Source organism: Spermophilus citellus (genome assembly GCF_964194105.1).
Source record: "Spermophilus citellus genome assembly, chromosome: 5".
Classification (NCBI taxonomy): domain Eukaryota; kingdom Metazoa; phylum Chordata; class Mammalia; order Rodentia; family Sciuridae; genus Spermophilus; species Spermophilus citellus.
Window position 1 is genome coordinate 106,996,695 of NC_138186.1, and position 1,153,433 is coordinate 108,150,127.

The 1,153,433-nt window shown below is 37.5% G+C and overlaps 10 protein-coding genes, 1 long non-coding RNA gene and 2 pseudogenes across 29 annotated transcripts; 6 read left to right on the forward strand and 7 right to left on the reverse strand.

Annotated features, from left to right (window-relative positions):
- The first annotated feature begins 103,101 nt into the window (after window positions 1-103,101).
- On the forward strand, window positions 103,102-730,973 carry LOC308648711. The gene is made up of 2 exons (XR_014021905.1): window positions 103,102-103,264; window positions 730,623-730,973. It is a non-coding gene; the product is annotated as an uncharacterized lncRNA (long non-coding RNA).
- POU3F2 (POU class 3 homeobox 2) lies at window positions 165,090-169,170 on the forward strand. Its single transcript, XM_081295865.1, has one exon. The coding sequence runs from the start codon at window positions 165,271-165,273 to the stop codon at window positions 166,600-166,602; it is 1,332 nt and encodes a 443-aa protein (XP_081151991.1). The 5' UTR covers window positions 165,090-165,270; the 3' UTR covers window positions 166,603-169,170.
- Window positions 201,982-281,869, reverse strand: FBXL4 (F-box and leucine rich repeat protein 4). Of its 2 annotated transcripts, none has more exons than XM_081294742.1 (9): window positions 281,702-281,869; window positions 269,476-269,593; window positions 268,271-268,711; window positions 261,015-261,360; window positions 252,128-252,372; window positions 244,585-244,798; window positions 210,869-210,940; window positions 206,534-206,846; window positions 201,982-202,567 (listed from the first exon to the last, which is right to left on the reverse strand). In XM_081294742.1, exons 3-9 carry the CDS (start codon window positions 268,690-268,692, stop codon window positions 202,404-202,406), a joined length of 1,776 nt encoding a protein of 591 aa, XP_081150868.1. In that variant the 5' UTR covers window positions 268,693-268,711; window positions 269,476-269,593; window positions 281,702-281,869; the 3' UTR covers window positions 201,982-202,403. The 2 variants fall into 2 exon arrangements, with proteins under 2 accessions (XP_081150868.1, XP_081150867.1); XM_081294741.1 differs by having other exon boundaries at window positions 268,271-268,854; window positions 281,702-281,868.
- On the forward strand, window positions 504,542-589,264 carry LOC308650412 (mRNA decay activator protein ZFP36-like; annotated as a pseudogene). Its single transcript has 3 exons — window positions 504,542-504,705; window positions 586,457-586,615; window positions 588,404-589,264. The product of its transcript is annotated as an mRNA decay activator protein ZFP36-like (transcript).
- On the reverse strand, window positions 596,395-661,669 carry FAXC (failed axon connections homolog, metaxin like GST domain containing). 2 transcript variants are annotated; one of them, XM_081294477.1, is made up of 7 exons: window positions 661,415-661,668; window positions 660,812-660,933; window positions 655,058-655,193; window positions 644,745-644,941; window positions 636,869-637,092; window positions 607,899-608,015; window positions 596,395-599,152 (listed from the first exon to the last, which is right to left on the reverse strand). In XM_081294477.1, the coding sequence occupies exons 2-7, from the start codon at window positions 660,916-660,918 to the stop codon at window positions 598,863-598,865; spliced, it is 1,071 nt and encodes a 356-aa protein (XP_081150603.1). In that variant the 5' UTR covers window positions 660,919-660,933; window positions 661,415-661,668; the 3' UTR covers window positions 596,395-598,862. The 2 variants fall into 2 exon arrangements, with proteins under 2 accessions (XP_081150603.1, XP_081150602.1); XM_081294476.1 differs by having other exon boundaries at window positions 660,812-661,669.
- Window positions 689,620-707,820, reverse strand: COQ3 (coenzyme Q3, methyltransferase). 2 transcript variants are annotated; one of them, XM_081293680.1, is made up of 7 exons: window positions 706,001-707,820; window positions 701,281-701,398; window positions 698,965-699,117; window positions 696,139-696,238; window positions 694,472-694,714; window positions 691,316-691,475; window positions 689,620-689,918 (listed from the first exon to the last, which is right to left on the reverse strand). In XM_081293680.1, exons 1-7 carry the CDS (start codon window positions 706,248-706,250, stop codon window positions 689,734-689,736), a joined length of 1,209 nt encoding a protein of 402 aa, XP_081149806.1. In that variant the 5' UTR covers window positions 706,251-707,820; the 3' UTR covers window positions 689,620-689,733. The 2 variants fall into 2 exon arrangements, with proteins under 2 accessions (XP_081149806.1, XP_081149807.1); XM_081293681.1 differs by lacking the exon at window positions 706,001-707,820 and adding an exon at window positions 701,934-702,353.
- PNISR (PNN interacting serine and arginine rich protein) lies at window positions 709,479-735,813 on the reverse strand. Of its 6 annotated transcripts, XM_081293676.1 has the most exons (13): window positions 735,678-735,789; window positions 735,165-735,201; window positions 725,862-725,973; window positions 723,842-724,030; window positions 722,259-722,482; window positions 720,675-720,846; window positions 719,435-719,625; window positions 717,507-717,644; window positions 715,428-715,527; window positions 714,663-714,716; window positions 713,339-713,509; window positions 711,369-712,455; window positions 709,479-711,119 (listed from the first exon to the last, which is right to left on the reverse strand). In XM_081293676.1, the coding sequence occupies exons 3-13, from the start codon at window positions 725,947-725,949 to the stop codon at window positions 711,089-711,091; spliced, it is 2,445 nt and encodes an 814-aa protein (XP_081149802.1). In that variant the 5' UTR covers window positions 725,950-725,973; window positions 735,165-735,201; window positions 735,678-735,789; the 3' UTR covers window positions 709,479-711,088. The 6 variants fall into 6 exon arrangements, with proteins under 6 accessions (XP_081149802.1, XP_081149801.1, XP_081149804.1 ...); XM_081293675.1 differs by lacking the exon at window positions 735,165-735,201 and having other exon boundaries at window positions 735,678-735,813; XM_081293678.1 differs by lacking the exon at window positions 735,165-735,201 and having other exon boundaries at window positions 711,811-712,455; window positions 725,862-725,954; window positions 735,678-735,787.
- A 2,845-nt stretch (window positions 735,814-738,658) lies between these two features.
- Window positions 738,659-838,199, reverse strand: USP45 (ubiquitin specific peptidase 45). 4 transcript variants are annotated; one of them, XM_081294252.1, is made up of 18 exons: window positions 838,147-838,199; window positions 831,237-831,345; window positions 826,152-826,324; window positions 824,698-824,801; window positions 819,017-819,117; window positions 804,440-804,582; window positions 803,804-803,899; window positions 801,898-802,028; window positions 789,581-789,668; window positions 765,573-765,654; window positions 763,434-763,525; window positions 762,402-762,458; window positions 761,926-762,066; window positions 757,905-758,580; window positions 756,357-756,454; window positions 752,178-752,264; window positions 748,941-749,094; window positions 747,057-748,258 (listed from the first exon to the last, which is right to left on the reverse strand). In XM_081294252.1, the coding sequence occupies exons 2-18, from the start codon at window positions 831,334-831,336 to the stop codon at window positions 748,128-748,130; spliced, it is 2,454 nt and encodes an 817-aa protein (XP_081150378.1). In that variant the 5' UTR covers window positions 831,337-831,345; window positions 838,147-838,199; the 3' UTR covers window positions 747,057-748,127. The 4 variants fall into 4 exon arrangements, with proteins under 4 accessions (XP_081150377.1, XP_081150378.1, XP_081150375.1 ...); XM_081294249.1 differs by lacking the exons at window positions 756,357-756,454; window positions 757,905-758,580 and having other exon boundaries at window positions 838,147-838,166; XM_081294250.1 differs by lacking the exons at window positions 752,178-752,264; window positions 756,357-756,454; window positions 757,905-758,580 and having other exon boundaries at window positions 838,147-838,166.
- On the reverse strand, window positions 771,287-774,419 carry LOC308649143 (importin subunit alpha-7-like). Its single transcript, XM_081294547.1, has one exon. The coding sequence runs from the start codon at window positions 773,694-773,696 to the stop codon at window positions 772,761-772,763; it is 936 nt and encodes a 311-aa protein (XP_081150673.1). The 5' UTR covers window positions 773,697-774,419; the 3' UTR covers window positions 771,287-772,760.
- LOC308648761 (histone H2A.Z-like) lies at window positions 793,715-794,132 on the forward strand (annotated as a pseudogene). Its single transcript has one exon. The product of its transcript is annotated as a histone H2A.Z-like (transcript).
- Window positions 838,200-843,105: 4,906 nt separating the features above from the next.
- LOC308648997 (thiosulfate sulfurtransferase/rhodanese-like domain-containing protein 3) lies at window positions 843,106-853,846 on the forward strand. 3 transcript variants are annotated; one of them, XM_081294257.1, is made up of 4 exons: window positions 843,106-843,236; window positions 851,662-851,835; window positions 851,922-852,081; window positions 852,669-853,846. In XM_081294257.1, exons 1-4 carry the CDS (start codon window positions 843,167-843,169, stop codon window positions 852,739-852,741), a joined length of 477 nt encoding a protein of 158 aa, XP_081150383.1. In that variant the 5' UTR covers window positions 843,106-843,166; the 3' UTR covers window positions 852,742-853,846. The 3 variants fall into 3 exon arrangements, with proteins under 3 accessions (XP_081150383.1, XP_081150385.1, XP_081150384.1); XM_081294259.1 differs by having other exon boundaries at window positions 843,169-843,306; XM_081294258.1 differs by having other exon boundaries at window positions 843,218-843,355.
- Window positions 844,021-883,923, reverse strand: CCNC (cyclin C). 4 transcript variants are annotated; one of them, XM_081294253.1, is made up of 13 exons: window positions 883,640-883,923; window positions 879,696-879,802; window positions 878,823-878,907; window positions 878,578-878,647; window positions 875,367-875,418; window positions 867,847-867,902; window positions 866,979-867,014; window positions 866,217-866,308; window positions 865,573-865,640; window positions 862,648-862,727; window positions 861,644-861,762; window positions 845,738-845,874; window positions 844,793-844,944 (listed from the first exon to the last, which is right to left on the reverse strand). In XM_081294253.1, exons 1-13 carry the CDS (start codon window positions 883,669-883,671, stop codon window positions 844,931-844,933), a joined length of 948 nt encoding a protein of 315 aa, XP_081150379.1. In that variant the 5' UTR covers window positions 883,672-883,923; the 3' UTR covers window positions 844,793-844,930. The 4 variants fall into 4 exon arrangements, with proteins under 4 accessions (XP_081150382.1, XP_081150379.1, XP_081150380.1 ...); XM_081294256.1 differs by lacking the exon at window positions 845,738-845,874 and having other exon boundaries at window positions 844,021-844,944; window positions 883,640-883,922; XM_081294254.1 differs by lacking the exons at window positions 844,793-844,944; window positions 845,738-845,874 and adding an exon at window positions 859,368-860,230 and having other exon boundaries at window positions 883,640-883,921.
- Window positions 883,924-921,678: 37,755 nt separating this feature from the next.
- Window positions 921,679-929,264, forward strand: PRDM13 (PR/SET domain 13; the record flags this gene model as incomplete). Its single annotated transcript, XM_081295932.1, has 4 exons — window positions 921,679-921,846; window positions 923,341-923,472; window positions 923,775-923,895; window positions 927,517-929,264. Exons 1-4 carry the CDS (start codon window positions 921,703-921,705, stop codon window positions 929,262-929,264), a joined length of 2,145 nt encoding a protein of 714 aa, XP_081152058.1. The 5' UTR covers window positions 921,679-921,702.
- Between the last annotated feature and the right edge of the window lie 224,169 nt (window positions 929,265-1,153,433).

A 1,153,433-nucleotide genomic window follows, 5' to 3' on the forward strand; every position in this document is an offset into this window, starting at 1 on the left:
CTTAAGTCATATGATTTACCCAGACTGAGTCAGGAGGATACTCACAACTTAAACAGACCAATATCAATAGATGAAATAGAAGAAGCAATCAAAAGACTTCCAACCAAGAAAAGCCCAGGACCGGATGGGTATACAGCGGAGTTTTAAAAAACCTTTAAAGAAGAATTAATACCAATACTTTTCAAGTTATTTCAGGAAATAGAAAAAGAGGGAGCTCTGCCAAATTCATTCTATGAGGCCAACATCACCCTGATTCCGAAACCAGACAAAGACACCTCAAAGAAAGAAAACTACAGACCAATATCTCTGATGAACCTAGATGCAAAAATCCTCAATAAAATTCTGGCGAATCAGATACAAAGGCACATCAAAAAAATTGTGCACCATGATCAAGTAGGATTCATCCCTGGGATGCAAGGATGGTTCAATATACAGAAATCAATAAATGTTATTCACCACATCAATAGACTTAAAGATAAGAACCATATGATCATCTCGATAGACGCAGAAAAAGCATTTGACAAAGTACAGCATCCCTTTATGTTCAAAACATTAGAAAAACTAGAGATAACAGGAACTTACCTCGACATTGTAAAAGCTATCTATGCTAAGCCTCAGGCTAGCATCATCCTGAATGGAGAAAAATTGAAGGCATTCCCTCTAAAATCTGGAACAAGACAGGGATGCCCCCTATCACCACTTCTATTCAATATAGTTCTCGAAACACTGGCCAGAGCAATTAGACAGACGAAAGAAATTAAAGGCATAAAAATAGGAAAAGAAGAACTTAAATTATCATTATTTGAGGATGACATGATTCTATACCTAGAAGTCCCAAAAGGGTCTACAAAAAAACTACTAGAACTAATAAATGAATTCAGCAAAGTGGCAGGATATAAAATCAACACACATAAATCAAAGGCATTTCTGTATATCAGTGACAAAACTTCTGAAACGGAAATGAGGAAAAACACTCCATTCACAATATCCTCAAAAAAAAAAAAAATACTTGGGAATCAACCTAACAAAAGAGGTGAAAGAGGTATACAATGAAAACTACAGAACCCTAAAGAGAGAAATAGAAGAGGATCTTAGAAGATGGAAAAATATACCTTGTTCATGGATAGGCAGAACTAACATCATCAAAATGGCGATATTACCAAAAGTTCTCTATAGGTTTAATGCAATGCCAATCAAAATCCCAATGGCATTTCTTGTAGAAATAGATAAAGCAATCGTGAAATTCATATGGAAAAATAAAAGACCCAGAATAGCAAAAACAATTCTAAGCAGGAAGTGTAAATCAGGTGGTATAGCGATACCAGATTTCAAACTATATTACAGAGCAATAGTAATAAAAACAGCATGGTACTGGTACCAGAACAGGTGGGTGGACCAATGGTATAGAATAGAGGACACAGAGACTAATCCACAAAGCTACAACTATCTTATATTTGATAAAGGAGCTAAAAACATGCAATGGAGAAAGGATAGCATCTTCAACAAATGGTGTTGGGAAAACTGGAAATCCATATGCAACAAAATGAAACTGAATCCCCTCCTCTCGCCATACACAAAAGTCAACTCAAAGTGGATCAAGGAACTAGATATCAAATCAGAGACTCTGCATCTGATAGAAGAAAAAGTTGGCTCCGATCTACATTTTGTGGGGTCGGACTCCAAATTCCTCAATAGGACACCCATAGCACAAGAGTTAATAACAAGAATCAACAAATGGGACTTTCTTAAACTGAAAAGTTTTTTCTCAGCAAGAGAAACAATAAGAGAGGTAAATAGGGAGCCTACATCATGGGAACAAATTTTTACTCCTCGCACTTCAGATAGAGCCCTAATATCCAGAGTATACAAAGAACTCAAAAAATTAGACAATAAGAAAACAAATAACCCAATCAACAAATGGGCCAAGGACATGAACAAACACTTCACAGAGGAGGACATACAATCAATCAACAAGTACATGAAAAAATGCTCACCATCTCTAGCAGTCAAGGAAATGCAAATCAAAACCACCCTAAGATACCACCTCACCCCAGTAAGATTGGCAGCCATGATGAAGTCAAACAACAATGAGTGCTGGTGAGGATGTGGGGAAAAGGGTACTCTTGTACACTGCTGGTGGGACTGCAAACGGGTGCGGCCAATTTGGAAAGCAGTATGGAGATTCCTGGGAAAGCTGGGAATGGAACCACCATTTGACCCAGCTATTGCCCTTCTCGGACTATTTCCTGAAGACCTTAAAAGAGCACACTACAGGGATACTGCCACATCGATGTTCATAGCAGCACAATTCACAATTGCTAGACTTTGGAATCAACCCAGATGCCCTTCAATAGATGAATGGATAAAAACAAATGTGGCATTTATACACCATGGAGTATTATGCAGCACTAAAAAATGACAAAATCACGGAATTTGCAGGGAAATGGATGGCACTAGAGCAGATTATGCTTAGTGAAGCTAGCCAATCCCTAAAAAACAAATACCAAATGTCTTCTTTGATATAATGAGAGCAACTAAGAACAGAACAGGGAGGAAGAGCAGGAAGAAAATATTAACATTAAACAGAGACATGAGGTGGGAGGAAAAGGGAGAAAAAAAGGGAAATCACATGGAAATGGAGGGACACCCTCATTGTTATACAAAATTACATATAAGAGGTTATGAGGGGAATGGGATAACAAACATGGAGGGAAATGAATTACAGTAGATGGGGTAGAGAGAGAAGATGGGAGGGGAGGGGAGGGGGGATAGTATAGGATAGGAAAGGTAGCAGAATACAACAGTTACTAGTATGGCATTATGTAAAAATGTGGATGTGTAACCGATGTGATTCTGCAATCTGTATTTGGGGTAAAAATGGGAGTTCATAACCCACTTGATTCTAATGTATGAAATATGATATGTCAAGAGCTTTGTAATGTTGTGAACAACCAATAAAAAAAAAAAAAGATTTCACCCTAGTGAAGATGTTCAGTGCTGTCAAAAAATAATTCAACATGAATTTGCTCATTTATTGGTTAAAACATATCTTTATTAAAAAGTTACTATGTAGAAAATATTTTTTTCCTGAGGGAGGTAAAGGTGAAAAAGGAAGATGAGGCCAACTGTTTTCAAAAAATTCACAAGGAGACACATTTCAGAATATAAGCAGAGAAATAAATCATATTACATCCGGCAGTAAAAAGAAATAGACAAGGGTGAAAGTGGTCTGGAAACTCCATCCAGGGTTGCCTCTAAGTAGTTTTTTTCTCTCTCCTCTCTCGCCACATGAGACTGTGGGCTGAGACCAAGGCCAGGTTGAATCCATAATAACCATGGGTCCAAGGTAGCCCCCTGGAGCCAGCTGAGGGCTGCAGGGCAAAGAGCTTGAGTTTTCTCCACTCCACCCAGAACAGCCAAGCTCAGGAGGGAAGCCAGCAGAGGCAGTGGAGTCCTCACAGCTCAACCCAGCCAATTATCAAGGGTAGGAGCAAAGAGCAATGGTTCCTTATCATGTGTTAGTGTCTGACCTCTCTGAGAAAGTGATGAAAGTGATGGGCCATCTCCCCACGGGGCAAAAATTCCATATGCTTGTGAGGAAGTAATGATTAGGACTCCTGCTGTCATAGGGTCTGGAGTTGTGATGTGTGTTTATTATCTGACAGGCCTGTCCTCAGGGAGTCCTCTGGAGCCTACCGCCAACAGTGGAAAGCACTGACCACTTACCGAGAAAGCCTAATCCGGCTACCTCAGTCACAGTGAGCACTATTGGAAAATTAAAATTAAAACCTCACCAAACACAAAAGCACAAAGAGAGAACGGTATTTTATAATCAATGCCACACAACACTCATTATCAAGAGACACTTTCTGAAGGTCCACCAGCATTGACTCTGCTGGATGGCAGGAAAACAAGGACACATTTCCTGAAAGTTAGGGAGACAGACATACAGGTAAAAAATTATTAAAGTGGTAGTTTGAAAGTAAAGTAATGCAACTAAAAAAAAGTACAAAAAAGAAAATAATAGATGAATATTTTTCAATCTCAGGATCATGAAAGTCTTTCTGAGGATGCCACCAAAGACAGAAACCATTACTAATAATATTTATAATGTACAATACATGTTATAATATGTTTATAGCATTATTATTATACTAATATTATATAATAATATTTATAATCAAATAATATATTAAAAATGGCAATGATAGCAATTGTAGACTATCAGTTCTACTTCCATCCTGAGAAGGCATAGCCCTTCAAGTAATGGCAAAATTAAGTAGTACAATCTAAGCACAGGGGAGTCTAAGTCACCTTAATCCTGAGCCAACTTTCTTGTGTTTATGGGTAATTCCTCTGAATTGTCTGGCCCACAAGTTTCTGATGTGTTCATGTCAACTGGGCAGACTAACAAGAATAATGAGTATACAGGACTCGAGAAATTCTCAACCTGCCTGTTTGGTTTACATATATATTCAAAACCACTCCCACCTCCTGTGTTCTTACTTTTGACTCCACTCCACTTTGACCTTGAGGCAACCTCTACCATCCCCAGGAGCCCGAAGCACTGTGCCTTGCCTTGAGTTGGTTGCTCCAACTCTCTACGTATTACCTTTTCATCATAATGTGGGGCATGTTCTGATGTCCCAGATTTTCTTTTATGAAGACTAGACAGGTCTTCCTGGGAGACAATGCTAGCTGGTTTTCTTTCAAGTGTGTATACTCCAAATTTTGCTTCTGTGATTAAAATGTTCAAAGTATCAGAAGCTTATTTTCTATTAGAGCCTACAGATGGTATTAAACTGACCTGTCTGTTTCCAACTCTCCTTGTACTTTTTTAGTCCTGGTATTTTGCACAGCATTTGTTTCCCCTGATAGTTAACTCTAATTTTTTTCTAAAATTCTGTTTGAACTTGAATTATAAATATATTTTATTTGCAATTTTCTTTGTCATATGTAATCTCCAACAATTAATGACAACCACTCTTGCTTTTCATTGACATATATTTACTGCACCTGGAATTATTTTCAAGTTTTTAAACACTGTGTTATACATAAAGAAAAATACTGATAACTGAAAGTATATAAAATCCACAATTTCCTGAAGGTCAAAAATAATAACAGTAACTTTTCAAGAAATGTGTTAATATATAAAGAGATCTTATCAATGAAAAAGAAAATGCTAAAATCCCTATACGTGAACAAAAATGGTGACTGACAATCCCCAAAGCAATTAAGAGAAAATTTACAAACATACACATCAGAAGTTCCTCCTAACTCTACATTCTCCCTGGATGATATTGTTGCCATCCATACACCAAAAACAAGTTATGTATAGATGACTTTCAGAGTTTTTATCTCCAATCTCTTGCTCTCTCTAGGCCCAGACCCAGATGCCTATTCAACATCTCCACTCATACAACCCAAGGCACCTCAAAGAAGATGTCCAACACCTGAATCTCTTTCAAGTGTTGCTCATTTCCTGTGAGGGTTCTACCATCCATCTTACTATGCACACTGAAAGCCTTAGGCTTACTCTTGAAATCATTCCCCACACACACTATAATTAACAAATCCTGACTCTTCTCTCCTTCCTCAAACCTCTACTCTTGCCTCTTCTCCACTCTACTGTCTTTGACTCGCCAAGACAATTGAAGAACTTCTACCTGGCTGTCACATCCAGTCAGCCTTGCAGTGCATATCCCACATGTCCTTCTAGAAGCACAAATCCAACCTGTCATCTCTCTCCCACCAAAGACAAATCACCTCAGTGAGTTCCCATTGCTCGCAGGTTCCAGCTGCTTCTGGCCCACATACCTTTCCAGTCTTACCTCACACCTGACCTTGCTCTCCGCATGCTGGTCACACTGATCCTCAGTCCCCAGCTGACCCCTCCCTGCCCTCTAGACACACTCTCTGTGCTACGATCCCTGTTGCTGGCTCTTCTTCCATGCCTTCCCCTCTCCTTCAACCCTTTCCTCTCCTAGCCCCCATGTCTCTCCCATGACAACAACCCTAGGTGTAATTTTTTTTTTTTTGGTACCAGAGATTGAACTCAGGGCACTCAACCACTGACCCACATCCCCAGCCCCATTTTGTATTTTCTTTAGAGATAGGGTCTAACTGAGTTGCTTAGTGCCTCGCTAAGTTGCTGAGGTTGGCTTTGAACTTGTGATCCTCCCGTCTCAGCCTCTCCAGCAGCTGGGATTACAGGCATGTACCACTGCACCCGGCTCCAGATGTAATTTTAAAATTTATTTGACTTATTACTTAATTAATGTCTTAGTCTCTGGTATGGGTTAAATTATGTCCACAAGAAGGGGAGGGTTGCATATTGAAGTCCCAACCCTAGCACTTCAGAATTTGACCTTACTTGGAAATAGGGCCACTGCAGAGGTAATTAGTTCAGATGGGGTAGGTAGGCCCCTGATACAACAAGATTGATGTCCTTATAAGAAAACCTGCATGTGAAAACAGGGAGAATTCCTGTGAAAACAGTATTAGAGAGATGCATCAACAGAACCTAACATAAGCAAGGAGAGATTGCCTTACAGGTTTCAGAAGAAGCATAGCCTTACCAAAACCTTGACTTCAGACTTCTAGCCTCCAGAACTTAGAAAATAAATTCTGTGATTTTGAGCCACACAGTTATGGGCACTTTTTATGGTAGTCGTGGGATACTAATCATCACCCTTCAAACTCTGAATTCTGAGAAAGTGAAATTCTTATTTTTTTTTCCTCATAATTGCTTCTTCAGGTCATAGCACATATTATGTGTTTACTTGGTAAATGAAAACAAATGGAATGGGCAAATAAATGACAATATCTTCAAGGTTACTTGTAATTAAAAAAAAGTGAAATAAAAACAACAAATCCATTGGCAGAGATCACAATATTGTCAATACCTAATTTTTCATCAGAATAGGGTAAAGGTCTCTGTAATCTGTGGTGAAGGTTGGGTAAGTGGGCATTCATATACTGCTGCTGGCAGAATAAACTGGTACAACCACTCTGAAGGCTACACTACACATTACAAGCCTTTAAAATGCTAGTGCACTTTGACCCAAAATTATATTCCTATGAATTTATCAAAAGGAAAAATAATATCAGTGCATTGGATGTAATATTGACAAGACAAGAATGTCCACCAGGACTATGTTTATGCATTACCAAAAATTTTTTAAACTAGAAACAATGTAATACTCACCAGTGATGATAGCTTGAGTCAGATATGGTTCATCTACATTATGTAAAATGTAAGGCCATCGAAAAGAAAATAATATCTATATTTGTTGATACAGAATACATCAAGGAGTTTGTCAAACAGCTGGCATAGTATAGTTGGGTTGAGTTTTTGACAAATGAATATGTGTGTATCAACATAAAATTAATTCTAAAATAATAAATCCTAAAATATTAACATTGGCTTCTCCTAGGTAATGAAATTATAAATGTTTTCTAGTGGATTCTTTATTTCTTTTATATGTACTGCATATTATTTTTTTCAATGTAGTCTAATATTTCTCAGTAAATCTGTATTCTTTTTTAATAAGGAAAAAAATAAAAGGCACTTCCAGACAGGTAAGTAGTATAGTACAAAGTATTTCATATAAAGTGTCAAATGAATGATATTGTTCATGAAGTATAGGCATTGTCCTCTGTGCTCTCTGGATTGTCATGTTAAATTTGCTAAAATGTGTATGCACTCTCCCAATTCAGGATTATTATCCCCATTTAGTTGAAAAGAGCTTAGAAGCAAAGATATAGGCCCAGTGCCATTCCAGGATTTACTACAACTCCCACAGCAAGAACAAATTTTTACTCCTCACACTTCAGATAGAGCCCTAATATCCAGAGTATACAAAGAACTCAAAAAATTAGACAACAAGATAACAAATAACCCAATCAACAAATGGGCCAAGGACCTGAACAGACACTTCTCAGAGGAGGACATACAATCAATCAACAAGTACATGAAAAAATGCTCACCATCTCTAGCAGTCAGAGAAATGCAAATCAAAACCACCCTAAGATACCATCTCACTCCAGTAAGATTGGCAGCCACTATGAAGTCAAACAACAACAAATGCTGGAGAGGATGTGGGGAAAAGGGTACTCTTGTACATTGCTGGTGGGACTGCAAATTGGTTCGGCCAATTTGGAAAGCAGTATGGAGATTCCTGGGAAAGCTGGGAATGGAACCACCATTTGACCCAGCTATTGCCCTTCTCGGACTATTCCCTGAAGACCTTAAAAGAGCGTACTACAGGGATACTGCCACATCAATGTTCATAGCAGCACAATTCACAATAGCTAAACTGTGGAAACAACCCAGATGCCCTTCAATGGATGAATGGATTTAAAAAATGTGGCATCTATACACCATGGAGTATTACACAGCACTAAAAAATGACAAAATCATGGAATTCGCAGGGAAATGGATGGCACTAGAGCAGATTATGCTTAGTGAAGCTAGCCAATCCCTAAAAAACAAATACCAAATGTCTTCTTTGATATAATAAGAGAAACTAAGAATAGAGCAGGGAGGAAGAGCAGGAAGAAAAGACTAACATTAAACAGAGACATGAAGTGGGAGGGAAAGGGAGAGAAAAGGGGAATTGCATGGAAATGGAGGGAGATCCTCATTGTTATACAAAATTACATATAAGAGGCTGTGAGGGGAATGGGAAAATAAACAAGGAGAGAAATAAATTACAGTAGATGGGGTAGATAGAGAAGATGGGAGGGGAGGGGAGGGGGGATAGTATAGGATAGGAAAGGTAGCAGAATACAACAGTTACTAGTATGGCATTATGTAAAAATGTGGATGTGTAACTGATATGATTTTGCAATCTGTGTTTGGGGTAAAAATGGGAGTTCATAACTCACTCGAAGCTTATGTATGAAATAGGATATGTCAAGAGCTTTGTAATGTTTTGAACAACCAATAAAAAAAAAAGAAAAAAAAAACTCCCCCAGCAAGATGCATGGAGAACCGTAAGAGAGATGGGCCAACCTGCTCAGACACAGCACTTCATATACCATGTGGCTCCCCAAAGGAAGAAAACAGGGATGCATGTTTTTCCAATCCAGGGAGCCTAAGGTAGGAATGGGAAGTAGGCCAGGGAGAAACCCCAAAAAGGCCCATTCTCAAAAGTTTTATTGTTAATATTATTGCCATTTTGTCATTATGTACTTTTCAGGCCCCAAGTTGGTCTTCTTGTTCATACCAAAAGGTCAGAGACTGTTCTTATTGCTTTGCTAATGCAGAATTCAACAAATGGACACCAGTGAGCTGTCAAAAGCCTACAAACCCCAGAGGTTTCTTATTTACATGCGTTTCTTTGTTATCCTGGGCACGTTCTCCCAGTCCTCAAAGGGACTATAGTGTCACAGCAGCTGACAACAGGGATAGCTCCTGGATGTGGAGTCCAGACCTTGCCAGGATGTAGCCTGGGGCGGCTGGAGAATCTGGCACTCCTAAAAACGTGCCTGCTGCTTTTCTAGTTCCCCTACTTCCTCTCAATACTGTTCTCTGCAATAAAGGTAAATCATTTTCAACTAATATTCCCTGAGATTAAAAATGACACAACGGTGCACTAAAAGCTGTCAGAGGGGCATTTCAGCTCTGCCTAAATCAACACGAAGCCAGAGAAACAGCTTCATTTATAGACATTCTCAAATGACGAGTATAACAAAAGGTATCACAAATACAGAATAATTTGGAATCAGTTATTTGAAACTTGGATTTTCCCCTTCCAAAGAAAAAGGGATGGTTTGCTCTTGATCTTCACTTTTCATCTCTTATCCACCAGCATGCCAGGATGCAGAAGCAGTGTCTGTTACCCAGGTACTCTATAAATACTTGCAGCTTTGGATTGAAACTCATCTCTGGATTTTTTTTGTTTTTTGTTTTTTGGATGTGAAGTATATCTTGTACTTCATACAAAATTAAAAAAACAAAAACCTGAGTTGGTGATCACAAGAAACATTTACCCTTTGATAGATGAGGTCCAAGAACCAGTATAATTTTCTGTCTTGCTCCCAATTCTTAGTGAGCAAAGCTGCCAGGACACACGCTTGCTCTTCCCTTCCCAACATTCACTCCCTGCTCCATCCTCAAGGGCAGCCAGCTTGCTCCTGGCCACTAAAAAAAAAAAAAAGAAGGGCTTTGATCTCTTGGTCCTTTGTATGAATCAAGTTATCCTCAACTCTGTCTCCAATTTTCAATTTCATCAAAACCCATTGAGCCATAGTAGGCTGTTCTGTGTGTGTGAACATCAGGGTTGGCAAAGCTGACGTGGACTGGTATGTGTCTGTCAAATGCTCCTGAAATGCTCTGATGACTTTTCTTATTTTAAATATCAGATTTTCAGGGTAAGCTATTTAAGATTCATCTCCCTATTTACGCCATAAGTAGTTTCATTCCTGACACCTTTCCAGAGGATGCTTCTATGAGGTGCCCTTTTAACAGAAGGCCCTGCAGCCTAAGCAGTTTTGGTCACAATACTCAACTGCACTGATTAAATTAAAAGAACACCTGTGAGATTTTTTTTTCTCCTTTGTTTCTTACGAAATGCTCCAATAAATAGGCTAAATTATCTGTGTCTGAGAGAGGAGGTAATACTCTCATTGGTTTCTTCCTCTATTAAACAGCTTTAATAGAAACCAACCTTCATTCCAGTGTCCTTCATCTAATTAACAACCTCACAGCATCAAAATTTATCTTGTAATTAGCCAATAGCTATTACTTCTCCCCAAAAGTCACCCCAATTCACTTACTCACCGTGTGAACTTCCCACTCTTCTTAGATCTCATCTAAATCAGTATGGAGAGCATAAAAGGTTGTTTTCCAAAGCACTGGGTTATTTATTGGTGGTTCTTTCTGGCCACTTCCCACAGCTTGTCGAGTGCAGGCCTCAACTCGGCCAATTACCACAGGTGAAACAGACCAATGCTCCTAAGGAAAATTTGATAAGCTTGGTTTCTCCTTTCTATTACTTTTTGGTTAGAATTTCACAGGGCTTAAATCAAGCAGCCTCTCTTAGGGGTTTCAGAGCTGTTCCTTTCTTTATGTGCACAGGGGAAAGGGCAGGGAAATGGCAGTCTAATCAAATTCAGACTTCACGCAATTGACGATGGGTAGGTTTTCACATTTGGGGCTGGACTGTTTGCTCAGTTTCAGTGTCAGGCTGTGGATAACTGTGGCCAATAAAGCGTAAAAGCATATGTCCTGTAACATTGCTTCTACTTGTTATCCAGAGGACCCTGGAGAATCACTGAGAATAATGTAATTAGTAGAAATGTGCCATTGTACAGGAAGGATAAGAGGGAAGAAGACAAGTTTATTTCTGCATATAAGTAACTTAAGCACAGCTTAATCCAGCTGCCCAGTGGACCATCGAAAACACTTTCACTCCAAAATCAGGAGCAGTGGAGTCAAGAATTAGAGTTAATTGAGAGGCAGAAAAATGGAAAAGTTGTGTGGGGCTTAACCAGTATGTCTGTGTAAACACTGCATCTCTACCCAAACATTTTCATCTGTGGCCTCTCTGATGTTTGTCGTCAACATCAGTGTGCTGTGCAAATACATTTGATTTTATGGTCAGAGAGTACAACTTTGCAGGGAGGCTTAAAATATGATAAAAATGATAAAATTGAACTGGGTTATTTTTATTAATGACAAAGGAGTCATATCAATACCAGCTACTGTGTGCTGAGGTCATGCATAATGTGCTTAGACTTTGCACACGTGTTCCATGTAAACAAGGCATGTCTGTTGCTATTCTCATTTTATAGATGAAGAAACTGAAGCTGAATGAGGATAAATAACTTGGTCAGGTCACAGCACTGCTAAGTGGCAGAGCCAGGAATTGACTCTAATGCCATACAATGAATCACTACTGCTTAATTCCCTAGTTATATCTTAACTCAATGAGAATTTTCAAATATCAAGCTCTTATACTGAATATTTTCTCTTCTTCAGGTTGGAGCATTTATTACAACCCTATCAGTAAAATTATTGGCATAGAAAAAAAAATGAGGGTAAGCCCGACTCATAAGTACTGGGCATTCAAGCTACCATAGAACAAGTGGCCCTTTACCTTCTGCCTATATCACAGTGACTATTATACTTATCTCTTGATGTACCCTTCTGACATGCTCATCTTCTATTTCCATCTCTCAGAAAAAAAATGAGTATTGTAAAACTTGCATTTAATTCTATGTTCACCAATAAATGTAAAAGAACATGTTTGGTAGCAATTCTATTTCCTCCCTAAGAGCAGCCTCCACCCAGATTCTCTCACCTTCTCCCTGATGTGCCCTCCCCCTCTTCTCCCTTTATTATCTTCTCTGCCACACTCCGTTCCTTGCTCTTCCCTTTATTTTTCACTCCTGAAATCAGGGCCCCAAGAGACTGCATATGCAGTGCATTCATTAAGCTGATCTTTATTCTACCCACTCTCCTGTGACTATCCCAGGTTGTTTGTTTCTTTGATTTTAAAATTACATTCTTGGCATGAATTTCATCACGATTAAGGTACCCAGAACTGTAAATGTATGGGATTTTTTTTTCTTTTCTGTAAGTACATTTCCTCATCACCTGGAATTTTTCCTCAGTGTCTCTGTTCCCTCTTTGTCTACTGTTGTTATAGTTATTGTTTGTATTCTTATGATTATTATTTTTCAGACTTGAAATGGAGAGGGAAAGCTAAGAGAAGGTCTATGAAGAAAAGAGACAGAATGGATGCTGGGAGTTTGTAAAAGCTGTCTCTTGGGCAGCCCAAAATTTCTGACATGCCTTGTCACCCTGGCTCCACATATAATCCATCTGCCTGGCACCCCAGTCGCTCAGAGCACTAAGGGTGATAGAAGGCATCAGCAAGCTGATTTTGTAAATAAACTCTTCCACATTGAGATATGAATGACGTTACAAATGGACCTCAGTTCTCTGTATCCTATTAGGCCTTATTACCATTAATAGCATTAATACTACCAATAATGACTCACTACAGGGGTTTACCCAGGTATAAGACTGTGGAAGCACTCTTCACTTATTTATGAGTGCCAACTTCTCCTTAATCATCTGTCAGGTCACTCACCTTAGATGGTTGCCAGGCCTAGTTCTAAAATAATAAATTCCAACAAAGGATCAAACCTTCCCTCACGGTGGAAGCATGGAAGCAGCCTCCTATACCTTTTTGTTGTTGTTGTTGTTGTTGTTGTTGTTGTTCTGGAGTTTTTTATTTTTTATTTTTTGTTTTTTTGTGGACACTTCATGGGAAGTTTGTTGTTTATGACTATAGAATGCGTTCACAACACCTATGTTCTATTAGAGATTCCTTCATACCTTTGTGAGTATTTCCAAAAACCAAAACCCAGTTTGGTCTGAAATTCTCAAAAAGTCTTTATTCTTGGGCTGGAGTTGTGGCTCAGTGGTAGAGCACTTGCCTGGCATGCATGAGGCCCTGGGTTCGATCCTCAGCACCACATATAAATAAATAAACAAATAAATTAAATAAAAAGATCCATTAACAATTAAAAATATTTTTTTAGAGAGAGTGGGGGGGGGAGAGAGAGAATTTTGAATATTTATTTTTTAGTTTTCGGTGGACACAACATCTTTGTATGTGGTGCTGAGGATCGAACCCGGGCCGCACGCATGCCAGGCGAGCGCGCTACTGCTTGAGCCACATCCCAAGCCCCTAAAAATATTTTTTAAAAAAAGTCTTTATTCTTCTATGGTTGCTAATCTCCAAAGTTGGCTCCTCCATGAGCATGGTGCCTAGATTCCTTTCCTTGTGCATATTCCCTCCCCTTGAATCTGGGCTGCTCCCTGTGACTTGGTCAGTAAAATGTGGCAGAAGAGGTGCTTCATGACTCTGGAGACAAGGTCATAAAAGGACATGCAGCTCCCATTTGGGTACCTCAGAATTCTCACTCTGAAGAAAGCCAGCTGTCAGTAAGAGCTAACTACTTTGAGTTCAACTGCATTGAATAAGTCCAGCTAGCCAGATAGAGGGACTGCATGGCAAGAGATATGCCAGACCTGCCTGGCCTGTCCCTTCTGTTCCAGCATTCTCAGAGGAAGTGCCAGATTCAGAAGAGAACTTGCCATTTTGGACATCTAATGCCTTCACATAACTCAGTCGCAGCCTACATATGAATACAAATGCAGAAGACACTGAGCCCAGTCATGTCAAAGAATCATGAGAAATAATAATAAAGCCTTGTTTTATATTAAGTTTTGCACTGATTTGTTACATACTGGTAGTTAACTAAAACATCTGTCTTTCATCAGTCAAGCCCCAGACCCAATTTGTGCTCAGAAATGACATTTTATCTGAGTCTTCTTTCAGTCCCATAAAGATTAGGAACATCTCAAATTCCTATAGAGGTGCAGGGAAAAGATCATGAAACTCCTCTGCACAAGGAGCATGAAAGTCCAAAACAGGATAGTCACAACACACAGAAGGAGTCTCATTGGTCTGTCACTTTTTCTTAAGCCAATATCTAAACCAGTAGCCTAAGAAAGATATATATTAAAATATTGAAAAGTAAATCAAAGATTTGGAGAATAAAAACAAAGCAATCGAGTTCATTATACTCAAGATCTTCTCAATCCAGGATTGAGGACTCTTGCTTACATCTATAGTTCAGAATATATAATTGCTTATTTTTCAATCATCAACTGCAGAAATGAAATGACAGCCATTTCTGCCCAAAGTTCATCTGAGACATCTGATGATTTAAAGCTCTTTATGTTGTACCTTCTGCCCTTATAGAGGGTCAGGGTATGACTCTCCCAGCTGAACCAGTTTAGCTATCTTTTATAAAACAAGTTATATATATCCTCTAATCCCACATTGGGTAGGGGGTAAAAGAAGATCTGCAGGAAATAAAATAACCCAGAAGGATCTGATCAAAGATAATGTTTCTCAACAGTCTCAGTATTGTGCTGTATTGTGTGCTTACACACAGGACTCACAACAAATTCCTATTCAAGTTTTGTTGCTGAAAAGAAATTAGTCTTCATATACTAATTATCTCCATAAATGTGTATATTATGATTTGTCAGAAAGCAAGACCTATAACCTACAACCTTTTGCTTCTAGAAAGCAAAGCCAATATGATTCTTGAGACCCTTGAGTTCTCCTTATAATAGAGTTGATTTTCTATTGAAACTTTTTATTTTATATCAGATTTAGTCTATAGAGTAGTCTCCCCTTATCCATGGTTTTACTTTCTGTGGTTTGGGGTACTAGCAGTCAACCACAGTCAAAGGTATCAAATGAAAATAAGCAATTCATAATTTTTAAGTTATGTTCTATTTTAATATCATAATTAAATCTCTCCCCAATCCACATTATTTTTCCCAGAAAGTGAATAATTCCTTTATCTGGCATGTTGTATACACTATGTACCGGTTAGTCACATAGTAGCCATCTCAGTCATCAGATTGCTGTCATATCACAGTGCTTGTGCTTTGTTAACCCTTACTTTACTTAAGAATAGCCTGAAGTGCAAGAGTAGTGTGCTGGAAATCTGAATCTATAAACACAAGCTATGAAATGCTTTCCTTAAGAACCACAAAAGAAGGGTGAATATAGTACTAAAAGATACTTGAGAGAGAGAAAGAAAGATCACATTCACATAACTTTTCTTGAAATGTACTGTTCTATTTTATTATAATTATTGTTAATCTCTTACTGTGCCTAATTTATAAACTATGCTTTATCATAGACATGTATGCATGGGAGAATACATAGCTATATACTGGTTTTGGTACTGTCCTAGAAAATCTTAGAAAATATTCAACATGGATAAGGGGTGACTACTGTAATCTTAAGTACTTTTGAAAGTAATCTAGGTCTCAAGTTTAACAAATTCATTTACCAACCCATCAGCAAAACAAATAATCTAACACATACTGATGTTGTATGCATCAGTACCAGTGCGGGTACTACTGGCTTTCCTACTGTATGTAAGGTCTTACAGAGTCCTATCACTGTGCAGCATTCATGACCAATATACTCACCTCCAACTCACTGCAGCCTGATGGACTTTTTGACAAAACATTATTTTTTAAAGGACTAGAGTAACCCCCAGCAAATTTTCTCTTTTAAAATGTAGATACCCTTACAGGGAATTAGGTCTATGAGGCTTTCATAATATGGAAATAATATAATCACAAATGATGTAATTACAACTTCCTGGACCACTTTATTCTCTGCAGATCTCCTCTTACCCTCTATTATTGGTACAGGAAGGCTCAAGGGCATGGAAGGAGGAGAGAACATTAATTGTGCAGCTAGAAGAGCTTATAAAGAGAGGGGACATGATTATTGCCCAATGTGTGTTCAGGAAAAACACTTAGGCGTGAGTGTCAAACAGACCCAGATTTAAATTTTCACTCTGCTTCCATGTGCAAGCACCTGTTTCTCTGAGTCTGCTCCTCCAGAAAAACAAAGGAAATGAGACCAACTCAAGTACAAAGTGCATGTTCAATAAGGGTTTTCAGAAGGAAGGGTTATAGAGGATAAAATTAACTGTAAATTATAAAAATCTGGAAAAAAAAGTAGAGTTAATATCAAAAAATAATACAAATGTTAAGGTTTCGGAACTTTCTTCACCATTTACAAACAGAAATCAAATGTAAGTAAAAGAGCATAGCACATATGAAGCATTCAGTAAAATGTCCATTCTTTACCTTTCTTATCAGAATGGGCCTATACAAATGTGTAACATTCTACAGAAGCAAAAAGCACCCTGAGGCCTGAAAGAAAGGAGAAAAAAGGGATGTTTGGATTTGGGATTCTTCTTAAATTATTAGGAAATGGTGATTACAACTGGAATTCCCCAAAGATATCCATTTATTTAACCTAGATTCATCTCAATTAGTTGAAGGTTAAAATTATTAATGATAAACTGATTCAATTATGTCTTTCTCAAGCTAAATGACATTTTGAAGATAGAACAAAAAATGTTACATGGCTATGAATTGCAATTTTTGGTTTGGCTTGTTTTCTGCTAGTTAATGATCTAGTTGTTTATAAATATTCTATCTATTCTCTCTGGTTTAGCACCATTCTCTAAGCCACTCTAGCCCTTCAGCAGAACTCCTTTTAAGTAACAACTGGGACCCCAGTTTCCATTATGCTCATTTTCTCCAAAGAGAAAAACTTGGTTCCTCAGTTAGAGATTGCACTTAACTCCAGTCATGTTCTAAATGTGCTTTCAAAACCCCCATATATGTCTGGACTTGCCAGACATATATCCTGATTTATTTTTGGTCTGAAAATTTGGTCCTGATTACAAGAAGGACTGAGAAAGAGTGTGTATCTAAACTTGCCACCACTACTATAAAATTAAATTATGAACCAAAAACCAGAGTGAGAGGAATTAAATTTTTGAAACATTTACTTTGTTTTTTCTTTAATTTTCTAAATCCCTAAATATTTTTACAATGTAAAAATGCCTTAAACACAGTGGATGCTATGTTTACATCTTGCTACATAGCTTTAAAATCTTCCAAAAAAATCTCAAAATAATGTAGTAAAAGAATTTTTATGTATCTTTTTCTAACCTCCATTGTAAACCAAGCATTAAATTTAGACAATGATCTTGGGCCAGATATTTATTACCAAATAGTCTTGATAAAAACTGTTAGTCAGCTTTGCTTTGTTGTGACCAAAAGACCTGACATGAACAATTAGAGGAGGAAAGGGTTATTTTGGCTCATAGGTTCAGGCCTTGGTCGGCCAAATCCATTAGTTCTGGGCCTATGGTGAGGCAGAGCATCATGGTAGAAGAGTGTGGCAGAGGAAGGCAGCTCAGGACATGGCAATCAGGAAACAGAGGAAGAGCTCTGATGATCAGGACAAAATATAGACCCCAAAGTCACATCCCCAGTGACCTACCTCCTTCAGCCACACTCTTCAGTCATCACCCAGTTAATCCATATCAGTGACGCACTGGTTAGGTTAAAACTCTCATAATCTAATCATTTCACCTCTGAAAATTCTTGCCTTGTCTCATATATGAAATTTTCAGGGACACTTTACAAATAAACAATTACAAAAGCCAATAGTTGTTTTTCTTTTAATCTTCTGGTATTTTCCACTTAATATGCAACAAAGTATTTTTATAGGATTATTTTTTGAGTATCAAATGAGATCAAGTAGGTAAAGACTATTTTAAAATGAAAAATAACCTATAAATGCATTTTTTCTAACATCAGTATTATCAACTAATTCACATTACTGTAAATCTCAGGGTATGAAGCTAAAAGAAAGAAATTACAGAGAAAAAAATAACTCTTCTACATATTCTATATAAAGGTAGATTACAGAGCCAGAAGCCCTTAGAACTAGAAGTAGGCAAGAACAAAACCTTCAAGTGTTTGAGCTGGAAGAATTTGGGTTTCTGCCAGGTATCTCCACTTATGACATGAGGGCACATTCTTCACACCCGTTGGCTGCCCACCCCACCTGTACTTTACCAGCTTCAATTTTGCCATCTGCTTTCTTCACATAGAAAAAAATGGGCTTTACAATAACTCGGAAAATTAGCTAATGTGGTCAAGAGCCCAGAAGAATTTTTTCAATTTAGGAAGATATCTGTCATGAGACATGATAAAATATAGCATCAAAAGAAACAGGAGCGCCAGGCACTGAACTGCATGCCTATAATCCCAGAAGCTCAGAAGGCTGAAACAAGAGGATTGCAAGTTCAAAGCCAGCAAAAGTGAGGAAATAAGCAACTCAGTGAAATGCTGTCTCTAAGTAAAATACAAAATAAGGCTGGGGATGTGGCTCAGTGGTCGAGTGCCCCTGAGTTTAATTCCCAATATCAGAAAAAAAAAGAAAGAAAAAAGAAAGAAACAGAAGTTATGAACCACCACAGTTCAGAAAATAAGGCTGATGCTTCAAGATTTAATAAAAACTGTATTCAATTACTTGAGGGAGTTTATTCTTTTTTAATGATTTTCCTTAAAATATATTTTGCATATATGCCTAATATTACAGAAGATACTTTCAAGAAATACAATTATGCTCATGTCTACCATAGTATTGATAGTTGGTTCTGTTTCCAGTTTTGCCTATTTCTCATAAGATACAAGAATTAAGATGTAAAATGGTATAATTTCAATAACTAGGAATGCTAAAGGCTTGGCCTTATGTAATTGGTTTCATCTAAACTTACCAACATCTTCTCAGTCCCATCTGGGTATCTGACTTGTTCTCTCACCATTCTACTAAAACAGCTTTGTCTGGGGTCCCCTAGAACCTCCTAAAATCCTAAAGGTATCATCTTCTTCATCTTTTTCCTCTTTGACAGCACTACTGACAAGATTCTGAACATTCTGACATTATACCATCCTTATTTTCTATTAATTTTCCCTGCTAATTCCTGTTCTCTCTCTGCCCTCTTAAATAATGATAATCATAATATGTTTCACTCCTCCACCTTCACATCTTTCTTCACACCTTCTTCCTCCCAAAACTCAAGTTACAGGAAGTCCAGAATTGGAGAGATCTGAGGTGTCAACCTAGAGAGACTCTGTTTTTGATCATCACACTCTTTAGAACAGCTTTTCCCTTCAAGTGACAAACACTACTTGCATACTGGTAAATTCCAAATTCAAATTTCTTATGTCTATCTGCTTTGAAATTCAGACTATTACAATTCGATGATCTTTCCAACTATCCTTTTTTTTCCATGCCATTGACCCTATCTTCATGCTTCATTGATATTTCTCCTTCATAACTAAAGTAATAGTGTAACTAGTTCCTTTGACTTCAGTGTTAGCCCTTCCAAACAGTTCCTTACATCACTGCCCAGTCTAAGTTGCTGATCTGATCATATTGATTCCAATCTCAAATTTTATAGTAAGAGAGCCTCATTACCCACAGGAAGGAGTCCACTGTCTTTGGGCATCTGGTTTTAGATGTCCTTTGAAGTCACCAACCACCCTACAAGGTCCTCCATAGTCTGACTTCTGCCTCCACCAGCTGTACCTTCCCCCCCACACACATGTATTTACTTGAACCAGATCCTCAACAGGCCATCCTCACTCTTGTCTCTGTACCTGTTCACATGCTCCTCATTCTGCCTCTGATACCTGTTTCTTGACCTGATTAACCCTACTTTAGGTGACACTTCCTCCAGGGAGCTTTCCCAAAATCCCCTACTCTGAGTTGAACATTATTATGCTATCTTTCTCCCACAGGCATAACTATGTAGCCCTGACCAGGCTGCATTATCTCATGTGTTCACCTGCTCCTTGAGGAGACCATACCTCTGTGTCATTGTACCCCAATGCCAAGGTCAGCATCTGACAAGCTGCTGATACCAATCACTTGGTAAGTAAATAAATTACTGAATGAATTAAACTGTAATTTTATTAAGTGACCCCCACTATCTGTATCCTTAGCCCTGAACTCTCCCTACAATCCTAAATTTTCAACCAACAGATGTACGTATCTACTTTGGTATACCATTGTCACTTCAAAACTCAAACACCTAAAAATAAATTTGTCATCTTCACTCTGAAACAAGATCCTCTTCTGTCATTTCTATTTCTATTCCTGGTACCAGAATTCTATCAATCAAGCCTCCTCAAAGCCTTCAAAGTTTTCTTTTACTGCTTCCTGTCTTCACCTTGCATATGAAGCCTTTTTCCAAATCCAGACCATTTTTTATTCTTAGTACTTGCCCCTTTCTTGCCCACCCACACTGCTTCCATTCAAGTCTTTCATGTACAATCTTACAGTGTTCTTGCTGAGTTCTCTAGGCTCTTCCTTGTCCCATGCATGTAATGTACAACTTCTAAATTCTTTCCAAACCATGCCTTTCATCTCATCAGGTATCTTTGCAAGAGTGGTCATTGGATACCTAGTCTATAAGGTAAAGCTTAGTAAAAACTTCTGAATCTGTACTTTGTACCACCTACAGCACATACACTAACAATATACTCCTTGAGACAAAAACTGTATTTGTGCCCACCCACTGCCTAGTACTCTTTCAAACAGACAGATCTTTGAGACATATCAGTTAAATAGATGAACTTGGCTCCCACCTCCGTTGTTTTGAGTCAAATGCCCTTTTGAGAGGCATTAGTCTTTCCAAAATAAACACATTCTTTCACCATAAGAAATTTCAGATTAAACTGAATGGGTCTTCTAACTATCTCTTGAAGGGTTTTCATTATTTACACAGTTGTTTGTGTCTCTTCCTCATGTTTTCTGGGAATGCTTTTGCCTAAATATCCTTGAGTCACCTTTGTACCTACAAAAAGCAAAGCCATACTTCAAGCGCCACTTTCTACATATTCACCATCTCTGAATTAAAACAGAGAGCTTTCAAGATTGACAGGGTGTTCCCTTGAGTATTCAGTGAATATCTATATATGAATGTGTGTAAGAGAGAACTACATGCTGTCTAGGAAGGAATCATGTGAAAGGATCCCAGTCAATACTGCCCAAAGCTCATCCAGAACAGTAATAGTGCCTGTTTCTACCACCAACCTGAAAAAACTTGCAGCTCACAGTGAGCTTTGTAGAATGCACAAAAGGTCTTGCTTGGGTAGTGGAAACAAAGTAGCACTAGACTGAGCACTGCTCCAGACCCACCTAGCAAATAAGATGAGAAAAAGGGAAGACTCAGAAGTATTCAACTGTTTCACATAATGTAACTACATCCCAGAACATATTTAAAACTGTAATCTACAATAGAAAAATATCTAGTATCTGTTAAGTTAAATTCATAAGGACTGACATCTGCTCAAAAATCATCAGGCATACAAAGAAGCAGAAAATATGACCTATGATGAGAAGGAAAATCAGTAAATCTAACATAGAAATAGCATTCAAAAACACTAGAAATAAAGAGAGCTAAAATAATGTTGTAGAGATAAATATTACAATGTATTAATGAAAAATAAACTGGAAATAGTATTCTTTAGATAGATAATAGTAGATTATACATTATAGAAGAAAAGATTGCTAGATTGTTTTCTAAGTATTTTTTGAGACTATTGTGAATGGAATGAATTTCCTAATTTCTTTTTCAGCTGATTTATCATTGGAGTATAGGAATGCAATTAATTTATGGGCATTACTTTGCATCCTGCTACTTTGTTGAATTCATTTATGAGTTCTAGAAGTTTACTGGTGGAGTTTTGGGGGTTTTCTAAATATAGAACTATGTTATCAGCAAACAGAGATAGTTTGAGCTCTTCTTTTCCTATTCTTATTCCTTTAATTTCTTTATTTTGCCTAAGTCTAACAAAAGAAGGGAAGGATCTCTACAATGAAAACTACAGAACACTAAATCAAGAAATTGAGGGAGATCTTAGAAGACAGAAAGATGTTTCATGTTCTTGGATATGCAGAATTAATATTGTCAAAACAGCCCTACTACTAAAAGCACTATACAGATTCAATGTGATTCCCATCAAAATTCAAATAGCATTCTTCATAAAAATAGAAAAAGCTGTCATGAAATTGATTTGGAAAAATAAAAGGCCCAGAATAGCCAAAACAAACCTTAGTGAGAAAAATAAAGCAAGAAGCATCACAATACCAGACCTTAAATCATACTACAGAGTTATAGTAACAAAAACAGCATGGTGTTGGCACCAAAACAGGGAAGAAGACCAATGGAACAGAAGAGAAGACACAGAGACAAACTCACATAAATACAGTTATCTCATACTAGACAAAGGCACCAAAAACATACACTGGAGAAAAGATAGCCTCTTCAACAAATGGTGCTAGGGAAAAATGGAAATCCAAATGTAACAGCATATCTCTCACCCTGCACAAAAATATACTCAAAGTGGATCAAAGACATAGGAATTAGACCAGAAACTCTGCATATCCTAGAAGAAAATGTAGGCCCAACACTTCAATATATTGGCTCAGTAGTTGACTTTCCTCATAAGATTCCTGAATCACAAGAAATGAAATTTTTAAAAATGGGATAACATCAAACTAAAAAGCTTCTTCATAGCAAAGGAAACAATAAAGAACATGAAGAGAGATGCTACAGAATGGGAGAAAATCTCTGCCACTTGCACCTCAGATAGGGCATTAATTTCCAGGATATACAAAGAACTCAAAAAAACTTAACACCAAGTAAATAAATAACCCAATCAATAAATGGACAAAGGAACTGAACAGGCACTTCACAAAAGAAGAAATATAAATGGTCAATAAATATATGAAAAAATGTTCAATTTATCTAGCAATTAGAGAAATGCAAATTAAAACTACACGGAGGCAGGGCACAGTGATGCACACCTGTAATTCCAGTGGCTCAAGAGGCTGAGGCAGGAGGATCATGAGGTAAAGGTCAGCCTCAGCAACTTAGTCAGGCCCTAAACAACTCAGTGAGACCCTGTCTCTAAATTTGAAAAAAAAAAATACAATGTGACTGCATGACCAATATGATTCTGCAACATGTACACTCAGAAAAATGAGAAATTATTTCCCATCTATGCATGATATATTAAGGTGCATAACTGCATTCTACTGTCATATATAACTAATTAAAACAAAGATAAAAATTTAAAAATAAAAATAAAAAGACCTGAGGATGTGGCTCAGTGTTGAGTGCCCTGGGTTCAATTCCCAGTAACCCACCCCATCCCACCCCACCCCCCAAAAAAGAAACAGAGATTTCATCTCACTCCATTCAGAATGGCAACTATGAAGAATACAAGTAACAAAAATGTTGGTGAAGTTGTGGGGATGGGGGTGAAAAATAAGATGATACATTGTTGGTGGGACTGCAAATTGGTGCAACCACTCTGTAAAGCAGCGGGGAGAGTCCTCAAAAAACTGGGACTGGAACCACCATTTGACCCAGTTATCTCACTCCTCAGCATCTATCAAAAGGGCATAAAATTAGCACTATAGAGTGCTGCCGCCACATGAATGTTCATAGCAGTCCAATTCACAATAGCTAAGCTGTGGAACAAATATAGATCCCTTCAAAAGATGAATGGGTAAATAAATTATGATATATATACACAATGGAATATTACTAAGCCATTAAGAAGAATGGCTTTATAACGTTTGCCATAATGAATAGATAGAGACTATCATACTAACTGAAATAATTCAATTCTCAAAAGCCAAAGGTCAAATATTTTGCTGATATGTGGAAGCTAAGCAACAATAAAGGTAGGGAGGAGAAGAAAAGAAGTTCAGTAGATTAGACTAAGGGAAATGAGGAGAAGGGAGGGGGATAGGAATAGAAAAGATAGAATAACTCTAACATAATTTTTCTATGTACCTACATAAAAATACCTAAGTAAATCCCATGTACATGCAAAAGAATGGGGTCCTAACTAGAACAAGGTATACTCCAAGCTTGTATAAGTTTATCAAAATGGCTTTCACAGTTATGTGTAACTAAAAAGAACATATAGGAGGAGGAAGAGAAGAAGGAGGAGGAGGAGGGGGGAGTGGGAAAAGGAAGAAAAGATTGCTGAATTTCAAGAAATAGAATAAAAACTATCCCAAATAAATGCAGAGAGAAACGAGGATCAAAAATGAACAGAGCACTATAATTGGAAGGGAGACAGAAAATAAAGAAAAAATGCTCAAAACATTTCTAAATTTGATTGAAAACAATAAACCCACAGAATCCAAAAAACTCACAGTTCCCAAGAACAAGAAACACAAAGAAGTCAATAACAAGTCCCATCCTAATCAAATTGCTCAAATAGAAAAGACATGTTACATACAAGAATAAAAACAAATATGAGAACCAATCTTTCATTGAAAAGAAAATTTAAAGGAAATCCTTCAAAGAGAAGAGAAAATACAACAGATGCAAATATGGATCTGCATAGGGAATGAAGAGCACAGGGAATCATAATGACAAGGGTAAATGTGCTTTTTTCCTTATTAAATCTCTTTCCAAACACAACCAATTATTTGTGCCAAAATAATAACAAGGGGGGGGGGGTGTAGAGTTTATAATGTATATCAAGGTAAATTATATGACAATAGTAGAAAGATACCTGGAGAAAAGTGAAACTACCTTATCATGAGATTTTTATACTACACATGAAGTGATACAACATGGCTTGATGACAGTTTGCAATGTACAAATCAAAGGTAATCTATGAACTCTAAATCAATTACTATAATAATAATAAGACAGAGTTATTCTAGTAAACCAACTGTAAAAGAAAAATAGAATCATTAAAATTTCAGTTAATCCAAAAGAAAACAAGTATAGAAAAAATGGGGGAAAGAATAAGCAGAACAAATAGAAAACAAATAGCAAGATGACTAGGTTAAATATAAATATTCACATTAAATGTAAATGGCCTGAGCACCTCAGTTTAAAAGGCAGAAATTCTCAGATCAAATGGCAAGCCCAACTATATACCACCTGTAATGAATATACTTTTCATGTAAGGTCATAGACAAGTAAAAATTAAAGGAATGGGGAAGCTGCACCATGTTAACTTAATCGAAATAAATATTGAGTTGCTATATAAATACTAGTCGAAGCAAAATCTCAGCAGAAATTATTACAAAACTTGACAAGTTTGTTATTAATTAAAAAATTCTATAGATCTAAAAATACTCAAAACAATTTGGAGAAGAAAAATTAGAAGACTAACACTACTTCATTTCAATAATTATTTTTTAGTTATAGAAGTCAAAATAATATAATTATTAATACAAACTAGATAGGATAATGGAATAAAATAAAGTCCAGAAATGAACTCTACACATACATATAATTTTTGACAAATGTTTAAAGAAAATTCTCCAAAGAAATGACAGACTCTTAATGAAATATTGTTGGAAAATTGGATATCCATCTGCCAAAAAAAACTTTGTAAATATATACAGAAATTCACTTCAAATGGATCATGAACATAAAAGTAAAAACCAAAACTGTAAACCTTCTAGAAGAAAACCTTGGGTTAGTTAAAGAATTCTTAGATCTAATTATAACACAATCCATAAAAGAATAAATTTGACTACCAAATTTAAAATTTCTAGTGTACAAAAGAAAATATTTTCAAATCATATATCTAAAAAATGATGTATTCAGATTATAAAAAGATCTCCCAAATTTCAATGAACAATTTGATTTAAAATACACCAAATATTTAAGGGACAATATCCACAAAGAAGATATATAGATGTCAAATAAACACTTAAAAATATGCTGAGCATATTTACTCATTGGGGAAATAAAAATTAAATTACAATAAGAGAGCATCATTTATTTAAAAAAATTCAAGAAAATATAAACTAATGTACAGTGACAGAAAGCAGATGAGTGGTTGCTTTAGGAGGAGGCAGGAAGGAATTACAAAGAGGCAAAAAGAAACTTTGAAGAGTAACAGATACATTCATTGCCTTGATTGTGATGATTTTTTCACAGGATTGTACATATGACAAGACTCACTGAAAGACACACCTTAACTATGCGCAGTTTATTATATGTGAATTATGAGTCAATGTAGTTTTTTATGAGAATTAGGATATTTGCTGGTAAATATGGCTCCCAATGACTTCTTATAAAATTTTGATACATTTTATATGAAGTTTCATGTAGAGTTCAGCAAATAGCATGAACTTGATAACTGACAGCTGTCATTAGGAAACTGAAACCCAAAGGGATGAAATGACTTATGTAAGGTCATACAGTCAGGTCACAGCGTGAATGATACTAGAGGACCATCTCGTCGGCCTCCTAGGTTTGTGGTTTTTCTTCCATTGGCTGTGATGCTTCAACTGTATTTTGTGAAATCCATTATTGCTTAACAGCGGAAGAGAAATAAAGAGGAACACAAATAGAATATACTTCCAAACAAATCCTGCTCTAGTACTGAGGAGTAATAGGTTTGGTATCCAAACTCTACACAGCCACTAAGCAAAGGAACTCACAGGCCTTGGTGAGGACCATTTATGTGGGATACTAAACACAGCACAGGCTTCAGCTGGGAGTCATGTGGATAGAAGCCAGAAGGGACAGTAAAATCCAGGGACTTCTTTACCATGCTCTTCAATTCTTGACTTAAATTCTAAGAACTTTAAAGGGCCCACATACAACCTTCTAGGTCCCTAAGAATGTTCTGAAATCATATGAAGAAAAAAGGAAAAAAAAATATGTGTGTGTGTGTGTGTGTGTGTGTGTGTTTCTAGTTTTTATCAAATTCTTAAGCAGGTAAGTAACCTCCCTCAAATATTAAGAAGAACTGTTGTAGGTGGTAAGCTGATGTTAGAGACAGAAATAAGCTAGGGGAAAAAATACAACCATGAGGAAGTCCTAATGGGAGGCAGACCTGCGACCCACCAGCAGAGTAGGCCCAGCAACCCGCAGAGGGGCAGAGCCGCCCCAGCGCCTGCAAGGTAGCCGGACCTGCGACCCACCAGCAGATCAGCCCCAGCGGCCTGCTGAGCGGCAGAGCTCCCCCTCTCCCTGCGCCTGCAAGGTAGGCGGACCTGCGACCCACCAGCAGAGTAGGCCCAGCAACCCGCGGAGGGGCAGAGCTGCCCCACGTGCCTGCAAGGTAGGCGGACCTGCGACCCACCGGCAGGTCAGGCCCAGAAACCTGGGAGTAGCAGAGCCGCCCCGCACGCCTGCAAGGTAGGCGGACCTACGACCCACCAGCAGAACAGGCCCAGCGGCCTGCTGAGGGGCAGAGCTGCCCCCTCCCCCCGCGCCAGCAAGGTAGGCGGAACTGTGACCATCAACAAAACAGGCCCAGTGGCCCACGGAGGGGCACAGCTGCCAACCACGCCTGCAAGTTAGGCAGACCTGCGACCCACCTGCAGAATAGGCCCAGCGGCCTGCTGAGGGGCAGAGCCGCCCCCTCCCCCTGTGCCTGCAAGGTAGCCAGAACTGTGACCACCGACAGAACAGGCCCTGTGGCCTGCGGAGGGACAGAGCTGCCAACCACGCCTGCAAGGTAGGCGGACCTGCGACCTACCGGCAGAATAGGCCCAGGAACCCGCAGAGGGGCAGAGCTGCCCCACTTGCCTACAAGGTAGGCGGACCTGCGACCCACCAACAGAACAGTCGCAGTGGCCTGCAGAAGGGCAGAGCCGCCTCCTGCACCTGCAAGGTAGGTGGACTTGTGACCCACCGACAGAACAGGCCCAGCGACCCGCAGAGGGGCAGAGCCGCCGCCCGCGCCTGCAAGGTAGGCGCACCTGCTACCAACAAGCAGAACAGGCCCAGCGGCCTGCTGGTGTGGTAGACACATTGCCCCAATTGGAGGAGGAGCAGAGCCCCTGCCCGCGCCTGCGCGGGAGACTTTGCAACTATACAAGAGTAATACAAATATATGGGGGAAAATTCAATAACACAACAGTTTCAGCAAGCAGAAACAAACGCAAACAGTATGAAGAGACAAGGAAAGAAAGGACCACAGGCAATGCAGGTCAGCTCAACGTTAGAAGAGGTAATATCTGCAGCAGATGTAATGTCAGATAAAGAATTCAGGATATACATGCTTCAGATGATCTGGAGTCTCAAGGAAGACATTAGACAGCAAAATCAGACAATGAAAGATCACTTCAACAGTGAATTACATAAACAAATCCAAGAAGCAAAAGATCAACTATACAGGGAGATAGATGTTATAAAAAACAAACAAACAGAAATCCTAGAAAGGCAGGAAGCAATAAACCAACTTAAAAACTCAATTGAGAATACTACCAGCCGAGTAGAACACTTAGAAGATAGAACATCAGACAATGAAGACAAAGTATTTCAACTTGAAAAGAACATAGACAGCTCAGCAAGACTGTTAAGAAACCATGAGCAGAACATCCAAGAAAATGGGATAACATAAAGAGACCAAACTTAAGAGTCATTGGGATACAGGAATGTATAGAGGTCCAAACCAAAGGAATGAGCAACCTATTCAATGAAATAATTCAAGAAAACTTCCCAGAATTGAAGAACGAGACAGAATCCCAAATCCTAGAAGCCTACAGTACGCCGAATGTGCAAAATCATAAGAGATCCACACCTAGACAGATTATAATGAAGATGCCCAACATACAGAATAAGGAGAGAATTTTAAAAGCTACAAGAGAAAGAAAGCAGATTACATTTAGGGGTAAACCAATCAGGATAACAGCTGATCTCTCAACACAGACTTTGAAAGCTAGAAGATCGTATTTCAAACAGTGAAAGAAAATGGGTTCCAACCAAGAATTGTGTATCCAGCAAAATTAAGCTTCAGGATGGAAGATGAAATTAAAACCTATCATGATAAACAAAAGTTAAAAGAATTTGCAGCTAGAAAACCATCTCTCCAAAAAATCCTCAGCAAAACATTACAGGAAGAGGAAATACAAAATAACAATGAAAACCAACAGTGGGAGGTAGGACAGTAAAGGGGGGAAAATAATCAAAGAGGAAAACAAACCATATTCAGTTACATAAATAAACAAATATGGCTGGAAGGATAACCCATATCTCAATAATAACCCTAAATGTTAATGGCTTAAACTCACCAATTAAGAGACACAGGCTAGTAGAATGGATCACAAAACATGACCCAACAATATGCTGCCTACAGGAGACGCATTTGATAGGAAAAGACATACATAGACTGAAGGTGAAAGGTGGGGAAAAATCATATCACTCATATGGACTTCGGAAACAAGCAGGAGTGTCCATACTCATATCAAATAAAATAGATTTCAAGCCAAAGTTAATCAAAAGGGATAAAGAGGAACACTACATACTGCTCAAGGGAACCATACACCAACAAGACATAACAATCATAAATATATATGCCCCAACCAATGGTGCAGCTATGTTCATAAAACAAACTCTTCTCAAGTTCAAGAGTCTAATAGACCACCATACAATAATCATGGGAGACTTCAACACACCTCTCACCACTGGACAGATCTTCCAAACAAAAGTTGAATAAGGAAACTATAGAACTCAATAATACAATTAATAACCTAGACTTAATTGACATATATAGAATATACCACCCAACATCAAGCAGTTACACTTTTTTCTCAGCAGCACATGGATCCTTCTCAAAAATAGATCATATATTATGTCACAGGGCAACTCTTAGACAATATAAAGGAGTAGAGATAATACCATGCATCTTATCTGATCATAATGGAATGAAACTGAAAATCAATGATAAAAGAAAGAAGAAAAAATCATGCATCACTTGGAGAATGAACAATAGGTTACTGAATGATCAATGGGTTATAGAAGACATCAAGGAGGAAATTAAAAAATTCTTAGAGATAAATGAAAACACAGACACAACATATCGGAATCTATGGGACACATTGAAAGCAGTTCTAAGAGGAAAATTCATTGCTTGGAGCGCATTCCTTCAAAAAAGAAAAAACCAACAAATAAATGATCTCATACTTCATCTCAAAATCCTAGAAAAAGAAGAGCAAAACAACAGCAAAAGAAGTAGAAGGCAAGAAATAATTAAAATCAGAGCTGAAATTAATGAAATCAAAACAAAAGAAACAATTGAAAAATTGATAAAACTAAAAGTTGGTTCTTTGAAAAAATAAATAAGATCGACAGATCCTTAGCCATGCTAACGAAGAGAAGAAGAGAGAGAACTCAAATTACTAGCATACAGGATGAAAAAGGCAATATCACAACAGACACTTCAGAAATACAGAAGATAATCAGAAACTACTTTGAATCCTTATACTCCAATAAAATAGAAGATAGTGAAGGCATTGATAAATTTCTTAAGTCATATGATCTGCCCAGATTAAGTCAGAAGGATATAGACAACCTAAACAGACCAATATCAATTGAGGAAATAGAAGAAACCATCAAAAGATTACCAACTAAGAAAAGCCCAGGACCGGATGGGTATACAGCAGAGTTTTACAAAACCTTTAAAGAGGAACTAATACCAATACTTTTCAAGCTATTTCAGGAAATAGAAAAAGAGGGAGAACTTCCAAATACATTCTACGAGGCCAACATCACCCTGATTCCGAAACCAGACAAAGATACTTCAAAGAAAGAAAACTACACACCTATATCTCTAATGAACCTAGATGCAAAAATCTTCAATAAAATTCTGGTGAATCAGATACAAAAACATATCAAAAAAATTGTGCACCATGATCAAGTAGGATTCATCCCTGGGATGCAAGGATGGTTCAATATACGGAAATCAATAAATGTTATTCACCACATCAATAGACTTAAAAATAAGAACCATATGATCATCTCGATAGATGCGGAAAAAGCATTCGACAAAGTACAGCATCCCTTTATGTTCAAAACTCTCGAAAAACTAGGGATAACAGGAACATACCTCAACATTGTAAAAGCAATCTATGCCAAACCTCAGGCTAGCATCATTCTGAATGGAGAAAAATTGAAGGCATTCCCTCTGAAATCTGGAACAAGACAGGGATGCCCTCTCTCACCACTTCTGTTCAACATAGTTCTCAAAACACTGGCCAGAGCAATTAGACAGACGAAAGAAATTAAAGGCATAAAAATAGGAAAAGAAGAACTTAAATTATCACTATTTGCAGATGACATGATCCTATACCTAGCAGACCCAAAAGGGTCTACAAAGAAGCTATTAGAGCTAATAAATGAATTCAGCAAAGTGGCAGGATATAAAATCAACATGCATAAATCAAAGGCATTCCTGTATATCAGCGACAAATCCTCTGAAATGGAAATGAGGTCAACCATTCCATTCACAATATCCTCAGAAATAATAAAATACTTGGGAATCAACCTAACAAAAGAGGTGAAAGACTTATACAATGAAAACTACAGAACCCTAAAGAGAGAAATTGAAGAAGATCTTAGAAGAAGGAAAAATATACCCTGTTCATGGATAGGCAGAACTAACATCATCAAAATGGCGATATTACCAAAAGTTCTCTATAGGTTTAATGCAATGCCAATCAAAATCCCAACGGCATTTCTTGTAGAAATAGAGAAAGCAATCATGAAATTCATATGGAAAAATAAAAGACCCAGAATAGCAAAAACAATGCTAAGCAGGAAGTGTGAATCAGGTGGTATAGCGATACCAGACTTCACACTATACTACAGAGCAATAGTAACAAAAACAGCATGGTACTGGTACCAAAACAGGCGGGTGGACCAATGGTACAGAATAGAGGACACAGAAACCAACCCACAAAACTACAACTTTCTTATATTCGATAAAGGGGCTAAAAGCATGCAATGGAGGAAGGATAGACTCTTCAACAAATGGTGCTGGGAAAACTGGAAATCCATATGCATCAAAATGAAACTGAATCCCTTTCTCTCACCATGCACAAAAGTTAACTCAAAATGGATCAAGGAGCTTGATATCAAATCAGAGACACGGCATCTGATGGAAGAAAAAGTTGGCTACGACCTACATACTGTGGGGTCAGGCTCCAAATTCCTCAATAGGACACCCATAGCACAAGAGTTAATATCTAGAATCAACAAATGGGACTTACTCAAACTAAAAAGTTTTTTCTCAGCAAAAGAAACAATAAGAGAGGTAAATAGGGAGCCTACATCCTGGGAACAAATCTTTACTCCTCACACTTCAGATAGAGCCCTAATATCCAGAGTATACAAAGAACTCAAAAAATTAGACAATAAGATAACAAATAACCCAATCAACAAATGGGCCAAGGACCTGAACAGACACTTCTCAGAGGAGGACATACAATCAATCAACAAGTACATGAAAAAATGCTCACCATCTCTAGCAGTCAGAGAAATGCAAATCAAAACCACCCTAAGATACCATCTTACTCCAATAAGATTGGCAGCCATTATGAAGTCAAACAACAACAAGTTCTGGCGAGGATGTGGGGAAAAGGGTACACTTGTACATTGTTGGTGGGACTGCAAATTGGTGCAGCCAATTTGGAAAGCAGTATGGAGATTTCTTGGAAAGCTGGGAATGGAACCACCATTTGACCCAGCTATTCCCCTTCTCAGTCTATTCCCTAAAGACCTAAAAAGAGCATGCTACAGGGACACTGCTACATCGATGTTCATAGCAGCACAATTCACAATAGCAAGACTGTGGAACCAACCTAGATGCCCTTCAATAGATGAATGGATAGGGCTGGGGATGTGGCTCAAGCGGTAGCGCGCTCGCCTGGCATGCGTGCGGCCCGGGTTCGATCCTCAGCACCACATACCAACAAAGATGTTGTGTCCGCCGAGAACTAAAAATAAATGTTAAGAATTCTCTCTCTCTCTCTCTCTCTCTCTCTCTCTCTCTCTCTCTCTCTCTCTCTCCTCTCTCACTCTCTCTTTAAAAAAAAAAAAAAGTTTAAAAAAAAAAAAAAATAGATGAATGGATAAAAAAAATGTGGCATTTATACACAATGGAGTATTACTCTGCATTAAAAAATGACAAAATCATAGAATTTGGAGGGAAATGGATGGCATTAGAGCAGATTATGCTACGTGAAGCTAGCCAATCCCTAAAAAAACAAATGCCAAATGTCTTCTTTGATATAAGGAGAGTAACTAAGAACAGAGTAGGGAAGAAGAGCATGAGAAGAAGACTAACATTAAACAGGGATGAGAGTTGGGAGGGAAAGGGAGAGAGAAGGGAAATTGCATGGAAATGGAAGGAGACCCTCAGGGTTATACAAAATTACATATAAGAGGAAGTGAGGGGAAAGGGAAAAAATAATACAAGGGGGAGAAATGAATTACAGTAGAGTGGGCAGAGAGAGCAGAGGGAAGGGGAGGGGAGGTGAGGGGGGATAGTAGAGGATAGGAAAGGCAGCAGAATACAACAGACATGAGTATGTCAATATGTAAATCAATAGAAGTGTAACTGATGTGATTCTGCAATCTGTATAGGGGGTAAAAATGGGAGTTCATAATCCACTTGAATCAAAGTGTGAAATATGATATATCAAGAACTATGTAATGTTTTGAACAACCAATAAAAAAAAGAAAAATAAATAAAAATAAAAAATAGAAGTCCTAATGGAATATAACTTAAAATTGTAAGTTTGATCTGCTTCTCTTGATCACGTGTGAAATGAAGTCAGTAAGCAACACTAAAGTAACGTGAACAGTTAAGTCCGTGGAAGACACTTCAAAGGCAGGAGACACATGAACAATGGGACTGACAGTTCAGGCTGGTTTGAACACTAGTCAGGTCATCAGTTGAGTCTAAATAAAATTGGTTAATTTTCTACTACCCTATCCTTAGCCCCTTATTAAATCTTCATAAAATCTTTATTTGTAACAGAATCCAGACTTGTCCTAAAGAGCTTTAAGTGGCTCCAAATAACAACAGCCATTCTCAGTATCAAGCATGATTCAGTCCATGAAAGTTTTCTAAATACTTTTCTAACACATGTGGAGGGTGAATTCTTCATTGAATGAGAAAAAGAATATATCCACCAGAAAGAGGTTATGATTAAAGCTTATTTTCCTCAGGATGAATCGTGAAATCAAAGTTTAAGATGCTTCTACAGAAGGGACTGGTGGAAAATTAATAATTAATGTATGGCAGCAATGCAAAAATTTTGAAATGTAAATTTGATGAACAAAACGTGGCAGATCATGATAAGCAGAAGCAACAAGGGAAGATGGGTGGAGGTAGGTCTTGTGCTCAGAGACAGAATAGAAAGAAACATTGATTGGGCTTGCTGGCTTTTTCCTTTTTGAAAAACACAAACATTTATTTGGATATGGGCAACTGCTAAAAAAAGTTAGGGGAAAGTGTAAGGAAAGAAGAATCTTTAACCAAAACAAATCAGGTTCACTTGTAGCATTCCCAAAAGTCTTCCTCTTTTAAAAAGTAAGAAAGAAAAAAAGAAAGAGAGAGAGAGAGGGAGGAAGAGTTTAAAGGAAAAGTTTAGCACATCACTTTGATTTCTGCTTTATCCAGTGCCCCCCCCCCGCTTTCAATTTTCTTCCCATCCCCTTTTCTCCCATTCATACTGTTAGACTCTTTTTAAAAATCCATTCCAATTTTACTCTAATATTTGTGTATAATTTTTCCTCCTTTTAACTAAGCCCCTTTTGAAATGCCTCCTTTTGTGTGTCTCCAGGCAGGGGGCAGGGTCTTTGCTCTCCTCTTTGGCCCAGTTTACAGGGGCTTGGGGCTTCACTGGGAGCTCTCAGGAGAATTGTGCAAATTGCACCAGGGCTTCCGTTGGAAGAGCCACTCATCCCGGCGACCCCGTGCTGTGCCTGAGTGCATCAAGGCCATGTCAACCCCTTGATGCTGCCTCACGCTGTGATCTTCCTTTGCACTGTGTCATATGTCAGGATGGGTTTTCCCACAATGCATTCTTTAGTTCAGTGTCAGGGAAGAAGAAGAACAAATAATGTGCTCCTGTGGCAGCCAAACATGCTACCTGCAAGGTTGGGGAGCAGGACACATTTTCCTCCTCCAGAGAGAATTCCCTCAGCTGAACTGTCATTTCCTTCCCATTATTCTCTCTCCCTACTCCTCCCCTCCCCTGACTAGCTCTTCTGCAAAACCCTTTCTGCAGGTTAGAGCATTCATCTGGCGTGAACATTGGGAACTGTAGACAATCTTAGTGAATTCGTTGATCAATGTGTTTGTTCTAAATACATTTACAGAAGAAATAATGACAAGAGGTGTCCTATGTTGTCTGTAAAAAGCTTAGTCATGAAATCTTATGAAAATTTGCAGAGAACAAAAGAATCCTTAGGAATGAATCACTGAGAAATCATTTTTACACACATGAAAACATCTATTTTAATTACCAGTTAACTTAGCCATTTACTTTTTTTAAAAATGAGCATAAAGAACACCTCATTTGCTATTTTAAAATCACCAAATGCCACTTTTGTTGCCTTTAATCTGTCTTTCTGAGGAAGGAAAATCTTCTCCCTCATGGTTTTATTTACTACCTGGCCACACAAATCTCTTGCACATGCCACATGCTGTAGCACATACAGTCTTTAGAAGTGTTCATACAAACTTTTTATACTCTCCTGCCTTATAGACAGAAAATATAGAAAAAAAAGAAAGTAGAAAGAAAACAAACTACTTATAAACCCTTAAAGCATCTGAAAGGATCAATGAAAAAAAATCATACTTCTTCCTCACTACTGAAGATTCCACAGGTTACTACAAAGTCTAAAAAATAAAAAGATCAAATCAGATCACAGTCATATGGTAGGTAAGAGGCAGCTCCTCAGCACACCTGCTACGCATCATCCCAGTAGAATTTATCAGAAATGCATGATCTCAGGCCCCTCCTCAGACTGCCAATTCAGAATCTGCATTTCAACAAGATCCCAGATGGTTTGTAAGCATTTCACTGTACTATGTGCTGAGCAGATTTCTGAAAAGAATTGGCCTGAGCCAATTATATCCAGAACTTTTGCCCTGAGAGTACCTACAAACCACTTCACTTCATTCAGATGTGGACACAAAATACCATCTTGAACTGAAAATGATTTTCTCCATGTCAATAGAGAAAGGGAAAAGATAGCTGTATACACTCACTAAGTGCACACACCTCTTTTCTACTTGTAGAGAAATGTGTGTGTGTGTGTGTAATTATATTAATGTACATAAAAATGAAACAAAACAGAAGCATATCCTGGATTGCTATCATATCAAATGGAGGATGGAGAAAATGGGGTAAAGTTTAAAACAAAACAATTCAAATTTGCAGGTTGTGCTGACTGCATGTCCTGAAGGAGTTTGCAATACAATATTCTATATTGAGTCATTTAGATACTTATGCTGTACCTAAATTGAAATTTGTTATTTTTCCCATCTAAAACAAGCTGCTGAATATGTGTGAGCCCAGTTCCACAAAGCTTGCTTTCTCTCTCCTTCCTTCTCTTCCTCCCTTATCACTCTTGTCAAATCATGACTGGCTGGTGCTATAGTAAGTCTCATTTCAGCACAGGTATTCTTTAAACTCCTTGGTAGAATTTATCCTCCCTACAGCTGTGTTCCACCTTTGCCCTTATAAATTCACACATGAATATTTACCAATTCTCTAATTTATAACAAGGTGAATTCTTGGGTAATGTTTATTGTAAGGTTCATGCTTGTTTATTGATTGTTGCATTTTATCGCGTTTCTAAATGGGAAAAATTTTATTTCACTAATGATAAAGCTGAGTTCAAAGAATGCTTTAGAAGTGTTATGAATAAACAGTCATAAAAGAGTGTTGTCCCCAATCATAGCAAGCCAGACTCACTCTCCTATTCTCAGGATGCTACTCATGACCAGCATTAAATGAATTCTATTGATTATGTTTGTTTCTCAACATTTCACTTTGTTTTCTTTTTTCTTTTATTTTTATGTTTTTTAATTAATCAGCTATTTGAAGGCAGTTTCTAATTTACAGAAAATTTTAATAGAAAATACAGACTTCTCATATACCCCCTCAAATAACCTCTTCCTTGTTTCCCCTGTTATCAACATCTTGTATTATTGTGGTACTGTTGTTATAATATCAATTCATAATTATTAACTAAATGCAATAGTTTACATTACAGCTCACTCTTTATATCTGTGGGCCCCAATACCCATTTTTTGTTATATCACTGCTATAATTATTTTGAGATTTTTTCACACCTAATTATGAGAGACACCACTAAGGAAAAGAAACATGTTTCTATTGATCACCACATTATCCGAATTAAGCTACAGCAGTTGCTTGTTCTAATTTTGTGTTCTTCTCAACTTTAGATATTAACTCTTTCTCATAGAGTCATCCATTCAACCAATACTCACTGAGTATCTTAGTGCCGGAAAAGAGATGCTTCTGAAGGGAGATAAAAAGACACCCCAGTATCTCAATAGGCAATTGAGTGACCCCGGAGATCCGGGCTGACTGATCCCCGCGGCCTGCCCCGCGGCTACAGAAGGCGGGACGCCGCAGAGAAGCGATTAATTAGCAAGCAGGGAGGAAAGTGGCTGCCATTCGGTGGAACCCCGCCAGCCAAGCCCGCACTGACCCCCGGGCTGAGTACGGGATTTCAGACGGGGAAGGAAGCGATACAGTCCCGTCCCCCACAACGGAAACTCCACCAAGGCAATCAGTGGCCACCATCTTGGAGAGCTGAAGTATCCACCGCCACTCTCCGACAGACTGCAACAATAAAACAGGTATGTGTCACTCAGCCCATCCCCCATACATCGGGGAATCCGCATAAAACCTCTCCTAGGCTTTCCGGGGGAGGGAGTATCAGAGTGAGCCTGCATAAAGACTAGGGGAAAACTAGAGACACCTGACCTTCAACTCCCCCTCCCATCAACAGCCAAAACGAAACCTGTCTAGCCAGCGCTGGGGGAGGGGCAAGCAGAAAAAGTCAAAACGATAGAGTGCCAGGGATCCCAATAGCCAATTGTGCGACCCCGGGGATCCAGGCTGACTCATTCGCCCGGCCTTCCCCGCAGCTACAGAAGGCAGGGCGCTGCAGAGAAGTGATTAATTAGCAAGCAGGGAGAAAAGTGGCTGCAATTCTGTGGAATCCTGCCGGATGAGCCCGCACTGACCCCCGGGCTGAGTGCGGGATTTCAGAGGGGGAAGGAAGCGGTACAGTTCTATCCCCCACAATGGAAACAAAACAATAGAGTGCCAGGGTCCCCAATAGACACCCTCCACACCCAACAAACGGCAAGTCCAGAGTACAGTTTGAACTGCCGAGAGCCATCACTCAGGGGAAATCTGGTCTAGCAGGAGAAACCAAGACTAGCAGGAGAAACTAGGGGACTAGAGGCCAGGCCCTCGCGATTGGGCGGCTGGAAACCGCAGGCCCGCCGGCGACAGTTCACCCACTGCCCGCGTAACTGGGTGGTAGGAGAACGCCCACCCGCCGGCTACCGACCGCAGGACGGGGTGCCTAGAGATCGCCCGCCCACCAGCGACAGCCGGCCCGCTGCCCACGCGACTGGGCGGCTGAAGTCCACTCCCCCGCCGGCGACCGATCACCCGCCCGCTACCTGAGATACTGGGCGGCTGGAGACTGCCCGCCTGCCTCGATGGGGAGCTGAAACCAAACAGAGACAGTCCAGTCACACAGCCCCATTAGGACACCCCAGCAAGGAGCCTGGGGCCCGTCATAGCAGAGCAGTGACGTCACTGGAGCTCGGCCGTCGGAATTCCTTCCCAGCAGAATCCACGTTAGCAGGCACAGTTTAACAACACAAAGAAGAAACAACAGAGTAATACAGAACCAAAACAAACCTATAGAAGAGAGAAGAAACACGGCAATCAAATAGAGCTGGAAAGTAATGTGGACAACATGAGAAAACAAGGGAAAAAAGGAGTACAAACAATGCAGGACAACTTAATTCTACAGGAGGACATAGAAACATCAGAAGCAGGGATAGGGAAAGAACTCAAGGCATACCTAACTCGAATGGAAAGGAATATTAGGGAAGGCATGAGACAGCAAGTCCAAGCAATAAAGGTATATTTTGAAAATGAATTAAACAAACAAATTCAAATGGCAAAGAACGAGCTCTACCAGGAGATAGAGATCTTAAAAAAAACAAACAATAATCCTAGAATTGCAGGAAAATATAAACCAAATTAAAAACTCAAACGAAAATATTACAAACAGACTTGATCAAGTAGAAGTCAGAACATCAGATAATGAAGACAAGGTTTATCAACTTGAAAAGAATATAGTCAACACAGAAAAGATGCTTAAATCCCACGAGCGATCTATTCAAGAGATATGAGATGTCATAAAAAAAACAAATTTGAGGGTCATCGGGATAGAAGAAGGCACAGAGACTCAAACCACAGGAATGGACAGCATATTAAATGAAATAATTCTAGAAAACTTCCCAGAGATGAAAGATGAAATGGATTGCCAAATCCTGGAAGCCTACAGGACCCCAAACATTCAAAACCATAATAGACCAACTCCAAGACATATAATTATGAAGATAGCCAACATACAAAACAAGGAGAGAATATTAAAAGCTACGAGAGAAAGGAGGCAGATTACATTCAGGGGTAAACCAATTAGGTTAACGACTGATTTCTCATCACAGACTTTGAAAGTGAGAAGATCCTGGAACAATGTATTTCAAATGCTGAAAAATAATGGATTCCAACCAAGAATACTATATCCAGCAAAATTAAGCTTCAGATTTGACAATGAAATTAAAATCTTTCACGATAAACAAAAGCTAAAAGAATTCGCAGCCAGAAAACCAGCACTGCAAAGCATTTTGAGCAAAATACTACAAGAAGAGGAATTGAAAAATAGTGCCCAAAACTAACAGCAGGAGGTATCTCAGTAAAGGGGGAGGAAAATGACCAAAAAGTAAAACCAGCCAAACTAAAATAAATAAATAAAGAAGCATGACTGGAAGTACAAATCATATCTCAATTGTAACCTTAAATGTTAATGGCCTAAACTCACCAATCAAGAGACATAGGCTAGTAACCTGGATCAAAAAAATAAATCCAACAATATGCTGCCTTCAAGAGACTCATATGATAGGAAAAGACGTACACAGGCTGAAGGTAAAAGGTTGGGAAAAATCATACCACTCACATGGCCCTCGGAAGCAAGCAGAAGTGGCCATACTCATATCGAATAAAATCAACTTCAAACCTAAGTTAATCAAAAGAGATAAAGAAGGACACTATATCCTGTTAAAAGGAACTATCCACCAACAAGACATAACAATTATCAATTTATATGCACCAAATAATGGTGCAGCAACGTTCGTAAAACAAACTCTCCTCAAGTTCAAGAGTCAAATTGACCACAACACAATAATTATGGGTGACTTCAACACACCACTGTCACCATTAGACAGATCCTCCAGACAAAAGCTGAATAAAGAAACTATAGAACTCAATGACACAATCAAGAACCTAGACTTAACCGACATATATAGAATATATCAACCATCATCAAGTGGATACACGTTCTTCTCAGCAGCACATGGATCTTACTCAAAGATAGATCATATATTATGCCATAGGGCAACTCTTAGTAAATATAAAGGTGTGGAGATAATACCATGCACCATATCTGATCATAATGGAATGAAACTGGAAATCAATGATAAAAGAAGGAAGGAAAAATCCTACATCACATGGAAAATAAACAATATGTTACTGAATGATCAATGGGTTACAGAAGACATAAAGGAGGAAATCAAAAAATTCTTAGAGATAAACAACAATTCAGACACAACATACCGGAATCTATGGGACACAATGATAGCAGTTCTAAGAGGGAAATTCATTTCCTGGAGTTCATTCCTCAAAAAAGAAAAAACCAACAAATAAATGAACTCACAATACATCTCAAAACCCTAGAAAAGGAAGAGCAAAACAACAGAAAATATAGCAGAAGACAAGAAATAATTAAAACCAGAGCAGAAATCAATGAAATCGAAACCAAAAAAACCATTGAAAAAATTGATAAAACTAAAAGTTGCTTCTTTGAAAGAATAAATAAGATATATAGGCCCTTAGCCATGCTAACGAAGAGAAGAAGAGAGAGAACTCAAATTACCAACATACGGGATGAAAAAGGCAATATCACAACAGATACTACAGAAATACAGAAGATAATTAGAAAGTATTTCGAAACCCTATATTCCAATAAAATAGAAGATAGTGAAGATATCGATAAATTTCTTAAGGCATATGATCTGCCCAGATTGAGAAAGGAAGACACACACAGTTTAAACAGACCAATAACAAAGGAAGAAATAGAAGAAGCTATCACATCAATGATTATAGCAGCACAATTCACAATAGCTAGACTGTGGAACCAACCTAGATGCCCTTCAATAGATGAATGGATAAAAAAAATGTGGCATCTATACACAATGGAGTATTATGCAGCACTAAGAAATGACAAAATCATAGAATTTGCAGGGAAATGGATGGCATTAGAGCAGATTATGCTAAGTGAAGCTAGCCAAGCCCTAAAAAACAAATGCCAAATGTCTTCTTTGGTATAAAGAGAGCAACTAAGAACAGAACAGGAAGGAAGAGCATGAGGAAAAGACTAACAGTAAACAAAGACGAATGGGGGGAGAGAAAGGGAGAGAGAAGGGAAAGCATATGGAAATGGTAGGAGAACTTCAATGATACACAAAATTATAAGAGGTTATGAGGGGCAAGGGGGAGGGGGGAAAAGGGGAGAGAATTGAACAACAGCAGAGGAGGTAGAGAGGGAAGATGGGAGGGGAGGGGAGGGGAGGGGGGATAGTAGGGGATAGGAAAGGTAGCAGAATACAACAGTCACTAATATGCCATTATGTAATAATGTGAGTATGTAACAGTTGTGATTCTGCAATCTGTATTTGGGGTAAAAATGGGAGTTCAAAACCCAATTGAAGAGGGAGAGAAGATGGCGGCGAAGGGAGTGCATCACCCCAGTGCGCTGCGCCACTGTGCGGGAGAAAGACGAGGTGAAACGGCTGAAGGCTACCTTGGTGGGAATCCCCAGTGAAATTGAGGTGCTCCAGAATCTAGAGGACAGATTTCCAGAGCACGGGATTCGGCTGCATTCGGCTGATTCTGCTGCAGGGGCTTGGTCGGGGGCGATTTCTCCGCACGGAGGGAAGCAGTACCTGGTCGGCGGACCGCCCCGTGGATGGAGTCTGGGACGTGCCCGGGATTACAGCGAAGCGGATTCTGGAGGCTCCTGCCAGTGGCGCACTGGCCGCGCTGAGTGCTGAGTTCCAGCTTTGAAACAGAGGAGAGAACCGGTCCAGTTCGATTCCCGACACCGGTCGGAACACAGAGGAGGACAGCAGCCGCCATCATGGAGAGCTGATGCAATCATCCCTGTTTTCTACTGATCTCAGCTCATTCAACTATGGAACAGGTGATTCCAGGCTGGTATTTGCCTGCGTCGCGCAGACAGATCGCTCAGGCTCGGGACTGGAAAACCTGAGGAGAATACTCTTCGGGCCTCACCCCTGGCAAGGCGGCCAGATTCTAGTTCCCCGGGTTGCTTTGGCCCAGGGCGGGAGATCCTTCGGGGACCCTGGGCAGAGGCCAGTTACAAGTGGATTGTGCGCTGAGGGGCGGCGTGGCTCTAACTCCCGGAACAGTTTTGGCTTGGGGCCAGGGAACCCGCGAGGACTGCATCTTTGACCCTGCCCCTGGCTGAGCGTACACTGAGCTGGGAGAGGTTGGAGCTGCCAGGCTCGGGCTCCCGGGGCTGCTTGGGCCTGAGGCTGGGGTACCTCTGTGGAGCCTGCTCCTAGCAGAGTGTGGCAGGGATTGGAGAGGCTGGGTTCTGGCTCCCGTGGCTGCTTGAGCCCAGGGCCGCGGAGCCTGCGGGGACCGCGAGCTGAGGCCAGCCACAAGTGAAACTTGCGACGAGGGGCAGCGGGACTCTGTCTCCCGGAACAGTTTTGGCCCGGAGCTGGGGAGCCCGCGGGAAGTGTGTCTTAGACTCTGCTCCCAGCGGAGCGTGCACCGAGCAGGGAGAGTCTGATGCGGCCAGGCTTGGGCACCGAGCAGGGAGAGTCTGGTGCGGCCAGGCTTGGGCTCCCAGGGCTGCTTTGGCCTGGGATTGGGGAACCCGCGGCGGTTGCTCTGAGGAGCCTGCTCCTAGAAGAACGTGGTGGGGATCGGAGAGACCGGCTCCTGGCTCCCGAAGTGGCTCTGGCTCAGGGTTGGGGATCCTACAGGGACTGCTTCTTGGTCCGGGTCCTGCTGGGTGCTGCGGGGGCCTGGGGGGCAGAGTGGAGCTGCCTCCTGCGCCCAGAGCAGGCTAAGGGTCCCGCCAGTGTGGTATCGCGACACCCCAACTGTAGCTGGGGCCGAGGAGAGTAGCCGCCCATGCCTGGAACAGGACCAGCGACCCGACGGCAGGGTAGCCAAGTCAACCCACTTGGAGTGGAGGTCATGAAGAGCCGCCGTCTGATCCTGCAAGGTAGGCAGTCCTGCGTCCCACTGGCAGGACAGGCTCGGCAGCCTGCCAGTGTGGTGGACGAGTAGCATCGAGGCAGTCACGTCACACTGGTTGGAGTGGGGGTTGAACAGAGCCGCCGCCAGCGTCCGGAAGGAGCCCAGAGACCCGTTGGAGAGGCAGTTAGGTACCCCCACTCGGGGGTTGAGCAGAACTGCCGCCCAGGCCCGCAGGGTGGGCAGATCTGAGACCCACCGGTGGAACAGGCTTGGAGGCCGACCAGCATGGTAGACACGTCACATCAATTGGAGTAGGGGTGGAGAAGAGCTGCCGCCCACATCTGGATCAGGACCAACAATCCGAGGACGTGGTAGGAACATCACCGCAATTGGAGTGGGGGCAGAGTAGAGCAGCCACCGGTGCCCGCAGGGTGGGCAGACCTACGACCAACCAGCGTAGTGGATAGATCACCCTGATTAGAGGAGGAGCACAGCCACTACCCGCCCTACAAGAGAGATATCCCAACTATACAAGAGCAATATAAATAAACAGGGGGAAAATCACTTCTCAGAGGAGGACATACAATCAATCAACAAGTACATGAAAAAATGCTTACCATCTCTAGCAGTCAGAGAAATGCAAATCAAAACCACCCTAAGATACCATCTCACTCCAGTAAGATTGGCAGCCATTATGAAGTCCAACAACAACAAGTGCTGGAGAGGATGTGGGGAAAAGGGTACACTTGTTCATTGTTGGTGGGACTGCAAATTGGTGCAGCCAATTTGGAAAGCAGTATGGAGATTTCTTGGAAAGCTGGGAATGGAACCACCATTTGACCCAGCTATTCCCCTTCTCGGTCTATTCCCTAAAGACCTAACAAGAGCATGCTACAGGGACACTGCTACATCGATGTTCATAGCAGCACAATTCAGGATAGCAAGATTGTGGAACCAACCTAGAAGCCCTTCAATAGATGAATGGATTAAAAAAATGTGGCATTTATACACAATGGAGTATTACTCTGCATTAAGAAATGACAAGATCATAGAATTTGGAGGGAAATGGATGGCATTAGAGCAGATTATGCTAAGTGAAGCTAGCCAATCCTTAAAAAACAAATGCCAAATGTCTTCTTTGATATAAGGGGAGTAACCAAGGACAGGGTAGAGACGAAGAGCTGGAGAAGAAGATTAACATTAAACAGGGATGATAGGCGGGAGGGAAAGGGAGAGTTAAGGGAAATTGCATGGAATTGGAAGGTGAGCCTCAGGGTTATACACAATTACATATAAGAGGAAGGGAGGAGTAGGAGAGAAATTATATAAGTGTAAGAAACGATTTACAGTAGAGGGGGTGGAGAGAGAGAAGGGGAGGGGAGGGGAGGGGAGGGGGATAGACAGCAGAATACATCAGTCACTAGAAAGGCAATTTGTAAATCAATGGAAATGTAACTGATGTGACACAGTAATCTGTATACGGGGTAAAAATGGGAGTTCATAACCCACTTGAATCAATCTGTGAAATATGGTATATTAAGAACTATGTAATGTTTTGAACAACCAACAATAAAATAATAATTTAAAAAAAAAACAAAAAACCCAATTGAGTCTAATGTATGAAAGATGATACATCATGAGCTCTGTAATGTTTTGAACAATCAATAAAAAAAGGAGGAAAATATAACCTATAATGAAAAGAATAAAAAGACAATAAACACAGACCCACAGATGACCCAGAAAAAAAAAGACCCCCCAGTGCTACTTCCTAGAGCCAAATTTCTCATATGCTATAGTTACCTAAACAGAATACATATCCGGGTGCATTTATTTCCAGGCTCCATTTTACACTCACATAATCAAGATCCAATGCAGAGAGAGATGATAGAGACAAATATTTTTAACAAATATTCTATATGATCCTATATATGCCAAAATATAAAAATTGCTGAGTCTTTGCTAAGACAGCTAAGAAATAATCAAGAATGAAATATCATTTTATTTTTTTTGTTGGTCGTTCAAAACATTACATAGTTCTTGATATATCATATTTCAGTTATTGGTTTAAGAGGATGAAAGTTACCTCTGTAATCCAGATTTTTCTTAATATAGATTGAATTCTAGCATTCTATCAAAAAAAAGGAAAAAGCAGCTTTACATGTATGAAGACATGAATTGGTGTGAGCATATTTTATATACAAACAGAGATGAAAAATTGTGTTCTATATGTGTAATAAGAATTGTGATGCATTCTGCTGTCATGTATTTAAAAAATGAAAGCAATTTTTAAAAAAAGAAATATCATTTTATTTCTTTTTTTTTTTTAAAGAGAGAGAGAGAGGAGAGAGAGAGAGAGAGAGAGAGAGAGAGAGAGAGCGAGAATTTTTTTTTTTAATATTTATTTTTTAGTTCTTGGCGGACACAACATCTTTGTTGGTATGTGGTGCTGAGGATCGAACCCGGGCCGCACGCATGCCAGGCGAGCACGCTACCGCTTGAGCCACATCCCCAGCCCTATCATTTTATTTCTAATAATTTTAAATTAGATACAAAATCCATACAAGTTATTAAAAATAAGTACAGGACTTAAAAATGTATCTATGAGATAAATACAATTCACTCTCTTCTCTCATTAGGGCTATCTGAGTGAACTGTGTGAAAAGCACTATACCAAAACAGATAGAATACTCAAATATGCTAATATGTTGAAACATACACACATTCTTTGGCATAGCAGAGTGCTATCTATATCTATATAAACCTCATCTTTATCTGCAAAGACCAACTTTGGCCTCCTCCATACTGCCCCGGTTTGATGGCAGACCATAATAATGTCACTTGGCTATTCTTGAAAAACAGCTACTAAATGTTGATGATACTTATGGCATCAGTATTTATGTGAGAATCCTATAATACTTGGGAAAATGTTTTGAAGGTGCAAAGGCAGGCTGGCGCAACCATAAATTCTGAGTAACGCTGCAACTGGGCAGAGATATAAAGTTCAGTGGCCTCTGCTTTTCTTTACTGTCTTGTACATTGTTTTGTACTCTCAGGTGACACTTGCTTAGTCTAAGTGGACATAGAGCTCTTCCTAGCTGGTTAACTATTGAATTGAAGAATGTCGTTATTTCCAGAGTTTCATTTGCTTCTTTGGTAATGCTGATCTAGGATGAAGAAATCAATTCAACAAATAGACTGCCATCAGAATAACCAAATCAGGATTCTGGGCCATTTATCTCAGATTTTGGAGGATAAAACTTTAGACTTCTGTTCAAACAAATAAAAACAGAGGGAAATCATAGTCTTCAAAACAATGTCTATTAAAGAATGTGCCTGGACATAATAGCACTCATAACAAAAGCACAAAATTCTCCCTTTGGAAAAAAAAAATGTTAATTAAAAATCACTGAAGTTACTAAACAATGCAGACACAAGGACATATATGAATTATTATCAGCAAGACAGAGGAGTTGTGTGCAACAGCAGCCAACCCCTGACTTAAAACACCAAATTACCAATTATCCACAATGTCAAAGGACTACTATTTCCCAAACCAATTCGCACCTCCCACCAACACACCAAACATGCGGGTGTCAGGCATGTAACAGGAGCATTCAGGTTATTTTTTTTCTATCTGAATATTGTATTGTGCCTAGCAGAGAATTGTATTGGATGTGGTCAAACAGTAGGCATTGAGTCAAAGTTGGATCTTCAAGTTATTTCAATATTCTCTATGCCACTCATCTCAGACTAAGGGATTGGCTTTTTCTGACCTCAATTTCATCACAATACAGGTTTATTATACCATTCCCACTTCCGAAATTATTCTCTAGGGTAGAGATAAAGAGAAGGCAAATGGATCAGCTTTCTCCCAGTTAACATCATAATTATCTGCTCAAAGCAAGAGAATTTTGCTTTTGTTCATTTTTTTTTGAATATTTTCGAAAAGGTAAACAGTTGTTTTTCAAGTGTGTGATGTAGTTTTTGTGTTCTCTGCAAGTGACATGACTGCTCCAGTCAATAACACCATGTCACTGTTCTATTATGCCCTCTTTCCATGTTTACTACATGTCTGGAACTCATTGGGAGCATGTGGGCAGCTACATCCACCTGATGAAACAAAATGCCTCCACCTTTTATTCATATGAAATAATTTTTTTAAAGTCATGTGAGACTTTTCTTAGCAGAACCTCTCATCTTACATAAGTGCCTACCCTTATTACAGTATTTGGTCAGAGAATCATATCCATATTTTCTCTGAGCTCTAAAAAATGTACCTCATAAAGTTCAAATTTTACCTAATAATGTCTAATTTTCTAGCTTTTTGTCATATTAAAACACCAGAGTACACAGTATTTCCCCCTATGGTTTAATTTTTATGTTCCTATTTTTCCTTATTCATCAAATAACAGACCAAAATAGCTCCTTCTAAGAGCGGTCTGTGAAATTTCATTCCTTCCTGATACACTGCACACACATGCCTAAGCACATACACATGCACACATGTATACACATATGCACGCATGTACACACTTTCTCTGTGTTCTATGATATCCCTAGACTTCCCAAAACAAATCTTCTTGAGTGGGGCTAAATATTTGTGGTCACCATTAAGAAAGGAAAGAGCTACGCCCGCATCTCAACATAACATCATAGTGGAGTCTGATTTTTGCCATGTCAGATTAGATGCTAGGTTTTGCTAGATCCAGCAAAGGATCAAATACTTTATGTGAAGTTCCCCATGTCTAAGTTACCTGGACTCTATCATTGTTATCTGAATAGTAATAGTCTAATCCATACCCTTCATCTGTTCCGGCAAACTTGAGGTTGATAAGAATATTAGGTATAGATGGATATATAGATATATAGATAGATAACATAAGCACACACCTAAATATACACATACATATATACATGCCCATAAATATATACATGTTTATGCACACATATGTGTGTGTGATTTTTTGAAAGCGGAGCTGTACACTTTCACAACTATTTCTCTGTTTAGTGTAAGCAAGACTATCCAGGAGCTCCTTTTAGCCTCTTTGCCTGGTCAATTCAAATTCGACACTTATATTTAATAGTAATTCAGTATGAGAGAAAGAAAACACCTCTCTACCCACCCTTGAGTTTTGAGTGGCAAAAGATAAAAAGTTATGATAGCATTCTGGTTTTGAGAGACTCAGAATGCCTATTTATTTCTCTTTTGTGGAAGTGCACTTGAAAAGTCAGACGTGAAACTCTACCCCAGTGTGAGATTAAAAGCAGAGGGAGATTTTCCTCATAACTACAAATGATCTACACTGAGAGAACAAGTAATGATGAGTTTTTGAAAATGATAAGATTGTAGCAATCTGACACACTGCAAGAAATTGGCAAATTGTAAAAGAACCGCACACCAAAAGGAGTAGCAGCAAAGCTCTAATTTCGCAGGCTGTCCAGCCTCAGCAAACAGAGGCGATACAGACAGCAGGAAGGCTTTTTTTTTCTTCTTCTTCTTCTTCAGGGGCCGCCAGACCTTCTAAATCATGAGATACAGGAGGTTAGCTGCGTGCTCTTCATCTGAGAAAGTTAAAGGATAATGGCCACAGGGCACAGGGCAGTTGAGATATCTTTAAACTCATTTCTGTCATTGCTTTAGGGATACAAATCCTGTTGGCTTTATTGAATGCGGTGACTGCTGGCTTGTTATGAACACTAACAGGGTCTGTGGAAGTGACTTCCGTCATTGACTAGATGGCTCCCTTTGGAACAAGGTTACAACTTCTGGGGATCAGGCAGTGATACCAGTTTAAAGAAAGGGAACTTCATAAGCAGGTAAAATTAGGGGGCCCCCTGGAAGCTAATGGTTATCTATTAGAAACTAACTCCTTGACATCTATAGATCACAATCCTATCCCAGGTTAAAATTCTTTACTGCTTTTAAATAAAACTAAGTGCAAATAAAACCATACAAACTAAGGACTAGGGGTATAGCTCAGTGATAGGTTGCTTGCCTGGCATGCACGAGGTCCTAGGTTCCATCTCCAGCAATATACACATACACTAATAACTGAACAAGGAAGTACCCAAATGGCATATGTACTTTGAGACCCACTCTCAAAATTTTGTTAGGTATTTTGGGATTCTTGTTTATCATCATTAAAAAAAAAATGGACCTTGGAGTTTCTAAAATCCATGATGTTTTTGTTCAGATCACATTATCCTTTCACCAGTCAGCTGTTTAGGCAGTCCATTCTTCCCTGCTCTGCTGCAAGTGCTATGTAAAGCCCCACAAACCCATCCCCCACTACTTCATATTGTATCTTCCTGGTTTCTGATATAGTTTCTTGACTGCATTTCCATGGTTGCCACCTTTCTCTCTCCTGCACACCCAACCCCTATCCTCAACCTTGCCATGGTTCTCCAAGGCTGCTCTCTTCCTCTGCAAGAAAGTCTTCCATGCCTGATGATGACACAGCAATATATTATCTCTAGAAAAGCAAATGATTACTGTTTCCCCTTCTCTACCATTATGTTCAATATAAAGTCTTCATTACTAATAATTTTCCAAATTGCTTCCCATTCCATTCTGTTTATTTATTCATGTATATTTTTGTTCTTAAAGAGAAGACATAAGCAATCAATGTAAGACCTTAAAGATAGTAAATTGAAAAGTGAGCCTCATTCTAAACCTCATGTCTTAATTTGGTTGTTTTCTTGTGGTAGTATATTGACCTCTTTAATTCAGTTTTCTTCCATCGATTCATTCATTCAACAAACATTTACTCCTTCCATTTTTTTTTTCACTTTCTGCATTCCAAAATATCCTGTCAAAGAGAGTTCTACTGTGTTGGTGAGTCATAACTCATGTTTTCTATTCATCCAATTATTTCACTGGAAACCTTTCCAAAATGTTTATTATTTTCATTGATTTTTACACATTTTGATCATCTCTCTTTTTACTCATTCTAAGTAATGAATATTTCTTCCTCTGTATGCCTATGTTTAAATATTTCCTTTATTTGTTATATGCACCTTCCTTTTGCAAAATAATTATAGCTACAGTGTGTAATTATGGTTTAATCATTGCTTCCATTCTGTTCAATGATCCTTTTACTAAGTGGAATTACATCTCACTCTAACACCCTTATCAAGTGCTAGTTTTCAAAGAACAAGCTATGCAGTCTTGCTGAGTTTTTCCCAGCACTTGTCTTTTCCGGAACAAAGCATTTTTACAGAGTAAACGGTTTACAAAAATCTGATAGCAATTCAGTCTGATAGAAAAATGAAACTGTATTTTAGTCATGTTGCAGACAAGAAAGAACTGTGAAACCGAATTTATCTTCAAAATATACAAATTGGTGACTTTTTAAAGATGTATTATATGGTTTGTCTTTTAAGATTCAACTTCTTAACATGTATTGGAATTTAGTTTTTGAAATTTTGACAGCTATTCTAATGATTTCTATTTTCTTTTCAGATATTTTGCTGTGAAGAAACTTTATCCAAAAAAATAAAATTAATACATAATCCTTACTTTACCTTTTATTTTTATCACTCAAATCATCTTTTATAAAATAAAGCATAAATCAATAAATATTAAATAAAGTAATGTCTTTATTAGCAATATTTATTTTTAAGCTCTTAAGTGCTGGACACTCTGCTATAAGCTTTACATGGATCATCTCCTTTAATCTGCAGACAAAATGATGTTGGTCTTATTATTATCCTCATTTTACAGATGAGCTAACAGGTTTTTTAAAAGGTTAAATGACTTCCCAAAGTCACACAACCATTGTGATTATAGCATCAATAATAAGTGACCTCATTTGAACCCACAGGCTGATGAGGTCTGTGAACTTTTGGGTTATGTAAGTTAAATATCATTTCAAAGGGTCATCATGGGAAAATCATAATCTATTACCTTAAAATCACTCAGACATGAGAAGCTCACATTGTGGGCATACTTCAGGATCCAACTCAGAGGTATAATGTGCCCAGAAGGGTTTTTGTAGGATCACACCATGGACATGATAGATGAGAACTTTAAATCACTTTTTTGTCTCTATATACAGTCCATTGACACCACCTGGCTGCTGTATTGTCATTTTTTATTTAACCAAAGGGTTTTCTATTAATTAGATTGCAAGTGAGAAAGACTGACCATAATTTTACAAGCTTCAAATAAGCAAAATTTTGATTTGCTATGTCATAAAAGAGCCATAAATTGTCTCACATACATTATGTATCTGTATATATGTACATATTTATACATCATATAATACATTATAGATATCATGTAAGACTAAAATAGTTTAATAGTTTGTATATCTTTAGAGACCATGAGTTAGTTATTTGCTGTTACCATAAGACGTGTTTGCATCCCTTTTAGTGCAAATTCTTATTAAACATGATCTAAATGTAAAATATACTACATATGTCACAGGAATTATTTTTGCTTAAAGAATTCAAAAGCAATAAACATCAAAACCCAATAAGACTCTATTTATTGTCTTTCTTAAGATCCTAAAGGAGCTACAGGATTTTACAGTGTTTCAAGCTTATGATATAGATTAATAGCATCATTTCCTCAATTAGTGGAAATTTCTAGATAATGAGATACTGGCATTTTATTGTTTACACACACATACACACAGGCAACACACACACACACACACACACACACACACACACACACACACATAGCATCCACAAATAAAATAAAAAGGATAGTTTAAGCTCCATTTCTCCAGCAAACATTCAGTAAAATAATTCACATTATTTGTAGCCTGGTTGCCATAAAACTTTCAACAGCTGAATAAATATCTGAGTTGTACCCTGTCTTTGTTTCAATTTACTTGCATACCTGTGAGCCTCTTTCCGTGGCCCCAGCAAGAACGCCGGGAGCGTAGTTCTAGTGGTGTTAATAGGAATTGAATGCTTAATTTCCTGAATGCTGCATATAAAAGCACCCTTATGTGTCAGGCTCCAAAAGCATGATGCAAAAAGGAATAAACACTGATTTTTATATGTAATCCTTCATATACAAATTATCCCAAAGAGCTTTGCAAACAATGAGTGCAGCCCTGGTAGTGTAGGGATGGTATAAACAAATGCGGCAGCCATCGAGTGCTCGGCAATAACTCACACAGAAAGGCCTCCTTGAAATGTCAAAAAGTGTATTTCTTCCCCAGTGTTCCTTCCCCAAACAGAGTGCCTGACTATGAAGCTTGCTGTCAGTCACAGAGCTCCACTCATAGTTAATGTAAGGGAAGTGAAAATTCCTTATTTCAAGCATTGATACCATAACTTGCAGAGGAACCTTTCCCAAGGGGAAACATGGCGTGCCAAAGTTAAATCGACTTACTTGGTGCCAGGTCACCAGGCCCATTAATTACTGGTTGCTGCTAGGTAGGGTTTAAATATGACTCATCACACCCATCCACTCCCAAGGTCACCATTCCCCTCTGCCCCTAAGTATCAGTTTTGAACAACCAAAGAACAAGTACTTTAATACTTAGCTCATAGCATTTTCTTGTGATTCATTTCATTTTGTGAATACTGTCCATGTTTTTTTCCTCACCAAATTGACACTGTCATACGAAATCAAATCACATCTTGATAGTCACTGCTTCATACTGCTGCCCTTGACCAACAGCATCCACCCAAATTCCACTAAGTTATTAGCATCCACAAATAAAATAAAAAGGATAGTTTAAGCTCCATTTCTCTGACTAAACAAATACAATTAAGTTATTCCAGAGAATATACATTAAAGGGAAGAAGGTTAAATTTTATATCTTTAGTGTTTCAGAACCTTTATCTAAAGCACTAAAATGAGGGATGGCTTTATTGGGGAGGGGCAGTGTTTTTTCAAATGTTAGTATTAAAAAAAACAAGACTCCAACAACCCAAGCAGGCAATAATATTCAGATACTCCTCATTAAAATTTCCAAGTTCCTTTGGGTCCACAGCAAGCTGCTTCTGATGGAACAATGTGAAAAGTAGAACTCCAAACCCTAGTTTATTGCCCTAGGGAGCTCCACCAAAGCATTAGTTAGTATCAACAGCTGCTCAGGTCTTCTTAGAACAAGGGACCAGCGCTGCCAGGATTCTTGATGTTCCCTGTCTGCTTGACAGTTTCCAGGAAGGGAAGGAGAAGAACAAATTTTTCTTCTCCCCTTGGTTTTGTCAGCATCTTTAGGATGCTGTGGTCTTGGATCACCTTGCACCAGTGCAAGCATTTTTAAGATCAGGAGTTAACAGGAACTCAGGGCCACAGGATAAAATGCCCCAGTCCCCAGGACATTGCTAAAATGTCCCCTCCCCTCACTGCATCTTGTTCTCCTTTGAGTGGGAGGCTCACTGAGGGATCAATCAGACAGCAATAGAACTTCCTTTCCCTTCATTTTCAGGGATTTCATTTAGGGTACTGGGCAGTGCTCACTCAGCCTGTCTGTCCCTCCTACCCCCAAGCCTCCGGGAGCTCAGACCTTAATTCATTTTTATTTTAATCACCCCAGGACCCTCCTCCCCCCAGGACCCTCCTCTCCACTTTCCTGAAACAGTTCCTTTCTTCTCTTATCTGTGTTCATGCCTCAGTGACACCTGTGACATCAGAAAACTAACCAGGGGTGCCAGGTTTGGTGGCACACGCATGTAATCCCAGTGACTTGGGAGGCTAAGGCAGAAGGATCATAAGCTTAATGCCAGCCTCAGCAACTTAGTAAGAACTTGTCTCAAAAAAGAGTTGGGGGTTCAGTTCAGTGATAAAGCACCCTGGTTTCAATCCCCAGTGCCTGGGGGAAAAAAATAGAAGAAAACAAAAGTTTTTGAACAATTTCAAATTGTTCAATGAACAAACAAATAGTGTCTAATTGCTCTTAAAGGCCGGCTTTAAGAGCAATTAGAGGGTGAAAATGGGAGTTCAAAACACAATTTGAGTCTAATGTATGAAAGATGATATATCATGAGCTATGTAATGCTTTAAATAATCAATAAAAAATTAAAAAAAAAAAAAAACAAATTGCAACCCACTAAAAAAAAAAAAAAAAAAAAAAAAAAAAAAAAAAAGAGCAATTAGACCCTATTGACTCATTTTGAGTTATCAACTGTAGACATCATCTCTTATCAACCACAACCTATCTTCCCCTGTCAGCATGAGGCAATGAGGTCTTCCAGGTGGATGGTTGTAGGGTTTAGGGAGCCAGGAGAGAGTCTTACATTTCCAGATTCATTGTTTCTTTGTTATAAGGAACTATAGAAGAAGAAATCACTAAATCAGATCTCTAACCTGGCTCTCTAAGTGGTAGTCGCAAGAGCCACAGAGAAGTATGCCCAAAACTCAGAATAACTACCCCAACCTCACAAATCCCACAGAAGCTTCCTACCACACACTCTCTTCCACCCTGTGCTGGAGAGTCCACTGGAATTTAGATGGTCTCTATTCTGCCAGGCCAGGAATGGAACCATCTCTCTGTGGTCAAGGATTCCCTTCTCTTATATCCCTCTGGGTTTAGAGCTTGTGATACCTGAGGACTCTCTTTCTATCTTGAGATAAAATCCACAGTATAAACAAGTTCTCAGGACTGGGGAGATAGCTTATCATTGGTAGAGCACTTGCCTCACATGCACAAGGCCCCGGTTTACTCCCTAACAGCACAAGAAAAAGAAGATGTTCCCATTCCAAATTTCCACTTCTTCTTGAAGGTTAATGCTTTTGTATGAAAAGAAAAAAAATCAAAAGATACAGTTTGCATAACCATAAGCTCAAATTCAATAATGACTTCATTCTTCAAGAATTTATCTTTTCCAGAGCCCAACTCTGCCTTGGTCTGATGGTAGCTTTTGATGATATTTTTCTGTTGCCAAAATTTTCTCAAATCATTAGGGACTCAAAAGGTTTGACTCTGATGTTACATAGGTTATGGATTTAGCTCACCCTTCTCCTTGCAGTTGTTCCCTTCAGGCAACATAACTTTATAGCTAAGAGTACCACTCTGGAGACAGACTGTCCAGTTTCAAATTTTGTTTTGGTCAATTACTATGACAATGTTGTGTAACCTTCATCCAGTTGCTTATTCTTCATGTGCCTCAGTTTTCTTTCATATATAATTGGAATAATGACAATAATATCTATTTCTTGAGGTGTTTGTAAGCATTAAGTGAATTTGTATATAGAGAATGTGTAGGATGGGGTATGGAATGTAAATATTTGCCATCATAATTGTCAGCTGGGGTTCCCCATTGTTCACTATGTCACAGACAGAGTTATACATAACATAGCAAAAATTGCCACCTGTGAGCTATGAATGGAGATGTCAGGGGTATAGATCCTCTCAATCATCAAAGAGGCTGGACAAGATTTTTAGTTATCTCCTGCCATGAGCAACCTCAGTACTTCACTTCAAAGTGCTATATATAAATATTATTCTTTTCCTATGTGCCATGGTGTAACAAAGAAAGAAAACACTGCCATGAAAGTTTCTATAGAGACTGTGAGCCAAAACATGAGATCTTATTCCATTGAAGTTAAAACAGCAAGAAGCAAGGATATACTCACCCGATTTTCCACCACATTAAGACTGTTAACTTCTGACCCAGGTTTCTGAGAAATCTTTCTCAGGACAGAGCATCACATCAGAGGAGAGAAGACTGAGGGATGCCAGAATTTTTTTAAGCACTAACCTGAAATTTTCTATAAGTGGCTTCTAAATCAGAAGTTAAAGTATCTGACAAAAGGATACTTTTCGCTTCCCAAGGTACCAGAATTCACCCTAAGCTTACTTGGATTCCCATGGGAATCCCTAGTGCTCACTCTACTATTCTTGGAGAACTCTGACTCTCCCACCCTTGGAATCTGTAGGCTGAATAGCACCTCTGTGCTCATACTGAGAACCATGTCCTCTAAATCCCCAGCCCTGTCTCCTCCCAGTCATTCATGGAAGAGATCAATAAAGGTAGTAGCTCTCTGCCATCCATATGTCAAAAATCAAAAAAAGAAAGTATGTAGTCAAACTGTGTCCACACCTATGGATTTGAAAACAGTAATGGTAAGACTGGGTTTTGTAGAACAAATTCAGGAATTTTATCAGACACTCAAGTATCATTCCAATATTATTTGAAAGCAAATTTTTTACTTCTTTCAGGTCTCCTCAAATTAGCCCTCCATCAGGTAATCCTTCAACAAAATGGGCAATTAACATGGTACTTGTGTATCACCCTTTTTTTTTTTTTTGGAAACAACAATCCTGTTTTAGAATCAATGATCATAATGCTTTATTTTGTATAACGCTCAACTATTTCAATGTTTCTTACATGTATTTTGACCACTGAAGAAATAAAAATCCATTCCATTTATTTTTTGCCATTTTAAGAACCCTCCCAATGATAGTTCCTCCTGGTCATAATAGGATTTAATTGGGAGGCGATTCTTTTCTGGAGTCCAAACACCAAAAGGAATTTTTTTCATTTGAAAACCAATATAATAAGAGTAGGTACTTCCTGCACTTCTACTGTAAGCCAAGAAAATGCCTCTATGGGCCTTCTCACTTCCTCACTAGGGGGGAAAACAAATATTCTTTAAATGATAAGGAGATTTTCATTTTCATAATCAAGCTCTCCACAATTTCCTTGAGATGATGTCTTAGATAGTTTTCTGCTGCTGTTATAGACTCACTGAGGCTGGATAATTTACAAAGGAAATTGCTTTATTTAATTCATGATTCTGGAGGTTGGAGGTCCAAAACCAGGTAGGAGAGGAACTGGTGCTGTGTTATAATATGGCAGACAAGCAGAAGAACAAACAGGTGGATATGGAAGAAAGAAAGCATGAGGAACGAACTGCTTTTATAACAACTGGTTCTCCCAGTAACTGGTCCAGTCACCTAAGAGGGAAAGTTATTCCCAAGAGAATTCACCCAGTCCCATTGGAGTGGCATTATTTCCCTTATGAAGCCTGCAATCTCACTACCTAAGCACTTCCTAAAAGTCCCACAACCTCTAAACAGCATTAGAGTGAGAATTAAATTTCAGCATAAATTTTGGAGGATACAAACAACAGTCAAACCATAGCAGATGCCTTACTAACCTCTGAATCCCTGATGATATATACTAGGTACTGATCAAGCTTTTGATTAATTAATTATTTGAATAATTCTTTAAATGATTAGTATATATACCTGCTCTGAGCTCTTCTAAAATTGATGTCCCAGTAAACTGCACAGATATTTCCCATTTGAAGTTGATGAAATTGATAAGAAAAACATGTACCTTCAAATCAGTGGAGGTGTTACTTGATACCCAAACCAAGCCATTTTTCTTCACTATGTTAATGCTAATTCACACCAGTAATTCATGCAGTTCATTAGTTCAAAAATTTTAAGATATATTAAAATATGCACTTTAAATTTGTGTTGTCCATCAATTCTTATATGAATACATGAATTTTGCATTCTTGTTTTGATGAGTGATTTACTTAGAGCTGCTGTAGTCAATGCACATGATTTAAAAAGTAAATGTACTTCACCAGTTTATGATCTAGTGGTTTTATATTAAGTTTATATTAGAATTTTCAATCAGTTCCACCTTAAATTTTTGTCTAATACTTTTTTTCAACCTTTGTAGTTCTAGGGAAATGTGTTTTAAATAATCATTTTAATAACTTAATGGGTTTGGTATTTTATGTCTGAGTGAAATTTAGTTGCCAATTTCACACAAGCACACTGAGTGCTTAATAATGCTCTGTTACCATGGGCAAATCAGAGATATTTAATTAATCTGCTTTAATTTATCCCTTTTGGAGTTTTAAATTCTTGTTTTTCTTTTGAAAGTTGCTTTTGGAGTCACTTTTTACACACTAATTTTCACAAAACCATTCTAATATTTTTAGAATTTGTACTCTACTTTTGTTCACATGAATATAATATTGTAATCAGACAATACTCAAAGACAACATTAAATTCATCATTATTGCAATGGAGTACTTACCATCATCTGCAGATGTTTATGATTTCAGTGAAAATATTTATATTGCCATTTTTGTAGGTCAAAATCAACCTAATGTCAGAATTTTCATATAGCTTTACCGAATATAAGCATACACTAGCTGCTTAAATTATAGCAGATAAGTTTTAAAGTGTAATAAATGTGTTTCCTGGAAGGCTGCATGGTATAACAGAAAATATAAGTTGGAGAGTTAATCGAACATAGGGTTTTTTGGTTTTGATATTGTTTTAAGTTAACTGTCAATCATGGTTTTGAATCTCAGCTCCTCCTACATATCTGCTCTTAGTTATCTTGTAAAAGTGGTTACCCTCTCTGAGCCCTTAATTTCCTCACATGCCAAATAGCATTTACTACTTGGAAGGTTATAATGAGGATTAAATAAGAAAACACACATAAAGCACCAATCACAGTACCAGTCTGGCACAGAGAACACATTCAAAAAATATGTCTTTTTTCTTTCTCTTCCTAAATAGAAATCTAATTGGCTCTAAAAACAGTAGTCTGAAGGGTAATTGACAAATTGATCAAATAAGCATCACTAATTTGCTGAATGAATCAGGGGTGTGTGTGTGTGTGTGTGTGTGTGTGTGTGTGTGTGTTTGAGATGAACTACTTATCACACTTTAACTTGATTTGCCTTTCTGGCAGAAGCTGCCCTTATTAAATGCCTCCCATTTATTTTTATCTCAAGCATATATTCATGGAAATTTTCTTTTTTGTTACAAAAAGACTATTTTATGAATTATTAATCATTTAGCAAATTCATTAGATCCTGTCAGGGTTACTAACCTAGTGCTTTTAAAATATATTAGCCACCTGAATTTTACTACTATGACAGTGACTATCAAAGAAAATTGGAGATTTTTTTCCCTTCTAAATGATTTTCTTATTGTGCACTTTGGGAAACTAATGGATAGTGAGTTTCAGTCTTTCCTCAACTGGAATTTTCCTTTAAGACATCCACTAAAAATTCATATCACGTCTGCAGTGATTTGATTGTAGAAAAAAATGGTATTTTAAATTATTTCTACTTTTCCAAAATTGCTTTCAAAGAAGGCACAATGAAAAGAGTAGCAATTTTTAACATACCCATGTTCACGGGGCCAAATGCTTTGTTTGTAGCTTTGTATTCTTTTCTTTTCTTTTTTTTTTATTATGTCCAGTTTCATTTCTGAGTTTTACTGAAACCTTACCAAGTTTTAGGTGTGGGCTTCTGTGCTTTATATAGTCGTGTTTTGTTCTTTGATCTCCTGCTTTAGTCCTCCAGAGTCAAAGTGGAGGTCGTAACTAAAACCTCCTCAATTCCTGCCTTTGAAAGGATGGGAAGCTAGAGGCAGTTAAGTTTAAGAGGAAAAAATATATATATTCAAAGCACTCATTCCTTAGTTGATCAAGTTTTAAATTCTAGTTAGTATATAAAAAAGTCATTGCACTATTAGAGATACCATATTTCTACTGTCTAGGGTTGATATTTTTCTACTTTGTGACAAAAATCAGAATATTACTTTATTTATACCAAGATATATTCAATAAGAGCTGCTCATATGATCTTTATTTAAAACATAGAACTATCCACTTCCACATCAGAACCGTCATTGACCTCCCATTGCTATCTAAATAAAACCTACCTTCCTCTCTATGACTTGGTGGTCAGTTGGATGCCCAGTGCTAACTTCCTGTCCTATATGGAGAGAGGAAGATTCCAATTGCATAAGTCTTCCTGAATCCAAGGATCCAAACATTCTTTCTCCAACCCTTGGCAGCAGCATACATACCCTTAACCCATGTTTGGCCAGTTAGAATTCTCCAGGTAGGATTCTAAGTCCTGAGAGAAGACCATAGAACTATACATAGGAACTGGTAGCAAATTCTTCCCTGCAGACATCAATTGGCAGCATTAGGCAGTTTGTTTTGGTTTTCTATTGGGGATTGAACTTGGGGCACTTTACCACTGAGCTACAACCCCAGTCTTTTTTTTTTATTTATTTTTCATTTTGAGACAGGGTCTCACTAAGTTGTCCAGACTGGTCTCTGAGCTTGCAATTCTCCTGCCTCAGCCTCCCAAGTAGCTGGGTTCATAGGCATGCACCACCTGGCCCCGCCCAATTGGCAGCATCAACTATCTGTGAACAGGCACGAACACCAGCAATATCCTGAACACATTGTTTCTCCTTACCAATCCTTGTTTCCTGCTCACTTTTCAAGGAAACATTTTCCATGTTTCCCATTGTTTGTGGACACTATATACTACCTTATAATAAATTCCCTTCTGCTTATAATAGCCATCGCTGATGTCTTAGTCCATCTTGTGCTGCAATAACAAAATACCACAGACTGGGTAATTTATAAAGAAGAGAAATTTATTCTCATAGTTGTGAAGGTTGAGAAGTTCAAAATAGATGTGGGCATCTGCTACAGGCTTTTCTCACATGATAGGAAGCAGAAGGGCAAGAAAGAACAAACCCACTCCAGAGCCCTTTTTATAGTATCACTAATATACTCCTGAGAGCTGAGCAGTTATGACAAAAACACTTCCCAAAAGACCCCTTTTCCACTAACTGTTGCATTGGGGATTAAGTTTCAACCCATGAATGTTGAAGGGCAGATTCAGATCATAGGGACCCTTTTTATAGTTTGCAACCAAGAATGTGACTGATGAGTCAACCCCCATTTTTCCAAACTACCCATCATATTGATAGTATTCAGGTTCACTGGGCTTCTTTCAGTGCCTCAAACTTGATTTTTTTTCCTTGTATGCACACTTAGTTCCCTCTGCTGAGAGGTCTTTCCTTGCATCTGTGGCTAACACTTTTTCTTCTTTTGGATCTTAGTTCAAATATCACCAATTCAGACAGACCTGTTGTTAGAGATGATCCTGTGCCCCTATTTCTCCCCTCTTTCCTCTCCTCCCTACATCCTTAGCATGCAAATTTTAATTGCTGGGAGCATACAAACAATAAGCCACGTATTCCCTTGATCATAAATGAAGAAAAGGCTAAAATGTTGTATCTACTACCTTTGTCATTTAAACTTAATATATATTGTATGCAGAGAGTGCACATCATGTTGAATAGAAAATTTAACTGTAACAAAGGTATGAATATCACATTTCACATAGCTTTTCTTACCACGGGTTGGCAGGTATAATCTTCAGACCACAAGATAAATTATCTGAAAAGTCAGACTTGAACACTTGAACAAAAGGGACCTGGAAACTTAGAGATATTTGAAATTCTCAAATTCAGAATATATGCTTTAATCTAAATTTTATCAACTTTGTGCCAAAGAATATTTTCTTGATATTTATTTTAATGCCAATAAAACAAAAGATGGATATCTCAAAAATCTTTAGCTTCTCTATAAAAGTGAGCTTTAAAGGTTGTCTGCTGTTTTTGTTAAAGCAACACTGTTACAAGATTCTTATATTTTCCCCTATGCTTGGGGACATTAAAATGAATATTTTTCAGACTATAAATTGGAAATCCTGAGACTTGGGGGACACTGAATTAATCTGTGCTGAAGAAGCAAGTAAAGATGACAGCAGAGATTGAAAGATCCCCTTGGCTTCCTTGAGACCCCTGCATGGTAGATATATCATAAATATGATATGTATATTATATATGTACTGTGGGACTTTAGCATAGAGCTTTCTGAGAAAGGCACAATAGTAATAGGCAATAGGTATGCTAAAGAGCATGATGCTTTGGGCACAATGCCCATTTTTTTGGAATAGAATATTCTTTTTTTTGTCCTCTCTCTCTTTCTGGAGCAGCAAGAGTGCCTCTGTACTTTGTCGACTCCACTCCACGTCATTATGCTCTTCACCCCTTCATTAAAGCACTGGTATGCAAGTGATCATTCCTAATAATAGGCTCTCCACTATTAGAAGTGGGCCTTTTTCATTTTTCACCAAATTATGAAATAGCTTCCCATTATAACTTATGTTCTGTATACTCCAGCCAAGACTTTTCTCTCATCTTAAAATGCTCTGCTTTAAATGGGCCTCTAATGTATAATTTTATTGTTTGAGCATTTCATTTTCTTTTTTGATTTATGTTTCTTTATAGCTGGTTAGACAGCTCTTTGTGATCTTTTGATGAAAGATTCTACATAAATAAAATTGACTGAGAAGAAGGACCCTGATAGCAGCATTGGAAGATGCTCTCTGCACTCTGAAAACTCAAGATCAAGATTCAAATCTCATGTGAAAGACTTGAAGAATGCTCCCACTTTCCCTTCTAATTTTTACTTTAAAATTTCAGATTAAAGTTGGTTATTTTACCCTATGCTGAATTTAAGCTGCTGTGTGAGATGCAGTTTTAGATTTTTGTTTCACCGAAATGTATTGAGCTGCCAAGGCTACAATAAGTAAATAATTACGGTTATGCTGACTGAATTCAACACCACTCAGCCACTGAACTTCCAATTTAAAGAACAACAATACTTTGTATTTAGAACAGACAACCAAATAGGTACCAGTCTTCTGCAAACCAATAATTTTCTGAAAATTTGAAGTCTTTGTTTTATTCTCAAAAATCTTTACAACAGACTTTTTTCAGTACTCCCCTATTTATACCTTGCATTTATTTAACTCCATGAAATCAACTGTCTTAATTGTTCATGAATCACAGATATCATCTAATAAAACACAGTTTCCTCACTACACTGTCAGACATTCAAAAATACCTTGCTGCCTAATTTTTGTACCTTTCATCTAGGGGACTCAGTCAACAGATTCTGCCATAATGAATGCAGAGATCTGATATTTTTTAGTGAACTTATATATTATGCTTCTGATTAAACATTGTTTTATTTTTTTTGAAATAGCAGCTTTAAATTTTGAATAACTACTAATTATTAACAATTGTTTTTGAAGAGCCATCGTAAAGATAAATTATAAAGAAAAATGTTTTACTTCACAAATATGAGTGGTTAGGACCCCCTTGTTATAATTTGCATCTAAAATGTCCCCAAGAAAGCTTGTGTTGAAACTCTGGTCCACAACATAGCAAGTTTCAGAGTAGGGCCTTTAGGCAATGATTGGTTCACGAGGTCTCTGTGCTTATCATTGGATTAATCAATCAAATGGATTAATCCATTGATAGCTGCATGAATTAATGGGAGGTTGGACCTAGTTTGAGGAAGTAGTTTACTGGGGGCAGAGTGTTTACTACATTGTTTTTTTCTTTCTGGAATTTCTTCCCTGTCCCTTATGTTTCCCTTAGCAAAACACACACACATGCATGCATACACGCATGCAGACACAGATACAGACATAGACACACACACAAACACACACACACACACAATCTTATTGCTTTCATGATATCAGGAAAAAATGTTATTGTGAAACACAATGAAAAAGACTCTGTATAACTAAAAAGAACAAATAATTTTTAAAAATTAAAAAGGTATTTATGAAAATTTGGATGGACTTAGACAAATAAACAAAATGAAAAGGGGGAAAAAGGCTTTGCATTTTCAAAAACTTAGATTCTGATGGGACTCAGGTGAGATATAAAAAAAAATAGAAGAAAAGAAAGAATGTGGCTATCCTACACATAGGCTGGTTAATGAAACTAAAAGAGGAAGGCAATAGAGAAAAAAATGGGTGGGAATAAGAGAATCCATAGATAAATTGGAGAAATCTGAGAGGAGGGATGCCTCTCATGGTAAAACCTGAGAAAATAGAAGATCATGGGGATTAACTGACTGTGGGTTGTGTTCAAGCAGAGAGAGGCTAAGACAGACACATAGAGCATCCTACAGGGCCAGGGGAAACAGGAACCACCCCTTATATACTTCTTATATTCCTGAATTTCCTGGCTTCAATTCAGCTCAGCATTCTGAAGTTATCCTTGGCAGAAGAGGAACACTGTCTTCAGATCTGGAGATCCAGGTTAGAAATGCCACTAAGTAGCTGAGGCCAAGTGGTTAAAAGAAAGGGGGGGGGGCACATCATGGACAGAGAGAAACCAGGAGTCTGAGGAGTCCCAACAGTGATAAACAAGAGTGGTAACAGAAGCTAGGGAAAAAACTAAAGATAGAGATAAGGACAATAGCAGAAAATACCTGAGGCAGGGAAGGGGAGAAGGTGTAGAAATCCATAATTGGAGTAAGCTCCACAGGGTGACAGAGTAGCAAAGAGTGGTCCACAGCAGTCACAGGGTGAGAGGTTGTAGATTTCAAACATTTTTTTTTCCTGATATCATAAATGCAATAAAAGAAATGCAGAAATAATGTCAAATAAAATGGCCCTAATAGTCACTAATCCCAACCATGGCAGCCAGAATAAATGAGTGCTTACGCAATCTGAAACAAGCAAAGAAAATAGGCAGGAAGCAAGAGAAGGACTAGAAACAGAGGTGAGAATAAACGTGGGAAGTGTAAGTGCTTGTGACTGGCCACAGGGATGGGAAATTAGACCTGGGACAGGGAGAAGCAAAATGGGATAGTATGCTAGCAAGTAAGCCCAAGGAAAAGATAAAAGGATTTTGTCTATAAATAAAGCACACAAAAGAGAATGTGTTGAGTTAATAAAGAGAAATAAATGATGATTTAAAAGCTAAGGAAATATACATTTAGAGTGGTATTTTGACACCTGTTGTCCCCAGAGTTATGCTCAGAGCTGAGACAAGAAGTGGAAAAAAAGATGTGACGTTGGCTTTTCAGAAAGATACAGGGCGACATGAGGAGTGAGGGATGGAAACACACACTCCCTCACAAACATTCTGTTTTAGTCAGTTTTCTCGCTGCTGTAACTAAAAGACCTCACCAGAACAACTGTGGGAGAGGAAGAGTTTACTTGAGGGCTCACATTTTCAGAGGCCTCTGTCTATAGAAGGCCAACTCCATTAGTTGGGGCTGGAGGTAAGGCAGGACATCCTGTGTGGCAGAAGGAAGCAGCTTACATGATGATCAGAAAGCAGAGAAAGAGAGAGAGAGGTCTCCATTCACCAGATACAAAATATACCCCAAAACCACAGTCCCAATTCCCCCCTCCTGTAGCCACACCCTTACAGCCTTCAATTACCATTCAATTACCATTTAATCCCCACCAAGGGATTAATTCACTGATTGGATTAAAGCTCTTTTAACTCAACCATTTCTCCTCTAAACTTTCTTGTATTGTCTCATACATGAGATTTGGGGGACACCTCACTTCCAAATCATAACATATTCCATGCCAGGTCTCATTTTCCTGACATATAGAAACATTAATACCAGTACTTAGAGAGGTGTTGGCCAAAAGGCACAAAGTTTCAGTTATACAGGATCAATATGTTCTAGATATCGAATATACAGACTAGGGATGATAGTTAATAGTTCTGTACCATATATTTGAAATTTGTCAAATTTATAGTGTTATCAAGTTTTATCACCACACACACACAAAAAATGATAACTATGTGATGAGATGGATGTATTAATGAGCTTGACTATAATATCTGTTCACTTTGTGTAATATACCAAAACATCACATTGGAAACCTTAAATATAAATGATTTTTATTTTAACAAATTTAAAATTTGTATTAAGGCATTCAAACTTAATATAAACATCATGGAAGAAAATACAAAATTATAAAACTTCTAACTTCTAAAAACACATACAAAAGGGCTGGGGATGTGGCTCAAGCAGTAACGCACTCGCTTGGCCTGCGTGTGGCCCAGGTTCGATCCTCAGCACCACATACAAACAAAGATGTTGTGTCAGCCGAAAATTTAAAAATAAATATTAAAATTCTCTCTCTCTCTCTCTCAAAAAAAAAAAAACACATACAAAAGATATGGTACACACAAATTAAGGTTATAAAACTAAAAAATATTACCCTGATTACTGGTTTTCTATATATTTTAAAAGTACTAAGTAATAAATACATTGCTTCTCATCTTTTATTAATATTGTTTTTAAATCATTTTTTATTTCTTAGTTGTCAATGTAATGATAAATTGAAAATAATAAACATTATTGAATAAAAAAGTGATAATGGTGATACACAAATTAAAGAATAGTCATAAACTTTCTCTTTTTCATACATGGTCTAAAACCACTAGGATGTAGAATTATTTCAATAGGGATTCAGTTTTATGGATAATAAAAAATTAATTCCAGTGAAAGTAGTATCAATGTCAGCATTAAGATAGGAAGGTCAGGGCTGGGGTAGTGGCTCAGCAGTAGAGTGTTCTCCTAGCATGTTCGAGGCCCTGGGTTCGATCCTCAGCACCACATAAAACAATAGATAAAATAAAGGTATTGTATCCAACTACAACTAAAAAATAAATGAATAAATTAAAAGATAGGAAAGTCTATGCCAACAAGAAACCGCCAAGTATCAATTACTTCACATTGCAGGGTTTATTTCTGTTCATAGTACCTGTCCGTTGCATCTCAACAGCAGGATCTGAAATATGATCACTTAAATTGACAATAGCCTAATCATATCAGGTGGAAAATAACTCATCCTTGGTCACTGGTTGGGAAGTGGAGGAAAGAGAGGGAGTAACTCACTAGCAATGAAATGCTTCATCCCAGTGGAAAAGCTACTCACTTCTTAGAGTGACTAGTTTTATAAGAATAAAGTAAGAGCTAGGACGTGTCATTTTCCTTGTTTTCATAAAAGAATGAGATATTGGTGAGTTCTAGTAAAGTCTCCCCCTATGGCTTTTGCCATTTCTTATTGCCAAATATCTACCTCTTTATCCAAGGTTCTATCTAACTCTGCAGAAAAATAGAAAAAGAAGAAAAGAAAAAGGTGCACTCATACAATGTTGGTGGGACTGAAAGTTGGTGCATCACTCAGGAAAGCAATATGAAGATTCCTCAGTAAACTTGGAATGGAACCACCATTTGACCCAGTTATCCCACTCCTCAGTTTATATCCAAAGGGCTTAAAATCAGTATATTATAGTGATGCAGGCACATCAATGTTTATAGCAGCTCAATTCACAATAGCTAAGTTATGGAACCAACCTAGGTGGCCTTCAACAGATGAATGGATAAAGAAAATGTGGTATATATACCACAATGTAATATTACTCCACTATGAAAAAGAATGACTTTATGACTTTTGCTCGTAAATGATTGGATCTGGAGACTCTCGTGCTAAGTGTAATAAGCCAAACCCAAAACACCAAAGGTTTAATGTTCTAATATGCAGATTCTAACACACAATAAGGCAGGTAGAGGGGAAGAATAGAAGTTCATTAAATTAGACAGTAAGGAATGAAGGAAAGGGAGGGGAATAGGAACAGTAAAGACAGTAGAATTAATTAGACATAAATATCTTATATTTATATATGACTATATCAGCAGTGTAACTCCACATCATGTACAACCACAAGAATGTGATCCTAATTAGAATGAGTTATACTCCATGTATATATGTCAAAATATTCTCTATTGTCATGTATATCTAAAAAAAATAAACAAAGAGAACTGAACTCCAATCTTACCTTTCCTGTTAACAAGTCAGTTGTGCAAACTTGGACAGGTTACTTCTACTCTTGGATTTGGATGCTATAGCTATAAAATGAGCAGGTTGAACTAGATAATGTTTAAGATCTTTATGTGACTAAAATTTTGTGAATCTACTTCATATTTTGGGGGGGAGGTGGGGGATACCAGGGATTGAACTCAGAAGCACTTGACCATTGAGCCACATCCCTAGCCCTATTTTTTATTTTATTTAGAAACAGATTCTCACTAAATTGCTTAGCACCTTGCTTTTGCTGAGGCTGAATATGAACCCATGATCCTCCTGTCTCAGCCTCCTGAGCCTCGGGTATTGCAGGCATGTGCTACAGCGCCCAGCTGCTTCATACTTTTTTTTATCAAATAAAATAATCACCCTACTCATTAAAAAAAACTGTTTTCTTACTGTCATGTATAATTAATTAGAACAAATCAAAAATTTTTTTAAAAACTGTTTTCAAAAGTTACATACTTCATGAAAATTCTATTAAAAATGTATTGCTTTGTCCTCAATTATGCATATAAATACATTTATAATCCTTATGTTTTAGTTCCCGCATCTATAGAGAGATTTTGATTACTGACTATAAAAGGCAGTATTAACATTCTCACCCTTCCCCTTAGTTTTCCTTCATGCTACAACTTCTACCAGGCGTTTTGCATTGTCTGTACATTGATTTTTAAAAGTGAAAAATTTGATTATGTAAACTATGTAAACAATATTCATTGGAAAATACCAGTAGTAAATTATAATTACATTTGCATTAATGTGCACCTATTTCTTTCCAGGAAATTCTCATTGTTTTCTTTCTAGCAACTATTAGTCTCTCTTTTCTTCAGTCTGCTAATTCTCCATCTAAAAAAATTCATTTCCACTCTGTCCTCCCAGAATTGTTGCTCTTTCATAACTTCTCTCACAAGTTTTGAATGGCACTGGGGATTGAACCAAGGGGCACTTAACAATTGAGCCACATACCCCCAGCCCATTTTTTACATTCATTTAGAGATAAGGACTCACTGATTTGCTTAGGTCCTCGCTAAGGCTGGTTTTGAACTTGCGATCCACCTGCCTCAGTCTCCCAAGCCACTGGGATTACAGGTGTGTGCCATTGCACCCAATGCTCTTCCATTTCTAACTTAGACTAGTTGCTCCCTGTTATGTTTTCGATATGAGGTGTCTGCCAAAAGCTCATGTGTGAAGCAATGCAAGAAGGTTTAGAGGTGAAATGATTGCATTATAAGAGCTTTAACCCAGTCAGTGAATTAATCCTCTGATAGGAATTAACTAGGTGGTAACTATAGGCAGGTGGGAATGTGACTGGAGGAAGCGGTCCCTGAGGGTGTGCCTTTGATATATGTATATTGTCCTTGTTGAGAGGATAGATCTCTCTCTCTCTCTCTCTCTCTCTCTCTCTCTCTCTCTCTCTCTGCTTCTTGGTGTAATGCCCTGAGCCACTTTCCTCCACCACACTATTCCACCATGATAGTCTGTCCCAACCAGTGGAGCTGGCCTTCTGTGATGTGCGACCTCTGAAACCATGAGCCCCCAAATAAAAATTTTCCTCCTCTAATTAGTCTTGTCAGGTATATTTTGGTCACAGTTGTGAAAAAGCTGACTAAAACACTCCCCACACATGCCATTTTTCTCTAATCCTGACTCCCCTTGATGGCTTCCTTGGGTTTGTTCTACTGTTTACAGCCTTGCTAGTTTATCTTCTTTCTACATTTTATTCTGTCAGAGTATATATCTTCAAGGACCTCTCTAATAAAGTGGGCTTAGGAGGTATCACATTTACTCTGCTCTTCAGGATAAACACAGCCACTTTTACCTGCAGATGGTATCAGTAACCCCACAACCTGCCCATATCACTCAGAACTCTAGTGTCTTCCAGACACATTTTAAATGTCAGGTCTGCACTCCAAGCCTGAAGACTTTCCTGGACTACAAAAAAAAAAAAACAAAAACATGCTGTACATGACCAGTAATCCAGAAGTATATAAAAAATACAGAGAGATTAATACCTGATAGGAGCACACTTAAGCAACTCTCCAAGATACACAGGTACCCAGGTCCCTCTGCCAGAGTATCCAATGGGCTCTTATACTACAGTTATCCACAGTGATAGCTGGTGTCTTAGTCCTTGTTATACAGCTATAACACAGTTGCACAGGGTGGGTAATTTATAATGAACAGAAATGTATTTGGTCATGGTTCTGGAGGCTGGGAAGTCCAAAAGGGGCTACATCTGGTGAGAATCTTCTTCCCACATCATAACACAATGGAAGTATCACATGGCAAGAGAGTGTATGAGAGAAAGCGAGAGAGGAAAAAAATTTGCTTTTATAACAAACCCACTCTTACAATAACTAACCCATTCCTGTGATAATGGCATTCAGTCATTCATAAAGGAAGAGTCCTTATGACATAATCCCTTCTTAAATACTACCTCTCAACATTAATGCATGGGAAATAAATTTTTGACACATCAATGTTGGGAGGAGGGACATATTCAAACCACAGTGAATGCCTTTATAGCTAGCTCTTTTTATTACCACCCCTCTTCCCTGTTTTTCTTCTCCTCACTTCCCTAGAAGTTGCCTGTGTTTCTCACATAAACTTCTTACACTCAAATGGATGGCTCAGGATCCACTTCAGGAAAAACCCAAACTAAATCAAGAACTAGCTGCTTTGAATTCCTATTTTGTGATACGGCACATTATTTAATCTCCACAACCACCTTCTGAGGGAAAAAAATTGTAGAGATTACAATAATATAGTAAAAAATATTAAAAAGTGGGTTTAGGAGGTGTCACCTTTTTTTTCTCCTGCAGATGGTATTATACTATCTTACACATCACTAAGATGTGAAAGTGAAGTTCAGCAAGTTGACCACATTCCTCCTGAGGCCCAATTCCAGGTGCTTTCTGCTATCCCACATGGTCCTGTACCTAGTCTGAGGAACATGCACACCTCCTGGAAGCCTCTGTCCTATTTTTGAAGACGGCCCCAAACCCCTAACCCACACCAAGACTGAAAATCTTTTTCTTTTGCCATTTTACATCCCTTATGGAACTACACAGTATTCATAAATATATTTCTTCTATACCTGCTACCTAATTTTTAATAAGCCATCCCTAATTTCCTTCAGGCCTTTGGCCTATGTAGGCCAGTGCTTATTTTCATGGCTGATTAATGGTTCTGATTAGTCCTTGAAGCAGGAAATCCAATATCCCTTAGGGGAACCCTAAAGATGCAGATGACCATGAATTCAAGGAAGCCTATTCACAGCAGAAATCAATGGAGAAAGGAGGCAATGTTAATGCAGACAACGTTCCACCAGTTTCTAAATGCAAGTGCTCAGACCCAGAGTGGAGGGAGGGAGGGGATAACAGAGAATGTATTCAGAATACCACATTGCAGTTTCATCACTCTAAAAGCCAGCTTTAACAACTCCCTTCCCAATGTGGAAATTTAAAGCTTCCTTTTTGTGAATTTTGACTGGTTTATTGCTCTGAAAGAAAACTTCACCTCTCCCAGAGATTACCTCTTGGATTGGATATGTCCAGGAGGCGAGAGAGCTTATTTCACAGAAGCCCCATCACAACCATAGCATGGGCATCATTCAAATAATATCAAGACTATGAACTTCAAAAAAATGTAGAAATGTGAAAAAACACCGGTTTTTGTGACCTGTAGTTTATCTGAGTGTAGATATTGTTTTAAGATGATGATAACACTTTCTAATAGGTTTTAGATAGAATTGATTTTTCAAATCTAACTAATATAACTCCCCTACTTGTTATTTGATTTTACTGCAGGTGAATCCTTTACAGACATAGAGACAATATTGCATCCCTCCCACCTCCTTCTGACTGTCCTTTGGAGACCAGCATGAAGAAGTGGGAAGAAGGGTAGATTTTTTTCAAGGTCTGAATGACAAGAGAGGGGCTTTGCTCAGTAGCTGGTTGTCCCTCTTGTCTCCTATGCCTGACTCAGCCGCAAAGCACTGTATCTTCCCGGAAAATCTTTCTTTTATCCTCCACAAGCTCCATTCAAACTGTCAAATAACAGCCTGAAGTTGTAATAACTACATGACTTATGAATCAGAAAATTTTACTTTTATATTTTGAAATGTTTGTCAACAATTATCATTCTATTTGGCACCTGGCTAGACAGTAGGTGGAATACAAAATGACTACTTTCGCTTATATTTGAATAGCATAGTACATGTACATAGCTTCAGAGTGTTATCCATTCTCTGCAGGGCTAAGACCTTAGTGAGAAGGGACAGAATAAAAAGTATGAAGCTATCTATTTCTGCAATGTCAAATGTTCTTTTTAAAAATATTTTTTTAGTTGTAGATGGACACAATGTCTTTATTTATTTTTATGTGGTGCTGAGGATCAAACCCAGTGCCCCACATGTTTGAAGCAAGCTCTCTACCCCTGAGCTACCACCCCATTTCCTGTCAAATGGTCTTGCATGGCTTTTGTTGTTATTGTTGTTTCTATAATCCAGTGGGTCATTTATTCACATATTCATGTTACAAGGCAAATTTTTTTTCCATTGAAAAACAAAATTAAAAAGTCAACTTAAGGAAAACTGTGACTTCATATCCAGGTCACCTTAAGGAGAAGCCTCTTTCTTTCTTTCTCTCCCCTCCCTCCCTCCCTCCCCCCCCTCTCTCTCTCTCATACACACACACACACACACACACACACACACACACACACACACAGCAGGACTAGCTTATGAGACAGAAAATATCACCAAAAGAAAAACATTTTTAGTGCTACATTGAGTAATATATGTAAAGCACTAACATACTGACATACTGACGAGGATAAAGTAAAAATGTAATAGATATTTGTGCTTGTGAGTGGCATCTGTTGTTTCTGCTGGCTAGCACTTGACCTCCATATTGGCCTTTGGAAACAGCCCTGACTTTATTCTCAGCACATGTACTTGGACAGGATTAAGCTCACTGCCAGTTTCAAGAATGGGTCCTGGTTGGCTTAAACCAACTGGCACATCTCATTCCTCTCTAAGTGATCATGGACAGGCACATGACCCTATCTGAGCCAAAGACACTTTCACTGAGACTTATGGGACAGACCAAGGAGTCTTCCCAGAGAACTTGAACCTTGTAGAATAGAACTTGTACTGCCATCTTTCTTTCACATGAAGTCTGAAAAGGAAACAAGGCCAGATAACAGCAGAGCGAATGGATGAAAAGAAACTAGATCTTGATCACTTATTTAAGTCACAATTTAAAAAGCAGTGTTCCTGGACCATTTTCAGCCAATCAGACAGAATTTTGGCTTAATCCAGGTTAAACTTAATTCTTTGTCATTTGCAATCTAGAATGAGTTCTAAGTGATTTGGTGTATAGATCCTCTCTTCCTTTCAAAGAACATGGAAACTCTTGCATTGCTATGTTTGGAGTACAACATCCAAATTACCAATATTATCAGCGTTTTTGGCACTTCATATCTGTATGTGCATAGTAGCAGACTGTACTCTTCATATTAGTTATGCCCTTTGATTCTACAATCTCCCTTCCAAGACATAAAAAAGAACTCACTTCTGTCTTTAAGAACATGGAATTATTTTTAAAATGCAGACAATGGCTAACAAGAGGAAACTAAAGTTGAAGGCAGGATGACTCCTCCAATCTAAACCTAGAATTTCAGAGAGTTATGACATAGTCTACTAAAATAAGAACACTTGGCACAAAATTAACTCAGATAAAATTCTAAGAACACATGAGTTCAGAGTTACATTCAAGATTTTAGCAAGTTCATGAAAAGTTTTATATCAAAACATGCACTTCCCCCTTCAAAGGCTATACTAGCACTACAACGCTGATTTCAGAGACTAGTAGTACATTCATTTGAGCACTTTCAATGGTAGAAAAATCTTTATTGTTAAACAGAGACCTTGATTTTTAGAAATAAAATTTATTCATTGTTGAATTATGTAAATAAGAAGGTTGAATGAACTGATCAATACCATTTTGCTCAAAAATAATATAGAATGAGATTCGGTTTTCATGTGACATAAAAATGGCTATTATAAAAAACCTCCAAACATATTATGAACAAATATTATTAAATAAACTTCTAAAAGATAGCTTCATTGAAGATAAATAACACTTGGATAAACATTTAAGATTTTACATGCATATAAAAATACCAGTCTCATTACTTTTGGGCTGGTCCATTAAACTTAACATTTTTCTTCTTCAAAATATCAAGTTTCAAAATAACAAACTTGTGCAAAATTTGTCCCATAATCAAAGTTATTTATATATTTAGTCCTCCAGTCACGCATATTCTGAGAGTAATTGAGGCTAAATTTTATGCGGTTTCACTAATAATCACAATTTGTGGTTATCCATTAAAGGAAATAATACCTCCCATGGTATTTCCTTCCTGAATATTTGAATGATATGAAAACTAAGCCCAAAATGTGAATTTTGAGGAAATATTTCTAAAAACAGACTCTTTGAAGCTAAAACACAAATTCACACAAATACAAACTGCATCCTAGATATAAGAAAAAAAAAATGTTTTCAAGTTTATATCTGTTTGAAGGAATTTAATAAACTTCTGTTCATATAAATAATGGAAGGTTTTACATCTTAGCAAAAGGGAGCAGGAGAAAGGCCACATTTCTTTCAAATTGTTTTGTGCTACTTATTGATTTACCCATCAAGTTCATTCCTGGGTAGGAACTGGCAGCTCCATGACAATATGCAAGATTTTTAGCCACGATTCAATGGCTGGATCAGAGAAAGAGCAAATAAGAGCATTTCTCAGCAATGCTCTCTGAAACCCCTAAGCCTCATACTGCACAACTCAAGCTATACTGGGTGGGTTTCAAAGGTAGTGGCAGTGGCAGCAGCAACATTCTGGGGACCAAATTCAACTTGAACAACTCAGTTCAGTACCTAAGTAGACACACATTGTCTAGCCCCAAACCTGATCCTACTAAGGTCAAGAGAGAATATCACATAGCACAACTACCAGCGGAGAATTAACAAGCTAATTGTTTGCCTTATTGATACAGTGACCATTTTTTCTAAAACCAGTACCTATTAAAATGATGTTGATAGTTTACACACTGAGACAACCACCATACAAATTGCCATCTAATTCCATTAGAAAACAAGACAATTATTTTTGCCTTTGGATTGTGCCTGAATTGATAGCCAAGTAAATATGTCAATAAGTCTCACAATATTAAATCATGTGAATATCAGAAGAGCTTCTAAAAATGTAAAATATGAAGAAGGATAATGATCCTATTGAGTTATAAAGGAATTTAATATTTTACAAAGAGTATTTGAACTTTTTACCTTCTCTGATAAGTTGAATGGTGCCAATTTGTTTAAGATAAGAGGAAAATTTGAAGGAAACCCAAACTCGGAAATGAAATAGGTATATATGAAAATATTTAAATGTCAATTGACCGTCTATGAAGATGGAAGAGTAAGCATTTGGTGTGTCGTGATTCAGTGAATGAGGATCAGATTGAAAACTTTCTGCATCTGTAATTATTATTACAGATGCAATATGTATTATTCCCTAATAATTACAGTCTCAAATGATTAAACTATATACAAACAATTTTATCTTTTTACTGAAAATTTTTAAACAAATTCAAAAATGTATAAAATAGTATAATAAGCTCTCATGTACTTGTTACCCAGCTTCAAAAGTCACCAACATACGGATAGTTGTTCATCTATTTGTCTTTCCACATACACATTGATATTTTTGTTTGTTTCTTTGGTGCAGCGAATGGACCCAGAGTCTTACAAGCAATAAGCAAGCACTCTACCACTCAGCTACATCCCCAGCACTCTGAATTTTCGTATTGTTTCATTCATAAATATTTGAATATACATTTCTGAAAGAGCAAACCTTTACCCCATATCATCTGAAAGATACCCCATATCACCACAATGCCTAAAAACATAAAAATATCTTTTCAATATCAACTAATAATTAAGTGGAGTTCTGATATCCTTGATTATCTCACGAATGTGTGCTTAGTTTGAATAAGAACTAAATGAGATTGATACATTGCATTTAGTTGAACTATCCTTAGACCTCCTGATAGAACAAATCTCCCTCATTCTCTAGCCTCTTTTGCTACTGATTAGATAAAAATGGGGTTACTTACCCTGGAAAGTTTTCCATAGGCAGAGGTGGCCTGAGTGCATCCCCACAGTGTTGTATATTCCTTTATCCTGTATATTTCCTGAAAACTGATGAAGACTGTGACTGACTCAGGTTAAATGCCCAACTTTTTTAGCAAGAATCCTTCACAGGAGGTACCATGCACTCCCTCCACCACACGTGAGGACACTCAATAACTAATCTTCTCTTCTGTGATTGAAGCTCCATCAGTGAGCTCTCTGCTATCACTGGTTAGAGTTACACATTTGTCTTCCACCAAAAGTTTCAGCAGCCATTGATGATCCTTGCCCAGATCCATTACCTCCAAAATCATTCTTAAGTTAATCTATGTGTAGCATTTGATATTTTTTTAAGAGAGAGTGAGAGAGGAGAGAGAGAGAGAGAGAGAGAGAGAGAGAGAGAGAGAGAGAGAGAATTTTTAATATTTATTTTTTAGTTCTCGGCGGACACAACATCTTTGTTGGTATGTGGTGCTGAGGATCGAACCCAGGCCGCACGCATGCCAGGCGAGCGCGCTACCGCTTGAGCCACATCCCCAGCCCAGCATTTGATATTTGAGAACATATTTTCACATCCATTATTCTCATTAGATGTCTCATTCAGTTCTATTAGGCCTCTTTCCAAAAGCTACAACATGCAAATTCTAATACGGACTTGCCACATTTCAGTGAAGTTTCATGGCATGTGAGGTATGTTTTCTCAAAAATAAGGTTATTTTTGCAACTGCATCACAAACTTTATTTAAATACCTTTGAATTCATTTTTAGCACTGCTATTTGCATGTTTACATTATAATATTTTTTGTTTCTTTTCTGTTGTTTTTTTAGTTTTATTGATTTTATTATTTTAAATACATTGACAGCGGAATACATTACAATTCTTATTACACATATAGAGTACAATTTTTCATATCTTTGTATATAGAGTATGTTCACACCAATTCATGCCTTTATATATGTACTTTTTGCATTACAATTCTTATTACACAAATATACCACAATTTTTCATATCTCTGTTTATATATAAAGTAGGTTGACACCCAACTTGAGTCGTCATACATATACTTTGGATAATGATGTCTATCACATTCCACCATCCTTGCTAATCCCATGGCCCCTCCCTTTCTATCCCACCCCTCTTTCCTATCTAGAATTCATCTATTCCTCCCATGCTTCCCCTTCCTGCCCTACTATGAGTCAGTCACCTTATATCAGACAAAACATTCGCCATTTGTTTTTTGGGGGATTAGCTAACTTCACTTAGTATTATCTTCTCCAATGCCATCCATTTACCTGCAAATGCCATGACTTTATTCTCTTTTAATGTTGAGGAAAATTCCACTGTGTATATATGCCACATTTTTTTAATCTATTTATCTTCTGAAGGGCATTTAGATTGGTTTCACAGTTTAGCTATTGTGAAGTGCTGCTATAAACATTGATGTGACTGTGTCCCTGTAGTATGCTATTTTAAGTCCCTTGGGTATAGTCCAAGGAAAGGGATAGCTGGGTCAAATGGTGGTTCCATTCCCAGATTTCCAAGGAATCTCCATACTGCTTTCCATATTGGCTGTACCAGTTTGCAGTCCCACCAGCAATGTATGAGTGTGCCTTTTTCCCCACATCCTCTCCAAAACTTATTGTTGTGTGTCTTCATGATAGCTGCCATTCTGACTGGAGTGAGATGAAATCTTAGAGTAGTTTTGATTTGCATTTCTCTGATTGATAGAGATGATGATAATTTTTCATATATTTAAAATTTTTAACTTTGCATTGAAGTAAAACTTTGAAACAGAAAAGAGCATAAATTCCAAGTAAAACCTCAAATATTTTCCCCATATGCATAGAGCATCCCATAGAACTTTCAGCAACCCAGAAAGCTGCCTAGTAACATTTCCTAGGCAATAACCCCTGCCCCAAGGTAAGCACTTATCTCATCTACCTTCACAGACTAATTTTTTCTGGGTTTTGAGCTTTATATAAATAAAAGTCAAACAGCAGATACTCTTTTGTGCCTTGCTTCTTTTTTTTATTTTTTTTATTGGTTGTTCAAAACCTTACAAACCTCTTGACACATCATATTTCATGCATTAGCTACAAGTGAGTTATGAACTCCCATTTTTACCCCAAATACAGATTGCAAAATCACATCGGTTACACATCCACATTTTTACATAATGCGATATTAGTAACTGTTGTATTATGCTACCTTTCCTATCCCCTACTATCCTCCCTCCCCTCCCCTCCCATCTTCTCTCTCTACTCCATCTACTGTAATTCATTTCTCTCCTTGTTTATTTTCCAATTCCCCTCACAACCTCTTATATGTAATTTTGTATAACAGTAAGGGTCTCTCTCCATTTCCATGCAATTACCCTTTTCTCTCCCTTTCCCTCCCACCTCATGTCTCTGCTTAAAGTTAATCTTTTCTTCCTGCTCTTCCTCCCTTCTTTATTCTTAGTTGCTCTCATTATATCAAAGAAGACATTTGGTATTTGTTTTTTAGGGATTGGCTAGCTTCACTAAGCATAATCTGCTCTAGTGCCATCCATTTCCCTGCGAATTCCATGATTTTGTCATTTTTTAGTGCTGTGTAATACTCCATGGTGTATAGATGCCACATTTTTTTATCCATTCATCCATTGAAGGGCATCTGGGTTGGTTCCACAGTCTAGCTATTGTGAATTGTGCTGCTGTGAACATTGATATGGCAGTATCCCTGTAGTACGCTCTTTTAAGGTCTTCAGGGAATAGTCCGAGAAGGGCAATAGCTGGGTCAAATGGTGGTTCCATTCCCAGCTTTCCCAGGAATCTCCATACTGCTTTCCAAATTGGCCGAACCAATTTGCAGTCCCACCAGCAATGTACAAGAGTACCCTTTTCCCCACATCCTCTCCAGCACTTGTTGTTGTTTGATTTCATAATGGCTGCCAATCTTACTGGAGTGAGATGGTATCTTAGGGTGGTTTTGATTTGCATTTCTCTGACTGCTAGAGATGGTGAGCATTTTTTCATGTACTTGTTGATTGATTGTATGTCCTCCTCTGAGAAGTGTCTGTTCAGGTCCTTGGCCCATTTGTTGATTGGGTTATTTGTTGTCTTATTGTCTAATTTTTTGAGTTCTTTGTATACTCTGGATATTAGGGCTCTATCTGAAGTGTGAGGAGTAAAAATTTGTTCCCAGGATGTAGGCTCCCTATTTACCTCTCTCATTGTTTCTCTTGCTGTGAAAAAACTTTTTAGTTTAAGTAAGTCCCATTTGTTGATTCTTGCTATTAACTCTTGTGCTAAAGACACCTCGAAGAAAGAAAACTACAGACCAATATCTCTGATGAACCTAGATGCAAAAATCCTCAATAAAATTCTGGCGAATTGGATACAAAGGCACATCAAAAAAATTGTGCACCATGATCAAGTAGGATTCATCCCTGGGATGCAAGGATGCTTCAATATACGGAAATCAATAAATGTTATTCACCACATCAATAGACTTAAAGATAAGAATCATATGATCATCTCGATAGACGCAAAAAAGCATTCGACAAAGTACAGCAACCCTTTATGTTCAAAACATTAGAAAAACTAGGGATAACAGGAACTTACCTTGACATTGTGAAAGCTATCTATGCTAAACCTCAGGCTAGCATCATTCTGAATGGAGAAAAATTGAAGGCATTCCCTCTAAAATCTGGAACAAGACAGGGATGCCCTCTATCACCACTTCTATTCAATATAGTTCTCAAAACACTGGCCAGAGCAATTAGACAGACGAAAGAAATTAAAGGCATAAAAATTGGAAAAGAGGAACTTAAATTATCACTATTTGCGGATGACATGATTCTATACCTAGAAGACCCAAAAGGGTCTACAAAAAAACTACTAGAACTAATAAATGAATTCAGCAAAGTGGCAGGATATAAAATCAACACGCATAAATCAAAGGCATTTCTGTATATCAGCGACAAAACTTCTGAATCGGAAATGAGGAAAAACACCCCATTCACAATATCCTCAAAAAAAAAATAAAATACTTGGGAATCAACCTAACAAAAGAGGTGAAAGATTTATACAATGAAAACTACAGAACCCTAAAGAGAGAAGTAGAAGATCTTAGAAGATGGAAAAATATTCCCTGTTCATGGATAGGCAGAACTAACATCATCAAAATGGCGATATTACCAAAAGTTCTCTATAGGTTTAATGCAATGCCAATCAAAATCCCAATGGCATTTCTTGTAGAAATAGATAAAGCAATCATGAAATTCATATGGAAAAATAAAAGACCCAGAATAGCAAAAGCAATTCTAAGCAGGAAGTGTGAATCAGGCGGTATAGTGATACCAGATTTCAAACTATCTTACAGAGCAATAGTAACAAAAACAGCATGGTACTGGTACCAAAACAGGCAGGTGGACCAATGGTATAGAATAGAGGACACAGAGACTAATCCACAAAGTTACAACTATCTTATATTTGATAAAGGGGCTAAAAGCATGCAATGGAGGAAGGATAGCATCTTCAACAAATGGTGTTGGGAAAACTGGAAATCCATATGCAACAAAATGAAACTGAATCCCCTCCTCTCACCATGCACAAAGGTTAGCTCAAAATGGATCAAGGACCTTGATATCAAATCAGAGACTCTGCGTCTGATAGAAGAAAAAGTTGGCTCTGATCTACATATTGTGGGTTCTGGCTCCAAAGGCCTTGCTTCTTTTGATCAATGTTATTATTGAAGAATTATCTCTGTTCTGGTGTGCACAAATAATTCATTCTTTTTCATTGCTATATAGTATTCTAAGTGTATAACACAGCTTATATACGCATAGGGTAATTAAGTCTTATTTTAGAAAAGTAAGTGAATTGTATTAGTGCATGTTTTATGTCCTCTTAGATTATCTCTATCAGTTTTGAATATTTTTTAATCTACATTAGTTATCACTCTATGTGGTGTGGTAAAATATATCATTTGAAAATAAATTGATGTAATAGGATTTGTTATAGCTAAATTATATCAGGGTAAAAGATAATTACCTTGTCTCCTAACTGGCTATCCCATTAGTTGGGGAAAACTTACGTAGGCATAAGACTGGAGGGGTTTAAAATCATGACCATGAACTTACTGTGTAATTGTTGTTCTCTTTGCCTAAGAATATTCTCATCTATAAAATTAGTGTAATGAAATTTGTACTTTCCAAAAACCATAATAATGGGTGTTAAATTTAGAGATTCAATTAAATGAAGACAAGAAGAAGTTTAATTAATGTGACATTAAGACTAGCAAAGTATTTTAAGTATCAAATATTACCTCATTTATTCATCAAATTAATAGTCATTTAGAACCTACTCAGCCAGGTGCTAAAACAGAGTGTGTCGGCAATGTATAAATAGTAATGTCAAGAACTCAAAATATACTATACTAATTTTATATGCATCATCTCACTTAATCTTCAGCTACAAAATTGATGGTACTATTAAACCCATTTTACATGTGGGGCACAGAAAGATTAAGAAGCTTGTTCAAGCTAGGCACAGTGGTGCACAACTGTAAACCCATCATCTCAGGAGGCAAAGGACAGAAGGATCACAAGTTCAAAGACAGCCTGGGCAACTTAGAGAAGAAACCCTGTCCCCAAATAAAAAGTAAAAGAAAAAAGGTAGCTCAGTGGTAAAGGGAATCTGGGTTCAATCCCTAGTACAAAAAGAAGGAAAGAAAGAAATTGCTCAAGATCTCATTACTAATATGCTGTAAAGGAGTGATTGGAAGACTAATGTCAGTGTTAATAATACAAAACTAAAATTATGATCTAAAGTATTGCTATGATCATCGTTGACATACAAAACATATCTAAAGTTGTGCATTTCAGGGTAATACCAAATTTTCTGGAATTAGCCCAAATATCTAATAATAGGTTTATTAATAAATTATAGAAGAGCACGTTAGAAGAATTGAAGTTTTCTATGGCCATATTTAAAATAATGTTTAGCAGAATCGATTCTTGTAAAGGGGTTGAGTGGGTGTGTGTTTATGGGTGTGTGGTGAGCATTTGCTGTTTAGACTACACAAGATCATTCCTCTTCTTAGGGAACCCATGATCTCCCTATGAGCCAGGTGCTCAGAGAGAAGTTGCCCCCTCCCAGGTGAGGTTTGTCTGATCTGAGCAAATCCCCATATCCACAATTGATCAGGGATGGGCACATAATCTAATTCAGGCCCATGAGACATGAGATTGTTCTGGGAGCTTCTAGGAGGCAAAGAAAATAAACTGAAAGGCCATTCTGCCTTCCTCTGGTTAGTACAGTATAAGAACATGTCATTTGGTACTGCCACAGCCATTTTGCCTTAGAGCAAATCTAAAGCCAATATCAGTGCAAAGAAGAGGAAAAACAGAGCCAGAGTCCTGTGGTAGTCATGAACCCCTGGATTAAACTCTGCCTGCAGCCAGAGACATACCTTGGCTTGCTGGGTTCCACAAGCTAATAAATTTCTTTCTCTTCTTAACCCATTGTGGGTGAGAATTGTTATGACCTAAAAAATCTCAGTTGTACAGATTCTGCATACAAAAAATTGAGAATTCCTGGGATTTTTCTTTTTGTTTTCCCCTATTCTGCATATTTTTCACAATACACATTATTTTATCATCAGTAAGAACAATAAATACTATTTTAAGTAGACCATTCAAATGCCCCACATTGAATATATTTCTTGATTATTTATATCTGAGCTCACCAAGCAATTGAAAAATCAGTCTGCTTTGCAGAACCTTAACATTTGAAATAATGATAATAATAGCACACATCTGTGTGAGACTTGATTATTTTCAAAGCACTTTCCCATTTGGTAATCTGAACAAATCTATGAATTAGGTAAGAGTGTGGCAGAGACTACTCAGCTTATAAGGCCTATTTCTTTTCCCTCCTGTATACATAGATACAAGGTGTTTCCCTGCCTCCCCTGGGAGTGGGTGACACACTGACTGAGTTCAGCCTAATGGACCATCAGCAAAGCAAGGTGTAAGAAGTTAAAGTGTAAGAAAGCAAAGTGTAATGGACCATCAGCAAAGCAAAGAGTGCTGGAACCTGCCCATAGAAGCCTCCATGACACCTCTTTCTCTTTCCCTCCCCCCCCCTTTCTCTCTCTCTGGGCCAGTCTGAAGCAGGGGATCTAGAAGGAACCTCAAGGACCTAGAAATCAATAAAGTTGCAAGATGAAAGGTGCTTGGATCCCTAACTAAATAGAAGGCCATGTTCTGTCCAGGAACGTCTGTATTAAGTTTGCAAAAAATGAGATTGTACTTTACTAAAATGTGTTATCAGAGTCAGAGTTCTCCAGAGAAACAAAACCAATATGGGGTGTGTGTGTGTATATGATGGAGAAAGAGAGAGATTTATTTTAAGGAATGGAAACTTAGCAAATCCAAAACCAAGATTTTGAATGTGGGCCTGCAGGCTGGAGGAGAGTTGTAGTTTGCTACGGGCAGAATTCCCTGGTGAGATCAGTTTTGTTTCTATTAAGGATTTCAACTGATGGGGTGTGTTCACCTATGTTATGGAAGGTTATGTGCTTTACCCCAAGCCTACTTATTTAAATGTTAATCTCATTAACATCCCAGAAACACCTAGAATAATATTTGACTAAATGTCTGGGTACCGTAGCCTAACCAACTTGACACATAAAATTAACTATCACATAAACCTGTGGGGCCGGGTGCGGTGGTACACGCCTGTAATTCCAGCAACTCGGAGGCTGAGACAGGAGGATCATGAGTTCAAAGCCAGCCTCAGCAACAGCAAGGCACTAAGCAACTCAGTGAGACCCTGTCTCTAAATAAAATAAAAAATAAGGCTGGGGATATGGCTCAGTGGTCGAGTGCCCCTGAGTTCAATCCCCAGTACTCCCCCCCAAAATAAATAAATAAATAAATAAATAAATAAAAATGAACAAACCAGTGGGGACTACTTGCTAGGTCTGAATGCAACTGTTGCTGAGGAGCCTGAATTTCAGGCTCTCTTGATGAATCCCATTAAATGTCCATGAACACAATCATTCCACTTGGTCAAGAGTGTATTCAGCCCTCGCCATCCCCTGGAGAATGGCAAGGGTATCTTCTCACCCTTCTTACCTCTACTGATTGCCTGCAGACCTAAGCATGTTTCCTGCTTTACAGGGTTTTTTCTTAACTTTATCCAGGAAAACTACCACTTCTCAGTTCACTTTTCTTCAAAATAGGATATTAGGGAGAATTTTCCTCTCTCTTCCTCCTCTCCCCACCTTTCCTCTTTCCTCCCTTCTTTCCTCCCTCCCTCTCCCCCCCTTTCTCCCTCCCTCTCCCCCTCTCCTCTCCTTCTCCTTCTCCTTCTCCTTCTCCTTTTCACTCCTTGTCATCATTCCTTGCACAATCTCTACATCTTAAAGGCCAGGTAAGGAATAATCTTTCTCTCGACTCCAGAATCGTCTATTTTTTTTCCTTTCACCACCACTGTGTAAAGCTTATTAATATGAAGCAGGGGGAGGGAACATGGCTTCCGACGAGGAAGCAGTGACTCTAATGTCTCCACATTAACGAGATCAAAAAGACCCTTTGGAACAGCGGCAGTCTTCACACTGAGGAACTCCTAGCAAAATTCCATGAAGAGGGGTCCTGCCGGGATCTGGTAGGTCTATTAGAAGTGTCGGTTTGTGGCCGCTGGGACTCGGGGCCCGGGGACTGTGGTACTTGCCGGCCGTCGCCTCCCTGGCCCCGGGCGCCGCTGGAGTGCGAGCCAGAAAAACACGGACCGGGACGCGGCGCGGCTGGCTAGAAGCTGGGACGCCGGGGGCGGAGCGACCAGGGCAGCGCTGGCTGTGGAGGCCGTGGAGGAGAGAGGCGTGGGAGCTCGAGGCAGAGACACACCGGAGAGAGCGAGCCAGCACCCCGCCATCATCCCGAAATAGAGAGAAGAAGATGGCGGCGGGAAGTGAGTAAGCCTCTCCGTGTTCCGCCCCGCACCGCTGCGTGTGAAAAGCTGAGACTGACAGCTGCGACTCAGCATTAAGCCATCCAGCCGAGGCGGCTGGTCAGCCCTTCTCATCCGGCTGAGGTGGATGCCTGCCGGGCCTTCGTGGGTAGTGGCTGCAGGGTCCAGGCGGGGCTTGGGAGACAGTGGGGACCCGCCCGTGGCGTTGGTCGCCCGGCAGGGGGAGGCGAACTGTCGCCGTTTGCGGAGGACACCACTGTGGCAGAGGGCTGGAGTCGCAGGGCTGCAGCGCAGGAGATAACTTCATTGAAGCCTGCTGCTACAGGTGTGTGGACACCTGGCTTTCCCTCTCCACGCATCGGGGAAAACTTAAGAGCCCCTCCCAGCTCTCCCGTGAGTGCTACAGCCAGCCCGAGGGAGTCAGAGGTGGTGCGGGACTGCCGCTCCCACCAGGGCTGACTGCTGAGGTCTCTTGCACCAGCTACGGGGGTGTGGCTACCGGAGGGCAAGTAAAATTCGCTGAGGATTCTCAGCACCAAGCTCTACAAAATTAGGGTCTGAGGAAATGGCAATCTGGAGGAGTGAGCCCAGTCGTTCATGAAAACAGGGCTCCCGGGAGCAGCAGACCTGGCCTGTAGCCAGTACTGTGGTGAGAGGGGCCTGGCTAGAGGAAAAGTGGAAGGGATTGGACACAAGAGGAGGCCCTAGGCACTCAGGATTGGAGACTCGCCCAGTCTGGGAGGAGCTGCTGCACAGTGATTGGTTCCCGTGTACTGACAGGAAAGACTTGACCTGGTGGGCACAGCGCCACCTAGTGGAAGAGAAGTTAATCAAACTCTAAGACGGCATTTATTAGTTTTTTTTTTTTTTTTTTCTTGATTGGGGTTTTTCTTTCATCTTCATTTTTCTATCTTGTTTTTTTTCTTTCTTTTCTCTTTTTTTTTCTTCTTTCTCTTCTAATCTTAATTTTAATTTTTTTTAATTATTATTAATATTTTTTTTTAATTTTTGTTCTTTTTTAGTTCCTATTTCTTTCTTCTTTTGTCTGTTCATTTTTCTTATCCCCCTTCCTTGAATTCTACCTGCCTACTCTCATTCTCCTTAGTGATTTCTTCCCTTCCCTTCTAATACCTTTCCTCCCTATCATCAAATAAATTTATAGGAATAAACAGTAACTCAGCAGTCAATCAGAACAGGAAGCAACATGAGCAGCTTCAAGAAACAAGGAAGAAAAGGAGTACAAACAATGCAGGATAGCCTAAATATTCAGGAGGACCTAGAGTCATCAGAAAAATGGTCATATAAAGACCTCAAGGAACATCTTAGACAGATGGAATGGAACATCAAAGAGGATACAAGACAGCAAATTCAAGCAGCGAAAGAACACATTGAGAATGAGTTACATAAACACCTAAAAGAAGAAGTTAAGCATCTTTATCAGGAGATAGAGATTATAAAGAATAATCAAACAATAATTCTAGAAATGAAGGAAACGATAAACCAGATTAAAAACTCAATTGAGAGTATCACTAACAGAGTGGAACAAGTAGAAACCAGAACGTCAGATAATGAAGACAAAATATACCATCTTGAAAAGAGTCTAGCCAACTCAGAAAGGCTGGTAAAAAATCACGAGAAAAACATCCAAGAGATTTGGGATAACATGAAGAAACCAAACTTACGAGTCATCGGGATAGAAGAAGGTACAGAGATTCACACCAAGGGAATGAGAAACCTGCTGAATGAAATAATTGCAGAAAACTTTCCAGAAATAAAAAAGGAAACAGATATACAAATTGAAGATGCATACAGGACACCGAGCACACAAAATCACAGTAGACCAACACCAAGACACATTGTTATGAAGATATCCAATATACAGAACAAAGAGAAAATATTAAAAGCTACAAGAGAAAGGAGACAGATTACATTTAGGGGTAAACCAATACGGTTAACAACGGACTTTTCATCATAGACACTGAAAGCAAGAAGGTCATGGAACAATGTATTTCAAACACTGAAAGACAATGGATGCCAACCAAGAATTCTGTATCCAGCAAAATTAAGCTTCAGGTATGACAATGAAATAAAGATCTTTCATGATAAACAAAAGTTAAAAGAATTTGCAGCCAGAAAACCTGCATTGCAAAGCATTTTGAGCAAAACACTACACGAGGAAGAAATGAAAAACAATAACCAAAACCATCAGTGGGAAGCGCCTCAGTAAAGACAGAGGGCGAGGGGAAAGATAATCACGAAGAAACAAACTAAATTAAAAAAAAAAAGGATAAACAATCAAACATGGATGGAAGTTCAAACCATATATCAATAGTAACTCTGAATGTTAATGGCCTAAACTCTCCAATAAAGCGGCATAGGCTGGTATCATGGATTAAAAAAACAAACCCAACAATATGCTGCCTCCAGGAGACACATCTGATTGGAAAAGACATACACAGGCTGAAGGTGAAAGGATGGGAAAAAATATACCACTCACACAGTTCTCGTAAACAAGCAGGAGTGGCCATCCTCATATCGAATAAAATCGACTTCAAGACTAAGTTAATCAAAAGGGATAAAGAAGGTCATTATATACTGTTAAAAGGAACCATTCACCAACAAGACATAACAATTATCAATATTTATGCACCAAACAATGGTGCTGCGACATTCATAAAACAAATTCTCCTCAAGTTCAAGAATCAAATAGACCACAACACAATAATTATGGGTGACTTCAACACACCTCTTTCACCATTGGACAGATCCTCCAAACAAAAATTGAATAAAGAAACTATAGAACTCAATATCACAATCAATAACCTAGACTTAACTGACATATATAGAATTTATCAACCATCATCAAATGGATATACTTTTTTCTCAGCAGCACATGGATCCTTCTCAAAAATAGACCATATATTATGCCATAGGGCAACCCTCAGTAAATATAAAGGGGTGGAGATAATACCATGCATTTTATCTGATCATAATGGAATGAAACTGGAAATCAATGATAAAAGAAGGAAGGAAAAATCCTACATCACATGGAAAATGAACAATATGTTACTGAATGATCAATGGGTTACAGAAGACATAAAGGAGGAAATCAAAAAATTCTTAGAGATAAATGAAAATACAGACACAACATATCGGAATCTATGGGACACAATGAAAGCAGTTTTAAGAGGAAAATTCATTGCCTGGTGGTCATTCCTCAAAAAAAGAAAAAACCAACAAATACATGAGCTCACACTTCATCTCAAAGCCCTAGAAAAGGAAGAGCGAAACAATAGCAAATGTAGCAGAAGGCTAGAAATAATTAAAATCAGAGCGGAAATCAATGAAATTGAAACAAAAGAAACTATTGAAAAAATTAACAAAACTAAAAGTTGATTCTTCGAAAAAATAAATAAGATCGACAGACCTTTAGCCATGCTAACGAAGAGAAGAAGAGAGAGAACTCAAATTACTAACATACGGGATGAAAAAGGCAATATCACAACAGATGCTACAGAAATACAGAAGACAATTAGAAATTATTTTGAAAACCTATATTCCAACAAAATAGAAGATAGTGAAGACATCGATAAATTTCTTAAGTCATATGATTTACCCAGACTGAGTCAGGAGGATACACACAATTTGAACAGACCAATATCAATGGATGAAATTGAAGAAGCCATCAAAAGACTACCAACCAAGAAAAGCCCAGGACCGGATGGGTATACAGCGGAGTTTTACAAAACCTTTAAAGAAGAATTAAAACCAATACTTTTCAAGTTATTTCAGGAAATAGAAAAAGAGGGAGCTCTTCCAAATTCATTCTACGAGGCCAACATCTCCCTGATTCCGAAACCAGACAAAGACACCTCAAAGAAAGAAAACTACAGACCAATATCTCTAATGAACCTAGATGCAAAAATCCTCAATAAAATTCTGGCGAATCGAATACAAAAACACATCAAAAAAATTGTGCACCATGATCAAGTAGGATTCATCCCTGGGATGCAAGGATGGTTCAATATACGGAAATCAATAAATGTTATTCACCACATCAATAGACTTAAAGATAAGAACCATATGATCATCTCGATAGATGCAGAGAAAGCATTCGACAAAGTACAGCATCCCTTTATGTTCAAAACATTAGAAAAACTAGGGATAACAGGAACTTACCTTGACATTGTAAAAGCTATCTATGCTAAGCCTCAGGCTAGCATCATTCTGAATGGACAAAAGTTGAAGGCATTCCCTCTAAAATCCGGAACAAGACAGGGATGCCCTCTGTCTCCACTTCTATTCAATATAGTTCTCGAAACACTGGCCAGAGCAATTAGACAGACGAAAGAAATTAAAGGCATAAAAATTGGAAAAGAAGAACTTAAATTATCACTATTTGCAGATGACATGATCCTATACCTAGAAGACCCAAAAGGGTCTACAAAGAAACTACTAGAGCTAATAAATGAATTCAGCAAAGTGGCAGGATATAAAATCAACACGCATAAATCAAAGGCATTTCTGTATATCAGCGACAAATCCTCTGAAATGGAAATGAGGTCAACCATTCCATTCACAATATCCTCAGAAATAATAAAATACTTGGGAATCAACCTAACAAAAGAGGTGAAAGACTTATACAATGAAAACTACAGAACCCTAAAGAGAGAAATTGATGAAGATCTTAGAAGATGGAAAAACATACCCTGTTCATGGATAGGCAGAACTAACATCATCAAAATGGCGATATTACCAAAAGTTCTCTATAGGTTTAATGCAATGCCAATCAAAATCCCAATGGCATTGCTTGTAGAAATTGACAAAGCAATCATGAAATTCATATGGAAAAATAAAAGACCCAGAATAGCAAAAGCAATTCTAAACAGGAAGTGTGAATCAGGTGGTATAGTGATACCAGATTTCAAAATATATTACAAAGCAATAGTGACAAAAACAGCATGGTACTGGTACCAAAACAGGCGGGTGGACCAATGGTACAGAATAGAGGACACAGAAACCAACCCACAAAACTACAACTATCTTATATTTGATAAAGGGGCTAAAAGCATGCAATGGAGGAAGGATAGCATCTTCAACAAATGGTGTTGGGAAAACTGGAAATCCATATGCAACAAAATGAAACTGAATCCCTTTCTCTCGCCATGCACAAAAGTTAACTCAAAATGGATCAAGGAACTTGATATCAAACCAGAGACTCTGCGTCTGATAGAAGAAAAAGTTGGCTCCGATCTACAGATTGTGGGGTCGGGCTCCAAATTCCTTAATAGGACACCCATAGCACAAGAGTTAACAACAAGAATCAACAAATGGGACTTAATTAAACTTAAAAGTTTTTTCTCAGCAAGAGAAACAATAAGAGAGGTAAATAGGGAGCCTACATCCTGGGAACAAATCTTTACTCCTCACACTTCAGATAGAGCCCTAATATCCAGAGTATACAAAGAACTCAAAAAATTAGACAATAAGATAACAAATAACCCAATCAACAAATGGGCCAAGGACCTGAACAGACACTTCTCAGAGGAGGATATACAATCAATCAACAAGTACATGAAAAAATGCTCACCATCTCTAGCAGTCAGAGAAATGCAAATCAAAACCACCCTAAGATACCATCTCACTCCAGTAAGATTGGCAGCCACTATGAAGTCAAACAACAACAAGTGCTGGAGAGGTTGTGGAGAAAAGGGTACACTTGTACATTGCTGGTGGGACTGCAAATTGGTTCGGCCAATTTGGAAAGCAGTTTGGAGATTCCTGGGAAAGATGGGAATGGAACCACCATTTGACCCTGCTATTGTCCTTCTTGGACTATTCCCTGAAGACCTTAAAAGAGCATGCTACAGGGATACTGCCACATCGATGTTCATAGCAGCACAATTCACAATTGCTAGACTGTGGAACCAACCCAGATGCCCCTCAGTAGATGAATAGATAAAAAAAATGTGGCATCTATACACAATGGAGTACTATGCAGCAATAAAAAATGACAAAATCATAGAATTTGCAGGGAAATGGACGGCACTAGAGCAGATTATGTTTAGTGAAGCTAGCCAATCCCTAAAAAACAAATGTCAAATGTCTTCTCTGATATAATGAGAGCAAATATGAACAGAGCAGGGAGGAAGAGTAGGAAGAAAAGAGTAACATTAATCAGTGACATGAGATGGGAGGGAAAGGGAGAGATGAGGAAAATTGCATGGAAATGAAGGGAGACCCTCATTGCTATACAAAATTACATATAAGAGGTTGGGAGGGGAATGGGAAAATAAACAAGGTGAGAAATGAATTACAGTAGATGGGGTAGAGAGAGAAGAAGGGAGGGGAGGGGAGGGGGGATAGTAGGGGGTAGGAAAGGTAGCAGAATACAACAATTACTAATAGGGCATTATGTAAAATTGTGGATGTGTAACCGACATGATTCTGCAATCTGGATTTGGGGTAAAATTGGGGGTTCATAACCCACTTCAATCTAATGTATGAAGTATGATATGTCAAGAGCTATGTAAAGTTGTGAACAACCAATAAAAAAAAAAGAAAAAAAAATATGAAGCATACCCTTATGCCCTTTTCCCTTCTTGACTGCTGTTGAAATTTTAAGTCAAGATCCTTTAAATTATTTTAAAGTTTTGAGAGGAGGGGACTCTGTGATCCTGCCTTCTCTACTCTGCCATCTAAATCCATAGAATCCAACTGTTTACATTCAAAAGGAAACTATAAAAATATGTTCAAAACTTTTTGCTGTATTGCAAAACAGACTCATAATTTTAAATAACTTGCTCAGAAGATAATCAAATTTAAAGCTTAGAGTTACATGCAAAGTCTTCTGAAGCCTTAACACAAATTCTGAAAATTTCATTATTAAAAAATACTTTTATTTCAATATACACCTTTGATGGCTATTTTAATTCACTCCTCTATAACCTTAGGATGAAGCTGCTATTTATGACGCTAAATGCAATTTCTCTAAATTATTTAACATATAGGATTTAGATAAGTTCTGAAAGAGTTATGTATTTGCTAAAGGCCCTAAACTCAAGTGAAAATAATCTTATTTTTAGATAAGGCAGTCATATTGCCCTTAACTCACCTGCCTGTGCCTATCATTGCACCATGCCTTGTGTTAACTGCTCCCCTGTAATAGCAGAAGGATGGGCCTGACGACCTCTCAAGGTCAACTCAAGCCTTTTGATTATATGAATTTTGTGCTGAAAATTACATGCTAAAATATCTACACAAAAGCTATGTCATTTTCTTTCTACAGCTGTCATCTTTAATGCTACCTTGAGTTTTATATTTAAGGTGTATACCCATGTTTACTTGTTTCTAAAATGGTTTAAAAACTGTTACAGGCCATTCTCAACTTTCAATAGCAATAGAGGCAGATTTCATACAAGGTTAAACAAAACTGACTGTGAATGTTGCATTTGGTAAGTGTGATTATAGCTCTTTGTTTTATTCTCTGTATCTCAGAAACTAATATATCCATATACCACATCCATTTTTTTAATTGTTTGTTATATTTGTATCTTCATATTTAAGACACTAACACCATAATAAATTTCCTATAAAATAAAAATCATTACAGTTGAATTTATTAAACCAAAATTTATCATATAAATTAGGTTGCTAGAATTCAGTTTTTAATATTTATCTGCATTAGATAGCCACCAAAACTTTGGAAGTAAATATTTTAGCAACTCCCATTGAGGGATAACTGCCAGTTGGGAGAGGACTCAGAATTGGTAAGACAAAATCAACTTAGTTGACATGTCAATTTTAGTTATCATTACTTTTGAGTGCCTGGAATTTTCTACCCAAAATTCTGATTAATGACAAAAAGTTCAACTAAGATTTTAGAACTTCCCTTGAATACTGAGACTTCTTTTCATATAAAACTTGTTTTCTCTGATAGACCTTAGTTTACCCTTAATAAAAAACGAACTGTACATTTTCTTTATCATCTAAAAACCCTCTCTTTTTTGCTGCCTTTCTTTCTCCCTCCTCTTTCATCAGTTTTCTTGGATCTGATCTCAGCATCTTTGCTCAGCAACTTTGGTACTTTACTCTTTCTCCTTTGGGAAAACATATCCCAGTTTCCAAAATTTGACCTTCACCATCTTATCTGTCACCAACGCCTTCTCAAGTCTGGGGGAAATCCAGGAGCCTTTTTAGCAAGCTTTGTTTTATTCTGTTTGTATTTTCTCCCTTAGCAGCCTTCAACTGCTGATATTTTCTTAGATCTCTTTTAATAATGCATTATTTTATGCCCTTTATCTTGATACATCTGTAGTCTTTAAATTAGTACTTGGCTAATTCACTTAAGCACTGCTATGACTTTCAGAGAAATTTTATTGCTGTGTTTTATTTTTCTTGCATCAGGTTTTAACCTATTCCAAAGAATTTCTACATTCCATTAAAACTAACCATTTCAAAGTTTCCTTGTTTCTGCTCTATCTTGTTTCACTTTCGTTTTCATCCTGATCCCAAACACAATGAGATCGCTATTTCCAAGGTTCCTCTCAACCATTCTGCCTGCAGTCGGACCCCATGCATCATACACAATACCTATGCTGCCATTGTTTCTGCTCCTTGGCTGAGGCTTGTGGGTTCACAATGAATGAGAAAGCAATGCTGCCGCATCAGAGCTATAAACACTGGCCTGCCTTATCTGGTCTGCTTCCTAAAACAGTCTATTCATAAGAAATTCAGTTTTGCTGACCACTACTGTCCCCTAAGATGTTTACACGTTTTTTTCTTAATAATTCAGTAATTTTTGAGTGATATTTTAAATTATGTGACTTAAAAAAAAACTACAATAAGTATTTTACTCTCCAGCAAAAGAACAGTCTTGGGGTTAAAGAAAAGTATTTCCTCTGCAAACAGCAATACCATATATTCATCATTTTGCATTATTCATCGTCTATAAATTGGTAGTAGTGAAGAGCTTTTCAGTCAATATCAAAAATGTAAAATATGAAATAACTTCCTCTAATTTTTCACCAGAAACAAAAAGCTAAGTTCTCTAGATTGCTAAATAGAAAAAAAAATCTTTTTTTAATTTAGAAAAAAAGGAGAGTTACAAAATGAATACCCATCAGTAAAGGATCAGTAAGGGTATGGTTGTAAAGATATAAGGTACCTGCAGTTCCTAGAATATAATGTCATCATTAACAAAATGGATTAAGCACTGTATATATCAATTGATTTGAGAATTATTTATAAGATTCTGTTCAGCCAGGCATAGTGGCCCACACCTGTAATCCCAATGAGTAAGAAGGCTGAAGTGGAAGGATTGTAGGTCTAAAGTTAGCCTGGGCAACATAGAAGGACCCTGTCTCAAAATAAAACACAAAAAGACTGAGAATACAGCTTGGCAGTCAAGCATACCTGGGTTTAGTTCCCAATACTTCAAGAAGAAGAAAGAGAAAGAGCAAAAATGATTCTGTTAAGAAGAAACAGATACAACAAACATGTATTTTTTTTCACTTTTTGTAAAGCAATTGCAAAATTATGCATATATACACATATATATTCCCTGCATATGAACATACATCACTGTATATGTCTATGTACATACACAAGTATACATACATATATATAATTTTCTGTATTTTATAAACATATAATTCTATATATGTACATGTATATATTTCATAAAACAAGCAATGATAATGATATAGGTATTACAATATTACAAATGTTTTAGTTGATAAATTTGAAGAAATCACAGAAAAATATAACAGATCACAAATCTGGGTTCCTTGGATAAGGGAGGATGGTTTGTAATGGGAAAGAAATCAATGAGAAGGAAGAAGCAAGAAAACATTTAAAATTATTTAATGTCCTATATCAAAAGATAGCCTTGTGACATAATCTCATTGTGTAAAATGATGTGTTGGATCTTGGCATATAGAGAGAGGTGCATGACACTGTGCGTGTTGCCAGGTCATGCAGGCAGGATTTAAGTCAAGTTTTATTTTCCTGCTCACAGTTTTTTTGGCATTATTTGGATTTTTTTTTTTTCAGTGAGCATGTTATCAGGGGAATTACTGAGGGCAAAAGTACAATAAAGCTATTTCCATTGTGAATGAAAAAGAACTTACAAGTTGTTGTCTGTTGTGATGGTGATTCTCCTTTGCTCTGATGCTGCCCTGTTCTTCTGGGTTGACAGACTCAGTTAACATGTACCCAACCTGTAGGGAACAAAATGAAGTGGATTGACATCATGAGCTTTGCTTGAAGTTCTGACATGCTTGGTGGCCAAAGAGTTGCAAGCCCTGACAACTTATGGCACAACTGATCAGTATGAACACATCCTCCTAAGGGAACACAGTAATGGAAAGAAACAATCAGTCCTTCTCCTGTGCAGCAGGGGATCCATTTCCAACATGCTTACCTGCCAACAACTGCTCACTCAGGTGCTGGTGCTGGGCTCTGGAGGTGGTTGCCTGGGTTCAGGTCCTGCTCCCACCACTTCAGTTTTTTCACATACAAAACAGGTGCAATCACATAACCTCATTCATAAGTTAATTGTGATAACTGAACACCAGGTACATACTTAAAACTATTCCTACCTCATTGTGGGCGGTCAGTGTGGATGATGCAAACATGCCCATCATTTCAAACAGAAAATCTTAATTTGATACATTTCTTTTAACCATTATTACTTAGTTAATTAGTCATTCTTATTTAATGATTTGCAGCTAACAATCCACATTTAGGAGAATTCATTTTAAATTTGGATTTAATGTTGGATATATTATTTATGCAACAAATATCAAATCCTAGAATGTCTAGGTGTGGCTACATCCAGAATTAGGCTAGTTGGATATAATAAGCCTTGCCTTTTTTCATATCTGCAGCAATTGAGTCCCAATTCCCAGTCCATACTTAATCAAAGCCTATACATCAGTGTATGATATTGAAAGCATTTTCTTTCCCTATAATGAAATAAAAATAGAAAATAATTTTAGAAAAATAATTCTCCAAGTTGCTAGGGATAGATATTGATCACTAGCCCCTGGAGTCTCTATGAAAGGGCTTTTCTTCATAGGTAACAGAAAAATATGGAGGTAAGCACAATGCTGAGCTACTCCTAGTAAGGAGATAAGTTTCAAACGGTGTGAGCTATTTTCTCCATCTGCCATCTTGTGTGTATGGTCCTTCTTAAGCTTGCCTTTAGCTTGCAGGAATTTTCCACATACCATAATGCAATTTCTTGTCTTGAAATCCAGTTTAAGGTTCTTAGCTGGTACCTATTCTCCCTCCACAGAAAGAGCAAAGAACTTGATGTCAAACATTTTAAGTTGAGAGAGTTTTTACCTACTTCCTACTGGCATTAGTGTTCACAAACATCAGAGCAAGGATCTTAAGCTACTGCTACCTGGGTGGTCACTAGGGTTATTAGTGGGGTAGGGATATGGGGTATCACTTTTCCTGTGATGGGAAATGCATTCAACACCTTCTGACTTCTCTTTCCCCCTTATTCCTCCCAGGGAAGGAGACCGTACATTTGATTGTTAATTTAAAACAATGATCCTCAAATGTTTTGATCTCAAAAGTCCTATGCACTCCTAAAATGTATAACTACCTACTAAGAGCTTTTAGTTATGAGGGTTATATTTAGTGATATTTGCTGCACCAGAAAGTAAAACTGAGAACTCTACTTTTTTATTAGAGCATTATAGTTATGCATAGTTGAGTTTATCCTGACACAATCATATAAGCATGGAATTCAATTTCAGTTCACATTCTGCCTTTTTTTCTTCTTCCCCATTCCTGTTCTTATTCTTCTACTCTAATGGTCTTTCTATTACTCATCTATTTAGTGCCTCACATATGCAAGGCAAGCACTCTACCACTGAGCCACAATCTCAGCCTGGGATACCTTTCTTTTTAAATAAACAATAAATTCACTATATGTTAACATAAATAAGATTTTATGAAAAATAACTTTATTAGGATTAGGCTAGTTGGATATAATAAGCAAAACTTACGATAAAAAGAATAACATTGTTTTAAAATTTTAGAAATCTCTTCAATGTCAATTTCTCCATTCAATTATTCCCAATATCATATGATGTAGCCTCTGGAAAATTCCATCATATGTTTGAGAGAGAGGGGTAATATGTAAATAATACCTTACTACTGTAAAAATAATTTTGACCTCCGGGAACCCAGGACCATACTTTGAGAACCAGCAATTAGGAGAAAGAAATGGGCACATATATGTTCTTCCTTAAGGACTGAACTGTCCCTAGAGAATAATCCTTTTCATTTCTTCTCTCTGTCCTGCCTGCAGTTCTCCTGTGTTGACTGAGAGGCATAAGAAACACTATCCCACTCTGGGCTTGGTTTCAGGAAGTCCTTCATTGCTACTTGACTCCATTGTATTCTCCAATGTCTCTGTCAAGAATAAAGCTGGGGTTCTAATCTTCATGTGTCTTTCACTCCTTAGTCTTTCTCTGGGTTCTTGTTCTAAACAGCATTGACTTTTTTTTAAAGAGAGAGAGAGAGAGAGAGAGAGAGAGAGAATTTTTTAATATTTCTTTTTTAGTTTTTGGCGGACACAACATCTTTGTTTGTATGTGGTGCTGAGGATCGAACCTGGGCCGCAAGCATGCCAGGCGAGCGGGCTACCGCTTAAGCCACATCCCCAGCCCAACAGCATTGACTTTGATTTTAGAGATAGGGCATAGCTTGATTCTGTATCTGACCTGAACCAATGTTCGTTCTCAGCTAGTGCAAGTCACTTGGTTATCTGATATTTACACTTGTCAAGTGTAAATCAGAAGGTGTTTCACACACTTGGGGTTCCAAAAGGTATCCTCTTCAGGAAGTTTGCTGCAGCTCCATATTACCTGTATCTCTACAACCCCCACCTGGGGGAGCTCCAAGGACAAGGAGCTGATTATAATAAACGTGCTCTGTAGAAAGATATGTACATACATTGCTGGGCAGTGTAATAGAGTAACAATTTTCACCTATCCTTTCCCCTTCCATCCTGAGCATTAGTCTTGACCCACCTGTCAAGTATATAATGCTACCCCAAAGATGCATGTATTTGCTTAATGATCATTTGGGTAGTATTTACTGTGTTTAGACACCATTAAAAGCATTTTACTAGCAATAGTTCATTAATTTTCAGAACTTAATGAAGTAGGTACAGTTATGCTTCCCATTTCATAGACAAGGAAACTAAAGCACAGAGATGTTGAGTAACTGCCCAGTGGCTGTACTGGGACTCAAACTCAAGCATCCCCCTCCAGAGTCTGTATGATTTGACGTCTATCCCTATCCTGAGTGTGGAGGATGCTGCTCTGGAGTTTTTAATATAATTCTCCTGAGTAAATGATTGTTTCATCCTGGCCCTTCCTTTTGTAAACTAGACACTGTTCCCCCTTCAACACATATGTGGGTCCAAATATCTGTCCTAGAATGTCTGTTCCTTCCCCCTTCCAAACATTCTCTTCATCCAATATAAACACCAATGGTCATGCAGCACATGAGGCCTCCCAAATCATTGAAGAATTGGTCACTGTGACATTTAAATCTTCTACATATTTTCCCATAGTGGAATCATTTAAACCTGTGCAATATTCTGAAGGTCACAGGTATACTGTGCAACTTCACAATTTCAATTTCAATGTCCTGTAGAAGCACGTGATAGCATTCTGTGTAATGGAATCCCCAACAAACATAATGGTTCTTATAATCCTTACTATATTTCATTTTAGGAATATATAAAATATCCTTCCCCTATTGGTAAGAAGTTTCTGTCTCAATCTACTGGGTGAACATTGAGTTAGATCCTGGAAAATCCTTTCATTTGTCTGATCTGTTAGACCCTCAATCTAAGTAAACTCCAAAAGTATAATAACATTTAAAATAAGTTCATACGCTTTATTTTAAAATAGCACCAGCATCGAACATATAGAAACTCAATTCTGTTATTTTAAGAAAGATTAAGCCAGTTTGTGTTGAGAATACGTAAAATGGTCCACTGGGTCATTCTGTTCCAGGGCCAGCTCACATTTTCACCCCTCCTGAAGCCTCCAAATACTACCTCCACCCCACCACATGGGAAAGCTGATTTCACGAAGAACTTCAGGATCTGGAACTTTTTAGAAAACTATCTTTACTTAGGCACACCAAGTCAAGCTGTGGGAGGAAAAGTGAATTTGTTATACGAGACATCTAAATCCAAATATGCCTAGGTTAATTGGCCATTTATGATTCATCAATAGCCTGATGTTTCTGTCATATCTGAGAGTTACATACTTTCAGGTGAGAGTATTAGCAAGTTCCTGGATGAGACTTTGATAAAATGTATGCTTCTTTAACAGATCCAAACCCTCTATTTTAAAAAAATAACCAATTTAACTGTCAACATAAAATATTCATTTTGTAATTCATATAAGTAATGATTCCCTAGCACACAAGCTAGTTTAATTTTCTATGTGAATTTATTATTTACTTTTTCTTCCTCCCTATTTCCAGACAGGACTGTGACAGCTGTCCAGGAACCCCAATTAAAACACTTGAACTGTCCCTATTACACCCTCCAGAGCATTTAAAAATCTCCACCTGAAAACAGCCTTTGCTAACAGCTCATCCAAGTCTGCAGCTACCTAACACACTCTTGACACTCCCCACAAGGACCATAAAAATCCACTCACCTGGTCCATCATGTTCAGAACCTTCTACACTAGCCAGGGGAAAAGAAAAAGCAAGGAGATCAGTTACCTGGGGTGCCCACTTCTTTATTAAAGATAAAATCTACATCTTTCAGATAAGCAAGCTCTCTCCAGAGGCACTTCTCCTGAGACCCCAGTATATTTATTCACTGGATATACAGATGGCACTAAAGGTGCAGAGAGCTCCCAACATGGATTCAGCCAACCTGGAAGCAGTGGCAGCTGGGCATGTCTCTGTGTACGTGAGACATACATACATGTTCACTCTTGAGGACAGTGAAGAGTGGTATAGCAGGACCAGAATCTACCTTCTGATAAGTGTTTACCAGAGTCATGGATTTCTTCTTCCTAGTTTGTAAGTATTTAAAAATCAAATAAATGTTCTGTGAAAAACCTTAAGAAAATACTATAAAACTATTCACCCCCAAATATAATAATCCTATAAGAAGCCGAAAGTTTTCCTGTGCTTTTCTTGTTTTCCCACGGTCATACTGATGATCCTATAAGATCTGAAGGCAATTTGTCACAGAGAAAAATTTTTTGAAAGCCAATGATCAGGAAAAATCAGACAGGTGGTCAGCTTTTATAACCACTGTGAGAAGCATTCTTCAGAATCTCATCACCCGTTTTTTTTTTTTTTTTTTTTTTTTTTCAAAACAAGAGGGAACTTAGTGCAGTCTATCCAGATAAAACTGCTTCTGTTGTCTTCAATGGTACTTTTTACCTGAGATTCCAGGCAGATTTTATATGGTAGGTTGGCTGGGATTTTTATTTGTAAAAGCTTTTGAAGACTCTAAGACCTTCCATTTTGTGAGTTGATGCTGGTTGGCAGGAATACTTTGCAGAAACGAGTCAGGGTTGCTCAATATTCTGGGGGAGTAGAAACAAGATTTGTAATAAGATAGTAACTGGTGAGGTGGGCAGGGTTGGTGAATAAGTATGTCCTTATGGATATTGATTAGATTCTGGTGGGTTATTGATCTGGATTATACTTGTTGGATGGTTGTGATGAATGGATTATGCAAATTATGTCTTTGACAGTCCTCTAATCTTAGATACCATTCCCAAATTTTAGCAGAAAACTTTATTATCTACAGTCCCCGCCTCTTGCCCTTTAACTAAATGATATCCAGGAAGTACATGGATATTTATGAGCCCTTTCTTAAGACAATTTTGCATTTATTTCAAAAATTTTACATACAAGGAAAAATGTTGATTTATTTAAATTAGTAAAAGAAAATTCTGCAGAGTACCCACTTCAACTAAAATTCCAATTACTTTTTTCCTTCTGTCATCACAATCATTTGAAAATTATAGAAGTCTCAGCACCAAAGTTTGCAAACTCAAGAAATGGAGTATTTTTGAGAATACACGTTTAAAAATAGAAACAAATATTCCATTAAGCCACTTTATCTTAAAGGTAATATAGATGGTTCAAACATATTATTAAATTATTACTTTATTATAATAAACATATTCTGTACCATAGTATTAGCCCTCATAAGTTACCCTCTGATAACACACACACACACACAAAAAAAAACATTTTTTCCAACATAGATGTTTAGAACAGGTCCTATGAACACAGATTCTGTTCTTCTCCTTGGACCTGAGCCGTTCAATACAATAGCTACAAACCTTAAGTAGGTATTTAAATTTAGTTTAACATAAATTAAATTAAAACTTTACTTTCTCAGCTTCCCTAGACACATTTCAAGGGCTCTAAAACCATGTGTGGTTGGTGGCTACGTTATTAGCGCAGATTATAAAACATTTCATGGATTGCAGGAAATTCTACTCAATAACTCTGCTTTAGTTTAGGCCATGAGTTCTTTCATATCAAAAGCCATGGCTAGTCATCAGTAGATACAGAGCAATTCTATAAGAATATAACATTTATTTCCAGTACTGCAAAAGTAGAAACAAAAAGAATATACCATTCAGTCCTAAAACATTCAAAGTCCAATTTGCTCATTGCATGTTATGGTTACAAATCCCTTCACGTTTTTATTCAACAGTTACCACATCATGTCTGCTCCCCAACTAAGCTGGAAGCATCTTAAGGACAGGGACTACATTTCAAAATTTTTTATTTTTTCACTGCCTCTCTGATTAATACCAAGCACAAGACTTTTTTTTAATTTATTTTTTTTTTGGAAGGGAAACGAAATTCTTTTTTTTAATATTTATTTTTTAGTTGTAGTTGGGCACAATATATTTATTTATTTATTTATTTATTTTTATTGGTTGTTCAAAACATTACATAGTTCTTGATATATCATATTTCACACTTTGATTCAAGTGGGTTATGAACTCCCATTTTTACCCCATAGACAGATTGTAGAATCACATCAGTTACACTTCCACTGATTTACATATTGACATACTCATGTCTGTTGTATTCTGCTTCCTTTCCTATCCTCTACTATCCCCCCTCCCCTCCCCTCCCCTCCCCTCTTATCTCTCTACCCCCTCTACTGTAATTCATTTCTCCCCCTTGTATTATTTTTCCCTTTCCCCTCACTTCCTCTTGTATGTAATTTTGTATAACCCTAAGGGTCTCCTTCCATTTCCAAGCAATTTCCCTTCTCTCTCCCTGTCCCTCCCACCTCTCATCCCTGTTTAATGTTAGTCATCTTCTCATGCTCTTCTTCCCTACTCTGTTCTTAGTTACTTTCCTTATATCAAAGAAGACATTTGGCATTTGTTTTTTAGGGATTGGCTAGCTTCACTTAGCATAATCTGCTCTAATGCCATCCATTTCCCTCCAAATTCTATAATTTTGTCATTTTTAATGCAGAGTAATACTCCATTGTGTATAAATGCCACATTTTTTTTTTATCCATTCGTCTATTGAAGGGCATCTAGGTTGCTTCCACAGTCTTGCTATTGTGAATTGTACTGCTATGAACATCAATGTAGCAGTGTCCCTGTAGCATGCTCTTTTTAGGTCTTTAGGGAATAGACCCAGAAGGGGAATAGCTGGGTCAAATGGTGGTTCCATTCCCAGCTTTCCAAGAAATCTCCATACTGCTTTCCAAATTGGTTGCACCAATTTGCAGTCCCACCAACAATGTACAAATGTACCCTTTTCCCCACATCCTCGCCAGCACTTGTTGCTGTTTGACTTCATAATGGCTGCCAATCTAACTAGAGTGAGATGATATCTTAGGGTGGTTTTGATTTGCATTTCTCTGACTGCTAGCGATGGTGAGCATTTTTTCATGTACTTGTTGATTGATTGTATGTCCTCCTCTGAGAAGTGTCTGTTTAGGTCCTTGGCCCATTTGTTGATTGGGTTATTTGTTATCTTATTGTCTAATTTTTTGAGTTCTTTATATACTCTGGATATTAGGGCTCTGTCTGAAGTGTGAGGAGTAAAGATTTGTTTCCATGATGTAGGCTCCCTATTTACCTCTCTTATTGTTTCTTTTGCTGAGAAAAAACTTTTTAGTTTGAGCAAGTCCCATTTGTTGATTCTAGATATTAATTATTGTGCTATGGGTGTCCTATTGAGGAATTTGGAGCCCGACCCCACAGTGTAGGTCGTAACCAACTTTTTCTTCTATCAGATGCCTTGTCTCTGGTTTGATATCAAGCTCCTTGATCCATTTTGAGTTAACTTTTCTGCATGGCGAGAGAAAGGGATTCAGTTTCATTTTGTTGCATATGGATTTCCAGTTTTCCCAGCACCATTTGTTGAAGATGCTATCCTTCCTCCATTGCATGCTTTTAACCCCTTTATCAAATATAAGAAAGTTGTAGTTTTGTGGGTTAGTTTCTGTGTCCTCTATTCTGTACCATTGGTCCACCCGCCTGTTTTGGTACCAATACCATGCTGTTTTTGTTACTATTGCTTTGTAGAATAGTTTGAAGTCTGGTATCACTATACCACCTGATTCACACTTCCTGCTTAGCATTGTTTTTGCTATTCTGGGTCTTTTATTTTTCCATATGAATTTCATGATTGCTTTCTCTATTTCTACAAGAAATGCCATTTTGATTGGCATTGCGTTAAACCTATAGAGAACTTTTGGTAATATCGCCATTTTGATGATGTTAGTTCTGCCTATCCATGAACAGGGTATATTTTTCCATCTTCAATTTCTATCTTTAGGGTTCTGTAGTTTTCATTGTATAAGTCTTTTACCTCTTTTGTTAGGTTGATTCCCAAGTATTTTATTATTTTTGAGGTTATTGTGAATGGAGTGGTGGTCCTCATTTCCATTTCAGAGGGTTTGTCGCTGATATACAGGAATGCCTTTGATTTATGCGTGTTGATTTTATATCCTGCCACTTTGCTGAATTCATTTATTAGCTCTAATAGTTTCTTTGTAGACCCTTTTGTGTCTGCTAGGTATAGAATCATGTCATCTGCAAATAGTGATAGTTTAAGTTCTTCTTTTCCTATTTTTATGCCTTTAATTTCTTTCGTCTGTCTAATTGCTCTGGCCAGTGTTTTGAGAACTATGTTGAACAGAAGTGGTGAGAGAGGGCATCCCTGTCTTGTTCCAGATTTTAGAGGGAATGCCTTCAATTTTTCTCCATTCAGAATGATGCTAGCCTGGGGCTTAGCATAGATTGCTTTTACAATGTTGAGGTATGTTCCTGTTATCCCTATTTTTTTGAGAGTTTTGAACAAAAAGGGATGCTGTACTTTGTCGAATGCTTTTTCCACATCTATCGAGATGATCATATGGTTCTTATTTTTAAGTCTATTGATGTGGTGAATAGCATTTATTGATTTCCGTATATTGAACCAGCCTTGCATCCCAGGGATGAATCCTACTTGATCATGGTGTACAATTTTTTTGATATGATTTTGTATCCGATTCGCCAGAATTTTATTGAGGATTTTTGCATCTAGGTTCATTAGAGATATAGGTCTGTAGTTTTCTTTCTTTGAAGTATCTTTGTCTGGTTTAGGAATCAGTGTGATGTTGGCCTCGTAGAATGAATTTGGCAGTTCTCCCTCTTTTTCTATTTCCTGAAATAGCTTGAAAAGTATTGCTATTAGTTCCTCTTTAAAGGTTTTGTAAAACTCTGCTGTATACCCATCCGGTCCTGGGCTTTTTTAGTTGGTAATCTTTTGATGGTTTCTTCTATTTCCTCAATTGATATTGGTCTGTTTAGGTTGTCTATATCCTCCTGTCTCAACCTGGGCAGATCATATGATTTAAGAAATGTATTGATGCCTTCACTATCTTCTATTTTATTGGAGTATAAGGATTCAAAATAATTTCTGATTATCTTCTGTATTTCTGAAGTGTCTGTTGTGATATTGCCTTTTTCATCCTGTATGCTAGTAATTTGAGTTCTCTCTCTTCTTCTCTTCATTAGCATGGCTAAGGGTCTGTCAATCTTATTTATTTTTTCAAAGAACCAACTTTTAGTTTTATCAATTTTTTCAATTGTTTCTTTTGTTTCTATTTCATTAATTTCAGCTCTGATTTTAATTATTTCTTGCCTTCTACTACTTTTGCTGTTATTTTGCTCTTCTTTTTCTAGGATTTTGAGATGAAGTATGAGATCATTTATTTGTTGGTTTTTTCTTTTTTTAAGGAATGAACTCCATGCAATGAATTTTCCTCTTAGAACTGCTTTCAATGTGTCCCATAGATTCCGATATGTTGTGTCTGTGTTTTCATTTATCTCTAAGAATTTTTTAATTTCCTCCTTAATGTCTTCTATAACCCATTGATCATTCAGTAACCTATTGTTCATTCTCCAAGTGATGCATGATTTTTCCTTCTTTCTTTTATCATTGATTTTCAGTTTCATTCCTTTATGGTCAGATAAGATGCATGGTATTATCTCTACTCCTTTATATTGTCTAAGAGTTGCCCTGTGACATAATATATGATCTATTTTTGAGAAGGATCCATGTGCTGCTGAGAAAAAAAGTGTAACTGCTTGATGTTGGGTGGTATATTCTATATATGTCAATTAAGTCTAGGTTGTTAATTGTGTTATTGAGTTCTATAGTTTCCTTATTCAACTTTTGTTTGGAAGATCTGTCCAGTGGTGAGAGGTGTGTTGAAGTCTCCCATGATTATTGTATGGTGGTCTATTAGACTCTTGAACTTGAGAAGAGTTTGTTTGATGAACATAGCTGCACCATTGTTTGGGGCATATATATTTATGATTGTTATGTCTTGTTGGTGTATGGTTCCCTTGAGCAGTATGTAGTGTCCCTCTTTATCCCTTTTGATTAACTTTGGCTTGAAATCTATTTTATTTGATATGAGTATGGACACTCCTGCTTGTTTCCGAAGTCCATATGAGTGATATGATTTTTCCCAACCTTTCACCTTCAGTCTATGTATGTCTTTTCCTATCAAATGCGTCTCCTGTAGGCAGCATATTGTTGGGTCATGTTTTGTGATCCATTCTACTAGCCTGTGTCTCTTAATTGGTGAGTTTAAGCCATTAACATTTAGGGTTATTATTGAGATATGGGTTATCCTTCCAGCCATATTTGTTTATTTATGTTACTCAATATGGTTTGTTTTCCTCTTTGATTATTTTCCCCCCTTTACTGTCCTACCTCCCACTGTTGGTTTTCATTGTTATTTTGTATTTCCTCTTCCTGTAATGTTTTGCTGAGGATTTTTTGGAGAGATGGTTTTCTAGCTGCAAATTCTTTTAACTTTTGTTTATCGTGGAAGGTTTTAATTTCATCTTCCATCTTGAAGCTTAATTTTGCTGGATACACAACTCTTGGTTGGAACCCATTTTCTTTCAGTGTTTGAAATATGTTATTCCAGGATCTTCTAGCTTTCAAAGTCTGTGTTGAGAGATCAGCTGTTATCCTGATTGGTTTACCCCTAAATGTGATCTGCTTCCTTTCTCTTGTAGCTTTTAAGATTCTCTCCTTATTCTGTATGTTGGGTATCTTCATTATAATGTGTCTAGGTGTGGATCTCTTATGATTATGCACATTCGGCATCCTGTAGGCTTCTAGGATTTGGGATTCTGTCTCGTTCTTCAAGTCTGGGAAGTTTTCTCGGATTATTTCATTGAATAGATTGTTTATTCCTCTGGTTTGGAGCTCTGTGCCTTCCTGTATCCCAATGACTCTTAAGTTTGGTCTTTTAATGTTATCCCATATTTCTTGGATGTTCTGCTCATGGTTTCTTAACAGTCTTGCTGATCTGTCTATGTTCTTTTCAAGTTGAAATACTTTGTCTTCATTGTCTGATGTTCTATCTTCTAAGTGTTCTACTCTGCTGGTAGTATTCTCAATTGAGTTTTTAAGTTGGTTTATTGCTTCCTGCCTTTCTAGGATTTCTGTTTGTTTGTTTTTTATAACCTCTATCTCCCTGTATAGTTGATCTTTTGCTTCCTGGATTTGTTTATGTATTTCATTGTTGAAGAGATCTTTCATTGTCTGATTTTGCTGTCTAATGTCTTCTGTGAGACTCCAGATCATCTGAAGCATGTATCTCCTGAATTCTTTAACTGACATTCCATCTGCTGCAGATATTACCTCTTCTAACGTTGAGTTGACCTGCATTGCTTGTGGTCCTTTCTTTCCTTGTCTCTTCATACTGTTCGCGTTTCTTTCTGCTTCCTGAGACTGTTGTGTTGTTGAATTTTCCCCCTATATATTTGTATTACTCTTGTATAGTTGCAAAGTCTCCCGCGCAGGTACGGGCAGGGGCTCTGCTCCTCCTCCAATTGGGGCACTGTGCCTACCACATCGGCAGGCCGCTGGGCCTGTTCTGCTGGTTGGTAGCAGGTGCGCCTACCTTGCAGGCGCGTTGGGCGGCTCTGCCACTCCCAGGTTGCTGGGCCTGACCTGCTGGTGGGTTGCAGGTCCGGCTACCTTGCAGGCGCGGGGGGAGGGCGCACACCTATTTGTATTTAGACAGTTACTCGAAATGGAGGATGTAATGCTTGGGATGAAAGTTGGGGGGAAGGGGAAGGTAGGTGCTCTTGAAAAGAAAGGAGAGGGAGATAGATAGCATAGAGGAGAATGGAAAGAGCAGTAAACCTTGGAAAGGGAGAGAGAGAGGGAAAAGGGAGAGAAAAAATTAAAATGAAATAGGAAATAAAATTAGGTCTTAGAGGTCCATTTTCTTCTCTTCCCGTAGGCAAAGCTGTGCCCTCCGGGCTGAGTTTTGCCCTCAATGTGTCAATAGCAATCCCTGTAAGGCGGTTCCTGGGAGTCTCTCAATCCTGTTGGTCCAGAGCCGTTTCACTTCTACGGCCCCTCCTCCCCTTCCTCCTGCCAGCCAGCCAGGTCCTGCTCACCGGAGGCAGTTCCCCAAGGATTTGGTTACACTTTCAGCCCCACCGAGTGCTCTATTTCCCTAACTACTGAGCACTCTCGCTGTCATTCATTTAAGCCCCAGTGCTGTGGAGCTGTGGTCTGGGAGTCAATTGTTTAATTTTTCCGGACCCCTTTGGTGGGCACACCTTCGGAATCTGGCAGCTAAGACCATTGGTGTCGCTGCTGGTGGTAATAGGAGTTGGGGGTCGAGGATCCCCTCTACTTCCCTCAGCCCCTACAGTCACAACCACACTGCTGGCGGTAGGAGGAGTTGGGGTCTGGAGTGTCCTCTGTTTCCCTCCGCCCCTACCGTCACATCCTCTCAGTTCGGGGTTGGGGGATTTGGGGGTGGGGAGTCTTCTCTGCTTCCCTCTGCCCCTACAGTCACGCCCTCCTCACTGGCAGTAGGGGGAGTTGGGGGTGGAGAGTCCTTTGGCCCTTACGGTCACGCCCACAGAGAGATTTTGAAGTTTCCCGGTTGTTTGTATCTGGTGTGGGTGGGAGTCACACACCTGCTAAAGTAGATTCCGCTGGGAAGGAATCTCTTTGGCCAAACTTTGGTGACTTCCCCTCTCTGCTATGGCGGGCCCCTGGCTCCTTGCCGGAGTGTCCGAATGGAGGGGTGGAACTGGCTTGTCTCTGGTCTGACAGAATCTCTGGTTTTAGTTCCCAGTTCGCTATTTCGTAAAGGGTTGGTTAGATTCCCTTCACGCTGTCTCGGGGGGGAGCCGTTCCCCAGGTGGGCGGGGCTGTTAGTAGAGCCGGGAGGGCACGGGCTGTCTGCTGGGCCAGGGGGGACACTTCTCGCTGCGCCGGGCCACCGGGGGCTGCCTATAGAGCCGGGCAGCTGCGGCCGCGTGGCTAAGATCCGGGCGGGTGGGGTGGCCGTTCGCTGAGCGAGAGCAGGGCCTCCCCGGGACGGCGAGATGGCGGGTGTCGTCTGCGGGTTCGAGCGGGCCGCGCCGCTCGGGGCCGCTGGCCGCTTTCTGAAGCGGCTGGTGGCCGCGGGATTGTACCTCTGCACCCGCCGGGGGGGCCGCCTGTAGAGCCAGGCAGCTGCGGCCGCGTGGCTACGAGCCTGGCAGGCGTGGTGGCCGTTCGCAGAGCGAGAGCAGGGCCTCCCCGGGATGGCAGTATGGCGGGTGCCGTCTGCGGGTTCGGGCGGGCCGCACCGCTCGGGGCCTCCGGCCGCTTTCTGAAGTGGCTGGTGGCTGCGGGACTTGACCTCCGTGCCCGCGTGGCTGGCCAAGATCCACTTGTCTGGGACAAACTGACACTTCTAATAAACCTACCAATTCCCGGCAGGTCCCCTCTTAATGGAATTTTGCTAGAAGTTCCTCAGTAGGTAGACTGCCGCTGTTCCAATGGGTCTTTCTGATCCCGTTAATGTGGAGACATTGGAATCGCTGCTTCCTCGCCGGCGGCCATGTTGGAACCTCTTTTTTTTTAATTTAAAAAAAAAAAGAAGTAGCTAGGGCTGGGGCTGGGGCTCAATGATAGCACACTTGCCTGGCATATGTGAGGCACTGGGTTCGATTCTCGGCACCACATATAAATAAATAAAATAAAGGTCTATCAACAACTAAAATATATATATATATATATATATATATATATATATATATTTAAAATGTGCCTATTGGGCTTAATTAGATGTAACATGGCCTATACTATGATTTGGATATGATTAGTCCCCCAAAGAGTCATGTGTTGGAAGCTTGGATCCCAGCAGAGTGGTGTTGAGAGGTGGTAGCTCTTTAAGAGGTAGGGCCTGGTGGAAGATGATTAGATCATGGGCAGCACCTTTGGAAATGATTAATGTAGTTCTTTCAGGACTGGGTTAGTTTCTACAAAAATAGACTGCTATAAAAGAATGAGCCAGGACCCTCTGTTTTTTGTTTCCTTGTTCACACACATGCCCCTTCTGCCTGCTACCAATTTGCTTTCAGCTTCTCTACCATGTTGTGATGTAGGCAGGGAACCCTCATCAGATGCTAGCACCATGCTGTTTGGACTTGCCAGCTACCAGAATCATGAGACAAATAAACCCCTTTTCTTTATACATTACCTAGTGTCAGGTATTCTATTAAAGCAACACAAAACAGGCTAAGACACCAAGCTATCTATGCTACTGCTAAGAATTCTGGGTATTCAATAAATCCTTTCTGGTTGGCTATCTTAGAGAAGAGTCTCACTCTAGGAAGAATCCTCCTGGTATATCCAGAATATTTTTCCATTTATAATAGCAACCCTTACTGGAGGGTAGTTGTTACCCAATGAAGCAAAGAGTAATAACAGGTACCATGGCCATATTCCCAGTAGACAAATTTCTCTTTGCTCTTGCTGAGAGCCAAGTCACAGGGTAGATGCTCTTAAACCCCAAACTCACTATTCAGAAAGCTGAGCACTTGATTGGCATTCAGCTTCCCCTTAATTGTGCTCCAAAAAAAGTTCTCAGCTTCACCTCAAGCCTGATACTGACAATCATTTTTCTAATAATCCTGACAACATTCTAAAAATACTTATTCATTCTGCAATTGGGTATTGAAAATCAATCCTTTGTTTCTTTCTCTCCCCCACCCCCACTCCAGATCCCTGGCTGGGGCAGAAAGTCAGTGGTAGAGTACTTACCTAGCAAAACAGAATAAGGGAGGCAGATAACAAGTAACAAACCAACATATTATTAAGACCTGTGAGATGCTACAAAGGAACAGAGGCAGGTGGGTCTAATAAAGAGTCATAAGAGTGAGGTGGGACAAACCTTATGTTCAACCAGCAGGAAAGACATTTTAAAGAGATGGCATTACATTGAGACCAGAAGGATGAGAAAAGCTAAAACCACACAGAGTCAGGCAGAAGAAACAGCAAATACAAATGTGTTGATAAAAATAACAAGGGTGGTTTATTTGAGGAAGGAAAGGCAACCAGTGTGATTCAAGAGAGTTTAAAGCAAAGTGGTAAGAGGTAAGGGAAGAAAAGACCATATTACTGTGGCCTTTTCAGTCATAAAAAATAATTGAGATATTATTTAATGTGCTTTGAAAAGCCCTGAAATGTTTATATCAGGGGATTAATGCAAAAACTAGATTAGTGGGCAGGTAAGTAAATGAATGAATGAATGAACGAATGAATGAACAAATGAATGAACGAACGAATGAATCTAGTTAATGCCCAAGAGCAAGTGTATTTAAAGTGGAAGGAATCTTATATTAATGTAGGGTGCTTATTTTCCTTAAATAAATACAGCATTTCTTTCTATTCAACTGTCCACTTTCTTTCAGATGAGGAGGGTGATGTATTTGGCTGGGACTTTGGAACAAATTCCATGATGTCCTTACATTCACTTTTTAAAGAGAGCAATAACATTAACTGGAAGACTTCCCTGACCCCTTCAGGCAGAATCAGGTCCTCTCTCTGCTGTGTTCTCACACTGCTTAGCACTTTTCTCTGTGAAACAGTTCTCACCACTTTGAATTATAAGTAAGTGTGTTTTAATAGGCTGCGAGCACAGTGAATGCATCTCTGTAACTGTACTTCCCAGCTCAGCATCCAACACACAGTGGGCCATCACTCAATGCTTTCTGAACAAGCAAAAGAATGAGACAGACAAGACATTATTTAAGAAGTCTTCTTAAATAAATGCAAACTAAGAACCAAGTTTCCATCATGATTAGTACTAAAAGAATATTAATTTACAGTCTCCATAATCAGTTCCTCTGACCTGATTATGTGTTGAAGTCCCGAGGTCCTCTACAAATATTACATAAATAGCAGCATATAAATTAAGACAACGCTTGGAAGACTGAGAGATTTGAATTCCCATTCTATAATAAAGCTGTTCTCAATTAATTCAAAGTGCCTTTTTATAAATAATAGCTTCAGAAGCAGGGTTGGTCCCATCCAGCAGTTCCTATTCTGTGTACCCAGACTGTGGCCTTTGACCCTCCGATCCAGAGAAGGTAGGCATCTCTATCTTATAAATGAAAACCTAGCCCTGCCAAAAGAAAACTCATTTAAAGTTACCCAGTTCGTGTGCCAGGGAGCTGATGATCCTAAAATCTTTTTCCTAAGATTCTCTTCTTTTTTTAATACCCACAATGTCTGGATCAATCGTTCTCAAAGCGTGAACCTCAACCAGCAACAACAGCCTCACCTGGGAACTTTCTAGAAATGCAAATTCTCAGCCCCACACAGACTTAATGAATCAAAACTTTCAGGATGAGGAGTTGCCGGGTGAGAGAGGAGGGGAGGAAGAGAAGCCAGCCATATTTTAACAAGCCCTCTGATGATTCAAATTCACAATGAGAAACACTGCTCCTAATAATATATTTTTTAAATATTAATAATTTAAAAATGGATCCAAAGTATGTTCAGTTTATTTCATGTATTATGAAAGTACTTGATTTGAAAAAAAAAATTGTACCTGAACACTTAGATTTACTCATTATCGATTCATTATCCATTATTTTGTTAGATTGACACATTAAATATCGTTTGTACAAGGGCATACAATTTTTGTTTTATTTAATAGTACCAAGCATTTCATCACAATCTTCTAATTGTAATTGAAACTGAATGAAGTAAATGTAACAAATTAAAAATTGCACTTATACTTATTCTGATATCCATCAACATTAATATCAACCGTAAGGCATATGACTTGACCATCATACTTATAAGAGCAAAATGATGTAGCAAAAAGTATACTACAGAATCCATTTCAGGAAGGATGTTTATTGGTTAAAAAGTAAAACAAATGGGGCAGAGTAATGCATTTTCCTTGCATCTGCCAAAAGAAAGTCTTTGCTGAAGAAATTGCATCCAAAAATGGAACTTGGCATTTTTCCCCTGGAGGACTCCAGCTCCATCTTTTAGGGGGACAGAGTTCCTGAATGATCCCTGACTTACAGACTTCAAGCAACTGAGAGTTAATCAAAGGTCTATGAAAGAGTCTCCAAAAGTTCTACTTGCACAGACATAAGCAATGTGTGCTATTAACATGTACAGCAGAATAAGACATCTAAACCCATGAAGAAAGTGGAGCAAATATTCTTACAATGGGTTTCAGTTAATAAATATCCTTAGGGACGAATACTTTAAGGTAGTATGTTAACGATCCTAATTGTATATTTTCAAATGAGTAAGCACTCTGGTGTTCCTGAACAGCAGCTGTTTGAGACCTAAGTTGAGAAGTTTTGGTTTTCATTTTGGACCTTTACTAAGGAAATCAGTGTTAAAACTAAAGTCAACTTGGAATATTTTGGAGTTGATAATCCAGGCTAAACATTATGGGCTTTTCACATTTCTACTTTTGAACACTTAGCTACCAAATGGCCTCCTTCACCTTCCTATTCTCTCTCTCTCTCTCTCTCTCTCTCTCTCTCTCTCTCTCTCTCTCACACACACACACACACACACACACACACACACACAAATATAAAGGATTCAAAAAGCTGTTAATACTCCTTGATTAACTTTGGCAGATTCTATAGTCTCTAAATCATTTTCATGATGGCACATTGCATTCCAGGACAGGTTATCAATTTTGTGTCTCAATGACAGTCCTGTCCTTTTCCACTTACATCCTTTACTCCCTTCCCAGGGGAAATTGTTCCTAACCAGAAGGTAGAAAAGTATTTGAGGAAAGTGTCTGGAAGGTTTGACTGCTGAGAAGACCAAAAGTTTGGACTTAACATAAATATATCGGATTACTTAAAGACTCAGTTACAATAAATAGGATGAAATTAACCCTTGATTAAAATATGAATAAGTTAAAAAAAATAATAATAGTTGTCTGTTATTGTGACATACTTCTGTGTGCCAGGCTTATTTCTAAGCTACTGGTCAACCTTATCTCTTTCACCTACTCCCTAGGTAGATGGAAACAGTCTCCAGCTGGAAACAAACTCAGAAAGACTTGTGCAACTACAACCATATCAGGACTTTGTGGGAGAAACTTTAAACCCAGGTCTTCCTAACTTCAGAGTTTATGCTCCTTTTAATATACCACAATGAATGAAGGAATAATTGCTTTTTCATTGTGCGTTTCCAATGAGAGTAGAGAGCACTGGACACTTGATGGCTCCTTCACTGTTAGCAGAGCTATTCAAAGGGGGCTCTTTGTTAAGAAAATGTCTCTTGCACAGTCTTATTTTTTTTGGGGGGGAGTCTTTTTAAGTATATGTGACAGTAGAACTGCACAATCTTTTTGAATACTTTTTAAAATTTTTAATTGACACATAGTAATTGTATATAGGTATGGGGTACCATGTGATGTTTCAACACATGTATGAAGTGTGTAATGATCAGATCAGGGTGATTGGCATATCTAGCACCACAGACATATGTCATTTATTTGTGGTAGGGACAATTCAAAATCCTCTCTGCTAGCTATTTTGAATATTCAGTTAATTTTTGATAACCTTAGTTATTCCTATGACACTGACATCAACTTCTCCTATTGTCCAAAGCTTTAGTGCCTGTATACTATGGTGTAGATCACTTAGTTGAAATGGGACCAGAGGAATCTAGTTACAGCTCAGATTGAGTGTAAAAGTCACTAAACTTCCCTCGAAAACAGGGGAGAGGAAAACATGGAGCAGGAGTTTTGGGAAGGATGGCAGTAGCTTAAGCTGGGGCAAGCAGAGGTTATCATAAAAAGCAGAGAATTCCAGAAGGAGAGGCATGGTGTAGTAGGGGCTCTAAACCCAAATTTCACCTGCTTTGACAATTTCCTCCAGTTCAGCAGTACTGATACTTGCATGATCAGACTCAAAAAAAAAAAAAAAACTCACAATGCCTATCTGGTACAGAATTACTCCCCAGCTCATCAATAAGTTTTAGTATAAAGGGGTAATAATGCATGTATCAACAGCATAGTATGAGAGAAAAGAAAGAATTATTTTTAATTTTTTTGTCTGGATATTTCACATTTTCTAAATAAATCAAATAGAACCTAGCCTAGGCTAATTTTTATCAGGGTAACATTGTATTCATTTTGCTCACATCAGCAGGATGGAAGTTCCCAGAGAAGAAAAGAGATATGCATCCCAAACAAACTGGCTATTTTTCAGTTTGCAAAATTATGAAATCGCCCTTTGGAATATTATTGTCTTTCAGAGAAAAAAGAATCTTTTATGGTACTGAGACAACAAGAGGCCAAGAAAAAAAGAGTGCCACAATTAATTCCTTCCTTTATCAAATGTTTATTGAGCACTTCTTACATGATAGGTACTGAGGGAAATAAAAAAGATGAATAAGACCTTCCACTGTGACAGTCTATTTGAAGATGTATATACATAAACAATTGTGAACATTAAAACAGAGGCTGTAGCAAGGTTTGTACAGAGTCCACTGGATCACAGAGAAGGGAGTCATACATTTAATCTGTCTCTGAGAAAATTTCACCAGAGAAAGGATGTTGAGTTGCTGCCGGTGTGCAAAGGGATTCTGCACATGTGCTCATGTGCTCCCCATGACCAGGAGGCAAGACAACATGTGGACTCATTGGAGAAATTCTCTCTGTGCACAGAGGAAGAGGGGTTTTTTTTAATTAATGTTATATAGCTAACATCTACTCTTTTAACACTTTACATGCAACATTAGCTCACTTAATCCTCAAAGCAATTTTCAGAATAATTCAAATTTTGCAGGTGAGAAAAATGAGGTTGAGAAAAGCTAAACATGATCAATGTGGGAAAAACTAACTCAGGAACACAGACACTAGAACATAAGTTCTAACCACTGCACAGCACTGCCCGTGTGGCAATGCCCACAGCACATGAGGACAGAAATGTCCAATGCAAACGACTATATGTCTTGCAACAGAGTTTAAATTTGGTAGTGCATAACCATCAAAGATTTCAAGGTAGAGAAATAACAATCAGATTTTTATTATAGAAATATTGCTCTGGTAGACCACGAAAATTGGAGGTTGGAGCACCTGGTAAGAATTTGTTGCAAAAAGACAGGCAATAGATAATGAAGGTTTCCTTGTGATTGTAGTTTGCAAAGAAGAAATACAAAAGACAGTCATTTAGTGGTAGTATTAACAGGGTTTGGTGACACTGGGAAGATTAGGTGGAGAGTACATAGAGATAGGGTCCAGGATGCCTGAGGTGATTCCCTCCATCAAGCATTAACTGAGGTAAAAGTGTGAGGAAAGTTAAGAGTTTGGTTAAGGTTGTTAGTAAGTTCACTTTGGATGTGTTGAGTTTGTAGTACTCCTAGAATAGAGTTCAGGTTTCGAGGAGATATAAATTCTTTGCCAAGTCATGGACATAGCTGAAGGCTTGGAGATGGATAAACTGAATAGTGATGATCAATCTCATGCAGAGTGAAATTTTTTTTAAAAAGTACCTAGGGTGCAATCCTTGGGCATAAGAGCTGAGAAGAGGAAGAAGGACTCAAAAACAAGGAAGGAAGGGAAGGAGGGAGGGAGGGAGGGAGAAAAAGGGAGGGGGAAAGGAAGGGAAATTGAGGATGAAGGAGAAGAACTTAAACAAAAAGAGTGACTTCATGACTTTTGCTTCAAATGGATGGATCTAGAGGACTGTTATCTAAGCAAAATGATCCAATCCCAGAAAAACAAAAGGTGGAATATTCTCTCTCATTTGTGGATGCTGAAACACATGGGGCAGGGAATAGAAATTCAGTGGATTAAACAAAGGGGGATGAAGGGAAGGGAGACGGGACAGGAATAGGAAAGACATGGAATGAATCTGACTTAACTTTTCTATGTACATATATGAATACACCACAGTGAATCTTCACCTCATGTAGAACCACAAGACTGGGATCCTAATTAGAATAAGATGTACTCCATATTTGTATAAATATGTTAAATATACTCTACTTCCATGTATAACTAAAAAGAATAAAAATAAATAAATAAAAGAATAGGATAATCTTAAATTTCTGAAATATAATATTGCTTCTAATAGAGATTTAGGTATATGATTCCCCCAATATTTCTATTTATTTTCCATAAATTTAAATGGTACCTTAAAAATACAATTATTTTAGTAGAAGAATTCACTATATTATTTTCAGGTAACCAGCAAAGAGATCTTCTAAGGCACAGATTCTCTGCCAAAATCAGTAATTTCAAGATGGATTTTTTTAAGTGTTCTTAAACATACAAAAGTTTTGTCACAGACTTCTGTTAAGGTCTGTAAACTAGTCAGGATGGTGCCTGGCAAATGTTAGAGTCTGTAAACAAGTTTGGATGGCCCCTGGCATTTTGCCAGAGGGAGTGGTTTATAAAGTAACTCCAGCTAGCCATTAAGTGTGGAGATTCCTTATTGGTTGACTGATGTATCTAGTTTATACTAATTGAGATAAGCTGTGTGAAATGTATAAATACCTCTGTTGTCCTACAATAAACGGCTTCCACTCCTGCTGTATCAATCTACACAAGTTGATTCCTTCCCCCTTGATGTTCTGTCTCACGTTGGTCCAAGAGCAATGGAATTGGCCATCTATGGAGTGAGATCTCAAAACTTTAAGCTGCAGATAATCATTTCCTCCTCTAAGATGTTCTCGTCAGGTATTTTGGTCACAGAGACAAAAAAAAAGTGACTAACACACAGTTAAAGGTAATTCAAAGCTAAGAAATGTCAGATCACAGGTGATTTTCATTACTTGTATGCAGAGTGAAGAAACCAGACACTGGATTGCCATGGAGTTAAGAAGCCTTGTCATTTGGGGTAAAGAAGGAACAGAACAGAAGATTGACAGGTCAAAGAGTGACAGAAGCGGGTGTAGTTCATATGGCAGGACCTTCTGTGTAAGACTCAGGCTAATGAGGACACAGATGAATATTACTCATGCTAGCATTCTATTAGAGAAACACTAAAAATTGAACAAAATTCTGGACCCAAAGCAACTAGATGTATCAACAATTATATAATGTCTTTCCCAATGCTTCATTTTATTCATCAGGCTATATAATTTATATGTGTGTGTATAGACAAATGTGGTAACCTTAGAATCTCTTTTTATCAATTCCTTTTACTTCATGAGAAAGTTATACTAATGAAACCTAAATTCATGATTGTAGTTTCAAAAAAACCACCATATTTTATGTTTCTATACTTGAGTTTTTCTTTTCTAATAATATACTACAGTATTGTTTTATTATGAATCCCTGACTTCAGTATTAACTGTTGCACATCTCTGAACAAATAACTGAGCCTTTGCAAGCTTCTATATTCTTATATATTAAAGATGGTTGGAAATATCTGCATCATAAAAAGGTGTGAGTGCCTCAGGCCACCCTGTATAGTTAAAGAAGCCACCCAAGGCTCTAAAACTTAAAGAAAATCCTAATTTGAAAATCAGCAAGTCTAATACTAACAGGTTTTAAAGACTGGCATGAAGGCAGACACAGTCAGCTTGGAAGTCAAATCTACTGCTGGGGCTACTGGGTGAGGTCACTGTTAAGAATACACAGGAAAAAAATTATATAGGTCAGTGTGCGGGATGGCACTAGCCATGTTCTCCAAAGGGAAAATTCAGATTGGCAATTATTTTATTAATTAACTTATTTCATATAACTTTTGAGTCACATATTCAAATTAATATGTACAACTGTTTTATAAAGCTATGTAAATACACGCTCGTTTTCAGCTAGTGATGGATAGATATATAGTAGACACCTATTATTTTTAATTGCCGCAGTCTTGGCTGGGCACAGAATCACGAGCCACTCAAGCAGGAACAAAACTTTATTTTGAAAAAGCCGCCAATACTCTGTAGGCGCTGGCAAGCCAAACCCGGTCCTCCCACGCGGGCCTCCACCGGAACTGCGCGTTCCCCGGAACCGGGGGTCCCCCGGACCTCCCCCAGAATTCCCTCCTACTATCCTTCCCCAACCAATGGGAACTCTCCATGAGTCCCGTAACATGAGTCCGGTAGCAGGCCAAGGTGAACAGCGGGAGTCCAATTTCCATATGAATGTAAATCTTAACATAATCATCTCAGTGGCTAGCTGGCGTCACTTTACAACCAAAGGTGCCATACATCGTATATTTGCTTGTGGCTCCTAGCATTTAATTATCATATTAAATGCTTTAACAGATAATACTAATCAAATGAGTACTTACTCTTTGTCATGCAGTGTTCTAAACACTTGACATTTATTAATTCAGTGCTGAAAACAAAGTCAGTAGTATGATCATTTTCATGATAAGAAAGATAAGAAAGCTAGATATAGATAAGAAAGCTAGACAAAGTGTGGGTAAGTAATTTATCCAAGGTTGTACAGCAAGTAATTTGCAGCCCCAGAATTCGAATGCATCACTCTATACTCTGTGCTATAAATATTCATTTACCAACTACTATCTTATAAGCATTATACTGTGTATAGGGAAACGAGAGAGATTTGTCCCTACTTTCATGGACTTTATAAAATAGTGGTAATGCAAACAAATTACCAATTAAAATACAATGTGCTAAGTATTATAATGTAGGAGGTACATAATGCCTTGAGAACACATAGTAGGAGCACAACTTGGATATTGAGGTGGGGGGTGTTAGGTAAGGATTCCTTGAAACAGTAAAAGTGGTTCATCAGGAAAAAGAAAGTTGGAGGTCAGAGGGTGAAGAGGAATGAGAGAAGGACAATGCCCAAGGGCAAGAGAAAGCATTTGCAGAACAGAGAAATCTATAAGTATTTCTGAAGTTGAAGAAAGGATGCAAGAGACAGGAGGTGAAATGGGAGATATGGAAAAGAGCCAGATTTGGATTCTATCCTAAAACAAAAAGAAGCCATTAAATGGTATTAGAAGAGAGGATGTTTGAAATGCATAAAAGTTACTATGGTATAATCCCAGTAACCCAGGAGGCTGAGGCAGGAGGATAGCAAGTTAGAGACCAGCTTGGGCAAGACCCCATCTCAAGACAAAAAAATTAAAAAATAAAACATCTCAAGACAAAAAAATAAAAATAGTTGGGGGTATAGCTCAGTAGAACAGCATTCCCTGGTTCAATCCCCAGCTATGGGGGAAAAAATAAAAATATTATAGCTTCTGTGTAGAGCTTGGATAGTAAGAGGACAAGAATGAAGGCAGCAAGGCCATTAGCAAGAAAGCAAGTTGTGTTGAAAAAAAAAGGCAACAATACTGTCCTGGACTAGCATAACAGGGAAAAATGAGGACAGAACAAATTTAGAAAATCTTTAGTTTAAAAAAAAAAAAAAAACAGACGTAGTAAGGAAGAGAAGTGAAAAGAGCTGTCAGGGTTGACTATCAATTCCCTGGTTTGACATTTTTTTTTTTTTTCCAGCAGGGCACAGCAGCCTGACATAGTATTAGAGGATACAAAGAGCTACATTGAACCATGGTCAGGGTTCTGCTGGTGTGTAGGACCCTGGGACAAGTGGTTGGAGTTGCAGCAAGAGAATAATTAAAAGAATGGAATACAAAACCTAAGTTCATTAGGAAAGAAGAGAGAGAGACGTTAGAAGGTACAGCATTTGAGTTGAAAAGACCATAAACACAGGAAGTGATTAACTTTTGTTCTCTATAGTGGTTGGATGCTAGAAAGGGAGCACCAACCTGATGGATTTTTAACTAAGTATTGAAGTTATGAGCAGTTTGTTATGAAAAGGAATATGAACAACTATTAAGTTTGACACATCAATATTGGCAATGTAACAAGTCAATATCCCAAAATTAACATATAGTCTATTTTTTAATTACAACATCATTGAGAAATCCTGATTTTTCACTTGATTTTTGTTATAATATTGCTGAAATGTATATTAAAATTTTTGATATGATCATGGTTATAGTCTACATCTTTAAAATAGCAAATATGTAGCATGTCCTACTTTAATAATTAAAAAATTCTAGAGTAAAAAAAAAAAAAAAAAAAGGACATTGTTACTTTATGACAAGAGGAAAAGCAACATCCAGGCACTTAGGTAGGCAAAGGGAAGTGGAAAAGTGGTGATACTTGTTTTTCCAAACTGTTACTGGAAACTTTTCCCTACTTTTAAAGAGAAAAAAAAAAGTTTCTTTGTGTTGACTTTCCAAGTTTCTGTGAGCATTCTGAATTTAATCTGAGTGCCGATCTCTCATATTGACAGAACAGGGCTGGCGTTGAACTTTCCACACAGAATTTTGCAGATACCTTCACTTTTGTGAGGATGAACTGGTGTCAGCCATGAGCAAAATGGGTTGAAACTGTTTGGCTCAGGTGTTCCCTTGGACAGCAAGGACTTCACTAAATTAGTAAATGGGCTTGCTAGGGTATGGGAAACCATATCAGGAGTCTTGTTGATTTTACTGCCATCCCTCAGGTGGAAGTCCAACAACTGCGTTCAGTTCAGCTTCAATTTACTGGCCAGAGGGATGCTATGTCTGAATTTTTGCCTTGGGACTGGCAAATTAGACAAAATAAAACAAAAAAGTAATATGATAACTTAAAAAAAGCCACCTAGGGTTTTTGTTGTTGTTGTTTGCTTGTTTGTTTTTTTAGCATAGACTTTATGGTTACAGGGATTGGCTTTAACTGAAAAAGTCCATGAAACCTAAAGGTCATAACTGAGATCAACAATTCAATATTGTCTCATCAGGTGTCTCAAAGCCCTTATTTATTTTTCTGTAAATGTGTCTTGGCCAGGTGGCAAGGGTAGACATTAAAGTGAATTATTGGAAACCCAAAAAAAAAAAAAAAAAAAAGGTACAGCATTCAAGGAACTAGAGGTCTTTATCTGGATGAGGAAGAGATGTAGCAAGTGAGAAAAGAAAAAGATTATAGTTTGTGATCAGCAAATAGGGTATTTAAAATATCAAAGTGGCAGTGGTTCCATGGAACATGAGGTGTAAAGGATGACATGACCTTTGATAATGCCAAGAGACTAAACAGTAAATACAGTAGCAATTGACATAGAACAGAAGAAATATCAGTCCTGAAAAGACACCACACTGGCACTGTAACTCAGGACATAACAAATAAAGCTTAATGTAAAAGGTATTTTTAAAAAAAGAAATAAGCAAATTATCCTACCTCTCATTATTCTTTTCTTACATTAACACCTCGAAGGAAAAAATGAAATTTGAACAACATAAATATGCAAAATTATCAGCATATAGGAGATAATTTTTCTATTTTCAAAAGACTCAAGACTCATATTTAAGTCACAAAAAACAAATATATTAAGCACAGGAGAAGAACTATAAGAACTATATTTGTAACCCAAATAAATCACAATTTTAAGAAAATAAGTAATCATTTATAAGATATTAAAATACTAATAATTTGGATGTGAGATCATGTTTAATTCTTTCTCCACAATGAGTAGAAGATGTTCAACCTGCAACATTCACAAAAGAAACTATTTACTTCTTTTTTGTTTGTTTGTTTAAAAAGAAAGAAGACTCTGAAAATTGTTCACTGGTGGAATGACCCAAACATCTCTTCTCCATTGATAGTGAATTTTATTTTAATAAATTTATAAACATGCAGCTCATTAAAATCTTCAGTCTCAGCAAAGCCTACGGAATATCAAGATAATTTTAATGCCAAATAGATGACAAAAGAAGGTAAAATGTTTTTCAATTGTATGAGCACAGCTACGGCACTCGGCTTGAAGTTACAGGAAAAGATGTAATATTTTCTCTGCCTGCTTGCTTATCATCCTATTTATCAAAACCCAATTTGAACATATTATTTTAGATCAGGCCAACATAATTTTAGCAGACTTAGGCTTGCTACTGAATAAGGTATATGGTATCTGTATTCTCCATAGAAATAATGAGAAAGAACCTCATCTATATGTATGTATACATATATCATATCCCTCAAATAGAACACAGATTTTTTTTTAAAGATGGCAACAACCCAATGATCTTCCCACTAGTATGGCTAAAATACTAAACCTCTAGATAGTTTCATGTGGACTTGAGCTTGATTGTTTCTTATTTCTGCTTCAGAACCCCATGTTCATGTGCATGTAATTTCCACAGAGGCGGAAATGTGGATGCTGTGGGTCAGTGAGCATTCCTTTCCAGGGTGCTTCTGAGATGAAGCCCCACGATTAACACAGGGCCCTTAATGATGGGCGGGGGACTAAGCATTCCAAGATTGGCCTGGATTCCTGCCAGAAGGGAGAGAAAGGGGTCTTTGTATGTGGACATCTGAAAGGCAGGCATAAACATGTTAGTTGATACTTAACACCCAAACCCAGTGCCAAAACCGTTAGCTCCCCTCAATAGCCTACTCTGGTTTCAACTGTCCACAACAATGGAGCAGCCACCTCAATATACAAAACTTGCTCTTTAAACATCCTCAGAGGAATTCCCAAAATAGCAGCTGTTAGAAGCAAACAGACTCTAATTCATTGACATATGCAGACCTTTTAATGTTTTTCTGGATACAAGATTTTTTTTCTTTTGGTACCTACACGATCTATGCATTTTTAATAATTACCTTGTGGATTATGTGATGCAATTCCTCCAGGCACTTGCAGAAGGAGCCCTGGATTCATAGTCAGATGAAATTGTTAGTTTTTACAGCAAGACGCCCAACTAATTTATGTGGTGATTTTTTTTATACATTTTCACCCTGGTTTCCCTTCCCTGCTGTCCTCACCCCCTTTCTTCTTCAGTACATTAAGAGATTCTGATGTGCCCGCAGCAACATGCACCCGGTGGTGGCTGAGTATAGAGATCCCAGCCAGACTACCCTGCAGAGGCGCCTGGCCATGTGTGCCGCCTCAGCAGAGCTGGCTCCCTTGGAATCCCCTCTGGGACTCCTCTGCCACCAGGGCTAATCTCACACCTTCAATAACATTTGTGGGCTCAGCTTAGTTCCTGGAAGACAGTTATCTATGTTACATAAATTCCATATGGGAGGTAAGCAACCTCCTATCTCTAGAGAACCAATTGGCCAGGCAGGCTGCTGGGGAGGCAGCTCCAGAAACTTCAGCTTATAAGTAGCCATGTGTAGCCAGATAAGAGAATAAAATGGTATGCTTGCAGTTCAAAGGGCTTTGATTCTCTTCTCCTTATATTTATTCATGCAAAATAGTAACTCTACATTAAGAAGTCATTGGGAGTTTATATATATATAAAAGGCAAACCTGTACGTGGAAGATGGTTGACATATTTCCAAATGAACCAGGGTACACCTCTGAAATATTGGTTCTCATCAGGCAGCTCATTTCTAGCTACTACAGGACATTGGCCATGATATGGATGCCTATGTAGGAAGGTAACATCAGCAGTTCTAAGTAGATAATTATTCCTAATGAGAAACTCATTTAATAAGTGCAATTACAAAACCCTACTAAAATTAAAACTATTCAATACATTCATAAAACTAAGTATTTCTAAGAATACATATAGTGATTTTTAAATATCAATCTGATAATATCTTAGATATTAGTAAGCTGTAAACTTTATCACTCTTCCTTTCTAATTTTTAATCAAATGCAATATTTCTGGAGATGTTGCTAAAAAACACTGGCTTTTATGGAGTGATAGTGTGTAGGAGAAGTTTTATTTAAAACAAAATATTCAGAGAAGAATAACAGTGTTATAGTGGAAAATGACACACTTCTGATATAACTAGGAATTCTGGTAAAGGTGAAAGCAGACATTACAAACTTAACAAGCCTTTTGTGTGACCTAATTGTATTAGAATATATTAGTAAGGTTGCATATTGTAGGTTTTATGTTTCATTAGAAAGGTCATCACCGATTTGGGTTGAATCGTTAAAGAAAGGAAACCACATTAGCAGAGTGCTCTTTGAGGGGCTGAAGGGTGAAGATGCTTTGCTTCATTAGAATTATCTCACTGTAACTCAATATTCTAATTTTACAGTAGGAAGAGACAATAAGAGAGTTCCAAAGCCCCAGATTCCATGTTCCTCTTATTGTAAACCGGTGGGTAATTGCATCATGACATTGTTTCTCTAAAATATAAACCTAGTACAATAAGAGCAGTCAACCTATTTATCCTTCTGATTATGATCAAAGATATCAGGCCCATGACAAACTAAATCATAAAAGACTTTACCCTACAAATCATGCTATTTTTAACATTTGAACTCTTTTTAAGAAGTCTTAGGCTATTTTAAAACAGCACAATTTTTAATCTTATAGTTATTATTGAAACAAAGATATTATAAGGTCTCTATGTATAATCCTTAGATATCTTTATGGATGTAACTGATCTTAATTGGTGTTAATTATAATTACCCCAGGAGGAAATTTTAGTTGCTGTTTTTATCACTGGTGGCAATGAGAGCAAATATACATGGTGATTCATCCTGGTAAGAATTTTGTTAGAATCTTGAATTTCTATAAAAGAATAATAAACTAGTCAATCATTTAATCTCCAGATTCCCTGAACAGACCGTTGTGTTTGACTCCTCTGGGTTACAGAGAACAAAACTATGCAGATTACCTTGTACAGTGAGCTTTATTAGAAGGATTCCCGAGACAGTCAGGACGCAAAAAACGCTGGTGAAGAAACTCAACATGGCTTACCATGCCACGGTGACACCTAAGGCTCCATAGCAATGTCAGGAGTCTGCTTTCACTTGCCACCACTTCCCTTGACTTCTTCCTTTCTACTCCCTGGCTTCAGCTTATCATCTAACAGAATGCTCCGTGTCTGAGCACTCTGTGGTCTCTACCTCTTTTTATATGTTTTCATGTCAACAATTCTAAGAACAAAGATGCCACTTCAGCAATCAGTCCTTGATAGCTTGGGCCTAACATAAAGAAAGAACTTTTTAGCACATTATCTCACATGATGACCTAGAAGATGGTCTTGGACTCAGTTACAGATCCCAGGCCCAGCTCTGGCTGTGGCATTAGAAACAAGCTCACAGGAAATGTTTATACAAGAAAGTACCTGCTCATAAAGGGACTGTGGGTATGAGGTGGGCACTCAAAGTATGATGAGCACTTACTACCTCAATACACAACACAGAACACCCCAACAGGGAATACAGCCTTGAACTGCCTGTCATCCATGAGAAAACATTTTGAAGGATGTGCTAGCTATCCTTTCCTGCAGAGCTACCAAGGTGAATTTCAAAGGCTCTCATTAGTATCATATTGTCTTGACCCCTTATGGAATTGCTTATACTAGACTGTTTTATAGTCTGCCCTCAGCTTTTATATTAATGAAGAATGAACCCTTATCATTGGAAATCCTTTGTTTCATTGACTATAGGAATATTGTTGAGGGCATCATTCAAGGCTTTCTCATATACACTTCTATGACAGAAATTTCCTTTAGGACTTTGTGCTAAGAAAAGTGTTATGTGCAGAACATAACACTGTTTCCTTGTCTTAAACAATTATCAAATTCTCCATCTTCACTTGGGCACAGTTATTTCAACTATGCCATACTTTGTTTCTGATCTTATCTTTTGTTTCTAATTTCTATTTTCCTTAATCCTATTTTTAAATATTGTCTGTTTTATCATTCTTCTTGTAAATTAATTTAAATCCCTTGAGGAAATGCATACAAAATAATATTTTTAAAAGACATATATGACAAAAATTAAAGATGTTAAGTTTTAATCATTATGTCCTATGAGCTTTTCTAAAACACAAGAATATAATATTTTATCTTATCTTACTAAATTTCTGAGGCAGTTTACAAAGGTTCCCAATATCTTTCTGTGTCATTGAACCAAGAATTAAGTTCAGAACTACTACAGAGAAAAACTGGATCAAAAAAGGAGAATCATAAATATCAGAAGCAAATTTATATAGGTAAATAACATAACATTTTCAATCCTTATAACAGTTCAAAGACCAATTTAAATGATCATAATTAGTTCTTAATACAATAAAATTTATAGTCAACACCATTTCTAATGAAGTTTTGCCATGGAAAATATTATATAAAAATAAGAAGCCAAATTAAAACTGACCACATATTGTTGAGGTAAATAGGAAAATAAAAACTAACCAATAAAAAGGAAGAGGATATATCACCTTTATTAAGTGTTAAACAACAACAAAAAAAAACTTAAAACTACTTCAAAACCCTATTTTTATCATTATTTCTATAGCTCAGTAAAATAGAGTGAATAAATAATTCCCATTTTTAGTAGAAGTGTATATAGTGATAAAAATGTTTATACAGATTCTGATTCTCCAATGCCCTTGAATGTTCGTTTGTTCATTAATGCATAATGTTCTACTAACCCTAAACTACCATCCATCTCACAAAAGCACCTCAGGTAACCAGGCAGTCAGTGTCCAAAACAGTCCAGTCTCAAGAAGTATGTCCCAGACAAATGTGAAAATCCAATAAAAAACTTTCTCAGATTGAGTTAAACAGTTATTTTGAGATACCATTCCAAATATGATCTCTTTATAGCTTAACACATTTACAAACACACACACACACACACACACACACACACACACACACACACAAACTCTCCCATTCTTCCTCTAAACAAGGCTAATTTGCTATATCCACTAATCCAGGTGACATGTTGCCTCACAAAATCAAACAAGAACAATAAATTACAAAGAGATTTTCATTCAAGACAGAAGAATTTTCAAAGTGATAAAGGAGACTCATAAGTTTCATATCTCTAATGAAGATGAAAATCATGTTAAACACCAAATACACTTGTCTAATTACATCAGGAAATACTGTTCTGTATTTGCTAATGAAATGTGATGCTACTGTATTCACTGAGAGCCAAAACAAAGTGAAGATATAACATTCTAATTACAAAAAGGCAATTGGTAAAATGGTGTATGCTTTGAACTGTAATAAAAATTAATAAAATTATGTAAATACAAACACAGTTACTGAAAGCTTGGCACTCTAATTTTAGAAAAGCCACAGAACCTAATGACTTAAGAAACTTCAAACCATTTTTAACCTCATTCTCTTCACGGAGAAAAGACTAATGAAAAAATGTTTGTCTGAAAGGCTAATATTTGTTTTAATATATTTACTTCATTGCTCTAAGTATGAAAACCACCCCATATCCTTTTGGCAGTTAGGGTAGAATCCTAAATAAATGAATATGTAAGCACAAATTTTCCATCCACAAGCATTTTGCAATCTCCCAGCTAAGTCACCAGTGATGCATTCATAAATGTCTTAATGGCCTCACTGTATAGAATCCTGTTATTATGCAGGAGCCAGAGGACACACAGAACCCCCCCCCCCATTCTATGCTTTCCAAGTTATAAGAAAAGAGATGCAACACACATCAGTATGTACACAGAGAACATGATTTGACCTCCACGATCAAATCCATGCTGTAACCAGGTGCCTTGTAATAGGTTATTATCATAGCTGGTACTTAATGATTCTCCACAGTGGGCTTTGTTCTGTACTAATTTTTCATCCTGAAATCTCTTCATAGCGTTCATGTTGACTCAAGAAATGCAGTGTCTTTAAAATTAACCTTAGGAATATATAGTCTATTAAATTTTCTTATAATTTAAACATGAAACTGATTATTAAAATTCATATAGCCTACCCTACATTTTAATTCTTTAAAATTAATATTTTCATTGGCTATGACAGGGATCAGTGAAACGATAAGCTTTCTAACTTTCAGCACGTAACAATATCCTGGTCAAGAAGTGAGTATGGCTCTAAACCAAATAAGCAATCTTAAAACTCTTCAAATGTTGTGTCTCTGAACCGTCTGAATAAATACCATATTCTTTACTAAGAGTCTTCAATGATAAATGTGCTTATTTGCAATACACTTACTCAAGGAGTTATAAAGGGACCAGAGATAATTTAAAAGGTCCCTACTTGCTTTAGTATGCAGGGAAAAAAAATACTACTTCAAGTCTGAAAATATATAATGGGGAGTATATCTTCCATTTGATTCTGATTACTTTTTGTAATCTACTGGGAGTTAATATAAGAGCACATATCTTCTGTGCTGCTCCAGGGGAAGTCTCCCCTAAGGTAGGTATAAGAATTATATCAACTGCAGAGGATGTGAATTTACTCTGGTGAAATGGCTACAAACACACAATCAAAATTATGTATGTAATTTGGGGAATGAAAATTGGGAAGATTTTTATTTTCAGTCACTTTCAGGATGTGATTATGTCAACAATGAAGGACTTAATCCATAAAAAATATATCATTTATTGTGTTTTTTTACATGGATCTTAAAAAAACACTTCAAATATCTAATACACTGTAACAAAATGGGAGCAGTATTTAAAACACCAGGATTAAACATCTAAATGATAAATATTGCATGGTACTGCACATCTGTTCTTTGTAGTGTTTTCTGGTATTGCAGCATAGAACAGCATTTCAGCAAACCAATTCAAACATGAGAATCGCTACAGAGCAAAAGCCCTTGTCACTGTTTGTGATTGTCTAATGGTATATGGTCCAATCATAAAGGGCAGCTGACAGGCTGGTGTAAGAAATGAATTTTCTTCTTCCTCCTGACACATCAGGGTAAGGCCCCCTGCTGTAATGCAGAAAATCTTTTATGCAAAAAGAATACACCATCTTTCAGCACATGATTACTATTCAGAAGATTCTGATTAGGTTTTTTAGTGCATTTTTAAAAATATTGATACAAAATTGCACAAAGACCAAACTAGATCTGGGCTTATGCCTTATCTTCCCACTTAGTCATTCTGTGACTTTGAACAAATTGCCTTTTTTCATAATGCCTTCATTTCCCTATCTTTGAAATGGGGATGTTAATTATAGAATGTGGTTTATGTTCTATATAAAATGAGAACTTATGAATACTATTTATTAAGAACTTTCTATCTATGTATAAAAATGATACTATCCAGATAATGTTGGGCAAACAATGTTATCTTTTCAAACACTTAAAGCAGTGCTTGAAAACAATCATACTAAACATAACAAATAATCATGCTAAAAGCCCTAATCAAATGTAAATCAAACATGTTGTATAAAATGTAACATTTCAAATGTTAAATATCTTAGAATTGTTGCCAAAAAATATAAACACATTCACTCTTCTTAAGTCAAATAGCAAGTCTATTGAGTAAGTCCATGGGAAAACACTGTGCCTAAATGAAAACATTCACATCGGTAGAGTGTACATTTATTTTCTCATTTAATCTGTACAGGCTTTTTCCCCCCAGTGCCTGGTATGGAACCCATGGCCTCACACATGTTAGGCAAGTGCTCTACCAGTAAGCTACACCCCAGCCCTTTCACAGCTTCTCTCTGAAGAACTATTATTCACTCCATTTTATAAATGAGGAAACTGAAGCCTAGGGAAAATTTTTAAAGTGTATCCTGGTTAAAATATTCAGGGACAGGAGGATGGAGTATGTTCATTTTAAGAAATCTGGTAGCCAAGCCAGAGTCAACCACTGCTTGCACTCTTAACCACAAGTTCTGTGCTATTCCAGATTTAGTCATTTGGAAAGATAGCCAATATTTATGGGAAAGATGGGAGGGTGGGAAAAAAAGAGGGATTTTTGAGCTGGAGAAGAGGTAAGAGATTGGTGCTTAGCCAGGACAGAGGACTTAAGAACTCACCATAAAGCACAATAGGAAAGTGACTGCAATGGGGGAGGAATGTTTTGGCTAGTTGAGGGGCAGGTGGGGAGGGATTGTCAGAGCCAGCAGCAGGGGGTTGTGAGCCTCAGCTAAATTGGTGTGAAAATCAGGGAAGAGTGAGGAAAAGGATTGGGCAGGTGGGCTTCTCCTGGGAGAGCCAAGCACAATTATTCCAATAATAGAGGTGAGGCAGAGGTTGGGAGGCAAGCTGGAGGCACACTAGTCACCTGGGAAAGGGACCTCTGAAGGGAAGAGATACTAATGAATGTGATTTATGTGAGTTCATGTTCATAAGGCTGTATAAATGTAAGTTGTTATTGCTTGAGGAGTCTTACATTCACCAGAAAGAAAGTGTTACATAAGCCAGATTTAGGAATAATATATTCTGTGCAAATTAACTGAGGCTGCTATTCTGTAGCTAAGAACATCCTACCTCTGGCTTAGTATTCCATTGCCTAGTCTGAGATGGTCAGGGCATGGATTAGTGGTACTTGTGGTGTTTACAGAAGTGGGAAGAGAAGTTTTCAAAGCACACTCAGAGACAAAGGTGCTGCTGAAGTTAAAAACCAAAAAGGAGCCCCTTCCTCTGGGGAAGAAATGAGCATCAAGCAGAAATATTTAAAGAAGTCTCTGATTGGAGAAGAATCCCAACAGGAGTGAGACAGACCTGGATGGAAGAAACATATTCAGGAGGTGTTCATTGCAGAGGCTTACATGTGAGTTTGAGGATGCCTAAGTTGAATAAAAAGTCAAGTTTTATCTTTTTATGCCAGTGTTTCTTGAACTGAGGCCCATGGACATATTTTGAGAAATTTAAGAATTTTTATTGAAGAGGAAACTGTCATACACTAAAATACCTTCTGAGTTGATCTAATTCTTTAGAAAGAAATGTGTGCATTCAGGGCCTTTTTATGAAAGGGAATTTTAAAACTGTGAACAAAAGTGTATATAAAAGTTAATATATTTATGAAACTAGATGGGTCTGAGGTCTGTAGAGACTTTGTAAATAAAGCATAGCACTTGGTTAGGTTGGGATGGAGAGGGAAGAGCTGGCTATGAATTTCTGCTTGACCCACTTCACCCTGTGGAGAGCCAATGTGAGAAAGAATTACATGGTTGAAAGGCTCTGGCACCTTCCATGACTAGCAATCAAGAAGACTTTGGTTATTGGTGTGGGGAGGGTACCATAATGTAGAAGCCCTGAAGATAACCTGATATTAGTCCAAAAAAAAAAGATTTTTTTTTTTTTTTACTTAGCACTAGAACTTGGGGTAAAAAAATAAAGAAGCCTGCCACAAGGATTATGTTCATAAAAAATAATTTGCCCAGGAAGGCAATGATGATCTTGCAGTTCTCCAATTCTACTTCACTGTGTGTGTGTGTGTGTGTGTGTGTGTGTGTGTGTGTGTGTATTGGGGATTGAACTCAGGGGCACTTGACCCTGAGCCCCAGCCCTAGCCCTATTTTACATTTTATTTACAGACAGGGTCTCACTGAGTTGTGTGGAGTATCACCATCACTGAGGCTGGCTTTGAACTCGAAATCCTCCTGTCTCAGCCTCCCAAGCCACTGGGATTACAGGTGTGTGCCACCGCACCTAGCTCACTGCTTTCTTAATGAATGCTTTTTAGTATTCAGATCTCTCAATGTCAGTGATCAGAAGTCAATAAATATACCTCACAACATACTGATAATCACCAGGAGATGGTTAGCTGTTTATGGGCACAGTACTATCTCACAAATAAACATTTCATTAACTTATTACACCTAATATTATATATTATTTAACTTTAGAGAAATCAGGCAGAGATTATAAGAAAACCCTAGAACAAGTCTATGAAATATGAATATATTATTTCCTTAAATCTGATTGGCCCTTAACACTAAATCATAAACAAAGTAAAATGAAGGATTCCAGAAGCAAAGAATTAAATACATTAGATTAGTCCACTATGTTGAAAATTCTGACTCATTTTCAAGTAACTTCACTAAAACTGGGATAATATCCCTTAGAAAGATCCCATTATTGCATTAATTTAGTGACTAGTCTGTTGTTTGAGTTGATTTTTAAATATTCAGGAAACAAACATTTTAAAACTTTTAAGAAGTCTCCTAAAAGCAATTGCAGAGGACTTGGAAGACCAAACCTATAAAATGTAAATTAAACCCCAAATTAAATTACAACCAAAAAAAAAAACTAGGGATAAATCTAAGTTCTGTGGAACCTTATGCTTATAAATATTGGGGTCTGTTTTAGTCAGCTTTTTCAAAAGACCCAACCAGAACAATTGTAGAGGAAGAAAATTTTATTTGAGGGCTCACAGTTTCAGAGGTCTTCGTACATAGAAGGCAGGCTCCATTCTTCTTGGCTTCAGGTGAGGCAACCTCAAGGCAGAAAAGTGTGGCAGAGGGAAGCAGCTCCTCACATGGTGATCAGAAAGCAGAAAGAGAGACTCCGACGCTCCAAATACAAAATATATACCCCATAGCCATGCCCCCAATGAACCACTTCCTCCAGCCACACCTCACCTGTCTCCAGTTACCAGTTAATCCTATCAGGGATTAATTCACTGATTATGTTAAGACTATGATCCAATCATTTCCCCTCCAAACTGTCTTGCATTGTCTCTCATGTGAACTTTTGCGGGACACCACATCTAAACCATAACAGTGTCCTGTATAAGAAAAAAAAATCTAATTATGAATAAACAGCATATGCGGAATTGAATATTTTCAAATAAAGCTAGTAGAGATTTAGGAAAATAAGAAATCTTGAAGATTAAGCATCATTAGCTTCACAGTAAATCCACCTCCTGGAAGGAGCTAGAAATTATGATGTTTCTTCATCTTCTGAGTCATACAACACAGGGGCCTGAGATCTTTTCACTAGAATAAATTAAAGGTTATCTTTTCTCATAATTAGGGCAGCAATAAAGAGAGGTTACTTGTCATTAAAATTAATGTATCAAAATGACTCCTATAAGCAGACAAGAACCAGGAGTACAATAATCAGCCAGGAGTTAGGGATAAATCATGGGTAATTCTGTAGTTTAAAAAAAAATTAATGAGCATCATACATTAGAAAATTCCATGGCACTACTTTGTAAATTTAAACATTCAATTGTTCTGCTCCTGTGTGTGTGTGTGTGTGTGTGTGTGTGTGAGAGAGAGAGAGAGAGAGAGACAGAGAGAGAGAGAGAGAGAATGAGAAAATGTGTGTGTGTAGTATAAAATTCTGCACCTAGGTATGACTGAACATTATATATATAATGGCAGATAAAATGTACAAGTGTCTCTTCCAGATAAAGTGTAACAAAATCTAAGAAAATCATATCAAATGAAAGCAAACATAATAAATTTACAAATCTGTAAAATATATACTACATTCTCTGTCACAGAGCATGTAATTAATAAGTGGTAGTTGATGGTGGTCATTCCTGCTGTGGTAATGGCTACTGACACTGCCTAGGTCACCTGCTTGTAGTATTACTGTAATGAAAGACTACAGAAAAACTAAAACACATGGCCCCTGCCCTCAATGAGCTCCAAAGATGACATAACCACCATACCACACAGGGAGATGAAATTGTAGCAAACAGCAAGGCATTGCAAATAAAACTCTTGACCACTTCAAACATGGCACCGTGTACAGATTACAAGCCAAATAAATGCATAGCAAATGCAAACTACAAATGTCAACCAGAGGTAGGGAACATATTGAACAAAACATCTCTCTAATTTAAACAAAACTCAAACATTGAAAAGATTTATCTTGAAAGAGGGTGAGTGCTTCTACCCCTGGTTGAGTTTCTTAGTTTTACTGATCTGTCATCCAGTCTACTCTCCTGAGTGAGGAGCAGAGGAGCAGGGGTGAGGAATCTGTGTGCACGTGAGTGTGTGTCTGTGTGTACCATGTGTCTGAGTGTGCTGTATGTCCAGTAATACCACAGTCAGGTACATCAAAATTTCAGCTGCTTGTTCTCTTGCTCCTGGTCTCTCTCCATGTGAAGAGTGCCATCTTTAAACTCACTACATAGGAACCACCACTTCCTTGCCTTGAGAGCTTTTCCTAAAGCTTAAGAGTTATTCTCAAGAACCTACAGTCCAAAGAAACTTCCTGATCTAAGGGATATAGCTTCTTCTCTTTTAATTGGCAATTGACAATAATTAAGCAGGTGAAACTCTACCTAACAACATAGCAATGCATTACTCATATGACTGAGTTGTATAAAAATTACACACATATAGGCAGAGCAGAGTCTACACAGAAACTCTTCCCCAAAAATAAAACAATTTATCTTTGATCATGCTATTAACTGTCAAGTGTCATCTTTAGATATTTGCCAACTGGTAATATAAATTGAGACGTATGTGGCACTATGGTAGACACTTTGGTGGAAAAGATGAAATATGCTGATTTTTTTCTGGCAAGGCCTTTTTCTCTTTCCTAAACATGGCTATTCAATCATTAATAACTATTGAGCTCTTACTTTGCAATAGATGCTATTCTAGGACTTTAGAAATAAAGTAGACAAAAATCCAGTCCATGCAGAGCTTCTTTGCTGGTATGGAAAGACTAAGATAGATAGATAGATAGATAGATAGATAGATAGATAGATAGATAGATAATATAGTAGGCTAGGAGGAATAAATGCTATGGGATAAAATAGAGTAGCAGTTAGGGAGTGGGGAGGATATTTGAGACTAGGATGGTTATGATTTCAAATAGGGCAGTTAGGATAGACCTCATTAAGAGATTAGCATTTGATAAAGATCTGAATAAGGTGAAGAGATATTCATGAAGAAATCTCAATGGAAATGTCCCAAGGAAAGTAAATAGTGTAAAGCCCTGAAGCGGAAGCATGCATGGTATACTGAAGGATCAAAAAGTGGGCCCTAGTGAGAACAGAGTAAGAAAGAGAGCAGCAGAAAAGAATGGCAGAGAAGTAGTGGCTGGCCAAATTTTCCTGGGCTTCATGCACCATTATAAAGATTTCAGATTTTTACAGAGAAGATGGAATCTAGGGGTTGTGGGGAACACTTGGAGGTAGGGAGCAGTCTGAGGGACAAGAGTGGAAGCAAGGAATCCATATAAAAGACTACTGCAGTAGTTGGAGAAAGAACAGGAACTCAAACCATATAGCAACAATCAATGTGATGAGGAGTCAGATTCTGGGTATATTTTGAAAGGTAGATTGAGAAGGATCCAATGAGATATAGGGTGTAAAATAGAGACGATCAAGGATGACATGAAGGCTCTTACCCCAGGCAACTGAAAAGGTGAGCTTACCATAAAGTGAGATGAGGACAGACACCTGCACATATTTGGGGTGGCGGGGGGGCGAAGCTCAGCGCATCTGTAGGACAACTACAAAGAGGGAGAGGTCTTCATGAGAAAGGAAAGAAAACTGTTCCTTCTAACATCAGCCATACAGCCAGAACTTCATTCTGTGGATTTTCGTGTTTGTCTAACAGTTTTGATGCAAATTCCCTACCTGTCATTTAGCCTTGAAAAGAGAACATTTTTAAAGAAATATAGGTAGGGAGGAACATGCTGTATCTGCAGTTTTTAAAACTTATTAAAGATTCACATGGCTGAAAGAGATCAGAACAGTTTAACCTTTGTAATATTTTCATCCTTATAAAAATGTATAAAAGAAAACTTAGTACCCTGTCTAGAAGGTAATTTGTCTCTTTTGATATTATATGGCCACTACAGCTTTAGTTTGATTAGCATGGATTAAGTCCCCATCCTTTTGCTTGTAACTTATTCCTGTCTTTAAACTTAAAGCATGTTTCTTGTAAACAATATGTAGTTGGGTTTTGTGGTGGTGGGTATTATTTTCTTATCTAATTTGACAACCACTGCCTTTTGAGATATCAAGACCATTAATACTTAGTGTGTTTAGTACTAGTTGCTTTAAGTCTATACCTTGTTATGTGTTTTCTATTTGTCCCATCAGTTGCTCTTTGTTTTCTTCTTCCTTTATTTCCAACTTCCCTAAGGTTGGGTATTTTTCATGATTTTGTCTTATCTCTTTCATTGGCTTATTTGATAAGGCTTTTTGCTCTGTTCTTTCAGTCATGGCTTTAGGGGTTGGACTGTAACTTATTACAGTCTACCCTTGAATGACATTAAATGACTTCACATATAGCATAAAACCTGCCAGGCACACCTGTGATCTGAGCGGCTTGGCAGGCTGAGAAAGGAGGATCCTGAGTTCAAAGCCAACCTAGCAATTTAGCAAGGCCTTAAGCAACTCAGTGAGACCCTGTCTCTAAATAAAATATAAAAAGGGGCTGGGGATGTTGTTCAATGGTTAAGCACCCCTGAGTTTAATCCCTGGTGCCTCCCCCACACACACACACACACAAAAAAAAAAAAAAAAAAAAAAAAAACTTATGATAGTGTGCTTTTATTTTTCTTTCCCCTGAAACTTTTTCTACTTTCCTTATAGCTCTTACTTCTGTTTATATCATGAATCCCAAAACATATTATTTCTGCCTTAAATGGTTAATTTTTTCTTACAGAGATTTAAATATCTAATTTATTGACATAGTTACTTACTCAGTGTCCTTCATTCCTTTCTACAGATCTAGATTTCCACCTGTTATCATTTTTCTTCTGCTTGAAAGACGTCCATAAATATTTCTTTTATATATATATATATATATATATATATATTATTTTAGTTGTAGATGGACACATTTATTTATTTTTTTATGTGGTGCTGAGGATCAAACCCAGCACTTCATGCATGTTGAGGCAAGTGCTGTACCACTGAGCTACGATCCCAGCCCCCCATAAACATTTCTTAAGGTACCATTCTGGTAGTGATGAATTCTTCCAGGTTTTATATGTCCAAAAGTGTCCTATTTCCCCATGGCTTTTAAAAAGCATTTTCACTGGGTGTAGAATTCAGATAAACTGCCAAAATCCACTTATATTTCTTCCTGCCCTGTGCTGTGGCCTCAAAACTCCAAGAACTAAGTTGAGACTCCAAGAACTAAGTTAAGACTTACTTCGTTAGATTCTAATCTCTCAGAAATCATGGTTATTCCACTGCCTGCTGTCAAAGACCTGAAAATTGTAATCCCACGTTTTTTACAGCTTAGTAGTGTTTAGGGTGGAAAAATAAACCTGGTCCTTCTCAGTCAGGTTTTTTAAGATATAGAAAAAAATAAGGTAAATTCTATTCAAAATGACCACTCAGAGCTATTTCAATTGATGGTTTGTTAAGGAACGGCCGAGGGAAAAGGAGAGAAATAAAAATTGGAAATCGTGTTGATTTTTCAACTAAGGAAAGCCACTACTCACCTCCTGTTTGGCTAATTAACTGTATTTGTCCCCAGTGGATTCATTATATTTCTATTGAAAATTGAGTTGAATGTAAACTGAAAAAGGATGGGGAGAGGGAGAGTTTGATTGGATATTAACACTAATTTTCCCATGAAGTAAACATTTTTCTTTAACTGGGAAGTTACAATGTTTCACAAATCTTTTTAATTTATCCCCAGCAAACAAAGAGTGATCTACACTCACATTAAACACTAGTAATGAAAGATAGTATGCATCTGTTGACTTGATGACAATGTATAATAATTATATTTTTAATGAATAATAAAACAATACTTTTATGCACTTGTCAAGAAGAAAAAAACACCCAGCTACTAAATGCCTTTTAAATATGACTATATTTTCCCAGAAACATGAGCTTTAATAACAGAGCTTTAAGGGGTGGTACAAAAAATATAATACTAAATTAGAAATAGAAGACTAAATTTATGAAATAACCTTGACAGTAAATAATACTTTTTCAGCAGAGATTCAACCTACATCTCTGTTGTAGAAAAAGGACATGGACTTCATCTCACATAGTCCATCAATCAGCTTTGAAATGCAAATTTTTGAGAGATAACAGAGAGATCACATCACCTGTAGAAAATATCTGATCAGTGCTGTGAAAATTTCAATAAAGGTAGGAGTTTTAATCTACAAAGTTCTTCAAGAATGTCTCTTCAATTAATATATATACATGCACACATGTATTAAATTCAAGAATAACAAAATTTCAAGGGATAATGGAGAGTACAACCCAACAGTATTAATAATTATTGTATTTTAAAATTCTTGTTGATAAATTTCAGCCTCTTTTCTTTTGATGCTCTCTACACAGCAAATGTGGAAAGAGGCATGAAGGACACTCATTGATATAAAATTAAGCTAAAAGATACTTTAGCCTCAATTATCTAGATATTTTGAGCAAATGCCAGATGGTTTCCTCATTCTTCACTTCCTTTGCAAGAAACAAACAGCTTATGTCTTATTTTCAGGGGAAAAATCTTTGCTTCCATTATATCACTGACAATTTCAGAAGTATAAAATGACTTGGAGATGAATCATCATGTCTAAGAGACAAGAGATTTGAATAGTTTCCCCTTCAAGATGGACTTCTTGGTGGTTTCAAAACAAAGTTCTGGTACTTTGAATCCCAGGATAGCACGCACCAAATGGAACTTTAGTGTCTGTAACTGTTTAACCCAATGACACTTCTTGGGGTTTCTGTACTATTTTTCTCTCCTCTTGTCATCTAGCATGGCACTAAGATGCTGATCTTCATTCCACCTTCTTTGTTATGTCCAGGCTCCCATGGACAGGCTGGCACCAAGCCACTTTGTCTGCCCTTCCTCAACCCATTCTTATAGCAGGATTTCTGTGTTAGTGGCAGAAAAAAGGTAGGAAGGAAAAAAGAAAGGGAAAAGTAAGTCCATCAAATAAGAAAAATGTCACAATTAAAATATAGTCAAACTAAATGTTTCGTGTTATATAAATTCAATTAGGATGTACCAACTAAGTTTTTTTTAAATTCAGCATGTGATGTTAGAGACAAGTAAATCCAGCCAATGCACATGTGGTGGATGCCTATTTGATGGAAGCTCTTATATGCCAAATGATTCTAGTGGCAATTACTCTTAAGAGGAAAAAAAACTAAGTTTTTGAAATTAAAATTATAATTCCACTCTGATATTCTCCAAACTTTAAGAGATCAACAACAAATAATTCCATATATGAGTCCAATTCACTATATCATCTGAGAAGTGTGTTCTGGACCCCTGGGAGGCCCACTAGGATGTCATGCTAACATTGTTATACAGCTATGGATGTCTGGTTAATAACTCTGAAAAATATTAAATCCAAAATCATCTCTCTCTAAAACCAAACTGTCTTAACTTCCTCTTTAGGAAAATCCTGGTTTTGCCTAACGTTCTGTGACCCACTAGGCTAGAACATAAAGTAGTCTCCTTAACTTTATTAATAAATGTGTTGATGCCACCACTTGGATTCCAAAGAAATGTCCTCTGTCCTTAACCTACCGAGGACTCCAGGATTGATGGAGTCACCTTTATGTTTTGGACACTGTGCTCCACTCAAAAGTAAAATTGACAAATTAAATTTAAGAATGCTCATCAGCCTGCTTTTTGCAGGTCCAAGTTCTAGACATGCATTATATTGAACATCAAAAGATTAAATCCTTAGGCAACTTCTATTCATGACATGACCCTTTACAAAAGACATTACAAAACTGATCTGTATTGATCACACTTTTGTATTATGAAATAGTTATTAGAATGCTTGTCCATTCTGAAACTTGTGTTACAAATGTAACAGTTACAAGTGTTAGTTTGGGAAAGACTGCCTCCACTAAGGGTCTATTGTATCTCCTTTTCCACATCACCAGTTAGGTAATGTACACCATCTCCCTTTTGCCTTAGATGCTAGAATGCTCACAGACCAATTGGGCCCATAATCCTAACCACTGTACACTACACTTATTGTTTCTTTCCTTCTTAAACTTCTTTTCCTCTTTTAAGAATTAATATTTTATCATAGTCATCCTTTTGTAAGCTGACATAATATGCTTCTAGCAAAACAAAAATACATCCCTGTCCTCACTCAAAGCTTATTATCAATGAATTTGCATACACAGATACTCAGGTTTGTTCCCATTTAGGCACATGTCCTCTTTTCCCACCCCATGCACATAATTTTCTATCATCTTCTTTGCATACAAGTATGCTGTAGAATTATCAGTATGAAATAAAATTCATGCTTGACCCCACATGCCCTACAGCTGTGTCCATTTCTCTACTTCTCTTTAATAGTAAAACTCCTTAAAATAATTCACTGTTTCCAATTCTTTTCCATCCATTCCCTCTTGAATCCACTCTTGCTAAATTTCATCCTTGAAATGCCTCTAAGCCAGCACTCTTTAGAGTCACTCCTGATTCTGTGTTGCTGAAGCAATCAATCCTCAGTCTTTAACCCCAAGAGTAGGGTAAGGGAGTCATTCATCTCTGATGTGTATTTTAAGGGAGTGCCAAAAAGGGGGTGACAGAAATTAAGTGTTTTAATGTAGTATTTTAAGTAAAAATAATTGCAAAAATATCATGATAACATTCAAATTTTTAGATAAAGATAAAACCTAGCCAGGCCAAGACTAGGGTAAGGGAAGCAAGATGAGTCATGTGAGTATACTGCCATTTCCTGTCTTAATCATGATACTTTGCCAGGTGTATCAATCAGCTTTTCATTCCATTGACCAAATACCAAAGACAACCAACTTAAAGGAGGGAAGATTTGTTTTGGCTCTCATTTTCAGGGGTTTCAGTATATTATCAGCTGACTCTATTGTTTCTGGGCCTGTGATGAGGCAGAACATCATGGTAGAAGGGAACTTGTGGAACAAAGTTGCTCATCACATGGCAGCAAGGAAACAGAGAGAGAGAGAGGAAGGGGCCAAAAACAACCTACGGTTCCCCATGGGCACATCCACAAGGACCCGCCACCTCCAACTAGCTTATACCTCCTATAGTTTCCACCACCTCCCAATAATCCATGAAACTATGAATAGCAATAGATTAATCCATTTAGGAAATCAGAGCCCTCATTATCCTATAACTTCCCCAAATCTAAACATTGCTGCACTGGGGACCACACCTCCAATACTGAGTCTTTGAGGAACAATTCATATTTAAACTATGACATTAGGAATTCTTTATTAATTTTTAATTTTGCCTGAAGACATTAATCATCTTGATGACTGTCTGTCTTGGTGCCCCCTTTAAGTTTTGTACCCAAGGCAAGGAACTTACTCTGCTCTGTTCATGAAAGTGTCAGTCCTAGAAGCATTCCATCTTTCTTGACTCACTCCGAATTTGGCATCCAGGGCACCATGTCTCCGTTCTCTTGCAATCTCATTGTTACTCCTTCTCAGTCACTTTTGTTGGTTCCTCCTCTCCTCCAGCTTCTAACTGCTTAGAGCTCAACTCTATGATGTCCTCATCTATACTCATTCATCCTCTTCATGACCTCACCAGGCTCACAGCTTTAAATATCACATATGTGCTAACAACTCCCAAGTTTTTATCTTCAGCCCAAACTGGTCCCCTGAAATCTTGGCTAGGTATATCCATTTTACATGTAATGTGAAAAAACTCCACTTTCTGTTTTATACCTTAAACTTTCTCCCCCTATAATTTTCTGCTTCTCAATAGAGAGCTATTCCATCTTGCCCAAAACTCAAGCCAACAACTTTGAATTACTAAAAATAAGTTCTTCCCTTTAATACTCTCATTTTATGTATGATCCATCAGCAATTCCTGTTGGCTCTATCTTCAAAATATGTACAGATCCACTTCCCACTCCCATTCTAATCCAAATGACTGTCAGTCCTTGCTTAGACTAATTACAGTTTTCTGTAAATGGTCTATGTGCCTCTTTCATTTCCCTATAGTTTCTTTTTTAACAAAGCAGCCAAAGTAATCACTTTTAAATTAAAATTCTGTTATGTCTTATGTTTTAGGAGCTCCTCATTTCACTCAGGATAAAATCCGGAGCTTATAATGAAGCTTTGCACATAGGTTTTCATATCTGTGAGCCAAGTAGTCATGCTCGCCTATAATCCTAGCTATTCAAGAAGCTGAGGCAGGTGGGTTGTATGTTCAAGGCCAGTCTCAGCAACTCAGTAAGACCCTGTCTCAAAATAAAAACTAAAAAGCACTGGGGATGTAGCTTAGTAGGTTCAATTCCCTTTTGTTTTAGTTAGCTTTTTCACTGCTGTGACTGAAAGATCTGACCAGAACAATTGGAGAGGAAGAAGAGTTTATTTGGAGACTCACAGTTTCCAAAATCTCAGTCTGGGGATGGCAGGCTCCATTTCTCAGGGCTGGAGGTAAAGGAGAATATCACGGCAAAAGAATGTAGTTGAGGGAAGCAGCTCACATGATAATCATGTAGCACACAGAGAGACTCCATTCACCAGATACAAAATATATACCCCAAAGTGATGCCCCAATGCCCACCTCCTCCAGCCACATCCTACTCACCTTCAGTTACCACTCGGTTAATCCTTATCAGGGTTAAGACTCTCAAAACCCAATACTTTTTCCTCTGAACCTTCTTATGTTGTTTCACATGTGAATTTTTGGAGGACATCTCACATCCAAACCATAACATCTTTACTGAAGGAAAAAAAAAGTACCTGAAGATGGATGGATGGATGATGGAGGCATTCACTCTAAACCATTCACATTTCTGTTTCTCAGGCTGCATGAGTAGAAAAGTTGATAGAATTTATTGTGCAAACCTGAACAAACCACTTAAATACTGCACCCTCTTCTTGTAAGCTTTTATTGTAAAGTCATCTTAATTTGTTTTCAAAAAATAAATTGAAATTAATACAATGATCAATTCAGGAAGCTTCCAAACCCCTTTTTGTTTTGACTACATTCCTGACCTCTTGTGCATACAGGCCACTTAGGGTGGCTAAAAATAAAGTCCTTTTACTCTGTTGTCACCTGCTTCCTATAGCTGTAAGTCCCATCTGTTCCTATAGAGAATCATCTCTGAGCTTGATTTCCATGAACTATTTTTTTCTCTGACTCTCCTCTATCATTTTCTTTATTCTTCATAGAGAATTGCTTACTTTTGTCTAGCTAGCAACCATTTTACCCTTCCTCCTTACCAGGTGTAGCTCCAATTAAATTTGGGTGTCCATTCTGCCCGTATGACTCAAGGCAAATCCTGATTAAGAATCCAATTAGGATAATGCTGCTTCCTTTCCTAGAAACTGCATATCACTCCACTCCAATCTATGGGAATGGTCTGCTGGGGACTTTCAGAAAAGTTAACCTTTCAATAAAGAGACAGATGTAATGAAAGATTCTTCTGCTATTGGACATTGTGCTATCTGCATGTTACACCTGGGAACCTAGCAGCCATTTTTATAACCCTGAGGGAAGCTATCCAGGGACAAATCTAGAAATAGCTAAGAAAAAATTGATGGCAAAAAACCTGGGTTCTTAATTAATCAATGAGCTAATAAATTAATATTGCAGTTACCCTTTCTCAGGATTTCTTGATATATGGGACAACAGGACTTTTTTACTGTTTATACAGTGGGTTTGGAATAGAGAGTCATTATTTGAATCTTACCTGATACAGATGGCCATACACAGTAACATCACTATATAAGATTTTAAGGAGATGGAAATGTTAACTGCCTTGATTTTATCATTACATGCTGTATTCAAGTATCAAATTATCACACTGTACACAGTAAATGCAAATGATTAAAATTACAAGAGCCCAGTTGCATACACAATTTGCATATAAGATAAGCTCCATATTACATATATAAACTTATATCTAGAAAACCCCTTTCCAACCTCCGTGAACTGTTTCCTCTAAATTAAATGCCCAGAGCAGGGCATCTCATGTTGTTATCCATGTTAATTTCATGCAGGGCCCAGTCTCTTTGAGATCCCAGAAAAAGAAAGACACCTGCTTCCTCAGTGTGGCCCAGAAAGAAACTGGTTTTACATTTATAAACCCATGGATTGAAGTAACTAAAGTTTTATTATGCATAATGACCAAAAACAGAATCATTCTTATTATTATAAAATGAGATCTAAGGGAGAAAATTTGTCTTGAACTTTGTAAGACCTTTACAAACACTCAGTTCAATAGAACCGCAACAGAATCTCACAAAAATCAAACAGCTACAAGACATTTAAAAGAGCCCCCACAGAAATGCATAATTTGAATCATTGTGATATATTTTTTTAAGTTTCAGACATTCTGAAATCTCTGAATCAAAAGCTGTTGGGTGGGATGTTCTACAGATAATGGTTAAATTTTATGAGTTTTTAGTGTTGTTCAAGTTTTCTAAATTTTTTGTTGATGTTTTTCCTGGTTTTTCCATCCATTATTGAAGCCAATGTATTGAATTCCAATTATTATTATTGAATTATCTTTTTCTGCCTTCAATTTGTCAGCTTTTGTTTCATTTATTTTAGTTGCTGATGTTAGTTTCATATACCTATAATTTTTAATAATTTCTCAATGGATTAACACATATGCCATTAAAGAACATCTTTATCTCTAAAAAAATCATGATATATTAAGAACTTTGTAATGTTTTGAACGACCAACAATAAATTAAAAAAAATCATTATAACAAAACTACTGAATGCTTCAATGGCACTCTGTAAATGTTCATTCTCTCATGAAGTATTTGCTTCACTAAGGATTATTTTTTCTTTATAAAATTCACTTTCAAAGTTGAATCTCTGCATAGAATCCCTTGTTCTCTCTGAGTTGCTGATGAAGTCTAGTTAAAATTGTAAAATTCTGCTTTATTTCCTCCCTTTTTGGTCACCTCTAGCTTCAGCTCCAGTATGGTTTTGGCAGAAATGGGGGTTTTTTTCTAGAGTTTGGCTAAAAATCCTCACTCCGGAAACCTCCAGATTGACATTGCAGAGGTTCTGTTTGTTTATCTTTTCAATTTGACATGCCATACACAACCTCACTGATATATGAAACATCAGTACAAAATGTAGAAAACTTATTTTGCTTTTTGCCTCCATATGCTTTTTTTATGATGAACTGAGTTGTTTTTCCACAGGCAATGGTTTTCCTAAAGTAAAACTATAAAAAATAAAAGCTAAAATAAAATAATTTAAACAGAAATTTTGCACTGAGATTCTGACAGTTTCCTGTATAAAAAAAAATAGAGGATATTATGAAGTCTCTAGAAAAGTAAAAAAAAAAAAAAAAAAAAAAAAAAAAGTCTGACTAGAAAGACACTTTTGAGAAAGCCTGAGGTATATCCAATTTACATGGCAGTATATATTTCAAGATTTAATCATTATGGGTCACATTATCAAAGAGGCCTCCACCCTGAATTCCAGAATTATACTTACTATTATTGTATTTCATGTTAATGATAAATAAACATACATTGCCCAATTGTGTTAAATGGATATTTTGAGAGACATAAGAAACAATGAAAAAATAGCCTCTGCAGAATTTCCTTTTATTACAGATATGTAATTTAGTAAATATTTTGAGAATATGGACACAGCAAGGGTTTTTTTCTTATCTAACTTTTTTGTTGTTATAATTTTTCACTTGCAAATATTCATCTGAATGGTTTGCAATATTAGAAAATTAAAAAAAAAACATTGTGAATTCCCTTCTAAAATAATGAAAATAAATAGTCCCAGTTCTGACTTTTGCCCTCAGTTGGGAGGCATAGTATATTGGTTTAGATTAGACAAATCTGACAGATCTAAATTTGTATGGTGGCTCTATCACCTACCTATCCATGACGTTGGGCAAATCCATTAACATTCGAGACAGATTCTTCATCTATAAAATGTATAGAAGAATCATCACTCCCCACACTCACTTCCATAATAGGACTTTTCACACTGAATTATAATCATCTGGTTACTTGTCCATTTCTTCCATGACATTACGAGTTTCTTGGGGAAAAAAAAAAAGAGCAGTGGTTCTCAATCTTGGCTGAACACTATAATCACCTGCGGAGCTCTTCAAGCTCCCAATGCCCAAGTTGCACTCAAACCACATAACTGATTATCTCTGGGGGTCATCTTAGATGTCTTTTTTAAGCTTCCCAGGCAATTCCAACATGAGTCAAGGTGGTGAACTCCTCTAGAGGCTTAGTGCAGTACCTGGCACACAGGAAGCATGTTAAATAGAAAGCAAGAGTAAACTCAGTCAGCAAATGAGTGAAAGCTATCACAGACCACATTGTAATACATCTTCACCCACGAGGCTGAGAGCTCATACGCTGTGAGAGCCACAGTCATATTTACTTTCATCTCCATCTCCTCACACAATGTCACCGTCCTTCACATTCCTTCATATATATTATGATCTCAGAATTCTGTTGAGATAGAATAACATGAAAAAAATAAAAAAGAGGGTGTTTTTTTTTTGGTTAATTAAAGATTTTCTTTAAGTAGATGAACACTATAAGACTAGAATTTGTTCATAAGAGTTAAGCACACCACCCAAAGAGTACAAGTATCACAGCTCAGACACCAATGTTAACAACGCCTTGTTTACTGAATGATCATATCTTATAAAACTGTTTGGAATGGCCTGTAATGCTGCCTCCTGTTGCAGTGAACACTTGTTCTTATGTTCCTGCTGCAGTGTAAAGTAGAAAAGGTTTTTTTGCTCCCCTTCCCTAAATAATGCTGGAACATTTCTGAACTCTACAAGACAAAATCAGAGTCTCATTTCTTAGGGTGAAATATTTATTGGGTTTATTCTTTAACTTTTTAAAATGTATTCCTTAACTCTTTCTCAAACATAACAGTTTAAAAGCATGTGTTTATTTATTTCCCTATTATTTATTTACATGTCAGTAAATTCATACCCATTAAATGTCTTGATGGAATTACTTTGACACATAAAAGGAAATTCTCACTAGAAATTCTCTATGTGATCTGGTAATAACTGGTAAGAAGGCAAAAGAAAAATAAATATGTATATATTAAAAAGCCAAATGTAAAATCAGCCAAGTATTTGAATGACAATGACTTCACAGGGAACTATGTCTATATAATAAATTGATATATTTTCTGTATAGAGCCACTGTTTCCATCTACTGAAATTTTTACATCCTATTATTCAATAATACCATTGTACAGATGCTTAAGATGACAAGACCAATCTTAATTTACCTAGGTTACTTATGGGCAGACTTTACTGATAAGCTATAGATAGAGCCAAAGTTCTTTCTGATAAGTATGAACTGAGAACTGAATATGTGCCTTGCATAGAACCTGCTTTTGTACATAACAAAAAATACAAAACACACACACACACATACACACACACACACACACACACACACATACACACAGAGAAAGGCAATAATGACTTTGCATAGTAGAGACAGAATGTAAAAAAAATGGCAACTCAAGCTGAAACCATGCAAAGTGACCTTAATAGCCAATAAGAAATTTTCACTAGTGGATTTTATCAAACATTTAAAGAACAATTAACACCAACACTTCTCAAACTCTTCCAAAAAATAAAAGAGGAGGAAATTCTGCCTACATGGTACCAATGTTATCCTGATACCAAAGCCAGAAAAAAAAAACATCATAAGAAAAAGAAAACTGCAAACCAATATCTCTTGTAAATACAGGTGTAAAAATCCTCAATGAAATATTGGTAAACCAAATCCAGCAACATTTTTTAAAAAAGCATATTCCATAACCAAGTGGGATTTATCTAAGAAACACAAAATTCATTCAATATTGAAAACCAATGTATCATATTAATAAAATAAAGGAAGTAACACTATATAATTAGCATATATAGACATAGAAACATCACATTTGACAAAATCAATTTCATGATAAGAAAAAACACTGAACAAAACCAAAAAAAAAGGGAACTTTCTCAATTCTCAATCAGATAAAGGACATCTATGAAGACACCCACAAATGACTTTATTTGTACTGGCAAAACACTGAAATCTTTCCTCCAAGATCAGGAAGTATCAAGGATATTCATCCTCATTGTTCTATTAAACATTGTACTGGAATACAAAGGAATTAGATAAGAAAAGGAATTAAAGGCATCCACGTTGAAAAGGAAGAAGTAAAATTATTTCTGTTTGCAGATAATATGATCTTATATGTAAAAGCTTCTAAGAAATATCCAAAAATAAAAGAAAAACAGCTATAAAGCCAACAAATGAGTTCAGCAAAATTACAGGACATAAGAATTATACAACACAAATATGTATCAGTTGCATTTCTATATACCAGCAATGAATAATCTGAAAATGAAATTACAAAGACAATTTCATTTACAATAGCATCAAAAGAAACAAAATATTCAGGAATAATCTTAATTAAAATTCAAGACTACTTCACTGATAATTATAAAACATTGCTAAAATAAATTAAAGAAGACATAAATCAATGAAAAGATAGCTTGTGTTCATGGATTAGAATACTCTTCAAATTGATCTATAGAGTCAATGCAATTCCTATAAGCCAAAAATATAGTAAGGGCTCATATTTTCCAATCTTAAAACATATAGTACAAAGCTACAGTAATCAAGTCAATGTGGCACTGGCACATATACACCAACAGAGAGAACTAAGAATCCAGCCAAGTCCATTAGTAGCTGAGAATTAAAGTCTGTCTGCCAATGGCACCCGAAATGGCTGAGGCAATAAGTCACTCTTTAAAGAGGAATTTGGACAGCACATCATTATGCCTACCATACTGATGGATGTGATTACATTAAGAATAAAGACTTCTGTTCAATGAAGGATACCTTGGACAATGTTAATAGGCAGGAAGATAAAGGGTGAAGATACCATCAGTGTTTATAACTGATGATTACTAATATCTAGAACACAGAAAATTCTTGTAACAATCTCAACCCCAAAAAATGAACAACAAATATAAATAGGTAATGTGCAAAAAATAAAATTCCAAAAATTGTAATAGCATATGAAAGGATGCTCAAATATCATCAGAAAAAAGAATAAAGTAAAATAACAGCTATACACCTCCACACCTATTAGATTAGTAGAAATCAAAATCAGAAAGGTAGAAAATAAGTTGGCAAGGGTGTGGGGATATACAAGTATCCATAAAGAAACATACTGTAAGTTGGTCATTGCAGCATTATTTGTACTAGCAAAGGTTAGAAGCTGAAAGTCCATAACTGGGAAAGTGGAAAAGTAAAATATGGTGGATGCACATCCTAGAGAACCATGGAGCAATCAGACGCCACATAATAGATGTAAACAAAAAATAGGTGGGTAGTAAAGACATAATGTTGAATGAAAAGATCTTTAAAAATAGGATAATATTAAGTGTGGCATATATACACAATGGAATATTACTCAGCAATAAGAGAGAATAAAATCATGGCATTTGCAGGTAAATGGATGAAGTTAGAGAAGATAATGCTAAGTAAAGTTAGCCAATCCCAAGAAAACAAATGCCAAATGTTTTCTCTGATGTAAGGAGGCTGATTCATAGTGGGATAGGGAGCAGAAGCATTAGAGGAATAGATGAACTCTAGATAAGGTAGAGGAGATGCAGGGGAAGGGAGGGGGCATGGAGTTATTAATGATGGTGGAATGTGATGATCATTATTATCCAAAGTACAGTTATGAAGACATGAATTGGTGTGAATATACTTTGCATACAACCAGAAATATGAAAAATTGTGCTCTATATGTGTAATAACAATTGTAATACATTCCATTGTCATATATATAAAATAGGATGATATTAAGGTAGGATGTCCTCCCTGATTCACACTATTGTATAATAGTGGATGAAAACTGAGAATATGACAGAATATTACTACCCTGACTATAAAGCAAAGGTAAAGAGATTTGTTTTTACTTTAATTAAGGTCCCTTATCGGTTGTCTTTAATCATAGAGAAACTATCCTGAGAGGTTTTGACCAAAGAATCAGGAACAGACACCTCAAACATTATAACTACAATCAAGAGTGTCCCTGAAAGGCAATAGCCAAGGGAAATCTTTCTTGAGGGAAGAAATTAAAGGAGTACATTTGATTTCCCTCTTTGTCAAGATTAAATATGGCCAGAGATATAGGTCTACATTGATTTATGGGCAGTAGCTAATAGTTTGGGTTGATGGTTAAAGATAAGATTAGAATATCGATGGCAAGAAAGATAATGGGAGATGTTTGTGGAAGGACTCCACATGGAACATGAAAACATCTGCTCACCAAAAGGCATCTACTGCATATGAGGCTCTCAATACTCAGGTGAAAAAAGATGACCATTTGTATGATGCCAGGCAGCATCTTCCCTAGCCAATCAGGTGCTTGCTGAATGAATTCACAAAGTAGATATGACAGCAGGGATGAAAGTTGTGCATTTGTTCAACAAACATGGACCTCTCATCTAGGCTGATCTGGAACTGCATTGCAATATGCATAAACTGCCACCAAAAGAGAGCAGGGCTAAGCCCTCAAGAGGCATTATTCCCTGAGGGGTGCCAATTAACTACTTTTCTGTATGTTTATTACATCAGACTTTTCCTTTCATTGAATACAGTAACAATTTGTCCTGACCACAGTATAATGTTATGCATTCTACAAATGATTTTTCCTTCTCTCTCTCTCTCTCTCTCTCTCTCTCTCTCTCTCTCTCTCTCTGTGTGTGTGTTTCTACCAGCACCATCATCATGGATTATAGAAAACCTAATTAATTATATTCCATGTGACATTGTTTAATTTCACACAATAATGCATTTGACCAAAAAACTTAACACAACAGAACTTAACACAACAGAAGAAGTGCAATAATGAAATAATATCCTTGGAATTCACCCCCCCCCCATCACTTGGCTATACCTGGTCTGACAAGATGTGTAATGATCTATAGAGAGTCACTGCTATTCCAATTAAGAATATCCTAAAAGTCAGGTTCTGTGGCCCAGGTTTATAATCCCAGCAATTTAGGAGACTAAGGCAGAAGGATTACAAGTTGAAGGCTAGCTTCAGCAAATTAGTGAGGCTCTAAGCAACTTAGTGAGATTCTGTCTCAAAATTTAAAAATGAAATAAAATAAAAAGGTCTGGGGATGTATCTCAATAATAAAGCGCCCTGGTTTTATCCCTGTACCCCTCATCCCAAGAAAAACATCCTAAAGGCTGAAGGTCTATCTCAGTGATACAGTACTTGCCTAGAATGTGCAAACCCTGGATTCAACCCCCAGCACTACAAAATAAAAACATATCCTAGGAGTCTTTCTCTGCTTACTGATCAATACAGAGCCACTTCCCTCTGCCACATTCTTTCACCGTGTTGTTGTGCTTTACCTCCAGCCCGGAGGAATGAAGCAAGCTATCTGTGTACTTGGACCTCTGAAACCATGAGCCCTCAAATAAACTTTTTTTTCTCTACAATTGTTCTGGTCAAGTCTTTTAGTCATGGCAGCGAAAAAGCTGACAGAAACAAACACATTGGTCAATGATGAGTGGTTCTCCCTGACTAGGGTCAGTTCTACTGAGATTATTACTAGAAGAGCTAGAGTGATTCTTCAATACAATATCAAATTCATTAAAACTTTTCTAATTCTGCACAATCACTAATAACACACACAATAGCACTGTTTTTACATCGGATATGTCGTGTCTGAGTAGCTCACAGAGGTAGAGCTGGTCTTAAAAGCGAGGACAAAGAAGGTGACTCATGGCCATGTGGCTATATTTTAAGAATGCTTCAAATTTCTCCTTCCTAAAATATCTTTTCCATCTGCTAACTACAGTCCTAAAATTCCAATTACACTACTGAGATTTATTGTTTGGGACCTTAACGTGGACCCTCCAAGCTTATTTGGAAAAATAGGCAAATGTCTTTTATCACTTATCAACTTTTAACACCTTACTATTAATTACCTTATCTGATTTGTGATGAGAATGTGGAAGGCAACAGTGAGGAGTTCCTCAGAAGGAAGTGTCCAAATGGCTAGAAATGTCACAAAAGGCAGACCTGGAACTTATGTGTTAGAGAAAAATTACAAAAGGGGTGACCAGTGATATTCCAAACATACCTACCTGATTCACAATTTCTCTTGGTAACAACACTACCAACAATACCACTTTACTACATCTTCCAAGGGCATCCTGTGAGAAGATGTTTGAGAATCTAGTCCTTTCTGCCAACAAGACAAGTTCCATATTGGAGAGTTGGTTGGAGAATGACATTTTTCCCAATATACAAGGAGAGGGGACATTGACTAAAGATGGTCACTGAGAAGACTGTCAGTTTCTAAGAATTAACTTGAAGTATTTTCATCTTCTAATGTCTAGTAGTTAAGCAAAGAAGTTCATAGGACCCTTAATCTTTCTTAATAACATGAAAGTGCCAATGCCTAAAAGTCACTTTTCCCCCAGTTAATGCAGTAAGTACAGAGAACAATACCTCAAAGCTAGCTTCCCAGTATCTGAAGCAAGATATTGGTTTTCCTTACAGGCACTAGTTTTGAACTCATTATAATTAAGTTTTTTATTTCAACAGTCCTATTTCCCAAAAAGGAATTACAACAATATACAACAATAAAAATCCTCCCAAAAGGTTAGTGAGTAGATGGAAAGGGAAGGAAGGAAGGAAGGAAGGAAGGAAGGAAGGAAGGAAGGAAGGAAGGAAGGAAGGAAGGGAGGGAGGGAGGGAGGGAGGGAGGGAGGCCAATTAAGGAGAATGGGATGAGGGTGAAAGTGGTTTAAGAAGAAGAAATGAAAAAGTAAAGAGAACTTTTTATTATGTGTAATTTATTATTGCTTGACCTTTGCTTACAGTGATTATGTATTCACAAATTCTTTTAATGATTTAAACATCAGTAAAATTTGTACTTGATTCTATTAAAACACATTTGCTCTCACATTGGGATTACATTCAAGGAAGGGAGACAGGATCATCTCTATGGCCTAGTTAAGTGGTAACCAACACAGAGAAAAAGTGTATCCTATAAATGTCTGCACTGCCTGAATTAAGCTTAGGAATAATGCTCAAATGATATAAAACCAAGCTGAATAAAAATGCAAAATATGCCAATTCTTTGGTACATACACTTTTTTCTTCCCGAAAAGAATGAACTACTGCTGTTCTTGAAAGTGTCATAAAGATACAGGTCGGTTATGCTGCTCCCCTGGATGGGTTTCCGTTGGTAATAAATGATTTTCTGAGAGGTTTGAGTTAAAGCTCTTATGTAAATAGAGAGAGGCTTACATAATGCTCTTTAAACTAGAACTTTGAAGACAATCTGCAGTAGGCATACGAAATCTGTCTGTGCTGCAAATGGCATCTGAAAACTGACAGGAAACCATCCAAGATGCGGTTTAAGAAAACAGAAAGAATAAACACGGTTCAAGCTTCTGATCAATCATTTAAGCAAACTTCAACCACTACCAGAGAATACGTAGGAGGTGTGTCTCGGGGCTTATAATAATGCTACTAGCCACAGTATATATTTTCAGGGGCGCTCACGAGTATTATTCATTGTAAATTTCTATGTAAATTCTACAGGGACTGGGGCAACGCCTTCCCCGCCCAAGAGTCAGATGGTGCGGGTTCCCTTGCTGTGAGTTTCGACAGTGCATCATCTCACGGAAGATGCTAAACAAGCATTGATTTTCCAATTTCTAACAGGAGTAACCAGTTTGAGGAAAGGCATGCTCTCGGGGAGGGGAGGAGGCGTCTTGTGAAGGAGAAACACTTCAAACTGCCGGCTCTGCGGAGAAGGAGATATGGAGCTGTGGGGAGCCAAGCAGCGGCTTCTCTGCTCTAGGAAAGAGGCTGTAAAGTTCTTGCCACAACATCTGCGACGTTTTGAGCCTTCTTAGGAGAGATTTCTTATTGTTGGAGAAGGCAGGACAGATTATCTTGTATTTGTATTCTTTCCAACCTCACCTCCATTACTCCGATCCTTACTCCCCCAGCTCGGAAGTCCGTGCGTAAAAAGAGTGGAGTGAGAGCAGGGAGGGAGAGCGCCGGCAGCGCTACGGCCGTGGTCAGTTCAGCCCCCCACCCCCACCCCAGCCCTGGCCCACGCGGGACTCGGGGCAGGCACCCTACCAGTCTCCCAAGCCCCGCCCCACCTCCCAGCCCCACAATGCCGAGGCTCCAGTCTCACCAGGAACTGAGGGGAAAACTTTCCAGTTCCAGATATGGGATGGGCCAACCTTTAGGTGCATTCTAACCCTAGGTTTGGATTCCAAAGGGGGCTGGGAGTTCGCTAAGTAACCGCCCAGTCAACGTGCGTTTGGCAGTGAGCTGGGGCCTCGTGGCACTAGGGCTTGCGGTGGACCGGCGGCAGCCAGAACCTACCGGGCCCTAAACCTGCCAGAGAGCCAGCCCTGCCTCAGCCCTCCTCCACTCTCTCCACCGAAGCCCTCCCTTGCGCTCTGGACTGCCCGGCCGAATTCCGAGCCGCAGGCAGAGCCCCCTCCTCTTCTGCATCTGCTAACTTTCCTACCTCTCCCCTTCCCCCGCCACGTAAGTCACTATTTACCACCGCGTAGACCAGCTCTCACGCACGCCTGCCCTTTTCTCCAGAAGCCTGAAAGTGGCTGAATGGAAACACTGACACGTGAAAACTCTATTCTCAACGACTTAGAATAGGCCTCCTTGAGGTTTTAATCTTGGTTCCCTCGTCCCGCCCAGTGATCGTGGCAGCGGTCCGAAAGGTCCGGGTATTCTTTACTGTTCCTAGGAAAGGTGATGCGAGGAGAAAAGAGGGAGGGGCACTGCGAACGTGAGAGGTCCGAGGCCACACAGTGTATCAAGAAGGAAACTCCAAATCCTAAAAGAATTTAAGTCCTCGTGCATTGTTTCCAAATCAAATCCACATGGCAGTTTTCTTCTGAATCCTGGAACTACCAAGCCACGACTTAGAAACAGAAAGAAAGGACGCGCCACTATGGACCATCTGCCTTGGCGGGGAGGGTAGTTCTCCCCGCCTAATTCTGCCCTTTTCTCTGCTGCCTCCTCATCAGCAACAGGTTTTCAAATGCGGAAAACGTCTCCTCGCTCCAACCTGACCGACTGTCTACACAGTGGCCCAGGTTAGCCACGTGTTCAAGCCATACAGGGTTAAACAGAGGCCGAGTTAGCCACGCCAGAGTGGGTGCCTATGGTCAGTATAGTGTGAGGTGTAGAAATGTTAGGGCACCGCTAGGGAGATGGCCGACAAACTTATAAAACTCTTCAAAAAGAAAGAGTGCTGTTTGGGGTTTTGGTTGTCCTCAGCCTCTTAAGAAAACTGGGTTTTGGGTTTTGTTTTTTTCTTCTTCACCATCTGCTCTAAACACAGCATTTTGGATCAAGTTGCGACCTTGCACTTGAAACTTAGACATTTCTACTATATGGCTGGACTTTCAGGACTACTATATGGCTGGACTTTCAGGACTTTTGCTGCTTAAATTTCCCCGGGCCTGAGGCACTATCCAGTGGCCCAGGCTTGTTTGGGGGCAGCTGCTAAGGGTTCCCTTAATGCTCCTGGTCTGCCTGAGGACCCCGGGGTCAAGTTCCTAGCTCTCCAACTATAGTATCAGTGCAAGGTAGAGAAAGAGCTTAATTCTCTATAATATGACCTCCAGTCTTGATGGCAGCCAAAGAAGTGGGAATGGTGACTAGACATCTCCAAACCCTGACCTCAGATAAGGAAAATCCTCAAGTCCTGCCTGTCAGCACTTGGCATTATATTCCTGAAACCTAGAAATGAAAATAGAAATTGTTTGATGTATGAGGAGACGTTATCTAATTAGGGCGTAAGAAATTTAATCTTTCCAGCATGCAGGTCATATAATTAATGTTAATTTAACGCTCAAATTCTCAGTCATTAATTTTTATTCTCTTAAATGCAGTTTGGCAGGGCCCCTGATCCATGGCAATGGATTTTACTGGATGTGAGAGCACTCTCAGCCTTAGGAGTGACTCACTGCAAACCTTCCTATCCCAATAACAAGATCACATCATGTATGCATTATTAAGCCACATAATTGAACGGTCGATAGTTTGCATATCAGACTATTAAAATAATGTGTTTTGCTTTTCTCTGAACACGTATTGTTCAAGTCTCTGCGAATATGTGGTGATTCTGATAATTATCATCAAATTACTGCAAATGTTCTCTTCATTAACATGATTTCTTTCAAGCATTTTTGAAAGTGTGAATATCATTGTAAATTAAGGAACTTCGTACAAAGTTTTGTGAACTTTTTTTTTAAAGAAACTTGTCATTGGAAAGGAAAGGATATATCATAAATAGAGGAAGTGGAGAAATGCTTTTGACTGTGCCTTTCAAATGGCTTCCTCCGGTCAAATGAGAGTTTTTCTGTCCCATTTTTCATGAAGTTTGTAGGCAAGAAAAGGAAAGAAACTGGGAGAGAAGGAGGGCATGAGAGAGAGAGAGAGAGAGAGAGAGAGAGAGAGAGAGAGAGAGAGGGAGGGAGGGAGGGGGGAGAGAGAGAGGAGAGAGAGATGCTAGCTTTAAAAGTAACAGGGAAGTAAGAATTTTTAAGGTTCCTACTATCTGCCTCCTTTTTGGTGTAAATAGCTCCACAAATAAAATCTTATTTTCCTGACCTAGAGTAAATTATATTTTTGCTTTTTAAAAGCACCAGCACAAAATTTTCTGACGCTAACGGTTCACAATTAACTAAATACTGTTGTTTCCCCCTTTGCTATTATGAGCTATACTGTTAGAGAAATTATAAGCTCTAAAAAGCCGTCTTGTAAACTTTCCTTAACACACTGTTTCCGAAGTTGAAGAGCAAGGCATTTTTTTTAAACTTGCAAAATAAGAGTCTCTCTTAAATGTAAGAAATTTGCATCTACACTACTTTTGAGCAAAGTTTTCCTTTGAGTGATTTTAAAACTCTCATAACGGGGCATTCCAAGGCCAGGGATTGTTGTTCCTTCCTGTTCACTGTCAATGCTGCGTTCGTCCCTCTCCTCAGAGGACGCCTTCAACGCGGAATCGCTGCCATCAGCCCTGGAAGAGAGGGGTTTCAACAGTGGGAAAAAGTCCTAGGAGTTTGGAACGTCGTCTGACGTTTCAAAAAAAAAAAAATAGGACAGCAAAAGAGTGTCCAAGAGGAGACAGAGATACACACACACACACACACACACAGAGAGAGAGAGAGAGAGAGAGAGAGAGAGAGAGAGAGAGAGAGAGAGAAGACAGCTGTATCTGGTGGATTTCTCCGGCACCAGCAGTAACCTGCTTGGCTGTTCCCTGCTGGGCGGGACACCCCCTTACTCCGTGCCGGGGGTCCTCCGGGCGCCTCTCCTAGAGCCCGCAGTCAGCTCTCAGAGAAGGAGTGCCAGGCCCCCGGCGGCACTTTTATTTTGGCTGAGAGGAGGGAGCGTTGCTCCCAGGCCCAGGGGAAGCGAACTGAGCCCTTCTGTTTGGATTTCCCTCCTCGCTATAGCAACCAGCAGCATCCGGACAAAAATGCGCCCTCCCTGGACAATGGCCCGGCCTCCCGCTTCTGGCCCTCCCCCGGATAGCAGCCAGGACCTGCCTGGGCGCTCTGCTGCACGGACCCCCCTTCTGATTACTCTCCTAGCAGTCCCTCTGGAGGTCAGGCCAGGGCTCCTGCACTCTGAAGCCCCTTTCTCCCTCTCCTCGCCCAAGCAGGCCAAGGCCGTGACACAGAATCTGCCCGCCGAGCCCTGGGGCTCAGGTGGAGTTTTTCCGCGGGATTGTGAGGGTGGTTGGATGGCTCTGAGCAGCACAAATTCAAGCATTTTCCAAATACGTGTGTGTGTGTGTGTGTGTGTGTGTGTGTGTGTGTGTGTGTGTATTAGAATAATGCATAAAGCAGACTTCACCTTCCCTCCCTCACACGCCCCCGCCCTCGCGCGCGCGCGCACACACACACGTAAATATAAACACCCCAGACCGCAGTCCTAGACGTGATCTCTGACTTTCTTTCAGTCTCCCAAGGTTAATTAAGTTCCCTTCTAGGAACTGAGCTCAGCGCCTATTCATTATTCTCTCTCTTTGACCTAGGGCGTTAATATGATCAGGCCTGTGACTCTGCCTGTCCTGTTTTCCTATTTTGCATTTAATGCTGGAACCCGGCTGCCCTAGATTACCATCAAAAACTCTCAGAAAAACACGAGAGGAGCGACGGAGTCTTCTCCGACCTGTCTAAGGCTTCCTTTTTCTGGGTCTTTTTTCAGGCAATGTCAGCCTCGACATTCCCAGGTCCCACATTCTGGAAACCAGTCTTTTAAAATGTTCTCATCCTTAACTTTATTCACGAGGGGTGCCAGAATGACAGAGCTGGAACTCACAGACTTAGTCTGAGGTCCTGGCCCACATACTACCGCTGTGGTTAACTGCTCTCAAGAAAAATGACTCTCTAGTGCATCACCCCTCCCCCGCAGGCTGCGGTCCTCTGGACTCTACAGACGCAATTAAGTGTACTTGTACACTTTAAAAGGGACTTGTACTCATGCTCCGTGCAGCCAGAACCGAAGTGAAACTTCAACCAAAATCAGTGTTTGCCCCAGCGATAGAGACCAAGTCCCAGCCCTTGAAAATAGCTTCAGTGAAATAGCTGAACACATCCTCTTCTGACCCCCCGCCCCAGCCCCCGCAGCCGCCGCTGCACCTTGTGCCTGTGAGCAGGTGTGTGCTGGTGCCCCCCCTTTCCACTTCTCCGATTGTACCAAAGGATGAAAGAGGCAAGAGGCTGAAGGAGGAGCTTCAACTCAGTACATCACCAAATATATTAGAACTAAGGTTTTTATTGAAATCACTTTAATTTATCAAACAGTAGTCATCCCCTCCTGGTGGCCACCCATCCACCTGCTTTAAGGTGAGAAGGGAAAACACAGCTATTTGGATTCCATTGTTAAGGAAATCATTTAACTGTTAGTCCTTTGAAAATGAAATTCCAGGAAGGTGAGCTAGGAGCCACAAATCACCTCCTGTTCTTTTTCTGAGAATTCAACATAAACACGTTGTATTAACTCCTCTAAGTAGTATCTATCTTATGCACTGCTGGAGTGTGTCCTTTATGCTTTCTCCTTCCAAAGGCCTCACTTCCCCACTCAAATTTTAGCAGGCTTCCTTTGATAAATTACTCGAAGTAATCACTGAAACAGCTAGACTGCCTCAGTGACAATGTGGTGTTTAAAGTCTTCAAACCATGCCTTTCTATAAAATATTCACTTTCAGACTACAAAGGGCAGATCATTTGTAATGATGAGATCCATAGCTTGAAGAAAAAGGGGAAGAGATTAATTTCCATGAATCCAAATAATTTCATTTCAAATACTACCGAACTTAGAATATTATATTTCACTGATTTACACAGTCATAAAGATAAAATAGAATTGTTTGTATGTGAGGCATGGACAGAGTTGCCAAGTGTGTAAAGTAAGGGAGTTTCAACTTTCAGAAAACTTACCCTTCTTCAAGACCTTTTATGAACTGAGGCCAGATGTGTATTTAGAAACTTGCAAACTGTAGGTATAGACAGAAATATATAAATCTAAATGGGAGGATTTTTTTATTCAGGAGAAAATATACTGCTGTGTCATTAAAGGTTAATTTCTGTGTTTTTATGTATTTTAGGTAAACCTTTATTGTGTGTCTTTCCCAAGAACTGGCAACTTGGAAGTGCATGTTTCTCTGCTTCTTATAAATGCATTCCCCAAGGCTGCAGTTCTTCAAGCTTTAAGGCGGTTTTCATTAAAGCAGCCAGCTGCCTCTTTGTGTGGATTGGCTGCTTAAAGCTATAGCCTTGAAGTCGGAGCCTCAGTTTTGACATTCTGTGGACCCTTGGTAAAGAAGTTCCATTCATATGATGTCTAGGGGTGCAAGGGGTGGTTATCCATGAAATCAAACAGCTGCTCGGGCTAGCAGGAGAGCAGAAAACATAGGAATGAATGAATGCAGGCAAGGGTGAGAGAGAAGGAAGAGGAACACTCAAACAAACCTCCCCCAAGGTAGATATATTAAAAGAGAAACATCAAGGAGTAATTTTACCTACGTTTTAACTAGTTGTTAACTCTACTCCTCCAATGGCCACCTCCAAAATATTTTTTCTTTGTTTTGTGTTGTTTTCTGGTTTCCCTTATCCTGGGATTACATAAATGAGAATGAAGATCTATCAAGTGAATTGCCATCTCCCCTCTCTTTTAGTAACTGTTTCCAGTTCAATGTATGGGAGTGATTAGGTGAGTTTTCTGCTAACTCCTGGTATACAGAAATACCTTAAATGATATTTTATATATGACATGGGTATGTTTACCAAAGGGATAAGTTAGTAAATTAGAGTTCGACTTACAGTGCATGGGCTGATCCTATAACTGATATCTTGAAGATTTTAGGGAACTTGGCCAAGGTGCTGATTGCTAGAAAGATCCAAACCTGGGGACACTATATCAAGGAGTATAAAAGTGTGAGAGATGAATATTGGCATCTTTTCCGTGTTGGCTGTTTCTCTTACATGCAGCGCACCCCAATAGGAGAGAGCCGGCACCACTTCTTCACACTAGTTCAGCCCAAGATAATGATCTTGCTCCAGACCTTGAAGAAGACCCTGGGCTGGTGCCAAAGCCAGAATCTCTGCGCCGGGTGCCTCCAAGACTGTCTTGTGGAAAGGGCTTTGGGGACCCCACAGTAGATGCCTAAGGCAGAGAGGCCCCTAGGAATTGCCTGTTCAGCCATTGTCCTAGCGAGTGATCTCGAGGAGCTGTGCTGGAGTGAGGGAGACATCAAGACACCTTGTCAGTTCAAAGCCTTTTATGGTTGTTTGAAATCCTCTCCACGTCAACGTAAGCAGCCTCTGTATTTGAACAGCTGCTTTGAACAGTGAAAAGGAATGAGCTGAATCAAAACCTGGAGGTGTCTGCCTGAGACACCTTCACCTTGCTTTTATGGGGGCGGAGATAGGCAGGCATTCGCGCCGGCTCTGCCCTGAACCGGGTCAAACCAAGGGACTGCGCCCATGACTGGGGGGGGGGGGGAGGGAAGTGTGGAGAATCCCCCGTCTGGAACTAAAGCCTAGGTTCCGTGATCTCCAGTGAGGAGACCTTGCGGGGAATGGGACAGGGAAGCCCAAGCTGCTCAGGAGCCGGCATTCGCGCCAACCGGGCCCCCAGCTACAGGCAGGGAGCAGGCGGTGGCTCTGGGAGGGGTGGGAGGAGGTAGAACTCAGAGTGGTGTTGCGCGCCTAGCTTGCCTGCCCGACGATTAGCCCTACTGCGGGGGAGGGGGACGCACAGTCTGAGGCCCCGGGTAGGGCACGGCTTTGTATACTCTCGGGATTTATAGAGCATATTAAGTCCGATGGAACTATCTCGGCTCGCCCTGTTGGGAACGTTTCAGCTCTTTCGCACGCCAGCGAAATGAGGCGGGGCTGGGGGGTGGAGTGGAGACCTGGGACGTCAAAGTGGGAAGGATCTCCGAGCATTAATCGCCAGTGATGTCCCATCGTAGACAGGAAGTTTTGATGTACACGTGCTGCCTGTTCTTACCTCCCCCACCGCACACACAGTAGCGCCTTAAGCCCGAGGTGGGAGATGAGGGTACAGAGGGAGACAGAGGAGGGACTCTGGCTCAAAGCCAGGCACCCTCAGTTCCCTCGGAAATGCATCTGGAAACTTATTCTCTCTAATGCATCAGGCGGCTAAGGAGCAGGTCCTTCCAGAAATGTGAAATTAAATCCAGAGAAAAACGGACGCCTGTCTTTAAAGGGGGAGCGGGGAATCGGGGTGCGAGGTGCTTAGTAACCGGAGGCAGCCTTCCCCGGCAGCTGGATTCTTCCCTAGGTAGAAGCTCGGAGCTCCCCGGGAGGAAAGGAAAGAAAGGCGCCTGGGCGAGAAGGGAACACTGCTGGCGAGAGGCCTGCGAGTTTCCCTAAGGGCGGGGTAAAGCCATGTACCCAGCGTAGGGGACACAGGGCTGAAGCGTTAAGGAGGTTGCCTCGCCCTCCCCAGCAATCCGGGCTGCTTTCCGTACGAGAGCCGCCTGCACCGCCCGCTGAGTCTGCACGCTGCGAGGTTTCGACTTTTTCTTTTTCTTTTCTTTTCTTTTTTCTTTTTTCCTGGCCAGGCCAAGTTACTGGATCCCTAGCAGCTCCCAGGCGAGCGGTTAGAGTGGCTGGGCGATTGCGCTGGGAGTCACCGCTCCACATTGTATACCGCAGCCGCGGGTGCGCGCGCGTGGCGGGAGTGTAGGTCAGTCCCTCCGCTGCCTTCGGGCTCGCCCCTCCCCTAACCATTTCTCTCTCTCCTCACACACACCCTCATAAACACAGGACACGTGGAAATTCTCAGCCAAAGCGCCTTGCCCGGGCGGGTGCTCAACGTGGTGATTTATAAACAGCTCAGCCACTCCCCAAAGAGCACCGCTCCTCGTTAGTCATGATGAATTTTCTGGTCTGCTCTATTCTGCTGTCTAGATTAAGATGCTCGGAGGCCCCAAAATGCTCCCTTTGAGCGTTAATTTGGCTTCCCTCACAAGCCTACCGTCGCTGACAGAGCCTGCCGAGCTAGCACCACAACGCGGGGACCAGGGATGAGAGGTGCGGAAGCTATTCATGTTCCCTGGAGTCTTTCCCTTCCTGGCAATAACTTTTACTTCGCTTTGGTACTAGTACCGGTGCTGTACTACCGAGACTTCCTGGCGGTCCGCTGCTTCAGCCTGAATCCGCCCCTAGATCCCTGATATCAGATTCTCAGGCTCGAAAACTGGCAGCAGACACCTGCTCCTGCGGGCTAAGAAACAGAAGGCGTGACACGCTCGCTCGCGCTCTGCAGAGCGGCGCCCCGGGTGCACTGTCCCGCGGTCTGGTTCTGGAGTTCACGGCTGCCTACTGAGCTGGAAGCTTGACTGACCAGCGTCCTAGAGCTTAGATTAACCCCACCCCCTGGCGCCCGCAAAAGTTATTGATGAGAAAGGTTTCCCTGGCATCAACTCATTTACTTTCACCTTTTTCTTCCCTTTTGAAGTGACTTAACGGAAAAGTTGCGCCAATAAACGCAAAGAACACGGGGTGGGGGGGGGGGAGCTCATACATCTCCATCAGCACCGCTTCCCAGAGCTTCTCTTGAATATTCACCAAACCAAGTGCACCCCTCGCCAGCACTTCTGCAGCCTCGCACAAGTCGAAGGTCTACCCACACAAGCTCCTAGTCTCCTAAACCAAAAACTGTGCGCGCGCCCGAGTGTGAATCTGACAGACTTTTAGAGTTTTGTTTTCAGTTCAGACCGCTGTACTGTTAGAGCAGCCAACTCTGCGCCTTGAGAGGAGTGGCTCACAAGCCGCGGCATAGGCTGAGCTTGCTTCTCGCTGAGTCTTTTCGGTGAAGGACTGAGAGGCAGCCGGGCCTGGAACCAAGAGCCTGTGCTAGCTAGCGGGGTGGAGATGAAGGAGGGAACCTTCCTTCCAGTCAAAAGTGTCCGTACAGTCAGGAGCAAAAGGCACCTGTGCACTGAAATTCTAACTACGAGAGGAAGGGGTCTTCAACTAGGGGACAATTCTGGCTCCAGGCTCTAGGTTTAAGCGACACTGGTGTGTGTGTATCCCTAGGTGAATGAAAATCGAACTCCCGCTGGCTCGATGCGACCCAGCCTTTCTTTTTCTCCATCGCTCCCCTCACTCCCTCAAAAGCCCTATTGGAAAGAAAAAGTGGACCCCCCCCCCCCACACACACACCCTATCCAAGTCTTCCAAGTGGCTGTGGTCGATAAGAGAACCTGAACCACCCCCCTGCCCGGCTTCTCAGCCTGGGAGACAGATGGGGGGCGGGTCCCATCCGAGAGGGGGCGGAGGAGGCCGGGGATGGGGAAGAAGAGGGGGGCGAGAACTGAGAGAATCTGAATCGCCGGGCTAGGGGGGACTAGGAGGAGGGCTAGGAAGACTCGGAGCCTGGGGGAGGAGAGGGGGCAGCTTTGCGCCAATCAGTGGCGCCGGCCTGGGAGGTTGCTAGCGGTATCCACGTAAATCAAAGGGCGCGGAGCCAATGGGAGGGGGCGGAGGGGGCGGGGCCCAGGCGCGTGCCGCTGCGAGCCAGCGCTGCCAAGAGAGCGGGAGAGAGCTGGAGAGAGCAGGGAGAGGGGGGAGCGCGGAGCGAGTCAGAGTGAGCCAGAGCGAGAAGGAGGGAGAGGAGAAAGAGAGCGAGGGCGGGCGGGCGGGAGGCGGCGGCAGCAGAAGCAGTAATAGCAGGAGCAGCAACAGAAGGCGTCGGAGCGGGCGTCGGAGCTGCCCGGTAGGGGAGAGAGAGAGAGGAAAGAGAAAGAGGGCGAGGAGGAGAGGGAGCCAGAGGCGAAAAAGTAACTGTCAAATGCGCGGCTCCTTTAACCGGAGCGCTCAGTCCGGCTCCGAGAGTCATGGCGACCGCAGCGTCTAACCACTACAGCCTGCTCACCTCCAGCGCCTCCATCGTGCACGCCGAGCCGCCCGGCGGCATGCAGCAAGGCGCGGGGGGCTACCGCGAGGCGCAGAGCCTGGTGCAGGGCGACTACGGCGCGCTGCAGAGCAACGGGCACCCACTCAGCCACGCTCACCAGTGGATCACCGCGCTGTCCCACGGCGGTGGCGGCGGCGGCGGGGGCGGCGGCGGCGGGGGCGGGGGCGGCGGCGGGGGCGGCAGCGACGGCTCCCCTTGGTCCACCAGCCCCCTGGGCCAGCCGGACATCAAGCCCTCAGTGGTGGTGCAGCAGGGCGGCCGCGGCGACGAGCTGCACGGGCCAGGCGCCCTGCAGCAGCAGCACCAGCAGCAGCAACAGCAGCAGCAACAGCAACAGCAGCAACAGCAGCAGCAGCAGCAGCAGCAACGGCCGCCGCATCTGGTGCACCACGCTGCCAACCACCACCCCGGGCCCGGGGCATGGAGGAGCGCGGCGGCTGCAGCGCACCTCCCACCCTCCATGGGAGCGTCCAACGGTGGCTTGCTCTACTCACAGCCCAGCTTCACCGTGAACGGCATGCTGGGCGCCGGCGGGCAGCCGACAGGGCTGCATCACCACGGCCTGCGGGACGCGCACGACGAGCCACATCATACCGACCACCACCCGCACCCTCACTCTCACCCACACCAGCAGCCACCGCCGCCGCCGCCCCCACAGGGCCCGCCAGGCCACCCAGGCGCGCACCACGACCCGCACTCGGACGAGGACACGCCGACCTCGGACGACCTGGAGCAGTTCGCCAAGCAGTTCAAACAGAGGCGGATCAAACTGGGATTTACCCAAGCAGACGTGGGGCTGGCGCTGGGCACCCTGTACGGCAACGTGTTCTCGCAGACCACCATCTGCAGGTTTGAGGCCCTGCAGCTGAGCTTCAAGAACATGTGCAAGCTGAAGCCTTTGTTGAACAAGTGGTTGGAAGAGGCAGACTCATCCTCGGGCAGCCCCACAAGCATAGACAAGATCGCAGCGCAGGGGCGCAAGCGGAAAAAGCGGACCTCCATCGAGGTGAGCGTCAAGGGGGCTCTGGAGAGCCATTTCCTCAAATGCCCCAAGCCCTCGGCCCAGGAGATCACCTCCCTCGCGGACAGCTTACAGCTGGAGAAGGAGGTGGTGAGAGTTTGGTTTTGTAACAGGAGACAGAAAGAGAAAAGGATGACCCCTCCCGGAGGGACTCTGCCGGGCGCCGAGGATGTGTACGGGGGGAGTAGGGACACGCCACCACACCACGGGGTGCAGACGCCCGTCCAGTGAACTCGAGCGGGGGGGAGGGGCAGAGCGCGGGGCTCCCCCTCCCCTTCGGCCCACGGTCCTTTCCGGACCCCTGTTCCCTCTCTAACTTCTGATTGTTCTTTTTATTTTTAATTATTATTTCCCCGTCCCTTAAAAAGAAAAAAAAAAATAAGGAAAAAGGAAAGCAACTAAGACACTGGACTATCCTATAAACGGTAGCAGGTGTAATGATGTGTTTTGACCTTTACAGGCAAGTACCCAGGCAATGAAGTAGAGTGTCTCCTAGAGAGAGTGAGAAGAGTGAGTGTTTGTGTGCGTGAAAGACAGAGAGAAAGAGAGGTGGCAAGCACTGAGATAAATACCTGGCAAAACTAAATAAATTACCAAAAAGTAAAAGAAACCCACCAAACCGTGATAAACACAAAACTGCAGCTCCCTCATGCTCATGCTTGGAGTTGGGACAAGCTGCTGTGTTTATTTAATGTGGATTCCCATCAGGAAAGAGGAAAAAAATCACACATTCTTTGATATAGGCAAAATTTAACCATAAATTTGCACTGCAAGAAAACTGAAGTTTACATGAACAAATTCATAAACACATTTTTTTTTCCTTTTAATCCCCACGGTTAATTTTGGAATTGCCGTTTTGGTTTGGTTTTGCTTTGCTTTGCTTACTCAGTAGAGAGAATTGAAGCCAGTTCTTGGCCGCTCTCCATTTCTAGTTCTTGTATTGCCCCTTCTTACTGTTTGTGAAGTTTGATTACCTTCATATCCCCTTTGCATTGATGTAACATTTATTTGTTCTTTTTACCAAAGGAAAATGATTGAATTCATACAAAAAAAAAAAAACTAATTGTCTGCTTTGGTGAAATGTGTATGGTCTACACACTTTATCCAAGGCAAGACTCTAGTTTAGAATATAAAAATAAGAGTCAAGCATTGGTTCTCTTACCACCCACAAAGTAAACTTCATTTTCAGGCAGTGTTTCTGGGGGAGGTTATACAGGGGAGAAAAAGAAAAATCAATAGTGAGTGACTGATTGCTTCATTTTATCAGGCGGGCCCATTGTGAAAGAGCTCAAAGGAAACGTGGAGGTTAAATATATTTCCAGAGTTGTCCAACAGAAAGAAAGTGGCACTTTGAAGAGAGCTGTGAATATATATCTTCAGATACCCCCATATAGTTCTCTGCTTTTAGTTTTAATAACTTAATTATGAGAAATTATTTGTGCTGACTGCAGCAACTAACTTTGTTCCTCAAATTGTCTTTTTTTAAAAGCATAAATAACATAACCCAGGAACTCAATGGTGTATGCACATACCGTGTTTCTTAGCACACAAATACCCATATGCATACATAGACCATAGACTGGATTTGTCCTCACTAGTTCATTTGTTTATTAGTCATATTTATGGGTCCCAGATCTTCTTTCCCTCTAACTTATTACAGAAAATACCAATTTCACTTGGACAGCTCCTCCCTTCATAAGGAAGCCAAATGAAGTGAAAATAAAATGCCATTTTCAATCCTTCCTCTCTCCCCTTTGTTAATAGTTTTAAGTGCATTTTTTTTACCTTATCTTGATGGAAAACAGTTAACTCCCAACACAAAAAAACTCTACTGGAAAGTGTAGGTGAAAACAAACAAACAAACTTGTAACTGTATTGAAAATAAATACCATTAAACTGTGATCAGTTAAATTTTTAAACATAATAATCAGCACAAAAGGGCGCTAAAAGGGAAGACACTTTTTATTAACCTTAAAAGTTTGGGGCTTTTTTTCCTGGTTAGGTAGTAGATAAATGTTTATTTTAAAAAGTTGAATTTTCACTACATAAAATTATGGTTCAGCATCAGATTAGTATTGCACTCAGTAGTTAAGGTTTTAGAAAATATGCTTTATACAGTATTGTCTTTCCAAACACCTGTGATTGTTTCATTTTCAATGTTTTTTGCAAGATAAATGGTGACTTATAATGGGCATATTTATTTGCCTGTATTTCATTTCCCCCAATGAATGTCACAAGTAGATGGGCACCGGAGCTGCTTCGGGTACATCACTCTGCTTGTTCCTGAGGTGTGGGGACTGGCCTTCAGTGAAGCAATCCAGAGCAGGGCAGAGAGCTAATGGTAAAGGGAGGAAATGAATTTTCAGATACTTATTACCAAGTAGGTAAGGTCAGAAGCTGGAGTTCAGGGGATGTTTCTACAGTTCCTCTAGCTCTCATAGGTTTACTAAGATGAAAGTTACCACTGAACCTTACCACAATGTATATATGTTTAATATCTGTCTTTTGAAATGCAGAAATAGTTTAAATGTTTCTTTGTCTATTTTTCTTTTTTTTAATGCTACCCAGGGAAGTATTTTCATATCATTTTTAAGTGGCCTGCCTCAATGTATATTTATTTCTTTTGAAGCAAAAAGGTTCTGGAAACTGTTTTTCTGTAGCTTTAAATGAGTAGGTGAGCAAAATCTATATGGGATGTAATTTTTTTGTTCAGTCTCTTTAAAAATACTTTGTTTTGGTACATTTGGTTGTGCTTGTGGGGAAAATAAAAGCGCAGAGATCCTTATATATTTATGTTAAAGTAATATTTTATTATTACATAAAACAGAAATGCACAATACCTTCATAGTTTGTTCTAATTATTGAAATATCTTTATTTTATTTTTAAAGATAGTGCCAAGTTTTAAGGGAAAAAAAAAACCTTTAGACCTTATACTGAGTTGAGTTGTGTGTAAAACACCTCCCTTCCTTTATACTTCATGAAGTTTTGGAATAAATTTTATGCATATACTGCCAGGTTTCATGTTTATAACTTTCAGAAGCTTTTTTTTTTTAATGAAGACTACTGTTCTGATTTACTTTTCTTTGCAAAACTATCATCAGTTCCAAACCTTTCAGTCACTATGCCTGTAGCATTAAATTGAAATGGTCACTGGATTTGAGCTTCAATTTGTTTGCCATTTCATGGTTTGACAAAGAGATGTTTGCCCTGTAAATATATGCAGATATTACTGCATTTTCTTTCCAGGTTAGATATACCTTATCCAATTGGGCTGTTGAGGGAACATCAACTGAACTACATAATTCGGGATCTGCAGAAAATCAGGGCTTAGTTAGAAGATTATTCCTCTTAATAACTAACAAATATCTTTCAACAAAGAATAACTCAGACAATATGCTATGTGCGTGTTTACCAAATGATTAGAAGTAGATTCTATATATTATTAATGTTAGGTTTACAGGAAAAGATAGATTTTGCAGTGGTCTATACTATAGTGTCTGTTTCTTATCAGGCAAACAAACGGGCTCTAAAATAAGAAGCAGGGGGCATGTATGGGAGAAATTAAGCCATAATGCCAACAGATTCTTTCAGTCTTAGAACACTATCGTTTAAAAAAAAATCAGTTTTAAGCTTAGTGAGAATTCCAAGCAGACTTGAGTTAGTTTACAAGTTTGTTGATGTATTTAAACTCCTCCTTGGAACATTGGTTTAAGTATAAATGTTCATTTAGAAAGGTAGTTTCTGGGCTTATTACATCTGATCATCTTTTCTAACTCCTAGTCAATATTACATGGGTCCCAAACAGATTCAGCCAAATGATCTTATCAATAGTCTGAACAAGAAGTGACAGAAAGAAGAAGTGTTTTGTGACCGCAGACATGCTGATGGGTAAAATGTTTAAGCTGGGTATAGATTTGAGTTCTGGGTCAATATCCCTTCACTGTAGGCAGAAAACAAGCAGCATCTGCCCTCTGCAGGGCATTTCAGTGGACCTTGAGAAGGAATTTTTGCTCTTAACCACAGGGGCTACTGACTGGAAAACATCACATGTTAAGCGGACACATCATGGTCTTGACCCAGGCTTGCCATTCAGATCCTAAAGCTACTAGGGTAGTTTTCATGCCAGTTAGGGAAGGTATTACACCTACGGTGAAAAACTATCATGGCCACTGGGAGAAATCTGTAGGGCATTCGTTCCTAGGATGTGGGCTTAGCCACAATGACGTACCCTTTCTTTCTCCTAAAGACAATAATGCAGAATATAGCCATCCTGATAGAACTCTTATGTTTCTTTAAAATATGTCACTTTTTATATTTATAATATAAGATAGGGGGAAAGAGTTCTGTGAAGGTCAGATGGAGGGAATGGCCACAAATAATATTATGCTTGGCATTTCTAAACATTCTCGGTTCCCACGAAGTAACCTCCTTTATATTTCAGATGGCAGCAACAAAAGCACTCTTCTCCTTTCCCTCCTGCTCCTACCAAGGGAGGTCACACACTGGTTGGCAAAATTTTCTGGTAAAATAATTTTGATAAAAGCACTCATCTTTCTACTTATTTCTTCAAAAGCAACTAATAAAGAGATGCAAAAGCAACAACAAGGGGATGACATTTGGGTGCCTTGGTACCCACATGTGGATGTCTATTTGTTGCATTCACTTACTTGCCTTTTATTTTTCTTGGTATGGCAGCATCTTGGATAGTGCTGGGGAGTGGGATGAAATTACCCTTTTATCACTCCTTTCTGTGACATGTCTTTGTGATTTTTTCAACCAATTCATAGAACTCTGTTCTAGATTCTATTGAATTCCTACAGAAGTTAAAGAATGAGGTAAAGAATGGAGCTTGTACAGAAAGAGAAAGGATGGTGAAGTGAGGGTTTCTTTGGGTCTGCTTGTATATTTTAGTGGATAAGGCAAAGGGACAGTGTTTATCGAAAATGAAAGAGAAAGAAGCATATTGAAGTACTATGACTCTTAACCATATGATGAAATGGGATGTACAGCTAAATTTTATATAAATATTTTCCCTATTTAGGAAAGTTTACTTTTTCAATGATGCGTAGCCTCTTAACAGGGGACAGATGGTAGTAGCAGAGAACCAGGGCTTCTGATACCTATTCCCACTACTTGATTCGGGATGGAAAACAATGTAAAAGTGGCAGGGACCTGCCATCCAGTTAGCAAATCAAAGAATCAACTGGCTCATATTTGCAGAACTTGGGCTAGTGTTATTTTAATGCCCCCTTACCCAGAGAGGAGTATGGGATTGCCAGAAAATGGCTTTTTAGTTTTCTTTAAGGCTTTGCTTGGTTATGGAGTAAAGAAACAGAATATTTTCACATTGTTCTGGTGTTTGGTGGGAAGCTAGGAAATTTGTTTCCTCCTCTTTTATAAAAAAGAAAAGTTAATTAACTTTATCATGTAATACCTTTCCTTTACCTTAATAACACCTCTGCAATAACGCCTCCGCTTGGCTTAGCTCTTAGAGGTTTTAGAAACAGTATCATACATATCCCATCCAAACAATCCTGGTCTCTTATTGTTCCTAGAATTCTGATTGTTGGTAACATTAAGATGTATTTCCCTTTTTTAAAAAAAAATGTCTGAAATGTTATTTAATACACCAGTAAAAGTGCATCTATATCTTAAAGTTTATTCCTTCCATGTCTTTTTGAGTTTTTATAGCTCTTTGTCTGGAATTGGGGGGGGGCGACTTGCATATGCAGCTTGTGCATGAAGAGCTTGGGCTCTGAAAGGGTCTGTAGTTGGCGGCAAACAGCCCTCTGCTCTTAGAATGGGGAGTTGTCATCCAGGAGAGAGAGAGAGAGAGAGAGAGAGAGAGAGAGAGAGAGAGAGAGAGAGAGAGAAATGCCCCCACAAAGGCGTAGTTGTCACTGATTTTAGAAAGACAGGGGAGGGTTAGGACCCCATCTGAGCGATATGGAAGGGATTTTGATTGTTATGAATTAACACTGAGTGTGCCAAACAACGCCAATAGGAAACCTTGCTGTGGAGTAAATTTGAACCTGTGCCCTTTTTTATTTGGGTCATATATTTTTCCTCCCACCAGCATTTCTTCTGGATTTGTTGTTTAAAAAAGAAAAGGAAAAGCCACACATGGAAAAATATGGCCACAGAGTTCTGCAGCAGAGTGGGAAAAAGAAAGTTTCGTGTGGGTTTGTAACAAATTAGCCATTGTAAATCACAGGGCTTTAAGGGAAATCCATGTGGAAAGTGATGGGGGCTCTTTCCCTCCTCCTATTAAGAAATCTCATTCTATCAGAGGAATTTTTATGTGACCTTTTATGTTCTAAGGCACATGATTCTGGAGAGAATTATTTGATATTAATAACTTTTTGTTGATGTTGTCCCCCTAACAAATATTCCTTCAAAGTTGGTGCAGCGACTGGGCAAGGCGGGTCTAGGCAGGGCAGGCCCTTGAGCTGCCAGCGGGCATCAGCTTCTGCGCTCAGCAGCTAAACAGGAGCCAGGCCCTCACAGCGTGCACCCACCCCACCCAGGCAGATGAGGTGAGGGCCCAGAAAGCTCGGCTTGAGAGCTCTGGGAGAGAAGTGAGAGAAACCGGGCATCCCTTGTACTTGCAGCCCAGGCCTACGGTCCAGATTGCTGCAAACAGCCCCTGGGAGTGTCTGTTTGGAAATCGAGGATTCTTTGCCGCGCCCCGGGGCTCCGACGCCAGGACCCCAGTGGAAAGGGTCGACAGCTCAGACTTTGTGGGCTATTCCAACTCTCTCCCTTCCTAGGGAGGCCCATGTGGGGGACGTCCACTGCGTGGACGATTGGTGGGTTCACCGGCTGAGACTGAGGCTAGAAGTGGTTAGGTGGAGTTCAGATGCCTTGGGTATGGCCGCCGTTCCAGGGAAAGGACACCTAAGAGCAGGAGTTGGAAGGGCTTTTCTGAAGGCAACGCATGACTACCAGAGAGATGTGGTGGGGCTCAGGGGGTTGCTTAGGAATAGAGGGCTCAGAGGACAGTGAATCTCCTAGCTTTCTGCCGCGTGCTTTTGTGCTTAACTCTGCAAAGTCGGGCCCAGGACATTGCTTCCACTTGGGAGAGGCAACTGAGGGAGACGGTGCCCCAAGAAAAAGGGGAGAGTAAACAACTACAAGAAAACTGGGGAAGAAAATGGACTGCTGCATGGGAAATAAAAGAATTAGGTCTGCGAGGGCAATGAATGGAGGACAGTGGAAAGCTGGGGAGCAAAGTTCTGAAGCATGCGCCCTTCAGTTCCCACCCATCAAACTTCTGGCTGTTTGACCTCAATTCCCTGCCTCCAATGGAGAGGAACTTTTCCTCTTGACGCGTGAAGGAAAACCATTCTCTAAACCCCAGAAGCCGGCCACTCCCTGCTGAGCCTAAAGTCAGTTCTTAGCAAAGAAAAGTCAGTTCCCCAGAGACGGGAACCCGGGAGCCCCTCTGGGCACCCTATGATCCCAAGCTAGGGCTGAAAGCTGTGAGTAGAGAGGGTCGCGCCCCCGGACTGAGGGCCTGGCGTTCACCTCCGTGGGTTGGCCACTCCTAGGGCCTTGGGACCCCTCCACCCCTATTAGCTATCCCAGGCTCCTGTGAGAAGTCTCCCAGTGAGAAAAAACTCGGCTCTTAAAAGCCTTGCAGAAAGGTGTTGGGAGTTCCAACGCGGTCTTTCCCCTCCTGTAAGAGATGAGGCCGGTTGGGGGTCAGGGTCACTTGGATCCCGGGGTGCACGTCCTGGCCGCTGAGGCGGGAAGCTGGCTGGGAGCGGTGGGAAGGCAACCAAAGGCAGAGGCTGGGGCTCCCGCGGGGGGCAGGTCTGTGCTGGCTCCGGGCCTGGCTTCCGAGGGGCGGCCCAAGCCTCCCTCTCGCTCCTGCCGCGCCGGCCCGCGGCCACTCACCGCGCTCTGCTGCTAGCCCGGGCGGGGTCGTACACAAACAAGGATGCTTCTATTTACTCGCCTCTGCCTGTGGATTTCTAAGACATTCAGCAGGCACAATCATTAAACTAATTTGTATTTGATTGTTTGGGCGGACGGAGGGTAGTTTTATTGCGCTAAGCATTCAAGCAGGCACGCATCGCTGATTACCAGTATACATTAAATAAAGTTGTTTGTACACATTGTCTTACCACATATAGGCAGAGGCTTATTATTCTAATTACTCTAATTAGTGCATTGAAATGTTTTCTACTTGATTTGAGAAGACAGTGATTAGTTCTATTACTTCTTTTAACTCGTATTTTATGGAAAACTGTTGATGCATGTTCAAATCACTTTATTTGCCCCTAGAATATAACGGTGACCCAAACGCAGTGAACTGCACGGCCCTTGTGGGGGCCCAACTTTGATGTGGGCCTGGGCTTGGAAGAGGCGTCTGGTATTTATTATTTTGCTCTCATCCGCGCAGCCTAGTCTCCCAGCGCGGGGCCCGCGGCCCCTGCCCCATCCTGCGCCCCAGTCTCTGACCAAGTTCCAGGAAACAGAGATCCGAAACCTGCTCGGACTCAGCCTCCCTGGCCTGCTGCCCCGCTACGTCCCCTGGTGCGACTGCCTTTAAAAGACTCCCTTAAGCATATTTTCCGTGAATCTGTTTCTTGAGCTTTAATGTTACTATTAATTGATAAGATCAGCTCATCAAACATACTATTTCGATAGGGAATTGTAATTAAAACCTTAATCCTGTTTGAGACTTTTTTCCTTTAAATTCCTTTTTCTTATGGAAGGGGTACAAAGTTCACTATAAAAAGTATTATAACAGGGAGATTAATTCGTTATCTAAATAACAATCTTTGCTATTGATCCAACGTACTTTCCGCCACCTTTTGTGTTAGTCCGGGAGGCCCTTAAACAGGAGAATATGACAAAGCGGCAGATTTGGACCGAGCCCCACAGACTCCGATCTACTTGGGAAAGCGAGGGGTATGAGGACCGCCGCCCTCCACAGTCGGAGGAGGCTTTCCAGGTGGATCCTTGCAGTCCCGCCGCTGCCACTGGGGAAGCGCAGCGCCAATGCCGCAGGCTTGGTTGCTGGGCCTCCTGCGCGGTCCTCTCCCCTCTCAAAGGGAGATCTGCTCAGTCTCTAGGTAAATATTCGACCGGTTCTGCTTTTACTTTTAATATTTAAACTCGGATTATCCTGTCTCTAAATGCGCGTTCCTAACCTTTGCCGGTGGCTGGATGTAATAAACCCTGGCGGGCTGGGCGCTCAGCTTCGGCTGGTGGCGTCGCCGCCTCCCGCCCCCGCCCCGCCCCCCAGCCCCTGCCCCTCCGCCCCTCGCCGCCCGCAGCGAAAGCCGCGCGGGAATGAAATCAGCGCCTCTCGGCAGCTGACGGCTGAGCATCCAGGGCGCTCGCAGGCGGGGGAGACCGCCCTTTATCCTGGCTGAAGAGTCCTCGGGGGCTGCAGATGGAGACGTGCAACCCCGCGGCGCCCCGGAGGAAAAAGAACCCGGCTTCCTGAAAGCAGCAGCCCCCAGGCATGGGAGGGGTGGTGGAGTGGAGTAGGGGGCCTAGGAAGTTGGGCTGGGTCGCCGTTGTGTATGTGTGTGTGGCGGGAGGAGAGTGCACCCTGTCCAAATGTATATCCCCTCCTTGCACGCCCCCTTTAAAAGAGGTCGTGGCCCCAGTTTGAGAAGAAGCCAAAGAATTTCTGAAGCGAAGAGGACCGTTTGTGCTCCCAGGTCAGCTAAGTAGTCGGAGATTTTCTTCTTTTCTAAGAGCTTCCCCCACTCACACCCTCCTTCTTCCCCTCAAACAAAGTCTTCATCCCCCACGCAGAGACTTGTTATGTAACAAAGTCTCCCAAGCTAGTTTAACTGGAGAATAAAGGACACCCTAGCCCCACCCGCCTTCCTCCCCCCACCCCACCCCAGTGCATCTGTTCTCGAGGACTTCAGTCCTCGCACCCAAGAAGGCTGCAGGCCTTGGCCCAGTAGAACTTTGGCGCCGCACAGTGGCACCAGCTTGTAACTACTCTTGATTTTACAGCCGCCTAATCCGTTCAAAGGTTTTGTTTCCAAATCAAATTCACCTTCCCCCTTCTCCTCTCCCTCTTCACGCTACATTCTTTCCATTACCCTGCCAGCCAAATAATTATGAAGGTGACTCTATGCATATGACTCATACAAAGACTTCTAAACATCGGGTCCTAAGTAGTTCCTTAAGAGAGATTTGGAAAATATCACCAAAAGGGACCATACACTCTATACCAGAAAAGTTCCCAAAGGAAGGGAGGAAGAAGAAGTATAAGAAGAAGAAGGAAAAAAAACCTCAAGTCTTAGTTTCTACAGGTTAGGACTGTCATAGGCAAGTGTTGTTGTCTCAGAGAAGTCCCAGCATCCCATGGGCATCAACACCAGAATACCAAGTTAGAAGCCATAATTTAAAAGCAGGTTGAATGCTTCAATTAGGAGAAAGGGAGTCCAGAAAATGCTATTTTAACTCAATCCAGGAGTCATCTGATATTTCTTTCTACATAGTAGGTTTGTCCCATTTTAGGGTTCAAAATGAGTTTGTTTGTTTGTTTCCCCCAAGTGGGCCACTTAAACAGAGACACATCCTTGGAAATTTTTCCAGAATAGAGAAAGCATCCCAATCTCTAAATTATCCAATGTACTTTCCGCCACCTTTTGTGTTAGTCTGGGAGGCCCTTAAACAGGAGAATATGACAAAGCAGCAGATGGCTACCAAAAGTATCAATTCAGTCTATAGAGCTTTGCTTCCTTCAGAGTCCAGTGAATTAGTCCTTTCCCCACAACATGGGCCACTTTCACTGTGAGTGGTCTTTCCTTCCTATGCCTTTATCCCAAATAATATGACATGGAGGGGAAGAGAGAGGACAAGATCTTCAGGCAGTACTCAGCAGTAGTTATGGAACTGGCAATAGGCTTGCCAGTCAGAACACCTGCGTTTGTGTACCAGCTCTGTACTTAGCTAGCCAGCAACCTGGGGGATATCAGCAAATCTATTTCTTCATGTGCAGAATGTGGATAATATCACTTTTTAATCTTTCCAACAGGGTTGCTGTAAGGCTCAAATGACATTATGCACATGAAAGCACTAAATAAAGTATAAATCTAATGTGAAGTGCTGTTGCTGTCAACTCTAGTGGAGGCCTCCACTGTGATTGTCCAGCAAGAAATGTTTCTAACTTAAATATGATATAGCCTTATGTCTGCCAGTGCAAGGAAAAAGAAATTCAAGGACAGCGGTCCCAATTGCATTATCTAGGGAGGCACCACAATTCTGATTAGTTTTAAATTAGGGTTGCTACTCACCAGACTTTCTGTATTTAGGATATTCAGACCCTAGTTTGTAGCTAAAGCTCATCATTAGGGGCTCCAGCACTACACACCAGTGATCGCAGAGAGAGCAGCTTTGCTATGATGTGAGAGTTAGCCTAGTACTCTGAGAAACACTCCATGTCTTTAACATCTCTTAACGTTTTCAGCATTTTTCTCTGGGTGTCTTTTATAGCAGCATGAGTCAATCAAGAAGACAACACTGGAATCATACACTCAAAACCAACCGCACCAAAAGCCAAAGCAACGGCAATAACCACGGGAGAATCCCTGAGGGCCATCTACGTGTGAAAAGAGCTACATCCAGTCACTGGACTTAGAAATAAAGATGGTTTGGATCCCACAGGCACTCTGCGACATGCTCTAATATCTAGGAGGGGCGATAGGGGAGAAGCCGGTCCCAATTTTGGGGTACCCTTCATCACTAAGGGATCCCATTCCATTCAGGAAGTCCTTTCACTTGCCTAAGTGCCCTTCCTCTGATGGAGGAGGAGGGACCTCCTAACCTTAAGCAGAGGAATGGCCCAGGTCATCCCCTCCGTTTGTCCCAGTAGGTGGGCCCCCAGGCATCCAGCCTGACATATGGAAGGGGGGGGGGAGCTGTGGTCCTTTCCCATTCATCGAGGAAGCCAGGTGTTCTGTGTTCCTCCTGAATGGAGGAGGCAGGTGTGCGAACAAGACCCTGCTCTGGCAGAGGAAGGGTTTCTCTCCAGGAGGCTCAAGGATTTGGCCCGCCCTTCCTCTGCATTGGCCATCAAGGGCCGCTTTGGCTCTGCTGGGGTTGAGATTTATAAAAACGTGCTGTCGCCTCAGAAGTTCAGCGTGGAGAGGGGAAAGGAGGTGGATGACTGGATATGCCACACCAAACAGGGTGTCAGCATCACAGTGCCCTCAACACCCAGGCACCCGCGAAGCAGCCTTGCAAAAAACCCAAAAGCAGCCTGACTGGAAAAGATCTGAGGCTCCACGCGGCCCCAGGCTGTGCCCCAAAGGCTTCTCTTCCCATAGCAGGATGATCAGAAGAGAGAGCAGCGATGGCTGCCTAAGGCCCCAAGAACAGCGCGTCTTTCAGGAGGGTGGGAGAGAGGGAAGTTGAGGCAGGAACCAGGACATTCTGGGAGCATGCATGTCGAACAGGAGCCAGACTTAGCACTAGAGGTACTTTCACTAGGTATGGGAAAGGCCAAACCGTAGCTTCAAGAACAGAGGACTTACTGCCAAGACCTTGGGGGCGCTTGAACCAATATTTGTGGGCCTGTTGCCTGCAAGGACTTGGGTTGATAATGCAGGTGCATGAACACACATGCATTTGCAAAGGACAGATCTGAGTTCAAACGATTGGAATTCTTAGTTGGAGTAATCAAATTTAGAAGAGAAAGGTCATTCAGCAATTAAGAAAAAAAAGGAGAAAGAACTGTTTGGCAGAAAGAAGTTGAGTGGGCACTCTAGATAGGAAGCAACTGGCACAATGTGAGAGGCAGAGAAGCAGGAAAAGGCAGAGGGTGAGCAGGTTTGACAGTCTGGGCCAGAGAACAGAAACTGGCGGCCAGCATAAGAAGGCTGCTGAGGGAGACTGTGCATGGAGTTAATTGGTAGAGGGTCTAGAAGAAGATTTAATTAGATTCCAACAGCAATTAAGAGCCATTGTAAAGAAGAGATCCGGTGAAAATAATGCTTTGGGAGGAAGCGAGTTGGCATGGTGTATCAGGTTGGAAAGGGGTGAGGATGAGCACTGAACATTAGCTAGGAAAGAAGCTATTGGAGTGTAGCTGACTGACTCAAAGTGGTCAGTCAGGATAGTCTGAAACACACAGATGATGGTGTTTAAATGGCTGGAGGGGCTAAAAAGGGAGACATTTGATGGGGTGAGACCATGATTACATTTTAGGAGAATAAATTGTGTAAGGATAGAGGAAAACAAAAGGGAATTGGAAAAATTGTGTTTTAGATGTATTTCTGTCTCTAGAATCACACACTCATGCACACGTGCATCATAAAACCATCAGTACAGCACATTTTCAACATTTATCCATTGAATCCACCTCTAAGGCTGACTCCAATTCAGGATTTCTTTAATTAAAAATTAATTAATTAACTAATTAATTAATGTTGGGTCCTGTCTTAAGTGATGTCTCTGACAGATTATGAAGGAAGAAAAAAATGAACATAAATCACAGGCCATACATTTTTTCGTCTTATAGGCACTATCCATGAGGTTGAGAAAACTTTATAGAAGAAGGATTACAGCCAGGCTTGTACAAACTTCCTATGAGACCGGCATGGACCATATCACTTATTTTTTTCATATGTCTTCTACATATATGTTCATTTAAATCTTTGTTTCAAAGACAGCTTTAACAATCTATTTTAAAGAAATTTGGGCACATATTAAACTTTTTAGAAAAAACTTATTCAGCCAACTAAAACTATGAGGGGTTAGATTTTAGGAAAATATATTCACTTACATTTACTACTACTTCTCAATTAATGCATAAAAGCCCTCTCTCTAGGATTTCCCAGCCTTTAAAAGGTAGGAATGGTATACTGGATTATCCTCAATTAGGAAAAAACAAAGTAATTTGAATGGAGGACCACTGTATACAAGCACATCAATATTCTCTTGAATATAGTAAAAAGTGACTGACACTGCCCAGTTTTTAAACAAGAGCATGAGAAAGCTGAAAGTTTTCCCTCTAAGATCAGGAGCAAGAAAAGGATGCTCACTCTTACCACTTGTATTCATTGTACCAGGTAGGTCCTAGCTGGAGTAATTAGAAAAGGGGCGGGGGGAGCATCCAAATTGGAAATAAAGAAGTGAAATTGTCTTTGTTTGTAGATGACTTGTTCTCATAGATAGGAAACTCTAATGACACTAAAATGCTAAAGAAAGCTGTTAGAACTAATAATTAAATTCAATAAGAATGCAGGATACAAAACGAACATATAAAAATCAATAGCATAAATATACACTAAGAACAATTTATAAATGTCTTTATTTCCAAAAAAGGAATAAGAATATAATTCTGTTTACAGAATTTTGAAAATACTTAACCAAAGAAATTAAATGTGTACACTGAAAACTATAAAACACCAATAAGAGAAATTGATATATGGAAATATATCCCATGTTCATGTATTAGAAGAACTAAAATTATTAAAATGGACATACTATCCAAAGTAGTCTATAGAATCAATTCAACCCATATCAAAATTCCAATGTAATTTTTAATAGAAAAAACTTTTAAATAATAAAATTTATTTGGAATCACAAAAGACCAGGGATAGAAAAAACAATTTTAAGCAAAAAGAAACAAACCTGAAGGAATCACACTACTTGATTTCAAAATATATTACAAAACTATAGTATTCAAAATAGGGATGCAGTGACATACAGATCAATAGAATGGAAATCCCAGAAATAAATTATGCCTTTACAGTCAATTGATTTTTGATAAAATTGTCAAAAATGCAATGGGGAAAGGACAATATCTTTAATAAATGGTTATGGGAAAACTGCATATCCACATGCAGAAAAATTAAAGTGACTCTTGTCTCACACTACATTAAAAACAACTCAAAATGAATTAAAACTTAAAGTAAAATATGAAACTGTCAAACCAATAAATAAAAAATAGGTCACAAGTTTCTTGATTGGTCTGGGCAATTTTTTTTTTTTTGACACAAGTTTGTTGTTGCACAGACAACAGTCAAAAATAGGCAAGTGAGATTATATCAAATGAAAAAGTTCCCACAGCAAAAGAGACAATAAACAGGATGAAGAGAACCTGTTGAATAAGAAAAAAATATTTGCAAACCATACATCTGATAAGGGATTAATAAAATAATGGAAAGGAGAAAGTCTAATTTTTTTAAGAAAGGGAAGTAGGTCTAAAAAGACACATCCAAAATAATAGACAAATAGACAACAGGTATATAAAAAATGCCTACTGCCATTAATCATCAGGGAATTGCAAATCAAAACCACAATGAGCTATCACCTCACCCATTAAAATAGCTATTATCATAAAAAGACAAAAGATGCTAATGAGGATATGAGAAAAGGGAACTCTTGTACACTGTTGGAGGCATTGCAAATGTGTGCAGCCAATAAAGAAAACAGTATGTAGGTTTCTAAATTTTTTTTAAATAGAACTACCACATGATTCAGCAATTTCACTACTGAGCATATAGCCAAAGGAAATAAAATCAATATGTCAGAGAGACAGACATCTGCATGCCCACATTTACTGTGGTATTATTCACAATAGCCAAAATATTAAATACAATGGATAATCAAAAAAGAAAATATTACACACACACATGCACCTGTGCACAATGGAATACTATTCAGTATTTTAAAAAGAAGGAACTCTGGCATTCGTAACAATTTGTGTCATTTGTATTCAACATAGATGAACCTGGAACACATTATGCTGTGTGAAATAAGCCAGGGACAAAAGGATATATTGCATGTTCTTACTTACATGTCAAATTAAAAAAAAAAAAAAGAGGTGAACTCAGAACAGAGAATATGGCAATTCTCAGGACTGGGACATCTGTTGAGGATTGGGAGATGTTAGCAAATTTTTTTTCACCACACAAAAAAGTAAGTATGTAAAGTTATAGATATGTTAATTAGCTTTATTAAATAATTTCACAATGTATACATTTATCAAAATATAACATTATATACCATAAAATATACAATTTTTATTTGTTAATTATGCCTTAATGAACCTGGGGGGTGGGAATAAAGACAGGCCATGGCCTGTATTATCTGTATTCTTAAAAGTCTGACATATTTTAAAACCTTGTACAAATGATATAAAACTTTCATAAAATTTCTCCTCTAAGACAGTCGACTTAAGTTGTTCTATTTTCCACTACCCATTTAAAATCAAACTAACCAGAGGACCTTAATTTTTTTTTCTTGGAAAATCTCCAAGTAGTATTCAGAAAGAAAAAAAAAAACTTACCTGAAAATGTTTATTAAAGATTAATATTTTAAGATACTGGGGGAAAATGAGAAACTATTTTCTGCAACATTTGTCAGAATAAGATTTAGCTCTAATTTGTTAATGAAATTAAAGTTTTTCTGTAGTCATTATGCAAGCATTTTTTCAGAGGAAGACATACTAATCCCACACATCCCCCCACCCCCGCATATTTTACAAACTGTACCATGTAAAAAACCTGTCGGGTGCAACTAAGTGGACTGGGAAGGCTATTGGCTCTGAGTTAGAAGATATATGTGTTCAGCAGAGGATCTGCCAGATGCTGCCTGCCTCTCTAACGTCATTAGCATAATCTCTTAATTTGGAAGGAAGAGGAAAAGGTATTATCAGTACTGCATGGGGGCTGAATTATCAGAATTATCTGTATAAGGAAGCAACATTGTAGAAACTGGTAAAAAGTTTATTTCTAAAAGAGCTTCATGCAGCATAGATTTGAATGGAATCTTAATCAGATGATAAATATAATACATAAAATTCTCTTTATAATTTTGCAGTATTTCACCTAGAAAACATATAAAGAAAAAACATGACAAGTATCTGCATATCTTCCACTTATTTAAGAAATAAAACATGCTATTCCTCATGTAGTTATGACTCCCTGGTCATCATCTCCTCTTCTCCACCTGAAGTAAACAACTGAATTTCATATTTAACCATTTCCATGAATTCCTTTATGTCTTACACATTTATCTGTATTCTTAAAAGTCTGTTGTATTTTAAAACTTTGTACAAATGATATAAAACTTTTGAATAAGCCACAATTCATAGAAAATGTAAAAGTATTTCAGGTGCAAAAGACAATGTACATTGGATGTATAGACTTACATAATACATTGTTTCAGCTCAATCCTGTATGGATCTTCCAAACTAGTTATAAATTTAAAAATTGAAATGCTCCAGAGCAGAGCAAAAGGCAGAATGGGTAATGATAACAGTATTTATGTTTTGCTTTATTTTGAACCCAGGGCCTCACATATGCTAGGCAAGTGCTCTGCCACTGAGCTACACCCTTAGCCCTATGTGTTGCCTTTTTCGATATGACCCAAGCTTACATATTTTAAAAATTATAAGCTCAATTGTATACATAAGCCAATGGAAATAGACTAGCATGTGTGTGTTCTTACTTATAAATAACTGTATGTCCTAATAGTTGCCACTTCAGAAATATTTACTTCCCAATAAAAAGCATTAGTTTTCATTTTAAGTAGTTTTATGGGTATAAAATGGTTTGGGAATAATTCTATTGTGTTCATGAAGGGTATCTGGAAGAAGGTGTACTCTTTTCTTATTCTAATTATAAATAGCACCTAAAGTGTGGTAGATCATTTCTGAATACGGTCACTACAATATCCCCATCCTGGGTGGTTCCTACAATGAGCATCTGCCTTTGCTTGCTTTCAAGTAGTGAGTGATTCCCATCACCACTGGTCCTTCCTAGGCTGGGCTGCTCCTTGTTGATCAAGAAAATGCAGCTATGGAAATGACTCCATGTACCTTAAAAGGCTAACCTTTAAGAGACATTGTAACTTCTATTTTTGCAACTTTGGAAGCCTGAGAGGAGAGAGAAATGAGGTACCTGGCCAAGAACCCAACTGAACTAGAGTACGGTCAATTAGCTAGGTGCGTACCACCACGTGTAAACTTGAGCAAGACAGAAGAATTGACCAAATCCACAAAAGCCTGAGAAATAAGAAATCATTCACTTTAAGCTATACATTTTGATGTGGTTACAATGCAGCAATAAATAAAAGAGTCATAAGAGAATGACGTTGTTATAGGTTTGGCATCTTTGCACCATAAGGTGAAGATATAAGAAAAACATTTACAAAAAGCATGTTTCAGGGTTGGGGATGTGGCTCAAGTGGTAGCGCGCTTGCCCGGCATGCGTGCGGCCCGGGTTCGATCCTCAGCACCACATACCAACAAAGATGTTGTGTCCGCCGAGAACTAAAAAATAAATATTAAAATTCTCTCTCTCTCTCTTTCTTTCTCTCCCTCTCTCACTCTCTCTTTAAAAAAAAAAGCATGTTTCATCAGTTCTGTGTCATAGTAAAGCTGAACCTTTAAAGGTCTTGGAGTTCCTACCCAATTCAGTCTTCTGAAGTATCTTAAACATGAGAAAGAACTTTAATAATGGCTGAAAATTTTCAAACAACAAATTACACTATTTGACACTTATTGCTAAGTGTGTGGAAAACCCTGAACTACTCTGATAGCAATATTACTTATAATTGCTACAAGGACTTTATAATCCATGAACACAAATACATAACAATTTCCAGAAAAACAGAAAGAACATATTACATGTAAGCTAATTCAATTAAAATTTATAGGAGGAGAATTCAAAGTTAGAAGGAGTAAAATAAGAATGATTTAGTAGTATTTAATAAAATGAGAAAGTGTAATCAGGCTGGAAAGAATGGGAAGGCACTTTGTGAAGGGAACAACTGGAAAAGATAAGGATAACTTGCCTTCTTAGGAAGTGGGTGGGAGAAAGAGTTGCTTAAAAGAATATTTTTTAAACATAGAAATACATAACTATCAAGACTCTTTTATTTGAAACCAAATAAAACTAACTGTAATCAAACTACCCAGTCCTAATAAGGAAAAGTAATTCAATGAATTATAAAACAAGATTTTGGAAATGACTTCATCCAGGAGGACAATTACATCATCAGGACTGAGTCTGGCTCTTTTCATGTCCTAGAAGGTGAACTCATTCTGGTGACTAGAATGCTAGGCTTATATTTTATACTACAAGCAGTCCCAGAATTAAGAGTTCTGCCAGAGACTCAGAATTGCTTTTATTGTCCATCTCTTTAAATAATACCTGTGTGTCAGGTATTGTTTAAATAATACCTGTGCAATGTGCATGCCTGTAATCCCAGCCACTCAATAACTCAGTAAGATCACAAATTTGAAGCTAGTCTGGGCAACCTAGTGAGACCCTACCTCAAAAGGAAAAATAAAAAGGGCTAAGGCTGTAGCTCAGTGGTAGAGTGCCCCTGATTTAAATCCCCAGTTAACCACAGCTACAGCATCAGCATCAGAAGTATCACCGCCACCACTCTGTCAAGGGAGGATTTTCAAGGTTCTGAGACATATGGACACTTCTCTGAAAGAGTTGTTCTAGAGAAAGAACGGCAACTCAAGAAAAGTTAAAATGTGGATGAATAGGAAAAAATGTGTGTGTGTGTGGGTGGCTGTTCACTATAATTAACATACTTTTAATAGAGTATACTGATGTTGTAAACATCTTTAGAAAAAGACCTAAAAGTAAAAGAACTTCTATATTGACTTAGTGATGTAAAGAAATTGATTGTATCTATATGTGAGACACAAAAGTGAAGTTTATTAATAGTCTCTCAACCTATAGTTTTATATTTCTTACTGTATAGGTAATAGACCTTTCTAGGAAATTACTCTTAGAAGATTAAAAGATTTTATCTAAAAATGTACTTATTTGAAATTCCACAACATTCTTAACGAAAAAAATATTATCTGCATAATTACATTAAATGGCTTCTGGAATACATTACCACTAATGATGCTAATAGAGCTAGTCCAGATGCAAACTATAAAAACATCCATTATCTTTTGTCCTTGAAGGAACTTCAAAAATTGCTTTTTTACCCTCTTGTAGGAAACCTACTAATATTATACTAGAATTTATCTTATTTTGTAAAATGCTCTACAGAGCCTCAATATCTAATAAAAGTTTTAGGAATTATTCTAAGAATATACCCCATTATTTTGTACTTTCCCCCCTAGGATTCAATTTCATATATGATTAATTTAATGAATGTAATAGCCAGAATATTTAAATCTCATTTTTATATTTTCTTCCTAGCTTGTATTCAGTCTATAGATATTAGGTAACTGTATATACAACATAAAATATTTTATAAAAGAAATTAAGTTTCCACTATTGATAATACACAAAAGTTGAAATTAGGTTTATTATGCATCAGTGTTATGTTAGGTTATAGAATTAAACTAACAGCAGTGATAAAGTAATTGAAATATTCTAGGTTTTGGTTAATAAAAAAGGAAAAGTCCTACAAAAACTATGTTTCTAAAAAAATAGTAGTTTAAGCATAGTATTGGCACCAAAGTAGACATGAAGACCAATGGAATAGAAGACTCAGAAACAAACTCACATACTTACAGCCATCTGATACTTGACAAAGGTGCTAAAAATGTATGTTGGAGAAAAGACAGTCTTTTAAACAAATGGTGCTTGGAAAACTGGATATCTATATGTAGAAGAATAAAATCAAGTGCTTGTCTTTTACCCTGCACAGAAGTCAAATCAAAATGGATCAAAGACTTAGGAACTAAACCAGAAACCATGCACCTGCTAGAAGAAAACATAGGGTCAACACTCCACCATACAGGTGCAGGCACTAACTTCTGCAAGACCCCTAAATCTTAAGGGATAAAACTAAGAATCAATAAGTGGGTTGCTATCAAATTAAAAAGCTTTTGCACAGCTAAGGAAATAATTAAGAGAGTTCAGAGAGAGCCTTCAGAATGGGAAAAATCTTTGCCAGCTACTCTTCTGACAGGGGATTAATGTCCAAAATATATAAAGAACTCATCTCACTCCAGTCAGAATGGCAATAATCAAAAACACAAATAATAATAAATGCTAGAAAGGTTGGGGGGAAATGTCCACTTACACATTATTGGTGGGACTGCAAATTAGTACAATCATTGTGGAAAGCAGTGTGGTAATTCCTCAAAAAACTAGCAATGGAACCTCTATATGACTCAACTACCTGACTCCTCAGTATTTATCCAAATGAACTAAAATCGGCACTATAGTGATACAGCCACTATAAAGTTTACAGAAGCACAATTCACAATAGCCAAACTATGGAATCAACCCAGATGGCCATCAATAGATGAGTGGATCAAGAAAATATGGCATATTTACACGATGAAGTTTTACTCTACCATAAAGAAGAATGAATAATAGCATTTGCCTGTAAATGGCTGGAAATGGAGAAATCATGTGAAGTGAAATAAGCTAGACTCAGAAAATCAAACATTGAATGCTTTCTCTCATGCGTGGAAGCTATAGCTAAATAAGGAGGGAAAGGCAGTGGAGAAGGAGATCAGATATCATAGAGATATAAGGAAGATCAGTAGAGTAGAAGTAGGAGAATAGAGGGAGAAAGGAAGGGAAAAGGGAAGAAATATGACATGAATCTAACAGAATTACATTATGAACAAATATGAATGCACTACAGGGAATTTCTCTTTCACATATACATAGAAAGTACCAATCAAAAATAAATAAATAAAAAAGTAAAAGGAAGATCATTAGAATAAAGGAGGGAGTAAAGGGGAGAGAACTGGGAAGGAAAAGGGAGGATAAATTTGGATTGAAACAGAACTCCTTGATACATAATTTTGTCAGAAAGAACTCAAATACTATGTATAAGACTCTAAAAAAATTTAAATAGTTTTCTATAAGACAGGCAAGAGCATGGTGACACTTCAAGTGTATACGTGTCAAGCCCAATGATGACTACATCTCAAAGACAAAGCATACATAATGAAAACTTCTGATACTCTTATATGTTGTGGACATTAGTACATATAGAATATTTTTAATCCTGTGAATAAAATGCCTTTATTTTCTGTAAATAAATTGTCAGTCCCATGCCTTTTTTTCCTTTTCTGGGAAATATCTGTGTTAGGGTTCCCCAGAGAAAGAGAAATGGTAGGATATGTATTTTTTAAAATATTTTTTTAGTTGTAGATGGACCCAATATCTTTATTTTTTATATGTGCTGAGCATTGAACCCAGGGCCTCATACATGTGAGGCAAGCACTCCACCACTGAGCCACAACCCCTCCCCAGGATATGTATTTTAAAGAGATTTATTATAAGGACTTGGCTCGTCAAAAATCTGCAAGTAGACTGGCAAGCTGGAGATCAGAAAGTCATGCTGGAGTTGTCATCTCCAGACCAGCAGGCTGGAGCATTAGGTGTTACAACTCAAGTCCTGAGGCAGTTGCTGTGGAACCAGGAACAGTCAACCTTGCAGTTCAAAGGCAGTCTGCTTGAGAAATTCTGTCTTGCCATGAAAAGGCTAGTTTGTTTATTTTCTATGGGCCTTCAAACGGTTAGATGGTGAATGGTGCCATTCCCAGTCCTATCCCTTGGTTCCTGAACCTGAAAGTCCTGGCTATGGGAAAAATAGCACAATTAGTGGATGCTGATTCAGAGTATATACAGCCTTCTGGAGAACCCTGTCATATATTACACGTATTGCCACTTTGCTGGTGCTGTAACTGTGTTCAAAATGTCATTCTACTATTCTATCAAGTCCACTACCTCAGGATGGTAGGAGAAATAAGATGAGTGATTCCATGTCCCTGGATCCATTTGCTATGAAGCGAGTTCCTTGATCAAAAGCAATGCTATGTGCAATACTATGATGGTGGTTTTGCAAGCAGGGAAGACAAATGCATATCCAAAGTAAATGTGTATTCCAGAAAAAACAAATGGCTGCCTCTTCCATGAAGTGAGCCTATGTAATCAACTTGCCACCAGCTGTGGTTACACAATAGTTAGACTCTTACATAATAATTTAGGATATGTTTACTGGCTATAAAATTGTGCAAGAACCAATAAGATCCAAGGGGAATTGACTTTCTTATGTGCTAAACATAGGGGATTTCATATGTTGGCCTAATTTGACTCTAAGTAATTACACGTAATTTGGAGAAATTTCTTGGCCCACTATTCAATACTTACTGTTCAACTTAATTCTTAGGACAGGTGTGAGTCCAAATAGATCTGTCAGTCATTGAATAGTGTACTGACACATGGGGCATTCCAGGCAGGGCAGTGTGGACCAGGAAGGGGAAGTGTCCAAATAAGACTATTTTAATGAGACTTAATCTTATGTGACTAAAAGTATTTTAACAGTTTAACAGTTACATTCCCCCCTTCAGTTTTCAAAACGCTTTGAACCTATTGTCTAAATAAACCTCAATTCTCTTCCAGTCAGATTTCTATGGCATAAAACTTCTACCACTACAACTGGCTTTAGAGGCGATGTATCAGAGGATACAAAGGAACAAGCTGCCTTCAGTTTGTTTCTTCATCAAGAAGATTCCTGGTTTTCACAATATCTGAATATTGTTACCCATTTGTATATCTATCTCAGATATGTATACCATGAAAGTGCCAGTATAATAGGAATGTACATCTAGTGTCTTTCCCTAACATTGAATTCATAGTAGGAGTTTCACATTTCAATCAAGTAATTAAAACTTGTTGAAATGTCAACTTTAAAATGCCATAATTCAAAATAAGTGTCCCATATAATTGAAAAATAGACTAGAAAAAGATGAGAATACTGTTTGTAAAAAGGGATGATAAATTTAAAAGTAATAAAATGACTTTCAAAATAGATGGGAAATTTAGAGAAAATAAAACTGTCATTAAAAACATTGCCTAATTTATAAAACTTGGATCTTAATAGTCTTGCCTTATACTGGAGACAGGCCAAGGTGTGGATAATCTCCAATATTTGCTCAACAAATATTTATTGAGTATCTACTATGTGCCAGGTACTAATCTAAGCCTTGGCAATAATGTATAAAACAAAGTCTTTGTGCTTGTAGAGTTTAAAATTATAGAGCAGTAGATACATATGAATACATAATATATCAAATAATCATAAATAGTATAAAATATGGCAGGTTACAAGGGATAGTGATTAATGGGGGAAGGGAATATGCTATTTCATTTTGAAAGGTCAATATGGGCTTCTCAGCATAGGCAATATTTAAAGAGACTTGAAAGAGAGAGTTGGAGTAGTAAGGATATATGGAGAAGAGCATCCTAGCAAGGGTCCTCCTGGTGCAGAGAGCTGAGGTATGTGTGTGTGCAGGACGTGTTGTGGAAGAGGTGTGGGGGTAGGGTGTAAGATCCTACAAGTAGCCAGGGTAAGGACTTTCACTTTTATTCTGAAGGATTTTAAGCATATAAGTAACATTATCTGATTACTTAAAAAAGGAGCACAATAGCTGTAGAGATTAGGTTTTAAGGATACAGGGGAAGCAGCAGAGAGACTGGATGTAATAATCCAACAATAATTGTTATTTTGTAGTAGTTCATCCTGAGGTTGATCATCTGTTGTGTGCACTGGGAGGATGTGAATACTAATCAAAGCACTTTCACTTCAAAGTAACAAGTTATTTTGGTTCCCATACTTCTGAATTTTATATTTGTATTAATCAGCTTCCTATCACTGACACAAATACCTGAGATTAAGATAAAAGGTTTATTTTTTTCTCCTTCCTTTGGAAGTTCCATTATATGACTAATTGGCACCATAGCTTTGAGCCTATGGTGAGCCAGGACATCATGGTGGGAGAACAGGAAGGAGCAAAACCACTTACATAATAGCTAGGAAATAGAAGACAGGAAGAATAAAAGGGTTGGAGTCCCATAGTATTCTTGAAGGGCATGTGCCCAATGACCTTGAGACCTTTTTTTGATACGTATTTGGGATTAAATCCAGGAGCACTCTCCCACTGAGCTACATCCCAAGTCCTTTTGAAAATTTTCTTTTGAGACATTGTCTCAAAAGCTGCCCAGGCTGGCCTTAAATTTGCAATCCTTCTGTCTCAGCCCCCCAAGTAGCTGGGATTAGAGGTATGTACTACTGTACCCAGCAAAACCCCAATTCTTAAGATTAATTAATTCCAAATGGTGCAGTCCTGGGAAACAACCGTAAAACATATGATCTTTTGGGGGACACTTATCCTAACCATATCATAAATAATCAAAATTTCATCACTTATAGAGGCCTGATACACTAAATGTGGTGGCAAAAATAAATTCAAGAAAACAAAACATAAAGTCCAAATAAAGATATGTAGCATCTAGCATTTTTTTCTCATTATTACCCAAATAACATATAGGGTTTGTATAGCTTAGACTACTTTGGACATCTGGGGTATTTGTTTAAATGTAGTTTTGAGGGTTCTATCTAGTATCAGACTATCCAAGGGTTGGGGATAGAAATTTACATTTTAAAAAATATCCCAGGTTGTTCTAAAATATAATGATGTAAGCAAACTTCATGAGTACCAAAAGAGCATTTTAGTGATTTGAATATTTTAAAGCCTGACTAGGTTCAATATTAAGATTAAAAACAAAGGAGGATCATATACTACTTATCTCAACTCCTGTAATAATAAGATGGGATATGAATTAAGGAAAACTAAAGTTCCATTACTCTATTCTAAAGTATAAGAAAAACAGTGAGTTAAACTATAATAAAAATTGGAGGATATGCTTCATCAATTAAATGACAATAAAACAGCATTAGAATGGAGCTTTATAGTAAGAATGACCTTAGAAAACTTACAGAACTTCTGAGGAAATTGAAACTCAAAGTTAAATAACAGCTGAGAAGTAGCAGAGTCCAGACTTTTTTGTGACTTTTGCTTTCCTTCTATCCTCCTATCATTTCCATTGCTGTACCATCAATGACCCAGGGACATTTCTACTACTTAAGCTTATTTCCTACAGAATTAGGTGATACTGATATTTGGGAGAATCCCCCCCCCACCAAAAAATTCAAAGAATGAAAATCTTTCTAGAAATTCAGAACTTAAACCCACACAGTTAGCATACAGTAATTAAAAAAAATTAGATGTTATTTCCTTTCATTTTATTTAGACATATTTTGGCTACTTATAATGAGCTCAAATATTTGTAGGAGACTATTGTACTTGAGGTGTTATTGACTAGAATTAAAAGTTCCCAAAACCTTTTGATGTTACTTACAATGACAGGAAGAAAAGCTGTGCTGTCAATGACTAGACCACATAATCTCTGGCCAACAGAACTTGAGTAGACTTGAGCACTGTATCCACTTGGAACACTTCCATATTTCTGCCACTCCTCTTGCTTCAGAGCCTTTGCCACAGAAGGGTATAGGCCAAGATAGAGTCTTCATGTACAGACTAGGCCCTGGCTGGAGTGAACCTGGACCACCCCTGCAGTGCAGCCACAGCAACCAATTCACAGGAGCCAACAAGCCACATGAGAAAATTGTATTGCTGAACATCACTGAATTCACTGTAGCCTGAGAAAAGATAATATATACATGGACCTAAATCTAGGCCAAAAATCTGATACCTTAAGTAAAAAGATATCCAAAGTAAATATTTTGAGATTCCCAGACCAAGCATTTTTCTTATGAAAATAGGTAAATACCTTATCAATGTTCCTAAAGTACATTAATGATAGAATGCTTTAGGAACATTGATAAGGTATTTACCTATTTTCATTAATGATAGAATGCTTTTATGTAGTTTTGAGCATGGTATATGATAGGTATACATTTGAGTTATGGTCATTTGTGTTTGAAAAATGGGTATAATGAATTTATGTGACAATTTCATAATGTAAAATTTCACCAACATGCAGGAAGGAAATGTCACAATTTATCTGGGGATATAATTTTCAAAGTCCATGGAAATATAAGAGAATTTTTTAAAAAAATTATAAGACCACAAACATTCAATGCTATATCAGCTTACATGATTTATGTCAGATTTACATCAGCAAAAAATAATTTGCCGTTCCTTATAAGTTTTTCAGAGATTTTCTTCTTAATATTCCTTATTTTCCTATTTGTGATTATTTAATGTTAGAAAAATTTCTTTTTATTCTTACAATGTATCCAATTGCAAAGAGGAATTTCATAGATCTTCAAGCACTATTTACTACTTGACTCTGACTACTGATAAGTACTACTTGTAGGCTTTTTTTTTTTTTTTTTTTTTTAAAGAAACAATGAGACCAATGTTTAATAACTTCATCTGGAAGTGATGGCTTAAAGCTAGTTCATACCAACTCAAAACAGCAAAGTGTGTGAATCTCATCCCAATTCAGCATTAAATGACTTCACATTGATGGCCTGAAATCAGCTATGGTTGGAGTATTTACATAGTAAAAACTGGAAAGCAATACAAATCAGGGCTTTTTCCTCCCATAAAATTGGTTAAATATTTATCAGTGTACCACTAGGTTTAAAAAATCCACCTTCTTTATCATTTGGTATTTTAATTGAAATACTTTAAAAACAGCCTAATTGGTTGTATGGGGGGAAGATTTAAAATTACAAAGTTAAAACTAAAGCTAGTAGCTGCTAGAGGTATGGCAGAACTGAAAGCACTGAGGAACAGTCTAATGATGCTCCGGAAGTCCTTTCTACTCCAGGCCTTGGTAAAATGGATGCACCTAAAGTAGGAAATAATACCCATGATTCTAGCAAAGAGTGCACACAAATGGGAAAGCAGAAGACATTTTGACAAACAGAGGCAGAACAGTCCTCTAACATTACAATAGTGTTTCTCTTTTCTGTGTAATCATACATAGTAAAAAACACACTGATGACAATGAGGACAACATATGCTAGGTACATAACATTGAGGTCTTTCAGTTTTTCAAATATGTCTTTTTTAAAAGACTTAGAAGTATTTATTTTGGGTTTAATCAGGTGGCATTGCTTTTAGGACTTCTAAACATGTTTAAAAGCTATCAGAGCTTCAACTATGTCAATTCTTCACTGAGTTATCTGTCAGCTAAAACATCTCAAGAAAAATGGTGTGCCAGGATTTCTATTAGTATTGAAAATTCTCTGAATTTTGTTGTAATCTTAGCAACAACTTAAAAATATCCTATATAAAACATCACAGAAATATAACTTCCACTAAAAAAAGTTTAACAAAATGAAACATATATTAAACAAATGTTTTAAATCACATGACCAAAGTATTAGTCAACTTTCAAATCTTCTTAAATAACAAAACATTTCTATTAGAAATAAACTACAATTAATAATCTTTAGCAAGTTTGTTAAAAGCTATACTAGTGAATACCTTTCATGTTATGCCATATAATGCTGCTTAGTGGCATTTTGCAAACTGTGCTCTGAAAACCAGAAGTTTCTAAGAAATGGTGACTTATTCTAGAAAAGACTGGTGAATATGACAAATCTTAACTCACCCCATCAAGGTATCTAAGAGCATCTTAGAGGCCCTCAAGTTCAGCAGCAAAGATGTCTGCCTAACTTTGTTTAATCTACTGTATCTAATGCTATTGTTTTTGTTATTTATCTATTTATTTGTCTATTTATTTGTTTGTTTGTTTATTTTGTGGTGCTGGGGATTGAACCCAGGGCCTTGTGCATGTGAAGCAAGCACTCTACCAACTGAGTTATATCCCCAGCACCTGATAATATTTTACTACAGAATTTTTTTCTTGGAAAACACTGATCTTCAAAAATGGTTGTTGGTTATTTATATAATTCTTTATACTCAGGCTCCCTTAGCCCAATCTGTGCCAGGCACAAAACTATCAATATATTTTTGTTGTCAATATAAATATTGACTATATTACATAGATGGATGAATGTCTTACCTTGTGTTATTCATTCTATCTTAGCTCACCAGAAATATGGGCATTAGTAAAAAGGTGAAACAACTTAAGAGCTAATAAGTAATGAGGAGAGGGCCTTCTACAAAAAAGCAAATACATGATGATACCTTGTAAATAAAAAGGGAAAACACTGTGTCAAACTTTGGCTTGTTATAAGTAACAAGTTTTTGAGTAAATACATTTTAATTAGGAAAAATTGCTAATAAAGTAGAAAAAAGTAACAGTGTAAACTCCATTTAAATTGCAGATTCATGTATTTTAGTTTTAAAAATGCATACAGTAACATCTCTGATGTCATTTCATAGCATATGTATGGACTGTTAGTGTTCTGCACATACATGATAGCTTATCTTATAGGCTTATCCTATTTTACTTATAGGAGCTGTGTTACAAACTTATGGACCTAAACTTTCCATTATACTAAAGACCATGTTCTGAAATGATCAGTTCTGAAAGTGAGCTAGTGAGCTACTTAAGTTTATTATTTTAAAGTATAGAAAAATAATAATAACAGACATTCAATTTTTTATGCAAACAAAATCTAAACATCTTAATCACTTGTCTGTACAGGTATTTGTTACAAAACAAAGATGGAATCTTTGGTGTATTCTAGGCAATCTATGAGATCATATGACTGTGTTAATTTTATATTTTTCCTTAAAAATTTTCCAGTTTTCTTTACTCACTGTAAAATTCATAAATTAAAGATTTCCCCCTGAAAATAGCAATTTTGACAGAACTACTCTTCCCTTTCAAAATGCAAATAAACCAATAGTATCTATATGTTCAAAAATTTAAACCACAAATTCACTTACAAATATCTTAAGTATACTTCTTGCTGTGCCAAAGTAAAAATCTTAAAGTCTTTATCAATACTTATAAAAATACACAATAAATCATAATCTATGATTAAAATAAAAAGACTCTTAACAGAATGTTAGCTCATGCCAAAACCCCTATTCTAATAGCTATGGTTAATCTTATAGCTTAGTATACTAACAGTATATTGTCAATATGAAAATAGAGATGATTATTAGTAAGAATCATTGACAAGATTTTCAGGTGATAAAAAAGAAAAGTTCTTCAGACATACCAATATCAAATGGGCTAAAGTGAGAAGAAAACTAATGTGACACTGATAAATATATGATAAATGGCTTTGAAAATAAAAATTAGTCTGTTAGTATTAGGAATCCTTTAATAACTTCAAGTAAAAAATTAAAAGCAAACATTCAAAATTAATATACCTGGTATCCAAATATAATTTTAATTTACTATTCTTGCTTAGTATTATTACACTTGCAAAAGTGAGCTTTTGTTTTAGCTAATTTGAAGGAACCCCCACACACCAAAATGCTTTTGCAATAAATTTTTCTTTTCTATATTTTGGCTCAAAACTAAGCACTCAACAGGAAACTAAGGATATTAATTGTCTATATGAGATATTTTTAAGATCTTATTGCAGAGAAATTTACATAAGAGTATCATTATATTATGCTCTCAAACATATCAGGGACATATCTTTTTCTGTTACTAGCCACTTAGAAAATAATTTACCTTAGCAAAACACTAATAATTATGCAAAAATTTAAGACAGTTGTAAAAGCTAACAATGAGTCATTTGGCTTCAGATTTTAATGTATAGAGTCTACATAAATTCTTGTTATGGTAAACAAAATATTCTATTTTAAAATCTAAATAGTAAAATGAGAAATATAATTGAGAATATGTTTGAATATGGCTTATAAAATTAGAAATGGACAAACCTGAATACACTAACTGATTTGATAATACTCTAGCACAGGGGCTAGAAATTAGGTTCACAAACCAAATCCAGCCTGCCCTTCAAAGCTGTTCTTCAATGGCTAGAAAAAAATATTTTGTAACACATTAAAACTATGTAGAGTTTGACTTTCATTGTCCACAGACAAATTTTTATTGGAATTTGGACACATTCATTGATTTATGTATTATCTATGATTGTTTTCACACCACAGTGGTAGAGTTGAGACTCATGTGATACTCTCAGCATTCTGCACTGCTGCTTGGTACACTAAAAATTATACTACCTGTATATTGAATACCACACAAATTGTGTACACACACACACACACACATGTACATACCCAAACCTTCCATTATATTAAAGCAGTATCCAGAAACAAATTAGTTTTGAAAGGTAATGAGATGCTGAAATTTGTTTACACACACACACACACACACACACACACATCATTTATTAACAATGTCTACTTATAATGTCAAAACAAAAGAAAAGTAAACTTCAAGTGATAATACATTTAAGGCATAATAGAATGAAGATTATTTTGTTATAAAATTTGATGGCAATGAATGGTATTTAACATGCAATGATGAAATAGTTGCTCTCAAAGAATGTGTTAAAATTACCAAGCAAAACACTCATTACAAAATCCTTAATTTATAGAAATGTAGTGGTCAAAAAAATTAGAAAATTTAAAACAAGATAACTCACCACAGCAGAATTAATTTATGAAAATCAAGCTGCCAAAGTAAAGGACTGAATTGGTATAAAGAAAGGAAAGCCTTTTACTGATTTCAATCTTTTTATTGCATCAGCTGAAGAAAAGTAACATGCTCATGACTATTAGACTTTTGGCAAGAACAGTTGAAGATGGGGCTGGGGATGTGGCTCAAGCGGTAGCGCGCTCGCCTGGCATGCGTGCGGCCCGGGTTCGATCCTCAGCACCACATACCAACAAAGATGTTGTGTCCGCCGAGAACTAAAAAATAAATATTAAAAATTCTCTCTCTCTCTCTTTAAAAAAAAAAAAAGAACAGTTGAAGAACTGAGAACTCTGGGAACCACATCAACAGTCTACAGAAGAAAAAATAATAAATGACCATGAGTGGTCTTCCTTGGCTACTGATGAGTCAACACATGTGACTGATACTGCCTAGTTATTGTTTATTTGATGAATCAATGACAAGGATAAAGGAAGTGAAGAGTTGGTCCCTATGAACTGTCTGTGTAAAACAATTACAGACAAGAATATTTTCTAAGAAGAAAACATAAACTACATACAACCTGATGTAGAATCTGCTAAGATATGTCACAACTGGTAGCAGTAAAAATATGTGTGGTCCAAAACAAGATTTAGCAGGTTAAACTTACAAAGCAAAACCTTTAAAAATGTAAGGTGTTTAAAACCTGTGGTTACTTACTATATTATTCACTAATAGGTATTTTGTGAAATATATTGCATTCTATCTTATATTACTGAACTAAAAGTGTTAACAAAGAACATCATTTACTCTCACAGACTTATACATCAACAGTTCTTTTATCTTTCATCAGATATAGAAACAGAATATCCTTGCTTTGCTTTCCCACATAGTAGTTTATGGCTTAATGGTCATATGAGATTTATGATGAGTTTCTGAGCTTAGGGCTGATATTAAAAAATTTTTCTGTACAAGAAGAAATGCCCTCAATCATGATTGTAGGATTAAATCTCACAGTGAATTGTTTTGGAATTTGGATTTTGCTGCTGATTTGATGGTGTTTTGTAATGAATTCAACCAAATATTACAAAGCAAAACCAGTGTTTATTTTGTTTGTTTATGTTTGTTTATTTATTTATTTGGTACTGGGGATTGAACTCAGGGGCACTCAACAACTGAGCCACATTCCCAGCCCTATTTTGTGTTTTATTTAGAGACAGGGTCTCACTGAGTTGCTTAGTGCCTTGCTTTTGCTGGTGCTGACTTTGAACTCGAGATCCTCTTGTCTCAGCCTCCTGAGCCACTGGGATTACAGGCATGACACTGTGTCAAAAACCAGTGTTTAAATGTGAAATACCCTTACATTATTTTGATGACAATTAACATTTTAATCACAAGTAAGATTCAGCTGCTTTATATACTTCCTGTACTATCAAAAGGCAAACAAGTAGCAAGATCTCCACTACACAAATTTGTAATTCAGTCTAGGAGTGTTTTGGGGGCCTTGATGCAAGCCATGCAAATGAAACCTCCATTTCCCAAAATCTATTTAACTGTGCCAAAGAGGAGTTTCCACTTAATCTTCAATTGGAAGTGATTAATTTACAATGTAATAACATGCTAAAAGAAAAATATCAAGAGAAATAAAATAACCTAATTCTATCAATGCCTTCCTTCCAAGTGATAGATATGCCCAACAAAAATATTCTCATGGATTAATTTAAGTATTTGATAATACCTACTTTTAAGAAAAGATTAAATATGTAAAATCTTTCAAATTAGCATTAGCAGATGAATACCTATGATAAAAAATTTTTTTCACTGTTAGGACTGAACCTACAGTTTCATACATACACCACTGATCTACATCACAGTCCCTATCATTTTTTTTAATAAAGAGGTTTTTTTTAGTTGTAGATGGGCACAATACCTTTATTTTATTTATGTGGTTCTGAGGATCAAACCCAGTGCCTCACGCATGGGAGAAAAACATTCTACCACTGAACCACAACCCCAGCTTGCCAGTCCCTATCATTTTGATGATAGGACATACTAACTTTGAACTACAGTTAAGTGAAAGGATACTCCCAAAGTCATTTAATTCTTCTCATTGGTAGAGTCATATTTTAAAAACGGAAAAAAAATCTCAATTATTATGTCTTGAATTTCATCAAAAATTTTGTAGAAATCTGTTTTCTCTCCATTTATTTACTTTCCACAATAATCTCAATTTTTCCTCTTGGCCACAGTCCCATATTTACTATCTGGTCCTTTACAGAAAAAGGATTCTCAACCTTTATTCTAGAACCAGATGCCACCCTAGATGCTTAAAAGTATAGGTTAAATGCAATGCCTCTAAATCCAAATGACCTGGTTTTGCATGCTGGCTCTGTCACCCACAGCTATATGATCATTAGGAAAGTCCTTTGCTTCAATTTCCTCATCTGTAAATAGGACTAAGTAATGGAATGTATTTTGTAAAGTTGCTGTGAGGATTAAGTGAATTAGTAAATGCACAGCACTGGAATCAGTACCTGGTACAAAGAATTTAACTACTATGAGCTTCCAGCTTAAGATAATGGTAGACTTCAAACAGTTGATAATCAAATTATACATCTCCTCACCTTTTTGAATAAGACATTTGAAATGTTTACATACATTAAAGACTGGAAAGAAAATTGTAGTGTACAAAGATAAAGGATAACCAAGCCCTTTTCCCAACTGCTCCCAACCTCTTCCCTCAAACAGAAGTCTTAGTGGGCATACTATTGGTATGATCAGGATGGCAATTCTCATATATATATTCTCATATATATATATATATATATATATATATATATATATATATATATACACACACACACATACATACATACATACACTTTTTTTAATATAGAAGAGATTGTATAATTTTTGGGGGGTACCAGGGATTGAACCCAGGAGCACTTAACCATCAAGACACATCCTCAGCCCTTTTAAAAAACATTTTATTAGAGAGAGAGTCTCACCAAGTTGCTTAGGACATCACTAAGTTACTGAGGCTGGGTTTGAACTTGCTATCCTCCTGCCTCAGCCTCCCAATCCTGAGATTACAGGCATAGGGCACCATGCCCAGCTTGTATTAATGTTTTAATATTTTAAATTTCATATTATACTCTTTATAGTTTACAAAAGATTAAATAGTACTATTAAATTTTAAAATTTACAGTTTAAAACTGACATTTTAGAAGTCAATAGCATATACAAATAACATATTCTTATTTGTTTATTTACATTCAGTAAATATATACTGAATGTCTACTATTTGCCAAATTTACTAGCTTAAGAACTTTGAGGGAAAAAGTGTTTCAATATATGTACTATTGACAGAACCCTCAAAATTTGCTTAAAGATATATATTAAGAGCTAATGTGCTTTTTTCTTAAATGAATAGCTCTTATAACAAGAAACTTAAGAGTACTCCTGTCCCCGCCCCTCCCCCAAAGTTTCTGCAATGATAAAAATGTTCTATATCTGTGTGTCCAACATGATAACTAGTAGGTAGCCTTATGTGACTAGTGAACATGTGCAAATTAGAAAATGTATTTTAGATTTAACTAAAGTTAAAAATTGGACAGCATATTCTATAGGATCACTGTAGAACATTTTTGCCTTTAGTGGCAAATAATGTTTGTTACACTACACAGTTTTAGTTTGTTTTTCAAAACAGCCTTACCTTTCCATGCCACAAAATATTTTCTGTCTACTTTCTTAATAACAAAATTAAATCAATTCACTATTTAACAAATAATATTTGCTTTTTTTGTTGTTTTGACCTTTCTCTCTTGCCATCTCTTAACTGTAGCTGAATTCTAATCATTAAAGTTATTATTGCACAGGAAAAAATTTTAAAACCCACATATATGATTTTTAAATGTAATTAAAATCTACATGTAATTCAAAAGCCTTAAACCTTTTCCTCTGGCAAATTTTCATGGCATCTGTTTAACAGTTGGAAAGTTATTTCAATTAGTAGTTTACCTCTTATTCTTGATTATGCCTAGATTTTTTTTTTTTAGTTGTAGTTGACATAATACCTTTATTTATTTACATGTGGTGCTGAGGATCGAACCCAGGGTGTTTCACATGTGAGGCGAGCACTCTACTGCTGACCCACAACTCCAGCCCCAATGCCTAGATTTTTATATTGGCAACATCTAGTAATGAAACAGATAAATATCAGAAGTGAAAAAAACTTATTTTCCTGTTGAACAGTTTAAAAAAAAACTTAGATGGAAAAACATGTCTCTTTCCCCAACTAGCTCTGACAATTTTGAATATACCAGACAAAATATATGCTGAGTCATAAAGCTTTAATGAGGCATCTTTACATGAAGTGTGAAAAAAACTTTATTTTTGCATAAATATCATGATACTTTAATGCTTAAAGCATCCCTTTAAAAATAAGTTAAAATGTTTTCATATTATTCTTTTATTAACACAATTATTGATTAAAACATAATTCCACTTTAACACAAAGTAAAAATAATATCAGTGATTAACATATTCTTGATGAAAATGGCTTACAGTATTTTGTGAGAACATTTCTTCACATTTTTTACTTGATTCAATGGGAAATTTCATATTTTTCTTTAAAATCCACAAATGTCTTAATTCTCACCATTATAAAAACAAAGATACAACAAAACCACCTCCAAATAAAATCCTTACAAAGCATATCAACTTTTAGTGACATAATATATATTAAGTCACTGAGTAAAGCTCTTTTTTATGAACACTTTTGGAAAGGTTGCATTCAGTTCTAATACAGCTCTGTTATCAATCTGTGAACAGAAGGATACATCAAGTAAGGAAAGATCTTTACAAGATTCCAGGAGTTTTCTTAAGGATGCTGGACTTACCATTCTTGTTCCTGTTTGAAAAAACAAAATCAAACAAAATAACTTAAATATAATATTATAAATGTCCTATTTTGAGTCCCTTTTTATTTAAAATATACTTAAAATAAATGTCCTTTTAAAAATTAAAAGCATTTTTAAAATAAAAGTCTTCATATTGAAATAGTTCTACTAAAAAAAAAACCAATAACAACAACAACAACAAAAAATCATTGAGTGTTCCTAGGCAATGTGGCATCCAGGATCTGAATATTGTCAGTCATCTACCTGCCATTTATATTTCTACTTCTGACCCCTTCTAATCAGTTCATCTAGACTTTCCTACTTCTATCACTCTAGTGTAAAATGTTTTTCACATCTCATTTTCCTTAACCCACAGGTCAAATTAGGCAGCAATGTCTATAATAATTCAACCTCTAATTCCATGCAATGTAATTACTGAGCAACTACTCTTTAAGTATTGAGTATCAGTTTTAGGCACTGGAAATGTAAAGATGTATAAGACTCATGTCTGCCTCAGGAACTCACCGACCAGCATTGAAAACAAATACATATAACAAAATTTGATAAGTTTTACAGTGAATGGTAGGTGGTGGGTGATGAGTTATTTTAGTCCATGTTAAAACTGAAGCAATCATGGGATATTTAGTTAGATGTTAAATTAATTATGTAAAGCATCTGATACATGGTAGGCATTTAATAAATACCAAATATCACTTGATTCTAAGAGATGATCTGTTGTAAAACATACCTTGCTTTAACTCTCGCTTTTCTGGGGAGAAACAATCACAATCATCATATATATACATCTAGTAGGAAGGGCATTAGGATTTCTGAAATGTTAACTTAAGCCTCCTTCTCTGATAACTCTTTTCTATTCCCCTCCCTGTTGTGGGCTCCAGAGCTAAATTCTATTGTCACCATCTGTGACTGGTCCCAAGGTAAATCAATCCAGATTCCCCTGGGAATTTAGAATTGGGATTGGGCAAAGCCTTCAATGTCCACAGATTACTATTTCTATAGACAGGTAACAGTGGGCTGCACCTGTTATATTTGGCCATGTACACCCAGAGAAGCATAGGTGACTATGAGGATCAGAAAAAACAAGGAAAGTCAAGGGAAAAGCACACATAAAAGTCTGTGAATACAAAGTTGCAGAGGGTGGGGTAGGAGACAGAACTAAAGCATACAGGACAGGAAAAGTAAGAAGTGAGGAAGGGGGGGAGGAGGAATGAATGAAGAAGAGAGATCTCATGGGATCTAAGAGATAAAACTGTATCTTTATAAAAATTTTCTTTTCTTTATGCTTAAGTTATTCTAAGTGGGCTTCTGGTTTTCTGTTTTGTGACAACCTCAACCCTAGACACTTAGTTGTTCGTTTTCTTAAACTCAGGATTGTGATTGTTATTTGCTTGTCTTGCCCAATAGAACCTGAGTTTCCTGATGAACAACGAGTTCTGTAAAGCCTTAAAGAATTCTGTGAAGGAACTCATCTTTAAAATTTAAATTTTAAATATGCTTCTGAAGTAGCTTGTATTTTTGTTTTTGTTGGTTAAGTCCCAATACCATCACTTTGGTTTGGACCCTCATTACATGGATTACTGCAACAAATTTCTCTGATATTAATCTCTTCCTTTTCCAATCAACTTGCTATGCATTCCCAGGTAAAACGTGGCCATGAATATGTCATTCATTCTCCTAACTAAAAAATCCCATAATAGCTATTCCTCACTTAATTTTGTGCAGATTTTTCATCCCAGTATTCAAAATTCTCCATTAAAGCTTTCATTGTACTAACAAAATAGATATATACAATTAAATTCGATGATTTGTTCTCTAAAGGTAGTCTGAAAATCAACTGCTATATTTTTGCTTCATGCTGTTCTTTGTGCTTACAATGTCATCCCTTCCCATTTCCTCATCACTTTTCAAGGATGTCTTTAAAATATCTACTAACCTTTTAAATAAAGGTTAATTATAATATAATAATAAACTTCCTTTATTCTGTAATCATATATGCTATCTTTTTCTGAGCCCCATTAAAATGGACTTGCCTCTGGCTTGTATTATGATTATTTTTCTCCTTCTTACTAGCTATAATCTCTTTTTTTAAAGATGGACACAATATCTTTTTACTTTATTTATTTATTTTTATGTAGTGCTGAGGATTGAACCCAGTGCCTCACATGTGTGAGGCAAGCACTCTACCATTGAGCCACAGCCACAGCCCCTAGTTATAATCTCTTTAAAGGAAGGAATATACTACTCACTCAGCTTTGTACTGATGAGCAGCATTTTCACTGTGAAGCAGGTATGCCACTTAACACTTCTATCGAGCAATGACAAAATAATGACTACTGCCTTGATTGAACTGAGAATCCTTATTTTCAAAAAAGCCTTATAACACTTAAAAATGAAAGAAAATCAAACAAAAGTAAAGAAAATGTAGCACAGTGATTAGAACAGACTCTCCCAAAGAGAGTCATTATACTTATTTTTCTTTTACATCTCTGTAAAACTATTCATACATTTGCAGTCGAATGTTCTACCACTGAGTTATACTCCCTCATCCACACAATTAACAGGCCAAATTTAGATCACCTGACAACCAACCCCACTGCTCATCACAATTGAGCATTGCTTAGAATCAGTGTTCCTGACACTTTCATAGTTCTGTAGTATCTATTCCAGACATTGGCTATTTCGCAAGCCAGTATATGATGGTTTTTTGCTTGCTTGTTTGTTTGTTTTTGAGGAAGGAGTTATAAAAAATAGATTTTAACCAGCAACAGCACTATCTTCTGAAGTGAAACTCATGTTCTTGTGAATTCACAGCTTTTTCTTGAACTTTTTGAAATATTTATCTTACAAAAGGCTTAGGACAATTCAATAGGAAAGATAGGTAGGATGGAAAAGAAATAACCATAGAGTAGGTATGGTGTGACCCAAAAAAAAAGGTACTGACTATGGAACCAAAGACATTAGATTTGAACCTTTTCTCTGCCATTTATTAACCACTGGGTGCCAGTACCCTCACCTATGAAAACCCAATGATATAAAACTTCCTGAACTGTGAAGATCAAATAAAATATCACACAGATGAAGTATTTAATCCGAAGTGTGCACATGAGAGGCCTAAAAGTAGTTTGAATAAGTAATGTGCAACAACATAAGCAGCATCTACAAATGTATCATAAACCTGAATGTGGAGAGATTTTAACTGAGAATCTTCAGGTTTTCCTTTTGTTGAATGTTTAATAAAGAGGAAGGGATACACATGTACTTTATGGACTAATCAATTGTAAATTAGTAGTAACAGATTGCCAGAAAACAGTTCAAGTGCTATGTGAGATCACAAATTACCAGTTGTGTGGGCAATGACAAGTACAGTGGCACCACTAGCACCTTTGAATAAGATAAGTAAGTAATGACATCTCAAAGGGCTCCTTGCTGATGAATGCAATAAGAACACAAGGAATCCCAGAACTGGAAAGAATTTTCAAGAGATCTGCCTCAGGGTAGAACTATTTCTAAAAACTGAAATTAGCAGGGATGGAGACATCACAACATTCCTTTATTAACAGTTCAACATTAAGAAACTTTAAAAGAAAATCTAACTTGAATTCATTTTAAAATGGATTCATTTCTTCATTTCTCCTCAAGAAAAATGGAGAACACAGTTCAGCTAAATTCTCTCTTCTAATTAGACCAAGAATTAATAGTTATTTAGAACTTGTGACATGTTCAACAATATAGTTGTAACTTACTTAAGTGTGTGTGTATACACACACACACACACACACACACACATATATATATATAAAATTATTCCTTATTTCTTATATTTTCTATCAAACCAAGCAGTCTTCTTGGGAAAAATTTTGTTACGTTTCTTTGTGGTTTCCTTGAAAAAAAATCTGATATTAGGTTTTATGTCAAGGAAACAGGCTTTCAAAAAAATTTATATATTGCATCCTTACCTAATATGTCCAGTTGCCGTAATCTGATACAATTACATGCAAGTTCTTCTATATCTGTGTCACACACAGATCTATTAGCTGTAAGAAATAGTTTTTGCAAGTTTGGGAGCTGGCGTGCCAATCTGGCGAAGCACCCGGTACTGCTCTGCAGAGTAGGACACCAGCCAAGGTCAAGTTCCTCCAGAAGTGGACATCCAGAAGCCAGTTCCGCTATTCCATTCTCAGTAATATTCTTACATCTCCATAGATCCAGGGTGCGGAGCTTTTTACACTTGGCTCCTATCATGCTAGCTATCACATCATAGTCTTCAATCTGGAAATCAAACAATTCCAAGCTTTTATATGTTGTGCTCAGAAATGCAAACTGTTTAGAGCTTGTTAGAATATTGTTAATCATCTCTTATTGTTTGCCCACATCCTTGTTAATATAGATTTACCCATTCATCTTACAGATCTGCCATGATTTCACAAAACAGCAAGAATAATCACTTACTTAAAACTCCATTTAACAGAACTGACAGAGGACATTTATGAATTAAATCTCAAAGCAATCTCAAGTCTTCAATCTCTCATGGAGAATTGGAGGATTATGTGTTATTCTTTTATGCCTACCATTTTGACCTTGTTGCTGGTCACTAGGCCTAGTATCTATGGATCTGGAGACTATTATGCTAAGTGAAATAAACCAATCCCCAAAATCCAAAGGTGGACTGGTTCCACTGATATGCTGAAGCTAAACTATATTAATATAGTTAGGTAGGTATATAATATCTCTTTAATGAAGGTGGCACCTTGGCAGGTTCTAAAACTGTGTGGAAATTCTAATAGTACTCATTGGTATAGCAGCTCTGGGTTAAGTGAGGCTTTTACAGACTGAAAATACAACACAAAAATAATGATAACATTAATCATTGTCAGTTACTGAAGGTATCCAATACTTATGTCATCATTATAGGATAAGCAGCTATAAATTAAGAATTTAATATTTCAGTTCTTGGGCTTTATATGCTTTAATAATGTTTCTTTAAGTATATTCTTTTAGGATTCATTTGATTTTGTTATGATCAGGTATCAAAGTTATTACGAGAAGACAAAAAGAAAACAAAATAGCAAAGATTTATAATGATTACTTCCTTATGTTCACTGGTTTATTCGATTTTCAATAAATATTTGTGCTACTATTATGTACTAGCACCACTCTAGAAACCAGGAACAAAAGTAAACAAAAAACATTTTTTGGTTCACATTTTTTTGGAAAAACAGAGACAAATAAATGGGCAAAATTAATTCAGGCTGCCCAGAATAAAAACTATATTTCCCAGATTTTCAAACTACAAGTATTAAGTTCTGGATAATAGGAAAGAGTCCTCAAAAGGCATGCAATTTCTGGAAAGGGTCCATAAAGGAAGGTATTATGTCTTTTTCCATTCCTGCTGCTTGACCTGGAGATGTGATGGCTGGAGTTTCACCATAAACCAGGAGATCAAATGTATGACATAAAGAGACTGCAGAGCAGTGATCTAGAGGTCAGGACCTCTTGGGAGCCTAAGGAGTACAGCATGGGTTGCTCACTTCCAGCACTTCATTATATATATGAAAGAGGAATAACTCTCTTGTTTAAACATAGTCATTTGGAATTTTTCTATCATTGGCACTTGAACCTAATTGTAACCAATACATTTGCTTACAAACTTGGCTAAAAGATTTGGTAGAGAGAGAGAGAGAGAGAGAGAGCGCGCGCGCGCGCGCGCGCGCGCGCGCGCTGGAACTAATGGTTAAAGCAAACTTCTGAATACTTTTCAAGGGCTTTGTTTTCTATTTGTTCATCGTTTTCCACTACCATGGATAATACAACTTTCAACTGAAGAGATAATCAGTTATTCCAATACAAATTTTAAAAAATTCTCTTTCCAAATGACAGAAAAAATTTAAAATTTCAGAATCCTACCAAAAATGTTTATGGCAGTGACTAAAATATCTAGATTTGTTATTGGTGAGATATTATTCAGAAGTTTTGATCACTGCAAATCTGTCAAGCTGGCACTTGTAGCACAAAGATTAGTTTCAGAAAAAAAAAGTGGTACAATTAATTTGTATCTACACTATATTCAATACAAAAAAGTATGTTATTAGGAAAATGATCAGGGAAGATAAATAATAAATCATAAGCATTGTGCAAAGTCAATACAGTGCTCTATCTGTAAGGATAACAGGTTCATAAATAACACAAATCTGTAAATTGCTACCATTTGGATAGTCAAAATAAAACATGCAGTAAAACATCCTGACTTTTGATCAACTTGATAGGAAAGAAACTGAGATAAGCATGGTATTAAACTATCAACCAAGGGCTATGCATGTCACTGTCCTGGTGAACCCTGGCCCTACTGTGAAATAAAAACAGTATTTCTATGACACTTATTGAAGCCCTAATCATGATGTTAACAGCAATATTAGCATTATTTCTGAATTCCTCTGTCAAGTACCTGATAATTAACAAACAGATAACAATGGTAACAATCTTACTGGTACCTATATACTTCAATTTAAAAAATAGCCTATTTATCTAAAGTATAGTATATATTAATATATGTAACATAGGAAAACAGGTTCAATAGTCAAATAAGGTTAGAAAACACTGGGTTTAGTGATGGCAAGAGTTTCTTTGTTGCAAGTTAAAACTCTTAAGAGGAGGACTCAGTAATATCACTTCCTAATTTTGACTATAAATCTCCACTGTACCCTTACATACCTACCTTTTTATAACTGAATATCCTTCAGGACCAATTTTTCATAGACCAATTTAGAAAAATGATAATTTGAAATACATGTAATTCTAACTATCTATCTATATATAACTCCAACTCTAAAAGTGTCTATGGCTAGAGGCTTGCTTTTCTAGGGAATATTGCTCCAGTTTAAGAGAAGGTAAATAAGAAGCAGAATAAGCAACATCTAGTTAAACAGGGTTTTTGTTGTTGTTGTTTATTTGTAACCAATCTAACAAGAGAAGGCTAGTAATATTCAAAAATCCAAGTGGCTGGTTTGTTGTCACAGAAACTGCCATCAACTATCAATGGGCTCATCTAGAAACCCACTACAGGGATCCAAAGAAAGCTATGAAATGGCTTATAAAGGTAAGAATTTGACTTGCAGTAAGGAGAAACTTGTGGTTTCTCCTTACTGCAAGTCAAATTATTTCAAAAGACTAGGACAGACTGAGACAATGCTTGTAGTTTAATAAGAGCAAACTGCCAGGATTAAAGACCATTGGGATAAAGACCAATGGAGGTAAATATGTTACTATAAGAGACATCTGTCTAGCCTACATTGCCAAATCCTGGGAGATCTCTGAAGCCATTGCTAAGCTCTAAAAGATGCTCAAATGAAATGTCTTTTAGGTCAGAGATGCTGCCTGTTGATTCCAAGTCTAGGGTACCAGAATTTCTCTGGAACATTGCAACATTGCAACTGTTTATTCATGTCTTTCTGTTGAGTGGATACAAACCTGGACTGGTCTGGGGATCTCCTAAATCTGCTCTGGATAGAGGTATTGAAAAAAGTGAAGAGAAATGAATTGCTCCACAGGAAGATTCATTTCTGGTGAGTATTTACACGCACATACACATACCCCAAGAATCAATTATCTTGTAAGTTTCAGTGTTATTTGTAAGCCACATAATTAAGTAGTTTAGATGAAAAAAATTAATTTTTCTCACAACTTCTTTTGGGGGTATGTGAAATCACAATTTTGAATCTTGAAGGATTTTAGAAATTATCTATCTAGTCTAAGAGTTCCTAGGATTCTGGATTTCACAGAGTAAAATTTCAAAAACAACTGAGTTCTAATATAAGGTGTTGGTCTTTTTATTTTGCCAAGTAGGACAGTTAAAATAAATAAAAAACTCTATAGAAACAAAAAAGTCTATTATCATCAATATTTCTTGGAAATATTCCAAGAATTTACAAAAACTAAAATTAACTTTGTAAAAAATTATTAAACTATTAACACATAGATATGACTGATATCTTATTTTGTAAAGAAACCCAGAGAGGTAAATAGTATGTTTGCGATAACAGCTAGCTTGGGCAGAACTGAACTTTTTCCACCCTCTGTACTTTTCTTACTTTTGTTGATAAATGTCTCTTGTTGATAAATGTTAGTGTTTCAAAGACATCCTCGCCAATTGAAGAAAAATGTTTGAAAGTGGGGTACAAAACAGTTAACCATAAGTCAGAAACTGTGGATAAGTGTTGGGTGCAGTGGGCCAGGAAATTCACTCATGGGAAGAAAAAGAAAAAGCAATTGAGTATAAAGAATTTTCAAATACTTGCCATTACACAACTGCCCAAACTGAGGTGCTGAAGCTCTGAACAGAAGTTCAAAATGCTGAGCAGTGCTGTTTGCTGCCATCAGGGACCACATCAGAGGCAAATATGGAAAGTGAATGAAAGTGAAACAAAGAGAAGAGGTCAATTAGACATTAAAAGCTGTCACTGCTTTTCCTGAAATACAGCTCAAAACCTAAGTTACAGATTCCACAAATGCCATTTAATGAGTCCCCAGGTGCGCCCACCATTGATTGGCTTGGAGTCAAGGTAATCATTACTAGTCTCCATGTAAGTCATCACGTTGTATATGGTTTTGCATGCTCCAAAGATACTGTATTCCCTGTAACCTCTCAGTTTATTTCCCAGAGGAAAGCAATTTGAAAGCCTGGTTATAAGACAAATTAAACCATCCCTCCCTCCAAAGACAGAATGAGAGAGAGCGAGTGAGCATGCAGAGAGAGAGAGAGAGTGAGTGCGCACGTGCATGCACCACAGGGGCCTAGTGACACTCCTGAAAAACAGCAGCAGCTCTGACATTCACTGATCAGTTGCAGTCTGATGGAACTGCCAATAGAGTCACCCCAAATCAGGACTAAGCTGGTGACTTTAATGTCAAAGGATTCTCTTTGCTGACAAGGATACCAACAACCATTGAGCACCTGTCAGTAGCAACATGCTGACTGAAATGTACCTAACATGCACTTTCTAGTCATGTTCTTGCCATTTAAGCCCATTTATCCTGTCCAATGTAAACGGTCTCACCACTAAAGAAACCCAAGGATATGCTAGACTGCTACATAATCATACCAGTCTCAAATATTTTTAAAATCCTATTTTATAGCACACCTACAATGAAAATTTGTAAAAAGAAATAAATAAAGCAATGTAAAATATCCAAATTTCTAGCATTTCTTTTGTAAATTAAGGAGAAAACTATTCAGACTTACAGAGCAAAATCACTTTTTAAACATCTGACCTAAATTATATCTAACAAAATTGAGCTCTTATACAACCTAGGTTAAAGCTTACATAATAAGTTCAGCTACTGAACACATTGGGGGGGGTGAAGAATTTGTCAATGGTAACACAAAACATTTAGTCAAATCTCAGATAAGATTTTCATTGAGAAAATAAAGAAAGAATTTTACATAAAAATCAGTTTATTTAAAGCAAAAATATATATTAATGGTTATAATAAGATCCAGAGGAATATTAGACTTTAGTCTAATTACTTCCCTCTTGAGCATTTCTTTAAATTTAAGCAAAAAAAAAAAGTTCACATTGATTTTACACTTGTTTTACCATAACATTTATAAGACAATCCCATGTAGCTCTTAGAATATTAACATTAGAAACAATATATTAAGATAAACTAACTTTGAGGTTCTCCATAATACTTAAGCCATTCTGACTTACTATCAAATATAGAACATTTGATTTGTTTTTTATTAGAATACCAAATCCTTATAAGAAAGTTGTTTTATAAGACGTTCCCATGAGCAAGACCCAGAATACATTAGAGAGACTTTCTAAAGAGTAAGAAATTTTAAATTAAAAAAAAATATATACATACACATGTGGAGGTCTACAAATAGTTCATGAACCATGTTTTGTGGTTTATTTTAAAATGATTTATTATGAAGAATCTCAAGTATATGGACAAGTATAGGATCCAATATAATACCCATGTAGTCAATACTCAAATTTATCAACTAACATTTTGCCTTCTTTACTAATATCTCTATTTTTATATCTCTCCATCCATACATAAAGCTCCTTATAAGTAACTTTATAATGACCTGGTGTTTAAAAACATATTTGAAGCTGGGCACTGTGGTGCATGCCTATAATTCCAGACACTCAGGAAGCTGAGGTAGGAAGATAGCAAATTTGAGGCCAGCCTAGGAAACATAACTTTAAAATATAATTTTTAAAACTCAGTGGTAGGCCACTTATGTTGGAGATACCCCCACCCCCAAAACACACACAGGTGATATAATTTTACTACACTCGATACATCCATAGTTGGTATTCATGGTATATGCATATGTGTATTTCTCATCTTCCTCATTTGTTTTGTAAGGTATTTGTCCACGTTGCTACATATAGTTCTAGTTCACTGATTTTAAATGTTGTATAATATTCCATTTTAGAAATAAATTACAACATATACTCTTATTTGATGAGCAGTTGTTTACAATTTTCCCTATTACAAAAGTGTTATAATAAATATTCTTAAATGTACTTTCTTGTCCATATAGAAGAACATTTCTCTAGAGCACACCTCAGAGTAACAATTTCTACATGTTTTGGTATGCTCTTACTTTATACAATTCAGCAAAATAGCTCTATTTAATGTTTGAGTCATACTAATTTAAATAAGTGGTATTTTTAGTTTATTACATCTTTGTCAACACAACTGTCTTTTCATCCCTTCTAACAATTATCCCTCTGATGAATATGAAATGGTATAATTTTAAGTAGTATGATCACTGGTGAGGATGAGAGTCTTTCTATATGTTTACTGGCCACTCATATTTCTTACTCTGTAAATTACATAATTATATTCTTTGCTGATTTTTCCACTGGCTGTTTTTTCCTTAATTTTCAGGAATTCTTTAAGTATGATATATACATATGTGTATGCATACATAGGATCTTTGTTAGCTATAGTTATTACAAATACCTTCTCTAAATCTGATCCTCTATAGAGGATCTTTTGAGATGTGCATATTTTAAAATTTAATGTGGTCATATTAATCTTTTTTCCCTTATGCTTGCATTCTGCTGTCTTTAAACAGTTCTTTTTTTAATACTTATTTTTTAGTTTTAGGTGGACACAAAATATTTATTTTACATTTATGTGGTGCTGAGGATCAAACCCAGTGCCTTGTGCATTCTAGGTGAGCACTCTACCACTGATCCACAACCCTAGCCCCTTTAAACAGTTCTTTACTCAAAACAAAATATTCTTTTTAATAAAATAACAGCTTTAAAGTCTTCATTTTGCCATTAAGTTCTTAATGAACAGTTTTTATATATGACAGAATATAATATTTCATTCTCACCCCTTGCCCAGTTCAATTTATTGAAGTCTACTTTATCCTTTGATTTGTGATGCTTTCTGTCATATGTTGCATTTCCATATATATGTGTGCATACTTTTGGATCATTTTGTTTCACTGGTCTATTTGCCTTTCCCTGTACCAACTCTTAAGTCTCCTTATTGTTTGTAATAAGCCTTAAAATCTAGTAGGGTAAACATCCTTCATTCCTCAACACTCTCAGCTGTTTTTGACCTTTTTGTTCTTTCACATCAATTTAAGAATCACCTTCTAAATTTTGGTTTTACCTTTTTCAAAATAATACAAAAAGATTACCCTTTCTCCCCCCCCATAATCATTAATTAATTTACTGGCATCTTATCATTTTTTATAATTATTTATTACATTTGATACCTCCTCACTGAATTTTTTTAACAGTTCTTTTAGTTTCACAATATCTTCAAAAAAAATAAAATACTTGGGAATCAACCTAACAAAAGAGGTGAAAGATTTATACAATGAAAACTACAGAACCCTAAAGAGAGAAGTAGAAGAAGATCTTAGAAGATGGAAAAATATACCCTGTTCATGGATAGGCAGAACTAACATCATCAAAATGGCAATATTACCAAAAGTTCTCTATAGGTTTAATGCAATGCCAATCAAAATCCCAACGGCATTTCTTGTAGAAATAGATAAAGCAATCATGAAATTCATATGGAAAAATAAAAGACCCAGAATAGCAAAAGCAATTCTAAACAGGAACGGGTGGTAAAATCTTAACAATTATTTATTGAGTACATATTGATAAGACATGCATTGCTGTAAATTCTTTAACTAAAATTCACAACAACTCCATTCATTCATTCACTTAACAAATAGTCATGAATGCCTACTATGTATCAGACACTTGGGATATAGCAGTGAACAGAACAGATAATAACTTATGAACTATAATCATTATTACCATTTATAGGTGAGAAATTTGAGTCACAAAGCTAAACAACTTACATGTTATTTATCCTCAATCTTGACTGTAAGTTTAGCCAAGCTTAAAACTTAAAGATAACTGTTATCTTCTTCTACTACTTTGAAAATATTACTCCATTAATTATTAGCCACTGTTATTTAATAAGAAGTCTACTCCCAATCTAATTGTCTTCTTTTGTGCACAGCGGACAGTGGTTTCCCCCACCCCCACCCCCACCACCGCCAATAGCTCTTGTCTCTTTATTTTTAAAGATCACAATTTTGTTAAATTGTGTCTAGGAAGATTTATTTTCAGCTGTGAGGATGGTCTGGCTGAAACATTTGTTACCCCATTGATTGCAAGGGTTGATTCAGCTTATCTGGCTAGTTAGAGGGGTGTCCCCTTCCTCCCACACCACTCCATGTGCATCCTTCCTGAACCTGTGTACTCAGTCAAAGAGGATGACCTTCCTCAATAGAGAAGGACCATTCTTTGGTCAAGGGTATATGAATAGCTGAGTTCCCTGCTAGAAGCTCCAAATAAGCACTCAAGATTAATTTTCATTAATTTTACTTGATATTCTGAGTTCATTTGATTTGAAGACTCACATTGTTCTTCACGAAAAGTGCAGATTCTTACCAATTCTCTTTGAACATTACTTTTCTACCATTCCTTCCAGTTTTTCTTCTGAACTTTGATATTCAATGGACATTACAATTTCCCAAGTTACAGTGCTTACAGTGGCTTGAAAAAAAGTCCATATGATATTCCAGGCTCCCTCCTTTCAGAGTAGAGCTTAATTTCTTTCCCTGTAATAGGTGTGATAGATTTAGTGACTTACTTTTAACCAACAGTATATAGCAGATGTGATGGCATGCCACTTTGGATATTAGGTTATTGTGATTAATTTTATTTATTAACCTGACTGGGCTTGTAAACATTTGGACAAATATTATTCTGGGTGTTTATATGAGGCTGTTTTTGGGGTGAGCTTAACAGTTAAATTAACAGACTGAGTAAAACAGATTGCCTTCCCTTTTGTTTAACTAAATAAGGAAGAATTCTTCCCACCTGATGGCTCTCAAAATGGGACACTGGCTTTGTCCTGACTTTGATATAAACAGAATATCAGCTCTTCCTGAGACTCCTGCTGGCTTTCATAGTGGAGCTATACTATTAGCTTTCCTGGGTCTCCAGCTTGCCAGCTCAGCCTGGAGACCTTGAGGCATGACACCCCCATAATCACATGAGCCAGTTGCTTACAGTAATATGTCTTCTATTAGTTTTGTTCTCTAGAGAACCCTAACTAATTCAGTTGTAAAAAGGCTGTGGGTCCTGTATTAGCTTCCCTTTTTCCTCCATTAATCATGTGCCATATCATAAGAACACTCAGGCAACCTATGGAGACTCTCATGTAGAAAGAAACAGAGGCCTCTGGCCAAGAGCTAAAGAACAGCTCTGCCAATAGTCATGAGAGTGAGTTTGGAAGCTGATCCCTTAGTAGTCAAACTTTGGGATGACTGGAGTCCCAGGTAACAACTTGGCAGCAGCTTCCTTTGAGACCTTTCTATGGTCCTTAGAGCCAACACTACCCAGTTAATAAAACACTACCAAGATTATGTGTAAGATAATAAATATAAGTTGTTTTAAACCACTAAGTTTCAAAGTAATTAATATATAACAAGAGATAAATAATATAGTGTATGGAACATAGTAAATATATATTTATTAAATGAATGAATAGGGTAGCTTTGAGGATTAACTGGTGTGTATTTTACAAATATAAAGAACTTACAGCGGGGAAAAAGGTACACTTGTACATTGCTGGTGGGACTGCAAATTGGTGCGGCCAATATGGAAAGCAGTATGGAGATTCCTAGGAAAGCTGGGAATGGAACCACCATTTGACCCAGCTATCGCCCTTCTCAGTCTATTCCCTGAGGACCTTAAAAGAGCATACTATAGGGATACTGCCACATCAATGATCATAGCAGCACAATTCACAATAGCTAGACTTTGGAATCAACCTAGATGCCCTTCAATAGATGAATGGATTAAAAAACTGTGGCATTTATACACAATGGGGTATTACGCAACACTAAAAAATGACAAAATCATGGATTTTGCAGGGAAATGGATGGCATTAGAGCAGATAATGCTAAGTGAAGCTAGCCAATCCTTAAAAAACAAATGCCAAATGTCTTCTTTGATATAAAGAGAGCAACTAAGATCAGAACACGGAAGAAGAGCATGAGGAAAAGACTAAAGGGAGAGAGAAGGGAAACTGTATGGAAATGGAAGGAGACCCTCATTGTTACACAAAATTACATATAAGAGTTTGTGAGGGGAAAGGGGAAAAAAAACAAGGGAGAGAATTAAACAACAGCAGATGGGGTAGAAAGGGAAAATGAGAGGGAAGGGGAGGGGGGTTGGTAGGGGATAGGAAAGGTAGCAAAATACAACAGTCATTAATATGGTATTATGTAAAAATGTGGATGTGTAACTGATGTGATTCTGCAACTTGTATTTGGGGTAAAAAATGGGAGTTCATAACCCACTTGAATCAAATGTATGGAAGATGATATGTCATGAGCTTTGGAATGTTTTGAACAACCAATAAAAAAAAAAGAACTTACAGCAGTATCTGACATTCACAATTTTTACAAACTTAAGTATAGTCCTCAAACTTCTTTTCTAATTTAGCAAATCTCTGCATCCAATTTAGAATTTATCTCATCTATGGAATTAAAATTCCAATAAGTACAATTTATTTCCTAGGTTTCTAATCAGTCCTTTTTTACAACTACTTGTTCTTGAATAGTTTCTTTATACTGCATAATTTTTATTTCTTTTTAAAAAGATGCTTTTAATTTATTTCTTTCAACCTTCACCCTCCAACCTAGACATTTTATTCCTCCCTCAGGATCTTGTAGATCACTCTGTTTTGAACTAGGACTTCTGAAGGTGCAGTGATCTGCACAGGAACTAGGAATACTGCAGAACCAGCAATAGGCTTAGCTTAGTTCTGACCCTGAAGCATGGTCAATGCCAAATCATGATGGACTCTTGGTATATTTGCCTATACCAAAACCGCTCCTTTTTCTTAAGACTTTTATCCAAACCCTGAAAGTGGCCTGGAGAGAGCCTTATAATACTGCTACCCAGTTCTGATTAGACATCTCCAGGCTGGATAACAAGATGCTCTTGTTAGAGTTTTAGATGAATTCCCTGGTGAATCAGTTTTTCTAATTAAAAAGAATAAAACAAAAAAATATTTATTGTCAAAAATAACCATTATTAACTTGCCTGGAATGTTCCTTAGAGGACTATCTATTACTTACTGTCTATCCTAAAGATTCTAACTTTAAGGCACAAAAGTAACTACCTTTTGAACTAAGAGACTATTCACATGTACCTGGAAAACATATTGTGGAATAGTAGATGTATTCTTTTCTCTAGGAGAACTTTTAAGTCAGAAAAGAATCTCATGACTGACTATAATTATTCTGGTGTTAAAACAACTTAACCAGACTACAAATTAAACTGGGAATTAGAAAATCATGTAATCTTAGAGGGAATTATGACATTTTATCTTTACCTTGAAAAGGAACACAGAACAAAAGAAGATTCATGTTGGATGACATCACTCATCTTTGCTGAATAAGAGATGTGAGATCAAATGCCAAGACTTAGATGGGGATACGAGGTGATGACCAAAGGAACAGATACTGTGAGGAACTTAACAAGGAGTTGAATGAAGATAAAAGGGTCGACAGCTACCACTGAAGTGAGCAAGTACAAATTACCAGTTTTGTGGCTTTCTCCCACAGAGCTCATCAGTGAAAAGCTAGAGACTAAGGCATACTCAGATGTGCTGAGAGAACACATCTACAGAAACAGGTTGCATATCTTTTTAAAATTCAGTTTTAACTCATTCCCTTCCAAAGTATCTTTAGAATATTCTTTCTCTATACTGTTAGTATTTGGAATCAAAATATTGTGTTAATTTCAAAGAAAAGAGGAGAAACTATGAAGAAATTTACACTTTATTTCCAAATACAAAATGGCTTTATTTGGAGAAATCACAGACTCAACAGTTTAGAGCAGGAATTGGCAAACTGCTGCTCACAGGCCAAATCCTATCTACTGCTGTTTTTGTAAATAAAGTTTTATTGCAACACGGACACATCCACTCATTAATGTATTGTCTGTGGCTCGTTTTGTTGTTGCTATTGTTTGTTTGTTTTATTTTTATTTTTCTGGTGCTAGGGATTGAACTCAGAACCTCACCCATGGTAGGCAGGTGCTCTACTGCAAAGCTACATCCCCAGCTCATGTCTGTGGCTGTTTTTGCACTATTCATGACAGAGACATACGGCCTGCAAGGTGTAAAATATTTACCATCTGGCCATCCACAGAAAAAGTTTATAGATCCCTCCTTAAAAGAAGAAAACAATTCCACCATAATAAGTACTTGCAACACTTATACACAACTAGAGCATGCAAATGAATGAATCAATTACATTAAGTGTACTATGAAAAAAATATTCAAAAATAAAAAGTAAAATCTTATAAACCTTTTATTTAAGACATAAAGTATCTTGAATCCCCAAGTCTGCAAATTCTATTGGTTAGTTCTGTAAGACTCATTCAGCAGAATCACAAGAATAGTTCCAAAGATTAAAATATAATTTAAATGGTTATAGCTTTAATAATGCAAGTCAGCATATTTGTTTTCAAATGTTTTATAATTTTCAAATAAAACCAGTCTTATTTAAATCATTACAGAAAGGAATTCACTAAGGAGTGACTGGATCCATGATAATTTCTTCTATAGATTATCAAAATATACTCTAAGTAAACGCAGTTATTTGATAAATATGCATTCATAAAGAATTCTTTTACATTCTACCTATAATCTACCTACTAACACTGTTCAGCAGCTTCAAAGCCCAGTGGAAAACTATTAGTAATAAATTAACAACTCATCGAAGTGAGAAAGCATATGTAGCTTCTTAACCTAGTACCCCACTGTAAAAATAAACACATAATAAATATTTAAATAGATCACATGATAACCATTTCTGATAGTAAGGTGTCAAAGTAAATGGTAAAATATTATAAGAGGTTATGAGTGAAGTACAAAAGCAAGAGACAAGCTCAGTGTGAACAGTTTATCATAATTAGACAAAAACAATGGAAAAGCATGCTCATGGGTCAAAGTTCCTGACAATTTACCATGATTCACAAAAGAATTGCAAAGGAATTAGTCTATAAACACCATATTGCAATGATTACAATAGAAAGAAGACTATTTCACCTCCTTTCACCACTGCCCTCCTATTTGTTTTTTTTAAGCAAATTTATTCCCCTTACTGTCCTTAGTGAAGCCTCCAAATATTAAGATGCTCCAGTGACTGACTCTAAAATGAACAATTTCAACTTCAAAAATAGTTTCAGTCAGTAAAATGATAGACAACAGACGTAAAAGTTCAGTGTAAGAAGATATGAAGTGCCATACAGTTATAAAGAATTATTATTAATGCCTTTTCTTTTTACAAGGAAAAAGGTACTTTAATAGGTAAAAGAAGGCATGAATTTAAATGTTCATGGACAGTTTTATAAAGAAATGCTACCCTTAAACTTTATAACTTCTCATTTTCTAGACTTCTAAGCAAAAATAACAAAAAAAGATCTGTTTATTATACTCATATTTAACTTTTAGACAGTCCAGATTAATGGCTTAGTAGAGTTATACTTATGTATATCATGCATATTTTACAATGTATTAAGGACTTCAGGAGGGAGATTCAAGATGGTGAGCTAGAGGAAGACTGCATTCCTAGCTGCTCCATGGCACGGGATTCAAGCAGTAGGAGAACTGTTTCTCTGCGAGGTAGGTGAAAAAAGAATTTCACTAAAACTAAATATTGGACTGTCAGAGTTTCTGAGAGACTCAGAAATTTGGGTACATTAAACAAAGAAAAAAAGACTACATTGGAGCCAAGCCAGTTGTGTCAGAATCAGTAGTGGCACTTATTTGGCAGAGAGGGAGGAAGAACATACAGAAGCACCTGAGATCAGAAAAGCAGCCTGCCCCTAGCTGATCCAGAGGCTACACTGTGCACTGTTTCTTTGAAAGGCCTGCTGGGTGATCTAGGGTGTACCTAGAAGAACGGGGAAAAAACAGGCACACAGAATATCTTACCCAGAGGGACTCAAATTGCAAAAGTGAAAGGGAGCCCAACTCACTTCCTCCCATTGAGTCTGGTAACTCACATGACCAGCTTAAGTGGGTAAGGAATCTGAATGGGTGGGTGTGAATACACTAGAGGACTAAAACTGGGAAAGGCTGCTTTCATGGGAAGCAGAAGGGGTAAAGGATTGGCTCCCTCACCCAAGTATAATCCTTGAGAAGTTCTGGAGATCCAAACTTCTCACAGAGATCTGCAACTTCCAGGCCTTAGGGGTGTGTTGATATACTCTCTCCAGAGCAAACACCATCCAATGAAGCCCCTAAGGCCTGATTAGACCTAAGCTCCACTTGTGGAATCCCACTGTTAGAACTCTGCAGCAGCCCCACCCTGTCATCAGTCTGGTCTGGGCAGACAAAACTCCAACTGACAGTACTTCCCATCCAGCTGAGACTTATTTGAACCAGACTCCGACTTAGGCCACTCCAACTGGCACCTTGGTGAGCAATACAAAAAGAGGGAAGGTTTAGCAACCCTTAGTCCTTGCTCTTGCATTCAGTTCATAGCTCAAGAAGAAATGGGAAAAAAAGACATCTGGGCATAGACAGTGACCATTTGTTCTCATTGACTATTTTGACCACTTCAGTGGAAATAATTCCTTCATTTTTCATTAAGAATCTTTTTCCTTTCTTTCTTTCTTGTGTATGTGTGTGTGTGCGTGCGCGCACGCACATTTGGTTAATGGATACATATACATATTTGTTTCTTTTTTCTCATTTTTAGCATTTTTTAAAATGCAGTTACTTTTCCTTGCCTTATCTTTTTTTGAGGATTAGAGTTCTTGATTAGTATATTTAGATTTTGGTTTTGTTTTATATTGTTTTTCACTTGTTTCTCTTTCTTCTAATAGTCAAATTCTATTGTTCTTTAACTCTCCTTTTATTTTGTTACTTCTATTTTTTCTCCTTTCTTATAACCATGAAATACTACATCTCTTCTGCATTCTCTTTTCACTTTTTGAAATTGTAAAGTCTTTTCTACCTTCCTATCACATTTTTCTTTGCTCTTGATTAACTATATTCTTACTATCTTTTAGCACTAATTGGTTTCTAAAACTCCTGCCCTCCACCATTTATGCTGTTGCAGTTATTACTGATGGGATAACATAGTTGACACCTATTGTTTGTTTTAATGCCAGACATAGTCTATAGCTACTTACTGTTTTTGCTGTTGATAACTGCTAACCCTACCATTTTGGTTTTTGTGACAATTAATATTGTAGACGACATAGTAGGAACCATATATTTAGTGTAATGTTGTATATTGTTTGCATTGGTTGTTGCTATTTTTGTTTCCCCCCATTCTGTGGGGATGCTGGGAACCTACAGGGACAGTACAAGTTCTCAGGGTAGAAACTCTGCTGCTAAAGTAAATTCAACCAAAAGACAGCACACCTTGCTCCACAGCAAATTAATAATATTCAGTCTTCAGCTATACTTTAAAACAAAGAATAGAAGACACAAAAATGCAAACTAATGAGTAGGCCCCAAGTAGAAATGGCTGGGGGTGAACCCCCAGGTCCCATCTAAAGACATACATTGCTATAGCAAAAACAGAGAGAAATAACACAAAGGCTGCAGACACCACACCTATGGGGGGGGGTTCAATTTTTATCACTCAGGACACTTTGGCAAGTGAGACTGTATCCTAAAAAGGTCCACACATAAGAGTGGAAGAGAAATTCCTTCCAATCATACATAAAACACAACACATGAATACAAGAAGCATGAAAAAGCAAGCTAACACAACACCTCCTAAAGGTCATAATTCACCAGCAAATGATCACAAAAATATTTACATGGATGAAATATCAGATAAGGAATTTTTAAAAATATATAAAATGATTAATTAATTCCAAGAGAACACACACACACACACACAAAAAAAAAACAATGAAATGAATTAAGGAAGTCAGTACAGATTATGAATGAGAAATAAAGGAGATAGAAATATTTTAAAAGAACCAAACAGAAATCTTGGAAATGAAAGTCAATAAATCAATAAAATGTTCACCTGAAAGTTTTTTTTTAAAGAGAGTAGGCCATGCTGAAGGCAGAATTACAAAGGTGAAAGACAAAGTGGCCAGTCTTGAACATTGAGACAGTATTAAAGGAAAAAAAAAGGGGGGGAACCATGATCAGAATATATATGAGCTCTGGGACAAGATGAAGAGACCAAATTTAAGAATCATTAGAATTGAGGAGGGCTTTGAGATGTAGGCTAATGGAGTGGATAGACTCTTCAGGGAAATAATAATAGAATGTTTTCCAAACCTTAGAATGAGATTTATATCCAAATACAGGAGGCATTCAGAACCCCAAACAGATAAGATCAAAAAAGAACCTTTCCACAAGACATTATAATTAAATGCTTAACATACAGAACTAGGATAGACTTAAAAAATAGCCTCAAGAGAAAAATGTCAGGTCAAATATAGAGGCAAGCCAATCAGAAGCACTTCTGATTTATCAGCACAAACTCTACAAGCCAGGAGGGCTTGAAATGAAGTGTTCCAAGTCATGAAAGAAAACAGCTGTCAACCAAGACTTCTATATCCAGCACAGCTATCATTCAAAATTGAAAATTAAATAAAAACCTTTCATAATAAGCAGAAATTAAAACAATTTATGACTACTACACTGTCATTACAAAACCTCATTTTAAAAAATACTGCACAAAGAAGAAATAAAAACCCTCTTAGAGCTCACAAAGAAAACACATCTCATTTGAAGAGTAGCTAATCAAATGAGAAGTGTCAGGAATTAATAAATATATGTCTATAATAACATCAAATATAAATGGTTTTAACTCTCCAATTAAGACACAGGCTGGCAGAATGGATTAAAAATCAAGACCTACCTATATGCTATTTGCAAGAGACACACCTTACAGGCAAAGACTGCTACAGCATGAAAGTGAATGAATATAAATTTATATACTTTGTGAATGGAGCCACAGAAATAGCTACTATAGCTAGTAGCAGGAATAGTTACTCTCATATCTGACAAAGTTGATTTCATGCCTAAATTAATCAGAAGAGACAAAGAAGGTCATTTCATATTGGTAAAGGGACAATCAAACAAGAAGGTATAATAATAATAAATATTTATGCCCCAAACATGGGTGCAACTAATTATTACAAGAAAGACATACTACTCAAACTGAAGCCCCTGACAGACCCCAGTACAAAAATTCTGGGTAATTTCAACACATCACTTTCACTATCAAATAGGTCATCCAGACATACTCTCAGTAAAGACTCTCTAGACTTGAAAAATATTATAAATCAAATGGCCCTAACAGACCTCAACAGAATATTGCATCCAACAAAGCTGAATAAGCATTCTTTTCAGTGGCTCATGGAACCTTCTCCAAAATAAACCATATTTTAGGCCACAAAGCAACTCTTAGCCAAAAGAACAGTAGAGTAGAGGGAATGAAATGGGGATGGGAGGAAGGGAGAGGTAGAGGAAATACTGGGGACTAAAGTAGAACAAATTATATTTTACGCTTTTATAATTATGTCACAGTATATTCTGTTATCATGTATAACTAAAAAAATAACAAAAAATCTCTTAGAAAATACAAAAAATTTGATATAATTCCTTTCATCTTATCAGGTCATAATGGAATGAAATTAGAAATCAATACACCAAAACCCTACAGAAACTATCTAAACACATGGAGGTTGAACAATACCACTTTGAATGATGAATGAATGACAGAAGAAATCAAGGGAGAAATTAAAAAATTCTTACACTCAAATGAGAAGAGTGATACAACACACCAGTTCCTCGGGGGCACTATGAATTATAATTATAAGAGGAAAGTTTAAGCTAGGAGTGCCTACATATGAAAATTAGATTCCAAATAAACAACCTAATGATACATCTCAAAGAGATGAGAAAGAAAAACCAATACCAAAACTAGTAGGAGGAAGAAAATAATTAGGATCAGAGCCAAAATCAATGAATTTGAGAATAAAACAAAAATACAAAGGATTGATGAAACAAAGAGTTGGTTCTTTGAAAAGATAATCGACAGTGATAAGACCTTAGACAAATTAACCAAAAGAAAAAGGAAAAAAATTAATAAAATTAGAGATGAAAAGGGACAAATCACCACAGACATCTCAGAAATTCAGCAGATCTTTAGGGACTATTTTGAAAACTTATTCTCCAATAAATTGGAAAACCATCTCTAGACAAATATGATCTACCAAAACTAAATCAAAAACTAAACAGACCAATAACTTGTAATGAGATACAAGCAGTAATAAAAAAGCCTTTTAACAAAGAAAAACCTAGGACCAGATGGATTCTCAGCAGAAATTTACCAAACCTTCTTTAGAACTAATGCCAGTACTCTCAAATTATTCCATGAAACAGAAAGGAATAGAACATACCCAAATTCATTCCATAAAGCCCAAACCAGATAAGGACACATCAAGGAAGGAAAATTATAGACAATTATCCCTGATGAACTCAGACATAAAAATACTTAATAAAATATCAGCAAATTGTGTTTAACAACATATTAAGAAGATCGTACACCACAATCAAGTTGGTTTTATTCCAGAGATGCAAGGATTGTTTAATATATACAAATCAATAAATGATTCATCACATTAACAGAATCACTTAGTAATCTCAATAGATACAGAGAATGTCTTTGACAAAATCTAGCATTCATTCATGATAAAAACACTGAAGAAACTAGGGATAGAAGGAATTTACCATAACATCACAAATGCTATATATAAAACCCCCCAAATCAACCTAATACTAAATGGGGAAAAACTGAACACATTTGCTTTAAAATCTGGGACAAGAGAAGGATGTCCAATCTCACCACTCCTATTTAATATAGTGCTAGAAATTCTAGCCACAGCAATTAGACAAAAGAAGAAAATAAAAGTGATAAAAATAGGGGAAAAAGAGGGGCTGGGGATATAGCTCAGTTGGTAGAATACTTGCCTCACTTGCACAAGGCCTGGGTTCAATCCTCAGTACCACCAAAACAACAACAACAACAACAACAACAAACCCACAAGAGAAAAATAGGAAAAAAAAAAGTCAAATTATCACTGTTTGCAGATGATATGATCCTATATCTAGAAGATACAAAAAATTCCACCAAAAGACTGCTAAAGCTAATAAGCAAATCTGGCAAAGTAGAAAGTTATAAAATCAACATAAAAAAATCAATAGCTTTCCTATAGTAGGTTCACCAACAATGAACCTACTGAAAAATAAATCAGGAAAATAATTCCATTCACAGTAATCTCAAAAAAAAAAAAAAAAAACTCTAAGAATAAATCTAATCAAGGAGGTAAAAGACCTTCTACAATGAAAACTATAGAACACTGAAGAAAGAACTTGAAGTAGATCTCAGAAGATGGAAGAACCTGCAGTGTTCATGGATAGGCAGAATTACTACTGTTTAAATGGCCGTACTACAAAAGCAATATGCAGATTCAATGTTATCCCCATCAAAACACCAGTGACATTCTTCATAGAACTAGAAAAGACTCTCCTAAAATTCATGTGGAAAAGTAAAAAGCCAGAGCAGCCAAGACAATTTTAAGCCAAAAAACAAACAAACAAAAAAAAAACCAACTCTGGAGGCATCACACTACCTGACTTCAAATTACACTACAGAGCTATAGTAACAAAAACTGCATGGTACTGGCATAAAAACAGACAATAGACCAATAGTACAGAACAGAAGACACAGAGAAAAACACACATACTTATAGTCATCTGATCCTTGACAAAGGTACCAAAACATACACTGAAGCAAAGACAACCTTTTTAACAAACGGTGCTGGGACAACTAGATATCCATGTGTAGAAGAATTAAACTAGGCTCCTATCTTTTGTCCTGCACAAAAATCAACTCTAAATGGATCAAAGACCTTGGAATGAGACCAGAAACTCTGAACTCCTAGAAGACAATGTAGGGTCAACATTCCAGGTTTTAGTCACAGAAAATGACTTTCTCAATAGGACCCCTAAAGTTCAAATAGTACCAAGCATTAATAAATGGGACACAACAAATTTTTCTACACAGCAAAGAAAACAATTAGGACTGTGAGGAGAGGACCCACAGAATTGGAGAAAATCTTTGCTAGCTATTTTTCTGACAGAGGATTAATATCTAGAGCTCAAAAACCTTTACACTATAAAAGAAAATAACCCAATTAATAAATAGACAAATGAACTAAACAGATACTTCTCAAAAGAAGAAGAAATACAAATGGTTGACAAATACATGAAAAAAATGTCCAATATCATTAGCAACTAGGGAAATACAAATCAAAACTACACAGAGATTTCATCTCTCACCAGTCAGAATGGCAGACATCAAGAATACAAACAGACACCTTAGCCCAGGCCCCAGCCCAGGCCCCAGCCCAGGACCACCCCTGCCACCTGTGAGGAAGCTCAGGCCAAGGTCAGGCCCAGGTCCGCCCCAACGACCAGCATACCCATGCCGAAGCTTAGGTCTCAGACCAGGACTGCCCCCACTGACATGCAGACCCACTCTGGAGCCTAGGCCCCGGCCCAGGATAGGTCCGGGTCTGCCCCCCAGCCCACCTGGGAGCCCGGGCCTAACCCACTTTCATTTTGGGACACTGTAGCCACCGCCATAGCCCTCCCACGCAATAGCCTCCACCTTGAAACAACAGACAGGGCCTAGAAGCAGCTGCATCTCGGAACAGTCATCCCAAAGCCAGGGTAAGGCCCACCCTTTCAGCGTCATCTCTTAAAGAGGTTACATCCATCCTGGAACACTCCCACTTCTATCTCTAGTTTCTTCTGCTATTGCTGTCACCACCTTTAGTTACAATAGCCTCCATTGTGGGACACCAGCAGGGTCTGGAAGCCCAACACCAAGGTGAGTTACAGATAATCTGCATGGATACTACAAGACTGTAGGGTAGAAACTGTAATGTCTCAGATCAGTACTGCAAGGAAGGAAGACACATAGACAACATGAAAAAAACAAAGGAAGAAAGTACCCCAAACAAACCAGGACACTACAATAACAGAATTCATGGACAGTGCAGTTGATGAAATATCTGAGAAGATGTTCAGAATACACATGATTAGAATGATTTATGAATTAAAGAATGACCTAAATGAGCAAATACAGGTAAAAATTGATAATTCAAATAAAGAAATGAAAGAGCAAATATAGGCAACCATTGATCACACCAACAAAGAGAGAAGGGAGCAAATACAGGCATATATTGATTACACAAACTAAAAGATAAGGGAACAAATGCAGGTAGCAAAAGATTACTTCAAAAAAGAAAGATTCTGAGAAAAAAAATCAGAAATCCTTGAAATGAAGGAAACAATAAACACCAACAGAATAGATCACTTGGAAGACAATGTCAGATAATGAAGACAAAGTATACAATCTGGACAATAAAGTTGAAAACATAGTAAAGATGGTAAGAAACCATGAACAGAACATCTAAGAATTTATGGGATAGCATCGAAAGACCACATCTAAGAGTTATTGGGATAGAGGAAGGCACAGAGATTGAAACCAATGGAATGCACAATCTCTTCAATGAGATAATATCAGAAAATTTCCCAAACATGAAGAATGAATTAAAAAATCAAATACAAGAGGCTTAAAGGACACCAAATGTACAAAATTACCAAAGATCTACCCAAGGTACATTATAATGAAAATACCTAGCGTTTAGAATAAGGATAGAATCTTAAAGGCCACAAAAGAGAGGAATCAGATCACATATAGGGGGAGACCAATTCACATCTCACCAGATTTCTCAGCCCAGACCCTCAAAGCCAGGAGATCCTGGAACAACATATACCAAACTCTGAAAGAAAATGGACGCTAACCAAGAATCTTATATCCACCAAAATTAAGCTTCAGATTTGATGATGAAATAAAACATTTCATGATAAACAAAACTTAGAATTTACAGTGAGAAAGTGTGCACTACAGAGTATCCTAAGCAAAATATTCCAGGAGAAGGAAATGAAAAACAACAATGAAAATCAGCAAAGGGAGGAACTACACTAAAGGAAAGGCCAATCAAAGGAGAAACCAAGTCAAGTTAATAACCAAAAATAAACCAAAATGTCTGGGGATACAAATCATTTTTCAATAATAACCCTGAAAGTGAATGGCCTAAATCCATCAATTAAAAGACTGACAAACTGGAATAAGGAAAAAAAAAAAAAGAGCCAACAATATGTTGCCTTCAAGAGACTCATCTCACAAGAAAACATATCCACAGACAGAAGGTGAAAGGGTGGGAAAAAACATACCACCCACATGGGCCACATAAACAAGCAGGGGTTTCTATCCTCGTATCAGATAAAGTGGACTTCAAACCAAAGCTAGTGAAAAGGGATAAAGAAGGACATATCATACTGCTTAAGAGATTCATACATCAACAAGATGTAACAATCATAAGTATCTATGTCCCAAGCAATCTATGCATGTCAAACAAACCCTTCTCAAATACAAGAACCAAATGGACCACAACACAATAATACTGGGTGACTTTAATACACCTCTCTCACCACTGGATAGATCTTCCAAACACAAACTAAACAAAGGATCTACAGAACTCAATGATACAATCAATAATTTGGACTTCACAGATTATATATATATATATAAAAAATATTCCATCCATCAACAAGTGAATACACTTTCTTCTCAGCAGCACATGGATCATTCTCCAAAATAGATCATATGTTATGCCAAAAAGGAAGTATTATTAGCAAATACAAAAAAACAGAGATACTACCATGCATTCTACCAGACCATAATGGAATGAAATTAGAAATCAATGATAAAATTTAAAAGAAAAGCTACTCTAACACCTGGAGACTAAACAACATGCTATTGAATGACACATGGATAATAGAAGACATCAGGGAGGAGATAAAAAAAATTCTTAGCGGTAAATGAGAACACAAATACAACTTATCAAAATTTCTGGGACACTTATGAAGGCAGTGCTAAGAGGACAGTTCATTGCATGGAGTTCATTCATTAAAAGAAGAAAAGTCAAAGCCCCAGAAAAAGAAGAACAAACCAACACCAAAAGCAGTTGAAGACAGGAAATAATTAAAATCAGGGCAGAAATCAATGAAATTGAAACTAAAAATAATTCAAAAAATTGACAAAACAAAAAGCTAATTCTTTGAATAAACAAATAAAATCGACAAACCCTTAGCCACTGCAATAAAAATAGGAAAGAGAAAACTCAAATTACTAAAATTTGTGATGAAAAAAAGGAAATATCACTGCAGACACTATTGAAATACAGAAGACAATTAGAAATGATTTTGAAAATTTATACTCCATTAAAATAGAAAACCTCCTCATACATTGCTGGTGGGGCTGCAAATTGGTGCAGCCAATATGGAAAGCAGTATGGGGATTCCTTGGAAAACTGGGAATGGAATCACCATTTGACCCAGCTACCTTTTAAGTCCTTCGGTCTATACCCAAAGGACTTAAAAACAGCATACTACAGGGACACAACCACATCAATGTTTATAGCAGCACAATTCACAATAGCTAAACTGTGAAACCAACCTAAATGCCCTTCAGTAGATGAATGGATAAGAAAAAAATGTGGCATATATACACAATGGAATATTACTCAGCAATAAAAGAGAATAAAATCATGGCATTTGCAGGTAAATGGATGCAGTTGGAGAAGATAATACTAAGTGAAGTTAGCCAATCCCCCAAAACAAATGGCAGATGTTTTCTCTGATAAAGGTTACTAACTCATAGGGGGGTAGGGAGAGGGAGCATGGGAGGAATAGATGAACTCTAGATAAGGCAGAGGGGTGGGAGGGGAAGGAAGGGGACAGAGGGTTAGCAATGATGGTGGAATGTGACGGACATCATTATCCAAAGTACATGTATGAAGATATGAATTGGTGTGAATATACATTATATTATAGAGATATGAAAAATCATGTTCTACATGTGTAATAAGAATTGTGATGAATTCCACTGCCATGTATTTAAAAATTAAAAGCAATTAAAAATAAATAATAAAATAGAAAACCTCAAAGATACCAACAAATTTCTAGAGGCATATGATTAACTCAAACTAAATCAAGAGGACATACACAATTTAAACACATCAATTTCAAGCAAGGAAATAGAAGATGCCAACCAACCTACCAACCAAGAAAAGCCTACCAACCAAGAAAAGCCCGGGACCAGATGGATTCACAACTAAGTTCTACAAGACTTACAAAGAAGAATCCACACCAATAGTTCTCAAATTATTCCATGAAACAGAAAAGGAATGAATCCTTCCAAACTTATTCTACGAAACTAGTGTCATCCTGATACCAAAACCAGGCAGAGACACATCAAAGAAAGAAAAATTTCAGAACAATATCCCTGATGAATATTGATGCAAAAATTCTCAATAAAATTCTAGCAAAAAATCACATAGAAAACACATTTAAAAAATAGTGCACCATGATCAAGTGGGGTTCATTCCAGGGATGCAAGGTAGGTTCAACATATGGAAATCAATAAATATAATTCATCACATCAATAGACTTAAAGAATTATATGATCATATAAATTGATGCAGAGAAAGTATTTGACAAAATACAGCACCCTTTCATGTTCAAAACACTAGAAAAACTAGGGATAGTAGGAATATACCTCAACATTGTAAAAGCTATCTATGCTAAACCCAAAGCCTATATCATAAATGGAGAAAAAATGGAAGCATTCCCTCTAAAAACTGGAAAAAGACAGGAATGCCCTCTTTTACCACTTCTATTCAACATAGTCCTTGAAACTGTAGCCAGAACAATTAGAAAGAGAAAAGAAATTAAAGGGATAGAAATAGGAAAAGAACTCAAACTATTAATTATTTGCTAATGACATGATTCTATACTTAGAGGATCCAAAAAAACTCCACCAGAAAACTTCTATAATTAATTAATTCAGCAAAGTAGCAGGATATAAAATTAATACCCATAAATCAAATGCATTTCTATACATCAGTGATGAATCCTCTGAAAGAGAAATTAGGAAAACTACCCCCATTCACAATAGCCTCAAAAAAAGAAAAAAGAAAAAAAAACTTGGGAATCAACTTAACACAAGAGGTGAAACACCTCTACAATGAAAACTACAGATCACTAAATAAATAAATTGAAGAAGACCTTGGAAGATGGAAAGATCTCCCATGCTCTTGGATAGGCAAAATTAATATTGTCAAAATGGCTATACTACCCAAAATGCTATACAGATTCAACGTGATTCCAATTAAAATCCCAACGTCATTCCTTATAGAAATAGAAAAAGCAATCATGAAATTCATTTGGAAAAATAAGAGACCCAGAACACCCAAAGCAATCCTTAGCAAGAAGAGTGAAGTAGGAACATCACAATACCAGACCTTAAACTATACTATAAAGCTATAGTAACAAAAATGGCATGGTATTGGCACCAAAATAGACATGTAGACAATGGTACAGAATAGAAGATACAGAGACAAACCCACATAAATACTTTCATACTAGACAAAGGCACCAAAAACATACATTGGAGAAAAGATAGCCTCTTCAACAAATGATGTTGGGAGAATGAGAAATCCATATGTAGCAAAATAAAAATAAATCCCATATCTCTTGCCATACACAAAACTCAGCTTAAAGTGGATCAAGAACCTAAGAATTAGTACAGAGACTATGTGCCTAATAGAGGAAAAAGTAGGCCCAAATCTTCATCATATAGGATTAGGCCCCAGTTTCCTTAACAAGACTCCTAAAGTGCAAGAAATAAAATCAAGAATTAATAAATGGGATGGACTCAAAGTAAAAAGCTTCTTCTCAGATAAAGAACAATCAATGAGGAGACAAGACAGCCTACATTTTGGGAGTAAATTTTTACCACATGCAAGTCAGATAGATCACTAATCTCCAGAATATATAAAAAAATTCAAAGAACTTAACACCAAAAAAACCAAACAATCCAATCTATAAATGAGCTACTAAGGAGCTGAATAGATAACTTCTCAGAAGACATTCAATCAACAAATAAATGAAAAAATGTTCAACATTTCTAGTAATTAGAGAAATGCAAATCTAAATTAGTCTTAAGATTTCATCTCAAACCAGTCAGAATGGCAGTTACTAAGAATACAGACAACAATAAACGTTGGCAAAAAATGTGGGGGAAAAGGTACACTCATACATTTCTGGTAGGATTACCAATTGGTGCAAACACTCTGGAAAGCAGTATGGAGATTCCTTAGAAAACTGGGAATGGAACAATCATTTCACCCAGCTATCACACTCCTTATACCCAAAGGACTTAAAATCAGCATAATATAGTAACACGGCCACATCAATGTTCATAGAAGCTCAACTCACAATAGCTAAACTATGGAAGCAATCTAGATGCCCTTCAATTGATGAATGGATAAAGAAACTGTGGTACATATACACAATGGAATATTACTCAACATTAAAAGAGAATAAAATTATGACATTAAGCAAGTCCCAAAAAACCAAAGACCGAATGTTCTCTCTGATAAGTGGATGCTGATCCATAATGGGTAGGGGGGGCATGGGGAAAACAGAGGAACTTTGATTGGGCAAAGGGGAGGGATGGATGGGGAGGAGGAATGTGGGATAGAAAGATGGTGGAATGAGGTGGACATCATTACCCTAGGTACATGTATGACTGCATATATAATGTGATGCTACACTGTATACAGATAAATGAAAAGTTGTGCTGCCATGAATCAAAATGCATTCTGCTGTCATATATACCTAATTAAAATAAATTAATTAATTTAAAAAAAGAATACAGTAATAATAAATGCTGGAGGGGTTATGGAGGAACACTTTTACACTGTTGGTGGGACTGTAAATTAGTACAACCACTATGAATATCAGTATGGAGGCTCCTCAAAAGACTAGGCATGGAACCACCATATGATCCAGCTATAACACTCTCAGTATTTATCATAAAGAATTAAAGTGATCCTATTATGGTGATACATGCACACACATGTTAATATCAACAGAATTCATAACAGCCAAACTATGGAACCAGCCTAGTGTCCATCAACAGATAAATGGAAAAAGAAAATGTGTCATATATACACAATGGACTTTTACTCAACCATAGGAAAAATGAAATTATGGAATTTGTAGAAAAAGGGATGGAACTGAAGACCATTTTGGTAAGTGAAATAAGTCAAACTCAGAAGGTTAATAGTCAAATGTGGAAGCTAGAAAGGAAAAAGGAAAACAAAGGTAAAGGTAGATCTCCTAAAAATCAAAGGGAAATCAGTGGAAGAAAGGGACCAAAGGGTGGGAAGCAGGGAGGGAGGGGGGAAGTTCTGGCAACTCGAATATCAAATAACAAACCCATCAATATATAAAATTATAATGTGCCAATAAAAAATGTGGAAGAAAAAAAGAATCTAATATAGAGCCCTGTTCATGGCAGAAGAGCAGAAGCAAGTGATAAATGCTCATCTCTCAGCCAAAATAATATCCTGTGCCCACAATATAGCTCCCACTATGGCTTGCACTTTAATCCAAGAGATGCAAAGTTCATATTCAGTACAGTGTAGATATTTGTATTCACCTTATTTTTCTGTAAATAAATATCTTGAATTGTGTGGAAGGGAAACACTTTCATTGACTTATTGATAAAATGTCTTCTAAAGATGTAACAAAAAGTATTATTAACAATTAATAGATAATTTGCTAGAACTACAAACGCAGAAGGAAAAAAAAAAGCAGCTCTTATCTACTACCTAAGACAGCAAGTAAAACTTGTATTATTAAGCAGCATTTTATTCTTCACTTTGAAATGACTACAAAATAAAGTGTTCCAAAGAGGGAGAAAGATTTAAATAATAAAGCATTTAAGCAATTGTCTTCCCCAAAAAAGTACTTTATAATCAATGTATGTGGGACTTTGTTCCATATTTTACATTAACATACATTTCTAATTGTTATAACTATTTATAATCTATTTGCTTAATGTTAGAAATTGTTACTTATCTTCAATAAAGAATGCAACCATTAATTATATACCCAACATAAGGTAGGATTCCAAATTACTATTCTCTACTCTAAAACATGACTCCTAGAAAGCATATTGACAATGGGACCTATAACAAGTTTACTTATTAGACTTAGGTTAGCTAAAATATAGACTATTGACATCATATGATCACAAATATAACTTCACTAATCACATAATACATTTCAAACATATAAGAGCAATATCTCCAAGCAATAAATTGGAATTTTATCAAAATATATTCACTAAATGAAAGTTCATAAATTTGTAATTGTGGTAGAAGTTAGAATTCTTACTAATGTCTAAAAGAAAAGATCATAAATGACATAGATTAATAAAGCTTTTTGCACATGCCTTTGAGGAGAACAAAGGAAAGTTCTCTAACCTCAATTCAAGGTGTTTTATAGATACCCTGAATCACAGATTCAGAACTTTAGCTTTTCAGGATAAGGTCTGGATAATTTGTCAAATTCCAATAATACAGGGTATTAATAGGAATACATCTAAGTCTAAGTGTTCACACACATATGCCTTGCCCCCACCCCCTTGTTTCAGAACTTTTTTTTAAAAAAATCATTGTAATAGATCCCTCCTACAACAATATAGTTGAGTATATCTTCTCTTACAAACGACTAAATGATCAACAACCCATAGTGGATGATAGCACAGATTTGCAGTAGAAAGGACATATCAGTTTATACTCCAGCTGGACTCTTCAAGAACCTTACTGAATATATAAAAACAATATTTCAATCAGAGGGGTAAGGGTTGGGCTGTTGTGGAAGCAAGAAGAGTCTAAGCCATACGCTGCTTGACACTAGTCACCTAAACAGTGCCCAGTTAAGAGAGTGTTCTGGTCCAAAGATTCTTTATCTTCTTAAAAAGCACTTCTTTCCTTTCTATTCAGATAGAGGTGTCAACCTGTTTCTGTGCCGATGCTATTAAGCACTTATGCGACTTAGGTCGCATAACTAATGCTCAATGTTTATATTCCATGGTCACCAGCAAGTCTTCTAACTCTACTTTAGCTGCCCTTATGACATGCCAACAGTGAGAGAATGGGCTAATTATGAGAGAATGGGCTAATTAGCCATCTCTAATAATGATGTCCTTTCCAGGTAGATTTTTATACCTGATTTCCTGTCATGACTGTGGTCACCTACTCTTCCAAGAGGTGACCTCCACTCAGTGCACTGACAGGTCAGGCCTCGTGACACTGACTAAACCACAACCTATTCACTAAGGTCACACACAACCATCACCACCAAAAGTCTCATATGTAATTCCGTAGGAACTTCTACAAGGCCAATCAGGAGAGAGAAGTACAGATATATTCTTACTTGAACACATATGCCAAGGACTCTAGTTTTATCATATGATAGTAAATAAATAGTAAATGAAACTTCAATAGTTATTAAAAATCTTGATTGCTTAAGAATGAAATAATTACTAATAACCTCTGTTTCATGTATTGTTTAGTTAAATTAATCTGAAACTGGCTGCATTTTAGATAACAGCTAATGACAGTGTCCATTAGTCTACGCAGGTAATCAAAGCAGGTTCTTCCTATTAACTTCTCCTTTTGGTCTTAGTCATCAACATTAGTTCTGTTAAGTGAGAGGACATTCCTTTCATGGTTTGTTCCTAATAGTTGGAGTTTGTTAGTTGCACTGCCTGTTAAGGGAAAGGCCATCCCTGCTATTATGGTTTAAATATGAAGTGCCCCCCCCCCAAAAGTTCATGTGTGAGACAATGCAAGAAAGTTTAGAGGTGAAATGATTGGGTTATGAGAGTTTTAACCTAATCAGTACATTAATCCTCTGACAGGATTAACTGGATGGTAACTGTAGACAGGTAGGGTATGGAAGAGGTGGATCCCTGGGGATATGTCTTTGGAGTATATATTTTGTCCTTGTTGAGCAGAGCTCTTTCTTTCTGCTTCTTGGTGACCATGTCCTAACCAGCCTTCCTCTGCCACTCTTCTTCCACTTTGGCCCTGAATGGAGTTGGCCATCTATGGACTAAGACCTCTGAAACTATGAACCCCAAATAACCTTTTCCTTCTCTACATCATTCTTGTCAGGTCTTTTGGTCACAGCAGCAAAAAAGCTGACTAAAAGACCTGCCAGTGTACAATAATGTGTTATTTAAGTCAAATAAGAATGTGGTAAAGAGACCACAATATCTGCATGACAAGAAGCAAAATTCATGGAACCAAATCAAATCATACTCCCTTTCAAAAATTAAAGTTTATATACTAGGAAAGTCCAAGAGCTTTCATCAACAGTCAGGGTGGTAAGAATATTTACTTTTATATAGCTCTGCTGAATAAACTGGCACAAAAAAAGAGAAAATATGATTGTTGATAACTAACAGAAATAAAGATCAACTACTTTTGTTATCTTATACTTCATGAAGATGAAGGCAGAGGGATCCTTGAAACTGTCGACAGCTTAGCAGACCAAGTAAACAGTTGCTGAACCATGCTTGTGGATTACTGTCATATACTAGTCCCCCATAATACCTATAATCAGTTTTTTCACTTCTTCAGATTCTTTCAATTTATGCTCTATCATTCTTGAAGTGAGGCAATCAAAACTGGATGCAGGTGTTCCATTTATAACTCCAACTTTTAAAAAACACTCTTGGTTTTCTTGTCTGCTGCTAAGCAACAGAATGACATTCTTACTGAGCTACCTGTCATACCTCACTCTCATTCTCCAGCCCAGTTTTTTTTTTTTTTTTTTTTTTACAAACAAAGAAAAGGTAAACAAGCTCAAACTTCTAAAACTAACTCAGATTGTTTTAGATAATTCTGAAGGCTAGGAAGTCTGAGGCCAAGGTGTCAATAGAGTTGTTTTCTTCTAAGACCTCTTTTTTGGTTTGTAGGTGCCATCTTGTGCTGGTGTCTTCACATGGTCTGGCCTGTGTATGTTTGTATTCTACTCTCCTCTTCTGATACAGACACTGGTGATGTTAGAGTAGGACCCACCCCAACGACCTTGTTTTGCCTTATCTCTTTAAAGATCCTGCCTTCAAATACAGGCACATTCTGAAGTACTGGGGCTTAGGACACTAACATATGAATTTGGGGAAGACACAATTTAGCCCATTACAGTAGTTAAGAATAGAAGAGGAGTTAATTATGCCTCTACTTATAGCGCCCTGTAGAAGTAAAGGGTCATTATGTTTTCAACTTATTTTTCAAATGGTTCAAAAATACAGTTATGCATATAGTGTGGGAATCTGGATGAAAGTATATGGTAATTTTTTTTAACTCTGAAAAAAATCTCATTTGTTTCTAAAGACTTTTCTGAAAGTGTGAAGTAAAACTTGTTATTCTTAAGTATTTAAAAGTCTATTTAATGATTTTGATTTTTATAGCCCTACTTTTGTGGGAAAAAAATCCTCATGAAAGGCTAAAGTGGGGTTTTCAATCAATGTTTATCATATATAATACAAATATTATGAGTAGAGAAGAAAAGGACCAAAAGGGATTGAACTCAACTCATTCCAATCATTATAATACCTAACACAAATATAGTCATTTGCTTGCCATAAATAGTTGAAAAAATAAAGCATAGCTTCTTTCCTAAGTTTCTATCTTCCTATTTTTCAACCAAATTCAGTTTTTAAAAATTACCCTATCAATTCATTTTTAGTTATTCTGGGATCACACAGATCCCACATGTCAGCTTGAGGGTCATTTCTTTTACCATGGATTCCTAACACAGGTATCTTTCAGCCAAGCACAAACCTAGGGAAATACTAGTATGCATTTGGGCTTATCATCTATCCATCTATTCTGTGTGTCATTAATGCACTAGTATTTCATTTTTTACTAGGCATATGTTTATTACTTTGTACCTACTGAAATTCAAAAAAAATGCCACTGATTCTAAAAATAGCTCATAGCTTATTCTGTAATTTTTTTTAGCTGATGTTGTAATAAGACATTTGTTATTTATTTGATGAAGCTATTTTTTTCTTGCAATTCTAAACACATTTGAAGAAAGAAAAAGAGCTTATGAAATAAATTAAGAAAACAATTGAACTATATTTTACCATGTTATAAGACTAAAATTTCTGAATAATCACTTATGCAGGGGCAGGCCACATCAGAATCCCAGATCTACCTACCAGTATATAATGCAGTTTTGTTCTCCTGAGGTCTTACTGAGTAATCAAGCCTAGAGTATGCATGGATACTGCTAACCACTTAAGAATTCAACACTTAGCCAGCAACAACACATTATCTTATGTGCCTAAATTTTTTGAGGGTTATGTGTCCTAATGCTGCTTTCCATTATGGCATAAAATTGAGAGTACACCTATATCAATTTGCTTGAAGTAGTTCATTATGTATTGATTCTACAAACTTTCACTTAAATGTTTGTAATGCAATTTGAATAACTGTGATTTACCAGAACTACTAAACTTCAAACCAAATTTGTTAATAATAAAAATAAAAGAAAAACTCAATTTTTCTATAGAAAATATTTCAGACTAGAAGATATTCATAAGACATAATTTAATAGTCTGTATTTTACACTAGATATATGTGTGTATGCTAGTTACAATATTATATTTCTTCACCAACTGCAAACTAGAAAAGAAACAAATTATAAAGGAAAAATTACTGTTTTTGATGGAGGCAGCCAGGCCATTAGAATAGCTGTTTTTCCTTACATCATCTTACAATGATAACTATATCATTGAGGCCACTAGACCTGTTCGAATCCTGTTTTGTGGCTCTTAACAATATATTAACCTTTTGGGATCTTAATTTGATTATCTTGAGATGGGAATACAACCTATTCTCATTGGACTGGTATAAAGAATTAAATAATGCAAAATGTCTAGAACAGCAAACAGAATATATTAAGTTTCCCCAAACTTTGGAAGTAAAACTCAGGTCTACAAAATCATCCAAATCTTATTAATTATACATATAGATTGCTTAAATCTTACAAAATGACATAGATGTACTCTATTTATTAATATAAATAGGCACATGAAGTGTAAATCTTATAGCATACACTTGACCTTCTGAGGTTAATGTATTAGAGTCAATATTTTGTAATATTAATTTTTGCTAATTTTTTGTTTTTGTAGGGTTTAGAGAAATGAATAAAAGCAGCACTGGATAATTTCCAGTCCTTTACAAACAAAATAATCTCTCCTAGAAAGTTCAAATTCGTATTTTTTTTTCTCCTTATATATTTCCTTAGAGCAAGCAGAAACATCTGAAATCAGGTGCCGCTCATTCTTTTCAAAACAGAGCCAATGCCTATGTAGAAGGTTTTGAGAAAGACTAATCTCCTAAATCTTGTCTTCTCATTCACTGTTTGTACCCATTAAGCAACGTTATGAAGTTGAGGATTCAAGGGAATGTGGATATAAGGGAGAAGTGTTTTTTGTTTGTTTGTTTTGTTCTGAAGCAAAGTATTTGCTTATGTGACAAGGGAGGTGTTCACAGATTGATATGAATACCAGTGCTACTATGGCTTCTGCTTGTTTTAAAAGAAATCAGCTGATTGTATTACTTTCTCCCTTTTCCCTGTGAGTTATATGTGGAACTCTGATGTACCACCCACGATTGATGACATAACAGAAGCAAGCAAAGTACAGGGAGACAGCAGTGAATAGACTTGAGAAACATTAATAGTAAACCTGGGTAAAATTTTTTTATCAATTTTAAATTTGCCATTTTTTATTACTAAAATATCATTTTAAATTTTATTATAAGTTAACTTTAGATCAATGAAAATCAATTTTGTTTTTTTCCAACATATCAACATCAGAAAAATATACAGTATGAAATTCATTTTTATGTTATCATAGAAGATAACATATTTTAAAGAATTTGTAAGTAGTAACATAGGGTACTACCTAATTTTATTTAATGCATACATACCATGACTTTATATCTACATTTAAGTAATTGAGGGAGCTAGAATTAATGGTATCTAGACTTAGGAAACATGTACAAATTTCTACTCTTGAGATATGAAATTTTCTCATCATCATAAATCACACTTTAAAAAACTGGGGTCATATTCTATCAGTCTTCTGAGGTGAATTAAGAAAACTGTACACTATTTCATGATTCTCTAGATCATGTTAATATGTAACATTTCAAAAGCATCTCACGGGATAATATTTTCACAAATCATCACAAATGTATGATGCGTAGTAAGTTTGGTTTTTCTTCTTAAAGGCTCATTCAATAATTATTTATTCTTAAAGTTTAACATTCAGAAAAGTTTTGAATAAGGTATTATTTTGCTCAGAGGACATCAGCCTATATAGTGTAAAGGCCAATAAAATAGTAAAGGTATGAGGCTGGGGATATAGCTCACTTGGTAGAGTGCTTGCTTTGAATGCAGAAGGTCCTGGGTTCAATAATGAGTACACTTCTAATAAAATCCTTGCTGAAAGATACATCCAGAAGAAGAAGAAAAAAAAGTAAAGGTAGCAATGAAAAACAAATATGGCATTATTTCAGAATGGACAATTCTACCTAAGAGAAAATAAATGACAAATTTTATACCCACACAAATTGTGAATCATTTCACCACAGACCAATGAAAACATGAGCTAAACCCATATTTAAAATAGCATTTTGGGACATTAGTTCTTTCATTCTACAAATTAAAAAAAAAATTGGGATTGGGGACTGGAAGTCCAATTCAGGAGTAAAGTGCCTGCTTCATATGCTCAAGGTCCTTGGTTCAATCCCCAGTACCAAAAAACAAAACAAAACCTGGCAATACAAGAACTGAGTGTTAACAAGGCTTAAAAACAATATATATTAATATATATATATATATATATATATATATATATATATATATATATATGTCTTTCATAAAATATTTTTATGAAATAAGGATGATAAAGACTACTTAATCAGAAAGTAACACCAAAAACATGTAAAAATAGTAAGCTACATGAGAAACTGCCTAGTTCACTCCTGAAGTCCAAGTGTCTAAAGCAGTTCCACGTACCTAACAGATACTCAAACATTTGTTGAATAAATATAAAAAAAGAAAAGACAATATTAAAGACATTCCCATTACATTAAGAATAATGCTGGCAAAACTGCTGTAACTCTATTATTCCACATTATTTGTGAAGTTCTATCTATTAGAAGTAATACTTCAAACATTGGAAAAGAAATAAAAAGCATATTAATTTCCAGATTATATACATGCATTAGAAAGTCCAAAGACATAAGTAAAAAACTTATTAGAATAATTATATGCATTCACTTAGGTAAACAGATAAAAGATTTTTTTTTTTAGAAAAACAAATTATCCTTCAGACTAACAATAACCAGTTAAAGTTAAATGAAAGGGAAAATAGGACCTGAAAATTTAACATGCAATGAACAAATTTAACCAGAAAGATTTAGGATCTAAGTGAAGACAACTACAACATGTTGTTAGATATAAAACAAGACCTACATGAACAGATGGGAAATCTTATTAGAAAGCAAAATGAAATATTATGAGTACACTTCTAATAAAATCCTTGCTGAAAGATACATCCAAAAAAATAAGAACACTCCCCCCACAAAAAAAAAATGTTTGAAAATAACAATGAAAACAATCTTCTCCTACAGATAGTAAAACATACTACAAAGCTGCCACGATAAAGTACTACTACTACTATTACCTTTATTAGTATATATTGAACTTACTATGTTCCAGGTACTACCTAAGTATATGTACATGTACATAGTGATTAAATGAGATCTGTATTTGTGGGGGTGGATAAATGGGGATCGAACTCAGAGGCACTCAACCACTGAGGCACATCCCTATCCCTATTTTGTATTTAATTTAGAGACAGGGTCTCACTGAGTTGCTTAGCTCCCTGCTTTTGCTGAGGCTGGCTTTGAACTCGTGATCCTCCTGCCTCAATCTCCCAGCCTCTGGGATTACAGGCGTGTGCCACTGTACCCGGCAAGATCTATATTTTTAACATTACCATTTTAGATACCTAGAAACTGAAATACTGGGGCTGGGGTGGTGGCTCAGTGGTACAGCGCTTGCCTAGCATGTGTGAGGCACTGGGTTCAATTGTGAGTACCACATATAAATAATAAATTAAAAAATAAAGGTCCATTGACAACAAAAAAATATTAAAAAAAAAAGAAACTGAAATACTGAGTGAGTGGGAAAGTCATTGATATGTCATTTGGAAAAGTAATCTGATTATCTTTATTCTTTTCCTTAACAAATATTTTTGGCCAGTCTTTACCAAATCCTATTTTAGATGCTAAAAACATAGCATAAAAAAATAGATGTGGTACCTATCGTTATGTATCCTTACCATGAGGAAAAATAATATAAGCAGGAAAACAAATATCATTTCAGAGAGTGACAGGGAAATAAAACCAGATTATATGATAGGAACAGATAATAAGGGAGCCTGCATTTATCAGGTCCAAGAAGCCATCTTTATAGAAATATTTAATGAGCTAGAAAAACATTAAAATATTTGATAATCTAACAAAATTCTTGGAACATGTAATAACACTTGAGGACTAGAAAGCAGGCTAACATGTCTGTTTTATAGGAAACAAGTATATAATAGAAAATGTATGTTTACAACAGGGGCCTACATACACACTCTAATCCACAATACCATTTTTAGGACTCTATCCTACAGCAATAACAGCATGCATACATAAACTATGTTCAGAATAATGTTGTTGCTAGATATTTTGTAAGAGAAAAATTACTAGGAAAAACTCAATATTGATCATTTTGAGGATGCTAACTAGATTATGGTATAACTTATAGTACTGCGTTAATGAAAAGAACTGGACAGTACATGTTCTAACCTGGAAAGATGTCCTAGAAATAATATATAAAAAATGGTAGTAGACTACTATATATGACATGAATCTATTATTTTTTAAATGAGCCTCATGAACTATGCCATCAGGAATTTACACCCTTAAGTCTGGGCCTGGATAAATTCCTCTTTGCTTCCTCCCCTCTGATAGATGTTCTCTTAAACACTATCCTGACACCATTTTCTCTAATTCATTCCCTGCCAATATTTCAGTGTACCTTAGCCCACTGCTTGTTTCTTTATCTGGGAACACAAAGAGCACAGCACCATAAACACTTTAAGAGTTAACAGAAAAAGAATATTTCTTTACAATTTGGAAACATAAAAGACTCTAACACTGAAATGACTGAAATAGCTCTAATGATTTTAGAGTAATCACATAGCATACTAACCTTTATTAAAAAATCAGAGATCATAATAATATGAACAAATAAAGGAAAACAAATATTCAGTTGGTTATTGCACAAGGAAAGATAAATGAGTTATTCTTACCTCTACTTTTGTTCGATAGAGAACAAGTCGTTTAAGGCTGCATAACTTGGCAATGTGGTTGAATGCTTGAGGTGGTAATTTATCACAGGATGAGAGATTTAAATCTTGTAAATCTGGACACATCTCAGAAATAACCTCCAAGCAAGTTTCATTAAGGAAATGGCTGCAAGATAATTCAAGGCGTACTAATTCAGATCCACAAACCTTCAGAAACCTGTAAAAACAACATTCCACATGAATTTCATAAAATTAAAAGATATTTTTTATAAGGACTTGGAACTTATATTAATTCTAAGGAGAAAGGCTTAGAAAAATGAATTTATATTATGAAAAACATAAGACATCTTTCACTTAAATTCTCATTCACTGCATGCTAAAATGTGCATGGTTAGGTTAAAATAAATCAACCTGAGAAGACAAAATGGATTCACATCAATGTAAAAAGTCAGCTAATGCTAAGTGGAAAACTAAAAAAACAGAGGATATATTTCTCCTACTTACCTACAATGCACAACTGAGTTGGTAAAGATTAAAAGGAAAAAAAAAACTCTAAACTCTTGGAAGATATTTCCCCAGTAACAATACTCAGAACTGGGTAATATATTTGGAACACTGCACATGAAATGACATCTTCAATTAAATGACCTCAAAACAATCAGAAAAGCCTCCTTTCAACTCAGAAAATTTCTAGGTTTGTTTAAGTGCACAGTTGCGATTTGTTTCTTGTAGCTCTAACTATTTAGTAACTAAACTCAGAAATAATCCAAGGTGACAGAAAATGTTTCATCAGAGTAGGTCACGATTTTATATTAGTTACATTACAGATGGGGAGAAAACAGTCCTGTCCATAACCACCATCTGTTAGAAACCTAAAACTAAAATGAATCTAGGAGCATTTGAATGTATGGAACTTTATCAAATAAGCAAATTGAACCAATTATTCTTGTTCAGTTCTCTTGACATAATCTTGTACATCAGTGTCACATCAGCAATATTACTACTATTAATTGATGCCACATCTTTTTTTTCCTAAATGATTTAAGAAGCTGATATAGGAACATACAAAATAAAACTGAACCAAATTGAATCCTTGTGTAAATAAAGGAAACAATACTTTAGTAGAAGTTAAAAATAGGGATTTTTTTTACACTGTTCTACTACTTTCTAGCAGTGACATGAGAAAAGGCATTCTTTCAAATCTCACATTTCCTTAGCTGTGAAAGGAAGACTTGAACAACACTCACTACATTGCCCCATGGTTTCGATCATCAAATAATATGTGAAAGCAATTTTTAAAGGTCAAAGCACCCACAAATATTAAAATGTCAGTTAAATATTGGTTAGCTCATATTTAAACAACAGAATTCAGTTGCCTCAGATTTATTTTAAATATTGCAAATAACCCAGTTTCCATACATATTATGCTTGAATACCCATTTACTTTTAATCCATTGCAGTCTGTGTTCTGCTCTCCCTAAATTTACCCTTTCCTTTTAATTGCTAAATTCAGTGCCCTCTCTTATCAGTATTTGTATTATGTGATTTATTTCTGACATTTCATACAATTGCCCACTACTCCCTTAAACCTCTGATGCTCCTCCTGTGAATTCTTCTCCTGGATCTCCTCCAACAGGTCTTCCTATTATTACCTGTGCTGGTTATTTGTTAAACTGCAGTCTGCATAAAGCATTTCCATTCATTCAGCAAGCAGATAGTGAGTTTCCACTGTGCCCCAGACAGTAGCCTAGACACTGGGGAGATAGCCCAGTCCCTACTCTCACACAGCCTACTTACATTTTAGTGACAGAAGGAGACTAGACACAAATAAAATAAATAATATATTAAAGGCTGAAAAGCAATAAGGAGCAAATAAATGCAGGGAAGGTCAACAGGAAGTTTGATTAGAGAAGCTTCAATGAGAGGGTGAGCAAAGCAGATATCTGGAAGAAGAGCATTCCAGGTGAAGGTTTAAAGGGCAAATACACTGGTTTGAAGACAAGAACAAAGAAGAATAAGGAAGCTGACACAGGAGGCCCACAGTGAGGGGAAAATAAGTAGATCAGAGAGATGAGGTACCATGTCATTATAAAGACTTCAGCTTTTATTTTGAGAGAAATGGAATTCCTAATCTTTAGAGGTTTTGAGCACAGGAGTGTCACCACTTCCTTGTGCTTTACCAGAATCCTTATGGTTTTTGTGTTATGAGATTGAGAGGAAAGCAGGCAGAAAGGGGGGACCATTTCAATATTCAGGAAAGAGAGGAGAGCACACAAGATCCAGGTGCTAATAACAAACATGGTGATAAACACTCAGTATTTTTCCTTTAATAAGGTCAAGGTATACCCAAGAAATAGGATAAAATTAACATGTTTACCTTACATTGAGTAAGGTAACAAGTAGTTATTGGGAGTTTTTTATTATTTAAAAGTTGGAAATCTAAAAACAGATATAGCATTTCGGAGAATTAAAAAATATCCTATTTGATAATTCTAAAACTATTCACAAATTACAAAAGTTAAATATGTCTATTAATTCCCTTAGAATTAAAAGCTTTAAGGCATCTTATTTCCTATGGTCTTCTTTATTGGCAAAGTACTTTGATCTGCATTTCTGTTTCATATTTAACTTAGAATGACTTGGAGACTTGACATTCCTTCTCTTTTTCCTTTAATTATTGAACCTTTCTCTTCCAAAGTATTTTGAGTGCTATAAATCCAATCACCAGAAAGCCAACTTTCAAGTTGACTTAATGAATGATACAATGTAAAAGCAAAATAAAGACAATGACCATATTTATACTAGTCTTCTGAATTTTTTTTTCACTCTCAATACTCTTAAATTGTATACCTCCACTATGAGAAGATTATTTGGTCAATATACCTATATTCTCTTTTCCTTACAGGATCTCTTACAAGATCTTTTCTACTTGCCTTTTCATGATACCTCCATTCTAAAATGGCAGAAGCAACAGTAAGCTCAATTCACTGAACAATTTCTTTCCTTAATGTTCCTCATGGAGATTTTATTTTAATGCAGAGTTCTATGTATGCTTTTGTCTTGGTGAATTGTTTACTCATCTCAACTATGACATAGGTCACTTGAAAGGAGAACTACAGCTTCATTATTCTTACAGCTATTCATTCTACATTGTGAATTCTTAAAAGTATTTTTTTTAAATTGAAGGTTTTATGAGGACACCTAAGTTCAGATAAACAAATCTGAACTACGTCTCCTGCTATGAGACAAGGAGTCTCTGGAGGATAAAGTAAATTGCTTATCCTTATGAGGTGAATTAATTTGTCCAGAAGAATACAAGTACAGGAGAAGTAATTTACTAAATGGTAACTTGCACCCTAAAATAATTAACATCCCATGAATGAATAATTTAATCTGAGTTTACTCATCACAAAATAAAAGGCACTAATCCTCACAACCTGTCTGAAGTATGGAGGTAAGGGAGAATTAGATAAAAATATCCATGGCTTCTAATTCCTAATCTTAGGTATTGTTAGTTGAACCTCACTCAGTTCTATAAAACAGTATATTTAAAATAATTTTGATTCCAAATAACTTAGAACATTATTTAATATATCTGGCTCAAAATAAAGTCATTAAAAACAAAACTTCTTGCTTAACTGATTATGGTGCTATCCAGTAATGGTAGAAAGAGTGGAAAATAAATTGTTTCTACTGTCTAGGAGCTGACAATCTAAAAGAGGAACCTTGTATAAAATATAGGCAGGCAACTAAATAAATATATGAATGAGTAATAAGTCCTTTATATTACAAAACTATAATTCTGTGTGTGAAAACATCTAAAAAGTTCTTGATTCTAGAAAGCACCCAAGAATTTTTTTTAAGAAATGAATACACACTACTTAGAATAAGTAAAGGGTTTAAAGGTAAAAACCTGCAATCACTGAGGTAAAAATCAGGTTGATTTGGCACCTATTCAAAAAAAAAATGGTAGTGGAAAAATGGACTTAAAACCTTTTCAACAAAATTAAGTGATGAAACTTTAAAGCACAAACTAGGAGGGAAGCAAAGTAATATTCAAGACTTTAGAGACCTGTATTATAAAAGTGGAATTACAATGGATGTAATTTTAATGAGTAATGATATTCATGAGCAGTACTCAAAGTTGCAAATCACAAATCTGTGGATGGAACGGGATTTTTAATAACTGATTAAAAGTTTTATGTTCTTGTTATTCCAATTTAACCTATTTCTCTGCTATTCTGAATAATACAAATTCATAAAAAAAAAAGTTCTTTAAAATCCAGTTAAACAGTTCTAATTTGTAAAGACAAGGTTTTTAGGCACCAAAGTAACTACATCAAACTTTTTCCTAAAGACTTGCTCAAAAAAGCAGCTCACCATCATCATTGGTCTCTAATTTTAAAATGTACATTTTTTTCTTTAAAGTATTATAAATAAGTCTTCTTCACAGTAATAAGCATAAATAGGCCATACTTATTCATAGGTTATTCATTAATAATCAAGCCATGAATATTTATTGTTTATTCTGGGAATGCTGCCTACAAGTTATAATGACTGTCAATTCAGTAGTCAAGTTGAGGGGGCCAATAGCAATCAGCAGGAAAACCTCCAATATGCCCCCACCCTCCCCCAATTTTTTTCTCTTCCTGTTACTTTAACTTTCTTTTCTTAATGGAAACAGTGACTAGGCTTGAAAAAATGCTAGCAAAATTTATGGTTTTATTGACTAAAATACTATAGCAAAATATGGAGAATTTATATATGCACTTTTGTGATTATTCAAATAGGCCTACAGAAACTCATCTGGTTGAACATAAAAATGGTAGAAAATTGCTTGTGAGAAAGTGGCTGAAACTGTACCTTCTCAAAAGACAATCTTTATCATTACTAGCCTAAAATTAAGAAAAATAACTGCTTGGTTTTCTTCTCACAACTCATGTTTCTTCTAATGCACTTAATAAGCTACAAAAAGAGAATGTTAAAAAAAATTATTTAGTATTGCCTTTACATTTTACTCATTATCATGATTATACGCAGCACTTTGCCTAAGAAACTGGACCTTAGCTGTTTACTACCAACATTTTATCTAATGTCTAGAATCATTAGTTGCCACCCTGTTATTTTACTTATAAAATTATGTAAATAATATGTTTAAACAAGATATTTATCTTTATAACTGTCTTCCCTGCTGAAGGAAGAAACTGTATATCTTATATATCTTTTTACATGGTCAAAAATATCCACTACCCTGCCTTGCCATGAAAGATAAAAACAAATTCCTAACAGTGGAAAACACTGTGGAAAGAGCTATGAGAGTAATTAAAATGCCCTAAACATCTGTATATTGTAAAACAATGCTTACTGACATCAAGTGTTCTATCTGTCTGATATTCTGTTGGTTTTGGTTTATTATTAATAATATATGCTCTAAATCATAATCATTAGTTTCGGATCTTCTTGGTCCCATTAGCAGAGAGGGAAATTTGCAAACAATGTGGGTACGTTTAAGGTAGAGAGAAATAAAAAGAACTAAGCTATTGCTAGGATTCAGAAAATGATACTTCAAAGTATGGAGCTTTGCCATGCTGAATACTCTGAACTAAAAGACACTGGAAGGTCTCAGAAGCAGCCTCAGAACCAAGTTTTCTCTGACTTTCTCCTGCCCTGTCTCTTGCCCACACCCCCACCAGTCAAAGAAACCAGAATTCCTCTTTCTCAAGATAGGACATAGATAGAATTTCTTTTCCCTGAAGGATGCCATAAAGCTTTAACATATTACTCTAACGTTCCCCTGCCTTTCTATCTAGGAGCTGGTCATAAAGAAATTCTGACATACCCTTATCCAATACTGGGTCATAATAATCTCATTCCAGAGAAGTCCTGCCCCATATTTAGGAAGAAGAAATGCAACAACACAAACGAAAGAAGAATCTGAATAGACAAGACTTGCTAGTTTTCCCCACTCAATCCATTACTATTAGGATCATACACTTTTTGTCCAATCACATTTCTACATGCCTGTCCTTGCTTCACTGAACCTAAGCATAACATTAGATAGTTTTTCATGTATCTTTGGGTCTTTATTCTGAAAGGTCCTGTATCATGTAAAACTATGACTAAATAAAAATTTTAACTTGTTTGTTTGTTTGTTTATCTTTTGACATAGGGTATCAGCTGTGACCTTTATGATGGGAAGAAAAGGGATCATCCTCTTTCTGGCGCTATAATGTGTTCCACTGCACAGGGGTCATATATCTAGCAATGAGCCTTTTCCCAAAATCTACTTTTGGCAGAAAAGAAACTCAGTGCATCCATGGTTTCAACCTGGGAGCCTTACTACTTGTATTTTTTTTTAATTTGATGTAAAAACTATCATTGTTAGCATTCTTAACACATTGTTACTATTTCAAACATTAGAACTTCATTGAAATCTAATGTTATCAAATTTCTTTCTGAAACTGCATCTTTATTTTTATAATCTGACTCAAGTGAAAACAAGGCTCCATGTATAAATTTCTGATTCTAAAACCAGCATACAAAAATGCATTTTACTGGGGATACGTGTAGGGATGGCTGCAGTTCATTTTTAGTTTGTAAAAAAACAGGATGAAACTCTGTTCAATAATTAAAAATAACAGGTAATTTCTGAAAAGTTTCTAATTCATTATTTAACTTCATGAAAATAATGGAATCACATATAACATACAATGAGGACAACTATCATCAAGGTTAAGAGACGTACCTGTTTGTATCATAAGAAAAATTACTATGGCATTACTAAATGAATATGCACTTGTGGCAAGCTTTCAAATGTTTAACAGGTGACATTTAATAGTAAGGAGACAAAATGCTTAAATAGAAAGGAGCAGAAACACCTGGGCAGGTCTGCAAGTGTGGTCGTCTAGCATGCAATTGCATTTTCAACATAATTAGTTTAAATGAGCTTCTAAATTTGGGTGATGTATTGCACATGTAATTAAGATTTAATTAAAAATGTTCTGTAATAAATTGTTTTCCATTTCTGACAAATCACATTAGAGAGGTAGATTTTGATTTGGAAATAGTTTTTTTTTTAAAATGTGTTAATCATCTCAGCTGAAAATATGGGAATGGAAAAAAAAGTTCTGTTGAAAGTCGGTTAGGATTTAAAAAATAAAAGGTGAAGAATTTTTTTTTTCTATATTGCTGACTGAATCCAGGGGTGCTCTAGCACTGAGCTACATCCCTCAACCCTTTTTTACTTTGAGACAGGGTCTAAGTAAGTGGCCCAAGCTAGCCTTCACCTTGCCACCCTCCTGCCTCAGCCTCCCAAATAGCTGGGATCACAGGAGTGCACCAGTTTCTCTATAGTTTAGCTGAAGAAAATGCTGAAACACTTTTACATTTATAAACAGCAACATTCTACATATAAACCATATTTATTTTTTAATTTCTGTAAGATACATAGTATAGAACTTTACATTTATTATAAAAACTATTACACAGTAAGTGTAGCCTGCTAATAATAATAATAAAAAAAAACTCAATAAGGCTTTGCACTAACCTGCTAAATCCTGCAACAGAGATGAAGCCTCTATTGCCAGTCCAAGATAAATTAAGCCACTGGACAAGGGTACATCGAGCCTGCAGAAACTCCAGAGAAGTGTCATTTAGCTTTGCCCAGTATGGCTGCAGATTGAGGTGGATATACTGTAGAGGATCACAACAATGCTGGTGTAGCAGTTTGCAGGTTTGTGCTAATCTACACAGGTCTGGTAGTGTAAGATGATTCAGAATCAGTTGAATAAGCTACCCAAAACAGAGAAACCAAGTTCATCAAGAGTGAAAACGAGTAAGATTATTTTATTAAACATATAATGTGGCCTAATAATAAACAGTATCACATTTTATAACAACATTTTCATATAGCAAATAAATCAACAATTAACAAAATTATCCAAATAGAAAAAAAATACACACAGATAAATATACTGTATTTCAAAAATGTTTAAATATTCAGCTCATGCTGACAAATCTTCTTCCTTAGGGTACAAAGATACATTTTGGTGATCTGTTGACTAATACAATTTTTTATAGACTCGGCATTTACTACATGCCAAACACTGGTGATAGAAAACAAAAAAGTTCTCATTCTCAGAGTGCTACAGTCCAGTGGGGGTACTAGTAAGTACAAGGATGTACTTTAATAGCATTGATAGAAAGCAACATAGAATACTACTAGAGCCTAACACAAGACACACACCTAATTCCAAAGTAAAAGTACTTGTGCCAGGAGGACTCAGCTTTAAAGGGAGAGGGGCAAACTAGGTGAAAATAGTGTTAAGGACACAGTTACACAGAGCCTCACAGAGGAGCTTAGATTTATTCTGACAAAAGGCAAGGGAGACAGGAAGAACAACAAACCAAGGAACTAATGTAGAATTCCAGGAAAAAGAAAAGAGGGCACTTAAAGCAGCAAGGATGGAGTAGTGAACATACATAAAAATAAGCCACACGGAATCAAAAAGATCTTTTTCTCTCATTATCTCCTTGAACTAATCCGAGATTTGTTTTTTCTTAATGAACAATTGGGGGCTTTTAAACTAGTTTACAAAGAACAACTGCTTAAATAGCTTATACTGAACCAAGAATCATAAATAATTGCTAAATGTTCAAATTTTATTTAGATGAGGACTGTTTTTTAAAATTTAATGCAGGGCATTTAATAATTTTTTTTATAATTATACTCCGTAATATAAATCATCTTTTTTCAATTTACTATCTAGGTTCAGTATAAATTTTAGGTAAGAATTTCTCTTTTTTTTGGCAAAAACACTACAAAATACAGAGTAACAATAGTATGATCTTTAAAAGAACATATATAATATAATGCGATATATTTATTAATCATCTGATGCTCATAAAGTTTGGGGTATTCTTGCTATTTACTTTTAACATCTGAACTAGGCTTTAAAAATAATGTTAGGATATATGTATGTTTATTCTGAAGATAGGGAAAGAGAAGGAAAATAATAATTTGTCCAAAAGCTGACAAAGATTATCTGCTTGGTCAAAAACTTAGTTAGGCTTCTAGACCTTCTAGGCTCCCTTGTGCACTTCGTTATCAAAATCCAGTTCCAGCAAAAAGCTTTAGGATTCCTCCTAAGTTAGTTTAGCAAGAATGTTCACCCTTTACCATCCCCCGGGGAATGCCTGATTACCTATCTCTAGGATGAATCCTTTCATTCAGTTTAGTCCAAATCCCCCCTTTCTCCTGATGTTTCTTCTTAGTAATTTTTCCATCAACTCACCCTCAACATGCTGATTGGCTATAAATTCCCACTTACCCCATTAGGTATTTGCCGCTAGCCCAATCTCTCTCTCCCACTGCAAAATTTCACTGCTGTGGTTCCTATCCCTACCACAACTGCATTTTCTTTAGCAAATCTCATCAATGAGATAACCCTGTTGACATGTAAAAGATGAATTAACAAAAATTCTGGTAAAAAAATCAGAAAATCCAAACACTGAAGAAAAATAGAAAATGACAAGTTTCTCCCTCTCTAAGGTCAATTCTAACAATTCTCTCCCCAGAAATAAGCACTGTTAACGTTTTTTCTGACATCTTCCAGATAAATGTGTATGAAATTGTATTCTTGGATATGCACTAAAGGAATGATATGATATATACTGTTCAGCACTTTGCTTTTCTAATTTCATGATACATACTATAGATGGTTCTTCATCTGCACAAACAGGTCCACCTCATTCCATTTCATAGATGTGACATAATAATTCAACTGGTTTCTTATTGATGGATTTCTTGATTTTCTCTCATTACAAATTATATTGCAATATCATTATGTGTTACATTATGTATGTATGTTCATCTTAGTAAACTTTGAAAATTTATTGTTAGGGTAAATTACATGCATTTAGAAGTTTTGATATAAGGACAAACTGCCCTTGTAAATGTTTACATCACTTTATATATCCACAGTGTTAAAAAAAACCCATTCACCTACTTCATAGACAGCGCTGTATCAAAACAAGAAAGTATGGGATTACTTTTGTGGTTTCTTCTTATCTTCTTTCTTCTTTTTTTTTTTTTTCCAAGTGAGCTGCTAATGTTTACTTCTTTCCTCTTAATATATTTCTGGACTCTATTCTGTTTCATATATCTATCCATTATTTCTTCCATTTCAATAACCCTCAAGGTAAAATAAGTTTTCTTCTAAATTTCTGAAAGTGTATGTGTTGAACCAGGCATGGTGGTGCACGCCTGTAATCCCAGCGGCTCAGGAGGCTGAGGCTGAAGGATCAGGAGTTCAAACCCAGCCTCAGCAAAAGTGAGGTGCTAAGCAACTCACTGAGACCCTTTTTCTCTAAATAAAATACAAAAAATAGGTCTAGGGATGTGGCTCGATAGTCGAGTGCCTTTGAGTTCAATCCCTAGTACCTACCAAAAAAAAAAAAAGTGTATATGTTAGACAATGGAGTTTTATTCAGCCATAAATAAAAATGAAATTATGTCATTTGCAGGAAAGTAATGGGATTTGAGAATATTATGTTAAGTAAAATAAGACAAATTCAGAAAGTCATGGGTCAAATTTTTTTCCTTACATGTGGATATATAATAGGATATGTAATAGGACAATTGGTATTTCTCAATTTCATAGCCATTAACTAATATGTATATTTTATATAAAAGTATGATGTGTGACTATAAGGATCAGGCACTGGAGTTAAAAAGAGAAGTAGGTATGGCTTAGGTGAGGGGGTTGAGGACTACTCTTTTTCATAAAAGCATTGCTTTTTTGCAGGTATCTCTGTCCTTACATTAAGTGTATGATTAATTTCAATAAAAACTAAATAGTATGTTTTAAATTATTAAAATGTAGAATACCAAATCCTACCTATGAAAATGTGAACAAGGATCAGAAGATATTGACTAATAAGTACATTGATTTACAGAAAAAAAATAGGACAATTGGCTATTATGATTCAAACTTTTGGGAGTTTCTAATTCTAGTCTTTGCAGCATTCTCAGAATGTTATATAGTTCTATTAGTGGCTGATACTGATATCTTCTGAATTAGGGGTGGTGCATTTCTTTGTTACCTTGATTTACTTTACAAGCCAAATGTACTTTTCTTCTAGTTACACTAATATAGTTTATTATAACTCCATTACTAGAAGATAGCAAAACTGGTGCTGCATCACCACAACTGGGACCACCAACTAGAATTGGGTATTGGCTCCAAGCTAAATATACTTCTTTTTCTAATCTCTTCAATGTATGTGTTGGCATACACTAGATCATTTGGTTGCAAATGAAAATCAGGACTAATACCCCTCTATCATTCTTCTTTTCTGGAATTTTCCTAATTATTTTCATATTTCTTAGGTGAATTTTTCAATTTAACAATTTGCATTTTAATTTGGACTTGGTTAAACACACAGTTACTTTAAAGAAAACTGACATTTCTGCTTTATTGTATCTTTCTACTTGAGAGCATGCTATGACTCATCATTAAATGATCTATTTGTTCCTAGAGTTCCTACTGCAATTGATTTGTCTATTAACTTTGTAACCTGCTAATGTACTCATTGTTCTTAACAGTTTTTTGGTCTATTCTCCTGTGTTTTAGACATATAAACATTTTCTCTGCAAATGATTTTCCAAAAATTATGCCTTTTATTTCTTTCTCATGTCTACCAGCTCTGGCTAATACTTCTGCAATAATGTTAAATTACATTGCTATTCATGGCTTTAATTCAAATGTGAGCCATGAAAGTTCAGCATATATATAATTCCCAATTTCTTTACTAACTGCATCTTAAAAAGTAAAAAGAAATAGTTTCACTTTAGTTTATGTATGTTATGGTTCAGATGTGTGTCCCCAAAAAGCCCATGTGTGAAACAATGCAAGAAGGTTTAAAAGTAAAATGATTGGGAAATGAGAGTCTTAACCCAATCGGTGAATTAATCCTCTAGCAAGGTTTAACTGAGTGGTACTGAAAGCAGGTAGGGTGTGGTTGGAGGAGGTGGGTCATTCGGGGCATGTCTTTGGGGTTTATATTTTGTCGTGTGAGGAGAGTTCTCTCTGTTTCTGATCATGTCCTGAGTCCCTTTCCTCCACCACATTCTTCAGCCATGGTGTTTGGTATCATTTCTGGCCCTGAGGAATGAAATCAGCCATCTTTGGACTGAGACCTCTGAAATTGTAAACCCCCAAATAAACTTTTCCTCTTCTAATTGTTTTTATCAGGTCTTTTAGTCACAGCAGCAAAAAAGCTGACTAAAACAAAACTATCACTTTACCATGTAATCAACATAAAAATTACTACTGAGATATTGCACATTCTTTTTTTTTCCAAAGTGGGTCTTTAAAATCCTGTGTGTTATTTTACACTTTAGCACATTTCAATTCATACTAGTCACATTTCAAGTGCTCAATAGTACATATGGCTGGTGGCTACCATATTGAACAATGCATTTCTACTGTTTGATAATTAAATGTGATATTAGTTCTTGGTTTATGATAGTTGTTAGTAGATAATTGGTAAGACAGCTTAATAAAATATGTACAATTTAAAATAAATGGTTAAAATATGATTATCTATTTAGCTGTCACTTATCAACTGGTTTACACATCTACTGAAATGATCTTAAGATTCTTCTCCTTTTAACCTAGTACTATGGTATTAGTACATAAACCCTCTAACATGAAAACACCCTCAAATTTCAGGAACAAATCTCAAATGATTTTCTGGTATTATCCTTTTAAAACAATTCAACTTCCTTTAAGTTACTCATATATGTAAAATCGGTCTGATAGTTTTCTTTTTGTGTGCTATCTTAATTAATGTTACCCTAGCTTCACACAAGAGTTGAAAATGTCTTCTTTATACTATGAAACAGAGTTTAAATAATACAAGAATTGTCTGTCTCATAAATGTTTGAAAGAAAACTACAAGTAATCTGAGCTTGACAACAGTAATAATTTGAAATCTGTAGAATTAACTCAAATTGTTTCAGTTATTATAGAATTTTTAAGCAGCTAGTACAGAGAAATCCTGTATCAGAAGATAAATAATTTACTTTTTCCAGATGGTTACTTTAAAAACTCCCAGAAACTTTTGGCGTAGTTCCAAAGAAAAAGCACTGTATTAAAGGGTATATATTATATGAAAACATTCTGATACTGAATATTAAATTTTAAGCAAATATTAAAATATAAAAAGAATAAAGAGTCATTAAAACCATGACAATGACAATGTGAAAGAGCAGTTTTGATTTTGATTAAATAAAAGATATAGGGTTTAGGTCTACAAGACAATATTCATTAATCACTACTCACCTAATATATACTGTCTGTCAAAATGTGTTTTTTTTGGCATGGAGGGGATCCTAGTATAAAGTATATTTGTATAACACAATGAAGACAGGAAGTGACACATTGAGCAGAACTCCCAAAACACACCTAATCTCATTCACTGTACTCTGCAGTATTAACTCTTGATATGGTACTCTGCTTTCATCAAAGCTAATCAATGTCCTTCCAAGAATATCAATTCTATCGCCTGTTTTCTTCCACAGAGACTACATGTGGGAACAAATATGGTAACATTCCTCTCATTCATCACCCTATAATAATGGCTCCATTAAATTGATCATGGTAAAATACTATATTGAAGTTCTCCCAATGACCAAAACTAATGAGCACTTGAAACAACCCTCTACAGTTTTATGGCTTCCAGACATTTTCAACTTCTTAATGGTTTGGTTTAAGACTCTCTCATCTTTATCCCAAGTCCCTTTTCTAGCTTATTTTCCTCTATGGAACTCTTGGATGTCTTAATTAATGTTACCCAGAATTCTACTCCTGGCTCTTTATTCAAACTTCACAGTGTTTCACTTGTCAACTTCATCTACCATGGTGCCCCTCTATTTAGATGTGACTTGTTCAAATGTAAACTCAGACATTCCTGATGAGTTTCCAACTCAAATAGCAAGTGCCCACTATTCTCCACAAACAAGTCTGCTTTGATGAATCATAGGCACCTTCCTACCTTCATCTACTATTTAAAAATTAATGGCATGTCTGCCCACCATGTCATTCCAACTTGGAACCTAAAAGTCCCGCTGATGTTTTTCATCTCCACATTCACCAGTTACTTTTGATTACAACCTTTGAACTTCTGAAATATTTCTCCCACCTAATGTCTTCTTCAAACATTCCAACTTGGAAGGCTTCATAATTTCTTTCTAAATTATTGCAGTAGCTTCCTAACTGGGACCTCTGCCTCCCACCCTAACTTCCTATTGATCTATTCTCCATTCACCAGATTAATCTAAGACATAAATCTCATTTTACAATCCTCCTCCTTAAAGTAAACAAACCTTCAATGTTCACAATCATTTTTTATGCCATAAACCATATGAAAGACAAATTCAAATGAACCCAAAACATCTGGATAATTATTCTAATTATGGGCCAAAGCATATGAAAAAAGGCTTGAATACTATGGATAATTTCTGGAATATTAACTATTGTTCCACATCTTTCCCTCCCACTTAAAGACAGCATAAGAATAACAAAAGAAAGTATTCAATTATAATCGTGAATCTGCTCTAATATTTTAGCAAAAGTAAATTATTTATAAAATCTAAAGTATTTGATTTCCCGAACTACCTTTGTATAAACCAGAATAAGACAGTACCCTGAAGACCACTGGGTAAAGGGTTAAAATGCAAATCTGCTGGTAAAACCCAGAGGCAAAACCTACTCTATAGTACAGCAGAGTAGGATGTGCACTGCCAAGGCTAGGGTGTCCCAATCATTGTCGTCCATGTGAATGGAGATGTACACTGCAACAGCCCTAAGCCTCCATCTAATTTCATGCAGTCTCTGCAGTCAAATCTGATGTTTCAGCCATGCTGAAGTACTGGAATTTCCAATCAAGTCACAAAGTTTCACTTCTCACCTTTCTATATTCTTTTCTCTCTGCCTAAGGTTTCCCTCTGTTTCCATTTAAATGCTATATGTCAAGCATTTTATTAGGCCTGAATAAAGTTCAACAAACTGTTTAAAATATATTTACTGACTTTAAATTTCTATTTTCTAGTTTTAGAAAATGGGTAAAAATCAAAGAAGTGATTCATTCTCCTCCAGATAAACAGCTATCCCTGAGTCCTGAGGAGGAACACTCTCAGTATTTCACACTCCTCTCTCTCTGCCCCAATTCAACTCTGCTTCATCTTTCTTCCCTTCTCCCAAGAAGGTCTTATCCAATCTGTGAAGCTTCCTTTCCATAAAACAAGACTTGACCTTTGAACTCTTGACCTTAAATCATCTATGTCTAGCAATTTTAATAGCTACTTCACAGATACATCACAGTATTTTAGCCATAAAATATTATACAGACATTATAACTACTGTTAGGTATTCAAGAGACTGCCTTATTGCTCCATGCAAGTTAAGCTTCCTATGTTACTACAGTGAAATTTTAAATACCAACATTTTGGAAGGGGGATATACAGGTTGGTTAAAATTTAAGACTAGGACTGGGGATATGCTTCAGTTGGTAGAGTGCTTGCCTCCTATGCACAAGGCCCTGGGTTCAATCCCCAGCACCAAAAAAAAAAAAAAAAAAAAAAAAATTGGGTCTATAAATTTTTCTTAAAAAAACTGATTATATCATTTTTAGGAATACACTGTTTTTTTTGTAGAGGTCTAAATGCCTGGCCCCACTCTCGCTGCCAAGGATATTTGGAAACAGGTGGAAAAAGGTTTTAGTGTCACATTGCTGGGAAATACTTACTGGCATTTGATACCTGGGACCCAGGGATGCTAAATATCCTACACAACTGTTCCTCTGTAAGTACACTGAAAAAAGATTTCAAACAAGATACAAAAAAAAAAAAAAAAAGTATTTCCAGGAGAAGGCACTCTGGACCTGCCTAGACCAAAATTTAGAGCTAGAAGAATATATACCAGAGTTAGTATGGAAGAACAAGTGATACTTAGGAAAGCTCTGGACTATTAAATGGTATAAACATTCATCTCACAATCATTATTTCTCTTATCTTTAATGTAACTCATATAAAACTGCACATACTGCCCATACTTATAATGTATAATTGTGAATTAGAGTATAACTTATTTTTCTTATTATTGGCTTGTGTATTTGGCTATTGCTATTTAATGATATAACAACACATACTTAATAGTTTATCCAGAATTACTGAAGTTAATCCAAAAGAAGTAGCAAAATTACTTTTTTGTCTAGTTTTTCCAAAACTAAAATATGCAACACATCGGAATACTCCCTTACCTATTATGCTTCCAATTCCTCTGATAGCTAGCAAAATAAACAGTAACTTCCAAACATTTAAAGATGTATACTGTTGTTTCTAATATTGCTACTGAACATTTTTGGCTTACCTCATATGGTAATTTATCAAAATATCCATTATTTGACCCTTCCTTGAGGGAAGTACTGCTAAATTTTTTGTTAAGATTGTCCATTCCACAACCATCCTCTTCTTCGTAGTCATCATCTTCTAGATCATTCATGTCAATAAGTGAAGTCTTGAGAGAAAGCACTGGCTTGTCCTTCATACCATGTAGCACAACTGCATCTAATTCAGTGTAATAATCCAGAAGAGAACTATTTATTTCCAGTCGAATAAGATTTGTGGGAAAATTTATCTGCTTAATACAAGGTTTAAACTGGCGAGCCTGGGAAGCATTCACCTTCGTAGGTCTCTCTGACCAAAGAATCTCCCATCTGCCAAAGAAAGAAACTTCCCTATAATACAGTTTAGAATGAGATTACAGCCCCATGCCCCATCTTAAGATTACAGCCCCATGCCCAATATACCACAGAGGGAAACATGTCAAGTAAGGTGAATAGAATCAAACACAAGAATTGTTTCCAGGATATGAAAAAAAAAAATAAAAGCTAAATGTCATACATATAATTAAATTATTTTTATAAAAACACCAAAGTTCTTTTTATTCCTTTGCAGATTTCACATTGATCAACTTAAAGACTAAACTTGGTAGAGGTAACTGAAGAATAGTACTCAGTTTTACAGAATAAGTGAATCCTAAGTAAGGATCAAGCACATAGGAAAATGCTGTCCTGTGTGCACTGCATCTCAAACCAACTGCAGGAACTACACCTTCATCTTGCCACACAAAGGTCTCTTTGTCCGGCATTCCATTCATGTTACTGGCCTCATACAAACTCAAAATGGTTTTTATCTTTGATTTTTCTCATTTTTTAATGCAGTCATAAGGTTTTACTAAAGTTTTCAGGAAATTCTTTTATATATGTCCTTCTCCAGAATTTTCATTTTTTCATATTTTTAGTCATTCTTTATCTCTGGTACCTAGCAAGTCCTGTTCCTCCAAATGAACTCCCACTTCCCAGGAAACTTAGTCACTACTTTTACACAGTAAATTATTTCTAACTTTGGGACTTTGCTCATGTTGTGTTCCCCCAATGAAATGCCCAACCTACCACTATTATTTGTCCATCTCTTCTTTAAAGCTAATATTCTCATGTATCATAATTAACTACTTCTCTAATTATTGTTTTCTAATATAGCAGAGAAAATTTAAAACAATATAAAAATATTTTACAAACATTTTTTCCTCTATTTCTAATTGTTTACTTGGCTAGAAGAATTTTTAATTTTATATTGAAAAATAAAGAATATTTTAAAGTCTCTCAGTAAACACTACAGACTGCTTTAAAAAAAGCTACACCAATATATATAAACATGACCACTAAAAGCACTATCTACTTTTTAAAATAATCTCTAATTTCATAGTGAGTCACACCTCCTTAGGAATATAATTTATAATTCACTGATTATTAATAGAACTTCAAATGTTTTTATATATAAAATGTTTTTATATATAAAAACATGAGATTTTTTTAACCCCTAATAAACTATTGGTTCATTAACCCAATAACCTACTGAAATCTAAGAAAAAAAGAAGTAGCAAAAAACTACGAGACACATAAGAAGCTGAAGTAGATAAAAGTCACTGACATATAGGTATCCTAATGGCCTTTAGGTCAACAAGATCATACAGCTCTAATCTTGGAAGAATGGAAAAAGGAGATATGGTAATTTCTACCTATAGGAATAAACATGTAAGACAGATGCTCTCTGGAAATTCTTTCTTTTTTAAATTTATTTTTTAGTTTTAAACATTTTTATTAATATGTATTAATTATACATATTAACGGGATTCAGTATGATATTTCCAAATATGCATGTTGCATATACCAATAAAATCCAATGTCCCTTTTCCACCCTCACCCTTAACACCCTTCCCAATCTCTAGTAATCACTATTCAACTTCCAGGTTGACTTTTTTTAGCTTCCACATATGACAGAGAACATGCAACACCTGTCTTTTTGTGTCTGTCTTATTTTACTTAATATAATGTCTTCTAGTTCTACCCATTTTGCTACAAATGACAGGATTTTAATTCTTTTTATGGCTGAATAATACTCCATTGTTTGTATATTCCAGATTTTCTTTATCCATTCATCCATTGATGGGCACCTAGGCTGACTCCACATCTTAGACATTATGAATAGGGTCACAACAAACATGGATATGCAGGTGTCTCTCTGGTATGCTGACATCATTTTCTTTGGATGTATTCCCAGAAGTGGAATACTCAGTGGGAATTCTAGTAAACATCACCAAGAGAATCAGAAACTACAGAATAGTTCACTATTCTGTAGAAACTTACACATTTTCTAGAACCTTTAAAATCATTCCATATTCATTATTTTTGCAGATTCTCTCCTGAAAATCAGTAATAAAATACATCAAATATAAAGAGCCTCTATTTGTATTCAGAGACAACATCTCAGTCCATCTCTATTTGGAAACTAACAAAATGCCATTCTGTGTGAAGGACCTGGTTAATTCTAACTTAAATGAAAAAAATCGTGTTTCTTGGGCCCACAAAGTCAAGGGCACTAATCTACGGTAAATTTGTGAAACTGTTGATTAAGCAACTCTCTTTGGCTACCAATTCTATGACATCCTTTCTTTTCCCTTTCTCCTCCTCCTCCTCCTCTTCCTCATTCATGGTACTAGGGCCTCATGTGTACTAGGCAAGTGCTCTACCACTGAGCCCTTTCTTTCTTTCTTTGAGACAGGGTAACACTAAATAGTCTACACTGTCCCCAAATTTGCCATTATCCTGTCTCAGCATCCTAAGTTGCTGGGATTATAGGTATGTGCCTCCACACCAGCTCTCCCTGCTTCTTAAACTTCATTATCCAGTTAAAGTTCTTTTAGTGCTTAAAAAACCCACACCAAAATAAATTTCATCTCCAAATTATGTAATTCCAATCAGTTTCTTTAATATGACTTCAACTTGTCATTTTCTCCCTCCCCTTTTCCCTGTGTCTCTTCCAAATTGTAACCCTGAGCTAGCATATTTGTGACTCCTGCACTAGCATCTATTAAGTCCTTATCAGGACACTCAATACTGCCTCTTTTCTTTTTCTCTTAATAATGGCACTAAGCAAGAAGTAGAAAAGACTGAGATCTGGTAGAACTACCTATAACTTTTCTATTTCATTGGCTGAACAAAGAAATGCAATCAGATGAAATCATTAAAAGACTGCTTTTAGATTCTGAATGTTTGGGACTGTAAGAAATCCATTTTCTACAAATAAATTTCGGAGTTATTCCAAACATACGTGTTTGCTAACTCCTAAGATAGGAATAAAATTGTGTGCTCAATTAATGTGATAGGAAACACAATCCAATGATTTCTATGCAGTATTGCATGATGGAGTTTTCTATGAATAAATGTTAAAAGGGAGAGGGCTGGGATTGTGGCTCTGCAGTAGCTCTCTCTCTCGCCTAGGCATGTGAGATGCGCTGGTTCAATCCTCAGCACCCCCATAAAAATAAATAAATAAAATAAAGGTATTGTATTCAACTACAACTAAAAAATATTTTAAAAAATGTGAAAAGGGAAAGTATATTGATATATACAAACAAGCATACATGCATGCAAGCACAAATATTCTTGTAAAATCGCTAACTGTTCTTTTTTCAAGATCTGATTGTACTGATTTCTTGGTATATACTAAGGTTTCTTTTATGAAAATGATTGTGATGATAAATGATGTTAGTATTTCACATGTCTTTTAAATGTCTGCTTATTCAGCAAAGCAATAATCTGACAATTCAACATGAGTTCTCTAATCTTTACAACCATTATTTTGTTTATTAGTTTATTGCAGCTGACTCATCTCACTCATGCTCCACTTAGATTCCTTGGTAGTCCTTGTGCTTATCCTCTAGATAGGACTGATTCACCCTTTGTCACTTATACCTTTAAGCCTATTCACAGAGCTTCCTTGGGTTCCTGGGGTCTCTTCCTCTAGAGCATGTCAAGTGCCCAAAGATTTTTTAGTTCATTTGTTCATCGCTCCAGCCCATGCCAAAGATTGACTGATGCAGATGGACTGGTGCAGGAGACCGAAAATTCATCTAAAATTGCATCCTTCCTGACTTCCCCTTCTGTACTATGCTTTCTCCTTTCCTTACTGGTTTCCCCTACAGCACTTCTATAATAAACATCTGCGCAGAAACAGAAACCTCAAGATTAGCTTCTGGGAAACCACTAGTATAGATTTTAATATCTGTCTCATGCTTACAGACCCCATAGCTTATTCTTTACACTTTTGTTGGACTTTTCTCGCTTCTTCAAATACCATGATTTCACCTTCAATGTGCTCTCTCTCTACCTTTCTAAGTCACAGTGGAACCTCTCTTGATCCTCATTCTCAGTGAATTCACTTCCTCAGAGAAGCCTTGTCTGAAGCACATAGGTTAGGTTCTCCCCTCTGCCAACACGTTCCCTATGATCCCATGGTCCTCCTCTGAAGCACATAGGTTAGGTTCCCCCCTCTGCCAACACGTTCCCTATGATCCCATGGTCCTCCTCTGAAGCAACATAGGTTAGGTTCTCCCCTCTGCCAACACGTTCCCTATGATCCCATGGTCCTCTTGCAAGCAGGCCTGTGAGCCCAGAGAACAAGAGCCACCTTTGTCTGGCTCTGTTTTGTTCTCAGCACTGAACTGGCAGAGAGGGCATTCAATGAATGTTTGTCACGGTCTAAAGAAATTCACCAAAATGTCACTAAATCTGGGCAAAAGAATTATAGATATTTTTCCATGTATATATTCTTTTTTGTATTTTCTAACATTTTTTATAATGAAACATTTATTGATTTCATAATTAGTAAAATTTAAAAATGCATATTCTTATACTGCAATAATATATATTGGTCAGATTCCTTTTCTCTCAAAATTTAATGGTATTTTCTGAGGAATGGAGCTAAATATCAATAAAGAAAATCAGAAACTCATATGTAAATAATGTTCTAACTTTCATCACAAATGTGAACTAAAACTTTCAGGAACCCAAAACTGTGACTTATATTCAACTCGGCAGAAAACACACTACATGTTTCATAGATCTTATCCCCAAATTTGTTCAGCTTTTTAGAAAGAAATGTGGATAACTCTATAACAATGACAAAGTCCTAATAAAACAATTCTCACATAAGAAAATAACTGGTCCAAATTTCTACTTAATTTCCTTTTAGGAAAAAAAATGTACATTGGAAGATGTCAATTTCTGTCTTTTCTTTATTTCTTCTTTGTGAATGTATATGCATGTATAGTGGGGTGGGTAGTGGGGATTGAACCCAGAGACTTTTTATGACAGGGACTTGCTAAGTTGCCAAGGCTGGCCTTGAATTTGGAATCCTGTTGCCTCAGCCTCTAAAACTGCTAGAATTACAGGCACTTACACTCTGCCCAGTCTGTGTTTCTTTTTTAATAACTTATAAATTACACTGTACACAATGAATTATCAAAGTATACCTGAAAAGAACAAGTTAAAGATTATACCAGCAGTCTCCAACCTGAGTTGAGACTCTGTACTTGTTTTTTAGGAGGCTGTGAAGGTATTCCCTTAGAATTGAGGAGAGATACCAAGGGAGCAGCATGTCACAGGGTAGAAGCTGACCCTTGCCCCACTCCTCCTATTTGGTAACAGCTAGGGTTCTACATTTAATAGGTGCCCATGAACTATTCTCAGGATAGAATATTCTCTTAGGGGCAGGAATTTGTGTTTATTTTGTACTCTGATCACTGATTTATCCTCAATATCTGAAACAATGCTTAGCACATGGTAGACACTAAATTAATGAGTGAGTGAATTAACAATTATATAAAGATCTAAAAACTGGTAAGATCACAAGTAATAGAAAAATGAACAAATTACATGATCCGATAGTTTGAAAGAAAGCAAATATAAATGGTTCTTAAACAAATGAAAAGATATTTAACCTCAGAGATAATGTAAGGATTTTTACAATTGACATGAAATACAATTTCTAATCTATTAAGTTTCATGAATAATGAGATTTATCAACACACTCTGTGGGTGAAGTTTGACAATGCGACAACGCATGCACATTCACACACTGCCAATGAGAATATAAACAAGTACAAACCCTTTGGAGGGAAATCTGTTACTGTATTTCAAAATTACAAATGTGTATCTCTTTGGCCAAGCAACTCTTTCAGGAAACTCATCCCACAGATAGATATACATGCACACACCTAAAGTGACTTATGATTTTGTTATTCCCTGAGTTAATTTTTAAAATTATAAAATATTGGAAACAACTAAGTGCCCACTAATTATTGACAAGTTAATAAACTGGAGTACCTATATATTATGCACTACTTCCTGTTATAGGAAAGAATGAGGAAGGTCTCTCTGACTTATATGAACATAATCAATATATACTACTTAGTGAAACAAATAAGGTACAAAATAATATAAACAGTATGCTTATTTTTGTGAATAAAGAAAATAAAAATATATTTGTTTTTGCTTATATCTGCACAAAGAAACTCTGAAAAGATACAAAGAGAGGTGATAAAAGTGGTTTCTTTAGGAAGGGGTGAGTCCTGAGCACATGGAGAACAGGGTATGTGGAAGGCCACATTATGTACTTTCTAGGTTATTAACCTATGTGATTATTTCATCTAGTCAAATAATTATATTTTTAAAAATAAGAAGGATGAACCATAAAAAATGAGAGGAGCTGCTATGCAAATTAATGATGTAAATAAGATTGTAAAGAAAATTCAAGAATTTTTTAAAGCAACACTTACTTTTAAATCAAGATGCATGTTACAAATGCATCTACCTAAATCAAAGCTAATCTCCTAAAGATATCCTTTAAAGCATCACTCCTTAGGTCTATTTTGAGTTGTTCACGGTAATTAAAAGCAGTAACATAATGCGAGTTTGGAAATATTTTAGAAGTAATATTTTCTACTAACTTCTCAGATTGGTCCATACCACATCACTATTAGTTCAAATTGTGCTTTTCATTTATAAATTCTGTGTCATGCAAATGTCACAATCTATGAATATTATTATGTGAGGTACTTAGATAGAAAACATGCATTAAATCTTCCAAGCATGATCACTCTTCCCCACAGGAAATTCAGGACAATTTTCAAAATTAGATTTGTTCAAATTGCTTAAGATAATACTTTCAGTGGAAAAAACATCCTTGAACCATATAACTTAGGTCATTGAAACCGAGATTTACCTTACTTCAACTGGGGGACTTGGAGAATATGGATTTGCAGAACAAGCCAAAATTCTGATGACTGCTCCAGGATGATAGGTTTCCAGAACATGAACAGCTGTAGGATATACCTGTTGTTCAAACGTAAGTTCCACATAGTCTTGGCTCTGAAAATTAGGCGGTGTCCTCTTGAATGGCAAGGAAGCACTAGGACACTGATCCCACCACGTTCCATAAGTTCGAAACACAGCAGTCTGAGTAAAGTCACCAGAACTTGGGAATACATTTGGTACACCTGCCAAATTCCACATGGTATAGGACATACTATTCTCGCTTCCATAATGGGAACTGAAATCCACTACTTCTTTGGCATATTGGACCACCTCTGCATTGAGAGGGGAAGTCCGGCTGTTTGATTCTATAGTTCTATGGCTGTTCATCATTTCTCCTCTTGTAGCTGTCCTGGCTCGGCGCCGAAGGCACATATAATAAAACATAGTCAGAACTGTTAACATGGGAAAGACCGGTGACATCTAGATGTGAATTATGAAGCTTCAAAAGGTCAGGTGTCCTCAGTAAGATGCAAGAACTCTTTGAAGGATGTTCTAAAAAATGAATGGCTTGGTGAAGTAAAATAATTTAAATAAGCGGAAAAATGCATGGAGAAGTTAGCAGGCTTTACCCTAATGAAGTTTCCCAGAATGAAACTTTGAAAAATAAGTTTTAAACAAAAACTATGAATCTCCGATATTTCTTAGAAACTTAAATATTATAAATTTATCTTCTATTATGCTAAATGGAAAGCAAAACTGATGTTATAAGGCAATGGAAGATGTATAATCTAAAAGCCCAATTTTATATAAAATTATAACCACTGTTCAAGAAATACGAAGTCCTAGAGCTTTAAAAAATTATTTGTAATATGTGGCACACCACTAAAGTATAGCTATAAATTCAATCTTAGGCTCTGCCATAATTTCACATTTTTACAAAGGATTCCCTGTTGCTAATTATTATTCTCTTCCAAACATGCTTAGTACAGATTTCACATTATGGGAATATAGTTTTTGGAGCTGACAGTTAATTCAGACCAACTAAATTAACTGCCTTACACATCACAGATCACCAGACAGTGTTTAATTTATAACTCTTAGCATTATTTGTTAGGGCAGTCCTTGGCTGTCTAGCATCTGGTTTGTTGCCAGCTACTCTTAGAAATCACTCACCCCAGATAGAATGGTCACAGGATACACAAGGGAAATGTAGAAGCTGGCACTCATCCATGTGGCCTGAAATCTGCTTGCTGCTTTCAGGTACAAATGCTAAAATGTGACATTATTTTACCTGTAAGATAAGAGTTTTGGAAAACATTTTTATTTCCAAATCAGGAAGTCAAATATCCCCAAAAGATTATTACTATAAACAAGTAGCTACTTATTAAGACACAAGTCTTTCAAATGAAACAGAGTAAATTTTCCTAAACATTGTGGACAATTTTGAATTAGAGTCTTTTTCTTTTCTTTGAGTTTTTTGTTTGTTTTTTACATTTTAAAACAGACTATAATGAAAGTATGATAATGAACCCTATCTATACAGAGATTGCAAACTCATAGTTTTGCTTCAAACTATGTGAGCAGACATATTTTACTGGGGCCAAACTGTGTTTTTAAAAACTTGGTCTAGTTTAGCCCAGTGTGGTGGCACATGCCTGTAATCCCAGCAACTCAGGAAACTGGGGAAGGAGGATTGCAAGCTCAAGGCTAGCCTTAGCAAAATGGAAAGATTCTCAGTAACTTAGTAAGGCCTGTCTCAAAATAAAAAGTGAAAAATATTGGTGATGTAGTTAAGGGTAAAGCATTCCTGGATTGAATCCCCAGTAAAAAAACAAAACAAAACAAACAAACAAAAAAAACAATGTTTAGTTTATAACCTTTAACAATTCAGAAGACCTTGAAAGGCTAGCAGTCCCCCAAGGAATACTCTAGTTCCCAGCCAGCTCTACTTATAATTTATAACATATACCTGGCCCATGTTCCTCACTGAGTAGCAATCTCTTGTCAATATAAACAGAAAATCAAACACTTATTCTGGTACCTGTGAAGTCTTGAATTTAATTTCTCCTAAGTAAAGGAAGATGAATATACCAATTTCTTTAATAAAGCAATGTGTTAACCTTCCAAAACTTTAGCACTAAAACTGAAAAACATTACTTTCATTAAATGTCGCTCCCACTCAAAAATCAATGGCTTTTTCTGACATACAAGATACAATCTAATTTCCTTTTTTCATGTTTCAAGGCTTTCCTCAAGGTAGACAGATCTCTTTTTATCTAACCCAGAAAACCCAGTCAAGTTCTAACCACCGTTCATGTTTTACTCTAGGTTTTGACTGTACTATTGTTTCTTTTCCAATCATTTTATTCTACATTAGCAGTTTTACTCTCTGGAACTTCATTTGTATCAGACCTAGCTCTACTAAGGTCTATATTAGGAGTAAGCTTCTTGAAGGAAGAAAGTTGAAGATTTTCATATCTTAAAGTATTCAGCATACAGGAGACACAAAATGTTTGACACTGTTGATAGCAAAGTGATGAGCAAACAAAAAACATTATGAACCTAAAATAACTTAAAATTATGCAATGGTATCCTTTTGTGTCTTAATTCTAATAAGGTCTAAACACTGAGATGCTTGACAAAATATAATCAGTGAAACAGTAAATAAAGGGCTTGGCTTCAAATAAGTGCAGAAAATCAAAAAGAATACAAAATGGTGAAAAATGAAGAGGAACATCAAAGGGATGAAGATAATATTACTCATAGAATCAACTACTGGTCATCATGGTTGTAAGGGAACTTTCTAACACCCATGCAGGCATAGTGAAGTATGGAAGGACCTCATGAAGCTAAAACTCAGAAAGGATCACCCTAAAACCAGGACTTAAAGATACATTTACTGAGGGAAGCTCAAGTACACGTGGCATTGACTGAAGAAATGGAGAAGTCACCATGGGAAATCAGAACACTATTAGGCAGGTGCAAGCATAGTGTGGGCCTAAATTCACACTACCTTCATGATTTAAAAATCCCAACCCACCCCCTATCCAGAAAAAGAGAAAATGGTCTCTAACTAGTAGAACTTTAGGACCTGATGGGCATAAATGTGAAATCTCTAGGCAAGGATGTTTCTGCACAGAACAAACCAATCCCTTACTAAAAATGCATCACAGTAAATTATTTTAGGACCCTATGAAAATTAACCGTAATGAGGGCCAGACTCAATAAAGATTCCAAGAACAAGAAATACATTAGAACAACTAGAACAAAACTTTTTCTGAAAAAGAATAGCAAAGCATTCATTAAAATATAGTCGTGTGCCACACAATGATGTTTTGGTCAACCTAGACATCCTCAAGGAATTGACTATATGACCTTTGGACATCTCTTCTAACTTCACAACTAAACTCCTTCCAATTTCCTTTAAAAACCTGTGTTTATCAGTGAAACAGTTTATAAAACCTAAGAATTATCTGCAAAGTAAGATATCACCCTTCATGTGAACTTTCACAATCATTCTTAACAAAAAGACTGGGACAAATTTGTCAAATTTTGGTTACCCTACCAAGTCGTAAGTTTTATGACTATTTCTTGGCGAGATTTTACTATTAAAGATTATAGAATATCAAAATCAGCAAGACTGTCACATGGAAAACATTACTATTTATTTTTATCTTTTTATTTTAAAAAATGTTTTGCAGTGCTGGGGATCAAACCTAGGATCTTGTGCATGCTAGGCAAGCACCCTATCATTGAGCTAAATTTTGGCCTTGGCAGTACTATTTTAAACCTATTAAAGTTCAATAAAATTTTCATGGAAGCAATATATTAAAAAGTGAATTATAAACTATAAATATTACTAAACAGTCAAGCTTCTTCAGTGCAGAAATATAAAATGGATGATTTTTTTACAACCCTTAATAACGATCCTTAGTTATTTTTTGTGAAATAAACTAAAAATAATAAAAGAAATTTTTGAAAGAAAAAGTAATGTACAGTACACTAAAAAGGTATTATTTTATCCTTTTTTCATCAATGCTACTTAGATAATGTTATAGAAGTTAAATCCTGTTTTTTTGAAAGTAAACAAGGCAAAGAAACAAAAAAGAGAAATTATGCAAACTCTCTAACACCCTTCACCAATTCTAAACTTCTTTTCATTATGCTAAGATGACACATAAAAGTGTTTTGGGGTAGGGAAAGACATATGGAGAAAGAAAGGTAGCTTTCTCTACTTTTCTCTGGGAAATGAAGCTGAAAAGGGGAATAGAATCATTGTCTCAGGATTCACATGAGTAACAACGACCAAAGCAGAAGTCCAAACTGTCCATGTACTATATGGACTTTTGCCAAGAGATAGAGACAATTTGTGATAACTGATGAATATCCCATGCGGGCAATGAACCAAGTACAAAAGATACAATAATTATATTTTTTATGAGAATGAGATACAAAGACAAAATGATTTTTCCCTTATGGTGCAAATAAATAAATATTAACCTGGAAAACTAAATTTTCCAAAAGAATGATTATAAAATCTACGTTTTGGGAGTCATTCTCTTTTCTAGTCCATTCAAAAAGCTACTTCAATTTTAGAGACTCTTATGACACAAAAAATATTATTTTCCAAGTTTCAAGAAGGCTTTATCCAATCAATCACTTACTAACAATGAATATAAGCTGAGAAATTCTCCACGACACACTGAACTTTTATACTAGCATGATCAAGGAATACAAAACAACAGCCATTTTAATTTGTATCTTGAGACTTTCTTATTCCTTGGGAAACAACTTGCTTTATATGACATAATGTTATTATAATACAACTTTATTTTCAAACACATCTTTCATTTTATAAGATGCTTAACAAAGTTAAATAATACAATTACAGAGAAAGCAATAACAGTGGAAAAGAGAAATTAAGAGGTATAGACAAGGGAGAACATATGTTTACTACTGAGATTTGAAGTGAGATGGGGAGTCGATGAGGCGGAGAGAAGCAGGATGGCAGGAACTGCAGAGAAGACGGCTTGTGCTTTGACAGAGGGAAAAGGAGGAAAGAAGAGGACTTTTCATGAAATAAACAAAAAAGAGACAATAAACTGACCTAGAGTTAGAACAACACAAAGACTAGGTTGATTCTGTGATGAAAGAACCTGGAAAACAAGTTTAAAACTCAAAGGAAGATTCTCAACTTGAAGTGAAAAGATATGGAAAAAAGATGAAAATGGCAAGCAATATAGCATAGGCAATATAGCATAATAAAGGGATCAAAACACAAAATTTACTTGTGAAATAATCCATAGAGACAAGTCAATGAAGTGATAGAAAAAAAGGAGGATTTAGCTAGGCACAGTGGTGCACGCCTGTAATCCCAGCAGTTTGGGAGGCTGAGACAAGAGGATTTCGAGTTCAAAGCCAGCTTCAGCAAAGCCAAGGTGCTAAGCAACTCAGTGAGACTCTGTCTCTAATAAAGTACAAAATTGGGCTGGGGATGTAACTCAGTGGTTGGGTGCTTCAGAGTTCAATCCCTGGTACCCCCCTCACCCCCCAAAAGGAGGATTTAGACAGCTTTGTAGCACAGTACTAAAATGCAACAGAATGTATAATGTGGTAATAAATCAAGAAAAAAAAAGCCCAAACCTAATGCTTATCATTTTTCAATCCTACTGAAACTGGTCAAGAGATCCTATTCTATAGAAAGGACTTTTCTGGACAAATCTAGAAATCAAAAGCAGGTGAATAAAGGAATATGTCAATCAAAAGAGTGAAATTATATGTGAATTTGAAGTAGCACTCACCAAACTACATTTTAATTTGATCCAACGATCATGTCAGCCCTCTTTCCTGGCGGGCCCCCTTTAGGATTCTATAGAAAATAACATACTCTGGGGCTGGGGATGTGGCTCAAGCGGTAGCGCGCTCACCTGGCATGCGTGCGACCCGGGTTCAATCCTCAGCACCACATACCAACAAAGATGTTGTGTCCGCCGAGAACTAAAAAAATAAATATTAAAAATTCTCTCTCTCTCTCTCTCTCTCTCTCTCTCTCTCTCTCTCTCTCTCTCTCCCCCCTCTCTCACTCTCTCTTTAAAAAAAAAAAAAAAAAAAAAAGAAAATAACATACTCATACCCCTTCTGCCTCTCTGGTAACTTCTCCTAAGATTCCTTCCTGGGTCTTTTCTCTTCATTCTTCTCAAATACACAGATATACCATTTAAAGAAAGGACTTTTTAATAATATAATATACAAGAAAGGTCCACCTACCTTTGTACCTATCTTCCCTCTTTCCTCTTCACTTCACATGCCCACAACCTTTGCTATAGATCCCTAGAACCTCCACAATGCCCTCAACAGCACCTGGGCTTTGATGGCTCAGCAGTGTTGAGTCTTCAATGAGTTTAGATGGAATACCCTCCCTCCTCCTCTGCTTTGACACCCTCTCACCCATCCTTCAAGGTCAAGTTCAGAATTTACCCACCATTCATCTTTCATTTGCACTTACATGTCACATATTATCTGCTATTTCTTATCTGCTGATATATTTTTCTACCCCAACAGACTATGAATTCCTCAAGTTCAGAGAATGTACCTTAATTATAACTATATCCTTAAGGCCTAAAGCATGCCAATTTAGGCTCAATAACCATTTCTTGTTCTACAAAAATTGGCAGAGAGGTGGCATGAAAGAATTAAAATAAACACGTTTAAAATAAACACAGAAATGAAACCAGTGACTCTATAAGTAAGATATATGTGGAAAAAAAATTTCCCTATCTTGGTACAGAGAAAAAGAGGATGAAAATGGATAATAAAAACTGAAACACAATGGTTAAGAATCAAATGTGTGAATGTCTTTGAAGCCATCCAAGAAGGAATAGTATACATATTGAAATTTTACTGTTCAAAGAAAATATTAAAAAGTATAACTTCCGTTAGTATAAAAGCAGCCCCTGAATACATAAAAGAGACTTGACTCTGGCCACAAAGAAACTCTGATTGAAATTAAAGAAAGATTCATGAAAGAGATGATTGGAGAGGGAAAAGAAAGCTATTTTCTCAAATATGATGATTTCTTAAAAATTCCAAATCTATGTTAAGACCATAGGTTGATTATAGAGAACAGAAAAACTATGGATAAAAAAGAAGTTCTTAAAAAAAGAGATAACCTAAGAGCTAAGAGAAAAGACAGACTGACAGAGACGAGAATATAATAGCAAGGGTAAAAAGACAGGTTTAATATTGATCTAATATTAGACATGCTGTGGGGGAACACATGCTGAACATTAGCAAAAGTATCACTTTGCCTTCATCATAATTACTTACATTCCAAATGCACCATATGCTTAAAACTAACATATTGAGAAATTATCAGCCCAGTACAGAAACTACAAGGGAGAGCATCTTAAGATTTTATGTACCTCTCTTTTCCTCTAAGTAAATTCATCTTAGTTAAAACATTTTTATTATGATTAGTGTTTTAATCAATAAGGCTTGCTATGATTTGGATGTGTCCCCCAACGGCCCAGGTGTTAAAGGCTTGGTTGCAGCCTCTGGTGCTCCTGGGAAGTAGTAGAACCTTTAAGAGGTGTGGACTACTGGGAGATGGTTAGGTCATTGAGAGGGCCTTGAAGCAGATACAGCCCCTTTCTCTTTTTGCTCCCTGGATGCCATGATGTGAACAGGCCTCCTCAGCCACACTTTCCTGGCACGATGGACTGTGCCACAATAGTGCCAAATGACCATGTCTTGAAACCTCTGAAACTGTGAGCCAAAATAAATTCATCCTCATGTTTGCAAGTCCAAAGTTACAGTGCTGGAATGTTAACTGACACAAGGCCCCAATACAGAATAAACAGGTGGAGTTTCTAAATGAACTAAGTAGATCAACATGGAGACTAAACATTCCTAATCAGCTTCAAAGCCTCTTGAAATTCCAGGCATCTGAAGGTAGAGGGAGAAGGTAGAGGAACCAACTAGGATAAAAACCCTAAGGGCAGAAGGAAACAGTACGTCTTTCACTTCAGGGATCAATGTAACCCTCAAAAATGTAAGGAGGTAATTCATTTCCCTCCATGTTTATTATCCCATTCCCCTCACAACCTCTTATATGTAATTTTGTATAACAATGAACCGATGTGATTCTGCAATCTGTATTTGGGGTAAAAATGGGAGCTCATAACCCACTTGATTCTAATGTATGAAATATGATATGTCAAGAGCTTTGTAATGTTGTGAACAACCAATAAAAAAAAAATCAATCTATTAAGATTATAAAGTTAGAATTTTTTCAAAACCGAAAAAAAAAATGTAAGGAGGTGACACAAAAAATCTGGAACATGGTTAACTTCTTCAGAAATTTCTTCTGTGTTGATGAAAATGGCAGGGACTAAGCAAGAGATGTGTACAAAGTCAGACTAGAAATGATTTATCAGAAAACAAAGTCAGGATTTAGACTCCATTTAACTAGAAATTGGCAACAGTGAGTACTGCAGAAACTGTTCTCTCTCCTTTCTCCTAGAGTTTCTTTAACAAGCATATTTAAAACTTCTGAAATATTCATCATCAATCTTTAGTAGCAAGAAAAGCAGAAAAAAGAATTAGAGAAATCAATGATTTTTAAAAAAAGCAAGCAGATTGTAGGATTAGTGGAATGGTGATTTTCTGACATAATGGATCTGGAAACACACTTCCCACCTAAATACTATCTCACACTGTGACAAGGAAGGATATGTTTCTAGTTACAAGGTGTCTTAGATACACATACTATTATGGTATATTAACTACATCTTACCCTTTCTTCATTTTTTCATAATAGATAAGAATAAACTATAGGAATGAGGAGACTGGTGAATTCAAAAGAACCTTAAATCTTTCATAATACATACTATATGTTTTTCTAAAACATTTTAAATGAATCATATCTGGTTGAAGAGGAAAAAAATGATATTTCTGTTAAAAGCATACTAATTATATGAATTTGCTTTAGCCAAATACTATCTACATATTTTTGTACATTTTTTACATACTAAAACAAGAGAACATTTTACCTAACAAAAATATAGAGGATTTACAGTTATCCTGACTAACTAAAACTCAAACACAATATTTTAAGTCTGTCATGGATAGCCATTATAGCTAAAAGAGTAATTACTTAAAATGGTGTAATACTATTAAAACTTACTTCAGGACATAACTGCGTTCCAAAAAAAAACATATATTTCAAGAGTATAGTTTGTTGAGTTCTAACAAAAACAAACAATCTAAAAATTTATATGTAGCAACAATTCCCAATAACCACATTATTAAAAAATATGAAAAAATACTAATAAATGATTTACCAAGTCAATAATAATCACAATATGTAAGAGCTATTATAAATCAATAAAAGAGAAATTCAACAGAAAAATAAAAGAAGGATATGATCATGCAAGAATAAAAAATACAAATGGCCAGTAAACATACAGATATTCAACCCCATCATTAAGCAAAGAAATGCAAATGACCATTTCATCTTGATAGTAACTGTTATATGAGATAATACTTTACAGATATATCAATTTTTACATGTCTTAACAGAGGCACTGATCATCTTCATTTCAGATTATCTTTTCTATATCATTTATATAGCAAACAGCCTTGGGATATAAAAAGAGGTCTTCCTCTTGAGCAGTGGGCAAGTTTACAGAAAAATGATGTCTCCCTCTAAGGCAAAAATCAGGCATGTTTACTTGAATTTTACTATGAAAAATTCAGATTCTCTAAACTCAGGAGGAAACCTGCGGCATGTGCTAGTGTTATCTGGCCTTTGTCACATCATCCTGTAGAAACTGGGGCACCAGGGCTCAGCACAAGATGATATGCTCTGGCTGCCATTACTGCTGTGTTCTTTGTCTCTGACCCAGAAGACTCATGTCTTCTGCCAGCAAACTCTTAGCTTGCAAGCTGGATACTATTGCAGACTCTTGGCCATTCTTAGCAATGATATATGATGGCAAAAGGAGCATTTTTATAAACTGTACATGTCTACTCTTAACAACCTTTTTGAAGAGCACTATGGCTGAATCTCTGAGAATTTAAAAAAATATATAGTCTTTGACCCAGCAATTTAAATATCTACACTAAAGAAAATGAATGTGCAAACATATACTGTAGTTCCCTCACCTAAGGGAATAAGTTTCAAGATCCCAGTGGATGCCTGAAACCACAAATAGCAGGGAACACATGTATATACTTGTTTTTTTCTCATGTACACTTATCTATGACAAATTTTGACCTTTTCACTTAAAGGAAACACTTGATACCTTCTCTTGGCATATCTGAATTCCCAGCATCACTACTACTGAGCTTTGGAGCCATTAGTAACATACATACATACATACATAAATAAAAGGGTTACTTGAACACAAGTATAGCAAAACTATGCAGTTGATCTAATAACCATGACGCTACCAAATGACTAACAAGTGGATGGTGGATACAGCAAGGATGTGCTGGACAAAGATATGATTCGTGGAGTAAGAAAGCATAAGAATTCATAATGCTACTTAGAATAGTGTACAATTTAAAACTTATGAATTGTTTAGTTCTAGAATTTTCCATTTAATAATTTCTGACTAAGACTGGACTGTAGGTAACTGAAACCATTAGAAAATAAAACTGAAGGGGAAACTACTGCACAAACAAAATGATCCTGTAATTTTGTTTATATTATAAATACAATATAAATTTATACTAAATATCAACAGAGGATTGGTTCAATAAATTTTGGATTATTCCTACAATTAAATACCAAAAAGACTTTTTTAGAGACAAGATAACATTGAACCAAGCATGGTGAAACATGCCTATAATCCCAACTACTCAGGAAGGTAAGGCAGGAGAATCACAAGCTTGAGGCCAACCTGGGCAACTTAGCAAGACCCTGTCTGGAAAAAAAAAATTTTTTTTTTAAAAACCTATGAATGTAGCTCAGATGTAGAGTATTCCTGAGTTTAACCTACAATATGTTACATGAACTGACACAAAAAGATGTTCCTCAACTATGACTAACTAAAACTTGCAGAAAATTACACAGAATAGACTGTCAATTATGAAACAAATGTAGATTATACTCATTTTAAAATCTGGAATGTAAGAATAAATTATTAAACAGTGATGACTTTTGTGGAACATGGTTATTGGACAGGTGGGCACAGAACACTTTCACATTTTCCTTTGGCTATTTATGTACTGCTTAATTTTTAAAGAGAACATACATATTTATTTATGACTTAGTAGAGTTTTTAAGTATTTATTAATAAGAAACACTTGAAAATGTATTATTTTGGGATATCCAGTTGAGATGGTAATATAAAAATGGACACAAGGCTGAGGGATCACTTCTATCACCTACAGATACTGAAAACAGGTATAGAATGTCCTGTTTTGTAACTGACAAAGACACATACCACAGGTACTAAGACAAAAAAGCAAAGTCAAAAGATTTGCACATTTTGAATCAGGCTGCTTCTCTTATGTACAACTCTAGGGAGCAACTCTACATAGTGAATACTGAGTGAGCAACAGAAGGGATTTATTTAACAAGCATTACTAATTCAACTGATTGTGGTAAAGGCAAACCAAAAATATTAAGTTCAAACATAGGCAAGAAACTTAGGGGGCTTAAGATGTAAAGAAGGGGACTTAACTTGTCCCAACTAAATTAGTTCATTCCCCAAATATTTAGGAATATGTACAATATACATTGTTTAAATTACTAGAAATTAGAACATATTGCAAAGTTAGAGTAACAAGAGTAGCGTGGCATCATCACAGAAAGTCAGAATCACTGCTGAACAGTTCAGAAAGAGTCCCAAGAATACACAGGAGTTAGTGATATATATATATATATAGTACTTATCAGAAGGGAAAAAGAGAATTCAACAAATGATGCTGGCATCACTGGTTAACAGCAACAAAAAAAGGTGTAATCTTGCTTCCTACCTTATATATGAATAAAACCAATAAGAGTGCTAGAAGAAAAAAGACGAGGATATCATATAAATTTAGATGATAAGTGGCCTAAGAGGACACCAAAGTTAAATTCATGAAGTTAAATGGCAATTGTACACTACACCAAAATTATGAGAAGAAGACAATGATACTAACACAGAAAAAGAAAGGGCAGTTTTTGTTAGATGACCACACACACAGAAGTGAAAGATAATCTGTTAACATTGTTTTTGTTTTGTTTTACTGTATCATGGCATAAGCAAAAGAAATTAACCACCTTATACTCAGCTGAACTCTCCGATTTTCAAGTCAGTAACAAAAGGAAGGATATGAAAATGCAGGGTTCAGAAAACCCAAAATTTGGGACAGCAGGTAACAAGTAAAAGTTGGTATTGAAAGTATGAAATGAATCCAATTCAATGACAACTCGAGAGTGCCTACTATGGGGTGATGCACACTGCCACTAGAAAGAAAACTTTACTTTCCCGCAAGAACTTAATATCTGATAAAGGACTATAGGTGCCTTGAGGTAACTGGAAAAAGGCCCCTGTATTCAACCAACAGGTATAATATGTAATAAAAGAGAGACATGATGTGAGTTTGACGAAAAAAAGGTACCCATATTATGAACTTAAGAAACCCAGGAATGCATGCAGAAAGCAGAAAAGTCAGCTTGTATCTTGAGACAGACACAAGCAAAAAACATACACCTGGTGAAGTAGTGAAACCTCCAGGGCACAAAGCCAGACACAGTATCAACTATCAATGCAACTACCTGACCACAAGTTTATATCATCTTAACTTCTTTCCAAGTAACTTGCGGGTGTGTGTGTGGGGGGGTGTCTTTGTGGCAATGAGCTTTTGGGCCAAGGAAATACAAAACGACCCACACTGCAAACATGTGCATAAGGACAAGTGGATGGTCATCATCAGATTCTAGGTGCACCCCCAAACACGGAAACGAGGTTGCAACCAGTCATCGTGTGGCAGTCCAGAAGAAAGGCATGGGCAGAAACCATCAGATATCACAGGGAAATAATGGCAGCAGATACACCAGCAACAAGTTTTCTTCAGCAGGCAAGTGACTCCAGGCTGAAGACCAGGTCAGGAAGAAGCGGCAGGTGTGGACAGCCCGCAGACTCCCCGGTGTCAACAACCCTGCGTAGGGATACGACTCAAGCCCTGCAGGGACACTGGTGCAGGGAAGCTGCGCCTTGGCACCTAAGCAGAGTTCAAAGGTCCCAGCAAGCCCCGCAAACGCCGCGCAGCAGGAGGCGGAAGCGCGAGTGGTGGGGGCCTCAGCCTCACGCCCACGCTCCCCCCAAACAGCTAGCCGCCCGGCCCCGCCCCAGCGACGAAGGAAGACGGAGACCCGCAGGAGGGAGAAGTAAAGGAAGGGCCGTACCCTGCAGGGTCCGGGAGTGGCACGCGCCGAGGGCTTCACCCCCGACCAGGAGGCGCGGGAAGGCCAGGGCGCGAGACCGCTCCCAGGCTCTCCCGCTGCGGCACCACCGCGGCAAGCCCGGCCCAGCGCGACCCGGAAGGAAGACACGGAGGCCGCGGGGAGGGGCGGGGCTGGGGAGGGGCGGGACTCGGGGCGGGGCCCAGAGACGAAATGGGGCGGGGCTTGGGGGCCGGGCGAGCGCTGCTCCGGCCCAAGGGGCTCGCAGACGTCCGCAGCGCCCTTTTCTACGCTGCGGGGAGGAGCTTCTTGCTGGCTTCCTAGCGTACTGTGTAGTGCTGTAGAAATGGCCCAGGTACGCTGGCTACAAATCCTCTGATGGAATAATGCCTTCCAAATAACAGCCCGTGTAGAAGTTCTGCTTGGGCTTCTTCAACCCAGAGTTGGTGGCTAAGGTGATGCATAGGTATGCGTGAGACCCGTCCACAGAGGAAAAGCAGACTATGCATCATAAGTGTTCTAAAGGCATAATTCACCAAACCTCTTCAGCCCCACATACAAATCCTTAATGCAGGCCCATTTCCATCTTAACATAGATTAGCCCATAACCATTAACCCTGATAAAGAAGATGCTCTCACCTTCTCCTTTAGTCATTTTCATTTATTTTCATTAGTTACAGTATGACCCTTTGTTTAGCTTGGACATATTTATCTTGTTACAAAGTTTCCGTTAAAATGGAAAGTTTTTAACAATATGTTGAATCACACATTATTTGCTGTCTAATTGCTTGTAAAAAGGCAAAATTGTAAGGATATTTATTTATAAATTATGTAAATGAGCTGACCCAATATATGATATGTAGTGTAAATTGTTTACGAAAATGAAAATTTTAAAAAGGAATTGAAGTTTAATCCATAACCCTCAACCTTGAGTGTGACCAGCACTTAATGACTTTCTTCCTAAAGATTCAGTATTGGAAAGGAGAGAAAAATAGCTTTATTTCAGGAGCCTGATAAACATAACCTTGATCAGACAAAGGTTAAGACTATCAGTAGTAAGTCGATAACATGCACTCCGATATGGTGTTATGAGAAGGGCATTCTGCCTCCTTAACAATCGGAGAAAGTGGATGAGTAGTGTATGGGAACACTCTGTCACTGCAACTTTTCTGTAAACTTAAATCTGCTCTAAAACAAAAACCGAATTAAAATAATAAGTTAATGTATTAATAAGTTAATAATATTAATACTGACCCTTTCATACTTGCTGATAAGTCTTAATTGAATTGATGGCTATTAAGGCACTCCAGTCCTGTTTAACCGTGACAGTTTCTCATTTCTAACACAATTTCTAAATAATTTTTTTATTAATGTGTAAAATTTATTCAGAAAATGGCACAAAATATGTAGAGTTTGACGAAAAGTGAATGCATTTGTGTACTCACCAATCACATCAAAAACTTGATAATTTACTAGTGTTCAGAAGTTAGTTATATCTGAATTTTTAGTTTTTGTTTGGTTCTGCCTTTCTAATAAATGATTTGTTTACCTTTATTTTTGTGGGCTTTTATGTGTGGTTTCTATGAAGTTTCTTTCTTTTTTTCTAGCTTGAGTTTTTAGTAAATAAATATACTAGAGTTCATTTATTTATTCTATTCTTGATGGACATTGAACTGTTTTTACTTTTGATTATTGCAAAAAAAATACTATTAACATTCTCGTTCATATCTTTTTGGTGTATATATTTTACATGGCCTTTTGGGTTTTGATCTCCTCAATGTCTAAGAGATGTGGTAGTTAATGCTGTGGTTTTTCTTTTTTTTTTTTTTTTTTTTTTTTTTTGTCCAGTTTTTATTGTTGTTTTGTTTGCTTGTTTTTTGTACTAGGGATCAAACCAAGGGCCTTGTACAGTCTTGTTTTCAATGGCATTTAAATTACTTCTCGGAAAGTAGATAATTTCAAATTTAAAGAAAAGAAAAGCCTAAGAGGAAGTGCCATTTCTGTAACTAGATGGAATTTTGATCATTATTGTTCAGTTGACCCTTCCTCCAACTTTCTCATCTCAAGCTGTGGCCATACTTACTTTGCTAGGCTGGAGAGCCAAGCGAGGTCAAAAAGAAAAAAAAAGGGGGATGATGTTTATCAGTAAGTGATGGTCCTGATTTAGTGGCTGAACTATTGCTTAGTTATTAAATGGAATGTTGTTTGGAGCTGAATCGCATCCCACGCTGTAACAGCACTATTACAAATAAAAAAAGTCTCAACAAGGCTTAATTGTGCATAAAGTCACCAGCTCAGCAAGCTAGTTATGATCCATTCTATGTTCGATTCAAAAGTTACAATGTTCTACTCAAGTGGGGAGGCAGCCAAAGAAGCAGCAAGTTCAAAACTCCTCTTTGTCCCAAACTCTTGAAACACTGACCATTGTATTTTCCATTATTTTCAAGTGATTTTTCTTTATTTTAAAATGAGATGTTTATCAACCATAAACTTTCTGAATTGTGAGCATGCATGACAATAAAACTCCATATCAGAGATGTATATATATATATATATATATATACAGGTATATATATATATATATATATGTATATATATATATATATATATATATTTCAGAATACTGCAAAGAGGGCTGAAAATGTCTTTACAGTAACCCTTTGGTTCTCTAGCATTAGTTCCCAAGTAAGTTTTCTCTAGAAAAGACCTTTCAGAAAATACATTTTATTCACAATTCAGCCCCAAATCATGAACCACTCCATGATTTTTTAAACTAACTAGTTTGTTAGAAAGTGGAGTTCAGTCAGTAAGATCAATAATATCAGTTCCAGGTTTTTAATATGCCAGTAGCCAAAAAGCATGAATAATAGCAAGTGGAAATAATCATCTAATTTATCTAAAAACTAGATATCTAGTTTATTTAAAAATTCTTATAGACCCTAAAAGTTTTCACAACATTAATCTAAAAATGGTCAAAGCCAATGAATAGAAAACCAGAATTTTAAGCAAGAAGAAAGCTCAAAACTCATGAAGCCCAAACTTCTTTTTTTTTTTTAACAAATGAGGAAACTGAGGCTGAAAAGGTTAAACAAATTCCCTAAATGTGTGTTAGAGCTTTCAACAAAACCTAGTTCTCCCAACTTAAATCAGAGTTTTGTTTTATGATGACAGATTACTTTACAATTCATTAAAAACTAAGTATGCAAAAAAAAATAAAGCTTCATGATATATAATTCATGTGTGGTACAATTTACTCAAAAACAGAGTATAGTTCGATGTTCTTTTCTACATTACATTTTTTTATTCTAAATGTAAAACAAACAAATAAACAAAAAACTAAGCATGCTCTTCTATTGACATAACCTTGAAGTAATTGAATACAGTTGATGGAAAAATTGAACTTGGAAGCAGGAAGACCTGTCTATACAGTCCTGCCTTATTAGTAACCCTGTGATCTTGGATAAGTAACAACTTTCTCTGAACTTGTTTGCACCCCTCTGAAATGTGCCTAATTCACAGACACTGGAGAGATTTAAAACAGGTCATATATGTAAAATCACTTTGGGAGTGATACAATAGTATGCAAATGAATTTTGAATGCTGTTTTTATTAATATTTATTACAATATTAATTGAAAATTATCAGTTGAAAATCCATAACTGAGGACAAAATGTCAGCATAGAACCTTCAAGTTCATTCTAATCTAACCCTTTTAATTGTCACCAAAGAAGAGAAAAAGTCTAAAAAGAATGGATGACCTACCCAAAGATTTATAGCAAGTTGCTTGTAAAGCCAAGACTTCAGTATGTACTCCTCCTAACTTTTAGCTTTCAATGAAAATTTTCAAATAATTTAAAAAAGTGAATACTGATTAAATCAGTGAGATGGCCTATAATAATCTGACAAAACTTAGAACTGCATTTACACAGACCTACAAAGAATATCTTGAAGTATATTTAAAAAATAAAAACATAATCTGTTCAGATTGTACCATTTTAACTTGTACTTTCTTTTTCTGTGGCTTGCATTATATCCTTAAAAATTGAGCATTAATGAAGTTTGTCAGTGGTTGGAGATAATGTGGGAGAAATATCACACGGAGGTAGAGGACAAACTAGATCATCTTCTGAGATAACTTTACTCCTATGGTATCAGGGTGAGCAGAACCCACAGCCAGGAAAATAAAGCTGATAGCTAGGAATTCAGGTAAGACCAATAGAGGTTACACTCCTCCTCCTTCCTCCTTTTTCCTTTCTTTAAGTGAATATACTTTTAAAAGAGTCCCTGTGTGTCTACATTAATATTAGGCAAGTCCCTGGGTCTATTTACAGAATGACATGGCATCCATAAGTTATGGGTTGGTAAGGGTTGTCTCCCCAAAAAGTTCATGTGTAAGACAATGTAAGAATGGTCAGAGGCTAAATGATTAGGTTATGAGGGCTTTAACCTAATCAGTAGATTAATCCACTGATGTTAACTGGGTGGGAAGAACTAAGTCACAGGGGGTGCCTGTGAGGTTTATATTTTGTGCCCCGGGAACAGAGCTCTCTCTGCTTCCTGTTGCTATGTTCTGAGCTGCTTTCTTCTACTATGCCCTTCTGCCATAATGTTCTGCCTCATCTCAGACCTAGAGCTATAGAGTTGGCCAACCAAGCACTGAGACCTCTGAAACTGTGACACCACAGGAATATGAACATTTTCTGTTCATACAGGTAAATCAAAAGTGATGAGGGGTTATCTGAGAGTTTAAATCTGAATGTGCCATATACTTCAAGATTTCAACTTCCTGCAACTATTTTGTTCACAGTAGAAGATTTGAGGAGACTGGGTTGTATAGATAAACTTTCAGTGTTCATTTATCTGTACCTTTGCACAACCATAGCCCTTCCCTGTGATAGCACAGCTTGTGTGTTTAAAAAAAAAATACTGAAGAAAATTATTCTCTGGGTTACCATCTACTTTCAAACATGAAGAAGTTTCTCCTGTTTTTGTCATTGAGCCATAAATATTTTTCTATACTCTTAATATAAGCAATATAACTTGCATGGTAAATATGAATGATTTAACAATAATTTATTAAGTGTAATTTAAAATGAAATCTTTACAATAATTGGTGAAACTTTATTATAAAGTTTCTGCTAAACCCAGCACCTTTCAATGATGGATTTTCTTCATCCAGCAGCCCTATAACTCTTTTGAAGTTTGTGAAAGGACAATTTTTTTATAATCTGATAAGACCCTAAAAGAACATCTTTAAATATCATCCTTGTGATACTGAAACTATTTGGAGTTTCTTGGATAGATTCTTCAGTGCCATGTTTGAAAAAAAAATTCTTTATTTCAAAGTCATTGAAAAAGAAAAAAAATGAGTTTTAAAATAAGCTTTCCTTTTTCCCAGTTAAAAATTGGTAGGAGGTTTTCAGAAGTTTGAGGAGAAATTGACTTAAACTCTTCAACGGGCTTGCCAAAATGTTACCAAGGATAAAGCTCCATATTTCCATGTTCTCTTATTTTTTTCTTATCATTTTGGATTTTGATAGTGAGAGATTTGATAGCTTTAGAGTAGGAGGTTTTTCTTCTAAATCAAATGACTAACGGAGCATGCCACTAAGAAGTTGAGAAGCCAGGAAGAGCTGTGGGCAGCATTCCCACTTCCACCTGCCTCCTGGTCTCCTGCCTCTGGGGATGCCTGCTACTGCCAGGACAGCACAGACAACTTGAAGGTGAGCCAGATGAGATTTAACAATGGTCAGTTGGGATCGATCCATTATAGAACCAAGCACTTTATTTATTATTTACTAAGTAGATTGCCATTCATATAGTGTTGAGCCATTTTATAAGATAAAAAAATATGAAGCTAATTTTATTTATGCATGTCCTATTTCCATAGCCTTTAGAGCATCTAGAATTACCCTTAATGCAAATACCTCTTTAGACTGAGAAGCTAATGTGACTCAATTTTTAAAAATAAATAAATAACAGCAGCTTCTACCTCAAGTCCTGTCCTAAGGAAGGGGGAGTGACCCTTGTCCTTGGAAAAACCCACAGAGTACTCCTAAGTACATACCCACCCTGCTGAGTTGTTTGTCTGTAAATAACAGGAGAGGTCTGCCAGGTGCCCCTGACTCAGTTAGGCTAGGTGAGGACCCATGGCAACCCCCCTAGCAACCTCCAATCAGCATAAGACAGGGAAAATACCTGGAATGCCAGATGACCCCCAAGTAGTTTATGGTGGTTGATACATGTTGGGAAACCATGTAGTTTAGCACATACACCCCTCATGGCCTACACCAATCAGTTCAAACGAACCCCCCTCTTGTACTAGCCAACTTGTTCCCGCCAGTGAATGTGCTAATCAATGTTAAGAGTTGTTGTTTGATTTTCCCGAAGTATGGAGTGATTTGCTGTGTGATGTTGTGCCGCATAGAGTATCTCCCCCAAAACCTATAAAATCTCACTGAACAAAGGACCAGGAACGGTTGTGAGTCCAGGCTTGAGCATGAATAAAGACTCTTGAGAGTGCTTGTATCGGATTCGGCTCCTGCAGGTCTATTGGGATCCCGCGAATCTGGCATAACCAAACAACCAACACAAGTATATAGAGAGTATATACAGAATAATAGATTTTTCAACTACTTTCTTTGAAGGTCACACTTTGATGAGTGGTGGGGTTTATTTTTGGTAATCATAATATTAGTAGTTTATTTTCTTACTAGTAAGAATTTATGTTCATTTACTTCTTACTAGTGAATAAATTCTTACTAGTAGGACCTCAAAAACAAATTATTTGTAGTCTATTTTTGTCATGCTTTGGATATGAAGAGTCTTTCAAAGACTCATGTATTGAACCTTGGTTCCCAAAGCCGCAATGTTTAGAAGTGGAGCTTTTGGGAAGTGACTGGAACACGAGGCTCTGACCTCATCAGTGGATTAACCTACTGATAACTGGATGAACTACTGGGAAGGGTGGGGCAGGGTTGGAGGAAGTAGGTTACTGGGGGTATGCCCTGGAGACTAAATCTTGTCTATGGCGACCTCTTCTTCCCCACTTCCTCTGGGCTCCCGGGGCCCTCCCTCTTTCCTGGCTGCCATGAGCTGAGCTGCTTTCCTCTGCCATGCCCTTCCCCATGATCTTCTGCCTTATCTCAGTCCCAAAGCAATGGAGTTTGCCAACCATGAACTGAAACCTCTGAAGCCACAAGCCAAAATAAATCTCTTCTAAGTTGGTTTCCTCAGGTGTTTATCAAAGTGAGCAAAATATCTGACTAACACAATTCTATATCTGTGCTTTCAAGTATGGATAGGAATCTAAGCAAGCATTCTTTAATATGAAATGCCTGACAAATACCAGTTGTCATGTAGGCCAGCACTTCTCAAATTTTCATGGGCTTATGAATCTTCTGAGGATCATGTTAAAATGAAGATTTTGATTATGGGTGGGGCCTGAGTTCTGCATTTATAACAAACTCCCAGGGATGCAGATGTGACCAAATTCTGAACTATATCCTGAGTAGAAAGCTTAAATCCACTTAACTTACAGAATACTACATCTAAACTATGACAACCTATGATGAGCCAGTAGTTTCACAAAGTAACACCTGAACTTCAACTGGAGACTCAAGAAAGACAACGGGTGGACTTTTGTTAAACAGTTATTGTTGACTCCTTTAGATAGTTTTGGATTTCTTGGGAATGGTGAGAGGTGATCCATATTCTATTTTCATTTTTCTATAAAGGCAAATGCAAAGTAAAAACCTATGAAGGTGATGGGATGCACAAGTAGGCAACCCTTTAATCTCAGAGGACTATAGCTGACCTATCTTGCAAGCAATTTAGGAATCCAGTAGTCAGTGTTAGAATTTGGGGGATAGAATTTTGGCATGTCTATGAATATATAAGCTTGACCAATTTAACTTTTGTATCATCACATCTCCTGTTGTTCCAATCTGGCCTACCTTTGTCTTTACCACATATAACTGTAGCACAATGCCTTAGAAATGAGGGCATAAGAAAAACATCCGATTTGTTATTCATAGCAACAACAACTCCAAGTCCAGACAGTTCCAAAGTAAATCTGAGCAAGGACTTGCTATGACTTTGTGACCAAAGACTTAATGTTCTCATACCTTTAGTGAGTGATATTGACTAACTACCAGTAATTGCTGATTTATGGGCAAAGTTTCCTCAACCTTGTTTTCTTCAGGAAATGCAGCTTCATCTTCTGGAAACATGTTCAATCAGTCACTTCACATTCTCTGTAAGCTTTGGGAGGGGAACTAACTGAAATATAGCACTCAGGGATGGGAAATAACTGAAATATAGCATCTGGAAAAGAAATTTTACTGTTCTATAATTTTCAGAAGCACTTAAGAAGTGAAGGGTAATGATGTAATTAGAAGAGTCCTAAAAGGCATCTACTCCAAGATGACAAACGGGGTCAATTTCAAGTGCCATAAAGCAGAGGAATGCTGGCAGATATGCCTTTATTTTCCAACCCAGATCTAATACCAATGCTAACTTCTACTCCATGTTTTTCTTTTCTTTCCTTTCCTTTTTATTATCTGGAACTATAACAGTGTTCACTTTATGCTTTGAATATAATCCTTGCTCCTCTGCCACAGCAACTTATTTTTAAAATGGACATGTTTCTTTCTCTTCCTCTTTTCCTGCTCCTCCCTAATCTCTCCTCCTCCCTAATCTCAGGGGAAACAGGGTTACCTTTCTTCCCCATCCTAGGCAGAGTTATTTGTCTTTGAGTACACACTCACCATAGGAATGAAATAATCCAAACTTTGGGGAGGGTATTGAAAGATCTCAGTAATGACTACCTCCCAAATTAACAAGTGAATTACAACTCCAGAGAACACTGGAATGTAGCCTTTGAGTCACCTCTTTAAAAGCCCCCTGCCCTTGGGACAGGAGTTCCCTGTGTTTCTCCTTTGCTAGCAAAGCAATAAACCTTCTTTTTCTTTTTTCTCAAAACCGTGTCCTCATTATTGGATTAGCATCTTGGACAAGGACCAAGCTTTCAGCAACAGTATCCACTACCTACTGAGGAAAAATTAGGGTCATGTTAAGAGCTGAGGATGATCCTTCCAAATTCATTTAACCTTTAAATTACCTCTACCCCTTGTCTCATTATTAGCCATCGCCTAGGGCTTTACAGAACCATATCGCTGGCAACCTTTGCCCTCCAATATTTCCAGCAAAGCTTGTATTACCACTGGATATTTTGTACCCAATTCCATGGTCATGAATGACCATGTTATAACAATCCTTAAACCATTCTATAAAATGTTTATGACCAAGTTACTTACTATATTTGGACACATAGATGTAGCTCAGGTTTCCATCTATATCCTTTTCCTGAATTGGGGACCCTAGACCCCTGGAAGATGTCACCTCCTTCATATTCCATCCTTTCTCATTCATTTCATGTAGCACTGGGAGGGAAGCAGAGGTTGGTGACAGCATCATTGGGACCTTACAATAACTTGGATGTATCCAAGTATAGAAATATATTTTGTCCTGTGTATTTCTGGATTCAGGAGAGTGCTAACTGCAGTCAGGATGTTCAGAGTTGATGTAGATGTTTTTCAGGTAGTGTGACCTTGGCTGTGTTACTTCACCTTTTTGATATTTTGTCAAGTGTAGATAATGGCAGCTGCTCTTAAATGTGGTTAATCAAAGAAAATATGCAAAAGAACTGTGTTCTCTCAACAGGACAAGCTCTAGTCTATATAAACACAAGGAATTATTAAGACACTGATATTTTCAGACTAAGTCAAGTGTGATTGAATTTTGAACCATTAAATGTGCCTGTTCAGTGATTCTGTTATCCGTGGGCTGATTCTTGATATGCTAATGAAGACCTATGTATAGTTTTCTTGATTAACTCATGGCTCAGGGCTTGTTACTTTAAGCACCAAAACAAGATTCAGTTTTTTGAGGCATTGCATCCAATATCTCAATTATTCATTTTAGGAATTAGTGTAAAATTAGCATAGACCCCTGTTCATATGGAAATAGATGGTTATGTTAATTGGAATGCTGTAGCTGGAAAAATTCTTGCATAATGAAAGGACTGATATTAATATCTTTGAATGGAAGATGTATATCATATTGTTAGTAAGATATAATTCATTCATGCATACTTGTTATTAACAATTATTTTATGTAGTTTATCTCACTCCCTAAGTAGAAGCTATTCAATATATCTAGCAAATATTTTGAAATAGCAAAATGCTAACTTATTTTTAAATGTAAAAAACTATGTTAAACTATTAAAAATTTCTTCTTCCTTTTCTTATATTTTCTATTACATTTGATGTTCAAATTTTCACATTTGGCTGTTAGAAGGGTTTGTTAATTCTTAATCAGAATTGAATAATTAGTGGAACCCTCCACCAGCTATCTGGGTTAAACATTAGGTGTGTATTGTGACCTCTCTAAAATTCCTTGGTTCTCCCAGGTTGTCCCTTAAAGACGTTTCTGAATTTATATCAAAGTTAAGCCCAAATAGTGGGAATAATAATTTATGGAAACACTGTAGGAAACAAGATCTCAATTTTTATCATATGTAAATGTGTATGAGTACACACACACATACACATATACACACATGCCTTAAGTAAGCCATCTAAAATTAAGATGGTAAACTTACGAATCTTATTATGATATATAATGTATATAATAAACCTTATAAATACTATATGTATATAATAAACCTTATAAACATTATATTTTACCTTTCCTTTTCATCTAGAAATTTAACTCAACAGACTTACATTGAGGAGCTATCATGTGAAAGGCTTCAGGATAAATATTGGGAGGAAATAAACACCAGCAAGGATCTCACTATCTAAATAAGGACATAATTCATGTATATGGATAACTTACCATAAGAAGATGTTTTTAAAACATTATGTGTAAAATTCTGAGGAAGTATAAGATTGGACAAGATTTGGCACTAGGCCTGACTACTTGATGGAGTTGGTATGTTGAATTAGGCCAAAATTATAGGTAAAATTCTGGGTGTTTTTCAAGCAAAAGCAACAGCAGGGGCTGGAGGAAAGGGCAAGAAATATTTAAGGATTAGCCTTGAGAAAGTTATTGTGGATAAAGTAAAGTAAATCTTACCCCTTTTCAACCTGCACTACTTTGTGATAACTTTATTTCCTTTTCATTAACACTGTGAAAATATCGTTTCTGAGAACAGACTAATACGTGAAGACATTCTAAATAGAAAGTGATTTTCTAAGGAGCACTTACACAATAATTTTACTTCTTCAACTTGCCCAAGACAACATTGCAAATGTTCACCAGGGGCCTAAGGTTGCCCCCCAAATCATCTGGTAACACTACATTAGCCACCATTTGAAAAGCCCAGTGTACAGGAAAGATGACTGGGAAGGCATAAGAGGCCACTGGGATGGGCCTTTGTCCATGGAGATAAGAAGTCCAAACACAGGGTATCATTTCATACTCCAGCTGAAGCCCAAAAGTGAGAGGAAGTAGGAGTTTCAGATAAAAACATTGAATAAATAATCCTAAAACAAAGTGGCTTCTCAATGATTTCTAACTCAAAATTCTCAGATGGGGATGTCTGAATATAGTATTAATCTGCCATTTGATCAAAGGACCTATTCCACTTACTATGACTATATATCGACTCATTCTAAAACCTCATGGAGTAGAATAACGTATTAAGCTCACAGACTGTAGGTCAGGATTTGGAACAGAGCATAATAAGGTTGATTGCCTCTGCCCTGTACTGTCTAGGCTATCTAGGTATTTTGCTGGAGGACTTGAAGCTTTTGACTGTACTCATCTGTCACATGTCTTGCAGCTGGACTCTGTTTGTCAGATGGAGACCTCAGTTCCTTTCTACTTGGACTTCACCCTGTGGTCTCTTTGCAAAAAATCTAGTTTGACTTCATTACAATATGTTGGCAGAATTCAAAGGGCAAGTAAGCATCCTAAGGGAGAGAGACAAAGGCTGTTACTTTTCTGTAACCTAGCTTTGGAAGTCATATAGTGCTTCTTCTGTCATGTTGTTACTGGGGAGTGTTTACAGTTCCAGATTCAAGATGAGAAGGCGCATACCTCACTAAGAATAACAAGGTTCTAAAGAGTATGTGAAATCAGAAATATTGCCATGACCATATTTGTAGCATATACTACAGGGTCCTAAAGAATTCATAGAGTCACTCATGCTGTGTGACTCTGTTTTTTTCCTTTTTTTCCCTTTCCTATATTCATTGTAGCTCTGTTTCCTTGAAAGAGGAAAAGAGGGAAGCAAAGGATTTAACGAGAAACTTGGTTTATGATTAGTGAAATCATTTATAAAGTATATTATGAATTTTCAAAATTCAAATTCATTATAGATTAATATTCCTGGAGCATGGAAAGGACAAGTGACAAATGTCTTTGGAGATGTGATTTGTAATAAATCATTGAGAACTTTAACTGCCATGCTGAGAATTTAGGTCTATGCTGGCCTTGGGACTTTGTTCTGTTGGCAGTAGAGAAAGAGCAGCATGTCTTTGAACAGTGAATGACATAATCACTTAGGAAAATGCCTCATTTTGAAGGCTCTGGGCAATATGAATCACAGTGGGAAGTTCTGGAACAGAGAAAACAGGAGCACCTCTCTTAATTGACCTTCTCTTAACTGAAATGCTTATTAACCCCTGCTCTCAATGTCACAGGGCATTCTGGGTGCTGAGATGGTAAGATGCACTCTAACACTTCTGTGTCTTCTGCTTTCCGAGAGTCAGGATGTTTGCTTCCAAGTCTGTTTATGAACTTTAATTGTAATTACATAATTTAATTAAATATTTTAATAGTTGTTTTGTGGATTCAGCGGCCACCATCTTGGAGAGCTGAAGTATCCACCGCCACTCTCCGACAGACTGCAACAATAAAACAGGTCTGTGTCTCCTAGCCTCTCCTAGGCTTTCCGGGGGGAGGGAGTATCAGAGTGAGCCCGCATAAAGACCAGGGGAAAACTAGAGACACCTAACCTTCAACTCCCCCTCCCATCAGCAGCCAAAACGAAACCTGTCTAGCCAGCGCTGGGGGAGGGGCAAGCAGAAAAAATCAAAACGATAGAGTGCCAGGGATCCCAATAGCCAATTGTGCGACCCCGGGGATCCGGGCTGACTGATTCGCCCAGCCTTCCCCATGGCTACAGAAGGCGGGGCGCCGCAGAGAAGTAATTAATTAGCAAGCAGGGAGAAAAGTGGCTGCAATTCTGTGGAATCCTGCTGGATGAGCCCACACTGACCCCCGGGCTGAGTACGGGATTTCAGAGGGGGAAGGAAGCGGTACAGTTCTATCCCCCACAACGGGAACAAAACAATAGAGTGCCGGGGTCCCCAATAGACACCCTCCACACCCAACAAACGGCAGATCCAGAGTACAGTTTGAACTGCCGAGAGCCATCACTCAGGGGAAATCTGGTCTAGCAGGAGAAACCAAGACTAGCAGGAGAAACTAGGGGACTAGAGGCCAGGCCCTCGCGACTGGGCGGCTGGAAACCGCAGGCCCGCCAGTGACAGTTCACCCACTGCCCGCGTAACTGGGCGGTAGGAGAACGCCCACCCGCCGGCTACCGACCGCAGGACGGGGTGCCTAGAGATCGCCCGCCCACCAGCGACAGCCGGCCCGCTGCCCACGCGACTGGGCGGCTGAAGTCCACTCCCCCGCCGGCAACCGATCACCCGCCCGCTGCCTGAGATACTGGGCGGCTGGAGACTGCCCGCCTGCCTCGACGGGGAGCTGAAACCAAACAGAGACAGTCCAGTCACACAGCCCCATTAGGACACCCCAGCAAGGAGCCTGGGGCCCGTCATAGCAGAGTAGTGTCATAGCAGAGTAGTGACGTCACTGGAGCTCGGCCGTCGGAATTCCTTCCCAGCAGAATCCACGTTAGCAGGCACAGTTTAACAACACAAAGAAGAAACAACAGAGTAATACAGAACCAAAACAAATCTATAGAAGAGAGAAGAAACACGGCAATCAAATAGAGCTGGAAAGTAACGTGGACAACATGAGAAAACAAGGGAAAAAAGGAGTACAAACAATGCAGGATAACAACTTAATTCTATAGGAGGACATAGAAACATCAGAAGCAGGGATAGGGAATGAACTCAAGGCCTACCTAACTCGAATGGAAAGGAATATTAGGGAAGGCATGAGACAGCAAGTCCAAGCAATAAAAGTATATTTTGAAAACGAATTAAACAAACAAATTCAAATGGCAAAGAACGAGCTCTACCAGGAGATAGAGATCTTAAAAAAAAATCAAACAATAATCCTAGAATTACAGGAAAATATAAGCCAAATTAAAAACTCAAACGAGAATATTACAAACAGACTTGATCAAGTAGAAGTCAGAACATCAGATAATGAAGACAAGGTTTATCAACTTGAAAAGAATATAGTCAACACAGAAAAGATGCTTAAATCCCATGAGCAATCTATTCAAGAGATATGGGATGTCATAAAAAAACAAATTTGAGGGTCATCGGGATAGAAGAAGGCACAGAGACTCAAACCAAAGGAATGGACAGCATATTAAATGAAATAATTCTAGAAAACTTCCCAGAAATGAAAGATGAAATGGATTGCCAAATCCTGGAAGCCTACAGGACCCAAAACATTCAAAACCATAATAGATCAACTCCAAGACATATAATTATGAAGATAGCCAACATACAGAACAAGGAGAGAATATTAATAGCTACAAGAGAAAAGAGGCAGATTACATTCAGGGGTAAACCAATTAGGTTAACGACTGATTTCTCATCACAGACTTTGAAAGCGAGAAGATCCTGGAACAATGTATTTCAAACGCTGAAAAATAATGGATTCCAACCAAGAATACTGTATCCAGCAAAATTAAGCTTCAGATTTGACAATGAAATTAAAATCTTTCACGATAAACAAAAGTTAAAAGAATTCGCAGCAAGAAAACCAGCACTGCAAAGCATTTTGAGCAAAATACTACAAGAAGAGGAATTGAAAAATAGTGCCCAAAACTAACAGCAGGAGGTGTCTTAATAAAGGGGGAGGAAAATAAACAAAAAGTAAAACCAGCCAAACTAAAATAAATAAATAAAGAAGCATGACTGGAAGTACAAATCATATCTCAATTGTAACCTTAAATGTTAATGGCCTAAACTCACCAATCAAGAGACATAGGCTAGTAACCTGGATCAAAAAAACAAATCCAACAATATGCTGCCTTCAAGAGACTCATATGATAGGAAAAGACATACACAGGCTGAAGGTAAAAGGTTGGGAAAAATCATACCACTCACATGGCCCTCGGAAGCAAGCAGGAGTGGCCATACTCATATCGAATAAAATCAACTTTAAACCTAAGTTAATCAAGAACGATAAAGAAGGACACTATATCCTGTTAAAAGGAACCATCCACCAACAAGACATAACAATTATCAATTTGTATGCACCAAACAATGGAGCTGCAACGTTCATAAAACAAACTCTCCTCAAGTTCAAGAGTCAAATAGACCACAACACAATAATTATGGGTGACTTCAACACACCGCTCTCGCCATTAGACAGATCCTCTAGACAAAAACTGAATAAAGAAACTATAGAACTCAATAGCACAATCAATAACCTAGACTTAACCGACATATATAGAATATATCAACAATCATCAAGTGGATACACGTTCTTCTCAGCAGCACATGGATCCTACTCAAAGATAGACCATATATTATGCCATAAGGCAACGCTTAGTAAATATAAAGGCGTGGAGATAATACCATGCACCATATCTGATCACAATGGAATGAAATTGGAAATCAATGATAAAAGAAGGAAGGGAAAATCCTACATCACATGGAAAATGAACAATATGTTACTGAATGATCAGTGGGTTACAGAAGACATAAAGGAGGAGATGAAAAAATTCTTAGAGACAAATGATAATACAAACACAACATACCAGAATCTATGGGACACAATGAAAGCAGTTTTAAGAGGAAAATTCATTTCTTGGAGTTCTTTCCTCAAAAAAAGTAATAACCAACAAATAAATGAACTCACACTACACCTCAAAAACCTAGAAAAGGAAGAGCAAAACAACAGCAAATGTAGTAGAAGACAAGAAATAATTAAAATTAGAGCAGAAATCAACGAAATTGAAACAAAAAAAACATTGAAAAAATTGATAAAACAAAAAGTTGGTTCTTTGAAAAAATAAATAAGATAGACAGGCCCTTAGCCATACTAACAAAGAGAAGAAGAGAGAGAACTCAAATTACCAACATACGGGATGAAAAAGGCAATATCACAACAGACACTACAGAAATACAGAAGATAATTAGAAAGTATTTTGAAACCCTATATTCCAATAAAATAGAAGACAGTGAAGATATCGATAAATTTCTTAAGGCATATGATCTGCCCAGATTGAGACAGGAAGACACACACAATTTAAACAGACCAATAACAAAGGAAGAAATAGAAGAAGCCATCAAAAGACTACCAACCAAGAAAAGCCCTGGACCGGATGGGTATACAGCGGAGTTCTACAAAACCTTCAAAGAAGAATTAATACCAATACTTTTCAAGCTATTTCAAGAAATAGAAAAAGAAGGAGCTCTTCCAAATTCATTCTATGAGGCCAACATCACTCTGATCCCAAAACCAGACAAAGACACTTCAAAGAAAGAAAACTACAGACCAATATCTCTAATGAACTTGGATGCAAAAATTCTCAATAAAATTCTGGTGAATCGAATACAAAAATATATCAAAAAACTTGTGCACCATGATCAAGTAGGATTCATCCCTGGGATGCAAGGCTGGTTCAATATATGAAAATCAATAAATGCTATTCACCACATCAACAGACTTAAAGACAAGAACCATATGATCATCTTGATAGATGTAGAAAAAGCATTTGACAAAGTACAGCATCCCTTTATGTTCAAAACACTAGAAAAACTAGGGATAACAGGAACTTACCTTGACATTGTAAAAGCTATCTATGCTAAGCCTCAGGCTAGCATCATTCTGAATGGACAAAAGTTAAAGGCATTCCCTCTAAAATCTGGAACAAGACAGGGATGCCCTCTATCACCACTTCTATTCAATTTAGTTCTCGAAGTACTAGCCAGAGCAATTAGACAGACAAAAGAAATTAAAGGCATAAAAATAGGAAAAGAAGAAATTAAATTATCGCTATTTGCGGATGACATGATAATATACCTAACAGACCCAAAAGGGTCTACAAAGAAGCTGCTAGAGTTAATAAATGAATTCAGCAAAGTGGCAGGTTATAAAATCAACACGCATAAATCAAAGGCATTCCTGTATATCAGCAACAAAACCTCTGAAATGGAAATAAGGAAAACCACTCCATTCACAATATCCTCAAAGAAAATAAGATACTTGGGAATCAACCTAACAAAAGAGGTGAAAGATTTATACAATGAAAACTACAGAACCCTAAAGAGAGAGATAGAAGAAGATCTCAGAAGATGGAAAAATGTACCCTGTTCATGGATAGGCAGAACCAACATCATCAAAATGGCGATATTACCCAAAGTTCTCTACAGGTTTAATGTGATGCTAATCAAAATCCCAGCGGCATTTCTTGTTGAAATATATAAAGCAATCATGAAATTCATATGAAAAGACAAAAGACCCAGAATAGCAAAAGCAATTCTAAGCAGGAAGAGTGAATCTGGAGGTATAGCGATACCAGAGTTCAAACTGTACTACAAAGCAATAGTAACAAAAACAGCATGGTACTGGTACCAAAACAGGCAGGTGGACCAATGGTACAGAATAGAGGACACAGAGACTAATCCACAAAGTTACAACTATCTTATATTTGATAAAGGAGCTAAAAACATGCAATGGAGGAAGGATAGCATCTTCAACAAATGGTGCTGGGAAAATTGGAAATCCATATGCAACAAAATGAAATTGAATCCCTTTCTCTCACCATCCACAAAAGTTAACTCAAAATGGATCAAGGAGCTAGATATCAAATCAGAGATGGTGCGTCTGATAGAAGAAAAAGTTGGCTCCGATCTACAGATTGTGGGGTCGGGCTCCAAATTCCTTAATAGGACGCCCATAGCCCAAGAGTTAATAACAAGAATAAACAAATGGGACTTACTTAAACTAAAAAGTTTTTTCTCAGCAAGAGAAACAATAAAAGAGGTAAATAGAGAGCCTACATCATGGGAACAAAGTTTTACTCCTCACGCCTCAGATAGAGCCCTAATATCCAGAATGTACAAAGAACTCAAAAAAAATTAAACAATATGATAACAAACAACCCAATCAACAAATGGGCCAAGGACCTGAACAGACACTTCTCAGAGGAGGATATACAATCAATCAACAAGTACATGAAAAAATGCTCACCATCTCTAGCAATCAGAGAAATGCAAATCAAAACCACCCTAAGATTCCATCTCACTCCAGTAAGATTGGCAGCCATTATGAAGTCAAACAACAATAAGTGTTGGCGGGGATGTGGGGAAAAGGGTACACTTGTACAGTGCTGGTGGGACTGCAAAATGGTGAGGCCAATTTGGAAAGCAGTATGGAGATTCCTGGGAAAGCTGGGAATGGATCCACCATTTGACCCAGCTATCGCCCTTCTCGGACTATTCCCTGAGGACCTTAAAAGAGCGCACTATAGGGATACGGCCACATCAATGATTATAGCAGCACAATTCACAATAGCTAGACTGTGGAACCAACCTAGATGCCCTTCAATAGATGAATAGATAAAAAAAAATGTGGCATTTATACACCATGGAGTATTATGCAGCACTAAGAAATGACAAAATCATAGAATTTGCAGGGAAATGGATGGCATTAGAGCAGATTATGCTAAGTGAAGCTAGCCAAGCCCTAAAAAACAAATGCCAAATGTCTTCTTTGATATAAAGAGAGCAACTAAGAACAGAACAGGAAGGAAGAGCAGCATGAGGAAAAGACTAACAGTAAACAAAGACGAATGGGGGGAGAGAAAGGGAGACAGAAGGGAAAGCATATGGAAATGGTAGGAGACCTTCAATGATACACAAAATTATAAGAGGTTATGAGGGGCAAGGGGGAGGGGGAAAACAAGGGGAGAGAATTGAACAACAGCAGAGGAGGTAGAGAGGGAAGATGGGAGGGGAGGGAAGGGGAGGGGGGATAGTAGAGGATAGGAAAGGTAGCAGAATACAACAGTCACTAATATGCCATTATGTAATAATGTGAGTATGTAACAGATGTGATTCTGCAATCTGTATTTGGGGTAAAAATGGGAGTTCAAAACCCAATTGAGTCTAATGTATGAAAGATGATATACTATGAGCTCTGTAATGTTTTGAACAATCAATAAAAAAAATAGTTGTTTTGTGAAAAACAAACTACCTGATTTGGAAAGACTAAATAAGGGATTAATAATTGCTGTAGGATTAAAAACGAGGGAGGGTTTGGGGATTTAGCTCAGTGGCAGAGCGCTTGCCTAGCACACGCAAGGCCATGGGTTCGGTCCTCAGCCCTGGGGAAAAAAAAGCTAAAAAAAAAAAATAAGGGAGACAATGGTTAAAAATTGTGGGAAACATGAAAATTGTGTAATAGTCTGTGGTCAGGTTTCTTTGTGAGAATCTTGCACTTTCAGAGTAGATAATAGCCAATAGCACGGGGTTAGAGTCTACAGAGCTCTAATCCTTAATGGATTCAATTCCAATTCTGACATTTGCTATTCTTTCTTTCTTTATTATTTATTTTGTTGATGCATTATAATTATATATAATATTGGGTTAATTATGCCATATTTGTTTATGCACATAATAAAATTTGATTAATCTCATTTCCCAGTACCTTGCCTTTCCCTCCCCTTCTCCCTCCCCCATTCACTTGCTCTTCCAAACTTATCTCCCATTCTATTATAGTTACTGTTGTTTTAATTAGTGCATTTTACACACACACTCACACACACATACATACACATACACACATAACTCACTGTGATATATTCATACATATATAAATAATAATTGGTACACTTCATCTCCCAGTAATCCCCATGCCCTCCCCGTCCTCTCTCCCTCTTAATCCCCTTCCTCTATTGGTCTCCCTTCTATTTTTGAAGATTCTCCACCACTTTTCGTTTTTTTTTTTAACAATTGTTTTTTAGTTGTAGGTGGAGACACTACATTCATTTCATTTTTATGTGCTGGCTGAGGATCAAACCCAGTGCCTCATGCATGCTAGGCCAGTACTGTATCTCTGAGCCACAACCCCAGCCTCTCTATCACCTTTTTTTTTTTTTTTGGTACTGAGAATTGAACTCAGGGGAACTAGACCACTGAGCCACATACCCAGCCCAATTTTGTGTTTTATGAAGAGACAGGGTCTCCCTGAGTTGCTTAGCACCTCCCTAAATTGCTGAGGCTGGCTTTGAACTCACGATCCTCCTGCCTCTGCCTCCTGAGCCACTGGGATTACAGGCATGTGCCACTGCACCAGCTCTACTACCTTTCTTTCTTTTATTTTAAATAGGGTATTTTTAAAATTTTAATTTGTTATATATGACAGCAGAATGCATTTCAATTCATAGTGCACCTATAGAGCACAAATTTTCATGTCTCTGGTTGTACACAAATAGAGTAATACCATTGTGTCTTCATACATATACTTAGGGTAATGATATCCATCTCATTCCACCATCTTTTCAATCCCCATGCCTCCTCCCTTCCCCTCCCACCCCTTTGCCCTATCTATAGTTCGTCTAATCCTTCCATGCTCCCTCTCCCAAACCCACTATGAATCAGCCTCCTTATATCAGAGAAAACATTCAGCATTTGGTTTTTGGGGACTGGCTAATTTAGCATTATATTCTCCATCAATTTACCTGCAAATGCCATGATTTTATTCTCTTTTTATTGCTGAGTAATATTCCATTGTGTATATATACCACATTTTCTTTATCAATTCATCTACTGAGGGGCATCTAGTTTGGTTCCACAGTTTAGCTATTGTGAATTGTGTTGCTGAACATTGATGTGGCTGTTTTCCTGTTGTATGCTGTTGTTAAGTCCTTTGGGTATAGACAAGGAGAGGGATATCTGGGGCAAATGGTGGTTGCATTCTCAGTTTTCCAGGGAATCTCCATCTGCTTTCCATATTGACTGCACAAATTTGCAGTCCCACCAGCAATGTATGAGTGTGCCCTTTTACCCCACATCGTTGCCAGTACTTACTGTTGTTTGTATTCTTAATAGCTGCCATTTTGACTGGAGTGAGATGAAATCTTAGAATACTTTTCATCGGCATTTCTCTAATTGCTAGAGATGTTGAACATTTTTTCATATACTTGTTGATTGATTTTATATCCTCTTCTGAGAAGTGTCTGTTCAGTTCCTTGGCCCATTTACTGATTGGGTTATTTAGGGTTTTTTGTTTGTTTGTTTGTTTTTGGTGTTTAGTTTTTTGAGTTCTTTATATACCCTAGACCCTAAAGAGTATGCTCTATCTGATGTGCGAGTGGTAAAAATTTGCTCCCAAGCTGTAGGCTCTCTATTCACCTCATTGATTATTTCTTTGCTGAGAAGAAGCTTGTTAGTTTGAAGCTGTTTTGCTGAGAAGAAGGTTTTTAGTTTGAAGCCATCCCATTTATTGATTCTTGATTTTAATTTGTGCGTTATAGGAGTCTTATTAAGGAAGTAGGGGCCTAATCCGACATGATGGAGATTTGAGCCTACTTTTTCTTCCCTTAGACACAGGGTCTCTGGTTTAATTCCTAGGTCTTTGATCCACTTTGAGTTGAGTTTTGTGCATGGTGAGAGATAGAGGATTAATTTCATTTTGTTGCATATGGATTTCCAGTTTTCCCAGCACCATTTGTTGAAGAGACTATCTATTCTCCAATGTATGTTTTTGGTGCCTTTGTGTAATATAAGATAATTGTAATTATGTGGGTTAGTCTCTGTGTCCTCTAATCTGTACCATTGGTCTACCAGTCTATTTTGGTGCCGATATCACGCTGTTTTTGTTACTATTGCTTTGTAGTATAGTTTAAGGTCTGGTATAGTGATGCCACTTGCTTCACTCTTCTTGTTAAGGATTGCTTTAGCTATTATGGGTCTCTTATTTGAAACACTGGCCAGAGCAATTAGAACGACAAAAGAAATTAAAGGGATATGATAGGAAAAGAAGAACTCAAATTAGCACTATTTGCTGATGATATGATTCTATACCTAGAAAACCCAAAAAAAGTCCATCTGAAAACTTTTAGAACTAGTAAATGAATTTAGCAAAGTAGCAGGATATATAATCAACACACATAAATCAAAGGCATTTCTACGTATCAGTGACAAATCCTCTGAAAGGGAAACAAGGAAAACTACCTCATTTACAATAGCCTCAAAAAAAAAAAAAAACTTGGGAATCAATCTAACAAAGGAGGTGAAAGACCACTATAATGAAAACTATAGAATGCTAAAGAAAGAAATCAAAGAAGAGCTTAGAAGATGGAAAGATCTACCTTGCTCTTGCATAGGCAGAAATAATATTGTCAAAATGACCATATTACCAAAAGCACTATTAAATGCAATTCCAATCAAAATCCCAATGGCATTTCTCATAGAAATAGAAAAAGAAATCATGAAATTCATCTGGAAAAATAAGAGATTCACTACCTTTCTTGAGATTCTTTTTCTTTTCTCTCTCTTTCCACTTCCCTCATCCTCCCCCCTTACTTCCCTATATGAGAGAAAACATTCAACTCTTGACTTTCTGAGTCTAGCTTATCACTTAGCATGATATTCTCCAATTCCATCCATTTACCAACAAATTAAATAATTTCATTCTTTTTGGCTGGGTAAAACTCCATTGTGTTTATATACCACATTTTCTTGATCCATTCATCTGTCAATGAACACCTAGGCTGGTTCCATAATTTGGTTACTGTAAATTGCACTGTTATAAATATTGGTATGCATATATTGCTATAATTATGCTGATTTTAGATCTTTTTAGATCAAGTATTGGTATTGCTAGGTCATATGGTAGTCCATTCCTTGTCTTTTGAGAATTCTCCATACTACTTTCCAAAGTGGTTGTACTAATTTTCAGTCCCACCAATAATGTGTAAGTTTTTCCCCCCCACATCCTTACCAGCAGTTATTGTTCTTTGCATTCTTGATGATTGCCATTCTAACTGGAGTGAGATTAAATCTCAGAGTAGCTTTGTTTTGCACTTCAGAACAGAAGCCAAGGGGCAGAGGTGAAATAATTGTTGAAAAAGACTCAACGACATTTTTTAAATGTGTGAGAATAGAAGGAGGGCAAGAATTTGAATTGACCCTGAAGTTTGAAGCTGATTTCTTAAAAAAAAAAAAATTATCAGAAGCGAGGATCCAGTTTGAAAAGGGGATGATGAAATCACCTTTATTTAAATATAATTGCTTTTAATCTTCAGTGTTCTCAGACTTGGTCCTAGACGCTTATCCTATCTTTCCCAAAACATTCTCTAGGCAAATTCATTTAATAAATAATCATGTCAAAGTGTCTAACCACTGAACATTAGTATATGCAGCTAACTTTCAAACACACTTTTCTTGAATGTTCTATAAAATATACATTGAATATAAAATTCAATATGTGCAAAGTTATTTATCATCTTCCTACTTACAGCTGTTCTTTCTCCAAATTGTCTTAATTAATGATGCCACAGTTCACCCAAACATTCAGGCCACTTGTGATCTATAAATCAATCTGAGTATCTCTCCTTACTTTATTCTTCACATTCAGTTGATCTCTAAAACTTATACCATTTTTCCTTTTCATTATTATTTGAATTTGATCCTCCTGGCAATCTCATAGCTCATTTCTCTGCTATCATAACTGATCACTGCTTCCTTGCTTGCATGCTTTCTCTCTTCTGATCCATGCCTTATGTTGCTCCCACAGTTATATTTATAATATGCAATATGCTGCTACTACACAGTTGATTAAAACCCTTCAATAGCTTCCCATCATCTACAGTCTCTGGTCCAAAATTCTATAGATGGTACAAAAGTGTACCTAACACACTGAGCTCTTCTTCTTGCCTCTGTCTCCAGATTCACCTCTACCCCTTGAACCTATGATCAACATATGGAATTAGCATAAAAATAACCCAACCATCTAGAATTTATCACTTAGTAACTGTGCATGGTGAAATTTTTCAAGGCAGAATGCCTTTGCTAGATCAGTAAAGAACACCTCTATTTGCTTCAAGGAATCCTTCAAGAGAACAAACAAATGACTTTGATCAAACTATGTAAGTTCATTTTGACAAAGCTCACCTAGTGTAATTCCACAGAGAAAAATGCTTCATTAGGAATGTTTGAAATATATATTTTATTCTAAGTATTTTGTTCATGGCATTTATAAATATTTGTTTCTAGTTAACAAGTATATTTTACATTTTCTTTGTACCTAGTTCTGTGATTATTATTATTTTCAATATAGTATGGATAGGAGCAAAGCTGTAACTTGGAATATTTTAACTATCAGGTAAAAAGAATTTGCCTAAGCATGATCTCTTGATTGCCTAAGAATCAAATTTTCATACGAACAAATAATGCTGCCAGAAGTGCCTTATACACAAAATTAGAAATGAAAAGGGAACAGAGAGGATATTAAATAACTCCAAGAAAATACTGTTCATCACTCTATATTAATAACATATGAAATAAGTGAATAGTAGTCTAAGAAAATATAAATTACCAAAGCTGGCCCTTGAAGAGGTAGAAAAACCTACTGTAAGTAAATCAATTTTCATGAATAAAAAAAAAAAGTTGTCATAGAAGTATTCCTCAACAATGTGCAGGATCCAGATGGTTCTGCAAATGAATTATTTCAAACTTTCCAGGAACAAATTGTTTCTATGCTATATAAACTTGTTCCGAACATAGATAAAGAAAGAAACTGTCTTTATTCCTTATATGAAGTCAGCATCCATCTAACAAAGTGAGCATAAACTTCAGACCCATCGCTCTTAAAAAAATAAAAAGTGCCATAAAGCTCTGAAATAAAAGAAAAGTTCAGTTACTTTAAATATTTTTAAGTGTTAAGAAAGACCTGGCAGATTAATTTCAGAAATCCAAATAGTTCAATAGTAGAAAACTTATTAATAGATCTGAAGAGGAAAGTCAAAAGAGGAAAACTCATATTAACTAACAATCCTGCGAAAAGGAGAAGGAGAAGAAGTCGGGGAGGAGGAGGAGGCAGATGAACAAAGAAAAAAATCATTTTGATAAACTTGAACTAGGAAAATGTATAAATATTCCATGTTTGGCATAACCATCACTTTCTTTTGGAATGGGTATGAGATAGTTAAATAATAAAATGCTGAGTCGGCACAAGTTATCAAAACTCCATACATTATGTATAGTGGAGATTCCTGTTTCCGCCCAATTCAACCCCCTCCTTCCCTCCTCCTAGAAATGCAGTGTGAGATGCAAAATGCTTCCCATGGTACTTCCCTGGAGCAGAGAGGTTATAGATAGAGTACAAAGAGAGAAGGCAGGGAGCTCACACTGCACAGATGGAAAAACCCCTTTCCTAGGAAGGGAGGCATCCACAAGAGGCATTTTGCCCAACATGTTGTCAGGGAGAAATACAACTGATGAAGAAGTAAATGCTGGTAGAAAGGCTGCTCATGCTCTTGAATTGACATTAACAGTCCTGATGTTAAGAGGTGATCACAAAACAGACCATAGGGAAGCAGAAGAGCGTGGGACAAAGGAAACCAGTCTTGGATCCAGTGAAATACAAGACAAGCAACCAACAGGAGCAGGACAGAAATCATTACCTTAGTCACCTGGAACCACAGTGGGTATGCACTGTAGTGTTGAACAATTACATGAAGTTAATTTCGTTGCACAACCTCTAGGGTAAAGGGAAAGAAGCACATGTTAGTCCATGAAGATCTAAGGGTCTGTAGGGTACACAACCACTTTTTAAGGAAAGTCTCCTAAACTGTGTCCCTTCTGCTTCAAAAACTGACCAGATATGTGCCTCCAGCTTCAAGTGAAAATAATTCTGCTGTTTAGCTGCTGATGATCAGAAAAGAGGTTGGTATATTAAGTCATCAAAGAAGAGTCAGAGCCGGGCATGGTGGCACACACCCAGAGGTTTGGGAGGCTGAGGCAGGAGGATCAAGAGTTCAAAACCAGACTCAGCAAAAGCAAGGCACTAAGCAACTCAGTGAGATCCTGTCTGTAAATAAAATACAAAATAGGGCTGGGATGTGACTCAGTGGTCGGGTGGTCAGTGCCCTAAGTTCAATCCTTGGTACCAAAAAAAAAAAAAAAAAGCCAGAGTCTATTTGAATGGGGCATTCTCATGGACAGATGGCAAACCCACACAGTCAATCATATCTTATGAGAGCAAGGGTGTTGTCCTGAGCAAGGTGGAGCTGCAATTTCCTCTATGGACAGGGCAAGGCCAGATTTGAAATATAAGAATATACTTTTAAGTATCATTACCATACACCTCCACAGGTCTATGCCTCCTCTCACTCTCCCCACTCTTTGCTTCTCCCTCTACTTTTTCAACCTTAATCTCTTGTTTTTATAAGAAAGAAACAAGGCACAAAGTCAACATAAGTCACAGCAAAACAAAGAATAACAACCTGTAAATAGTTGGAATAGCAGGAGAATTTAAAGAATTTATCAGGTAAAGGTAGCTTGGAATGAGCAGAGATAACTGAGAGACTTAGGGTAATGGGTTGTGAGGATATATATATATATATATATATATATATATATATATATATATAGAGAGAGAGAGAGAGAGAGAGTGTGTATATATATATATATATATATATATATATATAGAGAGAGAGAGAGAGAGAGAGAGAGAGAGAGGGAGGGGGGGGACTAAACAGAAAAATAAAGATCAGAATTCTTGATTGGACTACACATGTCAAAATGCAGCATGGATATAAGTGTATTTAAGTGTTCATAGATCTTACATTAGGGTCTAAAAGCACTGAATGTTGGGGGACAGTAACCAAAGCATAATTCTAGTCCTGATCTTCCTGTTCCAGACTTCACTATGCCATTGATGTATCTTGGCCAAGTTACTCAATTGCTTTGCTTTCAGTTTGTTCATCTGTAAGCTGAGCAGACTCAATTAGGTGATCAATGCAGAGCTGTAGTGCCTTATGACTTTAAAAGTGTATATTACACAAATGGTGGAATGCCTTTGTAATGCTGATATGAGAAGCTAGATTAACCAGTAGAAAATATTCCATCTACATTTTGTTGTTTGAAGGTATGCATCAAGGATATAGCCAAATAGGAGCAATAATAAGATAGAAACAAATTATTTTGTTGTACTCTATGCTAAACCAATATTTCTGAGATAAAAATAAAACTAAAGAATTAAGAAAAACAATAATTTCCATATATAATTTAAAATGCATATTGTGGCCAATTTTTAAGAGATAATACATAAGCCCTCCTCACACACACACGTGTGCATGCACACGCAAAACACTCACTCATATATGTCCAATATTTGTTGCTTAAAGTTTTATAAATGAAACCTAGGTGTGAATTTACTTAGGTCTCCTCTTCATTTTTCCAAAGGCACTGTCTGCTCTCCATCACCCACAATTCAGAAGGAATAAATTGTTTGTTTTCCTTTGCACATAGAAAGGAGGGAGATAGTTTTAAGCATGTTTATGAACTTTCAAAGATTTCCTTTTCTGTAGTTTCTCTTATGAACTGCATGTTGGTGGAGTCTTTTACTAAGTATAGTGAGAATTTTATTACAACTATAGCAGAGTTTATTGTTTTTTCCTGACCAACACTCATTCTCCTTTACCTAGTGACAGCCCTTGTACTTTCTTTATGGAAAATCCTCCAACATTCTCAGTAGATGTGGTTCAGCTAGGACAACTCCAACCCCAGGCTCCAGGATTGGCCCATCAAAGCAGTATGCCCCTCCACCCAGTAATGCCTGGCTTATCAGAGCCAGAAAGGACTTAGCCCTCTTGTTGGAGTCACTGGGAAGTAGAGACTGTTTCAATCAATAGAGTTGTTAAATAGGACCATGTAAGCACTGAGTTAGCAGTGGCCACCAAATGGAATTGGTCTGAGAATGAGGACCAGTCAGGAGCCTCTGTGCCTTGACCTATTCTGCAACTTCAGATGGTTTATAAACTCTTCTTCTCCAAATCTTTCTTCCTCGGCTTCCACATCATGTATATAAACAAATACAGGTATTTATGGTCTTTTTGAATTGTTATACAGAATAACATCAACTAAGTGGCTTATGAACCACAGAAATATATTTCTCATAATTCTGGAGTCTGATAAGTCCAAGATCAAGACACCAACAAATCTGTTGTCTTGAAAGTGTTCTTAGATTGCATCTTCCCCTTAACCTCAAAGGCAGATGGGCCAAAGGAGTTCTCTGAGGTATCTTTTAAAAGGGCACTAACAGTATTCATGAGGGCTCCACATGAACAGATCACCTCCTTAAGGCCCCACCTCCAAATAATACCACATTAGGTTTGTATGCATGAATTTAGGGGGAAATATAGTCTATAGCAGTCATAAAGACATGAAGAAAAACATAACTGAGCTCACCTATTCAGATCCTGCCTATCCAGAGCAGAAATTTTTAGGGTAAACTTCTCTGGCCAAACTGGTACAACATGGTAGACAGAATCTACCCTTAGGCAGAATATACCAGCTTCTCAGAGGTTATGTCCCTGCCCTGAAGATAGATCTTTCTTTGGAATGTGTAAGGTTTGAGCAACCCTTTCCTAGCTCACAGCCCAGGGTCCTGAGAGCACAGCTGCTCTCAGTAAGAACCTGGTCTGTACCCCAATAGCATCATAAAAAGGAGTTCTCTAAGACTGTGTCCCATCAGCCTAAAATGACAGGAAACAACTACTGACTGAAATACTGATCTTCTTGTTCTCAGACTGGGTTTTTTCATCATTTCTAGGGGGATATCTGTCCAAGTCCTAACTCTTTCCTATATGCCATTAAATTCTGCCTAGGGAGATGGACAATGAAGCCCTTTACCATTCTTTGGTCTAGAAATACAACCCTTCTTCACCTACCTGGTCCAATGGAGGCTGGCAGGAGGCACCAAAACTGCCTGAATTTGATCTTAAATTGGTGAGTCTGAGTCCTAGTGAAAGAATCCATTTGATTTTAGGAAAAGAACCTACTCCTGGTTCCTTTAGAACTAGATAACTCTGGAGACAATGTTTTTCAAGGTTGAGATGTTACCCTGCAGAATGAAGCACATGCTCTGGACTAGCAATGCTCCATCTCCCTCCTCACCAGGGTGATTGGGTCTAGAGCACAGAGGGTAGAGGTGAGAATAATATCATTTCTTATGACACCCAAGGACCACTCTCAACATTTCAGCTTAAAACAAAGCCAGATCAGGAAAAATAATGCATGCTATATTAGTTAGTTTTTCATTGCTATGACCATGATACCTGACAAGAACAACTTAGAAAATAAAAAGTTTATTTTGGCTCCTGGTTTCAGAGATTCAATCCATTCTGAGCCAACTCCATTATTCTGGGCCCATATGAGGCAGAACATTATGGTGGAAAGTTGTGCTGGAGGAGCCCTGCTCTGCTCATGAGAGTCAGGAAGCAGAAGGAGATAGGGGAAGGGGCCACAGGTAAAATGCACACTTCCAGAGCACGCCCCAGAGACCCACCTCCTCCAGGCATGCCCCACCTGCCTACAGCTACCACCCGGGTAGCTCATTTAATCTAGAGTGAACTGATTAGATTACAGCTTTTATAATCTGATCATTTCACATCTTAATATTCTGCATTAACACTGGAGCTTTGGTAAGGGGAACACCTCATATACAAACCATAACACATGCCATGTTAAAGAAGTTGAACTTTATCCTGGAGGTAATGGGAAACTGTTGAGAGAATTTTCATGAGCCAAGGCAAACTCAGAGTTATATTTTAAAAAACATACTCATGAAACAATAAGAACTGAGGGGGACAATAATAAATTCCAATTTATGAGGTTACTGAATTCATTAAGAAAAAACACTGATCTAAGACAGTATCAGTGTAAATGGAAAGGAATTTAGATAAAAATATTCAGAAAATAAAACTGACATGTGCTGGAAAAAAAATCTAGTATGACACCCATATTCTGGGCTAGATGAGAGAAGAACAGAGAATTGATTGTTGAGACTTCTAGCAAGGAATACAGAGGAAGGAGTAATACCTCATGTGGTGTTACTATACCATGGTATTATTATAATATGGTATTACTACAGTATACTACAACTATTACTATAGTATACTATATAATATTTATGTATGCACAGTATACTATATATATGCAGTAGACTATATACTATATATTACCACAGTATGCTATAGTAATACCTGCTACACATACAAGGGGTTAATACATCTTTATTGCATGAAGTATTAAAAGAGGAATTTTAGAAAGATTATTCTGGGAGCAGTGAGTTATGGGCCTTGGGTAACAAAGGAAAAAAAGAAAAACAAAAAGAATTCTATGGGGATATGACAATGAAAATAGAAAAAGCATAAATACTAGTGAATTTTCAAAAGAAAAATTCCATAAACTCTAATGATTAATAGACTTCAAATGCATAAAGTCAAGAAAAAATGAGTTAAGATGACTCCTACATTCTGACTTTTAATACCTAGCTAAAGTGCTAAAGTCAAATGACTGGAGTCTGCAGATAAACAATATTATTAATTCTAATACGAAACTTCTATTTGAATTTTTTGTGTATGGCTAAATTATCTCCATTTGGCACAAAAATCTCATTATGCTTAGAACCATTATCCCCATTGGGAAAAGGAGTTTTCTTGCCCAGAATTAATCTGATTGCCAAATTACTATTTGTGCTGTCAATGTCTAAGTGCCATAGCTTTTGTTTCTAAGTTACTCTTCCTTCCTTATGGTGATTTAGTTTGTGTAGCTGCTCAATGCATAGAGATTTAAAGCCTGATGGTAACTTTTAGTTCAAGATGTTTGACCTTTTATCCACATTTAAATATCTGAAAAACACTTGGAAACCTCAACTGAAAGATCAAACAATATTCTATCACATAGGTTCCTGACCTTTCCACATTTCTGAGAAAAGGAATTAAGACTTCAGATTTTCTTAATACACATTTGAAACCAGGCTCATTGATTGAGGGCTTTCTGTTCTGCATTTTTCTCCTCTGCTTCAGCCAACCCCAGTGTGAGATCTGTGGCTCTCCATCCATTACTTTCTTTTTTTTCCTCTAACCTCTATAAAGCTCAAGTGACTTTCAGTTGAAGTAAATGAATGAAAAATACAAGTTCAGATTCTGTTTAGGTTTAAGGCTGCATGACCAAAAAGATCAGAATTTCAAGCTGGGAAACTAAAACATCAATAATCCTAACACTAGTTAGGAGAGTGTTCTCTTAAAATTTGGAAAGTCACTCTTGTTTTCATGTTAGTAAAATTGAAAATTTCTATTTCTTCAATTATTCATTGAATGGTTGCTTATGGAGGTCTACTATGTGCCATCTTTTTGGAATATATCAGTGAACAATTTCACTCATGAAGCTTACACTAGAGTGGTGATATAAAATAATATGCATAACAGAGGAGGTGATTAGTGCTCTGAGAAAAAAAAAGCATGTTGAGGGAGTAATACAGTGTGGGGGGAGGGGGGGTTGAGGGGGAGGGGGGATGGAAAAAATTGCTACATTAAATGTGGAGATCAAGCCAGTCTCATGGAGGAGCTGAGATAGGAGCATAAACTTGAAGGGTGAAAGAAAGATACCCAGGGAAAGGGTACACTAAGCAGATGAAACAGCAAGGGCAAAGACTCTAGACTATTCCAGAAATAGTAAGGAGGCCAGTGTGAATGGAGTGGGGAAGGGCCAGTAGATAGGGAGGGGAAAAGAGGTTAGGGAAGTATCATGAAGGTGTAGATCAGCAGGCTTTGTGAGCCATTGTAAGGACTTTGACCTTACTCTTTACCTGTTTTGTTTTTAATGTGGGTTTTGTTTGTCCTGGGTTTAGCAGAGGATATAGGCTCTTGCAAGCACAGGTATTTATAGGCAAGCACACACACATTTTGACAAACTTGAGGCCCCTTTTAATCAGACTATGACTGCCCGCAGTCTGGCTGGGCACAAAATCAGGAGCCACTCAAGCAGGAACAAACTTTATTTCCCAAACTCCTGCGAATGCCACACAGGAGGCCTTCTCCCAGGACACACTACACCAACAGGAAATCCCTCTTCCGGAACTCCCTCCTACCGCACTTCCCCAACCAATGGGAACTCTCCAGGATTCCCAAGAGAGCTCTAAAGTAGCAGGCCAAGGAGGCAGATAGCAGGGGTCTAATCTCCAACTGAATGCACATTTTAACATAATCATTATCATCTCAATGGCTTGCTGGCATCACCTTTCAACCAAAAATGCCATGCGTCATTCCTACTTGGCTATGGCTCTTAGCATATGACTATACAATCTTCTGCTTTTCATTCCCAGAATAATTTTCTGCTAGTTAAGCTTCCTTTCATCATCTCTCCAAGGCATTTGTCTATTCCCCTCTCTTGGCGGTTGCAATATAGATCCTCTCTTTTGCCGAGGCCCACCTTGGCACATCTTTTCTCCATAATGTTCTCCCCAATTTCACCTACCCATTATTGTCACTCAGGGCCTCACATTTGTTCACTTAAGGATTTGCTGTCTTGTATCATTCCTTTATTATATCACACATTACTCACTTAGAGTACATGCATCCCAAAGTCTGAGACCACATCTGCTTCATCTGTATTTAATAACTTTGCGGAGTGTTTCTGCCCTCTCAGGCACCACTGGTTATACAGAGATGAGTAATATTCCATCCTTGTCCTGGAGAAGTTCAATCTAGGGAGAGAATGACTGGCAAAATCATCAATGATGATTCTATGTGATCAATGAATGTACAGCTATGATTCTGATAGTGTAGCACCCTGGACAGAGAGGGAAAGAGGAACAAAAATGCATTAGATGCCAGTCACTGAGCATATTCACACACATCTCAGTTAATCCCTAAAATAGTGTAGCAGACAGAAGTTATGAACCTTATTGTAGAAGATGAGGAAATTGAGATAGAGAGAGGTGAAGTGAATTGACCATGGCTATTCAGCTCAATGTGGCCAGTCCTGAGATGGGAAGAAGGTATTTGATGATGTGTAACTACCACAATTCTTCTACTTTCCTATGTTCCTTTACCAGTCCAAAAATCATAGCAACTAAGAAATACTTTTTATGTTGGCTAAATAAAATGGTGATTTCTTTCATTTGTCTTTATGTTGCTTTTCAAATATCAAAGGATACCCATAGCAAGCAAACTTTATTTTACAAACTTCAGTTTTGTCTCTCTTCAGACCTTGATTTTTTAAAAAATGAAGTTTAGTTGTAGTCATATTTTTCTCATAGTTCCTATTGTATATTTGTTTGAAGATCAGTTGTGAAAGTGTAAGGGTCCGGCGAAACGTCGGAGAAGGAAAGACCACACGAGACTAGCTTCATGCAATGGCAAGGGGGATTTTTATTAGGGATCCATTCCAACGCGTTGGGACTCTGTGCTCACTCAAGAAGGGAGAGCAGCCCAGAGCCCAGAGCAGAGGTCAAGCAGAGCTTAAGTACACTTTTTGGAGAGGGCGGTGGGCTTTGCATACATCAGAACAAATCATCATGAGGCGCGGGGAAATTGAACAACAATTCTGATACGTGATTAGTCCATTCATTGGCGGGAACAGTTTGGGTAGGGGTGATTGGTCACTTCTAAGTGGGGTACACATTCAAACTGATTGGTCCTGGGGCCTATATGCGTATGTGCCATGTTACCTGGAGCCCTTAGCTATTAAACAACCAGGGAATCAATGGAGATATTTACTGAGCAGCTCCCGCATTGTCCTAACAACTTTACAGACATTACAGGTTCCGGGGATAGCAGGGGAATTGTTTACTCTTTAGCCCAGGCCTTGTAATCTAGAAGCTTTACAATGCCCTAGTCTTTTACACTTTAACTCAGACTTTTGCAGCTTAGAATCAGCTTAGAAATTTTACCTTTACAAAAGGACAATATCAAGTTGGCATTCTAACTCTGCCTTTCATTCCTTATAAGTTACTCAATTTAGTGGCTTTAGATTACTTCATTTGTAAAATTGAGAAACCAATATGAGGAGCCTGGCAGAACTAATTAATATTTTTTTAAATGTCTAGACTGGGAGTGTAGCTCAGTGGTAGAGCACTTAGCAAGTTTGTGTGAGGGAATCCCTGAGTTTGATCCCCAGCACTGAAAAATAAACAAACATCTGATATCATGAGACTAAAAATACTATTTTAGCAAATAGAATTCAGATTTCATTCATAGAAAAGGATATAGAACACATTCATTAGATAATTTGGTGACATATCAAGTAACTGTTATGGGAATAAAGACCATCCATATGAAAACCATCCATATGAAAACAAGCAAAGGTTATTTATTCAAGGATAGCAAGAGAGCCAATCACCATTGCTCTTGTTTTGGAAGAGTGGGAAAGATTTAGGGTAGAAAAAGGGAAGGTTCAGATGTGTCCTGATTAGAGGCTTTCAGCATGGGGAAGTTGTAGGTAGGCTAACCAGAAGTAGGCATCCTATGTGCTTGAATAAGGGTACATGTTTGACTTTCTCTGGTTAGTCCTAAGCTGAGGGCAGGAGCAAACATTAAGGAAGCTGTCAGTTATTAATCAAACCCTGGCTATCTGGGGCCAGTTGTTACAGAGGTGATTGTTTGGCTTCTTGGATCAATTTGCTAGGGAGAGTGATTTGACTTTCTGGGGCCTGACTTGGCTTCCTGGGCTGGTTACTACAAATAGTGGATTGATTTCCTGGGTTAGTAGCTGCAGATTATGGATCAAAGTTCTATTTTTACATATACTTTGACTATTGTTCATTTGTATGTTAAATCTCTCACTCTATATCTATCAATAGTTGATTTATCAGTCTCTGTGGTTTATAGAATTTTTCACATGCTTTAATGAATTGTTACTTTTAAATTCAGTTCAAGAATTATTTAGACCACTTTTTCTAAACATTCACCTCATTAAAAATGACATAATTAATCCCAGCAGCGTGGGAGGCTGAGGCAGGAGGATACCAAGTTCAAAGCCAGCCTCAACAAGGAGAGACGCTAAGCAACTCAGTGAGACCCTGTTTCTAAATAAAATACAAAATAAGGCTGGAGATGTGGCCCAGTGGTTGAGTGCCTCTGAGTTCAACCTCTGGTGCCTTCCCCCACCAAAAAAAGATAAAAACTCACATATTAATAATTTTATTTCTATTGTCAAAGTTTTAGTTAAATATTCCAAATGTAACTTTAAATTCCTATCTTGAATTATTGGATGACATACACAAGTTAGAAAAATCATTGTTGAGCTGGTATATTGGTGCACACCTGTAAATGCCAGTAATTCAGGAGGCTGATGCAGGAGGATTGCCAGTTGGAGGACAGCCTGAGCAACTTAGCAAGACTCTGTCTCAAAATAAAAATTAAAAAAAAAAATTAAAAAGGGATGGGGATGTAGTTCAGTGGCAGAAGAGCCCCTGGGTTCAATTCCTAGAAACATACACACACACACACACACAGAGTTATTGTTGGATTCTTAAGAGTTAACATAGTTAATTACCATTATTTTACCATTGTTTACTTGCAAGTTAAACTTGCTATATATGTGCCATATTCTTTTTTTTGTTTTGTTTTGATTTTGAGATGGAGTTTTGTTATATTGCCCAGGCTGATTTCTAATTCATGACTCAAGTGGTCTTCCTGTAACAGGTTTCTCGGTAGCTAGAACTATAGGTGCATGCTATCTTGCCCAGTTTGTGTTCATATTCTTTAAAGACTAACAGAAAAAAATAAAAACTATAACTGGAACTCAATGTGCTATGCATAAAACAATATAAAATTTCTGGGAAAGGAAATCACTTTTAAAATCTCCATGACAAAAGTCATAGCAGCCAATACAGAAAAGGTGATCCAGGAATGTGTGAAGAGAGCCGTAAGACTATCAATGTCCTGGCTTTAGTTCATTCTTCACTTGGTCACTGTCACAAAGCTGCCCCAACAGACAGTATGGACGGTGTTGTTTCCCTGCCTGGATAATTTTTATTAGTGACACACTGCTCCCTCATTCTCAGTTCTTGTTGTCAGGGGTGAGATAAGGTCCCCTCCTATCTTAGACAGTAGACAGAAGTCCAACCAATCAATGCATCAAATTTCATGACCCCAATAATTGGTTCAAATGGGCTCATGACCTAACTTCATCCAACTGAAATAAATTTCAGGGCCTTTAATAAGAATTCTGGAATCAAATACTCTCATATTTGGATGTGCGCCACAAAGGCTGTAACCCCAAGGGCAGTTGAAAGCCATCAGAGGTGTGCAAGGCTGAGACTAAGCTCAATGAAGATGAAGCATAGACCAGCAGTTAAGGGAGAGAACCCAGATGTCTAGTCCTAACAGCCTTTGAATCTGAGTATTTTCTATTTGCAACGTTATAGTCTTTTTCTAATTGTAAAACAAACCTGGCAAAGCATAAAGACAATGGAAATAAGGCTGAAGAAGCAAATAATCCCATTGCCCATAATCCTTTCATTCAAATATGATGAAACTGAAATTTCAGAGGACAGAATTTCAATAAGCAGAGTTAACTGCATGAAAACATGCTCATAGCTTGAAAATGAGGGGTGTATGTGAGAAGCAAACCAAAGGAGTAACACCATATCATACTTAGCATCATATCAACAGAAATCACGTGGAAAAAGGAACAATTTCTTTAGCAGAAGCACTCTGACCAAGATGGTTATTTCTTCCAGGAGCAACAATATCTATACACCAAAAGGCAGATTTGGACTACAGACAGCATCAGACTGTGGCTGGTCTAGCCCAAGTTTGAGTAGACAAATTTGCATATGGAATCTCATTGTCATTGGAAAACTGTGAAGCTGATAGCTAAAGGCAAAAAAGAGGTCACTGTTCTAAAGGGCAATGATCTTGGGAAGTTGTCTATTAGGGAATATACTTTTCAGCCTACGCAGACTACAAGTTTTCTTTTGATCAGAAAACTACTTTCACTTTGGGCCTTTGATATGCTCTCTTATCTAAATTAAAACTCCTGCCCCAGATAAATTTCCGAGTTTTAGAGACCAGAGCCTGATGTATTAATTTGTATGGGCATGTGTTTGTGTGTGTGTTAATCTGTAAAAGAAAAGAAATTTGTGTGTGTGTGTGTGTGTGTGTGTGTGTGTGTGTGTGTGTGTGTTTTACTGGTAAAAGAAATGAAAGTGAAGGGCATCTAGGTTGGTTCCACAACCTAGATGTGGTATATGGATATACCTGTGGTATTTATTTATAGCTACTGTGAATTGTGCTGCTATAAACATTGATGTGTCTGCATCACTACAGTATGCTGTCTCTAAGTCCTTTGGGTATAAACTGAGGAGTGGGATAGATGGGTCAAATGGTGGTTCCATTCCCAGTTTTCCAAAGAATCTGCAGATTGGTTGCACCAATTTGCAGTGCCACCAGCAATGTTTGAGTGTGCCTTCCTCTCCACATCCTCTCCAACACTTATTGTTTTTTTTTTTTTAAAGAGAGAGTGAGAGAAGAGAGAGAGAGAATTTTTAATATTTATTTATTTATTTTTTTTAGTTCTCGGCGGACACAACATCTTTGTTGGTATGTGGTGCTGAGGATCGAACCCGGGCCGCACGCATGCCAGGCGAGCGCACTACCGCTTGAGCCACATCCCCAGCCCAAAATTTTTTGATATTTATTTATTTTTTTTTTAGTTTTCGGCAGACACAACATCTTTGTTTGTATGTGGTGCTGAGGATCGAACTCGGGCTGCACGCATGCCAGGCGAGCGCGCTACCACTTGAGCCACATCCCCAGCCCTGTTGTTTTTATTCTTAATAGCTGTCATTCTGACAGAAGTGAGATGAAATCTTAGAGTAGTTTTGATTTGCATTCTCTAATTGCTAGAGATATTGGACATTTTTTTCATATATTTGTTGATTGATTATATATCATCTTCTGAGAAGTGTCTGTTCAGTTCCTTGGCCCATTTATTGATTGGGTTATTTGTTTTCTTGGTGTTAAGATTTTTGAGTTTTTTATATATCCTAGAGATTAGTGTTCTATCTGATGTGCATGTGGATAAAGAAACTGTGTTGTGTGTGTGTATATATATATATATACACACACACATACAATGGAATATTACTCAGCATTAAAAGAGAATAAAATCATGGCATTTGCAGGTAAATGGATGGAGTTGGAGAACATTTTTTATGTAAGTGAAGTAAGCTGATCCCCAAAAACCAAATGCCAAATGTTTTCTCTGATATCAGGATGCTGATCCATAATGGGGATGGGAGAGAACATGGGAGGAATGGAGGAACTTTATATAGGGAAAAGGGGAGGGAGGTGAAGGGAGGGGGCAAGAAGGTAGGAAAGATGGTGGAATGAGATGGACATCATTACCCTGAGTACATGTATGAAGACATGAATGGTGTGACTCTGTGTACAACCAGAGACATGAAAAATTGTGCTCTATATGTGTACTATGAATTGAAATGCATTCTGCTGTCATGTATAACAAATTAGAATAAATAAATAAATTTTTTTAAAAGGGATAATATCCAATTTTGTACTGAGTTGGGTTAGGGTTAGGGAATTAAGAATAATATGGGGAAATATGAATATTCATAAGAATGTACTTGTGAAAATATGAGTGAAAACACATATAAATATATAGGATCTGACACAGGGTAAAGTGTGAGTATATATGTTTTGTATATATGGGGGCACATCGATGAATCCAATATGTGATATAATGTGATATGTATGCAAATTTAACATTGAAAATAGAAAGTAAATGTCAAAATACACATTAAAATTCAGAAAAAAAGAAAAAAAAAGAAAGTGGACTGGACCAGTGTTATATAAATGAGCCAGAGACAGTTCCTGTGTAATTACCTAAAATTTCCCCTCTTATTTACTCTTTGCAGAAGGCTGGAACTATTAACCTAAAGCCTATCCATACCAAACTTAAATTTTCACAAGACTAATTGCTTTAAATATAGTCCAAATAAACATAGTTTTAATTTATAGCCTGCCTACTTTATATACTCCATGAAAGTGCACCCAACGTCTGCTTATCATAGATAAGACAAAGCCTGTAGCTAAAAGATACCAAAACATTATTGCCTTTCAGAGTTCTCTGACCCAGAAACTCCCACCTTGCTGCTGAGCAACATCATCTAGACACAAAAGCCAGCCCCACCCCCAGTACCCCTTCTTCTCTCCTGGGATTTCTGTTGCATTTTTCCTATTATGAGTGATGAACCTCATGCTGGTGTTTCTGGAAGAGCTTTTTTTTTTCTTTTTCTTTGTGGGAAGAGACTTTTCTGTCATGTATACTTGTCCAAGTACTGCCCAATAAAGTTTATTCTCTGTTAATGCTTCTCATGGTCCTGATTATTTTTTGTTTAACCCTGAAATTTCTAAACTTACCAGAGCCAGCTGAGCCCCGATTTTCTTAATGCATTTGTACCATCTTACACAGAAGAAATGTTTCCTCAAAATCGTATTAATGAAAAAATTCCCATTGCATGTTAATTCTAATATACTTTCCCTGCTCATGCAAGTTTTGAACCTACTGAGAGACAAAGGAGTCAAGTGGGTAGTGACCAAATTTCTGATGGAACTACTGAAAACTGTGGTGTTCATATTTAGCAACAATGGCTTTTCCCAATACAACACCTAGAGTCAGGGAGACAGATTTGTTCACTCAAACTCCGGAGGAGATGGAGACCCACACTTCTCATTCTGGGGACAGATCTGAGCTGATGTATACTCCAGGCAGATGCACATAAAAAAGGGTTCAGTATTTGTCCAAGTGCATCTGTCAAAGAAGCTACTGGGTGCTGAGAAGATATAGGCCAAGAATTTCTGAATGGATGTCTCTCCAAGTAGAAGTCAATAGGAGCATTGGAAATAAGTGTTCTCTCCTAAGATTCACATCCTCTTGTGATTGTAACCTATCACAAAAATGGAAATGCTTCTGCAGAGAAAGTCTAGATCCAAGAGAATAGGATTTCACTTAAGAACCACCAAATGCTTATAATTATTATTCCTTCTGATAAAATGCATATTCAAGTGCTCAACTATATCAATTAAAATGAATAAATTTATCTCTATATGTTGGATAATAACATCCAAACCTAAAAGTATGTCAGCTTAACTGAATGAAACATAATGGACTGATAAAACCCTTAGTTTCTATGAAAAACTCATGTTGCATGCTAAGCTAGGAAAACAAACCAGTGTTTTTGATGAAAAATCACTTCTAGCGATTGCAGTTACTTTTGGCTCTTCAAATGAACAGTTCCATCTCAGTTCTAAGAAGAAGAAAAACTAGACTCCAGAAGTAATGTCTGCCTAACACATAGAAAAAAGATGTCAGGGACACATTACCCTGAAAGTCTCCAAAGCAAGCTGTGTTATAACACTGGTTAAATCTCAACCTTGATTACAAATTCTGTACACTTACATATCTGCCTGCCATGCTTCTGTATTTTGAAGTATACTTGTAACTGCTTTTTCTGAGAGCTGAGGGTTGAACTCATGGCTTCGCATATACTAGGCAAGCACTCCACCATTTAGCCACATCCCCAGTCCAGTATACTTGTAAATATTAATCAGACTGAAACGAAGCACAGAAAACTTAAGTCATAAGAAATCAGAAGGAAAAGTTTTCAGCACATGAGAACAAGAGGTTATGTAAGGGTACTGTGGCTTTAACTGTAAGCCCTGAAACCCAGAGCATGTTGTGACACTGTTGTGACATTTATGAAGAGTTACACCAGACAATTTAGATTTCACTGTGACATATGCTGTATAAATTCTTTAATGTTTAGCTTATCTTGCACTAAACAGCAGAAGAATACTTAGTAAGTGCAAGTAGGTCAACATCACTTTAATTTGCATTATCAGTTCAGAAGAACATTTTACACTATATGTGTTGTGATAAAACACTGTGTCATTTCTGTCACCCAATGCAGAGTATTTTTAGGTCTTTGCACATTATGTGTAGAGATATTTGGTATTGCCTTTAATGTAACTTGCCATCTGTGTTCTAGTTTCTAAGCATTGGCAGAAGTGAGCTAAAAGCATTGGCCAAACTTCAAGGGGTTAAGATTTTTGCTAACAAATATGGACTATTTGATATGAAAACCATCATTGTTTGATATGTCAAATAAAACATTTGTCAATCAAAAGTCTTTAAGCACTGGGCTATGTGACATTTACTCTTTTATAAACCAACAAAGTCCCTGGTGGCATGCCTTTTTTCCTCTCATTTAAATAGTGGTAGGAGAACAAATCATACTTCAGGGCAAGTTGATAACTGCCAGTCACGATTCCTGCCTTGTTTACTATAATGAGGAGGGTAATAAATGCATCTGACCATTTCGTCTGGCATTTGCATAGATGAATGATTTGTCCAGTCAGTCGCTCTCCAGTGATTTGGGTCTTTTTGTCAGCACAAAGAGCATTCAGTCTCTCTGGAATTTACAGCAGCCAAGCTCTCATTAGCAAACATCCTTTACCATGAATGATTCAAATAATTACCACTGAAATAATAAACTGTTTCACAAAAACATTTTATTTGATGGCTCCAAACATCAACTTTTCTGAATTGTTGACATTCAAATAAGCCAGAGAGCTTCATTGTTAAGGAACAATAGTGCTCTTGTTAAAGGGTGGGCATTGTTTTACCTCCAATAGACCTTTAAACTTGGCTAGCTATCAAATGAGTCCCTCAAACTGCCAGCCAACATTCTGGGTAATCAGAGGGCATGTACCAGATGGAGCAGTTAAAACTTTACATATTCAAACTCTGGGAAATATTCTTTAGATTTTCTTTTTGAGGTTGCAAACCTAGAACTCCAAATTAATTAGCAGCTGCTACTTTGTATCTTTTTTGCACCTTTTAGAGCCAAATAATATTAAATGTCCTCACTTATGCTGAACTATTCAAGTGCAAGTTCTTTGCTGTAATGGCATTCTATGTGTATAATTAAGTGTTATTTGATATAGTTTTGGAGTTCAAACAAATGAGCAAGCAACAATTATACCTTATTATGATCTACTCTCGTGCATAGCCATAGGGTTGCTCTCAGTGCATTACCAAATTCATAGCACCAGGCAGGCAGCAGTTCCTGTTATCAACTTTTTTCACCCTCTGCGCCATGCATAATTTAGAGAGTTTTATTAATTTTGAAATGGTTTAATGTATGCGCATGTTCTAAAGATCTAGGTAGATTGTATGACTAAGTTTAGCTTTCATAGAGCAATTGTTTATGCATGTAAATGTCTGAAAAATATTTTCTCTCAAATATTAAAAAGCTATGGTTTCATTTAAATAGATTAACTTGCACATTGCACCTTCTTCCTTACCTGCAAGGAAAAATTCAGGAAGGGAATGAGTGGAATATATTTCTGTGCTTTGCAAATTTCCTCATTACTTTGCTTTCACTTTCAAATTTAGACACGTTATATATAGCAAGAATGGAAAACTGTCAACAATACTGAAATACCTTGATGTTCATACAAGATTACAACACGGTATAGGAAAATCATGACCATCAGTAAGTACAATTTTAAAATGTTAACTCTGCAGATTATCTTAAATATATTAGTAATATCAACTAGATTGCATAGACCCTAGAGCCACACTCTCATAGAAGTTAAGGATGTCAAAATTACCCTTCAAGATGTGCCTGATACAGACGGCCACTTAAAATGGCATGCAATTTCTTAAGCTTCCATTTCTATCTCACAAAGATAGATGCAAATTGGAAACATAACTTGTCATACTTAAAATAATTTGCTTTATTGGGACGTTGTGTCCAAAATCTCAAGTTTCTCCTTTGCCACTAACTCAGAAGCTTTTGCTCTGAATGGTGTGGCTTTTTTGTTTCCCGTCCTGATGCTGCCTGTTCTGGTTGGTAATCATGGTCAAGACTACAGAGCCCATTTTTCATTTTGTTATTTGCCTTGTCAAATCAAAGGTCAAGAGATGATGAAGAAACCCCAAAATAGCCCAGGATTGGCAGATTTCCCCCCCAAGTTTTCTAACGGAATTTGGTGCTTATGAAAGTGAGGGAATAAAAAAATGGCTGTAGCCATAAATCATGCAGGCAAGAGCCTTCCAAGCTTTGCATGATTTCACTGCCTAGTATGCCCAGAGGCCCAGAAAAGAAAAGCAGGCGTCCTACCATTAATAGTGCCATTCTCAAGATCTCAGGTCTAGGGGCACATGAGGACAGCCCCTGACATCGACTCATCTTTTACGATCGGAGATGTTGACAAAGAGTAAGTGCAGCCTTAACTCTTTAGCTGTGATCCCTTGAATCACAGAATGTTAGGGCCAGAAGCAATATCAGGATCAAGTAAGCTTCAGAACTTGTACTTGAATCCAAGTCTCCTGACAGCTCAGACAGAGGTCATTCTCTTATTGAGACCATCAGATGTGCCTCAAAGGCCCAAACCTTATTTGTGAGTAACTTTTTCATTACAAATTTACACAGGTACATACCCAAAACATACACGTACTTTCGTGTTAATAAAAGTAACACATTGTATCATCAAGTGACAAAAGTGACTCTTGGTCAACAGTTCTTTCAGTGATAATGTCACTTCAGGTGCTTGGATAAGAATCATAGATGATAATGTTGTCAGTTCTTCCCCAGAGACCTGAATACATATTGTGCTTTAAAAAACAGGGACTTTGTTATTTAATAATATTCCAGGGACTGCCACTATCAAGTTGCTGAGATGCTTTTAGCCAATATCTTCAACTCATGTGGGCAAAGCATTATTTTCAGTGCCATTTGGAAGGGAAAGAAGATAGACCTGTAGTTCCTTTTGAACCAGTTAATGCAGTCTCTTGAGTTGTCTCAAAATACTGATGTATTTGATGTTGTTGTTTGGTTATAAGATTTAGGCAAATATTTGGTCTTTATTCAATGCCCTGATAAAAATAAATTTTGCTTTAAACTCTATTGTGGGCTAAATTGCTTACTTCCCTTCTTAAATGCATATATTGAACCCCCAGTATTTGAGAATGTGACTATATTTGGAGATAGTCTTTAAAGAAATTATTATGTTTAAATGATGATATTGGGTGGGTCTTAATTCAATCTGATTGGTATCCTTAAAGTAGAGGAAATTTAGACACTAAAAGAGACATTGGGGATATGTATGCAGAAGGGGAAATAAAAAAAAAAAAAACGTGTAGAGGCAGCAAGAGGACAGCCATCTGTAAGCCTGGAGGAGAGGCCTCTGAGGACACCAATACTGCTGAACCCTCAAGCTGGGGCATTAACTCTTCAGTGCAGTGAGGGGAAAGATTTCTGTTGTTCAGACTGTCCAGACTGGCATTTTGTTCTGGCAGCCCTAACAAGCAAATGTAATCTCCTCACATGTATAACTCCCTTGCTGGTCTCTCTATTTGAAATCTGTTTCCTCCCCCTCTACCTATTTTGCCTGGCTAGCTCCTACACACCCTTCACTCCTAAGCTTAGACAGCACCTTCTCCAGGAAGACCACCTTCCTTGTGTATATGCAGGTTCAGTGCTTCTTCTATAGGTTTAATAGCATAACACGATTCTACTTCATCTGTGAAACTCAGCTCACACTCTGGGAAACTGCAGCCAAGGGCTACTGTTTGTCATTTGACCCTGCTTTGCCCACTATTAATGGGAAGTTGCACTATATGACACTGTGGGCTTGTTGCTCTGTAAGGAAAGTTAGAAAGGTCCAAGTCATGTGCCCTACACTATGTTGGTGAAACATTTGTTAGAGTTTTGTTTTGTTTTGTTTTGTTTTGTTTTTTAAGACTTAACCGAGTTAAAGTAAGTTTAGGCAAGAAAAGTTGCAACCAAAATGTTGGCATAATGAAAAGCAAGATGTAACAACATACAAAGGGGAACAACAAAAGTCAGAAAAAAATTTTGGGACGTTCTACTATTAGATTACAAATGTAATATACACTTATCACCAACTTTTAAAATAGAATAAATAATAATGTAAAAGCAGGATTGTCAAGTCCTATTAATGCTGTATTGACTATTGATCTACGAGGTGCACATATGTGAACACACATGTATATATGTGCAATTCTCCGGCAGATTTTCCAGAGGCATTGGCAGGTTGTACTCTTGTTCAATTCAGTTCTGAGGCTGTCTATGTGAAGATAGTCAAATCTCCCAGGTCAACAGCTCAATACAAAACTCTGGGCCACATATAGTTCTGACCAATAGCTTACAAATTGGGGTACCTATACCACTTACTTGGGCTCAATTAATTTACTCACAGAACTCAGGGAAATGCTTTCTTGAGTTCCTTTTATTTTTAAGGATAGAGATGAACATCAGATGAAGAAATGGAGGGGCTTCCACATCCTCTCTGTGCATACCACCCTCCTGGCACCTCCAGAAGCTCACCAAATCTTATAATCTAAGCATTTTTAATAGAGCTTGATTTCCTGCTCCTGTTCCAGTCACGAATCCTCTAATCAATTGGTCTTTTTAGCTGCTGACCCCATCCTGAGTCTATCTAGGGGACCCACCCTAAGTTACCTCATTAACAAATTCAGGAGTTATCAAAGGGGATCATTATAAATAATAAAAAAATATTCCTGCTCCTCAGGAAATTGCAGGGGTTTAGGCAAGCACCAGGGGCAAAGCACCAGGGGCAAAGGCCAAACATATTTGATATTATAACACACACATATGCTTGCACACACCTGCCAATGACTATGCACACACATGTACACATGCATTTGAGGATGAGGCTAGTTGTACAATTCCTAGAAAGCACTATCATCCATGAACATTTACCCAGTAAAGTAGCCTATATTAGCTGCTTTGAGATTGCTTTTTCTTATCCACTCTGATGTGGAAGCCTTCCAGTTGGGCTAAATTTAACAATAGTAAGGAATGTACCTAACAGAGCCACATGCCTATGTTGAGTTCCCTGAGTGCAGAAAATGCTTCAACTGTATCTGCAGGGCCGGTCAGCACAGGGCATGGAACTTATGCCCAATAAATGTTGCACTTGAAGTGGAATGAGCTACGTCAGGGAGCAAAAGAGTATAGTGAGGTGAGAGAAGAAGATGAAAACAGACTTTTTATGGGGGAGTTACTGGGGATTGAACACAAGTGTGCTTTGTCACTAAGCTACATTCCCATTCCTTTTTTAAAATTTTTTTATTTTGAGATAGGTCTCATTACGTTGCTAAGCTAGCCTTAAAACTGTGATCCTCCTGCCTCAGTCTCACAAGTCTCTAGGACCACAGGCATACACACACCAGGCCCAGCTACCCTTTCTTATTCTTATGCATGCCTCCATTACATGTATCAAACCCTACAGGTTTTTGTATATGAACTTTTCTTAAATGATTGTGTTCATACTTATTTTTCATTTTGAAAGATATGGGTTTGAGCCCAACATTTCACTTAGGATGAAAAATTCTGGGTAAATATACAACCACAATCCTTAGGACAACTTCTGTTTGACTCCAAATAGTTATCATGAAATAATTACAGATGCTTTCTCCTGTTATGTGGAATAATTGCCTTTCCCACCCCCACCCCTGAACTTATTCACTAAGCTTTAATCATCACTAGAAATTTATTTATGCAAGGAAATAGCAAGTTATTCACTCAGCTCATTTTATTCACCATTGTCTTCTGATTTCTTCACACTACTTAATTTAGCACGTCAAGGTGAACCGATTAGTTTATCTCACCTTGACAGGGCTACAGTCCACTGGCAAAACATGTTTGTGACATTCTTGTTGGATACCTCCTTTCTAGTAATAACTATCTCCTGAATTATCATTGGTTGGTATTTCCAAGTCAGAATAAGTATGTGACCAGCAGGTAAATTGGGTTGATAATGAATCAGAACAAATAAGGGCATCAAAGAAAATGCCATCTCTTAGGACCACTGTGCACGATAAGGCATTGTTTCAGATCAACATCTGCTTTTACTCTTCACGATGATAAGAAAAGCCCAATTAGCACCCACGGTTTAAAAAGATGCAACTTTTTTATTTATCTAAGATTCTACTGCTAAAAACCTTGCCAGATTTACAATTCTAAAGACAACAGCTTTTTGTAAATGTGTTTTATTTGCAGTTATAATATCTATAGTTAAATCAGTTCATTAAAAATAGAGTTGTAAACTATCTCCCAAACTGCCATATTTGAGAGTTTAAAACAAAAATTATTTAAATTAAATTCTTACAATGCGTTTGGGTAGAACTGTGAAGTCATCTAGTATATAAAGTAATGTCCCTAAATAGGAAATTCTTTCTTAATTAAGATAGAGGTTAGGACCATGTAATTTTACATTACATAACTAGTCACTCAGCCCAGGATTAAACACACGTTGTCCCCAAGTGCTTTGCCATGGTGGTATTTGCTGTACTTCTCAAAGAGTTTTTGCCTGTCTGGGTCTCAGGGCAAATGAACAACAGTATACAGTCAAATGAAGTCACACCTTCTTAAGCCCAGAAATAACCACATAACACCTTCCAGCTGCAAAACCTTCTGTCTGGGAGAAAGCTGGCTAAGTTTGCCTTTTGAATTATATTATTTCTTACAGCCCTACCCAGCTTCATCCTTTTCACAAGAAATCTAAGGGGCATTTTTCTTTTAATATGATCTGAAAATATCCTAGAGTTTCCATGAGGCTGTGCTGTAGAAAAAGTTCTGTGAGTGAGGGTGTATGGGCAAGGTAGAAACTGGATTGAGAGCCAGACCTGGGTCCTACTCAGTTAATTGTGAGATTGCGGTTTGTCTCTTAATCGTTCTCTGCCTTTATGTCTTCATCGTTAAAATAGAAATGCTAATAGCCACCCTGTCTGCATAGTTGTTACAAAGATCAAATGAATTAATAAATGGGAGAGTGCTTTGGAAAAGTTAAAAGTGCCCCTCCAGCGTTAGTTATTCCTATTTGCCTTTTATATTCTTTGGAAACCCCATTTATAATAAGGCTCTCCCGGAAAAGTCGCTATTTCTTGAAATCCCATGAAAGCTTTGTCTTTGTGTTATCTCTTATGAGTTCCTTTGGAAGTTCAGCAAGTTTCTCTGTTTCCTACTGTGCTGCACATATACTACTGCCCAAAGTGATTCCAGGGCCTGCCTGGCAATGGACCGCCTGCTCAGCACATAGACTCCTCTGTGAGGACTGGTTTAACTGTGATGAGATTTAAAATACAATCATACCTTGCAGGCTGGGGTGGATGGTTCCAGGAATCCCAATGACACCAAAATCTGTGGATGCTCAAGTCCCTTTTATAAAATGGCATAATATTTGCATATGACATACATACATCCTCGCATACACTTTGAATAATCTTTAGATTATTTGCAATAGTAATAGAATAGAATAAAAATGTAAACAGTTGTTCTACTGTGTTGTTTAGTGAATGACAAAGGAAAAATGATCTGTATATATTTAGTGCAGTTGTAATATTTTCCTGAGTATTTTCAATCTACAGTCGGTTGAATCCATGGATGTGGAACCCACAGACACAAAGAGCCAAATGTGCATAAACTATAGCATTTTTCTGATGTGCACATACTTAAGTCACACACATTCTTAACAGAAAATTCTAAAATGACAGGATTGCACAAAGAAAGGAGATATATAAACTATCCCTAATTCTACAACCTAAACATATTCACTGTTAATATTTTGATGCATATCATTCATACCCTTCAGGCCTCTTTTCTATATGTAAAATACACATTGTGTATATTTCATAAAATGTATGTTGTTATGGTCTGAATGTTTGTATCCCCAATGTGAGTGTATTTGGAACTAGGGCTTTTAGGAAGTAATTAACATTAAGTGAAGTCTTAAGGTCTTTATAAGAAGAGACATCAGACAGCTCTCCCTACCATCCCATCCATGAGGGGTGAGAATACAGTGAGAGGACAGCCATCTGTGAGCAGGAGGAGAGCCCTTTCCAGGAAGCAAACCAGTGGGCACCTAGACCTTGGACTCCTCAGCCCTCAGAATTGTGAGAAATAAATTATATTGTTGAAGCCATCTAATCTATGGTATTTTGTTATGATAGCTCAAGCAAATTAATACATATACATTAAACACATCTATATCATTTGGGTTATTTTTTTCACCCAACATTTTAAATGTTTTTCATGCATTCACTATTCTACAATGTTGTTGTTGTTCTCCTCCTCCTGCTCCTCCTTCTTCTTCTTTCTCTTCTTCTTCTTCCTCTTCTTCTTCATCATCTTCTTCTTCCTCTTCCTCTTCTTCTTTTTCTTCTTCTGTCCACATTTTTAATTGGTGCATTGTAGTTTCACAAAATGATGGGTTTCTTGTTATGTATTCCTCTATGACCACAATATAACAATATGATTTGGCCAATATCACTCCCCAGAACTTCCCCCCTCCCTCCCTATCTTCCACCCCTTGGTTCTTTTCCTGATCCCCCTTTGATTTTCATGAGATTCACCCCAACTTTCTTTTCCATTTCCCTAGCTTCCACCTATGAGAGAGAACACAGGACCCTTAACCTTCTGAGTTTGACTTATTTCATTTAACATAATGGTCTCTAGTTCCATCCATTTTCCTGCAAATGACATTTCATTTTTCTTTATGGCTGAATAAAACTCCATTGTGTATATATATGACATTATTTTATCCATTCATCCATTGATAGCACCTAGGCTGGTTCCATAGTTAGGCTACTACAATGTAATTTCAAAGACTTTAAAATATGGCAAAATATGGATATGACCCAAATTCTTTAACAAGTCCCTATTATTGGGTATTGAAATGGTTGTGATTTTTGGCTATTATAAATAATACTGTAATAAATGTCCTTGGATATTTATCATTTTGTGTAGTTTTCATTCCTCAAAGTAGAAATTACAGGTCGGAAACTATGATATTTGTAAAGCTTTTGATATATTTAATTAAATATCCTCTAGAAAGTCTGTATTAATTTCTACTTCTACTGATGGTCAGTTCAAGTTGCCTATTTTCAATAACTTTCACCACAGTAGAGACTATCAATTTAGTAGCTGTGATTTGAAGGTAAAAACAATTCATTGCTATTTTAATTTGTATTTTTAATTACTAAACTACTGAATTATTCATATTCATTTGTTTTGGATTTATTCTATAGGGACAGAAAGGAAAGAATCTCCTTCTTAACATATATTATTAGAACTATAAGCAATTGTATTATTAAAACTAAAATTTCCCAATATATTAAATATTTTGTTTTACAATACGCATTTTTATGACATGCACATATTGGATATACTAAATGCAATCACCAATACTAAAGTTTTGACATCATTAGTATAATCTCACTGCTTTGCCTTTCATGATTCTTAGAAAACTGTAGAAACGGGATTTTTTATAGATTTTATGGAATTTGGAATTTTAGTTTCAATTAGCTTTAAAAATATCCCATAGAAATTCTTAAAATAGAACATCAAGGAATGCTTTAACATAGATCATATGCTGATAATATAAGATATTCAAAACAAATAAATTTAATTTTATTACCTGGGTTTTAAAAATATCTTTCTATTCATAAAAGAAGAGATACAAAGTAGGTATTTGTTAAAAGACTGAATAGATTTATGGCAAAATAATTTACTATCTTCTTTTTAAAAATTTTTTTAATTGTCAATGGACCTTTATTTTTTATTTATTTATATGCAGTGCTGAGAATCTAACCCAGTGCCTCACACACGCTAGGCAAGCACTCTATCACTGAGCCACCAGCCCAGCTCCATAATTTACTATTGTTTAATTTTGAATAGAAGTAAGTAACATAATTTTACTCCAAATTAATGGCTATCATTCCATCCCTTCCTACCCCCAATGTAATATTCTTTTACATTTTCCTCTGTAATGATAATTTGACTCTTTTTCCTTCTGAGATCTGAAAGATCATCTTACTAGATATTGAGTGACTAATTGTTCAAGGGATTATTCTTGCAATTCTTTAGCTCAGTGACTATGTCTTTGACTTAATTTCAAAGTAACAAGGGAGAAAATTAGGGAAAGTATAGTTCACATAAATTCCATATAAATTTCCCTATTTGTTTCTTTGTTTAATCAGCAATTGCCATAGAAAATATGCCATACAAAATGTTTTCTTTGACTGAGACTAACCTTGATCTACCCTTCACTTTAATCCACTCCCAATGAAAATATCTTTTTATAAAATTATTATCTATTTTGTGGTCTTTGTGAAGAGGAAATTGTTAAGAGATCTGTCATAACATTTTAAATACAGTTTAAAAAGAGTTAAAAGAAAATTTCTTCAAAAAGACCAGTACAAAAGTACTCCTACATGTACTAGGCTTTTGGATGCCTCAAATATTTTCATGAATGAAAGCCCTTTTGGTTATTTTCATTATAGGAGAAATTCTTCTATGGAAAATTCAAACCAACAAAGGAAGCTTAGACTGCAGTTCTAACATTTTTGAGAAGAGTTGACCAAACATGAGTCCTAAATTGACGTATTATGAAACACAATAAATAAGGTTTCAAAGGCTGGCTAACACTGCAAAGTTTTTTGAAACAGACCTCCCCATTATGCATCTATCTTTCTGGGAGTTCACAGATCATGAAAGGACATGGAATTTGAAGGCTTCTGGTTATTCTTACAATAGACACAGCTAACAGGGAGGCAGGCAGTGAGAGCCAGTCACTTCCTGCAGAATTATCTATGATAAATTGTCCCTGTTGCCAGCTTTTTTGAAAATGGAGAAGTCCTTATGTTGCCTGAATAGGCAGAGTTATTAAAATACCGCAACCAATTGTGAAAGGTTAATTGCTAATGGATAAACAATTCAGCTCAAACAATTTCTGTTGAATTCCTACTTTGTCCAAGGCACAAAGATGCTAGTGTTGGCAGTTGTGGCATGGGTGGTGGTGGTGGTGGTGATGGAGGTGGAGGTAGTGGTATGTGTGTGTCTGTGAGGGGGTGAGAGTTACAAAGAGACATGACCTAGTCCCTGCCCTCAAGTGTGGTAAATACTACAATGAAAGCATAGCCATGGACTGTGGGAGCAAAAAGGTGATAAACACACATTGCAAGGAGATATGGCTCACCTAGGAGGAACCCAGTGGTTCTGGAATCAGGGTACAAGGATCAAAATTAAGCATGGTGGAATGCATCAACAGGAAAAGGACAGTTTTAGAAAGAAAGAGACCTAATAGGTTGCCAAAGAGGCATAGCTAAGACAGACCAGATTAATTAATGAGACAGAGAGACAAACAGAAAAAGAACAATTATCTGGACCAGCCCAAGGCATCCAGTGAGACCTAACTCCTCTCAGGTTCTTATCTGCAATGATCTACCCACTTAAGAGAACATTCACTAGAGTATAAACTCTAAGGAGGTAGCCACTTGTGTGTGTGTGTGTGTGTGTGTGTGTGTGTGTGTGTGTGTTCATTACCCCACAAAATAGTAAGCACACAAAAATATCAGCAGAAATAGTATGTGAACATACAGAATGGCTGACTTATGGTCTCATAAGGGAACACTATGTTCAAGAAATTTAGGTTTGAGAAATATGTACCCTCTATCCAAGATGTCAGATGGTAGCATACATTAGTAAATAGTGAACATCAAGAAATGTGTAGGATGTATTAAGATATTAAAACTTTTTTTCCCCTGGAATTGTCATCTAGGACCCAACACTGAAACTAAAGCCAAATCAATTATAGTAGCAAACCCCTTTTCGGGGGCGGGGAGGGGTGCTACTATAAGAAACTTGCTTCTCACAGTTTTAATTATCCATTATCAACTGCAGTCCAAAAAATAATAATTGGAAAATTCCAGAAATAAACAATTCACTTTAAACTACATACCATTCTGATTAGGGATTTCATGATGAAATCCTGCACTGTCCCACTCTGTCACTCTTGGGATATGGATTCTCCCTTTGTCCAGTGTGTCTGTGCTGGTTATGCTTCCTTCTTATTAGTCACATGGAAGCTAAGTTGTAAGATGGATTGTTATAGTATTGAAATGCTTGTGTTCAAGTAACCTTTATTTTACTAAATTGTGGCCCCAAAGCATAAATGTAGTGATGCTGGCAATTCAGATAGGCCAAAAGAGAAGCCACAAAATGTTTCCTTTAAGGGAAAAGGTGAAAATACATTAAGATATTTTGAGAGAAGGAGAGAGAGAGAGACCACATTCATAGAGCTTTTACTACTGTAAAATTATTAGAATTGTTCTATTTTATTATTAAGTATTAAAGTTAATCTTATTGTACACAATTTGTAAATTATATGTCTGCATGTACAGAAAAAAACATAGTTTCCACAGGATTCAGTATTATCCACAGTTTCAGGTATTCGTTGGGTAACATGTAATGTATCCCATGAATAAGAGGGGACAAATGAAGTCCATATTATAAGAGATCAGAAAGTGATTCTAAAAAATTCCTCATCCGAGCATATTAAACGTTAGCCAAACTGCTTCTACTACTACAGAGGAGAGAGGATTGAAAAGAATCACTGAAGTCATAAATCATCAGCTCAGTGGGGAGTGCTATGTGGGTATTTTTTTTCTTTCCTTCTTCCTGACAATCCTCAACTCCTCTGCCAAGTTAGGAAGAGGGTTTTAAGAGAATTGCTTGAGGAGACTGAGGTTGAATATAAGATGACTTTGATTCTCCAGTTGGACACGTACATGTGAAATGAACTACTCTGGTTTCTTTCTAGATAGAAAGAGGGGGATGTGAGGGTGAGGACAGAGGACTAAAGACCAGTAGCCTCACTCCCACACTTGGTGTGGTGAAAATGGCTGGGTACTCCAATGATCAAAAAGACACAACAGAAGGGAGTGGAGATTACATCTGGAATAAGAGATCATCAATGTCAATAAATAGTGGAATGTATTTTTAGAGATGAAAGTGAGGGTGTTGGAAGATGAGCCAGATGGGTCTCCAAGGTCAAGGCACTGTGCAGTAGGGAGGTGCAATTTCCCTACAGAAAGCAAGAACCTTCCTTACAGAGGACCTAAAACACCTTTGTGAGATGAGAGGCACTCAGTGGATACTTGTCCCCCCAGAGATCCCATGGCCCATTATCACCACTCTAGGCCAGATAAGCAGAGAGAGCATGAGAGGACCTTGGGCCCACTCATGTGAAGGGAGAAATCAGAGAAGTCAAGCCTCCTTATCAAAGCCAGGCCAGTGCTGGAGAGGGAAAAAAAGATGAACATTAAATTGGATCTGAGACTTATGTTTCCAATTAGAAGGGACTTTTCTTTTTAATTAAAAGAGACTATTGAAGACATTATTAGGATTCACAAGAAAGGAGGATCTAGCAGAATGCAGTTAAAGACTGTATTTTAGGTGGGAGGGAAGGTTATTCTTCTACTCTGTCAATCCCAAACTGCAACTGATTAATAAGTAGAATCATGGCCTTTCCTCTCTGGGGAATCAGTGAGGTTTTCAGCAAGCTGAGGTGGTGGTGGGGTGCTGTTATTCTAATTCTAGCCCAAATCTGTATCATTCGTTATCCTGACCCTGCCATACCTGTTCAAAATGGCAGTGATCATTCAATAAATGTTTACGTAACACAAACTATTAATCTGTTCTAGGCACTAGGTATGCGAGGATGAATAAGACAGCCATTAACTGTGCCTTGTATCACAAAACTACACTAAATGGTGCTGGGCTGGTCTTCTCCTTGTGTAGGAGATTATACACTAGTAACATTGAGTTTTCCCTCACTGTGTCTTTAGTGGTTCAAAGCTCAGGATTTAAAATGGAAAGACTTGTTGCCTTATAGTCTATAGACATTGGGGCATTTGTAATGCTTTTCTGACTTCCTTTTTGCATCTATACAGCTCCAAGCAAGGCTGATAGGTTACAGCAGGGCTTACTTTAGCCTTTGAGCCATCCAGCCTCCATCACAACTTCTCAGCTCTGCTTGTGTAGCATGCAAGTGGCCAGTCAGTAAGAAATGGATATAGCTATGATGCACCCAAAAAAAATTACTTTTGAACCCTGAAATGTAAATTGTGTATGATTTCCCTGTGTTGTAAAGTTTTATTTCCCTTTAGAATTATTTCCAACCATTAAAAAGCGTGCAAACTATTCTTAGCTACGGGCTATAAAATAAAAGTGGATGGTCACGTTTGGCTCACATCCATGATCTGCTGACCTTTGGGTAGAGCATGACTCTTTATAAGCAAATTCACTTGTGAATACCTCACACAAAGCACCTGCCTCTTGTTGGATTTGTGAATTTCTCTTGTAGAATTGTTATTTGGAAGAGTCTCTTTCCCACTTATTCAGAAGCTCTTCTTTGGTATATCTTCCTAGATCGTGGGGTTGCCATTTGATTAAAAAGTGTTCTCCTCACTTTGATGTTCTGTTGCATCAAGCCAACATAGCATTTCCAGGAAGGGACCATGTTCCTTCCCATTCAGGGACTTCCCTCATGCTGTCTTTTGGACTGGACTGTCCTCCCAGGGACCACCACCCATCCTTACTGAGCTAACTCCTTTTGGATCTATCATCAGTTCAAAACCAATTCCTCAGGGAAGCAACCGGCCATAACCATTTTTGTAATGGTGGTATGGTATGAATGTGCCCACCACTGTTGATATGTTGAAAATGTAATCCCCAATGCAATAGTGTTAAGGGGTGAGACCTTTAGGAAGTGATGAAACGAAAGCCCTCATGGATGAATACTAGTATGCTCCCCTTTCTTGACAGTCCCCACTTACTCTCTCATTCTCTTGCCCTTCAACTTCTGCCATGGAGTGATGCAGCAGGGAGGTCCCCCCAGGATTCTGGCATTTTGATATTGGACTTCCCCTAAACTGTGAGAATTAATTTATTTTCTTTATAAATTAGCCAGTTCTGTGGTATTCTGTTATAGCAACAGAAAATGGACTAAAATAAATGGCTTGACAAATAACTATCTTCTCATCTAGGCTATAGGCTTCCCATGGGTCAAGAGATCCAGGCTGTTCAGCTCACCATGGCTTCTAGTGCTACTGATAGAACACTGATGTCAGCCTCTTCTAGCTGTGTCACCTCTCTAAGCCTGTCTTCTCTTCTGTAAAATGGGATAAAAAGTGTGCTGCCTCCATAGGTGACTGTGAAGACTTAGTGAGATATTATATGTAACATGTATGGCTTAGTGTTTGACACACAAGTTCTTCACAAAATGGTCAGCATTGTTGTTGTGATTGGCATTCAGTGTTTGCTGAATTGAATTAATAACAAAAGACAATAGTATGGGGTGCTGACTATGCACCAAGTTCTATTAAAACAGTTTTACATTTATTATTTCATTTCATCACACTAAGAGGAGGGTACCATTCCTTGTCTCCTCTAGTGATAAGAATGCTGAAATATAGAAGCTAAGTAACTTGTTTGGAGTTGTACTGTATTAAAGTGGGGAAAACAAGTTAAGGAAATTCTCAGATCCCAACATACATTATTAGTTTTCAATAGGTTTATTGTAAATGCTTTCTTATCTTTAGCATTCTTATCTTTAGCATTCTTATCTTTTCTTATCTTTCTTTATCTTTTTCTGATTAAACCAAAATGGTGAGTAAACAGTATATAAGTATATACATCTTATATTAAAACATTAATTTAATTTTATTTTTTATTGGTTGTCCACAACATTACAAAGCTCTTGATATATCATATTTCATACATTAGATTCAAGTGGGTTATGAACTCCCAATTTCTACCCCAAATGCAGATTGCAGAATCACGTCAGTTACACATCCACAATTTTACATAATGCCCTATTAGTAACTGTTGTATTCTGATACCTTTCCTATCCTCTACTATCCCCCCTCCCCTTCCCTCACATCTTCTCTCTCTACCCCATCTACTGTAATTCATTTCTCTCCTTGTAAAACATTAATTTTAAACATTTATTTACTTATTTTAGTTGTAGTTGGACACAATACCTTTATTTTATTTATTTATTTTTATGCGGTGCTCAGGATTGAACCCAGGGTCTTGCACGTGCTAGGCAAGCACTCTACTGCTTAGCCACAACCCAGCCCAGAACATTAATTTTATATAGCTTTCTACTGAAAACAGTTCTTGAGAGCATGATCAAGTAATGAGGGACCCTTATAATCACAGATATTATTAACTATAATTCAGTAAAGTTTGTCGTTTGTTATTTGCTTTAAATTGTTAAGTTTTAAATTGACATAACATTGTACATATTTATGGAGCAAAGTATGATAATTTGATACATGTATGCAATGTGTAAAGATCAAATCAGAGGAATCAGCATTTCTGTCTCCTCAAACATTATCATTTTATGAGTGGAATCTATGGACTCTTCTAGTTATTTTGAAATATGTCTCGGATTTTTGTATACTAGGGATACTCCACTGTGCTACAGAACACCAGAACTAATCCCTCCTATTTAACTGTAGTTTAGTGTCCCTTATCTATCCTCTCTCTGTCCCCCTCCCCACTATCTTTCCAGTCTCTAGTGACTACTATTCTCTCTTCTACCATGAGATCAATTCTTTCAGTTTTACAAATGTTATTTGCTTGTATTGGACACATACAAATTTAGAAGATACCTTAAAATCTGCCAACCTTGAAGTGCATAAACACCATAGCATTGATGTAAATAAACCAAAATAGAAATTCTAGGAAAAGTTTGATTGAGAAAAAAAATAGACATCTATATTTGGCTATATTCACATCTACCTACGTAAACCAGTAATTGTTTACTCATAAATATTTAATTCAGTAATACATATAAATTTGGATTCTTACTTTTGAACAGAGCTTACGCATTGCTTGCTTACTCACTAATTTGACTTTAAAAATCTTTAGGCAAGTGTCCCACTTAAAGCATTTACCCAGAAAGCTAACAATTGTTTAAACAATTTCACTGGACAGTGTTAAAAGGTGTTTTCTTCTAAGGTTCATTTTTATTCATTAAATGCACAGAGAAATTCAGTAAGCAGAGAGGGCAGGAGCTTAGGTTCTTCAGTTGTACTGACCTGGATTGAAATCCTGACATGGCCCAGTCAAGATATTTAAGATGCTGAAACCTCAGTGTTGCCATCTGTAAAATGGCATAAAAATTGTATCATCATCCCAGGGTTATTATACCCATTAATAGAAAAACACTTGTGAAAGGATTAATACAGTTAATTAATTTAATTTTTTTATGGTGCTAGGGATTGAACCCATGGCCTCATGCTTGCTAGGCAAGTGTTCTACCACTGACTTATATTCCCAGTTCCCCAATACATATATTTATTAAGCTACATTAAAAAATAATTTTCAATCATGTTTATTGATGGCTCCTGAATAGTACTTTAGATATTTTAAATTCTCATTGTTGAACCAAAACTCAGTAGGTGAACTGCTTTAAGTTAAATAACATAGTCAGTCTGAGGTTGCCATTTTGTCTTTCCCAAACACATTCCAAATGTGGATTACATAAGACTTAGCCCAGGAAACTTAAAAAATTAGGAGGATGGTACTTGGAGGATTCTGAATCAGTAAGCAGGTCTGGTACTGGGCCAAGAATGCATGGCTTTAAATCCCAACTCTCATCCCCAGGGACTCTGATAGAGTCAGGTATTAGAACATTGCCCCAAATGCATTTTCAACCCTATAAAAATTTTCCCAGATTTTATATTGACCAGATGAACCTCCAGTAGATAGAAATGCAACTCCTGGGTGAAAGAATAGTCATATTACAACGTCTGCAGCCTCATTCCAGAAAAATCCTTTTCAACTCTCTCAAGTTTTGGCCAATGTGAGAAAGTCCCGAAATGGCATGACAGAAACTACAGCACAGAGTACCTTACCCTAAGTATTTTCCAAGGGGGTCAGTTCCTCCAACCCAGGTATCAACAGATCCTCCCTATCAGATAGTGGAGTTAAAATAAAGCAATACTCTATCCTCATTGCATTTAGTTCTTTTGTATCTCTGTGTGTCATCTACTAAATACTCACTGCTAATTATCATAATCATAGGGTCAACCTCCCATGATATCAGCCTGCAATACATATAACCTGTGGGACATAAATTTAGTCATAGAGTTTTAATTAATATGGCTCTTCAACACGTCCTGTGAAAAATGGCATATATGTTTTCTTCACCTTCATGTCTCTTCTGTGTGTAGTCATGTGTTTTGATCCCCTCTCAGGAGTTTTCCTTGGTGAAAGGGCCCAACTTTTCCCTTCTCTCCAGCACCTTCAGGCATGCCATAAAATCACATGATATCAGATATAAATAACCAGACGACATTCATCTCTGTGGTGGCAGAGACGCTGCTGCCACATTCCTATTTCCTGGAAACCTGCCTTTGGTGTGACAGAACACTACAGCAGTTTGAAACATGTTCGCAAAAACATTTCTGAGTGGAGCAGGGAGAGGGGATGGGGAAGTTAAGATGCTGCTGTGGCCTTCACACATCAGTTTATAACTTGCCTAAATATTTATTTATCATCATGTCAACAGGGCTGAAACATGAGCCAATAATTCATTTCAATCCAGATCAGTATTCTCTGAAGTGCTCTCTACAGGGGAAAAAAAAGTTGTTTTGTGCTTCCTAACTTTTACTCCCCAAACACTGGGGAAAATACCTATTATTTACTGATTTAGTGGATTTTTTTAAAAGGAAACTGTAGTAAATATGGAAATTCCTATTAAGCAAGCAGTGTATGTTTTGCTCACTGTTATATCCTCCAACTTCTGGCAATAGTAGGATATCTCCCCCCCCCCCCGACCCTCCATATATGTAAAACAGTGAAGACACCCTTTTGAAAGAAGGACTGTAAGGCTAAACAAGACAGACAGGTCTTTGGAAGGTATTTGAAAGACCGTTTGGGGTGAGAGAGTTTGGGGGAGATGGAAAATTCTTTTCAGCTAGAACACACATGAACACAAACATAAAAACATGTGAGAGAGAAGGAGAGAGAAAGCACATAACTATGTGAAGAGCACAATATGGGATTTGCCATGAAAGGAATTATGTTCTTTCCCTTCCTTGTCTATGTCAATAAGGGGAAAATATATAACATATCAGGCTTAAAATAGAAATTTCTGGAGTGATTCCTTGGTTGCTTTTAACTTAGCATGGTCTCTAAGGTCCCATATGCTCCAGCCTCCACCTATCTTTCCAGCATCTGTCTTTTTTTTTTTTTTTTTTTTTTAGAAAGAGAGATAGAGTGAGAGAGAGAGAATTTTTAATATTTATTATTTTTTAGTTTTCGGCGGACACAACATCTTTGTTTGTATGTGGTGCTGAATGTGGTGCTGAGGATTGAACCCAGGCCGCACACATGCCAGGCGAGCGCCCTACCACTTGAGCCACATCCCCAGCCCCCCCAGCATCTGTCTTATCTCCACCGCTCCCTCCTTATTCATTGACCTGTGGGCCTTGACATATACAGCACCATCTGCCAGAACACATTCCACCTTCTCACTGCCCAATTCCTTTTCATCCCTTAGATGTCTGCTTAAGTGCCAGATCCTCCCGGAAGTCTTCCAGGCCTTTGAGCTGGGTTCCCTTCCTAAGTGTTCCCATTATAGTAGGTCCCATTTTTCACTGTAACTGTCTGTGCAGTTGCCTCTATTGGCTGTAAGCTCCAGTGGCCAGAGACCACACCAATGCTGTCCACTGCTTCTGTGGCATTGAGCTCCATGCGGCACAGAGCCAATACATTCTTATTAAATGAATACTGACAAAAAGGGAAAAGGAGGAAATCTGCAGCCTGAGCAAACAGAAAGGAACCATGTCAGCAAAGAGATGGTGGGTACATTGAGTCAATGTTGTCTTGGTGTTCCTAGTTCCTAGAAGATCCTTTCTGTGGAGTACAAAATGGGAAGGCAAACACTGAGGCAACTGAGTCCAAAATTATGTTTACAAAAGAAAAGAAAAAAGAATAAGTGAGGTTATAGGTTTTTAAAACCAATGAGCATCTGTAGTTAATTACTTCTTACTATATGTTATGAAGAAATTCTTATTAAAGAACTGTCATTTAACATCAGATAAAAGTTCTTGTCCCATTTTTCAGTTTTATCCTAACTTATGAAGAAGAATGTGCTGGCCAACATAATTTCACACAATAATTTCTTTGGAAATTCATAATTCAGATCACTTGATTTGGGTTTACAGAAATAATCAAAAAGAGTTGTTAATTAATTTTAAGACGAGTGTTTGATCATGGAGCTCATTCCATGCAGGAACTATCCCTTCTGGTTTCTGATATCGTAATTTTGTCTTGAATCCCTTCTGCTCAGGGTGATGTCCCAACAGGGCATTTGCTATCTTATTAAAAAAAAAGAAAAAAAAAAGCAGGGCAGGCTGGGCACAGTGGCACATGCCTGCAATTGCAGCACCTTAGGAGGCTGAGGCAGGAAGATCAAGAGTTCAAAGCCAGCCTTAGCAAAAGTGAGGTGCCAAACAATTCAATAAGACCCTGTTTCTAAATAAAATATAAAATAGGGCTGGGATGAGGCTCAGTGGTCGAGCGCCCTTGAGTTCAATCCCTGGTACCAAAAAAAAAAAAAAAAAAAAAAAAAAAAAGCAAGACAGGAGTCTAGTCTAGTTAGCAGGGTAACCCAGCTCACTGTCTGATTGACTCAACATTCTCAGTCCCGTACAATGTTCACACTGTGGCTCTCCTACAAACAGGCTTTCAGTTCTATTAAGTGAACGCAATGGTCTGTAGGGCACATAAGTGGCAGTGAGAGATCTGACAAGAGTTCTGGCTGCCTTGAACTTGTAGAAATGCCATCTGATTTGGATATTCCCTTGTTCCCTAACTTTATCTATTTGAATTTTGTTCCCTCATTTTTTTCATCTATAGTTAGAAATTTTCTTATAATTTTTTGCAATTTGCCCATCTTACCTAAAACCCTTATGGGTTATAACCATTATGTGTTTTCCTTCCATAAAATTGACCAAAGTCTTTGCAAATGAAAACTGATTATTCTGAGACTCAAGAAATAAAACTGGTAATAAGCATTAATTAGCTAAAGAAATTTATTTTCTAAAATCACCTATTTTATATTATCAACTGCTTCAGTGGGAAAAGATTGTGCCCAATAATTGTTTTGACTTCCACCAAGGAACCTAGCACATAGATATCCAATAAATACCCATTGGAACATTAGTCTAAGCATGCTAGACACTAATTAAATATCCTTTATCAATTTATGATAATTTTCATCTAGGGAATAAGAGGTTGGCCAAAAAGATTTAACTGATTTAGAAGTTACAAAGTTAAACTTCAAAAAATATATGGAGTTTTAAGAAATTAAAAGATAGAATAAAATCATTACACTAAAAAGATGCTAGTAATACATTAAATGTCATACCTTTGAAATTACCTTGTTTCTTAATTAGAATTCTTCAAGCATATCAACTGAACTTGTCCTCACTGTGAACCACACCCTAGGCAAATTCAGAGCATGGAAGGGAATTATTTTCTAGTTAATGGAGCATGTAAGTTTATTTTAATATTCAAGGTTATGATGGGTGAAATGTAAACTGAGAAGTTTTCCTTTTTATCATGGGTCATGGTAAAATAGCAGCACTTACTTTATGAAATAAATGTCCAATTACCATAAAACAAATGGAAGGTCATTATATTTTAGTTGGCTTTTGTATGCAGTCTGTGAAATGTGTTTCCTTACAAATTGGCGTGCTGTAATACTTTGTATATATGGGTAATCCAGGGAACTCAGCCTTATCTTTTCCTCATTATGAGATTTCTGGGCTCCATTCTAGCAGTGATAATGTAAGTCTTTCTCATCTCTGAACCCTTGCATAAACTATTCTCTATGCTTAAAATGACTTCTTCTTTTCTTCCACCAACCAATGAATCATTCCTTCTTCAAGACATTTCAAAAACTTATCTGTACATCTGCCTTCCTTCTCACTTTCTTCAATCATTTACATTTATGCATACATGAAGGCTGATGTCTGCAATGGCTTGGGAGTGGTTTAAGTGTCCCCAAGTATCCACTGTATTTGAAGGCTTGGTCCACATGGTATCACTATTGGGAGCTGATAAGGCTTCCAAGAGTGGGGCCCAGTGGGAGGTCCTCAATTCATTGAGGGTGTCCCCTGGAACACAGTTCTTAAGAGACTCCTTGACAGTTCTTATGGGAGGGTTGTTATAAAGCCCTGAGTTTTCCTACCCACTCCCCTCTTCTTTCTGACTCAGGATGTGACCATTGGCTTCCATATGCATTTCCATTGTTGCTATCTGCTTTTCATTGTGAAGTCTTCACTAGAACTAAGTCCATTCAGGCAACATGTCCTGAACTTCCCAATGAGATATATAAGCACTTTCTCTTTATAAAGTTAGCTGCCTCAGGCATGTCGTTGTAGTAACACAAAGCAGATACATCTTGTTTTAGTTCATTTTGTGCTGCTATACCAAAATATCTAGAACTGGGTAACTTATGATGAACAGAAATGTATTGGCTTACACTTCTGGAGTCCAATATCTAGGTGTCAGCATCCAGCAAGGACTTTCTTGCTGCAACATCCTGGAAGAGGAGAGAGTGAGAAAGGACAAGTTGTGGTAAAATTCACCTTTCTTTAATAGCACCAACCTACTCATTAGCCCTCATAGCCTAATCAGCTCTTAAAGGTCCCACCTCTTAATATTATTATAATGGAAATTAGATTTCAATATGAGATTTGTAGGAGACAAAAATTTAAACCATGGCATTTGGGTTAGTATCTTAATTGGGTAGATAACCAAGTGGATCATTTTGCCTGAGATATGATTGCTATTCTCAGGTCTCCACCATGTGTTTATTGAAAATCAGGTGGTAGGGAAGAAGGGGAAGAACTACTGAAGGTGGTTGCAGTGTGTGTGGCTCAATGCTAATTTATCACCCTTGCAACAGAATTTGTGTTATGTCAATATTAACTTTATACTTTAGCTATTCTTTTTAATTGTCTATTTCATTCGTATTTGCCTTTATCTGCCATAAATTGTATTTATTCGTCCCATTTATGGGGCTCCTTTTGAAAACAATGCTACAATTATTATGTGCTTCTGTGAGGAGTTATTGAGAATACATTGGTTGATGATTCTACAGTCACAAACTCAATTGCCTTCAGGGTACAGGCAAGTTACATAAATGTGCAAAGAGACACAGTGTTAGACAGGGAGCAGAGGCTATATAAACTGGAGGGTGCCTGCCCAGCCTAGGGGCATTCAAATGCAAAAATTCACAACACTTCTGCCAGTCCAATTTGGCCTTCCAGTCACTAGTTTGCAACCCCTGGTGCCCTTATTTCTTGCTCTGAGCCTGTGAGGGATGTTGGTGGTGACAGGGTGATTAGCTGCATTTTATTGGTGAAGGAATTGAAACACAGAATAGTAACTTTACAAAAGTCACATAGGAAATCAGTTTCATGCACACATCTTGTTCAAAGAGAATGGATTGTAAAAAGGTAAAATAAAAAGTATGACCAGAACCTGGCTATGAGCAAGACTAATTTTTTAAAGAAAAATATTTTCTAATATTTAGAAGATTTTTGTGGATTTAATAATATTTTAGAACATTAATGCTGTAATTAAAAACCGTGATTACATGCTTTATATCCCTTTATGATCACATTCGCGAGTGCGCGCGCACACACACACACACACTTACAAAAATGCTTTTTTTTTGTTTAAACTGTAATTACATTGGGAAATTTGGTATCTCATCCTTCCTGAGGGATTTTGACTAACGCAGGAGTTACCTTCCTTTATAGAAAACCTAATGTTAAGGGAAACATTTTCTCTTCCCAGATGTCTTACAGTTCCCCCCTCCCAGGATTATGCTTTATTTACTATTTATTATGATTAGCTTTGGGGGAGAAAGAAGGTTGGGATAACAGATCCTAGAATTCACTTTTAATGTGGAATGCTTTGAAATTTTTATTCACTTCTCCTACAAGCTGAGAAGTAGGCAAAGCATATTCTGCAAATCAAGCCCGTTAAAATTCCACTGCAAAGCATGGACTTGACTGACTGCAAGTGGAGCTGTCAGCTCATACAGGCGTCACTGTCAGAGGGCCGTGTCATCTGTCAGTGTCGGTTCCAGCTCACTGTTCCACATAGAGGGAATGCACTGTTGCCTCCCAATTGATAACATGCTGCCAGAAGCATGTTACTTTCTCATCCGTCTTCTTGTAGCTGTCAAAAATGGAATCCATTAATTAGTTTGTTCTTGTGAATTTTAGTTGTTCTGAAGACATGTAAATTTCAAAGTAAGACAAATAAAAATCCCAACCCAAACCACGATGCCAATAAGGGCTCAAAATCCCAAAGTGGCAGCTATTACTGACAGTGGCAAAAACTGACCAGCTAAACTCTGCCTTAAGTGAATATAATGATGTGGCTAGTTTCCCATCCCTTTTAATGAGAGCAAGGGAGCAAAGGGAGAGAGGAAGAGATAGAGACTCAGGCGGGGGAGCCGCCCTGAACAGGGCTCTCTAACTAGTCAGGCAGTTTGACACAACTTAGGGAGTCTGGTTGCTGCTGCTACTGCATGATTACCTTTTTTGTATTTTATTCCTCTCCTGTGGCTTTCAAAAAAAAAGTTTGATGGGCTTTATTTCCCTCATTTTGGGGGTCCCACAAAGCATGGGCAATTCTGTAAACTCCATATACTTTAGACAGGGTGCCTCATATGTAAGTTACTTCAGCACTCTAATATACAGTGCACCTATGAGTTGAAGCAATGTTCTATAAAATCTTGAAACAGATGTATTGAACAATCTTTATGTCTAATACAGTATATTGAAAACATGAATATGGTTCAGCTTAACCAGAATTTTTTCCCTTTCCTTCTCTTCAAGTAAGCATTTACTAAGTGACTACTGAGTGTAATTCACTGTGCTAGTTACTCTGGGAAATTAAAAAAAAAAAAGGTGAAATACAGCTTATGTCCTCTAGAAGCTCAGACTTTAGAGAAAGAGACAAACACGTACACAAAGAACCCAAACTGAAGATGGGCTATGTAGGAAATACTAAATAACAAGCCACAGGAGATGGAAAAGAAAGATGAGGTACACCCCAGGGAATCTGAGAAGGGCTCTTGAGTAAGCAATGCTTGAGCAGAACTTGGAAGGAAGAGTTGATCTGCACAGGACTACTGCTACACTTTGAATGTTTGTCCACCACCCAACCAAGATGATGGCATTAGGAGGCAGTGGTTTGGGGAGCTGAAAGAATCATGAGGGCAGATCCCTTACAAAAGAAGCCCCAGAACACAATGAAAGCAGTTTTAAGAGGGAAATTCATTTCTTGGAGTTCTTACCTCAAAAAAAAAAAAAAGAAAAAACCAACAAATAAATGAACTCACACTACACCTCAAAAACCTAGAAAAGGAAGAGCAAAACAACAGCAAATGTAGTAGAAGACAAGAAATAATTAAAATTAGAGCAGAAATCAACGAAATTGAAACAAAAGAAACCATTGAAAAAATTGATAAAACTAAAAGTTGGTTCTTTGAAAAAATAAATAAGATAGACAAGCCCTTAGCCATGCTAACGAAAAGAAGAAGAGAGAGAACTCAAATTACTAACATACGGGATGAAAAAGGCAATATCACAACAGACACTACAGAAATACAGAAGATAATTAGAAAGTATTTTGAAACCCTATATTCCAATAAAATAGAAGATAGTGAAGATATCGATAAATTTCTTAAGGCATATGATCTGCCCAGATTGAGACAGGAAGACACACACAATTTAAACAGACCAATAACAAAGGAAGAAATAGAAGAAGCCATCAAAAGACTACCAACCAAGAAAAGCCCTGGACCGGATGGGTATACAGCGGAGTTCTACAAAACCTTCAAAGAAGAATTAATACCAATACTTTTCAAGCTATTTCAAGAAATAGAAAAAGAAGGAGCTCTTCCAAATTCATTCTATGAGGCCAACATCACTTTGATCCCAAAACCAGACAAAGATACTTCAAAGAAAGAAAACTACAGACCAATATCTCTAATGAACTTGGATGCAAAAATTCTCAATAAAATTCTGGCGAATCGAATACAAAAACATATCAGAAAACTTGTGCACCATGATCAAGTAGGATTCATTCCTGGGATGCAAGGCTGGTTCAATATACGGAAATCAATAAATGCTATTCACCACATCAATAGACTTAAAGACAAGAACCATATGATCATCTCGATGGATGCAGGAAAAGCATTTGACAAAGTACAGCATCCCTTTATGTTCAAAACACTAGAAAAACTAGGGATAACAGGAACTTACCTCAACATTGTAAAAGCTATATATGCTAAACCTCAGGCTAGCATCATCCTAAATGGAGAAAAACTGAAGGCATTCCCTCTAAAATCTGGAACAAGACAGGGATGCCCTCTATCACCACTTCTATTCAATTTAGTTCTCGAAGTACTAGCCAGAGCAATTAGACAGACAAAAGAAATTAAAGGCATAAAAATAGGAAAAGAAGAAATTAAATTATTGCTATTTGTGGATGACATGATAATATACTTAACAGACCCAAAAGGGTCTACAAAGAAGCTGCTAGAGTTAATAAATGAATTCAGCAAAGTGGCAGGTTATAAAATCAACACGCATAAATCAAAGGCATTCCTGTATATCAGCAACAAAACCTCTGAAATGGAAATAAGGAAAACCACTCCATTCACAATATCCTCAAAGAAAATAAGATACTTGGGAATCAACCTAACAAAAGAGGTGAAAGATTTATACAATGAAAACTACAGAACCCTAAAGAGAGAGATAGAAGAAGATCTCAGAAGATGGAAAAATGTACCCTGTTCATGGATAGGCAGAACTAACATCATCAAAATGGTGATATTACCCAAAGTTCTCTACAGGTTTAATGCGATGCCAATCAAAATCCCAATGGCATTTCTTTTTTTTTTTTTATTGTTGGTCGTTCAAAACATTACATAGTTCTTAATATATCATATTTCACAGTTTGATTCAAGTGGGTTATGAACTCCCATTTTTACCCCGTATACCGATTGCTGTATCACATCAGTTACACTTCCATTGATTTACATATTGCCATTCTAGTGACTGATGTATTCTGCTGTCTATCCTATTCTTTACTATCCCCCTTCCCCTCCCCTCCCTCCCCTCCCCTTCTCTCTCTCTACCCCCTCTACTGTAAATTATTTCTTCCACTTGTATTATTTTACTCTTACCCCTCCTTTCCTCTTATATGTAATTATGTATAACCCTGAGGATCACCTTCCATTTCCATGCGATTTCCCTTCTCACTCCCTTTCCCTCCCACCTCTCATCCCTGTTTAATGTTAATCTTCTTCCCAACGGCACTTCTTGTAGAAATAGACAAAGCAATCATGAAATTCATATGGAAAAACAAAAGACCCAGAATAGCAAAAGCAATTCTAAGCAGGAAGTGTGAATCTGGAGGTATAGCGATACCAGAGGTCAAACTGTACTACAAAGCAATAGTAACAAAAACAGCATGGTACTGGTACCAAAACAGGCAGGTGGACCAATGGTACAGAATAGAGGACACAGAGACTAATCCACAAAGTTACAACTATCTTATATTTGATAAAGGGGCTAAAAGCATGCAATGGAGGAAGGATAGCATCTTCAACAAATGGTGCTGAGAAAATTGGAAATCCATATGCAACAAAATGAAATTGAATCCCTTTCTCTCGCCATCCACAAAAATTAACTCAAAATGGATCAGGGAGCTAGATATCAAATCAGAGACACTGCGTCTGATAGAAGAAAAAGTTGGCTACGATCTACATATTGTGGGGTCGGGCTCCAAATTCCTTAATAGGACACCCATAGCCCAAGAGTTAATAACAAGAATAAACAAATGGGACTTACTTAAACTAAAAAGTTTTTTCTCAGCAAGAGAAACAATAAAAGAGGTAAATAGAGAGCCTACATCCTGGGAACAAATTTTTACCCCCCACACCTCAGATAGAGCCCTAATATCCAGAATGTACAAAGAACTCAAAAAATTAAACCATAAGATAACAAATAACCCAATCAACAAATGGGCCAAGGACCTGAACAGACACTTCTCAGAGGAGGACATACAATCAATCAACAAGTACATGAAAAAATGCTCACCATCTCTAGCAATCAGAGAAATGCAAATCAAAACCACCCTAAGATACCATCTCACTCCAGTAAGATTGGCAGCCATTATGAAGTCAAACAACAATAAGTGTTGGCGGGGATGTGGGGAAAAGGGTACACTTGTACACTGCTGGTGGGGCTGCAAAATGGTGAGGCCAATTTGGAAAGCAGTATGGAGATTCCTGGGAAAGCTGGGAATGGATCCACCATTTGACCCAGCTATCGCACTTCTTGGACTATTCCCTGAGGACCTTAAAAGAGCGCACTATAGGGATACAGCTGCATCAATGATTATAGCGGCACAATTCACAATAGCTAGACTGTGGTACCAACCTAGATGCCCCTCAATAGATGAATGGATAAAAAAAAGTGGCATCTATACACAATGGAGTATTATGCAGCACTAAGAAATGACAAAATCATAGAATTTGCAGGGAAATGGATGGCATTAGAGCAGATTATGCTAAGCGAAGCTAGCCAAGCCCTAAAAAACAAATGCCAAATGTCTGCTTTGATATAAAGAGAGCAACTAAGAACAGAACAGGAAGGAAGAGCATGAGGAAAAGACTACAGTAAACAAAGACGAATGGGGGGAGAGAAAGGGAGAGAGAAGGGAAAGCATATGGAAATGGTAGAAGACCTTCAATGATACATAAAATTATAAGAGGTTATGAGGGGCAAGGGGGAGGGAAAAAAGGGAGAGAATTGAATAACAGCAGAGGAGGTAGAGAGGGAAGACGGGAGGGGAGGGGAGGGGAGGGGGGATAGTAGGGGATAGGAAATGTAGCAGAATACAACAGTCACTAATATGGCATTATGTAAAAATGTGAATATGTAACAGATGTGATTCTGCAATTTGTATTTGGGGTGAAAATGGGAGTTCAAAACCCAATTTGAGTCAAATGTATGAAAGATGATATATCATGAGCTATGTAATGTTTTAAATAATCAATAAAAAAAAGAAAAAAAAAAAGAAGCCCCAGAAAGCTTCCCGGTCCCTACCACCATGTGAGGACACAGCAAGAAGGTGCTGTCTCTGAGGAAGAGGGTACTTGCCAATCAGCATGTACCAGCACCTTGATCTTGGACTTCCCAGCCAGAGCTGGGAGAAATCAATTTCTGTTGTTTCTAAGTCATCCAACCTATGATATTTTGCTATAGCTCCTGAGTGAGCTAAGCCATAACATCCTCAATTTGCTTTCCTTCATACCATATGTTGAGGAGAAAGGAATACATGAAAGAAGTTGGTCTGCAAATGACTGTAGGGCAGAACTTGCACAAATAGATATATGCAGGGAGCCGTTTTCCATCCGGAGGGGCCAGGATGAGGCTGGCTCAGCACAGTGCAGGGTGGGCCCCCTGAGGGATGCATCCTCCCAAGCATCTTACCAAAGCAATGGTGTTCTTTTTGAGAAACGTGTGAGAAAATAGTTCATTAGCATCATTCCAGGATTGCATCTATAACTTGTAGTATAAATAAACAGATGATACAACTAGAAGTATTTTTCTGAGATTTTTTTTCCCCCTTCTCTTCAGGTTCACTCATTGCCAGCCAGGATATAATATAGAATGGGAGAGTGTGGTCACCAGAATGAATAAAAAATAAGATAAAAATAATTTAGCAGGATCTTTTTTTTAAGGATTCTTAAACATTTAAGAAATCTAATTTTTTTTTTTTACAGTAAACAGCATACTACTTCAGGATGATTTTAAGATCTAAGAAGGAAAGAAAGGACTTTGTTGTGCTCATTGCTGAACTGGCACAAACAGAAAGAGTGTGTGGTTCATAACAGGAGTTTAATCACTGTGTGTTGAATGCATTTTTTTTTCTTGGCAAAACTTATCCTCAGTACCTCAGTTGAGTCCCAGTAGTGAAACAAAGACCACTGCTCAGCCTCATGGGCAAACATGGGGAATAACTTAATAGTTTGAGATGAAGTTTTACTAGAAGGATAAGTGTTTTAAAATTGTGGATTTAAAATATGGAAATTAGTCAGTTAATTTGATCATAGTTATTTCTTATGGTTTGAGTAAAATTGACTTAAAGGAAAGAAAATTTAAATCAATAGCTTAGAAAAATGAACAAATGCAAAAGAATCTTCCTGATGTTAACAATGTTTCAAATGCTTGTGTTTCTTGCTATATAATGCTAATAATAATGTTGTCCCTTAAAAAAGTGAGATGGCCAACTGTCTGGTTAATTCAGTAACTTTCTTGACAATCCAAATAATTCAGTCAGCAAGAATATTTTATATGAAGAAAATCAGTAATGGTATAATAAGCCAGGTAACTTTAACCTCTAAACTTCATCTTGGAATATGAATATATATATATATATATATATATATTATATATATATGTGTGTGTGTGTGTGTGTGTGTGTGTGTGTCTCACAGGCTTAGTGTATATAGGCCCAAAATGTTAACCTACTACATCACTAATAGCTGCAAGTGGCTTACTGACATGGGTCCAATAAACAGGAGTCAATATGGCAACCTCCCTGGACTAGATCAATAAGGAGAAAACTATATCCATGTGTGGAGTAAAGTTCAAAAGGCATGACACAGATGTAAATTGGAGCACTATTCACACTATGCAACAATGCACCCCAAAGGATGGACACTGGTGGTTCAGAGTCCTGGATATCTCCTTCTAGATCATACATTAATCATTTAATGTATGATAAAGAGGGAGAGGCCAAGGCAGCAAGGAGGGACAGGGTATGAGGGAAGGGATACTTTGGAAGCAGTAATTTCTCCCTGATACGAAAACATTTGAACAGTCCATCATACTACTGCAAATCAATGAAGAACTACCCATGGATAGGCATGAAATCTGTTTTCCATCCCATAAGAGCTTCTATTGAGTGCTCAGTACCATTTGGAAAAAACATCCTAGATAGAAGGAACATGGCACCAACAGCCAAGTTGAAGTCTTCAGGAAATTGTGCTCTGGGTGTCTGTTGATGGATCCAGTAAAATCTGTGGTTGGCTTGGTTAGGATCAAATGGTGCCTGATGGGAGCAGTTGATATATATCAGAGAGAGAGATTAGAAAGTGTCCTTTAACCAATTGAGGTTTCATACTCTGCAAATCTTTCACATATCTCTGACACAGTTACTCTTCACATCAAAACCTAGTTCACTGTTAAGAATGATAAATTCACCCTGATAAGAATGGGCCACTGGTCATGCAAATGCCACCTGGAGAACTGATCTCAGTTGTCTCCACAGGTCAGAGGTCAAATCATTAACTTGACATTGATTTCATCAGAGTTAAGGATCACTCAAAATTAGGCTGGATTTACCTGCTTAGAATTGTTCTTAAACATGAATACAGTTGTAGGTGTTGGCAACCATCTAAGCCCTTTCTGTTAGAGGAATCTCTTGGAAGCAGATTATTGCTTATTTAATTTTTTAAATAATGAACATATTTATCCTTGACTATGAACTCCAGTCATGACATAAGACAGCAATTTTATTAGTTGCCTATAAATAACATAGCAAGATCTATCAACCTAATTTCTATATGTAAGTTTCCTCCTTCTAATTGAATGCTTTTCTCTTTCATTAAAGTCAGCTTCCCGTGACCTTTAAATTCAGTTAGAAAAGTTAATCCTCCGGTTAATCTGGACCAATTGGTTTCTGAAACACCACTCAGTGACAAACCATTATTTCTAGCTCAGTTTTTAATTGGTTAGAATGTTATTGCTGCAAGATCCAGTAGCTGTCAGATTTGCCTGCTAGCCAGTCTGAGCTTTCTGGACATATTCCAAGTCATTAAAGCAACATCTCCTGTTCAAGCCAGGGATATTTATCCTGAACCCAAGTCCAATGATCTCTCCTGCTCTTATTTAATTAAGGCCTAAGGAATGTTGGAGAATCCTGCTGCAGACTGGGGACAAGTACACTTTTGAAAAAAAAAGAAAATCTGAAGTTCTGCTTTCTCATGTTAAATGCTATTTTTGAACAATTAGATGAAATTGCCATGCAAATCACAACTTAGTACTGATGTGAAATATGTGTTTTCTTAGATACTTTATGACTCTTACTCTAGTTTGAAATTTTTACTTGTACTAAAGAGTCCTAAAGAGCACAGTCATATCACAGAGTTGAATAACACAAATCTAAGTCAAATACACAACCTAGTGCAATTATTTTATTCTTACAAAGAATAGGTCTTGTATTTTCTTCCTAGTTGTCATATTAGTATTTAAAAAGATAACTAACAACAAACATATTACCATTTCAGTCATCCTTCTTTTAAACAACAACAAAATAAAGAGAGATCGTCCACATACATTTTTCCAGCTACGTATGTAAAGATAGTGTTGCCTGTGGGGTTGTCATCAGAATCCTGGATTTAGATCTAAGCTTTCTCCTGACTAAGCTGAAAGATTTTGAGTAAATTACTCAAGTTCTCTGTCTCTCAAATGCACTCTCTAAAAGATAATAGTAAAATACTATTTATATTACAGTTTTCTAAGTGGTGAGTATTAATCATAAAATGTAAACAAACTGTTCTGAAAACACTGATATTCATGAAGTCAACTTTTTAATTGTATTTTTTTTCCAATATATATATTTATTTATTTTCTGGTGGTACTGAGGATCAAACCCAGTGCCTCACATGTGTGAGGCAGGCACTCTACCACTGAGTCCCAGCCACAGCCCATGAAGTCATCTTTTTTTTTTTTTTTTTACAATGATGCCATACACTATAGGAGCTCTTGGATTTAGAGTAAGAATCAGCTGTATTCACTGACATGGGAGAATCTTGCGGTAGCAGAGATTGAACCCAGGGCTTTGCACATGCCAGGCAAAGCTACATCCCCAGCCCAAAAGTCTTATTCTTCTTCATGTCTTAGCCCAATTCCCTGATGGGATTAACTGAGTGGTAACTAAATTCAAGTGGGATGTGGCTGGAGGAGGTTAGGCATTAAGGGGCATAGCTTTGGGGTATATATTTGTATCTGGCAAGTAGAGATTTCTCTCTGCTTTCTTATGGTCATGTGAGCTGCTTCCCTCTGCCACACTCTTCTGCCATATGTGCAGCCTCACCTTGAGCCCTGAGGAATGTAGTCTGACATCTATGGATTGAGACCTCTGAAACCATGAGCCTCGAAATAAACTTTTCCTTCCTGCAATTGTTATGTTTGGGGCCTTTTTGTCACAGGAGTGAAGAAGCTGACTAAAACATCATTTTCCCAGCTGCTTCCCTCTACCACACTCTTCCACCATGATGTTCACTTGAGCCCAGAGGAGTGGAACTGGGCATCTATGGACTAAGACCTCTGAAACTGTGAGCTCCCAAATGGAAACTTCTTCTCCTCTAATTGTTCTTGTCAGGTTCTTTGGTCACAGCAGTGAAAAAGTTGACTAAAACACACAAAAGACAAAGTGAGCAAAGCTTACCTTAAAAATTCACCTTAAAAACCATTTCCTATTTTGATACTTCTACCCAGAGTGGGGAGAAGGTGATGTCATTGAACACAGAGGGAAACAATTAGAGTTGAAATACCAGTTAGGTAGGAAGTCTATACAAGAATAGATTCAAATGATAAAAACTAAAAATTGAGGAATTTTGGGGGGGATTAAATGTATGTATTTACCTATATATAGTAGATGGATGGATAGATACAGTTTTGGTAAGAAATAACATTGTGCTGTTTTTTCTGTATCTTCTAATTTTATCACTTATGGAAGGAATTGTGTTAAGATTGAGACAGAAAGGATGGATCCTTATTAACCCTTTGCCTAAAGAGGAAAATTTCTAAGTATAAATTACCTGACAATTTAAATCCATTAAGGACCAAGAAAGTCATAAACCAGCACATGGCTGGAATTTATTGTAAAATTGCCTGGAAAATTGGAACAAAGAAAAAATGCTGATTTCTCATAGGAGAAGGAAAACATCCTTTTAATTGGATTAGATTATTTTTTCATCTTTTTGGATTTTAAAGACTGACCAGAACAATAAGTACCTCCAGTAAATTTTAACCCAATCAATGTGACTTGAAAATTAGAGAAGAGTGTCATTCTCTACCAGACAGGTAGCAGGGATCAGTGAACTAACAGAGGCTGGTATTAGGAGTACTGAATAACGTTCATGGGGCAATATCTACTGGGAAGCCTCACAAATATTACAGAACTTCACAAATATTATTTTTAGGAAATGATATTCTGTATAGACAGATTTTATATGATGACTTTGACATGCCTATAACACACATAAACACATATAGAAATATATGTATAGCTACACATGTGTGTGTGTGTGTGTGTGTGTGTGTGTGTGTATGAAACAATTGCAATAATTACAATTACAGTTCTTACCATTCTGATGTGAGGAAATGCATTTCACCACTAACTATAACATATGATATGGTAAAATATTATTTTTAGGAAAAGCTTTTAGTCATATGAATAGGATTAGTGGGTGGTGTGAAGAATACCTCGGGGCCAGGAATATTGGTTCTTAAATATCCCAAATCCCTTATGTCTATCACATGTTGCAGTTCAATAAATACTTTCTATAGGAATGAGTGGTGGTTCTGTTAAACACATAGCACAGCACCCCCGGAAAATAAGCCTTTCAAAAACTGTTAGCTACTTTATATATAATGAGATAATACTAAGACTGGAAATAATGTGTTCAATGAATAGCTTGATTTCTCTCCTGTCTTAGTGATTGGTATGTATTCTCCCTAGCATAGGGCACAGAAGAAGCCACAATTCAGTACCTGTCATTGGAAAGGGATAATAAAGTTGTGATCTCTGCAACCCAAATTTTAAAAGAGTGACCAAAAACTCTGGACAAGGCTAGTGATCTGTGGCATGAGCAGTGCCTGGTCTGATTATAACTCTTTCCACTGAAGCAAAAATATCCTGATTAGTTGATTAAATGGAGGCTTGCATAGCCATTGGTTAGAATGGAAGTTGGAAAATCCCATTCCCCACATTTCTCTGGATTCTTGGACTCTGTTCTTGGGAGGATTTCCCTTATTTCTAGTTTTCTGTGGGTCAGGCAGTAAATATTCCAAAGAAGGATGGAAATTGAGAGGGCAACTATATTTGAAGATTACTAATTCAAAGAGCATCATGTCAGTACAGCTTTGTCTTAAGGAATAATAAACCTTGATCATAAACTCATTAGAAGCTTCCTTGTGACATTAGTTTAAAGGAGCTTTAAAACCACCTGGAAAGATGACTATTTGACTTTATGATAGAAATCTTAAATACTTAACGAGCATTGCATATCACAGAGAAATTTGGCAAAGTGATTAGTTCAAATGTACTCAAAGTGACTTATTTTATTTTCTGACTGGGGGGCCACAGGTGAGGTAGTGGACATTGTTGGGTCACTGACAATACTGTTGGTGCCATATAAGGCTCACTTGCATCTGCATATAAGAAACTGAGCAAAAACATACTTTATAATTCTTCATTGCAAACAACATCTCCGAGTCACTAGCTCCATAAGGAAGGGCAATGATGTGAATTATTCCCCAGAGTCTAGCTTTCTACGGTTCAGGGAAAGGTGAGGGGGTGGCCCCCTGGGAATGTGCTGGTGAAATGTTCTGTCCTTCAGTTCTCATGGGGACTTCCACACAGGATACAAATGCTTTTCCTTTACCCCTATTGTCCAAGATTCCTGAAGGTTTTCCTTTCTTCTTTCTCTTTTATTTTTCATGCAAACTTCATTTGTTTTTATTTTCCTATTCTATCTCTTCCAGTGGAGTTAAAAAAGAAAACAAACAAACAAACAAAAACCCTCAAAACTAGCCAACATTGAAATAGTGGCTACTTTTTATTTCTTTGATTTGCCTTGGTCAATTGTAGAATGTAGGTAGGATTCTCCTACTCCTTAATAAGAGACTGAAAATTTCTGAAAACAATATTTAGCTTCACAATGTAACCCCAAATCTGCTATTCCTAGTCACCAAGATGCTGGTGGGGATGAAGATATGCCAGAAATTCCTGATTATCTTCACATCAAGAGCCCTAGAATAGAAAAAGTAGAGTATGGGAAAGATGTGCAGATTATTTGCTCAGGTGTTCACAGACTGAGTGTCCTGTTGGGGTAAAAAGGAGAGATTTTGAGTCTTCCAGAAATCCAATCCCTAGGTAAAAGAGGGCCTGAAATCCCAGCTTCTAGTGCCCAGCACTGGCATTACTCCTTGCTATAAAACATTCCAGTTGAGCTTGTATTTGGTATTTTCTTGAATGACACAAGAGAAATTTGGCAAAGTGATTTATTCTGGATTTCCCTCTGATACATCTACAGAGGCCCTCAGAGTGCTTGGAGGAACAGGTGGTATGGCCCAGATAAAATTCAAAAAATAAAGTCTCTTTTCTCTAAATGAATTTTCACAAATATGGTCAAAGGAGGAAAGACAAGCAAAAGATAGTTATCATATGATTTAACATCAGTCTAGCAAAAGCCATGCAGAGCTAATTGCACGTATATTTAAAAACTAATCATCTTAATTACATATTCTGTTGATGGAAGGATTTAAAAATTGAACTTTAAGGTCGGTCTTTTTTTTCTTTTTCTTTTACCCTAAATATGAAAATATAAGAATGAATATACTTATGGTTTAAAATATATAGCATTCATATCTGTCATATAGAGAAAGAAACCTATTTGAATAAGTTTTATAGGGATATCAACAGTTATTTACTATGTGCTTGGCACTGGCCTAAGAAACTTCTATGAATTATTTCAGTTAATCTCTACAATAAAGCTTCAGGCTTTATGTCCTCATTTTACAGATGAGAAAACTAAACCTTAGAGGTATTTAAAGGTATTTAATAACTGGCACAGGTGTTACAACACTTAATAGGATCAGGATTCGAATCTAAGTGCTCTGATTCTAGAATTAATTGCTCAGGAATTCACACTTCCACATTGTCTCTTGAACCTCTAGCGCACTCGTGATCCTCACACCTTCAAGAACAGCCATTCTGGCATTGTACTTATTTCTGGAACATATCCTCAGGGTCTTTACATTATTGGCTGTTCCCTCTGCCTAAAATGATCCCTCTGCCTCGTTCTAATGCTAACTCCCTCACCTCTTTCTAGTCATTGCTCAAATGTCAACTTCTCAATGACACATACTCTGACCTTCCTTTCTGAAATTACAATCAACCCCCCTTTATTTTTCAATTTATTTTTCCCTCTGTCTTTCTCATCCCCAATGCCTTTAAACATTCTATATAATGCAGTTGTTTATTTATTGCATGTTTCTACCTGCTATCCCATAAGCATCTTTGCATTGTTCACTGCTTCATTCCAAGTGTGTTATCATCGTGCTGTAGAGCCTGTCTGGTCAACTCAATACCTTCTCTCCATTGCACACCTTTGTAATCAGTCACAATCTGAATTCTTTATACCTATGTAGATTTCACTTGCAGATGATCACATAAACCATATAACTGATCATCCAGTAGGGACAATTTGGAGAGTAAGAGGAGAAGCTATTATTAATATGTCACAACCACAGTTAATAGACACCACCCTGGGAAAGCCAAGACTTAGGGTCACCCTACTTATGGGCAAGTGTGATCCAGGGAGCAAGAGCAAAAGGATTGGGCAGAAAAACAGGAAAAGAGGGAGAACACACACAATGACATGTCATTGAGCTGCCTCTTGCTCTGGAAAGCTGCTGCTGGGTTCTTGAGGTGGGCTGAGGGACCCCTGTATATCTCAGAAACGAAGTGAAAAGAAGAAAGAAGGTAGTATTTAAGCCTGGGACCCTCCTTGCTGATCAATGCTTCTCCAAAAGGGCATTTCTAGGATGTATATATGAATGTGGTGAGTGGATCTTGTAGGACCCCTGCCAAAGGCCTCCTACAAGAAAGCTCTGGTCCTGCTAAGTAGCGAGAAGCATGTGGCCCAGACCTGATGCTGATTGCTGTCAGGCTGCACTGTGTGAACCTGGCAAGTCCCACTAAGAAGAGGAAAAAGAAAGGGTAAAGGTCACTGAAGAAATGACTGCACAAAGAGACCAGCCAGGCTGAAAGAATACAAGTGGTGAATAACAGGAACCCAATACAGTGCTTTATGCTTTGAAATACAGGGTACTGCATGGACCACTGCCAGAGGAAAATTTTTAAAAAAGCCAAGAAAACAAGGAACCTGTCCAATTTGATAACTATGTTGGCTGTCACTTAATTGATCTCTAGATTTCTTTATACATTATACCAATCTTAAAAAATAAATTAAGAAAAAAAACCCCAACTTTCTCAAATCCATGCACAGTCACCCAGTATTGTATGTGGGAAATAATTTTGCTTTAAAGAGTTCCTTTCTTTTGACAGCTTTTTTTCTCCCCATGGATAACATGGCTTCTTAATGGGGACAACAGCATAAAACCAATATTTTCATGTCTGAGATACTGTATCTTTCTGCTGTCCCCCCACCTCCCTTTCTCCAGTCTGCCCTCCCTTTCTCCTACCCACTTCCAGGCTGCATATGATGAAGAGATGCCGCTGTGGTAGTCATAAAGGGTTCGAGCATGCAATGCCTGGGCAAGAGCTATGATGCAGGTTTTCCCCAAGGAAGAGAAATGAATCCCAAGTTTCCCATAGCATTTGGATTCTCAAGATTTCAAAAATGCTACATCAGCATGGGCCAGAAACAACAAAGAGTTTCTCTATTTAGTAAACATAAAGTAAGTTTCAGGAAATCCATTGTGATAAAATTAAAATATGGAACCCAAGGGCGTTCTAAAGTGCTACCTAGAGGTTTGCTGTGGAAATTCTATTGAGATATTGTTCCCTGAGCTTTAATATTATCAGAAAAATAGTGGGTCCTTGCAAGTTGCTGCATTTCTGCTTCTGAAAGGGTTATGGGAGGACTGAGGTGGAAGTCAGGTATGCAGTTTGAAAAGAGTTTTAGAGAAGTAGATGGATTTGGGACTTACACAAATCCCACAAAGATCTATTATTTATGAATCATCTGCATGTATCTGAACATGAGTGCCAGCTGGGAAGACTATAACCTCAGTTTGTCAGAGTAAGGCTCCCTGGGCTCGTGGAATGTGGCTGAGGATGAGTCCTGAGGGCAGAGACCTCTCACGTGATGACCTCAGTCTTCCTAGGGCTGCCTAGGTGAGGGGACCTAGGCACACACGAGGATCACATTTTGGAAAGAGGCTTTAATGCCACCCTGAAAGATCCATGAAAAGAGGGGAGATGAAGGTGGTGTTTGAATTAGGAGTTTTTCCCACTCCTTTGATATTTACCATCAACTTGCAAATAGTAGCAGGTGAGGAACCATAGTAGAGCTTATCTATGATGAATCCTCTTTATGCCTTTTCTTGACAATTGTATTAGTCATCTTTATGTTACTATAACAAAATACCTGAGTCGTTGAGCTCATGGTTTTGGAGGTCCCAGTTCGTGATCAGGTGGCCCCATTGCTTTGGATTTCTGGTTGGAATGCCAGATGGCAGTGGCAGAAAGTATGTGATAGAGCAAAACCTCTTGCTTCACTAGCTGGGAGATCAAGGTCCCACAATTCCCTTTGAGGGCACGCTGCCAACAACCTCAGGACCTTCTCCAAGATCCTGCTTCCTAGAGGTACACAATATCTTCCAATAGCATCAAACTGGACCAAACCTTTAACGTATGGACATCTAGAGTACACTTATCCTAATTCAAACCAAAGCAACAGTTATAACCTAATCTTTTTTCAATCTTATGCCTACTTCGAAATTTTTAAGTTCCATGCAACCCATCATACAAATAATATAATTAGCTGAACATTACTCTGAGATTGACCTTTCTGAAACCCAATCAGCTGCAGTTCTCCTCATTTACCCTTATCCCTCTCACAACTTTCAGAATAAAGTTCAAAATCCTTAGGGTGGTATGTAGGCTCCTGATGATATGAATCCCACTTACCTGTCCAACCATTTCATCTAAGACCACCCTGAATGAGCTCTCCTTTCCAAGCCATGAGCTCACACTTATTTCTTCCACAACCAGCGTCTTTGCCAGTGCTGTTCGCCCTATGTATAGGGTTTTCCCTCCATATTTCTGCCTGAAGAAACTGTCAGGTTTCCAGTTCTGTCCAAGCTTTCCTTGTCTCTATGGCTTGCAATAGGCATGTGCTTGCAAGTCACAGGAGCTATAGAGACAAAGAAGGCTCACTTCCTGCCTTCAGGAAGCTCATAGCCTGGAAGGGCAGGCAGCAACCATACAAAAACCTAGATTTTATTTTAATATTTATGAAAGCATGGAAGAAGACAAATTTTCAATTGATTTTTGCTGTAGTGATGGCTGGGAAAGAATTCAAGAAAGTTGAGAAGAAGGCGATAGTTCAGTTAAACCTTGATGTATGAGTAAATTTTTCCCAGTGGAAAACGTATTATGGTGTAGTTATGGTGGGAGGGTGAATAAGCATTCTGTGAAATATGAAAATGAAATAAGAAGTTTTGCAGACTATTCGGGAATAATGAGAAGTGAACTTTGGCTGCTTGTAGACTGGTTAAGAGGAACACTGCAGTAGGATATAAATAAATGAATAAATATATATATTTAACCATGTCTTTTAGTGATAATTTCAGTGGAAAAAGAAAAGAATCAAGAGTGTGGAGAGTGGGTAGTCTTTTTTAGAGAAGATGGCCAGAGAATTTCTCTCTGAGAAGGTGATAAAGGAGCAAGGGCTGGAATTAAGTAGGGAGTTGCATGGTGAATGGACTTTCTGGGAAAAGGGCACAGCAAGGGCAAAGGTCAGGCAGTAGGAGTGAATTTTCAATGAGACCTGGATGTCTGCAGCTGAGTGAGCAAGAAGTGTAGAGGGAAATGAGGTCCAAAGAGTCTGATTATCGAGTCCACCTGACACTTTGCACCAGTCAGAATACATTTTCACCTTTGCTGGCAAAATCCCACATACCTATCCCCTTAAGCAAGTCTAGACCAATTTTAGCCAAGAAAAAAAATGTATTCACAATGTTAACACATCCCCCCCCCCCAATCCTGAGGATCTGAAGTGATAGTATTTAAAATAGGACACTAAGAGAAATGGTTTGGAAATAACCACATCATGGGCTCTTGATCCAAAATCCTTTGGGAATGCTTTAGCAGAACTTGGGATTCCCATACTTATACGTGAAATTATATTTTTAGTTATCTGTTTACACCTTTTTCTGTGGAGAAGCACTGAAACTTCATCAAATTTCCCAAGTAGTCTGTGACATTCCCAGGATTAAGAACCCTTGAAATACAGTTTCAATTACCTACTTCATATATATATTCATATATTCTTTTTATATTCAATAAAGTAGGAATCAAAATGAACAGCTACCTTGGTCCTTCAAACGAGACCATCTTTTCTGAAGAGTAACAATTTAGCAAATAAGGAAAGAGAAAATATCTATTTTCCCCATTAATACAGACATTATCATAGACAATAACAAGCTCCTGAGTGACTTTGGTGTACAGGGTCCTGAGATGGTTACCAAGACTGAGAACCCTGTGACCCTCTTGTTAGTGTTGCATCCTCTTTCTAGGCTTTTTCCTTTATAAAAATAAAATTAAATAAATAAAAATAGAAACATTTTGCTCTGATAGCACCAGCAAATAAATCCAAGTCTGCATAGGTAAGCAACTTCCTCCCCGGGTATGGCTATGTCTTCTTTCCCACACTGTGAACCACACTTTTTGGTTTTGTGTTCATAGTTTCCAATTCACAAGTCAGAGACAACCAGTAAATGACTACTTCACTAGACATGTTATAACAATCCCATCAGCAATATCAATATTGTAAACAAATGGCATATACTACTGAGTACATGTTTCTAAATAAATGCTTTTTATGCTGTATGTCATTTAATCACCAAACAGTCCTATAACTAGGTATTGCTATCAATTCCACTGCATGGATGGAAAGACACTGAGATTAAGAAAGGTTAATTTATATGTCCAATTTACACAACTGGCATGACAAACCTGGAATAGAAACCCAGTTCTGTCTGATCCCAAAGCCTGTGCTCTAAACCACAAATCTAGATGCCTACCCTAAGACAACTAAACCAGAGTGGAGTCTCCTCACGTTGCAAAGCAATTTTTCCAAAGTATAAATTTCACAGGTGTGTTGCTAAAGATGCTAACATGATCAATACTTGAAAATGCAAATGCAATCATTATATTATATTCACCTCAGAACACAAAAGCTTGATTGCATAAAAATGCTGCTTTTATTAGTAAACAGGAGAAGGTTGAAAATCTCTGCAGTTTCTATATTGCTTTATCACTACTGGTTTAGTGTATGAAAATTTGATCAACGCAGCTTCTTAAGAATTCAGTTTCATTTATATTTCCACCCCCTACACATAAATATGGTGATGTACATTTCAGAGACATTAAGGACACTTGTATAAAAATGGAATAAAATGTTGTGCTGTAATTGTCATTTTTATCCCACAGAATTTGGGGGGAAAATATATTTATGTGACTCTAGAAGCCACAGCTCAGCAAAATGTCATCAAACGAAATTTCTAAATCTGATATCTGATATCAAGTATCAGGAATTACCTTTTCAATGAAAAGCATCTCTCCTGGGTTTGCAGCACCAAAACAAAAAAAAGTACAAGTCTATAATTTTATGATGTGCGTCACTTAGGAGAAAAGGAGTAACTTTGTTCTTCACTTTCTTTGATGTTATCAAAACAAATCATCACCCTATTTGCTGCTCCCTTCTCCTTCGTGAAGGAGGAGACTGGGTTCATGATGGAAGATGTGCCTGTCTCAGCAATGGTCTCCCAATTTTTGCTGGTAATAGGAAGAATACATGTAAGTTATTAACTAATCTCCTCGTCAAACTCTTGCTGGAAAGCTTCCCAATTTTCCTTTTAAAGAATCTAGTGATTGGCCCAGGAATGTTTAAAAAATGAGACCCCTGGGCTGTGCTAGACCTGAGAGCATGCAGACAGAGGTGAGCCTTTGATCTCCTCCATGCTCATTCTCAGCTCAGACCACCAATGCCAGGAGTCAAGCAGATAATTTGCAACTGAGCACTGGAAGTATTTGGAAGGATTTTTCTGAAAGCTGCTCTAATCAAGGACCATGGAAATCAGGTGCAGACACATCAGTCAGGAAAACAGCTCTGAAAACTCCTGTGTATTTTTAATTTAGAAGCAGTCTTTGTCTATTGACTGCTTATGTGTTCACCTGATCCGTGGCAGTCCTCCCCACTCTAACCCAGCCCAGTGGGAAATTACTATCATCTTGGCTTGAAATCAGTCAAATCCGTGGAAATCACCATATGGTGTGGCTCCTGGTTTGTCAGGAGGGTGTGGAGAGCACCCTTCTCGGGTTTGCCTGCTGATGGAGCAGTATCTTACTGAGTCACAGCTGGAGATCAGAAGCACACTGCTCATGGTTAGTATATGGACTGCATTTTATAAAAGGCCTCCTACTGAACTCTCTTAATTTTTTAAGAAACGTAAGTTCCTTCAAATACCTTCAAAGAACAAAGCTTTATTCAGATATACCTCCATTTGTGCTCCTTAGAAGGAAAAAAACCCACAATTTATCTTATGTTTTAAGATTAGAAGTTACCTAAAAAAATCATAGGTGAAGAAAGGATTCAGTTAACTCATGGTGTCAATCAAAGAATGTCACCTTTCATGAATTATAGATTTTTACAGCACGGTTTCATCTTAGCTGCCCACCTGAAGTGGCAGGGAAGTTAAAAAAGAAATTTCTCTTTAGTGTATCTTTTTTTTTTCCTTTCCCATGATGGATGACTTTAATCACATTTCATCATTTCTTAGACTTTCATTTTTTTTAAAACAATTTAACATCTCAAATTTAGATGTGTCTTAAAATTTATAGGATACCTCAATTTAATTAACAGCTTTTTTTCTGTCTTAGTTTTAATGAAACATGGTTATTTCTGTGCTTGTCTTCTTTATCTAAACCCTTGGATATGCCCCAAACTTTCTTTTTTATCAATATGCTCAGAGCTATTTTGACAGCTAGCCCTGGGCATATTGATGAGGTAGAAATCTCCCACAGGGCTGTGGCTGAAGTGGCCAGTCAGCTACTTTCCCCAGGACTTTCTCTGAGTGGCCTTCCCTCTTTGCTCCTCATCCGGGGTCCCAGATAGTGACAGACACCTGCTCTCACCTGACCTTATTTCACTCCAGGCTAAAGATGAACAGTTCTCACTATCTCATCTACTATGGATCACCATCACCAGCCCTTCCTTATTCTCAATGTATCAAATTGGCCTTTCCAGGACTTTGATAAATGGAATTAAAGTACATAATATAAGAACTAAAAGAACTGATGGAAATATCTGTGTATGAAACCTGGTACAAGAATTCTCAAATAAAGACTATGTTTAAATAAATACCCCAGGGAATGATATTGACCAAATTATATTGTTATATTGTATGCATGTACAAATATGTAACAATGAATTCCACTATTCTATACATACACTATAAAAATATGGGGAAAATACACCAATAAAAAATATGGAGGCAAGTTTTACTACTAAAAACAAAATACAAACAGAAAACAGGCCCTAAGAACTTGCATATCAATCAAAATTTCTGGGATCTTCCTTGGAATTGTGGAGACTTTGTAGAGGATGGTTTAATGCCTGAAGACTAGATTAGGATTGATCTAGTACTTATACAGTAAATAAATAAAATAAGCAAAATTTTTTTTTCTTCCCTAAATCTATAATGCAAGCTGATAGTACCCAGGCTTTATATCATAGCTTCCATATTTATTTGGCTATTTCATCTGCTCATATGATATTTTAAAAGGTTAACTAGGCCTTTGGTCCTCTTGATTATAGTACAAGCTGCTTAAGTAGCACCACTGGTAAAAACAAGGGAGCCACTGGATGCAGTGGGCACATGTCTGTCATGCCAGCCCTGCAGAAGGCTGAGAAAAGAGGATCATATTTTGAGGCCTGCTTGGGAAACTTAGTGAGAACTTGTATCAAAATAAAAAATAAAAAGGGGTGGAGATATAAGTCAGTGGTAGAGCACTGCTGAGTTCCATCCTTTGTACCAAAAAGAAAAAAATAAAAAGGAAAAAAAGAGACAAGTGTGGAGCAGGTGGTTAGGGAAGGAAAATGTTGATATTTTGATATATGAATAGGACATTTAACTTGATAGGGAAAAAGTAAAACTAAAGTAGGACACCAATAACAGGACAGCATGGCCTGTCCAAGCAAAGGGGTCTGGCCAGCATTGGTACTAGAGGATGTGGCAGGAGCTTAGGAGGCTGGAGACCCACACACAAGCCACCTTCACTGTTGTGTTGCTGTAGCCACTGGAGATGATGAAAGTGAAGAGGTGAAATATACAGAGATAAAAGAGGACCAAGTATAGAACCTGGTTGGACAGCCACAGTTAGGAGCTCTGAAATGGAAAAGAAATTCGTGGAAGAAACTGAGGTGTAACTGAGGGCCTGAAATAGCAGGGTATCACATCATGCAAACTGAAGCAAGAGACACTCAAAAAAGGAGTGTTAAACATTATCAAATGACACTGAGCAGTCAAGGAGAACAGCAGAAAAAAAAAGAGGTGGAATATGACATTTAGAAGGTAACTCAAGAGGATACTGTCAATAGAACAGTAGGGCAGAAGCCAGATTTTAAAGGTTAGGAAGTGAGTGGCTAATGAAGAAGACAGAGCATACAGACTATTCTTTCAGAAAGTTAAATTTTCTAGAAAAAACTATAGAGAACACAAACCATGTTTATAACATACACACTAACACCTAGTTGCAATTGTTACACCTTTAGTAAAATAACAGGTTCACTTGGTTTTTGTTTCAAAACATTTTAGAAGCTTCCTAGCTAGGTATTTCAAAATGATCCCTTCTCTCACCAAATTGATCTGTTCACTGTCTGTGCAGCAACTCTTCCTCATGGTCAGAGCATCAGGGCTTGGAAATCAACCCTTTTCTAAGGTCAATGGGAGCACTCTGGTTTTGGCTTCCATCTTGCCCCTCAGCAGCTGCCCTCTAGAATTTACTGAAAACAATTCCCCTGCCAGGAATATTTGCCAGTGCTATATTTGTTGATTTAGGAAAGCTGTGGCAAACAACTATGATGCCATGTGTAGCAAATTGTCAGAATATAATGTGTCACTTAAAGCTCTCAACTGACTCAGGATGACAGAATGGAGTCACCAAAAACAGGGGCTTTAGAATATACCTGTCTGAGTGGCTCCTTTGGAGGCCCATCAAACTTAAATTTTAAACTCATGTTCATTGTTCTCTGGGTTCACAGTTGGCTTTATGCGTGTGCTCTGTGTAACACAACAATAAAATAAGCCCAAGGACCATTCAGCTGAGCTTACACCCCTTCTGAAGCCAGAAATTTACTTCACTGAAAAGGCTGTTATACATCGGACTAGCAACCTCATCCTCTATTATCCATGTTATGTTTTCTCTGCAATGTATTTTCACCTTTAGAGATATTAATTAGTGGAAAGCTTTGTCATAAAACATGCAAATAGATGTTTATAGAAGCTTTATTAGCAATGGCCCAAACTAGGAAGCAACAAAGATGTCCTTCAGCAGGTCACACACACACACACACACAAAACAAAACAAAACAAAATAAAAACTCCAAAAAAAAAAAAAAACAAGCCATCATGCGATGAAAATATAGGAGTAAACTTAAATGCATATTATTAAGTGAAAGAAGCCAATCTTATATGATTCCAATAATATAATACTCTGTAAAAGATAAAACTGTGGAGAGAGTACAAAGATCAGTAGTGGCAGGGGTTAGAAGAGATGGAGATAAGAGTGGGCAGAGCACAGAGAATTTTTAGGGGAGTGAAACTCTTCTGTATGTGACTATTATGGTGTGTCTGTGTCTTTTTGTATTTTTTCAAACTCATGAATGTGCAACACCAAGAGTGAACTCTAATGTAAACTACAAACTTCAAGTGACAATGATGTGTCAATGTAGGTTCAATATATGCACCATTATGCTGGGGTGTCACTGGTGTGGGAGACTATGCACATGTGGGGTCTAGGGGCATATGGGAAATCCGATTTTGCTGTGAAACTAAAATTATTCTAAAATATAGTCTATATAATATATATGTATATATATATATATATATCTTATATATAGACTATATATAATATAGTCTATTTTTTAAAATAAAGTAGTGAATAGTGTTTTTAAAAAATGGAAAAGGTGATGTAAAGTTGTCAACAATAGAGGCAAAAATCATGACTCGAGGCCATAGAGTCCTGAATGTCTCCATACTGAGTGCTGAGCCCACCTGTACAAGCTCAGAGCATTAGTTCTGTGCACTCAATGTTGGTGGAACTTAGGAGTTGAGCTCATGTTGACTGAGCTTAAGGAAACAATAAAGGAAATGCTAGTTTCTTAATTTGTCACGAGAAATCTACCTTTGCAGTGTATCAGGTAGGTGTTCAGCATAGTTTTTCACACATTATTCTATAGGAAAATTGACCTAGAGCAGAAGAGCAAGAGACCTAGCCTTGGATCTGCCTGGTTTTCACCTCATCTGCTGCTCACTGGATACAGGATCCTGATCAATTAAACTCTTCAAGTAACAGTGTCCAGATCAGTGCTGTTGGTGCTAGAGTATTTTCCATAAGGCAACTGTGAGAATTAAATGAAGAAATTCACCTAAAATGTTTACCACAATGAAAAGTACATGCTCAATAGATAATATAGAAACAGGAATCACAGGGAGATTATTTGGTGACAATGAAATCAGAGAAACAGTGATTTGACAGAAATCCTTACTCCATCAGTATTTTTTTTTGGGGGGGGGTTATTTGTCATGCATAGAAAGAACCTCCTCTACCCATGGCTATAAAATTACTCTTCTATAATTTAATGTAGTATTTTATGGTTCTTTTTCACATGTAAATCTTTGCTCCCTCTAAATTATGTTGTGTTTCAGGAGTAGCTTTATATTTTCTTAAATGGTTACTTAGTTATCCCATGTTATTATACTTTTATTCTTTCTATTTTCTCTCTTGAAGGATAAATTTCTGGGGATGGGGACATGCTTTCACACCATATTTGCTCTTTGTTAGTATGAACTTCTTTTTCTAGCAATTCTTTCTTGGTAATTTTTAAGTAATATACATAAGGCTATAGTTTTAAGTCACTTTACAAACCAATATAATGAAACTTCCTTGGAAAGGTAAAAAGCATTACATTGTGATAGTTAGACACCACTGATGTGCTGGTAGGCACAAACTCTCACGTGTCTCCTGATGAGGGGCTTATTTCAGTAGGTGGCTTCTTGATCCCATGAAAGGAGCAAAAGGACAGGAGCCAAACACTGAGTTCTGACTCTGGAAAAAAATATTTAATCATTGAGCCTTAGAGATCTCATCTGTAGAATGAACAAGCCAATACCTATTCTTTTATACCTCAGATTAAAACTCATATTGTAGAAATGCCTGAGATTTCAAACAGTATTGCTCTCCATTGTACAGTGGTACCATGGACAGTGTGAGGCTTAAAGGGCCCTTGATTCCTGATTGGTCCAAGGGAGGTACCTCTTAATAACCTCAAAGGAACTTTAGAAGTTGTGTGAAAAGGAATTTATCTAGGAAATCAAAGATTGGTCTTGGAAAATTGGGAACAGTATTGGAGTAATTAGGGACTTTACAGAAAGCATGGATGGATGAACTTATCAGTACTTCCTGATTAGGAATGACTACAACCATTAGATCCTCCTGGCTATTGGTGTAGGAAGGCACTGTACCATGACTGCAGATGAGAAACTATTTGCAGACTAATGCATCCAGGGTGGTTGCACACTTTGCATCTCTTGCTTACAATCAAACCTTCCCTTCCAGTTTCCACTCACTGCACGCATGTGTGCACACACTCACTTCATTTGCAATCATTGTGACAGCTATGGAATCAAGCTACTCAGAAGTCCTTTCAGAAAATCCCTGCCCTGTGGAATGTATACAGCCTCCAGTTGCAAAACTGGATTACCTTTGGAACTTTGGATCCTGTGTGATGTTCATGCCCAGGTCCAGTTCTAGAGCTGGGATCATCAATGATCACAAGATGACCAGTTTGGGAGGGAGTGGTAGGAACTCATTAAAATGCACTCCTTGTCAGGATGACAACTGAATTCTCCGCCTCATTGCCATCAAAAACCTAGAAGATGTTGCCTGCTGGTTTCTTGAAAAACTTTGAAGGTTTTAAAGATATCTTACCTGAATTATTATACTCAGAGTGAAAGTCATAGTTTATGTCTTGAGATGACTCCTTTCTAAACAGCCCCGTGTATACACAACCTTCTGCAGATTAAGAAATGCTCTGCCATGTGTGTCCAACCTTTAAATTCTTTGTTTTGCTTTGTTTTGTTTGAGGTTTTTTGGGGGGGAAGAAAAAAATATATATATATAAAATGCATAAACATATTTTACATACATAATTTTATGTAAATATATATATATAAATTTATGTATATATAAACTTACTTATATATAAATTTATGCAAATATATACAAATTTAGTTTTTAAAAGATACCGAAAAACTGATTTAAAAAATGCCCGTTAACTTCCCACCACATGCTATTGAATTAGTTACCTCTATGAAAATGTAATATTCCGTTTTGTTTGTTTGTTCACACAGTTCTCTGATGCCATATCTAGCTTTTCCAGCCTGACCTTTCCTAAGATTCTGCTGGCTCTTTCATTGGGATTTAAATGAAAGGGCAAAGCATTTTGCATGAATATAGAACAGAATAGGAGTGCTATAAAATCCACTAAAGCAAAAGAAACTCAGGACAACTAATGGCATTGGTTGAGTCTACCTGCTCTCAGGGAACTTCCTGTCATACATCACACAGTAAATCTCTGGATAATAGACTGTTTATCATTTGCTGAAGAAAAGAGGCTACAAAGAATCAAAGGAAACACGATTATTTGCATATCAAAATTAAAGATTTATGCACCACTGTTTTTGGCTTTTCTATTCAAAAGTAAGAGTTGAATTGTTAGTAAACCTGTATTTAAATGTGAACTAACCCCTCCTTCAAAAAATGTTCTTCTCTGTGAAAAATAATCCCCATACCCTATGCAAACAACAGTCCTACCTTTTTAATGTCTAAAGCAATCTGGCATACACCTTAGAGTTTTCATAGCTATGTAAGTCCAGATTAGAGTCAGCTCCATATAATTAAAAGGACCAATCATCAGACCCAGACCAGGGCTCCATGTCCTATCTTTCTTTTGAAGTTCTCAGCGACTTTGTTACCTTTCTTTTCCTCTATTTTTTGTTTCCTTTTGTTCTTAAAAGTTATTTTGCTTTGCTGGCACAGTGGCACACACCTGTAATCCCAGTGTCTGGGGAGGCTGAAGCAGGAGGATCCCATGTTCAAAGCCAGCCTCAGCACCAGTGAGGCACTAAGCAACTCAGTGAGACCTTGTCTCTAAATAAAATACAAAATAGGCTGAGAATGTGGCTCAGTGGTCAAGTGCACCTGAATTCAATCCCCAGTAATGCCCCCCCCACCAAAAAAAGATATTTTCTTTGATAAGCTTTTAAGTTTCTGAAAAGTTCAAAAAACATACCATCACATTCCACCATCCAAAATATTTTTCTATTCCTTCTACTAGAATAAATCAAATATTTCAATGATAATTAAAGTCCCCTTTGTACCTTCCAAGAAAAAATATTATTGTGAGATTTTTGCTTATCTTTCCATTTTTTGTTGTTGTTTCTACTATACTATATGAATCCACAAATGCTATATAGTGTTATTTGATAGACATATTTGCAAAGATGGTTTCATATTGCATGTATCATTCCTGCATCTTGCTTTTTTCAAACAATACTATTTTTTAATCTTTTCACTAATTGTCATATATAGTCTCTTCTTTAAAATTGCTAAAGAGGAAGCTTTGGGGTTCATCTTTCAGCAAAAGGAACTGAAAAATAAAACCCTACGTTCCCAGAGCCCTAGTTTCCCGATGCCTCCAAATAACAATACACAGGACATTTTAATTTGAATGAGTTTTTCTATCAATAATCATGGGAGATCCAGAAACTTAAAGTCAGAAACATGGAAAATCATAAAATTTCAAAAATGCTAGAAAATTCAGTAAATATAGTCCAAGCTACGGTTCATAATATCCTGGCTAAACTGAATTGGTAGTTGAAAACCTTACTGGTATCCTGTTCTGCCTTGTTTTTAGAAAGTAGAACTAAAAATACTATCTCCCACATTGTGACCCAAAGAGAAAGATCCTGCTCACCCTGCTTCCTGGAAGGAGGCTCGGCCCAGACTCTCGTCATGGTATGAAGGACACAAAATAAATGCTACTTTAAGTGGATGAGTTGCTCTTTGAGGACCTCTGGACAGGACAGTGGCCATTTCACAGAGGAGTTTGCAGTTAAGGAGACAGTAGTTGAAAGTATGGGCCCTGGAATCTAAATGCCTAAGTTTAAATGCCTGGCCTGCCTCTGACAAGTTCTTTGAACTTGGACAAGTTTCTCTATTTCCATGAGTGTTATTTTCTTATCTGTAAAATCAGAATAATAATATAGCCTAACTCAGATGGTTGTTTGAGTATTAAGAGCCAGCCTATAACATGCCCTAGGTAAATGTTAGCAGCTATTATTACTGTTATTGTTATTCAAGGTCCTGCGTTCTCATGGTCCCCACTTCGATTCACAGTCAATGAAGAGAAATGAGCCTTATACCTCTTCCTGAGAACTTGTCATTTAGATTCAGTCAATACTCTGGGTTATCTAGTGATATTCAGTTTTAAGGGCAAGCTGAGCTAAAAATCCATACATGAATATAGGTTCAAAAGTTGATATCTCACTTACGTGCAGCCCCATAAATTTTCAGGATTAAAAAACCAGCATCATTACCTTCAAGAAGTTTCGTGGATTCACACCAGAATGCCAACTAGGGAATCAATATTTTAGCAATAATGAAGCCTGAAAAGGTGGCCCCCAAGGAGCACCCTGACGCCTGGAGGAGGCAGTTATTTGAGCCAGTTATTTACTGCCTATGAAGACAATGGTCAACAAAGAAGATGTTTATTAGAGGCTCCCTTAGTCTTACCAAACCAAGCCCACCTGTGTGGAATTGTGGTGACAGTCCCAGAAGTAAGATGGTTAAAATAACATTTGAAAAATTATGAAAATGTATTCACCATGATTTTTCTTTATAGGAAGAGATTCCTATGATAATATCATGGTGAAAAACTTTTACAAATTTTTAGAAGTTTGGACTTCTTTTGGAGTTTTCAAGTGGAGAAGCTACCTCTGCCCATCATGGACATCTTCGTCAATAACCATTTCCTGTAACTCTGAAACTCATAAACAATCAAAGTCAATATGCAGAAGAAAACAAAAGACATGAGTTCTTGTTGAGAGCCACAGCCAAAGGGGCCCCAGCAAACTTCCAGCTGCCAGCAACCAGCTGCCAGCTGATGATTGGCTCACAGCGGCCCCAGCAACATCTAGCTGATTGGCTCCTCTGCGGTGATGTTCATTGGGCTGTTTCCCTGCCCTTCAGACTGCCAGCTGATGATTGGCTCACAGCGGCCCCAGCAACATCTAGCTGATTGGCTCCTCCACGGAGCTGCTCATTGGGGGACTTCTTTGGCTCCGCCCACGCAACCCAGCCAATCGGCCTCAAGAACAGGAGGATTGTGGGAGGTGGTGAGGGTTGTGTGGGGGTGAGAGGCTTGTGGGAAGCCGGTGGTGGCAGTTGGGCTCTGAGGGTTTTTTCCTGAGGAGCTGTTTTGTTTGGCATTTGTAGTTCTAAAAATAAAGTTAGTTTCTTTTGACAAGTGGCTCCTGAATTGTGCCCAGCCAGACTGCGGCAAGTTCTGGCCAGGTGCAGTGGTAACATGCCTGTAATCCCAGCAGTTTGGGAGGCTGAGGCAGGAGGATCTCAACTTCAAAGCCAGCCTTAGCAAAAGGGAGGCGCTAAGCAACTCAGTGAGATTCTGTCTCTACATAAAATACAAAATAGGGCTGGGGATGTGCCTTAGTGGTCAAGTACCCCTGAGTTCAATCCCCAGTTCAAAAAAAAAAAAAAAAGACATATGAGTTCTAAAACAGAAAGGAATTTACAAGGCCATTTGCAATTTGAGAGATTATACAAATGGCAAAACAGAAGAAATTCTTGTTGTAGCAGCACATAAGTTAGGATTCAGGGAGCCACTTAAAAACAAAAAATAAATCTGCACCTGCCCTAAGTATATACTTTGAGAGTCAAAAGTTTTCTTAACTGAGTTCAATACACATCCTAGAACTTGAACTTTATGGCTATGATAACACAGAGATAGTGAAGTATTAGGCATCATGTTGGATGCCTCTTCAGCCAGCTGCTTGACAGTGGGTGGGGGGATGAGGTGGCCTAAACCTACCTGAAGAGATTGTTGACCACATTTGTGGTCCCACCTGCTGGTTAAAATTTTTATGGGAGGTAATGTTGTCGTGTGACTTGGGTTATAAACAGATTATTCATGAGGCATGTTCCTCAGATTAAGGGAAATTTCAATCTTTAAGTTGCTTCCTGGAAAGTTTTTGTTCTCTGTTAATAATTGGTCTCTCTGTTAACAGAGTTGATTCACTGTAATTAATCCCTCAACATCACCACATCTATCCTTCATAGTGTAGGTGTCAATGTCTAGCTGGACTTAAACAGCCTGAGAAAGATCATTTTATTATTATTATTTGAAGAGACACATGGTATAACCATGATAGGAATTTTCAATACGGATCAAATTAGGGTCTAGATCCTTTTAAGTCTTTTTAAAAATGTTGGTGTGATTTCAGATCACCATTTCCATATTTGCCAGTCTCATTGTATTTTAGAACATCAAACTCATTTAAGTAGATCAAATTTCTCACAGCCCAAGACTCATCTTCTTCCCTTAGCTGCTAAAACATTCCATTTTCATGTGACTTAACTTTGAAAGAAAAGTTACAGCCCATAAAAAAGGATTTTACTACAATGTGGAGTAAAATACATACTAATTATAAAACTCATAATAAACATAAATCCTGTGTATGAAGGACTTGGGTGAATTTGAGCCACAAGACAAAAAAAGAAGCTGATTTCACATTTCCTAATATTAATTCTCTACTGAGCCATGAAATGGATTAAAGTTCTAAAAATAAATATTAATGGGGAGTTTCTGCCAATACTATCCAAGAGAATACATTTTAATAGTAAACATATCAAGTGAGATTTTTTTCCTCTGGCATTAATATAAGCTAAAACTCCCTTTTAAAAAGAAATCCTTTACTAGTTTGAATTATTATAACCTCTACATTTGTTATCCTTCAAACATTGATTATTTGGGACCTAGAAAGTCTTCCTAACCTTTCAGTGTTTTGCAAAAGCTCTATGAACATCCCTGTCAAATTTTTGCATGTTGACTTAGTTTTGATGAACATCTTGGTAGCTTTAATAGAAAATTTTGTACGCTAGATTTTTCTCTGCCACTTCATGACATCATTTTAGATAAATTCATAAAAAGAACAATGGACGAAATGCTTAAGATTCTACCACTTTAACAGAATTGTCATTCTCATTCTTGATTTACCCAAACAAAAAAAATTAATTCTAACTTCTAGAGGTAATTACAGAATTTATATATTCATAGAAAACCAGTGTACAAGTAGATGATATCACAATTTGATATTTATGAAATGCCAGTTTTCCATAAATATAGAAAATCAGCAATTATCACTGGAGCTGTTTATTAACATTTGGAAGAAAATAAATAACAAATGGGTTCATTATTCATTAAAATTCTTCAATAATATAACAACTGTACCCGTCTTAAAATAGTCCTATATGATATACGTGTTTTGACTTCATAGTCTCTTACACTAGTCAAATTACATTTAAAGTAATACTTCCCAAAATATTCTCATTACCTTTTCCTTATATTTTCTTAGATAGCTACCAATTCTAACTTTTTTTATTTGCATGTGTGTATGGGTGTAGGTGATTTCCAAACACAATTGTGTGCTGTCAAGAATCTATTTATTAGCCAGAATTGTGGGTGAGGTACTAAGATGGAAGAGCACAGATTTTCCCATAACTGAGATGTAGGTAGATATATGCTCAGCTGGCCATTTTGCTCTTGTGTCAAGAGGACAAGGAGATGAGAGTGCTCAGGTGGACTGCTCTGCTGTCCTGAGGAAGCAACCTTCAGGGGCATAAGAATGGGTATGTGTACTTATTCACCATTTGGGCAAATAAGTGGTACCTTTTTTTTATCATCACAAACCACTGAATGCTCTGAAAGAGCACTGTATTTCCCCAAATTGCCCCTTTGGTCCAACCTCCAGAAGTTTTGTGGGGTTTGGGCTTGTGGTTATTTCTATTTCACCCCTCTGAAAGTCAATGGGGTTTTAGGTGGCCATCCCTCTTGTTAGGATTCCTTTCAACTCTAGCTCAGGAGCAATTATAAGATGTTGGTTTCTATCCAGTATGTTTTTAGGTGCAGGGTTGTAGTGTTTGAAGGAAGAAAGGCAAAAGATTAGGTATGTTGTCTAGAATATCACAGTTGTTGGCCATCTACTACTTTTTTGAGGAATTTAGGGTGAAAGTAGAATGCTGACAGGCAAGCCACTAGATCACAGGTTGTAACAGAGTTACAGAGTCCAGGTGCTGAACCCTTCTGAGCTCCACCAGGGCCACACACAGGATCTCTCCTTTATCATTTGTGGCTACCTGGATTATTTGGGTTGCAAACATACATTTTGGCATCATCAGATCTTAGAGTTGGAAGAAAATGTAAAGGTCTGTCAGATTGACCTTCCCAATCTCTTTTATTTTGTATCTGATGCATGATTATTCAGGATTTTTTTCTCCTTAAAAAATCAGCTATTAATATCGTTGCCAAATATTTAGATAATTTCTATATTCATTTATATGTTTTTAAAGAAGAAAAAATGCCCGCACCATCTAGCTTAATTTTTACTGCACAGCTGTTTATAGATACATGTAAATCATACTTATAAGTTTTATTCTCTAACTCATTTGTTTAATCTGCTATATTATGAATGTCTTTCTCTGTCAATAAATACTTACACAGTCACCTTAAAGACTGTACAGTGTGTGGATTTGCCAACATCTATTCGAGCAATGATGCTGGGTAAATGTGATGTTTCATATTGTCTTATATTTTAAACAATGGAAATATGAACACATTTCTTTGCAAAATCTTCCATTTATTTCTTTGAAAAAGCAGCTCGGCTTCTTTTTTCAACTTTTCTATTGATAGGAAATTTTGTATATCCTGAGGCAAACTTTTCATTGTTGGACAGTTCCAATTCAAATAAAAGCTACTCTTGATTTTGGAGAACAAATCTAATTCCTCTTTCAGTGAATAGCTTTTTTTAATGCTCTGCACATTTTATAGGCCCTCATTATCCAGATTTAGGAAGCTGGCATGTAATAAATATTTATGGACCTCCCAGAAAGTGAAAGGGACTATTTTTGGTTTGGTTTTGGGTTTTCTCCCCAGCTATATTGAAGTACAATTGACAAATTAAAAATTGTATATATTTAAGACTTACAATGTGATGTTTTATTATGTAGACTGTGAAATAGTTAAATCAAGCTAATAAACATATCCATTACCTCACATACTATCCTCTGTGTATTTGTGTGTGTAGGTATGGGTGTGTGGTGAGAACATGTATGATCTACTATCCTAACAGATTTCAATATACAATACAATATCATGAACTATAGTCACTACTCTGCACTTTAAGAACTCTAGATGTGCTTTCATCATGTATAACTGCAACTTTTTTACTCTTTGTCTGGGTACTCCTTACTCCTGTCTCCCACCAGCTCCAGGTAATCACCATTCTATTTTCTCCTTCTGTAACTTTGTAGATTCTACATATAAGTAAGATCACGTAGTATTCTCCTTTCTGTGCCTGACTTATATAACTTCACATAATGTATTATAGGTTCATACACGTTTTCACAAATGACAAGGTTTCCTTCTTTTTTTAAGATTGTATAATATTCCATTATATATAAATAGGTACATTTTTTTCACCCATTCATTTGTTGATGGACAATTAGGTTGCTTCGTTATCTTGGCTATTATGAATAATGCTACATGGAAGTGCAGATATTTTAGAACATTTTTTAATGAAATAAATTTTATTTTTAATTTTCAGAAGTAAAAAAATTACAACACTTTATATAAACTGTTAGCATGACAGTTGATATCTAGTTAACCTCATACAACATTAATATTTTTTTTTCCTTTTTTAAAAATACTCAAATACACTTGCATCACATACTTTAAAGGACATTCTAAAGATTGCTTGCATTTAACAATTTCTGTGAATAACAAAATCTAGTGTATCCATGTTTTTCATGACACTTGCAGAATTGTTATATGTCAATTTTTAACGTCTTAGTAGAAACTTTATTTTTCACAATGAGAAAGCAGAAAACAATATATAATCAAAAGGAACAAATCTGAATCATTTGTTCTCTTTGTCAAAAGATAGCAGATTAAGTATGGGGATCAACATAACCATAAACACAGACTATTTGTTTCTAAATTTTAGCTCTGGCTCAGGAGATAATAAACAATAATGTATAATTTATTGGTGAATATAAATTCGATATGAAACTCCCCCCTATTTTATAGGGAAAGGAATTAGATTCAATGTTTAAGAGAAGAATCAGTGTAACACAATTTTTCTTTTATCACAACTTGAGAAATGTCCACAGGAACCTCTTAGAAAACAGGTTATTGTCCATTCACCCCCTTTCCCAGGGTAGGCAATCCTAAATCCACATAAATAAAATAATTCAAAACATTGTTTTGTTGTTGTTCTCACATATGTTGCTTTTCTTCTGTGCAAAATTCAGATTAGATTCCTTTGGAAGATCATTTCTGCTACAGTTTGGATGTGGTTTAAGTGTATCCCTCAAGGGCTCACCTACTAGAAGCCTGGTCTCCAGTGCGTAGGTGTTAAGAGGTGATGGTACTTTTAAGAGGTGGGCCTTGTGAGAGGTCATTACAGGCCCCTCCCACTCTATGGTGTCCTGCCTCACCATCACATGGCCTCTCCCTCCTACCACCATCCCCCACATGGATTTTCATTTCATCTGCTATAAAGTGATATAGCTAGAGGGGCCCTTGCCAGAACCAGTGGTATGCTACTTGTAGACTTTCAGCCTCCAAAAACATAAGCTAAATAAATGCCTTTTTTAAAGTAAGTAAACTAGCCTCAAGTATTTCATTATAGTAATTGAAAACAGACTAATAAAACTTCTATTTTATCAATTTAATGTAAAAGCAACCTTCAATTTTAAATAAAAATCATAACATCATTTTTTAAACCGCAAATGGTTCTCTGTGACAAAATAAGTTAAATAGCAAATTCTTGTATCTAGACAGTTATTTGCCATAATTAATGAGTGTGACTTAAAGCTCTCAAGTTATTCATTTTCAATTCAAGTAAAAACAATGATGCTATTGGAGTCATTCCTTCTTCTGAGTCTTTAATTCACCTTTAGTTCCAATTCCCCTTTTTGTCTATAGTTAAAAATAGTTTTCCTCTTGCTCTTCTTAGAAATTGCCTCCATTAGCACATAGTTTTCTCATTTGAATGGTTGGCAATTTCTTCAGATCAAAATTCCACTCCCTAAAAATTTTCAGATTATTTGTATTGAAAATGTCTGGGATCTCAAGGCCATAGCCTTCCTACCACTCTGGCTCATGCTCCATCATCTGCTTGATGACTGTTTCCCCGGAATAGTGTTGCCTTCCCTGCCCATCCTTGATGCTGTTATGTAACTCAATCTGCTCCAGCTCACTGCTAAATCTATTTAAGTGCCTTTCAGTTAATTCACGAACATCTTTCTTTGAATATCCCATTTGGAGGGATACAGATAATTTTAAAATCATTGCAGTTTTTCACTGCTAAGGTTGAAATTCAAGGTCTTTTCATTCTTCAATTCTTTTTTTTTTCCTCTCATAATCTGAGCTGCTTTTCTACCATATGGATGGATGACTTTTTTCCCCCCAGCCTATATCTCTTCCCTTTTGTACTTCATGGAGAAGGGTTCAGGGAAGCTGGCGAGGGTCGCCACTGTGGTGACCTCCAGAAGGCTGCAGAGAGTCTCTGCACTTCAAACCTGACATTAATGAACCTGGTTTCAGCAACTAATACCGGTACTCTGGCCTGAGCACATGTGGACCCCATTTCTACAACACATTGATTTCATATCCTTTGTTTATATGCCTAGAAATTAAATACTGGTTCATATGGTAGTTCTGTTTTTTAATTCTTTGAGGAAACTTCATACTGTTTTCCTCAATGGCTACACCAATTTACATTCCCACTAACAGTGTACAAGCATTCCCTTTTCTCCACATTCTTACCAATACTTGCTTTTTGTCTTTTTGGCAGATGTTTTAAGCCATAGCTCTTATGTACATGATGATAGCTAAAAATTACCATTACTCAGAAGTTAAGCTTTCTATATACCCTACCTCCTGTTAGATGGTTCCCTAATAGTTTCATCTGTCTTTAAATGTTTTAACAAAGAACTAGAGTTACATAGGTGTTGTATATGGTAAAATGTCATATAATTTCGACTGATGTCTAAAATGATGCAAAAGATCATCTTTTATTTTTATACTTTAGTGGAAATGGCAGAGATTGACAATTTTTCTCCACTGTTCATTGTCTCTTCTCCTTTAGTAACAGAAGACAGCATTATAAACAGATAGAAAACTGCATTTTCCTCAACCTTCTTTGCAGCTAAGTGTGGGTATCATTGAAAGTGTTCTGTGGATCTTCCAACTTAGTGGGAATTGACTCAACTGGCATGAGCATCTCTTCTGTTCTTTCCCTTATTTCTAGTACATGATAGCTGGTACCTCAGCAGCCCTCTTGGACAATGAGATAATCTTGCAGTTGGAAGTCATGCTTTAGGATGGCAAAACAAAAAGCTAAGAGAAGGCTGGTGTCTAATAACCATAAATCTTGCATATCAGGGATCAGTTCCCTATTTCTAAGCTCCTTTTAGGTGCAAGAGAAATAACATCTGTTTTATTTAAGCCACTGATTTTTTTTTAAAGAGAGAGTGAGAGAGGAGAGAGAGAGAGAGAGAATTTTTAATATTTATTTTTTAGTTCTCGGCAGACACAACATCTTTGTTGGTATGTGGTGCTGAGGATCGAACCCGGGCCGCACGCATGCCAGGCGAGCGCGCTACCGCTTGAGTCACATCCCCAGCCCAAAGCCACTGATTTTTAAACTAGACTTTTCTTTTACTGGCTACTTAGTGCATCATCATGCAATGCTTAACAGATACAGGAGGCAAACCCCTAGTGCTAATAGAGAGTAATAATCATTTTTGCTCTACCTGGTTCTCATCTGAATTTATGACAAATTTGTAACAGATAAAAAGAAAAACTCTGTCAAAGCAAGCCACATATCAAAAGTACATATCATCATGTTGGAGTGACATTTCTTGATTTGTGTACTAATTCTTATAACATGTATTCAACATGTGCCCTAGCCTGGTGTGAGCAAGACATTCACAATATTCCTCATACATTTAATAGTTTACTTAGAAATTGGTGACTGTGATTACATTTTTAGTAACTCAAATTCCTTTCAGTGCTTCCTATAAGTGTCAGAGGCAAGACAGTTTGGTTACAACAAAGACAAAGGTTGAAGTAAATGTGAGAGAGATGAGGGGAGGAGAAAGCTGCTGATATCTAGGACCCCATCAGTCTCACGTAGATGTATGTTTCTTAGAAGCAATAAGTATGAAAAATACAAGGGAAAAGAAATATTTAGGTGAGGAAAATAGAAGAGAATAAGAAAGGAAAATAAAAGAGATTTAAAAAAATTGCCAGTTATGCCCTGACTCCTAATATAATGTGGCTGCAAAGCCCCTTGGGTCCCCTTTCTTAATTGTTCTTTTTTCCTCCTCATTGGGACCAATGAGGCAAGGACTATAGAAAATCTAGGGGAATGATGGCAAGCACTATTCAACAATCAGAAGGAACACAGACGGAAGGGAAAGGAAGAGGGGTTGCAGTCTCCTTCTCATGGTCAGAGAGAACTCATGAAGTTTTGCTGTTTGCAGTGACTGTCATTAATATATATATTCCTCTGTTTGATTTCCATTTTAAATTCCTTTTCCTATTATGCAGAAAATTGAATGATATTAACATAAATAGTCAATTTAAATGTAAGATAACAATGATGAGAATAATTCAAACAGCAATGTCATGAAGCTATTTTAAATTAACTTTGTAAAAATAGGTTTAAATTTCATTCAATGTATATTTTAACAGGGTTATAAATTCAGAAAATAACAATGGAAGTTCCAAATTTAAGAGTACCTCTAATCATTGCTAACAAGTTGCCAAGAGAGCAATTATACATGAATTTTAATGCCATTAATAGTAGTCATTTCCAGCTGGAAAACTTAAGGGAAGAGAAATGTTTATCTTTTTTTTTTCCAAATGTCAAGAAGAAATTAAAGCCTTCTGATGGTCATGGGAGATGGTTTTGAGTGAGGTTCTGTCTTATGTGTAATGTTGCTTCTGTTATATAGAAAATGCAAAGAAGGGCTGGGGCTGGGGCTGGGGCTCAGTGGTAGAGTGCTCACCTAGCATGTGCAAGGCCCTGGGTTCGATCATCAGCACCACATAAAAATAAATAAAATAAAGGTATTGAGTCCAACACTAAAAAATAAATATTTAAAAAAAGAAAATGCAAAGAAATAGTGTTAAGGGGGAACAAAACCCAAGGGGATTCTTTCCCAGGACAACTGTTAAGAAGGTATTCCACAAAATTACCCCAATAGAGTATCATCCAGCACCTAAAATATCAACAATGACCATAGACACCCAGTGTAGTTCAGAAGACTTAATATGCCTCTAAAAAGATTTCAATTGTAAACTAGAGATCAAGGTAAATTGAATGGTAGCTATCATCTAGGGCATAGTAATCTGCATTTATTCAAAAACATTGCTAATATGAATTGCTTACGTTATGGTTAAATGTGCTCTAGGTTTACCTATTTTTAATAAAAAGTAGGTGAGTATATATTTTATGATGATTTACAATGGTGAGGATGAGGAAGGAAGCAAAACACCTTTGTTCTCATTTTAATAATAACAACAAAACTCTAAAAACAATTAAAATACTTGTCCCTTGGGCTAATGAAGAACAAAGGATGCAAGGAAGCCTTGATTAACAGCACTCTAGAGAAAGAAACACCTCATAGGTGATAAGAGTTCTAGAAGTTTCCATCTCCAGGGCTGTTGCCTGTCTGTAGGGGATAGATGGAGAAGTTGCCATAGATGAGGAAACGTTGCAGGAACAAAGACAGTCTGGGCTGGCAGAATGGATTAGAATACAGAAGAGACCTAAATGCAAACTGCTTGAACACCCTTCTCTTTCCATCCTTAACCCTACCTTGAATTTTGCAAAGAAATTCAATGAAGAAAGGACTGGAAATTGGGGGTTCTTGCATGTACATTCTTGAGCCCTGAAAGAGATGAACCTAAAAGTCAACCAAAAATATCAGAAACTACAGGCTAACCCCTCCCTGCTTAAGTCCTGATAAGACCAAATCCAGAGGTGACACAGTAGTTTGGGGGTTGGGCTAATCATAAGCAATTTTAATCTAATTAAAGCTGAAGCCCGATTTCAGAACTACACTGCTCTAGGAGAAATCTGAGAGAACTGACGCAGCCTCACTGCCAGATAAAGGAAAAGGTTTAAATATTCTGGAAAATCAGTAAAATGGAATAAAAAGTGTCTCCTCAGCCCTCACTATTTATTATACAGTGTTCAGAGGATAGTACAAAATGACAAGACACGAGAACAAGAAGGAGAATGTAAGACATATTAAAGGAAAGCATATTTAATAAAAACATTGGAATTAGCAGAAGACTTTAAAACAATTATTTTGAATATGCTAAGGAATTTACAGGAAACGATGGCCATAATGATAAAGAGGAGAGATATTTCGGGAAAACAAAACTATTTTTAAAGCACCAAAGCAACATTCTAGAAATGAATAATGTAGTATCTGAAATTAGAACAAAAACAACAAGCAAACAGACAAACATTGGATAGTCTTAAAAGCAGGTGAGGCATTTCTAAAGGAAGAATCATGACCTTGAAAACAAGTCAACAGAAATTATTCAAACTGAGTCAGGAAGAGAAAAAAAGACTTTAAGAAAAACAAACAGGGGGCTGGGGATGTGGCTCAAGCGGTAGCGCGCTCGCCTGGCATGCGTGCGGCCTGGGTTCGATTCTCAGCACCACATACAAACAAAGGTGTTGTGTCCGCCGATAACTAAAAAATAAATATTTTAAAAAATTCTCTCTTTCTCTCTCTCCCTCTCTCACTCTCTCTTAAAAAAAAAAAAAAAAAAAAAAAAAAAAAAAAAAAAAAAAACAGAGCACCAGTCACAAGATATGGAGAGGATGGATTTATTTGTGCTTAACAGCTGTATCCATTCAGATACCATTCAAAATTGGAGACGCATCGGGGAGAGTGAGTGGTGCATCTCGTGGTGGTATTCTTTTGTTTTTTTATTTTTTAATCTGCCAAAAATCTATAATCAAATCAGAAGAAAAAGGGGGAAGAAATGAAGGTGATATAAAGACATTTTCAGATAAATGAAAGCTGAGAGAATTATGCAGCAACAGATCCACACTATCAGAAATGTTTCAGGGAAAGGAAACAATATCTGATGGAAATATGAGTGTACACAAAGAAGAGGGCCAGACAGCAAATATTTGAATAAATACAAGTATTAATTTGTTTATCAGTTTTTAAAAAGCAATTTATTATTACAAGAAGACATTAATAAAGCTTATGGAGTTTATAACATATGTAAAAGTCAAATTATTGACCACCATAGTGTGAGATTGTTAATTTCACATGTCAACTCACTTGTCTGGACTAAAAGGTGCCCAGATGACTGGTAAAACATTATTTCTAGGTGTCTATGAGGGGTCTTTGGAAGAAATGAGCATTTGAATAGTGGTCTGAATAAAGAAGGTACTTTCACCCATATAGTTAGCACCACCCAATCCACCAAGGACACCCCCCAAAAAAACAAAAAGTAGGGAGGAAAAAAAATACACTATTCTCCTTATTTGAGCTAAGCTATCCATCTTCTCTTGCCTTTTTAGACATTAGTAGTCCTAATTCTCAGGCTTTTGAACTCAGACAAAATTTATACCATTGATGCTCATCCCCCATTCTTAGGCTTTGGGATTTAGACTGAATTACACCCCTGGTTTTCCTAGTTCTCCAGAATACAGGTAGCAGACTATGGAACTTCTTGCCTCCATAATGAAGTAAGCCAAGTGCCATAATAAATATAAATGCGTGCACACACACACACTCACACACATACCCATTGTTTCTCTTCCTCTGGAAAAACCCTAATACTACAAACAGCCAAAAAAGAAGAAGTAGCAAATATGCTCAGTAAGACTGCAGGCCTACTGCATGGCAGTGTCCAAGACAGTACTAAAAACTGTCAGATTACTGTAGCAATAAGAGTAGTGAGTTAGGAGGACTGCAAGGATCTGGATATCATGTTAGGTTAGAACAAGAGCATTTGATAAATTTTGACATAGTTGCTAAGTGTCCCACCTCTTAGATGGCAGAATAAGCAATGAAGGGAATTATGATTCTGAACTTAATTATGGCCAATAAGGCAACACTTGTTCATGAATTGAAAGTGACACAAATCTTGGAAGACAGTGATATTTGTGATAATAACAGAAGTGGACAGCTCTGGATGGTCAGAATCATCAATGCCATCAAACTGTGGGCTTCAGATCACCAGCAACCGTGAGACCTGGGAGAATGGCAGAATCCAGACCCCCACTACAGAATTGTGGAGTCAGACTCTGCATTTTAACAAAATCCTAAACGATTCCTCTTCAAATTAAAGTTCAGAATCCCTGCTCTAGGATGCTTTTTAAATTTGGATTCCTGAGTTCCCTGAAAGATTTGTTTAATTTACTCACTGTGAAGATGACACCTAAAATCTGAATATTTGCTGCACTCACCAGGATCATCTCTATGCACTAATAGTTGCCTATCATTGTCATAAGATTAAGATTTTCCTAAGTCAAGTCCTTAAAATGTAGTCCTTAGAGATCCTCCTTGAATAGAAAAAGGTTCTCAAGCAAAATGGGTGATAGAAACTGTTCTATTCACTGTCTTTGAAACTGATGTTCTGAGAAGTCTTTCAGGAAAACATGCTGCAAGGTGAACCAGAGTTTCAGAGGTATTCAGTAACGGAAGTCCATTTTCTACTTAATTTCACCCCTCTTAACAGCAAAAGCTCATGAAATATTTCCATGCATGTTCTTTATGTATGTAACTTGGAAATCTTGAAACCTTCCAAGGTTTCAAAATTCTTGACTTCTAAAAGTTCAGAGGAAGTTCAGGAAGGATCCCCATGACTCAAGAATCCAAAAGAAAAACTGGTTCAGAATAGAATTTTTAAAATATACAGTAGTTCTCCACTATCCATAAGTAAGGGAGGTCTTAGGCATATGTTTTAAGACCCCCAATGGACACCTTAATCTATGGATAGTACAATATATATATATATATATATATATATATATATATATATGTGTGTGTGTGTGTGTGTGTGTGTGTGTGTATCTATCTAGATAGATAGATACACTGTTTTTTCCTCAACAAAGTTTATTCACAAATTAAGCACAGTAAGAGATTAACAATAACTATTAACAAAATAGAGAAATTTGAATAACATACTATAATAAAATTCTAGCATTATTACCTTCATGTTTGGGGGCCATTATTTTTAAAAATAAGGGTTACTTGTAAACAAGCACAGTATAAGTACAACAATTGATCTGATAATGGAGACTGATACTAAATGACCAATGAATGGTTAGAGTAACTGCATGGAAAAACTGAACAAAGGCATGATTTGTGTCCCAACCACGCTGGAGCAGGATGGCAAAAGATTTCATCACACCATTCAGAATGACACACAATTTAAAAATTGTGAGTTAATCTGGAATTTTCCATTTAATATTTCTAGTCTCTGGTTGACTGCTTGCAACAGAAACTGTAAAAAGTGAAACTATGGAAGAGGGGTCACTTCTGTATGTCATTCAATGGATACTGCAAACTGTGGCAATGCACAGGCAGGGAGAGGGAAACTCACAGGACCACACAAGCTTCTCCTTGGAGGTCACTTTTAGATGGGCCTAGGACCAAGAATTTTAAGGATGACATTATAATAATGGATACTTAAGAACCAGAAGAAATCAAAGTTTGAAGCCATGTTAACGTTAAGGAAAACTGTTGTTTGTTGATTAACCTGGAATAGTAGAGAGATGTGTGCTCTCAAATTGGTTCTGGCACTAGCCATCTGTGGGGTCTCCAAGGGTCCCCTGTCCAGTGAGGGCCACACCTCTAAACAAGAGACATAGTGTCCTTTATCTCTGAGCTTCCTGTTCTTGATTCCCAATGTTACTCATCTCACACTCAGATTAAATGAAATCCCTGTTAAAAAAACAATGACACTCTTCACAGAACTAGAAAAAAAAAATAGTCCTAAAATTTATTTGGAAGAAAACCTAGAATATCAATATGATACTAAACAAGAAGAGTAATACTGAAGGCATCATAATATCTGATCTCAAATATACTACAGAGTTATAGTAATAAAAACAGCCATGATATTGTGACATGAATATCAATGGAATAAAAGACACAGAGACAAATTCATATAGATACAGTCATATGATCCTCAACAAAGGTGCCAAAAACTATATTGGAGAAAAGACAGTCTTATTAATACATGATCCTGAGAAAAACTGTATATCCATATGTAGAAGAATGAAAATAGATCCTTATCTTGCACCTTGTACAAAGTGGATCAATGTCCTGGGAATTAGATAATAAACACTGCAAATTCTAGAAGAAAACATAGGGCCAATGCTCCAATATATTAGCACAGGCACCAACTTCTTTAATAAGATTCCCAAAGCTCAAGAAACATAAAACTAAGAATCAATAAGTGGGATGACATCAATTTAAAAAGCTTCTACAGGGAAAGGAAACAATTAAGAACATAAAAAGAGGGCTTACAGTATGGGACAAGATATTTACCAGCTACTCCTCTGGTAGGGAAGTAATATCCAGAATATATAAAAAACGCAAAACTCTTAACACCAAAAAAAAAAAAAAAACAAACAAATAACCCAATCAACAAATGGGCAAAAGAACTAAAAAGATATTTCTCAAAAGAAGAAATTCAAATGATCAACAATAAATAAATAAAAAATTTGTTCAACACCCTTAGCAATCAGAGAATTGCAAATTAACACTAAGATTTCATCTCACTCTGGCTAGAATGACTATCATCAAGAATGCAAATAATAATAAATGCTAGTGAGGAAGTGCAAAAAAAAAAGCTACTCTCATGTACCTTTTTGTTGGTGGGACTGCAAATTAATACCACCTCTTTGGAAAGTAGTGTGGAGATTCTTCAAGAAACTAGGAATGAACACACCATTTGACCCAGCTATCCCACTCTTTGAAATCTAACCCAAAGAACTAAAATAAACATACTATAGTGATATATGCAAAACAATGTTTAGAGCAGCACAATTCACAATAGTCAAGTTATGGAGCCAGCTGTGTTCCTGTCAACAGGTAAATTGGTAAAGAAAATGTATACACACACACACACACACACACACACACACAATGCAGTTTTACTCAGCCATAAAGAAGAATGAAATTATGTCATTTGCTGGTAAATGGATGGAACTGGAGAACATCATACAAAGTGAAGTGAACCAGACACAGAAAGTTGAGGGTCTAGTGTCTTCTCTTATACGCAGAAGCTGGAGAGAAATAAGGAATTTTTTAAAAAGAAAAAGTCTCATGAAAATAGAAGGGAGAAAAGTGGAGTAGAGGAAGAGAATCCAGGAGGAGGGAGGAGGGAGAGAATAGGGTAGTTCTGGAGAATTAAATGAAGCAAATTATGTTACATGCATTCAGAAATATGTCAAAATGAACCCACAATTATGTAAAACTATAATGCAATAATAAAACATAAAAAGAATAACTCATACTCAAACTTATCACACTTCTTTTTCTGCCTTATTAGAATTTTGTGGGAATCAACACGAAGGGCATTGAATGCTTGTCATGTCTGGAAGCTCTGCTTTGTAGCCCATCTACAATCATATATCAAAACAAAGATTTAGGTAGATTGATGATGTGACTTCTCATTCTACATACCTCCAGGAGATGACTTCTTTTTTAGCTGCTTCTCTTCTTTCCCCTGAGTAAAGAAGATGGATTAAAGTTACATTGGAGAAGGAGAATACTTTCCAATAGTTCATAAAGTTGAAAAATCCACAAAAATAGAAAATTTGGGAAAATACTAAAAAGCCTGCACTTTCTATTCCTTGACTTAGAAAATTGTAATATTAGCACCAGTGTTTGCATTTGAGGTTTTATAATGCAGCTGACGGGCAAACTGCTTATTTCTCTAATTTTGTGGGAACACAAGCACATATTCATCAATTAACAATACAATAAATATTTAAAGAATGAGACCTAGTAGAAATTCTGCTGTTGAATCACATGCTGTGACACAATCAATACACAAGTCCAACATGTTTTTTCATATACTTTAAATAGGGTTTTACTCCACATTTTTGACCCAAGCAAAACCCCTGCATTTTAATAGCATTTAATACATAAGTGCTAAATTTGTTAATCTCCATAATGATATGAAACTTATAAGCCACATCACAAATATGACTTTATTGCCATAATAACTAATGGCTAAAATTACAAAAATATCAATGTGCTACAATATTTTGGTGGTGATTAAAAACAGAAAGCCAGACTGTTAGGACTGCAAGAAAACTGTCAGAAAATAATAAAGCAGAGTTGACAAAACAGAGGTCAGCAGCCACATGCTGGACATTCACACCTTTACTTGATTTCTATTTGAAGTGAGCAGTGTATTTTAAATGGCACTGCTATTAGTAAATGTTAGGTTGATTGATATAAACAGCTTGGAGTCTTGCCCCCCGTTTTACTCAATATTGACGTACTTGACCAAACACTTCAAGCATTTAAGTTCAAAACTCTCCTCTTGTCAAAACTTTTAAAACTAGCAAAGACATTGAGAATAATATAATTCAATGAATTCACAGGTTTTGGTGGACCAACAAAGGTTGTGAACTTTTTATGATAAGCCAAGACAATTTTTTTCCTTCAAAAATAACTACTATCCATATACTATGATATCATAAAGCCAAGTTTATTTTTACAATAAAAAAGAGAACATCTTTTTCCAAGAAAGGCCACTTAGCAATCTTCCAGTAATAAATATATAATGATGTTAGATGTAACATTATCTTTTCCATTTTTTAAATTTGCCATTGACCAGTGAAAATTTCCTCATAGACTGACGCAGGCTCTCAGACTGGCGTCTGGAAGCCACTGACCTGGTTCAACTTTTCATTCTAGAAATGAGGATATGGCTTTGTGATGTTCCCAAAGTTGAGTGGCTGGTAACAGCCAAAGCCCATCGCCCACTTTCCAAGCCAAAACGAGAGGTTCTACTTTATCAGTTGCCAGAAGATGCTGTGTCAGAAGGCTTTTCTGGGGCCAGGAAAATTCTGGCTTGGGGTATAACCTTGTTAACAAACTTCTCCAAACTCCTATCCCAGTGCCTTCCACATTAGAAAAAGTGACTAGAGTTCTTTGGTTCTGTCTTCTCCTTCTTTCAGCATGCAAGTTGCTGCATTGGCATTCAATGCCCCACATAAGAATATGGAAATGTCATATGGAAGATGGTCAGATGTTGGCTGATGACACTCACATTTCCCTTTATAGCCCTCGCAAAGCCAGGCCCACTGATTCTCTCTCTGAGGCCAGACCTAGAAAAGGGGATGCGAGTTTGCAGCATAGAAAACAACTTAGAGCCAAAAAATTAATTGAAAAACAAATTAAGTCTTTATTGTCATTTCTTGGAAATGCCAAAAAATTCATAAACCACAATAAATCTTTTCCAAAAAAAATTTATTTGCAGTCCTGGGCCCCCCTATTTCATGCACAGATCCTCTAGGCCACAGCAGATCCTACTGCTCTTCCCTATTATTATTTGTATTTTACATAGTAAGGAACCAAATAAAGAATGGATACGATTGATTGCTTACAGTCACATACGTTATTTTAACATGACACATATAAATAGTTCCTTTATCCTTGTCCACGACAGACTAGTCTGTGAAAACATTTTTAAGAGTTTTTGTCAACAGTATGCACTTACTACAAAGAAGGCATGGTTTTAGATGCCAGGAAAATAAGAATAAATAAGAGATAAGATCCTTGCCCTTGTATAGACCTTCCATGTAGGCTGGGTAGGGAGGAGAAGAAGTGTTCTTATACAGAGGTAAGAAGCAAACAGATAAATTGATGAGATAATGAATGAGAAGTGCTATAAAGAAAATGGAATAGAAAGATGTGATGTTCAGAAGCAGGAGTGGGTGTGCTTGTGGCTTCATAAGTCTGTTTGGACAGGGAGGCCTTCCTGAAAAGAAGATCTGGAGTCAGATCATTATAGGAGAAGAACGCAAGTATGAAAATTTCCTAAGATGTGAGATAAGGGGACATACTGATGGGGGTAGTGATCTAAATGTATTTATAAAACAAAAAGAAAGCCAATGATGGTAGAGATATGAGGTGAGGTCAGTGGTGAATGCAGTAAGAAAGCTATTCAGCAAATAGTTCACATGGAAAGGTATTTGCCAAGGCAAGGAGTTGAATTTATTCTGTGTGTACTGGGAAGCATTAAGCAAGGGAGAAAAGGATGAGCTGATTATTTTCTATAAAGATCACTTTGCTTGCTATGCTGAAAATAAGGAATTTTAGGGCTACTAGGGTATGCATAACTAGGATCTATGAAAACAACAACAAAGATGCAGATTTCTTAGATAAGGGAAATACCAATAGAGAAAGGGATAAGTGAACAAATTCAGAAAATATGCTTAGATAGGGCAGACAAAATTTGCCAAGGAACTAGATGTGGAGGTGAGAAAAAGTGAAAGATAAATGGTGATGCCTGTTATTTGCATTAAGCAACAAGGGATAGTTGTACCATTTCCTAAGCTAGGGAAGATTGATTCAAAATAAAGAAAGATGGGCAAAATCATGGTTCTGATTTACCTGTGCTAAGTTTGAGATGCCTAATGGACAGGTACGTAAAGATGTCAAAACTGGCATCTGGCATCTGCTGTGTTAAGAATCAGTTTGATTCTTTCTTAGCTCAGAATATCTTCCTTCCCTTCTTCAGCAATTTCCTATTCACCCTTCAAGTGTCAGTTCATATGCCCTTCTCTGACCAGTTAGCTTCTCTCTTCTCATATGTCTATTTCAGCATTGATCATGAGGAAGAGACAGAACGTGAATGGTTTCAAGAGCTATTTGAGGAGGTAGACATCAGCAGGAGGTAGGGAGTGTTTGATGCAAGGTGTGGAGGGTGAGCAGGTGTCAACAGGGATTTCCTGGATTCTGGCTTGTCCATCAGTGTAAATGATGGTACTATTCACTGAGATACAGAATGCTAGAATGGAATGAGGCTTAGGAGGACAAAGAAAGAATCAGAGACCATTTTTAATAGCATTTAATTTGAGGTGCATATTAGGCAGCCATATAAAGATGTGGAGAGGACAGTTGGCTATTAGGGTCTGCCATGATTTTCAGAGACAATAATTATGTGAAGAACAATAGGGGTAAAGAGAGAGCTTAGAGCGATAAAATAGAGATTAGGAGCAAATATTAAGAAGATCCAACATGTAAAGTTTGGTTAAAAGAAGATAGGTCTGAAAAGTGGATTGGGAAAAGAACATCCAAACAAATAAGAGAAGAATTAGGAAAATATTAGATCATGGAAACCAAGAGGAAATAGATTTTTGGGAAAGAGGGATTGTCAACAGTGTTAAATGCTGCATAGAAGTATCTACTAATAAGCCAAACCTATTATTCTGCCAGTGTATAATGTATGCTGGTGACAGATGACACCAGCTTCCCTACATTCTGTGATGTCATGGATCCAGCTTGAATTGGCACAGTCTAAGTATTCTCATCATGGAAATCAGCAAGTGCTACAAATTAGGGCTTCTTCTACCTATGCTCTACCCACTGACTGAGGCTGGACACTAGAGTCATTAGGAAGCTAATAAATATACCAGTTCTGGGTCCCATTTCCAAACAGGGTAATTTATTTACTCTGGGGTGGGCCCTACACACAATGGTATTCTTACATGATCCCTGGATATTCAATTCAATTATACAAGTAAGATCAAGAACCACAGATCCATGAGGAATTAAAGATCCATGCATTTGGTGTGCAGAGAACATAATATTGATGTCCAGGAAGCAATAAAATATATTAATCCATAGGATATAGTTCAGGATTCCAGTTACGAAAGACTGGAAGTGACACACTCTGAGCAGGCGTAGTGTTAAGTCACAAGTTAGGTCAAGGAAGAAAGAAAACAACTATATGTCTAGGTAGACACGGTTCAGAATCTTTTCACCAGCCTTCTTGTCACAGAGTACAGCCTAAAAATTGTCCAACTCACAGAGAGTAGAGTTTAGCCAAGTTATAAATAGAAACTTCCATCTGTAAATATTGTCCAGCTGTACCTAAAAATTGGCTCTACCCCTGAGCTTTATAGGAGCCAATAAATCCTCCTCATACATTGGGGTCCTCTGTTACTTGTACCTGAAAGTTTGGGGGGTTTTCTTCTTTTTTTTTGTCATTAGAGGGGTATGAACAGTGACCTCCTTTTTTATCTTGTCTTAATATTCAGAAAAATTTTTATTACAAATAAAACGATGCCTACTCATGGTACAGGTGAGCAGTACAAACTGCAGTCATTGATCTGCCATATCAGTGAAGACCCAAAATGTTCAATATTCCCCTCTCTTCTGTTATTGAATCACACTTTTTTTGTTTTATGCTGGCAACATTTCCTATTGATTTATAAATAAATATCTGTGACATTTATATTACCTAATATGGAGGAGTACACACAGGACTCTGATTTTATCTTACAATGAAGTAGTTTTATAGAAAAGTTGGTCAAGTATTTTTATTTTGGATAAGTGGGAATGAGTCAAGAACCCTAACACTGTTAGGGTTCCTACTGTCTTGCCTATAAAATTCAAAATAGCCCATATTCCGGGTTTCTTTTAGGCAAATAATTTTAGTTCATTTCAAGAGGAGTGAGCAAGGCAACTTGAAAGATCACTTGTCCTGCTTTCAGAACTCATGGCAATTTTATAAGAGGTAAGTGGAGGGGGAAAGAGCCTCTTAACCAATTAGCCACAAGGCCACACAATAGCTTAGAATTAAAATTACCCAGACATGAGGATCCAAGAAGGGTCTCATTTATGTCATCAAAGAGGTTCTATTGCTATTGAAATGAGTAAGAGGGTAGCAGTTTTAATGGTCCTATAATAAAGTGATTAAGATTATATGAAAGTAGGTAGGACCAAAGTCTCTACAAGTGGTGGAGACTTAATGAGGCTTTTTACCTGGTCTATTTTCCAATTCAAATTATTCTGTGGGTGGTGTTATAATGTAAGAAGAGGATTTTTCAACTTTCTGAGTTTTCTTTTGTCTTCTTCAGAGGTAATATATGTTTGGTTTGGTTTTATAAAAGGCTATGTGAGCTTAAATCAATACACTAACAGAACCTCCTCATGTCCTCCAGATATTTTTTAGAATTCAGAAGAAAGTGAAATAGAAAAATGGTGGCAACACAGGGAAAATTAAGTTCCTTTTTCTAAAGCTATATCAATATTTGGACTAAAAAAATTATTTTTCTAACCAAAAAAATTTAAAAAGCTATAAAACAGTTCTGTGATTGGTTCGTTATTTTTATAGCCAAAGTTTGCTCTTCTGATATTTTAGGTGCAAACCAAAGAAGTAGAGATCATTGTTGAGTAACTTAAATCTACACAAGATGTCTCCTGATTATCAGGCATAAGCCTATTCTGATATCTTTCTTTGATGGGTTGATAAAAATGTATGTTTCTTCCTTCAGCTCCAAGAATGGACTGTATTCATAGAATTTAATACTCATTTTATGGACATTACTAGAGGGACCCAGGAACTCTGAGGAAAAGAATTGCTTTGCTTCACTTTTGCATGTTATTTTTGTTTTGGAAATATTTAAGGAAAAATGTCTATGTCTCGGATTTTGTTGGATGTTTCTCAACCTTTGTTTTTTCATTACCATCTTCCTAAGGAGAAATTTTTTCTTTTAATCAGTGAATTTAAATTACATAATTTATTTAATGAATTAAATTTAAAATTAAATTAAATGTCTCCCTACTGAGAGCAATTAAAGTCTAATCAAGAAGATTTGTTGGGTAGAGTTGCACATCAGAGGCCTACAAACTACTGTAGTATCTAAGATTCTTTTTACTCCCTCTTTAAAGAGTCAATTTTCACCTCTTTGCAGGATTAAAGCTGAGATACACATTCTAACTAAAAATGAGCAGAGTAGGCTCCTTGTAAGAATCCTAAAGAATCCCCCACAACCCAATTATAGTAAGTACAACTAGGCTCCAAGCTCCAACCAAAATGCAAAGCCATTCAGCCAACAGCTGGCTTCACCATTTCTTATCTCAGTTTTTTATTTTTTGTTTGTTTCTTTGCTTTTTCAGGTACTGGGAATTGAACCTATGGACATTCTACCACTGAGATACATCCCTAGCCCTTTTCACTTTTTATTTTGAGGCAGGGTCTCACTAAGGTGCTCATTTCGGTCTTGAACTTGCAACCCTCCTGCTTTAGTCTTCAGAGTAGCTGGGATTACAGGTATGCACTGCCATATTAAGCTAAGTTTTATCTACATCATCTTTTCCTTTCTGCTTCTACTGATATGAACAAGCAGCCACCAAAATGACACATTCACATATACTCTGGAATAGAGAATACATCGTGTTATTCATCTCTTATTAGTTTGCTGGCAAGGGAAACCCCATAAAAAGGAGGGTCATCTCAAACTTAGGTGTCCAAGGGAATCCCCTAAAGAACTTACTAAAATTCAGATTCATGTGGATTTTTATGTAAGAACACATACAGTATAGATTACTCATTCTATTTCTCTACTTTCTTCCCTAATTTCTCACTCATAGAATTGTTTTTAGTACTGCCTCTTTGCAGAGATGATATAAATAATTAACTAAAGGTGCCCTATTGTGCTGTTCTATCTTGCTGCCAACAGGACTTTCCTCCACCTGGAATTTAAGCAGAAAGTGCATAGATTGCTGAGGAGACAGTTCATAGTTGAAAAAAAAAATGATGTTTCATTTTTGAGATTCTCAGCTCAAGCAGGCACACTCTCAAATATATGCCATTCACAACAGCGAGGCTGTCATGGTGGTGTGAGAGAGCAGGAGGGGGCAGGAGAATGAGGGGAACCCTATCTGAGAAGGAGGGAGGGACACTGTGTTATCCCTTTTTCAAAGGAGCTTTGCAGCCGGAATAGGGGCAGTGGTGGGGAGAAGAAAGTGGGGAAGAGAGGTACCCAAGAGCATTTTTTCTGAAGTTTTTTAGATGATTCTGAATAATAAAGAAAATGAATTTTGTGTCTCATTTGGTGGTTGCTTTCTGGTAAAACCTGCGCCACATCTGCTATTGCAAGATATGTGCTATTGCAAGAATAAAGAGCAGCAGTGACATGGAGTGGCTAACCTTAGAAAGCCTGAGCAAAGTCTGCTCCTGACAGGTAAAAGTGTTTTGAACAATGTCACAGAAATTAGACTGGAGCACCAAATACCAGGTTTCACCAAGAACTATCCAACGGGGATGTGGAGACCCCAACAGAGCTCAGCAATAGACCTCACTGAGAGAGGTGGAACAAAATGGCTGTGCTTTCCTAGGATTGCTTACACCCAGGAACCTCTCATGTGCTACATAGTGAGCCAATATTGGACACAGTCCTGGACTTAGTTGCCACTGCAAGCCCTAGCAGTTGTACAAACCAGTCAAAGCTGGGAGAGGAGGCCAACTGGTTACATTCACCCTGCTTCCAACCCACCTCACACTTTGAGGTAAGGGCCAGACCCATTGGACTTCTAAGGGAAAAGAAAACAAAAAATTCAGCTCTGAACTTGACAGAGACTGAAATAACACTGTTAATAATACCTGTACTAGAATGGAATGATTTCGCGGACCATACTGACCATCCAAAATATACTGAATATTAACACAAAAATGTCCAACTATAACGGGATTAAGTTCTCTGAGTCTAAGCAAGAAAGAAAGCAGATAAAAGAAGTTCAAAACAAAGATAAATTTATTCTTATACAATTTTATTTGCAACTGCCCAAATCACACTTGTTATACTCTCTTGACTTCCAGCAGTAATGTTCATAGAAGATATGAAAGCACTAGATTGATTTATAATAAAAGTCCTTAAAATGCAGATTTTCTACAAAAAAAAAAATTTCAATGAATCTCAATTCTATTAGGTTTAGTTTCTCTGAGAAACAAATTATGAAAAGAAAATCCTTCTCTCTCTACAGTTTTGGATTAGATGGAGAATGAATTGTAAGGAAAAATTACATCAGGAAATGTTATGGGCTTTTGTTCCTGGACTTTATAGAAACGAGCTGGCTATGGGGAGTAAAGCTGGCTTGTCATAGTGATGGTACTCTGCAGATCAAGCCACAAACAACAGGCAAAATACAGGAGACAAAGAGCAAGCTTTAAAACCCACCATCCCAGTGTTTTCTACCTCCTTTTTAAATATCACATTGTTTTTTCCCCCTGAGGATTTATACAAACTGCCATTTTTAATTTTTTACAACTATATCCTATTTCACAGTACAAATACATTATCATTTTTTAAACCTAATTCTCTGTTTTTAACATTTCAATTGCTCTTTCCTTTCCTCCCTCTATTCTCCCCTCTCCGCTCCCTCCCTCTTTTCTTTTCTTCCTTTCTTCCTTTTCTCTTACATTTAATGTGGCAATGAATATTCTCCACTGAAGTTGCATGCATATTTCTCTGTATTAGATACCAAAAGGAATACTTTCTTTCTAAAAAATCTCTGAATTTTAAGTTTAGATAAATATGCCAAGTTCCCTTTCTAAAAGCATTTCCATTTCACACACTCAGAAACACTGTTTCTTTTCTCCATTCTCAAACTTTTAAATGCTTGTCTGAAGAACACATTCATATTGCATTGTTGTTTAAACTTCCTTTTCCCTATTAACAGTAATGTTGAAGCCTTCTTAAATTTATACACCAATGGTTATACCTAGTAATTACTTTTTTGGGCCATATCCATGCAATATATGCAAATAATAATGGTAAATGTGTGAAAACATATTATCCTGACTATTAATACAGTGTTTAGCTTTTAAACTATCAAAGTACTAAATTCTATTAACAAACATCTTGCTGTTGAATTCTTTGCTCAGTTATTTCACTAGGATATGACTAATGGTCTTTTTCCCATTCACTTTTCTTACCATTCAACTGACCCTTTCAAGCTGAAGCTTTGTGTTTTAGATTGGAGTTTTTACCCCTATGATTTGTATCACTTCTTCACATTTCCTTGACTCTCTACTATACCAAACAAACAAACAAAAAACCCAGTTGGGTGGATTTTGGACCTCAGATATTGAGCCTCTATGCCTATACTCAGTTCACACAACTTTTAAGGGATTGTCTCAGCTTTCTTTTTTTTTTTTATCAGATTAGTAATGCTTTTTTATTTCTGTCCTTTTTATTATATAGCCCTTCTGTTAATTTTTAAATTTAAGAAAGTGAAATTTTAGTTTCTATTAATTCTGCGTTTTCTGATTACTGGTTTTTCATAGATGTGTGCTGTGCTTTTATGAATCCATAGTCTTTTGAATTTTATTGATGATATCAATTAGGACTGATTTACTGTCTTCTTCAGTTTTCTGTGTTATCTCTGTTGCCAACCATTATGTAAGTTCCCTGGGTTCTTCCTTTTATACTGTTAGTTTTTATCCAACGCCCAGTGATCCTTTGTTGCCCATTTATTTTATGACTAATGTACCACAATTAACATATAGAACAGGGTGGGTGTTCTCAATTTCTCCATTGTGCTTCTCTACTGCCTGGAGAAGAGGATTCCCCAGTCAGCCTGCCTGCTTTACACCCACATCCTCCAAACCCTCTCTCTTGGTAAAATAAAAAGTACTTGAGCTACTCAAGAATGTTGGTGTATCATTGAAGGTCTCTTACTATTTCCATGTGCTTTCCCTTCTCTCTCCGTTTCTCTCCCCTCATTCGTCTTTGTTTACTGTAGTCTTTTCCTCATGCTCTTCCTTCCTGTTCTGTTCTTAGTTGTTTTCTTTATATCAAAGCAGACATTTGGCATTTGTTTTTTAGGGCTTGGCTAGCTTCGCTTTATAAGAGGTTATGAGGGGCAAGGGGGAGGGGAAAAAAAGGGAGAGAATTGAACAACAGCAGGGGAGGTAGAGAGGGAAGATGGGAGGGGAGGGGAGGGGGGATAGTAGGGGATAGGAAAGGTAGCAGAATACAACAGTCACTAATATGGCATTATGTAAAAATGTGAATATGTAACAGATGTGATTCTGCAATCTGTATTTGGGGTGAAAATGGGAGTTCAAAACACAATTTGAGTCAAATGTATGAAAGATGATATATCATGAGCTAGGTAATGCTTTAAATAATCAATAAAAAAAGGAAAAAAAAAAAAAAGAATGTTGGTGTATTTGCCTCTTACCCCACATCTATCATGAGATTTAGCAATTTGTCAGATCCCATGTCTTTACTTTCCTTAGAGGGCAAGTATTCTGTTTTGCCTGTGGCAAAAGTACCTCCAGTCACCTTTTGGAAAGGGTAAGAGAACAAAGGAGGAGGTCTAGCCTGCATATTCTAAAGCAGGTTAAAGATTCTCCCAAAGAGGTCTCCCACAACTTTTACCCTCTTCTTATCAGGTCTGCTGAGAAGCTGATCCAGAGAAATGTAAGTTCAGAGGGAATTTCTTCTTCATTTGTATTGGGCTGTGGAGTCTTGTGCTCTTGCCAATCCTATCACTTCAATTTTCAATAGTCCAGAAATTTCTTAGTTTCTGGCAGAAGAGGATGCTCTTTCTTATTTACCAGCTCTGTGACATGTTCATAACTTTTCAGTAATTTTAATATCTTTTTGCACCCAAAGAAAGAAAGTATATATGTGCTGTACATGTCCATTATCCTGATCAGTTCCCTAGGACTCTTGGTAGAACCTCTTCTCAGCCCTCTCTTTGCCCAAGCTGTTGGATTTAAACATCACCTAACCCCATCTGTTATGTGTGGACTCTCCTGCAATTTCTTTTTCAAATGTATGGTAGTTGCATAATAAGATATTACTTTGTCATTTCTTCCCTAACGTTCTCATCTGTATAAACACAAACAAGAACCTGAGTCCTCTGAGTCTCATGGGTGCAAACCGCAGAGCCCAACCAAAAATGAGATGTGCACATTTGGGAAGGTGCCTTGTTGGATTATGTGATTGCTTCCTCCATTCCAGTCATTGCATAAAATAGGTTAATTAACAAGCCGACTTCAGCCTTACTAAATTTATTATGAATTATATGTTCATGGATGTTGGTAAAAGGCCAACACTGGCATCTCTTTAACTAGTAATTATTGTGTTTTATTGTTGTGGACCTATAATGCATTAACGAGCCAGGACTCGGCTTTATTAGAATGCACATGGCTCCTCAGTTCCATGCATATTTATTATGTGAGAGGATGGGATTCTTCTTCTCTAGCCTTCACTAATTTAAAAGAAGATATCCTCAATGAAATGTATTCAAATATTTTGACATTTTGCTTCACCTCACTTACAGAGCAGAAATTGTTTCTGACAGTTATTATACAGAGCTGGAATCCTGCTGCTTCCACTGTTGAAGAACAGGTTGAAAAGACACAGCGCTTGCATTTTGTTCAAAGAGTGATTCTGTGGCTTAGAAATAGCAGCACTGTCAGCTGTGATTCACTGAGAGTTTAGATAATATCCAGTCTGTAGTCACTGCTAACATGGGCTTAGAGTGGAAGAAAATGAATGGAAGTTGGTGCCCTGAGGTTACCCAGGAGGATGAGTATAAAACACAAAGCTGGCATTTGGACACCTAAAATTTTGGTAGAAATCTTCCTCCTCTTTCACATTGTCAGTCCCCCATTATACCAGGCTTAAATTCCAATGCACTTATTTACAACAGTAAATGTTAAATTGAAATACTGGGGCATTAGAGAAGCTTGAACTGTTGAAAGTGATTAGAGACAGCAGTTGATGAGCATTTCTTTGATTCTATTGCATTAAAAGTAAAAAAAAAATAAAATCACTCTAAAATCATCTGGAAGTAGGTACACTACAGAACAATTACAAACCCAAAAAGTAACCTGATGTGATTTATTTGGGGTATCCCTGGTTTATTCAGCATGTTGCTTCTCTGAATGCAAAGGTATTCTTCTGAAGTAAGGGGATAAAATACTTACTTAAAAAGGGCCTGCTGCTACTAGTGGCAGAATGTGGCACTAGCAGCAGAATTTCACAGAGCTACCAAGACAACCAGAAACAAGGAGAAAGTCATTCATCAGTCTAGCTGTCATTATTTATCAATTTTTATTCCCACTTTACATCCAACACAAAGCTCTATTTAAAAGCAGAAGAATAGCTCAGGGTCACAACTTTCTGATAGTCAACAGGTGAGTCGATCACAATACATGTATGGAGTCATATATTTTAGCTCCATTGGGCATAAGATAAAGCAAATAAACAACTCATATGGGTATTGAACATGTTCTTTCAGGCTAACAACAATTAAATCACAGATTGAGGACATGAGATATTAAAAGGAGACTCCCTCTGCCTACAGCAGACCAAAGTATCTAGAAAACTGGCAACTGTGGTCATGCATCTGGGGGGCTGAAGACATTTGGGGGTTGACATCCAGATTGGTTGAATCAAAGGCAGTCCAGCTAAGGCTTCAGTAAAGAGCCCCCAAGAAGGGCTTCAACAGGAAAAAAAGAATCCTGCAGGAGGTCAGGGGATTTATTTGCTGGTAATGTCCCCAGGGACCTGTGAGTAAATCTGAAGGGCACTGAGGGGTGACCAGGCCCATTATTCATCAGAATGAGACATGGCCAATTCAGACCTCATCAGGGGTCTCTGCTGGATAGTCAGAGGTCATACCCTGGGAGCAACCTGGGAATAGATGAGTAAAAGCTTTTGCCACTTTGGGATGATGAAAAGAAATATAAGTAGATTTTAAAAAAAAAAGGTAAAGTCAGCCCTAAAGGAAGTACAAAAATATGTCTACATTAGAGACCAAGTAAACTGCGCCAGGCAACTTTCTTAGTAATAAAAACTGGTTAAGCTGGCGGAGGGGGGGGAGAAGGAAAGAAGGCATTAGCCACACTGAATTAGTTTATCTGCTCCTTATTCACTTTTATATCTCCTAGTTAGTACCTTACAAAATGTTTAGCACACAGTAAGTGCTAAATTAATGTTAAGGAATGAATGTCAGATTCTTTCATCTCCAATATAATCACAATGGGAAATCAGGTAGGAAGCCATAGATTGCAATTTTTCTGAAGGCAGCATTTGCTGTGGGTAACCAGGTAACTGCCTAGGAAGTATGACTTGTAGGGGCTAAAAGTGTCTCATTTCTTCACAATATCTCCAAAATCCAAAATTTGAATATCTGAAATGCATACATCTTCTACTGATGATGATAAGTTAGTAGATTCTACATGAATTATCTCACTTTTAGATCTTATAACTACTCCTTTTTACAATTGAGGAACCTAAGGCAAAATGACTTATTCAAGTTAGTCTTCAGCTCTCATAAGAATTTGACATTCCAGAGCTTCAGCATTTGACTACCATCCTATTCTATCTCCTACACTATTACTCATTATTACTCAGTAACAAAAATAAATAAAAAACAGACATCATGTAGGAAAGGGGAAAAAATAAATTGTCAATCATTTGCATGTTAATTTGAATTGATGCCTCAGATAAAATAGCCGGGCACTGAGTTGGAACCTAAATAGAAGTGAAAATCTGATGAGAAGGATTACTTTTGGAAATTCCAATCCCAGGGCTCTGACACATTTATTAAGCACTTCCTGTGTGCCAAACATTCTTAAGGTACTAACTAGGGATAAAAAGAATTATGTGTCTGTCTCTATCAGGCCAGTTTTACTTTCTGTTGGGCAAAATTATCTTTTCCACATAGATATACAACAAAAGATGTATTATTTATTTAAGTCTTTTAAGAAAATCTTAATTGTGTGATTTTTTTTTTCTTTGCACTAGTGTATCACTAGAGTTGGAGATCAATTTGAATGAGGGGATTCTCCAAAGAAACCTTCAAAGAATAGTTTAATAAAAATGTTCTATTGTTCTATTAACTGGAGAGTGAGGTCATAATGCAGTTATAAACTTTATGGCAGGGAAATCTCTACAAGAAAGCACCATTCAAATGGCCTTCTATTAAGGAATAATTGAAGGCTTTGGAAATTACCTTTAGTAAATATTTGATGGAATATTGAAGCAGTCACCTATGTATTTCTTGTTATACTTGAGGCCAAGTCTTTTTCCCTTTAACTATCCAGAGATTTTTGTGAGGGTAAACATAGCCTGTGGCTCACACTTTTATATAAACAGAGTTTGCTTAGTTTTTTCCTGACAGAAGCTTTAAACAACCTGAATAGTTACAGTGAAAGGTAACATTTGCACATCTAGTTTCTTGTACTCCCTGGAAAATTGAGTTTTCCATAGTAGAAATATCCAGGAATTTGTAGTTAATAGTCTAAGTAATCATTGGAATAAATCTTTCCTCAAATTGAGCATGCAAAACTTGGAAAGTTGTTTGACTTCATAGTGGCTGCCAATCTTACTGGAGTGAGATGGTATCTTAGGGTGGTTTTGATTTGCATTTCTCTGACAGATGGAGAGCATTTTTTCATGTACTTGTTGATTGATTGTATATCCTCCTCTGAGAAGTGTCTGTTCAGGTCCTTGGCCCATTTGTTGATTGGGTTATTTGTTATCTTATTGTCTAATTTTTTGAGTTCTTTGTATACTCTGGATATTAGGGCTCTATCTGAAGTGTGAGGAGTAAAAATTTGTTCCCAGGATGTAGGCTCCCTATTTACCTCTCTTATTGTTTCTCTTGCTGAGAAAAAACTTTTTAGCTTAAGTAAGTCCCATTTGTTGATTCTTGTTATTAACTCTTGTGCTATGGGTGTCCTATTAAGGAATTTGGAACCCGACCCCACAATATGTAGATCGGAACCAACTTTTTCTTCTATCAGACGCAGAGTCTCTGATTTGATATCAAGCTCCTTGATCCATTTTGAGTTAACTTTTGTGCATGGCGAAAGAAAGGGATTCAGTTTCATTTTGTTGCATATGGATTTCCAGTTTTCCCAACACCATTTGTTGAAGATGCTATCCTTCCTCCATTGCGTGCTTTTAGCCCCTTTATCAAATATAAGATAGTTGTAACTTTGTGGATTAGTCTCTGTGTCCTCTATTCTATACCATTGGTCCACCCGCCTGTTTTGGTACCAGTACCATGCTGTTTTTGTCACTATTGCTCTGTAATATAGTTTGAAATCTGGTATCACTATACCGCCTGATTCACACTTCCTGCTTAGAATTGCTTTTGCTATTCTGGGTCTTTTATTTTTCCATATGAATTTCATGATTGCTTTATCTATTTCTATAAGAAATGCCGTTGGGATTTTGATTGGCATTGCATTAAACCTATAGAGAACTTTTGGTAATAGATTGGCAGCCACTATGAAGTCAAACAACAACAAGTGCTGGCGAGGATGTGGAGAAAAGGGTACACTTGTACATTGCTGGTGGGACTGCAAATTGGTGCGGCCAATTTGGAAAGCAGTTTGGAGATTCCTGGGAAAGATGGGAATGGAACCACCATTTGACCCTGCTATTGCCCTTCTCAGACTATTCCCTGAAGACCTTGAAAGAGCATGCTACAGGGATACTGCCACATCGATATTCATAGCAGCACAATTCCCAATAGCTAGACTGTGGAACCAACCCAGATGCCCTTCAATAGATGAATGGATAAAAAAAAATGTGGCATCTATACACAATGGAGTACTATGCAGCAATAAAAAATGACAAAATCATAGAATTTGCAGGGAAATGGATGGCACTACAGCAGATTATGCTTAGTGAAGCTAGCCAATCCCTAAAAAACAAATACCAAATGTCTTCTTTGATATAATGAGAGCAACTATGAACAGAGCAGGAAGAGCAGGAAGAAAAGATTAACATTAAACGGAGACATGAGATGGGAGGGAAAGGGAGAGAAAAGGGAAATTGCATGGAAATGAAGGGAGACCCTCATTGCTATACAAAATTACATATAAGAGGTTGTGAGGGGAATGGGAAAATAAACAAGGAGAGAAATGAATTACAGTAGATGGGGTAGAGAGAGAAGATGGGAGGGGAGGGGAGGGGGGATAGTAGGGGATAGGAAAGGTAGCAGAATACAACAATTACTAATAGGGCATTATGTAAAATTGTGGATGTGTAACCGACGTGATTCTGCAATCTGCATTTGGGGTAAAATTGGGGGTTCATAACCCACTTCAATCTAATGTATGAAATATGATATGTCAAGAGCTTTGTAATGTTGTGAACAACCAATAAAAAAATAATAATAATAAAATTAAAAAAAATAATACCTTTAAAAAAAATAAAAATGCAACTGATAAAAAAATATGGTATTATGCAAAAATGTGGATGTGTAACCGATGTGATTCTGCAACTTGTATTTGGGGTACAAAATGGGAGTTCATAACCCACTTGAATCAAATGTATGGAAGATGATATGTCATGAGCTTTGTATTGTTATGAACAACCAATAATAATAATAAAAAGGTGCTAAGAAAAAAAAACTTGGAAAGTAAGAGGTTGTCAGATGTGGATATTCTTTTGATTATTCATATTTTTGCTGTGAAATAAAAGCATCTGGATATATAATCTCATCTAATATATAACTAATCAGATATAGTATACATCAGATGTATCATTATATATTAGGTATATAATACACTGAATATTAGATATTATATAATACAATGTAACATGAAATATGTTTCATCTATGAGTGTATATATGTATATATATGTGTGTGTATAGATGTGTATTTAATGTTCTAGTTTATGCCAGATATTTATAATAATGAACTAACACTTACTGAACATTTAATAAGTGCCAGACACTTTGCTTTAGAAATCTTGATCCCAAAACCCTAATTAGGGAAGCTTTTTTGGTTACTATATATCTGTTTCATAGGTAAGGAAACCAAGGTCCAGGTTAAACAACTTGTTCAAGGCCACCAGCAAATAACAGAGCTGAGTTTTGCAGGCAGGCAGCTTGATTTGGAAGCCTGTACTCTTAGTCACTGTATTTATGTGGACTTATCCAATTAAGAAATTCTAAAGCTTTGGTGACAAAGCTCCATTTCTGACTTGTTTGTGTTTCTTATTGCAAATGAAGTCCTGGCATAAGCATTTGTGCCTTTGCCCATTTTACGTAACTGAAGGCTGACAGAAAATAGTCTCACTCAAGGTTAATCAATGTGTAAAATGTGCCAATATCACTGTGCCTGGCAAAATACTTTCAAGCTGAAGGTCATCTTAAGTTAACCTTGATCTGTCTTAATCATATTCATTAACCTTCTTTCACTCTTGAAATGAATTCTAAAATACTAACACTAATCACTTAATCACTATATAAGGTAAATGACACCTTGTTTCCTGATAATAGTTGGTTAAAAAAAACAGGAAATTTTGAAGCAATTGTTATTTCCTAGCCAATTAGATTAACTATAGTTTTTTTTTTTTACTAAAGTAATAGATGGTTTAAATCTAGTTTATTCAAAGCTTTTCAAAACTTTTTTTTTGCCCTCTAAATCAATATGAAGTTTGACTATACATAACATTATTATTGAAATTTTAAAAGTTCTTTGGGAAACATCATATAACATATTTTACATTTTTCTTTATTTGTATCCTAGGACATTTAAATAATTAAACTCTCACAAATCATCAAGATTTGAACATATTCCATTCAAAGTCGAATGTCATCTAGTAGCATTATCAATATTTACTCAAAGTAATTCTATGCCTCAAGCATGACCTTTTATTTAGATAATCCATGAAAGCAATTTTTAATTTTTTTAAACATTTTGGCAGGTTGGCTTTAGGAAACCTTTTTCTTCAAACTCTTCCTAAGTCCATAGATTTAAATAATGTCTATTAAGCAATAAGTTATTGTCTTAAGCATTTTGATTATCAGATTTAATGTTGACACTCAAAGTGTCATCATGCCCTCTCTGTTACTTTAGAGATATATAGACCAGATAACAAGGGGACTGTTGACTCAACTCAGACCCAGTGCCCCATTTGGACTACAGATCCACCAAATAGTCATTTCCTAGGTACACACTGAATAGCTGAAGTAAACCCACACACTGAATCTTTGACTTGTGTAGTGGGAGCTATTATAGTGAAATATTTGAGATTGTAACCACCTCAGCCAAGATCAGTAAAAAACAACATCTCATTTGAGGAAGAATGATAGGAGATTAGTGTTAACATTGAAGAACTAAAGGATGCAGGTTAATGGTTCTTATGTCCATTTATTCCACCAGCCTAGCCAATGCAGAAGCCAAATGCATATCGCAGAATGACTAAATACTACTGCTAGCTCAGCCAGGTAGATTTCCTGACTTCATCTGCTGGGCCATAGTAGGACTGTGGCTAAAGTCAGAGGAGCAAGGTCTCAGATATACAATCTGCTGTCACTGATCTGATAAATGCATTCTTTTGCATTCCAGCTAGAAAAGAGCAGCAGAGACAGTTCACATTAACTTGGATGGGCAACAGTATTTGTGTACAGTTCAGCCACAGGGTTGTGTTAATTCTCTTGCCCTCTGTCATAATATTGTCTGAAGAGATCTGAGCTGCCTGGTCATCCAACAGAATATCATGCTGACCAATTATATCAATGACATCATACTAATTGAACAGGATGAGAAAGAAATGGTAAACACACTTGAGGACTTGGTAGGTTACCTGTACTCATTAAGCGTTTGAAAAAAAAAAAAAAACTTTAGGCAAAATAAACTTATAAACTTAACAGAGTTCATTTGAACAAAGAACGATTTATGAATTGAGTAACACTCAGAATCAGAAGAGGTTCGAAGAGCTTTATTACAACAGTCTGGGTTGCAAGCATTTATAGGCTAATGTAAAAAGTAAGTCAAAGAAAACATATTTGATTGGTTGGAATGGAAATAATCCAGGTAGAGGTTAGTTGGTGGTAACTGATTGGGAAATTCTCCATTTTGATTTTAATGTTTACTTTGGGCTTTGGTTTAATTATGTAGGAACTAAAAGTGCAACAGCTTAGTAGCCCCATAATTTTTTTTAAATCTTGTTTTCTTAACATAAGACACTAAGCTCTAGAAAAATTCAAGGAATTGCCATTTTAGTGAAGTTTTTAGGGATATGGTTTTTAGGGATTCAGAGGTAAACCAGAAAATCATCTGCAAAATAAAAGATAAATAGCTGAATCTTGCATTCCCTACCACATATAAGGAAACACAGGACACAGTGGGACTCTCTGGGTTCTGGAGACAACACATTCCATATCTAGGAAGACAGCTCTTGGGCTGAGACAGAATACTTCACAATGAGGTAAAAAATGACCGTGTGTCTAAATTGCTCATTATAAGCTAGTAACGTTCTGTCAGACCCATCAAGCTATAAATTTGGATGGATCCAGCAGCACTCTATCATAAAATGAAAATAGAACAAACAGAAATTGAACCACAGATTAAAGCAGAGTAAGCTGGGAAAGCAGGTTGCTCAGATCCTCGTGTCAGCCACTGCCCATCCCTCAGCTCACACATAGAGCCATATGAGAATCCCTGTGTGACCAGATAAAGGAGGAAGAGAAGATCCAAACTTTGTTTATGCATGGTTCTGTTTTCTATTTGAAAACATACAGTAACCGCATTAACAACACATTCAGAGGTACTTTGAGAGACAGCAGAGAGGGAAAATCTTCATACTGGAAGCAGATGTGATCCATGTGTCTGGTCATTCACCTTGTGTGGAAGGAGAAATGGCCCCAGGTGAAAACAGAAGTAGATTCTTGGTCCTGGTGTGGTGCCACACACTTATAATCCCAGTGGTTTAGGAGGCCGAGGCAGGAGGATTACAAGTTCAAAGCCAACTTCAACAACTTAGTGAGACCCCATCTCAAAAAAATAAGGAGTTGTGGCTCAGTGGTAGAGTGCTTGCCTAGCATGTGTGAGGCACTGGGTTTGATTCTCAGCACCACATTTAAATAAATAAAATACAGGTCCATTGACAACTAAAAAAATATTAAAAATTTTAAATAAATTTTAAAAGGACTAGGGATGTAGCTCAGTGATTTAAGTGCCCCTGGGTAGAGAAAGTAGAGAAGAGAAATAGATTCCTGGTTAGGAGCATGCGGTGTCTATCCAGAGGCCTAGAAAGAAAATAACAGCTTGAAGACAAAAAAATGTCTGGATTTGAGGCATATAAGTAGACATAGGTATGTGGGCATGAAGTGTGAAAATTTTGCATCACACATTAATGCTGACCAGGAAGCATTTGCCTCACAAGAATTACTGAACAACAAAAGGACCCTAGTCAACCTCATCACAACCAACCCACAACTGACATAGTGGGCTTATAAATGAAGTGACCTAAATGAAACAGATGGAGACTATGTGGCCACCAGGACTAGCCATGGGGATAGCTCAGTGGGAGGGTAAGTTTTAGAATGATGTGGTGGAAGGGTTAGGAGAAGTACACTTAGACCCCAAGAACAACTGAAGCAACTAGGTCTGCAGTTGATCCTGCCATCCTATACTTTTAATTTATCATTCAAGAAAAGAGGTTCCTGGGACCATAGAGGAGCTTCTCCCTGAACCTATATGGAAGAGTAAGTCTGTGCGGCACAAAAGGTATACTACAAATCAGATCATGGGACCGCTGTTGGCTTATGGCTTCAGCTGAAGCTGATGCTACTCCTGATCCAGCCCTGTATTCTCTCAGAAGCCACGTTTCCAGTAGGTAACACCAGTCTGTGATTGAGCCCAGAGGGTACAATTAAGCAGGCTAGTTCCAGCAAAATTCAGCACCTCCCCATTTAATTTGAAGACATCCCATCATCCTGACCAATATTTCCAAAGAGAAATATTCTTACATCCCTGACTAGATCAAACTCCCCCAAAGGCTTTCAGCTTGCCTCATCTACCTTCACTTTATAGCCCTTATTGGTATAATTCTATGTTTTTATTATTTTATTTTTATTATTATAATTATGTGTGGTACTGGGGATTGAACTCAGGGGTACTTTGCCTCTGATTTATGTCCCCAGCCCTTTTTATTTTTTATTTTGAGACAGGCTGTCACTAAATTTCTGAGGGCCTAAGCTGCTGAGGCTCACCTTTAACTTGCAATCCTCCTGCCTCAGCTTCTTGAGTGGCTGGGATTATAGGTGTGTGCCACCACAGCTGGCTAATTCTATATTTTTAGTATAAATTATTGGATTAAGTTCTCTCTCTCCTATTATATTATGAAGTTAGTGTGAGTATTTATCATGTCTGGTCAACATCATTCCCCCAACAAGTACCTGACACATAGGAAGTACTCAATAGATATCTGTTGAATGAATATGGTGCTACCATCACCTTTAAAAATAGTTTATCCATTATATTGGAATATGAACATGTGGATTAAGAGTCTATCAATAAGTGAATGAAGTCAATGGACCACAGCTGAATAGTGTTCTTCTCATTAGTAATTATACCACAAGTGTATGCTTGTGTGTGTGTGTGTGTGTGTGTGTGTGTGTGTGTGTGTGTAGATGCCTGCACGCACGTATGTAATTGGAATTGAACTATAAGGCAAAGAGGCCAAAAATGTAAACTGCTCAGCAGTGGGAAAGAGACTTCTTGGACAAGTACTTGAATATTCATTGAAGCTAGGAAACTACAAAGATCTCCAGGGATATAATTTCAGACTCTGATAAGAGCAGTTATGCAGTAATTCATTGAGCAACGGTACCAAAATGAAATGCTGACAAAAAGAAGAAAGATCAAAGAGTGCTTTCAAGGACAGAGCAGGAATCGGGCATTGCAAAAGAGAGGTGTGATGTGTTTGGCAGAAAGGCTTAGTGGAAGAGAGGAACAGCAGAAAGAACGAACTGCTGGAGAAAGCAGAAAGTTCAAAGTGTCATGTTACCTGTCTTCAACACAGATCAAAAAATAGTCCAACATTCCCACCTGCTGACTTTGTAAAATAAAACAGAGGTGAAGGGTGGCAGATTAATTCCAAATAGCCTCCTCATTCTGTTGAAATATCCCAGCAGGTCCAAAAGGACACCAGGAACTAGTTAAAGTTTACTATAGTTACCTGATACCAAAATATTATTCTGGTCAGTTTGCCCCCAAATTAATCAATTCACCAAAATCAGTAGTGTCCATGACAACTGAGTCACACTTGGACTGAGAAGTTCTACAGAGAAATCCCCAAGTCCAGTCTGCTGGCCTTGCCCCAAGTAAGACTCCACCACACTGTCTGTACATTTCACTCATTGGTGACATTCCAAATAAGGCTCAGCAAAAGAAAAGGATTTATATTCCCATTTCTTTGAGTGAGAGACACCCACCCAATGGTAACAAAATGGCCTACCTACCAAGTGCCAGGCACTGTGCTAAGAGGCTGGGGAGGCCATAGAACTCTGAGCCACAGACTCACTCCTGGCCTCATGATGCTTACAGCGTGTTGGGGAAAAGATGCATTAAGCAAATAAACACTCAGCAGGTTGCAAAATCGCTGCTGTGGCTAGTGCCACCAAGGAGAGATACATGGTGCCATGGGAACCTGAAATCAGGGGATTTGGCCTGGATAAGGGCAGCATTCCTGATAAATTAGAATTGAATCAAGAGCTGGAGAATAAAGAAAACAAAGACGCTCATTGCAGGCAAAAGGACCAAGTATGTGTGCAATATTCACTGGTAGTAACTAACTAAATTTTTAGATTTTTTTCTTACAACACCCCAAACTTCCCTTCTCCCGACAATATGTTTTGTTTGATCTGAGTATAGACAGAGAGCCATGCCAGTGGTTTGGTGAGTACAGTCCTTCTCTCACCATGTACCAGTTGGAGATACCAACAACATTCCTCATCTGTTCCATACCCCTCACCCCACCCCCAGTGGCCCTCAGGGGAAAAGAAAGCAGCAGAAAATAGGGATAGAGCTTAGGTAGGGTGGGGGCTATAGAAAGAATGTGTCCCCTTGCAGGTCCCATTCCCTGGAGGGACCAACTTCAAGACCACACTTTGTTCTCTATGCAGGTGTCAGATGCCCACCAGCCTTTTTCCTGCCTGGAAATGCAAGGAAAATAGTGACAAGATCAAAGGAATGCCAACAGCCCTCCAAGTCAGCTCTTAGAAACTCTTGAAATGAGTAGAGACTTGGAATGACTGCTTATTCTTATGTCTGGGATCTTTCAGGAAATGTATGAAAGACAAGGGAGACAAAGACCCAGGGTAGAAGGGTTTGCAACCTCAAAAGACAACAGGAGATCAAACACTTCAGAAATATTGCGGTAACTGGAACAAAAATAAGAAGTGAAATCACTGTGAATTCCTCTTTATGAGTTCAAAACACAGAATTTCTTTCTCCTTGGTGTCATTTAGCTGTCATTATCTGGCCCACAAGGCAAAAGCAAACCAGGTAGCAGCTTTGGATAGGCTCTTGTTTACTGTACCTATGTCTTTACAGCACCAAACTTATATTAAAATACCCCCCAAATGAAAGCACCCAAAAGCCCTATTGCTAGATGTTTTCCACTGGTACAATGATCTTCACTGGTTGCTTAGGCCTGTATTGATGCTAATATATTTAACAATACCCATGAAGAAACTACAAGTCTCCACACACAATGATATGTGCTTTCATATACAGGTGCACAGCTGTGTTAATGATGATTACTAACAAATGAAACATAAATTGTGGAGGTTGCAGGATGTGGGGAAAGAGTGTGCCAGCATCAAAGTGTTTCAAGTCCAGGCATAGGAAAAGAGAGAATTTATATGCAGGATTTGTAACTCATGCAATGAGCCAGGACTGCCTAAGAAGAGTGAAGTGGAGGATAAAAGTTTGGAGGATGGAAGGAGTCAGCCTGGGTAGCAAGAGTCAGGTGTAGATTACAGTGAATAGATAAGCTGAAATAGACAAAATCCAGGATGCAAAGCAAACTCACAGCAAGCGTTAAGAGAGACTGCAGAGCCCATACTGGGCCAGGGAAGGAGTAGACAGTAAGCTGAACAGAGTTTCCCTAGAAACTAGACACAAACATATCCCATTGTGGTGTTCTGATAGCTGCAGAGTTGGGACATTTCTTCTGTTGAGTCATGAGGCACTGCCAATCTTTTTCCTTCCCAGGTTCTAGGAACCAGGCTGAACTTCTCATGCTCAAGGCCATGATCTAAAGCCAAAAGTATATGTCCGACACAGAAAGAATTTTCCCAGAAAAACCTGATGGTAGCTCTAGGACTGGGAGTATAGTAGGGATAGAAAAAATTGCAAGATTTACTACTTAAGATAAACCAGGTGTGCTATATTCACATCCACTTGAATGTAGCTGGAGGCCCCCAATAGGTCTGAGTTACGGAGGAGGGAATCTTCAGATTTCAATAGTCATGCTGCTTCAGGGTCCCCTTCCAAAAGCAGGAGAAGTGTGTGAAGGTCCTTGAAGCAAAAGTATCATGCATCTGTAAAGCAGTTTTATATCAAGCACCCTCAACAACACAGCTCAATAAGAAAATGTCTCATTCTGGGTGTGTATCAGCTCAACAGAAAAAAATGGTAGAGCCTTCCCCTGGGTCCTAGGAATAAGACTATGCAGACTTGTGGTTCATTTAAAAGGAAATACAAATGATGCATGGAAGTAAGTTTTTCTCAAACCGCTCTAGCCAACCACCTGACTGTGCCTAGAGTGATTGGTCCTGGGCCTATGTGAAAGAGCAGGGTTGGCCTCACTGGTGTTTCTGAAACTATCTAGTATCCACCTTAGCCACACACACTGGCTTGACCTAGAGGATTTCCATATCTTCCACTTTCTGCAATCTCCTCACTTCTTTAGATCACAGATGGAGCAAATAATCCTAGCTTGGATGATTTATTCATCATCTTTCATCAGAAGTCCCTCATTCTTCATGCTTCCTTTGCTTTAAACTGTCAGATGCAGATAGTCTTTAGCTGAGATGATTCTTATTCCCTGTGAATAGTAAAGGAGTAAATTTATGTAACAAGTATTCAGCATTGATGCAGAGGAATGCAGAGGGTGTGAAGGACCTCAGGCACAGGGCAGGGTAAAGAGGAGCAAATTTGGAAACAGAAGAAATCAGAACCTAGAGTAAAGTCTCAAAAGCAGACAGTACCTCTTTGGGTCTCAAGGTGGTGATGGTGGGATAAAAAGTCCTGGTAATTCAGGAAGAGAGGCATGAAGACATGGGAGGCAGAGATCTAGCATACCTTCTCCTTCTCCCAATCTTGTTTTCATCACAACAGCCACACAAATGCCTCTTACATTAAACTACAGCAGAGAACAGGAGATTGACAGAATTTTCACTTTTCATCTGGATGATTCAACATCATGTAGAAACAGCCACTGTGAGCCTCCTAAGGAGGGGAAGGGTGGAAAGCAACCTGCTTGAAAGACTGATTTAAAAAAAAAAAACTTTAGAAGCCACTAGGTGTTTGGTACTTATTTTCAAGGCTATAAATCCCACAGCAGGTGCACCCAGGCAATCAGGATAGGCAAGAACTCTGATAAATTCAACGGTGATACTTAGGGCCACAGAAACCCTGGGAGGCTATAAATAGTCATTAGGAATGAGATGTTGCTGAACACAGAGGGAGAAATCCACCAATAGAGCAGAAATGTAAATCAGGAACTACTCTGAGGAAATTGTGTTTTCATATTAAGTATAAAGGAATAAAAAAGAGAAAAAGTAAAACTAGATATTTTTTTCCCAATGGTTGGTCAGAATTTGAGTTGTTTCAGAACATTTCAATGGAAGGAAGGAAGGAAAAGGAGAGAAAAGGGGAGGAAGGGAGGGAGGGAAGGAAAGAAGGAAGGGAGGGAGGGGATGGGGTAGGACATAGGACAGGGGAAGGAAGGGATGGGAGGGAAGGAAAGTATGGGAAGGGTAGAGAAAGAGGGAAGGAGGGAGGAAGTGAGGGAGGAAGGGAAGGTAAGAAAAGAAGAAAGATCACCTCAGCCCGCATTAGAGAGTTCTGTACAGATTGTGTCCATAGTCAGTGACCTTATAGAGATTATCACAACACCTTCAGCTGACAAGGGTTGGATTTCTCTTTTTGCAAGAGACCAAAACTTATTGATAAACACTGCTTACCGCTCACATATTTTCTGTGGACAATGTGAGGATTAATACATGTTTGTTAAGTCATTCTTGAAGTATGTGAAGGTCCTTGCAGCAAAGGCATCATGCATATGTAAAGCCGTTATAATCATTTTCAAAATTCACTCCTTACCTGTTTCTGCTTCCAACAAAACACACATTTTAATCACTAAGGGGCTTTAGTTTATTGGATAGCATCTCACAAATATCAGAGAACAATAAAAATGTATTTCATTATATTGTCGTTAACAGCCTAGTTTTTAGGATATTTCTGTCTGTAGTTTTGATCATCTCTTCCATGAATGATATTTACAATGCTGGGATAGGTCACCTTGAAATGTAAGTTTGCTCTATACATAAAGAACTCTGTGGAAGCCACATTTTAAAAAATGCTCTCTCTCATTTTTTTCCTCTCTCAAATTTTACATATGGATTTTCAGAGCAATAATTGTTGCAAATATCTAGCAATACAGAATCAGAGTGGTGAAAGAGCTGGTAATGATATTGTTATACCACTTAATATGTTCTTGGCTGACCCACACTGACCCTATTTCAGAAAATGCTTTCATAGACCCAGAATATAATTGATTTATTTCCTCAGTCAGGGAAGCATGGTCATTTACTAGCAATTGAAAAATGAGGTTCGGCATCAAATAATGTTTTATTAAGCCCTATAAGCATGATAAGACTAATAGAAAAAAGACTGGGATTTCTGGAAATAAATAGAGAAGATAAAAAGTAGTGATAAATAGCATCCACTTTGAAGGTGAGTCACCTGGGTTCGAATCCTGGCTCCACTGCTCATCAGTGGTACAGCTTTGAAGATCATCTTCTTTACCTCCACTGCTTCTGTAAAATAGCAAAATCAAGAATACCTACCTCCAAGATTATTGAGAGGATTAATAAAAAGTTCCTGTTTCTTAGCACATATGACTCACCTGCACAGATACTGAATTTTAGGGATAATTCTATCTTCTGAAGAGGTTTAATGCTGGGTCTCCTCACCACCATGCCTGCCCCATCTATTAGTGAAAGTAACTATGAATTCTCTCAGTCCTTCTTCTTGATATCCCTCACATATGGTACCTTCCTGCCTCTCCCACTGAGAGGTCTTCCTGCAGATTCCCTTCACCTTTCTCTTGATATGCCAACTACTACAGTAATCTCCTAGCCACCATCTTGTTAGAATCCACCTTACCAGCACACAGCCTCCACATCTACTTTTTTATAATGATATTTCCTATGTTTAAAAAATGTTGATGTTTCCCCACCACCCACAGGATGGAGCTGAAATATTTTAGTCTGGCATTCCAGATCCTTCACATCTTGGCCTCAGCCTACCTAGACATCTTGACTTCCCTCTGTTCACCGTCACTGATACTTGGCCCAATCAACTCTTCTATCCACAGCAATGGCTGCTCCATGTAAGTTGAAGTAAGCACATGAATTTATAGAAACTTTCCTAAAGGTTTTTGCCATCAGAATCAAGGGAAAGTCAGACAAAAATTTATACAATCTTCCGTATGCCAACACCCCTCCTTTTTTCATGCAAATAGCCTGAAATGGAAAGCCAAAATTGCTCATCACTAAAGTGAATGACTTTGAGAACACAAAAGACTGGTTAAATTCATTCACATTTGAGATACCCTCCAGGCTGTTCTGAATAAGGATCTCAGCAAGTATGCAGCTCTGTAGTCAGAGTTAGGATAAAGCCCTTGGATGAGAGACTGCCATTCCCCAGGTTACAGGACCAGCTCTAATGCAAGTAATTCACTATTCTGGTTACTACCACTGTATTACAAAGTACTCCAAAACTTAGTGGCTTAAAATAACCATGTTCTTTTGTTCATGTTATTGGAGGTCAGAAAATTAGGAAGGACTCAGCTTTTCAGATTTTCCAAGGGCTAAAAATACAGATTGGGGGTGGAGGCAAGACGAATAGTTATCAGTTGAAATCACAGGGAAGTGTGAGATTTTCCAAGAAGAATGTGCAGGAAAAGAAGGCAACCAAGCCAGAACCTCAGGAAAATCAGCCTATCTGAGGGAAGTCAAAGAAGGTCTGTCTTATTCACTTCTAACTTACATGCATTCCTTAAATATAAATGACAACTTTATAGAAATTTTCATTACCACCGAGAAAAACAGGTGATTGAAAACTCTGCTTTCCCTCTTAGTTCTCCCTTGGAATCCCATTTGGGGCTGCAAAATATCCAGCTATTGGCTGGGATTAAAGTCATCTGGAGACTGGACTAAATATCAATACACATTTTAAAGTGAATTAAATTAAAAGAGACATCAACATCATGTACAGGTATTATTAGTCAGAATAAACCAGGATTTGCCACAATAACAAACAGCTTTACAATCTCAAAGACTTAAACAATGAAGGTTTATTTCTTGCTCATATGACACATTTATCAAAGATTGACTAGGAGCTCAATTCCACATCATCATCATCATTCTCACTATGCAGTTGAGATCCACAGAGCAGCCATTATCTGGAATATCATGGGCCACCTAGCAAAGGGAAAGGAGAATATGGCACAGCACATACTGACCCTTAAATCTTCTACATGGAAGTAATACATGTACTTCCATTCACTTTTTGTCAGATAAAAGTATGCTATGACCATACTTGAGCTCAGGCACAAGGAGGAATTTCTTACTACATGCCTAAATTGAGCCTGAGAGTCAAATATAGTAAACAGCATTATTAACTAACCCAACAAACATTTGCATCAAAACTAGTTTGCTTTCAGCTGAGAAATCAGAGCAGACTTATTGGAAGTAATCAGGAAGTCAGCATTTGTGTGGAACATAAAGAGTTGGGAGGATTTAAGTGAATGGAAATGGAGAGAAAAGAGGAGAGAGAAAAAGCATGGAGGTAGGAAAGCACGAGGCAATATTACAAGGAATAGTCCCACTTAACTAGGACATGAGGTGCTAGTTCATTCTAAAAAATTTTATGCTAGATAAAAAGATGAATTTGCTCTACACCAAACCTGTAAGATTGATAAGCTTGAGAGGAAAACGATATGCTAAGTTACAGAATGGATAATGGAGTTGCACCATAGGCCACAAAACTAGGTTCACAGAGTAAATGAAAGAATAAGCCCTGAGGATGAGATTTAAGAAATAACTTTTTGCTTAAATCAGAGAGACAGGATGCATTCTGTTAGAATTAGAAAATAATAATGGAAAAAAAAATGCCTGGCAAGAGGGACATGCATATTCTCAGGTAAATTTTCAGTGCTCTCTCATGAATAAAAGAAGAGGCTGAATGGTTTTTGGTTTTAGATGCTGTTGTGCTATTAACATCTCCCTGTGTTCTTTGGGCAGAAGAAATGAATAACAATAGAAGTACCTTCCTCTATCATGATCACCATATGATAGAAACTTAGTAGTTTCATTGCTCATCAAAGAACTAATTTTTATTTAAAACAATAAATTGTTTACTGTCAAATACCAGTTAATGTTCTCATTATTATAAGCTTCTGGAAGGAAGGGCCCAGATCCCACTTAAATTTTTGACATAATTGCCAACATGAGATGATATTTTGTACAATACATTGAATTGACTTGCTACAGCTAAAAAATAATCCTACTCCATTTGTGTTGTTCATCCTTTTCTTTCAAAACAAATATTTTGCTTAAGTAAGATTTTTGCCTTCATTAAAGCTTTTGTGTTCAGAATGCATATGGTCTGGATACTTAATGTAGTGAATCCCAATTTTGTTTAAAATTTTATTCTATGCTTAGGCTCCCCTCTCTACTTGTGTTTTTATAATACCTATCAACTTCCCATTTGGATGTGCTGAGGGAAACAATTTAGTCAGAAACCCCTACTGCCTGCTAAAAGTTTATCCAAGAACATTCCTGAAACAGCCAGCTTCTCTCAGCCCCACCTCACTGAGTCTACCTTCAACATACCTCCCCAAAGCTATGAGAAAGAAAAGGAGGAAGGTTCTTTGGTGCTGGCTACCAATGTAGTCCTCCAGGGCTGCTGAGAGCCACCGCTGAGTCTGTATGGCCCCTGGCATTTTGTCAGAGGGAGTGGTTTGTAAAGTAACTCCAGCAAGCCATTAAGTGTGGAGATTCCTTATTGGTTGACTGCTGTATCTAGTTTATGTTAATTAAGATAAGCTGTGTGGAATGTATATATACCGCTCCTCTCCTACAATAAACGGCTCCCATTCCTGCTGTATCAACGTACACAAGTTGTTCTCCCCCCCCCCCCCACCCCGTTAGTTTGCCCAGCCAGCCCGGCTGTGGCACAGGGCTTCCTAGATTATAATCCTTCTGTGCCACATACCTGAGTTCCTGCTCATGGTCCTTGATCCACAGACTTTAGGAGGTCTCAAATCTGCCCTAAGTGGGAGCAGCCTGCAACTCCCAGGGTAGAATAGATTTTACATTTCGGGGGGATGGGGTACCAGGGATTGAACTCAGGGGCACACAACCAGTGAGCCACATCCCCAGCCCTATTTTGTATTTTATTTAGAGACAGGGTCTCATTGAGTTGCTTAGTGCCTCCCTATTGCTGAGGCTGGCTTTGAACTCACGATCCTCCTGCCTCAGCCTCCTGAGTCACTAGGATTACAGGTGTGCACCACCTCACCTGGCTAGACTTTACTTTTTTAAACATGTGTATAACAACTTTTGGTGACATAGCCATGGTATTTATGTTCCTGACAGGAACCTCTTTCAGAAGAGGCTAAATTCACTTGTGTATAGAGGGGTGAGGTAGGAGCAAGAGCAATAAGAATGAAGATGAAGGGGCTGGGAATGTGGCTCAAGCAGTAGCTCGCTTGCCTGGCATGCATGCGGCCTGGGTTCGATCCTTAGTACCACATACAAACAAAGATGTTGTGTCTGCCAAAAACTAAAAAATAAATTGAAATTCATTCTCTCTCTCTCTCTCTCTCTCTCTCTTTAAAAAAAAAAAAAAAAAAGAATGAAGATGAAGGGAAAGGCCAGGCTAGATGGGCTTCAAAAAAGAAAGGGTGAAAGCCATGAATTAATTTATATATATATATATATATATATATATATATATATATATATATAGTTTACATAATACCTTTATTTCATTTATTTTATGTGGTACTAAGGATCGAACCTAGCACCTCACACATGCTAGGCAAGTGCTCCACCACCTACGGAGCTGCAACTCCAGGCCCATGAATTTTTTTCTTTTTTAAGGCAGGCTCTGATTGTGTCACCCAGCCTGGCCTAGAACTCCTGGGCTCAAGTGGTCCTCCCACCTAAGCCTCCCAAGTAGAAAGAATATAGGTGCACATCACCACACTCAACTATAAGATTATTTTTATGTGAGTAATACATTTAATATAGTGTAAAATAGAAACATTTCTTGCTCTTTAAAAGAAAAAGACATTTATAAAGTCCCTCTATTTTATAAGGACTTAGGAACAACTTCTTAAAAAAAAAAGCCAGAATACAACAGACAGGGAAATCTGGATCCTGACTAGGCTCAGTTCAGTGGGGAGCAGGTCTCTGCACACTTAGAAGCTAGGTGGGAAGATGTTTGAGTAAAAGGGCATTAATGGGAACTGACACACTCCAGATCATCTAGCCGACTGTACCATAGCATATCTAGTTAGGACAGAACAGTCTTCAGTGAACAGTTTTTACCAAATAGAGCATATTAAAGTAGAAAAAGATGTTAAGTCATTTAGACATTTTATCAAACTATATTTGCCTAATAGAAAATCTCTCAATGATTCCAGTGTCAACATGGGACTCCTCCATCCTCAGTTTGGACTGTGGCACTAATATAACAGGTCCTAAGGTGAGTGTGAAAGAGGTCTCTGTGCACAGGATATAGAAGGGCTGGGGTTGGAAAGAAGGAGAATGGACCATGTAATGAGATTTATTTGGGGGAAGTTCCCCTTCACTGGAGGTAGGGCCTCTTCACCTCAAGTGCAGTGAGGGTCCTCTCTACAATGGAGCCACTGAGAGTTCTGTGTGGCACTCCTGAGAACCATGATGGTAATGTAAGCAGCTCCCAGAGTCAATGTGAACCTAGAGAGTTACTGTTTCTCCTGAAACAAAAGGAGGCCATGAGGGAGTGAGGTACTCTTGAGCCCTAGGCTCTAACGGGAGCATAGATACGATCCACCACTGCCCGGGAGCCCAGGAAGAGATCATAAGTCTCTCCACCCATGCAAGAGAACCTCAAGGTATAAGTCCCCACAGATGATACTCTGAGGAACCAAGAAAGAACCCAGTCTCCTCACATCTTCTCCCTCCCTTGACATTGACCCTGGTAAAGATGAAAAGCATCTAGCAAGTAGGAGTGAAGTAAGTCGAGTAAAGGTCTTAGCATGGGGGCAAAAGCTTGAAAAGAACTCTTACCTCTTTTCTGAGACTTTTAAAATAATAGTTCAACATTTGAGCAATCATTTGTAATTTTTTGTTGCATTTTAATTATACTTAAAAATAAGATTGGTCGTTGCAGATTAACAGATGGCCACAATAGAACAATATGATTTGGTCAATTTAATTCCTAGCACCTCCTCTTTCTCTTCTTTCCTCTCTCCTCCTGGTCTCTCCTTCCTCTTATTCTACTGGTCTCCCTCTGTTTTTATGATACACACCTTTTTTCCCTTTTTTTCTCTCTAGCTTCCACATATGAGAGAAAGCATATGGCCCTTCCCTTTCTGAGCTTCACTTATTTTGCTTAACATAATGCTCTCAAGTTCCATCATTTCCCTGCAAATGGCATAATTTCATTCTTCTTTAAGGCTAAGTAAAACTCCATCATGTATATATACCACATTTTCTTTATCCATTGACAGACACCTAAGCTGGTTCCATAATTTGGCTGTTGTGAACTGTGTTGCTATAAACATCCATATCCATATATCACTGCAGTATGCTGACTTTAATTCTCTATGATAAATATTAAGGAGTGTTATACCTGGGTCATATTCCTGGTCTTTTGAGAAACCATCATACTACTCCATAGTAATTATACTAATTTACAATTCTACCAATATTATATAGTGTTCTTTTTCTCCACTTCCTCACCAGCATTTATTGTTATTTGTATTCTTGGTAATTCTCACTCTAACTGGAGTAAGATGAAATCTCAGTGCAGTTCTGGTTTGCTTTTCCCTGATTGCTAAGGATGCTGAATATTTTTTCATATATTCAATGACCATTTGCATTTCTTCTTTTGAGAAGTGTATGTTTAATTCATTGGCCCAGGTATTGATTGGTTTGTTTTTTTGAGTTCTTTTTCTGTTTTCTGGTTATTAGTCCTCAGAAGAGTAGCTGGCAAAGATTTTCTCTCATTCTGTAGGCTGTTCCCTCATGCTCTAAATGCTGATCTGAAGCTTTTAAATTTGATGCAATCCTAATTGTATTATTTCCTGAGCTTTATGAATCCTTTTGAGGAAGTCATCACCTGCACCTATGTGTTGAAGTGTTGACCCTATGCTTTTTTTTCTAACAGTTGCAGTATTTCTGGTTCAAATCATAGGGCTTTGATTTACTTTGAGTTGATTTTTATGCATGGTAAGAGATAGGGATTTAGTTCCATTCTTATACATATGGATACCAGTTTTTCCAAGACTATTTATTTAAAAGGCTATCTTTCCTCCCACATACATTTTTGTCATCTTTGTCAAGTATCAAATGATTATATCTGTATGGGTTTGTCTCTATATCTTCTATTCTGTTCCATTTTTCTATGTGCCTGTTTTTATGCCAGTGCCATGCAGCTTTTGTTACTATAGTCTGTAGCATAATTTTAAGTTGGTTATTGTGATGCCTCCAGCATTGTTCTTTTAGCTCAGGACTGCTTTGGTTATTCTGGATCTTTTATTCTTCTGTGTGAATTTTATGATTTTTCTTGTTCTATGAAGAATGTGATTGGTATTTTGATGGGGATTACATGGAACCTGTAAATTGCTTTTGGTAATATGACCACTTTAGCAATATTAATTCTGCCTATCCATGAACATGGGAGGTCTAATTTATAAAATTTTATTATTTATTTTTATTAGCATAACAAAGTCTCATTTTTAATATGCTTTGTTTTCAGCATAACATGATGAAATAATTATCTCAAACCAACATTGAATAATTATCCAAACTCTTAAAGTGGTCCTCAACTCATATACCAATCTCTTACCTTAGAGTATGAAAATTGGGGGATCTTCCATCCAGGGGAAGAGTCCCTCCAAAGCCTGAATCTTAAAGAAGCAATAAAAAACAAATATAGGGTAGCACTTTATTATAACCTAGAAGCCAGGCATTCAACATAGTGGTTACATTTATGACCAATTCTCAGCCTTGCCTATAACATCGCTATGTCTAGTTACACACAAAAATTGCCACCATTTTTCATGATGTTAAAATCTATAATTTTCTAAATTTGAAGCCTCAAACTACTATTCTTGGTTTCTTAAAACTTCTGTAATTATTAAGGGAAAGCATTGTTTTCAGAGACCTTGTCTTCTAATCCGTGACCAAAATATAGCTAACTCTTCCTCATCTGTAACAGGTCATTGAGGCTTAGAATTTTAAACTAAAGTAGGACTATAAAAGAGAAGTGTTCTGGCCTATCCACAAAATTTTCTAGCTATTCTTTTATACTGCAGCTATTAGCTCCCATTTCTTTAGATGTTTGGCTACGAAAATTTCCTAGAGAATCAAATTCTCATTTTTCTGCTAAAAGGAATGCTTTAGAAAATTTAAGTGCCAGGGGTGTGAATATGGGCTATTGTTTTCCCAGAGTTAAAGATAAGAGGGGGATGGTGCCCTCAGTTGCAATGTGGTTACCTAAAGTGGGCTGTACCATATGAAAGGGCAATGGGATCTTTGATTGTCAAAGTGAGCATTCAAAATGACTTTTTTTATTAACGAAAAATATGATTAAATATAATTCTTTATCTTCAAAGTGATCCTTTTGAAAAATTGTGATATTTCTACAAAAGATGACAATCTGCCAACACAGAATAACTTGTGAATGCAAATATTGCTCACTTCATTGTCCCCGAGTTCCTTCAGAAGCTACATAATCTTACTTTCTAAAAAATGTAGACGGCAAAGTTAATAGAATTCAAAAGGACTACCTTTCAATCTGAAAAGTTATAAAGATGTTAGTTCTCTGAGTCTTTAAGGAAATCCAATTATAGATCTTTTTTTTATTATTATTATTATTCAAGCAAAGACCAAAAGAGGAGCTTTTCTTCCCTGGTGTCATTTGCTCAGCAGGAATTCACCTTGACATTGGAGCGGATTTCCCTGCATTTCTCATTAAGAAGTTACTACAGACACCCAAACTCAGAAACTAAGAGCAGTCACAGGTTTCTGTGTACCTTCAATGTACACTTTTCACACTGGTGTATCTGTGGAACTCAGGGACAGAACTAGGGAGATGAGCCAAGTGCCAAGGGCACAAAATTTAAGGAGGAGCTCTAAGTGTTGGACAAGTGCAGGGTGAAAGTGAATGAGTCCTTACATTTTATACCCTTAGCACCTCATCCCTTCATATAGTCCTGGCCCTGGTGAAACTTGTTACTTTTAGGTATGCCCAATCTTTAAAAGAAGAAATCAAAATGAAATTTTAAGAGTCTATTAAAATCAGTACTGAGTTGTTTTGGAAATGTTCAAAGAACAAGGATTTAATATTTAATCTTCTTTACACAAAGAGTTGAGTGAAGCAGTCATTGCCTGATGAAGCTTTCCTGTAAACCAAACACATGGAAAAGTTCATCTCAGAGAGGGAGTGGGATGTTTTGAGGTGTTCAGAACACAAATGAATCTGGAAATATTCACCTCTGCCCTAAGAGGGAGGTTCTTATTAGTTTTGCCCAAAGTAGGTACTATGTTCCATATAGCGACATAACAATCCTGACTGTTACTGCCTTTTTCTTCATCTTTTCATCACACAAATTGAACTGTTTTGCCACACAGTGATCAATTTCCCCATCCCCAGGTTTGGTTATAGTCAATTTTCAATGAGTTTTTATAATGGCACTATTTCTATAACTTTATGAGAATATAGGGTTCTGTCTCTTTAGGACTGCTTGACAGTGTTTATCCATTGTTTTTGTTTTAGCTCAGTCCTTAAAGAGTATACTAACCTATGTAATGTTTTGAACAACCAACAATAAAAAAATAAATTTAAAAAAAAAGTTTAAAAAAAAAGAAAGAAAAGGCATCTGTAGTTGTAAAGAGTGATTTACTTAGAAATGATTTAGTTATGAATTCAGTGTCATCAGAGGAGGAGATTGTTGACAGATTTAGGAACTTTCATGGGTGGTGCCTGGGTTTTCCACATGGATATAAAAAAATATTTCACATATCACTGGATATAGAATTAAATTTGGCAATATTTTTCTTTAAGAATAAAAAAAAGAGTATACTAACCATAATCAACTACAATGAACATGGATTACTAACAAAAAAAGAGGACATTGTATAGTGGGAAATTTCTTTGACCAGCAGATGTATCTATTGCATGTGTCATTTGGTCCATTGTGTTTCATAATGCTAGCCATAAACAGAAAACATGATGTGGCTATTGGCAGTCAAATCCCATGGTTTGTTTTTAGTTTCACAGAGTAAGTACAAAAATGAATGGAATTTTCTGCTATTTCCCCAGAGTCCTAATAATCTTTTCTCCCACTATCTACAAATTACACTTGTCCCCTTCTATCAATATGACCAAACAAATGCCAGAAACTTTTGTTTTTCTCTGGGATCAGGTGGGCAATTATCAAGAAGCAACTCTTTGATGTTTGACTATCTGAAGTATAATATCTCACTTTGACTAAGATAAGAAGAAAGATGGAAGACTCTAGTTGTTTTACAGAGTTTAACATCATGGAAAGGGTTTACTGATTCCTCTTTCTTCATAGCTTTAGGACAGGATATGTCAAGGTTTCCAATGAGCTCCATCATCCATAAATCAGAGTATGTGTGTTTCTCTCTAATGAACTAATTCTCCGTCCTATAGAAGACTAAGGGAATTTGGTGCTTACATCAATTAGATAATTACAATAACAAATCTCCAAAAGTTCAGTAGTTTATTTCTTGTTCATTTAACAAGACTATGTGAGGTTTCTGGAAGACTGACAGATTTCTTTCAAGTGAGAGAGATCCAGGTTTCATTTATCCTGAGGTTCTGCCATCCCCTAGGGCTGCTGAGTCCTCTGCATCCAGCCAAGAGTGCAAACAAAGACTGTGATGAAGACATAATTTATTATTAACAACCAATGCCAAGACATTATGTACTTCACTTCCACTAATAGTCTATTTGCAAGAATAGTCACATGATCCTACCAAGAGGAAAAGGATTTGGCAATGACATCCACGATGTCACAACCTCTTTCCAGTGACACCCTATGGTTGGAAAGTATGTGTGGATTTTACTGAACCTCTCCCTCATCCAAATGTCAAGGTTTCCAATGAGCTCCATCTGAATATAACAATTTTCAGAAACCCATGACATGCACTGGTTTTTCATTTTGAAGCAGATGCTTTTAATACCAAACTACATCATGACTATAAGTTATTTATTGCACCTTCCTAAAATTTTCTGCTCTTTGAAATTTGGGGGATACTCATTAGTTCAACAAAGAAGTGGTGTACCCAAAGATTTCTCAATATAGGGCTGGGGATGTGGCTCAAGCGGTAGCTCGCTCGCCTGGCATGCGGGCGGCCCGGGTTCGATCCTCAGCACCACATACAAACAAAGATGTTGTGTCCACCGAGAACTAAAAATAAATAAATAAATATTAAAAATTCTCTCTCTCTCTCTTTAAAAAAAAGATTTCTCAATATTCTAGAATTGAATAAACTTCCCACATAGCTCATTCACAGAGAAAATAGCATATGGGCTGAAGTATCAGTTTGTGGTGTGACACTTCTTTTACTTATTTTCTCTTTATTTTTGTCTGTAATCATTATTTTTTATCTTAAAAAATGCCCTGGGATTTTTTTTAAAGCATTATGAGAAGAAAGGCATGAGAAGCTTTAATAAATAAGCCAGGAGTTCGCTCTATTGCTTGTCTATACCTGATTGGATCCATAGGTCCACAACATGTCAAAGCTGGTAAGAATCTTGGATTCATTCCAGCCTCAAACCCCTCATTTTACAGATGAACAAACATGCTAGCTAACCTTATTGATTCTCCTTATTCTTTACATGAGTTTTCCCTTTGCTTTCCAATCCTTCATCCTTTCTTTTTACCACTGTGGATGCTACCCATTACCTGAACCAACTTCCCTGAGACTCAAATAACCTTGTCTTTGTTTACTGATGAAGGAAAAGGGCTTTTGTTAGCCAAGCAATTTCCTAAGTAACACTGTGGATCCCATATCAATGTTATTAATAAAAGAGATCTACATATATTTTTATTTAACTCTTGGCATTGTTCTCCTTTGATGGAGATTAGTCAGTTTAAAATTAAGTGTGCACACTCTCTCTCCCTTAGAAAACTATGAAGAAGTGCCCTACACAACACGCTTACCTTAATGAATTCCTGCCATCAGAAACTGGAATTGTAGTTAGTCATGAAATACTCATTTTCCCTCATCACTCTTCTTTACAAATCTCATTGACCTTCCAGTAGAATAGTCTCAGAACCAGATTACTTGTAAAAGTTCAGGGGCTTCATAATAGGGAAGCTCAGCCAGGAAATGTCTTTGTTTATATTTTGCAAGGTTGAATGCTGAGTCCACTTCTTCATCCTAAGATTCCCTTCCCTTTCCAACAGAATACACTTCATTGTGTGTTTAATCTGTCCACAGACATTCTTTCTCATAGTCCACTCAGTCATTGAATGTCAGATGCCACCATCTCTAGAAAATCTTTTCTGATCTCACCCCCAATCCCAGCCTCCCACAGCTCAGAAGGTGGATAAAACTCTCTTCCTTTGTATTTACATAACAGTTTCTATTTATCTGCCTGAATACTTTCACAGTGTATTGTTCTAGTCTATTCTATTCTCTTTCAGATCGTGAAGGTAAAGACTAAACCACAGCACTTAGTGAAAGGGGGAAGATTCAAAGTAACTATTGGTTAAAATAAATGAATAAGAATCACTTGACATGATGTAAGTTAACCAAGCTATGCAAATTAACACAGACTCCCAGGCTTCAGGTATGAAAAAGAATGATGTAGACAACAGACTTATTATTTATTTATTTTTTAATTGAAAGCAGAAACAAAGTTGTGATCAGATTGGTGGAGCTGACAGTAAAATTGTTTTGGCTATTTATGATCATTGAGCTCACAGATAGGTCTGTAACATTAATATTTGCTTATATAACAGGTATTCATAAATTCTTACTACTTGATAGGAACTGTATTTAGGAAGAATAATGTAGACAATTTTGCTGATGGCTAAAAACCAAGAGTGACTTTTAAGTCCTTTATCACTTGGTCTTTAAAATATCCCTTTTCAATGGATGTTCCATAGTGTTCCCAAGGGATTATATCCCAAGAAACTCCTTACTCTACAATACTTTATAATAACAGGTTACTAACACTAATCTGAGGCTTACTATGTGCCAGCCTCTGTGCTAAGCACTTCATATGGATTATCATAATCAATCCTCATAACAACCCATTATGAAGATGAAGCACTAAACTCACAGAAAGGTGAAGTCATTTTGCCCAAGACCATACTACAATAGAACTGAGCTGCAAGCCCAGGCTGTTAATCATGCTGCTTGCTTCTTACTTGTGGTTTCCAAATAGCCCTCCTGTCACCTCCCCTTTCTGTAAGAGACAGTTATTCTCCACATCACGATTTTGCAAAACCTGGTTCAGAATAAGATTAGACCTTATGTCTTCCTACCACAAACTCACTCACCCCTCTGTGCTTAGATATTCTAATGTCTCCCACAGTTCCACATTGGACATCCAGAGATGCTGTGCACACTCCTGCTCTATAGCTAAGAAGGTGGACAAACAACAATTTAGGATCCTGACAGAAAGAACAAGACAGTTCTACAGAGCATACCAAGGTGAGAGGCCTGGCATACTGGGCCCACGTGAAACCTGTGAGATTGTAGTGCCCTTCGGAGCCTGTAGGGGATTGGAAACAGCTCCTCACTCTGCAGAAGCAGAACCCCCTCCCCCCCAGCAGATGGATGGATGCTTCACTTGACTCCACAGTCTCCCTTTCGATAGCAGACCATTGACTCTGGCAGGCTTCAGAGGAAACTTTCTCCAGCCTGCCTCATCAAAGCGAAGCCTGCTACAGTGCAGAGAGGCTTTGAGGCTTGAAGAGGAGAAGGAATATAAAGTGAGGAGCTGAGGGGTCTCAAAGGACATCTCTCCCAACAAAAGCAAAAGAACACAAGTATAAAAGACCCATGATTTCTCTAACAGTACGTAAAAAATACAGGTTGCTAGTTTGTCACATCGTAAATGTTTTCCCCACTGACTCTGAAGCCATCATGAGCTGTACCAAATCTGAATTAAAAGAGGCTTCAAAGGAAGCTTAACAGTTGGTCACAAGGGGTAAATTTCCCTGTACTGCAAAAGGGAAGGTTCCCTGGAGGGTGCTAAGTGGCAGAGTCCCTTCAGTAGCTTAATACAGTAGAAAATCATAACTCTTCACAGGCCAGAGCTGGATGCCACTGCCACCTTCACCAACTTGCTCAAAGTCGCAGTAAAACAAGGATGCAAACCCACAGCTGTCATCTCTGATGACGGATTTACTGACTTCGGATGGCCGCTTCTCTTTTGAATAGTTCCCTCCTCCCAGCCAGCACACAAATGACAGAGACACACACCACTGAGGTTCAGAAAACTCTTCCACAGCTGCCGAGCTTCCGAATAAAAAGTCACCTTCTCAGAGAGTGGGACACCTTTGAACAAACCCACGTTTGTAGACAAGGTGAGAGGAGACCTTTGCAGCTCCCTGGGGTGTTTGCTCATGACCCAGCTGCCCATCTGCCCTCAAGTACTTCCAGGAAGATGAACAAAAGGGGAAAATACCTACACTATTCTCATAAACTGGGACTTTTGATTCCCACCAGGGACATTGTATGCATGGATTTAAATTATTTAAATAAACATTTCAATAGCAGTATGGCCAAACTGTATTTTAAATGCCTTACAACTATATATTCCCTTCATCACAGTAATAATCCCATTAAGCCAACAAAGAAATTGGGACATAAGTAAGTGCAGTGATTTGCACCAAATCACATGGATGGTAAATGGCAGAGCCAGGCACAAGCCCAGGCTCAGACTCCGAAGTCCAGGGTCTTCACCACCCTGCCACATCACCTCTCTGTTAATTCTCTTATCCCCATGCAAAAACAAATTCATGCCCCCTGTCACATAAGATCATCCTCTAGGTATGATATGCTCAGCATTGCTCCTAAGTTATTGCTTCCAGGTACAGTCCTGCAAGCTGGCTCAAGATGATGGAGGAAAGGAGGAAGAGCAGGAGGTGGAGGGCCACGGAGATTACCCTCCTGTTGGCAGAGAACTGGGTGGCTTTGTTTTTCTTTGCTGTTTTTCCAGTTGCACTTAGGAAACCAGGGAGCTTCTGATTCATCTGCTGCTTAGGAGAGACCTGTTACATCCTTCCTTTGCAGGTGCCCCCTGGCTCTTTTATGTCCCCACTGGTTGTTGCTTGGTCTCCCTCCTTCTGAAAAGTCTCTGGAAGCTGTTTTATTATGTAGAGTCGGGCAAAAGACAGACGGGTGTGTGTGCGAACGGTGATGAAGCTGGCACCAGGTCTGCGGTGTCTGTGGTAGTTTATTACTGCTGCCAGCAGAAGAGAAATCTGATCCTGGCAGATGCAGCCTGCTGTGAATCAATATTTTACAGGTAGTATACTTTGAAGAGATGACATCAAGACAGAATCAAAAGAGAGGAAGGAGAGCGAGAGAGGGGGAAAAAAAAGAAAAGGCACAAGTAAGAGCAGAGAATTTATCCTGACATCCTTTGACAGTCCTTCCCACAAGGAGTGAGGGGAACAAGCCCAGGCAAGGAGAGCTGACACTGACGTGGCAGAGGACAGACTCCTTGACAAAAGCCATTACTCCCCACTTGCCTCCACCACACATGCACTATCACAAAAGGGGAAACACAGCTGTGATGCCTTTTGGATTAAAGAAGCCTGTTCTGAGGTGTGGGCTGAGAAAACACACAGGAAGCAGACCTTTCCTTCCCTGGCTCACCTAGTGGGAAACTGAGAAAGCACTATGCAGAGAAATGAGTCCACCTTTCACTGCCTTTCTTGGTCTGAACTCTGGAAAACATTCCAGACCTTCCCTCTTGGGGGGAGAGACGTGGGGTGGGTGAGAAGAGTCTGCCAGAGCTTTTAGGGTCCCAATGGACAAAGTACAGAGAGCGCTCTCCCCAGCCGCTGTGTCTTCCCTGCAGCCTGCCTGCAGGCATGGTGCCATGGATGACACTGGAAGAGTCTGAGAGGATTGCAGTTCAGCCCAATAGACAAAGGAGCTGTATCATATGTGGCCTAAAATAGTGGAGGGTGGTTCTCAAGGGGCGAGAATTAATTAAACACCAATCAAGCTCCTCCTTTGAAGGAGGTCCTTTCCTAACACCAGGGTGTGAGGCAGATGCAGAAACTAATCCCCTACAATCCCAGTCCAGACAGGGGAACTAAGACAAAGGCACATCCTGTTCTAATACAATACAAGGTAGACTGATGAATGCACAAAACTTATCAATGATGCTGCAGCAGAATTCAAAAGAGACAGAAGTCTCTGATATCCTATACTTGCAATTTTAGATCTGAAAGGAACCTTGGTTTAAGGGACAAGGAATGTTGATTTGGTTTGATGGTGGGATCTGGGCAAACCTCCTGACATTTCAGACAGTTCATCCAAAGATGAATTTGATCTGGGTTTGGCAAAATGGACTGGATTTCAACAGGAAAAAGAGATGTTATATGAAATGGCTTATTAAAAAAATAGCCCTTAGTGTTCTCAAGTCACATGGAGATAAAAATTAACATAGGTTTAAAGACTTTAGTGAAGAAAGTCTTAGGGAAAAAGAGGTTACCAATAGTTAATGCCTATATCAGCTAGAGCAGTTGCCTTTTCAAAGCCAATCTTTTCACATCCCGGCTTAAACGCTTTTATAGTTTTCCACTGCCCTTAAAGTTAAGTCCCACCTTCTTAAGATAGTTGCCTTGTGCCTTCTCTACTATCATCTGAGCTTTTCCATTTGGTTTGTAATTCAGCCACTTACTTGCTTATCTTCCAGGCAAGACAAGGATGAACCACATTCTAATGTCTTAGGACTTCCTGTCTAATTCCTAAAAAAAAATTCTTTAGGGATCAGCTTCATTAGAACCTTGCATCAAGTTAAAGCCCCTTTCCATGTCTGCCAGTGACCTTGCATTTCCCTTTGTAGACTCTAATAAATTGGGGCTGCACTCTCAGGATCTAGCACAGTGCCCCATGAGCAGAGAGCTCAAGAAAACTGGGTAGAGGATAAGCCTTAAAGCATCTATTAGAGCCAGATCATGAAGGGACCGGAATACCAGAAAGGAGCTAGTCAAAGAATAGACGTTGAAGATTTGAGGGAGGGAAAGAAGGCTTGAAGCTGTTTCTTAAGATGACTTGGCAGTGACATGCAATGTGCTTTGGAGCACAGAGGGGCTGTTCAAAGGAGACACACTAAGAGACTTTAAAGCCTGGCCAGAGGCAATGAGTCTGAACTAGCTGGTTGCTAAGGAATGTGAATATATATGAGAGGCTAGAAGAAAGTCCAAAGAAATAGACTATATAGGATTTCCCAAGAGATGGGACATAGAAGAAAGGAAGTAAAGGTGACTCCAGGTTTAGAGCCCAGGCAACTGGTAGAATGGTGATCCTTTCACAGAATGGCAGGCAGGAGGAGGAGTTGGAGATGAGCAGAGGGACTAGAAGAGAAGATGGAACTGACTCATGTTAGATGTGCTGACTTTAGCTTCTATGTGCTGAGGAGACATCCAGGTGGATTTGGTCCTCTCTGGGGTCCCATTGCTTGAGCCTGGGATTCAGCATAAACTGTTCCCTCTCTCATGTTCCACATCCTGTCATTGATTCCCTCTTACCTCTCAATCTGATCCTTTCCCCTTCTCTCCACTACCTCATCACTGCCTCTATGCAGGCTCTCTCACCCCTCATCTGAAGTCCATACATGCCGCTCCTCTTCCTGCTGATCATCCTGTGGTCAGACACCTTTCCTGCATTAACTCACTTTCAACAAGCTAATCCCTGGCTAAAGTGAATTAGAAGGTGGGAGGAAGATGGAGATATTAACTAAGAGAACCAATAATCAACAGTATTTTAGAAGAAAAGAAGTGGCCATCCTTTTATATATCATGAAACAGTGGGAAGATAGAAGCAGAGTAGAGCCACAGATACACAAAAGATGTGCTAGTGACTTGCAAGGGATCTATTTCTGCAGATTTCCCTGCTAACCTAAGGTTCAGAAGTACAGTGCAGGGGGGATGGAAGATCTAGCCCAGGACTTCCCAACCTATCTTTGAGAAAGAGTCAGCTTCCCCATTCAAATGCAGATTAATACTCTGTCACATTCAGCAAGAAAAGATATCTTTTTAAATGATCCCATGCTTGAATATCACAACAATATCAAATTGCTATCAACATTTTTAAACACTTCCTCTAAATTCCTGAACTTATCTCATTATGGACCCATGCCAAACAGCTCATGGGGTGGTATCTGTCATGGACTACATTGAGAGTAACAAAGGTCTAAATCTAAATCTGCACTGTCTTGTCCAGGGCAGTAATCACAGCCACGTGTGGCTCATGAAGATGTGAAATGTGACTTGTCTGGATTGAAATACACTCCAGATTTCAAATACTTACTACAGAAAAATATGTAAATATCTCATTAATACTTTTCACATTGATTAAATGTTGAGATGATAATATTTTGCATAAATTGGGCTAAATTAAATAAATTATTAAAAATCATTTCACTTTCTTAATGAGAAAATTTCACGTCACATATGGAGCTCACATTGTATGTTATTGAGGCAGCACTGGTCCAGGTAGCAAAACACCTATAGGGTAGAGTTTCTTCAAATCTTCATCCCTCAGATTCACACTGGGTAATTTGTTATTTTTTCCACAGAATGAAATTAGATCCCTCGATAATTTATTTGTTTCCTAGGAATATTTACTTCTAGACTGAGCTGCACTGAAATGAATATAGAGTCTGGACTTTGTGGAAATAGCTCTAAAAATAACAGAGAAGGCTTATTTTCATTGCAGGTGTAATGGGAAAGACTAGGAACCATCAGCAGGCTGAAGCCAGGGAGGAGGAGAGGGGTCATTGAAGGATTAGGTGAGCTTCCCTGTAAATGTCAACAACATAGCATGTTGACATGGCTTGCTAAAACCCTCCTGGGGGATTGTAGTATAAGATACTTGTTAATCTAAATCATCTAACTAAATATTTTTCTCACAGCATGCCTCAGTCAGTTTCTCACATTAAAGAAAATACATTGTTCTCAGAAATGATATACCGGCAGGTCCTGTTTAGGATTAATTTGCATCTTTAAGATCCTCAACCTAATTTAAAAACTCTCTTATTGGGCTGGGGCTGTAGCTCAGTGGCAGAGCTCTTGTCTTACACATGTGAGGCACTGGGTTCAATCCTCAGCACTACATAAAAATAAACAAATAAAATAAAGGCATGCTGTCCATCTATCACAACAAAAAAAGTTTTTTTTTTTTTAACTCTCTTATTGACAGATTCATTGGGGATTCAGTGTCTAAAAAGGGTTGTTTTTGGTTTTGATTTTTTGGTTTTTTTGTTGAGGTTTTTTGGTGCTTTTTGCTTGTTTGTTTTGTTTTGTGCTGAAGTTTGAATCCAGGGTTTCCCACATGGAAAGCATGTCCTCTACTACTGAGCTACACTCTAGTCCTGAAGGATATCTTTAACTGGCCTGATCAAGTTTGGCTTAAATATGAGTTGGTTCAGGAGGACAAACTACAAAGTTAAATTTATCCAAAGGTGTTGTACTCTTTAACCAAGTAAGCAAATAAACATTCACCCAAGGCTTTATAAAGATCTTCCAGAAAGAATTATTCTTGCCAATTGAGGATATATTTTTCTTTCCAACAATGTCAACAGCAATAAAATGGGTTCATCTCCTTCTTCCAATTCCTGCAAGACTGTCTATTTCTTATTAGCACATACAACAGGTTCTCACTTGGCAAATTATTTTTGTCTTGAAAATAACTTCCTCTCTGCCTTCATTGTTATTAGTAGGTGGTCTTCCCAGAGATCATCAGGAAAATCATCTCCATTCCACCACACCCCTTCCAAAGGTGTTTTCCTTATGAAATGGGGTGAATATGGAGCAAGGGAAACATACAGATTTAAGAAATCTCTGTCACTTTTCTGATCAGAGAGAGCCTCTGGGTTGTATTGAGGTTATCAGCTTTGGCCGAGGTCCAGAAGCTGGGCATAAACACATGTAAAAGTCATCTGTTGGGAAGATCATTTTGTAACTTTATCTTTAGGTCTGTAAGGTGATGGAATTACTGTAGCTGATCATAATATAAGGGGTTTTGTTATATGATGACCAAATATAGAAAATATAATAATATAAATAATATAGAAATATAATAACTGCATGATATAAAAAACTGAAGACCTAGGATTACCTCCTAGTTCATGTCTGTTTCATGCCATAATTATTAATAGAGCGCTCTCCAATCTCAAAAGCAACCCCATTTGAACAATAAAGTATATAGCCACCCTACATAAAGTACAAAATAAAGTGAGCAAAGCAATTGGGCATACAACCCACTCTGTCCTATTGCCTCACTTCTATCAATCACACTCATAAAAGCCATGTATGCTAACCAAATGCTGCATAACCATAATTATGATTTCCATTGGGAAGTGACCATTGATTAGGAAATGGAGCTCTTTTTATTGGAGAAGTGTAGGGCTAGCCAGAGGTTAATGGGGACAAAAACAGTCTGGCCTAGAATTCTTGATAGATTAATACTAAATTGTATGGTGGAAGGTAAGTGCTGTGTGGACTGCCAAAAGAAATGCAGAATGATTCTGGATAAACAGGAAGGTCAGAACAAGAACAGGGACAAACTATGCACAACTCCAGCTCACATTCTCAGGGGTGAAATGGCCCAAGTTCTTCAGCTCTTGATATCTCACCTAGGGTCATCCCCTGAGATGATGTGAAAAACATGCTTTTACACTACCATTGTCCTTGCTGTAATCTGGAAACAGAGTGAGAGTAAAAATATCTAGCATGAGGCATTGAGCAATGGAATGGATGCTTGCTGTAAACAGCTGGTGTGACTGTACCAGTGTATTCTGACCAGGAGTGGCAGCCAACAAAGCCCAAGCTAGCCCCATCACTCACACACACAATTCACTTTGCTCCAGCTACTCTGGTTCTTTTTCAACCCAAGCCAAGCTTGCCCCACCTCTGAGAATGTTCCTGTTCCACAGCCTGTGCAGTCTTTTTCCAGGACCTGGAACACTTGAGACCTAACCTTTGTTAGGTCTCAGCACAAAAGTCAACACCTTAGAGTGGTCTTCCCAGACAACACTATGTAGAGAACCATCTTCTGGGGATACTCTGTTAAGTACATCCTCATTCATTTCCCTTGTGTTCCACTGAACAACTATATGTTTCTTTGGCCATCCTCTCCTCTCTTTCTCCATGAGCACAGACTTGTTCTTGTTGGCCATTGTATCACCAGTGCTTGAAATATGATATGTCAAGAGCTTTGTAATGTTGTGAACAACCAATAAAAAAAAAATAATGATAGTTAAAAAAAAAAAGATTAAGATGGCAGAAAGAAAATAGTGAAACCACTCATTCCAATCTAATCCATTCTACAAATCAATATCAAATTCAACTTTTCAAGCAAATTTCTATAAACTATCCATGACATCATGGTTTGAATTAGAACAGAGCTGAACTAGGAAAACCTAACAGATCCTTACATAAAACAAAACTTATAAAACAACATAAAGACTAAAAAAAAAAAAAAAGAGTGCCTGACACACAGAGTCTTGGTAGAGTGAGGAAGTAAGTGAATGTGTTTACGTAGGAATGGGAACCAAAACCCTCAGGGGAGGATACTTGCCCCCAAACTACCTTATTAACATCACCCTAATGGAGACAAAAAGACCCGAGCAAATGAGAAAGAGCTAAAAGTCCTCTCTGCTGGCTACTCAGCACAAGTCCAATGCTGGGAAATGAAAAAGGGTCAACTTCTTCCCAAGACACTCGGGCCACGGATAATAAACTGCACAAGGTCCAGCATAGACTTGTCCCCAGTCCCCAGCTCTCTTAGTCTCCATTCCTATAACAAAGTAAGATGTTGAGGAGGGGCAGGTTGAGTCAATTACCAAGCAATGAATGGAAAAGGACTTAGAGAGGAAAGGGGCGGGGAGGAAAGATTTTAAGAGGTTGGGAGGTGGAGAGGGCAGTGTCCTGAATCCTGCTCTGTCATCTATTCTGAACACATTTGCTATTCTACTCATCCTGCACACCACGCTTCGTGGGCAGACATTGTCTACAACTGAGGAAGTTACTTAATCCCTTCGAACTTCAGTTTTCTCATCTGGAAAATGATAATAGGGAATGCCCTCTCTAGATACTGGGAAATGCAAAGGGCTTAAAACATTAGCAAGCACATTAAAAGAGAAAAATTACTACCAAGCACAATAGTTTGGTGGCTTCAAGTAGTGCAAATAATGATGAAGAAAACTTTCAAAAGACAAATGCTGTGATTCATCAAGTCACACTAAGACTCCCTCCCTGCTTCAGAAGTTGAATACCTACAGAAATGAGAAACAGCCATCATCTCTTTCCCTTGAGATTAAAAAAATAGATATTCTATCTTTTTTTCAAGGATTTACAAAGGAAAAATTAAAGTGATAATACCTCAGCAAGGTTGGGTAACAGAACTAGGGTTAATGTCAATTAATGAGGGTTAATGGAGTATCACCCAGTCATGTTTTCAGAATGAATCACCAAAGAGTTGTGATATTGGAGATAAATAAGGCAGGAGTTTCCAACTATCCAGTTTACTTAGAAACTTATTTCTTAATGAACCCAGGCCCTGGGTTCAATCACCAGTACCCTCCAACACACAAAGAAAGAAAGAAAGAAAGAAAGAAAGAAAGAAAGAAAGAAAGAAAGAAAGAAAGAAAGAAAGAAACTTATTTCTTAAAAACTGACATAACTTTTCAGGGATACTGTTTGAAATACCCCTTAAGCTCTATCTTTTATGTCAAGCCACAATAGTGAATGCTCCAAGTACCAGAGTCACACCTGATGATAATTATTACAAACAGCCTATGAAATCTACAGTGCAATTTTGATCTTTGATTTGGAGGTAGTATTATGAACTGAATTGTTTCTAATACAGGAGATATTATGAGAGAACTTCATGACCTTTCCAACACATTTGAATTTTAGTCCTTAAATTTGAGTAATAGAAGATGAAACTTTTCCCAAATTTTAACACAATCTACTTATGTATACCTAGAGAATTCCTAAGATGGGTTTATTTTTAATCTATGCTTTCAGATGTGCTCGTTCATGAATTAGCATGCAATGGAGTAAACAAAATTTCAAACATTTAATCTGGTACCTTAATTATATGGGAACTACATCCTAGAAATATATTCCATCTTCATATGACAGTATGATAAATTTGTGAGTTACATGTGTTTGAAAAATATTGTGGCATACATATAAAGCCACTAACAATGTGGCTATCACCTGTGGGGGTATACATTCAGCATTGTGTGTGTGCATGAACATGACCCCTGGTTCAGAACCCCATGCCCCCAAGGTTCCTGTAAGCTCGTGGCTACAGGTTTGTACAGTTTCTCAGGGCTGGGAACCCCAGGTTAGAATCACCAATGTTTTCACTTTTAGCGCTTCCCTTATTTAGCTCATAATGGTAAGGTTCTGCGTTTGAGTCTTTGGGCATAACTATGCCTATGGGTAAATGTAACACTTGACTAACCAATCCCTGAATTCTCACTGAACTGTGGTCACTGGTGAGCCCCGTGACTGATGTCTGGGCCAGAAAATGCTTCTACAGGCTCCCTTGCCAGGGTGTGTGTGCAGAAAGCACCTTTCCTGAGTCTGAGGGATAAGGATTTTCCGCCTTTTGCTTCTGGAAAGCGCTTCATGTGCATTCCTTCTGTTGGATACAGAGGACATGTTTATAAGGACAGAGGAAAAAGCAAACTGAATACAGGAACACACTCTAGAGTTAACATTAGGCCAAACCAATGTTTGCAATCCCAGTATTCATTCTAACCATCCTAATGTTTCAACATCATTATGTAACTTTCATAAAGTTAGAGGGAGGCTACTTTGTTTCCTAGTTACCCATATTTTATGTAGAATCTTAAAACTGACTAATACATTTAGTCTAATACACTTGAAGGTTCTAACTTTCTAATAAATGATAACTAGTCTGTTTGACATCTTTTTCATTTTATTTTACTGTTTCAAACAGTTACTAATATCTATTTTTCCATTGTAAAAATAAAAATATATACCCATATAGGAAATGTAGAAAATAATACAAAAGCATTATTTTTTAGTCAGTATTTTAGTCACTGTGACCAAAAGACCCTACAAGAAAATTTAGAGGTGGAAAATTTATTTGGGGGCTCACAGTTTTAGAGGTCTCAGTCCATAGACAGCTGGCTCCATTGTTCTGGGCCTGAGATGAGGCAGCACATCATGGAAGAAGAGTGTGGCACAGGAAAGCAGGTCAGGACATAGCATCAGGAAGCAGAGAGAGCAGTCTCCACTACAGCAAAATATAAATCCCAAAGGCATACCACCAGGCAACTACCTCCTTCAGCCACACCCTGCCAGCCTACACCTACCACCTAGCTAATCCCTATCAGGATTAATGCACTGATTGGTTTATGAGAACGTCACCTAATCAGTGCACCTCTAAACCTTCTTGGGTTGTCTCACATGTGAGTTTTTGGGGAACACCTCATATCTAAATCATAACAAGCATAAAAGTTAAAAAAAACACACAGAATTCCACTAACCTGAGTTGCATGCATTGTATAATAATGCATTCTTCCCCTTTTTTCCCTCCCTTTTATTTGAAATCAGACAAGAAGTCACTTACCCTCTTGTGCTGATGAAGAAGTCACAAGAGCAAACCTCACAGGACTCTGCCTCTGGAAAAAGGGGGAAATTCTTATAATAAATATATTTTGAACATCTCCTGTGCACTTGGCATTATGCTGTGTGCTGAGAACACAGAGATAAAGAACCCAGTTCCTGTTCTGTTGACTGGAGGAGGTGAGAACTAAATGAGTGCTACATAACATAAAGAGCCCTCTACAGAGGGGGAAGCCCAGGAAAGGAGATCTGGGAAACTGCTCTGGAGGGGATGGCATTGGCCTTGAGTCACCAACAACTAGGAGAATCTGGTTAGGCAATTAACAATGTGATTCCACACGGCAGGCAACAAACCTCAAAGTCATGGTATGAGGCAGCTTAAGGGGATATTCAGCAAAAGACATAGTCAACTCAGTAACTTTCTCCTAAGGTTTTGAGATATCAGATTTTTCTGATCTGGAACACTCTGTATCAAAAGTTGAAGTTCAGGTATCAACGTTGACCTTGTGGATCTGAAGCTATGACTTATGGATTTTCTTTATCTTTGACTTGAACCAATGGTCTTTCACAATAGCCATTGTCCAGTTTGCTTGAAGACATATAATAAGTGCCAACTTAGAAAGCAATCTTGATCAAGTTTCTTTTCTTTTTCGTTGTCTTTTTTTTTCTTTTAGTTGAAATTTACCAGCGTAATCATCCAAAGAGGTAATATTCACCTAGTGAGAAAGCACAGGTTCCTAAATCACCACTCTAATCAAAGGTCATATTCAGTCAAGAGAATAGTGTACATGCCCTCTAACATATTGTGGATTTATTCCTTTATTTATGTCTGTATAATCTCTTTGCCACTAGCCTCCTGATCAGGACTGTATTGAATGCTAATACTGCTAATGAAAACTGTAATAGATGGCTACCAGGATGTGTTAGAGCAGGGAAGGCAAACAGGTTCCATTTCACATGCCAGATTCTACTATTTGAAGCAACCACCTGCCCCAATGCTCAGCAAACTTTTCCATAAAGGGTAAGATAGTAAATATTTTGAGATTTGCATGCCATATGATCTCTATGACAACTACTCAACTCTGGCTATTATAGTAAAAAAGCAACCACTAGAGCAACCATAGATAATACATAAACAAATACCTGTGTCTCAATAAAACTTTATTTACAAAAACAGACTGTGGGTCAGATGTGGTTTGCTGACTCCTGGCCTAATAGTACTGAGTAGAGAAGGACCTAAGGCTGCATCTCAGCTAAGTGGGAAGGTTAAGGGCACAAACTTGGAATCTCTGTGTTAGATTAACTCAATCCCACAAAGTGGGAAGTGAATTAGCTGCCATGAGAGCAGGTTGTTATCATGAAAGCAACTGAGGCTGGCAACTCCCCTCACTCTTTTTCCCACTCATGTTCCGTCTGCAAATGCCTGCTTCCCCTTTTTTCTTCTCTCCCATGATATGATACAACACATGAACCTCCACCAGAAGCCAAGAAACCATCACCTTCCCACACTCCAGAACCATTAGCCAAAATAAACCTCTTTTCTTCAAAAATTACCTATTCCCAGGTGTTTTGTTATAAGCAGCAACAGAAAATGGACTATGACAATGTTCTTGGTGACAAACAGCATAATTTGCTTGGGCTAGTTTATGCTTCAAAGACAAAAATCACAGAATTGGGCTCAACATTCTAACTGAGGAGCTAGGAGCTCCATCACAGACCCCTTAGGAACTAGATCCCTTCACCAGGACACCATCTCCTGTTGCTTATTTCTGTGTTCAAATTTCAATCCTGAGCATCTGAATGATAAAGTTTAGGTTATATATCTGTTCGCCCAGCTGAAAGAGAGCCTGACATATCTAGGTCTTGGACTCTACCTTCGGAAAACAATATTCAATGTGTGGGAAATCATCAAAATTTAGATATGGCACACAAATGATGCTGGACAGCCATGTATGACACAAGTCCACATAGCCCAATCTGGATTTCTTCCTCATATAATCAGTGATCCTACTGTTCTGCCCAACTACTTGATATATAACGTGATGTTTGGTAATGGTAACTTACGTGTTTAACTCCTAAAGTAGGAGGAAATATTTTACTTTGACATAATTCATTATTTAAAAACTCCCCAGGATTCTAACCTACCTGCAAGCAGCTGCTGAAATACATAATAAATGTATGGCTTAAAACCTAATTTTACCAGTGAATTCTTTACTCATAATTCATTACTTAATTTTCATCTCACCTTTAAAACAAAAGTATCACCCTAAACTAAGGGGTATGGAAAATATAATTATGTTAATAACAACATTATACTTTTCCTATATACAGAAAACCAACTGATGACATTTTGTCCTTCTTTCAATTGCTTGTTTTTCTTTATTTTCTAAAACAAAGCAGGCCAGGGGTGCTGGCCCTGGGTGTGTCCCTTTGACCAGTCTTGGAAAGTGTCCTTTACACCTTGACAGCTTTATCCCCTACAGTCAGCCTTTTCAGCAAACCAGGCGGGCACATGATTGGCAGCCAGTGTGTCGGTTCCTTGCACGACTTTATTGCTGTTCTCATCTTTGTCTACAAAGGAGGAGGCTCTTTTATGGTTATGGAGGTAATTGATTCACTAGACTTTCCTCAGGTCTTTCAAAAAGCTTCTCACCTTATAGCTTATTACAACGGTAAGCTTCCCTTGCAATTCAAGCAGTAGGGTAATTTTCCAGGCTTGTTGAAGGCTTCCCCTACTCTCGCTTTTCAATATGGACTTCTCTCAGTATTCCCTGCACAGAGGAATCTCCATTCCTGACTAGTGCAGGAATTACAACGTTTGCTATTAAAATCCATCATATTTGCCTCCTTCTGAGTGTTCTTCTGTAGCCCATCTCCTCTGATCCAGAAATCGACTACTGACATTGTTTAAAGGAAAGAAAAATGTAAAACACATATCTGCTCTTTCCAGTCAACTTTTCATATCCATAAATATTGTTTCTTTAAAAAAAAGACCTACAAAGCTGATTCCTAATCACATCTGTCTTGTTCATTACTGTTTCCCAAGCCAGAGCTTGACCAGTCCCAGAGGGACCCACAATAAATACTTGTTGGATTAATAAATAATTGAAATAATAAATCCTAAATATATATGTTCATTGTATCAGATTGTTCTTCTGAGTCTTTGTGTTTATGGCTTAAACACCCATAATATGTAGTGTAAAATAAAAATATCATGGCAACACAAATGGAAATTGTCATCAATATCTTTCTTAAATCAAGAGCAACAGAAAATTGTTCATCAAAGCTCTAATTACTTTGGTTAGAACATTATATTTATAATATATCCATTACCTGTACCATATCCATATAAGTGAATGAAACAAAAAAAGTCAATAATGCTTAGGCAGGTTCCTCCTCTCCTTTAGTCCATTAAGCTAAGGTAGCCAGAATTCTTAGATAATAAATCACTCTCTGGTCACATTTGAGCCATTGGATATGGGATATGGATTGTTCATTTCATTTCACAATTTACAATATGATATCTATGCCTAGATTATTGATGGGAGTTCGTAGATAAGTTCCAGAGTGTTAACACACAAATTTTGTCTGTATGTGCAAAATACACCAACCGGGAAAGAATCCATAGCTTTAATAGCACTTCTCAAATAAGTTAGTGACCAAAACAGTCCCAGCCTAAATATGGTGGAATATAACTTTCCCTGGTTTTTCTGTTTCATGTGACCTAATCCAGATAGTTGAAAGAAATTGCTAGTAGATTTCTACCTTGACAGCTTTCTGGGAATTCTCTGAAGCATCACAGACTCAAAATGTTAATTAATTTAAAGTACTCACCAAAAACTGTCCTATGGAAAACCATGTGCAAGAAATAATGAATCCAACTTGGCCAGATGTTTTAAAAAGAAAAGATCATACTGAGGTTTAATGTTTAATCTATACATAAAATTTCTGTCCAAAGTGCCAACCTTTGTTGGGTGGTCCACACCCTACCCAAGCTGTGGGATCATGAAAGTAAAAAAAAAAAAAAAAAAACTACATCAGGAGGGTCTCCAGCAAGAGACATAATATGGCATTCATGGGGCCTATATTATAATTCATTCAGATGGTACAGAACGTTGCTAAAGAAACTGCTGAAAATCAAATGACTCTCCAAAGACAAGAAAAAAAAATTATGCCTTTGTGAAAAACCAAGTGATATAGGAGAACTGATCTCCAGAAAACAAAAGCAAGTAGGCCATAGTAAGAAATGACAGTCCTAAGTAATATAGGTCAACTCTTCTGCTAACACTCACACACACACACACACACACACACACAGAAACTGAACCCTTTCTGGTTTATGAGTGATCCAAAGTTCTCTTTTTGCAATCCACACGTGTTGCAGATTGTCTTTGTCTTACTCTTTTCTGACCAAGGATAAGAGGAAATGCTTCTCCCATCCCTCACCAAACACACAGCTTCCGAGGAAGACGTTTGCTTGGGCTGGAATTGGAAGCTATTTCTTTCATGATGTGCCAGGCCACAAGGTGTTTCTAAGAAATATACTATATATATAAAGATTGGAGAAGTTCAGAACCAGCTTCTAATTTTTTTACACTAAAACAATAGGAAAGAAATCACCCATGATTTTTACTGTCTGTCAGTATATATATAACATGATTCCTTCAAACACTAAAATAATAATAATAATGTCTTTTTCTTCCTAAAAACTCTGAAAGCTAAATACAAAACCTAGTATCTGTATTAGCAAAAAACCTAGGTGTCACCTTAGAACGTAGACAGCAAAGTCTGAAGAGAATAGGTTGTAATGCAGTTACATTTTGATTTATAGGAGAGAAGGAATCTAGGGAAAAAAAAATGGAGAAGGTAGATATTTTAGTCAGATTTTTCACTGCTGTGACTAAAAGATCTGCCCAGAACAACTTTAGGGGAGAAAAGTTTATTTGAGGGCTCACAGTTTCAGAGGGCTTAGTCCATAGAAGCTGGCTGCATTCCTTGGGGCTCTAGGTGAGGCAGAACATCATGGCAGAAGAGCAGAGGGAACCAGCTCACATAAGAATCAGAAAGCAGAGAGAAAGAGAGAGGGAGACTCTACTTGCCAGATACAAATATATACCCCATAGCCACACCCCTAATGCCACGCCTCCTCCAGCCACACCCCACCTGCCTTCAGTTACCTCTGAATTAATCCCATCAGAGGATCAATTTACTGCTTGGGTTAAGGTTCTGGTAACCCAGAGGGTCTTAACTAGGGAGGTGCAAAGTAGTATTTGGATATTAGCTCAAAGTATGCATTGGGTAAAATAACTTTTTGCATTTTTAATTACCCAGAATATTGCCTCAAATTTCTATTTCAGGATACAAGGATAGACCTGGGCGAAGCTATTTACTGGTGAGAGTTGAGGTTGGGAGAAAGTAGCAGGTGGGGCAAGTGCATCGAGAGTGAAATGAGAAGAGGAAAGTTTATAATAACTTTAAACAATCATTCTGCATAACAACACCAGGAATATAATTTTATAAATGGAAAATTTCTTAACAGCCATAAAATTCAGGAAAAATAATAAAGATGAGTATTAAAAAATAAAGCTAACCAGATATCATTTTATTTTACATAAAATAGAAATTGCATTCCCAGCTGGTCTGAAGTTAAGACAGCTATTTCCATTTACTATGCCCCTTAAAGCAGTTTTAAAAGTATCAGCTTCTCTGCTCAATTGTAAAATGCCTGCTAGTTTTTGAAGGAGTGCTTTGGAGGGTGAGAAAGATTCAACTCTAAAATGGCTAAAAGACAGTTTTATGAATCTCACTGTGTCTACAAGATGAAGTATTCAAGCCGTTATCATGCGCTTATATTTCCAAGATGTGAACAGACAGCTTCTGACTGTATTGATGACTGCTTACTATGCTGGCACCTTTTGTGCTGCACAATAGGTAACACATCTGCAAAACTGTTCTCAGAAGCAGGAAAAGCAGCTGTTAAAATTACACTCTTCCTGCATTAAAACCACCCCCCGGTTGTGAGCCTTGTGAGTACTGTTAAGAAGTCATCTTACCTGATCCCTGTTGATGAGCTTTATATATATGTAGTCTTCTGAAAATATCATCAAGGCGTGTTGTCGGTCTCCTATTATTAGCAAGAATTCCACCTCTTGTGAAGCAACAGAAGCCAAACCATTACAGTTTATAGACCCCCTAATTCTCATCTATTATTAGGTAACCAATCTCCCATTGGGTTGAAAAAGACTGAAATTTGCATGGATATAGAGTTTAACCAGAAACATTCATTTCCATAGAAGAGGACATCTCAAGGTGGGACAAATCAGAAGTTTCTCATTATGTACTACTCCCCAGCCCCCCACCCAGCAGTCCACCAGAACCATGAGGGGTTCCATCCAGACTGCTCAACACTACCCTGGAAGAACTGGGCACCTTGTAAGAGTTTCCCTGTAATACAGAGTTTGGACAGAACACTTCACAGAAATTTCTGGCATTTCTAGGAAGCTGGATGCCAGTAGTATTAAAGAAACGGTGGCCCAGGATCCTCTCACATTTTTCATTTTTATATTTTTTCTTAGGGCTGCTACAACAGATTACCACAAACTAGATGGCTTAAAACAACAGAAATTTATTCTCTCACAGTTCTAGAGGCCAGAAGTCTGGAATCAAAGTATCAGCAGGGCTATGCTTCCTGCTATTCTTGGGCTTTTCTAGGCTGTGGCCTTCCTTGACTTGTGACCACACCACTCCTAAGTCTGTCCCCAGGATCACATTGCCTCTCCTGTCCATCCTATCTCCTGCCACTCTCTTAATAAGGGCACTTGTGGTGACATTTAAAGATCACCCAGATAATACATGATAATCTTCTCAAGATTCTTAACAATTCCATCTGCAAAGATTTTTTTTTTTTTTACAAATAAGGTAATATTTACAAATTCCAGTGATCAGTACATGATCTTTTTTGTTTGGTTTGATTTTGGTTTTGGTTGGTTGGTTTGTTTGCTAGATATTTTTAATTTCTTTTAATTTTTGCATTACAGGTGATGCATGCAGTTTTTGTACTTGATATCTTTAAGTACCCATTATTCAACCTACTACAATATCCAAGACCCTACACCTTGAGTAGTTAAAGGTGTTTAAGCAATGATCCATAGCCAACTGTTGCAATTCTTGACTGACCAAAAGCTGTTAGTTTATTTAACATTTTCCTATAATCCATGCTGAAAGGTCTTTTTTTTTTTTTTTCTTGATGCTTGAAGACTTGCATGAGTCTGGCCTTGCCTCCTCTTCCTTTAATCCTGATACTCGTCTTGATCATCTCTCCCATCACCTTCCCTTTGCCCAGTGCATTGACATTGCTGCTGTTAGTAAGAAGGGGAACCTATAAAATGCTTGACCTCTTTATCTGACTTGAATTCTCTTAAGGTGAGTCAGCAAGAAAATGAAACACCATTGACTGTCTTTATGCCAATATGACTCTCAGTTTTACTTCGTCTGTCTTCAGCACCAAAAACTTGCCCCATGTGTCACAATCTGTTTCATATTCATTTGTTTCTGTGCTTCCCTAGTCTTAAATGAACAGGCAAAGAGAATGTGGGTGTCCATTTGCTCTGAGCCCACTGCTCAGCCAACTCCAGTCCTAGGTAAAAACTGGCCAGTACTAGGGACAAGGGAGGATTTAAGTCCATACCTCCCCACAAAATACCCTTCCAAGAAATAAACACCAAGGGATATTGTCCAAATTTGCTGGTCTCCCTAAACTTGTGGTCACTTTGGTTCAGGATCTGGGCTTGCCTTTTAACACTCACACTGCAAGGAAGAAAGGAAGTCCAGTGCAACTGCCCTGTGGAATGGCACCTGTAACTTAGGTGAATGTAACACACAGGGTCAGAGTGGGGAGAAAAAGAGACAATTCAAAGCACAGGGTCTCTACCGCCACCCCACTCAGAGCACTTAAGCCCCCAATCAACATGAAATGGGAGACACCAATTTCAATTTTCTTTCAGTCACTTTGGCCTCAGTTTCCTGGTAACAATCAAAATATGCACATCTTCCTACTACAGATATAATTCTAGAATTTAAATATGTATTGTCATGCAATGTGATCCTTAAAAATAAAATCCAATTACTTCATTGTAATTGTACATGTTTTTATGGACGTTTTTCATTATTTTCAAGGGTAACTTTGACAATTCATGATTCGTGGTGTGTGTGTTTGTGTTTGTTTGTGTGTGTGTGTGTGTGTGTGTGTGTGTGTGTGTATACTGGGGATCAAACCAGGGCTTCGTGCATACGAGGCAAGCACTCTAGCACTCTACCACTGAGTTACACTTCCAACCCAACAATTCATGATTTTTTATTGACTCTATAAACTTTGACAGTTAAAGCTCAACTACAAGGAAGAAATAAAGTAAACAAAAAAAAATAAAGTAAACAACTAAAAATACACAGATGGTGTCACAACCTGAAAACTTCAGGTATGGAAGTGGTTTTAGAGGTCACCTAAATCAAGAAGAGTCTGTGTCAGTCAGGATAGGGTCTGTTATGCTGCAGTAATATGCAACCCCCAAATCCTGACAGTTCAAAAAACATCAAGTGTTTGTTTCTGCTCAAGCTAATGTCTAGCATAGGTCAGTGGAGGTTCTGCACTGTATTGTATTCATTTGTTGACTAGGTTAACCACACATAGACAGCTTTTTTTGTGGTAAAGGAAAAAGAGACACAGCAAACTACATCATTTCTCTTGAATCTTCTGCCCAGAAATGGCAAATATCACTCCTGCTCACATCCATTGGTCAGAGAAAATCTTACCCTCACTCCTAAATTCCACACATGTTTAATTTACTGCAGAGAGAGGGAAACAGGATATTTAGCAAACTTCCATATATTCTCTCTTCAGTATTTCCCAAAATAGTCATTCAATCAGTGCTTAGGACTCCACCATTCTCTCAAAGAAACCCATTCTACATCCAGTCAGTACTAAGCATTGGGAAGTGCTGTTAGGTCGATGATAAATCTATCCCCCTGAAGCTCCCTCCTATTGATCCTCATTTTGGGCTCTTAATGACAGTGAGAAATATCTGCTTATTTTCTATAGGACAGCTCCTCAACTCTGAAACACTCCAGCCCTTTAATTATTTCTCTTATAAAAGAGCACTTGGTCTTTTCACAATACTTTTGTTTTTTCTTTTTTTTTTAGAGAGAGAGAGAGAGAACTTTTAATATTTATTTTTTAGTATTCGGCAGACACAACATCTTTGTATGTGGTGCTGAGGATCGAACCCAAGCCACACGCATGCCAGGCGAGTGCGCTACCGCTTGAGCCACATCCCCAGCCGAACTTTTGTTTTTTCTAAACCCCTATTCTGGTAATAAATTTTCTTCGCATTCTCTCTGCCTCATAGAACTTTCTACACATTTGGCTTCTAGCAATGTGGTTTTTTTTACCATCACATTTACTCCACTAGGCTTAAATGTCTGTGACTGTGCCTCTGGTCTCTCTCCCAAGATCCAACGAACAAGATTCAGCAGGAAGATACACGGTTATGGCACCCTAGGTATCCGTGTTCCATGGCACTGTTTGTACCTCATTAGTAAACATTTTCTTTAAATTATCTTGGATACTCATTAAATATTATCAGCTACTTAGAACCAAAGGATAATTATGAGTTTAATGAAGCGTGCACCAGCTTGCTCAAGTCTAACGTTTGTTTCTCTGCTGGGACCCCATTTTACTTTGCACTTATCCTTCAGCAAAGCTACTCTACAAAGTCACTTTGGCAATAAGAAGTATTTAATTAGATTAATGAATTTTTATCGCCTCTCCTAGGGATTAGGCTTGTTAAATCCTGGCGACCAAAGAACAACAGATTTTTTATTACTAAATGTTTAGGGATGCGCTGGTTGTGCTGCAGTGGCAGTCCTCATAAGTCAGCCTGCTCTGGGCAGTTCTACCTTGGATCCCTTGATAGGCCAGGGATATTTGGCAGAGACAACCTGTGCCTTCAGTTAAATCACAGAAATCAAAATGCAAATGAAATCATGTGCATCCCATACAGGGCTTTCGGCAGCTGTCTTTCTGTCAGAGGCTGTTGCCTTATTGTGCCCTGAGAAAATGTGTCCCCTCTTCCTCTATCTGGAGGTGTTTTGGAAGAAAGGGAAGACCCTACAACCAGAGCTTCTAGCTTTGCATGACAGCATGGTATCCACTGACATTTTCCCAATACTGTGGCATGGTGATTCATAAAAAGGCATGAGGGGTGGGTTTTTTTCAGGAGTGCTATGCCACTCATCTAAAGATGCTAAGTGATATACATATGTAAAGCAATTTGGCATCTTTCTTAGCTAATGCTTTGAATTATGGCAATATCTTTCATCTAGAAACTTCAAAGTCCTTTAAAAAACCAAACCACACTTCTCCCCATTACATTCCTATGAGGCAGTTTTCAAGTATGGATGTCCCCACTTAATAAATGGAACCACTAAGGCACAAAGGCTCAGAATCAGAGTTGTGAAACAAATTGCAAAAGGAGTTTAGTGATGACAAGAAGTGTATAAACCCAGTGTGATCATGGAAACATCTCCCAGAATTTAAATAGTGACCATATAATTTATCACTCAAACTGGGACAGTTTTGAGAATGCAAAGCGGTATCATTAATAATTACACTAATTGTACCTCTCTGTTCTCTTGCATTTAGACTAGTAAGCAATGTTTTACAGCCTTTTGAATAAGTGTTCTCATCTAAACACTGTTCAGCTGTTAGCAAAACCTCATATTTTAATAAAGGAACTGAGAGAAAAAAATTTTTAAAAACGTATTGAGAAGGCCTTTCCATAACTGCAGGAATGTAAACTGGATCTACATCACTTTTCTACTTAAATTCAGTCTTTATCTAATACTTTAGGTGGAAGAAATGCTACCTGCAAATAGATTGTACAAGGATAATTATAATTCAATTTTTTCCCCTCTTTCCAATTTTTTCAGAACAGTGTTCTCTGCAGCCCATGTTTAGCTGATCTGACTAAAGCAGTCACAAAGAAGGCATATTTGGAAGTGTAGTTACCTGTAGACATAGACATTTATCACCATGCCAACGCTGTCAATAGTTACATCCTTAACAGCAACGTTCAGACAGAATGACCCTACAAAAGGAGGAGTCCCCCTTCCCACTCACCCTACCGAGCTAACTAATGAAAACAGTAGCATGGAGGAGGCTCTTTTGGAAAGTTTCACTTAGGGACCCAGAATAAGAACTGTCTACTTGCCTCTAGACCAGTTCTGTTTTGCAGAATACTCTGATATATGTTCTATAACTGCATAGTCTCGCATAGTAGCCACTTCTCACATGTGACTGTGAAGCATCGGAATGAGTCTAGACACTGGAGAAGTGTTTAATTTTATTTAATTTAAATTTAATAGTCATGTGTGGCTAGTGGCACCCATAGTGGATCAAGTCAGTGTTTGTTTCAATTTTTCAAGTTTTTAACACTGAGGAACAGTTTTGCATATTAAGAATTACCTTTAACTAGAAAAGGGGTTCAAATTGTAAGTTCAGCCTAACAAGACAGGAGCAAGAGTGGGAAGGAACGCTTTAGTTGTTGATGATGGCATCCACCATCAGGGCAATGATTTAGCTGTAGAGGCTCAGGGGCAATGTCGCAGCTTTAAAGGATAGACTCTCAAGAGAGAGAGAAAGCAGTGCACCTACATCCATATAGCCAGAAAGTAGAAACAGATGTGAATCTGCCAAAATGTGAGATCTCTTGCATGTGATTAGATGCATCTTTAATTTCTTTTATCTGTAGTTTAGGTGCAGTTTAAAGTAGCTGAATGGTTGCCTTTGTGCTAATATCATTTAACACTAAGTGTGAGTGGCAGGTCTGATTCATCAAGATAGCAAGATCTGTCCTGGTTTGGATGACTCTTCCTCCAGTGGAAGACAGCTAAGAGACTACAGATTCCAGAGCTCTTCGGTCAATGCCTTTTCTAAAAAACTCTGATGTCAGACTACCCCCTGCTGGAAAGAGGAGGAAGAAAAAAATAGGGACCTTAAAAACAGAACCTCTGCCCTCCTATTTCCTATATGGGTGTTCTATTTTACTCACAATTCAGGAGTCTATCACGATGCACAAGTTGGATAAAAATGTGAGGCATCTGCCTTGGTCATGTCATTCTGTTTCTTCTAGATTTCACGGAGCTGACAATTTAGAGGCTAACCCACGATGGGTAATGTGAACTAGATTCTGAGCCTCTTTATCACAGGCTTGCCACTCATTATAGGATCTCTGCAGTTTTATAAAGAATAGCATATTTATGGAAAAAAAACCTAAGCTAGATAAACCAGAGAGGAGTTCAAATTAATGCAGTTCACACACACAAATCAATTCAGCATGTGGATATCAGTCAGCTAACCACCTGACATAATGTCCTTCAGTCACCAAACCATGCTATGAATTCAGTTATTGAAACAATTTGGCACTAACCCATATTTGCAACATCAATACACCTGTTTGCTATTAAGGCATAACAAAAGGACAAATTTCCTTTGCTATAAAGATATTTCCTAAAGTCCCAAGTAAAATCAACTGTACTTCAGCACATCTCTGACCTATAGAGTCATGATGTACACTATTTCCTATGCAAATTCAGAAATAAGCATTTATTTCTGGATTCAACTTATTTAACTCTAACTTCATTTAACTATTCTACTTTTTTAGAATTATAGAATTTTCTGTATCTATTTATCCCATTTCCAAGACAGAGTAAGATATAAAATTTATATAAAATTGATTCAGTTTAAAAAATTCATTTCATTATATTCTTACTAAAGGGGAGTCATAGCTAGGACTTCATCAAAATAGTCAAGTAGCATGTGAGCAACACTGATATACCAGATGCCATTCAGCTTCATTTAAATGGACCCTGCCCTGGAGCCTTGAAGTTGTAAGCCAGACAATACTAAAGACAGGTTACACTGAAAAAAAAAAAGCAGTGGTCTAGATATTGTTAGAAACAAACTATCACCTATTAATAAAAATTAGTTGGATTACCCATTTATTCATTTTCCTTCACTTCATGACAATTATGCTTTGACAAAATCCTGGAGCACCACTACTAAAATATTAGAGCCCCATTTAAACCAAATTTAGTTTCTGAGAAAATGACACATTATAAAAGCAAAGACACATCCAGTCATTAAATCTGCTGCAAGGTCTGAACTGGACAGACTAGAAATGAAGTAATGCTGTCACTTGCAAAACTGTTTATCTGATGATAGGCACCAGCCAGCAATAACCAAGCCTGATCCCTATAGGGCATGCAACACTTTAGGTTGTTCTGGTATAGTGGTGATTTACGTCATCTCAAGGGCCTGAAATCACAGGAGGAGAAGGGAGGGAGAGGGCAGAGTGGAGATGATGGCAGTAAGGCAAACAAGAAGATCAATGCTGCCAGGTGTGGTGGCACATGCCTGTAATCCCAGTGGCTCAGGAGGCTGAGATAGGAGGCTCACAAGTTCAAAGCCAAGCCTCGGAGCAAAAGGGAGGCACTAAAAAACTCAGTGAGACCCTATCTCTAAATAAAATACAAAAAATAGGGCTGGGGATATGGCTCAGTGGTTGAGTGCCCCTGAGTTCAATCCCAATACCACCCCTCCCCCACCAAAAAAAAAAAGAAGACCAATGCTGACTTTACCATCATTTCCACTTGAAAGAACAAAATAAGTCACCATAGGTGAATGACCAAGTTAGAGTGTCATCTAATTTCAGGAAATTCAAGAATTTCATAAAAGATAATCTGTCTCCAACTTGTCCTTGCCCCTGTCTGCTCTGCTCTCGTTTGGAACTTCAGGGATGGAAGTTGCCACCCTACAAGGGATGCATGCCTATGGATGTGCACGTGCACACGTTTGTCTCGAAGGCCCTCGGCGATCCTGGAGGTCTAACAAAGTCCGAGAAGAGATTCTGAAAAGACATGATACAGGACGCCACCGACATATGAGAAGATTTTTGGACATGCTCGTTCTGTCACTTGGTTAGAAGAAAGGCGTAGGCAACCAGCTGGGCAAAGTGCAGTGACCAGCTTTTCCACATCCAGAAATGAGCTCCTCCACCAGGGCTTGCACAGGCACATCTGGAGAGGATGAGGCAGATCTCTTCCTTTCGGCCACCTTTATCTCCCATTGTACGAAGTGAAAACAGGAATGTCTATTTTCCCGACAGAGGTGTTTTGCTAAAGCTTGAAAAATGCCTTGACATTGCAGTGATAGGTGTTTCTGGAGGGAGGTTCTTCAGCACAGACAGGCTGCAGAGGGCAGTCTGCTGGCTCCCCAGGGATCAAAGGTGCCCTAGGAGGGTCTGTTTGGACCTATGCATCGGATCTAACCCCATTCCCTTCTCCCTTCTTCACAGTTATTCTTTCTCAAACGTGAGCAAGTGCTGACAGCCAATAGGAACAGGGCCACAGCTGCTCATCCACTGGGACAGCCCCTGAGAAGAGACCTGTGGCCCCTTTATTACTGGGGCTGTCCCAGTGCGTGAGCAGCTTTACTGTCAGGCTTCTGAAAGCCTAGGAAGATGAAAAGACGAAAACAGTAGCGAGCTGCAACTTAGTTCCCATCACGAACTTGACATTGATGAAGACTTCACGTCTTTTCAGATACATTAACAAAGGCTTTCACTTGTTAAAAAGGAGCCATCGGAAGGGAGAAGCATGTGGAAGAAAAATCTCTTAAAAATCTGCCTATGTCTCTAAAATTTTGGAGTGATCATAAAAATAGATAAATTTAGGAGGTAGTTTGATAGAAATTTCAAGATGCTTTTAAATTCATTAAATAAATAGATCACACCTAACCAACCACTTCATTATCTTGGCCACTTTTATGATCAATGTAAATCGATCTCAGCTAGAATATTCAATGTGGTTTTTTTTCTCAAGACAGTGGTTTCTGATCAAGACCATATGAGTCACAGATCAATTAATCTATTACGTACTAAACCGCCTCTCTGGTGTTGACAATTAATGCTTATTGCACACTCAATATGTGCCAGGCACCATGTTGGCACTTTACATGCATTATCTTTAAGTCCTCAGGACAGCCTTCCAAGGGAGGTCCATGATTTTATTCCGTTTACAGAAGGGGTAATGAGGAACTTATCGAAGGTCACCTAGCAAGTAAGGCAGAGTCAGGACTAGAACCCAGTGTACACCAGAAACTGTCCTCTTAACCACCACGACAATCCCCATACAACACATGGAATCTCCCATCAATTCATACACACATCTAGAGCATATATGTAAGCAATACACACACGTGTGTGTAAAAGAGCTGTGGTACTTAAGAAACGGGGGTAACCATTTCTAAACCTTGAAAAGGAAAAGGTAGTCAGTCTATGCAAGTTGATCTTAGCAGCCAATGCAAATCTGTTCCATTTGGCTTTACTGACCTATCTCTGGAATAATGAAAATTTAACAACCTGAATATTCTTGGTACAAGCCTTAGATGTATTTGTCTGCATATTGCATAATACTAGGTATGTAAACTAAAAGGTCTTACTGTCTCCTACCAATCTTTCACAAACTGCATCCTTGAAGTTTGATTTAGTGTTACTGGTTTCTGATTTAATATCAAAAATAATTCCAACCCAATAAATCTCCTTACAGAGGAAGACTAAGGAAAAGGGACAGATGTGAGTGCATCTTCACGTACTGATATTACAGGTGTGAGTTTAATCAGACATAAAATTTTCACTCCATTTGCTGAAATGTACTGTGTCAATGGAGCCATCTCTTTCTCAGTGACAGGCATGATGTTAATTTCTCATGAGTCACGTGTGAAGTGACCAGGGGAAGAAATACAATCAATCCATCCAGAAATTGGATCTGCAAAGGTACCCTAGTAATGGAATGGAAATACCACAGAATCTGCTTAGCGCTAAGGTCTTGACAACATCTATTCTGCTTGGCACTGAGAAGAATTTTTTTTAAAAGAGAAGAAAGGGGAGAAGGATAAAGTGGAAATCTAATTTTGAGAAATAAGGATTAAAGGTTCCATTATTCATGCTGTTTTCACTGTATATATTGAGTTAACAACATGTGATTTTACTGGATGAAAATGTGGGCCCCATGCAAGGAGAGTGTGGTGCAGATAAATCCCCACAGCGACAGTAATAAGTGAGGGTTAGTGTCTTGTCTGCGTGCTGCTGTAAACAGTACTGTGTTTGGAGCTGGTGTAATAAGTGGAGATTGTTCCTGGACTTACTGGGGAGCACAGATAGTTTCTGCTGCTGGGAAAGCAACCCCCCCTGAGGCACACCACCGCTATCTTCCTGCTTATCCTGTTGTAATGTGTGAATTGTGGGCCCCAAAGTGCAAAGTCCCTGCAGGAGGCAGGTCTGAAAGCTCCTCTGAGTTGGCTGCCTGCCTTCTTTTATTTATTTATTTATTCTTTCTACACATGGTTTTGTCAATACTTGAGAGGTCTATGTTCACCCCCCCACCATCAACAACTCACTCCCTTCCTATCCCAAGGGTTAGGGGTCAGGAGAAGAAAAAAAATGCTGAACCAGTTAAGTAAAGGAAACCCTGAGGAGCCCAAGTGTGGATCAATCCATTGTGATCGGGCAAGAAGGAGAAAAACAGATAATAAATTGATTTCAGAGCCCTGTCATGAGTTCCAATCTATGGCCCCCTCACCAGGCTCCAAGGCCACATGGCTAAAGACAGGTCATGACACCAGGGGAGGACAGCAATAGTTCTTCCAAATCTCATAATGTGCTAGCTAGCTAAGAAAAGCAGGGACTTAACCTCAGCCCTTCCTGATGTCCAGGATTAAAAAGAAAAGGTACTTATGCCTTCAAACTGATGCTGGTGGTGAGCGGCATACCTTCTAAAACGTGTCACCTTACAACTGCCTAGTGTATTCACTGTTTAAAAGCCTGCACATTACCATTACAGTGGAGATTGGATCAGGCGAGAGTCATCAATAGATGATAAATCCAGAGGAAATTTCAGTGCAGGGAAAGATATTTCTGTGATTTTAAAGTGCCTCCTCACAAGGAGAAATGCAGTAATTATGTAACAGAGAACCCCGGCAGCATCTAGACAGAGTGATCAAAACACCATCTGAGATGCCCGTCATTTCCCTCTGGATGTGCCAGGAGATCCACAGTGGAGCACGTTGGCACAGAACACGTCCAGGTGAGCCAGCATCCAACCACAAGAAAGCCTCTGACAAGATGAGAAATGTTCTAATGAAAAAAAGATGGGGGCCTGTATTCTTCAAAAATGCCAAAGTCACTGGGGATGTAGCTCAGTGACAGAGCTCTTGCCTAGTGTGTGCAAGGCCCTGGGTTCAAACCCACTACCACCAAAAAAAAAAAAATCTGTATATTCCACATTAAAGGAGGCTAAAGACACGACAACTCATTGGAATACCTGACACTAGACTGAATTCTGTGTTGAGAGAGCAAAAGGCCATACAGGCCACTCACAAAATCAAAATATGGACACTAGCCTAGACAAAAAGTATGTATCAATGATAAATTTTCTGAAGCTGATTATTGGATACTGAGCTTAGATATGAAAGTATACCTGTATTAAGAATATGCTCTAAAATATTAAAGGATAAAGACCATAACATATGTAAATGGCACTTAAATGTTTCAGAAAATATAGTGTGAGTGTATATGTGTGTCTGTGTGTATGTATGTATATATACATACATATATAAAATCTTACAGAGGTATATACACTGTATACATGGAAAGAAATTACAAAGAAAGCAAATGGAATAAAATGATGTTGATACTGTTCTAATTCTTGCAAGTTTTCTGTAAGTTTGAAATTACTTTCAAGTAAAAAGATTTTTATAAGAATTGTAAGCCTTCCAGTCAACACTGCATCTTTCCTAACTTATTTCATTTGAATAGATGCAGGAAACAAGGACAGGACCCAGAGATGCACTGGCACACTTCATCCCGTACCTGTTCTACCAGAGCCGTGACATCTTGTACTCAAACCACCCCTCAATTTCTAACCAAGAAGTAGGTTGTTGAGGGCAGCTGTGTACTATGCTGACAAATTTTCATGCATAAAAGAAAATCAGGTTTTTTTTAAAAAAAAAACTGCCTGCCACCTCCTAAAGTCATGCACTCTTCAACACTGGAATTCTAAAGAAATTTTTATGTTGTTGGAAATTTCCAATTATGATCATATGTGCCATACTCACATTTTCCAACACAAAAATAGATAGATGGCACTCTAAAATAATTCAAACTAAGACCTATGATATAATTTGACAAAAAAAAAACATATTGATGTAGGTTACATTATCACTACCTTTTTATTTAACTAACAATGGTTTCACCATGTCTTCACTGATAGCCCACAGATATCCAAGTGGTTGGCAACTCAGTCTCAACTCTTAGTTAACTGAGACTCATAGTCTTGCATTTCTATTCAACCTCTTTCTGATTCTGCAATTTAATAAAGAGATTGTGACCTTTTTTATTTTTAAATAGAAGGTTTTACTAAGTTGCTGAGGCTAGTCTTGAACTTGTGATCTACCTTCCTCAGCCTCCCAAGTCACTGCAATTACAGGCATTTGCACCCAGTAAGATTTTTGACATTCTCTAGGCCAGGAGCAGGTTGATTTGTCCCTGGGAAACATCAACATTGATAGTTTTTTCCAGCTCTGTATTCATTGCTCAGAATGGTGAGGTAACTGGGGTACCCTGTTACACATGTCTGTATATTCATCAGCAACTTGAGTGACGAGAAGAGAAGTGATTGGAAAGATTACCTCTGGGGGATCCAGCTGACATTTGGAGTGACGTCCTCCTCCCTGGTAGGTCTTGAACACCAGTTACCCACCTAGACCTGTAAGAGATGGTTCATATTTTGCTAAGCTGCTCAGTCTCTTTCCACTCAGCCTGGCAGCCTCCTGGCAGCCACTTTTCAAGAAGCAAATGTCTGACACTCAACATCAGCTCACCCTCTCTGGACTTCTCAGGATCCTGAATATCTCTAGTCCTTGCTGCCTCAGTCTTCTTCATTGCTTTCAGACAAATGATTTTTAATATTTGTCCACATGTTCTAATTATTGTCACCTGGAAAGCAAGGCCAAAATAAAATACTATACCATAGCTGGATGTGTCAATATAATTATTGAGCAAACACAGGAGGATGTGAAATTTGACCAGAGAGAAACTTGAATCAAGTGAGGAGGATGGTTATGAAACAAGATGAGAAGGATGTGGCTCTCACGGACATGGAAGCAAACAGCAGAAAAGATGTGGACGAGTGTATCTCATTATTCAGCAAGTGACCATAAAGCATACGCTCTCATACTTTTCCTCCTTTAAAAACTAAGTGATGCTTTTTGCCCCTATTTAACTTTACCTGCACAGGGACAGAAAGAGGACTTCAGTGAGTTAAACCAGTCTTCTCAACTGCAAAATGTAAATAATAACAGGAGCCACTTCATAGCACAGGAGGCTACAGGAGAGCCTTTACTGAACACTTACTACATGACAGGCCCTGGAGACACTCCACATTCAAACCTCACCGCCACCCTTGACAGGGGCACCGCTATTTTCTCCACTTTACAGATGAAGAAATTGAGAAAGTAATTGGCCCAAAGTCTCATAACTATGAAGTGGCAAAGGTAGAGTGCAGACCCAAGGAGTCAACTGTGGGTTTGATGGAGCTTTACCTATATACAAAGCATTCTTTAAAGATAGCCACCACGTGGCTGGGTAGCTTGGAGTTAAAGAAGCAGGATCGCAAGTTATTTCTTGTAAGTCAAAATATATATATTGGCCTGTCAGCTGCCTCCTTCCCTGTTCCTGGCATTTTGTCAAAGTTACCACTTGCTGGAGGTTCCCAGCCTATATATAGCCCCTGCCTCTCTTCCACCTTCCAAAAGCAAGGAAGGACCTGACAGTTGACTCCTTCCTTGTACCCGATGCTGAGACTAACCCTATAGCCTCTATATCTCATTTAATCCACAGCCTACCTGGGAGCCTGCTTTTATTATCTTAGTTTTAACTATTTTTATTATTTTATAATTTAATAGTTGAGGAAACAGGAGCCCACACCATTTCTTAGCTTGCTGTTGTCTGCCCTCAGAATCTAAAACCTGTTCACTGAATTGTGCAATTCCATTTCAGATCCAAAAGACAATGCTGGAGGTTAGGTTTCACAAAGAAAAGCATTTCTTCTTTCTTTTTTATTTATTTTAATTATGCATATATGACAGCAGAATGCATTTTGATTCATTGTACACAGTTACAGCACAACTTTTTATTTCTCTGATTGTATACAATGTATATCGCACCATATGTGCAGTCATACATATACCCAGGGTAATGATGTCTGTCTCACTCCATCATTCTTCCTACCCCCATGCCCCCTTCCCTCCCCTCTCTCCTGTTTGCCCAAAGTTCCTCCATTCTTCTCATGCCCCCCCCCATTATAGATCAGCATCCACTTATCAGAAGAACATTCAGCCTTTGGTTTTGTGGGATTGGCCTGCTTCACTTAGCATGATGTTCTTCAGCTCCATCCCTTTGCCTGCAAATGCCATAATTTTATTCCTTTTAATGATGAGCATATTCCATTGTGTATATACACCACAGTTTCTTTATCCATTCATCTATTGAAGGGCATCTAGGTTGGTTCCACAGTTTAGCTATTGTGAATTGAGTTGCTATAAACATTGAAGTGGCTGCATCTCTATAGTATGCTGATTTTAAGTCCTTTGGGTATAGACCAAGGAGTTTCTGAGATGCTCTAAAATCAGTATCTCAAAAACCAGAGGCTGGGTCCTTGACTAGCAAGGAATCCTTGTGGGAAAAACCTCTTCAAGAACTTTTCTTTATAGGTTAAAATCTTCTAGAAAAATAATGAATACCGCCAAACTTAATTTGTCCCCAAATTTACCAAAGAAGAGACTTTATTTTTATAAAAAATGGAAAATCCAATATTTAGTGCTAGTAGCCACAAGCAAATAATATGATACATGGCACTTTCGGTTGTAAGGTGACGCCAGCTAGCCATTGAGATGTTATGATTATGTTAAGATTTACATTCATATGGAAATTGGACTCCTGCTGTTCACCTTGGCTTGCTACGGGACTCATGTTACAGGACTCCTGGAGAGTTCCCATTGGTTGGGGAAGGATAGTAGGAGGGAATTCCGGGGGAGGTCCGGGCCCCCCCGTTCCGGTAGACGCGCGCATCGGTGGACCGGTTTTTGGCTTGCCAGCGCGTACGGAGTATTGGCGGCTTTTTCAAAAATAAAGTTTTGTTCCTGCTTGAGTGGCTCGTGATTCTGTGCCCAGCCAGACTGAGGCAATTGGTGGCCCGGACGGGGAACGCCTGAAACTTAGAGGTGAGTAAAATTGCTCGCCCCTGAGGGAAGGCGACAGAATGGGTGACCATTTCAAAAAACAATGTGTTCTTGTTTTGATTTATTTTGTTTTTATTTCAAGCTCCCTAGCCCTAGAATTTTCTCAGGCGAGCTGGGAAAAATGATTGGCTCAAGGTTTGAAGTTATTCGGCCCTGAGAAAGAGAAAATTGATATAACCATTCTCTGCTCCGTTTTTGTTTCATTCTGTGCCGCAGTCTTGGCTGGGCACAGAATCACGAGCCACCACACAGCTTTGTAGATTCAAGCAGCAATTCCTTATTCCCGAACTCACACCGGCCTCCACACACGTTCTGGGGCAATCCCAGTTCTGCTGCCACCCAATTCACCTACTCCACGAGGCTTATTTCCCAAAATGCTCTCTGAATCTCACGAGAGTTCAACAGGAGCTTAGGCAGCAGGAACGCCCTAATTCCAGCAGCAATAATCCTCAACATCGAACTTCCCTAAAATCCAAGGTCTTAAACTGGGAACGCCTTAAACCAGGAACGCCCTAAGCCCAAGGATTGGGATACTTCCTCAAACTGCAGGATACACCCTAATCCTGGATCCACCCTCGTCCTTGGGCAGGGTCACCTAACATGCAATGTCAACAGCGAAATTAACATGGGGTACGCTGGCAAGGAAATTTCCTACTTGGTAATGGCCCTCAGCATCTCCCCCCTTCTGATTAATTAAACAACAAGCAATGTGGCTTAAGGACCGTGCCTGGTAGGTTGTCCAATTCAACATATGGTTCTTACCCGTCATGGGAAAACTGACCTTTAGGCGTCAGCCTCCTGTCTTAGGTTGAATCCACTGTAATCAGATCAACCCGTCACTGACTACCGGTCCAGCATTCAGCCATGCTTGTGGAAAGGCCTATGCACCAGTGGGGGGGTGAGGTTTCTTGCCTCACCTCTGTTGGCCCCCAAATATCCTTGGTGCCAGTGGGGGGGTGAGGTTCTTGCCTCACCTCTGTTGGCCCCCAAATTTTAGACCATCACTAGTAGAAGGGAGGAGGATACAGAAATGCCACGACACCAAGCCAATTGACAGCTCCTTTGGAAAAATTGCGTCACTGGTGAAACCATCAGCAAAGATATGCCAGCATTACCACAAATAACATGGGGTGAGCTTGGCAAGGAAATTGCATCACTGGTGACCCCAGGGAACAGTAGGCTTATTATTGGGATGCAGTTCTTCTACACTAAAAGGATTTATGATAAGTCCTGGAGTAATTGATCCCGATTATGAGGGTGAAATAAAAATTATAGCTAGTTCTCCAAGAGGTATATCAGTAATTTCACCAGGAGATAGAATAGCACAGTTATTAATAATACCCAGCCTGCATGATAAATTTTCTAGTTGTAATGTAGAAAGAGGTTCTAAGGGATTAGGCTCCACAGGTGTAGATTGGGCTATGCTGTCTTTAAATTTAGATTCTCGCTCAATGCTAAAATTAAATATTCAAGGACATGACTTTAATGGGCTGCTGGACACAGGTGCTGACCTCAGCATCATATCTCGTCAAGAATGGCCAAAACATTGGCCATTACAACAAGCCACTCAAACACTTCGAGGCCTAGGAGTGGCAACAAATCCCCATAGAAGTGCTATGGTATTAGATTGGAGGGATCCTGAAGGATGTGAAGGAACTATACAGACCTATGTATTGGATCATCTTCCCGTAAGTTTATGGGGATGAGATGTCCTAGATCAATTAGGATTGACATTAACAAATAACATCAATCCTAACATGCCCACTACTAGGGCTAAACAAGGCTTTAGGAAAGAAAAAAGATTAAGAGAACAAGAACAAGGTATGACAGCACCTATTCAAATAGATCAAGAAATAAATAGACATGGATTGGGTTTTCAGAAAGGGCCACTGAGACAATCAAAATTACTTGGAAATCAGAAAGACCAGTGTGGGTTCCTCAGTGGCCCCTGACTAAAGAAAAGATACAAGTAGCCCATGACTTGGTCAGACAACAATTAGTGGAAGGACATATACAACCTTCCGTATCCCCCCATAATACTCCCATTTTTGTCATTAAAAAGAAATCTGGTAAATGGAGATTATTACAAGATTTAAGAGCCATTAATAATGAGATGGTTATTATGGGACCTGCTCAATCAGGGATTCCCCAATTGTCTGCTTTACCAAAAACCTGGCATGTTTTAGCTATAGATATTAAAGATTGTTTCTTTTCAATTCCAATTCATCCTGAGGATAGTCCACATTTTGCATTTACTATCCCTGCACTGAATCATGAAGGTCCTGATCAGAGATATGAATGGAAAGTACTCCCTCAAGGGATGGCTAACAGCCCAACTATGTGTCAAATTTATGTTAATAAAGCAATCCAGCCACTTAGAAATCAAAATCCTGAACTACAAATATTTCACTATATGGATGATGTGTTATTGGCACATAAAGATAAAAACACATTGCTACAATGTTATGCCACACTTACAAACTTATTGAAAAATTATAATCTAGAGATAGCAATAGATAAAGTACAATTAAATCTTCCAATTAATTATTTAGGAGTTCTATTATCCTCAACCATGGTCCGTCCACCAAAAATTCAAATACGAGTAGATCAACTCAAATCACTTAATGACTTTCAAAAGTTATTGGGAGACATAAATTGGATAAGGCCTTATCTAGGCATACCAACAGGAGGGTTGGGACCTTTATTTGATATTCTAAAAGGTCCGTCAGATCCAAATTCACCCCGCATGTTAACGCCTGAAGCAAGAAAAGCATTAAAAATCATTGAAACATATATGGAAAATATGCATTTGGATAGAATTGATATAAGTTTGCCTTTATTATTTATTGTACTACCAACAAAAAATATTCCTACAGGAGTATTTTGGCAAGAAGGTCCATTATTGTGGATACATTTATCTTATTCTCCTAACACTATTCTTACTAGATATCCTGAGGCTGTAGGACAATTAATACTCAAAGGAATAAAAGCAGCAAAGGGAGTGTTTGGGATTTCTCCCAATAAAATTATTACTCCATATACTATGGATCAAATTGATGAGTTAGCTAATGAGTTAAATACTTGGGCAATAATCATGTGTAAAACTAGTGTTTCATTTGATAATCACTTACCATCTAATCCTTTGTTGTCTTTTTGGTCTAAGCATCCTGTAGTTTTTCCAAAAATGACAAGAAAAACCCCTATCATAAATGCTCCAAATATATTCACTGATGGGTCAAACAATGGTACAGCAGCAGTAGTTACTCCTGATCAAACTTTTACATTTTTAGTACCCAAACAATCAGCTCAAAAGGTAGAGCTTAATGCAGTATTACAAGCTTTTATGATGTTTAAAGATTCTGTATTTAATTTATTTTCTGATAGTCAGTATGTAGTTAATGCTATAGTATCCCTTGAAGATGCTGGTAGGATTTCACCTTCTTCTACTGTTTTCTCTTTGTTTTCCGCTATACAAAGTCTAATCTGGGACAGAAAAGATTCATTCTTTATAGGACATATCAGGGCACATACAGGATTGCCTGGAGCCCTTAGTATGGGCAATGAACTAGCAGATAAATCTACACATGACATACATATTTTCTCCACAATAGAAAAAGCTATAAATTTTCATAAAAGGTTCCATGTCAATGCTAATACTTTACAAAAGCATTTTAAAATAACTAAAGAACAAGCCAGACATATAATAAAACAATGTCAAAATTGTGTGACATTTTTACCACAAGTTAATCTTGGAGTCAATCCTAGAGGACTGATACCTAACCATATTTGGCAGATGGACGTCACACTTGCCAGAATTTGGAAAATTAAAATATTTACATGTTACAGTTGATACTTCTTCCAAATTTTTGATGGGCTCCCTTCATGCTGGAGAAAAAACTAAAGATGTTATAGCTCATTGCTTACAAAATTTTGCCACTGTGGGCGTTCCAAAACAGTTAAAAACGGACAATGGTCCTCGTTATACTTCCACCTCTTTTAAACAATTTTGCTCATCATTTGGCATTACTCACATAACAGGAATTCCATACAATCCACAAGGACAAGGCATAGTTGAAAGAGCTCATCAAACTATTAAAATGTACTTATTAAAACAAAAGGAGGGAATTGGAAAGGGGTATATATCCCCCAAAGATAAACTTAAAATAACCCTTTTTACTCTAAACTTTTTAAATTTGGATTCATCGGGACTTAGTGCTGCGGAAAGACATTTGTATCCAAAAAATGTACATAAGCCTAAGGTACTTTGGAAAGATATTCTAACAGGACAATGGAAAGGTCTGGATCCAGTGATAGTCTGGAGTCGGGGCTCTGTCTGTGTTTTTCCACAGGAGGAACAGCAACCGATTTGGATTCCAGCGAGATTAACCAAAACAATTTCTACAGGAAAAGAAGATGATTTGACTCAAATCCATAACAGCTGATATCCAGAACTCCAGCTTGGCTATTCTTACATCTTCGACAGTGATCAACCAGGATGCTTTTTTCAATATCTATTTTATTATTGCTTTTCCCACATCATAAAGTTCCATTTTAATTTTGAGCTCATACAGACATAAATTAATGTTTTTCTGATCAGTTTTATTTTTTGACTATGGAGTTTTTAAACATTGCAATGGAGATTTCACCTAAGTAATCTACAAGGCCTTTACTATTGTCTTATATGTTGTATGTTACGTGTGCACATTTCTGTTTTGTGTTGTATGTCTATATGTACGTATGTCCATATATCATATTGAGGAGTGCTCATAAAAATATGGATCCCAAATTTTTTTTATTATTCACGTGATTTTAATGGTTTAATTTAATTTGGGTAAACAGCTGTTGAAGACTGTTTTAATATGTGTACAAATAAGCAGGTTAACAGATCTGTTTGTTTACTTTCACCTTTCCTTTTCATTATATTTAATAATTCTGTTCAGGATAATGTAAATTGTTCTAAAAATTGTTTTCTTAATACCTGTTGAAATGTTACATTTTTTTTCTTCTCTTTTCTTAACATTATTGTCAATCCCTATTTTCATCCCAGTGCCGGTGAAGACAAAGATGAAACCAAACTACAACTTCTTCAATAATTATCACAACAAACTGTATAAACTGATGCATCAATGAATAATAACTCAACAAGTAATGCTCAATGACTGAGTCGATTTATTTTGGGAGGAAATGGACATATTGATAGATTCCTCCACTTTGAACTGCTTACAAAACTTGCCTGGACTATGTATCACTTGTATGCATTGTGCTCTATCTGTTGATGCAGCGAATTATGGTAGTGCTGGCTTATCTTTGCTGTAGTGTCACCAGTGGTGCAATTTTTCCTAAAGAGCCATCTATTGACTTGATATCGTGGCATTTCTGTATCTTCCTCCCTTCTACTAGTGATGGTCTAATTTGGGGGGCCAACTGAGGTGAGGCAAAGAACTTCACCCCCCCACCGGCACCAAGGTCAAATTTGGGGGCCAACAGAGGTGAGGCAAAGAACCTCACCCCCCCACTGGTGCATAGGCCTATCCACAGGTATGGCTATATACTGGACCGGTAGTCAGTGACAGGTATGATTCAGTTGCAGTGGTATCAACCTAAGATAGGAGGCTGATGCCTAGAGGTCAGATCTCCCATGACGGGTAAGAACCATATCTTGAATTGGACATACCTAACAGGCACGGTCCCTAGCTACATTTCCTGTTGCTTAATTAAACAGAAGGGGGCAGATGCTAGGAGCCACAAGCAAATAATATGATGTATGGCACTTTCGGTTGTAAGGTGACGCCAGCTAGCCATTGAGATGTTATGATTATGTTAAGATTTACATTCATATGGAAATTGGACTCCTGCTGTTCACCTTGGCCTGCTACGGAACTCATGTTACGGGACTCCTGGAGAGTTCCCATTGGTTGGGGAAGGATAGTAGGAGGGAATTCCGGGGGAGGTCCGCCCCCCCCCCCAGTTACGGTAGACGCGCTCGTGGGTGGACCGGTTTTTGGCTTGCCGAAGCATACGGAGTATTGGCGGCTTTTTCAAAAATAAAGTTTTGTTCCTGCTTGAGTGGCTCGTGATTCTGTGCCCAGCCAGACTGAGGCAATTTAGTATAATACATGAATCACACTGCAAAATTTAAGAACAGTGAAATTTGAATGGCCCTGCATATGGGGGGAATTCTTCCCTCTTTCCCCAGTTCCCAGAGTGGCCCCCGGAAAAGGGTGGCTGCAAGAAGTGTATAGCGATCAGCTTATGCATTTCCATAGCTGGTGGACATCAGGCTCCCCATCAGGAGGTTAAGAGGAATCTGAACAAATGTTATAAACTGGGAATTGAACTCTTTTTCTGCATGCCTACTTATAATGAATGATATCTGGAGACTCTTTGACCAGGAAATTTAAAAATCTACATTTCATGATTTAGTGGAAAGAATAGTAATTTTTGATCAAGTTAAGGGGAATGGCTCTGCCCCATTCTAACACTTCTCACTGTGTGTCCTTGAACAATTTGCTTAACCTCTCTGTGCTTCTGCTTCCTCATTAGTATTATTCTCACTTGAGAATACTAGGAGGATGCTGGTGAATGGATCATGGGATCATGGAACCAAAGCAGGTTAGGTTTCTTATCCTACCCTTTCAGAATAAGGACCCTGAGGTAATATTAAGCAATATTTCTCTTGCTTAATCCCTGAGTAACCTTTCTTCAACTTCAGTATACAGAGAATTATCAGGACACTTTTTGAAACAAGAATTTTCTTGCCCTAATGCAGCAGTGAGATGATAGGCCAGACTCTCTAGCCCCCACTTTGAGTAACGCCTTTCTAACAATGCCCCTGTTGGGACCAAAACCACACCTTTATTATACCTCTCTAAACTAAACCCAGGAACCCACATTTTCTCCTTTTCTTGTTTTCTATTTGCACTGGTCAGGGTGCCAACGGTCCCTGTTTGCCTCCTTCCTGAGTTTCCTGGGACATTTGGGCACAGAGTGTACTGCCAGTTCCATAGCACCCTCTCTGCCTGCCAGATTTATGCCACCATCAGCTGTTTCCAAAAACCTAAATCATGCCTCAGACAGTCTGTGCAGAGGGGACCTTGAGGCAAAAAGTTAAGTGAGAAGTGGAATCACTCCACGACAATTAGAGTCCTTTGAAATGACTTTCACTTCTCCTAAGTATTTTAAAGAAATATGATTTCCCACCACAAAGCCTGTGAAGCTTTCCTGATATTGTTATTTAGGAAATGTACAAATGGAGGGTAGTAGCAGCCCGGGTTTCTCTGGATCACCGAATTCCACAAACAGTACCTAGGTTTCATGTTAGCCAAAGATTTTTGTTATTGTTGTTTATCTGCTTACCACAAGCAGCTGGTAAGTTAACATATTCAACCTCATTTACTTATGCTCTCTTCCATTTCCTCCTAACTGATGAGAATGAAAACGAACAGCCGCTGATCCTCTACATGCACAGGAGGACGAGGGCGAGGAAGGGGAAGAATGCCAGCGTCTGGATTCTCCCACGACAACGCGGCTTGCAGGGCATTCCTGTGTGTGCAGCTGCAGGGCAGCTACCGAGCCTACTCCTGTTTCCAGATCCTCATCCCGACCGGGGATGAAATCAGTGTGTGGAAGCCAGGCGTGAACTGAAAAGGGGCCCCCACGAAACCTTGGCTGTGGATGCAATCCCTGTAAACCACTCATTGTCAGCGTGAACGGTACACTAAAACCATCCACTGTTCTGAAGTTAATCCTGTCTGATCTATTAGTGTTCAGCTGCTATAGGATGATTAACCTACCAAGGCTATAATCGGTATCTAGGAGAAGAAAATATACAGTGGTCATGGCAATGGGGGAGGGGAAGGTCCTTGATTAAGACTCCCATAAGTCCCATGTACACATAGTCCTTATCATAATTAAGAATTTCTCTTCCTCTCTCATCCTCCGTCTTCCCTCTTGTGTTCACACATGCGACTTCCAACAGAAATCCCTCTTGTTCCAAAGTACAAAAATCAACACCAACCAGCTCTCTTTTTATTCAGCCCTGGTGCCTTCTCATACCATTCCTGAAATAATATCCTAAAGCCATCACTTGTTGCTGCAGGGTAACGGGACAACATGAAAAAGAATATCAAACGAGGACTGTGCGGTCTCTGAAAATTTCAAATGTGGCCGAACGAAGCCATCTCTGTTTCTTACTCAAGCGCAGAGCTCCCCCTAATGACCAGCCTCTGAGGGGAAAAAAGGAGAGAGCCACTAGTTTTATATTGTCCTACATTTCCATTTATAAAACAAAGTAAGCCACTTGTCAAGTGCTAATTGCATTGGAGATAATAATGCCCTCCTTGTTACCCTCTTGCTGGCCACCCACAATTTTCCCTACCACTCCCAGCAGGCTCTGTTAAAACCCCACTCATCAAGGTCACCCATGGGGGTTCCCATGTCCCCCACTAAGACCCAGCCTATGGCATGGTGAGATCTTTCACACCAAACCTGGTTTAGATGGCATCTCCTCATCACAAGTGCCAGACTGTCACAGTGGACTCCTGGGACCCGTTTGAAAAATTATATTTTGGGTCCTGAATTAAAGGATTGCGTGTTTTTCCTGCAGGCCAGCTGCTGGCTGACTGCAGTGCCAAGAAGACTCTACGAAGTGCACTCCCATGTTTCTTCCCAGCGTTGCTAATCCCCTGGCTGAGTACCAGCCGGGAAGTCTCAATGGGGGCTTGTTTACTTACTGATAGGGCAGGACCTTGGTATCTGCTCTGCTCCAGAGTACCTCGAAAACTCAAGAATACACAGAGTCCTCCAAACAGCAGCAGCTCCCACATTGAAAGGAAATGGGTGTCATTTTCTGAGGCTGGCAAAAGCCTCCTGTCACTCAGGGCCTCGTGGCAGGTAGAACACATGAGATATGCTCCCCGTCCAGCCATCCTCTGCCCCTCATCCTCTTTCAGGTTTGACTTCCGTCAAGTTTATATGATGCAGGTCCTGCCCCTGGGCTCATATCGTGTACCCCAGTGTTATGGTTTGGATCTTAAATGTCCCTCAAAAGTCCACATGCTAAGGCTGGTTGGCCAGCCTGCAGGGCTACCGGGAGGTGGTGGAGCCTTTAGGAGGTGAGGCCTCGTGGAAGGAGGTTAGGTCACTACAGGTGTGCTCTTGAAGGACACATTGGGACCCTGTCCCTCCTCTCTCTTTCTTCAATTCCTAGCTGCTATGAAGTTAGCAGCTTTGCTCAGTTAACTGCTTCCAGTCATGATGTAATGCCTCACCACAGGCCCAAAGCAATGGGGCCAATGAACTATGGACTCCAATCTCTGAAACCATGAGCCAAAGCCAAGCTTTCCTCTTTTAAAGTTGATTTTCCTCAGGTATTTTGTCATAGCAATAGGAACCTAACTAACAATGCCCAGGTATTAGATGTTGACCTCAGACTTCTTCTCCACCTCAAATCTTATTCAATGAACTCTCAAAAAGAGTCACTGGCTCCAAGACCTTCCATTAGGATTCAACATGACTAAAGCACTTAAGCCAGGGGTGACAAATTGCAGGTTAACAAATCGAGCCAATTCAGGGTAGTCAGAGATTTTTTTTTAAGACCACGAAGTGTTTTCCAAAATTATGAATTAATTACTGACATTTTAAAATCAGAATATTCATATATTAATATTTTTTTAAATAAATGAAACAGGCTGTCTAGACCCTGATCCTCCAAATCATGGGGGCTAAGCCACGCACAGCTGGGCCTCAGAGGAGCCTGGGGATCGCCCTCCTGTCTGTCCCACCCTAGCAGCCCTTCCACAAGCCACAGGCCTGGCCCCTGAGGCACTGTGTTTGCAACCATGAATTAATCAGATATATAACACATTAACACAGATTAGTTTATTTGGCATCTCTCCCAGGTAACATCTTAACCCAGTTAAAATGCCTGTCTACCAAAGATTCCTAAGAAGTGACTCTAATGAAATCTGATAATAGGAGGGTCAATGTGGAGAAATACTCTGACTTTTGAAGGCTTTTCAGCGCCTCCCTAATGTCCCACAGACAGTTGGTTGCTTGCCATATTTTCAACATAGGACCCACTTTGTACTATCTGGTTGATTTGTTCAAATTAGTTCCACTTAAAAACTAAAAATAGACAATATAGAATAACCTTACATCCTTTTTTGAACAAAGCAGACTATGCATAAAATAAATACAGAATTTTGAGATGGGGCCTGAAAATAAACTCAAGACCAGGGCCTAAAAGAAATCACACTATTTTATTTGTGTCTTTTCTGGGTTGTCTTTTCCTTCTGATTGTTTTTTTAAGGAATCTGTATTCATAAGATAACTCAAAGAGGTTGTCTTCAGGCAAATGCTGTGTTATTTTCAGCTAAGGAAAAAAAAATAATCTGGGCAGGCCAAGAGCTATCAGAACGTCAATCACTAAGTTCAAAGTGCAGACAGCCAGTGAAAAATTCCCAGGGTGGGCAGAACTTTAAAAATTATTTTTGAAAAGGACTTGCAAGACTGTCTTTTTTTGTGTGTGTGTGTGTGGTGCTGGGGATCGAACTCAGGGCCTTGTGCATGCAAGACAAGCACTCTACCAACTGAGCTATATCCCCAGTACTTTTTAAAATATGAGTTAGATTGGGAGGGTTTATTGATTCAACTGATAAAGAGAAATATATAGAGATATTATGCTGTTTAGAGAATACAAGTTCCCCATAAGAATGTGAATGTTCTGAAGACAGAATGTGCCCAATTTTTATTATCTCCCTGCAAGTTCCCATCCTTGATACACACAGTCCAGGAGCACTCTTAAATACTTGTCGCCTGACTGTGTACATGAAGCCCTGCTTCTCAGCCTATTATAACATAGCTTGTCCTCTTTTACCCAAAGGACTTTTGCAATTAGAATGTTATAATCAGAAGTTAATCAGGCAGAACATTCATAATACTGCCTATAATTTTACTAGGAAAAAAAATATACTTATACGAGACATTACTTTCTTTCTTAGTCTCTTACCTTTTACAGCCCTATAACATTGAATTTTTTTAAATTATAGATGAAATCTTAAAACATCATTATAAAAATGCTACAAAATATTTTTCTTAAAGTTAATTAGAAGGGCATTCTTCATTATTTAAAAATCTTTTATTAAAATCCTCAACAAAAAAGAATTACACCAAAGCATTGGTAGGGCAAAGTGTCACAGGATTAGCCAAAGAGCAAGAAAGAATATAGAGAGGAGGCATCTCAAGATGCCCTTCAGAAAAGATGATGATTGAAATAGAGTCAGTTAAAATGCTAAGTGGAGGGGGAAAGACAGGAGAGGGAAGGAGAAGTCAGATGGCCATACTGCAATACTATATTTCTGAGCATTCTGCTTTTCTCCTTGAATTCATTGCTATTAACAACTGCAGGCCCTCAAAAGAACCAAAAGTCACCCTTAACCCTGGTCTCTAGAAGTTACTGGCACTCCTGACTCTCTCCCTGCTGTGCATGCCCAAGAAAGCAGAATCTTTGTAGGGCTTTTTAGCACCGGGCCTCTTTATTACACTTTAGACCTATGAGAAGACTTCATGGTGTGTTTCTGCTAAGATTGTCTCTAGACGAAAACTAACATCCACAATTATAGAGCAATGTCCAGTACCCTCAGCTGAAGGAGGAGAGAGATTTGCAGAGGATCACTTCCCCTGAAAAACCTATTGCTCCCTCTGCACAGGTACAGGATCTGGTATCAGGACAATTTTAAGCTGACTGCACAGTCCATAGCCAAGGAAAATAGGTCAGGTAACTTAGTATTACCTGACCATGTGACAGGCCACTGTATATATATAAGCTCACTCAATCCTCAAAGCAATGCTACATGGAGGATGTCAGCATCCTATTTTACAAATTAAATAACGTGTCCAGTTTCTTGCTGGGAAGTTAGTGTTGGCTGGAATGTAAAGTTGTGTGCACTTGGGTACAAGTCCCTGACTCCCTGGGGGATCCCTCAGAGTTAAAATGAAGCAGTTTTTTTAAGCTTCCGTCAAATTTGCTAAAAATTTTTACATTTCAAATTTTCTAAAATTTGACTTACAGATCATTGTCAGAAAGGGACATACCTAACAAGGTGTATGTTGCAAACAAGGGATGCCTGGAAATTCCTGGTACAGTGTAGGCCGGCAGAGGTCATTTATAGGCTGTTCTAAACAAAATGTTCTTTCCTTGGCATGGATCTTTGAATTCAATATAAATTCTGTTTCAGGCTTTCCTGGCCAGGCCCAATATTCATCAGGCAGACTGATGGACACCAGAGAATGATCTGATATGAGACCAACAACATCCTAGAAAGGGAGTATTGCCATCACAACAAAATTTTGCTGCTTCTACATGTCTTTAGATTATCCTTTTCCTTTGTCTAAGCTTATCAGAAAGAAATGAAAATCCAAGTTATCACTAAAGGGATAACACAATATTCTTCCAGATTAAAAAATATTTTTTTAAAAAACGATAAAGCACTATTTACAGCTTAACTGTCCACACATTTATAAACATGTTAAAACTTACAAAGGCCATAATACTGAATTCTGGATGTAAACTGTGCTCCCTTTAGTGTTTTTAATATTCTGATCATAAAATCTCTGACTACTGAGACCCCATGTAGAAACAGTTATTGCTATTTCAAATACAACCTATAATAAAGTTAATCGGGCACACATTTAACAACATACATGTGGTAATTGTTATGGCACTGCATGGTAATTGGACATTAAGACTAAATTGTTCACATAAATTACAGGAAAATGGAAAAGTCACATTATCCCTTCCTCTATACCATTGTTTCCCAAATGCCTGTCTGCAGACCACCTCTATCTGAATCATCTGGAGAGCTTTCTGAACTTTTTTAAGTTTCTGCATCCGCCCCCAACTCTCACTGCCAAGTTAGTCAGTAGCTCTGGTATATGAGGAAGCTATGCAATATGCCCAAATGTCTCAAGTTCAAATGCCTTCACAAGTGAGCAAGAAAGTTTGTGTACATGATAATGAAGTCTGTATATAAGAAAAGAAGCATTCCATCCAAAGACATTTAGAATGAGAATATCTTTAATACTGTGAGCTACAATCTACCACCCTTTTCCCCACCTTGTACATCTGCAAAATGTTACTGAACTGAGGCTGATAGTCTGAAACCCCAGTGGACTGTATCATTTTGCCCACACCTAAAAGTTTACTTTTGTTGATGCATGAAGCAGAAAGAGCACACAAAGGTATTTCCTACTGGATACAGCCATGCCCATTGCATATTATAGCTAGTCTTAGTTCAATGTTGACTCTATACATTCACTCATTTCTTTATCCACTAGGGCACCTAATATGTGCCAGCCACTGGCTTCAACACTGAAAACACAAAATTGAATGAGACGTGTAGCTCACAGTTTGGAGGGATATGTTTCAAAATCATTTTAATGGCCAGAATAGCATCAGAATAATCCTTTAATCTAAGTAGAAAAAAAAATGGATATCTCACTGTGAAAGTGCTGGGGAAATAGATCTCTAGGAGAACATATTTTGAAACACTACTCCCCCGTCTCCCACATTCCAAGACCCATATAGAGGACAGGCCGACATCAGAAGCTCTGGAACTCTCTGAAGCAGACGTTACCTCATGCTACATGGCTTTCTTGTTCAGGGTGGCTCCAAGAGGAATGGGGCTTCCAGGTCATTCCATCCCGTCAGCAGTTGGTGATGTATTTGAATTGGCCCATTTATGGGGCTCTCTAATGAGTGACATTTATAAGGTGTCCTTCTCTTCCTTGAATCAAATGATATTGAGATTTCTTTTATCTTAAACTCCACCAGCCCTTGCTTAGTGTTTATATGGCCAAAATCTTGAGCAAGTCACTCAATTCCATTCCTGCACTCACTATTTCGCTACTGAAATGCAAACTCCCCTGGGTAATTCCAGGCAATTTCTTTACCCAGAGATCATCTCTGGCCACAGAGCAGCTCAGCTGCAACCCACGCTGTGTGCGCTGCATAATACTGTAACATTTTCAGAGTCAGGGAAGATTTATTCAGTGATCAACTGCTTCAGCATCCTGAATCACTCCAGAGACAGTCTGTTAAAGAGGGGACCTTGAGGGAACTGAAAATGTAAGCAAGAAGTGAAATAATCCTCTCTTTCCCTTTTAACCCCTTAAGGCCCCATAAGAAAATAGCATTAGCTTTTTATATGCATAGGGGAAAATGTCTGGAAGTAATTCCTTCAAAATATTGAAAGTGCTTATCAGTGCGAGGTGAAATTAAAGGTGGTTTTTCATTCATTGTCTTTGTTCATTTATATTTCCCACAATAAACCTTAATTCTGTAATAAGAAAAATATTTTAAGATGCATAGGTACACACTATCCTTCAAAAAGAAACTTATTAGGGGAAAAATATGTCATTGGTTATCTCAGGAACTAGGTCAGTATTTTGAAGACTAGCATACTATTCACACAAAAGATAGAAGAGTTAAATATAACCAGGGAATAAAGGCAAGAGTTTTTATTATTTGAAATCAATATAAGCCCGGGATTGCTAATAATTTTCATTTAACACTACACACTATGTAAATCTATAAAACCTATCCCACTTTGCTTTGAAGCTCTTAACTTGGATGGGGTGGAGTACTTGCCTGGCTTGCATGAGTTTGACACTTAGCACCAAAAAAAAAAAAAAATTAGAGGCAAATATATCCATATAGTGTGAAAAAACTAGAGTGCCATGTGCAACTCAATAAAACCCTCCAAAGTGGATGTCTACTCTTCTCCATGACATCCACAATAGAAATGTGCATATTCAGCCTCATTGCTAATTGAATGAAAACCTAAGGGGCAGATGACAGAATTCCCTGCCTATTCCACTCTGTAACACCATCAGCTTCATGGAGGAAGGCAAGGCAAGCCACAATAAGAATAATCATTGAGCTCGGGTTGTGACTCAGTGGTTGAGAGCTTGCCTAGCATGCGTGATGCACTGGGTTTGAACCCCCTGGCACCACATAAAAATAAACAAATAAAGATATTATGTCCATCTACAACTAAAAAAAATATATTTTTTAAAAAAAGAATGATCATAGAACTGGAGATACAAAGTAAGTTATATCTCAGGCACAGATACATCTTTTCTTTGCTGTCCTAGAGTCAGGCTGTGTCCATGCACACAACCACTTGGATAGAATTCAGCTTTTTAGAGAAAATAAATTTACTTAGTAAGCCAGCTGAGGCATTGTTTACTTTGTGGCAAGATTTTTAACCTTTTTGTCATTTGACCTCACATGTACACAGCCAAGGGCAAAATCCCTGAGAAAGTGTAACTCAGATTGAATACCAGGAAAATAATCACTAATAGACCAGGTGGGTCCATGACAAGTGTAAGACATTCTGAACAGAGGTCACCCAATTGACTGAGGAGGTATGGGACAAGGATCTTGAATGGTTGTAGATCCTAGTAGTGAACAGAGAGATACAAACATGCTTACATAAAACCACTAGATGCTAAAAAACCTCCATGTCAGGAAACAACCATTCAAAAATTGTGCATTTTTTTTATTGTTGGTCTTTCAAAACATTACATAGTTCTTAATATATCATATTTCACAGTTTGATTCAAGTGGGTTATGAACTCCCATTTTTACCCCGTATACAGATTGCTGTATCACATCAGTTACATTTCCATTGATTTACATATTGCCATTCTAGTGTCTGATGTATTCTGCTGTCTATCCTATTCTCTACTATCCCCCCTCCCCTCCCCTCCCCTCCCCTCCCCTCCCCATTTCTCTCTCTACCCCCTCTAATGTAAATCCTTTCTTCCACTTGTATTATTCTTCTCTTACCCCTCATTTCCTCTTATATGTAATTTTGTAAAACCCTGAGGATCACCTTCCATTTCCATGCGATTTCCCTTCTCACTCCCTTTCCATCCCACCTCTCATCCCTGTTTAATGTTAATCTTCTTCTCAAGCTCTTCGTCCCTACCCTGTCCTTGGTTACTCCCCTTATATCAAAGCAGTCATTTGGCATTTGTTTTTTTAGGATTGGCTAGCTTCACTTAGCATAATCTGCTCTAATGCTATCCATCAAAAAATTGTGCATTTTATTTAAACTTTTAATATGAAGGATGATCATTTGCTACTTTAAGAAAAAAATAAATAAAAGAGTCTCATCATAAGAAAAGACTGAGCCCAGGTCTACATTGTGAACTGCTATAGGTATTAAATTTTAACCTACTTATGGAAATTCAAATGCATTATCATTTCACTGATGTAATAAAAGCAGAAATAACTAACTAGCTTTGATTACCAGAATAAAAGGCACTCTGCTTAATTAATTTGCTAATCATTTTTTCCAGGTGGACTTCAGCCAGTGTTTGGTCTTTAATTACAACATATATACAATCAACTCACCCAGAAAGTTAAAAATATCAATGTCAAACCTTAATCTTGTTCTGTCAGTACTTGTGAGAAAGCAAAATAAAAGACTGGAAATTTTTAAAGAAGATTAAAAAAAAAAAAAAAAAGAAAGAAACCAGACTCACAGACAAGGCGAGACAAGGGGAGGGATCACCATTTCCATAGAATTATTTTACTTTGACAGAATATATACTTTCTTCCTGCAGTTTGCTTAACTATCCCATGAACCCCCCTTCCTGTGATGAGCATACTGCACTGTATCTTCTGATCTCGACAGATGCATCAAGAATGACACTCAAAAAAATCAATGTGCCCTCTGAAATAGGATGAAATGAAGATTTTAAAGCTAGATATTTACGTTTATGTGGTTTTAGTTTTTTTTAATCCCTTTAAAGGAGTGTTTCAGCAGCGTTATCAGATTGGACATTATTTTCTATTTTTCTAATCAGGTCCCACAATGAATTTGAATACCAATTCAAGATTATCTTTTTAATAAAGAAAAGAAAAACAGAAAAAAAGAAGGGAGGTGTTACTTAAGAAAAATGCCAGACCCTGACCACTTATGTATTCCAACTTCTATCAAAACAGTAACATTGGAGTATCTGCCAGAATAAGCCCCACTCTTCTGAGTCACTGAAACCATCACTGATGAGAATAATCTTCCTCTCTCTCTCTCTCATATGCGTGCACACACATGCACAAATAATTAAGAGATGTCACCATGAACAACCCCAAAGGCCATGCATTTATTAATAAATGCTATATAATTTCATTTTAAGGACAATTAAATATGTATTTGCATTAATGAATACATACTGGTGTATGAACTGTACAAGCCAGAGAAATTCTGCCAGAGGTTTCTAGCTAAAAGATTTTATTCTAACAAGTCAAATCTACCTCTGAAATGATTTTCTAGGACTTCCTTGACAATTTCCTACCTCATTAGGATGTTTGTTTCTTAATCCTTGTCCCAAAGAAGCTATTTTGGATATACTTTTTTTCTTAGATGTACTAAGTTGTGATTCTACCTTCCATATAAGCCTGTTAATAAATAATATGTTGTCTCATTGGCTTTAACAAACATCTGTGTGTCACGATGTCTCCTCTTCTTTCTTTGGTCCATTTGCCAACCATTTCATCTAGCAGAGACACACAGTCACATGAAACTACTCTAAGCATTGTGCTTAACCAATATGCACTGCAGCATTTTATTGTTAGGGTAGCAGCACTGGGTGACCCGTGGCATAGCCCTCAGTGAAGTGAAAACCATTTCACTAGCTGTCTTTTCAACTGTGACAGGCCTTAGTCAAAAAACCAGGGAGTGTGACCTGCCAATCACAGGAGTGAGAGGCCCGAGGGCCATATGTCACACGACTCTGCAGCCCCTTCTGACTTTCGGTGAAGTAATTCCCAGTCAGCAGTCTAGAACAGAGTCTTTCCATCCCCACATGTAACTTGTCTGGTCATGAAGTTAGATGACTTAAATGGAAAAATTATTTCCCTTGTGGTATCTGTCACTGGTTGAGATATGTGATTATTGGTCTGTTGGATCCACAATTCCCCAGAAAAGATCATTGATCCAAATCTGAGAGAGCTGCGGAATCTGTGTGTGGCCCTGGCAGGGTTTTGTGCATCACCACACTCTAGGAAATGTGGCCTTGGAGCAGGGACCACATTTCTCCTAGAATGGAAATTGGTCTGTGACGTTGCTAAGCCACACTCAGAGCATCACAGACTTTCATCATCATGCCAGCTCCAAGCCTCAAGTGAGAAAAGGTGGTAAAAATAGTCAAATGTCAGAAGTGCTTCATGTTATTATGGCCACCACTACTACTAATAATATTGGACTCTTCACTTTTGACAAAGGTATGCTTTTTGCAACCTGGCCTAAGGGCTAAAGGTGCTCAGGTTGAGAGAAAACTTTGGCCTTGACAGTTCAAGGGATTTGAGACAGCTCTTCCCTGAATGACCTAAAGTTTTCTCTAAAACAATGGATTCTAATGTATGAAATATGATATGTCAAGAGCTTCGTAATGTTGTGAACAACCAATAAAAAAAAAAAAAAGAAAAAAAAATTGCCTAGAAAAACTTGTCAAACCCAGACTGCTGTTTCCCACCTAAGGAGTTTCTGATTCAGTAGATCCAGGGTCATGCCGAGAATTTGCATTTGTAACAAGTTCTTATGTTAAATTAGTCTATTTAACTTAGACTAATTGATGGGATAGTTCATGACACTAGTCCAATGACCTCATCATCAGGGCCTCAGTTAACTTACCTTTAAGTGAGATTTAAACTAGATGAACTATATATATAATAGTTTGCAATTCTTTAATACAATCGTTTGGTGTCCCCTCTAATTTCACCACCCATATTTCCCCCATATTATGAACTTATTTTTGCTTCATCAAAATTACTTTTAATATTCTAGGTGAAGGTCCCTTTCTCTATAGCCATGATCCTCAAAGAGTGCTTCCTAGACCATTGTCACTGCTGTGATTTGGACACGATTAGTCTATTTTCTGTTGCTATAATAAAATACTTAAGATTGGATGCTCTATAAAGAAATAGGTTTATTTAACTCTCAGTTTTCAAGTTTCAAGAGCATAGCACCAGGGGATGAGGGCTTTCTTGTCTGTGTTACATGATATACGGTATCATAACAGGAGCAAATGTTAGAGGGAAATGTCACATGGTAAAACAGGAAGCCAGAGAGCAAGAAGTGGGTCAGTCTTGCTTTTTTTCACAACCTTCTTCTTCTTTTTTTTTTTTTAAGAGAGAGAGAGAGAGAAATTTTTTAATATTTATTTTTTAGTTTTCGGCGGACACAACATCTTTGTTTGTATGTGGTGTTGAGGATCGAACCCAGGCCGCACGCATGCCAGGCAAGCGCACTACTGCCTGAGCCACATCCCCAGCCTCAAAACCTTCTTGAGAGAACCAACAGGATTCAACAGGAACTGCCTTAAACCCTTTCAAGGGCAGCACGCTCAATAACCTGACCACTTCCCACTAGGCCCCACCTCTTGAAGATTCTACCACCTCAATTCCACAACACTGACGACAGAGCTTCCAGCACATGAGTTCTTGGGGGCAAATTGTGTCCAAACCATAGCAGTGACAACAGTCTAGGAAGCACTCTTTGAGGATCATGGCTATAGAGAAAGGGACCTTCACCTAGAATATTAAAAGTAATTTTGATGAAGCAAAAATAAGTTCATAATATGGGGGAAATATGGGTGGTGAAATTAGAGGGGACACCAAATGATTGTATTAAAGAATTGCAAACTATTATATATATAGTTCATCTAGTTTAAATCTCACTTAAAGGTAAGTTAACTGAGGCCCTGATGATGAGGTCATTGGACTAGTGTCATAAACTATCCCATCAACATAGAAGAGAAATAAAATTTAATTTCTATTGTAATTGGATGCTTTCCAGTGCAAAATATTGTCAGCAGTTAGAACATGGATACTTTCTGTTTAGGGGAAAGAATTTGCACTAATTTTTGACAGGGAAAGAGATCTCATATGTGATCTCCTTAAGGAAGAATAATGCTCAGCTAATCCTCTCTATTCACCTGCACTGAAAAGGAGGGACAGAAGAGGAGATATCGTGAGATAAAATATGTCCAGCAATGCACATATAGGTTTTCAAGGAACAGCAAATTTACTAAGCAGGTTTGGTGACTTAGTAGCTGACCTAACATTGATTTTTAACTTTCTCTTTAATGTCTTGACTTCACTATCCAGGAGGTTCTGGAGTAGCAAAACTTTCCATTTGATTTTCAACAGCATCTGCTTTCAGCAGGCATTCTAGTTTCACTTGTGCCTGGCAGAGATTGAGACTGCTCTTGCCCTGGAAGCATGGGCCAGCTCCCAGGACAGAATGGAAAATCTCTACTCTCTTTTTAGGAACATCTCCACATTAGAACTGTCTGGTAAACTGACCAGCTGCCACTCACTGCTGTTTAATCCTCTCAATACCAGCTTGAGAGCACTGAGTCTTCCCTCTCTTATTGTGAAGATTCTGAAGTCCTCTTCAGAACTGAGAGCTTGTGAATGGATAGCCAACATGCTCAGCCCTCACTGCAGAGCAAATCAACATGAGTGAGTTTTGAATTTGGGGAAGAAAAAAAAATTTTAGAAAGCATGAGATTACTCCAAGTATTGTTCACTTAGGTGGGCAATTGTAGTCCAGTGCCACAGACATAATAATAGGCCCTTGATAAGTGTATTTTGAATTGGTTGAATGCTAATAACATACTCAGTTGACGTATTCCTTTTCCTAAGAACTAAACACAGTTCTTCATTTCTTCTAAAAGCAAGAAATAGCAATAATCCTCAGATGTTATATATGGAGATATAATAATATTTTTTCTTTCATTTGTTTTTAGAGAGGGAAAAAGTTTATTTTGGCTCACAATCTCAGAGTCCATGGTTGGCCAACTGCAATGCATTGCTCTGGGCATGATGTGAGGGAGAGCATCACGGTGGAGGAAAGCTGCTCACCTCATGGTAGCCAGAAAGTAGAAATGGTGAATTTATTCAGTACCTTCAATGAATTCTTCCTGCCTGGTAGCATACATATATTTTAGGTATGATAAAATATTATCTATAATAGTAGTAAGACAGTTCTAGAAAGGCCTAGAAATAAGCATTTCTACACATCTCCAGTTTAGTTACCCCTAATACTAATGAAAACAATAATGCGTCAGACCATTGTTTGGTTAGCATAGATTTGCTATAGAGTTGTTTATCTTTGTTTTGCCGGGCATTCCCCAGTAGTAGAAGTGCCAAATCCTAACCTTTCTTTTAATTCACCTATTGGTCTTAGGAAAACAAGGCTGGGAGCAGTCATGTATAGGTGAGTGTTGAACAACCGGCACTCTGGGGAGCCGGTGCTCCGACTAGTAATGTTTGTCAGTTTCTTCGGTGTAAATAATCCACCATAGTGGATTTAACGCTGCCAACAATTTAACAACTGATTTTCAAAACTCCTGACAAAAATTGGCTCTCCTGAGCTGCTACAGGCTGGCGCCAGCATAACACTAGATAGGGAAGAAATCACATGTGGCCAAATTTATCCCATACTGACAGGGTTTTCCCCACCCTGTTGGGGAGAAAATGTTGGACCAGTAGGGTTTAAATAAAACAACTGTTCTAGAAGCCAGATAGCATAAACCATAGTTATTTGCCAACAACCAGATAGGTAAATATGTCGGTAACATATAGAACCAACTGAACTGTTATCAACTGAGCATAACTAGTGCTCTAATGCTTGAGTAATTATTTCACAAAGTCAAAAGAGAAGTCTTAGATGTCTGCTGAGACACTTAGCAGACTTTTGATTCTGTGATTCTACAGCCTGGTACCAGACACAGTAAGATTCGGTGAGCTATGGCACCAAGATCTGATGGGATGGGTGTGATGTGACAAGAAGAGGCCTGACACTGACCTAGGATCCAAAAGACTAAAACAGTATTGGTTCCTCTACTGGATGACTTTGGAAAAACCATGCAACTTTTGTAGCAGTCTCAGCTTGTCTTATCCATGAAGTGATCCCCCTAAATTTTTCTTTTGGCTCTAAAATGAGAGGCTTCTAAGTGGATTTCCTTCAGTTCTTTAAGTTTAAAACTACACTTTATCCAAGGTATTGGTGGACCAAAAAAAAAAAAAAAAAAACCTTCTTGAACGACAACATACATGTCATTAGGCTTTCACACAAACACATCACTTTGGCAGAATTGTCAGTAAGAACCAAAGTGGGTATGAGTCGGGGAAAGACCACATATCAGATCCTTACCATTTAATAATTTCAGTAATGGAGGACTGAAATTTGTTTCTCGACTTCACACCCACCTCACTACACACTGTATTAGTGATCCGAATGGCAATGTACACAAATACCACCACTCCCCAGAGTCCAAACAGCATGTCTCAAATGGTCTTATTATCCAGGGTTCGTTATCAGAGTGGACAAGTGTCCTCCTTGGCGTGAAGTGTTAATTTTACAAGATGAACTACAAGAAATTTTTTCTTAGTCCAACTAGAAATTAAAATTATTGAAGGTTAATTATATGATCCCTTCTCAAACCTGCCAGGAAGCCTTTTGGAGACTACTTCTGACCAATGAATCATGTGTGTGTGTATGAAAGAGAGAGACAGACAGACAAAGAGAGATTGAGAGGAACTGGGGGGAGGGGCACAGATAGGATACGCACACGCAGTACCCCGTATGAACATGAGAACCTATGTGTATAGAGATGGAGTTCACAGAAAAGTGACTACCAAGTAATTTTAGAAGAGACTAGGTCAGAATTTAGATTGCTCTGAACATTCAAAACAACAGCTTTAATCTAGAGTTCCTTAGGTATTACTCATTTGTAAATTAAAACTATAATTATTACAGATGGATGTGATAATATCGTGGCCTCCCTGATTCAACAGCAAACAATCAAAGCCCAAATTCATTGCTCTAAAATGATGAAAATAAACAGCACATTGAACAAAATTAAAAATATTATGCTTCAACAGGCTCTTCGAAACCACAAAATGAGGCCGTACCTAACAACACACGAGCAAGGGCAGATTGGGTGTGAGACACTGCCACTGAAAAACAGGAAAGGTTACAAACAAGAAAGTAAGTTTTCAGAACTATTTGCAATGTATGAGTTTCCTGGAACAAGAAAAGCGTAGCTTTGAGTCTTTGTGATTATTAATTTTTTTTAAGAAAAAAAAAGAACTTTATTTAAATCAGGCCCTTAGCAGGTTGGCTGAGCTCACGGAAGCCTTGCTCAGCCTGCAGATGTCTGTTTGAGCTGCCACATGGCAGGAACTGGCCCTGGGGGTCTCAGGAGCCCAGCACAGGACCCAAAACTTCTTATTTTGGTGCTGGTTCCAAAACTCCTCATCCCTTTCCAGTTCATTACAAACGCCCATTGTCTGCCATATTTATCTGCCATCACTGCTGTTTGTTAGCAAATGGAAAGAGAACTGCCAGGACTAAATTTCAGCCTGCCCTCAGAATAGCGCAAAGGCGCTACAGGAATTGCACGACAGATGGTCTTTGAATGATATACAGAACCTCTGCCCTTGGGCCCGCTTTGGAGGAGCTGTTTTGGATTGTTGCTCGTAAGAGTGGGAGGTTGTTGTGTGATATGTGATTATTCCATAATAATTTTAATTATTTTGCCTGTTTTCAAACAATAGTCTCAGCCTTTTTTAATTTTTACACTCACTGAGTTGTGACACGAGCATTCTTTTCTCTATGTTAGCAGGGATTAAAATCAAGCCCTGTATCCCTTCCCATTTTTCAAATAATCCATGTTTAAATAAATTACCTCGGTCTGGAAAACCAAGTTATGTGGCGTCCTCCTGGCATACACACTAGCAAGGAAAAAAAAATCCTTATTGTGATGTCTGGTTTGAGATTGTCGCAGTCACAAGTTTCAAGAAAAGCCTGCTCTTTGCCTCTTTGGAGCAAGGCACTGGCGAAGGGAGCTTCATTTACATGCATGTGGGGTTCCCATGGATCTGCTCAAAGGTACAGTCCGAGGCAGTCAGACGGCATCTGATGTGCATGTAAATGAAGCTCCCAAAGTGGGATGTAGGCTTCTGGAGAGACACAGAAAATATGCCGTCCCTGTCTCATCCAAATCCAACAGAAACTTCCAAATGTTTTCTAAAGCAGCAGGAGCCAAGGAGAAGCAGATGCTAAACTTTCAAGGCATTCAAATACATTTCTCTTTACCAGATAGATTTGTTAGCTGAGCACAGGCAGAAGAAGTTTAAGGTCAGAACCTTAAACTTTGATTTCTTGGCCCAGTGACCTAACAGATGCCACCTGCATGGCCCAGGAATCCCAACCCAGAATGTCTCTGGAGGCCAGTGGTGGCCCCCCAGCTCTCCCTTAGTAAGTCCCAAGGCCACCAGCTGATATATAAAAATACAAAATCTACAGTGCATATAGACCACAGGAGAATCTGGAAGTGAATATTCATAAGATGGCCTTTTTTACTGAACATAAGAATGTGTGACTTTTACCTAGAGTTTCTCATGAAATTGTCCCCTACAGCTGAGTTCTGAACTCCCAAATAGACTTGTGGTTCCAGTTGCAAGTGAAATCAAACTCTGGCTAACTTCCAAGCTGACTGGTCCAGCACCCTAGTAGTAAGAAACAAATTCTTTTTCCCTTTGGTCTCTAGCTAAGTGATATAGTTACCTGGAAAACAGGTCTCTCTGATAAGTGGGTTTACTAGAGAAGAGTAAAAACAAAACTCTGACCCTGTTATTTGATAGAGAAATCCCCCATGGAGTCTTAAGTGCTTTGCAACAACTGTGGTTTTAATCCAATAACAGCAGCTCCTCTAACAGAGAGAAACCCAACTCACACAGCAGTTAATACCCAAATGAAATTCAGATAACTCTCACTGTGTTGACAAAAAGGATCGGGGAAATGTCCTCTCCTCCTTCCCAAGGAAGATGTGCCTTTGGTGAGATACAGCCGCCTACAGAAAATAACCATCCTGCTTCCTCCTGGCAAGGGCTGGTGAGCAGAGATTTCTGGTTACAGAGAGCACATCTCAGAGAGAACATATAAATTACTGCTCAGTGCCTTGAGGAGCCACAACTACTTGTCTTTCAAGGCATGGAGGATGCGGCAAAGGAGGGCTTCCCAGCTTGCTGTGCTGCGGTGACTTTTGTAAGAATGCAGTTGCTGAAAATTTTCATTAAAGTGTATAGTCGAAACAATGGCTCATCTCTATCAGCTATCATTAAAAAAGGAGAACCATGTTCTCAACCTCTCTGAAATGGTGAGATCCCATTTTAAGTGAATTCATATATTAAAATCAGGTTCCATATAGATCTTCAAATGCCATAAATGTCAGGCCATATACACACCTGGCATTTTACATATATCATCTTTGTTCTTTCCAACAACCAAAACTATTTATTGTCCTCATTATATAATTCAAATGAGAAAATAAGAGGCTCATGCTGATCAAATGACCTAAAATAAATAGACATACAATAATAGAGGAGTCAGGATTGCAACCTCATTTGTTTAATTCCAAGGACCTTATTCTTCTCAATGTTGAAATGTATATATGTATGGGGCAGAGGGAAGGGGACAGAGGGAATACACTCACTGAGGGCATATAGCCTTAGGAAAGTAGCTAAACAAATTTCAGCATATTTTGGATTCATAAGGAAGGAGACTATGTATGTTCTCAGTGCCTGACATGTGAATTCTCACCAATGCTTATTAACTGGAATAAGTATATTTAATAAGGAATACTTATTCCTTTATAGATGTGTAATTGATAAGTAATCATTAGTCTTAATCATGTAGGCTTTACCTGCTACTTCCTTTTGGTTATTTCATGTTTATCCTGAAAATTAAATCGTAAATTTTGGAAAGTCTCCCAAGTTGAGAAAAAAGAATTCAGTCAATAGAAACTCACAGGGACCAATTCTAGGTGAAAGGTACTATTAGTACCTTCTCCAGAGATGAACTCATCAAGTATCTAATAAGCACTCACTGAGCATTCACAGCTGATGCTACCCAACCTCATTTCTTCTGATGAAGAAATATGGAAAAATTAATTAAATAAACAAAAGAAAAATGACTTATCTTAAACATAGAGTTCTGATAACCTAATTGATGGGTGGACTATCAGGAGGATAAGGGGCAAAGGGTTCTACATTCCAATACCAACTGCATCTTGTATTTTAAAAATAAATTCTCCCTGCCTTTAAATCTAATTTACATGATTTCAAAAAAAAGTGCTGTTTTAATATAAGACACACAAAAACATGATTATTTGCTTCAAGACCACCACAGAAAGATTTTATTCAGGATCAAAACATGAATATCCCAGCCAATAGAAAGGTGAGTATCATTGAAATAGGCACACCTTTAAAAAAAATCTATATTCAAATGTTAGCCATTTTGCCACATGTTCTGAGAGCTGGGTGTTTTTTGTTTTGTTTTGTTTTTTTCTTTTTTCTTTTTAACATCAGCAGTCACAAGAGTAGCACTCTGTCAGGACCCCGAGACCTCGATGGATGGCAATCTTTACAGTTAAAAGATTGCACAAAGTGCTTTCATTCTGACCCACATGTGAATTAGGCTCAAGCATAAAGGAAAAATAAATGGGAATTAGAGGGCAACTCACAGAGGCATTCCAGTTGGGGATAAAATACCACCATTAAGTCCCAGATGCAATTTATGAATACAGCATTTGAATTTTCTAATTGTTTTTACAAAAAAATGAGGCTAATGGAATTACATTGGAACCAGCCATTTAATCATATACAAATTTGCCAACCAATGTCTCTGTACATTCAGTCCTGAGCTCCTGATCACATCTGTAACATTGCCAAACTTTGAATCCAATATGAGAAAACTTCTTCCTTCATTTTTTTTCCCTTTTTTCTTTCTTACCTCTGGGTAGAAATGCAAGAAGCTGCTAAATCCAAGATTCCAAGTATTCCATGTTTCATGATAAAATCAAATCAATTTGATATAACTGTCAGGGACACATGAAGCTAGAAGGGGACCCTAGAGATTATCTGTACCAGTAGTTTTCAAATCATGAACCACTTTGAAACTACTCCCTACCCTGCTCACCTCCAAGGGTCTAACACGCACTCTGCAGAGAATAGGAGAAAAGGAACGCTCCACAGGATGAACTCCAAGACAGGTGATGTTAGGCATCTCTGAAACAAATTCAAATTACTATTTTATAACAAGAACCAATGAATATACACTTTAAAAAAAATTGCACTGGCAATCCTGCAAACCTCCCAAAGGTGTTTACCTAACATTACATCCATAGGCCCAATATGTTCTCAAAGTTCCTCACACGCACTGCTCCTGTGAGTGAAAGAGCTCAGTTCTGTGTGGTGAGGAAAGGAATCAGTCATTCTTTTCATTTCTGTAGTCATTAAATTTCAGAGGTACCAAGGAGTGGGGATTCAGTGTGTGCCCTAAGAAAGCATGCTGTCTACTCTGTCTACTGAAGATTCAAGCTTGGTAACAATGACAGCTCAAGATAAGAACTAACTACAAGCTCCCCAGCTTCACCAGTCAGTGTACATCATCACAGAGGGTCCTCACACTAGGGCCTTATTGGTTATTTCATGGGGCCTCCTGGGAGCTTCCCTTCTGGCAGGCCCAGCTGCTACCACTGTCAGTCTTCTGAGAGAGTTTTTCCTGTGGTTTTCCCAGAGCTGCTTTGGTGGCCAAATCAAGCCATGCCACTCCTCTACGTGGCTGTCACCCTCTCTGCTCCTCCCCCCACCACAAAATCTTCTTGGCACCAAGGCCAGCCTATAGTCTGTAGCAGAATAGGGAGACACAATCTTCTCCTGTTTGTGCTTTTCCATGTTTTGAGTCCTACAGAAATTCAACAGAATTTAAAGAAGTAACATGCAGTCTTTCCTCGCACGACCATAGGATTTCGATTCCTAGGAATGAGGCAGCGTGAGCGTAGCCCAAGCCTGTCCTCATTGGGAAGCCTTTGAGCCAGCCCACTCTGCCAGCTGTGCAGACATCACCAGTTCTGCCTGAATCTTGAAAGAGGATAGAGCTTGACTTTCCTAGGAGGCTCCTTAGCTTCAGTGTCTGCACATTTGTGTGAGTCTCTCTTCCACCAGAGCACAGACACCCTGATGGGTGTGACTTCCTCTTCAGCCTGGAGGCAGCACCAGTGGTTTTAAGGGAGTGCAGCAGGAGCCCAGGAAAAACAGCCAGGTCTGTACAACATCACCACAGGAAATAAGCTCTAGAAGATGAGTTGCACTTTATTAGTCAGGCAATCAGTATGCATGATGGAGGGTGAGATGCCAAGAAAGTAGAAGAAGAATCAGTTCAAAGATTTAGAATTAAAAAATAAAATGTACTGCATGTTCAGGGAAATACATGTTCTACTTGCTGAAGCATAGTTGGTGTTGGGAGGGGAGAAGCAATAAGTGGCACATAAGAGTTTCTATGGGACATAAAAAAATATTCTATTTTTTTTTATATGGCAAACCTTTATGAGTTGAGCTGAGTAATCACTTGGTCACATTTAACCACCAGAAAGGCCATTGTACTAATAGTGATGGACTTGAGGCTGGATGGACTAGGATAGAAAGAGGCAAGAAGATCTGAATGAAAAAGGCTCCCACATTCAGGCAGGAGACAATGTGGCAGGAAGAGTTCCCAGGTGTCCCCAAGATTCCTGACCCCTGGTATGCAGGTCTTTTATAAGCCCCTCCCCTTGAGTGTAAGCAGAGCCTGTGAATATGATGGATTTCACTTTTATGATATAGCAAAGGTGATAAAATTTTGCAGATGTAATTGAAGTCCTTAGCTGGTTGATTTTGAGTTCATCAAAATCAAAATTATCCTGGATGAACTCAACTGAATCTTTTAGTGAAGATTCTTCTACCCTCCTTGAAGAATAAGATACAAAGTTATGAGAGAGCCTGGGAGGGAGGGGCCACACAATGAGGACCTTCAGAGGCCTCTGGGGACAAGGACCCAGCAACCCTGCCTGAACTCCAGACACATCTAAACTGTGAGATAATAAATTTATGTCAGTTTAAGCCTCCAAATTTGTGATAATTTGCTATGGAGCAATAGAAAATAAGTATAGCTATAGACATGAGACAAATAAGTAGTATATTCAGCAAAGAAAACTGACAAGAAGTAGAGTTTGGAAAAGGGTCTCTGTGGTTACTGGCTTGGGATGCTAGATAAACAGTTTTAATTTGGACCTCTTGATTTTGCTATATCTGTAGGGTATGCAGATGGCCACATCTAGAAGGCAGTTGGATATAAGAGTCTAAATACCTAAAGGAAACCAAGGTTCTTTCCAGGGTGAACAGGCCAACTTCCAATGTGCAGATCTGAGAGGCCAGACAGAAAGTGGAGACCAACAACTGAGTCCAAGCAGGCAAAGTAGTCACAGGGGCAATCAGCATGGGAGAGCAGGCTGAGGACGTCCCCTGAAGGTCTTGAGGTGCTTGTGGAACTGCTCTGGAGCATTTTGTTTTCTGTGTTGTTGTTGTTGTTGTTAAGAAGCAAATCAAATCAGGAAGGTGCGTGGTTAGGAAGTCATCTAAGGATATATAGGGAGAAAGGGAACAAGGGTAAGGTTGAAACTCAAGGACACATTCATGTTCAGATGACAAGAAGGGACTTGAGATTGAGGAAGAGAAGCCTAAGAGGCAGGAGGAGAATGAGGAGAGGTGAGTGTCCTCTTAAACCCAGGAAACAGGATGTGCTCCCTATCTGAATGCCATCAGATGAGAGGAGGGCTGGAAATGATGGTGGGATTATAACGTGAATGGAATTTAATGTCAGCAAAAGTATAAAGTTGAGTCCCAGTGTCCACATTTACATTTACTGTCTTTGTCTATAAAGTGAGAGTGATAAATGAGGGTAAAACACCTGCCTTACTTTCCTTATGGGTTTAGAAATGCTCCCTGGGCTTCTACCCCACATCATGAAGGCTCAATGTGCAGGGACAACCCTTTTTACCTTCATGGGTCTAGGGCTCCCAAACTTGCTCTGAGCGACTTTATCAGATTTCCAGTGACTTGAAGCTAATTCCTTTCTAAGAGGAAAAGCCTGAAGACAAGAAGTCTTGCTGACCATTCTTAATTGCCAAGAAGTATAAGAAATTGGAATGCAGAAAAAGGGAACCTTGCTTCTCTTTAAAAACACATTGGCACTCTGGTTATTTGGCACTTGCTTTATTGGAAAACAGCTGAGAACCAAGAAACAAACAAAAGAGACCTCCGAGCAGCCAATTTCTACAGCACAGAGCCCGCCCTTCTTAATGAACTTCACGGAAAAGGATTTCCTGGGGTCCTTTCTCTCAGCCTAGTTTTCCTCTTCAGGAATTCTAACAGGCTTGGGGATGTGGTTTCCAACTGAACAGGCCAATAAGAGCAGCAAATTAAAAGAAGAGGACTAGGAGGGGGGAAAAAAAGAAAGCAAGAAGAGGACTAAAAGAGGCACATCAATAACAGTAACGAGGGACAGCTGATGACTTAGCAGCAAGGGTGGAACCAGGGGGAAATAACTATAGAAGACAAACAAAAGGAGTAAAAATCACAGCAGCTTAAGATCATTTAGTGCAGAATAAAAACATTCTACATACTAGAACAGACCCCGGAGGGCACTAGAGCTCAGCATGATGGCCTAAGCTATCATTAAAAACAGTTCAATTACATTTGGTATAGTCTAAAAAGGCAGAGACATTCACAATATACAATAACAGAACGAGGAGACGTACAACTTGATCCATTTAGCCCCTAAAAGGCAATTCTTGTGGAGTAGCTATGTGCCAGGAAATGTGCCAGGCAATAGATAGACAGGATCAAGAACGTGGTAGTATCTGTCTTAAGCCACCGTCAGTCATCAGGGAAGCTCAGCTGGTCAGAGAGATGGATTCTCTGCAAGGTGTCCTTTGGAGAGCCCTTGGAAAGGAAACTGTTCAAATATCAAGGTTCTTGGAAAGTCTAAATAATTCAGACTTCTCTCACTGGCAAAATCAGGTTGATTTTAGCTAGAGAAGACTGGCTACTTTTGTTGAAAAACAACAAAAAGAACATTTAAACATGATTTTCTCAGTGTAATGGCTACCTACCTTTTTGCTTTTATATATGTATAAAATCACCTTCAAGAACTGCAATGATGTTTAACAACAACTGGGTGAGAGTACTTTTTGTTCACTTAGGGTACATACTGGTTTCAAATTATTAGTGTAAGTCCTAAAATGGCTAGTTAAAACTAAGAGTAACTTTGATCTGGAGAAAATCTTAACGCCTTCTAATCAATATCTTGTGCTTCTTTTTTCAGCACCACAAAATAAATTTTAAACCAATGGTTCCAAGCTGCGGTTGACCAGTTCTATCAGAATCTCTCATTCTTAGGTCCTGTGTACACCTACTAGGACAGAATCTCTGGGGATGGGTCTCTGGGATTCTTATTTCTTAAAACTGCTCCAGATGATGCTGATGTGTGGCCAGAATTCCTCACAGCTCTTAAATTCCATTGTTTTTAATGTGTTTAATGATAAATAAGTAAAAGAACACCCCCAAAACACTATAGTTGAAATTCTATGAAAGGAAAAGAAAACCATAAATTTTCCATATTATATTTGATCTTATAATGAACAAGGAAAAACTAATACTAACCAGAGAAATTAAATTCATGTTCTTTTTTCATAATTTTGAGGTCTACACATTAGAAAAAAATGAAAAAGTAAGCTAAAATATTTCCATTATATTTTGTCTCTATCATCTTTACATCACCATCAACAAGCCTTCTGAGTAATAATAATAAAGTCATACAGGACCTAAAACTTTGATCATAAAATTAAATTCTCTCAGAAAGCTTGTCAGACTTGGAAATAATGCCAAGTTTCTCCCTCTTCTCTCTTCTCTTCTCACTGCTCTTGGTTTTCTGCTTTTGCAAACCCAGATACGATGTGATGTGAGGATGAAAGAAGAAAGATGTAGAAGCCAGCCTCATTAAATAGGGTTTAGGGACTCTGTGGAACATAATCGGTTAGAGAGAGTGACATTAAATGTAATTAAGATGTCTTGTGTTTATTTCAGTCCCTAGAGGAAAGATATAAAATACCTAGCTATTAATAAATAATAGTCAAATAACAATAATCCAGTTTCTTCTTAGAGCCCAAAGTAGCTAGGATTTGTTCTCTTTTATGCTGAGGGGCTATTGCTTGGGAAATTGTGAGAGTCAAGTGAAGGAATGTTGCCTGCTTGGTGCCAAATGTTGATTTCCAAGCTGGAAGGTCAGATGATTCCACACATGTTTTCTGCCTCTCTCCTCCTCTCCTTTCTCATCAGGAATAAAGTGAAGGACCTAGAGATTTAGGGTGCAGCAGCAACTCCCAGTACATATTGGTGTTTGGAAGCCAGATAATCTTCTACATGTTTTTCTTGCCTGGTATAAATTCTGTATAGGTTTCCCTGTGCATTTGGGGTAAGGAACAAATTGGTGAGCCAACCCCCTATCCACAGAGCACTGTGTAAGGAGCTGCAGGAGATGGATTTTTTTTAACACAATAAGGGCATGGCTTCTGTCTTCAAGGAAATTAAAATCTGGCTGGGAGAAAAACCCACAAACATCAATTAGGGAATTGTATGTCATAATTCATGATTAAGTAATAAATTAAGGTCATAATTGTTCAAAGATGGAAAATTTAAATGAGAATAATTGAGAAAGACTGTAAGGAATTCATGCCCTCAGGGTGTGAAGGATGGTACCAAAACTTGTCCCATATATGCAAAGGGAAAGATGGACATTCCTTCATAAAGTTACATACGTGTAAAAGAACCTTTAAGTCTTCCTCCCCACTTTTATTTTTCTTCTTTAATAAAAGAAGGAGCACTTTTGTCCATGGCCATTACTTAGAACTGTATGTAAAATATGTTAACTGTTTAATAAATTTGGTGTGTTTCTTCTCTATATAATGTTCAACTCTTTCTACATTTCAGGAAGCAGCAAATTGAAAGTAAATTATAGGAGAAAAGTGGGGATTCTGTAATTAACCAAACTGTTCTTAAAAGACGGTAACTACAAATAATAATGGATAAAACAAACAGTAATGTTCAGCAATCTGGGTCCGTTTAATGTTGGGAGACTATAACCATACTCTTCCTGCCTGCCCCCAACAGCCCCAGAAGGCATCAAAGCTCCCTGGAATGTGCTATCTTCACTGATTTAAATCTCCTTTAAGAGAGAGAGAGAGAGAGGAGAAAAGAGACTCATAAAGGTTATTTTCTTCATTCAGTCATTTGTTTGTTCAAGAATTTTTTATTGAGCACCTACTATTGTTTTAGATGCTAGGGACACAGTTACGAATAAGAGAGAAAAAGTTCCTATCATTTCAGAAATTTTATTCCAATTCAAAGAAAATCCTCCAGCTTAGATTTTTTTAAAAGAATGAGATAAAGAAAGCTTTGGATATACCTTGGCTGCAATTCCCCAAGAGTTAATGAAAGTCAACCTAGATTTTAAAAAATAAAAAAATGTATCCTACAGGGAAATTTATCGAACACTGAGTCTAGGTACATAGCCTTTCTTGCCAGTTGCCTCTCAAGAATTAACTCCCTTCTTACCCTCCCCCCCTAGTATTCAAATTCTCTTCTGCATTACAGAGTTGGCCTTCCTTGTCTCTTTCTTCATTTCTCTTAGCTTGGTTCACTTTTTCCTCCTCTCTACAATTTTATTTATTTCCCCCAAACTCCAAAAGGTCACAGACCCAGTACATTGTGAAACCCCAAATTAAGTTACATGATTCCTTCCTCCCGACACAGTGTCTGATGAGCTAAGAACTGAGGTTCTCATCTGCCTCTCAGGGCTGACCTGCCCTCCAGAGAAACCACAAGGACTTTGCTTACACAAGGCTCTTGAGGGATGGAAAGCCAGTGTCCTGGTTTGTGAGCTTGTTCTTCTAAAAGGGAAACCTAAAACTCTTTTCTTCTCTTTAATGAATTATTCTAGTTTTGCTTTGAGACCATAGCTCCTGTTTTATTTTCAGTTGTCTTTTTTCCATAACTCCTTTTAGAAATAAAAATGGAAAGCGTTATCTAGCCCCTAGGAAGAAATATGTACATACATTCAAAAAGCATTTTCATGCAACCTTAATAACCCGAATTCTATTTCCCTTTCTGTACATGATGGATGAAATTACTTTGATTATGCTGGCTTTCCAATTACTCATTCATGCCAAGAAAGCCAGCCCCGGAAACCCAGTCACCTTGCTTATTTCTTCCCACCTTGCCCTTCACAATCACAAAAATCAAAGAGCGCTGGAGCCGGAAGGAGCTTCCGTGATCCCCAAAGGAGGGATTAAACTTAAAAGTCATACATATTGATTGACCCCAGTTTTCTAAAATTAAACCTGAGTAACTATTTCAATACCAATTTTTAAGCTGTAAAAACTGATCTGTAGGTACAGAGTTCTGAGTGATGGAAGGCTCGGTGAATGTGTGACTGGTAACCCCGGCACTTCTACTTAATACACCAGGAAAAGATTTATTCCCATGTGTTCACTTATTTATTCCTTATCCCATGCCAGTGGTTTTCAAATTGTGCTCCTTGGAGTCTGAGGCTGTAATACCCCAGAAGGTAAAGAGGGACCAATTCTAAAGACTTCACGTCTCCTACCCCTGCTTCTAAATCAGAGATGCTATGCTCTTTCTCGCCCTTACAGATTGGGCTCTCAAATATGATTTCATATAAATAAAGCTCTCCATTACAATCCAAAAGGCAAAAAGATACTTAGGGAAAAATGAACTTAAAGATACAGAATATACACAAATAATCATTGTTTTCTCACAAACAATGCTGACTGGGGCTCCTAATTAATTGGTCCTGGAATTGACATTGGACTAGCTGTCTGGTGTATAATTCACCCTGACTGGCTCCTCACCACCCAGCCCCAAGGTTCTCCATAAACTGCCCTAGGAACCAACACATTAAGTCACAAATACTTCTGGTTACTTAGATACAGCCTGGCTAATAGGCTCACCATTTATAGCCACTAGTTTACTTATTCATTCAATGAACAATAAAGGGCTCAAAGATAAAGACATGATGCCCAAGGCAACAAACTTTTAGTCCAGTGGGGAGACAAATAAGAAAGCAAATTAAATTAGAGTATCTAAAAAATGACCATTATTTTAATGGAGTACGTATAGCTTTAACAGGAGCCCAGAAAGGCCAGGTCCGGAAGGAGTCAGGAAACCCCCCACAGAAGCAGATTCTGCAACATCCTGGGTCAACACCAAGTGTGAGACGCAGAAGGGAGAGAGATTTGGCTGGACAGGCAGGCAAGCAAGGACCAGATAATGAAGAGCCATGTCACATAAAAGATTTCAGAGTTTCTATCCCATAGGAAGTGGGTAACCAGCAAGCCATTAGCCTAGCATCATGGATTATTTCCCCAGTGGATACTCTTCTTTAGCTCATTCATGTGTCCCACACATATTTCTTGAATAACAACTCAGGGCTAATCATTGCTCCACTAAGAAAGAAACCTTGAAGTCATCTAAAATCATCTGGTGCCACAGATATGCTGCCTTCCCATCCCCATACAGCCTTTTGGGGTAAAAATCACCCCTTAGACATTTGGTTCAACCATTCAATATCCCTGAGCAAATAGTCTCACCCCTGATTTCAGTTGGTATCTGTTGTTGGGATTTTCCACCAAGAATCAGCAATGGAATTTTTTTTTAAACAGCAGAAATAGATAACACAAGTAAGGAAAAGAGTTAAAAAGGAGGCTCTTGAAGACATTTAAAATAGCTGCTCAGCACTGAAAATCAGCTTAAGGGATGGCAAATGCAAATGTGAGCTCAGACAGGCCCCGCTCAGTTTTGCAAATCCTTTGGTAATGAAAATAGATCCACACTTTAATTTTTCAAACCATAAACCTCCCCGAAGCAAGTAAGAAAAGAGAAGAAACAGAAGGGAAATATTCTACAAAGAAAGTGGATTTTGCATTTGATGTTTTGATGGAACTCAGTCAGGACAATGTTCCCCAAAACTATGAAGTAGACTGGGTCATGGCTGCTACCCCAGGCTCCTATTCTCCACTGTCTGCTCAGGTTGGGAGCATTCTTTTCCAAAGTCCTCAACTGTCCAGGGCACTCTCATGTCCCTCCCACTTCCAAGCACCACATCAAACCCCACTGTATGGAAAGGAGCAACACCTTCATGACACTAAGGTATGAATGATTGATAACAGCTTTAAAATGTCATTTCTTCTATAAGGTATTTGCATTTTAACAGAGTACAAAACCTCCAGCCAAAGCAAGACTCCTACAGACGTGTGAACATATGAAAACAATTTACAATGATTTCTACTGTTTCCCCACAGACTCAAAAGTTACCTGGCAAAAAGTAGCTGCTTGGTTGTTTAGCAAGGAAGAAGGAGAGATTTACAAACCACTGAGTTTGCGCCTAGAGTACTTTCTTGGTGTAAACATCAAAGGAGTGGCAGGCATGTGGCTTCTCCTGTGCAGACTCCCCCCCCCCCCCGTGCCCCTTCTAGGGGCTTCATAGCAAGTTTGGAGGAGCTGCATCTCCCCGTGGAGGCCTTTCCAAGCTTCCAAAGGGAGGATTTCCAGCAACTTCTGGTTGCCTAGCATCTCCGAAATTCCTCTGCCATCCACACAACCACAGACAGGTTCTCTCCAACCAGTCTGGGATCCCCGCCTGGGGCTGGGATGGGGCATCTTCGTGGCGCACTGGGTGCTCTGGGTGCTCCTCTGGGGAGGAGCCATACCGCTCCTCCTATCTGTTATCCCTGTATTCGTAATTCTCTTTTCATTTTATTAGCTAACCCTACTTTATTCTGGTCTCTGTTAACATTAATTCTTTATTTTAAATTTCCCCTGTTCAAATTAAGTAAAACAAAATGAAGAGCTTTGTGTGTGTGTGTGCCTTGACCCTGATAAGCTATCAAATGCTGCCCCCCTCCCAATCATGTACCTCCCCACTCCCCCCTCCCAGGATGAGCTTCGATTGCTTTTGCCAAATAATTCAGATGAAGCAGAACATCTACTTCTAAGGTCACCAAAGACACTGCCCCAGGCAACACTTCTCCAGAGGAACCTGAAGGGTGACTTCTGTACTGAAACAGCCTTGAATATCCTAATTTTCCAGGAGTTAATAATCTTACTTTCTGGGATGGTCCCTGGCCTTTCTATGGTGTACACATTCCAGAAAAATAAACCATGGGGAAAGGAAACAAAACAATAGGCCTAAGTCTACCTGCCTGATTATGTGCTAATGCAATCAGGAAGCAAGTAAGCCAGGAAAACAGACTGCCAGGGGTATTGGAGAACGTTGTAAAGAAGACATTTCAAAAATAATAGATCCTGGAAAAGAGAGGCCAGGAAGTGGATAAGTAGGACTGTAAGCTATGAACTGAATCTTTGTTTAATTTTTCATGAGGAACAAGCAAAGTCTGATGTTGCTTTTTCTTATGGTTACTGGAATATTCCTTTACATACAGGGCAAGTCACACAGGGTCTTGCCATCAGCCTAGCCAAGGTGGTTAGCACTTCGGTGCACATTCTTGCAAACAACCCTACAAAATCTGTCCAAAATTCTAGTCACGGATCTGGAGAGTAGATTTCCTAATGGGGATCATATTGAATCCTCCGAAGCTGAGCCCCAACACCTGTAGCCCCTCTCAAGGATGCACCTGATTTCCAATATTATCTGTGCACACCAGTTATGTTCCCCAATTTCAAACATTAGCCTGTAAACCTCTGGACAGTTTTGGTGGGTTTCCTTCAATACGCCACATGTGTTCTCAACTGATTGATAAGAATTATCCCTACATAACTAAGACCATCCTACATGTAAGTCATCCTATATGATTCATCCTATATGAATCATCTGTATATGGCGCATCTTGCCATTGGCCCAGGTTGACTTCAAAATAATTAAGCCATAAAGTAGTGTAAATCTAACTCTACTAAGAGGATAATAGGATCCACCCACTTACCATGTTCCTGCAGGCACCTTGGGAGGGAACCCCACACCCTCTGGTGTCTCCCGTTCTTTTCCTTCCATATTTGCTTCCTGCCTGATGCCCAAGCAGGTATCAGTCCAAGACTTCCAATGAAGTGGCTGGACCCCCTCCCATCCTGCTTCATTCTACCTTAACCCTGCGGGAGTACCATTTAATGTAAACCAAAAACTTCCAAATACCTAAAACAAGCAGGACTGTAACTAAAAAGTTATTATGCTGTTTAGGGATAAAAAGCAAAACTTCTCGGCTTCAACCCAGCATTAGTAATCTTTCAACTCTTTCCCATACTGGATCCATATCAGATCTCTCTGATCATCCAGAACCTATTGTCATATTTGAACTGACTCTGCTGCCTCATATCTAGACTTGGCCTTAGGAGTATACTACCCACACCCCACTCTTCCTGCCAAGAAGTAGCAATTTGTCTTGTTTCTTACCATCCCAATAATCCTCTGTCTTCCCTACCCCAAACATGGAGCCAGGTCATTATTGTCAATTCTTTGTTTCTGTTTTTTTTTTTTTTTCTTTTCTCTTCTCTCCTCTCCTCTTTTCTCCCCTCCTACTCCTCTTCTTCTTCTCCTCCTCCTCCTTCTTCTCTTTCCCTCTTCCTTTCCCTCTCTCTCTCTCTCTCTCTTTCATCTTAAGGCTCTTTATCAAAATAAGTACATACCCACCCTGAGCCTATTGCTGCCAAGATGCTTCTGCTTTTTCCCAAAGAGGAGATGATAGTAGCATCTAAAAATGGAGTGAATGCAGGAAGGGCCTTGAAAACAAATCAATGCATTTTATGTTCCTAATTCTAAGGTCCCTATCCCTGTGGCAAACCCTGCTGAGTGGCTTATGTGGCACCCACACCCAATTCCTTACTCCCTTGATTCTGTCCACTATAAAACATGGAACAGCTAAGTAGGACCTTCCCCAGGCTCCCTTACAAACTGGGATAGATATGGCACAGATTTGTCCAATAAGATATAACAGAAGTCTTGAGATAGGAATAGTCCTGGGAGAACTTTTGGTTTCCCAACAAGAGAGAACAAGGTAGCTGGCCTTGTCCTGTTCCTATCTTTCTGTTTTTTGAAAGATGGGCAATTCCTAAAGCTGAAGCAGCCATTTTGTGACTACGAGGCAGCTCAAGTTGCTAGGCAAAAGCATTCCTACTGAATATGCCAGGGCTATCTAATGTCTTTCTATAGCAACCTTTAGAAAATTCTTTATCCCCTATGCACTTTTCAAAAGAACCTTTATTTAATAGTCTTTATTTTTTTAAAGAATAAATTATCCTTTTTTCCCATTTTAGCATGATGCCACAAAAGAATAAAATTGTAGACTTTGTGAACTTAGGAACTTTGCTATATCTATCACTGATCTGACATTATGCTATATAATTACTATAATTATTTTAATTGTTAATAAATACATAAAAGTTGTTATTAATGATAATGATTTTTACTATGTCGTAAGTGAATTTTAGTTAATGCAATTAATGTCATTATATATAATTTATATTTTGTTGATAATATATCATCATATTATATAATGCATTAATTATTTATTATTCTTCTGCCTCACTGGAAAGAAGATAGTGCCTGAAACAGTACCTGGAAATATTCATTGAATAAATAAATGAATCTTATGCCCCCCAAAATGATTATTTAAAATTAGTATATTTCAGGCAAAAAAAAATTTTTCAATGAGTATGTTACTGAGAGGTCAACTTAAATGAGGGGTTTATCGTGACCTTCTACAGAATCAGCCTTTCAAATGCTGGTGATTGGTTTTAAAAATAAATTACATTATTTTGTTATTTCAATTCCCCATAGGCAATTAGACTTCTGTTTTTAAAATGGGAGTCTGGAAAAATAAGGCACTTTAGTAGACTTCTGTCTTGCCATGGTCCCTCTTAAATACCATGTCTGGGGCATGGAGTCAAAAACAAGGAGCTCTCTTCAGCCTGAGGGACCAGGAGCAAGATGCTGACCCACAATATTGGCCAGTTAGTTTCCAAATCCCATTCAGAGCTCTCTTTATGATTAGCACCATCTCAAAATGTTTTCCTCTGTGCTATTTAATTTTTGAAAAGAAAATATTCATGAAACTTTATTAATCATCTCTGCTGAAAAGAAAAAGAAGAGTATCTGGCATCATGTAGTCCTTCTCAAGTCAAGTAATTAAGAGTAGAAATCATCCATGTTTCTCCTGAGGGCCCTTCCCACTTGTAGAAAGTGAGCAGATCTTAAGACACTAATTTTGGCTCACTACACAGGTCATCCTCTCAGAAGGACCATGGTTTGTTTAGAGAATGTTTCACGACAATGCTAGACCAATGACGGGGCCCGAGACCCGACTGCAAGAGCGCACTCACATCAGCTATGGCTGTGACTCATCTGTGCCCAATCACCTTCCAGCAGCCCAAGGCTTCACTCAGTCCACTCAGGAAGCAGCAGAGTGCATCATGGGAGCCTTGAACAACTCACCTGTCACCAGAGGGTCAAGACTCAACCACAGCTTCAGCTGCTGAATGCTGCTCACTAGGCAAGACAGCCAGGCTCCACCTAACTCAACCCCAAAGCATAAAGGTATTACTTGGAGCTGTGCAGTAATAGACAGGGGGTGATGGTGGCACACACCTATAATCCCAGTGACTCAGGAGACTGAGGCAGGGGTTAACAAGTTTGAGAACATTTGGGGCAATTTAGAGTGCACCTAGTATAGTACATCCCTAGAACAGCAGCAACAAAGATTTTTTAATAAAAAAAATCAATTATTAGGACTTGTATTTATTATCTATAGCTGCAGAACAAATTACACAAACTTAGCAGTTTAAAACAACACACCTGTACTATCTCATGGTTTGGGTGGGTCTGGAATTTGGGCATAATTGAGCTGGGTCCTCTACTCCTGGGTCTTCTAGGAGGTTGCCACCAAGGCTCAGCCAGAGCTGGAGTCTGACACAAAGGCTCCGTGGAGGAAGGATTTGCTTCCACGCTCACATGGATGGTGGCAGGATCCAGCACCTTGCAGGCTGGTGGACTGGGGCCTCTGCTCTTTGCTGGCTGTCAGCCAGGAGTAATCTTCAGTTCCTGGCCATGAGGGTCTCCACTCCACTACCACCACCACCCCCAGCTGCTCACAGTATCACCATTTGCTTCATCAAAGGCAGCAAGGAGAGCTGCTCAAGCCGGAGACCTTCTTTTCAGGCTCAATCTTTGTCTTCTTTTCCTTCACATTCAGTCACTGTGCCCTACCAATCCTAACATTAAAGTGTCTCCCAAATCTGTTTCCTCCTCTCCACTCCCTCTAAGTGCTAAGATTCAGTACTCATCTTCTCTCTGCGGTCAGTCTCCAAGGGATCTATCTCTCTGGCCTGGGGGTGTGCCTGTAGATATTCCACAATCGGCTCTCCAGAGGTGGGGAAAGCCCTGATTTGTAGTATCTTCTGATTTCCATGGGACAAATACCCCTACCCTGGTTCATGTCAAGCAACCAGTGACATCACCGACCATGGTGTTGGGCAGCGACACTCAGTGGCTCACCAGTACATAGAGTTTCCATCACTCAAATACAGTAGATGAGAAAAATCCTCAGAAATTTTGATAATAGTAAAATGGAGTAAGATAATTAAAAAGTGATAAACTTTTATCTTATATCTTAATATAAGTTAGTTTTAACAATGGCTGTGTTTATGAACCCACTCTGAAAATTCCTGAAGACTCTCACAAGTAGTGATATGTGTTCATTGCTTCATATTATGGCCCTGGCACTGGTCTCTACATTCAAGCTGTTCCCCGAATCACCATAGCCATTTCAACACAAATAAGGCTCTATCACTGCCCCTGCTCTTTCTGGTAGTATCCCATGTTCCAAAATCCTTTATGTATGTATGCAAGACCCTTCATCTCCTACCACACTATGTATTTTGAGTGGAAATTAAACATGAATAATACTGACAGTTCACAAAACCTAACACTGTGTTATATTGTTTAATCTTTCCAACAATCATATGAGCTATCTACTTTTATTATGTCCAGGGCAGGAATTGGGGAGAACAGAAGTAGAGGTTCTGATAATCCTGCAAAGAATTCTGGGAAGTTTATTATACATATGTAAATAAGGTAGGTTGGGCTAGAGACAGAAAGATTCCTGGGGTGAGTTGATGATGGATTTTAGATTTTGTTGTTAACTCCTTGTCTTTAGTGCATCAAGTACAAGATTTGGAAATTTTGAAAAACTGGGATTTAGGCTAGAAATGGATCATATTAAACTTCCCCATTGTTGGACTTGGATTGTGGCTCAGCTGTAGAGCGCTTGCCTAGTGCGTGCGGGACCCTGGTTCAATTCTCAACACCACATAAAAAATAAATAAATAAAAAGACATTGTGTTGTGTCCATCTACCAAAAAAAAAAAAAAAAAAAAGATTCTCTCTCTCTCTCTCTCTCTCTCTCTCTCTCTCTCTCTTAAAAAACAAAACAACTTCCCCATTGCTATGACCCTGAAACAGATGTTAAAAGTGCATACTTGAATAGTAGAAATCCACATGCTTGTTAAAAAAAAAAAATCTAGATTAATTTCATCACATCAAAGCATGAGTAAGAAGGAAAAACAAGTGGCCACAATTATATCTACCCTAAAAATTATAAGTACCCATAAAGGAAGACTAGAACAACTTGTTCAGAAGTAATAAACAAAAGTATAATCGAAAAAAATATATTGAGCTGAAAAACACCTGAATAACAAATTAAAAGAGATCAAAATAACTACCCCAAATGAATAAAAAGACCACATCTCAACACATCATAGCAGTTTTTTCTAACTATTGGGATTAAGACAAATGAATTTTTCAAAAAGAAGATGTAGCATAATCTCTCTAATATACCACTTACACAAATAAAGAAAACATACTTATTCAGAACAATATTAGATATTATTCATTAAGATAAAAACATATGTGTTAAATTATGAAGAAATGTCCTGAAATTTAAATTCCAAATCCTAATAATGGTTGTTCTTTTTTTTTATTGGATGTTTACAACATTACAAAGCTCTTGACAAATCATATTTCATACATTAGAATCAAGTGGGTTATGAACTCCCATTTTTACCCCAAATACAGATTGCAGAATCACATCGGTTACACATCACATTTTTACATACTGCCATATTAGTAACTGTTGTATTCTGCTACCTTTCCTATCCTCTACTATCCCCCCTCCCCTCCCCTCCCATCTTCTCTCTCTACCCCATCTACTTTAATTCATTTCCCTCCATGTTTGTTATCCCATTCCCCTCATAACCTCTTATATGTAATTTTGTATAACAATGAGGGTCTCCCTCCATTTCCATGGATTTCCCTTTTTTTCTCCCTTTCCCTCCCACCTCATGTCTCTGTTTAATGTTAATCTTTTCTTCCTGCTCTTCCTCCCTGTTCTGTTCTTAGTTGCTCTCATTATATCAAAGAAGACATTTGGTATTTGTTCAGGAACTTACCTCGACATTGTAAAAGCTATCTATGCTAAGCCTCAGGCTAGCATCATTATGAATGGAGAAAAATTGAAGGCATTCCCTCTAAAATCTGGAACAAGACAGGGATGCCCCCTATCACCACTTCTATTCAATATAGTTCTCAAAACACTGGCCAGAGCAATTAGACAGACGAAAGAAATTAAAGGCATAAAAATAGGAAAAGAAGAACTTAAATTATCACTATTTGCAGATGACATGATTCTATACCTAGAAGACCCAAAAGGGTCTACAAAAAAACTACTAGAACTAATAAATGAATTCAGCAAAGTGGCAGGATATAAAATCAACACACATAAATCAAAGGCATTTCTGTATATCAGCAACAAAACTTCTGAAACGGAAATGAGGAAAAACACTCCATTCACAATATCCTCAAAAAAAATAAAATACTTGGGAATCAACCTAACAAAAGAGGTGAAAGACCTATACAATGAAAACTACAGAACCCTAAAGAAAGAAATAGAAGAGGATCTTAGAAGATGGAAAAATATACCTTGTTCATGGATAGGCAGAACTAACATCATCAAAATGGCGATATTGCCAAAAGTTCTCTATAGGTTTAATGCAATGCCAATCAAAATCCCAACCGCATTTCTTGTAGAAATAGATAAAGCAATCATGAAATTCATATGGAAAAATAAAAGACCCAGAATAGCAAAAACAATTCTAAGCAGGAAGTGTGAATCAGGTGGTATATCGATACCAGATTTCAAACTATACTACAGAGCAATAGTAATAAAAACAGCATGGTACTGGTACCAGAACAGGCGGGTGGACCAATGGTACAGAATAGAGGACACAGAGACTAATCCACAAAGCTACAACTATCTTATATTTGATAAAGGAGCTAAAAACATGCAATGGAGAAAGGATAGCATCTTCAACAAATGGTGTTGGGAAAACTGGAAATCCATATGCAACAAAATGAAACTGAATCCCCTCCTCTCGCCATGCACAAAAGTCAACTCAAAGTGGATAAAGGAGCTAGATATCAAATCAGAGACTCTCTGTCTGATAGAAGAAAAAGTTGGCTCCGATCTACAGATTGTGGGGACGGGCTCAAAATTCCTTAACAGGACACCCATAGCACAAGAGTTAATAACAAGAATCAACAAATGGGACTTTCTTAAACTGAAAAGTTTTTTCTCAGCAAGAGAAACAATAAGAGAGGTAAATAGGGAGCCTACATCCATAATGGTTGTTCTTAAGCAGCCATGGAGGTGACTGGTGAGCAAAATGTGAAGTGAACTCTAGTTGAAGGACTGTATTTGTAAAGTCTGCTAAGGAAGGAGAGAAAGGAAAGGGAAGGAAGGGGAACATAGAATAAACTTGAAGCAAGTATGATGGAATATAAATGTGTTTGTTTTAGATATTGAGAATATTAAGGCCTTTTTTTATTCTTTTTATTTTTTTAGTACCTTTTAAACTTACCAAAAAGGAGAAGTTTTACAGACAACTAAATAGAGTAGGGGGAGATTCCTATAAATGAAAAATAAAATCAATCTAAGTTTAGATGTTCCCTCCATATACCAAATTCAAAATGATAGTTTTGACCCAAAAAACTAAAATTATATACCCAGCCAAGTTGGCATTCACTGGCTAAGGAAATAGAAAAACATCTTCAGACATACAGGACCATCAAGAAAACACACACCAAAGTCTTCCCCTTCTTGGAAATATGCAAAAATAAAAAAATGAGTATCATTTACTGTCAAGTGAGTGATAAATCAGAATAAGAGGCAAGAGTTGTGGTATAAAAGTATGAGCAATAAATATTGCAAGCAAAGGCAAAAATAATAACAAATCAAATTCATAAATCTTGAAATTTTCTTTGAGGGAAAAATAGAAAAGTAAAAGAATAATAGTTTAATAACTATAATCTGACTCCCCTAACTCAGTAAGGAGAGCCAAAGTGGGCGAAAGGGTTGGTGAAAAATGGGAAAGAATGCAGAACAAAGTAAAATAGTGCTAAAAGCTCATCTTATACAGAAAAGGAGCAGGGCAAAACACAGCTTTAAGTTCTTTGATCCTTAGTGAAATGTAGACTGAAGAAAGATATTGAAAAAAACAAAGAGATACACAATACTGAATTTCAAGCAGAATGTGAGCAGAAGAAGGAGACTAACAAAATATGACCCATGTAGCAAAATACCGAAAGCAAAGTAATAACTTAAAGCTGGAAGTCTAATACAAGATGATACCATAAACATAAACATATTGGCAATCAGGGAAATAAAAATTTAAATAATAATAATAAGGGAGTATTTTTCATGATCAGATTGGCCAAATTTTAAGAGATTGTCAGTGTCCAATATGGACAAGGATGTAAGGAGATGGGCACTCAACTCTGATCACAGAAATAGCTAATTGGTCCAGGCACAGTGGCCCACACCTGTAATCCCAGATGCTTGGGAGGCTGAGGCAGGAGGATTGCAAGTTCAAAGCCAGCCTCAGCAAAAGTGAGGCACTAAGCAACTCGGTGAGACCCCATCTAAATAAAACACAAAATAGGGCTGGGGATGTGGCTCAGTGGTTGAGTGCCCTATAATTCAATCCCCAGTACCCAAAGATAAAGAAATGTTGAATTAGAACAGCCTCCATAAAGAGTAGGGAGGCTAATTTATCAAAGTGAATTGAAACTTAAGAGTGTAAAAACTACAGAAATGATACATATTAGTAACAATATATATGCCAAATACAAAGTGACAATAATATATATGCTAACTTTTTAATGGTAGTGTTACTTATGATTTTAAAAATGGAAATAACCTAAGTGTCCATCAGGAGCATGAGGGGGAAATCAATTGTGTTATATGTATGTAATCAATTATTATTCAATAATTAAAACAATGAGAAAGACCTGTATGGCATGACATAGAAAAATCTTCAAGATATTAATCTAATATATTAAATACTAATTCATTGGGGGACAATATGAATAGTATTATAATATGCAGTCATTTTTTGTCCTACATTCTGCATTAGTATAGGTGTATGTAAATACATAAAAAAATGTCTAGGGGAATATGTTGTAAACTTTTAATAGACATCTTTGGAAGGGAGTAGTTTTCACTTCTATTTTGCACATTCTGTACATTTTGCATGTTTATACAGCAAATGCATCACTTGAGTGATTGTGTTTTGTCTTCTTCCTAGGCCAAACTGAAATGTCAGTTCCGAAATCTTCCCCTTCCAGGGAAGTCATAAATGCACATGAACACTCAGTCAATTACTTCCTGGTGTGGATGGAAATTTCCCTGCAAGTCAATCCTATAGAACAAGGGGAATTCGGAAAAGAGGGAGAGATGGGGCCATTTTTCAGAAGGGGCTATGGTGGGGACAGAGACTCATTGTGAGAGCATGTCCACCTGAACCCATACCCACCCCTTGAATCACTTCCATATTTTGTCTGTTCTTCCCAGGCACTTTTTGCCCACTGCAACTTGAATAAATAAATGCAGTCTAAATGTAGATGGTAGGTAAAAACCTACTGGACATCTTGGAATTTCACAAAGGCTCAGAAGCTAAATAACAATTTGTTGGATTTCTTTCTTTTAAATATTATTACTGTCGATTTATTTCAGTTTTCATTTATTTGATTACAAATAACCTTTTATATTTCTGATTTACTTCATGTTTGTTGATTCTTTTGGATATTGTTCAAATAGGTTTCTATTTCTATCTTAACCCTGCGGGGGTACCATTTAATGTAAACCAAAAACTTCCAAATACCTAAAACAAGCAGGACTGTAACTAAAAAGTTATTATGCTGTTTAGGGATAAAAAGACCTGATTCAATATTGAGTGGGAAGAAGAATCAAACAGTTTTCTATCAACTGGATTCGGTAAAATTATCTTTGAATTTGTTTCTATATCTTCTGAGATTGACCTGATAAATTAAATTATTCATGGATTAGGACTCAGGGGAACAATTCCTTGGATTTCTAAAGAGGCCAATGCAGGCCAGCACCCTCAATAGCCAGTGCAGAGAGGGCAGGCTAACCATAGAACACCATAGTAGGTAGTGGACTATGCGAAATGCTGAATGAGAGGCTGAGCCACCCATGCCCAGGCGGGGGGGGGGGGGGGGGGGGGGGGGGGACAAAGATCAACCACACCAGTGAAAGTCAGAAAACTTTTCAATACTTGTGCAGAAGGGCAGTGAGCCATTTCTTTCACTGTAGTAAGCCCCCCTTTCTGGGCTCGCTGTCCCAGGCCAGAGAGACAGCTCCAGGTGGAATTCAGTTTTCAAGTGTCCCTGCACATATCCAGCCTGAGAAAGTAACTTTGAAAGTCCACATCCCTGTGTTTCAAAGATTCTCCCCCAAAGATATGCACTGCTGCCGGGGTCTCCACTCAACTGGTGACATGTCACATTTCTAAAAGGGAAACTAATGATATCCTTTTCTCTACCAGGTTTGGATCACTAGTCTGGGGCAAATTCTGAAGTCAAATCCTCTTCTGGAAGACATGGACTGACCAACATGGAAGGTGGTTGTTGGGGACTTGAGTTCTAAGTCGTGAGTCCTGGTGACGTAACTTGATGGTCTGAATCCATATAATAAGGAATCTTGTTTTATATAATTTAGACAGACTGTTCATAAGAGAAATAAGACTGAGCCCTTAAAGGGGGACGAGGAGGTACATATGTAGACCGGGAGGTCTTCAGCCAGGGAGTCTCAAGCTGATCCGAAGCTGACAAGCCATGTGAGTGTGTGTGACCATGAAAACGGTGAATTAGTTGCCAGACAGAGTAAATGCCCTAAAACCAAGATATGATTTTAAATGCTTTTATTCCAAATATTTATTCATAGGTCAAGCCTCATATTTCATTTCATTAATGCATTCATATTGCACCTGTTTTCCTGTCCCCGAGCTGCTTTACATATCCAAATGAACAAATACCGATTCTCTCCAGGTTCCCCGGCTGTCTCTTAACTCTCGGCCTCTGACACTCTTCTTCCCTCCTGACTGGGAATTCTGCTCTTTTGATCCTATTCAATCCCTAACTACAGTCCCATGTTCCCACCCTCAGAGTTGCCCACACCTCTCCCTTTGTTTTGCTCCAAAAGATGCCAGGCTGGAGGTAGTTTTTCTCTGATTTAAAATCTCAACATTAAAAAAAGCTTTACCAAGTCAATCTTGACCCCTTGGTTCTAAAGAGGAGGTAATAAGAGAAGAATTTGCTGATCCCAAGTGTGGCTTTTGTCAAAATTCTTTAAATAAACCTTTGTCACTGAATCAGACTCAACTGATCAATTTTAACAGTTTAACAAAAAAAAATTGCCCCTCATTGAGCATAACAATCTAATCACCAGGCAAATTCCACTGAACAAGAATCAGGGGAATTGGGGGGCTCTTCCCTTTCAGAATGCTGCACTTAGAAACCTAAAATAATTCAGCTCCACTGGAAACTCCACCCTGGAAAAGCAACCTTGTATTTTATCTCCAGATTTCTGGATAGTAGCTATTTTTCTAAACTTTCAATTGATGTATAAATGCATTAATGTGCACAAACTTCAACATGTACACCTCATGAATTTTTACAAGCTAAACACCCTTGTGTAACTAGCAGTAGATCAAGATTTAGGACATTTCCCATATCCCATAAACCTCCCTTATGTCCCCTCCCAGTCATTAACTCAGTCAAATATAACTGCAATTCTAACTTCTTTTACTATAGATGAGTTTGGTCTGGTTTTGAACTTTATATAAGTGGAATCATACCACATTTGCTCTTTTATGGCTGGCTTCTTTTGTGCATATAATATGTCTATGAGGTGACTCTGCACTATAGTGGGTATCATTAATTCCTTCTTTTTCATTGCTGTATAGTAGTCTGTTATGTGAATATTTCATGGTGTGTTTTATGAATATATCATATTATATGAATATAATATGGTAGATTTTATTAATATACCATTCTATTGTTGATATACATCTGCATTAATTTCTGTTTTAGGAATGATGAGTAATGCTTTTACAAACTTTGTAGTAATTATCTTATGGTACACACACTTATAAAAGTTCTTCAGGTTTATATCTAAGAATGGAAATGTTAGATCATAGGTTACATATATGTTCAGTTTTATAAAAAAATTGCCAAGGTTTAGCAAAGTGATATTACCAATTTATGCTTCCACCTACAATGTACGAGAATCCTAGTTCTCTATGTCCTCTACAACACTCAGTGTGGTGAACGTGTAAATTGCAAACATGCTCATGTTGGTCAGTAACAGCTCATTGTGGTATTACTCTGAATTTCCCTGATATGAATATCTTTCTCCTTTGCTTACCACTTCACTCTCCTTAATGATAATAAGAAAGTCTTTATTTTATTGAAGTCAATTTATCAGACTTTCAGTTTTGTTTATTCTTTGTATTCTAGTTAGGAAATTTTTCTGTATTCCAAAGTCTTAAATACACTGTGGAATACATCGTTATCATCAATAAAATATATTTCAGGTAGATCTGAAATCCACTGAGAATTGATTTTTGTGTATGACCTGAGATAGAGGATAAAGTTCTTCTTTCCCCCATATTCATATACAACTGATCCATCCATGTTGATTGAAGAAAGAGAGAAAAAAAAAAGCCATTAGCACTATACTGCTATGGCACCTTCATCATTAATAAAACACCCTGAGATGCATGTGGTTTCTGGACTTCCTATTCTATTCCTTTAGTCAATTTGTCTATCCTGCGGTCAAGAAAATAGTGTTAACCCCTGTGGACTTGTAAGAAGTCTTGATGTCTGAAAGTCTACATCTTCCCATCCCCCATCTTCTTCAGGCTTATCTTCACTCCTCTTGACCCCGTTGAATTTGTGTATAAATTTTATAATCCATTTGTCAATTTCTACCTTCAAAACTGCCAGAAAAAATTTTTTTTCAGTAATAGGAATCAAACCCAGGATCTTGTTCAGACTAGGGAAACAAACACTCTACCAATGAGCTACCTTCCCAGCCATTGGATCTACAGATCCATCTGGGGAGAGTTATCAAGTTTTCAATATTGAATCTTTCAATTGGTGAGAAGGTGATAGTCCTCTACTTATTTAGATATTTTATTTCTCTCAGTAATATTTTATAATTATCTGTCTACAAGCTTTGCATACCTTGAATTTCATTTCCTAGCTAATATGCTTGATGCTAGTACAAGTGGCACCTTTTTAAAAATTGGTTTTCTATTATCTGTTCCTGATCTACATCAATACTATTGAATTATATATTTTGATTTTGTCATATAGAGTGGCCTTGCTAAATTAACTATTATCAATCCTAATAGTTCATTTTTTGTTGATTCTTTTGAAGTTTCCAAGTGTACAATCCTGTCATCTGCAAACAAAAATGGTTCCATTTCTTCCTATATAGTGCTTGTGTCTTTTATTTCATTTTCTTTATGTATTACACAAGCTAGGAGTTTCAATAAAATGACAAATAAAAGAGTCAGTAGAAGACCTCTTTACCTCATTTCTGATACTGTGGCAAGATTCTTAACTATTTAATCATTAAGAATGATGTTTTCTATTAGGGTTTTTAAAAAATATCCTTTACCAAATTAGTTACTTTCTATTCCTAGTTTAATAAGGAGTTTTTCATGAAATGATATAAAATTTTATCAAATGTTATTTCTTATTGAAGTGATTGTATTTTTCTTCTTTTATCCCATTAAAATTTCTGCATATTTATACTGTGGTCAGAGCATATATTATGTGTGGATTTGAATTTTTGAAGTCTATTGAGACATGCTGTATGAGCCAGCATATAGTCTATTTTGGAAATGTTTCACATGCACTTAAAAAGAAAGTACATATCTGCAATCATTAAGTACAGTGTTCTATATATATAGTTTGGTAAATTTTGTGGGTTGTATTATTCACATTTTGTATATTCTTACCAATTTTTATCCTTTATAATCAATAACAGAAATATAATTAGAAAAATCACTAAATGACCAGTAATTAAGCAATGCTACTTCAATTAACTCATGCATAAAGAAACACAATGATTAAGTAAAGCAATGTTTAAAGAAGACATATAGAATTAAAGCTTTGCAGGAAGAGGAATAAAGCTTCAATTGATTTATCTTCCTTTTGAACTGGGCCTTTGAATATTGTGAACTGTCTCTTTCTCTGTGTAATAGTGCTTTTCAACCGGGTACAGTTGGTGATGTCTGGAGCCATTTTGGGTGGTTGCAAATCAAGTAGAGGATATCCTGACATTGAGTGAGTAAAGAACAGGGGTGCTGATGAGCATCACCAAGCACAGGACAGTCCCTGCCTGAAATGTCAACAGGGCTGAGTTGAAAGAGCCCTGCTCTATAATAACAGATTACGACATATATTCTTAATAGTCTACCACATATGAATACCTTTAACCACATCTCAGAAAATGCAAAGGTCACTCTGACACTTTATACAGTCCCCTACTCTATTTTTATGGTTTTTCAAATCATATATTTATTTTCTAAAAATATTTTACATCTCACATTATTGTCATTGTTGCTCTATGCATGCAGTATTGATTCATGTTTTTTACATACTTATCCCCCATTCCTTCCTGAATTTTCACAGTTCAATTTGGGAACATTTTCCTCTGCCTGAAGAATGCCTTTAACTCTTTGTTTCAGTGATCATCTGCTATAGATGATTCCCTGAGTTTTTGTTTGTCTCAAAATATCATTTTGTTTGTTTGTTTGTTTTATCATCGTTTTGAAGACTATTTTCCTTGCTACAAAATTGTAAGTAGACAGTTACAACACTTTACATGTGCTGTGCTGTTGTTCCCTAGCTTCCATCCATTTTCTTAAAAATCAGGTGTTGATCATATTATTGCTTCTGTGAACGTATTTACTTTCTGTCTTCTTTTGCGATTGTTTTTGTCTTTCATCTGTTTCACTGCAATGTGTCTAGGTGTAGTTTTCTTTGCATTGTGCTACCTATGACACCTAAAGCTTCTGCATCTGTGATTGATGTCCCATGAGTTTATGAAAATTCTGGGTTAATGTATCTTCAAATATTCCATTTTGCCTCTTTCCCCTCTAGATCTCTAATAACATAGGTTAGGCCTTTTTACCATTTTCCATATGTATCTTATATTTTATACTTTCCTCCTTCTCTCTATGTGTCAGTCTGAATATTTCCTGTTGGCCTCTTTCACTTCAACTATCACTTTCCTAAACCCATTCATTGAATAATTAAATTAAAGACAATTTTAGTTGCAGAAATTTAATTTCATTTACTTTTATACATTCCTGTTCTCTACTAAAGTCTTTCATTATTTCTCATTTTATTGAGTATATTAATAACAGTTATTTTTATTTAGGCCTGGGCCTGAGAGCCCCAATATCTGAGTCACCCCATGAGTCTGCTTGGTTGGCTGTTTAGTTCTGTTTCTTTGATGTTTTGTTTTATTTAACTGTTTCTGGAGGTTTGTTATTGTTTGGGTTTGGTTTGTTTTGGGTTCTTTTTATTCATGATCATTTGGTCTAATTTCCTATTACATCTACTAATTTTTTTTTATTTTAATGTGTTAGAAATCCTCTCTATGGATTCTGGAAGACAGATGGAAAACTAGAATATTATTTTGACCCAGGTAAGTTAAGTCTACTTCTAGTTCTCCCTTGTTGCTTCTGCTTGGCCCTTCAGGAATCTCAGTTGAAAACTTGGACTCTTTAACAAAGCCCCTCCTCCTGAATTCATTTGTCACAGTCCTCAGCACAGTGACACTACTCTCTCTGCTTCAGGTTTTAGCCTCTTGCAGCTGTTTTCTGCTTAGTTTATCAGCCTCTATTTCCACATGTTTACTACTTAGAATGTGACAAGTTACTTAAGGGAAAACTGCAAGCAGAATATAGGGCTCAGCTAAAGTCACCTCGCCCCTAGTCCTTGGCTCCTCTCCTGGTCCTGGCTCCTCCAGTTCTGGTTGCCTTGGGAGCCCTGAGCACTGGTATTTGGCTCTGGGCCCAATGAATATCCTGCTACAAGTTTTATGTTTAGATTCAAAGCCCTAAAAAGAAAAATCAACAGTTAATGTAGGGCTCACCTTAATGAATTTTAATTCTCTTAAGGATCTTGACCTATGATCCTGACTGCCTTGATTTCCCTTCATTGTTGCAAACATCTGTTTTATAGTTATCCTTAGCAGGAGGGTTAGTCCAATACTAACTACTCAATCTGAATCAAAAGCAGGAGTGGTAATTACTTTTTTTAAAAAAGAGATTCCTTTTTTTTAATGGTCCTTTATTTTGTTAATTTATTTATATTCCGTGCTAAGAATCAAACCCAGTATCTCACATATGCTAGGCAAGTGCTCTACCACTGAGCCACAACCCCAGCTCCAGTAATTACTTTTTAATAGCATACAAGCAATACAAAGTTAAGAACTAATTGGATTCATTAAATTATTTGGTTAATTAGACTAATAACTACCTTGAATTTCCATAGCCCCACTCTTTCAAGAATTTCAAAGCATTTTCAAACATTATCAAAATACCACTACTAGTTCTCTCACTTTAATTTATAAATTTTAAATTGTCATAAGTAATACAGTATCTCAAGTTCTTAAGTATGTAGGTATTCAAGAGAAATCAAGAATAGCAGGCACTAGACATGCTGATTACCAAAATAATCAGAGTGGTTTGAAATCCCAAGAAATGACTTCCCCATAAAGACACCACGATTTCTATTAAGCATGTAACTCCCCATAACCCCTTGTGCCCTAAGTGCTGGTTTGGGTACTTCATCAAGTAAAGTAAATATATCAGTTTCAAAACCACTAAACAGCTTTTTAAAACATAATTATAGTGAAATAAGTCTGTAAGACCTTCAGGACAACAAATACTGCAAACTAAGATTCTCATGTAAGTAAAGTCAGAACATTATTACAAAATATATTCTGGTTCTTCATTTAGGTTTACTGCAGCAGTAACCTTTGAAGTAATACGGAGCTCTGTGGAGATTTCCCCATGTCTTCTCTCCAGAATTGGCATTAAACCTGTATTTCTTACAAAATTTCTTACAAATTCCTTCCAGAGAAACATATTCAGTTTATAAAAGGAATCTAAAGAGCTTGTTTTTAACTGAATAGGGAGAAAAGTTACTAAATAAGCAGTAAAAGGCCTAGACCTTAACTCTAAATCATAGGAAATAGTTACAAATGAAACACAGGCACCCAATAGACACCCAATAAATATTTGATGATATTGATTTCTTGCATCCTACAATGAGTTTTTAGTGGGACTTTGATAGTAATTGGGTACCTCATCTTAATAACTTGACACAAATGCATTTGGAATAATCCATCATTGTGTTTCTCTGGGATTCCAAATAACAAGCACCACAAACAGTAAGAACAGGTTGACCTCACAAGGGCCCTTACAGTCCTGTTACTTAAGTGGAAGATTACATTTTTATAGATAATTTCTGTCCAGAACTGGAAGTATCTCACAGACAGTGACTGGACTTTCTACTTTTTTTTTGAAAGACTACAAAGAAATATAATTATGCTGTTTCCAAATTGGCAAGCACACAGAAATCAAATAATTCAATAAGGATCCCACAATGTGCCCACCTAAGTTAGAAAGAGTGTCTGGGTGTCCCCACTACCAATTCAATGTGTTATTGATCCATATTGACTTTCTACTTACTGTTATTCCCTACACTGTCTGCTTTATAGACCAAATCCCAAGTACTAGAGTATTTCTAATATATTTGTCTAATATAGTTGTACCATTCTTATGTTTGCAGATTGGCCGCCTCCAGTGTAATTCTTGTATTGTACAACTCACTTGTCATATTTAGTAATAATCAATAAAGCAAAATAATGTAATTGAGGAATAGGAGGAGACTTGACAGCTCTTTTCATTCATGCATTTACAAGCCAAAGAATAGTTTTTTGTTGTTGTTGAATGTTTCTAGTTATCATGCAGGTGATAAAACTCAAGAAAGGATGGGCAATAGGGCATTTAGCACAATAAGAGTAATCTAGACCCTAAACAATTACTCCATGAAGCTGAAAATCCAAAGGAGTTTTAGAAAGTGTTTACCATTTGAGTTTATGCAAGGAACAAATCAAACGTTTGTCATAATTCACTAACATATTTCAATTGCCCTCACTTCATAGTGAGAGAGGACCCATGGAAGATCTTGTAAACCAGTTCCTACTCTTTTCATCTGTCTCTAAATTCAGTTGTGCTTTTGGTTAACAGTATGCAATATGCTGAACTTCCCTCAAAACCTTGAAACTGTCTCACCAGCCTCAGGGTAAAAGAGAAATTGTGTCAGTAGCAACCAAACTGCCAGAAGGAGCAGCTCAAATGTTTCCCAACATCCAGTCAACACCTGGCAAACGTCTAGTGGCTGGAAGAGCTAGCGTGCCCAGTGGAACAGATGTGGAAGATGGATAAGGTGAACACACGTCCCGTATTGGAATGTTGCTTGCTCTATTTTGTTTTGCTTGTGTGAGCAGACTGCTAACTCTTTATCTCTCTGCAGCCCTTTTCTACATGAAGGTTGGCAGAACACATGGCACCAACTACCCTCCAAGGAAAGCCAAGGGTGCAGTAGGGCAAGCAATGTGGTCAGGCCAGGCAGACTGGGCAGACCACCTGCAGAGCTCCTGACCTCCCCAGCACCCTGCTGAGAAGTAGACTTTCAGGTACCTCTGGCTCTTTTTGTGTTTGGCTTACTCATTCCCCCTAAAGAGGACTTTGCTCTAGATTACACTGCTCACCTCCCTCTACCATTTCTCAGGTTGCATTCAGAATCAGAAAATCCAAGAAATATATTCACAGATGTTCCCTTGTTTATTTGTTGACTCTGTGTAATTTGTTTGCCCTAATTTGTTTTTGTCTACCTTGGGACTTCCCTTTTTAATTTCCCTTTCTCTGTTTACCCCTCTTTGTGGAGCAGCGGTCTGTTAAGCTGTGAGAGGCACACGCCAAATTAAAAAAAAAAAAAGAAAAAAAAACAGCACTGCAGATTGTTTTAAGCATGGGCTGCCCCTTTGGGCCTGAAGGCCTTGCTTGAAGCCTGCACCTGCTCCTCCTCCTGAGACGTGGGGCTCCTGATCTTTATCCCTTGCCTTTAAGCTGCCTGATTCCTATTATCCAAAGTCAAACAGCGTTCTCTACATTCACGCCTCCAGCACTTGGCATGAAATTAATAAGCCTGGCTGATATATTTCCCTGGAAGCCTGCCACTCTTTAACAGTGGTGTTAGATTAAAATTTTTGGCATGGTTAATGAACAGGGAAAAGCTGAAGCCAAAAGTTTCATGCAGCAATGCAAAGATTTGGGGGTTATGAAAAGAATACCAACTTTCTTCATATTTTCTGAATGCCATCCTAATTACAGGGTTAGATAACAAACACAACTAGACAGTCAGCACTAGAAGAAAGGGTATATTCTCGGGCTCCACTTGTATTTAGATTTTATCATCTGCCTTTTCAATCACATGGCCTTCTGTTATACTGGGTTATCTAAAATTGTAATAATAGCTATTTGTGCTCTAAACAGGCCTCCTCTCATCCCAGGTCACTATTTTTCTCATTAAAAGAGCACTATGAATGAGTTTCAGGCCAAAAACTGATCTTCCCAAAGTGAAAGTCAATTCAGTAAGAGGTTATTCTGAGCTTATTAAAGACCATTGTCTCCCTGTTAGAGATCTCATAGTCAGTGCTTGAGTCTACTGTCATGGTCTCTAAATCACAAAGCACCTCCTCCCCACTGCAGGAGAAATGCTGGTTACCAAGTCAACCCATGCTCCCCATCCCCTTCTAAGCACAGCATCAACTCTAGAGAATGAGTTCCACCCAGAAAATGCAAAATCTAGAGGTCCTCTTGACCTATCCCACTGGATGGGGTGTTATAGAAGGTCTGACAACAGTTAGCAAAATCTAGGCAAATCCTTATCTCCCATTCCATCTCATTGTAGTAAGGCATACAGACACAAGTCCTCTCTTCCCAGTAACCTGTCTCTGTTTCTGAAGAATTAATGCCACAGAACCAGCAGAAGCCTGGGAATACGTAAGAACCAAAACGTGGCAAGATGCAGGAAAGAAGTAGAACAAAAAGAAAAGTTATGTCTACTTAGTGAAAACAGATATGCTCTACAACCTTGTTCTGGACCCTGAAGAATGGGACTAGGAGATACAGTGATCAACAGGTACATGCCACCACTCTTTAGGAACTCCTAGCAATAAGTCCCAAGACCTGGCAAAGGTGGAATCATAGGGTCTACAGAGTTACCCAATTCTTTGGTACAGTTAGAAAAGCCTAAGCAAAGAGCTCAGAAAGGGATATTCAACTGATAAAATGCAAGGTTTGTTTTTCATGTGCTCTAAAGCATTAGGCAAAATCCAATCCAACTATCTATGGTGTATGGATTATATAAATCTAACAGTCTATTGTTTTTAGTTTGTGTTTTCATTTCAAAATATAAGTGTCATGTCAAAATTGTCAGTATCACTCAAAAATTCATTTCCAACCAAAAGAAATTAACCAGATGTAGATGCATGGGAACCACATCATCCCCATTTTGTATTGGCCAATGTGACAGCCATTTTTGCGCATATAACCTATCTAATCAATGATTGGAAGAAGAAATATAAATGGGAAATACCACTCCCTGGGCTGAAAATAGGAAGTATGACTAACATTATTCTCTTAGGTTACTGGGAAAGAAAAGGCTTTTAAAGGACATGCAGATTTCTTCAGGAGACAAGAGTTGACCCTTGGTAGAGTCAAATCAATTTCATAGCAACCTATTACAACAGGCGTCTACTGTATTCATAATTGCAAGATACTTCAAAGCTTTTTCTCAATATAAAGTAAGCATAAAGAGATCAAAGCTCCCAGACCACACATAATGCAGTTGAAAGTTGTCCCAACATGTTCTCTGCCTGCAAGACAAATAAGTTAAATATATTTGCAAATGTCAACTTCTTCCCTTTTAATGCCTCTTAAATCAGGTCGGTGAGTCTGTTTTGGAAACAGAAGTAGGATGACTCATAGATACTTCTTTGGCTCATTACCCAAGCTTAGATAGCAAAGCAACTCAATTTTAAGCACTCTGGAATTGCCCTACAGTCCAGATCCTTAGGACATTGTTACATTCTGACCATTTACATTCATAGCCCTGGTCCTTTGTTCAATATACTTCCATTGTACACTTCCTATTATCATGTTATCTGAAAAAAATAAGCCCATTTTTAAAAACCATTTAGCTTTTTTGATTCTAAGACTAAATGCTGGCTTGCTCCTGTGAATGCACTGAAAGTTTTGACTCTCAAACCAAATTTGCCCTGATCACTAAATTCCTTTCAAGGTAAGATGAATCTTTGTAATAGATAATCTGTCCCATCCTAAAGATGCCAATATCTCAACATGCATATTTTATCTTTTATCCATATTTTTCCAGGAAATACTGTTGGGAGAATAGGTATTGGGTATAAAAACTGGCATGATGACTCCTAACCAGAATTCTCTCTCTTCCTTTAAAATATGACCAACCAGAATTTATTCTAGCTCTCATCTTTCCACAAGACTCTCATGTCCTAGGCTAGGTTAGACACTTCTCATGGCCCCTACTTGCCCCAAGCACTCCAGCATGACCTCCCATTATATCCTTTAAGATACTCCATGTTTCAGTCAAATTATCCACTACTAAACATGGATCAGGTACATGCTGTCATAGCACCCAGTACTTAATGTCCATGGAACTCACCATCATAAAATCATTTGCATGAAGCCTAACAACCCTGTATCCCTGAGCCCAGCCCCTCTGTCTAGCATACAATGGTGCCCACTTCAGAGTTAATAAGGAAAAGAATAAATTAATGGACCCATGACCTGTCCTGCTTCTGTAAACTCATTTACTGACCTTTGTTTGCCTTCAATTATAAGCTCCACCTGTGTATGTTCTATTTTCCTTTGAAGCACAGCTCAGATCCAAACATGTCCAAATGTACTCGTTTATGATTTCTCCAACTTCCCTCAAATATTTATTCAGCATCTATCCCACAACAAGGCTGTTTCCCTCGTCTGAATTCCCATGGTCCTCTCCTCATACCTGTCCTAGGAAACTTGCCACAATTTCTCTTGTCATCAAGTTAGTTTTATGTTATCTCAGCATCTCTACAAGAGGGTAAACACCTTCGGGGCATATCTCATGTCCACACTCCCAACCTTCCCACATTTCCTGAGCAGGGGGAATGCATCCTCATGCCAGGGTACATAGAAAAATTCTGAAATTAATATGCTTTGGATAAATAAGTGAATGGGTAATTATTTATAGTCAGCCCAATGCATTGAAGACAAAAATCTTTTTCTATGCTGCTTCTTATTCCAAATAGCACAAACTTCCAGAAGCAACTGTCTAGAATGAATAAGAACACAAGGAGGATTCAAGTGTAAGAAAGATCTTAATGATTTGGGGGTGGGCAAGAGTAGTTCTCATGAATTGAAAAAGGCTTCAGGCCCTAAAGTATCACTCCTGCATTTTTTCCATTCTCTCACCAACCTAATTGATCCAGCTTAGAAATATCCTGTGGCATCTTCCCAGATATCCCATTTCTGGCAATTATAAGCTCCACTAAATAATATACAACTCAGAGACTAAGCACAACCTTGAGCTTGTGGGAGGGGAGGCTCAGACAATGTCCCTACTGGTGTTCCCAGAATCACAGGCAGACAACTTGGGCATTATATTAGTTTCCTGTTGCTGTTATAACAACTTTCTATAAATTTAAAAGTTTAAAACAACACAGACTTATTATATTAAAGTTCTGGCCTTTGGAGATTTAAAATTGGTCTCACAAAGCTAAAAATCTAGGTGTAAGTGGGAGTGTGTTCCTTCTGGAAGCTCTAGGGCAGAAGTCTTCTCCTTACCTTTACCCACTCCTGAAGGCCACCAGTTTTCCTCAGCTCATGGTCCTATTTTTCCATCTTCAAAGCCAATAATGTCAAGCCAATTTCTTCTCATACTGCCATCTCCCTGGTTCTCCCTTTTCTGCTTCTCTCTTCAGCTTTTAATGACTTTTGCACTGAACTCACTTGTATAAAACTCCCATTGTAAGTATGGTCTTTCCACTTTAAAGTCAGCTAATTAGCAAACTTAACTCATTCACAACCTTAATTGCCTTTGTCCATGTAAACTAACAGATTCATAGGTTCCGGGGATTAGGACATGGACATCATCGTGGGCCATTATCCTGACTACTACAGGCATATTGAGTAAGAAAATCAAAGTCTCAAAGTCCTGGGAGGCACCGGCCCAGGATGGAGCTGGCTAAAGAACATTGTCAACAGACAGCCATCGACTGTGGTACCAGCACTGCTCTTCATCCACATGAATCTTACCAGTCTGCCCTGCCTCTAAGGTAGTTCCATTGCTCCTTTCAGGAAATGCTGTGAATTGATGAACTCACTTATAAGAAGGAACTTCACCTGTCTTTTCCATGACATAGGAGGTCCCCAAGGAAGGGATGACATGGAGATGCAGAGAGACAATTTACAATTGGTAAAATTTTAGACTTCATTTGGGATGTTATTCGAATGGTTTTCAAAATACATCATGTATGTGTTCCTCAAAATACCTTTGTAATTAAGCTGACCTTATTACAAAGCAAAAACAGTCTGATCATAAGATCATCCATGTGAGTGAGAAGGAGAATGAGGCAAAACACAAACACACACACACACACACACACACACACACACACACACTTACTTTCTTGTATTGTTCTTCAATGTTAAAAGGACCTTTTTCTCAAAAAGAAACTTAAATAGGAAAACAGTAACTTTTCCATTACAATTTGCTGCTGCCACCCCCTTAGGGGTGCCAGTGAGGGTCGGTTAATGTCCTGTGACAAGCAAGGGTGAGATTCTTTATGGGGTAGTGTTTATCCTCACCATATGTTTTCTAGTGTTGACTATAGTGTTAATTGATGTTTCAGGAATCAGGAGGAGGAAGATCAAGGGCATATCTAGGGAGACCTCATCATCTAGTGTCCCCCTACCCTCAATTAGTAGGTTAACACATGTCTAAATGCTCATAATTTGTGCTGATCTACTGCTTAGCCAGCAAATGGGTCCCACTTGGAATGTGCTATATGTCAGCCTTACAGTTTCTCTGACTTCTATTTTACTTAGGAAAAAAAAAAAAGAAGGAGGCTCTTTTCTTAATAGGGTGGCTGCAAAAATAAAAGAGACTGTGACTACACTAGGATCATGAGTGGTTGAAGCCTTAAATGGCAGCCGGTCGCCCCCTTCTCCAGGAAGGCCCCACCCCACTGTCCAGCACCAGCTCATTTCCCATTCTTTATCCCACAGTTTCACCTATTCTCTGGGCATGAACAGCTCATTCCTTAGTCTGACAAAGCCCTTCTCCTCTTCCATTTTTTCTTTCCAAGTCCACACAAGATCTACTTCAGCAAGCTCCCTAAATACTTCTTAAATATTCAACCCCACTACAAATAAAGTCATTCAACTTAAAACTACATTGGAAGTGAGAAACTCTAAATGGAAAAGATCCATAACTGATGATGCTCAATCTAAAAAGGTTGCTAACAACATGAACAAGCAGGTGCCACAGTTTGGAGTGTTCGGAACAATTTATCTGAAGGGCAATTTGGACACAATTATCAAGAGTCCTTTAAATGTTCATGTTCTTTGACTCAGTAACTCCTACTCAGAAATTCCTATGGAGGAAATGAAGAGAAATGCCAAAGAATTATGTTCAATGTTTTTCATCCCTAAGTTATTTGATATGGGAACAAAATCTTGGAAAAAATGAATTTCAACAATAGAAATGTAATGATATCAAGTGTTAGAAAAATACTTAACAAAAAGGAAAATGGTAAAAATACAATTTTAAGCAAAAAGCAGGATATATTTTTATTCCCGAATTTGTTTCATATATTGAATTATTCAACATTTTGCCTCATATTTTTTTATTATTGCTATTCTCCCATGTGGGGTATTAATTATGTCAGGGAAGAGATGACACAGCACAAAGTAGAAAACATAGGAGTCAATTTTTGGCTTCAAAAGCCTCAGCCCTGACACAGACAAAATACGAATGGGAAGAGGCACCGAGAAGAAGAGCAGAGGTTCCCCCACATGGCCTGCCCCAAGCTCAAATGGAGTCTCTTGCCTGGAATAAAAGGGGATGTAGGGGATGTGGAGGAGCAGTATATATAACAGGTATGGGTGTGCGTGGGTATGCGTGCATGTGTGTGTGTGTGTGTGTGTGTGTGTGTGTGTGTGTTCGGGAGAAAGCACAAAGTATCATGATAGGTTGGCAATACTAAGTGCAAAGAGATCCTAAGCCCTTCCTGGGCAGAGCCCTGGGAAATCAGTAAAGTGGCACAGAGGAAGAAATGGCCATGTGCTATGTGTAGACAGGTTAGTCCTCCAACACACACACACACACACACACACACACACACACACACACAATTCCCAGTAAAGTATTGAATCAGTGTGTCCAGCAATGGCACAGAGTGAGTGTCTGCAGCCCAGGGGCCACCAAAACAGCCTAACAATCCTTATATGACTCCTAGAGGAAGAAAGGGGCTGAGAGACCAAAATCCCAGTGAAGCCTATGATCAGGAATGAGGGGGTCAGGAATGAGGCAAGGTGCAGCAGAAAACTGCATGATGTCTCAGCAGTAGCAACACAGGAACAAGACACTCAGAGGAACAGGGCTTACTCTCCTACAAAGCCTTAACAGCCTGAGATCAGAGTTTCCCCCCCCCCATTTTGCAAGTCATTGTCCCTGACTCACCATAAAATCAGGTTTGAAGCCTCTGATCTATGTCCAGTCAGCTTTCAAATCCCAGGCCTGGCCCATTCCATCGACTCTGACTGCCCCACTCAGAGGAAACCCTCCTCCAGCACCACCACTGGATGACGGGACCCAAGCATAGGCTCTCCCCATCCAGGCTCTCCACTCCCCCAGGCTGCAAGTAAAGTCATCCTTCTGAAACATCCCACTGTCATGCTCAGAAACCTCCTAGTCCTCAGCCCAGAGCCCAGGCTTCACTTAGCCCTGAGTTCACATGAGAACCAGACCTGCCCAATGCATCTACATAAGTCCTGATTCTCTGAAAAAAAAAAAAAATTTCATTTTGGCTTCTCTCTTTTCTTGCCTGGAGCATCTTTGTAACTCTAACTTACTCCTCAAAATCCCAAGTCAAGTCCCATTGTATCTAGCGGTACATCGCCATCCTTTCAGTTTCTTTCAGCTCTCCCTTCCCTTTGATTCCTATCACATTTATTATCTAAGCCATCACTTAATCATATGTGGCTGCATAACTGAAGCCTGTTGTGTCTTTACAGCTTAATTGCCCAACAAGGCCAAGCTCCCAGTGGTCAGGAAAAGGTCTCCCCCTTCCACCACTCAGTGATGAAAGCACAGTATGTTCTCTTTAATGCACTCCTAGAACATCAACTCCTTTCTTTTCATTATCATCATGCAGATAGAAAGTTGGGCAGACTGCATAACAGCCATGTGCAGAGTGAGGACCAAGAAAAGATGCCTAACAGAGGGGAGAGTGCTGAATCCTAAACACAAAGCTGAGACCAGTTCAGTGAAAGAATTCACTTAAACTCCACATGTGAGACAACACTGTGGTGAGGCTTACATACCTGAATAGTCCTTGTACCACTAATATGTACTTCAGATCTAAGATGGGAGAGAGGCAAAGTTTTAAAGAAAAAAAATATGAGACCAGGGCTGCTTCACTGAAGCAGTTTAAACTCAATTTACCAAATTACAATGCAAACCAGAAGTCACAGAACAGCTGTGTCTCCAGATCTATCTGTGTGTTGTTGTGGCCAAGAGAGCAAGAGCTGGCCCACTACATTTACAACAAAGTATTTAACAAGCAAATATTGAGACCAAGAGAGTAAAAGTACACCTGCCGCATCAGAAACATAGATAAGGGACACAAACAGGAAATCCATTCCCTCTCACATATACAAGATCAATAAATAGGAAAATACTCTACCTCATTAGTCGTCAATCAAAAGTCCCCTCTTCCTTAAGCCTTTCTTTTGACCTATGAGTATAAATTTAGCTGATTTTTTTGCGTATGTCTAGTGTATGTCAGACATTGGATATGAACCTACCATGAAAAACGCTCCTCTAGAATGCTATCCTCATCACCTACTAGAAATGTCGAGGATGGTGGCAGTAGAATGGCTACAATTGCTTCAAACACAAGTCACTCTCTTCTTCCTTCAGGCCTTTCTCTTTTTCTAATTTAAATTCACTACAGCTACCAATACTACTAGGACTGCAGAAGGGATGTTTTTATGAAAGACAAAAAAAAAAAATTCTCACAAAAACTGTATTTGGCTTTTACTTTTCACCAAAGTGTTCAATTCTAAAAATTGGGACTTGGATACAAATGTACTCAAATTCAGAAGTGAAAATGAGCCATTTATTTTTGCTGCCGAGTTAAGTGAACCAGAGAGCAATAGACAAACACTCCACAGATGAAAAGTCAATTCACTTAAAAGAATTATTTCCTCTTTAATAAATCATAAAGCTCGACTGTAAGTCACTTTGCACACCCTAGTGCTGCGTGGCCGATAGATGCATAGTAATCATAGCGATGGTGGTCACCCACCAACTCAGGCTGCTGTGCACACAGAAATGAGGAGGAAGACATGGGGCCAGAGTCTGATCTCAGGTCTCCAATTACAAAAATGTTTCACTTTAATTATATGTTGTTTTACTTGGTTTTTGCTTTTTCCTCTCTCTCTCTCTCTCTCTCTCTCTCTCTCTCTCTCTCTCTCTCTCTCCCTCTCTCTCTCTCTCTCCCATCAAATAAAACAAATGCTCAGTGTTATTTTATGAGAAGCCCTGAATCTTCTCATAAGGGAAGAACGCATAAGTTCGGCTCCCAGGAGCACTTGCTCACCTCAGATGCTTCTCTCAGCTGCTGGAGAACATGACTGGAATCAAAAGGCCAGACTGAGGTCTGTGGAGATGGGCTCCCAGCTCCGGCTGTCTTCCAAAAAGAGCAATGTCAACATCAGAAGGTGGGATTTGGCTCTGAAAGAACATCACATTCTGCTAAAGATGTGCACATTTGTGTCTTGGCTGTAGGTGATTCCAGGTCTGTTGTTTCTGCTTGGAAAGGGTATTTGGTCAAAAAGAATAATGCAACACATTGAACCAACTCAACTGGGAAATATTGTGGAAAGGGCTCTGGCCTCAGTTTACATAACTGAAGAGAAACTGGAGCCCTCTGCCATTCTCTCCACATAAGCAGCATACAACAGGCCAATTCAGGGAAAGTAGAAATCAGCTAATCCAATTGCTTGGCATCAAGGAACCTTGGTGTTCAAAGGTAGATACACCCGGGGCCCTGAACTGACCAAGAACCTGCCATGGTTTGCTATTTTTCAAGCAGCTGAAGCAGTAGAAACTCATTTCACTTTTCAAAATTGCTTTTTGGTAGTCCTGTTCCAAACAGCATTCACTCCCGCCCAACTCTCATTCTGCTCCATTTCTACAACCACTGTTTGAACTCTTACCAGGTGGCAGGCACTGTGCTAGCCATGGCAGAGGCAAAAAGGACAGAGGACTGCATTTATGGAGCTCAGTAGGAGAGACAGTTTTACTATTATTAGGGGCCACCTCTCAGTCTGAACACTTCTCTATACTGTCATCCCTTTGTCTCATGGGGGATAGTTTCCAGGACTCCTAACAGATACCTACCAAAATCTGAGGATGCTCAAGTCCCATATATAAAATGGCTTAATGTTCACATATAACCAGTGTGCATCCTCTTGTATACTTTGAATCATCTCTACATTACTTATTCAACCTAATATAATGTAAGTGCTGTATAAATAGTTGACCTATTGTATCATTTAGGGGATTAAGGACAAGGGAGAAGTCTGAATGTGTGCAGTATGGATGCAATTTTTTAAAAATAACTTCAACATTAGGTTGGTTGAATCAATGAATACAGAACCCATGAATACTGATGGCCAGCTATAATTCGTTTGTCAGAGAGGGAGAAAAAAACTGACTCTACCCCATATGATCTCATTGGGTGACCAATGAGAATGTTTTATAACCAAGAATGCTGAAGGAAGATCCTTTATAGGAACTTGGTCCTCTAGTAAAAGGACCACTCAAGGCATTTCCAAGTGAAAAGGAAGATGATCTTATTATGGAAATGACAAGAACATCCAGAGAACAGTTAAGAGGAAACATATTTAAGGACATTATGGCAAAGGCCCCATCAGAATCAAGTGCCTGTTCACCAGACTACAGAGTTACTTGCAGGCATCCATACCATCTGGTGAGGGGCAACTTCCAGAACCCCTGTAGAGTCCCAGGTGCAAAAGACCTCTGCTCAAACCATCCAAGTCATGTGTCTTTTTGAGTTTGAGAACTGAACTATCAAACCTTCCCTTCCCCAGGCCCTCTTTCACACAAATGAAATCAGGAGAAAAATGACTCATCGTGCCAGGAAAACTTAAGAGAGACCAACATGCAAAGATAATAAATGTTTAATACACATTGTGATCCTGCACATCCTTCCCTGGGCTTTCTCAACACCATCCACATCCCTGCCTCTAGCACCTGCTAGTCTGTCTGTCACCACTTTCTATGGACACTTCCATCTTCACCTTTCAGAGTGTGAGCTCCCCAAGGCAAAAGCTGTGCTGAATTCACCTTTGTGAACCCCCCAGAATAGAACTAAAGGTGCTGACTCATAAGTGGATTTTAACCAGCCTTAGCACTTTACCAGAAACCTTGGTAGAATCCACAGAAAGAGAGGCAGCCCTTCCCCTGAGAAGGGCCTCAAGAAAGGGTATGATGCCACAAGCTCTGAGTCAGAGGGGAGCAAGGGACAGAAGGAACAGGATGCCCCCAAACAACTCTTTAGTTTGTTACCATTACCAATGCATAGTTCCCAAAAACCTAGTATAAAATGAAAATACAGGGTTCCTTGTTCAAAAATTATTACAAATTTCAAGACAGTATTAACAGAAACCAAATGCAGAACCCTCTGAATATGAAGCCTGTGCAGCTTCACTACTCCACGTGCGGGTCCACGAGGCCAGCCTGCTGTCAAATCCTTTGCTTCCCCTGCACAATACCGTCTGATTGCACCACCACTCATGCCTGAGCAATTGTGGCTCCAATAAGTGAGAAATAAGAAAGAAAATGAGGTTAATATCCATGACATTTTGTGACCTAGACAAAATCATAGCAATAGAACAGAGCTGCCATCAGGTCCCTGGAGGATCATATTCAGGCAGTAACAAAAATAATAGATACTAGATGGCTCCTAGATAACAGCCAATATGCAAAGCATTGACTCATTTCCTCCTCAGAACAGCCCCATAAGGAAAGCACTATCCACATCTCCATTCTACAGAAAAGGAAACTGAGGCTTTAAAAGATTAAGTAACTTCTAAAGGTCACACAGGAAGTTGGTAGTAAGACTCACAGGTAGGCCCTTCTGGAAACAAAGTCCATAATTGATATATTTACTATCCCCAAGCCCCTGATGTTGTTGTGGTGTAAACTAATCAATAAAATCAGTAAGAGTGTAAGTTATGGGTTATAGATTAGTAAAAAAATATAAATTATAGATGTGATAAGTGAGATAAGACAATTATAAAGCAAGAACTGTCATAGGCCTCAGACTCCATTTTTCTGCCTTCTATATAAAAAAACTGTTACAAGAGCTGTTTCTGAGAAACTGAAATGAAAACTGTTTTCTTATAATATATTGTTTTCTATACTTTGTACCCCACAAAATGTACTCAACCCAGGATATGATGGTCTTGGTGACCGTAGACTTTGAAGTAGATTCTCACCCGCTGCTAACCACCTGCTCAAACTCAGGATACGACAGTCTAGCACCTGTTTGAATCCAGGAACGTGGTCAACTGAATTGTGGTCAACTGAATTGCAAAGCTGATTGCCTTTTTGCTAGTTTCTGTACTTGCTTACTTGCTCACTGGAAAATTCAGTACTGCTTAGGGCTTTCAGGTCCCGCTTACTATTGTTTTAATTTCTGTGATTGGCTTACTTGCATGATGCTAAGGAAAGCCCCTTGGTTTTCATTTTTAAGTTCCCAGGATACAGGCCAGGAAGCTGCTGTTCTCTCACAGAGCTTCAGTCTCTGGATGGGTGACAATCCCTGGCCAGATAAGTAAAGCTCTCATTGATTTGAATTCAGACTTAGAATGTTTTCTGAATGTACTCTGAAGGGCTTCAGTCAGCCATTCACAGGTGAGAGGAAAATCCCTTACAGAGTCGCTTTCTCTGCCTACCAAAGTCTTTTTTCCTTGCCCCTCGTTAACAGAAACCTTCTTGAAGACATGGTCTCCTCCAGGAAGCCTTCCTGGATATTTTCCTTGTCACCTTGATTCATCCCTCCTCCTCTTCTTCCTATATAATTTGTTGACTCCTATTGTAGAACTAACCCCTCAACTGAACTGTGCATGTTTTTCCCAATCAACAGTGAATCCCTTGAAAGTAAAAACTCTATCTTATTGATTTGTTTTCTCAACTTTCGATACAAAGACTGACTCACAATAGGTGCTAGATTGAGTACAAATTTAACTCAGTGGAAAGGAACAGAATGAATCGTAACAATATGCCCTGAATTTATTAGTCTAGATACTTTCTAAAGTCCCAATGAAAGAGATCTAGGGTAAAGAGTGATTTGAAAAAACTCATGTTTCAATGGCTCTGACCCCTCCCCTCCACATGCACACACACCCCTGTTGGAAAGCAGTAATTTGTGTTTATGTTAGAAAAGTGGATCCAAATCTGCACTTTCTCTTCCTTTCTTAGCTGCAAACAGTTTAAATAAGAACACTCTGGGAAGGGACAGAATAGACCCCATAACCTTTCCAAAATCTTTTAGTTTTTTGAATAAAAATATTCATTTTAATTCTTTTTTTTTATTGGTTGTTCACAACATTACAAAGCTCCTGACATATCATATTTCATACATTAGATTGAAGTGGGTTATGAACCCCCAATTTTACCCCAAATGCAGATTGCAGAATCACGTCGGTTACACATCCACAATTTTACATAATGCCCTATTAGTAATTGTTGTATTCTGCTACCTTTCCTATACCCTACTATCCCCCCTCCCCTTCCTTCCCATCTTCTCTCTCTACCCCATCTACTGTAATTCATTTCTCTCCTTGTTTATTTTCCCATTCCCCTCACAACCTCTTATATGTAATTTTGTATAGCAATGAGGGTCTCCCTTCATTTCCATGCAATTTCCCTTTTCTCTCCCTTTCCCTCCCATCTCATGTCTCTGTTTAATGTTAATCTTTTCTTCCTGCTCTTCCTCCCTGCTCTGTTCATAGTTGCTCTCATTATATCAAAGAAGACATTTGGTATTTGTTTTTTAGGGATTGGCTAGCTTCACTAAGCATAATCTGCTCTAGTGCCATCCATTTCCCTGCAAATTCTATGATTTTGTCATTTTTTATTGCTGCATAGTACTCCATTGTGTATAGATGCCACATTTTTTTTATCCATTCATCTATTGAAGGGCATCTGGGTTGGTTCCACAGTCTAGCTATTGTGAATTGTGCTGCTATGAACATTGATGTGGCAGTATCCCTGTAGCATGCTCTTTTAAGGTCTTCAGGGAATAGTCCGAGAAGGGCAATAGCAGGGTCAAATGGTGGTTCCATTCCCATCTTTCCCAGGAATCTCCAAACTGCTTTCTAAATTGGCCGCACCAATTTGCAGTCCCACCAGCAATGTACAAGTGCACCCTTTTCTCCACATCCTCGCCAGCACTTGTTGTTGTCTGACTTCATAGTGGCTGCCAATCTTACTGGAGTGAGATGGTATCTTAGGGTGGTTTTGATTTGCATTTCTCTGACTGCTAGAGATGGTGAACATTTTTTCATGTACTTGTTGATTGATTGTATATCCTCCTCTGAGAAGTATCTGTTCAGGTCCTTGGCCCATTTGTTGATTGGGTTATTTGTTATCTTATTGTCTAATTTTTTGAGTTCTTTGTATACTCTGGATATTAGGGCTCTATCTGAAGTGTGAGGAGTAAAAATTTGTTCCCAGGATGTAGGCTCCCTATTTACCTCTCTTATTGTTTCTCTTGCTGAGAAAAAACTTTTTAGTTTAAGTAAGTCCCATTTGTTGATTCTTGTTATTAACTCTTGTGCTATGGGTGTCCTATTGAGGAATTTGGAGCCCGACCCCACAATATGTAGATCGGAGCCAACTTTTTCTTCTATCAGACGCAGAGTCTCTGATTTGATATCAAGCTCCTTGATCCATTTTGAGTTAACTTTTGTGCATGGCAAGAGAAAGGGATTCAGTTTCATTTTGTTGCATATGGATTTCCAGTTTTCCCAACACCATTTATTGAAGATGCTATCCTTCCTCCATTGCATGCTTTTAGCCCCTTTATCAAATATAAGATAGTTGTAACTTTGTGGATTAGTCTCTGTGTCCTCTATTCTATACCATTGGTCCACCCGCCTGTTTTGGTACCAGTACCATGCTGTTTTTGTCACTATTGCTCTGTAATATAGTTTGAAATCGGGTATCGCTATACCGCCTGATTCACACTTCCTGTTTAGAATTGCTTTTGCTATTCTGGGTCTTTTATTTTTCCATATGAATTTCATGATTGCTTTATCTATTTCTACAAGAAATGCAGTTGGGATTTTGATTGGCATTGCATTAAACCTATAGAGAACTTTTGGTAATATCGCCATTTTGATGATGTTAGTTCTGCCTATCCATGAACAGGGTATATTTTTCCATCTTCTAAGATCTTCTTCAATTTCTATCTTTAGGGTTCTGTAGTTTTCATTGTATACCTCTTTCACCTCTTTTGTTAGGTTGATTCCCAAGTATTTTATTTTTTTGAGGATATTGTGAATGGAGTGTTTTTCCTCATTTCCGTTTCAGAAGTTTTGTTGCTGATATACAGAAAAGCCTTTGATTTATGCATGTTGATTTTATATCCTGCCACTTTGCTGAATTCATTTATTAGTTCTAGTAGTTTCTTTGTAGACCTTTTTGGGTCTTCTAGGTATAGAATCATGTCATCTGCAAATAGTGATAATTTAAGTTCTTCTTTTCCTATTTTTATGCCTTTAATTTCTTTCGTCTGTCTAATTGCTCTGGCCAGTGTTTCAAGAACTATATTGAATAGAAGTGGTGATAGAGGGCATCCCTGTCTTGTTCCAGATTTTAGAGGGAATGCCTTTAACTTTTGTCCATTCAGAATGATGCTAGCCTGAGGCTTAGCATAGATAGCTTTTACAATGTCAAGGTAAGTTCCTGTTATCCCTAGTTTTTCTAATGTTTTGAACATAAAGGGATGCTGTACTTTGTCGAATGCTTTCTCTGCATCTATCGAGATGATCATATGGTTCTTATCTTTAAGTCTATTGATGTGGTGAATAACATTTATTGATTTCCGTATATTGAACCATCCTTGCATCCCAGGGATGAATCCCACTTGATCATGGTGCACAATTTTTTTGATGTGTTTTTGTATTCGATTCACCAGAATTTTATTGAGGATTCTTGCATCTAGGTTCATTAGAGATATTGGTCTGTAGTTTTCTTTCTTTGAGGTGTCTTTGTCTGGTTTTGGAATCAGGGTGATGTTGGCCTCATAGAATGAATTTGGAAGAGCTCCCTCTTTTTCTATTTCCTGAAATAACTTGAAAAGTATTGGTATTAATTCTTCTTTAAAGGTTTTGTAAAACTCTGCTGTATACCCATCCGGTCCTGGGCTTTTCTTGGTTGGTAGTCTTTTGATGGCTTCTTCAATTTCATCCATTGATATTGGTCTGTTCAAATTGTGTGTATCCTCCTAACTCAGTCTGGGCAAATCATATGACTTAAGAAATTTATCGATGTCTTCACTATCTTCTATTTTATTGGAATATAGGTTTTCAAAATAATTTCTAATTGTCTTCTGTATTTCTGTAGCATCTGTTGTGATATTGCCTTTTTCATCCCGTATGCTAGTTATTTGAGTTCTCTCTCCTCTTCGTTAGCATGGCTAAAGGTCTGTCGATCTTATTTATTTTTTCGAAGAACCAACTTTTAGTTTTGTTAATTTTTTCAATAGTTTCTTTTGTTTCAATTTCATTGATTTCCGCTCTGATTTTAATTTTTTCTTGCCTTCTGCTACATTTGCTGTTGTTTTGCTCTTCCTTTCCTAGGGCTTTGAGATGAAGTGTGAGCTCATTTATTTGTTGTTTTTTTCTTTTTTTGAGGAGTGACCACCAGGCGATGAATTTTCCTCTTAAAACTGCTTTCATTGTGTCCCATAGATTCTGATATGTTGTGTCTGTATTTTCATTTATCTCTAAGAATTTTTTTTGATTTCCTCCTTTATGTCTTCTGTAACCCATTGATCATTCAGTAACATATTGTTCATTTTCCATGTGATGTAGGATTTTTCCTTCCTTCTTTTATCATTGATTTCCAGTTTCATTCCATTATGATCAGATAAAATGCATGGTATTATCTCCACCCCTTTATATTTACTGAGGGTTGCCCTATGGCATAATATATGGTCTATTTTTTGAGAAGGATCCATGTGCTGCTGAGAAAAAAGTATATCCATTTGATGATGGTTGATATATTCTATATATGTCAGTTAAGTCTAGGTTATTGATTGTGATATTGAATTCTATAGTTTCTTTATTCAACTTTTGTTTGGAGGATCTGTCCAATGGTGAGAGAGGTGTGTTGAAGTCACCCATAATTATTGTGTTGTGGTCTATTTGATTCTTGAACTTGAGGAGAATTTGTTTTATGAATGTCGCAGCACCATTATTTGGTGCATAAATATTGATAATTGTTATGTCTTGTTGGTGAATGGTTCCTTTTAACAGTATATAATGTCCTTCTTTATCTCTTTTGATTAACTTAGTCTTGAAGTCGATTTTATTCGATATGAGGATGGCCAACCCTGCTTGCTTACGAGGACCGTGTGCATGGTATATTTTTTCCCATCCTTTCACCTTCAGCATGTGTATGTCTTTTCCAATCAGATGTGTCTCCTGGAGGCAGCATATTGTTGGATTTGTTTTTTTAATCCATGATACCAGCCTATGTCACTTTATTGGAGAGTTTAAGCCATTAACATTCAGAGTTACTATTGATATATGGTTTGTACTTCCTGCCATGTTTGATTATTTATCCTTTTTAAAAAAGATTTTAGTTTGTTTCTCCATGATTATCTTTCCCCTCGCCCTCTGTCTTTACTGAGGCACTTCCCATTGATGGTTTTGGTTATTGTTTTTCATTTCTTCCTCGTGTAGTGTTTTGCTCAAAATGCTTTGCATTGCTGGTTTTCTGGCTGCAAATTCTTTTAACTTTTGTTTATCATGAAAGATTTTTATTTTGTTGTCATACCTGAAGCTTAATTTTGCTGGATACAGAATTCTTGGTTGGCATCCATTGTCTTTCAGTGTTTGAAATACATTGTTCCATGACCTTCTTGCTTTCAGTGTCTGTGATGAAAAATCCGTTGTTAACCTTATTGGTTTACCCCTGAATGTAATCTGTCTCCTTTCTCTTGTAGCTTTTAATATTTTCTCTTTGTTCTGTATATTGGATATCTTCATAACAATGTGTCTTGGCGTTGGTCTACTGTGATTTTGTGTGCTCGGTGTCCTGTATGCATCTTCAATTTGTATATCTGTTTCCTTTTTTATTTCTGGAAAGTTTTCTGTAATTATTTCATTCATCAGGTTACTCATTCCCTTGGTTTGAATCTCTGTACCTTCTTCTATCCCGATGACTCGTAAGTTTGGTTTTTTTATGTTATCCCATAACTCTTGGATGTTTTTCTCGTGATTTTTTACCAGCCTTTCTGAGTTGGCTAGACTGTTTTCAAGATGATATATTTTGTCTTCATTATCTGACGTTCTGGCTTCTACTTGCTCCACTCTGTTAGTGATACTCTCAATTGAGTTTTTAATTTGGTTTATTGTTTCCTTCATTTTTAGAATTATTGTTTGATTATTTTTTATAATCTCTATCTCCTGATAAAGATGCTTAACTTCTTCTTTTATCTGTTTATGTAATTCATTCTCAATGTGTTCTTTTGCTGCTTGAATTTGCTGTCTCGTATCCTCTTTAAGGTTCCATTCCATCTGTCTAAGGTGTTCCTTGAGTTCTTTATATGACCATTTTTCTGATGACTCTAGGTCCTCCTGAATATTTAGGCTGTCCTGCATTGTTTGTACTCCTTTTCTTCCTTGCTTTTTGAAGCTGCTCATGTTACTTCTTGTTTTGTTTGACTGCTGAGTTACTGTTTACTCCTATAAATTTATTTGATGCTGTAGCCGCAGGTTTCAATAAAGTTATCTCCTCCGCTGCAGTCTCCCATTTTAATTCTTAAAAACAATAATTTTAAGATGTTTTGTCTCATGACTACTTTTAAAGGGAAGTCCTTTCATAGAGAAACCCTGCAGGGTTGGCAGTGAAGTAATACCTAGGTCAATAGGGGTCTGCTGCATTCCCTGACTTCTCTCCCTTTGATAACTGATCATCTTCAATGGTGTCCTGAACCCTCTTCAGCCAGTGCTGGGTTGTTCTGGGTATCACACTGGTATATTGTCATTCAAGCTGTAATTAAATCTCATCTGTTAAAAGGTCAGTGACCCATCTTGGCAGCCTAAAGGTAATACAGGAAAGTTAATTTCCTAAGGTCCTGGTTATAAAACCCTGACAATGTGCAGGGGATGCATATCTGAACTGATTTCAAGTGTGTCTGAAATTATACTGGGTGAACAGAAAAAAAATATGATGTCTTTGATCAATGAGAAAATGTTTAGAAAAATCAAGATAAGCCAACTCATTAAGTCAATTTATCTTGACTTAAATGTTCTATGCTGTTACATTGTCTGGAAGTATGTGAAGTTAATGGGGAAATTATTCATATGGGAGGAAGTATTTAATAAGCTAGTCTGGATCTAGGAATAGCAGAACTAGAAGCAAGCAAAGACAGCTATGGTCATTTAACACAGTTCTCTACTACTGTATTAGTTTCCTATTGCTGATTGTGGTAACAAATTATCACAAACTTGGTGTCTTGAAATAACATGGTGTTGTTTACAGCTCTGCAGGTCAGAAGCCCAACATTGAACTCACTGGCTAAAATCAAGGTGTTGACAGGGCTGCTTTCCCTTCTGGGGGTCTGCTGCAGAATCCATTTTCTTGCCCTTTCAAGCTGCTAAAGGAATCCTGTGTTCCTGGTTTGTGGCCCCCATCTTCAATATTTAAAGCCAGCAAATTTGCAGTGCTTTGAACATTTTCAGTAGTTACACATCCATCTGACCAAAGCCTGAAATGACCCTGTGCCCCTGAGACACCCCCCCCCATGTGATTAGATTGGACCCACCTGGGTAATGCAGGATACCTTTCCACCTCAGTGTCCTTAACCCAACCCAAGATCTGCAAAGCCCATCTTGCCATGTAAGGTTAACACATCCATGGGGTCTGGGTATGAGAACATGGATGTCTTTGGGGCCATTTTTCCACCTCCTTCAAGTCCCGAGGAAGGTGCTCCAGTGATGTGAGGGTAGGATGGGCATCTTCACCATAACTCAGCTTCAGGGACTAAAGCTTATTAACATAAGGACTTCTTTCATCATCTAATCTAAATCTCTCTTACTACCATACTTCCAAATTACATCCATCTCATTCTCCAGCCCTACAAATCCCTAGACCAACATTTCATCCCTGGACTCATCAGAGTTCAGGATCTTTTTTGCTCTTTTCTATCTGAGTCTATGACTGATGGGAACTAGGTTGTACCAAGATATCTGGCCTCTCTTTTCTTTCATTTTTCTCCTTCTGCAAACCACATGCTTCCCATACCTCCCCCTACATACACCTCCTCCTACATGAGGCTTCACTGCCCTTAGGTTTCTTGTATTGATGCAGACATAAACTCCCTCATCTTGACTTCCCCCTCCAGTAAGCCTCCTCTGCTCCTGCCCCTGCCCATCCGCATGCCCACACCAGCCTTCCATGCCATTCCCCCCAAGACCAACATCAACTCTTACGGCAACATCACAGCCACATCATTAAATGTACCCCCACTCTAGGTAGTGGGTAGCTTTAAGCAATCAGCTCCACATGTAGCCCTGAGCTGGACTAGTTGGGATAACCTCTTATTCTCACAATTTTTTCATATATATGCATTTTAAGGTCATTCCATTGTCCAAAAGAAAAAAAAAAGAGCACTTAGGATGTTAACATAATTATCTTCATTGGAAGTTTACAATAATAAAAAACACAAATCCCGCCCATAACACTTGATTGATAGATTTTTTTAATACCAAGATAGAGCTACAACACTATAAATCTGTACATCAAAATGTATTTACCTCACTATAATTGACAGAAATCAATAGAAACACACAAAGCCCTTTGTGGCTCTGCTGAAACATGACCCATTAGAAAAGATATGTAGATAAATACGTTAATAAAGTAATAGAAAGTATAGCTGTAAACAAAGCTCTGACAGAAGAGAGTCCTCACTTATCTGTAATAAGAGATTTTCAAACTTATTTTCTCTCCTTAACAAAGCAGATTTGATTTGCAAATTTTCATTTTCTCCTCATCATTTGCAGCTCCCCAATAAAATATAAGTATTAAAGCTCATTATCTACACAACATTCCTGTTTCTCTGTTAACATGTATATACATAAATTATAAGCATTTTTTAAACCAAAAATTGTAATCTTTAATTACTTATACTTATGTGGGATGCTCCCCAGACAATTCCTCCCTCTCTCTCTCTCTCTCTCTCTCTCTCTCTCTCTCTCTCTCTCTCTCCCTCCCTCCCTCCCTCCCTCCCTCCCTCTGCTTCCTTTCTGGAGACAGAAATATACAATGCCATCTCCATCAACCAATTGTCTCTGACTTTTTTCACTGTCTAAAACTGCCAAGTGGCCAAAGTTCCTACCTAGGAGATTCCTCGGGATCTAGGGTCTGGAATGAGAACAGGCCCAGCCAAGGCACAAAGGTGAGAAGAGTGCAGCCCCCAAAGCCCAGGCCTAGGCAGGTGCTGGAGCAGAATTGGAAGTAAATTGGTTAAGGGCTCTCTACCTGTGGCTGCTCCCAACAAGGACCTTGAGAACCTGTGTATTCCTACATGTGTCTTTGTAGTATTCAAGAAAGGAACAAGTCAGTGATTAGTTTATTATTGATATGTAATGAATACTAGATGTTCAAGAATAGCTTCTATCAAGGTTTAATGGAGATTTAAAAGAAACAAAAAATAGGAGAGAAGAAAGCTTGGAAAAGAAAAGACATATGTTTTGGGTATCTGCTGTGCCCAGGCTCACTCTCATAATCCTGCTAAGTGTCCTGTGTTGCCATTGTTGTTCTCAACATCATGGAAGGCAACTAAGGTTGTTTTCAGCATCATGGAAGGCAACTGAGGCTGAGGATGTTTATGCAACTTGCTCATGGTTCAGGGCAATACCTACTCAAAAGTCTACTCCTTGTCAGCAGTTCAAATGGGTAACCATTTAATGCTTTTTATTGGCCTTGCCCACACACATTATTTTTGGTGAAGTCTTATCCCAATATACTACCAGTTTCCTTGACACAAGAAGTAAGTGTTAATTCTACTACCGGCCTGGACCCTAGAGAATCAACACAGTCCACCAGCATGAAAATATATCACACAGCTGAAAGTCTAAATTGGACCCTCACCAACTCCTCAAAACTTTTGCAACCCAAAGAATTATCTGCTCACCCATCCCAGTGGAGTCCAGCCAAGTCCCAGCCCCCCAGGGGTTTCTACAGGCTGAGTTCAGCCCCTAGGGCATTATCTGAAGGGTTTTACGGCTTTCTTTCAATGGTTCAGAGTAGTCTGAATTTTATAGGCTGCAACTTGAGTTGGTTTCCTACATCCATGAGCAGCTGACAGCTGTCAGAGGCAGGTCTCCCTCTTGCCGCTGGCCAGTCCTGAGGCTCATTCACAGAGACAGGGACAGAGTCCAGACTGACACACTGTTTGGGCCGTTTCCATGAGGTCCTCGCAAACTGGGTTTGGCTGCAAACCGCCTCTAAAGTCAACAGAACATGCAGGCTTCTGAATACCTTTGGATCAACTGACCATGAACCAGACACAAGTCTGGTTAAAAACTCTGCTGTCCCCTTCTGCCAATTGTCTTCTTCCAGTCAAATACAATTTTCTTTATCCACTAACATCTTTTGAGCTCCTCCCTTGTGCTAAGACCTTGTGCTAACATAGCCCTCTGGGTTATGTTTCACCTAAACCTGTACTGGTAAAGCATAAGATGGAAGGAAATATTGTGATTCATTCATTTTTTCATTCACTTATTCAATAAAACAGATATCGAATATCTACTCTGAAAAGTATAGTGCCAGGCAGTGTGGAAAATAAAAGGAGACTCACCAGGTATCCTACATTCAAAAGGTTATATTTTAATGCCAGAAATAAGCCACAGATCTAATTTTCTTTAAAATGAAGTAAAATGTAATAGATGTAATGAGAAAGGTTCATGTGAAGTCACAGGAGCACAGGAGTACAAAGATATTATTTGCATCTAGAATATCAGAGAAGCTGTCCGGAGTTTGGGTTTTCTAAAAAACAGATCCTGAGACAAGAATTTTTGTGCAAGTAGTTTGGGGGGGAAGAAGGGGATCTCGGGATACAACAAAAATGAAAGTCAAGACCTCAAAGGGAGAAAAACCAATGAAGGATCCTTTAGTGAGCAAGTTACTTCGATCAGCAACTGCAAATCAACCACATCAGGCTGAACATGCTTCAGATTCATTGTGAGGACATATGAGGAAGCTGAAGTATTGATCCCACAACTCCACCCCTCAAAATCAAGGATTTCTCCTGGAACAGGGGCTTAACCACTCGCTGTCTCCTCTTGAGAACAGTGCAGGGACTTTCTGTCCCCCAGAACTAATGCTCCACCACATGTCCAAGGCCAGCGAAATGGCATAGAGTCTCTATAGTTGGTAATTTGAAGAAGATTTGAAATTCTAGTTTTAGGAATATAGGTTTTAGGTCCATGGCAGAACAACAGCCAGGGAGTTGTACATTTTCTGACACCTCAATGAAAAATCAAGCTTTCCCCACCTGGCTTTAATAGGAAAAAAAAAGTATCTATGTTTTCCTTAGTATATAGAACTTACACATTCCCCCAAATGGATGCAAAGATGAATTTCCCAAAACTGGATCTTATTTTTAATTCAGTATGGGGAACTTCCTTTTTAAAGTCATTTTTACTTTATAAAATAAGTAGTCATTTGTAGTGTGAATTCTTTACATCCAAACTTCCACTACCATCTTATGCATCTCTTGCATAAAACTTGATATTCTTAGAGTAGAGCATATCCATTTAAAAATGTGTTTATCATTCAGTTCAATTCAATAGTCCTTTATTGAGGCCTTCAAGGAGAAAAAGTCAGGGACACAGAGGTGAATGAAGCATAGCCTTGTGGTCTTCAAGGAGACGGCTTTTTTTTTTTTTTCTGAATGTTGTAGCAAGGTTTATGTAGTGATTATAGAAAAATGGGAATTTTTCAATGCAATGCTGAAAGGGTCGTGAGGTAGTAGATTTATGAACTAATGAAAAAATATTGACCTTGATCAATGATTTTAGATGATTTACAAACAACATAAAATCACAAGAACAGGTCCATACTTGTTTTCTTTCATTGAAATTGAAAAAACAGTGTGGTGTGTCAGATGCACAATCTACTTTTCCCTGTCTCTTTAAACAAATGTTCATAATTTTATTTCTTTGTAAGAATTTCTACTGCCTCTTGAAATTGTCTCCACAACTCAAACTTCAGTTGCTCTTCAGATCACCCCATATATTTTTCTAATTATCTCTGAATTTGATCAAATCAAATAGATCAAAATCCATGAGTTCCCAAAGAGAAGTCATTAGAAAAGAAAATAGGAAAACTCAATAGGAATACTTGGTAAAATCCCTATCAACACTGGAGACTCTACCTGGCTGGGTCTCAGCCTCAGCACAGCAAGTTCCCTTGCTGGGACCACTGGCACTCCATTTCAAGCTCCACCCTGCTGCCTGTTCTGAACCTGAGCTGGGTGGAAGAGAGGAAGAAGGTCTCTTTGTTTGTCTTCTCTGTCCTGCATGCATCATTATACAACTTATTTCTCAGAACTAGGTAGTGTTAGCCCTACTAACAGGTGAAACACCTGAGGATTTTACCAAACCACACACAGCAAATCCTAGGTCCATCTGACTCACACATAGAAGCCTATGTCTCACACTGCACCACATGGTCAGCTGTAGACCCTTACTCTGCTCTGATGCTAAGTATTCATCTTTTCTGAGCCCTCACCCCGTGCTGGTGCCCTGCTGCCTACAGAATGACTATTCATGGGAAATTCAGAACACTGCTACCCAAGACTCCCCTCTTGGGATCTGCCTTTCTGCTACTTTATCTGGGATCCCCCTTTCTGACTACGTGGCTGGGCTGTCACAGGCTATTTCCTTACTCCATGAATCTCTGATGCACTGATCAGACCAAACCTCTCCTGATCCCGTCGTGAGCAGCTCTGTTAATAATTAGTCAGAGGTGGATTATCTTTAAATGCAAGCGTATATTCAACCACACCAATCATCAAACATAAATAATTAATGCAAAAAGTGCTGGGTGTGCTGAATGGAGCACCCCAACTAGCATTCAGTGCACATAAATTAAACACTACAAGCAAATCACAAGAGCCCCCAAACACCTCCCATACCACACAACTTCTAAGATGCTCCTAAGACTAAGACTCTAAAATGCTCCTAAGACCAAGATGCTCCTTACACCCCTAAGGGTTGAGAGGGAGCAATTCTCTGCCTCTTCTCAGTTCTCCTCAAGCTGCCCCATCAGTCTGTAAGACTCTGATCCAGGGCAGCATGAATCTCAAGGAAAAAAAAAAAAGAAAGCATCCAGACACTAGGATTATCAGGCAATTGAGATAGAACCATGTCCAAGGCTGGGAATATAGCTCAGTTGGTAGAGTGCTTGCCTCACAAGCACATGGCTTTGGGTTCAATCCCCAGCACCACCAAAAAAAAAAAAAAAAAAAAAAAAAAAAAAAAAAAAAGAACATGTCCAAGAGGCCAAGCTAACTTACAAACAATGTAAACATGCTTTTACCCAGAACATTCTAGACCTCTAATCTTAGATGTTAGAAAAGAATTCAACTTTCTCCAAACTTTGCTTAGAGATTCATGTACTCTGAACAACCAGGGCTAAACCAGAGCTAGAGAACCAAAGCAATTTCCTTGAATAACACTGAATGACCTATCTAAAGGAATGCCCCACTCCAGGCAGATCCCCCCTGATGTTCAGGCATGCCTAAGCTGAAATGAGGAGGCTCCAGAGTCTTGGGGGGTGGGGAAGTGTGCCGACTCTCAATGAAAACCACATGCTGTAGGTTCTTGCCCCAATTTAAAAGATGGTTTCTGCTGAAAGCTGGATCATTCCATTTTGGAAAGCACTGTGGCCTCCAATTGTCTTTAAGCCATAGCAAACGTAAGAAAGTGGTCTGTTGAGCTGAAGCAATTCTCTAAATACCTCAGAGCATCCGAGTAAAATGTTTCTCTTTAATAGTCAGGTATGAGAGACCAAAGCAGGATGCTCCTTCTCCAGTGTAGTCAGGAATCACACACTTTTTAGTGAGTCAAGGAAAACAAAAAGATTCACCCAAAAAGTAGTTCACAGATGATTTTCTCAAAATTGAAGGAAAAGATGAGGAAGCTTATGTGGTGCCCAGTCTAGTCATGAACATACTATAAGTACAAAGTTTCTGCAGTTCAAATAAATTTATATGTTCTTCCTGATTACCAAAGTAATACATGTTTATCACAGAAAATTAGAAAGGTGTAGGAAGGCACAAAGGTAGAAGTTTAAATTGATCATAATCCAGTAATTCAGAAACCATTATTACCATTTTAGTGAAAATATTCCAAACAATTATTTATGTTTGATGATTGGTGTGGTTGAATATATGCTTGCATTTAAAGATAATCCACCTCTGACTAATTATTAACAGCGCTGCTCACGACAAGGGATCAGGAGAGGTTTGGTCTGACCAGTGCATCAGAGATTCATATACATTAGCCTCTTGTATTTGGGAGAGGGGAGGTTATTTTCCTTCTTTTATTTATTTTTTGTTACAAAAATGGTAGCATATTGTAAATACTGTTGGTGTCCTGTTTATCTACTTAGTGATGTCTTTAACAGTTTCCCAAGGCATCAGTTTTTCTTTTACAACATAATTTTAATGGTTATATAAAATTTACTGTTGGATAATTAAGTTGCTTCTAATTTTCTCCATTAAAAATAACATCAGTAGTAGAAGTTCTTGTGCATAAACCAATTTATGTATCTCTACTTACTATGTCCTTAAAACTGATTCCTTGAGGAAGACAAAGAACATATGAATGTGTTTAAGCTTTTGATTTATATTAACAAGCTGCCTACCAAAAATTGTTCACACTTTTAAAGTGTGTCCTCTTCCCTGCACCTTTGCCAATGGTGAGCATTTCCTTGTTTTTGTCAACTATATAATTGAAATAGAGAGCTCACCATTTTAATTGGCATTGCTTTGTTTACTAGTTAGAGTGAACATTTTGTGACATATTTTTTTGGATATTTGTTAAATATTTAAAGTCTCTATCCATTTTTATTTGCAATATTTAGCTTTTTCCTATTAATTTATAAGAGTTTTTTGTGCATTACCAATACCCATCTTTGGTCTACCATATCTTTCTCCAATACTTCCCCCATGCTATCATTGCTTTTTAGTTTTATTTAGGGTATTTGTTGTTTGTGTAGCTTACGATTTATATACTATTTGCAATGCTCCAAGTCAGAGGTAAGGAAACTATCCATATGCAGAGACTAATATCCACTAGTGCACTGCAGTCACATTGGAAGTGATTTGCACAAGACCTCATGGTATACACAACAATGGCAGTGGCCCTGAAGTCCAAACACATTGTCCTCAGAGACTGGAGAAGGAAAAAAAGCAGCTGGGTCTAACCACCTGGCCAAGTTGATTTCTGATTAGTGACATGGATGGGGTACGGCATAATTTTTGTAAAGACAGTAAGTATTTTAACTTTAAGAACTTAAGTATCACCATGACTCAAATCTGTCACTGTAACATGAAAGCAGCCATAGATATTACATAAACAAAGTATTGCTTTACCCAAGTATAATGTTACTTACAGAAAGGATGCAATTTGAATTTTACATAATTTTCAAGTACCACAAAAGATTTTACTTCTTGGATTGTTTTCAAACTTTGTTTTTATTATGGCAGAGAATTTTAATGTATCTTTCTCAGCAAAGTTTTTTTTTTTAATAACAGTTTATTGAGTTAATTCTTCGAACAGTTCAATTATTCAAAGTGTACCCTGAAGTAGTTTTTAGTATATACACAGAGATGTGCAACCATTCCCATGGCTGATTTTAGAACATTTTCATCATCTCCAAAATCACCTCATCCTGTTGAATTGTCTATCCCTCCCTTTATTCACAATAGTTTTTACTTTAGGTGTTTTGGTGCTGTGTCGTTAAGTGCAGATATGTTCATAATATATTTCTTTCTGGTGGATCCACCCTTTTATCATTATTAAAGTTATCTCATTTATAGTAGTATGATTTCAAACTTTTAAAATATAAACACCAGAGACTGGTATCTGTTCATTAACACCAGGGCTAGGGTTGTGGCTCAGCAGTAGAGCACTCGCCTAGCATGTGCAAAGCCCTGGGTTCTATCCTCAGCACCACATAAAAATTAATAAATAAAATAAATGTATACAAAAAAAATACACACACACCAGTTTTTGCTCACAGGTAATATAAAATGAGAAAGTAGCTCAAATTTAGCCCATAAGCATTAGTTGGTCTTAATGCCAGATGAATATTTGGTTCATATAGATCTACTAAAGAAGCCCAAGGAAAAGAACATTTTTGATTTGTGAGCAGAAAAAATACATACCACTTCCAAGTAGAGTTTTTAGAAGCCATTATCACTACTGTATTATCACTTGACTCACCACTAATAATTCCTGTACTGGTCAACCTGGATCCCAGAGTGGACATAGGTATCAAGGCCACAGCCAACCTATAAGAAACATGAAATCGTCTATAATGAACAGGACTGGAAAATAAACTTTTAATGATACAAGCCACCAAGCTTTAGGAATCACATTGTTACTGTACATACCTTACCTTCTACAGTCTGATACAGATTGCACAAAAAACATGTTCTGCATTTGTACTTGCTTGATTCCTGTAGGCACTTCAGTTTAAAAGACCTTTATAAATCATCTAAGTTTCAGTTTCTTCATCAATAAATTTGCAACACTATGCATCTTTGGGAGGTTTTATGAGGATCAAAGTGAGACAATGCATATAAAAATGCTTTAAAGTATAGAGCACTATAGAAAAGTTTTTATTACTTTTAATATCAAATAGCTACAAAATAAGATAAATTTTACAATGTTCCAGTATAGAAGTAAAAAGTCTTATGGGGAGGGAGAGTCTCAATATTACTAAGATCACAAAAGTCTTCAAAAGATAGTGGCATTCAAACAGATTGCAAGACTGGTAGAGTCTAGCAGAAATGCACATATAGGTGAAGACAGCCCTGCTTTGGCACGGTCTTGAATTCCCTTTGTCCCTAGTTTGAGGTTCTGAGACTGGTATCTGTTCATTAAATTCACGGAAAGATAAAAAAGTTCTATTACAGGTAGAAGATCATTCTGAAATGTTCATTCTGAAATCTGATGTTGTATTTCAAATTATTTCATTTTAACTCAGACTGAAGGCAGCCCAGAGGAGCTAGCTGCATAATTGCTCTTTTAACAGTCCTGGCCACCCCTTCGCACATTTAATTATTCCATAATTACTCATACTTACGGCCCAGTGTGGAAATCATGTGGATTATCGATCTTTATGATGAATGTAAAAGAAAAGCAGTCATTACTCTCTGTCCCCAGAAGGTATCCTCCCCCTTGGAGTGAGGACAAACAGCTCTCTCTGGGCAGTGAGGGAAGTTGAGGACAAACCTGGAGGCCAGAAGAACAATGGCTGTGAGCGTGGAGACCTCACAAAGGTCATTTTGTAAATGTACAAAATTTTTACCCATTTTGAGAAACATTTTGTCTCTGATTTATCTCACAGAGATTCACAAATCACAAACGCTCCTTAAGACATCAAATTGCTCAGTTAGGAAGGTCTTACAAAAATCAAATTTTATGAAAGTCAAAAAATACCCCATCGTGCTTTTCTGTTCCTGTCAGTCTCACCTTGAAGCTCACTCTCACATTAGAAAAATAAGCATGAACTCTGAATCTATTAAACCACCCATGACTAGACTCAAAGTCAATGTTGGCATCACTGTACTTGACCCTAAAATCCTCAGTCAGCCTTTTAGTTTCTCCTGCATTATTGCTCTGCGATGAGTGGAAAGACAATCAATGACAATTAACGGGAAAATCACACAAACAACACTGACATACCACAGGCTTATTCATCTTGAATGCTATGGTGGACAAAATAGTATCAGGATAAAAAGGGAAAGCCTACTCATGCTTCTTCTGCCACTCCCAACAGTTGGTTTTGTGTTCCTGTAAGAACACAAACTTTCTACGACTCTTAACATTTTATCATCTACTTCAACAAATAACTCTGGGAGAGCAAAATTTGTGTAAGACCAATATGTTCTAAATGAGGGAGCTCTCTGCTTAATTTCAATATTACATCTCAGACCCAGCCTGTTCCAGGAGACACAATGAGCATCCCAATTGCCCATGAAGGGCACCACTTTCCTCCTTCAGTGATTCTTTTAAGAATAGGCAAGTGTAAAATAAAGCTCTCAGCCCCTTATTCTTTGAGCATCTCTGACTGAGAGACCATTATGCTTATACAAAGGCTCTTCCCGGCTGAAGCTTATCATTCAGTTAGGAAACAAGACAGACAGATGAGTCATTAAAAAAGAGCACAAGACTTGAGTGGCAGTAAAAGCAACTTCAAGACTGTTCAGGCTTAAAAAAAAAAAAGAAAAAAAACTAAGGAGCAATTCTTCAATAAGTGAGAGTAATAGAGAAGTCTCTATGGCCATGGGGCTGCCTAAGTAGGAGGAGGGACCAGATTCAATGCTTCCCATCTGAAGTGAGCAGACAACATTCCCAACATGCCTGCTTTAGTTGACATTTTCATTGCCGTGACCAAAAGACCTGAAAACAACAACAGAGAAGAGGAAAAGTTTATTTTGACTCAGGGTTTTAGAGGGTCAATCCACAGTCTGTCGACTCCATATCTCTGGACCCACAGTGAGGCAGAACATCATGGTGGAAGGGCATAGCAGAGGAAAGCAATCAGCACATGGTGATCAGGAAGCAAAGGAAGAACTCCACTCACCAGGAACAAAATATAAACCTCCAAAGGCATGCCCCCAGTGACCTACTGCCTCTGGCCACATCCTGCCTGCCTATAGCTACCACCCCTTTAATCCATACCAGTGGATTAATCCACTGATTGAATTATACCTGTCATAATCTAATCATTTCACCTCTGTAAATCCTTGCATTGTCTCACACATGAGCTTTTTGGGAACACCTCATATCTAAACCATAAAAAAATGCCAACAGTTACTAATAGGGCATTATGTAAAATTGTGGATGTGTAACCGATGTGATTCTGCAATCTGCATTTGGGGTAAAAATTGGGAGTTCATAACCCACTTCAATCTAATGTATGAAATACGATATGTCAAGAGCTTTGTAATGTTGTGAACAACCAATTAAAAAAAAAGAAAAAAAAATGTCCAATATACCCAGAATCACAGAGGAGGGCTATGTCTCGGGACCACAGGAATGGTGAGAACTGCTGCATCTGCATTGTTCCCAAAGATGTGCTGTGCAAGATGAGATTGAAAAGGCAGGCTAGGGACAAACTGTGAGGGGTCTGGAATGATGGCCTATGGGATTTGAATGCCAACCTAGGTATAAGCAGTTAGCATGATCCTCTGTGAGAATCTGTAACAGAGAAAAGTGGTTAAAATCTCAGCCTCAGTTTCTCTGCTTTCAAATGGGAATTATAGCAGCATCTACCTCATAGTTTGCTCATTTTACACACACACTCACACACACACGTATAGGGACTGGCAAATAAGTACTAGGTATGAGTTAGTTACAATTAGTCATAATTCTGGGCTTTTTCTTTTCTTTATTTTTGGTAATATTTCGTCATCCCTGTTGAGACCTTTGGACATAGCTTAACAGACGTATTTTATCCATTCTCTGGATCTTATGGACTAACATAAGAATGATTCCTCTTTGCCCACAACAGCTACAGACCTGTTTCCTGATGGCACTCCAAACAGAAAGAAGATGTAGGATAGGATAAAGGGTCCCAAATGTGAGTTCCTGTGACCTCTCCCCTAGCACGAAACCTGTTTCTTCCACAGCCTTCCCCTGGCACCAGGAACGGAGAGTCTTGCCTGTTGGAGCCCAGAAACAGTGATTGAGATGGACATCTTCTGAAACAAATCAGAAACTTTTTCTAAAGGGGAAAAAGGCTGAACTTCCACAGTATAAATATTACTAGATGGCCTCAGGCTCAGATGCCATTCACAAACTCCTCAAACTGTGCGCTTGCAATTTATGACATTTAACAGAGCCCCTAGAGAGAACTTCAGTCCTGCCTGCACTCCAGAGCCAAATATTAGCCTCCTTGTGTTAATGAGGCCAAGTCAGGGAAGAGGACGAAGAGAGATCATTTGAGTGATTGTGCTTGTTAACTCTCAGCCCTCATCTTTTTCCCCTTCTCCCCTCCTCCTCTCCCTCCCTGCTCCAGAGAGAGAACCAGAAGTTTTTAGGACAAGGATTCAGGATACTACTTCACCAAGCATCAGCACCAGGGCCAGAATATGGCTCATCACACCCAAAAGTCCTCAGCTGCATGGTCCCTGGGCACAGTGGAGACGGAAGGACCCAGGGAGGTGGCAGCATGATGTGGAGGCCAGCAGGGCCAATAGCCTCACCCAGACCTTCCTCCACAAACCACTCTTACTCTAGCCCCCAATCAGGCTCTGCTGGAAACAATTTCCAGACTCCCAGAAAGGAAGGATCTGTTCTTTTGTACAAGGTAATCCATCCAAGGCCTGCTCTGGACAGGAGGTAGTTCATTTGAATCAGCCCCATCTCTGCCATCTTTACATGCTTTGCATCCTTTGTCCTGACCTTCTCTTTGGCAGGGCTGCTGTGCTTTCTAGAGCCAACCTGCTGGATTGGGCAAAAATAAATAATTTTTAATATAAGATGCCCCATGCACAATTTGAGACCTACTTATACTACTAATACTAAAAAGTTACTGTGTTTATTTGAAACTCAAATTTGATTGGGTATTTGATTGGGTTTTTTTAATATTTATTTTTTAGTTTTAGGTGGACACAATATCTTCATTTTATTTTTATGTGGTGCTGAGGATCGAACCCAGTGCCTCACGCATGACAGGTGAGTGCATTACCACTTGAGCCACATCCTCAGCCCTTTGACTGGGTATTTTATGGGACAATTCTATGCACCTCAGTTTCCTCATTCAAAAATGGACTATTAAACAAGATCAGTGATTTCCAAAATGCCATTTAAGACAAAGGTCTTCTATCAAAAGAAAGCTTATGCAGAAGCTCAACCTATGGAATATGTCAGAATAGAGGTGCCCTGGTTGAGGCAGAGGTGGGAAGCCAGAGCCCTCCTCTGAGCTGTTGCAGAGCCCAGGTCTGCCCTGACTTCCATTTCAGAACCAAGGGAGCGTACAGTGTCTGCAGTCCCTCTGAATCCATGAGGCTTCCAGTGGCCTTCACAAATGAAGACCCTACAAAACTTGAGGCCACTCATGTCTGTTTGATCTGCCGCTAGAATTCTTCACATGTGTTGTCACAGGAGAGATAAACAGCTCATCTCAGATTCCCAAGGTCATAATCCCAGTCCCCAAAACCACAAGACATGGGCAAGCCTCTCCTCTGTCCACTCACATCATAGAGGGTGCCCATCACAGCTGTGTGTGGCAGTGGAGGAAGGAAGGGCTGTGAGGCCCATGCTACAGTTTTACAAGGTGGATGACCTTGGGACTGAGCCTCTCTGAATAGCAAGAGTTTTATAATAGGGTTATTGTTATAATAATTAAGATAATGTACATAAAAAAGCATCATGGATCAAGTAGACAAATACCTCTGCCCCTCAAAAAGAATACAATATTGTGTGACTCCATTTATATAAAATTCTAAACAATGCAAACTAATACTAATCTATGGTAACAAAAAAACAGATCAGTGGTTGTTGAGATGGGGCCTGGAGGTAGAAAGCATAAAGAGGCACAAGGGGACTCTAGGGAGTGATGGATAGTTCACTGTCTTGGCTGGGAGGATGGAGTTGTGGCTGTACTCGTATGTCAAGACTTATCAAATCAGGGCTGGAGATGTGGCTCAGGTGGTAGCGCACTCGCCTGGCGTGTGTGTGGCCTGGGTTCTATCCTCAGCACCACATACAAAGTTGTTGTGTCCGCCGAAAACTAAAAAATAAATATTTTTTTAAAAAAATTCTCTCTCTCTCTTTAAAAAAAAGACTTATCAAATCATAGTCTTTAAACTTGGAAATTTACTTAATGTCATTTGTAGCTTCATAAAACCATTGAGAAATAAATTGAATAGGCTTCAAATACTGAAAAGTAATCCACAATTATTCTTATCATTGTTATTATTATTTTTGTCCTGGCAGAAAGATGCTGAAGCTAACAATCATCCCTAGGTTTACCAATTGTCATTTTTCCCCTAGAGTCAAGTGTATTTCTTTAAAACAGAAAATTTTTTTTTTTATTTTTTTAGCCCTATATATGCTCAAGGCTCATGCAAATGTTATGATCTCAGAGGTGCAAAGGGCTTTTGACTGTTATCTTTTAAAGGTATGCTTTACTCCTTTCCTATCTCCACATCCAAGTCCTCTTGATTCTCTCTCCTTCACATCTCCCACCTCTCCACCCAGTTCTCTACCTCCACTGTCCTCACCCAGTCCTGGCATTACCATGTCTTGCCCAGACCACTGCAGAAGCCTCCTGCTGGATTCTACATAACTCTAGTCTTGCTCATCCCTAATCCATTATCCACACTTCATCTACAGTGATCATTTTAAATGCAAATGTGATCATGTCACTCAGCTATTTAAAACCTTAAATTGATGCTCCATTAGAAAAAAGATCCAAAATATCTATCATGGCCTACAAGACTCATGTAAGTTGGCCCCTGGCCATCTATCCAGCCATAGTCTGTACTACTTTGATTTTCTCTGTTCCAGATTTTCTCTGGATTTCTTTAAATGTGCCACACTACTTGTCAGCTCCAGGCCTTCCCATGTTTCCCACAAGCTATTTCTCCTGTCTGGAATATTCTCTAGCCTCGCTGTCAAGCCAACCATTCTTTGGGTTTCAAAGAGAAACATTACTTTCTCAGAGCAGCTTAATTATATCCACAAAATCTAGTCCCCCTGTTTCAAATCCCCAGTGTGTCATATTTTCCCTCTTGGTAATTAATTGTGTAGTGTCCATTTTCCTTCCTTAAAGAAGAGGACAGAAATTGTATCTATTTTATTCACTTCTGTATCTTCACCACCAGGATCTTACCCTTAGTAGGTGCTCAATGAATTGTTGCAGAAAGAATTAATGAATGCTGAGCTTTCTGCTGCATCATATATTGCTCTGTTGTTGCCCATGTACAAACTTCAAAAGCCTTAAAATTTTAATCACATTGATCCAAATTTACATGAAATTACAGAAGAGACTATGGACTCTATAAACAAGGATTGCCTTATGGCAAGCCTTTGAAACATGTTGAAAAACTTGGTCAGTGGCATCTGTAATTAGAAAACAAAAATGTATCTCTTAGATTATAACATACTGCTTTATGTTGATGGAAGTATGGGGAAGCAGGGCTCTCATCATTGTCAGTGGGAATATAAATTGACACAATATTTTGGAGAATCACTTCACATTATATACTTTTATTTGAAATGCATTTGCCTTCAATTAAAAAAAAAAGAAATAAGAAAGAAAGAAAAAAAGAAAGAAAGATGAAAGAAAGAAAGAAAGAAAGAAGGAAAGAGAGAGAAAGAAAACCATGCACATGTCTTTTGCTCTATCAATTCCACTTGCCAGAATTCATCCTTAAGATATGTCTTGTGCAGGGGCTGGGGTCATGGCTCAGTGGTAGAGTGCTTGCCTAGCATGTGCAAGGCACTGGGTTCAATTCTCAGCACCACATATAAATAAATGAATAAAATAAAGATCCATCAATATACAAAAAAAAAATCTTTTTAAATGTATGTCTTGTGCAAAATACAAAATTTATTACTGAATTGTTTATAATAGCAAAAAGTTACAAACAAGTCAGATAGCCATCAAAAGGAGATAGGTTAAAAAAATATATACCAATTAAATCTTAATGTATTTTTAAAAGAATAAAGTGGATTTATAGATACTAAAAAAGATAAAAATCAAATATATATTATCAAACATAAATATAATAAGCCAAATAATAGATAAATTTTTATTAAAAAAAATATATTGGTTATGTATGGAAGTAGTCCAACAGACACATACTAAATTGGAGGAAATAAATGGCTTTACTCTTGTACATTATTAATTGAGGGGGGTTGTTTTGCTTTGCTTTGTTGTTTTTTGTGGTGCTGTGGATAAAACTCAGGGTCTCATGCACGCTAAGCAAGTAACTTACCACTGAGCTATCTCCCCAGTCCCATTGTCTTTTTTTTAAAGGGGGTCTTATATGTTTCTCAGGCTGGCCCTAAACTCCTGGGCTCAAAGTGATCCTCCTATCTCAGTCTCTGGAGTAGCTGAGACTACTGATTTGTGCCGCAGTGCCCAGTTCTGCTGTTTACCAATGTATATTTGTTTTAGAATTATATAAATCAACAAAGTTTATAAAAAAGAATTTGAAGACTATCTTATCCAATATATTTTATTTTATTGTTGAAGAAACTGGAGTCCAGAGAATCAAAAGGAATGATTTCTGTCTCTCACATTTACTTTTTTGTTTGACGATCAACCTTTTTGGATAGTTACCCTTCTGTCCGGTGGGGCTTTCAAACACAGAAATGGACACATGCTTCTGGCTGGCCAGTCAGAATCTACATCCCCCAGGACATATGACCTGGCCCAGGTAGGGATGGATATTGACATTAATACAGTCAATTCAAATAGTTTTCAGGAATTAGTATGGATACCAGGGAAAGGACTTCATACGTTATACCCTAGATTGCTATTTATGAGGAGTATTTCAGTTTGAAGCTACCCACATGTATCTTTTTCCACCTGAAAATGAACCCAAAGTGGGGAAGAAGACCTGAGAGAGAAGACAATGTGGTGCTGCCATCAACAGACCCACTCCACCTGGTTGTGCATAGGCTTGGTTCATCCTTTTGGAATTCCTGGGTTTGGGGTTGGTTGGTTGGTTGGTTTTTCCCTGTTAGCTTCAGATTTTTCCCCCCAGAAAACATCATCTTTATAATTGTGAACATCAGAGATCAGAGGAGGCAGAGCTAAGGCTCAGTCCCCATTCAACTTCGTCCCATTTTGACAATTCTCCTGGCACACTGATGCTCTAGCATGAGAATTGCAGGGGAAGTTGGTGTTCAAATGCTACCTCTTTGGTGCAAATGCACATTTGTACAAACTTTCTGGAAGGCCATTTTACCACGTGTATCATAAGCCCTCAAAATGTGTGCATTCTTCTGTGATGTGGAGGAATGTGTTAATGAATGGCCTTTTTTATCATTTCATTTCTCATTGTGAATGAATACATTTCTAATGTATTTAATGTTCATACTCTTGACTCACTATCTCCACTTAGGAAATAGATTAGAAGAAAAGTTTCTAAATTGTGAGCAAAGGTTTATGGAGAAACATGGTCATATAAGATAGAAAAAAGGCATGGGTCCGGAAGTATAATGATGATGAAGCAAATTATGATGTATCTATAGGAAAGATTATTAAGCAGTAATTTTAAAAAGCTTTTGCATATTCATGTTTTTAGTGACAGGAAAAATACGTGGTTAAATGAAAAGGTAGGGTTTGTTTCACTTGTATTAGATTATTACTCTAATGTATCTTAGAAATGTCCTACTAAAACTATCTCTAATTTGGGAAAGAAACTGACATAAGAGTTGGATTTGTGGAAGAGAACTACAGTGCCATATTATTATTATTATTATTTAGCTGAAATAATATCAGTACATACAATATACATTGCTGAGCACATTGCCAGTCATTTCAAATATCCCTCACAACCTAGCTATCACAATCCCTGTGAATCGCTTACACAAAATCTTCGAACAAGTAGCCCCAGAATGATGCCCTTAAGGCAAAACAACTGAACGAGATGACAAGAATGTAAGTGGAATTATGTGAAGCTACCCTACAGGCAACTGTGCTTCTTCCAGACTTTCCCCAAAGTCAGGCGAAATAGAGCCCCCACATAACTAACTGAGGACATTTCCTCCTTAAAATGAATATTCATTGTGTCACACAGAGCACACTCATAATCAAAGGGGATATTCTTTGTCCCATCTTCTGCCTTCTGCATCAGTAAATGAAAAGCCACTCTTCATCTTACTGGAGTCTCTGCCAAGAACTGCCTGTGTCACCAGGTAATCCTGCCTTGATTCCATTCTTGATAAATATATTTATTAATAGGATAAATATTTATGGAGTATTGTTTATTTGATTTACTATAGAAAATATATATATCATACACATCATATATATACAGGGAAGCAGTTTGGTGCTGTGGGAAAGATTGTGTTTTGGAGTAACAGAGACCAGGGTTCAAATCCTGACCGAGCCTGTTTTGAGATATTTAACCCAGCCAAGTTTCAATTTCCTCCTAAAACAATGCTGAAATGCTGCTCTGCTGGGTAGTGCTAAATTCAAGCCTTGCACAGTACCCAGCACACGTGGGAGCTTAAATTGTTTATGAATGAATGATTTTAAAATGCTCAGCAAATGCCCTTCAGCATCCATTTGTGCTTCACAAATTTAAAGCACATATGGAAATATCTTGGGATCTCGATAAAATGAAGATTCTAATTCAGCAAGAGTTAGATGGGACTCAAGCGGTCCAAAAAGCTCCCAGGTGCTACCAACACTGCTGGTGTACAGACCAAGCTCAGAGCAGCAAAGCTTTGTATAACTGGTTCTTACACTTTATACCATAGATTCACCAAGGAATTTCAAAAATTCCTGAATGTGACATGAACATTGGGATTTTTAGAAATTCCCTAGGTGATTCTGAGGTACAGCACCCAAGTTTGAAAAACACAGTTCCGTGTAGTATAGACTTAATAAATAGAACTTATTGTAATTATAAACTGGCTGAAGATGGTTGTGATTATAATTAACACATATAGTATACCATACAGCAATACTATTCCAGAATAAATAATACATACCATGCTTTAATAAAGAGCAGAGAGAACTGTATCACTTAGCAGGTAGGTCTTAACTAATGATTTTTTAAAGCACAAGAGAACAAATCAGAGCCTGTACAAAATTTAGAGTTTTCTGAACTTTATATGTAACTACTTTAAATGAATGTATATGCAATGCTTTAAAGTGTGTGTGTGTGTGTGTGTGTGTGTGTGTGTGTGTGTGTGTAGTGTGTGGTGTAGGTGTGCACATGCACTTTGCTCACATGCGTACCTACAGGTGTCTTTTCAGGTGTATCCCAATGCATGGTACACATAGGAGATTTCTATCCTATCTTTTAGTGAAAATGTGTGGGGTTCTTTTATCTGTGCACTCTCATTTCCTACAGAGAGTGGGAGCACAAGACACATGATTCAACAGGGAAAATGTCGAGACAGCGTTTTTCAAACATAATCATCGATATGTGAAGGGACATGCAGCTCAGAAGACACAGTAAGACGATACAGCAAGGAGAGAAAAGAGCAGGTGACGCAATCTGATGTGACGCTGACAAGCCAGATCAAAGACTCTGACGGGAGAGAAACATTTCATTTGGGAATCAAGTGAATTGTTATAAAGTTAAGAAAGAGAAGGAGGATTGTGGAGATAATAGGACTGGCTTTCAGCCACCACATCTAAGGACTTTGCCCAGAGGAACTATTCAAATGCTCATTCAGAACACTGACTGGAAGCTCAATGAAAAGTGTCCAGAATTCCAGCTGGATCTGCCTGTCTTTAAGTGTCTGTACCCTAACCCAGGGACCTCTGACCTTCCCCAGAATGTCATCCTTACTCCAATAATCTTCTTCAAAAAAGATGGATCGTCCCTTCCTGAGATATTTTTATATTCTACCATTCACTAAGTTTAGCACTTGATTCGCATTTAACACTTGCATTTAGACTAATTTGTGATACTTGTCATTATTAAGTAAAAAAATTCCTTTATCATATTTCCAAATTATTAAATATCTTTTGTACTTCTTTAAATCAAACACATTTTGTTGTCTTCTTAATTTTTTGACTTTTCCATCATGTTACTGTTTTGCAGAACAAACCCACCACTTCAACAGAAACAGATTTAAATAATTTATTTGCAAATGCAACAGTAATTACCCATTAAATAGTCTGAAGAAAGAGCCCTTATGTTGGTTCTTTTCTCTAGTTCTATAATTTTCTGAGGTAGTCTGAGTTCAACAAGACATTTATTTTTCTTCACTTTATATTTTTAATTTGGGGGGTCTTGAAATTATGAAAGATTTTAGCAAAATAATACAAAATTTATCAGACACATTAAAAATTTTAGACAGTTGATGGAAAAGGGAGAATGGGTGAGGGGGACAGAGGAGAAAATGAAGCAGGAGGAGGGGGGATTGAAATCAACTTCCATGCATATATGATTTTGTCAAAATGAACCCAACTACTGTGTATAACTATAATTCTCTAAAACTAATAATAAAATTTATCAAGACAAATGTAAGAATGGGATTAATACAAATAATATCTGTTCAACTTAGAAGGAATTTGAACAAATCTGAAACAATGCAATCATGTTTTATTAACCAGATTCTAAGTTTTCATACATAAATTTAAAGGAATACTATGGAGTTAGTAATGATAATTGAATTTAAAATACTAAGTATTTCATGATGGTGATCAGAGTCATAAGAGAAAGAATGAAAGCTGAACTGAGGTCTCTTTCATGTGTGGGCAAATATGAAGTCTCAGCAAAGTACTAGACAGAGCAACAGGAAGGGCCTGACGGTGGGAAAGAAGGTCCCATGCCTGGATCCACTCAATGGAGCTGAAGGGTAGACCTATTTGTAAGTGCTTTTAAGTGCAACATAGTCTTTGAAGAACACAGTCATAGAAGAGGATGCCTAGCACAAAGTGGATGCTCAGTAACTCCTGAATGGATGGGGGGATGGATATTTGAGTCCGAATCCAAAAAGAGATATAATGTTACCTATCAAGAAAACAAATCAGGGAAAGACACAGGAGAAACTCAGCAGCCTGGACAGGCAAGCAGCATCAGAGATCTCTATCAGCAGGTAGAAGGTATTCAGAGAGAAGAGAAGAAACCTTTAAGAGTAAAACCCCTACCTCAGCAGAATCAAAATAATGGAAGATGGTTGAAACCATAGTTTATACACAGGCAAATAACACAAAAACTAAAGAGAGAATAACAACAACAAATGGATCTTTAGTTCCAGATAAAATCTCACTTCTCAGACCTAAAGCAGAAAGTGGGGTACCTCAGAAGTAGTATACAACCTCAGTTATCAGAACTAGAGCATGAGGTCAGGGATGGACTAGCACCAAAAACCAACTAATAGTGAAACCTGAAAGTAGGGAAGCAGCCCCGGAGCCCAGGGCAGTACTGAGACTCCTGGTTTATTCAGGAAGACCCAGCCTGGGGCAAGAGAAGACAACAGAAACTGGGAACCCAACAACTTGGAAGCAAACAGGACCCCAATAACTCCAGTAAAAAGAGAACTGAAGCAGAGTTCAAACAAAGCAAACACCAAATCTTAATGGCCATTCCAATGGTCATCTAAAAATACATCCACTACACAAAAAGCCTTATGGTGGAGAAGCTTGAATCCTCCTGTGGTCCCTCTTCTACAAGCCCCAATTACACTCATACCCCGTGCACTAGTAACCTAGTAACACAAGTGCCACTAGCCATCAACTTTCCCGACTTCCTCTCCATGCAAAGAGGGCTGCCCCAGGCTTTGCCCTGGAAAGAGCATTCCTGTGATTTAGAATGTACTGCTGACAGGAACGCTAAGACCAAGCAAGGACAGCGTAAAACACATCCAAGAATTTCATTTTCCAAAATCAAGATCAGTCATTTTACCCCGGTATCCAAGACTTCTGCCATCCATTGGAAGGATGGAAAATGACCTTTGAGCTCATAGGAATACTACTTACTAGAATCAAAGAGCCAGAGTAGGCAGAGGGCACTTCCTTTTCCAACTCAGGTCCACATTTTTCATACCATCATCCAGGTCAGCCTTAGTGGCTGAGCTGCTCCCAGCTAGACAAAGAAGAGAGCTAAAGTCATGACTCAGTGCTCCAGAATGTGAGCAGTGTGCCCACATGGAAAGAAGCCCCTCTCCCCCTGCATCGTCTGGCTGCTCTAAGAAGCCTCCCCGACATCAGTATTCTGAAGGTGCCCTCAGAAGCTCTGTGGCACCGAGGTTGAACAGTTGTTTTGGTTTTAGTCCATTCTGTATTTTTAGCCCCCAGCATTGCCTCCAGCCACTTGCACTTGCTTAAGAGGATCATTTGCTACTGATGTTTGCTCCGAGCATAAGCAAGATGTGATGGTGCTGCTTTTGCTTAGCAAATAAACTCAGTTTCAAAGAAGAGAGACAAGCTGCCTTGCAAACCAGAGTCATTGTGGAAGATTCCAGAAGGAAGGCTTAGGTTTCCAGAACCAGGGTCTGCAGTGCCTCTTCCCACAGCTCCTTGCAGCAGCATCTTCCCCCTGAGGCAGAGTGTTGGACTAAAAGAAGTGCTTCCCCCAAAGTCCGGTTCCTTGTACTAAAAAAAGAAGAAAGAAAAGAAAAGGAAAAAAAAAAAACTATCCGAACTCGGAATGTTAAAACCGAAGACCTGGATCTGTCTTTAGAGATAGGATATTGCCCTAAGACTGAAGGAAGATCCCTGCTTTGTTCACACCATAGCACCCTGATCATAGTAATGATGCCAAGGAGCTTGCCTAGGGAGCCTCTCCCCGATCCTGGCCCTTGTTCTACTCCATCAGCCAAAGAAGAATGTGGCCAGGCCACTCATGTCTCCTCCTCAAAAAATGCTCGTGTGTCAGGCCTGTAGTATCAAGATGGAGCACCCTTGCACCATTTGCTTCCATCTCTTGAATCCGTGCAGTCCTTTTCTTAGCCTGAACCCTTAACATCCTCTTCTTTTTCTGCCCCTCCTCCTTTCACCCTCTCTCACCCTTTCTGGATCTCCAAAGGAGAAAGGAAGGATTGGAACACAGGACAAAAAAAGCAAAAGATATCAATGAGGTTGGGGGTAGAGGCCTATCTAGTCAATTGTTTTTCCACTTTAAAAAAAGAGCAATATTGACAAATCTTCCCACTGTCACACTGGCAGAAAGTTAAAACCCTCTGTTCTTTGAGCCTTGGTTTCCTCCACTAGGAAATGAGAAATGAGAAGGCCTAGCTTCTAGGATTGCTAAGGAGATTAAATGATAAGAGAGTCCAGCATTCAGTAGGCATTCAATAAATAGGAGCAATTTTCATTATTCTCTCTCTGGACAAGTCATGCGCATCAGCAACCTGTCTGTGATTGTTGCTTTCTCTACAACTGGCTACAAGTACCACACACAGCCCAACTTCACCTCATAGGGTAAATACAGCAATACCATAATCAGGCTGCTTCAGTTATGGCCCCTGGTGAACAGGAAAACTCTTATTACAGCTGGCTGAGTCCCAGAGGACAAACTAAGCTTTGTCCTAGTGAGGATTGACTTTTTTTTTTTTTTCCAGTGCTAAAGATTGAACCCAGGGCCTTACTCATGCTGGGCAAGGGCTCTACCACTGAGATACATTCCCCAGCCTAAGGATTGACCTTTAAACACAAATGGAAATGAGACAGAAGTTCATTTTAAAGTTCAAAATATCTAGGTACCCCTCCTTTCCTTTTCATAAGACTTCCTAGTATTTGCAATTATAGGCTGGCTTCAGAGAACAATGTTGTAATTCTAAGGCCAGATCATCTCAATATTTCTTGACTCACCTGAAACCATGTAAGTGCCCAAGAAAATCCCAGACACTGTAAGATTTACAGACCAATTTTCTAAACCGAAGTGGTTTGCATAGGCTTTGGATAAGATCTGAAATCATGTTTCCTTATCTAAGCTAGACCACTTTAATGGAAGAAGATACAGTATTAGCTTTCCAGGGAGTGGTTTGCAGCAATATAAGACCAAGGAAAACAATTATCTGGAAAATGAGTGTTACAAATCAAGAGTTCCTATACAGAAAAGACATGATACAACATTTCATAGAGCTTAGAAGTGTATACCTGAAATAACTACTCTGAAACAAAAATCACAAATTCAGCCTGAGTTGTATCCTTTATTTGGACCCTGACTGCTATCTCCCTGATTATGATGGAAGGCATGTGATAAAAGGAGATATTATCTGAAAAAGTGACTGGGGCTGGTTGGGGGGTCCTAAATCTGCAGAAGTGTTAACCTCCCATTACACCTATACCCACCCCCCACCACCGTGGAAGTAATGCTGGCCATGGGGCCCATCCATCTCCAATGGAATAGAGACACAGAATTCCATTTAGTATGGTAGAGACCAGTGATTTCTTGTCCCCATTTCTGAGTCAGTATCATGTGCCTCTAGGATGAACAGTTTTATTAAGAAGCCTAGAAGCATATTCTTGGAAGTGAGAGTAACCACACACTGGTTATAATGATTGCCATATTGAACTGGGAAAATGAAAGCCACACCATTTCAGAAAAATGAGAGTAAGTAACAATTTTTAAATGGGAAATAAGTCCTTAGATAAATTTTTCAAGTGTTTCTCATCTTGGTTAACCATTTGAGGACTTCAAACATCATTTTGATCTTCAAATAAATTTTGGACAATTGTAACATCCATCTATAATCTCAAAGTAGTTTCAAAAATTAGCAAGTTCCCTACTTCTCTCCGAAATGAATGTCTGAGACTAGTGAAATGGAATCCCAAAGGACAAGGGGGAGAGGGTTGAATGGGGATGATTTAAGAAAATGTCTCAATTTAACTTGCTAACATTGTACAAAATAAATAGACAAGAATCTGGAACCCTTCACATCCCTCTCATGTGACTGTCTTCTGGAGGGAACAGCCTCATGATTTTTCAGTCTTGCTAGAGACACCTTCCTCAGGTGGGAGCTATCCACAGAAAAGTGACCCCATTATTAGTGTTCTTGGGCACCACATCCAAGCTTCTCAGACTTTTCTCCACCCCAAAACTTACCTCATCCTTGCCCTTTCTGCTAGATTCTTTTCAGTCAAGAAGCATCTGCAATACCTGAGAACTCATTAGAAATACAGACTCTCAGACCCCACCGCAAACTACTAAGTAAAAATCTGCATTTTATCAGGATCCCAGGTGACTTCCTTGCACATAAATGTTTGAGAGTCCAGTGCCATGTTACAGGTCCCTATTCCCAAGCCCTTTCCACCTAGTCCCCTGAACTCCCCCTCTTCTTTAATTTATACCCCTAAAAGTTTTCCTAGTGAGCTTGTTATGGTTTCAGTCACAAGTTTTTCCCCTTTGAAGCTAACTTTCTCTTGTGCTTTTTATTCTCTGGACTTAGCCAGGTTTACCCATTCTCTTTCATTGCACTTGTAGTTCAGTTCAAACTGTGTTAATCACTTGTCCACCCTGTGCCAGGCACTCCTGTTTCAAAGGAGCCAAGACACAGGACCTGACCTCCAGAGGTGCAGTCAAGAAGGTGAGAGTCAGCCACTCTTTTGTCATTTATTCCAACAGTGAGTTCTGTCCTGCACTCTCCAAGGGCACTGCATTTGACACAATAGCTTCACCTGCCAAAGTGGAGCAACACATGACAACAAACACATTGTAGCTACTGTGAGAAAAATGTCCTTTTTAGTTAGGAAAAATGCTTCACTCTCCTTTCTATTCTTGGATTATACAGTCAATACCCAAAGCAGAAAAGAACACCAAGCACCGTCTTTGGTCTTGTATACTTCCCAGTTTCCTCCTGGTAAAACTCTTGCTCATGAATAGAAGACCCAGCCGGCATTTTACCAAATCCACAGTAGGAAAGTACATGGGTCACCTAAAATCCTTGGGGTCAGATCTATTTCTTAGCCTACTTTCACCAATATGACTACCCAAAGTATAAATGTATGCTGTCTACTGAAGATGGCCATAAGATGTTATTCTCCCCATAAAATTGTAGTTTATTATTCCTGACTTTAAATTTTAGTTGGCACTGTGGCTCCCTGTGTTGTTCAGCTTTCTGTCACTATAACAAAATACCTGAGATACTTGACATATAAAAAGAAAGGTTTATTTTGACTCACTTTCATGTACTCTATTGCTTTGGGCCTCTGATAAAGCAGCACACCATGGCAGAAGCACACATTGAAGCAAAACCATTTAACCTCATTGGCAGGAAATAAAAGAAACAAACATAGGGCCAGGCAGGTGTGGTGGCACACACCTGTAATCCCAGTGTTTCCAGAGGCTGAGGTAAAAAGGTCACAAGTTCAAAATCAACCTCAGCAACTGAGCAAGGCCCTAAGTAATTTAGCAAGACCTTCTCTCAAAAAGAAAAAGAAAAAGGGCTGGAAATGTGGCTCAGGGGTTGAGCACCCTGGGTTTAACTCATGGTACTAAAAGCAAGGAAGGAAGGAAGGGAGGGAGGAGGGAAGGGAAGGGAAGAAGAAAGGAGGAGGGGAGAGAGAAAGAGAGAGAGAAGAAGAAGAAGGAGGAGGAGGAGGAGGAGGAGGAGGAAGGGGCCAGGGTCCCATAATCCCCTTAAAAGTCATGCCCCTGGTGATCTAAAGTCTTCCCATTAGGGTGGGGAGGGTTCTCAGGAAAAGAGAAGGGAGACCAATACAATAGAGGAAAGAGACCAGGATAGGGACCAATGGGAGGAAAAATATTAGGGAATGAAATTGACCCAATGATATTGTTATATGGTGTACATGTACAAACAAGTAATAATGAATCCCAATATTATATACAATTATAATGCACTGATTTAAAAAAGAACACAACTTCCTACTAGGTCCTACCTCTTAAAGGCCTTTAATACATGGGCTTTTCAGAGAAGTTCTCTCCATAGACATAGATAACTGAAACAATATACTTCTGAAAAATTAAACACGGTCTTGGAATCTCCAAAAGCTAATCTTATCAAAATCTATCTCATGTGAAAGAAAATAAACAATACTACTGGATAACCAGCCTACAGTGTCAATTGATAGATCAGCTGCCATTCCAGTACTATAGAATAAACACAGTAACACTTAACCAAAAGAGGGTGATCAATAAAGGACAGGTGAGCCAGGTCCAGCTACGCTTCCTTCACATGAATGCTTTCAATTGTGATCAGCAAACTCTCAGCCAGCTGCGATAATTGCCACCTTCCCCCATAAACTCACATGACATTTTCATCAAGGCTGAACTCCAACTGTGTCACACTGCTGAAGAGAAGTAAAGACCCTACAAGAAACTGGTTCGGCTTCTTATGGATATTCTTGAGAGGAAACTCCACAGACAATTGTAGCGAGGAGAGCTAGATCTTCAAGAATGAAAAAAGCCCCAGCACCTTCCTCCTAACCAAGTAGACTCACCCTTCAGGTCATACTCATTCACTCCCTTCCCAAGGATGAAGGAACAGTAAGGCACTCAAGACCTGATTAACTATGGGGTGATTTATCTGAATTACTGGCTGCAAAACAGTACCTAATCCTCAGTTGGCAATGCCCTGGGAAAAGACACAAATAAAAACTTATGTCAAGATATAATCAGCCAAAATTAGGGAAGCAATTAAAGTAATTAGGGTATATTTATATGAAATTTAATGTTGCTGTTAAAAATTATGTTTAGAGAGAATATTGATGACATGGTATAAAGCTTCCTAGTTGAATGATCCTGGACACATGATGTAAGCTTTGTGCACCTGTTTCCTGATCTATAAGGGGAAAAAACAGCTCTATATTCCATTAACTTTAAGATGCATGTTTCTTTACTCATACATTGCTGGTGGGACTGCAAATTGATGCAGCCATCAAAGCATTATGGAGATTCCTTGGAAAACTTGGAATAGAACCACCATTTGACCCAACTATCCCACTCCTCAGTTTCTACCCAAAGAACTTAAAAACAGCATACTATAGGGACACAGCCATATCAATGTTTATATCAGCACAATTCACAATAGCTAAATTGTGGAACCAATCCAGATGCCCTTCAGTAGATGAATTGATAAAGAAAATGTGGTATATATACACAATGAAATATTACTCAGCATTAAAAGAGAGTAAATCATGGCACTTGCAGGTAAATGGATGGAATTGGAGAATATAATACTAAGTGAAGTAAGCCAATCCCAAAATACCAAATGCCGAATGTTTTCTTTGCTATGAGGAGGCTGACTCATAATGGTGATGGGGGTGGGGAGCTGGGAGGAATGGAGGAATTTTAGATAGGGCAAAGCGGAGGGAGGGGAAGGAAGAGGGCAAGGGAGTAGGAATGATGGTGAAATGAGTTAGATATCATTACCCTAAGACATGAATGAAGACATGAATGGTGTGAAATACTTTGTGTACAACCAGTGACTTGAAAAATTGTGCTCTATATGTATAATATGAAACGAATTACATTCTGCTATCATGTATAATAAATTAGAATAAATAAATAATTTAATAAAAATGCATGTTTCTTTACATTTTAACAACTATGAAAAACGTCATAATTTATGATGACTTAAAATTAGATGGTAGTGTTTTATCTCTCTTTCGGTGTATGTAAAATGATGCATCCTAGAACCCAGGGCGTATTAGACCTGATGACAAGCTACTGTGCTAGGTTGCTACAAAGATTAAAAGAATTTTAATACTTAGAACTGTGCCTCACAAGGGCAAGCACTGAAAAATTAGCTATTTTAACTGTTACCAAATGGTAGCACTATTGCATACAGGTGCTTTCCATAATAGGAATCATCAACTGCCTGCACAAGAGGGCCGAGCAACAGCGACAAGCAGTCCCAACCAAAATATTTCTGTCATTGTTTAAATGCCTGGACTTTATATCATCTATTAATTCCCATCCACAAAAGCAGAGCTTCTCAGTGCTGGTTACAGAGGAATCAACTGTTTTTTTTTTTTTCACAATGCCAGTGCCTAGGATCTAGAATACCACCTCCCTCATCTCCCTCCGCCATCATACACACACACACACACACACACACACACACACACACACACACACGCACTCACAAATTCTCTCATTCGACTGGCCTGGATATGGCTCTGTAATTGGGATTTTTAAAAGCTCCTTAGATGATTCTGACATGTACACAAGTCACAAAGCCACCGCATTAAATCATAAGATCGTTTAGAATCCAGGCTTTTCTGAAAGCAAACAAATACACCAGTGCAGTTAGGAGCCTGGAGTCAGTCAGGCCTAGGCGCAAGTCCCTGTTCATCCTCGTGAAGCTCGTAGTCTCTATTTCTTTGTGCTTTAGAAATCATACTTACTGGAGCTGAGGATGTAGCTCAGGGGAAGAGGGTCTGCTTACCACGCTGGAGGCCCTGGGTTCAATTCCCAGTACCACAGTAAATAAATAAAAATCGGAATAATACCTACTGTATATGTTTGGGAGATAATGAAATGACACCAAACAAGCTGAACATACACATTAAATAAGTAAGTGTTCAATGGTACATTGTTTTGGCCTTTTGGGCATCTACTCAGTGATTTGTCAGTGGAAGTGCTTACCAAACATTCACTGATTTGAATTTGAAGACGACAGAAAGACCCTCTCATGAGACAGAAAGCATGCAGAAGGTTTTTTAAGGAAAGGACGCCAGTGATAAGACACCACCTCTCTCATTCTCTCAGCCTAGACCTGATATGCCCCACATGGTGGGAACAGGAATAATGACACACCACACACTAACAGGGCAGCATTCAACTCAATAATCACTGAGGAAAAGACCTTCAACCCCAAGACATCCCCACCATGTTCAGCACCCTGGAGAGGTAAACTGGCAACTGATGTGCATCCAGTATGTTGGTTAGAGGCATAACTTAAGGAATCTTTATGAACAAGTGGTGTTGAAACAAGAAAATATATGTGTTCTGCTAGATGCATGGATATGATGTTCCTTTCCTTGGGAATAAACCCTGACCTCAAAAGCTGAGCAGAGAGATAAGGCACCCTCCCACATACCCCGCCAGACCTCTCCATCCTGCGTGCCTGGGCCAGGAGACCACCAGGCAAGACTTGCCATGCTCCAGCAGTAAGCTATGCTATTGAGGGTATGCAGGGAAGTGAAACCTAGGTCCCATTTCTCCCGTCAGCCTCAAATTTTTATTTCTTGACTAAACAGAAGCTCTGCAGAAGAAAAGCAAACGACTTTTAAAAAGGAAACAAAACCAGATTGGAAATCATTTGCTGCCCTCTTGTGGGCAACTTAGTCTTCCTTCTGCTGCTTTTCAAGACTAGAGACTAAATATGCGAGATAGAAATGGTGTCCAAAAGTGCTGCTCACCCCTTCAAAGGACCTGGAAAAATAGTCTTTCCTTCTGTTCTCACTTATCCCAGGTGTGCCTGGAATTAGTCTAGCTCTGGCCTGAACTTGGGGTACTCAAAAAAGTCTCAATTATGTCCTTAATCTTATAGGAAAGTGGGAAGGAGAAGAAGCAACACAAACTGACTTGTCTTCGTATGTATAGTTTTCCTATGGTACAAATTTGGATTTGGGCTCCTGGCAAACCCTAGGCCAACCAAAGGTGGTGGAAGGCAAGAGATAACTAGTAAGATACAGTAATTCAAGAGCAATCCTTAGGTTTACATCTTCTTTAGGATAGTGGTGGTCAGGGACTCAGACCCATTATGAAATCCTGGAACTGTGAAATCAACCAGACCCCAAGGAGAAGCAGAGAGGCAAGCATAAGCTTGGAGAAGAGGCTTTACCCCCTGTGCTCCATTGTAGCTCAAGTCCTGTGCCCAAACAAGACTTTTAGCCCATCAGGAACTAAGAGAATTGTTTTCAAAAATGCTGAAAGCTATTCTCCCTGACTTGGAATGTATCCAAAGTATGCATAGAAGTTGTGGTCCCTCTAGATATCACCCTATGCTAATGAAAGGCTTAAGATTTCCCCGTTAGCCACCACACAATTTGGAACTTAACTAGTGACAGATAAATGAACCCAAACAGATTTTTTCAAATTATTACATTCTTAACATATACATTAAATTTCAGATCTTACAAAAAATGCAACAGCAGAGAGAGACCTTAATGAAACAGTACTTTATTTACTGTTATCTTTTTAATGATATATTACAGCACAAAGGCTACTAATACTTTTACAGAAATAGTGGTTTTAAAATAGCACTCATTCTGATCCCATCAGCATCTGCAACACAAAAACCTGCTTCATGAGCATCCTTCATCCCAAGATCATTCTTTTCACTGCACGTCTGGTAAGTGTAGAAATTCATCAATAAATTTATTTTTGCCTCACTTGATTGACTGTCCTCACATTGCATAGATATTGCTTCATTTTGATGATTCTTCAAATGGAGGATTCATTAAACTCACACCTGATTGTATCCACTGTATCCACACCTGGAAACTCATTTGATTGCCATATTTCACAGATGCACTGTTCAATATGGTAGTCACCTGCTATGTTTGTCTTTTTAAACTTATGTTTTAAAGCATTCAAAATTAAAGTTCCTTTATTGCACTAGCCACTTTTTAAGTGCTCAGTAGAGACATGTGGCTACCATATTGGACAGTGCAAATATTGAATAATTCCAAGATTGAAGAAAGTGCTCTTGAATATAGAACATTGTTGAAATCTTTGGCAAGGCAAACAAAATCCATTAAAGCCTGATCTCATCTGCCTTTATACTCCAAATATCCCCACTACATGGCCCCAATCCCACGACTCCTACTGACTTCCCTGGGATGTCTCCCTCTATGTTCCACTTGCACTACCTATAATCTACTTACCGATCCTTTAAGACCCAGGTTAAACATCACCTCCTTCCTCTCTACAGCTTTCCATGATCCACATTCTCCCACCACACAACTATGATGTACTCTTCAACTTGCAATGAAATTTCATCTTGATAGACCCTTTGTAAATTTGGAAATATTTTAAGTTGAAAATATGCTATATACAAATACACCTAACCTATAAAACACCATAGCTTAGCAACCCAGTACACTGTAGAGTGTCATTTATTTAATCTCAATCACATGGCTGGATAGGAGTTCTGGCTCACTGCCAAACTCAGAACTTGAGAGGGTATCACACTGATACCTCATGTAAAGATCAGACTTCAAAATACGATTTCTATTCAGTGTGCATCATTTTTGCACTATCATAAATCTGAAAAATCCTAAGTTGAACCATGATAAGTTGAGAACCATCTATATTTAGTCTTTTTAAAAATATTTCTTTTTTAAATATTTACTCGTTGTGTGATGCTTTGCCCATCATTTGTCTCCCAAAATTTCATGTGCTATAAGCTTGGTTCCCAGTGTGAGACTAAGTATTGAGGTGGTGGATCCTTTAAGCAGTAGGACTCAGTGGAAGGCAATTAGGTCAGAGCACTCCATCCTCATGGATGAATTAATAATAGTCTCCTGGAATGGACTGAGTCTCACGAGAGTGAATTAGTTCTCCTGAGAGTGACTTGTTGTAATGTGAGTCCCCCCTGCATGCTTGGCCCTTCTGCACATGACCATTCCCTTTTTGCTTCTCTGCCATGTTGTGATGCAGGCAGGAAGTCCTAGCCTGGATGCCAGCACCATGTTATTTGAACCCTCCAGCCAAACAGCTAAATTAACTTCTTCATTTATAATTTACCTAATATTACATACTGTGTTATAGCACAAGATGGACTAATACAACTTGTTAATTTTTCTTAATATTTTACCAATATATGATATATTTTACTATAAATCTTTTCTTATTTGATCATATTAATTTTATGAATGTCAATTTAAATTTTGGACAACTATTATTTTTAAAATAAAGATGATCTTTAATTCCATCCTAGAAATAGAGCTCTCCAAAAAAACTTTTGCATCCTCTATCTTCAGGGTCAGTACTCTAGAAGAAAAAAAAATTACCTGGGAAACAGGAAGCCTGAGATCCTGGCTCTTCCCAAACTAGGTGTGTGATCTCTAGAAAGACATTAAACCTCTCATTTTTCTCATTTATCAAGTGAAGGGTTGGGTCTGGTGATCTCTGAGTTCTTCTAGAGGCTTCGCCTAAGCAGGGGGCCATTGGGAGATGAAGGGTGAAACTAGAAGACATAAACACCCACTGTTCATAAGGAGACCTCAAGAGACTAAACCTAAATCTCTGCTTATTCTCCCCCCAACTCACCCAAGCTAGATAGCTTCAGGAGCTGTTGCCTCAGTCAAGCCCCCAGACCCACCAGACTCATTGCCAAGTCAAGATTCACTGCTGGATAGCAATCTACCTCCAGCTAAGTTCTCAGACTTCAACATCTGTAGTTAAGTTTCAAATACTAGAATTATTGAAGGCACTTAAAGATGCCGAAAGAATCAAAGTAAGTAAAAATAAATCAAATACTTTTAGTCCACCAACTCTATTGATTTGGCTGTCTTCTGAGATATTTAGGTAAGGGCTCCACTCAAATGTCATTTTCTAGAAAGGCTTTACCTGACTGCTCTAGTCCCAGTCATCCCCCTTCATACCACCCCATGACTGTTCTTTGGAACTCTTATCATTACCTGAAATTATCTATCTTGTCTGTTTCCAGGTCTGTTATGCCCATATGCACGCTAAAGTACAAGCTCCATCAGAGCAAAACTATATCTAAGGATATAGCACCTAGAATAACGACTGGTATGTGGCAAACCCATAATAAATATTTCATGAATGAAATGAATTGCATTCTGCCATCATGTGTAACAAATTAGAATAAATAAATAATTAAAATATATTTCATGAATCAATGAGCAAAGGAGATCAGTTAAATTATGGTAGAATCACTCCTACAGTATGACCAAGTTTTGTAGTATCTCTAAACTTCTTACTAATCCCTTGGTTACTGTTCAGCATTGTAGAGCAATTTGAGAAAATCTCTTCACTTCCCTGACCTTGCTCTCTTATGCACTAATAAGGCTACATTCTCACACATTCCATAAACACACTCTCTTTATATTATGCTGTACCTTATGCAGGCATCCTTGGGGGTGACTCACTTACAATACTTACCCTTCACTGAGAAGTCCAGGACATAGGAGCTGGGTGCCAGGGGCTCTGCATATGCGTAGCAAAACGTTGCCTTTCTGCCCATTTGACCCAGAGCAAAGTGGGACAAATAGTAGTGGGGAAGGACAGTAACCAAGGCAGCCCCAGAGACGTCCATGCCACCCAAGTCGCATCAATCAGATTATTTCATTAAGAATTTTGAAAGGAAAACACAAAGATTTGGAGTCACACATCTCTAGAAAATATCACAACACTTATCACCAAATTGCCCACTCTCAGGTTTGGTTGCTCCATTCTTTTGTAGCTTTGTGAGATGTAATGGAGTTCTTTCAATCGTTGTCTAGTCCTTATAATCAAATGGACCTTAACTGATCTTAGATGAGATGTACTCCTTTCCACTTTGCAGCACATGATTCTGTCATGTGACATTTTATCTGACAGGTATTATTGTAACAGTATTGAAAATTATAGCAAAAATGAAATAAAACATTGATCAAAGTTGGCTGTTCACCTGTAGGAAACGGTCAGTGCACAGTGAAGTACAGGAACCTATCAAAAGCAGGAATCTAGAAAGAGTCTCAACTGCTGGAGAATATGGTAAATAAAAACTCCAAATAATCACTATATAGGAACAACTGTAAGACTCAAATTCATGTTGTAATCATCTACATAATCAGATAAGAGGAGCCGGAAGGATCTGGCTACTTGGTGGTTTACAGAAAGAAACCTGAGAAAGTCATCTGAACCTGTCTCACTACAAACCCACATGAGCACAACATGAGGAAAATAATAAATTGATAAAATTTCTAGACCATCACAGGTAATAGTGCTTCTGCAGACTGTGTGGATTAAATATTATCTCAAGCCTCGTGCCCAAATCTCTTGTGGATGACAGCAAGTAGAGATCATCCAAGCAAGGCTCTACAAAGATGAGAGAGATAGAAGAATGTGACATGAAGAACCATTAACAGAGGGGGTGGAGGGTGGCTTAGGGAAGGAAAGGCTTAGAGTGCCTAACTGCTTCATCACATATTTAAAGAGCAAGCACATGAAAGTCCTTCATTAGAATTCTAGTGGACACAGCAGGCTTTGTGAGAGAAAAATCACAGGAAGATAGAATTAAATCTAAAAAATACTTTCTTCCAGATCTAACCAAGAAGTGGGCTACTCTCCCTGGAAATATTTTCAAATATCTCAGGATGTTAAAAAAGTGCTTTTGTGTTGGTTGGATGGGTGGCTGGATGGAGCAGACGGCATCCAGTCTCTAAATGCTAACATGCAGTTCTCTTTGTGGGGTCCTATCACTTATTGTCCATGTGACTTGAGGAAGTAAGTTGTTTTCTCTCAAGGTTTTCAGCATCACCTGTATGAAGAGACCAGTGGAATGGCTCCAAGATCCCTCACATTGCAAGATTCTGTGACTTAGAATGGAAAGGAGACAGGACATCTAAGTTGGAAGAAGGGTAGATCACAGAGAGCAGAAAAGAGGAGTTAGGGCACAAGGGGCCATCTCCAGCCTCTTTATTGTTCAGCTATTTTGATAAATTTCAACTGGTATTAATGTAAAGCATGTGGTTAATACCATAGTTTTAACTTCCAATTCAATTTTATTACTAAAGGCATCTTTTTCCAAACAAGGATTTCTCTGAGACTCATTGCATTTCCCCTTTGTATTCATCACATATTAAAGGTTTCCAGGAGCCCCTAAATTTCCCATTTATGCAGATACTCCCATTTGGTATGCTAAAGGTACTTCATTGCCATTCGTTATGAATGAGCTACAACAGTACTGCAACAGCGCTCGGCAAACAGCTCCTGACTTTCAGGTGTCGTTACATGCAAGTTAAACTAAATGGATGAATTTTTAGCAGGAATAATGTAGTTCATGTTGACATTATTCACAGCTTTCCCGAGAAGACAAGTATTAATCAGACAACACTCGTGTAGGTCTTAGTATATAAATATTTGGGCGTCTGGCTAAACAGTGCCCTAACCTTTAAAAGGCATATAGACCTTATGCTTTAAATAGGATCATCAGTATAAAGGGCAATTTAGGACAAATAAAAGGAAGAACGTCTTTGCCCAGGAGTATGGATATATATGAAACCCATTATCTTAAAAGTTTGAACAGCATAAAAATAAAAATAAACCCAAGAAGTATTTAAATAAGTCAGTAATCACAAAGTTCTCTGAATTGGTCTTCAAAACCATCCAGGCAGTGCTACCTGGTGGTGCACACTGTAGTCCAGTGACTTGGATGGGTGGGGAAAGAGTAAGGCTTGAGCCGAAGAGGTTGAGCCAGCCTGGGCAACATAATGAGAGCCCATCTTAAAAAAAAAAATCACCCATGTGTTTACATTCCTTCTATCCCCTCTGTTCCAACTTAGGCACATATATTTCTTGAATCCCCTGAAGAAAGTTTTAAAATTCAGAACTCAGTCTTTTTTTTTCCTAGAAGTTTATAATTTAGACAGCAGGATATGGTGTACCACAGGGGATAAGTAGAAAATGTTCAGGCATATGCTAGGTGCTAAATGAACACATGGATAATAATTGCTTCAGGAGTTAAGAAGGAACCATTTCTTAGGATAGGAAGGCCTGGAGAGGGATGAACTTGATATGGCCACAATGTCTGGGGTGGCCGTAGATTGACAGGAAACCCTATGAGCTGAGACATGAAGGTGACCAGGAGTATGACAAAATTTTGAGTAAATCAACTGTCTGGATAGAATTCATGTGAAGAAACTTCAGATGGGAGATCAGGAGAATGAGAACTTTAGAAACTAGATATTGGATATACTGATAAGAAAGCTAAAAATTTGAGGCTGTTCTGCAAATGCTGAGGACCCATGAAAGGTATGTGAGTAGGAAGTTCGGCCTAGAAGCCATAAGAACTCAAGTTAAGAACAACAATGCAAATAGGAACATATATTAAGACACTCTGCTCTTCGCTTCTCATGCACACTGCTGCTGGATGAATCTCCTTTTTCAACTTGTTCATCTGCCACTCAAAAGCTCTCATTGTATTCCACACATAGTCCAACTCCTCTTCACATCCACCATACTCTAGTTTTGCACCAATCTGTTTCAATTGCAACTTATTCACAACTCAAGTTAAGAACAACAATGCAAATAGGAAAGGTCCACTGCATTCAACCAGTCAGTTCTCTTCAATAACACAGGACTACATACACACAGTTTGTTACTAAAAGACACTTCTAGGTCACTTGTTATGCTCAGTTCTGTGCTGGATGTGAAAATGAAAGGATGGTAATATAGAGTGCCCTTCTTGAAGAACACTAATCGAGTGGAATGCTCTTCACACCACTTTTTGCATAACCCTATTCATCCATTCAGAAGCAGTTTTTGTCCACATCTTTTCTATTCTTGCCCACAGGGCAAGAATTCATCTGTACCTATAAACTCTTCCACTTATTTTATCATTTGAATTAATCATTTATAATTTTGGCATGTTAAAAAGTTGTCACTTTTATATAACAAATTCAGCACTTAGATTGTTTTTTGTAACTGGGTGCAGTAGTGCACGCCTGTAATCCCAGTTAATTGGGAGGCTGAGGCTAAAGGATCACAATTAAGATCAGCCTGTGCAACTTAGTGAGACCCTCAAAATAGAAATTAAAAAGGATTGGGAGTGTAGCTCAGGGGTAGAGCACCCCTGGGTACAATCCCCACTTGGGATAGAGGGGGCAGATTCTTCCTAGTTACTGCCCCTGCAATTTGCATGTACTGTCAGCAGGAGGCAATAGCATGCCAGGAGCACAAGATCACATAGCACTCAGATTTTTTTTTTTTTATATTTTATTAGTTGTCAGTTGTTGAGAGCCACAGCCGAAGGGGCCCCAGCAAACTTATATCAATTCTATCCAAATGCATATTTTCCATATATGTTTCAATGATTTTTAATGCCTTTCTTGCTTCAGGCATTAACATGTGGGGTGAATTTGGATCTGATGGACCTTTTAGGATATCAAATAAAGGTCCCAACTCTACTGTTGGTATACCTAGATAAGGCCTTATCCAATTTATGTCTCCTAATAACTTTTGAAAGTCGTTAAATGATTTGAGTTGATCTACTCGTATTTGAATTTTTGGTGGACGAACCATGGTTGAGGATAATAGAACTCCTAAATAATTAATTGGAAAATTTAATTGTACTTTATCTATTGCTATCTCTAGATTATAATTTTGTAATAAGTTTGTAAGTGTGGCATAACATTCTAGCAATGTGTTTTTATCTTTGTGTGCTAATAATACATCATCCATATAGTGAAATATTTGTAGTTCAGGATTTTGATTTCTAAGTGGCTGGATTACTTTGTTAACATAAATTTGACACATAGTTGGGCTATTAGCCATCCCTTGAGGGAGTACTTTCCATTCATATCTCTGATCAGGACCTTCATGATTCAGTGCAGGGATAGTAAATGCAAAACGTGGACTTTCTTCAGGATGAATTGGAATTGAAAAAAACAATCTTTAATATCTATAACTAAAACATACCAAGTTTTTGGCAAAGCAGACAATTGAGGAATCCCCGATTGAGCAGGTCCCATAATAACCATCTCATTATTAATGGCTCTTGAATCTTGCAATAATCTCCATTTACCAGATTTCTTTTTGATGACAAAAATGGGAGTATTATGGGGAGATACAGAAGGTTGTATATGTCTTTCTGCTAATTGTTGTTTGACCAGGTCATGGGCTGCTTGTATCTTTTCTTTAGTCAGGGGCCACTGAGGAACCCATACTGGTCTTTCTGATTTCCAAGTAATTTTTATTGTCTCAGTGGCCCTTTCTGAAAATCCAACCCATGTCTGTCCATTCCTTGATCTATTTGTATTGGTGCTGCTATACCTTGTTCTTGTTTTTCTAATATTTTTCCTTTCCTAAAACCTTGTCTAGTCATAATAGTGGGTGCATTTTGGTTGATGTTATTTGTTAATGTCAAACCTAATTGATCTAGGACATCTCATCCCCATAAATTTATGGGAAGATGATCCAATACATATGGCTGTATAGTTCCTTCACATCCTTCAGGATCCTTCCAATCTAATACCATTGCACTTCTATGGGGATTATTCGCCACTCCTAGGCCTCGAAGCGTTTGAGTAGCTTGTTGTAATGGCCAATGTTTTGGTCATTCTTGATGAGAGATGATGCTAAGGTCTGCACCTGTATCCAGTAGCCCATTAAATTCATGTCCTTGAATATTTAGTTTTAGCATGGGGCGAGAATCTAAATTTAAAGAAAGCATAGCCCAATCTACACCTGTGGAGCCTAATCCCTTGGAACCTCTTTATACAGTACGACTGGAAAATTTATCATGTAGGCTGGGTATTATTAGTAACTGTGCTATTCTATCTCCTGGTGAAATTACTGATATACCCTTTGGAGAACTGGCTATAATTTTTATTTCACCTTCATAATCGGGATCAATTACCCCAGGACTTATCATAAGTCCTTTTAGAGTAGAAGAGCTGTGTCCCAATAATAAGCCTACTGTTCCTTTGGGAAGAGATCCTTTTACCCCTGTGGGAATGATTTGAACTCCCATCTCCGGAGTTAGTACTGCTCTGGCGGAGGTGCAGATGTCCAACCCTGCGCTCCCTCTGGTTTGTCTGATGAGGGATCTGATGGACAATGTGTCCTGGGCACTACCTTGATGGGGTTGCTGGGTTCCTCCAGTGCTCCATATATTTGTGGTTTTGGGCCCGGAGCATTGGGCCCCCCTGTCCATTTTTTGGCAATGGAGCCCGATGCCTTTCTCCACGATATCGTGGATAAACACCTGGTCCTTGTTCGTTTTTTGATAATGGAGTACCCTCTATGGTGGTTTGAGAACAGCATTCATTAGCCCAATGTCTCCCTCTACGGCATCGTGGGCAAATACCCGGTATTCTACTCCTTTGATACCTAGTTTTGTTAAACCCTCCTCCTATGGGGCAATTCCTTTTAAAATGTCCTGTTTGTTCACAATTGTAGCATGTGCTTGGCCTGGCATCTAAAGCCTGTTTTACTGCAGCTGCCACAATTTGCCCTTGTTCATTAATGTCTCTGGCATCTAAAGCCTGTTTTACTGCAGCTGCCACGACTTGCTCTTGTTCTTTATTTATTTATTTATATGTGGTGCTGAGAATCAAACCCAATGCCTCACACATGCTAGGCAAGTACTCTACCACTGAGCTACAATCCAAGCCAACACTCAGATTCTAAAAGCATAAATTTCTACTATGTGTATAAGTTTTGGGTTAACCATAATCTCATATACAGGCTTCGTTAAAACAAAAATTGCGTAACTTCTGTGAGTCATAATTTGGGAATAACCTCTATGAAGAATTTACCCATCAATTTTGTCTTTACATGTGAAATTTCTAATAACAAATCTTCCCAAGAAATTCCACTTACTTTCCCTAATGCCAAGGAGCTCCTCCTAGTAAATTTCTTTTTTTTCCTCCTCTTTTTTTTTTCCATTGGTGCATTATAGTTACACATAATGGTGGGGTTTCTTGTTACACATTAATACATGTATACAATAAAGCAATATAATTTGGCCAATATTGAGCCCCAGTACTCCAACCCCTTCCCTCCACCCTCTGGTCCCCATCCTTTTCTACTAATCTCCCTTTCCTTTTCATGCAATCACCCCCTACCTTTTTTTTCCTTATTTCTCTCTAGCTTCCATATATGAGAAGAAAAAATACTACACTTGACCTTCTGGGTCTGGCTTATTTCACTTAACATATTGTCCAAGTTTCATCCATTTTCCTACAAATGACATAATTTCATTTTTCTTTATAGTTGAATAAAACTTCATTATGTATATGTACCACATTTTCTTTATCCATTTATCTGTTGATGGATAACTAAGCCAGTTCCATAGTTTGGCTATTGTGAATTGTGCTACTATAAATATGGGGGTGCATGGATTGCTATGGTATGCTGACTTTAATTCTTTTTAAAAAATATTTTTAGATGTATAGACCTTTATTTTATTCATTTACTTATATGTGGTGCTGTGAATCAAACCCAGTGCCTCACACATGCCAAGCAAGCGCTCTACCACTGAGCCACAGCCTCAGCCCCTGATTTTAATTCTTTAGGATAAATATCAAGGAGTAGTATAAGCTAGTCATAAGGTACTTCCATGACTCTACTAGTCAATTTCTAAGCTAGGCTTCTTGGCAGTCTTCTTGTCCATTTGCCAGATATCTTTTCACATATACATATTTTTATATTCCCGTATTTTAAAAAATGATCTTAGGGAGCTGGGGATATGGCTCAGTGGTAGAGCACTTGCCTAGCATATGCAAGACCCTAAGCTTAGTCTCCAGCACTATCAAAAGCAGACAAACAGAAAATGATCTTATTTAGTTCCTTCAAATCACTAACACAGAATAAAACACAAAGCCAGACACAGTGGCAAATGCCTATAATTCCAGTGAGTTGCAAGCCTGAGGCAAGAGGATCACAAGGGCAAAGTCAGTGCTGGCAACTTAGTGAGCTCCTGTCTCAAAATAAAAAAATAAAAATAAAAAAATTTTAAAAAAGCTTTTAAGGTTAGGACTGTAACTCAGTGGAAAAGCACCCTTGGGTTCAATTCTCAGTATCACAACAAAACAAAAACAAATAAAAATATAACATGAGATGAGCAATAAATATCTATTGATTGGTTGACTATATGATTGATTGTGATTTTTATATGTGGATGTTAGTTTCATTCCAGGTTATTAAAAGAAAAGAACATTTGGAAATATCTCTACATGTTAAAGAAATATCTTCAGGATACCTCAGAATCTCACTTCTGAGACAAATTGCATGGCCACATTAACCAGTTAGTAGACTAATTTTCATTATCTTATTTTTCAATGATAAAGGAAGAAACAGGAGCCTGAGAGAAGGAAGAGATAAGATGGAGCTGATTGGAGCAGAGCCCTTAGTTCCTCTCACATGGAGCCTGAAAAAAGATACCAGAGACCTCCCGTTTAAGTGAGATAATCAGTGATCTTACAACCATTAGTCCACTTAGAAAATTATTTGGCTTTCTTTCACGGGTACATGCTACATTTTATAGGATGTAAAATTGGGTCTGTGACCTCACCTTCAACTAAGGCCCTAAGTCAATAAGGCACCAATGAATCCCAGTCTCCCTGGAGAGAGCATGGATCACCTAAGCAGGTCTAGCAGAGGTGGGTGAGGGCTGGGGTAGGATCAGGGGGTTCCAATCATCTCAAATTTAGTGAGTGAGGCTTAATGAAGCGCTCAAAATTTTGGCTAAGCTTATCTTTTAACATAAAGAGAGACAGAGATAATGGCACTATCTTAGAATTTTCCAAAGAGAGAACTTTGGAAGAGTGGTAGAGTCATAAAAGATCAGCGAGAGGAGGTGCATTTGTATGCTTTACAAGCACTACTGGGTGACAAATCTCTAGTACTAGGGAGACTCCCAAAGGCTCATTAAAGTACCCACAAGAGTGTCACCTGTAAGTATCTATACTCATTTTGGTGATAGGTAATTTAGACATGCTATTGAAGTTCCTCTTCCTTCCTCTTCCAACTCTAGAAGTGTCAAAAGCACTGGTTAATTAATACATATATGGGGTGCAATTAGGGGTAGGAGGTATTTGATAGAAGAAAGAAAAGTACCATTCTCTTCTTCTGATGGAGATCCAAGCAAAGCAGGAACCGGGTTCAATACGAATGCAATTCAGAGTTTTGATGACTACACTTGACTATAATAGTATAATAGTGGAACCACAACATTTAAAGGAACTAAAAGAGATCCCTCCAGCCTTTCATTTTCTAAGAGTAAGCTTCCCTGAAATGTTATCTATCATCAGAGGGGAAAACAACCCCCATAGATCTACTTTATAATTGTACTTGATATGTCTGCTTTTATGCTACTAATTACATATGTAAGACAGCATAGGGAGAAAACTAAAAACAATAATGTATCCCTATTAATTCAAATTTCTAATATCAGGAAAAAGTCATAGAAGGCAAAAGAAAAAGTAAAATAAAGTGAGTTATCTCCTATTAACCAGGAATTTTACCCTCCATCTTTGTATGCAGAGATCAATCTAAGTTTTTTAGTGCTACTAATTAAGGAAAGAATCCATCACTAATTTACTCCACATCCTATAGGTTACAAAAACTGATAGCTAAAAGGAATAAACTTCCAAAGATTTCAAAAGAAATCCATAAACAGCTTAATGTAGATAGTCTCATTATTTCCATCCAACACAAAGAAATAGTTGATTGTGATGTGTTTTGGTAATCAGAGGTGAAGACACCTAACACCAAACCTGCCAACAAAAGAATGTATTGGACAACGTAAGGGTACAGGTTGAAGAAAAACATGGTGCCAGCCATGGTCAAAATTTGGAATTCAGAACCATGGTATATGTGTGCAAAAAAAAAAAACAGGAGCTATTTGAATTATGAAGCTATAATTCCATCAAGGGATGCTGAGGACTGCATAAACCACTTAAGCCTACAGAAATTATTACCCATATTTCAGGCACCTGTAGTTTGTTTTGAGTAATTTACTAGCTGCCTTTGCACAGTGTGTTGTATCAAACTTTAAACTTTGGATATTTCTTTGCAATTTGATTTGTCTTTAACCTGAGAATCTATCCATTCCTATAACAAACCTTTATTGAGCGTTTACCACATGTATCGTGCTGTGGGGAGAAGTGGATTGTACAGTCCTCTTTGAACCTCCAGCTGCTGCAGTCTTTAAATCTTGAAAATTATCCAACACCAGAAGTCAGATATCCTATAGCCAGTGAGGAACTCCTGCCTGGAGAATAATACCTATCCTCAATAACAGAAAATAAAGCAAACATTTAATCAGGACAGAACCACAAAAGTCCGGGCGTGGAGCTCCCACAGTGTTTCATCCCTGGGGATCTGTCTATGTAGTTTTCCAGGACTCCACTCACAGGGGAAAGCTGCTGAGTGAATGGGAACGTTGCTTTTAAGAGGGAATCCCTCAGTTGATACTAAGACATAAGGTACATACACACAACCAACCCATACTTCCTGCCCCCAAGCAGCAAAACAAGGTCCTTCTTTACCTCAGATGGCTCCCATGCCCACTCTGACACTTTAAGGACACCTTGTTGCTTCCTTCAGCTCTTCAGTGCTAATACTACTTATCTAAGATGCTGGTGGTGGAGAGAAAGTTCTTGACAGTGTGAGCTGTCTCAGTAGGATGAAACTGTAGCAGGACCTTACACTTACTCATTAGAATTCAGATCATGTGGTGTGTGGACCACCATTTCTTAGCCATTCTGTCTTCTGAAAATATTTTTAATCAAAGAAAGACATGTTTTCTTTTTTCAATGCCAGAGATAAGGCAGATCTGAGGTGCTATGATTTGGAAAAACAAGTTAATTTGCAGTATTATATGGGTAGGAGAGCAAGGCAGAGGAGCACAGAGCCTAAAAGGACACTGCCAAGAGCCCTCTCTATTTCCAGGATGGAAAGACTGTATCCACTATGGTGTCCAAAGCATTTTTGTTTTGTTTTGTTTTGTTTTGTTCCCATTAAGTGGAGATTCTTTTTTTTAAATTGGTTCTTTTTACTTATACATGACAGTAGAATCCATTTTGACATAAATATAAAAGCATGAAATATATCTTGTTCTAATTCAGTCCTCATTACCTCTCCTTCCCTTTCCCTTCTCCTACCCTCTTCTCCCTTCCCTCTATTGATCTTTCTGCCATTTACCTATATTTTTTTATTAATTTATTATGGATGTACACGATAGTGAGATATATATTCATATATGTACATAAGAAATTAATGTCAGATTCATTCCACTCTTTTCTTTCCCCATCCCCCCTCCCTTTCCTTCATTCCCCTTTGTCTACTCCAAATCTTATTATCAACAAGTACTTTTTCTGCTGTGACCAAAACATCTGACAAGAACAACTTAGATGAGGAGACGTTCATTTGGAGCTCACAGTTTCAGAGGTCTCAGTCCATAGGCAGCTAACTCTATTACTCTAGGCCCGAGATAAGGCAAAACATCATGAAAGAAAATCATGGTAGAGAAAAGCTGCTCAATTCAAGACAGCCAGGAAACAGAGAGAGAAAGTTAGGAGCCAGGAACAAAATAAATAATAATCAAGGCATATCCATGGTGACCCACTTCCAGTGGGTCATCCCACCTGCTTATAGTTACCACCCACTTAGTCCATTCAAATTAGTAAACCATCAAATGGATCAATCCACTGATTAGGTTACAGCTCTCATAATCTAATCATATTACCTATGAACATTCCTGCATTAATATAGGAGCTTTCAGGGGACACTTCATATCCAAACCATACAATATTTAATCTGAATTTTCTGTTCATGTCTTATCTCATATTTGATTCATCTTTATATACACCAGTGCTTTTCAGAGAAACTTGACCAAAAGAAATTAAAGCTGGAGACCCAAGAGGGCCAGTGGTGGAATTCAGTCTGAGTCCAGAAAGAAGCTTGAGAACCAGGGGAGCTGATACATGAATCCCAGTCTGAAGGCAGCAGAAGATGACATTAAATGTCCCAGTTCAAGTAATAAGGCAGGAGAAAGAAAGTGGGGAGACTCCTTTCTCTACCTTTTGTCCTATTCAGATGCTTATGGATTGGATGATTTCCAACCACAATCTACTTTAGGCTACATATCTAGGAATAGTGTTGGGTGTGCATGTCTTCAGCTTACCTAGATATTGCTGCATTGTTCTTCAAAGGCCGTGGACCAGTTCGAACTCCTTCTACAATACGCCAGTTCCTGTAGTGCTAATCTTTCTCAGAAACAGCCTCACAGCCATACTCAAGAACAATGTTTAATATAAGCACACCATGGTCTATTCATGGTCTATTCAACACAAAATTAGCCATCACTAACCATCAATAATTCACTGTCAAAGAAATGAATACCCACAGTGACAATAATAGTAGTGGGGATTACAATGGTAGTGTCTGTCTCACAGGGTTGTTGTGAGGATTGAGCAAGTTAATATATGCAAGTTGCCAAGAACACTGTGATTGGTACATAGTAAGAAATATGTAAATGATAGCTATAATTTCTTGATTTTGGCCAATAAACTCTTTCTAGTGCTGCAAGAAATGTCAAAGCAGGAATTGAAATCCGAATCCAGAGCAGCAATATTCGACTTCAGGGAAGGATGGAAGAAAGTTTGAGCTTGACGATATCAAAGATCCACCTGCAACCCCCTCATTTTATATACGAGGGTACCAGCGACATGTCTCAGGAGTAACTCTGACATTATCTTAAAAGACATTTCAACATTATGCAAATGCAAGTTGCTAATAATTGTTATTCTCTTTCCATCCCATTTGCTTCAACTCTCCTTTCAGAGCTGTGGTTTTGCTTTTATCCCCATCATAAATTCCAGTCCTACATCTCCTACTGAATCCTCAAATTCAGTGTGCCTAAAACCAAATCCCTCTTTCCCCCCAAGCCCATTCCCCCTTTTCCACATGTCCCATAACCCACAGCAGCATCAGTGGGCAGCAGCATCACCAGCATCATCTCCCTCCTAGCACATTCAAGGAGTCCCAGTATTTCCCTGTGCATGGTGACTGTTCTCTCCTCCTCCCATTCTCCACCCTACCCTTTTTCATGCCTCTGGCCTCACTCAGAATCACTGAAATCCAATCCAGTTGCTTTGCTACAGCCTCTTCTCTGACTAGGCTGCATCAGAGCCTTCCTTGGATAAATCTTATTCGCATACAATACTCTTTCATCTTTTAGTCCCCTGCTCAAAAAACCTCCTCTCATTCACTAGGATGGCTTCCAAACAGTCTGGTCCCCGAGTCCTTCCTCCTCACTTACCCCCTACCCATGCTTGTGCCACCAGCCAATCTGGACTCTCCGACATTGCTGGACTAGAATTTCTCCTTTCTTCCTGTGAATGCAACAACTAAAATTGGAGGGCAGCCTGCAAGGACAGAAAAGGAAGGCACAGGGCTCCCATGCAATAAAACCACACCAAGAGGCAGGGTCGAGAAGGGCCTGGGACTGCTTGCTCCACACGCTGTCCTCTTCTGACTCTCCTCCCCTTTTTGAGGCGGCCTTTGGTGTCTTTTTGAACCAGGATTAAGCAGGATACATTGCTGAGCATGAGTTACCCAGTGTGTTTCCCCTGGTCACTCACTCCCATCCTAACAGTCCCTCCACTGGGGACAACTCCCCTACACCTTCATAATAAGCACACTGACACCAAAATAGAACAGGTACCTTTTAGGCACACAGAGCAGGGAAGTGAGGGGGAAAAAGCTGCTTCTCTTTCCTCTTTGTTTTCCAAAGTCCCCTTTCATCCAAGGGATAAGCTGCTTTCACCTTGGCAGTTTTTAAAAGAAAAATCTGTTGCTAAAAGGCAACAGCCCAGCTGGGAAGTGTTTAATGTGGGCTGACAGTGGCATCATCTACAAACAAAATGGGCAGCTCCTGAGAGGGCAGGAAGACTAGCTCTTCTGCCTCTCCTAATAGAGAAAAGATGGACGAAAATATGAAAATAAATTCAAGAGATTCAATACCAAATGGCAGCAAAGCTTTCATCCTGACACTTCTAAGAGCACAGCCCCGAGCAAAGGCAACCCCCCCTTCCCTCCAGTGACTTCTAAAGGCCAGGAGAGCGGGCTCCTCCCTAAGACCAGGACCCCCAAGCAAATTCGAGGAGAAACTGGAGCCAACTAAAGTTGAAGTAGGTGTGTATTTGTCTCAAACCGTTTCTGATTAGAGCCCACGTTACTAAACAGAGCTGAATGGTTAGGATTTCTAGGTCAAGAGAGATAAGAGGTCTACAAGGATAAAAACCATATCACCTCTGGAATGTGGGGTTAGGAGTTTCTCTCATTTTCTACTTAATAGGTATTCTTATAACTGGAGTGGGGGAGGAATTAATATTTTAATATTAGTTGATCAAATTTTAAGATGCAGAGCCTGACTTCAGCACTCCACTGCCATCTATCGCTGAGCATACGACCATGAAGAAAATGAGTCCTCTGGACTCTGGAGCCTGAACTCATCTGACTGCAGCCCATCTGGTGTCACCTCCTGCCTGCCTGGCTGCTCTACCAGCCTGATGGAGGGCCACTGCTGTGGCTGGATTCCCCCACCCACTAGTTTTAAGAACACCAGAAAACTAGTGTTTTCTGGTGTTCTTAAAAACCCCTTGTTCCCCACCCGGGGCCCTGAACAGTCGCCCTCATCCACTTCGCCTACTGCCACCCCTACCACCTCCTCCCACTGCAAGACTGAGCTGTGTCAGACCTTCTCAGTGAGCGGGCGCTGCCGCTATGGAGCTAAGTGCCAATTTGACCATGGCCTGGGTGAACTGTGCCAGGCCAATCGCCACCCAAGCACAAGACGGAATCTGCCACAAATTCTACCTCCAGGGCTGCTGTCCCTACAGCTCACGGTGCCACTTCATTCACAACCCTAACCAGGACCTGGCAGCCCTTGGTCACCCCCGTGTGCTGCTCCAGAGCATCAGCTTCTCTGGCCTCCGAACCTCTCCACCACCTGGCAGGCCCTTCGCAGTCCTCATGTTCCTTCTTGCCCTCCAGCTCCCCATCACCACCTGGGGACCTTCCCCTTTCACCTTCTGCCTTCTCTGCCTACCCTGGGATCCCTGTGGCTCAAAGGGACCCCCACTCCAGCCTGTTGCTCCTCTTGCCAAAGGGCCACTCTTGGCAGCATCTGGGGGCCCTTGGGTGGCCTGGCTCGGAGCCCTTCTGCACACTCTCTGGGATCCGACTCTGATGAATATGCTGACAGCAGTGGAAGCCTGGGGGGATCTGACTCACCTGTCTTTGAAGCTGAGGTTTTTGAGCCACCTCAGTCACCTGCAGCCCCAGGACAACACCTATCTTCAATTGTATCTCTGTTTCTGAGTGACAAATGCCTACCCAGTACACATCAGCTGGATCTGATGTGCTGTGGGAACTTGGGGGATTCCTAATTTAATCAGGCAGCCCTCTCTCCTCATTTCATAATGCACTAACCCACTCCTCTGTGCCACCCTGGGCAGGTCCCCAGTGTGCAAACTCAAGTGCTCATGGTGTTGGGGGACAGTGTTTTCTGGTGTTCTTAAAAACATGTAGCATATTTGAGGGAACCAGTGAGTCCTCTCCCTTGTCCAACTCTCTCGGAATCATTTGTGCTGTGAACAGTAGGCTCCTATGGTCTGTTCCCACTTTTTTCCTAGACCTGAGGTTCCAGTATTTGGTGATTGGAGCCTCCCGGAGGGAGAATCCTGGTGCTCAAATTTCCCTCCACAAGCACGTAGCCAAAGTCATTGCCAAACCACTCCTCCCAAGCCAGTGGGTCCTTTATTTATGACAACTTTATTTATTCTAATAAGATTTTATAGTTATTTATATATCATGAGTCATCTGCTTACCTTGTATTTTCCTTTTTTTGTAGTATTGGAAACATTGGTATAATTATTGTAAGTATGCTATAATAATACATTAAGTAATATATATATCATCTTAAAAGTCTATTTTTGTAGGGTTTTTTCCAAAATGTTTAAATAAAAGTAATCTCTGTGAAAAAAAAATTAAGATACAATTTCAAAAATCATTTGTCTCTATAGATCTGGACCTGCCAAGCTATCCATGGAGGTTCCTTGCCAAACATTTATGTGTGGGACACTTAAATATAAGATTTGTATTTCTGGGGCTGGGGATGTGGCTCAAGCGATAGCGCGCTCGCCTTGCATGCGTGCGGCCCGGGTTCGATCCTCAGCACCACATACCAACAAAGATGTTGTGTCCTCTGAGAACTAAAAAATAAATATTAAAAATTCTCTCTCTCTCTCTCTCTCTCTCTCTCTCTCTCCCCCCCCCTCCTCTCTCACTTTCTTTAAAAAAAAAAAAAAAAAGATTTGTATTTCCAAAACCTCTCTGTGCCTCTCTGACCCCAAGATGTGTTTTGTGTATATCTTAGCCATGTTACTCTATGCAAATTTACTTCCCCAAACCTCTTTCTTCATCTGTAAAATGGGAATTATAATTACTTCACTTAAAAGCTATGGGAACTCCTTGAGACGGTATTTATACAAGGGAAAATTGGTCTATTATAGGGCCTAGCAGCAGCAAAAGCCTTAAGATGTATCTCCAACACTGCCTTTTCTCTTCTTCCTCTACCAGGGTTATCACTCCTCACAATGCTCTGAGGGACACATTAGGCATAAAGTCAAAGCAGGAGAGAATAGGATGGTATATTCCAGAGACCCATGTTTCTTCATTAAAAAAACACTCATTTGAAATTCTATCAGAAAGTTACATGCCTAAAAAATTCATTACCTTGTTCTAATTATACAAGAGCCTTACAACTAAAATATTCTCCTAATCATCTAAGAGACCACCACTTAACAGTATATTAGATGCAAAAATTTCAGATTTTTCCCATGGGTATAAAGTTTAAACATTCAAATTTGCAAAAGGGAAGTGAATTGGAATGAAGACATTCACAGCAAGCTCTTTCATATCCATTAGTTATCATTTACACATCAAATACATACAGCATTAAGACCAAATATACAGAATTTCCACATTTATATACAGTAATCAACATAGTGCACAATTCAAATCTATCTTACAATCAAGTGTACAAGTTGAAATATGGCTTTATAAACTACTAACAATAACTGTGCTAAAGTAACTCATAGGTCCAGAAATAAAAACTGGAATGCCACCTCCACATTGGGCCCTTGATCAGCAAGATGCTATTCATTGTGTTTGTAAAACAGAAAGTGCAGGTAAATGTCTCAGGCAGTGTCCAACGTCAGCCCCCAAGCAGCTGAAACATGGTTCAAATCATGCCAGCATTGGCCCTTGCTATCTCAGATAAGAGAAAATAAATCTGTACATATTCACACATTTGGATACATGATGTTATAAACAAATAGAAGAAAAACATATGATTAGTGAGATGATGATTACTGTATATTATCAAAATGTATTTTCTGATTGGTGCTGAAATCTGGCAATACATCTTGCATTTGTATTATTTGGGTCCCTCCCTCTTTCTTTTCTTCTTTTTCTTAAATCAGTGTATTTTATTGCAAAATCTTTCAGGAATGTTCAAGGTATCCTAGATCAAGTGGTCTCAAAAATAGAATGAAAAAGAGCTTTCGTAAAAGTGACATCTAATTATTCACTCTTCCCTTCCCCTAACCCCAAATGCCTACTTTAAAATTTTAAAAAATGCCAACTTTAAATAAAAATAAATAAATACCTTGACCTAAAATCATGCATCCATGCCTATTTTATATATATTTGGCCACATGTTACAGACACATTCTTTAATCAATTATGCCTTTCTGGGTGCTACTTGTATCACTTGCCCCATTCCTCAGAAACATTAGTGATTGATGGAGAATAAGCTTTTTAAATTTCTATGCCTGTTATGATTATTAATGTACATTATACATCATTAGAGCAATATATACATATACAGTAATGTATACATATATGTATACCATAAATAATATTCTGAGGGGCGTGCATAGAAAGTTTTGCTGATGAGATGAATAAACACAAAGGATTGGAGACCCGCACCTAAATAGGGATGATTTAGGGCATCTTCAAACATTTTTTTTAAGTCTTCTCTAAAATAAAATTCACTTTTGAGAGACTAGAAGGAAGTTCCAAAATTAAAGGAAAGATATCAGGGCCAGCCCCTCTGACTTAGCCTGGGGCAATCCAGGGGCACAGATTGGCAGTTAAGATAAAGGTAAATGTTACTTCAGTGTCTCCTACACTGGCCACTTGTATATCCATGACAATCCTTCCCTGCATAGATTGCATTTGGTTTTGATTTGTAAACATGTACTTTTTATTTTTAGTAAGATGTAACCACCTAGAAAACTTTCCAGGTGCCTGACACATCTCCACAGCAACCATATCACCTGGTTGTTTGAAGCTCTGGAAATTGGTACTGTTTCCTTCTCTCTTCCTGCTCAGTGAAATTTTAATACCCTCAAAAGAAGGACTCAGTGCCTCACTTTCCCAAACATCACCCTGGAGAAACCCTCACCCACATTAGTGTTTAGTTGTCAGACATTCAGTATCATGCAGATAACTGGGGGAAAAATTCATATGCTTATAACAAGCGTGATCTGACCCATGATGCTTATTACCGGAGGTAAAAATCATTTTGACAGGAGTAACACAAACACCCCTACTGAAGCAGAGGTCCATCCAATATTTGAACATTGTCTTTATCTTACTGCTGTAAAAAATAAAAACATCACATATAATTAGTTAAACGTAAAAAAAATAACCATTAGACATGGTTAATAAACTGTGATCTCTTACTGAGAGGGGTGAAAGGAGTGGAAGGCAATATGAAAGAACACTTCAATTCTGAACTATTAAAGGGGGAAGTCCATCGATTGCTGTTTGAAAGGGGGAGATGATAGTAAATATCTGAAGCATTCCTCTCTTCAAGTCCTTCAATGAAAAATTATATTATTCTCTCTGTTCAGCCACCACTAATTAACACAGCAATTCAAAAGCTGGATCTTATTTTTTTTTAAAGTGATGGGGAATTTTTTTTGAGAAAAATTACTAAAGAAACTATTTAAATATTATTGATAAATGAAAAATTATTCTAGTGCTACAGAATAAAAACAAACAAATAAATAAAAATAAATACTTGCTGGTGAAGGGTGGAAGGTAAACTAGTCTTTTAGTGACACTACTTTCTATAAAATTAATTGATTTTGATAAATATACATATTGCTCTATGTGTAGTGGATAGTTTCAAAACATTTAAAGCTGTAATGAGAGACAAAAGGAATTTTCTTTTAAAATATGCAAGATGGCTACCAAGTTCACTTTTGAAATTACTTAATTATATACAAAACTTCAGGGTACTATACTAACCTTTCACTCGAGGTAACTTGTTTTCCCACTGAAAAGATTCAGGATTTCCATTAGTTGTTAGTTTTATTATTCTAATGGCTCCCTTTATTTGCCCACAAATTAGACACTTGAAGACTATAATCCTCACGAAAACCAAGCTTCCTAGTTTGTCATGGTCTAGCCAGCAGAATGAGTTTTGGAGAGCCAACATCTGGGGACAAGTTCCCTGCTTTGGCAAGAACCAGATGATCAAGGAAGTCACATGTCAGCGGAGTTCTCCATGCTATTTGTCAGTACCCAGTATAACCATTTCCAATGGGCAAGGCCAATAAATTGCTCTTTCTAGCAAATCTTATCTTAAATATTTAGGAAACTTAAATATTTTAAGATATACTTGAAAGTCAGGGACTAAAAAAACAAAGTTTCTGCTAAGGAATTCAAAAGAGGCAAACATCCCACAGATGTTTGCATTTATCTACGACAGAGGCAAGAATCCTACAGGCAAGGGGCACCTCCCTCTGCACCCTCCAAGGAGATACTTTTGAACTGTGAACGTTTCATTAAGAGCACCAGAGAAACTGGTGTCCAGCAGTTTACAATCACAAGCAATTGTTCCCTGGACCCACTCAAGGTGGGATGGCAGAGCTCAGCATTTAGACTGGGAAAGATTTATCATTGGATATACTTTCACCAGTACTTGCTCATCTTAAACAATAATACACATAAAGAACAACAAAGGACCCTGGGTCATAATCAAGAATTGAAATGAAAATAATTTCACTCTGTTAAAAAAAAAAAGGATAACCTCAGTCATTCCCTATTAACAAAAGACTCTATTCTTTGAATGAAAATACATTCCATAATTGTTCCATACAAAAATGAATGAATACAGGAAAAGTGATTATGTAGATCTTCTTCCTGGGAAAAATCTTTCCCATGAAGCCTCTTACCAAGTGGTCTACTCATGCAGAAGTGGTGGGTTTCAGGGCTGAAATGAAACTCAATTGGTCCCGAGCTCACTTTGACAAATCAACTTTTTGGATGGTTAAAGGATAAACAATGCTGACAACAAGCAGAACCCTATCACTTTCAAACCCTATCACTGTCAAAACAAAGATAATTTCTCAGATAATGTAAAGCTGCTTTTCTTTCTTCCTTCTCTGTCACTCAACATACACTCAGCATGGATAATAGTGATTGCTTTTGTTTGTATATCTCATGTTAATTTTTATCCTCTCAGGATCTGTTAAAGAATAAACAACTATAGTAACACTTACAGACTCTAGAAGACCTCTTCAACCATCAGGAATACCCTATGGAATTCATGAACAATTTCAAGTCTCTGAATCTCCTTATATGTAAAATTTTAGGTATTTGTATATATGTACTTTTGGGGACTAGGGCCTAGGACTTTCATGAGATTATCAGTAGAAACTCCCTGACACACACAAAAATGAAAACACTACTTTATAGCCCACTTTCTGAACAACCTTTCCTATATGGCCTTCAGGGAAGGAAATGATAAGCATTTTGTTTTTAGAGGAAAAGGAGATTATAATGAGATGGGAATTCTTCATGCGGAACTGATGAATCTGGGCCTTAAGAGATGGGTATGACTGGGGCCAGTGGAGAAGAGGGTAGGGCATTTCAGGAGCGGGACTGGCATGAGCAGAGGCTCAGAGGTAGGAGCACATGAGACATGTTTAGGCAACAGCAATCACGTTGACCTGCTGCGCTGGAGGGCTAACACAGAGGAGCCAAGGGATATGAGTGAATAAGGAAATGAGGATGCCAGGCCCCATGGAGTAACCCTCATCCTGAGGCAAGGGGAGCATTCCATAGGGCCAGAGAGTTTTCTTCAAAGATTACTCCAGTGGTAATGGGTGGGATGGATCAGGAAAGTGGCCAAGTGTGTTAAAAAAAAAAAAAGTCAATTACAGAAATCTAAATCCAAGCAGAAGAGGATGCCCTGAAATCAGAAGGCTATGTCTGCAGTTATCCACTTTATAGTCAGTGAGTGTCCCAGAACCAGGGCACAGGTGGGTGCTTAGAAAAATTATGTGAGTGAGCAAATCAGCACATATTATTTAAAAGATAAATAAGAGAGAAAGTAGAATCTTGGTGATTTGAAAACCCATCTTGCTACTATTCATGAAGCCTAGCAGTGTCAGGCACAGATACTAAAGAAAGGTCTTGTTGAATTGTCCTGGACAAGGCTGACTAGATGTGGGGGATGAGAGGGAAGGAAGATTCCAAGCACACTCTGAGACAGAGGCTTAGGCTGTGCTGGTTCTGTAAACATGGACTCACTTCTCAGGAACATGGGTTTATAAGCAAACCAAGCCAAGGTGGTATAATGAAAAGAATCCTCCAGGACAAGGCAAAAGACCCCAGTCCTGCATCCTGCCATTCAAATGTATGTATATGTGACAATAGCCAAACACAGTCTCAGAGGATCTCTTGCAGGGGGCTTTCTAGAGCTAATTCTTGGATCAGCTATGCATTTTTAAGATTCTACACTTTCTCCTAAACAAATCTAGGCAAGACCCATGAAGTTAAAATCCTTAACACTTCCTTTCCTTGAATCCTATCCATTTCACAAAAGCATAAACTATTACCTCTGTATATGGGGGTAGGTTATGTGTAAAAATTAGACTACAGTTGTGATTCGAGTCCAAATTGTTCTAAGTCTGTAATAAGTTTTCTGATAGTCCCGTGGCCTCAGTAATGTCATTATTGGCAATTACATAACAACAAAATGTTAAAGTCTGACAATATATAGTATATCTCTGCATGAATTGATACTGTCCTTATATCTATTCTAATGGACAGCAAAGCATACAACTGCTGCTCATTAATCCTGATAAGTGGAGATGGGAGGTAGATAAGGGGGAAGACTATTTTTATAACAAAGGTTAAAAAACAACAGGTGGCCCATGTTTTCTGTCTTCTTTCCAATCAAAAGCATCTATTAACATTAAAGACCATGCTTCCTTAAGTTACTTTCCAGCAAAAAAAAAAACAACAGAAATTGAATAAGTGAGCCAGATGACCAAAATGTTCCTTAATTTCTTGCCGCTGCTGTTGTTTTTCTTAGAAGTAGCACCTGTTCATCAAATTGGAGAACACTTCAAATCCAGGTAGCTCAACAATAAAGCACATAAAAATTAAAGCCCTCTCACACTACAGTGATTTTTGTTTTGGTCATTTGGATTCCATAATCCATAAAGTAAAACTGGGGTATATTCCAGGGTTCCATACAAAACGCTGAATACCAGGTCCTGAGCCTCGGGTGGCAATGTCCATTCACGCCTTTGTGGGAGGTACCTGGATGAAATGAATATAGTTCTAACTTCACTCTGAACATTGGCTTTCCACATACTTGCTCCAAGCAATACACAGTAAAAGCCATGTGAATCTACACACTCATACTTAATCATCCTTACAGCAAAATGCATCACACTGGTGCTATACAGTAATAATAAATTATAGGCAAAATTTCAAACTTTCTTTTCAGCTAAGGGTGGGGAAAGGGCAACTCAATCTTTGTGGAGACAGGTCCACAGTCCACTTGCTCATTATAATCACATTTCTGGGCCAGGAGTTTCCCTACTTACACAGAGCTGCTACCACTTGCTGAAGAGAGAGAAGGCAAGTGGGCTGGAGACTTAAAACAGGCTTATTCATGCATATCTTCTCCACCACATTCTCATTAAGCATTAGACAGACCTTCCAAGAGTAGTGGTTTTAATAAAATATTCACAACTACACTTTCTTTGGAATAAGAATTTCTAAATGAGGGTATCTCAGCATTTATTCCCAGTTACATATGCCCTGCAGTTGCTTAATTGGTAAACAGCCTCACAATCTCTCCCCCTTTACCTCTCTGTGAATCCACAGCAGTCTTTTAAGATTGTTGCATTTGATCTTCACTCAGAGTTTCTTTTTCAAGCAAACTACATGAATTTTCCAGGAACTTCTTTTAAGAAGTGCCTCTTTAAATGCATTCCTTACCCCAGTCAGTTAGAAGTAAAGTAGCTTTGTTTGCAGGTACACTGACTCTCCTATCCCAAATCCACTGCCATCACACAGGACCCTTACTCCTATTTCCCCTGAAATCCTATGTCAAGAAGAACCAGGTCTTCAGAGGGAGTGCCTTCACAAATATGGGTAACTCCAACAGTTTATGTGCTCTGTGGAGAGGGAGGGAGGATGTGAAGGGATGGGAAGTCCTGAAGAAACACTAAGATCTGTCCTCAGCGTTGCCCTACTACACTGGGAATGGCTAGAAACACCAGAAAAGCTGCACAAATGAAACTGCATATGATCTATCACTGCACAGAGTGCTTTGATACAAGGAACATGATCCTCTTCCTACTTCACCTTTGCAAGGTTTGTTTTCATAGGACATTACAAGTTGGCAAGCTTCTGCCTACAAAAGTCAATCAAATACTTTCCCCTTCTCCTCTGTTAAACCCACCATATTCCTGAAATTTATTCTCTCTCAATTAATCCAACATGGCAACTTAACACTCTGGAGGCAACAAAGAACATTCCAGCGTGAGATCAGACAATGAAAACAACACTTTTCTGCAAATACACAGTAGAACTGAAGACCATTTGTAGCTAATGATAACTGATAAAAATATTTCCAACATTCTTTTAATAAAAGATTTTGACTCAAGAAAGATCACAAAGAGGAATGATGACCAAGTCCTAACTGTGGCTTTGCTTGTGTTTCAACTGCTCAGCTTTTATAAGTGACTGTGTTGGTTGCTCTCTGGATATGGAATTTATTGGCCCTCAGATCTTCACACATATGAAGCACAATAAAAAATTAAATGATGTGTTCATGTCACACCACTTCCAAGAAGTTTAAAAGCACTGCACGAATGTTACCAAATGAATCCCCACAACACCCCTGTGAGGTAGGTAGGTGGAGAGTATCGTCAGCCCCACTTTACAGGTGGGAGAAATGAGGCACACAATAGTTAAGGTTCTTGCCCCAAATCACACAGTTAGCCACTGGCAGAGCTTAGAATAAAACTTACATGGATTAGCACCTAGCACAGTGCTTTGCACATAGTAGGTGTTCATTGCATATCTGTGGATTTTGACCCACATCTCAACATACAATATACATACATGAAGTACAAGCAGCCACCAAGAAACATTCATCTCCTCGATTTGTTTTTTCTGATGGTATCTCCCATTACTTCAAACCCTGGTGGATGAAGGATGTTCAAGAATCCATCTCACAACTAAGACTCAGCTGCAAGATCAGTACAAACACTATCAGCTGATGGCCCGCTCACTCACCTGCTCTACCACGCAATATTAGTTTTCTAATGAAAACAAAAATGGATTTCAGGAACCATGCTGATTTTTTTTTTTTTTTGCCTGTTTGTTTTCAATGGAGCCATCTGAATGGTTCTGTGTTTCATTTTTACAAAAAAGAAATAAGGCGGCTACAGTCCAGTTAGTGTGTGAAAACTGGGCCAAGCACGAAGAGTCTTCTCCCAGCTCAGATGGATTTCTACCTGGGAAATCGACCGACCCCCAGGGAGTGGCAGCTCCAAAGGAAATGAGTCAACAAAGGCCTGATGTCACTGGCAGGGATGTCACTTGCACTGTTCATGGTCTGTGTAGTCGTCCATGTCCACGTCAGAATCAAAGAGCGAGTGTCCAGTGAAATCCGTGTCTGGGGTTCTGGAGAAACTGTTCTCCGCGCCCTCATCTTCAAAGGTCTCTGTCCTTGAGTAAAAGCTGAAATCCAGCAGGGGAGTGTGCGTTTTGCTGCCTTCACTGCTCTCCTCCGACTCATAGATGGTGTTATCGTCATCGTGGTGCCACTCGGGCCAGAATTTCCTCCTTATCCTCTCGCAGTACATGGCAAGGTTGATCAGCTCCCCTGCAGTGTGGTAGGAAAAACAGGGTTATTTATTCTCAAAGGCATCAAGCTCACAGTACTTGTAGGAATGTCTGTGTCCTCCCCAAACCCAAATACTGAAATCCTAACCCCCACCAGGTGCTGGCCCTGGCTTTGGTTTGTGCCTCATAAAAGGTGCACAGGAGAGCTGCCTCAGCCCTCCACCATGTGAGGACGCAGCAGGAAGGTATTCACTGTGGGTGATCCAGGAAGCAGGTCCTCACCAGACACCCAACCTGCCCACGCCATCACCCTGGACTTCCCAGCCTCAAGAACTATGAGTAATTAATACATTTCTGTTGCTTACAAGCCACCTAATTTATGGTATCTGAAGACATCCAGCCACCAAGCTTCCTGGGGAGTGTGGAAGAACGAGGTGGGTAGATATTCACAGAGCTTTTCCACAGAAATACTGTCAAAATATTTAGATTTTTATGAACATAATAAGAAAAGTGAGTAAGAAAAGTTAAACTCAGTAAATGGGATAAATGAAGCAAAGGACTGGGTCCTGTGGTACAGAGAAGAGGAATTGTTCATCCAAAATGGCAGAAAAATTACCATCTTTTCTTTGGGAAGCATTTTATTGTTTTGTTTACACACCAATAGTTAATGTGCTGATTGGTTCATATTTAAATTAATTTATATTGCATGAAAATAGACCACCTGTGGGTTGCATTACGTCAGCCAGAAATCATCATTCATTCCACAAATCTTTGTAGTGTTATAGGTCGGGTACTATGCCAAGTTGCTGAAAAAAAATTACGTTAGAATAAAAAAACTTTGCCCTAAATAATTCATAAAATAGATTAACTCAGAATTTTCTATATGGATCAATGTACCTAAAAACACATTTAGTAAAAACACATTTCATAAAACATTTTTTAATCTTCCAAATAAAATTTAAACAGCTTTTTTGGGTTCCCAGTAAATCACTGGACCACTCTTTCATATGAATCAAAGGGACACTTATGAAGTCACTAACATACCGGTATTTGTCTAAAACATGACACAGTACTGGCGTTCCATTTCCTAATTCCAAATGAAGAAAAAGTGAGTTTTTGCCTTTGGTCCACCAGATGGCAACATTGCCTTTAAATACACAATTTATCAGTATTTCTCATAGGACATTATGATCCTTGGAATATTGTTTGGATCTTTTGAACTAAATACACATTCAATTATTATGTAGGTAATCCATATTTTATTACAAAAAATAATACAGATAAGCAAAAAATTAAAGAATTACCAATAATCCTCTTCTCCATAATAACTTTTTCACTGATATTCTTCCAGAAATTTGTTTCTATATATATTTACATTAGCTATATAGAATTGACTATATAGTATGTTTTCTGTCCACCTTTTTCCACTTATCAGCATATGGTGAAAATTTTTTAATTTTACATTATGACTACTATGATAATTTTGTAGTATTTCATTATGTGCATGAACTATATCAGTTTCATTTTGCTTTAATCAAACCCCTATCACAAGTCACTTGAGTTGTTTTTGTACTAATAGGTCTATTGATTGTAGCCTGTAACCACTCTATTTTCATTTTCTATTAAAGAAAATATAATTCTCATTTTGAAAAACTGAACAGAAACTCTATGAATACATAAAGAAGAAAACAAAAAATCCCTAGGATCTCATCAACCCAAAATAATCACAATTAAAATTTTGATATAATTTTTTCAATATAGTTTCTACTTACTGCCATTATTATTTCTTATGATCTCCTATAACATTATTATAGACATTTTTCCATGTCACTGAAATTTTTCAAAGTTTGATGGCTATTTGGCTGAACTAAATAAATGCCCTACAAACATGACAAAGCAAATTCTCCTGCTTCTTGGAATCTGTAAACCAATTAACTTGTACTGGTTCCAAGTCATCATTTTCAGTCTTAGATCATAATAGTGCAATCCCTACTGTGTAGAAGTCCATTCTCATTACCTTCTGCTAGAAGATATGGATGTACATGCTCAGAGCCAGAAGCTAAGAAGCCAACATCACTGCTTCTCTTGAGGAGATGCATGTTAAACCTTCCAGTATTTTCCCAAGAGAACTTCCAATCATGCAACTCCTCCCCAGGTATTGCTACTAATCACAGATAATCAAGAATTGGGAAAAATATGTGGAGGAAGCAGTAATAGGGAGAAAGAAAGTCTAATGAGAAAGGTACACAGCCATTGAAAACTAGATGTGTGGTGCACAGGTGTAATCCCAGGAACTCCGGAGGCTGAGACAGGAGGATTGCAAGTTTGACGCCAGCTTCAGCAACTTACTGAGGCCCTCAACAATTTAGGGAAACTCTGTCTCAAAATAATAAATAAAGAGGGTTGGGCATGTAACTCAGTGGTAAAGTGTCCCTGAGTTCAATTTCCAGTACCACCACCACCACCCCCCAAAAAAACAGCCATCAAAGATGAATTATGGACATATCACAGGAGGTTCAGAGGACAGCCTTGTTTGACTCAATCAAATCCATTCACCATGAGCTGCTCCCAAGGAGCAACTAGGAAAGCCAGAACTATTCACAGGACCCTATAACTTTATCCTCTTCTTTTGTGGGTGTTTTTATTTATTTTTTTTAGCCTTATTTCTTCACCTTTCCTCCAAAAGAGGTTCCTCCTTTGTGACTGTATGACATCAATACCACTTCAGTGTGAAAGAATAAAAATTAACAATCATATTAGAAAAATGTACTCCTTTCTGCATGCTAGGCACTATTTGCAGTGCTTTACTCATCTGTTATACTAATTCCCTCCTGCCCTTCCCCATGACACTACTCTGTCTCTTTGAGTGGACAGCCTGGCCTTGGAATTAATAGCTTTGTGCTACTATGTTAGAATATTTCTCTGCAGTTCTTTCCTGGGTTCTCAAGAATTATGAGATGACAGGTACCACCCTTTAGTGGAAATGAGCTGTCATGAAATAAGTGAGAACTCTATCGCATGGCCGAGAAAGGTAAGCCTTGATGAGCAAGAGCTGAGATCCACACACCCCTCCTCATATCCTGCCCCTGAATAAAGAGTAAAACGGATAGGGAAGCTCTAGATTGGCTTTGCTCAATTCTTCTTCCGCCTAGATTCCCCATTAGCTATATTCCAAAAGAACAAAAAAAGGCTGGCAGTAGAAAGCACTTCTGTGGTGTGTGTGTGTGTGTGTACATGTATGAATGCAAATGCATGATATGCCTGGGTTAACATAAATCCCTATACTCAATATGTACACTTTGTGAAATAAAAGAAAAACCACATTTCTTCAAAGTGTACTCAACAATCCAATAACAACTTCATCCTCCAGAATGATAAAATCTAAAGTCATCCAATGCTGAGGAGGCTGTGGAAGTCAAGCATTGTGTTACATGGCTTGGGTAAGAACAAATTGTTGTAACCTTTTTTTGGAAAGTAATCTGATGCTCCCCACTGAAATTTAAAATGTGTATACCTGATGGCCCAGAGTTCCACGTTGAGTACTCTATTCTGCTAAAAGAAAAGCTTCAGTATATGAAGATCTATGTGCATGGATGTAGCATTACATGTCAGCAAAAGAAAGAGGAAGGTGAGGAAGAAAAGGACAAACAACAGGGGGAGGAGGAGGAAGAGAAGAAAGAGGAAAGGAAAAAGATGGAAACAGTCTTGAGGTCCATCAGTAGGGACTGAATTAACCATTCTGTAGAATATTGTGTAGTTGTTTAAAAAGACATGAAATTATTAAGTGGGAAAATTCAAGTTGGAAGAGTAATGTGTGTTGTTTTATTCTACTGTTTGTTTTAAAAACAGTAAAAACAACAAACCACAATAGCTATACATGTGTTGTAAATATGTGCATGCAAAAGAAAGGCACAAGAATGATCCACATTAAATCCTCAATATTGATTATTCCATGGGGTCTGTATTGGACATGGATGAAGGGGAAGACATGCACTTTTTAACCTATTCCCGTATGATTTGGCTTGTGATAGTCGTATATTACTTCTTAAATTTGAAAAGCCAATGAAATAAATTACTAAAAAAAAAACAGTGATATTATCAGACAAAGAGGATATTTATCAGAATGCTGAATGCTTCTCTACCCAGAGGACAGTCGTAGACAGAATAAGGAGCCTTTCTCTTGGAGTTTCTCACAAGGAAATGCTCTCCACTGATCTTTGAAAAACATACAAGCATTATTTTCTGCATCAATCTAACTTCTCTAATACAATCAAAAACATTCTGTACAATTTAACACTGTAAACCATGTCAACCAGATTCAGAATCCTGGACTAAGTTTCTCCCAGCTGCCTCTCATGTACGGCTAGAATGAGGGAGGGAGACGCCTGCCAGAGCCCCCAGCACCACCTGCCCACACTGGGTCATTAACCAGCAAATATTTGGAAAACACGGGGCCAATACCCAAATGCACTCATGTACTCTGCAGGCATGTGCTCAGCATCTCCTTGTCCCACACCTGTGCTAGGTGCTGGAAACAGCCTTGATTGCTGTCTTTAGCATTTGTCACACAGTAAGAAGCCACCAAGCATGCCTTCTTCTGAAAAGTGCTAACATGGCTTGAATGCTGTGGATGAGGACACTCCCTCTGCCTCATCTCCTTGAAGCTAAAGATTGAGATCAAGGACACTAAATCACAGATCTCAAAACATACAACCCACAAATGCCATTTGATTCAGCCCTTTCCTGACAGCCAAATCCCCCACCACAACCTCTTCCACAGTCATACAACATTCTCCCCACTTTCTAATCCTTTAGGCCAAAAAGACACCCAAGGACAATTAATAATCATGGGTGAAAGTTGCTGAATGAAGTTTTTCTTAGAATATGGAAGGTCATGTTCCTTACCAATTTAGAAAATAGTGTTAAAGTCTGTGGTTTCCCTATGGCTCTAGAGGGTGGGCAGTTGTAACATAGGCCTTCCCTTCTCCTTGCTTCAATTTCATTTTTTGAGGCTTTCTTAAATTCCCTACATCTATTTTGTTTATTTCATTTTATGTATTTATGTTTGGTACCAGGATTGAACCCAGAAGCACTCACACTGAGCCACATCCCCAACCCTTTTTATTTTGTGACAGGGTCAGGCCAAGTTGCTGAGGGCCTCACTAAGTTGCTGAAGCTGGCTTTGAACTTGCAATCCTCTTGCCTCAGCCTCCTGAGCCACTGGGATTACAGGCATGCACCACTGCTCCCAGTCCCACATCAAATTAACTTTTAAATTAACAAATAATTCTCTAACAAGGACACCCAGATTAAAACAAGGATTCTAATTCCACATTGAGAGTGTTGCTGATAATAAAACAGATTCTTTTCTTACTGTAAAGATGGTAAAAACTTCTAAATAAATTATATTTAGCCCTAATAAGGGAAATAAAATTAGAGATGCTTTTCGGACATTGCTCTTGGAAATGTAAACTTCTATGGCCTTTCTAAAAAGCAGCTGAGACATGCAGACCAAGAGCTTCTACCCTTTGTGATACTACTTCCCTATCTATAATTCAGTGCAGGAAATAACCAGAGACAAACAGGAGTATATGTCTACAACAATATTCACTACCAAATAACAGTACAAATTATTTGAAATAATACACAAGTCCAAAAGAAGATTAATCACATGTAGTACAATGTAGCTATAGGATAGGATATTATGGAATGACTACAAATGCATGTTTGAAGAATATTTAATGGCAAGGGGAAAAGCCATAATACTTGGTTTATTTTAAACATCAGGTTATAATTGGATCAATATTCTGGTCCCAATTTTTTGAAGTATATACATGCTTGTGCTTGATAAAAGATGAAGATACATACCACAATATTAACAGCAGATCTCTGTGGATGATTAACTCACAAGTTACTTTTCATTCTTTGAAAACTTTTCTATCTTTTCTAAATTCTATCCAATAAACAAGTGATATTTCATATTTATATCTAAATATATAGATGCATACACATACGTATATTTTAAGCATGGTTGAATATTCAAAATATGCCCTCCTACACACCTAAATTAAGGAAAATTTCTTACTATTCTACATGATTCCAGAAGTAGTTTGTGTGGTTTTGTCAACAATTAGGACCAGGGCTGGGAAAGTGGCTTAGTCGAAGAGTCTCTTGCCTGAAGAGTCATTAGGCCCTGAGTTTGATCCCCAGCACTGCCAATAATAATAATAATAATAATAATAATTACTGGAACTAAACATTTATATTCAGTCACAGCCCTCCTCATGTGGCAAGGCCAGCAGAGCCATGGCTGTTCCAAAGCCAAGGCCCAATCCCATCCACTCACACTCTGGATTTGAGCCAGTTCTTAATTATCTAGGCTCTTAGTTGTTTTCACTTATGCCCTCTCTCTTTACTTCTTGGGAAAGTCTCTACCACAGAGAGCAAAAGCAAGGAAAGAAGTTAAGTCCAAATGGTGCATAAAGGACATGGAACTACTGCCAAAGTAAGAATCAGAGACACTCTGGACTTTACTGATTAATGCTGCAAAAGTCCCCAGGGACAGCTGGAAGTCCCTGGCACTGCTTTAAGAATCAACATTCCTGCAACTGGGTGCTAAAAGTCCCTGGAAGATAATGGTGTCAGATTCCCCAGACGTGTGTGTCTCAGGGAGGGACCCAAAATCAATCCTCAAAAATGGCTGATCATTTCCTTTAAGCGAATGTCTCAAGTCCTTTTAAGTCAAGAAAACATACTTTTTTTTAAAAAAAGAAGGGATCCTCTGAAGTCACAGTCCTACTGATAAGGATCCCCCAAATAATTCTAACTAAATAACAGATTACCTCAAGAGAGTGTGTGTGTGTGTGTGTGTGTGTGTGTGTGCGCGCGCGTGAGAGAGAGAGAGAGAGAGAGATTATGGGAATGTGTCTGGGTAGAAATGTAGGTGTATGTGTACAGGTGTATGGAGTTTGTGCATACAGGAGTATGTGAGTAAATGAGGTACATCTTTTATCACAATGATTTAGCTGGAAGTCCCTGGCACTGAAATTAAATGTCAGTCCAGCCAAGTGTGGTTGGTCATGCGTGTAATCTCAGCCACTCAGTCAGCTGAGGCAGGAGAATTCCAAGTTCAAGGCCAGCCTCAGCAATTTAGCAAGACCCTATCTCAAAAAAATGGCTGGGGATATAGCTGTGTTATAATGACCCTGGGTTCAACCTCCAGTACCAAAAATAAATGTCAGCCCCACTCAGCTAACCTTCTGGAAGATCTTCAATAAGTACCTGATCCATTTCAGCCAAATCTGGTAATGTATCTGGAAGTCCACCCACAAATGAAGTCCACCAACTGGTCTCATCTACACCCCCAGCCTGCTCAGTTGAGCACAAACTCTTCAATTAAGTCTTGTCAATCCCCATCCCAAACTTAAATATTGAATTATGACCTCCACATCCCCAGCCCCCAGGTACTTGCTTAGATACTACTTTAAAATAAAGATGACTTCAAACAGTTCCCACCCACCTACACAGTAAAAGCCTCTCTGAGAGACACAGCTGTCATGTATTATCCCATCACCCTACCTTACTACATACACACATACACACACATGCAAACCAATATCTGATCCCTTGACATCAACCCAAGGTAAGCAGACTTACCCTCCCCCTTTGCTACCATGAATTTTATTCCTGGCTACCAACCCCACCAGGCCCTGTATTTATCATCACCCAGCTCTGGTCCCATTCATCTCCACTTCTTACCTTGTCCTTGATAGTCAAAAACTATAATTCTGAGAGAAGTACAGGGGACTGATATTGGCCAAATTATATCATTATATTGTGTGCATGTACAAAAATATAACAACAAATCTCATCATTATATACAACTATAATGAACCAATAAAAAATGTGGAAGGAAAAAAAGCTATAATTCTGACTAGACTTACAGCCAAGACCAGAAAAAATGGATAGCAAGATTGTGTTTCTTGGCACACATAATAGGATTAGTAATAATACTTGTATAGCTTCAGACTTCGCCGTTTATTGACAATTTCCTCATTTTCCCACAGCCTTGAACTTTCCATTCTTCTACTCTCAGTACATGATCTACAGTCACTACACTAGAGTGGAAGGCAGCTCAAATGACACAAATCATATATACTTTACCTACATTTGAATATAAGATCAATTAATATTTAAAAAGATCATCTGAGATTGGCAATGAGTTCATTGACCCCACCTGATCCTACATTGGATACATCAGAAAGTGGTGAGCCAACTGCTCAAAAGACTTCAAGGAATAACAACAAAACAAGGACAGAAGGTGGAATTCAAGTCCTGTTTTAGCAACAAGTATTCAGTTTCACCTGTAAGGAGCTGGCAGAAAACTGACTGGCCCTAGACACCACAGCCTAATGAAGCGTGGCCAGGTTCATGGCGCTGGTCTAGAATTCTACATTCTACATACCAGTACCCACCCACCCACAGCAACTCTTACACCAGAAAAGCTTTTCAGAGATGGGATAGAGAGAGAAGATGGGAGGAGAGGGGAGGGGGAATAGTAGAGGATAGGAAAGGTAGCAGAATACAACAGTCACTAGTATGGCAATATGTAAAAACGTGGATGTGTAACCAATGTGATTCGCAATCTGTATACGGGATAAAAATGGGAGTTCATAACCCACTTGAATCAAATATAAGAAATATGATATGTCAAGAGCTTTGTAATGTTTTGAACAACCAATAATAAAAAAATTTAAAAAAAAAAAGAAAAGCTTTTCAGGGCTTGCCTTTGATCAGCCGCTCAGGTCTTGTCCCTGGTAAGGTCCACATTGCCTGTGCCAAGTGTCCAAAGATGGTGGCATCGAGAGTGGAAAGCTTGGGCCCCATGATGTACTTCTTATCACCTGCAGCAGATAAAACAGAGAAATCACTCACTGTCACAATAGCATTCAGCACACTCTCATTATATGTTTATCTAACTGCACCAAAAAGCTTTGCAGAGTCAAAATGCATGCATGCCCTTTTTCTTCAAAATATTGAGAACAAATGTAAAGTGAATTAAGAAATTCTGGGATACATCAAACCCACAGCAAGGTAAGGCAGGGAACAAATCCAATCCAGATAAACAGATGAGGGAGGGTGTTTATGGGGAAAAACTGACTTCCAGTCTCAAACTGGAGGTCTCAAACTGTCTCTCTTTATCACTACAGTTTGAGACTGGAGAATACCCAGAAGTTTGATTAAACCAACTGAGAAGTAACCCAATGCAGCACTCAACCTCAGGGCATATATAATTAAAATAACAAATTTCCTCAAGGAAAACAAGAAGCCCAGGCTACTGAAGAAGCTTGAAGGCAAGGTTTCCCGTGACACCTCTAAGGTCTTGGCAAATTTCAACACTGAGTACCAGCTTCCTTGGGAAACATTAAGCAAAAAGAAGCTATGCAGTCAGAAGCTCAGCCCTGACATCAGGCTCCTAAACTAGAAAGTTTCACACTGCTGTTCCTGTCTCTCCATTTCCACCACTACTGACTTCGTTCAGGCCTTGTCGTGCAGATGATCACATCCAACCAATTAAAAGAGTCGCACATCGTCTCCTGAGCCGCTGTCAGGGCCTGTGGCATCTAGTGGCACAGGAAGAGATGGATCCACAGACATCACATCCTGGCACCACTATTATTCACAAAGCCTCTGTTTTCTTACCCACCAAACAGGGATGATATTAAGAGTACCTAATTCCTTAGCACTACTGTGAATATGAAATGACATACACATGTAACAATCTTAGCATGGAATGTGGATAACTCAAGCAACATGAGCTCTCCTGATGAGAGCCCTTCCCTTCCTCCAGGACATTCCACATCCCACCTGAACTAAGACACTCTTTTCATCATGTCAGTCCCTCTCACGAACACCTTCCATCGTTTATGAAATAAAATCCAGACTCAACTTAAAAGACGAGGGCCATTGTATTTACTTCTAACACATGTTCCAGCTTTGTGCCCTACTCCTCTCCCTGACTCTAGCAAACCTGAACTATAAAATGGAAGATTCACCAGTTGTAAGAGGAATAACTGAAGTGTCTTGAGCAGAGCACACAAGAAACCCTGCCTCTTCCTCTTGGGCCCCATAAGTGACATTTTTTCCACACTGCACACTGTACCCTGGTTGGGTTTTATTTGTGGATTTTAACATTCCAGCTAAATGGTAAGCTCTTTGAAAGTAAGAGTCATTTCTTATTTCTACTTAACAAACTTTTGTGCCATATTTTCTACATGTTTAGCACAATTCTATGTGCTGTACCCTACAACTGTCCACCCATTTCATCACATTTGAGTGGAAAGCTGAGGATGTCACAGATCTTATATCAGTGTGTAGCTAAGACAGGAGTTCAATCAAGCCATCTGTTAGAGCTCGTAATTGTGTCCCATTGTTAACCAACTTCTCTATCATTTGAGTGTTGCCCCAGGATCTAAACCTATTACCCAAATACTGGGAAAACACTATCTGGGAAAAATTAATGACAAACAAAAAATCTCTAGGTATCACTTGTTCTCAAGATTGCCAGATATTTCTTGATGATTCATCTTGCTGACTCCAAACACCTCAACCACTCCTCCGCTGGCATTAAGTGATTACAGGTAGGCAGAGCTCTCAGAACATCCTGCTAGGATTGGAGAGGTACATCAATCAGATGACCAAATGGCCCTCCTTACCAGACTGTGCCAGGGCTCTACCCATTCATGACCCAAACAAGACAGTCTATGAAGTGGAAGCCAAAAGGGCTTTAGGGCTATTGTGATAAGAGCTATACATAGCTTCAAAGAGAAGAAAATGAGTGTTTTTTTTTGTTTTTTGTTTTTTGTTTTATAAAAGAGCAATGGTGGATTCATGAACAAAAAAATAAATAAGAGGGGCTGGGGATGTGGCTCAAGCCGTAGCGCGCTCGCCTAACATGCGTGCGGCCAGGGTTCGATCCTCAGCACCACATACAAACAAAGATGTTGTGTCCGCCGAGAACTTAAAAAAATAAATAAATAAATAATAAAAATTCTCTCTCTCTCTCTCTCTCTCTCTCTCTCTCTCTCTCTCCTCTCTCACTCTCTCTTTAAAAAAAATAATAAAATAAATAAATAAGAAGGAAGAAAGAAAATGTTGATTTCCTTCAAAAAGTACTCTAAGGGAAATGCCAGAGTTTAAATAGTGAAGTCTGATGTCAAAATCAAAGATTTGGGGGACAAAATGAAGATAGACAGATGATAGATAAAATACTTGAAAAATCTGATAATAGAGTACATAGGATCTTGATAAAAAGAAAAAAATCATAAAAATATACTGTTATTTGACTCCATATATCAAATAATGCATACAGTGTTTAGTCATGATTTGCCATTTGGTCTCAGAATGTTAAAAGTGGAAGGACATTGAGTTAGTAACAGAACCAGACTCAGAATGCTGGCACCCAGGCCTCCAGACTTCTGGCTCAACATCTTTGTCTCCACAATGTCACAAACATCATCATCTCAGAAATAAAGACTCCAAGGAATAGCAGTGTGTGTTTGGGGGGGGGGACTTTTAAAGTTTGCAAAAGGATGCTTTGGTTAAGAAGGAACATAAAATAGAAAAAGGAAAAAATAACTGAAACCTGATTTTGTTTTTCAAAGGTGCTTATAAAAAGAATGGATGGAATCTAGTATGTGAGGTAAATGCAGAATGGTAGATACAAAATTATATGTATATAAACACATGGTTATAAATTTTTAAAATATATAAATATCTCCTGTCATTGTCCTCAGAGTATCCAATAACAGGAAGCTTTTTAAAACGTTTATTTTGAAATAATTTTGGATGTATAAAAAATTTGCAAAAATAGCATAGCTCCTGTAATGTCCTTCACCCAACTTCCATAAATATTAATATCTTAGAGAACCACAGTACATTTATCAAAACTAAAAGAAATTAACCATTAGGATAACACTGCCAACTGTATTATAGACTTTATTCAAATTTAATTCATTTTTTTAACGAATACCCTTTTTGTTCCAGGATCCCACATTTCATTTGTCACCCTACCTCCTCAGTCTCCTCCAGTTTGTGAAAGTTCCTCCATGCTCCTTGACTTTTCACAAATTTGACATTTTTAAAGAACACTGGACTGTTATTTTGTAAAACATCTATGAACTTGGGCTTCTCTAAGGTTTTCTTATGACTAGCTGAGGTCATGAATTCTTACCAAGAAGACCACATAATTAACAATGTATCTCTTTTGATGGTTAATTTTATGTGCCATCTTGACTAGGCCATGGGGTATCCTGATATTTATTCAAACAATATTCTGGGTGTATCTATGATGGTATTTCAAGATGAGATTAGCCTTTGAATTCATAGAATGACTAAAGCAAATTTCCCTTCCTGATATGGGTGGGCCTCATCCAATCCATTGAAGGCTTTCACATTGAAAGCCTCCCCCCAACCAACCCCGTAAGAGAGAACTCCTTCTGCCTGACTGCCTTCAAACTGGGACGTTGGCTTTTTCCTATCCCTGACTCAAGTAGAAGCATCAGCTCTTCCTGGGTCTCAAGCCTGCCAGCCTTCAGACTGGACCATACCATCAGTTTTGGTCCTTGGATCTTTTCATCACATGAGAACTCTACCATAGAATGCCAACTCATCCTGCACATCTTGGGATCCATAACTCTGTGAGCCAATCCCTTATATTTAGTTTCTTTATACCCAATTGGTTCTGTTTCTCTGGAGAATCTTATGTAATACCTTCTGAGGGCATCATTGTATCAAAGGGCACATAACTGTAATCTTAATATGTGGTATTAACCTTGATCACATGGTAAAGATGGTATCTGACAGGTTTCTTCCTAATAAAGTTACTATTTTTCCATTTGCAGTTAATAATCTTCAGAGAGATACTTTGAGATTGTACAAATATCCTGTTTCTCTTGACTGTGACCAGTTTTAGCATCCATTGGTAGATGTCATCTGAAACAATTATTTTTATGGTGTTTGTTTTATTGTGGTTTTCTCTTCCTCTCATTTCTTCTACACATATTGATTAGGATTCTACTGTCTCTATACCCCCACTTGCTAATGTATTCAATTATTTATTTAAGTATGCACTCATGAATATTTGTTTATTCTATGGGATGCAGTCCAGTACTATCAATATTTATTTCATTGCTCAAACTGTTCCAGCTTTGGGCTGTGGAGCTTGGCAGAAAGCATTTTTAAAAGGTAAACTAAATTAGATTTAACTCTGTTTAGAGACGAAGAGGCCAAGCTGAAGGTCTCATTTCTGCAACACTTCTGAGGTACAGAAAGTGGTCCCAGATCCGATGACTAGAGGGGTTTAGAAAACACAAAACTCTAAGGGCAGATCTGAAGGGCACTAAAGGAGCAGGCATGGGTGATGAGACACCTCGAGCTTCAATACTGGCAGGTGAACCACCTGACTGCTCCTGTAGGGATACCTGAGCACCTGTAACTCTCCCTGTCAGCCCCTAGGTTGAGAGTGTGGACTCTGAGCCATTGGGGAGGGCAAATAAAGGTTGAAAACATGAATTCAGTCCCCAACAGTGAGGGACCCAGGGCATCACAGTCCCTGAAATGTGCTCCAACAGAGGCCAGCGCTCCCAAGCACCAGGAACACCTCCCTAAAGGCACAGAGCCCAGCTGCCTGTGAGGGTGACCCCCATATTCTGTCAACTGCAGTGGCAGTGGGACTTCCCATGCCCAGGGTGAGTTGAAAGACCCCCATGGTTGGGTCTCCCATTGGTCATCAGGGAGCACAGACCATGAAGAAATACAAGAATAGAGACCACCATGCTAGAGAGGGAGACCCACGTGGATTTGAAGGAAGATCACGGCAGGAATGGCAAAGCTGGTTCTTCTGAGGGGTAAGAAAATGTCACTACACCCAGGCATTTCAAGAATCTGATGTAACCTATCCTGGATGTTTAGGCAGTTCCTCTCTGTGAGGAAGGCCATATTGTACATGCAGGAACCATGGGGGCACCCATGGATGACCAAAGTCTGAACATGGAGTACTGAATCATGAATAGCAAGAATATTGAGGGCATTTGCTGTTTACATCCCAGACGTGAGCTCATGATGATTGAACTTAATCACAGATTATTGGTCATAAAATTTTAGCAACCTCCATTAATCCAAGGTTACTTATTCTGACCTCCAAGCCTGACCTCTGGCTCTTCTCACATTGTCTTCTACCTCTCCTATCATGAGCATCAACAGAGGGTTGACCCGAAGATACCAGGACATGACAAAGACAAGGGTATATGGAAGACATCTGAGCATGTGGGCTAGGTCCCTCGACCCCATTACTGCCCTTTTCCCCATTAGCACAAACTAGTATGATAGCTGGGAGATGAAGTGGGGAAAGTAAATATGGAGGGCAATTGACAGGGAGAATGAAATCAATCTTGAGTCTGAAAAGAATGGCCACAATCTAATCACGAGGAATCAAGCCAAATGGAAGAGCAAGGGAGCTACAGAGTTGAAGTAAGCAGAGCCTGGTAAGCAGCAGAACCAAGGGAACATGAGGGGACAAGCATAGAGCCATATAGGTCTTAAAGTCCCACTGGCAAGTGGGGCCCCACACAGCACAGCTGAGGAAGTGCTCACAATCCAAGGTTGCTTGCCTGATGCTAGATTCTGAGCCTCCTCCTTAGAGAGGATGCATGACAGCTGACAATGTGGGACTCTGTCCAGACTCAAGCCAAACAGGTGAGGTCTGCCTCCTATGAATGAGCATTCATTCAGTCAAACATGAAGGTGACCAGCCCATCACCAGCACTCACCCTATCTCCCTCCCTAAATAACATCCACTTATCTAAGCTTGAGCCGGTCTTAAGGGAAGGGTTAGTCTTACCATGAGACAACATAGATCTCTCTAGAATTTCCCAGTTTCTTCCTCTGAAATCACACAAAGAATTTATGGCCACATTAATTCTACCACAGCACCCATTCATGATCTACAGTAACATCTAAGTAACAATTTATCACTTGTTTTCACATATATCACCATGAGATAGCAAGTAGAAAGTTTATTCAGAGCATTGGTAAGAGCTACAGAAATGAACCTCTGTACAGCATCTCCTTCTGCCCTTACTAATTCTCTTTCCCGTTTCCACTGATCACTCTCAGCTCCAATTCTGCAATTTAGTAAAATTCCCAAATGCTGTAAGTTGCAGAAGATAAAATACTGGCTATGCTAGAAAATATAGGTTTAAAGAAGAAATTAAATAGAATAGTCAGCCAGGCACAATGGCACAAACCTATAATCCTAGTGACTCAGGAAGCTGAGGAAGGAGGATCACAAGTTCAAAATCAGCCTCAGCAACTTAACAAGGCCCTAAGCAAATTAGTGAGACCCTATCTCAAAAACAAAAAGAGCTGGGAATGTAGCTCAGTGGCAAAGCACCCTTGGGTTCAATCCCCAAACAAACAAACTAAAAATTTAAATAAAGAGAATAGTCAAAAGATCTTCAAAAACTCATTTTTCTACCGGACTAAGAAATAAAAGCAACTGTATGTTTCATCTACATAGAATTCCCTATACTCGAACACTGATTAAGATTTTAAGTAGATAATTCCAGGAAGTCTACATAGATGCCATTAGTATTTCTAACTGTCCCTCTCTCAACTTTGATTAACTGGGAATTGAAGGGAAATTGAGAAATGAAGATTTTGAGTACTTTCCCCAAGGAAAGCACAGAAGGAGGTCAGTAATCTTAGAAGTCAAATGTCAAAGAGTATACTCCTTAAGCTTTTTCTGTTTAAAGAATCTCCCACAGCACAAAGCTACAGAAAAAAATAATCTACTTCCTATTTTCTCTGATGCTCCTGATCAGACCTCTCTTTGTCAGAAATTGTACATATGTCAGGCCACTTCCTTTAAGGAGCCCTTGTTCACATTCCCAGCATACTCCAAAATCACTACATAAATGGTTCCCTCAACTATGGGGGCTACTACTTCATTCCTGGGGTTATTAGTGATTCTTATGGGTAAATCTCAGAATTAAAATAATCAACCTTGACAACATTCTGACATCTATTAGTTGCACCAATTGGCTCATGATCTGGTAAAAGATAAAAGTACATAGAGGATACACTAGAAGAAGCCCTTCTTCAGATGTCATACTAGAAAGCAACTGAATATTCCTATAATTTCCTATATGATTATCTGAAAGAACACACAAGAACTTCTTTCAGCTTGTATGAACTATTCCAACACCTTCCCATTGACCACCAATATCAATCATCCCATTTCTTCCTCGAAATCTCGTCTTTGCTGATGTCCCAGCTCTTAAAGTTCCCTAGGCATGAGACCAGGAAGCACATAAGTTCCCATACTATAAGGAATGGATTGTGATTTCTCTTCTGTACTTCAGTCCTCCTATCAGTGAGTCTGAGCACCTGCTGAACTCTACATTCAAAGGATCCATAGGCATCTTTTGTCACTTTTGGAAACTTGGAGGAAGGATTTGTACCATGCAGAAAAATGTGACACTTGGGAAATCTAGGTTACAGAGTATTCCTCAGGAGGAGACAAATGCATCCTCAGGCTTAATAATTATATCTTAACAACACTGAATAGCAGGTCCTGGAAGTCTTATAGAACAATAGCTAACATCTTGAAGGAAAGTGTCAGTGTTACCAGCTCATCAATGATCAGCCTTTTTGTTTCTCTTTCCTCAAAGTTACTTGTAATACTGTTGCTTCTGAGTCTGACTACAAATTTTGCTAAAAGGGTGAGATCTGAGGGCTATAAAATGTATATGATTTAAGACTCCCTCTCTGAGCTGCTGGGGTTGTAGCTCAGTGGTAGAGTGTTTGTCTAGCATGTGTAAGGCACTGGGTTCAATCCTCAGCACCACATAAAAATAAATAAAAGTATTGTGTCCACCTACAACTAAAAATATTCTTTAAATTTATTAATTTTTTATTCATATATGACAGCGGAATGCATTACAATTCTTATTACACATACAGAGCACAATTTTTCATATCTCTGGTTGTATACAAAGTACATTCACACCAATTCATGTCTTTATACATGTACTTTGGATAATAATGTCCATCACATTCTACCATCATTTCTAACCCCCTGCCCCCTCCATTCCCCTCCCATCCCTCTACCCTATCTAGAGTTCATTTATTCCTCCCACGCTCCCCTTCCTTACCCCACTATGAATCAGCCTCCTTATATCAGAGAAACCATTCGACATTTGGTTTTTTAGGATTGGCTAACTTCATTTACTTCTCCAACGCCATCCTTTTACCTGCAAATGCCATGATTTCATTCTCTTTTAATGTTGAGTAATATTCCATTATGTATATATGCCACATTTTTTAATCCATTCATCTACTGAAGGGCATCTAGGTTGGTTCCACAGTTTAGGTATTGTGAACTGTGCTGCTATAAACATTGTTGTGGCTGTGTCCCTGCAGTATGCTGTTTTTAAGTCCTTTGGGTATAGAGGGAGAAGAGAATTAGCTGGGTCAATGGCAGTTCCATTCCCAATTTTCCAAGAAATCTCTACATTACTTTCCATATTGGCTGTACCAATTTGCAGCCCCACATCCTCATCAATACTTATTATTGTTTGCATTCATAATAGCTGCCATTCTGACTGGAATGAGATGATATCTTAGAGTAGTTTTGATTTGCATTTCTCTAATTGCTAGTGATGATGAACATTTTTTCATGTATTTGTCGATAGGTTGTATATCATCTACTGAGAAGTGTCTTTTCAGGTCTTTGGCCCATATATTGATTGGGTTAGTTGTTTTTCTAGTGTTTAACTTTTCGAGTTCTTTATATACCATAGAGATTAGTGCTCTATCTGATATGTGAGAGGTAAAAATTTGCTCCCAAGATGCAGACTGTCTGTTCACCTCACAGACTGTTTCTTTTGCTGAGAAGTAACTTTTATAGTTTGAGTCCATCCCATTTATTGATTTTAATTCTTGTGCCAAAGGAGTCTTATTAAGAAAGTTGGGGCCTAATCCCACTTTTTCTTCTATTAGGCACAGGGTCTCTGGTTTTATTCCTAGGTCCTTGATCAATTTTGAGTTGAGTTTTTGTGCATGGTGAAAGACAGGGGTTTAGTTTCATTTTGCTGCATATGGATTTCCAGTTTTCCCAGCACCATTTGTTGAAGAGGCTATCTTTTCTCCAGTGCATGTTTTTGGCACCTTTGTCTAATATAAGATAATTGTAATTTTGTGGATGAGTCTCTGTGTCCTCTATTCTATACCATTGGTCTACCAGTCTGTTTTGGTGCCAATAGCATGCTGTTTTTGTTACTATTGCTCTGAAGTATAGTTTAAGGTCTGGTATAGTGATGCTACCTGCTTCACTCTTCCTGCTAAGGATTGCTTTAGCTATTCTGGGTCTCTTATTTTTCTAGATGAATTTCATAATTGTTTTTTTTTAAAAGAGTCCCTCCCTAGTTTCAGTTTCTCAAATGCACTTCTGAAGTAAAGGAAAATAAAGCACTCAACTTTAACTGCATTCCAGGACTGGCTTTGCCCTGCATTTAATTTCCATCTTGGCTGTCCTGTATTAGGCAATCAAAGGAACCAGTTCTTCTAACTTTATTCAAAGGTCATCTCTTTATAAAGACTATCTGGCAGTCCCCAAATTTTGATTAATAAAATTACACATCACACAGGACTCATTGTTATGGGGAAATTTAAATTCAAAGCCTTCTATAAGGATCTAACCCTTTTTAAAAAGCTGATTAGTAACAGTTTATAGAGGAAGGTTTTATGTTTGGCCATCAGGGTCAGAGGAGATCAACTTTGCAAGCAGACTCCACATTCCTAAAGAACTTTTCTTCAGGGCTGGGGATGTGGCTCAAGTGGTAGCGCACTCGCCAGCATGCGTGCGGCCCGGGTTCGATCCTCAGCACCACATACAAACAAAGATGTTGTGTCCGCCGATAACTAAAAAATAAATATTAAAAAAAAATTCTCTCTCTCTCACTCTCTCTTAAAAAAAAAAAAAAAAAAAAAAAAAAAAAAACTTTTCTTCATTGTATGCATCGCAGTTGTCACCTTAGTTGGAATCCAGCATCCTCAACAACTTTTAGACATCTGAGCAATCACCAAACTGGCAAAGATCTTTAACCACCAGGACTATTTAGGGCCTTCCAGAGCCTTACTCAAATTAACTCCTCCTTAGGCACAGATCATATTGCTATCAACCTTATCTTCTTTTTTTTTTTTTTTTCCAAGAGATTGATTCCAGGGGTACTTTAACAGTAAGCTACATCCCTGGTCCTTTTTAAATTTTTTATCTGGGGACAGGGTCTTACTAAATTGCTGAGGCTGGCCAAGAACTGGAAATTCTCCTGCCTCACCCTCCCAAGTTTTGGGGATTAGAGGTATACACAGCCATGCTCTGCTCAACCTCATCTTTAGACATTGGAATCCTATACCCTATACCTTCTCAAATGATAAACTCGTTCCTCTGTTGGACATCATGCGAAAATTTTGTGTGACACTTCTTTTCAAGTGCAGCGCTGAGTCTCAGAATGCTCTTGTCCCATGTGCTCTGACCATTAAAAGGTTAAGAATGTCCACGTAATTCTCCCAGGTACACACAATTTTCTCAAAGATCACTGAATCCATAGAAACTTCCTGTGTGTGAAGCTCTGTAATCTTAGAATTGGCCCCTGTTTCTTCACAGTCAAGATGAAAATATGTCTGCTAGAATCAGAGTGGGCAATAATAATAGTCTCTCAAGAGACTGAAAGGTAAGATTCTGTTTCTAGGGTTGGGGTTATAGCCCAGTGGTAAAGCACTTGCCTCACATGTATGAGGTACTGGGTTCCTCAGCACCACATAAAAATAAGTAATTAAAGGAATTGTGTCCATCTACAACTAAAAATATATTTTTTTAAATTCTATTTCTAAAATATGTAAAACCTTTTATCTAAATAACTTGGAAAAAACTGAGGCCTGGTGCTTGCCACCCATTATGGCAGGATAAATACTCCTCTGCTCACAAGCTGGCTTCATTCTCCACAGTTCAACAGCCGATGAAAGAAGCACCTATGTGTTTAATGGGTTTGGAGCTATCTGGATGTATTAATTGCTGCTAGCAACATAACAAATTACAAACCAATTTAGCAGGTTTCAACAATATACATGTATTTTCTCACATTTTCTATGATCAAGAATCCAGGCAGCCTTAGCTACATGCCTTTGGCTCAGGGTCTCACAGTCTGCAATGGAGATGTCAGCCAGATGCATCTAGTTTGAATCTTAAATTCCTCCAAAGGTCCAGGTGTTTAAAGTTGGGTCCCTGGAGGGTACTACTGGGAGCTGGTGAAACCTTTAAGAGGTGGGGCCTGGTAGGAGATCTTTAAGTCACTAGAAGCATGCCCTTGAAGGGGATAGTAGAACCCTGGTCCTTTCCTTCCTCCCTCTCTCTCTCTTCCTCTCTCCCTTCCTCCCCCGCCCCGCCCCACCCTGCTCCCTAGACATGAAGGGAGAATTTTCCTTACTCCCACCTTTGTTACCTGGCACACCCACAGAGGCCTATAGGTAATGGGTCTGCCTGATCATGGACAGGAACCTCCAAAACTGTGAGCCAGTATAAACCTTTTCTCTTTATAAACTGATTATCTCAGGCATTTGTTATAATATAGGAAACCTGACTAACATATCAGGGTTACAATTATCTTAAGGGCTGATTTGGGGAGGATCTGCTAACAAAATCACTCACATGGCTGGTAGCATACTCAGGTCTTCTCTGGCTCTTGGCCAGAGACATCTGTTCCTTACCATGTGGACCTCTCTGAAAAGCTGTTCGTGAAAGAGTTGGCTTGTCAGAGCAAGTAAGTAAGAAAGCAACAGTGGGTGAGAAAGAAGGCCCAGGATAGAGCTGCAGTCTTTTTGTAATCAAGTCTTGGAAGGGTCAATCCTCTGCTAATGCCATGCTGTATTTGTTAGAAGCAAATCACCAAGTCCAGCCTATACTCCTGTGGGGAAGAATTACCCAAGAGGATGCAAACCAGGAGGCAGTATCACTGTGGACCATCTTGGATGTTGTCTACCACAGGAGGGAAACATTCTTACATCCCAGAACTACATTCAAAAGGGCTTGGAGCCAAAAAGTCATGATATCTGTAATTTATTTAAAATACTTCCACACATACACAAAAAGATAAGGCAAATATGACCAAATGTTAGCAACTACTAAATCCAGGTGGTGAATATGAAACTGTTTATTGTACTATTCTATTTTATTGAGAATTTAAAATTATAAATTTTAAATTATAAATCAAAATCATCTAATCATGTTCACTAATAATGTGTAAAGAAAAAGTATCAACTATGATTATTCCCTAAGTTAAAATAGTGGGCAGACTTTCTCCAGTGTTAAAATGGACAGTGCTAAATAAACCTCACCTAACACAGGTTTATTTGGCACCTAAATGCCCTGACAGTCTCATCAGTATGGTTCTAGACTATAAATTCAGGGAAGACAGGAATCACACTAGACAAAACTGCATCCCCCAGTACCCAGTCCAATGCCCATACAATCTAAAACAAATGCACAGTAAATATATTTGTCATATGAATGTCTATTTTATAATCCCTTGTCTTTTAGATCAAATCTTTTAGATCAAAATTGTCCCATCTATACCCGATGGCACAGAACTGTAAAGGTCTGGAACACTGGGACTCAATCAAGGACTTGGATAGGTGCTTGAGCTGCCAGTTCATGAAGAACTATTTCAGCCTACCCCATAGTGCTAGAGCTCACTCCCCACGGAGGCAAAATGACTTTTGAAATAGGCAGCACAAGTCAAGCCATCGGTTCCTCATAAGAGAATCCCCAAAGTTAGACCACTTGATGTGTAATGTAGTGAGACCTCTTTTACCAATAACATGACAGAGCTATGCCTCTGAAGGTCACCAAAGATTTAAATGCAAAAAGCTCATTTAAGACTTTCCAAAGCTTGCCTTCTCCCACCCCAAAAGTAACTTGGTATTAAAAGTGGGTTTAAGAGGTGCCTTGCAATGGTTGTAGGGCAAGTTATCAAAAACTCTAGATTGTCTCCAAGCTTAACCCCTATAATATATTTTGCCAGAAAAACAAAATTAAGGTAGATCCCCTAAGAAATGCATGAAGCTACAATGCAATATTAAACACTGAGCTTCTATTTAGAATTTTTTTTTACAAATGTTTATATTCAAAAGCACTATCCATAAGGAAATCTACTCTATAACATCCATGGAAGAGTCTCTTGCTAGAATTCAGGACCAAAATTAATTTGTCCCAGTTGAAGAACTTGCGTGTTTCCTCTCTCTAGAAAATAAACACAAACCTGCCCCACATTTCCTTTTTTTATATTTATTGCCAAAAATTCAAGTTAAATTATGCGTAATTCCAGGAGTAAGCTCATTCCAAGAACATGATTGTTTTCTAATTGGTTTCTGGAACATTTGTATTAACATTAAACAGCCTATGCAAAGGCAGGAAGCTTCCAGGCTGCACAGGAGTATTTCAGTGAACAAGGATCATATGGCATAATTACAAAATAGGTGCATATGGGCAAGAAGTCAGAATGAGGAGGGAGATGGGAGTAGAATTCAGGCTGTAAGAAAAGGAATTTGGATTTTTAGCCTAGGAAGAATTGAGGGTCTTTGGTTATGATTTACATTTTAAATTAACCTCTCTAGAATTAAAAAAACAATACTAGGGCTGGGGATGTGGCTCAAGCGGTAGCGCGCTCGCCTGGCGTGCGTGCGGCCCGGGTTCAATCCTCAGCACCACATACCAACAAAGATGTTGTGTCCGCCAAGAACTAAAAAATAAATATTAAAAAAAAATTCTCTCTCACTCTCTCTTTAAAAAAAAAAAAACAATACTAGTACCAGGAATCAGCTAAGAAGCTGTAGCAGAACTCAGACAAGAGACACAGGTGCCTCTGTCATGATTCTGGGGCAGAAAGGGGATAGAAGATTAAGGTATTTAGTGAACATCAAGGTGATGAATTATATTCATCTGCTCAGTTAAGCAAGCACTTAGCATCTGGCCCTACACCCATCTGAGTCTATCTTGGGTAAATTAATTTCCCTATTTACAAACCAGGCATAATATACTAATGGTAATAATAATCATAATAATACCTAAGCTCATATGCCTTTGTTGAGAATTAATGAGAACAATTTCTACCTCAATTAATTACCTCATTAATCCTCACCAAACCCATAGGAAAATAGATATTGTTATTACATTACCATAAAGATATATTCATTATTTATAGTATGTATTTTACATGTGTGATCTATTAGGTTTATCATATGTGTAATATAACATGTTTCATAAACATGTACATTATTATGAAGTGAAGTATCATAGTACATATGAAGGTATGCATATACATGTTGTATTATAGGAACATTGAAAATACTCCATAAAAGTTAGTTCTTATCAATATTATAAGCAAGTTCTGGGTCCTGGGATACAGAGAGAAACAGAACAGACAAGCTTTCATGGAGTTTATATTACATGGAGCTGTGGCAAATCAATCGATAAGAAAATATTAGTCATAAGTTCTATGCAGAGAATTAAGGTGAAGTGATTCAACAGAGGGTGACTATCATACATTAAAGTAGGTAGTCATGGAAGGCCTCTCTGTGGAGGTGATATTTACACAGAGACATGAGTGTCAAAAAGGACAAAAGAGTGTTGGGGTTGTAGCTCAGTGGCAGAGCACTTGCTCAGCACATGTGAGATAATGAGTTTGATCCTCAGCACCACATAAAAATAAATAAAATAAAGGTATTGTGTGTCCATCTAAAAATAAAAAAGAGATCTACCATCCCTAAAAAAAAAATGAAGAAGATAATGCAAGGTAGACAAATAGCTAAGACACATGCCTGAGATCAGAATAAGCTTGGTGTGTTTGTGAAGTGACAGAAGACCAGCATGGCTGGGATATAGTGAGAAGGGCTGAAGGATAAGAAAACAGATGAAAAGAATGGGCAAGGCCCAGGCAGTGGAGGGCTTGGAAGGCCAGGAGAGAGAGAATGCAGAAGGAACAATCAAGAATGACTTCCTGGTGTCCAACTGGAGCAAATGAACAGATGACAGTGCCATTCACCAAGAGGAAGGGTGACAAGTCCTGTTTGGGGAGGTGCTACAGTTTAGGGGGCTATGGACATCTAAATGAAGAAGACCTCTGGGATTCAAAGAGGGATTACAATGGATGTGGGAGTGCGAAACTTGAGATGTGTAGAGGGCAGGAGAGATGAAATCTCGACCCATTAATATTTAAGGCATTTATCTAAAAAGAAGAAGCAGGGAAGAAGGAAGAGAGGTCCCACAAGTAAGGCAAGAACTAAGAAACATTCAGCATTGACTTCTGGTTTCTCCTAGTCTCCATAGGTTCAAATCCAAGCTCTGTCATTTACTAGCTGGGAGACCCTAAGCAAGCTACCTCTTCATGCTTAATTTCCTCACGGATAGCATTATTGTGAACAGTTACTGACACCAAAAGGCACTTAGAACAGCGCTGGCCTGAAGCAAAGGCTTACATGTGTTAGAGGTTACTAAACTCAACAACAGGGCAACAGCCAAGACTAGCACCTCCTCAGGGAAAGCCTGGGAATCTATAGATCTGAAAACAGGAGTGAGGCCTACAGGAGACTAGAAAACCTCAATTCTTATACTTAATGCACCCCCAAATCTTACTTCCATTGGTATTACAGCAGGAGACAGGCTCCTTAATATCTCACCTCAAGTCAAAGTGTATTATTTCCAAAGGGCTTTTAAATGGCAGGGTATTATTTACCCTTTCAAAAGCAATTTGCAGATGAAGCAAGAAGAGCTAGTAGATAGGATGAAGTGGTCAATGAGTAAATGGGAGGTAATGCTGATACATTTCAAAACAGCCTCTGTGTGAAGAGAGACAAGAGCTGGGTGATGGTTTGAAAGAGTCAATATTGTAGGTAGAGGGAGCCTGCAGAGATAAAGTCTGAAGAGAGGAAAGAGAATTTGTAGTCAAAAGCCTGAAAATGGGAAGGACTAGGGACTCTCATAGCGAGGAAACAGGCTGACTATGCTGACTGGGGTCCTATAGAGGAAGGCAAAGAGCTGGGGCAATCGATGGGTACATCAGAGAAAGAGAGCAGCTTCCATAATGCAGCTTAGGCTCAGCTGACTGAGAGGGAATTAAGTATGAAAGTAGCTAATAAAATGGCAGGGGGAGGGGCATGGAGGGAAAGAGAGACTTGTGATCTGGGCAGGTGATGATCATGGGCAGAGTTGGGTAGGCTGTGCAGGAGCTCCCTGGTGGACTGTAGCAGCAAGGTCTGAAGTCAGACAGCCCCAAGTACCACCTAATCCTGGAGCTGACCTATGGGGAGGAGGCGCAACAGTAGGAATGAATGACACGGCAGGTTTGGGGCTCAACACTGTGAGGTGTCAGACACTTATAGATGCCTGCATGGGGTCAAGACGATGTGAAGAGGATGACATAAGGCAGTGTATCCACCCACAGAAACCTTAAGGATTCTATGTGAGTCTGAGGAAAGATTGCCTCAAATGCCACTCAGAAACAAAGCTAGAAAAACAAAGGGTTGAGACAAATCACAGAAGAAATATAATTAAGAAATTTCAAAAAGAAAAATATACGTGATTAAAGAATCAGAAAACAGAGCCAACTTTAAGATACCAGTTTACTACAAACAGTGTTAAACTATTTTTTAACCGTAAGCCCTAATACTGGTAAGCCTTCCATGAAAATGGTACTTCAGTCCTTTACTGGTCACATGGTAAATTTGTATATCTTTTTTGGAAAGCACCATGACATTGCCTGGAAATAGACCTAACAATGTTCAGAAACATTTGTTCAGTAATTTTACTCCCATGAGCTAATGTCAAATAAATCCTCAGAAGATATTTGAGTTATCACAAAAAAAAATCTGAAATAACTTAAAGGATATGGGGTTATTAAAGAAGAGAAATTTTTAAAATGTCAACAACACAGAAAAATATTCAGAGCTTTTAGGATACAAAGAGAAATCTACATAAAAAATGAAATCTCATCAAACTGTGCTTGTGGAAGACATAGGGAAATAGGAAATAGTTACTGAATTAAATTACAGAATAATGGGAGATTTATTCCTTCTAGTTCTTGAAATGTTGGTTTATTTTAATAAAGTAAATTATTTAAATAAATAAAAAATATGTTGTTGGCTGACAACTAACTTAATGTATTAGGATATACCAGGTCATCATTTATCTATAATTAATTCCTCCCAAATGCTATGCAGGTAAGTCAGCCCAACAGATAACAAACATTGAATGGTTATGTATCCGACAACTTGGGTGATTGGTGGGGTACAGGGAGCACTAAGCCTTCATGTTCTGTATTCAACTAACATAGAATCAGGAATTGTAAGCCTGAAATTTAAACAAAAAGTCACATCACTTTTCTTAAAGAAAGATCTAGAATACCCTAGGATAAAATAAAGGCCACATTGAGACTGTCCAAATTATACCAACTAATTTGTATTGCTAAACATGCCACAGAGAATTCTAGGAATTCAATATTTATTACATTTCATTTTATTCTGCTAAAACTATTTTTTGTTTGTTTGCATGAGTAATCAATCAATGTTCTTACCGAATCAAACAGCAACAATGAAAATGAGAAAAAAAGAAAGCACAACTCTGGGTTACAAATGCCTAGTCCTGTAAGGATACAAGTGTTAGTGAGCCTCATCCCATTATCCCTGACTATTTCAGGATACCTGGGTCCCCAGGCTATCAGTTCCTCCCTCCTCCCTCCTCCTGTTGGAAGTCTAGAGTGCAGAGGATGAGCAAAAAGAGGAGTTAATGCTTTCTGAGTGTATGTTCCAATGATCCTCTCCATTAGAGAGCAGCAAGCAATTTAGAGTTATTGAATCATATGTAAAGACCTTTCAGAGTAAATCACTTCCACCTCAGTTGGTAAGCACACGGCTCCAGTACAAACTTGTAAAAGCTTAGGCTTTCACTGGAATCCATTCCATACAGGTGAACATAGGATTTATGATTTCAAATCTAATTATTACTTTTCTTTTTTTCTTTTTTTAAGAGAGAGAGAGAGAAACATTTTTAATATTTATTTTTTAGTTTTCGGTGGATACAACATCTTTATTTTTTATGTGGTGCTGAGGATCGAACCCAGCGCCCCGTGCATGCCAGGCGAGCACGTTACCGCTTGAGCCACATCCCCAGCCTCTAATTATTACTTTTCTTGCACGTGACTTTTACAAGCCACCCATGCAAACAAGGCATTCTGGAGCAGAAGGAAACATTCTGTCACTAACTGAATGGCCTTGAACCATCCTCAACCCTCTCTGAACCTCACCTAGCTTCTTGTCTGCTCAGTGACTGGCTCTCATTGTAGAGTGACTGGCTCTCAGGGGTGTTGTTAAGACTAGAACATCTTCAAGATGCTATTAAAAATAGTTTCTACATATTGTATAAATCCATTTATATGAAATCACCAGAAGGGGCAAATCTACAGAGATGTAGTGCTAATTGGTAGTTTCCAGGGTCTGGGGAAGAGATGGAAAGTGACAGCTTATGACTAATGCATTTCTTTTGGGACTGATGGCAATGTTCTGAAATTAGATAGTGGTCATGGTTGAAAACCTTGTGAATATACTAAAAAGCACAAAATTATATACCTTAAAAGTGGATTGTATGGTATGTGCATTATATCTCAATAAAATTGATTTTAAAAAATAGTTTCTAAAATTTATGAAAACAACAACAAACAAAATCTACTATCTACAGTAACGATTTTGACATGGATAGAAGGAAATTCCAGACTAAGCACCATGCCGACAGACGCAACCAGGCTTACCTTTCAACAAAACTGGAAAGTCGGCCTAATTTGCACCAAAGTTGATCACCTCCTGTTTTATTCAGCTTTTTTTGCTGCAGTGGCTTAAAGACCCAACCAGAACAACACATCTAAACCATAATTCTCCACCCCAAAATCATTCTGGTTGGGTCTTTGAGTCACAGCAGTAAAAAAATCTGAAAGAAAACAGAAATTGGGCTGGGGATGTGGCTCAAGCGGTAGCGCGCTCGCCTGGCATGCGTGCGGCCCGGGTTCGATCCTCAGCACCACATACCAACAAAGATGTTGTGTCCGCCGAGAACTAGAAATTAAATATTAAAAATTCTCTCTCTCAGAAATGAATTACAGTAGATGGGGTAGAGAGAGAAGAAGGGAGGGGAGGGGAGGGGAGGGGGGATAGTAGGGGAGAGGAAAGGTAGCAGAATACAACAATTACTAATAGGGCATTATGTAAAATTGTGGATGTGTAACTGACGTGATTCTGCAATCTGCATTTGGGGTAAAATTGGGGGTTCATAACCCACTTCAATCTAATGTATGAAGTATGATATGTCAAGAGCTTTGTAATGTTGTGAACAACCAATAAAAATTAAAAAAAAAATACATAAAAAAAAAACTGAAGTCCTTACAGCGGCCCCAGGGCCTTCCAAAAAAAAAAAAAAAATTCTCTCTCTCTCTCTCTCTCTCTCTCTCTCTCTCTCTCTCTCTCTCTTTAAAAAAAAAAAAAAAGAAAACAGAAATTGGTACCAATACTGGGGTGTTATGGTTTAGATGTGGTATCCCGCAAAAGCTCATATATGAAACAACACAAGAAGATTTGGAGGAGAAATGATTGGGTTATAGCCTTAACCTAATTAGTGAATTAATCCTGATGGGATAAACTGAGTAGGTAATTGGAGGCAGGTGGGGTGTGGCTGGAGGAAGTGGTTCACTGGGGTCAGGGCTATGGGGTACATATTTTGTCTCTAGAGAGTGGAGTCTCTCCCTCTCTCCCTCTCCTCTCTCTCTTCCCTCCCCCCTCTCCTTCCTGATCATCGTGTGAGCTGTTTCCCTCTACCACACTCTTCCTCCATTGATGTTCAGCCTCACCTTGAGCCCCAAGGAATGGAGTTTGCTGTCTATGGACTGAGACCTCTGAAACTGCAAGCCCCTAAATAAACTTTTCTTCCCCTAAAATTGTTCTGGTCAGATCTTGTAGTTGCAGCAGAAAAAAAAAAAAAAAAAAAAAGTTGACTAAAACACCTCCCTTATAAAAGGCTACAATACTCTCTCTTTTGGTATCAAGACACATGGCCCTTCCATGGTTCTTTACCTGGTACCTTCCTTCTTGCAGCACCTAGGCCTCCACTCCTGAGCTATCATAGATAACAGATATACTTGACTCGTCTGCTGAGTTTTTAAAAATATCTTTCCACAGACCCCAACCCCAGTGAATTAACCAGCCTGGCAAGAAGCTGTGTAGCTGCATTTTAAAGGCACCCAGTCACACGCACACCTTCCTGGGTCATTCTAAAGAGCAATCAGGCTGAAAGCCACTGTTCTAGAGGGACCCATAGTTTTGAGAGCACACAGAACCTACTTCAAAAAGCACTGCTTTGAGGTTCCAGAATATTCCCTTTAGTATCTATTTTTTTTTTCTTTTTTCATCTGTGGATCGTTTTTAGTGAGATTAACAGACTTCCCCTGACCTCAGATCATAGTTCCCTGGTATATGCTAAGTGTGCTAAGAGGTGCCTAGATACAATCTACTGCTTCTCATCCCTTTCCACTTCCCAGATCTGAAGGCTTCTCCATTACCTTCACTGGGAACTATGGTGTGTGTCTGCTGTATTCAGAGCGGTGTCCCACTGAAGCCTGAAAGGCTAATGTGCAGATGACCTAGAAATTTCCAAGAGGTGCTATTGAAATGACATAATGAAATGGAGTAGGAAGAGCAGGTACTAAAACAGTCTATTCCCAAGCTCTGTTAAAACCGAAAGCAGTAAGCATGAATCAAAACATCATATTGTACCTCATAAGTTATGTACTATTGTGTCTATAAAAATAAATAAATAACAAAACTATTTTGCTTCTGTCCAGGTCAAAAGCCTTTAGGGGAAAAAAAAAAGACTCTTTAAAAGAAAATGAATATGCTGGGATTATGGCTCAGTGGTAGAGTGCTCCTCTAGCATGCATGAGGCACTGGGTTCAATCTTCAGCACCACATAAATGTAAAGTATTGTGTCCACCTAAAACTAAAAAATAAATTTTTTTAAATGAATGTTGATTTAATAATAGAGATGTAGAGTAAATACTAACCACATCCTTAACCACCTCCTCTGGTACATGCTTGTGTGGCTGTTTTCCTTTATTCCATGACTGAACGGTACACTTCTCATTCAACAAACATTTGATGGAGGCCTACTGTGTGCCATGCACTCAGTCAGGCCCCAAAGACAGAGAATGAATCCACCAGTCCCAGCACAGAGTCCAGTTAAGGAGAAGTCACATCAAGTTATGACAAGAAGTTGCAAAGAATGCCCAGAGAAAGCAAACTCCAAATTTCCCCAAACAACTTATACAAGTTTTTACTAGTCTCTGTGACAGCTCACCACACTGGGGACATGTCAAGATTAAAATCCTTAAGTAGTTTTATATGTTTCTCCACCCTGGATATGTGTAATTTGAATTTTAGACCTATGTATGGAATTTGACATTTATCCCTTTTAGATTTCATCTTGTTAAAGTTCAAAGCTCTGATTCTTAATTCTTCCATTCAACTTTTTGGCTATCCTTCCACCCACTGTCATTCAAAACCATTAAGCATGCCTTCAAAGTTGTGAACAAATCAATGGGAAAAAGTACTGAACATGATAAGTCTACAGCATTATTCCTAGAGAGGTCTCTTCTGGTGATATTAGTCCATTAGTCAAAACTGTGAGGATCCAATCATGACTTCACCTCAGTCATGATTATATTTTATTTAGAGATGGGGCTTTGCTAGGGGCACAACACAGGACACAGTCGAACCTGTCCGACTTCCTCTCCTCCCCACAATACTCAGGAAAACTTGGGGAACCACACACACCCACAAATCCCTTTGAAAATTAGCCATTGTGCCCACCAGAATGTCAGACGTGATGGTATCCCAATGGTTTGAAGAAATCGAGAGATGACCTACCCAATTAGCAAGTCAAGCACAGTACTTACTTTTTAGTATGATTTATTCACAATGAACCAAAGATAGTACTTTACAAAAATAACCATTTACTTAATAACTTATCTGATATTTAATTTTCATTTTCAGAATCTCCTTCTTCTCCCTCTTATTTTGGAAATAGGAACAAGTTTCTGTCTCCATTTTCTGACATTTTTCCTATTCTTCCCCAATTCTGAAAGATTATAATAGGAGTTCCAAGATTATATGGAAAATTTTTCACACCCAAAGATGTTGTTTGCTTGAGTGTAGAAACTTGAGAACTTACATTCATAAGTTTCTTGAGTAGAGACCAATCTCATTCTTTATTTTCCAATAATCTAATAAAGCACATAGTTAATTAATGTTGCATAGTGGATACAAAATTAATGTTCAAATAATTAATTTGCTTGTTATCCTCTTCATTATTTAAGAATATAAAAATGCTCTTTTGCAACTATTGTGAAGTTCAACTCAATTTACCTCTATGGAAGTAAATTATGAGTTGAGTATTTATACTTTTTTGACCCTGAAGTCACTAACTTTGTACCCTTAAAACACACACACACACACACACACACACACACACACAAAATAGCCACCCATGGTGGCACATGCCTATAATCCCAGTAATCCCTATAATAATGAGTTCAAAGCCAGCCTCAGCAACTTAGTTAGGCCCTAAGCAACCCAGCAAAGCCCATCTCTAAATAAAATATTAAAAAGGGCTGAGGTTGTGGCTCAGTGATTAAGCACTCCTAAGTTGGATCTCCAATACCAAAACAAAGAAAGCAGGTAGGGGGTCAGCACAATGAGCCCAGGTGATACAATTATTTCCTTAACCTCATATTCCCATCACTCAAATCTGTCTGTTACCAATCAATGCTACCTCCCTACTTTAAACCTCTGATGGTCTCCTTTGCCTTAGAAAAAGCCCAGAATTATTTATGCAACATGTGAGATCTGTATAAACCTTGCATCTTCTTACCTCAGCCTCATGCTGCCCTTCTGCTCTCATACCATTTCCAGGTACACTGGTCACCTTTCCATTCCTTGAAAGTTCCCCACTGTTTCATTTCTGAGACTCCTTCCCTATTCCATACTCTTCTACTCACTGTCCTGGCCCTGCTCCCCTTCCCCCACATGCCTGCCTAACCCTTGCTTATCTTTCAGAGCCCCAGCTTAAATATGGCCCCTCTGGGCTGGGGCTGTAGCTCAGCGGTAGGGCATCCACCTTGCTGGTGTGAGGTACTGGGTTCGATAATCAGCACCACATAAAAATAAATAAAAGATATTGTGTCCATCTACAACTAAAAAAAAAAAAAATCGCCTCTCAAGCCTTCCCAAACCATCACACCCTCTCCTACCCCAACCCACCCACAAAATTTCCCCTGCTAAATGCCCTCATTGCACCTTCATTTCTCTACTGTGGCACTCAAGTGCTACAATTTTATAAGCGTTTACTAACAATATCTCCTTTGGGTGGCAGCTCTGGTGGCTCAGGGCTGTGCCCAACTTTTTCACCACCAACTCTCAAGCCCTTCACAGAGCCCAGCATGCATTTCAATAAATGTGTGCTTGATCATACAGTTCTAAGTCAAGGAATTACCCTTCCATCAGAATTCTAATTATTATGAGTTTAATCTCCTCCCATTGTCTCTAACTACAGAGAAGCAGCTAAAGAGAACATTCTTTGATAGGAAAGGTAGCAGAATACAACAGTCACTAATATGGCATTATGTAAAAATGTGAATATGTAACAGATGTGATTCTGCAATCTGTATTTGGGGTGAAAATGGGAGTTCAAAACACAATTTGAGTCAAATGTATGAAAGATGATATATCATGAGCTATGTAATGCTTTAAATAATCAATTAAAAAAAAGAAATTACAGGTTCCAGTTGCAGAGCCCATTACCATTTTTTATCTCATCCTTTAAATGTATTCCCACATTCAAATATTTTGCTTGGAAAATGCTCTCAGATCCACAGATCCTGGAGTGCATGCTTAATCTGCTAAATGCATTCTAACATTCACTCATTCTTTTCTTTATTCATTCAAAAATGGTTACTGAGCACCACCTGTTCAAGGTTGAGCCTCATACTTGAAACTGCATCTTTATTATTCTCCCTCTATATGATTATTTCTCCCAAACCAGCTTTGTTTACCAATTATTCTACTTTTGCCATGAGATAACTGCTGTGTCACCACCCACAATCCATAAAAGTCCAATTTGAAGTAAAGAAACATTAGATTTTAGTGGTCCCTGCTGCTCCATCGTGACCAGCTAAACACAAGATTCTTTAAGACTGTCACCATCCAGCACCACTATCCCCCCCTTCCACCACCACGATGCAGCAGCCTGTTACTCCATCCTGAGATATAGGGGAGAACAACTTCAACACTTCTTAATAACTCTTGGTCTGGCCAACTTTGTGAAAGCTGCTTTCCAAAGCACCAAAATGCAATCTTGTGTTGTGACTAGAAGTTTCAAAAACACAAGAAAAGGTGAATTAATCCATAGGATGAGTTTGGCACACTCACCAAAGAGAGCAGCTCTCATTGCTAATGCTACCACATCATTCTCCATTCTAGGTCCCACAAGAGTCCAACCTACTCTTTTGGATTCTGAGCTCATGGAGACAAGCTCTGTCTTCTCTTGGCATGCCAGAGGAGGAGTGGGGTCAGCAAAGTGGCATTCTGCCTTTCCAGGATTTCTATCCAGACTTCAAGGCATAATTGCACTCTATTCTCTTTACCTTTTCCCCACATATGTCCCTGCCTGACTGTACTCCACCTGTGTCCTGAACAGCATCAACCCTGTGCTTCATAGCAAGGCTTCCCAATCTGCAGGTGCAATCCCAAAGGCATTTCTAATGAACTCTAGGTGAGAGATTCTCTTTTCCTAATCACAAAAGATTAACCATGCTGTTCTCTGAGAATATTTTAATCTTCACCACTTAACTCTTAATTAAGTGATCAGCCAAATATCTATGTACCTGAAAAACAAAACTTCTTATCCAACAGCAACATACAATAATTCTGGAAAACTACCCAGCTGTAATTCTATATGCTGAGGAGGTAGTAAAGAAAAGCTCTGCTGTGCATCCCTCTACTCTGTATTAAATAATCAAGATCACATTGATCTGGTTCTGACAGATATGCCAACCCAACATCAACAAGGACTCTGAAAAACAAAGACATGCCGAGTTATTTTCTAATTTAAGAAAAGCACATTAAATTTCTTATCAATCAAGTAAAGCTTGCTGGAAATCTGCTTTTCTCACTTCCATTTAACAAATTCCATTTATCACCTTCTTTTTCAGAAGCAGCCCTTTAAAAGATCCTTTAAAAGAGATCCTTACTTCTTAAGTACTGATGCTTTTCAGCCTAGCTGGGGAGCAATCTTCCCAGTGAAGGCCCAACTTCAACTCGCAAAGCTCGGAAATCAAACAATAGTAATACTCCATATTTAATTCTGCACTCCCATCCCTGGAGCCATCTAATAAAACATACTTAAAAATTACTTTGGAGACAACATTTTAAGTTGCCAGTTAAAGCTCTGACAACTTTAGGAGACATTTTAAAGAGGTCAGCCTGAGATAATCCAACTTCTTCACTTTGAAGCACAATCCATAAGGAACCTCAGGGTGGTGATAGGGTCAGAAAATAACAAGAATCTTGAGTTTGACCTGGATCTGATTCCTGGATCCACTTCTACCGATTGTGTGACTTTTGGTAAATCACTCAACCTTCTGTGCCTTGGTTTCCTTATCTGTCAGATGAGTTGTGTTATTAAATTTTGTGCTAGATTCCATCTTCTATTCTTAGCTTAATCTCATATCTAATGGTTACAGCTGGGGATCTCTTTGCTAACACCAGATACAGCTGTACAATTCTTAATTTCATTCTCTTATTTTCTATCTGCTTCAAGATCATAACTGTAGATTGAGTATTAATAATATAACAAATATTAAAAAGGCAGAAGATAAAGTGAGGTTTCATCTGATAAGTCTTATATCAGTTTTCCTGGTACCAAGTATGATACCAGGTTTATAGAGTCACAAAGTATAGAATATTTAATAAGAAAAAATAGGAGAAATGGAAACTAACATGTATACAGGGATAAAAGCATAACCATGATTCAAAATTATGCATAAAAATACTGGAAAGCTGTACATCAAAATGGTAACCATGGTTAGCACTAGATTATAAAAGTATAATGACTTATTTTCCTTCCTTGTGCTTTTCTGAACCTTCCCAAAATTCTATAATTAATTAATAACTGTAACTACTATTTATTTAGTATCCCTCTTGGGTCAGACCCTGTAGTAAATACTTTACTTATTGCATTTAGTCCTCACACTCTAGGAAGTAGAGTAGCCCCCCATCTTGTCCTCAATGAATATGTTCTAAGATCTCTAGTGGATGCCTGAGGCCACAGATAGAACCAAACAGTTATATAGTATGGGTTTTTTTCCCCCATAGGTACATACCTATGATAAAGTTTAATTTATAAGTGAGATTCAGTTAGAGATAAGCAAGCATAACTTGCTATAGATTTTAGCAACTTCAGCATAGGATGTTTTTCTTTCCTTATTGAGAACTTTCATCCTTTCACTTAAAGAAATACTTTACAACTTCACTTTGGCATATCCAAATTGCCAACAAAACTACTCTTGAACTTAGAGCAATTCTCCATAAAATAAGAGTTACCGGTATGCAAGCACTGTAGTACACCACAACACAAATCAAGAGGGTTACTAAATGTAGTTCATAGAGCATGGATATGGTGGATGAAGAGATGATTCACATCCTGGCCTGGGAGGTGAGAGATTTCATCATATTACACAGAACACTGCAATTTAAAACTTATGAATTTATTGCTGGGATTTCCCATTCAATATTTTAAGGCTGCAATTGACTACAGGTATCTAAAACTCCAAAAAGTCATGAATAAGGGGGGACTACTATATCTGTCAAGTATCCAACCTAGCCATCAAGTGATTAATTTCCCTCCCGTCTCCCAGAAATTCAGGAGATAGCATTGTTTAAGTGATCAAATGTTAAAGAAATATTATCAGTTATCATTATCAACCTGTTCCTAGTTCTCTTAACCAGAAATGCCCCAGAAAAGTGATGATCACCCCTCTCTGTTTAAGAAACAAACTGTCACATTGTTGAAGATAAGCAGCACTTTAATACCATAATCTCTGCCATAACTGTGGGGACTCAACTCCCTGTTTGCCAGCCTCCCAACAGCATGGGCTGGAAGGGAGGGAAAGCAAGTCAGGAAGAGACATAGTCAATGTTAAGGAGGAAGTGACCCAGCTGTGGGCCTGGTTTTTGAGGTCAAGAATACAGTACTAAGATTCTAAAGGAATGAACAAGGCTAATTCCACCTGGTCTCAGTGGAGCAAAACAAAAGAAAGTCTACACAGCGTCAATTCTTCAAGCCAGACAGAGCTTTAGAAGGAGTTCAGCCAGCATCAAGCCCCCCATGGTACATGACCCCTATAACAAGGCCAACCAAGAGATGGATGAGGAGCCACAATCTGCCACCCACAGGCTAAGGTTCAAGGAAGAACTCCATGTCTAGCAAGTGTCAGGGGTATGGAACAGCAAAAATCCAGACAGAGTAAGTCACTCTGCAAGGGACAGACTGTACCTAACTCAGCCTCCAGTTCCTAGGGCACTACATGGGTTTCAACAAAACAAATTCCAAATCCCACTTTCTGATGGAGGTAAGGTACTAATATGTTCCAGAACAGGGATAACAACGAATCTGGGAATTGCTGCTACCAAGGGAAGGCCAGTGGAAGAAAACCACCTTATGTAGATGAAATCAGTAGACCCCAAAGACGAATCACATGGAGGACTTGACTCCCTCTACCTTAGTTGTCTCCCTCTAGAAGACATTATTTCATACCCGCATGATCCTGAATTCAAATGATCTATTCATGAATTGTCATAGGTAAGACTCAAGCTCTGCCAAGTACAGAACTGCAGCAGACTGGGCCACCTGCAGCCAGCCAGGTGAGCAAGAGCACACCCACCCTCACCAGCCTGTGAACAGAATGTGGCTCTGCACCTCTCCTTGAGGAACTTCCCAAACACAGTTAAGCCCGTTGTATGTCATAAATACAAAATCAGAGCTAAAACATGCTCTGAAGAGGATCAAGAACACAAACAGAAATGGAAGGGATGAGAAAAGGACAAATGTTGCACATGCACATGGAATAGGTCAGAACCAGCGACCAAAGCATCTCTCTCAAACTTGATGTTGATGGGTACAATTCACAAGCTGACTTTTAACCTTGAACTATTTATAAACAGAAGAGCTTTCCTTGCTCAAAATCATCCTTTTCTCACAGCACATTCAGAAATATCTGCATCATTTACAGCCAGGTAGTGATACCAAAGCATGTCCTCTCTTCACAAGGGACCTGCTACACAAGTCATAGTCAAACACCAGAACTTAGTGGGAAGACTAAAAACTCCTGAAAACTGGGGAGCTTGGTTAAATGATGGCACTGCAACCCACATGTGGAAGAGAAGAAACCAAGCAAGTCATCTTGCTTGGTTTACATTAGTAAATCAGCAGTGCTTCACCACACATGCAAAATATAAGGATACAAAATACAGAATAGAAGGCATGGTACATTACCCAAGAGCCCTGCTAAGGAGCGCATGTCCTTCTCCATCAGCATGTAAATCTCTTCCTCCGAGAATCGGCCAATGCCATGGCCGTGCATCTCGCGCTTCACAATTCCTTTTGTTATGTGGCACACGACCCACCTCAGCAGGTTACTGAAGGGACCACCACCACTAAGAGAGAGCATCTTCCGGGTCTCATTGAGATTGTCCACCCACTGGCAATAAGCTAATGTCCTGGAATTGTGTGGAAACAGGTTACTACCGTGCATCAGACGCGTGTCAGCTCCAGAGAGTCGCTTCTGAATGAGTTGTTCAGAACTCGGCACACTCTGGAGGAACCAAATAATTGCAGCTTTTACAAAGAGCAATCTGCGTGGCAGATATTACAAGAGGCTCTAATACGGGCCTGTGAGAGAAAAGGTGAAAAATCCAGATGATATTCCAATCCCACCAAACCTCTCCGGGAACCCGCCCTCAGACCCTCTCCACACCATGCTTCCCCTTTCTCCTACACAGCCCCACAAAAAACAAGAAGAACCCCAACTCAAAGTGTTTTAGTTAGGACAGTGAGTCTCCCTGGACACTATGGCAGTGGGGACTCGGGGGCTGGCATCCTTCCTTCCTTTCTTGAGCACAATGACAGCTCTACAGGCACAGGCTTTGTGCTAAAAAAGCTGCATGGGGGGCTGGGGCTGCAGCTCAGGGTTAGAGCACCTGCTTCACACATGAGAAGCACTGGGTTCAATCCTCAGCACCACATAAAAATAAGTAAATAAAGATATTGTGTCCATCTACAACTAAAAAGAATTTTTTTTTAAAAAAAAAAAGCTGCATGGTTCTGTTTCATACACTCAGTTGTTTGCACTTTATATTTCGTGATATAAAATTATTTTTTTTGAAAAGAAACCATTTTTGTCTTTTTTGCAGAGGATTAGTGAGTAGGTATACTTGTCCATGTTTATTATAAATTATAAATATTTTGGAAATGATTGGCTCTCCTAAAAACCAACTCTACACCTCAGCTTGTTCTCAGGATTATAAAGTGAATAAAATTCCAAAGGAACTTGGTTGAGTCATTTTTCCCATCTGGGTGGTGCTCTTGGCAACCTCAGCATAGGGTGCGCCTATATAACACGTACAGACAGTTAAATGGCTATTCACTGTTCATGAATCTCCTCAACTGCAATACCCAGGCCTTTGCCAAATTTCTTCTCCAAATCTTTGCAACTGAAAGAATGCTTTTAAAGCTAACGGTGTTGGTAGTTAGAAATTAAAAGGGTTTCCCACTGAAGACTGAGGAAAAGATAGCGGTAGGAGTGCAGGCATGAGACTCTAGTTTTTCCTCATACTGATAAAAAATGTAGTGAGAGTCACCTCTACTTCTAGTACAGGTTGATGCAGCAGTAATAAGCACTTCAAAAAAATCATAAATGTGAACAACATTTTTGGGGGGAACACAAGGGATGAGAGTCAATTGTTGCTGAAACAAAATGCTGTTTTCCACGTGAAGGGAGAAAAAAAAAGCAAAAACAAAAGGCCCTGGAAGTTTGATCATCTTATACAGTTATGTGCCTTTAGAGTTGTCTCCTCTTTACTTTTTTAAAAATATTTTTAGTTGTAGATGGACACAATACCTATATTTTGTTTGTTTAGTTTTCTTATGTGGTGCTAGAAATCAAACCCAGTGTCTCACATGTGCTAGGCAAGCACTCTACCACTGAGCCACAACCCAGCCTGTCTCCTCTTTAAATATGAAAATAAGAAGTCCATTTCTCCAAAATACTGAAAAATTCCTGATTTTTACTGACTTTATAATCAATTTAACTGTAATCAAGTTTAACATTATGTGTTAAACACTCTTATTTATTCCCTGGTTAAAATAATATGCCCAGATCTTATTAGAAAGCTTCATGTACCTCTTTTTAGTAAGTCTCTCAGAGTATTTAGGAGTCATGAAACAGATTTTGCTGAAAATAGGAAAAAAAGTACATCACAATGATCTAGGAAAAGCATTCATTGGATATCTCAGTATAATATATGTCACATTTGTTCTGCTAAATTCTGTATAAATATGAAAACTAGATGCTTTTCCACTTGCTCTTCTTTGTATACCTGCGGTAATTAAGAACCCTGGCTGCTTGATGACCTGTGAGAATTTCAGGAAGTGTGGGTGGGGCACAGGACGAAGATGAGGTAACTTGTGAGAGATGAGACTGGCAAGGATCAGATCATGACAGATCTGGTGAACTTCATCCCAAAAGCAAAGGTTAATTCCTGGAAAGTTTTTAACAGACAAGAAGCATAATCAGATGTGTGGCAATGCTGGTAGGAAGGCTGGCTAGAAGACTGCATCAAGACCAGGCAAGAAATGATGCACTCACTGAGGCAGTGGCAGAGGGGATACTGGGCAAGGAATGGGTGGGAGAAATGCTGAGATAGAAGAGAGTCTATCAGTCACAAATTGTGTATAAGGAGAAACCAGGCATTTACTCCTAGGTTGGTTTGGGTGGATAATATCACCAACAGATACTGGATTACACAAGGAGGAACTGATTTGGGCAATGAAAGATGAGCTAACCAGGTGCATTTGAAAGTCCCATGGAACTCCCGAGGGAAGACATTCAGAAGGCTGAGAATTCAGGAGACAGGCTGAGACTCCAGATGGAAAACTGATGGTCAGGGGCAAGGTGATGGCAGTTTTAAAGCTGTGAGAAGAGGTGAGGTCACCTAAGGAAGTTTTTAGAGTGAAGAATGTTATTGAGAAAACCATGGTTCAAGGGCAAGTTAGATGAGAAGGCCAGCCTGGAGGTGCAACTTGGAGAGAAGCAGGGAATTGCTCTGAGACGGAGGAAAAGAAGGTGTTATAAGGGATCAGGGGCTACTGAATGGTTCAGAGTTGATGACTTCAGTTTTCTCTGTTGAGCAGGAAATGTGTATGAGGGCATGTGCAGAAAACGAAGACACAGTGATGGGTAGAGAGAAGCAGGTAGAGATGGAAGGGGCATGTTCTGGGCCACACGGTTCAGCAAGGAGGAGGCACATCATTGCACAGATGTAAAGTTATCTCATTGCAGGAGCTTGAATGTAGAACACAGAATAAGGACAATTGGGTTTATTCACAAACCACCCAGTGTGTGCTATTCTGTGATGGCATTGCAAATCGACCAAGATACTTCTGAAATACCTTTGTTGCCTCTACACTTTTGCAAATGCTGACCCCTCTTTCTCAGGACATCCTAATCTTCCACTTCCAGTCACTTCAGTTGTCCCTAGGCTCCCTCATGACACCATCTCCTTTGGGAAGTCTTCCTCTTCTCTCCAGTAGGTTCTCACTGCCTTCCCTCCGTTCTTCATACTGCCCCCTACAATGACCATTGCAGACCTATGATGTCTGTCTCCCTTCAGCCTGTGAGCCACTTGAGGGTAGGGACATGGTGCCTGGTTACTGGTAGTCATTCATTTAGCTGGCTGAAGAATGAATTATTGATTGAATGAAAAAAGGCTTCACTCCGAGCCAACCACTGCTAAGTAGTATTTCTAAGGGATGACACACACTTAAGCAGAAAAATGGGAAAAGGAGAAATGCCTACAGAGGGTGACAAAAGGGCTGCCACTCTTATTCTGGGATTCGTGGCTCCTCCCTCTTTGCTGAGAAGGAGTCCACTGCACAGGGAATCATGAATTATTAACTGAAGAGGGCAGGAAGGGCCAATTTGGAAAGTAGATTAGGCTAAGCAATTAAAGTAATTTATCACTGGAAAGTCTATTTCAGGAAGTTGAGGTACTCACTTTCCTTATTGCAACAAATCTATCTGAGCTCTCATGCAAAAATGGGGTCAAAGAGTTTTGAAAGATTATCTTAGAACATAAGAATAAAATCTGCTCATGTATTTTTAAAGGAGATTTTAAAAAAACAAGCAAAGAAATGCTGATCCCTGATATTTTTAATGAAGATATCTCTCATCATAACTTAAAAGACACCAGATCCATGGCAGAAATGAACACTGATGTGTGGAAAACTGCAAACCATGCCAACAACTGAGTCTCAGAACATGGCCTTCCGAGTCATGAGAAAGCCCCTCTCTGTGTGGGCTACATCCTTGCTAACTTTGTCTTGTACTCTGAACATTTGCCAGAGGAGAGAGGAGCTTGTGGTATGTTTCTGTACTTTCACTAAGTTTCACAAGCATTAAATTGGGCCTTCCAAACAGGAGCCCTCCCTACAGCTAAAACTGAATGGCAAAGAATGACAAGAGGAAAATATTAATTGAGTTGCAGTCAGGGAGCCTGTCCTGGTTTTTAGAATAGACCTTCTTGGGTAAGTCATTTTAAGAAAGCACCCATCTTTCACAGTCACTGAAATTACATCAAAAGCTACATGGGGCTGGGATTTGGCTCAGTGGTAGAGCCCTTGCCTAGCATGTGAGAGGCCCAGATCCCCAACACCATAAAAATAATAATAATAATAAGATTTAAAAATCTATAATATAATAGGGCTGGGAATGCAGATGTAGCTCAGTGGTAGTATCACTTGCCTAGCACATGCAAGGCTCTTGAGTTCAATCCCCAGTATTGGCAAAAAATTTTTAAAAAGTCCAAAGGTGTGACCCAATGATAAAGCACTTGCCTACCATGCATGAGTCCCTGAGTTTGATCCACAGCAATGCCCAAAAAGAAAAAAAAAATATTTCAATCTTTAATTTATGGCCAACCTAGAATCAAATTTGAATTCATTGTTTTAATGCCTATATTAGCAGGGGTTATGACTACAGTGTCTAACAGTACAGCCCTCCCAGCACACTTCCCTATGGAGTTGGGAGAATCAAAAACCACTCACTGATGTCCACGAGGGGGCAGTATGTCACACTGAAGAAGCTACAGTGCTGCCCAAAACCAATTCCTTCCAGTAATTTGATGCCCTGTCTCTCCCACACTCCTTCATACCAGCTTCTCCGTATTGGATCTAACTTAAGCATCCAGTAGGACAAAGGGGATATGAAAAAAACTGTCTTCTCCATCTTCAATAATAGCTTTTATAATGCAAGTGGGATGTAATTGTATAGATTTCAAATGCAAGCAAACACTTTATAGCTGAGTGTGCTTATTTGAACAGACTAAAACAGAGCTTCAGAATTATGTGACGTTACATAATAATAAGAGCTTTCCATTGCCTTTGCTGTCCAGAAAATTGTACTTGATGTGAAGAATTTTTAAAGTTTCAGGCCGAAATAAAACATATCTGAAACCCCCAGATCATTCAATAACTGAGTTAAACATAGTAGGCTTACTGCAGTTTCCTCTCCCATCTCTGAGTACATTAGAGACTAGGAGCTCAATGATGGTCAGAATTTAACAAGATCTCACAGAAAACCCATACTTGTAAGATTTTCCCCCATACTGAGGTCAGTTTCCTATGCTGGGCCCGGGTTTCCAGGGATGCACATTTTAGGTGTGGCTGCTGGAACCAGAAGAGGAGGAGGAGAGGAGCCTAAGAATGTCAGAAGTTCTCTGCCTGAGGCATTTTAGGGGGACAGGGTGGGATTTAGAGCTCTTAGGAGTCTTTTCAAAATCTCCTCAGAGCAAGCTGTTGGCTAAAGGGTCAGGAACTTTCAGAAACAGAGCAGTGCTTTTCCTGCTGCTACTAGAGACTAAAGGGAATAGGAGGAGTAGGAATACAATTTTGAAAGGTCACTAGCTACCCGCATCTTAATCAAGACCCTCCCTCCAACCTTCACTATTTCTTCCTCCAATAAATCCTTAAATAGACACAAGAAAGATATAAGAGCTATCCCCCCCCAAAAAAAAGTATTTTGCTAATAACAAAGTGAATTAGAGAATGAAATCATCCTTAGAAGAGTCTACATATAGCCCAAGCAAATCTCCAAGCAAAGCACCTCTAAGTTTATGATCCATAAAATTAAGATGATTCCCTACCAGGGTACCACCTGTCAACTTCCCCACATTCAACCCACATCCACAGCCTGCCCTCCACATCCAGTATCAGCTGAAGGATGGTGAAAAAAAATGATAGTGAGGGAAGCCATCCATGAACTTCTACCAGGAAGCAAAGTTATATAAATGACACACACACCCAGAGCAAAAGGCAATGATGTGTGGGAGCTGGGAATTCTACTGAATCAAAAATTTTCTGACCGGAATACATATTTTCTGAGCTACCTAAAAATCTAAGTTGCAGCCAAAGTACCAGTTAAAGTGTAGGGCCTCAGTTCTTCAGGCAGCTGACAAGGTAACAGCACTCCACGTTAATGAGCACATCTATCAAATAAGGCATGGGTATCTTTTGGAGAGGCTTGTTAAAAAAAGATATGAGGGTCAGGGTAGCCCGAGGTAGGTTCTTCATTTCCCTTCATCACTGCAGAGCTGGGTCAGGAGCATGGAAAGCCAGTGTGATGTGTTCTGTCCCACAAGTCTTTTTCTGGAAGCCAAGTGAGTCATACTTAGTCATGCATTTTGGTCCCCACTGTAACTCCTGCACAGGAAAGGGGAACCCTAGAAGTCCTCCATCAGCATTATAAGGAACAGAGCCAGGTTTCTTTCAGAACACTGAGTCTGATCTCTTCCACACTGACTTGTGCTCACCACCTCTCTAGATCCCTCCATGCTCACCCTTCCTTCACCTCTGTAGTGAGCAGGGAGAGGATGTGGAGCTCAGGTCGACTCCAGAACCAACTGAGCAAGAACAAAAGTAAGAAAAGATGAGGAAAAATAGAGGGTCACTTCAAATCTGAGACCAGAACAGCAAGTTTTCCATTTAGAAAGAGGATAGAATAAATGAAACCTGGAGACAATGAGGAAGAATCCTCTATGATCGGCCCCATGTGGAGTGTATGTTTCAGGAGGAAAGAGGCGGTTGGTAAAATCTACTGGACCAGCTCTAGCCCCAGAGTAACAATTAAAGTAAAAAAAAAAAAAAAATGGGCTCAACCATTCTTAATTAAATCTACAGGAGAAGATAAAGTTTATAGAAATCAGGGAGAAATCTGTTCTCATCTATAGGGATGTAGAGAAAGACTCAGAAATGCCAGAAAATGGATGAAAGGAAAGGGCAAAGTCCCACATGACAAATGAGTTTGCAGAGCAAGAAGAGCCAGACTTGCCAGCTCAAAGCCATAAGGAGCAGAACAGGAGCAACTCGGGAGCACACCTGTGATGCTTCAAACTTGAGGAATACTAACTAGGAGCCAGGCTACCAGGGCAAAGTCACTGCACGCTCCACTTCTAGAACACAAGAGAACTCCTACTATCTAGCAAACTCACAAAGGCTGTGTAATCTATTTCACCTAGGAATACTGTCTCCATGTGCTCTTCCCTGCCTCTTCCAGGTATCTGATGTGATGGGATTTTAATCCAGCAGTTTGTATTGATAAAGAACCCTGATCCCAACCAAATGAAGTATCCCCTTCACCTCAGTGATCAAGGGCCAGCAAACTACAGCACATGGGCTACACAGTTTTTACATTTTTACATGGCTAGAAAAAAATCAAAAGGAGAATAGGTTGTATTAAATGAAATTCAAGGCTCAATATCCATAATAAAGTTTTACAGTCATGCTTACTCAGGGCATATTACCTATGGGAGCTTTTGCAATAAAACGGTGGAGTTTAGTTTCTGCAACAGAAACATGTGGCCTTGAAATCTAAAATACTTACTAGCTGGTCCTCTTCAGGAAATGTATAGGGACCCTATCTAGACCCTGCTAAATATGTAACAGTCATGCCTTAGACCTTGAGTCTGTCTGATTTCTTATCCCAAACTGTTAACAGAAAACTTTTGAAAAGGTGGGAGGAATGGGAGGAATACCTGAAAAATTAAACAGAACTTGGGCATGCTCTGGAAGGATGGGGTCGCGCCCACAGGGCACTCACCAATAGAAGTGCTCCTCCACCATCTTGGTCACCGCACGGGACACAGCTCTTTCATGAGGTCCAAGGTTTTTGTTCAAATTCACTCCAAGTTTCTCTTCCAGAAAGTCAATAATGAATTCTGTGCCAGAAACTTTTTCATGGTTATATTCAATCCAAGGCATTTTCCCTTGAGCAGAGAGTTTTCCACCAAAATAGTTCTAAATAGAGCGTATTTTAAAAGAGAGAAAAACAATGTTGTTATTTCAATTTCATTGTATGAGTAACAGAAACACGCAGTCCAATCTTATATGTGACAGTGACTGCACTATTCAAGTGAATGAACTCTGAATGTAAACTCCTAAAGACGATAAATGGTTACTATAGGGGAAAAAACTTTCTTAGCTCAAATTAAGATACCAATTTATTCCCGTATTTCTACAATAGACTGTATCATGGGCTCTGGACTCTGGCTTAATGACAAAAAAAAAAGACCTGGCAGCAGGGTCAGGGAAGTGAGGATTTGAGACAGTGGAACTGATCCTGGTAATGGTCAGCCTAGCTCTAATGTATAAACTATTCCAAAAATGAAAAAAGTGAAAATAAACCATGAGGAGGCTCATGTTGACAAGGTTACTAACCAAAAAAACTCATTTGAAATCCAGTGGCTTACACTTGAATAACATTTAACACCACTACACTGGAAACAAGTGGTCCCTAAAATTGTATCCCTTAAGTATGAAAAAGTGCTGCAACAGGTTCAAATACAGCAATACAGCATTTCCTAAAATGCAGGTTCCCGGACCCCACCAAAACCTCTGGTTCAGAATGGTAGGGAGAGCACCCAGAAATCTGTGTGTCTGACAGGTTCCCCTTTGATTTGTATGCATGCTACAAGCTTACAGTGTTTCAGAGGATTTGATCCCAGAATGTGTGGGAGGTGGGAGCGACATACTTCATGAATGTTTAAAATTGCAAAGTGATATGTATTCTTTGCTGCATAAAAAGCAAAGATCTTAACATTGATGTAAAGGATTCTCTGTGGATGCCATGTCTTCAATCACTTTTCTTAATAAATCTAGATCATTAGGACCCAGAGTTGACTATTTAAACTGAATCCATTTTGCTGAAGTCTATACAGCCTAAATTAACCAGATTATTACAAACTCTTCCTCATAATTCATACAAAGAGATAGTCCAGACACTATTGGATAATGGCCAATATTGGCTTTTAGGGGGAAACCAGTACTCTCCACACCACACTGTTGGTAGGAATGTCAAATGGTACAATGACTACTTTGAAACAATCTAACCATTTATTTCAAAAGCTAATACAGGGCTGGGGATGTGGCTCAAGCGGTAGCGCGCTCGCCTGGCATGCGTGCGGCCCGGGTTCGATCCTCAGCACCACATACGAAAAAACAAAGATGTTGTGTCCGCCGATAACTAAAAAATAAAATATTAAAAAAAAATTCTCTCTATCTCTCTTGCTCTCTCTTTAAAAAAAAAAAAAGCTAATACAAACCATTTCACTCATAAGCATTTACCCAAGAGAGAAGAAAATGTATGTCCATGCAAATGCTTATACACAAAAGTTAACAGAAGACTTATTTGAAATTATCAGAAACAGGAAAAAAAACACTTCCCTTTGAGAGGTAAATGAATAAATAAATCTAACATATCCTTACAATGAATAATACTCAGTTTAAAAAAAAGAAAATTGATACAACATGGATGAATCTCAAAATAAGTTCTAAATGAAATTAGCCATATAAAAGTGCAGCACATACTGTAAGATTCCATTTTTAGAAAACTCTAGGAAATACAAACTGATCTATAGTGATGGAAAGCCAATCAGTGGTTACTGGAGACAATGAGGGATGAGAAAGAGCAAGAGGAAAGATTTCAGAAAGGCACAAGGACATTTTGGAGAACAATAAATACATGCAGCATCTTGATTGTGGTGACAGTTTCATAAGTATCTATCTATTTCAAAATTTATCAAATTAGACACTGAAAATATGTGCCATTTGTTGCATGTCAATTATATCTCAGGAAAGTTGTAGCTTTTTTTTTAAGAAGATATCATTAGGTAATTTTTTCAGCACTAGGGATTAAATATAAGGCCTTACATATGCTAGGCAAGCAATTTACCACTTAGCTACATCTTCAGCCCTTCTGATCTTATTTTGAGGCAGGGTCTCACTAAGTTTCACAGGCTGGCCTTAAACTTGCAATTCTCCTATCTCGGCCTCCTAAGTAGCTGGGATTACAGGTACGCACCACCACTCCCAACAGTAAAATTTTTCTATAATGGGTAAGGTAATAAATATTTTGGGCAAGCGGAATGGTCTTTACTACAATAACTCAGCTTTTCACTTGAAGCAGGAGTGCAGCAATGGACAATACGTAAGTGGATGAGCATGTCTAGTTCCAATAAAAAAGTACTGAGGAAACTGAAATTTGATTTTATATAATACAAAATATTTTTTAAATATATTTTAGTTGTATATGAACACAATGTCTTTATTTATTTTTATGTGGTGCTGAGGATCCAACCCAGTGTCTCATGCATGTGCCAGGCAAGCTCTCTACCACTGAGCTACACCTCCAGCCCTCAAAATATTCTTCTTTTGACCTTTTCTCAACTTTTTTAAAACACAGAAATTCTTCTTCACTCATAGACCCAATGGCCCACAGCCCTCATCTACCAACCCCTGTACTAAAGGTACTCCTCTACCCTTTATCCTAAAAAGAAACAAAATTAGAATTAAGAAACCATTGGATCAAGACCTAGATAAGAAAATACCTCTTTGCCAAGGTGTGTCATGGCAGAAAAATCTATGAGGATCTATTCTAGAATACTGCTGGCCAAATCCCCCTTTTAGGCTTAAAACTCCAAAACATGAAAAGAGATGAAAAAAAGTTACTGTTTCTCAAGTGAAACTCTTGGATTAGCAACGGTGACTACTGTTCAAGTTGTTCTTGCCTAAATCCCACCCAGATTTGTGTGTGCCTTTCCCAAAAGCCAAATAAAATATCTAACCACAAGGGAGAAAAACTGCAAAACTTCTAGAACAAGTATCTTTGCATCTAGGAACTATGCTTCCTACATATTGTTTGTGGTACGTACTAAAGAACATCAAGTCACTGAAGACCTCAAGTGAGATAACAGGGTTGTGCCTGGATATCATGGCCCTTAAGGGCAGTCACCCATCTGTGTCCACAGGACTAGGCTGGGGCTTGGGTCGTGGGCTTCTCCATTGGCCAGTTAATACCACCTTCGTGGAAGGCTGAAAAGCACAGTGAGTGCCACCTAAATGCTGTTTATCACTGTCTTTGATAGGGACTAAAGGGAACTTCGGTCTCTTGACTCTTGATGTCTTGATACTTTATCTCACTGTTCATTATAATGAATGAAAAGTGGGCCTGGCCTAAAATCGGGTAGTAACTATTTAGGTTACAGTTAGCCATATTACCTTTGTACAATTCAGAAAATGAATCCTCATCTGACTAAATGCAGTCCATGCCCAGGTTCACATCTTGGCAAGGAGAGAAGGCAGTAGGCGATCTACACAACCCCCATAATGCAGGCCTAGACATCATCCTTGATGCTAACAAGAAGAAGTATCAAATACTTCTAAGTTACTAGTACATCTGACATTCTTATTATAATCTGTATACTAAAGATGTAAATTTATCAAACAACATAGTCCCTGTTACATATTTCTCCTAATAGCATTCATGTCTTCCTAACACAGTCTTATCTAGATTTGTCATTCTTAGATGCTGTCTTCCATAATGTCATCTAAAAAAATTCTTTGTGATAAAAATGAGACATAAGAACCCTGCTTCTAAAAATTATCTAGTAGCTTTAGTAGTTCTAGTCTAACCTCCCTCACACTTTCGATGTGTGATCTAGACAGACACCACCTAGTTACTGCCCACTCCTCCCCAGCCTTTATGGATATCAATCCCTCTGGTCTCCTGATCCATCTGCTCACACCAGGCCAGATCACTTTGCACATCTTCATCTTTTACAGGAGTCCCAGTTCCCATCCTCTGCAAAGTCCAATCCATCCTAAAATATCAGTTCAATGTCATCTTGCTAGTGAACAGTTTTCCCAGGGTGCACCCATTATCTGCCCTCCCTTCAGGCTTCCACTGTGTTGTGTATACTCCACTCCCCTGCAAAACAACTGTTCCCATGTCTACCTCTACACCTCACTCTCCCCTGGGTTTTTGGAACATTGTTTATCTTGACTGCTTTCTAAAATTAATGCAGAGGAATAAAAATTAGTGATCAACTTTTATGGAAATGGAGGCTCTAGCATGTTTGCATAACCAGAAATGGTATTTTGCTTACTAGCTAAAGAGACAGTATAATTAATTCTATCTAAGCAAAAATTAGATGAATTAAAAAGAAGAAACTCACAAAAATGTCCAAAGTAATTGGCAAGACTATGGGTGAGATAAAGGTGATCATTTATTTGCCATTCATTTCAGCTTTTTGGAGTGTGATTATATTACTTACAAGTCAAAAAAATTAAATAATGCTTATTTTTCCATAATTTCCTGAAATATATTAAGGAACTCCTGGCCTATGGTTATTTATGAAATTGGAGTCTGACTAGTCCACTGAGGATAGTTTCTTAAAGTTGTTGTTGTTATTATTATTATTATTACTACTACTACTACTACTACTACTACCACCACCACCAGGGATTAAACCCAAGGGCACTTAACCACTGAGCCACATCCCAGCCCTTTTTTGTATTTTATTTAGAGACAAGATCTCACTGAGTTGCTTAGGGCCTCACTAAATTGCTGAGGCTGGCTTTGAATTCTGAGATCCTCCTGCCTCAGCCTCCTGAGTTACGAGGATTACAGGCATAAGCCCTGCTGAAAGTAATTCTTTTTCTTTTTCTTTTCCTTTTTTTTTTTTTTTTTTTTTTTTTGGTACCAGGGATTTAACTCAGGCGCACTCGACCACTGAGCCACATTCACAGCCCTATTTTATATTTTATTTAGAATCAGGGTCTCACTGAGATGCTCAGGACCTCACCATTGCTAAGGTTGGCTTTGAAACTGTGATCCTCATGTCTCAGCTTCCAAAGTTGCTGGGATTACAGGTGGCGCGTGACCGGCATGAAAGTAATATTTTTGAAGTTGATGTTTCCTCCTACAAGTCTGCCCCAGGTAATAATGCAAATACATGTACACTACATTATTAGCTCAGCAGAAAAGCCATAGGCTTTGAATTTTGAAATCTGGTTCTATCATTTATTCATTGTTTGACCTTGGACCTCCCTGGGTCTCCCTTTATTCACTTTGGCCTCAATTTCCTCATCTACTGAGTGTGGATAACGGTGCGAGGCTTGAATGAGAGAGTGCACATAAGGTGTTTGACAGAACACTTTCATCTGACATATTAACATCAGCAACATCAACACCATTTTGAGATGAAGAATTGAAACCCAAGTGAGTTCTCAGAGTTGGGGCTCTAGCTTGCTATAAGAGCCCCAAACTTTTCAGCTAAATTACTATCCATTCCATTCACTTTACCTAAAATGATCAGGAAATGATCTTTTATTTCATTTGACTAACTTCCAAATAATTTGAGCACCTTTGAAGGATTATAACACATTGAAAAAATCCATGCATCCACTACACATTGTAGTTTTGTAGAAAAGAATGTGCTTATTTGGAGGAGCTGCATGCTAAAGTCTGCATGGTGAAATGCCATAATGTCTGCGATGTATTTGAAAATTAATTATTTTAAAAAGTTAACAAATGGAAGCATAAAGATAAATAAAGCAATGGAAGCAATATGCTAGCCATCAGTGAGTTCAGGTAAAGGACCTGGGGTGCTCCCTCGAATATTCTTTTCACTTGTCTATAGCTTGAGAAAAAAATTCAAATCACAAAAATGGAGGGGAGAGACAAGATCAAGAAATAAATTAGAAATCAAAAGTTAGGGGTAAGGGCCAAGGTAGGGAGTCCCAAAGGGGAATTTTCTTTCTGCTTTCTCTTATTTAAGAAGAATTATTTTGTGAAATACATGCTTTTTATACAACCAGTTACATCAAACAAGGTAGGTGTTTTTACATATGTCTAGACAAATGTACAGAAGGATAGTCAAAAAATATGTTATGGTAATCGCTAGCTAACAGAATGTCAGGTGCTTTTTGCTTACTGTTTAAAAATTTTTTTTGTACTATTTGAAATTTAGAATTTTAGAAAAGGATCACATGCTTTCTATATCCTATATGTAATTGGAAAAACAGTAAAGCTGCTTTCAGAGGGTTTTGTTTGTTTCTCATTTTGTTCTGGTTTGTTTTTGTTTTTTGCAAACCCAGGGTCTCATGCATGCTAGGCAAGTACTCTACAACTGCTCTACCCAGCTTTGGGATTTTTTTTTAATTAACTGTATCTCGTACATTTTTTGGCAACTTCCTGTGGGTCTATAATTGTTTCAAAATTAAATATTTTTTATATTAAAGTATCATTATTTATATCTTGATTTTTTAAAATAATTTGTCCAATATATCAGGGGCTAAAAAAAAAAACCCTATATTCTTATAATTTCCTACTGAAGGTCACCAAATAGTCATTCCTTTCCCATTTAGGTTACAAAAATTTTAAATCTTCATATGTAAAGTCTTTATCCTAGGAACAGGGCGTTTTCATCTTTTTTTGTTGTTGTTGTTAATGTTACAAGAAAGGAAGGGGCAGAGGGCAGAGATCCCTGGGTCCAGGACAAAAACACCTTTGTACTGATCAGTCCTAGCAATGGGCTCTAGGGTACTTCCAGAGCATGACTGAGGTGCACCTGAATCCACAAACCCATGCTGACAGTTCAGGGTGCTCAGGGGACCCTGGGCATTCGCAGAGCATTCGTTTCTACACCATACAACCATCTTCCTTTAGGTTCTGTCACCCAGGAAACACTCTCCATTTATTTTCCCTAGATCCTCACAGAAGAAGAAAACAGCCCTTTTTGATCCCTTTTTAAAGATATATTTAATAAACAATAATAACTTGGAAGGGATAAGCATGGCCCTTCTTAAAGACCCCTGTAATAGGAGTCAGACATTTCAGCAGGGCATGTATCCTGCTTACTAAAAGGAGCTACTCTCAAACAGGAACAAAGGAAGTCTGGCTGCAGGTAGAGACAGGTCTGTAATAGTCAGCACTTGAGGGTGTGAAGGAAAGAAAGGAATGGGCAGAACAGTCCACACAGCAGGATTACTTCATTAAGGGTGGGAGAGGGCAAAAGATCTTGAAAGTAGCCACTGGTGGCAGTATATAAAATCCACATTTTGGGCCCTAATTACCCAAAAGCTGTCAAAACTAAGTGAAGTGATATAGTCAAGAGCAATGATGGAATGGACAGGGAGCTGCTGGATAGCAAATCTCTTCCTTCAATTTACTTCCCGCAGTGACACATCCTCAAATGCTGACTGCCAGCACCAAGCTAAACAATGATCTTCCAAATATGATCCAATGCATTTAGATGATTCAAGCCTGGTCTGTTTTTAGTCTATTTTCTCCTCCGTTGCTAGCTTTGTAAGTCCTGTATACTCTTCTCTCTGCTTCTTTCTCCAGATTCGCCCCCTGCACCCACGTTCGAGTTAAAAGACGCACTTTCTGTTTGTTCCTAGATGTCCCATTCCTTCCCTATCCCCTCACCTGAAGTCCTGATTGTTACTCCACTTTGTTCCCAGAAGACTTCCATTACAGCATTTTTCAAGCTGAAAGTGTGTCAATCACCTTGTTCTAGCACAGACTTAGAAGGATGCTGGCCCCATCCCCTTTTCTGTACTGGCTCAGCAAGTATAGGCTATAGGAAGTCAGGAGTTAGAGGAGTGATATCCTTATGGGGATAGCCCACTAGCTGGTCTGTTGCAACCTAAGGAGACTACCTCTTCCCAGTGCTGCCACTTTGTAAACCCCAGACCAGTGAGAGCCATTTGGATGATTGGCAACAAATCAAAAGGACCACAGTGTTTAGGGGATGCCAGGAGCTCACCTCCTTCAATACAACTCCTCAGAGGCACATAATATACAGCCTGAATTTTGTCCTTCCCAGGCAAGGAAGCTGGCATCCTTGGTAAAAGCTCTTAATCCAGAATAACTACATCTGAAGAGTACCAATACTATAAGAGAAAGTTAACACACTAAATATGTATGGTGTGAAGCATTCCTGGAACAGACTAAAAGCTTTTAATCAACACAGCTATCCCTCAAAGGGATAAAAGAAGAGATCAGTAAGAGACTAAAGTTGAAATCAAGAACTCAACAGATAAGATGGATAGATAGCACAATGGATACAAGAACAGAATAAAGCAGTGCAATAGAAGTTCAGAAAGAAGAATGCTCCCAGAAACAATCAGAGAAGAATTAAAGGATAGAGCATGAAGATACAGAAAACACAATTAGAGGTTCTAATATACAAACAATAATGAACAGGAATGGAAGAGAGGACAATAAAGAAACAGAAAAAGGAAATTTTTTTTAAAAAATTGATCACTAATTCCCTAGAATTAAAAAGAGATGAAGGACTCAGATTAAACAAGTTTATAAAGGACAAAGAGTACACATAATGACCCACACCAAGATACATTATAGTGAAACTTAAGAATATTAAAATATTAAAAGAAATTCCAAGAGAATTTACAGAGAAAAAAGAATGAGAGTAAAATCAAACAGTAACACCAGTGTAAAAGACCATAGAGTAATATTTTTAAAACATGGAAGGAGAAAAACTTTGAACATAGATGTGAGGTTGTAATAAAGATATTCTCAGGCTCTCAAAGCCACTGAAGGCTCAACACATAGACTCACTCTGAAAATATTCACCATGGAAGTATTCAAATAAAAAGAAACAAATTCTGTAGGATAAGATATGTGGGCAATAAGGCTAGTCAAATAACAGTAAAGTGTGTCGCCTAAGAATACCAAACAAAAATGGAAAAGATTGCCCAAATTTCAGAATTAAAATGTTAAACAGTAAGACAATTGGAAAGATAACTGGGGAAAAAAGGAGACCCAAAGTACATGCAAACTGCTAATGTATTTTTATTATTGCAGGGTAAATACAGATTTCAGTAATTTAACAAATAAACCCAATGTGGGTCTTAAGAGTGGTTACCTCAACAAAATAGAATTTTTTTAAATGACAGGAAAAATAGTTTTTATCTATCCACTAGAATGCAGGAAATGAGAAAAAAAATTTAACAAAAAGGAAGTGTAGTGAGGAGGAAAATATTAAATAGGATGTTAGAAATAACTCCTAACAAAACAGATATTACAATAATTATAAACAGATTAATTGACCAATTAAAAGACTCAGATTGAATATAAATAATGTATTGAGTATGAGAAACAAATGCACAAAAAGATAGAGAAAGCCAAGCACAAAAGAAATCTGGAAAATCCATTTCAATATCTGACAATACAGAATTCAAATTTTTTAAAAATCCTAAGGGTAAACATGTTCAAGCAAGTAGATATTTAAAAAGCTCTATATCCACATAATATGTAGTTCCTTAATTATTTCACTATTTTTAAAAAGTAACCACACACTAGGCAAAAACCTCAATAAATTCCAAAGAACCAATAATAATACAGACACTGTCTTCTCCGACCATAAAATTAAAAACAATAACAAAAATCAAAACTTAAAAAATTCCTTAAGTCTAGAACTTTGATAAACATAAGGGGAATAAAACATAAGGGAAATCTTTTAAATACATAGGATTAAATGGCAATGAAAACATAACATGTAAATTTGTGAAAAATGACTTAAGCATTGCTCAGGGAAATCTATACCTTACATGCATCCTTTTGTTCATTCTTAAATGCTGAAATAAGCAAGTGTTTCCCTGAAAACCACTTGAACAGAACATGGAAAAGCTCTCACGATGTATACAAATATCTATCTGGTGCCTACTGGGCCCTAGAGACACCAGATTCATGAGGGACAAAATTTAATGCTCTCAATAAATGCAAACCTAGAGGAGAAAAAACATCAGGCAATGGCACACTCACCGTTATCAACAGCTGCCCAGGAGGCCTATTTGAACCATTAACCAAAGTATACGTAATGTTAAAGGAAAATATTATGGCCCTGAATCCCACAAAAGTTCATTATTTTGATCCATCATGAAAATGGATGTCAAATCAACAGACCCTGAAATTAAGTATCTCTATCTCACTAAGGACAGGGCACCACTACTTTTAGACCCCACCTCCTCTGGCATCCACTACATGATATTAAACACTTTCCCTGCTGAGTGATGTCATGAGAATAAAACATATTTGCAAACAAGTACCTGATAGGGTAAGTCAGCCATCCTTAAATAAGTTTCCATTTTCAAACAGAAAGGAGATAAACTGGGGACACCATTGTTAGGTCTTGCAAACTGATGCAAAATAATAGCATCTTTGGAGTCAATCTCTTGCTGTTTCCTGTCAAAACCAAAACAGAAATAAAGAACAATCTGCATGTTATATGTTTAGTTCCCTTATTTCCTGAGAGGACCCTGCAGAGTTGCAGTCCTCGATGAACATGCAGAAGTGTTTACTGCAGGGGCTTACCTCACCCAGCACTTGGAGAATGGAAGTTTAGTCAAAGCCCAAGAAGCTCTTGCAAACTCTGATATTACCATGACCCCAGTGGCTCAAAAAAGTAACTACAAATCAACCTCCTCTGTTACTGGTAGCTAATGGGCAGAAAGCATATTTTCTGGGATGGGTCCGTCTCTTCTCCAAGTGGCTATATTTATTGCCAGGGACAAGTTGAACAAAAATGATACTCTGTGCTGATGATGTGTCACATAGAGTTCTAGAGGTTTCACAGATATCATTTCATGTAATGTTCATAATAACTTTATGAAATAGGTATTGTCATCATACATGTTCTTCAGATGAGAAAACTGGGGCACAGAGAATTACCTTGCTCAAAGTCAGAACCTGGACAGTACCAGGTGGTCAGCACCTATGTTCTTGGCCACAGACTAAACTATGAAACAATGTCTTCATGGTTAAGGCTCAGGAATAACAGTGCAGATTTGTTCTGGTATGATGAAGTCTGCAGGGACTTTAAAACAGAACATTCTGGTCCCTCACCTGGCCTTCCACCTGAAGTGCTATGAAACCTGGCTTCTAGGTTGGCTCCCTTGCTCTCACTTTTTCTCTCTCTCCTCCACTCTCTATACCTTCGCGGGTAACCCACTTTGGCCACACAGCTCACGTTTTAATGTCTCTGCTTTCTCCTTTCTCTTGCCTCAGACACATATCCAGCTTTTCCTTTTGTTCCTTTTTAAAGTGAGGACTTTCCTGGGTAGTTTTTCAATAGCCACTACATTGTACAACAAATGCTGGATTCCAAATCTGGACACCTGGGGTCAAGTTTAAGCCCTGCTTCCTGTTGGCCATGTCACTCTAGGCCTCTTTACCTGCCTTTACCTGAAGAGTGAGGATAATACCAATTCTGTATTGATTATTGTGTAGACTAAAAAAAAGGAATACCTATAAATATTTAGTGAGCTGTCAAAGATTAAATAAAGAGTAGTGGAATGTATTATTATTCAAAGAGATATCCCCAGAGGTCTTATCTCCTTAAACTATAAAATCTTATCATTCCATACAGTCCTACCTATATAATATCCCCCCCAGAATCATTTGTAATTTCCATCTGTCATTCTACCTAGCCATTTTCCAGTCAGATAAACTTCCCTTTTCCCAAAATCCCTAAGATTTTGCCAGTTACACTCTACACCTACTTCTAACCAGACATCATCTTTGTTGTATCACATGGATGCTCACTTACTTTAGCCTCCCTGCTTTGTCAAACAAATTCTCTTGAAGAAGTTTACCACCCAAGGGCCCATTCAACTTGAAGAGCTCAGAATGATTCATTTTAAAAATATCAGTCAAGTCAGAAGAATAAAAAATATTTGCTATTTTTCTGGCAATATTCACTATAAAACTAAGGTTTTCATTTAAACGAAATATGTGGGAGGTCAGTAATTAAAATCAAGAACCCACTTAGACTATGTTCCTAGTCAGCACAAACTATAGTCTTGATACTTAACTGTTTGCAGCTTTCTAGGCCTTTCCTTTTTTTAAATATATATATATATTTTAGTTTTAGATGGACACAATATCTTTATTTTATTTTTATGTGGTGCTGAGGATCGAACCCAGTGCCTCATGCATGCCAGGCGAGCGCTACCACTTGAGCCACATCCGGAGCCCAAGGCCTTTCCTTTTTTATAGTGAATGCATTCAATTGTATGACTGCAGAATAGTTTGCCCTTTCATTCACCTATTGAAGGACATCCTAATTGTTTGTATATTTGGGAAATTATGAATAAAGCTGCAATAAACATTCACTTTCAAAATCAAATTAACTGATTTTGTCCAGTAAAGTAATTTATATAGCAAAGTGATATTTTCAATGTAAATTAGTGAGGCAAAATTTTAAGAACTGAAAGGAAAGGAGGTAAATATAAAACTCCCTGCTCCACTGGACAGAACATCTAATTCTAATGGTTAATTTGGAGCATGTCATAATAAGAATGGATGCACACAATATGCCAGTGATCTTATATATATCACACGTGTTAACTTATTTAATTCTGACAATAACACTATATAGTGAATATTGTTATGGTTTAAATTTAGATCATACCATGCTTATATTTTACAGAAGACAAGGAAACTAAAGCTCCAAGAAGTTAAATAACTTGCCCAAAAAACACCAATTTAAGATCACATCTGTAATAATTCCAGTTCTTAAGCATGTCAAAGATACCAAAATGGAAACTGTCTCAATTTTACTAGCACAATCCATTTGATTTAGAATATGCAAACCATTTGCCCATAATAGCTCGTGATGGATAAGCTTTACTGAATGCCCACAAATGACAAACTCTCTTCTAATCATTTCACATGGGATAACACATTAAATTAACTCTATGAGGAAGGCTACTATTATTATCCCCATTTTACAGATGAGAAACTATGTAATCAAGAGCTTACTACAAGGTACATGGTTGGCCAGAGGCAGAATTTAATTTAAACCCAGACAATCCAGGTCTAGATACCTGCCCCTCATACATCAGAAACTTCTCTCTAGCTTAGAAGAACAGGTGGGTTGTTTCTTGTAGAGCTATATTTTAGGAAGTAGCCTTGTAATGAGGTGATAACACCTGAAAAACACCAACTAGTCACTCAAGCAGGAGAAAAGCTCCTACCTGTATGATGAAGTATATCACAGATGACCATGCCTCTGAGCATGGCTGATGAGTGGGTTGTCCATTTGGAGAGATCAGATGATCCATGGGCTGCTTTGAACTTACTAAGTAAGTTTTCTAGGATAGGCAGAGCTAGAGCACCAAAGTACAAATGAGCTACTAGTAATGAAGTCCTTACTTAATCAATCACTTTACAAACAACCAATTTCCAAATGTCTGATTAAATTTAAGATAGTTCTCAGATTAATTTCCACTCAGGGGAAACAGAGGGTTGGAATAATATATGGTGGTAGAAAAAATATGAATAAAATCTCAAATGTCATCCCAGACAAGCACCCATCTCCCTACTAAAATATCTGCTTTGGTTATTCTCATTAACAAGCCTTCCTAAATAATTCTCATCTGTCACCTTATTTGCCACTCCAAGACATAGCTACAGGTCTAGGTAAAGTCTGTGCAGTAGAAGGTCCAAGCAGGGTGGGGAAGAATTTGCATTTGCCAGTGAACACAGACAATGTAGTCATTTCAAGGTATATTTTCCATCCCATGTGTTTCAGATTTTGTTTTGTTTTGTTTCACCTGAGCTATACAGACAATTGAAGCTTGGATTTCACCTTATAACCTCTCCAGCTTGTAACCTCTGAAACCTCAGTCCTCAAGCCTCCTGTCTTCCAGGGCAGAGCCCTAGGAGCTGACAGGAAGTCGGGTCCCCACCACAGGTCTGAACAATGCCTTTCCTCAGCAATCCCTTGGTTCTCCACATTTCTCCTTCTATTTGTCCAACAAAACTTTTCAGAATGGGCACTTTCTAGGAGACAGTATAAACAGCACAGTCTCCACTCATGGACACACATTCTCACTCTTGAATCCTACAGCTCTTACTACGTGATCTTGGGCAAGTTGCTTAACTTCCCTCAGTCGAAATTTCTTATCCATAAAACGGAGATCAAGCTTCAGAGTGACAGTCGTTAGAAATGAGTGCAATCACACACATGTACAGCACCCCCATACAGAGTCCCTACTAAGTTTTCATACATGGACAGCACTTTGTTATTACTTGTATCATGGCAGGGATTACCAAAATTATTTCAAACACTTGTCAAGAAATGAAAATGAAAACTAAGGATTTGAAACTCCTTAATCCATGTATCTAGTGTTGGGCCTTGTGGTCCCTTAAATAGGGAAGGAAATATCTGTGGGTAAAGGGTTCTGCAGAAGACAGGGACCACACCTGCTAGGGTGTGGCCTATTCCAAAGTGACCTCTGAGCTCCCCACAATTTCTGCAAGGTCATTTAAGTCATGTTTCCATTATCCCTGCAAAGCCTTCACTCCTCCCTCCCCAAACTGGAAAACTGTTCAGAAGCCACATGGTCCAGGACCTTCAAAGGTTTTAGACTGGAATATAATTGAGGAACAACTGATTACCATTTAAAATACTGCACAAATGTTCTTTATATGGTTTGAAACCTAACTTGAAATAGAGCTTCCAAAACTATCACAAATATAGAATAATCTAGGAAGATAATTCACTTTAAAAATATTTTTATGTGGTTCAACTAGATCCAATGCACTGAGAAGAGAATTAAATGTGTAACATGCTTAAAATAAACTTCTCAATTCTCAGTTGTGGGTAGATAATGAAAGCCAACAAATACATTTTCCCAGACCTAAATAATTTCCCATCCTTTCAGACAGAGGAAACATTCAAGATAGAGTCAGGATGTCACGATGCCCTCCTGGAATCCCTGCAGGCCCATTAAAGGTCACCTGCCACTGTCTTTGTTATAATAACATCTTGTGCTGGATGTCCACCTAGAAAACCATGGTGTGGACACACTTCTCCCTCTTCAGAATATACTGGCCAGGAGGGATATTCTGAGCTATTGAAAACTGCTCTGCTTCAGGTAATCTTCCAGGCTCAAATTGAAGATGACACTCATGAAAATTTTAAGCATAAATTGTCATTATCAATTAGCCAAAGCCTGTGTCAGAACCCTGTGCTATTACTCTATACCAACAAAGATCTCCTGTGAGACTAGATGTACCAACAGCAGGGGTCTCCATTTTCCAGAATTTCCATGTCAATTCTGTAATCATTCTGCTGCAGCAAATGCAACTGTTTACAGCCCCGGGTGACTCCAGTGTTATGTCAAACACGCCCATGTACTAGTCCTACCCTTGGGTCTTCTACTGCTCACACAGTGACATTTAAGCTTGAAGATGGTGCTTAGCATTCAATATCAGACAAGCAGATAACCAGGTTAAGACTGCATCAAAACTGCACACGACTACATTTAGCCATGTATCTCTAACCAGAACCCGCTGCTTTCTAGAGCTTTTGCAATTGCAGCTTCTTGAAGATGTTGACACTTAGGGAGGAATAGCAAAGAACTAATCTTTTTAGTAATAGATGAGGTTAGCAGTTGGTATTCCAACATTATTAACTAAAACCTATAAGGCATTTCACAAGAGTGTAACTTAGTACATCTACAAAACCTAATTCTATTGATACAAATATCTTCTTAAGGATATTACTCAAGAGTATTTTGCTGTATAACAACTAGTAACCCACAGCATTTTTGCTTCTAGCACCGAAAGGCTGGGTGACAAATGTTCTTCCCTCCCGGTACCAGTTTAATTCAACTTAAATGCCCCTCAAAGCCAGGTGACCAGAGAGGACTTTCGGGGTAAAGTAAGGGCAGAACACGCCTGGGCATTTGGGCCGGCGTGACCGAGGGGCTGGCACAGGACCCCCCTAGCGCAGGCCCTGCCCCGGCCAGGTGCCCCTCTGGGCGCCGGTGCGCGGGGCCCTCTCTCCGGCTCACCTAATGACCAGGAGTTCGTGGAGCAGATACGCAGCTGCGGCCAGCAAAGCTCCCCCGGTCAAGTAAAGGGTTTTCTTCCACCAGGGATCGGAGCCCAGCCCTGCCATGATCCCACCGTAATCCTGCAAAGGGAAAGCGATGATGTCCCCATAAAAGGAGAAGGGCTCCTCGGACCCGGCCCACCAGCCGAAGAAGGAGACGCTCTGGTTCCAGCTCAGATCCACCACGCACGGCCTGGACGAGGCAAAGCCAACCCCCCAGTGCATGCTGCGCGGCTGGCTCCGGGCGCCCCTCCCTGGGCCCGCGCCGCCCGCATGGGAAGGGGCCGGCACGGCCCGGCGCGGGCTCAGCTGAGCGCGGAGGGCGCGGGCGGCGCGGGCGGCGGAGACCGAGGAGACGGCGGAGGCTGAGGAGGAAGAGGAAGGGCGCAGGCCACCGGCGGCTGGCCTGGACGGCGAGGCCCCGGGGCCTTGAGCCTCAGCGGCGGCCGCCGGCTGCCCCAGTAGCGGCCTCTCCGCGCCGTTCTTTGTGTCGGCGCCTGGAGAAGGCCGCGTGATGTCATTGCTCCCGGGGCAGGGAAACAGAGGCGGGATAGTCACCTACCCCGCGCCCTGCCCCCGCCCCGCATCTCCGCGGTCCGGCGGCCTCCGCCCGGGCCAGAGCTGCAGGGTTGGGGTGCGCCGGGCCGCTCCGCGCCTCCAGAAGGCACGCCCAGGAACCGCTCTCCACGCGAGGGCAGGGGCTGCGGAGGTGGCTGAAAATGCGGCTCTACCGCCAGCAAGCTGTAGTCGGGCCTGGATCTCGGTCTCCCCCCTCCCTGACCCGTTCCCCGCCTTTGCTCCAGCCCCTCCCGCAAGTCCCGAGAGCGGGGAGCGCGCGGGACTCACCTGGGGCCGCGCGGAGATGCGGGAAACGCCACCAGGCGGGGTCTGGGGACGAGGGCCCGGATTAAGGTCCGGCATCAGATTGTGTGGCCGCCTGGAAAGTACTGTGTATTTGTTTTTTTTTGTTTGTTTGTTTGTTTGTTTGTTTTACTTTAGCTTTAGGATTTTTTTTTCTTTTTTTTTAATTGGTTGTTCACAACATTACACAGCTCTTGACATATCATATTTCATACATTAGAATCAAGTGGGTTATGAACTCCCATTTTTACCCCAAATACAGATTGCAGAATCACATCGGTTACACATCACATTTTTACATACTGCCATATTAGTGACTGTTGTATTCTGCTACCTTTACTATCCCCTCTATCCCCCCTCCCCTCCCCTCCCATCTTCTCTCTCTACCCCATCTACTGTAATTCATTTCCCTCCATGTTTATTATCCCGTTCCCCTCACAACCTCTTATATGTAATTTTGTATAATAATGAGGGTCTCCCTCCATTTCCATGCAATTTCCCTTTTTTCTCCCTTTCCCTCCCACCTCATGTCTCTGTTTAATGTTAATCTTTTCTTCCTGCTCTTCCCCCCTGCTCTGTTCTTAGTTGCTCTCATTATATAAAAGAAGACATTTGGTATTTGTTTTTTAGGGATTGGCTAACTTCACTAAGCATAATCTGCTCTAGTGTCATCCATTTCCCTGCAAATTCCATGATTTTGTCATTTTTTAGTGCTGCGTAATACTCCATGGTGTATAAATGCCACATTTTTTTTTATCCATTCATCTATTGAAGGGCATCTGGGTTGATTCCACAGTCTAGCAATTTTGAATTGTGCTGCTATGAACATCGATGTGGCAGTATCCCTGTAGTGCACTCTTTTAAGGTCTTCAGGGAATAGTCCGAGAAGGGCAATAGCTGGGTCAAATGGTGGTTCCATTCCCAGCTTTCCCAGGAATCTCCATACTGCTTTCCAAATTGGCCGCACCCGTTTGCAGTCCCACCAGCAATGTACAAGAGTACCCTTTTCCCCACATCCTCGCCAGCACTCGTTGTTGTTTGACTTCATAATGGCTGCCAATCTTACTGGGGTGAGATGGTATCACCCATAGCACAAGAGTTAATAACAAGAATCAACAAATGGGATTTTCTTAAACTGAAAAGTTTTTTCTCAGCAAGAGAAACAATAAGAGAGGTAAATAGGGAGCCTACATCATGGGAACAAATTTTTACTCCTCACACTTCAGATAGAGCCCTAATATCCAGAGTATACAAAGAACTCAAAAAATTAGACAATAAGAAAACAAATAACCCAATCAACAAATGGGCCAAGGACATGAACAAACACTTCATAGAGGAGGACATACAATCAATCAACAAGTACATGAAAAAATGCTCACCATCTCTAGCAGTCAAGGAAATGCAAATCAAAACCACCCTAAGTACTGTGTATTTGCATAGCTGATTTTAAAAATAAGAATTACCTAGGTCTTCGCAGTGTGTTTGACAAATGATAAAATGCACTTTAGGTGGAGAAATTTTCCCTCTGACAGACCCATCTTAAAAGTCTTAACACTTTAAAGCTTTATCAGGAAACTCGCTGATATAGGTTTTGTCCCCCACCACACCTCTACTTCCCCATGCAGAAAATGTGTTCAGTTATTTTTCCCTCTTTGAATTCATTTTTTTTAAATGTTCCTGAGTACAAAGAACAGGCCAAGTGTCATAGAGGTTGATGATGTATACAAAAATTCTAGCAAGAACATGGGTAGTTTAAAAATTTAGAGGAACGGAATAAAGGATTGAAGATGGGGGTTCATCACTCTTAAGGTGGAAGGTTGTATATAGGCAGAATCCAGGCTTTTGCCTGATGCAGCAAAGGCTGGGCTAAAAGGGCCCCACCCTTTCCTTTCTACTTCCTCCAATATACCAGCGAGGGCAGTCAAATTGTTAATAAAATGTGGGCACGTTGTAAGCCCCAAGTAGATAAGATTAGAGAGACCATCCAGGCTTGCTAGGAGCCACAAGCAAATATACGATGTATGGCACCTTTGGTTGTAAAGTGACGCCAGCTAGCCACTGAGATGATTATGTTAAGATTTACATTCATATGGAAATTGGACTCCCTCTGTTCACCTTGGCCTGCTACCGGACTCATGTTACGGGACTCATGGAGAGTTCCCATTGGTAGGGGAAGGATAGTAGGAGGGAATTCCGGGGGAGGTCCGGGGGACCCCCGGTTCCGGGGAACGCGCGGTTCCGGTGGAGGCCCGCGTGGGAGGACCGGGTTTGGCTTGCCAGCGCCTACAGAGTATTGGCGGCTTTTTCAAAATAAAGTTTTGTTCCTGCTTGAGTGGCTCGTGATTCTGTGCCCAGCCAAGACTGCGGCATTTGGCGGCCCGTGCGGGGAACGCCTGAAGCTTAGAGGTGAGTAAAATTGCTCGCCCCTGAGGGAAGGCGACAGGATGGGTGACCATCTCAAAAAACAGTGTGTTCTTGTTTTGATTTATTTAATTTTTATTTCGAGCTCCCTAGCCCTAGAATTTTCTCAGGCGAACTGGGAAAAATGGTTGGCTCAAGGTTTGAAGTTATTCGGCCCTGAGAAAGAGAAAATCGATACAACCATTCTCTGCTCCGTTTTTGTTTCATTCTGTTTCGGCTTTGTTTTATCCTATCTTATTGGGTTACGTTACCTTTATAGTAGATTAGAATCCAGTAAAAAACAAACCAAAAAACTGTTAAGTAAATTGTTAGAGGTCCAGACTATGGTAGAAAAAACGCTAGGTCAAGCAAAAGAGAAGGTCTCTCAAGCTAGTCAGACAGAGGAAAATTTAAAGAAAGCAAGCTTAGAGGAAAAGCAGCCATCAGGTGGAGAATTACAACAGGAGGTTGCTACCAACTCCGTTCTATCACCAGAGGGCGTAATTCAACCAACAGTTCCATCTACCGCTGAGCGGCCCTCAACTCCCGTAGTTGATGGACGGAATTCTGAGACAGAACCCCAAAGATTAGCATGCCCTGTACTTGAGCAGGCAGGAGGGCAACGAATTCACCGTACTTTAGATTTCAAAACAATAAAGCAATTAAAGGAGGCTGTAACAACCTATGGGCCGCAAGCTCCCTTCACAATAAGCATGGTCGAATCTGTTACCAACTTGGACATGACACGAGCAGATTGGGCTAACATGTGTCGATCTGTGCTAAACGGAGGACAATATTTGTTATGGAAGGTTGCCAATGAGGAATTTTGCATGGAGACAGCTAGGCGAAATGCAGAAGCTGGTTACCCTCAAAGAAATATAGATATGCTATTGGGAAAGGGACCTTATGAGGGTCAAAGATAGCAAATTGAATATGACCCTGGCGTATACGCACAAATTGCTGTAGATGCAGTTAGGGCATGGAAAACTTTACAGGGGCATGGAGACTTACAAGGTCAATTATCTAAGGTAATACAAGGAACTAATGAACCTTACGCTGAATTTGTAGATAGACTTATTCAGTCAGCCTCTAGGATATTTGGTAATACAGAACAGGTAATGCCATTTATAAAACAACTGGCTTATGACCAAGCAAATCGTTGCTGCAGAGAGGTCATTAGACCATGGAGACATGAAGATTTAAACACATATATTAAATTATGTAGAGACATTAATGAACAAGGGCAATTTTTAGCAGCAGTACAACAGGCTTTAGATGCCAGGCCAAAAACATGCTATAATTGTAATCAAACAGGACATTTTAAAAGGAGTTGCCCCATAAGAGGAGGGTTTAACAAAGCTGGGTATCAAAGGAATAGAATACCGGGTATTTGCCCACGATGTCATAGAGGGAAACATTGGGCTAATGAATGCCGTTCTCAAACCACCATAGAGGGTATTCCATTATCAAAAAACGGACAAGGACCAAGTGTTTACCCACGATATCGTGGAGAAAGGTATCAGGCTCCATTGCCAAAAAACGGACTAGAGGGCCCAATGCCCCGGGGCCCAAAACCACAAATATATGGGGCAATGGAGGAACCCAACAGCACCATCAAGGTAGTGCCCAGGACGCATTATCCATTAAATCCCTCATCAGACAAACTAGAGGGAGCGCAGGGCTGGATGTCTGCACCTCTGCCAGAGCAGTACTAACTCCAGAGATGGGAGTTCAAATCATTCCCACAGGAGTAAAAGGACCTCTTCCCCAGGGAACAGTAGGCTTATTATTGGGACGCAGTTCTTCTACACTAAAAGGACTTATGATAAGTCCTGGGGTAATTGATCCCGATTATGAGGGTGAAATAAAAATTATAGCTAGTTCTCCAAGAGGTATATCAGTAATTTCACCAGGAGATAGAATAGCACAGTTATTAATAATACCCAGCCTGCATGATAAATTTTCCAGTTGTAATGTAGAAAGAGGTTCCAAGGGATTAGGCTCCACAGGTGTAGATTGGGCTATGCTGTCTTTAAATTTAGATTCTCGCCCAATGCTAAAATTAAATATTCAAGGACATGACTTTAATGGGCTGCTGGACACAGGTGCTGACCTCAGCATCATATCTCGTCAAGAATGGCCAAAACATTGGCCATTACAACAAGCCACTCAAACGCTTCGAGGCCTAGGAGTGGCGACTAATCCCGATAGAAGCGCAATGGTATTAGATTGGAGGGATCCTGATTGTGAAGGAACTATATAGCCCTATGTATTAGATCATCTTCCTGTAAATTTATGGGGACAAGATGTCCTAGATCAATTAGGATTGACATTAACAAATAACATCAATCCTAATGCGCCCACTACTAGGGCTAAACAAGGCTTTAGGAAAGAAAAAAGATTAAGAGAACAAGAACAAGGTATGACAGCACCTATTCAAATAGATCAAGAAATAAATAGACATGAATTGGGTTTTCAGAAAGGGCCACTGAGACAATCAAAATTACTTGGAAATCAGAAAGACCAGTGTGGGTTCCTCAGTGGCCCCTGACTAAAGAAAAGATACAAGTAGCCCATGACTTGGTCAGACAACAATTAGCGGAAGGACATATACAACCTTCCGTATCCCCCCATAATACTCCCATTTTTGTCATTAAAAAGAAATCTGGTAAATGGAGATTATTACAAGATTTAAGAGCCATTAATAATGAGATGGTTATTATGGGACCTGCTCAATCAGGGATTCCTCAATTGTCTGCTTTACCAAAAACCTGGCATGTTTTAGCTATAGATATTAAAGATTGTTTCTTTTCAATTCCAATTCATCCCGAGGATAGTCCACATTTTGCATTTACTATCCCTGCACTAAATCATGAAGGTCCTGATCAGAGATATGAATGGAAAGTACTCCCTCAAGGGATGGCTAACAGCCCAACTATGTGTCAAATTTATGTTAATAAAGCAATCCAGCCACTTAGAAATCAAAATCCTGAACTACAAATATTTCACTATATGGATGATGTGTTATTGGCACATAAAGATAAAAACACATTACTAGAATGTTATGCCACACTTACAAACTTATTGAAAAATTATAATCTAGAGATAGCAATAGATAAAGTACAATTAAATCTTCCAATTAATTATTTAGGAGTTCTATTATCCTCAACCATGGTCCGTCCACCAAAAATTCAAATACGAGTAGATCAACTCAGATCACTTAATGACTTTCAAAAGTTATTGGGAGACATAAATTGGATAAGGCCTTATCTAGGCATACCAACAGGAGAGTTAGGACCTTTATTTGATATTCTAAAAGGTCCATCAGATCCAAATTCACCCCGCATGTTAACGCCTGAAGCAAGAAAGACATTAAAAATCATTGAAACATATATGGAAAATACACATTTGGATAGAATTGATATAAGTTTGCCTTTATTATTTATTATACTACCAACAAAAAATATTCCTACAGGAGTATTTTGGCAGGAAGGTCCATTATTGTGGATACATTTATCTTATTCTCCTAACACTATTCTTACTAGATATCCTGAAGCTGTAGGACAATTGATACTCAAAGGAATAAAAACAGCTAAGGGAGTATTTGGGATTTCTCCCAATAAAATTATTACTCCATATACTATGGATCAAATTGATGAGTTAGCTAATGAGTTAAATACTTGGGCAATAATCATGTGTAAAACTAGTGTTTCATTTGATAATCACTTACCATCTAATCCTTTGTTGTCTTTTTGGTCTAAGCATCCTGTAGTTTTTCCAAAAATGACAAGAAAAACCCCTATCATAAATGCTCCAAATATATTCACTGATGGGTCAAACAATGGTACAGCAGCAGTAGTTACTCCTGATCAAACTTTTACATTTTTAGTACCCAAGCAATCAGCTCAAAAGGTAGAGCTTAATGCAGTATTACAAGCTTTTATGATGTTTAAAGATTCTGTATTTAATTTATTTTCTGATAGTCAATATGTAGTTAATGCTATAGTATCCCTTGAAGATGCTGGTAGGATTTCACCTTCTTCTACTGTTTTCTCTTTGTTTTCCGCTATACAAAGTCTAATCTGGGACCGAAAAGATCCATTCTTTATAGGTCATATCAGGGCACATACAGGATTGCCTGGAGCCCTTAGTATGGGCAATGAACTAACAGATAAATCTACACATGACATACATATTTTCTCCACAATAGAAGAAGCTATAAATTTTCATAAAAGGTTCCATGTCAATGCTAATACTTTACAAAAACGTTTTAAAATAACTAAAGAACAAGCCAGACATATAATAAAACAATGTCAAAATTGTGTGACATTTTTACCACAAGTTAATCTTGGAGTCAATCCTAGAGGACTGATACCTAACCATATTTGGCAGATGGACGTCACACACTTGCCAGAATTTGGAAAATTAAAATATTTACATGTTACAGTTGATACCTCTTCCGGATTTTTGATGGGCTCCCTCCATGCCGGAAAAAAAACTAAAGATGTTATAGCTCATTGCTTACAAAATTTTGCCACTGTGGGCGTTCCAAAACAGTTAAAAACGGACAATGGTCCTGGTTATACTTCCACCTCTTTTAAACAATTTTGCTCATCATTTGACATTACTCACATAACAGGAATTCCATACAATCCACAAGGACAAGGCATAGTTGAAAGAGCTCATCAAACTATTAAAATGTACTTATTAAAACAAAAGGAGGGAATTGGAAAGGGGTATATATCCCCCAAAGATAAACTTAAAATAACCCTTTTTACTCTAAACTTTTTAAATTTGGATTCATCGGGACTTAGTGCTGCGGAAAGACATTTGTACCCAAAAAATGTACATAAGCCTAAGGTACTTTGGAAAGATATCCTAACAGGACAATGGAAAGGCCCGGATCCAGTGATAGTCTGGAATCGGGGCGCTGTCTGTGTTTTCCCACAGGATGAACAGCAACCGATTTGGATTCCAGAGAGATTAACTAAAACAATTTCTACAGAAAAAGAAGATGATTTGACTCAAATCCATAACAGCTGACATCCAGAGCTCCAGCTTGGCTATTCTTACATCTGCGACAGTGATTAACCAAGGTGTTTTTTTTTTTTCAATATCTATTTTATTATTGCATTTTTCCCACATCATAAAGTTCTATTTTAATTTTGAGCTCATACAAACCTAGGTTAATGTTTTTCTGATCAGTTTTATTTTTTGACTGTGTTTTATTTTTTTGACTGTGGAGTTTTTAAACATTGCAATGGAGATTTCACCTAGGTATAGTTATAAGGCCTTTATTTACTATTGTCTTATGTGTTGTATGTTGTGTGCACACTTCTGTTTTGTGTTGTATGTCTGTATGTGTGTATGTCCATATTTCTTATATGAGGAGCGCTCATGAAAAAATGGATCCGAATTTTTTCTTTATTCACGTGATTTATATGGTTTAATTTAAATTAGGTAAACAGCTGTTAAGGATTGTTTTTAAAGGAGTTTAACAGATCTGTTTGTTTACTTTCACCTTTCCTTTTCATTATATTTAATAATTCTGTTCAGGATAATGTCTCTTTAGCATCATTGCCAGAATTTCCATCTCCATCCCAATTCCGGTGAAGACTGAGATAAAACCAAACTACAGCTTCTATGATAGCTATCACAGTAAACTGTATAAACTGATGCATCAATGAATATAACTCAACAAGTAATGCTCAATCAAGGACTTGATTTACTTTGGGAGGAAATGGACATATTGATAGACTCCTCCAATTTGAACTGCTTGCAGAACTTGCCTGGACTATATATCAGTTGCATACATTGTGAAATATCATCTGGTGCACCGAATTGTGGTACTGCTGGCATATCTTTGCTGATGGTGTCACCAGTGATGCAATTTCCTTGCCAGCTCACCCCATGTTAATTGTGGTAATACTGGCATATCTTTGCTGATGGTGTCACCAGTGACGCAATTTTTCCAAAGGAGCCATCAATTGGCTTGGTGTCGTGGCATTTCTGTATCCTCCTCCCTTCTACTAGTGATGGTCTAAAATTTGGGGGCCAACAGAGGTGAGGCAAAGAACCTCACCCCCCCCCACTGGCACCAAGGCTAAATTTGGGGGCCAACAGAGGTGAGGCAAGAACCTCACCCCCCCACTGGTACATAGGCCTATCCACAAGCATGGCTGAATACTGGACCGGTAGTCAGTGACGGGTTGATCTGATTACAGTGGATTCAACCTAAGACAGGAAGCTGACGCCTAAATGTCAGTTCTCCCATGACGGGTAAGAACCATGTGTTGAATTGGACAACCTACCAGGCACGGTCCCTAGCCACATTGCTTGTTGCTTAATTAAACAGAAGGGGGCAGATGCTAGGAGCCACAAGCAAATATACGATGTATGGCACCTTTGGTTGTAAAGTGACGCCAGCTAGCCACTGAGATGATTATGTTAAGATTTACATTCATATGGAAATTGGACTCCCGCTGTTCACCTTGGCCTGCTACCGGACTCATGTTACGGGACTCATGGAGAGTTCCCATTGGTAGGGGAAGGATAGTAGGAGGGAATTCCGGGGGAGGTCCGGGGGACCCCCGGTTCCGGGGAACGCGCGGTTCCGGTGGAGGCCCGCGTGGGAGGACCGGGTTTGGCTTGCCAGCGACTACAGAGTATTGGCGGCTTTTTCAAAATAAAGTTTTGTTCCTGCTTGAGTGGCTCGTGATTCTGTGCCCAGCCAAGACTGCGGCACAGGCTGATGCCTAAACACCAGTCTTCAGGGTTCCAGTCATAACTGGGAATGAGGTAGAGGTGGTGTGTATAGTTGAAACTAAGCCTTCCTGAGCAAGTTGCAGAAGTGAAACCCAATGGAATGACTGAGGTAATCACCAGATTACCTTCTAGGGAGAGGGGCCAGAGAGCTGCAGGGCCTTGTTTATAGGAAGCAGAGTAGATGAGTTTGGGATCAGAGCTGAAATGCTCTGGGATAAGGAACAAAGAGGGCTGGAACCTGCTGAGGGCCATTGCCAAGTAGGAATGACGCATGGAAATTTCCTTGCCAGCGTACCCCATGTTAAATGGACTTGCCTTGGAAATTCGCTGTGACATTGCATGTGTGTTTGAGAAAGGTGACCCTGCTCAAGGACGAGGGTGGATCCAGGTTTAAGGTGTATCCTGCAGGTTTGAGGAAGTATCCCGGTTTAGGATAATTGGGGTTTAGGGCGTTCCCGGTTTAGGACAATCTGGATTTAAGGCAGTTCCAGGTTTAAAGTTATTGCTGCTGGGAATAGGGCGTATCCTGCTGCCTGAGTTCCCGTTGAGTTCTTGTGAGATTCAGAAAGTATATGGGATGTGAATTGTGCGGCAGAACTTGGATTTCCCCAGAACATGTGTGTAGAGGCCGGTGTGAGTTCGGGAATAAAGAATTGCTGTTTGAATCTACAAAGCTGTGAGTGGCTCATGATTTTGTGCCCAGCCAAGACTGCGGCAGGAACCTGGTTCATCTGTGCCTTCTCCACTTCATGCTCAGCTTTTGCTCTCAGTAAATGTTGAATCCACATGTAAAGAAAATAAGTTTGATGTTTGGTACCAAATTATTTGCTTGAGTCTCTAGGTCCAGCTATGGGAATGGCAATAAATTATCCCGAGTGCAGCAATATAAAGGGCAAAAAGAGAGAATCAGAACTGTAAACCCTGGGGCTGGAGCTGTAGTTCAGTGGTAAAGCACCTGCTCTGCAAGTGTGAGGCACTGGGTTCGATCCTCAGCACCACCTAGAAATAAATAAAGATACTGTGTGTTCATCTACAACTAAAAAAAAAAAAATCAAAGTAAACAAACTGTTCTTTAAAGAACAAAACAACAACAACAACAACAACAACAACAAACGCAAACCCTATGTCCAGAAAAGAGAGATTAGAAACCAAACAAACTTTAAACACCTTGGTTGACCCCAAAGAATCACTTATTACAATTCACTCTCACAATTGCTTTGCAGGCAGATCTGTCTCACCCACTCATGGAGGTGGGTTGGCTGACTGCTGCTTCCTGGAAATATTTATGTCCTTGTTAAACATTATCTGGTCTTTGACTCAAATATGGTTTAAATTTCCAGAGATACACTGCATTGAACATCTTGTCTAAGCAGGTATAGGTAAAGTAAAATCCCATGAGAGAAGCTAAAATATAATCTTAAACACTCTGATGGAGGTTAAATTTTAGCTATTACGTCTATGACATAGCAGACAAATGAAGATTATTTCTAGTGCTGTTTAAGATGAAAGGAGGCAGAATAAACTCTGAGAAGTAAACACAGCTAAGAGTTGGGCAAACATTTGTATCAGAACATCAAAATGGGGAACACAGAACACAGGTACAGTTATGAGGTACAGCTGCAGCTTGAGCCTCAGACAGATCTTTCAAGTCAGACTCAGTCTCAAGGGAAAAGCTACTCTGTAGGAGTGTAATCCAGCCAGATACAGGGGAACCCAAAGTTCAAGGGCATCGGATGATGCTGATATAATGAACTTAGCAGAGGGGAACTAAGCAGAGCTAGGTTAACAAGAGACGCCAGGGAGATGACTCTTCAAAGAATGGCTCATGAGAAGTCCTGGTGGAAAGCCAAGTCCCAGGCCCTGCAGTTCAAATGTGCTTCTGCTCACCTGCCCAGGCTCCACCAGCTAGTGAGATGGTATGAAGGTTTCAGGAGCCAGGATGGGCATCTTTACTCCACCACTACCACCACCAACACCAACACCACTGATTTTGACAGCTTGGTGTCACAATCACAGACATTAGTTCCAAGTTAAAGGCCAAGTTTATTTATCAAGGACTTTTTAAAACCAACTTTGAGGTATTGAAAAGGGAAGAAACTAATTGAACACCTGCCTGTCTAGTATAGTGATATGTATTTTGTTCAGTGATTTTCAAAACAAGAAAAATACTTTCATCCCAATTTTACAAATGAGAAAACTGAAGCCTGGGGGGCCAATTAAGTATCTCAATTTCCAGAGCTAGGTACTGATAGAGCCAAGATTTAAACTAAAGTCTCACCCAGGGGCCCTGTGGGCTTTCAATTATCTACATTGTCTCTCAGACCAACCATTTAGAGCTGGAGCACTGTCCATGGTATTCTGTGCCTTGATTCTGAAGTGTCTGAATTGAATGACTACAAAACTTCAAATGCCTATTAGTTATATTGTCATCTTTTGAGAAAGGCAGCTTCAGAAAAATTTCTATTGCTATGCCTTGTGCATGTATCATGGATCTGCAGCCTTGCCATGACAATGTCAAGGGACAACCAAATCAGTTTTCCAAATTTTAAAGTGCATTTGTATTGCTTGAGGCTCTACCATGGTAAACAAACAAGTAACAATTAAATCAGTGTTGCTGAAACACTTGTGCATGAGGGAACTTGTTAACATGAAAATTCTGACTCAGTAGTTCTAGGATGGGGCCTGAGATTCTGCATGTTTAATCCACTTCCTGGTGATACCAGATCACATTTTGAGTAACCATTATCTATACTACTGGTTTATGAGGAAGATAAAGAACTCTGACAATGTTGGATGGCTCCTAGTTAATCCAATCAAGCCACCATGTTTTAAATTAGTTTGACTATCACATACAGATAAAAGGATTCAGACAGCAATAAACTAATAGAAAATGAACCAAGATGCTAAAAGAGCAGCTAAAACAGAGAGTAAAAGATATCTGATGCCAAAGTGTGAGGGGCTGAGGGGGGAAGTTATGGGGCAGGAGAGATGCAAGAAGGGAAGGGTAAAAGAAGGGAAGAGAGGGGGCAAACAATAGGTGACTCATCTAGTCTCTGTTTTCCTGCCTGGGCAATTAACGATATTGTGGCATATTTCTCAGGCACCAATACAAAGAGCATAAACAAATGAGCAACTACAAATTTAATTTATACTGGACAAATTTAATTTATACTAGAAAAAGCTTTCTCACAATGATGTTATACTTTATGTTTTAAAATATAGCTTACAAGATTTAAGGCCCTGCTGCTGTGATAATAAGTGGATGTGATACTAGCACTATTTCTGGTTTTACAAAATGAAACTTGCCATGCTATTTTATTAAAATGTGTCTGCATTATTCAAAAATTAACAATTTAATTGATAATGCTGATCTTAATTTTACTGTAAAGCTTCTGTTTTCTTGGTTTGATTTTGGGAGAAAAGTTTTAATATTGCTCCTGCACATGGAAGAGGTGGACCTTGAATCCCAAATCAACATTATAGCTGAGAAGCACTTTGTCACCATTAGGTAACTTGCTTATATACTTTCTGATTCACTGTAATTGAGTATTTTCTAAAGCATTAAGCAAGTCTCAGAAGGTACGTCTTGCATATTAACTCAGTGAGGAGAAAAGTTGTGCAAATAATAACTGGATTCAAATGAGTGAGGGGCAAATAAGAAATGGGTGGTGAGAAGAGTTTAGGACATTTTGGGTTTGGGTAGTGTGTTAGTTTGCTACTGCAAAGAACATAACCCTGATAAATCACATTTAAAGGATGACAAAAGAAGAGACACCCATCCAGGAAACTGAGATGAAGCAACAGAGGCAGGAGGGAACCCAGACAGGTGTTGGAGCAACAGAAGCCAAGGAAAGAGAGAGTTCCAAGAAAATGCAGGGTGGGATCAATAGTCATATGCTCCCCAAAAGCCAAGTAACATGAATTTATCCAGCAGAGCAGACATTACTGACCTAACAAAATACTTTATAAAGAAAAGTTACTAAAAAAAAAAAAAAAAAGAAAAGAAAAAAAAAAGAAAAGTTACTTTGCTCTGTTTTGGAGACTGAACGTCTGAACAGCCTCCGCTGGCAGATGAAAGGAGCATATGCAGGAGAAAGGGATCACATTTTTCTAGAGGAAGTCAGAGAGTCAGGGATTGGGCTCAGGCTTTTATAACAACTTTTTCTTGCAAGAAATCACTCCAATAGGAAAGACAGTAGAATGAATCAGACATAACTTTCCTGTGTTCATCTATGAATACACAGCCAGTGAAACACCACAACATGTACAACCACAAGAATGGGATCCTAATTAAAACAAGTTGCGCTCCATGTATGTATAACATGTCAAAATACACTCTACTATTTGGTATATCTAAGAAGAGCAAATAAAATTTTTTTTTAAAAAAATCACTCTAGGAAACAAATATACCTTCCAATGACCCAAACCCTGCCCCCCCAATAACCTTCCTTGAATGTTCCAAACCACTTCCAAATACTGACAAACTCAGGGGAAAAACACATCCAGACTACAGCAATGGGTGTACACAATCAACTATTGAGAAGGCAGAAGTCAGGCTTGAAAAATGGTACTCTCCATAGTTTTGAAGTGTGTTTCCTCATATGTAACTCTGTCAGATATTCTTAAATAGTTTGATCACTCACAATTTGAAAGTGAGAAGGCAGTGTCTTCTTATAGTTGTTTATTAATGTTGTTGTTGTTATTATTTTGCAGTACTACACATCAAACCAGGACCTCACACATGCTAGGCAAAGCACTCTAACACTGACCTACATTCCCTAGCCCCTTTTTTATTTTTTATTTTGAGACAGAATCTTGCTAAGTTGCTTAGGGCCTTACTAAGTTGCTGAGGCTGGCCTCAAACTTGCAATCCTGTCTCAGCCTCCTAAGTCATTGGGATTACAGGTGTGCACCTCTGCACACTCTGGAAATCTTTTGAAAGATGCATTTGTATTCACTTTTCTATGAACTGTTCATTTTCTATTGGGCTATTAGTGTTTTTTTAATATTTTTTTTAGTTGTCAATGGACCCTTATTTTATTTATTTATTTTTATGGCATGCTGAGAATCGAACCCAGTGCTTCACACATGCTAGGCAAGCACTCTGCCACTGAGCCACAACCCCAGACCTATTAGTTGTTTTTTAAAAAATTGATTTAAATGAACTCTTAATTGGGATAAACAAACCCTACCCCAGAGAACTGGGGATTGAACTATACCACTGATCTATATCCCCAGTACTTTAAAAAAATGTTTTTATAAAAAAATTTGGGGGGCAGGTTCTCACTAAATTGCTGAGTCTGGCCTTGAACTTGAAATCTTCCTGCCTCAGCCTCCCATGTAGCTGGGATTACAGAGCAGAAGGCCTTTCTAAAACAATTATAGAAAGCTAAGAAACCATAAAGGGAAAAAATAGAAAAATAACGAGTTGGAAAACCACTCTGGAGAGAAATAACTCTTTACTTATGAATTGATTTGCAAATATTTTCCCAATTCATTATTTTTCAATTTTTTTCCTTTAAGGCTTCTTGGCTTTCTATAATTGTTTTAGAAAGATTTTCTGCTCTGAATGGAATGTTCAAAGCTATGACTTTAATATTCTTAGGTGACTTCAAGTACTAGAGTTTGTTAAAGAGAAACTTACTCTTATATTGATTAAAGATAGTAAGGAAGACCTTATTTAAGGGACTAATATAATAGGATTCTGCAGTAAAAAGATCAAGTAAGATTAAGCTCATTTCCAAATACAGAAAAGTGGAAATTTATAGCAAGGAGCAATTTTTGGGGCGAGGGTATCAGTGGATGAAAAATTACTAAGAGAGTGGGGCTGGGGATGTGGCTCAAGCGATAGCGCGCTCGCCTGGCATGCGTGCGGCCCGGGTTCGATCCTCAGCACCACATACCAACAAAGATGTTGTGTCCGCCGAGAACTAAAAAAATAAATAAATAAATATTAAAAATTCTCCCTCCCTCCCTCCCTCCCTCTCTCTCTCTCTCTCTCTCTCTCTCTCTCTCTCTCTCAAAAAAAAATTACTAAGAGAAGATCAAGGCTAGAGAAAATTGTTGTTAAACTTACCTAATAGGATTCTTGCTGAAGGCAAACCAGGGTGGGTAGATATCTCCTGGGGGATGGAGAAGGGAATTGATCAGCTATTGAGGGTGATCAGGTATAGAGGACAGGAGATTTGGGCTAAACTGACTTAGTAGGATTCTGGTCCAAATTGGGTAATGTAAAGATGTTCACAAAAGTTCAAAGTTCAAGGCCTAGTTGAGAGAAGGGTGGAGTGGGGTCTGACTGAAGATTGATCAAGGAGAGAGTCTTTGTCAGGTGTACCTGTGGAGGTAGAAGCCTCTAGAGATAATGCCCTGTCACTGATGAGGTAGGACATGAACCATCCACCATGACAGTTCATTAGGGTTACTCACAAAGACTTGTGAAGAACAAAGAATTTACAGATAAGGGAAATGACCAGAAGAGAAGGTTTGTGAAAAAGAGTCGTAGAGGATGGGAGAGCTAGAGTTGAGCTTGAAAAAGAATGAAATTTACACAAGAGTAATGACAGTGAGCAAAAAGGACATGAACCTCTCCTCCCAACTCTGAAATTCAGAGATAATGTAAAACTTCCTCTCAAAATGGCCCCAGTGAAATCATTCTCAGAAGAGGGCCGGCCAGGTTTCAGTTAAGGTAAGAAGTAAAGGGAACCTGGATGAAGACTTGATAAGGTAGAGGAATTGGTACATCATGAAAGAGGCCTTAATGAGGTTGGAGTAGACATATTGCAGATCAGTGGGAAATAGAGTCAAGGAAGACAAGTAGAATCAAGGTAGAGTCTAGGGAGCAATCCCAGGAAAGAATCAGGAGGGAGTGTCTCTATGTTGAGCAGTGATGGGGATATCTGTGATCCTTATTTGGCTGCAGGAATGGCAAAAGCATCTGGCCCTTGCAGGCTCATGCAGTACCAGTGACCTGGGCCTTAGCTGATTGTTGTCAGAGAAAGGTGGCCTCTAAGGAGCACAGAGCTCTGTTAGCTTCAGCCTTCATTATGGTTCTCAGGGAAAGTTCTGGGTTCAAAATGTGAGTTTTGTTCATGCTCAGGCAGGCAAACTGAGGCCTGGTCACTGTATAGAGGATCTGGGTGCTGCTACTTGGTGTGTGTGAGTTTAGGTGGACTTAGGCAGGAGCCAAGCTGCTTGGATGTCCTGGTGAACAAAAGCAGTGCCCACAGACTCTTGGTTGACACTGAAATCATCTCTCACTCGTCCTCACTTCTGTGAATCCATCCATCCACATGTCCTGACACTCTACCTTAATCTAATAATCTCTATTTAAAACCTGTTATTCTTTAAATTGCTGAGTTGAAGTTCCTTAAGCCTTGTCTAAATCTGTTAATGAATCCAGATTGGCCTTCTGTGATCCCATTTGGACAAAACCAAGTCTAAATAGAATCTCAGAAAGTCTCTCCAATTCTATTTCAAAAGAATACTCAAAAAAGCACTGGGTATGGGGCTGAGGTTGTGGCTCAGCAGTAGAGCGCTCGCCTAGCATGTGCAAGGTCCTGGGTTCAATCCTCAGCACCACATAAAAATAAATAAATAAAATAAAGATATTGTGTCCAACTACAACTAAAAAATAAATATTAAAAAAAAAGCACTGGGTATATTTGTGTATGCAACTTAGGAGGCCGAGGCAACAGAATCACAAGTTCAAAGCCAGCTTCAGCAACTTAGCAAGATCCTGTCTCTAGATAAAAAATAAAAAGGGCTGGGGATATGGCTCAGTATCATAAAAACAAAAACAAAAAAAAAAAAACACACCCTTAAAAAGAGGCAATTTTAAATCCTGTCCCAGTTTTTGGCTTTCACGACTTTTTAAATTTGTTCTTTTTGGTTATACATGACACTGGAATGTATTTTGACATACTATACATACATGGAATATATTTCCTTTCTTGTCGTCATACATGATGTGGAGTTACACTGGTTGTGTATTCATATAGGAACATAGGAAAACTATGTCTAATTCATTCTACTGTCTTTCCTATTCCCCTTTCCCTTCCTTCCCTTTATTCCTCTTTGTTTAATCCAGTGAACTTCTATTCTCCCATTCTTCCCTCTTATTATGTGTTACCATCCACTTATCAGAGAGTATATTCAGCCTTTGTTTTTTTTAAATTGGCTTATTTCACATAGTATGATATGCTATTTCATTCTTCTTTATAGCTGAGTAATATTCCATTGTGTAAATATACATTTTCTTTATCCATTCATCCGTTGAAGGTACTAGGTTGGTTCCACAGCTTGGCTATTGTGAATTGAGCTGCTATAAACATTGATGTGGCTGCATCATTGAAGTATGCCGATTGTAAGTCCTTTGGGTATAAACTGAGGAGTGGGATAACTCAGTCAAATAGTGGTTCCATTCCAAGTTTTCTGAGAAATCTCCACACTGCTTTCCACCCTACCAATTTGCAGTCCCACCAGCAATGTATGAGTAAATCTTTTCCCCCACATCTTCACCAATAGTTATTGTTACTTTGTATTCTTGATAATTGCTCTTCTGACCAGGGTGAGATGAAATCTCAGTGTAGTTTTAATTTTCATTTCTCTAATTGGTAGAGATGCTGAACATTTTTTAATATACTTTTTGACCATTTGTATTTCTTCTTCTGAGAAGTATCTGTTCAGTTCCTTTGTCCATTTATTGATTGGGTTATTTGGGCTTTTTTTATATTAAGTTTTTTGAGTTCTTTTTTATATTCCAGAGATTAATGCTATATCTGAGGTACAGGTGGCAAAGATTTTCTCCCAATCTGTAGGCTCTGTCTTCACATTCTTGATTGTTTCTTTTGCTGTGAAGAACTCTTGAGTTTGATACTATTCCATTTATTGATTCTTGATTTTACTTCTTACACTTTAGGAATTCGGTTCCTGAGCCAACATGATAGAGAGTTGGGCCTACTTTTTTTAGTAGGCACAGGATCTCTGGTCTAATGCTAGGTCCTTAATCCACTTCGAGTTGGCTTAATTTCATTTAGCTACATTTGGATTTCCGGTTTTCCCAACACCATTTGTTGAAGAAGCTAACATTTTCCCAATGTATGTTATTGGCACCTTTGTCTAGTATGCAATAACTCTATTTATGTGGGTTTGTCTCTGTGTTTTCTATTCTGTACCATTGGTCTACATGTGATTTGGTGCCATTATCATGCCATTTTTGTTATTATACTTGTGTAGTATAACTTAAGGTCTGATATTGTGATGCTGGCTTTCACAACTTTTGACAGCCTTCATATTCACTTTTATATACAGAAAAGATAAGAGTAATATTTTCCTTTTCCTGAATATTTCTGGAATGTAGACTATGTATTCCCAGTGGAGTATTTTAACCTTTCTGAGGTCAAAGACCCTTGTGAGAATCTAATGAAAGATGGGGGATATTCTCAGCAATCAATCAATCAATATTTTAAAATGTATGTACACACACACACACACAAACACACAATTTTGCTCCCTATGTTGGTAGTTCCTGAAACCTCAGAAACCTACCTGTCTGTGGACCTCAAATACTGAGCTGGTTTAACAGGAAAGGGGTAGAGAACTTAGGAGATGTTAGTGAGTTCTCTTCCATTAGATCTTGTTCCTCAAGAGAAACAAGGACTCAAAAATCTAGCTGAAGGAGTAACATATTATGTCAATATTTATCTTATAACTTTCATCTCCATTTTCATCTCTTGACACCACAGTCTTGATAATTTTTTTTTCCTTTGGGTCCAATTGGTGCCTTTTATTTCCTAGACAGTGGCTTTCTATGAGTTGCATCCTTTTTTCACCGGGATACAAGAGGTTTCTTGATGACATTATCAATATTTTTGCTTGATTTTCATACAAAGAGTGTCAGAATGCTTTTTTGATACAGAAAAGGCTTGAATGCCATTTGTATTTTATTAATAATAATCAAGATTCCACCTTCTTCCTCCTCCCCCCAGTATTGGGAAATGAACCCAGGGGCATTTTACCACTGAGCTACATCCCCAGCCTTTTATTTTTAGACAAGTTCTTGCTAAATTACTGAAGCTGGTCTTGAATTTGTGATCCTCCTTCCTCAGCCTCTGGAGTAACTGGAAACACAGGTGTGGCCATCGTTCCCAGCAAGAATCTCCTTTCTTTTTTTTGGTGGAGGGTGTACCAGGGATCAAACACAGGGGTGTTTAACCACTGAGCTGCATCCCCAGCCATTTTTAATATTTTACCTTGAGACATGGTTTCTCTAAGTTGTTTTAGGGCCTTGCTAAGTTGCTGAGGCTGGCTTTGAACTTGGCAACCCTCCTGCCTCAGTGTCCTGAGCCGCTGGGACTATAGGCCAGCACCACTGTGACTGGCAAGAATCTCCCTTCTTAAAGAGTCACGTTGCAAATGATTAAAATCAATAATGTATTGTTTTCCCTAACACCTCCATTTGATCTTTTTTCCACCTTTATTTCTGCATTATTGATGTTTTCTTTCTTTTTTTTTTTTTTAGTACCAGGGGTACTTAACCAATGAGCTACAGCCCCAGCCCCTTCATTTTCCATTTTGAGGCAGGGCCTCACTAAACTGCTTAGGGCCTCTCTCAATTGCTGAGGCTGGGTTTTTTGTTGTTGTTGTTGTTTTGTTTTGTTTTGTTTTTTTAAGAGAGAGTGAGAGAGGAGAGAGAGAGAGAGAGAGAGAGAGAGAGAGAATTTTTAATATTTATTTTTTAGTTCTCGGCGGATACAACATCTTTGTTGGTATGTGGTGCTGAGGATCAGACCCGGGCCGCACACATGCCAGGCGAGCGCGCTACCGCTTGAGCCACATCCCCAGTCCGCTGAGGCTGGTTTTGAACTGTCGATCCTCCTGCTTTAGCTTTCTGAGTCTCACGGATTACTGGTGTGTGTCACTGAACACTGCACCGGCTGACATTTTCTGAGGTTTATGGATCTACTTCTGTAGCCTATAATGATGCAAATGTTTTGTGAAATTGTGGCAATTTCACAAGTCCAGGTTTAAACAGTATTTTCTGTTAAGCATGACTTGAGCTTGCATCTGGTTACAGAGCAGTCTCAAAATTTCTAGTTGATGCTTCAATGTCTTGTATATTCCAAGTCAACTATAACATAGGCCCTCTTGAGTGTCCCTAGCATGCAACAAAGGGATACTTCAAATAGTGTCCAAAAGTTTGACTTTTTGGCTTGACTATTTTTGATGTGCAATATTTTAATTCAGCGTTTTTTATAATTAATAGTAAAACCTACATCTCTAATATAGAAAGTAAGTATACAACTTTCTCTAGGGTTTCAAAGCATTTGATTAAGTTGCAATTGGTAGTATGAAGTTATTTTAGTCACAGAAGAGCAATGAAGCTTTTAAGAAAACTGAGGCAAATAGTCTACTCTCTAAATTCGTAAAGCTTTGATTCAAGTCTTTTTGAAGATGCTACCCTAACCTGCACACAAACAATTCAAATGCACAATAATAATACAGTCATGGTGATTATGCTACTACTGTGACAACATATGGCATGCAAAATAGGTACAACTATAAAAGGGGTGAAGTACACAGGATCAGGAATCAGACTGCCTGGGTTCAGATCTTGCCTCCACTTTTCTGGCTGTGTAATGCTGAGCACGTTACTCAACATCTCTGAGGAATGGAATTCACAATAGTCCCTGGCTTATGGTGCTGTTGTGAGGGTTAAATGAGATTGGGCATGCTCACAAATTAGCATAAAGCCTGGTATTTCATAAACTCAAAGAATTATAGTGAGTGGCAGAAAACATTTACGAATTCTTTTAAAAAAGCAATATAAGATAGAATTTCACATTGATTGATGCAAGATATTTTCTAGGCCAATCAAAATCACAATTTCAGTTATATTTTCTGTTAATTTTTGATTTTGAAAGTTTTTAAACTTACAGAAAATTTGAAGGAATAGTACAATGAACACCAATATTCCCTCTTCTGGACTCACCAATTGTAAATATTTTGCTACAAATTATGTTCTTTGTGTCTATACTCAAGCTGGTATGCACTCACAGAAACCATTCCTAAATTCTGAAAAGTATTTCATCTGCTTGTCTTTAACTATTCTATTTTCCCCTTAGGCTTTTCTATCAATATGGTCTGCTTTCAATTTTTTAATCCCTTTGAATATAATTTGCAAGTTATGTTACTCTTCAAAATGCAGTTCCTAAGAACAAAAGCAGTGTTTTTCATAGACATAATTTTAGATATGAGAAAATTCATTATTCCATATTATTATTTCATAGCCAGTACAAATTCAAACCATATTCAAGTTCTCTAGTTATCTTAAACACATTATACACACATGTATATTTATTTATTTCTATACAAAATGCAAACTTGCATTATATCCGTTACTTTTAACCTACCTCCCAGAGTAGGCCACTAACTTGTAGAATGTCTTATGTTTTTGATTTGTTTTCCTCTTGTGATTTCTTTTGTTTCCCTTCATCCTGTATTTCTGGAAACTTAAGCCTAGAAGCTATCTAGAGTTCAATATTTGTAGAAAGAATATACCTCAGATATCTTCATACTGCTTCATATCAAGAAGACATGTCGTCAGATTGTCTGGTTATGTGTAATACTAAGTTTAATCCTTCCATTGTTAAGCAACATTTATTCATTTGTAATTAGTAACTAATCTGTTGGATGATACTTTGGCACCTATTCTGACAAGCATTTTGTTCCCCTCAAGTTTTATATCAATGGTTTTAGCTTTCATTGGTGATCCTTGCCTGAATCAGTTATATTATACTATAGGCAATACCAGTGCTTTTAATTTTCCATATGAGTGTCTGAATATTCAAGTTAAAGAAATGAGTACAATAAGGCTAAAGGGAAACAGGAACACCTAAAAGTTGAGGGGAAACCAACAAAGGCTATGTGGACTCCTACACCATTGTCTCATTTTATGAGTACATACGCTTCCATAAGTTGATCTAATAAGGCAAATATTCATTCAACTCTTCTATTGGCTGTATATGTTGGTCAGCTTTCTGTTGCTGTGACCAAAATACCTGACTAGAACAACTCAGAGGAGGAAAAGTTTATTTTTGGTTCACAGTTTCAGGGGTTTAGTTCATGGTTGGCCGACTCCATCACTCTGGGTCCAAGATGAGGAGGAGCATCATGGCTGAAGTGCATGGCAAAGGAAAGCTGCTCAGCTCAAGGTAATCAGAAAGCAAAAAGAGAGGGGGGAAGGGGCAGCAGGGAAGAGGATTCCTTCCAGGGTACACCCCAAGTGCCCTACCTCCTCTAGCCATGTCCCACCTGCCTACAGTTACCACCCAGTCAGTCCATTCAAAGTAGGATGGACCAATTAGATTACATCTCTCATAATCTAAATCATTTCACCCCTGAATATTCCTACACATGGGAGCTGAGGGGGAATACCTCATATCCAAATACCTCATATCCAGTGTTATGACACTGGATGTGACAGATATTACATTAGAAATATAAAATAGAGATAAAACATGCAGATTTTGCCCCACAAACAGCTTTCTAAGAGAGTTAAAGGCATAAAACGTTACATTCTTGACAGAATAAGTATAGAATATCAGCTTGAGGTGGAAGGAAAAGAGGTAGCTCAAAAATGAGAATAATTAATTCTAATAATTCAATTCAGAGAAGGGGAACTGTTCAGGAATGGATTCATGGTGGTGATATTTGAGTTGAATCTGAAAGCAGGTTAGTGACTCGTGTAATGGATGAGAGAGAAGGTGATGAGTAAATAAAGACATGGGCATCTGCCGCTGCCCTTCATTGGCTTCATCCTTATATCAGCATGGTGCCCTAGACCTAAAATAGTTACTCTTATAAGTACTCTTAATGCTCAGATCTTGACTTCTAAAATACCATTTTCCACTAAAAGGGATCAGGGCTCCTGGTATTCCAGGACTGGATCAGGAAAAATGTGGATTGAGCCTGGACCATCTTGTAGTGTCAGAAAATAAGAATGTGTTCAAAAAATTAAGGGGCCATGCAAGGATACAAGAGGAGTTCCAATGACTAACTCTGGAACAATTTTAATAAGGAAAATTATAGTAATAAATTATAACTCATATCCATGAGTCCATGCAGAAATGAATAAACAAACAGAAGGGGCAGCTCTTCCATTTAGAATTCTATTAACAAGTGTAAAAAGATGAAAACCACAATTAGAAATACCATGGTCATAAAGATTTCAAGAAAGGATCATAAATAGATGATAGAACTAGTGGGCAAAATGTGGTGAAAATTAAGATATTTAAATATTCTTAAGGTATTGTGCTATAACATACTTAATCCATTATCAAGGGGAAAGTAGTAACTTCACAGTGAAGAAATCTAGTACTAAAAAAAAAAAAATCCTAAAATTCAAATTGAAGCAAAAAAGATTCTGAATAGTCAAAATAATCCTGAGCAAAAAGAATAATGCTAGAATTATCACAACACCTAATTTCAAAATATACCTCAGAGCCAGAATAATAACAAAATAACAGCATGGTACTGCCCATAAAAACACAAAACTCAACTAAAAGTGGATCAAAGAGCTAGGTATTAGCTCAGACCCTGCAAATGCTAGAAGAAGAAGAAAAAACAAACAAACAAACAAACAAACTGTAGACTCAACACTCCAACATGTCAGCTCAGGAACTTTAACAAGAATCCTAAAGTGCAAGAGGTAAAACCAAAAATCAATAAGTGAAATGGCATCAAATTAAAAAGTTTGTGCACAGCAAAGGAAACAATTAAGACTATGAAGATATCCAAGTGCCACTAGCGCATGCCTATAATTCCAGTGGCTTAGGAGGCTGAGACAGGAAGATCGTGAGTTCAAAGCCAGCTTCAGCAAAAGCGAGGCACTAAGCAACTCAGTGAGACACTATCTCTAAATAAAATACAAAACAGGGTTGGGGATGTGGCTCAATAGTCAGGTGCCCCTGGTACCAAATTAAAAAAAAAAAAATGAAGACTAGGTCGACAGAATAGGAGAAAATCTTTGCTACCTTCTCCTTAGAGCTTTAATCTCCAGGATATATAAAGAACCCAAAAAACTTAACACCAAAAGACAAATAACCCAATCAATAAATGGGCAAAAGAATTAAACAGGAACTTTTCAAAAGAAGAAATACAAGTGGTCAATACATGAAAATGTTCAACATCTCTAGCAATTAGAGAAATGCAAACTAAAACTACATTGAGATTTCATCTCACTTCAGTCAGAATGGCAATTATCAAGACAAATAACAATAAATGTTGGCGAGGATGTGGGCAAATAGGTATACACATACATTGCTGGTGAAACTGCAAATTGGTGCAACCATTCTGGAAAGCACTATGGAGCTTCCTCAAAAAGCTAGGAATGAGGGCTGGGGCTGTAGCTCAGTGGTAGAGTGCCTGCCTCACATGTGTGAGGCACTGGGTTCGAGCCTCACATCACATAAAAATAAATAAAGATGTTGTGTCTGTCTACAACTAAAGAAAAAAATAAGGCTAGAAATGATCCAGCTATTCCATTCCTTGGTATATATCCAAAGGACTTAAAATTAGCATACTACAGCAACACAGCCACATCAATGTTTATAGCATACAATTCATAATAACCAAACTATGGAACCAACCTAGGTGCCCTTCAACAGATAAATGGAAAAAGAAAATGTTGTATATATACACAATGTAATATTACTTAGCCATAAAGAATGACTTTATGGCATTTGCCAAGGAAATGGATGGAACTGTAGACTATCATGCTAAGTGAAATGAGTCAGTCCCAAAAAGTCAAAGGTAAAATGTTTTCTCTGATATGTGAAAGCAAATAAAAAGTAAGGAGGGTAGATGAAAAAAGAATAGAAGAAAGATTGGTGGACTAGACAATGGGGAATTAGGCAAAGAGAGGAGGGATGGGATAGGGCAAGACAGTAGACCAATTCTAACCTAATTTTCCTATGTGCATACACAAATATACCACAGTGAATCTCACCATCATGTACATCTACAAGACAGTAATTTAAAAAAAGAAACCTAAGTAAATAGCAGGAACATCAGTAAAGTAGAGGGAAGCGAAGCGGGGAGGGGGGGAGAAAGGGGGAAGGGAAAGGGGAGTACTGGGGATTAAATTAGAAGAAATCATATTCCATGCCTTTATAATTATATCAAAATGAATACTATTGTCATGTATAACTAGGAAGAACCAATAAAAAATAAAAGTTGAATCTATTTTTACTTGGCAACAAACCCCAGACAGACATGTAGGCCAATGTAATAGAAGAGAGATCATAGGTAAACCACAAGGGCTCCAGGTATGTGATTCTTGACAAACATGCCAAAAATGTACATTGGAAGAAATGTAGCCTCTTTCGCAAATGGTGCTGGGAAAACTAGATAGCCATATGTAAAAGGCTGAAACTAGATCCCTGTGTCTCACCCTATATAAAAATCAGCTAAAATCCAGCACAGTGGCACATGTCCGTAATCCCAGAGACTCAAGAGGCCAAGACAGGAGGATAGAAAATTCAAGTTCAGCCTCAGCAACTTAGTGAGGTCCAAGTTCTCAAAAACTTAAAACGGATCTTTTCCTCAAAAAGACCTAAAGGGGACTGGGGATGTGGCTCAAGCGGTAGCGCGCTCTCCTGGCATGTGTGGGGCGCTGGGTTCAATCCTCAGCACCACATAAAAATAAAATAAAGATGTTGTGTCCACCAAAAACTAAAAAATAAATATTAAAAAAATTCTCTCTCTCTTTAAAAAAAAAAAAAGAAAAAAGACCTAAAGGTAAGGTCTGAAACTTTGAAACTGTTAGAAGAAAACAGGGGAAACATTTCAAGACATATGCACAGAGAGTGACTTCCTTTATAGGACTCCAAAAATCTGGAAGTAATAGCAAGAACTGACAAAGGAGCTGCCAACAAATTAAAAACCTTCTGCACAGCAAAGGAAACAGCAGAGTGAAGAAATAGGCTACAGACTGGAAGAAAACCTTTGCCAGTCAATGAAACAGAGGATCAATACCCAGAATATATGAAGAACTCAAAAAACTTAACACCACCACCACCAACAACAACAACAAAAACAACCTAATCAATAAGTGGGCAAATGAACTAAAGAGATACTTTTTACAAAAAGAAGCCACAAGGCCAATATTACATGAAAATGTTCAATATCTTTAGTCATCAGGAAAAGGTAAATCAAAACTACATTGAACCAGGGATAGTGATGAACATACATGTCTGTAAACCCCAAAATTAGGGAGGCTGAGGCAGGAGGATCACAAGTTTGTGGCCAGCCTCAGTAGTCTCAAAATAAAAAATAAAAAGGACTCAGGATGTAACTAAGTGGTAAAGCACCCTAGTTCAATTCTCAGTACCAAATAAAACAAATACCAACAAACAATAAAAACAAAAAACTATACTGAGAGCCCATCTCACCGAAGTCAGAATGGCTACTATCAAGAATACAAAAAAAAAAAAAAAAAAAATGCTGTCAAAAATGTGGGGGAATGGAATCCTTTTATACTGTTGGTGGGAATGTAAATTGCCACTATGGAAATCAGTACAGAGGTTCCTCACAAAACTAAAAATAAAACTACCATGTGATCTAGGAATACAACTCCTTATTATATACATGAAGAAATTAAAGTCAATATATTATAGAGATAATTGCATTCTGATGTTTATCACAGCAAAATTCACAATAGTGAATGTATGGAATCAGCAGGGTTTTTTAAAAATATATTTTTAGTTTTAGGTGGGCACAAGGTCTTTATTTTATTTTTATGTGGTGCTGAGGATAGAACCCAGAGCCTCACAGATTGAGGCAAGTACTCTACCACTGAGCCATAACGCCAGCCCTGGAATCAGCAGTTTTTATGAATAGATAAATGATAAGGAAAACTTTGTATATATACATAGTGGAGTATTATTCAGCCATAAAGAATGAAATCATGTCATTTTCAGGAAAATAGATGGAACTGGAGATCATAACATTAAGCCAAACTCAGAATGATAAATGTCATCTGTTTTCCCCCATGTTTCCCCATCTGTTTTCCCCCATTCTAGGGGAAAAAAATGACATGAAAGTAGCAAAGAGACTCTTAAAGAAGAGGAAGTGGATGGGAGGATAGAGGAAGGGAGGAAAAAAGAAGGATAAAAGCAGGGAGTAGATATGACCAAGCTATGTTATATGCAAATAGGAATATGCCATATTGACCCTTTTTTCTGAGTATTAAAATGCACTAATTATTTTTTAAAGGACCATAAAACTTTTAAGGAACTGTACACAGAAGTATGTTCATCATAATCTGAACATCTTGATTTAAATGTCTGATTTCAAATCCAGTTCATATTTAACATCTCATTTGCTTTCCAATGAAGTCAAATTTAAAGAAAAAAAACCATTTTATTTTCCTATAAGTGATAACTACATTTGGTTTTCATCAGTCTGGAGCAAACAGCCTTTAAATAAACCAAATAAAAGAAATGTATATGATATAGATTCCTTATTATTAAGTTAAAATAAATGATAGCATAAATGTATGTGTATACATGTGGGAAGTATGTATGTATGTATGTATGTGGGAAGGTGGGGGATGTATTCTGGAAGATACAATGAATCATGCATAGCCTATTTATATAACAAAAGTGATAAAACTTTTTTATCAATAGAATCCCTTGAAAGTCACTATTAGATGACGTAAAAACTTTTATCCAAAGATTTAGCTCTTTTAACGACCTTCTTTTATTTATGATTCTCTCTCAAAATATAAGTTGTATATTTTTTTGAATCTGTAAACATCAGACTTTCAGCCCTAATACTACAGTCCTCAGAAAAAATTCATTTCTTCAGCTCTTCGTGCACACCTGGGCTGGTGGCAGCATTAGCAGCAGGCACTGTGTGTTCTTGTACCATGGATCTCACAGCATGAGCTGCATAGTTAAGGCTGGTATTTTTGTTCCAATGCCAGTAACCTGAGAAGGGGTTATACAGCATTCCTGCCACAGTTTGAACTGACAGACCATCTGAAAAAAATATAAAAAAATGTAGGTTTAATAAATACCTTCCAACTGCCAATAATCTCCTTTCACTCTTCATGTTAACAAAGGATTTTTAATGTAATGGGCAAAAAATACTTTGTAACCATGTACACATGATAGTTCACTGTAGACTACTAAACATTCTCTAAAGTATACTGCCTGAGTTTAAATCCCAGCTCTGGTACCTACTATATGGTGACTACAGGCAAGTCACTTTCCTTTCTGAATCAGTTTTCTCACATATACCGAACATTTACCATAGAATTGTTAGAAATGAAGAGATATGTGCATAAAGAAGCAGAGGGTTGGAATTTGGTAAGTATTCAATAAATATTAGCTGTTACAGAAAATATCTTCATCAGATTATTCCCATAAAGCTTCTGCAAAATATTTTTTTCTACTTGATTTTCAACAAAAGTACTCACAGAACTCTCCAGAACTTACTACATTCCTAGGGACTGATAATATTCCAAGTAAAATCAACTTTATTGATATGATGTTCTATGAATAAAAAGTATGAGAAAGAAGGAATCGAAATACTTAACAATACCAAATGCCAACCAGATGTGGTGGCACATGACTATAATCCCAGCAATTTGGGAGTCTGAGATAGGAGGATTACAGGTTTGAAGCCAGTCTCAGAAACTTAGCAAGACTCTCAGCAACTTGGTGAGATGATGTCTCGAAATAAAAGATAAAAAGGACTGGGGCTATAGCTCAGTGGTAAAGTGCCCCTGAGTACAATTCCAAGTACAGGAAAAAAAAAAAAAAGTCAAATAAATGAATGGAGAAATACGAATTACTTAACAGGAATTCAACACATTGAGTGTTCCCTATATGTAAAGCAAGAGCAAGATACTATAAGAAATACAAAAAGGAGATATAATCTTGCCTTTAAGGAATACACAGGCCAGAAAAAGGTGAAAAAAAATAATAATATAAGTAGATTATAAGTAATGTAAAACATTAAAAGTGACATGAAGTTCAAAATACATCTAAGTGTAGAAGAATCAGGAAAAATAGATAAGATTAGCCAGTAAACGCAAGGCTTGGTAGGGCAAACTGGGGTGTAATATTTAGTCCTCATTTGCTTAAGGATGAGGTACAAACATCTTATCCTTAAACAAACGAGGACTAAATAGCCAGAAAGGATCATTAATCATCTATTATTTGCTTGGCCCTGGGTTAGATGCCACAGGTGAGAAAAAAAGTAGTATCTACTTAATTCTAACTTCAAAAAGTTGATGACATAGTTGAGATAAAACCAACATCCAAAAAATAATAACCTGTTTAATTAAATGCTAGATTATGTGATTAATAATTATAAGTACATTTTAAAGTTTCAGTTAGGCTGTGAAAATTGGAAAAAAATTAATACTTACTTGATTCCAGAATACTTTCTAGCATTTCAGGTGAAACAAACTTCTCCCACATATGAGTACCCTTTGGTACAATACCTGCAACCTGCTCTGAAAAAACAATTCCCAAAGCATAGGACAGTTGTGTTTTGTTGATTGTAGTAATGAACAAAGAACCGCCAGGCTAAAAGAAGCAAAATTATGTAAGGAGAAAATTGTACTGAAGTAAAATGCAAAAGGTTAGGAGTATCAGTTAGGTAAAAGCTTTTCCTTCCTTCAAGAATTTAAGTGCAGTTAAGATACATGAGTATAAATAAAATATAATTTACCAAAATACTATTTTTTCTACTGGGAAATCTACTACTTGAGGCAATCCACTCAGATTCACCGAATCTATACAATAGGGTTTATAACTCTTAAAAATCATACATTACTGACATTATTTTACATATATTCTTTTGTACACATCAAATACTTTAAAATAAAATACAGAAATAAGATGTTCTTCTTCGTTACAAGTTCACATTTACATTCTAACATGTCACCACTGCTTCCTTTTGGGTGCCAGTCTAAGTTTTTTGGTATAGCACAAAGCTACACATCTTATGCATGGGTACATTGCCAGTAAGTGTTTTCAGTTCAAAACATTCAAATGGTAAGGTTTGAACATTCAAATATTAAAGTTTGAATGTTTTTTTTTTTTGGTTTGTTTTGGCATTGATTTCATTTGTACAAAGATTATGAACAGATCAAGATAAGCACTTAGATGAATACAAAGCAATTAGGGGTTATTTATGTCTCCCCTTTTTTTAACTACATTTATGGTGTTTCTATGTTTAGTATCACAAACAGCAAGGACATTAATGTTCTCTCCCTCTTTTATGCTTTCTTATTAGTGTGATGAGGATAAGATGCCAAAGATTCCTTTCAAAATAATCTTTCTGTATATATGGGACCGGGGGTGGGCAGGGAAGAGATAATATATCTCAAATACCACCCCAAACCAAAAATAAAAAGGAGAAGACCCTGAAATATCAGTGTGTGCTTTTAAACACTGGAATACCTCATACTATATTGTCACGTTAACTTTTCTCTGTAAAACTTTAGCATCTTAAGAATCATGCTGGGTGCAATAGTGCACACCCGTAATCCCAGCAACTGAGACAGGAAGATCGCAAGTTGGAAGACAGCCTCAGCAATTTAGGGATACCCTGTCTCAAAATAAAAAATAAAAAGAACTGGAATGTGCCTCAGTGGCAAAACATCCCTTAGTTAAGTCCCCAGCTTTTAAAAAAAAAGAATCATATATGGACTTAGGGCGGGTGGAGGGGGTAGCTCAGTAGCAGAGCATGCCCCTAGATTTAATCCTCAGTACCACCAAAAGAGAATTTTAAACTTTTTAAAAATTAAGGTGTTTTAATTGAAAAATAGGGGATAAGCCTCATAAAATTCCATGTAAGAGAAAACACCAAGAAACTGACAGATTGAAGAAGAGTTAGGAAACATGGCAACTAAATGCAATGCAAGAACCTTAATAGGATCCATAACAGAAAAATGACATTAGTGGAACAACTAATGAAATTTAACAAGCTCTATTGTGCAGTTAATAAGCATAATGCAAATGTTCATGCTTATGTATGTGCCAGGGGTTATGTGCAGGTACAGAACTATGGCAAGGCAAGTGAGGCTCTAGGGCACAGAACTGAAACAGGCAGTCCCTTCCAGGGTGCAGTGCAGTGCAGGGCTGGCACCTAATAGCTGCCTCCTTCAATTTTATGCCCTTGGCCCTTCATTTGACTAATCCTAGTTCTCACCCTTATGATGTGAGTCTTTAATGTAAAGTGAAGAGAACTCTGTATTCTCTTCGCAATTCTTCTATAAATCTAAACTTACTTTAAAGTTTTTTTTTTAAGAGAGAGTGAGAGAGGAGAGAGGGAGAGAGAATTTTTAATATTTATTTTTTAGTTCTCAGCGGACACAACATCTTTGTTGGTATGTGGTGCTGAGGATCGAACCCGGGCAGCACGCATGCCAGGCGAGCGCGCTACCGCTTGAGCCACATCCCCAGCCCCCTAAACTTACTTAAAAAAAATTTTTTTTTTAAAAAAAGCTCTACTTGGACATGGGATAAGTATTTTATTCCTTTAGCTTTTGGCCTTAAGGTGTTACATCTTAAATATGTAAACAGTACAGTCAAAACCTTAATAATAATGGCACATTAAAGATATTAAGCTGAGCATAGTGGTACAGGCTTGTAATTCCAGCAACTAGGGAGGCTAAGGAAGGAGTAAGTTCAAGGCCAGCCTAAGCCACTTAGTGAGGCTCTCAGTAATTTAAAGAAACTCTGTTTCAAAATGAAAAATAAAAAGGGCTGGGGATGCTGCTCAGTGGAAGCAACTAGTACTCCTGGGTTTAATCCCCAATACCTGCCCCCAAAATTATCTTTTAAAAAATTAAATAAATTATTTTAAACACACACACATATATATGTGTATATATGTGTGTGTGTGTGTATAAAATTGGAACCACATTTGGAGGACTAAATTTGTGGAAAATTATAAAAGCATAATAAATAATGAGAAGAACCAGATTTGGAATCAAAAGATCTAGCCTTAAACCCCACCTAACAGCTTTGACATCTCACCAGTTCCCAGTCCTCAAAAGTCAAAGATGATAACTCCCATCTTTCCTTCCTCATCTGGCTGTAGATAAGATCAAGCAAGATAATATGTATAAAGTGATCCTTTCATAAACTGAAAACACAGATTTACTTAACAATGCTATTTAAGTAAATTTATGCTAATCATTGTTTTTGTTGATTTGTAAGTATTAATCCAAATCAATTTCTTGGTAAATTATCATATGATAGCTATTAAGTATTTAATCCAGACTATAATCTAGATCAATAGAAAAATACCACTATAAATGTGTTTGTTATTTTTCCAGTGTTTAGCACCAATATTTTTCAAGATCCCTGACATCAATATACTAATAGAACACTAGAAAACCCCATATTGAGGGCAATCTGAGGGGCAGAAGTAATTACCAGCACAGAGGCTATCCCCTAATCCTGGATTCTTGGTTTCTTCTCTCTTATAGTTTATCTGCTAGACTGATAAAGTATTATCGAACATATTAATGTTATGGATATACACATGCACTCACAAGAGAAAGTCTTACCTTTAACACTCGACAGCAGCACTGTATAAATGTTTCTAGATCATTCACATGTTCTATAACTTCAGAAGCTATAACAGCATCAAAAGTTTCTGCCTTCTCTTCCACAATTTCCTCCAGAGAACATACTCTGTACTCTATCCTCTTATCCAGGACTGGATCAAATGATTTATGGTGCTGTGCTGTTTTAATATTTTCATCCACAGGATCTATTCCAACAACTGAAGCACCTAATCGCCCTAGAGGCTAATGGCATAAAAAAGTTACTCTCAGGAAGAAAAAAAGAACACATGTTAGCAATAAAAAGCTTACCAAAAATGAATTGAGATTAACCACAAAGTGATAATTACTGAAGATCATTTTTGTGTATGGGTTCATATACTATTTTCTTTAGTTCGTGTACAGTTGAAATTTTCCATAATAAAAAGCTTAAAAGTGAGAACAACAATCAAAATGTACATTTACATAAATGTAGGACAGTGTTAAATATCTGAAATGCAATAAATGTAACACGCCATGGTAAAAACAGCTATTATTTCTAGTAACCAATTTCTTCTTTATAGTTTTTTCCTGTGACTGACCAGATTTGATTTTGTATGTATGAATATGTGGTATTAGGGGTCAAACCCAGGGTCTTATGCACATAAACACCCCTCTACCACTAAGCTACATCCCAAGCCCTAGAAATAATTCATAGCTAATTATTTGTTCATCTTTTACATCTGGATACTTCCCATGACATTCCCAAATATTTAAATACGGTCTTAATTTTAATCAAAACTTATACAGTGTTTCTATTAAACAAGGTTAGTCAATAAGCTAAAAGTATGTCCCATCATCTTAACTTTAGAGACATAATTTCTGCAACAATACACTGAACACATGGCAGAACACACAGTAAAATCTTATTCATTTATAATTTGTACACCACATATCCTTAATTCACATATTTTAGGCTTTCTGAACTTTTATAATTGATGTCAAAAGAAACTAGCCCACTTCCAGGTGGGAGCAGGTTTTCTGTGCATGTAGGAACTTAATTGCATATCAAGGACTGTTAGTCACACAATAAACTTGGTTGAGTTATGGACCTCAACACTATCACATTCCATTGAATCTTAAGACTTTTATATCCCCTACTGTTGTTTAAAATATTTCAAAGATCAAATAACAAAAAGTCCCCATGTTGACAGAATACAATATAGCTGCAAGGCTTAAATTTACTATAAACTAAAGCATATATTCTTCACAGGAAGGATGACAACTCTTTGAAGTACTCTAAGAAAGAAAGAATCCTACAAGTAGGTAAATGATAGCTTTGTTATTAAAACAAGTACAAAAGGACAACCTATCATTGCATTTAAATCAATAGAAACTATCTAATTTCTTAGGACAGAAGAGATCACACAAAGGTATTTGAATTACCTATGCCCCATTTTTTATTAAAAACTACCACTACCACCACTAACAACAAAAAGTTCAGTATAATTTTCTAAGAGTTTTAGTTTTTAAAAAATTTCAAAAGGCATGAATTACTTTTATAATCATGAAAATATTAAACAAGCATTTAAAAAATTAATAAGACTATTCGTAAAAAGGATAAATGATGCAACAAGCCCACTTCTCAATTTTTTTCTCAGCTAAAAATGGCAGAAAAGTAAGTCACTTACTTCAGCTAATAATCCACCACCACAGCCAACATCAAGAATCTTCATCCCAGACAAAGGTTTTCCTAGCTGGTGATTAGCAACTGTTTTCAAAAGATTGTCTCTTTTTAAAAAAAATTCAAAATATATAAAAATAAATGATCAATTCGACAACAAAAAGTCTTAAAAGCATACAGTTTTCAAGGAAATGTTAATTCCCATTTTTAATAGGTTATTAACTTTGGATAAATAGATCTTTTATTTTCAACATTAGATGACTTTTAATTTACAAAATATTCTAGAGAGAAAAAAGGAAAAGAAAGGTGAAGTGGGGCAGGGATCTTACGAAAATCCAAGTGAAATCAGTAGATGAAAGGGTCTGGAGGGTGGGAGGAGGGGAGGGAGGGGGGAAGTGCTGGGAAGTGATACTGACCAAATTATATGGTTATATTATGCGCATGTACAAATATGTAACCACATTTCCCACCATATATACAACTATAATGTACCAATTAAAAAGTGGAAAGAAAAAAAATTTATAAAACATTTTCAATAATCAAAAGTAGAAAGTTTAGAGCAAAGCTCTAAAACAGAATCTAGTAGTAATTATGACTTAGTTATTGCTTCAGTGATAATCTAAAGAAAAATAATCTAGATTGCTTTGATTAACCTAATTTTATTAAAATACTTTAATTAAACTGACTCAACAGAACAGATACAAATGCAAGGTAACTACTACATCATCAGTACTTGTTAGACCTTTATCAGCAAATAGGTTATTTCATAGGAATTTTATTCAAATATTTATTGAATCAAACTGTAGCAACAGGATGGGATACAAATATGTCAATTGGCTATATCATCAGTACTTGCTAGACCACTTTAGGTCAGCAATTTAGGTTATTTTTATAGGACTTAAAGGAGAAGATAAGAGGGCTGGAATTGTGGCTCAGTGGCAGAGTGCTTGCCTAGCTTGTGTAAGGCACTGAGTTCAATTCTTAGTACCACATATAAATAAATGAATAAAATTAAGGTTCATCAACAGTTAAAAATATTTTTAAAAAAGGGGAAGAGATCTATATTTACAAAAGCTGTCCATATTCCCTTCCTAATTCTTTTTTTTTTTTTAGTCATAGATGGACACAATACCTTTATTTTATTTATTTTTATATGGGACTGAAGATCGACCCTAGTGCCTCCACGTGCTGCTACACAGGTACTCTACCATTGAGTTACAAGCCGAGCCCTTTTTTGTGTGTGTGGCGGGGGAGGGTGGTACCAAGGATTGAAACCAGGGGTACTTAACTACTGAGCGACATCTGCAGTCCATTTTATTTTTGAGATAGGGTCCACTAAATTTGTTCAGGGCCTCGCTAAGTTGATGATTCTGGCTTTTAACTTGCTATCCTCTAGTATCAACCTCCTGAGCCACTGGGATTATAGGTATGTACCACATGACTGGCTTCAATTCTCTTTTAATCTTCTAAATTAGTTGTATTCTCATGTATGAACAAGTAGGATGATATCTAATAAAGCAAACTTATTTTTAAGATGATCATAGTAATCCTTTACCACACACACAAACACATGTATATGTGCATATACACATGGTAGATATATACCTAATGGTAATGTAAAGTGAACTTTTAAGTCAGACTGCATATGAATTGTAATTATATTTATATTAAAATATATATTACATATAATAAAGATCTTTGGCTATCCTATATTGCTAATAAAATTAATTGAATTCTTAGAATGACAGGTATAATTCTTAGAATGACATGTATAATTCTTAGAATGACATGTATAATGTATAATATTACTTTGAGATATTATAATACACATAAAGTACTCAATTCAAATGAAGTCCAATCCATTTTTCAACAGTCGAAATGACTCCTCTGTATCAAAATTTGTGTCACATCACTCTCTTCTGATGGCTTTTAGTTGTGCTGAAAATAAAATCTAAACTTGTAACCATATCTTGCACTGCTCTAGGTGATTTGTTTTATTTGATGTCTAAATAAAGACGTCACAATACTTTGAATAGACATCTCAAACTTTGTATGCATCAGAATCACTTGGAAGGTTTGCTGATATATAGACTGCTAATATGCTAGAACAGCAGGTCCAGGATGAGACCTGAGAATATGCATTTCTAATGAGTTCCTGGGTGAGACTGATGCTTGCTGGTCTAGGGCCTGCATTTTGAGAACCAGTCATCAACAATTCTGTTATTTTCTACCTTAGTTCAGTGATCCACAAATTCAGTGATAATATTTCCCTTTTTTCTGCACTGATTCTGGATGAACAAGCAAAAACTAATCAGAGAGTTCCTTTAGAATCTGAGTGTGATATTATATGACAATTTCAGGGTCTTACCCTTATGAGTTGTTCAAAAGTGTTTAATGAACAAATAAGTGGAAAGATCAAATAAACTATTTCTTAAATGCAATCCCTGATGGTCTCTGGCCTTGCTTTATCTCCCACAGCAAATATGGACTGAAGCACATTCATGAACTGAAGGCCACAGCAGGTCAGTAGCTATAAAATGGCCTTGATGACCTAGGATCTGAACTCCCTTTTATAAGAACTAATTCTAATTAACTCATATGTCCAAATATGCTCCAAATTGAGTTATGGAAGCTTCCTAGATCTTAGATAATGTTAATATAATAATATGTTAATGATAAAAAATTAATGATTTCACATGGTGGACACTAAAGAGAATGTCCCTGATTTAAAATTTAGAATTTTGAACGTAAGTATAAACCAAGAGAAAAATGAATCTAAAACAAATGAATCTTAAAACGAGTTGCATTTTTAAAGATGTGGAGTTTCTGTTACCTAATAAATGGCACCCTCAGGTCGTTCATAGAATGAAGAGGAGCATATACTCCTTGTTCATCCCACCACTTGTGAGCCAGGGCCCGGAAGGTTTTTACCTCACTGCTGTCAACTGTGGACTGTGAAGTACTATACAGTCTTTTCCAAGGGGACCTAAGAGGTGAAAACAAAGAGCCAGGCAAATAGTGCTATTTTTCAAAAATGTAATATGGGATAAACTGTGTAGAAAGATATTTTATTTATAATTTGTTACATTGTAAATACAAAGATTGCTCAATTTTGATGCTTTAAAATCAAGTTTTGTTATAATTGCACTATTCATATATATATTCACTTTTGCTTTCAAAGTAAATTACAACTAAAAATGGAACTTTATAAAACTTGGCCTTCTGGGTCACATCTAATAAAAAGCTACATTTATAGAACCTTTACTAAATGCCAAGTACATGTCATCTCACTTCTTCAGACAACTCTACAAGGAAGGTACTATGATTATTCCCATTTTACAGATTAGTAAAGAAAGGCTCAGAAAGATTAAGTAAGAGGTGAACCCAGGATTTGAACCCAGGTGCCTCCACCTTATTACTCCATTTCTAATGCTATCATCAAGTCCAAGCTCCCATCATCTCTGAACTACTGTCCCAGCCCTTTAATCAGTCTGGCTACACCCTACCTCATCCCCTTACCATCTGTTCTCCATGATGCATACAGATTAATTACTCCAAAATATTAATCTGATTATGGTATTTTTTCACGTAAAATGTTTCTATGGCTTCCCAGTATCATTAGGCAAAAGATTAAAATCCTTAGCATGGTTTATAATGCTCAAAATTTTTGATCACCCGTTTGCTCCCTCTCCAAATTCACCTCCTGTAATTCTCTTCATCCTCTCTAGTCACACAGGCCTTTTTTCAGTTCTTTGAACTGGTTATGTTTGCTCTTTCATCAGGCACTTTGCATATATTGTTCCCTCTGCCTAGAATTTTCTTCCCACATCCTGTTTTCCTCCTCATTCATCAGCTCTCTCTTTTTTTTTAAATATTTATTTGTTAGGTATAGTTGGACATAATACCTTTATTTTATTTATTTATTTTTATGTGGTGCTAAGGATCAAACCCAGGGCCTCGCACATGCTAGGTGAGCACTCTACCACGGAGCTACAACCCCAGCCCCTCATCAGCTCTTAGTTTAAATGAAATGTCATCTATGAAGTCTTCCTTAATCCTCAAAATTGGGTCAAGTATCCTTATTTTATCTCCTATATCACTTCCTCCTGTGGTTGTATAATTATTTGGTCATGCCTGTCTCCCCACTAGACCATAAGCACTATGAAAGGCCAGCATGAACTGTCTCGCTTACCATTATATTTTTAGTGACTACTACAATTCCTAGAACATAGTTGATGCTCAGAAGACATTTGTCAAATAATCGAAGGAAAAGGCCTAGAAAAGTATATCATTCACCTAACATTTTTAATCACATAAGATCAAACAGGGACTAAACAGAAATTAGACAGATACTACACTGAGTTCGAAGTCACAGTAGAGTACAGAAAAGTACTCCAAAGTTCTGCTTGTGTTGCTAAGTTAGAAAGGTAATACCCTTCAATTTGTACTGCTTTTCTTAGCTACATATAGAGAATACATTCTAGATTCATTCATTCATTCTTCTTCTTCTTCTTTTTTTAAAGATTCAAATGCCACTTTTCTTTAATATTATCTTAGGAATATTGATTTCCTTTTCCATATTGAATGCATAGTCTTAGTAATCAAGAACTAATTAACAACAGATAACAGTGAGTTCAGTTGAATAAGAATGGCTTCACAGACACCCAATCTCAAAAGATCTCTTTTAAAAGAAATAGGACAATGCACTTAGAAATCAGAGTTCATCTGAAGCAATTATTTTTTACAAGGTTAGAAACTGGTTTATAAAATATAAATACAGAAAGTCATACTTTGACTCATTCTTACTACCTAAAATGTATACTTATCCACCTTGTCATATTTGTTTCTGATTTTAAGCCCTGCATTTTTTTCAAGTAATACAGTATTCTAGTAAATATGAAAGCTATCTCTGAATCTGGATGAAAGATATGTGTGGGCTATATATTTTAACTTTTCTATAAACTTGAAATTTTTCAAATCTAAAAGTTGTTAAAATATAAATTAGTTAAGAATATTTAAATAACAAAAGCTACTATAATCAAAATATATGAACAATTGCAAACTAAACAAGTTTATTAAAAAGAATCAGTACTAAATTACTTTAACATATAATTATGTAAATATTTTCCAGAGTAATAAATAAACTCACCTGTAATTTTTTATTCTATTCAAACAGGAAAAGGTCATCCTACAGGATTTGAACCACATGGTTTTGTATTCATTGAAAATCCATGGTTTAATTTGTACAGTCCAAGTGGGCTGATTCTCTGAATAAAGTGGGGAAAAAAGTTAAATGTCTAGAGAAAAGCATTGCACAGTAAGAATCCCTGATATACATGTAACTGAAGAAATTCCATTTTATATGGTAATTTTATGTTACATTACAACTGTTTTTTTCAATTACAAAGGAGTTTTTACTCAATTTTAGATTCTACTCAAAACAAACAAACAAAACATAACAAAATAAAGGTCTTATTCTCTGCCATCTAATTCTACCCAGATATTTCTGAAATTATAATTAGCAAAAATAAGTAATGCATATGTAAAAGCTTCTCACGTCATTAGCTTTTGTAGTCACATTATGTTGCACAAAATGACAAAAAATGATGTTCTCATATAAAATGTCACCTTTTAAAACAGGATAATATTAATTCTGAGGTGATTTGTCAAAACTAGTTCAAATTCTGTCAATTCCATGTTAGTGACATTAAATGAATTTTTACACATGCTCAACACTGTTTACACAGGGGAAAAAGTGTGTGTGTTTGTGTGTTTGTATGTGTAGCTAAAATAAACACTCACCCAATCTATACGTTCAAATTCACATAGGGACTTGTTTTATGAATCATTACTCGGCTGCAGAACATTTAGGTGTTCAGTAAACATTTAGGCAAAAAAGACTTATAACAAAGACTATTAACAGAGACAAAGAGTGATATTATATCATGATAACAGGAACAGTCCACCAAGAAACCAAGAAGATAATACAATGTATATGTACAAAATAATGGAATTTCAAAACAAATAAAGCCAAAATTGACAGCATTGAAAGGAGAAATAAACAAATCCATAACTACACTGGAAGATTTCAACATCCATCCTTTAGTAATTGGTAGAACCACTAGACAGAAAATAAGCAAGGATACAGAAGAATTAAATAATATCATCAACAAATAAAATATAATTGAAATTTATGAAACACCCAAACTACAAAACAGTATACATTTTTTCAAGCATGCATAAAGCATTTATAAATATAGACCATATCCTGGAACATAAAACAAATCTTAACAACTTTAAGAGATTTGAAATCATACAAAGTATGTTTTTGACTATAAAAGAATCAAACTCAAAATGTGTAACAGAAAGATAACATGAAAAAGAGCAAAACACCTGAAATTTAACAAATGCATAAGTTAAAGACAAAATCTCAGGAAAATCAAAAAACAATGAACCAAATGAAAATCAATATATCATATATAAAATTCTGTAAATGTTTTTAAAGCAGTACTTGGGAAACTTATAGAACTAAAATATTCATATTAAAATGTTGTTCTAAATTCAACAATCAAGTTTTATAGTTAAAATTATGAAAAACAGAGCAAAATAAACACAAAGTAAACAGAAAGGAGGAAATAATAAAAGTAGAAATCAATGACTTTGAAAACAAAACAAAAACAGAGAGGCAATAAATCAAACCTAAAGTTAACACACTGCAAGAATCAATAAAATTGATAAACCTCTAGCAAGAATGAATTAAAGGAATTAAAGAGGGTCTATCACTACAGACCTGGCAGACATTTCAAGGATGATGATGTACTACAAACTACAGAAATTCCACAATTAGACAAAATGGACTAATTCCATGAAACAACCAAAAACAACCAAAACTGATGTCAGATGAAAGAGAGAACATGAAAAGTCATATGAACACCAAAGAAATTGAATTCATAGTTAAAATGCTTCCAAATATAAATTTCCAGGCTAAGCTGGCTTCACTGGAAAATTCCACTAAACACTTGAAGAAGAAATAAAGACCAATTCTACACAACATCTTCCTAAAATACAAGAGAGACATTTCTCAGAGACATTTCTCAGAAATTAAACTGTTCCTACTGTCTATATAGTAAATCCCAAGAAATCTTAAAAAAAAAAAAAAAAGTTTCCTAATGTTATGGGCCAGGCTATATGGACAATGACCAAACAAGACTCCGTCTTACCCTGTGACTCCACATCATGTAAAAGCTGCTTCTTCTATGGGAAAGCCTAGCCTCTGAATCCATCAATAGTTGCTTAGCATAGCATGTTTGGCAACACAAAATGGCCATTCTATTTTTTTTAAATATTTTTTTAGTTGTAGTTGGACACAATACCTTTATTTTATTTATTCATTTTTATGTGGTCCTGAGGATCGAACCCAGCGCCCCACATGTGCTAGGCAAACACTCTACCACTGACCCACAGCCCCAGCCCCACAAAATGGCAATTCTTTTACAATGTAAAATTGTTCTCTCTTTGGTTCCCATTTTTTTTGGACAGTGTACCCTATCAGAGATTGATTGTCTAGATGTTAGTAACCATTCTTTAACTTGTACTCAACTAGGGATATTTTTACCCACTCCCACTTGTGCTTATGATTTTAGATCTCATGACGTTTGTTTTATGGTTTTGAATCACTGCAACAGCCAGTTATGATTAATATGGTTTTGGACTATAAAATGTGTACTCAAACCCCAGAAGGGGGTCAAAGGGTAAAGACTTGTTTTTTTAGGCCATTCATAGCATAGTCCAAATCCACTACAGTGTTCTAAAGAAAGGGGGGACAGGAACAGTTGTACTTTTAGGCTTTTGCTCATGTTATTCCCTCTTTCACCAACTCTCTCTGGTCTACCTTTAAGATAGTTACCTTTAGCCAGGCATAGTACTACACAAATGTAATGTTAGTGACTTAGGAGGCTTAGGCAAGAGAATCACAGTACCCCAGTACCACAAAACAAAACAAAAACAAAATACCACCCTCTTTATGACTTTGGGTAGGTAAATGAAATATATTAAATAATTATATTAACTATGATGCATAGATGAGGAAATATAAGGTATTTTTATAAAATTGTGCCTCACAGATTTTAATAGTACCTGCCCTCTGATACTCCTTGACCTTCCTCTTATCTCTATTTCTGGAAAATGAATCTATTACTCATCAGTATTGCTAGAATTCTCAAGAGCTTTAAAAATCACCTTATTACAACTGAGTATGTATTAATAAACAGAATATAACCAATTCCTTTCCTAATGTGAATCCTTGTATTTGAGATTTTAAATGAATGGGGATAACTTCACTTAATTAACTTGAAAGTCAATTTATAGCAGACTCCACACTGTGAGTTAACAAAACAGGCAACAGACTTTTACCCTGACAACACTTTTTCCCCAGGAATCAATTCCTGTCTGGGTTGCTCTTAAGTTTGGAGCCCAAACTTGCCTCCATCTCAGCTGTGGAGTGTTTTTTTTTTTTTTTTTTAATTGATCATATTGCTCCTTCAATAATTTCCACTGTCCTCAGGATAAACAACCTCAAGAGACTTCATGAACTTGTCATGGCCTAAAAGGTCTCTTGTCTCACCTCCTGCCCTCCATTCACACACTGTTCAAGGAACACTTTGCAGTTTCCTACAAACCTTAGATTCTCAAGTTTGTCCTTTGGTGTCTCCAACTGCTTCTAACTATCCAATTCCTTCAAGACAGTTTCTATAAATACCTGTTCAGAAAGTTTCCCTGATCCCAAATATAGATTCAATGCTCCTTCTATATTCACCCACTCCCAATTTGGAAATGCCTTTATTCTTAATTTGATTATAAAAGACATGTTTATTGAAATGTTCTTTGGGGAAAGTATATATGATAAAATGATTGAAAAGCACCTACTCCACCACAGGCAATCACTGCCAAAATTAGACATATATTTCCAAGTTCATAACACACGCTGATTTGTACCTTACATACTTAAAAGTATATCCTAATTATTTTCCATGTGAATACAAGTGGATTTATATTGTTTTTATTTGACTGTACTATTTTTCACTGTATGAGAATACCAACTAGTCAACTCTGTTTGTAGGCTATTAGATTTACCATTTTTTAATTCATTATATCCCGATCTTGGTTCTATTATTAATTTTTTAAAGAAGAGATTGCTTACGTATCATTTTTTAATTCCTGGGGGCCCATTACAGTTCCTATTATACAGTATTCGTTAAATGAGTTTCATGTAAACGAAGAACTTAACTTTTTGGTTAATACTGGGAGTTCAATAATTTGATGGTCACATACAAGCACCAAATGCAGATAGTTATTTTCTTGATCCTAATTGTAAATAGTCTGTTGAATGAATCAACAAATCAAAAAAGTAATACAGCTGCCTTAAATTATGGAAAAAGGGGCAAGACATGTGCAAACAAAACACTGATACAATGCTACGAATAACTACGAAGACCGACTGGTGTCTTTCAGACCCTTGCAAAAGAAAGAAAGCACAACCTTGAGGCTCCAGTAATCACAGAGTGGGTTGATGGCTCCTAGGGCCAGGAACTTAACCAGAATGAGACTAAGGTCGTTGGATACGTTGCGGCCGCCCGCTGGCTGCCCTCTCCCCGGACAGTACCACTAACCCCTTAGTTTTTTCTTGGCCTCTGCAAAAATGAGCACGATAACACGGTCCTGGAGTTGAACGCAGGGCAAAGTCAGAAGCCAAGCTGCAGATTTCGCGTTGAACCAGCGCGGAGGCCAGCGACACCACAACGTCCCGCCGCGCCTGCGCAGAACCGCCAGGCCCACCGTGGGCTGCCTGAGGGACTTTAGCACATACTCACCCGCCCAGGAAATTAGGCGAAGACGCTCCGCCTGTGTGCCCCGGCACCCAGACCCAAGCACTCTTAAAAAGCGACCCCCAAAGAAGTTCAGCTTCCAGCCTCCCCACATAGTGGCAAAGGGTCCCACTTCTTTTCCGGTTCCTCTCTCCGAAGATCCCCAACAGAAAGGTTCCGAGACCCACTCGCGCCATCTACTGCCGACTTCTATGATTATTTTTATCATGAACGTGTTGCAAGTTCTCTTGAACATCTAGCAAATTGTGAATGCAAATGAAACTATAAAATGCTTCCAATAATATAAACGGTCGTCTCCTGTATAACCTCTGACTATTCCTGTATGACCACCCGAAAACCTCATAGTCATAGTTAAGTATAAAATCATGCCACTACTTTGTGCTTTCATTCCCTTGTAGTTCTAACAAATGTCTCCCCAAGGACATTTGTCTCCATGTAAGACACCGACCCTAATGATTCAAATCACGAAAAGTATGGAAATACTTATTCTTTACGTGTAACAGTTTCCCTTTCAAAGGCATTCGAATATCAGAGGGCCAAGAGTCTTAATTTATGTTGTGTTTTGTACTGGGGCTTGAACCCAGCAGTTTTACCACTGAGTCGACAGGATCTTGCTAAACTGCCCACGCTGGCCTAGAACTTACCACGCTCCCGTCTCAGCCTCCAATATAGCTAGGATTACAGGTGTGTCACCATGTCCAGCTCAAGAGCCCAAACTTTTAAATTTCTGCAAATGACATAATCTCCTGGACAGGATTATGTATCCGAAGACATTCAGCCTTGGTAAACTTCCATGTGGAGCTACGAATAGTGGTGACGTTTTTGTTTTTTGTAATTTTTTTTGTAGCTGTAGATGAACAGAATGCCCTTATTTTTATTTATTTATTTATTTTTAATATGGTGCTAAGGGCCGAATCTAGTGCCTCACACATGCTAGGAAAGCGCTCTGCCACCGAGCAACAACCCCAGCCCACATTTTACTTTTGAATATATAAAAGGCCTTTCCTTAGGTGATGTTGATAAATTTTCAATGTTGAAGGTAAAAATTTTATTCTATCAGGCAGATCCAAATAAGTAAAGGTTCTTTGAACAAGTAAAGTTTGTTACTCAGGAACAGTCTTTCCACCTATGGCTTCTGAGCTAAAATATTGACCTCCTCTTTGACAGTGGTTGCAGGCTTTTCAGCTGCTATGTCTTCTTCAGATTTCCTCTCTTCTTAGATACATGACCATACCTCCAAATGAAGGCAGAAAACTCTGCACAAAAGAAAATTTAGCATGTATTATACATATTTGTTGATGTGACAGATTCAAGGGAAAACCAAAGTGCAAATATGGATTTAAAGTTCTAATGGTTTTATTTGCACCATACCACACGGGTTTCAAAGCCTTCTCAGTTCAACAAAGGCGATCAATGATTTGCCTGAATACTGACAGGAAACAATGGCTTTTTGAATCATCAGAACTAGTTTGGCCCAGATATGAAAGAGGGTCATGGTACTTTTCTCTACAAACATCAACAAAAGGTTTTTCCAATGATCCTAAACCTCAGCTGTGTTGGAAACAAAGTTGTGTTGGCTGTAATGCAGTGTATGGTCAGTGATGGGGATTATTTTCCAAGTATCTCTACAGTCTCACCCATAAACCTGTTGTAAACTAGAGTTTACTAGTTTATTTTCCTATTTCGCTAGAAAATTCTAATACCTATCCAATATTTCATAATTTGGCTTTATAATTTTATTGTAATAAACTTTTAAGGGAAAAGTGCTTCCTTAATGGTTAACAAAGTTTTATACTTTTGAAATGATATATTCCTACATCCACTCTATTTAACTGGTGTATTTACTCAAAATTCTACAAAAATTGGTAATTTAAAATAAATGTATCATAATTTGCACTATCACAATTAGAATGTAACAGATTTAACTAATATACAAGAAAACTATGGATGATACCTGGTAAACTTATTATAATACAAATGTAATGCATATTATGTATTATGTGCATAATTTGATAGATAATAAAAGCTCACTTTTGCTTTTAGATTTGACACTACAATCATATTCTACTTAAAACTGAAGCACTTGGGCTGGGGCTGTAGCTCAGTGGCAGAGGGCTTGCCTGGCACATGTGAGGCACTGGGTTCAATACTCAGCACCACATAAAAATAAAAATAAATTAAATAAAGGTATTGTGTGTGTGTGTGTGTGTGTGTGTGTGTGTGTGTGTAAACCTGAAGCACTTAAAGGCTGGAAGAGAACATCTACTTTGTTCCTTATACAGCTAAAGAAATAGAAGTCCACAGTAATTTAGTGATTTTCCTAAACACATCAATTTAGCAGAGCCAGGTCAATCCAATAACTCTAATGCTACTTCCATACTTAACTATACTCAATACATTTTAGAAGTTTGAAAAATTAAAGTACATTTATGTAGGAGGGAGAAAAAAAAGTTTAAATGTAAAGGTGTCCATAGGCAATATTATAGGAACGTTGGGTCTACCACAACTCCTATGTAAAAATTCCCAAATAAAAATTTTAAAACTCAATACCATTACAGTTCGTATGTTTCTTTGAAGCAACAATTCACACTAAAAATGGACTATGTTTGAAAAATTTACTATATAATACCATTAGAAACATGCTAACAAAAGGTAAGTCTACAATGGTAGAAAACACGTACACTAATGAGATTCCACACCAATCTTTATTTATGTTTTTGGGGCCTGTGACAAATCTTATAATTATCTCTTCTGGATTTCACTTTATTCTCTTAATGGGTGTGGTTTACCCCCGACTTCACAAAAATCAAGTATGATTAATACACTAGAAATATTTTTAAAGAGAATTTCTTTAAAAAGACATTTTTAATAACCAAGGCAGAGCAATGACTGTCTCAAAAAATGAATTTATAAACTTTGTGGTAGTGTCATTTTATAAAAGATTTCATAACCAAACTACACATCTAATTATTAACTTATAATGTATAAGTTATAGCATTCACCTCCTAAACCATGGAAGGTGATTATAAAAATCTTACCACTAGAGGTAAACACTTCATCACATGTCAAGGAAGTGATTTCTCTAAATTTTCCATAAATATATGATTATTTAAATACATGAAAAACTCAAAATTTTTAATTCTTTTTTTAAAAAAATATTTTTTAGGTGTAGATGGACACAACACAATGCCTTTATTTTTATATGGTGCTGAGGATAGAACCCAGGTCCTACCAGTGCTAGGCGAGCGTTCTATCGCTGAGCCACAATCCAAGCCCCAAATTTTTTAATTCTAACACTGATATTCCTAATAAGAATCACAAACATCATGATGGTTAAAAAAAAACCCTACAGATTTAACTGATAAGAATCTTACAAATTAGGGCATAGCAAATAAAATTATCAAATACTACTTTTGGCTCTAGTTCCTATCTTGTCCAAAAATGTGTATATCATAGCCAGCAGAATTTTTCTGTAGAATTTTATTTTGAAAATAATATTTCACTTGATGATTAATCTAAAAAACATCTTAAGATATGAAAATGTTATACAACTTATCTATTACAAATTAATCAGATAATTCAATTAGGTACACTTCAATTAGCTTACCTACATATAAAATATTGCACATTTTCCTTTGTCTCCAGATATGACTGATGTTTAAACTATATAGAATTTCAAACTAAGTTATTCTGTGAAATGTCAACTTTATAAGAACTAAATGCACTGTAAACAGCCATTTTGGTAAACATGCATTTATTCACAGTTGATTTATTTCCTTTAGATAACTGCTCAAAATTATTTAAGAATCTATGTAGAGGTACAGGAGCACTATACAGATCTATTTTTTATCTTCATTGTGAGGAAACACTGACCTTGGCAAAAATCTGGCATTATTTTTCAAATGAACTATTGCTGGTAAAGAAGGCATACTTTAAAAACACTTTTGTGTTCTGCACTTGCTTTTTCTTTTTAAAATTAAAATTTAAAAGCATTTTTCAGAGATTCACCTATCACTGCATAAGTGCCTAAAAATAAAAAATGGACCCTGAAAACAGTTGAGCACTTAAGTTAAAATACCTTGAGAGCCCCATTCTTCTTATAAGTTGGCTGCCTTAAAGTAAACTACCCCAATGATCATAATTACTATTAACTGACAAAAATCAGACAATTTTAATGTTATGTAATTGACACAAACCTGCATAAATACCATTTCTCCACTGAGTTGAGGTCATATTATACTTTAAAAATATAAATAAATATATTGAATTGTAAGTCCTGTTATCTATAGTAACCCCAAGGTGTTTAAATATACTTGTAAAACAGAAGTGGACTGTAAAATATAGTTCCAGAGTTGACCATTAATGTCAAATACAATCGTTCATTACAAATAACTACTGGTGCACTGGCTTGATTGATTCTAGCAATTTCATTTTACAGGAGTGAACCATTATTTAGTACACATAGAGAATATATTACTTGAAAATCCCCAAAATAAGAAGTTTAGAAAGCTGATTAAATCCTTCCAAATGAAAAGTAAAGGTCTATTTCTGGCCCTCTTCCATACCCTTAAAGTTAGAAATTGACAAAAGTCCATGGGCACAATTTACAAACTTTGACAAACTACTAAGTTAAAACCGTTTTCTTTGGGGGAAGTGGGAGGAAGTACCTTTAAAACCTGTTATACAAAATTCCAGCTGCCTTTTTATAAAAGTACGTTCCTTAGATTAAAATCATAAAATTACGGTGCAAGAGTTTAACAAAAATGAACTAAAGAGCTTTATTGACATCACAGTACATTCGAGAATAATTTTAAGAACATTACAGCTGAAAGAGAATGGCATGTTTATAGTCTTATTATGCACTATTTTTTGAAAAAAATGTAATACAAAGAAATCCTATTAAGTAACTTGGAGCAGCATTTGGAAAAAAATACACCTATTTACAGATTAAAAAAAAAAAAAAAGATTCTGGTTTCACCTACACAGCCACAATGTGCCTCTATAATGAGACAAGCCCTTAAAACTCATGGAATTTTTTAAAACAACATCATGGCATTCTTGCCACATCATTCCTCAGCGCTTACGACGGGGAGGGGTTGTTGATCTGGAAAAAAAAAAAGGGAAAAGACAAAATTTAAAAATAAAAATGTGTTTGAAATTAAAAATCTGCAATTTAAAATAAATAGTATTATATAGGATTTCTAACATTATTTAAAACTATGATCATTTATCAAGTACCAAGTACCAAACTGAGTTTATTAAAGAGAGAGAGAGAAAGGACACTTTCAACTTTGAATAAATTCAGTCAAATTTTTTTTAAAAATCAGACAAAATACTTTAAAAAGTATACTACCTTGATCGGGACTTAGACTTGTGTTTGCGGCTTGCCTTCTTACCAGACCTTTGAGATTTCTCCATGGATCGCGATCGACTATGTTTAGGCTTCTTAGCCTTCTTTTCTTTGCTACTTCCTGGAGATTCAGAACTGCTCCTTCCACTAGAATCAGAGCCTGAATGCTTTTTACTATCTTTGGTAGTACTTTTCTTACTATCCTGTCTAGAATCATGTCTTATGATTTTAACAGATATAGAACCACTTCTAGAGAATGTTCTTTCACTTTCTCGTTTCCTTTTTAACCTATCATCTTGACTACTGAATTTAAAATCTTTTTCTTCCCTTTTTTGTTTCTCTTTTCTTTTATCCTGTTCACGCTCCCTTTCCTTATCTTTCTTTTTCCTATCTTTATCTACACTTCGACTCCTTTCCTTTTTCCTCTCTTGTTCTTTAGCCTCACCTTTATGCTTATGACTGCTCCCACTAAGATTTCCACGTTGATCCTCAATTTTACGCCTATCTCGACTCCTACTGCGACTGGAACGACTGGTTCGTCTATCCCTCGAGCGACTTCTACTTCTACGTCTCTCTCGGGAAGGACTCCGATTTCGTCGTCTTTCTCTTTCAAGGCTACTTCTATTAGATCTTCTCCTATCTCTAACCTTAATCCTAGCCCTATTAGTCTCTATTTTAATTCTGCGAGAGTAGCTTCTACTTCTGCTACGTCTAGCTTTAGTTGTTGGAGATCTACTCCTACTATGTCTCTTTTTCCTTTTAGGAGAAGAAGACCGAGAAGATGTGCGACTACTACCTGAGCTAGAACTGTATGAAGAACTAGAGACAGTACTACTAGTACTACTAGTTCTGCTATTGCTACTGGAACTACCACTACTAGAACTTCCTGATCTACTCCTTCCTTGTTTCTCTTTTTCTTTATGCTCTTTTTTTGGTTCTAAAACTGACGTATTTTCATTCGGAGTTCTTTTCTTTTCATTAACCAGATCACCATCTGCTTCTCTTGCTTCTAGCAGTGATAAACTATTTTGCTCTTTATGGATAAATTCATTCATCTCTTTTGCAACCCTTTCTGTTTGTTGCTTTTCTTCTGAAACAGAAAAAGACAAAAAGAAAGGCTATGAAAAGATGAACTTAAAACAAAAAAACCTATACTACCAAATTTCAAGGTATCAGGTTCTAACAATAAAGCAGCACTATTTAATAGAATTAGTATATAAACAACATAAGAAATTCAAAAATTTTCTAGTAGCCACATTAAAAAGGTAAAAAGAATCAGAAGGAATTAATTAGAATGTTTTATTAACCCAATATATTAGAACTGAATATTCTACTTTTTTAATGTATAATCTTTGAAATCTAGTATGTATTTTATACCTTACAGCACCTCTCAAGTGTGGGCTAGCCACATTCCAAATACTCAATAGCTACATGTTACTAATTAGCTACCATTCTGGTAGTCACAAAGAGTATTAAAGTGTGGAGATGCATATGAAGGGAAAAAAGTTTTCCCTTTTGTTCAATTACAGCAACTTAAGGAAAGTAAGTGATTCATAGAAAAATTTGAGCAGCTGACTCTTAAAAATCATCTTTAAAAATTGTCTAACATTTTTCAAAACAGAAATTCTAATATTCTCTTTCATTATTCCTAGTATTATATAAACCCTTAAAAGCTGTCCTCAGGTAAAGTATTTTAAATAAAAAATTTCTAGGCCTTCTTTCCTTATGCCCATATATCCAACCTACTTGTCAACAGTCTTACAAATAACATTCCTCCACTTAAAAAAATCTTCTTTTTCATTTCAACAATTTTAACAAGAAATAAAGTTGCTCTAAATAGATTAGCTTACAGCCACTGGAATGAATGGCTCCTAAAACAATGAAAAATTTGTGACCTTGGTTTCAGTTATAACACATATTACTTGTAATCTAGACTCAAAATTCATTCTATCCTGATAGTTTAAAAGATATACCTTCCATCTGTTTATCATGTAATAGCTGTTGTTCTTTCTCTTTTCTCCAAAAAGCTTCCTGTTTTTGCCGGATTCGGTGCCGCAATTCTTCATCATCAGTGTCAGATGACTCAGAGCCTCTGTCGCTCCTCTCATCTTCACTGTCTCCTGATCCGTAACCACCCAGTCCACCTGTGTGCATAAAGCTCAGTCTATCATATGAAAAAATTATGCTATCATTAAAAACTTTTTAAGGTCCGAGAAGAAAGCTCATTTTTTTTTTTTTATTGCCTTTTCCTGGAAGAATATGCTTATTCGGGGTGGGGAGAAGCATAAATTCAAATGTTTAAGGAGTTTTTTGAACACTGAGACAACTTTATATCTTATTCTTTCTGGGGTATTTTATATATTTTTCACCATTATGGAAACATGATAATGGCTGTTTCACTATCCACACTGGCCAACAAAACCATTTAACAGGGTAGTAATAAAGTCTCACTAAAGCTTAATCAATTCAACTATCTTAATAGAATTTATGATGATTCTGAAAATATTTCTAAAGTTAAATCTTTCATTGTCCAAAGTTTAGGAATCTCAGGTGGGATACTAAGCATTTTTTTCCCTAAAATTAGTATACTATAATTCTCATTGGTACAAAACTGATATGACACTGAAACTACTCCCCACCCTGAAGTGATCTAAATAGTAACCATAACAAAACCATATGGGCATTTGGTTTTACCCAGTTCTCTTGTGCCTCACAAAAATTATGAAATGAAGATGTAGAAAAGGCAAATTCAAGTTTTAGAACCTTGATAATGTATCATGCAAACAGCAAATTCTGAACACATCACTACAGTTATCCTATGATAAGTAGACCCTTTTCTCTATGTAAAAAATTGACTTGTTGCAATACAATTCATATAAAAGCCATTAAAAGCATTAGTGGATAGACAAATGCCTAAGGTATGTATGCAATAATTCTGAAAGTGAGCTTAGATACTATCATGGCTAAATTATGACCTCTTAAATACAAACTATATATATAACTATACATTTATACAATATACATATTGGAGCAATTAATGAGGAAATCCTTCATTCAACTTGCCCCAATAACCTACAATTAACCATTACATTTCTAATAGTCCGACTATGACTGCTTTAAGTAAAAAAAAAAAAAAAAAAAAAGTAAGCTTTTTAGAAACTGATATAATCCTGAGATCTAGGTTTTATAAAATGAGTAAGAATAGTGCAGTTTCAATACAGAACATGTGGAGAAACAAGGTAAGTGTGATTTTTTTTTTCCCCTTTAGGCCCTCTCACAAATAAGGAAAACACTTACCGAGTCCAGAGAGGGAAGCCAGTGCACTGGACTGTGCCAGCTGTTTTGCAGGAGCTTTGTATCACATCAACAACAGGAACAACATGTTAACACAAATAGCCACGATTTCATAGTCATGAGAGTCTATGGTATTGTTAAATCTACTACTATTGCTGCTTTTTGGGGAGAGAAGAAACATTAAAAACATAACATTCATTTTAAACCAGTAGCATGTCTGGCTTTGAAATTTTAATTCTGATGTGAGCTGAAATTGGTTTATAACTAGGAAAAATGTTGACTAGTACAACTGTATTTCTGAGATACAGCACATAATTTTTGTCTTCAATATGTATTTAAAGTGTTACTAAAATCATGGGGGGATGGAAATCACTTGTTTCTGTGAGAATTATAAGTGATAAAACTGAAAATTCACAAAGTGCAAATTAAAAATTCATTGTCAAATATATTATACTATAAGTCATATATTGATACCATGGTATCTATAAAAAAAAAATCAGGTGAAATAAATTGAACATCAGAAATTTGCCACAATACATGTTATAGGACAACAGCATGATTGCTAATTTGTGTTCAGGTAGGTCAGATAAATATATTTGTATAGTTTTAATATGGTATTTATGAATCTAATCTTTCCCAAAGAGTTAAAACATGCATGGAGATTATTTAAATATCTATATAGTAATTCAGAGGACAACAAAAGTCCAAAATAATCAATAAAACCAAAATTCCCCCAGAAAAACAAAACCAAGAACACCCACAATATACCTTTCGTTGCTTTCCGGTGTGCATCTTTGGCTACATAATAAATTTCTTCGTCTGTGACATCCAACAGAATTTCAGTCAGAAGCATTTTTGTCAGCAACATCTAAGAAAAAATATTTATACACAGTTTCTTATTTATTATTATATTTAAGAACACAGCTTGGTATTATCAAAAAGTTAAAATTCAAAGCCTTTTTTTTTTTTCTTTTTGGTACTAAGGACTGATTACTGATTACTACTGAGTGCATTACCACTGAGCTGTTTTTATTTTTTATCTTGAGACAGGGTTTTGCTAAGTTGCAGAGACTGGCCTCCAACTTGTGACACTCCTGCTTCAGTCTCTCAAGTCACTGGGATTATAGGTATATGTCACTTCATCAAGCATTTTGAGATCAGAGCAGCCATTCCAAGAACAATCTATCTTGAAAGCTATTCTAAAACACTGAAACTTAAAAATTCCAAAGTCATGAGGATTTAAAAAAAGAGTTCATCTATAGAGACACTGAATTCTTTGTTTTGTTTGTTTTTACTTAATTTTTTTAAATGTGGTCCTGAGAAGATTGAACTGTGTCTCACACGTGCTAGGAAAGCGTTCTACCACTGAACGACACTTCTGCCCCCAAACACTGAATTTTTATTCTAGAATGACACAAAAAGTTAATAGTTCCTAATAAAAATTTCTATAGGTGCTTTAAAATTAAAGAAGTAGGCTTTCGTTTAATAATACTGGTAAGCAGTATGGTATCAGTTTCTTACTCACTTCTTAAGGTTAGGTTAAAAATATCAATGGGGGAGAGGGCAAGGAAAGTTAAGGACTACCAGATGAAGTTCTTTTATTCTTGACTACCATAATGTAACTCATAAACTATAACAGCTATTTAAATAAGAGTTAATGTCACGTAAGATGGAGAGTATACTAGGTTTGGAGCATGCACTGGATTTTTGCACTGATTTGGCTACCAAAAATTGTTTGAAATGTAGACTCTTAGTCCCCTACCCTCTCTATGTTTCTAATTACCCATCTATTAAAATGAGAGCAGACTGAATTGGTATTATCTCAATGTTTCAAAGACCTCTGGGAAGTACATCACATTATTCTCCTAATCTCACAAACTGACAATATACTTTATAGATAACAGAGGCTTTAAAAACGATTACAATGAAGAAATACAATTAACTCTGTTCAATCCCAGTGCTTCCTAAACTTATTTTTCTGTAAATTCTTCTAATCTTTCTCAGTATTTCTACTTAAAAAACAAAACAAGGGGCTGGGGTTGTGGCTCAGTGGTAGAGCACTTGCCTAGCATGTGTGAGGCCCTGGGTTTGAGTCCCAGTACCTCATATAAATAAAGGTCCATTTACAACTAAAATAAATATATATATTTAAAAAAAAAAAAAACTTAGAAAATAACAGATCAGGGCTGGGATTGTAGCTCAGTGGTAGTGTTTGCCTAGCATGAGAGAGGCACTGGACTCACTCCTCAGCATCACATAAAAATAAAGGTATTGCCAGGCACAGTGGTATGTACCTGTAATCCCAGAAACTCAAGAGGCTGAGGCAGGAAGATCGTGAGTTGAGAGCCAGCTTCAGCAATTTAGCGAGGCCCTAAGCAACTCAGTGAAATACTGTATCTAAATAAGATACAAAAAGGGATGGAGACGTGGCTCAGTGATTAAGCACTCCTGTGTTCAATCCCTGGTTCCAAAATAAATAAATAAAAATAAAGGTATTGTGTCCACCTACATCTTAAATTTTTTTTTTAAGTAACTGATCAACATATTCTCTTGGGTCTCAACCAGTAAAACGCTGTTTAATTACATCACTGATATTAAGAAATGAGCTTAATAACTGCTTTATAGGTTATGATTTTGTGATTTATTTATATTATTCGAATTCTTTCAGGGTAGTAGTGGTAGGGGTATTATTTGAATCTTGTAGACATAATTTGCCTAGCAATCTACATATATGAAGAAATAGTTCATAACTGTTTCAGATTCCTCCATTTAAATGTTTTAGATAACCAATCAATTTTAAAACATTATACACAAATCCTTATACATAATAAGAACTTAACATGATACCATTTGATATTCTTTCTCTTCTTCAGTCATCTCTGGTTCACTTTGCTCTTCCTGAGGAACTGGAGATGGACTTCTGGTGATTTTTCCACTGCTTGCAGCCTCAATGTTTTCAGTATCTTCATCTTCCTCATCACTATCCTACAAAAATAGTAAGTAGTCCAAATTGATGTATAACATAAAATCTTTATGAAAAATACAAAACCTGAAGTTAAAGTTGATGAAAACATACAAGTGAAACTGCTCTCTGAATTACACTGTTTTTCTTATTTGGTGCTGGGATCAAACTCCTGGATGCTAAGCATGTGTTCTACCACTGAGCACCCTTCTAGCCCCTCTAAATTACGTTTTTGTAGTACAGATTTCATTTGGTAGTTTAAAGTATAACCCATGAAGGAATGTAAAGAGGCTGATGAAAATCAATTATTTTTTCAATTTTCTTTTCTCTTTGGTCAATTTTGACCTTATTTTATAAATAACCAGAAAAATATCCCAGTCAGAGACAAAATTTAATTGATATCCATTATACAGGATGGCCCCAAAATAAGTGGCCTGTAGAATTTTAGATAAATGGACCATAGCAATACTAGTCAAAATAATTTTTACAACTATATATTTAAGCCATTTACCTAACATGTGACTTAATATGAAAAATCCCTGGTCGGTTCCAAGATCTCAGCTTGCCCTGAAACTTAACAGTAGACAGATACATAAGAAATTAGGTTTACTTGAGACTAAGAAAATGCCAGCAGTTTGTCTGTATCTCTTTATAGTTTTAGGTTTCAATGTCTAGATACCATACCCTAAAAAGGGGACCCTTGCTTAGTCAAAAACAACCGTAGCAGCAGCAACAAAACCCAAAAATCCCATTATCATAACTCCCTGCAATGCTATTAAGAAAAAGATAAGATAGCTATTTAAATACTATTACGGAAAGACTATTTGAACCAAGGGACAAATATATGCAATACAAACACAAAGGCATTTGGGAGGACAATCTCCAATTATTTTAAGACACTAAAAGAAATCTGGAGAACCACTGTGTCATATAAAGATCTTTGATCTTTAGAAAAGGTAAATTCTAATGGTGTTTATTCTTTCCCATTTCATAACATCTATATAATAGATTTGGCAGAGGTGTTTTGGAAGAAAAATAAAATTAACCCAAGATCTTTGAGGAAAACCAAAGACCAAAATCCAGTTATCCTGCTGTACTTGAAACTTACCTTTGAAGCAGAAAATGGCCCTGAGGGGAAGACCCGTTTCCTGAGTTACATATCGAGTACTGATGTGGCTGTCATACCAGCTAGGAACATGTTAATGCTGAATAGAAAAATTCCTAAACTTCTCATGCCATTTAACTGATGAATGAAGATTAAAAGACTTAAAACACAGTGATTTTCACTACTCATGTCAAAAACAATGAAATATATTACATCCTTAGGTGTAAGTATTTACTCATAAGAAGGGCAGAAGGGCAGAGTTATTTCTCTATTGCCATATAAGTTTTTTTTTTTTTTTTTAGTTGACAATGGACTTTATTTTATTTATTTATATGCAGTGCTGAGAATCAAACCCAGTGCCTTATACATACTAGGCCAAGTGGTCTACCACTTAGCCACAACCCCAGAGCTCTACTGCCATTTAATATAGTTTTAGGGAGTCAGCTGAACAACAATGAAAGAATATAGATTTGTTTAGACCAATTCAGAATCTGATGGAATAATCTCTTTCTGGAATAAAATGTTTTATAAACTCATAGTTCCTCTTTCCTTCATCTACTTTTTTCCCATAATACATAAAAAATAAACCCCAGAATACTTACTGCAAGTAATGTCAGAAACATTAATTTTTCTTATAATTATCAATCTCAAACTTTTTGCACAGACAAAATTATCACAGGGAGTTTCTTGCCAAAGGATTCTACTTACAAATTTACTTCTTTGAGGTAAGCGAGGGCCATCTCCTCCTTCAGCATCTTCTGTGGCCTTCTTTTCTTTTTTGGACAACTGTGAACGTTGTTGTTCCATTCTTTCTTTTTCTAATTTCTTCTGCTTCTCACGTTCCATTTTTTCAAGACCTTCACGAATCCAAGCTGGAAGAGTCCTGCGTTTTACTGCATCTGTTTTACACCAAAAAAATATATACAAGTCAGGCAAAAATCATAACAATTGAGTTCCTTCTTGGTTTTCTACAAACTTGTGAGTAAAAATAAAACACAAAGCCCATCAATATCATGTTTTTCTTTACAACCATCCCATTTTTAAAGTAATATCAAATATGTTCAAATGCTTATAATTTGCCAGGGCACAATAAAAAAAAACACACACACACTAAACTGTCACCTCATTTAATCCTTACAAAAGTCAGAAGACATTACCATTATTATCTGATCTCTTTCATAGGTGAAGAAACTGAAGCTTAAAGAGATAAATGAATATGCATAAAGTTAAAAAGTCAGTAATATGTGTGTGGGTGAAATTCTATATTAAGTTGTTTCCTAAAATATGAAAACAGAGTCAAATAAAAGCACAACTAAATTTTCACACTAAGAATTCATTAAGTAAGTTAAAAAAGCCATAATTAGAATCTTTCTAAAATATAAAAAGAAAAGACTTTAAATGTTCTAGTCAATTAAATGTTAGATGATTTGTAACTTTCCAGATAAAAGTAGTATTTATGTAAACTGGCACTGGCAATAAATTAGCTTTAAGGTTATTTAAAAATTGAAGTTTTCTACCAAAATACTTATGGAGAGTGAAATAATTAAAGGAAAATTAATTTGGCCACAATGTACCAGATGAACTGAAAGTAAAAAAAGACCCAAGATGAAGAAGAGTCAGGTTTAAAAAGGGAGAATTGTTCATAGAACTGCATAATGTACTGAAATATCAACACTGAAGAAAACTGCAAGATTCTCTAGTCACCAAAAATTGCATTTTATCACAAAATATAGAACTTAAGGTAAATATTTAAAGACTATTCAAAATCTTTTATAAATCAGCATCTTTTGTGTAATTTTAAGGTTTTATATTATTAAAATGATAGGGTTTTCAAGCACCAATTTTTAACATATCAGAGGCATTAAAACAATTTAAGAAAATAAAGACACCCTTTCTACAGTGATAAAGAAACCATGCCAATTGTGGTTCAACAAACTTAAATAGCTACCAATTTGTGGAGGCTCCTGCTTCACAGGAAGTGCAATAGGTGAGCGTTGCCGATCCCTGAATGATGATGGCCTTTCTCTCCGATTCTGGGGAGGTGCTGGAGGTCCTGGAGGTCCTGGTTGCCAATAAGGAGGATGAAATCCACCTTGCGGTGGACCAAAAGCAGCCCCATGCTGAAAGAGTATTGCATTTTATTTTTCTTCAATTTAAAAAAATACACTCTCTGGGACACACGTGTGTTATGAACTGGGACAGTAGAAATCCATGTGTGCAGCAAATCCAAGAATTCCATGGTTCTAACATCCACCGATATTTCTGTAAGCCCCAAGAACCTAGGCTTACTTCTCTTAAGAAAGATAAAGATTTTTGCCTATTAAATGTAAAGAGCCTTCTAAAACTCAGCTGATACACTATTTTCAATTGTATAGAAGCCCTACTGGCACCAATACATGAAATATCAAATTTTCTTTTAATTAGAAAATATAGGAAATTTCTTGTCAATTTAAACTTTCTTTTTCTACTGAACTCAAGTTGTTCCTATAATCCTGCAGAATCTATTTATGTATAAGCAAAGAAAGAAATGAATTATTACAGTAATTTTTTTTTTTTTTTTTTTTTTGCAATTCTGCTATTTTTCAGAGGCTTTTCTAAGGCCTGTTGCCAATAAAGAAAATTCTTTGTCTTGTTAGCATGGGATTCACAAGTAAAATGGGTAAGTAGAAGCTCTCTATCACTATGTTTCTTAAAAAAATAAAATAAAATAAAACCACCATATATGTATAGAAAGCGTACAACCAGTATCTGGATATATATTAACTCGATCTCAAGGCAAATACATTACCAAATTTACCTTGGAATTAGTGAAATATTATATGGGGCTTTTCAAATTTTAAATTATGACAGCTCAGTTTATAAAGTAACAACTGCAATCAGTTATTTCAAAATGTCATCTAGCATTATAACTTATGGGTAGACCATAGCAGAGTAAATACAGAAAATAAAGTCTCACATAATAACACTATTCCCCATAGAGTTCTATGTCCCTAGGAATGAACTGGATGTTACAAAGGATATCATGTACAAGTCCATTAACATGTCATGTTGGAATGGGAAAACAACAACAACAACAACAAAGCCACTAGAAAAGTCATAATTCTACATAGCAGAAGGACCTAGAGTTAGGAAGATGATCTATGTTCATGTGTATTATTAATGTCTTAAAAATAATCTATTATTGATAAATAATGTATTCAACTACTGTGCATTTTCTAAACTTTATTCAATATTTAAATGTATCACTTTGAAATTAGAAACAAAGCATCATATAACTATTGAATTTATACATTTTTTAATTTTACCCAAAATTTCCTCTAATGTTTCTTATACTATTTTCCTAATCAAATAAAAAATCAGAAAATAAAAATCTAATAATTTTAATAAATTGATAACTTTTCTGAGACACTGTACATGCTTATCTGTACAACTCTGAAAAGTGAAACACATATCTTAGGTATTCTTGATGAGATACTTCCAAAAATGGATTACGTGCACATCTACAATATTAAAGCAACAAAATATCTTTCACCTGATAGTCAAACTGGTTCACTGGCCCCACTGCAAAATTATCGGGTGGTCCACCAAAGTTGTGATTGTTCTGGTTAAATATATGCCTGTTGTCAGGGGCAAATTCCCCACTGTCCTGACTGTTGCTGTCTTCAGAAGGAGGAACAATGTCCATTGGGCCTGGTGTTGGTGGCATCCATGGCTGATCTGGAGGGGGGTGTGGGGGCTGCTGATGCATTCCCCATTCTATTTAGGATTTAGGCATAAAAATATTCAACAGGGGGTTATAACAAAATCAACACAAATTTTTAAGATTTCAAGAAAGCTAGATTTTTCAGTAAAGAAACAGATTTTTTAAAAAACAATTTATGACTTCTTGGTCAAATTCCTTTTGTATATCTTACAAATAGGCAAAGAACTAAACTATCTTATAAATAATTCAAATGAGTTAAATCCATTCTAATTCACATCCTAAACAAATGGGAATCAAATGCCCAAAATTATTTTTAACGAATGTAACATAAATCCACAGAAACTTTTTGAATTTTTCTATTCTTGTTCAATAACACCATTAAAATAATATTTAAATTTTTATATAAGTTCTTTCTTCCATGAACACATTTATCCTCACAACATCCCTGTGAGGTAGGGGAAATCAGGTATTATTTTTGCCCATTTCATGAAGGGAAATTGAGGCACACAGATGTTAAATAACTTTACCAGGGTCACAAAGAAAACCAGTAGAGTAAAACTGGTGAATGGGGATGCCAGGGTGAGTCATTTATAAACTTGAACTTGGGGATTAAAACATTTTCAAACTTGAGAAAATTTGGCTTTCAGGAAAGCTAGAAATAAATCACCTCACAATATCAAAAATTAGAATATTTGTTATTTTTAAAATAGTGTTAGGGAATTCCTTCCTGTATTTCCATTTTTTATAGTAACATGAGAAACAATAAATAGGGAAACAGGAATATGACTTCACCATCAGCATACCCAAATGAGAAATTCTTCTATAAATAGTTTAAAGTGATTATTAAAAAACAATAAAAATACAAGCCATGGAATTAGCCAAGGAATCTAAATCATACTGTGAATTAAAAAAAAACAAACAAACAAAAAATAAAACAAACAGAAACTTATGGAAGATCTTCACTATCAGAAAAAAGGAAAGAGTAAGATGGGTGGATGGTAGGGGCAGAGTATATTTGACAGACTTATTTGTCACATAGTGACACAATTTTTCTTTAATTAGAGGCTAGACATGTACTCTGCCAGTGCTGCTTCTGAAAAGGCCAGAGGTTGCAACAGAGAGACAAAGAATGCTCTCTTCCCTAGATGCCAAGTGAGGTTTCCAGAGTGTTCCCAGCCCCTGTAAGCCTAGGAATGAAGAACCAAGAAAAGAATCAAACTGAGTGCCACAATGCTAGCAGAATGAGCACAGAATAATTTTAACCACTAAATGTCAAGGTCAAATCAAATTGAGACTGCCTATTCTTTAAAGAGCATTAATTTCAAGAAGTCATAAAACTAAGCAAATTAATTTACCATTAACCTTCACTTTATTTTAAAAACAGTCCTAAAATTTGGAAAATGTAAACAAACCTGGTTGCCACATTCTATTAAAATTGGAATCCCCTTGAAAATTCCCATGATTGTTTGGACCAGATTCCATTGCAGACATATCTTGTCCATTTGGCATCATTCCTGGTGGCTGTTCTACTATGCTTTGCTGTCCTGAAGCTTCTCTTTGGGCAATCCAAGCCTGAGCCAATGCTGCCCAGTCAATCTGGCCTAACATAAATTAACACAGAATTTAACATTCAGAATGTAGGAGCTAAAAAAGAACAGTGCCTCTAATAAAACAAGCATCTCAGTTATTCCTTAATAAAACTTTAAAATTTTATAGAATGTTATACCTCAAAAGATGCTTAGAAACTAATCCACACTCAGGCCTCAGCATAATCTACTTAATATCTTCTAAAATGAACTCCACAAAGACACTTTTAACCCATTATTCATACTAACTCATACGACGTTAATGCCCTGCATCTTACTTTTACTAAGTTTTTAAAAAGTCTCCTGTTGCCTCTTTTTCAACCACCATAAAAGTAATCAAAGTCAACCATTTCTTCCTTAGCATGTACTATATTCTTCTTTCCAGGCCTACCTTTGAGCCTACAGATCTGAATAAGTATAGTTATCTCTCCCTGCTCCTCTCCGGGTTGCCCTTCTTTAAGGCTCCCTTCTGCAGTCAAAATACACTTTCCTTAACAACTTTGTAGTCATTCTTCACTCAAAACTCATTGTCCCTCACTATCTTGAAGGTCTCTTCACTTCTTCTCCAGCTTAAGATCAAATATTATTAATAAAACAAATAAAATAGAATGGGACACATCTTTTTCACATCTCAGTTCAGTAAAGATTAAATAGACAATCTCACATACTTTCGTTAAATTCAGATTTGGCATAATCTGGATGAAGTTAAACTTAGCAATGTGTATCTCTAACTTTCAAAATCTGCAACTGCAACCTAGCAAACCTAGCTCTTTTACTCAAAAAAAATTTAAACAAGTTAATAATGATATGTACACAAAATTATGATGTTTCAAAAATAAAAAGCTGTAAACAAATATCCAAAAGTAGGCTTTGTTAAATTATAGTATGATCCTACAACAGAATGTTATGTAGATAATAAAAAAAACAAATGGCATCAGATTATAAAGTTGGCCATAACATAAACAAATGTTAAAGTAAAGAAACATATGGGGGGGGGGGCTGGGGATGTGGTCAAGCGGTAGCGCGCTCGCCTGGCATGCGTGCGGCCCAGGTTCGATCCTCAGCACCACATACCAACAAGGATGTTGTGTCCGCCGAGAACTAAAAAATAGATATTGAAAATTCTCTCTCTCTCTCTCTCTCTCTCTCTCTCCTCTCTCTTTAAAAAAAAAAAAAGAAAGAAAGAAACATATGGGGGAGAGGGAGAAGCTCCCTATACTATTCTTCTATATTTATATATGCTTGAAATATTCCATAGTGAAAATAAATCTTAAAAGTGCTATGGTATATCTTATGTATATGCCATATTTTGTTTATGTATTCATCCATTCATAGACTATTGGGTAATGCTTCTATTCACATGATTAAAGAAATATCTGTTCAAAAAAAAAAAGTGCTATGGTATAGCATACACTGAATTTGATCTAATTGTGTAAGATTCAGAATTAACAACAGAGGCTAGGGATATAGCTCAGTAGTAGAGTGTATGCCTTGTATGCCCAAGGCCCTGTATTCTAATCCCCAGCACCACAAAAAAAAAAAAAAAAAAAAAAAAGAAAAGAAAAAAGAATTAAAGTATGCTCTATTCAAGCAGTAAATTTTATGCTTTTTTATTTCTTTGGAATAACAACACACACTAATATGTAAAATCTTTATAAAGCTTTCTATCCTTGGGGGAAGTCTTTCAAAGAAAAATTCTTATTACATATGTTATGGCAAGGCTGTTAATGATAAAAGTTACATTTTGATCATAAAATGATTCAAAATGAATCCCAATTCTGTTACCTATCACCTCTCCATTTCTAAATACCCGCCCCACTCCTTATCAAATTCAATTTTTTCTTACTTGGATCCTGTTGATGCTGGAATGACTGCATCCATTGTTGTTGGTTCAAGGGCCATTGCTGCCAAGGCTGTCCTCCTTGATCCCACATTCTTTCTTTAAAAATATAGATTTTCTATTTTCAAAAAATTAAACATAGTTTAAAAATTACACTGCAAGTTCTTTAATTTTTTATCTGTACACACCAGAAATTATTATATGATGATACATTAATGTGATTAGAGCTCTAAAATTCTGATCAATATATTATCAGAGATGACTAGAATTTTTAGGTTGGTCAGAAAGAGTAGAAAATTTTATATTAATGCTCATGTTAGAGTTTGGTGGCCAAAAAAAGAAAAGCTCTAATCAACTTAGCTTAAAAAGGGTAAAAATATAAGTATATACAATTTTCTGGAAATCTGATTATTTTGAAAATTATACAAAGTTTTTATTCTCTCTCCAAATGACTCCTGAAAAAGAGTTAACTAAATAGTGATAGCTGATGAAGAAAGTTTCTCCTTATAATTATAGTTAATAAATGCAGACAGTGGAATAGAATTAGAAACCTGCCATAATGCCAAATCTAATAACTGAGTCAGGAAAACTTGGAAGAAAAGTTGATGAGAAATCAAATTCACAGGTTACCAAAACATCATCCCCAAAGATTGTGAGGTGTCTATGAATGGAAGTACTATGTTCCCAAAATCACTATGGATATTCTTACCAAAAATGTTTAACTGAAACTAAAGAAATTATAGAAGATTTAAAAAATGACATAAACCAATCTAATGTATGAAATATGATATGTCAAGAGCTTTGTAATGTTGTGAACAACCAATAAAAAAAAAATGACATAAACAATATCTGAAGAAACAATCAGACAAAGCCAGAAAGTGAGAGAATCTCCAAGACCTGGTTTCTTAACATGTTAAATAGATTGAAAAACTGTGAGTGGGTCATCATAACTAGCCTGCTTTTTTGTAAATAATCCTGAAAACTTTTCTCATAAAAAATTTTAAATTCCTACAAGTCTATTATCTTCGTACTTTATCATTGATATATAACCCTATTCAAGAAAAGAGAGATTAGATCCTTCTCTCTCCCCCTGCACAAAAGTCAATTCAAAACAGATTAAAGACCTAGGAATTAGACCAGAAACTATGTAACTCATAAAAGAAAATGTATACAACAGGCAATGTAACAGGCAACAACTTTCAATAGGATCCCTAAAACTTAGTAAATAATGCTAAGAATTAATAAATGGGATGGCATCAAATCAAACAGCTTCTGCACAGCAAAAGGAAACAAGAATGTGAAAGAGAACCTACAGAATGGGAGAAAATTTTTGCTATCTATTTGTTGACAGAGAATTAATATCCAGAATATATAAAGAATCCAAAATAAGTTAACACCAAAAACAACCCAGTTAATAAAAGGGCAAATAAATACTTCTCAAAAAAAGAAATACAAATGGTCAACAAATACATGAAAAAAATGTCCAACATCATTAGCAAATTAGGGAAATGCAATTCAAGTCTTTGCAGTATTCTCAGAACGTTATATAGTTCTGTTAGTGGTTGATTCTGATTTCTTTGTGGATCAGGGGTGGTACATTTCTTTGTTATCTCGATTACTTTAAAAGGCAAAACTACTTGTCTTCTGGTTATACTAATATAGTTTATTGCATCACCATCAGTAGAAGAAAACAAAACTAGTACTACATAGCACCACAACTGGAATTAGACATCAGTTCCAAGCTAAATATACTTCTTTTTTAAATCTTTTCAGTGTTTCTTTCTTCTACCCCCACTTCCTCCTTTATTTCCCAACTTTAAAGTCCTTTAAACTAAATTAGTCATCAGAGCCCTCAAAAAGTAACTTTAATTTCAGTTTTAATTTAATTTAAAGCAATACCAACTGCTATTTTAACTGACTCAGAGGTTCTCCTTCTGTTTGAAACTTAGGTTGATTCACCTAACAGCACAAATATTTATGTACTGGGATGGTGTGAGGGAGAATGTGTATGTTCTTAGATTATGACGATTACAATAAATTTCAGAGATACAACATAAAAGTGTGATTATTTCCACATTAAAGTTTACTTTCTGTTAACTTGATAATGGGTAATTATTTTACCATTATAAAGTTAAGGAAAAGAGATACACTGAAAATAAAGAGGCAAAGCTTCTTAAAATCTTTTTTTTAAAACACTTTCTAAATATGTTATCTACTTGAACAATCCATTCACCATACAATATAATGTCAAACAATTTAGAAAATGAGAAAAAGGGGACAAACATTTGAAAATATTTTTGTCTGCCTGGCATTAACTTAAATGGTATAAAATAAGGTAATAAAATGCATTAATTCAATTTTTTTCGGTGGTACTCAGATTGAATCTAGGGCCTCAAACATACGAGGCAAGTACCTCACCACTGAGCTGCATCACCAACCCTTTGCCTCAGCCTCCAAAGGAGCCGGGATTACAGGCATATGCCACTGTGTCCTAGCTTAATTCAGATTTTTCTATAAAAGTCTGTTTGAAAATTAGCAAAGACAAACAAAAACAAAGAAAATTTTTTCCATCTTTTCATTTTCCACACAGTACAGGACAACACCAAATGAATAATAACTGAGTGGTCTTTTTGTTTATGGTACTTCTCAGGGTTAATAAGAAATTTGTTGACCTATATTTATGAGAATGAATATGCTGACCTAAGCACAACTTTGCTGTGTTTCCAAATTTTAACAGCTTTTATCAGAATTCAATGCATGGGGGATGGGGTTGTGGCTCAGAGGGAGAGCGATCACCTAGCATGCATGAGGCACTGGGTTCGATCCTCAGCACCACATAAAGTAAAATAAAGACACTGTTTCCACCTATAACTAAAAAATAAATATTAAAAAAAAAGAATTCAATGCATGGATTTTTCAATCCTAAATTTTACACGAAGTAGACAGAGTTCTATAAGGTGCCTACTGGAGACGCAAACAGTAAAACCACATTAATGATTAAATAGTATATATAACTACCTACACCATTTCCGAAACATAAATTTTCTTTTCCAGAAATCACTAGTTTCCCTTTCTTACTCAAGTTTAATAGATGTCATGAATTTTTTCAGTTCTCCTTTTAACTTTTCTGATCATCACTTGTCACCTAGACTTTAGAGCATAAGCTGTGGTTCATGATGCCTACTTCTACCTATTTATTAGCTATTAGAACATGGCAAAATAGTCTTTAATCCTTGAATTCCCCTCCTATAACAATGGAAGACATAATGACTACCTCATAGGATTATAGTGAAAAATACATGTAAATAGCACAGAAAGTTCCAATTAGTGGTGCTTAGTATCATTACCAGTACTTTCTCAGTATACTTCTGGTAGTAGGTTTTTAAAAAAAGTTGATAAAGCCTTTTTTTTCTATTCAAGTGCATTTTATTCTCCAGAAATAATCTAAGACTTACACAGATTTTCATTTTATCTTTGGAAGAACTTGTTTGTCTTATTGTCCCTACTTCTCACCAAATCATAGGTTGATTAAAAAAAAAAAAAAAGTGCCAGGCATAGCTGCATATGCCTATTATCCTAGCAACTTGGAGGCTGAGAGGGGAGGATTTTAAGTTCAAGATCAATCTGAACAACTTACTGAGATCCCCCTCCTAAAAATAAGTTCTAAAAAAGAACAATAACTTCAGATATATACCTATATACCAAGAAGTTTTACTTACATAATTTTGACTGTCTGATTTGTTTTACTTACAGCCATTATTCTATATTTTTAAACCAATCACTTATAATGTAACAATTGTTATGTATCCCAAAGCTTTTCTTTCTGAAAGTTCTTATGGAAGCTACTATTCAAGTATAGTGTTTGATAAATTTAAGCCGAGAAAAATGGAGAAAAAGATGTGAAACTGTGAAAGGCAGAGAAGAATTAAAAAAAAAAAAAACAGAAAAGAAAGTGACAATAAAAGTCATGGAAGAAGTTAGGAGCTGGGCTGGGGTTGTGGCTCAGTGGTAGAGCGTTCGCCTAGTATGTGCGGGGCCCTGGGTTCGATCCTCAGCACCACATAAAAATGAATGAATAGAATGAAAGTATTGTGTCCAACTACAACAAAAAACTAAATATTAAAAAAAAAAAAGCTAGGAGCTACTAAGGTGCATCAATTAAATTTGGAATTAAGAAACTTGATCTGATTACCAAGAAAGACTCCTGGATGAGGGTATAGATATAAAAATGAACCAAAAAATGTACCTCTATTCAGTCATTTAAATGAATAAGGTAGATTTTTATGACAGATATGTTACAAACCATGTTAGTGGCGAGAAAAACTTACACAGACACATAAATAGAGATCAGGGAAATTTGATTTTTGATTATGATGTTCTGTACTCTTTGAATGACTTTATCATGAGTGCACTTTTCAAAATATATAGATTTTAAAAGATATAAATCAAGGGAAGCTGATGAGCATAATCAGTAATGACTAATATGAAAAATAAAAATTAAGACAAAAATCACCTAACTAAGAGACACTGGGCAAATCACCAGACCCTCATTTCATTTCTTATAGAGTAAATTTCTATAATTTAGTCCAAAAGAGGCGCCTCTGGTCATGAAAACTAAATTTAGAGTTACATTAATCATTGTAGAAAAAGAAGAAATTTTAGGCAAAGATCAGATATATTTAGATATTTAATATTATCTCTTATATATGTTTCAATATAACTCAACACTTGATAAAAGGTTTCATTATTTTTTAACTAAAAAACAAGTACCTAAGAATTTAGACGTCCTATTCTTTCTTTCTTCATTTTCACCATAATATCGTCACTATTAACAAACTTAACAAATACAAAATGTGAAAAACAGAAGTAGTAGAAAAGCCTTTCACTGGGTAATCAACAGATAGACATGCTTTGTCCCTCAGTATCTGTGAGGGTTTGGTTTCAGGATGCCCATGGACACCAAAATCTGTGAACTCTCAAGTCCCTTATCCAAAAAGGTGTAAATTTGCATATAACTAATGCACACCCTTCTATATACTTTAAATCATCTTGATATTACTTATAGTACTTAATACAATGTAAATACTATGTAAAAGGTTGTTATACTGTATTGTTTAATTGGTTGAACCCACAAGATATGGAACCCACTGATAGGGCAAACTGTGTTTTTAAATTCACTGTGGTTCTTTTGTTCCTTGGTTTGTTCTACACTGCTGCAGATCAAACCCAAGGGCCTCCAAAATGCTAGGCAAGTGCTCTAAGTTAGCTACACCTTCAAGATCACTTTGGTTTTAATGACTAGCACAAAAATATACCATTGAAAATGACATTTACAGTTGGTTTAATAATGATTTGGAAAATGTTAGTAACTGTTAAACATGGGACTTCTCTATACTTCTGCATTGTTTGAAATGTTCCTTAATAATTTAAAGATGATATACACAGTACTTCTTACAGGGAAAATGTAATGAGTTTTCATATTTTTGTCTTGGCTTAAAGAAGAATCTTCTTGAGGGGAGAAGAAATATCTTACAATATCTGAATTCTCTACACTGCTCTGTCCATACTAAGTGGTTAAATACTCATTCACTAAAATGTTACCAAGTAAATATATTAATATTTGGTCATGAAAATGACATTCTAATACTGCTGCTGTCCTTTTATAACATCAAAATTCGACCCCAATCTATCTATACTTCCTTTAGACTTAATTTTAAAGATCAATAGACTCAACTTTTTTTAAACTTGAAGAAATTTGATGACTGATGAGTCAGATTGTAAACCTTTTTTTGAGAGTATATTTCTTCGCATGGTCAAGTTAACTGTAATATCCTTGGAAAACAATTGGGATTTGGGAAGACCAGAAAGATTTTTAAAAAATCAAGGTTTATACTGCATCATCAAAACTATCACACTGCTACAAATAAAAAACTTACGATTATCACCAGTGTTGTAGACTGAATTGAGTCTCTTCAAAAGTAAGTTGAAGTCCTACTCCCTCATACTTGTGAATGTGTCCTTATTTGGAAATAGACTTTGCAGGTGTACTCAACTTAAGATTAGGTTGTACTTAAGTAGGGTGACATCTAAACAAATGACTGGGTTCCCTACAAGACAAAAGACTCAAACACCCAGACAGAGAATGTCATGTGACAATAGTGGCAGAAGTTAAAGTGAGGAGTCTACAAGTCAAGGCCAGGACTGACAGAAAGCACCAAAAGCTGGAAGAGGCAAAGAAGGATGCTACAGCCCAGGGGAACACAGCTCTGCCAAATCTTGATTTCAGACTGTCTTTGGAACTGTGAAATAAATTTCTGCTGTTTTAAGCCATCCATCCACTTTGTGGTAATTTGTTATGATAACTTTATGAAACCAATACAGTCAAGAAATGATCATTTAGCTTATTCCTTTCTAAAATGATTTTGTATTACAATCATCCTGTCTCTTGAGTTTCCTAAAATGACAACAGTTGTTAATATTTGCAAAGGTCACCCAAAGACTGTGAGACAGAGATTAATGAGAACTAAAATTTGGTGTTTTAAAGCCCTCATGAATCAAATGCAAAGATATAGAATCAACTTGGGAGGTTGAGGCAAGAGAATCATGAATTCAAAGTCAGCCTCAGCGGGGCTGGGGTTGTGACTCAGTGGTAGAGTGCTTGCCTAGCATGTGTGAGGCCCTTTGTTGGATCCTCAGCATTGCATAAATAAATAAAATAAAGTATTGTGCTCATCTACAACTTAAAAAAAAAAAAAAAGTCAGCCTCAGCAAATTAGCAAGGCCCTAAGCAACTCAAATGAGACCCTGTCTCTAAATAAAAAAGGTAGGGCTCGGTTAAGTGCCCCTGGGTTCAATCCCCAGTAAACACCTCCCTGCAAAAGACAGATAAACACACCTGTCCTTTTGATGCATATGGTAAAATTATTCTCACTTCAAACATAAAGCTGAAAAGTCACAAAATACAAAGATCCTCTTTCCACCTGCCAGTTCAGTCTTACACACAAGTGACCTCAAAGTCAAAAAGAATTCATTTGTTTAATTTCAAGTTAGGTGGAAATGCCACTGGTAAAGATTATTCTTGAAATGTGGTTAAAAAAAATTGATTTGATTTCACATGCATTTTAGTATACAGTGAAATATTTTGCAGCTTGTAGTTCAAAAGAGGAACAATACTAAAAAAAAAATGCAGAATTGGATAATTTGGTTCTAATGCCCCCCAAACTAGTAATAACTGAAAAATAAAGGCCTAAAGTGACAATTAGCAATGAGCATGTTTATGCACCTACACCTTAGTTCTATGTCATTTGGCAATAAAAGAACGATGAGTTCTTAGAGAAGGATCTGATTCTAGGACTGGGGCAGGAAATATGTGACTGGACCATCTTATGGTGCCAAGAAATACGAAAGAGCTACAAAAAAATAAATAAATAAATAAATAAATAAATAAAAGAGGAACAGTACACAAATTGAAAGAGCTGCCAATGGTCAAAGCTGAAACAATTTAAAAATCAAAATGAAGCTATACTGGATTATAACAGATATAAAATAAACATTCATGGGCCTACACTGACATAAACGTTTAATTAAGCTGGACACAGTGAGACACACTTGTAATTCCAGCAACTTGGAAGTCTGAGGCAGGAGGATCCCAAATTCAAGACTAGCCTCAGTAATGTAGCAAGGCCCTAAGCAACTCGGCAAGACCCTGTCTCAAAATAAAAAACTGAAATTGGTTGAGGACATGGCTCAGAAGTCAGGCACCCTTGGGTTAAAGCCTCACTACCAAATAAATAAATACTTAAATAAATTAACAAACAGGAGGAAAGGGACAAATCCCCCATAGAGATTTCCAAATAAATTGTGAAAATACTCCACCCTAATGGAGGGGGAGAATAACTTGCCATTACTAAAGGTTATGCAAAGCAACTTCCTTCCAAAATGTATAGCATGGAAAGGAGAGAAGGAGGTAACTTAACAATGGTAAAGCCTAACAAACACTATCTCAGGAAGATGATCAAACTCACTATCAATATGTTAAGTCACACTAAGAGTATGTACTCTTTATAGCATGTGATGAAAAGGGCTTTACCTCAGTGATAATCCTCCCAAAACCACTAACAGCATTTCAATCATGAGGAAAACATCTGGCAAATTCCAGTATACCTGACCAACACTCAAAAATGTAAAGGTTATTCTACAGAAGTATGCCAGGGCTGCCATAACCAACTACCACAGAATACTACTTTAAGCAACAGAAATATATTTCCTCATAATCATGGAGACTGAAAGTCCAAGATCAAAGCTTCAGCAGGACTGATTTCATTCTGAAGCTTTTCTCTTCAGATTGTAGATCCCTCTGCATCTAAATCTCTTCTTCTAAGGAAACCAGTCATATTGGATTGGATTAGGGCCCATGAGAATGATATTATTTTACCTCTTTAAAGACCCTATCTCCAGGGCTGGGGCTAGCTAGGGTCAGTGGTATGGCACGTGAGGCACTGGGTTCAAACCTCAGCAACACATAAAAAATTTAAAATAAAATAAAGGTATTGTGTCCACATACAACTAAAAAAAAAAAAAAAAAAAAAAAAAAGACCCTATTTCCAATATGGTCAAATTCTGAAGTAAAGAAGTTAGGACTTCAACATATGAATTTTGGGGGACACAATTCAACCCCTTTTAGTCATAAAAAAAACAAAGCCTGAGAAACTCTCACAGGCCAGTGGAGACTAAAGGCACATGACACCTAAATGTAATGTGGTGCCCCAAACAGGATTTTGGTGAGAAAAAATAACTACAGTTTAAAAAACTAAGGAAATAGTAATAAACCACGGACTCCGTTAATAACAGTTTATCAATATCATTTCATAAATTGTAACAAAAAGTACCATACTTATCAGGGAAGAAACGGGAAAGGAGGGATGATTATGTACTATCTGCTCCATTATTCTGTAAATCAAAAATTATTCTAAAATATAAAGTTTATTAATAACTTTTTAAAAACAGAGTCTCCCAAGGACATCTTAAAAGAACTGATTTACTATTATTCTCCCGATAGCCCTTTTACACTTTACAAAAATCCCAGAGTAAAATCTTTTTGTTCATGTTTTGTTGTTTTCACTGTATTCAAACGAGAAATTTCAGGTTTACTTTGCTTTACGTGGTTCAGGGAGGGAAACAGATTAATAAGGGATTTTAAATTAGAATGTTAATTTAACAATTTAATCACCCAGAATCAAAATTTGTCCAAAGCCCAATTTAAGTGACGATACTATTCACTATAAGACGAAAACAACCGAAATATACTACCTGTTTCCTTGTGAAGCTTAACACATAACGTCCATCACTGGATAAGAACACAAGAAAAACAAAAAGTAAGGGACCTAATTGTAGTTAACAGGACGCAGTGGCCTTCAGCCGCGCCTGCGTAGTTGGAGCCGCGCAGAGCGTAAGCTCCAGCCCTCCGCCCCCGCCTCCTCCGCCGCCGCAACACCCCCTCCCCAGAAGAGTTCCCACTGCGCACGCGCAGTACTTAACGGCCGGACAGGAGCCCAACAATTAGTCCGGTCTCATCCAAGGAGAAACTCTTAAATTAGAAGAAAAGGTAGTGCGCGCTCTCTTTAATAACATTTCCCTTTTACAGACAGCACCGCTCTGATTCACCAAGTCAGGCAGACACTGCTGCTTTAAGGGAATGAGGTTCCAGCAGTCACGCCAAGCAGCGTACGCAGCCTATTTAACTCATGGTACCTAGGCCACAGCAACCAAGAGGTTTGTAATAATCCAGCAAGTCCCCACGTGCAATTGTTCTTCATCACTTACCCACTCTTGTTCCGGAACACCGCTGTCGCCACGGTTCTTGCAATACCTCTCCAACCCTTTTCGATGCTTCTACTTCTTCACGAACAAGACAAGATGGCGCACGATAGGACTCACCCGGAAGTGAATATTAATAACATCCGCTTGTCATCTGAAGCCATACTAGCACTGGTCCTTGCTTGTCGGCAGGTCACTTTGGCTGATTGACAAGGTCCGATGCCATTTTTGTTATGGGCAAAACCACATCGACTTCTACAAGCGTTTGAACATTCCTATAATTACCTCTTAATGTAAGCTCGCTCCGGTGCTCTACGCATTTTCATCTTTATAGTGGGCAGAAAGCCAAGAGCCTAACTGTCCTACACAGAGGACGCCCTCAAATCTCTTACTTTAGTAATAAGCTCCTCCTTCAAGTGGACGTGTGTATCCCACTCCCGCCCCTGGAACATTCCCGCTCTGGAAAAAAGGCTGAGTTCACGTTTCCACTTTCAGACTACGGAAGGACTTGAGGGTCAAACTCAGTCGTCTCTGGTCAGTTGCTGAGTGATCCCGGAACAGCTTTTTAGGCACGACAGGATTTGGCCCCAACCTTCTTGGAATACCCAAGACTGGAGCCTCCTTGAACGCTGCTGAAGGTTCAGGGGAACAGGATATTTGTGCGGGTGGCCTGTTTGGGTCGATAGCCAAAGTGGAGACTTTATCTGACCCACAGCCATCTGCCGTCCCCTTTGTTAACCCAAAGCATGGCGCCCCTTCTGGAGATGTTTGCTCAGCTCTACTTGGCTCAGCTAGTTCTTAAATTTCTTTATCCGTGACCTTTAGGAAATAGTGTTCGGAAGTCTTCTATTCCCTTTTCCTCCCGAAGGGCATATGCAGTGCAGTTCCTTAGAAAGAAAACTTTGACTCCACAATGTTTTAATGTGAACAACATTTGTCTATCAAAAGTACCAATTTACATACTAGGAATTTCAAATTCAAAAAAAGTGTCCCCAAAATGTAGTATTTATTTCTTGGCTAATCGTGGGTAAATGCCTTTCCTGAGGTGACAGATTTTTGCATAACTGAAGAAAGCCTGCACTCAGAATCTAAATCATTTCCTTGGGAGTTGGTGGACGGGAGAATCCTGCAGATTACTGTAGAGTCAAAAGTACTACTAAATGAATAACAAACATAAGTATATGGCCCACGATTGGTCTCACCCTCAAGGAATTATTACTAACATCTGCTTGTCATCTTTAAGGGAGAGAATATGGGTACCCTTTATCAGTGTTCCTTGCTAAAGCACTCTGAAGCCAGAAACACCTGGATTATCATCAGAATGAAGTCCTCACTGGCTGAAGATCTGCTGGTCCTCTTTAGGAATTAAACCAGAAACACTGCAACTCTTAGAAAAAAAAAAAAATGTATGGCCAACATATAGGCACAGGCAATGACTTTCTCAATAGGACCCCTAAAGCTCAGGAAATAATGCCAAGAATAAATGGGATGACATCGAATTTTAAAAGTTTCTGCACAGCAAAGGAAACAAGAATGTGAAGAGAGAATCTACAGAATCAGAGAAAATCTTTGCTAGGCATTCTTCTAACAAAGGATTAATATGTGGAATATGTAAAGAACAAAGTTAACACCAAAAAAAAAAAATTAAGAGATGGACAAATGAACTCAACAGATAAGTCTCAAGAAAAATACAAATGGTCAACAAATACATGAAAAAGAAAAGTTTTAAGATGATTAGCAAATCAAAGTTACACTGAGATTTCATCTCACTCCAGTTAGAAAGGCAGCCATAAAGAGTATGAACAATAATAAATGCTGGAAAGAATGTGGGGAAAAGAAGTCCCACACTATTGTTGGGAGTGTAAATTTGTGCAATCTTTGTGCAAATCAGTATGGTGGTTCCTCAAAAGATTAGGAGTGGAACCACCATATGACCCAGCTATATCACTACGTGGTATTTATCCTAAAGAATTAAAGTCATCGTATTTTGGTGATACAGACATACCCATATTTATAGCAGCACAATTTACAACAGTGAAACTATGGAACCAGCCTAGGTGTCCAGTGGTTGAGTGGATAAAGAAAATGTGGTACACATACACAATGGAGTTTTATTCAACCATAAAAATGAAATTATATAACTTTAAGGAAAATGGATGGAACTTGAGAACATTATCTGAAACAAAAGAGGCCAAACTCAGAAAGTCAAGAGTTGTTTTCTCTCATATGTGGAAGCTAGAGAAAAAAAAGGAAAAGAAGGAAGAATCTCATAAAAATAAAAAGGAGATCAGTAGAGAAAAGGAACCAGGGAGGGAGAGAAAGGGGAAATAGTGGAGAATATTGGCCAAATTATATTGTTATATTGTGTGAATATATGAATATGTAACAACAAATTCCACCATAATGTACAATTACAATGCACCATTAGAATTATGGGAGAAAAAGTCATCATACTTTGGCATAACCAAGTTTATAGCAGTACAGTTTACAATGGCTGAACTATGGAACCATCTTAAAGTGTGTGATAATGGATGAATGGCTAAAGAAAATGTGATACACACACACACACACACACACACACACACACACACACTGGTGTTTTATTCAGCCATAAAGAAGAATGAAATTCTGTCACTTGCAGGGAAATGGATACTTGAGAACATTGTGGCAAAACAAGTCAAACTCAAAGTCAAGCATGGTATGCTTTCTCTCATACATGGAAGCTAAAGAGAAAAAAGGAAAAGAAAGGTTTGTGTGTGACAACAAGGGGTGGGGGGGAACCTCGTGAATATCAAATGGAGATCAACAGAGTAGAGGAGAGGGACTAGGGAGAGGTAGGAAGGAAGGAAAAGGGGAAATATGGGGAATGGTATTGGCCAAATTATATTGTATGCACGTACAAATATATAAAAACAAACCCCACCGTTATGTACAACTATAATGCCCTAACAAAAATATGGGGGAGGAAATGCATGCTGTAGCATGATGCCTGAATGTTTTGTCTGGCTTGCTGCTTTGCTAGGTTTGACTCTGGTAGACTTCAAGGTTCTCCAAATTGGCCAACCCTCATGATGAACTCTTTGAGTGCAAGAGGCTGGAGGCAATGTCAGGAGAAGGCAAGATGCTTGGATTCTGGTGTTAAAAGAGGAAGAAGTGGAATTATTCAGAATACATGCAAACTTACTTTTTTCAACTGATCCCATCTTCATAGGTTGCTTTCCAACTTTGGAACTGCTTCTTACTTTGGCTTTGTCTGTTTATATTTCCCTTAACTTTCTGGCCATAAAATATTTGAGTCAGCAGGGAAAAAAAAAAAAACTCCTGGTCCTCAAATCAAAATATAAATTTATTTTGGGAGAAAAGTTCACTAATTATGGAGGTTCACTAACCAGGATGTGAGTTCATGAGGATATTACTAGAGGAAAAAGGAAACTCATTTCTTTGATCCTTTCCTTGATTACAAGCTAGCACAACTAAGACTACTAAACAATCTAATATGCTTCTAAAAGTCACTTTATGGAGCAAAAACTAGAAGAATGTATACCACATTATTAGTAATTATCTCTGGTTTTCTGTATTTTCCAAGTTTATTTTCATGAGAAACATTTAATTGGAGAAATATTCTATCAGTGAAACCTATCATGTTTCTGCTGCCTATAATCATCCTGTAATTGTTTGCTTATTTCCCTTGTAATGTTGAGGTATTTTGGGGGGTCAGGATTTTTTTCCCACTTCTGTACTCCACATGCGAAGAACACACAGAAATGTTTACATTTGTCAAATGATTGGATTTATATTTTGAGCAATGACCTTAATGTAAGCCAATCATTTTGGATATCCATTGCCAAACGGAAGGGATGATTAAATGCTTCACTTTTTGTTCCTTGGTGCCAGTTTAATAATACACTAAGCAATCCCATTTACAGACCAAAAATGAGTTTTATTCCATTTCCCTTTCCCTAACCATTCTTCCAGAATTTCCCTGTAACAGGACATGAGGGTGACAACACATAAGTGTTGGAATACTGTGTATTTCAACCCCACATTTTCTCAGTGTGTATGCTGTTGTGATAAAGTGTCTTGTGTAAACAGCTATCACATATGAACTCCTGTGTTTTGGTCATCCTGCACCCTGATTATCAAGTGCTATTAGCAGCCACCATCTTGCCAGGGGTATCTGGTATCTGCTAACGATCAAGGGACTTTGAAAATTAATTTTTAAATTAACTTCCAGTTTGCAGTGTTGGAGGTAGGAAATTTTAGAGAAAGATATACTTTAGTACCTTGGCTCATGGAGAGAAATTGTCCTTAAAGTAAAATGGAATAAAATGTTGATATGAGAGGTGGAAAAAATACAGAAATAGGAACTATTCCTGCTTTTCAATATTTGAACCTTTATAATGCTACTAGGTTCCATGCCACATCTTAAACCTCAAAAATTTACAGTTGTGATATACATATGCAGAATATTATTTAGCCTAAAAAGAGAACAAAATTCCAGTACAGCTGGGTGTGAGCACAACTGTAATCCTACTGGCTCGGGAGGCCAAGGCAAGAGGATTGTGACTTCAAAGCCAGCCTCAGCAAAAGCAAGGTGCTAAGCAACTCAGATCCTGCCTCTAAATAAAAAGTAGAAAACAGGGCTGAGGTTGTGGGTCAGTGGTTGAGTACCAAAAAAAAAAAAAAAAAAAAAATCCAGTACATGCTTAAATATGGATGAACCTTGAAAACATGTTGGTGAATTAAACCAGACACAAAAAGATAAATATTGTATCATTCCACTTTTATGAGGTATCTACACTAGGTACAATAGGTAAATACAGAGAGTAGAAAAGAGGTTGTCAGGAGTTGGAGGAAAATGGGAGTGGGGAGTTGTTATAATTTAATGGGTATAGAGTTTCTGTTCAGAATGGTGAAAGGATTCTGGAAATGATGGTGTGGTTTGCACAACAATGTGAATGTACTTAATGCTACTGAATTATACACCTAAAAATGGCTAAAATGGTAAATTTTGTTATATGTATTCTTCCACATTATAAGCATATTTAACATACTATAAATTATTATGAATTGCAACTCTTCTAATTATTCAGTAACTACTTATGCATCTTTTAGAAAGTAGCGAGACTTTCTGGTATAATGAAGTATGAGGTGGACATGAAATAATAATTGGACTGGGGGAATAGATTGCCTAACATACACATGGCATTGCATTCGAATCCCAGCACCACAAATAAAAACAATTTTAATTATTTAATGATAGACCATGCTGAGATTTATGCAGGTATGGGTCATTTAGGTTAGTCTGCAGAAAGACTGCATATTCTTATCTAAAATATTTTATGATTCAAGCTACTGTTTCCATATTATTGTTCACTAATACCTGGTTCTCCATGTACTTTCAGTACACAGAAGATTGCACTTCTAAGCTCTCTTAAAGTAAGAGAGGACTTCATGAATTAGTTTTGGCCATTGCACTATAGGTTAAGTGATGAAGTCATTTTGGGGCCTGAGTTTACAAGACCTGCTACAGGGTCACTAGACTGTATATTTCAGATATTGTAACAAGTTCCAGATAATGCATGTTTCGGAGGATTGGCAAATCCTCTATCAGCTTGTATCTCTTTGAGTTGCTGCATGGTGAAAGTTGCCAGAAAAATTCCCAAATCTTCCAAGGACTTTACAATGACAAAAAAATAAGTGGTTGAGGTTCTGGAATCACTTACTATAGAATAAAGCTAACCTGAGATATTTGTAACAGAAACTGGGTGGTGCTCAAATGAAAAACCTATAATAAAAAGCATTAGCTTAAAACAGAAATATCAGTTTAGAGGTTGGTTGGTAGACATAGAAAACTAACATTGGAGCCTACAAACATAGCATTTCACATTATACAGTGGTAAAACATTAAATAAAACTATTGCCCATGATAATAAGAGGGGGAAATAATACATATAATGAATTTCAATTTAGGGGAAGAGATTGAAAAACAAGACACTAGTGTGTGGTAGATGGTATTTGGAAGCAACTGGCAAGGTATTCTAAGAAAAAGTAAAAATGGACATGGTGGTGCAGATCTCTAGTTTGAAATGTGTGGGAGGCTGAGGAAGGAGAATCACTTGAGCCCAAGAGTTTGAGACCAGTTTGGGCAACAAAACAAGACCTCACCTCAAAAATCAATCATCTAGCTAGGCATAGTGGCACATACCTGTAATCCTAGGGGTTCCGGTGGCTAAAACAGAATGATTGCAAGCCTCAGCAAAAGCACAGTACTAAGAAACTTAGGTAAGAACCTGTCTCTAAATAAAATACAAAATAGGGCTGGGGATGTGGCTCAATGGTGTAGTGCCCCTGAGCCCTGAGTTCAATCCCTGGTACCAAAATATAAAACAAAACAAAAAAAATCAATCATCTATCTATCTATATCAGAAAAAAATGGGTGTCTTGTGAGGTCACAACAGGATAGATTAATGGCAACCCAAAATTTTGAACTTCGTGCAAGATAGCGTTACTCCTAAAAGGAAGAGGTTAATTTAAAAATGCTTTTAAGTGACAAAAGATCATTAAAACTCAGCCTTATACCAAGGGTCACAAGGCATAAATTTTTCATCTATTTTGGAATTTTTTTCAATGCGTTAATTAAAGGTATGGAATCTTAACTTCTTACTCACTTGGAGGGAAAAAAAAATGCCTGAGTGTGAAAATGTGGTTAAAAGTATGCTTTTCCGGGCTGGGGATGTGGGCTCACGTCGTAATGCGCGCGCCTGACATGTGCAGGGCGCTGGGTTCGATTCTCAGCACCACATAAAATAAAGATGTTGTGTCCACCGAAAACTGAAAAATAAATATTAAAAACTTCTCTCTTAAAAAAAAAATTACGCTTTCCCCACCAAATCTTATAAATGAACTGCCACAAAGTTAAAAAAAAAAAAAAAAACATGTGGGACAAAAAAGGAAGGTAATACAATTAATTGGCCTTTTTTATCTGAGGGTTCCCTAGCTCCAAGTTCCACGTTCATGAATTCAACCAAACCTACTGCATCTTGAAAATGTTTGAAAAAAATTGTGTTTGTACTGAACACACACTTTTTCTTTTTCCCTACCATTAAACAGTAGAGCATAACAACTGTTTACATAGCCATTTACATTGCAATAGGTATTTTAAGTAACCTAGAGATGACTTAATGCAAATACTATGCCATTTTATATAAGGGACTTGAACATCCTTAGATTTGAGAGGGGTGGGCCTGGAACCAATCCCCAAAGAACACCAAGGGAAAAATGTATATCCAACCCCAAAAATATGTTTCAAAAAACTCTGGTATGGATACTGGCACATGGATTTGACTGGAAATATGCGATGCCTACTAAGTTTTTAAGAATTGTTCTGAAAGACAACCATGAACTTGACTAAAAGAATGTGTAACTATTCCAAATTAAAAAGAAAAAAAAATCAGCCCCAATCATCTATGATACACACACACACACACACACAGTGCAACTCCCAATTATTGTATATTCTTCAGCAGTCATTCCAATAGAAGTTAATTTTAAAAAAACTCTCCCTCTGGGCTGGGATTGTGGCTCAGTGGTAGAACACTTGCCTCGCACATGCTATGGGTTTGATCCTCAGCACCACATAAAAATAAAGATATTGTGCCCAACTAAAATTTATATATATTACTCTCCTCTCAGAGGATGGAGTCTGGGGTCACAGAGAACAACGTCCAATCATGAACATATCCCCCAAACAGGACCCTGACACTATCTCCCATTCTTCCCCATTCTGGATTAGAAAGTTGATTATGGGCTATGGTTCCATCTTTTCCACCACCATTAAGCATGTGGAGAACAGAGCACATCATTTTGGTTTCTGGATCTCCAGGTGAATGGGGGCAAAAGCCTGGTCTTAGACGATAAAGTGTTGCATGGACAGGACTTCTGGGCAGTCCCTTGAACAGGAAGTCATTGTGTTCCATGTTTGGAAAAAGAGTGAGCTGAGTATTTGGTGACCAGAAGGGTGGATTGTGGTAGACACCTCAGTAAACTCACACATCCTATCTCCTTTTCTACTGAGCCCATGGGATATTTCCCCTTTCCTATCTATCCTTTGTTGCAGTTAGGCAGAGTCATGTGACCAATTTTGTCCAAAATGAAGAACATAATCCCCAGTGCAAGACCTCTTAGCACTCCCTTCCCCTGCCACAGAGAAGAGACCTGGTGTTGAAATGGTGTTGCCAAAGACTGAATCAGCCTGCACTATAGTTACAAGTTGGAAAACAGTTGCCTTGCAGATTGCTTAGACTCACAGTAAACTTTAAGTGAGCAAAGAATAACTTGTTGTGTAATACTACTAAGAACAGGATTCTTCATCATAACCCAGTCTATCCTAATAGATAGAGGAATGCAAACATTTTGGACCATTGTGTGTGGCTGTAATTGAAAAAACTGTATGAAAATGGTTTCAGGGGTTACTTGAACCTCTGAAATTACATATCAAACAATAAAAGGGACACAAAGTTCTGGAGGGAACATACAAATGTCAAGATTTTCCTTCCCAACCTCTACATTGATAGAGAGAAGGCCCAGAGAGCTTCCTTGATTCTTTCGCCACGTGAGGAAACAGTGAGAAAACACTAAGAATCAAAAGTGTTCCTTCACAAGATCCTGAATCTGCTGACAACTTCATCTTGGACTTCCCAGCCTTTAGAATTGTAGGAAACTTCTGTTGTTAATATGTCACCAGTTTATGATGTTTTTAGCCCAAGGGACTAAAACACAAGGAAGTACAATGTTGACAGATAAAGTATTCTGTTAATAACATGCAGTGCAAAAACTCCAAGAACAGTCTTGTAACATAAGATAAATAAGAATTTAATATTTATTATGACGTTTATACAGTAACAACAAAATAATGCTCAAAAAATTACATATTTTCTAAAAACACTGAAAAAAAAGTAAAGATAAAACAGTAGGAATGACATTATGAATTTAATACTCAAAATTTAAAATATAGTCCTATATCTTTTAAACAGATTTGAACTGATAATTTCTACATGAACAAAAACATTTAAAATATAGAAATAGTCTTTCTTAATAACGTACTAGACACTATCTAAAGGTTCAATTTTTATTGCACATTTTGGTTTAAGCTTATTTGATCATGTACCATGCAGAAAAATAAATTATGAAATAAAGAAAAATAGGGAGGATGTTACTTTGTACTACAAAAATTAGATGAGGGATAATACACTTCATTAATCTTCAGGAAATTTTATTTAACTATTGCATAAAACCACTGGTTAAAGTCATTACACATTCAAACTAAGAGCTATTAAATGTAGTAAAATAGCTCTGCTGGTACATAAACTATCCTTTTTGATACCAGTTATCATTCTCTTTAGTCAACTAAAGAGATTGTCTTCATATAAATTTTTTAAAATACTAAATGATAAAAACTTAGGTGTATATGTATATTTGGTTATGTCAAAATATTCACATAATTGGCACATAATCAAAATGTTATCGTTTTAAATATGGAAAAACTAGAAGGATCTGGGGCTAGACATACCCTGTAAACAACTTTCTAAACAGAGCTAGCAAACTTCTGTTTTACTTCACAAATGTATTCAGTCAACACTATGGTAGTTGTATTGAATGTAAACATTCTAATTTATTTATACTGTTTCCTGAGGTACCAGAAACTATTGTTATTACAGTAGTCTCACAATTTAATATCCCTGCAAATGTGCTTTGAAAAAATTCAAAATTAAAACAAAAATTTAAAAGTAGACTCAGACAGGCTCATGCCTGTAGTCCCAGAAATTCAGGAGACTGACGCAGGAGGACTGCAAGTTCAAGGCTAGCCTCAGCAACCTAGTGAAACCCTGACTCAAAATTAAAAATAAAAAAGGTTGGGGATATAGCTCAGTGTAGAGTGCCACTGGGTTCAATCCCCAGTACCTCCCCCCCGGTCAACACACACAACAGGACTCATGGAATTCAACATGCTCTATTACAAAAGCTACATTTAGGAAAGACCTAGGTTTCAAACTCAAGTTTTTTTCCTATTTTCAGACGACAAGAAAAAAAGCATTTCATAAACTCCAGGCCATAATAAAATAGATTTCAGAATTGGCTCATTTAATACTAAAGGAAATGAAAATAAAAACATCTGATTTCCAAGTTACTGGTAGAATAATGTCTAAAATCTATATATATCCATCTTTCCATTTTAAAAGATAATAAAATAGTGTCATCACAGTACATGACCCATGGCAGGTACAGATGCCTCATCTAGATATCTATCTGAAACAAAAAATGGATGCCTATCCAGTGAAAATAGTCAAAATGGCACTTAATAGTCAAAACGAATGAGGTGACATTATTTCATGGTGGGGACATTGCTTGTTGGCAACTGCTATTACCAAGATGGCTAATTAAAAAAAGAAAAAATAAATTTAATATTTTTCAAAAAATCATTGCTCTGGTAATAAAATCTTCATTGTTAATAGATTACAACTAAATAGAAAATACTAAAAACTTCTTTTACACAACAAATTGATCCTACTAACAAAAATGTATTTCTCCATTGAAAAAAATTATACTATTAGACAGGTGCAGGGGTACACACCTATAATCCAACAGCTCGGGAGGCTGAGGCAGGAGGATTGTGAGTTCAAAGCCAGCCTCAGCAAAAGTGAGGTGCTAAGCAACTTGGTGAGACCCTGTTTCTCAATAAAATACAGAAAATAGGGCTGGAGTTGTGACTCAATTGCTGAGTGCTCCTGAATTCAATCCCAGTACCCCCCCCAAACAAAAAAAAAAAGTTACTACTGAAATTTCAACAGCTTAAAAACAGATTTTATGCAATGACATTTTAAAGCTCTTCATTTTGTATACCACCACCATTTTTAACACTAACTCTAATTCCATTCAATCATGTATCAAAAGGTAGCACTGGTAACCTTGATAATGTACACTTACATCTTATAAAAAAGGTCAGTCTTGGTAAAATATTTCTACACATTATCTACAGCCACTATTCCTATCATTTTTTCCTTTCTAAAAAAAAAAAAAAATATCTGACACTTGCCTATATATCATTCATTGGCACTAATGATTAGGATGCTAGAACCATGAAATTATGTTTTGATTCAATAATATGACACTGAAGTTGCCATGATTTTTTGAAATTTAAGCCTGAGTAATAGTAATATTTTCATACTAAGTTTTTAAAGCTTGATAATTTGTGTTCTAGAGGTGGGGGAGGTACTGCATTTTTGCTGTTAATTATTTAAAAGAGAACAGAAGTGCCAGCCCTGTGCCTCATTAAAGTAAAAACTAAATATACCTGAACTTTTAAAATATGTTTGTTAAAGACAAAAAAAAAAAAAAAAAATGTGGGGGTTTCTTTATACCCCCAAACCATGTTTAATATTTACTTAAATACAGAAATAGAAGGTGTTCCTTGTTAAGTGTAAGAATTCTCTATTATGCACAAACATAATTTGCTAATTTATATTTCAAAGACATCCAATGATCAAAAACGGATTATCAACTTCTGTTTATAAATTCTCCATGTCAGTTATCTATAATTATATTTTGATCTTGGCCAGAAACTTGCAAATTATGTTTAACTCTATCATGAATAAGCTGTAAATGGTTTGTTTATAAAATGTTTCAATATTCCCCAAACCTCAAAGCTATAAGCTAATCAACACATTATTTGTAAACCCACACTACCAAAATTACAGTGATACCTTTTTATATGGCTAAATTATATAAAATATGACAAAGTAACTATGTTATATTAGATATTACTTCATATAGTTATGGCAATGTTTTCTAAACAATAATACACATATGCCACTAGACAGCCTTGAGATGATTTTAAGTGGTGTAGTACATGGATGAGTAATTTTTCCTTAATAGTTTTAAATTTATTTTAATGTTTATTAGAAAAAATAAGTACATAAAATGTGAAATATGATTGCTCAAAACAAAACCATGGTTTAAAAAGGCTAAAACATTTTTTTTTAAATTAGTAAATATAGCACAGTATATGTTACATGAGATCTGGAAAGTGGTAATGCATTTAGGAAACACTATATTAAGGAATGATTTGATTTAGCTAGTATTATTTCTGAACGTTTGTAATAATGAGCCATATCAGAAAGGGACTTCCTCAACCACTAAAAATTTTGATTATTTTGTCCCTAAAGACAAATATTTTTTAAAAAAAGTTCTTTACATTTAAAAATATGAATTTGAAAGCACAGAGTAAATTTAGTTTACTTTAAAAGGATTCACCAAAATGGTGAAAAAGTTAAGGAGCATTGAGTGACATGCTATTCCAATGTAAAAGAGAAGACTAAAGGCACATTACATATTATGGTTACCACTGCAGCATTCAAATAAAAGTGAGCTAAGTAATCACTGCCAATAAACAAATCATTACAATATTCTTTCATAAAAAAGAAGATAAGCTTGTGCACTAAGTGCTCTCGATTCTGGAACCACCTGCACATAAGTATCACTAACATGGACCCACTGGCCTCCTGATTCACTATCTGGTTCTTTCAAACCTAACAAAAAAAAAAAAAAAAGTAGTAAATTTTACAGTAAGCATGTTTTGTGTTCTCTAAATATAAACAGCAACATGTTCATTATAAAGTACACTTATCTACTGGCAGATTTTATTCTCGGATTCTGTTTCCTCTTGCATTAAACATTTTCCACAATGAACCAATTCTTTCAAAGCATGAGTTTTATAATTAATTATCCTCAGTTAACAGAACTTTAATTTAAATATCTAGCAAAATATTAGCCTTGTAAATACTTAATTGCTCAGAGAAAAGAATCATTTTCACTGAAAAAGGGAAGGAGCTAAAGTTAATTTGATGATCGATCCATAAGTAAAGCCAGCAAATTTCCAACTCCTACTGTATTCTGAGGACCAGGTGGGTCTTCAAAAAATTTGGGTATTGTTAAGTAAAATAGTAATTCTACTGCAATACATGATAATTAAAAACCTTGAAAATTATGTGTCACTTCGTATCACCTAAGAGTATAGTCTTTTTTAATTTTTTAAAAAAGAGTATAGTCTTATGATAATTAAGATTTTCAAATTATCTAAACACTCTTAAGACATAACTTGCATTAAACATTGATAAAGTGAATTCACCTGAGGTAATATCTTACTCCTTACAAAAAAGAAATAGTAAATTACCTTACTTTTAAGAATAAAAAATACTTAATATGGCATACCAGGTACACTTTTCTTTCCGGTGATATGTTCCAATAATTTCCTGGAGGGTACTCTCACTTTCACATAAGCAGTGTAATGCCCTCCTCTCATTGAGCCACTGTGTTCCACTATGCCATAGAGACCATAGAGAACTTTGTCTCCCACACTTACATTCTTTTAAAAAAAGAAAAAACAAATTAGTGATATTTAATGAAATAGTCTTATAAGAAAAGGTAAATGTATATCCCACTTAAAATAAGAGAAATGCATTATTAAAACTACACAGATATTTCCCCTATTCCTATTAAGCTGGCAAAAATGCAAAAGCTTGATAAGATTCTCTGTTGGCTGATTTGCAGGGAAAAAGACTGCTTGCTGAGAAGTTGCATGGGGGAATATGAATGGGTCCACCCTTAGGCAAGGATATTTCATGTTATATAGCTAAGTTACATATGTATTACTGTTGGATTCATCAATTCTGCTTCTAGGACTGTATCCCAGGTACATAAGAAAAAATATAAAAAGACATATACCAGACTATTAGTTGCAGGATTATGTGTAATATCAAAAGACTGACGTAGACTCAAATGTCCACAATTAAGAAATGGTTGAATAAATTATGATGCATCCAATCCAATTCTGCTTCAAAAATGGAGTACCAGCCTGGAGAGTAGCTCAGTGCTAGAGCATGTGTTTAGTATTCACAAAGCCCTGAGTTTAATACCCAGGAAAGAAAGAAAAGAAAGAAGAAAGGGGAGGAGGGAGAAGAAAGTGCATACTATCTCTAAACACTGCTATGAAATAATCTCCAGGATGTAATGTTAAAAATAAAGTAGAAAACAAGGACACATGCTGTAAACTACCATTATTTAAGAGGGGGGGGGGATGCAAATATGCATACCCATCTGCTTATATTTTAAAACAAAAATAAAACATAATTTAACATGTTAATCTATAAAAGGAGGGAATAAAGAGGTGAAATGGATTAATTTTATCTTGTTTAGTACATTTGATACACTTGGCTTGGGAATTATGTAAATATTTTATTTAAATATTAAACAAAATTAAATTTTAAAAAGTAAACACTAAGCAGGGAAATTTGAAAATACACAAATGAACAATATATTCAGTTGATGGCATAATCCATAAAGAGAGAACACTAGGGTCATGTCACGAGAATCCAGAAGCCAACTTGTAATGATTTTCAGTGGTCAGATATGGGCACAATAGACTGGATACATTAGATCATGATTAAAAAGAACAATGTAATGAATTGGAACATATGTATTTAAATCCATGAATCCATAATCAGAATATTGTAATTTAATCACAGTTTGAGGAAATAACTAATGAAACAATTCATTATTTTGAAAAAATGATTTAGAAAGAATCAAACATTTATCCTGCCTTTTCTATAACAATTATACCATAAGACAACTAAACAGAAGAAAGGAATTTCTCTTTACATATTCAAGCTAATAAATGAAAAAAAAAGTTCAAATTAAAATACCACCATTCTGTAATTCTTAATGAACTCATGGATCTAGTATTGAGCATTACTGGTTGCTAATATCACACAAAGATGGATAATTGATATGCTGTGCTTCCTGACAAAAGAACAGAACAATCCCTATAAAATAGCCTTACCAGAAATGGTGGGGGAGGGGGGTTGCTATTAAATGTGAATTATATTCAGCCCTCTCTAGGTCTAACTACCTATCTGTAAAAATAAAAATGACAGGGGTAACAATCATAAAAATATCAATTATGGGAAATTCCAAGAAAGATGACCTGGTTTCTTTAACAAATAAACTACGAGAGAGGAGACAGGCAGGAGAGGAAACACTACCCACTGAAAATATTGAGGATATAGCTCAGTTGGTAGAGTGCTTGCCTCGCGTGCACAAGGCCCTGGGTTCAAGCCCCAGCACCAAAAACAAAAACAAAACAAAATAAAAAAACACCTTAAAACAAAAACAAAAAACCAAAACAAAACAAAACTTTGCCATGTCTTAAAAGACATCATTCATTCATAACTTATGGGCCTTATTTGGTTATCAATTCATTCTAAAAAATCACATTTGAAGTAGTTGGAAATATGAAGATTAGATTATTGAAGAAATTACAATAAATGATACTGTGATTATGTCAAAAAGGATAGGGAGCATGTCTTTCCTTTTAGAGATACAGAATAAAATATTTATGGATTAAATGTTAACAACACGGAAGAACATAAAGGAACATGTGGATGGGAGAGGACCTGCCATAAGGTTTTAGGGCTGGGCGCTGGAGGTTCACTGTACTCTTCTGACTACTTTTGTGTATGTTAAAAATTCACAATAGGCACTTTAAAAATGTAATTTTTTTTTTTTTTTTTTTTGGTACTGGGAATTGGATCCAGAGGCACTTTACTGCTGAACCACACAACCTCAGCCCCTCTTTATTTTTTATTTTGAAACAGGGTCGCACTAAGTTACAATCTCAACCTCCTGAGTCACTGGGATTATAGGCATGTGCCACTGGACCTGGTTTGTTCCCATAAATTTAACACAGAGGTCTGAGATGTAACTCAGTGGCAGAGCACTTGCCCAGCATGTGCAAGACCCTGAATTTGATCCCTAGTACCCCAAGTTAAAAAAAAAAAAAAAGCAAAAAGCTTACTAAATTTCATTATTATTTACCACATTACCAAATTTTAGGAATGTTAAGTATTAATAGTTGCAGATAGTATTGGTATCCCACAGCAGATAAACTAGACTCATTGGAAAATTGCATTTAAAATATTTTTGTTTTGATTGGTCAATGTACTAAAAATATTAACTTCAAAAAGCATTATACTACATAACCACAAAACCTGAACAGGACATTATGTTACCCTATAATAGTTTGGTTCCCATTAGTAATCAATTTTATCTCAACAATTCTTACATGTACACACAAGCAATTATTAAACATTGTTTTCTATACCTAATAAGGTATGAACAATTTTGAAGTATTATACACAGCTGACAAGTACAGCTTTGATCTTTGCGATTATCATGCCTCATGCTCAAAGGACAGAAGTCAGATTCAGTGTATTAAATGAAAAAAAAAATTACTGGTTTACCTTCATTATTAAAATTTCCTTTCAGAGGAACAGCTTATTTTTAAAATGAACAACAAAAACAAAAAGTGCAAAAGCATGGCCTAATAAACAAAACAGATATGCTTTAAAGCATATTATTTGCAGGTCAGTTAAATAACTTAATATACTGTACCTTACAAGCAGCAGAACAGAATGGTGCTAAATCAAGCGTAAGTGGAAAATCTACATGTCTGTTTACTTTACGAAGACTCAAGCCAGCCTTAAAAATACCAAAAACAAATTTTTAATACAACCTAATTAGCTCTAAAGACTGGGTTAATTAAAATCCCAAAAGGAATTCTAGAAGTTATTTTTTTTTCATATAGATAAACAAACGTGACTAATCAAGAGTCCAAAATTCATATGACTAAGTTAAAAATCAGGTTTTCATACATTGCTACTGAAAAGAGTACTCATTTACATGGAGATTTTTACCATGAACAATAAAGGAAATGATTACTTTCACTGTGGCTTATCAACACTTATGGAAAAATAAATCTAATGTGTTAAATGTTAAGCTACTAACATATATGCTTTCATGAAAATGTATCCAACTGAAGAGTCAAATCCCTGGTATTCTGGGCCTAATTCAATGACTTGTTAACAGTGAACTTGCCTCCAAACAACCTCATTTAGGTGAATGCTGAAAACAAGTATAAACTGATTATATTATGTCCTTTTCTAAAATTCAGTAAGTTTTATTTTTAAAATTCAATAATATTCATTCGCTAAAAAAGAAAAAAAACTGAGCACTTGAAACATTTATCAGTAAAAGTAAATGTAATATATATAAATCAAAATAAATCTTCATGTTCTTAAATAAGCTCTACCTCTTTTTATGTTTTTAATTTCCAAAGCCAAACCTTGCAAAATGTATGCCTGGCATTATAAAATGGTAATAAAACAAGCTGATAGACTACAGAATATATTGGGTAGGAGACCTATAAATGGACACTATTGGAATGAGAAAATACTTAAATCTGAACTGTCTAGATAGACTCTCTAATAGACACCTCCTTTCACACAAGGACTTTCACGACTTTGGTTTTTCCATTGCAAATCACATAATTTCACTGTTGATCTGCTTATTTCTTGTTTTTCTTTAAAGTAAGAAATAAGATTATTTGGTTATTTTTTGGAAAATATAACCAATAACTGATTTGTTTTTGTTTTTTCAAATGATCTTTAGAAAGTTCAACATGATATCTGACATAAAATTTTATGAGGTCGTATCTCAAGAATAAATATTTGAGGCTGGGGATATAGCTCAGTTGGTAGAGTGTTTGCCTCACATGCAACAAGGCCCTGGGTTGAATCCCCAGCAACACACACACACACACACACACACACACACACACACACACACACTAAATATTTGATCTACTTTTTATTTTTTCTCATTTTTAATCAGGTGACATTTATAATTTTCCAATACATGTACTGAAATTGTTTCAAGTTTTTGTATCCTCCACAATCAGGACTTCACTGCTGAAAAACCATTCCATATAGAAGATATTTTGTAAAGGCTTTTAATATTAGATGAATCTTTTCATAGAGGATAATTTTTGAAAAATATCTAGCCTTATATTTGGGCATATGCACTCTCCTGACTTTTTAAAATTTTTAATAGAATGAGACACAATATTTTCCTCATGTCATTAACATATAAATCTGATGATTCATATACTGGATACCAAAGTTAGGCCTTGAACCTGTCATAATCTATGTAAGTGGTATATGTAATTTTGTGTATATCTCTATTTCCTTGCAAGGAGTTCTTAGAAGTGAAATTACTTATGAGTATTTTTATTCAAACACTGATTCAAATCATTTCTAATGTTCTTGATATCCATTACTAATTTACTTTCCAGAGGGTGTTATCAATTTATATGCCCACTGCTGAACAATGAGAATGCATATATCCCACTCCGTCCATATCGGCACTACTGTATCTTTGCTAATTTGAACACGCTAAAAAAGCGAATCTGTCATTTTACTTTGTATTTCTTTTGCTATGAACAATGCACCTATTTTTAGTGTCTTGGAATCTGTACATCTTCTAGAACTGTCAACTGATTTTTTTTATACATGTTACTGTTAGGGATATTTTCTAGCTAGTCTTTAAGAGCTATTTACATATTTACAATGTTAATCATTGGAATGTTTATGACAAAGACATCTATCCAGTTTGAGATTCTCCTTTCAGTATTGTGAAAGATTCTAATATTATAGAGAAATAGACTTGAAGAGAATGTAGAAACAGAGACATTACTTAGGGATTGTGCTCCCTACAATTCTCGATCCTTGGAAATTAGAATATGGCTTTACAGACATTATGTTTCACTTGAGAACAAGAAGGGTCTGAGATGTTCATAAATATTTCCCTTTATGCACATGAATTTTCTAAGTTGTTCTTAAAGAGGGATTAAATACCAAATATAAAATAGCTATAGTACACTGTGAAATTAGCATCTACAATCCAAAATGATCCTCTCTTGTTCACAGAATCACTGCAGATGCAACCCTTCTGGTAGACATTCTTTTGCTTCTGTTCTCCATGGCCATTTCTATAACTTTGGCTATAGAGAATCTAAAACTTAATCTAATCTTTCTATAGACAGAAGTAGGGTCAGAGAAAAATCTTTTCCTGCCCCCTGAAATATTCAGTCAAAACTCTCAATCCAGGCTTGGGTTGTGACTCAGTGAGTGTATGATTAGAATGTGCAATGCCCTGGGTGTGTTCTGTGTGTGTGTTTCTCTCTCTGTCTGTCTGTCTCTCTCTCTCTCTCTCTCACACACATACACACACACACACACCTCTCAATCTTTTTCCTTAAAGATTTCTTTCATGAGTTTTACACTTAGAAAGTCTTTCACACAGATGTCAGATCAAATACTCATTTTTTCTAGTCTTTTTAATAATTTGCTTGATGCATTAAAAATATATCTGAAAATCTGGGCTGAGGCTGTGGTACAGTACTTGCCTAGCATGATGTGTGAGGCACTGGGTTCAATTCTTAGCACACATATAAATTAATAAATAAATAAAGATCCATCACCAAATAAAAAATTTAAAATATATATATATGGGTATATGATACAAAGTTCTAATTATGTATTTTCCAAAGAAGCATTTTCCCTAAATCTTTTACTGAACAAATCTAGAATCATAATAGCTTTAAATTATACTCATGTTTTATTTTTGACATTTCCAACTAAACTCCTTTAACTACTATAATATTTTAACTTATTCATTTTCCAGAGAAATTTAAAAATAACTTTCAAAATGCAAAAACAATCCTCTTGAGAAAAGACACTGAATTAAAAACCACAAATAATTAGACAAAAACCTAACACATTGAAAGTATTTAAATTGGGATGGGCTTGGTGGCACCTGCCTATAATCCCAGCCACTCCAGAGTCTGAAGCAAGAGAATTGCAAGTTCAAGGCCAGTCTTGGCAACTTAGCAAGACACTAGATCAAAATAAAAACAAATTAAAAAAAAAAAAAGAGCTGTGGACGTAGCTGAGTGATAAGAATGCCCTTGAGTTCAGTAACTAGTATTGCAAAAGAAGAAAAAAAATTTAAATTGGACACTAGTGTGTAGCTACAATTCTAGCTACATGGGAGGGTGAGGCAGGAGAATCTCAAGTTTGAGGCCAACCTGGTCAACAGAGCAAGAACACATCTCAAAAAACAAAAACTACAACAACAACAAAAAGAAAATTAGTTTGCCTCCCATTATGAAGTTCTAAAAGTGTAGGACCTGCCTTGGAGCCATTCTTTATATTCCCAGCCAACACTGACAGCCAAGAACCCTTTCAGTGTGATCAGAAGAGCTCAGAAAGTTGAGTGTACTTTACTACTGTTCTGCTTATAAATATGTTTATTAAAACTTATTTTCTATCACACATACACATACCAATCATAGACATAACTAAGGGTCCTACTGTCTAAATCTTCAAGTACTACAAATTAAACAATTTTAATCAGAAAAGTCTTGTAAACTATTATGGCTAAACTAGTAGGAAATCCAATGTGGCAAATTTTTAAAAAAATATTTTTAAAGTTGTAAATGGACACAATATCTTCATTTTATTTTGTATTTTTATGTGGTGCTGAGGATCGAACCCAGTGCCTCACATGTGCGAGGCAACTGCTCTACCACTTAGCTACAACCCCAACCCCACATGGCAAATTTTTAAACTCAGTAAGTTACTCTCTAATCTTTGACAATATTCCCCAAAACACAGGACTCCACAAAACACCTAATGAAAATGAATGACTAGAGTTCTACAAAAGGACTTTTACCTGATGGAATCTTTTAAGATGGAGAATTAGAATAGCTGGAGCAGCAGAAATAAGCAATTGCTTCCTGGCATTAGTATAAACTCCTTCTGCTTTCTTTTCTGCATAAAATGCAACAAATTTATTTGTAAAAATTCCACATTATATATTACCTATAATATAACAAGAATTTATATAGCAACATCATACCATTTTGTTTTAAGTGTTAAGAAACTGGACTTCTGATTACAGGGTACCTCTCTATTCCTTTCCATAACTCCACTGAGATGAAAGTAAAGATGTATATTTGTTTGTTAAGGCATAAAGTCTGGAAGAGGTGGCACAAGAAAATTTTGGATGCTAGAATGCTAGTTACTTATTGTTAGTAGCCCCTTCCAGCCAAATACCACCAGAAGCACCTATAATTTTAAAAGTTGAGTCTATTACTCATTGCAGCAAAGAGAGAACACACAACATGGCAAATCACGGGGCATTTCAGTAAGTTTGATAGAAAGGACTTATGACAAGATTTAAATATGGGCAATCACATATTTAACTTGAATTAATTTAAGTTGGTACTTCTTACTTCTCCCATCCAGCCATTTTTTTAATTACTAGTGTACTAAGCCTGTCTTTATTCTTATACTTTGGATCAAGAGGTTTTTTTTTTTTTTTTTTTACCATAAAGGGACAACCCATTCCAGGGCTAGCTAAATCCTGGAAACAGTAAAACAATTTAAGCTCACCTTTCATGTGCAAACTAACCAAGCCCATATACCAACAACAACATCCTTTATTGAGCTCTCACACTCTGGGCTACTCAGAGACCAAAACCAAGGACCTTGCCAATTTTCTGTTTCTCTTTCACTTTTTCTGCTCTATCTGCCCCTAGTACTTCTCCATGTGGCCTTGTATAGCATCTACCCCCTTACTTCTTGGGAACTGTGACTAATTTTTCAGTGTCAATCATTTCCTGTTTCCTTGACTTCACCATACCTGAATAATAAAACCTACATGTTTAAAACAAATAGTCACCTTAAGAGTATTCTTTCCACTCAATTAAGGTGAGAGATGCACTGAAAATTCTTACTTAACAATATCCCCCTTTCCCACTTTAATCTGGTTAAACTAAACACAGTCATTGTATCACTAGCTTAATAACATGCAAATATTTAAAATCTTCAAATCTATACCTTGAGTTTACAACAGATGATGGGATTTCTGAAGGTCTTACTTTCATCACTAATCTTACTAGTGATACAACTAAGTTTTAGAGCTGTTTCTTTCAGAAAGATTTCAGATAGTTATTTCTTTCAAATAAGATGTGGATTTGCATTTTTCAAGGCAGAAATGTATTCTTCATGATCTTCAATTATTTCAACAACAATCTATTGAAAATATTTTCTCCCTAGTCAGTGCCTTAAGTGCCAAGGCAAAAATACAAGATAATCACTGGGCCAACCAGCTCAAGTATGAAGATAAGGTTCCCAGGTGCTTGAATAGGGGATTAATAACTCATTAATCACTAATAATCCATTAATAATACAAAAACAAATTAAGCTAAATGTTTACCTGCAGAATTATTTTCCTTTTGGTACTTCTGTTTCTTTTCAGTACAATTCTCACATAGAAGCTTATTATTCCCCATTAGTAATTCCATAGATGTAAACTGGTACAAACAGGACTGAACCGAACATTCTTTAGAAGTAGTTACATAGCTCTGAGAAAGGGTCTGAAAAGCATTCTGGGAACTGTGAGACCTCATATGCTTCTCCTCTGAAAAACATAAATTACTTGAAACACTGGGTGGCTGACTTTCTCTGTCAAAATCTCTATTTCCAATTACAGTGCTGCTCAAACAAAGTTCAGAAATTGCTTCAGCCATTTCCTCATCACCACTGTCAGTCTCCTTGGGGTGTGGCAGTTCACTTGCAGATGGGTGGTGAAGGTGCCCATCTGTGTACATACAGGATTCACTGCTGGATCTAAATAGCACAGTCCGCTTTGAAGCACTTTCAGATTCTGAAGCCTCACTGTCTGCATCAGCACTACTTTCAGAATGACAGGCTTCTTTTTCACTACCATCTGTAGGGCTTTCATTCAGAGATGACTCAGTACTCACGATGTTTGCATATACTGACAACTCCCCACTGGTTTCAAGGTTTTCATTTTTCTGATATATAAAAACAGTTTTCTCTTCCCCAGATGACAATTTTCTTATATGGTTTCTGTCATGAATTAGTTGATTCTGTAAGTTGACAGTGTTTTCAGAGAAAAGAATTTTATGACCTTATTGAAAATAAATGCTAAGAAGTCTCACTTAGCTGTCCACAATTGTTAAATAAGCACTACTTCTCTGAAAGTCATTTACTAAATCTAAACTTAAACTAAGATCAACTGAAGATACACTAACAAATAGTTCTAATTTATTTTTTTAAAGGTGCATTTCTTTTTTTTTTTAATATTTATTTTTTTAGGTGTAGATGGACACAACACAATGCCTTTATTTTTATGTGGTGCCGAGGATGGAACCCGGGTCCCGCCCATGCTAGGCGAGTGCTCTACCGCTGAGCCACAATCCCAGCCCCTCTAATTTAAAAGTAAAACTTAACATGGAAAACCAACATCTTCAGTAGAACAGGGCTATAAGGGGGACTTTTCAACCATAAGTCTTTCCATACTTGTTGATTTTTACATATTGAAGAGTACTGGGTATTTTTAAAATAAAAGTTAAAAAGTAACAAAATACAAACTCTATTATGACCGTGTTGCCTGCCGCCACAGATCTGAAAGAAAATATTTTATTTGTGTCTAGACTTTAGCTTGCCTATTAATTGCTCCTTTTAAATTAGATTAAGTAGTGTCAAAGTAGTGTTTCTCATCAAGGTGATTATTTCTCCATTTGTATTTACGTTTCTATCTTGGTTTCATTTCTCACTGTTGTTTACTCACCTGATGCTTCTTTGTCATTCTTTGCATTAAACTCCATATTAAAGGATTAATGAGATAACTAGTACAATTTAGCAAAAATAAAAAGTAAAAAATTCAATAATATAGCTGGCTTGGGAGGCTGAAACAGGAGGATCACAAGTTCAAAGCCAGCCCCAGCAAAAGGAAGGTACTAAGCAACTCAGTGAGAGCCAGTCTCTAAATAAATACAAATAGGGCTGGGAATTTGGCTCAGTGGTTGGGTGCCCACCCCTGAATTCAATCCCTGGTACCACCCCCCCAAAAAAAGACAATACAAAAATTTATTAAAGTTCAGTACTTATACCTCATTATTGATTTTAAAAGACACAAGGTGCTTCTGTTTTTGTTAAATTCACTTTAAGTTGTATGGGGAAAGTTTATTTAAACCTCGAAAATATAAGATGAAAATGTTCAAAGAGATAGTGTCTTTCCTAGGTGTTCTTAAAATTCCCAGTGCTAAATTATGAGTCAACACCACATGATAAACAAGAATATTCTTGCAATTGTTTTACTTGGACTTAAAAACTGAAGTATATGTTTAATTTAATCCCTTGAAATATTTACATAGGATAAGTTGACAATTTCTCAAATATTTCTGCATAATATTATAAGCAATTTAGCCCAGAAAAACAGTAAAATCCCTTTGAACGTGGAGTTTTTGTCTCAACTATGTTGCCAAGGCTAGCCTCAAACTATTAGGCACAAATGGTCCCCCTACCTCAGCCTCACAAGTAGCTAAGACTATAAGTATGTGCCATTGCACCCAGCTCCTCAAGTCTTTTCTCTGTGAAATAAATCCCACATAAATCATACATGCTTCAAGGTGTATATTTAAAAGATATTCTTTAGGGGATGAGGGCACAGTGCAGTGGTAATGCACTTGCTCATGGCCCCGAGTTCAATACCCAGATACTCTTTGTAAAAACATAACCACAGTACCATCATCATACATTAAAAAATATTAATAATTTCTAAACATAAAATTTCTAATGACATTTATATTTAACTTTTTGCTTCTTGAATATGGCACCATAAAAAGACTTAAGGGTTTCTAGAGAGTAGAAACCAGGAAGTATTCATTAGAACCAACTTGATTGAGAATACACCACCACTTATAAGTTTTCTTGCCAAAAAATTAAATAAATAATCAAATCTGAACCTAACATAGCTTTTAGATCTAAATCACTTTAGAGAGGAAATAAAGGAGACGGAAGAACCTGTGAATATCATAGGAATACAATAGTAAATATTACTTAATGTGGGAATGTGGAAAAATGCTAAAAAAAAGTGGACGATTTCTTTGGTCATTAATTGCAAAAAGAAAATGTGATTAAATAAAGAGTTAAAGACACATGATACTCTTTGGGCCCAGGTATTCTGGAGGTTAAGGTAAGAGGCCAGCCTGGGCATCCTAGCAAGACACTTTCTCAAAATAAAAAATAAAAAGGGTTGGAGATGTAGTTCAGTGATAGAGCACTCTTGGACTCAAGTACCAGTACTGGAGGAAGAGAGAAAGAAAGACAGACAGACAGACAGACAGACACACACACACACACACACACACACACACACACACACACAATCCAGACTTTGGGGATGGTACGAGAAGATCTCAGAAATGACTGTCCCAAATTAACAAGTGAATAACAACTCCAAAAGAGAACATATGGAATATAGCCTTTGAATCACCTCTTTTAAAAGCCCCATGTTGGGCTGGGGATGTGGCTCAAGTGGTAGCGCACTCGCCTGGCATGTGTGCGGCCCGGGTTCGATCCTCAGCACCACATACCAACAAAGATGTTGTGTCCGCCGAGAACTAAAAAATAAATATTAAAAATTCTCTCTCTCTCTCTCTCCTCTCTCACTCTCTCTTAAAAAAAAAAAAATAAATAAATAAAAGCCCCATGTTCCTGTGATAGGCAGAATCACAAACTTTGAGACAGGAGTCCCCTATGTTTCTCCTTTGCAAGCAAAGCAATAAACCTTCTTTTTCCTTTTTCTCAAAACAAAACAAAACAAACAAAAAAGAAAAGAAAAGAAAAGAAAAACCTGAGTATTTATGAGGCAACTGAAGAAATTTCAATAATGACTGATGCTTGGTTTCACAAAGAAGTATTAATATTTTTATGTATGATGATGGTACTGTCGTCATGTTTTTACAAAGGGCATTTGGATATTGAATTCAGGGCCTTGAGCAAGTGAGCTATACCATAGCTCTTAAAGAATATCTTTTATTTTTTTATTTAAATGGAAATTATTATTTTAAAAATATCTTTGTTTTATTTTTATGTGGTGCTGAGGATTGAACCCAGGGCCTCACATGCCCTAGGCGAGCACTCTACCGCTGAGCCACAACCCCTAGCCTCAAGAGTATCTTTTAAATAAACATCTTGAAGTATGTATAATTTTTGTCGGATTTATTTCAAAATAATCTGGGTGGGGAAGGGTGGAATGTGGGACAGATACTGCAAAAACATAATTAGCCATGAATTGATAATATGAAGCTGAGAAATGGGTGCATGGGAGTTTATTATATTATTCTCTCTACTTTTGTATACATTTAAAATATTTCTCAATAAAAAGTTAAAGAAAACAAATATTTAACAAATGTTCACAGTCTCACCTTATCTTTTGATGAAGAATGCTTCTTGGCAGCTCTGGGTTGAGTATTTTCTATAGTAACAGTGCCACTGTACTGATCAGGATCTGTCTCCTGTAAACTTCTATATTTACTCATTTTTCCCAAAAGCACAGGTTTTGATACCTATGTAGATGCCATATACATAACACAAAACTTCTTAAGCAAATAAATTTTGGATATACCTTTCTTTTTAAAATCTCTAACTCACTAAAAATATAAAAAGATTATTTTCTTAACATTAATTCTCAAAAGCATAAGGATTTAAATTCCTGGAGAATAAGAAGTATATCATACTTAATGCATACATGCATAAACCCCACTATCGAAACACCATACAAACTCAGTTATATGTAAAACATAATGACTCTCAGACATCTGACAATACACTCAAAAAATATCTAAATGAGTGAATAAATGCTCTTCACAAAGACCTCAAAATTACTTTTTTTTCTCCTTACCCTTTCTTCTATTATAGGAAGTGAAATATCAATGAAAGGATCTTTCACAGTGGAGATCTTAAAAAGAAAACAAATTGAGAACTTCTGTTAGAATTATAATATAGACATGTAGTTCCGTAAAGTATCAAAGAAATCAAACTTCCCAGTTCAAAGTTTTAAGTTAAAACAAAGCATGAAATGTTAAGGAAAAAACCATGGGGAAAGAAGCAGAGAGCTTGACAGTGTTTTGAAGATTGCTTAGGCTAATTGTTTTAAAAGATACTTTCTACCTTTGTGAGAGAGAAATCAACTTCTATGTTGATTATTGCAAAAATTTAAGTTATAGCATGTTGACACATTATGTTTAAATGGGATAGGCTACAAGGAAATATAATTTATAATCCTGATTTTATAAGACTAAAGAGGGCAGAAGAGTACTTCACAATCTGGGACAGAAAAAACGGATATAAAGACTCTTTTTTACCAATCAAGTCTGACAAAAGTTTAAATTTACCATACTCTAAGCCATATACTTTCAGAAGTATTCCTATGAAGCGACTGAAAATCTCTAACAATTTATACATGCTTTAAGTTGTTAAAGATGAAATTTAAAATAAAAAGTATTACTGAATTCAAAGATGAGCCAAGACAAAAACAAAAAATGTTAGTCTTATAGGTATAAAATTGAAATTAAGTGTTATAGAATCACCCTAAATTATGTTACGATTATGTCTATTACAATGTAACATAGTTGCCCTTCACAGAAGTAGCTAATGTATTTTAGCAAATTAAGATAGACCAAAAGCACCTCATGGATGTGTCAAGAAGAAAAATAAAATCATACACATAAAACATTTACTTGAAAAATAATTTTAAATTATGTTTACTTTCTAGGAGTATAGGGTATATTATTAAAATGTTTTTAAAGATTAAGTCATGTAGTCACTTATTGTGAATTTTAAAAATGACTGCTCATTAATATATGTAAAAGAAAACATAATAAAAATGATGTGACTGTAATGTATTCCAAGAAGTGAATTTCAAAGTACCTACATTTGCACATTCTTCACACATGACTGTGCTAGTTAATTCACCAATAAAGATCCGATCTATGAAGTTCATTTTCACACCTTCTTTTCCATATGCTGTAAAAATCATACTTTTTAACACTAAAAACATAGCAACCATCCAATAATGTTTCATGCTATTGTCTGTTATTCAAAAGTAATCCAAATAAGGCAGATTTCCTTTATTATATTTAATAATATATTTTACTATATAATGATACAATGTCTCCTTCACTTTTTTTTTTTTTTTTGGGTAAGGGAAATACAACCATCAGCTACCAGAGTCTCTAAGAAATAAAGATTTTCTAAAACATAATAGAAAACTAAATAGAGCAATACCACTATTCCACACCTCAGCTGCTCCCATTAAACCTTGGAAAGCCTCTGTGTCTAACCTAGTAGCACACAGAAGAATAGGGAAGATTATGCTTTCAGGCTGCAGGTGCCAAGGTTATAGTTATAAAAAAAAATGTGGTAAAAATAAGTAAACATAGCATAGAAGAAGGAATTAACATGGGCATCTTACAATTCACCTAAACACACATACACACACATGCTCATAGTATTTTTTTAATTAAAATTAGTTTGCTCAGGAAATATTTATAAATCAAAGGAAACTATGCCTGTGATTTGCTTTAAAATAATCTGGAGTTGGAAAAATAAATTAAACAAAAAAGTAGAGTCAGGCATGGTAGCACATTCCTGTAATCCTCAGGCTGAGGCTAGAATATCACAAGTTCAAGGCAAAAACAGACTACTTAGCAAGACCCTGTCTCAAAAAATAAAAAAGGGTTGGGGATTCAGAGGAATGGTATGGTGCTTTGTCTAGCATGTATGGGGCCCTGGATTCAATCCCACTACTGGAAAAAATACTACTACTACTAAAGTAAACATAATAAGCCATGAGTGTAAAGCTGGATGATAGGTACAAGAGACTACATTATATTATTCTACTTCAACAAAAATTTTAAAATTTCCTTAGTAAACCATGAGGGAGAAAGCATATTAATAATTCTATTCACCCCTCTTTCAAACTTATCTTCTATCCTTTTTGGACCTCTACCAGGTTTCATACAAACAGTATTTATAATCATTTAAAACATTATCTGAAGCACTGAATAACAGAGATTTGTATTTAACATATATCAATAAACATTAATTATAATAACTTTAGAAATACTATGATAAATTAAGATATTTCATTAAGAAAAATTGTACAAGGAGTTAAAAATACAAAAAACAAAAATGGGAAGAAACTGAGCTACATACTAAACAATACACTAGATGGCACTATCTCAACACAAAAGAACAAGGAGCATGCTTAGGAAACAAAATCTCAAATGTTTAATTAATGAGTCTTAGATGGTACAACAATTTATGTATATTTGTTTATAAATTATAGACATATAGCATGAACATTATAAAATTACAAAAGAAGTTTTAAAAAGAGGAAATAAATAAAACAAAATACTTTAAATGATTTTTAAAAATAGCCAACTACTTTATACTAACATTAGTTAATATCACAAGGTAGATTACATACACTTAGGACTGGGTAAATTGTTAATATCACAGGATATAATCACACTGAAATATTTATAAGCTAGGAGCTTTGATTAGAGTCATTGATTTTGCCCCATATTTTGACTGATGAAGAACAAACACTAAGAATAGGCAAATTGTACTTATGTTTGACTTGTTAGTACTCTCAACAAATTATTTCTTTACAAGTTTTTGGAACAGTTAATCATTTTATCTAGATAAATTTAGATAATACCTGTAAATATATTTATCTAAACACCAAAATGACACAATATGATAAATGTGAACTTCCAAGAAGATGCTGCTTTCCACATATTTTCAAGTCTCAGAAGGCCTAACATAGGTCATCAGTGACAATCTGTATAAGTGGAATTAGTTTGTTTGCTTTTAGTTTTAAGAAACTCACAGGATACATTCTAAAATTTTCTACGTCCCATTATAGCATCTTGCCACCACTGGTGTAAGTACACCCTCCTTTTAAGGTCTCAATGTTAGAAAATTAGTTCATACAATGCTCTATTCTTTTTCCCCAGACTAATCTTAATATTGTAGAAAAAAGTTTTAACTTTAAAAGTCAACATACCTTTGACTTTTTTTCTAGTTTCTTCATCAGCAGTTTTAGTAGTTGGGTTGTTAAATGCTTTTAGAATGCTTGCTTGTATTCTCTGTAAAATAAAGTTAACAGAATCTTATCTAGTAATAATTAACTCAGAGCTCATTCTCTTTGACTTTCAAATAGCAGGGTACACTGTGGATCTCAGTTCCTTAGTCTGAAAATAAAATATCTGAATTTTTTTAAAGATAAAATATATTATTTTGTCCTTTTCTAAAATTCCATGAACACTTGAGTAACTCTCTAGTGGCAAATTCTTAATAGAGTCAAAATTCCTATGTTTAGATTTTTCTCTTGAGCTTAAAGTATTTCTATCAGTTTAAAAAAGCAAGCAGAATGGAATAATACTTGGCTTTAAAGAAGAATAAATTTATGGCATTTGCCAGTAAATGGATAAAGGTGGAGAATATCATGCTAAACAAAATAAGCAAATCCCCCCAAAAAAACACAAATGCTGAATGTTTTCTCAGATATGCAGATGCTAACACACAATAAGGGAGGTGGGTGGCTAGGGAAAAACAAGAGGTACTTTAGATTAGGCAGAGGTGAGTGAAGGGAGGGGAGGAAGTATGGAAGTAGGAAGGATAGTAGAATGAATTGGACATTATTACCCTATATGCAATATGACTACACAACCAGTATGATTCTATATCACACACAACCAGAAGAATGATAAGTCATACTCCATTTATGATGTGTCAAAATCCTTTCTACTGTCATGTATAACTAATTAGAATTAAAAAATGAAAATAAAAAGATTTTCCATTAGGAGGCTGAAATAAAACAGGCACAAAAAATCATTAAAAAATAAATCATAAATAATAAAGCAAGCAGCCTATTTTTCTTATCAGCTTAGAGTAAGTTTATTCTCTCTCCTCCTTTCTTTCTCCCCCTCTCTCTCTCTAAAATGACTTTCCTTAATCAGAACAGAAAAAAATAAAATAAAAATAACAAAGAGACCATCTGGAATTTCCCGTCTATGAAGAAAACCTTAATATAGCTACCAAGTTGGTCACTATGATCTCCATATAGAATAAATAGGCATGTACATGCACATACAAACACATATACATGCCTCAAGTCCAGAATATCAATATCCATAGAAAGAAGAATACCTCAAATCCTAATTATGATTCTATTTGAACTTAGTTGTCAGTAGAGATCATACTATCAGAATTTCTTAGTAAATAATGAAGTTTGTATTTCTACACCTTATGCTTTAGGGAAAATCCAATCTCACAGAAAACTTTCAGAATGAAATAAACTACACATTCCAAGAATATAAACTTATTTAACTTAATAAATGATTACTTTCCACATTAGCTGTGCCCCTAATTAGTAGGATGAATTTCTTCTGTAATTCACATTCTGACAGTGGGATGAAAGCAAAGCTTATTGATTATCTTTCAAAATATATTTTCTATCTTGATCACAGGTTTGGACATATAAAACCACTCTCTGAACTGGACTTCACAGTGTGAAAATGATAAATAATTCTGTTGTTAAAAAATATGTCAAAAAGAAACTAAACTCAAACTGCAGATTTCCTACAGAATAAAAACACTACATATTAGAATCCAACACATATCCATTGTTCAAAAGAAGTTTTACAACCTTAAATATTTAAATAAGTTAAAAAAAATAAATAGTTGAAGCAATAAACTTATAGATTTAGAAAAAGGGCACCTAAAATAAATAAAAGTAGGAGGAAAGAGTTTTTTTTAGTTGTTGATAGAACTTTATTTTTATTGGTTTATATGTGGTACTGAGAATGGAACCCAGTGCCTCACACATGTTAGGCAAGTGCTCTACCACTGAGCCACCACCCCAACCCCCAGGAAAGAGTTTTAATGAAAACAAAAATAGCAACTAAAAATAGAAAAAAATTAAGAAAAGAATCAAAAGTTAATTCTCTGGGTAGAAGATAAATAAACCCACTAGATAATCTTAAAGTATAGTGAAAGGAATAATATCATGCCTAAGAAAAAAGACAACCCACTTATAAGTTCAGGAAAATTTCAATAACTATAAGGGACTACTTTGTTCAATATCCAGGTAATTACATTTGAAAACTTAAAAACAAATACCATAGATAATTTTCCAAGAAAATAACATTATTAAAATTAACCTCAGGAGAGACAGAAAATCTTTCAACTATCATGGGGAGGAAAAAAAAAAAGAACATTGTTAAATAGAACTTATAAAAAGCCATAGGCCCTAGTAATTTCACAGAGTAGCACCATCAAACCTATGTTTCAGGGCACAGAAAAATGGAAACTTCCAAATTATTTCCATAAAGCTTAATACAGGTAAAATAAAGAAACAAATCACACAAACTGCATACAACACAGACCAGTACCACTCATGGGAAAATTCTAAAAATGTCAGCAACAGAATAAAAACAGTAGCACATTAAAAAAACAAAAATACATTATAACCCAGAGTAAGAATGCAGGAAATCTAATTAAAAAAAAATTTTTTTTTTTAGTTGCAGGTGAACAAATACCTTTATTTTATTTATTTAGTTTTATGTGGTGCTGAGGATCAAACCCAGTGCCTCATGCATGCTAGGCAAGTGCTCAGACACTGAGCTACAACCCCAGTCCCGGAAATCTATTAATATAAGCCATCATTGGGCTGGGGATGTGGCTCAAGTGTGGCCCGGGTTCGATTCTCAGGACCACATACAAAGATGTTGTGTCTGCCAAAAACAAAAAAAAATAAATATTAAAACTCTCTCTCTCTCTCCCCCCCCCGTTTTAAAAAATATATATATAAGCCATTATATTAATAGATTTAAGAAACAAAAAATTATAAGATCAAATCATTTGATATCTTTTATTCACTAGAATCTACTATTGTAAGAGATTTAGTTGATACGGTTGGATAGAAAACACATCTTAGAAGTATAAAAACGATAAATGAAATAAAATTGTTTTCATAGCATAGCTATCTGTCTGAAAAAGCTTAAAGAACCTATTGACATGAAAACTACTAAAATAAGAAAAAAATTTAATAGTGGGTTATATGAAGTCAATAGCCTTCATGTAGACAGACAAAAAAAAACCAGAAAATATGGAAGAAAATACTCAATTTATAATAGCAATAAAAAGATAAAACATTACTCACAAACATAAAAGAAAACTTGATTAAATGGAAAGAAATACCATGTTCTTGGATAGGTCATACAGCATTATAAACATTCAAAACATACCAATCTATCCACCAAATTTATCCATCCACATATTTCCAGTAAAAACACCAACAGTTTGTTCTTTCTTTCTTTTTCTCTTTCTCTTTCTTTCTCTTTAAGGGGGAAAGGTAAAAGCAAAATTGATTCTAAACCAAATATGGAAAATAAACAGAACTGTAATGAAAACTCTAGTAGAGAGGGAGTACAGTGAAGGAAGATGGGCCTACTAGATTTACTTTTTTCCAGATTTTATTGGCACACTGTAGTTGTACATAATGGTGGGACTGTTATATAATAGTACATGCACACAATATAATTTGGCCAATATCATTCCCCAGTGTTGTCCTTTTCCCTCCTTCCATCTCTCCCATGTTCTCTTTCTCTTCTCTACTGATTTCCCTTCTATTTTCATGAGATTCTCCAACCCTTTCTTTTCCTACTAGATTTATTAAAATGCATTAAATCCTTAGTAATTAGCATTCAGACAAAAAGAACCAAAGGGAATTTCATAAAAAGCCCCAAATATATGTGTGAAAATTTGGTATAATTAGAGTATATGAAAAGTATATATTACAGAATTCAGATATTTGTAGGATAGCTATAAGAACAAAGGAAATACCCACAGAACAGGATATATTTTAAACAGGTCAAAGGTTTAAATCTAAACAGTATGGAGATTCCTCAGAAAACTTGGAATGCAACCACTATTTGACCCTGTTAGCCCACTCCTCAGCATATACTCAAAGGACTTAAAATCATCCTATTATAGTGAAGTGGCCACATCAATAGCTAAGCTAAGAAAACAACTTAGGTGCCCTTCAACAGGTGAATGGATAAAGAAAATGTGGAACATATCCACAAATGGAATATTACTCAACCATAAAGAAGAATGAAATTATGGCATTTGCTGGTAAATGGATGGAACTGGGAACTATCATGATAACTGAAATAAGCCAATCCCAAAAAAAACAAAAGCTGAATGTTCTGATAGGCAGATGCTGATTCACAATGGGGGGAGGGCAGCAACAGGAGGAGTGGAGGTTTACCAGATTGGACAGGGGGGAGTGAGGGGAAGGGAAGAGGGAAAGACTGTAGAATGAACCCACATAATTTTTCTATGTTCATGTGAATACACACCAGTGTAACTCATCATGTACAACCACAAAAATGGGAAGTCATACTCCATGTCTGTATGATATGTCATATGTAACTAAAAAGAACAAATAAAATTTTTTAAAAGGTTTAAATCTAAAAATGAACCATAAAAATATAAAAGACAGTGACATACCTTTGTAACTTTGAGTGGAAATAACCTTTTTAACTACTTCAATATTCAGAAGCCACAAAGAGAATTTTAAAATTTAAAATTATAAAAAAAAATTAAACTTAGAAAAGCCTACCATTTTATAAGCAAAATCAAAACAAAAATGACCAACTTGGAAACACATTCTCTCCCTAGACATAAAAAGCTCTTAGAAATCAGCAAAAACTGGGAGGGGGGAAAAATATGAAAAGAATGCATGCTAAAACTACCCAGAGATACCATTTATTCATCTATCAGACTGCCAAAACTTCAAAAGTTTGAGAATAATCTTTTGGTAAGGCTGTGCAGAAACAATCTCTTAAATGATACATTACCGTCAGAAATGGAAATTGTATAGTCTTTATCTATAGAGGACAAGTTGAGAATATCAAAATTATAAGTGCATATATCTATCAATAAAGGACTGGTTAAATGTGTTAAGCTAAAAACTAAATAAAGAAACTTCCTATCTTCTGATATGGAAAGATCACTATAATGTGTTAAGTGAAAAAAGACAAAAGCAAGGAGAAAGGTGTATACATGTTGAATATTTCTAATTTGAAATGTCTGGAATAAGAAGTGTTTCAAATTTTGGATTAGGGATGCTTAACCCATATCTAGTATATGCCACCTTTTGAGAAATAAGGAGAGGGAAAGAAACTACATAAACCAAGAAAGACAACCACATAGGATACAAGCAACAACTGCACCAACACATAGGAAAGGCAAAGGAAATCCACAGGAGCAAAGTTACCAATGACTCCTGTCATTGCTTTTAACTGGAGAATAGAATACATCAAGAGTAAACTGCTCATGTTCTTATTCTCCCTTCCATGCTCTGCTGCCTTGATTAGCAAGGGACGGGACACACATTACCCTATCAAAAATGTTTTGCTCTGACCTACTCTTAAGAGCAATGGAGTAGGCCATGATTAACTCAGGAGAAACACAGAGTAGCCAGCCTCTAGCCCTTCAGGAACAGAGTTAGTACTGCTCTCTCTTACACCTCTACCAGATATTTTGATTTTAACAAACATGGTTAAAAACACTTTGATGATCTATGCCTACTGACTTCCATAAGGAGCACTTATAAACCTTGGAAAGTCAAAGCCAGATATGTTCCAGAGACATTCTCAAATTGATGTTCTTTTTTTTTTTTTTTTTTTTTTTTTTTTTTTTTTGTGGACAACAGCCTTTATTGATTTTGAAAAGGTAAGCCTACTTTCTGGATTTCCTGATGGTAGATTTCACCAGCCTTGAGGCTGTCTTTGCTCTCTTTAGGTACTGGGACAATCAAACCATACTGACCTGCTTTATAAAGGTTCTAGAACTGAGGGCTGGTCCCAGCTGGTGGCCCAGACTATAACCAGAGGGGAAAAGGACCAAGTTCAGACCTTCTACGTGGGAGAGCCTTGACATTTCTTTTTTTTGGTGTATCTTACAGTATATTCCTACTCACAGAAGTTACAGACAGTTCCTCCTAAGACCAATTAAGATTGACCTACCTAATTATATAGAATATAAAAAAATACAGAACATTTTAACATTCTCTCCTTTGGAAGTAAAATATACATGATCCAACTATGGAAGAGGAAGAAAAAAGGCTAAGGGCAGGGATCCCTGACTATCCCAATACATGACACTCTCACTCCAATCTCCTCTGCAACTTTATGGGTCACCAGAGCAAGGACTTTCTCCTCAGGAGAAAGGAAGGACCACAGCCCCCTGTCTTGAGCTTAGAAGAAAATACAGTCACCTCAGAGGTTCACTCAACTCTGAGGGGAATTTTCAAGTAAACAAATGAAGTTGGGTTGCACCATTCAGAAGGTGGGTAGGAAACATGGGGGTCAGTAGCTACACAGGAGAAGCCCTGCCTGAAGGCCTGTGTTCCTTCCCTCTACTCCCATGGTGTACTTGCCCCAGGGGAGTGAGGGGGTCTCCCAAATTAAAGAGGTCTGGGCAAATGTTCAGAGGAGAGAGGGTTCTATATCTCATGATGGCCTCCCCATCAGCCTCTAGTCCCAGACAATGCTGGCAGCTGGGATTCCTAAAATCAGGAACTCATGGTCTTAGGAAGAGCAACCTTAATACAAGAAAAATGTGCAAAAGAAAAAAAATTAAATAACTCAATCCAAGCATATAAGATTAATATTCTGTCAGAGCAAGAACACTTTGTTTTGGATTTCTCCCTTCCCCTCCCACCTCCCACCTCTGGAATATTCCATCTGCTCAAGTACCCAAGATAAGAATTACACAGATAAGGGCAGAGGACTGGGAAAGATGAAGGAAGATAAAAGGAAGGAAGTCACCGCTAAGATAAAATGAAAAAAAAAAAAGGTGCAAAATGATTACCTCAGTCCTCCTTTGTCTACCCCTGGGCTCATGGGTTAAAGACATGTGTGCAGCCAAAATATAGTGTAAGGAAGAAAAACCCAACACGTCCCCTTCTTGTCACAAAACCCAAATGTGAGCCTCAGATGGTTCTGTCAGTCCAGAGGGTGCTCCCTCCAGGGAAGGGGGCGGAGCAGGTCAAGAGCACAGTCTCCAGGGCAGCAGGTGTGTGGTGGCTGATGGTGGGGGGGCCATTTTCCCGCCCACCAGAGGGCTGCTCCTCTGCTGGTTGGTGGTGCTTCCCATTCCCTCCCCTCCCTGGAGGCAGACATTATAGCTGGAAGCCCTCCATGGGGGCCTCAGACTGCTGGAAGATGAACTGCTGTTGCGTTTCATCCACTTGGGGAGCCAGGCTGCTATCATCATCTTCTACACCAAAGTAGTGCTCAATAAGATCGAAGGCCTTCTGGTAGATCTCCTGGTTCTCATGGCTCTGGAGAAACTCAATTTTATCCAAGCCATAGGCTTCCTCAATGAGGCCACAGTAGGGATTGACCCCTGAGCCACTGCGCTTGCCCTCTTGCTCTCCAAGCCGAAGAATGTTCTCTAGTCCATTGAGGGCCACTTGCACAATCTTTGAATCCATCACAGTCAGCAAGTCACACAGCGGTTTGATACAGCCCAGTGACACCAGGTACCTGATCTGCTCAGGGGTTCCTCCTGATGTGGCATTGGTGATGGCCCAGGCTGCTTCTTTCCTTGTACGAAATTCTGCTTTCTGAAGGATTTCAATCAACACAGGGAAGATGTTTGCATCTATGACAGCCTGTATTTGAGCCCTATTGCCAGCAGTGATATTTGAAATGGTCCAGCAAGCTTCCTTCCGGATTGACTCCTTGGAGCTGCTCAGCAAATGGAGGAGGCAAGGGAGGGCTGAACAGTTAAGAATGACCTGGGTCTGGATGTCATCCCCAGTGACAATGTTACCCACAGCTCTCAGGGCAGGAGAAGCCACTTTGTTATCGTTGTGCATCAAAAGCTCTACCAATCTCCGGCAGACTCCAGAGTCTATGACTGCTTGGATCTTCTCATTGGGGCCATCAGACAGGTAAGAGAGGGCCCTGCAAGCATCTGCCAGTAAGTCTGAGTCACTGCTGAAGAGTAGGCGAGATAGTACAGGCAAACAAGGAGAGACCTTTGCGAACTCTGGGGGTGGATTCTTCCCTCGGCAGAGATTTGACAGGGCCCAGACTGCATTCCGTGTCATTGTCAGACGTGTGGACTTGGTGAGGAGTGTTAACAAAGGATTAAGGATGGAACAGTTCAAGACGTAATCTCGGCAAATGGAACTATCTCCAGCTATGTTTCCTAGGGCCCAGACTGCCTGTTCCTGTACATCCTCAAAGTCCGAGTTAAGCAGCTCTATAAAAATGGGAACAGCCCCTGCTTCAATGACAATTTTGGTCTGCTGAGAGGTTCCAGAGGCAATGTTTGTTAGAGCCCAGGCAGCTTCAAACTGTAATGTACAATTCTCATTCCTCTTCAGAAACTCTACAAACCGATCAACTACTCCTGGAGTGTTGATAACTTCATTTATTGGTGGACTAGGCTCTTTGGAGAGCAGTTTCCGGAATTTCTATGTGGTTGCTAATTGCAAGTCAGAATCATCAGAAAAGAGCATCTCCACCATCTCTCTTGTGATCACACTCTCCCCAGTTGTAGAGCTCACATAGGAGTCCATGAGGAGACTATCAAACATAGCGGCTTCTTCATTAATCAGCTCCACATTTCTTCGTTTAAAAAGTTGCTGCTCCCACTTCTGCTTCCGGAGCTGAATGCCCTCTTCCTCTCTTCTTCGCCTCATTTCCTCGGGGTTCAAGGCATTGTTCTTATAGCTCTTCATTCGATAATTGTCTTTTCCTGGGCTCACCATGGTCTCCATCGCAGCACCACTCGCTCAGACTTGGCGGTGGCAGCTGCGGTAGCTTCAGCAGACCCAAATTGATGTTCTTTAAGGAGCTGTCAGTCAATAATGGCAATAGGTTTGTGCTTGCTACCTGGTTTAGAAAACTAAACAATTTCTATTGTTTAAGAATACACAGGTTGCTCTCAAAACAATGAGAAAAAGCAATGAAATAATTTCTGACTTCTGAGGCGGAAAGAGAAAGTATTTACAAAGGAACAGTTAGCTTCTAAGGTACTAATAATACCATTTTTTTTAACTGAGAGGTGGTGAACAGGAGTGGCAGTGGTAGGTTGTTTCTCATTGTACTTTCAGTATATATATATATATATATATATATATATATATATATACATACACACACACACACACACACACACACACACACACACATTCCTCTGCGTATGATACTTTTTTCATAGTAAGTCTTTAATGCCTCCATTTCCATTAATTGTGAAACCAATTGCATTAACCAAAAGGCTCATGGCTAGCACATTATATATCCTATAACTATTTTCATTAACTATAGTTAATGCAATATTCGAAGCACTTAAATCTTTACAAGTAGGGTAAAAGTAAACATGAAGCAATTCATACCACCATATGCCATCCTGAGATATAAGCTAAGAAAATCAAAATAATAAAATTCTCCCAGAAGATATAAAATATTGAAATAAGTTCTAATTCAGACTCAATAAGTTGAAACAATATAATCACAACATTTTCTAAGTTAACTTTTACAGTTTGAAAAAAGAATATATTCAACTAAAATAAACAAATTATAATGGTATAAATTTCACATCAGAAAAATGTTTGATGGGCTTAAATGAAAAATTACAATAAATACCAATGTTCACTTGTAAATATTTAACATAACTATAAATAGCCTTTAGTGCAACTAAAAACAAAAACCTCTGACTCAAACTTATTTTACAACTTAAACATTATACTAACTCATATGACTTTCAATGATTTAATTAGCCTTTGTGACATTCTGAAATACAAAATCTCACACACAAAAAAGCTAAAAGTTATGATATTACTCTAAAAGGAGTTAAAAATAGTGCAATTGTTTAAGTTATTTATTTTTAAATATTAGGCTTTTTATTGCATCGTAACCCCAATTTTCTATTTTGTGTTCTAAACTTTTAAGAGTTATTCATCAAATTGAATAAAGTAAATGGGTTTAGGTCTCAGTACAATCCCTTATTGTTTTTTGACATCGGTTTTGACCTATTTAGGTTAAAAGAAAGAGATTTTGGTAAGGGAGCTTCTAATAACTGTAGCACAATAATTAATTAGCAGTATCAAAGTTCATCTTTCAAATCTACATTTCTTTCAAAAACAAAACTGTAAACAATGTACAAGTTAACTGAGATGCTCTGCCTTTAAAATAATCCTATCCAACAACATATTAAAGTGATAGTTTTGAAAATATATTAAAAATGTAATATTAATTTGATGATAGCTCAAATAAGGAAAAAAGCAAACGACAAATTTGCATATTTAAAGGACGTCTATAAAAGAAGTGATTTTAGTAAATGTGATTTTATTTACATAAAAAATATATAATTTCTTCTCAAATTATCCCTTTAGTGCTGTATTCAGTGCAGCAAGAGTATATTCCTCAACTTTACAGTCATAAGAAAAGACTTTAATGAAACAATATGAAAGTTTCTAATCATTACTAAAAGATTCTGGTGGCAAATATAACACTGTAGGCTTTCTTTAATCAAAAGCACATGGCAGTGGCACACTCCAACCTCACCATGATTAACAGCTGTGGTGTTCCCAGACCAGACAATGCAGCTCCTGCCTCAGTACTCACTGTAACTGACCACCACGACTGTTCTTGCTTAAAAGACTGAATACATCCAGACTTGACATTCTAATTTTGCCACACCGTCTAAAGCCCTCAACTAGAGAAAGAATGAGCTTTCAAAACCAAGGTGCATTGTCTAAGTTTTTAAGTTACTGTGCATCCCAATGCACCACACTGGCCAAACAATAATTTAATTTTGAAAAAAAGATAGGGATAGATTGTATTGTTTTATTTGCAATATCAACACAGAAAACCAATGCAAAGAGGAATTTTTAACCCATTTATACTGATACATGACCACTGTGCAAAAAAAAAAAAAAAAAAAAAAAAGTATAATGTTGCCGCAGTCTTGGCTGGGCACAGAATCACGAGCCACCACACAGCTTTGTAGATTCAAACAGCAAATCTTTATTCCCGAACTCACACCGGCCTCCACACAGGTACTGGGGTAATCCCAGTTCTGCTGCCACCCAATTCACCTCCTCCACGAGGCTCTTTTCCCAAAAATGCTCTCTGAATCTCACGAGAACTCCAAGGGAGCTCAGGTAGCAGGAACGCCCTATTTCCAGCAGCAATAATCCTCAACATCAAACTTCCCTAAAACCCAAGGTCTTAAATTGGGAACGCCCTAAACCCAAGGACGGGATACTATACTTCCTCAAACTGCAGGATACACCCTAATCCTGGATCCACCCTGGTCGTTGAGCAGGGTCACCTTTCTCAAACACACATGCAAGGTCAACAGCGAAATTAACATGGGGTACGCTGGCAAGGCAATTTCGATGCGTCATTTCTACTTGGTAATGGCCCTCAGCATAATGTCTTAGCTCTAGGGAAATATGATCAAATATTAGCTGAGGAAGATTATGCTAATGTCCCCCAAACTTAACTAAGTATAAATCTCTTAAATGATTTTTTAAAAAATACAGGTTAGGGCTGGGGATATAGCTCAGTTGGTAGAGTGTTTGCCTTGCATGCACAAGGCCCCTGGGTTCAATTCACCAAAAAGAAAAACAAAAAAAACAAACAAACAAAAAAAAACAGGTTAAACATAATGCAGTATTATCCTATCAATTTACCCAAATCACAACATATTCAAAATAATTGAAAATTCCCCAGGAAACCACTGATTTAGGAGATTATTATAAACTGATAAAGGAGATTAAAACTGATTTAGGAGATTATTATTTTCTTTCCAATTCTTCCAAGTTCAAATCCTATGAAATCCACTAAGGGGGCCACTTAAAGAAGTGGACTGTAGGGGCTGGGGATGTGGCTCAAGCGGTAGCGCGCTCGCCTCGCATGCGTGCGGCCCGGATTCGATCCTCAGCACCACATACCAACAAAGATGTTGTGTCCGCCGAGAACTAAAAAATAATAAATATTAAAAAATTCTCTCTCTCTCTCTCTCTCTCTCTCTCTCTCTCTCCTCTTTCACTCTCTCTTTAAAAAAAAAAAAAAAAGAAGTGGACTGTATGGGCTGGGGTTGTGGCTCAGTGGTAGAGCGCTTGCCTAGCATGTGTGAGGCTCTGGGTTTGATTCTCAGCACCACATATAAATAAATAAAATAAAGGTCTATTGACAACTAAAAATATATATTAAAAGAAAAAAATTTTAAAAAAAGAAGGGGACTGTAATACATACTGTTTTCTGGTACTTTTTAGCAGAAAGGAGAGATCAACTCATTTTTTAAGATCATTTTTAATAAAATATTAGAATACTAAACTCTCCACTGAAAAATGGAGATTAGGAGTACAAGATTATAATTCAAACAAAGTAGGCTTTTAAAAAATGGTATGTGTAGGGGCACTGGGAGTAGAGCTCAGTGGCAGAATGTTTGCCTGGAGTGTGCAAGGCCCCTAGTTCCATCCCTGGCAAAGAAAGACAAGGGGGGAATGAGGGGGGGGAGGGGAAAGGAGAAGAAAAGCAAAGAAGGAAAGAAAGGAAAGACAGCCAGGTGCAGTGGCACATGTCTGTAATCCCCGCTCCTGAGGAGGATTAGGTAGGAGGATTGAAAATTCAATGCCAGCCTACAAAAATTTGCAATACCCAGTCTCAAAATAAGAAAGAGCTGAACGAGGCAGGGTGGTGTATGCCTGTAAACCCAGCAGTTTGGAGGCTGAGGCAGGAGGATGGCAAGTTCAAAGCCAGCCTCAGCAATTTAGTGAAAAGGGCTAGAGATGTGCTCAGTAGAAAAGTACCCCTGGGTTTACTCCCCAGAACCAAGAAAGAAAGAAAAAAAGGGGAAAAAAATTTTACTAATTTAATATTAAAGTCAATAAACAACCCATCAATCAAGGGATAGGGCACAATAAACATTACTTGGGAGAATCCACTCATGAGCTCTTCCTTATTTTCTGAGAAAAGTTCCCTGATTCACAAGGTTGAAATCCTACTCTCCTAGCCACAAGTAACTGATCCAAGTGGAATCGAGTCCAGGATGGAATAATGAAATTTCACTCTACTGGGAATTTAGAAGTGAGAATCATGGTCAGTTTAGTTTAGGTTTTTTTGTTTGTTTATTTGTTTGTTTTTAATACTTTTATACATGGGCACAATATCTTTATTTTATTTATTTTTATGTGGTGCTGAGGATCGAACCCAGTGCCTCATATATGCCAGGCAAGCGCTCTGTCACTGAGCCACAATCCCAGCCCAGTTTAGTTTTTAATATATGTTGAACTGTAACATGCAAATTATGATTATGTGCAATCATTCAGACACAGAAACATAGAAATAATTCAGTCTAAAAAATAAAGAAAATCTACAGAGCCAAAGAAACTAGTGAAATAATTTAAATACTTCCTAGATTCCTGATAAATTTCCTGTCTCTACATCACTCAGCTATATCTTCTTTGGCATGGATTTTTAAGATCCCCCTCCTGCTTTTTTTTTTAGACAGGGTTTCACTATGTTGCCTAGGCTGCGCTGAACTCCCAGACTCAAGCCATGCCCCTGCTTTAGCTTCCTGAATAGCTATACTACAGGCACATGCCACCATTCCCAGCTAAGATTCTCTTTTCTTTTAGTTTGAATTGCTTTATTTACAACCAAAGGGCATGAACTAATACAGGACAGTAGAACTATGAAAGAATAAAATAATCTTAACAGGAGAAAGGAGGAAAAAAGAATATACAGAATTTTAAAAAAATCAATTACTTTTCACTATATTTATTTTACAGTGCTGGGGATTAAACCCAGGGCTTTATGCATACAATACAATAGCTCTGACTGACCTACATCCTCTGCCCTCACTGTATTTTAAAATTATAGTAGAAACCAGTTTTCAGTGTGTATCCTGTTCTTAAAGATAATATGCAATAGAACTGGAACAAGACAAGGATGCCCTCTTTCACTATTTCTATCAACATCATCCTTGAAAACTCTAACCAGAGCAATCAGACAGGAAAAAGAAATTAAAGGGACATGAATAGGCAAAGAAGAATGCAAACCATCACTATTTGCCAATGACATGATTCAATATTTATAAGAACCAAAAAATTTCACCAGAAAATTTCTAAAACTCATAAATGAATTTAGCAAATAGGTTATAAAATCAACACCCATAAATCAAACATGTTTCATCATCAGTGATGAATCTACTAAAAGAGGAATTAGCAAATCTACCCCATTCACAATAGCTTAAGAAAAAAAAAAAAAAAAAAACTTGAGACTCAATCTAACAAAAGAGGTGAAAGACCTCTACAATGAAAACTACAGACACTAAAGAAAAACTGAAAAAGACTTTAGAAGATGGAAAGACCTCCCATGCTTCTGGATAGGCAGAATTAATATTGTCAAAATGGCCATATGGCAATATGCGTTATACAGATTTAATGCAATTCCTATTAAAATCCCAATGACATTCTTCATAGAACAAGAAAAAGCAATCATTAAATTCATTTGAAAAAATAAAAGACCCAGACTAGCCAAAGCAATCCTTAGCAAGAAGAGTGAAGCAAGAGGGACCACAATAACAGGCCTTAAACTATACTACAGAGCAATAGTAACAAAAGCAGCATGGTATTGGCACCAAAACAGACACGTAGACCACTGGTACACAATAGAAGACACAGAAACAAACCCACATAAATACAGTTATCTTATACTAGGCAAAAGCGCCAAAAACATTCACTGGAGAAAAGATAGCCTATTCAATAAATGTGCTGGGAAACTTGGAAATCCACATGAAACAAAATGAAATCGAGGGCTGTGATTGTGGTTCAGTGGTAGAGTACTCACCTAGCACATGTGAGGCCCTGGATTCAATCCTCAGCATCACATAAAAATGAATAAATAAAATAAAGTCATTGTGTCCATCTACAACTAAAAAAAAAAAAAAAGAAATTGAAATCCTATCTCTCACCCTGCATGAAACTAAACTCAAAGTGGATCAAAGATTTAGGCACTAGACCACGGACCCTGTGCCTAATAGAAGAAAAAAGGCCCAAATCTTTACCATGTTAGCTTAGGATCTGACTTCCTTAACAAGATTCCTAAAGCCCAAAAAGTAAAATCAAGAATCAATCAACGGCCTGGGGCTACAGCTCAGTGGTAGAGCGCTTGCCTAGCATGTGTGAGACACACTGGGTTCAATTCTCAACACCACACAAATTAAAAAAATAAAGGTACTGTGTCTATCTACAACTAAAAATAAAATATTTTTTTAAAAAAGAATAAATGGGATGAATTTAAATTAAAAGCTTCTTCTCAAAGGAAACAATCAATAATGTGAAGAGAACACCTTCAGAATGGGAGAAAAATCTTTACCATGTACACCTCAGAGATATATATACACACACACACACACACACACACACATATATATATATATACATATACACACCAGGATAAAGAACTCAAAAAACTCAACACCAAAAAAACCCAAATAACCCAATCAATAAATGGGCTAAGGAACTGAACAGACACTTCAAAGAAGAAATACAATCAATCAATAATATATGAAAAAAATGTTCAATATCTCCTGCAATTAGAGAAATGCAAATCAAAACTACTCAAAGATTTCATCTCACTCCAGTCAGAATGACAATTATCAAGAATACAAACAACAATAAATGTTGGTTAGGATGTGCAGAAAAGGGTACACTCACATTTTTCTGGTGGGAATGCAAATTGGTACTACCACTATGGAAAGCAGCATGGAGATTCCTCAGAAAACTTGGAATGGAGCCCCATTTTACCCAGCTATTCCAATTCTAGATTTATACCCAAGGACTTAACATTAGCATATTATAGTCAGCGACGGGTTGCTCTGATTACAGTGGATTCAACCTAAGACAGGAAGCTGACGCCTAAAGGTCAGTTCTCCCATGACGGGTAAGAACCATATGTTAAATTGGACAACCTACCAGGCACGGTCCCTAGCCACATTGCTTGTTACTTAATTAAACAGAAGGGGGCAGATGCTAGGAGCCACAAGCAAAATATATGATGTATGGCACCTTTGGTTGTAAAGCCAGCTAGCCACTGAGGTATTATTATGCTAAGATTTACATTCATATGCAAATTGGGCTCCTGCTGTTCACCTTGGCCTACTACTGGACTCATGTTACGGGGACTCATGGAGAGTTCCCATTGGTTGGGGAAGGATAGTAGGAGGAAATTCCGGGGGAGGTCCGGGGACCCCGGTTTTCCGGGAGACGGCGGTTCCGGTTAGACGCCCGCGTGGGAGGACCGGTTTTTTTGCTTGCTGGTGCTGAGAGTGTTGGCGGCTTTTTCAAAATAAAGTTTTGTTCCTGCTTGAGTGGCTCGTGATTGTGTGCCCAGCCAAGACTGCGGCATTTGGCGGCCCGGACGGGGAACGCCTGAAACTTAGAGGTGAGTAAAACTGCTCGCCCCTGAGGGAAGGCGACAGAATGGGTGAACATTTAGAAAAACAATGTGTTCTTGTTTTGATTTATTTTGTTTTTATTTCAAGCTCCCTAGCCCTAGAATTTTCTCAGGCGAACTGGGAAAAATGGTTGGCTCAAGGTTTGAAGTTATTCGGCCCTGAGAAAGAGAAAATTGATACAACCATTGTCTGTTCCGTTTTTGTTTCATTCTGCTTCGGCTTTGTTTTATCCTATCTTATTGGGTTACGTTACCTTTATAGTAGATTAGAATCCAGTAAAAAACAAACCGAAAAACTGCTAAGTAAATTGTTAGAGGTCCAAACTATGGTAGAAAAAACGCTAGGTCAAGCAAAAGAGAAGGTCTCTCAAGCTAGTCAGACAGAGGAGAATTTAAAGAAAGCAAGCTTAGAGGAAAAGCAGCCATCAGGTGGAGAATTACAACAGGAGGTTGCTACTAACTCCGTTCTATCACCAGAGGGCGTAACTCAACCAACAGCTCCATCTACAGCTGAGCGGCCCTCAACTCCCGTAGTTGATGGACGGAATTCTGAGGCAGGACCCCAAAGATTAGCATGCCCTGTACTTGAGCAGGCAGGAGGGCAACGAATTCACCGTGCTTTAGATTTCAAAACAATAAAGCAATTAAAGGAGGCTGTAACGACCTATGGGCCGCAAGCTCCCTTCACAATAAGCATGGTCGAATCTGTTACCAACTTGGACATGACACCAGCAGATTGGGCTAACATGTGTCGATCTGTGCTAAACGGAGGACAATATTTGTTATGGAAGGTTGCCAATGAGGAATTTTGCATGGAGACAGCTAGGCGAAATGCAGAAGCTGGTTATCCTCAAAGAAATATGGACATGCTATTGGGAAAGGGACCATATGAGGGTCAAAGACAACAAATTGAATATGACCCTGGCGTATACGCACAAATTGCTGTAGATGCAGTTAGGGCATGGAAAACTTTACAGGGGCATGGAGACTTACAAGGTCAATTATCTAAGGTAATACAAGGAACTAATGAACCTTACGCTGAATTTGTAGATAGACTTATTCAGTCAGCCTCTAGGATATTTGGTAATACAGAACAGGTAATGCCATTTATAAAACAACTGGCTTATGACCAAGCAAATCGTTGCTGCAGAGAGGTCATTAGACCATGGAAACATGAAGATTTAAACACATATATTAAATTATGTAGAGACATTAATGAACAAGGGCAAGTCTTAGCAGCAGTACAACAGGCTTTAGATGCCAGGCCAAAAACATGCTATAATTGTAATCAAACAGGACATTTTAAAAGGAGTTGCCCCGTAAGAGGAGGGTTTAACAAAGCTGGATATCAAAGGAATAGAATACCGGGTATTTGCCCACGATGCCATAGAGGGAAACATTGGGCTAATGAATGCCGTTCTCAAACCACCATAGAGGGTATTCCGTTATCAAAAAACGGGCAAGGACCAAGTGTTTACCCACGATATCGTGGAGAAAGGTATCAGGCTCCAATGCCAAAAAATGGACTAGAGGGCCCAATGCCCCGGGGCCCAAAACCACAAATATATGGGGCAATGGAGGAACCCAACAGCACCATCAAGGTAGTGCCCAGGACGCATTATCCATTAAATCCCTCATCAGACAAACTAGAGGGAGCGCAGGGCTGGACATCTGCGCCTCTGCCAGAGCAGTACTAACCCCAGAGATGGGAATTCAAATCATTCCCACAGGAGTAAAAGGACCTCTTCCCCAGGGAACAGTAGGCTTATTATTGGGACGCAGTTCTTCTACACTAAAAGGACTTATGATAAGTCCTGGGGTAATTGATCCCGATTATGAGGGTGAAATAAAAATTATAGCTAGTTCTCCAAGAGGTATATCAGTAATTTCACCAGGAGATAGAATAGCACAGTTATTAATAATACCCAGCCTGCATGATAAATTTTCCAGTTGTAATGTAGAAAGAGGTTCCAAGGGATTAGGCTCCACAGGTGTAGATTGGGCTATGCTGTCTTTGAATTTAGATTCTCGCCCAATGCTAAAATTAAATATTCAAGGACATGACTTTAATGGGCTGCTGGACACAGGAGCTGACCTTAGTGTCATCTCTCGTCAAGAATGGCCAAAACATTGGCCATTACAACAAGCCACTCAAACGCTTCGAGGCCTAGGAGTGGCAACAAATCCCCATAGAAGTGCTATGGTATTAGATTGGAGGGATCCTGAAGGATGTGAAGGAACTATACAGCCCTATGTATTAGATCATCTTCCCGTAAATTTATGGGGACGAGATGTCCTAGATCAATTAGGATTGACATTAACAAATAACATCAATCCTAACGCGCCCACTACTAGGGCTAAACAAGGCTTTAGGAAAGAAAAAAGATTAAGAGAACAAGAACAAGGTATGACAGCACCTATTCAAATAGATCAAGAAATAAATAGACATGAATTGGGTTTTCAGAAAGGGCCACTGAGACAATCAAAATTACTTGGAAATCAGAAAGACCAGTGTGGGTTCCTCAGTGGCCCCTGACTAAAGAAAAGATACAAGTAGCCCATGACTTGGTCAGACAACAATTAGCGGAAGGACATATACAACCTTCCGTATCCCCCCATAATACTCCCATTTTTGTCATTAAAAAGAAATCTGGTAAATGGAGATTATTACAAGATTTAAGAGCCATTAATAATGAGATGGTTATTATGGGACCTGCTCAATCAGGGATTCCTCAATTGTCTGCTTTACCAAAAACCTGGCATGTTTTAGCTATAGATATTAAAGATTGTTTCTTTTCAATTCCAATTCATCCCGAGGATAGTCCACATTTTGCATTTACTATCCCTGCACTGAATCATGAAGGTCCTGATCAGAGATATGAATGGAAAGTACTCCCTCAAGGGATGGCTAACAGCCCAACTATGTGTCAAATTTATGTTAATAAAGCAATCCAGCCACTTAGAAACCAAAATCCTGAACTACAAATATTTCACTATATGGATGATGTGTTATTGGCACATAAAGATAAAAACACATTGCTAGAATGTTATGCCACACTTACAAACTTATTGAAAAATTATAATCTAGAGATAGCAATAGATAAAGTACAATTAAATCTTCCAATTAATTATTTAGGAGTTCTATTATCCTCAACCATGGTCCGTCCACCAAAAATTCAAATACGAGTAGATCAACTCAAATCACTTAATGACTTTCAAAAATTATTGGGAGACATAAATTGGATAAGGCCTTATCTAGGCATACCAACAGGAGAGTTAGGACCTTTATTTGATATTCTAAAAGGTCCATCAGATCCAAATTCACCCCGCATGTTAACGCCTGAAGCAAGAAAAACATTAAAAATCATTGAAACGTATATGGAAAATATGCATTTGGATAGAATTGATATAAGTTTGCCTTTATTATTTATTGTACTACCAACAAAAAATATTCCTACAGGAGTATTTTGGCAGGAAGGTCCATTATTGTGGATACATTTATCTTATTCTCCTAACACTATTCTTACTAGATATCCTGAGGCTGTAGGACAATTAATACTCAAAGGAATAAAAGCAGCTAAGGGAGTATTTGGGATTTCTCCCAATAAAATTATCACTCCATATACTATGGATCAAATTGATGAGTTAGCTAATGAGTTAAATACTTGGGCAATAATCATGTGTAAAACTAGTGTTTCATTTGATAATCACTTACCATCTAATCCTTTGTTGTCTTTTTGGTCTAAGCATCCTATAGTTTTTCCAAAAATGACAAGAAAAACCCCTATCATAAATGCTCCAAATATATTCACTGATGGGTCAAACAATGGTACAGCAGCAGTAGTTACTCCTGATCAAACTTTTACATTTTTAGTTCCCAAACAATCAGCTGAAAAGGTAGAGCTTAATGCAGTATTACAAGCTTTTATGATGTTTAAAGATTCTGTATTTAATTTATTTTCTGATAGTCAGTATGTAGTTAATGCTATAATATCCCTTGAAGATGCTGGTAGGATTTCACCTTCTTCTACTGTTTTCTCTTTGTTTTCTGCTATACAAAGTCTAATCTGGGACCGAAAAGATCCATTCTTTATAGGTCATATCAGGGCACATACAGGATTGCCTGGAGCCCTTAGTATGGGCAATGAACTAGCAGATAAATCTACACATGACATACATATTTTCTCCACAATAGAAGAAGCTATAAATTTTCATAAAAGGTTCCATGTCAATGCTAATACTTTACAAAAACGTTTTAAAATAACTAAAGAACAAGCCAGACATATAATAAAACAATGTCAAAATTGTGTGACATTTTTACCACAAGTTAATCTTGGAGTCAATCCTAGAGGACTGATACCTAACCATATTTGGCAGATGGACGTCACACACTTGCCAGAATTTGGAAAATTAAAATATTTACATGTTACAGTTGATACCTCTTCTGGATTTTTGATGGGCTCCCTTCATGCCGGAGAAAAAACTAAAGATGTTATAGCTCATTGCTTACAAAATTTTGCCACTGTGGGTGTTCCAAAACAGTTAAAAACGGACAACGGTCCTGGTTATACTTCCTCCTCTTTTAAACAATTTTGCTCATCATTTGGTATTACTCACATAACAGGAATTCCATACAATCCACAAGGACAAGGCATAGTTGAAAGAGCTCATCAAACTATTAAAATGTACTTATTAAAACAAAAGGAGGGAATTGGAAAGGGGTATATATCCCCCAAAGATAAACTTAAAATAACCCTTTTTACTCTAAACTTTTTAAATTTAGATTCATCGGGACTTAGTGCTGCGGAAAGACACTTGTACCCCAAAAATGTACATAAGCCTAAGGTACTTTGGAAAGATATTCTAACAGGACAATGGAAAGGCCCGGATCCAGTGATAGTCTGGAATCGGGGCGCTGTCTGTGTTTTCCCACAGGATGAACAGCAACCGATTTGGATTCCAGAGAGATTAACTAAAACAATTTCTACAGAAAAAGAAGATGATTTGACTCAAATCCATAACAGCTGACATCCAGAGCTCCAGCTTGGCTATTCTTACATCTGCGACAGTGATTAACCAAGGTGTTTTTTTCAATATCTATTTTATTATTGCATTTTTCCACATCATAAAGTTCTATTTTATTTTTGAGCTCATACAAACCTAGGTTAATGTTTTTCTGATCAGTTTTATTTTTTGACTGTGTTTTATTTTTTGACTGTGGAGTTTTTAAACATTGCAATGGAGATTTCACCTAGGTATAGTTACAAGGCCTTTATTTACTATTGTCTTATGTGTTGTATGTTGTGTGCACACTTCTGTTTTGTGTTGTATGTCTGTATGTGTGTATGTCCATATTTCTTATATGAGGAGCGCTCATGAAAAAATGGATCCGAATTTTTTCTTTATTCACGTGATTTATATAGTTTAATTTAAATTAGGTAAACAGCTGTTAATGATTGTTTTTAAAGATGGTTAACAGATCTGTTTGTTTGCTAATTTAAATTTGGTAAACAGCTGTTAAGGATTGTTTTTAAAGGAGTTTAACAGATCTGTTTGTTTACTTTCACCTTTCCTTTTTATTATATTTAATAATTCTGTTCAGGATAATGTCTCTTTAACATCATTGCCAGAATTTCCATCTCCATCCCAATTCCAGTGAAGACTGAGATAAAACCAAACTACAGCTTCTATGATAGCAATCACAGTAAACTGTATAAACTGATGCATCAATGAATATAACTCAACAAGTAATGCTATCAAGGACTTGATTTACTTTGGGAGGAAATGGACATATTGATAGACTCCTCCAATTTGAACTGCTTGCAGAACTTGCCTGGACTATATATCAGTTACATACACTGTAAAATATCATCTGGTGCACCGAATTGTGGTACTGCTGGCATATCTTTGCTGATGGTGTCACCAGTGATGCAATTTCCTTGCCAGCTCACCCCATGTTTATTGCGGTAATACTGGCATATCTTTGCTGATGGTGTCACCAGTGACGCAATTTTTCCAAGGAGCCATCAATTGGCTTGGTGTCGTGGCATTTCTGTATCCTCCTCCCTTCTACTAGTGATGGTCTAAAATTTGGGGGCCAACAGAGGTGAGGCAAAGAACCTTACCCCCCCACTGGCACCAAGGCAAAATTTGGGGGCCAACAGAGGTGAGGCAAGAACCTCACCCCCCCACTGGTGCATAGGCCTATCCACAAGCATGGCTGAATGCTGGACCGGTAGTCAGCGACGGGTTGCTCTGATTACAGTGGATTCAACCTAAGACAGGAAGCTGACGCCTAAAGGTCAGTTCTCCCATGACGGGTAAGAACCATATGTTAAATTGGACAACCTACCAGGCACGGTCCCTAGCCACATTGCTTGTTACTTAATTAAACAGAAGGGGGCAGATGCTAGGAGCCACAAGCAAAATATATGATGTATGGCACCTTTGGTTGTAAAGCCAGCTAGCCACTGAGGTATTATTATGCTAAGATTTACATTCATATGCAAATTGGGCTCCTGCTGTTCACCTTGGCCTACTACTGGACTCATGTTACGGGGACTCATGGAGAGTTCCCATTGGTTGGGGAAGGATAGTAGGAGGAAATTCCGGGGGAGGTCCGGGGACCCCGGTTTTCCGGGAGACGGCGGTTCCGGTTAGACGCCCGCGTGGGAGGACCGGTTTTTTTGCTTGCTGGCGCTGAGAGTGTTGGCGGCTTTTTCAAAATAAAGTTTTGTTCCTGCTTGAGTGGCTCGTGATTGTGTGCCCAGCCAAGACTGCGGCAGGTACTACCACTATGGAAAGCAGCATGGAGATTCCTCAGAAAACTTGGAATGGAGCCCCATTTTACCCAGCTATTCCAATTCTAGATTTATACCCAAGGACTTAACATTAGCATATTATAGTGATGCAGCCACGTCAATGTTTATAGCAGCTCAACTCGCAATAGCTAAACTATGGAACCAACTTGGTGTCCTTCAACAGATAAATGAATTAAAAAATGTGATATATTATTTATACACACACACACACACACACACACACACACACACACCCGTGCGCGTGCCCAATGGAATATTACTCAGCCATAAAGAAGAATGAAATTATGACATTTGCAGGTGAATGGACAGAGTTGGAGAATATCATGCTAAGCAAAATAAGCCAATCCCCAAAAAACCAAAGGCCGAATGTTTTCTCTGATATGCAGATGCTAATTCACAAGAGGACGAGCCCTCAGGAAGAATAGTTACTTTAGATTAGATGGAGGGGAGAAAGTATGGGGACAGGAAGAATAGTAGAATGAAACAGACATTATTAGTTTATGTACACATATGACTGCATGACCAATGTGATTATACAACATGTACAGTCAGAAAAATGAGAAATTATACTCCATTTATGGATGACATATCAAAGTACATAAATGTACTTACTGTCATGTATAACTAATTAGAACAAAGAAAAACAATTTTAAAAATAAAAAAAGGCAATATGTGATAACATTAAGGAACCTGACCTTTGTTTCTTCTGTCCTCACAGCATCCAGCAAATAATGAAGAAGCTCCTGACTGTCTTGTTGTTGAAAACCTTTAAATCTAGGTGCCCTGATTTAAAAACAAAAAGAAAAAAAAAAAAAAGAATAATCATTCCATGGTTCATCAACAATGTTATTCTTATTTAAAATCTCTTCGAAATAATGAGTCAATGATTCAATTTGCTATTTTTTTCAACAAAGTAGAAAGACAAAATGTGATTCCTGTTCCACTTAGGATGAACAGTTAAATGCAACCAGAACAAAATGGCTATCACTTATTAAGCTACTACTACAAGTCCAAGTATAGTACTAGGAATTTTACATATTTAAATCATATAATTTCCAAACAACTTGTTGAGATGTATTTTTTTTTCCCAACGTATACGTGAGGGTTCAGGATTATTTAAATAATTTGCAAGGTTATTCAAACAAAAACAGCATTCAAACCGAAGTCATTGTGATTTATCTATATTAAAACATTAAAAGAAAAAACAAGAGTGTTTATATTAAAATACAGGATTTATAAACTGATCTCTCGTGAATATATTATACTTCCTATGTAATTAATTAAATAAAAAGATCAGGTTCTATTCATGGAGATATCCCCAGCAAATATTTAGTTGATTTAAGTAACTCTAAAAAATAGTTTATGATAAATCCCAATGATAAAATGAACATTTGTCTTAAATGCAAATAATACTAAATCTAGAATGTGTTCTAAGATAGAAAACTAATTCTGTCAAATACAACAAAGCAATATCTTTATGCTCATACAAGACAAATTTAGCACAATTTCTTTATGATATATACCATTTGATAATACAATAACACTGTTAAGGAACTTACAATAAATATAAATTGCATTGTATACCTGAGAAAACTGAAGAACAAGCTAAGAAACACTGACATCAAACCAGGTCTTCTGATTCTGAGTCTAGTATTTTAAGCATTATTCCTCATTATCTCATGATAAGTATCCATCCTAATAATACACTAATGTGAGTCCCTGATTGCAAAAAAAAAAAAAAAAATGAATTCAACTGCTAGTGAATCTAGTCTGTAAGAAGAAACACTTCAATAACTTTCTTATAGTTATTCTTTTGCTAAGTACCAGCAAATAACATCATGATGTTGAAAACACTTTCATTAACTACCCTGTAGGCTTGCCTTTCTGAATGCGGTAGACGGCAGGAGATAAGGATAGAAACCAAGATGGACACAAATTCCAACCTTACTTGGGCCTTCATGGCTGGCACTGTGAGAAGCAGAAACTGCATTACACTACACTTATGCTGTAGATATGAAGGAAGGTCAGTGAAATGGAAAATGACTAGGAGTGGAATCCTTTGGGGACCTTCAGCAGGTGTTGAGTAGAATGAGGGGGCAGCTTGTGGCTTTCAAAGAATATACATAGATAGTAAATTATTCCTGAACAAAGAAAGCCTCAACAATGGCTCTGCCTGTTATGGTTTAGATCTGAAATGTCCCCCAAAAGCTCATATATTAAAGACTTGGTCCCCAGTGCAGCAATGTCCAGAAGTGGAGCTTTGGAAGTGACTGAATAATGAGGTCTCTAACCTCATCAGTGGATTAATTTGATTAATTAATAATTTAAAGGGACTACTAGAAGGAGATGGAAACTAAAGGCAGGTGAGGTACAGTTGGAGGAAACAGCCACAGGGGTATACCCTTTGGGGACTATATCTTGACCTGGGCCCCCTTCTTCACACACACACACTCTCTCTTCCCAACTGCCCTAAGCTGACAGCTTTCCTCCCCTGCACCCTTCCATCATGATGTTCCATCTCACCTCAGGCCCCAAGCAATGGAGTCAACTGAACGAAAATCGCTGAAAGCAAAATTCTTTTTTCTTTTCCTTTTTTTTTTTTTTTTGTACTGGGGTTTGAACTCAGGCGTGTTTCCACTTAGCTATATCCCCAGCCCTTTTTATTTGAGAAAGGTCTTACTAAGTTGTTGAAGGCCTTGCTTATTTGCCAAGGTTAGCTTCAAACTTGCGATCCTCCTGCCTCAGCCTACTGATTATCTGGGATTATAAACATGTACTACAGTGGCCAGTTCAAAACAAATTGCTCCTTCTTGAAGTTGTCTGTGTCAGGTATTTTGGTCACATCAATGAAAAGCTGACAAACACACTACCTGTAGCTCCATCTCAACCACACAAACTACTTACTGCCTTCTAAATAAACCAATGAAGAAAATTTAATAAATGTAGTTTTTTCTTTTACCTAAAACTGAAAAAAAAAATCTTACTACTATTTACAGAATATTTGATGCAATCTACATGAGCTACTTAACATAAAGAGATTGTTAAAGACTAAAAAAAATCAAATGGATGAAGATATATAATTTATTCAAAATAAGGGGAATACTCACAATAAATGTGACTTACTAAAGGCACTACTATGAGAAAGAATAGAGGACTTAAAAAAAAAAAAAAAAACAAACCTTCAGATGTCAGGCATGACAGCACACATCCATATTCCTACCTACCTGGGAGGAGGAGATTAGCCTCTGCAACTGAGTTAGACCTTGTCTCAAAATAAAAAAGGGCTAGGGATATAATTCCATAGTAGAGCTCAGCTTACCAGGTGCAGTGGTCTGGGTCCAATCCCTAGTACTGCAAAAAGATGGATGGATGGATGGATGGATAGATAGATATAATTTTTTTAAAAAAACCTTAAGATGTAATAAGAAAATTTATGTGCAAGCATGAAATAGGAAACTATCAAAGAAAAAGAAAAAAATTAGAACAAGAGAATTTGTAGAGATGTCTACTAGGTAATGATGAATCAGTTAATTCATAATCCAGAAATTGCAGGCTAAGGTTGTGGCTCAGTGGTAAAGCACTCACCTAGCACATGCAAGGTGCTGGGTTCTTCCCCAGCACCATATTAATTAAATAAATAAAGGTATTGTGTCCATCTACAACTGAAAAAAATATATTTATATTTAAAAAAAAAATTATAGCCAGGCACAATAGCACATGCCTGTAATCCCAGTGGCTCAAGAGGCTGAGACAGGAAGATCATGAGTTCAAAACCAGCCTCAGTAAAAAGCAAGATGCTAAACAACTCAGTGTAGACTCATCTCTAAATAATATACAAAAAAATAGGGCTGGGGATGTAACTCAGTGGTCGAGTGGCCTTGAGTTAATCCCCAGCACCCCCTCACCAAAATAATAATAATCCAGAAATTGCCTCTACTACAAACATACTGACAAAATATAAAAGAGAGAAAACTAACACACAAAAAAGTAGGGTACAGGGGCCAGGGTTATGGCTCAGTGGTAGAGCACTTGCCTAGCATGCGTGAGGCACTGGGTTCAATCCCTGGCACCACATAAAAATAAACAAATAAAATAAAGGTATTGTGTCCATCTACAACAAAAACTATATATTTTTAAAAAGGATATACAATACAAAGTAAATCCCACAGAGCAAAGAAATGGAACACAAACATAAAATAGGTACAGGAAGAAACATATGTTGGACTAGGAAGAGTTCAGCCCTGAAGGGTAAAGAGAATGGTTTCTTGACAAACACAGGAGCCAGGCTCATTGTTTAAGGATAGCTGGTCTTCCCTTGAGCAAATATAGCCTAAAGCTACAACAGAACACAGCTACTGCCTTGGAACCTGAAGCTGAGACTAGCCTTGCCCGGGCTCTATCAAATCCCCAAAACCATGGCAACACCATAACTTGGAACCATGAAGAGACTGGATCTCCAAATCCACCTTGGAGGGCTAGGTTGAGGCCAAATATAAATTTTAAATTATTCGGCAGAGAGAGGAGGAAATATGAAGGAGAAAGAGAAGGCAATGCCAGGGGCAGAAGAGGCAGGGAGGAGTGGAGAAACAAAGTAGTAGGGACAAGACAGGGAGGATGAACAAATTAAAAAAAAAAAAAAATCTACTCTAAGTGAGCCTACAAACCAATTTAACACAAGAAGAAATCTAATGTTAAAAAAAAAAAAAAGATCAGGCAGTTTGAATTGTGGTGCCACGAAGGAGTAGGTGGTGGGATCTCACTTTGTGTCTGACTAGCCTTTTCTTGCATTTTTCTCTGCCTTGCTTGTCTGAGCTTCAGCAGAATTCCAGATGGCTGGTGGTAAGACTGGGAAGGACTCCGACAAAGCCAAGACAAAGGCAGTTTCCCGATCCCTCAGAGAGCTGGCTTGCAGTTCCCTGAAATCTAGGACAACCAGCCATGGACTACGGCAGCCATCCTGGAGTACCTCACCACAGAGGTACTTGAATTGGCAGAAAATGCATCAGGAGACAGAAACATAAAGCATATCACCCCTGGTCACTTGCAACTTGCTATTTGTGGAGATGAAGAGTTGGACTCTCTCATCAAGGCTACAATTGCTGGTGGTGGTGTCATCCCACATACCCACAAATCACTGATTGGGAAGAAAGAACAACAGAAGACTGTTTTAAGGATGCCTGGATTCCTTATTATCTCAGGACTCCAATACTCTTAACAGCAGTCCAGTGTTGGTGATTCCAGGGGACTGTAACTCTGTGAAAACACACAATTTTGACTTTTTGTAATTCTATTTGAGCAAGTTGGAAGTTAAATTAGCTTTCCAACCAACCAAATTTCTGCATTCAAGTCTTAACTATATTTAAGAGTTATGGTGGCTTCAAAGAAGCTACTGATTCTGAAGTAGTGAGTTTTGATTGAGTTGACTGTTTTTAAAAAACTGTTTGAATTTTAATTGTGATGCAGAAGTTATAGTAACAAACATTTGGTTTTGAACAGACATTATTTCCACTCTGATGGATAAGTTCAATAAAGATTATATCCCAAACTAAAATCTTTTTTTTAAAAAATCAACAATTAGAATAAGTTTGCATAAAGCAAATACATTTTATAAAACGGTCCAAAAACATTACAATATGTTGTGGAGAATAACCAAAAACACAAAGGCATAAATGCCATTAGAACCAAATTTTAAGCAAAATTAGAAAAAAATAATAGTATAATAATAAATTTAATAATACTAGAAATAAAATAAAACCATTGATATAAAATACAAAAATTATAATACTAAGCTAAACACAGATGAAGAGTGAAATAGTAATTAGAAAATATCACTAAGATGGGCTGGGGATGTACCTCAGTGGTAGAGTGCTAGTCTAACACATACAATGCCCTGGGTTTGATCCCAGTAGGACAAAACAAAAACAAAAACTGGAGAACATACCCAGAGTACAGTACTTTTATCCTATATTGAGATTATGTGGCACACAGAAGATTACAAAAATTAGGATCAAGTGTCTTCTGAGTAATGCTGTTCAAGCATACATCTTGTCCAGTTGATTACATTTCCTCATGGACAAATTTTTTTCTCCCAGCCCCAGAACCAAAAACTCAGCACATAACACTAGTTAGCAAAATGAAGTAGTATAGGAAGCAAAGACAGGCATGGGTGAGAATGGAAAAACAGAATCACTTTACAACATCTCTGAATCTTTTAAGAAAGAATTCATGTAAAACGTGGTGAAATAAGATCTGTATCAGAGTGGTCAATATTGTGTGAATATCCGTTTTCTAGTTTTGACAATGTATAGTGAAACATTATCACAGGTGGAACTGGAAAGAGGGTACATGGAAACTCTGAACTATTTTGTAACTTCTTGTGAATTTAAAATTATTTCAAAATGATAGTTATTAAAAAAAGAAGAAGAAGAAGAAGTAGTAAGTTGAAGAACTTATTTCCAAGTAGCACTCTTCAAAAGTGGTTCAAGTGTCTGCTAATCACCAACATAACCGAAACTTCATGATATTGGTCCAACTTTCAAAAGTCAATCAACATATACACATATCATGGATGAATCACAAAATAATTATTCCAAGAGAAAGAAGCCAGATTAAAAAAATATATACACTCTAGTTTCCATTTTTAAAGAATTCATTAAAATGCAAACTAATCTATAGTAATAAAACAGATAAGCAGTAATCCAGGGATAGAGTTTAGGGGAGGAGATCCAAACAAAGAGATTACCAAGGGGGCCTAAGGAAACTTTTGGGGTTGATGAATTCATACTTTATAGTGGTTGTGGTAATGTGGGCACATATGTCAAAACTTAACTTTAAATATGTACAGTATGTTTTATGTAAAATATACTTCAGTTAAGCTATTCAGAGCATTTATCAGTACAATTCACTATTTCTACAGATCAAAAAAAAAGTCATTATTTCAGTAGATGCAGAAAAAGCATTTGAAAAAAATTACCACCCATTCTTTTTTAAAATACATATATACACATATATACATTTTTAGTTATAGTTGAACACAATACTTTATTTTTTTGTGGTGCTGAGGATCAATCCCAGCGCCTCACACATGCGAGGTGACCACTCTACCGATAAGCCACAATCCCAGCCCTAACACCCATTCTTGATACAAACTCCTGGGGGGGGGGGGGGTACAAATTGGAATTTACTTATTCTGATAAAAGGCATCTACAAAAACCTATGTGGCACACACCTATAATCCCATCCACTTGGGAAGCTGAAGCAAGAGGACAGGAAATTGAGCCAGCCTCAGCAACTTAGCAAAACCCTGTCTCAAAAATTTTTTAAAAAGTAAAAGGGCTGGGGATGTAGTTCAGTGGTCAAGTACTCCATGTTCAATTCCCAGTACAAAGGGGGGAGGGGAATCCTAGAATGACTGATTTTTTAAAATATTTATTTTTTAGTTAGAGGTAGGCACAATATCTTTATTTTATTTTTATGTGGTGCTGAGGATTGAACCCAGTGCTTCATGCATGCTAGATGAGCATGCTGGGAGGAAATGATTGATTAATAAATAAATAAATATATATAGAGAGAATTTAATATTTATTTTTTAGTTTTCGGTGGACACAACATCTTTATCTGTATGTGGTGCTGAGGATTGAACCCAGCACTGTGCGCATGCCAGGCGAGCGCGCTACTGCTTGAGCCACATCCCCAGCCCCAATGATTGATTATTCTTATGTGTTTGTGAGGATGGTTTTAGATCTTAGCCTAAGAAACTCCATTTTAAAACTCTAGTTTGAAACCTGCAGTCTCACCAGGTACACCTATGTAGCCCTCCAGTATAGCCCTAAGGCACAAACAAATCACTTCTCCCCACCTTGACAAACTCAGAATGAAGTCTCTAGCATGTTGCCCTCATCCAGTTAAGAGCAAGAAGCAAGAAAATCAGGGTGGGGACCACCAGACCAGATGCTTTAACCTCAGGGTAAATGACATCACTGAGAAATCCAGTAGCAGCTGATAGGAATTGAAAGGGTGGTCAGAAGCCCCAAAATTTAGTATAAATGATGGAACAAATGAACAGACATTCACAGCCAGCCGACACCAATGCACACAAGCCTGAGAGCCTGACGAGGACCTGGACTGACATCATAACTCTTCTCATCTGCCTGATCCTCTGTGTTTTCTCACTGGTCTCAAACTCTATAGCAGTCTCTTGACCCTGGTGAGAAAAGGACTTCTCCCCACGACCACCTCCTCAGCCAGCCATCAGCTCCACCCCAAGAAAAGCCTGCCTTGGTTCCTGATCTGATCACCACAGTCTGAGTGAGTGTGCATCTGCTGGACTTAGAGCATAAGGCTTCAGACTTTCGATCTGACACTTGAGCTTAGCATGCAGATGGAATGTTTGTAATGAGCATGTCATGATTAAGTGTTTGTAGTGCTTAAAATCAATCTAGAATTGTTTGCTATGAATTGATTATGTCTATTGCAGTGCCTAACATTAAGGATTGTCATTTTCTTGAGTAAGAACCTATACAGTGAAATTATATTGAGTGATTTGAGTAAATAAAGCATTGAAAAGGGAAGCGAGAGGACATTCTTCATTTCTCCCCTCGACTACATAAGTCACACCTTTTGCCCATTGTGACAGTGTAAAAGAATGAATGTTCTCACCCATAATCAGGAACAAGGCAGCACTGTACCAGAAGTCTTGCTAGTGATACAAGTAGCAAAAAAGAAATAAAACTATCATTATTGGCCAATGATGTTATTGTCTATACAGGGTATCTCAAAACAATCTACATGAAGCTTCTAGACCCAATGAGCTGGGCAAGAGCAAGAAATAAGGTTAATATACAAACACCTGTTGTAAATAACACAAGAAACATGAAACTCTTAGGACAAATCTGGCAAAATATATGCAAGATTTGTATGCTGAAAACCATACACCTTGAAAAGAAAAATTACAGACCTAAACAACTGAAAAGAACCAGACTTGAAGGTGCATGCCTATAACCCCAGCTACTCAGAAGACTGAGGCAGGAGGATGGCAAGTTTAGGCCAGTCTCAGCAACTCAGCAAGACCCTATCTCAAAATAAAAAATAAAAAGGGATGGAGATGCTGCCCAATGATACAGCATCCTGAGTTCAGTTCCCAATACCACCAAAAATGAACAAACAAAACACCTAAAAAGATAAAATCATGCTGGGCGTGGTTGTGCACATCTGTAATCCCAATGGCTCAGGAGGTTGAGGCAGGAGATCACAGTTCAAAGCCAGCCTCAGCAATTTAGTGAGGCCCTGAACAACTTAGTGAGACCCAATCTCAAAATAAAAAGGGCTGAGGATGTGGGTCGGTGATCAAGTGCCCTAGGTTCAATCACTGGTATCAAAAATAAATAAATAAAATCATACATTGGAAGATTCAGTATGGTTAGCTATCAATTCTCCCCAAATTGATCTACACATTCAATATGATCTCAATTGACAAACCTGATTCTAAAATTCATATAAGAAAACAAAGGATCATTGGGCATGATGGTATGTGCCTATAATCCTAATGATTGGGAAAGCTGAGGCAGGAGGATTATAAATTCACAAGCAATTTAGCAATGCCCAGAGCAACTTAGTGAGACCTTGTCTCAACATAAAAAATAAAACTGGGCCTGGTGGCACACACCTGTAATCCCAGCAGTCTGGGAGGCTGAGGCAGGATAGCAAGTTCAAAGCCAGCCTCAGCAAAAGCAAGGTACTAAGCAATTCAGTGAGGCCCCATTTCTAAATAAAATACAAAATAGGGCTGGAGATATGGCTCAGTGGTGGAGTGCCCCTGAGTTCAATTCCTGGTACCCAAATAAATAAATAAATAAAAAGGATTGGAAATATAAGGCATTATTGTCCATCTACAACTACAAAATAAATTTTTTTAAGTAATAAATACAATAAAAAAAGAACACCCCTGGGTTCACTCCCCAATACCAAAAAAAAAAAAAAAAAAAAAAAAAAAAAAAAAAAAAAAAAAGGGGGAGAGCTAGAATAGTTAAAAAAGAAGACCAAAACTGGAAGAGTCATATTATCCAATTTCAAAACTTACTATGAAATTATAGTAATCAAGACAGTATAGAATTCAGGGTAATGATAAGATATACAGATCAATGAAACAGAACAGAATTCAGAAATATATCCATACATAAATGGATTAAATCTTTGCCAGATTTTTTAAAAATACTTTTCTTAGTGTATATCACTTTTTTTTCTTTTTGGTACCAGGGATTGAACTCAGGGGCACCTAACAGCTGAACCACATCCCCAGCCCTTCTTTTGTATTTTATTTAGAGACAGGGTCTCACTGAGTTGCTTAGGGACTTGTTAATTTGCCGAGACTGGCTTTGAACTCTTGATCTTCCTACCTTAGCCTCTCAAGTTGCTGGGATTATAGGTATGTGCCACTGTGTCCAGCTCTTAGTATATATCTTTTAAAAGTAAATATTAGGGCTGGAGCTTTAGCTCTATGGTAGAATGCTTGCCTAGCACATGTGGCACTGGGTTCGATCCTCAGCACTGCATAATAAGTAAGGAAATAAAATAAAGGCATTATTGTCCATCTACAACTACAAAAAAAATTTTAAGTAATAAATACAATAACAAAAGAAAATGCAGTTTAAAATTTTTCAAATAATATTGATCAAGTTATTGTACTCATAAAAATTTATTCCACAGATGTACTCCCATGAGTTTAATATGATACCCACACACATATATACTCTAATAACTTATGTCTATACGTGCTATTATGGAAAGGTGTATAAAACATATCTGCAAAACAAGCAAGTTGCAAATAATTGGCATACGTATATCTGTGTATGCATAATCACTTTTGAAAATACAAGAAACAGATAATACAATTTGAACATTCCCAATCTGAAATTCCAAGATCAGAATTGCTCCAAAATCCAAAAGTTCTTGAGCATCCAAAAACAATTTCCCACTTGAACTCATCTGACACATCACAGTCAAAATGTAGGTACACTTAAAAATACTGTATAAAATTGCCTTCAGCCAATCCTAAAGAACCAAAGGCTGAATATCTTCTCTGATATGCAGATGCTAATTCACAATGGGTGGGGAGCTAGGGAAAAAAAAGAATTATTCTGGATTAGATAGAGGGGAGTGAAGGAAGGGGTAGGGGTATGGAAGTAGAAAGGATAGTAGATTAAATCAGACATTATTACCCTATGTGTATACATGATTACATGACCGGTGTAATTCTACATCATGTACAACCAGAAGAATGAGAAGTTATGCTCCATTTATATATGATGTGTCAAAATGCATTCTACTGTCACATATAACTAACAGAACAAATTTTAAAAAGTTTCCTTTAGGCTACACATATATAAGGTGTATATGAAACATAAATGAATTTAGTATTTAGACTTTCATTTTCTTCTGAAGATCTCATTATGTATATGAAATTATTCCCAAACTGAAAAAAATCCAAAATCCAAAACATGTCTGGTCTCAAGCATTTCATTTAAACCTGTAACAGTTACTTCTGAGGTATAAGGGTGGTGAGAAATGCGAATTTTTATCTATGAGCACCTATTATTTTAATAACTTTTTCTATTTTATGAATCTTTATAGAATCAGTATACGAATACAAAACAATGGGTTGGGGATGTGGCTCAAGCGGTAACGCGCTTGCCTGGCATGCACGGGGCGCTGGGTTCGATCCTCAGAACCACATAAAAATAAAAAGAATAAAGATGTTGTGTCCACTGAAAACTGAAAAATAAATATCAAAAAATTCTCTCTCTCTCTCTCTCTCTCTCTTAAAAAAAAGAATACAAAACAAAACATTTCTGGCACCAAAATAAATTTTTAAAGCATACAATGACCTAAAAATTGAACTCTCTGAGCCACCCATCTGAGTCTTTGACAAGTTGTTTGTTTTTATTTTGTTTTTAGCACTGGGGATTGAACTCAGGGACACTTTATCACAAAGATACACCTCTAGTTCTTTTATTTTTGAGACAGGGTCTTGCTAAGTTGCTCAGGCTGGCCTCGAACTTGAAATCCTCCTGCCTCAGTTTCCTGAGTCACTGGGATTTCAGGTGTGTGCCACTGATAGGTTTTTTGGTCTCTAGACTCCGAAGAAATAGCATTTGTCAACCAAGTGAAGCATACACTAAATTCTCTATATTCTAAGCTACATTTGAAATATCATGGCACTGATAACTAGTTTGAAATTTTAAAATACAAATTCACATTTAAGAAATTCTGTTTTCATATTTCAGTAATTGTGTACTGGACTAGCTTATGAGATCCATGAAGACAGGGGCCATGTTTAATACATCATGCATACATAAAGAAATGCATGAATGCATTAATGTTAAGTCAAGTCCTTCATGGTAATGTGTTTATTTACAGGCACATAAGGATTTTTGTTTTTACATATATAATAATAGTTTGAGAAATTCACTTACACTCTATTTTCTTCAAAGTTCATCTTTAAAAATGAGGAAGCCAGGGAGTAGGAATATAATTCAGTAGCAGAATTTGCCAAAATTGCACCAAGGCCCTAGATTTGATACTCAACATATACACGCACAAAAAAGAAACTAGATTAGATTACCTTTATAATACTTTCTAGATTTTAGGATTCTTTGATTTTCTTACTTTACAGTATTGTCTCAGAGGCTTGAGACAAGATAAACATTGAGCCAATATAGACTTCTATTTCACTTTCAGCACTGTCACTCTCATACTTGGTTAGCAACTTAATTTCTAAAAGTCTCCAATTCCTTCTATACTTATGAGGATAAAAAAAAAAAAATCACTTCTTCAGAGTATTATGAAAAATAATTTGCATAATGCACAAAGGCATAACTACACAAATGATAGTACCTTATAATGATAGTCTGGGCAATAATAGCAATATCACAGAATGGAACTACTCCTGTTAAGTGATGAAGGCATTAATGTTTTGTAACAGGATTATTTATACTAAAAAGGCAGATGCACTCACTTCTGACAAAGCTGATTAAAAAGAATTTTAGGAGAAAGTGGTCCTTTTTCGGTCTCCTTCATGCTGTGAAGAAACAGGAACAAGGCTGAAGTCAGCGGTCCAGGGCTTGAAAGTTCCACCACTAATGGATCCTTTAAAAACATGACCAACTCTATGTCAGAAACACACAGTTTTAAAACATTATTTTTAAAAATCTAAGAGTTACACTTTATTTAAATGAAAACAATGAAATTGGCTAATGTATGTTAAGAAATGTTATTCCTTTATAAAATGGACATATAAAAATAGAAAATAGGATTAAATGTTTTACCTTGGAAAACAGCTATTTTCATATCCTCTGCACTTTATTTAATAAAGCTTGAGTTTAATCATTAATCCTTAGCTGTTTTAACTGCCCCTTAACGGGTTCTCCTATAAATAAAACTACTAATCTACTTGATATTTTTACTTTTCCACAAATAATCATAAATTATATTTACTAGCAAAAACTCCATACACTTCTTTTCCCCAAATATTTTAGTAACAAAATAAGGAATGGGGAATTATGTGATAAAAATCAGTATACCGTCTTCCTCTTTTACAGAAAAACAAAGTTCGGGGCTGGGGCTGAGGCTCAGTGGCAGAGCACTTGCCTAGAATGTGTGAGGCACTGAGTTCGATCCTGAGCACCACATATAAATAAATAAAAAATAAAGGTTCATCAACAACTAAAAAAAAAAGAAAAACAAAGCTTGACAAAAGCAGCTAAGATTATACGAAGGATTAACCCAATTATTTTTCTCCCAAGTTTTGCTTTCTAAAATACATTATTCCCTTTGTCTTTGAAAGAACAATCTGAGATTACTTCATTGGGCTAAATGTTTTGAAAATCTCCTTTTTAATTGTTTTCAAAGGTCAGATCATGAACTATCCACATATACTCTTTTCCTCTATCAAAACTCTCAATTTCTAACTAACATTATTATTTGTAGTGTCAGTGCCCTCCAGGCAAAGTCCTCCAGGAACACACTTGAATTAAGTTGATCACTTGTTGTAGTGAGGTAGAACACACACCTTGGAGAACCATGAAGTGTCCCAGTAAGAGGTTCTATAAAGAAGGATTTGGGATTTGGTTAGGTAATTTGGGGAGGGAACTAAGGAAGTGGAGATTTACTCTAAATTGGATGCCACCAGCAAATGGAGATAATGCTATACTACAACTGAGTATCTCAGTAAGTCTTATCTCGGGAGAGAGAAGGGATGAGGATGAGGATAAAACTATACCTGTTAAAGAAGTAGCAATCATTCATTTCTCATTTTGTCCAAGACAGAAAAGTTACTGGGATTTCCTAAATGACAGATAGACCTTGTTTTTGTGTGTTTAGACCAAATTTATGAACTGATCTTGCTTTGTCTCACTTTAACACTGTCAGAGAAACCTAGTGTGAGGCTCCTCTTCTGTGAGATTCTCCAAACATGGCCTCACTGTAGGAGTTAAACCAGGTTCTGAATGTCAGGAGCTTTTTTTATTATTGTTTTTTCTTTCTTAAAAATCCATCATCAGACTAGGCTTCAAAAGAACCTCCAGGTGCTGATTAAATCTACTGTTAAATTTAAATAAATGTCACCAGCAACCACAAAATAGGGGTACTATTTTGCTCAACAAGTCAAACCTGTTTTACTTTTTGCATTTGTTTAAAAGCTGCCTCAATATCTTCACATTGTTTGATCTATGATCTTTGAACAATAACTTATATTTTCATATACTTTTTTACATATTTTCACAAAATGCTTTTGAATTCTCTTTTTAAAAAAAGTCTTCTGACTCCCATCCCAGTTAATAGCTCTGAGAAATAAAAGACACTTTGGGAACATCAGCAGCTGATCTGAAAACAGCCATTATCCAGATAGTATACTTCTTACTCACCAACTGAGACTCTGAGGAAGGAGAAATCTTGAATTTTGTACCATCTTCTTTTATCTCATTCATCAGCTCAAAAAGTATGTAAGTCTGGGCCAAGTTCTAAAACAGAGTAAAGTCTTCTTATTCAGTTACATTATGCCTCTAATCTTATGAAATGAATATTCTCTCAAAGTGTCAAATTTCGGGCTGGGGATGTGGCTCAAGTGGTAGTGTGCTCGCCTAGCATGCATGAGGCACTGGGTTCGATTCTCAGCACCATATAAAAATACACCACATAAAAATAAAGATATGTGTCCATCTAAAACTAAAAAATAAATATTAAAAGAAAGTGTCAAATTTCATCCAGCATAGCAAAATTTCTATTTAAAACATTTTAATTTGAAATGAGTACATTTCATATTTAGTAAATGTCACTATTACTGATGAAGCCATGGTAAAACACATAGATGGCCTTTCGGAAGAACTGTATAAAAGGTATATGCATATGGTGGTGGCCAAAGACAGCCTACAACAAAAAGAAAGCAGAAAGAAATTTTTAGTAAACATTCAGCAGTCGTTCAATCACTTATAGGTATGCTGAATGCCCATTTAAATTAATTAAAAATTCTTTATATTTTATTAATCTCTGGTGACATTTACCTGAATGACTGCATTAAAAAAACAAGTATTTCCTAAATTTATAATTCCTTTTACAGATGGTACACTGCTGCCTTTTCTTCCCTTCTTTATTTCACCTGCTTCAAATTTTTCTTCACAAAGTTTTAGGATTCTTGAAAATGCATCTACAAGTTAAGGAAAACAAAACTGACATGAGACTTAAAATTTTTAAGTGTCACTTGACAATGTAAATATATTATTTAAAATTAAATAAGATTATCTCTCTGAATCAGTGGTCCTAAAAGACAAAGACAAATGTCTTTGATTTTCTATCTTATCACTATGAAATTCATTTTAATGTACAGATCTATGCCTCACATCACATAAATAAATTCTAGATGAATTTTTAAAGTATATGTAAAGAAATATAGTAAAAAAAAAAGTAGAAAAGATCTAGCTTCTAAAGGTCGGAGATGTAGCTTAGTAGTAGAGTATTTGCCTAGCATGTTTGAAGTCCTGGGTTTAGTACCCAGCACTGGGGGCGGGGGTGAGGGGTGGGGGTGGTGGAGGAAGGCAGTTTCTAAATACCACTCTCCACTAAAAGGAATGAGGATTGATAGGGCAGGAAAGATGCAAAATAAGCCTATAACATTTCTCTTGTATCAAATAAGAAAATATTCAAAAATAGTGGGACTATATCAAAATACACAGGCACCATACTGAATAGAGTCCTACTGCCCAATGTAGTAGGGTAGTATAATGGATTATTACACATAGAATGTGTCTGAATAGGTAATGGATTTTTTTAAAAGGGGGAAAAGGAAAGAGGAGTTCCTTAGAAATGACAACTAATAAACAAAAGAAATGATGGATCAGAAAAATCAGCATCTTATAGTGGTAATTTTTTTTCTATTATTCTTGCAACTTTTCTGTGAATTTGAACTTGTCAAAATTCAAAGTTTTAAAAAAAATAGTGCCATAGTATAATACAAAAAGTAAAATACCAGGGCTGGGGCTATAGCTCAGTGGCAGAGCACTTGTCTTGCACATGTGAAGCACTGGGTTTGATCCTCAGCACCACATAAAAATAAATAAATAAAATAAACACATGTTGTCCATCTACAACTACAAAAAAAATTTTTTTTAAAAAGTAAAATACCAAGTGTACAATAAATAGCTGTTCTGTGCTGTTTAGATCTGAAAGTTACATTACCAGCTCATGTTTAATAACAACGTAAAAATGAAGAAGCCCTAAAATTAATGAATTGAAATGGTCACTATGTAAAGGTAAAATTTCTAAGCTGATTCTAAACTGCAAAAGTCTGAGTTAAAGTGTAAAAGACTAGGGCATTGTAAAGCTTCTAGATTACAAGGCCTGGGCTAAAAGGTAAAAGCCTATTGTTACAATTCCTCTGCTATCCCCGGAACCTGTAAGTTGTTAGGACAATGCGGGAGCTGCTCAGTAAATATCTCCATTGATTCCCTGGTTGTTTAATAGCTAAGGGCTCCAGGTAACATGGCACGTAGGCATCCAGGCCCCAGAACCAATCAGTTTGAATGTGTACCCCACTTAGAAGTGATCAATCACCCCTGCCCAAACTGTTCCCTCCAATGAATGGACTAATCATGTATCAGAATTGTTGTTCAATTTCCCCGCGCCTCATGATGATTTGTTCTGATGTATGCAAAGCCCCCCACCCTCTCCAAAAAGTGTACTTAAGCTCTGCTTGACCTCTGCTCTGGGCTCTGGGCTGCTCTCCCTTCTTGAGTGAGCACAGAGTCCCAACGCGTTGGAACGGATCCCTAATAAAAATCCCCCTTGCCATTGCATGAAGCTAGTCTCGTGTGGTCTTTCCTTCTCCGACGTTTCGCCGGACCCTTACAACTATACATCTCTCTGGATTACTTTTAGTAGCTAATACATAAATGTAAATAGTTGTTATACCACCAAGTATCAAGTACAACACATTTTCTCATAGTTTTCATAAATATTTAATAAGCTAATAACTGCAAAGTGCCTAGCATGGTAACCACTATGTATCTGAAAAACAGCTCTGAGAATCTCCTGAAAAATGCAATTTGTGGGGCTGGGACTATAGCTCGGTGACAGAGGACTTACCTAGCATACGAGAGGCACTGGGTTTGATCCTTAGCACCACATAAAAATAAACAAAATAATGACATGCTATCAACCTACAACTAAACATTTTTTTAAAAAAATGCAATTTGTGCCAAAATCCACATCTTTGTGAGCCATTCTTCATGTCCATTGTTTATCTGATCTCCCTTTTTTCTTTCTTTAATCATTTCCTACACATTCTGAATATTTGTTCTCTCAAGGTTATTTCTTATTGAATTTTCTGAATTGCTGATATCTGTTTTGTGTTTCATATTGGATTTGTGTTTTTCAAATATCTTGTCTTCTTTCCTTCTTTTGTGTGTGCGTGGGGTGGGGTTGGAGGCGCTAGAGCTTGAACCCAGGACCTCATTCATGCTACACAAGGGCTCTACTATTGAGCCCCATACTAGCCTAGCCCAACTTTTCTTTTGAAATTGTGGAAACAGGCCTAGAGTTGTAGTTCAGTGGTTCAGCATTTGCCTGGCATGTGTGAGGCACTGGGTTCAATTCTCAGAACCGCTTACAAATAAATAAATAAACAAAATTAAGGTCTACTGACAACTAAAAAAAAAAAAATTTAAAAATGTGGAAATATCTCATGAATTGGTAGTTTCTAATATTTTTTTCAGCAAGCAAATCTTTTTCATAGAAAATATTTTTCTTCCAATTCTGTAAACATTTTTTGGGGGGGGAGGGCAAACCTCATCAACTGTTTCTCCCTTTATTTTGGTTTGCTTTTTATAAAAAAAAAATTATTAGTAATTATTGGATATCTGTTATCCAGATATTAAGGAGTCATTTTTAATTCGCAACCCCAGAATCCTAAGTTAATGCAGAAAATAGGTCTCTTCTGTCCTCCACATATTGAAATAAGTGATGAGAAATGAAGCCTATACTACAGCTTAGAGCATAGGCCACTAAAATCAATGAAGCAGCTCACTGAAGTATAGAGGCATGAGGAAAAGGAAAAGGCAGAAGAGACCAACAGTATTCAAACCTATCAGTGAATACAAAGGCAAATGAAAAAAGTCAACACTTTAAAAACAGTACACAGAGGAAGCCTGATATGGATCCTCGCTGGGTTTGTAGACAGAGCCGTCTGCCTCTTATTTATGTCTGGGATTCCAATTAGAACCTAAAATGGGCAAGTTTTAGACTCTCATTATATCTGTTGCCAATAGATAGTTTCACAGTGATTTTTGTATGTTAGGTATATGCATTCATCAAAGAATAATCAAATCCAAGCCTCACTCTATCTTTTCAGGTAAGGTAGTTAACTCTGATTTTTACATTTATAAAACTTAGTCCCAGACAGGTTAAATGACTTACTCACACTCACAGTGATAATTTTCTGATTACAAATCCACTGTCATTTTACCATTTAAATCCTCACCCATTATTTATGTACAATGAGATTAATTATAAAAGATAGTGGGGCAAAATTTTTGTAGATATGGGCATAGGCAACCCCAAACAAATATGATTCCTCAAAGTATTTCCCTAATAAATATCGCCCTCATGCCTTTTAGCTTTTTAACATGAAAACAGAATAGTTGGGAAAATAAACTATAGATTATAACTATATATAAATATAAAATACACATTATTCACTTGGAAAAATACTCAGAAAATTATATTTTAATCACAAAAAAACCCAATATTTTAAAAACCATAACATGCAAATAATTTACATGTCTGTGTACCACATTTATTTGTCAGTTTTCAAAACATCTGGGATGGCATACCAAAGTAAACAATGTTCATAAGACCATCTGGACAGAACTGCAGGCAAAAAAAAAGCATAAACATATGGAAAAACAGATTTTCCCCTTCCCTTCAGCAGTAAGGGATGACAAATGTCAAACCTAGATATATCCACGCTTCACTGTGCGATGCTTTTCAGCACCACCTGGCTCTCCATGCATAGCCACCAAATATGGACAGCACTGCCAAAAAGAACATATCCACAGGGCAATGGCAATAAAAACAGTTTATTTCATGGTTAAATAGCCTCTTCACACAAGTGGCAAGGGTCTGTTTGTTGACTTTTACATTAAGTCTATGAGAAAATATTCAAGATTAATCTTATTAGACTTGAATATTAAACAAATCAGTTAATTTAACTAGAAAACAGAATAACATTTTCTAAGATACTAAAATACTTGTAAAAATGCCTTTTTAAACAAGTATTTTATTTAAAGTAAAAGCGCAAGTTTTTTAAACTTTACTAATAGCACAGTTATAATATATAACAATTTAAATTAAATTGATTCACAAATGTCCACTGTGTTCAGGTACTATATAAACCATTACCTATAATTATTTACATTTATATGCTTATGGTTTATGACTGAAGTAAAAGGAATTGATACATAATAGAGAGATGTTAAGCATTAAATTTATGACAATATTTCAGCAAAACTTCTAGAAACTAAGAATACATATTTATATATATGTTCATTAAAAAATGCCCAGAATTAACAGTCTAGTTTAAAATAGGGGTTTTGAATCAGATGTTTAATATTTGACATACATGAAGGTATATGTTTTAATAAGAAGCAATTAATAATTTCTAAGAATGATTCTGATTATTTTGTTTGTAGGACAAAAAAGCTTTCTCCATCTGGCAATGCAAATATTTTAGATCATTTTCACTTTTAAGAACTCTCTTCTTCCTTTTATAAATATAGAATCAAATACCTTAAGACTAAACTTCTAGATGTTTTGAAGTATGGTATAATTAAACGGACAAAGCTGCTACAACACCAACAAATAAGACAAACTATACAAAATTTTGATTATCATTTCATTTGTTCAATCATCACCTATGAAAAAGTGGTGCTCATAATTAGAAATAATCACAGAATTTCAATGTTATTTTATTTGAAAGGATTTAATCTACTTAACCTTCCTTATTACTTCTTTATTACCAACACTGTATTCTGATATTCCTTTTCATAATAGAATAATATAGACCCAGAAGGCAAAGTACACTGAGAGAAAACTTGGGAGACTGGGGAGGGGGGAGCCTGAATTGATTTCAAGGCCTATGAAAGTACTCTCCCACGTGCTACACCCTCTGCTCTCCAGCTAAATTTCTTAAAGTCCTTTTGCATTTCTGTAGTTTACCTAAAAGCCTATAATCTGAGTGTCAAAGAATAGCTGCTTAATTGAATAGACCCATAGGTTTTGTACATACCTCAGGTCTTGCAAGACAGAAAACTGTCTGAAGTACCAACAAAGTAAAACAAACAAACAAACAACAACAAAAAAAAAAACTGGTAATCTTAGATAAAATTCAAATTTTTCTAGCATAAAAATAATTTAAACACTTAAAGACCATACAACTGTCATTTTTAGAAACCAAGTTTAAGGTTATTAAATAAATAATAAATATATTTTTAAAAGTCTTTGGGCTGAGGTGAGGCTTGATGGCAAAGCACTTGCACAGGAGAGGCCCAGGGTTAGAGCCCCAGCAAAAATAACAATAACAGAATGATAATAATAAGGTCCCAGAAAATTTTAAGTCACTATTCTTTATAATCTTAGAGAGCAAAAAGACTTTCAAAGCATGACCCTAAAAGCTAAAATCATATATAGGAAAGACTGATGGGCCTTGGAATAATGACATTAAAAACTTCATTATGATAAAACTGAACTAAATGATAAAGTTAAATACAGGAAAATGGGCACTCTTGTTAATTATATCCTTCACGTAATTTTTAACAACAGTAATCAAAATTTAACCTAGGTCTATAATTTGGTCAAAAAAAAAAATTTTTTTTTTTTAATTTAACCTTACAAAATGGAAGAGCAAGTACACAAAGATGCAGTTTTGTTTAGCATGGGAGAAACTGAAAATAATCAATAGTGGGCTTGTTGCCAAGTAATATTAAATTGATCTCTTTTCTCGAAGGAGTATTTGTAAATTGCCTTAAAACAGAAGAGTACGTTTCATTCCTTCTTTTTCCCCTTTTGGCAAGGAAGAAGTAAACTTATTTTGCAGTTCACTTATTTAGAGTAAGAGTGTGATATAATTACCACCTCTGATAACTATCCTCATTTTAGAAAGGATGATAAAATAGGAATACAGCTGGTTAGTGTCAAAAATTCAAACACAAGCAGTATGGCTTCAGAATTTATACACCGACAATTTGATCTCCTATTTGTTATGATCCTGTATGCTACAATAAAGAATAGATAAGGTTTATAATTGTGTAACAGTTAAGACACCAGTGAAATGGCTAATTGTGGTTATGAAAAGAAAGGCCATTAATCTCAAGCAAAAACTGGATGTAATGAATTGCTTGATGTCTTTGGTATTTATATTCAAAGCTATATCAGTTATAGTTTATAACAGACTGATTCAATCATTCCTTAAAAGAATTAAGCTACTGCCCTAGGAATCCACTGTAAGCAGTTAACCTCCTCATGTATCTGGAAGGGTACCAGGTATGGGTCATATTTGGAGAACTGAGAAAATGGCTACTCAAGTAATTTTCTGTGTTATGTGGTTTGGATGAGGAACCTTGCATTTAAATCCCTTCACATAAAAATAAGCTTTTTTAAGACATACACCATCTTTTTTGCCTCAATTCCTTACATATATACAGAAATAACTATTTTTTGTGCTCATTTCTTATTTATTTGTTTGTGTGGTGCTGGGGATTGAACCTGGGGCTTCACACATGCTAGGCAAAAACTACCACTGATCCACATGCCCAGCTCATTTTTTAAAATACAAATTTCTTAAGAGCACAACCATCACTTTATAGAAGACCAAACTATAACCTTTTAAAGAAAAGGATTAAACCACATTAAAATTGTCGCTATAAAAGGTCACAGAATTATTTATCCTTAGATACAGTTTCAGATCCCAAGTATACCATTTACTGTCGGTTTTTTAAAAAATACAGAAATCTTTTACTTTATAAAACAAAAGTACCAATATAATTCATGCCTTTTGTATACCAGGAGCATTAACAAATGAATTAAACAAAATAGATTTCATTTTCTTGTTAAAAATGGCCTCACACCAGTATTATTATAAGTCAAATTTACTGATATAGGCTGGGCATAGTGGCACATGCCTGTAACCCCAGCTACTCAGGAAGCTGAGGCAGGAGGATCTCGAGTTCAAAGCCAGTCTCGGCGACTCAGCAAAGCCCTAATCAACTTAGACCCTGTATCTAAATAGAATATAAAAAAGGACTGGGGATGTGGCTCAGTGGTTAAGTGCCCCTGGGTCCAATCCCTGGTGCCCCTTTCCCCCAAAAAAATTACTGATTTAGAAAAAAATGTGAATTGTCACTCACATGTCTAGTTCACAAAAAGCAAACCAATATTCAACAATATTATTCTATCCAGAATTCCTGCATTTTATAAGCATTAATAGAATACTTCAGTTTACAAGACTACTGAAATAGCACATCTCTTAAGCCTTTCAGAGAATATGGCTCACTTTTTTAAAAAAATGTTTTTTGAGCAGGTTTTAGATTCACAGCAAAATCGAACCAATGTGCCCTGTCCTCACACATGCACATCCTTCCCCATTATCAATATCCCACAACAGTTCATTTGTTAAAAATGATCAACTTATATTGACAGATCATTATCACTCAAAGTTCACTCTAGATGGTGTACATTCTATGATTCTGGACAAATGCAAAATGACATGTAATCATCTTTATAGAATCATACAGAATCGTTTCCCTGCCTTAAAAATTCTCTGTCCCTTGCCTTTCATGCTTTCTACCTTTCTGACCTCTAATAAGCACTTATCTTTTTACTCTTCTTTCTTTCTTTCTTTCTTTCTTTTTTGTCTACTTTTTAGTAATATGTATTTCTGGTTTGTATCAAAAGAACATTTATTTGCTCTTCTTAAATCTTGTGTAACATACAACCTTTTAAATCTTGTATTATGTATAAACTTTATATTTATGTATATGGGGTGGGGGACTGAAGGAAGGGTTTGTCTTTTTTTTTTTAAGTAAATTCTAACATCAGATGTGAAATCTACACAGCTGTAAGCATTCTTCTGGGAACCTGCACTGGGGTTCATCTCAACTGCTTAATGCAATTACCTAAACCAGCCATGTAGTATTAATGTAATTTGCCCATTTCAACAGCTGAAAAGGAGTTTAATTTTTAAAAGAAAAAACTTGCTTCCCCACAATTCCCCTACCTTAAACTACACAATAATAAGCTTACCTGTTTATTCTCAAAACCTAATTCCCAGTTACCTATTAACTTAAAATATTTATGTAGTCATGATAAATTAATATTAACATAATTAATGGGCAGATATATGCCTACATTCCTATCTATCTATATACTATAATTCAAATGATCTGTTTAAAATACAAAACTGACCTTTGGCTTCTCCACTTAAAATCTAACAGCAGTTCCTCACTGCCCTCAAGGCAAACTCTAAACTGACCAGGTCCTTAAACATCTGTTCCTACTTACATTTTGAATCTCACCTCTCACCATTCTCCTCACTCTATAAAACACAACCTCTCAGCTCTATAGAATTCCCTGAACCAATTAAGTTTCTTCATCAAGGCTATTTCCTCTGCCTGAAACACATCTGTTTTCCCCTTTTTGCCTAGATAATTTCTAGATATCCTTCACCTTTTGGCTTAGAAGGTTATCCCTCTAAATAAAATTGTTCTGGCTTTTTTAGTCTAGGTTAGATAGAATTCCAAAGTGTTCCCATTAGTTGCCTCTATTTACTCCACCATAGCATTATTTAAACAAGCAACAACTAAGTATGATTTGTCAATATCCCTCAAAAGACCGAAAGATCAGCAATTACAAGAACTGGGAAATAGGTCTGTTTCATACACTGCTGCTTCTGCAAAATTTACTATGTCATGTGGCGTGAGGTGGAAACTCAAATATATTAAAAGACTGAATAAATCAGATAATTTGGGTTTGGTTGGGGGGTGAACGTACAAAGCTTACCTATCAGTTTTTACCCTCAGTAAAAACTGTTTAACATTCCAGTTCAGTTTAATTCAGCAAGTATTTACTATCTAGTCACTTGAGAAACAAAAACATAAGCCATATTCATCCTTAAGGAAAGGACAGAAAATAAGACACATATGTACAAGAAAGCTAAACAGCATAAACAATGTGTTAACAAGATTCTGAAGTGTGCTGTATACACATAGTGTCTCAAAGAAGAGAACATTGTCCCAATCCTTTCCTCAAGGAGGATTCAAGCTGAGTGTTAGTAAGTAAATAATGCTAAAGATGGAAAATATAGACAAACGTTAGGTCAGCAGTTCTCAAATGGGTAGGAAGACACCTTTTTCCTTTCGGGGGTCCTTAAGGTCAAAATACTTTTCCTTAATAAATCTAAGGTGTTATTTGCTTCTTAAAACCTTCACTCACTCTCAATTGTACAATTGCAGGTTTCAGAGACTTACAGGACATACAATATCACAATGACTGAATCAAAATCGAATGAGAATCTAGTTGTTTTCTACCAAGCTAGACACTGAAGATATTTATAAAAATGTTTCTTTTTTCATTTTGAAAATATCTTTCCTAAAAAATATGTTTGTGTTAGCATGTCATGGAATTATTTTTCAGTGAATATTCAAGTTTTTGTTTTACAAGCACAGAAATTTCTCTACTGACAAACTTTCAATTTACAAACTTTCACAGTTTGATTATAAAAATCCGAATATTTGATGGTTAAAAAAAACTGTTTTTAACTTCTATCATGATAAACACTGACAGATATAACCTACATAACAAAAATTCTTTGAATTATCAATAATTTTTTAAGAGCCTCAAGTGGTACTGAGAGCAAAATTTAATGATTCCATAAGCTACTTATTTTTAGAGATGGATGGGGTACTAGCCCAGATTGTGTGTGTAGATAAGCTAATAGTAGACATATTCTAAATGGAATTAGTGCAGGCACTAAATAACATAAAAATATGTGTAAGGTACAGATACAGGCTTTCTTCCACCCGAGTTATTTTTACTTAGTGCAAAAATATAAAAATAATATTTTAAAAACCATTGTTACTCTCCCACCCAGATATTAGTTTCACATTCCTTTGAATTATGACATTTAGGCATTTTTACATCTCTAGAGTCTTTGCAATCATCACTTAAAAATAACTGCAAAATCATATCGGTATTCTTACAAGCCTAGATAGCAACATTCATATTTAATTTTCAAAGTATTTTATAAAAATAAAGCTTTGTATCCAAATATGGCGGATTACTAACCCCCAAAACTTCTAAACTGCCAACCAAGAGATCCTATTTAAATCAAACTTGCCTGAGAAATTCTGTAGCTTGATCCAAAAAGTTGAAAACATTTTGCTCTAGAACTTCTGGAAACTGAACTCCCAACTAAGTATCACTCTACCTCTGAATGCCTTCAAACTTCCTCAAGCGCTATTTACCAGGTGCTACTCATGGTTCCACAAACACAATTAAGCCTTCTATTAGTGCTTCCCACCACCTAAAGTGATTTATTCTCCCCTCTTCCTCTGCCCAAAATTCATCCTTTGAGGGTCAGCTTGAAAGCCAACTCACTTGTAATTCCTTTCCTTTTCAACTGAACATTATGTGCATCTTTGAATATCTGAAGGGCTTTGAATATCAACCAACTTCATTTTCTAAAGTATTAAATGTTTTCACCAGCTAGAGATGGTGACACATGCATGTAATCCCAAAGGCTTGGGAGGCTGAAGTAAGAGGATCATAAATTGGAGACCACACTGAGCAACTTAGTGAGACCCTGACTCAAAATAAAATAAAAAGAGTCGGGAATGGAGCTCAGGGGTAGAATGCTTGCCTCGCATGGTTACAGTGCTGGGTTCAATCACCAGTACCACAAAAAATAAAATAATAAGATATCTTTCACTACATTTTGCTGATCCTTTGTTAGAGAAGAAATGGATTTATGACTGGCATGCCTGAGCAAAAGGAAAAATCCAATGAGTGTTTGTTGAATTTAGTTAACAAATGCGTGGTAAAATTCATCATTTCTTTTGTTGTCCAAGAGCCTGAGTTTACTTCTAGTTTCTCCAATTTCTTCACCATTACTGTTTCATTACGGTGATACATAGCTTTTCAACTTAACATTTTTTGCTCTAGAACTTCTGGAAACTGAACTCCCAACTAAGTATCACTCCTGAACTTTTCAACAAAAACAACTGTATTATCGGAGATACACAGGAGATATAACTGGCAACAATATTTTTCCTTTTGGGCAACCATATTTCTACATAACTTTTCAGTTTCAGTTCAGTTTACTTCAAAGGGATCTCACGCTTACCATGTTCACTCACTCCCCCTTACCTAATTGCTCAATCAAAATCCCTAGGTTTGGACTTAATTCTCACTTTCCCTCATTCACTATATCTAACCCACCCACTTTCCACCACAGCGTCTACTAGTCTTTCGCTTGCCCTATTACATAGCCTCCTTTAACCTTCTTAATGATCTCCCCACCTGTTATGGTTTGGATATGAGGTGTCCCCCAAAAGCTCACAGGTGAGAACAATTCAAGAGGTTTAGAGGAGAAATGATAGGGTCAGAGTCTTTACCTAATTAGTGAATTAATCCCTGATGGGATTAACAGGGTCGTAACTGGAGACAGGTGGGGTGTGGCTGAAGAAAGTAGTTTATTGGGGGTATGGCTAGGGGGTATATATCTTGTATCTAAAGAGTAGAGATCTCTCTTTGCTTTCTAACCATCACATGAACTGCTTCCCTCTACTACACCCTTCTGCCATGGTGTTCTGCCTCACCTTCAGCCCCGAGGAATGGAGCTAGCTTTCTAATGCACTAAGACCTCTGAAATCTTGAGCCCCTAAATAAACTTTTCCTCCTCTACAGTTGTTTTGGTCCAGTGTTTAAGTCACAGCAATGAAAAAGCTGACTGAAACACCACGCAGCCCCACTCAACCCCTTATAGTCTATCTCCATAGAAAATCAGTTATCTTTACTTTTCTGGTAAGAGGATTGAACCAGAGGCACTCTAACACTGAACTACATCCCCCGCCGATTTCATTTTTGAGACAGAGTCATGCTAAGTCTGCTGAGGCTAGCCTTAAACTTATGATCCTCCTGCCACCACATGTGGGTTTTTTGAATGTAGCTGAGTGGGGGAAAGAGAGAGTGAAATGATTGTAATGCTTCCCTGCTTAGAATACTTTAATAACTTATATTATACTTTCAAATAAATATTCTTCATCATGGAATTCGTAACAGTATGACCAGACCCCCTACCTCATAACTTCAACTCATTCTATTCTCTCCCAATAAACTACATTTCAGTCATATTGGTATCTCCTGATCATTGTAACTAGTGGATTACTGAAGCCAGATTTAAAGTTAGGCAGTCAGTGTAGTTAGGTAAATCGGGTCTAATATCGAGTGAAATCTAAAATGGAGACCTGAAATCTAAAATGGAGACCATGCTGAGAATGACTCAGGGAAACGCAGGACAACTCATGGAATGTTAATGAAGTCCTTGAAAAGGCCCTAGGCCAAAGTCCATCCCAAAGAAGTGATAATGAAGTCCTTCCTGACCAGATTACTTCTTTGGCCCACCTGTGTCCCACCCCTTTCAACCCACATTCCATCACCAAAACTATAAAAAGGGGAAACAACCGCACTTCCACAGATTCCACCTCTTGGGTCCCCTTCTTCCTCCGGGAGAACTCTTTTCTGCTGTCCTTTAATAAACTTCTAATTTCTACTCTGACCTTGCCTCGGCGTGTTTCTTTGGTGTATTCTTCAACATCGGGGAAGCAAGGACTCGTCACCGGTCAACAGCGGTAACATTACTACATGTCTCTGCAACCTTTTCATTGCAGCTTTACCAGAAGTTATATATTTGCTTATTTTTTGTTTCCCTCACTATACTCTAAACCCCAAGATTGGAAAATAAGACTATTTTTCTTTCACTACTAAATGCTTAATAAGTATAATGCCTGGCATGTTGGAGGCACTATTTTCAGATGGAAAAAAAAAAACTGGCTCCCTAAACACTTTATTTTTTTTATTTTTTAGTTATAGATGGACAGAATATCTTTATTTATTTATTTCTATGAGGTGCTGAGGATCAAACCTAGTGCCTCACATGTGCTAGGCAAACACCCTACCACTGAACCATAGCCCCAACCCCAGACCCAATGCTCTTAATTTATATGAACTTATATATTAATTTTATGTTAGGTAACAGTAATATAAGTAACAAAGTATATGCTAATACATTATTGGCAGGTCTTTGTTCCAGTTTTCTGGCAAGTACCCTTTAAATCCTTGGAATTTCCAACAGTGAAAAGGGTGCTTGTTATTCATGGGGTGGGGGGGTGGGGGCTGGGACTGCAGTTAATGGTTTATGTTAACAGAGTGACTCATTAAAGTCACCCAGACAGTTTATGCTAAAGAGATGACTCAGGATGGGGCCTGTCCCTGCCAGAAAAAAATGGAACATGATTAGCTAGCTGGCTGGGGTACAAGATATTGAATTAAATCAAAGTGGCCAGTGACTCAATCAATTATGCCTAAATAATGAAATCCCAGAAAACTTAACACCAAAGCTTCAGTGATTTTTCCTTGGTTAACAAAATTCTGCACATTGTTACAGAAGCGGGTTTGGGGGTGTGTGTATGTGGAGAGAGGCGGAATCCTCATTCTTTGTGGAGTGGACAGAGAAGCTTCATATTTGTGACCCTCCAAAACCTTGGCCTAAGTCTCATTTGGCTGAAATTTTTTTGCTATAATAAAACTGCAGTTACAAGTATTAAATCTTAAGAACTAGTGCAAAACCCCCCAATTTGTAGCTAGATAGAAATGCAATGACCTGGAAACCCTTGAGCTTTCTAGTGTCTGAAGTGAGGACAGTCTTATGGGCAACTTGAGCCTCTAGCTAAAGTCTAGCCTAACTCTAGATGGTTTGTATCAGAATTGCACTGCAATTACATAGCAAATAATAAGATACCATTTCATAAGTGTGTATCAAGCACTATGAAGGTGTTTTTATACATTATTTCTAGATCTTTACCAAATATTATCTCTAGGCTTCAAAACAACCCCATAAAACAGAATTATCATTCTATTCTTGTAGTAAGAAAACTAAAGAGTAAAAGCCACAGAATCAATAAGTTGAGGAGCCTGAACTCAGGACTGTCTGATTTAAAAAACCATGATAAGCCTTTCAGATTGGTTATATAAACACATCACAAGATAACATTATAAGAGCTGGGAATGTAGCTCAGAGGTAAAGTGCTTGCCTAGCATGCATGAGGCCCCAAGTTCAATCCCTAATTTAAAAAAAAAAAAAAGTAACATTATGAGCTTGCCATGTATGACATGTATGACATAACATCTTTACTCAAATTACAGGCTGAGATGTCACAGTGAAATCTTATGGTATCTTTATGAATTTACAAACTTTTTATATGAAATATGAAATATCATATTTTAATACACATTCCTTTAGGAATTGCTTAACTTACTTGTTTGTGTTTTAGAAACATGTTTCTGGAGAAAATCAACTATCTGAGCCAAAACCTTCTTATTACAATGCGTTGATAATTTTTCATCACACTCATAACACCTGAAAAAATAATAAAATTTAAGCAAATATTATGCACATTAATAACTTTAATAATTTTGCACATTAGATAACACAGTTGATATTTGACCACTCTTGTCTTTAAATTATCTAAGAGGAATACAAAGGGGAAAGCATTAGGTAAGTCTAGAGACAGGGAATAGTTTATACAGAGCCTCTGAGTTGACATAAAAGTTTTGTAGAGACAGGGTATAGCTCATTGAAAGACAGCTTGCTTAATGTGCTCAAGAATCCTTGAGTTCAATCCCCTGTACTTCAGGGAAATTAAAAAAAAAAAAAAAAAAACAAGTCTGATAGTTTTCCTTAAGTGTAATAGAATGTTATGAGGATGTTTTAAGTAGGGTAGTAAGAAGACCTAATTTATATTTATAAACATAAATATAATGATATAACCCATTATGTTTATAAAAGTTTCAAACACATATTCTTATTTGATCATTGGATCCATGAAGATAAAGGAAACAGTTATAAAGAAAAAACATCTTAAGAGGCTGGGGATATAGCTCACTTGGTAGCATGTACAAGGCAAAAATATAAATAAATATAATATAAAATATTTACATAATTAAAATACAAATATAAATGAATAAATATATTCACTTCAACTAATGTGATAAACTAAATTGAAAGGTAATGGGAACAGCAAGATCAGCATAGTAATGTGAATCTGGAAAGAAATGAACATACTTAATTATACTTTCAGGTAGAAACAGTAATGACTTAGATATAAAGGATGCAGGAGAGGTTAAGTATCAAAATAACTACCATAGGAAGGGAGGAGCAGGCAAGGTGTGTTAGTGATTCTCGACTTGGACCAATTGTGCACCCTAGGAGATATTTTCCAATGTTTAGTAAGAGACATTTTTTGGTTATCTCTGGATATAAGAAAGACAAAACTTTTTAAATTTGGGGCTTATTCGGAGGTAAGAAATTAAGAAAGAGATTTTTTAAAGCACATTACATTTCAGAAAACTATTCTCAGTTAAGTTTCTTTATTAGTGCCTAAAGCATTAAGATGTTTCTTCTTTTTTTTTTTTTTTTTTTTTTTTGGGTGGTGCTAGGGATTGAACCCAGGGCCTTGTGCATGCTAGGCAAGCACTCTACCAACTGAGCTATATCCCTAGCCCCTTAAGATGTTTTTTTCTTTATATTGCCCTTACCTGTTTCCTTTATCTTCATGGGTCCAATGATCAAATAAGAATATGTGTTTGAAACTGTTTTATAAACATAATGGGTTATACCAAATACTACCTTACATGTTCAAACTTGTCTCTTTAATTATTAGTGGTCCTGAGATTATTAATGGCTATAAACTAGATTTAGGTTTCTTTTATAAAAAGCCATTCAAAATTCAGTTTTTACTGAGTACCCACTCTATTACTAGAAAGAAAAAAGAAGTCACAGAAAACATTCCAAAAAACATTATCTTTCAATAAACCATGAAGGAATTTAAACAATTTAATTACAGTACAAAACTTACATTTTAATAGGTGCCCAATATTTATTCAATCATTTAACTATTGTCAAAAATAACAAAATATATACAGCTGGGTTTGGTGGCACACACCTGTAATCCCAGTGGCTTGGGAGGCTAAGGCAGGAGGACTGCAAGTTCAAAGGAAGCCTCAGCAACTTAATGAGGCCCCAAGCAACACAGCAAATCCCTGTCTCTAACTAAAATACAAAAAAGGGATAGAGGTGTGGCTCAGTGGTTAAGTGCCCCTGGGTTCAATTCCTGGTGCCCAAAATAAATAACAAAATGTAAAATGTTTTCATTTTCCAAATAATAAAATATAAAGAAATTTTTACTGTTATTTCGATTTGTTTTACTTGCTATAGAATATACTAACTTTGAAAGTATTAAAAAAAAAAAAAAGCAAGTAAATAAAGCCAACATGGGCTGGGTGTGGCCTATAATCCAACAAATCTGGAGACTGAGGGAAGAGGATCAATCCCAATAATTCTGGAGGTTGAGGGAGGAGGATCACAAGTTCTAAGCCAGCCTCTGCAACTTAGTAGTGCTCTAAGCAACTTAGTAAGACCCTGAATCAAAATAAAAAATAAAAAGGACTGGGTTGGTGACTCAGTGGTAAAGCACCCTGGGTTAAATCCCCAGTACAAAAAAATAAAAAGTCAAGATGTTATGGTGAATTTGGAGAAAAGAGAGAGCTCAGAATAATTTAATTCTAGTTTCCACTAAAAATAACCCCCCAAATTTTAATTGAGAACCTACCAGAGTCTGTTCTAAATTTGCATGCATTATGTGGTTTAATTCCTCATAAAATCACAAAAGAATTACTTTTAAAAATACATTATCTTCATGGGCTGGGGATGTGGCTCAAGCGGTAGCACGCTCGCCTGGCATGCGTGCGGCCCGGGTTCAATCCTCAGCACCACATACAAAGAAAGATGTTGTGTCTGCCGAAAACTAAAAAATAAATATTAAAAATCTCTCTCTCTCTCTCTCACACACACACACACACACACACACACTCTTTCTTTAAAAAAAATAGATTATCTTCATATATTTTCTTTTTACAGATGAGAACGTGAAATAGGAGGGCTCATAAATCAGTAATGTAACAAGAATACAAAGGAAATAAATGTTCCTTCAACAAACTTTTGAATACTTTAAATGTTTATATGTTAACTTTAAGTACTGCTTCTTCACTCTGTTTAGGCTTCATAGTCACCAACAAAACTAAAAAAATACAGAACCCTGATTTAATAGATGTTATTTAAGAAAAGACCATTGGCACCTACAGATTTTTCAAAATCCTCCAGTATGATTCTAATGTGAAATCAGAGGTAAGAACCACTGTGCTTTGAGTAGTATTATATTCACTATCTAACAACCTTCACCTTGTTAGCAGTAATTAAATTACAAAGTCTGTGATTTACCTTTCCTTTTTATACAGTTCAGATTTTTTCTCTAATTCAGGTTGGCTTTCCTCTAATCCAAACTAGTAAAGTATTCTACTGAAATCATTTTTTTTTTTTTTTTTTTATTGCTTAAGAATTAGAAAAACAATGGGGCTGGGATTGTGGCTCAGCAGTAGAGTGCTCACTTAGCGGGACCCAGGTTCGATTCTCAGCACCACATAAAAATAAAGGCATTGTGTTGTGTCATCTACAAAAAAGATTCATTCTCTCTCTTCTCTCTCTCTCTCTCTCTCTCTCTCTCTCTCTCTCCTTTAAAAAAAAAAAGAATTAGAAAAACGAGTACATGTGGTATGACTCTACATCGTGTACAACCAGAGAAATGTCAAGTTGTGCTCCATTTGTGTACAATGAATTGAAATGCATTCTGCTATCATGTATAACTAATTAGAACGAGTAAAAAATAATAATAAAAAGAAAAAATTAGAAAAACTAAAATAGAACATTTAAATTCCTATAATTATATTTGACAAACTTGAATATCTTCTTTCATACGAAAATAATTCTATAGACTTTCAAATATGACTTTAGTTATTTTCATTATAATTGTAACACACACCCAAACTCATATAACTATAAAAACAAAATAAATTAGATAATTAAATGTAAAAATAAAATCACAAACCCAAATAAGTTAAAACTAACACTAATTTATTATGCTGGCTAAGTCTACTTGGCTAAAAATTAAAATCACAATTCATACAGTACTTACAACAGAGCAGATTGATTTGAGATGAGCCTATTTTACCAATTTTCCTGGCAATTCTTTTTTTTCCCCCCTTTAATTTCAGTGGTTCTCAAACTGTGGTTCCTGGACCAGCAGTACTGGCAACACTTAGGAACTTGCTGGGCATGCAAACTCTCAGGCCCCAGCCCAATCTCTAGGCCTGGGACTTAAAAAATCTTCCAGGTGATTCTGATGCATCACACAATGTACATGACCACAGTAAAATCTTTATTTAGCTGCAATACTATGACATCATCTCCTTGTCCTTAACTCCAATGCATCATTTACATTTACATACTTTTCCCCCTCATTTAAGTTCTCTCTACTCTTTCCTCAGACTGCCAACAACAACGAAAACAAACAAACAAAAAAATCAAAAATGCAGCAAACACCAAAATATCTTTGTATTAATTTTGGAATCTTAAAATCATACATAAGTTAAAATGTTTGTCTTAAAATTTGAAAACTCCAGAAAATACATTCAAGGGACCCTGAGCCTACAGACTCCAGTTAGAAGATAATTGTTGTAAAATACAGGGAAAGTGATAAACCCAGCCTAATTCCCTCTTAAGATTGGGAGCCATCTTGTCACAAAGGCATAAAAAGTTAATTTTTTGCCTTTACTATAAATTACTGCAATTTCTAAACTCGCTTGGAATACCTGCCCATGCCTTGAACTCACCCATGCCTGGCTTTCCCTGACCAGGTAACAACCCTCTCTGAAACTTTAGTGGCACCTCATAAATTCTGGCTTTCCCTGGGCAGATAACAACCCTCTCTGAAACTCTAGTGGCGCCTCATAAATTCTGGTGTTGGGATCTAAATTTACTCCCTAAGTGCTGAACCATTTAGACCATTAACCTATTACCTGCCTTTGTATTATGCTTGTCAAAATCCTGTTATCTGTTAAGTTCTCCAGACACCCCACTTTTGCAACATTTGGTGCTATAAAACTATGCTCCTAGAGAGCTGGAGGGCTGTCTTCTATTCCCATGGGTTTTGGGAGAGACAGCCCCAGCCAGTTAGAATTACAAGCTTGCTTTAATTTGATTTAAATTGGAGTTGGTGGTCTTTTTTTTTTTTGCATCATAGTTTAACAAAAGTGTCTCACTTACACCACTAAAACATATGGTATGCTGGTAACACATTAGGGAATAAAAAAACTTATTTTGGTGCCTAAATTTTTACTTTGTAACCAAACAAAAATTAAATGGTATTCAGTTTCCTTACAAATAAAATGAAGAAACTGACTAGGAGGTCTACCAGGGTTAAGTAGCAGAGTCGCCTGAGAAGTTCTTATAAAATACTTAAGCTCAGGCTTTCCCTTTCACTATAGAAATCACCAAATCACCTGGACTGCTTGAAGTAACTTCCTTCACTAAAACTCCAGAATTCTGTAACAAGTCAATTATGAAAACTCAACCAGACAGAATTTTTCTTTATGGTATAAGGAAAATGATACAGAAAAGTAGGAAAAAAATAGATTTTTCCCCTCATTTAAATTTTATGTTCATGGGTAACAGTGATTTTCTACAATTATCCTATGAACTAGGCATGGTGAAACATGCCTATAATCTCACATACTCAGGAAGATAAGGGAGGAGGATCTCAAGTTACAGACTAGCCTGGGCAATCTAGCCAGACCCTGTCTCAAGATTGTTACAAAAGGGGAGGGTACTGGGGAGGTAGCTCAGTGGTAGAGAACTTGCCTAGCATGATCAAGGCCCTGGGTTCAACTCCTAGGCCTTTCCCCCCAAAACAAAAACTTCTATAGACTGTGTTCAGGTTTAAATAGCATATATGGGTATTACATCTTTATGTTACCTTATAAAGCTCAAAGAAAAAGATCTTGGTTTTTGGTTTGTTTACACCAGTACTAACAAAGTTTAACTTACCATATAATCCACGTACTCAGACTAATTATAATACAATGGGACTCTGCTCTGAAACTCTTGAAATGCTTCAGTGAGTGCTGGCTTTCTGAATTTTGACCACATCCCTGAAAATGACAGAATACTATTTGTATGATTTACACAGTTTGTTTTGAATTAGTCAAAACTTAACCTGTACTCAAAAATACGAAAAAATTGTCTTAACTTCCAAGCAAAAGGGAACTGTTTCAGAAAGCAATACAGATTCTTATTAAATTTAATTTTTGTAGAGACTAATTTACTTTTCATGATATAGTATTTGCCTAAAACAATCATAAGCAAAGTTAATTTCCCTATCATTTAGAAATTTATTTATTGTCTTGCATAGTGTGGGACGCAGATCATCCTGGTAGGTCAGTAGTGCCCCTCCCCAAATATATTCCCTACTCCTATACACATTTCCACTGCAGCCCCTCTGTGAACTAATGAGACACAGACCAAAAATAATAATTTCCTCCACTTAGTTAAGTAAAGAAATGATATACTATAATTCTTGCTAACATAACTTGAGAGAGAGTCAAGTCTGATGGATATTTCTGGGGAAATTGTACATATGTTTAAAAGGAAAGGGATAGGCTTGGTGTGGTGGCTAGGAGGCTGAGGCAAGGAGGATCACACGTTCAAAGACAGCTTTAGCAACATAGCAAGGCCCTAAGCAATTCAGTGAGACCTCTCTCAAAATAAAATATAAAAAGGGTTGGGATGTGACTCAATTGCAAAGTGCCCCTGGGTTCAATCCCTGGTACCAAAAAAAGAAAAAATGTAAGGGATATATTCTTTCCCCCTCTTTATGAGCTTTGGCAATTTCTGTGATACATAATGCCTAAAGCATCTTCAGTCATCTTGAAACTGTAAAATTAGATACAGTCCAGCAGAAAAATAGAAGCCTCAGCCTTTACTATTTTTTTCTCTTGAAATAACTAACCCTGAAGGGGCCCAACTTCTGGACTTCTATTTGAGATAATAGAGACTGCTCTCTTTTTTTTTTCCCTAAGTACACATTTTTAATTTAATTAGAATATTCTTTTATTATAGATAACAATAACTTCTAAACTTCTAGATATACTCAAGTTATCTAAACTTTTTTTAAAAAAGCAGAATAATCTTTGAGAGTGGAAAATGAATCTAAAAAGTTGGATCCCTTTCCTAAGTAAACACAAAAGGTTAAAGGATTAAAAAGTCCAGAAATAAGAACTATCACAAGTGAGATTCCCTTTTCAAATATTTATGAACGACACAATTACTTTCTGAACATTTCATATATCTTACTTTACCTAAAACATTTCCAAGTTTATTTTTGGAAAGTTTCAATCTAAGAATGGGATAAACTTAAGTCCTAGGCATGACTATGTCCCACTCACAGTAAGCATTTAAGGAAAGGTATAAAACATACTCACTATAAATAATACTTTTCTTACCTGAAAACCACACTTGAGGCACAACCAAGTATCTGAAGAAAGTACTGGCTGTCCTTCATAGAATCTTCTTTCCTTTAAACATTCTGAACAAACTGACCATAGATTCTCAGCTACTGCTCTCTTCACATGATTCACACTAACAGCATAACTTACATGTTGGCAAGTTAAACCTCCTGAACAAGATGAAACAAAATGTGAACTTTTTTTTTTCTTGGCTATACTATTGCTATTATTAGGAAGGAAAAGTCCATAGCATTAAAATGCTGTTAACTAAAAAGCAAAGGGATTCAAAAATAAAATAAATCAGAAGGATACATGTTACACAAATCCATTTATATAACATCTGTGAATTAACAATTAGGGAGTTGAACAAATTAGGGAATATGAACAAAGAAGGGTGTGGATATAAATGGGTAACACACAGAGTGGTGGTGAGAGTGGTACAGTCAAATTCCTTGAAATATGCAAAGCTCCACATGTAATAAAACTGCAGACACACACACACCATCATCATCGTCATCATCATCATCTGGTAAAATCTGAATAAACTAAGGATTATACAACTGGTTTTGATACTGTACTAAATGTAAGATGCTAACATCAGGGAAGGCTGAGTGACAGATGAATGGGACCTCACTGTATGTTATGGTTTGGATGTGAGGTATCCCCCAAAAGCTCACATGTGAGACCATGTAAGGTTTAAGAGAATGAATGGTTTACAAAAATCTTAACTCAGTGAATCAACCATCTGATGGGGTTAAATTAATCCCATCATCTGAGTGGTGACTGAAGGCACATGGGGTGGGGCTGAAGTAAGTGGGGCTTTTGTATATTTGTATTTGGCAAGTGGGGACCTTTCTTTCTGATTCCTGATCATCATGTGAACTGTTTCCCCTTGCCACACTCTTCCACCATGTTGTTCTGCCTCATCTCCAGCCCCAAGGAATGGAGCTATCGACTGAGACCTCTGAAACCATGAGCCCCCAAACAAACTTTTCCCCAAAATAAACTTTTCCTCCTCTATAATTGTTCTGGTTGGGTCTTTTAGTCACAGTGGGAAAACAGCTGATTAAAACACTGTGTTTCTTTGTATCTTCCTACAAATTTAAAATGAGTTAAAAAATAAAAACAAAGTTAAGGAGATTATTTATTGAATGGCTACTATGTGTCAAGCATTTTTTATTATTTTCTATCCATTAAGATACACATACAGGGGTTAGACGCGTAGCTTGGTGGCAGCTTAGCATGTACAGGACCCTGAACTCAATTTCTAGCACCAAAAAGAGGGCTGGGGATATGGTTTAGTGGTAGAGCAAGTTTGCCTAGCTACACAAAGCCCAGGATGATCCCTAGTATTGAAAAAAAAAGGGGGGGGAATACATATATAAAATCATTTTACATATATTAGCTTTGCTATGTTGCTATTTTCATCATTATTGGGAAAAAGAAGAAAGAGGAACAATGGTAAAATTTAAAGAACCCAGAGTTCTCAGGATTCTCCTTAATGAATATTTTCAAATAACAAATTATTTTGTTTGCTCTCAAATGATCCTTTATAACAGCTTCTACTGTGTGCTCTGTTTGGAGATATTTTGGCCAAAACTAGGCAAATACATTTTTTTAGTTTTCAATGGACCTTTATTTTATTTATTTATAGGAGATGCCTCACACATCCTAGGCAAGCTCTCTACCACTGAGCCACAACCCCCTAGGCAAATACATTTTTAAGTCCTCAAGTAACTGTTCTTCTCCCAGGGGCACAGTTACACTCCATTTCTCTCAAATACCTGAACACTATACCTCAGATATTCATACATCAAAACTATAACTATCTACCAAAATCAAAAAAAGAAAGAATAAGTAACTGAAAAAGGAAAAAGAGAAGTATGGGCATTTCACTTTCTAAATGCAAAGCAGTCTTTTTTTTTTTTTTTTTTAACCTGCTAATTAACTAGAAACAGTTAATGGAACTATGCATTAATTCTCTTTCATCCTGAAGACTAAGAATATGATAAGTAATTTGTAATAAAATATAATCACAAAAATCATATATAAATATGAATGAAACATTAAAAATTCTAATTTTATATCAATAGCAAGCTATACAAACAAATATAAAAGAAGTAATTCTGAAGTCAGTTGTGTCTCTCAAAAACACCCATGCCACCAAGGAAAGAATAATTCTGGGGAAGATTGATGAATAAGCAGCAGGTAAAGGATCTAAAAATGATTTACCAAATGTCATTGCTTTGTTTGAACTTTATATTTCAAAATTCTAAGGGGAAAACCATTCTACATACCTTTCTACATAATCTCTAAAATGGGATCCACCCAGGGTACAATTTAAACATTCTCTGATTGCACTATTCAGACTTTTAAAATTAAAACTGTTAAGAATTTCGGAGATAGGTGAACTCAAAAAGTTTCCAGGACCTAAATTAAATCTATTAGCTTTTAAAGATCTCAACCAGGGGCTGGGATATAGCTCAGTATATAGAGTGCTTGTCATGTGCAAGGCCTGGGTTCCATTTCCAGCATTGAATTTTCCAGCCTAAAATCTTCCTATAGTAAGTAAATGCTGTTTAAACAGTATTCACTATCTCTTCTGGGAAGAATAAGTAAAAAAATTCCTTTATTTTAATAAGTAAATTTCTTCAGTTTATTATAATTAGTTTCATTGTATAATGAAAAATAAATCCTTAGGGATCCATGAATATAAAATTAGATTAAAGTCTAAGTGTTTTCACATTAAACAAATCAAAAACAATAACTGAAATCTTTGTTTTCAATTTAAAATATTAAGAAAAAATTTATAAGAAATTTTTCAAATTTGAAAATGCTATCATAAAAATGAACACTTCCCTCTTTTTCACCCAGAAATTTTCAAAAGGCAGTAAGAATGGGAAGAAAACAGGAGATAGATGAAGTCCCAAGTCATGAATTAAGTGGCAGGGCTCACATCTCAAAGCAGTAGATATCAGATAGAAGTGCACATAGAAGAAAGCAGAGAGAATAATGCAGCTGTAGATTTCATAAACATATGCTTCTTAGATACATAGCAAAATCTAAATAGCTCCGCATTAACAACAGTGGCAGGAGCTCCCCATATCCAATTTTGTTTTGAAAAGAAAGGAATTTCTCGTTCATTAAGTGAAAAAAAGAAAGCAAGACATATTTTCAGGAAATTGTATTGTCTCTATGGCAGTTAGGGAGAAGAGGTATTTTAGTTCTGAAAAAAACTAGGATTGCATAACCCTCTTAGTCACAAAAAAGTAAAGGCTATGATATGATCTCAAAGTCAAAACTAGATAGGACTCAACAAAGCTCTCACCCCTGTATTAGTCAAATACCTGAGAGAATTAACTTATAATGACAAATTAATTAACTTATACTGATAAAAGGTTTACTTTTGCTCATGGTTCTGGAAGTTCCAATCCAAAAGTAAGTGGCTTCACTGCTTTGGGCCTCTGGACAGGAGTTGGAACAACATGGTGAAAGCATGTAGCAGAGCAAACTACTTAACTCTTGAGACAAGAAGCAAGAATAAAGAAGATGGGCTAGGGACCCACAGCCCCTAGAGCATGTCACTAATTACTTAAGAACTTTCCACTGCATGCTACCTCCAAAGAGTGCCACCCTGGGGACCACAAGATTAACATGCATGTGTCCCTTGTTAAACATTCATCCAAATCACAACACTTTCTTATAAAAATATTCTAAAACTAGCTCATCCAAGAAAAGCAATCCTACATCAAAGAATGAGTAATTGAAGAGAAATCAAAGCCACAAATTCTATGATAAGGGAAAAGAAAAAAGGGGAAAACGAACAGCAAAACAATTGCTGCCATGAAATAAAAAACAAAATAGAAACAACCACTCTAGAAAAAGATGGCAAAATAATACGAAGGGACTGGCACAGTTCAAGAAAGAAGTAGAATTAAAAACAAATGAAACCATAAAAATGAAGGCTAAACTAAAAAGAACATAAGATAAAACAAACACTGTGGCAGACAATAAAGGGAAAAAATGAAAACAGCAAGCAGAATGAAAAGGAAATAAGAATTTTAAAGAATTTTAGAGAATCTGAGAAAGTGATAACTGTGGAAAACCAGCAAAAGAGAACTAATGTAATAATAATCAGGAGCAAGGTGTATAGCTCAGTGCTAGAGTGCTTGCCCAGCATACCTGAGGTTCTGGGTTCCACCCCAAGCACCACAAACAACAGCAACAACAACAATAAAAAAAAAAAAAAAAAAAAAATTCAGGGGCTGGAGCTATAGCACTTGCCTAGCAGGGGTGAGGCCCTGGGGTCGATCCTTAGCACCACATAAAAAGTAAATAAATAAAGTTATTAAAATTTTTTTTAAAAAAAATTCAGACTTCCTTTACTAACTATAACAAGCTAGACATCTTTTTTTTTTTTTTTAGTTGTAGATGGACACAATATCTTTATTTTTATTTATTTATTTTTACTTGGCGCTGAGGATCAAGCCCAGGGTCTCACATGAGGCAAGCGCTCTACTACTGAGCTCTAACGACAGCCCTGCAAGCTAGCCATCTTGAAGCACTAACATTTAAAATGAACATAATAAAACTTATTTATAAATGGAGAGATAACCTGTGAGGAAATGAAGAAAACCCTCAGACACCAAAACATAAGGTATGAGGCTTCAGAGAAAAGCAAGCTGTAAAGTCAACAGATCCAAAGGGTCACTATCTGCCCATTCTCTATTGGCTTGGAGACTTGATTTTAACAGACTATAAAAAAGGAACAAAAAAAAAAAAGAAAGCACTAATTCTTATTTACTTTATAAGCTAAACAAAAATCCCAATAAAAATCCAATCAGGGGATTGGGGATATAGATCAGTTGATAGAGTGCTTGCCTCACATGCACAAGGCTCTGGGTTCAATCTCCAGCACCACAAAAAAAAACAACAAGAAAAAACAATCAGAGCTTAAAATTAGACAATCCTCAACTTTATACAGAAACAGTGAAAATAAACAGTAATGGATCATCAATTAAAAATATGCATTGTTACTTCTTTTCTCCAATTCCATTTGGGATGCTAGATATCATAATTTACCAGCAATGTCATCTGAAGAATCTTCATCATGAGGTATCGAAGGCCTTTTATTTCTTTTGCCTTTCTCAGATAAAACTTTGGATGGATCTTTTACCCGCATCTGTTATTACTGAAAAGATTTAAGGAAAAAAAATGAATATACTTTAATCTTCAAAACTGAAATTTTATATATTTTATTTCACACATATGAAAACTGCAATGGCTTCAATTTTAATTGGTTTAGTTAATCAACAACAGAGGAAAAAGATGGAAACACTATATAAAAAATAAATCTTTATTCAAATTAATATACATGTCGAGCACAGTGTCACATACCTGTAATCCCAGCTACTAGGGAGGTTGAGGCAAGAGGATCTAAAGTTCAAGGCCAGTCTCAGCAACTTAGTGAGACCTTGTCTCAAATTTTTAAAAATGGGCTAGGGATATAGCTCCATGGTAGGGTACTCACCTAGCATGCATGAAGCCCTGGGTTTGATCCCCAATACCATGCCCACACCCACAAAAACACAGACAATGTTTGAATGTTACATTCCATTTGACTTTAACCAACTACCTTGTTATAGACTAAACATTTGTGTGTCCTCCTCTCTCCAAGCCATATTCATTTGTTGAAATTTAATCGCTAATGTGAGAATACTTGAAGATGAAAGCTTTGGGAGGTTAACGAGGTCATAAGGGTACAGCCCTCACAAATGAGATTCCTGATCTTATAAAAAGCAGCCAGAAAGCTAGGCTAGTATCTGTCAAGACACAAAGAGAGCATGGCCAAGACAAATAGGTCTGTTTAACAGGGGTCTAAATTGCCTTGCTAACAACAGATCTGCCAGCACCTTGATCTTGAACTTCCCAGCCTTCAGTACTGAGAAATGTTTGTGGTTTAAGGTACCCAGACACCATGTGCAATAGGCACATCTATTATCCCAGTTCCTTAGGAGGCTGAGTCAGGAGGATTGCAAGTTTGATGTCAGTCTCAGCAATTTAGAAAACCCCTCAAAAATTCAGCAAGACCCCATCTCATAATAAAAAAAATTTAAAAAGGACTGGGGATATAGCTCAGTGGTAAAGCACCCCTGGGTTGAATCCCCAGTACCAAAATAAATAAAACAAAAATTAAGTCACCCAGCCTACAGTAATTTATAGCAGACTTAACTAAGACATATCCCCAGATATGAGATATCTAGGTGAATGGGGAAAAAAAAAAAGTTTTAATCAGCAAGTTAAATAAGTGCTGCTTCTGGACAATGTGTCCTCCTCTTGTCCTTTCTCTCATTCTTATGGCAAGGAGATAGTAGGAGACTAAACATTTGTGTGTCCCCCCTGGAATATCACACTAGACTAGGGTTAGAAGATATAAGCCAAGCAAAGTCCCCTACCTGTGCTATACTATCTACAGCTTGATTACTGAGAAAAATAAATAAATTTCTATCTTTTTAAGCAACCACATTTTTTCTCAAACTTATTATGAAAAATTTTAAACATCTATAAAGTTAAAAGAGCAGAGGGCTGGGGTTGTAGCTCAGGAGTATAGCGCTTGCCTAGCATGTGGGAGGCTCTGGGTTCAATCCTCAGCACAGAAAGAAAGAAAGAAAGAAAGAAAGAAAGAAAGAGAGAGAGAGAGAGAGAGAGAGAGAGAGAGAGAGAGAGAAAGAAAGAAAGAAAGAAAGAAAGAAAGAAAGAAAGAAAGAAAGAAAGGTATTGTGCCCAACTACAACTAAAAAAAAATTAAGAAAAAAAGTAGTATAATGAATACTCATATACTATCTAGATGTCACACCTATTAACATTTTGCTATATTTCTTTCACTGAAAAATCAATTATATATAGACATATATGAGTGTTTTTCCTTTTCTTTTTTTTGGTACCAGGGATGGAACCCAGAGGCACTTAACCACTGAGCCATATCCCCAGCCCTTTTTTGTATTTCATTTAGAGACAGGGTCTCACTGAGTTGCTTAGAGCCTTGCTAAGTTGCTGAGGCTGGCTTTGAACTTACTATCTATCCTCCTACCTCTACCTCCCAAGCCACTGGGATTACAGGCATGAGCCACTGCACCTGGCAGCATATTTCTTTTTTTGCTGAAATATTTGAAAATAAGCTGCACAAATAATGAAAATTCATCCCTAAATACTTAAGCATGTATCACTGAAGAATTAAAAAAAAACTCCTGGGCTGGGGATGTGGCTCAAGCGGTAGTGCGCTTGCCTGGCATGCGTGCGGCCTGGGTTCGATCCTCAGCACCACATACCAACAAAGATGTTGTGTCTGCCGAGAACTAAAAAATAAATATTAAAAATTCTCTCTCTCCTCTCTCACTCTCTCTTTAAAAAAATAAAATAAAATAAAATAAAAATAAAAAAACTCCTATATAACTAGATCATTATCATATCTAAGAAAATTAACACTTCTCTAATATCATTTTCTATCCTAGTCTAATTTCCTTAGTTGACCCAAAAGTGTTTTCTATAATTGGCTTTTTAAATAAGGTTTCAATCAAGGCTTGTACTTTATATTACTTATGTTTCTTTAGTATTCTTATACTTTTTTTTCCTGTTATCTTTTAATGTAGAATAGTTCTTCCAACCTTTTACTTGCCGAGGAACCTGGCTTTTTAAAAAGATAGTGGCAGTGCACTTAAGTCACCTTGCAGATCTTATTAAATTTGGATTCTGATTTAATGAGTCTAGCACAAGACCTAAGATTTTTGCCTAACAAGTTCCAAACTGAAGCCATTACTGGGGGCCCACGCAACACTTTTTCAGTGGCAAAGTTATATAATGTCCCACACTGAATTTGTCTCTTTCTTCATGGTATTCTTTATCCCTATCACTTATATTTCTTAAAAACTCAGTTAATTCTAAAGATTTTAGATGAAAGCTATTTTATTTAATTTTATATTTTGGAGTCTCTTTTAGAGTAGTCAGCCTAAAACCTACCTAATACTGTCCTGCTAGGTGACTAAGCTACATTACAATTTTCGTGGTTACTTTTTAATAATCAAAGTAATGGATCTTTCGATTCAATACTAACTCCTGAATATTTATTCTCATTCATATTTGTTTATTGCAAAACTGGGTATTGAACCCAGGGGTGCTCTACTACTGAGCTATATCACCAGCTTATATATTTTGAGACTGGGTCTCCCTAAATTACACAGGTTGGGCTGCATTAAGTAGCATGTATCACTTCCGTGTGGAAACATTTTTTTTTTTTTTTTGTACTGGGGCTTGAACCCAAGAGGGGCTTAACCATTGAGTCATATCCCCATTCCCCACCCCCCATATTTTTTTAAATTTAGAGACAGGGTCTTACTAAATTATTTAGGGTTTCACTAAGTTGCTGAGTCTGGCCTCAAACTTGGCAATCCTCCTGCTTCAGTATCCCAAATAACTGGAATTACAGGGCTATGCCACTGCACCTAGCTCCGAATATTATCATTTAATGTTTCAGAAAGAGAGCCTTCAGCCAGGCATAGCAGCACATGCCTGAAATCCCAGCAGCTCAGGAGGCTGAGACAGGAGGATTGCAAGTTCAAAGCCAGCCTCAGCAGTTTAGCAAGGCCCTAAACGACTCAGTGAGACCCAGTCTCTAAATAAAATACAAAATAGTGCTGGGGATGTGGCTCAGTGGTGGAGTGCCCCTGAGTCCAATCCTTGATACACACACACACACACACACACACACACAGAGAGAGAGAGAGAGAGACAGAGAGAGAGAGAGAGAGAGAGAGAGATTGATTTCAAGTTTATAATTTAGTGGATATTGTTTTATTTATTTATTTATTTATTTATTTATTTTGGTAGTGCTAGAAACAGAACCCCAGGCCTCATGCCTGTTGACGATATGCTCAACTTCCCCAGCTAAAGGCCATTTCTTTAGATAAAGAATCATCATTATTGAATCAAGTTGCAACAAATTAAGGGCTTTATTCAGGGTCACAGAAAAATAGTCTTTGAGTTCCTTGACCACCTCATCTCTAAGTACCTTCTCTCTCTAACATTCCTCATCTGCTTTCAGTTCCACCTTCCAAATTTCCTAATTTCCCCTTCTCTGATCACAATTTCCCAGTTCTTCCAACTTGCTTGATTAGTCACTCCTATTCTCCTTTAGTGTCCACGCTAAAGAGACAGCATCTCAGAAAATGCTTCCTATCAAAATCCCTACAGACACGGAAAAGGTGGAAGTTGCAAATGCAGAGCTGGTTCTTAAAGCTCCACCTGAAACTATACATCACATCTGCTCATATTTCACTGACCAAAACAAGTTACCTGGCTACACTGAACTTTAACTGGAAAAGAATGGGTGGGGGCGTGCAAACCCTGCCAGGTACCAAGAAAGAGGTGAACCAGCATATTTGTGCGCAGCTTTAATCACTACAATATCACCCTTCTGGCAGAATCCAATCCTAGATGAATCCAATTAATCATTTTATCCATGTCTGGAGAAAGTTTCAGAAGTAGTCTAACATTATCCACTACACATTTTAATTAATTTATATCTTCTCCACACAAACATTTCAAACCTTTTTCACTATCCTTAAGCCTTCCTTCAACTCCTTCACCTCTTCACTCACTTAGCAAAAACTTCCTAGTCTTCAACTTTATTGAGGTCAAAGAGACACAATCAGATGGCAATTCTCATCTTTCTGCCCCGAAATTTACAAACCTACCTTCATCAATTTTTTAATACCTTTATTTTTATCTGTTTTTACTTTTATGTGGTGCTGAAGATAGAACCCAACGCCTCGCACGTGCTAGGCGAGCGCTCTACCGCTGAGCCACAACCTCAGCCTACCTTCATCAGTTTTAATTTGATGTCCTGAAGAGACAGATATTACTAACAGAATCTAGGGGGAAATGGCCCATGAAAATGGTTGTTATTTTTTCCCAATATTACAGATAAACTCTTGATAAAAAAAAGAGCATTAACGTATAGATAATCTGGCAAAATAATACACAGAATCAGGCATTTGACCTAGAATTTGTAAAAACATGTAACTTAAAAACAACAACAAAAAACACTGATTCAAACTTGTTAGCAACAGAAAGAATATCTGCATTATTTTTCTGACATATGTAATATGTGTAAACATATAGAATCATGTTGTACAGTAACCCACAATATAGCAATTCTATGTAGTTTCTTTTCCAATTTTGATTTAAAGGGCTGGGGATGTAGTTTAGTGGTAGAGCATCCCTGGATTCAATACTGTTTTGCAATAAATAAAAATGAAAAAAGACACAATTAAAATCCAATTATAAGAGTTTAATACTTTCTATCATCAAAATTGGCAATCTCCAAGACCTCCTCCTCCCATATTTGGAGACTTGACAGAAGGATACACAGGACTCAGCATATTCTATTCAGGGCTGACTTTCACCATAGCATGCTATATGAATATACAATCTGATCATAATGGAAAAAGACACAGGTGGGGTCTGGAGGAATCACGAATAGACTTCCTTATGTTCTCCCCCTCCCTGGAGAGAGGAAACAGAGCATTCTTTCCCCAACAAGGAATATGCAGCAACATGTATCCAATGCTTCTACCCAGAAAGGCCATTAGAGACTTGGAGCACAAGATTTTTATAGAAACTGATAATTTGGGCATGAAACACAGTGTTCAGGATAAATTAATTGTACTCAGGTTTGAACACTACTAAATCAAAGTTCCCAGATGCCAAACAAGGGCCAACATTGCAAGCAGGACCTTGGAAGAATAGCAGTCTCGGGTCTGTTTTGTTAACTCTTCAGCACAAATAGGTTCTGGCCATTTTTCTAATGTAATTTTCCAAACATCAAACTTTACAGTTTTCAACTTCAGCATAAACCTAACTTTTCTTTAACACAGAATACGCAGCTAACTTGTTTTGTAACCCAAAGTTCAGTCCTTGCCCCCCACACTAATCCAACAAAGAAGAAACACTGAGGACTCCAGTCTGTCCCAAAGGCTGTGATTCTACCCTTCATGGGGAACAGGTTTTTTTTTTAAAGAGGTGACTCGAGGAAAATGAGACTAGGGAGAAGATATCAGGGAAAAGAAGTTTAGGGAAGATATCAGGGCAGAAGGTTAGAGCAAAGGAGATCTGGAAGAAGGTTTAGGGGAAAGAAGATTAGGTAGAAGGTTTAGGGGAAAAGAAAAACATCAAGAGAACCCGTTACAATTTGGAAAGTTTTGTTTTTAAACAGTCTATGCAAACGAAAGCCTATATTGTTTAAAAAAAATCACATATTTTTGAGTTGTTATTTTCCAGAGTGAGTGTAAAAAGAATGAGACACAATTTCCCTTGAGAGACCCAGCCTCAAAAAGATGAACGAAGACGACAATTTGTTGTGTAGTACGCTCAATCCTAAACATTTCATATTTAACCTACTTAATCCTCACAACTACTTTGAGATACGATCTATTCTTTTCTCCATTCCACACTTGAGAAAGAGAGTTAATTGACTTGCTGAAGTCCCAGAGCCGGTAACTAGAGGATAGAGATGTGGATCCAGGCAGCGAGACTCCAGAGCCCCTGATGCACGATGTTGCCAGAAAGCCGTGGTTCGACTCGCTTCCTCCAGTCACTAATAAACGCACCCCAAGTGAGTCAAGAGAAACTACTGTGAGAGACCGCTGCAGGGAGGACGAAAGGGTGTAGGGCCGCCACACGCCGGGGTCACCAGGAAGCATGGAAGCGGGCCCCTCTCGCGCCCCGACCCCAGGCTCCTCCTGCCTCCGCCCAGACACGGAGCGGGCCAGGCTGCGCTCACACGGCCCACGGTGACCGCCCGGGGACCCCGGGAATCGGGAAAGAGAGTGGACATGGGGAACCTGTCTTCCAGCTCACCCGCCACCCACCGCCGGCCTGAGTTGCCTAGGCGAAGACAGAGAAGATGTGGCGACCCCAAGCCGTCTCTTCAACTCACCCCGCCCGGCCGGGCCGCAGCAGTACAACCAGGAGTGATTGCGCCTGCGCGGCCACTGCGAGCCGGCAGAGGCGGAGCCTGGCGTCCGGGTTGCCCCGCCCGAGGGGGGGTTCGAAAGGACGAGCGAGGTGGAGGGGCGGGGCCGGCTGCGGTCGCGCCTGCGTTCAGTACCTCCGCAGAGCTGCTTGGACAGGAGAGGGACTAGGAGGGAGTAATGCAGGACTTTCCCACCCGAGTCTCGTATTTGCTGGTCGCCTTTTGGGACAGTCCCTGACTTCCCTCCATCATCCTTCTTTGAACTGTAAAGCTGGCATTCATCATATATCATTTTACGATTTTTTTAATTTAATTTAATTTTATTTTATTTTTTATTTTTTTTAATATTTATTTTTTAGTTCTCGGCGGACACAACATCTTTGTTTATATGTGGTGCTGAGGATCGAAGCCGGGCCACACGCATGCCAGGCAAGCGCGCTACCGCTTGAGCCACATCCCCAGCCCCATTACGATTTTTTTTTAAATGACTGTACTGGAACCTGTGTTCTTCCTTTCTGGCTAGACCGTACGTTTCTTGACCTACACCTATACTTTTCTTCAAAGCTGGATTATCTATTAAAGTGGTCCTCATCTTGCATGTTTAATAAAGTAGTTGGTTTGATAATGTTTAATAGATATTGCAAAAGTTAACACTGGTTGATAGGCTATAGAAATCGCCTTTCACAAGGACAGGTGGGGACTAATGGACAATTTGGGGTTAGAACTTTTTTTTTTTTTTACACAATACCTTTATTTTATTTATTTATTTTTATGTGGTGCCGGGGATCAGTGGTAGAGCACATGCTAAGCGCTCTAACACTGAGCCACAACCCCAGCCCTTGAGGTTAGAAATTTTAAAATACCACAGAGTTAGGCCACAAAAGTATGATTTTACTTTAAAACTCTATTTTTTCTCATTTCCATGTGAAAACTTGGCAAAAGAGGTTGCTGTTTTCCAAATAAGAAAGAGGTTGTGTTGTGGTGTAATTTTGAAGCAAAACTGTCTACTTCATAAATTAATATTTTGATTTTTTGAAATTGGGTTCGACCTAGAACATAGAAAAAAACACATGCAAATTTGAGCAAATCTAAATAATCTGCATCCTAAATTTCATTGCAATTTTTTTTCTGTATCAATTGGAGCCAATTTATAGTAAAAAAGGAATAGAATTAGAATATGAAAATTTAGGTTCTCTTCCTAAGAAAAAGAAATTTAGGAATCACATAAACCATCATATAATTCTTAAATTTTTCTTGAAATAAAATTTGGAAGCTCTCTTGATTTCCAGATGTACCATTAGCATGACCTTCAGAGACTGCAACCTCCATGCAACTTGGCAAGATTTAAAAATTATATGCATTAGTTTTTATTTCTGATGTTCTTTAAATTATATATCTTTTCATTTAATTGAAGTAAAATTCACTATTTTGTGGATTCCTCAAAGAAATCATTTGTAAATGTTACATTTGTAAATAGTACTAAAAATACACCTTTGTAAAGGTGTATTTTTAGTACTATTACAATGACATGTCAAAAGGTCAAATAAAAATACTAGTCACTTAATATCAGCAGTGTATTATTATCATTTTGTATTTTTGCAGTACTGAGGATAGAACACAGGGGTGCTCTGTCACTGATCTGTGTCCCCAGCACTTTTATTTTGAGACAGGGTCCCACTGAGTTCCCCAGGCTGGCCTCAACCTTGAAATCCTGCTTCAGTCTTCTGAGTATCTGGGATTACATGTCATGTATATTTTTTGAATAATGCTAAACATCTTAGTTTTACCATTCTTGTTCTGTCTGTAAATGTGTGAAATTGTTGAGAGCCCCTGCGGAAGGGGCCCCAGCAAACTTCCAGCTGCCAGCTGATGAGTGGCTGACAGCTGGCCCCAGCAACTTCTAGCTGCCAATTGATTGGCTCCTCTGCAGTGATGCTCATTGGGCTGTTTCCCCGCCCTTTCAGACCATGGAGCTGCTCATTGGGGGACTTTTTTTGGCTCCGCCCATGCAACCCAGCCCATCATCCTCAAGAGCAGGAGGAGTGGGGGAGGTTGAGAGGCTTGTGGGGAGGCTTATGGGAAGCGGTGTTGGCAGTTGGGCTCTGAAGGTTTTTCCTGAGGAGCTGTTTTGTTTGGTGTGTGTGGTTCTAAAAATAAAGTTTGTTTCTTTTGACAAGCGGCTCCTGAATTGTGCCCAGCCAGACTGTGGCATGAAATACTTTCTAAGTTAGAGGCCATCTCTCTCTCTCTGTCTTCTCAAGGGAGATGGAACCCAGGGGCACCCTACTCAACTATATCCCCTGTCCTTTTAATTTTTTTTTTTTTTAAACATTTATATATGTTCTTCTTTTTAAAGGAGAGAGAGGGGGGGAGAGAGAGAGAGAGAGAGAGAGTTTTTTTTTTAATGTTTATTTTTTAGTTCTCGGGGGACACAACATCTTTGTTGGTATGTGGTGCTGAGGATCGAACCCGGGCCGCACACATGCCAGGCGAGCGCGCTACCGCTTGAGCCACATCCCCAGCCCCTCCTTTTAATTTTTTAATTTTGAGACAGGGTCCTTCTAAGTTGCCCAGGCTGGCCTTGGACTTGCAATCTTCCTGCCAGTGTCCCAAATTGCTGGGATTATAGGTATGTACCACCACACCCAGCACATTCTTTATTGCAAAAATAATACATGCTATTTTAACTAAGTATAAAGTTCTGCATCTTTTCCTTCCTATACTCCCATTTCCTCTCTTAAGAGGTAATATATTTCCTTTCTTCTGTACTATGTTCTGTATAGTTTCAAAAGCTTTCTTTGTGTTTACAATATATATTTGTACCATATTTTTCTATGGCAACCTTTTGTGGAAAGAGAATATACATCCAGATTACAGTCTACATCTGTTCTACAACTTGATTTTTTTTTTTTCACTTGACAGTATGCATTAGACAGAATTCTACATTAGCCTCATTCTTTTGACTAGTTGCTTAGGACTCTAGTGCATGGGTGTATCATTTTATTTGAATCAGTCCCTTGCTTGTGTACATGTATCTTTGCCTACTTGTGGAAATGTTTTCACTAGATAAGCTATTAGTAGTGGAAATGCTGAGTCAATACATGTTCACTTTAAGTTTTGGTAAATATTCTTTTGAAAAAGTCACATGAAAGGCTATACATCTTCTAATTCTTAATTTTATTTGTTATAAGGGGCTTGAGTAAATTTAGGGAAAAAATAGGAAAAAAACCCAAATCTCTTAAAAAATCCCTTCCATTTCAATAGCCTTTCACTTGCACACATTAAGACAAAAAATTAGTTTGAGAATTAATGATTCATAACAATTCAGCATTAGAGAACTTAAAACTACTTCTCTCCCTTTAACCCCACTTTAAACCTTAAAGAATAACTGAGACTTGTAGGGGAGGAAGATTATAAAAATTCTCTCTTGACAAGGTCTTTTTGCTCTAAGGACTCTTAAATAAGCCAGGTTTGGACTGTGGTACATATAGGGCATATTAATCTTTCAGAAAAAAATTATATAGAAAAATATTTATCAATTATTTATGGACCCTGAAAAAGAATTGTTTAGTAGTATTTCTCTTGCAAAAGCATAAACCAGATTAAATTGACTCATTGAGGCCAAGTACACTGTTTCCATATCATGTTCACACTACCTGTGGTTTGTGAGAAATAGTCACATTAGGGATGCTACAAATACATGCATCCACAGTGTATGAGGACATCTTAGTTCAAAGTTAGTTCACAAAATAAATTCCACAGACTATGGTTTTGGAAAAACATAATTGTGAATGAAATCATGAATATAAAAATGTGGTTTATTAATTATTGAATTATTGAAAACTGAATAAAAGGGCATGCTTAATGAAATAATTCCTTGGACATACATTTTAATGTTACTTAGAATTAATATCTTGTCTTTAAATTATGAATCAATTTTCAGATAAATATAGCTTTTTATTATGCTTGGGAACTAAATTGAGAATAAACTTAAGGTAATGAGAAACTTTTGTAATAGGTTGAATAATGTCCCCACCTACTCCAAAGATGTCCATGTTCTAATCCCTGGAAACTGTGACAGTGTAAAAGAGAATTTACAGACGTTATTAAAGTATCTTGTAAGAGGGAGATTATCTTGCATTATGTCATTGTCAGAATGTAAAGGTCCTTCTAAGACAGAGACATGAAGGTCAGAGGAAGAAGAGATTTGACAACAGAAGCAGGGATCAGAGAGCGATTTAAAGGTCCTATGATGCTGGCTTTGAAGATGGTGAAGGATCATGAACCAAGGATGAGGCATCCACTAGAAGACAGAAAAGGCAGGAAGTTCTTCCCTAGAGTCTTCCAAAGGAATGCAGGCTTGTGGACACATTGATTTTATCTAAGTGTGACTACTGATCTCCAGAACTGTACATAATAAATTTGTGTTTAGAACCAGGAAATTTGTAGTAATTTGTCATTGTAGCAACGTGAACTGTTATACTTTACAAAGTTGAACCTAACCCTGACAAAGCTATGATCATATATAGTCAGATATCACCAATACTTGGGGGGGGGGGGATAACACTATGAGATTATTTTAATACTGACCTCAGCTAAACCAGGTATTTAAGTTAAGAAAAATTAGGAAAAAATTCATGTAGTCTGCTTTAAATTAATCCAATGTATGAAAAATCATGTTAAAGTTGCAGTTTATTTACTTTAAATCTTCATATTTAAGCTTTGTCATATTTTTCTACTTTCCACTTTTAAACTATTTTTCATTAAAAAAAGAAAAGAAAAAACAAAAAAGAAAGAAACTTAGTTTCTTTTCAAATGATTGAAAGCGGCACGGTTAGGTCAGCGATTACGACTTCGGCACTACTGCGTTCTGCCGGCCATTGGCTGGAGGGCGCTCGAGAGCCGGGAGCGGCGCGCCTGGGGCGGGAGGGGGCGACGAAAGGAAGTGACTTGTCAGCAGCGCGGCGGGCGCCAGCGGGCGAGGATGCTGCCCTGGCTGCTGTTCCGGACTGCGCGCAGGGCTGTCCTCGGGTCCGTGGAGACTGAGCTCTGCGGTGAGCTTGACCCCTGGAAAAAGGGAGAACTCCTAATTTCGGATGTCAGGGAAGGATGGCATTAACGAGGGTACTCGATTCTTTAGACTTTTGCCATTATTACTCTTTGGCAAATCTGGGTATGTGGCACCCACTAGCACTTCTTGTGCCTTCAGATCCAAGCCTATGCGGGCCTGGAACTGCTCAGGGAACTCAGGGAGACGGGTAAACATGGCACCAGGATGCTAGTCGGGAGGGCATTTATAATGGTAGAGTTAGTTGTTTGATCAATGAAGGTTAATTCGCGACCCAAAGGAGCCAGTAAGATGGCCAGTCCCAGCCTTGCAAGTTACAGGTTGTGACCTACTAGAGAGCAGCGCTCATTGCTGGATGAAACAGCCACCCAGGATTATGACGTATTAAACCATAAAAATACCTCCCTGGTCGTAGATACAGAAGCAGAAGACATTGAAGGTGGTTAGTGGAGGGATTGGGTCCAGAACTCGGAGCAGGACTTGAGTCCATTTTTTTCGTTTTTGCGTTACATACTTGCCTCTCCATCAGCATCAACTTTTATCTGGGGATACAGCTGCAGGGGCCCAACGTATCACTGCCCTCCCACTCCTTCTTAACATTCTCTGGAGTTTAAGATGGACTTTTCTAAGCAAATTGTTGTTTCCTTTTACCTTTATTCAGCAATCATTTATTGAGCCCCTAATCTCCCAGGCCTTCTGCTGGGGACACAGCCTCTGCAGCTCAGGAGTTCACCATTTCTGAGAGAAACAGACATAAGTAAACAATCATCATATACCGCCCACCTTAGTTAGTTAAACTGCTATGGAAAGAACAAATCTACCCATGTTGGAGAAAATATTAAAGAGTCTTTTTCATTTAAAAAAATGCTAATATTATATGATTATATTCTCATTTAAACAAACCAAAAAAAGTACAGTGTAAGTCCCTCTTTATACATCTCCCTATCCTAATCGCTGCCTCAGATCCTTCTAAACACTTTTTTTTTTTGGTGGTGCTGGGATTGAACCCAGGGACTTGTGCATGCAAGGCAAGCACTCTACTAACTGAGCTATAGCCCCAGACCCCTTCTAAACATTTTTTGATGAGTAGACGTAAAGGTACATATGAAATTATGTAAATAGGATTTGTACATACTTTTCTGTAATTTTGTCTCATTTAGGTATTCAGAAGTTTTTAAATGCTACATATATTCCATAGTATGGATATACTTAGTTTACTTAACCATTTATTGATGAATATTGTGATTTCCAGTGCTTTGCTATCATATAAATAATTCTTCAGTAATTATTGTGCCTGCCACTTGTGTATATGAACAAGTGCTTTACTAGAATAGATACTTAGAAGTAGAATTGTGAGGTAATGAACAACATTTAATTGGGTCTTAAGAGAGAGGAAGAGTATTCCATGTAGAAATGAGGGAAAAAAATAAACCCTTAAGAAATAACAGTGTGTATAAATCCTGAAGGAAAAGCAAAAATAAGCATTTATTTTGTTTGTCCTGTGTGTATTATCTTTTTGTCACTATGACCAATATACTTGACAAGAACAACTTAGAGTAGGAAAAGTTTATTTTGGCTTCTGGTTTCAGAGGTCTCAGTCCATGGTCTGCTGGATTCCTTGCTCTAGGCCCGATGTTAGGCAGAACATAATGGCAGAAGGGCTTGGTGAAGGAAAACTGTTCAGCTCTTCTTTCCTAGAAGCAGAGAAAGAGCCAGAGAGGAGCCAGAGACAAACTACAATCCCTAAGGGGACTCTTCCAGTGACCTACTTTCTCCAGTCACACCCTACCTGCTTACATTTATCACCCAGTAGCCTATTTAAGTTATGAATCCATTATATGGATTAATCCACTAATCAGTTTATAGCTCATAATCTGTTCATTTCATAATCTTATCTATTTCATTTCACGTATGAACATTCCTGCATTGCCACAAGAGCTTTTGGGGGGAGACATCTCATATGGAAACTATAACACATCCTGGATATACATTCACTTCATTTAAATCTCACAACAACTTGTTGAAGGGCATCATAGACTATATTAAGGAGCTTAGTCTGCATACTGTAATGTACACTATAAGGAGTATCCAGGTGAAATTAGATTGTACCAGTGTGAAAACAGCAAAATTATAAATATTCAAAGTTTAGGCTAAAAAGGTAAACATCAGATATAGTCAGTATTACTTTTTTTTTTTTTTTTTTTGGTGGTGGGGTAGGGGAACAAACCCAGGGACTTGAGCATGCTAAGTACATACTGTACCTGGTCCCTTTAGTATTACTCTTAAAAATCCCTCAAGAACCACATATCACTTCTTGGCAAATCCCAAACTGCCAGTGTTTCTTCAGTGTAGGAAGAGATCAGTGTCTCTTGGTTGAGTAATAGGTCAAGTGGTTGATTTACAAGTATAGGATATGTTGTACAAAACAAAACCCCCAAAATATTGGTTCACTGATTTAAGTGACTACAGTTGAGTAGAGGCTTATACCATGAGAGGCTTGGGGGAGCTGAGACTCATGATGGGAACATGCTTGCATTAGGCTTTTGCTCACTGAGTGGAATTGGCAGGAAATCCAGTCTCCAATGATTATTTCCTCCTTCCACTGCCTTCCCACAGGTATAAAGCTGAATTATAGAAAATTAAATGTCAGTTTAATGACTCTACAAGAAAAACATAACTGATCTCATTCACAAGTTATTTCATGTGATTGTTTCCAAATAGCTAAATACCAAAATTGAGTTAAACATAATTTATAAAAGTAGCATAGTTTTCAGGATGAATCTAACTAATGTGTATAACTATAAAGCTCTTCTAAACAAAATAGCATAGTTTTCTACTTCCTAACAATAAACAGTAGAAAAAGTATAAATTCAGCCTGCCAACTCACAAAACAGATAGTTGAATGAGAAATAATTTGATTCCAGGTGTTTTTAGATCTAATCTTGCAGACAAAAATGAACCAAATTTTAAAAATGTAAAGATAGGAAACATGTATTTTTAAAACTTATTTAATGTGTTAAAATACATATAAAATATGCCATTTTAACTTTTTTTTGTACCAAGGATTTAACTCAGGGACACCCACTGAGCACATCCTTACCCCTTTTTATTTTTTATAGACACGGTCTCATTAAATTGCCTAGGGCCTTGCTAAGTTGGTGAGTCTGGCTTTGAATTTGTGATGCTCCTTCCTCAGCCTCCTGAGCTGCTGAGAAAACAGGGATGTACCATTGGGCCTGGCTTAACCACTTTTGAGTGTACAATTTGGTAGTATTAATTATATCCACAATATTGTACCACATCACCACTTTCTATTTTTCTTATTTGTGGTGTTGGGGATGGAGCCCAGGATCTAGTTCATGCTAGGCAAGTGCTCTGCCCCTGAGCTCAGCCCTGCCCCACCATCATCATTTTCTATTTCCAGAATTTTATCATGGCAAACAGAAATTTTGTTCTAGGAAGCAATAACATCCTTATCCTTCCCCCTCCAACTCCTGGTAGCCTTCAACTAGTGTCTTTGAATTTGTCTATGAAAATATTTTCATATAAATGAAATAATATATTTGTCCTTTTGTGTCTGGACTGTTTCACTGGGTAACTTCATTCCTTCTTAATGGCTGAATAATATCCCATTATATGTATATGCCATATTTTATTTGCCCATTTGTTCATGAATACTCAGGTTGTTTCCATCTTTGGCTATTGTGCATAATGCTATGAGCATTCATGTTCAAGTAATTGAGTCTCTGTCTTCGATTCTTTTTAGTATATAGTTAGGAGTGGAATTAATAGAAACCTGTGAATTTTGTTTGTTTGGTTTTTCGATAATGGGGATTGAACCCAGAGTCTCACGCATGCTAGGCAAGCACTGGGTACTGAGCTATGTCCCCAGTCTTTTATTTTGAGACAGGTTCTTGCTAATTGCCCAGGCTGGCCTCATATTTACAATCCTCCTAGCTCAGGATCCCAAGTAGCTGGGATTATAGGCATGCACCATCTCACCTGGCCTGAAAAAACCTGTATTTTAAAACAATTATAGGTATCTGTCCTTTTTTCCATCACTTTGCCATCAAGAATGTCAAAGAAAATGGAGACGTGTCTGGTATTTACAGACACCTTTTTGGCAACTTACTTTTTTCTTAACTACTGTACTTAATAAATAGAACTGTTAAGCATCCTTTTGGCTTCTGAAAAAAAAAAAAAAATCCCAAGACATTAAGGGCATTGTGAACTAAGAAAGTTTGGGAACCTGAAGTTTACCCACAGTTTTCCAACTAGTTTTTTCCATTTAATTCTATATTTTGGGCAATTTATATTAATATACCATTGTAGAATGTATCACTTGTAATATAACAATTTCCTTATAGATGGATGTCTAACTTATTTCTACTTTTTCAACATTATATAGAGTTCTGCCAATGAACATATTTAAACATATCTCCATTTGTGTTTATTCATACTAATATTAAGATCAATTCCTAAAAGTAAGATCATGGGGCAAAAAAAATGCAAACTTTAAATGTTATTACTGCTAAATTTCCCTTCAAAAGTTTGTTAAAATTATATACTCCTAATAACGTCTGAGAGTACTCAGTTCCTCACACCCTCACCAATACTGCATATTATCAGTCCTCTTACTTTTTTATGAGCCTGATACAATTACAAAGTTTTGTGTAACTCTCGTATTTCCTTGGTTAGTAGTGCAGTTAGACAACTTTTCTCATTTCATTGGCCATTTGTATTTCTCATGTCAATTCCCTGTTCACTTTATTTTCACCATTTTTCTATTGATTTTTGTCCTTTTCTTAGGTATTTTTGTGTGAGCTCATTAATTTGTCCTTTTTTAAAAAAAATCTTTTCTGGGGTTTTGTGTTTGTTTTGATATTGGGGAATGACCCAAGGGTCCTTTCCCACTGACCTACATCTTCAGTCCTTTTTAATTTTCTTTTGAGACAGGGTCCCACTAAGTTGCTTAGGTCCTCGCTGAGTTGCCGAGATTTTAGGTGTGGGTCACCATGTCTAGCATTTTTTATCTTTGCTATGTTACAAATATTTTCTTCCTGCCTGCCTCTTGTTTCAAATTCTCTGTACTTTCCCATATGTAAATTTAGCATTTTTGTTAGGACAAATCTTTATGATTTCTGATCTTTGTGTCATGTTTAGAATGGCCTTCCTGTCCCAATATTTAAATTATTCATAGATGCCAGCATGGTGGTACACACTTGTAATCCCATCCACCCAGAAGGCTGAGGCAGGAGGATTGCAAATTCGAGGCAATCTAATAATTTCCTGTTTTAAAATAAAAAATGAAAAGTACTGGGGATGTACCTCAATGGTAAAACACCCCTGGGTTCAATCCCCCCCAATAAATTATTCATTCTTGTCTTCAATTAGTATTTCTAAGATATTAGCTTATAGATACAAAAGGAATGAGATAATAGGTTGCTTAAAGTTTTCTCCTAATTAGTTGGTCCTACATATTTATTAAATAAAATATCATTTCCCTGTTAATTTGAAATATCACTGTTCACAAATACAGAATTCTCAGTAAGTTATATTGTGGGTCTCTTTTTGGACTTAGAACTTCACACCTTTTTCCTATACCAGGTCTATAATATTTAAATTAATTTCACTTTATATTTAACACTTAAAATTTGAATCATTATTTCTTCTTCCCCTGAAGCATTATTTACCTTTCTTATAAATAGTCAGTTTTTGTGAAATACAAATATTAACAATGTCTTGGTTATTTTATTTTTAAAATATTTTTTTTAAAGAGAGAGTGAGAGAGAGGGGGGGACAGAGAGAGAGAGGATTTTAATATTTATTTATTTTTTCTTAGTTCTCGGCGGACACAACATCTTCGTTTGTATGTGTGCTGAGGATCGAACCCGGGCCGCACGCACGCTAGGCGAGCGCGCTACCACTTGAGCTACATCCCCAGCCCCTTTTAAAATATTTTTAAACCTATACAAAAGGTTGTAGACAGACACAATACCTTTATTTTATTTATTTGTTTATATTTGGCGCTGAGAATCAAACACAGTGCCTCAACACATGCAAGGCAAGTGCTCTACCAACTCAGCTACAACCCGAGCCCTAAAAGACCCATACAAAAGTTGGAAAAGTAAAACAGTTCCCTTTATTCTTACCCAACTTCTCCTAATGTAATCATCTAATAGTATAGTTACTAAAATCAGGAAATTAATATTTACAAAAATACTAATTCACAGACCTTATTTGAATTTCATCAATTTCCCGTTTATATTCCCTTTTTTTTTTTTTTTTTTTAAGTACTAGATTTGAACCTAGGAGTGCTTTACCACTAAGCTATGTGCCTAGCCCTTCTTCTTTTGAAACAGGTTCTCACTAAGTCACTGAGGGCCTCACTAAATTGCTGAGGCTGGCCTCAAATTTGGCAATCCTCCTGCTTCCGCTTCTCATGTTGCTGGGATTACAGGCATGTGCCACTGCACCTAGTCATTTTTATAGTCCCAGTCCAATTCAGGATTTACATTACATTGTAATGTTTCCTTAGCCTCCTCCCATCTGTGATGGTTCCACAGTCTTTGTCAGGATAGTGACACTTTTTAGGAGTACTAGTTATTTTGTAAACCAAGTTTGTTCTGATTAGACTCCAGGCATGCATTTTTGGCAAGAATACTAAGCAAATGATGCTGTGCTCTTTTCAGTGCATCATGTGAGTTCCAGAAAGTGCCTGTTATCAACAAGGCTTATTACTAATGAACTTGTCTTTGAATAACTGATGACAGTGGGATCTTTCAACTCTTCCCTTTATAACTAGCATGTATCTTATGGGGAGATATTATTCTATTTCTCATCATACTTTCACCCACTAAGTCTTGTATTCATCAGTGGTTTTTACCTGCAACAAACATTACTGGAGCATCTGTAGTGATTTTCTATTTCCATTATTCATTCTACTTTTGTCAGTTGGAATTCTAATATATGATCATTCCTTCTCCTGATTTATTTAAATATACTTATATCAATGTGGACTACCACATGATATGAGTTACTGTTCAATACTATTATATTACTATTTACTTAGCAGTAGCAGTACCATCAGGTATCTACAAGTGTAGTTTAAAATGTACAGTCCTTAGGGGTTGGGTTTGTGGCTCAGTGGTAGAGCACTTACCTAGCATGTGTGAGGCACTGGGTTCGATTCTCAGCACCACATATAAATAAATAAAAGATCCATTGACAACTAAACAATATTTTTTTAAAAATGTACTGTCCTTACATCTAATATATGGCTTACTATATTTGCTTACAAAGGGAAATGAGATTAAAATTCTCTTAATATTGTAACTTGGATTAGAATAAGATTTTCAAGTTACTTCTATAATTCAGTTACCAAAAGCTGCAGGTGTATTTATAAGCTCCTGCCAATTGAAGGGCTTGGAGAGAGAATACAGAGAGAAAATGCTAGCATCAAGCATTCAGGGAAAAGGAGAGCTGCATCCTGCCGCTCAGAGATAGGATGAAAGCATTAAGTGTAAAAAATATTTTTCTATATTCTGCTCACAATACTTTTACCACCAAACATGGATTTTTCTACACCAAGTAATTCTTCAACTCCCTGTGGAGCAACTGGGTATCTTACAACTTAATTCTACCCAAAGATACTGAAAACACAATAGATTAAGGGCTCAGTCCCACAACACTGCTGTCACTTCAGACGAAGTGGCAATCAAAGGCCTCCCACAGTTGTGACAACTGGCTGTAAATGAAGGATTCCCCCTACCCCTTCTCAGATTGAGTAATTTGCTTGAATGGATCAGCAAACTCAGGGAAACACATTTATCTGTTTATTTTAGATATTATAATAAAAGGTACAGGTGGATAGCCAGATAAAGAGGTACTTAGTATGATCAGTAGCTCTATGCATAGAACCAGAGTGAAAGACCAAATATTAGAACAAAAGATGCTTCTAGCACTATCATTCAGGAAATTATACGGGTTTTAGGAAGCAGGAGCAGAAAGCAAATAATGTATTTATTACATTACAATTCAAAATGAATAGTTTTTTTTTTTTTAAAGAAAAAACACCAACTATAGTTAGATGACTGACAGTAGGGAAGAAACACTTAAGCTACTCTTTCTGGCTGTTAATAGTTATGTTACTTTTAATATTTTTTTTTTTTTTGTATTGGGGATTGAACTCAGGGGTACTCCACCAGTGAGCCACATCTCCAGTCCTATTTAGTATTTTATTTAGAGTCAGGGTCTCACTGAGTTGCTCACACCTCACTTTTGCTGAGGCTGGCTTTGAATTCATGATCTTCCTGCCTCAGCCTCCCTAGCCGCTGGGATTATGGGAATGCACCACTGTGCTTAGCATGATGTTACTTTAAAATTGCTCAAATTATTTTATTTTTTTCCAGATTTGAAGTCAATAAAGGAAAACTGCCACAATTTTTGTACTGCTACTTCTAAGGCTGTCACTTATAAGGAACTCAAAAACCTGTTGAATTCCAAAAACATTATGCTAATTGATGTCAGAGAGACATGGGAAATTCTTGAATATGGAAAAATCCCAGGATCTGTCAATATACCATGTAAGTGACATGTGTCTTTAAGAAATATATTTTCTCAATAACTCTGTATCAAAAATTAATTGAAATTCTTCACATATTTTCCCCAGTGAATGAGGTAAGTGAAGCTCTACAGATGAACCCAAGAGACTTCAAAGAAAAGTACAATGAAGTAAAGCCATCCAAATCCGACAGTCTAGTGTTTTCTTGTTTAGCCGGAAGGAGAAGCAAAAAGGCTCTGGACACAGCAATATCTCTGGGCTTTCACAGGTGAGTAAAATGAAGGAAGAAATAGATTCAAGAATGTATATTGTGCCAGATGTGGTGGCATATGTCTCTAATCCCAGCGGCTCAGGAGGCTGAGGCAAGGGGATTATGAGTTCAAAGCCAGCCTCAGCAATGGCGAGGTGCTAAACAACTCAGTGAGATCCTGCCTCTAAATAAAAAACAAAACAGGGCTGGGGGTGTGGCTCAGTGGATGAGTGCCCCTGAGTTCAATCCCTGGTACACACACACACACACACAAAAAAACCCTCAACATACTGCAATGTTTCATACACATTTATTGAAACAGACACTTTGAGGAGTAGATCAATGTTCTAGATAAGTGCCTAGCATGCATAGGCCCTGCATTTGATCCCCTAGCATCAAACAAATTATTTTTCCTTATAATTACTGTCAGTAAGTGCAGGATAGCAAGACAAAGAGCCTCTATCTTTTCATCTTACTCAAAAGCAACACAATTTTTTTAAATACTCTGGAGAGTCTAATATGAGTTCCATTACATTATTTCTGAAATTTCTATCAAACCCTGTTATAAAACAGGAGAGAATGTTCACTCTTTGCTGTGTTTTCAGGGCTCAACACTATGCTGGAGGATGGAAGGAATGGGAAACCTATGAATTTTCAGAAAACAAAAAAGGAAATTGAGTCTTGGAATACAAATTGGCTGTTTCCTTGTGCACCTGCAACCTGGAGTACTTCAATGAGCAAAAGAAAAATATATTTCTGGAAGCAGTTGGTTAATTCTAAGGGGTATTATATTACAACAACTTGTGCAGTCTTTTTCTCATCTGTAAATTGAGAATACCATTCCCCCCATCCACTTTCAAGGGCTACTGAGGATTAAGAATAATGTATATGACTTGCCATGGAAATATGAGTTTGGATTCTAGAAGTTAATTTTTACTAATTCAGGATAGTTCAATATTATTCTAAAAGACCAAGTTACCTGTATTGCATGTGACTATTAATGTTAGTATAACTTTTTTTCATCAGAGAAGCTTTAAACTAAAATACTAGATTAAGAGGCAGACTTGACCTTAACAAAAATAAATAAATAAATAAAAAGAATCTGGGGTCAATTTGGGTATGGTGGTACATGGTCTATAATCCCAGCTACTGGGGATGCTGAGGCAGGTAGATCCCAAATTCAAGGCCAGCGTAGGCTGTTTTGCTAGACCTTACTTTAAAATAAAATTAAAAAAAAAAAAAAAAAAAGGCTGCGGACATAGCTCAGTGGTAGGGTAACTTATCTGGAATGTGAGAGGCCCTCGATTTGGTCCCTAGAACCACACAAAAGGCAGGGAGAAAAAACAAATCTAGAGAAGCAGGTAAAATTTGAATAATGAAAATGTCAGTAACACCCAGCAACTCATAGTAGTGTTATAATTTGCCATTTAAAAATTAATGATTAACATGGGGATAAAAATCAAAACAGTGATTACTTCTGTGGAGGGTAGATTTAACTAGAAAAGGCAAGGAATGAACTTCCAAAGGTGATGGAAATGTTCTATACCTCGACTGTGGTACTGTATACATAGGTATAAGTATACGTGTTTGACAAAACTCATTGAAGCAAGGACAAAAATGTGTTTTTCTATTAGTAATTATACTTAAAAATTTAATGAAAATATATAAAAATGTCTAAATATAAGTGACTCCCAACACCATGGGTGTATATCTTTGGAATATTAAGTCCTATACTTGTTAGGTGCTAGTGCACTGATGGCAAATAAACCTGCTTTCTTATTTATGCCTCTTTTGACCCTGTTTTTACTCTCATCCATGTAGTCATTCAGAGCATGTAAGGCTTTAGGACTAACTATAAGGATTTGATCCGTCCTAAATGAGACAGAAAGATTTCACAATCTGGAGATGTGATATCTTGAACTTTGACAATGTCAGCCTAGTTTCTTACAGACTAAACTCCCTACAAGAATCAGGAAAGTTGGAAAAGGCACATATGCATGTGCACGTGCGAGCGCGCGCACACACACACACACACACACACACACAAATATATATGGTCAGTTTAAAAGCGTTAATTTTGGAGGCAACAAGGATTTGAAGTTATGATCTCAGGTAGAAGGAAAGTTATTGAGAATGAACCAACACTGAAGTACTGGACCCAACAAGGAACAGGAACCTGAGTAAATACACCATGCTTTTAGTTAGAACTATCAACTATAGGTGAGCCAGAAATTGACCAGCCGTCACAAAAGCTTAAGATAAACTTTGAATCCATTAAATCCTGAATGAATTAAGGTGATCTTCCTGATACCCTAAGGAAGTAGAACTTGTCTGGAGAGAAATATTTTCTAGTGAGAGCAGGGGTTGGCAATAGTTTAGAATATTGTAGGCTCATGGTCATTAGGTTTGTACAGCAACTACTCAACTCTGCTATTGTATCACAACAAAAGCAGCCACAGATAACACATGAATATTTTAAGTGTAATTATATTCTATTAAAAACTTCGTATGGGCCCTTAGGTTTGAATTTTATGTTAAGTTTCATGTGTTGCTAATTATTACTATTCTTTAGATAATTTTTCAAACATTTAAAAATAACACATTTTTAGCTCAAGGCCAGACAAAAACTGGTGCCTACAATTAAGTAGGAGCTCATGATTGAAGGAAAAAAAATATAAAGATAATACTTTCCACAGAAGATCTATCATATATTAGAATTTTCAGACAGACTTTAAAATACGATTAACATATTTAATAGCTTAGATAAAAGGAAAAATTTATCAGAGAATGGAGACAAGAAAGTATCCAATAAAATTCTAGAACTTAAAAATACAATAACTGAAATTAAACACCTAACAGATGGTAAATGGATTTAGCAGATCAGACACAGCTTATGACAAGATTAGTGAAAATGAAAAAAAAAATAGAGGTATAGGTATTAATATGGATGACTCTCACAATGTTGAGAAAAAAACATTAAACACCGTGCAACATAATTTTAAAACATACAAAATAATATTACTTAGGTATATGGGCATATATAATATGAGTAAATTATGAAAATACCAAATTTAGGATATTTTCATTGAAGGCAGAGGAAGGGGCACATAAGCACTAACAATATTGTTAACACTTTAATCCCAGCTACTCTGGAGGTGAGGCAGGAGGATCTCAAGTTCAAGGCCAACTTACCAAGACCCTGCCTTAAAATACAATTTTTTAAAAGTGCTGAAGATGTAGCTCAGTGATAAAGCATTTGCTATCATGCACGAGGTCCTGGAATTCAACCCAAAATACCACAAGAAAAATAGATAAATGAGTAAAACCATTATTGAGGTCTGTGGTATCAAAGGCCTCAAATGTAAAAATATAACATGATTTAATATATCACTCAACAAGTAACTGTTTTATTTCAACCATGGGAGTATATCACTCTTACTTTGATAATACAAGGATAGATTGAAAGTTTTAGAGAAAAGCTAGATTACATATTTAAGTACCATTATGTACCCTACAGCACTCTTAGAATGGAAGAGAAGGGAGAAATCCTAGAAAAAGTGGCAATAATTGACAGAATTCTGAGTCAGTGATTCAGGTTTCTTTTATTCACACTGCCTTTCTTACCTGTTTATGATCTCAGCAGGGTCTCTTAGAGTCTGTGGTAATGTATCTTTTTGCTATTTAGAATGTATATGACATGAGAATACTGCATGGAGGTATGATCAGCAGCTACTTTGTGAGGAATTTTACATTATCAAAGACAAATGAAAAACTTAAATGTTATTCTCACCATTTGGTAAAAAATACTGTTCAATATCTATAAGGACTGCAAAAATAGTGTCATCACCACTTTTCAGTGCTATGGGTTTCTCCAGGATCAACATAAGGAAGGAAAAAGGAGGAATGTTTAAAGGCATTATAATAGTAGAGTCTGATTCAAGTGTATCAGATAATAGGTGCTGAATATTTAAAACTCTTTTTATAATCATCATTATTATTTCTGTGAGAATCTGTACCATATGGTATCTGGTTATAGGTAGCTGATATTTTGGGTTGCTGTTGGCGTTCACTTAGCGTTTATGGGTAGAGAACATAGGTGAAACGTTCAGCTAAATATTCTCTAAGGGGTTTCACTGAATGGCAGTGTAACCCCTTAGAGAAAACAGGAAAGTAAACTAAAATTCTGAATATTGAACAATGAGATAACTAGCTCCTTGCTAGTTATCTTGTCTCCAAGATCTCAGACAATTCAGCTTCCTCCACCTGAGATAGAAATCTAGAAGATTCCTACCTGGAAAAACTGATCCGTCCCAAAGGAAAACCAGAAAATGATGGTGGAGTGAGAGGATGGCCCATGAAAATGTTTTGTTGATCCTTTACATTACAATGAAGCACACCACTGAAAAGTCCTACCTGTGTACAGAGACCTTCCAATCATCTTCCTTTGTTCCCCTCTAATATAAAGGATCCTCAGACAAATAAGGCATTCTAACATGAAAGATTATGAACAAATCATATAGAAAAAAGGAACTTCAGGGAAATGGTGTTAATACAGGGATCAAAGAAAATTTCAAAAGAACCAAAAACCCTAAATATCCTTATAACAAAAACACATTGAACTCTCAAACAAGAACAAGGTGCTACATAAAAGACTTAGATATCTAACCATACGAGAGAAAAAAAAAGGGAAGTCCCAATAAATCAGTTCTATGATTATAATGGTGCTACTTTCGCCTACAATGTAATCAGTCCAGACTGGAGAATGAGGGCTCAGGAAAAATATTTCCACATGAGTGATTTTGGGGAATAAAAGAATAGTAACAAATGGTTCTGGGATAAATTAACAGATAAAGTAAAGCAAACATATTATAACCGAGTTAATTAGTCACTAGTTCTAGAAAGACAAAATATTTTAAAAGAAATTTAATCAAAGTAATATAAATGACATTATCTAAGTATGCCTAATATATATTAAATATGAATTTACCAAAAATTGTATAATTACATGACAGAAGAAGTCCCAGTACAGGAACAGGTTGGAAAAGGGGAAGAACAAAGGGAGATGGATGAGAAAGCAAAATCTTCATCTTCTGTAGCAGGAAGTTAGTAGATAATATTTACAATTGAAAAAAAAAATTGAATTAAAAAAAAAAAGAAAAGGCAGAGGAGGCCATAAAGTATCTGGAGCTCAGATACCCAGGTTTTAAAAACAAGAACCTAAGCTCCAGCATTTACATCTTTAACCCTCCTGTTTCTGAATCTCCTCATTTCTAAAGTAAAACTGCCCTGAGAATTGACTTAATAAACAGAGAGAATACAATATACTTGGCTCACAGTAACTACAATAATGCAATATCAAATGCCTGTCACTTAGAAATATCAAAATAAATAGCAGGGAAGTTAAAGTGTGGAGAGTAGGAATGAAATGTGGGTGAAATGGGACAGGAAATTAACATTTTCCTTATACGGTAAAGAAACTGTCCAATGCAACTGTCCAAATCATTATATGTGATTTTATGAATATGTAATTTAAAATTTTTTATATTAAAAAATTAAAGAAACATTGAAATTAATTTTTAAAATGTTTTATTTAATCCTATGTATCCAAAATATTATCATTTAAAACGTAATCTTTATAAAACAAATTACTGAAATTTTACATTCTTCTGTTTTGTACTAAGTACTTGAAATATAACATGTATTTTTACATTTACAGCACATCTTGATTCAGATTAGCCACATTTCAAATGTTCAATAGCCATAGGCACTAGTGGCTATCATACTGGACAGTGTATCCTATTTAATAACTGATTTTTTTTAAACCATACATATCTTCAGTGGTTGGTAAATTACAGGAAGAAACAGCCATTACATGCCTCCTGATGGAAGACTACCATCTTATACAGTAGTCTATACCCCAAAAAAGAACCTGAATGTAATCAAGTCTTTAGATTCAATTACCAATTTATATAAAATACATAGGAGAAAACATGTTAAATGGCATGTAAAGGATTTAATCAACAAAATTCATGTCATGAGAAACTTTTAGTAGACAATTAAAACAAAAAAGGGGAATTTTTAAAGTGAGATGAAGAACCCATAAATTTAAAACAACTTAAAGAATTTGTCAATGAATTGCAATGTGCAGTCCTTATTTAAATCCTGACTATAATCAATTAATATTTTTGTGATATTTATGAGATAACTGAAAAATTGAACTGAGTATTTGATAACCATTTTTAATAATTCTATACAGCATGATACTGTACAGTTTTTTAAAAGAACCATTATCTCTTAGGAGTAGGTCCTAAAATATTTATAGATGAAATGATATGATACAATATCTGGGATTTGCTTCAAAATAATATGCAAACTGAAGACAGCTTGAAGTTTAGATAAAATGAAATTGGCTATGAATTAATAATTGCTGAAGCTGTGTGATAGGTACATGGACATTCACTATACTGCTCTATCTGTTCTTGTATATAGTTTTAAGTTTTCCACAATAAGAGGCTGCAAACAAAACTGAGGCATATGTATTAATTTTAAAAGTAAACTTTTTAAGATAGGTAAGTTTAAAGGAAAACTTTACAATTAATTATTGTGATAAATAATCACTCTGCCCAGCCATCCCAAACCCAACATTAATTCCTTCAGACCTGAGGAGAGTTTATTTTCTTATTTTTTACCCTACCATAAGCTTAGGAGATCCATACTGATCATTGGTACTGATTTTATACACTGTCTCCCTTTCTGGCTCATCTAATACTCTCCCTAAGAAAACAGGACTTAAAGTCTGTTTATAAACCATTTGAAATCACCCCCTTGATAAAATATAGAAGACTTTAATACTTATCAAAGAAGGATTTTCAGAAAACAAAAGGCAAATTCAAAAAGATGAATTCAAGACACTGGTCAATATAGCTGAAGAATTTACTTTTATTCTTGCAGTCTTATACTAGGAAGGAAGTCAACATTTAATAATCCATTGTTCACAAATTATTTATAGAAAATTTTTTAATCCTTAAATTGTACATTAATATCCTATGACTCCAAGTTTTATCACTCTCCTTCAGGTCTGAAGAAAATGATTAATTTATTAAGTTCCACAGACAGCACAGTCCACTGACATAACATTTAATCTGATGGTCCTACACTCATGAAAATTAAGAATAGCCAGTTTCAAACTGGCCTGAAACCTGATTGTATTCCTGGCTCAGGATACCTGCAGTAAATCTGTAAACCCACATGAAGATACAAAATTAAACTAGGGCACGTATCTTATAAAAAAATTTTCTTCACAGCAGATTAAAAATCAACATTAAAAATTCATCAAAATTTCAACCTCATTATGGTATTTTATCCAATTAAACTTTCAAAATGTCTCATTAATTGAATTAATTGCAAATAACTTCATGTATGATTCACTTTTTAAAAAAAGTTTGCCCAGCATTTCAAAATGGTTATGGAATTAATATAGCTTTTAAAATGTCAAAGTATCCTATACATATTGCACTTTTCTGCTAGGCCGGGCTATTATCTTCCATGGCAAGACACCCAAACTACTGAATAAAATACATTTTAAAATCAATAGGTACTTGATTAATTTCCCTGAAATTATCAACATCATTATCAAAATCTTCCAGGATTTTGTAAGATTTTATTCCTTAAATACAGTTTTAAAGTTTAACTTGGGGGGGGGGGGGAGACCCTCATATACTGACTTTATGTCCTTTTTTTGTCCCTCAATGACCACAGAATTTTAAACAAATTATGTTTCATGTTTTCTGGCTTAATAAAAAAGCTACAATGTCTTTCATCCAAATTAAGAAATATACTAATCAAAAGCTATTAATCATAAAATGTCTATGTATGTCTGTCTGTAGGTCCCCATAGAACCTTTCCAAACTTTATAATTAAGAGATTTTTATCAATTATGTACTAGAATCAAATTAGGTAAAGAAAAACTTATTTTGCAAAAATAAAATCAATTCCCAATATGCTTGACAGAAACAAGCTATTCATTTTCATTTGTATTCCACTGAAGACATTACTGAAATCTGTCCAATGGTTTATTTCCAAGTGGTCCACTACGGAATTCTTCGGAATGTTTTAAGATTGACTGTAGCTAGAGTTCTGACTTCCATTTGGACCCTGCTCTCCTTCACTGTTCAAATGGGGAAGAAAGAGATTTTATACTAATTAAAAGATTGATTTTCAACACCCTGATAAGCCTATTAATTTCTGAATCTGCAGCATGACTCTACAAAGACATTTCTGATTAAGACACAGATGTGGAAAAATTAAAATCCAGAAGACTAACATTTGGTTTTATGTTTTTATTCTTATGCACTTTGTACTCTCACACATTACAAGCAGTATGGAAGTTAGTGTTCATATACACTCAAAAAATTTAAATTAGGGTAATGGATATCATTGTTATTACAGGTATCACTCAACATAGAGATCACAACTTCTAAACAAAAGTCCTACAAAATTAAATCTTACATATAAAATCCTATTTCTACTATTTAGGAAAATAAAATTGTTCTTTTTCTAAAAGTCTGCTGTTCAATGGCATAATAAAATCAGATGTAATTACAACAAACCTTGTAAGTCAGGAAAAAATTAAGTAATTTCCTGGAAAATGCTACATATTTAAAAAGAACTAAAGCTGAAAATACCAGTAACTGTGGCAACAGGATTATTGCCTTATCTTGTCCACCATCATCTTGCAGCTTCAGGCCCTGCCACTAGTGGAGAATCACTCAGGGAATTTCTGCAAAAAATGCATCCAAAGGTAGCTGTTTGAATGACTGCCTTGAACAGCTCCTTGTTATAAGTACTATTTTTTTTTCCAGACTGTAACATTTCATCAGTAGCAATCTATAAATCTATCTTACTGTTATACAAATTATCTTTCTAAATAAATTATTAAGATGGGTAGCATTTCTTCCTACCTCAAATAATCTGGCCTGATATATTGTGAGGGCTGAACCAAAGAACTAAACAAACAGATCCTACTAAAAAAAAAAAAAAGAAAAGAAAAACTCTTTAGCACAGGTGATTAATATTTATAAAAGGTATGTTGTGTGCTGTGGTTCATAGGATCACTCAAAAACCAAAATTCTTATCTTTATCATATCAGATCATTTATCAAAATTTTAAAAAACTGCTACTGAAATTCATAAAATAGAATAATAGCCAGTAAGTGGAGAAGAGGAATGTTACTTAGTCAAACTGACTGCAGAATTCCTTATCACTGAATTTCAGATGACTTTGTCTAATACTGTTCTGTTTAAATTTATGTACAGTATGTGGCTATATGTTGAGGGATACCTGTAACAGACCTCCACTGCATCTGGAAAAGTTATTAAATAGATCAGATTAATGTATTTTTTAAAATGAGAGTCTCAAATTACAAATTAAAAAAATAGGATGAATCAAGAAATTTTGATAGAAGTTTTAAGAAAAAGATACAAAACAAAAATCTAAGAAAGAAAAAGATAAATGAGTACTATATATATATATATATATATATATATATAATTAAGTCAATAATTAAAAGTTTACAAAGTACCTGTTTGGAGGTGGTTTTGGTTTCGGCATCTTACTAAGAATAGTTGCCATCTCTTTTCTCTCATCAAAATTCTTCCACTGTTCATATAGTTTTAAAATAACCCTGATTATTTCCAAAATCTACAAGAAAATATTTGAAAAGTTCTCAGTGGCAAGAAAAAAAAAAAAAAAAGCAATATTTAGTACCTATAAAGAACAGACATCATATATGAGGCACCCTTCAAAAATGGTAAAAAGATGAGTCTGTGTCCTTGAGAATTCAGGATAGATAATCCTAACAAATTTGAGAACAGTATTTTTCACCACACTGTTATTTAGGCTTTATAGCCACTTACCTTTCAACATGTATGCCCTATCCATCCTTATCTCATATCTAGTTGATTTCTGTCCTCTTAAGCCAAAACAAACTAGCAAGGTACAAACAGTAAAGGTTGAAATCATGAAGGAATATACCACTATTGAGTATTCCTTTAATATCAATTTTCTCAAACAATTTAAGGGGAGGTATTACACATAAGACATTGTTTTGGTTGTTAACTACTCTACATATCAGTTAAGATGACCTAAAACTGCAACTGTATTATGTCATATCTATTGCCAAGTTTAGCTCTTTTTTCTCTACCCACACAGAGTTAAAGTTGGATTAATTGTAATGCTTTCAACACTTGAGCAGAAAAGGTAGAAAATAGGGCTTTGCCACCAATGTGCTGTTTTACAGAAGTTCATGGTAGTGTTTAGTGATCACTAGGTAGCTTTTTAGATAATCCTGGAAGTTAGAGGCTACTCTGCAACAAATCGAGCCAAAAGTTTACCATTCTATTTAACCTAAAGCCAGAAAGATAAATATAACTTAAAAAAACTAATATCAACCTTTCATCAAGCATGTATTTCTTAATATTTAATCAACAATCTTCTTAGCCTGGTGAGCATCATAAGGTTTTAAGCTGAAGGTAAGTAAATAAGACATGAATTTTAAAATGTTGAAATTCAAAAAATTTTAAATACCTTTTCCATATCCACAGAAAGCTCAGCAAACCACTGTCTGGCATCTTTTTGCTGCACAACACAGGCAACATGTAGGCAAGCTGAAATGAAAAGACAATTGCACATGCTTAACTACAAACATGGTCACATAACTAAAGATTTTCACAACTTTCACATACATATATTTTCTAAAACTGTTTTTAAACCTTACAAAGCTATATTTAATAGTACTAACTATCTCATCAATTTAATTTGATATAGACAGAAAAATTTACTAAACTACACTAAGGTTCTTGACATCTGCTCCTTTCGGTTTACTACTTGGTACAGATACTCTGAAAGGGCACGTTAGAGAGGAAAAATCATCTAATGAGATTAAAACAGGAATCTGAACAGCAGTACAATATAGTCACAAAGGTCAATTTGACAAAAATAATCAATATACTGATGTTTCAACAATATTGATTATATTTAAATTAAAAGCAACATTGCCTCTACTATTTTTTTTATTTTGGCTTTTTAAAGTCTGATCACAAGATAGATATTATTTAACAACTGAGCACACTGGTGCAGAATTCACTGTTGTAATCAAATAGGGATTAGAAAAAAATGTGACACATCATATACAATTATATACATTACATAAAATTAAAACTAACAAAGATAGTAAAAGAGCTCAAAGACAATGACCTATGTCACAGTTTTGACTGAAACAATTTCTACTGCACAGATTATCTATCCTGATCCCACCCCAGCTTGTTAAAAGTTATATTCCCTGTTCAGGTTACCGTTTGACTTTGCTAAGAATGACATTCTGGGTAAACAGCCACTCAAGCAGATGGTCAAGTAGCTCAGTGGTAAGAGTGCATATAGACCATTTGTGAGCCTTGGATTCCATACCCAATACCACAAAAAGAACAAAAAAACAGCCACTCAAATGTGAACTGATATATTAGTTGTTCCAAGTCAAATGATGCTAGAGTAGGGCTTAGGTCCAAAAGGAATTGAGAAATCAAAGGACTAAAATAATAATAAAAACAGTTACTTAAAAGAGTGGGAAATGCCATGAGAGGGGAGCATGTAAATTAGAGATAGAGAAGGCACCATACACCCAGACTGAGGCAATATTGAGAGAGTGGGGAGGTACGGTGTCACTACAAAGGTGATATCTGAGCCAATCTCAGAGTAAAGGGAGATAATGGCTTATCCATAAGTGATAGAGATGCCACAGATTTTATTCAGCGACTGGGAGAGATTCTACATTTTAAAAAGCTTATTCTAGCTCAGGGTTTCTCAACCTTGGAACTACTGTCGTTTGGGTTGGATTATTCTTTGAAACTGTCTTGTGCACTCTAGGACGCTAAGCACCACCTCTGGCTTCTACTCACTAGATGACAGTAGTATCCCACCTTGGTATGACAATAAAACCATCTCCAGACATTGATGAATCCCATGGGAGGCAAAATTATTCCCTATTGAGAACCATCAGTGTAGTTCAACAGAATGGAGAATAGATTGGCTCTCTGATCTCTGAGCACAAGAATGCTGGAGACCAATCAGTTAGGAAACTGCTGTGGTAAACTAGTTGAAAATGAGAAAATGGTTATAATATTACATAAGGGACAGATAATTGAAAGGAAGGCATGAAAGGTACTGATAACCTGCTGGATGTAGCTACTGAGGGAAATGAAAGAACCTAACTGCTGGGTTTCCAACAAAGGCAAATACCTATTGCTATTTACCAAGCTAGCAAAAACATTAAATGGAAGAGGATATCTGAGAACAAAGCAATGAGCTCCTGATCAAGAGTCTGAAGTGCCAGTTAGATGTCAAGTGGAGTTATGTATATGGTTGATGGATATAAAGAACTGCTCAGGAGCAAGATCTCAAATAAAGAAATTGAAATGTTTCAGCATATAAAAGACTACAGAAGCCCTGGGCCTCAGTCAGCAAGTACAAAGATCACAGGTTTGGCAAAGACATGGTATGTGTCCTGTTATCCCTTCCTTCCTAATCTATATATCCCAGCACTTCTTCCCACTGACTGGATACAACTTCAGAATCCTGCCTCCCCAGTTCAGTACTGTATAAGAGCCATCAGTGATACAGAAGAATAAATATAACCTGTCATCCCTGATAAAAGGTGACTTTTAACATCAATATTTAAGGAATACGTGAAAAAAAGAGAAAACAGTAAAAATAATTCCAGAATGATAAAAGAATGGTGTGTGAGAGGGGGGAGGGGTTAAGAGATAGAGTCATAGAAATCAATAGAAGGACAAAAAGGAACAAGTACCTGGATATAGCAGGCATTATTTGGTGCTCTATAAGCTATCAGATTTAACTCTTAAATGACTCTGAAGTTTTTAGCACTCTGAAGTTTTTACCTTTTTATAATTAAGGAAATAAACTCAGAAAGTTAAACAATTTCCCCTCAATTATAAAGGAAGCAAAGTTTAAACCTAGGACTACCTAACTCAAAAGACTGTGTTCTAATCCACTACTGCACTCTCTTCCATGGATAATGGAATGGTAGCTAACTTCTCCATCTACCAAGACAGCTAGATGCTCCTTTGTTTAACTCTGAGTACTTAACTGGGCTCAGGAAATGAAAATCTGGTATAGTTATTTTATAAGACTTACAACTAATATTAGCAGGCTTAATTCTGAACTTTTCCCACCAAACAAAAGTATTCATAGACACTGATTAAAATTGTTTTAAATGATTTGTTAAAAACTCACCAAAAAAGGGGGTGAGGGTGGGAGGACTATAACCCTGATTTGTGACAGTTACAGTTCATATTATTGAAAGTTCACATGCAAAGATTAGTCTATTACTTCATGGAAACTTAAAAACCTAAAGTACAATAGGGTGAAATTTATTTTAGGATGACCTAAATAGATTTATAACAATTTAATTAATAAGGGCACACCATGCTTACATACCTAAAGCTATCATGAAAGGAGGATACAGTAGGCAAAGATCCGTTCTGTAGGTATCATTCACAATCCTCCTATAGAAATGTAAATCATATTATTACTGAAAGTAGAATTATTTCATCTGATTGTACATTTCCACCCAGAGAGGGACAGATTTCCCATCTTTGTACACACATATTTCCCTTTTCTATTACTGAACACAGCTAGTAAGATAAAACATTTAAGCAAAAAGATTGACTCAAGAGTGTGACAATTAAGTATGTATTAGCACATTTAATAGGTGAATAAAACACATTTTGAACTTTGAGCCCTCCAATAAATTATAAACATGTTCTTCTAATTTTTAAAAAATCAGAAATAAAATGAACACTACCAAAAAGTATACTGATTATTTTAAAGATAAATTCACTCTTAAATTTTATGTTAAAAACATAAAATCAAATTTTAACTAGTTAATAAACAGTTAATTTAAGATGCTTATCATTTTAGCACATCATAATTATTAAAGTTCAACAAGCAGATATTTTGCTTAACATAAAATACCTTGGGGCACTAGTTTAATGTCTTCAAAAATATCAAATTTCATATTTAGTTGGCAATCTTCCTATCTAATAACATGTTACACTATTAATAACTTCTGTTCTAATTACCATGCAAGGGGAAGCAACATGTCTTCTTGGCCCATGTCCTGCACATACTGGAGCAAAGGTCTATAAGGATGATACACTATCAAGCAACAATCCTAGAAACAGTTTAAAAAATGTGTATGTATAAAAACAGATTTATTACAACACAAAAACTTTATCATTACCCAACTAATTTTTAATAGTGTATTTCAAAGTGAATTTCTGTAACTCATGCTTGCTTCTCTTTTGTTCTCTTAGCAAGCAGTATAGCAGCCCTAAACTCTACTACAATATGAAGGCAGTGCTCTCTCTGGAATATACCTTGGTATATCGGTTGGCAGTCAGTCAGCATCCATTCATTCCCTTAGAGACTCAAAGTGTCACATCTGCAACACACTGAAACCTCTTATTAGCCTATAAATCCATGATTCCCAATTGGAGGAGAATTCTGCCAAAGACATAATCTATCTTTTAAATTATACCACACACATACACAAGTTGTGCACATAATTTACAGTGGTTTAATGTCCTGACTTGTTTGCTTATAATCCTTTTGTTATAGTTACTATAGAATAACTTTTCCATCCAGACTAGGATATACAAATTATATTACAGGCTTCAGAGAGAAAATAGGTAATGTTACTAGGTTACTATGATTTCAAAATCACAAATCACTTAGATGACTTTAAAATGTACCTGCCTATAAATAATTTCTGTAAGTAATTTGACTTCATTAAGCTTGAAAATAACTGTTCCTCTATTAAACACAGGAAAAAACATACTTACCATTAGTTCTAAAAGATAGAATTCACATTCTAATATCTGTTTTAAAAAAAGTCAACAAGAAACCTAATTACACAAGTCTGCTTAGTTTATAGTAATTTGTCACACATTTTTACAAAACAGAAAATAAACACAGCTTATATTAGAATATATATAATTAAATTACTTTTTACTATTGCATAATTCATGCAACTATAATTACAAAGCAGTTAAATCCTTATAAGGAAAAGCCAGGCTCTTGTAAGCATTTTGTTTGTTTGTTTTTGGTGCTATAGATTGAACCCAGGGTCTCACATACACTAATAAGCAAACATTCTATCATTGAGCTGTATCCCTAGCTCACTTCTATTAAAATATCCTTTCTACTCAATAAATGCAAAATGAAATTATCTCTATTTAATTAAAAAAAATACCAAGTAGAATGAACAATTCCCTTGCAAGGTGGAAAATGGCAGACATGCTTATTAAAATGGCAAATATTAATCTTTTAAAAATATAACTTATCAAATATAATTTAATACTGATCCATTATAGTAGTTATCAACCCCAGATGCACATTAGTATCACTCACCTGGAAGTTTTTAAAAAATACTAATACCAGGAACTCTAAGCCTGAAAATTCTGATTTAGTCAGTCTGGAGAGGACCCAACATTGGTATTAAAAGGTTCCCAAGGTAATCCAATGGGCAGAGATGGTTGATAACCACTTCTATGAAATGTTTTTAAAAAGATCAACTATTGATCTTTAATTTAAAATAATGTCTATATTCTTGTGGAATATTATATTTGAAACTGATATTTCTAAAAGGCTAGTAAGTTCAGCTTGTTTATATACAGTTTAACAAGTGATTACTTTGTATAATATACTTACATGGTTCATCCTATAAGGAAATTCCTTTGGAAAGGCATATGAAAATCTAGTTTTTACTGCAAAATACAAACAAAGAGAAAAACAGTTTAAATGGAGCAAATGTCAAAGTTAATTAAACGAACATTGTTTTAATTGTGTTAAAAGAATACAGAATTTTAGAGAGTACGGCTAAATCATTATCAATAAGCACTCCAGGCAATACTTAAGGACCTAGATTTTTGTTATCAAAGGAGGGGAAAGACTGAGTATCTTTGGGAAGCCCTAAGCCCTCATTTATACTTCTATTACTACAATCAGAGAGCTTTGATTTTATATTAACATACCAAGAAATGGTTCTGATGTTTAAAAAAATAAAAGACTGAGAAAAACAATCACTGGCTTTTGTCATTTCTAAAGTCTTGCTAGTTCTAGAATGGTACTGTTGTGTTCTCCAGTGATTTGGCTTAGAGGGAACATACGGGTTACATATATGAAGAAAGGGAGAGAAAGAGAAAAGGAAGGAAGGAAGGGAGGGAGGGAAGAGAAAAAGAAAAGGAAAAAGGAAGGGAAAGGGGATAGAAAGTTGTAAATATATTTCACCAAAAACCTATCAGCAATGTTCATCTCTGAGACTTAAGGATTTTTCTTTTTACTCATCTGTACCTTCTGAACTTTTCAAAATAACTAAGGATTTATCAACTAAAAATTGTTACTAAAAAGTCACTAAAAATGCACATGAAAAAACATTGTTAACCACTGATCCCCTATCTCCTCAAAATGGTGTGAGCTGTACACATTTATGTACTATTTGTGAAAAATTGTATTCAAGTCATTATAATGCAACATATTATTCCATCAAGAATCTATTGATAGGGCTGGGGTTGGGGCTCAGCAGTAAAACGCTTGCCTAGCATGCGTGAGGCCCTGGATTTTACCATTAGCACCAAACACATACAAATAAAATAAGAGTACTGTGTCCACCTACAATGAAAAAAATATATATATATTAAAAAAAGAATCTATTGATAGGTTCCAGAATGTTTTGTACAAGTGACCTCACTGAGATTAAAAGGAAATCTACTTATTTTACGTACAATATTTCAAAAAAGATGGCCTCATTGAAATTAAAAGGAAATACTTATTTTATGTACTATATTTGTAGAAAGATTTGTTTTGTAAATTAAGTATCCTACAGTTAATTTAGATAGGTAATATCTACCAAAGCATAAAACCTAGAACCATTTAAAATTGACATTAGGAAAATTATATCTTCCCCTTTCCTTTAATTAATTCTAAAAATGAATAATGTTTCTGAGTTTTATAACACCTTCCCTCTACCCCTTTTTGCAAGTACTAGGAATTGAACCCAAGGACAGTCTACCACTGAGCATCCCCAGTCCTTTTCCCAGGACTGGGGATTTTTTATTTTGAGACAGGATTTCACTATATTGCTGAGGCAGGCCTCAAATCGTGATCCTCCTGCCTCAGCCTCTCAAGTTGCTGGGATTATAGGTAGGCACCACTCTGCCTGGCCTGATTTTCTAGCTTCTAATCCTATTCTTCCAATGAATAGAAAAATGAATCCTTCCTCTATTTTATTATCCCTATCATTTGTACATGTTTTATTCATTGATTTGTTCATTGTTCATTCAATTGATCATTCCTACTATTTTACTCCCATCTTTAACCTTTCCTATTTCAGTAAATCTGTCTCATCACTTGATAATATGCTCAAGTTTCCCTAAAAAGAAAACCAACTCTATCTAATTAAATTCCTCTACCTTTTTTTTTTTTTAAAGAAAGGTTTTACGTATACAGAAAAAGAAACAGTGATTACATGGTACAGAGTTCCTTGTTATGGACTGAATGTCTGTGACCCCTACCCCTGCAAATTCGTATGTTGAAGCCTTAATTCCCAGTGTGATGATATTTCAAAGTAAGGCCTTTGGGAAGTAATCAAGTTTATATGTAGGCAGCATAATAGGATTGGTGTTCTTATTAAAAAAAAAAAAAAAGGTATCTATAACATGGAATCATGACCATTCAAAGAATTGATCAAGGTTAGCACTATGATCTTGAACTACTAAGACTTGAGAATTTTGAGAAATGTGTTATTAAAGCCATGTAGTCTATGGAATTTTCTTATAACAGCTAAGCAGACTATGATGCCCTGTGGACCAGTTGACCCTAATATTAACACCTTACATCAGTATAGTTCACTTATTTTATAATTAATGACTCAACAACAACACATTAGTATTAATTAAATTCCATAGCTTATTCAGATCTTAGTTTTCACTTAATGCCTTTTTCTGTTCCAGGAACTCATCGAAGATATGTCCATTAATTTTAGTCATCATGTCTCGTTAGACTAAGTTTAATTACAAGACTTTTCCAAACTTTCCTTGTTTTGATGACTTTGATGGTTTTTAGGAGTTCTAGTGAAATATTTAGAAGATTGCCCTCTATTTGAATGTGTCTAATGTTTTCCTTATGATGAGGTTACAGATTTCTTTTGAAAAAAAAATTATTTTTTTAGTTGTAGTTGGACATAATACCTTTATTTATTTATTTTTATGCGGTGCTGAGGATCGAACCCAGGGCCTCGCACATGCTAGGCGAGCGCTCTACCACTGAGCCGCAACCCCAGCACAGGTTATGGATTTCTGAAAGTAGACCACAGAAGAACTATTTTCATTGCAACACATCAATGGTCCATACCATTAGTGTACTTTATTACTATTGTTACCATCTTGAGCATGTGGTTGGTATTCTGTCAGATTTCTGCACTATAAAGTTACTTCTTTTCTCAATTTCCATAATACATTATGTTTCCCTTACTTGAGAAAGAAGTGGCTACATAAATTATTTTAATTTTTCTGAAGGGAATATTTGTCTCTTCCCTCTATTTGATTTATTCAGACTTCTATTTATATCAGTATAAACTCATTTTATAGAGTTATAATCCATTACTTCTGTTGTTGCTCAAAATATTCTAGCTTTGGCTCCTGGGAATTTCTTCAGTTGGGTTCCTTTATCCTTTTGACAAAGTCCCACCAATGCAGGTTTTTGGTTTTGAATACTTCCTTACTTCCTGACACTTGAGACATTTCAGGTCCATCTTGTACATTTCTGCTGCAATCCTAGAACCAGCCATTTCTCCTACAGCCCTGGTCCCTTTTACTGGAAAATGGTTATTAGAAATCAAGATGTGGGTATTAACTGAGCTTACTGCTACTGGGATTTCATTGCATGTAGACCATCTCAACTGACAGAGCCAAGAAATACACCTATTAATCCGTGTATATACATTTATCTATAAATATTTATACATGTAACTATTTGTGTCTATATCAAGGTAAACATTATTTCATACTCATGTTTCCATTTCTGATCTTTACCACATGGACCATTCTGGTCTTCTCTCATGTATCTGCAAATTCTCACTCGGATAGTGAGAAATCTGGCTCTCAACATGTCATACATTTTCAATTCTAGTATGTGTTGAGAGCCACAGCCAAAGGGGCCCCAGCAAACTTCCAGCTGCCAGCTGATGATTGGCTCACAGCGGCCCCAGCAACATCTAGTTGATTGGCTCCTCTGCGGTGATGTTCATTGGGCTGTTTCCCTGCCCTTCAGACTGCCAGCTGATGATTGGCTCACAGCGGCCCCAGCAACATCTAGCTGATTGGCTCCTCCACGGAGCTGCTCATTGGGGGACTTCTTTGGCTCCGCCCACGCAACCCAGCCAATTGGCCTCAAGAACAGGAGGATTGTGGGAGGTGGTGAGGTTTGTGTGGGGGTGAGAGGCTTGTGGGAAGCTGGTGGTGGCAGTTGGGCTCTGAGGGGTTTTTCCTGAGGGGCGGTTTTGTTTGGCGTTTGTAGTTCTAAAAATAAAGTTAGTTTCTTTTGACAAGTGGCTCCTGAATTGTGCCCAGCCAGACTGCGGCAGTATGCATGCATAACACTATCAGAATAGGTAACTTCTATGTCTGAGTTACAATTTTATCAGCTAAAATACAATGTGTATGTGCAGATCCTACTACATTCAGTCTTATAGAATTCTATTCATTTCCACAGTAATTTAGATAAGCATCCACTCTTCACTAAGGTTATTTTGTTTCATATACAATACAGTAAGATTTTCCTTCTCAGAACCTACAAAATTCTTAATTCCTTGCAATTACCTCCATCTCTAGTGTCTGATAACACTCCCAAAGATATGACTTTCTTTGATTCACAGCTTTCTCTGTACAGCACAAGCCACTATACAAGTCTTTTTCTTAAAATGTGTCAAGTTCTAAATTTCTTCCACTGTTCTTACATTTTAAGAGGATGTTTTACTAATACATTTACATTTAGAATATCCAATGTCAATTTAATTCTTTTCAGAAGTATCTATTTCAGTGGCATTAAATATATTCATATTGTTATATAACCATACCACCATACATCTCCAGAATTCTTCATTTTGTAAAACTGAAACACTGTGCCCATTAAACAATAATTCCTTATTCTCCACTCTCTCTGGACAGTAGAAACTACCATTCTACTTTTAATCTTTATTATATTATTTTTAATATTCCAAGAGCCTAATAGAAGTGGGATCAGAGTATTCGTCTTTTTGTGATTGATATTTGTCACTTATCATATCTTCAAGGTTCATTCATGTTATAATGCAAACAACTTTAAATTTTGTCTGTCTCATTCTACCCACCTCCTCCTCCAATTCATCTTAACTAATTCTGTACGATTTTCCCAATGCACAATTCTGGCATCACATTTAAGTTTAAAAATAAATAAAGCTTTTAAAGATCAAACAAATGTCAGGTGTGATGCCATTGGGATTACACACACCTGTAATCTGAGGCAGAAGGCTGAGGCAGGAGGATTGCAAGTTCAAAGCCAACCTCAGGGGACTGGGGTTGTGCCTCAGTGGTAGAGTGCTCACCTAGTATGCACGAGGCACTGGGTTCAATCCTCAGCGCCACATAAATATAAAGATACTGTGTCCACATAAAATTTAAGAATAAATATTTTTTTAAAAAGCCAACCTCAGCAATTTAATGAGCCCTAAGCACCTTGGCAAGATCATATTTCAAAATAAAAAATAAAGGGGATGGGTATGTTGCTCAGTGGTTAAGCTTCCCTGGGTTTAATCCCTGATACGGAAGAAAAACAACAACTATCATCAAAACAAAGTGTAGATCCCTTCCTCTAGCACTGAAGGTCCTCTATTAACTGATACTAGCCAGGTAAGGATTTCCCTCCACTATTTCCTTACTCACCATTTACTGAATGTAACTTGCTAGCAATTTCTATTTTTGAGGAAACTATGCACTGTTCCTAGACTGCTTTTCTCCTACATTTCTGCAGGTTCAAATTCTTTCTTTCTTCTTTAAATTATATTATTTAGATTCATTCCTCTAACACTCAAAACACAGTATTCTCTGTTAACTCCCCTATAACTCCCTTATTTATACCACTTGTATTCTTCTGTATTAATACTTTTACATGCACGCCTTATTATATTGTCCTTAAATTCCTTGTATTTATTTTGATACCCACCATTGCACCTGGAAATGTTTCCAGAGATAATGATGCTGTTATTGATGATGACAACTGCTAGTAAAGTTTACTAAGTGTTATAAACTCTGTCCCTCCAAAATTTTTATGTTGAAGCCTAACCCCCAGTACTCAGAATGGGATTACATTTGGAAAAAAGATCTTTTAAAGAGGTGATTAAGGTTAAATGAGGTCATAAGAGTGGGGCTTGTCCCTATATGATGAGGAAGTCACAACTGGGGTGTTTGTGCCCAGAGAAAGGGCCATGTAAGAATAGCCAGAAGGTGACTATCTGTAAATCAAGCCAAGTGATTTCAGGAGAAACCAAACCTGTTGGCACCTTAATTTTGGAATTCCAGCCTCTGGAACCATGAAAAAATTAATTTTCGCTGTTTGAGCCACTGAGTGTGGTATTTTGTTAGGGTAACCCCAGCAAAATAATACAATTAAGGCATTGTTCCAAGTTTTATAGATATTAATTCATTTGAGACTCACAACAACCTATAACAAAGATAATATCTTCACATTGCAGATGAAGAAAAAGACTTTGGAGGATTTATCACAGACCAGAGGTAAAAATCTGAAACCCGAGTGGTCTGGGCTTGTGTAATAATACACTATAAAACTTGTGAAATAGTCTACTATAGGATTTACCTATTCATTGATAACCAAACTTTTTATGAATATATTTGCAAGCCTTTCTATGAAAAACAAGTTTCCAAAAAAGCAATATGTACCATATATGTCATTCATCAATGACATATATGGTATATTAAACTTTTTTGCAAAACTAATTACTAATCTTTTACCCTTAAGAATAAAGATATCTCTTCCCTTTTGCAGCCATCGCTTAAGTGGCAGCCGCCAAAATGAAGTTCAATCCTATTGTGACTTCTGACAGAACCAAGAACCATAAAAGGCATTTCAATGCACCTTCCCACATTCACAGGAAGATTACGTCCTCCCCTCTTTCCAAAGACCTGAGACAAAAGTACAATGTTTGATCTAAGTCCATCTGAAAGGAGACGAAGTTCAGGTTGTGCAGGGATGCTATAAAAGTTAGCAGATTAGCAAAGTAGTCCAAGTTTACAGGAAGAAATATGTGATAAATACTGAATGGGTGCAGTGGGAAAAGGCTAATGGCAAAACTTCCCATATGGACATTCATCCTAGGGTCTCACTGAATTGCTTAGGGCCTCATTAAATTGCTGAGGCTGGCTTTGAACTTGTGATCTTCCTGCATCAGCCTTCCAAGCCACTGGGATTATATGTGTGTGCCACATCACCTGGCCTTGTACCATGTTTTGTGATTTGGAGGCCTGAAAAGATGTAATTCCCAGCAAACATACACATTACAGTTGTTAAAGGAATAGTTTATTCTATCCACAAGAATGAAATAATGGCTAATCCTTAGGAAACCCTAAAATACAATAAATTAGGAAATAATTTTTTTCTTTAATCTTTTTATAAAAGAGCCATTGAGTTGATATTTATGGATTAATAATTACTATTCTTTTTCTTTTTTCTTTTTTTTTTTTGTACCAGGGATTGAATCCAGGGGCACTTAACCACTGAGCCATATCCCAGTCCTTTTTATGTATTTTATTTAGAGACAGGGTCTCACTGAGTTGCTTAGGGCCTTGCTAAGTAGCTGAGGCTGGCTTTGAATTTGCAATCCTCCTCCTGACTCAGCCTCCCAAGCGGCTGGGATTATAGGTGTGCGCCACTGTGCCCAGTTTACTATTCATTTTTAACATTAAAGAAATGTCCTAGAAATAATAATGTAAGCAAAAACATCTTTTTAAATTTTAATTTTTGACAAATATGTGAGTCATAAAGGCATACTCAGGAGATGTTAATAAACCCAACTCATCTTTCATATATTTTATAAACTAAAAATCTATATACTATGGAGAGTTTTTTTTTTTTTTTTTTTAGAATTACATCCTTAAAGCAGATTATACTTTTGCACTTACATACAGAAGTAGCAGCAGCAATCAATCTTGTATTTGAGACTACTCCAAATTCCTAGGGAAAGAAAAGTAGATGAGATCAGGTACATATTAACCCAGTAGACCTAAGCAAACCTGAGGTCTATTTAAAACAGTATTTCTAAGCTGTCCCCATGTTATAGTCTGTCCATCTTATACCTACTTGAGGCACAAAGTATTTTAAATTTCTAAATATATTAACTTTCCTTGAGATCATCACAATTCAAGACAAAATTTTAAATAATTTTATAATTTAATCTCAGTAAACATACCAAATAAGAAACCAAGCCCCAAAGTGACAATGCCACTTTTTTTTGCACTTAGGTTTGTTTCCAGGACAACTTTTAGATTCTATACTTAACTGCAAGAATAAATATTAAGTATGCTTTCTATTCAATTGTACCTGCTAACATACAGAAAGGTCATGCCATTTAGTAATAAATGTCAATTCTCTTAGGCTGGGGTTGTGGCTCAGTGGTAGAGCACTTGCTTGCCTAGCATGTGTGAGGCACTGGGTTAGCTTCTCAGCACCACATAATTAACTAACTAACTAATTAATTAATTATCTTAAAAAAAAATCAAATTTCTTAAGTAAGATAAACTTGAATATCACTGCCCCCCCCGAAAAAAAAAAAACCCAAAATACCAAACAAGCACCTATCATCCTTTTTGGAATAGAAAAACAAGAATGATATAGTATAAGACTTCCAAGATTAGTTCCCATTTCCTCTTTCAACCTAACATACCACCACCATAAAAACAACTAAAATTTATCAGATGATCTATTTTACATCCATTCTCCCATTTAATTTCAAATAAAACTTACAAGATTCTAAAGCCTTCACTTCATCTTTTTTTTTAAAAAACAGCAATTTCTTTTCTTTTTTTTTTTTTTAAAGAGTGAGAGAGAGGGAGAGAGAGAATTTTAATATTTATTTTTTTAAGTATTTGGCGGACACAACATCTTCATTTGTATGTGGTGCTGAGGATCGAACCCGGGCCGCACACATGCCAGGCGAGCGCGCGCTACCGCTTGAGCCACATCCCCAGCCCCTTCACTTCATCTTAACACCAAAAAAGTCAAGAACTGGCTTCATATCCAACAAAAGAAACTAAAAACTGTTCAAATTATCTTCAACTCGCATCCTTAGCGTGTATAGGGGGAAATATATGTGTGTCTATTTTTGTATTTATATTTAAACTTCAATCCTGGTAAGTGAAAATAAAAAAATTAAGAGTCTAAAACATCCTCTTAAACACCACTTGTATACAACTGCCATACAACTGGGCAAAATACATAAAGATTTAATCGTAGTAAAGAGTGAAAAAATGCTGCAACCATATTTGAAAAGATACATTTCCCCCTGTACCACCTCCAGGAATAACTAATTTTCCAAAATTCTTAAAGCACAAACTTTTACTCAGTAAGTCATATAACAGACTTCTGCTCAGTAAATCAAATAACAAAAATTGTTGTTTTTATTTTTGTTTTGTGGTACGGGGGGGATTGAACCCAGGGCCTTCCACATGCTACAAATAGGTGCTCTACCACTGAGCTACCCCCATAACCAAGTAACAAAAAAGATGTTTAACAAATTAAAACCCCAAAATTAATCTACAAGAGTGGAAGTTTATACAGATTTTTATCTTAGCACCCCAGAATGGTTGTGTTTAAGATATATAAAATTAAATATTAGATGGTCATTTCTAAACAAAGTCAAATATTACATAATAATATTTGGGAAAACTACCCAATAATAAAAGGCTTTTTATAAACTTTCTTTTCCATTAAACAACTCAAAAACAAAGTTGATTCTGACACTTGAAAATATCTTTCACAATCAAAAAACCTTATACCTTAAAATGCTTTTCTTAATATTATTTCTAATACCGTTAAGCCTCCACATCCCCAGCCCTTTTTATTTTGAGATAGGCTCCCACTAAGTTGCCAAGGCTGCCTCAAACTTGTGATCCTCCTGGCTCAGCCTTGCGAATTGCTGGGATTACAGGCGTGCACCACCTCACCCATCCAATGAGAATTTAGGTAATAGTTGAGAAAGAGAGCATGGATAATCTTAAATAATGTCTAAAACAAAACTCAATCAAAATGGGTACAAAAGGAATGCAAACTTACTAGGTTAAAATCACAGTTCTCAAGAACATAATTCCTATTCTAAAAAGCCAGTCAAAAATAGAAATATAATACAAAAGTTTTGTAATACTAAAGATTACACGGCTAGCCGGCTAGGGTTGTGGCTCAGTGGTAGAGCACTCGCCTGGTATATATGAGACACTCAGCACCATATAAAAAGGTTCGATCCTCAGCACCATATAAAAATGAAATAAAGATATTATATTCACCTACAACTAAAAAATAAATATTTAAAAAAAAGGATTATTACATGGATTAGTTATGAAAAACAAGCAGTTTTTGTAAAACCTGCTGCAATTGCCTGAACTATAGCTTGAAAGCTGAGCTCAAAAATACCTAAAAGTGGGACTGGGGCTACTTTTTAATTCTTGTCTAGCATGTGGAAGCCCTGGATTCAATCCCCAGCCACTATCATGCCCTCACCTAAAAAAAAAAAAAAAAAAAAAAAGAAAACTATATAAATTGGGCAGAAATTCAATCTCACCTACAAGTTCCTATCTTTCTTCTCTCACCTAATTTTTCTACCCTCATTATTCAAACTTTTACTTGTTAGAATCTATACAGCTGTAACATCTCCTAATTCTCGATTTCCCTTTTGCTTTCTCTATGGCTTGACAGGAAGCCAAACATCAGAAGGCAGAGAAGGAAGATAGTAAGAAGCATATGGGTAAGGAGAAGAGACATTCTCAGGTTATAGTAGACAAGCTATGGCACTTGTCTCTATGACTCAGTCCCCTCTTTGATAAAATGCAGACACTATTACTATATATTCTACAGTTTGTTATGAAGATTAAGTCAGAATTTGTAAAAAAAAAAAAAAAAAAAAAAAAAACTTACAAAGCCCTTAAAATATAAGAAGTGCTATATAAGAGTTAAGTAAATACATAAAATAAAGATAAGATTTGCATACATTTTGATTTTGTACAAAATATTTTGCATAAATTACCATCTATTATCATCCTTACATAGGCAATGTAAAAACTGGGGAAGATTAACCAATATACTTGAATAATACTTTGACAGAGAACAGAAATTGTTTTATACCTCTACTTTGGATGCCAAAAAGACACATGTTGGAGCCATCAACACAGGATCTATACTTTTCAGAGAATACCTAAAATATGATAAAAAAAAAAAGTTAAGTATTACCCACTTAGAAAACACAGGGGGTGGGGGGAATCACAATTTAACTCTATTGCAAACAACTGATTCATTTATACTGAAGCTCCTCAACATTAGACAGGAGTTACAAATAGATATAACATATTCTTAAAATAAAACAGTCTTACCTGGCATAGAATCTCTTGAAATAGACTGTAGCAGTGGCAATAACTTGCTGTCTTAATTTAAGATGTTCACCTAATGCCTGAATAACTAAAAATAATAAAAGAGTTTTAAATGTACCATCTGCCCTTAATTGTAATAATATTAACCTTAAACAGTAACTTCCACATGTTTAAATCACAACTACACTCACTTTTAACAAAAGAAAAATTTATACACGTTAATTTGTTTAAAAAAATAGAGCATTATGCATAAACTAAAAAGAGAAATTGTCCCATTGCAAAAGTTGGTCTTGCAGTAAAGAAGCCAAATGGTTGACAATCTTCCTCTTAATTCTAAATATTTTTGATGCTTTTCACATTCACATTGATAAATATGAAAAAATAAGCTACCTATCAAACTCATTATTACTACCATTTTATATACTTTACCAAAAAAAAAAAAATCCATAATGAATCCTCAAAACAACGGAGGATTAGAAAGAATATGTGATAAAAATATACCAAGACATACTACAGGTCTTCTGAGTAAATCCTCTTTCCTTCAAAGCAAAGTTCTAAGGTAAAAATGACAAATACAGGATGCCAATTCCAAGAATCATTTATCTTCAAAGTACTTTGCTTTAGCCAACCTTAAAGTGGGTTGCTTTATAAAAGCTTAGGGAGATTACTAACACTTTCAAATTGTCCAGTGTCTCTGACGTATAGTTCACAAAAACTTTATTCAGATCAATAAAAAGATAAATGAGTAAGTTGTAAGAATACATATATAAATAAAAATGTTTAAGTACAGATTATGACAGTTCATCATAAATTATCATACAAAAACATTCTTATTCAAAGGTAACTAATATTTCAACCAATTTAAAAAATTTTTACCATTTGTAAAAAAAATCTGTAGTTTCCAATATTCTTCTTCTGAGAGAAATTTTAAGTCCTTTTGGCGCTCCTTCAACAGATCTTGTTTATCCAAAATCCATTGCAAACTAGAAGGAATAAAGATATTAAAACATGCTTTAGAAAATAAACAAAGTCACAGAAAATCATAGTCATTTTAAGACTAAAGAGGCTACTCATATTCTGAGAAGTACAAAGTGCAAGAAGTAATCCTAAAAGACAATTTCCTGAAATGCAAACTAGTAAAAATTATCTCAAAAACATAAATATGCCCTGAAAAATATTCTGCTCTCATCTTTTCCCTCATCCTCCTCAATCTTTCTATCACTAGTTTATATTCTATTTCATTGGTTCTAAAATTGATATCAAGATGAATCTTAGAATCAGTGATGTCCTTTAATTGGTAGCATGTATACTCACTCTTTCTTGGTAAAACATAAAATAATGGTGCAACTATTTTGCACCAACTGATGGTGCCTTAGATTTGACGAAGTATAGCTTTTCTCAGTTGTTCCTGATTGAAGAAGATATTGAATTTCCCCACTTCACAAATTCCAATCACGTTAAAAGCTGTTTCATAATTACATTTATAGCCCCCTCTTCTTACCTAGTCAAGCAAACTATTTAACCAGATATGAAACTGACATGAATAAAAACAATATATTCTACAACCTGCTTTTGTCGCTCAGTATATATAGGGAGTCTTTATAAGTCAATGAACTTGTTATTCAGCATCTTTTTAACAGCCTTAAGGAAGGATCAGTATTTATTTAATCCCTATCAACATACATATAAGGAAATTATTTTTCACTATTACAAATAATGGTTCAACTAATATGTATTTTTTTTAAAGAGAGAGAAGAGAGAGAGAAATTTATTTTAATATTTATTTTTCAGTTTTCGGTGGACACAACATCTTTTATTTTATTTTTATGTGGTGCTGAGGATTGAACCCAGCGCCCTGCGCATGCCAGGCAAGCGCGTTACTGCTTGAGCCACATCCCCAGCCCTATTTTTTTAAATATTTATTTTTTAGTTTTAGTTGGACACAATACCTTTGTTTATTTTTATGTGGTGCTGAGGATTGAACCCAGGGCCCAGCATGTGGTAGGCAAGCACTCTACCGCTGAGCCACAACCCCAGCCCTCAAATAATACCTTTATAATTCATCTTTGCATATTTGGTTAATAATATATTTGAAATAATTTCCTAGAAATAGAGCCAATGGGCCAGGCATGATGGCACACACCTATAATCCAGTGGCTCAAGAGACTGAGGCAGGAGGATCTCAAGTTCAAAGCCAGACTCAGCAAAAGCAAGGCACCCTTGCTAGATTTTTCTATCATTGAGATCATGGCTTCATAAAGAAAACTGGAAAGCTTTCCTTCTTTCTTCATTAACTGGAACAAATTCAACAGCAGATGCTCTTGAAAATTGGAAAGAATTTACCCATGAAATAACAATGTGTTTTTTTAAGGATATCTGTCTGGTAATTTTCTTAATTTGGTTCGGCTTTCAAATTTATTACCACAGCAATAACCCAAAAGTACTCCGAGTTTATTTACTTTTCCCATTCTTAATTTTCTATCATCCCTTTTTCCTTTGATTTAATTAGCAGTGATTTAGCCTTCTTCTCTTTTGGTTCTCCTAAAGAACCAACTCATCATTTTTTTCCTTTTAATAAGTTGATTTCAATGTTATTTTATTAAGTCTTTCTGTATTTTTTGGCTTATTTCACAGTTCCTTTTATAATACAGTATTTTTAAAGGCTATTTATATTCTTTCCCATTTATGCAGGAGTGGAAAATGTTGATTTTCTAAAAAATTGGGTGTTGACTACATCACATATTTGTTGATCTCATATTTTTTTAGGTATAATTATTACGGTTAAGTTTTCTCTCTGCTACAATAAGGTAGCCACTGTTGATTTTGTAATTTTTATTTTTGTTACCTGTTTGTTCATTCAATCAACTAGCAAATCTGATGACCTTTGACTTTCATTGTGTTTTGGTCACAATGTGTTTTTCTAATTCAACTTTCTAAAATATACTATGACTTGTGCAATAATTTCAACTCTACAGTCACTGTATTTTTTTAAGATAAATTTCACTAACAAATATTTTAATAGTTTTTCTCACAGTACTTTGCAAAATAAACCTAGAAGACTTATAAGTACTCCCATTTTATCAAAGATCACATGTAAGATTCACAGTTATTTTCACATGCAACTTCGAAAAAACCTGACACTAATGTAAAATAAGAAAATTTGAAATACAGCATATTTCATACCTGTTTTCAGTTCTCACAATATTCACATAAAACAATGACCTTTGGGGTTTTTTTGTTTTGTTTTTTTCTGGTGGTTGTTTGCTTTTGTGGTGCTGGGGACAGGAACCCAGGGCCTTGTGCATATTAGGCAAGTGCTCTACCACAGCCCTGTTTATTTTTTCCAAAGAACTGTCATATCTTTCCTACTTATTACCTTGGGTAGATCAGGAATTCCATGATTCTCAAAGGATTTGAGTAAAGCCAAGCAGCCCCTTCCTCTGGGTCAATTCAAATTGGGAGGCAAGGATAGTTATTGAAAAGCCCATTTAATTTTTTAATTGTGTATTTGAAAAGTGGAAAAAAATGGTTTAGAATAATAACAGTACGTGAAAGCATAACAAAAATGCTCTTAAAAGGGGAGGCAAGATCTTTGTTTAAAAAACTGAAAAACCTCTGACAATCAACAGGTAGCTACCGGTCAATTTCTCAAGTTCTTTCAAAGTTTATCATAATATTTCTTCTCCACTATTTGAACTTTCTATTTCAACTGTCCAAGTAAATATTTCAAAAGTAAAAGCAATACAATATAAAAGTAATATGGCCCATATGAAAGCTTCTATGGCACTTCATATCCCCAGAATGATGTTACAGCAAGAAAGAACACACTTTGGGGAAAACAGGTTTAAGTCCACTGTTTCTTTTTTTTCCTCACACAAACATAAAAAATCGGTGAATAACAAAAACCGATCCTACTCAAAATAAAAATTTAAATTAGTTATTAATGCTCTTGGCATTAAAATTATTCACACTAGGATATTTTCTTTATCAAGTTCTGTTCATCTTCCAACTATATGGTGGAAAAGTCTAGTCCATGTTTAATTAGTCCCATCAAACACCTTCTTGCCTGCTTAAACAAATATATTTAGAGGTAAATATTTTTGCTATCACTCCAACTCGTCCACGGTGACCAACAAAAAAAACCCTATACATGAAAAAGGCTAAATGTACACGTAAACAAAAATCAATGGAAACCCTGCTTTTAAAACAAAATATAAAATAAACGGCAAAGAAATGAATAAATTTTGAGAGGCCTATACCTTGTGAAGGTAAAACTCCATGAAGGCATTACTGTAAAGGCAGCAAACGGTTAGCAAGCAGAAACAAGCCTAACTTCCTCCTCTCCTCGGAATATTAAAACCACTCAAAATAGGTAAGTGACAAAAGAGCCATTTCCCTGAACGAATCCTAGGCAAAAACAAGCCACAACTATGCGGAACCGGCAATCTCACAACCGTAAACTGAGTCACACCTCACATATCTGTGCCCACCTCATCTCACGCTCAGGCCTAGATAATCCAAGAACCCGAAATGAAAACTCCTGAATCTTCTTTCCAGGATATTGAACCCCTTTCTCCATCCTTCCTGCTCACAGATCCACCACCGCCCCGCGCCCAAGAAACTCGGCATGTGTAGGGAGGAGAGTCGCCTCAATACCGTGCATTTCACTTCTGGTTCTGCAGCCTCTTGGGGACACCCCGAGGGGCACCCCTCATCGGCGCTTGGGACGTGGGCTGGGTTCCACGCCCAATAGAGTCCAAGGCCCCGTCCTCACCACCCACTAACAACCGCCCCGGGCGAGAACATGGAATATCACTTACTAGTGGGAGCTCTGCCAAAAGTTCCCTGCCATGGAACACAGTTTGCCCTGATAAAAAAGCACCAGCCGGCGGAGCGGCTCGCGGAGCGACCATAGACCCAGCCGGTCGGATAACCGCGCTCCTGGATCAGATCAGCTCGGCTCCGCTCCGCTGCTACGACGGCGACAGGAAGAGGACGGCACCCAATTCTCCTCGATGCCGGCCAGCAACACTCAACTGTATAAACCCGTTCCTACCAACAAAAGTTCCGGCGCGGCTAGCAGTAGAGGAGGAAGGAGAGAAGGGCGAGTGCTAAGATAGGAGACCGGAACTAGTGATTCTGTGGGCTCGCGGTGGTGGGAAAGCTCTCGCGAGACCTTATGACGGTTCCGGCCAAGAGCGGGCAGGGCCTCGACCTCTCTCCTTTAAAATGGATTGTGTGACTGCTGTGCCTTGGAATGAGCGTCCTGGTTTGAGGTCTTGTTATTTCATCGTCCTGACCTCCAAAACAGCATTCTGTTATTGTAATAAAATATAAGATTTTGTGGTTTCACTTCTTTTTCCTGCAATTGGAAAGAAAGAAATGAAGATGATTTTGGATCAAGTGGTGTTAGTGGCGTTCCTGCTAGCCCAAAGCTTGGCGTTCTTTCAGAGTGATGAAAGCAGTTTCAGAGCAACAGTGTTTCAGTGCCACAGCAAGTTTTGCACAATATCTAAAACATGTTATGAACACATATGCACATGTACAAGACGAAGTAATGTGTTTCTGCGTTTTCCATTTCTGTTATCGTTGTAATATTGCACTTGAAACATTTTTTTTTCCAAATGGAAACACCTAAAGTTTGTTCATGGAAGAATTCTAAGGCAGTTTTGTACAATAGTTTTCTCAGGTAGGTGGAAATCAATTAGGATATGGTTAACCAAATGAGATAACCGTTTTCCTAAATGAAATGGAACAGAATTATTAGATATGGGGGCTGGCGATGTGGCTCAAGCGGTAGCGCGCTTGCCTAGCGTGCGTGCGGGCCAGGTTCGACCCTCAGCACCACATACAAACGAAGATGTGTCCGCCGAGAACTAAGAATAAATAAATGTTAAAATTCTCTCTCTCTGTGTCCCCCTCTCACTCTCTCTTTAAAAAAAAAAAAAAGAATTATTAGATATGTCAGATAGTAAGAGTATATTTTAATTTGATTAAATTGTACAAATATTGTGTCAAGATGTGAATGCATTTATTATTAGGTGAATTAGTCTTGATGAGCTAGAATAGGCTGAAGTAAGGCAACAACTCCCCATTCTTATTGCTGGTATTCATAGCTTAACATTAAAGTATTTTACATTTATATCACTCCTCTGAATTCCTATAAAGTTGGTTTGCCTTCTTTGATTCCATCTTGATAATCTTTGCTTCCAACTTAAAAATCTTTCTAGAGAGAGCACAGAGGACTTAACTGGTTCTTAATCAGAAGCATTGAAGAAGACACCACAATCCTTATGACACATTGACCAGAATACACACCTGCCTCCAACTTAATTACCAGGGATGCTGAGAAATGTGGGGGAATATATATTTGTGAACACTGAAAATCATAGTCAAAATGTTTGAAAGACATTGTCTTAATGAACTGCAGTCTATGAGCTCTTCTCAGAGGTTTAAGATTTCTCCAACTCTATTTTTTGGGTTTTTTTTTTGGTTGTTGTTGTTGTTTTTTTTTTTTTTTGGTTTTTGGTTTTTCAGCCTGGCATCATCCAGAAGATGAGGATTCTGTGAGAAATTACTAGTGTTTATGTGTACAATTACAATTTTTTTTTTCTGTCATTGTACTTAATTCTGTTTGATGCCTAATTCTGAACTCTTTCTTCCACAAAACAACTTATTCATCTCTGTATCCTCGTTAGTTCAGGGCATAACACAGAGTAGGCACAGAAAATACTGGAATTTGAAACATGTAATTAGAGAAAGTGTCGGATTTTGTTTCATTTCATTTTGTTTGGTGTGTGTATGTTTGCGCTACTGGGAATTGAACCCAGGACCTTGCACATGCTAGGCAAGCACTGAGCTACATCACCAACCCTTTTTATTTTTTATTTTAAGACAAAGTCTTGCTAAATTGCCCAGGCTGGCCTTGAACTTACAATCCTTTTGTCTGACAGCTTCCTGATTAGCTGGGATTACAGGCATTTGCCATCACACTTGAGGAACTGGTGTGCTTTAATGTAATGTTACAGATACAAAACTAGGTTGAAAGGGTGACAGTTTAGTGCTGTAGTGCGTGCCTGTAATCCCAGGTTCTCCAGAGACAGGAGGATCTTGAGTTCAAGGCCAGCCTCAGCAATTTAGCAAGACCCTGTATAAAAATTCCTGTCTAAAACTTTAAAAAGGGCCCTAGCTTGGTGGTAGAGTACTTCTGAGTTTAATCTCCAGTACCAAAACACACTCACACAAAAAAAAAAAAAAAAAAGAAAGAAAGAAAGAAAGAAAGAAAGAGAAACCACAGCAAATTATTAGAATTATGAAAAAATCTTTCTGTGAGATTTTTTAGACATTTTACCAGAAGTCCAACATAGAACTTCTTTCTATTTACAATGTTGTTGCTCTACTTTCCATCCAGAAAACTAAATGTCCAGCAGCACCCAATACCCGCAGGGACCTTGCAGGTTAGGGACCTGAGGGTTAGGCTTTCTTAGTTCCAGGGTAAATTACCCTTGAAGTAAATCACTCTTCATTCAGTAAATATAGGATGAATTAAACTTATTTAACCCCCCCCAAAAAAAGTTAACATTATTTAAGGATAGCTTTGTTAGAGCAAATTACAAAGTTGTAAACTAAATTCTATATGTAAAAGAATTGATGAGCCATACAGATTTGCTTTTTTGACCAGATTTTCAAACTTTTCTTTATAATGTTAGGAGTATTCTTTTTCAACCCTTTCTATCCACATAATTTAAACAATAACATAAATCAATATTATCCTTTCCAATTTTCAATCTACCTTTTCCTTTTTAAACAGACATGTGTTCAATAAATTCCTAATAATTCTTACTAGTGTTTATCCTCTTGTGACAAGAAAGCATTTATCCTTTTTCTTCTTCAAGTGCTTTCACCAACAGCATGAATACATTTATAGTGTCCTTATCAAGTGACTTTGAGAGCAACAAGCACAGTTAGAATCCAGTCCTTCTGATTCCTAGTGCAATGAATTTGTACCCAGCTATACAGCTTTAATAGAACTATCAAGACTATTTATTCCAGGTGTGGTATAAATTACTTCTCTGAAAAACTATTGTTAGAAACTGTCTTCTCATTTTTAATTAAACTATGATCTTAATTATTTTGTTGGTACTTTTAGTCTTTATTGTAAAAAATATCCCCTCCTCTACTTAGTCATTCACTGTTCCTCTCTTTATTCCTGGATACCTATATTTTTTTGAAGATGACTAAACCCCTAAATTGTGGTAAAGTGTACTAGTGAAGAATTCAGTCTTTATACTAATCTTCAGGATATACAAAGAACTCGAAAAAAACTTTTGAGTTTTTGAAACCCAAATAACCCAATCAATAATTGGGCAAAGACTGAAGAGACATTTCACAGAAAAAGAAATACGAATGACCAAAAAAAAAAAAAAGAAAGAAAGAAAGAAAGAAAATAAAAATGTTAAACATTTCTAGCAATTAGAGAAATGCAAATTAAAACTACACTGAGACTCCATCACACTCCAGTCAGAATGAAAATTATCAAGAAAAAAAGTAGCAATAAATGTTAATGAGAATATGGCGGAAAATGTTCACTTTTACATTGCTGGTGGGATGGCATATTGGTGCAACCAGTCTGGAAAGAAGTATGGAGATTCCTAAGAAAACTTAGAAAGGAACTACCACTATATCCAGTTATCTCACTCCTCAGCTTATAGGACTTAAAATCAGCATATTGCAGTGATGCAGCCACATCAATGTTTACAAGAATTCAATTCACAATAGCCAAATATGGAACCAACCTATGTTCCCTTCTACAGATGAATAGACAAAGAGAATGTGGTATGTATGTATGTATGTATGTATGTATATATATATATATATATATATATATATATATATATATATATATCATGAAATATTACTCAGCCATAAAAAATAATGACTTTATGGCATTTGCCAGTAAATGGATGGAAGTGGAAACATCATGCTAAGTGAAATAAGCCAATCCCCAAAACCCAAAGGCAGAATGTTCTCTCTGATATATGGATGCTAACCCATAACAAGGGAGGAGAGGGAATGGAAATATAGAAGTTAATTGGATTAGACAATGGGGAATGAAGGGAAGGGAACAGGAGGAGAATAGAAAAGACAGGATAAATCAGACATAACTTGCCTATCCTCATATATGAATACATGACCAGTGTAACTCCACATTATGTTCAACCACAAGAATGAGATCAAAATTGTAATGAGTTGAACTCCATGTATGTATAATATGTCAAAATACATCCTACTGTCATATAGATCTAAAAACAACAAAAAATTACATGGAGGTAAAAAAGAACTCATTCTCTAGACTAGACTGACTGGGTTCAAATAATAATTCTGCCACAGATTAGGTGTCTAACCTTGATTTAAAATATTTAGCTATTCTGAACCTCAGTTCTTCATCTGTAAAACAGGGAAAATCATAGTACCTAAGTAAGTCATGTGGATGCTGTAAGATTTAAATGAACATTAAATGAAATTTAAATAGTGCCTAGTACATGGTAAGACCTCAACAACTTTTAGCTCTTTATTATTTAAAACAAGTCTAGACTCTATAATGTAGATCATGAAGAACTTTGTTTTTAGAGATACTGCTACCTTGGGGAAAAAAAAATTTGCTCTGTCGTACCACAAACCTTTGACACTGTAACAGAATTGTACTCTGCAAAGAAAATAATCAAATATGTTGATTTGCAATGTGCCAAATTTACACTTGCCATTGGGCATTTTTTCTGCCCTATATACTCCCAGATTTGGAGTCCCCAGAGAATTTAGGGAATTCTAGAATTCACCTTTTGTTCTCAGTCCAGAGTGGCTTTTGAGAGAATAAAATGCATGAATTAGAAACCTTAGAACTAGAGCCCAGGATTCTTATTGTTGGAAGATCCCAGGACTAAAATATGGTTCATTACTAAGAAGATTCCCAAGAACATGGAATGTCCACACAATTGGTGAACATCTGCAATTCAGTCAAGGTGATTCATATAGGGAAGTCTATTTGGATTGTGACTGTAACTAAAAGATTGCACCTAATTATTGTATTATTTTGCTTTTTAAAAGATGGAATTTAAGAAAGGGAAATTTATGGAATCTATAAGTGGAGGTCAGAAAAATCAAATTTTGGCAAGATGTCTGTATTAGTTTTGTACTATTGCTATTACAAATTACTACAAATTTTGACGCTTAAACCAACACAAATTTATTATCTTATAGTTCTAGAGGTCAGAAATCCTAAATGGGTTACAATTAAGGTGTCAACAGGTCGGTTCAGTTCTAAAGTTTCTGGAGGGTAAAGTGGTTCTCTGGATTTTCCAGCTTCTAGAGGTTCCCACATTCCTTGACTCTTGGCCTCTTTCCATCTTCAATGCCAGAAATGGCTGGAAGCATCTTTCTCTCATTGCATTACTTTGACATTGACTCTTACACCTCCCTCTTCCATACTTAAAAGTAACTTTGTGATCATTACACTGAGTCCACCTGAATAATCTAGGATAATCTTATTTTAAATTCTGTTGATTAGTAAACTTAATTTTATTTGGAACCCTAATTACTCCTTGCCATGTAATAGAACATATTCATAGGTTCTGGGGATGAGGATGTGGACATTTTAGGAAATCATTACCATTACTTTGACTACAAAAGGTCCAGATTGTTCAGTGGCTCTGCTCCACAGACAAGTATCTAGGTTCTTCAATAGGGATATTCTTTTTTTTTTTTTTTTTTTTTTTGGTACCGGGGATTTAACTAAGGGGGTACTCAACCACGGAGCCACATCCCCAGCTTACTGCCATTCTGTTGCTGAGGCTGGCTTTGAACTTGCGATTCTCCTGTCTCAGCCTCCCAGTAAGGATATATATATATATATATATATATATATATATATATATATATATATTAGTTGTTGATAGACCTTTATTTATTTATACATGATGCTGAGAATCAAACCCAGTGCCTCATACATGCCAGGCAAGTATGCTACCACTGAGCTACAGCCAGAGCCCCCGGTAGGGATATTCTTAAAACAGAAATGGTTTTTATAATTTGATAGCATGGACTTCAATTTCTATTGATCTAATTTTATATACCAAGAACCAAGAATTCTTCCCATAATATTTCAGCTTCTCACATGGACTTGACTATAGAAGCATAACATTTTGAGCAGTGAACAAAAGTAGTTGGTAAGATTGGCAATCATTATTATCCTTATAAATCAATAAATTCTTACTGGTTTTTTAATATATGAGTTTCTGTGGGCTTGATTAGTGTAAATTCACATCTAGGAGATAATGTAGACCTGGTAAACTAATAGCTCATTTTTTTGAGTCTGTAAAAATAAAGGCCAGATCTCCAGACCCTGGGGAATCCATCTGCTCAGTATTCTTCCCAAATTATTGAAATCTGACTTTGATACATTTTTCTCTTCAAAATGATGTTCAGAGCAGATCTCACCACCTATATATGAACTAGATACCCTCTTTACATCCATTATCCCTGGAACACTGGACAGTTTCCTTCCTTTTCATTTATTCTTATTTCAAACCTATATGTTATTATTAGCTTCTTTAGGTTAGTTCCATAAATTTATAATTCACTATAAATAGAAATATGATTGGCAATAGAATTATGATTGGAAAAGAGTCCAGAAATGAAGAATATCTTTGTATATTTCTTGGTTTTTGTTTCAACTGGCCTATGCTATCTCCTCATTTGGGGTATTTTCTGTCTACTACAAGTCTCTACTATTGTAACTTTAGTTTGTACGTTGCTTAGTATTTCTCTACAACATGAACTTTCAACTTTATTTCCACTCTACCTCCCTTCTCTCCTTATTTCTTTTGTTTGTTTGTTTATATAGGGGCCTCATACATAAAAAAAATTTTCTGGCATCCCACACATGTAGGGGGGCAGCCCTGATCAGAAAGATCATGCTTTTCTTAGAATGGTCAGTGATCCTTAACCTTAACTGTACTTGGGAGGTATGTGAGGTGCTTCTAAAATGTTCCATTTCTCACTCTACCTCAAGACCAAATGTCTTCTATAAAACAAATACACGTAAAAATATACACAGACATTTTGTGCTTATTATGTTTAAGCAAGGAGGCATAAGTGGAAGGATATGTGTGAAGACGTTAAAACGATAGGTGATAGGAGGGGTGAGGGTGTAACTCAGTGGTAGAATGCATATTTATCATGTGTGATGCCCAGGTGGATTGATCCTCCGCACCACAAAAACAAATAAATAAAATAAAAAGATAATAGGATTAGTGGGATAGACTCAATGGAGTCACTGTTAGGGTTTGAAATTTGGGGCAACTTTTTTGTGGGGTCACTTCTGTATTTGTATTTTATTTTAAAATGTATTTTATGGGCCAGCACAGTGGTGTACACCTGTAATCCCAGTGGCTCAGGAGACTGAGGCAGGAGGATCCCAAGTTCAAATCCAGCTTCTGCAACTTAGCCAGGCACTAAGCAACTCAGTGAAACCCCGCCTCTCAATAAAAAATACAAAAGAAAAAAAAAAACGGGACCTGGGGATGTGACTCAGTCGTTGAGTGCTGAGTGCTCCTGGGCTCAATCCCCAGTACCAAACAACAAAACAAAACAAAAAGTACTCTATGGGAAATTTTAATGCTAAAGACAAAAAACAACTGTGTATAAGTACTGTACCCTAATTTTTTAATTTCTCACAGAAGTATGGATAAATAATTCTCTGCCTGCTTTACATGTATAGTAAGTAGATAATGGAAGTCAGATTTCTCACTATCACAGAAAGAAGGGAGGAAGAACAGAATAAACCATGGAAATAGATTGGAGTTGAGATTATATAATAAACTCATTTTTATAGATAGATAGATAGATAGATAGTTAGATAGATAGATGATGTCTTGGTCTGGCCACTATAACAAAATGCCTTAGAATAAATAATTTATAAACACAGAAATTCATTGCTCAAGTTGAAAAGTCCAAGATCAAAGCACCAGCAGATTCAATGTCTAGTGAGAGCTCATGCTCTGCTTCACAGATGGCACACAGATGGCACACTCCAGTCATGTTCTCACATTGTATAAGGGGTGAACAAGCTCTTTCAGACATCTTTTATGGGGGCACTAATCCCATTCATGTGGATGGAACTCTTGTGACTTAATCCTCTCCCCAAAGTCCTACTTAATGCTACATTGGGGATTAGGTTTCAACATATAAGTTTTAGAGTGACAGAAATATTCAGACCATAGCATATACACAGTAAATATAGAAATATTTATAGGTGTGTTGGTATACACATATATATTTCCTAATGCTATCTGCTGAGAGGGACTAAAAGTAATGATACCCCTATTGCAATGAGCACACTCACATCCAAATCTTGGTTTCTAAATACCATTATTTAATAAAAACAAACAAAAAAAAAACCAAAAAAAAAACCCTAGGAATGTCTGAAGAAAGTATTAATTTTTTATTTTAAATTCTTTATTTGAGAAAGGAGAGGGACAGGAGTCCTGGGTGGGTGCAGCTGGAACAGGGGCTGGTGAGAAGGCTTTCCTCCCTCCTTTCTCTTCAATCCAATGACTCCCACCTCACTTCCATACCCACTTGGGTAGCATTCCACCAGCAAGGCCTTTCTGTTTCCATCTAAGAGGTCCACCTTAAGAGAGGCCAGGACTCTTAATTTTTCCTAAACCACAAGTTTCCTTTGGGATCACACTCCTTTCTCTGTTGACCAGTACCATGGGGCACACATACTTTTTCGTCCCTGTCTTGAGCATCACCCAGAAAAGGTTAATTCTAAGGCTGGACAGAGGAAATACAAGGTAAGTCTGATATATCTTATACTGCCAGAAAGTAAGAAAAGAAGTGATCAAAAAACCAAAAGAATGGGAATGTTTCAAAAGGACACTTGAAAGAGATCCCAATAGCTTAAACTGGAACAATTAGAGAAACATCAACTATATCAGTCAGAGCTCTCCTGAGAAACATAATGAACAGGAAATTTGTACAGTTTCACTTGATTTTAAAAAGCTAAAAAGCACCCCAGTCTTCTGTCTGCAGCCAGAGACCCAGGAAAGCCAGTTCTACTTCAAACCTGAAGTCCTGAGAATAAGATATATGGATGTTCAAGGGCAAGAGAAGATGGATATCCCAGCTCCAGAAGACAAAGGGAATTTACCCTTGTTTTGCTTTTTTGTTCTGTTTGAACTTTTAAAATATGATGAGACCCACACTCATAAATTAGGATTATCATCTTTGCTCCATCTAATTAGTCAAATGTTAATCTTTTTCAGAAATGCCTTCATAGAACATCAGAAATAGTGTTTTGCCAGTTATCTAGGCATTCCTTAATCAAGCCAAGTTGACACATAAAATTAACCATTACCATACAAAATACTGTAGTATTATAAGCCAAATAATAAAATAAATATACCTAAATTCATACTAATATATATGGCTTTCTTGAATAAGTAAATTAAAATAGGTAAAAAGAGATGAATCTTCCTTCCTAAAGACTTTCAAATAATACATATACAGTGGTCTCTTATCCACAGTTTCACTTTCCATGGTTTCATTTACTTGTGGTTGATCAGAGTCCAAACATTCTAAAATTCATCTTGACTCTTTTTTTTTTTTTTAATATTTAGTCTTTAGTTTTCGGCAGACACAACATCTTTGTTTGTACGTGGTGCTGAGGATCGAACCCGGGGCACACGCATGCCAGGCGAGCGCGCTACCGCTTGAGCCACATCCCCAACTCTCATCTTGACTCTTTCAAGAGAAACCACATTCACATAACTTTACTAGTGTATATTGTCATATTGTTCTATTAATAATTGTATTAATTATCATAGTTAAACTCTGTGCCTAATTTATAAATTAAGCTTTATTATTAATATGTATATAGAGAAAACAGTATGCATAGAATTGGGCTTGTCTTGCTGTTTTAGGAATCCACACCTTGGAACATCTCCCTGTAGATTACTATTAAAAATACTCCTCCCTCCATGAATTGGAACTTGATCCATCCCTCCTTGAGTATAGGCTGAATTCAGTGTCTTACTTCCAAAGAACAGATCGTGGAAGGGGAAAAATTGTAACTTTATAGTGAAAACATGAGACAAATATTACCTGAAAGTAATCTCGGTTACTATCATCCACAATGAAGTCATGTTGACAGGACAATCTCAAGTTTGAGGCCAGTCTCAGCAACTTAGTGAAACCCTCAGGAAATGATTGAGGTCTTGTCTCAAAATAAAGAACTGGGGATGTAGTTCAGTGGTAAAGTTCCCCTGGGTTTAAACCCTAGCACCAATAAGTAGATTGATTCATTACTTAATCAATCAATTAATTAAAACAGTGGGTAAATAAGAATGGGAAAAATGGAGGAAACTTGACATATTTTTCTTTCCTTTTTTCCTCCTCTTTCTGATGCCATTGGAGAAGGAAATCAAGGCATATAGAGTATAGTTGAAGACTTTAAGTGGTCTTATGGGAATTATTTATTTGACAGACCTGAGTAGTGGGAACATGAGGAGATAACTCTATAGACTGGGCCTACTGTGCTGACCCCCACATGCTTCCTTTTAAGAAGTAATTTACGGGCTGGGGATGTGGCTCAAGCGGTAGCGCGCTCGCCTGGCATGCGTGCGGCCCGGGTTCAATCCTCAGCACCACATACAAACAAAGATGTTGTGTCCGCCGAAAACTAAAAAATAAGTAAAATATTAAAAAAAAAAGAAGTAATTTACCTGAGACCACTCTGGCCTCATTCTGGCCTAAGTCAATAGGGTATGCTACATTCTTCAACCTGTTATCAAGAAAAATGCTGGTCCAAACACTCCTCCTTGCTTATAAGAAAAAAACAAGCAACCCTAAAGGAGGGACGTCTGTAACCTTTACACAGACCAGATTCAGGGAGACAGGATGTTTAGAAGCATAGTGTCCTCAAACATAAAGTCTATAAGAACAAGTTCTAACTAGAACTGGTCAGCATGGGCCAAAGTCACCCAGAATTGCCTTGGATCTTTAGCATGTAATTATAATAGTAAACTCTCCAATGCTGCAGTGGGGACTTGATGTAATCCTATTGTTAGTCAAAAGATGAAAGGTGGATCTGGATGGTACATTCTAGAAACTTCTCCTGCAACTCCCAATAAAACTGGAAGGTAGGAGGGGTGCAAGTCCCTTTCCTCTCTGAGAGCACCCATTTTTCTCCCTTTCTCTTTTGAAAGTGTCTCTCCTTTTTCCTTTTCCTTCTAATCAACTCCTGCCTGCTACTATTTGAGATTCACGTAAAATTCTTCACAAGATTGCAAGAACTACAACCAGTGATCATAGATACCTGAGGGTTACTTCCTTTCTGCAGGTGGATCTTCCTCTGTAAAAGTAACACTGGAACAAGAGAAGTAGGCATATATGACTAATAAGAGAAGCGCCTTGAATGCGCTGATTTAAAATTTCTCCTTGATAGTAGAGGATAGGGACCAGTGAGGAGGAGGACAAGCAAAGGGGAAATACTGGGGAATGATGTTGGCCAAATTTTATTGTTATGTAGTATGCATGAACAAATATGTAAAAATCCCTCTATTATGTATAATCATAATGCATTATTAAAAATATGGAAAAATAGTTTGAAAGCCATGGTTCAGTATGTTGCAAAAAGATATTTAATTTGGTAAGTAATATCACCTTATCCAGGGTTTATTTATGTATTTATTTGCTTATTTATTTACGCTGGAGATTGACTCCCCCCAGAGACTCACACATGATAACCACATACTCTACCACGGAGCTATACCCCAATCCTAGAGATTTATTTATTTATTTATGGTACCAGGGATTGAATCCAGAGTCACTTAACCACTAAGCCACATCCCCAGCCCTTTATATTTTTTAAAAGACAGTAACTATTTTAAAAAGACTAAGTCTTGCTAAATTGCTAAAGTCCTTGCTAAGTTACTGAGGCTGGCTTCAAACTTGCAATATCAGATTCCTGAAAGGTTACCATAGTTAAAAAGGATTACATGTAAAATTTGATTTAGTTCTAGTAACAAGTCTATTATGTAGATAGTATTTTTTTAAAAAAATTCTTGTAGATGAACAGAATGCCTTTATTTATTTTTATGTGGTGCTAAGGATTGAACCCAGTTCCTCACACATGCTAGGCAAGTGCTCTGCCACTGAGCTACAGTCTTAGCTCTAAGTAGGTATTATTATTACATTCCCTTTATGGATGAGGGTTAAAACAGGAAGCAATTCCAGTCTATGTGCCTGGAGTGTTCATGATTTCTGTACTATATTGTCAGTGCCAAGAAGGAACACACTAGGTGTGCATCAATGTAGAACATAGTAAGTACCAATAAATATCACACTGCCATAGGTCCTTCCAAGGTAATAATCTACTAGGAGGTCTTCAGTAAATACTTATTAGGTAATTAAAATTCTTTTCTTTTCTGAAATGCAATTATACTATTTAGAAATAGTGGACAGAAAAGTTGACCTAAGTGTCAGACCCAGTTGCTAACAAAGGCTCTTTTATTTAACTAACCATGTGGCCTGTACAAATTATTTATCTGATGCTTAGTTTTTAGATCAGAATAATATAATATCTGCTGGGACTGATTCCCAAGGTTTGAACCATGTATGGAAAAAAATATAATTTGTTGAACAAATGAAAGGTTTTATAGTTTCAAATGCCAAGTTCAAGGAGGTGCATTGGAAAGGGAACCATACTTGTAAAAACTAGTTCAACCTCTATTACACAGACTTGATCATAGAGGAATACCTAGCTCAACGTTCCAGAATAAGACTGGATAATATCTTGGGAATCCCAGTTTGGTTCTACCTCTCTGGATCTATTTTCCCAATATTTTCATTGGATTCCATTACCCTAGCACCTGAATAAATCAGCTTCCATTCCAAAATATCGAAGAGAAGAAAGTATACCACTTAGAGGCTAGACTCAGGGGAATCCTGTTCAAAGAAAGCTCCATCCTTTTTCTCTTATCCAGGCCCAACATGGTCTTATCAAAATCAGAAGCTAAAACCATGTAAGAGGAAGTAAGAGGCATTGGGTAACTGGTATTATTACACACTTCTCATTTTAGAATGAGATTGTCAAAATATATTTATTTTATTAATTTTATTATTCTTATTCCTTTGGCAATCTTTTACCTAAGTAAAAAAAATGCCGCAGTCTGGCTGGGCACAATTCACGAGCCACTTGTCAAGCAGAAACGAACTTTATTTTTAGAACACACACTCCGCACCACATGAGCTCTTCAGGAATTCCCTCAGAACCCAACTGCCACCACCAGCTTCCGGTGAGCCTCTCAACCCCCACTCCTCCTGCTCTTGAGGCTGATTGGCTTGGTTGTGTGGATGGAGCCAAAAGAGTCCCCCAATGAGCAGCTCCGTGGTCTGAAAGGGCAGGGAAACAGCCCAGTGAGCATCACCGCAGAGGAGCCAATCAGCTGGAAGTTTGCTGGGTCCTTGGTGAGCCAATCAGCTGGAAGTTTGCTGGGTCCTTGGTGAGCCAATCAGCTGGAAGTTTGCTGGGGCTACTTCGGCTGTGGCTCTCAACATCTCCCCCTCTCTGTTTAATTAAACAACAAGCATGTGGCTTAGGGACCATGCCTGTCTTAGGTTGTCCAATACTACATGTGGTCTTTACCCATCATGGGATGAGCTGACTTCAGAGCGTCAGCCTCCTGTCTTAGGTTGGTACCATTGCAATTGGATCTTACCCATCACTGACTACCGGTCCAGCATACAGCCACACCTGTGGATAGGCCTTTGTACTAGTGTGTGGGGGGGTGAGGTTCTTTGCCTCACCTCTGTTGGCCCCCAAATTTTAGCCGAACGACCATCACAAGCAGAAGGGAGGAGGATACACCAAGCCAATTGACGGCTCCTTTTGGAAAAATTGTACCACCGATGACACCATCAGCAAAAATACCCCGGCACTACCACAAGTGGCTGCACCAACAGATAGTTCACAATGCATACAAGTGATACATAGTCGAGGCAAGTTCTGCAAGCAGTTCAGTGATAGCTATTGCAGAAACTGTAGTTTGGTTTTATCATTGTCTTCACTGGCACTGGGATGAAGATAGGAATTCTGGCAATGATAGCTAAAGAAAAAATTATGTAACATTCTAGCAGGCACTAAAAGAAAGCAATTTTCTGAACAATTTACATTATCCTGAATAGAATTATTAAATATAATGAAAAGGAAAGGTGAAAGTAAACAAACAGATATGTTAACCTCCTTTTTTGTTCACATATTAAAACAATCCTCAACAGCTGTTTACCTAATTTAAATTAAACCATTTAAATCACACGAATAAGAAAAAAATTTGGATCCATTTTTTCATGAGCGCTCATCATATATGATATATGGACATATGCACATACAAACATACAACACAAAACACAAGTGTGCACACATAATATAATACATACAACACATAATAGTAAAGGCCTTGTAACTTTTTACAGGTGAAATCTCCATTGCAATGTTTAAAAACTCCATAGTCAAAAAATAGAACTGATGAGCAAAACATTAAACTAGGTCTGTATGAGCTCAAAAAACAAAGTAGAACTTCATGATGTGGGAAAGGGCAATAATAAAATAGATATTGAAAAAAGCATCCTGGTTTCATTGGCCTCCAGGTGTGGGAGAACCACTGTTGCAGATGTAAGGATAGCCAAACTGGAGTTCTGGATATCAGCTGTTATGGATTTGAGCCAAATCATCTTCTTTTTGGTCTGTAGAAATCGCTTTAGTTAGTCTGTCTGGAATCCAAATCGGCTGCTGTTCTCCCTGTGGAAACACACAAACAGACCCCCGACTCTAGACAATCACTGGGTCAGGACCTTAGTTAATCTCTCTGGAATCCAAATCAGCTGCTGTTCTCCCTCTATGGCATCGTGGGCAAATACCTGGTATTCTACCCCTTTGATACCTAGTATTGTTAAACCCTCCTTCTATGGGGGCAATTCCTTTTAAAATGTCCTGTTTGTTCACAATTGTAGCATGTTTTTGGCCTGGCATCTAAAGCCTGTTGTACTGCAGCTGCCAAGACTTGCCCTTGTTCATTAATGTCTCTACATAATTTAATATATGTGTTTAAATCTTCATGTTTCCATGGTCTAATGACCTCTATGCACCAACAATTTGCTTGCTCATAAGCCAGTTGTTTTATTAATGGCATTGCTTGTTCTGTATTCCCAAAAAGTCTGGTAGTTTGAATAAGCCTATCTATAAATTCAGCGTAAGATTCATTAGCTCCTTGTATTACCTTAGATAATTGACCCTGTAAACCTCCATGTCCTTGTAAAGTTTTCCATGCTCTAACTGCATCTACAGCAATTTGTGAGTATATGGCAGGATCATATGCAATTTGTTGCTGCTGACCCTCATAAGGTCCCTTTCCTAACAACATATCTAGATTTCTCTGAGGATAACCAGCTGCTGCATTTTGCCTAGTCGTCTCCGTGCAAAATTCCTCATTGGCAACCTTCCATAACATGTATTGTCCTCCATTTAGCACAGCTTTACACATACTAGTCCAATCTGCTGGCGTCATGTTCAAGTTGGTAATGGATTCGACCATGCTTACAGTGAAGGGTGCTTGAGGACCATAGGTTGTTACAGCCTCTTTTAGCTGCTTCACTGTTTTGAAATCTAAAACATGGTGAATTCGCTGCCCTCCTGCCTGTTCAAATACAGAGCATGCTAATCTTTGAGGTCCTGTCTCAGGATCCCATCTATCAACTATGAGGGTTGGGAGCCTCCCAGCATATGGAGGTGGAGCTGTTGGTTGGACACTTACACCCCCTGGTTATAGAAAGGTGTTAGTAGCAGTCTCCTGTTGTAACTTTTCCCCTGATGGCTTTTTCTGCTCTAAACTTTCTTCCTCTGTCTGACTAGCTCGAGAGACCTTCTCTTTTACTTGAATTTTTTCCTCTGTCTGACTAGCTAGAGAGACCTTCTCTTTTACTTGAATCAATATGTCTTCTCCTTCCTCTACCATTGTCTGAACTGAAGGCTTTGGACTAAGCAAACAAGATATGAACGTCCACAATGGTAATGTGCCAACTGGCAAAGTTCCTGGGCTTTTCTTTTCTATTCTTTGTAAATCTTCACCATGATGGTTCCATTGTGATATATTTAACAACTCCTCCTTAAAAAGCCATGGGCTACATTTTTGTATTGTATCAACGTATGCCCTGACTGTTCTTGATTTTACTGAGATGCCTCCTTCCTCTAACAATTTACTTAACACTCTTTTGGTTTGTTTTTTACTAATTTCTGATCCCATATTTCTACTATAACTATAACACAACCCAACAAGATAACACCAAACAAAATCGAAACAGAATGAAACAAAAATGGAACAAAAATTCATTATATCAGCCTTTCTATCCTCCTGAAATGTCCATCCATCCTTTCTCCCTATCTGTTTCTCAGACGCAAATAGTTTTTCCTCAGATGTGAGCGGTTTTTCTTCCATCTCACCCATCTCCAGGGACAGGCAACTTAAAACAAAAGCGAAACAAAAGGAAAGAAGAATCTTACAATGGCTACCCATCCTGTCGCCCTGCCCTCAGGGGCAAGCAGTTTACCTTATCACTTACCCTCAGTAGTTCCCCGTGCGGGCCATCAAATGCTGCAGTCTGGCTGGGCACAATTCAGGAGCCAATTGTCAAGCAGAAACAAACTTTATTTTTAGAACACGCTGAACACAAGCTCTTCAGGAATTCCCTCAGAGCCCAACTGCCACCAGGGGCTTCCAGTGAGCCTCTCAACCCCCACTCCTCCCACTTTTGAGGCCGACTGGCTGGGTCGCATGGGCAGAGCCAAAAGAGTCCCCCAATGAGCAGCTCCATGGTCTGAAAGGGCGGGGAAACAGCCCAATGAGCATCATTGCAGAGGAGCCAATCAGCTGGAAGTTTGCTGGCACTTGGGCTGTGGCTCTTAACAAAAAAACAGAAAAGTTCATATGTCTCAAAGTCATAATGCTGCTTTATGAGAAGGGAAAATAGGACATGATGTTAGCCCTGCCTTTCTTTTTGTTTGTTTTTAGTCATTGGACTGTCTGGGTGCCCCTTCTCATTCCCTCCACTTTTTAAGTTTTGTATTCTTTGGGTCCTCTTCCACAGGACTGGAATGACAGATTTTATTTATTGTAAAAGACATATCTTCCTCTGTAGGCCAAGATGAAATATATAGAATAACCATTACAAAGTAGGTAATTCCTCTGTAGAACACAGAGCAGATCACTGTAGGAAATCCCTCCAATCATGCTTTCATGCCTTACCTTCTTCCTCTTCTCTCCTTATCTGTCACCCCTCTTCCCCCCCCATATGCCTCCACCCTCTCTCCACAGAGAGAGACATAAGTGAGGGGTAGGGAGAGGTGCTGGGCTGGGGGATGAGACTGACTCTTATTCTCACAGAAGGAGTGGAGGGTTTTAATTCTAATTCCCTGCCCTGTTTTCCCTCTCCTATTCTTTTTGAGGTGACCATTTTTGAGATGTCAGTTTGATAATTGACATCTATCCCACAGCTTTTCTTGATACCCTTTTTGTTGTTGTTGTTGTTTTCATTTTTATTTTCAATCATCTGGAAATGTATGCTTCCTGAAGTCAGAGGCTGTTCATGGCTGTATGAGGCCTGGCATGGTGAAAGGTCAACAAACAATTTGTTAAGTGAAAGAGCCAGTATTTTATTGTGCATTGCTGTGTGACAAAAATCTTGCTCTAGGAATCGAGGAGGAGAGTCCACTGCGCTTCCTTGTGAGACAGACAGTCTACACCTAAAATCAGTGCGCGAAGTGCTCTCTCTAATCCTGAAGACGAAGTCCGAAGTCCGGATGAGACCACCTCTAGGCGAGCGCTGGGTGGCGTGCGCGTCTACAAAGTCAGGCGTGGCTGGGTTGGCCTCCTCCCGGCTGCTGCTGCGCAGGTGGATCTGCGGAGCCCAGCAATACACCGGGGAGCAACTTTAATGCCAGATGATTTCTCCCAACGGACGCGTCCCAGGCGTTCAGCCCTGGCTCCTAGCCGCATCCCTGTGCCCCAGGGTTCGACCGCACACACCTGTCAACTGCATTTGCCCAGCTGCGGCTCAGGCCTGTGGGACTTCAAAGAGTAAAGCAAAGCCCCCTCCCCCGCCCCCTTGAGGTTCCAGCCTGAAAACCAGAACTGCAGCCCAACCTCAAAAAAGAAACAAACTTCTTCCCTCGGGGTCGCTGCTTCCTTTCGACTTTACCTACTGCGCTCTAGTCCGGGGATTGAAACTCCAGGAAAGCGCACAGAGGGAAACCTCCTGGACAGATGGGGCACTGTGGTATCGAGGGCTGCCCGCCCCCTGCAAGCGGGTGCGGGGCGACTGAAAGGCCCCCTGTAAGGTGTTTTCACCTCGGTGGGCTGAGGCAAGATCGGACTGCCGTCCCCTCTCCAAGATTCGGGTTGAGATGGAGCCAGAAAAGTCTGGTGCCCAGAGGCTGGTTTCAACCGAAACTTCAGAGAGAGAGGTGGGGGTGGGGGGCGGGGAGCGCTTGACATTCCTACAGTACTTTAAACAGTAAACTGCTGCGAGAGCCCTGGAGCAGGAAGCATGACCACCACGGAAGAGCAGCATCCCCTGGAAAGGACAGGGCTGTGTCCTCTGCTCTCGAGGTCAGCCTTTGCCAGCCTGGACTGGGACGCTATGGGAAAGTACTCACCATTTTTTACTTAAGCAAAGAGCTCTGAACCCGGATTACCTTTGCCTGACATTTCCAAACCCTGCCAGCCCTGCCATTGTTGTGTGGTAAAATGGGGGGGGGGGGAGATAAACGGAGGATATTGCTCCATCCTGTCGCTTGTGTTTTATTTAAGGGTTAGACTTCACCAGATAGTTCAACTGACAAATTCTTTCTTTTCTTTTAAAATTTTTTATTAGTTATTGATGGGCCTTTATTTATTTGTTTATATGTGGTGCTGAGAATGGAACTCAGTGCCTCACACATGCTAGGCACCCCAGCCCCTCAACTGACAATTTTGACATTTTCACCTACAATATTTTCTAAAAGAAAAAAAAGTCTTCATTTTTGATAAGCATGCTTTCTTTATATGAAATTAATTCTGAATTAATTTGCTCAAAATGTGTACAGAAGCTCATCGATATGTTTTACAATCACAGTCATCAATTTTCTGTACTTTTCCATTGGGTATGAATACTTAAATCCTTCGCACATTTAGTTCAGCTGAAACTGTAACTCTCTGACTAAGCAGAATTCATTTTGCACATTTGAATCTCTTTGGGAGGTAGGTATTGAACCCAGAATCCTGGATTTGCTAGGCAAGCTCTCTACCACCTTGCTACATCCCAGCCTCAAATTTTCCTTAAAGAAGCAACCATTATAAAAAAACAAAATGGTCCTTGGTAGTCTTCTGGGTCTTCCTCAAGGCAGTGAGGGACTTACACAAGCTCTGGAGTTGGTCCGTTTTCTTCAGAGCATCAAAACCTTGGCTTTATTGTTGCATTGAGCCTGGGACAGTGCCCGTGAAATAGCTAGTCTTTCTCTGTGAGTGACAGTATCTCTGTCACAGTCACCAAGTTCTTCAGACATTTTGAAGACTATATAACAGTTACCTTGCAATGCTTCTGAAAACGTGGAAGACCATATTTGAAGGGCCTGATAAGGTATAGAATGATGCTTGTCAAACTAGGTAAAGCTGCCCCATAAAAAGCAATCTTTATGTATTCTTGGAAAGCATGAAAGATGGGTGAATAAATGAATGAGAGCTCGCTCACAGGAAAAGGCCCATTAACACACTCTTAAAGATGAATGTGAGCTCTTGCTTCTCTTGTTATTTTATATGTTTATTACCAGAAAAAAAAAGCATTTAAAGAAATTATTTTGGAAGGCTTCTTGTCTTTGGAGCCCCATGCCAACCGGATTCAGTCACAGCAGGCACCCACCTTTCTGGGATTTTGGGTCCTCCTCTCCCACCTTCTTCCCGCTTTGCCCCTCACCCCTCTCCCCAAGTACCGAATTACCGCAAGGTCTGGCTGGTTGAACAATTGCTCCCAGCAAGTAAGCGGCGCTCTGTCAGGGGTGCGAGGCAATGTAGGAATAGTGAGTAGGGCGCTGAGCACCGGTGTGAAGCTATGGTGTGGGACTAGGGATAAGAAGAAATTCAGTGGTCGTCGCCCAGCTTTGCCTGCCCTAGGTCCCAGAGCACTCCTGGAAGCCGCCCGAGGCGCGCGGGAACTCGGACTTTAGGACCGGCTCTGTGACTTAGTGCTGCTTTCCAGGAGTGCCTTGTCCGCTGGGCTCTCAGGACAAGGGAACGGATCGGAAGCCGATCTTGAAGCAAGACTTAAGGAGCCAGTCGTGGTGGCACGCCTGTAATCCCAGCGACTCTGGAGGCCTAGGTAGAAGGATCGCAAGAACAACCTCAGCAAATTAGTGAGGCCCTAAGCAATTTAGCAAGACCCTCCCTCAAAATTAAAAAAAAAATGAATAAACAAATTAAAAGGACTGGGGATGTAACTCAATGGTAAAGCGCCTTGTGGAGCGTCTGGGGAAATGATCAGGGAAGAGGCAAAGTTCCGGGGCAGGATTGTGGTGGAGACTGGGGAGTAGGCAGGAAAACGAGTTAACTGGCCTGCGCAGTCCATGCCCAAAAGGAAAGGAAAGGGACCCCGGAGCTTCGTGCTTTCCAGGCCCAGGAGAAGGCTGGGGCTCCTCTCTTTCCCAGAGCTTGGGGCATAAGGGTCAGACGCTAGCCTGCACCTGAGCTCGGTGGTCCGGTAAAGCCTTGGATTCTCTGGTCCAAGCATCAAGTCACCCCAGCTCCTAGAACAGGGACTGGAACACCGCTGTTAAGCAACAAGATAAGGGCCTTGACAAGGCCCTTAGAGATTCCAGACACTCCAGTCTGCTTCCCCCCCCCCGCCCCCACCCGTCAGATGGTTTCTCACTAGGGCAGAGGAACAGAGTGGAAAAACTAATGGAGTTTCACACTTAATTCCTTTCTCACCTCTTGTGTTTGACAAAGGGCGCTTTGTGTGCAGCTTTCTGAATTTGAGCGTCACTTTGATGAAATGAAGTAAAATCTTATGACCTGAGCAATCATTTCTTGTCAGGGTTGAGTCATTTGATCACTGTAAAACCCGACTAATTGCATTGCTCCAGAAACAGAAATCTTTCGAGTTCCCAGCATTCATTGTAACATTTAGTATATCCAGAACGTAGAATTAATTGTTCGCATATATTTTCAGAAATGGAGGTAGAATTGTAATGTTGTTACAAATATCAAACCAGTTTTTAAAAGACTGAATAATGCTGAAAGGTAAATTAATTGCAAGCACAGGAAGCAAAACATTAGAAAAATTAGTTGAAACACTTATTAAAAACTGAGCCTCTTATCTTCCCCCAGTAATATCCCTCGTCTTACCTCAATCCTCACTGTGCAAAAGGAAGAAGCAAAGCAAAATGTCCACGTTCCATATTTAGGTTACAGAAACTGTTGTCAGATTATTCAAATAAACACTCAAGGTTTCTTAATTCTTTGTGGAGGTCTAATCGCCTTCACTTGAGAAGTTGAGCAGAAACATTCCATAGGACAGGACTTTTCAGTAGTTGAAGTGCAGGCTCTTCTTAAATCATATATTTAAGCTAAACCTTCTTTGATCTCCTTTTGATGAAACAATTCTACTAAGCAAGGTAGAAAATACTGCTTCATTCAGAAAGTGTTTAGGAATAAATAAGTTCATGATGCTGAGAGCAAAATATCTTTCCTCCTAGACCAGAACCATTTTTATGCAAATATTATTTTTAAATAAAATCAGCTTGCCAGATCTAAATAGTCTTAATCTTAAGTGGATTTAGTATATGAAAAAGGGACATATGCTTAATTTTAACTTTCATGTTACTGCCTTCTGTGCCAATAATCGAAAAGCTGAGATTGGAGTTTTAAATAAATCAACTATTCTTAGTTCACAATTCTTTCCAATTTGCAGAGAGTGAAGCTTTCTTCTTGAGGTCAAAATAAGATTTGTTTTTCTTTTTCACAAGTTACCTTATTGGCCTTTTATTCTATTAACAGGAAGGTTTTGAAAACTTGTTCTCCAGTATATAGATAGGATAAAAGAAATCAGAATGGTTTCTGGGTCCAACACATATATTGTATTCACTATATTTTTCTTGTAAATATTATGTGGAGCCTACTTAATTCTCCACTGTCATCATTCTCATCATCTAAAATAATCAAAATTAGAATTTTCAGGGCAATGTTATCCAGGTTTAAATATCAATAATCTTACACAGTTTCATTGGCTATTTATTTTTGGCTGAATAGCTACGGTTGCTTAAAATGGGTTAAAGTTCAAGAAAATGTAGCATATGCCTTCAGTCTTCTAATTATTATATAAACATTTTATCACTTTTTATGACCCTTTAATTACTTCACTGCTCTCAAGTGAAGCCTTTAAGATGTTTTTCCCTTAAATACACCAAGATATTGGAGACTACGCAAAAACTTTTTCTACAGAGAGATATTTTCAGAAATAATAACATGTCCTGGATTTATGCCAGCTCTTTGGTAGCTTTAACATGATCTTGTGGATTTTCTCCCCTTTGGGGAGGTAGAGTTTATTTGTCCTAATGACAGAGAAATACTCACTTGTCGTATCAATAAAATGTTGAAGGGAACTCAAATACCAGTATACTAGATAAGAGAACAGAATCAAAAAACTATATCTTTTAGATGTTCCAATATCTGTATCAGATTAAGCTGTCTTTGGAATTTATTTTAATTAAGCAACCCAGAAGAGTTCTATTTACTTCATTTGACTTGTATCTTACATCTATTTGGATTTTTTTTTTTTTTTAGATTGTTTATCCCCATGTTGCTCAGGTTGGCTATGAGCTCCTGGTTTTTTTAAGCAAATCTCCTGTCCCTGTTTCCTGAGTAGCTGGGACAACAGGTGTGCACTACACTGCACTGGTTTGGATTTTTATTAAGTTATCTAGAACCTCTAGATGTTCCTTTGGTTCTGAAATACTTGGTTTTGTTGGTTGAATTATAAGTGACTTCTAAGAGTTGCCTAGTCACTAGGATGTGGTAGTGTTTGGTAGGGCTGTGTTAAAGTGGGAGGTCAGCCAAGCATGGGAGAAAAACTAGTGGACGCACAAAGGAGGTGATCAATCAAACTGTACTATGCTATCTTGGTTTCAGACCCCAGAATCAAAGCAGTTTCTTTTTTAAATTAGATGCATGCATCTAAAGGCCCTTTTAGAGCCTGGTTTATCCTAATTGACTCAAGCCCAGCCCCACTTGCACAGGAGAGCTGGTGGCCATACTGGGGATGGTACATACAGGGCATCCTTCTTGCTTGCAGCAGAGGGGTGTTAGGGATATAGTCAACTCCTTAGACATCCCAGATGAGGCATGAGAGGACAAGGTTGAAAAGGAGACATTGCTTCTCTCGCCTTCTTCCATTTTGATCAAGCTAGGGAGACAAAGGGCAGGTTGCACCTCTCACTGGTTTCCTCTTACAAAATGGTGAGGAGAGGGTTGAACAAGATGATCCTTAAGTCCTTCTCTGTTGATGAGAGTGAAGAGGAATATGGTATTAGGGATTGAATTGTTGAAGCTGTCTCCCAATATTCTAGAGGTTTTCAGGGACATGTTGAAATCAACTATCCTGAAAACTCTCAAGTAACTCAGTAGTTGTCTCCTCCTTTTTCTTGTACCATCAGTGTTTTCCTCTTTTTGTGAATCATTGCCACCATCATATGAACCTGCTCTAATATCTACCAAACTTTAAAAACTCTTCAATTCCATATCCCCTCCAGTTTACCAGCCTATTTCATTGGTTACCTTTATAGGAAAAACATTAAAACAACCTATAGTCCCTGCCTCTACTTCCTTTCCCTTTTTTGTCTTTTCAACCAACTCTTATCACATTTCCAAACCCATCACTTGCATGGAAACTTCTGCTGATGAAATTATCAAACACCATGTTGCCATATCTAATGGCCAACTCTGAAACCCTTGGAAGGTGATCTCTCAACAGTATTTCACAGAGATCATCATTTCCTTTTTCTAGAAACTTTATGTGACCTCCAGGATGTTACTCCTTTAATTCTTCTACCTCACTGGTTGCTCCTTTTATTCTCTTTGCTAGTTCCTTCTGACCTCTCTGACTTCTAAAAGTTGAAGTGCCCCAGGAGTGAGCCCATCTCACATTCATTCCTTTAATGATCTCATCCATTATCATGGCTTTAAATTCATACTATATTGATGACTCTACAATTTGGATCTCTAGCTTAGCTGTTCCTCTGAATTCTAAATTGATATATTCTATTTTCATTCTTAACTTTTTTCCCTTCAGAAAACCTAATAGCCATCTCAATTTTAATATGAATTTTCACCTTCCACCTAAATTTTTCTGCTCCTTTGGTCTTTTCCTTAGTAATCGACAAAGCCATATCTAACAATTTGCTCATGTCAAAAAACCTAATAGTAATCCTTGATTCATTTTTATTTAACACCCTAATTGAACTTAGTAGGACATCTTAGAGGTTCTGCCTTATAAACATCTTCAGAAGTCGGGGGGAGGGCGGGGGTGTGGGGCTGGGGTTGTGACTCAGCGGTAGAGTGCTTGCCTAGCATGCACGAGACCCTGGGTTTGATCCGCAGTACCACATAAAAATAAATAAATAAAATAAAGGAATTGTGTCTAACCCTCCAAAAAAAATCTTTAAAAAAAAAAAAACATCTTCAGAAGTCTTCCTCTTCTTATTACCATTACCTCCATCCTAGTCCAAGCCATCACTTCTCTTCTGAATATTAGTATATCCTCCTAATTAGTTTCTGGTTCCACTTTAGTCCATTTTCATTTTATCATCCACATTGCAGCCAGTGTGCTCCTTCCAAAGGAAAAGTATAATTGTGTCACATCCTTCTTCAAAGCTCTATAATCACATCCTATTTCCAGACTAAAATCCACGGTCCTTATATAATTTAAAAGGCCCTCTATGAATAGATTCCCTTATTTTCTCTCTGATCTCATCTTCTACCACTGTTCTTACATATTCTGTTCCAGTCACACTAGCTTCCTTGCTAAACTAAAATTACTAGGCATACTTGTACCCCAAGGGCCCTTATACCTCTCCAGATATCTTAAATAATTGTCTTCTTCATTTTCTTTGTGTCAAACATCACACATTTGAGAGACCTATTTCCATGTGAAATAATGCCTTCCTTCATTTGTTTCTCATCATTTACCTTGCTTTATTCTTCATAGTACTCATCACCTAAGATGTTATTTTTCTAAAAGTTTAACTCCTCTAAGGTTGGTTAATTCAGCAGTCCAGAATGGCTCAACAACAAGTCTGTGACCCTTTAGCATGATGATTTCTGTCCTCATGCTTTTCGCTCATGATTGACTGATTCTATTCTAAGGATCTCTTTTCCATATAACATGCAAATACAAAAGTAATAGGAACTATTTTTATTTTGGACATCATATTTATATTTCAGGCATTTGAAGAAAGATTAAATGAGGCTGAATTTTCTCTTTAGTCTCACACAATACTTCTGCTTATATCACATTGACCAGAACTTAGATAGCCATATCTAGCTACATAGAGGCTGGGACACACAGTCTTTGTTCTACACAATAATGTAACCATAATGTAATGTGACATAATCAGAGTTATATTAGAAGATGGGGAGAATGGACAATGGGGAGGCTAACAGAAGACTTCACTGCAGTGCTAAAACAAGATAGTGAAATTATATCACTCTCTCTCACACACACAAACACACACACACACACATACACACACACACACACACACACACACACACATACACACACCACTATGGCTCCATTCTTTTCCTATTTCTAAGCCAGAAGCTTATTTTCTCAGCCTTCTTTTTGCATCTAAGACATAGTAGTGTGGCCTAGACTCTAAGTCAGGTACAATATCCTAAAGACAGATAGGAATGTCTTGTGCCACTATGGGGAAGGGGTGAAACTGGCATCTAGTAGGCAGAGTCAGAGACACTGCTTTGACCTGGAAGTAAGTAATGTAAAAAAATGCATGTACCTGTGTGGACCCATTGTTGTGGTGGTAGCAACCGAGATAGCAAGTTCCTGAGGCACCAATGGCAGAGATCCATGCTCAGAGTCAGCAGTATAATTTGTAAGGTCTATGTCTTATGCAGTGGTCATGGCATAGCCAGTGGACCATCATGTGGCTTGATTTGGGCAGTTTTCCTTGGGGAGTAGTCTTTTTTTTTAATACTTATTTTTTAGTTTTCAGCAGACACAACATCTTTATTTGTATGTGGTGCTGAGGATGGAACCCAGGCTGCATGCATGCCAGGCAAGTGCGCTACCGCTTGAGCCATATCCCCAGCTCCCTTGGGGAGTAGTCTTTAAGCCAGTTTTTCTGGCATTTGTATAGAATCAAAATCAATTCATATCTTTTTTTCTTTCTACCTCAACCATTCATTCATGGAGAGTTTCTAATGTTTGTGCTTATATCGGTTGGCTAGAGCTACCACAACAAAGCACCACAAACTGGAAGCTTTAAAAAACACAAATTTATTGTCTCATAGTTTTGGAGCTAGAAGTCTAAAATCAAGGTGGCCGGCAGGGTTGGTTCCTCCTGAAGGCTGTGAGGGAAGGATCTGTACCAGACCTCTCTCCTTGGTATGTGTGTAGATTAATGACTTCATGTTAATATCATATTCTCCCTCCAGCAGTCTGTGCCCAAATTTCCTCTTCTTATGAAGATATCAGTCTTATTGTGTTAGGGCGTACTCTAATAAACTTCATTTTAATTTGACTACCTCTGTAAAGACCCTATTTCCAAACAAGATCAGTCTGAGGCACTGATGGTTAGGACTTCAACATATAGATTTCTGGGGACATAATTCAATCCTTAACAGCATCTAAGAACACTCTGATGCAGGCATGTCTTAGAACATCAAGTCTGAAGCAAAGTATCCCTGAACTCATTGATAATGCAGAAGACTTCCCCATTCACCCTGCCTTGCAAACATAAGTACAAGGCACAAAGATCAATTATAAATGCCGAAAAACTTTATGGATTAAAGAAATGAACAAATAAAATCAATTTAGGCCATTTATGATTGATACAAGTACAGACAGTAATTGGCCATTCCTATTCCAACTAAAGAGTTTTGTGCAATGCTACAGAATTAGCAGTTTCTATTGTGAAAACTTTAGACAACATGTGGTAGAGGTATGCTGGGAGTAGTCAGACATCTGTGTGGATTGTAGATTCTGTAACTGTTTTTGGCTCATTCTTTCTGGACTCATCCCTGCTGTAGATTCCTAAAAGATCACAAAAGTAAAGAATCTTTTGTTGTATTTGATTGTTTTTGCTTTGTTTGAGACAGGTCTTGTTGTATAGCCCAAGCTGGTCTTGAACTCTTTCACCCTCAGCCTCCCAAGTTGCTAGGATTACAGAGTCACCTTGCCTGACAACCTGTTTTGTTTTACTCTCAGACTTCAGTGGAATATTGGCAACATATACACACACCTGCTGCCTTCCCCATATCTATTTCCCTCTATTGGCTGTTTTTAAATTTTTATTTTTATTTTTTTTAAAATTTTTATTTTTAAATGGCGTTTTATTTTGGAGAAGTCTCAACACATAGAAATGTAGAGAGAATAGTATAATGAATCCTTATGTACTCATTACTCCAATTAGACAATTATCAACTTCTGGTCAACTATATTTCATGTACATTGGGGTACATATTGGGTGACTTTTTCCTCTAGGGACATTTAAGAATGTCTTGTATCACAATGGGGGAGGGAAGCAACTGGCATCTAGTAGACAGAGTCAGGGATACTGCTAAATATAAAAAAATGACATAATAGCACTTGCAACAAAGAATTATCAAGCCCAAGATGTTGATGTGCTGAGGTTTAAAATTTTAACCTATACATGTACACACTGCTCTTCCACCTTAGAATTATTTGGAGCAAATCTCAGATATCACATTTCCTCTGTAAATATTTCAACATGTTATCTCTGAGAAATAAGGATTTAAGCCAAGCATGGTGGAGCATGCTTGAAATCCTATGACTTGGAAGGCTGAGGCAGGAGGATTGCAAGTTTGAGGACAGCCTCAGAAACTTAGCAAGACCCTGTTTCAAAATAAAAATTAGGAAGGGACGGAAATGTACCAAGGATCTAAAAAAAATCATGCTACAATTACTCTTTTAAAATTAACAATAATTTCTAATATTATTAAATATCTAGTTAATGTTCTAGAGATATCAAGGAAGAATTATGATGGCCTAGTCTTGAGAATCATTCACTGTCATCACTGTAATATTCCCTGTGCTACAAACAGATCATTAAATCACGTTCACACACAGGGTTCTACTTTTTGAGGTAACATTTGCTATAGAATCTGAGTACGCATTCAAAAACCATTGAAAGTTTTAAGACTCTCTAAATCCATTGGTTCTCTTTTCTTTTCCTTCCCCTACACTTTGCAACATATTTGTTAAAAATAAAAACAGATCATTTGTCCAGTAGAGGATCCTATAATCTGTTTTTAAATTTTGTTTTGTTCTTACTGATTGAATCCATGGATTTTTGTACCAAGTACATATGTCCTGTTAATTGTTGTCAGAACAATCAGATTCAGGTTTGATTTTGTTCTGTATGTTTGCTTGCTTGTCTAGGCAAGATTGTTTCACAGGCATATAGTATGTAGTCATCTGACTTTTTTGTGATGCTAGCCACCATCAATGATCATTGATTGGATCCATTACTTCACTATTTTTTTTCAGAAAGATAATATTTGCATTCTCAAATTCTTTTGTCAGTTCTGTTACCCTGGGATATGCCTGCATATATCTTGTGTGGCTGACCAAGTGGATCTGTTTCTGAATGTCCTTCTCCATTCACTTTATCATGGATAATTCCCAGCCTAATAACATTACTTTATCACAGGACTCAGGAAATGATATGCATATATGTCACATAAGAATATTAATAATGGCTGGGGATGTGGCTCAAGCGGTAATGCCCTTGCCTGGCATGCTCGGGGCTCTGGGTTCGATCCTTATCACCATATAAAAATAAAAAAATAAAGATGTTGTATCCACCAAAAACTAAAAAAATAAATATTAAAAAATTCTCTCTCTCTTTAAAAAAAGAATATTAATAACTAACTTCCTATATTCTAAGTGTCATAGTAAGCACATGTGAAGTAGGTCTTTTGATTTCTTACATTTTACAAATGGAGAAACTGAAGCAAAGAAAGGCTACTCTTGCTCAAGATAACATGGCAAATAAGTATAAAAAGCAGGATTTGAATTCAGGTAGCCTGAGTCTAGAGCCCACGCAACCATTAGAACGTCCTGTGATAACATAATGATTCTCAAAGAGAAAAACGTTATGTTGATTAAATGTGGTCAGATGTAAATGCACCGATCTTTAAACTCAAAAGGATGTGGGAGGGATTCTGTCTCAATTATTTACCATATGACCCTGAGCAAGCTTTTTAGCCTTTCTGAATTTTTCTCACTGGTAAAAGACAGATAATAAAATCTACCTCATAGTATTTGTTTTAGTCAGCTTTTTCACTGCTGTGACTAAAAGAACTGACTAGAACAATTGCAGAGGAGGAAAAGTTTATTTGAAGGCTCACAGATTCAGAGGTCTTAGTCCATCGAAGGTCGGTTCCATTCCTCAGGGCTCCAGGTGAGGCTGAACATCATGGTGTGAGAGTATTGGGTGCGGGGAGCAGCTCACATCATGATCTGAAGGCAGAGAGAGGGTCCACTCTTCAGATACAAAATATATAACTCATAGCCACACCCCCAACAAGCGACTTCCTACTGCCACACCCCATCTGCCTCCTGTCACCAGTTAATTACATCAGGGATTAATTAATTCACTGGTTAGACTAAGGCAATGACCAAGAAGAAACTAATAATTTCTTCTCCAAACCTTCTTGCATTGTCCCACATGTGAGCTTTTGGGAGACACCTCACATCCAAACTATAACAGTGTTGTTTTGTTATGATGGTTAAATCTAAGAACCTGTTTTGTGTTGGGCAATTGAAAAAAATATAGATAGATAGATAGATATAGATAGATAGATAGATAAGAGATAGATAGATAGACATAGATAGAGCTGGCCATGCTGGAACATGCCTATAATGCCAGCTTCTCAGGAAGGTGAGGTAGGAGGGTTGCAAATTTGAGGCAAGCCTCAGAAACTTAGTGACGCCCTGTCTCAAAAATACAATAGAAATCTGGGGATGTAGTTCAGTGGTAAATATTGGGTTACAAATGATGGTGAAAATGTGATGGACTTCATTATCCAAAGTACATGTATCCAAAGACATTAATTGGTGTGAATATACTTTGTATACAACTGGAGATATGAAAAATTGTGCTCTATATGTGTAATATGAATTGTAATGTATTCCACTGTCATATATAAATAAAAAATAACAAGAAGAAAGAATTCATGGTTAAATTTCCAGTACTGAAAAAAACCAGAATAAATAAATAAATAAATAAACAGCTATAAAAGATGTATTGCTCAGTAATTAAAAGACATGTCATCCACATTAAAACTTAAGCAAAAAAAAATTTTGCTTGAGCATTAGTCATTTAATCATTAAGGAAATGCAAATGAAAGATACAATGAGATAGCCCTTCATTCCTACTAGAATGGCTATAACAAAAAAGACATAATAAGAAGTTTTGGTTAGGATGCTTAGAAACTGTAACCCTCATACACTGTTGGTAGGAATATAAAATAGTATAGCCACTTTGGAAAACAGTTTGACAGTTTTTCCAAAAATTAATCATAGAATTATAATATGGCTCAGCAATTCTACTCCTAGGTATCCATCCAAAAGAAATAAAAACACACACAAATTCTTGGATACAAGTGATCAAAGCAGTAACATTCATAATAGCAAAGAAGTGGAAACAACCCAAAGGCCTATGAACAGATAAATGGATGAATAAAATGTGATATATCTACAAAAGGGGATATTATTTATTCATAAGAAGAATAATGTTCTAATGCATGTTACAACATGAATGCACCCTGCTATAGATTGAATGTATCCCCTAAATTTTATGTATTAGAGACTTTGTCCCCAAAGTCACATGATGGTAGCATTTGGAGATAGGGCCTTTGGAGGTAATTAGGATTAGATGAGGTCATGTGGGTAGGACTTCTATGATACCATTAATGACTTTTATTAAGAGCGAGGGGGGCACCCCCCATTCTAGCAAGCTTGTCTTATCCCCATGAGACAGTCCCCATGAGCAAGAAGGATCTCACCAGCCCCAATATTAATCTTCCCAAACTTCAGAATTGTAAGTCCTAATGGACATCTTTTCTTTATAAATCACCCACTCTCTGGTATTCTGTTACAGCAACATAAAAAGGACTAAGACAAATCCTGAGAACTTTAGGCTAAGTGATATTATCCAGTCACAAGATATCACATATTGTATGATTCTATTTATATGGAAATGTCCAGAATAAGCAAATCTTTGGAGATAGAAAGTATACTAGTGGTTGCCTAGTACTGGGGAAATTGGGGACAAATGGAGAATGATAGCTAATGGGTATGGGCTTTTTTTTTTTTCTGGGAGGAGGTATGAAAGCACTCTAACATAAATTATGGTGATGTTTTTACATCCCTGTGAATATACTTTTAAAAAACATTGAATTGTATACCTCAAACATATGCCATGGGAATTTGTATCTCAACAAAGTGATTTTAAAAAGAAAAAAAGTTTAAATGTGAATTAAAAGTTTCAGTCAGGATTATGTATGTGTTCGAAAGGTTATCTGAATGTGAGTCACTACTTTAAAATGAAGGATATATAAAATTTCAACATGATTTTGGGAAGTTAAATATGGGTACAAATAACATGAGCATTGCATCAGACAAACAGATACTTAGCAGTGACACTAAGGTCAGGTGCACACCTGTAATCCCAGTGGCCTGGGAGACTGAGACAGGAGGATCTTGAGTTCAGAACCAGCCTCAGCAAAAGGTAGGCATTAAGCAACTCAATGAAACCCTGTCTCTAAATAAAATATAAAATAGAGCTGGGGATGTAGCTCAGTGGCCAAGTGCCCCTGAGTTCAATTCCCCTGTGCCCCTCCCCCCCTAAAAGAGATTTTTAGCTTTGAACCTGAATTTGGTTCTTAGTTGTGGAAGGAAACTCCCTGTCTCTCAAACACAAATGTTCAAGTTTTTTTATTATTTATTATTTTTAATTACAAGGTGGAGAGAAAGAGAGAGAAAATGTTCCACTCATGAATCACCATTAAGATCTCTCTTGTCCTTTTGTCACATAGTCACCCTCCTTTCCCAGAATTTGTGATTGGAGAGCACAGCTTTTCCACCATAGCTAAAGCAGGAATTGGGGATTCTGGATTCTGTGGTCAATAGGAATCCCCAGAGTGAGTTTGGGAGCCTGACCTTGAGCAGGAATTTATTATAGAAGTTACTGGATATTATCCCTTTCCCAAATCTTCACGTCACCTTCCTTTTCCTCTTTTCCCCTTGCCCTTATGCATATTAATTAAAAAAATCTCACAAATATAAATTTTGATTGAAAATATATTCTTAACATACCAAATCCAAAATGATGCCAAAAGGATACAAGAAGTCTCCCTCCTATTCTCTGCTCAGACACCCAGAGTCTCCCATTTGTCCAAAGAATTCATGTTTTTATTTTATTTAAACAAACTAGAAAACCAATGAGGAAATTCAGATAATTTTGGAAGTATCTGCTCTCTCCTACTTTCTTTCATTCAGTGTTCACCTGTTCTTTCTGGCTTCTCTGCTCCTCAGGAGCTTAAAAAAAAAAAAAAAAAAAAGGCTGTCACTGATATCTGCTTAGACAACTGTTTCAGCCTTAGTTTCATGTTAATTTTTCAGCCTTTAAAAAGAGAATGTGTCACTTCAGCCCAGAGACCCAGTTCTGGGTGGAGATTTACAGGCACTCTATATATCTACATGCCCAACCTGAATGTCTATAAATACTTATCATTATATTTGTGTTTCACGTAAAGTGCATATCACACACATACACACATCAGGAAATATTTTCATTGATTTCCGTGAGTGTAAAGTTATTTTTTAACATACAGCAGATACTTAACGTTTCTTATGCAACTTCCCTCCCCCATTTCAAGTAACAAATTGTGTTATTATTTTAATAAAGGGTATATTCTTTGGGGGTGAGGGTGGGAGCAAAGAAATAAAGCCCAGATTTTCAAGGTAAAGGAAAAAGAAAAGGGGGGGGGGAAGGTCTGGGAATCTCAAGAACATCTTTATTTCGCCTTTTAACTCCCCGCCTTTCTGATTAAAGAGTTCAGACCTGCTCCCCCGCCCGCGTTCAATTATCCCCAGCATCTTTTCTCAGAAGCTGTCACCTTCACTTGCCCGGTTCTTTCCGTTTCACTTTTCTTTCCTCAGTTTCTCCCTGCCATCTTTATAAATCTCCCTTGGAGGAGGAGTGTCCAAGCGGGTGGAAGTCTGAACACAATGCAACCTGAGAATTTCTGTCACTCTCTGCATATGCTCCTAAGTGCTTTAATCCCAATTAGGGGCGGCTGACACACGGTCCTATTCATTCCCATCAGCTCTTGAATACATTTGCCTAGAAATGAACTTCACAAATAGAGGCGCTCCTAAATGTGCCCAACAGCAAGGAAAATCGAATTGAGTGCGGGCTCATTCGGCAGAGGCCGGCAGAGAAGCGCTGAATGTGGAGGTGCCCCGAGACATTGCAATTCAGCAACATGCTCGCTGACTTTTCTTTGCACCATGTCAACCGAGAGAACCAAGAAATAAGTTGGGGAACTCCCGGTTAAAAGGCAACTTGAGAGGGACTCTGAATACTTTTATTGAGCCGTTTCCAATGGAGGACTTTAAAAAAAAAAAAAAAAAAAACAACAAAAAAAGGCACCACAAAACCCACCAGTGGTGTCCCGGCTGCGTCCTGGGCTGCGAGTTTGGAGCCTCCCGACCGCCGCACATCCACCGGCCACGCAATTAAGGGGGAAAATAGCCCGGTCGCCGGCGTGTCATCTGGTGGCGTTCCCAGAGTCCGTCGCCACCGCCCTATTCAGACCCAGCCTTAATGTCCCACCCGCGCCTCGGGGGCCGCGCAGCTGGTCGGCACTGACCTGCGGCCCGGCCGCTGCTGACACCCTCGGGGGGCGCGTCCCAGGCCACCTCAGCCCCCAACTCTGCTACTGAACTCCAGGTCTCCAAGTCCCTGTCTCCCCTTAGGCCTTGACTACAGTAGCAGATTCTGAGCCTCCTCCTCTATCCCGGATTCTGGACTTAAGGCCCCCGCGACGTGGGCGGACTGTTGTTTGGTGACCCAACAACCCCGTCCCCAAGGCCCAGAGCTCTAAGGGGGGGACAGCCACCTTCCCCTCCGGGAACCCCAAGCCCAAGGCCTTCGCGTTGCGGAGACCTGCAGCCCCCAGAGAATGCTGTTCTGAAAGGAATGGCTCATCTCAGCCCCGAACTCCCTTGGAGGCTCTTTTCTCTAGGCGGAGCCCAGTGGTCACACGTGCTCGGCGCCCTCAGCATTCTAACTCTGTCTTGGGAAGCGACTACTCTCAGGCGGGGACTGCTCCCTAACGCAGCAGGTTCTGAAAGCAGCGTGGTGGTTGGATTTAGCTCCCCGCAGTCTGCATCTCCAGCCAGCGACTGCTCCACAGCATCCACAGCTCATGAGGGGCAACCTGTTACTGGGGGCCAGAAGCCGTGCTCGAGCGGTTCTGCAGTGGGCAGCCCGCAGGACCGCCCCAAAACCAGACTCCCCCGCACCTCGGTGTAGGAGGGATTTCGCTTTAACAGGGCCTCTGGATGCCCATTTAAAAAGTCCATAAAAAAAGCCGAGTGGAATGTTTTGATTGAGTCTCAACATTGTCTTTGAATAAGACTGAGACCATGTAATTAATGTGTCTTTTTAATAAGGGACAATACGGCCGTTCAAGCTATTTAATTTCATTTAATTTTCCATCCCATTTGCTGCACAGCCCGCTTTTACTTTTAACACCCAGCCTTTCACGGCCCATCTTGCTCCACTGGGCACATTAGATTGGTTTCACCCTTGCTTTTTAGGGGAGGAAAAATAAAAGAAAATGTGTTCCTTTCCTCCTTTGTGGACAATTTATTTCACTTGGGGAACTTCAACTCTGAGCCACAGGACAGAATAAAACTCGGCGAGCTGGTGTGAATGCCTCTGGCGCAGTCTCTTTCTTCTCGTGGAGCTGGGAACCAGTCACAATTGGCTATATTAATAAATAACTTTCCTCACAGTCGGCCTTTACATGGTCCTATTGATAAAATTGTTCGCGTGTCGTTCACGCTTTTTCACTCATTAAGGAGGGCCAGGGAGGCTCACCGAACCCAGGCTCCGTGCTCGCCCCTTCCCGCTCGCAGTGCTGGTAATTTAAACTGGGTGTCATCCCGGAGTCGCCAGGCCAGAGGTTAGAGGGGCATGTTCATGGCTTAAATTTATTGCCCTCGACACTTCCAGAGGCTTCCTCTCCGCCTCCCCTCCCCCGGCTTTTGCCATTCATAGGCCGCCAGATCAAAGGCTCCCTCTTCTCTCTCCAGGGTATCCTTCTCCTGTAGAGGGGCCATTGGAGAGTTAAGAGGAAAACTTAGTGGCACTGAGCAAGGTGTGGTTGTATGGTCAGAAGGGCAATAGCAGTGTGGCCACTCAGACCAGGGAAACTGCTCTTCCCTGTCTCAGCAGCCATTCTACCTAGATCCTGGAGTTGACTCTGTGTCTCTCCGTGTGTTTGTCTGGAGATGCTTAAATTTGACTCTCATCAATGCAAGCTACAACTTTTGGATTTTTCAGTAACATACTTACTGGCTGCCACAAACTGAGGTGAACAGCATAGAAGAAGCCAAGGATCTGTTTGCATCCAACATTCCCATTTTACAGATCAGGAGAGTGAGGCTATAAAGCATTTCACTGCAGGTTTATGGAAGTCTAGAGTGACAGAGGACAGAATGATTCTGAGTCTTCTCACCTTGCCAGTATGGAAACACAGGTTTCCAACCAGGAGAGCTGCATTGAACTTCCTCTGACAAACTGCATAGTTACAGGTGGCTTGCCACGCTGTGTCTTGCCCTCCTTGTTAACCAATTAGTCCTGCTTGCTCGCGGTCAGAAAATTGCACTTTCCTTGGTCAAATCCATGTGAAGACACTAGTTTGGGTGCTACTCAGTGTGGGTACTCCTCTGCCCCTATATACAGTTGATTAGTCTTCCGATATCCTGCGGGAAATCCAGTATTACTCGCGGGTCTCCCGGAATTGCGTGGGGTCAACTGCTGCCTGTGTAGCATTTGGGGGAAGACGCCTGGGACTAGTAGTGAGCAGCAGATGCCAGGAGAATTGTCAAAAATATCTGATGAACAATGTCCACGCACAAACATACATCTTCCTTAAAAGAAAAGGGGGGGGGCATTTGGGTTTAACTCGGAAGTACCTGCCCTGTTAGTTGACAAACCGTGCATAGGCAGGTTTGGTCCATAAGCTGGAACCTCGGTCCTTGGTGGCCTTTAAAAGGCTATGATGTTCTTTTTGTTTTCTCCTATTTTTAAAAAGTAATATCCAGTTTGTTGATTCTAGGGATGCTAGTCCAAGGACTTTGTTCCAGTTTTAAACTTAAAAGCAAAAACAGTGTTTGAATTTATAGGAGTTGGCATGTGGGGGTGACGTGTTTAATACTCTGGCCCGCATCTTCAATCCCGGAGCTCTGTCCACCGTAGGGGATCATAAGGCTTGACTCAAAAGGCTTGTCGTTCTGCAGAGAAAGTGCGGGCCCCAAGTGCACCCAAGAACATTGCTGCACAGATGACCTGGCCTTCTCAAATTGGACTGGAGGTTTCATATTTCGGGGTGTAACGGGGCAGAAGGAACAATTAAAGCTGTTCTAAATAGATGACTGGCTTGAACCCAATCCCCTGAAATGGTAATATGGTCGTTATTTAAAAAGTGTAGGTATTTTCTGGTGTTTTCCCATCAAGTACCTGCCTAATTTCTGTATGGCACACGCCAGAAATCAATAGAAGTTAACAAGTCCTCCAAACAGTCCCCATCTCTTTGTTTAATCTCCTTTACAATAAAGCCAAAGGGAGAGAATTAAAAATCTTTGAAGTAGACCAAGGCTCAAAGGAATCAGCCAAGTAGACTTAAAGTAGTCACTTATTTCCCAAAACTGGTTTGTCGGTGAACAATAAAAGGAAGTAAAATTTATGGAGAAATTATACAGTGGATTTGTCACTTAAAATATCGTAACTGTCTCTGGGACAATACCCCATGCTGAGGATTAATGGTCCCGCCGGACCTTTGATTCACCAGCGCCTTTTCTTCGCCCTTGACAAATTGGATTTTTAGGAATGGGAAGGTCGCCTGGACCATTGTGTGCTAGCCATTCAGAGGCCTCGATTATGCAGGGGGCTGAGGGAACCACTCCATGTGACCCTCTCGGGTGGGACTCTGCAGCTGCTTCGCAGCGCAACTCTCTCACCAAACTCCGCGCCCTTGCGCTCACGGTGCCAAAAGGCGCCCGCCGGGATTGAAAAGGCGCAGTGCAAGCCCGTCCGCGTCACTCCGCAGGCGGAGGACGCACGTCGGGGCGCGGCTCCCTGGCTAGCACGCGGATCTGGCTCTGTCACTTGCGCCCTGAAGAGGACTCGGTGCGCCCTGAAGAGGACTCGGTGCGCCCCAGCGCCTGCCTGGCGGCGGTGGCAACAATGCACGGAACCGTCCGCGCCCCGGCCACCAGCGTGAGTGCAGACTGCTGCATCCCCGCCGGCTTGCGCCTCGGGCCGGTCCCCGGCACCTTCAAGCTGGGCAAGTACCTGTCAGATCGCAGGGAACCCGGGCCCAAGAAAAAGGTATTGGCCATTCCGACCTTTGCCCCCTGTCACTCGCCCCACCTTTGCCCTGACTCAGAAAAGGGGTAGGGAAGGGAAGTGGCGGAACGGGGGATTGATTTTTTTTACCTACTAATTTTGTCAAGTGGAAGGAGATTATTCCTAGTAAGACTCCCTGAGAGCTGGACGTGGGCCGGGCTGAGGGGAGAGGGCATGCCTGAGAGGGTGCAATCCCGGGTACGGTGCACCAGGATGTGCGTGGTGGGATCACTAGGTTTGGGTTCCCCAAAGCTCTGGAGTGTCTTCAGTTAGGTTTTGGACCAGCCGCCCCCACCATAACCCGACTCGGATCCTTCCCTCTTTCTGCTAATGTACACTTCCTCTGGGGGCATAGGGTGTCTAGGACTTTCTTCCCTTCTGTATGATAATTTGAGACTTGCATTTGTCTTAATTTAATTCCATTTCCTCTGAAAAAAATCACTGGGAGAATCTCAATCCCTGGAAACTCCCCAGATTTTTCTTTTCTCAGATTTACTTGTGGGTTTGGGGTAAATGGAGAGAGGGTGAGCCAGGTGGTGGTTCTGACGCAGGCTCTGAAAGATGGGGCTCCTACCCGCATCAGACACCTTGTCTCCTTGCCTACTGCCGGGCTCTGAGAGTACAAGGTCCCAACCCAGAGGCGCCAGGGTCAAACCGCTAGCTCTGACTCCCAAACAGTGTCATGATCCCTGACCAGAGAGGAAATTTAAAGGCTCTCGCCTACCCTGGGGGGCTTCCTAGCGGCCAAAGGTTGGCAAAACAGCATTCAGGAAATGAAAGCCTTAGTCTGGCGGAGAAGGAAGGACCTTGACTTTCGCCGCTGCCTACAGTTTTCATATAAGAAGTATCCCGATGTCCAGCTAACCCGACCGCATCTTGCTCCTGGCACAATCAACCGTCTTGCCTTCAACTCAGTCTAAACCTGAGTTTGACGCATACCACACCTTCCTCTTTAAACGCAATTTAATTGCTTTTAAATGACCGGCTAGCTACAGGCAAGATTTTTCTGCTTGTGCTTTGTTCGTAGAATTTCACTGCAGGTCTTGCTTGCACCTAGGTTGCTGTCAGCGAAAACTAGGAGGCGTGAGAGATGGGGAAGAGAGTAGGGAATGCTCGGCATCCTGGGATAGTCTTATGAACGTTGCCATTCTAGTGTTAGGGATGCTCTCTGAACAGCAAGTGGGAGAGATGGAGCATGTCTTGGTGCAAGATGAACCCAGGGGCTCAGGAAGAATGTCCTTATCCCACCCTGTGTTGCCAAGATGTGTGTATGTGTGTGTGTGTGTGGGGGGTGGCGTTGGGGTTTTTTACTAGCCAGCCTTTCTCCATCCTTCAGTCTAGAACTCTTAGGAATTAACCTCCTCCCAGCAGCCCATGTCTCTTCTGACCAGAGAGCACATCTTCCTGATAAACTTTTCTTCTGGGTTGTGGGTCTGTCCGTGGCCGGTGGGAGAATGACCACTGCTTGTGTTGCAGGTGCGCATGGTGAGAGGGGAGCTGGTGGACGAGTCGGGGGGCTCCCCTCTGGAGTGGATAGGGTTAATCCGGGCAGCCAGGAATTCCCAGGAACAGACTCTGGAAGCTATTGCAGACTTACCCGGAGGACAGGTACTACTACCGGCTCCCCTCACCCTTGCCAAATTCTATTTATCTAATTGTTCCTAATATAGTCAACAATATAAAGAGCAAAGCACTGTAGCTGTAGGTCTTGTTAAGATATCCATCTCCATAAAGTCAATGTTATCGTATTATTTTTCCATTTGAAGGATGAAGGAAGTGAGGTTCAGAGAGATTCAGTAGCTTCTCCAGGGTTACACAGCCTCAGAGTTAGGATTTGAACCTTTTTTCTCAGTTGCATTTTACCCTCTTACCCAGGAAATGACCGAACTTTTCTATTCCTTGCATCCCAGATCTTCTACCGAGCACTTCGAGATGTCCAGCCAGGGGAAGAGCTGACCGTGTGGTATTCCAACTCCTTGGCTCAGTGGTTCGACATCCCTACAACAGCGACTCCAACACACGATGAGAAAGGTATGACCTCTAAGAAGGCCTCCAGAGCTCTGGTGGGCCAGACTCCAGCCCTCTTTAGTTCCCCATACTTGAAGGGCTTTTCTTTCTGTGTAAACTGAGTTTACACTCCCTGCCCTTGCTTAGGCAGAGAGGAGACCTCATCATTACCTTCTTAAAATCAACAGTAAAAGGTAACAACAAGGACATAATCTGGCTCATCATGGCAAGGAAAATACTCAGTGAACTTCATAGGATCATCCTTTCCCACTACATATCCAAAGCCACAATTTATTTACTCAATTAAGATTCAATCAAGAGGTCTTAAAATATTGTTACAGTAATTACATCATGAGTACCAGAGAGCATAGCTCAAACCTGAAAACCTGGAATGCTTTTTACAAGGTGGAAGGGCATCTTTTCACTGGTTTTCCAGGAGAGCAATTTAGAAGCTTTACGGTATTCACAACTGGTCAGTTGGCAGGTACTAAGGCCATTCGGTTTAAATCGTATTTATTCATTTCCCCCTCCCTTCTTAAACTGAATCTGGGATGTATCCCAGTTTTCTTCTCAGATTTATTTGATCTCTTCCAAAGCCAAGAGCGGATTTATGCAAATTAAGGTGCAGTAACTAAAGAGAAAAACATTCTTAAACCTTCATTAGAACACTGAAGAATACTTCCTGGGGAAAGAAGACTGGGAGGTGCTAAAATATTTGAGGTCTTGAAATTCCCTTTTCATACATAAATCTTCCAAGCTTGCTTTTTTCCCCCCTCCTCAATCTTGTCAGTTATTTTAGTCTATCTGTAATTGCTCTTAAAGATCTATTTTTTATTTAGGGTCAATATAATGACTGCTGTGAAATATTTTAACATAATCCCCTGAGATTCTGCTCAATCTCATTCCTTTAGAAGTACATGCAAATAAATTAATTAAAATGTGAGAAATACTTTATGAATAAGACAGAATGAAGTTTATTTCACGTCAAAGTATCTCTTTCCTCTGTAAATTAATTCCATTTATTTTGTGAATAGATTTACATGAAATATATTCATAAAAATTATCCTAATGTAATTTGTTCCTTGCACCACATTATCAAATTCTTTTGTCAACTTCTTTCAGCAAAAGAGAAACATAAGAGCCCTACAGTACAGAACTCTCAAATTTGCCACTATAGAACAATTAGGAGGGTTACTGGCTTTTATACACAGAACACTCTTCTTTAGGCTCTTCCAAATAGTACAAACGCAACTTGTTTGAATAGTGGCCTTCATGTTTTATTTAACCCAATGGAGTTTATAAACATCAGATAACATAAAAAACGACACAATTTTTCTTTTGGGGAAGGTGTGGTCATTATGAACTTAACATTCCCAGCTTGGAGCTTGACCTCTTTAGAGTTACTTATGAATTCTGTGTTTATTTATGAAGTGTGTTTGATACACTGGTCATGAGTTGGATTTTAGAGTCTGTATAAGATGCCAATTAGGATAAGCTGAAAAGGAGTATTGAATCAGAAAACACATTTTCCTTAAAATTTGGAAAGAGGAAGAAATACTTAGGGATGACTTCTATTTTTCCAGTGCTGGCCAATTTCAGCAGGTTTCAAGTTCATAGTAAGATTAAGAATATTATAGCCCCTTTGTTTTAAGAGCAAAGCTTACTTGGCTTTGCATTGGCCAAGTCATTCTGGGGTGAACTTTGAAAACTCTCTTTAAAAAGAGGGATTAGAAAGAGGTTTTGAACTTTGGAGATTGATATTAAATCAGTATACTTGCCAAGAAAACCCAGGAGATTATCCACCTCGCCAAGATTTATTTTACATAGATGCCTAATACAAGGTAAATGGAATATTGAAATGGTTTTTTTCTAAGTCTTCTAAAAACAATTAGGATAGGGTCTCATCTTCCTCACCCCTTTTTTTCTTCCTGCTTTCCCTTAGCATATGTTAGAATAAACTACTTCTCATTTGAACTTCCATCTTATCTAGGGGGACTAATTCTTTTATGCAAAGATAAAAGTTAATATACATGAAGAAAAAGGAGATCTAGATTTTTTAAAAATTTTTAAGTTGTTGATAGACCTTTATTTTTTATTTATTTATATGTGGTGCTGAGAATAGAACCCAGTGCCTCACACATGCCAGGAAAGTGCGCTACCGCTGAGCCATAACCCCAACCCCTAGAAATTTTTTATTGTTATTTCTGTAGTAATGTTTTAAAAGTTTGAGCTGCTTGTATATAAAGAGGGAGAATTTAATTTTTCTATTAGATTTCGAGAGACTGACGTATACTTTGGATACTTCCTTGTGACTCAACTTTCTCACAAACAACCTACCCTTCAGTATTATCAATCAATAATACTTTAAACTTAATTGCAAATCACTTTTATGTGTACAGAAATAACATGACCTTCTTGAGTGGAAATTAACTTCTACTATCTGATTATTATTATTATTATTATTATTATTATCTGATAAGAATCTGTTTCATACATGTATCTCTTGATTGTGGTCACAGGTCCTGCCAAAATTAAAAAATAATACTAATAATATAAAATAAAAAAATTGACACCAGGTATGTACACAGTGCCTGGCAGAGAATTTTGCACTCTCAAAAGCTGAGTAAAAGCACAATATGTGCATGAATGGAAACGTCACAGTGAAACCCATTAATTTGTATGGTTTATTAATTCAGTCAATTAATATGACTGAATAATTATAATAAAAAGCTAAATATAACTATTTCACTCGTATTTATGTAACAAAACATAAATATCTTCTTCAGGGACTTTACTAAGCTAGTATTTGTTCAGTTACTTAGGAATTAATTACCAGGTGGGACAACTGACAATGCAACATCATCCTTCTTAGAATATGATCATCCTTTCTAGAATATCAGGACGTAGAATTTTTTTCTCCCATCAAATTAAATGGGGTTAAAGAAGAAATTAAGATACAAATAATTCTGAAGAATGGCAATTCATAGTCCCCATGTGGTCCTTCAGTTGGTCACGCTCCAGGAAAACCTCAGGCAAAGTGTTTAAGGCTGGGAGGGGATAAAAGGGGTGGGTAGTGGACACAAAAGACATTGTTCTATGAAAAGGAATGATTACATATGGCCCATACATACAGGATATTGTCTCGCCTGGTAATGAGGCGCTCACGACTATTAGATTGGCCTTTGTTCAGTGTATCCAAACTCCTTGACATACGCCACCTATTCTGCAAACTCCAACAGATGGGCCCAGGCACAGCACAGCCTCAACACTTGATTTAAAGCAACAGCTGCTCTCTGCTCTTCCCCTGCCAGCCTGCCTGAGCACTGCCCTTCCAAGGAAGATTTGCTAGGAAGGCCTGGAGGAAATCTTCGTTGGAAAGGCTCAGGTCACCTCTGTTAGTTATCCTCTGAGGAGTACTAGATGATGGAGAAGGTGACAAAGGTTGACCATTTGGGTTTTTTTTTTCGGGGCCCTTGAAATAATGGGGCTACCGAACTCATTCACCAAACCCCAAGTATACTACTACTCCTCCCACACAGCTGGTCAAAACCTGGGATTTGCCTGGAATGCCTTGGCGCTTTCCTTCTTTCTCTCTGGTTTGTTCCTCTCTCACAAGGTCGCTTTTCCCTTCTTTTTTTTGCCCAGGGGAGGAACGCTACATTTGCTGGTACTGCTGGAGGACGTTTAGATACCCTAACAGCCTTAAGGCGCACCTGCGTTTCCACTGCGTGCTCAGTGGAGCTGGGGCCCGCGCCTTTCTCCACCACCAGCACGCAGCTCGCCAAGGCGCTGCCCCGGCGGATGGCCTCGACCTCTCCCCGAAACCCAGTGCGGCTGACTTCGCCGTGCCGGCTCAGGCAGGCACTTTACGGTCCCAATCACAGGCCGCGCAGACTCCCCAGGCCTGTGGGGCGCGGGAAAGCATCAAGCGCGAGGCCTCCTCGATGCTTTCAGCCACTTCGCCACCCCCGGGCAAGTGGGGACTTCCCAAGAAGGGCAAAGAGCAGTCGGACCGTGCCCTGGACATGAGCGCGACAGCCCGAGCACACGGTCACTTCCTAGGCATTGTGGGGGGTTCCCCACCTGGTAGCGGCGGCCTGGCCTTCTACCCAGGTGTGCGCTCGGCTTTCAAACCCGCTGGTTTGGCCAGGGCGGCCGCTGCCTCGCATGGCGACCCCTACCGGGAGGAGGGAGGCGGCAAGCAGGGGACTGGACTAGCTTTGGGGAGGCTCCTGGGAGGAGGCCGGGCAGGCGGGCGCCCCGGGAGTGGGGAGAACCCGGCAGCGGGAGGAGCGGGTCACCACCATCACCACCACGCACACCACCACCATCCCAAGTGCCTGCTCGCAGGAGACCCGCCTCCGCCGCCTCCTCCAGGCCTGCCCTGCTCCGGTCCCCTGCGTGGCTTCCCCCTGCTCCCGGGCCACCCGGAAGAAGCTTCTGCCTTCAAGCACGTGGAACGTGCCCCGCCCGCTACCGCTGCGCTGCCGGGAGCGCGTTTCGCTCAACTGCCCCCAGCGCCCGGGCTACCCCTGGAGCGCTGCGCTCTATCGCCCCTCGACGCGGGCGGGCTCAAGCCCTATCCGGGTGGCGAGTGCAGCCACCTGTCCACCGTCATGCCGGCCTTTACAGTCTACAATGGGGAATTGCTCTACGGCTCACCGGCCGCTGCAGCTTATTATCCGCTCAAACTGCATTTCGGTGGCCTGCTCAAATATCCGGAGTCCATCTCCTACTTAAGCGGGCCTGCGGCGGCTGCGGCTGCGGCGGCAGCAGCCGCAGCTGCCCTGAGCCCCGCGGAGTTGGGTTCCCTGGCCAGCATCGACAGAGAGATCGCCATGCACACGCAGCAACTGTCCGAGATGGCGGCCGGGAAGGGTCGCGGCCGCTTGGATTCAGGAACGCTGCCGCCGGCCGTCGTGACGGCGGGAGGCGGTGGCAGCGGTGGCAGCAGTGGCGGTGGCGCGGGTAAGCCCAAGACGGGCCACCTGTGCCTCTACTGCGGCAAGCTGTACTCGCGCAAATACGGGCTCAAGATTCACATGCGGACGCACACGGGCTACAAGCCACTCAAGTGCAAAGTATGCCTGCGGCCTTTTGGCGACCCCAGCAATCTCAACAAGCACATCCGACTGCACGCAGAGGGCAACACGCCCTACCGCTGCGAGTTCTGCGGCAAGGTGCTCGTGCGACGACGGGACCTGGAGCGACACGTCAAGTCCCGCCACCCCGGCCAGACTCTGCTCGCCAAGGCAGCCGATGGCCCGGGCGCCGAGCCGGGCTATCCCCTGGAGCCTGGGGATCCCAAGAGCGACGACAGTGATGTGGACGTATGCTTCACTGACGACCAGAGCGACCCCGAAGCCGGGGGCGGCTTGGAGCGCGACTCGTAATGAGCCTTTCCAGGAAGGGGCGGGGGGCGTGGACAGAGTAGGACTTGGAGCCGAGGTTCTGTTCTAGGAGGAGGGGAAATCCTGTTGGTCAGAAGAGGGACTTGACTGACGAAGCCATTATTTTGGGGAGGGTGACAGATTGGAATGGGGAGAGGTCCCAGTTCGGGAGCAGAAACTCAACAAAAGTTCAGAGATGGCTTAAAGAAATTCAGCCGCATGGCCAGTCCGCGGATAGTAGGTCTCCCTGTCCCCAGGCCTCTGGATTCCTTGGATAGCCCCACCCTTCCCCACTTCACAAAACTGTCCTGCGGTCAGCTTTGGGGTTTAGGGACACATTAATACCAACCTTACAGCGTCCTCAAGGGCGCTGATTTTAACTGCCACGTATTTTTAAATTGTACTGTTCTGTGGAGAAATTGTGCCTTTTGAAACGACGCTTGTGTGAATTTTACATTAGCATTTCACTGCCTAGACAAGGCAGTAATCACAATTCAGTAGTTGTGGCATCTATATGCTTGTTTCCGTTTCATTTGTTCTCATGTCAAAGACTTATACTTTGCCGCAGTGAATATACAGTAGTAGCAGGTGTACAAATTGGTCAAGTTACAATTATTTATGAGAGAATAATGATAAATGTAAAATAGCTAAAGCATGAATCTAAAAGCACGCAATATATAAATTTAAAGAAAATATCCTACTTGGTAGAGTACAAATGTATATGCTGTTTTATAATGAATGATGTACAGTGAATACAGAATTTTGGTCTTGTTTCCAGTTTGTGCAATCTTTAAGAAAAATAAAGATACAAATGAAATTTTGTTCACATAGCAGTTTTAGAAGTAGTTTAATTTGAAAACAGTTTTCCAGGAGTCTTCACAATAAAATAAGTTGTAGGACACGTGAGTATCTTGACTGTTCATAGAGTAAATGTTAATGTTGTAATAGGGAAATATACCATTTTATATATGCGTACTTCACAGGTTCCCAGGTAGCAGGCAGATAATTGGTTTCTGAAACCATTGTTAATCATGCTAAGTGTTTTCATGCTTACTGAAAGAAGTTAAGGACCTTCAAGGAAACAACAACAAAAAAACAAAAACAAAACAAAACAAAACAACCCCCAAACAAACAAAAATCACAACCAACCGCACAACCCTTTGTCAAAAAGAATTGTGGAACTGTAGGATCACTCTTTATTTCTTGTGTGTTTCATCTTGACAGAGTTTTCCTTGGGAGGCAAAAAAGGAAACTTGCTTAGTGCTTTTTATGATCCATACATTTTTGTATTCATTCAACAGATAGTAAGGGAGGAGCTATTTTGTTGGAGGGGCTGATATACTTGATTTACGTACCTACTCCCTAACCCCATGTGCTTCTTTCAATAGTCTTGTGATGTCAGCATTTGATTCCATTTTACCGAAGAGAAAACATTCTTTGATGTCACTGGGAGGCCCATAACTAGAACAGCAAAGTTGGAAACAATGACTGTATTTGCTATTTTTAAACAATTAATGCTAGTTAATAGAAGGATATAAATTATATAATTTTGTGGAATAAAATTGGAAAGCAGAATCTCTCCTGCGAAATATACTCTGGAGAAGATTACACTCTTAAAAGTGGAGGATCAGGTCCTCAATTAAGTCAATCCAGGTTGGTATCAATTTTTTAGGAGGCTGCTTCAAAGATTCTGGTAGGTCACCAAAGGGTCTGGATATGATCCTGATGATTTAACTCATTTAAGTATATATGCATTTTCTTTGTTGAATCTTGAATGCTTTGCAAGTCTTCTTGTTAAGAACAAACACTTTTCAGTCCATGGGTGGTTCCCTGGAACTTTTTCTGAAGCGTCACAGCAGGAGGCATCAGTGTGTGTGTGTGTGTGTGGGGGGGAAAGACATGATTTTTATTGATGGTGATCGGCAGATTTCTTGTAGAGAAAATTTATGTTGGGAATTATAGGTTTTTAGTGTCAGCTTACCAGAAAATGTTCGGAGTTGTAAAAGAAAGCCTGAATGGGGGAAAATATGTGGATTATAAGCATAAACAATTAGGTGATAAAGACACTATCATTTATTGAGGACCTACTCTGCCAGATTCTTATGCTACTTGCAGTTTTATTCAAAGGAGGAGTTTTATTAAAAGTTTTTTGCAAAGCATGAGTATGGGCTTGACCCATACTCATGAGTCCAGGGATGATTTTGCCATATAGGACTGAAAATAAACCCAAGCATTTGCTTGCTAAATGCGACAAGAGTTCTGATCTTCTCATCACCTGCGTAATATCATGGTCCTGTCCTTTGAAACAATTATTGCTGAAACCAAATCCACCCTAATAGTGGAATATTGGAAAACTTTTGAAATCAGATCATGTAAGTCCTCAGGGAAAGTGAGAGTCTGCCCAGATTTGAAACACGGGGAAAGTTCTATCAGCTCTAAAAGTATTGACCCCAGCCAATCCATTTCCTAGCTTAGTACTATAAGTCTTATCATTTTGTGTGAAAATAGCCCATAAAGAAAGAAAGTAAAAATAACTTGGTCAAAGGAAATATACTGAAAATTGATAACTGTTTAATAAACCCACCAGCCTTCTGTTTCCTCCTTTGTAACTTGTTATCTGATAGAAATTCTTAGCATAAATTCCAAAATAAAAATGAAAAATTGAATGTTGATCTAAAAAACTCTTAATACCAGGTGGCCTTTGATAGCTCCTATATTTGTTCATGTAGATATATACTGTCATATGTAGTTAATACTATTATTCAATGGCCAAGTCAAATCAGCGATACATAGGAATATAATATTACTTATTTTAAGTGGCTCAGTTGAATTATGTTTCTCAGATCCCCTTCTCTTTTCATCCAATTGTTCTTATTTTGAAGGTAACATCACCCGAAGTTTCTGGGAATCTAACAATATTTGTACCAAAAGATTTTAATAATAATAATAACAATAATAACAATAACAACAACAACAACAACAATAATAATAATAATGTCTTTTATAAGCAAAAGACACTATATTGTTTGGACCTAGTTAATTTGGGCATTAAAATGTTTTGTTAACCTAAATAAATCAGATACATCTGGGTTTTAGTCTTGCCTCTGACACTGGTTTGGAATTTGGGGTCAGTCTCTATTGCCGCATTTTCATTTGTTAACGGCAAAATAAGCAATAGGGTAGTTTTGAACATTAGACGGGTTGATGCAAGCAATTTGCTTAGAATCGCGCCCACAGGTATTAAGCTCTCAATATAAAAATAACTCTAGCAATCCTTTGTGCTTTCAAGAACATCCACCTAAGGAGGCAAGGACTGGCGTATTTTTACATAATCATTAACACCTTTTTGCAAGGCACTAGCTCTTCTCTTGGTTCGCTGAGAACTCCCATTCACTTCGGTAAATATAGGCCTTCCAAACTTCTTCAGTTCCCTTTTCAGGTTTATCTTTCCATTTCAAGCTCAGACGCCGGTTCGAAAATAGTTTGAAACGGTTAATTGCCTGGGAAGAATACTTTTCCCGTTTGTTTTCGCTAACTTTTGAAGTGCTTGGCTGTGCGGTGCGGGTTGAACTGAAGCCAAAGCAGACAGTAGGGGCGAGCACTAATGCACCTCCTTCCCGAGCTGAGCAGAGCTCCAATAATCCGGGAGGAAGCAAGCCTTCATCTTCTCTAGGAAAGATACAGTTTAGATTTGAAGGGAAGATCAGTGGTTAGAACCGGTCCTGAGAACTGGGGGAACTGTGAGTGGCCGCGCAAGTGGGGAGGCTCCAGAGCTGGGTGGGCGGTGTTTGTCTAAATCTTATTACTCCGAGGGCTCCCATTGGCTCATTTCTCGGAGGGCAGGTTGCTATTGGAGGCGGCCTGCAGCGCGCGAAGGTCTGGACGACGCTGGGCGTCGCACTCGGGGCCGCTCTGTTAACCGTTGGGCCTTCGTGAGCTTGCCAGCGGCTGTTTGTGAAGGTGGCAACCAATAATTTCGTTCTACCTGGAATGGGGGTTTGCGAGTTCTGGGTCGAGGCCAAAGTTTGTGAGTCTTAACGCGTTCAGGAGTACATTCCGGGGCCCCAGGGGAAAGACAGACCCAGGAAAACCTGCGGCGCCCAGCTGGAGGCTGGGGCACTTCATCGTGAACCTCTCCCGGGTTAAGTGCTGCCCTCTGTGGCTGTGGGCTGCGGCACCAGCGCCGCGACCCCTCGTCATCTGCCACCCCGCCTCACCGCCCCAAAGAGAAGAAGGCAGAGGCGCTGGCGCGGTCGGGAGGTCACACTTGAACCTTGGCCACCCAGGTGTGAATTTTGAAGGGGAGGACTCAACAGACAGCGCCGCCTGCGTGTGAAGGAGAGTGGCGCTCGTTCTGGGCTGGGTGACCTTCCTACAAAAGATGAAAGGAGAGCTTCTGTCATCTGCGACTATAGTTTAATTCAAATTAGGTGAAAACATGGAAACCATTGGAGGGTCTTTCTAAAAAAAGACCAAAGTTGGGTGGAGTCTATGCATACATGTAACCCCTTTGAATATATTGATTTTAAAGAACAGTGTTTTAATTATTTGAATTTTTAACTTTTCATGTAAATAGATACAAACTAAAGGCAAGTTCTTTAAAGAATATAAAAATTATGGCATAAAAGATTTTTGGTGATTTGAGTTAAACCGATTAAGAGAAATGTTTTCATGTAGACTGAGGAAACTGTTTAAAGTATTTTAGACACCTAAAAAACATCCCCACTTTTTTTTTAAAACCATATACATTTTTGCATAATTTGATGTTGTGGGAAATGGTTGCAGTGTATTTCCTATTTTTAAAATGTTGGCAGTACAATAATGTTCCTGGAGGTTACTTTAAGTGGAGAATGATTTTAAATCCAATGTTCCATGGCAAGTTGTATTTGAATAGAAAGCCTTAGGTGGAAATGTCTTAAATGACAGGAGATATAGTGAGGAGAGATGCAATAGCAGATGACTTTACATAAGAGCACAGTGAACATCAGAGATTGTTTTTAATATATATATTTTTAATCCTTAAAAAAAGGAAGAAAGATAAGATACTGTGTTTGACACTGAGCAGTTGATTCCTGAATTACCACCTTAAGGAAAATGGAAACATGACCAGCTCAGATTCAAGCTCACTTGAGGGCATTGAACCATAGCAGAATGCATCTGTGAGCAACAAAATGCTTTCAGGTATGCTAAAAGTCAATCCAATGAGAAATGAGTCAATGTGGGATGTCGCATTTTATAAGCTTATTTGAGATTTTCAGAAAGAAGGAGAAAGAAATGCCTTAGCAATCAAGAAAATGTATCGAGAAGAAAATACATTAGGGAGTTTATGGGATAGGCTTTCTGAATTATTTAAAGTGAACATACTGAAATCTGGTTTCAGGGTATTATACATCTATAGGTATTTGTACATATATTCTGCCCTACATTGTTTCAAAAATTAATTTGTGTATTTCACCCTAAACTAGTAGTTTGGGACTTTGTGGTTTTGTATTGGCCAATATTCTCCTCAAAAAATGAGAAAAAAATGACTTTGCCTTAAGATTTTCTTAACAGTACTCATTTCATTAAATCTTCATAATCTCACTTAATCTTTATAACAATCTATTTTACAGATAATGGAAATGAGGCTTATGTTTTACAGCCAGCTAGAAAAATTCCCCAGATTAATTCCTATTCCTGTTGACTCTACAGCCTCACTCTTAACATACCATATGCCCTCTTTAAAACACTATCATTTGATATAGGAGGTGTCCAGAAACACAGTCTGAATTCTTTGTAACTGGATCCAATGAATGTTTCACAGGCTGATGATAAGATTAACTGAAAGATCAATGCATTCCCAGGCTTTTTAGCCGGGACCAGAGTTAAATTAAGGACCATCTTTGATTTCTTATATACTTGAAGTCATTTGAATTTTGGTATATTACAACTGAATTCAGTTTGATCTAACCTAGCTTGATCTTATTAAACACAAATATATGTATATAGGGGTGGGTCTAGAATGGGCTACCTGAGATGGTAAGGATCCTATGATATGTTTGATATGATATGATATGTTATGATAGTTTGATTCTGTTGAGAATTTCAGGACTACTGCACACTGCCAGAGAACTACCCAATTTCCAAATTAGGACCTAACAGTTATTCCAATCTCCTGGCATACCTTCACCTGGGGTATACAGTTCAGTTGATTTTAAAACTCTTTTCACATATAGCAGACTGGATTCCTGGAGTCTGGGCCAGGCAGGTACAGAGTTGGGGCTCATTGGCTTGAAGCTGTTCAGCAGATGGTAGCAGATGATCATGACCTGAGAAATGCAGAACTCAAAATAGAATTCCAGGCACCTTATCACTTGCAAGAGCCTGGCTGAGACAGAATCCTTTAGAATACAGTTGGAAGAATGGAACCAAGCTAGAACAAAAATATTGGGGTGGAGTAGATGATATAGAAAAGGAGGCCTTGAACAACTGGAAGCTGGATGTAGACATTGTCTTAAAAGTTAATTTTGCATTTTAAATAGGTAATATCTCACATATTCAAAGGTCAAAACTAAATATGTATATATTTAAAAGTAAACATTTCTTCAGTTCTGTACATTCTTGGCAATCCATAGGTTCCTATCACAGATAGATGTAAGATTAAGCTCACTGGCAAGAGACCCTTATAAAACCTGTACTTAATTTTGTATTCTAAATTCTAAGATTTTTTTTCAAAATTAAAAAGTCTGGATCTGTACTTTATAACAATTTATTTTTACTTCTTATATACTTCTAGTCATTCTTTTTAAAGTGTTAACAATCAAAAATGGATATAATCATGTGTGTGTGTGTGTGTGTGTGTGTGTGTGTGTGTGTGTGTTGTACTGGGGATTGAATCCAGAGCCTTAAAAATGCTACACAAGTCTTCTACCACTAAGCCATGTCCCTAGCCCAGATAGATTTTTTTTTTTTTTTGGCACCAGGGATTGAACCCAAGGGCACTGACCACTGAGCAACATCCCACCAGCCCTTTTATATATTTTATTTAGAGACAGGGTCTTGCTGAGTTGGTTAGGGGCTAAGTTGCTGAGGCTGGTTTCAAACTCACAATCCTTCTGCCTCAGCCTCCTGAGCCTCTGGGATTATAGGCATGCACCACAGTGACAGCCAGGTAGATTCTTATTTTCCTCCCTATCTTAAAAATTTAATTTTTATGTTCTGTTTCCTTCCTTCCTTCCTTCCTTCCTTCCTTCCTTCCTTCCTTCCTTCCTTCCTTCCTTCCTTCTTTCTTTTAAGAAAAATTCTCTCTGGTTACTTTTCCATAACAATTTAAGGAGAGCTTCCTCATATTGTGTAGATGTGCATAAATTATTTAAACTGGTTCTCCTGTTAGTGGACGTTTGGGTTGTTTTCAATAATTCAGTGAATAACTGATTATACTAGGTGATTTTGTTGAAAGGAGTGCAGGCATAATCTAGAAACTGTGATTATTTTGATTGTGGTAGGGAGGGAGCCACTGAGAACACTGAGCTGGGGAGGACAGCATCAGAGCCAGACCAGCTTCTAGCAGGTGAATGACTGGCTGACTCCATAGCTTGGTCTTTCTCTCCATACTTGGAAGAGTCAGAGTCATCTTTAGCTCCCCAATACTCACAGCATTAGTGATTGAAACCCAGGGGGCTTTACTGCTAAACTACATCCCTAACCCTTTTTCTTTTTTTTTAGTTTTGAGACACTTATTAAATTTCATGATTAGTTGCAAACTTGCAATCCTCCTGTCTTAGTCTCCAAGTCTCTGGGATTATGGGCGTGTGCCACCACTCCTAGCCTCTTTTAGATTTCTTTTTTTTTTTTGTGTGTGTGTGGGGGTTGGGAGGTGCCAGGGATTGAACTCAGGGACACTCAACCACTGAGCCACATCCCTCAGCCCTATTATGTATCTTATTTAGAGACAGGGTTTCACTGAGTTGCTTAGTGCCTTGCCATTGCTGAGGCTGGCTTTGAAATTTTGACCTTCCTGTCTCAGCCCCCAAACCACTAGGATTACAGGCATGCACCACTACGCCTGGCCCACTTTTAGCTTTTGACCATAGTCTGAATACGGTGAGTAGAGCCTCCAATCCATCCTTTTCTTCTCTTGAGAATTTGACAAAGAATCTTGGGGAACCTTAGCTATAGCATTGAACTTCTCCAGGCCAAATGACAAAGGAGATTTTAATGTTAGGGTAATATGGAGAAAGAATGTGTTTTCATGTTCTTACATTTGAACTTTAAAGTTCTTTCCTAAGAAAACTATCATCAAATTTTGATTTCCCTATGATGAATACCATTTAAGAACACATTATGTAAAACCATCTTTGGAATATGATTCAGATCCACATCTGTAACTAGATGACTGGAATGTGGGTCTATGGTTAGTAGCAGGTATTGAGCACAACCAACCCACACCAGTGGTAGAATATCGAGGCGCACTCCAGTAGGGAAACAAATGAATGCAAATGGGATGTACCCTGGCTATGGAACAAAGATGAAAATAACATTCAATTATAAATAAGTTTTCTGTGTTTGATGTAAACAGAATGACATGTGTTTTGCAGGAAGACCTCTATGACCTTAGGATGGTTATTGAATATATTACATGGGATCGCACATGTTTCTGATATCTTATCATCATCAGTGTATTGCATTAAATCTAACAATATCAAGATTGTTAATTTTTAATTCATATAGAGGCATTTTAATTAATTTCCATCTTAGATGGTTTGAAAGTTAAGGTGAGAAACTCATACTGAAAGGTTAAATGCCCTGGAATAAATCTTGAATCTGGCACCTTGCTCTTAGATTAAGGAATAGCCACTTTGATAGAGTTCAGGATCAAGAGGAAGAAGATGGGGGCTGGGATTGTGGTTTAGCAGTAGAGTGCTCACCTGGTATGTGTGAGGCAGTGGGTTCAATCCTCAGCACCACATAAAAATAAATAAAGGTTTTGTGTTCATCTATAGCTAAAAAATATTAAAAAATAAAAGAAGAAGAAGACCAACTTAATTTTGTCATTTATTGCTAACTCTGATCCTCAATCTAAACATTTGCTCAAACATTTGATGATTGATATATGGCTTTGCTTTTGGGGCCTTATTATTTTCAACACTCATTTAACATCTCCCCCCTTGTTTTACACTTCCTTTACTGTCCCAGCCCAAGGTGGTCTTCCCCATGAACTTCCTTAGCATGTAGACTGTGATACTAAATCACTTATTGGTCAAGTGCATGTATTAGGCATAGAATATTTCATTTACTTAAAAAATACTTTAGACATAGCCATGCATTGTGGTGCGTGTCTGTAATCTCAGTGACTGGGGCGGCTGAGGAAGAAGGATTGAAAGTTCAAGGACAACCTCAGCAATTTATCAAGGCCCTATGTAACTTAGCAAGAACCTGTCTCAAAATCTCAAAATAAAAAATAAAAAGGATTGGGAATGTAGTTCAGTGATAAAGCATCCCTGGGTTCAATCCCCAATACTAACCAACCAAACAAAAAAACCGAAAACAAAATAAAAATAAAACTTTGAGACATAGTGAGTATTCAATAAACTTTTGAGAACTAATTGATACTCCTTAGATTTTCATTCTTTTGAATATTGAAGCACTGATAGCATGTTACCTTCCAGAACTATACTGGCTGCGGACATAAGGATGGTTAAGGTTGTCTCAATCTGTTCATGGTCTAGCAAAGGAGGCAAAACAGGAACAGAAGTCATTAGCACCATGTGGTGGGTATAATGATGGAGATAAGCATAGAGGAAGGTTCTTTCTGTCAGAGAAAAGGGTGAGGGCAGGGAAGGAGTTACATAGAGAAAGGCTTCCCAGAGGATATGACACTGCAGCTCAGTCTTGAAAGACAGATAATAGCCATCAAGTTCAAGGGTAAAGAAAAATGGTAGGACATTTCTAAGAGATAGAATAGCTTGAGGCAAGTGAATGATTGGAGAAGCAGCATGGATGTATGTTTTGGGGCAGTGGCAGGCATAGAGTATTCCTGAGAGGTAAGAAGTGTGGTGCCGTGACTATAGAGGGTATATGAGCTTTGGATTTAGGCAGATTCAAGTTTTCATCCTGGCTCTACATCTTACAAGTGTAAGAACTTGTGAAATCATTTAACTTCTGTATGCTTACTCATCTATAAAATGAGAACAATAATGACATTGTATTTAACCCTCTTATGAGGGTTAATTGAAGTCAGGTTTGCAAAATGCTTAGCAAAGGTAAACATTCAAAGCATATTGGCTGATTGTTTTCCAAGGTCTGAAGAGTTGTACCCTGGGCCATAGAGAAGGGGCTTCTGGAAAGGTTAAGCTGGCACTGACAGTTTTGTATTAGAAAAGGATTATTATGGAGGCAGGGGAATCAGGAGACAGTTGCATTCTACAATTGAGGAATAGTGGTAATGGGGATGTATAGGAGAGCATAAAGTTAAATATTTAGGAGCCAACATTGATAGCATTTTGTGACTCTGGGCAAAGGTGAGAAGGAGTAAGGAGTCTAGCATATTGATAGGACAGTTACAACATTTTCAGTAATATCACTCTGTGTTGATCACTGTTGGCAAACACCTTTTAGGTCAAGATGATCTCAGACATGTTCTGTTTTGTTGAGAAATACAGCAGAAAGAAGAAAGAAAATTGTCCAATACATTTGAATATATAAAAAACAAAAGCTTATGTTATTCCCCCACAAAAATAAAACAAGCAAAAACTAAAATAAAGATTATAATTATAATCTGAGGAAACTATTCATAACAGTAACAGCAATATATCAATAATTCATTAAAATTTATGAGAAAGCTTTATGATTTCAATAGCAAATGATAAAGAGTTAACCAACTTGCTGACAAACATTTTTTTCTCATATAAATCAAAGATATGCTCATTAAGACATTCCTACATATAAAAATTAAAGTTGTAGTATGTACCTGTAGTCCCAGATACTTCGGAGGCTGAGGCAGGAGGACTGCTGGAACCCAAGAGTTCAAGGCCAGCCTGGACAACATACTGAGACCTAGTTCAAGAAAAAAAATTAGGTAAAAAATTTAAGAAAATGCTAGTGATGTTCTGAAATTGATACAGGTATGTTTTGCTGATGATCCTAAAATCATTAATCATTTCTCCAGTGGTGGGAAAATTTTTGCCAGAGACACACACACAAACACACACACACACACACACACGCACACACACACACACCCCTGCCAAAAATTTATACACACGTGTGTATATATACACATATGCATATATAACGCTAAGTTCTCGTATTTCTGAGGATTTATTCTAGAGAAAAGTATAAAGCCATATGTACATTGTTTTTCACTGCAGCATTAAATCATAAAGAAAAAAAGGAAAACCAAATAGAAGAGAAGCAATTTAAGTATTCAAAATTAAGCTAGGGTTATTTAGGGAGTAGCAATATTATGGCATATTGTAAAGCAATGCTAAGAATAATTATTAAGATGTATGGTAGGGGGCTGTGGTTGTGGCTCAGCGGTAGAGCACTTGCCTAGCATGTGTGAGACCGTGGGTTTGATCCTTTGCACCACATAAAAATAAATAAAAATAAAGGTGTTGTGTCCAATTACAACTAAAAAATAAATATTAAAAAAAGATGTAATGATAGAATGTCAAACCAGAACAGCTGAATAAAAATGATTGTCTAGTTTTAATGTAGTTATTTAAGGACATGTACTTGTATAAATGAAGACTGGAAAACTACGTGCCAAACACGGGAGTAGTTGTGCTAGGCTTATGCATATTCTCACATGTGCTGCGTTGCCTTTTTTGTTTCTACTTTATCAAGTCTAGTTCTTTATCTAATAGTTGTTAACATTTTCTATTTTTCTTTGCTGATGTATTTTAAAGCATGTTATTATCATGACAAATTATCACTTAATATTTTGTAGTACATCAAGAACATTTTCCTCCTAACCATTATGGCCCTCTGGTGCTATGATGGTGAGTGTCCCCAGGCTGATGGGCTGGAATGACAGTCCCTCAGCCCTCTGGGCCTCTCAGCTTGGAGCCCTAGGAGGAGGAGGGCAGCTGGCTCAGAGAGTCAGCTCCATCTGCAAGTAGAACTGCTTCTTTTTTCCTGCCCTCTGCTCCTGGGAGCCAGGGGCATAGGCTTTTAGACCCTTGCAGCCAGCTGGCAGTGAGGAGTGGGAAACCAGCCAGCAGGTCTGTGCTTGGGGTGAGGAACTTTGGAACGCTGTCTTTGTCAAGCCAGTTGTGGAAGGTCCCAAGATTTCACACAACCCTCCCTGCGTTGCTTGGTGCTGCCAATTCCCAAACACCTCGATGAGTTGCTGATTTACCTTCTCTTTGGTTTGTGCAAAAAACGGTCTCTTCTTTTGATTAGCTGAATCTTCTATATTCAATCAAGCCTTTAAAAAATATGGAAAGAAGGCTGTGACTACCTAATAAAGTTACTGTAAACTTTATAAAAAACACACAAAAAGTAACCAAAAAACATTATTTTCCAAAATTACCCAAATTAGAGAACATAGTAAAATAAACCTCCTAATGTTTACCAACCTTGTTTCATTCTCTTTTGCATAAATATTTTAGAGTAAATTCAAAGCCTTATATCAGTTCACCTGCTAATACTTTATATCTGACAAAAAGGTATTTCCTAATTTCATCTAATACCCACTCCATGTTGAAATTTCTCCAATTATCTTAAAAATGTCTTTACAGTTGAATTTGGGATCCAAACAAGTTCCACTCATAGCATTCGTTCAAATTTCTAAAATTTATTTTTATTTTTTTTTTATAATTTAAAAATGCTTCTTTTTTTTACTTCCTGTTTATTTGGTTAGGAAACCAGGTCATTTGTTCTTTAGACAAATGAATCTGAATCTGCCTTTTCCCCTATGGTATAGTTGAACACATTCTTCTCTCATATTTTCTGTAAACTGGTTGCTACAACTAGAGAACTAATTAGATTTAGTATTCTTTTGGGGAAGGACAAGAATATTTCACAGGCTACAAACTTTGTATGTATTACTCAGGAGGCATGTAAGTTGTGTGTTTCCCCCCTTTAGAGATGATTACAATTATTAGATTCAGGTGTAGTCATCTTCTCAGCTAATGATTTGGCATTCACCGATGAAACTTTCTTAGATTCATTTTTTCATTAAGAGTACAAAATAGTGGTTTTCTAATTCTGCCATGACTTTTTATTTGTCTGTATACAAACATATATATGTGTGTATGTGTATACAAAGAAATTATATATATATATATATATATATATATATATATATATATATATATTAATCCTGGGGATTGAATTTAGAAAGGGTCTGGAGCATGCATGCTAGGCACACTAATATTGAGCTAGTTCCCAGTTATTTGTTATTTCTTCATATTGCCTTTTTAAAGCTCAGGTCTCTAGCAAGTGGCATTACCCAGTTCACACATATTTTCCCTAGGAATGGGTTCTGGCTAAGTTCTTGGCATAGCTGGACCTTGGCTGCTCTAATTCTGACACTGCTTTGAGAAATGGCCTGGAACCAAGTACTCTGAGGAAGGTTTCTCTCTTCCTCAGCTTTAAATTTTTTAAGGTAATGACAATTATAGACAGTGTCAGGTTTTTGCCATGGCATAGTTTTGATGTCTGTGTGATATGATTTGAGAAGACCTGAAAGATCAACCTATAAAAATACTCTCTCTTCTCCAACTATAGTGTCTGACATTTTCAACACTGGTATTCTCCTTTCAGAGCCTAGGGAATACTTGTGAATGGTAATCAGGCCTAGGGAGTACTTATGAATTTATCTGGGAGAAAGGATGAGAGGAGCAAAGAAAAATTCATTAACAAACATATTACCAGCAGTTTGTCAGTCTTATTTTTTGCTATCTCCATTTGTTTCCATGTATAGTTGAGACTGGACTGTGTTGCTGGAATGTGTAGCTGAGAAGGGAACATGGAACTGTTCACATGGATGAGGGAAGATGGTTAGGACTGGAAAAGATAATCTGCATACTAGGGGCTGAGTTTAGGGTTTTATATGGGAATCTCCAAGAATGACAACTATGGAGAAGGTAAAAGACAAAGGGAGGAAATGATGATAGCAGTCAGAAAACAGATGGCTTTCTTTATACTTTATCAAAGATGATGCTATTGTTTGGACAAGTGCCCCCAAATGTCCATATATAAAGGCTAGATACCCAGGGTGGCGCTATTGGGAGGTGCTGTGAATCTTTAGAAGATAAGGCCTTATAGGAGATCCTTAGGCCATCAGGAGTATATTCCCAAAGGGAATTGTAGGATCCTGGCCTGTCTTCTCTCTCTGCTTCCTGGTTCATGAGGTAGATGTAAGCAGTTTACTTATGTGCTGCCACCATGATGTGGTACATCCTCAACAGAGGCCAAAAGCAGTGGGGCCACCTGATCTTAGTCTGAAACCTCCAGAACCGTGAGCCAAAATAAACTCTTCCTTTTTATAATTTCCTTAACTATTTTATTATAGTAATATGAAGCTGACTAATAGGACTCTGCACAAACTCTCAGCCTAGCATAGAAAGAAAAAAGAAATTTCTTTTTGTTCACTAGTAGTTGGTCTAAGAGCATGAAAAAGTTGGATAACGAAATTCTAGGGTAATAAAGAAAAGGAAGTTCAAAGGATGAATTTCATCAAGATAGAGGGCTTATAAGAATGTGAGAAATGGGAGAGATCGCTTTTTTAAAGGTGAAAAATGACAGATTGATCCCTTTTGCCATAGAAAAAAGTTCAGGTTGCTGTTTTAGAGAAAGGGAACATTTTCCCTTTCCATCTACTCAACAACCAGTTCTAATAAGGAAGTTACAGTATTTTTATCTTTATGATAATTTCAGAAACAGTAGCCCATTTATTCCTAATAATGTTACTGAAAAATACCAGTAATTATATAATGACTGCAGAAATCACATTTTTAAGTAAATGAAGAGGAAAATGATTTTTTTCTTATTATATGTCCCCAATTTATATGTAATTACCAGCTATAAAAGAACCTTCCTGGTATGCTTAATAACTGCCTTTTGTCCTTGCATGAAAAGTCGAGTTTTTTTCATTCAAGGTTTTGTTCTGCTTAGCTTATTTCTGGCTGGTTGGGGAGATAGAGGCAGCTGCTTTATGACACGTCTCAGAAGCCTTCCACAGATCAGGCAATGTATTGCTCTGGAAACCAGCTGGCCATGTTCTTTGCCTGTCAGACCCAATGCAAGTGAGGAGAATTTGGGCAAATCAGTGGAAATCTGCCAGTTCAGGGAGAAGTGGTTCTTGCTCAAAAACTATGATTGTTTTAAGCCAACAATTTTTAATTACCTGCGACTCCTCTGATTGGTAGATAATAGCACATAATATATGAACATGCATTTTCCCCCATAAATTTTTGTTTTTACTGGCAATTTGCTCCTTTATGAAGCATGTTTTGAAAGCAGGGTAGGAAATTAAAGAGAACAAAATAAGACAGAGCTTTCTTTTCCTAATAATGATGGAATCAGGTGGTTATATGTCTGCTGTCTATAAATTGCAAGAGCAAGAATAGTAAGTTCCCCTTTTAACTAAAAAAAACTTTTAGCTTCTTCTCCTTCATAGATTTATTATCTATCTATGTTTAGATAGCTAACATAATTTTTGAATTTATGTGTTCATATATATACCATAGATTCTTTATAAAGTAAAATCTTTTCTAATATTTCAATGAAATAGTATTTGGGCTACATATACAAAGACTCTCTTAGACTATAATGTTTTTGCATTTGTATATACAATATATAAATGCATATACAGAGTGTTTATTGATAATAAAAATGATGTGTACACATTATAAAGTATTCATTAATTAATTTGTGGATTCCTTTGTTCATTTTTTAATTCATTCATTCATTAAACTTATTGAATGCTTGGTTAATGACCCATATTGCACTGGAACTACAGTATATGGATGGTCAAGAGGTACTGTGGCTGCTGAATGGAGTAAGGCAAGTGGAATCAGAAAGCTTATCTGGGAGAGGTTGAGAAGTACATAATTTGGAGGTAAATGAGAAGTTCAGAAATGCAAAGTCCATGGACATTCAAAAGAAGGAGTGAATAATCAGTTTTCAACTCAATGATTATGATGATTTTTTATTAGAGTAAGAAGAGAGAGGTTTTCATTTGTTCTGAGTGGGCAGGATGGCAGGACAGATGGGTCTCAGAGATCCTACATATTTGTGCAGATAGTGCCTTGGGAGCCAAGGCAGGCATGCATGCACCTGATTCAGCTTGTGATGTAGGTGAGAGGAAACTTAGCTCTCTCTACTTGGTCTCTTGTGACCTTGCACATCATATCACGGAGCCACAGATATCTAACTGATCATTGGAGTTGGAGCAGGACTAGGTTTACAGATGGAAAGATGAAGGTACAGAGGAATGATGTGTGGACTGCTGTTTGTTCATGCTACTGCCTGTTTAGAATGCTCTTTTATTTTTTCAGCATAGAAGAAAGGTCCAGTTCAAATTATTCCCAGTGTGTGTGTGTGTGTGTGAGTGTGTGTTTTTGTGTTTTTCCCCCTTTTGGTAGCAGGGATTAAACCCAGGGGACTTTACCACTGAGCCATATCCCAGAACTTTTTATTTTGAGATAGGGTCTCACTAAGTTGCTTAGGCCCGAAGTTGCTGAGGCTAGCCTTGAACTTGCAATCCTCCTGTCTTGGTCTTCTGAGATGCTGGGATTACAGGTGTGAGCCATCATGCCCTGATTCCCACTGTATTTTGTACATATCTATATTATGTGGAGGTTGGTAGATGACAATTATGAGGAGATTTGAAGGATGTACAGAGGCTTGGCATGGCTATAAAGACTTGTGTGGAAGTGGAGTTGCATGGATAATGGAATAAATGCCCCAGATCCCTTGAAAAGGAAAGAAAAACTTTTTTCAATAGAGGGAGTCCCAGGGGGCTGGGGGACTGGGTCCTGGCAGGAGTTAACCTCTGGAGGTGAAGGAAACACTTTGTCAAAGCTTTAGGATGTATGTAGGGAACTTGCTCATGAAGAAATGTGGGCTTATGGAAAGGACAGAAAAGACTATAAAGAGGCAAGCTGTTTCAGTCTACTTTTTTTTTTTTTTTTTTTGGACACTGTGACCAAAAGACCCGACAAGAACAATTTTAGAGGAGGAAAATTTATTTTTGGGATCACAGTTTTAGAGGTCTCTGTCCATAGACAGCCAGCTCCATTGTTCTAGGCCTGAGATATGAGGCAGAACATCAGGACAGAAGAGTTTGGTGGAGGAAAGCAGCTCAGGACATGGCACCAGGAAGCAGAGATTAAAAAAAACCCCAAAACCTAAGCTCACAAAATATATATCCCCAAAGCATGACCCCAGTGACCTACCTCCTCCAGCCATACCCCACCTGCCTACAGTTACCACCTGGTTAATCCCTACCAGAGGATTAATGCACTGATTGAGTTAAAGCTCTCCTAACCTAATCATTTTACCTCCAAACTTTCATGCATTGTCTCACATGTGAGCTTTTGGGTGATACTTCATATGTAAACCATAGCAGAAGCAGAAAACTAGCTATTGGTGAGGGAGGACTATAGGGAGAGGCTCAGAACAATATGTAGAAAGTGTGGACTACCACAGACAACTATAGTTGGAGCAGTAGAGTTTTGTTTCTTCACAGAACTCCAAAACCTTGGGGTAAATTGTTTGTTTTAACTTGGTAGAACTAAAATCCTACTTCCATAGCACAAACTACTTACTAAAGCACCTCTTCAATTAATAAGAACCACCACACCATCATATCCAATTTAACCTTACCAGTAATGGGACAAACTGACTTGTATCTCTGATAAGATGTACTCAGATGGACCCAGCAGCACTCCTGAAACATTCCTGTCAAAATGTTTAACCTGAATCTAATTATGAGGGACAGACCAATTCAAACTAAGGGGTAATTCTTCAAGAAAAATTGGTCTAGATTCTTCCCAAATGCCAATGTTATGAAAGACTAAAAAGGATAAAAAACAATAAAAAATTCCCTAAATCTAATTATGAAGATCATAGTTGGGATGATTAGGAAAATCTGAACATGTACTGTCTATAATACTATAGAATTGGATCAGTATTCAACTACCCCAATGTGATAATTGCATTAAGGTAGTAAAGGAGAATGCATTCTTCTTACTAAAGGCATGGTAAAATATTTTGGGTGAAGTGTTATAATGTATGCAAGTGAATCACATGGTTGAGCAATATCTGTATACTACCTATCTCTTTGTGTCTCTATACAACATTTTTTTATTTTTTATTTTTTTTTATTGGTTGTTCAAAACATTACATAGTTCTTGATATATCATATTTCACACTTTGATTCAAGTGGGTTATGAACTCCCATTTTTACCCCGTATACAGATTGCAAAGTCACATCAGTTACACTTCCATTGATTTACATATTGACATACTCATGTCTGTTGTATTCTGCTGCCTTTCCTATCCTCTACTATCCCCCCTCCCCTCCCCTCCCCTCTTCTCTCTCTACCCCCTCTACTGTAATTCATTTCTCCCCCTTGTATTATTTTTCCCTTTCCCCTCACTTCCTCTTGTATGTAATTTTGTATAACCCTAAGGATCTCCTTCCATTTCCAAGCAATTTCCCTTCTCTCTCCCTGTCCCTCCCACCTCTCATCCCTGTTTAATGTTAGTCATCTTCTCATGCTCTTCTTCCCTACTCTGTTCTTAGTTACTCTCCTTATATCAAAGAAGACATTTGGCATTTGTTTTTTAGGGATTGGCTAGCTTCACTTGGCATAATCTGCTCTAATGCCATCCATTTCCCTCCAAATTCTATAATTTTGTCATTTTTTAATGCAGAGTAATACTCCATTGTGTATAAATGCCACATTTTTTATCCATCCGTCGATTGAAGGGCATCAAGGTTGCTACCACAGTCTTGCTATTGTGAATTGTACTGCTATGAACATTGATGTAGCAATGTCCCTGTAGCATGCTGTTTTTAGGTCTTCAGGGAATAGTCTGAGAGGGGCAATAGCTGGGTCAAACGGTGGTTCCATTCCCAGCTTTCCAAGAAATCTCCATACTGCTTTCCAAATTGGTTGCACCAATTTGCAGTCCCACCAACAATGTACAAGTGTACCCTTTTCCCCACATCCTCACCAGCACTTGTTGTTGTTTGACTTCATAATGGCTGCCAATCTTACTGGAGTGAGATGATATCTTAGGGTGGTTTTGATTTGCATTTCTCTGACTGCTAGCGATGGTGAGCATTTTTTCATGTACTTGTTGATTGATTGTATGTCCTCCTCTGAGAAGTGTCTGTTTAGGTCCTTGGCCCATTTGTTGATTGGGTTATTTGTTATCTTATTGTCTAATTTTTTGAGTTCTTTATATACTCTGGATATTAGGGCTCTATCTGAAGTGTGAGGATTAAAGATTTGTTCCCATGATGTAGGCTCCCTATTTACCTCTCTTATTGTTTCCTTTGCCGAGAAAAAACTTTTTAGTTTGAGCAAGTCCCATTTGTTGATTCTAGATATTAATTCTTGTGCTATGGGTGTCCTATTGAGGAATTTGGAGCCCGACCCCACAGTATGTAGGTCGTAGCCAACTTTTTCTTCTATCAGATGCCTTGTCTCTGGTTTGATATCAAGCTCCTTGATCCATTTTGAGTTAACTTTTGTGCATGGCAAGAGAAAGGGATTCAGTTTCATTTTGTTGCATATGGATTTCCAGTTTTCCCAGCACCATTTGTTGAAGATGCTATCCTTCCTCCATTGCATGCTTTTAGCCCCTTTATCAAATATAAGAAAGTTGTAGTTTTGTGGGTTGGTTTCTGTGTCCTCTATTCTGTACCATTGGTCCACCCACCTGTTTTGGTACCAATACCATGCTGTTTTTGTTACTATTGCTCTGTAGTATAGTTTGAAGTCTAGTATCGCTATACCACCTGATTCACACTTCCTGCTTAGCATTGTTTTTGCTATTCTGGGTCTTTTATTTTTCCATATGAATTTCATGATTGCTTTCTCTATTTCTACAAGAAATGCCATTGGGATTTTGATTGGCATTGCATTAAACCTATAGAGAACTTTTGGTAATATCGCCATTTTGATGATGTTAGTTCTGCCTATCCATGAACAGGGTATATTTTTCCATCTTCTAAGATCTTCTTCAATTTCTCTCTTTAGGGTTCTGTAGTTTTCATTGTATAAGTCTTTTACCTCTTTTGTTAGGTTGATTCCCAAGTATTTTATTATTTTTGAGGATATTGTGAATGGAGTGGTTGTCCTCATTTCCATTTCAGAGGGTTTGTCACTGATATACAGGAATGCCTTTGATTTATGCGTGTTGATTTTATATCCTGCCACTTTGCTGAATTCATTTATTAGCTCTAATAGTTTCTTTGTAGACCCTTTTGGGTCTGCTAGGTATAGAATCATGTCATCTGCAAATAGTGATAATTTAAGTTCTTCTTTTCCTATTTTTATGCCTTTAATTTCTTTCGTCTGTCTAATTGCTCTGGCCAGTGTTTCGAGAACTATGTTGAACAGAAGTGGTGAGAGAGGGCATCCCTGTCTTGTTCCAGATTTTAGAGGGAATGCCTTCAATTTTTCTCCATTCAGAATGATGCTAGACTGGGGCTTAGCGTAGATTGCTTTTACAATGTTGAGGTATGTTCCTGTTATCCCTATTTTTTCGAGAGTTTTGCACAAAAAGGGATGCTGTACTTTGTCGAATGCTTTTTCCGCATCTATCGAGATGATCATATGGTTCTTATTTTTAAGTCTATTGATGTGGTGGATAACATTTATTGATTTCCGTATATTGAACCATCCTTGCATCCCAGGGATGAATCCTACTTGATCATGGTGCACAAGTTTTTTGATGTGTTTTTGTATTCAATTCGCCAGAATTTTATTGAGAATTTTTGCATCTAGGTTCATTAGAGATATTGGTCTGTAGTTTTCTTTCTTTGAGGTGTCTTTGTCTAGTTTCGGAATCAGGGTGATATTGGCCTCATAGAATGAATTTGGAAGAGCTCCCTCTTTTTCTATTTCCTGAAATAACTTGAAAAGTATTGGTATTAATTCTTCTTTAAAGGTTTTGTAAAACTCCGCTGTATACCCATCCGGTCCTGGGCTTTTCTTGGTTGGTAGTCTTTTGATGGCTTCTTCAATTTCATCCATTTTATTGGTCTGTTCAAATTGTGTGTATCCTCCTGACTCAGTCTGGGCAAATCATATGACTTAAGAAATTTATCGATGTCTTCACTATCTTCTATTTTATTGGAATATAGGTTTTCAAAATAATTTCTAATTGTCTTCTGTATTTCTGTAGCATCTGTTGTGATATTGCCTTTTTCATCCCGTATGTTAGTAATTTGAGTTCTCTCTCTTCTTCTCTTCGTTAGCATGGCTAAAGGTCTGTCGATCTTATTTATTTTTTCGAAGAACCAACTTTTAGTTTTGTTAATTTTTTCAGTAGTTTCTTTTGTTTCAATTTCATTGATTTCCGCTCTGATTTTAATTATTTCTTGCCTTCTGCTACATTTCTTGCTGTTGTTTTGCTCTTCCTTTTCTAGGGCTTTGAGATGAAGTGTGAGCTCATTTATTTGTTGGTTTTTTCTTTTTTTGAGGAATGACCACCAGGCGATGAATTTTCCTCTTAAAACTGCTTTCATTGTGTCCCATAGATTCCGATATGTTGTGTCTGTATTTTCATTTATCTCTAAGAATTTTTTGATTTCCTCCTTTATGTATTCTGTAACCCATTGATCATTCAGTAACATATTGTTCATTTTCCATGTGATGTAGGATTTTTCCTTCCTTCTTTTATCATTGATTTCGAGTTTCATTCCATTATGATCAGATAAAATGCATGGTATTATCTCCACCCCTTTATATTTACTGAGGGTTGCCCTATGGCATAATATATGGTCTATTTTTGAGAAGGATCCATGTGCTGCTGAGAAAAAAGTATATCCATTTGATGATGGTTGATATATTCTATATATGTCAGTTAAGTCTAGGTTATTGATTGTGATATTGAGTTCTATAGTTTCTTTATTCAATTTTTGTTTGGAGGATCTGTTCAATGGTGAGAGAGGTGTGTTGAAGTCACCCATAATTATTGTGTTGTGGTCTATTTGATTCTTGAACTTGAGGAGAGTTTGTTTTATGAATGTCGCAGCACCATTGTTTGGTGCATAAATATTGATAATTGTTATGTCTTGTTGGTGAATGGTTCCTTTTAACAGTATATAATGACCTTCTTTATCCCTTTTGATTAACTTAGTCTTGAAGTCGATTTTATTCGATATGAGGATGGCCACCCCTGCTTGCTTACGAGGACCGTGTGCGTGGTATATTTTTTCCCATCCTTTCACCTTCAGCCTGTGTATGTCTTTTCCAATCAGATGTGTCTGCTGGAGGCAGCATATTGTAGGATTTGTTTTTTTAATCCATGATACCAGCCTATGTCGCTTTATTGGAGAGTTTAAGCCATTAACATTCAGAGTTACTATTGATATATGGTTTGTACTTCCATCCATGTTTGATTATTTATCCTTTTTAAAAAAAATTTAGTTTGTTTCTCCATGATTATCTTTCCCCTCGCCCTCTGTCTTTACTGAGACACTTCCCACTGATGATTTTGGTTATTGTTTTTCATTTCTTCCTCGTGTAGTGTTTTGCTCAAAATGCTTTGCAATGCTGGTTTTCTGGCTGCAAATTCTTTTAACTTTTGTTTATCATGAAAGATTTTTATTTCGTTGTCATACCTGAAGCTTAATTTTGCTGGATACAGAATTCTTGGTTGGCATCCATTGTCTTTCAGTGTTTGAAATACATTGTTCCATGACCTTCTTGCTTTCAGTGTCTGTGATGAAAAATCCGTTGTTAACCTTATTGGTTTACCCCTGAATGTAATCTGTCTCCTTTCTCTTGTAGCTTTTAATATTTTCTCTTTGTTCTGTATATTGGATATCTTCATAACAATGTGTCTTGGCGTTGGTCCACTGTGATTTTGTGTGCTCGGTGTCCTGTATGCATCTTCAATTTGTATATCTGTTTCCTTTTTTATTTCTGGAAAGTTTTCTGTAATTATTTCATTCATCAGGTTACTCATTCCCTTGGTTTGAATCTCTGTACCTTCTTCTATCCCAATGACTTGTAAGTTTGTTTTTTTTATGTTATCCCATAACTGTTGGATGTTTTTCTCATGATTTTTTACCAGCCTTTCTGAGTTGGCTAGACTGTTTTCAAGATGATATATTTTGTCTTCATTATCTGACGTTCTGGCTTCTACTTGCTCCACTCTGTTAGTGATACTCTCAATTGAGTTTTTAATTTGGTTTATCGTTTCCTTCATTTCTAGAATTATTGTTTGATTATTTTTTATAATCTCTATCTCCTGATAAAGATGCTTAACTTCTTCTTTTATCTGTTTATGTAATTCATTCTCAATGTGTTCTTTCGCTGCTTGAATTTGCTGTCTTGTATCCTCTTTAAGGTTCCATTCCATCTAAGGTGTTCCTTGAGTTCTTTATATGACCATTTTTCTGATGACTCTAGGGCCTCCTGAATATTTAGGCTGTCCTGCATTGTTTGTACTCCTCTTCTTCCTTTCTTTTTCATGCTGCTCATGTTACTTCTTGTTCTGTTTGCTGAGTTACTGTTTACGCCTATAAATTTATTTGATGCTTGGTAGGAAAGGTATTAGAAGGGAAGGGAAGAAGTCACTAAAGAGAATGAGAGTAAGCAGGTAGAATTCAAGGAAGGATGTATAAGAGAAATGAAAAGACAAAAGAAGAAAAAAATAGGAAATAAAAAAAGAAAAAAATTAAAAAAAATAATAAAAAAATTAAAATTAAAATTAGAAGAAAAAAAAATTTTAAAAAATTGTAAAAAAAATTTAAAAAAACAAGAAAGAAAAATGAAAATGAAAGAAAAACCCAAATCAAAAAAAAAGAGAAAAGAAAAAAAGGAAAAAAAAAACTAATAAATGCAGTCTTAGAGTTTGATTAACTTCTCTTCCAGTAGGTTGCGCTGTGCCCACCAGGCCAAGTTTCTCCTGTCAATACGCGCGAACCAATCACTGTGCAGCAGCTCCTCCCAGACTGGGCGAGTCTCCAATCCTGAGTGTCTAGGGCCTCCTCTTGTGTCTAGTCACTTCCCACTTTTCCTCTAGCCAGGCCCCTCTCACGGGTGCCGCTCACCACAATACTGGCTACATGCCAGGTCTTCTGCTCCCGGGAGCCCTGTTTTCATGAACGACTGGGCACACTCTTCCAGTTTGCCATTCCCTCAGACCCTAAGTTTGTAGAGCTTGGGGCTGAGAATCCTCAGTGAATTTTACTTGCCTTCCGGTAGCCACTCCCCTGGTAGCTGGTGCAAGAGACCTCAGCAGTCAGCCCTGGTGGGAGCGGTAGTTCTGCGCCACCTCTGATTCCCTCGGGCTGGCTGTCGCGCTCACGGGAGAGCTGGGAGGGGCCCTTACGGGAGAGCTGGGAGGGGCCCTTAAGGTTTCCCCGATGTGTGGAGAGGGAAGGCTAGGGAATTACACACCTGTAGCCGCAGGTTTCAATGAAGTTATCTCCTCCGCCGCAGTCTGATGAAGTCAGTTCTCTGCCATGGTGGTGTCTCTTGCAAATGGAGACAGTTCGTTTCCCTTTGCTGGGCGACCAATGCAACGGGTGGGTCCTTACTGTCTCTCCCAAGCCCCGTTTCAAACCTGTGGCCACTACCTATGAAGGCTCGGTAGGCATTTACCTCCATAGGATCAGAAGGGCTGACCAGTTGTTTCAGCTGGATGGATTAGTGCTGAGTCATAGCTATTTGTCTGCGGGAAGCAGGCGAACGGGAGCTTGAATTCAGCCGATCCGGGCTCAGTGTGTGTTCTGAGAGGCCCAGACTGTTCGCCCCAGATCCACGTCAGCTCAGCATTGCCTAGCGATCCTGAGCAAACAGATTTGGGTTGTTTACGACTCCCTATGCCCGCACAGCTGAAGACGTCAGAGACTTGATCTCTCCGCGCCCTCCGCCATGTTGGAATCCCCTCCCAGATACAGTTTTATTAATTTTAATTTCCCCTTATTTATTAAAAAGGTGCACCTGCTGGGTGTGGTAGTACATCCTGAAATCCTAGTGATGTGGTAGGCTGAGGGCAGGAGGATTGCAAATTCCAGGCAATCTCAGCAATTTAGTGAGGCTATAAGTACTCAGTGAGACCCTATCTCAAAATAAAACATACAAAATTAAAGAAAGGGTTGGGAATGTGGCTTAGTATTTAAGTGACCCTGGGTTGAATCCCTTTACCAAAACAAAAAATAAAATGAACAACAAACAAACAAACAAACAAACAAAATGTGTCTTTGAGATAGACTATTAAGAAAGTAAGACTTTATTTTCTTTATATAAAGGTAGGGTAATTTAGTTTATATAAAGGTAGGGTAATTTAGTTTGGGTTCAAATGTCTGGATTAGTAAATTACAAAAAAAAAAAAAGAAAACCCAAAAGTGATAATTATAGAAAAAGCCAGTTGAGAGCTGGGGATATAGCTCAATTGGTAGAGTGCTTGCCTCACATGGCACAACGCCAAAAATAATAATAATAAAAAAAGCCAGTTGTAAAAAATGTCAGTTGATTATGATATCAAGCAACAAAAGGCAATGATGAGACAGATATTTTCATACTATTAAAGTTTTTATGTTTTCTTATGATTGTCAGAATATCTTTAAAGCAAATTATTTAGTGACATGTATATCTTAAAAAAATAAGTTTTAAAATTTTTTTCTGATTCAGCTAACTAAAGAGCTGCTTTTTCATCTCTTTTGTTCTTTATTCAATATAATCCAGTTTAACAAGTCTTTAAAGCCACATTAAAAAAATCCTTTAATCCACAGAGAACATTTATTATAGAAAAATCAGAAAGTTCAAACAAGCAAAGACAATATAAAAACACAACTTACTTGGTGAAAACAATGTTTTGCTCTATAACTTCTCAGACTCTTCTCTACCTTGATATAAACATGTGGATTTTATATAAATGAAGGTTTAGTGTACATAATTTTGTAATCTATTAATTTTTGTGGTGCTTGGGATTAAATCCAAGGCCTTATACATGCTAGGTGAGTGCTCTACCAGTGAACTACAACCCTGGCCCTAATTATTTTTAACTTAACAATATATTCTTAACATTTTTTAGCCCTAGAAGGTCTTTTAGAAGAATCTGAGATTTCTTTGCTAAGTAGGGGTAAAATGGTCTTGTAATTGAAATAGCTGAGCATTTTAAATTAAGCTGTGATTGAATTCATTCACAGAAAGCTTGTCTTTAGTGGTGTTTAATCTTTCCAACTTCAAATGCTTCTCGTAAGAATTAGAGGTCTTGGTGGTCCTACAGGGACCCTGTGTGTTCCTTATTTCTTTTCTGCATTACAAACAGAAAAGTTTGCTAATTTGACTCTGCTGTGGAAATTCCTGAGAAGTCATAGCAGTTTTACTGCTCCACACCATCCCTATATCTCATAAGATCATGCTACACAATCTCATTGGAAAAAAAAATGTGATGGGGCAAGACCAAAAAGGCCAGGCTAACAGAAAAAACATTAAATAGCTTTACAAAAATGCCAGTTCAGCACGTGCTTAGGAGCGTCAGGCAATGGAAGTGACATTCCAAACAACGTATCTTTTTTTCTCCCTTCACACTAAAAATGCTTGTATTAATTGACAGTGATAGAAGGTGAAAGAATACAATACATACTAACTCATGTTAAAGCTTACAGGTAAAAGACTGAATTCTTGTGTGAAATAAATGGCTTTCCACTTAATAAACTGGAGTTGTTCCAAGGACATCTTTTCATTAATGGAGCAGGTGCAGATGAAGTTTTGAGAAACTTGTACAGTATTTTAAAAAATAAAACATTTAATTAACAAGCTTGAAAACAGTGGAGCACTTGAAGTGGAAATAAAACAATTGTTTTATATCAAACAGTGCAAATCCAATTTGTGAATGCAACTGTACTGAAAAGCTTTAAAATATTAATAAATTGCTGTGGGCTTTAAGAAAGAAGTTTTAATTTTCTTTCAAGGTTTTCCCTTGAGGCAAGTTCTAAACCAGAAAAGATGTTCAAATGAATGCAAAAAAGTATATTCTTTTTGAAGGTCCAAAATCTTATCTACAAGAAACAAAGATAAAAAAGAATAAGAATATTTATAAGTACTACAGAGTAAATCAAATGCAAACACATCTCTATATGTGGATTTTTTTTTCGGTTAGGGTTGTTCAGAATTGTAGCTTCTATCACTACTCTTAATAACTTGTTCTTAGGATTTAAACATAACAGATTTGGAAAAATAACATTAAAGATATATATTGTTTCCCAAGCCATTAAAAAAACCATAAAGGGATCTATAAAAGGGTGTGTAATAAAAAGAATATTGAGAATAATACCATTTCAAGATTAAAAAACTTTAGTTAGAGGCTTAAAATTGCATTACATTTCTTATTAAATAATTAGCTTTTTTAAAAAAATCAAAGGGTCTGATAACAGTATATACTGTTGGTCATAGCAGACCTGGCTCCAGGCTACAACATTTGCAGTGTTCTCAGGTCATTGCTTCTTTATTGAGTCTGGTCAGGAACCTTGAGCTACATCACAGGGCTAGCTGCTCTGCAAAGTAAGCTGGATAAATCCTTGTGTTGACAGCCAGAACTTTTGCCAGAGTATTCAGAATTGACAGGCCACCAGTGTTCCTTTCCTTTGCATCTTCTCTTTGGAAAAATGAAATAAATAAAAGTCAACTAAAGGGCTTCTGGGAAAATCAGCCTTCGAGGTGGAGGCTTAATGAGATTAAAGAGAAACTTTCTTCCTCTTCACAAGGGTTCATTCCCAGAACTAATCCTGAAACCACCAGAAGAAAATTAAATGTACATGGGATGATGAATCAAGTACTAACAGAAAAAGAGCAGCCCTCATAATCTATAGAATGCTGGTTATTCCATAGTCCACCAATACTTATAGCAGCTACTCCTCACTCTCACATTATCAAATAGGTTAAATTCTGGATGAATAAGAGGTGATACTCAATTTTCCATTTATGAAAACTAAGGAATCTTAATTCCATATGCTTAATATTTCATGTCTTGGAAGTTAGAATACCTGGAGTCTGAGTCTATTAATTTGCCCTTTTTAGAAAAAGAAAACTAACATCAAAATAAACAAAACAAAACAAAACAGTGAAATGAATAGAAAATAGGAAAAAACCAGTACAACACAAAGTATATTAAGCTTTCTGTGCTCTTAAATTATATTGGCTAATTCTCATAGTTAAAAAGTGTCCTATTTTCTCAATGTGTGTGGATGTCACTCCCCTAAACAAATTCCTCACTAAGCTGCTCTGTGTCACATCCCCTGTGTTTCACATGGAGTTTAAATCTTTTGGTCATTGTATATCAATTTGTCTATGAGCCTTGGTTCTCGTCTTTCCACCTGTTTGCTTAATTGTTTACCCTTCTTAATTCTCAGCTTCTCCCACATTCTCACTCAAACTTTAATCTTCTGACTTAATTCTTACCTCTGAAACTTTTTTTTTAATTGAATGAAGCCACAGAAATTCTGGATAATTTCGGCTTAATTAAAAAATCACAATATTTATCTTTCTTTTTCATATATTGTCATGGGTAATGCAACAAAAATATTACTATGTTTAGAATTTCATGTATTATTGTTAAGTTCTTACCAGAATATTATTAACCGTGCAGAAGAACCTCAGGGAATTTTTGAAATTATAGCAACTCATTCAGAAATTAAGAGACTTTATAAGCAATGCTTGGCATGGACTCCCCATCAGCAGGACTTTAATTACTACTGTTTGAGAATATGATGGAGGTTTGCTCAAGGTACTTGGTAGAACTTTTATCCCAGGGTTGATTTGACTAAACCACTCCAGGCTACAGTCTCCATTGATGAGAGCAATATTCAAAGATATAGGAAAGAAGCATTTCAGTCACATACATGTGTGGATATTAGAAAACAATTGACAAGGATGTTAGATTAGTTCTGGGAATGAATCCTTGAAAAATTACTTAACTTACCCTAAGCCCAAGTTTCCTTACCTAAGAAATGGGAAAGTAGAGATGGTATCTATCTTGCAAGGTTGCTGTGGGAATTAAATGAACTGTTAAAACTTAATAAAATATTTAGACGAGCAGAACTTATTAAAACTGTGATAAGATTTACCATCATATTGTGCTTGGTGCTTGAATTATAATTCATATATATGTATATAATTTCAAAAGAAGACATACAGATGGCCAACAGATACATGAAAGAGTGAAAAAAAGTCACTGATCATCAGAGTAATGCAAATTAAGCACAACAGCTATACCTGTTAGAATGGCTATTATAAAAAAAGATGAAAGAAAACAAGTGCTGGAAAGAGTGTGGAAAAAAGGGAACCCATACATGGTTGTTAGGAATGTAAGTAGTGGAAAACAGTATGAAAGTTCCACAAAAAATTAAAATTAGAACTACCATATGATCCAGCTTTTTCACTATTGGGTACATATATCTAAAGGAAATGTGCGGTATGTCAAAGAGATATCAGCACTCCTATGTTCATTGCAGCATTTGCACAACAGCCAAGAAATGGAAACAACCTATATGTCCATCATCAGATGAATAGATGAATAAAATGTGGTGCAGATATACAAAGGAGTGCTATTCAGCCTTAAGAAGCAGGAAATATTGTCATTTGAAACAACTGAATTAACCTGAAGAATATTAAGTGAAATAAACCAGCTTTTTTTTTTTTGTCACTGTGACGAACAGTTTTAATGAGAACAATTTTAGAGAAAGAAAAGTTATTTGGCTCTTGATTTCAGATACCTCCATCCATAGACTCCCAACTCCATAGCTCTGGGCCCAAGGTAAGGCAGAGCATCATGGAGGAAGGGCATGGCAGGGGAAAGCAGCTCAGAACATGGCAACAGGAAGCAGAGAAAGTCTGCTCACCCAGGGACAAAACATGAATCCTGAAGTCATGCCCCCAGTGACCTACGTCTTACTGCCACACCCCACCTGCCTACAGTTATTGCCCAATTAATCTCTGTCAGTGGATTAATCCACTGATTAGGCCACACCTCTCATAATCTAATCATTTCACTATTGAAAATTCTTGCATTGTCTCACACATGAGCTTTTGGGGACACCTCTGTATTAAGGTTCTCGACAGGAACAGAATCAACAGGAAGTATAATTATAAAAGGGGACTTATTTTGCTTTACACAACCAGAGGCTGGATAGTCCACAATGGCTGTCTGCAGGCTGGAGAACTGGAAGAACCAGTAGCTGAGGTCAATGGTGTTACCCTAGTCCAAGACCAAAGGCTTCTGGAGAATCACTGGCAGAGTCCTTTCTGGAAGAGTGAAGAAGTGAGAGACCAATATACTCAGACGGCTGCAATCACAGCTGCGATCAAGAACCTGTTCAAGAATCAGCGGCCACCATCTTGAAGAGCTGAAGTATCCACCGCCACTCTCCGACAGACTGCAACAATAAAACAGGTCTGTGTCACTCAGCCCATCCCCCATACATCGGGGAATCCGCATAAAACCTCTCCTAGGCTTTCCGGGGGAGGGAGTATCAGAGTGAGCCTGAATAAAGACTAGGGGAAAACTAGAGACACCTGACCTTCAACTCCCCCTCCCATCAGCAGCCAAAACGAAACCTGTCTAGCCAGCGCTGGGGGAGGGGCAAGCAGAAAAAATCAAAACGATACAGTGCCAGGGATCCCAATAGCCAATTGTGCGACCCCGGGGATCCGGGCTGACTGATTCGCCCGGCCTTCCCCTCGGCTACAGAAGGCGGGGCGCCGCAGAGAAGTGATTAATTAGCAAGCAGGGAGAAAAGTGGCTGCAATTCTGTGGAATCCTGCCGGATGAGCCCACACTGACCCCTGGGCTGAGTGCGGGATTTCAGAGGGGGAAGGAAGCACTACAGTTCTATCCCCCACAACGGGAACAAAACAAGAGAGTGCCAGGGTCCCCAATAGACACCTCCACACCCAACAAACAGCAGGTCCAGAGTACAGTTTGAACTGCCGAGAGCCATCACTCAGGGGAAATCTGGTCTAGCAGGAGAAACCAAGACTAGCAGGAGAAACTAGGGGACTAGAGGCCAGGCCCTCGCGACTGGGTGGCTGGAAACCGCAGGCCTGCCAGCGACAGTTCGCCCACTGCCCACGTAACTGGGCGGTAGGAGAACTCCCGCCCACTGGCTACCGACCGCTGGACTGGGTGCCTAGAGATCGCCCGCCCATCGGCGACAGCCGGCCCACTGCCCACGCGACTGGGAGGCTGGAGTCCACTCCCCCGCCGTGACCGATCACCCGCCCGCTGCCTGAGATACTGGGCGGCTGGAGACTGCCCGCCTGCCTCGACGGGGAGCTGAAACCAAACAGAGACAGTCCAGTCACACAGCCCCATTAGGACACCCCAGCAAGGAGCCTGGGGCAAGTCATAGCAGAGTAGTGACGTCACTGGAGCTCGGCTGTCGGAATTCCTTCCCAGCAGAATCCATGTTAGCAGGCACAGTTTAACAACACAAAGAAGAAACAACAGAATAATACAGAACCAAAACAAATCTATAGAAGAGAGCAGAAACACGGCAATCAAATAGAGCTAGAAAGTAACGTGGACAACATGAGAAAACAAGGGAAAAAAGGAGTACAAACAATGCAGGACAACTTAATTCTACAGGAGGACATAGAAACATCAGAAGCAGGGATAGGGAAAGAACTCAAGGCATACCTAACTCGAATGGAAAGGAATATTAGGGAAGACATGAGACAGCAAGTCCAAGCAATAAAAGTATATTTTGAAAAAGAATTAAACAAACAAATTCAAATGGCAAAGAACGAGCTCTACCAGGAGATAGAGATCTTAAAAAATCAAACAATAATCCTAGAATTACAGGAAAATATAAACCAAATTAAAAACTCAAACGAAAATATTACAAACAGACTTGATCAAGTAGAAGTCAGAACATCAGATAATGAAGACAAGGTTTATCAACTTGAAAAGAATATAGTCAACACAGAAAAGATGCTTAAATCCCACGAGCAATCTATTCAAGAGATATGGGATGTCATAAAAAAACCAAATTTGAGAGTCATAGGGATAGAAGAAGGCACAGAGACTCAAACCAAAGGAATGGACAGCATATTAAATGAAATAATTCTAGAAAACTTCCCAGAGATGAAAGATGAAATGGATTGCCAAATCCTGGAAGCCTACAGGACCCCAAACATTCAAAACCATAATAGACCAACTCCAAGACACATAATTATGAAGATAGCCAATGTACAGAACAAGGAGAGAATATTAAAAGCTACGAGAGAAAAGAGGCAGATTACATTCAGGGGTAAACCAATTAGGTTAACGACTGATTTCTCATCACAGACTTTGAAAGCGAGAAGATCCTGGAACAATGTATTTCAAATGCTGAAAAATAATGGATTCCAACCAAGAATACTGTATCAAGCAAAATTAAGTTTCAGATTTGACAATGAAATTAAAATCTTTCACGATAAACAAAAGCTAAAAGAATTCGCAGCAAGAAAACCAGCACTGCAAAGCATTTTGAGCAAAATACTACAAGAAGAGGAATTGAAAAATAGTGCCCAAAACTAACATCAGGAGGTATCTCAGTAAAGGGGGAGGAAAATAACCAAAAAGTAAAACCAGCCAAACTAAAATAAATAAATAAAGAAGTATGACTGGAAGTACAAATCATATCTCAATTGTAACCTTAAATGTTAATGGCCTAAACTCACCAATCAAGAGACATAGGCTAGTAACCTGGATCAAAAAAACAAATCCAACAATATGCTGCCTTCAAGAGACTCATATGATAGGAAAAGACATACATAGGCTGAAGGTAAAAGGTTGGGAAAAATCATACCACTCACATGGCCCTCGGAAGCAAGCAGGAGTGGCCATACTCATATCGAATAAAATCAGCTTTAAACCTAAGTTAATCAAGAAGGATAAAGAAGGACACTATATACTGTTAAAAGGAACCATCCACCAACAAGACATAACAACTATCAATTTGTATGCACCAAACAATGGAGCTGCAACGTTCATAAAACAAACTCTCCTCAAGTTCAAGAGTCAAATAGACCACAACACAATAATTATGGGTGACTTCAACACACCGCTCTCGCCATTAGACAGATCCTCTAGACAAAAACTGAATAAAGAAACTATAGAACTCAACAGCACAATCAATAACCTAGACTTAACCGACATATATAGAATATATCAACCATCATCAAGTGGATACACGTTCTTCTCAGCAGCACATGGATAGACCATATATTATGCCACAAGGCAACTCTTAGTAAGTATAAAGGCGTGGAGATAATACCATGCACCATATCTGATCACAATGGAATGAAATTGGAAATCAATGATAAAAGAAGGAAGGAAAAATCCTACATCACATGGAAAATGAACAATATGTTACTGAATGATCAATGGGTTACAGAAGACATAAAGGAGGAGATGAAAAAATTCTTAGAGACAAATGATAATACAGACACAACATACCGGAATCTATGGGACACAATGAAAGCAGTTTTAAGAGGGAAATTCATTTCTTGGAGTTCTTTCCTCAAACAAAAGAAAAAACCAACAAATAAATGAACTCACACTACACCTTCCTTTTCCTAGAAAAGGAAGAGCAAAACAACAGCAAATGTAGTAGAATACAAGAAATAATTAAAATTAGTGCAGAAATCAATGAAATTGAAATGAAAAAAACCATTGTAAAAATTGATAAAACTAAAAGTTGGTTCTTTGAAAAAATAAATAAGATAGACAGGCCCTTAGCCATGCTAACGAAGAGAAGAAGAGAGAGAACTCAAATTACTAACATACGGGATGAAAAAGGCAATATCATAACAGACACTACAGAAATACAGAAGATAATTAGAAAGTATTTTGAAACCCTATATTCCAATAAAATAGAAGATAGTGAAGATATCGATAAATTTCTTAAGGCATATGATCTGCCCAGATTGAGAAAGGAAGACACACACAATTTAAACAGACCAATAACAAAGGAAGAAATAGAAGAAGCTATCAAAAGACTACCAACCAAGAAAAGCCCTGGACCGGATGGGTATACAGCGGAGTTCTACAAAACCTTCAAAGAAGAATTAATACCAATACTTTTCAAGCTATTTCAAGAAATAGAAAAAGAAGGAGCTCTTCCAAATTCATTCTATGAGGGCAACATCACTCTGATCCCAAAACCAGACAAAGACACTTCAAAGAAAGAAAACTACAGACCAATATCTCTAATGAACTTGGATGCAAAAATTCTCAATAAAATTCTGGCGAATCGAATACAAAAACATATCAGAAAACTTGTGCACCATGATCAAGTAGGATTCATCCCTGGGATGCAAGGCTGGTTCAATATACGGAAATCAATAAATGCTATTCACCACATCAATAGACTTAAAGACAAGAACCATATGATCATCTCGATAGATGCAGAAAAAGCATTTGACAAAGTACAGCATCCCTTTATGTTCAAAACACTAGAAAAACTAGGGATAACAGGAACTTACCTCAACATTGTAAAAGCTATATATGCTAAACCTCAGGCTAGCATCATCCTAAACGGACAAAAACTGAAGGCATTCCCTCTAAAATCTGGAACAAGACAGGGATGCCCTCTATCACCACTTCTATTCAATTTAGTTCTTGAAGTACTAGCCCGAGCAATTAGACAGACAAAAGAAATTAAAGGCATAAAAATAGGAAGAGAAGAAATTAAATTATCGCTATTTGCAGATGACATGATAATATACTTAACAGACCCAAAAGGGTCTACAAAGAAGCTGCTAGAGTTAATAAATGAATTCAGCAAAGTGGCAGGTTATAAAATCAACATGCATAAATCAAAGGCATTCCTGTATATCAGCAACAAAACCTCTGAAATGGAAATAAGGAAAACCACTCCATTCACAATATCCTCAAAGAAAATAAGAATCTTGGGAATCAACCTAACAAAAGAGGTGAAAGATTTATACAATGAAAACTACAGAACCCTAAAGAGAGAGAGAGAAGAAGATCTCAGAAGATGGAAAAATGTACCCTGTTCATGGATAGGCAGAACTAACATCATCAAAATGGCGATATTACCCAAAGTTCTCTACAGGTTTAATGCGATGCCAATCAAAACCCCAATGGCATTTCTTGTAGAAATAGATAAAGCAGTCATGAAATTCATATGGAAAAACAAAAGACCCAGAAAAGCAAAAGCAATTCTAAGCAGGAAGTGTGAATCTGGAGGTATAGCGATACCAGAGTTCAAACTGTACTACAAAGCAATAGTAACAAAAACAGTATGGTACTGGTACCAAAACAGGCAGGTGGACCAATGGTACAGAATAGAAGACACAGAGAATAATCCACAAAGTTACAACTATCTTATATTTGAAAAATGGGCTAAAAACATGCAATGGAGGAAGGATAGCATCTTCAACAAATGGTGCTGGGAAAATTGGAAATCCATATGCAACAAAATGAAATTGAATCCCTTTCTCTCGCCATGCACAAAAGTTAACTCAAAATGGATCAAGGAGCTAGATATCAAATCAGAGACGCTGCCTCTGATAGAAGAAAAAGTTGGCTCCGATCTACATATAGTGGGGTCGGGCTCCAAATTCCTTAATAGGACGCCCATAGCCCAAGAGTTAATAACAAGAATAAACAAATGGGACTTACTTAAACTAAAAAGTTTTTTCTCAGCAAGGGAAACAATAAAAGAGGTAAATAGAGAGCCTACATCCTGGGAACAAATTTTTACCCCTCACACCTCAGATAGAGCCCTAATATCCAGAATGTACAAAGAACTCAAAAAATTAAACAATAAGATAGCAAATAACCCAATCAACAAATGGGCCAAGGACCTGAACAGACACTTCTCAGAGGAGGACATACAATCAATCAACAAGTACATGAAAAAATGCTCACCATCTCTAGCAATCAGAGAAATGCAAATCAAAACCACCCTAAGATACCATCTCACTCCAGTAAGATTGGCAGCCATTATGAAGTCAAACAACAATAAGTGTTGGTGGGGATGTGGGGAAAAGGGTACAGTTGTACACTGCTGATGGGACTGCAAAATGGTGAAGCCAATTTGGAAAGCAGTATGGAGATTCCTGGGAAAGCTCGGAATGTATCCACCATTTGACCCAGCTATCGCCCTTCTCGGACTATTCCCTGAGGACCTTAAAAGAGCGCAGTATAGGGATACGGCCACATCAATGATTATAGCGACACAATTCACAATAGCTAGACTGTGGAACCAACCTAGATGCCCTTCAATAGATGAATGGATAAAAAAATGTGGCATCTATACACAATGGAGTATTATGCAGCACTAAGAAATGACAAAATCATAGAATTTGCAGGGAAATGGATGGCATTAGAGCAGATTATGCTAAGTGAAGCTAGCCAAGCCCTAAAAAAGAAATGCCAAATGTCTTCTTTGATATAAAGAGAGCAACTAAGAACAGAACAGGAAGGAAGAGCATGAGGAAAAGACTAACAGTAAACAAAGACGAATGGGGGGAGAGAAAGGGAGAGAGAAGGGAAAGCATATGGAAATGGTAGGAGACCTTCAATGATACACAAAATTATAAGAGGTTATGAGGGGCAAGGGGGAGGGGGGAAAAAGGGGAGAGAATTGAACAACAGCAGAGGAGGTAGAGAGGGAAGATGGGAGGGGAGGGGAGGAGAGGGGGGATAGTAGGGGATAGGAAAGGTAGCAGAATACAACAGTCACTAATATGCCATTATGTAATATTGTGAGTATGTAACAGAAGTGATTCTGCAGTCTGTATTTGGGGTAAAAATGGGAGTTCAAAACCCAATTGAGTCTAATGTATGAAAGATGATATATCATGAGCTCTGTAATGTTTTGAACAATCAATAAAAAAATAAAGATTGCATATGAATTTAACATCAGCTATTAAGGGAGATGAAGAGCATCATATCATCACTTCATTCTTACTTGACATACTTTTATGTAGTCACTACATTGTTAATCTATACCTACCTACTGTTGTAGTAATTCTTCATGAAAGTTTTTTAACAGTCCTAGTGCCAAAGTTTAACATCAAAATATTACATAACATGGCATAGCATAATAAAATATTTGATGTTACATTTACAAAAGGCCTTATGTAATTTAACAACTTAAGGTAAAACGTGAGTGAAAACACCAAAAATGTCAAGGTGATGTTTTCTTTCTACCATTTGTTATAATCCTTAGAAGAAATGAATATTTGTAAAAATGTTGAATATAAAGGGAAGAATATTTGAAAATAAATAGCTTACATACATGTTATTGACTTCACAACATCAAATAATTGATACTTCAATAAGGTCAACATTTTCTACCTAAAAAACATATGGCTGAACGCATATTTTTAAATTCCTACAGTTTCAATTTTAAACTTTATTTATTCTTTTCTCATAAGTTAATAAAAACCCCAAGCCATGATGTATTTTCTGTGTATCATGCCAATAAATTATCACAAATATTTAAAAAAAAAGAACCTGTTCAAGAAGAATTGAGCTTCCATCTGTTTCTGCTTCCTTGTTCCTCCAACTTTTATTCCATCTAAGCCATTATCCTATTGGACAGTGCTGCCCATGCTTAGGGAGGGTCTCCATTTCATTTGGTTATCCCATATGCCAGTCATTCCTAAACACCTTCATCCACACACCCATAAGCCTCTTAATTCTTGGTATCTCTTAATCCAATCAAGTTGACAATTCAAATTAACTATTACAATCTCATATCTAAACCATAACATCAGGCAAATCCTGCATGGTCCCACTTATATGTGAAATCTAAAAAAGTTGACTTAATAGAAATAGAGAGTAGAATCATTATTACCAGAGGTTGATGATGAGGACTGGGGAGATATTATTCAAGATACAAAATTTCAAATAGGGGAAATAAGCTCAAGAGATCTATTGTACAACATGCTGATTTTAGTTAATAACAGTGTATTGTATTCTCAATAATTGTTAAAAAGAACACTTAAAGATTAAATTTTAAGTGCTCTTGTCATAAAAATTATGTCTATGATGTAAACATTTGCTAATTAGCTCAACTTAACCATTCACAATGTATACACACTGTCAGAAAATATGCTATATATAATAAGTATATATTTAAGAGTTATATAATACACAAATAACTGTGATGCTCTAAGGCTCCTCTGAAGCAGGTAGAAGTACACACTCATACTTTAAATGACTCCAGACAATTGCACTTTGTTGATTTTCTTTTTCTTCCCCTATTGATGTCATTTTTGGCTGCTGTCAGTCAGTATTCTTTTGCTACTTCTGATATGCTGCTGTATATTGGAAATTGTTCCTTCAGTCTATAGACCAGCACTATATGATAGCCAAGTATGCAAGTATATCATTTAAAATTTTCTAGTAATCACATATCACATTAAACAAACTAAAGAGAAACAGATAAAAATTATCCTTTTTTTAAAAAATTAATACAGAGGATTGAACTCCGAATTGTTTAACCACTGAGTTACATCTCCCAGTCCTTTTTATGTTTTGAGACAGGGTCTTGGAAAGTTGCTTAAGGCCTCACTAATTTGCTGAGGCCAGTCTGGAACTTGCAATACTCCTGCCTCACCCTCCCAAGCTATTGGGATTATGGATGTGTGCCACTGCACCAGGCCCCACCCTTTTTTTAAAAAAAAGTTTTATTTTGAGAAAGGGTCTACTAAGTCCTTAGGGCCTCACTAAGTTACTGAGGTTGGTCTCAAACTTTCAGTTCTCCTGCCTCAGCCTCCTTAGTCTCTGGATTACAGGTGTGCACCACTGTGCCTGGCAAAATTATCCTTAATGACTTTTTTTAGTTATAAGTGGACACAATATCTTTATTTTATTTTTATGTGGTGCTAAGGATTGAACCCAGTGCCTCATGCATGCTAGGCGAGCACTCTACCTCTGAGTCACAACCCCAGCCCCCTTAATGATTCTTTTTATTTAACCAAACATGTCAAAAATGTTATTACTTCTATACATACTCAATATACAAGTATTAATTACTTATTTTACATTTTATTTTTGTGCTATCTTTGAGGTCTGGTGTATATATTTGTTAGCACATCTGAATTTAAATGCTCAGTTTTTATTAGATATCTTTTTTCTTTGTTTATGTTTCATGAGATTTGCAGTTGAAGAAGTAGATTCATATATCCAAGTTGTTCCAAACATGTTAAAAAGTTTTCCAATAAGTGCATTATTGCTTTTTAAATTAAATTAAAAATTTAGTTCCTCAGTCTCACTAGCCACATTTCAAGTGCTCGGTATCTACATGTGGTTGTGGTTACTACAATGATCAACATTGCTATAGATACTTACAGAACACTTACCATGTGTAAAAGGCATCAGGCTAGAGACAGGTTAAAGAAACAGTACCTGTCCTGTTTCAAGAGTAGGGGAGTTGAGAGGAATACAAAATAGCAAAGGTCTGGGAATAGCTCTTTGTTTTTCTTTTTTATATATAGTAAAGTGACTTTATGGCTAGAGGGACTTTTTTTTTGGTGATTGCTTTTGAGTTAGTGTCAATGATCAAGATGACTGAGGTTGCTGACAATCTGACTTCTCCCTCTATGAGGCATTATTTTATATTTGTATTTGTCACATATACAGGGTTGTGTATGATTGTTGTAATTGTGGATGCTTTTATGATCAAATAAAGCACCTTCCACTTAAATTGTGGCTTTGATCAAATAGCTTTGTATTTTCCAATGCACAATCAGATTTTCTAATGTCAAAATGTATACATTTGTCAGTTATTTGCGCTCTGTATCCATATTGTTGTTAGCTTCAAATTTGTCTCATTTCATCTTTTTGAATCAACTAGGTTTTTCTCATTATTTTCTGCTATTGAGCCCAATGTTGCACAGAAAAGTTGATTTGTTAATTAGTTTAATCGCCTCTTCTCATAATGGCAGGGTAAGATTGGCGGAGGAAGCTTGTTATCAATCTGTGCTACTGGTAAGCAGTAATTATGGATAATGATGCTTTTGTCTTGCGGCATTCTGAAGATTGTCTTGAACTCCTTGCTGAATTAGCAAATGGACTGTCATGTTGAATTCTCCCCTGGTTTCTTCCCCAACTCATCCTCTACTCTCCCCCCAATGAAATAAAATTACAGCTTGTTAGATGGAAACTCATTTGAAGTCTCAATTTTCTTGAGTATTCAGCTCTCATGGGGAAGTGCCAGGTGCTCCGTAGTAGCCACAGCACTTGCCTTTGGCTGAAGGTTCCTACTCAACTGGCATCCTACAAGTCTTTGATTTTCCTTTCGCTTGAAGAGGCATCGGTTGTCTTGACAGCAGAGCTAAATCTCTGTCCTTGTACTTTGATGCACATTGTGGTACAATCTAATAATCAAAGTCATTTGTCAAGAAGCAGGGTGTTCACACTTTCCTCTGCAGAGATTGGAATAAACAGCAGATTTTATGTGGAAGTAAGCCAATACAGCAGCCACCACCCTTTTAAAAATGTGCCTGGAATGCAGAGCCCAAAGCAGGTTTTAACTAAGACTGTATCTTTACATCAGTGGTTTTCAACCTGGAACAATTTTAATTCTCAGGGGACATTACACAATGTCTGCAACATTTTCAGTTTCATGACTGGAGAGGGAAGGTACACTGGCATCTGGTAGGTACAGATCAGTGATAATATGATGACAATATGCTACAATGCATAGGACAGTCCTTCACAATAAAGAGTTATTTGGCCCAAAATGTATATAGTGCCAAGACTGACCAATCCTGCTTCATATAACATAAAGGCAACACAGTAGCATATTTGATCCCTGCCCACAATAGTCAATAATTTGTATGGTTTGGGGGACTAACTGATTTAGTAGGAAACTTGGAATTCAGTGGAGACATGATGGATTTTCCATGCTCTGTTATGGGGACTGCTTAAGCACAAAAGGAAAAAAAATATTGTACCTGTATAATTATGGCAGTAATGTTTATATTTTAATGTTGTATGAAGCATAATGGAAACAATATGCTAAATGCCAACATGCTTCAGAGTCACTAGCAAGTTCCCTTAGAAGAGCCACATTCTTTTACCAGCAGGGTGAAATTACATGGCCCATAAATGCTATAATCAGATATGTTTTGGCTAAAGTCTGCTTGCATCTTTCATGTCTTCTTAAAAAAATATTTATTTTTAGTTGTAGTTGGACACAATACCTTTATTTATTTATTTATTTTTATGTAGTGCTGAGGATCAAACCCAGGGCCTCACACATACTAGGTAAGTGCTCTATCACTGAGCCACAACCCCAGCCCACATCTTTTACTTCTTGAGACTAGGTTCCATTCTGGGAAAACATTAATGTTGCCATCTTTTAGAATCCTTAGATAATCTTTATATTCTCCCTATGGATGGGATAATGAGTGAATAACGGTAACTTTACAAATAAGACATTTTTAACAATTAAAATTCTCTCTTCTCTCACTGAAAGAATTTTCCTTCTCTCACTGAATATTTGCTGTCAGGGGCTGTCTGACCACATGTGGAATTATTGCATCAAATTGAAAATTGTGTTAGATGAATTCTGAAGTCTTTTAAAACCCCGAGGTTCTCTGATTTTTTGTTTATCCTTAAGAACTTGCAATTTTGCTGCACCAGAGTTCCCAACTCTCCATGATTCCCTGTGCTGTTCTCCCTACTTTGTTTTTTTCCCCCATTGTCCTTTCCCCAACTTCCTTTAAATAACCATGGCTAATATCTCCTTTTTCCCTTGCATGTGCTATCCTCTTTAGTCTCCCACCCCTGGAAAGCCCTCTGGTTTTCCTTCAATGCTTAGCTCAAACTCAACCTTTCCTGAAGCTCATTTTTATTGCTGTAGCCTAAACTGATTGTTTCCTTCCCTTATTTATCCCACATTTGTCATTTGGGTTATAGAATATAGAGAAAATATTAATGTTTTCATAAAGCTAGATGCACTAGCTTATGATAAATGGATTTCTATTGTAATTACACAGTTGATGATAAGATAACCTAGCACTTGATTATATGTTGTTTTTCATACATTCTTGCCTCTTCAATAAGACTCTAAATTTTCTGGAATCATATACTTGCTTTGGTTCTCCTATGGTGCCTTTTACAGTGCTGAGGTTACAGTAAGCAGGAAATAAATGATTACTTAGTTACATGAAAGATGGTAGAACCAGGGTACCTGATAAGCATGATATGCTAGTAATTCCACATAATAGGGTTTTCTGTTAGAATAGTATATGCCAGATTGTTTTTGAGATAGTCCATTCTCTTGTAGGAATAATTCTTGTGAAGTTTATGTTTTAGTTCTCCTTTTCATTGTCTTTAAAGAAAGGAATGGTAACAATAGGGATGGAAAGGAAAGAAGAAAAGAACAAAGTTTTTTGAACAAAGTTGCCAGTATTTCAACAAGGTCACTAAATCATAGCAATTTCCCCCCTTTTTCTTCTAAGAAATAGATAGCCATCTCAAAATGTTAGCCTCTGCTTCATTTTCCCTTATAGAGTTAGAACTACGGATGCCTCTACTGAGCCTGGGATCCAAAGACAAGGAATGTATATCAACAATGTTGGCTTGACCATCTTGTCAGCTTAGAATTAAGCTACTTTCCTCAGTGGCTGTTCTGCTGATCTTTATTACTATGTCTGGAATCTTGATATTCCAAGCATAACATCTGAGTGCCAATGCTGCCACTTCGATGAAGTTCTCTTCTAGCTGGTTTTGATCATGTTTTCTGATGAGTATCATGGTTTCCCTTATAGAAACACTGTTCAGCCCTAAACTTTAGTCTGGTGGCAGAAACCACGTTTTTCTTTGCCTTTTCCTATTGATTCCACTTGTTCTTTAGGCTTGGAGGCTTCCTTTGAATCCTGACCTAATTCATATATATATATATATATATATATATATATATATATATATATATATATAAATATAATTCCATATGTTCATATATAAATATATGGTTGTGAATACACATGAAGGGTAATTTTTATGTTATAATTGCAAAAATTATACATAATGTCTCTAACTTCTATCTTTTAGATACTTCTTTGCTGTGTATGTAGCCACTATTTAGTCAAGCTCTCATAATTTTTATCCTGGACTGATGATGATTAAGTCTAGAAATATAATGTCAAGAATTAGAACTATAGTTAATAATATACTAACATATACTGAAAACTTACTGTGAGTGGATTTTTAGGTGCTTTGAAAGCACACACACACACACACACACAAACAGAGTCAACATGGAAGGTGATGAATATATAAATTTGATGAAAGTAATCAATTTTGCTTTATGGATCAAAACATCATGTTTTGTACCTTAAATATACACAATACAATAAACTCTCAATTATTTCATTTTAAACCTGACTTTGCTCAAATCTATCCTTTCAATTACCATCAGAGTGATCTTTCTAAGATGCAAATCTCATCATTTGTTGTTGGCAGGGTCCCTCAGTGTCTCACCAGTGCCTGAAGCAAAAAGCTGAAACTTACCTTCTTGTGATTTTTTTTCCAACTTTATTTCTAGTCACTGGCTCCAGTGTTCTCTGCTCCAGCCATACATAGCTCCTTACAATCATGCTTCTCTGCCTTTGCACACACTGTCCCTTTGACTGGGTTCCCTTTGCCCATTCTCATGGTTGGCTTCTGATTTACCCTCCAGGTTTCAGTTCAAAGTACATCTTCTGGAGATTCCTCCCCCACCTGCCTCCTCCAGGAGGAGCTGGGTGATGTTGCACTTAACCTGTCACATGCTGTCACATGGTTTGATAACATTGTGCTAATGGGAATAGCAATAATAACCATAGTATGTACTTCATAAGGTGGTTCTGTATCCATATTTGTAAATCTGTCTGTAAATTTTAGCCATTGCTATTAAGAATGAGAGCTATTTTCAGGCAAGAGAAATGATACCAGAATCCTATCCAGAGCCCCCTTTCCTGGGTTCATGACAATGGGAATAGCATTCTGGAATTTTTTTTTCCTTTTTTAATCAGACATCCTTTGCCAGCATAGATAAACATGTACAATATACCAATGGAATTTGATGTTATACTGCAATAATAAAAATATGTTTTACTTCTATTTTTTATAGTTTCTATAACAATAATAGACTATTTTCCTTCAGTTTTTTTCTTTTTCTCAAAAATGTCAATATATATATATATATATATATATATATATATATATATATATATATCTGTTGCAATTTTCCTGAGTCTGATATAAGTCTAGTCCATACCAATGTCAGGAGAGGAAAAACAGAAATGATACAGGGAAGCAGCAGGTTTTGTAGATAATTACTAATTTTGTGATATTGTGTGGCTAAGTGGTAACTCTATTACTGTTTCTCCTGAACTCTCCCTTTGGTCCAAGAAAAGCTGTTGTTTCAGAAAGCTGCTCGATTGACCCTTTCTTAGTCTTTTCTTTTGATACTCAGGTAGATACTTTCAGCACAATAGGAATAAGGGAAGTTAATTATAATGAAAACAGATATGAACACTTTTTCAATATTTTTAATGAAAAAATAGAGCAATGCATCAAGTCTCTAAGTTGGCTATAAATTTTGAATCATTACTGATAGATAACAAATATTGTTATTTATTAAAGTTTTAACAATAAAGTTTTTCTTAGAATTTAAATATTAATAATACAACCCCTGGCACATGAACTTGGAAACATTAAGTTTAATGTTAATGAATAGGAACTTTGTCAAAGAAACTACATTTCAATCTTCTCCCAGCTTTTTATTTTGAATGAAAACAGTGCCAGTTTTCAGTGTCTGTTTATGTATGTCTCATTGTCAAATGCAGAGAGCAAGGATTGTATCCTATGGATTTATGTTTACTTGGTTCTTTGTGCTCTGCAGGGCACAATATGTCTATTGTAGTAATGACTACAAATAATAACATTTTTCATTTTTTCCAACTTTTTGATAAGATTTCTAATGACTTTTAAAAATCCTTTTTTTTCCTTAGCAGAGCAAAAGATGTTCTCTCTTCAATTGACTGACATAAATGGAACTGCTTGAAAAAATATTTTTAGGCTTTTAAACAAATCTCTTGAATATTACTACTGGAAATCTGCAAAAAAGACCACGTAGACTATACTCACAGCGTGTATGTGCAGTAGAGTTAGGCTGGCAACATGAAAAGTAGGAGGCTTTTCTTTTTGAATGTAAACATATGCTGAGAACAGATTGGAATTGTGCTGAATATGTTTGGTATCTATCAGTCTGCATTAGAGGACACTGGAGAACAGGCACAGTTTCTTGGAAATATTTGGTTTTGGATGCAGCTTCTCAGTGGATGAGAATGGAGTGATTTTTAGTGTCTTTCATGTTATAAAATTTGACTTAAGATCATATCCCTAGAAAACTAAAATTTTATAAAAATGCCCTGAATTCCTTTAAAAAACCTCTCTGAAAGGGTAAATTAATCATATTATTCCTACTTAGATGTTTGCAGGCAACTTTTTTTATGGGAATAATTGTATTTGGGAACAGGTTTTTTATTTTATTCAAGTTATTTTCTTAAAGTCTGATAAAAATCTTTAAAATGCATATGATATCATTTATACTATCTATAGAATATTTGTTTGAAAAATGGAAAACTTATACAAATATAAAGTAACCATAAACTTTGTTATCTAAAATTTCAAACATATGAAAAAGTGGTCAAATTGTATAGCAATTCATTCATATACTGCTTTCAACAATGATAAGCAAATCTTGTTTTATCTATGTAAATCATTTTTGGAAAAATACTTCTTTTTTTTTGCTATCCATTTATTCTTTGTTCAATTGTTTAATGATCATAAAATCTATTTATGAAAATAAATAACTATTTGTGATTTTAAAACAGTGTCCTTGCTGAGGTAGTGATACAGAATGTTTAGGAAAATTATTTACCCTTTATATTCTCACTTATGTGGAGTGACAGGTCTGTTCTGCTAGTGAAGATTCGTGCAACTGGATGGGTGTCACTGAAACCATTCTGCAGCTTCTTTGGGTTGCTTTTGCCTTGGAGATATCTAGTGGCTGATATACAGTTGTTTTTCCAAAGAACAAGAGTTGAGTATTTAGGTGGTTCTGAGCTAAGACAATTGCTTTAAAAATAAAAGCCTTGGCTGTCCTTTCCCTGGCTTCCTGTCTTTGCAACGAGTGTGAAGACTGGTACCTAGGAAGTTTGACCCACAGTAACAAATGTACTGATTTTCAAGAAGGACACATGGAAGCATTTTCTTTCAATCCTTTCCCCACTTTTTGATGAAAATAATGAATGGTAGAGGAGGGCTTTGCTTTTAAGGAGACACTTCCTTCCTAAGCACCGGCTCTTTGTGTTTGTACTGTCTCCGTTGTGTGTGTACAATGGAGAGAATAGCTCAGGAGACCCTTTGGCCAAGTCTATTATGCTGCTATTCCATCTGTCTGTGGCAAACCAGAAAAAATCTGTGTTAGGTTTTGCCTTATGGCAAATTCTGATCTGCAGTTGCTATTTTCCCACACTTACTTAAGCTTCTTTGCACATCTACTGGCACAAAGACCTGAGGGCCTCCTTCTGAGTGTGAGATACTTTTATACATCCAGGCCCTCTGGCCTTGCCTCTGGCAGATGCAAACAAATAAACAAAGGCTGTTGGGAGCTGACTTCCAGCAGTGGAAACTGGTTTATGGCCAGACTGGGAGAAGGCATATTAGAATGGCAAGTGTGTACTGTAGTTTATCTGACACATTTTGTAATTTGGGGGTTGTATGTCTATTTTTATGAAATTTTTTGAAATGAATTAGTAACAAGAAAAAACCTCATTGGGGAAGTAATTGATTTTCTAGGTTCATAGCGCTCTGCAGGGCACAATATGTCTATTGCAGTAAGGACTGCAAATAATAGCATTAGGAAGATCTGTTTAAAAATGTAATGTGTTTTGAAAATAGATGAATAATTTACCCATAAATTTGGAGGAAATACTCAAAAGGTGAATATTGATACCTATAGAATATATAAAAAATATAGATTAATATCTTATGAATGATGTTTTTTTTTTAAGTTGCACTGAAACTAATTTTGGCTTTCTCTGGTAAGTTTTGTAAGTATCTCACCTCATATATAATCAAAGTTAAGCCCAGAACACTACTTCCTGGACAACTGAAGATTTAGGAAAAGTAGAGCATACATATGGCTCTGAGTTATCCATGGCTTCTATTTCTTTTGGCTACCCATCTTTCACTCAAACATAGGATGATCAAAGGGCTTTCTGTTTTGCAGTTTGATAAAGAATAGCAGAAGACTGAAATCAGTGGTCAGATCTGAAACTTTTGAGACATTGAGTTTGAAAAATGTATGTTTTTAGAATAAAATAGAGTTTTAGAATTTAGAATTTTAGAATTCAGAATATGAAAATAAAAAATCATTTCATGGAAGAATGTTTTTCTTCTGCATAAATAAACTATTAAATGTGTCTAAATCCACAAAAATCCACTTTAAAAATACCAGCCCTAAATTTGGGAGAAAGAGAAAACTGGAAATTTTGCCAGATAAAGTAGCATTAATCAAATATTACTAGCAGTTTGAATAGAAGAATGGATGAGATTGACCACCACTAGGATTTGAAGAGAAATAGAATTATTAGGTAAATTCTCTTTATATGCATCTACCCCTATATCCTTTCAGTTCATGTACAGTGCCTCAAAGTCAGAGTTGTTTCCATCAGAATGTGGGACTCCAAGTCCCAGACAGTGGGATTTGTTCCTGGAAGGACACAAAGAGAATTAAGCTTTCCCATCTGACCTCTCTTCTCTGTATCTGGCCCAAAGATGGCTACCTTTGGGTTAAGGCACTATCCCCAGTCAATTCAGCTGTGGTGTGGCAGCATCACTTACTCTATGGTGTAAAGCAACATCTATGCCCTCAGGTGCCAGGGGCTGCCTATTTACAAGGGTCCCTGTGTGTGACAGGACTTGGAAAGTCAGAGTTGCTTGTGATTTGTCTCACAGTTTGTCTCCAGGTCTTGTCTGCTGGCATTCCAGTCTGTAAAACATCCATTTACTGTTGTTCCCCCCCCCCCCCACACACACTATCAGTTTTCCTTGTTTCTCCCTTTCTTCCAGATTAATTTATTTGTCCATAATTTTCAAAAGGTTTTCCTGAGGGTGCTTTTGATCCCAAGCTAATTCAGTTTGGAATAAAACTAGTTGAACTATTTAAAATTCTGGCATAGTCTTGCTTTCCTTTTGATATTTCAATCGAGTCAAAGATGGGTGACCAGAAAATGGGTGTTAAGATTTCCTTGGGAATTTTTGACATGTCAGTGTGTTTGACTTGTGCTAATTAATTTCTTATTTCTCTTGCCCAAGGATGCACGTTATTTGATTGCAGCTGGTTCATCTTGGCATCTGCCACTTCCATGTTGGGTGTCTGGGGAACTGGGAGGATACTATGACTGGATTACTGTGTTTTGTAGTGCGTGGGTAGCTGAAAAATTAGCCTATGATTTTAGGGACTAGTGTTTGCCTCCTCTATGATGAACTCTAGCTACTGAGTTGCCATTCAGAAGATTCAGCCTAAGTAAGCCTCTCAAAGTATATGCTATAAAAAAGAGCTTTCAATTAAATGTGCTGGTAAAATGCTGCACAGGATACTTAACCTCTTAGAGATTTATAATGCATATTAACATAATAAGGCTCTGAAAAGTCCTGTAAAGAAGAATTAAAGAAGCCTTCCTGTCTGTATTTAATTCAACACTTACAAAATTTAGTCAACCCTGGAAGCCTACAAGTTTTCCTTATTTATTAACACCTTCTGGAATTTGTAAAAGAATATTTTTTATTTTGGAATCCTGAATTAGCCTGTTTCTTTTCATGACATTTAAAAATGACTTAATTTAAAATGCATTTTGCAAAGCAAATTTTCTCTGGTTTATGATGAACCTCACATAGGGGATATTAGTCAGCAAAAAAGTTCATAGTCATAGAGTTTTATGAGAAATGTAAATTGTGTGTTATTTCTGATTTAGATTGTTTAATGAAGATTTTGATTCACAACTTTATGCTGATGCTCTTGAAGGGGGGGGGTGGTAGATAGCCACAAATGAGATATTCTTGATCTCTCTTGACCTTTCAGATGGAAAAATCATTCAGTTGGAAATAAGGTTTAGATTGCACAATTTTATTGTGGTCTATCTGGTCCAAAGGTCTTTCATAGCAAAAAAATATGTATTCTTTTTGACAAGTTAATCATATTATCTGAGTGACCATTTTGTCTTATCTGAACTTCTTGTTAACTCCTATTTTTCATGAGTTTCTCTGAACTGGTTAGTTTGTTTAATTTCTGCTGCAATGAACTCACACCTTCAATTGGATGAAAGGGTCAGGATTTCATCGCTTCTGTGCCCTCTGTCTGTGTGGCCTTCAGAACCCTTTTGGACCTTCTCTGCTTCCCATCCTTTAACCATTACTCTTGTCTTGCTGCTTCTCAGGTGACTGTACTGCCCATGGTGAACCCTGTCTGGCCATCTCACAAGGGCTATTGGTTCTAATCAGTTCATCACACATTTATTAGCACCCAGTCTTTTTTTTTTTTTGAGAGAGAGAGAGAGAGAGAGAGAGAATTTTTTAATATTTATTCTTTAGTTCTTGACGGACACAACATCTTTGTTTGTATGTGGTGCTGAGGATCGAACCCGGGCCGCACGCATGGCAGGCGAGCGCGCCACCGCTTGAGCCACATCCCCAGCCCGAGAGAGAATTTTTTTAATATTTATTTTTTAGTATTCAGTGGACACAACATCTTTGTTTGTATGTGGTGCTGAGGATCGAACCCGGGCCGCACGCATGCCAGGTGAGCACGCTACCGCTTGAGCCACATCTCCAGCCCAGCACCCAGTCTTTGCCCAGAATTGGGTTGAGAGATAAGGAAATTAAGAGAATGATGTGATCCCTGAACTTTCAAAGCTAATACTCTAGTGGGAGATGGGTGACTAAATGGGCCATTTAAATATAATGTGATGTGTGAGGATGGTAGTAGCACAGTGTTCTATGGGAGGTGTAGGGAGCAGCAATGGGCAGTCGGGAGAAAATGACCTCAATTGAGACTTGAAGGACAAGTAAGAAATAACCAAATAAAGAGATATTGAGGGTGAATTTTTTTGGGGGTGGGTGGGTAGAAGAATAATTATGGACAGGCACGGAAGTGTAAGCTACAGGTTCTTTGGTGTTGCTGAAGTAGAGATTCCTGTAGGAAACGCATCCTGGTATCTGGTTTGCAGAGAGGCTCAGTGCAGACTGGACAATTCCTGAAGGAAGACATCTTTTATCTTTGTCAGGTCTTTCCTCCATTTGCAAGAAAGAAAATGATTTGTCATCTAAAAAAATCACATTTTTGGGAAGCTGAGAAGGTACAGAAGAGGTTCCTCATTTCCTTGGGATTTTTCCTAGTTTTCCCTCTGTACTTGAATAAGGCAGATTCTTGATTACAACTAGTTTTACTAGGCTCTAAACTAAGGAACACCTGGAAAATACTGTATCATACCAAAAGTTGAACATAGATATCCTGATAATAGCACCAAGGTTGAAGTTAAGATTCCATTTACACAATTTAACTATTTACTTGATAGACTTGTTTTATAAGTGCAGACACTATCTTAGGTGCTGTGCATGTGTTGATGAGCAAAGCGGAGAAGATTCTTTTCCCCTGTCTCCTTGAAACTTCATACCCAATAGAGAAGAAAAGAAATTGAAAAAGTCATTATAATGGCAGTATGTACAAGGAGGGAATTCTAACCAGTAAGTGAATAAAATTATTTTAAATTATGTTATTTTCAAATATTAGTGGCAGTCTGAGCACTTATATAAAAGAAGGTATCTGACTCTTACTGCTGGGATAAAAACTCACAATTCTGCAGTTATGTTCATTAGTGTTGGAATTGCCTGGTAAAATGGGCATATAGAGAAAAGTTGCTGAGTCAAGTCTATCTCAGAAATCACCATTTTATGTTTTAAAGCAGTTTGCTAATATAAAAACTAAAAAATAAGCTTCATAGAATAATAAACTCTTCATGCAAAGTCTAGGAATATTTTAACCAAGGGCTCCATCTGTCAGTAGGGAAGCTGCAGTGTGACATCTCGGAGGTTAGGTAATTTCGCCAGAAGCTCACCAACTGAAGCTTGTGACAAATGAGTGACCCCTAAGGCCACCAACCCTGGCTGCCTGGTGCTCTGCTTGGCCCCTGCCTAGTAGCTTCTATTCTCTCACCTCCTACAGGACCACTCCTCTAGCCTGAGGCACGTATTTTCATTATGATCCATAATAAAGTTGAATAGACTTTGTAATTGATCAAGTACCATACACCAGAGACTTGATGGGCTCAGCTCATCAGGATTTGAAGGAGGCTGTGTGAGGGAGAGGGGTGATGGGGGACTGGGCACACTTATTCACTTTTGCAGTTGTTTGCTGAAATAAATCAAGCAAAGATCTGTTTTCAGAATTTTCAGTTCATTGTAGCATAGATTGTAAAGACAAATTTGTGTCTTTAGTAACAATAATGAATGAAAACAAAATATTCCTGGTTGAGAAGATCAGCTTCCTATACACACTGTCTATATAGGTAAACTGTCCTTGCCTCAGGGGTCTTCCTCATGGTGTGTCACCCAGACACCAAAGACCTACCTGGAGTGAAGGCAGTCTCTGCCTTGGTAGGGAGTATGTGGTGTGAACAGGTTCGGGTGAAGCTAAATGTCCCTGCCCTTTCCCCTCAGGCTAATAATTGCTCATATTTTCTGTTGATCAAATTCTTATTCTATTCACCAATGAATGATGAGACTGTTACTTACAGTGAGAGTGTTACTTGCAATATGTGAACCATGAATCAGGCTTAATGAGCTGTTTAGTTGGAGGGAAAGAAAGAGAAAGGGAGGGTGAGCAAATATGTGTATGTTAGGTGAGGTGAAAGAATTTGTTATTTGGGTCAATGTAATTATTTTCTCTCAGCAGATGCTGTAATATGGATCATGCCAAATGGAGGAAGGGACTTTAAAATTGTATCTGATTTAGGATGTGAGTAGTAATTTATATCTTAGAGATGCACATCTGGTTGGAATGAATAATGTGCTTGATTCATTTAGTACCCTCAATACATCTTTCTTAAATTACTTAAGGACCAGCAGAAAGTTAAATTCCTATCTACCTTCTGGTTGGAGTACCAAGGTATATGTGCAACTGTTAGAAAACAGTGGCCTGGGAGAGGGTAGGACTAAAAATTTATGTGATTGACTCAGGTCTGATGTGAGAAGCAGGGCTGACGTACCATCCACAAGTAGAGGGTGGTTTGAGGAAGGAGTGCTTGCCAGAAAGTGGTTACTATGTTAGTTATTTTCTTGTCGCTGCAATAAAACACTAGAGGTAATCACCTTAAAAGGAGGAAGGGCATAATTTGGCTCACAGTTTCACAGCTTTCAATCCAGGGTCACATAGGCCTGTTGCTTTGGGCCTGTGGTGGTACACTCCTTTACGGTAGGCCTGTGTAGCAGAGGAGGCTACTCAAGGTGACTAAGAAGCAAAAGAGGGAGAGAAGGAGAAGGGGCCAGGGTCACAATATCTTTTTCAAGGGCATACCTTTGATGAAGTAACTTCCATCAGCTAGTCCCCATCTTCTAAGTTTTCCACTACTGCCCCGTAGTACCACAGACTGGTGACTAAACCTTTAGCATATGAGTCTTTGGGGAAATTTCAAATCTGAACTATCGCCATTTATAGAAGGGGAAACTCCAGGACAGGAGGTAGAAGGTTTCAACATTAAATCCTCAGGGAAAGGAAACACCACAGGTCTTCTTTGGTCAAAGAGTGACACAGTAGAGCACATGAAGCATGAGGTAATTGAGAACCGAACAGCATTGACAAGAGGGAGATAGGCCAGGCAGGTGGTAGACTGTGGACTCAACCCTGACTCAGGGCTGAGCTGGTGGGGCTGATTCATTTCAAATGAAAGATTGGACAAAGTCAGAATGAAATGTGGGGAGGATGGGAAAAAATAAGTCAGAAATATCCTCAAATTAGGCCAGGTGCAATAGTGTGTATCTGTAATCCTAGAGACTTGGGAGGCTGAGTCAGAAGGATGGAAGTTTCAAGTCCGCCTCAGCAACTTAGCAAGACCTTGTGTTAAAATAAAATAAAAGTGGCTGGGGATGTAGCTCAGTGGTAGAGCATTTGCTTGGCATGTATAGGGTCCTGGGTTCAATCCCCAATACCATAAAAACAAACCAAACCAAACCAAAAACCATCTTCAAGTTATAAATTATGGAGTTATAATTATGGTCGACCAAAAAGTTTCAACAGAATAACAAAGCCTTGCACTTAGTATCTGTGTCAGAAAATGCCCAGGTCTAAAATAAATGGTTCAGATGAATATAAGAGAATGAGCAACCCATGACCTGTGACATTTGATTTCATATCTTAACTTTCTTTACTTTGGATTTGCAATGGGTGTAAGGAGTGCCCTCCTTTCATTTAAAAGAACACATACAGAATAACTACGACTATGTGCATACTTTTTCTTTATGATTGAAGAATTGTCCTATGTGAAGTGATGAATGTATCAGTGAACTTGATTGTGGTACTCATTTCACAATGTGTGTATAAAAAATCACCACATTGGGCTGGGGCTGTAGTTCAGTGACAGAGCGCTTGTCTACCATGCATGAGGCGTGGGGTTTGATCCTCAGCACAAATAAATAAATAAAATAAAGGCATTCTGTCCATCTACAACTACAAAAAATATTTTAAAAATCACCACATTCTACATTTTGAATATATAAAATTTTTCTTATTTAGTTATATCTCAAATAAAGCCGAAAAAATAATGATTTCTCAAGAGATACAGAATTGTAGAAACACACTTCTGAGATTGCTTACAGTAGCTCTAGGAAATGGTTAGTGGAAAATTTTGATATTTAACCAAATAGAATTCTTGGTACCCCCTTGGGTTGTTTTTCCTTGGGAATCACTGGTTGTACCATCTTGCTAGTAGACCTGCTACTGAGAGAATGCTTGATATCAGAAATGAACTGTACAGAGTACAGAAAGTATATATGTAACTATGAAAACCTATTTAGGATCAGTCCCTAAAATGTAGGTCAGTCTTGGTCTTCTCTTATCACAAGAGATTTGAGCTGTTTCTTGTGATTTACAGGATTTGTTAGATTATTAGTTTATTATTGGGTAGCTAGGAAGTAATTTCATCATGCATAAATTCCATTAATTTTGAACTGCTCTACAAAACAAATCATGATTTCACTGTCAGTGGTCTGGGGTTGCAGACAGTGTACAGCATAATTATACAAATAGCTACAACACACACTGTATACATTTTAGTATAGTCGTTCCAGAATGGACAGAAAAGCAGGTGGTGATTTTCTTATACAAAATTTACTAGCCAATTTTTGTACCTATTCTTACCAAAATGTCGACAATCATAGGACTCTTCTGATTCTCATTGCAATGTAAATTCATATATTGTAATATTTGTTTTGAAAATTTATATACTGGCTCACCATATGAACATGTTCTCATTGCCTACTCGGCCTTTGAGCAATTTGCAGTCTTTTGTTAGCAAATAAAGGCCCTCAGAGCCTCCTATTTTGAGTCCCAAGTCTACCAGCTGCTATCCACCACTGGGCCTCATTAGGGGCCTGCGGCTCTGCTGGGAACCACACCACATGCTGCACCCTCTCTTGTCTACATATTAGCCTGTTGCTGCTCCTTAAATTACCTGGTACAAAAGCTTGCTCTATTTCTCCACAGAGAGCTACCACTGCTGTCCAGTTTGAAGAGGCTCTATATCATGATCTCTCAAACTAATTAAGCTTCGTGGGCAGGCCACAGGTTGCTACAGAGGAACCTTCCTGAAGGCTGATATCCATGAGTGGGTCTTTTTTTACCCCCAGAAGATTACTGCTGCTGTAGCTTATGTTCAAAATCTGTTTAAAAATGTTTTCTTGTGTTGATCTGTGGGGATGCAATTAATTGTACATCTCAGCTGTTATTTGCTGAGAAAAGTAAAGCATTTGCTGAGGAAAGTAAAGCATGATATTAGCTAAAAACATTTCAAATGAAAAATATAAACTATTTTCAAGGGAGTGGAACTGAAGTTATACTGGAAAAGTATTTTCATGAAGATTTATTGGAAATCACAGGTTGGACTCAGTATCTATGTTAATTGGACAGTGTTTATATTTTTTTAACAAATTGTACATCTTTCTAACTTTTCAGAGAGAGTGTTTGCAATTTAATGATTTAAGAAATGAATTACACAGTTTCACTTCCTTATGCCAAATAAACAAAATAAAATTTCAATAAATTTAAGGATTTCTGGGAAGAGAATTTTGATATTTGAATTGTAAGTTCAGAGAAAAGAATCTTCTACTGCAGGCATTCTCTATTTTCAGCAAAATGGATCAATGAAATCCTATGTCAGCACAAAAGATAAGTTGCTGTGTGTGATGCTTCATTTTAAAAAGTATAGTTCATAAAAGGACTACTTCATGGCACAGACTCCTTTCATACATTAACATACAATTCCAGTAGACTACAAATTCTGCTCATATTTTGATTGTATGAGGCAGGAAGGTTCGAATTAGGTGAAAGAGTCTGGCTTGTCAATCTCCTATACCTAATTGATATGTCTTCTGAACTATTTCTCTGACTATGCATTTTGTTGATCATGGAGTATTGCTTCTTCCTCTACTTCCCTCTCATTTCTTCTGTCCTTTGTCCTTCTATGTTTTATGAAAATAAAAATGTATTCCTGAAATATAGCTTTCATATTTCTTCATCTGCTATGTTTTGGGGGAGATTTCATGATTGTCTTATTTCACCTCCTTCTCCTGGATCTCTCCTCATGCTACTATTTCTTTTTTGGTGAGACCTTCTCTGTCAGGCAGGCTGATCTTTCTCGACATCTTCTTAGCTACCATAGTAGGAAGAAATGAAAATTCCCTTCTCTACCCAACTATGAATAGTCTAGGTAATGTTTTGAATGACCCATATGTACTTAATTTGTGGGTATATGCCCCTTGTATATTTCTCTATGAAAATTTAATAGTAAGGATACCAGCAGCAAGAATTGTCATACATGGGGAGGATTTTTGATTACTGTGTCTATAACTAGCTTACAAAAAAAGAGTTCCTGAGTCTAATTTAATTTATTTACATTTGTAAATGAACAGGGGATGGTCAGTATATCTCTCTTTGTCATCCTTAGAGCTTCAGAGAAACAATAAATGTTTTTGGATGAGCAGGAAGATATTTAGATTAATCAAATCACACCATGCAAACATTTCTGTGGGTGCAAATAAACACTTTTAAAAAGAACTGCTGGGCAGGCACAAGGATTGAGGCAGCTTGAACTGTGACTCTCCTGTACATAGCACCATAGCAAATGTTGATTGGAAAGGAATTCTCATGCGCACATTTATGGGGTCTATTGTGTCTGGGAACATGACTGAGTAGCTGAGAAGAAGAGATAGAGCATTTTCCTCTTGGAAATTGGTCATAATAGAATAATTAAAATATCTGTTAAGGACTTACTATGTATCAGGCATTGTATTAAGTGCTGGCAGAATAACAGCAAAAGGACAGACATGATCTCTGTCCTCCTGAAGCTCATGGGGTGGTAGGGGATAGAGACAAACAGAAAATTGTTCTCTCTGTGTTAATTGGAGCTATAATGGCAGAAAGCAAAGTGTGCTGAGAGGACAGATTGGTCCTGCAGGTAGAAATCATCCATGCATACACTAGACTGGAGAAACAGGCCTGGGGACACTGGCCTTCATTTTCTATTGGGGATTTTGGGCTTGGAAGCTTTAACCTTCATCTGCAGTTCTTCCAGAAACAACCATTGCTGTAGCTATCTCAGGCTGCCACTTAGGGACTCCTCTTTTTAGTTTACCAAAACCCTAAAGCAATTTTTTCTGTTTGGAGTGTGTGTGTGTGTGTATGTATGTGTGTGTTTGTGTACATAGAACATGTTTTGCTATACTATTTGAAATTACCATTGTAGGTATCATGAAACTTTATTATGTATCTCCTAAGAATAAGGTTTATTTCTACCTGAATAATAACATCATTATCTCTAAAAACACTAACCATAAGTGGATGGAATTGTTTAGTATCCAGTTCATATTAAAATATCCCCAGTTGTTCCAAGAATGTCTCTTATGGCTATTTTTTCCCCTTCAACAAGGGTCTAATTAAAGTTTATGCATTAAAATTAATCATATTTTTCTATCCCCTTTACCCCAGAGCCCCAGAAATAACCATTAACCTACTTTTGTTTTTACCTGTATGGCCCACATTTTTATACTTTTCCTACATATATTATGTATCTAAAAGAATGTATAATATCTTTTTTTAAAAATTTTTATTTTTTAATTGTAAGTGGACACAACATCTTTGTTTTATTTATATATTTTTGTATGTGGTGCTGAGGTCGAACCCAATGCCTCACGCATGTGAGGCAAGCGCTCAGCCACTGAGCTACAACCCCAGCCCCTCTTTTTGTTTTTAAAATTTTATTTTTGATTCCTAGCACTGCTAAAAATTTGCCTAACAGCTTTTGTTACTCAACAATGTTTCCAATACCTTAGCCACATTAATATATGTTGATATAATTAACTCATTTTTAACTATTATATAACACTCGCTGTATGAAAATATCAAAATGTATTTATCCATTTCCCTATTGAAAGGCATTTAAGTGACTTCTATTTTTCATTTTAAATTCTTTTGTCTTTCCTTTTAGCATTGCAAAGAACCTAAAAGAGGGTCTGTCATTAAATTAGAAAGGTAATTTTACAGATTGATTAACTTTTCAGCAAATCTCTCCTTTTGCTTAAATTCTTCTGAGTCTTTTGCTATGAAATAAGACCTATGAACTGGAACATGGGCTGGGTTCCATTCTTAAAATGTTTCCATGGCATCCCCCAGAGGTTCAAGGAAGTTAAGTAATTTGTCTAAAGCTATGAAGGTAGCAAGCAGGGGAGTCTGATGAGAAGCCATGCTTGTCTGACTCCAAAATGCATGCTGTTCCCATGTTTCTGCTATATTCAGGAGGAGGGGTTGAGAAGGATTTTCCACAGTTTCCTTTGCTCTGACAGGTACCCTAATCAGGGTCCAGGAGATTTCCCAGACTTGTGTCTCTAAGTCTGGGCAGCACGGGACAAGTACTCTATAGTAGAGTATGGTTAGGGATGGATGGGGATAAGGACACCTGCTGCCTGGGAACCTCTGTAGAGAGTCCCCAGGCTTGACATTCCCAGTTCTCTGCACAAACCCAGCTCTGTTACCACTGTTGATGTCATTGGAACTGTACCTCTCTCTACTACTGTAATCTTCAGGTGTTTTATTCTTTCCTATGGCTTTTTCTATAAGAACCTCTGTTCTAATATCTTTCCACTGATCTTGCATATAGGTTTTTCCAAGGTATTATTTGGTGGGATTGTTTTGGACTGGGAATTTGGCAGAATTTAGGAATATAGAATAATAGAGGATGTGCTACAGAAATCCTAGTGGTTATCTAAGGAGAAAATGTAATTTGTATAACTTGTTATATCATTCTGATGAATTGAGGACCAACGATCCTTTCATATCAATAACTGATAATAAGGAGAAATCTGGAATCAGTATGGGAGTTGTTCTGTACTAGTAATACCTACAGTCCTTATGTAAATATACAAATGCATGCAGAGTTGTATTGGAAAAGAATTTTTCTACGCTTTATCTGATGTGAAAAGGTAAAGCACAATGCAGGTAGATCTAACAGGCTTCGGTGGTCTGGTTTTGAGCCCACAGTGTGTCAACATAGAGAAATACATTTGATTAAAAGACCTGGGAGTGAAGTAAGCTTTCATAACTGGGGGGTATGCAGAAGTCCCTGGAAATACAACCTAATTTAAGGTAGAAAAATAATGTTCAATAAAACAACCACAATTTTGTATCTTATTGGCAGACTGACTGGAGAGGAAAGAGTGAGAGAGGAAAGAGTGCTGTGATTTGTTTAGGTGCCTAGAAAATTTGGACCAGGGCAAACCAAACCACCTGTGAACAGAATGCCCTGCGTGCTCTGGCTGAACCCTTGAGTAAGAAATTGGCAGGGGATCCAGGTAGAGAGCACATGTGTGGAGGCCATTTGGGGGATGCTTGGACTTTGGAGGGCAGACTCAGCTGATGCTCGTGGTAGGAAGCTTTCTGTGTCTCTCCCTGTTAATGCAGATGGTACACAGAGGGGTTGTGTTGACTCTTTGCCGTCTGTATGCAGGCGAAGACATGTTTTTGATGCACACATCCATTCTCTGCATGAGATAAGGTGCCTCAAGCAAAGTCAGAAAAACATTGATTATCCAAGCTATGACAGGTTCATTGGGTTTGGATGGGAAACTGCACACCCCAATCCATTTTCACACAAAATTCTTGTCTTATAGGCAAAATATCTGACCTGGTTTAATTTTTTTTTTGGAGGCTTAGAATCTGTTGGGAATAAATTGAAGTGAAGTGACCTTACCAAACTTTACCCAATTCCTGGCTTTTTTTTTTTTTTTTAAGATTTGTAGAGGAAGATTGACTAGTCAGACAAATTCCCAGCATGTTAGGTCATAATGTGAGACTGTGAAGTATGGCAGCTGTTCTGGTTGAATTGTGCCCCTCTCTCACTCCATTCCTGTATTAAAGCCCTAACCACCCCCACCCCATACCTTAGACTGTGACTACGTTTGGACCTAAGACCTTTAAAAAGGTGATAACATGAAAATAAGGCCTAACCCAATCTGACTGGTATTCTCATAAGAAGAGAAAATTTGTACTTAAAGAGAGACACCAGAGATGAATGCACAAAAGAAAAAGGCCTGTGAGGACTCAATGAGAGGGCAGCCATCTGTAGGACAAGGAGATAGGCCTCTGGAAAAGCCCAACATGTTGACATGTTGATCTTGGATTTCTAGTCTGCAGAACAAGAGGGAATAACACATTTTTGTGTTTAAGTCATCCAGACTAGGCTACCTAGCAAATCAATGGAGCAGCTTATGTTGGTTTTTATCCATCTTCAAAAAGGAGTCCTTTCCTTTTAGCCTGATGGCCATATTCTACTTAACACCTTGTCTTGTCCAACCTTGACTCATTTCTATTATCTTAGTGTGATACACACACACACACACACACACACACACACACACACACGCAATTTTTTTGGTTTACTAATTTTTTAACTAGGAAAGCATTTTAAAAATATTTTATTGTAGAAAATAATAAACACATACAAAGATTAATAGAACATTATAATGAATCTTCCTATACCTACCATTCAGCCCAATGATACAAAAATCACAGTGAATCTGCTCTATTTATTCTAGCATCCTTCCTGAAATCACCCTAAAGCAAATCCTAAATATGCTACTTAATCTGCAGATAAAGCAGTGTGTTTCTCCAAGACAGGAACACTTAAAAATCCCTAAATATCATTATCAACATCTAAAAATTTAAAACAACAATAATTTCTTAATACAATAAAGCATCTACCACTATTTAAACTGTATTTGATTTTATAAAAAATGTCATAATTTTAAAAAAGTTTCTTTGAAATCATGGGCTGGAGATGTAGCTCAGTGGTAGAATGTTTGCTTGCCTAACATGTGTGAAGCCCTGGGTTCCATCCCCAGCACAGCTGGAAAAAAAAGTCTATTAAAGTCAGGATCCAGAAAGAGTACAGATTCTATATTTCCTATTAAAAAGAATCAGGATCCAAATGAGCCCTTTGCATTGCAATTAGTGACTGTGTGTTAAGTATTTATAACATACAAGTTTCTCCCTCTATTATTTTTTCTTCCGGAAATTTATTGGTTGAAGAATTGGGCTTGCTTGTCCTATAGAGTTTCCCATAGTCTATATTATGCTGATTATGTTTCAGTTAAATAGTAAGTCCTTTGTATTTGTTATAAATTTTGTGGCTAGATCCAGAGGCCTGATCAGGTACAAGTTCAATTTCTTTCTTTTTTTTATATATTAACTTAAATTTTTTTTCTGATTAGCTATACATGACAGCAGAATGCATTTTGTTTCATTGTACACAAATGGAGCACAACTTTTCAATTCTCTGCTTGTACGTGATGTAGAATTGCACCATTTGTGCAATATACATGTAATTACGGTAATAATGTCCTTCTAATTCCACCATATTTCCAATCCCCATGCTCCCTTCCCATCCCCTCCCCTTTGCCAAATCCAAAGTTCCTCCATTTTTCCTATGCCTCTCCCCACATTATGGATCAGCATCTACTTATCAGAGAGAACATTCAGCCTTTGTTTTTTTGGGATTGGCTTACTTTACTTAACATCATATTCTCCAACTCCATCCATTTACCTGCAAAAGCCATGATTTCATTCCCTTTTAATGCTGAGTAATATTCCATTGTGTATATGAAACACAGTTTGTTTATCAATTCATCTGTTGAAGGGCATCTAAGTTGGTTCCATAGTTTAGCTATTGTGAATTGAGCTACTAAAAACATTGATGTGGCTGCGTCACGATGGTATGCTGATTTTTAAGTCCTTTGGGTATAGATCAAGGAGTGGGATAGCTGGGTCAAATGGTAGTTCCATTCCCAATTTTCTGAGGAATCTCTACACTGCTTTCCAGAGTAGTTGCACCAATTTGCAGTGCCACCAGTAATGCATGAGTGTACCTTTTCCACCACATCCCTGCCAACACTTATTGTCTGTATTCTTGATAACTGCCATTCTGACTGGAGTGAGATGATTTTGATTTGCAGTTCTCTAATTACTGGAGATGTTGAACATTTTTTTCATATATTTGTTAAATGATTGTATATCTTATTCTGAGAAGTGTCTGTTCATTTCCTTAGCCCATTTATTGATTGGGTTATTTATTTATTTATTTGGTGTTAAGTTTTTGAGTTCTTTATAAATCCTGGAAATTAGTGCTCTATCTGATGTACATGTAGTAAAGATGTTCTCCCACTCTGTGGGCTATTTCTTCACATTATTGATTATTTCCTTTTCTGAGAAGAAGATTTTTAGTTTGAATCTATCCCATTTATAGATTCTTGATTTTATTTCTTGTGCTTTAGGAGTCTGGTTAGGAAGTCAGGACCTAATCCAACATGATTTGGGTCTACTTTTTCTTCTATTATTAGGTGTATGGTCTCTGGTCTAATTCCTACGTCCTTTATTCATATTGAGTTAAGTTTTGTGCCTGGTGAGAGATAGTGATTTAATTTAATTTTGCTACATATGGACTTCCAGTTTTCCCAGCACCATTTGTCGTATAGACTATCTTTTCTCTACCGTGTGTTTTTGATGCCTTTGTCTAGTATGAGACAACTGTATTTATGTGGGTTTGTCTCTGTGTCTTCTATTCCATATCATTGGTCTACCAGTCTATTTTGGTGCCAATACCATGGTATTTTGGTTACTATAGCTCTGTAGTATATTTAAGGTCTGGCATTGTGATGCTTCCTCCTTCACTCTTCTTGCTAAGGTTTGCTTTGGCTATTCTGGATCTCTTATTTTTCCAAATGAATTTCATGATTGCTTTTTCTATTTCTATGAGGAATGTTTTTGGGATTTTAATTGGAATTGCATTAAATCTGTATAATACTTTTGGTAGTATGACCATTTTGACAATATTAATTCTTCCTATCCAAGAACATGGGAGGTCTTTCCATATTTTAAGGTCTTCTTCAATTTCTTTCTTTAGTGTTCTGTAGTTTTTATTATAAAAACTATTTATAGGTAAAGAAGTCTTTTACCTCTTTGGTTAGATTTATTCCCAAGTATTTATTTATTTATTTTTTGAGGATATTGTGAATGGGGTGCTTTTCCTAATTTCTCTTTCAAAGGGTTCATCATTGATGTATAAAAATGCATTTGATTTATGGGTATTGATTTTATAACTTGCTACTTTGCTGAATTCATTTATTAATTCTAAAAGTTTTCTGGTGGAGTTTTTTGGATCCTCTAAGTATAGAATGATGTCATCAGCAAATAGTTATAGTTTGAGTTCTTCTTTTCCTATACGTATCCCTTTAATTTCTTTCGTCTGTCTAATTGCTCTGTCTAGACTTTCAAGGACTATATTGAAAATGAGTGGTGGAAGAGTCAAGTTCAATTTCTTTTTTTCTTTTTGATAAGTATACTTCATACAGGTGTTCTTCCATTGGATCACATATACATATATAATATTTGTTTATTGTTCATTTTGTAATGGCAACAGCTGTTGATAACTAATGCCTAGGTTAATTCATTAGAGATTACAGATTGGTGGTGTTATCACTCTATTAGTTCTTTTAAAGAAGTAATTGACCAGAATGTTTTTATAAAGAGAAATGTCTCAATCAATTTTTACAGACTGAAGTGATGCCCTAGTATCCTCTAAAGATGACCAATTTAAAGTATCTTTAGGGATTTGTAATTCTCATTTGGTATATTTTAATTCTTTGCAATTGTTATCCTTAACGATACTGAAATTGTCCCTTCTGTGATTAGTGAGTCTTTCCCAGTAGTGTTCTTTGTTCTCTCACTTGACTCTAGTAGTCTCTGATAGCTTTGTGCTGTCTGGTAGAGTAATACATTCTATCTTCCGTATTTCTTGCCCTAGACCTGGAAGGAGCCCTGGACTCTGCTACGGGGTTGATCATTATTTTTAGGACTATGGAAGTACTTAATATTTCTTCTCCAAGATGCCAGGAACAGAAGCTTGTATTATGAACCCAGGCATGATGAGGGCTGTGTAGTCTATGTTCTGAAGTTCTAAAAATCTCTGTTCCTGGAGTAGAACCAGGGGAGATGCTAGTTTCTTTTTTCCCCCTTATTTATCTATTGTTCCAGACAAAATCCAATTGAAAAAGAGTTACTGTAGTTACCTGGAGGATCATTGATATAATCAATTTGCCTTTACATTTAATTTTACAGAGAATTATTTTGTGTTTTAATATGCTGCCTACATAACATAATATATGCATGATCATTTAGGAATAAATTCATCAACATAGTTTAAATGATTTGGTCTAATTTTTTCCATGTGTCTACTGCCAATAGACACTTGTGACTAGTGGATATACATGTTTTCCATTTAGAAATTCACTTTGTAGTGGGAAAAGAAATATCAGTGATGATCTCAATGCTAAGTGGACACATTTGTGTACACGTGCACAAAGTGCTGTTAAATCACTAACCCTCAATATTGCCTAGGGCTGGGTTAGGGTTGGTTTATCAAGGAAAGGACAGATGCATTGTTTCTGAAGGGATGTAAGAGTTTTCCTGATGGAAAATCAGAGAAAGAACTTTATAAGCAGGTGTGGCAGAGCCTGTTGCTGCCTACTCAATAGCCATTCTTTTCCTCCTCTCATGATAAAGGCTGGGAATACTGGACACCATCTCATATTTTCTTGCAGCCAAGACTGATCATGTAATGTAGTCCTGATCAATGAGATATAAGGTCAAGTCTGCTAGATTGGAGTGAGGAGTGCTTCTAGAAAAGATTGAGAAATGAAAGGAGTTGGTTCCTTTCCTTTGCTCCTTCTTTGGAATATGCTATGTGAATCTATGATCTGAAGCGGAGGCAGCCATCTTGTTACCATGAGATCACAATCCTGCAGATGGAAAGAAGCAAGCCACCTATTTATAGCCTCTGAAAAAATAAAATGTGCTAATTGTTAATCCACTGTTGGTCAGATATTCAGTTACTAGTAACCAAATTGAGCTGAACTGATTCAGTATGGAAACTACACTTATAAGTAATATGATTGTGGGACATATGCACTGAGAACACTTGTGGGTTGAAAATATAGGGGCTACATATATTTCATCTTAGGCTTTTCTTCTTGAAAAGTGTTTTCTTCTATCTTATGTGATGTAATTTCAAGTCAGATTTACAGACATCTCAATCCTCTACTGTAGAACATTTCATTTCCTGAAGCTGAAAATTTCTAACATGTCAAGATATTTCTGGGACAAACAGTTTTTGGAGTTTCTCAAGTAGAAAGGAATAGGAATGTTGTCATCCTATGTTGTGTCACTTTGAAGGGTGAAAAAACTCCCAAGGTTTAGAACTGACTCGGTCATGCTGTGACTCTCTCCAACACTTTGCAACTGTTTCTCAGAAATGGTCTTCTCCTTTGCTTTAGTCATGTGTTATTGAAGCACTAATGGGTAGTTTGTGCAGACTTGAATTTAGTTTTCAGTTTTGCCAGTCTCTGAGGATGTGGCTAGGTAGCAGGCATGAGTAAAACTTTGAAAGCAAATGAACCTGTTAAAGGAAAGGTAAACAGCAAGAAATGGAATAATTCATATTGTTTGTCTAAACATATTGAGTGCTTAATGTATGCAGGCACTTTGGCTGGCTACTTATGACTGTTAAGCTATGTAGTCCTTACAACACTATAAACCATTATAAGCCCCATTTTATAGATGATGGTACTCAGGCACAGAGAAGTTGAGTAATATTCCCCATTCATACAGTTTCATTATCGGAGGAGGTGAAATTTAAACTAATAATTTGTCTAGCTCAGGAGACCATGTTCTTTCCTCTACGTTCTTGTGCCTCCCACTAGGGATTTATATTTAAGAGAAAAAAATAGAGAAACTTAGCATTTAGGATATGGTCTATGATTTGATCTCCTGAAAGGATGTGGGGCGACCTGGTTTTCTTGAACCCTCCCAAGCCCTTTTAGTTTGTTATGGCATTATTTTCTTAATAACTGTCTTAACAGTTGGGCCCTCTTTCTTGAGCTGTACTGTGGCACAGCTGTGTAGGAAGAGCAATTAGAATTTAACAAAGAGATGCTAATTGTTTATGGATGCATCAGGAAGAAAAGATTTTAGAAGTTATTGTTATGGTTATTGAAGGCAAGATGAGTGTGGTGGCGTATATTTATGATACCTTTTTCTGGTATCCCTAAGCTAAATGTACTGTCAGTTACAATTGACTGCAAATTCTCTATACAATCTTGTTTTGCTATGATTTTTCAGACATACATAGCTTTGATGTATACAGAGGATGATCAGCTTTTCACAGCTCAGAGACAGCAATGAAAATTTGACTATCTTTAAAGAATGTGAGGAAATATTATACCAGACTTTCCTAAAGGGGTAGGTATCTATGTATAGGGGTGTTTGTTTATTTGTTTGCTTGCTCCGTTATAGTTGGGATGATATAGATTATGTGAAAATCCAGTGGTAGGACAGATAATTTCAAAGTAAAGCCAATGATTGCTTACTTATGCAAAATTATGTTCTTTTTAAAAAAACCTTTATTTGGCAGAGCTATTCTGTTTATGACATATTAAAAGAATAGAGAGAAACTTGGAGTATTTAATTCCTAATCTGAGTGGTTATTTTGAGATTTATTTTTAGAAAGGATAATCATTCTTTGGACCACTTCTGGCATTTACAGTATCTTTGTGTGTTAAAAAAAGGTGCCCCCTCTGAGCTCACAAATGATATAAAGTCCTCCATTTAGGGGGACCATTAGGGAAAAGGTGCCATTTCCCATTTAGCAATTACCCAAGGCTTTGCACCAGAGGAAGGCTGGATTTCAAAACACATCCACACCCTCTAGGCAGCATGCCTTTATTCCAGATGCAACTGACACAGCCATATGCCATGCCCTGGTGGTCCTGCAGGGCAGTTCAATAAAATTATGAAAAGGCATGATTTTATTTACACTGACATGGTTATATGATGTTTTACACTGAAGTTGGAAGTTAGACTTATGACATTTGTCTTCAAGAAAAAGGGCACTTTTTGGTATAATTGCATGTTTATAAAGCACCTAAGTTACAAACAGTGTGTAATTTTTCAGATTTGCCCTCCAGACTTGCCCCTTAAATATAAGATGTATGGTTAAAGAAGTACAACTAATCAAGTAGCTCCTTGAGCATACAAAACAAAGTGGCGGAGGGACGGGGACAGATGGGAATTAATGAACTTTTCAGCATGCTTTTCTTTAATTGTCCCCATAGTTTAAGATGCCTTGGATTCTTAATCAATTTCGTACAATTCTATAATTTTTATCTTCTTAAAAACTCTTAAGCGTTGGGGATATAGCTCAGTTGGTAGAGTGCTTGAAAAGGCCCTGGGTTTAATCCCCAACACCACAAAACAAACAAACAAACAAACAAACAAAAACTCTTAAATCAGGACTGGGATAAACTTGGAATTACTTGGCATATCATGAATTATTGTTAGTGAAAAAAAAGAATGTTGAAGCTTAGAATCATTATAGTATAGCAAACGCTTTCTGATAAAATTTTTGTGTTCTATTGGACTTCAGCTGAGCAAAAATTATTTATATATTCTGGTGCAACTCCTTTTTCAGAATGTTTTGTAAACATTTACTTCCAGTCTGTGGCTTGTTTTGCATAGCATTCTTGTATTTACATTCTAAATATATGGCCTGTTATAAATAGAAGCCAATGAGCTTATCAAATTTGGGTGATATTGGCACTTATTTTAAAATGTTTTATTATGAGAATGTAAAAATATACATGAGTTTAGTGAGACTAGAATAAGGAGCCTATATGTGCCTAATCGTGATAAAATTCAGCTTTTTAAAAGTATAATTTGTGGCTGGGTATATAGCTCAGTTGGTAAAGTGCTTACCTTGTATGCACAAGACCCTAAGTTCAATCCCCAGTACCCCCCCCCCCCCCCACATACATATGCAAAAGTATAATTTGTATACAGTAAAAATCACCCTTTGGTGAGCTTTGACGAACATATATTGTCATATAATGTGTTCAAGATATGGAATAATTCTATCATCCTCAAAAGTTTCTCTGTGGCCTTTTGTAGTCAATCTTTTCCTACTTCCCTCAGGCTTTGGCAACTGATTTCTGTCACTGTAATTTTGCCTTTTTCAGAATGGCATATAAATAGAATCAAACAGTATGTATCTTTTTGAGTCTGGCTTCTTTCACTTAGCATAACACTTTTGAGAATCATTCATGTATCAGTAGTTGGAATACTTTCCAACAATAAAAAGGGATGTACTGCTGATACATGAATGGGGTACTCTGTTGCTGAGTTACATGCCCAGGCCTTTTTATTTTTTATTTTGAGGCAGAATCTTACTAAGTTATCCTGGCTGGCCTGGAACTTGAAATATTCCTCCCCTTTCCTCCCAAGTTGTTACGGTTATAGGTGAGTACCACCACACCTGGCATAAAAGTTTTTCTTTCTTTCTTTCTTTCTTTCTTTCTTTCTTTCTTTCTTTCTTTCTTTCTTTCTTTCTTTCTTTCTTTCTTTTTTTTTTTTTGTACAGGGTTTGAACCCAAGGATGCTTTGCTACTGAACTACATCCACAGTTCTTTTTTATTTTGAGACCTGGCCTCATTAAGTTGCCAAGGCTGATCTTGAACCTTGCGATCCTCCTGCCTTAGCCTCCTGAGTATCTGAGATTACATGCAGGCATCATGGCACCTAAAATTTTAGACATTGATGAACCTTTATTTCCTTCATTTATTTATATGCAGTGCTGAGACTTGAACCCAGTGCCTCATACATGCTAGGCAAGTGCTCTACCACTGAGCCACAACCCCAGCCCCTTAATGTATGTTTTCCTCTGGAAATTTTATGGCTTCATGCTTTATGTTTAGGTCTATGACCCATTTTGAGTTTATTTTTGTATATATTTTAAGGTAAGGGTCATGGATTTATTTTTTTGCACATGGAAATCCAATTATTGTTTTTTAGTACTCTGTTGAAAAAAATTATCCTTTTCCATTAAATTAACTTACCTTTGTTGCAAATTAACTGACCATATATTGTGAGTTTATTAGTGAACTCTGTGGTTTTCCATTTTGCCAATGTCATACTTTCTTAATTATTATGTCTTGATAGTAAGTCTTGAAATCAGGTAGTATAAGTCATATAACTTAGTTCCTATTTTTCAAAATTGTTAAGGATATTCCAGGATTTAAAATAGCTTGCCAATTTCTAAAGTGTATCTATTGTAGTTTTGACTCGGATTGTGTTGAATCCATAGTTCAAATTTGGGAAACATCTTAATTTTGCCTTTTTTTGATCTGTAAGTACAGATACGACTCCTTTGATTTGTATCTTCTTTAATTTTTCTCTTCAGTTATTTGCCATTTTCAGTAGAGAATTCTTGAATGTATTTTGTTGGATTTATCCTTAAATATTCTGTGGTTTTTGATTTGAGACTAAATGATACTTAAGAATTCAATTTTAATATTTCTCTGCTAGTACATAGAAATAGAATTGATGATTTTTTTTAGAGAATTAGAAAAAAATCCAAAATTGTATGGAAACACACACACACACACACACACACACATCCACAAAAGCAAAGGAAAAAGAACAAAGCAGGAGGTATTATACCACTTGACTTCAAAATGTACTACAAAGATGTAGTAATCAAATCAGTAGGGTATTGCCATAAAAAGAAATACAGACCAATGGAACAGAAGAGAGAGCCTAGAAGCAAATCCATGTATGTACAAAGAACTGACTTTTGACAAAAGAACAAAAAATGTTCTATTGTTCAGGGATTTCCCTCCCTTCCTTCCTTCCTTCTTTCCCTCCTTCCTTCCTTCCTTCCTTCCTTCCTTCCTTCCTTCTTTCTTTTTCTTTCTTTCTTTCTTTCTTTCTTTCTTTCTTTCTTTCTTTCTTTCTTTCTTCTTTCTTTCCTTTTTTTAACAACACAACAGCAGTGGAAAGCCTTATAATTCTTATTACACACATAGGGCACAATTTTTCATATCTCTGTATATAAAGTATGTCCACACCAATTTATGTCTTTATACATGTACTTTTTTTTGCATTACAATTCTTAGGGTTTTCTTAAAGAACAGAAGAAATAGAGTGTATATATAATTATAAAAGGGGATTTATTAGATTTGCTTAAAGGAGCAGAGGCTGGGTAGCCCCACAATGATCATGTGCAAGCTGGAGAGCTGGGGAAACCACTGGCTGCTCCTGACAAAGAAGCTGGAGCCTCAGAAAGAGAGGGGACCAATGATGCAACCTCAGTTTGAGGCAGAAGGCCTGAATGCTACCTGGAGAGTTTCTAGTGTGAATTCATGCTCAAAGGGTGAAGAAGTTGGAGTCTTAGGTCTACGTTTGATGGTATCATACCTATAAGAAGAATCGATCTTGGGTTCATGGTTGAGCTTGCTCCTCCTTCCAGGTTTTGTTCCATCCAAGTCCCCAGCCTATTGAATGGCACTGGCCACATTCAGGGCTGATCTTTCTCTTACTTCACTGACCCACATGCCAGTCTTCTCTGGAAACACCTTTGCAGATACATCCAGAAGTGTGCTTTACTAATTTTCTAGGTGTCTCTCAATCCAGTTGTGTTGAAGACCAAGGTTAATCACCACAAACATTCAATGAAGAAAGTATGGTCTTTTCTTAGTAAAAGGTGCTGGGAAAATTCAATATCCATATGAAAAAGAATCAAACTAGACTCCTATCTCTCACTAGTTACAAAATCAAGTCAAAATGGGTTAAAGACTTACAATTGAAACTATGAAACTTCTAGAAAAAACACAGGGAGAAATGCTTCAGGACATTGGAATGGGCAAAGTTTTTTGAACAAGAACTTAAAAGCACAGGAACAAAAGCAAAAATAGACAACTGTGATTGCATTAAATCAAAAAGCTCTACATAGCAAAGGAATTACCTCATCTCATTTAGAACAGCCATTATCAAAAAGACTAAAGATAGCAAGTGCAGTTGAGGATATGGAGAAAAGGGGACCCTTGAACACTGTTGATAGGAATGTAAATTAGCCCAGCCATTATAGAAAACAATATGAAGGTGCCTCACACATGCCAGGCAAGTGCTCTACCACCATATGGTCCAGCAATCTCAAGACTTTACTTCTTCCTTTCCAATATTCAGGTTCATTTTTTTTGTCTTATTGTGCTAAGACCTCCAGTAAAGTGTTGAGTAGTAATGGTGAGAGTAAAAATTTGTACCTTGTTCTTAGTATTAGCAGGAATTCATTTAGTCTTTTACTATTAAGTATGTCATCAACTGTGATTTTTTTTGATGGTATTGGAGATGGAAACCAAGGCTTTGCTCATGCTAGACAGGCACCCTACCACTGAGCTAAACCTCCAGCCATGTTATCTATATTTAAAGTTTTAACATACTTAATTTGGGACTCAATGTATGGTCTATCCTGCAAAATAGATGTGCAATTGAGAAGAATGTGTATGCTATTGTTGTTGGGTAGAATGTTTTTTGTGTGTCTATTAGGTCTAGTTGGTTCATTAGATTAAGTTCTTTCTTTCCTTATATTTTCTCTGGTTGCTGGACTCACTATTAAGAGTGGGATATTGAAGTTTACAACTGTTATTATAGAACTATATCTCCCTTCAAATCTGTCAACTTTTGTTTTATTTATTTTGATTGGTATTAGGTGCAGAATTATTACACCTTTTTTGCTGTAACTGAGCACTTGGGAGGGCTCCAGGGGAGGCAATGTCCTCAGAAGCAGGCAGATTTCAATTAAGCAAAGAGGTGAAGGGAGTCATTTTCAGAAATGGTTGTGTATCTGGGGGAACCTAAGATGTTGTGTAACATATGATTCTGTTGCACTTACAAAAGGTGGGAGTTCAAAGCACTTTGTGTTCCGAGCATTTTCCTTTCATGATTAAAATAATGCCCAGAATTCCATCTTTGTCTCTGACATCCTTGGAGTTAGGTTTTGGGGAATCAGGAGAGAGGCAGAGCCAGTCTCAGATATAGTTTTTTGTTTTTCCTGAAGCAACATTTTGTGCAGGCGCCATTGTGAGTATTTCTGTTCTAAGCCTTCAGTGCGTGGCCACCTGATGGCAAGACAAGCCTCCAACAGCATGGTGGTGACATGGGCTCCAGGTTTTACTGCGGCAGCAACAACCAGGTTGCTAATTAGGCCCAATTGTGAGGGTAGTTTTTGTGCTTTGGACACCTGTCCACTAGGAACTGGACTGAGACCACCAACTCATTTCCCACAGGTCACAGAACAGCTGTCAGATGGTATAATTTGGTCGAGTTCATTTGGAGCTGCTTGCAGAAGCTCTCTGAAGCATTATGCTCTACATAATGTGCATGATTAATGCTTGTTTATTTGGACAATCCTGTGTTGTAACTAAAGTGGTGGCCTATTTTATGCCAGTTATAATATACCATTCCATTCATGAGACAGAGTTCCATTGAGGGTATGAAGTAGAGGGATAATGTTCAATCTATTTACTAGGGAACCAACTCATTGCAGCCATTCTGAAAGCTGCTTGCTCTGTTTGACTGATGCTTGACTGTGCTTAACTATTCTGAGGAAGGGATGTGGGATTTTTTCCATTTGGAAGGGTAAGTGGAAAACATATCTGTAAAACAGTGGTCATTTTGACAGCAGGAATATTTTATTCCAACTGCCTCCTGTTGGAGGAAGAATGCAGCATGTTATCGGTCCTTAGGGACCTCTTATTCCCTTGAGGATCTTTGACCTTATTGCCAGCCAAGTGCATGTTATTTGTAGTGTTAGAAACCTTTGCCTTGTATGCTCCAGAGACTGTTCCACCTTCCCTCCTTCCCCACCATCTATACACAAAGGCTATTTTTGCAAACAAGAAAAGTCATTGAACTAGAAATCCTGATTCAAGTTTGGCATCTGCCTATAATTGTGTATAACCTTGGATAGATGACCTGGGCTTTTTATTTTGTGTTTTGCAAAATGTTTGGGATGGTTAGGCAATCTCTTGGGTCCCTTTAGCTACGTCCTGTGGCCCTGTGATTGTATTTAGCTTTCTGCAAGTTTGTGCTGATTCAATTTTTCCTTCTCATGTTTTATTCTATTAGATGGCTTCCTGGGTACCAGGTTCCCTACATATATGCTGGCTCAGAGGAAATCAAGTGTATTTATTTATGTGATCTGTAGATGTTTTGTTTATTCTAAACATACTGTAGGTAGAAATATGTTTTTGAACTATTTTCCTTCAATTTTTGTGCTTTTTCCTTCCTATAAGTTATCTTCCTCTTAACTTTCTTCTCTCTCAGTAGTTGCTGAGTATTTGGAACTTAGTGAGAATTCAAGTTGTTGTTTCTCTCATCCTGGGTATATATCTCTACATGCATAAATCTTTTGCAGATTATGTCCATATTATTGAATGCTGGCCATGTGCTGTCATGGTCACTGTGCTAAACAATTCATTTCGTCACCTCACTTTATTGGTATAACAATCTTGGGAAGGAGGCACTATAATCTTCATTTTATAAATGGAGAAACTTAAACTTAAGGGTTTAATCAGAGCCTCCTTCTGTCTGATTCCACATTCCTTATTCTTAGTCTCTAAATGTTATTATTGTTAGGAGCTTTCAGACTTCAGCCAACAGATAGTGGTAGAGTCTTGGAACCACTGACATCAGTAAATTACTATCTCCCAAATACTTTTTGACCTATGAGTTCCTTTCAGAGTCACTTAATGATCTGACAAATTCTTGTATTTTGGACTTAAAAACAATTAACTTACTTTTCATAATATGCATTTTATTTCTAAGAGGTAGAATATGAGAGAAGGCTTTAGGCTGTGTTATGGTTTAGATATGAGGTGTCCCCAAAAAGCTCATGTGTCAGACAATACAAGAAAGATTAGAAGTGAAATAATTGGGTTATGAGAGTTTTAACCTAATGGGTGCCTTTTAAACTCCTGTGAGTTTGAAAAACATCTGTTGGGAAGTGCTGTTATAGTTGGCCACATATTTCACACATGTGTAAGGTAGACTTTCTCCAAAAAGCTCATTAATGCTTCTAGGGCATGTACAGGTTTTTCTCTGCATTTATTTTCCCCTGGTTGGATCCTGTTATTGCTTGTGCAGGCTTTTGTAAGATGAAAATCTGGATACAGGCATGGATGTTTCCTTTACCTGCCAATTCCATTTTTCTCTTCTTTATTCTTACTCAGCTTACCTCTCTCAGGAACATCAGGAGGAGACCAGTGAGACAGAACCAGCTGTAGTCCCAGTCTCTTTTCCTTCCTGCACTTCAGAGTACCCACTGCATCCTGCTTCCTCAGGCTCTTTCTTCTTCACATCCTCCTCCAAAGGCATCTTCCTGCTTTCCTAGGTGACAACCAAGTGATTAGGTAAACTGATCCTAAATATGCTCACAGGAGTAAAATGTTAGAGCCCACATATCACATTGCAAAGATTTCTTTTTCTAAGAACAATATTTTAATTCAGAGAAATGTCTCCAAAGGTCAGCATTGCATATGTACAGGCAATACTATCCCCAGCCCACAATGAGAAGACTCCCTGCTCTGGCCCTGTGCTTGTAGAAAATTGCATAGATCTTTCTATGGTCTTGATCTTCTTCACAGGATGAGGGATTTTGGGAGTCCAGTGCCTGGTTCTCCCAGGAATTCTCCAAAAAGCCCACGATTGCTTCTAGGTCATGTACAGGTTTTTCTCTGCATTTATTTTCCCATGGTTGGACCCTGTTATTGCTTGGCACACAAAGGTGGGTTGGCTCATGGTTGGCATGGTGAAGGACGGAGCCTGGAAATGTTGGTTGGATTAAACCAGGTATGTGAAAGACCAGTCTGGGTGTGAGAAGGAGCAGGGTGTGGACAAAAAGGAGGGCTGGGAGTCTGCTTTCCTTTCAATACCAAATGCTGGCTCAGAACTTGGAAGGGTCTGAGAATTCTAAATTTGAACCTGCCCTTACAGGTTGTTTAGTTACATTTACTAGATGATAACATAAAATATATACATTTAACAAAGGGTTTAACTGATATTAATTATATAATGTTTGATATATATATATATATATATGTATATATAATACATATATATAATGTTTGGTATATATATTTAAATATTTGGTATGTATGCTTATTCTGAGCCCCACAAATATTAGGGATAATGCTGTGTGTGGAAACTTTCTGGGTAAAGGTCAATTCCTGTGGTATTCCTGAAATTTACGTATACACACCTGCCCATGTCAAGGACACACTCCTTTCTTCCTATGCAGCAAGTAGCTTAACACAGCACTGTCAGGACAAGGGAATCCCACCCAGGGAATCCTTGGTAAGCAACTGAAGAACTGTTAAAAGAGAATGAGGAGGCTCTTGCTGTTTTTTGAGTAAATATGTGGGCCTACTTTTTAAAATAAGAAAATAAACTTATTCTGGTATTTTTCAAAATTCTCATTCATTTGCAAAGAATATCTGTCCTGTAACAACAGCAAACATATAATTAATTTTATTGCATTTTTCTGAATAAGTCCATGGTCTACTTTCTTGAAATCATTTTTTAGCTGCATTTTTGAGCATGTTAACTACAAAATGGTTAAAATTTGCATAGGTAAGGTTTTCTATGAGCTAAGGAAATGTATGATTTTAACCTGGATATAAAGTAGTCTTCTTTATAAAATTCAAGGCAAAACATTGTATAACAACCACAAAATGTTAAATCAGTTTTACTTAGTAATTCTCACACTTGAAAATGTATCATGAGCACTTAAATTTGTAATTATTGTTTGATTGTTACTTGATTTGTATTATGACTTGAGACAATTGGAAGAATATAGAAATCAGAAATTCTCAAAATATTTTCCGTAGGAGATATGAATCAAAATTTATAGGCATGTGAAATACAAGAAAATATATTCAGAAAGCCAGGAAAATATAATAATGCAGCAATTAAATAATTATGTATATGGTTTTTACTTTTCTGTTAATTGAAAATTAATGTGGGGTTGGGGATGTGGCTCAAGTGGTAGTGCGCTCGCCTGGCATTCGATCCTCAGCACCACATACAAACAAAGATGTTGTGTCCACTGAAAACTGAAAAATAAATATTAAAAAAACTCTCTCTCTCTCTTTAAAAAAATTATGTGTATAAAATTTGATATGCAAATAGATTTAATGGTCAAAAAGTTCTGCAGATTTTATTAAATAAAACAATGACTGTTTCAATCTTTCCCTTGCTTCTTTAACATTCTGTTCTCTGGAGGTAACAACTTCAGTTGTTTTTCTTTTAATATTCCTCACATCTATAAATATCATAGTCATACGATTACTGCTTGGTATTTCAGTTTTAATCATTATCTATAGTTTAACCATGGAGGAATATAAAGATTTCGTCTATTTATGTATTTATTTTTATAAGTGATCACCCCTCAGCTGCTCATTATCCCCCATATCCTCTTAATATAGCCAGAGTAAATAGCATAAATGGTGAATGTTGACTCAGCCAAAACTCTGGTACTAGGGATTGAACTCAGGGGCACTCAACTCTGAGGCACATCCCCAGCCCTATTTTTGTCTTTTTATTAAAGATGGGTCACACTGTGTTGCCTAGCACCTCACCGTTACTGAGGCTGGCTTTGAACACATGATCTTCCTGTCTCAACCTCCTGAGCTGCTGGGATTACAGGAGTGTGCCACCACGCCCGGCTCACTGAAGTAATTTTTGATTAACAACAGCTGATAGGCAAAGTTCTCTGATGCTAATTGTGATGACTACAGTCTTAAACAATTACAACCTTCAAGAGAACCCATATCTTTCTGATACATTTATCTTGTTGAGGGGGCAGAGGTTAGAAGGGAGACTAAGAGAGAACAGGGCATAGTTTGAAGAAATAAGGTCTCAGGTAGGGGTTAGATCCCAATTTCCTTTACCCAGTTGCACTTTCTGGGATCCTGAACCCTGGAAACACTCTTGTTATCTATACCAGAAAATATTTGATATGAGTGATCTCTTTTTCTCTCCTTTCTTTTACTGTCTTTTAAAATTAATGTAATTTCATAAATCAAAGTTGAAACATGGAATCTTTCTATAAATAACTACTTTAAGACTTTATTATATTAGCAAAACAAATCCAACTGGGTCCCAGTTTTCTAAAACTTCACGGAAAATGTAGAGAGCATTTAAACTCTGTAATAAAACAATTCTCTCACATGCTTTCTGCTGATCCAGTGCAAACCTAAGACTTAAACTTACTTCTATTAAATTGCGAAAAAGGAAAGGATATTATTAAAGGCAAGTGATGCTTTCTTAGAAACGAGGAAAAAGAAATGTATGAACCACTTCTTTAAAGTTTTTGGTATAAGTAGTGTTCCATTGATCTTTGAGTAAAGATGATTTCTGTGCTGTTAGTATTGTCTTAGCTCCATCTTTAAGTTCACTTGGTCCCTTTGCCTTATCTTTAGAAATTACTCCCAATAACAGACTGAGAGAAAAAAAGAGATAACATTTCATTGTTACTATTGTTATGAAAATAACACTTATAGCATGCTTTACAGTTTATAAAAAGAAGGTGAATGATCTCATTTAACATTCTTGTATGGTACTGTAGATTGTATTTTCCAAACACGTATACTTCTCCATGGAGAGGTGGGGTAGACCTTCGTGACCACCTCTAATGATAGAATATGTGGAAGAGACACTACTTGACTTCCAAGTTGAGGCATAAAAGGCAGTGCAGCTCCCTCCTGGTTTTCTCTATCAGGATACACTCTTTCATAATCATCTTGTAAGATGTTTGGCAACCCAGGAGCAGCCAAACGGAAATCATAGAGAAAGAACATCCAGGGATGCAGGTTGAGGCTGGTCTTTAACTTGTGATCCTCCTGCTCCAGCCTTCCAAGTTGCTTGGTTTACAGGTGTGCACCATGGTGCCCTGCTCCTTCCTTAATTTTTTTGGGGGGTACCAGGGATTAAACTCAGGGGCACTCCACCACTGAGCCACATTCCCAGCCCTATTCTGTATTTTATTTAGAGACAGGATCTCACTGAGTTGCTTAGTGCCTCCCTGTTGCTGAGACTGGCTTTGAACTGGTGATCCTCCTGTCTCAGCCTCCTGAGCCACTAGGATTACAGGCGTGCACCACCGTGCCTGGCTCCTTCCTTGATTGTTAAGGATCCAATTAAATAAATTAGGAGTGATGACTTCTTCTGCAGTCCTGTGATTCTTGTTCCATCCACACCTTTACCTGCATCATAGCTATTATGGTCACTGAGGTCCATTCATTCCTCAGGGTTTACTAATTACAATATTATCTTTGGTTCAACCCTGTTTATAGGTTTAATCAAGCTTCAGAAGCCATGGAGGGACACTACTTTAAGGCTGTTGTGGGGAAGGATCTTCCTGAGGGAAGAGAACATTTTGTTGTATTTTGTGGGCTGCTCATTTAAAACCATGATATCCTGGCACCTGTGTCCTAGTGAAACAATTCAGTGGGCTTGTGAGTGGGCTGAGAGCCAGTCAAGCAGATGGTCATGAAAGGAAGGACCATGTACCGTATGATCATCAAGTGTGCTTGCCCAGGGCAGGAGTCCCTGCCAGAAAGGTCCAAATGCCTGCCTTTAGAACTGAAGTCTTAGTTTTATAAAGATGCCTAAATTAGGAAAAATTCAGAAAACAAAAAAAACAGGAAAAAATAAAACAACAATCAAAAATTTATTTGAGCTGGAAACAGAGAAGAGAAATAAGCCATATTAAAGGAAATCATTTGGGAGTTGAAGTGATTGGTCATAAGTTACTCATTGTGGAGGATTTTTTCCTGGCTTGCCAAAAGCTCACTATGAATAAGACAGTGTGTATGTTCGCTGTGTATGCACAGAAGTTGCATCTTGGGTCCATAAGCTTACCAATTACAGTGATTCTGGAAATACCTGAGGCAAGAGGAGGCTGATGTCTATGGCAGATTAGCAGATAGACTGGGAACGTTGCTGAGACTGTAAATACCCCATTGCCTGACCCCCTCTTCCCTTTCCTCTGGTAATCTAGAAACCCCTTAACTCAAATCTGTTTCAGAAAGGCAACATTTTTGCATTGTTGCATGTTTCTTATGCAACATTTTTGGATGTCAAATACCCGTGAGATTACACATATTATAAATAGATTTTTCTTCTAAGAAAGTGTTTAGTTCCATTTAATATTCTGTAGTGATTTGTTTATTAATCAATATTTACCAGCAATTATGTATTTATCTTCTCTTACATTGTAAAACAATATTTCCCATGTTGGTAGAAATATATAAATGTTTAAAATCTAATCTCAGATTTCAAAGGTTTTTCAATTAGAAAGTAAAATCATGTTGAAACAGGATGTGGAAGTACTATAAAGAAGTTAGGACAGAGTGTTAATGTGGAATAAGAGGAGAAAAAAGAAACAAGTCATTTGTCTTTTACTAGTGTCTTCAGCCATGTCTGTAGGAAAAGATGACATTTTAAAATAGTGACTATTATTATTGTTTTCCAATAAAATACAAGTACATTGATAACATCTAGAAAGCATAGATAATCAAATAGAATGAAATAAAAGTTTCCTTAAACTTCATTATTCATAGACAACTACTCTTTCTGTTTTGACTTACACATTGAAGTCATTTTGGTGTCTGCATCTATCTCTCTCTCTCTCTCTCTCTCTCTCTCTCTCTCTCTCTCTCTCTCCCCAAACGTATTAGATATTCTGTTTTGTAACTTTCCTCTTTTTCTCAATTTAATCTATTGTAAATTTTACTGAATCTTTTTAGTAGTCAAAGAAATGCAAATCATGATAATAAATGCAAACAATGATAATACACCTTTTACCTACTAAATGTTTATGGTTTATGGTAATTTCTAATGTTGTTAAAATTATAGGGACAAGCTGGGCATGGTGGCCCATGCCTGAAATCCCTACTACTCAGGAGGCTGAGGCAGGAGTATCAGGAGTTCAAAGCCAGCCTCAGCAACAGTGAGGTGCTAAACAACTCAGTGAGATCCTGTCTCTAAATAAAATATTAAATAGGGCTGGGGATGTGGCTCAGTGGTTGAGTGCCCCTGAGTTCAATCCCTGGTACCTTCTTCCCCCCACCAAAAAAATTATAGGGGCATTGAAATCTTATGCAACTGAAGCTTGCTTCTCTGGATGACAACCTTCAGTTGCATAAGTATCAAAAGTATCCAAAGCAAGGCTCTTGCAGGAGGATCGCAAATTCAAGGTCAGCTTTAGCAACTTTGTGAGACCCTGTCTCAAAAAGAAAGTTTATTGTTTTAATGTTTAATTTGTTTTTCTATCTGTAATTAAAAAGGCATTTTTTAGTCAGATGAAGTAAATCCCCACAGCCTTAAAATCAATCAATCAATCAATCAATCAATCCCCTCAGTCTTTGTAAAACATTGCAGCTGGAATTGAGATGAGTAGTGATTACTCTGCTATAGTTAGGAAGATCAGTGCATCTGTAAGCAGGAGGTAGAGTACATGGATTAGTGTCATTATAAAAAAGGGATTTTTATGGATATTGGTAATACTTTAATATTATTGAGCATTTATTTACTGTTTATTAAGCATTATTAAGTTCCAGTTCATTTTATTTATTTTTATTTTTTGGTACCAGGGATTGAACCCAGGGGCACTTAATCACTGAACCACATTGCTAGTCCTTTTTATTTTTATTTTGAGACAGGGCTACGTTTCTGGGGCTGACTTTGATCTTGTGATTCTTCTGCCTTAGCCTATTGGACTGCTAGGATTACAGGCATACACCCGCATGGCCGGCTTCCTGTTCACTTTACTATAACATAACATATAACAATGTATTTGTCTGCTACTTTGGCACATAGAAATAGCCAGATGGATTTTTACTAAATTTAGAGGATATGTTATTTAGGGGCAGACTAAACTATAAACTTTGGCACATGAAGTTTCTTTTGAGGGCCCTACCTTTTACCTTGAAAATGTCACATGTCAGCTGATCAGGAAAGACCATGCCCTTCGTATTAAGATGCTGAGGAAACACACAAACTAGTTTCAGGTATGAGCGTCTAATCAAAAGTCAGAAGCACAGGCACTCCTAATAATTGAGGTGTGACCCAACTGCTTCTCATATAGATAACTCTGTGTAGGATTCTTGGAATATGTATCACTGGGTACAGGTTCAAAATGATTCTTCTGACCAGTGATAGACGGATGGCCAATTCCATGTAATCCTTGCATCATCCCGAGAAAGATAAAATGACTATTTTCCAAATGGACAAAAGATCACATGAGTGGGAAGAGATAGTTAGAACTTGCATCCAGTTTCCCCCAAATTTCAGTTACTGTGTCCCATCTTTACTATTTTTGGTCTTATTATTATGATTAATGCTTTCTTTATACTGACTCACTTTTTGAATATATTGCTTGTGTATCAATATCTATGTAAACATGGGTTTAATATTTATTTCATATTAGACTAAAACAATACTTGCTCCCTTTAAAATGTTCATCTATTGGCTGTCTAAATTCACACATGGCTAGTGGCATAAACACATATCACACTCAGGAAGACTTACGACAATGCACAACATATGCATGATTTGAAGGTATTCAAAGTCAAGTCACATGAGAAACCAGGTGTGCACCACTGTGCCTGGAAAGGAATATTTTGATGAGGCCTTGTGCTCTTGATTGGTATAGACATATGGTTTTGATTTATATTTTGAGGTACCTTCAAAGAAGGGTTCTGAGCTTTCCACCCTAAAGGGGTCAATATTGGATAGGAATTGTTTTCACTGGCCAGATCATTGGAAATGGCCCAAGAATCTGCAAAAGTGTGCAATGGGTAGATTCTTGGACAAAGTTTACAGTACTAAGATGAATGCCTGAAGTACAGACAACTGATCTGGGTGCCATCCTTGGGCACCCAGGGATGCCCAAGGTCATCGGGGATGACCTATCTCATGAAAGGATGAAAAACAGCAACTCTCCAGTAAGCCACATCATGTGTAGTGGTGGTGTCATCTTAAAATTGTACAAACTCCATTTGCTGTTTACTCAGTGAATCCCAAGGGTCCAAGGGGGCCCAGGAGACAGCTGACTTCCTCTAGCACTGTGACATCTTAAAGGAATTCGAACAGAGAGGCCAGCCCTTTCTGTTGGTGGGTGATGCCAGCCAGCCCATTTTTTGACTCCATCCTGTGCCAAGGAGGTGTCAGGGGCAATGCTAAGCTTACTGGGAGCTGCTTCCATGACCCAAGGCATAAAGGAAGTTGGTTGTGGAGGGTCACAAGCTCAAGACCTGTGGACTCTTAAGAAAAGTCCAGAATTTGACAGCAATTGCTACTCTAATGGCATATAATATGGGGCTGAGGAGGGTAGTTTCTTCCATCAGAAGCCTGTGGACAACTTATGACAACAGGATGGTCTAGAGATTTCAGAAAATATGAGAGGAATTTATTAAGACCTCTACAGTGAAGGACTCTAAGGGGACACTAATAGGATTGCCTATTGTGTTGCAGTTTGGACAGATTTTTTTTTTGGAGGGCACTCCATTCATGTGGGCTGATATGTAATAGCATAATTGGGCATAAATTTGAAATTTGTGAGTGTAAATAATATTGCCACCAGAACTCACAAAGGCCTAAAAGATATTGAACTTGTTTTAACATGGTGGGTGCATGTATTTCATAACATGCTTCAGGATGGAGCACCCATCAACTTACAAAATAATTTTCAAGAATTTAATTGAGGTGGTGGGGCTGAAATGTATGTGGAATAATATTCCATCTCCTTTTTGTGAGCTCTTGTGTGAGTACTTGAATGTCCTGAATGAGAGTATGCAATGCAGTCCTCAGAAGAGGATGCCATCAATGGCGTGCTATACTTGAGTTACTAGAGAAAGTTGGCTATAAAGACTGTTCAATGCCATGGCCACTGTAGGATGCCACAGAGAGCTGAGAACAAGTATAATGTGTCCCTATGGAACTGAAGGTTAATTGTGGCTGTGAGGTTGGTGAAACAGTCACTGAAAGAACATATTAGCCAGATCTGTGACTGCAAAGTATTTACCATTTGCTTTTTGCATGGAGTCAGTAATTTCAATAATATTGTGCATGAGGATCTTAACGCGTGAGGTCATGACAATAAGACTGTGATATTTCACCAAGAGATGCCAATTATTCTTTCCAGTTTTAAGAACAGCACAAATCGGGCTGTTAAATGGAAAAGCAATAAGATAACCACCTCTTCTCTAAATATATTTTGAATAATGGGTTCAATCCTTGTAAAATCCCGTTTTAATTTACATTGGGTCATAATAAGTATCTTAACCAGGTCTAATGGGGTCTCTTTTTGTCAAGATTATTGTAAGTACCAAAGACATAATTTATTTTTCATTTATTGCTCATTGGGTCAGAAAGTGCATGCCCATCATGGGATATTTTGCAGCAATGAGGGCCATCACTAGGAGGCACTAAGGGGAAGGATACCCATTTTTTCCTATTTTATGATTAGTGACTCCCCTAAGATTATAGCAAGGACCTGGTTTAAACTCATAGGATTCCCAGGTGAAATAATTATTTGAGCCCCGGTATTTATTAAGGTCATGAAGTTTTACCACGTGGTGCATTTTATCAGATACTGACGTTAATTCAAAATACATTATGAGATTCAAAAGACAATAACCATCTTGTGTATTTTTTTATAATTTTTTTTTGTACCATGGATTGAACCTAGGGGCACTTAACCACTGAGCCACATTCCCAGATCTTTTTATTTTTTATTTTGAGACAGGGTCTTGCTAAATTGTTCAGAGCCTTGCTAAGTGGCTGAGGTTGGCTTTGAACTTGCCATCCTTCTATCTCAGCTTCCTGAGCCTCTGAAATTACAGGCATGTGCCACCATGCCTAACTCTTTTTATAAATTTTTTCAATGAATTTTGGATTCCCAAATGGATCTAATTATAGACTTCTGTTTCTGTTTTTTTTTTTAATTAATTCCCCTCATTGTCTCTCTTTCACTCTCTTTGGTGATTACTTGACATAATTTGGTGGGAGAGAGGTGGAGACTCTTCCTTCAGAGAGACTTAAATTAGTATCCTCAGGATTAGAGGCCTCCCCCATGGAAATGGTTGCTTTTTGGTTGGAGGACCCTGTATTTATGCTGAGTTTGAATTAACCCTGTGATTGTACCATGGAATGCCAGCAGTGTTTTCCTGTCACCATGAAGATCAGGATCTTTTGTGGCAGTTGAACATAAGTGGCAACATCAGCAAACATGGAGTCCTGTGAGTTAGCTTCTTTCAGGAGTGTGACCTCAGTATGCCACATGGTGACTGCTCTTTTTTTACACAGTGATGGCTTAATGAACCCATCTAATGCAGAGGAAATTAGTCTTTTCCTGGATCTCTTTATAGAACAGGAGACAATGCCTGGTTGAGAGTAAAATCAAAAGTTGTAGGGTAAGACTTGTTTCCCAGAGCCTAATGTCAAACATGGTTTTACTGGAATTGGTGACATGATTCAAACTGGGACACACGGACAAGGGAAACTTCATTGAGAGCCCCAAGTTCAGACCTCTGTTACTAAATGCCGATTATTGACTTAGGTTAGCTAAATCTATAATAGAGGTTTGGACAGCAATTGTAGGTCAAAGCAGTACAACTAGTTAACACACCAAAGTAAGAGAAGAAACACTCCCTCATGGCAGTGGTCATCACCTAAACATACTGACATATTGCTCACAGTGCTGATGGATGTGGCTGCCCCAAACTTGAATTGGATAAAATTGATGATGATACCACACCTGCAATAAGAAGATAGGATAAGATTCATTGCTCACATAATAAGAATTTTTGGGATCCTAGGGAAGTTCCAAGTGGGTCCAAAAATTATTGAGAGAGTAGAGAAAGGAGACTGTTTTGGGTTTTATTGTGGTTAGAAGGTAGAGTTGAGGTGAGGGCATCCACATGTTGAGTAGAGCTTACATTGTTTGAAGTTCCCACCAGCACTCCAAAAAGGAGCACCTGAGCTTTCTTACCAGCTAGCCCAGATGTGGCAAACATTGGAAATCATCATAGATACAACTGCCATTATCTAGAGAAAGAAAGATTGACAAGGAAATATTGTATGTGATCCTACAATAATATTTTGAAAAATTAGAGGAAATGAATTATTTTCCAAGAAAGCACTAATATTGATCCTCCCCCGAATATAAAATCATAATGGACTAATCACTATAGAAGAGATCATAAAAGTAAAGATCTATCATTAAAAAGGCAGCAAGCCCAGATAGTTACACCCCTAATGGATAACTAATTTTTGAAGATCAGTTAACTCCTATTTGAAACCAATTTAGAACTACAAATGATGGAAATTACCTTACTCATTTTATGGAATTGCATGCCCTTAAAACTGAATCATACAAAAAAAAAAAAAAAAAAAAGGAGAAAAAGAAGAAGGAGGAGAAGGAAGAGGCACCACCACCATCACCATAGCATTGGTTTTACAAATTAACATAAATGTAAAATTATTGTTTAAAAAATGTACTACCAAAACCTAATGCAGTATTCAAAGAATAATCACCTCATGAAGTAAATTTATTTTAGAAATTAAACAATGATTCAATATTAGAAGTCTAATAATAGAATTTTTAAAAAATATATTTTTGTGTAGTTGTAGATGGACAACATGCCTTTATTTAATTTATTTTTTTAAGCATTGCTAAGGATGGAACTCAGTGCCTCACATGCGCTAGGCAAATACTCTGCCACTGAGTCCCAACCCCAACCCTAACAATAGAATTTTTTTTTTTGCCAACAAATAAAGGAGATAAACCATATAACCATATCAATAGTTTCTTCGAATATGTATGATAAAATTTAGTAGCTACTCTTCATAAAAATTCTGACAAATTAGAAAATGAAAATGACTAAAATGTGATAGAAACTAATTACCCTCTGTTAATAGAAAAACACATTAGTGAGGCACGGCGGTGCACACCTGTAATCCAGTGACTTGGGAGGTTAAGACAGAGGGATTGCGAGTTCAAGGCCAGTTTTAGCAACTTAGTGAGATCCTGTCTCAAAATAAAAAATGAAAAAGGCTGGTGATGTGGCTTGGTGGTAAAGCCCCCCTGGGTTATATTCCCACCCAGTACCAATAAAGAAAGAAAGGAAGGAAGGAAGGAAGGAAAAAAGGAAGGAAAGGAGGGGGTGGGGAGAGAAAACAGTAATTGGTGAAATATTTGAGAATGCTTCCTCAAGTAACTAGTAATTAGAAACAATGTGGAATGTCAAATATGACTGCTATTTCTTACAATTGACTAAAAGTTATTTTATTCTTTAAATCTACCATTTCTTTTCCCTCAAGATTAGACATGAACATTCAACATGACCATCAGTGGATCCAGGTCATTCTCCAGTAGGAACAAGTGGGAAGTTACGTCTTTTTAAAATAATTTTAAAAATTTGTTCTTTTTTAGTTATATATGACAATAGAATGTATTTGGATATATTGTACATACATAGAGTATAACTTCCCATTCTTGTGGTTGTATTTGATGTGGGGTTACACTGGTCATGTATTCATATATGAGTATAGGAAAGTTACGTCCAATTAATTGTACTGTTTTTCCTATTCCCATCCAATTAATTGTACTGTCTTTCCTATTCCCATCTCTCTGATATGTGAATGCTAACACACATTAAACAAAGTACTTCTTTGTTTAATCCCTCCTCTCTTTTAATTTGTGTTAGCATTCACATATCAGAGAGAACATTTGGCTTTGGTTTTGGGGACTGTCTTATTTCACTTAGCATGATAGTCTCCAGTTCCATGCATTTTCCGACAAATGCCATACTTTCGTTTTTCTTTATAAATGAGTAATACTCCATTATGTATATGAACCACATTTTCTTTATCCATTTATCTGTTGAAGGGCACCTAGGTTGGTTCCATAGCTCAGCTGTTGAGAGCCACAGCCAAAGGGGCCCCAGCAAACTTCCAGCTGCCAGCAAACTTCCAGCTGCCGGCTGATGATTGGCTCACAGCAGCCCCAGCAACATCTAGCTGATTGGCTCCTCTGCGGTGATGTTCATTGGGCTGTTTCCCTGCCCTTCAGACTGCCAGCTGATGATTGGCTCACAGCAGCCCCAGCAACATCTAGCTGATTGGCTCCTCTGCGGTGATGTTCATTGGGCTGTTTCCCTGCCCTTCAGACTGCCAGCTGATGATTGGCTCACAGCGACCCCAGCAACATCTAGCTGATTGGCTCCTCCACAGAGCTGCTCATTGGGGGACTTCTTTGGCTCCGCCCACGTGACCCAGCCAATCAGCCTCAAGAACAGGAGGATTGTGGGAGGTGGTGAGGGTTGTGTGGGGGTGAGAGGCTTGTGGGAAGCCGGTGGTGGCAGTTGGGCTCTGAGGGTTTTTTCCTGAGGAGCTGTTTTGTTTGGTGTTTGTAGTTCTAAAAATAAAGTTAGTTTCTTTTGACAAGTGGCTCCTGAATTGTGCCCAGCCAGACTGCGGCATTTTTTTTTTTTTTTGACTATAGAGTTTTAAACATTGCAATGGAGATTTCACCTGTAAAAAGTTATAAGGCCTTTACTATTATGTTATGTGTTGTATGTATTATATTATGTGTGCACACTTGTGTTTTGTGTTATATGTTTGAATGTACGTATGTCCATATATCATATATGATGAGCGCTCATGAAAAAATGGATCCAAATATTTTTTTTATTCATGTGATTTAAATGGTTTAATTTAAATTGGGTAAATAACTATTAAGAATTGTTTTAATATGTAAACAAAAAAGAAGGTTAACAGATCTGTTTGTTTACTTTCACCTTTCCTTTTCATTATATTTAATAATTCTCTTCAAGATAATGTAAATTGTTAAGAAAATTGTTTTCTTTTCGTGGCTTCTGGAATGTTACATAATTTTTTCTTTAGCCATTATTGCCAGAATTCCTATCTTCATCCCAGTGCCAGTGAAGACAATGTAAATTGTTAAGAAAATTGTTTTCTTTTAGTGCCTTCTGGAATGTTACATAATTTTTTCCTTAGCCATTATTGCCAGAATTCCTATCTTCATCCCAGTGCCAGTGAAGACAATGTAAATTGTTAAGAAAATTGTTTTCTTTTAGTGCCTTCTGGAATGTTACATAATTTTTTCTTTAGCCATTATTGCCAGAATTCCTATCTTCATCCCAGTGCCGGTGAAGACAAAGATAAAACTAATCTACAGCTTCTGCAATAGCCATCACTGAACTGCTTGCAGAACTTGCCTAAACTATGTGCAGAACTTGCAGAACTTGCCTAGACTTGCCTAGACTATGCATTGTGAACTATCTGTTGGTGCAGCGACTTGTGGTAGTGTTGGGGTATTTTTGCTGATGATGTCATTGGTGGTACAATTTTTCCAACAAGAGCCATCAGTTGGCTTGGTGTATCTTCCTCCCTTCTACTTGTCATGACAAAGACCTCTCCACAGGTGTGGCTGTATACTGGACCGGTAGTCAATCTAAGGTCCAATTACAATGGTACCAACCTAAGACAGGAGACTGACGCCCTGAGGTCAGCTCATCTGAAGACGGGTAAGGACCATATGTAGTATTGGACAACCTAAGGCAGGCACGGTCCCCAAGCCACATGCTTGTTGTTTAAACAGAGAGGGGGAGATGTTGAGAGCCACAGCCAAAGGGGCCCCAGCAAACTTCCAGCTGCCAGCAAACTTCCAGCTGCCGGCTGATGATTGGCTCACAGCAGCCCCAGCAACATCTAGCTGATTGGCTCCTCTGCGGTGATGTTCATTGGGCTGTTTCCATGCCCTTCAGACTGCCAGCTGATGATTGGCTCACAGCGGCCCCAGCAACATCTAGCTGATTGGCTCCTCTGCGGTGATGTTCATTGGGCTGTTTCCCTGCCCTTCAGACTGCCAGCTGATGATTGGCTCACAGCGACCCCAGCAACATCTAGCTGATTGGCTCCTCCACAGAGCTGCTCATTGGGGGACTTCTTTGGCTCTGCCCACGCGACCCAGCCAATCAGCCTCAAGAACAGGAGGATTGTGGGAGGTGGTGAGGGTTGTGTGGGGGTGAGAGGCTTGTGGGAAGCCGGTGGTGGCAGTTGGGCTCTGAGGGTTTTTTCCTGAGGAGCTGTTTTGTTTGGTGTTTGTAGTTCTAAAAATAAAGTTAGTTTCTTTTGACAAGTGGCTCCTGAATTGTGCCCAGCCAGACTGCGGCACTCAGCTATTGTGCATTGAGCTGCTATAAACGTTGATGTGGCTGTGTCACTATAGTATGCTGATTTTAAGTCCTTTGGGTATCTGCTGAAGAGTGGGGTAACTGGGTCAAATGGGTTCTATTCCAAGTTTTCTGAGGAATTTCCATACTGCTTTCCATAGTGGTTACACCAATTTGAAGTCCCACCAACAATGTATGAGTGTACCTTTCCCCCCACATCCTGGCCAACATTTTTTGTTCCTTGTATTCTTGATAATTGCCATTCTGACTGGAGTGAGATGAAATCTCAGTGGAGTTTTAATTTGCATTTCTCTAATTGCTAGATATTTTGAACATATTTTCACATATTTGTTTACCATTCGTATTCTTCTTCTGTGAAGTGTCTAAGATATTTCTTAAAAATGTAAATTTTTAGTTATTTTTTTTTAATTCACAGAGATATATTTCTGATGATAACAAAGAATTCAGTTGTGTTTTTTCCCCGAGTCTAGTACCAAATAGGAAAAGATGTGAACATTTTGCTATTCGACCTACACTGCCATCTAGTGACAATTCTTCATTTTACATCAAGCTGTAGAACAAGTGCCTGAACTTGGAGGGGGTTCCTGGATAGGCAATTAAGGTTTGAGTCTAACAAGTCCCTGCCCTTCCCTGGTACCGGGAATCAAACCATGGCCTCACCCATGCTAGGCAAGTGCTCTACCATTGAGCTACATCCCAGCTCTGCTTTCTGAATAGATAGTGTTTAAAATATAAAATACTTTTTATTTAAAATCATTTAGTATTGCTGTTACTGGACGGTCCACTTTATATTACAAGGTTACTTGGTAGATATTCAGAGTTCATCTCTTGATTCCCCCTTGTTCAATATTTTCTATCTATCTTTCATACTATTCTGGTGGTAATTGTCTACAATTTGCTCAGAACATTATGAATATGAAACACAGTTATATTTTCAACATTTTACCTTTAACAGGTGTTACTATTTTTATTGTAATCAAGTAAGTACTATGAATAATTCTTAAATGTTTTTTATTAATTTAAAGGGTAAAAACAAAAATCTCAAGATATTAAGAAAATTTTGGAAGGGAATATACTAGATTATGTTAACATTGAAATATGAATTAATATTGACTATTATGCGTTTTATAATAAACTTACAATAAATTGATAAAAATTTTACTCTTGTAACATCAACCCTAAAACCTCTGATATATGATAGTGGTAAGCTGAGTAAGGTATTAAAGAATTACAGACCTATAAAAAATATCATCTTGTGGTTATATAATTGAGAATAGCTATGGTTATTAAACTTTGTGAAAGTATTTGTGTGTTGGCTACACAGTCATATTTCTGTATACATAGTTATCTATTACTTTCATGTAAAACCTTTCAAATGAAGTCACAATTGCAGTTTACTACTCTATGGTAATTGTGTGTTCAAATGTTTAGTGACAAAACCTTGTTTTGGATGATAAAATATAATGTGATATTTTCCATAAACACTTTAATGGCGGCTTTTATTAACATATAATCATAATTGGTTTAATATTAGAAAAAAATTTGAGCAAAACAAAAAGAGACAAGGATAAAGAATCCTAATGGGGTAATTAAATAATTGCTCTTCTTTATTTTCTTGTAATAGTTGATATTCTAGGAATTTAAAATCTTTATGGTTTCTTCTGCTTGTAAAAGGAACACACTGACAATTTTGTTTTGTTTGCTGCTCTTTGTTTAGCACCGAGAAAATTACTTGGCACAATGTAGGTGCTTAATAAATATTGGTCAAAGGAATGAATCAATCATAAATCTAAACATTACAGAGTAGAACTCTCTAATTTAACCTTATAGAGATAATCAATGTTAACAATTTCCTTTATATTCTATATTTAAATGCAGTTATTTACCTATATATTATTTTTTAAGAGACTATACCCCAAGTACTTGTATCTTTTACTTAACAATTTCTAGGCCCATGTTTATGCTTACCTTATTTGTTTTAATGGATATATACTATTTAACTATGTGACTATGAATACATCATTTTTATTTATTTATTTATTTATTTATTTATTTATTTATTTATTTTTATTGGTTGTTCACAACATTACAAAGCTCTTGACATATCATATTTCATACATTAGAATCAAGTGGGTTATGAACTCCCATTTTTACCCCAAATACAGATTGCAGAATCACATCGGTTACACATCACATTTTTACATACTGCCATATTAGTGACTGTTGTATTCTGCTACCTTTCCTAACCTCTACTATCCCCCTTCCCCTCCCCTCCCATCTTCTCTCTCTACCCCATCTACTGTAATTCATTTCCCTCCATGTTTGTTATCCCATTCCCCCCATAACCTCTTAAATGTAATTTTGTATAACAATGAGGGTCTCCCTCCATTTCCATGTGATTTCCCTTTTTTTCTCCCTTTCCCTCCCACCTCATGACTCTGTTTATACAGTTTTTTTTAAAGAGAGAGTGAGAGAGGAGAGAGAGAGAGAGAGAGAATTTTTAATATTTATTTTTTTTTAGTTCTCGGCGGACACAACATCTTTGTTGGTATGTGGTGCTGAGGATCGAACCCGGGCCGCACGCATGCCAGGCGAGCGCGCTACTGCTTGAGCCACATCCCCAGCCCCATGACTCTGTTTAATGTTAATCTTTTCTTCCTGTTCTTCCTCCCTGTTCTGTTCTTAGTTGCTCTCATTATATCAAGGAAGACATTTGGTATTTGTTTTTTAGGGATTGGCTAGCTTCACTAAGCATAATCTGCTCTAGTGCCATCCATTTCCCTGCAAATTCCGTGATTTTGTCATTTTTTAGTGCTGCGTAATACTCCATGGTGTATAAATGCCACATTTTTAAAATCCATTCATCTATTGAAGGGCATCTGGGTTGATTCCACAGTCTAGCAATTGTGAATTGTGCTGCTATGAACATCGATGTGGCAGTATCCCTATAGTGTGCTCTTTTAAGGTTTTCAGGAAATAGTCCGAGAAGGGCAATAGCTGGGTCAAATGGTGGTTCCATTCCCAGCTTTCCCAGGAATCTCCATACTGCTTTCCAAATTGGCCACACCGTTTGCAGTCCCACCAGCAGTGTACAAGAGTACCCTTTTCCCCACATCCTCGCCAGCACTCATTGTTGTTTGACTTCATCATGGCTGCCAATCTTACTGGGGTGAGGTGGTGTCTTAGGGTGGTTTTGATTTGCATTTCCTTGACTGCTAGAGATGGTGAGCATTTTTTCATGTACTTGTTGATTGATTGTATGTCCTCCTCTGTGAAGTGTTTGGTCATGCCCTTGGCCCATTTGTTGATTGGGTTATTTGTTTTCTTATTGTCTAATTTTTTGAGTTCTTGTATACTCTGGATATTAGGGCTCTATCTGAAGTGTGAGGAGTAAAAATTTGTTCCCAGGATGTAGGCTCCCTATTTACCTCTCTTATTGTTTCTCTTGCTGAGAAAAAACTTTTCAGTTTAAGAAAGTCCCATTTGTTGATTCTTGTTATTAACTCTTGTGCTGTGGGTGTCCTATTAAGGAATTTGGAGCCCGACCCCACAATCTGTAGATCGGAGCCTACTTTTTCTTCTATCAGACGGAGAGTCTCTGATTTGATATCTAGCTCCTTGATCCACTTTGAGTTGACTTTTGTGCATGGTGAGAGGAGGGGATTCAGTTTCATTTTGTTGCATATGGATTTCCAGTTTTCCCAACACCATTTGTTGAAGATGCTATCCTTTCTCCATTGCATGTTTTTAGCTCCTTTATCAAATATAAGATAGTTGTAGCTTTGTGGATTAGTCTCTGTGTCTTCTATTCTGTACCATTGGTCCACCCGCCTGTTCTGGTACCAGTACCATGCTGTTTTTATTACTATTGCTCTGTAATATAGTTTGAAATCTCATATCGCTATACCACCTGATTCACACTTCCTGCTTAGAATTGTTTTTGCTATTCTGGGTCTTTTATTTTTCCATATGAATTTCATGATTGCTTTATCTATTTCTACAAGAAAGGCCATTGGGATTTTGATTGGCATTGCATTAAACCTATAGAGAACTTTTGGTAATATCGCCATTTTTATAATGTTAGTTCTGCCTATCCATGAACAGGGTATATTTTTCCATCTTCTAAGATCCTCTTCTATTTCTCTCTTTAGGGTTCTGTAGTTTTCATTGTATAGGTCTTTCACCTCTTTTGTTAGGTTGATTCCCAAGTATTTTATTTTTTTTTTTTGAGGATATTGTGAATGGAGTGTTTTTCCTCATTTCCGTTTCAGAAGTTTTGTCGCTGATATACAGAAATGCCTTTGATTTATGTGTGTTGATTTTATATCCTGCCACTTTGCTGAATTCATTTATTAGTTCTAGTAGTTTTTTTGTAGATCCTTTTGGGTCTTCTAGGTATAGAATCATGTCATCCGCAAATAGTGATAATTTAAGTTCTTCTTTTCCTATTTTTATGCCTTTAATTTCTTTCGTCTGTCTAATTGCTCTGGCCAGTGTTTCGAGAACTATATTGAATAGAAGTGGTGATAGGGGGCATCCCTGTCTTGTTCCAGATTTTAGAGGGAATGCCTTAAATTTTTCTCCATTCATAATGATGCTAGCCTGAGGCTTAGCATAGATAGCTTTTACAATGTTGAGGTAAGTTCCTGTTATCCCTATTTTTTCTAATGTTTTGAACATAAAGGGATGCTGTACTTTGTCAAATGCTTTTTCTGCGTCTATCGAGATGATCATATGGTTCTTATCTTTAAGTCTATTGATGTGGTGAAGAACATTTATTGATTTCCGTATATTGAACCATCCTTGCATCCCAGGGATGAATCCTACTTGATCATGGTGCACAATTTTTTTGATGTGCCTTTGTATCCGATTTGCCAGAATTTTATTGAGGATTTTTGCATCTAGGTTCATCAGAGATATTGGTCTGTAGTTTTCTTTCTTTGAGGTGTCTTTGTCTGGTTTCGGAATCAGGGTGATGTTGGCCTCATAGAATGAATTTGGAAGAGCTCCCTCTTTTTCTATTTCCTAAAATAACTTGAAAAGTATTGGTATTAATTCTTCTTTAAAGGTTTTGTAAAACTCCACTGTATACCCATCCGGTCCTGGGCTTTTCTTGGTTGGAAGTCTTTTGATTGCTTCTTCTATTTCATCTATTGATATTGGTCTGTTTAAGTTGTGAGTATCCTCCTGACTCAGTCTGGGCAAATCATATGACTTAAGGAATTTATCGATGTCTTCACTATCTTCTATTTTATTGGAATATAGGTTTTCAAAATAATTTCTAATTGTCTTCTGTATTTCTGAAGTGTCTGTTGTAATATTGCCTTTTTCATCCCGTATGTTAGTAATTTGAGTTCTCTCTCTTTTTCTCTTCGTTAGCATGGCTAGGGGTCTGTTGATCTTACTTATTTTTTCAAAGAACCAACTGTTTGTTTTGTTAATTTTTTCAATAGTTTATTTTGTTTCAATTTCATTGATTTCTGCTCTGATTTTAATTAATTCTTGCCTTCTGCTACATTTGCTGTTGTTTTGCTCTTCCTTTTCTAGGGCTTTGAGATGAAGTGTGAGCTCATTTATTTGTTGGTTTTTTCTTTTTTTGAGGAATGACCTCCAGGCGATGAATTTCCCTCTTAAAACTGCTTTCATTGTGTCCCATAGATTCTGATATGTTGTGTCTGTATTTTCATTTATCTCTAAGAATTTTTTGATTTCCTCCTTTATGTCTTCTGTAACCCATTGATCATTCAGTAACATGTTGTTCATTTTCCATGTGATGTAGGATTTTTCCTTCCTTCTTTTATCATTGATTTCGAGTTTCATTCCATTATGATCAGATAAAATGCATGGTATTATCTCCACCCCTTTATATTTACTGAGGGTTGCCCTATGGCATAATATATGGTCTATTTTTGAGAAGGATCCATGTGCTGCTGAGAAAAAAGTATATCCATTTGATGATGGTTGATATATTCTATATATGTCGGTTAAGTCTAGGTTATTGATTGTGATATTGAGTTCTATAGTTTCTTTATTCAACTTTTGCTTGGAGGATCTGTCCAATGGTGAGAGAGGTGTGTTGAAGTCACCCATAATTATTGTGTTGTGGTCTATTTGATTCTTGAACTTGAGGAGAATTTGTTTTATGAACGTCGCAGCACCATTATTTGGTGCATAAATATTGATAATTGTTACATCTTGTTGGTGAATGGTTCCTTTTAACAGTATATAATGTCCTTCCTTATCCCTTTTGATTAACTTAGTCTTGAAGTCGATTTTATTCAATATGAGGATGGCCACCCCTGCTTGCTTATGAAGACCGTGTGCGTGGTATATTTTTTCCCAAACTTTCACCTTCAGCCTGTGCGGTGCCGGCTTAGCTGTGGCCTTCGGGACCCCCCAGGGAGGGGGTGCGGGCTGGGGGAGGGGAGGCAGCGCCTCGGGGCCGCGCGGGCCGGTACCGGACACGTGGGAGAGCAGGCGGCGTGGGGGAAAGAAATTGAGATCTAGATTTAGGGACTGAGGAGGAGAGACAGCTGGGGAGAAGCAAAGCGGAAAGGCGGAGAGGAGAAGGAGAAGGGGCCGAGGGAGCCGGGCAGCTTGGGCTGCAGCCTTACTGCTCGTGCTGAAGTCGTGATGGACTCACTCCACCTTGGCTGGAGTCATGGTGGGTTCACTCCACCTAGGCCCCTTTCTTGACACGGTGCTGGGTCTTTGTCAACAGATCTCCTTTAATGATCTTTACCTCATCTTTTCAGATGTGGCGGCACGGAGCACAGAGCGGCTTACTCACTTCCCGCCGCCATCTTCCAAAGTTTTTTTTTTTTTAAATGTGGTATTGTTTTTTCATTTCTGCTGCTAGTTGTTTCCAGGCAACCTGGGTCCAAGGTAGAAAAATCATGGAGAAGGGCATGGCAGAGGGAAACTCACCTCATGACTGCCTTTCCATGCGTAAGAAGATATGGCCAAAGACTCATTCCCAAGCTGAGGACTATGGATGAGAGCCACCTCCTCCACCTAATACATCATTTTTTATTAGTTTTCCACTTGGTTTGTTTCCAGAGTTTTTCTTTTCTTTTTTTTTGAAAATATAAACTGTAGTATAGCAAACATCTCTGTGTATATATCTGTGTATATAAACATTTGTGGATCTGTATGTATATACACTCACATGTACAACTGGAGGACATATTCATGGAGGTGGAACTGTTGACTCAAAGGTAATGTTCATTAATATAATGACTATCACTAAACTTACCTTTAAAAGTATATAAAAAAGTGAATATTTTTCCTCCAACACTTTTGCCAAAAATGAGTAGATTTTCTTAATTAAAATAGAAATGAATGGTATAATTATCATTTAACCAGATAAAGGACATCTCAAATCTGAATAATCCATGTTAAGAAAAAAAATATCTGAGAGCAAGATGCTTAGATTCCTTTACAGGGTTTTATAAAATTATTAATTTTTCATGGTGCACTTTTAGATTTAGATGATAATTAAATTTACACATTATCAAATATTTTTTGTTTGTTCAAGTTTAGTTAACATAAAATTGAAAACTCCAAAATATAAGACAAAGAATTGTAGGACTGACATTGTTTCAAATATCACAGTAATTATTTTTGCAAATTTATTCTGCAAATATAAACTTACCAGCATAAACCCTATTTTGCAAACAACATTTGCTTAATCCTTAAACAGATTATGTAATTTCATGGAGAAAAATTTTTGCATTTTATAAAAATAGACTCATTATTAAATGGAAAGACACAAGTCCTACTTTGCACTCTTAACTATAAATCATTAACAATTATAACATTTATACTTATTATTACTGTGCTTGCTTTTGAAAACATTGGGTAAATATTACTAAATTGTAAGAAAAAGGTACACATAAAGTAAGATCTTTTTGGTGTGCTCATTTTCTTGGTCTTGTGGTTTGGTGAGAAGACAACTGGAACATTTGCATCTTGTATTGCATAATGAGACCAACACAAAATGATTGCAGCTCATGTAAAAGACAGGGTGGCATGTTTTCAGTTTTAATGGGGACACTCAGAAAAGTTCCAATTCTTCCTGACATTTCTTATAGCCAAATAAACGTGGTCTAGTTTGGAGTGTCTATTATGAAAATAAAAGGAGAGCAAGTCAATTATATTTCAATGACTGAATAGCCAGGGGTCCTCATTAAAATGATCAGAAAGATAGCAGTGTGGCTTTCCTCTGTGTAGCCACTGATTAAATTGTGTAAGAATGACATGGCCTTTTGGGGAGCAAGTGAGAATGTGCCTTGGTAGCTGGAGCCAGAAATTGTTGACCCTTTTGAGAATAAAGTGGGTACTACCTTAAGAAAGAAAAATATTTTTTCTCTTAAGGGCTGATGGTCTTTGGAACTCTATTTGTGAAGTAGTTCAGGTTATTGTATAAAAGATTTGCTTTGCTGTTAAGAAAAATGCCCTTCACTATGGTAATGATGTGGGATACTTCTCTATATATTTATTCAGTTAATTAGATCTAGTTTATTTATGAGCAAGGGAGTAAGTTTGTTAAGGAATATATAGTTTATGAATTAACTACTGTTCTTTTATTTTGTTCTATTATTTTTACTTCTACTCACCTGTTTTATGCTGTGTGTGTGTGTCTATGTGTGTGTGTAGAAATATAAAATAGTCTGAAGAAAATTATCACTGTTCTTTCTTTTCCATTCACATGTGAACAGACAATGTAGTTTAATATAGCTTAAGAAGGACAAGCTCATTGTTTAAGAGAAGAGACTCACTGCTTGACTTTTATATTTTTTAATGGGTGGAAATAACAGCCCAGATTTTATCGTCTCAGTAGTCAAATTCCAATGAAACAACAGTTCAATTAGATATCTCATATGGTTTAAGACGGAAAGGCCCCTGAGCCTTCATTAGGTAGCATTTCTAATATTGTGCATTCTTTTAAATGATAGCAAATCTACAACATTTATAACTAGACTCAACCTCATAAGGTGACTGAATTTTTGGTTCTTCAGGAACAACAAAAGGAACTATGGTTGGGTTTTCTGATATTACTTATCTTTTCTCAATCCATCAGTTGAATGTGTTGTATTTTAATTGATTATCTATGATTTACCTAACATTCCAAAAGAGGTGTCAGAATTATATATATAAACAGAACTGGGACATATTAGAATTATATCAATTTCAGTTTCCGTATTTTAAAAAGTGAAAAAATTCTGTTTACTAGTCACACCAGTTAAATAATTAGCCCCCATTTTTTTTTAGTGCAGGTGAGTATACAATTTTATTCACTCTCTTTTTCTCCTAATTTGACAGTTCAACCCAGTAAAAAAATTAAAAACTAATTTATTAACCTTCATGTTGCAAAAAGAAAAAAGAACTGTAGTTAAATTTTATTCTCAATCAGGTTTCACTGGATCATTTCTGAGATATATATTCAGTATTTAACATTATATTACGAATGTCATCATTATTTATGGGGTAAGGGAGGAATTGTAGATTCCAAATGATTTAAAAGTTTTGGGATTGATTTTCCTGATCCTGGTCAGTGGAAGTGTGAGTCAGTACCATTTAATGTTGTGGTGTTATCATTTCACATCTACTAAATGACCATACTACAGGGTTGATTGTACTATCAAGCATGTTTGAAAATAACAATTAGAGAAAAACAGGGTTATCATGATGCCTTTTTTTTGGTGGCTATTCTGACATGTGATTCACTGTGAAAGAAAGAATATAATGGTTTGCAGCCTGGTTCCTTTAATGGAACTCAATTATGTACCTCTCAAATACACTACAGAATTTAATGGTTCTCAGATTTTATAATTATATTCTACCTTGTTGTTTTCATCTAATTTATGTCTTGACCAAATACCATCAAAGAATATTGGTATCCTTTCTCTATTCTAAAGGAATAAAGTATCTATATAAAGTATTAAAAAGAGGCTTGCTTTCTCTTATCTACATTGTTTCTCATTTTAGAATATAAATGCCATTTCCTTTAGTGAAAGTTATTATATTGAATCAGGGAAGTTGTTGCAGGTACACTTCTCAGAAAAGTGCTGATTAAAGAATAAGAAAGAAGGATATAAGGTCAGTACTTCCCCAAAGCCACCCAGAGTGTATATTATACATGCATACATGTGGGCGCAGAAAGCTCACCTAAATCAGGTCTAGACTTCTCTGGCTGAGGTTCTCAAGCTGTGTCTCATGGCTTACTGTGTACTTTAAGACCAAATTTTGGTCAACCCATGAAATGTATTGTTTTGCAACGCATAAACAATGTGTTATGGTGATGTAAATAGAAGAAACATTGATTGGAAGCAGGATTTTGTATGGTAGGCAGTTTGAAGTGAGCAAAGGTAAGAGACAGGTATGATGTCAGTTCAGTGCCATTGTACTTTGGGGAATGTAAGAACTTTACCTCATGGATTTATAAGGTGGAGATTGGAGTGGTCAGTAGCTCTACCACAAAATCAAAGTGTCCCAAGGTGACAAAGTACTATAATGCAATGACTGAATGAATGCATGCTTAGACCCTGCAAATATTGTTATATCACATTAGTGATGGTTTGTAATCTTTGCTGTCTAGTTTATTGCTACTTGGAGTCATTTATCCCTTCAATCCTGCTGTTAGGGATTTTAATATTCAAAGTGTGTTGTGAACGTCAACAAATTGAGAGGCATTGTCCCATGAAGTACTCCATTTCAAGAACAGAAACCATTTTGAGGGGGAGGCATTATTTCATAATGATATAGTCAAATAAGTCTTGAAAAGGTTAGTTAGATGGATTTTTTGGAGTATAGGATTTCTTAAAAATTTTAATATCAAATGTGCATATTGATTCTGGGTAAGGTATTTAGATTTTCCAAAACTTGCATTTGTTTTTTTAACAAATACTTTTCAGTAGTTTGGGAAATTGGTTGAGAATGATTGTGAAGTTTGCTCTTTCCTATTTCTTCTGCTCAATAAATGAATAGGTTGTGGAAGAGAATTTAGCATTCTCCATATACACCCAGTATACATACAGTGACTCTTAACCTTGGCGTTCAAGTAAAATCACCTGGGAAGATTTAAAAAGAAATCTTTTTATTGTGGCAAAACCCATATCATTGAACTTACCATCTTAACCCATTTCTAAGTGCATAATTCAGTAGTGTTCAGTATATTTATATTGTAGTGAAACAGATCTCCAGAACTTTTTCATCTTGCAGAACTGAAACTTTATACATGTTAGAAAACAACTCTTCTTTCCCCTCCTTCTTAAAACCCTTGATATCTGGGAAGATTTTAAAACAATACACATTCCAGAGCATCTCATCCCCAAAGATCCTGATTTAAATGTTTCAGAAGATCTCCAGTAATTTCGCTGTACTACTAGATTGGAGAAGAGTTTTAAATCATGCTTTTTTGTGGATCTACAATACCATATTTGATTTAACCCACTACACATTTATTAGGAGCTAGGTTCTGGGGTTAGAGCAAAGAGTCAGCTACAAGGAACACTGACCACAGAGAAGACAGGAAGGCAATAACTTCCACCTGGTGAGAAATGCCCAGTAGGGTGGCTAACAGGGACACCAGATAGCAATAAGGAGAGTGACCACCCCAAACAATTTCTCACTGAAATAATATTTTGAATAACCTGGTACTGAATACAGGCAGATCTTGAGAAAAAATTTACTGTACCAGGGCTCCTATACAATTTTATCTCTTTCTGTACAATTTTAATTCTGAGAAGTAAGACATATTTATAAATATATAATCTCAATTTTAAACACGTATGTCATTTTCTTCTGGCATTTACCTGAGTCTTTCTATATGTGGTTGTTCAGTGCTTTCTCAAATTTAAAAACATTGCCTATTTTTTCTTAGTATTATTTTTTAAAAAAAATCTTTATTTTTTTTTTAAAGAGAGAGTGAGAGAGGGGAGAGAGAGAAAGAGAGAGAGAGAGAATTTTTAATATTTATTTTTTAGTTCTCGGCGGACACAACATCTTTGTTGGTATGTGGTGCTGAGGATCGAACCCGGGTCGCACGCACGCCAGGCGCCAGGCGAGCGCGCTACCGCTTGAGCCACATCCCCAGCCCCCCAAAAACTTTATTTTATTTATTTGTTTTTATGTACTGCTGAGGATTGAACCCAGAGCCTTGCACGTGCTAGGCAAGTGTTCTACTACTGAGTCACAACCCCAGTCCCTTTTAGTATTCTTAATGTATTATTTCAACTTATCTTAAAGTACAATTCCAGGCTCAGAAGTTAGCTACATAAATGAATATTAAGTTGAATTTCTTGAATTATATTGATGAAAAAACTGGAAAAAAATTAATTGGAAAAATATTATAATAATCTGAAATTTTATTTTCAATTTTCTTTTTATATCTTACTTTCATATTACTTAAAAGTAATATTTGTTTCCAAATGTTAAAAATTTAAAATTTGGGGATGATTAATTACATATGAAGTTACATACCAAATGTTCTTGTTGGGGAATTATTATAAAATGGAGTAATAACTATCTTAAAACAACCTAATGCAACCTAATGTCAACAATGAGCTTTTCCATCCTGGGTAGCCTTAGAATAATTGGTCTTTTAGTTGATTTGACTAACTGACAGCTGAGCCACTAGTAATTACCTATGGCATGCTTTACTTTTGATTTTATATTTGAATACTCTCCTATGGAATGAATGCATAGTATCTTCAAACAATCATATTTGACTGTATTTGAATGCTTTGCTCTTCATTTAAATAATTCTCTATGGAAATATGTTCACACATCAATAACTACAGAGGAGACTTTTTAATTTAATTAAAATAAAAGCAGTACAGCCAAGAGGCCTCTTTATGGTTAAGCAATTGTGACTTAAAATTGTATATTAATTTTATCAATTTACCAGGATATCATTTCAACTTTATGACAAGCCTTCAGGTTTATTTAGGGACAGTCATGATCCATAATATTATACTCTTAATAACTTATGCTTTATGGTGTTCTTCAGTATACAGGGAATTCTAACCATTGGGAATCTTTTATTCATTTGCGATAAGGGTTTTTAGTAGTAATGTTTTCTAGTAGCTCTAAACCGAGCCTTGTAGTTGGTCTTAGCTCAGTAGAAATGGCCGGCACAGTAATCTATGAACATATTATATTGGCTAAGTCAGAAATGAGGTAAGTTGATTTGAAGTAAAAGAAGGAAAGAATTTGTTGAGGAATTATTGTTAGTAGTGATTCTATTTTATTGTTTTATTTCACCATAATATTATTGCAGTTGAGTGTTTAAGAGTGCTTCAGTGTTAATTTGTCACAAGTGATTTTATTGTGTTAAGTATGTAATGTTTAGAAAAAATTGGTAACTGGAAGAAATTTTAAATCTCAAGAAATGTATTTTTCACTTCATTTGAGGGCTAGGTCTTGACAAAGTAACTGTCATGGTAGATATAAAAAGACAACACTTATACAGAAATTGGATGCTGCAGAGAAAGCAAATAACACAAGAGACAATTGATTGGTGAGTTTAAAATCATAGTAGGGTTCTATGTAAATGGTTACCACCTTAATTTTGCATAGTTTTCCCTCACAGGAGGTCATTTTAAAATTTATGTGTCAATTATAATAAAGTGCACCCTATTTTTAAGTTTGAGGTTGTTGAACAGATATTAAATGGTCACACTGCTTTGAGACATTATTTGTTAACAGTATGTGTGGATTTACAGGCTCATTAAAGCATTATTTTATCTATATCATATCTATATCCATATTTAAGTGTATTAATATGTACCTAAATATTTTAATGTTACTAGGCTGTGCCTTATAAGAACAGATTTTGCGTATGTTCAGTATATCATCTTATCACAAAGATGTCTTTGAAGGTGAGTGTAGCCAGAAAAATTATAATGGCATTCATTCTTTATACTTATTTAATTTTGGAAATTTAGAATGTGTAACAATGTTCTCTAAATATATTTTATTGTGTTTTATGCTCTTGGGGACAGAAGTAAATTTGTAATCACCTAATACAGTAGTTCTCAGAGATGATTTTGCCCCCACAGAGGACATTCAGTAACATCTGGAGACATTTTGTTATAGTCACATTTTAGAGGGTTACTATAGCATCAAGTGAGTAAAGACCAAGGATGCTGTTAAACAACCTAAAACTCACAGGACAGCCCTCACAGTTATCCAGCCTCAAAAGTCAATTATGCTAAGATTGAGGAGCCCTGATCTCATTATTGTCTCCTGAGTAGCTCATCTTTGTTGTAAAACCATCTTAATATTTAGAGAATCAGTTATGGAATTTACCAGTGATCTCCTTTTCCTTTATTAATATATAAATAAGAAAGTGTTATGCATTTGTTTGAGATGGGAAGTAATGAAGTTTAAAAAAAAAGGTTCCGAATGAAGATTATTTTTTAAGGTGATCACTTTAGAAGGCTAAAAACTTATTCCAAAAATGCAACTATCTCAAAACATTTCTAGAAGTGTCTTTAAAGGACACTTTATAGGAAAAAATTATAGAAAGCACACAAAATCAATTATACCTATTTCAATAGAAAAATTTATTTTGTTTCAATAACTTGTTTAATCTTATTTAGATGTCCAAGATGCTTGTTTTTTCCAACTCAAATCTTTTTTAAAAGTTCCAGAACTTGCCACTATGAGAGACTGGGAAGAATATTCCAAAGTGTTATTCCAAAATACTGTGTGCAATTAATGGCAGATCACTGTAATAAATGGAACCTCCTTAGACTGTGTAATGCTAATAAAATTTTGATTGTGCATGTTCTAAGCATGATTGGTTTCAAGAAGTATAATTTAAGTTTACTTTTATGTTAGAGAAGTTTTTACTGTGTGTTAATAGCACACAAGGTTATTTACATTTATCCTTAAATTCTAGTTTATATAAACAAATTTAATGTTGTTTTAAAACTGCTAATGAGAAATGGGTTACTTTTAAAAAAATCATATATTGTGTGTGTACCTAAAATATATGAGGATCTTTGAAATAAAAATTTAATGATGACTATTTCAAAGGTCTCACGTCAGAATGTTTTTTCAATGGTGATAATTTTAGTTTTGAGTTTATATATCCTAGTCCTTGAATCATATAAAAGGTATATACTTAGAATTTCTTATTAAATGCTTGATAAATATAGTTTAAAGAAACAGATGTTAGTTTTTTTAAATATTTATTTTTTAGTTGTAGGTGGACACAATATCTTTATTTCATTTTCATGTGGTGCTGAGGTTTGAACCCTACCACTGAACCACAACCCCAGCCCCACAGATATTAGTTTAATTTTTTATGTCCTTATGTTTATTGGTAACTTGAACATGTTTTTTAAATGTAAAATTGCTTTAAAATTTTATTATCTTCTAAAATATTAGGATATAATTGCATATAATGGTGTTCAAATATCTAAGGGAAGAAATAAAAGACTGGAATCTCTTGTCTTATAAAACTGGTCATAAATTTTTGAATTGGGGATGAGTATAAGGAGGATGAAACAATCTTTGTAAGTTAACATGTGAATGTGACAAAATTTTTTACCTTTCATTAGTAAGCTCTGTCCTTGAATAACAGTTAATGAGTCTTCTTGATAACCTTCAAGAAGGAAAATTCTATTCTAGTATTAGTAGAGAATTGAATCACTTTCAAATAATTTAAGTATCTGAAAATATATTTTATGTGTGTATTTGTTGAACCTAAACACAAATGTTATCATCTTATCACAGTCGCCTTGGTTTTACACCTAAAATTTAAAAAAGAGTAAAAGGATTTTAAGTTCTGTTAATGTATAGTAATTTATGTCAAAGTATCTAAATATATAGCTTTGAGATGGTAACATAGCTACTTATTAAGAATTCCAAACAGGGAAGTAATAGATATGAAGGAGACATGAAATTAACATTTGTTTTTTGTTTACATAAAAAATGAATGTTGAAACTGAGGATGTAGCTCAGTGGTAGAGGACTTGCCTAGCATGCATATGGGTGGCCCGTAGGTTTGATCTTTAGCAACACACACACTCTCTCTCTCTCTCTCTCTCTCACACACACACACACACACACATTAATGAAAATAAAAACATTTCATGAAGTTAGAATACAAATATGTATTTTTATTTCTAATATTTTATTAACAGTGACACATGGGGATTCCTGGTTTTGAACTGAAATAGTAGTTTGAAATAAAAATAGGAGATACTATAGTAAAAACTTTCATGAAGATTGTCCTTGACATAAAAATATCAATGAATTGTTAAGGATAAAAATAAAACCAACTATAAGTGTACATAAAGTGAAACTAAGCAGATTTTTTTTGATATGTTTTCTTTACATCTCTGGTAGTTTTAACACTTCTATGTGACTATCAGAGACAAAATATGTCAAATTAGAACTAGTATAAAAATTTTGAATTTGATACATGAAATTATTCTAGAAGAAAAATTGAAAGGAGACTTGATTGAGAGAAAACTGACAAGTTAAAAAATGAGATGCTGAAATTCCCAGATTGTAATTCACATGGGGGAAAATTGCTAGAGAAGTTGCCAATAGTCAAAATCCAGCTGGAAGCAGAATTAAATCTCTGGATGATGAGTTGAATCAGTGTCTTGTGGGCCAATAATATATTTGGGTTGAGTGATTTATCTTTTTCTTGGTTGTAGAGAAATAAAATGAAGTGCAAAAAATTCCATAACAATTGTTTTCAAGTCACTGTCAGAGTAAGAATTCAGGGTGATCACAATTTCCATTTCATATCAACACTCTTTTCCTAGTGTATACAACTTTATTCTTCATCTTTACTGTCTATCAGGACTGACTTCTTTTGTGAAACTTTAATTTGGAAAATGAGAAATATTTGCAGAATCCTAAAAACATTCACATTGTATACTATGCTGATGCTAATCAAACAATGCAATTTTGGAAGAAAGTATTAAAATGACATATTGGAAATTGATTTAAAATATTTATAAGAAAACACGTCAATTCCAGCTCTCCTGTTCAAGTTCATTGGTTTACTAATAGTAACTTTTAAAACCAGTAGAGGATAGCAAGGATAGTGGAAGGAGACGGTCATCATTATACAAAATTCATGTATGGAGATGTAAATTTGGTGTCAACATACCTTATATACAAACAGAGATTTGAAAAATTGTGGTATAAAGGTGTATTAAGAATTGCAATGCAAAAAAATTCTGAATGTAATGCACTCCTCTATTGTGATGTATGTAAGAAATAATAAAAAATAAAAAAATTCCGAGCCAAACATTAAAAAAACAACAACATAAACCCAGTAGAGGAACTGTCATGTATATCTAAAAAGAACGCACAAAAAAAACAAAACAAAACCAGTAGAGGAAATTTCACTTCCTCTATTTTTTTCATAGCAGATCATTTATTTAATTCACCTCTAAATTAACTTAGATCTATTTAGATCTATCTGCAGATCAATCTCTTTTTAGTGAATATATTTCTAACACCACCATAATATTCTATTATTGTGAAATGGATAATTTATTTATTCTCCAAATATGTATAATTAGGAATTAATGTGTATATCAGGGCTCATAAGAGAAAAACATGTTAAGATTTATTGTCTTTCCAGAAAAGAAAAATAAACATCAGAAAATTGAGGTAACTAGCATTCTGAAAATGAAAACTATTTATATTTTCAAAACCACAAAAAATTCAAAATCCATCTTTTTTTTTAAATCTGTTTGAGTCACAGAGTAACAGATTTTTAGCGTTTTAATGACCTGACCTGATCCCATCTGGTGCCTGTATCTCCACCACAATCCTACAATTGAAGATTGTCTGGTCTTTGCTTGAACACTGCTTCTGAAAGGGAATTCACAACTTTCTGATGCAGATTGTTCCACTCTGGGGCACTTCTTATCATTTTGACTTTTTTTTTTGTTTTACTAAATCAAGTATTACTGAAATGTTAAATATGCACTCTTACTATATTGAAATGTTTTTGGCAAACACAGTCCTGAGTGAGCAAGTGTGAATATGTCCACGTATCCTTATGGTAGGCAGTCAGAGTCCCATTCATGATTGCCATTTCCAGGAGTCTCACAAATGAATTCTATCTAGACTGAGTTACTTTTCTGAACAGAATTGTAGAAATGGCATAACATTTTGTGTACTCCATGGTTTTTGTTATCTGTGACAGTTATCTTTGGTAATTTAATAATTTAAGTTTGTGAATATTAATTTATGGAGGATAATACTTGTTGCAGTGATTTGTATTTAAAAACAGAATATAACACATTTACTCATTCATTTCATACTTAGGTATTTTGAACAATATTCATATTCTTTGTTTACAGACTTATAATTTACATGAGACTATAGTACAAAATTTTTACATTTAAACATTCCAAAGTGAATGTAGAGAATTTTGGAATACCATTATGAAACATTATTCTTTTTTGACCTTTATATTCTCATGCAAAGACTATTTTTTTTTTGCCAATAGAGATCTACTTCCTTAAATGAAATCCATTTTCTACAGTAAAAATTTGATCCCTGTGTTCTCAGGTAAACTGAAGTCACTTGAAATATAGTTTTATGGGTAACATTGTGTATACAAAACAAACATGTCCTATATACTGTTCACCAGCAGCATTGATTACTGTGCAGAAAAAAAATACATGCTTTGAGGAATATTTGTAGGCACTAAATGCATCTTTATACACTGGCTCTTGCACTGTTCCATCGCTGCAAATGCTTGTGTCATAACAAAGGTGCTCAGTGTTGAACGTTGTGTCATCTGTCTCCCTCTTTCCTCTCACATTTTGTTGTGTAAGTTCCTTTGTTTCATCCTAATTTGTCATTTAAACAGTAGTGAATTTGACTTTTCACTGAAAATATCAGCATGTGGATGATATTTGTTTCTCTTATAAAAATTGATCTGTTGGATTAATACTCTAGTATATGGTGGTTTCATAGTAAAAGTAAAACTAAAACAAGAGAAAAATTGTGTAATGGGCACAGAGATAGATGGGTATATTAAATTTGAGATTCATTATTAACCTGTATAAATGGATGTGTACATGGAAGTGTGATAATAATGCAGCAAAGGAAAGACAAAGGATCAAAATTTTGAACTCTAGATTTTTTTTTCACCAGGCATATCTGATACTTATTTAAAAAACATGCAGTGAATTTTCATGGAACTTTTCTATTTTTTATTTAAACAGATTTAAAACCTAATTCTTTCCTTTCAATATTGAGTTAAAATTATAATTAATAGAGGATAGAAAATTTCTTTGACCATCTTTTTATTGTGAAAAATTTGAATATATGCAATAATTGAAAGACTAGTAGAACGAGGACCTGTATTCACCTGAATTCAAAAATTGCTAATATTCTGCCATCGCCTATATCTCTTTTTCATCGCCTCTTTCTCCCTGTGTCTCCTGTCTTTCCTTCTCTCTCCTTTTCCTTCTTCCCCTCTTTTTCTCCTTCACTTGTAAAACACACACACACACACACACACACACACACACACACACACAAAGGCATGCACACAAAGGAAAGACAAAAGATTAAAATTTGAACTCCAGATTTTCTGTTCAGATATTGCTGAACCATTTAAAAATTAGTTGTGGATGGGCTGGGATTGTGGCTCAGAGGGAGAGCACTCGACTCACATGCGTAAGGCACTGGGTTCAATCCTCAGCACCACATAAAGATAAAAAAATAAAGATATTGTGTCCACCTATTACTAAAAAATAAATTAAAAAAATAGTTGTAGATGTTATGGTACTTGCATTTTATTCATTAGAGTAAAAAAAATTCTCCTGAATAATTTCAAAACTACTATTTGTGCTTAAAAAAATAAACAGTAACTCCATAAACTATCTATGTGACATTTAAATTTCCTTGAAAATGTCATATAGTTATTTGTACTTTTTCCTTATCCAAGATACAATCCAGACCCCTTCATTTCAAGGATAGATTTTTTTTCTTCCTCAAATGATCTTCATCATGAAAACTATACTTATTTTAGATAAACTACAAGTAAAGTAATATTTATTCTCAGATTTTTGAACCAATTATCTTGGTTTATTAATATTATGAGGCCTTTGACAATATATCCAAATTTTACATTTTTTAGAACATCTTTAGAGTCCACGTGGAATTACCCAGCAGAAGGGTGCCACATATGGTGCCAATCACAGAACAGTGGCTTAATAGAGTTAGTCGTGTGACCTGCCAGAAGTTGACCTCATTTCAGAATTCCATTGGAGCACGATACATCCAATTCCATCTAGAATTTGAGAAACATGCTAGCATTCATGGTAGTTCTCATTTTGCCTTTGGTTCAAATAATCGAGTAAAATGCTTTTAGACTTTTCCAAATTCTATTTCTACTGCCACTAATACATGCATAAAAACCACCAAACAAGCAAACCAAACAATTGCTAAACATAAAGCTGAACTGGGTTTTATGTTGTAACTGATTTTGCCTTGATGTCTGGGCACCATTCTCTGAGAGATATTGTGAAAAGAAAAATATCACCTTTCATTTCCCTAATCAGTTACATTTTCAGCTCATTTCCACATGTTTACCTTTTAGCATAAGAGTCAGGTGGAGTATATTAGGGTATGAGTTTTCATTCTCTTGGTGAGAAAGCAATCTTTGTCTTTGAAGTCCGTTTTCACTCCTCAATGTCTGTTTTGAAGGCTGCTGCTTCATGATCCCGGTGTGGTGTGATTTTGCCTTCCTGTGAACTTACATAGTGTTTGATTTTTATTTCTGTCAAGAACCTATTATATCCTCTACCAGTTATGTCCATAGAGTTTATTATGCTGTTCCCTGCTTTCATGGTTGTCTCATAAGAAATGAATTGTTCTGAGCTGCTCTGTGATGGGGCCTTGTAGGCAATTATCTCATTTAATTCTGACAACAGTCCTATGTAAAAATTGTTGAAGAAACTGAGGAATGAAGAGGTGAAGTGATTTGCTGAAGATTCTACACCTGATCAAAGGTGCAGACAATTTGAACTTATGTCTATCTGATCTGACTGTATTTTACAATTTTTCCACCATAAAAATGTGCTCACACCAGGTCCTTTAACTATAATCAGGACTAAGAAAATCAATGTACTTAAAGGATGGATGAATTTCCCCTTAACTACTGTTGTGTTTTTTTTGACTGCCTTACTCTGAACCATGGCCAATAAAGTAATGCTTGCTCCAAATCTCAAGAGAAGCAGCAAAGGAGACAAGCCTGGCAGGCACTCCTGTTTTGTGTTCTTTAACAGAGACTGACTTACATTCAGAGCACTGACAACAAGAAAAACAGTGCTCTTTTTGCCTACTCTGTATACCAAACAACTCTTTATTCACCAAAACAGAGTTATAAACTTAGGCTCCTAATTCTCTGAACTAATCATTGAACCAAGTAGAGCCTAAAACACTTTTACTTGTATTTCATTTATAGCTGGAAACATCCTTTCATATGCATTATTTATGTTGACTCTCACAGCAGCCCAATGAAAGTCAAAAGAGTGGCTAATTAGGCTCCTTTGGGGTTTGTTGGTTGATTGTGTATGGGTTGTGACTGTCATTGTGAGATCATGATTGCTTTATGTCCTACATGTCTTAAGGGAGAAAATTAAAAACTTGAAATTGTGTAGAATAACAGTACTGAAAGCAACCCAAGACCTGGTTTATTAGTCTCCCTCCTCCCTTCCTCCCCCACCCCTTAGGTCCCCTACATAACTATGATGCTGTGTTGGTTAATTCTTTGGTCTTTTTTCTCCATTTCAATTGCTAAAGATCTACCTTCACTACTCATGTAGACTACCATCACTGGACCAGGCCTACACCCAACAACCTAATATCTTTAAGAAATACCCTAAGGTTCTCTTCCTAAATTCCAGCCCCTTCCTGGACCACAGGATTGTCACTTTTGCCTCAACGCTCACTGAGGTCTGAAGGTGTCAAGATCCAATAGTTTCTGCTCATGCACCATCCTGATGGTCCACAGCACTGCTGTTTTATTTTTATTTTTTTTAAAGAGAGAGAGAGAGATGTGTTGGAGATGTGACCCTGCTAATACAGGATGCTTAGAGAGAATTTTTTAATATTTATTTTTCAGTTTCGGTGGACACAATATCTTTATTTTAGTTTTATGTGGTGCTGAGGATGGAACCCAGCGCCCCACGCATGCCAGGCGAGTTAGTTACCGCTTGAGCCACATCCCTAGCCCAGCACTGCTGTTTTAGATTACCCTTTGATTTTACAAACTCTTTTGTTTCTAGAACACAAGTATCCAGGGGTTCTTTTTTTGACCTCTCTTTACTATTTTTTCACAAGTTTCTCCAATGGCTCCTTTTCATCTCCCTGCCCCTGGAATAAATGTTGCTATTTCCTAGGGTTTTTCCCTAGCATTTATTCTCAGTTTATATTTTTTCTTGAGTACTCTCATACTCATCACTTCAGTTAACATCTATATGCTGATGATCTTCAAATATTTATGTGTGAGTATATGTGTGTTTGCATGTCTAGCTCAGACTATTCACATTTTTAATGGACCATTTCTTCTTTCTTTATTTAATCAAGAAGACTTTGTTAGGATACAGTAGGAGGTAAGAGTCATGGTTTTGCTTTTCATATATCTAATTGTGAGGAGACAGTGACATAACAAATGCTGCACATGTCTACTAGTAATAAGCACTATAAATAAAATATCACAGAACTATGGGGTAGAGCATGACTGGGGCCATTTTAATTGGGGATTAGAAATGGGCCTTTTTGAGAAGATGGAATTTAAAACTGATACTTGAATTGTAAAAAGGAGCTAACCAGGCAAAGATTGAAGGGAAGACTGCCCTAGTTTTAAAGGACAAAACACCCTTGAGGCAAAAGTAGCTTGATGTGTTTAAGAAACAGAACTCAAAGGCCTGTAAGGCTGATGAATGATGACCTAGCAGGCGACTATAGGTGACGTTGTTGAAGTAGGCAGTACTAGGTTGAGTTAAGAAGATGTAATGGAGCAAGGTGTTATATAATTTGATATTGCTGTCACATTTTTATTGTAGTTTAAGAAGTATTAGTTTATAGCAAATAGGAGAAAAATCACTTGGATCCTTTATCACATATACAATCACATATATATCCTTTATTTTATATATATATATATATATATATAATATATATCTACATCTGTATTCACATGTGTATCTATATCTATCTACACACACACACACACACACACACACACACACACTTTTTCAGTACACTGAGAATTGAATGCAGGGATGCTCTACAACTGAGGTACATCCCCAACCCTTTTTGTTTTATTTTGAAGTAGGATCTCACTAAGTTGCAGAGATTGGCCTCAAACTTGTGATCCTCCTGCCTCAGCATTCTGAGTAGCTGATATTATAGGCATGTACCATCATATCTGGCTGTCACAGATATTTTGAGAAATATTGTTCTAGTAGGTCCTTTCACAAAGACAAAAGAGCTTCTAAAAAGTTTTAAGAGCATTACCCCACATTAGCCTGATGTACTTAAAGTACCAGTAATTATGTTAAGAGAGGGAAGGGCCTATCTTGAATAGGATTTGTGGGTATGGCTTCAGCACATAATTGATTAGACTCAAATATGTAGAAAACCCACAGGTTTTTGAAATATTTGTATTGATAAAATATTATCAGTAGTTTCTGGGCTAAAAAAGATAAATACTATTAGAGATGTGACCCTGCTAATACAGGATACTTAGTTATTTCACATGGACATTTTCTTCAGTGCTTTCCTCAGAATTGGCCAAAAGAATAGACTTTTTGAAGGTCAGAATCAACAGACAGCCACTTCCATAGGCAGAACAGAGATTAAGCAAGGAAAATTTTCAGGTTTCATGTTAATTTTCCAAGTAGAATTTCATGCCACTACTGTGCTGTTTTTTGGTACTTTACCTCTGTAGGATAATTTGAAGCCAGGCATTGTGATGCCTCCAGCATTGCTTTTTTTTTTTTTTTTTGGCTTAGAATTGCTTTGGATATCCTGGGTCTTTTATTCTTCCAAATAAATTTTATGAATTTTAGGACTGTTTTTTTCCTACTTCTGTGAAGAATGTCACTGGTATTTTGATGGATATTGCATTGAATTTGCATATTTCTTTCAGTAATATGGCTATTTTCACAATATTAATTCTGCCTATCCATGAACATGGGAGGTCTTTCCATGTTCTAGTGTCTTCTTTAATTTCATAAGGCATTTTTTCTTTAGCAACATTCTGGAAGCATTTTTTATAGAATTCTGTAAATATTTTGTAGAATTTGCCATTTAAGATATCTTGTGATTGAGATTTTAATCCAAAAATTAATTTTTTTGAAGAGAATTATTCAGGATATTTATTTCTTCTTTTAATCTTTTTGTTTTCATACAATTTTGTTTTTACTGAGACATAATTCACATTTAAAAGTCAAAATTTTAAATGTATAACTCAGTAGATTTTAGTATACACAAAATTATGCAACCATTATCATTACTTCAAGAACTATTTTTTATCATCTTCAAAGGAAACTCGATTCCTGCTGTCTGTGATTCCCTATTTCCCCTTTCTCAGTCCTTTGAGACTACTTATTCACTTTCTGTCTCTATGGCTTACCTATTCCAGATAATTTATATAAATGGACTCATATATACCCTAGGCTCTCCATTCACTTCACAGGCATTTGCAGATAAATGGATGGCGCTGGAGAAGATAATGCTAAGAGAAGTTAGCCAACCCTCCCCCCCAAAAAAAATGCAGAATGTTTTCTCTGATATAAGGGGGGTGACTCATAGTGGGGTACGGAGGGAGAGCATGGGAGGAACAGACGAACTCTAGATAGGGCAGAGGGGTGGGAAGGGAAGAGAGGGGGCGGAGGTTAGCAAGGATGGTGGAATGTGATGGACATTATTTTCCAAAGTACATGTATGAAGACACACATTGATGTGAACATACTTTATATACAACCAGAGATATGAAAAATTGTGCTGTATATGTGTAATAAGAATTGTAATGCATTCTGCTGTGATTTATTTTTTGTTTTAAAATTAAAAATTAAAAAAATAAACTACAGAAGAAGGAAAAGAATAAATGGACTCATAATATGTGACATTTTCATGTCTGAACTCTTTCATTTAACACAAAAGGTTTAATCATATTGGGTATGTATCAGCACTTCATTCCTTTTATAGCTGATTAATACTACATTGTTTGAAATAAGCAATTTAAGAAATGGGCAAATGAACTAAAGTAGACATTTATCAAAAGAAAAAATGTGAATGGCCAACAAATACATGAAAAAATGTTCAACATCCCTAGCAAATAAAAATTACACTGAGATTTCATCTCATTCCAATTAGAATGGCAATCATTAAGAATACAAATAAAAAATTCTGGCAAAGACGCAGGGAGAAATGAACACAACAATGGAATTATAAATTAGTACAACCACTATAGAAATCAGTATGAAGTCTTTACAAGGCTAGGAATGAAACCACCTCATGACTCAGCTATAGCAGTCTTTGGTATTTTTCCAGAAGAATTAAAGTCATCATATTATTATAATGAGACACACATATCTGTGTTTGTAGCAGTGCAATTCACAATAGCCAAGTTATGGAACCAGCAGAGGTGCCCATCAGTGGGTGGATGGATAAGGAAAATGTGCTATATATATACAATGAAATTTTATGCAGCCATAAAGAAAAACAAATTAGCCTGATGGTGCACTCATAATCCCAGAGACTTGGGTAGCTGAGGCAAGAGGACCACAAGTGTCAGGCTAGCATCAGCAATTTAGTGAGACCCTACTTTAATATAAACAATAAAATAATTATATTTTTCAATACAGTTTTTTTTAAGTGAATTGGGGGAACTTTATTTATTTATTTGGTACACTAAACTGTATCTTTATGGAGTACCAATGTGATATCTCAATATACGTCAATATTTTTTTTTCTATTTTTTTTATTTTATTTTTTTATTGTTGGTCGTTCAAAACATTACAAAGTTCTTAATATATCATATTTCACAATTTGATTCAAGTGGGTTATGAACTCCCATTTTTACCCTGTATACTCAATACAGTTTTTTAAACTAATATCGAGCACTTATCATCTCCCATGTTTATTCCTAGTCTAGAAACTACGCAGAAAACAGAATCTAATAGGGACAACTCACCACATGGTCCAGGAAATAGAGGAAGAGGTAGATGACAGGATTGTGAGGGGAGGAGATCCTTTCAAGAGCTTGGACGTATGCTGAGGAGGATGGCATTAAGGCACAGTAAGGGATTTGGTGTAGGAGGAGAGTTAAACTCCAGCTCATACTTTTGCAAGTAGATCTACAGTTTCTCTAACATTTATTGAAGAGACCATCTTTTTCTACAGTGTGTTGTTGACACCCTGTCAAATATCAGTTGACCATAACACAAGCCTGGGATATTCCTGGCACTCTGTTCTATTCCACCAGAAATACATCTGTTTTTATGCCAGTATCATATTGCTTTAATTACTACAACTTTGCAGTATATTTAGAAATAAGAAAGCATAATGTTTCCAGCTTTGTTCTTTCTCAGAATTGCTTCTGCTCTTCTTCATCTTTTGTGGTTTCATATGAATTTTAAGATTCTTTTACCATTTTTGTAAAAATGTTATTATTATTCTATTATTATTTCAACATTATAATTATATATGGCATCATTTTCATGGGCATAGTATTGAATCTGTATTTTGGGAAGTATGGTCCCATTAACAATATTAAATTTTCCAATCTATGAAAAAAAAAAAGCACTAGGATGTAGCTCAGAGGTAAAGTGCCCCTGGGCTCAATCCCCAGTATAAGGAGGAAAAGAAGGAAGGAAGGAAGGAAGGAAGGAAGGAAGGAAGGAAGGAAGGAAGGAAGGAAGGAAGGAAGGAAGGAAGGAAATTATGTCATTTGCAGGTAAATGGATAGAACTATTAGGTTAAATAAGTCAGACTCAGAAAGCTGGACTTTTCCCTCACATGTTTTCTCATATGTGGAAGCCAGAGAGAAAAAAAAGGAGAAAAGGGAGGGATTTTCATGAAAGTAGAAGGGAGAGCAATAGAGTTAAGTATGGGGATGAGGGAGGGCAGGGAAGGGGGGAAAACCTGGGCAATGAATATGACCAAAGTATGTTATGTGCATGTACAAATATATCACAATGAAGACCACTGCTTTGCATCATTATAATGTACCAATAAAATAATTTAAAAAATTATAAATATTCCATTGTTTGTATATAGATTACATTTTGTTTACTTATTTATCAATCCAGATACATTAAAGCCTGCTTTTCATTCTTTTTTGTCTGTTCCTTTAACTGGTAATCTCAATTGGGCTGATTTTATATTCACTGATTCTTCTGTCTGTTCAAACATGCTGTTTAACACCTCTGATGAATTTTTCATTTTGTCTATTGTACTTTTCAATCATGGAATTTATATTGGTTTTTCTTTTTAATTTTCTTTATAATTTCTGCCTCTTAATATTCTTTTTTGTGGTGAGACATTGTTTTTACACTTTAATTCTTTAAATGAGGTTTCATTTCATTCTCTGATGTCTTTAATATAGGTGATTTAATGTTTTGGTCTCGTAAGTCCAGCATCTGGACAGGGATAGTTTCACTCGCTGTTCTTCCACCCTCTTCTCCTGTCTATGGGTCACACATTTCTTGTTTCTATGGATGTCTTGCAATTTTGTTGTTGTTGTTGTTGTTAAAAAGTATAAATTTTAAATAATATATTTTGGCAATTTGGGAAACCAGATTCTGCCTCCTCACCACAGTTGTTGGATTTTGTTGCTTATTTAGTAGCACTATTAACTAATTCTATAAATTAATTCTGTTCTTTGATATGTGTGGCTACTGAAATCTCTACTCGATATTGCGGTCAGCTAAGCACTGAATTATGATTTCCTTACATGCTTGGAATCAATACATGCTCATCTTTGCTGAGGGATTCTGTGTACATGTTGGAGCATGCTTTCAATGCTCAGCCAGGCAGTTTACAATTCTGTCTCAGCCTTTACTTCTTTGTTATTCAGAGTCTCAAGATTAACTGGAGATGTGAGCTTATGGCCTTCTTGGGTCTCTCTTGAAAGAGATAACCCTGGGTGTGGATACAAGTTTACACAAGTACATGGCCTTCTGGATCCTCTGATATAAGTCAGAAATTGTCAAAAGTTCCAGAGTTGGTTTGCTACAGCTGCTATATGAAACCACCATAGACTGGTGGCTTAAAAACAGAAATTTATCTTCTCACAGTTGAAAGCTAGAAGTTCAAGACCAAGCCATTGGCAAGTTTAGCATCTCCAGGGGAATATCTCCTTGCCTCGTATATGGCCACCCCTTCTCTAAGTTCTCATATGACTTCTCGTATATACTATCTTTTTGTTATAAGGACACTAGTCATACTGAATTTTGGTCTCCCCTTATGACCTCATTTAAACTTAATTACCTCTATAAAAGCTCTATCTCCATAGAATAAAGTCATATTCAAAGATATCAGAGGTTAGCACTTCAATATAAGAAATTCAAAGAAAACACAATTCAGTCTGTAATACCCCATGAATGTATCGTTCCCTAGCTTTTCTCTTTAAAGCTTGTGGTTAGCATATGGTTTGTCCCAACTGTAATCTATTATGTCAGGCAGCCATGATGTCAAACAATTGCTGCTAAGTTTTTTGGACAAACACCCTGGAAAAAAGGCTGTTTGCAGTAGGTGAGCTGTGAGTCAGGTCAAATAATCCCATCTTTATGAGTAAGATCATCCAGGCATAATCTACCAGGCAGGTAAATAATGACAAGTCTCTGGAAAACTGTCTTCAAAGACCACCAAACCAGTTCTGTCTCAAGTGACTTCATGATTGTGTGCTATTAGTTTTTAAGGCTATTGCAGAACTGGGGGAGGTGGAGGAAAACAGAGCATGTAAAGATGCCACAGAGGTCATTGTTCTTACTGATATTTAGCTGTTTCTCTTAAATAAATGCTCCGAACATGGGTGTAAGCCTCTGGTTAATGTCCAGAGTTCTAAAATGTTGATTCTGGAACGCTGACTTTTGCCAGCATTCTCATTGCTTTTATGAAAAAGAGGATTTTTGGAGGTTCTTACTCCTTCCATCCCATTGATGCGCGCTCTCTCTCGCTCTCTCTCTCGCTCTCTCTCTCTCTCTCTCTCTCTCTTTACACACACACACACACACATACACACACAGTATTTTATGTATCTTTGGGTTCTACCTCCATGTATTAAACTAATTGCAAAGCAAAAATATTTTAAAAAGCATCTGTGTTGAACATGAATAGATTTTCTTTTTCCTAAAAATACATTATAACAGCTATTTAAATAGCATTTATATTATATTAGGTTTTATGATTAATCTAAAGATGATTTAATGTCTACAGGATTTAAGGCCAAATGTAAATACTATGCCATTTAATACAAGGGACTCAATCATCTGTAAATACTGTTATCCGTGGGGGTTCTAGAACAAATTCCCATGGATATTGAGGAACAACTATGTTCCCTTATTATTCTTTTAATTCCTATAGAATTAGTAATCTTATCTCTTTCATTTCTGTTTTCCTTCTTTTTGCTACTGATCAGTAATATCAATTTCTGAAAATATTGTATTGTCAAAGAAGCAGCTATTGGCTTCATTGAATTTCTCTATTAAATAACTTTTTAAAAAAATTTATGTGTCATTGATTTCTGCTCTGATTTTTGTTATTTCCTTTCTTTCACTTAATTTGGGTTTAATTTGCTCTTATTCTTCTGGTCGTTAAGGTAGAAGCTGAGGCTTTTCTTCTTTTCTAACGTAGGTGATTGCTGCTTTAAAAATTTCCTATTAGCAGCATCTACAAATTTAGATATGTTGCATTTTCATTTATATCTAGTTTGAATTGCTTTATAATTTCCCTTTCATTTTTCTCTTTGATCCATGGGTTGTTTTTTTTTCAAGTATGTTATTAAGTTTCCAAATGTTTGGGGAATTTTTAGGACATTTTCCTGTTATTGATTTGAAATTTAATTCCATTGTTGGTAGAGAACATATTTTATTTGTTTGATTTGAACCCTTTTGTATTTTATGAGATTAGTATTATGGGCCTGGGTATGGTTTATCTTGGTAGAAGTTCTGAGTGTACTTGAAAAGAATGTGTGTTTTGCTATTGTTGTGTGGACTACTTAGGGATGTCAGTCAGGTCAAGTTGTTTGATAGTGTTATTCAAATCTTCTGTACCCTACTGATTTTTCGTTCTACCTGTTCTATCAGTTATGGAGAGAGAGGTTTTGAAATCTCCAATAATAATTGTGGGTTTGTCTATTTTCCCTTATTGTTTTATCAGTTTTGCCTTTATACTTTGAAACTATTGTTAGCTGCATTAATATTTAGGATTTTTATATCTTCTTGGTCAATTGATCATTTTATCATTGTGAAATGATGCTCTTTATCTTCAGTAATGTTCTTTGTTCTAGAATTTACTTTGATGTTAAAATAGCCATACTAGCTTCATTTTAATTGGGTCATCATATTATATAATTTTCATGGTTTTACTTTTAACCTTTTATGAAATTTTATTTGAAATTTGTTTCCTGCAGATAGCATAGATTTGAGTCTTACTTTAAAAAAAAAAATCTAATTTAGCAATTTCTGCTTTAACCTAATTAACCAATTTCTGTTTAAATCTATCTTTTGGTACTCATTTTCTGTTTGTCCTATGTGTTGTTTGTCATTTTCCCCCCATTTTTGACTATCTTATTTTGGATCAAATGAATATTTTTCATGGTTTAATTTTGTCTCATTTGTTGGTTTATTAGCTTTCTTTCCTTTGTTATATTATTTTACTGGTAGCTTTAGAGTTTACATTTATGTCTTTTACTCATCACAGTCAACCTTCTAGCAATATTATGCCACATTGCATTTAGCACAAGAAACTTACTATGTATGTATATGCTATGATTTAGATATGAGGTGTCCCCCAAAGGCTCATATGTAAAATCATACAAGAAAGTTTAGAGGCAAAATGATTGGGTTATGAGAGCCTCAACCCAATCAGTGTGTTAATCCCCCCATAGGGATTAACTGAGTGGTAACTGTAGGCAGGTAGGGTGTAACTGGAGGAGGTGGGACATTGGTGGTGTGCCTTTGGGTTTCTATTTTTTTATGGTCAGGAGAGTTCTCTCTCTCTCTCTCTCTCTCTCTCTCTCTCTCTCTCTCTCTCTCTCCTTCCTTGTGCCACAAGTTCCAGCTACTTTGCTCCACCACACTCTTCCACCATGATGTTCTGCCTCACCTCAGTCCTGAGGAATAGAGCTAGTCATCTATGGAGTGAGACCTCAGAAACCATGACACCCTGCAAATACTGCAAATAAACTTATCCTCCTCTAAAATTGTTTTTGTTGGGTCTTTTGCTCAAAGTGGTGAAAAAGTTAACTAAAACATTATACTTCCACTTCTCCTTTTCCAATCTTTGTGCTCAAATATTTTACTTACAAAGGTAATAAACTTTATACTACATTGCTATTGCTTTTGTTTAAACAGGGAATTATCTTTTAAAGGAGACTTAAGTTATAAGAAAAAAATCTTAAGTATTGTCCAACATAGTTGCTATTTCTACTATATCATTTCGCATGAACACATATTTCCATCTGGTATCATTTTTCTCCTTCATGAAGACCTTGCTTAATTTTTTATTTTTTTAATCATAATTATTAACACATATTAACTGTATAAATTAATAGGATTCACTGTGATATTTCCATATGCACACGAATCATTTGTTAATCATGTGTATTCACCCTTATTCTACTTTTCCCCCAGTTCCTCCTGACCCCCTTCCCAGTCCCTAACCCTCTTCTACTTTTAGGCTATTTTTTTTTCTCTTTAGTGTCTACATATGAAAGACAACATCCAACTCTTGTCTTTATGTGTCTGGCTTTAATTGTTTACATGATGTCCTACAGTTCCATCCATTTTTCTGCAAGAGACAGGATCTCATTCTTCCTTATGGCTAAATAATATTCCATTGTGTACATACATCATATTTTCTTTATTGATTTGTGTCTTGATTGGTGCCTAGTATGACTCTACATCTTGGCTACTGTGAATAAATAAACATGGGCATGCAGGGATCTCTTTTGTATGCTGACTTCATTTCTAAAGGACTTTTCATTTTGATATTACTTATAATGTGGGTCTGTTGGTAGTGAATTCTTTTAGTTTTAGAATTTGAAAAAGTCTTTTATTTTACCTTAATTTTTGAAAAATATTTTCACTGGTTATGGAATTCTAACAGCTTTTTTTTTTTTTGCTTTTAGTTCTTTATAGATTTTACTTCACTATCTTCTTGCTAATCCTGTTTCTGATGAGAAATCTGTCATTCTTGTCCTTGCTTTTCTGTATGTGATGTCTCCTTTATCTCAATGGATTTTATATGCTCTTCTCTTCATTGATGGTTTTGAACCATTGGTTATGATGTGCCTTGTTGTGGTTTTGTGCTTGGAGTTTGTTGCCCTTCTTGGATCTGTGGTCATGTTTTAATAAAATTTGTAGAATTTTCTACTATTGGTTTTTGAAATAAATTTTATGTCATCTTATGTCATCTACTTTGGAACTTTAATCATACATATTGTTGGACTTCTTGTAATTTTCCAGTAGTTCACTGATGTTCTGTTTATTTAAAAATTCAGTATTTGGTCTGTTTATTCTTTATTGCTATATTTTTAATTTTTCTTTTTTTGACCCTTACTAATCTACCATTATTTCTATCCAAATTCACACATTGTAGTTTTCATTTCTAGAAGCTCAATTTAGGCCTTCAAAATTATTTTTCATGTCTTTTTTTTTATTGGATGTTCACAACTTTACAAAGCTCATGACAAATCATATTTCATAAATTAGAATCAGTTGGGTTATGAACTCCCATTTTTTCCCAAATACAGATTGCAGAATCACATCGGTTACACATCACATTTTTACATACTGCCATAATAGTGACTGTTGTATTCTGCTACTTTTCCTATCCTCTACTATCCCCCCTCCCCTCCCCTCCCATCTTCTCTCTCTACCCCATCTACTGTAATTCATTTCCCTCCATGTTTGTTATCCCATTCCCCTCGTAAACTCTTAAATGTAATTTTGTATAACAATGAGGGTCTCCCTCCATTTCCATGTGATTTCCCTTTTTTTTCTCCCTTTCCCTCCCGCCTCATGTCTCTGTTTAATGCTAATCTTTTCTTCCTGCTCATCCTCCCTGTTCTGTTCTTAGTTGCTCTCATTATATCAAGGAAGACATTTGGTATTTGTTTTTTAGGGATTGGCTAGCTTCACTAAGCATAATCTGCTCTAGTGCCATCCATTTCCCTGCAAATTCCGTGATTTTGTCATTTTTTAGTGCTGCGTAATACTCCATGGTGTATAAATGCCACATTTTTTTTATCCATTCATCTATTGAAGGGCATCTGGGTTGATTCCACAGTCTAGCAATTGTGTATTGTGCTGCTATGAACATCGATGTGGAGTATCCCTGTAGTGTGCTCTTTTAAGGTCTTCAGGAAATAGTCCGAGTAGGGCAATAGCTGGGTCAAATGGTGGTTCCATTCCCAGCTTTCCCAGGAATCTCCATACTGCTTTCCAAATTGGCCGCACCCGTTTGCAGTCCCACCAGCAGTGTACAAGAGTACCCTTTTCCCCACATCCTCGCCAACACTTGTTGTTTGACTTCATCATGGCTGCCAATCTTACTGGGGTGAGGTGGTATCTTAGGGTGGTTTTGATTTGCATTTCCTTGACTGCTAGAGATGGTGAGCATTTTTTCATGTACTTGTTGATTGATTGTATGTCCTCCTCTGAGAAGTGTCTGTTCAGGTCCTTGGCCCATTTGTTTATTGGGTTATTTGTTTTCTTATTGTCTAATTTTTTGAGTTCTTTGTATACTCTGGATATTAGGGCTCTATCTGAAGTGTGAGGAATAAAAATTTGTTCCCAGGATGTAGGCTCCCTATTTACCTCTCTTATTGTTTCTCTTGCTGAGAAAAAACTTTTCAGTTTAAGAAGGTCCCATTTGTTGATTCTTGTTACTAACTCTTGTGCTATGGGTGACCTATTAAGGAATTTTGAGCCCGTCCCCACAATCTGTAGATCGGAGCGAACTTTTTCTTCTATCAGACGGAGAGTCTCTGATTTGATATCTAGCTCCTTTATCCACTTTGAGTTGACTTTTGTGCATGGCGAGAGGAGGGGATTCAGTTTCATTTTGTTGCATATGGATTTCCAGTTTTCCCAACACCATTTGTTGAAGATGCTATCCTTTCTCCATTGCATGTTTTTAGCTCCTTTATCAAATATAAGATAGTTGTAGCTTTGTGGTTTAGTCTCTGTGTCCTCTATTCTGTACCATTGGTCCACCCGCCTGTTCTGGTACCAGTACCATGCTGTTTTTATTACTATTGCTCTGTAATATAGTTTGAAATCTGGTATCGCTATACCACCTGATTCACACTTCCTGCTTAGAATTGTTTTTGCTATTCTGGGTCTTTTATTTTTCCATATGAATTTCATGATTGCTTTATCTATTTCTACAAGAAATGCCATTGGGATTTTGATTGGCATTGCATTGAACCTATAGAGAACTTTTGGTAATATCGCCATTTTGATGATGTTAGTTCTGCCTATCCATGAACAGGGTATATTTTTCCATCTTCTAAGCTCCTCTTCAATTTCTTTCTTTAGGGATCTGTAGTTTTCATTGTATAGGTCTTTCACCTCTTTTGTTAGGTTGATTCCCAAGTATTTTATTTTTTTTGAGGTTATTGTGAATGGAGTGTTTTTCCTCATTTTCGTTTCAGAAGTTTTGTCACTGATATACAGAAATGCCTTTGATTTATGTGTGTTGATTTTATATCCTGCCACTTTGCTGAATTCATTTATTAGTTCTAGTAGTTTTTTTGTAGACCGTTTTGGGTCTTCTAGGTATAGAATCATGTCATCCGCAAATAGTGATAATTTAAGTTCTTCTTTTCCTATTTTTATGCCTTTAATTTCTTTCGTCTGTCTAATTGCTCTGGCCAGTGTTTCGAGAACTATATTGAATAGAAGTGGTGATAGGGGGCATCCCTGTCTTGTTCCAGATTTTAGAGGGAATGCCTTCAATTTTTCTCCATTCAGAATGATGCTAGCCTGAGGCTTAGCATAGATAGCTTTTACAATGTCGAGGTAAGTTCCTGTTATCCCTAATTTTTCTAATGTTTTGAACATAAAGGGATGCTGTAATTTGTCAAATGCTTTTTCTGCGTCTATCGAGATGATCATATGGTTCTTATCTTTAAGCCTATTGATGTGGTGGATAACATTTATTGATTTCCGTATATTGAACCATCCTTGCATCCCAGGGATGAATCCTACTTGATCATGGTGCACAATTTTTTTGATATGTCTTTGTATCCGATTTGCCAGAATTTTATTGAGGATTTTTGCATCTAGGTTCATTAGAGATATTGGTCTGTAGTTTTCTTTCTTTGAGGTGTCTTTGTCTGGTTTCGGAATCAGGGTGATGTTGGCCTCATAGAATGAATTTGGAAGAGCTCCCTCTTTTTCTATTTCCTGAAATAACTTGAAAAGTATTGGTATTAATTCTTCTTTAAAGGTTTTGTAGAACTCCGCTGTATACCCATCCGGTCCTGGGCTTTTCTTGGTTGGAAGTTTTTTGATTGCTTCTTCTATTTCATCTATCGATATTGGTCTGTTTAAGTTGTGAGTTTCCTCCTGACTCAGTCTGGGCAAATCATATGACTTAAGGAATTTATTGATGTCTTCACTTTCTTCTATCTTATTGGAATATAGGTTTTCAAAATAATTTCTAATTGTTTTCTGTATTTCTGAAGCGTCTGTTGTAATATTGCCTTTTTCATCCCGTATGTTAGTGATTTGTGTTCTCTCTCTTCTTCTCTTCGTTAGTATGGCTAGGGGTCTGTCAATCTTATTTATTTTTTCAAAGAACCAACTTTTTGTTTTGTTAATTTTTTCAATAGTTTCTTTTGTTTCAATTTCATTGATTTCTGCTCTGATTTTGATTAGTTCTTGCCTTCTGCTACATTTGCTATTGTTTTGCTCTTCCTTTTCTAGGGCTTTGAGATGAAGTGTGAGCTCATTTATTTGTTGGTTTTTCCTTTTTTTGAGGAATGACCTCCAGGCAATGAATTTCCCTCTTAAAACTGCTTTCATTGTGTCCCATAGATTCCGATATGTTGTGTCTGTATTTTCATTTATCTCTAAGAATTTTTTGATTTCCTCCTTTATGTCTTCTGTAACCCATTGAGCATTCAGTAACGTATTGTTCATTGTCCATGTGATGTAGGATTTTTCCTTCCTTCTTTTATCATTGATTTCCAGTTTCATTCCATTATGATCTGATAAAGTGCATGGTATTATCTCAACCCCTTTATATTTACTGAGGGTTGCCCTATGGCATAATATATGATCTATTTTTGAGAAGGTTCCATGTGCTGCTGAGAAAAAAGTATATCCACTTGATGATGGTTGATATATTCTATATATGTCAGTTAAGTCTAGGTTATTGATAGTGATATTGAGGTCAATAGTTTCTTTATTCAACTTTTGTTTGGAGGATCTGTCCAATGGTGAGAGAGGTGTGTTGAAGTCACCCATGATTATTGTGTTGTGGTCTATTTGATTCTTGAACTTGAGGAGAGTTTGTTTTATGAACGTCGCAGCGCCATTGTTTGGTGCATAAATATTGATAATTGTTATGTCTTGTTGGTGGATGGTTCCTTTTAACAGTATAAAATGTCCTTCCTTATCCCTTTTGATTAACTTAGTCTTGAAGTCGATTTTATTCGATATGAGAATGGCCACGCCTGCTTGCTTAGGAGGACCGTGTGCTTGGTATATTTTTTCCCAACCTTTTACCTTGAGTCTGTGTATGTCTTTTCCAATCAGATGAGTCTCCTGGATGCAACATATTGTTGGATTTGTTTTTTTAATCCATGTTACCAGCCTATGTCGCTTTATTGGAGAGTTTAAGCCATTAACGTTTAGAGTTACTATTGATATATGGTTTGTACTTCCTGCCATGTTTGATTATTTATCTTTTTTTTTTCCCCCTAATTTAGTTTATTTCTCCATGGTTAGCTTTCCCCCCTTCCTCTGTCTTTACCGAGGCACTTCCCGCTGATGGTTTTGGTTATTGTTTTCCATTTCTTCCTCGTGTAGAGTTTTGCTCAAGACGCTTTGCAATGCTGGTTTTCTGGCTACAAATTCTTTTAGCTTTTGTTTATCATGAAAGATTTTTATTTCGTTGTCGTATCTGGAGCTTAATTTTGCTGGATACAGAATTCTTGGTTGGCATCCATTGTCTTTCAGTGTTTGAAATACGTTGTTCCAGGATCTTCTCGCTTTCAGCGTCTGTGATGAAAAATCCGTTGTCAGCCTTATTGGTTTACCCTAAATGTAATCTGTCTCTTTTCTCTTGTAGCTTTTAATATTTTCTCCTTGTTCTGTATATTGGATAGCTTCATAACAATGTGTCTTGGCGTTGGTCTACTGTGATTTTGTGTGCTCGGTGTCCTGTATGCATCTACAATTTGTATATCTGTTTCCTTTTTTATTTCTGGAAAGTTTTCTGTAATTATCTCATTCAGCAGGTTATTCATTCCCTTGTCATGAATCTCTGTGCCTTCCTCTATCCCGATGACTCGTAAGTTTGGTTTTTTTAAGTTATCCAAAATCTCTTGGATGTTTTTCTCGTGATTTTTTACCAGCCTATCTGAGTTGGCTAGACTCTTTTCAAGTTGATATATTTTGTCTTCATTATCTGACGTTCTGGCTTCTACTTGCTCCACTCTGTTAGTGATACTCTCGATTGAGTTTTTAATTTGGTTTATCGTTTCCTTCATTTCTAGAATTATTGTTTGATTTTTTTAAATAATCTCTATCTCCTGATAAAGATGTTTAACTTCTTCTTTTATCTGTTTTTGTAATTCCTTTTCAATGTGATCTTTAAGGTTCCTTTCCATCTGTCTAAGGTGTTCCTTGAGTTCTTTATATGGCCATTTTTCTGATGACTCCAGGTCCTCCTGAATATTTAGGCTGTCCTGCATTGTTTGTACTCCTTTTCTTCCTTGCTTTTTTATGCTCATGATACTTCTTATTCTGTTTGACTGCTGAGTTACTGTTTACTCTTATAAATTTATTTGATGCTTGGGAGGAGAGGTATTAGAGGGGAAGGGAAGAAGTCACTAAAGAGAGTGAGTGTAGGCAGGTGGGGTTCAAGAGAGGGGGAATAAGAAAGTTGAAAAGAAATGAATAGACAAAAGAAAAAAGTGAGAAGAAAGAGAGAAAAAACGAAACAATAAAAATTTAAAACAAACAAAAAAAATTATAATGGTATTAAAAAATGGAAATTAAAGTTTAAAAAAAAATAGTAATAATAATAGAATAAAAAGAATTAAAAAAAATGAAACCATTGATAAGAAAGTTAAAGAACAACAACAACGTCAATTACAAAAAGTGAAAATAAAAAAAAAAACTAATAATAATCATTAAAAAAAAATAATAATAAATGCAGTCATAGAGCTCGATTAACTTCTCTTCCAGTAGGTGGAGCTATGCCCACTGGGCCAGGCTTCTCCTCTTGATAGGTGGGAACCAATCACTGTGCCTCAGCTCTTCTTCCCATACTGTGCGAGTCTCCAGTCCTGAGTGCCTAGGTCCTTCTCTTGTGGTTCCTCAATCCAGGCCCCACTCGCCTGTGATGCTAACCACATTACTGGCTACACGCCGGGTCTGCTGCTCCTGGGAGCCCTGTTTTCAAGGATGCCTGGGCACACCCTTTCTGTTTTCCTCCCTCGGACCCTACGTTTGTAGGGCTTGGGGCTGAGGACCCCCAGCGAATTTGTTTGCCCTCAGGTAGCAACTCCCCTGGTAGCTGGTGCAAGGGACCTCTGTTGTCAGCCCTGGTGGGAGCGATAACCGTGCTCTTGGGTGCCACGCTTGTTCACGACCTTAGCAGCGCCGCCGCGGCCTCCGCTGCTCCTTGGCCTGGTGCCTAGCTCCCAGGGCCCAAGCGGCTGCCGCCACGGCTCTCCAACCCCCTCCTCCAGAGCATGGGTCTCCTCGCAGGGGGGTGCCCAACGACCCCAGAGCAGGCTCTGCCCCAAGGTGCAGTAGGGAACAGGCGACCGAGGCGCTTGAGGCCGTGGTCCAGCCTTCAGAGGACAGGGCTCGGCACGCAGCCCAGTTCCAGTCTCTAGATGTGGCTGCTGGACAGTGTAGACAGGGCCATCAAGGCAGCATGCCGAAAGCAAATGGCGGCTCCCGCGGAGTGGATTTTCGGCCCGAAACCCCAGCCCAGCCAACAATTTCAGTCCACTAACTCTCCCTGTATATACAATATTCAAAAAAAAAAAAAAAAAAGGGCGGGGTGTACTGAGCTTTCTTTGCCTCAGGTACTTAAGATCCACTGCTGATTACCCATTCAGCTTCTCTGCAGGGAGCAAAGTGAAAGAGGAAGCATATGGGCGCAAAGCGCCCGCCGCTCTGAACAGGAAAGCGTCTGGGAGCCAAGCGTCTCTTTTTCAATCTTTTTGTTTTTTTTTCTGCTGCTTGGCCGGGTGGTCCACTACAGACTAATGGTGAAAGGAGCTCTAACAAGCTGTGCAAAGTCTCTATTAAAGCCGCTACTCTGAGCACCAGTTTCAGCAGTTCAGCAACCCCCGTACGCAGCCGAGTTCGCTATTTCATAAAGGCTTGGTTAGATTCCCTTCACGTCGCCTCCTGAGCTGGGTGGGCGGGGGGGCTGTTTGCCGTGCAGGTGGGGACCCTTATCGCTGCGCCGGGCCCGGCCGCCGGGGGCCGTTTGCAGAACCGGGCAGGCGCTGGCGGCCGTTTGGCGGCGGCTGGCAGGGAGACTGAACCTCTGCACCGCGTGGCCAAGATTCACTCATCTGGGACAAACTGTCACCTCTCATAAACTTACTGATTCCCGGCAGGTCTCCTTTCCACGGAATTTTGCTAGAGGTTCCTCCGTAGGTAGATTCTAGGTGTATTAATGGGTCTTTCTGATCGCGTTACTGTGGAGATCCTGAAAATACTGCTTCCTCCCCGGCCGCCATGTTGGGTCCTCCATGTCTTTTTTTTATGAGCATACAGAATCAGGATCAGCTATGTTAATTATGAGGTTAAGTTCAAAATGACATTTTGAATTCAAAAATTTAAAAATTGTTTCAGAGTGGTGATAGCAGAGCACTGAGCCAAGGATGGGGGCCTTCTAAGAATGGTGTCCTATGTGATCACAAAGTTCTAATGTTCTTGAAACCTGCTGTACATGAAACTGAATCATAATAATTAATTTGATATTATTGTCTGGCAATTCTACTGTCTGTGCCAGTTCTGGATTGGTTTCAATTAATTGAGGTTTCTCTCCATTTGTATTTCTGGCAATTTTTTGACAGAGTGCCAGATATTTTGGATTTTACCTTGTTGTGTGTTGGATTTTTTTTTATTCCCATAAATATTCTTGAGTTTTAACTGGGATACACTTAATTGACTTGGAAACATTTGATACTGTTACTTCTTGTTTTTTGGGATTTGTTTGATTAGCACATGGGTCCTGCTTTAGTCAGCTTTTTCACTGCTATGACTTAAAAGACCGAATCGGAACAACTTCAGAAGAGGAAAAGTTCATTAAGAACTCACAAGAGTGGGTTGCTGTGGCACATGCCTGTAATCTCAGTGGCTTGGGAGGGAGGCTAAGGCAGGAGGATCATGAGTTCAAAGCCAGCCTCAGCAAAAACAAAGTACTAAGCAACTCAGTAACACCCTGTCTCTAAATAAAATACAAAATAGGTCTGGGGATGTGGCTCAGTGGTCGCATGCCCCTAGATTCAATCCCCAGCAACTTGCTCTCCCCGCTTAAAAAAAAGAGAGAGTCAGAAAAGCTCACAGTTTCAGAGGTCTCAGTCCATACACAGTTGAGGCTGAACATCATGGCAGAGTAGTGTGGCTGAGGGAAGTAGCTCACATGGTGACCAGAAAGTAGAGAGAGAGAGGTCTCCACTTGCCAGATACAAACATATACACCAAAGAAACATCCCAATTCCCATCTCCTCCAGCCACACCTTACCACATCATTTACCACTCAGTTAGTCCCCCCAATTAGGGGATTAGTTCACTGATTGGTTTAAGACTCTTACAATCCAATCATTTCTCCTTTGAACCTTCTTGCATTGTCTCACTAGTGGCTTTTGGGGGACAGCACATCTAAACCATAACAAGTCCCACTTGCAAAGAAAGAGTGGAAACAAAACTACTAGGTGTTATGAGGGTACAAAGATGAAGAAGACATGTCTACTGTTTTAATAATATAGGGCACTAATGGAAAGAGGCATTTGCCCCCTCTTCTGGGAAGAGATGTGCCACCCTACTTTGTCTGCTCTAGCTTGGGAGGGCCAGAGCTGGAGGGGCCCTTGGCTTCCTTCTGGAGATGGAACTTCAGAGAGACCTGTATATGTTGGAATTCAGCTTCATAACTGTGAATCAATTTGTATTTAAAAAATCTAAAGAATCAACATATAATCCAACCACTCTAAAATAACCATTGGTATTTTTGGAATGTTCACTTTTACTTTTCCTATTTATATTTTAATACTAATTATTTTTTATTTCAAAATAAGGTCAATTCATTGTAGTTAAGTTGGAAAATAAAAGCTCACATAAATAATACACAAATGAAATAGAAAATAAATTATTATCCCATACATACTAATTTGTGATATAATCTTTATACTTCATATGTTATGTCATTTCTCCACTGTGAGCATATTTTATGAATTTGGTGGTAATGAAAGCAAATACATGCCTTTGTAATTTGCTTTTCTCATCAGACCTTTGTGGATCATCTTTCTAGGTTACTTCCTACTCTTTATAGATATTGCTAATGCTAGTAATATAAGAGATGGTTGTATTAAAATATATATATTTTCTCACTATTAAATACTTACTTTCTTTCAAATTTATGCTATTTTAAACAACAGTGGGAGTCTCACTTAAATGTAAATCGTATTTTCCATATTTTGGATTATTTCATTTAGAATACATTCTCAAAAGTGGAATCGTCACACCAAAGTTTACATACACCTTTGAAGTGATTATAAATGTTGCTAAATCAGTTTGTGAAAGAGTTGCATTAATTTATATTTACAGCAGTAGTGAATGAAATAGCCAATTTCTCTGCATTCTCAAAATATTTGAATAAAATTATTAATTCAGTTGCTCAGAAATTATACGTTCTAGTTTTAATTCATAATTCTTGGAGGACTAAAGTGACTAGTTTCAATATGTTATTAAGCAAACTTTATACTTAGTTATATTAATTATCTCTATATATCCTTTGTTTATTTTTTCTATTGGATTTTTGACACATTTCTTATCATTATATAATTAAGATAATAGCTCCTTGCCATAGTTGCTCCAAGTGCTTTTCTTTTAATGCTTGTCCTTTAGGCATCTTCTTATATTTTATTTCTATTAAAATAAAAATGTATTACAAATAATTGGTAATAATTTCAATTAAAGTACACAATAAATCTCTAATTTCTTATTGAGAACTGATAGGATTCTCCTGGGGGTGGACAAGGAATAAGGTATAAATGTTTTGATAATATCACAGTGGCATATATGCATTTATCTCTAGATCTCTTTTTTTGAAAAGTATGGAAATTTAATAGTTGTTTTCTAATAGATATTTTAATAGAAAGTTTTTATTTTTAAATTGAAAATATATGTGGCAAATGTTATGTTGAAAAATTAATTGACCATGATTGTCAAAATTGCTGGTTATTAATTTATTTGCAGTTTTTGTGTGTGAAAATGTAAACCTGCACAAGTGCCACGGTCAATTACGGCATATTTGATGTGACCTAATTAGTATTGTGAGGAACCAACACATGGAAAAGCAAATGGAGACACATGGTAGGGACAAAATTGGATGTGATGTGAATACTAATTTAGGTTTTATATTGTTTAGTCATTAAAAACCTCTTCTAGTAAAAGAGAGAAAACAGAACCAGACAGTTATTGAATCCTTATGTGGCAGGGACTATGGAAGGTCCTTTCATGGACATTTGTTTAATCCTTGTGAGACTGTGAAAGGAGGCATACTATCCCCATTTTACAGATAAGGAAACAGGCTCAATGATGTGAGCCAAAGTGCCCAAAGCTACAAATTCTGAGACAGGCAAAATCTTAACCCAGCCTGTGGACTCCAAAGAAACCTCCTTAAGTTTTTTTTCCTAATGTTAGTATTATGGGATAATTAATTAAACCCTGTTAAAAAGAAGCAGCAATTCTCCCAGGCAAACACACAAACAAGCAAACAAAAACAGATCAAAACAAAACAAAACAACACATTTTAAGGACCAGGGTATTAGTAGATAAGATATTGTCCTGTTCTTAGATGAACTGTCATGAAAATAAATCACAGTGCATTGAGAAAAGCTTGATATTCATCAGAAATCTCAAGTTTTCCTCTCAGTTGCATGGACTTGTATGATACTAATACCAAACTTAGAATCAGATGCCTTCTTGGCATATTTGCCTGGTGGATGGCTGGGCAGGTGTTAACTTGTCTGTTCAGATCCTAGGAAGAAGTATCAGAAGGCAGTTGGCTTCTTGGTGCTTTCCTTCAGAAACATATGATCTACTTTGTTCTTTGTGGCTTAGCCTAGGAGCCCTTGTTTTTCCTCTCCTATATACATTTATAGGAGACATTTATTTTTAATGGCATACAGCTTGGCAATTTTAACTGGTTTTCCTTTTCTACGTGTTTTCTTATGATCTTATGAATATCTACCCACCATTAAAGTAGCATGGAGGGTAGGCTCAGCCTCCAACAAAATTGTATTTTCTAATTCTGATTTCTTTCTTTCCTTTCTTTCCCTTCTGGCACCAGGGATTGAAGCTAGGGGTGCTTAACCACTGAGCCACATCCCTAGACTGTTTTTTTTTTTTTTTTGAGATAGGATCTCCCTAAGTTGCTCAAGACCTTGCTAAGTTGCTGAACTTAAGATCCTCCTTCTTCAGCCTCCCAAACTGCTGAGGATTACAGGCATGCATCCCCATAGCCAGCCTGCAATCTCTGAAAAAGGCTTTAAATAGCCATAGCAGCAAAAACAGATGGAAAAACAAAGTACTATTGCTTTGGAAGAATCAGGTCCTTGAGAGAGAAAAATTTTAGGATTCCGAACACTTCATTTTCAAATTGAGCAAATTCTATTGGATTTAAAAGAGAGGAGAGGTTGTTTTAGTCCATTTGTTTTGCTCTAACAACATGTCTTAGGCTGGGTAATTTACAAGTAACAGAACTTTGTTTCTGAATGAGAGAAAAGTTCTAGAGGCTGGAGAAGTCCAAGATCAAGGTGTCAGTACATTCAGTGTCTGGCGAAGGCTGCTCTCTGTTTCCAAGATGGCTTCTTGTGGTGTCTTCTCATGACAGAGGCATGAAGGGCAAAAGGAAGGGTGGGGGTTTGCTAAAACTTGCCTCCTCAAGCCATTGTATAATACACTAAATCCCACACATTAAAGGGAAACCTTCACAGCCTAATTTACCTCCTAAAGGCTCTACCTTTAAATAGTGCTGCATTGTTCAACATGAATTTTGAAGGGAACACAAATATTTAAACCGTATTGTGGAGTTTAAAAATTTTTACATCATTTTCATGTTTACTTTTTACAGAGGAGTATGACCAGAGCTTATATGCAAATGGAGAATAACTCAGACTTCATGGCTAGGAGGATGGAAGAACAGGAACCTCTTAGATATGGTACTTTGCCCTGAAGAGAATGTCACCCAGGACATTACCAGCAAGTTCTGGTATATTGAACACCTGAACTTATTCCCATTCCTTTCCTATCACACTTTCCCAACCCCTGGTACCTCTATGGCATTAAAAATATATAAATAAAAGGAAATAAACCCACAAAGGCAAAGAGACAGACAAGAAAATCACAAAATGTTGGAGCTGATAACTGGGCACCTCCAGTGGAATGATCCAGGTACTTCAGTAAGGCCTGTTCTCCATGCATGCTTTTAAATTCATTTTCATTTTTAAGTGTATTTCTTACTTGGAGAACGCTTCAAATATGTTTCACAGAGACCAAAACATATAAAAAGAAAAAAAAGGAGCTCTTAGGAAAAGATAGACAAACTATAATTAATATTCATAGAGAGATTAAACTTTGTTATTGAAATAAGTACAAGATGCTATTTTTAAAAAGGAAAATTGAGTAAAAGAGATCCTTGAAGTTTAAAATGTTACATAAAAAAATTTCACTAAATGAGTTAGATAAAGAATTTGGGTATGTTTTTGAGTAAGGAGAATAAAAAGAGAAAAGGATAGAAAATAAGAGAGAAAAGAACAATAACATCTGAGAATATGTTTTGGTAGTTGCAGAGAATGGGGAGTTCCAGATCAAGATTCAGTGTCTGATGGGGCCTGCTCTCTGGACCACAGATGGTGCCTCTTCCAGAGTCCTTGCATGGTTGAGGGATTAAGGGGTATATGATGTATGTTTCTATCATCTTCTTTTAGAGGCACTAATGTAACTTATAAGGGTTCTCGTCTCATGGCCTCCCAGAATCCCCCCTCCTAATTCCATTGCTTTGGGGTTTAGGATTTTTTTCTTGCTGACAAACATTCAGTCCATAGCAGAACCAGACTCTTCTTCCACAAGCCCTTCTGTGGTGATGCCATGGAGGCTGCTCCAGAACTCAGACCAATAGAGGAGAGAAGGAGCAGGAGCTGGCGACTGGATGGGAGTGGGAAGAAACTTAGGAGGCTGAGTTTCTATTTGAAGGCACTGAGTTATTTTGAATTACCCAGCTTTTTCTTTCCTACTCTTAGGTGGAAATTAGAATTTGAGAACTGAGTTAATTAAATTATAGTGGTATAAAAATAATATACAGGGATACCATGTATACATAATAAACAGAAAACAATATTTTTCTAATAGTAAATAAATATTGCTTTTTTAAAATCTGAATTCTACCTCAATATTAACTAGTACAGATGATTATTTTAATATTCAGAATACATGAATGCACATACAAAATATACCACACATTGCTGATGATATAATTTTGGTTGAGCAGTTATTTTGTGCATGTTACCTAAAAACAAAATAAATTGTTTCAGGAAGGTTATGACCAAGAAGATGGATAGTCAGTACGTGCATTAAATAAGAATTTCACATAAAGGATATGAGAGCTTTTCATGGGTTGGGGGTATTCAGAGAAACTGAATAGGAGATAGGGGTCTTGAGCTGGACATGGAAAACTAGAGAGGATCTGGCCATGAGCAACAGTCTGACTTCAACCAGTAAGACATTCTGGAAGTCTTTAATGAGACACATCCTGGGGTGAGTCTCATTTTGGCTGGGAGAGTACTGTGGAGAACTCTATAGGCAGGAGGGAGAAGAACAGTACGTAAAGGCACAGGCATACTTTGGCATCCATCCTTGAGATAGGCAGAGAGGTGAGGAGCAAACATTCTATGTAGGTGATATTGGAATGACAAAGGTGTTCAGAACAAATATATTTGGTGTGCTCTGGATTTAGCTGAGGAATTTCACAGGTGAAGTTGCTGATAAGTGAGTGGATGGGTCAGGGCCAGGTGGGGTTTTTCAAAACCTAGTGAAGAAATTAATCCATTATCCATAGGCTATGCTGAACCATTGAGATTACTTAAATAGGAAAAAAAAATGGGATGATAAAAATGGGGGAAGTCAAATGAATGGAGCTCAAGATCGGAAAAAAAGACCTTGAATTGGTAAGAACACTTAATCTGAGGATGAAAGTAATTGATAAATTTGAGCTCATTTTGTATGCCTTTGTGGTCTTTTTTTTTGTTGTTGTTGTTGTTGTTGTTAAACAGCTCAAAGTTCTTTAACACCAATTCATTAAAAGTTCAACTTATTCTTCTTAAATATTTGGCAACAAATTTCTGCTTCTAACTGTGTGAACTCAAGAAAATTCCTTAATTTGATCTGACAGGTAGGTTTTTCCCCTGTGAAATGAACTGTTAGAATGTATTGCTTCAATAGCCTTTTCTAATGTTAGTATTTTATCCAGTAACATTGGCAACTAGTGACTTGGTTTTCTTACCTTTTTTTTTTCTTCAGAAATAGTTCTCTCAAGAAGAAGTCTACTTTTTATAACCAAAAGGAGGTAGGTTTATTTATTTATACATGCTTACCTCCATTACCATTTATGATATTTATGAATTGACCTCTTAGTGCGACTCCAAATCCAAAGTGGTAGAAAACTTGCTTGGTGGTAATGTTTTCTCCCTGTGTATCTTATTAATTTCATAATTTCCAAGTGCATTTGAGAAATATGATTTATAAAATCCATGACTAATATTCAAATGCAAATTCATTTCCAGGCATATGGAGTCTAAACTGTTTCCCCTGCCTTCTGTACCCCATTTCCATACCTCCATCACTACAAAAGCACAACCATTTATTTTGAAAAAGGTTTATAAGAGAACTAATTATAACATCAAGTGGGGTGGTGTTTAGAACAGTGTGAATGATAAATAATGAGAAAAAATCCAATAATTATTTAAAGTGGGAGTTAGCATCTACTCTGATCTGATGATGGTGGTAGCTGGGAAAAGCTTCAAAGTAACAATACACATCCAGCCATTGATGATATTTTATTCTTCTATTCATAGTTTATTTCATTACAAAAGTCCAGTGGATTTAGTCTGTTTTTCAATTACCCTGGCCACTTACTTGCGGGTATTGTGCCTGGCAGCTTCACGTGTGCTGCAGCCCTCGGCATTATTATCCTGATCAACAAAAGACAATTATTAAATTCTAAAAAAGCTTTAGATGGAACTGCCATGACAATAGGCATAGGTAATCAGAGGTATAATCACATTCGGCCGGAAATCTGTGCCCATAGAATGAACAGGAACACAGTGCGGTCTTTGAAGTCCATTTTCATGTAAACATCAAATGGTGCTGTCAGTTTTTTTTTTTTTTTTTTTTTGCCACAGGTTTGAAGTGTAAATGTGCACCATCAGCTTAGGGTCAAGAAATGATGTGCAGTTCTCAGTTTTAGTGTGAATATATTTGCAAGGTACATCATTTTTCAGTTTTATGGCCAAATCTGTTAAGGATGTTGGATTATTATACCTTTTTTGTTTATATAATAGAAATACATTGTGATACCCCTTGTGATACAGATGTCTTTAATGTGAATTGAATCACACACTTAGAAAAATAGCAACTTGGAAAAAAATAGCCTGATAATAGGCTGGCGCTAGAGGCAGGTGCTAGTCCTGTGTCGTAACATGAGGTACTAGGAGAGGCTCCTGCCACTGTTTAGAGCACTGTTTAGAAGCAGCTGTGCTGGGCCACTGTCAGTGTCTGGGTTGACTCCTGCATTCATTGAGAGGGTGGGGCCTCAGGCACTGTCAGGTAATTCAAAAGAGACTTTTTCATATTGAAGAGTAACAATGACATATTCTAGGCTGTGTCATTGTTGGTGGTAGTTACAATAGGTCTGGATAAGTATGTGCTGAAAAATGTCCTAAACTTCAACTGCCTCAAAATATATCCATTTGCCTACCTGGTACAGTGTCTTTTGTTTCCACCCTTTTGAGTCATTTCCTTTTTTCTTTCTCTCTTTGTGGCTCAAAAGTAAGCTTTATTTCTTTTCTTTCATTTGAGTCATTTTGTTAAGGCAGTTTCTCAGCCTTGCCACTACTGATGACATACACCCAATAATTCTTTGTTGTGGGAGAGTATTCTGTGCATTGTAGGATATTCAGCAGTGTTTTTGGCCTCTGTTCACTAGATACCAGTATCAGCTCCCCATCCTTGAGTTGTGAAGAACCAAACATGCCTCCAGATATTGTTAAGCATCCCCCATTACGAAGATTACCCTGGTTGAGAACCACTGCTTCAAGAGAATCTAGGGTACTCCTAAGAGTCCCTGCTAAGATGCACATTTCTTTCCCTGTAGGAAAATTTAGCATCCATTAGCTGGCTGATTTTCTAGCATAACTGCAGGGTCAGTTATGAATCCAAATGATGAGTGGAATTAAGGAAGTCCAGGGAGAGAAAAGTGGTGATGGTAGTGGAAACCTCTTATCAGGGATTCTTGAGCAGCCTAGAAATTCTATGTGAGAGAAGTGAGATGGAGAAAGTTGGGAGAATGGCATGAGAAGAAGCAAGCAGTCATCAGCATGCCCAGGGACACTCTTGCAAGCTTTTTACAGGACAGTGAACCAATGTAGATAAATTTGTAAAATTAATTTTGGCTGTAATCAAGCAGACATGGTGATGTTTGTAAGACAAAGTCAGGCTGAGTTTAGGAAGAGTCATGTTGGTCCCAAAGAAAGAATGTATGTTGTCACATTCTTGGCTTCTGGAGGATGCAGGGTTTCAGGATCTAAGAGAGGTCAGGCAGCAAACTTTTCTACTATACAGACCTGCCTGTGACCTTCTGTGAACATAGTGGGGGCAGATTCATCCTTTTGCATATGCTGATTAAAACCCTAGTCATGGAATTTTTTTCCAGAGACACCCCCCCACCCCAAAGACTCAGAACCACATAGGAGCTCCAAAGCAAATACTGAATATTTCAAAACATCACTGGATTAGATGTTCATAGGAAACAGACTAGCCCAGGGTTTCAATCCGAACAACTGAGAAATTCTGGATTTCCGCCTTCATTTCTCTTCTTTCTTATCCCAATTATTACAGTTTTTTAAAACTCTATTTTTAATTTTTTTTCCTCTAACCAGCCTCACTATTTGGATTATTTTAGAAAAGATAAAGTCAAAGGCTGTATATTCTGTCCTCTTTTCCTGTTCCTACTTCCACTCTTTCCAGTCTCTTTTAAATTCACTTTTCCTCCTTTTTCTCTCATGACCTCTCTATTGTTGAGTTTTCCATTTTCTCTTCCTCTCTCTTTTATTCTTGCTTTTTCAAACTTGAACTCACCTAGTTTCCATCTGGATGATAACCTGATAGCTCAGGCTTTTGGAATAGTCTCAAGTTCAAATATTGTATTATTTCTGTGACCACTTTTGTGTTATCAACCATGGGCCACCGATTGCTATTTGGGATGTACTGTCATTGTATTCATCTAAATGTAAGATGTAGGGGAAGGCGACTGACTGCAAAGTGGCACAAGGGAGTTCTTCAGAAATCACAGAAATGTTCGTAATGTGATTGTGATGGTGGCACACAATAGTGTAAAGCTGTTAGAACTCATCAATGGTGTCCTTCAACTTGGTGAATTTTACTCTAGGTAAGCTGTTCTTTAAAAAAATGTGACTTAAAATGTGAAATTAAAACCACACTAGTGACGACCTTGCCATTGCCTTGGCCTCTTTTCTCACTGAAGTTGTGTGGAGTGATTTTCTTTGCTCATTCTCATCCTCTCAAGGGCTTCACTTTTCATCTCTTCTGAGAACAACTATCTTACTATTGGGTACTAGCCTGTGGCATCCTCATATTGTTCCCACCAGTCCAGGGAGCAGGTACTAGGATATCTGTACATCCCTGTTCTCAAAAGGAAACAGAGTATATGCATCAAAGAGGCAAAACAAAATACAGTGATTCTGACTAAGGCCCTGTAAATAATAACATCTTTTAATAAATGTATTTATTAAAGGGTTAAAAATATCCTCATTAATCTTGAGTTTTTCAATCCAATGTAATCAATTACAAGAAGCTACAGATTTTGTAATCTCAAGAGCCACAGAAACTCACAGATTCTGTAATTTGAAGGTGCTAGGGACTCCACTAGCTCTCGTTGAGGAGCCAACCATAGCCCAGCCACTCTGGTCATAGAGCTTTCTCTATTTTCTCTCTTTTTTTTTTTTTTTTTAAATTGGGGGTGGGTACTAGGGATTGAACTCAGGGGTACTTAATCTCTGAGCCACATCCCCAGACCTATTTGTATTTTTATTAGAGATAGGGTCTTGCTGAATTGCTTAGCACCTCACTTTTGCTGAGGCTGGCTTTGAACTTGCAATCTTCCTGCCTTAGTCTCTGAGCCGCTGGGATTACAGGCATGTGTCGCTGTGCCTGGCTCTGTATTCTCATCCACAGAGGAATCTGAGACAATCTCTTCCCATTAGTAAGGCTATGGATACATATAAGCCCATTCGTTTGAGGGACAAATGAACCATATAAAAGGAAGAAAGAGGGAGAGATGATTTATATCTTTCCGTTAGAAAAAGTCCAGCCACAGAAAGAATGTCTGTACCTTTCTTATTTTTTAACCCTCTAATCTGTTTTTTGTTTGTTTCTCTTTTTCTCCTCCTTGAGGCCTGAATTTATATATTGTTATGAAAAACAGACCCAGGGCAGGATTTAAAATACTAAGGTCTTTGCATATATCATTTGTTAATTGAATAGATTATTTATTTGTTATTATTCAACCATTTATTATTGAATAGATATGACCATAATAAGAATGCCAGTCACATTCTAAATAAAACAATTCCTTTCATTATGAAAGCAAGTCAGGTGAAGAGGATGTGGATGTTTAAAAAAGGCACAAAATATTAGGAATGGAACCACTATAAGCCCCAACTATCTTACTATTGGGCATTTATCCAGAAGAACAAAATTTAGGATATTATAGTGATACATGGCTATCAGTGTTTTTGGCAACACAATTCACAATAGCCAAGTTATGGAAGCAGCCCAGGTGTCCATCAACAGAATATAGACAAAGAAAATATGATGCATGTACACAATAAAATTTTACTCAGCCATAAAGAAAAACAAAATTATGTGATTTGCTTGTAAATGGATGGAATTGGAGGACAAAATGCTAAGAGAAATAAACCAGAGTTAAGAAAGTCAAGAATTAAATATTTTCTTTCATTTTGGAAAAAGAGAGGAATAAAAAAGGATTTCATGAAAATAGAACAGAGATCAGTAGAGTAGAGGAAGGGAGAAAGGGAGGAAGGGAGGCCATTTGAAAGTACTGGGGAACAAAGTCCACCAAATTAAGCTATGTCTACAATGGATCCCACTTATATATAAATAATTATGCACTTATTAAAATAATATAATCAAAAAGAAATCAGTAGATTAGGACAACAGATCAGGGGGAAAGAGGAGAGGCAGGAAAGGGGGAGGTACTGGAAAATGAGATAAAACTAAGTTATATGCATGTACAAATATGGCATAATGAATCCCACTGTTATTTATAATTATAACATACCAATAAAATTTTAAAAAAATTTAAAGGGCACAAAAAGATGATGAAAACCATTTATAATCTCACCATCCCAAACCAGTTAATATCAACATGTTGATATCTAAGTTTTTATTCTCTGTGTAATTTTTATAAAAATTAGACAAAATTAATTTTTCTTTTATTTTTTTCACAAGCATTTACCCATGTATTTAAAAATCTTTGAATACATAATTTTTAATGACTTCATATTATTCTACCATATGAATATATTGTGACTTAGCTATTTTCTATTTTTACATATATAAACTATTTACATTTAAAGTACATAAATATATGAATAGAGTTTTTTTTTCTTCCCATTTCTATGAACTGAATCCGTATCCTAATGCATGCTAGGCAAATACTCTACCACCAAGCTAAATTCCAGCCTATGAAGAGAGTTTGGTAATACATTTTCTTTTTTTCTTGTTGTTGTTGTTTACTCCATAGTTGAGTTTTGGATAGGTATTTGTGCTCGTCAGCTTTCCATCACTATGATAAAAATACCTGAGAAAATCAACTTAAAAGAGAAATATTTATATTGGCTTATAGTTTCAGAGGTTTTAGTCTATAGTCACTTGGCCCCATCACTTTTGGCCTGGGGCAAGGCAGAACAACATGGCAAGGAGTGTATGGTGGAGCAAAATTGCTCACATCTCACGCTTGTTGGGAAGGAAAGTAAGAGAAAGTAAGAGGGAGCAGGGACAAAATATACCCTTTAAGAGCACACCCCTGGTGACCCACTTCCTATAACTAGACCCCACTTCCTAAAGTTTCTATCACTTCCCAATAGTGCCACCAGCTGGGTACCACGCCTTTAATACAGGAGCCTTTGGGGTACATTCCAGTTCCAAACTCAAACAGTATTTATTTTTCTAAATGCTATATTTTAATTTCTACATGGATAAAATACTTTCATAATTTATTATGTAATGTCTTCTTGATTTCAGAATACATACAATTTTTCTTTTTAATATACAAAATGAGAATAGTGCCGGAAGAAGTAATATTAAAGAAAGGTTATTTGGTTTAATATCAGAGTTCCACCTACTGGCGGATTTAAAAAATGGCATACCATAGACTTCTAGAATATCTCTATTGTCAATGTAGTTACTTGAAATATGATTGTTGCTTAAGTTATTTTAGTTAACATTAAGGCAATTAATAACAAGATAAATGGTATAGCACTAGGATTTCTGTGTCAACTCTGTCAATGAAAAATATCAATTATGCTATTTCAACTGACTAAAAATGGAAAACTTCATTATTAGCTCCATATTAAAATGAACAGACTAACAGGAAAAGAATAAATTGAAAATAGATTGAAAAGTTAGTAAGATATCTGTGGTGGAAAAATGCCACCAGCCCCAGCTAATCTTATTCTACCTGTGGTCACTTGGTGGCTTCAGGCTGCTGGTAACTCATGTGGAGCTGAGTGGACCAATATCATCTCCCTTACATGTCTGACCCTGAGGCTAGCTGTTGGCCGAGTCTCTCTCCATGTGGCTTCTTATTCTTAATTTCCTAGACTTCTTCACATGCAATTTCAGGACAGCAAGAAAGCAAGAGTACAATTAACAAACCCCTGGAAGCACAAATTTTGAAGTCACACCATCTCATTTCTGTACTTTTAGTCAGTCAAAGAAAATCATAAGCTGTCCCAATTTCAACAAGGTGGGAAAAGAGGCTGTGTCTTAAATGGTATGACATATCACATTTTAAAGGTATGTGCATACAGGAATGGGAGGAATTGTTGTAGCCATTCTTAAAAAAAAACTCTCACAAAAAAAATTATTTAAATGATCAATAGCCACGCATGGTGGGGCATGCCTGCAATCTCAGTGACTCAGGAGGCTTGAACGGGAGGATCACAAGTTCCAGGGCAGCCTCAGCAACTTAGCAAGACCCAATATCAAAATAAAAAAGGGATGGGGACATAGCTCAGTGGTAGAGCACCCCTGGCTACAATACCTAGGACCCCCCAAAAAAGTGATTAAGTACAGTTAATCCCAGATAGGAATGCAAAGAAAGTTCACCAATAAAACAATCCACTGACTGGTTTTTCTCAAAAACAAACAAATAAACAAAACAAAACAATCCTCTTTCTCAGAAAAGTAGATATCTTTCATTAAGTTTTGTCCCATTGTCATAGATATGGAGCACCTACAAAACTTAAACATAGTATATATAATATAACATAATAATTAATATGATAATATAACAATATGATATAATTGTATAATAATATAGTTGTATTATAATGTAATAGTATATATGAGCTCTAGGTTATGACTATGACCTCTTTTAATGCACCTCTGTCAATTTCATTGAAATATTCAATGAATTGAAAATGCAGAACTTAATGGGTTAAGGAAATTTCAGAAAAAAGAAAATTCACTATTTCCTTGATTTTTTTGGACCTTCAAAAATTCTGACTTCCAACCAATATGGTACATTACATAATTCTCTCTAGTCTAGTCCAGAAACGTAGGATTAATTTAAAAAATAATTTAAAAAACTATCAAGTATATATATGAGCTTCAGAACAAGAGGAAGAATAGTGGACAGGGGATGAGTAGTGGTGAGCAGGGACAAACTGTGTGGCCTTCTGATATTAGTATTGGACAAGGACTGTGGGAATTGGAGCCTCAAAGCCTAATCAAGAACATAGCCCAAGCACTTTGTACTGATACAGCTGAGACTTGGAAGCTCACTTCCAGCTGGCAAACTGGAGCTGTAATACTTGGACCACGTCACCTAAGTTGCAGTTAGACAGAGTCAGGCATGTAGCTCCCGTAGAAAAAGAGGCATCTGAGTCAAGAGGGTAGGATGCCTGGGCTACTTGTGAGCACTGCCTTTCAGATTGTGTTGCCTATGTTGGGCAGCAAACAGAAGGCTTTAACTTGGTCTGTATCTGGGTATCTCATCAGGCCAGGCTGAGGCAACCTAAACCACTTCATAAGAAAGGCTGAAAGTTCCCATGCTAGATAAGCAGAAAGAGCAACATTTCATAGCACACAAAGAAATCTGTGTCATGAAACATGACCATGGCAGTGATGTTTCTTAGAGATAGATTTACCTCACTGAGATCCTAAAAATATGTATTTACTTATTCAACAAATATTATGGAGCACCTGTGATGGAGCAAATTGAAGTTGCTGTAGTGACTAAGACTAAACAGTGAACAAAGCACAAATAAGCCCGCTCTTCATGTAGCTTATATTCTAGTGGGAGAGATATGAGGAAGGAAACATTTCAGAAGAATCTGCACACGAGGGTAGAAAGTTACAGAAAAAATGATGGTTGAGACAAATCCATGAGCCCTAGAACCTCTGAATTCTGTATGGTTCCAAGCTTCTCATCCTCTTGAAACCCTAAATGTCAATCATTTTTTCTTTCTTTGAACTACACAATAAAATGGAAATGAAATGTAAGGAGAAAAAATGCCTTGTGTTTTAATCTCTTAAAAAGCACAAGTTGCAGAACCCCAAACCAGGAGAAGACACAGTTCATGTTATGTGAGGAGAGTAAAGCACCTTCCAGGTTGGGTCAGAGGAAGAAAAAATTAATAATGTTTGGGAAGTTTAGAGGTTGGATAGGGATGTGTAGCAACTGCTATTTGATCAGTCTTACAGCATCTGTGATTTTTTTTTCTTTTTTTTTAAAGTCCTCTCAGACTCTCCCTTTTTGAAGGCAGCCCAACTTGTGCTCTTGTGTTTTCCATTTTGTTCAGACTCTGTCCAGGTGATTACTGGACAGTCACCTTTCCCGTTACTAACTATATCTGAGTTTGAAGTTGGGTAGAGAGAAAGTAGTCACAATGGTAGGAAATATCCCAGACCTCTTCTCTCATTCTCATATTGCTCTATAGTTGTTTTGTTGGAGGGATCACAATTGAATTTTTGCTCCAAATTATCTTTTGAGGGGGGAAAAAGTTGAACTTTATTGAGTACTGTCACACTTACTACACTCTGCAAGTTCTCCTCCTAAGACAATTTTAGATGGGCAGCTCTTTTTTGAGGGGATCAAATACCATTTTTGAAAATTTGACATCTAGGAATTCACAAAAATATATACATGCCAGGCATGGTGGCACACACCTGTAATCCCAGTAATTCAGGAAGCTAAGGCAGGAGGATTGTAAGTTTGAGGCCAGCCTCAGCAACTATGTGAGACCCTATATCAAAATAAAAAAAAAGGGCTGGGGATGTAGCTCAATGGTAGCATGCCCCTGAGTTCAATACAATATATATATATATATATATATACAGTGTTATTATATGCTACCAAATGAAACACATTCATAGGAGTTCAAGGTATAAACCTCTTAGTTCCTCCTTCTTTGCTCAAATCTTTTAATATTGAGGTTCTCAGGGAATTGCCATTGAATTTTCTTTTCATTCTAGGCCCCCATCCTATGTGTCTTTGCCTGCTCTCAATGTTTTTAACTCTCCTGTGTAATGTAGAAGACATGTAGAATTAACATTTCTAATCCTAATCTAAGCTTTAGACCCCAACACTCACCATGAAAGCTTTAGACCCCTATATTCACCTGGTTATCCCTGTGGGTAGTCTAATGAAATATATCCTGCTTCCCACCCCCAGTTTATCAGAAAGCATCACCACTCCACCAAAGTAATTCCATCTGAAAACATGGATATCATCTTTAATTCTCTTCTTGAATTCCTAATACCCAGCCAATCACCAAACAGTTTTAATTGTAGCTGTGAATATTTCTCCAACCACTCTTACCCTTTCTCCCTACTCTTATGGTCTTAGCTCAGGGTCATGATTACTGAGCTTATTGCATTTGGCCCATAAGTGGTCTTTCTCTTGTCTGGCCCTGTCTCCAGCTCTTCCCACTGCTGCCTTGTTTGTTCAGGGCAGCCCTCTTCTGAATGTTTCACTAGCACGTGAATATTTACAGACCCTAAAACAAGCTGAGCTCTTTCACATCTTTGGGCTTTTAAATAATCTATTCTCTTTGCCTGGATTTCCAGCCTCCTCCATACTTACCCATTTTCCATTTTAGATTTTAATTTTTAAAACTCAATTTCTGAAACACTTCCCCTCTCTCAGGTGGAATCAGATTCTTCCATCTCTGCTAGCTTCAATACTGCACATAGTTTTTTAAAAAATATTTTTTAGATGTAGATTGACACAATATCTTTATTTTATTTATTTCATTTATGTGGTGCTGAGGATTGAACCCAGTTCCTCACACGTCTAGGCAAGCGCTTTTCCACTGAGCTACAATCCCAGCCCCTGCACATAGTTTTATGATTTTACATTTTACTGCATTGCAATTGTTTTCTTACTCAATGTCTGCCCTGTGAGACTGACAACATCATGAAGGCAAGGACTGTGTTCACTCAGCCTTGCTATTTGCCAGATCCTAGGATAAAGTTCAGTAAATATAAAGTTTATTAAACAGCTAGCCCTATATGATAAAAGTTCCATGGAGTGTTCCTTATATAATGTTGGGGTACTTCTCAGTTCCTCAGTAAACCTTTAAAAAAGCAAAACCAGTTTCTCTGTAGCCCTTTTATTATTTGCATAAGAACAAATGGCAGAATAGACTTATTCATTCACTCCAATCATCCTCTCTGTGTGTTGCTGACAGGACAACCTGCCCTTTCTTGTTTCATTTACGGGTGTTGTCACAGCTAAATATTATGCAGTTTAAGAGAAATCACTTCAAATATCTGCAAAGATGAGGCTTAATAATTTTGGTGAAGGATTTATTATTTGAACTATACAAAACTACTGTGAAATAGTTAGAAATAACGGGGCCTCAGGGAACAATAATTACTTTCATTCCACAATTGCAGATGATGTAAAATAGAAGCAACAGGAGTTGAAGTTTTAGATACTAATATAACATAAATAGGAAGCAGGATGTGATTAATGTTGACCAATCAATTTTCTGTCCTCAAAAACTAACAGCAGTGATTCAGTATTTTGGACTCCCAGCTAATGACTTCTGGCATATCTGCTTGACAAATTCCCTGGTAAAGCATACCCCTGAAGATTACCTTTTAATCTGTCCCTTTAAACCATCTCTGAGGGTTTTCTTAAATCCTTTATGACTAATTTGATATAAAATGAAACTGTCTGAATTGAATTGCTCCGGTCGCACCAATTGTTCTGTTTGTTTTGTCTCTCTGTATTGCCTAAGTTCAGGTTACTATAACAGAAGACCAGAGACTGAGTGGCTTATAAACTATACATATTTATACTTTTGGTTCTGGAAGTCTGAGATTAGGTTTCCAGCATAGTTGGGTTCTGGTGAGGGCTCAGTTTTAACTTTCAGACTATCAACTTCTAGTATCTCCAAGGACAAAAGAGCTCTCTAGGGTCCCTTTTATGAGGGAATCAATTCCACCTGAGAGCTCTACCCTCGTGACTTAATTACCTCCCAAATGTCCCTCTTCCTAAAGCCAGCACACTGGAAGTTAGGATTTCAGCATATAAACTTAGGGGGTGGGGGGATTCAGTCTATACCATGTATTAAATATTCCGGAGGTAGAATATATCCCTTTAAAATACTTTACAGATTCAATGTCCTTTTGAATTTAATAATGAGTTTTTCATCCTATGTCACTTTGGTAGTAAATGAAAGCAGAGATAGGCTAAATGTGAGTAGAAAGGACTATTCATCAATGTCTTACAGAGAGTTTAAACTAATTCCTTTAGCAATGAAATGAAAAAGGCAGGGAGGAAAGCTAAATATTTTATATTCTTAGAATTCAGTCTCAGAGATGCTATGAGCTCTTGATAGTTTTTACCCACACAGAAAAAGGATTCTATTCAGGGAGTGCATGAGGTATTGTTGAATTGTTGATACACTGTAAGGGTCCTCACCTCTGGAGTCTGGATGTGTCTGTAAGAGGAAGATTGTAATGAGAATGAGGCATCTGTTTGTCGTGACTGTTCCACTCCTATCCCATCAATTCCTCTTTCTAAGGCTTTTCTTGTGAATTATCTGAGAGAATCTTCCAGAAACAGAAACCTCCATCCCTTGAAGAATCTCAGTAAAATAAAAAAGAAGGAAGCGTAACTAATAAGCAGATGCTGAGTTCACTGAGGAGAACATGTGACATACTCAGGGAAAGACAGTTTACTCAATTTTAATTTCCTCCCATCAATAAATGGGATTTCCCAATGTATTTGCTTTCATTCATTTTCTACTGTTCCTTTTTCTTTTCTTTCTATTCACTGTCATCCAGTTAACTACTGTACTATTGTTATGATTTGGATATGAGGTGTCCCCCCAAAGATCACGCGTGAGACCATGCAAGAGGGTTCAGAGGAGAAATGACTGAGCGGGACAGTCTTAACCCAATCAGTGAATTAAACCCCTAATAGGGGTTAATTGAGCAGTAACTGAAGTAGTAGGGTGTGGCTGGAGGAGGTGGGAATTGGGAGCTTTGTAGTATATATTTGTATTAGGCAAGTGGAATCCTCTCTCTCTGCTTCCTGATCATTGTCTGAGCCTCTTCTCTCTGCCACACTCTGGCTCCATGATGTCATGCCTCACCTTGAGCCCCTGAGGAATGGAGCCAGTCACTTTATGGACTGAGACCTTCACACTGTAATCCCCTAAATAAAACTTGCCTCCTCTACAGTTGTTCTGGTTGGGTCCTTTTAGTCACAGCAGTGAAAAAGCTGATTAAAGCAAATAACATCATAGTTTCTTAATTCAGTACCACCCAGGGATTTCATGGTTCATCCTGAGAAAATTGTTTGTCCTCCTCTCTTCTCTCTTGGGACATGTTCAGACCAACTTCCTGATGTGCACCTTTGCTTCAAATATGATCTGTGACTTCATTTCTTCTTTGCGGAACCTTCTGAATATTTTCTGGGTAATTTTTCTTTAGGTGCTACTGATTTTCACAGTTACTTTATTAGATTGAAGTGATTTTGTCTATAAATGGGCATTTTAATTGGAAAACAGATGTTGTGAATGTTATGTTTTTGGTATTGAGTTGTTTTTTTTTTCCCCCATTGCTTTACTTTTGGACTTTGTTTCTGAGAGGCAGTTTAAATTACTTATAAACAGTTGCATTCTTTGGAAGCTTATATTGAATGTTTCTAAATAGCCTTGGTCAAGGGATAATTTGGAAAGGCAGTGCATTTTGGAAGATTCCACTCAATGTCTGTGTATTAAGAAGTTTTTCCTTTCTGACTTGGGGGACATAAACTATTTCCACCCAAGTTTGAGCTTGGGGAAATATTCTGCCTCCTCTTTTTGAGTGGTTCTTTCTTGGACTCTGGGAGGTTCCTCACACAATTGTGCTGATCAGAGCCAGTCAAAGATTCCAGAGGGATTGTCAGATGATCTTCAGGGATTTCTTCTTTCCAGGACATTGCCCCATGCATTTTAGTAACTTTGGCCTTCCTGAACTCTGAACTTTTCTCAGCTCAGGGAGACTAGTGGGCTCTGGGTGGAAGTCCCATCCCTGAGCTACAGTCTGGGAACTAACGCCCTAGGCATTGAGCTGTGGTGATCATTGGGTTTATCTCATATGCTTCCTTTCTTTCTGGGGTCATGTTCAGTGCTGCCAGTTGTCCAAAGTCTGACAGTCATTGTTTTATACTTTTTTTTTTCTGTTTTCATGGTTGTTAAGGACATAAGGGTAAATCCAGTTCTTGTTGCTCCATTGTCACCTGATAAGTAGTAGTTATATAAGGAAAATTTTGGATTAGGACTTCTTATTGGCAAATCATAGGTTGGGTGGAAATAGTTTATGTCCCCCAAGTCAGAAAGGAAAAACTTCTTAATATACAGACATTGAGTGGAGTCTTCCAAAATACAAGACTTCTTCAGGCACCTACCTGCATTCAAATCCTGATGATGATTCCTCCTTTCTTGGTCATAGTAACTTTATTTTCAAAATCAGAAAATAGAAATTATCTATAGCAATGACAAAACATTTGGCATATAGACTGCTTAACAGAATTACCACGTTTATTAAGATCTTTAGCTTTGTACCTCCTTACTTTAGGGATAATTGCATTGACAGTTTTTGAATTTCTATTGAGAGAAATGATAACATAAGCCCATGTTTAGAAGTTTATTACTAGTCATTTTTAAAAATTCATTTGTAAGTCCTGGAGTAGAGTAATTCCATCAACTGATGCAAAACTTTACTAGCTGTAAGTAAAATTATGTAATGGACTTAATTTGACTTTGGTATCTCTCTCCATTCCCTGGTATATCTTTCTTTTTCCCTTTCTTAGATATTTATATAATTTCCTAAGGGTCAGTGTACTTTGAGCCACATCAGGGCCAAGAGAGTTTCTTCTCTTATGGATTGATTCTTTTTGGTAAGGTCTCCAAAGTCACCAAAACTCCTATAGAATGAATTTAAATGGATTAGACATTCAGTTATTGTGAAAGGACATGGAATGATTGAGTGTGTGAGTGTATGTGTGAGTGTTTGTATAATGCATGGCTTATATGCAGGCTAGTGTGGAATAGTGAAGTGGGAGAAGAGAATTTTTCCCAGGGATTCTTGGAAAACACTGTAGTAAGTCAGCAGAGTTCTCAGTGATGTGACTGTTGTTGCTTTTACCACCCTGTACAGGATTAAACTCAACCTTTGAAAACCCAGAGCTTGCTTCTTACTCAATTATTTAGTTAACAAACTCTTTTACATAACTATAATTATTTTTTTATCAATTTAAATATTTGAAAGTTCTTAATAATTGCTTTTATGTATAAAATCAATAGCCTATTCAATTATTAATTGTTGTATAGTTTTATTTTTTCTGGGATAAATATGCACTTTTAAGTCAGTTCCCTCTAGACTTTCAACACAGAAAAGTATATAAAGAGAATTTCACTTTAATTTATATCTGAAAGTCTTATTTGTATTTGAAAGTAAATATACAGATAATAATGATGAATCAGAATGACATGCCTTGTAGCTATTACTTGTGTTGTCAGGCTGACTAGACATATTAACCTTTGGCATCTTATGATCATTAACCAGGCACAAATTCAGGGATAACTGAAATAATGCTCAAATAGGCATTTGGCTCTTCAAAATTCCAAAGCCTGAAGCCAATGCTAAAGCCCAAAAGCAGAGTTTTTGGCCAAATATAGAGGAGGATCTGCACATCTGTACACAGATTATAAATTACATATCTGAATCAAGTAGTTCAGCATGAAATACTCTGATTGCCTTGGCTGAGTTGGAGAGAAATAATTTTCATTTTCTTTGGAACAAGAACAATATAATCCCTATAGAAAACTCTAGTAATAGTTTCTGAGCTAAACATCGTTTGGATTGAAATGCCATGGTAAAGATGAAAGATTAAGTGCTTTTACTTGGGCCGCTTTGACAATGAGGCATAATTAAATGCAAAGAGATTTCTAACAGCTGGCATATTTTATATTCCTTCCACAATATAAAATTCAAAATAATTTTTAGAATACTTCATGTGACTTTAAGACCAGAGTTACCACAGTTAGATACCTGTGGTCTCCTCATAGTTCAGAAATTGCTTTTAAGAACACAGAGATTTAACTTAATAAAGCCTCATTATCACGAAGTATTAAGATCATTTATTGAAATGTGATGTAATTAGGATTCTTCTATTTCTATTATCATCAACTTATGTGCATAAGTGACAAAAGGAACAGTGAAAAATAAAAGTGATCTTATTTATTTGTTTTGGCTTTCTTAACCCCAGAATTTAGATAAAGCTATAGTTATTATACACCACATAACGAAAGTAAAGATTTACCATATGATAGGTTTTAAATATTATGGTTTGGATATGAGGTGTCCTCCAAATGCTCTTGTGTTAATGCAGGAATGTTCAGGGTGAAATCATCAGATTAAAAGGGCTGTAATCTAATCAGTCTTTCTAGTTAGAATGAACTACCTAGTTGGTAGCTATAGGTAGGGGGGCTGTGGCTCAGGAGGTAGGTTACTGGACTCTGGAAGGGTTCATCTTCCCTCCAGCCCCTTCCCCTTGTTCTCTCTGCTTCCAGGCTGCTATGAACTGAGCAGTTCTCTTCCACCACACCCTTCAGCCATAACCTTCTGTTTCACCTTAGGCCCAGAAAAGTGAAGTCAGCCCACTGTGGACTGAACCTCTGAACCCGTGAGCCAAAATAAACTTTTTTTTTCTTCTAAGTTGTTCTTGTCAGATATTTTGATGAAAAACTAACACAGTACTGTCTTTTAAAAATTTCAAATTGAGGGCTGGGGTTGTGGCTCAGTGGTAAAGCGCTCGCCTAGCACGTGTGAGGCCCTGGGTTCAATCCTCAGCACCACATTAAAAATAAATAAATAAATAAATAAAATAAAGGTATGGAGTCCAACTACAATTAAAAAATAAAAAAAAATTAAAAAAATTTTGAATTGATAAATTTGACTAGAATCAGAGGGTCAAACTGCTTTTTATTACTTAAAAGACCCACAGAACAGCAGTGCCCACTTATTAATTGATAATGAAAGTCATTTATTTAATGGCAAAGTCTGGATTAAAATGCATGGAAAATGATTGTGACCGAAATTATTAAGTGACAAAATAAAATTATTAATGGGAATTGTTAATTTTTAAAAAAGTTGCTGTGGTGAGATCACAATGCAGATAATAAGTATGGCATCATTCCTCAAATCATCTTGGTGTGAATAAACTGCCTTGCATCATATATTTCCATGTGACTGGTTCTTTCCAATGGGATGTGAATGGAAATGATCTGTGTGATTTCTTGGCCAAGACTGATCAAGTGGGTGTTGTAATATCCACACTGCCTTTTTCTTCTCTTGGCAAGTACAGAGGACTTCAAGGCCCGGTCAAGAGGAAGTGGCTATTGTATTGCAAACTGGAGAGTGTGTAATCTTACCAAGATCAGCAGCTATGTAGTTTGAGTCCACTGTTGCCATGGGAATTTGTGGGGCTAGTCGACCAAACCTTGATATTATTCAAGAGAAGCTAAAATATTCATGTTAATAGCCATCAGAATGCCACATATAGCAATCTGTGGACCATCAGCTGGCAATCTCTTCATCACACAATTTTTAAACCCTCTGTAGATTCATTGTGATCATACATTACATCTTATAAAGGTGTTACTAAGTGCTTTTATATACATTGCTTCCTTAAACCCTCAGGAAAAGGGTAATTTGGTAAATATTACTATCTTCATTTAAAAAATAATGGAATAAAACCTCGGAAACTCTTTGGATAGTGTGAAAACTCTATGCTGTAGTTCTTTGTTAACTTTCATTTTTATCTCTTCATGCCTCTTATGCTCAGTTGAACCTCCCATAATTCCTTGAACTTGCCAGTATGCATTGCTATAGTGCTCTTGCTATGGATCCCTCTGCTTTTAATCTTTCCCTTTCTACTAGAGTTCCCTATTTTATTGATTCTTCTCTGCCTTCTTTCTACCTGTCTTTCAAGATTAAGCTTAAACGCCTTTTCCACACGAACATCCTTAATTAGCTTTGTGTACCCTTCGCTGTCAGTAATTCATAGGTTATATTTTTCTGAGATTTTAGATGCCTGTGTGAGTCTCCCTAACAAGATTATAAACCTTTGAGGGCAGAAGTGAGTCTTATTTATCTTTATAATGCCCTATAACATCCTCACAAATAGCTACACAAAACAGATAATCAGAAATATTCTTTGTTGTGGTTTAGTTCCTTTCTTCAAATATAGAGCAAAATTTTCAAAGAATTTATTAAACAATTTTATTTTATTTTATTTTATTTTTTATTTTTTTAAAGAGAATTTTATTTTTAATATTTATTTTTTAGTTCTCGGCGGACACAACATCTTTGTTGGTATGTGGTGCTGAGGATCGAACCCGGGCCGCACGCACTCCAGGCGAGCGCGCTACCAGTTGAGCCACATCCCCAGCCCTTAAACAATTTTAAAAAGAGTATATCTTATGTTGCAAAGAGTTCCTGGCCAATGGAACATTTAATTTAATCTCTTGAGAAGGTAAAGATAAGTTAGTTTCATGTTTCTAGTGAATCGGAAAAAAGAAGTCATAGTCCTAACAGCAAGATGAAAGAAAGCATGTTAAATGGGACTAAAGTATGGTACAGTATTCATTTCTATCAACTCTGATTGAGAATGAGCAGAGAGAATGTTCAGGGTTGCATTTCCTAGTTAGTGCCTCCTTCTCATTTTCAAATTGCTTCTATTCAATTCTGAATTGTGGGATGTGAGATACTTAGTGATGCTGATTTAATGCTTTGTTCCTCAAACTATTTGATGTCTGTGAAGAACTATAGACATATTTTGCATTATTAATTTGAACCAGTCAGGAATTAATGAAAAAATCTGGAAAAAGAAAATGTTTTGTTTTTAGAAATTTATGTTAATTTATGTGCTTCTGATTAAGTTTAAAGTCCTTAGTACATGAATAATTAAAATAAAAATTCATGAACCCAATGCAACCTAGACAGATGGTTGAATTGAGAAGAGAGATGGTGGCAAAGAAAGTTGCAGATGTTTGTTTTAATCAACTTAATATTATGGGTCAGGAAATTATTTCAGAACAAGTCAGTTATTATTGATTAGCTTGTAATGCTTAATCCTGAGGTCCTTTGTTGTCTTCTGTCAAAATTTAGGATTGTATTAAGCATCGCAGTGGGGACAAGGACTCTCCTGGTAATACGAAAGTCTTCCTAGTTCTCAGCTTCATTGCCAACATTATCTGGCTTTGAAATTAGCTCCCATTCCTGAGGAAAGCCTCTTTTCAGGGTTTAAAATGAAGTAAATATATCTAATTCATTTAACTTTTTGGAAAATGGTAAATTTCAAAAGCCAGATATGATAAATTCATAAGGCACCTAATAATTTTGGATGAATGGCCATCTACTAAACAAATTAGTAAAGAAAACAGTTTATTGCATTTAATAAAGGGTCACATTTGTGGGATACTATCAGTTTTAAAGAATAACTCCCTTTCCTTCTAAACATAATGCATGTGCTGTCTGTTCTTCATATCTGTGGATTCCACACGGAGGAATTCAACAAACTACAGATTGAAATACTTGGAAAGAACATTGTTTCTATCTTGAACATGTACAGACCCTCCCCCTTGTCATTATTACTTAAGCAACACAGTATGATAACCATTTATATAGCAATTGTATTATATTTGTTATGATAAAGAATCTAGGCATGATTTAAAGTTGTATACAAGTACTACATCATTTTATATAAGGGATTTGAGCATCTGTAGATTTGGGGTCTTGGAACCAATTTTCCAGCAGACACTGAGGGACAACTGTAGTGAAGTGCTGTCACTTTAAAGGCAGACAGACCGGAATTATACCCCTTTTTTCCCTCACCTGCTAAAAGGACTCAGTGCAAATTCCTGGTCTGAGTTTCCATTTCTTTACTGTAAAATGTTATTACTAAGACCTCAGAGGTCTCAATGGTAGCACTGGATTTGGCATACTGGATGCACTTTGTAGATAATAGCTATTATTTTTTTCTTTTTTTTAAATTGGTTGTTCAAAACATTACAAAGCTCTTGACATACCATATTTCACACATTAGATTCAAGTGGGTTATGAACTCCCATTTTTACCCCAAATACAGATTGCAGAATCACATCAGTTACACATCCACACTTTTACATAATGCCATATTAGTGACTGTTGTATTCTGCTACCTTTCCTATCCTCAACTATCCCCCCTCCCCTCCCCTCCCATCTTCTCTCTCTACCCCATCTACAGTAATTCATTTCTCTCCTTGTTTATTTTCCCATTCCCCTCACAACCTCTTATATGTAATTTTGTATAACAATGAGGGTCTCCTTCCATTTTCATGCAATATCCCTTTTCTCTCCCTTTCCCTCCCACCTCATGTCTCTATTTAATGTTAATCTTTTCCTCCTGCTCTTCCTCCCTGCTCTGTTCTTAGTTGCTCTCATTATATCAAAGAAGACATTTGGAATTTGTTTTTTAGGGACTGGCTAGCTTCACTTAGCATAATCTGCTCTAGTGCCATCCATTTCCCTGCAAATTCCATGATTTTGTCATTTTTTAGTGCTGCATAATACTCCATGGTGTATAAATGCCACATTTTTTTTTATCCATTCATCTAGTGAAGGGCATCTGGGTTGGTTCCACAGTCAGCTATTGTGAATTGTGCTGCTATGAACATCAATGTGGCAGTATCCCTGTAGTGTGCTCTTTTAAGGTCTTCAGGAAATAGTCCAAGAAGGGCAATAGCTGGGTCAAATGGTGGTTCCATTCCCAGCTTTCCCAGGAATCTCCATACTGCTTTCCAAATTGGCCGCACCAATTTTCAGTCCCACCAGCAATGTACAAGTGTACCCTTTTCTCCACATCCTCGCCAGCACTTGTTTTTGTTTGACTTCAGAATGGCTGCCAATCTTACTGGAGTGAGATGGTATCTTAGGGTGGTTTTGATTTGCATTTCTCTGACTGCTAGAGATGGTGAGCATTTTTTCATGTACTTTTTGATTGATTGTATGTCCTCCTCTGAGAAGTGTCTGTTCAGGTCCTTGGCCCATTTGGTGATTGGGTTATTTGTTAACTTATTGTCTAATTTTTTGAGTTCTGTGTATACTCTGGATATTAGGGCTCTATCTGAAGTGTGAGGAGTAAAAATTTGTTCCCAGGATGTAGGCTCTCTATTTACCTCTTTTATTGTTTCTCTTGCTGAGAAAAAACTTTTTAGTTTCAGTAAGTCCCATTTGTTGATTCTTGTTATTAACTCTTGTGCTATGGGTGTCCTATTAAGGAATTTGGAGCCCGACCCCACAATATGTAGATCGGAGCCAACTTTTTCTTCTATCAGATGCAGAGTCTCTGATTTGATATCAAGCTCCTTGATCCATTTTGAGTTAACTTTTGTGCATGGCGAGAGGAGGGGATTCAGTTTCATTTTGTTGCATATGGATTTCCAGTTTTCCCAACACCATTTGTTGAAGATGCTACCCTTCCTCCATTGCATGCTTTTAGTCCCTTTATCAAATATAAGATAGTTGTAACTTTGTGGATTAGTCTCTGTGTCCTCTATTCTGTACCATTGGTCCACCTGCCTGTTTTGGTACCAGTACCATGCTGTTTTTGTTACTATTGCTCTGTAGTATAGTTTGAGGTCTTTTATCGCTATACCGCCTGATTCACACTTCCTTCTTAGAGTTGTTTTTGCTATTCTGGGTCTTTTATTTTTCCATATGAATTTCATGATTGCTTTATCTATTTCTACAAGAAATGCCGTTGGGATTTTGATTGGCATTGCATTAAACCTATAGAGAACTTTTGGTAATATCGCCATTTTGATGATGTTAGTTCTGCCTATCCATGAACAAGGTATATTTTTCCATCTTCTAAGATCCTCTTCTATTTCTCTCTTTAGGGTTCTGTAGTTTTCATTGTATAAATCTTTCACCTCTTTTGTTAGGTTGATTCCCAAGTATTTTATTTTTTTTGAGGATATCGTGAATGGAGTGTTTTTCCTCATTTCCGTTTCAGAAGTTTTGTCGCTGATATACAGAAATGCCTTTGATTTATGCATGTTGATTTTATATCATGCCACTTTGCTGAATTCATTTATTAGTTCTAGTAGTTTTTTTGTAGACCCTTTTGGGTCTTCTAGGTATAGAATCATGTCATCTGCAAATAGTGATAATTTAAGTTCTTCTTTTCCTATTTTTATGCCTTTAATTTCTTTCATCTGTCTAATTGCTCTGGCCAGTGTTTTGAGAACTATATTGAATAGAAGTGGTGATAGAGGGCATCCCTGTCTTGTTCCAAATTTTAGAGGGAATGCCTTCAATTTTTCTCCATTCAGAATGATGCTAGCCTGAGGCTTAGCATAGATAGCTTTTACAATGTTGAGGTAAGTTCCTGTTATCCCTAGTTTTTCTAATGTTTTGAACATAAAGGGATGCTGTACTTTGTCAAATGCTTTTTCTGCGTCTATCGAGATGATCATATGGTTCTTATCTTTAAGTCTATTGATGTGGTGAATAACATTTATTGAACCATCCTTGCATCCCAGGGATGAATCCTACTTGATCATGGTGCACAATTTTTTTTTGTGTTTTTGTATCCAATTTGCCAGAATTTTATTGAGGATTTTTGCATCTAGGTTCATTAGAGATTTTGGTCTATAGTTTTCTTTCTTTAAGATGTCTTTGTCTGGTTTCAGAATCAGGGTGATGTTGGCCTCATAGAATGAATTTGGAAGAGCTCCCTCTTTTTCTATTTCCTGAGATAACTTGAAAAGTATTGGTATTAATTCTTCTTTAAAGGTTTTTAGAACTCCGCTGTATACCCATCTGGTCCTGGGCTTTTCTTGGTTGGTAGTCTTTTGATGGCTTCTTCAATTTCATCCATTTTATTGGTCTGTTCAAATTGTGTGTATCCTCCTGACTCAGTCTGGGCAAATCATATGACTTAAGAAATTTATCGATGGCTTCACTATCTTCTATTTTATTGGAATATAGGTTTTCAAAATAATTTCTAATTGTCTTCTGTATTTCTGTAGCATCTGTTGTGATATTGCCTTTTTCATCCTGTATGTTAGTAATTTGAGTTCTCTCTCTTCTTCTCTTCATTAGCATGGCTAAGGGTCTGTTGATCTTATTTATTTTTTCGAAGAACCAACTTTTAGTTTTGTTAATTTTTTCAATAGTTTCTTTTGTTTCAATTTCATTGATTTCTGCTCTGATTTTAATTATTTCTTGCCTTCTGCTACATTTGCTGTTGTTTTGCTCTTCCTTTTCTAGGGCTTTGAGATGAAGTGTGAGCTCATTTATCTGTTGGTTTTTCCTTTTTTTGAGGAATGACCTCCAGTCGATGAATTCCCTCTTAAAACTGCTTTCATTGTGTCCCATAGATTCCGATATGTTGTGTCTGTGTTTTCATTTATCTCTAAGAATTTTTTGATTTCCTCCTTTATGTCTTCTGTAACCCATTGATCATTCAGTAACATGTTGTTCATTTTCCATGTGATGTAGGATTTTTCCTTCCTTCTTTTATCATTGATTTCCAGTTTCATTCCATTATGATCAGATAAAATGCATGGTATTATCTCCACCCCTTTATATTTACTGAGGGTTGCCCTATGGCATAATATATGGTCTATTTTTGAGAAGGATCCATGTGCTGCTGAGAAAAAAGTATATCCACTTGATGATGGTTGATTTATTCTATATATGTCAGTTAAGTCTAGGTTATTGATTGTGATATTGAGTTCTATAGTTTCTTTATTCAACTTTTGTTTGGAGGATCTGTCCAATGGTGAGAGAGGTGTGTTGAAGTCACCCATAATTATTGTGTTGTGGTCTGTTTGATTCTTGAACTTGAGGAGAATTTGTTTTATGAACATCGTAGCACCATTATTTGGTGCATAAATATTGATAATTGTTATGTCTTGTTGGTGGATGGTTCCTTTTAACAGTATATAATGTCCTTCCTTATCCCTTTTGATTAACTTAGTCTTGAAGTCGATTTTATTCGATATGAGAATGGACACCCCTGCTTGCTTACGAGGACCGTGAGCGTGGTATATTTTTTCCCAATGTTTCACCTTCAGCCTGTGTATGTCTTTTCCAATCAGATGTGTCTCCTGGAGGCAGCATATTGTTGGGTTTGTTTTTCTAATCCATGTTACCAGCCTATGTCGCTTTATTGGAGAGTTTAAGCCATTAATGTTAAGAGTTACTATTGATATATGGTTTGTACTTCCTGCCATGTTTGATTATTTATCTTTTTTTTTTTTTTAAATTTAGTTTGTTTCTCCATGATTAGATTTCCCCCTGCCCTCTGTCTTTACTGAGGCACTTCCCACTGATGGTTTTGTTTATTGTTTTTCATTTCTCCCTCGTATAGTGTTTTGCTCAAGATGCTTTGCAATGCTGGTTTTCTGGCTGCAAATTCTTTTAACTTTTGTTTATCATGAAAGATTTTTATTTCGTTGTCATACCTGAAGCTTAATTTTGCTGGATACAGAATTCTTGGTTGGCATCCATTGTCTTTCAGTGTTTGAAATACATTGTTCCAGGATCTTCTCGCTTTCAGCATCTGTGATGAAAAATCCTTTGTTAACCTTATTGGTTTACCCCTGAAGGTAATCTGCCTCCTTTCTCTTGTAGCTTTTAATATTTTCTTTTTGTTCTGTATATTGGATATCTTCATAACAATGTGTCTTGGAGTTGGTCTACTGTGATTTTGTATGCTCGGTGTCCTGTATGCATCTACAATTTGTATATCTATTTCCTTTTTTATTTATGGAAAGTTTTCTATAATTATTTCATTCAGCAGGTTACTCATTCCCTTGGTTTGAATCTCTATATCTTCCTCTATCCCGATGACTCTTAAGTTTGTTTTTTTTATGTTTTCCCATATCTCTTGGATGTTTTTCTCGTGATTTTTTACCAGCCTTTCTGAGTTGGCTAGACTCTTTTCAAGATGATATATTTTGTCTTCATTATCTGACGTTCTGGCTTCTACTTGCTCCACTCTGTTAGTGATACTCTCATTTGAGTTTTTAATTTGGTGTATAGTTTCCTTCATTTCTAGAATTATTGTTTGATTTTTTTTATAATCTCTATCTCCTGATAAAGATGCTTAACTTCTTCTTTTATCTGTTTATGTAATTCATTTTCAATGTGTTCTTTCACTGTTTGAATTTGCTGTCTCATATCCTCTTTAAGGTTCCATTCCATCTGTCTAAGGTATTCCTTGAGTTCTTTATATGACCATTTTTCTGATAACTCTAGGTCCTCCTGAATATTTAGGCTGTCCTGCATTGTTTGTACTCCTCTTCTTCCTTTCTTTTTCATGCTGCTCATGTTACTTCTTGTTCTGTTTTACTGCTGAGTTACTGTTTACTCCTGTCGCCGCTGGTTTCAATGAAGTTATCTCCTCTGCTGCATTCTGGTGACGTCAGTTCTCTGCCATGGTGGTATCCCATGCAAATGGCGACAGTTCGTTTCCCTTTGCTGGGTGACCAATGCAACAGGTGGGTCCTGATTGGCTCTCCCAAGCCCCATTTCAATCCTGTGGCCACTGCCTATGAAGGCTCAGTTGTCATTTACCTCCGTAGGTTCAGAAGGGCTGACCAGTTGTTTCAGCGGGATCATTTAGTGGTGAGTCACAGCAGTTTGTCTGCGAGAGGCAGGCAAACGGGAGCTTGAATTCAGCCGATCCGGGCTCGGTGTGTGTTCTGAGAGGCCCAGACTGTTCGCCCCAGATCCACGTCAGCTCAGCATTGCCTAGTGATCCTGAGCAAACAGCATTTAGACGGTTTACAACTCCCTATGCCTGCACAGCTGAAGAGGTCAGAGACTTGATCTCTCCGGGCCAGCCGCCATGTTGGATCCCTCTTCCTGCCCCTCAGGCTCAGGGCCACATGGCTCTTCCCGTTCTGTTTCCTTTCCCTCCCTTGGTTTCTGTGTGTGTGTCTGGTTTGGTCCTCAGAGGTGTCAGATAATAGCTATTATTATTATTATTGCTACATTGTTATTTGTAATATATAATAAAAAAGTAAAAAATCAACATCATCTTAAATATTGATTTAAGCACTAGAAATATTTTGTCATATTTTCTTCTAGTCATTTTTTCTATGCATATTTGTACAGAAATTGAGATCGTCAAATATGAGATATGTGTTGCTTTCCCCCCTCATTTACATAAAACTTTTTATGTCATTATATGTTAAAGTGAAATTTTGAAAGAAGGATTTTATTCATCCAGAGTTTTTACAAGTTGAGTTTGGAAAACGACATCAGGGTTTGGAAACTTCCATCCTCTTAAGTAACAAAAAATTCTACTCAAAGCACTAATTAAGTGGGGGCTACCACTGCTGGCTGCAGTCCAGTCAATTGTATTTACTTCTTTCAAGAACAAAGAAAAAATATTTAAATATTTTTAAAAAAATATAGTGAACTAGTGGTTATTCTTTTGAACAAAGGACATTTTTTTTTCAGTCATGAATTCTAGATAGGGAAGAGGGGTGGGAGGGAGGGCAAGGATGGTGGAATGTGATGGACATCATTATACAAAGTACCTGTATGAAGACTTGAATTGGTGTCAACATACTTTATATACAAACAGAGATACAAAAATTGTGGCATATATGTGTATTAAGAATTGTAATGCAAAACAAAAAAAAAGAATAGAATAGCGTTACCTTAGATTAGATAGAGGGAAGTGAAAGGAGGGGAAGGCAGGGGATGTGGGGATAAGAAAGATAGTAGAATGAAACAGACATTATTACTTTGTGTATGTATGTGACTGTATGACCAATGTGGTTCTATAATATGTATACTCAGAAAAATGAGAAATTATATCCCATCTATGTATGATATATCAAAGTATATAAGTGCATTCTACTGTCATGTATAACTAATTAAAACAAATAAAAAATTAAAAAAAAAAAGAAAAAGAAAGCCACCTTTCATAAATGAACACTGATGGAAAGGTGTAAAATACTGGGTTTTCCCTAATCCTAGACACAGAATTAAACTGAACATCATTTTGTCCTTTGTATCTGACCCAATCCCAATCTCCTGTTTCTAATAAAGATAATCATCTCCTTTACTCAGTTTCCTGTGCTGTTTTTGCACTGGAGGTTGCATGACCTTCTATAAGCAAGAGGAACAAGGATGAGAATGTAGGATTCTTCTGAAATGTGGGACTCCATTGTGCTGGTTTATTTGTCTCCCCACTCTTATACTCTACTTGGTGATGCTGGGGCTCAGCCCCTGTAGGCTTCTGTTCTTTGCCAGCCTATACCTGTTACATCCTGTCAAAAGAGCCTCTAAAAGTGACTGGAAGTAGGGACTTGCTTCTTCCTGTTTCTGTCAGGGTCAGAGCAGTGGTGCTTCAAGCTGGCCATGACTGTTGATTCCAGCAGAGCTGTACTATCAGAACCAGCCTCAGCATACCCACTCAGCCACTGGCTGTTATGGCTTGGATGTGAAGAAGTCATATGTTGAAGGCTTGGTCCCCAACACAGCAATGCTCAGAAGAGGGGATTTTGGGAACTGAAGAAATCACAATAGTTTTGACCTCATCAATGTATTAACCCATTAAGGGATTTATATTTGATGGCATTTTTGTGAGATGTTGGAAGCTATAGACAGTGGGGCATGGTTGGATGAAGTAGGTCATTGGAGTAAAGCCATTTAATTTCTCCATACCCACAGCCCTGCTTCCCAGACAGTATAAGGTGAGCAGTTCTGCTCCACCACACCCTCTCCTGCTCTCTACCATGCTGCTCTGCCCCATCATAGATCCATAGCAGTGGAGCCAGCCAGTCACAGATTGAAACCTCTGAGTGAGAGCCAAAATAAATCTCTTCTTTTAAGTTGTTTTTGTCAGGTATTTTGTCACTGTGATGAAATACTAACACACCAGCATCTCCTCTTAAGAGATATGGGTTCCATTTCTGTGGGACTTCCTCCTCTAAACTTGTAAGTTTTAAGTTTAACCCATTATCTTTGTTCCTCCTTCCTTAGGGGAGGTAGTTGCCTATTGAAGTTACTATCTCTGTGATCCCTCAGTGGGTTTCCTCTTCAATTCCAGTTCCCCAGTACCTGGTTAACTATTATTTTATATTCTGTCCACTAAGACATCTGTTGTAATTCTGTCTTCTTACTGGACCCTGGCTAATGCAAGAACTAACACCTGGCTGGCTTTGTCATTTCATTTAAACTTTTATTGTATGTTATATTTCACAGTGTTTCTCAGTTGGTGGTAGGTGATTACTGGTGGGATGCTAGATTTTTTTAATGTTTACAAGAATTTAAAGTAGCATTTACTCCCAACAGTACTTCAGTAATTTATATTTATATGAAATATATATGATATACATATATGTATTTATCACATATACACATATAATACCTGTGAACAAAAATGCCTTAGGATTAGCAGTCTTGTTTTATTTTTCAGTGAAACTCCATGTAATGCAAAACATCATTTTCTAAAGGAAAAGGCTTGATCCAATTTAGATATCTGTAAAAAGCATAAAGAATCTCTTGCTGAATTTTCATATGGAAAACAATAAATAGCATTCAAATAAGAAGGTGCATTTCCTCCTGCGATTTAAATAGCACATTGTCTATTGTCTTTGTCAGTCTGAAGTTATCTAAATATGCTGAACTGGCTTCTTCAAGATGACGAGTTTATTTTACCTAGGAAACCGTTCTCCTCGAGGACAGAATTGTTGGACCTGAACAAAACGTCCTAATTACTCCCAAAAGAATCTCTGAAGAGCTAAGAGCCATGAGTCGGATAGGAATTCTTCATCGTTTTCTCTTTGTCATAGAAAAAAATGGAAGTAATTTTTCCCTCTTTTTCTCTTCCCGTTTCTCTAAGTCGCTCCCTCCTTCTCTCCTCCACCCCTTCATTCTATAACAAATATTTAGAAAGAATTCAAGGGCAAGATCCACTTTCATTTCTACCATTTTCATTAGCGAATGTGGTTATGGCTCCAGCAGCTAAAATGACCCCTATGCCTCTTTTCATCTCTTGCAGGCATTTCTGAAGGGTGTTGCCTCTCAGGTGCTTGGGGAACTGGGTTTGCTCTCTCCCAACAGTTAGGTTGGATCAGGGGTCTTGTGCACTGTCAGAACAATGGTGCTCAGATGGACACATCAGGGAGGAGAGAGGATAGAAAGATAAGGTCAGGGACTGAGGGGCAAAAATGGACATTTTCAACTTTTCTGTGGGTTACTTTGAACCACCTTCTCTTCCAGGTAAAATTAAAATAATTAATATTGCAGAATATTTGTGCCCAGCTTAAGGGAAATGTATGCAATGTAGAGTCTCTCCCTGGACCTCAAAAGGCCACCCCACTGTTCAGAGAGGCAAGGCTCTCATATGATTTGTCATTTTCACAAGGCTTCAAGATATTAAGCTTTTTTTAATATGCAGATATTTTTAATTTTGAAAACAAACTTTAATTTTAGAATATTTGCATATACATAATGAGAGATGGAACTCATGTCTATACATGAAATTCTTGTTTCATATACACCATTCCACAAAGCATGAAGGTAATTTTATGCAATATTTTTAGTGTACTTGTATTTTTTTATCTGTTCTAATTAGTTATACATTCAGTAGAATGCACTTTGACCCATCATTCATAAATGGAGTATAACTTCTCATTGTTCTGGTTGTACATGATGTAGAATCACATTGGTTCTGTAATCATGTATGTATATAGGGTAATAATGTCTGATTCATTCTACCCTCCTTCCTATCTCCATACCCTCTCCCCTCCTTTCACTTCCCTCTGCCTAGTCCAAAGTACCTCTATTTTTCTCTACACCTGCCACCCTTATTGTGAATTAGCATCTGCATATCAGAAAAAAAAAACATTTGGCCTTTGGGTTTTGGGGATTGTTTATTTTGCTTAGCATGATATTCTCCAGTTCCAGCCTTCTTCTTTAAGGCTGAGTTTCCATTGTGGATATATGCCACATTTTCTTTATCCATTCATCTGCATCTAGGTTGGTTACATAGTTTGGCTACTGTGAATTAAACTGCTATAAACATTGATGTGGCTACATCACTGTAGAATCCTGTGGGTATAAGCAAAGGAGTGGGATAACTGGGTCAAATGGTGGGTCCATTCCAAGTTTTCTGAGGAATCTCCATACTGCTCTCAATAGTTGCACCAATTTGCAGTCCCACCAGCAATGTAAGAGTGTACCTTTTTCTCTACATCCTTTCCAACATTTATTGTTGCATGTATTCTTGATAAATGCTATTCTGACTGGAGAGAGATGAATCTTAGAGTAGTTCTGATTTGCATTTCTCTAATTGCTAGAGATGTTGAACATTTTTTCCTATATTTGTTGATCAATTGAATTTCTTTTTCTATGAAGTATCTCTTCACTTCCTTAGCCCATTGATTGGTTGGGTTATTTGTTTTTTTGATGTTGAGTTTTTTATATATCCTGAAATTTAATACTCTATCTGAGGTGCATATGGTAAAGATTTATCTCATCCTGTAAGCTCTTTCTTCACATTATGGATTGCTTCCTTTGTTGAGAAATTTTTAGTTTGATTCTATCCCATTTATTAATTTTTTTAAAAAAATTTAATTCTAATTTGTTATATATGACAGTAGAATGCATTACAATTCATATTACACATATAGAGCACAATTATTCATATCTCTGCTTGTATACAAAGTATATTCACAGCATTCATGTCTTTATACATGTACTTAGGGCAATAATCTTCATCTCATTCCATCATCTTTTTGACTCCATCTCTCCTCCCTTCCTTTCCTCCCCTTTACCCTATCTAGAGTTCCTATTATCTTCCCATGCTCCCCCTCCTAACCCCTCTATGAATTAGCCTCTTTATATCAGAGAAAACATTCGGCATTTTTTTTTTTTGGGGGGGATTGGCTAACTTCACTTAGCATTATATTCTCCAATTCCATCCATTTACCTGCAAATGCCATGATTTTATTCTCTTTTATTGCTGAGTAATATTCCATTGTATATATATACACCACATTTTCTTTATCCATTCATCTACTGAAGGGCATCTAGGTTGGTACCATAGTTTAGCTATTGTGAATTGTGCTGCAATAAACATTGATGTGGCTGTGTCCCTGTAGTATGCTGTTTTTAAGTCTTTGGGTATAGATAGAGGAGAGAGATAGCTGGGTCAAATGGTGGTTCATTCCCAGTTTTCCAAGGAATCTCCATACTGCTTTCCAGATTGGCTGCATCATTTTTCAGTCCCACCAGCAGTGTATGAGTGTGCCTTTTCTCCCACATCCTTGCCAACATTTATTGTTGTTTATATTCTTAATAGCTGATATTTTGATCAGAGTGAGATGAAATCTTAGAGGGGTTTTGATTTGTATTTCTCTAATTGCTAGAGATGTTGAACATTTTTTCATATATTTGTTGATTGATTTTATAACCTCTTCTAAGAAGTGTCTGTTCAGTTCCTTGGCCCATTTATTATTTTTTTTTGTGTGTGTGTGTTTAGCTTTTTGAGTTCTTTATATACCCTAGATTAGTGCTCTATCTGGTGTGCAAGTGGCAAAAATTTGCTCCCAAGCTGTAGGCTCTCTATTACCCTAGCTGATTATTTCTTTTGCTGAGAAGAAGCCTTTAGTCTGAATCCATCCAATTTATTAATTCTTGATTTTAATTCTTGCAGTATAGGAGTCTTATTAAGGAAGTAGGGGCCTAATCCGATATGATGGAGATTTGGGCCTACTTTTTTACTATTAGACATGAGGTCTCTGGTTTAATTCCATTTTGAGTTGAGTTTTGTGCCTGGTGAAAGATAGGGGTTTAATTTCATTTTGTTGCATATGGATTTCCAGTTTTCCCAACACCATTTATTGAAGAGGCTATCTTTTCTCCAATACATGTTTTTGGTGCCTTTGTTTAATATAAGATAACTGTAATTATGTGGGTTAGTCTCTGTGTCCTCTATTCTGTACCATTGGTCTACAAATCTATTTTGGTGTCAATACCATGATGTTTTTGTTACTATTGCTCTGTAGTATAGTTTAAGGCCTATTATAGTGATGTCACCTGCTTCACTCTTCTTGCTAAGGATTGCTTTAGCTATTCTGAGTCTCTTATTTTTCCAGATGAATTTCATGACTGCTTTTTGTATTTCTATGAGAAATGCGATTGGGATTTTGATTGGAATTGCCTTAAATTTGTATCATGCTTTTGGTAGTATGGTCATTTTGACAATATTAATTCTGCCTATCCAAGAACAAGGGAGATCTTTCCATCTTCTAAGGTCTTCTTTAATTTCTATCTTTAGCATTCTGTAGTTTTCATTGTAGAGGAATTTCACCTCTTTTGTTAGATTGATTCCCCAAAATTTTATTTTTTTTTGAGGCTATTGTAAGTTTGGAGTTCCAAACTGGGAGTTGCCCCCCACTGAAGATGGTGATGAAGGTGACCCAAGATGGAGTTGCCTGCTTTCAGTGGTGGGCTTTCGGGTTGGGTGGGGGGAGCTGAGCAATGGCGTTGAAGGATGAGTTCAGAGATGAGCTCTGTGGCTTGCAGTGTGTGGCTGTCAGCTGACTTCAGAGCCTGTTTGAAGTTCTCGTGTGCAGGCAGGCCACTGCATGTAGGGAACTATCTTAGCTGCTGCAGAGTTCCAAGATGGTAGTGATTGGGGGAACCCTACGTTGGTAGATGGGAGTTCACATAGGAGTGGCAGCCAGAGTTCCTGCGTGTGGGAAGCTTCCGGGTGTCCTGTGTGGGAGTAGTGTCGGTGATTTCTGCTTGGGGGTGACTGAAAGCAACACCCACAGATGGCCTTGCTCAGGTACCTGGTAGTCTTGTGTGGGCAAGTAGTTGGGAGACCTACTCTGACGCTGAGGCCTGGAGCCCTGGATGAGCATGGGGCTGTGATTTCTGTGCAGGAGCAAGAATACTGCTTGCAGAGAAGCAGTATTCTCACTACTTGAATCCCAGGTCATGGATTGACACAGAATGCTGCCTCTCTTTGGCCTGCCATCTTGGATCCCCCCATTTATTGATTCTTGATTTTACTATTTGAGGTTTAGGAGTCTGGTTAAGGAAGTCAGGTCCTAAGCAGACATGATGAAGATTTGTGCCTACTTTTTCTTTTATTAGACACAGGGTCTCTGGTCTAGTGCCTAAGTCTTTGATCCACTTTGAGTTGCATTTTGCGCAGGGTGAGAGAGAGGGTTTTAATTTCATTTTGTTAAATATGGATTTCCAGTTTCCCCAGCACCATTTGTTGAAGAACCTATCTTTTCTCGAATGAATGTTTTTGACGCCTTTGTCTAATATGAAATAACTATATTTATGTGGGTTTGTCTCTGTGTCTTCTGTTCTGTACCATTGGTCTACATGTCTATTTTGGTGCCAATACCAGGAAGTTTTTGTTGCTATGGCTCTATAGTATAGTTTAAGATTTGGCATTGTGATGTCTCCTGTTTTACTTTTCTTGCTAAGGATTGCTTTGGCTTTTCTGGGTCTTTTATTTTTCCAAGTGAATTTCATCATTGTTCTTTCTATTTCTGTGAGGAATGTCACTGGAATTTTAACAGGAAATTGTGTTAAATCTGTATAATGCTTTTGGTAGTATGGCCATTTTGACAATATTAATTCTGCTTATCCAAGAGCTGGGAGACTTTCCATCTTTTAAGGTCTTCTTCAATTTCTTTCTATAGTGTTCTGTGGTTTACATTATAGAATTCTTTCATCTCTTTTGTTAGATTGATTCCCGAGGGTTTTTTTTTTTTGAAGCTATTGTGAATGGGGTAGTTTTCCTAATTTCTCTTTGAGTGAATTTAGCACTGATGTATAGGAATGTGTTTGATTTATGGGTGTTGATTCTATATCCTGCTACTTTGCTGAATTCATTTATTAGTTCTAGAAGTTTTATGGTGAAACTTTTATATCTTCTAAATGTAGAATCAAATTGTTAGAAAATAGTGATAATTTGAATTCTTCTTTTCCTATTCATATCTGTTTAATTTCTTTTGTCTGTCTAATTGCTCTGGCTAGGGTTTCCAGGACTATGTTGAATACAAGTGGTGAAAGAGGGCCTCCTTATCTTGTTCCAGTTCTTAGAGGTGATATTTTCAATTTTTCTCCATTTAGAATGATGTTGGACTTGGGTTTAGCACAGATAGCTGTTACAATATTGAGGTATGTTCCTACTATCCTGAGTTTTCCTAGTGTTTTGAATATGAAGGAGTGCTGTATTTTGTCAAATGCTTTTTCTGCATCTATTGAGATAATCATATGATTCTTGTCTTTAAGTCTATTAATATGATGAATTACATTTATTGATTTCTTTATGTTGAACCAACATTGCTTCCCTGGGATGAACCCCACTTGATCATGTTGCACTAACTTTTTAATATGTTTTTGTATTCAATTTGCCATAATATTTTGAGAAGTTTTGCATCTGTGTTCATCAACAATATTGGTCTGAAGTTTTCTTTCCTTGATGTATCTTTGTTTGGTTTTGGTATCAGGGTGATACTAGCATCATAGAATGAGTTTGGAAGGGTTCCTTCCTTTTCTATTTCATGGAATGATTTGAGGAGTATTGGTGTTAATTTTTCCTTGAAGGTCTTGTAGAACTTAGCTGAGAATCCTTCTGGTCCTGGGCTTTTCTTGGTTGGTAGGCTTTTGATAGCATCTTCTATGTCATTTCTTGAAATTGATATGTTTAAATTGTGTATGTGCTCCTGATTTAGTTTGGGTAAGTCATATGTCTGTAGAAATTTGTCAATGTCTTCGAAATTTCTATTTTATTGGAGTATAAATTTTCAAAATAGTTTCTAATTATCTTCTGTATTTCAGTAGTGCCCATTGTGATATTTCATTTTTCATCATGAATTTTAGTAATTTGAGTTTTCTCTTTTTTTCTCTCCATTAGCATGGCTAAGTTTTTATCGATTTTATTTAGTTTTTCAAAGAACCAGCTTTTTTGTTTTGTCAATATTTTGAATTGTTTCTTTTGTTTCAATTTTATTGATTTCAGCTCTGATTTTAATTATTTCCTGTCTTCTTCTCCTTTTGGAGTTGATTTGTTTTTTTTTCTTAGTGCTTTGAGATGTAATGTTAGACCATTTATTCACTGAATTTCTATTCTTTTAATGAATGAGCTCAATGCAGTGAACTTTCCTTTTAGCATGCTTTCATAGCGTGCACTTGTATTTTGACTGCAACCCTTCATATGAAGTCAGGTATGGAATTTTCCAGTTGTGGCATTTTGTTGGTGCTCTAAAGGTTTCAGACACTGGAGCATTTCAGATTGGATTTTTGGATTAAGAAAACTGTATTTCTCATAATTTTACTAAAAGTTTTTTTTGATGGAGGAGATTATAATTGAGTGGAGTCATTTTTCCTTTGACTTTAGGTGACATTTTCCTCTACATTTCTGTAATTGCCATTTTTGTAAAATAACCTGTGTTACATATATCTTGTAAAATCTTTCTATTTTAAAGAAGAGAATAAGCTAAAATAGGAATTGTTATGTTCAGAGTTAATTATTATGAACATAGTTGATTTCCCCCCTCACTTTTTTTGTTTCAATTTTATTGATTTCAGTTCTGATTTTGATTATTTCCTAGTGCTTTTGGTGTTGCTTTATTTTTCTTTTTCTAGAGTTTTGAGATGTAAAGTTAGGTTATTTAATCCGTTACTTTCTATTCTTTTAAAGAATGTGCTCAATGTAATAAACTTTCCTCTTAGAAAGAAACACACCTTCACAGTGTTTCAGAGATTTGTATTGCTATTCTCATTTAACTTTAAGTATTTTTTATTTCATCCCGAATTTCTTCAGCAATCCATTTGTCATTCAATAGTGTATTATTTAGTCTCCAGGTGTCAGAGCAGCTTCTATTTTTTATTTTATTGTTGATTTCTAATTTAATTCCATTATGTTCTGATAAAATGCAAGGTATCATCTCTACTTTTATTTTTTTGTATTTGCTAAGAGTTGCTTTGTGGCCTAGGATATGATCTACTTTAGAGAAGGATCCATGCACTGCTGAGAAGAAAGTGAATTCAGTTATTGATGGATGAAATATTCTATATGTCTGTTAAGTCTAAATAGTTAATTGTATTTTTTTTAGTTCTATACCTCTTTATTTTCTTTTATAATATCTATTGAGTGGTGAGAGAGGCATGTTAAAGTCATCCAGTGTTATTGTTTTGTAGTCTATTTGATTATTGAAATCATGAAGGGTTTGTGTGATGTATATAGGTGTGCCTCACTATGAAACTTTGTTTCATGCACAAAATTGCTTTATACAGTGCATAAATTTACCTCCAGGATGCATGTATAAAGGTGTATATAAAACTCTTTTATTGAGAGTACACATGACTTTGTTCTTACACATAACTCAAGTTTGAAAATGTTTTAAAATAGTGCACACCACTGGTATTTTGGGAGGTAGGAATCAAAAATCTGTATTTGGTTTTTATAGCTCTCCAGGTGATTCCAATACACTGCAGTATTTATGACTATTGTACTGAGGAAAATAGGAAGGGAGAAGCATTTGATTTGACTTAAAAGTATGACTCCATAGGTCTGACAAGTGAGAAGAGAGTAGTTTCTGCCTTCCTGAGAAGCAGAAAATTTGCCCAAGCTTCTGGCAATACCTAGAGAGGGATGGCTGCAAGTTGCCTCTTTCTAGGGAAGTAAGACCCATTGGGCCTTGGGAGGTTTTCACTTTTGTGGACAATTCCTGGATCCCATAACATTCAGAAGAGCAGATAGTACATACTTCTGGTTAACTTGGCCAAACAAGTGTTTTGGCTCTAATAGCCAAAAACACCTTCTCCCCTCATGTCTTCTTTGCCTTTGGAAATGGATAAGTTCTGGAACATTTACATGACCTTGAATTTCCCAACAGCCTGATGAGATGGTGCTCTAAATCAACATTAGGTTTTTTTCAACAAATGCAAATCTTAATATTTATGGACTAAATGAAGCAAAGGACCATACTCACACATCCAAGGACAATATAAGGGCAATATATCAAATATTGTCTCAATAATAAAAAAACCCCTCATCTTAATTTTCCTGCAATTCAGTTGTGGAAACAATTCTTGGAGGTTTCCATGTAAAATACAATGATGAGCAAATCCCAGCAATGATCACTATTCAGTGTGAGCCAGAAAAACAGGAAATGCAACTCTTATAGGTCATGAAGCAGGGCCCAGAAAGATTGTTGAATTAGCAAAGGGCTCCCTCTGCTGATGGTTTGTGCACAAAAGAGCTGGGCAGGGACTCACACTAGTACTTCTTTTAAGCAACGTTCCTCAAGTATGGTTTATAGCTTTCCTCTATTATCTTCAGCAAAGATTAGTGATAGTTCCAACAGTTCACTGGAGTGTGGTAGGATAAGGGAGATAGTCTGGTATGTAAGGTACTAGGAGTAGCATTTCATTCATAGTCTGTGAAAAACTGCTACATAAAGGCTCTGGGCACTCACTATAACTGAGTTAGTGGCAGGTGACTAGAATTCCAGCATGCAAGACTCTTATCAAGAGGTGTTTTATAAGAAAGATGGGATGCATCTGCCCTTTCAGTGTGAGAGACTATTTCTCAGGGTGGTTCTAATTTGCTAAAAGAACCTGATTTATTCTGCACATATTACTATATGTATTCAATGTTTTTCACTTTCACTCCAGTTTTGGAGAATATATCTATCATATGAAAGGTTATTTTTGGTATTAGCTCACTGCTCAAGTTTTCAAAATTTCTCAGGTGATTTCCAATCAGAAAAATTGGAAACGTGTGAGGAGAATGAATCGAAACCAAAGAATGACAAGAAAACAAACAAACAAACAAACAAATTTAAGGTTCACCTAAGTTGTGTAGTCTTGTTGAGAATTAATACATTACTTACGTTAGACTTTTCAAATGTTGGAAATAGTCTGTGGCATTCCTCTATCTTTACTACTGCTTCTGAGTTTGGAAAGAACAGAACTCCAGCTTTAAGTCCACTGCCATGTGAAGGATTGGGAAATGAGACCTAGCCATGTTCACAGTGCGGAGGGGTAAAACAAATGCCCACGACCCTGCAGAACACAGGCAGTGTGATAACAAAATGGGATGGAGCCACAGAGTACTAGCTGTTCAAGTAGTTCTCTGCTTTTTTTTTCTATACTGTACAGCTTATTGGAAAAATAGCAAAGAATAATATAATCCTCATTACCCTGGTCTGTTTCATTAGCACAGATATAACAGATAATTAATATTTGACTTTGAATTAAGAAGGATAGCTCTTGTGCTTTTTGTTTAGGTGGAAGTCATCTCAGCTTTCAATTTTTCTACTTCTACCCTTTGGCCAAGACTTGATACATGGCATGCTGATAAACTGGGTCTTTGGGAAAAAAGACACCTACACCCAAATACTCCCTTGGCAATGCTTGTTGACTTCCACAGTATAAATACTCCCAATGTGGCCCATTTCAAGCTACCAGTATGACATTGCTGACCATGAAGTTGGGAAGAGATATGCAGAATTGCTCTTGTGAAGTGGTCAGGTGCAGCTCCTGCATACCACCGAGCTCCAGCCAGCTGTGTCCTCTAGGGCTGATAGGGTATTGGGTTTGACTAGGGTATTGCTTAACTTATGGCTATGATGAAGAGGCCTCAATGACTTCTGTGTCTGTTCTGGCAGTCATGGAGAGCAGGGCCCTGACAGGCTGATGAAAATGATTTTCCTACTCATGAACAATTTTTATTTACTTTTGAGAAATCCACTTTTTTCCTCAGGACAATAATCTCTAGAAAGTGCCTCATGGGGGTGGACAATGTCTTTTCAATTACTTTATTATTTCTCCTATTTCCCCCCCTCTGGAATACAGAATAGCATGGAAATGAAGGCACAATTATATTTTAAAGATGTGTCACTTACAAACTGTGTGATCTTGGGAAATCTACTAAACCTTTCTGAGTTCTAGTTTTCTCATTTCTAAAGTGGAGATGATATTTACAACAAGGTATTGTTGAAAGTATTGATTAGGACAAGACAAAAAACACTGGATATGTAGTAGAGACTAAATAAATGATAGCTCTTATCAATATATCTGACTCATCCCATTTATTTCCAGGCCAATCACGCTTTCTGTGGCTCCCTTTATTTGGTGTGACCTGTCAATGCCTTCCATTACTTTTCTATGAGTTTCTTTGTCTCAGATTACAGAACAGACTATTCCTGAAGAAGACCTTAGAACATCACTTGCTCAAATACGTTTCTCTTATACATTAGCCCAAAGAAAGAGATGCTTGTGTGACAAAAAGGTCTATGTTCACATAATCTTAATAAATAATGCTGATATATTCTTTGTGGAGATTCACAGTATACATTAGCATATTAAATTCCATGGGAATCTCTGCAAGAAAAACACAATCCCATTTAGCTTTATTTGATCCAGCATTTCTCAAAATTATTTGACTACAGTTGTGGTGTGTGTGTGTGTATGTGTGTGCGTGCGCGCATAGGCACCAGAGTTCTGCAGAATGCACATTGAGTAATGCTATTTTGGTTGATCTGCATCTAACAGGGTGGGGTTTTCCCCTCAAGTAGGGCACACAGTGAGACATAATGACTATATTTTTGTCAGGAGCTGCTGAAGTGTTAAGGTGCATAACTTGGGAGGAACCATCAGTGGGTTTGCCTTTAATAGATCCAAATGAAATATCTTTTAAAATATTTTACTTTTTTCTCTTTCCACATTTTTATTGGTGATTATAGTTATCAACTGAAGCCTTTTTACTATGCTCTCTAATTGAAATATTATATCCTAAAATGTGTGATACCAAGGGAAATTACATTTAGTTTATAGCTTATTGTTAGAGTTTCAAATACCCAAATCATGACTTTATTAGGCAATATAAATGCCACTGAATAATTATCTTCCAAAAAATGAGCTTACAAAATAGCAACTAAGAACTGTAGTTGCAAGAAGTCACTTAATCCTAATTCCTTAAATTTGTAAGTAGCTGCCTCAATTTCAATTTTTCTCCATTGTCCATGACTGGCCCTTCTAGAATTTTGTTGATATTTGCAGTCTGATGATTCTTGTCCAAGTTCTTTTTCTACTAGGCATAATTCCATTGCACCTGTGAAGGACTTTTTTTTCAATAAATCCAAACATACTTAAAAATTGGAAAGCTATAAAATTGTAGTTTGAAGATGCAATCTGTGCTTGGAGGGCTGTTGTAGGAAACGAACATTCCACGAGAGGGGCAATTTAGGAAGAAATTGATTTTTTTTTATTCTTTAAGGCAAGGGAAAAAAAAGCACTAAGTAGGTGGTTTTTCTTTTTCTTAGAAAAGGATACTGAATGATATTATTCATGTGTGAAATTTGAAAATACCTACTGATAAGCTTTTTGATTTCTGACTCAATAGACATTAGGAAAAAATAATTTCTACTTTCTCCTTCTCAGTTCAGTGTTTGACTAATGTAAAATAATTAATGTGACATTTGTTGCTTGGAGGATCCATCAGTGCTATTCAGTGTAAGATCAAAGGCCAAAGTTCAGTTGGAAATTGTGATAAGCAGATTGGAACAATTTTGAATAAGTGAGTGAGCCTTATTTTAATGGATTTAACACAGTTCAGATTCTTATCTAGTTCCAAAAGCAATTAAGTTATTCATTAAATGTGAATTGTTGTATTTTGCCACTTTTTTCCTACCTCGCGCTGATGAGGGAGAAGAGACATTAATTTTTATTTCAGTTACTCATGAATATTATCAAAAGGTCAACTTCTGAGCGACACCTGCTAGTTGTATGCTGAGAACATGGAGCCATGACAATCTCCATGCCTGACAATTTCAAGTTTAGTTGAAAACGCCTTAGGTCAGGCCAACAGGGAAGGAAGATGCTCTAGAAGTATCCCAAAGTTAGATGTCAAGGAGGAACCAGGATTTGGAGACATGTGAGTTTCTCAGAGCAAAGGAGTCAAACTAGGGAGGAATTTGGGATCAGAGAGGGACTTAATGAGCTATCTGCCATAAACGTGGCAGTATAAAGCAGGATATTGGGATGCAGATGATCCCACAGCAGGAGGCAGGGCACTGGGTGAGAGCCTGGGAATTTGGAGTCTTGGGACTGGAGTGTACTGGCCATTTGCTTGTGTAATGTCAGATCCATTCCCTGCCCTTCCACAGCTCTGTTCTATGTCTCAGGGTCTTACCCCTCCCAATTACATTTCTCAGACTTCTTTACTCATTAGTTTCCAGTTAGGCTTGGCCCATTAGAAGATCTGGGGAAAGTCGGAGGGTGAGGAAATGGAAAAACAAAAACAAAAACAAAAACAAACCATTGGTAGTATCCCTCTGTAGTTCTACCTTCTGTTGGTGCCTCTCCCTATGCAGGTCTAATCCCCACTCCCAGGCCTGAGCTCTGGTAGCACCTTTTCCCCTCTCTGTTCTCAGGAGGATGGTAGCAGCTTCCTTCAGGTGGTCATCTCTGGGTTGCCTCACCATCCTATGTTTCAATTCTCTCTACTCTGTACAACTGGATTGCTTCAATTATTTTTATTACCCACCTGGACTTCAAAGACATTTGAGTTCTCACCCAGTGCCCAGCCTCCTGCTGTGGGATCATCTTCATTCCTGGTAGGAGTACATATATTTAAAGGGCCTATGTATGTCTTACTTATGTTTGATTTTTTTCTGCTTAGCAGTGCCTAGCACATACATAAGTTTGTGAAGTTTCTTCAATGAAAAATGCATAAAATGGGATGTGGGCAGAGGAGCCACAGAAACTTCTGACTGTCAGGACAAGCTTGAGGTTCAAGAGTGGTCAGGGTCAGAACAGGGTGTGCAGAGCTGTATGACCTGATATTTTCTGTTCTTTTCTTTCTTTCTTTTTCTCTTCTTCTTTCTTAATTTAAAAATCTGTTCTTTTAAGATATACATGGCAGTAGAGTGTATTTTGACAGAGTATAAATACATGGAGTATAACTTATTCTAACTAGGATCCATTTTCTTTTCTTTTTTTATTGATTATTTAAAGCATTACATAGCTCATGATATATCATCTTTCATACATTTTCCTCAAATTGTGTTTTGAACTCCCATTTTCACCCCAAATACAGATTGCAGAATCACATCTGTTACATATTCACATATTTACATAATGCCATATTAGTGACTGTTGTATTCTGCTACCTTTCCTATCCCCTACTATCCCCCCTCCCCTCCCCTCCCCTCCCATCTTCCCTCTCTACCTCCCCTGCTGTTGTTCAATTCTCTCCCTTTTTTTCCCTCCCCCTTGCCCCTCATAACCTCTTATAATTTTATGTATCATTGAAGGTCTCCTACCATTTCCATATGCTTTCCCTTCTCTCTCCGTGTCTCTCCCCCCATTCGTCTTTGTTTACTGTTAGTCTTTTCCTCATGCTCTTCCTTCCTGTTCTGTTCTTAGTTGCTCTCTTTATATCAAAGAAGACATTTGGCATTTGTTTTTTAGGGCTTGGCTAGCTTCGCTTAGCATAATCTGCTCTAATGCCATCCATTTCCCTGCAAATTCTATGATTTTGTCATTTCTTAGTGCTGCATAATACTCCATTGTGTATAGATGCCACATTTTTTTTATCCATTCATCTATTGAGGGGCATCTAGGTTGGTTCCACAGTCTAGCTATTGTGAATTGTGCCGCTATAATCATTGATGCAGCCGTATCCCTATAGTGTGCTCTTTTAAGGTCCTCAGGGAATAGTCTGAGAAGTGCGATAGCTGGGTCAAATGGTGGATCCATTCCCAGCTTTCCCAGGAATCTCCATACTGCTTTCCAAATTGGCCTCACCATTTTGCAACCCCACCAGCAGTGTACAAGTGTACCCTTTTCCCCACATCCCCGCCAACACTTATTGTTGTTTGACTTCATAATGGCTGCCAATCTTACTGGAGTGAGATGGTATCTTAGGGTGGTTTTGATTTGCATTTCTCTGATTGCTAGAGATGGTGAGCATTTTTTCATGTACTTGTTGATTGATTGTATGTCCTCCTCTGAGAAGTGTCTGTTCAGGTCCTTGGCCCATTTGTTGATTGGGTTATTTGTTATCTTATTGTTTAATTTTTTAAGTTCTTTGTACATTCTGGATATTAGGGCTCTATCTGAGGTGTGGGGGGTAAAAATTTGTTCCCAGGATGTAGGCTCTCTATTTACCTCTTTTATTGTTTCTCTTGCTGAGAAAAAACTTTTTAGTTTAAGTAAGTCCCATTTGTTTATTCTTGTTATTAACTCTTGGGCTATGGGCGTCCTATTAAGGAATTTGGAGCCCGACCCCACTATATGTAGATCGTAGCCAACTTTTTCTTCTATCAGAGGCAGCGTCTCTGATTTGATATCTAGCTCCCTGATCCATTTTGAGTTAACTTTTGTGGATGGTGAGAGAAAGGGATTCAATTTCATTTTGTTGCATATGGATTTCCAATTTTCCCAGCACCATTTGTTGAAGATGCTATCCTTCCTCCATTGCATGCTTTTAGCCCCTTTATCAAATATAAGATAGTTGTAACTTTGTGGATTAGTCTCTGTGTCCTCTATTCTGTACCATTGGTCCACCCGCCTGTTTTGGTACCAGTACCATGCTGTTTTTGTTACTATTGCTTTGTAGTACAGTTTGACCTCTGGTATCGCTATACCTCCAGATTCACACTTCCTGCTTAGAATTGCTTTTGCTATTCTGGGTCTTTTGTTTTTCCATATGAATTTCATGATTGCTTTATCTATTTCTACAAGAAATGCCGTTGGGATTTTGATTGGCATCGCATTAAACCTGTAGAGAACTTTGGGTAATATCGCCATTTTGATGATGTTAGTTCTGCCTATCCATGAACAGGGTACATTTTTCCATCTTCTGAGATCTTCTTCTATCTCTCTCTTTAGGGTTCTGTAGTTTTCATTGTATAAATCTTTCACCTCTTTTGTTAGGTTGATTCCCAAGTATCTTATTTTCTTTGAGGATATTGTGAATGGAGTGGTTTTCCTCATTTCCATTTCAGAGGTTTTGTTGCTGATATACAGGAATGCCTTTGATTTATGCATGTTGATTTTATAACCTGCCACTTTGCTGAATTCATTTATTAACTCTAGCAGCTTCTTTGTAGACCCTTTTGGGTCTGTTAAGTATAGTATCATGTCATCCACAAATAGCGATAATTTAATTTCTTCTTTTCCTATTTTTATGCCTTTAATTTCTTTTGTCTGTCTAATTGCTCTGGCTAGTACTTTGAGAACTAAATTGAATAGAAGTGGTGATAGAGGGCATCCCTGTCTTGTTCCAGATTTTAGAGGGAATGCCTTCAGTTTTTCTCCGTTTAGGATGATGCTAGCCTGAGGTTTAGCATATATAGCTTTTACAATGTTGAGGTAAGTTCCTGTTATCCCTAGTTTTTCTAGTGTTTTGAACATAAAGGGATGCTGTACTTTGTCAAATGCTTTTTCTGCATCCATCAAGATGATCATATGGTTCTTGTCTTTAAGTCTATTGATGTGGTGAATAGCATTTATTGATTTCCGTATATTGAACCAGCCTTGCATCCTAGGAATGAATCCTACTTGATCATGGTGCACAAGTTTTCTGATATGTTTTTGTATTTGATTCGCCAGAATTTTATTGAGAAGTTTTGCATCCAAGTTCATTAGAGATATTGGTCTGTAGTTTTCTTTCTTTGAAGTGTCTTTGTCTGGTTTTGGGATCAGAGTGATGTTGGCCTCATAGAATGAATTTGGAAGAGCTCCTTCTTTTTCTATTTCTTGAAATAGCTTGAAAAGTATTGGTATTAATTCTTCTTTGAAGGTTTTGTAGAACTCTGCTGTATACTCATCCAGTCCAGGGCTTTTCTTGGTTGGTAGTCTTTTGATGGCTTCTTCTATTTCTCTAGGATCCATTTTTTATGGTTGTATATGATGTAGAGTTTTCCCTGGTGGTGTATTCATATATGAACATAGAAAAGTTATGTCTAATTCTACTGGCCTTCCTATTCTCATCCCTTCCTCCCTTGCCTTCATCCCCCTTTAGGACTCAATATTTTCTGAAAACCGTTGGGATTGATGCCAGGTTGGGCAGTTGGAGCATGGTTGCTCAGTAATGTTGTCATCATCTTTTCCTCCTAGATGCCTCAGGGGAACTACTGGGGCTTCATGAAACATGCTGACTACTGGTGTAGAGGCCACATTGTCACATGCAGCATGGTGACAAAGATTGGTTCAAACCCCAAATCTATTCATATATATTATGTAAGTTACTTTTCTGGACCTCTGTTTCCTCATCTGCAAAATGTGAACATCATTGCCCATCCAACGGAGCATTTAAAAAATGTATGTCCTGAAATAAAAGGGGGTGTAGCTCAGTGGTAGAGTGCTCAGCTACACTAGGTTATGCCTAGTGTGAGCAAGGTCTTAGTTTTCCTTTCAGCGCTGGGGTTAAAAAAAAAGTATGTAAATGGCTTGGGCCACATTAGGTGTTTAACAAGTAGTTATTATTGTTATCACCTCCAATTTAGAAATGAAGGTAGGTGTCAACTCGTGAGTTAGTGGATGGTTATAAATGCATCAGTTTCAGGGAATCATTTCAGTATTCTTATTTCTGATATTACCAACAAAGACAGTATTATTCTAAAATATTAAAATACATGCAGGAACATGAACTTGACTACCTATAAATAGAAATTCATTTGATTAGAAACATGTTCCAAATTGCTATGTAATACATTAATTTTAACATCTAGACACGAGATTATTCAAAAATGCACTCTCCCAAACAATCTCTTATTTTCAAATTTATAATTATTTTTCATCCTTCTTATTTTTTGATATTGTTTATTTCAATACTATATTTCTTTTACAGGCAATCAAAGTGGTTTAGACCTACTATCTTTTAGTGCGTCTCATGTAATATCCCGTAAGTATAATGAGGTCATTTCTGAATTTTTAGCTACCATGATGATGTTTTACTCATAAGGTATGGGTTTAAAACACCTCCTCATCAAAACTTGTATAAGAGAGTTATATAGAGAGTTATATACTTAACAAATTGTAGATCAATCCATTTTGCAAATATGTTGCCTTTATATGCACATAATTATGTATATATATGTGTGTGTGTGTATAAATATATATAAAATATGCACACAGGCATATTTAAAATAATTTATGTATATATTTAACCATATGGCATGTTCTTTCTGAATGCTAGAATGCTTGTTTTCTGTTTCAGTGAGATTTGGAAAAAACATCAATATATGAATGGTAGGTGATCTCTCTTTCCTTCTATAATTTATGTCAAATTCCCTAAAGCAGGTGCTAATTGGATCAGATTTCAGGACTCTTTTCCTCTCAAAGTTTAGAAGTCAGTTTCCCGAAAGCACTCTGAGAACAATGGAAGAAAAAGGGATTGTAAAGAGAAGATGTAGCACAAGACAAATAAAGGGTGGCCACTGGAAGATTTTGAGGTCTTGAGGGTATGGAAGATTTGAAAATGGCAGCATAGTCTCCTGGACATTTCAGGGTCCTAGAAGCCCATGCCATAGGAGCAAAGAAGTTATATTGTTGGTCCAGAAATATGTTGAATAACACGATAGTTACCTGAGGCTGCCATGACAACTATCCACAAATTGGGTGGCTTAAAAAACAACAGAAATTAAAAACGATAGAGTGCCGGGGATCCCAATAGGCAATTGTGCGACCCCAGAGATCCGGGCTGACTTATTCCCACGGACTGCCCCGCGGCCACAGAAGGTGGGGCGCCGCAGAGAAGCGATTAATTAGCAAGCAGGGAGGAAAGTGGCTGCGATTTGGTGGAACCCCGCCGGCCAAGCCCGCACTGACCCCCGGGCTGAGTACGGGATTTCAGACGGGGAAGGAAGCGATACAGTCCCGTCCCCCACAACGGAAACTCCACCAAGGCAATCAGCGGCCACCATCTTGGAGAGCTGAAGTATCCACCGCCACTCTCCGACAGACTGCAACAATAAAATAGGTCTGTGTCACTCAGCCCATCCCCCATACATCAGGGAATTTGCATAAAATCTCTCCTAGGCTTTCCGGGGGAGGGAGTATCAGAGTGAGCCCGAATAAAGACTAGGTGAAAACTAGAGACACCTGACCTTCAACTCCCCCTCCCATCAGCAGCCAAAACGAAACCTGTCTAGCCAGCGCTGGGGGAGGGGCAAGCAGAAAAAATCAAAATGATAGAGTGCCAGGGATCCCAATACCCAATTGTGTGACCCAGGAGATCCGGGCTGACTGATTCGCCCGGCCTTCCCCGCGGCTACAGAAGGCGGGATACCGCAGAGAAGCGATTAATTAGCAAGCAGGGAGAAAAGTGGCTGCGATTCTGTGGAATCCTGCCGGATGAGCCCGCACTGACCCCCCAGCTGAGTACGGGATTTCAGAGGGGGAAGGAAGCGGTACAGTTCTATCCCCCACAACGGAAACAAAACAATAGAGTGCCGGGGTTCCCAATAGACACCCTCCACACCCAACAAAGGGCAGGTCCAGAGTACAGTTTGAACTGCCGAGAGCCATCACTCAGGGGAAATCTGGTCTAGCAGGAGAAACCAAGACTAGCAGGAGAAACCAGGGGACTAGAGGAAAGGCCCTCGCGACCGGGCGGCTGGAAACTGTAGGCCCGTCGGCGACAGTTCACCCACTGCCCGCGTAACTGGGTGGTAGGAGAACGCCCGCCCGCCGGCTACCGACCGCAGGACTGGGTGCCTAGAGATCGCCCGCCCACCGGCGACAGCCGGCCCGCTGCCCTTGCGACTGGGCGGCTGGAGTCCACCCCCCTGCCGCGACCGATCACCTGCCCGCTGCCTGAGATACTGGGCGGCTGGAGACTGCCCGCCTGCCTCGACCGGGAGCTGAAACCAAACAGAGACAGTCCAGTCACACAGCCCCAGTAGGACACCCCAGCAAGGAGCCTGGGGCCCATCACAGCAGAGTAGTGACGTCACTGGAGCTCGGCTGTCGGAATTCCTTCCCAGCAGAATCCACGTTAGCAGGCACAGTTTAACAACACAAAGAAGAAACAACAGAGTAATACAGAACCAAAGCAAATCTATAGAAGAGAGCAGAAACACGGCAATCAACTAGAGCTGGAAAGTAACGTGGACAGTATGAGAAAACAAGGGAAAAAAGGAGTACAAACAATGCAGGACAACTTAATTCTACAGGAGGACATAGAAACATCAGAAGCAGGGATAGGGAAAGAACTCAAGGCATACCTAACTCGAATGGAAAGGAATATTAGAGAAGACATGAGACAGCAAGTCCAAGCAATAAAAGTATATTTTGAAAATGAATTAAACAAACAAAATCAAATGGCAAAGAACGAGCTCTACCAGGAGATAGAGATCTTAAAAAAATCAAACAATAATCCTAGAATTGCAGGAAAATATAAACCAAATTAAAAACTCAAACGAGAATATTACAAATAGACTTGATCAAGTAGAAGTCAGAACATCAGATAATGAAGACAAGGTTTATCAATTTGAAAAGAATATAGTTAACACAGAAAAGATGCTTAAATACCACGAGCAATCTATTCAAGAGATATGGGATGTCATAAAAAAACCAAATTTGAGGGTCATCGGGATAGAAGAAGGCATAGAGACTCAAACCAAAGGAATGGACAGCTTATTAAATGAAATAATTCTAGAAAACTTCCCAGAGATGAAAGATGAAATGGATTGCCAAATCCTGGAAGCCTACAGGACCCCAAACATTCAAAACCATAATAGACCAACTCCAAGACATATAATTATGAAGATACCCAACATACAGAACAAGGAGAGAATATTAATAGCTACGAGAGAAAGGAGGCAGATTACATTCAGGGGTAAACCAATTAGGTTAACGACTGATTTCTCATCACAGACTTTGAAAGCGAGAAGATCCTGGAACAATGTATTTCAAACGCTGAAAAATAATGGATTCCAACCAAGAATACTGTATCCAGCAAAATTAAGCTTCAGATTTGACAATGAAATTAAAATCTTTCATGATAAACAAAAGCTAAAAGAATTTGCAGCAAGAAAACCAGCTCTGCAAAGCATTTTGAACAAAACACTACAAGAAGAGGAATTGAAAAATAGTGCCCAAAACTAACAGCAGGAGGTATCTCAGTAAAGGGGGAGGAAAATAACCAAAAAGTAAAACCAGCCAAACTAAAATAAATAAATAAAGAAGCATGACTGGAAGTACAAATCATATCTCAATTGTAACCTTAAATGTTAATGGCCTAAACTCACCAATCAAGAGACATAGGCTAGTAACCTGGATCAAAAAAACAAATCCAACAATATGCTGCCTTCAAGAGACTCATATGATAGGAAAAGACATACATAGGCTGAAGGTAAAAGGTTGGGAAAAATCATACCACTCACATGGCCCTCGGAAGCAAGCAGGAGTGGCCATACTCATATCGAATAAAATCAACTTTAAACCTAAGTTAATCAAGAAGGATAAAGAAGGACACTATATACTGTTAAAAGGAACCATCCACCAACAAGACATAACAACTATCAATTTGTATGCACCAAACAATGGAGCTGCAACGTTCATAAAACAAACTCTCCTCAAGTTCAAGAGTCAAATAGACCACAACACAATAATTATGGGTGACTTCAACACACCGCTCTCGCCATTAGACAGATCCTCTAGACAAAAACTGAATAAAGAAACTATAGAACTCAACAGCACAATCAATAACCTAGACTTAACCGACATATATAGAATATATCAACCATCATCAAGTGGATACACGTTCTTCTCAGCAGCACATGGATAGACCATATATTATGCCACAAGGCAACTCTTAGTAAGTATAAAGGCGTGGAGATAATACCATGCACCATTTCTGATCACAATGGAATGAAATTGGAAATCAATGATAAAAGAAGGAAGGAAAAATCCTACATCACATGGAAAATGAACAATATGTTACTGAATGATCAATGGGTTACAGAAGACATAAAGGAGGAGATGAAAAAATTCTTAGAGACAAATGATAATACAGACACAACATACCGGAATCTATGGGACACAATGAAAGCAGTTTTAAGAGGGAAATTCATTTCTTGGAGTTCTTTCCTCAAACAAAAGAAAAAACCAACAAATAAATGAACTCACACTACACCTCAAAAACCTAGAAAAGGAAGAGCAAAACAACAGCAAATGTAGTAGAAGACAAGAAATAATTAAAATTAGAGCAGAAATCAACGAAATTGAAACGAAAAAAACCATTGAAAAAATTGATAAAACTAAAAGTTGGTTCTTTGAAAAAATAAATAAGATAGACAGGCCCTTAGCCATGCTAACGAAGAGAAGAAGAGAGAGAACTCAAATTACCAACATACGGGATGAAAAAGGCAATATCACAACAGACACTACAGAAATACAGAAGATAATTAGAAAGTATTTTGAAACCCTATATTCCAATAAAATAGAAGATAGTGAAGATATCGATAAATTTCTTAAGGCATATGATCTGCCCAGATTGAGAAAGGAAGACACACACAATTTAAACAGACCAATAACAAAGGAAGAAATAGAAGAAGCTATCAAAAGACTACCAACCAAGAAAAGCCCTGGACCGGATGGGTATACAGCGGAGTTCTACAAAACCTTCAAAGAAGAATTAATACCAATACTTTTCAAGCTATTTCAAGAAATAGAAAAAGAAGGAGCTCTTCCAAATTCATTCTATGAGGCCAACATCACTCTGATCCCAAAACCAGACAAAGACACTTCAAAGAAAGAAAACTACAGACCAATATCTCTAATGAACTTGGATGCAAAACTTCTCAATAAAATTCTGGCGAATCAAATACAAAAACATATCAGAAAACTTGTGCACCATGATCAAGTAGGATTCATTCCTAGGATGCAAGGCTGGTTCAATATACGGAAATCAATAAATGCTATTCACCACATCAATAGACTTAAAGACAAGAACCATATGATCATCTTGATGGATGCAGAAAAAGCATTTGACAAAGTACAGCATCCCTTTATGTTCAAAACACTAGAAAAACTAGGGATAACAGGAACTTACCTCAACATTGTAAAAGCTATATATGCTAAACCTCAGGCTAGCATCATCCTAAACGGAGAAAAACTGAAGGCATTCCCTCTAAAATCTGGAACAAGACAGGGATGCCCTCTATCACCACTTCTATTCAATTTAGTTCTCAAAGTACTAGCCAGAGCAATTAGACAGACAAAAGAAATTAAAGGCATAAAAATAGGAAAAGAAGAAATTAAATTATCGCTATTTGTGGATGACATGATACTATACTTAACAGACCCAAAAGGGTCTACAAAGAAGCTGCTAGAGTTAATAAATGAATTCAGCAAAGTGGCAGGTTATAAAATCAACATGCATAAATCAAAGGCATTCCTGTATATCAGCAACAAAACCTCTGAAATGGAAATGAGGAAAACCACTCCATTCACAATATCCTCAAAGAAAATAAGATACTTGGGAATCAACCTAACAAAAGAGGTGAAAGATTTATACAATGAAAACTACAGAACCCTAAAGAGAGAGATAGAAGAAGATCTCAGAAGATGGAAAAATGTACCCTGTTCATGGATAGGCAGAACTAACATCATCAAAATGGCGATATTACCCAAAGTTCTCTACAGGTTTAATGCGATGCCAATCAAAATCCCAATGGCATTTCTTGTAGAAATAGATAAAGCAATCATGAAATTCATATGGAAAAACAAAAGACCCAGAATAGCAAAAGCAATTCTAAGCAGGAAGTGTGAATCTGGAGGTATAGCGATACCAGAGTTCAAACTGTACTACAAAGCAATAGTAACAAAAACAGCATGGTACTGGTACCAAAACAGGCGGGTGGACCAATGGTACAGAATAGAGGACACAGAGACTAATCCACAAAGTTATAACTATCGTATATTTGATAAAGGGGCTAAAAACATGCAATGGAGGAAGGATAGCATCTTCAACAAATGGTGCTGGGAAAATTGGAAATCCATATGCAACAAAATGAAATTGAATCCCTTTCTCTCGTCATCCACAAAAGTTAACTCAAAATGGATCAAGGAGCTAGATATCAAATCAGAGACGCTGCCTCTGATAGAAGAAAAAGTTGGCTACGATCTACATATAGTGGGGTCGGGCTCCAGATTCCTTAATAGGACGCCCATAGCACAAGAGTTAATAACAAGAATAAACAAATGGGACTTACTTAAACTAAAAAGTTTTTTCTCAGCAAGAGAAACAATAAAAGAGGTAAATAGAGAGCCTACATCCTGGGAACAAATTTTTACCCCCCACACCTCAGATAGAGCCCTAATATCCAGAATGTACAAAGAACTTAAAAAATTAAACAATAAGATAACAAATAACCCAATCAACAAATGGGCCAAGGACCTGAACAGACACTTCTCAGAGGAGGACATACAATCAATCAACAAGTACATGAAAAAATGCTCACCATCTCTAGCAATCAGAGAAATGCAAATCAAAACCACCCTAAGATACCATCTCACTCCAGTAAGATTGGCAGCCAATATGAAGTCAAACAACAATAAGTGTTGGCGGGGATGTGGGGAAAAGGGTACACTTGTACACTGCTGGTGGGGCTGCAAAATGGTGAGGCCAATTTGGAAAGCAGTATGGAGATTCCTGGGAAAGCTGGGAATGGATCCACCATTTGACCCAGCTATCGCCCTTCTTGGACTATTCCCTGAGGACCTTAAAAGAGCGCACTATAGGGATACGGCTGCATCAATGATTATAGTGGCACAATTCACAATAGCTAGACTGTGGAACCAACCTAGATGCCCCTCAATAGATGAATGGATAAAAAAAGTGGCATCTATACACAATGGAGTATTATGCAGCACTAAGAAATGACAAAATCATAGAATTTGCAGGGAAATGGATGGCATTAGAGCAGATTATGCTAAGCGAAGCTAGCCAAGCCCTAAAAAACAAATGCCAAATGTCTTCTTTGATATAAAGAGAGCAACTAAGAACAGAACAGGAAGGAAGAGCATGAGGAAAAGACTAACAGTAAACAAAGACGAATGGGGGGAGAGACACGGAGAGAGAAGGGAAAGCATATGGAAATGGTAGGAGACCTTCAATGATACACAAAATTATAAGAGGTTATGAGGGGCAAGGGGGAGGGGGAAAACAAGGGGAGAGAATTGAACAACAGCAGAGGAGTTAGAGAGGGAAGATGGGAGGGGAGGGGAGGGGAGGGGGGATAGTAGGGGATAGGAAAGGTACCAGAATACAACAGTCAGTAATATGCCATTATGTAATAATGTGAGTATGTAACAGATGTGATTCTGCAATCTGTATTTGGGGTAAAAATGGGAGTTCAAAACCCAATTGAGTCTAATGTATGAAAGATGATATATCATGAGCTCTGTAATGTTTTGAACAATCAATAAAAAAAACCAAAAAAAAACAGAAATTTATTCTATTCTCATAGTTTTGGAGGCCATAACTTAACTTGATAATATCTGTAAAGACCTTGGTAACAAATAAGGCAGCATTCAAAGGTTCTCGGAGTTACCAAGTGGACACATGTTCTTGGAGGCCACCACTTGACTTGCCATAGAAATGATGAGGACTTGTGCCTCCTGAATGTATGGGGTGGGCCTTTTCTTCTTGTCGTTTTTGCTTTCTCTAGTGTGGTGAGGACATTTAGAAGTAAATCCACCAAACTTCTTGATTTCTATTTCTTTATCATTGGCCTTCATAAATCAAGTCAGCTTTTGTTCCGCCAAGCTGGTCATTTTGGATTTGGAGAGAGAGCGTGGGAAGGCTTGTTGGAAAAAAACAAAATTCTTCCTGGGTCTGACTATCTTCTGAAAAGAGGCTCTGATTGTATTTTTTCAAGGGTTCTGTATTGTGAAAAGCCTGGGAAGATAAAAAAAATATTGTCTCTTTCTGGAGCTGAAGGAAGGATTATTTACAGTAAAATAAATATGGATCCCTTTGGGGCAAATTTTGGGCAGGTTGGGTTTCAGCCATTATAAAAGCTTGGGGGATATCTGACTGAGCACAGTGGTGCACATCTGTAATCCCATCCCAGCTACTTGGGAAGTTGAGGCCAGCCTTGGCAACTTAGCAGGACCCTGCTTTAAAGTAGAATATAAAAAAGGCTAAGATGTAGCTCAGTGGTAAAGTGTCCCTGTGTTCAGTCCCCTATCCCCAGTACAAAAACAAAACAAAACAACACAAAAACTTGGAGGGGTGGAGACCAGAAGCTGGAGTTTCTGTATCTGTGGTGGAACTCACTATGTGACAGCATCTTTGCTTTGTCCCATGGGACTTGAGGGCAAGAGGAACTGATGGGACCACGAAGCTCTGTTGTTTGCCATGCAGTGAAATAGGAATTCATTTGGACATAGCGTCTTGTTTCTTTCACTAGTATCTATGAAATCACAGGTGAATAACTTACTAGCTGCAGGTAGGGTAAAATTCTGGCTTGTTCAGTCTTTGATAGTCTCTCTTAGGCTTTCTGGCCTAAGCTGAATTCATTTTCTTGATTTTTATCAGAGAATCTAGGCACCAAGTGCTTATCCAGTGATTAAAATGTTATTCCTGGTCCCCAGTTGACTATCATTGCTATGTGTGTGCATTTTGTATCAGAATTTCAGGGAAAGAAGGGGTTAGTGGTAGGGTTTTGGATAGTGTTTTGGACATCTGCATAGCTGTGCGATTTGAGTTGGGAGAGTGGGCAGAAAATTAATTACAGTAAGTTTAATGCTGAACAGGGAATTTGCAAAGCATAAATAAAAGTATGCATATGTGAAGACATATGTATGAGTGGGTTTATTGCAACATAGTGGAAATCTGGAAGCAACCTTAATGTCCATCAAGCGAGGTGAATAAAATATTGTACATCCATGCTATGGAATATTATGCAGCTATTAAAAATAAAAGAACAAATTTGTATATTTGGTCTCAGAAGATATTAACAACATATTATCAAACAAAAAGGAAAGAGTATACTAAGCATGGTTTCTTTCTTTCTTTTAAAAAAACTGTACATTTGTATAAATGTGCTTTGGGAAGATGCACATTAAGTTGTTGTTATAGTTAGCATTTATTACTTTTATAATCAATACTAAAATTGTAAAATATAATAAAAAGGATTTAATTGACTTTATGCAAGTAGATACTTGGAGTCCTTGGCTTGAACAGAAGGAAATAGGGTAACAAACTGAGGAAATATAGAATTTAGGGAGTTGATTTTATTTTTTCAAAGATGGTGGATTTAATGCATTTACAGGAAAGTACACTGGAAGAAATCAGTTCTTCCATCTGTTCTACTGTTGTCCTTTCACCCATCTCTCATCCTATCCATATTTGCTTTCTTTCTTTCTTTCCTATGGCATTTAAGGAGGATGGAAGATGCAGGAAATACAGAGATGAAAATATGCTAAGTTTGTTCTTGTGACGTTCCATTATGGTTGGGGAGATGGAAAGTAAACAAATCACCAAATAAATAGCACAACTGTAGGTAGTGACAAGGGCTGTGAAGTGACAATAAAGCAGGGTGGGGGTAGATTCTGACAGGGGTGGTGGTGTGGGCCTACGTGGTTGGGAAGGGCTTTTGTAAAGGGCTGATGTGTGAACAGAGGTCTCTTGACCTATGTGCAAACTCTGAGGGAAGAGGGCAATCAAGTGAGTCTGCCCTGATCTAGGCTGGGCTGTGGGGCTCTTCCTGTCAGGACAGAGTGAGGTGAGGGGGAAAGCAGTGTTTCCTAGCAGGGTTTAGTCAGCTTGCTTGCTCATTCCCTGGGGGATCTTTGGTTAACAGGTGATAAAGTTCTGGGAATGGGATGAACATCTTGTTTCCATAGTACTTATTTCCATGGTGACAAAGATTCTTTGCTTGGCCAAATTTTAGTCAGGATTCTGAACTTTCTAGGCTTTCAGTTTTAGTAAAAGCCCTGCTAAATCAACTTGTCACCCTCTCCCTGATATCTGATTGGATTACTTATTCTCCACCCCTGTGAGGTGATGTCTGATCATCCCAGCTTGTCTTCAGCAAGAATACTGTTAGTCTGTTTACAGAATCCCCCTTACTCCTGATTCTTTCTCTTAGTAATTTCCTATCCACTGACCCTTATGTCCGTCTTTGACTATAATTTCCCACCAGCTCATTCTGTGCTTGGAGTTGGCCCCAATCTCTCTCCCCTGTGGCAAGATCTATTGCAGGGTTCCCAGACTGCACAGTGGTCCTGAATGAAGTCTGCCTTACTGTGCTTTCACAAGTACCAGTGAATAATGTCTTCTCTTAACAATGGTCAAAGTGACCTTTCTGCCTTGGCAAGCTTTTTGTTCTATGGATCTCGAAAGCAAACCATATAAATAATATTGTGTCAATTTTATTTTGGTCATCTCATCAGTACTGTCCTTCCCCCCCCCCCCCCCGAGTAATTGATATGAAAAGCATGTACTGTAATTTAAATGCAAATATATCCTTGGGTCCTAATATATTTCCCAAAGTTTTAAAGTGGAAATTACTTCCCAAACAAAGCCAAAAGTGTATTTAGGATTAATGTGCACATGTGGAGCTCATCCAACTCTATCAGCATCATTGCTTTGAGCTTCATTAAAATTGGATTAATATTCCAGGATGTCTGAGATTAGTTTCTAATGAAGATCTGCAAGATTCACATTGTTATGCAGATACCTCTGAAAAAATTTTATTTTGTCTTTGCTTGGACACTAAATAATTGGAATTTCTGAGTGGTCTTCACTAGAATACTGCCTTATGATATGTAGAGACTTCCACAGTGTTCCTTGTAACTAAAAAAAAGAAAAAAGCACAGTGCTTCACAGTGTGTCAGCCAGCCAGCCAAGATGATACACAACATGGGTGCTAGATGACACAACCTTTACATTGAAACAATGAAAGCACAAAGAATCATCTCATCTAGGGACGTAACCACATGCAAAGAGTTTGGTTTTTGGTAAATGTGAATTCAATGAGCATGACCAGAAGATAAAAGAATGGAGGAAGATTTATTACTTGCAGCACATAAGGAGAACATCAGAGCTATCTCTAAAGAGATTCTCTTTCCAGACAGAATCATGGGAATTTATTCTGGGAGTTTATACATACTTGTTTTAGAGGCAAGTGTTGTCCTGTGCATCCTCAGTTTAGGATATACTTTTCTGAGCATGCTTAATCTAGGATCATAGTTCAACAGAAAAGATGGTGGATACATCTTAGGCATGCTCAACTCAAGGTCATAGAGCACACTGGTAAAAGATGAAAAAGGTAGATATGAACATGAGAAGATGGCCGACTTGAACAATTCTGGGCATGGTCAGTTTACTATTATAATGAGCAAAGTTTTCTCTGGCAGCTTAAAAATAACATCAACAACATAGAGTGGCTCAGTGATGTGGTTCTTTGTAAGTTCCTCCAAAAATTTTTAGCAGAAACAAAAGAAAGGACATTCTAAAGTATGTTCATGTGGCACTTTGCCCCTGGAAGGTGCCTGTCTCACTTAACGGCTAACAGGGATGCCTGTGGGAAATGTATGGACTCTCCAAATGCCTGACCTTTGAGACTTTTTTCCCTTTAGTTGCCGTGCTGGTTTTATTCATAGGTCATTTTGAGGAGTATTTACTGTTATCTGGGATATTTTCTCAAGCATTCTTAATTTAAGCATTCTTGTAACAAAATGGATCATTTATGATAAGTCACTTTTGAGATGAGCTATAGCTTTCATGTAATATTTTTTTCTGGTAAACAATCCCAAGTGCATTCTCAATGTAATGCCATTTGGATTTAAAACATTCTGGATCTACTGCTAGAGATAACATTTCTAGCTCTCCTACTTTTTGAGCAAGACTGATACCAGGCAATATATTTTGTGTTTTCTCTCCTTTTTTATTTCCTGCAAATGCAATCACACTCGTTGGAGTTATTCCCTGACATCATATGCTTTAGAGATTCAGGTTGGAAGAGTTAAATTATATATGAAATAAGACTGACTACAAAGCTTCATGTTGTTATGTCAAGACCTCAGCTACATAGAAACCTATGTACAGGCCTCTACGACACATGGGGGCTGGAGCTTTAGCAGATACAGTGTTTACTAAAGTGATACAGAAGTTTGAGATATCTTGGGAGAGCTCAGTCATATAGCTTTTCTCCCCTACCCAAACCCCACAATTCTATGGAATTTCCTTTGAAGCATAATAAAAAGCAGACATCCCACAAAATAGGGAGGCTGATTTCAGTCCAGCACACCCAGAAGCAGTTATCCTGGAGCCCTATGGGATACAACAGCTGTTTCATAGATCTTTGCAATAGAAATATGGAAACTCAGAATAACCCTATGTTGGTTTTTTATGTGGCTATATCAGAATACTGGGAAAATCATGAACAATAGGTGTTTATTTGGCCTATGGTTCTGAAGGTGGAGAAGTCCAAGATTCAGTGGTCTTCTCACTGCATCATAAATGGTAGAAGGCAATACATAGCAAGATAAATGAAGTATGAAAACTTAGGTCCCTCTCTTCTTTTTATAAAGCTACTAATCCCATAATAGGGCTCTACCCTCATGCTTCATATAATCCTAATTACCTTCTGGAGATCCCACCTGAAAATACCATCAACATATACATTCAGAGATTCGGTTTTGAACACGTGAACTTTTAGGGTACACATTCAAACCATAGCACATTCTAAACTTAAAGTATAGACTTTGAGAAAAAGCAGAGACAAAGAAGAGACAAAATTTTTACATATGAATTCTTATACAATATGAGCATTCTTATATGAATTCTTATTCATAATAATTGCTGGAATGTCTGTACATAAGGAAGTGCTTATTGCATTGAAAATCAGAATAAACTGTAGACGTCCTTGGAACAGAGAAAGGATCACTGGAAAATGCAGAGGCTCACTCTCTGAAATGCCAATCGTACAGGTAACTGCCACTTCAGGAACCTCCACAGGTGCTGGCTTGGGCAGACAGGTGTTGGTGTCATTGCTGGAACAGGGAACTGAGCAGAGGGAGCTGTGGGGGAAGATTAAGGAGTTTTGTTCATGGTGAAATAAATTTGGGTTTGGGCAGAATGAAGTTTGTTTTGTTTTATCACTGTGTAGGCCCCTTTTAACTTTATTTTGTGTTGAGGAGACATGAAGATACAATTTTTGAAATTCCTTGTTTACGTTGGGTACAGTGGCGCTTGCCTTTAATTCCAGAAGCTCAGGAGGCTGAGGCAGGAGGACCTCAAATTCAAGGCCCACCTCAGCAATTTAGCAAGGCCCTAAACAACTTAGCAAGCCCCTGTCTCAAAATAAAAAAATAAAAAGTGCTGGGGATGTGGCTCGGTGGTTAAGCATCCCTGGATTCAATCCCTAGTACAAAAAAAAGAAAGAAAGAAAGAAAGAAAGAAAGAAAGAAAGAAAGAAAGAAAGAAAGAAAGAAAGAAAGAAAGAAAAAAGAAAAAAAATTCCTTGTTATCTGCTCTACCACGTCATCTTATATTTTCTTTATTTTGGAACCTTTGGAATTTATAATTTTTATTTTTCAATTTCTATTTTATCACATAAATAGCTATAATTTAATAATAACTCATATACTTCTCTTTGTACTTGGGTGAAAGTGCTTATTAAACTGTAAGGTGCTGTATACAAATATGCCCTATAATTAGATGTTATCTAATATGTGCCTTAGATATTATCCAGAATAATGATTACCAGTCAGATAATTATAATCCTTTACTGAATTCTCTCAAAGTGCAAAGTATTATATTAGATACTTGGGCATTCCTACAGAGGAATAGACATAACCCCAGGCCTTAAAGAAAAAAACAATAGATTTGAGGAGCAGAATGTACAAACTTGTAATCAATGTGAATTATTCTGGGTCTAGTGAGACCTGAGATAATTTAGGTCCTGAGTTATGGTCACCAGGTAAGTCATTTGTATGTATCTCAAGAGTTCTGGGAGCATTCCTTTTCCTTTTAACATGCAGAGCAAAACATTCATCTGCAAACAACAGCTGGAAGCAAACTGAAGTTGGGTACCTCTGGGAGAGCATGGCTGGATTGGAATTAAAATTCTGCTAGACCCCAAGGATGACAATGGTAAGCCTACTTTAGGTATCTGACTAAAGTTGCAATACAGACACTGATCTTTAAATCCTGTTTGCAGACAAACTTTTCTCAGAGCCTCTAGATATCTGTATTAGAATGATTAAACACCTCCTGCTACACGTTAATAAAGACTCTGAAGACCGTATTAAATTTGCTCTCTGATGAGATGATCAATGCAAAGCCTCTAAAATCCATTACCAACATGATGCAATGGTCACTATTGCCCTTATGAAGAGTCACATGTTCTGTGGATCATTTGGGAGGATCTTTAGTGGATCATTATGTGCCAGGCATTGTGCTAAGTTGTGGACTAGAGGTGTAAATTTGAGAATCATTGGTAAATAGGCATTAGGGAAATACATAAAATCATGCAATCTGAGTAGACTGAGAACAGAAGGTAACAGAGGATAGACTCTTGGACAACTTTATCACTGAAGAGCTTTACTGTTTAGGGCAAGTTTGTTGCTTCCTGGGAGGTTGTGATTTTGTGTTCCAGGAAAGCCTCCCCCTCATTATCCAAGGATAAATATGGAACAGTCTAAGCTTACCTTGGTAGTCCCATTCCCCTTGCCAGTGACTGCATTAACAGAGAGTATGTGACAATGAGACAGTCTGGTCAATGAGACATGAAAGGAGATTGGATGGAAGCTTCTGGAAATATTTCCTTACTGTCACAAAGAAACTTAAGGGAGCGATAGACGTTTGTCTGCTAGATATTGCTGTGTGGCTGGCATGCCTAGTGCAGTAGCAGCCATCATGTGTTCATGAGGGGAGACAGTAGAGACACAAAAATGACACAGAGCAGAAAGATGAAAAGAACCTAGGAGCTTTACGATACCACTTGCATCAACCAGTTTTGGGATGTCCAACCTAGGACATGTCATATGAGTTGCTAATTTTCCTTTTTATTTAAGCCATTTGTGTTGGGATTTATAGTATATGATGTGGAAAATGTTCCAAAATGATACATTATTCAAAGTAATTACATATTTATCATATTTGGGAAAATCTATACAACTAACATGCATTGCTAAATATACATGGAAGCATTCTGCAAGTGAAATTACATTGTGAAAAAAATAAGAACCAGGAATAAATTAAAGCATATTACTTGTCATCTCTGTTTTTCCTAAATATATGTTGTTTATGTAAATTGTGTTTTGACTTTAAAATAATGACAGCATCTACATGGATGAAATTAATGGAAATTCTTAGTAGAAGAGGTAATTTCTGCAGGTAATTTCATACTTGCATTATGAAAGAAGATGAATGAAATCTTCATTGATGTGACATCAATGCAACATCTGATGGAATTGGGAGAGAGTATCATTGCTTAAGTTAGAAGTACCACTCTATAGGTTTCATGCCTGTCGGGTGGAATCAGAATTTGTTGGGTGAACAGGTAGTATCCTACTTGTTGTGGAAGGCTTGAGATTATTTACCCATAACCTTCCAACGAAGATTCCTGGCTTAGTAGGAAATAAAGAATGAAGTGTCGTGACAAAGATCCTGTTAGAAGTAGATGTGACCCAAAATTAACTCTCTAAAACAATTCCTGTTAAGAGGCTGAAGGAGGTTCACTAGATAATTTCATAAATATGGCTTCATCAGAGACTGAGCTTTTTCAGAATCAAGAAAGTTTCTGTAGGTTTGAGCATCTCTCAGTTACATCTATGCCAATGTACTTTCACCAGACACTTTTCCACTTCGTAGAAATCAAATCAAAGAGATATTAGGACATCAAAGTGGCACACTACTCCAGATGGCTGATCAAGTCTGGATGCAGTCCTTTTCACCCTGTAGTGCTATTTTCTGAAACTAGCCCTAACTTAACAGCTGTACATGATCAAAGCAACAGAAGGGAATGCTTGACATATTTATAAACAGAAAGAAAATATTTCTGAATGCCCAGGGGTACAAGTGAGCATCTGAAAATTAGTGTAATAGCAGATACCAGGATGAGAGTTAATGCAAGGCACTGTATTTGACATTCTTATATGCACAGTATATTTTGTCATACTACAGTATTTGAAATCAATGACATGCTCCAAAGGCAATGAGTTCACTTAGATTATCAGCAGGGATGAGATGCCAATTTTTGACTGAATACACTCTCTGAACTGACTTACTGATCATGATATAATCATTCAGAGGCCACCATGTGCATCTTTCCTCTCATCTGCCTTTGTACTGTTCAGATCAGTTAAACTGTTAGCTGTCAAATAAGGGCTTCTGAAGAAAATCCTTTTCAAAAATGAGTTTTTTTTCAGACTTCTATGCAGAATGAGCTAGATACATTCTGTCAAAATACAGAATATAATACAGTTTTAAAAGTTGTTTGCACAGATTTGAATTTATTCTTGGGCAGGTAGGAAGAAACACTCCAAGAAGGAACCTGGGACATTAAGGATTTGGGGCAGGTGAAGAGGAGCAAACTAGGCCCAGAGAAATGGAACAGAGTGGGGGTTGTTGTAGGAAGGGCATGTGGAAGGAAGAACAAAAACTTCCCCTGGATCATTTGCTAAAAATCTCGAAATCTCAGCATCAGCATCTCATTACCCTGACTACTTTTTTCTTTTAGCTTATTCCTTCCAGAAATTTGACTCCCACAGTGTTGGGGATATAGCTCAGTGGCAGGACACTTGATCAGCATGTATAAGGTCCTGGGTTTGATCCTAGTACAAAAAAAATTAATTTGAATTTAGCAATTAAAAAAGTTATAATAAATTTTTCCAACCACTGATTCTGTGGTGTGCTGGTAAATGTTTAACAATAACCAGCTTTCAGATAAACATTAAATGTGACGATTTGTAACATTTGCTGATTTTTGTCACGTAAAATCACAGCCAATTCTAACTACCAACCTGAAGTCAAATAGCTCTCCTGGAAAGGTGTGAGTCAGCTTCAGTGCATGACTGCAAATGAACCTTTTACCTTTTCAGTGTCACCTCTTTGTCCCACCCCACTCTGGAGTCTCCATTGCATTCCCTGCCCAGATTACTATTGAGTGGGTCATCAACATAGTCATCCCCCTGTACACCTCTACTCTACAACACTTTGCATATTCCTTTTCATTGAACAGAGTTCATTGTGTTTTAATTCTCTATTTTATCATTAATACATTTTAAAAAATGCATCTTTTACTCTTTAGTTCTCATTGCTTACCATATTGCTGAACATGCAGTAACTGTTCAATATATTTTTAATGATTGAATAAAATTATTAAATTAGGAAAGTAGCTTAGGAGGGAAATATGTGCCAAGAACAAAAACTAGGCAATAAAAAAAAATTTAAGTAGGAGGAAAAGGGAAAAGGAGGGAAGTGGAAGATAGAGAAAGATTGAAGAGTAAGAAGGATACAAGGATGCTTAGATAACTAATTGGAAATTTGTTTACATAGACTTGAGGAGAAATGGGAATCTGAAAAAAAAGTCATTGCAATCTGGAGCTACATTTGTAGGTTATAGTCATTTCTGCTTGGTCACTTCTAGCTATTGGACTCCATTCTGGTTGTTACACTTTAAGAGGGACCCTGAGCAAAGCAACCAGCAGAGTGAAGAGATTCCAACATGTCAGGCATAGTTAAATTGAAATAATGGATGTTTGGCTTAAGGGCACAAAGACATGTACATATTGGATATCTTCATTAATATGATGGGCTCATGTACTGAAGATGAATTACACTTATTCTGCCAAGAAGGAGATTAAAACACAAGATGATTCAGCTCAATGTAAAGACAGATCCATTATTCAGCTCTGTGAAGATGCAACTTTACTCAAATATTCTTTAATAGCAGTAGATACTCTTTGCTACTGGAGGGAGTTTGGAGGCTGGATAATCACTTAGCAGAGATTTGCAAAGGGACATCAAGTTCTGCACCAAGGGTTTAACTAGCAATTCTAAATGATCTTTTTGCTTCTTTTAAATTTTATCTTTCTACAAGAGTCATAAAAAATCTTTGATTTTCTGAAATGATTCTCAAGTTTTTTTTCTTTTCTAAAAGACCATAAAATATATAAGTCCATGATTATTAAAGAAATCAAGCAATGTAGAAGTTCTAAAGTAGAAGTTGAATTCCCTTCTCATCCTTGACTTCATGATAAATCTCTGTCTTCCTCAGAGGAGGTGACTCTGTCAAAAAGTACAGGTAGGACAGGGTAGGGAAGGATGTTTCAGTGCTTACAGCATGCTTCTTCTCAGGGACAGACTCCACTTTCCTGAAATTGAAAGAGACATAGGCTACTTGAGGGATGAAGTACTTTGTCTAGTTTTCTTTTCGAGCCTTTAGTAATGTACTTTGTCCATAAACCACCATTCCAGGATTTGCCACACACAGAGATGCAGTCTGTAAACAAAATTATCATCCTAAAGAGAAGAGAGATTAAAGCCCTAGAAACAGCTATTTATGTTTTACTTCAGAAAATGCAAACTGATCAGAATGATTTGATGGGTTCTGACTGGCTACTGGCACTAAGGGGAAATGCTATGTCCATTAGCAAAGATTCATCTCCTCTTCCCCCCAGACTTGTCTGCTGTTGGTTGTCATGTCTTGTCAGTGACTGTAAAAGTTCGACATTTTTCTTCAGATGGATCCTATACGTTTGGATTGAAGAAAGTTACCTCTTTACATTTTTCTCAGTGAGAGTGAGAAAAGTCAGCATAGAAAAAAGTCAATGTAACCACGGGGGAATACATCCCTGGTCACTGCAGTTCTGAATCCTATTGTCATTCAGATTTCAACTTGTCGACAGCTATCCTCTATTAATTCATTAGCTTGCCTAGTACTTACTACCAGTTTTCTACTTTGTGTAAGGAAACTGTTAAATACAGAGAATGTGATATCAGCAAAACCAAATTTGACCTCCTGGAGTTTACAGCTTAGTGAAGGAGTGGACAATTAATTAATACTCAAATTTTACTCAAGTAAAATTATGAAAAGAAAGCAAGAAAATCTCTTTTTAAGGAAATGTCCATATGTTGAGTTATGAAGCAAGCATAGGAATTAACTAGGCAAAGAGAAACATGAAGAGAATTTCAGTGTACCAAGTTCCTGTGGTTGAAGAATCATGACATTTTTTTTTTAAGGAAGTTGGAACACTTTTTATTTTATTCAGCATTTGCTTCCTGTAGCTCATTAGGCCTTATTGCTTTCCTATGCAATGTCCCCTTCTTTCCAGAAAATTCATACAAGTCAATCATTTCATTGTACTTTAATTACTATCTAGCTCACATTTAATCTCGAAAACCATGAGAAGAAAATTTAATAGACCTATTACAGAATCTGCAGAAGCCCTCCCCAAGTCAGTGACTGCCAGGTAGAACCATGACTGGACCTGGGTACCACACAGTCCATCTCCATCATACTGTCCATTTGGCCTAATGCAAGTTGCTCTGTGACATCCTTTCCTTCATCAATGTCAACCTATGCTTTAGTTCTATGGATAACTAGTTTAAATGCTATTTTAACCTATGGTATAACCATCTCTTGAGTTTTAATTTTCCCCCTCATATTTTAAGGATATTTGCTTTCTATTTTTTTCTTTAATTTTTACTGTTGGTTGTTCAAAACATTACATAGTTCTTGACATATCATATTTCACGCTTTGATTCAAGTGGGTTATGAACTCCCATTTTTACCCCGTATACAGATTGCAGCATCACATCAGTTACACATCCACTGTTTTACATATTGCCATACTAGTGTCTGTTGTATTCTGCTACCTTTCCTATCCTCTACTATCCCCCATCCCCTCCCCTCCCATCTTCTCTCTCTACCCTATCTACTGTAATTCATTTCTTCCCCTTGTTTTTTTTTCCCCCTTTACCCTCACTTCCACCAGTACCATGCTGGTTTTGTTACTATTGCTCTGTAGTATAGTTTGAGGTTTGGTATCACTATACCGCCTGATTCACACTTCCTGCTTAGAGTTGTTTTTGCTATTCTGGGTCTTTTATTCTTCCATATGAATTTCATGATTGCTTTATCTATTTCTACAAGAAATGCGGTTGGGATTTTGATTGGCATTGCATTAAACCTATAGAGAACTTTTGGTAATATCGCCATTTTGATGATGTTAGTTCTGCCTATCCATGAACAGGGTATATTTTTCCATCTTCTAAGATCTTCTTCTATTTCTCTCTTTAGGGTTCTGTAGTTTTCATCGTATAAGTCTTTCACCTCTTTTGTTAGGTTGATTCCCAAGTATTTTATTGTTTTTGAGGATATTGTGAATGGAGTGGTTGTCCTCATTTCCATTTCAGAGGATTTGTTGCTGATATACAGAAATGCCTTTGATTTATGCATGTTGATTTTATATCCTGCCACTTTGCTGAATTCATTTATTAGTTCTAGTAGTTTTTTTGTGGACCCTTTTGGGTCTTCTAGGTATAGAATCCTGTCATCTGCAAATAGTGATAATTTAAGTTCTTCTTTTCCTATTTTTATGCCTTTAATTTCTTTCGTCTGTCTAATTGCTCTGGCCAGTGTTTCGAGAACTATGTTGAACAGAAGTGGTGAGAGAGGGCATCCCTGTCTTGTTCCAGATTTTAGAGGGAATGCCTTCAATTTTTCTCCATTCAGAATGATGCTAGACTGGGGCTTAGCGTAGATTGCTTTTACAATGTTGAGGTATGTTCCTGTTATCCCTAGTTTTTCTAGAGTTTTGAACATAAAGGGATGCTGTACTTTGTCGAATGCTTTTTCTGCATCTATCGAGATGATCATATGGTTCTTATCTTTAAGTCTATTGATGTGGTGAATAACATTTATTGATTTCCATATATTGAACCAGCCTTGCATCCCAGGGATGAATCCTACTTGATCATGGTGCACAATTTTTTTGATATGTTTTTGTATCCGATTCGCCAGAATTTTATTGAGGATTTTTGCATCTAGGTTCATTAGAGATATTGGTCTGTAGTTTTCTTTCTTTGAAGTGTCTTTGTCTGGTTTCGGAATCAGGGTGATGTTGGCCTCATAGAATGAATTTGGAAGTTCTCCCTCTTTTTCTATTTCCTGAAATAGCTTGAAAAGTATTGGTATTAGTTCCTCTTTAAGGTTTTGTAAAACTCTGCTGTATACCCATCCGGTCCTGGGCTTTTATTAGTTGGTAGTCTTTTGATGGTTTCTTCTATTTCCTCAATTGATATTGGTCTGTTTGGGTTGTCTATATCCTCCTGACTCAATCTGGGCAGATCATATGACTTAAGAAATTTATCGATGCCTTCACTATCTTCTATTTTATTGGAGTATAAGGATTCAAAATAATTTCTGATTATCTTCTGTATTTCTGAAGTGTCAGTTGTGATATTGCCTTTTTCATCCCGTATGCTAGTAATTTGAGTTCTCTCTCTTCTTCTCTTCATTAGTATGGCTAAGGGTCTGTTGATTTTATTTATTTTTTCAAAGAACCAACTTTTAGTTTTGTCAATTTTTTCAATTGTTTCTTTTGCTTCAATTTCATTAATTTCAGCTCTGATTTTAATTATTTCTTGCCTTCTACTTCTTTTGCTGTTATTTTGCTCTTCTTTTTCTAGGATTTTGAGATGAAGTATGAGATCATTTATTTGTTGGTTTTTTCTTTTTTTAAGGAATGAACTCCAAGCAATGAATTTTCCTCTTAGAACTGCTTTCAATGTGTCCCATAGATTCCAGTATGTTGTGTCTGTGTTTTCATTTATCTCTAAGAATTTTTTAATTTCCTCCTTGATGTCTTCTATAACCCATTGATCATTCAGTAACCTATTGTTCATTCTCCAAGTGATGCATGATTTTTCCTTCCTTCTTTTATCGTTGATTTTCAGTTTCATTCCATTATGATCAGATAAGATGCATGGTATTATCTCTACTCCTTTATACTGGTTAAGAGTTGCCCTGTGACATAATATATGATCTATTTTTGAGAAGGATCCATTTGCTGCTGAAAAAAAAAGTGTAACTGCTTGATGTTGGGTGGTATATTCTATATATGTCAATTAAGTCTAGGTTATTAATTGTGTTATTGAGTTCTATAGTTTCCTTATTCAACTTTTGTTTGGAAGATCTGTCCAGTGGTGACAGAGGTGTGTTGAAGTCTCCCATGATTATTGTATGGTGATCTATTAGACTCTTGAACTTGAGAAGAGTTTTTTTGACGAACATAGCTGCACCATTGTTTGGGGCATATATATTTATGATTGTTATGTCTTGTTGGTGTATGGTTCCCTTGAGCAGTATGTAATGTCCCTCTTTATCCCTTTTGATTAACTTTGGCTTGAAATCTATTTTATTTGATATGAGTACGGACACTCCTGCTTGTTTCCGAAGTCCATATGAGTGATATGATTTTTCCCAACCTTTCACCTTCAGTCTATGTATGTCTTTTCCTATCAAATGCGTCTCCTGTAGGCAGCATATTGTTGGGTCTTGTTTTGTGATCCATTCTACTAGCCTGTGTCTCTTAATTGGTGAGTTTAAGCCATTAACATTTAGGGTTATTATTGAGATATGGTTGTTCTTCCAGCCATATTTGTTTATTTATGTTACTTAACATAGTTTGTTTTTCATCTTTGATTATTTTCCTCCCCTTTACTGTCCTACCTCCCACTGTTGGTTTTCATTGTTATTTTCCTTTTCCTCTTCCTGTAATGTTTTGCCGAGGATGTTTTGAAGAGATGGTTTTCTAGCTGCAAATTCTTTTAACTTTTGTTTATCGTGGAAGGTTTTAATTTCATCTTCCATCCTGAAGCTTAATTTCACTGGATACACAATTCTTGGTTGGAACCCATTTTCTTTCAATGTTTGAAATATGTTATTCCAGGATCTTCTAGCTTTCAGAGTCTGTGTTGAAAAATCAGCTGTTATCCTGATTGGTTTACCCCTAAATATAATCTGCTTCCTTTCTCTTGTAGCTTTTAAAATTCTCTCCTTATTCTGTATGTTGGGCATCTTCATTATAATGTGTCTAGGTGTGGATCTCTTATGATTGTGCACAGTTGGCGTCCTGTAGGCTTCTAGGATTTGGGATTCTGTCTCATTCTTCAAGTCTGGGAAGTTTTCTTGTATTATTTCATTGAATAGATTGCTCATTCCTTTGGTTTGGACCTCTATACCTTCCTGTATCCCAATGACTCTTAGGTTTGGTCTCTTTATGTTATCCCATATTTCTTGGATGTTCTGCTCATGGTTTCTTTACACTCTTGCTGAGCAATGTTATTTTCAAGTTGAAATACTTTGTCTTCATTGTCTGATGTTCTATCTTCTAAGTGTTCTACTCTGCTGGTAGTATTCTGAATTGAGTTTTTAAGTTGGTTTATTGCTTCCTGCATTTCTAGGATTTCTATTTGTTTTTTATAACCTCTATCTCCCTGTATAGTTGATCTTTTGCTTCTTGGATTTGTTTATGTAATTCATTGTCAAAGTGATCTTTCATTGTCTGATTTTGTTGTCAAATGTCTTCCTTGAGACCCCAGATCATCTGAAGCATGTATATCCTGAATTCTTTATCTGACATTCCATCTGCTGCAGATATTACCTCTTCTAATGTTGAGTTGACCTTCATTGCTTGTGGTCCTTTCTTTCCTTGTCTTTTCATACTGCTCGCGTTTCTTTCTGCTTGGTGAAACTGTTGTGTTATTGACTTTTCCCCCTATGTATTTATATTGCTCTTGTATAGTTGCAAAGTCTCCCTCGAAGGCGCGGGTGGCGGCTCTGCCCCTCCTCCATTTGGGACAATGTGCCTACCACGCCGGCAGGCCGCTGGGCCTGTTCTGCCGGTCGGTAGCAGGTCTGCCTACCTTGCAGGTGCGGGCGGCGGTTCTGCCCCTCCACAGGCCGCTGGGCCTGATCAGTCTGTCGGTTGCAGGTCTGCCTACCTTGCAGGTGCAGGGGTCGGCTCTGCCCCTCCGCAGGTTGCTGGGCCTGTTCTGCCGGTGGGTCGCAGGTCCACCTACCTTGCAGGCGCTGGGGCGGCTCTTCCCCTCCGCAGGCCGCTGGGCCTGTTCTGTTGGTCGCAGGTCCGCCTACCTAGCAGGCAAGGGCGGCGGCTCTGCCCCTCCCCCAAGCGGATCGATGCATCTACCACGCTGTCGGGCCGCTGGGCCTGTTCTGCTGGTGGGTCGTAGGTCCGCCTACCTTGCAGGCGCGGGGGGCGGCTCTGCCCCTGCACGGGTTTCTGGGCCTGTTCTGCCGGTGAGTCGCAGGTCCGCTTGTTTGCAGGCGCTGGGGCGGCTCTGCCCCTGCTGGCTCTGCCCCTGTGCGGGTTTCTGGGCCTGTTCTGCCAGTGAGTCACAGGTCTGCCTACCTAGCAGGCCCTGGGGCGGCTCTTCCCCTGCGCGGGTTGCTGGGCCTGTTCAGAATCGTGACATTAATGTGGGGCTCATTCATGGTTGAAGTGGAGAAATCAAAGAGGGATGGAATGAAGACGGAGAGGTAGATAAGAACCAGAGTATATGAGGTCTTATTGCCTAGGTCATGCAATATTGTCTTTATTTTAGAAGTAAGAGCAAACTATTCTTAGGTGAAGCTAGATGCTTTTGACCTTGAGTTGTAATTGCCTTTTGATTTATTCTCAAGGGTATATGCTCCATCAGGACAGATTCTATGCCTTGATCATAGTTTAACCCCAGTGCCTGGTTATCTGCCAGACACAAAGTATGTTATGGTTTGAATGTGAGTTGTCCCCCAAAAGCTCACATGTGAGACCATGCAAGAAGTTTCCGAGGAGAAATGATTGGATTGTAGAAGTCGTAACCCAATAAGTGATTTAATCCTCTGCTAGGGATTAACTGAGTGGTAACTGAAGTGGCTTTGGGTATAATTTGTATCTGGTGAGTGGAGTCTCTCTCTCTCTCTCTCTCTCTCTCTCTCTCTCTCTCTCTCTCCTTCCTGAAGACTGTGATGTGAGCTGCTCCCTCTGCCACACTCTTCTTCCACTATGCTGTTTAGCCTCATATTGAGCCCTGAGGAATGGAGCTGCCTTCTATCTTCTGTGGACCAAGACCTCTGAAACTGTGAGCCCTCCAATAAACTCTTTCTTCTCTACAATTGTTCTGGTCAAATCCTTTAGTCACAGCAGTGAAATAGCTGACTAAAACAGTAGTTGTTCAATAATTTTGCTGAATGAATAAATTATTATCACCAAATTATGAGTGGGTGATCTGAAATACAGTTCTTAAGTTTGGGCAGGTGTGAAAGGCTGGTAACTGTGACCATGAGGTAGCTCAGGCACTGGCCTCCTGTTGGCGAACCACAGGACATGATAAGAAGGCTGGAGATCAGCTAATAAGTTAGGCAGAATAAGGAGCTGCAAGTAAGACTTTGGGCAGGTTCAATCCTTTGGATGACAGAGAGAAGGATCTAAAGAAATTTCCCCAGACTCTATAAAGTTGTAGAAAAGGTGTCTTACTTTCTATCTAGAGAAGGCACTCTGCCAGGTTGTCTGTCAGGGGACATGAGGCCCAAAGCCTGGGAAGTATAGAAAGTGTTTCCCATGTATTCTGCTAGTTAGGAAACTACCTTTGGTTTTGACACGGTTAAGGGAAGCCCTTTCAAAACCATTTGTTTGACTCTGTGTTGTTCCTCTCTTGCTTATCATCTGCATTGATGGTCCTGGACCTGGACTCTGTGTACTACAGGGATTATTTGTGGGTTTTTTTTAAAAAAAATATAGTCTTACCATGTCATCCTGGCTGGCCTCAAATTTGTGATTCTCCTTACTCAACCTCTCAAGTAGCTAGGAACATAGAATTGTACTACCATGTCCAGCTTAAACAAGCCCCCTCTTTTTGAGGTGCTGGGGATCATACACAGGACTTCATACATGTTAACAAGCACTCTACCACTGAGCTATATCCCCAGTCCATTATAAGAATTATTCATATTGTTGTTGTTGCTGCTGTTAGTGGTAGTAACAGTAGTAGTATGGCTGAAAATATTGAAATATACTTATGTAAATGAAAACTAAGTTGTGTAATAAACAGAGACAACCTAGCTGTGAGTTCCCATGGACCCAGTAGAGAAGGAATCTCATCAGGGCAGTTCAAAAGTTGCAGGTAAATAATTTTCCAAGGTAGGGCTATTATTCTTCCAATTAGGAGGATACTTGTGTCCAGATAGAAAACAATGGTGCTGAGACAACTTACAGGGATCTGTGGACTTAACTATAGGCTCTTGTTGAGAAGATCAGACATGGTGAGGTCTAGTGTGGAGTGTATGCAGGCTTCCTAAGACTGAACAGCTTTAAGCTTTCCTATACTATATCCACCCAGGGAGTTCTTGGTGGTGGCCTACTGAGCAAATGGGAGTCACCTAAAGTCACACTCTGTAGGAGGAACTGGGCATAGTGGAGCTCACCTGTTATCCACCCACTGACTCAGGAGGCTGAGGAGAATTGTAAGTTATAGGCCAGCCTCAGCAACTCAGCAAAACCCTGTCTTAAAATAAAAAATAAAAATGTCTGGGGATATACTCAGTGGTAAAGCATCCCTGTGCTCCATCCCCAGTACAAAAACCCAAAACAAACAAACAAAAACAAAAACAAAAACAAAAACAAAAACAAATTAATATATTAGGTAGGATACTTTCCCTGAAGATAACAGAAACTCTATAGCAAAGTTAACCTTAAATAATAAGGATTTTTTTTTTAATGTCATGTAACATCAAACTCAGGCAACCTCTGTATCCTGACTGATCAGGCCTCTGGTTGCCTCTCATGCTGGTTCTTTCTATTCTCTCTCCTCAAGATTCATCTTTAGGTGACTTTCCTTTTGATTGAAAGGTATCTGTTAGTAATAAGCATTTCCATTTCACATAGCAGGGGAGAATTTCCCAACATCCCATGATGCTGTGGTCCACACAGATAATTTTTACCATGACAATGTCAGTTAAGTATTGGGACTGAGGAGTTCACTAAGTAGCTTATCTAGAAGACAGCCATGGAACTTTTGGTGTTTCTGAAGAAGCTTCATGGATGACTCAGTGGAAGCAGTGGGATTTCTGCTACAATAGGCCGGTGAGACTGATTATGCTGCTTCCGATTGCCTTGCTTTTGGTGTGGCTATATAAATTGAATTTCCTGCATCACTTAGAAATTCTGTCAGCACACCAATTACTGTAGCAAATGTCTTCATGTGTAAATAAGCTATGTTCTGTGGTCTGTTTCTGAGCTCTGACCCATGGAATAACAAAGAATGTACACCACCATACAAGAAGTTCTTTGCCCTTAGCAGTCCAAAGAAGTGTTTGTCATCACTGTTTCCACAATTAGTTGTTAATCAAACTAACAATGTGTTAATCAGTTTTGTGTCAATGTGACCAAAATACCTGACACGAACAACTTAAAGGAGAAAAGATTTACTTTGGCTTTTGGTTATAGAGGTTTCATTTTGTGCTTGGTTGGCTTCATTGCTTTGGGCCTGAAGCAAGGAAGACCATCATGGTGGAGGGGGTGGAAGGGGAAAGCTGATCAGCTCATGGCAAGCAGGAAGGAGAGAGAGGAGAGAGAGAGAAGGGGGGGGAGAGAATATGAATTGGGGTGGGGTGGGAGTGGGGAACCGAGAGGGAGAGAGAGGTAATACCCTTCCAGGTATTTCTTGTGACCCCAGTGACACATTTCCTCCAATGAGACCCCACCTTCTATAATTCCCACCACCTCCCACTAATATAAAATCAAATTATTAATCTGTTAGTGGATTTAGCCAGTTCCCCAAAGCCTTACCTCTCAATATTGCCATACTGGGGACCAATATATGAGCCTTTTGGGGACTTTTTGTATCCAAATCATAACAAACAGGGAAGAATTTTCAGAGCTCAGATTAGAGAATCCTATAGTAAGGGACTTCTAGGCTAAATGAGGAATTTAGGAGTATCTTTGTCCAAAGCAAATAAAATCAGAAACAAAATCCTCAAAAGTTGTTATCTACCAGGTGCCTATTACATTGGCTATGGATGATATACTATTTACTTAGGGTTGCTTAATATATGTAAATATTGATTAAGTTTCTAATACAGAGGAAAAATCCAAAAGTCAGGCACATGCTTCTGCTAAGTGGATATGACACATTAAATAAGGAATGAAATTAAACATATTTGAAGATAAAGTGATTATTTTTAATGTTTAAGGAAATGTTAGAGTTTCTAGTTTTAAGATGGTAATCTGACCTTAAATTCTTCTTCCCAACAAACCTAGCAATTGAAATCAATACACCCATTTCTGTATAGAGTTTTTTAGTGTCTGTAGTTTCAGGCACCCATCAGAGGTCATGGAATATATATCCCCTAAGGATAAGGGGAAATACTTTCTATATCTTTGACTTTATTTGATTGTACAACATCCCCAATGCAGCAATGTTCAGAGGTGAGGCTTTGGGGAAATGAATGGACCACTAGAGCTCTGACCTAAGAATCATTATAGAGGAAAAGATGAACAAAATTTTAGGTTCTCACTAATAAACCCCAATTAAAAAAAAAAAAACAGAAGGGGAGATATAGGCATTCCTGGAGATGAAGAAAACATTTTGCAAAGATAAAATCCCTTTTTGAATATGCTACCCATTTGGGTGGTTTCTACTGGAGAGAGAAAAACTACTTGAGTTCTCAAAGTTGGAGCCCCTGATGGCTGGAGAGAATAATGTCTAAGTCATAAACATGTCCTCTGTGAATGTAGCTAAATTTGAAAAATAAAATGATCTGAGGGCCTGGTATTAACTCACGTCTTGGTGTGTAATGTGAGGAGTGGAATGGGGATGAGGATGGGTGTGAATGGTAGCTGAAGACCGAGAAAACAGGAACAGCCACCTGTTCAAGAAATAAAACTGACAAGGCTGATGCTCTGTTTCAGGCTTCACAATGAGTTTGGGTAACAATCTGAAGTCCAAGTACATCCGAAAATGCAGTAAGACAATATGGTTGGATCACAGACACAGATGTTAGGCATGGCCACAGAGTACAGGGTCCAGGCCAGCTTGGCAAATATGCTTCCAACAATTAACAGCGTTTTCCCCTTATCCATGCCCCCAGCCTTTGGAAATCACACTTCTAGGCAGTCATAGGGCAAAAACATGGAGGTGTGATTAAAGTGAAAGGGAATCACAAGCAATTACCCACACTGAATCTAAGCAGTCTTCCTTATTCAATAGCAAGGTGACAAATGAAAGGACATCTATGTAAACACTGCCATCCTGACTTTTTTCCTCTCTTCATTAAGTATTGAAAAATAAACCCAAAACATGGATGAAAAATCAAATAAGAAGAAATGAAAATCTAAGAAGTGTTCCTAAGGGTGTTTCACTTTACAGAAGATCTTACTAAATGCAAACATGTAATTAAGAGTTTAAGGATGAGTTAACAAAATAACGAAAAAAAGAAGTTGCTGAGCTAAGGAAACACACCAAATACTAAAAATCAAATACCATTGCAGAATTAATAAATAAAATGAAGTAGAAAAAACATGAAATAACAGATGCAGCTCAATATTGGATATATGGCACCAGGAAAGGTTTAAGATAATCACAGTGAATTCAGAGGAAAAAGAGATTAAGACATTGCAAGAGAAAATGAGAGAGATGAATGACAGACAAAGTCAAGTCAACACTGAATTCCAAAGCTCAGCAAACCCAACAGATAATATCTTTAAAGATAACACAGAATGTGATTTTCCTAGGTTTTGAAAGAATGGAATTAGGAAATATAAACCTGTTGTGGGAAAAATGGATAGAGAAAAATCAATAAAGACATATATCCCTACTATGGTTTTGAATTTCAAGGATAAAGCAAGCATTACTTAGGCAGATAAAGTAAGTTATAAAGGCAAAAATCAGTTAATCTGAGTTGTCTATACAAATATTAAATGTCATTGTCTGCTTCCTTGTTGCTATGTCCTGAGCTTCTTTCCTCCACCACACACTTCTGCCATGATGTTCTGCCTCACTTTGGGCCCAGAGCTTTAGAGTTGGTCATTTATGGACTGAAACCTCTGATACTTACTCAAATTGTTCTTGTCAGGTCTTTTGGTCACAGTAACAAAAAACTGACCAAACCAGCCTGTTTTCTCCTTGTTTTCTGTATTTCAAAGTCTCCTTGGAGGAATGGTATCCTTGACTGGCTATTTGTACTTATGAGTGGGGACCACAAAGCCAATAGGAAGGGAGTTGTAGATGGAGATTCCCTGGGAGTCAACTGATGGTTCACTACTGGGGAACCCCAGATTTTTCTTTCCTATGGAGATGAAGGGAGCTTCAGGGAAGATGCTTCCCACCTCCTGCCTGGCTGCCAGTGTCCTGAGGGCTGACTGGGCAAGAGCGGGCACTGGTCCCAGCATCTCTTGGGCTCATGTGTGCTAGTTCCCTTGACCAGACCTGGTGGCTCCAGAGGCCCTAAGTTTTACCTCTCCAACAATGATCTCCTGTTTTTGCCAGTGTGGGGATGGGGCTGTTACCAGGCTCTGCAGGAGGGTATGTCTCTAGGGAGGAGCAACCTGCTTATTTAATAAATTTGCAACTTTAAAAAAGAGAAATATTAAATGTCAATGAAAAAGAACCATGACAAAGATCTCTACAAAGTTCTGAGGGAAAGAAGTTAGGACAAAGAATATCATATCTGACAAATTCCAAAGATTATTGTGCAGGCATAGATATAAATAGGTAGAAATTTTCAAATGTGAAAGAGTTCAAAGTTTATACACTCCATGAGTTCTTGAAAAAGAAACAGAACTCAGTGACAGAATCCCACCAACCAGAAGATTAAGGAAAACATTGTATTAAAAGGATTTTCCACATATATGCAACTTATTTAAATTTAGAAGAAAAACTAAACAACTGTGAGGTATACAGTTATAAAAGGTAAATAGGTAAGTATTAATAAAGAAAAAATTAAAAATGTAAAAAGATGTCATATATTCCAAAGAAGAATAAGTACGCTAATTTCCTGTTCTTAGCTGAATTCAGTAGATATTGCCTACTTAAAAAATGTTTAAATTTTATGTAAAGTTATCAAGGTATTCATCAGTAAAAAAAGAAAATGACCACCAAATCAGGTTAATAAAATGGATAGGAGAAGGTAGAAAGAGGAGTAATATATAGGGGGAAGTTGACAGATAGTGTATAAAATAATGTTATAAAATGAGAAAGAGAAGTTCTAAACATAAAATTTAAAAAAAAACTCTAAAAGAATGAAAACCAGACAATAAATTTAGGAAAGAAACCACACAGACAAACTTTTAGTGGCAATGATTTTGCAGAATGGCAGTAGGTGCAGACAGATCCCTGTTCTGTAAGGCTCTCTGTGACTTTGTTGTAATACTTTCATTCATTGACGATCACCTCCTCTGTTGGCTCAGTAGGTGTCTCATTCCTTTTACTTCAATGAGATGGAGTTCTTCTGTAAAGAACACCTTTCCTCAGGTAGGGCAATTTGTATACTGGAGTTCATTCATGAAAGAAAGGCAGAACTTATATTTCTTTCCTTTTAGTTGCCATTTTCAGAATAAGGTGTGTGTGGCCTAGTAACTTTCATGTGTAATGAGAGATTCTTTTTCTCCTTTCTTCATTCCTCCTTCCCTTTGTTCTTCCTGGTGGAGAACTTCCTCTTATTTCTTTAGATATATATGAATTCATGAATTTTAAATATACTTAATTGAATTGAATTCTTATTTTGAGTCTTATTTGAACCAATTGGTGGAATAAATTTTTTGAGGCAATTGGGGAAATATGATCATGGACTTGATGCAGGATAATAAAGAATGACAGAGTTGTAGCCATGGGATTCTCAAACAAAGAGCCTGTTTTAAAAAGATACCATACTGAAGATTGGAGACATATGTGATACTTGGGATTTGACTTAATTACTTCAGCAAAGGGGAGATAGGGAAGCAAACGTAGCAAAACATTTGATGATTTTTAAATTTAGTGAAATGATGTCTATGGATTTACTGTACTGCTCTTTGATTTTGTGTATAATTGAACATTTTCATAATAATTTTTTAGGAGCTTAGATTAAAAAAGAATGAGGGTCTCTGAATGTTGCTCAATGGTAGAGCACTTGTTCAGCATGAGTAAGGCCTTTGGTTTGGTCCCCAGCACTATTTAAGAAAAAGAATGAGATCAATGTATGTAATTAATAGATATAAGTGATATAAGTTTAGAGAATTTAAAAAGAACTAAATATAGAGCCATTGTTGTGTTTAGAGCATGACTATCAAACAAGCACCTCTTCATTCTGAACTGATAAGTGGCTTGACATCCTGACATCCAGCAGATGGCGCACAGTGCCCACTTTTGTAAGGAATGTGCCACAGCGTTCAGCTTCTCAAATTCTGAAGCAAGCCCTGAGTATTCCATTGTGTCAAAAAGCAACACTTCATGTCTTCATAATTAGCATTCTGTCTTTAGAAATGGTCCTACTGTATCCTTGGATTTGGACTATGTCTTCTTAATTCCTGGCTCAGGAATTCAGGAATTAATTCTGGTAAACAGGAGCAGGAGTATGAAATCAGTGGAAAGCAAATTTGTATTTATGGGACTTTCAGCAAGTTTTTCACCTTTTAGAGCCAGGATTCCTTGTCTATCAACTAAGGTTGTTGCAGCAGGTGATTATTAAGATCCATTCTTTCACTTACATTCTGTGATTCTATGATTGTACTTTCAATTTTTCAGCCTACAGATTCCTGGGGAGGGAGCAAAAAAGGCATCATAGAAATGCCTTCACAAAGTCAAGTTCCAGAGGGCAGGGAGCCAGATGACTTGGTGAGCCAGAAACAATTGAGAGAGGAAGGGGATGCAACCATGAGGGGAAAAGGTAGTGCAAGCTCCAGAGATGAGTCTCTCAACTTTAGGCAAATGCAGAGCCAGCAACAGCTTTATGTAGCAAGTGCAGAGGACAATTTCTGTCTCCAAGGCCCCTTTCCTTTCCCCACAGTGCAATACCTTACCTCCTCTTGGGACACTGATTTTGAGACATGAACGAAGGCAGTGCAGACTGTGCAGCATGCCTCTGCTATTGTGTCTAGAGCCTTCCACAGCTCTGCAAAATCTGTAGCCCAGTAGCTTAGGGTCAGCTTTCTCCTCTGATTCTGCCTTCTACTATAAACCTCTTCCAACACTGCGCTGTTTTCATTTATAGACTAGCTCAGGTTTAATGCTCTTCTTCTGCTGCTTTACTCATTCTGCTGAATTTTTTCTCCTCACTTTAATTTACTCTTACTTCTTTTCTCTCATTTGTACTGTTGTTGATACAGATGTCCTAACAATGTGTGTCAGAGAGGAGATAGAAGGTTTAGAATGAAGTGATGGGATCCTCATGAGATCCTCGTGGTCTGACAGTAGTGTCATGATGAACTTGTGCCCTTATAGCAGCAGTGTCTAAGAGCAAGCTAGATGGCATCTCAAAGAAATTGAAAATTTTTTTTTTAACTGACCAGATCAGATTCCACTTTCCCCATGAAATCTCCTATCTGCTCCAGATTTTTAAGTTTATTCTCTGAAAAACATCCTTGGTAATTATTCTAAACTATTGTCTATTGTTCATTGTCTTTTTTTTTTTTTTTTTTTTGGTACTAGTTATTGAGCCCAGGGACACTCAACCTCTGAGCCACATCCCCAGCCCTTTCTAAAAATTTTTATTTAGAGACAGGGTCTCACTGAGTTGCTTAGGGCCCAACTAAGTTTCTGAGGCTGCTTTGAGCTTGCAATCTTCCTGCCTTAGCCTCTCGAGCTTCTGGGATTACAGGCGTAAGCCACTGCACCTGGCTTGTTCATTGTCTTTTCATGTTCATGTCTCATGCCATCAGCTACCATAGCACTCCTTGGCGGGGGGTAGAAACCATTTTTTTTATATCTATTGTTTCATTTAGCACAGTCTTTGCACACAGTAGGGCATTTAATTTTCAGGCATAAAAGCAAATGTACTATCTGTATTTGCTGGCCCCTAAATTTATTTTTACATGCCTTCCCACCAAAGAGAGTCAATTTACATTTCTGACTAGTCTAGACTGATCTCACAGTTTGATTATTCAAATCTTTGGCTTTTTTTTCCTTCCTAAATTTTCTGGTTTGCCCTTTAACCATTTGTGGCTTTCTCCCATTTTCTTTAAATGATGGAATTGGAAATGAGAAAGGTGATATCAGTTCATTTTCATCTTGCTGGCTGTAGTTGGTAGAGTTTGTATGATTGGAGTGGAGAGGATAATCAAAGAAAGTTAGCAGCCAGTGAAAATAAAGTTTTCAAGTAATTCGGGTTTGTTATTCGTGTTCTTTTATATGCTGGCTGAATAACTTAGGATTCTGTAAGATGGAATTCACATTTTATGGTTGTATTGTTCTCCTTATACTTCAGGGTGCATTTATGTGTAAATGAAAGAAAAGGAGTCATGCTTTCACTCTCCTTCTTCCATGAAAGACAAGGTCAATTTCTAAGCCTCTCTAAATGGGAACTTGTGTCATGGAGCACACATCTTACAGGGTGTTCAGAGCAGGTCAGGATGCTGGGTAGGGAAGGGGGCAGTTAGTGAGAAATACTGTGTGTGGTATTAAGTTATGATTTTTGTATTTCAAATCTGTGCTGCAAATTATCTTAAAAATGTTTCCACCAACCTTTAAGGAAGAGACCAAGAAATACACCATATAGGTTTTACTGCGGGTGGAAGCACAGGTGACATTGGCTACTCCACCAGGGGTGACACAGAATGATGGGTCAAATACTTTTCCCCCTGTTTTCTCTTCCATTCAACAGATATTTACATAATTATGAAAACCCAGAATCTGCTCCTGCAGCACACTGGGAAAAGTATGTGTGGTGCCCATTCCTGGGTGAGTTCTATAAACTCGAAAGTAACACCTACTCAGGGACTGTGTCCCAGCTGACTTTGCTGTGCTTTTGGGTCAGAGACAGTCACATCACAAGACATGTCACAGCACATGACCACAGAGAAGTTAATTTTGGAAATGAAGATTACATACGCTGTCCTTTGCTCATTCTTTCTTTTGAAAGCCTTTCTCCATGGAACCACCTGTTACCATACTGTTCTTCCCCTGGTTTCTCTTTTTAACCCTTTCTACCGTTATTGAGTTCTGACTTGGTAGCTCCAATGCTTTTTATTTTCTTTTATTGTATAGAGCAATTTATTCTCCTTGTTTTCAACTTTCCAGAAACTCATCTTTCTCTAAGAAAATAGTGCAATGAAGTGCTTTGTTAAATAAAAACAAAACAAAACAAAAATCTCCACAGAAAACTGAAAGGAGGTTGAAATAGTTGTAGTTGGTTTCAGGTGTGTGTACTTGTGTGTGTGTGTGTGTGTGTGTGTGTGTGTGCGTGTGCGCACGTGCGCAGTCTCCATTTGCTATGAATAAAGCCCTTTGATGACTATCTTAGAATAGCATTTTTCATACTTTTTAAAAAGATATTTGAGAACCATGGGAAGGAACATATTTTACTTTTAGCCAATCACACACACACACCACACACACAGCCCTTACATATTTACATGTATTTGTACAAACACATATTTTATATAAACAGCACCTTTGTTAAAAGAGTTTTGTTCTGATACTTGATATCCTATTTTGTCTATTTAAATAATACTAGTCCTAGGTGGGCATGATGGGGCATGCCTGCAATCCTAGCTGCTTGGGAGGCTGAGACAAGAGGATCACAAATTTGTAGGCCAGCTTAGCAAGAACCTGTCTCAAAAATAAAATTTAAATACATAACTCAGTGGTAGAACATTTGCCTAGCATCTGCATTCAATCTTCAAAACTGCAAAACAAAACAAAACATAACAAGACAAAACAAAACAAAAACTAATTTGGATCCTGTAAGTTGATCTCATGACCCCTAATAATCTGAAGTTTAAAAAACACTGCTTTTAGATATATTAGGACCTGTAAAACTGGGATTTCTATTCTGGAGAATTTCCACAACGACAGAATCATACACTTCCAGCTTTCATGCTGTGATTTGGTATGAATGAAATGCCATATTCTGCTTTAGAAACAAATCCTAAAAAGCTAGCATAGCATTCATCTTAAGTTGCTCTACCTGTACTGGCCTCATAAATAACCCAGATCAGCATTTGAAACTTCAGTGGGTGGCTTTCATTCTAGAATTTCTCCAGGTAGTTTTTTATTTTTATTTATTTTTTAAATGCATGTTTTGGTGGAACATGGCAGAAAATTTGGAAAGAGGCAATAGAAACGACCTGCAGCTAACTTCTATCATGTATTCAGTTAACATTTTCTTTCCTTTCTTCCTCCATCCTTCCTTCCTTTCCTTTCCCTTTCTTTCTCCTTCCTTCTTTCGTTTTCTCTCTCTTTTTTCTCCTCCCTCTCTTCCTTCGGTCCTCCCTCCCTCTCCTTCACCCACCCTCCCTCCTTTCTTTCTTTCTTTCTTTCTTTCTTTCTTTCTTTCTTTCTTTCTTTCTTTCTTTCTTTCTTTCTTTCTTTCTTTCTCTTTCCTTTGCATGAAACACAGGCCCTCACTCATACTAGGCTACATCTCTAGCCCCCATTTTATGGTAGCATTTCCTTTAGCTATTTTTTTTTTTTAATGGAAGAAAACCTAGAGATGTTTTACCGCTAAGCCACACCCCATTCCTTTTTTAAAAAAAATTGAGACAGGGTCTTTCTATGTTGCCGAGGGTCTCCCTAAGTTGCCAAGGCTGGCAACCTCCAGAGTTGCTGGGATTATAGGTGCTCATCACCCAGCTCAGCTCACGGTAGCATTTCTTACTGTGCATATTCAAACTAACTTCTTTTAAAGATGTAAAACCTGTTATTTCCCCTCACATCTCAAGTAAGAATAAAAACGCACAGTTTGGGACTTCTATGAATGTGGAGGCATGATTACACATGCACACACACATCCTTACACACAGAATGAAGGAGCAAAAGCTTCCTGCTTGAATTTAATATGAAATCTCACTTTTCTCACATTTCTTATGTTTTCACACCTATGGTCTGGCTAGTCCATTTTCTAGGCAATTCTCAGTAGAAAAAAATGTTAAAGTGATAGCTGGAATGCAATGTGTGAAAAATCTCTCAGCACAGATATGAATATATTTGGGAGGAGTAAGAGTGTCCTGGATTGTCAGAGATGTCTTTTAAAATAATGGCGCTTACATACCTGTCTTGAAACTATCTCCTATAGCAATTCACCTGTAAAGTGAGAAAAAAATATTTATGATGTTACTGAGGCTAGCATAAATCAAAATTAGGGGAGTTTTAATTTTTTAAAATAAAAACTTTCTATAAATTGGGGCCTACATTTTTCTATAATTTGGAGTTGCTCTAGGATTTTATAATGTTAGTCATGTGTCTGTTATTTCTTTATAAATAAATAGATCCAATCACCAATGACCTGTGATCTTTTAAATAAAACATTTTGCGTTTTTCATTTAGTTGATATCTAGGTTCTTTGATAAGTTGGAGCATTAATCTTGTTGGTCTATTATATCAGATATGGAAGAGAAATGTCATTTCTGTGAAGTGATACTCCCTGCTTAGAACTCCTGAGAAACAAAATAGAAGGGATGTTGATTTCAGGACATCTTTCTTCGATTTAAAATTGAAGGCTATAACCGTAAGCTGATATAAAAGGATATTTTTGCAAATATTGAAATGGCTAATTTAAAATTTTTATATAAGTTAACTTCTTCCTCCTTTCTGATCTTTAGTCTAAGTTTACCCTACTGTGGCAGGAGGGGATGATATAGTGCACAAGAAAGTTGTGTGTGTGTGTGTGTGTGTGTGTGTGTGTGTGTGTGTATATATATATATATATATATATATATAGAGAGAGAGAGAGAGAGAGAGAGAGAGAGAGAGAGATGTGTAATAGGTTTAGATTTCTTTATTTTGATCTTCCCCCTGTAACATGATATGCTATGAAAAAAGCTAGGCTTGGTGAACTTGAACAGAGTTATTTAGGACAGTGGTAGAAGAGAAAGTGGGAAAGTCTTCCCCTCCCAGACCAGTTGTGGTGTGAGACAGATGCACAAAGAAGACAGGACAAAGAAGACAGCTCCCTGCTCCAGGCTTTAATCCAGAATACATACGATGCTTTTTAAAACACTGGGAGAAATCAAAATTAGAGGTGACATGCTCATCCTCTTATTTTGGGACCCCATGAAGGGTGCCCAGTACTAATTTGCGGCAGCCTATGTATTCATGCTGAATAGTAACTATATATACTTCTGAGCCTCTCTCGATTCCTGTGTGGCACAGACATTGAGTTGGGAGTCAGAAAACCTTGCATTGTCAAGGTCATATCACAGCAGATGCTGAGGATGAAGCATCATATCTTGGATGGGTTAAGAAGATATATTAAGGCTTGGGATAGGCTATAGACATCGAAAGCCAAGAGGAAGAAAGCTGAGTGTTTTCACATGTTATGTATGAACAGAAAATAGGAGGTATAGTCAGTCCCACAGACCAGGATACAATTGTCACTGAAAAGATAGTTTGTTATTCACAGTTCTTAGGAGGAATGGGCCTGGCCCACGGTGGTGGGGGCACATGGGAGAAATACCAGACTTGGTTAGAAAGCAAAGGGAGAGAAAAGAACTGTGGGCAAGAGCCTTTATTGTGGTTTCTATGAGAAGGAATGGGCGAGTCATGGTAAGAAGGCTTTGGACTGGCTGTTCTGAATAATTTCAATGTGCTCTAGGGCCTAAGAGCCTTGCTGTAGTTGTTCAGTGCCTGTTCCTGATTAGGGAGTGTGTTCAGTGGCTTCCAGAGTGTGAGAGCCTGATCAAAAAGGTGGGTGGGTGTGTGGACTCTGGATTGGTTGGTCTGTGTTTGAATCCTGTCTCCTCCCCAGGAGGAAGACTCCTCCCCCAGGAGAGGAGAAGGCAATGAAGGAAGCAGGAGGTCAAGGTGAGATGACAAGCATAATATCAACTGTAGGAAACAAGAAGTACCGGGTGCAGATGTTAAAGCATCAAATTTTTAAAACTAGAAATGTGGTTAATACAGTCAGCCATGCTATTCTACCAGGCCTGGCCACATCAAGGAAGAAAAGTTCACAAATTTACAGCTGTGAATATCCACAGTGGATACCAATAGAATGCCCTTGATGGACCAGGCCAACCAGAGGAAATATGATACTGAGATAGACTAAGCATTTTACCCCCAAAAGAACAAGATCTAATAGGGTTGGATGATATATTAAACGATTCAGTGGATTGGGGCACATGGAGGAGAGGAGATCTTGTCAGTTAAAAACAATTTGCACTGTTTTTACTCAATAGTGGAGGTTACCATGAGAAAATTTGCAGTCTTGTTAGCTTAATTACATCTTTTTCCTCCCAATCCCACATAATAAGAAAGTGGTTTAAGTATTGCACTAGAAGATAGTTAGAACTAGAGGAAACTGAAATATGAGACTAGAAAGACTCTTTTCTTAGTCATAAAGCAAGTAAGTAAGGCAGATGATATTTATACCTAGCTCCCGTAGGGTTATGGGACTCATGACAGCAATTAGTTCTTAGCGGGTTCAATAAACTTGACCAATACTTGCCTTCTTTTTTTTTAATATTTTTTTTAGTTATAGATGGACACAATATCTTTATTTATTTATTTATTATGTGGTGCTGAGAATCGAACCCAGGGCTCCACGCATGCGAGTCAAGCACTCTACCACTGAGCCATGACCCCAGCCCAATACTTGCCTTCTTTCAAATAACTGCAGAGCCCACAAAAGCCCTACATACTGAAAAGTGTCTTGGGGTAGGGTACTCATTAAATTATCAACTAAACAATAGCTACCATTTAAATCTGCATAAATCATTAATTACCTTATTATTAAAGGTTAGCAAAAGTAGGAACAATTTCACACAGTGAGATACTTGTTGACCTGCTTTCTTAATTTTCTTCAACAGATATTGTGTGCCCATTAGGAGTAGGCATCATGTTAGACATTAAAGATAAAGAGTGTTTCTGGCATGGTGAAGAACACAGACCAAGGCATTTTTCAAAGTGGCAATGGAGATGACCACTATTTTCACAGGGGTACATTCTTGAAAATTTGGGAATGACTTTCTGGAGAAAGGACTGTCTAAACTGGGTCATAAAGAGCCAGTAGGAGTTAGCTGGTGAGCAGTGAAAAGAAGTATGTGACAAGACCTAAGGAGAAAGCATTTAGTTCAGATGGCAGTTCATCTAATAAAGGAAGCACTACTAAGACTTGCAGCACTAAACAGATGGCAGTTCATCTAGAGAATAAAGGAAGCACTACTAAGACTTGCACCACTAAACTACTACGACTGGCATTGGTGTACTTTAGATTCATAAGAATATCCTCCAAATCTTATAGGTAACTTGCTCATTCATCTGCACTTTGGGCACTGACAGACTTAGTCTCATATTTTAGCTTTGAAACCTTCAGGAAAATATTAAATATATCTGAGCCTCTGTTTCTTCAACTGTAAAATGAGGATAGTACTTTCTTTGAAGATTATTATGAAGATTAATTAAGTATGCAGATATTATGTTTATTTTCCTTTTTTATTCTCCTCAAACACTTGACAGAGTCCCTCAGATTTTTATGACATTTTTGTCAATTAAGAGACATCACTAGATTTTAACCCACTTTTTAAGCCCAAAACAACAAATAGGAAGGTTGTTTTTTTTGTATGCACCTCAAAGTAAACTTCAAAAGTAAGTACTAAGGGAGTGACAGACTTCTTTAGCAACTGAGATAACAATGTGTCACCTCTGATAGTTCAGATATCAAAGGACAGAGAGATTTTATAGAAAAAGTTTAAAAATGATGGAAAAGACAGAAATTGCCAAAAATCTTCATTTTTCATGACCAAGGAAGAGAGGGATAACTAACTAAAGCACTTTTCTTTTAAACTGAGATGAGACTTCAGAGTCTTTCACAAAACTGCCTTCCTGGCAGCCACACCCAGTGGATTACCACTCCTAGAGGGTCTCAGAAAAGAACTTCATGGGAAAAGAAAGATATTTCCTTTTCTACCTAGAGGTGACCTCTTCAGAGATTCCTGTTAAGTACTTCTAGAGTACCAGGTAAGTGCCCTTGTACTGGGTAAGGTTGCTACGTCCCAAGTTTGATCAGATCAATAGTTAACAGCTTGAGAAGAGCTCCTGGCATCTAAAGGGAATTTGTAATTATTGTTTTTTTGGAAATATTCTAATTAAGTCTAATTTTCTGATATCTACTAAATTAAAACCTGATTTGCAAATAAAGACTGAAACAAATTAAGGAAATGATGAAAGTTACAAAGTTGGTATTATATCTCAAATAATCTCAAGTAACATTTTGTTAGAGGAAAATCTCATAAACCAAGATTCTGCTTTTTTAAAAAATATTGAACTATTCATTAAGATAACAATCTTCTAATTACACATTTAATTTTTTTTGTGAGTGATGAGAACAGATGGCAGTGTTCACAGTCTGACACAGATTTATAACCTGTAGTTTCCAATGGATGTGGATCAAAGTAATTAGATGATTATTATTGTTATTCTTCACTGTGCAACTAACCATGAAACTCTATAAAACCAGAAAGTGATAGAGACTCTTGTTAATTATTTAGTGTCTTCATCTTTAAATGTTTAAGGTCATGCTAAGTAGGCTCATATTTATTATCCCTAGGTTTCATAGGAACTATTAACAATAAGAAACTAGGAATTTGAGCCACTCAGAAGAAGCACTGATACTTTTTATATTCTTTAGTGGAATTCTTCCTAATTTAGTATTTTATGTACTGGGAAGAAGTGTCTAACACTACCTGTATTATAATATTCTACTGAGAGACACTGTACATTATCCTGTTCCCAGAATTCATGATGTTACACCTATGCCGTATCTGGGATGCTTTATAACAGGTGCCCAGTGAAACACATATGCTGTGTACCATGAGTAATTCAGCCTGGACTATGTATCTTTAGTGTCAAGGTCAGGGTAGGTACAGTGCTGCAAAACAGTCTCTAGCCCCCCAAATTGATATTAAATGAGATATATAATTTACTTGGAAAAGCTGAGAATGAGAAGGGTAAATTTTAATTTTCAGAAAAACTGGAACATTTACAAAA

Excerpts from the sequence above, each read along its gene's own strand:
- FBXL4 (XM_081294741.1), bottom strand. The coding sequence starts at position 268,782 with ATGTCACCGGTCTTTCCCATGTTAACAGTTCTGACTATGTTTTATTAT. Across the intron at positions 261,361-268,270 it reads AGTCCCCCAGTTGAAGTAAG|ATGGGAGATTCTTTGGTCAG; the intron begins GTAAATCTCGGT and ends TTTCTTTGGCAG. Across the intron at positions 244,799-252,127 it reads TCTGTTGCAGGATTTAGCAG|GTTTCTGAAGGTTTGTGGAT; the intron begins GTTAGTGCAAAG and ends TTGTTTTTACAG.
- COQ3 (XM_081293680.1), bottom strand. The coding sequence starts at position 706,250 with ATGTTCAAGAGAACTTGCAACACGTTCATGATAAAAATAATCATAGAA. Across the intron at positions 701,399-706,000 it reads TCGCCTAATTTCCTGGGCGG|AGAATCAGCCCACTTGGACT; the intron begins GTGAGTATGTGC and ends CACTTTATTCAG. Across the intron at positions 691,476-694,471 it reads GCTGCTGTCGAGTGTTAAAG|CCTGGCGGTTCTTTGTTCAT; the intron begins GTAAGACTTTCT and ends TGCTTCTTTTAG.
- FAXC (XM_081294476.1), bottom strand. The coding sequence starts at position 661,077 with ATGCACTGGGGGGTTGGCTTTGCCTCGTCCAGGCCGTGCGTGGTGGAT. Across the intron at positions 655,194-660,811 it reads CACGAACTCCTGGTCATTAG|GAAACAGCAAGAGATTGACT; the intron begins GTGAGCCGGAGA and ends TGGTTTTGACAG. Across the intron at positions 644,942-655,057 it reads TGGCTGACTTACCCTATCAG|AACTATTTTGGTGGAAAACT; the intron begins GTACTTGTTTGC and ends CGCTCTATTTAG.
- LOC308648997 (XM_081294257.1), top strand. The coding sequence starts at position 843,167 with ATGCTGCCCTGGCTGCTGTTCCGGACTGCGCGCAGGGCTGTCCTCGGG. Across the intron at positions 843,237-851,661 it reads CGTGGAGACTGAGCTCTGCG|ATTTGAAGTCAATAAAGGAA; the intron begins GTGAGCTTGACC and ends ATTTTTTTCCAG. Across the intron at positions 851,836-851,921 it reads AGGATCTGTCAATATACCAT|TGAATGAGGTAAGTGAAGCT; the intron begins GTAAGTGACATG and ends TATTTTCCCCAG.
- LOC308649143 (XM_081294547.1), bottom strand. The coding sequence starts at position 773,696 with ATGACACGGAATGCAGTCTGGGCCCTGTCAAATCTCTGCCGAGGGAAG.
- CCNC (XM_081294253.1), bottom strand. The coding sequence starts at position 883,671 with ATGGCAGGGAACTTTTGGCAGAGCTCCCACTA. Across the intron at positions 879,803-883,639 it reads TTTTGGCAGAGCTCCCACTA|TTTGCAATGGATTTTGGATA; the intron begins GTAAGTGATATT and ends TATTCCTTCTAG. Across the intron at positions 861,763-862,647 it reads TTTCTGTGGATATGGAAAAG|ATTTTGGAAATAATCAGGGT; the intron begins GTATTTAAAATT and ends ATTTTCTTGTAG.
- PNISR (XM_081293675.1), bottom strand. The coding sequence starts at position 725,949 with ATGTGGGATCAAGGAGGACAGCCTTGGCAGCAATGGCCCTTGAACCAA. Across the intron at positions 712,456-713,338 it reads ACATGATAAACAGATGGAAG|AAGAAAAGCAACAAACAGAA; the intron begins GTATATCTTTTA and ends TTTCTGTTTCAG. Across the intron at positions 711,120-711,368 it reads AAGTCTAAGTCCCGATCAAG|ATCAACAACCCCTCCCCGTC; the intron begins GTAGTATACTTT and ends TTTTTTTTCCAG.
- POU3F2 (XM_081295865.1), top strand. The coding sequence starts at position 165,271 with ATGGCGACCGCAGCGTCTAACCACTACAGCCTGCTCACCTCCAGCGCC.
- USP45 (XM_081294252.1), bottom strand. The coding sequence starts at position 831,336 with ATGCGGGTAAAAGATCCATCCAAAGTTTTATCTGAGAAAGGCAAAAGA. Across the intron at positions 763,526-765,572 it reads AACTAGAAAAAAAGTCAAAG|CATATGGAAAAGAAGGTGTG; the intron begins GTATGTTGACTT and ends TGATTTTTACAG. Across the intron at positions 749,095-752,177 it reads TCTGTTCTGCTGCTTGTAAG|AATGTAAGTGTGGGAGACAA; the intron begins GTACAGTATATT and ends TTTTTTTAAAAG.